The following is a 969380-nucleotide window of genomic DNA, read 5'->3' as shown; positions in this document are numbered from 1 at the left end:
ATATCCCATCCCATTTTCCTTCTGCTTTCATTCCTGAAAAGACGTTCAACAGTCCCACCTCCATAACTGTTTTAATCTGTTCAGGCTGCTATAACAAATTACCACAGACTGGGTGGTTTATAAACCCCAAAAAATATATATATATTGTCACAGTTCTGGAGGCTGGAAGTCAAAGATGAAGGTGCCCACATGGTCAGGGGAAGGCTGTCTTTCAATGACAGACTTCCTTTTATATCCTCACGGGGTGGATGGGGCTGGGAGCAATGTGGAGTCTCTTTTACAAGGGCACTAATCCCACTCATGAGGGCTCCACCCTCCTGCCCTAATCACCTCCCAAAGGCCCTATCTTCTAATACATCACAATGGGCCTTAGAATTCCAGCATGTGAGTTTTGGCAGCCACAAACATTCAGACCATAGCAATATCCTCCCTAAATCCAACATTCCTTGTTCTACTCCTGTCTTACCTCTCAGCACAAGCATTAAACAGAGTGGTATCAAAGAGGCTGCAAAATGCCAATTAAGATTTGAGCTCAATATAACCATCATCTGAGGTCCAAAAGAGAGATGCCAAAAGTGTAGGTGAACAAACTCCTACCATGTTCTGACACCACTGTCTCTGCATTTATGCATTTCTTCTCTCAATGCAGCTAGAACTCACAGCAACTCTGCTGCAGGGTCCCAGGTGCATCTTCTGACTAATAGCTTTACTCCTGCCCATATGACGTATTCAGAAGTTCAAGTAGTCTGTTGTATGTACACATAAGATTATGTTTTGTTCTGATAACATGATTTTAGAAGGATCTAAAATCCAAAGATAAATATATTTATCTACAAAATAGATAATTATAAGCTAATCTAAGCAGCAGTGTCCTGTAGGTAATTTGTGCCAGATTTCCTGTGGGAGAATGTTTTCTAGATGGGATATTAGTTGCTCCTGTGAGTGCAAACATGCTAAAGCTATAGCAAAATTTAGTTCTACCTTGACTCTTGAAGGCAATAAAGGAAAGAAATTATATTTCTCTCTACTTTGTTATTATTATTTTGGCTTCTTATGTCCATTAACAATCATTTTTCTTTTATTTTAGGTGATGCCTTTGGCTATAAGACTGTCATCTTGCAAAGTTTAAAAGTGGAATAGAAAAGCTTAAATACTGTCCATTTTGTGATTGTTACCCTGGTTCTGTTATTGTCTCTGCCCTATGGAATTGCTACCTTTCCAACTTCACTATTTGTAGATCATGAGTGTCAAATAATGTTCCCCTATGCAAAGATTTTTCTCTTTTAAGATAACCTAAGAATTCAGGTGAAGTTATGTTCAATTGTCAAGAGTTTTTCTGTGTGTTTAATGATTTATATTAGTATCTCAATTAACTTTATTGTTATTATCTCATTTTCTATCCTGTTTTATGAAGGGTACCATGGCTCTATCCTATTGAATTATTTTAATCATCTTATTCTGTTTGGAAAAGCAGATATTATGTCCTATATCATGTGGCATATCACATTTTTATATTTAAATGACTTTATGGCTGTTCATATATTGCTTTGAAAGTAGAGTACAGTTGACTTGGTATTTGATTATATATGTGTATATTGTTTACCCAATGGTTAATCATAGCTTCCATTTCTCTGCCTTCCCACTAGATCACTTAATGAGTTGAGGTGACCCAAAGGTGTTTCTGGAAGTTGTCTCCAGCTACACATGCCAAATACAAGCATAAAGCTCACTGTATATTTATAAGTATTCTACTAGAAAGACTCACAAAAATTTTATTTATATGGCAAGGCTTGGGAACAAGGTTTCATACTAAGAATTCGCCTGGTAACCTAGTTAGTCCTCTGTATGCTTTTCACACCTGCCATAGGCATGAAATGCCTATGCAGCAAGGTGACTTCATTATATAACAATACCGCGTTGCAACAGACTTTAAAAATAGGCATCCTTATTTAGCTCCTTCTGTGTGCTGTCCACTGCACTTGGTGAGTTTCCTGGGGTATGGTATTATCTATGTTATGTAGACAAACAAATCAAGGTTCACACATGTACTGGAACTTGTCCAGTTACAGATAGGTAGAACATCATGGGCCTGACTTTCAAGCACATGTCTACCAGACCCTGTGGCTCATTTTCTACTCATTTTGTTGCACTACAACCCTGAGACCTAGTATAAAGACTCTGCCACGTGAGGAAGAACAGTGGGAAATCCAATGCTCAGTTTTATTTTTATGAGAGGTATCCCTGTGACACTGAATTAAGGAAATCTACTTCTGATTCAGAATATCTTCTCATAGTTGCAAACAACCTGTCCCTCAATTAAAATTAGACTTAGCTTCTCACCTATGATTTTGTTTACCTTGCTTGTAAACCTACAAAATACATTTAATATTAAAAAATACAAAAATGTATACAGTCTTTGGGGCTTCCCTGGCAGTGCAGTTGTTGAGAATCTGCCTGCCAATGCAAGGGACACAGGTTCGAGCCTTGGCCCGGGAAGATCCCACGTGCCGTGGAGCAACTAAGCCCGTGAGCCACAACTACTGAGCCTGAGCTTTAGAGCCCACAAGCTACAACTACTGAGCTCATGTGCCACAACTACTGAAGCCTGTGCGCCTAGAGCCCGTGCTCCGCAACAAGAGAAGCCACAACAATGAGAAGCCCGCGCACCGCAATGAAGAGCTCCCCACTCACCGCAACTAGAGAAAGCCTGCGCACAGCGACAAAGACCCAACACAGCTAAAAATAAATAAATAATGATTTATTTTTTAAAAAATGTATAGTCTTTCAACATTAAGGTTGCATAATGATATTCTTCCTTGAAATTTTAACTGTTAAAATATAAACAGTTTATATTTTAAAACTGTTAAAATATAAACAGGCTTATGATTAGTAATTTTAAGAGATGGTATTTTATCCTTTACATTGTTAATCCTTGGTGGTTTGCATTAATTTATGCATTTAATTTTTATTTTTGAAATTTCACGTATTATTTTTATATGTGATCTACTTAAAAGCATAAAGTTTTATCAAGGAAGTTACACTACAGATTTTTTTAAATAAAACAGCAAAATAATTAAATTATATTCAGTTTATATGCAGTTTAAGTTTTTCTTACAAAAGGAATTTTGGAAATCAATGGATTTTGGCCAGAGAAGTTTTGAATTATTATTTATAAAAATTATGAATAACTTTATTAGTTATGGTATTATTGAGCACTTTTTAAGGACCATAAACCAAAGATTGGCTTGCTTATTCAAAATTTGACCAGCTGACATTTTTCCTTCAGTAGTATAATACCAAAATATATATCAACATTCTTTTCCATTGGCCAAATATAAATCCTCCCTTCCTTGTGGCAAAGAGTGACCTGCTATTTTCAATGCCAACGTGAAGTCCCCCTCAATGTTATCAACACATTCACACACATTTTAAAATAAACAAACAAAAACTAACCTTGAAAGGTTTAATTTTATAAGCCACCATTCCCTACTCACTTCTGTTTGCAAATGTTAAGAACTCTTAACAATTAAGTCATTTGTATTGTTGAGACTGTGATTTCATCAGTCTTGCTCTGTAACATACATATTGTCATTTTCAGCACTATTGGTGGTATTGCTAACCAAGAGTTTTTAAGCGCATTCGTACTTCCTCCAGCAAAGAAACAATGGGGCTTTGAGGGATGGTGTTTATCTTATGTGACCATTTTAAGGGTCATATTTCCAAAACAAGAATCTCAGAGTCACAGTCTTTATGCTCATGAAACAAATAAAAATTTTTCTAATAGTCTCACAACTGTATCACATTTTCTCTAATAAACTGAGGACATAAAACAAGCATAGATTTGGGAGTCCAACACACCTGATTTATTATTTAGAAGATGTATGATTTTGAGAAGTTATTCTTAGCTCCTGCTTCTGTATCTGTAATATGAATATTATATCTATTATATTGAATTATTTTGACAGTGAAATGTGTAAAAATATATAAAATTTAGCATAATTGTTAGGACATTGAAGGAATCCAGTACATTTTAGTTTGCTGTTGATTACTTTGAGGACGAGAATCACTCATATCTCAGCCAAGAGCTGGTGAAAATATTTGAAATATTCTCTACAGTTATGATAGATAATATTCTTTAGGGTTTTGACTTTTAGAATATGCCTGTATAGACAGGAATAAAGACACAGACGTAGAGAATGGACTTGAGGACACGGGGAGGGGGAAGGGTAAGCTGGGACGAAGTGAGAGAGTGGCACTGACATATATATACTACCAAATGTAAAACAGACAGCTAGTGGGAAGCAGCTGCATAGCACATGGAGATCAGCTCGGTGCCTCGTGACCACCTAGAGGGGTGGGATAGGGAGGGTGGGAGGGAGATGCAAGAGGGAGGGGATATGGGGATATATGTATGCATATAGCTGATTCACTTTGTTAATATAGCAGAAACTAACACAACATTGTAAAGCAATTATACTCCAATAAAGACGTTTAAAAAAAGGAAAAAAAAAGAATATGCCTGTATAAATGTATTTTAAAGCATGGTCTCTTATTGAATTTATTCCTATATTTATAAACAGTGTTTCTATATTTAAAATCAGCTACTGATAATGATCTGGCCAAACCATTGATTCATATGTGCAGGCTTAATTTTTAATTCTACAAAAGGGAGGAACGTATACAGGGAGATAATTAAAATAAAATAGGAGTCTTGCTTACATAACTCATATAGCCAAGAGATACTTAAGTCTTCTATATCGACAAAAGAATCAACATAGTTGATATAAGACAGTTAAGAATCAAAATCAAATTAGCATGATTGTTCTCTCTCTAGCTACTATGTGACCTATTATAGTTTTTCACAGCAGAAAATCTAAAGTATGAAACAAAATTATTTGAGTTCACCAGGTGCATTCTTGCTGAATCAGCCTCCTTGGTAAGATGCCAATTTCTACTGTTTCTCATGAAGGAAAAATATGCCTAAATAAAATATTAGTAATGTTTAAAAGGAAAAAACAGCCCTCATCTAAACTCCAAAGTTATGACTAAAAAAAATTTTGCCACAAAAATAAATAAAAATAAGAAAAAAGAAATGTTAACTTTAAGTATACAACTTGAAATTACAGGATCATTTTTAACCCAAAGAGCTTATCATGGAATTGCTGTATGCTGACAATACAAAAATAAATAAAACACATTCTTTGTAGAGAAAGTGTTCAGGAAAAACTACATAATGAAAGTGACAACTGGCTAGTCTTTGGGGATAAAGAGGCAATCACCAGGTAAGCAGGGTTGGGAAAGGCCTTTGACGTACAGGAAGTACATCAATTTGTTGGAAAAAGTAAATAGAATCATGGAAAGATCTTAGACTGAGAAGTCAGAGTAGGTGTATGCTTTGGCGATTAGATCATTTAGTTTCCTCATCTACAAAACTGGGTTAATAATAGTTGTCCATGCAGCCACTAGTAAGTAATAGCCAATAGTGCAAAAATCATCTTGGATTTTAGATAGATCTAGTGGATTGAAGCGTTAGCAGGAGATTTGGTGCCCTGTGTCCTATCAACACATGTATTCCCTATTAGATAACTATTTTTAAGGAGAAGCAAATATTTTGGAGAAAGTCTGACCTGAGTTTGAAACCTGCCCCTGCCTCCTCCTTGGCTTGTATGACCTCAATTCCTCACCCTAAAGGTGGGAAATAGTCTGGCCTATTGTCCCTTTTCAATAAATGTTAGTTCTTGTTGTTAGTATTTAAAGAATTATATTATCCTAGTGTATAATTGACAGAAATACATCAATTCTGTTCCTAGTTGACTCTGAGGGCTTGTGCCCCATTCTCACATGTGGGACATAAATAGTGAAGGTGGCTTATTCAAAAAACTTGGAAACTCGCTGTCTGGAATCACAAATTCAAAATTATCATCGATAGTGTCACGGTGCCGTAGAACTACATTCAAGACACTCACTCACGTGAAGCACTCAAGGGGCTCCTTTGCTGGTAGAAAAGGAGTTACACAGGTGTATAAATTTCATTCACATTCCAGCAACTCTGCCACAGGCAGAATGAGAAGAGGTATCACAGAGAAATAGGTTATTGTGTGGCAAATATATGGAATAAGTGTTATGGGAATTCAGAGACAGGATGATCTAGGTGGAATGGATAGTTTTGGAAAGGATCTGTGGAGAAGGTGAGATGGGGCTGGGCACATAAGTGTCAAAAAGTTTTGGGTAAATGAAAAGATGGGAACTTCAGCAAAGACAAGAGGAGAGAATGCAGAAGCATGACAAGGGGACAAGAGATAGTTTCAATGTGATGTTGGAGGAATAGCATACGGTTGGATGGATAGAAAATTAAAGGCATATGGTGGAGGTCATAGATCATTCTGCTTCTATGTTTGGGCTAGGCATCTCTCCAGAGGCTTCTGGGAAGAGAGGAAGGGATGCTTCCTCCCCAAATAGGCAGGCTGGAATGGTTTGCAGTTCTAAGCTACCCTAATGGTAATATGTTAGAATGTTCATCAGTTCTGGAAGTTGCCACCAACTGCTTTCAGATTTGGGAGCTGTTCTGGACAAGACTCTGAGGTGTTCTTCTAGGTATCTCCAGAAGATACTTTCCTGTTTGTTCAAGTCTAAAGCTGCTCAGCCACAAAAATACAGACCCTATTATCTCTCTTAGAGAAAATGAAAGTATTGTATCAATCCAAAGTTAGATTTGAAGAGGAAAACATAATATAAAATGATTTTAGAATAAAATGTATCTCAAACTAATGCTTAGAAATGTTGCCCATTTAATTTCTATGGCTTGAGAAAACTACCAATTTCAAGTGTAAAATATTTATTAAGGTATTCCTTCAGTTTTGTTAATTTCACCCAAGATAAGGATTCTCAGATTTGTTTTTCATGGTCTGGCCCATGGAGAGTAAAAAGAGCACAGGATGCAGTGGCCTTCACCTTTTGTTACTGAGTGGAATGGAGAGAAGAAAGATCAATGCCAGGTCTGTCCCAGAGAAACAGTTCAGGGGTCAGTTAACCAATCTGATTGTAAGAGAGAGAGCGAGAGACCGAGACCCCAAGACCATGAGAACACAGACCACACATCTTGCTTATCACAGTTCACCCAGTGATAAGCAGGATGCCTGGTCATAAAAAAGCAACAATAAAGAGAGGGCGTGGCCCAAATGTAAGAGTAATCATAATCTCAACTGATCTCTGAAAGTATAGTGTGTCTACTGAATATGGAGGTTGCCAACAGGCTGGTCAGATTAAGTTCCCCGTTGCATGGGAAAAAAAACTAGTGCAAAGAGGAAGAAGCACGTTGAGTACGACTGAGAATGTCTCCCCTAACGTATATATTACACACGTTTACAAAAGAAGAAACTCATACTTAGAAAGATCACCTAAATTCACGATATAATATTTATTATGTGTTTAGAAAAGTGCCTGTCACAGAGGAATTCCTCAAAACTTTTAAAAAGTCACTCCGTAGAGCTGATGGTCTGGGCTTAGCTTTTTACCAGAGTCAGTGTCCTTCCATCAATGTCTGCTGCCTCCCTCTCAGGAATCGAAATATAAATGATGTCTCTGAACACAAAATGTTCTGGATTCTAGACTTCAAAATTAGATATCTGACTTCTAAAGCCAAAGACACTTTCAATGTTTTAATTAGTATGTTTCATTACTAGGAATGCTTAGAACACACACACACACACTTTATTCTATTGGCATCATCTGAATTGTTTGAGCAGATTCACCAGGATAAGGGGTAAATGATTTTGTGGATATATATTCTAAACAGCATTTGAGGCTCTGGCATGTTTAGCTACCTCATGCCTTTTGGCACTTGGGGACACACACACAAAAAGATATTAAGTTCTTTCGTTTTTAAACAATACTAAAGTAGGACTTTGGTATTCTAAAAATGATATGTACTATTTTATGCAAGTGTCACCTTTTTGCTAAAAGTGTCCGTGCATAATCTTCCCACTTGCTTTAAATGTGGTGTCCTAATTGATAGCTTTTTGATGTTAAATAAGTGTCAAATAGAGAATCTGTTATCACCAGGCAATTACGTTTGGTTAATAACCTGGCTGTATTTTTTGTTCACATAGGACATCTTTGTAAAAGCCCAAGCATTAATGGATTTTATTCAAAGTGACAAAGGAAATATTAAAATTGCAATACAATTTCCTTTATCTTCTCTTATCTCAATGGGGAAGGTATCCACATCATGGCATTAACTCACCCAGAAAAGAGAAAGTTAAGGTACTATTATTTCTGCAGAATGACTTTTCCACTGCAGTATCTGCTTGGCTCAGAAGCATAATTTGACTACAGACATGTTGTTTAAACTATATGGAGCTGGAAATCAGCAGGAAACCCAGCTTTTGAACATACACAATGAACTTGCACAGTCTCCCTCTACTCATTATTTTTATCTTCCAATAGTGAAATCAAAATGTTGCCAGTGCTTTTTATATATCTTTTCCTAATTTCCCAAATATATATTATCTATTCTCCCAGATAATTATTTTTTAAAAGTTGGTAAAGCTGACACTAAATATATGTATAAATTCTTTCAACACCTAAAATCTAGTTCTTAAAAAGCATTTGTAAAATGTCAATTTTAATAGTTACTCATTCCAATTTAGAGGTTAAAACAGATGAATTGATGGCACTAAGAAAATAAGTAATAGATATCTAATTCAACAGCATCTCTTATAATAAAAAAACACATTATATGCGCAGAATTTTCCTGAGAAATACAAATTAACAAGTAAGTAAACAAACTCAATTAAATCTATGCTTTAATATTCTGCTCAATACATATTTGGTAATCAACCTGGGATTCTGCAGTTTGGATAAAAGAGACAGAATCAGCTCAGAAAACATCCATTAGACACTTACTAATAGATGTGGGAAGCATCTGGTTTAAGAGTAATACATAATATGTTCCATTCATTCATTCATTCATCCTTCTATAACTGTTGTGAGACTGCAACAAGCCAAGATTTTTTCTAGACACTAGGGAAGGAACAAACAGTGAACAAACAGTGACAAATTTTGATGCTTCTGGAACTCATATTCTAGAGGAAGAAGAAGATATATAATCTTACACTTTCAGTAAAATGTGATAGAAATCTGCACAGAACACTGGGTCTGAACTTGTGTGTTTGGGGTTATAATCAGGACGTTTTTAAATACAGTTGACCCTTGAACAATGCAGAGTTTAGGGAAACCAACTATCCACTGAGTTCAATCATGTATAACTTATAATTGGCCCTCCACATCAGCAGATTCAGCCAACTACCGATCATGCAGTACTGTAGCACTTACTACTGAAAACAAAATCTGTATAAGTGGAGCCATGTAGTTCAAACCCATGTCATTCAAGGGTCAACTGTGTAACACCATACCTTTTCTATTACTAAACACTCTCTTCCAAACCCAAGTCTGTAAACTGCTTAGCTGCAAAGAACATTCTTCCCAGAGATTTAATTAAACAAAATCATTATCATTTTGTAAGAATCACCATATACTTGGACGTAAGTTGAATCAACAAATGAAGTATAATGTTAAAGAGGTTTATCTTTTGTATTTCAATATCTTCTATCTTACATAAATATATTTAAAATAAATCAAATTAAGGAATAGAAGCCAATAAAAGAAGTTTACAAAATACACACCTATAGGTGCACATGACAGAAGATAGAATTAATGATTTGGGGGTTATCTTCCTCAGGTTATATCTTTCTTTAATAATAAGTACAAATTAATAATAATCATAATATTAATCATTCTTCTCTTTTTAAGACGTTTCCTTCCTTTTCTTGTAATAGATATTGGATTCTTTAAACTTCATTGCTGTTTCAACATGTCTGATAATATATGAATTAATGTGAAATTAAATCATGTTGCTCAAATTTTAATTATAGCTTAAACAACGTTATTTTAGCATTTAAGATATCTGCTATTTGGCAAAAAAATGTTGAATTTAACGGAACCTGATTTTTATATCTAGAGATAAACTTTATGAATTCACCTTACATTCTTTTGGGAATAAAACTATATACATGAAGAACTGGAAGAATACCATAAATATTTCAATTATTTGCACTTATTACCATGTTTCTATATATCTTCATGTAGGAGAATATATTTTCCCTCAGTTCTCCAGTTTCCAGATTAAATAAGTGACCAACACCAAAATCCAAACATATATTGCAATGCCCACTAAGCACACATATGTGCCTTTGATTCTGAAAATACATAATGCTCCTAAATCAACATTTTCTGACTTGACTCTGTTACATCCTTAATAATAACAAAGTATCTCCATATATGGAGATTTGATTGATTTGGTTATAAAGCACATAAATCACATTGATGTGATTTGGTTATAAAAAGCTATCCAGAAAAAGAAGGAGGAGCTTCAAGATGGCAGAGGAGTAAGATGCGGAGATCACCTTCCTCCCCACAAATATATCAGAAATACATCTACACGTGGAACTTCTCCTACAGAACACCCACTGAACGCTGGCAGAAAACCTCAGACCTCCCGAAAGGCAAGAAACTCCCCACGTACCTGGGTAGGAAAAAGAAAAAAGAAAAAACAGACAAAAGAATAGGGACGGGACCTGCACCAGTGGGAGGGAGCCGTGAAGGAGGAAAGGTTCCCACACACTAGAAGCCCCTTCGCGGGCGGAGACGCGGGTGGCGGAGGGGGGAAGCTCCGGAGCCGCCGAGGAGAGCGCAGCCACAGGGTGCGGAGGGCAAAGCGGAGAGATTCCCGCACGGAGGATCGGTGCTGACCGGCACTCACCAGCCCGAGAGGCTTGTCTGCTCAGCCGCCGGGGCGGGCGGGGCTGGGAGCTGAGGCTCGGGCTTCGGTTGTCAGAAGCCGGGAGAGGACTGGGGTTGGCGGCGTGAACACAGCCTGAAGGGGTTAGTGCGCCACGGCTGGCCGGGAGGGAGTCCGGGAGAAGTCTGGAGCTGCCGAAGAGGTAAGAGACTTTTTCTTCCCTCTTTGCTTCCTGGGCGCGAGGAAAGGGGATTAAGCGCGCCACTTAAAGGAGCTCCAGAGACGGGCGCGAGCCGCGGCTATCAGGGCGGACCCCAGAGACGGGCATGAGACGCTAAGGCCGCCGCTGCCGCCACCAAGAGGCCTGTGTGCGAGCACAGGTCACTCTCCACACCGCCCCTCCCAGGAGCCTGTGCAGCCCGCCACTGCCCGGGTCCCGGGATCCAGGGACAACTTCCCCGGGAGAACGCACAGCGAGCCTCAGGCTGCTGCAACGTCACGGTGGCCTCTGCCGCCGCCGCCGCAGGCTCGCCCCGCATCCGTACCCCTCCCTCCCCCCGGCCTGAGGGAGCCAGAGCCCCCGAATCAGCGGCTCCTTTAACCTGGTCCAATCTGAGCGAAGAACAGACGCCCTCAGGCGACCTACACGCAGAGGCGGGGCCAAATCCAAAGCTGAGCCCTGGGAGCTGTGCGAACAAAGAAGAGAAATGGAAATCTCTCCCAACAGCCTCAGGAGCAGAGGATTAAATCTCCACAATCACCTTGATGTACCTGCATCTGTGGAATACCTGAATAGGCAAGGAATCATCCCAAATTGAGGCAGCGGACTGTGGGAGCAAGATATATGTATATTCTTTCCTTTTTCTCATTTTGTGCATGTGTATGTGTATGCTTCTTTGTGTGATTTTGTCTGTATAACTTTGCTTTTACCATTTGTTCCAGGGTTCTGTCTATTTTTCGTGGGTTTTTTTTTTCCAGTATAGTTTTTAGCACTTGTTATCATTGATGGATTTGTTTTTTGGTTTGGTTGCTCTCTTCTTTCTTTTATTTTTAATTTTTAAAATTCTTTTTAATAAGTATTTTTATTTTAATAACTTTGTTATTTATTTTTCTTTCTTTCTTTCTTTCTTTCTTTCTCACTTTTATTCTGAGCCGCCTGGATAACAGGGTCTTGGTGCTCCTGCTGGGAGAGCCAAGTTCAAAACACTGGTCCACCAGAGACGTCTCAGCTCCACGTAATATCAAACAGCAAAAATCTTCCAGAGACTCCATCTCAACGCCAAGACCAGCTCCACTCAAAGACCAGCAAGCTACAGTGCTGGACACCCTATGTCAAACAACTAGCAAGACAGGAACACAACCCCATCCATTAGCAGAGAGGCTGCCTAAAATCATAATAAGGTCACAGATACCCCAAAACACACCACCAGACATGGACCTGCCCACCAGAAAGACAAGACCCAGCCTCATCCACCAGAACACAGGCACTACTTCCCTCCACCAGGAAGCCTACACAACCCACTGAACCAAACTTAGCCACTGAGGGCAGACACCAAAAGCAACAGGAAGTACGACCCTGCAGCCTGCGAAAAGGAGACCCCAAACACAGCAAATTAAGCAAAATGAGAAGATAGAGAAACACACAGCAGATGAAGGAGCAAGGTAAAAACCCACCAGACCTGACAAATGAAGAGGAAATAGGCAGTCTACCTGAAAAAGAATTCAGAATAATGATAGTAAAGATGATCCAAAATCTTGGAAATAGAACGGAGAAAATACAAGAGACGTTTAACAAGGACCTAGAAGAACTAAAGAGCAAACAAACAATGATGAACAACACAATAAATGAAATTTAAAATTCTCTAGAAGGAATCAATAGCAGAATAACTAAGGCAGAAGAACGGATAAGTGACCTGGAAGATAAAAGAGTGGAAATAACTATTACAGAGCAGAATAAAGAAAAAAACGGAAAGAACTGAGGACAGGCTCAGAGACCTCTGGGACAACATTAAATGCACCAACAATCAAATTATAGGGGTCCCAGAAGAAGAAGAGAAAAAGAAAGGGACTGAGAAAATATTTGAAGAGATTATAGTTGAAAACTTCCTAAATGGGAAAGGAAATAGTTAATCAAGTCCAGGAAGCACAGAGAGTCTCATACAGGATAAACTCAGGAGAAACATGTCAAGATACATAGTAATCAAATTATCAAAAATTAAATACAAAGAAAAAATATTAAAAGCAGCAAGGGAAAAACAACAAATAACATACAAGGCAATCCCCATAAGGTTAACAGCTGATCTTCCAGCAAAACTCTGAAAGCCAGAATGGAGTGGAAGGACATATTTAAAGGGATCAAAGGGAAAAACCTACAACCAAGAGTACTCTACCTAGCAAGGATCTCATTCAGATTTGATGGAGAAATTAAAACCTTTACAGACAAGCAAAAGCTAAGAGAATTCAGCACCACCAAACCAGCTTTACAACAAATGCTAAAGGAACTTTTCTAGGCAGGAAACACGAGAGAAGGAAAAGACCTATAATAACAAACCCAAAACCATTAAGAAAATGGTAATAGGAACATACATATCGATAACTACCTTAAATGTAAATGGACTAACTGCTCCAACCAAAAGACATAAACTGGCTGAATGGATACAAAAACAAGACCCGTACATACGCTGTCTACAAGAGACGCACTTCAGACCTAGGAACACATACAGACTGAAAGTGAGGGGATGGAAAACGATATTCCATGCACATGGAAATCAAAAGAAAGGTGGAGTAGGAATTCTCATATCAGAAAAAATAGGCTTTAAAACAAAGACTATTACATGAGACAAAGAAGGACACTACATAATGATCAAGGGATCAATCCAAGAAGAAGACATAACAATTGTAAATATTTAGGCACACATCATAGGAGCACCTCAACACATAAGGCAAATACTAACAGCCATAAAAGGGAAAATTGACAGTAACACAATCATAGTAACAGACTTGTAACACCCCACTTTGACCAATGGACAGATCATCCAAAATGAAAATAAATAAGGAAACACAAGCTTTAAATGATACATTAAACAAGATGGACTTAATTGATATTTACAGGACATTCCATCCAAAAACAACAGAACACACTTCTTCTCAAGTGCTCATGGAACATTCTCCAGGATAGATCAAACCTTGGGTCACAAATCAAGCCATGGTAAATTTTAAATAATTGAAACCATATCAAGTATCTTTTCCAACCACAATGCTATGAGACTAGATATCAATTACAGCAAAAAAATCTGTAAAAAATACAAACACATGGAGGCTAAACAATATACTACTAAATAACCAAGAGATCACTGAAGAATTCAAAGAGGAAATCAAAAAATACCTAGAAACAAATGACAATGAAAACACAATGACCCAAAACCTATGGGATGCAGCAAAAGCAGTTCTAAGAGGGAAGTTTATAGCAATACAATCCTACCTTAAGAAACAAGAAACAACGTAACATTCACCTAAAGCAATTAGAGAAGAACAAAAACACCCCAAAGTTAGCAGAAGGAAAGAAATCGTAAAGTTCAGATCAGAAATCAATGAAAAAGAAATGAAGGAAACAATAGCAAAGATCAATAAAACTAAAAGCTGGTTCTTTGAGAAGATAAACAAAATTGATAAACCATTAGCCAGATGCAACAAGAAAAAAAGGGAGAGCCTCAGATAAATAGAAACAGAAATGAAAAGAAGTAACAACTGAACTTTGCAGAAATACAAAGTATCATGAGAGATTACTACAAGCAACTCTATGCCAATAAAATGGACAACCTGGAAGAAATGGACAAATTCTTAGAAAAGCACAACCTTCCAAGACTGAACCAGGAAGAAATAGAAAATATAAACAGAACAAACACAAACACTGAAATTGAAACTCTGGTTGAAAATCTTCCAACACACAGAAGACCAAGGTCAGACGGCTTCACAGACGAATTCTATCAAACAGTTAGAGAAGAGCTAACACCTATCCTCTCAAAGTCTTCCAAAATATAGCAGAGGGAGGAACACTCCCAAACTCTTTTTACAAGGCCACCATCACCCTGATACCAAAACCAGACAAAGATGTCACAAAGAAAGAAAACTTCAGGCCAATATCACTGATGAACATAGATGCAAAAATCCTCAACACAGTACTAGCAAACAGAATCCAACAGCACATGAAAAGGATCATACACCATGATCAAGTGGGGTTTATCCCAGAAATGCAAGGATTCTTCAATATACACAAATCAATCAATGTGATCAACCATATTAACAAATTGAAGAATAAAAACCATATGATCATCTCAATAGATGCAGGAAAAGCTTTTGATAGAATTCAACACCCATTTATGATAAAAACCCTCCAGAAAGTAGGCATATATGTAACTTACCTCAACATAGTAAAGGCCATATGTGACAAACCCACAGCCAACATCATCCTCAATGGTGAGAAACTGAAACCAGTTCCACTAAGATCAGGAACAAGACAAGGTTGCCCACTCTCACCACTATTATTCAACATTGTTTTGGAAGTTATAGCCACAGCAATCAGAGAAGAAATAAAAGGAATCCAAATCGGAAAAGAAGAAGTAAAGCTATCACTGTTTGCAGATGACATGGACAGAGAATGAGACATATCTATGACAGGATACATAGAGAACCCTAAAGATGCTACCAGAAAACTACCAAAGCTAATCAATAAATTTGGCAAAGTAGCAGGACACAAAATTAATGCACAGAAATCTCTTGCATTCCTATACACTAATGATGAAAAATCTGAAAGAGAAATTAAGGAAACACTTCCATTTACCATTGCACAAAAAGAATAAAATACCTAGGAATAAACCTACCTAAGGAGACAAAAGACCTGTATGCAGAAAATTATAAGACACTGATGAAGGAAATTAAAGATGATACAAATAGATGGAGAGACATACCATGTCTTTGGATTGGAAGAATCAACATTGTGAAAATGACTATACTGCCCAAAGCAATCTACAGATTCAATGCAATCCCTATCGAACTACTACTGGCATTTTTCAGAGAAATAGAACAGAAAATTTCATAATTTGTATGGAGACACAAAAGATGCCAAATAGCCAAAGCAATCTTGAGAAAGAAAAATGGAGCTGGAGGAATCAGGCTCCCAGTCTTCAGACTCTACCACAAAGCTACAGTAATCAAGACAGTATGGTACTGGCACAAAAACAGAAATTTAGATCAATGGAACAGGATAGAAATGCCAGAGATAAATCCATGCATATATGGTCACCTTATTTTTTATAAAGGAAGCAAGAATATACAATGGAGAAAAGACAGTCTCTTCAGTAAGTGTTGCTGGGAAAACTGGCAGCTACATGTAAAAGAATGAAATTAGAACACTTCCTAACACCATACACCAGAATAAACTCAAAATGGATTAAAGACCTAAATGTAAGGCCAGACACTATCCAACTCTTAGAGGAAAACATAGGCAGAACCCTCTATGACATAAATCACAGCAAGATCTTTTTTGACCACATCCTAGAGAAATGGAAATAAAAACAAAAGCAAATTAATGGAACCTAATGAAACTTCAAAGCTTTTGCACAGCAAAGGAAACCATAAACAAGATGAAAAGACAACCCACAGAATGGGAGAAAATATTTGCCAATGAAGCAACTGACAAAGGATTAATCTCCAAAATTTACAAGCAGCTCATGCAGCTCAATATCAAAAAAGCAAACAACCCAATCCAAAAATGGGCAGAAGACCTAAACAGACATTTCTCCAAAGATGATATACAGATCGCAAAGAAACACATGAAAGAATGCTCATCATTAATTCACTCATTTCACAATTGCACTAAGAATGTGTGTGATTATATATGTATGTATTACCTACACAAATATTTGGATATGGATAGATATAGATATAAATAAAATAATTTTTATGTGGAGAATAGACAAATGTACAACTTTATATTAGAAATGTCCATTTGTGCTGTCTATGAATTTTGCCAGCATGCAGCTGGAAACATAAGACCCAAGAGCAGAGGGGAGATTTGGGGATGAGATACAGTCTACTTTATGAAATATATACCTTCCTCAGGCATGCCACAGACATCTTCCCAGAATGGAGGAGAGGTATCAAGTTGTTTTTAATGTTTTTGTTTCTTATAAGACCACACTATGCAGTGATGGACTTTCTCACTATAAACAGTACAGGGACTGAAGCTGCATAGCTTAAACTGGAGCTCACTGCTGTTTTCTGGTCCTCAAGTATTTCTTTAATGAAAAAGAGACCAGAGGTTGATAGAGTCTTTTCCAAGTTTCCAAACCCGTAACAGCAGGCTTCAGATGTGCCAGGTAATTCAGTTACTGCCATGGCTACAGTTAAAGCACACTGCATTCTGACACTGGAAGTTTGCTTGGTAAATGGGCAGCCATGCTATGACGGGTGCCAGTAAATATTTTAGGTTTGCTTTGGTGGTTGCTTGAGATGCCCCATATCTTACATCAATAAATTTGCCTTGTGTCTTTTTTTTTTTTAATAATAAGAATAACACACTTTCATCTTCTTGTTTATATAGCACCTAATACGTATCAAAAAAACACTTCAAAATATTCCTCTAAATTCTGTTGTGTTTAGAAAATATAATAGATTTTTATATAAAGGAATGCTTTGAGGGAATCTCTATGCTATGAGAATGTTCTGGGAATGATTTAAATGCTCAGAATTTAATACTTAATACAGAAGCACTTTGCCTTGATTACACAGAGATAATTACCTCTATTTATTGTCTTTTTCTACGGCTATTCTTCAAGTGCATGTAATAAAATGATAACTTGCCATACACTACAGGTTCTCTTGCTTTGTACTGCGCTTACAATGGCTGTAGCAGTGGCTACATATAATCACTATGGGTAAAAACAAAATTATCCACTTGTCTATGATGAGTATAGTATCTCCCATCACACAATGTCACTCAATGTCAGTATGGAAATCTAAGAGTCTATTGGTTCTGAGTTTGAGCTTAGCTGGGAATAGTCTGTCCAAGGCTTTGCCCTTTGATGGTTACTATATATGAACTACATGGGACACAGGTTCTTGGGGGACAATGTGACATATAACATTATTCCTAGCCTTAAAAGCCTGTTGATCTATTCTGGTAAGTAGGGTACAAACTTTTCAGGAAATTATAAAAATTTTTAAGAAGTGTGAGGGGATGGAAAATTGTCAAGGACTGATGTACAAGGATTGATAGGGTATAATTTAACTGGGGCTTGAACAAAGAGTGAGTCTTGGGCAAATGGACTGGAGCAAGGAAGTTATCCCATGTGTTCCTATTTTTATTATGAAACTGGACACCACTCTTTTGTGTAGTTTAGATGAGACCACGAAAATGTGTTACATATTTGTATATTACTTCAGTGACTGATTTGAAAAGAAAACCTAGTGATCCAAGTCTATACATCTTAGTTAAGGAATAGGTATTACATATACATGGTGATAATTAATGATTGAATAATTAAAATGATTTCTTTCTGCTCCATTTGATATGCATAAGTTTTACTTGGTAATTTCTAATCTAAGAGGATCAATTAAATATAATGGATATTTCTGTCAAAAAGTCCTGTCATAGAAAACTCATTTTGTATGGCTTGATGATGGTTTACAATAAATATGTAGAAGGCTGTCTGTTTATTTATGAATAAATTATCTGCTCCAGTACAAAATCTGAGGTAGTTAAAAAGTATAAGGACTGAGTTACAATGTCATGGATTGTTTTTGAATAGATTGTCAGTTCAGATAATGAATGCCTTGATGGATCTAGAATAATCAGCCTGGTCTTTTGTCATTGACTTTATGTATTATGATTTTCCCACTAAAGCAAACTGCAGATGGAGAATAATTGCAAGGTTGGGAGATACTACATATTAAACGTGAATCTCAGTGTATGGCATGTAGAAGATCTCAAAAAATCGTCAATCACATAGCTACTAAATTTTACTTGGGAGGTAGTACTGAAAATGGTGTCACTCTTGTTTTCTGAGAAATTGAATATTTATTCTACAGTGATGCTTACCTTTGGAGTTAAAAGTATCAGAAACACCAACAACTTTATGGTCAATTTTTTCTTATAAAATTAAGTGTATTAGATATCATAATTATTTTCTTTGTAGTTGCCTGAAAAGCAGTTATTCTTATTTCTATACTGCATGAAAGTTTAGAATTTCTAAATTCCTTGTACAGATACTGGTGGTGTTTTTGTTTCTTGACTGGATTCTAACTGATATACATATTCAATGAATGTTACCTCTAACCACTCATCTTGTTTGTTTACAGCACATAACGGGGCTTTTGAAATTAATCCTTACAGTGACAAAGGCTACAATATCTAAAGTATTAATGGGCTATCTAAAAATAAAGACTATATTTTAGGGAACATTATATTTCAGTATTATTACTGTCATAACAAAGCAAAATGAATTCTAGAGGTACTACTAAGATAACTGCTTAAAAGTTGTCTGCAGCAAGATAGAGATTTCTAAGATGTAAATCAACACACTAATTTCCTCATTAATAAAGTCTTACTATAAATATTTTTTAAGTGAAGTAAACACCATGCTTAGTTCCTTTACCCGCAGTTGCTTCATACTCTGGCACAAATTCCTCATCTTATTGAAGGACCAGCATCAATCTGCAAACCATGATTTGAATAGCACAGTTTCAGTGAATCTGAGAATTGCATCTATATTTATTGAAGACTCTAAACTTCTTTTTGTGATTCTCTTGAAGTCTCTCTTCCCAGTGTTCTCCTAAAGCCTTCGGATGACCTCATTTAATACTGATGGAATTCTAGCTATAATTAGTGTTATTTTTTAATCTTCATTTTTTTTCTGTAATGAATATAGTTTTTTCTTAGAAAGAATTTCCCACCTGTAGACTGCTGCTCAATACCTTTCATCGAGTTATAAAAGGTATGGCTCTCTCTCTCCCATTCTCCTGTATATACAGTACATTTGGCTACTTCTGTCAGATGGAGTCCATTTTTCGGTGGTTGCTATCTTACAGAATCAGATTTTTTTTTTTTTTTTTGTCACTGCTCTTTTCTATTCCAGTTTTAATTAGCACCGTTTGCTTCAATTAATGTCTGCAGCTGTTACTGAAAATGAAGATGCTGTCCCACTGCACTTCCTCCCATTATAACGGGCAGGCATTTCGGTAATTAGATTACTGTTTACTTCAGAACCTGAAACTGAGCAGTCATTGTCAACCTTTGAAAGCATCAGTATGAATTCACCTGCCATCTGTTCCTTTCATGGGGTCATAACAGATCATTTCTGAAATTTAACTGCTTTTCCATCATTTCACTGAATGGTGTATAAAAACATCCAGTAATAGTCATCAAGCAATACACCTACATTTTCTTTTTTTATATACCTGTCTAATCAAATGCTAAAATGCATGAAGCCTGTAAACAGTGTCGGCTTCATAAACAATCAGGTAGAAATGATTTCCCTATGTTAGGAAACAGGAGGGCTGTTTCCATGCAGACCTCTCTCTGCACTGTTCTCTCTACACTCTCTTCGGATTTTCAAAGAGAAAACCGAAACTTAAGGAATACAATCTCCTTCTCAGTCCTCCTTATATGCTTATCCAGTTCACATTTTAATAAAGGGGTGTCTAAACAACCAATGTTATGCATTGACAGATTTATAAATTCAAATTTCGAAGGCGTAGTATTTATCTCTCATGCAGTTATTTAGAGCATAAGAAACCATTTTCGTGGTGGACAAACTGTGCTGTGAACCATAAATGCACACATTTTACTCATAGAAACTTGCTTGGTTAGGTTCAGCTGGTAAAGGTAGTCTCTTGGAAATTTTTTCTCTGCTTTGATTTTCAATCAAGTTATTCCACCTTTCCATTCTTAGAAATATATAGTCCTTCAAGGGTGCTCTCCACCATGTGTTCAGACAATCAGGCCAGCCCCTATGCTGTTTCATTTATCGAGTCTTTCCTGTGCCCTGACATCTTTTTTCCAGGTTATCCAATTTAGGTCAACTAGCCCGCAGTTTTCTCAAGGTACCAGTCTTGCTTCTCAGGATTTTCTCTGTGACTCAACCTATATATACCAGAGCAATTTATTTTGTGTTTCCTATTATTACCTACACTTTTAATTCTTTTTGAGATTCTCCTACCCAGTCGAGCCAAGATTGCACATATTTTCCAGTTCTATTTACAAATCACATTCCAATGAACACAAATGTATTCATGTTTAAGAATTAACATCTATAGGAAAAACGTCCACATGCAATTAAGAAACTGCTCATAACATCCTATTTAAATTCCTATATGTTTCTTCAGCTCATGTTTTATGCAAGATGTTAAAATAGAGGTATCTAAATAATATATGACACACTTGACAGTCTCAATTCAAAGTCAGAAGATGAAATGTTAATTTATTTTTATCTACTTTGTTATAAAGAGAATAAATGACAAGCAGAAAAGCTGGGCAAGTGTGGAGGTGTCAGTATTCTGTGAATCAGCTTGTTTTAATAACTAGTGTTTGGAGGCAGTTACTTGTCAATTTATAGTCTTGAAGATTCACACTAATTAAATGTTGCTTAGAATTTCACCAGGTGCACGAATCCCTCTCAAGTAGAATCAATTAAAAGGGCACGAGCGCCATTTAATTTATCGACATCCACAGGGTCTCACTGAAACCAGAAAAGTAACTGCTCAGTAAAACACTTGTTCACCCCTATTTTATGTGATAATTTAAAAGCACTCTCATCATTGAATTACCATTGTTCACTATTTTGAGGTTTTCAGTTTGACATTTTTATGTAAGATTAAATTTACCTTTATGAAATGGGAATATATTAAATACACAGATCAGTGTTTTCCTATTTTTGTCTAGGCAAGTTCTTTATGGTTTATGAGCTATGTGTAGTTTCTTTTAAATTTTTATCATTATGATCTTGGCGTTTATTCTGCTTGGTATTCACTGATCTTCCTGAATCTGCGGCGTGATACCTGACACTTTGGGGAAATTCTCAGGCATTATTGTTCCATATACTTCTTCTATTCCTTTCTGTCTTCTCCTTCTGTATTCCCATGACTAGTATGGTAAACCTTTTGCAATCGTCCCACAGTCCTTAGATAGCCTGTTCTGGCTTTTATAGTTTTTGTTCTTTTTGCTTTCTGGTTTGAGGATTCCGTTGATATAGTCTCCAGATCAGAGATTCCTTGTTGTGTCCAACCCATCAAACACATTCATCATTTCTGTTATTTTTTAAATCTCTAACATTTTTTTGGTTCTTTCTTAGAATTCTGACCTCTTACACTGCCCACCTGTTTTTGTGTGCTGTCTACTTTATCCATGAGAGCCCTCACTATATTAATCTTAGTTGTTTGAAATTTCTGGTCTGATAACTCCTAGCATCCCTGCCCTGTTTCTGATGCTTGCTCTGTCATTTCAAATTGTGTTTTTTGCTTTTGGTATGCCTTGTATTTTTTTTTTTTTTTTTATCGATAGCCGGACATGATGCACTGGTAAAGGAACTACTGTAAATAAGCCTTTAGTCATATGTGTGTTGCCCTACCCCGCGGTAGTGAGGCTCAGATAATACCCAGCAGGTTGGGATCTAGTTAACTAGTTTCTCCTTAGGGCAGGACTGCTTAGGAAGAACAGAGTGCCCAGGTGTAGTTCGAACGTTTCTTTTTCCCTCTCCCTGCAGGACCCCTCCTGTGACCGGGTCTCCCAGAGTTGAAAACTGAGTTGTCAGCACGGAGCCTCCAGCAATTCATCAACTACAATCCCCCCAAACCTGGCTCCCAGAAAGTTTCTGCTTGTGAGTTTCTGTTCTGAGAAGCCTTGAATCACTGCAGTCACCTGTCTCTGCCATCTTGCGGGCAGTGATTTGACCTCTGTCTTCCTTTTCTTACAGATCCAAAAAGAGTTGCTGATTTCCCAGTTCAGCTTATTGTTAGGATAGAGAGGCACCTTCCAAGCTTGTTACATGCGGAACTGGAAAGCGGAAGTCTACCGTTTGATTTTATTTTTTAGATTTTAACCTTTAAATGAGACTTGGTCATTTTATAATGAAAACTTTAAGTTGGCATCATTAACTGAAGTAAAACTTCTGATTAGTTAAATATGTTGATTTATCAAGGGAGAAGTATTTCCCATCTCTTCAGGACTACACTTTGCTTTTGCATGGATTTCTGCCACCTGGTTCTTTCACCAGGTTATTACTTGTATCTCTGTGTTGGTAAATAAAACCAGATTGTGAAAATGGTTGCATGACTCAATAAATTTACGAAATATCATTGAATCTGAATTGTTATTCCTCAAATGGGAGAATTTATGGCGTGTAAATACTTCAATAAAGTTGTTTTTAAAAGTCAGGAACCGAAAAATTTAGTTGGATACACAGTGTATTTATTTGTTATTCTCTTTAAATATTGTTCTCACTAGCTTGAAAAATCAGTGTTTAATTTTACATAAAACCTATTTTTTTCCTAAACATAATATGCATTAGGAATCACTGGAACGACCAGAAATAAATCTTCGAGTGGTAAGGAATTTAGATTTTTATTTGACAAAAATGTAAAAGTTAACTATTTTTAAGGCTATAGAACAAATTTCATGCCTATTAATCCACGACAGTTTTTTCGGAAATCTCACTTTAGGACAACTAGTAAACATAATTGTTCAGTAAAGATAAGGAGATCGAATGTGTGCTTTTAAGTAGTTTTACATTCTTAGAATTAGTATTAGGGAGGGATTAAAAAACAATCTAATTTTAGAATGGAAATTACAATAAAACTAACACATAACATGAAAAGTATTCAGCTATCTTTTATTAAGACATAACAACTTTAAAGTTAATGTCAGGAGAAAAAGCTAACATTTTGCTGATCGCCATGATTTTCCATTTAATAATTAACTTTTAAGGAAGTCACATTTTATTAAAATGACTAATTACTTTCCTAATAGCACAGGAACCATGGTAACTGAAAGGAGGTAAGAGTTTTTAGCAACAGGACTACTTGAGTAGTGATAGTGTCTTTGAATTCCACAGTGTCAATTTAAATGTAAGTATGCATCACAATATTGATCTTCTTTGTTGAACCAGAAAGGATGGAAATGTTTTGCTCTACATATGAAAAACAACCTTAATGATAATGGTGAATATACTATAAGAAGATTTAAGATTGAATTCAAATATCAAGCAAAATATATCTCTAATAGGGGCAGGAAAATTGCATATGAGAAAACCTCATCTTAGCACTCTGCTAATCCCATTAATATGGAAGCTAATTTCTTTTACATTATATCTTATGTCTCATGATTATATTGAATTTGTACCCATAAATATCCTAGGGTCTTGACACAAGATTCAGCGTTTGTTTCTTTAATCCCAGTTACATAAATAAATAGTATTTTGTTCTATATGATGACTTAATTCATCTGTATCCACAAGGAAATGGAAATTCCTTCCACTTATAGGGATTTGCAACTACACTGACAATTAAAGGGTATTATCAACAGCATAGAGACTGGGTATTTTTAGTACATTCAAGAAAAAGAAGTCCTAGTCGTGATCATTGAGGTTTATCTGCTAGAATGAATCCACTTGATACTACAAAGAGGAAACCATTCAGATTCGACTTGAGTTCCCCTTCTGAGGGGTGTTTTTTCCAGGGAAACAGTCTGTAAAATTTTATTGCATTTTCATAAATTCATGTAATCACTAATTGCCCATGGTGACTGAATATGGAATTTAAAGGTATCAGGTATATCCTAACTCTAAAATTCTGAAGCTCCATAAAAATATCAATTCTTATATTGTCATTGTTATATGAAATCGTTAGAGAATTATCAATACTATCTTCTGAATAAGTGCTGTTGTATCTTTTGAGATATCAACAGTAACACCTAACTAGGATAGGCGAGCCTTCAAGGGGGGAAAAGCCCTCAAATAAGCAAACAAGAAAGAACATTCTCCACTAAAAATGAGTCTCTGGCAAAATGGCAGTCCAGACCTGGCAAAGTAGTTTCATCTTGTTGCCAGGAACTCAGGCTTCCAAGTTTCTGCATCTTTATATTCTTTGATGGCTGCTAGACACTGAGCTGTCTGTCGTGTGTTTGTTTCACAGAGAAGGGACATGCAAAAAGAAGGCGGCCTGTTCTAAGGTAACTTCCCAGAAGCGCCCCTGACAACGGTGCGGACTTCTCACGGACCAGGTTTTAGTCACAGGGCCACATGGAACAGCAAGGCAGTCTGGAAATTCTGCCTTCATTATAGTAGCACAATGCACAGGAATAACAGCTGGGGCATGATTACTAAAGAAAGAGAAAATGGATACTGAGAGGCAACAGCAGTCTCTGACAAAACCAAAGTGTATCTCCTTTCATTATATAGTAGCGTTAACCTTAATCAGACCTCCAAAGGAATTATTTCTTCCATTTTGGCATGTTTAAAATCAATATAAAAATACAAACTAACATTTGAGATCGTTCCAAATTTTCCATATCAGTTATAAACCCCTGACATTTTGTTAAAGAATTTCACTACCTCCACTTAAATAATAACTTCCCCACCTGCCAGCTCAGCAAGGAAATGCCATCTCTCACAATCTCTATGAACACCTTTCTCTACCAGCCCGAATATGCCCTCTCTGCTTTTCTAGGTCGCTTTCTCTCTTTAGATGTTTTAACAAGAGAGCTTTTTCTATTGGGGGGAAATATCAAAGCCACAGCTTTCAAGGCTGCGATTTTCTTGCCCTTTCTTCTGAAAATTAATGTATTCTGAACAATCATGCCCATTTGTTTGCATAGCAGGGAATGGGTTTCTTGATTCCTTCAAGTCTGTTTGGTTATATTTGTCTTTATAACTTAGTCATAGAACAGATAGTATTTTGCATTCCTGTGCTCGGTTTTTATAGAATAAAATGGAAAAAATGAACAGGGTCTGAACTTTTTTCATTATCCTTCCTCAGCACTAAAGTCCAGTAAATCCAACATGTGGCTTTTCTTGTGTGCTTAAGACAGTACCTCAGGGTCTGTGAATGTCCAAGCAGGCAAAGTAAACCCAAGTAATCCAAGTAAATCCTAAGAGCTGGTTAGCTCTGCAGTGCTGCTACAAGGTAAGTCAACAGAAAATAGATACTGTAAATATCTGTGTGAATTAAATTTAAGAATATATACCTTGATATAGAGAGTCACTTGGCTTAATTAGCATTTTTATTACTCTTCTTGATAGCCAGTTCATTACTGTGAATGCATTTGTGTGTATATGTGTATACCCATATGTATAGACACATCATATATAATGCATATTTAATATGTATTAATCTGAAGAGTACATTATGTCAGCCTATATTTGCAGGTGGCTTAAATGTTACCCTCAAGGATACTTCTTGATAAAATTTAACATATAAGTAAATGCATCTTTTAGAAAATAAGTTGGTGAGTACTCAGAAGTAAATACATAAGTATGTAAATATATTTAGTAAATTTAATATATTCATAAGAATATACATATTATATTTGATAGATAGGTAAGTATAGATAGAGGTAGGAAGAAATATATGGAATAGATGCCCAAGGAGAGTGTCTCACGTATACGAGTATTTGTGTGTATGCTGGGGGGTGGGAGATGAGAAGCACATTAGCAAGGTCTCTGGACAGGTTTGGGTTCTTGCCCACATTCTAGGAACAAGCCACATAAAACTGTTACAAAGTTGTATCTTAGGTCCTCATTTTCAGTTTGCAAGATGAGGGGAATTGGCTTAGTCTGGATGATTTCTAGATGTTTTGTAATATCTGCGACCTTTAAGAAATAACATAATCACACAAAAGCAAAAACAGGGAAATATGCCACTTCTGAATCAGTTTTGGATCTAACGATGTCTTAACTAAGATAGCCAGCTAGGATTTAAATTGAGAACCTGCTATTTCTTATAAGTCTTCATTATACATATTGAACTCAGACTAAGTCAATTTACATTTGCAACAGTGTAATTAGATGGAATCAAAAACCATGTCTTCAGCACCTACCTCCTCTAAGGATGTGTCAACTCTTAAACGCTTCATCATTTTAATTAAACAAAAAAGTAATTATGATTTTCTTATTCCTGCAAATACATTTGGATTGATATATAAAATTTAACTAAATTGTACTTTCTTTTTGGAGGATCATTTTTATACTTCTTTCAATCTTGCACATAATAGGTCCTTGAAGAAGATGAACCAATAATAAGAATACTTTTCAACCAGTGACACTGACAAAATATGGAATGTGGATTGTCTGAAAATTATGTATTCAAGTATGAAGATTTATGTAAGAAAATAGCCCTATCCAGACATGTGAATATTGCTATTCTAATTCAGAGATTAGATTGATAGAATTCTATCAGCTCCATGCCCTCACGTCCCATAATAACAAGCAGTCTTTCGAAAGAAATAGAAAGAAGGCCTGGATATTTTCAGGCAGCATCACTGAGGTGCTGACTCTGATAAGATCACAAGGAAGTTAAGAGCAGCCAAAGAATTCAGGGAACTTTCCCCGCAGACCAGAAGCTGAGGTTTAAGGAAGACACATCTCAGCTGACATCAACGGCATAGTCATTATCAGTGCAGTCAGGGACTTGGGGTATCCGCGCTGAACGGCATCTGAGAGACCATTTGTTCCTCAACATTTAAGGTTTATCAATAAGAAAACAAAGGCCCAGAGAAACTAAATGATCCACGCAAATTTCAAGTGTCTTGTGGGTTTGGCCACTTCACTTAAACTGGACTCTTAGTCCTCTTTCACTCTTTCTCCAATTATCCACCTTAGAAACCATCTACCTTCTCATTGCATTAGAGAGCACAGTGAAGTTTTTAAACTTTTCAATGTTTCTCATGTGTGTTTGTGTTTTGTTGCTCTAGTTCAGTCATTTGAATTCCTGGAATGAGGATTTTTGAAGAGGGTTAGTCAAAAATAAAAAGTCAAAATTAAGCTGTGTGTGTGTGTGTGTACTTGTATGCATCAGTCCTTGAACTGACCCTGTGAAATTTAACTTCTTGAAGAAAATTGTGTTCTTTCCAGTTTCAGTCTGCACGTTCTTGCACATGGGTGTGAGCAGATGTGTATGTGTGAGCGTGTGTTGAGAGGCAAATAAATGGAAATAGTGTCTACTTTTCACTCATAAACTGACATTTTTTTCTTACTCCTTGATACATACCTTTATAACACACAACAGGTAAACAACCTTAAAGTCGCATGACATTATCTATTAAGGTTTTCTAACTTACTTTGATTTTTCCATTTTAGTGCTTCATTTTTCTCTCCATGTAATGGTGCTAACCTGGATGAACACACAACTACCAGTCCCCAAACGCCTTACAAGACAAAGGAGGAGCTGCTTCCATGTCCTGGCTATTGTAAATAGTGCTGCAATGAACATTAGGTGCATGTATCTTTTTGAATTATGGTTTTCTCTGGGTATACGCCCAGCAGTGGGATTGCTGGGTCCTATGGTAGTTCTATTTTTAGTTTTTTAAGGAACCTCCATACTCTTCTCTATAGTGGTGGTATCGTGGAATATTACTCAGCCATAAAAAGGAATGAAATTGGGTCATTTGTAGAGATGTGGATGGACCTAGAGACTGTCATACAGAGTGAAGTAAGTCAGAAAGAGGAAAAACAAATATTGTATATTAATGCATATATGTGGAATCTGAAACAATTGATATACACGATCTTATTTTCAAAGCAGAAATAGAGACACAGATGTAGAGAATAAATATATGGATACCAAGGGGGAAAGGGGGGTGGGATGGATTGGGAGATTGGGATTGACATATATACACTACTATGTATAAAACAGACAACTAATGAGAACCTACTGTATAGCACAGGGAACTCTACTCAGTGCTCTGTGGTGGCCTAAATGGGGAGGAAATCCAAAAAATGGGATATATGTATAGCTAATTCACTTTGCTGTACAGTAGAAACTAACACATTGTAAAGCAACTATACTCCAATAAAATTTTTTTTAAAAAGACAAAGGAGAATCATAGTAGCGGCTACATTAGTTCTAGTAGACACTGATTTCATTCTTGTATTCTGTCAATAAGTCATTGAAAATGCAACGTTTTCTTGGGAAAGTTCTTAGAACCAGGTCACCATTCATGGCCTTAAACTAACTTTCAACATTCTGCAAATGGGAAAAATGCTTACTATGAATCAAAAGTGAATTAATGTGCATAATGAACTTTTCTGTTCATCCATGGACAAGGTTAAGGGAATTCTCTGAAAGTTGTTAAATTATGTTCCTGCTTTGTTTCAGTGCACCTGAAAAGTACAAAGTAATAAATCTCATTTGGCGAAAAGGATACTAGGGATTCAACCTTGTTTAAGATCCTTACATCTTTGGATAAAATTATTCTGTCAAACCTAGCTACATTACTGCCAAAATTGACATAAGCAAAAGCAAGGGTAGAGACAAAATTTGTCTCTTACTCAGAGAGAAATGAGAAGCTACTGGGTCAGGGTTTTGAGCAGAGCAGTGACACGACGTAACCTGTCTTAGAAGGACCAGTCTCTCTGAGAACAGAGCGTGCAAGATGAATGCAGATGTAGAGGTACCAGTTGGGAGGCCTCTGTGACAAGGCAGGAGAGTGCCTGGTAGCAGCGCAGAGACAAGAAATGACATATTGCTAATTTATATATATTGTACATACAATCGGATTATAACTATGCAGAAATTATGGATTATAGGCAACATCCTTATTTTTTTAGACATTCATAGGTTTTTTTTGTCAAATCAGCCTGAATATATTACATTTATATATGTTGGCCTTCCAATAACATTAATTACAGAACTCCAAGAACATGCCTTATTCTGAAATACCTTATAGCTTTAAATTAAGAAAAAAAATAGTCATTGCTATAAGGTGAACCAATCTTTAATCACCTATTAGAGCTGATATTTTTCTTAATGTAATTATAGCCTGTCATGTACCTATGAAACTGTTTTATTTCAACACTTTGGTCTGTCCAGGAGAACAATATTTTATGACATTCTTCTGCCCACTGCAAAATCCAACACACACAAAAGTAATATGCAATAAGGAATAAAGTTACCATTAGGCTATTTCAAAAATACTAAAGAGTTGCTCTAAAAAAGATGTCCCAATCTATGTTAAATATTGGTGAGTGAAATAAGTCAGGCAAATTAGAGTACATACCATATTATTCCATTTCTCTAAAATTCTAGAAGAAACAAACTATGAAGGAATAAAGCAGATGGGTGGTTGTCTGGGGGTAGAAGGGTGAGGGCCTTTGGGATGAAGGAGCATGATGATATTTGGGGGGATGACAGATAAGTTCATCAAGTAGATTGCTGTGATGTCTTATAAGTGTACACATATGACAAAACTTGGGTTTTTACAGTCTAAATATGAGCAGTTATTATAGGTCAATTATCTCTCAAAGATGTTAAAAATATGTTTAGTTAGATTTGCAAGATATCTACTGACCAAAGGTATCGAGCCATGTTTATTTCATTGAAAGCCAAGCACAGTGAAAGTTCCACAGATTTCTAAAACTATCATCATTATCCTGTTTGGTATGTGCCGTGCTTGTCTATGAATTTTGTGTTAATTTTATGAAAACTTTTAGAGAATAGTACCATGAAAATTAGTACACAATAATGGGTAACAAACTTTTGTTTTTTTTCTTGCGGTACGCGGGCCTCTCACTGTTGTGGCCTCTCCCGTTGCGGAGCACAGGCTCCGGACGCGCAGGCGCAGCGGCCGTGGCTCACGGGCCCAGCCGCTCCGCGGCACGTGGGATCTTCCCGGACCGGGGCACGAACCCGTGTCCCCTGCATCGGCAGGCGGACTCTCAACCACTGCGCCACCAGGGAAGCCCAATAACAAACTTTTTAAATGAAAGTTTTAAGATTAATAAAATTATACAATTTTAGAGTAATATGTGTTTCTTATAACAGTTCTCAGCAGCATTATAATCACAGTATTTTAAAATGCTGAGCCACACCCAATACAAATTAAAACCCCAATTCTGTCATCAAGAAATAATCTTTATAAATATCAGGTGAAAACTATTCCAGATTGTGTGTGTGTGTGTGTGTGTGTGTGTGTGTGTACGCGCATATGGATGAAGAAGAAGAAAGCACTTGAATAGATTTGTGTGTGTTGAACGTTGGGAAGTCCTTTTAATCTATCAGCACTTCCAATCTTTCTTTTCGGTTATGTTCTCCCTTAATAGCTGCCTGTTTATCCTGCCGTGCCTTCACACCCATGACATAAGAGCACTTATTATTTTGAGTGAAATGTATTCTACAACATGTGCATTTTCCTTGACAGATATTTGTCAAGTTATCTCTATAATCAAGGAATTTATTGCTTTCCTTCCCTTTAAAGGAATTTTTGTCAAGAGATAACAGGGGTGAACATTCCCCTGTGAGAAAGTTAAAAACGATACTATGTCAAATCCAGCCATGTAATTTAGGAAAGCTGTCAAAAGGAACCATAAGATGCTCTTTAATATTTGACCCTTCATACTATAAATATGATGAGTTTGAGATATTTTCCCAACTACGAGGGTCTAAACAGATCACACAAAAGCTTGATCTTCATACATTATTCCCTATCTAGAAGCCTCTGGTCATCTAGCACCCTGCTTCATCACCCGGTAAAGAAAAGAGATTAAGAAATGCCTGTATCTAAAGTCAACAGTTCCACAGTGGAGTAATGATAAGTAAAGGTGTTATTTGCTTTTGAATTACCACTAAAAGAACCAAAATTAACAAAAATGTGAAATGAATGCCTGTGTCTAAAATGTTTTGTCAATGCTTAGACCACAAATGAAGCTGCCTAAACATTTTATTATCAAGAAACATCCCTGGTCTTTGTCACATGCGAACATCTCTGCCCAAATCTGAAGAAGCAGTTTTGAGTTATCTCTGCATTAAGCAAATGGGAGACAACATATGAGAGACAGTTTTCTCTAACCTATTTTGTCCACTTTTTTTGTAAAATATATTTCAAGAAACAAAACTTGAGACAACATACATATTGTTATCATAAATATCATTTCTGTTTTACCTATAGTCAGGCAATTTATTCAATTGTTTAAACGTTTCGTTTTTTAAAAAAATTCTAATTCTAGAAACAGTCCTTTGGGCTCCCCTTGTGTGAATTAAGTGACCTGCATGGTAACAGGGCCACTCGGTGCACAGTGGCCTTCAGCCCACACTGTGCTATGGGCTTTGCTGTTTGTTTTTATTAAAGACATATTTAAGAATAGTTGATTCCACTAGAAAAATGATCGAGATGAACTTATTTGCAAAGGAGAAATAGAGACAGATGTAGAGAATGGACATCTGGATACCAGGGCAGGAAGTAGGGGATGGGAGGAATTGGGAGATTGGGATCGACATACATACACTACTATGCATAAAATAGATAACTAAGGGCTTCCCTGGTGGCGCAGTGGTTGAGAGTCCGCCTGCCGATGCAGGGGACACGGGTTCGCGCCCCGGTCCGGGAAGATCCCACGTGCCGCGGAGCGGCTGGGCCCGTGAACCATGGCCGCTGAGCCTGCGCGTCCGGAGCCTGTGCTCCGCAGCAGGAGAGGCCGCGACAGTGAGAGGCCCGAGTACCGCAAAAAAAAAAAAAAAAGAACTACTGAGAACCTACTGTGTAACACAGGGAACTCAGTGCTCTGTGGTGACCTAAATGGGAAGGAAATCCACAAAAGAGTGGATATATGTATACATATAGCTCATTCACTTTGCTGTGCAGCAGAAACAACATTGTAAAGCAACTATACTCCAATAAAAATTAAAAAATAATTGATTCCATATTATGTAAAGGCAAAAAATGGATAGGTTTAAGGAACATAATTTTTAGGTAAATTTTATTGATAGCTCAACTTCTGATCTTTTGAAAAAAAATCACTGTTTTAATTACAAGCCTCATTAACGACTACCGGAGGCTACCCCCCTTGACACAGACACGCCTTCTCTGCTCCAAATGCAGATCTAGAATTTGTCAGCTCAAGTTCTCATTAAACAATTTACTTTGTATAGCCTCTAAAAACGTACAACCTTCCAAGACTGAATCAGGAAAAAATAAGACAACACGAACAGGCCAATCACTAGCAGTGAAACTGAATTTGTAATTTTAAAAACTCCAAACAGAAGTCCAGGATCAGACAGCTTCACAGGGGAATTCTACCAAACATATAAAGAAGAGCTAATACCTATCCTTCCCAAAGTATTCCAAAAAAAATCGAAGAGGAGGGGACACTCCCGAATTCATTCTATGAGCCCACATTTACCCTGATATCAAAACCAGACAAAGACATTGCAATAAAAGAAAATTACAGGGCAATATCTCTGATGAATATATTCACACATTATTTTAAATAAATCAAGCTCTGTTCAGAAAGCTAGTAATAATTTGCAATATACTAAATTTTAAATTTGTGTAGTCATTGTAAGTATTTATTAGCAATAATTCTACCTCAAAAGGGGGTTTTAATGTTGTCAATTTAATTTTTTCCAGGAAAACTGGAAGTGCTCCATTAACCTGAAGAATAGGGGTCACTGCACTGAAGATAATACAGGGAGAGACGGGTGCATAAGAGTGAGAGCAGTTACTCAGCACCAGGTAGTCTAATATTAAAGAGGTTATACTTTCTAAGGCTACTTTCATCTCTCTCAACTCACTGAAGGAGGGAAGTATATGTAAAACTACAGCACGCGGGTCCTCAGTGAACATTCAGTTTACATTTGTGTAAAAGTAAGGCACAAGGGTTGTGTCAGTTCACTTTCAATTATCCTGAAAATTCTCTTTAAATGTTGAGTTTTCCAGTCATTTCCATCATTAAGGGATATTACTATCTAATATTTTGATCATTGTAAATAGACTTTGTATCCTTATATAAAATTAAAGTACTCCAATTCTTTTAAATTTTTGATTCCAATTTTATTTTTGTTTCCTGTATACTTAACACTTCGTGGGGGGAAAACGCCATAATCTTTGGTCTGTGTTTCCACAATTTACTGTCAGATGTACTAATGTACTCTCTTCTTATAGGGGTATTATTTTTAAACATGACTTCTTGTAAAATTACTTTAAACTATTATATTGGTTAACTTTCATTTAACTAAAAGTTGATAGATAAGAAAAATACAGTACTGTTTATAAATCTAAAACTCAGTTCAAAAAACATAGTTTAAAATAAGTTGACATATATATGCATATTTGGCCACTGTTTGTATATACAGATATTCTTTTAGCAAAACTAAATGACCCAAATTACCTAAGTTTGTGATAGTTTAGTACGTCAAAGGCCATATGACACATTAGAAATACAACTGATATGGGAATTTTTAATAATTGCATTTATGTAATAACTCTGACACTTTGATAATTTGTATTAAAATTCTTTAAGCATCCCTTTTTTAAAATTGTAGTATTTGTGTAATAGGATTTCACTTTGAGGGTATAATATTCTCTTCTTAATAAATTGCTTAAAGAAATGATTTATCTAACTTACCTTTTATTCTACTATCAGGGCATATAATTGAACTTGTTATCACTTTTCAAATTGTGTAAATGTCTATGTATCTATATTTAACTGTTTTGTTTGGATTGTTTTTGGTTTTTTTGTTTTTTTACATGCAAAGCTCTTACAACTCCAAGTTTTAAGCTTCCACGCTCTTGTAGCCCTTCCCAATACTACTGCTTATTTTGAGATACAAATTAACCGAATAATATTAGTATATGCACTTAGAAGTGACCAGGATGTAGATCTACATTTTCCTATTTTGAAAGGCACATGTAGTTATGATCATTTACTACATAGCACAGAAGGCAGAGGTGAAGTCTGGGACATTTAAACCTGACTCACAGGAATGTCCAACTATGGGGACAAATTCTTGATACTTAATATTTGTCAAACTCCCTTATGTTCTATGGGAATTTACCACCAAATATCAGGAGAAACTCCAGTCTAGTTTGCAAGTTACAAATTAATTGATGGGTGTATTTTAAAGGCAATGAATAAAAAAAGTCCAAGTCAGGAGTTACATTTGTCAGGAGGTTTTTTTGAATAAATTCCCTTTATTTTTTGTTCGGGGTAACAGAAAATAAGGATCAGTTATTACTTCTGATTTCTTAAGTCTCTGCTTTCCTTACTTTTTTTTTTTTTTGGATTTCTAGCTGAACTTGGAGATTCCCATCCCCCCACCCAAGTCATATTAGGAAGGAGCAACAGAAATGCATCCGGCTCCCTGAGCATGATCTAATCCCAGCTTTCGGCTCTCAAAATAACTTGCCTCTCGCTTTTATCTAAGAAGATTGTCAGTAATGTCATACAATTACTTTTTCTCTTTCAGTGGAGTGGAAAAGAGCTCATGTTACAAACACTGGAAGCCATCTCATGTTTTTGTTCCTATTTTTTATTATTATTTTGTGAACACGGGAGGGCTAGCCTTAATGCCAGGTTAGAAAAGGTGATACATGTTCCTCCTGACTTACCCTCTCTTTGGGGTTATGACTTTAGAGCCCTGAATCACTATGTAAGAAATCTGGCGACCTTGAAGCCGTCTTGTTGGAGAGATACAGAGACTACCACCGGTACAGACAGATGTCCCAGCAGCCCAGCTTTCAGCTGTCTGAGTCTTAGAGCACCAGACACATGAGCGAGTCTTTATAAGATTCCACACTTCAGCCTTCTCACCTTATGATGAGGCTTCAGGCATCACAAAGCAGAGACAATCCCCCCTCCTGTGTCCTCCTTGAATTCCTAACCAGTGGAATCTGAGTAAAATAAACAGTTCTTTAATGGCACTAATTTGGGAGTAATTTGTTTTATAGCCACTAAAACACAATGGACTAGCTCCAGCCGTAATACCGTGTTTTAGGGGCAGTGAAACTCACTGGGATGTGTTAATGAACTTTCTTGTGGTAATCATTTTGAGATGTATAAATGTATCAAGTCACCACGTTGTACACCTTAAAATTACACAATGTTTTGTGTCAGTTATGTATCAGTAACGGTTGAAAAATGAAATAAAAATAAATAAATAAATTAGTCCACTGTTTCTAGATGGAGGAGGATTGTTACATGACAAGAGTTACCATCTACTGTACACCCAGTGTCGCAGGATTCCCAGGCACTTCTAGCATTACCAGTGAGGTATCTGTATCCTTTACGGATGTGTTATGTAATATATCACTTTTTGATATGTTACCAAAAAAAGTAACATATCACTTTTTGAACTTTTGTGCCCCAAATTTGTTCACTTCCTCATTAGAAATATTTTAATATTAATTGCAAGTTTTCATTGCTAAGACTAGTGCTTCCTTGCAGAAGGACAAAATAATCAAGATTTCTGAAAATCATTTATGACAGTTCTTTTTTGCTACTGAGAAGTATAAAAATGATATGGCAGTATAAAATAAAATGTTCGCAACTTGTACTCATTTTTCAAGAAATACGAACTTTGTTAATACTCTGAGTAAAAATATCTTGACTGTAAACAACAGATGCTTAAACTCCTGTGTGAAGACTCAAACCACAGGTAGGAACACTCATTTGAGTTGAATTCTTAGCACCACTGATGACAAATGTGAAATATATTTTGCATATTTTTATAATATTCTTTGGTAAATTGATTTAAAGGCATTTTCTCTTCCACTCATTTCAAATTGATAGCCACAAAATATCTGAAAATTCATTTAAATTGTCAATCATCTTCATTCTTAGGTATCTATTACTGCCTTTAATTAAATATCAAAATGAATGAATTTGAGTTCTCTCTCTTTTTTCTGTGTATTGGCTTTTAGAACTTGCTCTCCAGTTTCTGCACCCCCTCCTACACACAGCAGGTATGGGGAACAGCAAAAAGTGGCCAACTGGAGGAAACCTCGGAGTTAAAAAGGTCCTGGGATACAGACAAAGCAGACCATTAGCCTCCCAGTAATTAAGGACTACTCCTAACACAAAATTTATTACACGTAAGAAACTTAAAGTAACCTTCGCATAGGAATAATTTTGTCTGCTTGGTAATATTTTCCTGATTAAGAATTTTATCTTAATTAGAAGGTAGAAGAAGTGTATTTGTTTCAAATTATTTGTCTCTATAATTGCACTGAAACACCAAGATTACCATTCTTCTATGATTGTTATTCTTTACTTCAACACTGTACAGCTAGTAAATATAATTATTGCAGCTTCTTCCAAAATTGCCTTTAAAACTTACTGCTTCTCAAATACTCCCAATCATTTTTCAAATTTGTACATGTTATTAGCACCATGCTCTAACCGACTGAGCTAACTGCTACCTTTACATGTTCGATCTTGTGGAAGAAATGGAGTCACAGCATTTGTAGATGATAAAAACACTATAAACGAATGCTAGCCATTTATGGAAATTGAGTTTAATTTTTTGTTCCGACACTTTTGCCAAGTACTTTTCCATATTATTCTTTTTGCATCATGTATACAGCCCCCTGGTAAAAGTTTCCCTCAACACTTTTAAACTAGTGCACCTCTAAATGTTAGAGAGGAAACTAGTAGAAACAGGGCAGCGTTGGTCTGAGTCTAGGACTGCACGCTGATAACAAGGCATCCCCAAGGCCCTCGCTTCATAGCCCCTATGTCATCAATACATCTTATCTCAGGCTATGGCACAGAAGCGCCTCTCTGAGGACAGCTCCCTGGACTCTCACCACGTTGGCTGACAGCTGGGTACCCAGGGAACTCTGACAAGCCTCCTGATGACTTCTCCTTAAGTACCTATTCTAGAACCTTCTAATTAGACAAAATATATCTGTAATATGTGCGTATTCGGGGATGAGTGTCTTTTGGGGATTTACAGACTGCGAATTCCCTCTGCATGGACCCAATTACCACACTACCACCCTGGTAAAAATACCTGTCAAATATTAGTCAATTGTCACATTGGGAAAGCCAGAAAAGCTTAATATAAACCAACAAATAAGCAAATACACAGCAAGCGAACAAATGATTGAATGAATGAATGCTACATTTAAAGAATCACTAGCACTTGTTATGTGAAACAGTTAGTCAGAAAATCAAGTTCTAATTCTAAATTCTTGGTATGCTGTTTGGACAAGTAACTGAATCTTGCCGACTCTGGACTTTTCATAAGAAAAAGAACCATATCCATATGCCTGTTAGAAATATTAAATGGGAACATCCACAGTCAAAGACACCACACTGCATCTCTAGCATAAATAGATGTCTTGGTTCCCCATGAGACTGTACTAATAAGTCTCTAAGATCTTGAGCTACCAGGGGTCCCAGACTTAGGTTCACTCCAAAAATTAGGAGGCCACCTCTCTATCTTTAGCCTGCTAGGGCTTAAACCAAGAGATCATTTTTAGGTTTTCTAATGAAGTGCCACGAACACCTGGATTTGAGTCGTGCCAAAACTGAGCATCTGCCATACAAATCTGCAGAGGTTATACTTGACTGTAATAAGCCCAAAGACTGCATTCTTTCAAATATCATGAAGATGGAAGATACTGCTTAAGCCTGACGTCTCAAGTATCCCCAGTTCTTTAGGGTTATGGCCAGGTTGGTATTTATCTCAGTGGGTTTTTAATCTATGCACCACTGAGTCCTACCAGATAAGTGAAAACCACCTATGGGGCATTTGCTAGACATGCTAAACCCAACCATTTCTTCCTGAAAATTCAGCAAATTCAGCTCATGTGGGTACACAAACTTCCTTCTTTAAGCCATATTACCTAGATTGAACTTCCATGTTTCATACTCTGCCATGTGTGCCAATTTATTACATTGTTTATAGTTTATAACAAAACGAGGAACAATCACTATACCTTTGCATTGACTTTTGTCGTCATATTGCATCTATAAAACCGTAACTGTGGACACTCTTGATTGATTATCCACTAACCTAAGAAGTGCCGAGTGTGACAGGCTTATCCACGGCCCACTCAACAGGACTTCCTTGCTCCATCTTGTATAAAATGTGGCCCTAGAATCAGCAGCAACTGTAGTACCTGAGAGCTTCTTAGAACTGCAATCCCACCGCAGACGTACTGAATCAAAATCTACACGCTAATAAAGTCACTGGGTGATCTATATGTTTAAGAAGCATGGCTCTAGAACTTGCTACAGCTTCATACCAGGTCTTCCTGGTTTCTGTGATTATAGAGACGCCAGTGTTCCTTCAAACTTACCATTAGATAAATAGGCACTAGTGAATCATCAAGAAATGCGTTCAAGTTGTTTCAACTACTGATGATCATCACTGTGTGTGTGCATGAGTTTCAGCGTGTTTGTATTTACCCAGCCATTAAAAATATTGAATTACAAGAATTCTGAAAGTCAAAGTGAATATTCCAAAGAATGAAAGTGGAAGAAAATAAATGATCTTCTAAAGATGTGTAATTATTGATAGTGTGTTCATTATCTCTAGTCTTGGGCTTTGTTAAGCTAACTTCTTCTGTTAGCCCTATAAATAAATGTTTTTGAAGCAATCAGAAGAGTCCTGAATTATTTACATATAGACTGATAGAGATACGTGTGTGTACAATTAAACACTATTCTAGAAGATTCATAGAGGTTAATGTTGGATGGTGCTTTTCAGGATGATTTTTACCTATATCATTTGCAGTTCTGAAGTTACATTTTGTAATCAGGAAAAACATTGTAGCTAAGTAAACAAATAATAAAAATACTTTATCTTTTGAAACATACTTTTGATCCTTGATATACATTAATATCCATAGAGTAAAATACCTCAAATCTGAGAAAGCTCAAATAGTATTTTACTTGGAAAATGGTTACAATATAAAACTCATAAAAAGATAAACTGATTTTATTACCTATAATTGAATAAGGGCATCTTCAAAATTTTTTAAAATGTTTAAAATGAACAATAAGTTACATGTAACATTTTTATAAGTAATTTAGTTATTGAAATCCTTAAGGTTTCTGCAAAAAATATTGGAATATGGTTTGATTCTATTACCAATTCAATGGACAAAAGTGAAAAGGATAATAAGCAAAAATAAAATCATTAATGTATGTTATAAAATATCCCCAACTGCAACTTATGAAATTGAATAGCTGATTAATGTCTTAAAATTTAATGATAAAATTTTTTAAGTATTGGGAATATTCTGAACATAATCCATCCCATATATTTTGATACAATAAGAAAATAACCAAAGATCAAAGACTTCAGTTTGCCATTCATACACATCAACAATCTAAACTACAATCTGTACAATCCAAGCTCAGAAGTAAAGATTTTGAAACAAATCCTTCTTTGATAGCTAATAAATATTTAGCATGTGCTAAGAAATGACTTCCATTATGCCATAAATATGAACTGTTAAATTTATCCTAACAGTGTATTCCTAGTTGACTGCCTCCTTCAAGTCCTCTGGGTTTTATGCTCTTTCACATGCTCCAAGGTAGGTTGGTAATTGCAGTTTACCAGTGAGATAGACATGGGCCCTCACACATCCTAAGGATCCAATCCCATGCATTGCTCTTGAGGGCTTCCTACCATTACGAGGACAGGGAACAAATCTCCAAATGGTTGAAGAAGAGAAGACACAGATTATTCAAAACTTCCAGCTACTAAGAAGACAGGCTGTTCTATTGTGAGTTCTGTGAAGGATCTGAACACCAGATGGAGTGTCAAAATGCATAACCTAAGAATGAAGTAGAAAACCATAGGAAAGCAAGGCAGGACAGACTATCAGAGCAAGTGACATTAAACCACAGATTCATCCGGCGGGGGGATCACAAGTCAGTGCTAAAATAAGCCTCCAGGGAGATGCTTGTAACAAAGACTATTTATTACATAAACGCAGACACATCCATCCATCTACAACCACCGCCCCCAGTTTCTCTTCTTAATTTGAAGATCTTTTGTAAGAGGTTAATGTAGTAAGAGAACATATCATGAATCTCAAACAGAAAACATGAAAAAAAAAAAAAAACCATGAAGGAACACCATCTGGTAGCTAAGAGAGATGCACATTCACCCTTTATGTTTCTGTGTCTAAACATGCCATGTGTTGGAGAAGCAGCTGCTTGTACCGAGGGCAACGTGAAGTCGACGTCATGTGGCTTTGATTTGCCTTGCCCTTCCATAGCCACGTATTTTAAGAGTATTGTGATTTTTTAGACGATTTTTTTTTATTCTTTATAGATTCTAACAAATATGCAAAAGAAAGGGCAAATACTACTTTGCATTTCTTTTTCCAATTAGGACCCATAATTACCAATCAATTTGAATGAGTATTTATGGCAAGCTTGCCAGGAAAAACCATCATATTCACCAAGATATTCAAAGGCTTGTCTTAATCTTGACTCCATGATGTTCACAGGCTAAGAGTAGTTTCTTGTAACTAGAAAGGTCCTTTGAGAATTTATTTTATGACAAACTTTTCCATGCTATCCCTTCAGACTTTATCATATCACTTGTTAAGACTGAATGGATTTCTTTTAAGATCTGCTTTACAAAACAGATAGGGGTGTGAGTGTGTGTGCACGCATGCATTTGTAATGATTGAGTTACATCTCTTGATATGTGACTGTAAACATTTCAGTCCTTTATATTGCAAGTATTCTGAGAAAAAGAGAAGATTTAGGGTATAGGGAATGTGCTCTTTCAAATATTTTAAGAGCTCTAATGTTAATGGATGGTAAATTTATGCTCTGTATCTCAAAAACTCAGAACAAGAACAAATCGGTGCAAATATCAGAAAATCCACCTAACACAAAACATATTCTCATAGCATTGCTCAAACCATGGTGAGCTTAGAATCAGAAGCACTCAAGATGGGGCTGAAGGAGCAACAATGATTTCCTCTCCAGAATTATGGCCAATCAAGAGACTGAAGGGATACATCCATCCATCACAATTCTGTTAAGTGTTTTTTACTCCCAGGAAAGATACTCTCATATATGTTGTATTAGCTTCCTGTGGCAACTGTGTCAGTTTCATATGACACAGAATGAGGAGGAAAAAGTCAAAGCATCAAAACCTGGATGGTTTAAAACAAAGCTGTATTACCGTACAATTCTGGAAGCTCTAAGTCCAAAATAAAGAGCATCAGCAGGGTTGATTCCTTCTCTGAAAGACCCAGGGCTGGAACTTTCCTTGCTTTGCCCTAGCTTCTCACAGCTACTGGCCATCCTTGTGGTTCACCATCTTGGCTTGTAGATGCATCCCTCTAATCTATCTCTATCTTCACGTGACCATCTTCCCTGTGTCTGTCTCTTCTTACAAGGTTACCAAGTCATATAGGGTTAAGAGTATCAGTCAAAGGCTTGAGGAAATTACTGAAGAACTCAATACAAAATAAGATTAAGATGTACACCATATCAATTCTACTATATTAAAACTCTTCTTTGGTACAAGGTATTTGAAGCTATTATCTTATTAGCATCATTGTCATGATTGAAAGAATAGGCAAGCATTTTAAAAAATAAACAACTCCATGTTTGGGGGCTATTTTATTTTGTTGTCCATTTGTTGTTTCAGTTACTCACTGCTTACTCACTTTAGACTGAGGTAAGCATCGCTCTTACCAGCAATTCTACTGCCCCTGGGACAGTAGATAATGAGGTAGCTGTATCCTCTAAGTGTGATGTCTCAGATAGGGAGATATCTTCATCTCTGCTGATATGTTTCAGAAGTGACTCAAGGCAATTTTTTTCCTAATAAAATTAGCTTTTAGCATTTTTTGTTGCATTAGTCAGTCTCAAAGATACACTGAAATTTATCCCTTTTTTTTCTCAATTTGTGTACTAAAGACAGACCTGGGGATTCATTTTTCAAGTGAAAGTACAAATGCTATTTTTATTTTTGGAAAAATCATCATTAAATACAGGGAAAACATTTTCATTTATTCCTGATATTTTGTTATGTTTGTAGATGAAACTGGAAAGTACAGGGTCCCATGTGAACCTTTCTCAAAATGTGTGCAGAGTTCGTTTTTACTTTTACAGTTGTCACAATAGTTAAATGGACTTAACTGGCCTCTATTTAGTCATTAATGTGTTTTTGATATCCATACAAATTATATAATTAAATACCTTTAAAACGAATATTTTGAATTTGGATTCTTCATTTCACTTAATATTCTTGCTCAGAAATCCTACCTAAATGAATACGGAGTAAAATATACAGCCTGGAGGAATAACCCAAAATGCTGAAGTATGAACACTAAGTTTACCTCACTGTCTTTTACAAATCCTATACGAGTTAACTGGGGCTTTCTATCAAGGAGCAATTACATGAATCAGTGTCAGCCAAGGAAAATGTGTCCTACTCCTTAAACATAAGATAATCATTAACTTTCAAAATATTTAATGTCTAAATTGTCACAAATCACTGAGTCTACATTTTCCTTTTAAAATACTGTGTTATTTGATATCAATCATGTTATAACATAAAAAATATCAATCGAAACAACTAATTCAGATGCACCAAGAACTTCCACTCTAAATTCTATCTGTAAAGTATATGTACATTTGGAAATATTTGCTACAGTGTTTATTAATCATGTGATCTCTAGTATTCTGTTAAGAGGTACAGTTATGAAAAAACATTTGAAAATATAAAAAAGCTTGAGGAATTCCAGTTTAGTTCCTAGAGACCTGATGTTTAATCAACTTATTTAATCAACTTTAATAAGTATTGATCAATATTTGTCTAAATTTAAGCTTATTTTGACTTGGGGTTCAAACTATATTAAGAGATACTCATCTGGTAAAAATCATTTATATTGTTGCCCATAATTCCAGTTTAGACATATAATCTCACATGTATTGCTGAGGTTGACAATAATAATTGTTTTCTTATCAATACTTTATCTACAATTCTGACTTTTCAAATCCATTTTAGGGGCTCGCCAGGACTGGAGAAATAAAGAGCATTACTTTTCCTGCTCTTTAAAATTAAATAAAGCTGGAAATTTTATTCTATTTTATATTTATTTTTAACCAATAAGATACATAAAATTTCAATCAAATTAATCTTTCTTTTGCTTCTGAATGCATTAGAATTTTTCTAAGATAATCTTTTGTTACTATTAAAATTTTAATTGGGAGAAAACAGAAGAAATCATAAAATAAAAAAGTACAGCTTAATTAGTACACAGAGAACACCATTATCACACCACTTAAGTCAAGAAGTATCAACAGATATAGCTTTCATTCCAGAACATTATAGCCTGCCCCTACTGAATACAACCACTAAATTAATGTTACTCCCCTAACCTTTCTAGAGATCCTTTCCTTGCTTTTATCACTTATATATCCTGACCCACTTTAATCTGTGTGGAACTTTATATAAACAGGAATAAAAATGTGTATAGACTCACTTATTTGGATCTCTTAAATAATAACTTACAGGTGAAAATACAAAATGGTGTAAATAGGAAAACAAGAAAATTATCTTCAAGTATAATGATGCTAAAAAGAGGGCAGGCTTGGGCTTCCCTGGTGGCGCAGTGGTTGAGAGTCCGCCTGCCGATGCAGGGGACGCGGGTTCGTGCCCCGGTCCGGGAGGATCCCACGTGCCGCGGAGCGGCTGGGCCCGTGAGCCATGGCCGCCGAGCCCGCGCGACCAGAGCCTGTGCTCCGCAACGGGAGAGGCCACGGCAGTGAGAGGCCCGATTGCAGGAAAAAAAAAAAAAAAAGAGGACAGCCTTCTTCCCCCAGTTTTCTGGAAGCCCAGATCCATGCTCCTCACCTATAACTGTGACTATATCCCTTGAACCTGCCACTGCCTGGTGAGACAGCTGAAATGTATGTGACTACACTGAACCTTATTAGGCCAATCAAGAACATCACTGATTTCTACAATTAAGCAGCTAGAAAGAGCCTGCCCAATCCGCTAGGACTAGCTCTAAGAGGAGTTCAAACAAAAGCTGATGGTAAAGCACAAGTGTATCTCTAAAGAGAACAAATGCCGTAGTTTATGAACTGAGAGACGTGACAGTGATTTTTTGTTTTAGAGTCTTAAAGGAAATCACTTATTTTGTTTCAAATTGGCATCTAAAGATCAACTGTAGAGCAAAGAGCAGGGTGAGCCCCCAAAGTAACGTTCCTTGTCCAGCCTGAGGAGAATTTCACTCAGAGGGATTTTGATGCACAATTTTATAGCTTAAGGAGCTTTTTTGGGTAATGAAGTGACTTTGGCTCCTGCAGTTCTGTCAGATGCTATGTTTTTTGCAGTTCTGACAACTCCATTTTTAGGGCTGAGAATAAAGGGCCCCAATATTCAAGAATTGCAGAAATAATACTGAAGTCTAGACACAGATGAAAATGAGCTTTGGTGAAACACTTGGTGAAAGACCTGATAAGATAATATACCCTGTAAGAACTGAAGTGACGAAGCCTCTCTTTTTTCATTTTTGAAACAGATTTCTTTTTCTGCAACCATTGACCTATCACAGAAAGTTTTGACTAGTTTCCTATGTAAAAGGAGCTGTTGTCTTTATTCTAAGTATCTCTATTTCAGTTGTTTCACTGACCTTTACCATTAAGTGGAAATTTCTAGAGTTTGTATAGATGAGCTAAAAGAGACACCTGAAGATAATTACACCTTACTCTGAAAATGCCGAATGCAGGCAAGGTATTTTCACGTGGTGTATTTCTCTTCCTAAGATGAAATACTTGTAGGATGAGCCTTAGGATGAGTTTGTAAAAACGTTAGTTACAGGAACATACACTGGGAGCCAGAAACTCCTTATCATAATGACAGTTCTCTAGTTAGAAGTATGACATCAGATTAAAAGGGTATTGTTATCGTGACTGACAACACGTGTGCACATTCAACTGTAAACGTAGCAGTCAGTTACTAGGAAATAAACATGTCCTTTTCCATATATCTTAGGTAAAAATTTCATCTGCACCTTTCATCAGACCTAGCCATTTTTAATGAGAAACTGATGTAACACAGTATTTTACACACCTTTAATTAGGTTTGGTGTATATGTTTGTGCACCTCCTGGGCATTATTCCTGGAAGACGAGCTTTGCGCACGTTCTAATCCTAAAATCGAACTGACAGAATTGACAGCAGCTTCTCTAATCCCTCGTCAGGGAGCTACAACGAGATGAAGAATCTTAACGCCTCTGACGATGCCCTCCCCTAATTCGGAAAGAAAACAAAATAGAGTAAGAGCAGAGACTCAGTCTTGCTGGAAAGATGTAGGATCTCTCTCCAAACGAGCTCTCACTCACCAGAGCCGAAGATTAATTGTGAACACTCAGAAGCCTCAAGAATGGCCGGGACACTTTCACTGATTTTTTTTTTTTTTTTTTTTTTCGGTACGCGGGCCTCTCACCGCTATGGCCTCTCCCGTTGCGGAGCACAGGCTCCGGACGCGCAGGCTCAGCGGCCATGGCTCACGGGCCCAGCCGCTCTGCGGCACGTGGGATCCTCCCGGACCGGGGCACGAACCCGCGTCCCCTGCATCGGCAAGCGGACTCTCAACCGCTGCGGCACCAGGGAAGCCCTCACTGCATCTTTGAGGGAGAAAAAGTGAGAAAGAGTAGGGGAGAAAAACCACCCAGAACTAATGGCATCATGAACAAATGATGGCGGAAAGGAGAGGAAAGCATTGTATAAGAAACAAATGATTTTACCTCTAAAATACAGAGAAAATCAAAAAACAAGCCAGAAAGCAACTCATCTCATTACAAGAAATAATCTATACTAGGTATATACCTACAGAACTTGACGTGTAGAGATAAAATGCCACGCATGTGAACTTGCCTTCCAGTTACGATTCTAGAAAGTGGTGCTGGCAGCCTCAGGTGGGAGGCAAGGGAGATGCAAAGGAACCCACGCATCTTCTTTATTAGTTATTTAGCAACCTGTATGCAGTACTCACTCTGTGCTAAGAATTACTTTAAGTGCGTTGCAGATATGAACTCATTTAATCCACTTTGCAAACCTATGAGCTTGCTACTACAACCTGGCACGTTTTACAGTTTAGGAAGCTGAGCCACACAGGTGTAAAGGCTCCTCAAGATCACACAGCTAGTAAGCGGCAGAGACAGGACTTGAAACCAGACAGGATGGCTCCACCATCCGTGCTCTTACCTTCTGCCATGCTCCTTCTACCGAGTCACTTGGTAAGAAGTATCAGGTTTAGCTTTCTTTACTTGCTCTTTTAAGAACAAACAAATAAACAAGAAAATCTCACCGGGAGCGATTTTAACTAATTTTTCTTGCTTTGTTATCAGAAAGCACCCACTCACACACAGATGGTACGTGAATTGCAGAAGGTGGCATAGCTAGAAAATAACAAAGCTACCATTTGTATCTAGTGCGTTAGAATGTTTACCATATAGGCTTAACTGTTTAACTTCAGTGCCTTAAAAACAAAACTATTCCACGTGGGAAAATAAATATTTTCTTAAAATATAGAAGAAAACGTTTCTGGAGTTAAAAAAATTAAATATGCATTAAAATAAACCTGAACAAAAGCAACACCACACATAAACACAGAAATTATTAACAAATGTCACTTCAAAATAATGGATGCAAGTGTACTAAATATTAGCAAATTGAATTTAGCTGTACACTGAAATAATATGACAGACACAGAAGGCTTATTCAAAGAACACATGGATAGTTCAATTTTAAAATGTTAGATTCCATTGAGATTTGAGGGGGAAAAACATTGTAATCAACACAACAAATGCTCCTGTCACCACAAAATTGATAAAGTTCAAGATTTGGAAAGGGAGGGCATTTAACAACCTAGGAATAGGGCAGAACTCTGATAGCCAGATAAAAATGCATAAATATCAAGATTTTCAATAAAATGCAAATATTTTCTACCAAATCAAAAATAGAAAAATAAACCTATACAATTTCAAGCAGAAAACTGAAAATAATTTTTACAGATGAAAAAACAGAAATGGCCTACATAAAAGTTAAAACAAACGTTCAATCTCATAAGCAACCAAGGGAGATACAAAGTAAAACCCCATGTAAATGCTATTTCTCATCTACCAGCTTGACAAACATTTTTAAATCGGATAATATAAAACTTTGCTGAAGATACAGAATACCAGAAACACTCACCCACTGCCGCTGGAGTTGAAGAATGGAATATGACTGATTTGAAAAGCATTTTTGGCATCACCTTGTAAAAAACACCCTTAGCCTTGTGGCTCCCAAAGTGGTGCAGGAGGGAATCATCCTGGGATCTTTATAAGCTTCTGGTTCCTGGCTCCACCTCTAGCCAGTCTGATTTAATTGATAAGACGTGGGCTTTGGGAGCTTTGGAAGCTCCCCAGGTGATTCTAAGGTGCAATGTTGTTTGGGAAGCTCAGCCATTCTCTACAATGCAGGACCTACACTATCGAGGTTGTAATTTAGAAAATCTCTCGCACATGTGTACCAGGCCATTTACAAGCATTAAGAGTAACAACGGTCATGATAGCAAAATACTGAAAACAATCAGAATGTATATCAATCTAGAATGGATAAATCATAGTGGAATATTCAATAAAACAGAAAAAAAGTGAAATCAAACCTCATGTATTAATAGCATTGATTCCCAGAAGCATAATTCGGAGTGAAGGAAGTCTGTCTTAGAAGATAAACACAACATGATTCCCAGTTATATGGTGTCTAAAGTATACAATACTTGATAGAGTTTTAATCATGGATGCATAATTAGATAATGAAGGAGATAGAAAATGTGGGAGGAATGGGTATAGGTTTCAAGATGGTGGTTGATTTGAGGAGGAGGGAAAAAAGGAAGTGGCCAGGGAGTGGATGCTGGAAGCTGCACTTAACGTTCTATGCCATGACTTGTTATAGGTACACAGCTGTTTATTTTATTGTTGCTCTTTACCTCTATTTCAGGTTTTATACACTTTAATATGCTAGCTGTATTTCACAATAATTTAAAAATAAATTAATGTAGAGATTTTAAACAGGAGAGTGAGTTACAGATTATTCATGTAATAACCATCACTCAGGCTACTGAGAGAAAACTATGGGGGTGATGTGTCAAGTGTGAATACAAATAATGAATAGAGTCCTGTTGCAGACGCTGATAAGGGATTGTGTCCTTAAGACGAGGACAATTACAGCGAGGTCTAAGAGTCATAGGTGGATTAGGAGGCACTCAGGATTTAGTGGAGCAGAAGGCGAAGGCAGGGAGGGAGAATGGAAAGTCAAGGTGTCTCTCAGGTTTCTAAGTTGAATCACAAGGACACTGATGTTCTTTGTTAAGGTGGGAAACCACGCAGGTGGAGTAAAGATCTTCACCACTAAGTGCAAAGGTCATGCTCTTGTGGGCATTCAGTTAGACCCAACTGACTCTCACCTACGTGCAGATGTGAAGAGAGAGATATAAAGGCTTGTTCTCAGGAGAAAGGGCTGAGTCAGGTGCATTTTTGAGGGTCATCAGTGTATAGATACTAAATGTATTTGTGGCTAAAAGAGAGATTTCATAGGATAATGTAAAGTGAGAAGACAAATTCTGAGGAAGAAGTACGTAGAAGTCTGGGCAACGAACACTGAGAAGACATGCTAGAGAACTAAAAAGAAATAACCCCAATGAAGTGTTTGGATAATAAGGAGACAATAAATACTGCCATGTATCATCAGAAATCACTTTTACCTATTACATATCAAGCTGGTTTAAAAAAATTAAAACCTATGTTATCCTAGGGCTGATACAAGCTAGTGGTTAAAAAACGAGAAGCATTTGTCATGCTTTATTTTTTTTAAATAAAGAACTCTGTCACTGACAATATGAAAATCTACAAACATACTTTATCAATGTATAAAACTAAGCATCAGCTATTCTTTACTAGTCAAGAATTTTAAGGAAATAAGAAAACATAGTGATTGTATATAGCCCTTTTATGAATCCTTTTAAGTATTTCCATGGCACGATTTTTTAAATTATCGAGTTTTATTAAAAGCACTAAAATTTCAACATACCTAGTCTTGGCTGACATTGTGGAATAAAAGCAGGACAGCTGCAGTTGTTTTCCTTTCAAATAAGAATTCCCTAGATATTTGAAAGTGGAATGAAGGTAATCTGGAGAATCAGAGAAAGCAGTAATTACAAAACTGAACCATCAACTAATGTGATAATATTATTTTGTGCCAGACAGCCCTTCTTTAAAAATGCAAACATTTTTGTAACATAGGCATATTCCCATATTACAAATAGTACTGATGAGTCTTATGTGGTTTAAATAATTGTTTGAAAGTCATAGACCTATATATGGCTATTGAGAACTGAATCCATGGTGGTCTAACTCTATAGGTTCATGACATTAGAATGAGAAAATGTTTCTGGAAGCAGGACTGGTCTAAATGTTCTTAAAATGTAAAATTCTACCGTTTTCATGATTTTACTCTAGTGCCTTAAACTCAGTTCTCCTTTTTGTATATAGACTGATTTCTTAGTGAAGTAATTTGTGCAGCATATTCAAAAGCTGTCTACTATTTTATTCATAGAATGAATATGAATTCCTTTGTGTCATATCTCCCATTACTCATTCATGATATTAGAGGTCATTTCTGTACAAACAATGAATCATGGATTTCAATTTTGAAACAATATTAATCATTAACAGGATCTAAATCTGTCTACTTTATGGGCATGCACAGATTTCTACAAGACAGAAATGTCACATGGAGCAAAAAATAAGCAAAATAAATGTAACATTTCAGGAACATAAAATGTGTTCTTTATTCCCTAGAAATTATATCAGGTTCCAATTATTATGATTATTTTTATAATCGGTGTTATTTACAACTACATCAAAGTTCACACATTTATTTATTTCCTAAATAATAGAGCCCTATCTCCTTACTGACATTCAAGCCCCTTTGCCAATCTAGCCCAAATCTTCTTTCATAATCTTTTCTTTCATTACTTCCCATGTTTATTTTATGCTCAAGATACCTTGGACCATCAGTAGTCCTTGAGTAACAACATATTTTGTGGGTTATCACTACTCTGAACCACCTGACATCTAAGTTCCTCCTCTCTCCAGCTCAATATCATTTTTGTCTCCCAAACTGTCATATGTGCCCTTCCTCAGTCAACTCATACATGCAGCCTTCCTTGAAGCACCTCTCTCAAATTTCTATGACCCACCGTCCTGCTTGAATTAAATACTCTTTGCTCAGTTCTCCTAAATAAGCATATGAAAAGATATTCAAACTCAGCTATCAGGTGAGTTAATAACAAAACACCACTTTGCAACCAAAACACAGAATGTATGTGTCAACTAGGGCTTGGGGTAACTGGAAATCTCATTCACTGTGGTTGAAATGTACATTGTTATTTCCACTTTAGGAAGCCATTGGCAATATATACTAAATCTGAGCTAACATGTACCCAGTGACTCAGCAATTGTACTCCTGGTTATTTATGCACAGAAATATGTATTATAGGTACCAACAGACATATATGAGTGAGAGGATTATGAAGCAAGAGCTAAGACCAGAACTCACCACCAATGCCTATCAAAATAGAAGGGGTGAATACATTTTGGTATATTCATAAAATGAAATAACAATAAAAATGAAATTAGAAACTCCTTTTACAAGCAACTACATAATGTCTCAAGTAGTATCCACTTAAGATGACAGATATGAAAGAAGACACATGTATGATATACACCAAATTCAAAAATCAGCAAAATTATTCTCTGGTGTTTGAAATCAGATAGTGGGTACCTTTCTGGAGAGGAAAAAGAATAAAGTGAAGGTATGGGAGATGGTCAATAATGCTAAAAATATTCCACCCCTTGATCCAGATGGTGTTTTGTGGTTAAAATTCTTTGAGCTATACAACCATGATGTCTACTTGTGTCTATATGTAACCTACTTCCTAAAAAAGATTATTAAAATATGAAGCTATGAAGTGCTTGGCATTCTGAATCTCAGAGGAATATAGAATTGGTGTCCAGGACTTATATATAAAAGTGCTTTCAAAATTCTTTTTAATTCAATTAACTGTAAAAGACAATCAATTCAATTAACTGTAAAAGACAATCAAACTAATGGCATAATTAAGCCAAATAGTACAGAGGGAAAATGTCAGAGGTGCTGTATGGAAACCTCTGTGGGTTTAAAAATATTATTTATTCCGAAGTTGTGAATGTTGGTTTGAAACATTAAACTGTACAGTTGTTAGAGTGGGAAAAACATGTAGGTAATACTCTTTTGGTTTATTTCAGTAAATTTATATGGATTTATTCTGAGTTATAATGAAGTGAGGCTGTGTTAAATGGAATTTGATCTCTCAAATGCTATAGTTTATATTAAGGAGAGTGTTGACCTGTCAATATCTCATTTATCTGTTAACCTTTCTTTGACAAGGAAAAGTCCACAACTTCAGCATGTGTATTTTTCCTGTGTATTTTCTCTGAGTTTGAGAAATGAGTGTATTACTAGGAATTTATAAAACTACATTAAAACAGCATGGGAATTAATGGACTCAAGTGTTAGTAACACCACATGTAGGATTATGTTTAAGTTGAACCCATTCACAACATTTTACATTATCAGGGACTGACAGGAAGGAATAATTGTCTACATTTTATCTTCTTTGAACAGCGAAGTGATCAATTTATGACATAAGTTTAGTATGGGGAAGTACTGGAAACAAATTATCATTAAGCTTCCTACCAGCTCTGGGATTTGTTAAATGCATTATGCACTAATATTTCTTTGTTTAGCTTTTAGAGAATTACTTCTAACCCAAATGGCCTGTCTTCTATAGTGTGTAACCTGAAATGCAGCATGCACCCTGAGGTGGAGATTTCTTTTTTTTTTTTTTTTTTTTTTTTTAAGAAGAAAAATTTTATTTCAAACAGATTCAGTGGTATGTGTGCTACAGCAAAGGCTGGTTGTAGCAGTTTCCTTTCAAACCTGCACTAATGTATAAATTAGACATTATTTGGGAATGACTAATTTCTGGTAAAATGTAGATGCAATATCCAACATTGTCAATTTTTACATTTATTGTAGCCCCTATTTTAGTACCAGAGGTTAAATTTTCATCACCAAAAAATGAGAATAACCTTACAGCTACTCCTAAGGTAATGAGCTGTGAAATTAATTCCTCACTATTGCTTTGAAAATATACCCCTAGGTTGTTAAGATAAATTCCGACTTCATCCAAATCTGTTATTTAATTCTTCAGTCATCATCTACTGTTGGCTTGATTGTCACTCCTCTTCTTATTTGACCCCAACCAATTAAACGCCAGTGCTTCTCAACTCTTCGGCTAAGTGCAATTTTTTCTCCTACTTCTGTGCACACAGGATTAGTCAAAACGATTTTGCCCAAATCAGCCTTGACTGCACTAACTCTTCCTCCTGTCGACAGGGATCCTATGTTCACCATAAGCACTTCATTCTTAGACAGCTTTTGCACTTTTGCTGCTTTCTTGTCTCCTTCAGTGCGTACACCTAGAAGCCGTCTAAGCAGGAAATAGGAAATTTCCAGTTCTGTGAAGATCTCAGGTAAAGCTCCGACTGCACCAAGTACCTGCCCCACCATTCTGTCAGCCCGGCACAAAGTGGGGTCAATTTTTGTTCCAACTCCAATAAGACCTCCTGGAGCAGCATACTGGAGATCATTATGCTCTGCAAAAAGTGATACAATTTTGGAAAAGATGGGTTTACACATGAGCTTTCCTTCACTATCTTTGGAAACAATACCAGGTCTGACTTCTATCTCCTGGCCCACCTTTAATACTCCTTTTAGAATACTACCACCAGCTACACCCCCCTTAAGGTCATCAACTTCACAGCCAGGTTTGTTGACATCAAAGGATCTAATAACAATAAGTCGGGGTTCTGAAGTAAAGTCTCTTGGGGGTACTGGAATTTTCTTTACTATGTACTCGCAGACAACTTCAATGTTGTATTTCAGCTGAGCAGAAATTGGAATAATAGGAGCTCCTTCTGCTACTGTACCTTGTACAAATGCAAGGATCTGTTCATACTGTTCTTTAGCCTGGCTTTCCTTTACCAAATCAATTTTATTTTGTAGAATCAAAATATGCTTCAGTTTCATAATTTCTATAGCAGCCAGGTGCTCAGAAGTCTGGGGCTGAGGACAAGACTCATTACCAGCTATCAACAGAAGAGCTGCATCCATCACTGCGGCACCGTTCAGCATAGTAGCCATCAAAATATCGTGGCCAGGACAGTCAACAAAGGAAACATGTCTGACTAATTTGAAGTTCCCTTTGGTCCCTGGAATATCTGTAGGAAACTCATCGGGTGTACTACTTCCACGGGATCTATAACATTCTGGCCGAGGACAACTTGGGTCGTCAAGTTTATAAATCTTAGCATTAGCATAGCCAAGTTTGATTGTAATATTTCTTTCTAGTTCATTTTTGAACCTGACAGTGTGAACTCCAGAAATAGCTTTTACAACTGTAGACTTCCCATGAGCTACATGACCAATTGTACCTATATTAATCGTGGCCTGTCTGCTGATAACTTCATGTGAAAGTGGCGTCAACTTGGTAACATCCAAAGTGTTGAGATCTTGCCGAGAAAGGTGCGGCTGCCCTAAAGTCACACCAGCCTCGCCCCCCGCCATCTTGCCCGTAGAGCTGAGGTGGAGATTTCGACTCAATTTTATTTTATTTTTTAATTAATTTATTTAGTTTTACTAAAGTATAGTTGATTTACAATGTTTTGTAGGTTTTGGGTGTATAGCAAAGTGATTCAGTTATACATACATATATATATATATATTTTTTCAGATTCTTTCCCCTCAATTTTACATGCTTGAAAATCTTACATAAGGGACGATATAAGTTTTATAGGATTAGATAACTAGAACATTGAAAATCTAGCTTCAATTACAGATAAGTCTTTTGTCTGCATGTTTTGTTTTCAAGTAAAACCAATAGCACACTCTGCATAATAACAATTCTCTTCTCTTGGTGTTAACATTTACATTAATCCTTAGGAATTTTGAATTTTTAATAAGCAACCTCAAAAATGTGTATTTCTGAAAATCTTTCTAATGATGTGTAATTCTCAAAACTGATAGTGTCACAATAATAATATCCAGTATGAGAGTGTTATTATTTTACCCTTGCAAATTTGTTTTAGGCTACTACGAGAACCAGATCGCTTTGGCTGTTTATACCTCAATTTCATTTATGTTATTAAGTCTTCACTCTTCCTGAGTCTCACCTGGTCCATCTGTAAAACAATGACTTGCTATATGTGTACTCACAGGGGAACAATTGTGTTATTCTCTGTTGCTTCCATAACAAATTACCACAGTAAAAAAAAACTACCACAAACTTTAAAAAGTTTACCTCACCGTTCTGAAGGTCAGAAATTCAATGGGTCTCACTGGGCTTAAATGAAGGTATTTGGCAAGGCTGTGTTCTTTCCTGGATGCTCTAGGGAGAATCCTTTTCCTTGCCTTTTCCAGCTTGTAGAGGCTGGTCATATTCCTTGGCTTGTGGCTTCCTGTCTTCACCTTCAAAGCCAATAATGTGTCATCTGTCTGATCTCATTTCTGTCATTAAATCTCCCTCTGACTACAGCTGGGAAAGGATCTCTGCTTTTCGAGGATTCATCTGATTAGATTTGACCCACCCAGGTAATCCAGGGTACACCCCATATCAAGTCCTTAACGTCGATCCCATCAGCAAAGTCCTTTTTGCAAGTAAAGGTAAAATAATCACTGGTGCTGGAAGTTTCCTTGGGAGTAGGGGTGTGGCATTATTCTGCCTACGAAGGCAGAAAGCCTTTTAATGTGTTATTTTAGGATCAGAGTTTTTTGAAGATGAATAAACATATTTATTCTGCAAATCGTTTCAAATATTCATTGGATGGCGGGACCTAGGCAATCATACTATAAGGTGTCACAGATGATGACCAGTCCTCTCTTCATCTGGTGTACAGTGAACGGGACAACACATAATTGGTGTTATTACTTGGTGGACAGGTTAAGGCCCTGAGGATTTCCATTGGTTAGTATGTGTTCACTGGTTGTGATTTATTTTGTTTGCCTCCCATAATGTAAACTCCTTTCTTATACGTAGGTATTTGACATCAGGCAGACTTCCGCTCGAAGGGTTTTCCACCTTCTGTTATGGACTTTAACTCCCTCTCTCTATGTTCTGGTGGCCAGGCTGTGTCCATACAATCTAAACTCTGCGAGTCAGATGTGTCCACGGGTAGCGCCACTGCCCCCGGCCGTCCGCGTGTCAGCATTAGTGCCCTCAGGTGCTTCCTGGAACATGAGTTGAATGTGGTTTCTGGAGCCCAGGGTCCCTTGGTGTTTCTCTTGTCCCCGCCCCCCCGCCCCCGCCATTTTCTGAGACTCGTTTGTCAGCTGTATGTTGATTCTGTGAGCATCCTGACAGCATTCATAAATTTCATCTCTGCTCACAACAGCCAAAACCGAGATCTGGTATTTACAACCAGCAATGCATAGCCAAGTCTGTTCATTCTTAACCCCAAATCTAAGGAAGTACATAATTTCACAGGAAAAAAAGACTAGTATCTACTAATATATTATAGCCAGTCTTGAGTACATATTCCATTATGGAAGTAACCACAAATCTGGTAAGGAAATGTTCTATCATACACAATGAGAATTGAAAAATAGCTGGGATTTGGAGGTCATGTAGGCATGATTGTTTTAAAAGGCTAAATTATAAGTCCAGCTATTAAAACACTTTGTATCATCGTGCATTTAATGAGAGGAAAGGATGTGTGCTGATTTCACTTTCCTATCTCTTGATGAAAGTAACTCCATTTGAGAGTCAGATTGCCATATTTTAGGCAGCCAAGAGAATGGAGTCCCTGGTCATATTGATTTTCTTAGCACAGTATAGCGTTAAAAACTCTCTTGGTGAGGGATTAAATTTATACAATAGAGTTTTCAAATATTGTTCCAGAAAGGCATTGTAGACGGCTGCTCTGTTTGTTCCCCCACCCCTCCCCAGCCTGCACACAGCTGACTGTCTGAGCCTACCTCACCTCCACCCCACCCTGGTGTATCCCCTATCACACGAGGTCTCTTGCTCTACAAAAGGCTTTTAAAGCAAAATGATGGAGGAGAGAGTGGGGGGGAGGAAGTGGTAGAACACCGTGTTTGGGACTATAAGATATGACCAGTTAGGAGAAAGAAAACTTCCTCTGTATGTCTACTCTGTGAGTGCAAATGGGAAACACATCTATAGTTAGAACCATCCGCACTGGTCATTCAAAGCAGCTGTAAACCTCTTCTCTAGACTTTTAGATGTGCCGTCAAATGGTTGGATCCAAATGACAGAATTACAGCCTGTGCGTCCAAATGTGGTCCTTCTCCTTAGGTGTGCCAACAGATGAAGATGCTAGAAGGAAACAGATGTGCAAAGGTGAAGAGGAACCAAATTAGAAAGACTTACGCACAGGGAATGATGTGTTTAACATAGCAGTGGACAGGACCCAGCAAGGTGTGCCCTACGTGAGAGTGAAGAGCACAGGGGGGTTGGTTTTAAAATATAGAGGAGTTACTATTTCACACAGAGATGGGGCGGACAAGCCTCTGGGAAGCACACACTTTAGAATTATGTGTTAAAAGAAACATTCTATTTTAAAAGGTGGGAAGGAGGCAATTGACCATTGTGCGGTCAATAGTACTGATAGACATCGGCTTGTTTTCAGTGAGTTTTCCCGTGAATGGTTGATCATTAACCCATTTAAAAGTGGGTCATTTTCTGCATCACAGTACAATGACTCTCAAGCTGTCACCAGCCACTTAATGAAAAGCAACTTTCATTAGACCAGCCTTTCAACCAGACAGTTGAGATAGACTGAATTGAAATACAGCATGAGGAGGGTGACCTGGCTTTAAACAATAGACTTGCTTATATTATTTTATCAGCTTAATAGCACAGGAGTACCTCTCAGAAACATAATCTCTGTGAAGTCTCAGAACGCTCGAAGTTTCTTCTTAGAGAACCAACAAAAACAGACCAATTTTGTGCCTAGTTTCCATGCCTAATGGATACAACTATTTACGTTTTTCTCTTAGTAGAAACAAGATTTCAGTATGCTTGCATCCATTAAGCATTTCAAACAGTTACGGATGGCCAGCGTTTTAGCAGGGCTATCCTTAGTTGCCTTTCTTCTAAGATATATTACACAGTTGCTCTTTAGGACTGAAAGCTTCCATCAAGGACAGTTCTCTAGGTTCTCATGACTGTGGAGATAATGTCTTAGAGCTGCTCTTCTCTGTACATTAGGTAAGACACTGATGGAAATCTGATTGGATCTAATACCTTCCTCTCCTAATGGATTGCATTGTACCTTATAGATTTGTGCTGCTTAAAACTAGTTCTGAAAATTGTGTCCAGGCTTCCTCTCCCCTTCTGTCTGCCCAACAACTCATGAGGTAGCAGCTGATATTATAGCCACCTCTTCTCAAAATAGATCAAGACGATGCATTTTCTATTGGAGTTGAGTTTAAAAGCGGGGTAAAAGTGGACTTGGCAAAGGTAGTGCTTTGTGTTTAAGCTTGTGAATTTCCAATTCGGTTTTAGGATCACTTTGTTGAGGGTTCATTTTAGTGGAACGGTGCATACTCTGACTTTCAAAAAACACGTAACCCGGGCTTCCCTGGTGGCGCAGTGGTTGAGGGTCCGCCTGCCGATGCAGGGGACACGGGTTCGTGCCCCGGTCCGGGAAGATCCCACGTGCCGCGGAGCGGCTGGGCCCGTGAGCCGTGGCCGCTGAGCCTGCGCGTCCGGAGCCTGTGCTCCGCAACGGGAGAGGCCACAGCAGTGAGAGGCCTGCGTACCGCAAAAAAAAAAAAAAAAAGTTACCCAATATTGAAATACCTAATGACTAAGAACTCAACAAAAAGAACCTATGATCTGCATGAAAATAAATATGTCACTTACCATCCTACATCTTCATGTTGTTATGCAAGTGCCTTTAAAGAAAAAAAAAAAGTTCCTTTAATCCCAACCAAGCCATTCAGCTACATTATTTAGTTATTTAGTTTTGGGGTTATACAAGGTCCTTATATTATTCTTCCTTGATTAAACCAGAATTCAGATGTTTTATTATGTCACCATTCCTTGAATGTTTTTACGAAATACTGATGAGTTTAAATGTGCTTGTACATTTTACCTCATCAGTATTTTTATGTTTATTTTTAACCATTGGTCTTTATTTCTCTCTTAATCCTGTATGGTGTAAATTAAAGGACTCAAGAAAACTAATGTTATAGGTTGTTGCTGTTTTTCTATCCTAACATCTAAGTCATTCCAAGTTTATGCAATTTCCATTTAGGTAAACTAAGATGAATATAAAGATCCTTCCTTTGGTTCGATTTTATCATCAGGAAAAAAAGCCCCTCAATTTTTAATATATACACATAGGAATATATCATTAAATAAGATACCTGAAATAATGAGATGATATTTGCCGGATAGGCATGTAGTTTTCTTGTCAGAAAGCCCTTATTTTAGTAAGAGATCCAAGATTTTATTTATAATAAAATAACATGCAGATGCCCACACTAGGAGAGAGAAAGAGGCAACCTCACAGCAAGGAAAGCTGTCGGCACATTTGAATTCTAATTAAGAAAGGAAGCATGTGAGCTGGAAAAATAGCTAAGCCAGGTGGGAGGGAGAGTGGCATGTAGCCCACAGAGCACATTTCTATGCAAAGAATATGGCAACCGTTGTCTGTCCTGTTCTAATTACCATATATCAAATAAAGGGCTTGACTCTATGAGGAGATGCGGAAGAACGTAAAGAAGGCCCTGCTTACCTTTTTCAAATGCAATTACATTTATCAGAACATGAACCTGACCTGCAAGTCAGTGGTTTCTTCAAAAAAAAAAAAAAGATTCACCAAGTTGGTACATCTCAGAAGTGCCACGCCCAATGGCAATTCCTTGGTGATTCCAAGGCTACAATCACAAGCAGGGCAGGCTCTGCCAATGAGACAGATGCTCTCCTTGGAAGTCCTTTCTCGTTTTGTGGGGTAGCATCTGAGCCTTCTTCATTACCAAATGATGACAAATAAAAGATGATAGTATTTGTAGTTCCCATGAACATTTAAATTGAGTCCTGCGCAAGAAAATTATGCATGGCAACACATACCTGTACTGAAGACCTGCATGTATATAATAAAAATACAAACACATTGGTTGTCTCTTATTTCTCAAAAGCATGCTCATTTCATTGACTGTGCAGATAAAGCAGCAGCATTACATCATCTTTACCTCCTGCCCTTAGAGATAATGCTTCTTGGAATCTTACTGGGTGACATGTGGTGAGAGAGTTTGATATTTGTTCATTTAAATCAAATCCAGGACTGTGTATTCAAAACACATTACAAGTCTAATGTCTATAGAGCTGTGTTCTATAAATGGTAATGCCTTCTGTAATGTCGATTTGAATTTTCCTCTAGTGATAGATTGAGAAGCATTTACTTCTCATTGTCCCCTTATAAAAAAGTTAATGGGAGAAAAGAGAAAATAGTTCCTCCCAATATTTCTACATGTATATGTATCCATGTACATACTGATGTAAGAAAAAACGTACAAGAATTCTGCTTGTCCACACGCATAAATTCAGAGAACCAAATGCAAAGCAAATAGAATGATGTATGTGTGTGTGCATGCACTTGTATGCATATTTTTTCATAATACTGAAAATTAAAGATTAAATTAAAATATCAATATAAGCAAATTATTGGGTAAAATGCAAGTAAATACCAAATGAAAAAGGTAAGCAATTAAAATAGTTGTTTCTGGAAAGTGAGACTTGGAAGGGGATAGCTTTTCAATATAAAAACATGAATTAAATTTTAAAATTTAGTTAGGAATAAAAATAAGTGGCCACCAAATGGAAATATTAACTAAATGAATATACATCCATAAAATGCAGAACCATTAAAAATGAATGAAGTAGATCTAGGTTGTTCTGAATTTTAAAGATGTTCCCAATGTTTTTAACTCAAAAAGTGTTAACGCATGCCACGCATATTCTAGGTGTTGAGGCGACAGCAGTGAACAAAAGAGAAACAGTTTTAATTCTCCAAGGCTTACATATTAGCGAGGGATGACATAAAATATGCACACAGAAATGTAATATTTTAAATGGACATCAGTCCTATAGAGAACAACAAAACAAATTAAGGGCTATAAGGTGTGTACATGATTGGGGTGGGGGGGCTGTGTGTGTTTTCTCTCCTGAGCCTTCTCTGAAATATTATATACAGGCAGAGATTAGAAGGAAGGGAGGACCAAGTCAGGCAGATATATGGCTTCATGGAAATGTGTTTATCAGCAGAGTTAGGAAACTTGGAATAAAACTCAGAGACAGGTAGGGAATATAACTTATTTGACAACTATTTTTCTGCCAGAATTCATTCTATTAGTGGACGATGATATAAAAATAAGAATGATACTATTACTACCATTAATTCTACTACCAATACTAATACTGTTAATAACAACAATGGCTAACATCACTTGAACTACTTACTATGTGTCCCTAATTGTGCCTTGAAAATCTTAGTCAGCTCAGGCTGCCATAGTAAAATACCATAGACTGGGTGGCTTAAACAACAGCAATTTATTGCCTCACAATTTTGAAGCCTGGAAGTCCAAGATCGGAGTCCCAGCATCGTTGGCTTCTGGTGAGGACTCTTTTCCTAGCTTGCAGAAGGCCACCTTCTCAATTATTTCCTCATGCGCCTGAGGCAGGGGTTGGGAGAGGGAGACACACAGAGAGAGAAAGAGAACTTTTGCTCTTGTTTCTCTTCTAATAAGGGCATTAATCCCATCAAGCGAGCCCCACCCTCATTACCTCAACTAAACCTAATTATCTCCCAAAGGCCCCATCTCCAAAAACCATCACAGTGGGAGTTAGGGCTTCAAAATAAGAATTTTAAGGAAATACTGCATCAGAAAGAAAAAAAAAAAAAAAAAGAAAGAATTTTAAGGAAATGCAATTTAGTCCATAGCACAGAACTTTACATGGATTAACTTATTTACTAGTTTATATCATCAATAAGTTAACCAACTAAGTTACATCATCAGTAAGTCAGTTAGTCATACTCACTAGTCAAAACTAAATACAGAACAAGAGTTTTCCAAATTCCTTCTTATGTCTTCTAAGATATAAAAATATAACTGGTGTTTTGGCAAATCAATGGATGCTGTATTTTTAACATAATTGAAAGACTGTCTGAATTAAAGAAATTCAGTTCTATTATTTTCAAATACGTATGCTAATGTAAACCATGCTAAGAAGAATTGCCTAGACTTTGGGGATAATCTGACATATATATAAATGTCTATATAAAATATAAAATAAAGGTATATATACAGAATTTATTCAAATTTATTTTATATATACAAATGTGTTTTAAATAAATATATACATAGAATGTATTTAAATTTATTTTATATCTATATAGTTTTTTCACGTACTCATAAAGAGAATGCATTCTTTACATTAGTAACCTAAAAGGTAATTCTCTCTAGTGGCCTGGGCTTTCTCATTCATACATTCATTCATTTATTCAATTATGAATTTATTTATGCTGAGGTGTGTCTTAAATTCTATGCAGAGTATATTATTGAACATTGCTGTGTGAGAATGCCTCAAAATTGAACATTTTAAATAAATCAGACATTGATTATTTCACTCAGTTTATGAGGCTGAGGATTCTGGATGGCAATTATCAGAGTGGCTGTGACTCAGGCTCTCCCATGAGGTTGGATCAAACTGTAGGTCTGAGCTGTTGTCTCCACACTCAGAGTTCTGCTAATGAAGCTGTGCTTCCAAGCCCAGTTGTGTGGCTGTAAGCCAGATGCTCCCATTTCTTGCCTCAGGGATCTCTCCTGCAGATTATAGGGGCTCCTCCTGAGTTGTGATCCCAGAGAGAAACTGAGAGAGAGAGTGTACTCAAGACGGAAGCCACCATCTACTTATAATCTAACCTCAGAAGTGGCATGCTGTCATTTCTGATATTTCTACTTAAACATAGTAAGTCACTAAGTATAGTCTGTGCTTCAGGATGGAGAAATTAAACTCCATCTCTTAAAGGGAAAAGTATCAAAGAACTTGTTGATATCTAAAAATCCATCTATAAGAATACTTTATCTTCTTATTTTGACTACCAGAAATAGTGCAAAATTGGTGCACGGTGTGTTTTGTTTTCATAGATGTTACAACTTATAAAAATATCTGTAATATTTAAATTGAGGCTGGTATAGTAGGAAGTGCACAGCCTTTATAAGTAAGAATATCTGGAACTGAATCTCAGTTCTTCCACTTATTAAATGTAACCATGGGCATATTACTTACTTTGGTTTTTTTACTTCTGTAAATCTAGGAGAATAATTACACTTGTGAAAATTAAGTAAGTTTATAAATTTAAAGAAATTAAAATAGTGACTAAGAAAATTTTAATAAATATTAGCTAACATGATTATTTTTCAAGATTTTTAATTTATAACAATCTCCTCCTACTCATATCCCTTAAAGTAATTTATGATGACAATCAGTATAAGTAATAAAGGAGTCATTACAATATTGAGAGTTTACTCATAGAATATAATCCATATTTGCACATTCACATGTGCAGTTAAAATGTATTGGTGGTTTTAGCTGACAAGAGCACTGAAATGCACAGTTAGGCAGGAAACGTGCCATATTTACACCTGGACGCTCTATGGTTGCACCTTAATCACTTTCCTAATGTCCTCATAGTACCTGATTATTAGAAGACATATGGTATTTTGCCTCCTTAGTGGTGCTTTTCCATCTTATTCTTGGTCGACAGTTATTTACTATTAATCTTCTGCCAGCTGTAAATATGAAGTTATAATTATAAAACCTTCTCTAAGAAGGACTCACTCAGGGGCATTTTATTTGCTTTTCCTTGATTGGCATCAGCTTGGGTTGGAAATTCTGTTACCTTTGCTTTGTATCCCCTTGTAAGCAATTATTCAACATATAATCTTTTGGTATGAATGTAATTTTTAAAATAGAAAAATAAAGCTATTTAATTCCTTAATTGCTATCCATGCTACATCATAACGGAAAGCCCTTTTGCCAATCTTTGGATTCCAAGATGTAAAAATGCTAAAAGATGTTCTTAAGTAGAACTAATCTGAACAAATATCCTTTTAAAAATTTTCCAGAATGCATGAATTAATGGGAGTCAGAAATTACCATCCTGTTATTTGAAAAAGAGTCCTGAGCAGGTTTTAAAGGTCAGAATATGCCTGAACCCTGATCTTCACCTCATTAAATAGCAGACTGGGAGGAGGTATTTGGAAAAGTAGATAAACCGTGTTTTGTTTTGTGGTCATGGGATTAAAAAATGATGCACTGCCTCTTTCTTAATCTACTGCTTGGAAAAACTCTGCCATTTCCAATGTCTACTTTGGGAGTCTGATTCCAGTGGGGTTGAGAGTTGAGGCTAAAAACAAACAAACAAACAAAAAATTGGTTCTAACTAAGAATTACTTCTGGGAGTAAGGCCACTACCACTAAGAGTCCTTTTTCATACCAGTGGCAAATGTGAACAAGGAAGATTTGGAGAAATTTGGAGGAGGGCCCACAGGGTGGAGAGTTAGACGCCTGAATCTCCCGAGTGAGGAGACAGTGTGACTGCTGTAGGAGCACACCACCCATTGCTGGAGGTCGAAGCAGAGGATGGGGACTGCCCTTGGGGCAGCCCAGGGCCACCGGCATGGCTAAGAGACCCGTACCACGCGCACAACAGCCTTTCTGCCACCACAGAAGAAAGCAAAAACCAAAACAGGGCGGGAAGCGGAAAAGAAAGCCTTTCCTTTCTCCTCCAGCTCTGCAGTCTCCCCAGGGGGCTGGGGTATACAGGCTGACGCTGATAAGTAGCGAGCAGGCAAAGGGAAAACATAGTTTGCGGGATTCAGGTCCTGCATCGCAAAGTAGGACAAAGAAGGGGGGATGTGGAGGCAAAGAATGAACAAATAACTGATTAATCAAGTCTGAACAGAAACGAACTGCTCTACTTGACAAACCGTGTGGTACTGCTGTTGCATCTCATCTTTGGTAGCCGTGACTGTGACAGTATTTCATTGTTCCATATTTTTGTTTTGTCGGTGTAGCACCTGATAATCCCTTAAACCTGTACTACCCATTTCTTTATATATTAAATTTTATTGAAGAGCAAAAATACGGTCTACGATCCCACGATCTAAAACAGAGCACATGAAACCCAATGTCCATAATTGTCAATGATGCAGAACCGCCCCATTTGTTAATAACTGTGGTGACATAACATTTGTGCCATACTGAGGGATGCAAATATGTTTTTCCTGCCCTAACTGGTCCAAAATAGCTAGAATTATATAACTCTGCTTATTTATCTGTAAGCCACTCTTCTACTATATTATTTTGAAATAAAATCAATCATTATTAAATACTTACTTCAGCTAGTAGGAAATACAAACCAGAAGAGCTATGATGTCACAGACTAAATACTTAGGGATCAATTTTGAAGACTCCCTATCAACCTGATATAGAGGAGTCACACAATAAATACCATGTTGAAATCATTTCATTACCATTAACTTTTCTGTGAAAACTAAAATAAAATGGTCTCTTAGGAAACTAGAACATCAACAGACAAAGCAAGAGCATATTTAAGTAACAACTTAAAAAAATAATAAAAGTTTTCATGAGATGGGATAATATCAATTGTGAAATATTAGATAAACATACTGTATTTCAGGCTGTGACTGAGCAAACACTTGGTGGGTTGGATACAAACAAAAGGTGAGAATTGCTGCAAATGTTTTCCAGGCTGTTACAGTGTCCGTGAAAATTCAGGTGGGGAAGTGTAAATTATTTTCAAGAACAATTAGCTACTTTGAGGAGAGATTTTGGAACGTAGGAAGTTGGCCATCATATTTATAGAGCGTTACCTAGATGCCTGATTCTGTCCCAGATGCTGGAAGGCAGGGGGGTGAAAATGATAAACCAAGTCTATGCCCTTAAAAGCTTCATTCTAGTGAATAAAATAATTTCTGATGGTGTTAAGAGCTGTGAAGAAGTTAAAAGAGTTAACAGGTTAGAAAGGAGAGTAGTCAAAGGACAGGTAAATTAATGAGATTTTGAAAGTTCTTAAACACCAGGATAGCAAAGTTCAGATTTTAGTCTGCACATAAAAGAAAGAAGTTAAAAAATGTAAAACAGGTATATTAAGACAAATATTTTTAGAAAGGCTAATTATGTGTATCTACAGAGTGGATTAGAGTGATGGCACGAGGAAAAGTGCCTGGCACCCAGAAGCATTATTTTTTTGTAGTTTCAGCAAAAAAGATAAACCGTGGCTTATTCCCTCTCACATTCTCACACACCAAATTGTGAACTCCAGGAAAACAGAGAGCATGGCTGTCTTTGCCGAGTAACCATAATCATCATCGGCTGAGAACACTCAGTAAATATTTTTTTGAATGACTAAAGAAGTAGGTGAATCACGTATAAACAGTGTGTGTGTATGTGTGTTGACAGCTCTCTGGTAGAGTTGTGGATGTTTTTATGAAGAGTATTTTTTAAGATAATGGCCCTGTTTCTTCTTGTTAAAAAGGACAGAACTCCTGACTCCTGCATGTTCAATGCATTATGCTATTAACTCCCTCCTCAAAGAGAAAAAAGTGGATTGCTCTCAGAACTCTTTTCCAAAAAAAAAAAAAGAACTCTTTTCCAATGTAACTCCTAATGCTTATTTCTTTGTTTTCATATATCCGAATCTAAAAATTCAGTTACCTACAACTGCTACACATTTAAAGACTTAAGAAAAATTGTTCTCAAAATGTAATATATGTCATTTTCACAAATTTAGGATTTCCATATATGCCAGTTTTGTGTCCGTATTATTCAGAAACAGTAGATATATTTTTATCTTCACTCCTCCCTCTCTCCCACCCCCCAGTGAAGGTCCTTTATCTATAACTGAGACTTTAAAACAGAAAGACTTAACTGTGAAAAATGACTAGCAGTTACCATTAAATGAGAATTGTTGTTACCAAAAAAAAAAGAGAGAGAGACAGAAAGAAAAATAACAATTGCTTTGAAATACATGGATTGTAAGTACCCAAGATAATCATTGGCCAGGAATTGAGGTGTATCATTTTTATGCAGTTTCCAGTTGGCGTTTTTCTTTTAATTCCTTAATTTTCTGCATTTCTTCAGACATAGAGGAAGGGGACGATTAGTGCTGTGTATTTGGGGTTTTGTTTTCTTGGAGGCTGAGCTCTGATGCCTTGAAATAAATTTGCATACTAGCACCTGTAATTGATTTGTACCAGTCAAAATATTAATGGAAATGCAAACTAAAATGTTCATAAAGTTCTCTAGGACACTATTTGATGATTTTGCTAAAGGTTTTAATTAAACCCTATTAGGTATGATTTGAATTGATTTAAAGAAAACATTAAGTCCAGTCTTTTGTGTAATATTAATCTGAAAATCAACTCTACTCATTTTTCTTTAATTTTTGAATTTTATTTGTTTTTTTTACACAGCAGGTTCTTATCAGTCGTCAATTTTACACACATCAGTGTGTACATGTCAACCTCAATCGCCCAGTTTATCCCACCACCACCATGCTCCCCCACCACTTTCCTCACTTGGTGTCCATACGTTTGTTCTCTACATCAGTGTCTCAATTTCTGCTCTGTAAACTGGTCCATCCGTACCATTTTTCTAGGTTCCACATATATGCATTAATATATGATATTTGTTTTGCTCTTTCTGACTTACTTCACTCTGTATGACAGTCTCTAGATCCATCCACGTCTTAACAAATGACCCAATTTCGTTCATTTTTATGGCTCAGTAATATTCCATTGTATATATGTGCCAAATCTTCTTTATCCATTCATCTGTCAACGGGCATTTAGGTTGCTTCCATGAGCTGGCTATTGGAAATAGTGCTGCAATGAACATTAGGGTGCATATGTCTCTTTGAATTATGGTTTTCTCTGGGTATATGCCCAGTAGTGGGATTGCTGGATCATATGGTAATTCTATTTATAGTTTTTTAAGGAACCCCCATACTGTTCTCCATAGTGGCTGTATCAATTTACATTCCCACCAACAGTGCAAGAGGGTTCCCTTTTCTCCACACTGTCTCCAGCATTTGTTGTTTGTAGATTTGCCGATGATGCCCATTCTAACTGGTGTGAGATGATACCTCATTGTAGTTTTGATTTGCATTTCTCTAATAATTAGTGATAGTGAGCAGCTTTTCATGTGCTACTTGGCCATCTGTATGTCTTCTTTGGAGAAATGTCTATGTAGGTCTTCTGTCCACTTTTGGATTGGGTTGTTTGTTTTTTAAATATTGAGCTGCATGAGCTATTTATATATTTTGGAGATTAATCCTTTGTCCATTCATTAGTTTGCAAATATTCTCTCCCATTCTGAGGCGTGTTTTTTCATCTTGTTTATGGTTTCCTTTGCTGTGCAAAAGCTTTGAAGTTTCAATAGGTCCCATTTGTTTATTTATGTTTTTATTTCCATTAATCTAGGAGGTGGATCAAAAAAGATCTTGCTGTGATTTATGTCAAAGACAGTTCTTCCTATGTTTTCCTCTAAGAGTTTTATAGTGTCCGGTCTTAGATTTAGGTCTCTAATCCATTTTGAATTTATTTTTATGTACGGCATAAGGGAGTGTGCTAATTTCTTTCTTTTACATGTAGCTGTCCAGTCTCCCTGCACCACTTAGTGAAGACACAGTCTTTTCTCCATTGTATATCCTTGCCTCATTTGTCATAGATTAGTTGACCATAGGTGCATAGGTTTATCTCTCGGCTTTCTATCTTGCTCCATTGATCTATATTTCTGTTTTTGTGCCAGTACCATATTGTCTTGATTACTGTAGCTTTGTAAGATAGTCTGAAGTGAGGGAGTCTGATTCCTCCAGGTCCGTTTTTTTCCCTCAAGACTGCTTTGGCTATTCAGGGTCTTTTGTGTCTCCATACAAATTTTAAGAGTTTTTGTTCTACTTCCATAAAATATGCCACTGGTAATTTGATAGGGATTGCACTGAATCTGTAGACTGCTTTGGGTAATATAGTCATTTTCATAATATTGATTCTTCCAGTCCAAGAACATGGTATATCTCTCCATCTGTTGGTATCATATTTAACTTCTTTCATCAGTGTCTTATAGTTTTCTGCATACAGGTCTTTTGTCTCCCTAGGTAGGTTTATCCCTAGCTATTTTATTCTTTTTGTTGCAGTGGTAAACAGGAGTGTTTCCTTAATTTCTCTTTCAGATTTTTCATTGGCATATAGGAATGCAGAGATTTCTGTGCATTAATTTTATACACTGCAAGTTTACCAAATTCATTGATTAGCTCTAGTAGTTTTGTGGTGGCATTTTTAGGATTCTCTATGTATAGTAACGTGTCATCTGCAAACAGTGACAGTTTTACTTCTTTTCCAATTTGTATTCTTTTTATTTCTTTTTCTTCTCTGATTGCCGTGGCTAGGACTTCCAAAAGTATTTTGAATAATAGTGGTGAGAGTGGACATCCTTGTCTTGCTACTGATCTTAGAGGAAATGCTTTCAGTTTTCACCATTGAGAATGATGTTTGCTGTGGGTTTGTCGTATGTGGCCTTTATTATGTTGAGGTAGGTTCCCTCTACACACACTTTGTGGAGAATTTTTATCATAAATGGGTGTTGAACTTTGTCAAAATCTTTTTCTGCTTCTAATGAGATGATCATATGGTTTTTATTCTTCAATTTGTTAATATGGTGTATCACATTGATTGATTTGCATATACTGAAGAATCCTTGCATCCCTAAGATAAATCCCACTTGATCATGGTGTATGATCCTTTTAATGTGTTGTTGGATTCTGTTTGCTAGTATGTTGTTGAGGATTTTTGCATCTATATTCATCAGTGATATTGGGCTGTATCTTTCTTTTTTGTATTATCTTTGTCTGGTTTTGGTATCAGGGTGATGGTGGCCCCATAGAATGAGTTTGGGAGTGTTCCTTCCTTTGCAATTTTTTGGAAGACTTTGAGAAGGATGGGTGTTAGCTCTTCTCTAAATGTTTGATAGAATCCACCTGTGAAGCCATCTGGTCCTGGACTTTTGTTTGTTGGAAGATTTTTAATCAGTTTCAATTTCATTACTTGTGATTGGTCTGTTCCTATTCTCTGCTTCTTACTGGTTCAGCCTTGGAAGGTTATACCTTTCTAAAAAAATGTCCATTTCTTCCAGGTTGTCCATTTTATTGGCATAGAGCTCTCCTTGTAGTAGTCTCTTAGGATGCTTTGTATTTCTGCGATGTCTGTTGTAATTTCTCCTTTTTCATTTCTAACTTTACTGATTCGGGTCCTCTCCCTCTTTTTTTTGATGAGTCTGGCTAATGGTTTATCAATTTTGTTTATCTTCTCAAAGAACCATCTTTTAGTTTTTTTATCTTTGCTACTGGTTTTTTTTTTTTTGTTTCTATTTCATTTATTTCTGCTCTGATCTTTATGATTTCTTTCCTTCTGCTAACTTTGGGTTTTGTTTGTTTTTTCTTTACTACCTTTAGGTGTAAGGTTAGATTGTCTATTTGAGATTTTTCTTGTTTCTTGAGGTAGGCTTGTATAGCTATAAACTTTCTTCTTAGAACTGCTTTTGCTGCATCCCATAGGTTTTGGATCATCGTGTTTTCATTGTCATTTGTCTCTAGGTATTTTTTGATTTGCTCTTTGATTTCTTCAGTGATCTCTTGCTTATTTAATAACATATTGTTTAGCCTCCATGTGTTTGTGTTTTTTAAGGTTTTTTCCCATAATTCATTTCTAATTTCATAGTGTTGTGGTCAGAAAAGATGTTTGATACGATTTCAATTTTCTTAAATTTACTGAAGCTTGATTTGTCACCCAAGATGTGATCTATCCTGGAGAATGTTCCATGCAGACTTGAGAAGAAAGTGTAATCTGCTGTTTTGTGATGGAATGTCCTATAAATATCAATTAAATCTATCTGTCTACTCTGTCATTTAAAGCTTCTGTTTCCTTATTTATATTCATTTTGGATGATCTGTCCATTGGTGTATGTGAGGTGTTAAAGTCCCCCACTATTACTGTTACGGTTGATTTCCTGTTTTATAGCTGTTAGCAGTTGCCTTATGTATTGAGGTGTTCCTACGTTGGATGCATATATATTTATAATTGTTATATCTTCTTTTTGGATTGATCCCTTGATCATTATGTAGTGTCCTTCCTTGTCTCTTATAACATTCTTTATTTTAAAGTCTATTTTTTCTGATATGAGAATTGCTACTCCAGCTTTCTTTTGATTTCCATTTACATGGAATATCTTTTTCCATTCCCTCACTTTCAGTCTGTATGTGTCCCTAGGTCTGAATTGGGTCTCTTGTAGACAGCTTATATATGCGTCTTTTTTTATATCCATTTAGCAAGCCTGTGTCTTTTGGTTTGAGCATTTAATCCATTCACGTTTAAGGTAATTATCAATGTGTATTTTCCTATGACCATTTTCTTAATTGTTTTGGGTTTGTTTTTGTAGGTACTTTTCTTCTCTTGTGTTTCCCACTTAGAGAAGTTCCTTTAGCATTTGTTGTAGAGCTGGTTTGGTGGTGCTGAATTCTCTTCACTTTTGCTTGTCTATAAAGCTTTTGATTTCTCCATCGAATCTGAATGAGATCCTTGCCGGGTAATCTTGCTTGTAGTTTCTTCCCTTTCATCACTTTAAGTATATCATGCAACTCCCTTCTGGCTTGTAGAGTTTCTGCTGAGAAATCAGCTGTTAACCTTATGGGAGTTCCCTTGTATGTTATTTGTCATTTTTCCCTTGCTGCTTTCAATAATTTTTCTTTGTCTTTAATTTTTGCCAATTTGATTACTATGTGTCTCAGTGTGTTTCTTCTTGGGTTTATCCTGTATGGGACTCTCTGCACTTACTGGACTTGGGTGGCTATTTCCTTTCCATGTTAGGGAAGTTTTCAACTCTAATCTCTTCAAATATTTTCTCTGGTCCTTTCTCTCTCTCTTCTTCTGGGACCCCTATGATGTGAATGTTGTTGTGTTTACTGTTGTCCCAGAGGTCTCTTAGGCTGCCTGCATTTCTTTTCATTCTTTTTTCTTTATTCTGTTCCATGGCAATGAATTCCACCATTCTGTCTTCCAGGTCACTTATCCGTTCTTATGCCTCAGTTATTCTGCTATTGATTCCTTCTAGTGAACTTTTCATTTCAATTATTGTATTGTTCATCTCTGTTTGTTTGTTCTTTAATTATTCTAGGTCTTTGTTAAACATTTCTTGCATCTTCTCCATCTTTGCCTCCATTCTTTTTCCGAGGTCCTGGATCATCTTCACTATCATTATTCTGAATTCTTTTTTTGGAAGGTTGCCTATCTCCACTTCAGTTAGTTTTTTTTCTGGGATTTTATCTTATTCCTTCATCTGGTACATAGCCCTCTGCCTTTTCATCTTGTCTATCTTTCTGTGAAAGTGGTTTTTCAACTCTACTCATTTTTAAAAATGTGTTAGTATAAAACACATATAAATTCCAGTAGATCTAATTGATTTTTTAAATTTAATATTTTAGGGTAACATTGTATCTATTTTCAAAATTAAAATAGGTTTATACATTTAAATTATTAACAAAATGAAGTTATTCATTTTTTACCTAGACTTTTTCTGGGTAACTTTTACATGTTACTCACTGACTAAGTACTGGGCCTAAAAAGTACATGTTCTGGAATAGCTGACAACCTAGAAGGAAAGGTAAATTTACAACGTAGATACATGTCATTTGCCTACACACACCACACACACACACAATGACAATGCAGAAGAGGAAGTGAAGGGTAGTGAAAGACAGCTTTAGAGACTATGTAGTTTGTGGTTGTAAAATGTTCAACATATCTGCTCTGGCATGACAGAATAAACAAAGCTTTATTCTAGTATTTATTTGCATATATGAGAACGGCCTTTAGTACCTAATAGAGTACCTGGCCTGTAGCACATTCTGAACATGCATTTGTTTAATGAATGAAAGAAACAAACAACTGCAACAAAAACCAGGTTGAACTCTGAGGTCCATGTGCTTGACTCATCTTGCATTTCATGGACCATCCTGGGAGCTGAGTGGGTTGTCCTGTAATAAGGGGACATGTGCACAGACAATGTCACAACATTTACCACGGTATTTTTCATGGCAACCTTAGAAACTGAACTCAAAAATCTGAGAGTTGTGTGGGGGAAACATTCCTTGAAAAGCATCTTAAATTCAAACCACTTGAAAAAATGGGGAGTTGTGGAGAATTTAAATATTTTATAGCACAAGACTCTCTTATGAGTTCAATATGATTATCTTTTGTGACCTGCCACTTGCAGGAAATGACATTGTCAAGGAAAATGTGCAAGTGTGTGGAGATAAAATAACTGCCTATATTAATTGAAGCCACAGACTATTTTTTGACTGTACTGACGGTGATTGAAACCTCCTCCTTGTGAGCAGGAGGAAATCTTCCAAGAGTCAGATAATCCAATAATGTACATGGTTGGAAACACTCGTCTGAAACATGATTATCATTCAAATAGTATTTACTTCTTTAAGCATGTGTTCTTAGCTATTTGGATTACTTTACAGCTTTTTGTTTTGTTCTAGATTTGAGTATTTTGTCTGTTAGTCACGTTTTCCCTCTTTCTTTTACATTAGAAAAGCAATAAAGATCTCTGTTTGAAACTAAGTACCAAAAGCACCTGTGAAGATTCCACAGAAGTGAGTAATGAATAGGAAGACTCATACAAAACCAGTCCATAGAACACCTGTGGAAGTCTGCGTGTGTGTGTGTGTGTGTGTGTGTGTGTGTGTGTGTGTGTGTGTGTGTGTGTGTTTATGGTTATTAATGAAGAGAAACAGATATTAATTCTTGGGAAATTCACAAGGAATTTTCATGCTCAGTTGTATATGGAAATTTGAGTTTGATCTCCTAAGTGTGAAATACAGTTCAAGTGAATGTTATTTTCTTAAAACAAATCTTAATTTCAACCTAGAGCCCCTCCTTTATTTTCTAAAAAATGTTTTATAAATGTATTATTTAAGAGGTAAATAACTAAACTTAAACATTTATGCCTAAGGTAAAAGCAACACTTCAGTTTGCTTTTAACCTTCCTCGAAGTGTTCATGTGATACAAAAATTGTCTCTAAGCATCTACCATACCTATACACATTCTAACAGTGAATAACAGCTATGGGTGAAGAGGAATACCCTTCAATTTTTCAACCATGAAAATAAAATGAACCTTTATATTGCCCTAAAAATAAATGTAAGCAATGCCAAGTCTGGTTGAAAGGGCTCTTTGGGGGGCTTCCCTGGTGGCACAGTGGTTGAGAGTCCGCCTGCCGATGCAGGGGACACGGGTTCGTGCCCTGGTCCGGGAAGATCCCACATGCCATGGAGCGGCTGGGCCCGTGAGCCATGGCCGCTGAGCCTGCACGTCCGGAGCCTGTGCTCCGCAACGGGAGAGGCCACAACAGTGAGAGGCCAGCATACCACAAAAAAAAAAAAAAAGGGCTCTTTGGGGATAGTGAGGCACAAAAGATTTTGTGATAGTTCAGAAGATAGATAGACCCTATAATTGGCTTATGCTGAAATTGGCATCATTTTATTTTCTCCTCTCTCATTCTACATAAAGGCTTTACTAGTTGCCTACACCTATGATTATAATCATTTAAAATCTCTGGATGAGCTGTCTTTTTTCCTGTGAATCTGTGTGGTCTATTATTTTACTAACTATTATGCTGGCTCCATAATATTGAAGAGATAAATATTCACAAAGCTCATTCCATGGCAAATGATTTATTAAATCGACAACTTTTGCAAGCACATGATTTTTTTTTAAAGTATAGCTGTACTTATGTGACTTTAAGGCTAATTCAATTTTCCTCTCAGTTATTGAGTTCGATTAAGTGTTATCTCCATTCATTCAGCAAAAATCTAGTGAATACCTATTCTTCACTAGGTGCTGGGGCTCCCAGCAGGCCAGCAAATAGCATTCTTCTTCCTCTGTTGTGAACAAATTAAGAAATAAAAAAGAGCAGCATATGATGGCAGAAACATCAGCTCTATAACTTGCAAAGGATCTGTTGGAGATGGTGGTTTAGTTGGACTGCCAAAGGACTACCAACTGAACCCTCCCACGAGGTGCTCACCCACTAATAAGGGCAGAGAAGGATCTGCCACCAGAGTACTCCTTGCTCCCTGGAGGAAAAACAGAAGGCAGGCACTGCATGGAGTATGTATGTGTGATCTCTCTCTTCCAATGGCCACTGAATAAAGGAGTAAGATGAGGGCAGATTTTATAATGGAGCTTCCACCAGGGGTGGGGGCAAAACAGCCCCCCTACTACCAGCTTTCATGTCAGCAAAGATGAGGAAGGATCTTATTCTTCATTCCAGAAGCTCAGAGACTACACGGAATGTAGTCTAAAAGAAAAGAAGCCACTCCTTCCTGAGAGAGTAGGCTGGCATTGCCAGGGCAAGTGATGTTGTGTCTGGAGTGCTTCTATGTTTAGTCAGAAAGGATAGGGAATCTGGCTAGGGAGAGAATATTTTAGGAAAAAAAAAAAAATCTCAAGTAATCACAATACATGTTAAATCACAACACAGAAGATACTATCTTTTACAATCAATGTGCTTCCATTCCTTCTGTCTGAAGGGGGCATCAGGCACTATAGGTATAAGATTAATAGTTGACATCTATTGATTGTTATGTGCTAAGCATTTTACTTAGGTAATATACATGTTCTCATTTGGTCTTCCCAGCAAACTTTTATGATTACACTGAGGTTTATATAGGTTAATTAGCTTGCATAAGATTATAAAGATATTAAATGTTAGACATCAGAAAAAAACCCATGTCGCCCAGAGAATGAACATAAAAATATTTCAAAGAGCCTTGGAGGCCAAGCATGATTGGATCTCTGCCTACATTTCTAGCCTTGCCTCTCTGTGATCCCATATCATTGGCTCTATTTCAGTTATCCAAACGTTTGTAATCTTTCCTATGAATGCCTCAAAGATGTACGTTGAAAGGAAAATATCTGTAGTTACTTCTAAGATTTACTTAAAAGTTACTCTTTAAGTTTTTGATAGATTTAAATTCATACCTTCAAATTAAAAATCGAGCCCAATATTTTTAATTTAAACATCACGTGTATTTATGAACTGCACAATTGTTTTCTGAAATGAAGTCAGTTTTATCATATTTTTTTTAAAAAAATTAAACTATGACCAATTTCATATTGATTAATTTGGCACACTGCATAAATTTAGCTTCCAGGGGTTTTTTTTCTTTTTTTTTTTTAGTTGCCGCAGGCATGCGGGATTTCGTTCCCCAACCACGGATTGAACCCGGGCCCCCTGAATTGGGAGTGCAGTCTTGCCCACTGAACCACCAGGGAAGTCCCAGTCTCCAGGTTTGAACTAGATAATCTCTAGCTCTAATGCTATAAGCCATTGTATGTATCAGTCATATATTTAGTATTGAGACCCAATTGTTAAGAAATATTCTTATTTTTACTCAAGAAAAATCTTCACATAAACAGATTCAGAATTAAAGTGAGCCTTTGCCTAACAATTGGGTCAAACCTATTTACTTATTCTTTCTTATCTTATACCCTTTGTTTTACACAAGTACTTCTAAGTAATGATTATGTCTGATTCACCACATTACATTCTGGAATTACAAAATAGTAAATGAAGGAAAAAAAAACATAAAAGCATTTGGACAGTAAGTGACAGAAATTCAGAGAAAGGGCTAAGGACTAAGGACATTAGAAAAAGGTAAGTGAAAAAGATAGATATAAACTGGTTTTTGGATAAACAGCAGAGAAATAAGGACAGAGGGAAAAGGAAAGTCATTCTGGGCAAGTCAAACTTCAGAGGTAGGAGGCTGAAGAATCCAGTTTTAAGAGAGGAGACAGGAAGATGAAAACCTTCCCTTAAGGCTGCTTGAGACATCGGTGTTTGGGAAGACAAGATAGTGACATTTCCAAACACTCCTGGAATCAGTATAACATTTCTGAGCCCCAGAGCTGATAGACACAGCAGCTCTGTTTGTCTCTTCTTCAACATTTAGTGTCTTCACCACTTAGGAACATTCCCACTTCTTTCCTACACCTTAGAGAGTAATTACAAAGGCTTCTCCTTCAATAACAAGGAGGTTTTCTTGGGAGGAGGATGGGGGGGAGTACAGGGGGACAGAAAGGGCCTGAATGTCCTCAGTTCCAGACACTGTCAGGCTTCTTGCACCATGGAACTATTTTGAGAAAACATTCTCAGTCTGAGTCCGTGCTTCCAATATCCTCCTCGCCACCCCCCCCTCCCTGCTTCCACATCAGGGTCATCCTCCTCAGTACCACCAGGGTCAGCTTTCTAAATCTCAAACCTGAGCAAGTAATTGCCCAGTTCAGGATCCTTCAGCCCCTCTCCCCATATCACAAGGTAAATTCCAATCTTTACCATGGCAGGAAACACTTAGAAGGTGAGAGAGGGGCCTTGCTCCCTTGTTCCTGCTGTGTACCCAGTGCTGGGAGCAGGGCTGGCATGAAGTGTGGTCCCCACAGACCCACTTAACCAGGTGATGGTGTCTTATCTTCCATGGCTCTTTGCCAACCCCGTGCTACATTCCTGAACCACTGCTGGTGGAATTCGCCAATTCCACAGTCTCTCACGCCCCTCTCACTTGTTTTCTCCTCTCTTTTTCCAGAACGTTCTTTGGTTTTCCATCTTTACTTTCTTCCTTAACCTCCACATTAGCATTTTTACACTTTGCTAATCCTCCCCACTTTTCAAGACTACTAAAAGGTTACTCAGTGAAGTTTTCCTTGATCTCCACATGTAATTAAATATCTCCATCGAGATTTCTACAAATTTTAATTATAGCACTTTCCTCATTGCCCTTAACATATTTTTCTATATCACACAAGAGCTTTTGACAGTCTTAAAGGCAGGGAATGCATTATACATCTTTGTATGCACAACGACCAGTGCAATCGTTGGCATAAAACTATTTTTCACATAAAAGCTTTTATAAATTGTTATTAAACACAACTAAAGAACAATCTTTTCAAGACTCTCTTCTGTTATTGTTTCTGACTGACAAAGTCTTTTTTTATCTCCTAAAATAATTTGACATGAGAACATTTATTCCCTAGTTATATAACAATTACCCTCATTAATAATAGAGTAATTATTTGGTTTTTAGTGCAGTTTTAAAGTTGGTTTATTCCATTGACTTATTTCTCTTTTATGTTTCTTAAGAAGAAAATTGTCCAGGTGTTTCTGAATGAACACAAACATGGGATATTTCTGTTCTTGGTTCCATTTCCAAAGAGCTGTGACCATGGACTTATTTGGACCTCAATTTCCTTATCTGTAAATCAAAGACATGGACAGATGATGACTAAGATTCCATCTAACTGTAATATTCTACTGTGAAAATTAAATAGAGTACATTGTAAATACTTTATAGAAGCTATGTGTCATTATAAACCCATGCATAATTTCCTGGTGGTTTTTTACTAAATATTCTAGGACTGCAAAAATATTCTGGAGAAATATGCCAAAGCAGCTGGGAAAAATCCAGTTGGTTTATTGTCCATTTTTTCTCTCCATTTTTACATTCTATTATTTTAATCTAGTGAATCAGTTCATTTACACTGAAAAAACAAATAATTTGTGATTATGAAGTTAATTTCTATTAGTAGAATAGCCACATTAATAGTTTTTAAGTAATTTCTCTCATCTACAAAGAAAATGACATTTTTCCAGTGATTGCACTGTTTGATGATAACTTGAGTTTTGCCTACTTTACATGCTAGTGATAAAAAATATACATAAAGCCAGCTTTGTGTATATGAGAACAATTTCACTAAGCATGAGTGTCTTCTGAAAATGGCACTTTTTTATTATGGGGAGAATTTTGCCTCACCATGTGACCTTATTTGAGATTACATTATGAAATGTGGCATGAGAGATGAAATACGTGGAACTTGTATGATTTCTAATTGCCTTTCCAATAAAACCAGCAGGGAGCTATTAAATAATCTCATTTCAAAGTACATGTTTGCAGGAGAAATAAGGCTTCAATCCTCATTCTCTATAGGCAACTCTATATAGGCAAGCTGAGAGATTTCATTAGTTTCATCCATGTAGGTTTTTTCCTTCCAGTTTATAGAATTTCACGCTCTTATTGGTATGCACAGGGCTCCAGAAAGTTCTGCTTCATTGGAAATATTTTCTTTGGACCTGGTTTATGAAGATTATACCATTTTTAAATATATTTATGGTTATTTGAGTTTCAAGTAAGGGTATATGTTAGGTTAAATATTAACATGTACCTGAATGTATTATTGAATCATAGATGCACATTGATCACTAATTTTTCATCATTACTCAGTGTAATATATTCAGTTTGTCTCATAAAGTATACTGGTTAGACTTTTAAATTTTCAAAGAATCTTTGTAACATTCATACCTCTCCATTTTAAATAGCTTAAGGGTTTTGATGGTAACAAAATACATATTTTTCTGGGAAGAAGGCAGAGTTGATTTAAAATAAAACAGAATTGCCTGCTGTTGAGTTCCTTTGTGAAAGGTCCAACTGGATGCAAATGACTCTAATCAGTAGCTATGACCCTCCTTCCCAAAAGAGCCTTCTGCCAACTCTGCTTATTTTAAATTAACATTTTTTAAATTATGATTTTCTGCAAAGATAAATATGTATGGACATTAATATAGCAGAGATCCATAAAATCATTACCCACATTTAACTTCTGTAATGTGTATTCTCATATATTTTCCATCTATTAAAAAAAGCTTTATAGATATATTACTACAGACATTCTATCCTGTCCCCATCATACCTCCTTCCATCTTTTTCCAGAGATGCTGAGAGAATGTATTTCTTTTCCTTCAAGATTATGTGTATGTGTGTGTATATATATATATGTATACACACGTTTATAAAAAACATATTGTCAATAATATTTACATAAGTTATTATATAACATGGTCTGATCGTTTTGCAATGTTTTTTATTTACTTAAAATTATGTACTTGAAGTTTACTGATTTTGGTGGATATACCCTTTATTTCAGTTGATTCCATTGTTTGACCATGCTAAATTTATCCATTCTTTAATGGAAGAATATTTATTCCTTCCAGATTTTTACTACTGAAAGCATTGCTCATTGAAGATCTTTATGAAGTTCTCCTAAAACCATGAACACAGTTTTCTCAAGGGTGTATTTTCTCTAGTTGTCAAATTCCTGGGTCACAGGGTCATTGCTTTCTGCTTCTAAGCTTCTAAATGTGTGCAATAAACAAAAAAAGGGGGGTGCACATTTAATCTTCATAATCTCTTCTGTGTCTTTGCCAAATAAATAAATGAATAATTACTTTCAGGTAACTTACTAGTGAGGAGATTTTAACTTTCTGAGGCTAAGTGTAAAGCATTCCTCTCTGTGGTGACAAGTAAAGTTTATTTCTCCTTTAAAAATGTCCTCTACTCTTGCTTCATAAAAGAATAAAAAACAGTGAGGTTTTTGAAGTGTAACGGACCCAAACTGCTATCCTGCTAATGAGAAGTTCGTCACTGCTTTTTAGAACTGCAAAGTTCCTAATGCCTCTTCTTAGCACATGACTCTTAAAAGCAGTTGCTTGACTCTACTCACCCTACATGCGTAAAGGATTTAAAAAAAAAAAGAAAAAAAGCAAAGAGAAGAAAGAGGAAATAGCTTTTTCTAGGATTAGAATTCTTAATGAAAACCTGTTAAGTTATAATATCTGTTATAAAAACATATGGGAGTTAGAGCTAAGATATGTTTAGCATCTCCAATAATTGGTGTTTTAAACTGTAAAATTCAAAAGCGTAAAATGCAAATAACTGATTTGAAAATTGATGTATTTGAAGACTAAAATCTTAAAAATATACTGAATACATCATCATTTAAAAATATCACTTTTATCCAATTTCATTTTTTGTGTATCTTTTCTCTATCAATACACACCATGCTGATAAAGAGTACCAGAATAGTGCCCATAATAGGCAATTATTTATTTACCCATTCCATTGATGCATACTGCTTATATGTATACTTAAAAAAATTAAAAGACAACCATTTGTGATGATTAATTTTGTGTGTCAACTTGGCTGTACCCAGTCGATTCAGCAAACACTCTTGATATTGCTTTGAAGGTATTTTTTAGATGTGATTAAGTTTAAATCAGGAGATTTTGAGCAAAACAAACTACCCTCCAAAAGGTGGGTGGGCCCCATGCAGTCAGTTATAGGACTTAAGAGCAAAGATTGAGGTTTCCGGAGCAAGAAGCAATTCAGCCACAAGATTGCAACATAGAAACCCCGCCTGAGTTTCCACCTTGGAGATTTCAGACTCAAGATGGCAGCATCAGCTCCTCCCTGACCTGCCAGTGTCTGCCTGCTTGTTCTAGAGATTCTGGACTTGCTAGCCCCACAGCACATGAGACAACTCCTTCAATCCTTTCTCTTTATACTTTTCCTTTCATCTGAGTTTTCCTATATTTTCATTTTCTTTGTGCATATTTTTCTTTACAGTCATCAGTTATAATGTCTGTTATAAAAACCTGTGTCTGGTAATTGCAACAGCCTGGTCATCTTGTGGGTAGCCTCCACTGATTGCTTGGTTTCTCCAGTATGAATCATCTATTTCTAGCGCTCATATGAGTAGTGATTTTGGATAGTGTGATGGTTAATTTCATGGGTCTTCATGACTGGGCTAAGGGATGCCCAGATGGCCAGGAAACCATTATCTCTGGGTGTTTCTGTGAGGGTGTTTACAAGAAAGATTAGCATTTGAGTCAGTAAACTAAGTAAAGAAGATCTGCCCTCACTGATATGGGTAGGCATCATCCACTCAATTGAGAGCCCAAACAGAACAAAAAGGTAAATCGAGTGAATTCTTTCCCTCTTTTCTTGAGCTGGGACATCCATCTTCGCCTGGTCTTAGACATTGGAATGCCCAAGTCTCTGGATGTTGGACTCAGACTGACTTATACCACTGGCTAGAACTTTCCTAGTTCTCCAACTTGCAGCTGGCATGTCACAGAACTTCTCAGCTTCTTCTCTGAGCCAATTCCCATAATTAATCGCCTCTCATATATTTCTCTGTCTAGCCTATTGGTCTGTTTCTCTGGAAAATTCTGACTAATACAGATTGTATGATTGACATTGTGAATGATACATCATAAAGACTCTAGATACTGTTTGTTTTCCTTCTGAAGGAAATAGTTTTCTAGGTAATTTTAAAACATTAGCCCACAGTTAGCTTTTTAAATTGTCATTAACTTTATTAAAATTTTTATTAGCTTCAATTTTTAAATTTGACATTTTGATTGTAGATTTCTAAATTTTGACTTTTATTTTTCTAAATTTTGTGCTGAAATAGTATTTGTCTTGCTTACTGGAGTCATCAATAGCCCCTTAGATTCTGCACCCCACACGAGTACTGCATCTGTCTCTCCATGAGTCTCACCCATTCTCAGAGAAGAGGAGGTGTCTGATTCTGGCCTGGTTGTTATTACCGTGTGCCAGTGTGGTGAAACATTAATGCGCTGCCCAACTGGTCCTTGTTGATGCTAAATGATTTCAATACCATGACCCCAGAGGATGAATGTTCCAAATGTAGGCTGAATATCTGTTCAGCTTACTATTTCCGCAGCTACGATTCCCTCTGCTTCTATTCTTGGCACTGACACACATAAAAATGAAGTCATAAAGATCCTATCACTTTCCCCTACAGACTGAGAAACAGCTAGCTCATACATGGTATCAGAATTATTTAAGTTCTCTCCTTGTCCGTGAACATCCTTTCTACCCCTCTTAACCTTGTAGAAAACAACTCATTACTCCACTCTGATTTCTTCCTCCAAAATAACAATGTTTAAAAAATTGAAAATGGTATTCTTAATTGACATCATGAAAAAATTCTACTCCAAACTGATAAGCATGTTTCCTATATTCTCAGCAAATAAACCTATGAACCCTAAAGTTATTTACAGTCATCACTTTTTTAAAAGATATTTTTAATGTGGACCATTTTTAAAGTCTTTTTTGAATTATTACAATATTGCTTTTGTTTCATGTTTTTGTTTTTTGGCCACGAGGCACGTGGGATCTTCACTCCCTGACCGGGGTCTAACCCACACTCCCTGCATTGGAAGGCAAAGTCCTAACTGCCGGACTGACAGGGAAGTCCCCTATAGTCATCATTTTAAAGTTAAATCTTGAAAACAATGCCCAAATGTTCACTTTTCTAATATTAGTTGCAATACTATGGCATTAGCTTTTACTCCTTCTATTTCACCATTTCCCTACTTTTCCCCACCATTATAATTTCCACTATTTAAAATGTAACATATAGAGAAAAGTAGCAGTCAAATTGCTTATGAAAAAGTATGCTTGTCTACATATACATTAATATACATATTATCTTGCTCATTTACTCACTGTTCAATCTATTATTTGTGTACTCATATACCAGTCTTTGCATCTATTTCCTTTTTAAATTTTTTTTTCTTCTACTAAGACAGTGCAAATTTGGCAGCTAGTAGACTACTGAAAAGAATCATTTCCCAACTATTATATTCTTTGTAACAGGAAAAATGACATCTCTGTACCTCTAATTCCTTGGATTAAACTTGGAAGTAACAGAGTCATCTTAAACATTTCTGTAGAAAATTAAATAAGATAATGATGTGTTAATACAAGACACATAGTAAGTGGTCAATAAAAGTTTATTTTCGTCTACTGTATAACATGTAACTCTACTCTGTTTGGAATTTTGCCATTGTTGCTTATGACCTTCTGTGATTCTGCCTCTGTCATTGCTTGTATTATCCAGAGAGTATTTAAACTGATAAATTTATCCTTTGCAACCTGTACATAAGGTATTGTATGCCATAGACTAATTTTTGACCTTCATAATGTAGCCAGGTTAATTACTAGTTAATGAAAAACATTTATTTTGCCTACAATAAGGTGCTCAGCAGGAATGTTCCACCTAATAAATTGTGACATGTTATATGAACCTCATCTGGCATTTTGTACCCAATTCAAAGCAATTTCAGAGATGAATAATCCACATTATACTTGAATATGTCTTTGCCAGTCATGATAACAATTCATGGTAAAGAACATTTTATAAACAAACAGTGCATGGCGATTACTCAGTGATTTCAGTTTCCACATAAATAGTAAAAATAGGTTGAAGAATACTTCTTTGTCTCAAGAATAGATATGAAAGTCCTTGTTTAAAAATTAAACCATGTTCTAACCCTCAATGGTACTCCTGTCAACATTTTAATTATTAATATTTAATCACTGATTTAATTATTTTCCAGATGAATATATAAAACATGCATTAAACGGAAGTAAAACTGTCTAGTCCACTTTCACAAAATTAGATAGTCTTTAAGATATGTCTGGTTATGACTGTTGAAGGAGTTTATATGCAAGGTAATTTAAACTCTATTTAATGGATAAATACTTGGATACTTTTTTAAATGGTGAGTTAAGGAGAAATCCTTTAAATGGAGCTGTGTGTGTCACGGAAGTCAGATAAAATATGTTATCTTCAGAAACATTTCAACCTTTAATCACAGGAAAACACATCTTTGTAACTTCACTTTTTTAATAAATTTCACCAATCAGAGTATCATTAGGGTTAATATGTAAACTATTTTAAACACTCTGAAAACCCTGACAATCAGTCATCTTTACTGAGATTGTCTTTTTCTACTAATTTCTGCCTTAATAATCTCAGATCAGCTAATTTTTGATATGGATACAAGGCAAAATGTTGTGACTCAGGGACACTAATAAAATGCACCGTATTTCTGAAATAACAGAAATATCAAGAAGTGTTATGCACTCTCTTATAAATTATTAAAATGTCTTGAAAGTGTCAATGTTTAATCCTCCAAATTACATCTCCCAGATGTATTATCAACTTGGACTTGGGAAAACCAGATGACTTCAATTATTAGGCATATCATTACGAAGAGAATAAGACCTGCTGTGAGGGGGCAAGAGTGATTGACCTGAGATCAATTTTGCAAGGATTGAGAAAATCAAATTTGATCTCCTTCAATATTTTACTTAAACCTGACTGTGGTTTTGTCTGCATTGAATGCATTGCAACGATGTCATATTTTACCTTGTCTATAGGTCAGAGAAACAAAAATATCATCATCTACCTACCTCACTGGCTTGTATTTTCACACACGTAAGATTGCATGAGATGAATTTGTACAGAAAACATTGATAAAACCAGAAATTCTTAACAAAGGATAAAATGGAGATGGAGAAAAGAAGTAAATGCAAGTTATGATTTTATTATTGAAACCTGAACATTTCTCTTCACCCCTATCTGGACCTTCTCACTACTTCAGGATAAAATTAAGTGATGTAGGGATTATTCATACTATAGCTAAAAATAACACATCAATGTAAAATTTATTCTCAGTGTACAGTGTACCCTAACTCTACTCTCTCCACAATTGTGGTGTAAGGCCTAAAGTTGAGGTTCAATATTATATGGGTTGTTATTTGTCAAACAACCCTCTTTATAAAATGTACCAGGTACAGTTCCTGCTTATCTTGGAAAGTGGGTATGTTTCTTGCCAGTCCGTGGAATTATTCAACAATCCGATTACACTTTTCCATGGGAACCAAGGGGCACCCTACCCTCTTGATACTACAGAAGTACCTCCCATGGTCCCTACTTGTTCACCCTGTTCCCAAGTGCAATGCCCTTTTGGCCCTGCAAGGTTTAGGTCCTCCTCCCCCAAGCTATGTTTGGCTATCCCCATAACCCCAGGGCAGGATTTACATCCTTAACAACAGGTTGAATAGAAAGCAATTGAAACTATATTAAAATGATATTCTTTTTGCTTTAACCTGCAATATGGCAAACTTCATTAGTTAAGTTTAATGAAATCCTTGTTGAAGCCCAACTGGGTCATGATGTATTATCTTTCATACGTTCTTTACAATCTAATATTTTGCCTAAGATTTTTGTATGAATGTTCTTGAAATTTATCAGCTTTGGGATTTTCCTTTATTTTGTTGTCCTTATTGTTTGTTTCAAGATGCTGATTAGCCTCATAAAATATTTAGAGGAAATTTCACTATTTTTTCCCTAAATCTGAGAAAATTTGTATATGATTTGGATTATTTGTTGTGCAGACATCTGATAGAATTCATCAGTGAACCCAACTGTCTGGAGTTCTTTATGTGGAAAGATTGTTGATTATTAATTGAATCTGGCTTTAGTTATAACTCAGATTTCCTTTTTTCTCCTTCCATAAGTTTACTATTTTACCAGTGATTTTTATCTAAATTTTCTTACCTATTGCCATAAAATGGCTCAAAATATAACATTTTATCTGATTCCTCTTGCTCCATGGTCTCTTTGGGGCTCGTTCATGCTGCCCCATCTCCTTGTATGCATAATTTTTTGAATTGAATTGCAGATATTCTGAAGATAAAACTAAGAAGAATAATTGTTAGCACCTAAATGTTGCTGCATTCTACATTAGAGGTCAGATATGCTGGCAACCCTGAATTATCTTAATCTACACAACTACTAAGAAGATTCTGATCCATGTAATCTTTAGACAAAACATTCCTTGTCAAAATTCTAGGCATGTTGGTAGTGGGATGAACTGGGAGATTGGGATTGACATATATACACTTATATGTATAAAACAGATAACTAATAAGAATGTGCTGTATAAAAAAATTAAATTAAATTAAAAAAAGATTCTAGGCATGTTAACAAGATTTTCCACTCAAGAATTTGTTCATATGTCATGAACTTCAGTTTTTGTTCCTCTTATCTGATGGATGTTCTGACGAAGTCTCTTTTATCTGGCTTTTCTTTACCTCTAATAATAATTTTTTGTTTATAGTCTATTTTGTCTGATATTAGGATAGACGCTTTTGTTTTCTATGGTTTGATTGTATATTTTTCTCATCATTTTACTTTCAATCTGTTCATATCTTCAAATCTGTAGTGTGTCTCCTGCGGCAGCATATAATCAGAAATTGATTATTTTAACCATATTGACAAATTCTGCCTTTTGACTGGATTATTTAATCCATTCACATTTAATGTTATTATGTATATAATTGGATTTATGGCTTGTAGTTTAGTTTGTATTTTGTATATATCCTGTTCTTTATGTTCCTCTGTCAATAACTGCTTTCTTTTGCATTAAGTGAATATTTTCCAGTATAACATTTTAATTTCTTTAATAAATAAAAAGTAAATAAATAAAGGAGGAGGAGAAAGAAGGGGAGGGAAACTCCACACTCTTGAAATGTAGAGATGTTATATTTTTTTCAACTAATCTTACTCCTTGTTCTAACTCTGATTATCCTATTTGTCTGTTTCTTTCTAAAGGATTCAACATTAATATATATTATCTTTAAAATGGTTCAAGTGAATCATACACCCAAAGTAAATGACCTCGAGTCAATTAATTTGAAAACCCTGGAGTTGTTGGAAGACACATAGTTTTGTTGCCTTTAAAATGTTTTAAGGAACAAACCTAGGTAGGCTTATAGAGGAGGAATTTTCTCTGAATGTGCTTCAACTTGCATAAGGAGAGGTCTCAGTGCAACTGACCAAGAAAGCAGCAAAACCAAATAGTTCATGTGATGTGTCCAACAGTCTGTAAGGATCCTCAGTCCTGATGGGGTGCTGATTGGCATTTGGTTGTCAAGAAGCCTGTTTTGGTTTCCCAGAGAGAGGTAATGGATCTGAGGTTACCACTCCATTGGCTCAGAAGCACAGCTAGTAATACTTTACTCTGAAGATCATCTTGGGAGAAGTAAACTCTTATCCATGACATATTTAAGCAAATATTGACTCTCTTGCATTTTTTCTTAGATGTTTAATGTTATTTTTTATTTCAACTAACTTTCAAATGCAAATATTTTCAAAATTTTATAACTCACATTTAAGCTACAGCTTGTTTCAAATCCCTTATAAAATCTATCACAGCTTTGAATTAAAAGTCAAAGATTATATTTAGAGAATATATATTAAAAGAAATGTAGAAAAAATTTTAGACATATACAGTAGTTAGGTTTTGTATTTCTCATATTCTTTAAAGCAAAGGTTATCAGGTATATTGCAGTCATGATATGAATAGTATACCAAGGATTGGAAAATGAAAATATTGTCAAATAAACTGATTCTTGCTTGTTTTAACATTATTACATGCATTAGAATCTTAAAAATCAATCTGATAATGAATCAGCCACAGGGTTGGTCTTAATTCAGTCTCCTATGAGAAAACATAAATGAAATATAATTCATTTAATCTTTATTTACCCTCTTTACCCTTTAAAACAATGAGAGGAAACTTCTATTTTAACTCTTCTGGCTTAGTATTTTAATTCAATAACACAGTGAAAATATATGTAAATTAGTTAAATACCCTTATGGATTTTTAAATAAACATTGGCTCTAACCTGAGTATTTCCTCATTGACATTAGTACAGTTTACCCTGTTAAAAGCTACAGTAAATTCTATGTCTTCACTGCATTTATCAGTTTTACTCCTTTCCAGGTCACTAGCCTCTCCTGAAATTTTTATTACTAAATTACCTTGATGAAGTGATGCTTAAATGTCCCTATGGTACTTTCTGAAGTTATGAGAGTAAATTTCATTCAGACTCACATCATCATCTATCAGACTATCTCTTGAGAATCTATTCTAGCAAATACACACACTTACATACACAAAGTGCCTCAGGCTTTGAGATATTTCACATAAATATCCTTAGAGGAAAAGAAATATTGCTGGCATTAAGAAAAATGGAGGGGACATTTCCCACTACAATAACTATAAAGACATTTTAAAAATAAGTAACAACAGAGCTCTGAAAATATAGTTCATATGCAGTGAAAACAAATACCAGCATACAATTCTGATATATGTAAGAAATATACACTGAAAAGAAGACACATGATTTATACAACCTTACCCAGAATTTATATAATAGCATATTTAAGATTTGTTTCATAAGATTCAGAATGTTTACAGCACAATATTAAAATACTTTGTACCTTCCTGATTCTTGACTTGGACACCTAGGGTCTCTAACCACGAAAATATTGAATCATCATCAGTCTACCCTGCAGGAGCTTATTTATGAAGCAGCCCAAAACATCAAACTCCTTTCACACTCTACTTATCTCAGTTGTTCCTACTATTAATTATAATCAGCAACTCCCCCAAAAACAACTAGGCTAAAAGCAAAGGGTAAGGTGAAGTAAAGTGGTACATTTGTTATTTTAGAATGTTTCTCCCAACTGTTACCATGCTCTAAAAGATTGAGAATGTGGAGCAGATTCAAGGGGGAAGAACCCCACTATCATGACAAATATCATAGTATGTGGTGATGCTTATGATTAGAGAAATCTTGTGAATGAGGTTAAAGAAGGATTTCATAAAGAAGACACAAACATTACTAACCATAATGGAGAAAATGATAAATGGAATGGAATAAAATTAATAACTTCTCATCAAAATACATAATTAAGAAATTGAAAGGACAAGTCACAGACTAAGAGATGATATTTTCACATGTGCCTAATAGAAGACTCAGAAAGAACTTCCAGAAATCATAAGTAAAAGCCAGGCAAACTAATAAAATAATGGGAAAATGTCTTAAACATATATTTATAAAAGAAGAGATCCAAATTGCCAATAGCATGAGAAAAGTTGCTGAAACTCATTAGTCATTACTAAATCTAAATATACCCATTCCTATGACTCTGTAAATTGACGCCTAGGTATACAGCCAAAAGAAAATCACACATATGTATCTAAAGTTATATATGATTCAGACGTCTATCAACAGACAAATGCATAAAAAAATAAATCATTGTACTATCTTAGTCAGCCTGGGCAGCTATAACAAAAGTAACTTTGACTGAGTGGCTTAATCAACAGAATTTTATTTCTCACAGTTATGGCGGCTGGAAGCCTAAGGGTGCTAGCATGACTAGCATGACTGGGTTCAGGTGAGAACCCTCTTCCTACTTCACAGCCATCTTCTAACTGATCCTTACATGTCTGGGAGATAGAGAACTCTGATCCCTTCACCCCCTTATAAGGGCACTGATCTCATCATGGGACTCCACCCTCATGCCTTTGTCCAAACCCAATTACTTCCCAAGAGCCTCACCTCCAAATACTATCCCATTATGAATTAGGGCCTCAACATATAAATTTTGAGGGACATAAACATTCAATCCATAACAGATATATTTATACAAGGGAAAACCTCACTTAATGAAAATAAATGAAGTACACTTACATGTAACATCTTGCAGCTATAATTTTGAGAATAAGAAGTCAGATATAAGAATATATATTATAATATTCCATTTATATAATGTACAAAATAGGAAAAAGTTATCTGTGGCATTATAAGTCAGGTATTTTCCACTGGGGGTTAGTGACCAGAAAGGGCACAAAGGCAGACTTCTAGGACTTCCTAATGTTCTTATTTGTATTCCCTAGTTACGTTTATGGGTGTCTTTACCCTGAAAATTCTTTAAAAACTTTATACCTATAATCTGTACAAATTTTAAGGCTTTGTTACAGGACAGTGAAAGATGACTTTTAAAACATTTAGGGAATGAGGACAAAAAAGATACAACCACTGTCAAAGAGAAGTGTCCTTGGTTAAGCTTACAAATAACTTGATGTTAGACTGTAAACTGAGCTTTTAAAAAGTTCAAAAACCTTCCCTTCAACAGTATAATTGAAAGAGGGTTATTGTGTGTTGACTGACAGTAGCCTTAACATATCTCAATATTTCAAGAATTGGAAATGAAGAAAACTATTAACATTGGCCTGTTGGGGGAAAAACACTGCATAATTATTGAAAATAAGTGATTAAAGGAAAGTTTCCCTAAAATAATATTCTGAAAAATTAAGAAGAAAACCGCAGGAAGTTCTTTGGAATCCTTAAAAACGTATACAAGGATGTGTTCACTTTATAATTAATGGAGAAATCCAAGTAGCACAGATTGAGATGAGAAGGCACGGTTTGAAATAAAAGGCAATAGGGGGAGATAAGAAAATATTGTAAGGAAACTAGAAGTTCAAAAAGCAGAATTAAGTTCAACTGAGAGTTGGAAGATTATTAAAATATGAAAAATGTACTCAACACTTGGAGGATGAAATTTACTACAGAGGAAGAAGAGCAAACAGATGCAACTGATGAGAAAGTAAAAGATATTAAAGTGGGAGAGGAAAATGCCAACATATATATAATTTATATTCCCAGTGGAATGACTAGATCAAATAAAGCAAAATAAGCTCACACACGTCCGAGGAAAAGTTCTATGCTAAAGAAAGCCATCTCTTAGGAAAATGAAAGGATGGCACTTCATTGATGAAAATTAGATATAAAGAGTGCATTTTAGATATCATTAATAATTATGAATTGTATATACAAGCTGGAAAGAACACTATAAACATTCTGTTAGATGTATTACTTATTAAAATTGGGGAGTAAGCTTGGGTGTACCAGTGTCAAAGTTCTCCATGCAAAACTGTCATAAGACAATGGATCAATGCGTTCAGCATTTGAAGAGAAATAATATTACAAATGAAGAATATAAAATTTAAGCAAAGTTTCATGTATGTTGGTGAGAAAGAGACACTCTCAGATACAGACAATCAAAAAGTAGAACACACATACCATCCTCACAGGGGAAATGAATTATTAAAACTTACAATCAGCAGTAAGGATAAAAGGCAATACTAATCATCAAAATAGAAAAATCACTGTATTAAAAACTAACTTTGAACACAGAAAACACTTAAGATATTAAAATCTGATTAAAATCAAGTCTTGACAATAACTGCAAATGTTACAACAAATTTTGAATGAAAATATACATGAGAAATAATATGTGAAATTATAAAGTAAATTAAAAACATAAGTTTGGTTGTATTGAGAAAATAAAGGTAAGTCCCATGGAGGGTAATTGGCATAAGTGAGCTAAATTACCATATGTTCTAGCAGGAATTCTTTACATGAAGTATAAAATTAATGATGGAGGAAATGGCAGCAGGAAGACATTCATTAGAAATAGATGATTAGACATAATCACATATACATAATTAACATACATACAATTTATATTATCATTGATGTGATCATGTCAAATATAGCAAAATGAACAATTTAAGATATATCTGAGGAAAAGTTCTTATACTAAAGAAAGTCATTTCTAAGCAAAAGGGAAAGATGACCTTTCTTTGATCAAAATTACATATAAAAGTTGCATCTAAAGGCTCAAAGATTTACGTATTTTTTAAAAATACATAAGGGACATGACTTATAGCAGATGTTATGAATAGGATTCTCTGGCTTCCTGAATAGTCCTAAAGGCAGTTCTAAGAGGCCACCTTTAAGGATAACAATTACAGTGCCTACTGAAGCATCTCTTCTTGAATTCTGTCATTACAATTATTCAGAGTACTATGCATATACATATAATATGTTTTTAAATTACATATAAATACATAGGTAAACTGTATATATATTTAAAACTACACTATGTTTACATATTTAAACTATATATATACTTTTAAACTATAAATATGATTTGAAATATGTATGTATAGTTTTCAAACATTGTTTCTCTAATTTTGACATAATCTAATTTGGCATTTATCCTGAATTTCAAGTGCCTTTCAGTCTAATCAGTTCAACAATTTGTCATCATATGTGACTTCACATGTCTAAATTTTTGCCATTCCCATAAATAACAATGCTATTCTTCCAGTAAATTCAGGTAAGAAATCTCAGTTACCTTTAACTTACTTCTCTTCCAGAATTCCCATAATAAATCAATTATGAGCAATACTTTCTAATTTGTTTTTATTTGGGAAGGATTTCAAATGAATTATCTATTTTAAAAGAACTTATTGATTTGTAATTCAGTTTGAGAAAAACTGTTTTAAACACAAGACATTCAAAAAATATTGGGACAGCTATCCAAATTCCATTAGCTGGGATTAACTTTTATCACACTGCTTCTAGAAATTTTAGAAAAAGTTAATCACTGCATAATAAGCCAATCTCCCCTTGAAATAGCACTCATGTTACTGAATGCAAGTTCGTGTGCCTGACACAATGAGGCCAGACAAGCCGAAATGTCAGAGTTTGGATCAGAGAAAGGTTTATTGCAGGGCAATGCAAGGAGACAGGTGGCTTGTGTCCCCCAAAAGCCCAGACCTGGAAAGGTTTCAGTAAAGCACTTTTAAAGGCAAGGTGAGGGAGGGACATGGTTAGTTGTTGCAAACTTGTTGGTGTTGGTAGGTCTGGTCACGATGTTCCTGTAAACCTCCAACAAAACAAATGTTATTCTCTGTTCTGCAACTTTTAAATCTCTATATGAATGGACTCTTAAAGATGAGAGCCCTGAGAATAGGCTATCCTGTGTATTTCATGTGATAGGCAACTTGCTTTTACAAAAGGTGCAGAGCCAGCTTGACTAAGCACAGGCAACAGAACAGATCTAATATGGAGTCAGATTTGTTCTTTCCTATTACACTCATAGTCCCTTCCCTCTTCTCCACTCTCTAGTGAGTCTAAATTATTACACCCTACTTATTCTATTACTCACAATTTTTAGTACATGTCTTTAAAATTTTACATAAATGCTACTATTCTACAAGATGTTTTTGAAACTTAAAATGTTCATTCAAACTGTTTTTGAGATATCCCTCATTATCTATTTATATAATTAGAACTTATTAGCTAGTATATTTTTGTGTATGTATGTATTTCATTTTAACCTGCATATAACTAAATCTGTATCTATTCTCCAATTGATAGTTCTCTGTGGTGTCTCCATTTTTTTTCCACTATTAGAATAAAACACTTGATGAGCAATCTTGGAATTTTCTTATACACATGTGGAAGTTTTCCTGGTTAATATATCTAGGAGGGTTGATACACTATTAATGATGTAAAATATTTAATATTGAATGATTTAGTATTGACTATGACAGACAGGTATCAATGAAACTAGATTATTATGCATAATCCTTTCATCCAAAGCATTGATAGTCTTTAATTATATAGATATTATCTTCCTGGTAACTAATAATAACAATCAGCATAAGCTAGGTACAAACAACTATATAGCTGGACACATGGCTGGCCATCTGAAGACTATATTTTCAACTACCCTAGGAACTAGGCATGCCCCTGTGATTAAGTTCAGGCCAATGGAATGGGATGTGAGCAAGGTACAGTACCTTGGTCCCTTTCCCTTTTCCCCAGGGTTATGGTAAGAGCTGACCTCCACAATGGGCTAAGAAATAGAAGCCACAGTTGGAGAAGGTAGAATTGCCCCACAGAGCCCATTCTGCTAACATCAGACCTCTATGTGAAAGAAAACAAAAACTTCCCTTTGGTTTAATCCACTGTTTTGGGTGATCTCTTTGTTACAGCACATTAACCTGTAACCACACCTGATATAGACATTCCAATATGAACTTCAAAGGTTTAAATTTCAGTAAGAAAACCAGTTTCAATAAGAAATCGTTCTCAAAAGGATTCTGGTACTATGTTACATTTCCTTCATTTACTAAAGAAAGAAAAGGTGCTTGAGTCTCCTCGTGGTCCATTTTCTAAACTTAAAGTGTCCTGTACACTTACTTTTTCACTCTTACTGTCTGGTTCTGCCACAATGGTCACTGAACTTGTACTCTCCTGGCTGAGATATGAGTAACCAAGAATCAGAAAAAAAAAAAATCTTGTTTTATGTATATTTCTTGTCATTTCTCTGTACGTGGCAGTGTCTATTACATAATTTCAGCTCCACCTTGTTCTCTTGGGATGCCAAAGCATATTCTCATGTTCGTATTCAATTTAAAAATATGCAATTTATGATACTTAGTTTCTTATTCTAAAGCAGTTCATTCAGCACAAGTGGGCCTGGGTGTGTAACATCATCTGTATATAAATAAATGCGAGAAATGTTCCTAGTTTATTCCTAAGAAATGTTGATCCAAAGTGCTTAGAGGGTCTGGGTTACCTCAAGCATGCAGATGTTTTGATCTTTAAACTGCTGACACCTGGCACTGCTAAGCTTATCCATATGCCACAGTGAGATTTAAAGCATCTAATCCACTTGCTCATTTTAATAAAAACATGATTGTTAGATACAGATAATTATTTTTTAAAATGATACACTTGCAATCATTTTGAATGATTTCATATTTCTATTCAAATGTCAGCTCACAAATGATGACTTTCCTGACTACCCCACCTACAAGAGCATTCTCTAGAGAACACTCTCCTCCTAATTGGCTTTACTTTTATTCATTATACTTGCATTATTAATATTATTTTAAATATGTCTGTGTCTTAAAAAACTAGAAATAAGCTCCCACTCGTGTAATTTAAGCTCTATGAAGTATATGGTTATACAGCAATAGTCACATTAACTGAAATAGTAGTTGGGATATAAAACCTAACAAATAAATTTGTTTCCAATTGATTAATGAACTGTCTGAGTTAATTTTTAAGACTTTTTACAGAGCAGCTTGAGGTTCACAGCAAAACTGAGTTGAAGGTTCAGCACTTTCCCACACACCTTCTGCCCCAACACATGCATAGCCTCTCCCATTTTCAACTTTACTCACCAGAGTGGGACATTTGTTACAACTGATGAATTCATGTTGACATATCATAATCACCCAAAGTCCACAGCTTACCTTAGGGTGCAGGCTGGGTGTTGTACTTTCCATGGGTTGGGTTATTTTTATATCATTTTTTTCTTTTAGATTAAAACAAGAACAGATCTTAATAGGGACAAAGTAATGACTATTAATCAACTATAACTTGATACACTTTAATTTGCTAGATATTAAATTTTGCTAAAATGCAGTATTTTTGAATGACAAAAAGATTTATTGCTGGAAATTCACCTGTTTGTAATGATATCTCTGTCTTACATTGGTAGCTCCTAAACTTGACCACAACATTAGAATCACCTGGGGATATTTTAAGCAAGCACCACTTCTTCTCAATTCCGACCAGTTAAATCAGCACCTCTCTAGGTGTGTTTGAGGTATTGATAGATCTTAAAAACTCCCCAGGTGATTTTAATGTATATCAACAACTGAGAAAACCTGGCTTAAAATAATCTCTTTATCCCCTTTACTGCTCAGTCTATGTTAAATTAGAATTTACCATATTCATCCTGAGTCAGATGCAAAATCATCCAGATGTCATTTCTCCCCAACCGATTATATAAACTTAAAGCAATCCTCATTGAGTTCCTAACAAGGTATTGTTGTTTAACTTTTATTTTCATATTAATTTGTAAATGTATATGGAATATCAAAAAACCATATAGACTACTGTTCATGGGAAAATTGTTTTAATTCTAAAAATTAGGGATAACAGAAAATCAAGCAAGAAAATGGATAAATAAATATTGTTATATTCACTGTTACAGTTATCTACTGGCACATTAAATATTAGCCCCAAACTTTGCAGACTAAAGCAACAAACCCTCATGATCTCACATGTTTTGTGGGTCAGGAGTTGGGAAGCAGATTAGTTGAATCGTTCTGTTTCAGGGGCTCTCATGAAGTTAGAGTCATGCTCTTGGCCAGTAAACTCCCCACATTACTAGTATAACATAAAATATTTTTAAGCTCTTGAATAATTTAGTTAAACAAGGAACATCAAAAGAGGAAACATGAGAGCACAATATAAATACAAATAATATTCAATAAAATTTTAAAATGTAAGTTATAAAATGTGACTGAGTTGAAATTTTATTAAAGTATAGACATTTAAGGATAAAATTTTATATGTGTATGTGTGTGTACATATATATATATATGTACACACACATCATCACATCCTTTATATAAGAACTTTAAACAAGAAGCACACCTAAAAATAATTTCTAATTAAAGTCAAATGTAAGGAATGAGCAAGAATATATAAAACAAGTGCCCAGATAAAAGGATACTGGCAATATTAATATCAGATATTATAAAATTTAAAGTCAAAAATATTAAAGTTAAATTACTGTGTAATATATTATAATGATAAAAGGATAAATCCTTTTGTGATCTTAAAGATTAAAGGAAAATTCTTTTGTATTTTATACAGAGGCAAATCTTAATGTGAAAAGATAGAAAATTAATGAACGTTCCTTATATACAAAGCACAGGTGGTATAAAAGTAAAACCTTTTATAAATAAAGGAAACATGATTAATCCAATGATACTGATAGAATTTATGACACCTTCCTCAGATGTCCACAGAGAAAATTAGTAATAACTAAGGATTTAGGAAGATTTTAATAACAAAAACCACCATAAGCTGTCATCAATTTACAAAGAATATGCATTGTTTTCAAACACTCAGAGAACATTTCCAAAAATAGACTGTATATCAGGCTACAAAGAAAAGACACATAATTACACAAAAAAAGGAATCATATAGGCCACTCTTATGCTCCAAAATGCAACAAAAATAGCAACTAAAAACACGTTGTCTCTCCCACCTTGCCTCACCCCCACTAAAGAAATCTCCATCTTCATTTGAAATCATATATATTCTAGCTTTCTTTCAGCATCTTTGTTACACAAGGAAATCAAAACTAAAATTGCATTTATTTAGCAATGAACAAAGTGAAGGTATAATTAAAACCTCTGGAATATGAAAAAAATAAAGGAAACTTTCTTGCAACTAATGTCTTTATTGGAACATAATAAATATTTAAAACAAATGAAAGAAAAATACAACCCAAGAATCAAGAAAATAATTAAACAATATCCTAAAATTTTACAGAAGAAAGGAGAAATCAGTGAGACACAAAACATGCGGAAAACTGAAAACTGGTTCCTAGAAAAGACTAGTAAAGTCTTTGGAAAGTTTTATCACAAGAAAAGGAGAGAAGACCGACATAAAAACCATTAAGGGTGAAACCAGGGATGTTAAAAAATAGGGAGCAGAATCTAAAAATTAAAAGGTAATAATGCATAAAATTATATGGAATTGTTTTAGTAAAAATGTTCACTACCAAAATTATTTCAGAAAGAAGTAGTAAAGCAATGTAAACCAATAACCACAAGAAAAATGGAAAAGTCAGTTAAAGCATAGTGTCATTCCTCCCTCAAATAAAAAGTGTTTCAGCCTCAAATTTAAGAAACAGTTAAAGAATGGTTAATTCCAATGTTAAGATTTTTTGTTTTTGTTTTTGTTTTGCAGTACGCGGGCCTCTCACTGTTGTGGCCTCTCCCGTTGCAGAGCACAGGCTCCGGACGCGCAGGCTCAGCGGCCATGGCTCACGGGCCCAGCCGCTCTGCGGCATGTGGGATCTTCCCGGACCGGGGCACGAACCCGCGTCCCCTGCATCGGCAGGCGGACTCTCAACCACTGCGCCACCAGGGAAGCCCAAGATTTTTTAAAACTATATAAAAAAGAGGAAAAAAGCATGAAACTATTCCATCCTAACAGGTGAAAAAGCTGAACAAACTAAAAAAAAATTGACATAGCTTCTTAGATTTGTAAGAGAAGTGGGGTCAACAGGCAAACTGCTGTCCCTAAAATTGAAGAGTCAGGCAGATAGAGAGAATCACAACTTATTAGAGCTGAAACTTCCTTGGGAAGCAATGTCAGGATAGGAAAATCTGAACTATAATTGATGAATTGATGTAATTAATGAAGCTCAATGTGGACAAGTCTGAGGGTTAAACATTCCGGGGGAACCCAGTCAATAGGAGGTCCCCACAGTTTTGTGAGCGTTATCTCCTGGAGGTCTTCTACCAGGTTCTCACAATGTAGAGAGGAGAAAATTCCCCTTGTGCAAGGGCAGGGCAAAATGAACTATTTTGAAATATGCCAGAGTATTCTGTTCTTAACAAGGGCTGTCCTCAGGAGAAACTACTTAACCAGAACCTAACCTGCTGGAGGTCCATCAGAGCCTAACTGACCTAGGGGCTAGGGGAAGGGAAATTCTCAATTCCAGACCCTTCCAGCCATTTTATCCACCTGAGTTATGTATGGGGGAGTGGGTGTCGAGAAGCAAGTGTGTAGTTCACAGTCCAAAGGCACAAGCTCACTGAAAGACTGAGAGCCAATCGCAGGACTATAAACACTTCCTCTCCCCCACAACTCACCACCACATTACTAAATGCCTGTTTACAGCAGTTCCTTTCACATAGTACATCACATCCATCTATTAAGAAGAATCACAAGGCATACTAAGAGGCAAAACACAAACCACAGTTTGAAGAGACAGAGTAAGCATCAGAACTAGGCTCAGATATAAGCAGAGATGTTGGAATCATCAAATCAGGAATTTAAAACAACTATGATTAATATTATTGGTAAGGGCTTTAATGGATAAAGTAGACAGCATACAAGAACAGATGGGCTACATAAGGAGAGAGAAGAAAATCCCGAGAAAGAATTAAAAAGAAATGCTAGACATCAAAATCACTATCACAGAAATGAAGAATGCCTTTGATGATTTTACCCAGACTGGATGTTGTCAAGGTAAGAATCTCTGAGCTTGAGAATATCTCAATAGAAACCTCTAAAGCTGAAAAGCAAAGAGAAAAAAGACTGAAGAAAAAATTTAAAAAGACAATAGCACATCCAAAAGCTAGGGGACAACTACAAAAGATGTAACATGTGAGCACTGGGAATAACAGAAGCAGAAGAAAAAGAGAAAGAAACAGAAATATATTTGAAACAATAGTAACCAAGGATTTCCCCCAAATCACAGATCCAGGAAGCTCAGAGAACACCAAGCAGAATAAATGCCCCCAAAACTACACTTAAGCATCTCATTTCAAATTGCAGAAAATCAAAGATAAAGAAAAAATCCTGATAGAAGCCAGAGAATTTAAATACCCAATAACCAACCTGTAGAAGAGCAGAGATAGGAATTACATCCAATGTCTTAAAAACCTTACAAGCAAAAAGAGAGAGGAAGGAAATACTTAAAGTGTTTAGAGAGAAAAACCACCAAGAATTATGTGTCCTGTGAAATTATCTTTCAAAAGTAAAGGAGAAATTAAGACTTTCTCAGATTTAGAAAAAAAATTGAGGAAATTTATTGCCAGTAGACCTGAAGTTCTTTAGTGAGAAGGAAAATAATATAAGATCATGATGTTGGATCTACATAAAGTAAGGAAGAGCATCAGAGAAGATATAAATGAAGGTAAAAATCAAAATTTGTTATATAAAAAAAGGAAAGATTCATGACTCAGCTTCTGAGATGAACAAGACCTTAACAGAGAAATCAGCCAAAGATTACCCACACTCAAAATAAAAATGATAGATTGTATTAATTTTTAAACATATAAGTAGATGTCTTAAATAAATTTTAGCAACTGTTCAGCAATATATTAATATAATGAAACATGTTACTCAAGTTTGTTTTATCTGAGGACTATAAGGAAGTTTCAAGGTTTTGTAATTTGTAATGTAAGTAACGTTTCAGTACTTTAACAGGTTGGGGGGGGGGAGAAGCAAATAAAATGTAAAAAATCTAACCACCTGGAACAATGCTTTAAAAGATATCTAAAAATTGTAATACTCTCATTAAGAACAAGACAACTAAATATATATAAATAAACAGCTCTCAATATTGAAGCAACTAAAATATATTTTCCTATTTTGATAAAGAGTAACCACCTCAAATGTTATTCTTAAACACAATAGAGAGAATACACTCTTAATTGTTGAGAGGAATTGGAACAAAAAGATAAACCACAATTTCTACTTTAATGCAATAAGAAAAAAGTATAAGTCTTGGTAAGACTGATAAAATTCATTGTTTTGAGATAATATGATTGTCTGTTTAGAGAGGCTCAAATAATTAACAAACTATGAGAATTAATAAGATTAAAGTAATATGTCAAGACAAGAGGAGCAAATCAACATTTCCTTTTATACCAGCGGCAAACAATTAGAAGCTTTAAATATGAAGTTCACATTCAGAAAAAAAAATTTTTTTGAACTCCAAAATAAATATCTAAAAAACATTAAAATGAGCCATAAAATTTGACTGAAACTCACACAAGAGTTCACAAGCCAGAAAATTAGGATTCATCTCCATTGCTTCATCTGCCTCACTTCTGCAACCTAACCCATTGCCACGCTTCCTCAATATTACCTCCCAAACAACCCCCAAGTCTTCCCATTTCTCTCCATTTCTAGCACCACACCCGTAGTCCAAGGAATGCTTCTTCATCACCATCATCTGATCGACTGCAAGAGTTAATCAGGATAAACTGGGAGCTTCCCTCTCCTCTTCCCTCTCCTCCCTACAGTTGGGTAGTCCTGGGTGCCTCAAATAAAAAGTAGTGTGCCTACATTTTTTTCCCAGTCGCTTAAGATTTTGTTTTCCATATCACCTTCTTAAATCATTTGCTTACGTTTTTAATGTATAGTATAAGATAGGGTTCTAAATTTATCATTTTATTTGCATATCCAATTGCCCTCAGTTAGTGACTAGTCCGTCTTTCCCTAATGATCTGAAATGCTTTCTCATTCTGGAATCTGTTTTCTGTTGCATAATGTTCTATTTTTTCCATTCTTATACAGGCATTGCATTTTTTTTTTTTTTTTGGCCTACATTATAATTATAGTATGCTCAGATAACAAGTAGGGAAATTGCTTCTCATGGAAAGAGTGAGCCAAGAGGTTGTTTGGAAAACAAATGACTTCCTTTGGGTTTTAGAGATTTAAAACAAGAACTCAGTGGGCTTAAGAAAGCTGTTAGAATGATACAATTTCAGCTCATACAGACAGATTAATTAAAGTGCCTTGAAACTATAATTTAAAAGATTTATTTAGAAGCCATTAAATTCCTAAGACAGCTAAATTTAATTTTATCCTTAGGTGATTGTGTAAGCAAGAGTATCATTTACTAGTCCAAAGTACTTTCAGCAATGATTCCAAACAAACCAGCAAATGTATATACCTATACATACTTATACTTGGCTTGGAGCTGTTTTATGGCATCATTATCTGCAATTTCTTCCTATTTCTACTGGTGAACTAATTAACATTCTCACATAGGTATTCATTAAACCTTGATTTGGGGCAGGAGATAAGCATAAAAACAACAGAAGACAAATATTTGCATGTAAAACATCTGCTTTGTCAGCACTACGATTCTAGCTGTATTAATTTAGCAATAATAATATAGCCTAGAGAGGATTTATCAGGATAGTTTGTATATTGAGGTTAATGCCCTTGCAAATGAGTTTATATTTACGTAGTCTACATTGCGGGAGTCTTCAAAACATTCTTTAAAATATATTAGGTATAGATAGCTAATATGATTCCACAACATCTGCATTAAAATTACATGAAACCTTATACCAATCATTATGCTAAATTTGTATTTCATCACAGTAGAATAATGAGTTAAAGACTGGATAATAAAAGTGTAACAAATAATACACCTAGCCAGAATTTATTTTTATTTAGATGGAATTCTGTTAAGGGTAATGCTTGCCAATTCTTATTCGTGCTAGACACAGGAAACTTGGCCAAAATGTTCAAATTAATTCTATCTCTACCTTGCCTTCATGCCCATGTTCAAAATTACAGATGTAGGATTTATTTAACCTGTGACTGTATCATTACAATAAAATGATTTTCCAATAATTGAAGCCAAATTTTGGAAAGAGATCTATGTACAATTTAATTCATACTACATTAAGCCTAAATATAAATAAATATAATTGATATTATAACAGAAGAATTCTGATAAGCATTTGCAATTAATCAGTCCTACAGACCTGGTGTTACTATATTTACTGTGATCAAGACAATTATTTTATGGTCCTAGCAAGACTATTCAATTATTCCTGGTGTGCTAACCCCAGATATATTTTGCACTGAAATATTTATTCTTACTTCAAGTCCTTTATTATTAGTCACATAATATTTTTATTGTTTGGTAATAAACTTATTCAAAGTATAATCATCAATACGTATCTTTTGTTTTCCATTAACAGCTTTCCTTCTTTCCAAAGTACTCTGCCTAATATCCACTATTGTTCTTTTTTAATAAGTTTTTTTTTTTAACAGAAATGTGCCTGTGTTTTCTGTTGTGTCTTTCTCTGTTGCTTAGTGTTGCTTTCTCTTGAGCATAATGGGGAGAGTTTATGGAATTTGCTTTCTGTTCAGAAAGAGTTACTTCCTCACCGAATTGACACTGAACTAAAACCAGGTATGATGTATAGCACAGGCCCACATTCCCGCCTCCCTGTGGCAATGCCTTCATTTAGGCCAGGTGCCCACTGGAAGCCACACCCTCCTGAGGACACAGTAAAAAGGAAACAGTAAAACCCCTGCCCCAAGGAGCACATGTGCAGTCTGGAAGCAATGAAACCTACCTTTGGCAGCAGAATTTTTGGAGCACTATTGTTAGGGGAACCATTGACCCGAAACCACCGGCCCTGGCCAAGCCCCACAGTAACCATTTGCATGAGTTATCTTACAACGGGAGGTCCAGGTAAGGAACGTGGAACTAACAAGCTACCACCAACTGGAATAATTTGGGAAAGGTCAAAAGGAGAGAGGAGACGCCAGTCCACACGTCCTACCGACCTCCCAGGATCCTTCTCGCTGGCATCCATCTTGGCTGAGCGATGCGCGAGACACTAGGAAGGACCCTGGGTCAGAGTGATTGGCCAGAGACAACCCGGAAGCTAACTCCATAACCATAAAACCTGAGACTGCGAGCCACGTGGTAGAGCCGTTCTCCTGGGCTCTCTGACCCTGCTGCTCTCCGCCCGGGCGCCCCTTCCCGATAAGGCCTCTTGCTTTGTCAGCGCGTGTGTCTCCTCGGACAATTCATTTCCGAGTGTTAGACAAGAGCCCACTCTCGGGCCCTGGAAGAGGTCCCCCTTCCTGCAACACTATTATCTAAGCATCATATAACAGAGGTTTTAAAAAAAAAAAGGTCTTAATTGTGGGTAAAACAAAATTTTAAGTTATGGGATTTAGATTGTATATTCCAAGTTCATTACTGAATCATGAACATGAGCATTATATCAATGGAATCATAGGAAAATCAAATTCCTCACTTATATCATTGACAAATATAAGAATTTCCAAAAAAAGACAATATAAAATTCACATTTTAATCAAAATTTATAAAGGATTTCACTCTAATGCCTTCCAAACAGTCCATGTATTCATTCTTCCTCTATTAATTGTTCACTTACATTCATCTTCTCTTGTATTCTTTTTCTTGTGCTTATATGGACTGCTAGGGAGGAGAGCTCCTGTATTCAATTCTTTGATTATGTATTTGCCTGAGGAACTTCAGAAAGAGTTTCATGTTTGTCTTCTCTGAATATATCAAAGAATTAGGTCACAATGGATATCTCCAGTGTCTAAGTTAAGTTTGGTCCTTGTAGAAAAGATAATCTAGAAAAGAAAATAGTTTTCTTTACTCTAATTCTTGGAATTTTGTTGCTCTTTGCCCCATACGAATATTTCCATTTGTTGACCCATGCAACTTGAACTTTTTCCTCATATTTGTAATTACAGATACTCTAATGTTACATTTGCAAATGTCAGCTGACACTTAATTTAAGAGGCACACGTGTCATGTTAATTCTTAATCTATTTTCTCCAGAAGCTCTGTGCGAGGCTAAATCTGATGGTGTTAATGTTTGGCATGTGAAAAAGGTTAAAAAGTGTCCTCCAAAGTAAACTTCTGTTCTTAAAATAAGACTATCTTATTTCCATATACCATCCCTTTATAAAAAGAGGCTACAAAGATTTTATTTTGACCATAATAAAGAAGTGGACTTCATTGAAATAGCTTGAACAACTTAGAGAAATTGTTCTATGGCAATTTCATATATTTTATTGATTTTGTGCAAACAGCAATTTGGGTGACTTCTATATTCAATAACGTGTTAGAGATGATACAGTGTTTATTTTGTATCTTCAATTTTATATTAATATCCACTGATGAGAGTAGACAGCTTTAACTAAGAGATAACATAACTATATGAAAGTGAGCATTAATGCTGAAACTCTCATATGCAAACATGTTGATAAAAAAGCAAATATCCAATACATAATAGAAAGGAAAAAAATCAAGATAATTTAGAATCACAAATGCAAAAAGAATTAGGAAGGTTATAGGCATTCTCTAGAAAATTTAGCATCAAATATGCTTTACTGGATGAAAATTGAGAGAATATACTTGGATTTATATCAAACTATAATCTTCCTGTGAATTAGAAAATAAATGAATATTTCTCTTATTTGTAGATATCAGCAGTAATGGAATAGTTATTTATGATTCTCAAATGCTACCAAAACATGCAAGTCCACCACCTTAAGATATGTTTTCTTTTGCTTCTTGGGGCTTTGTTGCCTAGAAGATACGACAGGTCAGATAAGATAACTGATAAGGAGAAAAATATTGAATAATTTATCAAAAAATATTGAGTGGTGTGCATCGACAGATGAATGGATAAAGAAGGTGTGGCACATATATACAATGGAATATTACTCAGCTATAAAAAGAAACGAAGTTGAGTTATTTGTAGTGAGGTGGATGGACCTAGAGTCTGTCATACAGAGTGAAGTAAGTCAGAAAGAGAAAAACAAATACCGTATGCTAACACATACATAAGGAATCTAAAAAAAAAAAATGGTTCTGAAGAACCTAGGGGCAGGATAGGAATAAAGACACAGACGTACAGAATGGACTTGAGGACATAGGGAGGGGGAAGGGTAAGCTGGGACAAAGTGAGAGAGTGGCATGGACATATATACACTACCAACCGTAAAATAGATAGCTAGTGGGAAGCAGCCGCATAGCACAGGGAGATCAGCTTGGTGCTTTGTGACCACCTAGAGGGGGGGGATAGGGAGGGTGGGAGGGAGACGCAAGAGGGAGGAGATATGGGGATATATATATATGTATAGCTGATTCACTTTGTTATAAAGCAGAAACTAACACACCATTGTAAAGCAATTATACTCCAATAAAGATATATTTTAAATATATTGAGTGATAAATATTTCCAATGGGATGAGAAACAGTATTTTCAAGAAACTTCTGATCCATTAAAAACAAGCTACAAGTACTGTTGGACATATAACTATAAACAAATAGGTTAAGCAGTGGATATGAAATGCCATGATAGGGGAAAACAGGCCATGAGATGAGCTGGAAATTAGAGAGGGATAGCAGAGGAAGTCCATTGTAAAATGACGTGGAATGAGGAAATAATTTGTATACAGAAACAGGAGAGGCCTATGGAACTATGTGAGATGGACCCCAAGTGGTAAGAACAGTACAGTATAGCAAAGAGCGCAATTTGGCTAACGTAAATGATTCTTAAAGAGGTATTACACGTCATAAAGTTGAGGTGGAGAACTTGTCTATGTAGAGACTTTCCTTTAAAAGTACAGCTACATACTTTATATTAAACGTAACAGAAAAGTAAAAGGAAATGTATGGTATCAGCCATAGTCTTTGAATGTAAAGAAGAGTATTATAAAAATAAATGTCACATATTTATAAATAGCCAACTTCAAACCTGTATTTTTTCAAGCACAAAGCTAATAAGCAAAAGAACTGTGTGTGGTCTGAATGGATTCGTGCTTTCTATAATTACCTTATTCCAATTAAGATATTGGGAAACCGGAACTATCTTCAGTATTTTAAGACTAAAAAAGTGTGTTTAACTATAACATTTTATGACTCTTCAATTTAAGAGAATATGTGTAATATAAACTGAATATAAAACTACAGTGAATATAAAACCACCATTAATAAATATTTTAAATTTTATTTTCATCAATTTGCCTATTTATTAACTTTGAAAGGAGAAAGCTTTGACAGAAATTAGCATATGCATGTTTCTGAAAATCTAGTAATTTGTGAAGGTTGAGGAAGGAAATCAGTAAAAAATGAGAGTCTCCAGCAGTACGAAATTTTTTAACTTGGAAACTGGACCATGTTTGTTTTAACATATCTTCCAAAATTATAGATGGCAAGTTCTAATTTCAGAATTTTATTTAATTATTCTTAACCATTCAGAAAGCTTAAGACAAATATTATCTATTAATTAGATGAATGACAAAAGTATACAAGAGGACATTTTTGTCATATTTGTCACATATACAGAAATAACTGACTGGCATAGATCAGATAAATATTATTTTAATAATTATTTTTGGTCAGTGGAAAATTGCTTCAAAAGTTTGAAACTATTGGGAACTTGTAAGTATACTTACAAGTAAGTAGGTTGAAATCAGCTGACATAGTCAAAAGACCATATGCCTTTGTCTTCACACAGTATTTAAAACTTTACAGAGCCAGCTGGCTTTATTTCATAATCTAATTACATATAAAAATGTTCAGCTAAATATTGCAAATGCTTGCCAAAAATTACTTTAAATATCTTCATCCTCCATGTCATTGAATTTGGATGTTTTATAACTCCTATCCTTATAATTACTGCTTTTTCATTATTCAACTTTTAATAAAATATCATTTACTTCACCTAATATATTTTGCTCTGCCTAATAAATTAGTATGGATGCTATGTGAATTATAAAGGAAAATAGTCTTTTGAGGGGTATACACATATACATGTGTGTATGTCTATATATCTATATATATCAATACCAAGCATATATATATATATATGCTTCATATGTATATGAAGCAAGGAAAAAGAGGGCATTCCACATTCAACATATGCCATTACAATGTAAAGGTGCAATACTCATTCAACAAAAACAACAACAACAAGCTCTTATTTGACAGTAAGGGAGATATATATTACATGAATGCATACAACAGAATTTTTATCCTAATAATGCATACCCTCTTCATAGTACTTATACAACATAGCTGAATTTTGGATGAAAGGAGCTGCTTTTTGATAGATGTACCTCTGTTATCTAATCCTTTCTTTTTAGTTACAAATTTTTAGTAAGATGTTACACCCCCCTTTTTAAATTTATAAAAATCAACATTTTCTGCTCATATGTTACTTTAAAAATTGCCTTTGGCCATGGAAGACAAATGCATTGGTTAATAGCAAAATAAATGGTTTTCTTTGTTTTATTTTCTTAAATATTTGAAAACATCTTATTATTTTTGTTTTTTTACAAAATTATATTTTAAAAGTACTCTGAATCCTTAATATCTTCACATCATAGGAAGAAAAAGTTCTTATACACTAAAGTCATTCATGATTCATTTATGCTAGAAAAAAATGATCATGAACAGCATTTACAAAATAAATGGGAAATGTTTTCTATAAAGTTAACATTTTCATGGGCTCATAACAAAGTTATAATTTTATGTTTTCATGACTTTAGGATTGCTTACTCTAAATGAATCAATTATGGAGACTTGAATAGGATTCTCCTTTTGGATCTACTGTCTATATTTTTTAAATCTGAAATTGCATGTTTTAATTTATGGGGACAATTTCACAATTTAGAGAAAAATAACAGTCTGCCTTTCTAGAACATTTTCTAACGTTCTCACTATACTTCTATTGCCTGGATACTTGAAACCAAATATTGCTCTGTTACCTATTTCATGGTCAGCCAGTTAAGATAGATTCATGGCGTAAAACTGGCTCTTAAACCATCTCTCCACTATTCAATTTTCTCAGTCCTCAGTCATGGCCCAACTGGGCTATTCACCATTTTTATCATATTCCTGAACTTTTCCATCTACTTTTTTTTTCAGACCCAAAAGTCACTCTCTTCTTCCAAAAGCTGTGCATTCCTTTAAACCTACTTCAAATCATTTCTCTTTGATAAAGCATATTCCATGCTATCTCCCCTCCAATAATCTCTCTCTTCTTTGAATCCAGTTCTTTTTGTCTCTACTGCTCATTTGGGAATTTGTTTTTTCTTTATTTGGTATTGTTTGAACTAGCTGTTATTTACCTGACTGTATGTCCTAGAACAGAGGAGCCATGTCTAAAACTGTTTTCTATCTGCCACTCTGATATAATACTTACACTGTACAATTTTGTTACTTAACTGCTGGATCTAAATTTGGGTGAATAGCTTTATTGTTCCAATTATACATTTCCAACTAGGTATATCCCTACCTAGATTTCAGGGTCATTTCATAAAGAAAGAATGGCTTGTTTTTCCCATGTTACCTGCAAATGCAGTGGTCATGAGATTATCTCTTAGGAAACTGAGCATCCCTGTTAGATTCCAGTGAACTGTTAAAGGAAACTTTTGGCCTTATTCTACATAACGAATTGCAAAAAAAGATAATTAAATCTCTAAAGTTGTTATCTGTTAAATCAAGACATTATTAACATGTATATAATACATATATATGTATCTTCAGATAGAAAAATATATATATAGAGAGAGAGAGAGACAGAGAGACAGACAGATAGAAAAAATATATATATAGAGAGAGAGAGACAGACAGAGACAGAGAGACAGAGAGGATAATGTGTATAAATAAATATTCACTCTAGGTGGGAAGTGGGCTTGGATAGGAAAATCAAACTAATTTGGTGAAATTTCAGAACCTGCAGGAAAATGTTTCATTCTTTTCTGAATCAATTTAAGCAACATTGCCCCTTGAAATAAACAAAACAAAAGCCCCAATAAACTTAACTACAATTAAACCATTTTAAACTGTGAAGCATTACAAAATATTGGCTATTATTATTTTCTATTAATCTTTTGTCTAAGGTTTAAGTTAGAGAGAATAACATTCCTACTATCTAAGGTAGAAACAAAATGTCTTCTGTAACAGAAGGACTCAAAATATTCACAATACCTATTTTCTTTCTACAAATCACTTTATCCTATCATGATTTATTGATAATTATGACTGAGAGGTTTAGGGAGATAATCTTAGGATCAGAGAAAATGAGAGATGGTTTCAAATTCCAATGTTGCTACTTATGTTTAATAAAGCATCTGCCTCTCAGTCTCTTCATCTAGAAAATGTAAGTAAGACCATCTGGCACAGTTGTTTTGTGACCAAAGATAAGGTATAAAAACACCTGGCACTGTGTGTGTTTCATAAGAGATATTTAACAAGTGGAAATAATTAATACTGTTTGCATCATCTTTTGAGAATTAATACATTAATTTGTACCTCTATGTTTTATTATACCAACTATAATCTACTATACAATTTTCCCTTCTCTTATCCAGTACCCATGACTAAACCTAATTCATCAACATGTCAATTTGCTCTCTGGAAGTCTTTAACATCGTGGTTATTTCAAACTTTATATTCTGTAAATTACATCCTTCTAAATCAAATGAACTTTATGCTGTTTTAGCATATTGAAATTTTATGTAGAAGTGATGAAGCAAAATAGTCTGTTCAGGGGTGGTAGGATAATGACTGATTTTATGATTTCATTCGGCTTCCAAATGCCTATATTCATTGTATGTCAGGCACTCTGGTAGGCAATGGGGTTATAGGCATGAAAATGACTAAACTCTTGCTTTTGGGCATATCTCAGTCTTACCGAGAAGGAAGAAAAGCACTATCCATAGTGAAACTTATAAATACCATATTAAAAGTCTAGACAATATATCATGAGGACCCAAAGAATGGAAGAGGCACATAGCACTACATGCTATGGCTTCCATGGAGGGGACAGTAAAGGAGTCGATGCCTAAGGACCATAGATTGTCAAATGGACAAGGACAAGAAGAAAGATTCCCAGCACAGTTCTACACCAGCACTAGTAGCATGGGAGGCCTTTCAACCAGATTCTGTAGAAAAGAAATTTAAATGACCATGTAAAAGACAATCTAAAAGTAATAAGGCAATCTGAAAACAGAGAGAAATTTCTCTTCTATCATCTCCTCCAGGGTAATCGTGACATAGATTTAGAAAAAGTTTAAATACACTTACTGCAATGATACAAAATACTGTCTTTAATTTCCCCAACCTGATGTAAGAAAAAAATTATAAATCTATATTATCCCCTTTTACAACTAATGTGACATTAGTACTCATTTACGTAGATTCAGCCTTGATAAGTAGTCTAAGAAATAAAGTCTTATAGCATAGTGTGGGAATATAGAAATGTATTTTTATATAGTAAAGTAAAAATATATTAAAATATATTTATATATATTATAGTAATATATATATTAAAGTAAAATATATAAAAATATACAAAGTAACTAAAGCCATGCTGAAAGCAAATTCTATCTGCAAATTCATCTTGACAGAAGGAAAAGTGCTCCCACACACAACATAATCAATTTGTTTCTTCAAATTGTCTTTCTTCTTATCTGAATGTGTGCATACCATGTATTCTCCTTTTCCTATTCTTTAACATAGCTAACCACTTGCACTGTTTTGCATCCATTTATCAGATATTTATGTTCATTAAACACCTTCTAATTCATATGTAAGACACTGAGTTAGATGTTGAGAGAGGAGAGGTGCAGTCAGATGACATAACATGAAGTCTTTAAAGATGTTGCCTAAACGTTAAGTAGCAAATGAGAAAGTTATAAGTAGAATAAAGGGAGCTAAGATGGGTTTAGAGAATGACACTACCACTTGGAGTGAAGAGGCATTTTTTTGCCTCACGTTTTATTTTGACTGCTCAGATTTTATCTATATAAATGAAAAACATGAAGATGAAATAATTTTAAATTGAAAAGTTTTTCTCTCTTCATAATTCTGCAAAATATGCTTAAGTAAGGAATGAACTGTTAGTTGCTACCTCTTCTTAGTCACATTAGAGGTTTGAATGACAGTCCCAGGTTCGATTCCATCCTGTCAGGGATGTGGAGATCAGACAGTGCACAGAATTCTCTTTTCTTTTAAACTAGCAACTGCTATTATGAAAGTGAGAGGTGCCCTTCCAATATGCTCAACCAGAAATCTTTCTCAGCTAAGCAGATGGCAAAGCTCTTCTACTATGCTGACAATTTGCAGATAAATGGAAGTCTTACTTGGCCAATCTCTGTACTGCTGTAAATCAGGAAAAGAGCAAAACTACAGAAAAATCTGTGTCCCAAAAGAATGAGGACAGTCATATTTAGAAATAGTGTAAGACCTTGTGTATCACGCTGGCAAAGCCTAACTCCAGAAGCCATACAACAAAAGCAGTGTTACTGGTAACCACACTGATAGGCTTTTCCCATACAGTGAAATTTTGTTTAAAAAACTGAAATAGATTCAGCTAAATAGGAGAGTTTAGAAATGCAAATCAAATGGAGGAAAATAATTGACTTTAGACTGAAAATAGATTTTTCTTAGGTATGTATTTTTTTTTTCATTTTTCACAGGAAAATTTGGGGGTCCTACTTATTTTCAGCTTATAATATATTGAAGTTTGCATTATTAGCATTATTTTAAAAGTCATAATATTGCTTTAGTGATTTTACAATGTGGATAATATTTCAAATTCATGCAGGTTATACAATTAAATTTTTTACTTTCTTTAGTATTTTGAGTTTTGAATAAACAATGGTTTTCTGTTGCCATAAGCTAATACCTTTCATTTTCTTCTTTCTCATTGTTTAATAATTTTAAAGCTGTAACCAATGTTGTTATTCTCATAATCTCATCTTTTCAAACAAACACATTCCCTAAAAGCACGAAAGAGCAACTAAAATGTTATAGATTTCTACATTCAGTAGAATGTAGACTCCATGAGAGCAGGGCTGCTGCCTTGTTTATTTCCCCTTTACTAGCTCCAGCAGTGTCTTGCAGGAGTAGATATTTTCTTCCTCTCTCTCCTTGAAATGAAGTATTACTATCAAGTTGTATCTATAGTGTTTCAATGAATTCTGATGTTCTCATTAAAACAAAATCTATAATTCCAAATTCTATCTCCATATATTTATCTGTAAAGTGCCCACGTGAGACCCTTGTATTTCATTTGTCTTAAAATCTTTTAGGCAGGAAAGGTTTAATGAACCTAACACCTCTCTCGCACAGGGGTGAAATGCACTGTTATAAAATCTTAGTGGGAGCCTCTCTGAGTTATGGCAGAAAGGAAAATCTACTCCATTAAAGGCACAAGCCTTCAGAGTGTTCTGTCCAAAACCGTTTAACCTCTTGGTTATCCCTGACATGCAGACCTGGGAGGAGAAGCAGGACCAGCGAGCAGACATTATTCTGAGATAACTGAGAGGTGTGCTGACTGGCTTCTCCTCCCCTGGCCTTGTTACAAATAGGATGAGACAGCCACCGTCAACCTGGCGCGAGGCGATGGGAGTCAAAAGGCCCTCCTGACCAAAAATAACTACAAAATCCTGCTTTGCTTTCACCACTTTCAACATCATTAGCCCTTTTAGTGACCTTATGTACTCTTTATTTTATTATTATTTTCTTTAATTTTGTTTATTTTTGGCTGCACTGGGTCTTCATTGCTGCCCGTGGACTTTCTCTAGTTGTGGTGAGGGGGGGGGCTACTCTTTGTTGCCTAGCACGGGCTTCTCATTGCGGTGGCTTCTCTTGTGCAGCACGGGTGCTAGAGCGCCCGGGCTTCAGTAGCTGCGGTGCGTGGGCTCAGTAGTTGTTGCTCCAGGCTCTAGAGCACAGGCTTAGTAGTTGTGCATGGGCTTAGTTGCACTGTGGCATGTGAGATCTTCCCAGACCAGGGATCGAACCCGTGTCCCCTACACTGGCAGGAGGATTCTTAACCACTGTGCCACCAGGGAAGCCCCCTCATGTGCTCTTTAGCTAGCTTAAGACATTATTTAAGTTTAAGAGGATAATTAATTTTCTACCAAATTAACTGAGATCGGTTTATCCAATTATTCATTGCTAACGATCTGAAGAACCTTGGAGAAATAAGGAAAATAAAAAGATAGTTTAGATGATAGAATAAGAGAAAAAGTTTCCAAGAGTGCTGAACTTTATTAGGCAGGGTAAATGTTCTAATTTCTAAACAGGGGAAAGTTTAAGTGAGAAAGTAAGATTAGAGGTATTTGTGATCTATGGATACATTTGAAGGAGAGCGCTAGATGTGTTAGTCATTTAGTGACAGCTTAGAGTTTTGTACCCTTTTTAAAAGAGGTGTGCAAATACCACTGTCACCATCACAACCTATACTTGTCCTTGGAGGAAGAAAGAAGACGTTTTTCATATGCTTAAAGTGAGAAAACCTTAAATCTTTTCTGCACTCCCCGCCTCCAAGGCACCCACATTATTTTACAAATATCGTCTGTATATGGCAAAGGGGAGCTGTATTCCCCACGGCACCTGGACTTTGCTAACCTGGCTGTTACACGGATGGAAGGAGTGAAGCAGTGGAGCTGAACAGCAAGAAGAGTAGACAGTTGAACAATAAGAATCACCTCTGAAGAGCATAAAGGCCAACACCCCTTAAACACATAGAACTTTTTCCTTTTTTCTAACCCGTAACATCTGAGAGGAAATTACCTTCTAGAAGAATTACATCCTGCTCTTTACACTGCGTGCAGTGATTGTTTATTTAGTGTTAAATCATGTAAGATAGAGCAATAGTACATTTACTATTGTGAAAACTGGAAAGAATTATTTGTTAAAGCAAGGGAATGATTTCTGGGGGGAAAAATCATAGCGGTTTTCTTAAATTAGATTTTCTACTTGCTGAGCAGAACTTTAATTATGTATTGTGTAGTCAATAGGCAGCATTCTTGTATCCAGATTTTTAAGCAGAGTTTAAAGATAACAGCATACTTATCTCATGGTAGTGGTATTTTGAGAAGCTTACTTTGTGCACGTGGATTTTAGGCTAGATTTAAATGTAAGGCAGTTTTTAGGAGAAAACATAAAAAGCATCTGTAGTTTATCTTGATTCAAAAACGGTTTGGTCATGCATGGAATTGTTACATTGACCTGGAGAGCTTGTGTTAAGCTCCCCTCCCTGAGTGAAGTGTTCAGTGATTAACGCGCAAAGTGATATACCTGCTTCATTATTATTAATATATTTTAAATTTCAACTAACATTCATTCAGCTAGGCATTGTACTAGGGGTTGGAGGGATAAAAAAAATAAAAGGGCTCTACTCTTTAAAAAAAAAAAATCTTTATTGGAATATAATTGCCTTACGATGGTGTGTTAGTTTCTGCTTTATAACAAAGTGAATCAGTTATACATACACGTGTCCCCATATTTCTTCACTCTTGCGTCACCCTACCCCCAACCCTCCCTATCCTACCCCTCTAGGTGGACACAGAGTACCTACCTGATCTCCCTGTGCTATGCAGCTGCTTCCCACTAGCTATCTATTTTACATTTGGTAGTGTATATATGTCCATGCCACTCACTCACTTTGTCCCAGCTTACCCGTCCCCCTCCCCATATCCTCAAGTCCATTCTCTAGTATGTCTGTCTTTTTTTTTTTTTTTTGTGGTACATGGGCCTCTCACTGTTGTGGCCTCTCCCATTGCAGAGCATAGGCTCCAGACACGCAGGCTCAGCAGCCATGGCTCACGGGCCTAGCCACAGCACAGCATGTGGGATCCTCCCGACCGGTGCACGAACCCGTGGCCCCTGCATTGGCAGGCGGACTCTCAACCACTGTACCACCAGTGAAGCCCCTAGGTCTCTGTCTTTATTCCCATCTTGCCCCTAGGTTCTTCATGACTTTTTTTTTTTTTTTTTAGATTCCATATATACGAGTTAGCATATGGTATTTGTTTTTCTCTTTTTGACTTACTTCAGTCTGTATGACAGACTCTAAGTCCAACCACCTCACTACAAATAATTCAATTTCATTTGTTTTCATGGCTGAGTAATATTCCATTGTATATATGTACCACAATTTTTTATCCATTCATCTGTTGATGGACTCTTAGGTTGCTTCCATGTCCTGGCTATTATAAATAGAGCTGCAGTGAACATTGTGGTACATGACTCTTTGAATTGTGGTTTTCTCAGGGTATATGACCAGTAGTGGGATTGCCGGGCTGTATGGTAGTTCTATTTTTAGTTTTTTAAGGAACCTCCATACTGTTCTCCATAACGGCTGTATCAAATAACATTCCGACAAACAGTGCAAGAGGGTTCCCATTTCTCCACACCCTCTCCAGCATTTATTATTTGTAGATTTTTTGATGATGGCCATTCTAACCAGTGTGAGATGATGTCTCATTATACTTTTGATTTGCATTTCTCTAATGAGTAATGATGTTGAGCATTCTTTCATGTGTTTCTTGGCAATCTGTATATCTTTTTTGGAGAAATGTCTGTTTAGGTATTCTGCCCATTTTTGGATTGGGTTGTTTGCTTTTTTGATATTGAGCTACATGAACTGCTTGTAAATTTTGGAGATTAATCCTCTGTCAGTTGCTTCATTGGCAAATATTTTCTCCCATTCTGAGGGTTGTCTTTTTGTCTTGTTTATGGTTTCCTTTCCTGTGCAAAAGCTTTTAAGATTCATTAGGTCCCATTTGTTTATTTTTGTTTTTATTTCCATTTCTCTAGGAGGTGGGTCAAAAAGGATCTTGCTGTGACTTATGTCATAGAGTGTTCTGCCTATGTTTTCCTCTAAGAGTTTGATAGTGTCTAGCCTTACATTTAGGTCTTTAATCCATTCAGACTTTATTTTTCTTTATGGTGTTAGGAAGTGTTCTAACTTCATTCTTTTACATGTAGCTGTCCAGTTTTCCCAGCACCACTTACTGAAGAGGCTGTCCTTTCTCCACTGTATATTCTTGCCTCCATTATCAAAGATAAGGTGACCACATGTGCATGGGTTTATCTCTGGGCTTTCTATCCTGTTCCATTTATCTATACTTCTATTTTTGTGCCAGTACCATACTGTCTTGATTACTGTAGCCTTGCAGTATACTCTGAAGTCAGGGAGCCTGATTCCTCAGGCTCCGTTTCTCTTTCTCAAGACTGCTTTTGCTATTCGGGGTCTTTTGTGTTTCCATACAAATTGTGAAATTTTTTGTTCTAGTTCTGTAAAAAATGCCAGTGGTAGTTTGATAGGGATTGCATTGAATCTGTAGATTGCTTTGGGCAGTATAGTCATTTTCACAATGTTGATTCTTCCAGTCGAAGAGCATGGTATATCTCCATCTATTTGTATCATCTTTAATTTCTTTCATCAGTGTCTTATAATTTTCTGCATACAGGTCTTTTGTCTCCTTACGTAGGTTTATTCCTAGATATTTTATTCTTTTTGCTGCAATGGTAAATGGGAGTGTTTTCTTAATTTCACTCTCAGATTTTTCATCATTATTGTATAGGAATGCAAGAAATTTCTGTGCATTAATTTTGTATCCTGCTACTTTATCAAATTCATTGATTAGCTCTAGTAGTTTTCTGGTAGCATCTTTAGGATTCTCTATGTATAGTATCATGTTATTTGCAAACAGTGACAGATTTACTTCTTTTCCGATTTGGATTCCTTTTATTTCTTTTTCTTCTCTGATTGCTGTGGCTAAAACTTCCAAAACTATGTTGAATAAGAGTGGTGAGAGTGGGCAACCTTGTCTTGTTCCTGATCTTAGTGGAAATGGTTTCAATTTTTCACCATTGAGGATGATGTTGGCTGTGGGTTTGTCATATATGGCCTTTATTATGTTGAGGAAAGTTCCCTCTATGACTGCTTTGTGGAGGGTTCTTATCATAAATGCCTGTTGAATTTTGACAAAAGCTTTCTCTGCATCTATTGAGATGATCAAATGGTTTTCTCCTTCAGTTTGTTAATATGCCGTATCACGTTGATTGATTTGCATATATTGAAGAATCCTTGCATTCTGGGATAAACCCTACTTGATCATGGTATATGATCCTTTTAATGTGCTGTTGAATTCTGTTTGCTAGTATTTTGTTCAGGATTTTTGCATCTATGCTCATCAGTGATATTGGCCTGTAGTTTTCTTTCTTTGTGACATCTTTGTCTGATTTTGGTATCAGGGTGATGGTGGCCTCGTAGAATGAGTTTGGGAGTGTTCCTGCCTCTGCTCTATTTTGGAAGAGTTTGAGAAAGATAGGTGTTAGCTCTTCTCTAAATATTTGACAGAATTCGCCTGTGAAGCCATCTGGTCCTGGGCTTTTGTTTGTTGGAAGATTTTTAACCACAGTTACAATTTCAGTGCTTGTGATTGGACTGTTTATATTTTCTATTTCTTCCTAGTTCAGTCTCGGAAGGTTGTGCTTTTCAAAGAATGTGTCCGTTTCTTCCAGGTTGTGCATTTTGTTGGCATAGAGTTGCTTGTAGTAAGCTCTAATGATCCTTTGTATTTCTCCAGTGTCAGTTGTTACTTCTCCTTTTTCATTTCTAATTCTATTGATTTGAGTCTTCTCCCTTTTTTTCTTGATAAGTCTGGCTAATGGTTTCTCAATTTTGTTTATCTTCTCAAAGAACAAGCTTTTAGTTTTATTGATCTTTGCTATCATTTATTTCTCATTTATTTCTGATCTGATCTTTATGATTTCTTTCCTTCTGTTAACTTTGGGGTTTTGCTGTTTTTCGTTCTCTAATTGCTTTAGGTGTAAGGTTAGGTTGTTTATTTGAGATGTTTCTTGTTTCTTGTGGTAGGATTGTATTGCTATAAACTTCCATCTTAGAAGTGCCTTTGCTGCATCCCATAGGTTTTGGGTTATTCTGTTTTCATTGTCATTTGTTTCTAGGTGTTTTTTGATTTCCTCTTTGATTTCTTCAGTGATCTCTTGGTTATTAACTGGTGTATTGTTTAGCCTCCCTGTGTTTGTATTTTTTACAGATTTTTTTGCTGTAATTGATATCTAATCTCATAACATTGTGGTCAGAAAAGATACTTGATACGATTTCAATTTTCTTAAATTTACCAAGGCTTGATTTGTGACTCAAGATATGATCTATCCTGGAAAATGTTCCATGAGCACTTGAGAAAAATGTGTATTCTGTATTTTTGGATGGAATGTCCTATAAATATCAATTAACTACATCTTGTTTAATGTATCATTTAAAGCTTGTGTTTCCTTATTTATTTTCATTTTGGATGATCTGTCCTGTGGTGAAAGTGGGGTGTTAAAGTCCCCTACTATGATTGTGTTACTGTCAATTTCCCCTTTAATGGCTGTTAGTATTTGCCTTAGGTATTGAGGTGCTCCTATATTGGGTTCATAAATATTTACAATGACTATATCTTCTGCTTGGATTGATCCCGTGATCATTATGTAGTGTCCTTCTTTGTCTCTTGTAATAGTCTTTGTTTTAAAGTCTATTTTGCCTGATATAAGAATTCCTACTCCACCTTTCTTTTGATTTCCATTTGCATGGAATACCTTTTTCCATCCCCTTACTTTCAGTTTGTATGTGTCCCAGGGTCTGAAGTGGTGTCTTGTAGACAGCATACATATGGGGCTTGTTTTTGTATCCATTCAGCCAGTCTGTGTGTTTTGGTTGGACCATTTATCCATTACATTTAAAGTAGTTATTGATATGTATGTTCCTCTTACCATTTCCTAAATTGTTTTGGGTTTGTTATTGTAGGTCTTTTCCTTCTCTTGTGTTTCTCACTTAGAGAAGTTCCTTTAGTATTTGTTGTAAAGCTGATTTGGTGGTGCTAAATTCTCTTAGCTTTTGCTTGTCTGTAAAGGTTTTAATTTCTACATCAAATCTGAATAAGATCCTTGCTGGGTAGAATAATCTTGGTTGTAGGTTTTCCTCCTTCATCACTTTAAATATGTCCTGCCACTCCCTTCTGGCTTGCAGAGTTTCTGCTGAAAGATCAACTGTTAACCTTGTGGGGATTCCCTTGTGTGTTATTTGTTGTTTTTCCCTTGCTGCTTTTAATATTTTTTCTTTCTTTTTAATTTTTGATAGTTTGATTAATATGTGTCTTGGCATGTTTCTCCTTGGATTTATCCTGTATGGGACTCTCTGTGCTTCCTGGACTTGATTAACTATTTCCTTTCCCATATTAGGGAAGTTTTCAACTATAATCTCTTCAAATATTTTCTCAGTCCCTTTCTTTTTCTCTTCTTCTTCTGGGACTCTTATAATTCGAGTGTTGGGGCATTTAATGTTTTCCCAGAGGTCTCTGAGACTGTCCTCAATTCTTTTCATTCTTTTTTCTTTATCCTGCTCTGCAGTATTTATTTCCACTATTTTATCTTTCAGGTCACTTATCCGTTCTTCTGCCTCAGTTATTCTGCTATTGATCCCTTCTAGAGAATTTTTAATTTCATTTATTTTGTTGTTCATCAGTGTTTGCTTGCTCTTTAGTTCTTCTAGATCCTTGTTAAATGTTTCTTGTATTTTCTCCATTCTATTTCCAAGATTTTGGATCATCTTTAGTATCATTATTCTGAATTCTTTTTCATGTAGACTGCCTATTTCCTCTTCATTTGTTAGGTTTGGTGGGTTTTTACATTGCTCTTTCATCTGCTGTGTTTTTCTCTGTCTTCTCATTTTGCTTAACTTATTGTGTTTGGGGTCTCCTTTTAGCAGGCTGCAGGTTCGTAGTTCCCGTTGTTTTTGGTGTCTGCCCCCCGTGGCTAAGTTTGGTTCAGTGGGTTGTGTAGGCTTCCTGGTGGAGGGGACTAGTGCCTGTGTTCTGGTGGATGAGGCTGTATCTTGTCTTTCTGGTAGGCAGGTCCGCGTCTGGTGGTGTGTTTTGGGGTGTCTGTGACCTTATTATGATTTTAGGCAGCCTCTCTGCTAATGGATGGGGTTGTGTTCTTGTCTTGCTAGTTGTTTGGCATAGGGTGTCCAGCACTGTAGCTTGCTGGTCATTGAGTGGAGCTGGTCTTGGCATTAAGATGGAGATCTCTGGGAGATTTTTGCCATTTGATAGTATGTGGAACTGGGATTTCTCTTGTGGACCAGTGATCTGAACTTGGTTGTCCCAACTCAGAGGCACAGCCCTGACGCCTGGCTGGAGCACCAAGAACCTGTCATCCACACGGCTCAGAATAAAATTTAGAAAAAAAGAAAGAAGATAAAATAAAATAAAGTGAAATGAAATAAAATTTAAAATAATTATTAAAATTGTTTTTAAAGTAAAAAAAAATAAAGGAAAGAAAGAAGAGAGCAACCAAGCCAAAAATCAAATCCACCAATGATAACAAGTGCTAAAAACTATACTAAAAAAACAACAACAAAAAACGTACAGACAGAATCCTAGGACAAATGGTAAAAGCAAAGCTATACAAAATCACACACAGAAGCATACACACACACACACTCACAAAGAGATAAAGAGTTAAAAAATATATATCATTGCTCCCAAAGTCCCCCTCCTCAATTTGGGATGATTCGCTGTCTGTTCAGTTATTCCACAGATGCAGGTACATCAAGTTGATTGTGGAGATTTAATCCGCTGCTCCTGAGGCTGCTGAGAGATTCTCTTTCTCTTCTTTGTTCGCACAGCTCCCGGGGCTCAGCTTTGGATTTGGCCCCGCCTCTGTGTGTAGGTCGCCTGAGGGCGTCTGTTCTTCGCTCAGACAGGACGGGGTTAAAGGAGCAGCTGATTTGGGGGCTCTGGCTCACTCAGGCTGAGGGAGGGAGAGGTACGGAGGCGGGGTGAGCCTGCGACATCAGAGGCCGGCGTGCCGTTGCAGCAGCCTGAGGTGCGCCTTGGGTTCTCCCGGGGAAGTTGTCCCTGGATCCCGGGACCCCGGCAGTGGCGGGCTGCACAGGCTCCCGGGAGGGGAGGTGTGGAGAGTGACCTGCGCTCGCACACAGGCCTCTTGGTGGCGGCAGCAGCGGCCTTAGCGTCTCATGCCCGTCTCTGGGGTCCGCGCTGATAGCCGCATCTCACACCCGTCTCTGGAGCTTGTTTAGGTGGTGCTCTGAATCCCCTCTCCTCGCGCACCAGGAAACAATGGTCTCCTACCTCTTCGGCAGCTCCAGACCTTTTCCCGGACTCCCTCCCAGCCAGCCGTGGCGCACTAGCCCCTTCAGGCTGTGTTCACGTCGCCAACCCCAGTCCTCTCCCTGCGATCCGACCGAAGCCCGAGCCTCAGTTCCCAGCCCCGCCCGCCCCGGCGGGTGAGCAGACGAGCCTCTCGGGCTGGTGAGTGCCGGTCGTCGCCGATCCTCCGTGCGGGAATCTCTCCGCTTTGCCCTCCGCACCCTGTTGCTGCGCTCTCCTCCGCGGCTCCGAAGCTTCCCCCCTCTGCCACCCGCAGTCTCCGCCCGCGAAGGGGCTTCTGGCGTGTGGGAACCTTTCCTCCTTCACGGCTCCCTCCCACTGGTGCAGGTCCCGTGCCTATTCTTTTGTCTCTTGTTTATTCTTTTTTTTTTCCCCTACCCAGGTCCGTGGTGAGTTTCTTGCCTTTTGGGAGGTCTGAGGTCTCTGCCAGCGTTCAGTAGGTGTTCTGTAGGATTTGTTCCCCATGTAGATGTATTTCTGATGTATTTGGGGGGAGGAAGGTGATCTCCGCCTCTCACTCTTCCACCATCTTGAAGCTAATTCCAAGGGCTCTACCCTTGAATAGCCTCACATACTAGAAAAAAATAATGGACATGAGAATATGTAATTTTCGACCAATAATGTAAGTGAATTCTCTGCAAAGTGGTCTAATTGGTATGAAAACTAAAAGGTTAATTCTGCCTAAGAGAACACAAATGGTCTGCAGTGTCAATTCTCTGGGCCTATTTGAGAGAAGGTTCTTAGACATGGTGGGAATAGCAACAGAGACAAAATTTATTCAACAAAAGGGCCTATGACTAAATGGGAAAAAAAGAGCTGTTTGGTGAAATGAAAACTGTAGGAACAGTGTGACAGAATCTCCACAGCAGTTATCTGCCTAACACAGGAGGAGAGACAGACATAATAGCAGATGTACCATGAAATGTAGAGAAAGCAAATTTAACATGTTTGGAGAAAAACAAATTCCAGAAAAAGTCCTCGGCCTTCTCTTGTTGGAGGGATAGGGGCCAACCCGTGAAATGAGTGAAGGCCACCCCAGAACACATGGGGGTCAGGATGGGAGGTGGGGGAGAGCTAGGTGTGGGCTGAGGCTATCGGCATTTCAGGAATACAGAGTGTCAAGTGAGGCCTGGAAAGTCAGGAAAGCAGGCTGAAATGCGGGGTGGGGGGCACCTGGTTGGGAAGCCCTGAGGTAACTTCACTCTGCACCCTGGGACTTTTGCCCCCCTTTACAGGCACAGGAGGTAAACAGGCTGCACCAAGATAGAGCTGCGTCTAAGGTTAATCACTCCACAGACAGCATGCTTCCAAATGGGGTATAATGCAAAGAAGCATTCTGAGAGGAAAGAATGTTGCTTACATTTGACTTTAGAAACACTGTTAAGAGCTCTGGTCAAGGTAAAGCTTTATCTCAAGGAAAGTTCACCTTCCCAGGGTTGCCTCTGCACTTGTGTTTGTTTGTATTATTGGTGCCATTTCAGTCATTGAAATCATAGGATGTCTTAGACGTCAGCATAAACTGAAACGTGCTTATGAAACATTCTTCAGTCATTGCATAGTCCTGCCTTGGTGTGTGCTCTAAGGGAAATGTGTCTAAAGATGACAGACTCATCAAAAGTATCGGATTATACCATATTTAGAGGAGGATTTAATCATGGTAATCAAAAAAGAACAGAAATATCCAGGTAGGAGCATTTCCCATGGAGGAACGGGAAGTCAGTGAAGGAGAGGCAAGAGTTTCTACTTATTCCCTGGTTTTTAACTAGAATGAATAGTTAGATAACAATGGTATTAATATGTCAGTTTGCATTAATACTAATGTTATTATCATCATTAAGATAAATTATACAGATAGCTTCATTATTGAACACTTATTATGGACAAGGCACCATGCTACCCTATTCACAGAATGCTCGTTTCAAACTTCTAGTAATTCCGTGGATTATTTCATCCTTCGCATCTCAATAATTCAGATGGGTGCTTTATTTATACCCATCTTGCAAGTAAGCTTTTAAAGCCAAGAGAAGTTAAATAGCCCATTGATAGCCAGTTAAATAGAAGTGGTTGACCATCAGTCTGACTTTCCAGCCTGTGCTTTCAGCATGATGGTGGTGCCATAAATTAAGATGAAAATACAGAGCGACCTCAGGCATGGGGATGCCTTCTGTTGATGGGGAATGTAGGGACTGCAGTGCTACAGGACCGCTTCATGGTCACACGGAGAAGAATGTTGACTTAAGAGATTGAAGCCCAGGGGCACAGAGAATTTCTCTGACTCTAAGTTCCAGCAATGCTGAAGCGCTTATCCTTATGGAAAGGCGTAGTGTTATCTTCTGTGCCTTCACTCACTTTGAACCCTCTGCACTTCTCATTCCTTGTAATTCATTCTGCCTCCTCAGTAGCTCAGGAGTGGCCTAGCTTCTTCACTTCTTCATGAAGCTTTCCATGATTACTCAGGCTGGGTGATGTCATATTCCGTGGAGTCATTATACTCTGCCCCTTCAGTTACCACTGTCTTTCCACTGTGTAATTTAGTTTGTTATGTGTCTGTCTGCCTCTCTTAGGGGACCGTGAACCCCTTGAGGGCAGAGATGGCCTTAGGTACTTGTGATGCTCTTGGATTAGCCTGTTTTCAGCATCTGAGTTCAAATAAACTTTTTCTTGAAAGAAAGAAGCTGGTTAAATCTGTTGTAGAGATGACTTGTGACAGAGGCTAGACTAAGATCTCTATTGCATGATTTTAAATTACTGAAAAGTAAACTTCAATTCAGCTACAGAAAAATATTCTGATATTGAGGATATATACAGTCATCTCTCAGTATCCCTGGGAGATTGGTTTCAGGACCCCCATGGATACCAAAATCTAAGGATGCTCAAGTCTCTTATTTGGAATAGCATAGTATTTGCATGTAACCTATATACATCCTCCCTAGACTTTAAATCATACTCAGATTACTTATAATAACTAACACAATGTAAATGCTACATAAATAGTTGCCAGTGTACAGCAAATTCAAGTTTTCCTTTTTGGAACCCTCTGGAATTTTTTTCCCCATCCTCAGTTGGTTGAATTCACAGATGCAGAACCTGCAGATATGGACGGCCGACAGGGTGTGTGTATGTATATCTATAGTTATAAACATATTCACCATAGTAAAGTGGAATACTTATTATTGGACATAATTAAAAAGCAGTGTAATGACAGATTGTCACCGATATTGAGGAAGAGATTACTTCATTACTTCAATGGATATAAAATAGCTAGATTACATTACCTCTAATTTATTCTTCTCTCTCAAATATATCCTGTAATTCTACGTTGCTTTGAATGAGTAATGAGTTGACAGCAGGTCCTTCAAGACATACATTTCTAAGACTATCCTTAGCTAACGGCTTCCCAGAGACATGGCCTCTGTGCCACATCAATAAAACCATGGAGTCTGGTATAACACAAGGACATGTGTCAGTCATATGGTGGCCTGGCTCTGAGGGACATGATGATAGTCAAAGGCAGAGCAGAAGTGGAAAGAGAGAGGACACGTTTATCTTGATGAAGGCACACTCTCCACTCCTGAATATGGCAAACACAGTCAAGAATAATCTACAACACGTCAACAAGACAGGACAGAACCAAACTGTAACGACAAGCTTCTCCTGAAAGAGAATTCTCCAAAAGTACTTCCTTGGAAGAATTGATCACTGACATAATGGAAAGGTTAGTGCCCAAGAAATGCTACAAGTACCAGGCAATTTTGTTGCTTGGATATCAACAATGACGTGGGTCACCTAAAGGGGTTGAAGACAAAAACCAAGAGATAACTTTGGAAAAACCCCAGGAATCCAGCTTCTGGACATGTGGAAAGGGATTGTGCTAGCACAGGCGCACCTCTATTCGCTGTGCTTTGCAGATGCTGTGTTTTTACAAATTGAGGGTTTGTGGCAACGCTGTGTCAAGCAAGTCTATGGTGCCATTCTTCCAACAGCATTTGCTCGCTTCATGTCTCTGTGTCACATTTTAATAATCTTGCAATATTTCAAACGTTTTCATTATTATATGTGTTATGGTGATCGGTGATCAGTGATCTTTGCTGTTACTACTATAACTACAACTAACTCAGATGACGGTTAGCATGTTTTAGCAATAAAGTATTTTTTAATTAAGGTATGCACATTGTTTTTTTAGACATTATGCTATTGTGCACTTAATAGACTACAGTATAGTATAAACATAACTCATATATGCTCCGAGAAACCAGAAACAACAGGTGACTTGCTTTATCGAAGTAGTCTGGACGGAACCTGCAATATCTCTGAAGTCTGCCAGGCAGACTCCTGGGACTTGCTTCCATGTCACATCTTGGCCAAAATCTTGGGCACCAGCAGGATAGCACCTGAGGCTCTTTACATGGTCCATAAAGCAGTGGTAATGCTGTCAATCACAACAGCGATGACCTAATCTGTGCTCATCACTGTCTGTGCTGTGGCATTCACTCCTTCCGGCAATCTGGAGTTACTGCATAACATGATCCCCTTTTTGTGAGTGAAGAAAGTGAGAATTCAAGAGGCTGAGGATATACAACTGCAATTAACATAGCTAACTAAAAACAGAAAATCTAACCCCAAATCTCACTCTTAGTCGCAACACTCTAGGATCTGAATTGAGAAGGACGTATTTAAATTGCTGTTACAGCAGACATAGCAGGGATTGTATTGAAAAATATTTAACAAAGGTAACGATGACCTTTGGCTCAGCAAGACCCCACTGCCCCTGCCAAGGGCCTTGTCTGCCCCTGTGAAGTCCCTTCAGGACTAGAAGGTGCCGGGGTGGGGGTAGGGACAGTGATGAGTGCTGCTCTAAAGGAGCTCTGGTAGCATCTGGGTGAATTTAACGGTGGTCTCTGTCAGTGCCTATTGGAGGCTTCCAGGCTGGGTGCGGGAGAGAACTGGGGTCTAGACAGGTGTCCCTGTAAAGCCCCAAGAGTCCTGAGAAGGGGTATTTTCCTGGGTCTGACTGACAGACAATGGCCAACCAGAGGAGCAGCTGGGAGTTGGTCCTAGTTGGGGCAGATGGGAAGGGTCGGAGTTGCAAAGTGAGTAGTGACATAAGGGACTCTTCATTGCCGAACTGAACCGTGGCACTGAGTAGCTCAAGACAGCAGCTATTTACCAACCAGTAGGGATTTTCAACTACCAGCACAGATGCCCTGGTGGGAATCGGCCCCTGTCAAGCATGTAGGATGCAGAGTGGAGATCTCAGGGGAAGCTCTAGTTCTTCCTCCTGAAGGAACAAGCTGAATCCTTCGCTGATCTCTCTTTTGACAGAGTCAAGATCCACTTGGTTCTAGGTTTGGCTGATCTTCCACTGTCACCCATCAGACAGGCTGACCCCCGAAGTGCCTGGCACGCTTATTCTCGAGTTCTGCTCTCGTCCTGCCCCACAGCCATCTGGATCTAGCACAGCTAAGCTTTCCTGTAAGTAACGTGTCCTAACCACTGGCTTCCTTCTATGCTTAAGCCTGAGAAATGACTCCTCTCTCTGAGTTGGACCTGTAGTTTTCTATTTATACATCCTTAGCTGGCGCTCTTCTTGGCTGCAGATGTCAGGAGATGTAAAATCTGCTTCCTCGGCGGGCTGGCGTGGAATTAGGTTGGGGGAAGAGGAGCTTCTTATTTACAGTACAATCCCAAAACAGGTTTCCTCATTACCCAGAAACGTGGCCAGCTGGACACTTCCTCTATCGCAGCCTTAACACACAGCCTGCCCTCACATCTGCGGCAGCTCAGGGGTTTTCAAATTAATCATTACACTCCCTCTCTGCCGTGTGCCACAGAGCAGGTGTTTTATGGGACTGAACTACACTTTCTCTCAGCAGTCAGAGAATATCTGAGTCTGTGATCCTTCCAAGCCACCCGCCAAATTCCACAGTCTGTCTCTGCATTGAACTATTGCTGAACCTCCTTGGATTGATAGAATTTCATTTTCTTGTGCTAACAATAAATGCTCTTTTTGGCCTATGATATAAATAGCCAGCTTGTTGGGTTTTGTCTGTTTCTTGCCCGCTTCTGCCCTCACTTTCATCTTATGTTCTTCTACTCTCAGCGGTTTCTAACTGTAAGTCTCTCCTCTCACTTTCTTCACCTTGGATCTACTCCTTGGGATTCTCTATCCCAACCCCCTTCTTTCCCTTTTATTGATTTATTTTTTGTTTGTTTTGTTTTTCATACCTCTCGTTCAGGATCTGGGACTGCTGACATTTCATTGCTATCCTCACACCCAGCAATTCACAGCACTGATTTTTACTAACTCTCTCTTACTTAAGAATATATTTAAGGTTCTCCATTGATATTTAACTAAGTTGGCACATCTAGCCTTCCAATCTGGGGTTGGGCCACCTGAGTCATCAACTTGCTTTGGAGAGGATGTGTTTTTATCAAGAATGGATTGAACACAGATTTGGCCCAAGGCCCCCTGCAGGGGGAAACGTGGACAGGAGGTATTTCTTACTGTGTCCACCTCCGTACAGTACCCAGATTCAGCCCACTTCAGAAGGATGTCTGTACTCTGTGTCACAGGCAAAGCTTTAGGAGGCTTTTAGGAACTACTTATAGATTTGGGGCTCCCTGTCTTTTGGCCCCCAGAGGTAGTTTATTCCCAATAACTACTGGCCAATGAGAGTACGGTTGGAAGGCAGCCGTGGGGGAACAGTACTTCCTACGTCACCTTTAACAACCCTCCTACAGAGCTCCCTGCATGGCCATGTCTCGAGGTCAAAGGGTAAGTCCAAACGCTTTTCTGTCAGTGACTCTACGGTTTAACCATTAACATGGCCACTCTCCAAAAAAAGTAGACCTTTATACATGAATACTTTAAAAAAAAGTTTTAGAGGCATTTAGGTTTTCTAAAAGAGTCACAGAGTCAGCAAGTTACAGAATACTTAGCATGACATCTGGCCTTCAGTATGAGCAGAGAGGAAAAAAAAAAAGACAGGGCGCTCTCAAAGAGACAGCTCTTTGGCCAGCAGGATGCAAATCTTCTTCTCTCTCCCGTTTTGCTGACTATAATAAATGTCATATTAGGCCACAGCCTCCCAAATGGCTGAATTGACAGATGAGAAACTAGGCAGCAGGAAAGATAAAAAAGGCTCCTCGTATACCTGCCACTGCCCTCATGCCTCAGACAGAACACTCCCTATGGCCCAGGGGAGATGAGTCAGGATACAGGCCTCTGGAGGTGGAGCTAAATGAGGACAACTGACACACAGTCAACTCGCAGAGTTTGAATCGGAGCCTGTTTCTCCCTGATCCACTGGGGTTCAAACCCAGTGCCACCACTGAGCTTAATGAAGTCCTTCTCACCTGCAGACTATGTGTGACCCAAGGCCGCTCAGCTCCCAGCAGTAAAACCCAGGAGATGGCTGTATTGACGGTTCAGTGTTCAAAATACCTCTGGAACTTCGGACAGAATAGAACCCCCATTAGCTATTGACACAAAACTCCCAGAATTGAACACGTCTCTGGAACATGTTCTCCAGAATCTGCCTAGACCACCTTGGATGTCTGGTTGACAGCTCTCCAGGAATGACTCAGAAAATCAAACAGCATTTAGGGTGTATGAGTTATTCTACGTGATCTGATGTAACTACCTTGAGAAAATTTAACAAGTAATAAATAATATTAAACAGCCATAAAGAGAAATGAAATAATGCCATCTGCAGCAACATGGATGGACTTAGAGATGATCATACTAAGTGAAGTAAGTCAGACAGAGAAAGACAAATATCATATGATATCACTTATATGTGGAATCTAAAATATGACACAAATGAACTTATTTACAAAACAGAGACAGACCCATAGCCATAGAAAACAAACTTATGGTTATCAAAAGGGAAAGGGGGAAGGGATAAATTAGGAGTTTGGGATTAACAGATACATACTACTATATATAAAATAGATACACAACAAGGACCTACTGTATAGCACGGGGAACTATATTAAATATCTCTAACATATGATGGAAAATAATCTGAAAAACTATATATATATAACTGAATAACTTTGCTGTACACCTGAAAGTAACACAACATTGTAAATCAACTATACTTCAATTATAAAAAAAGAAAATTAAAAAAAAACTAAGCAAATCTTGAATCTAATAAATCTAATTCCCCAGTGACTCTGTAGCCAGAACCCCAACATTCTGTGGAGGGCAATTTAGTCTGACTTCAAAATAGGATGTATAATAGGAAGTAACAAAAATGTAAAAATTTCTTAATTTGTAGCTCTTCTTTAGTTGTTTTCACTTAATGAAGATTGGGACCTTCTAATTATTGAAAGCTTTTCTGAAAACTGAGCATAAAATACACCAGTTTTAATAAACAAAAGCCAGACAAAATTTTTTTTAATTAAATGTAATTGTAACCATATGCTTTTAAAACATACAGTTACCTATCAGTCATGATTATAAAAAGTAACAATTGTACAGATTTTAGAGAATTCTTATGATGTGGTGGGGCAAAAGTAATTGATCTAGAAAAGTCAGATCTTTGAGAAATCATTAAATTCAACACAAGAATTTAAGTCAGATTAGCAATTGATAACCTAGACAAATGCATTTTTGAGTGAGCATGCATGATTTTTTGCCTCTGAGTTATTCTGCTTCTTTGAAAATATTCACACAGTAAATCTCATCCCTGCTTTTATATTTAACCCAAACCTTTGTGGTCACTTGAAGCTTGGTGATGGTCTTTTAATTGATTACTTAAAGTGTATTTAAAGTGTGCCTTCACTAAATTGTTCCTTTTTTTCTGCCTTTTGATACATGTTCCAAGCTATTGTAAGATCTGTACTTTCTTCAAGATAAAGTATTCCTGTCAGCTAATTACATTGTTAAACACATCTTTGAATGTTCTTATTAACTTTATCTAATGTTTAACACAAACTATTAAAATGTTCAGATGTTAACTTTTGAGTATATTTTTTCTCATCAGTTTCAATCTAACGACTACGATTAGCATAAATAATTACTTGGACAAGAAGACTGAACATTTTATGATGTGGTTGTGAGAGAATTATTTTACATCAAAATTAACATTGAAGAAAAGGTGTATAATTTTCTTTAAGTACAGAAAGCAGCATTCCTGAAAACATCTAAGTTCTTTGCAGAATAATTTATAAAAGAGGGCTGAATATTCCATAAACAACTTTAGGGAAGCTTTCTACCATCCCTCATTTTAGGTGGAATGTAATGTTATACTAAGAAATAAAAACAAAGTTATTTTGTGCTCCATTCTTTTGCAAGGCCTCTTCATTGATTTCTTTAGAAAGAATTCTCTATGGTAACAAATATGCCTTTGTACTGCAGACCTAAATCTTGCAAGTTCTCTTAATATTCTTTGTAATTTTTGTGATCATAACATAGGTCAAGTTCAGTTCGGCAATGAAGAGTCCCTTATGTCACTACAAAAGGTGTTGAGGTTACAAAAGAGAAAATGAAACCACCCTTCCCTGGAGATTCTCTCAGTGTGCTTACAACTTGCCAAACAGATCGTTTCAGTATAATGTTGAAAGTGTCATGATAAAATTCATCCCGGAAAGTATGGGAGGAGAACAGAGTACTTTGCCAAGCCTGAAAGGTATCAGGGAATGCTTTTTGGAGGTGAGGATGCCTGATATATGTTCTTCAGAAATGAGGAGGATTGTGTCCGTTGAGGAAAGTAACTGAGTGCCTTATTTATAACAACAGGAAGGGGAAAAATTAATAGATAAGCATGCCCCTTGGCAAGGAATGCTAAATGAAACAAATAAATGGCATTTCAACCAAGAAACTAAATTATTTCAGTATGTAAAGTACCTCCCTATGTATCATCTACCATTACAAGATTTTTATCATTTTCAAGAGTGTTCATTAATGAGAATGCACAGTAATATTCTAGTTACTTAGAGAAGAACATAAATCAGAGCCAACATTTAAAATTGAGTACCACTATATTTAACAGTGCTTTACAAATATTACCTCATTAAATCTCGTATTAACCCCATAGGGTAGATAGGTAGATACTATTAGGCTTAATTTATAGCTAAAGTAACTAAAGAATAGAGGGTCTAATAATTTGGAAATAAAGTTACATATCTAATATGTGTTCGTGGCTGGATTCAAACCCAAATAACCTGTCTCCAGACTCTCTTTTCAATCCATGCCATCTTCACTCAAGATCATGACTGTTTCCAGCTGGTAAGTGGCCAACTCATAACAAAGTAGGTAGATGAAGTAGGGAGTAGAAAAAGAGGAACCCTGTGGTTCTCAAAAAGAATTCCCAAGATTGGGTATGACTCTCACAGGCTAGAAGGAAGTGGGCACGATGAAAACAGCTAGTCCAATTTTCCAGAGAAAATTGATCTTAATTTCAACTGTAGCCAAGCATATTGGTCTAGTATTAGCAGAGAATAAAATTTAGTAAGTAGTGCCAAGGTATGATCATAAATGACCAAGATGGCCTCCATCTTTTATGTAGCCTCTTCAAAGCAAAGAATCAATAGATGTTCCAGAATTTCCCTCACTACCCCACAACATCCATTTCTAAAGATGTGTTGATTATATTTTCTATATCCCTTATCTTTGCATAAGTTAGTTATTATAAGTCCCTTTGCAATCTTGGATACTTATTTCATGTTGTACACATTTTCTCTCCAAAGAGTAAAGACTACATCTTATATTTCTTCATTTTTCCTCTCAGATTGTTAAAACAGTGCCATCTATGTTGTTTAGACAGTGAAATAACATATGTGTGTTCAACCTAAGTAAATGTAGTATAATTGCAAGAGAAAAGAGAGTGGGAATTTAAATGGTGAAGATTTTGCCCACTTTCTAGTCCATGAGCACCTACCCTCGTATGAACATAAGAGGGCATATGAATCAGTGTTTACTTCAACCATGTTCAGTTTCCTCAGACTATTCATAGCATGAGCATTTCAAGATTTGAATATGAATCCACGGATTCAAAGGTATGTAGTTTTGTTACAGCATATCTCCTGGATACAAGGTAACTAATTCATTAGGCACTTAACTGAAAAGAACAGTGATGGCTTCATACTGGAGAGAAAACTGACTGCTCAATTTAGTGAGAAATCATATGTTAGGCTTCGATGTGGAGATTTCCTACAAAACTTTCAAGGAAAATGCTTAATTTAAACAATCTTCACTCTATAAACCACCTATGGAATCTAAGGAATGTCATTTGCGACTACTATACCCAGTAAACAGCTTTTAAATGAACTAATAGAATGGGCATGTGTTCACAGTTATGGTGGACCTACTGCTAGAAGGTATTTGGGGAACCCAGGAAGGTCTGAATCTGATTTTAATTCAGTACCTCTTCAACCCTCCAGTACAAGGTTTATAATGAAGAAAATGGGGCTACCCAGACCTCTTTCTTTTAGGTTACCCTGACTTATGATGCTCACCATCGAGACTTCTTGTCTAGTTGCATTAAAGCACACAATTCAGTCTATAGTCTATTAAGTCCTTCACTTCATCATGACCCAAACCCAACACCAACAGGCTGCATGGGATGGAGATCTAAATAAGGATGAAAATAATTAAGCTCGTGTGTGGAGGGAAAAAAAAGGAGTCCAAGATGACTGACCCAACAAGGCCTTAACCCTGCTTCCTGATCACCCTTGATGGAGGCCACAGAGAATAGAAAACAGAGAAAAAATTCAGATTCAGTACTTTTTAATAAACAGTAATCTGTCTGCAAGCAAAAGGCCCCATCATCTTTCTAGGTAATCTGAAACTATGAGATTTCTAGGTATGGATCTAGGAAGGTGATACAATAGAGATCTTTTTTCCCACTCCACAATATCTATCTTGATTTACTATCTGTGTTATAGCAGATTTGGCAAAATATTGAGAATAGGCTACTCTTAGTTATTTTTTTAAAATTTGGAAATCCATTTACTTCCCTCTATTTCTTACATGGTATATCTTAAGACAACTTTATTAACTACTAGAGGATATTTGATGCCAATACTGGTTTGAAATCCCATGATTATGAAGCAAAATAGAAAATTTGAAAAGGTTCTGAAAAAGTCAACAATAGAATGCAAGTATTGGAGGATGAAACCATCTAGTAAAATTGAAAGGTATCAGTTACATTTGATGAAATCATGAGCTTAGGTGATTTGTCTCCCTGCTTTTATGATGTTATTTCCATTTGTATTTGAACTATACAGCTCTTTTCAGTTTTAGAGTATAGAGATTAATTCAATTACCTTAGCATAGGGAGAAAAGGGGAGTCTGGGCAAGGAATCAAGGGAAGAAGTGAGTCAGAGAGAAGGAAATTCAGGAGCAGAGTCCTGTAATGCCAGACTTCACCTATCTAAAATTTGAATGGAAAATCTGGCAAGAACTCTACACTCTTGAAGGCTGAAAAACCTATCTTTTTCATGATGGTGCAGTTTCTTTCTACATGTTGACTCTGTTCTTTTTTCATAACAACCACTTCCTTATTATCTAAGTTTGCACATGGTTATGAGTTCAATTTACCACTACCAAATAGTCTATTTCTCAGTTTCCCAAATTCTAATTCCCACTGGCCTAAGCTATCCTTTGTGTAGAGGCCAGAAGTCATTGGTTACTGCCTTTGAATCAGGGCTGCACCATGTTGGGTATATCACTGGCAGCATAGGTGGAAGGGCCTGTGGATGAATAGACACAGCAGACAAGGGAAGTCACTGCAAAATAGATCCAGTGGACTGCACTTTATCATTTACATATTTGTTAGCTTAACCCTGTTAAACTCTGCGAGGTTGTTGTGTTTATGAAGGGGTCTTAGTGGTTGATATCATCTATATATCAGCTTAATTTTTATCATCATATTCTCTAGCTACAGCACTTTTAAAGGTTCTGCAGCTTTGCTGGATCTGTGTATATGCTGTGTGACTTTGTCTACTGCTTTGAGTATATGCTTTGCTGATTGGTAAATGGTATCATGAAGTGCCCAGTTGCAGATATAACATTTTCTAATGAATTAGCAATTTCCAGTTGCTAGTTGTGGGCCCCAAGGTTATTTTGTACAATGTTATGTCACTCAGGGGACTGCAACCAAGTTCGAAGCTCTATGCCTTTCTCATCATTCTGCCCACAGTTGATGGTATATCCTTTGACGGCCCTTTGAAGTTCTGATAATGCTGCTTTTCTTCTCTCAGTATGCAGGAAACCAGGAGTCTAACACAAAATAAATAAGTAGGATAAAATTCTGCTACATTACAAGAGCTAAAATTCTTTTCTTTCTCTCTTTCATCTCAAGTTTAATTCCCAAAGTGAAAGTGTTGCATTAATCCTTTTTAAGAAAGTTGATAGAATAATTAAATCCTAAAGCTTGCATATCAGAGAGCTAATATTTCTGTCTTGTGAACCAACCAAATCCAGTGCTGTGCTGCCAAAAATTGCTATCCTAATAAGTGAAATACCATTTTGCTGATAAGATAGATTTTCAGTTTTACCCTAGTTCACAGTTACTACTCTATAAAAAAACCAATTTGGGTCACTACTTAGATCACAAACTTACTTTCTAAGGGGCATTTCTGGTCATCCTTGAGCAGTAATAAACACAGAATCTTTCCTACAAATTGAATTGTAATGTATTTGAATTTATGGAACTGCTTCCTCATTTTTAAAATGAAGGGTTTGGACTAGCTTATTTTTAAGGTTCTTTTCAGAATTAAAAGCCATGATAATATAATTCTGTAATTCAATTAAACATCCCCCTTTCAATCAAAAGGATCAGAACTCAAGTAAAATTTGAACTTGGTAAGAAAGGTAACTTTTATCCTCAGTTACCTATCAAATTTTCCTCTTTGCTTTTATGGACCCTATCTTGGTCTCACAGAGCTGTTGGCGATCTTTCTCTAACTGCTTTAAATCATTGCTTCCTTCAGACCTAAGCATTTGTAAGAGGAACTTGAAAGAGGAAAACCTTCAAAATACCAACAGATGAATTACCAAAGGTGAAATGTCAGGAAATTATGGGCGGCTGGCCACTCAAGTGACATAATGAACCTTATCTACTCACTCCTCCTGGGCAAAGCTTGAAACTCTGGAGAATTAAACTAGCTCTGAAAAGTAGGTTTTCTCTGTTGTTCTAACTGATAATCAGTTAGTAGTAGAAGTGAAACAATTATTTTATTTATTGGTCAGTATATCACTGTTTCATATTCAATCTTCTCTCAAGTTGGTATAGAAAAAGTCTTTTCCTCCAGTTTATGAGTGTAAGGCAGAAGCAAGTCTCCAAGACTTATGTTAGTCAAAAGATGAAGCTCCAGAATAGTGACTAGGCAATTACACTGAATAACTGAGGAAAGGGAAAACCATGAATTCCATGTTCCAATACTGGTTCTAAAGGATATCTCTATGGCTTCACCATATGCCAAGTTTTGTATGCATGGGGGCGTTTGGCCACAGTAAAAAATAATTGATTAAAACTGGTTAAAACAATAAGAGTATTTCTTATCTCGACTAACATGACTGTGGTTACCTTTTGCTGATAATTTTCAAAAGTGAAATGATGTGGGTTCATTAAGAAAATAATGCAGCAGGGAAATTTGGTTATTTCTGAAGTGTGCAAAACAAAGTCAATCCAAGAAATGTTTACCCTCCTATTTCCTAAGAAAACTGGATATTACGTATAATTATAAAAATGGGTGAATATAATTTTTACAGAGAAAAAAATCTTCAATTAAAAAATATAATATCTTGAGATTATATGCCATTAATACACCAAGCTCATAGCTAGAATATATCATTAATATGTCAAAATAATCAAAAGATTCTGTAAGTCTGCAGTAGGTCTTAAATATCTATATATTAATAAAACTCCATAGGTAAGTGATGCATACCCCCAACTGAAAACCTTTGGCCTTGAAGATGCTAGATTCAAACTAAAGAAGAAAAGTTGCCACAAAAATTAACATTTTAAAAAATAACTGAACTTATATCTGCTGGCACAGTGCTATTATCTAATTTCAAGCATCAGGATTCTGAGAAATAAAAACATGTTATGTTAACAAGGGCTTTGACAATTCTTTAGATTTTCCATACAACTTACAATTTCTGAAATATTTATATTAATAATATTTTACCTATACCAATTTAACCTAAAAAATGTTAGCATCTCATTTGATGTGACATTTCCCATGCAAGTCATTAATTGTACCAAGTCAAAAAACTTAGTTTTTTCTAACACCTTTCTTTTTACAAGGTGAAAGAACAAATCTTCTTTGATTTTCCAGTGACCCCTCAAGGTCACTTTAGTTTACCTGCAAAGGATATTTTCTGGAGGATTAGATCTTTGGGCAGGTAAAATATCAAAGATGTAAGGATATTTGAACAATTGTTTAAGATAGGATCCTGGGTTACTGAGAAACAAATGGGCCACATATTTAACCAAATCAACAATGAAAGACTTTAAAAGTATATAAAGGGGGCTTCCAGTTTCTGGTTCTGCATAAAGAGCTCAGAAGGCCCCACTCTATCCTAAATCAAGTAAAAAGCTAAAGAGAATGAAAAATCAACAACTGTTCTAGGATCTGTCAGAGAGGTGAGGAAACAAGCCAAACTGCTGCCCCCAAGTTTGAAGAGACCAACAGGCAAATACAGAATATAATAACTTACCCAAGCAGAGACTAACAAGCAGAAACCTCCACAGGGACCAGCACCATCATAGGAAAACCAGAATGTAATTTGATGTATTGCTGGACGCTCGATGTGGACAACTCTATAACAAACTCCAGGTGGACTCAGTCAGAGAGGGACCCCCAAGATCCTGTATATGTACTTCCAGGGTCTAGACCAGGTTCAAACAGTAAATATCTGAGAAAACGTTCTCTCCTGCTAACTGCAGTGGGGAGGGAATGCAGCCAGAGCACTCTGGAAATACCCCAGAACACTCTAGTCTTCTTAAAAAGACTTGCCCACAGGGGAAACTAGTTAACCATAGCCCAACCTTCTGGGTGTTAACAGAGTCTGACTCACCTGGGGGAAGGTAAATACCCAACTCCAGCTGGCTCTTGACTTCCATGTGGGAGGAGGGAAATAATGAACTCCTGCCTGCTCTAGTCATTCTCTCCCACCTAAGGAGGAGAAAAAATATTAAAAACACTTGTGAAGTTCACCGTTCAGAGGCACAGCCTCCCTAAAAGACTGACGCCTAATTATAGTATGATGGAAGACTTCTCTTCCCCCACACCTGGCCACCACAGGACTAAAGGCCTATTTTTAGCAGTTCCTTTTACCCAGTACATCATGTCTGGCTATCAACAAAAAATTACAAGGTGTTTCAAAAGACATAAAACACAATAAGAAGAGACAGAGCAAGAATCAGAACCAGACATAGCAGAGGTGTTAGAATTATGAGACTGGGAACTTAAAACAACTAAGATTAATATGCTAAGGGCCCTAATGGATAAAGTACACACCATGCAAGAACAGATGGACAAGGTAAGCAAGTGGGAATACTAAGAAAAGACAAAAAGATGCTAGAGATAAAACCACTGTAACAGAATGAAGAGCACCTTTGAAAGGCTATTAGTAGACTGGACACAGCTGATGAAAGAATCTCTGAGCTAGAGGATACAGCAGTAGAATCCTTGAAAACTGACAAGCCAAGAGAACAAAGACTGAAAAAACGGAACAGAGCATCCAAGGACTGTGGGATAACTACTAAAGTATAACACATGAGAAATGGAAATATCAGAAGGAGAAGAAAGAGAGAAAAGAACAGAAGAAATACATGAAATAATCATTGAAAATTTCCCCAAATTAATGTCAGACACCAAGCCACTGATCCACAGAGTTTAAAAACAACAAAGGATAAAAATCTCTTAATTAAAAAAAATTTTTAATTAAAAAAATCTACGCCTAGGCATATCATTTCAAAATGCAGAAGGCCAAAGATAAAGAAAATTATCCTGTGAAATTATCCTTTAAAAGGGAAGGAGAAATAAAAACATTTTCAGACAAACCAAAATTGAGGCACTTTATTGCTACTAGAACATCCTTGCAAGAAACGTTAAAAGAAGCTCTTCAGAGAGACAAAAAATGATATAGGCGAGAAACTTGGATCTACAAAAAAAAAAGTAAGAACATAGAAAAAAAAAAAAGTAAAAGTAAAATAAAATTTTTTAGTTTTTCTTATTCTTAATTCATCTAACAGATAACAGTTTGTTCAATGTCAAAGTAGTAAAAAGAAAAAAGTATAACTGATATGCAAAGAAAGGAGAGAAATTAAATAATATACAATGCTCAATTAAACCACAAAAGGCAAAAAGAGTGGAAGACAAAAATAGGAACAAAAATCAAGTGTAACAAATAGAAAAGAGTAACAAATATGGTAGATGTTAATCCAACTATATTCAATAATCACTTTGAATATAAATGGTCTAAATTCACCACTTGAAGACAGAGATGGTCAGAGTAGATGAATAAACACAACTCAACTATATGTCATCTACAAAAAACCCACTTTAAATATAAAGACACATATAGATTAAAATTAAATGGATAGAGGAAAATATATCATGCTGACACTAATCAAAAGAAATCAAGACTATGTTAATTTTGGATAGAGCAGTCATCAATACAATGAAAGTTATTAGGAATAAAGGAGGGCATTATACAATGATAAAGGAGTCAATTCTCCAAGAACAATCCTTAAAGTGTATCCACCTAGCAGCAGAGCCTCAGACTACAAGAGGTGAAAACTGAAAGAAAAACAAGGAGAAACAGATGCATCCACTGTCACAATTGGAGACTTCAACATCCCTCTATTAGACATAGACAATTCCAGCAGGCAGAAAATCAGTAAGAATATAGATGAACTCAACAACGCCATCAATCAACTAGATAAAATTAACACCTGTAGACTACTTCATTCATCAACAGCAGATAATACATTCTTCTCAAGAACACAACACATGGAACATTCACCAAGATAGACAACATTCTGAACCATAAAACACACCTTAACAAATTTAAAAGACTAGAAATCACACAATGTCTGCTCTCAGACCACAATGGAATTAAACTAGAAATCAATAACAGATTGATAACTGGAAATTCCCAAAATAAGTGGAGACTAAACAAAATATTTCTAACTAAAATGTGGGTCAAAAAGAAATAGTAAGAGAAATTTAAAACATTTTGAACCAAATGAAAATGTAAACACAATTTAAATAATACATGGGAAAAAGTAAAAGCAGTGCTTAGAAGGAAATTTACAACATGAATTCATATATTACAAAAGAATAAGGAACTGAAGTCACTATCTAACCTTCCACCTTAGGATAATAGAAGAACAAATTAAAACAAAAGTAAGTGGAAGAAAAGAAATAGTAAGAACTAGATCAGAAATCAGATGAAATTGTAAATAGGAAATTAATAGAGAAATGTAATGAAGCCAAACGGTGGTTCTTTGTAAAGACCAATATAATCAATAAGCCTCTGGCCAGGTTAAGTAAGAAAAAGAGAGAGGACACAAATTACTAATGTCAGAAATGGAAGTGGGGACATCACTACAGATCCTGTGGACATTAAAAGGATAATAAAAGAATACTATGAAAAACACTATGCTCACAAATTTGATAACCAACATAAAGTGAATTCCTTGAAAGACAACTGGCCAAAACTCACACAAGAAGAAGTAATCTGAATAGGCTTATAACTATTAAATAAATTGAATCTATAATTAATAACCTTCCAAAACAGAAAGTACTAGGCCCAGATGGGTTTAATGGTGAATTCTATCAACATGTAAGGAAGAAATTATAGTAATTTTCTAAGACAATCTCTTTCAGAAAATAAAAGCAGAAGGAATACTTCCTAGGTCATTGTATGAGGCCAGCCTTACACTATATATGGCCTAATCAGAGAAAGTTTGAGAGAGAATACCTAATCTGGTACTTGAAGAATAAATAAGAATTATCAGGTTATAATGCTAGGAAAGAATTTCAAACAGAGAGTACATCAGAAATAAAGACCTGTAGATATTACATAACTACTGTGATTGAAGCATTTTACATAAACCAGCATTTACTTAAAACATAAAATTCAAAGTTGTGAGTGCTAAGAAATGAATCAGATGAGGAGGGTAGACTTCAGTACAGAGAACGAATTTCAGAAGGATAAGATGGATGTTGGTAAGTAGGAGACAGTAATAATAATCCCTGCTACCTCTGCCCAAATCCCACATATTTACTCGATGGCCTCATAAAAAATATCTGCAGTTCCCTGGGCTTCTCTGATAACCTGTGGGTGGAGCCCAGTCCTCGGGTCAAGAAGGGAATCTAATTCTACTCAAATCAGATTAGACTTTTATGGTACATAGTCTATAAAGTCCAGAATTAGAATGCCAGAAATGACCAGAAATTTTAGTTGTCCATGATGTATTTTAGAGTAGAATATGCTAAAATACTTAGGAGAGATAGTATAGCATCATAGCTTCTGTACCCAAGAGTGCCTTAGTTCAAACCATGAACAAGTTACTTTGTGTTTCAACTTATTGACTGAAAATGAAGACTGCCAGTTATTTCTCTAGCAAAAATGGATTTATGCAGGATCAACAGAGAATTGCTATTTGGGGTCTGCAACCGTGGTAAGTCAACTGCAAGTCCCCTGCATAAATGGACAGAACTCTTTTATGCGGGGGAAAGGCAGTTGGGAGGGCTACAGTAAACAAAGAGGCCATGGCTTATCTTTGGCTGATTTGTAATCATCTCTCACTGACTGAGCCCCTTCTTCCTGTTGGGCTCTGCTCTGGTGGTAGAGTGTGAGAGTGTCCCCTTCTGGTCTATTGACTCTATTTAATTGAGGTTCGTGTTTACTAATTTTTTACAAACTCTAAAAAGGGGATGAAAATAATAGCATCTGCTTTGCAGACTTGTGACGAGGCTTGAATATATTAGAAATTGTGTTAAAATATGACCTTCTCTGACAAATGGTAAGTGTTAGCTCCACTACTATTGTCCCATGGTGGCATTGGAAAGTGGGTCCTACAAAAGATATTTTTAAATCCTTGATTTTATCCCACAGATACCCAAGAATGATCACACAACGGCACACAACATCAAGTGGTAAGCGGGGAAAGAGGGAGGATTCAGGGAGATGCTTTCTTTGCTAAAAAAAATAATAACAATAATAACCTACAAAAGCAAAAGACCAAACCTTTACAATTTAGAAGTGCAGGCCCCCAGCCCTCTACTGCCAAAAACAGGAAATTAACACTAAAATAAGTAATAATATTAATAATTTTTAAAAATTAGAAGAGAAAATGTAAAGCTCATGAAACACCAAATGTTGCTTCTAGACACGAAACAAGACTGACGGTGTACTTTCTTTTATTTTTTTAAATAAATTTATTTATTTATTTTTGGCTGCGTTGGGTCTTTGTTGCTGCACGCGGGGCTTTCTCTAGTCGCAGTGAGCGGGGGCTACTCTTCGTTGCGGTGAGCGGGCTTCTCATTGTGGTGGCTTCTCTTGTTGTGGAGCAGGGGCTCTAGGCTGCCAGGCTTCAGTAGTTGTGGTGCAAGGGCTTAGTTGCTCCGCGGCATGTGGGATTTTCCCGGACCACGGCTCGAACCCGTGTCCCTTGCATTGGCAGGTGGATTCTTAACCACTGCGCCACCAGGGAAGTCTCAACAGTGTACTTTCTTCCCCTCAACAGTGGAAAGACCCAATGATCTTTTTGATCACTGACTTCTAACTCCTAATCTGGCCCAAGATTACCTAATAAATTCACTCAGTTTCCAATCTCCTGAATGTCAGGGATTCTTCTATCATATTATCTAAATATAAGATTAAGCTGTGGAGGTATTATAATGAAAGTTCTCAGATCATCAGGAGATATGTCAAAGGAGGGGGGGGAATACTTAAATTCTTTGAAGCTCACCAACTAAAATACATTCTGTAAGCCAAAGGACACCCCACCCTTATTAAACAAACTGGAGAATCCTCCTAAGAAGAAGACTATTTTATTTAACTCCTTAAGATTTTGAATCTTAAATTTGAGAACTTGGAAGTAGCAAAAATGGAGAAATTTTCCTTTAAAAGAAGCCTATATCAATTAGGATGCAAGGGTAAAAGTATTGTTTGTATTTGAAATAATATATCCTGATCAAGAATCATTAATTAAAGATGTATAACTACAAGCAACTATGTTTTAATATCTGAAATGCTCTTTTATTTTACATCCTAAGGATTTATTGCCACTAAAAAGAACTTAGAAGTATTGTAATTCATACAAACATAAGTTATTGAATTTTTAAAAAATTTATTCAGAGGGGCTTCCCTGGTGGCGCAGTGGTTGAGAATCCGCCTGCCAATGCAGGGGACACGGGTTCGTGCCCCGGTCAGGGAAGATCCCACATGCCGCGGAACGGCTGGGCCCATGAGCCATGGCCACTGAGCCTGTGCGTCCGGAGCCTGTGCTCCGCAACGGGAGAGGCCACAGCAGTGAGAGGCCCGCGTACTGAAAAATACAAATAAAAATTATTCAGAGAACTCAGGTTTCAAGAAGGAATCTTTGGAAAGACTCCTGGAACAGTCAGAGACCTAACAGATAGTGGTGGTACAATTGAATTAGTATACTTCAGAGAGAGTTGAATAAAGGTGACATTTACAAATTATGATCAGAGTGTAGAGGAATCACAGGAACAAGGCAGTAACCAGCTAGCAGTGCGGGTGCTGCTGGAGAGCAGTTGCTAGAACCAGGAAGGATGTATCTTGGAGGGATGGTCTTGAGGGATGCTTCTAGCCTAAGGTGACTTTGAAAGGATTGCTGGAAATGAAAGCCCTCATCTCACTCCCCTCCCTTTCTCTGACCTTCTTCTGGGGTTTCCACTGGCCAACAGGAAGTGAGAGGATCGCTGGTGATGGGGCTCATATAAGTCAGTGTTCTGAGGTGAGACAAGGCGCAGAAGTGCAGAATCAATGTGGCGTGCCAACGTGAAGATACCAGTGCAGCTGCCTCCAAAAACACGGTTTCTAAAAGACTGAAAACAAGACATTCTGTTGGTAAAAATATGACGACTGATGTTTACGTTCTTTGTTTAAATGCGTTTCCAGCTAAAAAGACAGAATGGCTGTGAATCATTTTTCTGAAGTTAAAAACGATAGGAATTGAACTTGTTAAACTAAAAATGCTCTCTCTTTTAAAAAACACAATCTTATATTTAGAAAGAAATTTAACTAATGGAGTGATAAGAGCAGGCTGTAAGCCAAGAAAGTGATAAAAGGATTAACTACTCCAAGGCTAAAAGGTCTTTATTTTTTCAAGAGTCAGTTTTAAATCTTCTAATAGCAAAAGCCCAGACTTTAGAAAGGGAACAGCATCTCCTCCAGCCCCATCCATTGGTTAAAGAATTATTTATGAGTCCCTTTGTTTTTCAAGAACACATTTTTTTAATTTTTGAAGGTAAATATTAAATTCTATTTAAATTTGAAAAAGTGATTTAAAATTAGGTATAGTATAGTAAAACTGAAAAGTTTAATGTTTTGTCTTATTTGTTTTAGAAGAATGTTTTGTTTTTCTTCATGGAAATGAGCACATTACTAGTATAAAAAATTGGGAATTTGAGACATAGCATACACTAGTTTCCTGCAAGAATTTGTATTTCTTCACTAAATCAAAGTACATAAATTCCTGTGTAAATGGAAAAGGGATTTAGGATTGTCAGTGAAATGTTTTAGATCCAAGTGACTTCGAATTTTACAAAATGATAACTCTAAAATTCAAATCTATAAACAAAATCTATACAATCAATAAAATAAACATTAATTTTATATAGTGTTTATATAAGCTTTATCTTTCCCACCATTGTTAATTTGTTAGTGGAAGTTAAGAGTTTATCATGGAAATGGATATGTATGCTTTTCCAGTGGCATCTGAAATGTTAGATTTCATGATAGGGATTTTTGTAGTTAAAATAAGAATGCTTAGGGCTTCCCTGGTGGCACAGTGGTTGAGAGTCCACCTGCCGATGCAGGGGATACGGGTTCGTGACCCGGTCCGGGAAGATCCCACATGCCGCGGAGCGGCTGGGCCCGTGAGCCACGGCCACTGAGCCTGCACGTCCGGCGCCTGTGCTCCGCAACGGGAGGGGCCACAACGGTGAGAGGTCCGCGTACCGTAAAGGAACAAAGATGTATGAAGTAAAATTTAATTTTGTCACGTTATTCGAAAGGAGATTTTTAACTGAACCGCCACAGTATGTATTTTCATGTACAGTTCTCTGCGAGGAGTCATCTCCTTAATTTCTCAACAGGAAATTTAAAGATTTTGACTACTGTATGGTCCAAATAATACCACCTCAGAGAATCCTTTGCAGTGATACATAGCAAGCATTGGAACAATATACATAGTATAATAACAAATAACATAATACATTATATGTGATGTTACAGGACTATTTTATATGATTATATAAAAAAAAGCTTGTGGCTCTGACATGAAATATCAACTTTAATATAAAGACAGAATTTAGAGCAAATCCTAAGTTATATGCAGACATTCTGCCATTTTATATAAGGAACTTGAGGCTTGTAGATTTTGGTATCTGTGGGGGGAGTCCTGCAACCCATTCCCCCCAGACAGCAAGGGATGGCTGTATTTTGAAACTTTTTAGGAATTAATGTTTTAATTATAGAAAAACAAAGTTCACTTACAGAATTAAGCATTTTAAGAGGAACACTATAATAGCAGAACTGAATTGAAAATTCTAATGTGAATTCATGTCTTTAAAAGAGCATGCAATTTTCATGAGTCTTCCTTGAAGATACAGATAATTCCATCGTTCCAAGGTGAGCCTGAAACATGCTCTGGTGCCAGAAAGCTGAATATGTTTCCAAGGTTAATGGAACAATATCAAAAGTGCACATAAAGTGACTCCTATTGAACAAAGTGTTGACAAATTGAGCATCCAAAGATTATTACAACTTCAGTTAATTAAAAAATAATTAAATCTATAAAGACATGAGTTCATAATGTTAACACAAAAAAAGAAAAGGTAATATATTCTAAGCTATAGAATGTATTGTTGAGTCTTTTACTTAATCATCTTCATATTACAAACCCATTTCATATGTTTCTTAAGAAAACGGGTCCCTGTTTATATTGGAAGTTGTTTCATATCTATTTAGGGTCACTTCCTGCATTGATACCAGCATATACATTTTGAAATATACTAGTGAGAGGTCTTGACCTCGATCTGTATATTCCTATAGTAACAAACAATGATTTGGACTTTATTTCTAACTTTTTTTTAATCTGCCTTGTTTATTTTAGGTAAAGATAAGCCACTAAATCTTCTTCCAAATTTGAGTCTATCTTTCAGACTAATATTTTTTGTATTTCATTTGTTCCAAGTCTCTAATTTCTTTCTTTCTTTTTTCATTATAAACCAAATCCAGACTCCACCATTTGAGGCCTCCCATGCCCAGTGGTCCCTCACTCAACTTCCTTCTTAATTGTACACAATCCCAAGTCTAATTTCTAATTGGCTTAAACTGTTTTTTAATGGCATTACACACACTTTCAGTCTTTGGCTTGTACGGTCCCTTTCCTCCATCCATTTTTTTCAAGTCTAACTTCTTCAAATTCTTCAAGTATAAGAGACCCTCCTGTTGCCATTTCTCCAGGTATCCAATAAATCCTTCCCTAAAACTCCATACAATACTAGACTCTTTCTTTCTGAGTATCTCCATTTTGGTCTGTACCACACACTAGACACTTAGTATCATGTTTTATACTATTTTATTGCAATTTTGTATGTTTATCATCTCCCCTTATCTAGAATAACATTCCCTCAGTATCTAAAACATTATTGATCGCTCGGTAGACAATCAATACTTGCTAGATTTTCATGCATTCATTCATTGTTATTGTTTATATACATGACAATACAAGCATTGTTTTTGTCATCTGCATTTTCTCTCCTACTTCATACTTGGCCTCTAATTCATTTAATGCATACCTGTAGATTCAACCTCATTCTACAGTCTTTTATTATTATTTTCATTATTATTATTAGCCACATGCATAACCAGAATTATAGATCAACAGTTTTCTCATTTAATGAGCATATTTTGCTTTGCCATAGATTCACTTTTCCCAACAAGCAGTCATTAGACATTTGGATTATTCCTCCTTCCTCATCTGAAGTGTTGCCGACTTGATTCCTCAAGCTTTTGAGGGGTAAACAGTACTTCTCTTCTCATGTCCACATTTCATGTGATGGAGTTCTCTCTCCTGATGAAGCACACTTCATGAGAAAATGAACCGTATTTCTTTTGATCAATTTGCTTCTTCTAGTCACCTAGCAAAATACTACTAGTCCACTAAGTGAGTTAAAGCTTTCCTAATACTTTCATTGGGGTCTCTCTACTGTATTTTGAATTTCACTAATCACATCATCATTATCTGCTTGAACAGCCTGGAATTTTGATTTGATTTTGTTTAGGAATTTATTTATAAATTGTTATAATATTATGAATAAAAAGTAGTTGCCTTCACTTTTTTTTCACAAAAACGTATTGTAATTGACTTTTTTTCAGTATCCATAGCTTCACTTTTCAATAAATACTTAGTTCATCCTATTGCCAACTGAGCCCAATACAGATACCAGCCTCAGAGCAAATGAATATGATTCTAGCATGGAGTCCAAATGAAACTAGAACTAATTTAGCACCTTTACCATCTAAATATTATACTCCAAACTCCTTCTTAACTGCATTAACCTTTGAGCAAAATTTAGTTCATGTGTGAATTTCTATAGCATTGTATTACAGCAAAAATGTTTCTATCATAGATCTATTCATAATAAAGTTTGTTTGAGAATAACAGGAAATTTCTGTTCTCAAATTTATTTCAACTCTACCTGATCAAGAATGAATTCAGAATTTCAGGTATATTCTCAGATCTTTAAGTTACCTCATATATTCACTATTGTCTTTATTTAATCCTAGCATGATTATGTACCTAAGTATAAAATTTTGTGAAAATGTCAGTTTCCCTTTTTCATTTCTTCCTTTTAAGATGAAGGTGGCATTTGTCCAAATATGCTTAATTCTAAGAAGATCTTCTTGTTTGAGTTTCCTTATTCACAATGGGAACAATCATATTTTCCTAAAATGTTTTCAAAGGTAAAGAATACATTCGAGCAATGGCATTTTCTCTTTTCCTTCTTGAATCCTCTAAGCCTAAGGCATGCATGATAGTAGATTCGGGATTTTTAAATGCTCTTATTTGGGGAGAAATGTTAAATCAATTTACGTGATTTTTATGCTTCATTTTATCTTTGGCTACAAAGATATTTCTAAAATGGTTTATGTTCTAAGAAATACATTCCATGCCATTATGACAGGCTTTGCATTATAAATGATATGGAGAGAAAGAAAGCAGAACAAGCAAAAACAAATAAAAACAAGGGATACTAAGTGTAAAGGGAAGAAAAGTAAATGTAATCTCAGTATTTCTTTTTAGAAGAAATGTAACTTATTGTTGTCTTTGAATTAGAAACAATGATTCCAAAAATGACTTAAAATTGTATTACATTGTCTTATCCTCGAGCTTTTTTGCTTCCTTTTTGGCATAAAAGACAAGATTAAATAAATATTTAAATCATTCATTTAACATTAAACACCCAAGGGTCTAACACTATCATTTTTGGTTATTAACACAGTTTTTAAAATGATTCTTCTACATATATTGTTATAACTTTAAAAAACTGTCAGAAAACAGGCATTAATGTGTTCCTTACTTTTTAAATAAAAAGGCAAGGCGTTTCATAGAAAAATTTCCATTCTTAATATTTAATAAAACAACTCTTACATTTGCATGTGTTCATATAAACTGAGATTTCTTTAAGGTAAAACTTTATGAATATCACATCAATTTTCTCAGCCTACTGGTATACAGACTTTTAAAGCATTGTCAAATGTTTTAATTCATGTGGAGTTTACTGTGCCATGAGAAGAAATATAACATTTAATTTCCCTCTCCAGTTCAGAAATTTTAAAAAAAATGATGAAAACATACAAAGTCTGTCATTCTCCCACTCACTGACTGAATTATAATTCTCTGAAGATTCTGCCTTATTTAGAATTTGGCACACGATGGCACTTTCAAATAATAATTTATCATTTCTTTCATTTAATTTCACCTTAAGAAAAAGGACTTAAAGAATGTCTTTTCCACTGGTAAAAATAGTCATTGAAAATACATTTGGACTCAGTGATTAGTGTTTTTTACTCATTTAGTCAATTTATTAATAGAATAATAGAACCCATTCTGCAATTGAAAGAGTCTTAATTATTTGGAGGTTGCAAGTCAAATGTTCATGTGTGTGTAAACCCACTTGTTTTGTATTTTGTTCTTTACCAAACTGAAAAGTGTGGAGTATCATTAAGGTTTTTATTTGTTTGTCTTTTTACACTTGATTAATATGTAATTCATATGCCATGAATTTCACCCTTTTAAAGTGTGCAATTCAATGGTTTTTAGTATATTCACAGACTTGTGCAACCATCATCATAATCTCAATTTAGAACAATTTTCTCATCCCTAAAAAAACCCATGTACCCATTCGCCATAACTCTCCAACCCCACCTCAGACCCAAGCAACTGCTAATCTACAGAACATTTATTTTTGCTGCCTACCTCCAAGCTTCAGACAAAATATATTTTATTCAAGTTCAAAATTGGTTTTATCAGAAATATATTTTGTAGGTCAGGATATTAGTTTTTTTTAAATTGCTGCTTTAACAAATTTCCACAATTTTAGAGGCTCAAAAAGCAACAAAAACAATGATCTCACAGATCTGTAGGTCATAAATGTGGAGGGGGCTTCCCTGGTGGCACAGTGGTTGAGAGTCCACCTGCCAATGAAGGGGACACGGGTTCGTGCCCCAGTCCGGGAAGATCCCACATGCCGCGGAGCGGCTGGGCCTGTGAGCCATGGCCGCTGAGCCTGCGTATCCGGAGCCTGCGCTCTGCAACGGGAGGGGCCACAACAGTGAGAGGCCCGCGTATCGCAAAAAGAAACCAAAAAGAACGAAAAACCAACATAAATCTGGAGGGCGTTGCTGGTGTCTCCACCCCAGGCCTCGCTAGGCCAAAATCAAGGTGTCAACCAGCCGGAACTCTGGGCTACAGTCTCTGTGGAGAATCTGCTCCCAGGCTCATGCAGGTAGATGGCAATTGCACACAGCTGAGGGCTGAGGTCCCTACTTCCTCCCTGGCTGCTGGCAAGGTTATTCTCACCTTCTAGAGGCTGCCCCCCTTCCCTGGCTTGAAGATGGCCTTCTCCATCTTCAGAGCCAGAGACCTCTCCTTCTGTCTTACCTCTTCTACGGGTTCTTCTGACTCCAGCCTGGGGAAGTTCTCTGCTTTTTAAGGGCTGGGGTGATTAGATGGGCCTACCCTGATAATCCAGTGGAATCTCCTCAAGTCCTTAATTTAATTAGACTTGAAAAGTCCCTTTTGCCAGACAACAGACTTGTGGATTTTGGTGGTTAGAGTGTGGACATATCTTGGGGGCCACTCTGCTTTCCACAGTCAGAACTTTGTCATAGTTAGCACTTTTAGGAAGATGACATAGACCATTGACCAAAGGAAGTCAAAATAAACTGAATGAGACACACATGCGTAGGTTTTTAGTAGTCATAAAACTGGTTTCAGAAAATGCAATGTCTGTATTTTTGTAACTCATGTTATTTTAAAGTCTGAAGTCTCTGCCTCATTGCAATTAACTTCATAGAAATACCTCCCAGTAAATTTAGTCCAATTCTTGGTTATTTTTGGTCGAGCTCAAAATGATCAATTTGATAAATTCTCAACTTCTTTCTCCATGCCCATGCTTATACACTACTCCAATCCCGCAACTGACCCTATTGCCAGAGGAAAATTAACAAGCTCATTTGGAAGTAGGGGTAGGGGCCCCAGATTTGCTGTCCACTTTCTAAATGTTCATTTTCCCTTATTAGTCCCCTGGCCTCAGCTTACTCCTGTCTTCAGAGTCGTTTGCTTCCGGGCGTATTTGATTCTAATTTAAATACATGGTGAGTGCGAGCCAATGATCTCTGATCTCTCAGGCCTGGCAGGAGCTCCACGAGGTGCTCACTTGGACTCTCAGCTCAATTTCCCAACGACTTCTATTCTCTTCTTGGGACCCATATAAAATTCACAGGATCCATTCTCTGTCATTACAGGCTAGCAGGAAAACCAGGGGGGCTCTGAGCTCCAGACAAGAGCTCAATTGTCTCCAATCCCGAAAAGAACCCAAACTTTGTGGGTCCTCCTGTTTTGTTTCTTACCATCATTTTCTCAGGACTCGCCCTTCAGGGGACAGAAGAACCTCAACAATTTTTCAATCTCCTGTGTCTGGGTCCGCACCCTACACTGCCCCAGCACTCTTTATGTGGTGGAAGAGACACACAATTCAAGTTCTTACTCCTTTCACAGCCAACCAAATCCATCAAGGCTCACAACAGAAGCACTGCCCTTTGAATTGAGTTCAGAAGTGGCCCATCATCTACATAGCAGGTGATTATGGGCAGAGGTCAATACAGTGAGTGCAGTAGTATCTTTAGCCCTATCATGCAGGTGGGAGTTGACTCATCCACTCATAGTTTGAAATTTTATAACCTCACCCACATACAAAGTACTTAAATTTAGAAGTTTGTTTTCACTTCTTCCCTTGGAATAATAAATCTTTTCAAAGATATGAGTTATTTATAAATGCCAATGAAATTGGCATTTGAAATTGCCTTTGAAATTAGTAAATCAATACTTATATACACAGTGATAATTACTGCATTTAACTTGAACTTGTATATTTTAATGACAATTTCTAAAGTGTCATTTAAAAGTATTGCTTAATTGAAAATAAATGCATGCATCCCTTTAGTTTCTTAAACTTCTGTTTTCCAAAAATCTACTGTCCACAATTAAAACTTTAAGAAAATTTACTTTATCCTAGCCAAGTAGGACCTGGACTTACTCAGAATGGTTGCGTTAGATTATCTATTTTCTCAATTTCTTTTACCAGTTAAAATTCCCATTATTGTTTTCTCCAAATACTTCCAAAGTTAATCTGAATAACTGATTTAGGAACTTCTGCAGTTATTTAGTGTTGTATAACCAATAACCCTAAAACTCACTGGCATAAAAAACAGTCTTTTTATTATACTCGTGATTCTGTGGGTCAGAAATTTGGGCAGGGCACAGCAGGAACTGATTGTTTTCACTACATCATACCTGGTGTGGGGTTGCACAAAAAAGCAGAAAGGCTGGAATGGCTGCACGGCAGCAATACGCCTGGGCACTGGTTCTTCTCCACCAGCACCCACTCGGGCAGTGCCTTCCTGCAGTGTATTGCCTTAGCTGCAATAATCAATATTGCTCTCTTTCCATAATGCCTTCCCACATAGCTAGCTTGGGTTTCCTCAGAATTCCCAGATTTCTTTCATAGCATCTGGCTTTCCTGAGAGAGGATGTTCCAGAAACTCAAGGTGGAAGCTGTAAGGCTTCTTCCGTCCTAGCCATAGAATTAAACAGCATCACTTCTACCATATTTCATTGGTTACAGATAGCTGCCCCAAGCCAAGGTCGGTGAGACTAGGCAAGAACATGAATACCAGGAAGAGTATGTAATTCACTGGAGCCTGGCTACCCTAGGGTTTATGACATGGTGCTAATTTCTCCTTAATAACCTTTCAATTTTATCCTGGATGTCATATGTTCTAATCACACTCATTTTTTTTGTTGTTTGCTTTGTGACTAAAAACATAGGAAAAGGAAGTATAATCATTCTATTTCTTAGTGGAAGTCTTCAAAACAAGAGGTAAACAATATTCTATTAATGTTATATAGTACTGGTGTTAAATTATATGCATAGTCTACAATCCAAATGTAGAATGTACTTTAAAATCATCCCATGGTAGAGTTGCAAAAAATAAAATTAAAATAAAAAATAAAAACTGAATAAATCACTTGAGCTAACACAGTCAGATTTGATTGTATTGCTGCTGTTCATAAAAGGTTGCAGAATGGACATATATACACTACCAAATGTAAAACAGATCGCTAGTGGGAAGCAGCCACACAGCACAGGGAGATCAGCTCGGTACTTTGTGACCACCTAGAGGGGTGGGATAGGGAGGGTGGGAGGGAGATGCAAGAGGGAGGAGATATGGGGATATATGTATACGTATAGCTGATTCACTTTGTTATACAGCAGAAACTGACACACCATTGTAAAGCAATTATACTCCAATAAAGATGTTAAAAATAATAAAAATAAATAAATAAAAGGTTGTAGAGAAGAGGAAGGTTAGAAGCAATACTCATACACTTGGACAAATTCACTCATTTTGTAGTTTCTTAAAGAGCATGGCTAACACTTTAGATTTTATGGTGAAACAGGGTGGTGGTCATGATAAATTCAAATTAAGATTGAGGCTATCTATGTGATACAGTCTTTTTCATTCTTCTTTAAAAGTCATAATCCCAAGTGACATGGGTAGGTCAAGATTGCAGAGGGTATTGCATGTGCAGAAGGAGACTGTCTACTCCATTTGTAGGTATACTCTTTACCCTACTCACAACCTAGTCCCTCTTAGATTAGAAGCTTAGACACTCACAGACATTCTCCACTTGACATTTTACCCATCCTTTCTAGTTGGTCTAGACATGGCCCACTGAGAACCTAGCTTCTTCTCCTTACACATTTATGGTATACTTAAACATTTGTGATATTCCACTATAGAAAATATATATATTTAACCATCCACAGTATAAATTGGGTTGAGGGATATTAATCATCTCTGGAATTCTTTTCTAGTCTCCAAGTCTTCTTCAAAACCATCAGGTGTTATGTTTGGAAAATTCTGGATCCCTGGATTAGGAGTCCTTATACAAAGAGTCGCCTTAACCTCGTGCCTGCCTTTCAATCACACAACTAAGTTCTATGAAGGAACCAGAGACGTGTTAAGGCAATATCATAACTAAGAAAATGTTATCAGGACCATATTCTTCAAATGTGCAGCAATGAAGTAATAAACTTTTCATGGATCATGTTACCAACTTGGATAATTCTCCATGCATTGTTAAAAAATGGTTACTCATCATTGCAAACACAATAACATCCTAATTCTTTACAGTTTCCAAACTATGTCTGCAAACCTTTTATACAATTGTTCATCTTATCAATATGTTCTGTATACCGCAGTCTTACCCAATTACATTTCATTCTGAATGCACCATGTACTTTCCATTTTCTATTACTTGGCTTAACAAATTCCTTTATTCTTAAATGCTTGGAATACATTTTACCTTATCTTCAATTATCCAAAGCTTACAGCACTCAAATGAAATTTGATATAGTCTATTTATCATAGATGCCTACAACACTATTTATTAAATATCTTGATGCCAACTACAGGCCTAGTCCCCGGTACCCTAGCACTGATATCTTGAACATACTAGATGCTTAATTAATATTAATATGTGAATAAATGAATGACGAAACCTAATAATTAAATGGAATGTTATATTCCCCACGTTTGAGGAAGGTGAAACATTCAAGACCTTAAAAGAGGGATACCATAGAGCAGCATGAAATTAGATCACTGGACAGACACTTCAGAAGATCCATCAAATAGCCATATTTAGAGTGATAATGTTTTATGCCTTTTCATATAGAATCTGAAAGCACATGAAAGATAATGTAGAGTGTTCTAATGTTTGCTAATTATTGCCCTATAATTGTAATTAAATACACCTAAGTATTTCCTTTGAGCTTAAATACAAAATAAACTTGAAATATGAATTTGGTAATTATTTTTCCTTCATTGTCATTTCACTTGGTTTTTTTTTTTTTTCAAGTAACCATGGACTGGGATCAGAAGAAATGAAAAAAAAGAAAAATTCAATGTCAAAATGATTTATTGTAGGACATATTTTCAATGGGAAAAACATAAAGAATAAGGAGTTGCAAGATCCCCACATTCTATGGAAATATTTAAAATTAAAATGCTTTTTAAGAGGAAAAAGGTACTAGGTGAGGATTTTGTGAGTTTTTAAAAACTGCTTTCCACTCAAACTTAGGATGAGTAAAATAAGCATAACTCTCCCATTTCTATAGTTCAATATGATATCACCTGAACTCATTAAAAAGTTGCTATTCATCAGAAAGACTGCCTTTCTATAGTCGCTGAAATATGTATATATATATATATAATTCACACAATAGCACCTTTTAAATTTTATTTGCCTTTAACTATTTTAAATTGTATTTATTTTATCTGCTATTAGAATGTATTTCATATAAAATATATGAAAAAGTTTTACATATAAACTTCTATATAACTATATAGAAGAATGTGTATATTCTAATATCAAACATTTTCCAAACACATATTTATAAATTCTAAATTTTTACCTTTTATCCAGCCATAATCTGGACATTTTTAGGCATTTCATTATCAAACGGAAAAATGAAAATCTCAAAATAATTCCCCTACAAAAATTGCAATCTGATTTTATGCAGATATAGACTTCCTATTATTGTTTTCTTTCCTTTTAAAAATCATAACTTAATAACTTCCTCTTTTCTTCCTTCCTCCCTTCCTTCCTTCTTTCCTTCTTTTTTTTCTTCCTGATACCAGAAAATAAGACTTGGCCAAAATGGGAAAAGCAGATCTTAGAAGTTATCAGACTTTTTAAAGTCATGCATGTGATTTATGTTGTTCTAAAGGCGAAAAACCTCTAGTTCTGACTGATCCTTTAGAATAATATTCAACTGTCTTCTTCTTAACATTCCACATGGTTATAAAACTCATATGCCACATCATGTCTAGAACAACACTCTTGATTTATCATCCCTCTCTCCTGTTGCTTCCTTCTTCTTTTCTCAATGGCATCCATGTGATGATTCAAGCTGAACACCTGGACATTACCACTGAACGCTTCTATGGAGGACACTCCACTGGCAACCCCTGACACTGACCAATCCCCTTTTCTTCACTTACTCTTCATTCTAGAATCTAGAAAACAAGAAACCCATGTTTCCCATTTGTGCCTACAGCCAGAGGTTGCCATGTGACCAGGTTCTGGGCAATGAAAAAAAGAGCTAAGAATGTTGAGGCTTTTAAGCTGGCTTTTATGGTCCTGATGAAAAGAATAGATGTAACTCATGACATTAAATCTCTTTACTTTTCCCTTCTTTCATTAGGTGGACATGATGCCTAAAGTTGTGATTGTTTTCAAGTGACAAAGAGGCAAGAAATAGATGAGTAAAATTTCCTCCAGTGAAGGATTCAGGAGCCGGAATATAGCTTGGAATTTTGATGGCACTTGTAAAGAACTGAACCACTGCCAGCCGAAGCTTGCTACCAGCCTTCCTGTAACTATCTTATGTTGAACCACTACAGTCAGGCACTCTGTTACTTGCAGCTCAAAGCATTCCTAACTGCTATATCTCTCCTTCTATCATTCCCTCCTTCCCATCTCCCAAATCATTCCTCAACTAAATTTTGTCAAGTCTACCTTCAGAATATATCTGAAGTACCACAACCCTATTTCAAAACTCCATTATTGGGGCTTCCCTGGTGGCGCAGTGGTTGAGAGTCCGCCTGCAGATGCAGGGGACACGGGTTCGTGCCCCGGTCCGGGAGGATCCCACATGCCGCAGAGCAGCTGGGCCCGTGAGCCATGGCCGCTGAGCCTGTGCGTCCAGAGCCTGTGCTCCGCAACGGGAGAGGCCACAACAGTGAGAGGCCCGTGTACCACCAAACAAACAAACAATAAAAACTCCATTATCTCTTTCTGAGATTACTGTATTAGCTTCTTAACTGATCTGTATTTCCACTTTTAAATTCTGCCTATCTATTCTCCGTATAACTTAAAGAAATGGTATTTCTCAGGGTTATTGTACATTGTGATTTTTGTTCCTCCTACCTAAAATGCTCTTCTGTGGAGCCTTCAAATAGTTGGAGCCTTTTCATTCCTCTACTGTTACAAATATCTATGCTGAAAGGAGCCTTACTTGACTATTTAATCTAAAGTGGCCCCTTCACAATCATTCTTGAATACCGTTATCCTGTTTCCTTCCTTCATATCACTTAAGTTCGTCCACAATTATCTTTTTTCTTCGATTATTTGTTGTCATCTTCTTCCAACTATTCTATGAACCGTTACATTATCTTATACGCCACTATATATCGAGTATTTAGAATAATTTTGATTAATAGTAGCCATTCAATAAATATTTGTTGGACAAATACATTCATGCATGGAAACTCAGAAATGCCTTCAACACTCAAATGTGTTAGTATCTGAAGTCTCCCTAAATATATTAATTCATTAATGTTAAGTTGCTGCCTTTTGGAGAGTGTATGTTGAAATAATTTATACATTAGTGAGAATTAATTGTTAACTTCCTTCTGACAGATTCCTGAAGATAAGATTTTATATATACATATTATATATATATATATATGTATATAAAATTAACATTATATATCCACACAAACACACATATATAGTGGCAAGGGGGAATATCATGGATTGATTCTTTGCTAAGTCTTGTCAGACCTAAATTAACACTTTGCAGTAAAACTGGAAACCTACTATGAAAAGGAAACTACTTGGCACAGCGGAAGATACACAGTGTTAAAGATTACAAGGCATATATACATTAGTTTCCCAAGGTTGAAATTATAGGATATGACATTCCAAAAAAAGATACTCTTCATTGTGTTATTTCTAATTCCCAACAAGTTAAACTCTGTTGAGGGGTGGTTTTAAAATGGATCATGACTGCAAGAATACATTTTAGTTCTTACATTCTTCAAGTATCTGCCTAAGATTCCCTACTTCTCTTAGGCCTGATCCTGTCTGAGTGCTATGATCTAACTGTTCATTTAGTTTTAAATAACTTATAAACATTAATTCTTTTTTTATCTTGTTTTTAAGTAGTAAAAATGAAACATGGTTGCTGAGAGGAATAACTGTGATGATTTTCTCTTGTACAGTTTGGAAGTCCAACTAAAATATAAGAGTTGGTTCAACTGGCTAACAAGGAATTACTTAACTTTTGGGCTTTTTTCCATTTAGTTGAACAGCATCTCCATGGATTCTAAATTTAAAATGGGAACACTTTTAATAAGAGGTATAAGATGACATCAGTTTCATGTCTGATGAAAAGCCTGACCCCTCCCAGAATCTGCTTTAAATTCTTACTTGATGGCATTCTTTTTCATTAAATGCTGCATTGCATGTCTACTTTGCCATTGACCTAAATGCTCCAGACTTTCCCCAAAGCACTGGGCTCCAGAGCTCTCAGTTATGAAAGGCCAAAACCATTTGACATTCTCTAGTCTTTAACAACCAAGTATTCAACATCCATTAGAGACCTCCCTTCATCTGGAATAATGCACTGAAAACACCACACTGACGTTTCTATTCTCTACTGCTTCCTCACGATAGAGTAGATTTCTCTCTCATAACTGTCTACCATTGTTGATATACACTGTGGGACATACAGAACTATTTCTGTTGCTCTTAGATACTTCAACACTTCAAGGTTTATATTATTGTGTCTCTTCATTTTAAGATTCAACTCAGGGGGTTAGGTACAGGGTAAAACTTAACACAAACATCTCCTGTGTCAACATAAAATCCCTCTCCCTCTATTTTCCAAGCTCTTGTCTAAAAATGGAAAAAACAAACCTGACATCTTCCTTAAAATCTTTATTATTCATTTAGTTGCTAAGAATGTGTTACCATAAACATTAATATGTCTGAAAACCCCGGAATAAATGACAGCCCCTCCTTTTGCAGATGTAACACCTTTGTTTTCAGGGTCTAAGAAAGTGACACGTTAATATTTCAAAAGTTATTATTCTATTTCATTTGTACAAGTTAGATTATTTTGTGTTGAAATGAAAAGACACACTCATATTATCTTAACTGGTACAGAATTATTTGTTTATTATAAGGATACTCTAAAAAGTATGAAATCATAAGGCACCACCTCATGACCTATAAAATTTACAGGCCAACCAAGAAGTGCTCACTAGAATGACCACAAACTGTCACTGGAAAACTAACTTTCCCTAAGAATTTGGGGGAAAAAAATTCCTTTCATAATCAACTGATTGTTTATAAATCTCCCAGGACTAGATTATATATTAGGTCATCAATAACCAAGAGACAGTAATAGTGTCATTGCCTTGGAGGCTGGCATCTACCGTATGTCAAGCACTCTACCTCTATCTATGCTTTCCAACTCTCTTCAGCCATCTTTGTGGACCTTTCCAGTGATAGGTATAGTTCCTGACTGCACACTAACTCACCTTCCAGGCAGAATGGATGACAAACTTTCTGCTCAAATTGATGTCCAGGATGTCTTTTCTGAGGTCACTCCTCTGAATGTTCAGTATACTAAATTCTTTCCTTGTAAAGACACCTATGAACAAAAGAATTGGGTTTTTATGTTATATCTTATGATCATAAGAGATCTCCTTTGAAACTCCAGAATATGTCTATCTTTAGGACTCAGATTTTTAGAACCACAGATATATGTGTGTGTGTGTGTGTGTGTGTGTGTGTGCGCGTGTGTGTTTGAGGAATCTGCTAATTTAAGAAACTTGTGTTTTCAGCGACCCTGGGCATCAAATGTCTTCATACTGCTTCCATTTAATAAGGAAATATTTTGAGGGTGTATATCACTCTGTTGGGGTAAATCAAGTTTGCTTCAAGATGCAATTTAACTGCCAGCTTAATGTGTAGCTTGGGTTGAAAAGTTATTTAGTAACCTGTGATCACGTATTTAGACTCTAGTAGATTCTAAAGCAAGCCAAATTCTCTTTTCCAAAATGAGAATTATTTATACGTATAAAGAAAACTATGGCTTTGCTCCAAATCCCCAAGATCTTTCTTGCAATTCTACTATTAATCTTGTCACAGGGCTCAAGGTGCATCCCCTCTTTTTTAGATACTTCAAGCATTATTGAACCTGTAAAGATTTTCCTTTATTGCAGTAAACAGCTTTTGGGGTCATAAGATACATTAGTTGGAGAAGGTCACTCACTTGGTTGTTATAGTCACTTAAAATCTAAAAAGTTACACTGATCCTCCTACACCTTCTTCCTGGTATGATGTTCAAGATGCAGCTCCTTGCTCTTCACATATCTACCCCTATGGCCCTAAGTCACTGGACGCGCAGAAACTTCAGAAATGTAACATTTTCATAAGACTTAGCTGTCTTCCTCTTCCAGGCATAAAAGACTTGTCACTTCATATTTGATGTTATAAATTTAACGGGCAAGGATTTTGTCCTAGGAGAGAGTAAATCCATTAACTTGCCAGTGGACAATTTTAGAATACAAGCTAGGAAGTTTACATGACCTTGAGGCAGAATCCTAGAAGTTCGTTGCTGTTATTTTGGGTTAAAAATAAAATATATTTGGACACTCAAGTGAAAAATAACAGAAAAGAAATGGCTTTATTATTTCAATAGCCCTGTACCAAGTACCAGGATTGGTGGGGGAGGGGGAGTGGATATGTTCCAATAACAAGGTAACATTCAGAGTAGATATAAGTGGAGCTGCTCTTGGCTAGAATTTGTGTCGTGTGAAGACAAACTTTCAAAGACCAATCTGAGAAACTGAATGAGGAATTCAGATAAATTACTATATTACTATATTTTGCATGTCTTTAATCATGTTGTTTACTGAGGTGAATTTAAGACAGAGATTGAAAGATTGCTCAGTAAGAGTTGAGTGTCAGATGATTTTTTTTTGAATTTTTGAATTTTATTTATTTTACACAGCAGGTTCTTATTAGTCATCAATTTTATACACATCAGTGTATACATGTCAATCCCAATTAACCAATTCATCACACTACTATCCAGTGTCAGAGGATTTTTCAGTTACTCTGAAATTTTCCTCCCTTAAAAATCATGGAGCCAGAGATTTCTGGAAAGGTGAATTTTCAGCGATATTTAAAATCAAAAGAAAATGATCACCACCACCACCACGCCCAAAATGGATCTCCTAGAATGGCTGTTGAGGTGGAATTGAGAGATGATTAGAAGGGTAACTGTAATATTGAGCAAGAGTTCCCCCCATGCAATCACTGGGAGATTGCCTTTTCTCAAGTTAATATGGCATACTCTATGAAGCTTAGAAAGCAATGGCAAAAAGCAGAGAAACCAAAAGTGAAAAATTGTACAGATAGAATTGCTTATCCTTCTGGAAAAACATAATCAAGTTAGTCTAACTTCACTTAATGAAACAAAATAAATTCCAGGTGAACTAAAAAACTAAATCTTATAATTAAACATGAAAACCTCTGCCACTCGTTTTTTATGTTCTAAACTGATCAGTGGCATTAACATTTTAAAATACAATATTTCCTTTCCTATTTAGATTATACAGTTCTTTTTCTTTCTTTTCCATTGTAGTTTATTACAAGGTATTGAATATAGTTTTCTGTGCTATACAGTAAAACCTTGTTGTTTATCTATTTTATATACAGTAGTTTGTATCTGCTAATCCCAAATCCCTAATTTATCCCCCCATCTTTTCCCCTTTGGTAACTATAAGTTTGTTTTCTATGTCTGTGAGTCTGTTTCTGTTTTGTAAATGAGTTCATTTGTATCATTTTTTTTTTTTAGATTTCACATATAAGTGATGTCATATTATATTTGTCTTTCTCTGACTTACCTAGTATGATAATCTCTAGGTCCATTCATGTCGCTGCAAACGGCATTATTTCGTTTTTTTTCTGGCTGAATAACAGTCCATTGTATATATATACCACATCTTCTTTATCCATTCATCTGTCGATGGACATTTAGGTTGCTTCCATGCCTTGGCTATCATAAACAGTGCTGCAATGAACATTGGGATGCATGTGTCTTTTTGAGTTAGAGTCTTCATCTTTTCCAGATATATGCCCAGGAGTGGGATTGTTGGATCATATGGTAACTCTATTTTTAGTTTTTAAAGGAACATCCATACTGTTTTCCACAGTGGTTGAACCAAATTACACTCCCATCAAGAGTGTAGGAGGGTTCCCTTTTCTCCACACCCTCTCTGGTATTTATTATTTGCAGACTTTTTGATGATGGCCATTCTGACTGGTGTGAGGTGATACCTCATTTTCGTTTTGATTTGCATTTCTCTGATAATTAGCAATGTTGAGCATCTTTTCATGTGCCTGGTGGCTATCTGCATGTTTTAATATTATTTATTTTTATTTTGATAAGAACACTTAACATGAGATCTACCCTGTTAACAATGTTAAGTGCACAATACAGTATTAACTACAGTCACAATGTGGTACAGCAGATCTCTAGAACTTATCCATCCTGCATAACTGAAATTTTATACCCATTGAACAATTCCTTAGTTCACCCTCCCCCCAGTCTCTGCCACTTACCATTCTATTCCCTGTTTCTATGGGTTTTGACTATTCTAGACGCCAAAGATAAGTGGAATCATGAAGCATTTGTCCTTTTGTTACTAGCTTGTTTCACTTACAATAATGTGTTTCAGGCTCATCCAAGTTGTAGCATATGTCAGGATTTCCTTCATTTTTAAGGCTGGGAGTTAAAAATTTAAATGTAAGACCTTAAACTATAAAATGCCTAGAAGAAAAAAAAATAAGGGAGAAACTGCATGACATTGGTCTAAGCAATGATTTATTCCAAAAGATAGCAACAAAAACTAAAATATACACGTGGCACCACATCAAACTAAAAAGCTTCCACACAGCAAAGGAAAAATTCAACACAGTGAAAAGCAAACCAGGGAATGGGGAAAAAAAAATTGTGAATCATATATCTGACAAGGGGTCAATATCCAAAATATATAAGAAACTTCTACAAATCAATAGCAATAAATAAATAAATAAATAAAAAATAGGCAAAGGACTGGAATGGAAATTTCTCCAAAGAAAACATGCAGATAGCCAACAGGTATATGAAAAGACGCTCAACATCACTAATCATTAGGGAAATGCCCATCAAAATCACAATGAGATATCACTTCACACCATTAGGATGGCTATTATCAAAAAAAAAAAAACCAAAAAAGAAAAAATATAAGTATTGGTGAGGGTGTGAAGAAACTGGAACTCTATACAGTGTTAGTGGGAAAACAAAATGGTATAAACATTATAAAGACAGTATGGAATTTTCTCAGAAAATTAAAAATGGAATGATCACATGATCTAGGAATCCCACTCCTGGGTATATATATATATGAAAGAATTGAAATCAGGATCTCAAAGAAATATCTGTACTCCCATGTACATTGGAACATTATTCATAATAGCTAAGATATGGAAGCAACCTAAATGTCCACGAACAGATGAATGGAAAAAGAAAATGTGCTATGTACATACAAAAACCCTTATCTGTAAAAGGCCAATTAACTTGGTTATTTAATTTCCAAAGAATTACATTCCAAAATTTTATATGTAACCCCTAAATTAAGCAATTCTTGATTCTCATTCTCAAAAAGTTCCCCAAAGAAGAGAGACAAGTCATACATAGTAACATAAGTCACAGGTGAGTATCCGAAAGTTTGTAGATGAAGAAAATGGGCTGTTCATGTTCTCTCCTAGCCTAGACACGCTTCTCTTCCTTTTGGGAGATGGAGCCTGGAACGTTTGGTTGACCAAGATTTCTCCCTCAGTTTCACTATGAGAAGAGCAAATATTTACTTTTAAATCTATATGGCTTTTTTTTCTTCTGGACATTAAAAGTGTATATTTTGGTTTCCAATTTCAACTTTTAGTTGATAATACCATCGATGATTTATTCTTTTGGGGAATGGAGATATAGAGAGGAATATGTGGGAAATAAAAAAGATATTATTTTGGAAATAATATGTAAAATTCATGTATTTGTTTTCAACAAATATTTTAGTCTGTGTGCCTATTCTAGGCCTGGTACTCTTGTAGGTGCAGGAGAAAAGGAAATTTCCCACTTTCGTAACACACTACAGTGAGATTTAGCAAATAGCTCTCTATAATTGCATATGATAGGTACCTCTTCAATTTATTACATATAATCTGATATTTAGATTGTTTTCCTAAATTCAGATAAAATTACTCATGAAAGTAAATGGTGATCTCTTAATAATTCTTCTGGGCATTAAAATTAATGGAGGGCTGTCACCTTGAACACAGTTGTGATGAAGCATTCTATATGAAAGAATGCCCTCAAATATCAAAACTGAAATACATTGCTAAATTACTCTCTAGCTTTATCATGTTTTTTTAAATTTCTATTGGTACTCCTATAGCTGATTTACAAGCTTTATCACATTTGGACAAACTTTCCCAACAAGACTTACATAAAAATGACACACAGAAAAAAATCTAAGGCTATTCTTTCCCGGTAAAAACTTCAAATCATTTCTGAGAGTAAAGAAAGCATCATAGGGCTTCCCTGGTGGCGCAGTGATTGAGAATCCGCCTGCCGATGCAGGGGACACGGGTTCGTGCTCCGGTCCGGGAAGATCCCACATGCCGCGGAGCGGCTGGGCCAGTGAGCCATGGCCGCTGAGCCTGCGCGTCCGGAGCCTGTGCTCCGCAACGGGAGAGGCCACAACAGTGAGAGGCCCGCGTACCGGAAAAAAAAAAAAAAAAAAAAAAAAAAAAAAAAGCATCATACCTCTTTTGAACTTCTTGTCACTAGGTTAGGAGTCCATTTTTCTACCTATTTCACATCCATACCTATTCAGTGGCACCTCACCTTATCAATTAAACTCTCTGACGTGGAACACAGTTAAATTCATGTTAGAAAAATCGAAGTATGGCTTCATCACTTGAATTTCTCTTACTGGTCATGACAGTAATATCTTAAAAAGCTTCCATCAGGCTGGTTAAGTTTGACTCCTATGCAGACTGAAGTTTCTGAGATTAGCTCTATAAAAATGTCCTTTAAGTTGTTTTTACACTCTCCTCTTTACTGTTTCATTGCTGACTGACAGATCTCATCTCTCTGTACCATGCCAAATGTCTTTTGCACTCTATAATTCTCTACCCATATAATTCCAAACAACCTAAGTCTTCCAAAGCAGTTGGTCTAGAATCTAAGCCATCGATTTTGTGTGTTTCTTGTCTCTAGCACTTCTTCAGGGCCTGGCTGCATGACTGGATTTCTCAATAATGATCTTCATTGAGAAAATTAGAGAAAGCATCCAAGCCAGTTCAGATCGTTATAATAAAAATACTCTAGACTTGGTGCCTTACACAACAAACTTTTATTTCTCACAGTTCTAGAAGTCCAAGGGTCCCAGCATGGGTGGGCCCTTGGTGAGTGCCGTCTTCCTGGTCTACTGATGACCATCTTCTCATTGTAACTTCATTCAGTGGAGAGTAGAGAGAGAAAGCAAGCTCTCTCTGTCTCTTCTTCTAAGGATACTAATCCTATAATGAGGGCTCCACCCTCATGACCTGATAACCTCTCAAAGCCTCCACTCCCAAATGACATCAAATTGGAGGTTATGATTTCAACATATGAATTTTGGGGAGGACACAAAAATGCAGTTCATAGCAGAAAGATACATTATTTGAAAACAAAGGACACTGTATAGGAACCAAGTATCCATTATACAAGAAAGATTTACAAGCCAAGGTAAAAGATTGATCCATGCACCTGTTGTCTCTCTTAGTTACCTTCTAATAATTGGTGATCACTACTGTCAGTCAACTTTATTTTAAATATTCAGTACACTTTTCAATCATGGTCCTTGTTCAGTATCTACATGGCAGGTTAACCAGACAGCCTAACACATCATTTTCCCTCTTTGCAAAACCCAGATCAATCTTGTTTGGATGATCAACTTCAATAAAAAATCTTGTACTGCAGTCTTTTCATATTGACAATGTAGACCTTGTGTGTGAGACAATGTGAGCCTGAGAGGGAAAGAGCATTTAAGTTAAAATACATATAAATAAAAATGGAAACCAAGTAGAATTTGGCAGGATCCCATAAAAGGAATACAAACATTACCAAGTAAATCTAACTCTATTACAAATTTACAACATAAACATGCTGAAAGTGGTAGGCAAGAAAAGAACCTAGGAAATTTTTTAAATGGTACCTTGACTAGACACTGTAAGTCTGAAAACAAAAGCTGTACATAAATGCTGTAATCTAGTTAGTAACCTATTTTATGTGCATATGAGGATTGAAAATATAATTTCTCTGTGAGAGAAAGAAGTTACAAATAAGCAAAGAGGGAAGACCAAAAAGAACTCTGTGGTGCTGCACTGAAATCAGAGGTATCAGTACGAACTCATGATACATACATACATACACAGATACATAGATAGATAGACACATACATAAACACATACTTACATATGTACTTACATATAGACCTGTATATTCATGGGTTAGTATACACGCATATATTTCCTAACTCTGTGTATTGAAGTGCCGAGAAGCAATGACACTTGGATAATGAATTGATGTCTAGGGAATAGACTTCCCTGGAGCCCCAGCACTGCCTTTGACGATATGAATGGAGGCAGCGTGTGGGGTAAGCATCACTGATGTTCATATTCGGCATAAGGGGAGGATATTTCTCCCCAGTTAATTTGCTCACACAATTTAGTGTCAAATTTCATCTATGACTTGAAATACTTTATATGTCCCATAATAAAGAAACCTTAAAAGTATAAATGATGTCCCACAGCCCCTTATGTCACATATATATATATACATATATATATGTGTATATATATATATATACACATATATATATATATATATATATATTAGAAGTGCTTCTTTTTCTGCAATATGTTTCTACTGCATATAGTTTGGTTTGTTTTTATTCTGGTTGTGTTTATACCTGATATTTTATGCTTTCTATATTTTAGGAATTATTCACAATTTCTGACTTTCTAACTTTTACTTTATTATTTATATTGAGAATACATTCTATATATTTTGATATTGTGTAGCTTTTCTGTTATTTCATGGAATTAGTGGACTAAAGTGCTCGTTTTCTTAATCCCTATTGTAAACAATTTAGCCTTTATTTCTCATACAATTATACCTGCATTATCTTGCCTTATAATTCCCCAATCCAAAGCATAAATGTTAATATTCCTTAATTTAAAAGTATTAACAAATTTGAAGTGTGTGGTAGAAATCCATATGGAAACTAAAATATATTTACATATCTTGATGTTTACGGAATTATGATTGCTATTGTTGAAATAATGATCAAAATAGCCATGCCTAATGTGTATGCTGTTGTGATGATTAAAAGTAAAAGGTTTGAAAATACAGTACTTCATTGCGATATTGCAAAAACACTATGTATTTTTTAAAAGTGAATAAGAAACGTTTTGTGTAAACATACATACTTATCTTTGATGATGTTGCATTAGATTGCTAAAATAATTAGTTTTAGTAAGCCAATAATGAGTTAGTGAAAACCATATTTTAAAAACCCTTACAAGGAGAAAGCAACTGGAAAATCATTCTGCTTTAAGATAATCTCAATGATAGGCATTTTATATACATACATATTAGAGTGTTCAGTCATTTGAAAATATGCAATATTGATTTAATAACATTAAAATGTATTCCATAAAGAAAATGAAAGTAAACTGACAATGCCAGTGGAAAATGTTTACAGCATATGACAGACTTCCCAGAATTATCTGGATAATACATCTATAATTTTTATTTATTTCATATATATTCTATTTATTTGCATGTAGATGACACCTTTAATTTAGCTAGAAATTAATGAATCTATGAGGATACACTTTGTATATATAGTAATATAAAGTAAATATAAACAAATAATATAAAATTTAAATGATTTTATTTGAATTAAATGATTGATTCAAATGATTTTTAGTGTAATAATAATTTTGAAAATGGTATTTCTCACAGAATTTAGTGTCACTTAAATTTCATCTATGGCTTTAAATGGTTTATATGTCTCATAATAAGGAAACATTGAAAGCATAAATGACAGTGCCATGACAAATATATAAATAAAACTGAGGCTGAATATATGAAAAGCCATTAAGTTATAGAAATTTTGATTATCCCATTTCCTCAAAAGACATAATTCGATACTATATAGACCCAAATAATTTTTTTTTAATTAGTAGGAAACGTTTTGCAGCTTCAAGGAACGTCCAATAGAAAGACATGTAAAGTAATATTTTCAGAAAAATGGGCTATAATTGAAAGGTTAATATAAGGAGCTAGGAGAGTACAGCAGTAGAGGAAAGTGCATGCAGAGAAAGCGCTTATTATTTGGTTTTGTTTGTTTTATTTGCTCATTCATTCATTCATGCAATTTGTTTCACTTATCCATTCATTTTTACCCCTGAATGTGCTCTGTAGCTTTAAAAAGAGGGCCTCATAGGAGCGAATTTAAAAGTCACTGTATTTTACCTCCCCTCTGCAGGGTCCATAGCAATCCATTATAGAGGCTAGCCCTTTCCTGCTCTTTAATAGAATAGTTGCCCATGATTCCTCTGGCTATTTTCAGATGCTAAAAGGAGCTTCAGTTATTCCTAGTCACAAAAAGTGTCAGATAAATAATATCCCTGATTCCAGTTATGAGTAAATCTTCGAACTGCATTCAAAGGGAACCCCATCCCAGCTCTGGCCTGCTGGAAGCCAGTCATGAAAAGGGGCTGAGGTGGTCACCTTCCCTCCTTCTCCGCCTAGGTTTGCACTCTGCCTTGCTGACTCTGATTTCTGGACCCTTCAGATTTCAGGTTGTAAGGAGAATGAGAGAGGCACACTTGCGTGTTCTGGGCTTGTAAAGAGCTGCCACTTTCCCTGCTGAGCCAATGTGTTGGGGTTACAAGCACACTGATCATCACTGCTCTACTTGGAGGCTCTGAGAACCCGGCAGGATGTTTTTGCACCGCCTCTCCTTCACCTTCTCCTCTTCTTCCTTCTCTTTTGCCTTCTTACCGTAGCTCCCACTGGTCTCCAGGACGCCATCCTAGACGGGATCTATGGCAGCTCCACGCTGATTTTCTCTCTTCCGTGGGAAGCGCTCACGTGACCTTTGACCTCACAGTCAGAAAGGGACTAACTGTAACATCCCTCCTTTTCCTGCCATCACAAGTTAGAGAGCCAGCTTCCCGCATGTTTGCTTCTCGGGCAAGAATTAAACACTCTCTTACTGTGGAAAATAAATGTGAAAGAGCTAGCCCATCCCACTGAAGCCCCTTTTCTGGGTTTTGGGCTCGAGAAGGAACTGCCGGAAGAGCAACAACTTCTTCATTTAGTCTTTCTTAATCTGCAACGCTTTTCTTAGCTCTTCTGTCCTCTTTGGTTGACTGATGATATTTGCAGAAACCACCTTTGCAAGAATTACAAAGAGGTCTGGAATCCCCCTTTGAAGTGTACAATTTATATTTCTGGGTTTCAGCACAACTGGTGAGATGCTATTTAGGTAAGAATGTATTTATTTAAGGTACATACTGAGGAGTTTTTTCTTCTGGCTATGTGATCATTGAGCACTTGTGCACCCTGAAACTAAGGAATTAAAAGAGAGATCCTAGGTGCTGAACTGATAATTGGAACTTGTTATGGCAACTAATTGGACAAAAATTGACTCTATCATCAAAACTCAGTAGGAAAATATGGTAGCTAATAAAGTCAAGCAGGGTAAAATTTTCTATTTGTCTGTGTGTCCTAAAATGATGATGGAGTGTTTGATTACATTCACCAACAGTAATTAGTGAAAACTTTGGACATAAGTAGCTTTAAACAACTCAGTTTTCTTCTCTTTTTCCAGTCTCAAGACTGTAAATGACTAATTTAGCTTTTGGAATCAATTTTAGCAAGTTTACTATAAATAGCCTATAGATTGGTTTTCATGTACTGGAAGATGTAATTAATAATAAATAGGTATAACTTCTAATTTAACAGTTAAATTTAGAAATGACCCAAAATATGGAGTTTGTATTAGTGAGTCTAGGCAATTGAAAATTACCAAGGAAATTCTTAAGTAATATGAAGATTTTGCTTATGATATAATATATTCCAGCACTTTTCCTAGTTAGTGAATTATTGCTGCCAAAAAGCAGTACAGAAGATTTGAAAAATGACAAAACATTATAGGAGAGAATCATGAGTTTAAGTGAACCGGCAAATCTAGAGTGAAATCACTTCAATCTAAACGATAGACACAAATCTGAGAAAGTGTGAACATTAATTCTGAACAAGTACTGTTCATCAAATATAGTTTTTATGACCTGCATTGTAAAACTGCTTGCATTCATGAATTAATTTCATATATCTGCATTATTCCAGCGCATAAAACATTCAGGAACTCCCACCCCATGCACATATTTCGTTCCTTCAAATATCAAAAGGTAGATTTTTCTAGTGTGTAATATGATAGAAGATGGCAGGTAACAGAAAACCTTTTCCATTGGTTAACTGTCATCCTTAAATGATCTCCACATGCTTTAAAAATATACTGATTAAATCTCACAGTAACACTGATATTGAAGTACTATAAGAAGAAATCTCATTATAAACTTCATTTTTTGCAGAGATATGATACATAGGAACTTTGTTTATTTTCCCAGGATCAAGGACATTTCAAACTCTGAAACTGATATGCTGAGTAACAGGAGCAGCAGAGCTGGTCTCAGAAGGGTGCAGATTATGCTGCTGCCTAGGTGATGAGATTTTAGAAAATTAGATCCCTGGTTCCAAAATCTGCCTTCCTAATTTGCTCAATGATGGCTGAAATTCTTTCCAACATAGCCAAATTCTTTCAGCCCAGAGTTAATTGAAAACCTGAAACTGCAAGTAACCTGGTAGGCTTAAAAGAGTGATATTTTTCTTTGGTCAGGAAGTCAGTGAGAACAGGAGAATTCTAGACACCTTGATGAAAGATAAAGTTTTCATGGTAAAGGAAAGGAATTAAGATAGAGATGCTGGGGATACTCATATAAGGTCCCTCATCTTGAACATTTTGCATATTTGCTTTGGAATTTTGCCTTTTGTTGCCATAACCCTGACTGAAGGATGCTTGACAAAAACTTGGCTAAAATACGGTACAGAAATGGAGCATTAGACCATATAGTTTGTAAGTGGAGACTGTGGATATGGATCATTCAAGCACACACATATTTTCTTATTGTAGAAGTTAGATAAATCATATCATTCTGGGGCTTCCCTGGTGGCGCGGTGGTTGAGAATCCGCCTGCCGATGCAGGGGTCACGGGTTCGTGCCCTGGTCCGGGAGGATCCCACATGCCGCGGAGCAACTAAGCCCGTGAGCCATGGCCGCTGGGCCTGCGCGTCCGGAGCCTGTGCTCCGCAACGGGAGAGGCCACAGCAGTGAGAGGCCCGCATACCACAAAAAAAAAAAAAAAAAAAAAAAAAAAAAAAAAATCATATCATTCTATCATTATATCATTGTCACCATCTAGCACTTACCCATCTTTTAGAAGGTACTGTGAATGTTATTGTAGGCCCTTAAAGCAAGAAGGAACCACATGCTTAGAATAAACTCAGAGAAGGGAAGGAAAGAAGTAGCATTTAAGATAATAAAACATTTATTCTCTCCTTAATTCATTACACTTTCTTTGCTTAAACTCAAATTTACTATATTTAATTAAGCTAACAATTATATACCTATTTTTGAACAATAAATAGAAAATCTATATGATACATGCTGCTGAAGAGAAGATGAATGAAGTAGAACTCTACTATTAAGTATTTACCGGACTTTGGAAAAGGGCAGTGACAAGCAGACACCTAACAGCCATATAAATTATAAAACTTTATATCTGCCTAATGCCTTCAGGTTAATATTCAATTTGACTCTAATATTCAAATTAATAACCATGAAGAACACAATTTTAATGTTTATAAATGAGGAAACTGAAAATCAGAGAAGCTAAGAGTCTCTTCCGTCTCTAAGTTTAAGGTATTTGTCTTACGTGTTATAAGAACATTTTTCACTTGATCAGCAATTATTTACTTAGCACCAAAATGCCACCTAAGTATGATATTGCTTCCTGGGCTGATAGGATTTACAATCCTCTGGGAAAACATGAATGAACAAATAAGGGCACTATAGCATGGAGGAATGCTATACTAAAGGTTTGCCCAGCGTAACATATACTGGGGGCACTGTACTGGTTTTCTATGGCCACCATAACAAATTACTACAAACTTAGTGTCTTAAATCAACACAAATTTATTATTCATCAGTTCTGTAGTTTAGAAATCCAAAATTATTTGCACTGGGTTAAAATCAAGATATCAGTACGGTACCTTTTCTGTAGGTTCAAGGTGAGAGTCCATTCCTTTCACTTACCAGCTTCCAGAGGTTTGCTGCCTTCCTTGCCTTATGACCCTGCTCCCTCTCTGCAAAGCCAGTGAAGTTGCATCCCTCCGACTTTGCTCCCTCAGTCACATCTCCCTTTGACACTCCTCCTTGCCCCCTCTTCCACATTTAAGGACCTTTGTGATTACGTTCGGTGTGATTGGATAATATAGGATATTATAATAAAGGATATTATAGGATAATATCCTTACCTTGAGGTTGGATTTAGCAACTTAACTCCACCTGCAAACTTAATTTTCTTTTTCCATGTAACCTAACGTATTCCTAGCTTTTGGAGATTAGGACATGGACGACTTTGGTGAACACCATTTTTCTGCCTACCACAGGTGCAAAGAAGGAAGTGGAAAAGGTTGAGTGTTTAGGAAAACTTCACAATGATTACTTCTGAAATATGATTGGGAAACAAAGTGCTGTAAGAATCCTGAAGAGGGAATAATGCTGATGCAGTGAAACAATAGCATATTGCAACTGACAAACCCTCCCTGAAAGTAAATCTATACACACTCCTTCAACTCTCAAAGGCTGTAAAAGCTGAAAATATTCATGACAAACCTGCGAGAACGCTCAAAAATACCTTGAAGATAAATGACTCTGCCTTTAACAAATACTTAAATTGAGCAAGAAGCACCTGACACAAAAATTTGAGAATCTGAGGGATGTTTCTTAGCAACTTGTCAGATAAAATTAACTCTTCATTTATGCATTTAGTGTTTTAATCCCCTTGAAATCAAGAAGTTCACAATTGTTGTCAACTGAAGAAGAAAAAAAACATGTCACTAAAAGTTTTGGTTAGAGAATTATTAATTACTTTTTTTCTGTAGAAATCTTATTGGTCATAATACTACATTGTGATTTCAAATGAATTTTTAAAATTATATATATAAAGTACATATATATGTATATATATGTACTTTATATATGTTTTAAAATATTATTTTAAATTGTCTTTACTTTTTAGAACAGTTTTAGATTTACAGAAAAACTGAGTAGATAGTACATACATCCTGCACCCAGTTTCCCTATTATTAACGTCTTCCATTATTGTGGGATGTTTGTTACAATTAATGAACCAACATTGACACACTACTACTATCCAAAGTCCATTATTCAGATTTCCTTAATTTTTACCTTATGTCCTTTCCCTGTGGCAGGATCTTATCCAGGATCCCATATTGCATTTAGTCATCATGTCTTCTTTGGCTCTCTTGGCTGTGACAGTCTGTCTGACTTCTCTTATTTTTGAAGATTTTGACAGTTAGGATTACAGGTCAGGTATTTTGTAGTAAGTCTTTTTATTGGAAATTCTCTGTTGTTTTCTCATGATTGGACCAGGATTATCTGTTTGGGGAAGAAGACCACATAGGTAACATGCCATTTTTATCATGTCATATCAAGGATACGTACTATCCACATGACTTGACCTTGATTACCTGGCTGAAGAAGGATTGGTCAGATTCTCCTGTGGAGTTACTCTCTCCTGGTCCTGCCATACTGTCTCCTTGGAAGGAAGTTGCTATGTGCAGCCATCATTTAAGAAGTAGGGAGTTATTCTTCCCCTCCTCAAGGGCAGGGTATTAATATGTTATTTATATAGATATAAATTATTTGCAATTCTTCTGCATGAGAGATTCGTACCCTCCCCCCATTTATTTATTTATATCAATATGGACTCGTGGATAAATATTTTTATACTTTGGGTTATAATCATATAGTACTTTATTTTGTTGTTCTAATTGTTTAAATAAATTTTTATTAGAAGATGACGCTACTTAAAGTGTTTTAATTATCAGTAATAATGCAACACAAAGGCTACATCTGTTACAATCAAATGTTATATAAATTGATATTCTGGGTGTGTAACTCCTTCCTTAGCCAAAACTATAGTGTTTATGATTACAAATGTATGATTTTAAAATCACAGAGAAAAAGCATTTCCCAAACAATAGTGTAGATAGAATATTTTTTTTTTTTTTTTTTTTTTTGGTGTTACGCGGGCCTCTCACTGTTGTGGCCTCTCCCGTTGCAGGGCACAGGCTCCGGACGCGCAGGCTCAGCGGCCATGGCTCACGGGCCCAGCCGCTCCGCGGCATGTGGGATCTTCCCGTACCGGGGCACGAACCCGTATCCCCTGCATCGGCAGGCGGACTCCCAACCACTGCGCCACCAGGGAAGCCCTAGATAGAATATTTTATTCAGGACCACCCGTTTGAATAATGACAAGCCTATTTCTTTCCATGTCCTTTATTATTTGACAGTTGAATTGACTAAATGGACTTAACTAGAGAAGCATTCTTTATATTTGAACTAAAATACGAGATACTGAAAACAAATAATAACAGGATAATTGCTTTTAGAACTCAAACTTCCCCGCAGGCATATTTCGCAGGATTCAAATGATATAAAATAAAATTACTCTTACCAAAGTAACATCCAGGGTCCACATACCAGTTCAGGAATACTTTGAATATATTAAATATGTAGATTATTGTGAGCAGAAATGCATTTCTCTCTTTGCCTGATCTCTTTGATCAAACACCTGATTTAACATTCTGGGTAGCTATGTAAAGAAGGATTGAATTCTCAGTGCTTAATTACTTTAGCCTGCTTCCATCTGTTAAGTTCATTTCAGACCTTTTCTCCAACTTTAGACTACAAAGAAATCCTGCAAGTAGGTCTATTTCATGATGGATACTTCATGCTGACAATTCAATAAAGTTCACCTTCAAATTCATGGAACCAGCACACTGGCCTTATGTCGCCTCCAAGCGCTCCTCATATCCTTTTCACAATGGCGTGCTTAGCAGTTTTTTTAAAAGTATCATGTTAAATTGCTTTTTTTCTTTTTTTTCTGAGTCACATCCTTGTTCACATAAAATGGAATTTTTAAGAATGGTTTATTAAAAACACAAATTGAGGTCTGACAAAATCCACCTTTTAAATATCTGGCAACAATTTGATGAAACGGCACATCTGTACTTGCTGTCAGTTCCTCAGCAAGTGATCAGCCAACATAATGGCAATGAAGTTGAACAGAGAAATCACCGATAATACAACAATGTGCATCCATCTGCCAAAATCTTGACGCTCTTAAGAGCCTGAGTCAAGGTCAAAATCCAATAGCTGAGAAGACTGATTAAAAGGAATTATTTATTTCCATGAAATTTAAGGCTGATTTGCAATTATACAACTTTACATTAAATAAGTTAAAGAGTAAATTAAAGAGGACATTTAGTCCATTCCCTTGCTTTCAAATAGGAATGCCCATGACCCCACTTAATTTTGACAAAAGACTCAGAGATAATTAAAAGGTCTGCTTCAAAGAGATTACCCAGGGTTTCTTTCTCAGTGATCTATTCCAGTGTTTAACAATTCTTAGGCAAGTAAAAATTTTATTGGTTTTGGACCAAAGCCACTGTATGACTTCCAAACTAGAGTAGATACAATATGATCTCTGAAAAAGATTATAAAGATAAAAAGAAAAAGAACAGAGAGACTATCTTTCTTAGTATAGAAATAAGACAAATTTCTCCAGGCTAAGCATTTTCCAATGCATAAAATGTCACTCAAGTTGCAGCCCTGGCAGACGGCACCCTCCTCCAGCTGCCACCTTCCCACCCCCACTGACACATGTCCCCATTCACCAAATAATCATGGGATGCCCATGGGTGGTCACAAGCCCATTCACGGCTGGTGGGCACTGTCACAGAACCAGCAAGTCTCACACTTGTTTTCACGCATCTCTACCGCTGGTCCGGTAGGCATGTCACCTCTCAACACAGTCCCTCACAGGGGGCTGCCAGTTACCTACGGGTACTGACACCTTACTGCTATCTGCTCCCGGACACTACAGCATCACATCAGGTCCCTAATATGGCCCCAAAGTGACTCAAGCTTCTGTTCTTTCACCGGAGGCTCCTTAGCCCCAGTTTTATTATACACGTGGAAAGCAACATACATATATGCAAGATTTTACTCTAAATTTCATAAAGAAATGAGATCGATATGTCTCTGTCCTTTGGAAAGACTAATGAGAATAGAACAATACTGAAACAATCTAAAGTATTTATGAATTTAATTCTGTAGCTGGGTATAGTGATGAGGGTGTATGATTTCATAAGAAACGTCTACTTACTTTAATGTTTGTTTTGTTATTATTTTCAGATGGGTGTGAGTTTTAATTAAGGAAAGCATTACCATGCTTTAGTTTTATCTACCAGGGTTCTACCTGGCAAAGGTGTGTGTGTGTGTGTGTGTGTGTGTGTGTGTGTGTGTGTGTGTGTGTTTGCATACATGCATATAGATACAAATGTCCATCCAAACAATGTCTTCCTTTTCTTCATTTCTAACTGCATTTAACTAAGGCTTTTATTCTTTATTAACAGAGTTATTACATACTGCGTATATGTCTCTTCGCCTCTAGTCTCCTTCCACTTTGTGTCAGAGTGCTTTTATAAGACTCAGGCTACTTGCCTCCTTTAGTGACAAACCATTGGTTCACGACAAAATACAAACTTCTTACCATGACATGAAGACCCTTCTAGGAATAGCACTCACCCCTTATACTGTTCTAGGACAATTTGCTGCTTCCAGAATGTGACAAGCTTTTCTACATCTTGGCCTCTATCCCTACCTCTCCTCCCAATTTCCGCTTGCCCTTGTCTGACTTTGTCACAATCGTCCCTCCATAACCGAGGATGTGGATCCCGCAGATAGGAAGGCGCATTGTATGTCACCCTAAGTTTATTTAAGCGATCACCTTTTCTGTGCACTGTTTCCTGACCCTCTCTTAATATCCATTGTAATTTTCCCGGCCATAGCATCCAGTGTCATTACCAGTATTGCAGCATGTGTTATTATAGAATATACACTTACCTATTTTTCTGTATTTGGGGATCATAAATTCTCTGATGGAAGTTTTGAAAGTTTTAAGTTCCAAAATCTAACATAGTAGCTGGCATGTGAAATTGATGAGAAATGTTATGTGATTGATAAAATAAGTTGAAATTTGTAATCTGTGTTGTTTCCTTCCCAACTCCAGACTTCAGCTACATGGCGAAAGTGGATCAATTAGTATTTGAGGGCTGAAAATTTCGAGTACACCCTACTTCAGGAAAATTTCTGTATAAATTCTATTATTTCATTTTCTTTTGCCTTTATCATACTATATGCCACAATTATTAGAAATTTTTGCCTCAAATCTCATGAGCTTGTTTCTTTGGGCTTTGATCTCATAAGGAATTAAAGCTCACCAATATTTTGAATAGAAACCCTTTCCTATTATTCAAGTTGTCTTGCATTTTTATTCTCTATGTTAAATTAAACCTTATTTTTCCTCTTTACTCATTGAGAATCATTATTTTCCCATTTAAAATTATAAAATTCTCTAAAACCATGAGGAAAATTTGACAATATTGTTTTATATTCCCTATAAATACGAGCAAAGGAAATTAATAATTAGCAGAATTCTGGTCTAAAAATTTCTCAGTCAGCAATTAGTTAATTTTAAATATTTTCCATGGTATTCAAAACATGAGGTTTTGTTCACATCTTTATTGAAGTATAAATGCTTTACAATGGTGTGTTAGTTTCTGCTGTACAACAAAGTGAATCAGCTATATGTATACATATATCCCCATATCCTTTCCCTCTTGCATCTCCCTCCCACCCTCCCTATCCCACCCCTCTAGGTGGACACAAAGCACCAACCTGATCTCCCTGTGCTATGCAGCTGCTTCCCACTAGCTATTTATTTTACATTTGGTAGTGTATACATGTCGATGCTACTCTCTCACATAGTCTCAGCTTACCCTTCCTCTTTCCCATGTCCTCAAGTCCATTCTCTATGTCTGTGGTCTGTGTCTTTATTCCTGTCCTGCCCCTGGGCTCATCAGAACCATCTTTTTTTAGATTCCATATATATGCGTTTTATAGTGGCTGGCCTTACATTTAGGTCTTTAATCCATTTTGCTCTTATTTTTGTGTATGGTGTTAGGGAGTGTTCTAATTTCATTCTTTTACATGTAGCTGTCCAGTTTTCCCAGCACCACTTATTGAACAGGCTGTCTTTTCTCCATTGTATATACTTGCCTCCTTTATCAAAGATTAGGTGACAATATGTGTGTGGGTTTATCTCTGGGCTTTGTCTCCTGTTCCATTGATCTATATTTCTGTTTTTGTGCCAGTAGCATACTGTCTTGATTACTGTAGCTTTGTAGTACAGTCTGAAGTCAGGGAGCCTGATTCCTCCCGTTCAGTTTTTCTTTCTTAAGATTGTTTTGGCTATTTGGAGTCTTGTGTGTTTACATACAAACTGTAAAATTTCTTGTTCTAGTTCAGTGAAAAATGCCATTGGTAATTTGATAGGGATTGCACTGAACCTGTGGATTGCTTTGGGTAGTATAGTAATTTTCACAATATTGATTCTTCCAATCCAGGGGCATGGTATATCTCTCCATCTGTTGATGTTATCTTTGACTTCTTTCATCAGTGTTTTACAGTTTTCTGAGTACAGGTCTTTTGCCTCCTTAGGTAGGCTTATTCCTAAGTTTTTATTCTTTTTGTTGCAGTGGTAAATGGGAGTGTTTCCTTAATTTCTATTTCTGTTCTTTTGTTGTTAGTGTATAGGAATGCAGGAGATTTCTGTGCATTAATTTTGTATCCTGCAACCTTACCAAATTCATTGATTAGCTCTAGGAGTTTTCTTGTGGCATCTTTAGGATTCTCTATGTATAGTACCATGTCATTGGCAAACAGTGACAGTTTTACTTCTTCTTTTCCAATTTGTATTCCTTTTATTTCTTTTTCCTCTCTGATTGCTGTGGCTAGGACTTCCAATACTATGTTGAATAACAGTGGTGAGAGTGGACATCCTTGTCTTGGTCCTGATCTTAGAGGAAATGCTTTCAATTCTTCACCATTGAGAATGATGTTTGCTGTGAGTTTGTAATATAGGCCTTTTATTATGTTGAGGTGAGTTCCCTCTATGTCCACTTTCTGGAGAGTTTTTATCATAAATGGGTATTGAATTTTGTCAAAAGCTTTTTCTACATCGATTGAGATGATCATATGTTTTTTTTCCCTTAATTTGTTAATGTGGTTTATCACACTGATTGATTTGCATATGTTGAGGAATCCTTGCATCCCTGGGATAAATCCCACTCGATCATGGTATATGATCCTTTAAAGGTGCTGTTGGATTCTGTTTGCTAGTATTTTGTTCAGGATTTTTGCATCTATGTTCATCTGTGATATTGGTCTATAATTTTCTTATTTTCTGATATCTTTGTCTGGTTTTGGTATCAGGGGATGGTAGCCTTGTAGAATGAGTTTGGGAGTGGTCTTCCCTCTGCAATTTTTTGGAAGAGTCTGAGAAGGATAGGTGTTAACTCTTCTCTAAATGTTCAATAGAATTCGCCTGTGAAGCCATCTGGTCCTGGGCTTTTGTTTGTTGGAAGTTTTTAAATTACAGTTTCACTTTCATTACCTGTGATTGGTCTGTTCATATTTTCTAATTCTTCCTGCTTCAATCCTGGAAAATTGTAGCTTTCAAAGAATTTTTCCATTTTTTCCAGGTTGTCCATTTTATTGGCATATAGTTGCTTATAGTAGGGTCTTATGATCCTTTGTATTTCTGCAGTGTCTATTGTAATCTCTCCTTTTTTATTTCTAATTTTATTGAGTTGAGTCCTCTCCCTTTTTTTTCTTGAGGAGTCTGGCTAAAGGTTTATCAATTTTGTTTATCTTCTCAAAGAACCAGCTTTTAGTTTTATTAATCCTTGCTATTGTTTTCTTCATTTCTATTTCATTTATTTCTTCTCTAATCTTTATGATTTCTTTCCTTTTACTAACTTTGGGTTTTCTTTGTTCTTCTTTTTCTAGTTGCTTTAGGTGTAAGGTTAGATTGTTTATTTGAGATTTTTCTTGTTTCTTACGCTGAGCTTCAATTGCTATGAACTTCCCTCTTAGAACTGATTTTGCTTCATCCCATAGGCTTTGGATTGTCATATTTTTGTTGTCATTTGTTTCTAGGTATTTTTAAATTTCTTCTTTGATTTCTTCAGTGATCTCTTGGTTGTTTAGCAGTGCACTGTTTAGCCTCCATGTATCTGTGTTTTTTACAGTATTTTTCCTCTAATTGATTTCTAATATCATAGCATTGTGGTTGGAAAAGATGCTTGATAAGATTTCAATTTTCTTAAATTTTCCAAGGCTTGATTTGTGACCCAAAGATGTGATCTTGGGTCTTGTGACCCAAGATGTGATCTATTCTGGAGAACATTCAATGTGCACTTGAGAAGAAAGTGTATTCTTCTTGTGTTACTTCAGTTTCTCCTTGTATGGCTGTTAGCATTTTCCTTATGTATTGAGGTGCTCCTATGTTGGGTGCATAAATACTTACAATTGTTATATCTTTTTCTTGGATTGATCCCTTGATCATTATGTAGTGTCCTTCTTTGTCTCTTGTAATAGTTTTTATTTTAAAGTCTATTTTGTCTGATATGAGAATTGCTACTCCAGCTTTCTTTTGATTTCGATTTGCATGGAATATCTTTTTCCATCCTCTCACTTTCAGTCTGTATGTGTCCCTAGGTCTGAAGTGGGTTTCTTGTAGGCAGTATATATACAGGTCTTGTTTTTGTATCCATTCAGCCAGTCTATGTCTTTTGGTTGGAGCATTTAATCCATTTACATTCAAGGTGATTATTGATATGTATGTTCCTATTACAATTTTCTTAATTGACTTGGTGTTGCTTTTGTGGGTCTTCTTCTTCTTTTGTGTTTCCTACTTAGAGAAGTTCCTTTAGCATTTGTTGTAAAGCTGGTTTGGTGGTGCTGAATTCTCATAGCTTTTTCTTGCCTGTAAAGCTTTTGATTTCTCTGTCGAATCTGAATGAGATCCTTGCTGGGTAGAGTATTCTTGGTTGTAGGTTTTTCCCTTTCATCACTTTAAATATGTCCTGCCACTCCCTTCTGGCTTGCAGAGTTTCTGCTGAAAGATCAGCTTTTAACATTATGGGGATTCCCTTGTATGTTATTTGCTGTTTCTCCCTTGCTGCTTTTAATATTTTTTCTTTGTATTTAAATTTTGATAGTTTGATTAATATGCGTCTCAATGTGTTTCTCTTTGTGTTTATCCTGTATGGGACTCTGCACTTCCTGGACTTGACTATTTCCTTCCATGTTTGGGAAGTTTTCGACTATAATCTCTTTAAATATTTTCTCAGACCCTTTCTTTTTCTCTTGTTCTTCTGGGATCCCTATAATTCAAATGTTGGTGCACTGAATGTTGTCCCAGAGGTCTCTGAGACTGTCCTCAATTCTTTTCATTCTTTTTTCTTTATTCTGCTCCCCTACAATTATTTCTACCATTTTATCTTCCAGCTCATTTACCCGTTCTTCTCTGTGTTATTCTGCTATTGAATCCTTCTAGAGTATTTTTAATTTGTTATTGTGTTATTCATCAGTTTGTTTGCTTTTTAGTTCTTCTAGATCCTTGTTAAACATCTCTTATATTTTCTCCATTCTGTTTCCTAGATTTTGGATCTTTACTCTCATTATTCTGAATTGTTTTTCAGGTAGGTTGCCTATTTGGTCTTCATTTATTTGGTCTTGCAGGTTTTTACCTTGCTCCTTCATCTGTAACATATTTTTTTGTCATTTCTTTTTTTGTTTTTTGATGGGTGGGGCTGTATTCCTGTCTTACTCTTTGTTTGGCCTGAGGTGTCCAGCACTGGTGTTTGCAGGCAGTTGGGTAGAGCCAGGTCTTGGTGCCGAGATGAGGACCTCTGAGAGGCCTCCCTCAATTAATATTCCCTGGGGTCTGAGGTTCTCTGTTAGTCCAGTAGTTTCAATTCAGCACTCACACTACAGGAGCTTAGGCCCGAACTCTAGCCTGGGAACCAAGATCCTACAAGCCGTGTGGCATGCCAAAAAATAAAAAAAGGAGCAGTACAATAACAGAGAATAAAAAATGAAATAAAATTAGAAAGATAAAAAATACATTAGGAAAAATAAAAATATAATTGAAACAACTGCAACAAGATAAAACAAAACCACAACAGAAAAATGAAAAAATTTAAAAAATGGGAACAAGCCAAAAGGAGCAGAACAATAACAAAGTATAAAGAATAAAATAAAATTAGAAAAATAAAATATTAGAAAAAATAAAAATGCAAATGAATCAACAAGAAGGTAAAACAGAACCCCAACCTAAAAGAAGAAAAAAAAATGAAAAAAAGGGCCTTAGCTATGGGGGGGGCGGAGTTTAGACAGGGGTGGAACTTAGGCACGGACGGGATTTAGAGTAGGGCGGGGCCTAGGTGGGGGCGGTGGGGGCAGGCAGGAGGACATTCAAGCATGGGGCGGGGCCTAGGCAGATTGACGTTCGTGTGGGGCGGGGCCTCTGCTTTAGGACCTGCGTGGAAGGGGAGAGGCAGCACATCCAAAGGAGGGCCTACAGAGTGTGGAGTTCCAGAGTTTGGAGATAGGGCCCTGAGTGAGGGTGTGTGGGTGGGGTTTAGGCACAGCATGGAGGGGGTCTCTGAGTGTAGAGGTCAGGCCCTGAGTGGCTTGGGTTCTGCATGGCAGGAGGGAGGCTCATAGAGCAGAGGATTAGGCCTGGGAGGTCAACAGACTCCCCGGTGCCTAAGTGGACAGGGAAAGCACTGGCCCCATTCCCTTCCATTACTCCACACCCCCCCAGGGTCTACCCCATCACCGCTGTACCCCTAACCCTGGGTGGGTCCCACTGGGTGTAGGAACCCCACTCCCCCAGACATCCCTCAGGGTGCCGTCCCAGAGGTCCAGCCTTTACTTTTGCTCCCCCTTCCCTCCCTCCCACTCCCTCAGGACCCCTGCGGCTGGAGGGGGCCTTGTTGGGCAGAGGATCAGGCCTGGATCTCAGCAGCTCCTGGGAGCCCAAGTGGGCAGGGGAAACCTGGCCACACTCCCTTTTGATCCTCTGCCCTCTCAATGGTCCCCCCCCTTTCCCCCTCCGGGTGTGGGATCCCTTCCCCTCCCCCAGCCACCCCTCACGAGCGCCAGTCCCATCCCACCTCCACTTCTCCTCCCCCCTCACTTCCCCGCATGCCTCACATCCTACCCGGTCACTGGGGGTTCCTCTGTCCCCCTAGGTATCCATGGTCCCCCACTGGTGCCTGGTATGTGCCCTAGTTGTGCAGAGATGCGAATTCCACATCCTCTTAGTCCACCATCTTGACTCCATCCCATAAAGGGTTCTTTATTTATAATTCCTGGAGGACACATGGTAATTCCTTTATTTATATATTTGAATTTATAGATTTTTGAACTCTATAATGGAGAAATTATTATGACATAAATGTCTGCATATCGTACAAAACATGACAAACATGCTCAGTAAATGAATTTTCCAACACAGCATAAAAGAATTAATCATTTAAATAAAATGAAATTCACTTTAGCACCCAAGTATTTGGGGGTTCCTGTCACTTAAAACTTTTTTTAAGGCTTCTGTTACAAGGCTTATTCTTTGTTCAAAAACCAATAAAAGGAGGGGGAGTTGAAAATCTTATATAATACCCCGGTTCAAAATGTAGCAGCAGTATTAAGGAGAATACAAATCATTTGGTCTCATGAAATCCTCATTATTTTGAAGAGATGTGAAATAAAATATTTGCCTTACTTCAAGGGGCTTTTACGTGCATGAGTTTTCATACTTATCAGAGATTACTTCAGAGTAATGAAATTCAGCTCCTAAAACTCATTTAGACAAAAATAATTTTAAGTTAATAAGACTCTATTTTGAGTCTGATATTACAATTGAAGAGAGTATATTATGGTATGGTATTATTTGTCTGTGTTCTTACATCAACAGGACATGGGTCCGTCAGACATAGTGCATTGGGAATCTCAGAACCATCTCCAACAGTTTTCCCTTTCAATTTTAAAGCACTTGACATGTACTCCATTTAGCTTATGCTTTGTCTACAATAGTCATTTACTATATCTTAACTTTTGTTTGCATGTACTCTCCCACTCACGTAACACTGAAAGTATTTCTTAAATACATGTGTAGAATTTTTCTTCCTGATTTTCACCTTTTAATACACAGATATCATAGACTACAATCATTTCAATTTAAAAATTCTTATTGTACAACTGGCATGGATGGGCCATGACTGTGCTAGATGTTATGGAAATGAAGACAAGTAATAGGCAATTTTGTCTCTGAAGGATTTTATAATCTTGTTATTTCATGAGGTTCACATATGTGGAAGCTACTATGAAAGGTAATGTGTCTCTAATAGATAAAGAGGAGCATGGAGCATTTAACTCAGTAGGACTTTACTAAGAAGAAAGCACTTGAGCTGAGTGACATGTTTGGAATAAATCTTAAGGAAATCATATGAATTCGACAGGTAGACAAGAAAAAAGATGTCGTTGAGGGTAAAAACCATACATAAAAGCATGTCATGATCTGGTGGCATAGAAAAGGAGTGTCAGATGGCTTTGGGAAGACATGAAGTGTTATTTGGGGCTGGTTATTTAGACTCTTTTTTTTTTTTTTTTTTTTTGTGGTACGCGGGCCTCTCACTGTTGCGGCCTCTCCCGCTGCGGAGCACAGGCTCCGGACGCGCAGGCCCAGCGGCCATGGCTCACGGGCCCAGCCGCTCCGCGGCATGCGGGATCCTCCCGGACCGGGGCACGAACCCGTGTCCCCTGAATCGGCAGGCGGACTCTCAACCACTGCGCCACCAGGGAAGCCCTATTTAGACTCTTTGAAACTCAGTTTTTAATCAATTGTAAAATGGAGAAGGGAATTGATAGTTATTGGTAATTGATCATTGAAATCATTACAGATAAAGACAAATGTAGAGAAAATTAGTGCCGCGTCTTGCAATAATAGGATCTCAACCCATTTATTGTGCTTATAACAGGCCATACCTGTCCATGGTGTTAATAGCTATTTGGATGGTGGTATTAGAAGTTCAACATGTTTGAAGTATAGGATACTTGTTAAGGATATTGAAGCAGCATTTCAGGGCATTGGTCTCTGTCTACCAGATTTGTGTTTGAGGATGATCTCTCTAAATGATAGAGTGCAGATAGCTATTCATAAATGAACATTTCAGCAATTATGTCATGTCCTCATTTCCCTTATTAAATTATTAATTTGGCTTTAATCCTGAGAAATTAATTGAATTTCTTCTCTGCTAGCGATCCCTAAAATGAAAAACCCTTAAAATATCTTTGAGGCTCAAGAAGAGAAGTCCTATACTCTGAAATAAGTTCTTCATCCTCTCACTTCCCCAAATATGCTTTGCAAGTTAATATAATAATTATAACAAATCTTTATTATGTTTATAGAACTGAGTTATCAGCAACAGCTAATGTTAAGATATTTAAATATCTTATAACAGATATACATTAAAAGTCATAGGATTTATTTCTTGCATGGAAAGAAAATGAAAATAAAATTAATATCAGTTTTCATGACCAATTATGTTAGCCTTTTCAAATTTGAAATGTAGTAAGTTAAAAATCTCTGAGCTGAAACACTGAGGAAATGAAGTGAATTAATAAATATTTGTCTCATATTTAATTGAAAATTTGAAAGCTGTATTAAAGCCAAATTCAATGGGAAACATATGTGAATAGCACTCTTATAACACAAGTCCATTAATATTGTGAATATTTACTTTGGCATATATAGCCCAAAGAGAAAATAAAAATAGGACTTCATTGCATTTATAAATTCAGAAAGAATTCATCTGGACCCAGGACTAGTACTACTATTGACTGTGTGTGTGTGTTTCTTTCTTTTTTTTTTTTTTTTTTTGTGGTATGCGGGCCTCTCACTGCCGTGGCCTCTCCCGTTGCGGGGCACAGGCTCCGGACGCACAGGCTCAGCGGCCACGGCTCATGGACCCAGCCACTCCGCGGCACGTGGGATCCTCCCGGACCGGGGCACGAACCCGTATCCCCTGCATCGGCAGGCAGACTCTCAACCACTGCGCCACCAGAGAAGCCCCTGTTTCTTTCTTAATTAGTAAAACTCTAGTTTTCTTTCAATCAAAATCATGAGATCAGAAATACAGTTCCATCTGTCCACCATAGTCTTGCAAATCACACATCATTGCTACTGCTATAAAAAGGTAAGTAAGAAAAATGTGCTGAAAGTTATTTCAAATAAATTACTATAGACAATATCTATAGTATCTGTAAGTTAATATTCTCAGATTTACAAAACAAATGAAGAAACTACTTGGATATTTGCAAGAATAGACAAACAAGTAACTGTGTAGTTTTAGCTGGACTTCATTAAAATTAAAAACTCTGCTCTCTGAAAGAATTATGAAGAGATTTAGAAAACTAACCACAGACTGGGAGAATCATTTTGCCAAAGACATATCTGATAAAGGACTTATCCAAAATATATAAAGAACTCTTAAAACTCAACAGTAAGAAAATTGACCACCTGATTAAAAAATAGACAAACGATCTGAACAAACACATCACCAAATAAGATGGCAGATCATCATATGAAAATAAGCTCGATGACATATGTCATTAGAGAATGAGACAGCAATAAACATCATTAGAATGGCCAAAATACAGAACACTGACAACACCAAATGCTGGCAAAGATGTGGAGAGACAGCTACACTCATTCATTGCTGGTAGGAATGTGAAATGATATAATCACTTTGGAAGATAGTTCAATGGCTTCTAATAGAACTAATCATATTCTTACATAATTTGGCAATTATTTCTTTGGTAACTACTCAAATGAGGTGAAAACTTACATTCATAAAAAAACAGAAATGAATGTTTATAGCAGCTTTATTCATAATTGCCAAAACTTGGAGGTAAACAAGATTTTCTTTAATATGTGAATAGATAATCTACACTATATCCATACAATGGTAAACTATTCACAACTAAAAAGAAATGAACTATCAAGCCATAAAAAGATATCAAGGAAACTTAAATATATATTTGTTAGCAAAAGAATCCATTCTGAAAGAGGTACATACTCATGATTCCAAGTTTATGACATTTTTGAGAAAGCAACTCTATGGAGATATTAAAAAAAACTAGTGGTTGTCATGGATTGGGAGGAGGAAGTTATGAATAGGTGGAGCTCAGAGGATTTTTAGAGCAATGAAACCATTACATATGATACTATAATTAGATGGATATATGACATTATACATTTGTCAAAAATTCATCGAATGAGTGAATCATAGTGTAAACTATGGATTTGGGGTTATAATGACATGACACTGTATGTTTATCAATTGTAACAAACACAGCTGTCTCTCAGTGTCCACAGGGGATTGGTTCCAGGGCCCCACGGATATAAAAACCTGCAGATGCTCAAGTCCCTTATACAAAAAGGCATCGTGTTTGCATAAAACCTATACAAATACAGAAAACAGAGTATGTAACTATTTTGGTGCAAATTATAGTGGGGATATTGAGGAAATTTTCCAGTTCTTTCTGAGGAAGAGCTATCTCCCTTGCAATAAAAAACAGTTTTAACTGTAAGCATTAGTAGCATCCATCTACCATGAGAAATGACTGCAATTTACCACTCTGGAAGTTTACCATAACAGGTGCTGCCAGGGAAATCTTCTTAGGTACATTTAATACACTGGAATCTTAGTCTGCTGTGTTAATGTGATACTTGTATCCAGTAATACTTTTGTGCCTTTAATTAATCACAAATTTTTAAAAATATTCTCTCTGCTTCCAAAGAGTATGAAAGTAGAAAAAAAAAAAAAAGCGTGGTACAGTGGCAATACCTGACAAACACTCCCTCAGCCAGGTGGTCAAGGTCAATCAACATCAACTGTGATAAATACCATTGACGGTGTGAGCTCTTGGTACGCTGTGATGAGAATGGCACTTGACCTATTGTGGTCTTCCTCCTCAAACACGTAATCCGCATCTGATCATAAGAAAAACATCAGACAAAACCAAATTGAGGGACGTTCTACAAAATATCTAAGAGTACTCCTCAAAATTGCCAAGACCATCAAAAATAAGAAAAATCCAAGAAACTCTTACAGATCAGAGAAGCTTAAGGTGACATAAAAACTAAATGAAATGCAGTGTCCTAGATGGGACCCTGGAACAGAAAATGGACTTTTGGTGCAAACTAAGGAAATCCAAATGTAGAATGGAGTATACTTAATAGTAACGTACAAGAATTGTGATTTCTTCATTGTGAAAAATGTATCATAGTATTATAATTCATTAACAGTAAGGGACACTGGATGAGGGGTATACGGTGACTCTCTGTAATATCTTTGCAACTTTTCTAGAACTCTAAAGTGATTCTGAAATTTAAAGTTTGCTTATTTTTAAAATCACTTAACCCTTTAAATGGGAGCAGCAATATTCCCTCTAGAGACAAATGTGTTATTAAGAGATGTTTTATTCTTTGACATTTATGGAGGAAATACACTCTGAAATCTCTTCTTTACTAACATTTTTTTTCAACTTGACGGAAATTGCTTGGATTTCATAATTTTTAAAGACTGGGTGACAGTAACCTTAGCTATTATTTCTTCATTTTCCTACAGCTTTTTTCAATAGGTGTATTCTCAGAATCACATGTGCTCTTATCATGGAAAATGCATTGTTCATTGGCTTCCTCTCTGAAAAACTGACAACGTTTGAGTAATTGCCTCATGTTTTCCAGAAAGCTGTGAGACCAACACTGAGTAAGGATATATATCAAAAATAAAAGATAGCAAATGTACTTTAGTGGGGTAACCTGAAATAATGGAGAGAAGTCAGGAGAAATAAACAGTGATGCCTTTATCGGTGATATTTTAGCAAAGGTTATCTTAATATCCTACCCAGCAACATCTGTGACTGACACTAGTGCCATGTTTGTAAATGTAAAAAGTATACTAGTAAAGAATGCACAACAAGAACACAGAGGATTTCTTGAATTCAGGCCTTGATTTCTTTAAGCACATTAAAAATCTTGCTTACCTTTACAAATGGTATCTTCAGTACCTGAATTTTGCTAAATATAGAAGGAAGAAAAGTCATATACATTCATGAACTAATTCAATATACAATATTCAGCGGTCCTTATAAATTTTTTAAAATATATATTTAAATAGTACCAAATGTGAACAAAAGAGATATGTAATATAATCAACCAACAGTTACAAGACCTGGGCCCTGGATCTGTTTCCTTCACTTATTAATTGTTTGGCATATGACTGTAACAGTGAGCTCTCACTCTTTCTCTTTTCGTCTAAAACTGGATGGTCATACCCCACCTGAATATATCTCAATGCCTCTATAAAGATCAAATGTTATATAGCAACTTTAGGAGAAAAGATAAGACCCTGGATATCTACTTGGGAGTCATCAACATCAAAACTATAGTTAAAGCTGTGATATTGGATGAAATAATTCAGAAAATATGTGTAAATAGAGAAGAGAAAAGTTACAATGATTGGTCGTTGCTTCAGTTCATCTTTTAAAAGTCAGGAAGAAGAGAAGGAGTGAGGGAAACAGATGAAGGAGGAGCAGTTAGTGAAGTAGGAACATCAGAAGAATGACAAAGATTGCAACTGGACTAAATGCCGCTGAGAAGTCAAGAACCATGAGTACTAACAAAGGTTGTGGTTTTGAGGACATCTACAAGTACTGTTTCCGTGAAAAAATGAGAAAGTGTAGTTTGAGGGAAAAAATGTGAGATACGGGATTAATGTATCCATAACTATTTTGAGTTTTGTTATAAAGAAGAAAAGAGAGAAGAGGTGGTAGTTAGGCGGGGTAGGGGGTAGAGCAACGAGATCAACACAGTTTTGATTTTGATTTTCTCTTTTATATATAGATTTACATTACAGTATGATGTATAGCATGGTATATGTATACCTAGCTTTCTACATGTATACGTATGTGTGTGTATAGATGTATATACACATATGTCTATTTATACCTGCACCTATGCCTGTATCTTTCTGTATGTAGATAGATAGATACAGATGAATAGATAGATAAATAGAGAACTTGATAATATAGGAGAAAATAAAGGAAATCTTAAGTTTTAAGCAATTAAGCAAGAAAGGAGAGGATATAGTAAGCATGTGACCTCAGTTAGGAATAGGTAAATTTTATTATATTAATTTTCTATAATGGCTGTAACAAATTGGCTTAAAACAGTACAAATATCTTACGTTTCTGTTGATGAACAGTCTGAAACCATTTTCAATGGGATAAAATCAAGGTATTGGCAGTGCTGCTTTCCTTTCTGGAGGCCCTAGGGGAGACTGTTTCCTTGCCTTTATAGCTTTTAGACATCATCCCCATTCCTTGGCTTGTGGGTCCCTTTCTCTTTCTTCAAAGCCAGAAATACACCACTTCAATCTGACCATTCTTTCACAGTCACATCTCAGAGCTCTGACTCTCTTCCTCTGCCTCCCTCATCCATTTTTAAAGAAACCTGTGATTAGATTGAGCCGACTGAGATAATCTAGGTTAATCTCCCCATCTCAAAGTCTGTGATTTAGTCACATCAGCAAAATCCATTTTGCCATGTAAAGGAGCACATTCACAGGTTTGGGGATTAGGATGTGGACATCTTTAGGGACCATTATTCTGCCGTCAGCATTCACCTATTATAATAGGAAGAAAGGCAGTACAAACATAGTAGGGAAATGAAGTAGTTCTTATCTTGCTGCTGATAATGTATCATTGAATTATGACTCAGCTAGCTGAAAGTGATCAGAGACGAAAGAATGTTGGAAATTTGAAGAAGGTATTAACAATACTTTGTCAAATGGGAGAGTGATTTGACTAGGTTAGTGTCAGCAGTATTTTCTTAAATGTCACTTGATGTTTGGGATAATAAATTTAAGGGGAGACTATTCAATATTGTTGTATATTTTCCACATTGGATTTCAGATGTTTGTTTCAAGTAGGTGGATAGTTGGGTTAACCAAGTGAGCAAGATGAAAAACAAGGCACTTGATGATGTATACAAGAGAATGTTTGTCATCAGGGACAATTAAACTTCAGCTGGGAAAAAAAAGAGAATATATGGGTAATAATGGTCTCTAACATGGTGGAAAAGAGATTCTAATGCAGTTGAACAATTTTTGAATTGGTCATGTATTATTAGGGTATCCAGAGAGACACAACCAACAGAATATGTATATTAAAAACAGAAGTAATAGGGGATATAGATAGATGATAGATAGATAGATAGATAGATAGATAGACAGATAGATAGATAGACAGACTTTATGAGAAATTGGCTCACATGATTGATTATGGAGTCTGAGAAGTCCAGTGGTCTGCCATCTGCAAGCTAGAAACCCAGGAAAACTGGTGGTGAATTCAGTCCAAGTCCAAAGGTCCAACTAATGGTGTAAATCACAGTCCAAGGACAAGAAAAGATGAGATGAGATGTCCCAGCTCAAATTGTGAGGCAGGAGAAAAAGGGTGAATTCCTCTTTCCCCCACTTTTTGTTCAGTTCAGGCCTTCAACTGATTGGATGATGCCCACCCACTTTGGGGAGGATGATCTACGTTACTGAGTCCCCTATTCAAATGCTAAATTCATTCAGAAACACCCTCACAAACACATCTGGGAACCCCATGGCCCACTCAAGTTGACACATAAGATTAACCATCATGGGTCAGCTCCAGGAGAAGAGATCAGAAAAGTAAAGAAAGCGTGAGATAATTGAAATTTTAAAATAGAAATGGCTTAATTATTATGTAAAGGCCGAGGTATGAACTTGGGAGTAGGTGGTAAAACTTGGTAGAGAAAATATGGTCAGAAGTGTGGAAGTAAAGAAATCAAGAAGCTACGTTTTTGTTGCTGTTTCTATGTGTTTATGTGTTTTTGTACAAATGCGTGCATGTGCATTTTTTTCTTTCCTTTCTCTCTCTCTCTCTCTCTCTCTCTCTCTCTCCCCCTCCCTCCCTCCCTTCCTTTCATTGGTTTTATAGTTTCCTGGGAAAAAAGAAGATTTAACACAAAGTCTGAAGTATCTCAAAACTGAGTTGTTAACATCTATATGCTTGAAAAGTGATCTTTAGAATTTAGTTTCCTGAAATTTTTTGAGTTACTCTTCATGGAGGTATTTTGCACTAAGAATAGTTCTACAAGTTATAAAATGGAAAATCTGTGGTGAATATATTAATATCAAAAGTATACTAGTTCATTGAGTCACTATGTTGATGTGAGGACTTTAGTCTTATTTTACTAATTTGTGGAAGACAGAAGTTTTTGCTATAATCAAATCATATATGAGGACTTTATTAGAAAATGAGGCACTAAACAAGTATAAAATTATCTAATTGGGTTGCTCACGTCTGCTGATGGCAGTTGCAGGGCACAAGTAAAGATGTTTAACCTTGATTATCAGTTCAGCATCTGCCGGACTGCCTGAGGCCATACATAGAACTGGATAAAATAACAGGGCTCCTCTGAGGAGGGAAGGACAGTCCGGGGACAATGAGTCCCCACATAAGACATGACTCATTTCTTCAGCCCCATATCCTTTAATGCCATTCTAATTAACATTGACACAATCATATATCATGACACAACACGCATCTAGGGACCAGAGCGCCATTTTAAAAAGAGATGATTTCTTAGTTCATATTGAGGTATTAAATTCTTTATATTACTCCTTTTTCTTAAATAAAGACATTACTGATATCATACAGAATGATACTTTAAAGCTTTACTCTACTATGAGACTAAGCTTTAACCCTCAGGGATAAATTCCATGATTCTCTAAAATTAATTTATTCTCAAAACCATAATTAACAGTTCACTAAAATCTCCAGCAACATCATAGCAATAGAACAGCTCCTAAAGTTCCAACTACATGCTCATAAAATTTTGATTACTTCTTGTAATCATGCCATCTGGTAACTTGATTATAGCTATGTCTTAAAACTTAGTGGGGTCTGCCTGATTTTTAAAGTTTTTTCTTAGTATGCTGAAAATTCAATACCTTAGGAATATAAATATAGTTTTTATCTTTAAAAATTAAAGTATAAATCAATCATTTATATATAAAATGATAATTAAGCTGTTTTTTCTATATATACTGCATTTAACATTTTTTAAATCACTATTGAATTTAAATTTAGAAGAAAATTACTCATGAGGTGCCAGTAAGGGCATTTGGAATATTATAATTTGTCTTCAGTCAAATAAAGTAATTGTAAATAAACTGGAACCTAAGTGTCTTATTTTTAATATTAGACAAGCTTAAAATTTTTATACAATCTTGTGTATTTTAAAATAATAGTAGAGGAAAGACTACTTTTAAGAGAATCTGGGATCCATCTACAATGCTCAGGTCAGGCTCTTAGTGGAGCCACTAGGCAAACAGGGTTAGATGAATACAACTCTGGCTACCTCTGCAAGGGCAGGTGCAGATCTTTAGACTGAATAAAGATCTTAAAGAAGCATCTGATGAAAGAAATGAAATGAGACATTGGGTGATATCGGCCCCCAGAGACCCATAATAAATGCCTTGACCACCACCATTCCTAGAAGAATCTGACGTTGCCTGTTCTTCCTGGCCTCTGTCTATGGATGTGGCGTCAAATACTGCCTCTCAGGTGTTCCTGATCCACAGAGAGACATCCTGTGGAGGCATCCACCTGCTATCTGCAGAACTGCCAGCACACAGGGGCGACCATAGCATAGCCCCACTCATGGGCCTGACTCTCCATGTGGTTTCCTGACAGGTAGACCTCAGTCCCAAGGAGGAAACAAAGGAAAATAATCCATCTATGTGCCCATCAAAAGAAAATACAAGAACACTTAAGTCACATCCCTCACAAGACAGAGACAAAGGGAGAACGAAGCAGCACCTGGAACAAAGTAATGCTCCTTTTGGAATTAAAAGAAAAATTACACAATTTAAAAATTTCATTAGGTATTATGGAATAAAGGAGGGTAACTGTAAAACCCCAGGGTTAAGCTTAAAATATTGAGTGAAAAAATGTGTCAAGCCATAGAAAATATGTAAAGATAAAATAGAAGAAAAAATAAAATAAATAAAGTATCTATTTGGGAATAGGTTGACATGGTCTGATTACCATTATTAAATATTATCTAGAATATTGTAACAGAAGTAATGTGATAATCATAAATATTAAGTAGACAAATTATTTTTCTAATGTTTTGATTTTATACTTAAAAATTCACAAGATAATATTAGAATTTATTAAACTTAAGTATTTTATTAAAGTGACTGGATATAAAATAAAGATGAGAAAAATAGTCCATCACACTAAGAGCATAAATTATGATGTAGTTAGAAATACATTTACAGAGTCCTGGACATTTATAAAAGTAAAAACTACTATTAAAAAAAAGATGTCAACAAATGAAAAAACATTCCATGAATGTGGAAACTTAAAATCATATAATGTAAATTATTCCAAAACTCAGTAGCTAAATTCAACACAATTTCAATTAAATTCTGACAGTGCTTTTCTGATTCTGCTTTAACTACCGTGACCTCCTTGCTGTTCTTAAAACACACAGTTTTTTTTGTTCTGTTTTGTTTTGACCTCAGGTATTGGCACTAACTGCTTATAATTCTTTTCCTCCATGTATTTACAGAGCTGTATTTACATACTTCACTCATGTCTTGATTTAGGTGTCACTCCCTCAGAGAGATGGTTCCAGAGCACCAGGTATGGAATAAAATCTAATACTTTTTAGCACCTTTTCTTCCTCATATCATTTACCCCTATCTGACCTTACATTTTGTAGTTTTAAAATGAATTTCTCCTCTCACAGACAATAAACACCATGAGGGTGTACACTTTGTTTCCTCTGCAGGCTTAAGGACAAGAGTAATGCCAGGTGTGGCATGTCGATTCAACAAATACAGTGGAACAAATGAACAATTCTTTTTCCTATTCAGAGAAGCACTGTTGGAATTCTAATTGAAATTGTATTGAATTTAACTATTGAGTTTTGGAATAATTTACATTATATGAATAATAATACATAAATATTATTTTATATATCATTATATATATGTGTATATATAATCATTATATTATTACAAACATATATGTATAGATGGATATAATGATATATAGTGCAACATTAAACACTGTGGTGGCAAAAATCTGGAAATGGGCAGTTATTGTCTTAATTTGGTATAACAACAGAGTGGAATATTATGCAGCCAGTAAAAAAGGAGTGAAATGTAGTTTCATTAGTGGACTTGAAAGGGATTCTGTGGGGGTATATCTAATGAATAAAACAGATATAAAGCAGTATGTATAATATAATTCTTTTTTAAAGCAAAAGATAAGAAAATCCCATAAATGCATATTTATATACATTTGCATACATAATTATAAAAACACAAATATTTCCATATTTTGGCATTACCATACAGTTTATTAAAAACCTGTACTCTGTACTCAATATGTAACATTTGGAGAATTTAAATTGTACTGTCTTACTTTAGATTGTATTGGGTTTTGTTTGGGCAGGTAGTTAGTTTATTGGTGTGGCAAGTTAATCCTCTCAAGTCTTGTTTTTAAGCTTTTTAAGGGCAGGCCTAGAGCAGTCATTATTCTAACTGTTGTCTTTCTGAGTTGTGAAACACTGTGAACTAGCTTGTTGGAACTCCTATATTTTTTAGCATTCTGTGACCTCCAACATCTCTGTGCAGCTCATAGCTCCCTAAAAGCTGTTCTTACAAGGTCTTGTGAAGCCTAGACCTGAACATGAATAGATTAGTATTCAGTCAATGACATATGGGGACTCTATGAAGATTTGTAAAGATTCTTCTATGGCTATGTCCTTTCTCTCTATTATTCTTCCCTGTAAATTCTAGCTGCCTTATCAGCTGTTAATTTAAACTCCTAATATCAGTGACACTTCGATGCTCTAATTGAACTCTACTTTTCTATGTCCTTGAGTATCCATTACTTCATCACGTCTGGAAGATAAAGTCACCAAGACATTTCTGACTATGCCACTCTTCCTTCCTCCTCAAGTCTAACTCCATAAAGAGGTTAGTTTTGTAAAAAGAAACAATATATCCAGGATGTTAAGCTAATGCTCAATTACTCTTTTAGTATGCCATTTTTTAAGGAAGTTAGGCACTTTAACATTCATGTCAGTAAATAGTGCATCAATATCCCAAGAAGATGTGAAATACTTCCCAATAAAAAGAACTAAAATTCAGAAAAGGTGTAGGTTCTGGAGGGAAAGCAACTCAAACTGTTTTCAAGTTTAAGTTTTTTCTTTTCTCCTATCAAGTACATCCAGAGAGAATATTGGTTATAGTTAATGTAAGTTTAAAAATCCTTCTAAAATGTTAAATCATTAGATAATTCACTATTAGAATAGAGAATATTTATTCTAATTGTAAAAGACATTTTAGACAAAATAGGAAAGACCACAACAATAATTTTAAATTAAAAATTTCTATATGTATACTGAAAATTAATCATAAACCCTTTCATTTTTTACTGAAATCTCAAGGTAAGTAAGAATATTAAAAAGAAAGCAATTGAATGATTCAATGAACAATTCTATTCAAGGCGGGCACTGTAGTTTTTTCATAGCCTAAAACATACACTTAATTTTAAAATGATGATTTTCTCATTTGAAAATGATAAAAATGTACACTTTGTCCAAAAGGTATAAATTTTATAAGGTTGACTATATTAGTGGAAAGACGTGATAAATCATGGTGATAAAAGACTATCATTATAGAGCACCCTAATCCATCATTTAAAATAGACTCTACATTAATCATCTACTTAAAACTGAATGCTCAAGTAATCATAATTTATTATGATAATTCAGACTAAAAATAAACATCAACAATGTGAGCTGCATTTGCAGGACAACACAAATTAGGTGTAGAAGCTACTTTTCACCCCAAAATTGTAAGTCTAGTCTATCAAAAGTAACCACATTCAATGCAAAGTATATGTAGTCAAAGGATAAGTCATACTGCTCCAACAATTGAGCTACCTTTGTTAAAACAGATTGATCAATGTCAATCAAATATAAAGATTCATTCAAATCCCCATAGTAACATGGACAGAACCTAGATCATGCAACAGGTATGTATGTGTTTCAATTTAATATTAAATAATTAAATTTCACAACTTAACTCAGTATATTCTACAGAAAGAATATATAAACAATGCATGCTACCAAGATTTTACAACTTGGCTAAATATGCTAGAACAAATTTACTCTATTACAATTTTCCGGCTGTGTTTTCTAGAGTTCGGTTACCAGTGCCATTAACAATGTCTTGAGGGTGGTAAGAACAGAAATAGCCTTCCTTCCCTCCTCAATAAAAGCAGTTCTATTTTAAAATTTCTTTTACGTAACTAGGTTTCAAGTGAGATGGTATTTGACAAATAGAGTTTTGCTGTAAATAAAACAATGTAAATTCTTAAAATAGTCCCATTGTAAATAAATATAAGCAAATTTAAGTATCTGGATGCATAAAGTCACCGCCTCCAGGCAGACTGCCAAGGCAACAATAAGGCGATCCTATTTTATTTCCCATTTCTCAGTGATTAAAATCCTGAACAACTTGTTATTCAATATCTGAAAAAAAAAAAAAAAGAAAGAAAGCTGTTTAATCTATTTTGTTCAGTTTTTCAGTTGCTTGTTGTGGAATACTTAATCATGTCTCTGATTCCATCATGGCCAGAAGTGGAACTAAAATCCATTTTTGCCAAAAATTTCATTGTAGGATATTGAGGGATAAGCCTCACAAACTTTAGAAAACTTCAATCAAATATTACCAACATTGAATAAGTGACTTATAAATATATTTCCTATTTAAGAAAAGTATGAACAACACTAAGTTATATTGCAATATTTGCTCTTGAATAAGAAAATAAGTTCTATATCTGGCTCTGTGATCAATATTCAGTGAGACATTTGTGAAAGCCTTCTATTTCTCTCTGTTTTGTAATATCATTAAAATATGAATAATTTACTCATTCTCATAGAAAATATTTGTACTATGAAATTGTTAAGAATGACATAAATATTCTATAGACATCAATAGCTGGAGGGTATTTTTACATAAAGGTATTCTGCAAAGTCCTAACTCATATTTTAAAATATTTACTATACACTAGGGAATATATGTTTAATAACATATTGGTTAATATAATACCTAATGAGGTACTGTATTATTTTTCTCACTGTTAAGAAAATGTCTCACTTTGATTCTCTTTGGGACTGAGTCCATACTCAAATTTCACTAGATCTTAGTTCAGAATTGCACAATAAGACAGTATAAAAATTTTAAATTTCCTCATGTTTCTCAGGTAATTTGTAGTATGAGAATGTGCTATATAGTATTTCCTAGAAGATCAGATATGGCTTTTCCCTCACCATAACACTTTATATACCAAATGTCACTCCCACCCAGCCTCCTAATTTTGGGACATACACCACAAAAACATGAGATGTGTGATAACCTTCTTTCTCAGCCAAAGAATGAGATTTCAAAAGTTGAAGTATAGTTTAAAATAGTTAGGCATATACCCAGTGAAGACTTTGGTGAACCTAATTTCTAATCTATGCAGTTCAGTGTAACTTTGCCCAGGAAAAAACAAAAATGAAACAAAACAAAACAACAACAAAAATACACCTCTTTTGATTTACAGGTTGGCAAATGGCACTATTCACGGAGAAATTTGACTCTTGGATCCTATGGGCATGATTTACAATGAGGAAGAAATACTGCTGTTTTTTTAAAAGAAACTTTTAAAATGGTGCAAATAACAAAAGAGGAATAGTTTAGGCTGAGGCTTTTATGAGATAATGGGGAAATAACTGTCAGATATTTATTTAACTTGCCATGTATCCATTTCTTGAAAGTTAAAACAACTTTTTTCTTTTCCAAGATTGTCACTACTTCATGTAACAGTCTAACTGAGAATGGTGTTGGGGTAAATGATCCTGCACTTGATAAAATCTGACTCATTATGAAAAGAAAGATAATGAACTCAGGGGCATGCACTCACGGATCAGCTGGACCCTTTGAATATATGACTCTTGTATATGGTGGCCAGGACAGTGGCAAACATGTGCCTTTATGTCTATGAGGGATTTGCTCCTACCAGAGGGTGAGCTGATCTGTTTTGTGCTTACTGCAGTCTTATTTGCCTGCTGTGTTAGTTAATGTTCAGGTAAAGCACATTATAACGACTGAGCCTACATATGATAAATATGTGGAACGTTGGGGTTCATTTATCATCTTGACAGCAAGAATAGTCTTCTGCCCGGCTGGAACTAGACAAAGGACCCTAGTTTACTGGAATGGATTTAAAATGTGTCTGCTATGATTATGGAGTTGACATTCTCATATTTTTCCTCTCCTTCCAATGGGTTCTTAAAGAACTGGTTGCTGTACAGTGTTAAGACAACCCTCAGAATGGGAGAAAATAGTTGCAAATGAAGCAACTGACAAAGGATTAATCTCCAAAATTTACAAGCAGCTCATGCAGCTCAATATCAAAAAAACAAACAACCCAATACAAAATTGGGCAGAAGACCTAAACAGACATCTCTCCAAAGAAGATCTTCATATTGACAACAAACACATGAAAGAATGCTCAACATCACTAATCATTAGAGAATGCAAATCAAAACTACAATGATATCATCTCACACAGGTCGGAATGGCCATAATCAAAAACTCTAGAAACAATAAATGCTGGAGAGGGTGTGGAGAAAAGGGAACACTCTTACACCACTGGTGGGAATGTAAATTGATACAGCTACAATGGAGAACAATGGAGTTTCCTTAAAAAACTACAAATAGAACTACCATACGACCCAGCAATCCTACTACTGGGCATATACCCTGAGAAAACCATAATTCAAAAGGAGTCATGTACCAAAATGTTCATTGCAGCTCTATTTACAATAGCCAGGACATGGAAGCAACCTAAGTGTCCATCAAGAGATGAATGGATAAAGAAGATGTGGCGCATATATACAATGGAATATTACTCAGCCATAAAAAGAAATGAATCTGAGTTATTTGTAGTGAGGTGGATGGACCTGGAGTCTGTCATACAGAGTGAAGTAAGTCAGAGGAGAAAAACAAATACTGTATGCTAACACATATATTCGGAATCTAAGAAAAAAAAAATGTCATGAAGAGCCTAGGGGTAGGAAGGGAATAAGACACAGACCTGCTAGAGCATGGCCTTGAGGATATGGGGAGGGGGAAGGGTAAGCTGTGACGAAGTGAGAGAGTGGCATGGACATATATACACTACCAAATGTAAAATGGATAACTAGTGGGAAGCAGCTGCATAGCACAGGGAGGTCAGCTCGGTGCTTTGTGACCACCTAGAGGGGTGGGATAGTGAGGGTGGGAGGGAGACGCAAGTGGGAAGAGATATGGGAACATATGTATATGTATAACTGATTCACTTTGTTGTAAAGCAGAAACTAACACACCACTGTAAAGCAATTATACTCCAATAAAGATGTTAAAAACAAACAAACAAACAAAAAAGAACTGGTTGCTCTCAATGTAGAGTTCTACTCTGTTCAAAGGCCAGGGTGATATGGGTGGGGGGGAAATCTTCTGGAGCTTCTTTGATTTCTAGCATATGACTTACTCTCCTGTCAGAGCAATAAAGCAGCTCTACACCTCTGGATTTCATTTGTTTTCTTTAATCAATTAAGTAATTAAGAAAAAAAATCCAGTTTAATTATGAACTACCCACCATGTTCGAATGGAGCTGGAACCAATTAAGATAAAATTTATTAGAATATAAGTGATAAAGTAAAGGCAACATGGATGTATGTGACGTTAGTCTACCCTATCGTCATCATTTAAACAGTACCCTATAAAATGGTTTCGATTCAGTTTTCTAAAGCATAGTTTTGATTATAGCACTTCCCAGCTCAAAAGCCAGATGATCTTTTATCCCTTCCTGAATCAAGTCCAAGCCCCCAGAAAACCTAGAAGAACAAGTTCTTCCACAATCTGGTTCCTACCTAAATTTTCAGTTATATTCTTTATTTCCTTTAATATATTCTTTATTTCCTTTTTTTTTTTTTTTAGGGGGAGAGGGTCAAAGTCCTCTATTGTCTAGTACCTATACATACCTTGATTTCTTTTCTATTTTCCCCATTTTTACTTTGGTCTGGGATTTGGTTTTTACATCTTAGCATGCTTCTTCCTTACCATTTTGAAGAAATGCAAACATCTCTCCAAAGCTTTCTTATTTACTCACCATCAAACTTCAATTATTTTTCCCATTTTCCATAGTACTTTATTAATATCCCTTGCATAAAACTTATTACTTTACACCTTGCACCAGAATACAATCAAAAACAGAATCCACGTCTGGTTTTCTGTATTTGTTCTCCAGCAGCTAGTGTTATAAACAGAATAAGCTAAATAAAAAAATGTTGGAAAATTTTGCTGTCCTTTTTAGTCATCAATCTTCAAGGCAAGCACACTGGAAATTATTATTTTTTATTTCATATGCTGTAGCTAGGTACACATTCTCTATTGTGGTTATATGATTTGGCTTTTCCTAGGTGTGATTAAACTAAATATCTGAAATGCTTTTATTAAGAACTATCATTAATATGTTCAACTATTGTATCTCTTACTAAGTTTGCATTAAAAGCCCTTGAATGTAACTTTCAATACTCTTTGGTTTGTTCCCCATTCCCTCTAGAATCTTTTTAAAGATAAATATTTCTGGACACCAAAAATATTCAATAAGAAGATATAATGAAAAATGTCAATTTAATGACTACAGGAGAAATAATAATTTATTTCCTCTCTTAAGATATAAATGACAAAGCCATAATTCTTATAGAAATTTTAGCTTACAAAAAATTTATGAAAGTGTGTCTTCTGACTATGACTCTCAATTCATGATTTGGGTATCTTCCAATTAAAATTAGTCTTTACCTCTATACTAGATAAATAAGAATTTTGTTTAAAAAGGAAATGTCATATAAATTTTTCCTTCAGAAGATTCTGTGAAAGAAAGAATAACACATTTTTCTCTTTTATGCTTCTAGTACTAATGAAACATGGAAACTCTTTCAGTAATGCTTAATTCTAAATAAAGTTAACAAACCAAAGTATAACATAATAAACTACAAGAAAAATGCATTTCACAGAGGAAGCATTCATAAACGATGTAAATCAAAGACAATTTGATAATTTACAGTCAGAGCCCTTGACTAACAAAAACATATTTGACATGTAGAGGTAAACAACTGAAGAATGAGTCATTATCACGATGAAAGATTTATGAATGAGGGATGGCATTCACTAAAATAATCATGAAGGAGAAAAGATAACTGATTCTGCTTGGAGGGTCATTGAAAGATTGTTTTAGTGGTAGAAAGATTATTTCATGCATATAAAAAGCATCATACTCCACACTAAGTATACATCTGGCTTGATGTATGGAAATTAGTTTTCTCTTCAGGAAATAAGAGGAATTATATTTTTCTAGTCAGTGACAGAGTAATAAAATTTTGATTAAAATCTAAGATAACATTTATTTAGAATCCACTATAGCTGAGAATAAAACAAACAAAAGGCAGAGCTGACATCACTTCCTGTGGGACATCGTCATCCTTTCTGTCAAAAACACTTTCTTCATTACATAGATAAAATAGTTTTCACTAAATTCCTCCAGCTGCATATTGAGAGGTGCTTGAATAACAAGTGTCAACAACCCCACAATCAGATATTCCTTCCATGATTTGATTTATTTTGCATTTGAATTTCACCTCTCATGTTGTCACTTTCTTTTCTTTGCTGCACTTTCATCTTTATTGGCCAATTCCCTCTTTTGAGTATCCACTGTTGTAAAATACCATCTAAGTCTATCACTGGGAGGCACTGGGAGCACAAATACACACTCTTTTTTGCTGTCTATGTGTGACCAAAATAACAGATGCACAGTGATCAATCACTAGCAGAATTTGAAAGAAGTGACATCATTGGACACAAATCATGTGTGTCTATTATTTACATGGTGATTTGTGGATTAAAAAACTGGAAGCAGTATTTCTTCCTCATGAAATTACTCTCAGTTAATATAATGTGGTAACTGAAATTTTAACTGTATGGCTGAGAGACTGGTGTTATCTAACTAAACTATGGTAAATGAAATTCATGCATATAAGCAACATCTTTATGCTACTATAGTAAAGCTGAAGTTGTCAACTTAGAATTCCTAACCTGGAGGAAATATATTTCAGAAACAGGGGAAATAGCTTTTTACACACACACACACACACACACACACACACACACACACACACACACACACACACACAGCTGTCAACCCAGAATTCTATACTCTGAGAAAATATTTTTCAAAAATTAATGGAAAAATAATGATTATTTTTCAGAAAAAAAATAGCTGAGAGAATTTATCATAGGCATATCATTATTTTAAGTAATGATAAAGAAATTTCTTTAGTCAGACAGAAAATTATATCATATGGAAAACTGTATCTAAGAAAGAAATCAAGGGCAACAGAAAAGAACAATATACGAATAGATACATATGATGGATTTTTTCTTTACAAAATCACTTCAAAGACCACTGATTATTTGTGCAAAAATGGTATCAATGTATTATGGGATTTATAACATATAAAGAAAGAAAATGAATAAAAATCACAAAGGACAAGAAATGGAAGTACAAGATTATATTATTTGGAGGTTAACTGTGATAACATAAAGGTAAAATAGAGTATAAAACAGCTTATCCTTAAAATTAAGAATCAAATGGAGGCCTTGCAAGTCCGTGTGTTGTGAAAGATCAGAAACAGATCCCTCCTCAGATCTTTTACTACCTTCCTCTTTGCTTCATTCTAGAAATATGAGTTCAGTAACAAGTATACAAAAATCACTTACATTTTTATATGCTACCAGCAAAAGATTGAAAAATGATTTTTTGTGTGTGAATTTTATTTATTTTTTACACAGCAGGTCTTTTTTAGTCATCAATTTTATACACATCAGTGTATACATGTCAATCCCAATGTGTGAATTCATCACACCCCCCTGTGGCTCTCCCCCCCTTGGTGTCCATACATTTGCTCTCTACATCTGTATCTCAATTTCTGCCCTGCAAACTGGTTCATCTGTACCATTTTTCTAGATTACACATATATGCATAAATAAATGATATGTTTTTTCTCTTTCTGGCTTACTTCACTCTGTATGACAGTCTCTAGATCTATCCACATCTCAACAAATGACCCAATTTCGTTCCTTTTTATAGCTGAGTAATATTCCATTGTATATATGTACCACAACTTCTTTATCCATTCTTCTATCGATGGGCATTTAGGTTGCTTCCATGACCTCGCTATTGGAAACAGTGCTGCAATGAACGTTGGGGTGCATGTGTCTTTCTGAAGTATGGTTTTCCCTGGGTACACGCCCATTAGTGGGATTGCTGGATCATATGGTAATTTTATTTTTAGTTTTTAAGGAACCTCCATACTGTTCTCCATAGTGGTTATATCAATTTACTTTCCCACCAACAGTACAAGAGGGTTCCATTTTCTCCACACCCTCTCCAGCATTTGTTGTTTGTAGATTTTCTGATGATGTCCATTCTAACGGGTGTGAGGTGGTAACTCACTGTAGTTTTGATCTGCATTTCTCTAATAATTAGTGATGCTGAGGAGCTTTTCATGTGCTTCTTGGCCATCTGTATGTCTTCTTTGAAGAAATGTCTATTACACCTTCTGCCCATTTTTGGATTGGGCTGTTTGTTTTTTTAATATTGAGCTGCATGAGCTGTTTATATATTTTGGAGATTAATCCTTTGTCTGTTGATTCGTTTGCAAATATTTTCTCTCATTCTGAGGGTTGTCTTTTCATCTTGTTTAAGGTTTCCTTTGCTGTGCAAAAGCTTTGAAGTTTCATTAGGTCCCATTTGTTTATTTCTGTTTTTACTTCCATAATTCTAGGAGGTGGATCAAAAAAGATCTTGCTGTGATTTATGTCAAAGAGTGCTCCTCCTATGTTTTCCTCTAAGAGTTTTCTAGTGTCCGGTCTTACATTAAGGTCTCTAATCTATTTTGAGTTTATTTTTGTGTATGGTGTTAGGGAGTGTTGTAATTTCATTCTTTTACATGTAGCTGTCCAGTTTTCCCAGCACCACTTTTTGAAGAGGCTGTCTTTTCTCCACTGTATATCCTTGACTCCTTTGTCATAGATTAGTTGATCACAGGTGCATAGGTTTATCTCTGGGCTTTCTATCTTGTTCCATTGATCTATACTTCTGTTTTTGTGCCAGTACCATATTGTCTTGATTACTGTAGTTTTATAGTATAGTCTGAAGTCAGGGAGTCTGATTCCTCCAGCTCTGTTTTTTTTTCCCTCAAGACTGCTTTGGCTATTCGGGGATTTTTGTGCCTCAATACAAATTTTAAGATTTTTTGTTCTAGTTCCATAAAAAATGCCATTGGTAATTTGATAGGGATTGCATTGAATCTGGAGATTGCTTTGGGCAGTATAGTCATTTTCACAATGTTGATTCTTCCAATCCAAGAACATGGTATATCTCTCCATCTATTGGTATCATCTTTAATTTCTTTCATCAGTGTCTTATAGTTTTCTGCATACAGGTCTCCTGTCTCCCTAGGTAGGTTTATTCCTAGGTAGTTTATTCTTTTTGTTGCAGTGGTAAATGGGAGTGTTTCCTTAATTTCTCCTTCAGATTTTTCATCATTAGTGTATAGGAATGCAAGAGATTTCTGTGCATTAATTTTGTATCCTGCAACTTTACCAAATTCATTGATTAGCTCTAGGAGTTTTCTTGTGGCATCTTTAGGATTCTCTATGTATAGTATCATGTCATCTGTAAACAGTGACAGTTTTACTTCTTCTTTTCCAATTTGTATTCCTTTTATTTCTTTTTCCTCTCTGATTGCTGTGCCTACGACTTCCAAAACTATGTCGAATAATAGTGGTGAGAGTGGACATCCTTGTCTTGCTCCTGATCTTAGAGGAAATGGTTTCAGTTTTTCACCATTGAGAATGATGTTTGCTGTGGGTTTGTCATATATACCTTTATTATGTTGAGGTAGGTTCCCTCTATGCCCACTTTCTGGACAATTTTTATCATAAATGGGTGTTGAATTTTGTCAAAAGCTTTTTCTGCATCTACTGAGATGATCATATGCTTTTTCTTCTTCAATTTGTTAATATGGTGTATCACTGATTGATTTGCATATATTGAAGAATCCTTGCATCCCTGAGATAAATCCCACTTGATCATATTGTATGATCCTTTTAATGTGTTGTTGGATTCTGTTTGCTAGTATTTTGTTGAGGATTTTTGCATCTACGTTCATCAGTGATATTGTTCTGTAATTTTCTTTTTTTGTAGTATCTTTGTCTGGTTTTGATATCAGGGTGATGGTGGCCTCATAGAATGAGTTTGGGAGTGTTCCTTCCCCTGCAAATTTTTGGAAGTTTGAGAAGGAAGGGTGTTAGCTCTTCTCTAAATGTTCGATAGAATTCACCTGTGAAGCCATCTGGGCCTGGACTTTTGTTTGTTGGAATATTTTTAATCATGGTTTCAATTTAATTACTTGTGATTGGTCTGTTCATATTTTCTATTTCTTCCTGGTACAGTCTTGGAAGGTTATACCTTTCTAAAAATTTGTGCATTTCTTCCAGGTTGTCCATTTTAATGGCATAGAGTTGCTTGTATTCTGCCTTGTCTGTTTTAACTTCTCCTTTTTCATTTCTAATTTCATTGATTTGAGTCCTCTCTCTTTTTCTTGATGAGTCTGGCTAATGGTTTATCAATTTTGTTTATCCTCTCACAGAACAAGCTTTCAGTCTTATTGATCTTTGCTATTGTTTTCTTTGTTTTTATTTCATTTATTTCTGCTCTGATATTTTTTATTTCTTTCCTTCTGCTAACTTTGGGTTTTGTTTGTTCTTCTTTCTCTAGTTCCTTCGGGTGTCAGGTTAGATTGTTTATTTGAGATTTTTCTTGTTTCTTGAGGTAGGCTTGTATAGCTATAAACTTCCCTCTTAGAACTGCTTTTGCTGCATCCCATAGGTTTTGGATTGCCATGTTTTCATTGCCATTTGTCTCTAGGTATTTTTTTATTTCCTCCTTGATTTCTTCAATGATCTCTTGGTTATTTAGTAACATATTGTTTAGTCTCCATGTGTTTGTGTTTACATTGTTTTCTCCTGTAATTCATTTCTAATCTCATAGTGTTGTGGTCAGAAAAGATGCTTGATATGATTTCAATTTTCTTAAATTTATTGAGGCTTGATTTGTGACCCACGATGTGATCTACCCTGGAGAATGTTCCGTGTGCACTTGAGAAGAAAGTGTAATCTGCTGTTTTTGGATGAAATGTCCTATAAATATCTTTTAAATCTCTCTGGTCTATTGTGTCATTTCAAGCTTCTGTTTCCCTATTTATTTTCTGTTTGGATGATCTGTCCATTGGTGTAAGTGATGTGTTAAAGTCCCCCACTATTACTGTGTTACTGTCGATTTCCTCTTTTATAGCTGTTAGCAGTTGCCTTATGTATTGAGGTGCTTGTATGTTGGCTGCATATATATTTATAACTGTTACATATTCTTGGATTGATGCCTTGATCATTAAGTAATGTCCTTCCTTGTCTCTTGTAACATTCTTTATTTTAAAATCTATTTTATCTGAAATGAATATAGCTACAGCAGCTTTCTTTTGATTTCCATTTGCATGGAATATCTTTTTCCATCCCCTCATTTTCAGTCTGTATGTGTCCCTAGGTCTGAAGTGGGTCTCTTGTAGACAGCATATAGATGGGTCTTGTTTTTGTATCCATTCAGTGAGCCTGTGTCTTTTGGTTGGAGCATTTAATGCATTCACGTTTAAGGTTAATTATCAATATGTATGCTCCTGTGACCATTTTCTTAATTGTTTTGGGTTTGTTTTTGTAGGTCCTTTTCTTCTCTTGTGTTTCCCACTTAGAGAAGTTCCGTTAGCATTTGTTATAGAGCTGGTTTGGTGGTGCTGAATTCTCTTAGCTTTTGCTTGTCTGTAAAGCTTTTGATTTCTCCATCGAATCTGAATGAGACACTTGTCAGGTAATCTTGGTTGTAGGTTCTTCCCTTTCATCACTCTAAGTATATCATACCACTCCCTTTTGGCTTGTAGAGTTTCTGCTGAGAAATAAGCTGTTAACCTTATGGGAGTTCCCTTTTATGTTATTTGTCATTTTTCCCTTGCTGCTTTCAATAATTTTTCTTTGTCTTTAATTTTTGCCAATTTGATTACTATGTGTCTCAGTGTGTTTCTCCTTGGGTTTGTCCTGTATGATACTCTGTGCACTTCCTGAACTTGGGTGGTTATTTCCTTTCCCAGGCTAGGGAAGTTTTCTACTCTAATCTCTTCAAATATTTTCTCTGGTCCTTTCTCTCTCTCTTCTCCTTCTGGGATCCCTATAATGCGAATGTTGTTGCATTTAATGTTGTCCCAGAGGTCTCTTAGGCTGTCCGCGTTTCTTTTCATTCTTTTTTCTTTATTCTGTTATGCAGCAGTGAATTCCACCATTCTGTCTTCCAGGTCACTTATCCATTCTTCTCCCTCAGTTATTCTGCTATTTATTCCTTCTAGTGTACCTTTCATTTCAGTTATTGTATTGTTCATCTCTGTTTGTTCTTTAATTCTTCTAGGTCTTTGTTCAACATTTGTTGCATCTTCTCAATCTTTGCCTCCATTCTTTTACCGAGGTCCTGGATCATCTTCACTATCATTATTCTGAATTCTTTTTTTTGGAAGGTTGCCTATCTCCACTTCATTTAGTTGTTTTTCTTGGGTTTTATCTTGTTCGTTCATCTGGTACATAGCCCTCTGCCTTTTCATCTTGTCTATCTTTCTGTGAATGTGGTTTTTGTTCCACAGGCTGCAGGACTGTAGTTCTTCTTGCTTCTGCTGTCTGCCCACTGATGGATGTGGCTATCTAAATGAAAAATGATTTTAAAAATCCATGTTGCAGCGACTTCCCTGGTGGTCCAGTGGTTAAGACTCCATGCTTCCACTGCAGGGGACATGGGTTCAATCCCCGGTGGGGGAACTAAGATTCCACATGTCACATGGCACGGCAAAAAAAAAAAAAAAAATCCCATGCTATTTACAACAGAATCAAAACACATACAACACTGGTAGACAAATCTAAGAAAAGTGTATAAGGCTGAAAAGTTATACAGAGAACTACACTGCATTGAAAATTAAGTTACTGATGAGTGAAATTAAGGAAAATCTAAATAGGTGGAGATACATACCATGTTAAAGACATTATTTTTAAGATGTCAGTTTTCCCTCAAATTATTTATAACTTCACCTAAATTCTAATAAATAACTGAATAAGCTTTTTTTTGATAGGCCTCTATAAGCCAATTGTAACAAAAGACCTAAATTAACTAAATAACTAGAGCAATCTCTAAAAATTAGAACAAAGTTAAAGGACTCACTGTGTGATCTGTAGGCCTTACATATAGCTTTGTTAAAGAAGGTATATTGTGTTTTCATACAGATACACTGCTCAATGTGTCACAATAAAAAGTTCAAAAATAGACCCTCACATATATAGTCAATTGATTTTTGATCATGCAATAAACAAAACGTGAGAAAGACAACCTTTCCACAAATGGGGCTGGAACAACTGGATAAAAAATGAATATAGATCTATTCCTCATGCCATATAACAAAGTAACTAAAGATACAACATAAACCTAAACAAAGAAGGAAATCTATAAAGCTTCTAGAAGACAGCATAGAACTAATATCTTCATCAAACTGGGGAAGGAAGAAGGTTATCTTAGAGGACACAAATCAACTGACTACAAAAAAATAATAAAATAACTATTTAGACTTCTTGGAATTTAATACTTGTGCTCATCAAAGGACACTTAAAGAAATGAAAACACAATCCAGGGACTGGAAAGAAATATCTAAAATAAATGTATATGAGATAAGATGTATATCTAAAAATACGTGTTTCTTTTTTTCAAGCAAATAAAAATGACAAAACAATAAAGGGGGAAATATCTGAGTAGATAATTCAAAAAACAAGATATACAAATGGCCAGTAAGCACTTAAAATATTACTCGATGTCATTAGAATTTAGGGAAATGCAAATGAAAATTGAAATAAAATTAAAATAAGATACTACTTCACAATCACTAGAATGAGAACAATTAAAAAGCCTGATAACACCAATATTGGTTATGATGTGAAGAAACAGGAAGCTTTATTCATTCCTTATAGTAGTATAAAAAGATCAACCAATTACAAATTTAAACATATACTCCCATGACCTCACAGAAAGCCCTTGTATGCAATATCCCAAATCTGTAAATGACCAAAATGTCCATTAACATGAGAATAAATAAATTCTGGTATATTCATACAATGATATAAATAAAAAGAACTAACTACTGGTACACACAATATTGGTAAATCTCAAAACATTATCTTGAATCGAAGAACAAAGACTTAAAAGGTCTAATATCTATGATTACTTTTTTCTTTTTCTTTTTTTTTAGTTCAAAAACAGTTAAAACTATTGTGAAAGAAGTCAAAACAATGAATACTTATGGAAAGATGGGAACTTACTTCAAGGGGACACAAAGGAACCTTTAGCACAGATGAAGATATTCTATATCTTGAATGTTAGTTGTTACACAAATGCATATGTTTGTAAAATCTCTTTTAATTTTATGTTTATGATCTGTTTATTGTACCATAGGTAAAATTAACCCAAGAAGAAATATAATGGTAAGAAAATATCTATTTTTTCTATGATATTAATTGTAGACCTACTAACTGAAGACCAGGATTAAAAAGATTATTCATATTCTAATAAATTTAATGGAATTTTAGGGCAAGAAAGAATAATAAAAATGTTGTTACTATATGTCACTAGAATTTTAAGGAATTTAAAAGCCTTTATTAAAAAACTGACTCAGTTATCCATAATACACATTTATAACATACTCTCTCCTTATGTAATATGGATTTAAAAATCTTGAAATTGGAAATAAAACTCTACAAATAGTAAAATATACAACAATCTAACGTGAAACTGTTGAATATGCATATAAATTTAAAGTCATCTTGAAATCACTTTTTAATTCTTCATTTACAGATTAAGTTAAAATGAGTTATTGTTAAAGGATTATTTCAATAGACTTAGAAATATTCAGCCATCATATTTAGTACCATTTTATTAGAATCCAAATGTGACAGTGTGAGTTGACATATCACTGATGAAAACATTTTAAATTACATTAGCATTGAAATTTAACCAATTTGTAAGTTTCAACATTAGTGACTATTAATCTCAATCAAAATAAATTTGTTTGATAGTGCCACTAAAGCAGGTCAACGATAGTGCTCTTTTATTAATAGTGCAGGATACATTTTAGTTGTGATAAAATATCACAGTTAAGAGCTTTATTAAGCCTCATTATTTTCAAACAATATAAATTATTTTTCAAGCTTTTATTAGGCTCAACAAACTATGAAAAATAGGGTGTGTAATCATTAATATGACCAAGATTTGGTGATAAACAATTCCAAATAAATGCTTCATTTCAATACCTATTACTTAGTCATTAAGTTCAGCTTCTAAATTTAGTACCATTAACAAGACATAAGCTAGGAAATATGCATTTATCAAAACAATGAAAAAATATCTGGAGCCTCAGTAAATTAGAAAGGTAGTACTCTTTACCGTGCAAAAAAATAAACTATAACAATTAGGTTACAAATGTTATATATGAAGTTAAGTTCAGCAGATATTTTTAAGGTACCCTCAATACACTATAAATAACTTCTAATTAGTCCAGTTGGCACTGTTGTTTAAATAAATAATCAGGAGTGTAGATGACATGATAAGAAGTCCATCTAACCATCTTGAGATGGAACGTGGGACAGAAGTGGATGATTTTCTTTCCCTATCCTCAGTAATGTCCAGGGAAGTGGCAACAATAGTATAGTAGTGTATCACTGCTACTAATGCATTCCATTCTAAGTCTTAAGGCTGAGCTGCATTCACGGGGAGGGGTTGGGGAGGGAAAGAAGGGACAAGAACCTTGTCCTTGGCTTCCATTTTGTTAAGTCATATACTGGTCTGTTCAATTATATCAGTGTTACTTCATGTATTTTTATTCTGTGTTCCTAGGTGCATATATGATTATAAATTTTATGTGTTCCTATGGACTGACCCTTTTATCATTATAAAATGTCCTTCTCCAGTAAAAATTTTCTCTAGTAAAAATTTTGGTCTTACCGTCTCTTGTTTGCATTAGTATAGCCATCCTAGCTTTCATTTGGGTACTGTATGCATGGCATATCTTTTTCCATCCTTTCCATCTCAAACTATTTGTCTTTGAATCTAAATGTGTCTCTTCGTATAGTTGGATCACATATTTATCAGTTCTGCCAATCTTTGCCTTCTGTTTGGATTTCTTAGTCCATTTATATTTTAATTTTGTTATTTTTGGTCATATTTTAATTAATCTGATGCCATTTGACTACCCTAGCAGCCTTTACAGACTATGTATATCTTAGCCTACCGGCTCAAGTTTCCATGTGCCATGGGCTTTTTTGCATTTTATCAAAACTGCCAATAAGTTAAAGTATTCTATGATTTTTGAATTCTGTAATAATACTTTCTTCTGAATTTTCAGCTTATGTCTTACTTTTGTCCTGCATTTATTACAGATTATAAATTGTATATACAGCTTTCCCTGATTGACCAATACATTCTACATTAAAAGCCAATGTAGCGTGTTTTTTTTTTTTTTTTGCGGTACGCGGGCCTCTCACTGCTGTGGCCTCTCCCGTTACGGAGCGCAGGCTCCGGACGCGCAGGCTCAGCGGCCATGGCTCACGGGCCCAGCCGCTCCGCGGCATGTGGGATCTTCCTGGACCGGGGCACGAATCCGTGTCCCCTGCATCGGCAGGCGGACTCTCAACCACTGCGCCACCAGGGAAGCCCCCAATGTAGCTTTTTGCTTAACATTAAAGTCACCCTCTCTTATCAAGTTTTTGCAAATCACTCTTTAGGTCTAACCTCCTCAAATTTCATCTAAGGTGAAGTCCATCTGTGCTGAACTAGTGTGAGATTTCTTTTGTTTCAATTGCAGAGTTCCTAACATTACTAGGAAAACAGAGGTGCCCTGCAGATCTTCTTTATTTGTGATGCCAGCCTAATACTTCCTTTTGTATATCCCTGTATTTGGTATATAAATTTCATGCAAGAGTAGGTCTACACCTGATTTTCTGATCTGTGTTGGCCATGAGTCCTCAGAAAGTATGGTCAGATCCTAATATCACGTACATGCATTCCTAGTTATTTTTAATTCACTGTTTCAAAGGGGAAAGCCTAGGTATAACACACATATGTTGCTTGTCCCAATCCCACCAAGACTGGAGTTAGTTGGATTGCATTGTATGTATATATCAACATTTCTTTATCCATTCATCCATTGATAGATGTTTGGGCCGCTTTCATCTTTTGGATATTGTGAGTTGTCCTGTTATAAAGATGTATGTACATATACTAGTTTGAGTACCTGTTTTCAGTTCTTTGAGGTATACATCTAAGAGTGCAAAAAAGGCCATTTAGGAATTGCCAAACTGTTTTCCACAGTGGCTGAACAATTTTGCATTCCTACCAGCAATGAAGAGTGTTCTAATTTTTCCACATCCTTTCCAACAGTGATGTTTTCTGAGTATTGTTATTATTACCATCATAGGGGTGATACTTCTATAAGGTTTTTCTTTATACTAGCATTATCCTAACGACTAATGATGAGCACTTTAAGAATGTATTGATCATTTGTATGTCTTCTTTGTAGAAGCGTCTCTTCAAGTACTTTGACAATGATTTAATTGGGTTGTTTGTCCTTTTTTGTACTTGTTGAGTTGTAGGTGTTCTACATATATTTTGAATACTAGACACCTATCAAATATAAGAATTGCAAATATTTTCTCTCATCCAATATGTTGTCTTGTCAATTTCTTGACAATGTTCTTCGGTGCACAAGTTTTTCATTTTGAGAAAGTCTGATTTTATGTATTATTTTCTTTTTGTTGCTTGTGCTTTTGAGGTTATATCTAAGAATCCTATCAAAGAGCCCTTCAATTTTGTATCACTATTTGTCTTGCAGGATCCTAAATTTTCCATTAAAATTTTTTTCTTTTACCACCCAATTGCCAAAGGTATTTCTCCCTTTCTTTTTGTCTTTTTAAATTCCCTAGAAGCTATATATTTCAAAGATTCCTTATTTAATTATGCCCGTCCCTTTAAATCACGTACGTTTTAAAATAGTGCTTGCTCTTTAAATGGCATCTAGGCCTTTAAATTTAGCATACTTAGAATTATTTTCCTTTGTTCTATGCCCAGATCCTCATGGACATTTTCTCAGTATTTCTTATTTAGGATAGATTTAATCTTTTTGGTGTTTTTTTCCCCCCCAAACCACACTGATATCTTCTCATTAGCTTCCCTCTTCCATTTTCCCCAACAGTCAGTTTTTCTTAGTCTATGTTGACCCAAAAGCCTTAAAACTGGATGGAGGTAGCTTTGCATGAGAGAAAGCATGATGGAATTTGGTGATTTTTTTTCTTTTTACTTATTTTGTAGTTTCAGCATTCTTCATCTTCAAGCTATGCTGAGAGTGTAGTTTTGTGTAGAATTTACTTTTCTCCTGGTTTTTTGTTTTGTTTTGTTTTTGGTACACGGGCCTCCCACTATTGTGGCCTCTCCCGTTGCAGAGCACAGGGTCCAGATGCGCAGGCTCAGCGGCCATGGTTCACGGGCCCAGCCGCTCCGCTGCATGTGGGATCTTCCCAGACCGGGGCACGAACCCATGTCCCCTGCATCGGCAGGGGGACTCTCAACCACTGCGCCACCAGGGAAGCCCCCTCTTGGTTTTATTTATGGGTTGGGAAGTATACTTTGGAGATACGCAGGTATGTTGACACCACTGTCCTCAGCTACCAGAAGTCCTTCAAACGCATTTTTATGATATTTTTGCAAGTTAGGTAGAGAAAATATTAGTTGGATGATATTGCCGTTACCCAAATTCATAACTGTGTAGTCCAAATTGAATTGTTTAATTATTGATACTTTAACCCAGAAGTATAGGATTGAAAAGTCTGAATGAAATAAAGGTTTTGTTCACTCTACCAGTAATTTCCTGTATTAAGGTAAAGGAAATGAAACGTGAAAGTAGAGTAGATAAAAGAAGTTCAAAATACCCACTACTGTCTCATCAGGAGTGACAGGAATGAGGACTGCAGCAGCTCTGCATATTTTCCTCTGACTGTCATGTATGTGTGCATCAACTTTTTCCTTCTCTCTCCTCCTTCCTGTTATTATCTTTTATACTGTTGTTGTAGTTGGAGGTTTACAGAACAATTTAGATTTTAGATAACAATATTAAATTGGAACTTTCACTGAATTTTCAGAGTAATTAACATAACCCCAAAAGATAATGCAACTCTCCCCCAAAGATAGATAAAATGACCATAGGTAATTTGCATCTCTCAGCTCAAGGAGAGACCATCTCAATTTGTACCAAAGATAGTTTCATACTGTTAGATACAAACATATAGATATTTTTTGTTGTTTTATAGAAGTTCAGATATGTGTAGATGGGTACATGATACTACACATATAAAAGAATATACACTGCCAATTATGAAGTTATTGTCTCTGAGCTTCAAACCCACAATTCTATGCCCATTTAATAAAATTGGGGCCCAGGGGTGACTGAATCAGGGTGAGGAGAGGAAAAAGAATACAAGTGAGGTCAGTGGGATACTATGGGCCCAGATTCTGCAGGGCATTGTGGGCCACAATAAGTAGTCTGACTTTTATTCACAGTGAAATCGGAACTTCAAGAAAGTCATGACTAGAAGAATGGCCTGATGTTAACTCTAATCATGCTTTTCATTGTCCATTTACATGCAGAAACCTCTCTCCCTAAACCTCCCAAATCCCCACCACCATCTGTATCTTCCAGGACCATTCCTTTTTGTTTGCTCTTTGCTTATTAGCTTTTCCATCACTTTGTCAATGACGGAAGGTTTCTCCATGAACTTGGCTCAAATAACTTATTCTTTATATGTTCATGAATAATTAATACTCTGAGAAAGTACATTTTCTGATATACCAGCTGTCTCCCTTGATGCTATAGTTTATTTCCCAGGTCGTAATAGTAAATGCCTGGGCAATAGTCCACTCTAAAATTGCCAAAGTCCCCCCCCAGGATTTGGTGAATACACTGGGGAGAATCCACATGTCTCAGAACAGATACAGAACTAATAGCCCAGCAAAGAAAGCTATGCTAGAATTCTGGCTTCTGGCTGCAATAGAAAGGAAGGGTTCTTATTACACTCCAACCTAGATTTGACCATGTCTGAAGTGTCCACTACTTTTTCACAAGGCTTACATAACATAGCCTCCTGTTTCTCTTTATTTCATTTACACATTATTACATATAGTGAAAATCACAAACGAATAGATACATTTTATATGCATTGTACAATTTTAGTCAACCTCAATTTAGGCAATATATGGCATGCTTTTAGTAACAGATTAATATAAAAGTTGAGAATTTCAGCAATAAAAAATACTTTTTCCATTTTTATTCTCCCACCACTCCTGATGTTCCCCTTTGTACCATGGGAATTAAGTAATTCATCATTTACAGTTTTCAATTAGTTCTTCTGAACTAATGAAACAAAGCATATGATAAGCCTTCTAGGTAAAAGAGTTCATAAATTTAACTGAAGCAAGCAGAAAATTTCTATTATAGTTTTTTCCCCTGTACCATTCGAAAATGCTTTTACTGTTTCTTTATGTGAATTATTATGAAGAGTAAAATTCTGATTTTTTTGGTTGGCATCTTTTCTAGTTTCTTAATGGTCATTGGATGAAATAGCATATAAATGTACAGATATTCAAAAACATTAAAAAATTTTGTGAATTTTTCACGTGCATAAGTTTTGAATTTGGAAACATCTAAGTAGTGGTATAGGTAAATCCTAGTATAGTAACATTTTAAAAATCACATTAAATCAATTGATAAAATCCATAATAAACCTTATTCAATGATTTGCAGAAACTTCCTTCAGTACTTCTTGTTATCACTGGAGCAGTTTATATATAAGTTGATTGCAAATTATAAACTACTATACAAATGTTAATTATTATTTTGTTTTGGGAATGCTGGAAAAGAAAATTTTGCAAATCTGCTGTGAAATATCTATATTTTATTAAATATATTTTAAATGTTTGCTGGTAGCAAATTTTGTATTATATTTAAGTAGAATGTCTAGAATCTTTTTACTGGAAACAAGAATTTCTGTTGTAATGAATGTCGTAAAATACAGACTAAACCTTTATGAAGATACAAAACAGAGTTTGAATTCTTTTCAGAATCTTAGTAGAACAGTGGTCTTTGATAGTTTTACTGTGCCACTGTGAAATGATTAATAAGACTAAAAACATAAAAAAAGGTCATAAGAGTTAGAGAACCATCTGTGCTGCTCTGCTGCATGTAAGAATGTGGAATGTAATTCCACCATTTACCAGCTAAGCCAGCATAAGAGATGAAATTGTCCAATAAGACACACACATATCAGAAATTTTACCCAGTATCAAACTTTTCTAATAAATTCAAGAATACAAATAATCAAGAGACATGGATGAAACAAGGAGGGGTCTGGGAAATCAAGGATACTTTCCCTGGTCCTTTCTTACATGGGACAAACTCTTTAGCCCAGAGGAAGAGATAAGATCTTTAACAGAGCTGTTAGCTCTTGGACCAGGACATATTTAGGTTATCAAGCATCTTTATTTTACGCCCAGTTACATGCTTAACTTATGTGGCATTTTCCAGAGAGCTATGTCTCATAAATCTATACATTATTACTTTGTTTACCATAAACAATCTTAAATGTGGGATATCTTGATAGAAGCATTACAGCGGTAGGGGCTCTGTTCCCAATGGATGTCCTTTGTCTATGTTAAAAGGAGGTCTATCAGTGGATTCATAAGAACATTAGGTAGTAGAGTCACCTACTTTCCCTCTTTCCCCAGTCATCAGGAGAGAAAGGGATCCCAAGCCAACTGCTTTAACTCTTTTTTTCTCACTACCTTATAAATTTGGGCAATTTATTTAGCCTAGATATATATCTGTTTTCTCATCTCTCATACAGAAATAAAGGAACTCCATACATAGTGCTGCATTATTAAATGAGATGCAACATGTAACTTGCTGAACACAATGACAGCAAAACTGCCATTAGTACTGTGTTTTACATTTTTGTGCATGTAAGGAGATGTTCTTCCTTTTTCAGGAAAAGGTAATTTAAGAGAAGAACAAACAGTAAGATGGTGAGTATTAAATACTGTTAAACACATGAGGCTCTTTATATGCATTTGCATTACGAGGAAAAATATAACAAAATGTCGCACTCAGCTGCTCAGCTCACCCAAAGAACTTCCATTTCAGGAAGAGAAGAGTGAAGATTCATGTACTTACGGAACGTTGCTGAATATTTTTAAGTTCACTGCTGAGAAAATACAGAAATTTAGCTCAGCACCTGGTAACACGAAGCCCCACTGAAATAACAATAAATTTGCTAATAAGTAGATCTCACCTTCCATTGAATCTCCTATCTTAAGAAACAGTGAATGAAATGAGGACTCACATATATGAGGCTTTTAATTAAGCAGTAATTTTTTCTTCCATCTTGTACTAACATTCTACCTTCCTCCTGGGAGAATTTAAGGTCATTATGTTGGTAAGAGAGGTGATTAGGTACATTTATCCTTTATTTCAAGCAACCCTAATAGTTACTGTTCAGAGGAAGATCTAATTATTACCTAAAAAACTTATAGAAAGTTGAACTGACATGTTAACCGTGCTTTAGTAAGATCAGCTAATTTTTCTATGACTGGGTCATTAATTCTCAGAAGAATACCTATTGAATGCCTACCATACCAGAGACAACAGTTGAAGGAGGCCAACAAGAGGATGTAACCACAGGTTCACCCTCCAGCTGGACCCGGGCAACTGGAGGCTCCTCACTCACTGCCATTGTAATGTACAATAACTTTCACCCATTGCTCCCAAAGGCAGAGCAGTTGGCTTGGGATCCCTTTCTCTCCTGATTACTGGGATCCCTTTCTCTTCTGATTACTGGGGGTTGGAGTGCCCCTGGAGAAAGAGGGAAGGTAGACTTGTTATGTAAGTTCCCTTGCTTGTGAAACCTGCCACCTACCAATCTGGAGTGGTATGTCTCTTTCTACCTCTCCTTGCCCTCTCTGTGTGCCCTCTCCTTGATCCTCTGTACAAGGATCAGTTTCGATTTTCACCTGGGAAATTCTTAAGGTTTTGAACCAAGAGTGAATCGAAGTGCTAGGTATCCAAGGACCATGAGTCAGGCAAAATCCCAGGCTACCTGGAGCTTCTATTTTTGTTGAGTAGGAGGGAAAAACCAGAAGTGAGGGTGTGGTCTGTTTGCGGGAGTGATGTATACAGAGTACAAGGGTGAACAAGTGGCCCGAAGCAAGAGGAGTAAATAATTCTTAACAATGTAGACAGGAGCTGATATACCCACTGAGGCAGGATTTTCTTTTTTAAAAATTATTTTTGGGTTTGTGTTCAGTGTAGGAGAGTGGGTTTTGCTTTTTACTGCTGTTGATATACGGAATATCTTCCACATTACACAAGACAGTGCATTAGAGTGCATCACATATAGCATGTGTATAGTCAATATTTGTTGAATAAATTACTAGAGCACTGAAAATGGGAATGAAGCAGGAGATGGTAGTTAAAATTGTAAATTTTTTAAAAAGTACACAAAATACTGCACGGCTGATGGAGGATTTAAGTGTAGGAGATGGCAGTCAAAAAAGTAAGGAGTTGTTTTTAAAAAATCACTACATTTTTAAAAGTTCTCTCAGGAATTTTTCTTATTCCTTGAATGAGAAAAGTATCTCAACAAACAACATCATTTTTTTTATATTTGTCTTCATATCACCATACACTTATATCAAGTAAGTTTTCAATTTATAATATGAAATAAATTTTTCTTTTAACTGAATTGATTTTTGTAAACAGTTGATTTTAAGGAAAAAATTAATAAGCATAAATTCAAGACATACTTCTTTTGGGAAAAATAATAAAGAAAGTGCACAAATAACTGAGGTTGCAGGAACCCTGCTTAGGAAGAACAAATAGGAATTCCAGACACTTGAGGACTAGGATTATTCATTTTCAAATGATAACATGTCCTTCTGATTTGTTTTTTCTCCAGAAGTACAAGATTCAGCTTCAAAGAGAGATGTTGTTTAAGGGTACATACCTGTGACTTAATAAATAAGTCCTGGAGATCTAATACACAGTACAGTGATTATAGACAATAAAATTATATTATAAACATTAAACTTTCTAGAAGACTCCATCTTGTTTCTATGGCTAAAATGATAATTCTGTGATGCAACAGAGATGTTAAAATGGCAATCATATTGCAATATAAATGTATCAAATCAATATCTTGTACACCTTAAACTATGTTATATGTTAATTATATCTGGGGGAAAAAAAGAAAAAAAAGTAGATATTTAGGTTAACAGTGTTGGTTGACAATGTGCCAGCCAAGTACACAGAAGGCATGAGAGCTGCAGTTTTCCAGAATGGAGTGCCAATAATCAAGAACCAGGCACTCTAAGACTGGAGGAAAGAGATGGGATCCAGCAAACATGGGTAGGAATAACCCATCCAATTCTTATCAAGCTTAGTAGCTTCATGGAATTCGTTAGGAAGCTTTCTATTTTTTTTTTTTTTTTTTTCCGGTATGCGGGCCTCTCACTGTCGTGGCCTCTCCCATTGCGGAGCACAGGCTCCGGACGCGCAGGCCTAGCGGCCATGGCTCACGGGCCCAGTCGCTCCGCAGCATGTGGGATCTTCCCGGACCAGGGCACGAACCCGTGTCCCCTGCATCGGCAGGCGGACTCTCAACCACTGCGCCACCAGGGAAGCCCGGAAGCTTTCTATTTTGTCTAGGCTCTGCAACTATTTAAATTAGCTACAACGTGCATGACCATGTTTTGGAATTCAGCCTGTTAAAATTATGGATCTGAGGCCCTTCTGGAGAATAGAACTCCTTATTTTTTCAAAAAGTTTTTTTATTTTTTATTTCTATTGTTCCAGTAAGTTTTCTGCCTTCTCTTTAATTTCTTTGCCAATCTTTACTTTTCTTACTTAATCATCTTCATCTATAATTTTAATTGAATTGATATGAATGTATTCATAGTGATTTCTTAGAATTGTTTTTGGTCTTATTTTTATTTGTAATATTATTTGCTATTTTTTATTCCTCAGGTTTGCTTATGTTTTTCTCTTTTATTTCCCCTGAATTAAACCTGCTAAAATTAGTTCTTCCAAAGAACAATTTTGTGGTTGTATGCTAAAGTATACTTTTTAAAATTTCCATTTTATATTAAATCCTCCCTATTATCTATTTTTAAATTTTCTCTTTCAACAAAATATTATTTTATTATTAATTAAATTCCTCAATTTAAAGGTGTTTTTACTTATCTTCAGTCTATCCTGTTCTCTAATTATGATATTTAGTTTTGTTTTTTTTTTTTGCTATGGCCTCTCACGTTGCAGAGCACAGGCTCCGGACGCGCAGGCTCAGCAGCCATGGCTCAAGGGCCCAGCCGCTCCACAGCATGCAGGATGTTCCCGGACCGGGGCACGTACCCATATCCCCTGCATCGGCAGGCGGACTCTCAACCACTGTGCCACCAGGGAAGCCCAGATATTTAGATTTTTAATTGGCCTCTAGTTTTATGCTTCATAGTTTTGATATTTAATGCTTTCATTTACATTTATTTATAATAGAACTTAACTTTATTTTTAAAAATTTAACTCAAAATATTTAGATGTTTTTATTTTAACTCTCAAATTTAACTGTTGGAGGGTAGGTTGCACTATTCAATTTTTTGAATTTGATTAAAAAATGTGATAAATTTTCTTTTGTATTCAGAGAATAGATCTGTATGATTTCACCTCTTTAGACTTTATTGCACTTTTTTCTTTCCATGTCTAGTAAATGGTCAATTGTTTTAAATGTTTCATGAATATTAGGAAAAATGTGTATTCTCTGTTAAGCAATACCTTTCTCAATAGATTATATATAGATAAATTGATAGATGTCCCATACAAAGCTACAGTAATCAAGACAGTATGGTACTGGCACAAAAACAGAAATATAGATCAACGAACAGGATAGAAAACCCAGAGGTAAACCCACGCACATATGGTCACCTTATTTTTGACAAAGGAGGCAAGAATATACAATGGAGAAAAGACAGCCACTTCAATAAGTGGTGCTGGGAAAACTGAACAGCTACATGTAAAAGAATGAAATTAGAACACTCCCTAACACCATACACAAGAATAAACTCAAAATGGATTAAAGACCTAAATGTAAGGCCAGACACTATCAAACTCTTTGAGGAAAACATAGGCAGAACACTCTATGACATAAATCACAGCAAGATCCTCCTAGCGAAATGGAAATAAAAACAAAAATAAACAAATGGGACCTAATGAAACTTAAAAGCTTTTGCACAACAAAGGAAACCATAAACAAGATGAAAAGACAACCCTCAGAGTGGGAGAAAATATTTGCAAATGAAGCAACTGACAAAGGATTAATCTCCAAAATTTACAAGCAGCTCATGTAGCTCAATATCAAAAAAAAAAAAAAAAATCCAAAAATGGGAAGACGACTTAAACAGATATTTCTCCCAAGAAGATATACAGATCGCCATACCTATTTTAAAAATGTAGAGTTACTTATTTTTTGTTTTTTTGCACTTTTGAACAAAGCTGATATCTCTGTCCTCCCACCAAAAAAAAAAAAAGTTTGCACAGTTGTAATTCTTAATTTTCATTGTAAGATAATTACTTTTCCAGGTTCTTGTTTAAAACGTCTATTTCTTATTTGTATTAAATTAAAAAGTTGTCTTTTTATAATAATTCAGATTTAATGATGTGGTTTTCCAATTTTTTATATATCACATAGCTTCTTCTTTCTTGAATTTATTTTTCATGTTAATGAAATACATCCTCTGTCAGTTATTTTCCAGAAATTATGCATGATGGTGTATTTCTTGGCCTTGCATATATGAATAAGTCCTTTTCCCTCACAGGCAGATGCTTATTTGAATAGTCACATAATGTTAGATTCTACATCATTTGCTCTCAGAACATAAATATTTTCTTCTAATATTCTGTATTACTAATAAAAACAGGAAATGCATGTGTTGAATGATCAGGAAAGGTTTGTGAATTGAATTAACGTGCAATTCTGCTGCAGCCTATCTCAATCTGTACTTCTATTCTTATATATACACATTCCCAGCAACCCATATTTCATCCAACATCTTAGGGGATTCCAGCATGGAGTAACTTTGAAAACTAAAACCCCAACAAGGATAATATATCATGTACATCTTAGCTGCTAACAGCATGGGCAGTTGCCAGCTGAAGCCTAGATGCTCTCCCCTAAATGACATAATGCTACATAAGGCACCTGGGACCTAAATGCCACCCCAGGGAAAATGCTGAATTGACAAACTACTATGGTTTGAAAATAACACTCCTGTCACATCTGCAATAATTTTTACATATTTATTTGTGGTGTTCAATATTAGTGTCCCCTAACAGACTCTTAAATGTCATAAGACGGTTATTATGATTATGACTATTTCCTATTATTTCCCTGGAACACAGGGCATACTCAGAAAATATTTATGGGCTTTAACTGAATGAACTGAATTGAACATTTGGTGAGTAGTTTATTCAAAGGAAACATAATGACATTCAAAAAGCAGGATTTTATGCATCGGGCAAAAAGGAAAAAAATCTTCCTAAGCCAATGGCTGAACACAAAGTAAATGTTAGAGATGTATTTTCATTGGAAAAATCACTGACTTGCTTTTTTAGCATAGTAAGTGTTATAAATAGGTTCTTACTGAAAAAAAAAATAAAGGTGATCAATTTTATTGTTAGCTAAAATGTTTTAGCTAAACAGAGGCTAGAACAGTAAACTACTGTTTTAATTACTATAGCCTTGTGATATATTTTGAAATCAAGGAGTGTGATGCCTCCAGCTTTGTTCTTTCTCAAAGTTGTTTTTGGTACTCAGGGTATATTGAAGTTTCATGTGAATTTTAGGATTTTTTAAAAAAATTTCTGTAATAAATGCCATTGAGATTTTGGTAAGAATTGTATTGAATCTGTAGATCAATGGACACTTCACCAATATTAATTATTCCAATCTATCAACATGGGATATCTTTCCATTTATTTTTATCTTTTAAACATTTCTTGCATCAGTGTTTTATAGTTTTCAGTGCAGAAGTCTTTCACTCCTTGTTTAATTTTATTAATTTCTAAAATATTTTCTTTCCAGGTGATTTGTTAATGTACAGAAATGCAACTGATTTTTGTATGTTGATTTTGTACCCTGCAACATTACTGAGTTTATTAGTTATAAGTTTTCATTTTTGTTTTGTGGAGTCTTTAAGATTTTCTACATATAAGATCATCTGCAACCGGAGATTTGTTTTCATCATATTAATGCAATAGTTTCCCAAGTATTTCTTTTTCAAAAAACATAAATCCTAAATCAAATTTTTGCCTCAAAAAAGCTAGCTCCAGAATGGAAGTTAGCACTTGCCATAACTGGATACACAATCATTTTTAAGTTATTTTATTATGTGCATTCAATATTAAAATTATATTAATGCATTTAACAACATTCCCAATTAAAAAGAAGCTTGTCATCCCTCATCTTGAAATTCTAAAAAAACAGCCACAAATAAGTGGTTATTTCTTAACAACTACACTGAAAACTCACTTGTGGAATATAGAGATACATCTGTAAGCACAGATGAGGCTTATTTTTGAAAAGTGTAGAAAGAACTGAACTTTCCCAGCTTAAAAATCAGCTGAAGCCTTAGAAAATTGTCAGCACAAATATTGTCAGAAGCCTCTAGTAGTCTCCAAAGCTGACAGAGAACTCCCTTGCAGAAATCTGTGTATCTGAGTTACTATTTTGACTCAATTTTCTAAACACTACATTGAACCCACAAAAAAAATAGGGCTCTTCCATACCTCTGCCTTTTATTTATCTACAGAATTGCTATGATAATCTTCTAAACTTTAATTTTAATCTTAGTATGTAGCCTGTCATTATTCATTATCAAATTTGATGATGTACAGCCCTCAGCCAGAATCACTGGCTGCCCAAATAAAACTTCATATGTCATGTCAATCCCAATCTCCCAATTCATCCCACCCCCACCCCTTTCCCCCCTTGGTGTCCATATGTTTGTTGCTTACGTCTGTGCCTCTATTTCTGCTTTGCAAATAAGTTCATCTATACCACTTTTCTAGATTCCACATACATGCATTAATATACAGTATTTGTTTTTCTCTTTCTGACTTACTTCACTCTGTATGACACTTTAAAGCATGCATCTCTTACTTTAACATTCTTTCTCTAACAGGTTATTTCTTATCATTTCTCTCTTCCTTTTCTCATCTTTCTCTCATGACTTCTCTTTCCAAGCTCAAGCTGGAATGAATATTTCCTTCTCCACTAGCTCACACTCAGCTTGGCTAGCAGGGAGACTCAGGAAATGGAGGTAAACCATGCGTCTAGTTGATATGGATCCACCAGAGACATTTTCTAATCTCCAGTGTGACAACTCTGCTCTATCATACAGCATTGGATCTTTGTCCTGACAAGTTCATTCTCAGATACCTGTAAAAATGCATTCTAAAATCAATGCCAAATATGTTTTTAATAGTTGGCAACAACGGTTTCCTTAAAATAACTTTCCAGAGTCTTTCACAAATTGATGAACATTAAGACTGTTTTCAGGGTTTGTTAACTGATTTTTACTGTAACAAAAAACTTTTGCATTAAACATCCATATACATAGATTTTATTACCAGTACCATAATTTCTACATTTCCATAAACGAAAAATAGTGGGTCAAAATAATTATGCAATTTTAATTTTAATATATGCAGCTAGATTGCTTTGTCCAACACTTTTTCCAAGTGTTAGTTAATCACATTTCTTAGAGCAGCATATGAGAAGAAATGGGGAGGTATGATTGGAGAGAGATGGACAGAAATCATACAAGAGATTCCGTAGCCCAGAAGAAGGGATTTGGGTTGATTCTGAGTTCAAAATAAAGCGTTGAAGGGCTTTAAGCAGAGGAGTGATGTGATTTTTTAAATATTACAAAAACCACTTTGATTTGACTTGGTTTGGAGAAGGCAAAGGTAGAAGCAGAGAGAAAAGTATAATGAAAAATAGTGTAAGACTTTTTTTCAATTATTTGGATTATGAAAATATTTTGAAATGAGTTCCTAATATTACAGGACTCCTCTGAAATTTTTATGCAAAGCAGTTACACTGAAACTTCTGTTTAGCCTGTTTAGAATATACCTCATATGCTTGTTCTAATAAATGGATTCCAAAATGCATGTCCATAAAATATAAGAATGTGAAGTTAAAACAAATAAATAAAGTGCACTAAACAGCACTCTCTTGGATCAGTCTGCTCTGATTACCCAGTCTGAAATAGATCTTCCTCTCTGTTACGTTCGTTGATGTCAAGTATCCTCTTTTTTTTATCATAAAACTTTTCTGATTTAGTAATTGTAAATCAGATGTGTCTTTATCACTTTAAAATCCATCTTTCTATCAGGCCCTGCCTCCCTGTCTGTCTTTCCTAATATATTCTCAGGATGCAGCACAGTGTGGGTGCAGAACAAACAATACACAAAAGTAAGTATTTGTTAAATTAACCAATCAAAACCTATTTCTCTTCACTGCCATAGCTCATACAAGAAGACATTAGTAGACACTTTTAGGATCTAAATAAAAGAAATTACAGAATCTCTCAATTTAAGGATACATTTAATGCAGATTAGTATATTATTCTTCTATTTCATACAGCTGAATATCAGCCTTGGGAAATGACTAATGCAGATGTATTTTCAACTAACCCCACATTTATGATATAGAGTCACTGCTTGATTATAATTTGAATAGAGTTTGTAAAAAAAATAATTTATTTTCTAAATGATTTCTGCCTCCAGTCAGCATTCTTCTAAAGAGCTTGACCACATGGTTATAGGGAGATAGGAAAGTATTATGGAATAAGTAATTAGAAATTAAAATGTTACACATGGTACATGACGGAATATGAGGGTGATGGAAGAGTTGAAATGAATTTGATAGAGTTAAATTGAGAATTTGGGAGTATAAACTTTGCCTAGTAAGTCTGTAGCTAACAGGGTGGAAAAAATTCACAATATTGATACACCTTGGCTGCTTCTTGATGCTTTTAACAAGATATCAGGAGATATGCTGAGGTGCGAGTTGGCTAAATACTGAGAAAAATAAAAGAGAATATAATTTCACTAAAGGAAGCTCTCTCTGCTATGGACTGCCACTTAAAATGGCTGAGAGCCCAATAATTTGCAGCTTTACAGGATTGGAAAAGCCGACTGTATGTGTAACCCAAGAAATAAGAGAGATGCTTTTCTAATACAAGCCAGCCCAATGGTACCAACCTAATTAAGGGTATCTCCTTCTTCCCCAAGTCTGTTATTTCACACGGCCTCAAGGTAATTGCCATTAAATTGACGGGGAGAGAGATGCGTAAACAAGAGCTCCAGTATATGAAAAAGGAGATTCATCAAGTTTCAAAACAACATGTCTGATTAACTTCATGTACAGTTTATTGAAAGCAAATAGACATGAAGGCTGCCAAAGCTTGAGGAAGTTGTATTGCCACAGAAATTACAGACCTTTACAAAGACTGTGATTATTTAATTTTTAGTTACCCTCTGTCGCATGCCTGTAGCAGCCCCCATGAGGTATCTTTCTATCATCGACTTCATATTAGACCACTGAGGATCACAGATAAGGAAGAACCTTCCAGAGTCTAAGAAAGACAATGCATGGGCAAGTTATTCACAGATAGCAGAAGGAGAAGAAATCAGCAGATTAACCCAGGAAGCAGTGTTTGGTAACCACCATGGACTCTTTCACATTCTTCCTACTTCTAATAACCTGATCTCTTCCTCTAGGACCCCTGAAGTCTTACATTCGTTTCCATTTCTTAGTCCTCTTCAATCTGGGTCACAAGAATTTCATTCAACACATATGCCTATTGTATGAAAATACCTTTTTTATGCAATTACAGAACACAAAGATGAGTAAAAATAAGGTTTTTAGGAATAATGTTTGCTATCCAGTATGGTCACACACATGATTTAAAGGCTATTATGAGAAATTTCCTACACCACAATATTTTTCCCATAATGAATACCTTGACTTTGTTACAGCAACTTTGAGGAAGAGATGGGGCTTTTGTCCTAGTGGGTTCCTCATGTAGGCTATAGATAGATTGGGAGAGCATAGACTCAGTGACAGCTGACCATATGATTTCAAATGGCACATAATTTGAATACTGTTGTGAGTAAAAACACCTACTTCACAATTTTTCCTGATCTGAAAGAGTCTCCCTTTAGTTCAGGACCTCTCCTGAACTCTCAGTTCAATAACCCCACGTTTCTGCCCCCTCGCCCCCCTCACACACATTCCAAAGTTCCTTATTTTAACATGACTCTTCCATTTCCTGTACAGCAAGAATGGCATGCAAAAGTATACTGCAGAAACAATTTTTTGAAAAGCAATGTGGCATCTAGAATTTATTTTCCACATTGACTCTAGCCAAAGGACAAATCCTAATCCTCATCATAAACCAAAAGATGGAATGCCTTACTCCTTTTTATCATATTTTCATTTTGAAGAGCAACAAGGCTAAATGTATTCACAATTTACTGCTCTCTTAAAGAAAGCAGTAATAGGGTTTCAGAATCAAGCTTTGGAGAGCACTTAAATATTTAGCAACATTAAAGCACTCTTTTTTCTACTACAATTTAATGCCTCCAGTATAAGAATTATTCACATAAAATGTTTAAGTGTTGAACACCTCTGTATAGGACATTGAATAAAGGTTGAACTAAATAAATGTTTAGGGAATTCCTATTACATGACAGAATATTCCAGCATCAATTTTGATATGCTAATTTAAATGCACAGAATTTATAAATAATAAACATTTTTTTAAGTCAGTGAAGGGGGAGACCTTCAAGAAGGTGGAGGAGTAAGATGTGAAGATCACCTTCCTCCCAACAAATACATCAGAAATATATCTACATGTGGAACAACTCCTACAGAACACCGACTGAACCCTGGCAGAAGACCTCAGACTTCCCAAAAGGCAAGAAACCCCCGACATACCTGGGTAGGGCAAAAGAAAAAAGAAAAAACAGAGACAAGCGAATAGGGACAGGACCTGCCCCTTTGGGAGGGAGCTGTGAAGGAGGAAAAGTTTCCACACACTAGGAAGTCACTTCACTGGTGCAGACAGGGGTTAGTGGGGCATGGGGGGAAGCTTCAGAGCCACGAAGGAGAGCGCAGTAATAGGGGTACAAACTGCAAAGTGGAGAGATTCCCGCCCACAGGATCGGTGCCGACCAGCACTCACCAGCCTGAGAAGCTTGTCTGCTCACCCGCTGGGGTGGGGCCTGGGAGCTGAGGCTCAGGCTTCAGAGGTAGGATCCCAGGGAAAGGACTGGGGCTGGCTGCATGAACACAGCCTGAAGGGAGCTAGTGCACCACAGCTAGTTGGGAGGGAGTCCAGGAAAAGGTCTGGACTTGCTGAAGAGGCAAGAGACCATTGTTTCATGGTGCACGAGGAGAGGGGATTCAGAACACTGCCTAAACGAACTCCAGAAATGTGCGCCAGCAGCGGCAACCAGCGTAGACACCAGAGACAGGCATGAGACGCTAAGGCTGCTGCTGCAGCCACAAAGAAGCCTGTTTGCAAGCACATGTCACTATCCACACCTCCCCTCCTGGGAGGTTATGCAGCCCACCACTGCAGCAATGGAAAAACAGCAAATAACATTCAAGGGAATGCCCATAAGGTTAACAGCTGATCTTTCAGCAGAAACTCTGCAAGACAGAGGAAGTGGCAAGACATATTTAAAGTGATGAAAGGGAAAAACCTACAACCAAGGATCTCATTCAGATTCAAGGGAAAAATTAAATTCTTTACAGACAAGCAAAAGCTAAGAGAATTCAGCACCACCAAACCAGCTTTACAACAAATGCTAAAGGAACTTCTCTATGCAGGAAAAACAGAAGGAAAAGACCTACAAAAACAAACCCCAAACAATTAAGAAAATGGTAATAGGAACATACATAACGATAATTACCTTAAATGAAAATGGATTAAATGCTACAACTAAAAGACATAGACTGGCTGAATGGAAACAAAAACACAACCCATATATATGGTGTCTACAAGAGACCCAGTTCAGACCTAGAGACACATACAGACTGAAAGTGAGAGGACGGAAAAGATAATCCAGGCAAAAGAAACCAAAAGAAAGCTGGAGTAGCAATTCTCATTTCAGACAAAATAGACTTTAAAATAAAGATTATTACAAGAGACCAAGAAAGACACTACATAATGATCAAAGGATCAATCCAAGAAGATATAACAGTTGTAAATATTTATGCACCCAACATAGGACCACCTCAACACATAAGGCAAATGCTAATGGCCATAAAAGGGGAAACTGACAGTAACACAATCATAGTAGGGGGATTTAACACCCCACTTTCACCAATGCACAGATCATCTGAAATGTAAATAAATAAAGAAACACAAGCTTTAAATGATACATTAAACAAGGTGGACTTAACTGATACTTATAAGACATTCCATCCAGAAACAACAGAAGACACTTTCTTCTCAAGTGTCCATGGAACATTATCCAGTCTAGATCATATCTTGGGCCACAAATCAAGCCATGGTAAATTTGAGAAAATTGAACTACAACTCTATGAGACTAGATATCAATTACAGGAAAAAAATCTGTAAAAAAATACAAACACATGGAGGCTAGAGAATACATAACTAAATAACCAAGGGATCACTGAAGAAATCAAAGAGGAAATCAAAAAATACCTAGAAAGAAATGACAATGAAAACACGATGACCCAAAACCTATGGGATGCAGCAAAAGCGGTTCTAAGAGGGAAATTTATAGCAATACAATCCTACCTCAAGAAACAAGAGATATCTCAAATAAACAACCTAACATTAAACCTAAAGCAATTAGAGAAAGAAGAACAAAACAACCCCAAAGTTAGTAGAATGAAAGAAATCATAAAGATCAGACCAGAAATAAATGAAAAAGAAATGAAGGAAACAATAGCAAAGATCAATAAATCTAAAAGCTGGTTCTCTGCAAACATAAACAAAATTGATAAACCATTAGCCAGACGCAACAAGAAAAAAAGGGAAAAGACTCAAATCAATAGAATTAGAGATGAAAATGGAGAAGTAAAAACTGACACTGCAGAAACACAAAGCATAATGAGAGATTACTACAAGCAACTATATGCCAAAAGAATGGAAAAACTGGAAGAAATGGACAAATTCTTATTAAAGCACCACCTTCCAAGACTGAACCAGGAAGAAATAGAAAATATAAACAGAATAATCACAAGCACTGAAACTGAAACTGTAATTAATTATCTTCCAACCAACAAAAGCCCAGGACCAGATGGCCTCTCAGGCAAATTCTATCAAACATTTAGAGAAGAGCTCACACCTACCCTTCTCAAACTCTTCCAAAATATAGTAGAGGGAGGAACACTCCTAAAATCATTCTACAAGGCCACCATCACCCTGATACCAAAACCATACAAAGATGACACCAAGAAAGAAAACTGCAGGCCAATATAACTGATGAACATAGGTGCAAAAATCCTCAACAAAATACTAGCAAAGAAAATCCAACAGCACATTAAAATGATCAAACACCATGATCAAGTGGGGTTTATTCCAGGAGTGCAAAGATTCTTCAATATACACAATCAATCAATGTGATACACCACATAACAAATTGAAGGAGAAAAACCATATGATCACCTCAATAAATGCAGGAAAAGCTTTTGACAAAAATTCAACACTGATTTATGATAAAAACCCTCCAGAAAGTAGAGATAGAGGGAACTTACCTCAACATAATAAAGGCCATATATGACAAACCCACAGCCAACATCATTCTCATTGGTGAAAAACTGAAACCATTTCCTCTAAGATCAGGAACAAGACAAGGTTTTCCACTCTCACCACTATTATTCGACATAGTTTTGGAAGTTTTAGCCACAGCAATCAGAGAAGAAAAAGAAATAAAGGAATCCAAATCAAAAAAGAAGAAGTAAAACTGTCACTGCTTGCAGATGACATGATACTATACATAGAGAATCCTAAAGATGCTACCAGAAAACTACTAGAGCTAATCAATGAATTTGGTAAAGTAGTAGAATACAAAATCAATGCACAGAAACCTCTTGCATTCCTAAACACTAATGATGAAAAATCTGAAAGAGAAATTAAGGAAACACTCGCATTTACCATTGAAACAAAAAGAATAAAAGACCTAGGAATAAACCTACCTAAGGAGACTAAAGATCTGTATGCAGAAAACTATAAGACACTGATGAAAGAAAGTAAGATGATACAAACAGATGGGGGAATATACCAATTTCTTGGATTGGAAGAATCAACATTGTGAAAATGACTATACTACCCAAAACAATCTACAGATTCAATGCAATCCCTATCAAACTACCAATGGCATTTTCCAGAGAATTATAACAAAAAATTTCGCAATTTGTATGGAAACACAAAAGACCCCAAAGAGTCAAAGCAATCTTGAGAAAGAAAAACAGAACTGAAGGAATCATGCTACCAGACTGCAGACAAAACTACAAATCTACAGTAATCAGAACAGTATGGTACTGACACAAAAACAGAAATACAGATCAATGGGACAGGACTGAAATTCCAGAGATAAAACCACGAACCTACAGTCACCTTTTTTTTCTCCTTTTTTGTTAAAGGAGAAAAGAATATACAATGGAGAAAAGACAGCCTCTTCAAAAAGTGGTGCTGGGAAAACTGGACAGCTACATGTATAGAATGAAATTAGAACACTCCCTAACACCATACACAAAAATAAACTCAAAATGGATGAAAGACCTAAATGTAAGGCCAGACACTATAAAATTCTTAGAGGAAAACATAGGCAGAACACTCTATGCCATAAATCACAGCAAGATCCTTTTTGACCCACATCCTAGAGAAATGGAAATAAAAACAGAATAAAAAAATGGGACCTAATGAAAGTTAAAATCTTTTGCACAACAAAGGAAACCATAAACAAGGTGAAAAGACAGCCCTCAGAATGGGAGAAAACATTTGCAAATGAAGCAACTGACAAGGATTAATCTCCAAAATTTACAAGCAGCTCATGCACCTTAATATCAAAAAAAAAAAAAAAAAAAAAAACCAAACCAAAAATGGGCAGAAGACCTAAATAGACATTTCTCCAAAGAAGATATACAGATTGACAACAAACACATGAAAGGATGCTGAACATCACTAATCATTAGAGAAATGCAAATGAAAACTACAGTGAGGTATCAACTCACACCAGTCAGAATGTCCATCATCAAAAAATCTACAAACAAGAAATGCTAGAGAGGGTATGGAGAAAATAGAAGCCTCTTGCACTGTTGGTGGGAACGTAAGGTGATACAGCCACTACGGAGAACAGTATGGAGGTTCCTCAAAAATCTAAAAATAGAACTACCATACGACCTAGCAATCCCACTACTGGACATATACCCTGAGAAAACCATAATTCAAAATGAGTCATGTATCACAATGTTCATTGCAGCTCTATTTACAATAGCCAGGACATGGAAGCCACCTAAGTATTCATCGACAAATGAATGCATAGAGAAGATGTGCCACATATATACAATGGAATACTACTCAGCCATAAAAAGAAAGGAAATTGAGTTCTTTGCAGTGAGGTGGATGGACCTAGAGTCTGTCATACAGAGTGAAGTAAGTCAGAAAGAGAAAAACAAATACCATATGCTAACACATAAATATGGAGTCTCAGAAAAAACATGGTTCTGAAGAACCCAGGGGCAGGACAGGAATAAAGACACAGATGTAGAGAATGGACTTGAGGACATGGGGAGGGGGAAGGGTAAGCTGGGACGAAGTGAGAGAGTGGCTTGGAGACATATACACTACCAAATGTCAAATAGATAGCTAGTGGGTAGCAGCCGCATAGCACAGGGAGATCAGCTCAGTGCTTTGTGACCACCTAGAGTGGTGGGATAGGGAGGGTGTGAGCAAGACACAACACGGAGGAGATATGGGGATATATGTATATGTACAGCTGATTCACTCTGTTATAAAGCAGAAACTAAGACAGCATTGTAAAGCAATTATACCCCAATAAAGGTGTTTAAAATTATTAATTAATTAAAGTCAGTGAAAAATAGAAGGTATGTCAGCTCCCCTCATCACCAAATTGTTCATTTCTTTTTACTGTCCTAGCTAATTTCTGCTCTACTTTGACATGCTGAATTCTCTAATCTTATATCTGAGAACCTGGAAATACGATTTTTCGAATATCTGCTCTGATAACACAACCCTGGCCCCATGCATTGGTGCCTGTGTCCCAGTTAATATCACATCCACTTCTCTGAAATTTTCCCAAATGTGCAAAGTGCTAATGCATTTTTTTTCTTTTGTTTAGTTCCAAAAATCCATGCTACACTTACATGGCTTTTTTAAATTAAAAAATTACATTTGTTTGAAATAATGAAGTGTTCCTGGGAGGTCGTATTCAACAAAAATTATGAAGAGCGCAATGAGCTTCATGATTTCTCACACAAAAATAAAAGGTCTAGATAACCTTAACAATGGATTTTAATGTCTCTCTCCCCTGGAGGAGGTAGACAGAAGTATCATTCACATAAGCAACAGAAGTCTGGGTGATTCAGTTGTCTTTGTGTTTCCTCTGAGGAATCCGAGACCAAAACGACAACGAATGGCAGCTCTTCTCTGTGCCTCCCCTCACAACGTCTCTGAAGACCCCTGGACTGCATTATTGCGTGCAGCCGGGGTTTGCATGAACCTCCTTTCCCCCAGAGTGAGCTCGCTTAGAAGGGCAGTGTGATAGGAAGGAAATCAGGTAGTGTGTAGTAAGGTAAACAACTTGAGACCTTGAAAAGGTTCTATTACCCAGATTTAGCTCTCCTATCAATTAGTTTGGAGTAATAACACTTTTCTTATAAGATTTCAGGGATAATTGAATGCAAAGGCATACGTGAAGGATCTGGGAAAATTAGGCACTCAATGACTGATAGTTTCTTTCCCTTTCTCATTTTCCTTAGGGAAGTAATGTTCAGTCCATCCCTTGCTTTATGGGAATGGACTGAGTTGGCAGCAAAAGTCATGAAAGGAAGAAGAGGAAGAAAAACCTAAGACCAGGAGGTAAGAATTAGCAGCGTCAGTGATTCTCAGAGCTGTGGCAAAGACTGGCGCATGGTCAGTGATGTGAGAAGCTCACATCACTAGGGATGTAAAATGAGTAACAGTGAAGGGAGAACAGAGTGGAAACATACAGAGGTGGGCAGTAATATATATTACTACATAATACATAATACTACAACAGTAATACATATTATTTGTGGTGAGCTTTTCCCAAAAGACCAGGTGTGATAGTATAGTGGTTCCCAGAACTGCTGGGATTGACAAAAGAGTTTTCAATCTTTACCCTGCCTAATGAGGCTTACAACGAGATCCAAGGTCATTAGTAGTTATTTAAAAACCATTTTTCTGACACTTTGTCTTACTCAAAGTCAGGTTTTAACTGGGGAAAGAGTAAAAGGTACTTTTTCTGTTTCTGAAGTGGATATTTGTCAGTTTTTCCTGCTCACCATACATTCTCCTTTCATAATAGCAAGTCAGTTTCTTACATGTGGCCTTTTAAAAACTCTCTCCTATTAAATGCAAATCCAAGTTCTTCTCTTCCTTTATAGGAGCTGAAGGGGTCAGATCTTCCTTTAAAATGGGAAAGGGAAGGAGTCAGGCTGTGTGCTAGCTCCAAGTCTGGAAAAACATCGGACCTTGAAATAGTGTTGCTAAAACCAAAGGAAAGGTATTAATCTGAGAAGCAGGGACTGAAGAGCCTGTTCTCACTACAGCAGTACTGTACCTTATACTCCCCAGTCACCTTGGTTCCTAACCATTACTAGGACCCCCAGAATTCCCAGAGCCCTCAGGATCTTTCTAATAAATCATACTATACTTGAGTTAGTAAGAAAGCGTTCATATTGCTTGCCTTCAGAATACACAGTGGGGAGAACACTTATCAAAAGCAGATAATTTAGGGAAGGGAGATTGTGTACAGTACCAGAAACACCAGGGGTGGGAAAATTATTTCCTTATGATGCAACCAATTCTATGTCTGAATTTATCTAATTAAAAAAAAATTCTCTTCCCGATATTATACTGAATCTTCTTCCCTGTCACATCTTAATCAGTGAAAGATTATACAACTGAAATTAGTAAGTCAACTTTGACCTATAAAAAGTTCATTGAACTTCTGAAACAGAAACCAAACTGCAAAGAGTCGGAGTAAGTGCGTGGTGTGGATTTGGGAGCAAGAGAAGCTAGCGGTGAAGTAGAAGAGAAATGGCGCGCTGGTTTGAGGCAGTGGAAGTCGGTGTACTTTGGGGTGAATTAGAAGAAGTTAATAGGGGTAAGCTGAGGAACAGCAGGGAGGTTGAAGAGGATAAATGAGGAATACAGATGGAGAAAAATCTCTGATAAGCTGAAGGGACATTTTGATCGGGGGGAAACATGATGGAAACAATGAATAAAGATACAAGGTAATCACAGAGATTGGAGAAACACACACGAAATATCTCTGATTTTAGCAAGGTGTTTCAAAAATTCATGGGCTGTAAGTGATCTTAGAGGCACCTGAAACAACCTCCTGATAAATGTATGCATTTCTTCTTCAGAATTCAAGAGAAAGAGTCAAACAGTTTCTCAAAACTTCTCGTGGTGGGAAAATACTATCTCATGAAATACGATGCACTGTTTCTGAATAGCTCAAACTGTAAATGACTGTAGTAAATGAAGAAAAAAAATACTTTCTTATATGTTCCATTATTTATCCCAGTTTTATCCTCGAAGACCACAAAAATTCCAATCTCTTTTTCAAACACTCACTCCAAATACTTACTTGAAGATAATTATAATTCTTACTTTAGTAGAGGAACTCATCCAAACACATCTTTTAAAATATAGCCTTCCATATCACAGACTGTTATTGGAGACATAAACATCCTCTGTTTAGATCATCTATTCTTTTCCATCTGACGGGAATAACTTTAGTCCCTCTCTGCCTCTCTCTCTCTCTCTCCTGCTTTTCCCCACCTTCCTCTTTCCTTCCCTCTCCTCAGTACCCACTCTCCTTTTCTCTTTCTCATCGTTTGTTCTTCTCTCTTTTATTCTCTTTCTCCTGCAATCTCTCTTCTTTCTTCCCTGTCTCTGTGTCTATGTCTCTCTTTCCGACTCCTTCTCATTTCTTTGTCTCTTCATTTCTCTCTTCCTCACTCACATGTACTCTGCCATGCTTATATTCTTAGGCATATGAAGGTGTACATAGTTACATGCCTTTCTATCCATGGCAATCAATAACTGGCACATTTTCGGTTAGACATGTTCTTCTTCTAAAATGCACATTTCTACACGCCCCTATTCTAACTCTCAGAACTTTGTGATACCTTGGTGATTGTGTTTTTCTACTTAGATTTAAATTTCAAGTTCATGTTCTCTCTGACCCATATGTTGTGCCATCAAAAGTCATGAACATGATTTCTGACACACTTTACAATAATTTCTCCCAAGAACTGCTGAGGCTTCCTTCTATTGATTTTCTTTATCACTTGACAGACAAGATTTCCTTCATATTACCAATATTACAGATAATATCAGATCAGTTTTTTCTCCCCCTCCTTTTAAGCTTAAATTCCTTGTCATGAAATCAATAAAACTCAAGGAAAATATATCTTTTAAAAAATCTTCACAAGAGTCATCTGCCCCTGGAGCAGAATCAATGTATTCAACACTAAACTATGTACCAGAAAGCCAAGTTGTGTCATTCGCTTTATTTTAAAACTTTGTCAATTTTCAGCTTCACATAAAAACAAGAAATTAAAGTCCACCATTTATCTTCAAAACTTTCTGGTTCTTATAAGGATTCCAGTCACATTTGATATTTTTTTCTTTTTTTTTTTTTGAGGTACGTGGGCCTCTCACCGTTGTGGCCTCTCCCGTTGCGGAGCACAGCCTCTGGACACGCAGGCTCAGCGGCCATGGCTCACGGGCCCAGCCGCTTCGCGGCATGTGGGATCCTCCCGGACCGGGGCACGAACCCACGTCCCCTGCATCGGCAGGCGGACTCCCAACCACTTCGCCACCAGGGAATCCCGATATTTCTTTTTTACTGCTTATTTTCCTGATTATAAAATTTATTACTACATTGATTCATCCTATAAATTTTTTATTGAGCATTTACCATATTTACATTAATATGCTAAACTATATATATGAAAAGGCATATTAGAAATTGTCTTTATTGTAATGGAGTGCTCAGTTTATTATATTGGACATGTAAGTCAATGATTACATTACAATATATTAAATCTATGCATTTTTCAAGAATATTCATTACTTTTATTATAAAGGAAAAAGAAATTATTGATTTTTGTCTGAAAACATGGAGATGTCAGAAACAGCCTCAAGAAGATAAATCATTTTAGTTGAGATCCCAGGAAAGGGTAGTAGTTGGATTTTTTTATAACATAGATCTGCCATCGAGGAAAAAAGCAAATCTTAAATTGGACAAATCATGTTGATATACAGCTACTTTCCTTCCTTCTCTTCAGTAATGATTCTCCAAACATCACCTATATTAGTTCATTATCCTATAGACATAAGCAAAATGTCCTCACAATTCTTAAGATCTGTTGTTCTTCCTTGCCCTTTAAGAACACGTTCCCACCCTCTTGCACTGTTGGTGGGACTGTAAACTGATACAGCCACTATGGAGAACAGTATGGAGATTCCTCAAAAAACTAAAAATAGAACTACCATATGACCCAGCAATCCCACTACTGGGCATATACCCTGAGAAAACCATAATTCAAAAGGGGACAGGTACCACAATGTTCACTGCAGCACTATTTACAATAGCCAGGACATGGAAGCAACCTAAGAGTCCATCGACAGATGAATGGATAAAGAAGATGTGGCACATATATACAATGGAATATTACTCAGCCGTAAAAAGAAAGGAAATTGAGTTATTTGTAGTGAGGTGGATGGACCTAGAGTCTGTCATACAGAGTGAAGTAAGTCAGAAAGAGAAAAGCAAATACCGTATGCTAACACGTATATATGGAATCTAAAAAAAAAAAAAAAAAATGGTTCTGAAGAACCCAGGGGCAGGACAGGAATAAAGACACAGACGTAAAGAATAGACTTGAGGACATGAGGAGGGGGAAGGGTAAGCTGGGACAAAGTGAGAGAGTTGCATGGACATATATACACTACCAACCGTAATATAGATAGCTAGTGGGAAGCAGCTGCATAGCACAGGGAGATCAGCTCATTGGTTGGTGACCACCTAGAGGGGTGGGATAGGGAAGGTGGGAGGGAGATGCCAGAGGGAGGAGATATGGGGATATATGTATATGTATAGCTGATTCACTTTGTTATACAGCAGAAACTAACACAACCTTGTAAAGCAATTATAGTCCAATACAGATGTTAAAAAAAAAAAAAAGAACCTGTTCCCATAGACAGTTCAAATTTACCCTTTGTGAGGAAATGCTGAGTTTGGTATAATGCAAATATGATATACCCTTGGCTCAGCTCTTGGATGCCTGATGCTGAATGCCACACAAGTCAGGTGTCCTGTAGCTACTGTCTAATCCCTGTGAGACTAATTTCTCATCTGTAGCATAAATACAGTACCGACTTTGTGTCTCCAGCAACAACCATCTAGCAACCCCTATAAAGATATTGGAAGAAATGTGTCGAATGGTTTGCCTCCTTCTGCTTAGAGTTAAACTTAGGGTTTTCACAATCTAAAATGCTACATACATTAATTATTTTGTTTTCCATTTTTTTTCACTAAAATACCAGTTTCATGAGGGCAAAAATTCTTGTCTATCTTGTTCACCACTGTTTCCCCAAGTGTCTAGAATAGGCTGTCCCATTAAAAGTGCTCCACAAATATCTGTTGAATGAATCAGTGAATGACTGAAGGAAAAAAAACTGCACCTGGGAGATGGGCTGTGCCAGCAAGACTAAGGGAGTACATAAAAAAAGGTTAGTAGGGACACTATGGGAAATGAGATATCAATTCAGTGATTCATTCTATCAATTGGATGGCTATCATGCAGTATTTGGAATGCAGCTGAAGTTAAAAGAGCAGTCCTGAGTGCAACAAGCCCACCCTACAATCAGCAGCTCTGGGCTCGGTTGGATTTAGGATCCTGGGGGGGTCTTGCATGATTGATATTTTTGTGACCTAAGTGCGTTTAATGCATATCTAAGCTGACAGCACCACACATATTTTCCAACTGCTTTAAAAGGTTTATGTAAATTAATCTTCTGATAATTTCCTGTTTGTTTTCCGGATTTTCTACAATAAGTACAATTGCTTTTATTATGAAAAAAAAAAAAAACTGGTTAAAATTGAAAAGAATTTACTAAACAAGAAAAGACTTTCTTTGCTGTGAAAAGGAATGAACCCTCCAGTTAGAAAGGGATTTTATTAAATGTATGGATATTGAATTTTACCAAATAGATTTTCATAGTCTAATGAAATATCTATGCATGTATTCCATGTTCACTGAGAAGAATTTCCTAATAACCCATTCTTAAATTTTTTACATTAAAAATGTGTTTAATATCTTAATTTTGTAACTTCATTTTATTTTAATTGTTAGAATTTTAATTAGAAATTTTATGTTCATATTTTGCTAGTTGGTATTATTATGTGCAAGTAACAAAAGCCAACTCTAGATAACTTAAGCTACGGGGACCTTGTCAGGTGGATATTGGGGACACACAGAATGGTCAGAAGGCTGAAATAAAACCTTAGGACAGAAACCAAAGGAGCTCTGACGGTGAGACAACAAGTCACAGCCAGTGGCCCAAAAGAAGAGTGAGCTTGTTCTGAGGCCAAAGTGCCTTCCCATTCGGGACACTTCCTCAAGACGCAAAGTCCCCAGAGGGAATGTCTTTTGGCCCAAATGTAGTATGTGCTTGTCCCTTTGATGATCCAGGACCCTGGCAGATGGGTCTGGGAACCTTGACTTTCCTTGAGAGGTCAGTGGGAGGTATCCCCTGGGAACACCAATTTTATTAAAGCTCTCCACGATGAGGAATTTCCCCAGTGGGCTTACACTGTCACCAGTAAAGCCCATTAACAATTCCCAGGAAATAAAAATAGAATCTGGATGATAAAGTCTAACCTTTTTCTCCTTTGTGCTCAGTCTGGCTTCGCTTGCTCAGAGGGTGGCGCGTGCAGAGGCCTCACACCCATCCTTTCAGACCAGATTTCCTGGTGCAAAATGGCTGCGGACGTCTCAGCTCCCGGGCTGTGTGCAGAAACGCTGCGCGCAACACCTCAGTTCACGATGACTGCAACGACTCGCAGCGTGTAGAGACACTGTGCCGGGTACTTTGAGGCGAAGCGCACAGCCTCGCGAGAACTCTGCCTCCGTCATGAGATCCCTGCAAAGCAGCCCCACCCACCGCCTGTGTGGAGAGCATGTGTTTTACAGATTGAGCTCGCGCCGCTCCCATTCGTTAACCTAAGAATAACGCTTTCCTTTGCTTCTGAACCAAACTTGGTCTCCTTTTGGCACAAGCCACACCAGCCAGAAGGACCCGTGTTGGAAGGTCAGTAAAAACACTAGAGCTAATAGGGGCAGGTTGGAGACAGGATATCCAGTCTCACCGTGAGTTTCCATTTAATTATTTTTCTTACTATTTTTTCCAGATTGGATAAATGTTATGGTGGCTATATAAAATTAATGTTTTTATATTTATTTTCTCTAGCACAGTATGTAATATGTGAATAATCCTTTCTTTAATGTACCAAGAAATTATCAGGTCAAGTATTTATTGGTCTCATCAAAAACTTACTGGAATGTAACTTCTAATTTTTCAATTTCATCTGTGATGGTTGGTTTATTCCTTGATACTAAATTGGGTTGGCCAAAAAGTTCGTTTGGGTCTTTTCATAACATCTTACGGAAAAAACAAGGGGCTTGAACCATGTTTGTCTTTTTAAAATTTAATTTTATATTTAACTTATTTAAACCAAAACCGAAACAAAAAAATTTCTCCCAACCTCCACCCCTCCACCCCTGGCAACCAGCAACCTGTTCTCTGTGTCAATGAGTTTAGTGCTTGTTTTTCTTCTTAAGAGTCCACATGTAAGTGAAATCATACTGGATTTGTCTTTATCTGTCTGACTTATTTCACTTGGCATAGTACCCGGGAGGTCCATCTGCGTTACCGCAAATGGCTAGATTTCACTCTTTTTAATGGCTGAATAATATTTTTATGTATATATATCTCACAATTTCTTTACGCGTTCATCTATTAATGGACATTTAGGTTGTTTCCGTATCTTGGCTATTGTAAATAATGCTGCATGAACATGGGGCTGCCTATATCTTTAACAGTTAGTGTTTTCATTTTCTTCAGCTAAATACCCAGAAGCGGAATTGCTGGATTGTATAGTAGTTCTATGTTTAAGTTTTTGAGGAACCTTCACATTGTTTTCCATGGTGGCTGCACCAATTTACATTCCTATCAACAGTGCACAAGGGATCCCTTTTCTCCACATTTTTGCCAACACTTGTTATTTCTTGTCTTTTTGATAGCAGCCATTCTAAAAGGCATGAGGTGATGATATCACTGCGGTCATGTCTGTCTTATTCATAGCTATAGTCTTGGTGCTTAGGACAGTCACTAGGGTATAATTGTTGTGTTAATTAACAGCTTAATTAATTTGTTGAACTGTGAAGGAATAACCTTAAAAACAGTTTTGATCATGTATCGTTAAGGACATGTTTCCATTCATTAAATTGTTTAGCATAACTTTCTGTGTCATACTATTTTCTTTTCATGTAAAAATCATTATGTATTTTGTTCTTTCATTTCCAGTTTTATTTATAATTTATCTTCTTTTGATGATTAGATCAGTGTTTTTGGAAAATAAACTCCCAGGCTCATCAATTTTACTATCTAGTTATTTTTTTTGTTTACAAGTTCTTATATTTGGTATAGTAATTCCACTATTTTCTTAATTTAAAATGTTTTTTAGTTAAACAATTAGTTTCTTTATTTCTATTCTTGAGAAAGAAAATTACAGCCATAAACATTTCAAGCTCCTAATCCAGACAGCTAAAATACATAGAAACTGTATTTGGAGCAGGTTACTTAACCCCTCTGAACTTGAGTTTTTACATCAGTAGGATGGTGATAATACCTTGCAGGGCATCTGTAAGGATTAAATGAAGGACTGCTTAGCAGAGTGCCTAACTTACAAAGAACATTCAATATTTCCATTCACTCTATTACCTTTTTTTTTAACAATGATATAATTTACAACCATGGGTTTATATCTTCGTAAAACTTTGAATATATGGTCCATAATATTTTCATATAGTATCCCTTCATTACATATTTTAAATAATCTATTGAACTTTAATTACTTCTTTGACCAAAATACTCTTCAGATAGAATAGTTGTCAAAAAAAATTGTACTTTGGATTTTAGTGCTTTACAATTACTATATAGTTTTGTTACTACTTATTGTAAAATGTTATTTATTTTTGTCTGTTTTTTGCAGGTTCATTGAAATTTGATAGTTTCACGTCCTATAATGTTATTATACATTTTTGCTTTTTTGAAATTGAGACATTTAACGTTACCTAGAATATAATCACATTTGAATCATAAATGTCTCATAGATATATTGTAGGTTTATAACATATAAACTGTATGTCATGTTTATATGATATATAGTTAGTGAAGCATTCCAAATGTTCACTTTCCAAGCCATCATTTTCTGCATTAATTCTTTTATCTTTTAAAAACAATTCCCTTTCTTGTGATTCCTTGCCTTTTATCTTCTGTCTTTGCTGTATAGACTATTTTTAACCTCCTATCATTTTCAGAGAACTGATGATAAAGACCTAAAATTAATCTTAAGATCTAATATTCAAATAGCACTGAAGTGAACTCAAGAAAGCAGAAAGCTTTGAATTTGTTCTTTCCCTAATTATCTGACATGGATCTGCTATTATGGCATAAATGCAGAATATTTTTAAATGGTCAGATAGTTACACAGATACTTTCCAATTATCCTGTTTTCCTTGCTGTTGCCTAAATTAAATGACATATTATACACCTGATATTTACCTGTGTTCTGAAACTTGCTCCAATGGATATTTAAAATTCAGGGAATAGGAGTGAGATAAGCTCTGACACCTTTTCTGACTCTCTTGAGCCGTGTGAATTGCCATGGTAATGAGAAGGGACTGAAGAAGGAAGACATTGATGAATCATTGGGGTTTGTGAACCTTGGTGAGAAATTTCCTCTGAGTCATGACTGACCCAGAGCCTTGTCTGGTCCCTGTGGTCTCTAAAATCTCCTATGACTCACTAAGCCAGAGAAGCTGTTATTCAAGCCTTAGTATATATGTTGGGATATCCTCAGAGGAACAAAAAAATCCTCCCATTGTCTTTTTCCTATTCACTTTTTAAATGCTCCTCAAGAATAAACTTCTTGTCACTGATGGGAGTTTCTTTTTTGATGATTCTGACTTTTGTTCTTTCAGAGGAAGGTTGTAAGCTTCCATCTTTTATTTACATTCTTTTCTTAATTTATCCAGCTCTATTTTTATACAATAGGTCGTTTATTTAGCATCAATATTCTCTTTATTTTTAAAATGTGTTGTAGAGTCACTTTTGCATACTTTAATTCAGTAACTACTTCTATTTATTTAAATGGCTATCTGTATTCCATATTGGATATGTTGAATTTTTTCTCCACCATGAACAGGAAAATATCTGTGATATTTATCTAAGTCTGCTTGAGAGAGTTAAATGCAGTCTTTGGTGAAGTAAGTGTTCTTTTCCCTCTAACCTCTAAATATTTTTCAAATGATTTGTAGTAACTGGAGTTATGGGTAATGCAATTTATATATATATATATATATTTTTTTTTTTTTTTTTTTTTTTTTTTGCGGTACGCGGGCCTCTCTCTGTTGTGGCCTCTCCCGCTGCGGAGCACAGGCTGCGGACGCGCAGGCTCAGCGGCCATGGCTCACGGGCCCAGCCGCTCCGCGGCACGCGGGATCTTCCCGGACCGGGGCACGAACCCGCATCCCCTGCATCGGCAGGCGGACTCTCAACCACTGCGCCACCGGGGAAGCCCGCAATTTATATTTATAATGTGCTTTAAGGTTATATTGCTTTCATTCATCTGTCATTTGATCAGCATACCAATTATTTGGAATATTTTGTTTGTATTGGATACTCACTTTAATTTTACCAAAGAAACTTAAGGTCAGTAAAGGTGAATGATTCTCCAAACTTTCCCAGTTCACAAAGTTTATAGGTTGCAGAAATAAGACCCTCGATAGCATGTGACTTCAAATCCTATGGTCTGTATTCAGTTACAAATTGCCTCTCTTTTGGATTTATTGTCATTTTAAGCATAACATAGCTCTACAATGAACTATGGTATTAAATGTTTTATTTATTATATTAATGTTGGTAAATAATGCATATACAACATAAAAATACCTGAGTATACAATATCTGTGAATCAACTAGAAAAACAATTTTGACTCTAATTAGTAAGTTATACACCTTGCCCATTCAATCATGTATGTTTATATATTTGGACTGGTCATGAGATTGAACTAAATAAGCTACTTTTAAAAAGTTCATCTGTTGAAAAATAATTAGGATAGCTGTGATACATGCAGATGACGTTGATTATCTGTGATTCAAAATATAATGTTCCTAGACATATGGAGGGGCTAAACCCTTAAAACCCTTATACCAAAACAATTACCCAAGACAAAAGAAGACAGTTGATATTGATTTCATATAAACTGTGTGGTGGGCACTGAGTCAGGGATGTCATATTACCTGATGTTATTAGACATCTCTAAATCATTGATATTCACCTTGGTTAATTGGGAAAAAACTGAGGCTCATGGAAGTTATAATTTGTCTTGCTCTGATGCTCTTGCTATTTCTTCAACAAACAAGGTTTCAGAGATGAAATGTGAGTGGCAAAGGTTAATGATGTTTTTGAAAAACAGAGAAGCTGAACATCATACGTAAGAGTTTGCGTCAAAGATTTTTTTAAGAAGCTCTTAGAGGCAGAACAGGAGTGTTAAACGTTTATCATGGACAAGACAGATTTGCAAGTATCTCCCAAGTCCTAATGGGCAGTCAGCCTCAGGGGTTGTGGAACTCCAACACGGGAGCTTCCCCACCTATTATTCCTGTTCATGTTTTCTCTTCTAAGGGATCGTGTTGATGAAATAAAATTCATATTTTAAGGCAAGACAAGGAAAAATTAAACATAAAATTTTTCTCTGCCCATTTGGGCCTCCTCCCTCCCCTCCCGTGTGCATTGTGCATCTGTGTTATGCATTAACTGGACCTCCTCAATGGCAGAAAACCTGTTCAACCATAAAGATCAAGTTTTCTTCTTTTGACGCCAGCCATGTAACTCCTTGGAAGATACCATTCCTTTCTCAATCCTGTACAGGGTAACGATAATCCACCACTCGCCTTGTATGTGTAGGCATATTTGGTGAGCTTTATGTACAATGCCAATATATCATTTCCCTTAAATGGTGCAGAAATGATTGGTCAGATGACCTGGGGAGATACTGGTCCACACCTAATAGAAGTTCTTAACTTAAATACTTATGACCTTATTAATGTTACTACCTATATTACTTATATTCTGCATATTTTACAAGGTTATTGTGTCTTGCATTACCAAATGTGTGACTGAAACTCCTATAAAAATAATGATAATAAGGCAACTTGAAACAATTGATCGAATATATAGTTCTATAAGATCAATAATTGTCATAGTGTAACTGTAGATATGGGAAGAAGCAACCTGAGAGAACCATTTCCTGGATCATAACAGACTAGTAAGACAGGTGGTCCAGAGACTTTGGTTACTGTTAACAGAGCCTAATACAGTAATAGTACATTGAGTGGCCTATCAGCAAGAGCCTCACCTGAACTGGGAATAAGCATTCCTAGTGCCTGAGACAAACTGGTCACAAATGCCTCTCAAACTTTGGTTGAAATTAAGACCAAAGAGAAGGGATTGTAGCGTAACGAATGTTTTGCCCACCATCCGGTTCTACAAGAATCAAGTCATTAGCTACTGTAGTTACTCACTGACAGTATGCCATGAAACGAATTCAGGGTGAAGATCAGGATGAAGCCGTTTGTGCTCTAGGAAAACTGGCAGAACTGGCCCTCAGATAGTTACATATTTTTAGGAGAAAATTTTAGGAATCCAGTTTCTTGCATCTTCTACTTAGAAAAGCACTAAAACATTAACTATCTGTTCCTCACGAATAGCAGTAAGCTTCTCCCAGGATGTGTGCTTGATTGCACAGCACCCCTTCGTCAAAAATATACTGGCCTCCCTCCTTACCTCTTTGGAACAGCTCTCAGATCTCTGAGAGACTGTCTCTCAGGTTATAATCCTCAGTTTGGATCAAATAAAATTTTCCATTTCTTCCTTAGATTGACTATTGATTAATTTTGTCAACAGTGTGCATTCTACTTCCTAACTGAAAACTAACTTTTCCAGATTTTGGTTCCTTTTTATCTGCTCTACTTTAATATATCATTCCATTAAGGAAGAATCTTTCGATTAACATAAAAGTTCCTAGAGTGTTGAAAACAAGCTACTGGTTTTATGAAATTGAACATCTGTAGCTAAAAACTAAGAAGATAGCTCTGCAACTCCAGCTGACTCAATAATTTTATTTTTCTTGAATTACATGTCTTGTAAGTGTATGCATCAGCATTATATATTAATAAGTATGCCAATTAATTAACAGAGATTTTTAATTTCCAAATTAAGCTTAATAGTCATCGTTTAATACCTTGAACCTATTTACTTGTTTGTTTGTTTTGCGGTACGCGGGTCTCTCACCATTGTGGCCTCTCCCGTTGCGGAGCACAGGCTCCAGACGCGCAGGCTCAGCGGCCATGGCTCACGGGCCCAGCCGCTCCGCGGCTTGTGGGATCTTCCCGGACCGGGGCACGAACCCGTGTCCCCTGCATCGGCAGGCGGATTCTCAACCACTGCACCACCAGGGAAGCCCTATTTACTTGTTTTAACGGGAACTAGAAATGAGATTTACAAGTATTTTCTTATATGATTTGAAAAGAATGAAATTATTTATATTTAAATAATAAATCAGATCGTAAATTTGATGAAATATTAAATATATCATTGAAAAAGAAGAAATATGTTGCAAATAACCAATTAATCCCAATTTACGTTTTAAGCCCAGTTTAGGTGGAAAGGGTAGAAACTGGAAAAAGTAAAAGTTAGATAAACTGTATCTGAAGTAGAAGAAAATCAAAAGGTAGTGTTTATCTCCGTTAGTTATTATAATATATACCAACATGTTTTTGAAATATTTTTCAGTTTTAGCCCAACTCTACCTATCTAGCCCACACGGAACAGAACACTTTGCTTTCTTTCGTAGCAGGAGTCTTTCCAGTTATCAATCTCCAACATCTAGATGGGAGTCATTCAAAAGAGTGGAAGGGTCCAGAAGTCAATGAGATAAGGCAAAGCAATCAAAACAAAGCACATGAAGCACAATTGTAGGAGAAGAGAGATGGATACAGAAAAAATAATGCAAAGAACACATGAGAACATCCAAATGACAACTTTCTGAACTCATGCAAAATAATTTCAAGAGATATAAACATGTTTCCCAATAAAAGATCTAGAAAGTGACTTAGGGAAAAAATTACTGATGATAACGAGTTTACGGTCTGAAAGGTCAAGTGCAAGGAATGTCTCAGAGGAGAGAGCCAAAAAATGAAGAAATGGAAAAATGAAGTTATGCAGTGTGATTTAAAGGGTAAAGCCAAAAACTTCTAAAAACTAGTGTGCAGCTCCCTCAAAATGTCATTGTTGCCCGATCTTTGAAAACACATGGGCAAGTGTTTAAATCAATAGAGAAAGTGAAAGCCATTCCTTCCCTAGGGGCATTTGGCATTAGTCCACTTAGAAACTAAGATTTTTTCTTTGCTTCCAGCAATGGGCCAGGGTTGTGGAATTGAGAACCAAGAGGAACTGTTGTAACTACATGGGGCCTGTGTTACCCACTGGAGATTTGCAAGTGTTTCAAACACTGTCTCTTCCTAAAAACATTTGATATTTGATAAAGTTCAACATCTCTACATGATAAAGTCCAACAGAAAACCAGCAATGGAAGGGTCTCCTTAACAAAGACTGTTTATGACATTAACATCATAGTTAATATTGTAATATTAAAAGTTTTCCCTGAAGTTAACAACCAGTCAAGGATGTTCAGTATTATCAATCCTGTTAAACATTATTATTGAACAGGCCTTAACCAGAGAAAGAATAAGAATTGGAGGAGGAGGAGGAGGGGAAGGAGGAAGGGCACAAGAATAGAAAGGAAGAAGTAAAACTATTTTTATTTAGAGATGGCATGATGTACATGTAGAAGCTCAAAATAATTTCCTAATATACCACTATGTCTAAAAAGTAAATCTAGCAAGGTCAATATTTTTAAAAAGCAATTATATTTTTATATCCTAAAAACAAAATAAATTGTAAGTTAAATTTAAAAAAATACCACTTATACTGGTTTTAAAAAGTCAAATATCAAAAAATAAATTTAAAGAAATATGTAAAGACCACTACAATAAAAATTATAAACACTTAAAGTAACAGTGTATTAGTGTGCTAAGGATGCAACAACAAAGTACCACAGACTGGGTGGTTTAGACAACAGAAGTTTATTTTCACACAATTCTGGATGCTAGAGATCCGAGATTAAGGTGTTGGCAGGCTTGGTTCCTTCTGAGACCTCTCTCCATGGCTTGTAAATTGCTGTCCTCTCCTCGTATGTCTGCATCACACTTGCGTCACCCTCCCTCTACTCATCTCTGTCCAAATTGCCTCTTCTTACAAGGACACCAGCTATAATGGATTAGGACCCACCCAAATGACATCATTTTAACTTAAGTATTTCTTTTAAGATTTTATCTCCAAATACAATCACAGTCTGAGGCATTGGTGGGTTAGGACTTCAATATATGAATTTGGCCGGTGCAGGGGTTGGGGAGGGGTGACAGTTCAGCCCATAACATGTAATGAGGCAATAGTGAAATAAAAAAAGTGAAAGAAGTATTCACATTTGGAGAGGTGTTAGGCATGTGGTGCAACTGAGCTAGATACTCATTTGTCCTTGAAAAAAATCGACACCAGATAAATTCTAAATTTGAGAAATGAAGAAACAGAAGTATAAGCTTATCACTTAATTTGGAGTAACCCTCAAATAACTAAACATATGACTTTGAAAATATGGTTGGCTCTAGGAATAGGGACTGGGACTACATAAAGATATAAGCTAGAAACCAGTATTTGAATTTATAAAATCTTTTGGCCTACTTTTTCAGCTATATGCTAAAGATATGCAAAAAAATGCAACTTACTACTAAAATAACAGGTAATTAATCAGAAAAAAAAAAGACCTACATCTAGTAAACAATCTAAAGAAAGGAACTCAAACTATTAGAAACAAGAAAGGGACTCGAAACACAAATATCAAAGAGATTTTTTTAACTGTACACATAACACAAAATATTAATTTAAAATCATGAATATATTTGTGATGTATTATATAAATCACTAAAATTGTCATATAAAGATTTAGCGTATCTGGAGAGACCATTAAAATCAGAAACCATTTAAAGTGGTAAAATAATAACTTTTCAAATATGTGAGACCGAAGATGCTGTCAAACTTCCATAGAGCAGATAATTTTTATATTTAAAATGTTTCTGAGCACACAAAGAGGAATAAAACTTTCTATATCTTTTTCTTTTTTTTAAGACACACAGGATACCTACACAAAAGTACAGACTAATCACACTAATCAATGGTAAGTTACTACCCCATCAAATTGAGAACTTTATTAAATAAATGATTAAATATGATCAAATAAGCTGTATTTTAGAAATTCAAACTTGGGTCAATACTCATAAATATATTAATATACTTAGCTTATCATACTTGAGATACAAGTTATATTTTATTATCTTGATAGATATGAAGACATATTTAATAAAATTTAATAAATTATTTTAGTAAGGAACACTTCATAACATAAGAATTGAGAAGTACTACTTTTATCTCAATCAACAGTCACCATCTGAATTATAATCTCTCCCCAAATTCTCATTTCCATCAAAAATATTTTTGTGACTGCTTTAGCTTCTTTCTTTTAACATTGTTCCAGAAGTTATATCCATTGCAACAAAATTAGAAAAATATTATAGTAAAAATATTGAGCAGGACATGAAATTATTTTTATTTGAATAAGAAATGCAAGAGAATAAATTTAAATGGATTGTAAATAATAAGAGCTTTCAGTGATATGTCTGTAAGAGGATTTCTAATAATCTAATATAATGATCAGTTATACAGTTTAATAAAGGAAATAATATTTATGACAGCCAAAATTTAAAAAAAGCACCAAAGTATGAACTTGAAATGCATAGATATAATACTTATAAAAGAAAACTGCAAAATTTTATCAAGGCGCATGACTTGTGGAAGGAAAAAGCAAAGTCATGTTTCTAGGTGGGAAAATTCAATATTTTAAATATATATATTTCAGTCCCTCGAATTTCACTGAAAAAATTTACAAAATTCCAAGCAAGTCCAGTGAGAAATTTGGTGGCAAAATTTGTAGGAGAATAACCCTTCAGTATCAAAAAAACCTTTTATCAAATTTTGATAAAGAAAAAAAAAAACTCATTGGGGTGAAGAGTGGACTTGCACTGCCAGATGTTAATACACATTATAAGGACGCAATGAATAAAATTTCATGGTTGTAAAATAATATATAGACTATTCTGTTCTGTTGAATAGGAGGTACAAAAACAGAAGGGGATGTATATTCCTTTATAGTATATAATATTGGGGCAATTCAAATTCAAGAAGGACAATTAAATATTAGAAGAAATAGAGTCATATCAGCACTCCCTCCAATAAACCTAAATAGATTAAAATTTGTATATAAAAATCTTCAATTATAAATGATTTATAAAGGTAGAGGTAGATGTCTGTACCATGGTATTGGTGTGGGCAAGGAACATAATTTGAATATATCAATCCTCTCACATAAAGAAAGATGGCCACTTGGATAGAAAGGGAAAAAAAATCTATACACAGTTTCCTTAACTAGGTGACAAAATGGACAACAGAATCTACAATGAGAGGGTACATCCTGTCACCAACAGGAACAAGAGTCTCAACACAAGAGTGGTTGTGTAAGAGAAACAAGAGGAAAAGAAGGATCTTGGATCTAAGAATAAAAAAACCCAAAATACACCCAAACAGCACACTTTCAAGGGTCCCCACTCAGAGTAGAGTGTGAGGCAGACCAATCTGAGAACAACTGAAGAAACAATAGATAAAACGTTGGAGGTTCAGATGTTCCAAAGTTCATGGAGTATATGAGGATGTAGGTAACGGTATAAGTGAAGTAAGTGACTTGGGCCTTGGTACTCTTTGAAAGACAAAGCCTAAAAAAAAAAAAAAAAAAAAAAAAAACTATTGGGAATAAAATAAAAGTGAACCAGGAGAGGAATTCTAACAGTATGGAAAGAAAGAAGTTTCAAATATTAGGAAAGGAGAAGACCTCAGTAGGAGTGATATTGTTGACTTAGAACAAGAAATGTATATTTGGTCTTCTACCTGGTTCTAGTGCAGAGATTCTAAAACCCTTGGAATTTCCTAAGTAGCAAGAAAGGTCATAGTTTCTTTTGTCATGTTAATCAGGTGACTTTGAAATGCCCCTAGGTCATCTAAGGGTGGGGGCTGGCTGCCAGGAGAACCAACCCTGTGACTGGAGGTTTGGAATTTTCAGACCCACCACTTGACCTCCCAGGGGGACGAAAGGGGTTGGAGGTTAAGTCAATTGCCAATGGTCAATGATTTAATCAATCATGCCTATGTAGTGAAGCCTCCATAAAAACCCCAAATGATGGGATTTGGAGAGCTTCTAGGTTGGTGAACATGTGGAGGTGCTGGGAGAGCAGTGTGATTTTGCAGAGATGTCCCCATGTCCTGTCCTATGCATCTCTTTTGTCTGGCTGTTCCTGAGTTACATCCTTTTATAATAAACCAGTAATCTAGTAAGTAAAATGCTTCTCTGAGTTCTGTGAGCCACTCTAGCAAATGAATCCAGTCAAACTGGAGGAGGGGGCCTTGGAAAACTCTGATGCTTAAACCAGTTGGTCAGAAGTACAGGTAACCACCCATCTCACTCCTGAAGATGGTTGGGGGGCAGTCTTGTAGGAATCAGATTCCTTAACCTGTGGAATATTGAGGTATCTCTGGGTAGATAGTGTCAGGACTGAGTTGAATTGTAGGACACCCAGCTGGTATCCTGAGTATTGCGAGCTGGTGTGAGGACCTCCCCTCCCCCAACCCGACTTCACATCGAATTGGTGCCAGAACCAATTTAGTAGGTAAATCACAGAATGTCTTAAGGTGGATATGTTGAGAAGCTACATCTTTTGACTGCCTTATGGCACAAGTGAAGAAAAAGGCCAGGGATATCCTAACTCAGCCTCTCCTCTGATAAACAAAACTTATCCTTAAAATAAGGGAAAACCTGATTCATTAAAAGTTAGCAAAAGAAAAAGACTGCCGTGTATTTTATATTTGCAGTATTTTGAGCTTTTACATGGATTGGATAATACTTTTAGATGGCACCATTGAGGAAGGGGTATGTTCATTTTGCCTATGAAAGAGCGAGGAGAGACCCCTGAGAGAACAAGAGGAGACATCCATGTTGTTTTGATAACCTAATCCGGAAGGTGACATCTCATCACTTCTGCCATACCGTGTGCGCTAGAATTCATCCAACAAATCCAGCCTACGCTCAAGGAGAGAATATTACGAGGAGGTGGGGATCTTTGTGACCCATTTTCGAAGCTGACTGCTACAATCTGCCCTTTGGATTCCAATGATTCATGTCCCTCTCATACAAGATATGCTTACCCCTCCCAAGAACCCTCAGATTCTCCTCCCATTACACCATGAGCTCAACGCACCAAATCTTGTCCTATAGAACAGGTGCTGGTGTCTGTGTGGGGCTTCAAGTGGAGTCCCTTAGGCACCATTTTTAAAATGTGGATCTTGGTCTCAAACTGTAAACTTTTGAATCTAAAAAGACAAATCTGCTTCCCACAATTCCAACATGTAATGGTGGGACAAGCACAGTACAACCACTGCACACATTGCTTCTCAAAAGCAGGCAGAAGAAAGCACACAGTCATGGCTCATAACAATTCTGAAATCCAAATGGGAAGATGATGGCAGTTCCTAGGTTAGTTCTCAAGGTCAAGGAATACTTCTCCATGATTCTTGACTCTTCCTTCTAGGCTCTTAATTCCTACCTCTGAGTCATCAGTCATATTTACTTTTTCATGAAAGGTAGTTTTTTGTTTGTTTGATTGTTCTTCTGCTGAGCTTTTCTCTCAAACTGCTTCCTGCTAGCAGAATATTGGGAGTCCAAGTGTCTCTCATTCTGGGTGATCTTTGTCTCTTAATGTTCCTGCATATATAACTCTTTTAAGAGCTTTGTGGGTTTCTTGTGAATCTCTTTATTCTATTAGAGCACATCCAGAGCACAGCCATAAAAATTTGGTCTAAAGATACAGCCAAGGATGTGACTGTAAAATCATTCATTTTCTGAAATCTTAAAAAAAAAAAACATATTTTACAGTCACACCCTTGGCTGTATCTTTAGACCAAATTTTCAGAGCAGTGCCCAAGGTTAGGTCTTTGTTCAGAAGCCATTTCTTAATTTTGGCGCTGTTGTGGCTTGGAAAGGCTGAGAATATTAAAAAACATCAGTTCTTGACTTCTTTTTTTTAAATGGTCCTTTCCTCAATTTCTCTCTCTCCTTTCTCATTTTACTAAATAGCAAGAAGAAAGAGGCTGCCCCACCAACACTTTGCCTGGAAATATTCTTATCTTGATGACACAGTGTATTAGGTACATTTTCTAGTTTCTATATATTTGCAAGAAGCTGTATTGCTTAGTTTCCTTCTGCTACATACATAACCAGAATGCTCCTTCCTCCAATTTCCAATAATATTTTTCTCAGTTTTCATAAGATCTCACTCACAGTGTCCTCAGTCTTCAAAATTTGGCAGTGTGTGCAAGTTACTTTACGCTTTCACCAGTATTCTTCTCAAGACCACCGATGGATTCCAAAGCTATTCCCAAATTTTACAATTTTTGTTTGAGGCAGTACCCTACTTCCACATACTAAAATCTGCTTTATGGGCTTCCCTGGTGGCGCAGTGGTTGAGAATCCGCCTGCCGACGCAGGGGACACGGGTTCGTGCCCCGGTCCGGGAGGATCCCACATGCCGCGGAGCGGCTGGGCCCGTGAGCCATGGCCGCTGAGCCTGCGCGTCCGGAGCCTGTGCTCCGCAACGGGAGAGGCCACGACAGTGAGAGGCCCACGTACCCCAAAATAAAATAAAATAATAATAAAAAAAATAAAATCTGCTTTAGCTCTCCATTTATGCATAACAATAACAAATCATCCCCCAAATTAGCAGATGAAAACAAGCGTGTCTTCTGTTATTTAGAAACAACTAGTAGCAGTTTAGGTGGCTGGTTCAGACTCTGGGTCTCTCTCTCAAAGTGTCAGCCAGGGTGGAGTATTTAAAGGCTTCACTGAGGAGAATTCCATGTGTGAGGGTATTCACAGCTGTTGGAAAGCCTCAGAAGATCTACCTCCAGGCTGATATACATGGGCCTCTCCACAGGACTGCTTCATATTGTGGCAGCTGGCTGCCCCCCGATGGAGCAATCCAACAAAGATCACCCAAGAGAGAAGCCAGGGTCTTTTATAACATAATCTAGGAAGGACACTCCATCACGTCTGCCATTCTATTCACTAGAAGTTAGTCAAAATACCCAAGCCAGACCCAGAACAGGAATTACATGGGCCATCATACCAAGAGTTGGGGATCTTTGGGTCCCAGTTTAGAGACTGTGTACTATAGTGATAAAAAAGTGTGAATAGTATGCAATTTTTTTTGGTAAGTAAAATAGAAATAGGAGCACATATGTGTCTTCTATAGTCAAAAAGCAGCAATGGAAACATAAACCCAAAACGAATAAAAAATGGTTTCCTAAAAAGAGAAGTAGAAAGCAGAAGGAAGGGACAGAAATCAACACTGTATCTCTCAATGCAACTTGTTTGGTAGGTTTGACTCTGGAAATTTGTGAGTATTTCACATAATGAAAGCTCAAAAGAAAAGAAGCAATCCTTAAATATGGAATCTTAATTTGAATTGGAAATATTTGTAAAAACTGAGAATTTTTTTCTCTTTTAAAATATATTTCTAAAAGAAAAGTGTTTCATTTCTTGACAACTGAAAAGCTTAGAATCAGTAGCAAAAATAACACCCTAGTAACCAGATTAATGGGAAATGAATTTCCCATTAAAAGGAACAAAGGATCCTAGAAGAAATAATGGATTCCAGGTCCTGAGTTGGAAATGTACAAGATGAGCCCAGGATATCTTGTGAGTGATCACAGCAAAGCTATTAAGGTTCATGGGTTTTTTGTGATAGAAACACAAAAAATGTCCATTGAAGCAGTTCCTTTTGGTCAAGGATGGAGCAAGTCAAACAGCAAAAAGAATAAGGACTGTGATGGTTTGAAATACATCACATATACAAAACTCTATCTTTGAAGATATTTTAAAGGGAGCAGAGTTTCCTTTTTGTGTTTGCTAGAACCCATTCAATATTTCTGAAAAATGGTTGATAAATGTTAAGAATCAAGCATATTCCCTGCCTTTCTTACAAGGAATCTATTTCAGGGCAATCCTGTAGTTTGCAAAGGAAAGTTTTGTAAGAAAATAGCTTATAAATGCAGGAATAAAAGCAAATTAGAAAATCAAAATGTTGCCATCCATAATAAAACAATGTATCTAAACAATGATCATCAGAGGCTGCAAAAACGATTAGGTGGAAGATTGGAGGAGAATTTTGTAACCTATGAATCAGGCTGACAACACTTGATTCCTCTAATCAGTGGGATAATCAGACATTTTGTTCGCTTTGATGTGATTCAGTAGGATATATACAGCACCTCATAAATTATTCTTGAAAACAAAAAGAAGAATGTACTCAAATGTCTAAGTCACATTACTAGTTTGGGGCTTAGGTGACTAAAATAAATTATGCCATGAGAGTTCAAGCAACCAACCCAGACCTCGAAGAATTTACATGACAAATTTATATTACATAACCTAGTGTTTTCAAGAGGCAAACAAACAATATAAAAAGAGGGGGAGGGTATTTTGTCATAGATACACACACATACAGAAATTGCTATACCAACAATATAAGAATCAAACATAAATATAGGGTAATATTTACATCATATTAGGGTATTATAAAGACCTACATACGCATATGAACAAAGGCATAATCATTCCATAATCTTTAAAAGCCAGAGTTACCAACCTTACCTTATCCTTGGGTGTGCCTTAAGGTTGTTGCTGAGACAAAATTAATCCCTGACTTCAAACAGCTTACAATCAATTTGTGAAAACCGATTATTATATAAAGGATGGTGGAAGTTAGTGGTCAGGGAAATTATTGTGGACACAAAACCTATCTTGAAATTGGGCCTCTGAAACTGAACATCTCTGAGCCTCAGTTTCCTCATCTATTAAATAGCAAGTATCCTTGGGTTTGCAAAGAGGACTGAATGGAATAGTGTATTTAAAGTATCTGCAAATCTAAAACAGTCTTCACATGAAGAAAAATAACAGCCATGTAGTATACGAAATAGTAACAAGTGTGTGGGCTACACCACATGCTCCACGTATTTGGAGAAGGGGAATCACACCAAGTTAATCGGGAGTTTATGCGAGTTTGCTGCAGGTATCAGCATTTGAACTCATTCTGAGTGGCAGCCTAAGGAATCTTGCCGCGTGTGATTGGATATATCTGCCCCGGCACCTGGCCCTCTGCATGGCGGATATCCAAACAAACGCTTGCTGCAGAAAGGAGTGGATAGGAATAGTGTGCTGTTTAGCCAGGTCGGAGTCGCCGTTGGGTTATGTGGGCTCTGGATGGAGACGCTTGCTAATGATGGGACCAAAATCACCTTTGGGGCGCCCATTTGGTAGGGTGAGGGGCATGCTACTTTATCCTTCAGGTTTTGATATTTTTCTCCCCTCCATCAAGTAGTTTCCTTTCTCTCTCACTATTGTTATGTTCCCAATAGGGCTAAGAAATTTAAACTGAGAACATGGAAAAATACTGCTCACCAAAATAAGCAGAAATAAACACGATCTTTTGAACTCTTATTAAACATAGACTCTTTATAAAGAAGTCACTTAGAACATTTTCAATCCTTATACGTTATTTTTCTTAATTAGAAACATCCTTAGTATGTATTAAATATCCTTCCCTTTAGCAAGCATCCATATATTGTCCCAACCAACATTTAATACTCCCTCCTTTTTCCTTCAATCTTATCAAACGGTTATCATTTTTAGATTAAAATTTCTTTACAACAGAGAATAGCCTACTTCTAAATGTCACGCGTTCCTACATAAAGGGGTCAAAGTTCTTCATTGTTTTGTTTTTACGAGTGGAACATCTCCATAAATCATTTGCATCCACCGGTAACGGCTGTGGTCTGCATTTCCCCTAGAAGATGAAAAGCCACGAGCCACTTTCAGTCATAGTTAACGAACACGCGGGCAGAAATCACTCCACTCCAGCGCTCGCTGCTCCTTCGGGCGAGGACGTCGGAGACCGGGGCCTCGCCCGATTGCTCCCGTCTTTCCAGCAGCAGAGGGATTAGACACATGCGCACGATTGGCCTCTTTGTGTGCACCGGGAAGGGCTTGGCGTCGGTTTGCACGTCCTAACCTAACGGGGCAAAGACCTGGAGCGCGAGTGTGCGCTTAGGAATAAAAATGCACCGTAAAACACGGCCGCTGAAATAAACAATCGCCTCGCTCCCGCTGGCCTTCTTCCCTGGGAGCGTCCCCACCGCCCCTTCCCCGGTGTCCAGCTTGGGAGTGGAGATGGGGAGCCCGGGAATGAGGAGCCGTGGCCTCAGGAATCCCGCACCCGGGAGAGCGTGGCAGGCACAGGGCGCCGGGTGGGAGCGGGACCCCGGGCGCGGGTGGCGGGAGGAGCTCCCCGCCCGAGTCGCGAGCGATGGGGCGCGTCTTGCGAGTATCTGCTAGCCCAGCCGCCCCGCGGGCCAGGGGGAGGGAGCCGGGCGGGCGAATCGGCCCGCCCCCCCCCGTTCCGCCCCTCCCCCCCGCGCCGGGGAGCCGCGATGGTGCACTCCGGCCAGCTGTGCGCCGCCGAGTGAGGCGCCAGCCCGTGGGTGCTGCCGGGGGCGGCGGCGGCGGCGCGGAGGGGGCGCCCGCAGCAGGCGGCGGCGCGGGGCGAAGGTGAGGACCGGAACGCGCAGGGCGGGCGCTGCTCGCGGCGCCGGGCCGCGCTCGCCGTCCGCGGTCACCCTGCCACCCAGCCTGCGTCCCCGGCGGCGGGAGCTCGGGGGCACCGGGCGGCGGCCGGCTGGATGCGAGACCTGCGCGGACCCCGAGGCGGACGGCGGCTCTCGACTCGGGGAAGCCGAACGCGCTGGCCATGGCCTCCAACTTTAACGACATAGTCAAGCAGGGCTACGTGAAAATCCGCAGCAGGAAGCTGGGGGTGAGTCGCTCGCTCGGCTTTCTCCTTCCCCTGCGCCCGTTTGGCGCAGCTGGCGATGGGGGGCGGGGCGGGGCGAGGTGACCCACTCGGGGGCAGAGGCAAAGAAGGACCCGGCCCTCCCGCGGACAGCCCGCTCGCTGCTCGGCCGGGCTGGGGGCCCGCACCTGCCTCGGGGGGCTCCGCAGACCCGGCTGAGGGCTCCGGGAGCGCCTGGGTCCCCGTGCTCACGTGCGCGGCGCTGGTTTAGACCCAGACTGAGAAGTCTTGTAGGAGAAAGGGATTGTCAGTTCCGAGATGAACGCGCCCCGGAGGGGTTTATACTCAGAGCAATCCACAGGGCTCTGTTCTCAGGAGAGTACGCCTTCGGGTACAACTGCTCTGTGTGCAGGACGTGGACACACGCTCTGAGGTGTGTGTGCGTTTAGAGTCACCATTTTCCCCGCTTTCCCCAGCCCGCTCCGAAATTCTCTTTAGATGCCTTGCCTGCGCCCCGCGTCCCTGCCGGCGACTGCCGGCGAGTTTCGTGCTCCCTGAGCAGTTGCCCACGGGCAAGGCTCCCCGGCCGTGAGTGCGCCCGGACAGGTGGACCTGCGTCCGCGTGCACGCAGGTGTGTGCTCGCGGCCGCTGACACGGGAGCGTTCGCGACGGAAAAGTTTAAGGAGACCTTCTCTTGGTTTTTTGTATTATGCTCTGCCCGACTTGGGAGAGAAACAGTGTAGACCCCCGAGGGTTTAAAACTTCTCCAGTGACCGGATGAGGAGGTAAGAGGAGCGCGTAGACGGCCCTACAGGACCTGGGAGGTGGATCGCAGGGAGCAGGAGAGGAGGGGCGGGCACCTGGGTCGAGAGCCGCCCAGAGCGGGCAGGCGTGGGGGGACGGTCGGAGCGACGGGCAGAGGTCCCCGGGGGAGTGGGCACCCGGGGCCGGCCTGGGTGGGCCTGTCCAGAGGGCGAGGGAAACTCGATCTGGGGGCCAAAGTGCCCGCTTTCCGGATTCCCTGGATGTCTCTCCACCTCACTCTTCTCAAAGTTCCAGTTCTACGGAGCTCCGGAATCTTGGGGCAAAGCGGCCTTGAAGGAGAACATTCCCTGCCTTCCCTGCCGAATGGATGAATTACTCTAACTTGGAGAGGGAAAGAGAAGGAGGGAGAACTTCGTTATAATCATTTTTTTAAAAAAAGAAAGAAAGAAAATAAATGCTAAACGTATCGTTAGAAAACTAAGGTAGGGTAGAGTCCATAAAAGAGGAAGGATCACCTCGCACCCAGAAGCCGCTTTGCACGAGTTGGTGGACGCAGGTGTTAGGGGAGGAGGGAGGGGACAGGCCGACTTGCCTTTTTGTGCTGCCTCCGTTGGGTTTCACGTTCGAGATGCAGACTGTACCCCAAGGACACGGGGGACCCATTCTCGAACTTCAGCAGGTCTGCGGAAGTGGGGAGTACAAACCCGGGCGAGGACAAAGCTCCCCTCCCCCCAGCCTGGCGCCTCGGTGCGCTGCTGCGCGCCCCGCCGGGCGAGAGAGGGCAGGCGCGGCGTGCGGACCCTCGGCCAGGTTTCAAGGGCTGCTCCTGGGTAGAAGAATGCGCCTCATTCTCTCCCAGGGAGGGAAGGAAGAACCGTCCCCTCGTGAAAAGCTGCAGTTGTCCGGCAGGCTGATGGCTTCTCGCGGCCCGGACGTATTGCTCAAATCTGTCACCCTGACAGCCATCGGCCAAGACAGGAGGTGCGGAGCTAGAGCTTGGGGGCGCGGAGAGGGGGGCTAAGAACTGTTTCAGGAACTTGACCTTTGAAGCCCTTTGCTCTCCCACGGGGTGCTTGCTCATCATTCTCGCTCTTGCGTCTTCTTGAAATCTCAATTGTGTCTGACACCTCACACGCTATAAGCTAATGGATGATTTAAGTCCCGCGGGGAGGTGTGCATCTGCTTCCACAGTCACCGCGTGCGTGAAAATCAGACTAAGGAACAGAACGCTGAGAACCCCGCCCCGCGCACTTGGCCTTCGAGTCTATAGGGTTCCTCCCCCATCAGAGCTTTCCAGCATTTCATACAATTAAAACTGAATTTGCATCTTAATTATAAGATAGGATCCAGGGAAAGAGCACTGAATGTTTCTTGGGTAACTATGGCATTTACAGCCTTTGAAATGCCCTTTTAGAACACCATACACCGTTTCCCCCCTAAAGATGTGTGCAGATGTTTATTTCTCATTTCCAAAGCGTCTCTTTCCATACCCACTGTCTAGAGCTATGCATGTGTAAAGGACAGCCTTCACAGAAAACAATAAGAGCACGTTTACTTCAGAGTTTGGTGTTGAAACAGTTTTGCGTTGTTTTAATAACCAAATATTAAACTAAATTAGTCTTGACTATTTTGGAGAGTATTATTTATTTTTAAAAACTTTAGCAGCTTTTCTATTCAAAATATGCTAGTATTCAGAAGGGTGAATTCCAATGACAGAATTTCACACAGATGATTCTGTGAAGCTTCATAAGTTAAATGGGTCCCGTAAGATAATAAAACACTAAGTGAATATTGTGTGCCTTAAAAACGAAAATGTATAATCATACCCCAAATCATAGTTATGGGAATTATCTAAGCATTAGATAATAGGAATCAGTTATAGGAATTATCTAAGCATTAGTTTTCCTAGTTAATAATACATATTCATAATTTTATGGGCTCAGAACTATGAACTTTTCTAAATAAAAGAATACTTTTAACTCAGAGGATACATAATGGTTCTTTTATGGGTTATGTTCAAAATTAAATTTCACAATAAAAATAATTCTAATTAAATATGCACAGATATTTGATTTAGTATGGGTAGAATGCATGCTTTCAAGAACCAAATTTTATAGTATTCTAAGGGAGAAAAAGGCCTGGATATGAGGCCAGTTGTATCAGAGATGAAAATGATGACATGAAAATATATTTTGAGATAAAACGTTGAATGTGCCCTTCTCACAAGTTAGCACTTATTATTATGCTGAATGAGGGCAGAAAAGCATTTCGTGCCCTCTAGGCAGTGGGGCAGCCCTTCCAGAGGTGCTTCCAGGTCAGAGTGTTTGAAAGGGCCCCTGCCCTGTGTCCTTTTGTGTCTTTTTACAGAACCTAGTGCTAACTGTTGAGGATAATTCCTTAGCCAAATAGTTGGGTGAAGTAGTAAGTGTTAAACATTTTTATGTTGTTTGCTTTCAAATTTGTCTTGGATCATTAATCAGTTTTTCTTCCATTTAGGAAAATAATTTTGAGAAAAAGTAGAATCATCTTCCTGAATTTTACTCTTGTCCTGTAAAAAATGTTTGTTAAGTCGTTATTTATTTATTTATTTTTGGCTGCGTTGGGTCTTCGTTGCAGCACGCGGGCTTTTCTCTACTTGTGGTGAGCGGAGGCTGCTCTTCGTTGCGGTGCATGGGCTTCTCATTGCGGTGGCTTCTCTTGTTGCGGAGCACGGGCTCGAGGAGCACGGGCTTCAGTAGTTGTGGCTCTCGGGCTCTAGAGTGCAGGCTCAGTAGTTGTGGTGCAGGGCTTAGTTGCTCCGCGGCATGTGGGATCTTCCCGGACCAGGGATGGAACCCGTGTCCCCAGCATTGACAGGCAGATTCTTTTCATTTTATTATTTTATTATTTTTTTATTTTTTAACATCTTTATTGGAGTATAATTGCTTTACAATGGTGTGTTAGTTTCTGCTTTATAACAAAGTGAATCAGTTATACATATACATATGTTCCCATATCTCTTCCCTCTTGCATCTCCCTCCGTCCCAACCTCCCTATCCCACCCCTCTAGGTGGTCACAAAGCACCGAGCTGATCTCCCTGTGCTATGTGGCTGCTTCCCACTAGCTATCCACCCTACGTTTGGTAGTGTATATATGTCCATGCCACTCTCTCATTTCGTCACAGCTTACCCTCCGCCCTCCCCATATTCTCAAGGCCATGCTCTAGTAGGTCTGTGTTTTATTCCCATCGTACACCGATATACAGACTGCCAACAAACACATGAAAGAATGCTCAACATCATTAATCATTAGAGAAATGCAAATCAAAACTACAATGAGATATCATCTCACTCCGGTCAGAATGGCCATCATCAAAAAATCTAGAAACAGTAAATCCTGGAGAGGGTGTGGAGAAAAGGGAACACTCTTGCACTGCTGGTGGGAATGTAAATTGATACAGCCACTATGGAGAACAGTATGGAGGTTCCTTAAAAAACTACAAATAGAACTACCATATGACCCAGCAATCCCACTACTGGGCATATACCCTGAGAAAACCATAATTCAAAAAGGGACAGGTACCACAATGTTCATTGCAGCTCTATTTACAATAGCCAGGACATGGAAACAACCTAAGTGTCTGTCGACAGATGAATGGATAAAGAAGATGTGGCACATATATACAATGGAATATTACTCAGCAATAAAAAGAAATGAAATTGAGTTACTTGTAGTGAGCTGGATGGACCTGGTGTCTGTCATACAGAGTGAAGTTAAGTCAGAAGGAGAAAAACAAATACTGTATGCTAACACATATATATGGAATCTAAGACAGGCGGGTTCTTAACCACTGCATCATGAGGGAAGTCCCAGTCATTACATTTTTGAAGGTATTAAATCATTAAAAGTACAATGATGACTCTCATAAAGAATCATTTTTAAAAATTCTCTGTTAATTTTTCATTATGTTGCATTACCATTTCTATGAATATATTGTTTTCCTTTTGCAAGGTTTAAAAGCCCTTACTGTAGTTTAGCTCTCACCATCTTATCTGTTGCATGATTAATATTATAATTCACAAGATACCATGGTGGCCAGTATTTTTTTTTTTTTAAGAAAGGAACTAATAAAAATAAAACAAAGCAAATACTTTTTGGTCAATATTGTTTATCTCTTAGCCTTGATTATCTGTTTTTCTTCTCACCTCTAATAGATTAAATTTAGTCAGCAAGCATATATTGCAAAATATCCAACCTGTTCTTGGTTTGCAAATAAACTAAGAACACAATTGCTGAAACAATTACTAACTTTATATGGGGCTTATTGACTCTATAAATGTAGCAAAAGTAAATGCAGCATTATGCAGTGACATCACCATATCATCACCATCATTGCCATCAGTGTACAAATTCCAGACTGCAGATAGTCTACAGTAATTCTGCAGTTTGACTGCTTCTAGACTCTCACATCATTGTTTTCAAGGAATTCTAGTCAAATACATCATTGTGAATATTCACAGGCACGTTGCGCATAGATAAGTAGTATTTTATGTAGCTTTTTTTTCAAGTTCTTACTCAACGTTAGGTAAGAGATTGGATTAGTATGTGTGGGTACTGAAGGAGTGTCTCAGGATAGGGTGGTATTACATATTCAACAAACGGTCAAATCATGGAGCATCTACTGTTTATCAGGTGGCGTACACTGGTTGTGTGTGTGTGTGTGAATATTCCAGAGTCATGTCGTATTACGTCAAGGTTGTTAACAGTGGATACCTTCTATATCACCACCGCTCATGGTACACTAGGTCAGTAATAATCACTTTGTCCCCACCTGGCTGTAAGGGAAGCAGGGAAATATAGAGCACAATTTTGGAGTATTTGATGAGCACCAACTTTATGAGCTAATCATCTATTCAGGATTTTCTTTTTTGCATAGTCTCCATTTGTTTTAACAACTTATTGTGGATTCATCTATCTCACGCCCTCTCTCCCTCCTTGATTAAAACCTTGAGACACCCCCATACCTGGTTTGATGGTTATTTATCTGCTTCTCATAAACTCTTCTGAATTTTCCTGTCCTTTTACAAACAGCTTTTATCTGATGATGGAAGAGAGTAGTTTCATGAGAGATGTTTTTGAAAATGTATCCCTTTATAGAATCTCCCTCATTAATATAAATGGGAATTTTTGTGGGTGCATTTGCATCGTTTTTGGTCCATAGAGCATTTAAAAATTTCTCTGGTCTCCCAAATCTCTAGAAACTATTTTGTGAAGAGAGATTATATCATGTATGAAATGCATTACCGATTGGCCAAGAATTAGATACAATAAATGTATTTAAGATAAGATATATAAATAACAATAATTCTGACCATTCAAAAGTTCAAAAGAACTTTCAGGATCATTACCTCAGATATGAGTTCTCAATTTAAGTATTTAAGATGTAGAAGTTGTATTGGGTGCCTTTAAATCTTTACCCATTTTGTGAATATTGTATATCCTGGGCATTTTGCTTTCTGAAATGGATCCATTATATCCATGGTGATTTATCATTTGCCTCTTTCTCATTAAATACAGATTTAGAATGTATAAAAATTTTAATTATTTGAGCTCTCTTTCTCTTTCAGATTTTTATTTATGGTGACTATTATGTATACGTTTAACGTGTGTACATACTACTTATTTCTGTATATATATATATATGTCTACAAAAATCACTTGTTCTTAGAATTTTAGAGTAGAAAATGGTCTTGTATACCTTCTATTCAATCTCTCTATACTAATTTATTTGCAACTGTATGTTCATGTATATGACATTTTAGCTATTCTAAGAAATTCTATTATCTGAATTAGTGAGACTTTTTCCTTTTTAAAACATCCCTATGTATGCATATGGTCATGCCTGAGTTTCTTTGAATTTTTCAAAACTTAAAGCCAAAAGCACAGACAATAAAAGCTAGCCTAACTGTAAAAACCAAAGCCAGACATTTTTCTGGCTTTGATATTAAATGATTATGCCCATTGCAATGCCTGGGGGAAGCCATTAAATCAGGGGTGAGATATAAGAGTTCACATCTCAGTTTTTGACTTGTTAGGTTTACAGATGACTGCTGTCAAGGTGAACTTTAAAAGATGGCATTCCCTCAGATAACAAAGATTTTACTCAGTACTCAGGGAAATCTTTTAAATGACAAAAATAGCGTAATCAAACAGTGGTCAACTATCTTTCTAAGTTTTACATTCCCAATTTCCTTAAAAGTGTTTCAGAAGTGCTCGATAATGGTTGACATTGGGAATGAGTATAAAATAGCATGAATATAAAATAACATGAGTATAAAATAACATGTATTTGAAATAGGTGTCACTGTTTTGAAGTATTTTTATTCTAATGTGTTTTTCTATTTGGGTCATAGTAAGCCATGTGAGTACCACTGAGTAAGACTATTAAGTGTTCCTATCGTTGGTCTGTTTCTGTTTCCATCCACTTCATTTTAGACACTGTAGAATTTAAAAAGCAAGCAATACAAATAAAAGAAAAGCAATCTGTATTCCCACCATCTACAGATCATCTCTAGATTTTGTAAATTTTGAAGTGCTAGTTTAAAGGAAAAAGTAATTTCTACCAATTGAGACAAATTAATTAAAATAGAATATAATATAGTTTCTTTGCCTTCAGTTTATAGCTTTTGCTTCATTTTACTCGCGGTATTTTCTTTATTCTTCAAGCTCTGGATAACTTGTCCAGAGAGGCCAAGAATTCTAGGTAGAGAACATTTTCGTTAACTTTCTGCATAAATCTCCATTAGTTTTTTTTTTGTTGTTGTTAACATCTTTATTGGAGTATAATTGCTTTACAATGGTGTCCATTAGTTTTTATTTTAAGACACAGAGCAGGATTATCTTCTGAGTAATTCATTTTTACATTATAACACTATTTCCCACTGAGAATATTGCACCTGTCAGTCAAATTGGATGGAATAAGGAATGGATATTTTGTTATTAGCAGAGAACAGCAATTCATTTAATAAAGAAAACTATTTTCATGATATTTGAAATGAATGGTAGTTGTAATCTTTGAACATGTGCAAAGTGTTTTGCCTGCTATTTTACTGAATCCATTGCATAAAGCTTGGCTTAACAGTAAAATGACTTGGAGGACAAATACAGTGAAGTTTAATTTGAGACTTTAAAAAAAAATTGATTAATTAATTTATTTTTGGCTGCATTGCATCTTTGTTGCCGTGCTCAGGCTTCTCTTTGTGGTGGCTTCTCTTGTTGCAGAGCACAGGCTCTAGGCATGTAGGCTTCAGTAGTTGTGGCATGCGGGCTCAGTAGTTGTGGCTCACGGGCTCTAGAGCACAGGCTCAGTAGCTCTGGTGCATGAGCTTAGTTGCTCCGTGGCATGTGGGATCTTCCCAGACCAGGGCTCGAACCCGTGTCCCCTGCATTGGCAGGCGGATTCTTAACCACTGTGTCACCAGGGAAGCCCTAATTTGACACTGTATAATAGTAACATAATCATGTTGCGTTGGGTGTACCGTGCATTTTACAGCTTATAAAGAATTTTCACGTATATTTTACAATTCTCCCAGCATACTTTTGAAAGTATATTTAGTTTTTAACCCCATTTTATACATGAGCTAAAATTTAAAAGAAGTAAAATGAATCAGCCAGGGCTACAGAGATACAGATTGGGTTTGTATGTGTGAGTGCATATACTCAAATCTAGGTTTTATAACTTCAAGTTCAGTGTTATATCTACTATGAACAGTTTCCACTTTGCAAAATATGTGGACAGGTAGTAACAGCTATGTGTACTATTCGAAGTAAATGTGTTTTCTTTCATTGGTAACATACTGTAAAGCAAATATTATTATTCACTTAGTCTTAAGCTATCTATATTGCATATAAAAGTGTGTTGGCAGGTGGGAGGTGATGGAAATGGGTGAAGGAGGTCAAAAGTACAAACTTCCAGTTATTAGATAAATAAGTTCTGAGGATGTAATATATACAATGGTGACTATAGTTAGCAATACTGTATTGTATATTTGAAAGTTGCTAAAAGAGTAGATCTTAAAAGTTCTTATCACAAGAAAAAAATTGCAACTGTGTGAGGTTATGGATGTTAACTAAACTTATTGTGTTGATCAGTTCACAATATATACATATCAGATCATTATGTTGTATACCTTAAACTTATACAAAGTACATGTCAATTATATCTCAATAAAGCTGGAAAAAAAGAGCTATGTAATGAAAGAATATATGCCACAGTAAGGAGGTTCTATACAGATATTTCTCCAGGCCACTTGAATGGACTTGATTTCATTTTCATTGTACCATCTAAAACTCAGCTAATCTCTTCTTTTACAAAAGGAAAACAGGCTTCAAAAACTGACAGTGTCCCGGTAGAATTTAAAATGTTTTAAAAATATTTAAATCTATTTATTTTACCATTATCTTTATTTATGAAAAACCATCTTTTATTTAAGGTTGTCATATAAAAGCTTATGTTTGAATGAACTTAATGAAAAGTGAGTTTATTTAAAGAAAAACACAAGTAAAAAATAACACATTTACTGGGATCTGGCAAATCAAAAGGTGACATAGTTATGCAGCAAAAAGTGTAATCGTGTTACCCTGTTGCCTCAATATCAGGCAGCACTGAAGTATACCGTGAACTCTTAGAGGCTGGGGTGGGTTGTGTGTTTATTTGTGTGGCTTGCTACTTTTAAGTGGCAGGAATTGAAATAGATATACTGAAATGATGTTCCTTTTTTTTTCCCCTTAGTTTCCTTGTTTTTTTAAATTGGCTATATGCCTTTGTCATCTACATTTGTAAACTTTTATATAAGATGTATTGCATGTGTAAACATGTGTAGTTATTTTTCTCCCCATGATTTCTTCTTTGTAAATATGAAATTACTTTTTCTGACCATTCACTATCCTTTGCATATGCATGTATGTGCGTATGTGTGTGTGTATACGTGTGTACATATGTACACATACATAGATACATGCATATATATAATGTGATATATATGTGATATATTAAACAGAATATGTATATATCTCCAAATGGTCTGTTAGTCCTCATTCACGCTGAATTGTTTTCCTTCCTGACTATGTAAAAGCACCTAACCCAACTCCAGGAGAAGAAAATGTTCACAAAATGTCTTAGCATACTTTTTAAAATATAAATTGTTACATGTTCACATTATACTTTATTTGGAAAAAATATTTGATATTAGTCTAAGATTAAAGTTTAGTGTTCTTTCAAAAACTATAACTTTTAAAGGGTGGCAACCAGTAAGAGAAAATTCTGTATTTATCTCTGTCTACATAACTCTAGTGAAACTTCTCACATACTATTCAAGAAAAAGAACAAAAACATACTTTTGACATACTCAAACTTGCTTAGAAAACTATGCCTTTTCATTTAACTTACTAGGGAAAAGGAATACATCTCTCTGAGTGCTTTAAGGACCCTTGGGGCTGTGCTGTAGAAAGGACCGATGTCATTTTACTGATGCTTTTATAGACTTCATTACACTTTGGAATCTTTAAGTATTAGCTACGTAATTCCTCTAAATAAAAGTACATCCAGTGCCAAATCATGATGTTTAGCTATAAGGTACCAAATTTAATTATAAGTATGAAATGTACTCTTCTATACATTTAAAACGTAACAACTATTTAAAGCTCCAAAGGCTATTTAACACTCATACTGTTGCATCCTGATATTTTGCATAATTCTCTACATTACTTAGCCCTCTATTAAAGAATGAGTCTCAATATTTGTGAGGGACTGCACGTTGGAGTCCCTGGGATGGGTGTGAAACAAAGGGCCAGAATAAAGGAGCTTGCTTTGTCCTGAGAATCCAGGAAGTCACTGATGTGTTTACAGGAAAGGTTAAATGTTCATTCTCAAATCAGCAACATCCTTGAATCTTGGGTGTGTAGAAAGGATTGTAGTTAAGTAGGACTTTTGGCAAGGAGACCAAATAGGAGTGGGTTTTAGTATCCAGAAAAGGCACTGGTAATTCTAGTGGCTAGCTCTGATTGAGAATCACTGATGTAGAAGTATTTTTTTCCAGCACTGAGAAGAAACAATTCTTCAACCTATTATTGTTTGCATTGAGAAGTCAGCTGTTCAATCATATTGCTACCTTTTGAAAAAGATTCGTCTTTTTTTCCTCAGGCTGCTTGTAACTTTGTCTTTTCCTGGTTTTCAGGAGTTTTGCTATCATATGTGGAGGTGTAGTTTTTATTCTGTTCATTATTTGGGGGTCTGTAGTGCTTCTTTTTTTTTTTTTTTTTTTTTTTTTTTTTTTGCGGTATGCGGGCCTCTCACTGTTGTGGCCTCTCTCCTGTTGCGGAGCACAGGCTCCGGACGCGCAGGCCCAGCGGCCATGGCTCACGGGCTCAGCTGCTCCACGGCATGTGGGATCTTCCCGGACCAGGGCACGAACCCGTGTCTCCTGCATCGGCAGGCAGATTCTCAACCACTGCGCCACCAGGGAAGCCCTGTAGTGCTTCTTAATTCCATAGCTTGATATCTTCCTGCAGTTCTGAAAAATTATCCACCATTACTCTTTCACATATCAGTTCTGTCCATTTTTTCTCTTCCTTACTCATATGTTAGATCATTTGTACCATACATCTGTGTCTTTATACCTTTTCTTTTCCCTATTTTTGTGTCTTGAAGATTCAGGATGGATGGTTTCTACTGAAATTTCTTCCAGTTCACTGATTTTCTATTCAGCTGTGAATAATCTACTGTTAAACCTATTCATTATTATCAATTTAAGTAATTTTTTCAGGTCTAGGATTTTCATTTCATTCTAATTTTTAGAATTTCCTTTTAAAAATTCTAGGTTTTTATCCTTGGTAGTCTTCAGTGCCTTCAGATAGATGATTTTTGTATTTGTCCAGCATTTCTAATCAACAGCAGAAAGCCGGCCTAAATTACCTGGTCCACCGTTAACAGGTACGCGGGCCTCTCACCGCCGTGGCCTCTCCCGTTGCGGAGCACAGGCTCCGGACGCGCAGGCTCAGCGGCCACGGCTCACGGGCCCAGGCGCCCCGTGGCACGTGGGATCCTCCCGGACCGGGGCACGAACCCGCGTCCCCTGCATGGGCAGGCGGACTCCCAACCACTACGCCACCAGGGAAGCCCCTGGTTGAGTTTTATAGTGATTTGTTTGTGAGAGCTAGAGGCCATGCGGTCCTCTGGAACTCCACTGAGAGCCAAGAGGGTTGGCTGTAGCTCTTCCCTAGTCGTGAGACCCTTTCCCTGTGGTAATTTTGTCTTGAAATATTTTCAACAGGTTATTTACCTCCACATTAGAACTAGGGTTTGTGATAGTGAAGGTGAAGAAAAATGAAGATATTTAAGTGATAGACTAACTACAGGACTACTAACTACTAAGGACTAACTACAACTTTGCAAGTAGGGTACGTGGGTCTAACCTGCCCCTGTGTAAAAATGGAGGGAAAACAAGGCAAGGATTCTAAGCCTGCTCTAGGGTTTGACTTAACGAACAAGGCCAAATAGTTCTGCCTCTTAAAGCAATGGTTCTTAGCCCTGGATACACATTGCAATCACAGGAGAGGGGTTTTGAGTTTGTTTGTTTTAGTATTTACTAAATGCAGTGACAAGATCCGCTCTCAGAGAGGCTTATTTAGTTGATCGCTGGGCAGTAGAATTGCTTTTGTTTGTTTGTATTTGTTTGGTTTGGTTTTAATCTACCCAAGTGACTCTAGCATAAGTGAAGTACTTTTCACCAGAAAATAATTTCAAAGCAATCACTATATGTTACCACAGAACCCTACTGAACCAGGATAAATAGTTTATAATATACCTCCAGAAGTAGCTAAACCAATTAACAATACAGTTCAGACATTCATCATTTATTTTTTTCACCCAGCATTTGAATGTTCTTCCAAGTATTTGGAGAATTACCCCACATTATGGATGTTGGAGATAGCAAATAATGGCTCACATTGTAGAAGATAAAATACCAAAAATATTATTTCCTCATCTTCCTTGCTACTAGGGTATGAGAAATGAGCTAGCATTGCCAATTACATGTCTAGACATTGAGTTACTGATGAAAGAGGCAACCCAGTGGAGAAGTCTTCACAGGGCACGCAGAATAGTCCTTTCTCCTGGATTAATTTATTGATGCAAAAGTAGAAGCAATGCAAACTGTCCAAAAGCAATAGCTTCATCAAGAAACTTTAATAATATAATGGGTCACTTATGGTTTCTTAGTCTTGAACCTGGTTCTCCAGCCTCTATTCCTGATTTGAGGTAATGAAAAATTGAATAAACGTTTTTCCGTCTAAGTTAGCCATTGTCAGCTTTGATTACAACTAATAGCAACTAATACATCCGATGGATAAAATGGCATTATTGGAAGTGATGCAATTAAATTTTAAAATATACTAAAATCCTATGTATACTAAATATATACTAAAATAACTAATTTTTAGAGTAATGGTTATTAAACAATTGTCCTTAACAATATGTAGACACTAGAATTCAGTTTCTGTTGTAGTCACTCCTAATGTGGACATATAGAGCATAATTAGTGAATTACTCTGTTCACCCATGGAGAAGTTTATGAGCTTTCATGTAAGCATACATTCAGACCCTATATAATTATGAAAAAGTTTGTTCTAGAAGGGGAACCCACACAAATGTACACAACACATTTTTGACAAAGGTGCAGGAACAATTCAGTGAAGAAAGGATATCTTTCAAATAAATGTTCTGGGAGCAATTGGACATCCATAGGCAAAATGAATGTATCTCAACATAAACCTCACACCTTATAGCTCAAAATAGATTAGCGATTTAAATGTTAAATGTAAAACTATAAAATTTCTGACAAAAGGTAAAAGAAAATCTTTGGGAACTAGGACTAGGCAAAGAGTTATTAGACTTGACTATCAAAAGTATGATCCTTAAAAGGAAAACTTGATAAATTAACTTCATAAAAATGAAAAACGTTTGCTTTTTGAAAGAGCCTGTGAAGAGGATTTAAAGAAAGCTATGGGGGGGGGGCGGAGATTATTTACAAACGACATGTCTCTAACAGAGAACTAGAATAAAAAACTCTTAAAACGCTGCAGTTAAATTTAAAAAACAATAATCCAGTTAGAAAATGGGCAAAAACCATGAAATGATCCTTCACAAAAGTTGATATGCAGATGGAAAATAAGCACGTGAACAGATGTCAACATTATTAGCCGCTAGTGAGATGCAAATTAAAACCACCATGAGGGCTTCCCTGGTGGCGCAGTGGTTGAGAGTCCGCCTGCCGATGCAGGGGACACGGGTTCGTGTCCCGGTCCGGGAAGATCCCACGTGCCGTGGAGCGGCTGGGCCCATGAGCCATGGCCGCTGAGCCTGTGCGTCCGGAGCCTGCGCTCCGCAATGGGAGAGGCCGCAACAGTGAGAGGCCCGCGTACCACAAAAAAAACCCAAAAAAAACAAAACAGAAAAAACCACCATGAGTTATCAGTAAACACCTATTGGAAAGGCTGAAATGAAAACCTGTGACAACAGCAGATACTGGCAAGAGGCCAGTATGGCCTCTTGGATCACCCCGACGTTGCTGTTGGGCATGTGACATGGTTCAGACACTCATGAAAGCAATGTGGCAGTTTCTTAATTAAACTGATTATGCAATGGCCATAGGATCATCGGCAGTACCACCCACTGGACATCCATCCCAGAGAAATGAAAACTTTTGTTCACAGGCAAACCGTACACAAATGTTTGTAGCAGATTTATTTGAAATAGCCCCCAGCTGAAAACAAGCCAGATGTCCATCACTGGCTGAGTGGTTAAACTGTAGGACATCCACATCATGTAATACTACTCAGCAATAAAAAGGATTAAACCACTGATACCCCCCAAAGATGAATCTTGAGAGAATTATGTTGAGTGGGTGAAAAAAAAAATCCCCAAAGGTTATGAACTGTGTGATTTCATTTATAGAACACTCTTGAGATACAAAATTATAGAAGTGAAGAATAGATTTGTAGTAGCCAGAGGTTATAGACAGGGCAGAGAAAGTGGAGTTTGTGTGTGGATAGGGCGATAAAAGGGCAATGTAAGGGATCTTTGTGGTGATGGGGATGTTTTGTATCTTGACCGTATTAATTGACATCCTGGTTGTAAGAGTGGACTATATAACATGTTCCCATAGGGAAAATGGAGTAAAGAGAATGCAGGGTCACTGTATTCTTATTATTTTTGCGGTACGCGGGCATCTCACTGTTGTGGCCTCTCCTGTTGCAGAGCACAGGCTCCCGACGCGCAGGCTCAGCGGCCACGGCTCACGGGCCCAGCCGCTCCGCGGCACGTGGGATCCTCCCGGACCGGGGCACGAACCCGTGTCCCCTGCATTGGCAGGCGGACTCTCAACCACTGAGCCACCAGGGAAGCACTGTATTATTTTTCATAACTGCATGTGGAACTACGATTATCTCAAAAATGTTTAATTAAAAAATGTGAGCGGGGCATCAAAATGTAGCCCCATTTTACAAATGTGATACCTCTGAGCCTCACTTTTCTTATTTGTAAAATGAGGATAAGAATACCAACCTCACTGTACTTTGTTAACATTAAATAACTGTATTTTACAAGATCTGAAGCAGACCTTGGTCTATGATGCGCAGAGTCCTTGACAGAGCTATTGAAAGTGTATCCCTTTGAAAAGGAATATGCATCTTTGCAGCCCTTTTGAACTGGGTTCCCATAAGCAAAGAAAGCCTTATGTGAGTAATGCTTCAGTGACCATAGGAGTGTAGATAACTCTACTAGAATACTGATTTTAATGTCTTTGAATATGTACTCAGAAGTGAAACTGCTGGATCCTATACAGTCCTGTGTTTAATTTCTTGAGGAACCTCCATACTGTTTTCCGTAGTGGCTGCACTGACTTCCCTGCCCACCCTTTTTCCACATCTTGGCCAACACTTGTTATCTCTTGCCTTTCTGATGTTAGCCATTCGAACAGGTGTGAGCTGATGTCTCACTGGGGCTTTGATTTGCACTTCCCTGATGATTAGTGATGCGGAGCAGCTTTTCCTGTACCTCTTGGCCATCTGTATGTCTTCTTTGGAAAATATCTATTTAAGTCCTCTGACCATTTCTAAGAGTGTTGTTGGTTTTTTTGCTGTTGAGGTGTATAAATTGTTTAAATATTTTGGTTATTAACTCCCTATCGGATACATGATTGGCAAATATCTTCTCCCATTTCGTAGGTTGCCTTTTATTTTGTGGATGGTTTCTTTTGCTCTGCAGAAGTTTTTTTTAGTTTGAAAATATAAACCTCGATTATTTTGCAGTTGCACATTAGTGTTCTCTGTGAAACGAGGTTTATTTAATATCAGCTACATTTGCCCACAGGACACCTTAATTACTAGGAGCCAAGTGGCTTGAACACTCCCTTGACTCTGGAAACAAACAGCAGTGCAAACTTCTCGACCTTTGCTTTTGAGCTCAAAGTGAGCTACCTTGTCCAAATTTTAGAAAATGTCATTACTGAGAAGAAGATAAAGTTCAGCAGCATTTCAATGAAATTTCATTTTGTATCTCCGGTAAGAGATCACTTGGCTACATTCTCATCCAAAAAGTGCCATTATCTGTTTTGATTCTTAAGGTGATACCTCGTTGCAGCTCCTTTTTAAATGATAATAAAACGGCCCAGAATACAAAATAAATGAAGTCCCAAATACAGCGTCTAGGAAGAGGTTTCAGTTATTATGCTCTCTGATGACAGGTTAATTTCAGTACCTGGATAGAAAGTGAAGGGGGAACCAAAAAATTGCTTTTAAAAAATAGCTTAACACCTGAGGCATTTGGGTATCTGACTCATTTAGGATTCAGAATCAGTGGTGAAGGAAATAATCATTTTGCTACGCAGTTAGAATCTGCAACATATTTGGTACATTTTTCAATTAAAAATATCAAGACTATTTTAATATATATTAACATTAAGGGTATATTAATATGAAATATTAATATTAATTAAGGGTATATTAATATGAAATATATCAAGATGAAGCAGTAAAAGGAAGGAAAAGAAAAATTAGCATCAATACCTGAAAGTCTAGCATGTACTATGCACAGGGGGTACAGAGATGGGTAAGAACCAATGTCAGACTAGCTTAGCCTGGCGCAAAAGCGGGCAGTCAATAAAACTTTGCTAAATTGTTAAAGAAGTTTATATTCAGAACTGCACTATCAGGGTTTTGATTGACACATAGAGGAGTATTGGCACTGCTGTCCTGGAGGCACTTTGTAATTTCCCGCTTCGTAATTAGCTTTAGCATTATCGATTGAATTGCAATACAAAGGCTGTAATAGGCGATATATCAGCTAGAAAATGTCTTAACATCTTACCTAAAGATGTTATTCAATTTATAATATTTTTTAACTTCACCTATAGACACTTTCTGAAAATTCTTTGAGAAAGCTCGGAAATTTAGCTTCCCTAAGGACACACCATGCAACAACAAAAACCCCCAAAGTGCATTTGTTTTGCATAAGTTTTGTTTAAAGACTACCTAAATTTTTTTTTATTAATTTTTATTGGAGAATGGTTGCTTTATAATGTTGTGGTATACACCAGTGCACAACAAAATGAATCAGCCGTACACATACAGATATTCCCTTCCTCTTGGACTTCCCTCCCATTTAGGTTACCACAGTGCATTAGGTAGAGTTCTCTGTGCTATATGGTATGTTCCCAACAGTTGTCTATTTTATACATAGTATCAATAATGTATATGTGTCAATCCTAGTCTCCCAATTCCTGCCACCCCACTTCTTTCCCCCTTGGTATCCAAACATTTCTTCTCCACGTCTGTGTCTCTACTTCTGTAAAGGCTACTTAAATTTTAAAAAAATTAAGTTATATAACATTAGATGTATTTCTTATATTGTGTTGTATTTGTTCCAGTTGCTATTTTGACTGTTCTTTATGTGTATATTTATTTTTAATATTGGTTTTGAAATTTCAAATAGTATATGAATTAGAACCTTATGATAACTGTTTTTGAGCAAGAGGAATTTTCCATTAAGAGTCATACCAACAACTTGGATTTTTATAGTATTTTACAATTTAAAACATGCTTTTACATATAGTCCCCCTTTAAAATAGCACATTCTTCAGTGGGTAGGTCAGATATCATCTTTATTTTACAGAGGAAGACTGTGATTTTAAGGGAGGTAAGATACCACTGAGTCTGAAGGCTTCATTCTTTTACACTCATTTCTAGTTTCTTCTCAGAATACCTCTGCTAACTACTGCACACATTTTGATGACAGTGCACTTCACTCTTACCCCAGCAGAGGCTGCCCTCTGATATGGCATCCTTGACTAGGACATGGTATACTTTTTCTTAATAACCTATTTTATGTAGATTTCCTCCCAATATAGTTTGGAGCCATTTAATATCTCTGTTGTAGTGCTTTGTCTCTGCTGTGTCTCAATTCTCAATCTCAAAGATAATGTCACCAGTGGTTCGGGTCCTCAGAGCTCTTTAACACTTTCCCTTTGCTTCGTGTAATCTGCTAGCCTTGAAACCTAGGTCCATGCATCTCTTTAAATGTGTTTGAGAATTATGAAATTTTCTCACTTGTCTTTATTTTTAAACACGAAAACCATTATAAAAATAGTCCTATATGCAAAAGTATAATTCTGAAATAGGTCTTCTTCCATCTCATTGATGTTGACTTTTATGATATGTGATTTTTTTTTTTTTTTTTTTTTGCGGTACGCTGGCCTCTCACTGTCGCGGCCTCTCCGGTTGCGGAGCACAGGCTCCGGACGCGCAGGCTCAGCGGCCACGGCTCACAGGCCGAGCTGCTCCGCGGCACGTGGGATCTTCCCAGACCGGGGCACGAACCTGCGTCCCCTGCATCGGCAGGCGGACCCCCAACCACTGCGCCACCAGGGAAGCCCTATGATATGCGATTTTATGACTTCAATGGAGCTGATTGCTATCCCTCTTCTAGCAATGACTACATTCTTTTTGTCTCTGAAACGACTCTCCACAAACCTCTGCTTCAGGAAAACTCAGTATTTCCGATTATTCACACGATTTAAGTTAAGCCTCAACTCAAGAGTTCCAAGCTTCAAGCATTAGCACAGTATCGTGGGGAGGAAAAGCTCTGGAAATAAAGACCTTCAGTTGAGTCCATTGACTTTCCAACTCTGTACCTCATCTGTAAATTGAGTGTCACACGCCAAAAGGCTGTTCCATAGGGTTACTGTAAGCTGTAAATAAGATAAGATATTCAAAGTGCAGGAACACGGTAGACCGCACGACTTTTACCTATCGATAGTGGTATTTCTAAACAACGAACACTGACTTGACTTGCCACAGTGAAGCAGTATCGTCATTTTGGAGTATTTTATGTATTTCACCCCTTTGGGACAGTACCTCTTTCTTTGCTTTAGGCAACACGCTTCACTGGGTTTTATGTTTGACGCAAAGTGGGAACGTGGCAGGATTTTAATCCAGAGCAATTACTGGATTAAAGGTGTTTTAGACATTTTAGTCTGGCAAAATGATGTGCATGGACTGATGTAAGTGAAGGCATGGTAGCCAGAGTGAAGGGCGCTAGGGTGATCGCGCCTTGGCCACACCTGCATTGGGGCTGCCATGCTTCCTCATCTGGAGTGCTGGGCCTCCCGGGCTGTGCTTGACTAGCTCTTCTCTGTCATTTGATTTTTTTTTTTTTTTTCGACTGTCACTTCGTTTCTGCTAATAGAAGCACATAGTATCACCTAGGAAGCCCTCCACTTCTGGGCCTTCCATTTTATACACCTTACCAATTTCCAGCCCTAAATGCATGTGCTCCGTTTCTAATACCTGGTGTCACGTCTGTATGGAAGGCGAGGAATCCCTGCATCTGCGCCTCCTTCTACCTTTTCAGCTGCATCTTTCACTGGCTTCCCCTCCTCCTCCTGCCCCCCTGGTGCCCCCCACTGCAAGACTTCTCTCGACGGTCTGTTTCTTAAACTCTTACCTCTTTTTCTTAGAATCCTTATTCAGTCCTGAGCCCTACAGCTTTATTCCTACTTCTCAAAAGACTTATCTAAAGTAGATATTTTAAACTGTAATCTCACTTCCAATCTCCAGATTGGCATGCCCAAATTTTTATGAAAACTTTCCATCTTAATACCCATGGTGCACCCCAATGCAATGAGTCTAAATAGAGCATACTATTTTTTCTTCCCCAACCAGCCACTTCATCACATACAAACATATATAAGTCGATATTTCTATTAACACTACCAGTCATTTCAGAATGACTCACTATCACATCTTAGAGACGATACCGGCTCTTCCCTCTCTCTGATTCACTACAGACAACCGAATGCTGTATCTTATTGGTGCTGCCTGCAAATGTCTTTGTCCTCTGTGGTCTCTTTCCGGTTGAAATTCTGCTTCTAGAACTTCAGGCTCAAATGTTGGTGAGATTTTCCAACAGTTCTTTTTACTGCCAGCTCGATTACCCTTGTACTTCTGCCAGATTAATTTTCCGACATTTCAGTTTGAAACATATAATTCCCCCTCTTAAATTTTCCCATGGTTTCTCATTACCTAGAGTAATAATTAAAACTAAAACTTGTAATTTCAAAGCTATCGACAATATCTACCATTGTTTCATTTAGGTGTTTTTAAATGACATAATATTTCAAACGTACTGGAAATTATGTAGAGTTGTATTACAAACTGCCACATACAGACTACCCATATTTTAACCAATCTTATCACAGTAACACACTGAACAGTTGTACTCAATATTTATCTACGTTACTATATAGATCCAGTTTGTTCATTTCAATGGTTGTATTGTCCTGTGTTACATAAATAACTGTACTTCTTCTGTTAATGGACATCAGTGAGGTTTTTCTATTTTTGTTATTATAAATATACTTCAACAAATACACTTATATAATTCCTTTGATCCTATGTATCCAAGTTTCTCCAGGGTATGTGGTTAGAAGTAGAATTGTAGTTTTTACAATATGTGCATTTTCACTTTACTGGATGTTTTCAGATTGCTCACAAGTAATTGTTGCAGTTGTTCCAATGAAATGGGAGAACTTGTATCACATCCTTAGAAGGATGTGATAACATTAGAGGGAATATAATTAATTGGACATAAATGGGTTTTTTAATTTATTTTTTATTGAAGTATAGTTGATTTTCAATGTGGTGTTAGTTTCTGGTGTACAGCAAAGTGATTCAGTTTTATATATATATGTAATATATGTATATTATATATATTGATATATTCTTTTTCATATTCTTTTCCATTATGGTTTATTACAGGATATTAAATACAGTTCCCTGTACTATACAGTAGGACCTTGTTGTTTATCTATTTTATATATAGTGGTTTGCATCTGCTAATCCCAAACTCCTAATTTAACATTTTTTTGCTATATTTACTTCATTTTGCTATATCTACTTCACTTTTTAGAAACAGAAATAAAATGGGTAAAGTTGAAGCCCCAACACAGTCACTTAAGAAGTAAACTTACGTTTATAATTCTATGCATAGTTTTTCTATATTTATTACATTTTTAATTTATTTTAGCAATATGTGCTGTTGCTTTGCATCGTTTCAGCTTTATATAACTGGAATCATACACTTTGTAACTTCCTGAACATACTTGACTTTGCTCAACATTATGTTTTTTGAGATTTAATCATTTTGATGGAGTTCCTGTTTATTCATTTTATTCTGTACACTATTCCTTGGTATAAGTACTTCACAGTTTGTATTTCCTAGTGCAATGTGCAGGAGTTTTTTGTTTGTTTTTAGGTTATATGCTTAGAGGTGGATCTTCTGGGCATATGTTGGCACAAGCTAGATATTGCCAAATTGTTTCCCAGGTGGTCTAGCCAAGTGCACTCTCCCCTGAATTTAAGTCCCTTTTACTCTGCTTCTTCACCAACATCTTATATTTTCAGATGAGACTTTTTCCTCCCTTGGGTAAATGGGTGTGTGAAAGTTACATTTCTCTACAGTTTGAACATGTTTTCATATGTTTGTTGATCAATGGATTTTCCTGGTTTATAAATTCTCTCTTCAGCTCCACTGCCTATTTTTCTATGTGATATTTTTTCTTAATGGTTCATAGGGGTTCTCTCTGTACTTTGAACACTATTCCTATGCAGTTAATAAACTATACAATTATCTTCTTTCACGTTATGGCTTGCATTTAAATTTGCTTATGGTCTCCTGTGTCTTACTGATACTTTAAATTTTAATGAACTCAAATTTATTTTCTTTTTCTTTTTTTTTTTTTTTCTGCGGGCCTCTCACTGTTGTGGCCCCTCCCACTGCCAAGCACAGGCTCCGGACGCGCAGGCTCAGCGGCCGTGGCTCACGGGCCCAGCCGCTCCGCGGCACGTGGGATCCTCCCGGACCGGGGCACGAACCCGCGTCCCCTGCATCGGCAGGCGGACTCCCAACCACTGCGCCACCAGGGAAGCCCTCAAATTTATTTTCTTTATGGCTTATACCTTTTGTGTCTTATTTAAGAAGTTACTCCACACGGTAATTTAAAACTGCTATTTTTCTGTTTTAGTCGGTTGCTTTCATGCATTTATTTATACACTTACATCTTTAATCAACCTGTAATTAATCCTCATTTTAGGATTTACATTTGTAATCTTACTTGTTTCCATATGGAGAGCCAATTTTTTCACCTTCATTTATTAAGTATTCTTATCCGTGAGCTTGTGAAACAGATCCAATTTTTCATGTTTTCATATATTTACAACATTTTGTTGTATTTACTCTTAATGTACTTTAAAGTTTTTATTGTCATTTTGAATGAAATCGTTTAAAATTAGATTTTCTAATTGGTTGATACTGATTTATAGGAAAGCTATTGTTTTTGCATAACTTGGTATCCAACTGAATATTGAATATATTGAGGTCTTGCTCTGTGCAGACATTGTATAGGTGCTCAGGACACATCAAAGCAAAGAGCATGAACCTTGCCTTCAAGGAGCACATCTCATAAGGGGGTCAAAAAATTAAACACACAGTTGCCATGCAGAGTTATACGTGCCTTTTGCAAGGGAAGATGGTGAGAAAAGTAGGAAAGGACTTTGCCATTGAGAACCAAGAAGGCACCAGAATGGAGGTGTCTGAGTTTGTTCTGTTGGAGGAGGCAGGCTCATTAAGTGGGTGTGGAGGAAGGATTGGGTGATGGGGTAACCTGGGCAGGGCAAAGGTCATGGAATATCTGCGTTTGTGAACCATAAGTACCCCAGAACTGCTTGTGTGTAAAGTGTGCCAGAGTTGAGTCCGATTTTAGAAGACATTCAAAGTTATAGGAAGTTACAACCCTGATGTGTATTCATTGGGTTTTTGAAGAGGAGTTTTAAGCAGGGGAGTAATACAGTAATATTTGTGCATTTGAGGTGTGGGTTTTCGTGATCAAGATTGGAAGTGGGGGGCTTCCCTGGTGGCGCAGTGGTTGAGAATCTGCCTGCTGATGCAGGGGACGCGGGTTCGTGCCCCGGTCCGGGAAGATCCCACATGCCGTGGAGCGGCTGGGCCCGTGAGCCGTGGCCGCTGAGCCTGCGCGTCCGGAGCCTGTGCTCCGCCACGGGAGAGGCCACAACAGTGAGAGGCCCGCGTACCGAAAAAAAAAAAAAAAAGATTGGAAGTGGGGATGATGCTATAGAGAAATTAAGCCAAAAAATGCAAGAAAGAGCCAGTATAGGCAGCAAAAATAGAGAAGGACATTGCTGTCATAGTGCCTTTTGTGTATTGTAAAATGGGTGAATTTTCCCACTTCTGGCCTCTTGATTGTATGTACTTACTGTACATAATGTGATATATAGTTTTTGTTCTGCTCTCACTATCATGGCTTGTCACAGTGCTACCTGTCTTTAAGACCATTTACAAAGTCACCTCATTTACAAAGCTTTTCCCATAATTTCTAAGCAATACGTGGTTTTCCCCCCTCCCATTTTCACTTATTTAAAGTGCTTTGCTTGTACCTTTTATGTACCTTTTTCCTGCTTTTCACTTTATTTGTTCATGAAATTAATTTTTCAATTATCTCACAATCACATTTATTTTGTAAGGTCTTTAAAATGTAAGAAAATTTGAATTTATTTTACAATATTTTATTTTATTCATTGAATCATCATGAATGCAATTTCTTATTTTTAAACAAGAATTTTAAAAACATGCGCTTCTTCAAGCAATCTCTAATCAGATACAAAGTGATTCTGATTTAAAAAGTTGAAAAACTGTTTCTGTATTAAAATGAAAGAAATCACATAAACTATTAAAGTCAAGGGGGATAGACAATCAGAAGATTAAGTTAAACTGTGAAACATATACTTAATTTTCCGATTGTGCCCCTCTTGAGTTTATCTCTCTGTATACTAAGGCATTGGGCAACACTATCTTTAAGATCATTTTAGCTTTAGCATACCATAGCTAGATACATATATTTATTTTTTTTTATTTTTGGAGAAATTCTTCCCTGACCTACTATCATAAAGATATTCTTATACATTTTATTCTAACTGTTCCAAATTTTAATTTTCCTATGTAGGTTTTTCAGTTCACCTGAAATAATTCTTGGTTACTGTGAGATAATGATCAGATTTATGTTTCTAAAAGTTTAGCCAATTTTCTCATCACTATTCGTTAAATAGTCTGTCCTTTTCCATTCAGGTTCAATGCTACTTTTTTCATAGACCAAGTTTCTATATATGTGTGGGTTGTATCTGGGCTCTCTATTCTGTCCCATTGTGTATTTGTGCGTAATGAGCCTAGAAAGCCCTCTTCACCTCCAACTACTTTACACTTCCTTTCCAAAGTTTTCTAGGATCTTTTAATCCTGTATTTTGTCATTTGCATTTTGGGATATGTTATTAAGTTGCATCAAAAACTTCACTGAGAATATAATTCATATTTCATTGACTTTTAATATTGGAAATGCAATTATAAATGACTTTCAGACATTGTGTTTCAATGCCTTAATGTTACAAACATGGAAATGGGAACCCAAAGGAGTACATTCAGATTACCTGTAAAAACCATTTTGAGTCCAAATTTCTATGAGAAAATGTAAATGACTCAAATTTGGACCATTTACTAAACACTATAGATCATGTCTATACCATTCAAAAGTAATAAAGTGGAGGGAACTGATCCCTGTAAGCCTCAGGAGGACAGGAACCTTGCTGCCTCTCTTACTCATCCCCCCCCTCCCCAGGGCTCAGCCCAATGGCTGACTCTGAGAAGGAGACACGAAAATGTTATCTGCTGAATGGCTGAATGGATTTGATTTCCTGCTTCTGCACGTACTTGATTTTGACCTTAGTGTGATGCTAATGAGAGATGCTGCAGAAGGAACTCTAACCTGGCAGCCTAGCTCACTGGGAATGGCCTGGCTTTGAGCATCAGGAGACCTGGGGACCACCAGAGTGGAAAGAAAAGAGTGAAAGAAGCCTCAGCAGGCATAAGGGGAGAGCTGATACCAAGCCAGGAACCGCCTGTCCCTGACAATCTCAAAGAAAAGCAACCTCGCCATATGAGCCTGGATTATAGCGGGAGGGCCCAGCCCCAATGGACCCCTGGGTAGACTCACACGGATGAGAAAAGTCCACAAAGGCACAGGAGAAGCCAAGGCTCTCCTTCTTCTGGCACTTCGTTTGCCCGGTTGTCATAGTTCCCTGATGAGTGTACATATATATCAGCCCCATTGCAGGTACACACCCGTGGGTTTAAACTTAGGGGGCTGCAGGAGACACCTGTTAAAAGACAGGGAGGAGGGTGGCTCTGCAAGGAGGCCACTCTCGCATCAGCAGTTCAGGTTGGAATGGAGAGGCTGGAGAGTCCACCACTAGTTCCCCTTGACTGGACTTTAACAAATAATAAGAATAATAAACGAAAAACAGAAAATCTATGAAAAGTAAATATGAAGTGAATACAATGAATTGTTTTTAAAAAGCATCAAAGATTATCATTTTAATTAACATTCATACCAATTTATTCACTTTATGGATTATGAGATATTTCACATTCTATTTATTGTCCTTTTCTGAATCTAGTCATTCCTGATCCCTTCCAGCCTAATGTATTGACCCTACTTTTAAACCTGTTTTTACTTTGCTTAGAATTCTTTCTGGAACCTTAGGTTATTCTGCTTTGTATTGTACAAATGATTAGATTATAAAATATAGAGCAGAACTTCTACTACAGCCCAGTGAACAGAAGGACCAAAGTTTGCACTCCAAGATAATTTTTACTTTCTCATAATAAATAATGGGGGCCTACAATTTTCAATGGGTATGATTTGTGAATATTATTTAATTCATTTAACAAATTTGCTACTGTTGGACTCCCCTCGCCTCTTGGATAATGTCTTAGAAGTGGAATTGTTGGCTCAAAGTTATATAATTTTTAACTTTTTAATTTGAGATAATTTTATATCAAAGTAACAAAAATAGAATTCTGTATACCCTTCATCCAGGTTTCTCTTAGGTTAACATCTTACATAGCATAGAATAATTCTCTATCTTATTTTTCAATTTTACTTTATTATAAACAGGTAGCATCCTGCATTTAAACATTATGTTTCTTTAAACCACAGACATTAAATTATAGGAAACTATGTAAATTATAATAACCAAAGAAAAGGAAATAAAAAAGTGAAAATATATTATAATTAAACACTGAAATATTCCATAATGTATTTTATGATTAGTGAAAATTTTCTCTGAAAATTAGCCTAAACAATTTTAATATTGCAATTCTTCTGAAATGTGTAAAAAAAATACCAAACACATAGATAAACTGAGTGAGAAGAGTAAACCTTTAAGCTGATTGTTCATAATGTAATACTATTTTGAGAAAAGAGGGGACAGATATGCATGTTTCTGTATTTCAACAAGACTTCAAAATGTAAAATGAATCTTATACACAGTTTGGCTAGTTAAATACTGACTGCTGGCAACAGTGCTACATTTGCTTGTTCTGTGCTTTTGGGCGTAGAGACAAAGGTATTTCCATTAGTTTGTAGACAAGTGAGAAAGGATTCCTTGAAGAGGTGGATCTTGAATTGGGGTTTTGTTTCAATAAGTCTGGATTGATGGTGAAATGGTAAGAAGTTCAAGATACAGAATAGCATTAAATATTATCTTTGCACTTTAATGAATGTATTTGACAATATTTTTTTTTTTTTTTTTTTTTTTTTTTTTTTTTTTTTTTTTTTTTGCGGTACGCGGGCCTCTCACTGTTGTGGCCCCTCCCGCTGCGGAGCACAGGCTCCGGACGCGCAGGCTCAGCGGCCATGGCTCACGGGCCCAGCCGCTCCGCGGCATGTGGGATCCTCCCGGACCAGGGCACGAACCCGTGTCCCCTGCATCGGCAGGCGGACTCTCAACCACTGCGCCACCAGGGAAGCCCCCTGACAATACTTATATATGCTTATTTTTGCCTAAATTATTTGCAACTTATTATTTTATTTTCAAAGAATATATATTATTGGCATTCAAGGAAAACTGTATATATATATCTTTAAATGAGTATTTTTTTCCTCCCTCTTTCAGTTTAAAATGAGTAATTTTTTCCTCTCTCTGAGGTATAGCTTCTCTTTGTTCATATGTGCTTTTCTTTAGATTTATAGAGATAATATTTAAGATAATTTAAGATAATATCTCTTTATTCTATGAAAATCGATAATGTTAGCACACTTAGAGTTCTCTTCTTCCTGATTTTTGCATACTATTCTAACTTGTTAGGGTTTTCCATGTTTACATCCTGTTTTATAATTATTATTCTTATACATTTTCACACCTTAGCTCTGTATTTAAATGTGTGATATGCACCATCACAGCCTCCCTGTTCTTGAGTCCTTTATTTTGATATATCTGGATTAGCTGGATTGTATCATTAAATAGTTGTTTTTGAGAACTTGTTAAGAGTAGTCATGAGTACAGGCGTACCTTGGGGCCATCCCACGTTCCCTTCCAGACCACCGCCAGAAAGAGAATATTGCATTCGAGTGAGTCCCGCGAATTCCTTGTTTCCCAGTGTGCATAAAAGTTATGTTCACGCTACACTGTGGCCTGTGAGCAGTGACATTATGTATTAAAAAATGCACATGCGTTAATCAAAAAATAGGTTATTGCTAAACAGTGCTACCCATCATCTACTCCTTCAGCAAGGGGTAATCGTTTTGCTGGTGGAGGATCTGAAATATCGCGAGAATTTACAACGCGACAGAGATGTGAAGTGAACAGGTGCTGCTGGAGAAATGGCGCCTCGTAGACCTGCTCCAGGCAGGGTTGCCACGAACCTTCTGTTTCTAAACCGCGCAGTGTTTGCCACGCGCAACAAAATGAGGTATGCCTGTATGTTCTCTGACTTATTGCATCCCTGGGAATGTCTGCCTGGTAATTTTTTGCTTGAAAGATAACTTGAGCTACATTTAAATAAATATAGTGAAAATGTAGCCAAATCTATTACTCAGGTTAGTCTTTTTCACTGAGACGCCTGTAGACATTGTTTCACTGTCTTCCAACATTTACTGTTTCTAATGGGACAGAATTTGGTTTCTCAGTTATCTCACTTCCTATACAAATTGCTTTTTCTTCTCGGATTTACATTCTTATTAAAAGCATATATTTTGTTTGCCTTGACTATGAAAAACGTTGAACATGAAACAAAAAATGATGGACTTGTGTAAAATTGGGATCTTTGAATAGAAAAACAAATGCACATTGTATAGTTGAAGGTACTGAGTGTGTGGGTAGTGAAATTCAGTAGCTTCTTGAGGTATTTCAAATCCCTCTGATTCTCAATGGGTTAACTTTTTAAAAATCGACTTCATTAAGCTTTTGAAATTACAATAGAAAAACATGGAAATTAAACTTTAAAAATCATTTCTCTGTACATCCTCTTTCTGGTAAATTCTGTGTTTAAAAAAAAATTAGGTTAAATCAGAACTAATAGCCAACCAAAAAAAGAACAATCTTATGTCAGTACCAAATGAAGTTGAAGTACTATTTCATTGCAGTTATTATAATACTGTGATACTGTCAAAAATAGTATAAAAGTATGCCAATTATTGTATTATAGCTGTGATTAATTTTTGAAATTGAAAATTATGTTCTGTTCATCCTACTATTTTGTGGTAGGTATTTCAGGACCTCAATTCTTTTTTGCCTTTTTTTTTTTTTTTTGTGGTACGCGGGCCTCTCACTGTTGTGGCCTCTCCCGTTGCGGAGCGCAGGCTCCGGACGCGCAGGCTCAGCGGCCATGGCTCACGGGCCCAGCCGCTCCGCGGCACGTGGGATCTTCCCGGACCGGGGCACGAACCCGTGTCCCCTGCATCAGCAGGCGTACTGTCAACCACTGCGCCACCAGGGAAGCCCTGTTTTTTGCTTTTTGAAACATTTTTGCAATGGATGACATTAGAAGACAAGAGAAAATAAATTCAACAGGACATCTTTGTACATAACATCTGTTGTACAACTTAATATGAATTACTTGTCGTGAACTATTTTTCTTTTAAAAATTTTCAAAGCTGTACCAAACCTAGTCCCCAATGACTCATTCAAATATGGCTAAGATAACTTAAATTTACAAGTTATTTCTGAATCAGAGAATTATATTGTTTGGTCCACCAGAATATACATTGGACTATGTAGCAATACATGTATGTAGCTACAAATCTGTTATTCTTTTTTATAATAGAAATATCAACAACCAGGGTATGACAGAATAATTGTTCTCAATAGCTGTTGCCTGTGAAAAGCACCACAGGTGTTCTGTGATATAAAAAGATGGTTCAGGTAGAGGTAAAACCCTGATATGCATAATGCAACACCGAATGTTTTGAGCGTCTTAAGAAAGACACAATATTTTGGATATTGAGAGAAAAGAACAAATTGTGCCGGCTGGAAGGAGGGCAGAGTTCAGAATGATATTTTAGAAAGGAGATAACGTTTAAGCCTGGGATATACAGAGATAGGGTAAGAGAACAAAATAAAGGATCAGAGCGTTTGGATAATCCTGAATTGTGTACAATCTTTGCATAATTAATCAGTCTTTCTTTACCTTGTGTTTTATTTTTTAAAATTTCACCGTTAATGTCATTTTTGATTTATGTTCTTTCCTTAAGATAGGATAAATTTGCTCATCTTATGAATATTCACAAAATTATTGGGAATTATCTTTTATGTGCTTTTTATTTTTAAGTATCCTTCCGGATTCCTAATATATTTGCAAATTATTTTTCAGCAGTAGAAATTTAAGTTCTGTTTGATACCTTTTTTACATACTGATCATTATCTTTAAGCCACTTGCATTTTCCCAGCATAATAGATATCATAATCTTTATATAGCTGTATGAATACTGTTTTAGTGTTTCTCCCACTTACTGTGAGTTCCCTGAGGTTAAAGACCACTTCTGTTATATCTCACTGCATTCTCATAGCACAAGGCTGACCCATAACCAGTGCTTAAAAATACTGAATTAATAAACAAATGGGGTGGGGAAATCAATGTTATTTCACATTTATTTTATCTAAAAATAATGAAGATGACTCAAAATTTTTCATTTGGTGTAAAGAGGTATTCTACCTCATAATGAATGCATCGGTATGTTCAGGGCCTGAATAATTTCTTTTGAAGTAAAAAATTATATTTATATAGAATCTAGAGTTAAGAACATGATTTTCACATGTTGAATGAAAACCATCTTTTAATTTAAAGAATGATTTTAGTGTCTGAACGTGAAACTTGACTACCTGCTGAATGCATAGCTCCTTGCTGAGCAAGCAACTGGGGTCAGAGCCTTCAAGAGACCTTGTGAGAATGTACATATTGGTTCAGTGTATGGATTCTAGAGCAAGACTATCTCAGCTTGAAACCCAGCTCCAGCACGTGCTAGCAATGTGACCTGGGGATATTTATCTCCTCTTTGTTCTCCAGTTTTCTCCTCTGCAAAGTAGTGTTGGAGTGATGAGTGAGTGAGTTAAATCATGTAAGTCGTTTAGAAAAGTGATACAAGTAAAGTGCTATAAAAGTGTGTGTAATTATTATATTATTATAAATACCAGGAGACCCAATTCTCCACAGCTCTTGTTAGGACAGGGGTTACTCTTTCTAAGCCGGAGAACCCTGAATCCTTATCTGTTTCGTGTAGCCTGCAAAGCAAGCCGGGAAGGAGATTAAGCAGGGAATTAAAAATTTGAGTTTTAAGATAGCTTTAGATGATTTCAGGGAAATGGCTGCACTAATCTAGGATCAAGTTCAGTAGGCAATTTGCAATTTTTAATAACCTTTGATGTTTTGGAGTGTATGGCATGCATCTCTGCAGCCTGGGCCGATTCACTTGCAATGTATGATCATAGCAGATATAGCAAGATGGCTGGATATTTGAAGAGTCAAAGAACAGTTGTGAATATCTGATCCAGGAACTCATTGCCTTCACAACTATGCCAAAAGGGCACTGGATGGCGTTGATTCAATTTGTGGTCATTTTCCAAGAATGCATTTCCCAACTATCAAGCCCTACATATGAGCTATGCCTATTTTGTAATTGTTTCTTTGAGGTTTTACTTGGTTAAAAACCTCACGGGAGAATTTGTGTCATCCTTGTTGCTGTCTCCTCAGCACCGATTGCCATACTCATTCTTTTTTTCTAAGAAAAATATCTATTATTGAGGCATAAGTCATCTTAGTATAAAGTAAACCATTTTAAAGTGTAACATTCACAGCCTTGTGCACCCGTCTTGTCTATCTAGTTCCAAAACATTTCCATCACCCCAAAGGAAAACTCTATTCCATACTCAGTCACTACCCATTTCATACTCCCCTAGTCCCTGGTAATCACCAATCTGCTTCTGTCTCTATGCATTTAACTATTCTGGATATATAAATGAAATCATATACTGTGTGAACTTTTATGTCTGGCCCCTTCATCCAGCATAATGTTCTTGAGGTTCATCTATGTGTTAGCATGTGTCATTTATGTATGTTTCATTTATGTCTGAATAGTATTTCATGGTATGAATATACCATATTTTGTTTGCCCAATCATCAGCTGATGGGTATTTGGGTTTTTTTTCCACCTTTTGGTGATTGTAAATAATATTTCTATGGACATTTGTGTACAAGTTTTTGGTGATACCTTTTAAAATTATTTTGAATATATATGTGTGAGTGGAATTGCTGTCTTATATGGTAATTCCTTGTTTCACTTCTTGAAGAAACTGCAAAATGTTTTGTACAATGACTGCTCCATTTTACATTCTATCAGCAATGTATAAAGATTCCAATTTATCCATATCCTTGCCAACACTTGATATTTTCTTTGTTGTTATGGTTATGATTATGATGATGGCTATCCTAGTGGGTATAAAGTGGTATCTCACTGTGGTTTTGATTTTCATTTCTCTAGTGACTGTTGTTGAATGTGTATGTTAAACATCATTTCATGGGCTGGTTGGACATTTGTGTATCTTTGGAGAAATGCCTCCTAAAGTCCTTTGCCTGTTTGTGGGGAGGTGGTTGTTTGTTTTTTGTTGTTGAATTGTAAAGTTTCTTTATATATTCTGGAAACTAGACTCTTATCAGATATATGACTTGCAATTTTTTCTCCTATTCTGTAGGCTCTCTTTTCATTTTCTTGATAATATGCTTTGATGCAGAAAAAAATTTAATTTTGATGAAGTCCAGTTTTACCTGTTTTTTCTTTTGTTGCTTGTGCTTTTGACTTCATATCCAAGATTCCATTGCCAAATCCAATGTTATGTAGACTTGCGCCTATGTTTTCTTCTAATAGTCTTATAGCTTTAACTCTACATTTAGGTCTTTGATTCATTTTAAGTTACTTTTTTTTATGGTATGAGTTAGAGGTTCAACTTCATTCTTTTCTGTGTGGATTTCCATTTGTAATAGCACCATTTATTGAAGAAACTATTCTTTCCCTATTAAATGGTCTTGGCATCCTTGTTGAAAATCAACTGGCCACAGATGTATGGGTTTATTTCTAGACTCTCTGTTCTAGTCCATTGACCCACATGTCTATCCTAATGATAGCAGAACACTGTTATTATTGTAGCTTTGTAGTAGGTTTTAAAGTTGGGAAGTGAGTCCTCCAACTCTGTTCTCTATCATGATTATTTTGGCTATTTGAGGTTACTTAAAATTCCATGTGTATTTTGAATCATATGAATTTTTGCAAAAGGCTAATGAGATTTTGATAGGAATTGTAGTGATTATGAGGATCACTTGTAGGGGTTGAGGTATTGCCATTTTAACACTATTAAGTCTTCTGATTGATGAACATGGGATGTCTTTCCATTTATTGAGGTAATTAAAAGAGGTTTTGGTTTTGGCAATGTTTTATAGTTTCAGTGTACAAGTCTTGTGCCTCTTTGGTTAAATTTATTCCTGAGTATTATATTTTTGATGTTATTGTACATAGAATTGTTTTCTTAATTTCATTTTCAGATTATTCATTGCCAGTGTATAGAAGAAATACAGCTGATTTTCTTGTGTGTTGGTCTTTTATTCTGCCATTTTGCCGATTTTGTTTATTAGCTCTAATGATTTTTTGTGTGTGGATTTTCTAGAATTTTCTATATGGAAGCTTAGTTTTTCTGCAGGTAGAGATACTTTCACTTTTTTTCCCCATTTGGACGCCTTTGTTTTGTTTTTAATTGCCTAAGAGTTCTGGTTAGACCTCCTAATACAATGTTGAATACTAGTGACCAAACTGGTTATCCTTGTCTTGTTCCTGATCTTAGAGGGAAAACTTTCAGTCTCTTATCATTGAGTAAAATACCAGCTATGGGTTTTTCATAGATGCCCTTTATTAGGTTGAGGAAATTCCTTTCTATTCCTAGTTTATGCAGTGTTTTTATCATGAAAGGGTTTTGGCTTTTGTCACATGCTTTTTTTGCACAAACTGAGATTATCATATGACATGAATTTTACCTCAGTCTGTTGTGGTGTATTACTTTGATTGGTTTTCGTATGTTGAACCACACTTTCATTCCTAAATAAATCCCACTTGGTCATGGTGTGTAAGTTTTTAACATGCTGCTGGATTCAATTTTCTAGTATTTTGTTGAAGAGTTCTGCCTTTATTTTCATAAGGAAAATTGGTCTATAGTTTTCTTTTCTTATGATGTCTTTATTTGGCTTTGGTGTCAAGATTATTCTCTCCAAAGAGAATGAGATAGGAGTGTTTCCTCCTCCTTTTCTATTATTTGGAGGAGGTGGAAATGGATTGGCGTTAATTCTTGTTTGAAAAATTTGCATAATTCACTAGTGAAGCTATCTGATTCTGGGCTTTCCTTTAGAGGTAGAGGTTGGTTACTCATTCAATCTCTTAACTGTTATAAATCTGTTTATATTTTCTATTTCTTATTCAGTCAGTTTTGGTAGTTTGTGTTTCTGGGAGTTTGTCCATTTCATCTAGATTTTCTAATTTTTTGAGCATACAGTTGTTCATAGTATCTCTTATAATCCTTCGTATTTCTATAGGGTCTGTAGTAATGTCCCCGCTTTCATTTTGATTTTAGTAATTTGAATCTTTCTTTCTTTTCTTTCTTGGTCAGTCTAGCTGAAAGTTTGTCAGTTTTACTCATCTTTTTTAAAAGAATAAACCTTAGGTTTTGTTGATTTTTCTCTGTTGTTTTTCTGTTCTCTAGTTCATTGATCTCTGCTCTAATCTTTATAATTTCCTTTCTTTTGCACTCCTTCAATACTTACCCACGCCATTTACAGCTTTACTTTAGCCTTCACTTTATGCTGGCATGGACCCTGAAAGTGAGAGAGAGGTGAATGCCTAGGTTTTCCTCAGCTCTTTTCACAGTAGGTGTACAGCTCTGGGCATGTGCCTGGTCTTCTCCATTGCCCATTATACACTCATCTTTTAGAAGCTTTTATTTTCCCCCGTATTTCCTTTCTCAACCTCTTCTTCCTTGGCTTTTTGGTCTATTGCTTCTCCTGACTGTTATCCCTTGCCTCAGCCTTCTGTGCCAATACTTTTGCCTTTAAATGCTTCTGGCAAATGCTACCCCAGCCTGGGAATGCATTGATTCAAATGAATTAACTGTAAGCCCTCACGGTGGTTGTTCAGGGAGCTGTCAGACAGGTCAAAAAACACAACCACAATTCTTTGAGAATATCATCCACGTTGTTGCTTCTGACACTAGCAGCGTTGCACCAGGAGTGTGGTCTTTTGTTTCGCTAGCCACTACTAATCTGGAGAATGCAAAACGGTATACAGGCAATTAAAAATGTCACAGCTGTCTCTTATGGCAATGCGGCAGCATCCTTCTCAGTAAGTTTAACCTGGTTGTTGTGAGTTTTTGGCTTGATTTCAGAACTCTGCAAAAGTTAACTCTGATAGTTTTCCTGGTGTTTTAGTTGCTTTTGTGCAAAGATGGAGCCCTGGAGTTCCCTATACTGCCATTTTGGTGATGTTACTCCTTATTGGCTGTTAATAGTTGATTACACCATGCTTGGCTCTTAATGGGAGATAATTAAATATATTTTTGAGTACTGAATGAAACGGAAATGTGTTACCTTTTAAAGTCAAATATTAGGGATAATGAAAAGTGACATTTAATATGCATTCAGCAAATACCAATTAAGTGCCTTCTATATCAATAACCACATTTTTAAAAAGTAGAATATACAAAATACAAACTGTATATAGGGTAAGCAAATAATTCACCATCAAAATCTGGACACTTTGAAAGTAAAAAGAAGAGCTAACCAGTCAGGAACTTAGGATTAAGGTGTAACCTGGACTGTATTTGACAATCTAGTATATATGATCAGGCTAGTTCTTTCTTTCTCTCTAGTGATTGATACATTTGACTTATGGTCTAGTCCCTGTAGTCTTTAGTTATTAATTTTTGTTATTCTTATGCAGCTATGCAAAGGGATTGTTGCTAAAGAGTTGGGTGCAGGGCCAGTCTGCTTTTCATGTAATACATCTATGAACAGTATTTTTCATTCTCACTTGGGAATAATCAACTTTATGGCAGACATTACATTATAAACTTTTGTATCATTATTGTAAAAATGTAATTTAATACACAGTAATGAGGAATTGATTGATTTTTTTTATTAGTCTTTAATCCATTTTCAGTTAATCTTTGTGTATGGTCTAAAATAAGGGTCCACCTTCATTCTTTTAATATGACTATCCATACATCCCATGTTCATGGATTGCTAAAATGTTCATGCTACCCCCATTAATGTACAAGTTCAATGCAATCCCTATGGAAATTCCAAAGATATTTTTTCACAGAAGCAGGAAAAAAAGACCTACAATTCATATGAAATCACAAAGGACCACAAATAGCCAAATCAATCCTGAGAAAGAAGAACAAAGTTGGAGGCATAACACTTCCTAATTTCAAAATATATTGTGCAGTTACAGTAATCAAAACAGTACGGTGCTGGCAAAAGACCAATGGAATAGAATAGAGAGCCCAGAAATAACTTCACAATTACATGACCAATTCATCTTCAACAAGGATGCCAGGAATACACAATGGAGAAGGGGATAGCCTCTTCAACAAATGGTGTTGTAGAAACTAGTAGATATGCTTCTTTTTAAAAAAATTAAGTTAATTAATTAATTTTTATTTTTGGCTGTGTTGGGTCTTCGTTGCTGTGCATGGGCTTTCTCTAGTTGCAATGAGTGAGGGCTACTCTTCGTTGCGGTGTGCGGGCTTCTCGTTGTGGTGGCTTCTCTTGTTGCGGAGCACGGACTCTAAGTGTGCGGGTTTCAGTAGTTGTGATACTCAGGCTCAGTAGTTGTGGCGCATGGGCTTAGTTGCTCCATGGCATGTGGGATCTTCCTGGACCAGGGCTCGAACCTGTGTCCCCTGCACTGGCAAAAGGTTTCTTAAAGGTTTCAAAAGGTTTCTCCACCAGGGAAGTCCCTAATAGGTGTGCATCTAACAAGAACTGTAAGCCCTCACAGGGTTTTAGCAGATCCCTGAACTCCATTTTGACTCTTGCTGTCAAAAAAGTCATTTGATCTACATTATCTCTGAAGTCAACAGGAAACTTTTGCTGCATTGAGTGTTTGTGAATTAATTGGGTGTGTGTGTGTGTGTGTGTGTGTGTGTGTAGCGTGTATTCTAATATATAAAGTGATTGTAGCTTGAACTGTTTTAAATAGAAATATATGTTTATATATTATGTATATTATATATTCATATATGTTATATATTTTAATATATTGTTCACATATATGAATAATTCATACTGCAAAATATCTCAATGAGTTCCTTTCCAAGTGCTTTCTCTCCTTTTTGTATATGTGGCATATTCATTAGACTTGTGCAGAGTCACAATTGTATTTTGAGAGATAATTCGATCAATATGGCTGTTTGTTTTTACATAGGAATGGGGAGTAAGATTCATAGAGACTCAGGATTTTAATTGACAGCAGATGAGAAGCACAGAACATTTTGGGGGTAAATGCCACAGCATAAAATGTAAAATATTGGCAGTCCTTCTCTTTCAGTAAAATTACCTGCAGCTGTATTGGCAAATGACTTATCATTTATATTCAAAAAGCTAAATTATGGGCAATTTGAACTCATTTATCTTTTTAAAATCCATGCAAATAATGACAACATTAATCTTTTTTCTCCTAAAGAATGAACAACTAGTTTGAAATGCCAATTCTTTAAAGAGATTTACATGACTATAGTGTATCCAGATTAAAAATGAGAATTTAAAGAAGGGATTAAAGAAATAGAGGAGGCACAAGATTTCAAATTTGTTTCTGCCATATGCAAACAAACATTTTTCATTCAAGCATTATAATGAAGCACCATATCTACTGCATCAAAATGTGCTTTTTAAAAAAGAAATTGATACCAAAACATTGTTTTTCTTCAGGAACACATTTCAAAATAAATTATTTCATTAAAGTACCCTTTAATTTATTATATTCCATAACAACTACAATTTGCCTTTTATACTTTCTAGGCCTTGCCAGTTTTTCTAAATGGTTTGCACTTTTTCTTATTTTGAAATCTACTCTCCACAATTCTTCTTACCCTCTTTGTTGGTCTTTAGGTTATTAAGTTGATAACACCAGTAATAATTAATGACTAACCTTTACTGAATACTTGAAATGTGTCAATCTTTTTGGCATTTTACTTTTTTTTTTTTTTTTTTTTTTGCGGTACGCGGGCCTCTCACTGTTGTGGCCTCTCCCGTTGCGGAGCGCAGGCTCCGGACGCGCAGGCTCAGCGGCCACGGCTCACGGGCCCAGCCGCTCCGCGGCACGTGGGATCCTCCCGGACCGGGGCACGAACCCGCGTCCCCTGCATCGGCAGGCAGACTCTCGACCACTGCGCCACCAGGGAAACCCACATTTTACTTTTTAAATAACATAATACTCACTTCTTTTTTTTTTTTTTTTTTTTTTTCCTGGTATGCGGGCCTCTCACTGCTGTGGCCTCTCCCATTGCGGAGCGCAGGCTCCGGACGCGCACGCTCAGCGGCCATGGCCCACGGGCCCAGCCGCTCTGCGGCACGTGGGATCCTCCCAGACCGGGGCACGAACCCACGCCCCCTGCATCGGCAGGCGGACTCCCAACCACTGCACCACCAGGGAAGCCCCTCACTTCTTTTTATATTTGAGGAAAGTCAGGTGTCTGGCAAGTAAGGAGCAAATTCTAAAACAAGATTAAAGCCTAGTCAGCCTTGTCTCCAGAACCTGTGCTCAGAACAATTCTACTTACTGCTTTTGATGGTGATTATTGCAGAAAATACTGTCTTCTGTTTCTATATTTATGTTCTTCATGACGAAGCTTCTGCCACTGTAGTTGGAACTTTCCCGTCACTGAGCACAGTGAATACTATTTGATAATTCACATTCGGGAAGAAATCTCAATATAAATGCGAAAGCAATATAATCATTACATCTGATGCTTGGCTTAAACATATATACTTGATATAAAGATATATATTTCAAATAATTTTATTAAAGAATGTAACTACTTTGATGTATCTATGGATAAAGTTCATTAAATATAGGAGTTACGTTCCTATTGGTATGTTATTTGTGTTTAAAAATGACTTTCTCTTATTTCTATAGTATCATTTATGGACTCTTAAAAAAATCAATTTGTGGTCAATTCCTGTCATTATTTACTTTGATACTTAGATTGACCCCAATGTGGCCCATGAGAGCCTCTTCCAGCTTTTTTCTGTGTGTCTTCTTGCCATTTCCCCATAAGCTGTGAAGCACGTCCCTACTTTCTGGCCCAGTATATAAGGGGTGCTGGGGAGAGGAGGAAACTCTTCTTTACCAAAAAATGAGCAATAAAATTTCAAAATGAGTGATAGAAATAGAAAAAATATTCTTTTACAATCACTAAAGTAGTAATTGAATCCCTTTGGCATCATCAACCACTGGAAAAACATAGTTAACAGAGAGAATATTCACAACTTAAATGATAAAACTTAACATCACCAGGAATGGGTCCAGTGATTATTACTATCCTGATATAATGCAATAACAAGAAGATGCATATGTGAAAATAATATAACATATCAATGAGGTAATAATATGTTATTAACATAAATATATTGATATAGTATATTTATATTACATATAAAATTCCAATTAGAAAGATACCAGTAAGTTTTTATGCAAGTAAAACTAAATATACAATTATGCTTTATATTATAAAACTACTAGATGGGCTTGGTCAGTATATTTGTACATAATTTATTAATGTTTCTATGTGCATGTTACATATTAAGAAAGAGTAAGCGTGAAGTCACTCATACCTTTTCATGGGCAGTATGAGAAATTTACATTACCTGACATTTTTGTGAATTTATGATTTTCTAATTAAGCTACTGAATCTATTATTTTTTAACTTGTAAGCAACTGACATCTATGCTAAAAAATGTATTTTCTTCTTACCATATTTTTATTGTTTTAAAAGCCCACTTCTGTCTTTCTTGAAGTCTCATTTCCAGCCAGCCCATTCTCACTTTGGAATTCCTAGAGTAGCAACACTCTCTGCTTCACATCTGGTTCTGATAACCTCTCCTGGCGCACGTATGTGTGTGTGCGCGTGCCCAGGCATGCAAAAAGGGGAGAATTATGCTTGAGGAAAGCACAAAAAGGCCTAAACTGACTTACATTTCCCATAAGTGCCTTCCTGATAGCTTTGCTCATAGGAAGTACTGAATATTTGAGGATAGCATTGTTACCATCATTATTATTACTATTACTAGTAATAGCAGTGTGGTATTGTAATGCCAGCACTTTCTTTCTTGGCTCTGATGAATAAACGCACTTCAGAGTCTCTCTCTCTCTGTCTCACACAGACATACAGATACACACACACACACACACACACACACACACATTTAATATGTGTTACTGAAAAAATTTTCAAACTCCTCTCACTCAGAAATGCCTCCTAGAATTATTTTTGTATTTTACTAGTTTGTTTGCTCTTATTTTAAATCTTCTATTTCCTTTGACTTCTCACCTATCATCTTCCTCATCACTCAGGGCAAGTAACCTTACTGACCATCCACCTTGAGAATACCTAACAGTGGCTTCTCAGTTTCCTGGTAAATAAATGTCTGACAGTCTGACTGGTATCTAAATAGCCTTGATTCATCCCATTGGGTTATAGTGGAGCATATACCCCCTGACTCTGGTCTAAATTCTTTCCAGCTTTTCTCAGAATAACATCCACACTTGGGCACACTATTTAATCCATTGTTAGGTCTTCACAAAATTGTTTTCCTGCAATCTTTAAATAGTCTCTCTCCCCGCTTTCATTCCCACTGGAATAAACATCTTTTTAAAACTCTCTTTAAAAAACAAAATTTGAAACATTTTCGATCTCATATTCTCCTACAGTTGTAGACCCATCTTTTCCCTATAAGCGACTTTTTCAAAAGATTTCACTGACACACATACACATATGTTAGTTTAATTAGAAATGGCCAAGCAATTCATCATCTCCTTTAGTCCTCTCCAACCATCTTGCCAAGGAAGTCTTCTTATAAAGTGTGGGTTTGCCTTCTATCTTCAGCCCTTTAAGAACAACCTCAAATCCTTAGCGCTCACTGTGGTCTGTAAGGTCTTTTCTGATGACGTAGCTCTTTGCTGCCCACAGTGAACAGACTCTGGTTCACCTTCTCTTCCTCATCTCAAGACTCCTGCACATGCTTTTCCTTCTGCCTTGAACACTTCTCCCTGCACCCTTTCCTTCTCTTGTCCGGTTAGCCTGCTAATCATGTTTTTCCTGCGAAACATTTTCATACCTCTTTTTCTAGGATATCTTCCTTGACGTTCCAAAGTGTGCTGTGTCCACCCTGGCTGCTCCCATATCACTGATCGTAATATATTATAACTGTCTATTTGCTGGTATTTCCCACTAACCATAAGGTTTATGAAAGCAAGCATCACGTGTGTTTTTTAACCACATGTTCTCAAGATCTAGCACAGGTCTTGGCAGATAGAGGTTATTCACTAACCATTTAAAAAATGAAATGTTAGTTATTAGTCTTCTTGCATAGACTGTTGTGTGTATTTGTGTGTGTGTGTGTGTGTGTGTGTGTGTGTCCTGAAACCTCCCCTTGCGCTATGATGGTAAAGAGTATTTAGAAAACGTACCTTCAAACATCAATTTTCCATGAATATTTTGATTACATTATTGCTTCTTTCCATTTCAGTGTTAAAAATTCTAAATTTCATGGGTATTTAAGGTATATTTATTCAACATGTTCTTGTAAATGAGAGAAAAATCCTATCCTATTTGTGCTTGATTTTTGGTCTTTATTTTTATTAAAAGCTTCGGTGAATTGCTTCAGCTTTAAAAAAATGTTTTCCTAGAGCATTCATGTAGTGTATTAACTGATTAATCCTCCTGCTAGAAGATTACAGAAACCCTCAAATCTGTGCAGAATTCAACACATCCAGAGTAATAGCATTTAAACATTGGAAAGGGGGTTTCTCTTGGGGGCTTGAGCAATTATTTTAGCTCTGTGCCCAAGTAACTCGAGTCGTTAGGAACCGTCCTTGCCTTTTAAATTCTGTGAGCCTGAAGGGCTGACTGGCAGCTCCGCCTGTGTTTCATTACCTTCAGCAGTGATTTCTTTTCAGCCTGTTGCTTGGAAGTTCGTCTTTGGCTTGGCATTGTGGAATCCGTGTCGCCATGTCCACTCTCCCTCCTGGTCCCTTGTCCTCTGGAGACGTGGCCAACATCCAGCAGGTAGAGATGGACAGCGGTGTTGGTAGCATTGCTACGTACCGTTGGCCTCGCCCGCTCCCTCTCCTTCTTAAGAATGCATTCGGTTAGGTGAAACACTGAAGTTTTCTCATTAAACTAACTGAAACGTTTAGCTAACTTACGCCTGAATAAGACGCTTGATAAAAGACATTCACAGAGCCTGTCCCAGTTTTATGTGCAACAAGTAATTTGCCTTTCCCTGTCATCTCTTGTCCCGTGCGTGTGTGCATGCGTGCGTGTGTATCTTATGATCTTCATTGTGTCCTCTCTTGAGATTTCTTGCTACTGCATCTGTATCACCAGGATAGTGCATAGCATCCTGTTGACACCAAATAAAGCTTAAACTGTAATCATTGTCGTTATTGCTACTTTGTTTGAAAGTAATATCTACTGTAGACTTTGGTCAATATTTTGTGACTTAAATTGCTTCCTCCTGTGTTTCTGGGATTCTGAGCTCTGTACCTAAAGCATAAAGATCTGGGCCCTCTGAAGATTTGGCAATTCTTCAAGTGCACCGTGAGCCCTGGGCTTCAAATGTAATTGTAAATGGTAGCGCACTTAATGAGTATAATAACCTAACAGCAGGGGTGTTGTTTTCATACATGTTTGCATAATGATAGACTCACATCTGAGAAGAAATCATCTAATCAATGTGAATTCCCGTAGCTTGTCATGAATCCTGATGTGGGATTGGCATTTGGTAAAAACCTTTTTAGTTGAAAGCTAGACTCAGCAGACTGTCCGGGTGTGTGTCACGGTGGAGGGGCCATGTTTATTTTGCTGTTTAAACGTCAGTTATTAAGCCCCACTTTCCTGTTCTTTAAGGGAAAACCTATTCCCACAGTTGTCTACATCTTGATAGTTCGGTGACAACAGTTTGATTTTTTTTTAATGGGACTTTCTAGTAGATTACGAGAGCCTGAAGCGAATGCATATTGATACTTTTCTTTCATCAGCTCCAGGGTAAGACAAAGTGAAGAATTTTACTCTGACAAATCAATGAAGGAAACTGATCTATAAGATACTGTAGGGCTTCCCTGGTGGCGCAGTGGTTGAGAATCCGCCTGCCGATGCAGGAGACACGGGTTCGTGCCCTGGTCCGGGAGGATCCCACATGCCGCGGAGCAACTAAGCCCGTGAGCCATGGCCGCTGAGCCTGCGCATCCGGAGCCTGTGCTCCGCAACGGGAGAGGCCACAACAGTGAGAGGCCCGCATACCGGAAAAAAAAAAAAAAAAAAAAAAAAGATACTGTAGAAGCATAATCCGTACAATTCAGTAGCTGAAACACTGTAGATGTCTTATATTTGTCATAAAACCTTTGCGATTTGGGCTGATTTTGAGCAGAGCCAGTCTGAATTAATAAACAATGCAAACAATGCAAACTGATGTATAATATTATTATGTAAAACTAATCAGGGCCTGAGGGATCTGCTTTTAAGAACAACAACAAAACCCAAAATCACTGTTTTTAAATTTCAGATCATACTTTTTAGAGTAAATGCTCTTCACATGTACTTCAAATGTCAAATCATTTATATTTCCTTGCCGTATTTTAATATAACTTAATTGGCTATTAAATGCATGTGCACAGACACATACATGCACGTGGAACTGGAAACCAGTTCACGCATTTTGTTGTGCGGCATGTTTGATTTCTATCCTGGATCGGAGGACGTTTAGTTTTCTAATAATACTAAAATCATGGAAAGCCGATATTGAGAAATATATATCTTCATTTAGGACAGAAGGAACTGAATTTACTTTTTGGATTTTTGTGATTGACTGTAAAAGAATAAGCAAAATTCCTCATAGAATTTTTCTTTTGGCCTTTAAAATAAAATTGTCCATATTTTCCTGCCTTTGAAAGGTTTTCAGAAACAGAGAGCAGGATGAAGAAGGGAGAATCCTCTATTTGTTCAATGATTAGCTAACCACATACATAATGTAATACTATGTGGACAAAAATCCCAAAGATCCGAGAGAGAGGAAGGAGGAAGAGGAGGAGGAAGGGAGGAAGGGAGAGGGAGAGAAGGAAGAAGACAGAGAGAGAGAGAGAGAGAGAGAGAGAGAGAGAGAGAGAGATAAGGAAGGCAGGGCCTTCTGTCCATAATGAAATATCCTTTTCTGATGAGTAAGGTGTTGATCCAAGTTACTTTTATATTGATACCAAGGAAAATGAGGATTCCCTTCCCTTCCCTGACCCTTTTTTCTTAAGTAGGAAGGATGAAGGGGCCATGAAGGCACTCAGTGCTGAGGATAGGTAACAACATCCAAGAAGCCATAACTCATTTTAACCTTACTGCTTATTGTTATTGAATATTTTGTTTTGGCAAGGACAATTCTGTCTGCATATTTTAATACAGGGAAAGTGTTAGACCATTATCTTATTTAATAATGTTATAAAGTAAAGAGGATGATAAGATTAATAAATATTTGAAAGAAATGATTAAAATATACTATATTATAGCTGCTAAAAGATGAGGTACTATGGCAATAGCAAATTACAAATTAATTTCTAAAGATGTTGGTATTTCCACATAAGATCAGAAGACCATTTTTAAAAGATGAATGCGAATGTAAGAAACAAACATTTAACATGAATGAAAATTGGTAATGAATCAAGTAAGAATTTGTTTTGACTCAGGAATGTGAAGTGGTCCTATTCTAGCAGAAGTAAGATAGATTAAAACACGAGTGGTTTCAAACACTAATTCATAGTTTTTCAAGGAAATGCAGAGTTTTCTTTCCTAGTCTGTATTCAACGAATCTGTATTTGACTCATAATATTGCATAAGTTAATAATTTAGCATGGGTTTTCTAGAAGCTCTCTGGATATTATCAAATCAGTTAATTTCTCATATCTCTTACATACTGAAAAAATTGGGCCTTTTAAAAAAACATATCCTTCTATGTTCCACCAGATAATAAAACACTATACCAGAATTAACCAAAAGTCTAAGTATACAGTTTCCTCTGTCATTTGTGTTACTTAGTTTTATGAGGTACACATTAACTGCTAGTCTTGGTGTTTACAATTATTATTATTGTTGTGATATCTGTATTAGAAGTGATGGGTGACATATTTATCAAAATGATTTAGAGAGTATGGTGACTCCTTAATTTACTGCAAGTAATAGCATGGAAAAACAGCTTGCATTTCTGAACAGCCGTATGCCATGTGATAGGCAGTGATTTAATTTTGAAGTTATTTTATGACATTTTCAAATGAAAAATCCACCCTGTTTCTTACTATGTGCCTCATTATTAATTCACACTTTATCCTCCTTAGGTGATTATCATGATTCATGTATCACTGCCTGACTTGTATTATATACACAGTTGCCATTGTATAATGGTGGGAATTTGATATTTCTCATTTCAGTGGAATTACTTACCTTGTATACAGTAAAGGAGCCTTCTGTATTTCAGGAAGCAAATTATGAATACTTGTTTAACAAATAGGAACGTGTCCACTGAGCAGATTTTCCCGTTAAATTCTGCTGTGCTTATAATTTGAAACTCAGTTAAACCCAGCACATCAATAACACATGTAATAAATTTGATGGTTTGCTATGCACCATGTCTTAGGAGAGGTCACAGGCAGTATCTGTACCCTTGAGGAATGAGTGGCTTAATAGATGGGGTTTCTACTGCATTTTGTGTCATACAGAATGCAGTAGAAACTGTATAGCGTACATATTATATATAATTATTTTGACTATATTATACATGTATGTATTATATATACTGCTTATATATTTTTTGTATATATTATAATGATAGTTGTAACTGAGAAGCAGAGATGAGGTTGGAAGGAGACATAGAAGCTGAAAGACATTACATGTCTCATGTTTAATCTAATATACAATAAGATCTGGGGCCATTTTAGGTTTCAAACTTAGATAATGGTATGATCTAGCCACAGGTTTGAACCATTTAACTACTACTGCATATAAGATGGACTGGAGTGTCCTTTCAAGCCATTCATGGGTGATGGACTGGAAAGAATTTGGAGTATGGAGACCAGCTGGGATACCAAGAGACAAACACAACTCTGGATAAAAATTGGGATTTTTTTTTTTTTTTTGAAACAAAAACAAAGGAAGAAACTCTTGCATACTTCAGAGCTAGCTAATCTGGATTTTATGACTACTTGGATGTTTGGGACAAAGGAGGGTGGTTGAGGAGTTGCTTTTGAAGGTGATATCTTTTCTATCCCATATCTGAGGATAGTGCTGCTGCTGCTGAAGGAAAGGCAGGGTTTGTGTAGGAATTTAGGGTTGCCTCTTCTTTATAATAACTTCAACTGAAAAAAGAAAAGCAGTATGGAAGGCACCCAGAAATTGGGGGCATCAAGAGCCCAGTGCATCAGAACTAGAAAGACATTTGCAAGTCTCCAGTGTCTGTTTAATACTGATAATTTCGTAAAGCAAGTAGATTTTACTGAATTTGCTTTCTCATTATTTGTTTATTTAATTCTTAGTTTTATACAGGGTTTTTTTTTAAATTGGAGAATAATTGCTTTACAATGTTATGTTAGTTTCTGCTGTACAAGGAAGTAAATCAGCTATACAGGTTTAAATAAGGAAGCATTTTATCCTTTAATTTAAATAATATAGTATTTTCAATTCCAAATCATTTAATTTTGTGTGTTGGCTTTGAAGGATGGGGAAGATAATTAAGCAGTTAGTAGAGATGGTAATCTAATTTGGGGAGGGTGTTGTTTTGAAAATACATATAATTTATGAACTACTCCAGAAAGTTGCATGGAAAAGATGTTAGTAAAGGAGTAGAAAACAAAGTGTAAGACATTTTCATTCATTCAACTAATAGTTGTTTTGACTTGGGTGCTAGGGCTAGAACATTTGAGTTCTGTTCTCATGGAGTTTTTGCTTTAGAGGATAGAGATGAGGAATGTATATTTAACACATAAGCAAAGAAACAGATGAAGATAAGTTCTACCTAAGGATGTTTTTAAAGTGTGATACAAATGGGGACGCAAGAAGGATATTCTGAACCTAGGGAACAGGCCTGGTGTATTTAAGAAACAAAATGAAGCCAAAAATGAAGGTGAGTAATGGAGATTAACCAAGGTGGTGGCAGGAGGTTAGCCGAGCAGGGTTTGTAAACCATGGCATGCTCTTTGGATTTTATCTGAAGTTCTCTGAAAAGTTACTGGATAGCTTTAAGTAGGAATTTGTCCTTACCTGGTTTATGTATTTTAAAGATCACTCCGGCTGCTATGTTAAAAGTGGATGAGGGTTAGAGGGGACAGGAGAGAAAGAAATCAGGGAGACCATTTAAGATGCTGTTACAATATTATCATCTGAAAGAAAATTCTAATCAGTAAATATTGAATGAATGAATGAATGGTCTTTTGCTTCTGATATCTCAAACAGAATAGTTTTTGGTTGAGCAGGAAATAAACTTTCAAAGCACCTAATGAAATCTGTCTATGCTCTTACTGAGAATTCTGTTCTAGCCCATTTTTCACTGCACATGTCTTGTTCTCAGGTTGCCTCCATTTCACCACAATACTTACCTTACAGTGTTATTAGAAAATAATAAGAATAATCAAGTTCTTATTGTACTAGTTTGCATTTATTTATTAAGCAGGGACTGTGGTCGTTCTTTTACATGTATTATCTCATATCATTTTACCAAACAGCCTTATTAATTGGGTGATATAAATGTCCCCCTTTTACATATAAGGAAACTGAAGCAAAACCTCACCTAAGAAATGGTTCCTCCAATTCCTGTTTAGGAAAAGCCAGAAATCAATATCAGAAAACCTACATTGGGAGCTAAGGATACAGGCAGACACAGGTGGAGCATCCCTAATGGTCTCGGCCAAATTCTGAGCTTGACACCGAACTCAGGGAAGCAGCCCTGCTCACTGGATGCAGCGTCCTCATTTCCTCCTGCGATGCTACCCTCTGTCCCCACGCTGAGAACCCCCGCCCCCCCCACCAGGGACTCACAGCCCTTCGAAGAAAAGGATGCAGATATCATTCCTGCCTTTGGGGCTAAGGTTTCTGTGAAGTTCTTGCCTGGGCTCCCTTAGTTCCATTGCCTTGGGATTTGCCTGGTTCTTCTCCCCCTTTTCCCAGGTTTCTGGGGCTGCTCCTCCTGGTACTTACTTGGGCCCAGGAGGAAAAAGGTTCGTCAGTTATTTCTGGAACCTTGTTTTCTTGTCTTCTTTCCCATTTCCTCATCAAGAGAAATCCTGGGGAGAACCCCACACATGTCTGACCCCACTGTTTCTTCAAAGAAACATTCTTTTCCTTTCCATTTGTCTCAGTCAGAATGTCTGACCTAAAGGCAAACAAATTATCCAATTCTAGGACTCCTTCTTAAGAAACAAAGAATTTCAAGCATAGGTTACTCATATCTTCGCTGTTCTGATCTGTGTTGGAGAATCTCATAGTATTTGAAACCTCTTCAGAGATCATTGCTGGCATTTACTTCTTTTGTTTTACAGCAGTGTTAAAGCTGTAAGTCTGAGGGAAAGCACATTTTATATTTACCTTCTATAGTACAATAAAAATTTAACTAGTACAGACTTGGGTGGGAAAGAGTAATATTCCATATTTTATGTAGCTAATCATGCTTCCCAAGTTTGAGAAAAAGTTCCAACTTGCCACTTAATTACAAGTAGGCCTGTCAGATAGAAAACTGGATACACAATTAAATTTGACTTTCAGATAAAAAAGTGATTTTTTTTTTTTAGCATGAGTAAGTCCCATGCAGTCTTTGTGTTTTTATTTGCTGAATCTGGCAACCCTAATTATAACTTTAATTATAAAACTATTTTTAGTTAAAAGTTTAAAGGCCAAATAATGGAAGAGGTGTTAAAATGTCTCAAATTAGTTTACGTAATCCCAATAATGAAGTGATGGTCCCTGATGTAATTCCGGTAGGTAGGATAATTCCTGCCATGGCCACATCCTTTGGTCCCTGTTAACACAAACTCACCCAAGTTCTTGCCACCACTAAAGATACTCCCGTATCACTCTGTTTTGCATGTGGCCTCAGTGAGTCTCTGCTCTGGGATTACCTAGACCCTCACTGAGGTCTGTGTGACAGAACCTCCCATGCCTTTGCTGGGTAATATGCAAGTATTTGAGGTCCTTGCGTATTACAAACTTGCTGAGGGAAAGAGACCCAAGACCACTGTTTCTGTCCTTTCTTAACCTTAACAGTGGCTGGCAATATTTTTAATTGCTTTGGCCACATAGCTTGCTGTGGAGTCCTCTGCAGGGCTACGGATCTTAGAATTACAAATGGAAGCAGAATATGCACCTGTTCCTTTTGCTTTTAGCTCCTATTCATGATTTTTTGGGTTTTTCTGTCACCACCTGTCTTGAAGTTCACACCTAGTGGAGGTTCGGGGCAAACAAGGTTGCGGACTTAGGGAATCCTGCCCTTATTTTTCTCTCTCTGTTTTCTTTGTTCCTCCCAATGCAGAGGGCACCTTCCTCTCAGTAGTAATAGCCTTTATATATTTAGCCTCCCTGTCCTCCAGCAATGGCTTAATGCTTTGCTTTTGAGTGTAAAACGGGCTTTTAAAAATGAGGAATAGTTTTTCTTTCTCAACATACCTAGGCTTTTGAGACTCAGTAAAGGTTCAAGAAAACCATCTTTCAGACTCAATGACCCCTTTATTTCAGGTAGTATTATCCTTCCTGTTGAGGAAAACCATAGAAAAAGCTTCACTACAATAGGATTTTTCAGGAATTGAAAATGTATTGCAAAATTATTTTTTAAATCCTCCTTATATAGCCTTTATTATGTGAGTCCGTGTGGGGGGGTGGGGGGGGCTTCCTCCTTCCTCTTTCTCTCTCTGTCATGCAGGCACACGTGCACTCTCTTCTCTCTTTTCTTTCTTTTTTTGGCGACTGTGTAATTGTGTGCACATAAGCACAGAAGCAGTATGGCCCCTCTGTATTGGAGAAGCAGAAAATCACTTGAAAGGTTAAATAACCTGATGCTGAATTTTGAGATATAAAGCAAATTCAGGCCGCTTTATTCTAATACAAACGAGAAACATTCATTTTATTTAGGCTCATTCACAAAATATGTGCTTAGATCTTTAAAATAAAATTTTAAACTACAAGGAATTTGATTTAACTCTTCATATGGTTTCTATAAGGTTTAATATATTTCAAAAGCCAATTTATTAGAAATGTGTCAAAACTCTTTTTAATGCCATTTTTCATTTTTAAACCAACGTATATTATAACTCCCTTTGAAACTGCCTAGGCCTTCTTTGGCAAGAAAGTCTTTGGTCACAGCATAACTAAAATAGTTCCAAAGGTTTCCCAATGCAATATTTTCCAATCAGTGTATCCAGAGCTAGGGTAACTTTTGTCAAAAACAAAAATAAATGTGGTCTTGTAATTCTAGTTCAATAACAAAACTATAACAATCTTTTCAGAAATACTACAGCCAATAATATTAATTAACTGTAAGTAAAAACTCGAACCAAATGAAAATGTATGGCAGAATGTAATGGTTTATTAAACACCAATGTATCTATTCTACATATTTGAAAACATGTTATCTTGGATAAAATTTAAATATCATCAAAGTCCCCAGATAAATCCTGAACTAGATAGGTGTTTCACTTTTGAGTTCTAGGTGGGCACATTTTTATTGATTTTTACATATTAAGGAAAAATCAACAAATCACTGCATTAGAAATAATGTAGTTAATGAATAGCAATTGTATACCTCAGTATTTTAATCTACTTTAGCGCAACATAAGACGGTAATTGTATAACGTATACGACCATTTTAGAAAAAAGAAAGAGACTGTGGTTAAGGAGAGGATAATATTGGAATCTTATTTTCACTGGGAAGGTTGGAAAAACAGAAGTATTGATCTTACGAAGAGTAAGTAGTTTACAAGGCATAAAGTAAAACTAAGAATTAAGGTTAGACCCTGTGGAAATGCACTCGTATTGATTACAAATACCTACTTAGTATTTTGTGATTTGCCCATAGTGAGATAATAAAAAATAAAGTACTTTGAAATTGGAAGTATAAACAAAGAAAAAAACAGGAAACATTTATCACAGAATTGGCAAATAATTTAACATTTTGAAGAGAGAAGTTCAGCGTTTGCTGTGCTTCTGAATTAAATTGTCCCAGCTTTACCTGAAATTATGTTCTTGAAAGTAAGGAAGCTTGGGTCTTAGTGGTATCATACTGAGCTGTATATCTGCTTGAAAATTAATTGTTTTCCTTTAGACGTATTAGCTCTCCTAGTAAATATGTAACAGCTATTCTTGTCTTGCTGCCCACCTCAAAAACTTTGTCTCCATTCTGCTTTATAAATGCTGACCTTCCAGTTCTACTCAACAAGCATTAACAATATGAGCGTCTTAGCCTGGTACCTGACATTTTAAATGTAGTTCTCCACAGGTAGTTTTTTGTGACTCTAGTATAATTGATTTGATCCATTTATAGACTGTTAAAGAGACTTTTCATCTTTTGAACCATTTTTCTTTAATACATAGGGGTAGTTTTTTCCCTAGATAGATGCACGCTGTGAATTTTTTAAATATGGAAAATATATATAAGAGCAAGACATTTTTTTTCTAGATGTTCTTAAACTCTTTGTGTCATAAGGGATATAAGTATCTGAGAACTCATGAATATTTTTTTTATTTTCTCAAGAATGAGACAGCAATCAGAGGGTTTCTTGGAAGACACACATAGTCGTTTCTTTGTTAGTTGGGGCTCCTGGAGGAAACAGATGGCCCTCTCAGCAGGAATGATTAGAGAAATCTTAACTGTGGACAAGATGGGTAGCGGACAGGTTAAGGGAAAGCAACAAAAGAGAGGAGAGAGCAAGAGTCAGCCTCTGCCGTCCCCAGGCCTCAAGGACAAGAGAAGGGATTGATGACCATATTGGAGCCGAAGGTGGCAGAGGGGCCGCCCAAGGGAGTGGGCCTGGGCAGGGGGAGGCGGCGCCCTCTGAGGCCTCAGGGGGGAGTGAAGGGACACCCACTGCAGCGCCATCCCCTCCCTCTCACTTCCCGCTGGAACTTTCCTCTGTCAGAACCCGACTGGAGCCAGCTGGGAGCACGGGGGCTTGTAGTCCGTACAGATCAGCGTCTGGGATGCAGAGCTGGCCAGAGCACAGTGACAGTGGGGCACTCTGGAGGGGCCAGTGGAATGTATAATTCCCATTTTTATGAGCACAGTAAGAGGTTACTTGAATTAGTCAGCGGAGGTCGTGAGGACATGAGTCCTGTTAATGACCCTATCACTGAACCTGTTTGCATTGCAGCCTTCAAAACAGGCTGCTTGGGCTTCCCTGGTGGCGCAGTGGTTGAGAGTCCGCCTGCCGATGCAGGGGACGCGGGTTCGTGCCCCGGTCCGGGAGGATCCCACGTGCCGCGGAGCGGCTGGGCCCGTGAGCCGTGGCCGCTGAGCCTGCGCGTCCGGAGCCTGTGCTCCGCAACGGGAGAGGTCACAACAGTGAGAGGCCCGCGTACCGCAAAAAAAAAAAAAAAAAAAAAACAAAAAAAAACAGGCTGCTTGTAACACGGGAACATTTAAAGATGGGTATGGCGTAGGGTTGACTGTGCGGCTGTGTGTTTCATAGAGTGCGTGATGACCACGCAGTCTATGAAATGGTGACAGAGCTGTTTGAAATATAAATTTAAAGTTTGAAATAAAATTTAGAAGAGCTTTCATCTTCGGGGGAGTCCTATCAACTCTCAAGTGTAGAAACAGGTTTCACAGTACCATTTCCGATGAAAGCGTCAGTCTCAAGGATTGTTGAGATAAGATCGTCCTATTGGAGTCTCTGGTGTCAGTAGGCCATGCTGGCAGGTAGAGAAGGTAGAGGTGATGACTTAAAAATGCGGCGAGCATCGTGGTCGCTAAGTTTGCTCTAGATTTAAAATTGTGTGGTTTATCTTGTTTTTGATCAAATGAGACTATGCTTCATATTATCTTTGTTGTTTTTCATAGCTTTGGGTATCTTACAGCAAGAGAGTGTAATTGTATCATTCAATTTATTCCACAGATAGTTATTGAGTTCCTCCACACTCCAAAAAAAAGTTAAATCCTGAAGTTGCAATGAATGGCATCTGTATCTATATTCTAGAACATTATTACTTGTTTTATATTTGAAGCAGGCTAATCTATTATGTGTTTTATAATTCAAAGCTGACCTAATTCCTGCTTTTCACCAGGTTTAATATATGACTTTATAGGAATTTCAAAGAACAATTTTGAACATTGATAACTTTGGTGGTGGCTTTGGCATCTCCTGAATGATCAATGTCCATCAATCAGCTCAACAGCTAAGATGATAACTGTACAAATTAGCATAAATTTGACCTTCAAACTATGTTTTCAAACCTGCTATGTTCCTTCCACATTTGGTTTCTTTATAAACATAACTATGAAAAAGATCACTACTTTAGTATTTGAGGATTTAGCCTTAATTTCATTTAGCCTAAAACTATCACAGAATGTATCAATAGTGAATTCATGTAAAAAGTATTATCATTAGCAAACAGTAAAGAAAACTTACATCTTTTTCCTTTAAAATATAGAAAATTACATTCATATTACTTCAAACTGAGTTTTCAAGTAAGCATGCCAATCACTTGGATAAAGTGATCTGTAATTCACAAAGGACCCCCCAAAGGATATACGTGTTTTTACTTTATACTTTCATTTGCTCTGCACTGAGAGAGAGAACCAGCTTTTCAAATCAGGGCTGTTTCTGATACTAGATTTAGCATAATTTTCACTTCGGTATTAGTACACGACATTTGCTTGGAAAATCATATTAGCCTTCTTATATTGCAAAGTATTTTTGGACCTTGAACATAAATCCCTGTTTTAGGACTTTAGCTATCTTCTTTTTTTTTTTTTTTTTTTTTTTTTTTTTGTGCGGTACGCGGGCCTCTCACTGTTGTGGCCTCTCCCGTTGCGGAGGACAGGCTCCGGACGCGCAGGTTCAGCGGCCACGGCTCACGGGCCCAGCCGCTCCGCGGCACGTGGGATCTTCCCAGACCGGGGCGCGAACCCGTGTCCCCTGCATCGGCAGGCGGACTCTCAACCACTGCGCCACCAGGGAAGCCCTAGCTATCTTCTTGTCCCCCATTTAAGTGCTGCTCCCCTCCCTCCTCCTCCTCCTGATCCTCCTTTCCTTTCTCCTCCTGCTTTTTCTTTAGATCATTATTGGAAAACAATCACTTTGAAAATTATCTTTTATTTCCTAATGTAAAAAGTTTTGACAATAATAACTAATATCCTAGTTTCCTGATTACAACCTAGTCAATTTCATGATTTTCTTTGAGGAATAATTTCCTTGTATGTCTTTTGTAAGATTAGTGTTTTTATTTTCTAATTTTACTGATAACATATTTATTCATACAACCATCACTTTATTTCCAGTATATCAATTATGTACCAACTTCGGGACATAAGACTAATATTGTTTGTGAGAGAGCTTGTTATAATTATTTTCACAGTGATTTTATATTGCAGTATTTTTTTTAATTTACAGAAAAGTCACAAAGATAACCTCTCATCCAGTTTCCCCTTACCATCTGAATAAACCATAGTATATTTGTTAAAACCAAGAACCAATATTGGTACACTACTATTAACTAAACTTGACTCTTCATTTGGATTTTATGGACTTTCCCACCAATGTCCAGGATCCCATTAGGAATACTACATTACATTCAGTAATGCTTATATTGAATACTGCTTTTCCTTTTGTTGAGGAAAATATTTTATTTTTGACTCATTTGATTTAACATTTATAAAGCTATTGAAATTTTCTATCTTTTTGTGAAATAATTTTGGTAAGTTATTTTGGTCTTTTCCCTCCCTTTATTTTATTTATTTTTAAATAAAAAATTGTGTATATTTCAGTTGTAGAACATGATGATTTGATATACATACAGATAGTAAAAGGGTTACTGTAGTCGAGCTAATTAATGTATTTCCCACAGTTACTAGTTTTGTGTTTGTGTGGACGGAGGGCCTGGAATCTACTTTCTTAGCAAATCGGTAGTGTTCCATATGGTTTTATTAACTGTAGTTACCCTGCTGTACATTATAGCTCTAGATTTATTCATCCTACATAACTAAAACTTTGTACCCTTTGACCAACATCTCCCCATTTTCCCCACCTCCCCAACTCTGGTAACCACCATCCTACTCTGCTTCTATGTAGTTGACCTTAAATTTTTAGATTCCGCATATAAGTGAGATAATGCAGCATTTGTCTTTTTGTGTCTGGCTTATTTCACTTAGCATAATATCCTCCAGTTTCATCCATGTCGTTGCAAATGACAGACACTCCTTTATTTAAGGCTGAATAGTATTCCATTGTGTGTATGTACACAGACACACATCTGTGTGATATATATGTCACAATTTCTTTATCCATTCATTCATAGACAGACACTTGAGTTGTTTCCATATCTTGGCTATTGTGAATTCTGCTGCTGTGAACAGGCTGTGCACATATCTTTTCAAGGTACTGATTTCATTCCTTTGGCCATATACCCAAAAGAGGGATTGCTGGATTGTATGGTGATTGTATTTTTAAATTTCTGAGGAACCACCATGCTGTTTGCCATGGTGGCTGCACCAGCTTACATTCCCACCAGGAGTGCTCAGCGTTTCCACTTTCTCCACATCCTCGCCAGCACTTTTTATCTTCTATCCTTTTTGATGGGAGCCATCCTGACAGGTGTGAGGTGGTACCTCACTGCGGTTTGGATTTGCATTTCCCTGATGATCAGTGATGTGGAACATCTTTTCATGTACCTGGCCATCTGTATGTCTTCTTTTGAAAAATGTCTATTTGGGTCCTTTGCCCATTTTGTAAATAAGATTAAAATTGGATTGTTTGTTTGCTTTTTTTTCAGTTTTATATGTTCTTATATATTTTGGACGATTAACCCCTTATCAGAGATACAGTTTGCAAATATTTTCTCCCATTTAGTAGGTTGTCTTTTCATTTTGTTGATTGTTCTTTGCTGTGCAGCAGTTTTTGGTTTCATATCATTTCACATGTTTATTTTTCTTCAGTTGCCTGAGCCTTTTTCAATTACGGGAAAAGATGACCAGATTATGGTATAGAATTCAGCTAAGCTATATTTCTGGTATATATTCAATTTAGGCGTTTTGTTAGTTTTGTTTTTGCTCACCTATTTCCTGAGTGTTCAGTCTGCTCAATGGTGCTTATGTTGGGAGGTAGGGAAAAGTATAACTGAAAGACAAATGCACGACATCTATTCTAGTGACCTGTGGTTCTATAAACAAAAATAGAATAAACAAAGAACAGGGGATTAGTTAGCAGGAGGGGTGGAGTGGGGCTACTGATTTCATAGTGGACAGTTTTGTTTAGAAGGGTTCCAGTCAAAAGTTTATAAAAACGTGAGAATGGAATTCAATAAAGGGTTCTGGAGTAACCCAGAGAGGCTGGGATAACATAAGTTGGTGTACAATGTAGCAACATGTGTAGTACATTTAACAGGATGAGCTGGAGGAATTATAGAATAGGACTCCCACACCTTGCCCTCAATATATAATGGATATTAAGCCAGTTGATGGATGACAGTAAATATGGAAGCAGGTTTTGCAGGGTTCTGGGGATTAGAGGAGAACAATGTTTTACTCCACTTGTATTTCATTGCAGATATGTTTTCTGTACTGTGGCCACCATAATACATTTTTAGAGATTTAATTGTGAACTCTTTGGAAGAACAATGGCCTTTTAATAAAAGTTAATATATATAAGTTAAAACATTGTTCTCCAGGTAAGTTATTCATTAACGTTGGCACATTTTCATAAAAAAATGAAATACCCTTTGTTATCTATGGTATTAGTTAGAATGGAATTATAATTTCTTCCCTTGAGGAAAAACAAGTGTTTAACACTCTTAAGTAGAGTTATAAAAAGAATTTAAGGGAATGCTTAAAATTCACAAAGTATTTTGAATGAAGGTTGACACCAGCATGATTAAACATTTCATTTGCATCTGTTCAGTCTCTTGTGAGTATGTGGTAATGACCTGCTTTTAATTATCAAAGCCCCTAATAAATTTAGACATAAATCAAGAGGGAACAGGTCAACTTTGGGAATTATTAATAAATTGGCACACTTAAAACATTTAATTTTTTAGCATCTAAACTAATGTGATGTTAGAGTCTACTTGTTGACATATTAATATAGCTGAATACATTGTTATTAATCACATAATTGAAATAGTAAAATATATTTTAATAGTAGTGATAACTTACCTCAAAATAATTTTGACTAATTTAAAAATAAATTATAAAGTTTAGCTTTTCACAGGTAGCTTATGCACTATGCTCTTATTTTAAATATGCCTATTGATGTGTAATCTATAAGATTAAAACTTGTAAATGATTCACATGGGAAACTCTGGTTTTTTTTGGCCTCAATTTTATCTAACTTTTGAGATGGTAAAATGAGTCTCAAAGATATGAATATTAATAGACTACAATAGTGACAAGAATCTAACACATTTTTCATTTGTTAGCGATACATCCTTGACTAAATTATTTTATGGAAATGAGGTAGCTCATTTAAAATATTTCTGTAGCCTCTCATATAATATGTAAATCTCTGAATTTATATCATCAAACTATTTAAGGCTAGTAATGTATCTAACCTGTTTGAGTTAATTAAGATATATTTATCAGTTTTATTTACAAATGTGTGACTTAGGGACAGATATCATGGTAAATAGATATGAACTTTAACTTAAAAGCCTTTAAAATCTGGGATGTAAATCAGTGATGCTTGTAAACAGGCAAACAACATTAAGGTAAGTGAAGAGCTCAGTAAGAAATTTCACAGGTAAACAGATGCTTGTATTTATTTTACTTTTTTGGACATCTGTCCCAAACATGCTGTTATTGGACTGGACCTTTGTGCCTTTGTACTGTTTAGAAGCACCTTGTGGTAAGAAGTGTCTTAGCCGTGGATTTACCTGTGGGTAAGGTAAATTACATAACTTCGATGTAACTGAGGTCATGGTACAAGTTTTTAATTTTCAGGCAGTTGCATCGGGTAGAGGTGGTCCCATGTCAGGGAGCTGTGAGAGTGAAGAACTCACACACAGTCCTGAGATATCTGCGTGGCCGGTCAGCCTCAGCTGCAGAAGCACTTCTTCCAGAGTGGCAAGTGAGGAGGCGAGAAATTTCCCCTTATTCCGCCATTTTCCCTCCTAGTATTGACTGGGAGGACCCAGCCCATAGCAGAGCACAGCTTCCCCCGCATGGTACTTGCGACAGAAGAGTGGGGACGGACACACCCCCTTCATTCTCACCCCTCTAGGCTCCTTGAGAGCGAATGGGAGGTGCGTGAGGATTTTTTTTTTTTTTTTTTTTTTTTTTTGCGGTACGCGGGCCTCTCACTGTCGTGGCCTCTCTCGTTGCGGAGCACAGGCTCCGGACGCGCAGGCTCGGCGGCCATGGCTCACGGGCCCAGCCGCTCCACAGAAGAGTGGGGACGGACACACCCCCTTCATTCTCACCCCTCTAGGCTCCTTGAGAGCGAATGGGAGGTGCGTGAGGATTTTTTTTTTTTTTTTTTTTTTTTTTGCGGTACGCGGGCCTCTCACTGTCGTGGCCTCTCTCGTTGCGGAGCACAGGCTCCGGACGCGCAGGCTCAGCGGCCACGGCTCACGGGCCCAGCCGCTCCGCGGCACGTGGGATCCTCCCGGACCGGGGCGCGAACCCGTGTCCCCTGCGTCGGCAGGAGGACGCTCAACCGCTGCGCCATCAGGGAAGCCCGCGACGAGGATTTTTAAACTGTGCCGAACTCAGCTCTTCACAACTAAAACTGATCCAAAATCAGGTGGTCCACTCAAGTGTTATGAATGGAATGGGGCATGAAAAATGTAATATTGCACATTGGGGGAAAGAATTTGGAGAAAAGTTCAATTAATTGATGTTTGTGTGCCACACGTTTAGAACATTCCACATGACTATTACATATATGACGGAGGGAATGATTCTGTTCTGGGGCTGAACCTGTTGGAGTGCGTGCATCATTGTCAGAAAGAGATATTCCATAAAGGCAGAAGTGAAAAAACATATGTATTTCACATCAGTGTGAAAAGAATTCATTTAAAACGTTTTGGTTTCCTTAGCATATGCATGTCTCTGCTAGCAATATTTTTCTGTTTTGAAAATTGTTCTAGAAGTTAAGGAACCTTATGAAAGGGATGAAATCAAAGAGTTGTATAAGAAATATGAATAATGTAAAGGACCCTCTAAATAAGTATTTACTAATTGCTGTCTTTTAATGATGTAACGTAGTCACTTTGTCCGGAGGTTCCCCTCAGTCTTAGGAGACTTGTTCTGTTTACAAAGTGGAATTCTGGAGGCCCCTCGTGGAAGATGTCTCAGACTGCTTGGCTGGAATGGGCCTCCATCCTTCTGTAGAATTTTAACAGTCTGTGGAGTCATCACTTCCGTGCTGATTTCTTCTTTTTTGCTTCTATTAGCTACTCCTGTCCCTGAACTTTTGTAACATAAGAGTCTTTGCAACTCCTTTCTCCTCCGTAACTGCAGGTGACATTCAAACCTGCAGAGACTCTTCCCTCCAGGTTGCTATAACAAACTGTGCAGAGTAGACTTGCTTGAAGAAAATAGTGCCTTAGAGGATTGCAGGCTTTTACCCATACTTGACTTAATAAAATTTAAAGAAAGGCATTAGAAAGACATTGGCCTTTGTGTTTTATTCATACTAGTTATGGACCTCCTTTTAAAAGTTAACTGTTTTCTTTAATGATTAAAATAATGTTTCTGTCCAGTAATCAGCATGCCAAATTGGGTTTATTTGATTATTTACATGTTTTTATATTTTTCAAATAAACAAGGATATTTAACTACTTAAGAATTAATCCATATGTTTTCTTTATCTACAATATCAGCCAACAGGTTGATATTGCTGACGTCCTGTGACCTTAGCATACACTGAATTTCTGTTTGCTTAATTTATAAACCCTAAGGCCCGAGTCTTACCTCAAAAGGTAAATTAAATACTCAATTGGTTTTTATAAACCAAGACTGGCTGAAATATTCTTGTAAGACACTTTGACAAACTGATTTATATGTAATATGTGTATGCTTTGTAAAAAAAAATTCACAGTCTCTCTTCTGTAAGCAACTGAAATATTTATTTTATAGAAGGAATCCAAATAAATGTCTCAGCTTCATAAGTATGCATGGAGATACTCAGTTGATTTATTTTTGGTGACGGGAACAAAGTCTAAATTTAGAAGCTATCTTTCTTTGACAGTACGGTCCTAAAATACTTCTAGACGTTTTCAGTTTTTGTATTTCTTTAGTGAATTAAATAATTAATATAACTAAGTCTAGAGGATGTTAAGCTTGGTCCATCCTCAGTTAATATGTTTTAAAATATTGTTATTTCTTAGTGACCCATGAACAACTAAACATATAAGTGTCTTTTTAACTACATTTTTAAACAGCTTCCAGCGTGACTTGAATAAAAATGACTCTCCCACACTCATTTGAGGAAAGAGTTGTATATGCGGTTAATTCTTGTTATTCATGGTAGTTACGTCCTATAAAGTAAACAAGAACATTGAATTAGCTAATACTGAACCATTGTTCTTCAGAGAAATACAGACTTGGGCCCTGCCAGCCTCTGGCCACAACATTTTCATCAAGCAATCAATACATACATTTGTTTTAAGTGTTTCTGTTTAAAGGCACTCTATTTAACACATATTGTTGAGTCGTTGACATTAGACTCACATCAGTAGCATTGTAGCTCATGGCTGAGCTAAGCCTCCCTGGCACGTGTATTTTCTCCCTAAGGTACATCCCAACCCTCTCTGCTTGGGGATATTAGATGGCACTTCAGCCCTGTGCTTGGGGCCATTTTAAACAGTGACACCACCAGCAAAAAGCACAAAAATGTGAAAAACATGGCAAATAAAGAAAACATGAAAAAAGACACTAGTGTATAGTTAAGAGACTTGAAGCAAAGAATATGGAGCGTTGTCTTGTGAGACCTCAGCTGGGAATGTGTGGGCAATCGTTGATCCAAGTTGATCTTGGGATTACAAAAAATATTAATGAGTAGAAGAATTCTCAAATAATAGACTTTACGGATAATGAGGGTCAACTGTACTGCACAACGTATCTGGTACACATCCTCTAAGGTTCGATTTGGGCCTCTTTAAATCAGCTCTTCAGCACAGGATGTGCCAGCGGGGCTGGTCACATTCCCAGTCCAGGTGAGTTAGGGCCAAAAGTGAGAACCAGGCTTGAAGATGTTGTAGTAGTTTGACATAGTGCTTTCAGATCTGTTGAATTTAATTACATTTTTATTTGATTACATTTTTAAATGGGTCTCTGTATTGTAAATATGTTTATTTTTAAGATATTCATGTTTAATGTAATTCATAAAGTTTCTTAATGGGTAAGAGATTTAAAAGAAAAAAAAATGGATCCTTCCCCCCAGACAGTTGGAGAAGCATGGCTGCAGGTGGTTGTTTAACTGTCCCACTGGCCCAGAACAGAGAGCAAATAGGGCAGCAGGTGTCCTGTAATCTAATCCTCATTGTCCATCCACCACTAGGGATCCCTCCCCCCAAGTCTGTGTCTGAGACGTGAGGGCAACCCTTTTGGCATCATTTAGTACTAAGATCCTTCAGAAGGCCTCATTGACCACGGCTCATCTGGTTCATCCTTCTTAGGAAGATAGAACTGGTAATGCTCTAGAAATAAAAACATTTTTCTTCTCTGGTTTAAGTGATCAGACCAAATATTCTCTGATTCTACTGAAAATTGTAAACCCAAACATACTGCTTATCGTTTCCTAAACATAGGATGACAGCCATTATATTTTTCTCTTCCTCCGCCTCTTATAGCACAAAAGAAAAATAATTTTCATAATATAATTTTAGAAATATTCCCATGAAGCCTCACATTTTTTCTATACCTCTAGAGTGAAATATTTGCAAAAGATATTATATATATGCACATATGTTTATATAATATATGCATGTGTTCACATAATATATACATATATATGCACAATGTATATTTATATATTCACAAGCCCCAATTCATTTCACAAATACTTTTACTCATTACTTTACAACAGATATTGAATGACAACCTTCCACGTTTCAGGATTTGTTCAATACGTATTTGTTGAATGATTTCATTAGTCATTGATTCTTCAAAGTAGCTTTTTAAATTAAAAAAATCAATTTCTATCAAGACCTATAGTCAGTAACATATCTAAATATTGAGACATAGAGAATTTGTGCAGTAGTTTGAGGAGGAGCTAGATGACTCCAATAAATGATTATGTCAGACACACTCTTGAAAAGCTCTACTAGATAGATAGCTGATTATCAATCCATGTGTCCCACTGTCAAAAGTAGTGAGAGAATAGGAGGATGTAATTAGGAGAGAAGATCACTTCTCTATTTGAAGAGTCGAAGCAAATGTGTAGCGTAAACATGTTGGATTGGTCAGGGCCCTGTTCCATATGCTCACCGGGAAGCCACCTGATCAAAGTGCCACCGTGCTGTGAATGTTCCATTTGAAACAGGTCTTCTCCTTGGTCGCCATCACAGAAGATTAGGGGGCTTTGGAATCTTGCATGGGCTTTTTCCTACCTGAGCTGAAGGTGACATACATTGCCGTTACAGATGAGTCACGATGTGACTCCTTTAAGGGCAAAGGGCCAGGAAGTAGGGAGAGCAGCCAGAATGCTTGGTAAATGGTCTCTCCCGTGTCAGAGAATGGACACTGTTTATAAGCTGACAATGTTTTTCCACTAGTACTCAACTCACGGTGTGCCCTGTGTTTTGCTTAAAGGCAGTGAGCAAGTATGGATGACTTTTCTGATTGACCCTTTCGTTTAAACTCCCTCACTGTTCACTCTAAAAGATACATTGATTTTCATCAGTGATGCTGATTCAGTTCACTGGTTTTCAAATGGTATGCTTCCAACCCTAAACATCGACAGCAGTGTTTCAGGAGTGATCTCAACAGGAGAAGAAGATCAAGTGGGCAGGAATGTGGCTGATCCTCAGCCTCAGCCCCTTAGAAAAGAGATAACCTCATCTGGTTCATTGTAATTCTGAAGGTTTTTTTTTTTTTAAATCATTATTGGAGTATAATTGCTTTACAAGGTTGTGTTAGTTTCTGCTGTACAACAAAGTGAATCAGCTATACGTATACATATATCCCCATATCCCCTCCCTCTTGCATCTCCCTCCCACCCTCCCTATCCCACCCCTCTAGGTGGTCACAGAGCACTGAGCTGATCTCCCTGTGCTGTGCGGCGGCTTCCCACTAGCTATCTGTTTTCCATTTGGTAGTGTCTATACGTCAATCCCACTCTCTCACTTCGTCCCAGCTTACCCGTTCCCGGAGGGTTTTACTACCGTTCCTCCTGCCTCCTACCCCCCCAAAGCAAACAAACAAAAAAACTTTGCTACTGAAGAATCATTTGAAAACCAATCATATTTTACAGAAACCCACTTCATATTTATCATTGAATCAAGTCTAAAATATATGGTATCAAAAGATGGAATTTGAGGTTCTTGTCAATGAGTCTCTTTGAAATTTCAACAAAATATAAGAACATATATATTTGAAGGACTAGCAAGTGAATCCACTTGTGATAAATATCTTCTCATTTACTTGATGTTTGAGTATTTTTTTTTTTTTTTTTGTGATACGCGGGCCTCTCACTGTTGCGGCCTCTCCCGCTGCGGAGCACAGGCTCCGGACGCGCAGGCCCAGCGGCCATGGCTCACGGGCTTAGTTGCTCCGCGGCATGTGGGATCTTCCCGGACCAGGGCACGAACCCTTGTCTCCTGCATCGGCAGGCGGACTCTCAACCACTGCGCCACCAGGGAAGCCCGATGTTTGAGTATTTTAATCATCTAATTCTAGTCTTAAGTTTGCTCATTTATAATGTCATATAATTATATATGAGAGAGTCGGGGTTTTTATGAAAAACTCAGTGATGGCAAATAAAGGTCTTAATCACTGAAAGGGCATAAATTATGGTACAGGTTCCCCACACTCTCTGAAAGTAGAGCGTTCCTATGAAACCCTTCAGAAGCCAAAATGGTGTAAAGAGAAGAAGCAGTAACATTAGGACACATCTTGCTAACGGAGGCACAAAATAAATCGAGATAAAGCACAGAGGCTCACAGATGCAGTTCAAAGCGATGGCAGCTTGATGCTGAGATGCTGAGTGACTTCCAGGGAAGGAGCTTTGGCAGGGCTAGTCCTGCTCCGGGTGGGCGCTGCCTCAGTAATAGCCCCCTGCAAGACAAACGCTGAATGCTGTTTTCACTTTTCACCTTTAGTGAAAGCAGAAATCCACTTGGGCTTTCTTTCGGTTATCGAAAACAGGTACAAATGTAGATTGTTTTTAAAGTGAAGTGACATAATGTGAACTTTTGAAAAGCAGGGGATACTCGTGGTTTAATAATTTTATAGTAATGAATATTTTCATAGTGAATACAGAAGGTATAAAATTATATATATATATAACATTATAGTTAAAAAAGGAACTGTAAAAATGTAGAAATGTCTTACAGTAGCATGGATCAAAAGAGTTGAAATAATGAAATCTTATTAAAGAATTCATAGTAGATTTTGAACAAGCTCTTAAAGAGAATTATCCTTTGGAAAAATGCCACTTCATTCGTACTAAGTGCATAGTTTTTACTTTCATTTAAACTATGTTAGGTAAATATTTGACAGTGAAGTTTAAATCATTGACAGAAATTACTATAGTGTTGTTTGAGCCGCTGACATTTATTTCCCCGTGAAACAGGTTTGCTTCCATTGTTTAATATTTAAGATACATTGCAGATTGAAAGTCTAAAGATGGATGAAAATCAATTGATAAATAAATTAATCTTCCTCTTACCTTTGAGGAAAATAGTTTTATATTCAACATCCATTAGAATTCTGTTATTTTTCTCAAGTATGCATTTAATACGTTGAATCACAAAAATGTTTAGAAATAAACTCAAAATATACTATTATAGATAGAAATTATATCTAAGAAGGTAGGATGAATGATTTTGGCAACCAGATAAAGGTTCAGATTTTTAAACTTCTTTTTTGCTTTTTTCTTTTGCACATTGACTAATAAACAGTTGCTGATGCTTTTTTGTACACTACCAAGCTCCAAGTTCTTTTACACCTGGGACAAACTATTTGGCAACAGGAAAGAGATACAGAGCTGCTGGGCCATATGCCTTGAAAAGTTAATCCACGTGGAACTGTTTGTAATCTTATAAGTTCATACCTGGACAAATTAAGATAGCCTCCAATAACACAAACTTGTTAGAAAGAAAGCAACGTTTGGCTCATCTGTTGCTGCCACATAAATTACCCCACAATTTGAAGGTGGAAACAATGGTTTTATTTTCTTCAAATTTTACCAAGATTGGGAAGGGCTTGCTGAGTAGCTTGTCCCTGATGAATGGGGTGTCCGTGGAAGTCACCGAGGCTGGGGATCTGTTTCCCAGACTTGTGGTTTCTTGGTTCACAAGTCTGGCTCCTCCTTGCTTCCTCTCCCTCTCCTCAGGCAGCCGCAACTCCAAAGCCTGTTCCTGGGACCCGGGCTTCTCAAGCTTGGTTTTCCTGGTGCAGTCACACCTTCACACGCCAGCTGGCTTTCAACCAGCAGGGGCAGAAGTTCTCAGACCATTAATTGCTGTGCCTGGGACTGGAACCGCGTCATTCTGTCATATTGATCAAGGCAGTCAGAGGGTCCACCTGGATTCCAGGAGGAAATTCCAGAAATGGGCCTTAAATTAAGATTAGAGAACAGAGGATAAATCATTCAAATACATGTCTCAGTTTGAGGAGAGATGATTCTTCTGTCTAATGGACTCAAAGAATGTTGGTAGGAAACTGAGAACAGATTTTTCTAGGAAGAATGTCAGCATAGACATACCTTTGGGCACAGAGAGCTCTGTCTAACAAGAAGAGAATTCAGTCAAACCATTTTGGATATAGTTATTTGTCTCATTGCAGATTTCAGACATTTTAAGTTCACATAAATATACCAATATTACCTAAACCTATTTGTTTTCCTTATTAATGTACGTTCTCTTTATTAAAATATGCCTAGTCTGTAAATATTATTTCCTCATCCTCTGTTGTCTTTATATGTCACATCTTGGATGAAAAACAAATGTGAAACAGAGAAAATAGGATAACTCATAGGTGTAAAGGAGATTTGAGTTCCAGTAACAAGCAGGGTCTTTGTTTGCAGAGTATGAGATATTTCTCGTTCTTGGCTTGTTGCGCTGATTTTAGAGATTTACCTCTTCTGCTGAATGAATTGCTGAATGTCAATAGATGTTTGTAGGAGTTCCACGAGAAAACTTCGGGGTGGAGTAAAGTCATAGAAGAGGGTGATAGGATATCTCATCGGCTGGAATGTCCCTATACTTCCAGATCTTCACCAATTCGAGAATTGTGAGATCTTGGCTTCTCCCCACTTCGATGGTCTCTGCCAATTTATAGAGTTTCAGGAAGCATCTCACTGTGTTTATAAATCAGTCCAGTTTGTTTCTTGAGTCACTGGCCAAGGTGTTGCCTTAACTCACCTCAGGGCCCCCACTGTTGCCTGTGGGTTGCTTTGGGTTCTCTCTAATCTGGCACCCTGGAGCCTAATTGCTCTTCCCGAGGGCTGACTCCGCGCCTGACTCCCCAGCCTCCTGCCTGCTGCTTCCCGCTCCTTCAGGCTACTCCCCAAATTCTTCCACCCAAACTCCTTGTGGTGGAGGCACACCCTGTGCTCCCTTGGGGCCTGAAACAGACTCTTAATCCACTCATATGGAGCCCATGTGTCTTAGTCAGCTTGGGCTACCATAACAAAAATGCCATGGACTGGCTGGACTAAACAACAGAAATGTATTTCTCATTTCTGGAGGCTGGAAGTCCAGGATCAGGGTGCCAGCAAGGAGGTGTCATTATGAGGGCTTTTACACTGGCTTGTAGGTGGCCGCCATCTTCCTTTGTGTTCATGTGACTTCTTTGTGTGCACATGGGAGGGAGAGGGAACAAGTTCCCTGGTGTCTGACTCTTGTTATGAGGGCGCCAATGCCATCACGAGGGCCCCACCCTCATGCTCTCATCTGGACCTAATTACCTCCCAAAGGTCCCATCTTCAAATAGCATCACATTGGGGGTTAAGGCTTCAACATATAAATTTTGTGGGGGTCACAACCATTCCGTCCATATCACCATGTGTCCCTCTCTACTGAGGCCACTGACCTCACTACCAATGGCCTCAGCTCATCTGGGTCTCACTGTTGCTGGCTCATCCATCTGGTTGTGAGTCAGTTGTGCTGTTCATCTTGTGTGACACCTCCCTTAATGCCAGTGCCACTGTTGCCTGTTCTACCACAATCAGACTGCTCATCAATCTATAGCAAAGGTAATGGAGAAACGAGCCTAGCTCTTTGATCAGCTCTTATTGATGTGGTCCACAGGGTCCAAAGTGTTACAGCTTTTTAAGTTTTACACACATAGAACTTTTCTACTGAATAGAAACAGAGGCTAAGTTGAGTGCACTGCAAGTGGTTCAATGAAAAACCAGCACTGAACTCAAGAACTCAAGTTTATTCGGTGAGATTGTCTCTGAAATCCTAACAATGCTTTTGTTATTTGCATGTTACTGCCCTACCCACCCTGTCCAGTTTAAATATTTATGTAGTTCTGAATCCCAGTGTTTCAAAATCTTTTTCCAGAAAACTTCTCAGACTCAGTGTAAATCAGTTAAGACAAATACTCAAGGAACATCTGCTCCATCCCCATCTTGCTCACGTAAAGGGTAGGTGGTCCACCTCCGATGACATGCTCCTAAGCTGGGTATGGGCGGGGGAGGGAGGATAAGCCCACTAGTCCCATGTGCTGAGTACCTTCAGTCACTTCACATAAATAAGCTGGAATCAGCCATAGTGGTGGAAGTATTTATACCATAGAAAATGGCAAATGCTGCAATCTACAATCTGGGCTTTAAACAAATTTTTTTTTTTTTTTTTTTGTCAGCAAGCCAAAATACCTGTACTCTTTACAGGACTGATTTCAAGCTATCAGTGTTTTAACAACAGCTCACAGAATTCCTAAAAATGTAACAGTAAGCTCTCACGATCCCGTATCATTGGGCTGCAGCATAACCACCTCTGTTCTTTCAAATGATGACTAGGAAAAACACAATTTATGACACAGTTTTCTTGGATATTATTATTTATATAATAGGCTGCTGTTTTGGATATACCTGAAGCTGGGAAATTTATGTTTAGGCTAGCAGCACAAACAATAAAAATTAATGTACCTGGAAATGTAGTCAGCACATTTCATATTATTCTTTAGTTTATAATTAATTGGATATTTGTGTTGGTGATTAAATATAAATGTATACCTCAGTCTATCTGTGATAAAACTGACTAAAATTTCCTTCTGTAAAATACAAAAGTTAAATTTAATGCACTAATGGTCACTAACAAGAGTCAGGCAGAAGTGATTATTTGTGTATAGTGCCTGATTTTGAAGGATTCTGAGGAGTGTGAAGACTGTGGAAGTTGGAAATCATGAGGTCATTGTACACATTGGACGGTAAAATGGTCAGGATGATGGGAATTGAGAAGGGCACCTGAGAGATAGGAGCAAGTGGAAACAGCTAGGGTAGATGAATTTTTTCCAGACATTTAGCAACACTAGAAATGAGATGGAATGGAAATCTAAAGGTGAAAGAGAGTCAGAGGATAGTTTGAGGAGGAATGAGAAGCCTTGTTACGTTCAAATTGGAAACTGCTAGTCAAGAGAAAATGATGGCTGAGGTTTCTAGAAAGTTAGAAAAAGATCTAGAGTGAACAACGTCCTTGACAAGCAGACTAGATATTCTCCTTCAAGACAGAAGTTGGAGTCAGGGTGGGGAGTTGAGGGCAAAGAGAGTGATTCAGAGACTTTAGAAACTAACATGGATTTGAGGCAACAGGCAGCTCCCTCCTTCAGGGCAGAGCCAGTGGTTCCTATGCCTTCCAGCCTTGAGTCAGCTCTTTTTTATTTTTCTATTTAATATCTTTATTGGAGTATAATTGCTTTACAATGGTGTGTTAGTTTCTGCTTTACAACAGAGTGAATCAGCTATAGGTATACATATATCTCCATATCTCCTCCCTCTTGCGTCTCCCTCCCACCCTCCCTATCCCACCCCTTTAGGTGGTCACAAAGCACCAAGCTGATCTCTCTGTGCTATGCGGCGGCTTCCCACTAGCTAGCTGTTTTACATTTGGTAGTGTATATATGTCAATGCTACTCTCACTTCGTCCCAGCTTACCCTTCCCCCTCCCCGTGTCCTCAAGTCCATTCTCTACGTCTGCGTCTTTATTACTATCCTGCCCCTAGGTTCTTCAGAACCAGTTTTTTTTTTTTTTTAGATTCCATATATATGTGTTAGCATACGGTATTTGGTTTTCTCTTTCTGACTTACTTCACTCTGTATGACAGACTCTAGGTCCATCCACCTCACTACAAGTAACTCAATTTCGTTTCTGTTTATGGCTGAGTAATATTCCATTGTATATATGTGTTACATCTTCTTTATCCATTCATCTGTCGATGGACACTTAGGTGGCTTCCATGTCCTGGCTATTGTAAAGAGTACTGCAATGAACAATGTGGTATATGACTCTTTTTGAATGATGCTTTTCTCAGGGTATATGCCCAGTAGTGGGATTGCTGGGTCGTATGGTAGTTCTATTTTTAATTTTTTAAGGAACCTCCATACTCTTCTCCATAGTGGCTCTATCAATTTACATTCCAACCAACAGTGCAAGAGGGTTCCCTTTTCTCCACACCCTCTCCAGCATTTACTGTTTGTAGATTTTATGATTATGGCCATTCTGACTGGTGTGAGGTAGTACCTCACTGTTGTTTTTGTTTTGTGTTTCTTTGCTGATTAGTGATGTTGAGCATCCTTTCATGTTTTTGTTGGCAATCTGTATATCTTCTTTGGAGAAATGTCTATTTAGGTCTTCTGCCCATTTTTGGATTGGTTGTCTTTGTTTTTTTTGATATTGAGCTGCATGAGCTGCTTGTATGTTTTGGAGATTAATCCTTTGTCAGTTGCTTCATTTGCAAATATTTTCTCCCATTCTGAGGGTTGTCTTGATATCTTGTTAATTGTTTCCTTTGCTGTGCAAAAGCTTTGAAGTTTCATTAGGTCCCATTTGTTTATTTTTATTTTTATTTCCATTTCTCTAGGAGGTTGATCAAAAAGGATCTTGCTGTGATTTATGTCACAGACTATTCTTCCTATGTTTTCCTCTAAGAGTTTTACAGTTTCTGGACTTACATTTAGGTCTTTCATCCATCTTGAGTTTATTTTTGTGTATGGTGTTAGGAAGTGTTCTAATTTCATTCTTTTACATGTAGCTGTCCAGTTTTCCCAGCACCACTTATTGAAGAGGCTGCCTTTTCTCCATTGTATATTTTTGCCTCCTTTATCAAAGATAAGGTGACCATATGTGCATGGGTTTATCACTGGGCTTTCTGTCCTGTTCCATTGATCTATATTTCTGTTTTTGTGCCAGTAGCATACTGTCTTGATTACTGTGGCTTTGTAGTATAGTCTGAGTCAAGGAGCCTGATTCCTCCAGCTCCGTTTTTCTTACTCAAGATTGCTTTGGCTATTGGGGGTCTTTTGTGTTTCCATACAAATAGTGAAATTTTTTGCTCTAGTTCTGTGAAAAATGCTAGTGGTAGTTTGATAGGGATTGCATTGAATCTGTAGATTGCTTTGGGTAGTATAATCAGGTTCACAATGTTGATTCTTCCAACCCAAGACATGGTATATCTCTGCATCTGTTTGTGTCATTTTTAATTTCTTTCATCAGTTTCTTATAGTTTTCTGCATACGTTTCTTTTCTCTCCTTAGGTAGGTTTATTCCTAGGTATTTTTTTCTTTTTGTTCCAATGGTAAATAGGAGTGTTTCCTTAATTTCTCTTTCAGATTTTTCATCAGTAGTGTATAGGAAGGCAAGAGATTTCTGTGCATTAATTTTGTATCCTGCTACTTCACCAAATTCATTGATTAGTTCTAGTAGTTTTCTGGTAGTATCTTTAGGATTCTCTATGTATATTATCATGTCATCTGCAAACAGTGACAGCTTTACTTCTTCTTTTCTGATTTGGAATCCTTTTATTTCTTTTTCTTCTCTGATTGCTGTGGCTAAAACTTCCAAAACTATGTTGAATATTAGTGGTGAGAGTGGGCAACCTTGTGTTGTTCCTGATCTTAGTGGAAATGGTTTCAGTTTTCACCATTGAGAATGATGTTCGCTGTGGGTTTGTCATATATGGCCTTTATTATGTTGAGGTGAGTTCCCTCTATGCCTACTTTCTGGAGGGTTTTTATCATAAATGGATGTGGAATTTTGTCATAGCTTTTTCTGCATCTATTGAGATTATTGTATGGTTTTTATCCTTCAATTTGTTAATATGGTGTATCACATTGATTGATTTGCGTATATTGAAGACTCCTTGCATTCCTGGGATAAACCCCACTTGCTTATGGTGTATGATCCTTTTAATGTGCTTTTGTATTCTGTTTGCTAGTATTTTGTTGAGGATTTTCACGTCTATGTTCATCAGTGATACTGGCCTGTAGTTTTCTTTTTTTGTGACATCTTTGTCTGGTTTTGGTATCAGGGTGATGGTGGCCTCGTAGAATGAGTTTGGGAGTGTTTCTCCCTCTGCTCTATTTTGGAAGAGTTTGAGAAGGGTAGGTGTTAACTCTTCTCTAAATATTTGATAGAGTTCGCCTGAGAAGCCATCTGTTCCTAAGCTTTTGTTTGCTGGAAGATTTTTAATCACAGTCTCAATATCAGTGCTTTTGATTGGTCTGTTTATATTTTCTATTTCTTCCTGGTTCAGTCTCGGCAGGTTGTGCATTTCTAAGAATTTGTCCATTCCACGTTGTCCAAATTATTGACATATAGTTGCTTTTAGTAATCTCTCGTGATCCTTTGTATTTCTGGAGTGTCAGTTTTTACTTCTCCTTTTTCATTTCTAAGTCTATTGATTTGAGACTTCTTCCTTTTTTTCTTGATGAGTCTGGCTGGCTAATGGTTTATCAATTTTGTTTATCTCCTCAAAGAACCAGCTTTTAGTTTTATTGATTTAGGTGTAAGGTTAGGTTGTTTATTTGAGATATTTCTTGTTTGTTGAGGTAGGATTGTATTACTATAAACTTCCCTCTTAGAACTTCTTTTGCTGCATCCCATAGGTTTTGGGTCATCTTTGAGGGCTTAATATTCTTAATTTATTGTCAGAATTTCTGATATGAGTGAAAGGGATAGAAACATTGAGAGTTTTGAAGGAAACAGGGAACGATTTGCTGGAAAAACTCAACAGGGAAGTGAGAGAAATAAAGGAATAAAGCCCGCAAGAAAAATTTCTCCCTGTTGTAAGTCTCAGGTGTTAAGTTAAGGCCAATCATTTGTGACATACATTTTTATTGTTTTCTACTCTTAGACAAGCCCTACGTCATTAGCATGAGGTGTACACACAGTGTATATCTACTTTTATTATGCCACACCATCTTATTGTCATTTTTATCTCTGTTCCTCCCAGTTCCTAAGATGGAACTTTTGCATGCCTTCTTGCCTTTTGCTTACATTTCATGCTCATTTCTTTTGGGAATTTACAGATCTTCCTTCACTTACCATGGGGTTACATCCGTTCCAATAAATCTCTTCTGGGAATTCCCTGCAGGTCTAGTGTTTAGGACTCGGTGCTTTCACTGTGGGGCCCGGGTTCAAATCCTGGACTGGAAATATTGTAAGTGAAAATGTATTTAATAACCTAACCTACTAATTATCACAGCTTAGCCTAGCCCACCATAAACATTCTTGGAACACTCACATTAGCTTGCAGTTGGGGAAAACAATCTGACACAAAGCCTATTTTATACTAAAGTATTGAATATCATGTAATTTATTGAATACTATAGTGAAAGTGAAAAACATAATGATTGTCTGGGTACAGAATGGTTTAAGTTTGTCAGTTCTTCACCCGCATGATTGTGTGGTTGCCCGGGAGCATCAGGAGAGAGGATCGTACTGTGTATCACTAGTCTGGGAAAAGATCAAAATTCAAAATTGGAAGAATGGTTTCTATTGAATGCCTATCGATTCCACAGCATCTTAAAGTCGAAAAATTGTGGAGTTGAACCATTGTAAGTCAAGGACTGTCTGTACATAAATTCTCTCCTTTAGCCATTGTCTCCGCTGGGAGTGTTCTAATGCTTTCTCACTCAGTACACAGCTGTTTCTGACTGCTTCCCCAACAATCTGTTTTCTGAATCTTTCTTCACTTTACCCTCACACTTGATTTATTTATGAGTTTAAATGTTTATGGGAAATTTAGGTTCAGGTGAGTGAAAACTTTGAAAGTCTCCGAAGACCAGTGAAGAGATTACCATTTAATGAGAGAGAACACATACAGAAAGAAATTATTTTATTTTATTTTATTTTATTTTTTATTTTTTATTTTTTTATTATTTTATTTTTTTTGCGATACGCGGGCCTCTCACTGTTGTGGCCTCTCCCGTTGTGGAGCACAGGCTCCGGACGCGCAGGCTCAGCGGCCATGGCTCACGGGCCCAGCCGCTCCGCGGCATGTGGGATCTTCCCGGACCGGGGCACGAACCCGTGTCCCCTGCATCGGCAGGCGGACTCTCAACCACTGCGCCACCAGGGAAGCCCAAGAAATTATTTTAAAATGGTATTTTAGTATTTATGGAACAAATTAGTAAGTTATACACACTTAAACACTCATAAATTATTTCCTCTAGTGTAATAGCAATGCCCTTTCTTGATCTCTGAGTGAAAGGTGGTTATGGAAGTGTGACCAGCAATAAGGATGAAAAACAAATGCCTTAAGATGTGGAAGAAGTTTACAGATATCACCCTACTACTTATTTAATAAAATGTATCCTTTTTAAGAAATAAAGTATATTTTTCATAATTATAATACTTTGTTATTCCAAAATGCTACCTCTATGTAATATAAAATCTCTTGGAAAAATATTTTTTAAGCCACATCAATTTGGAAGTTATGGTATTTTCTTTACAGAAATGAATCTTAACATAAAATTCTGGCAAAATGGCAAAAAACTTGATATTCCACAGAGTTTGTTTTCAGGCAAGTATCATATTAATAACTATGTAAACTATATCAGTAAAGTAAGTTATAAATGTACCTCTAATCATTCATTAACATGATTTACATTGAACCTACTCTAGATATAGTTTTCTGTAGCTTTGACATCATGTATATTATACCTCTTTTAAAAAATATATTTCACGTTTTCACTCATATGTAGAAAGTAGCAGCCTTTTATATAAAACAGGTTATATATACATTTTTAACGTATATGATTAAATGGTAATCACAAACTAAGAACCATAGGAAATCTAAATTGTAGATCAGATTCCCCGATCAGTCCATAAAGACCTCTTTGTTTGTTTTACTAAACAGAAGTACAGGCATCTTCTTCAGAGAGATTCTTCTCATGCCCCATGTTTCAGTACCAATCCCATCCCTCTTCAGGTAATCATTTGTTTGCTGAGCATGTACATCTCCATGGAATGACGTAGGTGGCATGTGCTATTGGATTAGATGTGTGCTCTGGGGCCAATGGACTCATTGGCCTCAGCAAGTGACTGTCACTTTGCTTCAGATTCCTCACGTGTGACATGGGATACCAAGAGTCTTATTGCTTGGAGTTACTGTGAGGCTCACATATAAGTTAAATTAATTATGTATAGTCCCCAGCACACCGTATTATTGTCATTATTATTCACTCTGAAGGTAGCCCTGGCAGAAATCGCTTTTCTCCTGACTTGTCACCGTTACCTCTCCCCAAACCACACACCCACAGTGATACCTCTCACTACTAAGATGCAGGAATGATAATAGAGGCATTACAGCTACAAAGATTTCAGGAAACTGGCAGCAAGAAAGGCAGAGGATTTTTTTCAGAGATTGAGAGCTGAGGCCAGGACCTTCTTTAAAAAATATTGATCACATATCAACTCCTTGGTCGTCCCATTTATTTTCTTCCCATGGCCCCAGAGATCAGCCCAGCTTCCCCTTTCCCATTGCCATCATCATTGTATTCCGGCCAGGGTTTCTTTTCTCCTATATCTTAGAGAATAAAGCAAACATTTTTGAGTTTTTCCTTATCCTTCTGCCCCTAATGCATACAGAAAGTCCTGTTCAGATTTCCATGTGTTCCATAAGTCTGTTTGTGTATGTTTTGGCATATCTCAAGTAGATATTTTACTAATTCTTGGTTTACAAAGTCTGAGTTGTTTTACCATACAAATTAATACACCTTTAGAAGTGGAAGGTGAAAAGAGCGGTATTTAATTTATTTTTTTGTCATATATTTTGCCAAAAAAATGTTCGGAGGGACAATTTTGAGGTCATGCATATATTTTGAAAAATAATTCTGGAAAGCCTGTCTCTACATAAATGGATTTCTAAACAAATTTCTGGTATATATAATGCATTATTGCAGGCTGCTCTTTCATAGTTCTAAATATTCACAGAACATGCTAATTAGTCCAGAAGCTCAGATTGCTGGAGAACTAAATTTTGAAAATGAATTGTATCATGTGATCATATATTTTCTATTTTTAAGGAGCTTGAAATTTCAAAAACAACAAAGACTTTTTTTGCCCCAATGGGCGATCTCTGTGTTTGCATGCGTTGTGACTTCCTATAAGTGATGAAACACTAGTTCTCACAGTGGTATCATTAGACAGCAGCTACGTCTCACAGCACAAATGGGAGGCTATTCTGTTCCATGCTGTTTTCATCAGCAAACTTGATACCCCACATGCAAAGAGTAATTTCATTATAATTGAAATGTTATGTAAATAAGTGAGTTTGACAGAATATGCAAAATTCAGAAAGAAAGAAGAAAAACCTCCACAATGGATTGTGGAAATACAAAGAAAATATGAAAAATGTTTCCAGTTAAGAAGTAGTTTTTATGAGTTCTTTTGATTCTTATATATTTTAGAGAAATTTAATTTATTAATATATGCCTGCTAGCATATACTTAAATTAGAAAATACCACTCGTATCATTTAATACAGATTTTTTACTTAAAGAATCTTGAGACCAAAGACTAAAACTGTGACCACCTATATACTAATTTAATGCTTTCTTAAGTGTCTTGTGCAATTAGAACAAGCAAAAAAAAAAAAAAAGACAATTGGCTCTATTTACATTTAATTTTTTTGCTTAAAGTAAAAAATATGACTTTGAGATAAATATAAGGTGATAAAATCATGAAACATTTATGATTATTTAGAAGTCTTATGTTAGGTCTTATATTTAACTTTAGCAAATTGCATCCCCTGGTTTCCAAGTGGGTTGATTTTTGCATACTGCTAATACGTGCAAGTATGTATCGTTGTGATGAATTGAGTGACACTTGGCTCCTGTGAATAGTATGGGGACGCGGGGTGACTCTTGCTCCCACTGTGAGTGGTGAGGGAGCAGTTGAATAGATTGCTGTCAACACGTTCTGCTCCTAGGAGAGCCTATGAGTCTTCCTCATACCTGGCCTCAATACCTTATATTTTTCTTGGAGGAGACAAAAAGTGTCATATAAAATAAAGCTACTCTTTTTACATTTCTTAATTTAGAATATGATGCCTTCACATATTGAATTGATGGGACAGTAGCCTGACCAAGAAATCAGGAGTCCTGGAAAGCATGTTTGGATAGGGAGCTCAGTGGTATTTGTCAGAAAGCAGAAATGTTTAGAGGTTCTACAAGTAAGGAGATGTTTTTCACAAACCACAGAAATATGCAATGCTGGAGGGGCCTGTTCATTGCTTTTATTCATTTTGAGTTCCAAGAAATATTTTATTTGAAAGAAATAAATGATTGCGGAAAAGATTGATCACTGGAGTAGATGTTTACTTAGTCATCTCCAGCTCATTGGTTCCAACGAATAAGCTTTACATGCCTAAGTGTTTTCTGACTATAAATTAAATATATATTTATTGTAAAAAAAATTGGGAAACACAACAAGTATATACTAAAGAAAGTTAAAATCAATGTATTTCTCTACTTCTTGAAATAAAAAGTTCGTTGAAATGTAAAATCACCACACATGGCATGGCATGTACTAAACAGTAAATATCAGCTGTTAATATTAACCACAATGAAATGGAAATTGTTTAAATTAACTGAACAATGTTATCAGTATAGAACATCTACTGAGTTTATTTAGATCATTAGTGAATACTTTTCTTGACTAATTTCTAGAGGAAATGCATAATTTTTGCACTTTCCTCTCTTGATTGGCTCAAATGCCCTTCACGACAGAAAGATAACTAGAGAAGAATTATATTGCCTGTCATTTTCTGACACAATAAATACATTTTGTATACATAATATGGTTTTTTTATGTGTTGTTGAATGTGTCTTCCGAAAATAGCTGATGGTGTACAAAGAGTGTTTTCTAAAAATTCAGTAAAACTGCATGGGACTAAATTTGAGATTCTGAAATATCATCTCACTGATCCCATTATTGTACTGTATGTCCTTTGTGTGATGTAATTATGATCATAAACTAGCAAAATGTTTAGCCTGTTATCTGTACATTTCCTAAGGAAGAACTAAGAATCTGAGCTGAATATTAATTCCAGCCATGACTGAGCATTTTCTAAATTGCCATAATCATTTATCAGTCTGTTATTTTGCATACAGCTTTGGCCTTAGAGGTTGTTTATTGTATCTGTTGAAATTGAATTTGTGTGCAATAGGTTGCCTAGGCATGTTTCAGAAATGTACCATGCTATCTAAATATATAAATCATTGGGGTTTTTTGTTTTCTTTTCTTTTTTGCCAACTGGCTCAACATTACCAATCAGTAAATGGCAATCAATGTGCAGAAGAAAACCAAAGGAATATTAAGAACAGACATCTCCAAATTGAGAGCTCAGATAGGTTTATTATGAATGACTACATTTGTAAGAAAGTATTCATTCCCAAATCTATCTCTTTTTGTGCAGAGATAATCATATGCCAGCAGCAGATAGAAAACTGAAGAGATAAGTGGTGTGCATCTATAATTTTGATTATCTCATGTAGACGGAAATATGGCCTGTAGGAAGAATAATATTTTCTTTTTTGAAATTGTACAATAAGAGATATAAAAATCGCAGTATTGTTTACATGAGAGTATGGTGACATACAGTTATTGATTTTATACTTATGGCTATCATACACAATGGAAAATAGTGTTAGACATGTCACTTCCTTAAATACCAAAGAGCAATTATGATGGTGGTCCTGGAACAGCAGCATTAGCATCACATGGGAACTTGTTAGAACTCAAATTTCTAGCCACATCCAGACCTATTAATCATAAACTCTGGGGGTGAAGCACCAAAAACTTTTGTAATAATCAGTCTGGTCGATTTTAATGCATGCTAAAATTTAAGAGCTATTGCACTAGACAAAGCAACTAAACAGATGAGCAGCAGTCAGTTAATAATGGTTAGTTTTGCCCAATGCACAGATATATACCCATTCTACTGGCTCTCAGCTTCCTAACCCTGCCTTAATAGCCAGAGTCACTACGTGATGAGAACCTCCCCTAGAATATAAACTAGATGCACGTAAGGAATCCAGCTCCTGTGTTCACTGCCTGTTACCCCAGCACCTATAGAGGGTACTTTAATAACATATTTATTGAATGAGCAAATTGCTGAGAGTTCAATAATTTAAACATTATGTTAATGGATAATGTTAATAACAATTTTTAAGATAGATATAGATGAATAGATCCATGTGTTCACCTTTATTTAAACAAGAGTAACCCCCCTTATCCATGGGGGATAACATTTCAAGATGCCCCAGTGGATGCCTGAAACCTTGGATAGTACTGGACCCTATATATATTAAATATTATGTTTCTTCCTATACATAAATACCTGCCATAAAGTTTAATTTATAAATTAGACATAGTAAGAGATTGATACCAATAACTAATAATAAAATAGAGCAATTATAAAAATATACTGTAGTAAAAGTTATGTCAATGTGATCTCTCACTCTCAAAATATCTTATTGTACAAATTTAATCATGCACACACTGTGGCCCCAATTTTTCCAGTTTGAGGTGGGACAGCAAAATTAGCATAATTATTTTTTTCCTTTTCACAATTTCGTAGATAGGATATTTGTTCTTACCATAGATTTTAGCAACTTCAGCATGAGATTTATTTCCTTTTCTGATGAGTTGAGAACTTTACCTTTTCACTTAAAGGAAACACTTTACGGCTGCTGTTTGACGTATCCAAATTGCCAGCATCACTACTCTTGCATTTGAGGGCCATTATTAAGTAAAATAAGCATCATTTGAACACAAACACTGTGATACTGTGATGTCAGTAGATCTGATAACTGAGATGGATACTAAGCGGCTAACAGGCAGGATGCTCTGGACATAGCGGTGATTCACATCCTGGGTGCGGTGGAGCAGGATTTCATCATGATACTCAAAACATCAGGAGATTTAAAACTTCTGTGTTGTTTATGCAGTTTTCCATTTACTACTTTTGGACCTTGGTTGACCACGGGTAACTTAAACCTCGGAAAGCAAAACCGTGGATAAGGGGAGACTCCTGTAATATGTCAATCTTGTATCACTCTGGCATGTAAGCTAATTTTAGTCAATATAGTTTGACAAGTATGAAAAATATTTAATATTTAAAATTTATGTAGCGTGAAACCACCATGCTCATAACTCTAGCAGTCACCTTCAATAAATTATTTTAATGCATGTACTTGGAATTGGTAAAATTTGAAATGCTAGCAACTTTTGGTGTTGGGTTGTGTGTGTAAGTTTGTTAGAATGGTGCATTTCCTGTACTTTTATGAAAAGAATCCTCCAGAGTGAAAAACAGCCCTAAAAAATGGTGTATTCAATCAAAATATGAGATGAGAAAAATAAATTGAAATAATTGTGGTCAATAGCATTCCCATGTAATATCCAGAATGTCATATTCACTAGCAACAGAACTAAACAGTACTTTAGACTTGTGCCACTTTGCTTTTTAGAACTAATTTCACAGTAGAGTGAATTCTCAACAATTGTGAATTCTCAAATTTATCACTATGAAATGGTCTTGAAAAATATTCGTTTCATACTAACTTTACTGATTTAACTGGTTAGTGACCTAATCTGTGTGCACTGCTCAGTAGGTAATTAGAAGAAAAAAGTGCAATTTTCAAAATTTATATTATGGTTGAAACATACTACATATCAGAACCTAATATCCTCAAATAATTTACTTTCCATCTAAAGGTGTAATTTCAGTGTGAGTTGTCTAATGCAGCACTGCCACGAACACCAAGTCAATATCTGTTCCTCTCGAGGAAGAGTCACTATGTAGTCATCACTCTCAAAATATAATCTTGGGTTTCAGTGAACTTGTGTGTTAGATGAATGATATTTTAGTGTTCTCGATGCTTTTAAATTTGCATAATTAATATATAATGATTGCTAAAAAATGCCTGATGACAGTTAGGACGCATGGTACCTCTTTAGCTTTTCTGACAAGTTTGTAACCATGCATATCATAATCAGATGAAAAGGAAACACATCAGTCAATGTAATGACTAATTTAAAATATTTCCCACTAAAACACAGAATGCTTTATACTTGTATTAGATTCTTAAAATATATTTTATAAATGCTAGAATATTAAATCTTCAATTAAGATTTTAATAAATACAAAAGATATGAAACACCAAGTTCATTGTTATCAGAATCAAATCCCCATTGTATTTATTTTAGGGGGAAGAGAAACAGGAGATTTGGAACAATTCTCTATAACAATGGAATAACACTTCTCCCTTGATATCTTCAGAAGAACTAAGAGAGCTGTTATTTCAGAAGCAATTGCTTCCGTTTACTATTACAGTTGTTGGTCTTACTAAAATTTAAAAAATGCCATTAGGTTGACTTTTATAGTGGTAAGTTGTGCTTTAGATGGGTTGGTACTAAGTAAACAGCTGCATAATTTGCTAACTTCCTTGAAGTTATAGCATTGTTATTTATCATAGCTGTTTCCGTGGGAGATGATTATTAGGAAGGATGTTGAATTTGAATGTCTTATATATCCAGCAGATGAAATTTCAGGACTCTGAAAACAAAAATTCTATGAAAGGGGAGGAGATAATTGAAGGAAAGATTGTTGAGAGAAAAACTGTATGCTGAGGGCAGAATGAGGGGAGTCACTAATATTTTAAAAGTTGAAAAAGGAGAAATAATTCAGGAAGACAGAGATGAAATTGCAAAACAAAAACAAAAACAGAAATTCTCAGGTTAGAATCTAGGATCCCAAGGAGACAGCGCTTCAAGAAGCAAATGGTCCTCAGTGTCAGATTCAAAGGAAAGGTCGTTACAGTATCTTTAATTTGCTAGAAAATACTAAAGCACTGACAATGTGATACTCTGCAGTGGTTACTTTAACCCTAGGGTTGGATCAGTTGTCCTATCACAGCCTCCAACTCCATGCATTTTCTGTGGAATGAGGAATCCCACACTCTGAAAGAACCTACACATGGTTGTCCTGGCAATTTATCAATCAAAACACAGACTTTATAAAGTACTATAATAATGAAAAAAATTAGTTTTGTTAGTGAAGCTAGTGATTGTCAAGAGATGATAGACTTGCTAAAATATTTTAAAGATACTCTTTCCTTCTAAAGTATAAGTATATAGAAGGTTCTGCCATATGCAGTCTGTGGATTGATCTCCAGATTGCCTGTGTCTGGCTGAGGATTCCAAGGATTAGGCTTAACTGAATCATGGTCACAGAGTATTGTCACATTTTTCTTAAGTGAACCTTAATGTAAACTAAAGTTTCTGGAGAGGTGGAATTTCTTTGAATCTGCAAAATAGATTGTATGATTCTTTTTGTGTCTCCCTGCTAAAACTATTTGTCTAATGAGTAGCTACCTGTGGGGGAGATTTCAATCTGAGATGTTCTTTTATTTAACCTGAAAAGATAATTATAGAAACCTCGAATGCTGAAGAAGCTAGGAGTTGAGCATAACCAAAATGTGTCCCGGTTTTAAGTAGAGACCCAGTGAACTGAGGACAGAATTGACCATTGGAATTTTCACTGTGATTGATCTGTGCCAGAGGAGGTTCAGTTTTTTTGTGGAAGCCTAAATCTACTGGCGATTGGCTGAGGAGAAGATGGGATGCCAGAGAGTGCTGGAAACTCCCAAGTTTGACAGTCTCCATTCTCATTGCCTAATATAGTTTCCTATTTTGATAAATAGTAAGTATGGTTAATTTTCCCTCATGTAAGAGTGAACAAGGCAAAAGTACTTAAAAGCATAGACTTTAAAACAGTAAATTTGTTAACTATGTCTTAAAATAACACAAATATTTGTTTTTCACTTCAATATATGTGGCACTTTTAAAAATGAATTAATTTCCTTTTGGTTAATGTATCTGTGTCTAATAAAATTGGACAGATGTCATTTTGTATTGAATAACATTTTTTAAACCAATATTTGTATTCAAAGACAGAAAAAAGAATGAGTAGAGTCACTATTCTTCCTGAACAATAGGAGAAATGTTATAAACTTATGTATAAAACATTGTTTCAAGAGAAAGACTTTTTGAGAAGTAAAGAATTCCTGAGGGCTCTCAGTGACTCAGATGATGTTTTATAAAGTATCTTTAGTTGTATCCTCCACATGGAGTCACAGTGGAAACTTATAATAGGTTTCCATGGCAAATATTAAACTACCAATCTAGGTGATAGTCACCTGTCTACTCTGAGAGTTAGTGAGGTACCTGTAATGCTAAAGCAAAGGACAGTCATTTAATCTTGGTAGCCAGATGAGTAGTTACTCTCCAAAAAAGTCTTTTAGAAATATGTGTGGTCAAAAAGATCTATTAAGTTTAAATTTCTCTTGTCTTGATTGGAACTGCCCAAAATATCTCATTTCATTTAACAAACTACGGGCAAGGGGATGACATCACAATTGCTTAAAATAGACACACCAACTCTTTCTTCAGGAACATAATTTTTCATGAAATTAACATAAAGAGGGAATAGAAAGTATATAAAAAGTTTAATATTGAAATACATGCCTGATATTATCTGACCCTAGTCTCTGGTTAGTGCTTATTTTAATGTTTGCTATTTTATTTTTATACCTTGAGCAATGGACTTATTATACACAGTAGTGAACATTTTTCACTCAATGAATGTTATAAGAGGAAAGAGGATATAATGAATAATATTCAAATATAAAATGTATTTATGAGGAGACCTTCAAGATGGTGGACGAGTAAGATGTGGAGATCACCTTCCTCCCCACAAATACATCATATATACATCTACATGTAGAACAACTCCTACAAAACACCTACTGAACGCTGCCGGAAGACATCAGACTTCCCCAAACCCGTGTGGCTGACACGGTCTTAGTGCTCCGGCCGGCTGTCAAACCTGTGCCTCTGAGGTGGGAGAGCCGAGTTCAGGACATTGGTCCACCAGAGACCTCCCGCTACATGTAATGTGAAACAGTGAAAGCTCTCCCAGAGATCTCTCTCTCAATGCTGAGACCCAGCTCCCCTCAACCACCAGCAAGATACAGTGCTGAACACCCCCTGCCAAACAACTAGCAAGAGAGGAACATAACCCCACCCATTAGCAGAGAGGTTGCCTAAAATCATAATAAGGTCAGACACCCCATAACAAACCACCGGATGCAGTCCTGCCCACCACAAAGACAAGATCCAGCCTCATCCAACAGAACATAGGCACCAGTCCTCTCCACCAGGAAGCCTACACAACCCACTGAAGCAACCGTAGCCACTGGGGGCAGACACCAAAAACAATGGGAACTATGAATCTACAACCTGCAGAAAGGAGACGCCAAACACAGTAAGATAACCAAAATAAGAAGACAGAGAAACAGCAGATGAAGGAGCAAGGTGAAAACCCACCAGACCAAACAAATGAAGATGAAATAGGCAGTCTACCTGAAAAAGAATTCAGAGTAATGATAGTAAAGATGATCCAAAATCTTGGAAATAGAATGGAGAAAATAAAAGAAACGTTTAACAAGGACATAGAAGAACTAAAGAGCAAAAAAAATGATAAACAACACAATAAACGAAACTAAAAATTCTCTGGAAGGACTCAATAGCAGAATAACTGAGACAGAAGAACGGATAAGTGACCTGGAAGATAAAGTAGTGGAAATAACTACCGCAGAGCAATATAAAGAAAAAAGAATGAAAAGAATTGAGGACAGTCTCAGAGACCTCTGGGAAAACAAGAAACTCACCAACATTCAAATTATAGGGGTCCCAAAAGAAGAAGAGAAAAAGAAAGGGACTGAGAAACTATTTGAAGAGATTATAGTTGAAAACTTACCCTAATATGGGAAAGGAAATAGTCATTCAAATCCAGGAAGTGCAAAGAGTCCCATACAGGATAAATCCAAGGAGAAACACGCCAAGACACATATTAATCAAACTATCAAAATTAAATACAAAGAAAAAATACTGAAAGCAACAAGGGAAAAGCAACAAATAACATACAAGCAAATCCCCATAATGTTTAAAGCTGATCTTTCAGCAGAAATTCTGCAAGCCAGAAGGGAATGGCAGGACATATTTAAAGTGATGAAAGCGAAAAACCTACAACCAAAATTACCCAGCAAGAATCTCATTCAGATTCAATGGAGAAATTAAAATCTTTGCAGACACACAAAAGCTAAGAGAATTCAGCACCACCAACCCAGCTTTACTGCAAATGCTAAAGGAATTTCTCTAGGCAGGAAATACAAGAGAAGGAAAAAGACCTACAATTAGTTAAGAAACAGTTAAGAAAATGGTAATAGGAACATATATATTGATAATTACCTTAAATGTAAATGGATTAAATGCTCCAACCAAAAGACATAGACTGCCTAAATGGATACAAAAACACGACCCGTATATATGCTGTCCACAAGAGACCCTCTTCAGACCTAGGGACACATACAGACTGAAAGTGAGGGGATGGAAAAAGACATTCCATGCAAATGAAAATCAAATGAAAGCTGGAGTAGCAACTCTCATATCAGACAAAGTAGACATTAAAATAAAGGCTATTACAAGAGACAAAGAAGGAAACTACATAATGATCAAGAGATCAATCCAAGAAGAAGATATAACAGTTGTAAATATTTATGCACCCAACATAGGAGCACCTCAATACATAAGGCAAATGCTAACAGCCATGAAAGGAGAAATCGACAGTAACACTATCACAGTAGGGGACTTTAGCACCGCGGTTTCACCAATGGACAGACCATCCTAAATGAAAATAAGTAAGGAAACACAAGCTTTAAATGATACATTAAACAAGGTGGACTTAATTGATATTTATAACACATGCCATCCTAAAACAAGAGAATACACTTTCTTCTCAAGTGCTCATGGAACATTCCCCTGGATAGGTCATATCTTGGGTCACAAGTCAAGCCTTGGTAAACTTAAGAAAATTGATTTCATACCAAGTATCTTTTCTGGCCACAACACTATGAGACTAGATATCAATTACAGGAAAAAATCTGTAGAAAATACAAACACATGGAGGCTAAACAATACACTACTTAATAACCGAGAGGTCACTGAAAATATCGAAGAGGAAATCAAAAAACACCTAGAGACAAATGACAATGAAAACATGACGACCCAACACCTATGGGATGCAGCAAAAGCAGTTCTAAGAGGGAAGTTTATAACAATACAATCCTACCTCAAGAAGCAAGAAACATCTCAAATAAAGAACATAACCTTAAACCTAAAGCAGTTAAAGAAGAACAAAAAAAAAATCCCCCAAAGTGAGCAGAAGGAAAGAAATCATAAAGTTCAGATCAGAACTAAATGAAAAAGAAATGAAGGAAACAATAGCAGAGGTCAATAAAACTAAAAGCTGGTTCTTTGAGAAGATAAACAAAATTGATAAACCATTAGCCAGACTCATCAAGAAAAAAAAGGGAGAAGACTCAAATCAATAGACTTAGAAATGAAAAAGGAGAAGTAACAACTGACCTTTGCAGAAATACAAAGGATCATGAGAGATTACTACAAGCAACTCTATGCCAATAAAATAGACAACCTGGAAGAAATGGACAAGTTCTTAGAAAAGCACAACCTTCCAAGACTGAACCACAAAGAACTAGAAAATATAAACAGACCAATCAAAAGCACTGAAATTGAGACTGTGATTAAAAATCTTGCAACAAACAAAAGCCCAGGACCAGTGGCTACACAGGCAAATTCTGTCAAACATTTAGAGAAGAGCTAACACCTATCCTTCTCAAACTCTTCCAAAATATAGCAGACAGAGGAACTCTCCCAATCTCATTCTATGAGGCCACCATCACCCTGATACCAAAACCAGACAAAGATGTCACAAAGAAAACTACAGGCCAATATCACTGATGAACATAGATGCAAAAATCCTCAACAAAATACTAGCAAAAGGAATCCAACAGCACATTAAAAGAATCATGTACCATGATCAACTGGGATTTATTCCAGGAATGCAAGGATTCTTCAGTATACTCAAATCAATCAATGTGATAAACCATATTAACAAATTGAAGGAGAAAAAATCTATATGATCATCTCAATAGATGCAGAAAAAGCTTTTGACAAAACTCAACACCCATTTATGATAAAAACCCTCCAGAAAGTAGGCATAGAGGGAGCTTACGTCAATATAATAAAGGCCATATATGACAGGCCCACAGCCAACATTGTTCTCAATGGTAACTGAAACCATTTCCTCTAAGATTAGGAACAAGATAAGGTTGCTCACTCTCACCACGGTTATTGAACATAGTCTTGGAAGTTTTAGCCACAGCAGTCGAGAAGAAAAAGAAAGAAAAGGAATCCAAATTGGAAAAGAAGAGGTAAAGCTGTCACTGTTTGTAGATGACATGATACTATACATAGAGAATCCTAAAGATGCTACCAGAAAACTACTAGAGCTAATCAATGAATTTGGCAAAGTAGCAGGATACAAAATTAATGCACAGAAATCTCTTGCATTCCTATACTAATGACAATAAATCTGAAAGAGAAATTAAGGAAACACTCCCATTTACCATGGCAATAAAAAGAATAAAATACCTAGGAATAAACCTACCAAAGGGGACAAAATACCTGTGTGCAGTAAACTATAAGACACTGATGAAAGAAATTAAAGATGATACAAACAGATGGAGAGATATACCATGTCCTTGGACTGGAAGAATCAACATTGTGAAAATGACTATACTACCCAAAGCAATCTACAGATTCAGTGCAATCCATATCAAACTACCAATGACATTTTTCACAAAACTTGAACAAAAAATTTCACAATTTGTATGGAAACACAAAAGACCCCAAATAGCCAAATCAATCTTAAGAAACAAAAACAGAGCTGGAGGAATCAGGCTCCCTGACTTCAGACTATACTACAAAGCTACAGTAATCAAGACAGTACAGCTACTGGCACAAAAACAGAACTATAGATCAATGTAACAGGACAGCAAGCCCAGAGTTATACCCATGCACATATGGTCACCTTATTTTTGACAAAGGAGGCAAGAATATACAATGGAGAAAAGACAGCCTCTTCAATAAGTGGTGCTGGAAAACTGGACAGCTACATGTAAAAGAATGAAATTAGAACCCTCCCTAACACCATACACAAAAATAAACTCCAAATGGATTAAAGACCTAAATGTAAGACTAGACATTATAAAACTCTTAGAGGAAAACATAGGCAGAACATTCTGACAGAAATCATAGCAAGATCCTTTTGACCCACCTCCTAGAGAAATGGAAATAAAGAGAAAATGAAACAAATGGGACCTAATGAAACTTCAAAGCTTTTGCACAGCAAAAGAGACCATAAACAAGACAAAAAGACAAGCCTCAGAATGGTAAAAATATTTGCAAATGAAGCAAGTGACAAAGGATTAATCTCCAAAATTTACAAGCAGCTCATGCAGCTCAATATTAATAAAACAAACAACCCAATCCAAAAATGGGCAGAACACCTAAATAGACATTTCTCCAAAGAAGATATACAAATTGCTAACAAACACATGAAAGGATGCTCAGCATTACTAATAATTAGCAAAATGCAAATCAAAACTAGGTATCGCCTCACATCAGTCAGAATGGCCATCATCAAAAAGTCTACAGACAATAAATGCTGGAGAGCATGTGGAGAAAAGGGAACCCTCTTACACTGTTGGTGAGAATTCAAATTGATAGACCCACTATGGAGAAGAGTATGGGGTTCCTTAAAAAACTAAAAATAGAACTACCATATGATGCAGCAATCCCACTACTGGGCATATACCCTGAGAAAACCATAATTCAAAAAGAGACATGTACCACAATGTTCATTGCAGCTCTATTTACAATAACCAGGACATGGAAGCCACCTAAGTGTCCATTGACAGATGAATGGTTAAAGAATATGTGGCACATATATACAATGGAATATTACTCAGCCATAAAAAGAAAGGAAATTGAGTTATTTGTAGTGAGGTGGATGGACCTGGAGACCATCACACAGTGTGAAGTAAGTCCAAAAGAGAAAAAGAAATAACATGTGCTAACACATATATATGGAATCTAAAGAAAAAAGAAATGGTTCTGACAGGCCTAGGGGCAGGACGGGAATAAAGATGCAGACGTAGAGAATGGATTTGTGGACTGGGGAGGGAGAAGGGTAAGCTGAAACGAAGTGAGAGAGTGGCAATTTTATGTATATGCTACCAAATGTAAAATAGCTAGCTAGTGGGAGGCAGCCTCATAGCACAGGGAGATCAGCTCAGTGCTTTGTGATCACCTAGAAGGGTGGGATAAGGAAGGTGGGAGAGAGACACAAGAGAGAGGAGATACAGGGATATATGTATATGTATAGCTGATTCACTTTGTTATAAAGCAGAAACTATCACACCATTGTAAAGCAATTATACTCCAATAAAGTTGTTTAGAAAAATTAAATGTACAAACAATAAATGCTGGAGAGGGTGTGGAGAAAAGGGAACCCTCTGGCACTGTTGGTGGGAATGTAAATTGATACAGCCACTATGGAGAACAGTATGGAGGTTCCTTAAAAAACTACAAATAGAACTACCATATGACCCAGCAATCCCACTACTGGGCATATACCCTGAGAAAACCATAATTCAAAAAGAGTCATGTAGCACAGTGTTCATTGCAGCTCTATTTACAATAGCTGGGACATGGAAGCAACCTAAATGTCCATCGACAGATGATTAGATACAGAAGAAGTGGCACATATATACAATGGAATATTACTCAGCAATAAAAAGAAACGAAATTGAGTTATTTGTAGCGAGGTGGATGGACCTAGAGTCTGTCATACAGAGTGATGTCTGAAAGAGAAATACAAGCTCCGTATGCTAACACATATATATGGAACCTAAAAAAAAATAGTTCTGAAGAACCTAGGGGCAGGACGGGAGTAACGACACAGATGTAGAGAATGGACTTGAGGACACGGGGAGGGGGAAGGGCAAGCTGGGATGAAGTGAGAGAGTGGCATGGACATATATACACTACCAAATGTAAATAGATAGCTAGTGGGAAGCAGCCTCATAGCACAGGGAGATCAGCTTGGTGTTTTGTGACCACCTAGAGGGGTGGGATAGGACGGGTGGGAAGGAGACGCGTGAGAGAGGAGATTTGGGTATATATGTATATGTATAGCTGTTTCACTTTGTTATAAAGCAGAAACTAGGGCTTCCCTGGTGGCGCAGTGATTGAGAGTCCGCCTGCCGATGCAGGGGATACGGGTTTGTGCCCCAGTCTGGGAAGATCCCACATGCCGCGGAGCGGCTAGGCCTGTGAGCCATGGCCACTGAGCCTGCATGTCCAAAGCCTGTGCTCCGCAACGGGGAGACGCCCGTGTACTGCAAAAAAAAAAAAAGAAAAGAAAAGAAAAAAAGAAAGAAACTAGCACACCATTGTAAAGCAATTATACTCCAATAAAGATGTTTATAAAAAATATATTTATATAAATACATATTCTTTAGTAATCGATTTAAGAAGTAATATTTTTCTTTTTAAAATAAAAGTAACATCATTTTTTACATATGATTAATATAAGAAATATCACTTTATGATAGTTTAACACTATATGTTTTCACGACACAAGAGTAATTAAGATAAATTTAAAAAAATTTTAAAGATTATTTGTAAATCTTGTGATCTAGGGCTTGTGATATTTCATGTGAGAAACGTTTAAATATTTTTCTGAATTTTCCACCACTGTCTCAATTTTATTACAATGAAAAGTTGAAGGACTTTGAATATGAAATTACATAACAGACTGAAGCTAAATGTTTTTATATTTTTACATACAAATGTTTGATTAAAGCATATTTTAATTCTCCTTCACTCCAATAAAATATTCCCAAATTGTTCACTTAATATATAAGCTCATATTCAGTTAAAATATGACTGCTCTTATTTAAATAAAGCAGTCCCCATAGGATTTTATTCTTGGGCAAACACAACTAAATTGCAATTATGCTGTTGATGTTCTCAGGGTTCTGTGCGTTTATGCATCAGTAAATGGGAGTGATATGCTGTCGTTATTTTCAGTCTTCAAAAGAGAAACAGCAGCAATGGCAACAGTTTTTTGCTACCAGTGTTCAACTTAATTGAACTGCTCTGTCTGGATGGTAGTTTTATTAAATCAGTGTTGCGACACAGAAGTGTAATGGAAGAATGGTGATTCCGTGTAAATTTTACCCTGTGATTACTGTCCTAGGAGATTAATACTCTTTATTTGTGCTTCGTGAGCTTATTATTTTAGAATCATTTTGGCTAAAATTTGAAAATTCTTTGAAACAAATGAATCCCAGAATTCTTGTTAAGCACACAGAAAGCAATAAAATGTAAATGTATTACACCGAATTGGAGCTGCTGGGTATTGTCTTTTTAATTCTTTATTACTAGTATATTTCTTTTTGGTGCTGTTGGAATTGTATAATATTGCTTTTAGGTAATATCCACCGTTAAATAATGAAAACGTTTTTAATCACTTGACAGGATACTGTGCCTCTCACTGATCATACCATCAGTTTTGCTGTTGTGAATACAGACTACTGTTTTTATCTTAAACTTCTTCACTAATTGCTTTTAAAACATTTATGCCAAATATATTTTTTAATGAATGACATGAGTTAGAGTTTTGTTGTTTAGCTTATTACATTTAAATATGAAACACTGAGGCAATTATTTTAAAAATATTTTATGGTTTTCTGAATGGAAATTACCAGTGTGAATGTAACAAATTTGTATTCTCTATCCAAAGTGATCTATATATCTGTAGTTTGGCAACAATACAAGGTATTATCATTTTTCAAGTTACCTTTACTGCAACATACAAAAAGTGTTATTATTCTAAATCGGTATAAATGAGAAAGGAAATCAGATTTGATTTAGTCAATTTGGTTTGTCATTTTATAAAAACATATTTAACTAATTTTAACTCAAAGTATTACATTATTTTAGTAATTTTTAAAATTATTTTAATTTAGTTTGTTGAGTTTTGTTTTCTCCTTCTCCTCTTCTTCACCTTTTTTCTTAACCCTTCTCTCTTTCTCTTTGTCGAAATTATTTTGTATTTGGTCAAAATTATAAATGTTACTAAATCATAAATGAAGTTAAGTGGGTGAGTTGAGCAATAATACAAATAAGTCTGGCAACACTATCTTATTTAGTAAAAAAAAAGAGTAAAATTAAAACAAAACTTGTTAGCAGAGGAAATGAGTTTTAAAGAGGGAGATGATTTAAGTAAATAGATGAAAGATCCTTGTTACTTTCTTTATATTAAAAATTCCTTCATATCTTTCACACCCTATTATTTTAACATTATATAACTCTGCATGACCTTGAACCATCTTTCTCCCATAACACCTACTGTTTGTATCTTGGCACGTTCCTGTGACACATTATGATATGCCTTTTTTTTTTTTTTGTAATGCATTGCATCAAATGAGAAACAGGGTACAGATCTGTAATATTGTGATTGTGCAAGTGTTTCTTTTCAACTCTCTTTATCTCAACCTTAATTTCATTTGGGAGTTAAGCTCTAATAACTACTTACCTAGGAATTAAGGACAAATACTTGAAGGACTCAGGTAATACAAGAAGTAAGAGATATTCAACATCCATAGAACCTTGCTCCAATTTTATCGTTCTTATGCAGATACTCATTAAGGGAGATGGAGTTTTAAACACATAGGCACATTGTCATTTTTCCAATTTATTATTGTTATTTTATAACACAGTAAATAGTAGCAATATTTGGGTAAGGCACATGTTGATATGATTGACATATTAAAGGTTTTTAATTTGTTGATCCATTAATGGTCATGACAGACATACCTCATCCATATTTAACTTTAAAATTAGGGAATTTCCTACAAAATATTAAACAATTTGCCTTGTTAATTATAAAATATAACTATCTTAATATCATTTTTCACTAAATCTTTTCGAGAATGTGGCTCATTTAATTTTTATTCCAAATTAAGTGTCCAGTAGACTAAAATTATTGCACCTATCATAACACATAGCAGAATGTTAGATAATCCTGAGAAATATGCTGGGTTGGTACAGTTTGGATGTAGAATGGAAGAGAGATTTGTTTGGTAGTACCCATTGTGTTATGCTTGGGCTGATATTTGAGTTGATCCTGACAATCAAAGTAATGCTGCTTATAGTGGATATTAGTTGATTATTCTGTTCACTCTCTCCATCGCCCTCCCCTCCCACTGTCGTTTGGTTTAAAAAGGATTCTCTCTCTTTTTAAAATTTTATTAGACTATACTTGATTTACAATGTTGTGTTAGTTTCAGATGTACAGCAAAGTGATTCAGTTATACATATACATATATCCATTCTTTTTCAGTTTTTTTCCCATATAGGTTATTACAGAATATTGAGTAGAGTTCCCTGTGCTCTACAGTAGGTCCTTGTTGGTCTTCTATTTTATATATAGTAGTGTGTATATGTTAATCCCAAATGTCTAATTTATCCTCCCTCCGCCCCACATTTCCCCTTTGGTAACCATAAGTTTGTTTTTTAAACCTGTGGGTCTGTTTCTGTTTTGTAAATAAGTTCATTTGTATCATTTTTAAAAATTAGATTCCACATATGAGTGATATCATGGTATTTGTCTTTCTCTGTCTGATTTACTTAATAGGATAATCTCTAGGTCCATCCATGTTGCTGCAAATGGTATTATTTCATTCTTTTTTTAATAGCTGAGTAATGTTCCATTGTATATAGGTACCACATCTTCTTTATCCATTCCTCTATGATATTCCATATTTTCTGATCGGTCTGTCTTGCCTCAGTGCTCCCCAATCCTCACCCCTTGCAAACAAAGACGTGAACCTGACACTTAAACCTTGCCAATCAAGATATCCCCTTTCTTGGGCACATAGTATTTTATGCAAGAGTGGGCATTTAGTCCAAGCCAAGCCTATTAGAATCTCCCCTTGAACTTTGCTTCTTAAACTACCATGGAAGTGTTTATTTTGAGAGTGGGGTTGGGGAGAGAAAATATAATGTAATGAGTATTAAACTGAATCCTTCCTGTACTATCGATAAGGGTTATCATCTTTGAAAAGTCAACCAATCTCTCGTGACTCGACCCCCATCTAAAAAATTGAGGATTTGGTCCAAGTCAATGGTTTCTATGATTATTATCCCTTAAAAATGGTTATATCATTTTTAAAAAACCCTGATATATGCACCCAATGGTCCGAATTTCCTTTCGCTGTCAAATCATTTTAGATGTCTTATAGCTCATGTATTATTTTCTAGTGTAAATATGTATCACTGGAGGTAAATGCCACGTAGATTTTTACCCTTATTTTCATTAAACATTGCAAGTATCTGATTTTGTTAAATATATAAGATAAAATTCTGATACCTATTTTTTCATTTTCTACAACTATAATTAAAATACAGCAATAAAATCTTCACTAAATTTGATGCATATTTTAGTTTGATATTTTATATTTGAACAATACTTGTACTGATCTCTGTTCACTTGTTTGCATTGAAAAAAATCATGGCAGAAAATATTTTTGGTGTTGTCTAAAAGCAAGATGAAGAATAAGCTCTTAAGATTTTATGATTGTTGCCTTATTTTAGGGAGCAACTTTATTTCTGCCCCCCTGTCAAACGCTTAAATTAAGTTCTAGCCTGACTGCATGTATGTAACTCTGTCAGACATACACACTTGCAAACATTTGTGTGCATGTTCACACACACATACACACACCTTTGGGTACATTCTACCCCAGCACATTGGGTCCATACTGTGCTTATGGGAAGTTCCAGTCACTTGGGGATTGTGCTAATGAGGATTTCCAGCAATAAGTAATCTCCAGAGAATAAGTGTTTCTTTTCTAACCAATCTGACATTGGTGAAAAATAGTATTTTCTTTTTGGGTTCAACGCTGCATTTCACTCTCTGATAAAATGCATAGAGACCTTTTCATCATTTGAAAATCTTGCGTAACGGAGAGATTTTTTGCAATTTGTGCATCATGGTGAAATTCTAGGGCAGCAAAGCAATGTGAAGGCAGTGTAGAGTCTTTCAATTGTGAGATCTTAGTTGGGCTAAATTGCTTAGCAATGAAAAATGCAACGAATAAATAGTTCTTACGTGCCAAGAGATCAACATATTTCTTAGTATTATAGGATAGCAATATTACAATTTTATCTAAAAAGCTAATAAACCAGTGAAAATATAAAATATTTTATCTTTAGAAGATAATTGCATCATCTTCTAGAAACTAAGCTCTCTGTAATCAAATATAGTTCTCATTTCACAGTAACATTTGACAGATTAAAATGTAATAAATGCTAAGTCCATTTTAAGGTTAAAATGCATATTCTCTCTGGTTAGATTTTAACTTTTTGTCAATGCATATAACTTATTGAATGTGTATTTAAAGATATTAAGTAACAGTCATTCAAGAGTCAATACATGCAAAAAGGATGAAGTGTAAGATCATTTTCCATTTAGAATTTTTCCTCTTGAAATCTTGCAGTTATTTGATTACCTCCCCTATGTAAATACTTGAAGTATATATGTATGTATTATTCCACTATTGATTTGTCCATGTACTTTTTTACTGATCACTTTCAGATCAAAATATTGATTCAAATATATGATAATACAAATGAGTAGAGAAAAAAAAACACGAAGGAAACAAGAAAATAAGAGAGAAAAACGGGGGAGGGAGAGAGGGTGGCAGAAGGGAGGGAGGGAGGGAAGAAGGAAAAAAGGGAATATTGTAAAAGTTTCTTCCTTTGCTATCATTCTGAAGAATTACCTGTGTTCTGTATCTATTTTCAAATATCTATGTGCTAAATTTCTGAGGTGGGGAAAAGTGACATTCCTAAAAAAAGTTAATAGGATATTGTGTTGTAAAATTGTTTACTAGCCACATAGTTGACTGAATCCTGAAATGGAATGAATAAATCAAGTAATACATTTTAAACTCTGTTTAAAATGAAAACAGAGTCCATATAACTCATAATAGATACCCTTGTTGATAATAAACAAGTAGGGGCTTAGTTCATTACCTTACATTGTGAACAGAATCATGAGTGATGTCATTTGCGCAACAAGTGTATTAGTTTTTCACACATCTTCTCAAAAAAATTATGGTAGTTTTTTTAGAATCCATTTTTATTTCAAAATTAGATCGTAATTCTCACCAGCAGGGTGGACAAAGCTCTCCCATGTAATTATGCAGTGTGCTCCCTATCCTGCAAGACCACTCATGGCTAGAGTTCCCCATTTTGGGGGAGACACAGGCCATCGGTGTGTGCCTTTGAGGTTTGTAGGTAGAGCCAGTCAACCCAACACTCACCTGTGTCTTCTGTCCGTAATCTCAGACTAATTAGAAGTTCTGCTCAATTAATAGGATGACATGGTGGGAAACTGTCAGAATGATTGATGGCAAATTTTTAATCACCGGTTTGGCTATTCGTATGTGGGATGCTCTTGTTAAGGTCAGGATAACATAATTCGTCTGTTTTATTTTTTTAAAACATGCTTTTCCTATTTTCACTATAATATTTAAAACACATGAGATGAAACAAATATTTTTCCACCAAAATTATTTTATCCAGCATGTTTAATTGTGTACAATTTATCATGTCTGCCATTTCTTCGGAGACTTCTTTTAGACCACCAAGGCAAGAGTGCACTGGAAGCGTTGTGTAAACATGTATAACTAAAGAGAGATTTCCCATATGTTTGTGGTCAGATAACCTTTCTAATGCATATAAAAGGAAAGATAAACTTTTTTTTCTGATTCTGGGGTGAACCTGATAATAAATACAGCAGCCTGTCAGCTTTAATGTTTTCTGATAGTCACCAGATAACCTCCCTTTTTTGTTACTGCTTGGTCTATCATTTGTCTTGTTTCCCTTTGTTTTTGAGCCCTCTCAGGGCATCATTACCACAAAGCCAGTGACATACTGATTAAATGAGGGATGCAGGCATGAGTTAAAGAACACAGAAGCTATATTTAATACTCTTTGTTTCTGCTACAGCTCAGATGAAACAAAAATAGAATGGATTTGAAAAAATAAACCCATATCTATGAGGCAAAGGAGGGACAAAAAAATCAGGGAAGTCCATAGAGAAATAACGTGGATGTGAGAAATATATGGTACTAATGTTTTCACTTTCACTTTCCCTGATTAACTTTACATCAACATTTTTTGGGGGGGGCAAAAAATAAAATCTTTTGTGTAAGACTAGGCTCATAGAGTAATAATAGGCTCTATCTCTCTCTTTCTCAATCTATGATCAAGTAAGTTTGGGGAAGTCTTATAATTGAGGGAATGTCTCATCATTGTAGAGCTGTCAAGGCATGCTAATATGTTTTATAAAGTTCTCAGATTATGGTTATGCATTTCCAAATTCTTCAGACCACAATTAATTTTCACCAATACTCACTTTAGCATATATTGTTTTGGTTTCATTGTTTACGAAACACTGATCAATTCTTACTTTTCTGAAGCTTTGTAATTCCCAACATGATTTCAATTTCTATTTCAGAGAAGTTTACAAGAAATCTGCAAATGTACTGAGAGTAGGGGCTATGTCTTGTACGTCTTGGTGTGTCCATAATGTTTTACAAAGTACAGTGCACCCAAGAAAGTTTTAAATTCTAGTCATTATACAATATGCTGGGGATTAAGAAATTACCTTTCCTATGAATTTAAAATAAAACCTAGTCTAGCAAGAATGGCAGAAATACAAACACATAACTGCTATATAAATAATTAGTGGCACAGCACAGGGACAAATAAAGTGCTATTTGCTGAAATGAGAGAACAACCAAATGTGCCTGGAGGAACTGGGAAGGCTTTGTCCAGATGACAATTAAACTGAGTCATAAAGATAATTGTTATTTCACCATGTGAAGACGAGAAGGAAATATTCTAGATTGAGGAACCGTGTAAGCGAAGACATAGAATCACAAAACAATTAATTTGCAAGAAACAATGAGAAACTCATTAATATTTACTAGGCAATAATTTCTCTGAAGGCAAAGATTTTTTTATATTGACTTTTTATTCTGGAATTTAATACACTATCTTGTTAATCTTCTTTAATATTATATTGGCCAACCTAGGTCATTTGCATTTTCACATAAAAAAGTACACCTATATCCTCTTTATCTATCTACAAAGATTTTGAGATTACACCATTTTAAATAGCAAACTTTGAAAATTGAGACTGTAATTTTTGAATCTTTATGTTCTCAGTTCTGTTTATGGTTATGAACACATAGGAGACTCTTTGTAAATAAATAAAAACTTAAAATACTATCTCAAGGCCACTAGATGAGAATAGAATCAAAGCAGAGATTAACAATTGAAGTTTTTAAGCATTGGTAGATTATTACCTTCATATTTACTATATGGATATGATGCCTAGATGGATTAGACGTCCCTGTCATCATGTGAGACCACCTAACTTCTGCATAAAGAAAAAGCTGCTGTGTTATGTATTTTCTAGATTCTATTCATACTATTAGCTTTTCAATTTGCATCATTTTTGGCTCCTGAGGAATATCCTTGACTATGTTCATTAAACTTGAGACGTTCCAGGGTCTCTCTGAATAGTTGAACAGACTACATAGAACCCTGGGACTCTCTCTTGCAAACCATGTCTCCGCAAGACCCCTTTTTATGTAGGTACAGTAGTCCCCCCTTATCCGAGGTTTCAGTTACCCGTGGACAACCACGGTTTGAAAATATTAAAGGTAAAATTCCAGAAATAAACAATTGATAGTTTTCAATTTTGTGCTGTTCAGAGTAGGAGCATGATGAAATCTCTCCCTGTTTCAATCCCCCAGGATCTCCAACCGTTGACATCTGTTCCTGACCTACGTCAGGTTTCATATAGTTGAATAACCGTTGACATCATCATGGCTCGATGATCCAGGATCATCCTTCTTCTGATGTATTGTCAGAAGGTCAAAAGTAGCCTCATGTTCCATTCCAGCATCTACCTCATTCACCCCAGTTCATCTCATCACGTAGGCATTTTATTATCTCACATCATCACAAGAAGGGTGAGTACAGTAGAATAACCTGTTTTGAGAGAGAGAGAGAGGGAGAGGGAGAGAGAGAGCACATTCACATAACTTTTATTACTGTATATTGTTTTAATTATTGTTATTCATTTTGGTGTTATACTGTGCCTAATTTATAAGTTAAACTTTATCGTATCAATAGGTATGTGTGTACAGGAAAAAAGAGTATATACTGGGTTTAGTACCGTCTAGGGCTTCAGACATCCACTGGGGGTCTTGGAACATATTCCTCCTGGGTAAGAGGGGACTACTGTATGTACTGATTGATCGTGACTAGAAGTCAGGTTGTTTTGCATTTATGTATTTTTTAAATGTATTACTTTCCGTTTCAACTGAGTGTTTAATGACCCTGTCCCTAATTCTTAGGATACTTCACTTTAGATGCCTCAATTGAGTTCAGCCAGATTCGAGAGTTGTGTTATATAGCTTGAATCTTTTTTTTTTTAATCTCCCGTCTCTAAGCCTTTTCTTAGAGATGTTGAATCGTGAGCAGTAAATAACAAGAATGTGCAAATATCACCCATGGAATTGTGTTGATCATAAGGCCTGGGCTGTCCTCTGTCCTATCAGCTGGCAGAGCGTGGCCTTTCACTCACCCTTGGTGACTCTGCCTGCTAGCCGCTGGCAGCTTAGTTTCCATTTGTGCATCCCAATGACTCGTTTATTAACTCACAGTATGATTATTACCTGCCATAAGTATGAGAAGAATTACTTAGAAAGAAAGGATTTTTATCAGCACGCCTTCATTTTGGGAAAGCATTGCTGGTCTTATAAACTGAGAACTTGTTTTGAAAACATTAAAATTTTGGAGGATTCTACTGGTAAAAATATGCACAGCTGAACACAAAATGCCTGCAAAGAGAATGATGTGTGTTACTTCCAGCCCTCCTCCTCCTCTTCTTCCCTTTTTCTTTTATTATTATTATTTTTTTGATGTGTCCTGCCTCCAGTGTCGGTTCTCCTCCCTGTCTGTCTACTTATCAGTGTTCCTTCTTAGGCATCTTCCTTTTTATGCTCTTTTATGAGACAGCACTTGACTTACTCATAAAATACTGCATTGTGTTTTAAACATGTTAATATGTAAATTCAGTAGCAACATTGGTCATTTTGCCTGAAATCATTATTACTGTAAATCAGGTGTTTGACTGAATTTGAAAATTTTATATGAAAATTAAATGAGGGGGCAGCAGCAGAAAATTCATAGATACTTGGCAAGGTACTATGTGGATAATCTTTCCAGAGCATCATCTTTTTGGCTAAAGAGAACAGAAAATGTCTTAAAAAATAAAAGGTAGGACTAAAAATTAAAACCATGCTATACAGAAAGGATAATTTGATAGAATGAACACAGTGGAAGACATTGACTCAGTATAACTCTGAAAATTATGTATTTAACTTTCATTAGATATAACGACATACATGCTGGAAGGTCAATTTACCATTGATTTTTTAATGACAGTAGTTTTAAAAATTGTCAGATGCATAAAGTTATTTTCTCCTAGTCACATTTGTAATGGCCACCATGTATTCGACAATGGAAATTCCTTCTGCTGTCTGTGTTACATATAAACTAAAAAAGAAAATGCAGAAATTTAGCAACAGCATATTGTAGTTGGCTTTCAGAAATTTTCTTGACAAAACACAAAAAAATAGGGTTAAAAAATTTAAGAGTTAGGAGTATTTACTCATTTTTAGGCTCAACCTCACAGATTTTGTATTGGACACCAAAAGCAAATATTGTGCAAATATTTATATTATGATAAATTGTGTTGAACATAATTACAAATTGTGAAGACAAATGTATATTGGTGCAGACTTTGGGGGGATATTTTAATATTTCCTATTGAATTTTTTAAAAAACCTTCAACTGCCAAATTACATTTATATTCACTTACTAGTTAAACTAAGGCATTCAGAATAAAGAAGCAGAAGAAAATAATTCAGATACAACAATGCTTTATTTTCATTATTCATACATACAAAAAAATTAACTGAAATGCCACAGATGTAAGCAAAATTTAAATAAATTAAATCCATATATTGGATTTGTACAGAGTCATTAAACATTGAGATTTTGGAGACTACTTAGGTATTTAGGAAGATGTTGATTAGAATGGTATGCGTAAAAGGCCCATTAAAAAGTAGCTCCACAATTTTGGAAAAATGTAAACATAGATAATCTGGAAAAATATACTAATATTAAAAGAGGCTACTTTGGAAGTAGTTATTAAAGTACATGATTTTGTAAATTTTACTTTTCTAAATTTTTGATAATGGCATTATATTACTTTTACAATTTAAAAAGTTTTCTTGGGCTTCCCTGGTGGCGCAGTGGTTGAGAGTCCGTCTGCCGATGCAGGGGACACGGGTTCATGCCCCGGTCCGGGAAGATCCCACATGCTGCGGAGCGGCTGGGCCCGTGAGCCGTGGCCGCTGAGCCTGCGCGTCCGGAGGCTGTGCTCCGCAACGGGAGAGGCCACAACAGTGAGAGGCCCACATACAGCAAAAAAAAAAAAAAAAAAGAAAAAAAGTTTTCTTGAAAGTATTTGAAATAATGTAATAAATCTTGTGCATAACATGGCATAAAACATGATTATAAAAGAAGTGATGTTAATATTTATAATTGTAAGCTATCATATTGGCATTGTCAGTAGATCCTTCAGCAGAAAGATTAGACAATTTAATGTGTAGGTTTTTTTTTTTTAGCTTCCTAGTTTGAAAGGAAATTGTATTGCTTATTATTATTTAATTGCACAAAATAACACTGCCTAAAAGTGTCTATGACACTGTTAGTCTGAACAGCTTAATTTAAAATAATAGCATTAAAATAAATAAAACTCTTTTCTTCTCTGCAGGTGAAATAACTTTGAATACCCTGGATTCTAATCTCAATTCATTGTATATAAAAACAGTGTTTATTATATTAAGGATAATTTATGCATTTTATAGTTACTTGCAATTTCAGTTACCCTCAATCATGTTTCTGAAGACTCTTTAAAAATGAATTTTTTTAAAGAAAGTATATTTACTTATTTACAACAATTACTAATTTCCCTAGTTAAAAATAGTTACTACACTATTGGATTTGGGTAAGGTGTTATTAGTGTAAGCCAAAGTGATTAAATCATATCATCTTCTTTGTGTAATTTTAAATATACTTGAATATTATATATGTCAGTAGATTAGGTTTTTAAATCTTAATTTCTTTCTTTCTTTGAATCACTGATTGTTCAGATCTTTTCTGCTTTTGTTTTACAAAACTATGTATAGGGTGGGGTCAGCTTGAACATTTTCTTTCGGTTCAATTCAGTTCAGTTCAATTCACCACTATGAAATATGCGAAGTCCTACCTAAAGTGCGTGGGTATCATGATTAAAAAAACAAGCCCCCTTTACTCCATTGTTCATGTTTTGACAAGTGGGATGCAAAAGCAATTAATGAAATGTGGAATGTGGGATGGTAGTAACAATAAATATACTGGTTAAGAGATATTAGTCCAAAAAGCTTAGTCTTTAATGGATTGTTCTGGTAAGATACCTCTTGGATGCATGAGATATCACTGTAGTTGTAACCTGATTTTCCAGATTTAAAATTTTTACTTAAATATTTATACATATTATAGAATTTCACTTAAACACCTAGAATCTACAGAAATAAATGAGTCTGAGATTTTATTTTAGTGTTGCATGTTTTAAATAATATATACTTATCTCTCACACTATGTTTGGCAGTATCTGTCATTTACATTCTCTATCTTAAAATTCAGGTATCTGTATCTTAAAATTCAGGTGAGACAAAGAACCAATCAAATCATATGTCACTATTTTGGCAGTGTTTTGAGTTCTTTTAGAAGGTTTGCTGTATCTAATATCTTGAAATTTACAGTCATCTTTTAAACTTGTGAATTAATGTTTATTTCCATCTTTGCAAAAACCTTTAAGAAAGGACATTTTAAGTCAAACCTAGTGTTTTAAGTACATTTTTAATGGACAATGAGAAGAAAACACTGAGGCTCAAAATTTTCTGTGAAAGAAGAATTTACAACCTAATTCTTCTAGGAGAAAATAAGTAGTTACTTGCAAAACTAAATTATTCTTTCTAAGAGAAATAGAATTGACTATTTGCATTCTGGATTTATTAGTTAAAATAATTTGTTGTAATATAAAAATTTTTATGTCTGTAACTGACTTGGTTTGGGCAAAAGTAATAGTTCTCATGTAAAATTTATAGATATTATTCTATCTAGCTTTTATGATACCTTCTTCTGTGATATGGGGTATTGTTCCATGTTATTGAATTATCTTCTAACCTTTGAAAACTTACTGAATTACAGTTCAAAAATGTGACAGGAAAATAAAGCTATTCTTTTCAATTCCCGTTTCTGCTTCTGAAGGAAAGTAAATCATGGCAACAGGAGCTTGTCTTGTTTTCTGAGCATGGTTATGGATATGATGGGTAGCAGTGGAGGCAATGAGACGGGTTAATTGCTCTGAAAGGGAAGGAGAGAGGAAAGAAGGAAGCTGGGACAGAGGGTCTAGGAAGTCAGGCAGCAAAACACAATGTAGAGGCCTCACAAGGCAATGGTCAAGAGAGAGCAAAAGTGGGACTTTGGAGTGATTGGAAACGTGTAACATAAATTTGTTAATGAGTTGTTTATTTTGTGGTTTGTGATGTAAAGCCTCTCAGTTTCCCACGGATTTTTCACTGAAGCCCATATTTTTTTTTAACACCTTTATTGGAGTATAATTGCTTTACAATTATATGTATACATATATCTCCATACTTCTAAGTATTGATTCAATAAAGTTCATCTTCCACAATTGACACAGGCAAACAGTAGAAGCAGAACACAGAGAGAGCCACCAACTTGATCTAAAATTAGTGTTTTATGAAATGTGGATAAGGAATGAGGCAATTTGATTGAAAATTTTCAATGAACATATTTTAATGTTTATGTTCCATGAGTAGTTCCCAATTATTTTTTAGAAAATTAAACAATATGCATAATATAAGCCTCATTTGAAAAATAACATATTGCCTCATTTATCCTCCAAAGAAATCTAAATTTAAACTCTCTAAGATTGGTGTAGTGTAATGCATACTGTAGAAATGATTTATTGGGTTTATCCAAACGTTTCCATTTTGATTTCCAAACAGATGCTTTACTTGATGATTGAAAATATTTTCACTTTAAATGTTTTTTTCAGACACTGTAGATATTGCTCTGCTACCAGAGAAAAACATTTTTTTTTTCTCTACATGAAGTTTTTTCCTCATCTCTTTGGTTTTATTTGTTTTGTTTATGTGTTTTTGTAACTGGGCCAAGGAAGAACTGCTTTGTCTGCACCAATGATGTTTGTGCTGTTGGTAACTCCGTGCAACTTCGGTTCCTTCCATTAATGGTTATGGTCATCTGACCTAAGAAAATGTCTGCTCAAAATTTGCAAATGCATTAGGTCCACATGATCTAAAAGTTAAATATTGACTTGAAAATTTATCTGAAGTTATCCCTGGTTCTTAAATTTATAGTCCCAAATGTTTTTCCAACTTCCATCTCAGTTTTTCAGCAGCTGGGAGAGTGAAGAGGTGTGATGTCTTCAAGTGCACAGGTGCAGAAGTCTAATGCTGTTAACAGAAATTTTATCCACACCAGTTTGTGCCTTATGCAGTGACTTCTGTATCCTGGAATGTATGAGATGTTTTGTGTTTATTTTGTGTTTGAGGAACACATTTATTATTTTAGTCAAATTGGACAGTTCTGCATAAGAATTGAGGTTATGGAGTGAATTAATTATTAAAAATTAAAAACTTGAAAGTTCTGTAGATTAAGCAACATAAACATAAGAAATGAACCAAGCAATACTTTCCAAATGTTTTGGGTGTCACAATCTCTTAGCAGAAGGTGTGTTTTATTCAACCTTCTTCTACTTTTATGTGATATTTTACAGGCATACTTTGTTTTATTGTGTTCTGCTTTACTGCACTTCGCAGATCTTGCGTTTTTTTCCAAGTTGAAGGTTTGTGGCAATCTTGCATTAAGCAAGTCTATCGGCATCACTTTTCCAGTGGTATTTGCTCACATCATGTCTGTGTCACATTATGATACTTTTTGCAATATTTTAAACTTTTTATTATTATTGTATTTGTTATGGTGACCAGTGATGTAACTATTGAAAAAAGATTATGACTCGCTGAAGGCATAGATGATGGTTAGCATTTTTTAGCAATAGACTATTTTTTAATTAAGGTATATATGTTGTTTTTTTAGACATAATGCTACTGCACACGTAACAGACTACGGTGTAGTGTAAATGTAATTCGTGTATGCACTGGGAAACCAAAAATTCATGTGACTCGCTTTATTGCGATATTCGCTTTATTTTGGTGGTCTGCAATCGAGCCTACAACTGGCCCAATGAAGAATCATTCATTTTGAAGCAGCAGACATGATGGTTTTATCTGGTTATGAAGAATTTCCACTTTTTAAAAAAAATCAAGCAAGTACTCATGCATTAGCCTGAAACTATTAAGCAAAGTTTTGAAAATGAAAATTAATTAATTTGATTAGTTTGTTTTAAAAAATAAATGGGAAGTTTTTTATTATATCAATTTGTATTACTTAATTGTTTTTTTCTTCTCTTCTCAGTCATGTATTTTTGCAATTATTAGACCAGCTTTAATGCTATGCTCACAGGTGTACTGGAGCAAGGAGAATACTGTTCTGAATAAATTAATTATTAAACAAGGCTTTTTAGTGGAAAAGAAACCTTCATTTTCATGGTATATATTACATATGTACTGGTATATAAAATTATTATCTGAATTAAACTAAGTCAAATGCTGTATTTTACAATTTTTAGGTGGATAAGTAGAAATGACTAAATTTTGAAACTTCTTTAAAATGATATAAGAAATGGGAAACTATTTTTGCAAATAATATTTGTTTCTATTTTTGAAGGAGAAATTCATAATACTCTAGAATTTTTCTTCATTATGTATAATAAAATTTGATTTATCTAATGTTTAGCATTACCCTCAAAGGCCAAATCATTCTGTTCCAAAAATTTAGATTTTTAAATTGCAGTTTAACTTGTATTTTTCTTTATATTTAAAAATTTTAACCTTAAAATCTATGTAAAATGTTTTTTGAAGTATATCATGAATGATTTTGCATGTTTCTGGATGGTTTCTATTTTGTATTGAAAGTTTAGGTAATCACTAAAGAAATCTAAGGAGATAATTGCTATAGAAAGAAAGATGATTCTGCTTGTGGTGAGGAGTACAGAGCGAAGAAAGATCAATGAGTAATGAAATCTATCGTTCTATTTAATTTGACTCCAATATGTCCTTTTAATCTTCACTGCATTTGCATTAGTTCAGGCACACACTACCACACTTGGCTGTATATTTCCTTGCTCTGGGCTCCTCGCCATGACTGGGAAATGTAACAAATTGTTTTTTCTGCAAAAAGCCAGATAGTAAATATTTTAGGCTCCTTTGTAGGCCATAAAGTCACAAGTACTTAACTGACCCACTGTAGTACAAAAGCCACCATAGATAATGCATAAATGAATGAACATGGCTAGGTTCCAATGAAACTTTATTTAATGGACATTGAAATATGAATTTTATATAATTTTCACCTGTCATAAAATATTCTTCATTTACCTTTTCAATCATTTAACAATGTAAAAATTATTCTTGGTTCTTGAGTTATGTATAAATCTGGCCTGTTGTCTGTTTTTTTGTATGGGCCACATGAAGTTTGAGAATCTACACAAATTGAAATTTATTCATTAAGTCACATTTATAAAAATATATCATTTTATAATCAATTTATACATACTCCTCCTTTCCTCACTTTTTTTTTTTTTTTTTTTTTTTTTGCGGTACGCGGGCCTCTCACTGTTGTGACCCCTCCCGTTGCGAAGCACAGGCTCCGGACGCGCAGGCTCAGCGGCCATGGGTCACAGGCCCAGCCGCTCCGCGACATGTGGGATCCTCCCGGACCGGGGCACGAACCCGTGTCCCCTGCATCGGCAGGCGGACTCTCAACCATTGTGCCACCAGGGAAGCCCCCTTACTATATTTTTTATACCAGCTTTGTTGAGATATGAATCACATATCTTATCATTTCACTCCTTTAATGGCACATTTCAGTGGGTGTTAGTATACTCCCAGAATTGTTCATGCATCACCACAATCAAATTTAGAACATTTTCATCACCATAAAAAGAAATCCCATAACCATTAACCGTCACTACCCATTTTCTCCTAATTCCCCTGCAACCCTAGACAACTACCGGTTAGTGATTTCTATTGATTTGCCTATTCTGTACATTTCATACAAATAGAATCATACAATATGTGGTCTTTTGTGACTAACTGCTTTTGCTTAGTATTATGTTTTCAAGGTTCATCAGTGTTGAAGCATGTGTCTGTACTTCATTTCTTTATATTGCTGAATAATATTCCACTGTATGGCTATCTCACATTTTAATTATCCATTCATCATGAGATGATCATTTGGGTTGTTTCTACTTTTTTGGCTATGGTTAATAATACTGCTGTCAACATTCATGTACAGATTTTTGTGTGGACATATGTTTTCATTTCTCCTGGGTATAGCCCTAGCAATGGAATTGCTGAGTCATATAGAAATTTGCCAAATTTCTTTCGTTAGTGATTTCTAATTTCATTCCATTGTAGCCTTAGAACATACTTTGTATGATTTCAATCCTTTTGAACTTATTTAGGTTTGTTTATGGCTCAGCATATGGTCTGTCCTGGACAGTGTTCCATGTGGAGTTGAGAAGAATGTATATTTTGTACATAAAGTTGCTGAGAGAGCAAGGAAATATATTGGTGTCTCCTAACCCATGTATGTATGCAGATGTATAAATATTTATAACTATAAACCTACATCTATATGAAGTGAAACTTGAGTTCCTAGTGATGTCTCCATGTCTCATCCATCATCACATGGATCATTCTAGCCTCCTCCCCTTGCTTTTCTGTGACCTCCCACTCCAACAGTGGGAAACCTGTTTCCTACCATCCACCATCTTTGCCTAATTGTTTAACTCCAGGTTACAAGTGTAGTAGTTTCAGAACTGTTAACCTGTACTTCTGTGGGAAACAGCTTTGTCCATAAGATTCTGTGCATCTGTGTAATTGTTTTTGCTGTTAATTTCACAATTTCCCCTCATTTCCAAAGTTACTTAATTCAGCACCTATTCCCTTACCCACTTCAGTGAGGCTGTTTCAGACATTTATAATATAGTTATATTATTTAGTCACATTCTACATTCCATCGAGCCTACTTTTAAAGGACAAATGCCAAGCCTTTGTTGATTTGATTTCATACATAAAAAGTTGTGATTCTGTTTTCTATACCTAAATAACAGTCACCATTAATGAACCTTAAACTTAGTTGTAAGCATAATCGTAAAGCTGTGTTCCAGTACAAGCGCTTCAACTTACAGATGCATAAACCAGGACTTAGATACATAAATTATTTATATCACAGTAAATTAATGGTGGAGCCAGATTAGCATTTAGGCCACTCTAAGAAGAATGTTCTGTTCTTATATTCTCTCAGATACAATATTATCTAATATTCTCTAATCATTTTCCTTTCAGAATTTAAAATTTTCTAAGATAATTAGGGTTAGTATAAGGAGGAAAATAACTTTGAAATAAACAAATACTTAACTCCTCAAGAGGTTCTAATAGCATATTAAACTTCTGAATCAAGGAGAATTAGTACAAGATCTTTGTGTTTGGCATTAATCCAGGAGATTCCCTGAATTGTAGCCTAACTCACTGCTGATAAGAATACTTCTCCCAAGGAAGGCTGTAATCTTCCCAGTTTTTACAGTGCTAAATAGTCCTCCGCTCCAGTATTTTATTTGTTTAGACTTTCTATTTAAATGTAAGGTTTAATAAAACTGGATCTCCATAATCTAAGTATCCATCATTCATGCTGTAGTTCTGCCTGGGCTGCATTAATTAATCTTTAGCACAATCATGACATATGTAACATCACTCAACATCTCTCTTGGTTGGAAACTATTAAAACAAGCACTGCTTTAGAGCAACTGGCAATGCTTACATTTTGGTACTCACTATCACCTCTTACCAGGAAAGAAGAAAACAAAAGTGAATTTCCATTGCCCTGACAGGTCCAAAGAGCAAAAGACAATGGATCTAGCAGTATAAAAGGGATCAAGGACTGCGTAAATCACCAGACAAAAATCACCTGCATTTCTGGATTTTTGTGTCTTTTGTGGTCAGATCTTGCAATGAGTGTTATGTACTGGTTTAGTACTCTCATTTTCCCTCTTACTCTCTTTTTTTCTTTCTCTCCCTCTTTCTCCACATATCTATGCATATCCTTCTCACGATCTGCAATGAAAGAAAATTATATAATAAATCAGATTACCTACCACCTAAACTGAATCATAGTAATACACCAGGCATTATCGAGAACTCCATAAATTCCATTCCAGTCTTCGTTTAATAATTGGAACCCCCCTTTGATTTCTTTCTCCTTTACTCCCCTATCCAACTAACCAATAATTCTTTTCATTGCTTTATGACTTTTTGCATAATCAGCACTATTTTATACCTTCATCTAGACCTTGGTTTCATTTCTCAGTGAACTCCAAACTGTGTTCTCCAGAGAAGTTTCCCTGTCTGCAGCCTCTGCAATCTTCATTTATTTATGCACCTAACTCATTTAAGGAATTGTGACATTGAGTTGGAAAGGAGTACAAATATTTGCTGAGTCCCAGCTTCTGCTACATAAGGCAATAATTGCATGATATCACCGTGAGTACGCCACAACATAAGTACCCTCTCTGCCCCAAAGACTCTTTGTATTTTCTTCCTTTAAATCTTTGCTCAAGTTATTACAAAACAAAATACATTCTTTTTCTTAAACTTTTAATTTTATATTGGAATATAGTTGATTAACAATGTTGTGTTAGTTTCAGTTGTACAGCAAAGTGATTCAGTTTTACATATACATGTATCTATTCTTTTTCAAATTCTTTTCCCATTTAGGTTGTTACATAATATTGAACAGAGTTCCTTGTGCTATACAGTAGGTCCTTGTTGGTTCTCCATTTTAAATATAGCAGTGTGTACATGTCTATCCCAAACTCCCTAACTATCCCTCCCTGCCACCCTTCCCTCCCTGGTAACCATAAGTTCCTTTTCTCGGTCTGTAAGTCTGTTGCTGTTTTGTAAATAAGTTCATTTGTACCATTTTTTAAAGATTCTGCATATAAGCAATATCAAACAATATTTCTTTCTCTGTCTGACTTACTTTACTCAGTATGACAATGTCTAGTTCCATCCATGTTGCTGCAAATGGCGTTATTTCATTCTTTTTTAATGGCTGAGTAATATTCCATTGTATATATGGGCCACATCTTCTTTATCTGTTCCTCTGTCGATGGACATTTAGGTTGCTTCCATGTCTTGGCTATTGTAAACAGTGCTTCAATGAACATTAGGGTGCATGTATCCTTTTGGACCATGTTTTTCTCCAGATATATGCCCAGGAAGGGGATTTCAGGATCATATGGTAGCTCTATTTTTAGTTTTTTAAGGAACCTCCATACTGTTCTCCACGATGGCTGTATCAATTTATATTCACACCAACAGTGCAAGAAGGTACACTTCTCTCCACACCCTCTCCAGCATTTATTGTTTGTGGATTTTTTGATGATCGCCATTCTGACTGGTGTGAGGTGATAGCTCATTGTAGATTTGATTTGCATTTCTCTAATAATTAGTGATATTGAACATCTTTTCATGTGCCTCTTGGCCATGTCTTCTTTAGAGAAATGTCAATTTAGGTCTTCTGCCCATTTTTTTTTTAACATCTTTATTGGAGTATAATTGCTTCACAATGGTGTGTTAGTTTCCATTTTTTGATTGGGTGTTTTGTTTTGATGATATTAAGCTTCATGAGCTGTTTGTAAATTTTGGAGACTAATCCCTTGTTGATCACATCATTTGCAAATATTTTCTCCCATTCTGAGGGTTGTCTTTTCGTTTTGTTTATGGTTTCCTTTGCTGTGCAGAAGCATTTGAGTTTAATTAGGTCCCATTTGTTTATTTTTGGTTTCATTTCCATTACTCTGCGAGACAGATTGAAAAAGATCTTGCTGTGATTTATGTCAGAGAGTATTCTGCGTATGTTTTCCTCTAAGAGTTGTACAGTGGCTGGTCTCACATTTAGGTCTTTAATCCATTTTGAGTTTATTTTTGTGTATGGTGTTAAAGAATGTTCTAATGTTCTATTTAAAATACATTCTTAAATAGTGAATTCCATGTGCATCAGAATCACTTGGAAGGCTTGTTGAAACCTCACCCCCAGGGATTTTGATGCATAATTTGTTCCCAAGTTATGCTGAAACTGCTTGTCTGGGCACCACACTTAGAGAACCACTGCCCTAGAAGGTAGTGTGTTGATAGCTAGTTCACTAGTTTACCTTCATTGTGAGGGATCCCAGAGAGATTCAATCTAGACCCCTAGATTTTACTTACACTAGTTATTCAGAGTTAAAGAGAAAATTGTCCAGGTATGTGTAGAATGTTTTCTGTGGAAGATAATGACAGGAAGTAATAAAAACATAACTTTTTGATGCATTCTGATAAATAATTATAAATTGATGAAAACAATTTATGCATGTATGCTAGCATGTTAATAACATTTTCATCTTTTTTTTGACTAAGCAGAAAATCAATATTGTACCCTATAGTGAAATTTTTGAAAAATACAATAGCTTTTCCTTTTTAATTTTTGCTTAAGAAATTTTTATTGGCTAGTCTTCACAGATTAAAAGTAAGTCTGTTACTAACAAGTATTTTACAAATAAATGGGTAAATCCATTGGTTAATTTTCCTATTTCAGAATTTCTTTTAAGAGGACATTACCAGTCATGAAGAATTATTAGTAAGTGTAACCTTTTATTTCTTAAGGATTTCTGAATTTTATAAATGTATTTTTCATTAATGAGCCAAGTTTCATCAGGCAGTACTTTTATAGGCTAATGGCACTCATCAGGAATAATCTGCTGATTTCATAGTTTAATATCAATTTAAGCTGAGCCCTTGGAAATGTGTGCCAAATCTAGTTTCTTAATGGACCATTAATAAAATCAAAACTTTCATACCTATCATAACTTGGTAAGGAAACAAAATAATTTTTTGTTTGATATATAAACACATAAAAATTTGTTAATTTTCTGTGTGATTTTAATGTATGCCCTACTATTTGTCCCCAACTTAAATAGGTTAAACTGTAGTATCATTTAATATGTAGATTTAGATAATAGAAACTACATGGAAATTTATCTTAGAAGATTTGAGATGAATCCATATAATTGTTTCCAATTCAGAGTTTTGGTTTATGATAAAATAGAAATGGAGAGTATTGTAGAATTTTATTTTGTCTGTGCTTATTTTAAGCATTTTCCTCATTGGTAGAAAAGGAGATAATTTCTCATTAAGATAGTGAGTTCAGTAATTCTCTCACTCCTTATTTTGCTTCTTCTATCACATATGTTTTTTTTTTTGTTTTTTGTTTTTTCCCCAGTATGTGGGCCTCACACTGTTGTGGCCTCTCCCATTGCGGAGCGCAGGCTCCGGAAGCACAGGCTCAGTGGCCGTGGCTCACGGGCCCAGCCGCTCCGCGGCATGTGGGATCCTCCCGGACCGGGGCACGAACCCGTGTCCCCCGCATCGGCAGGCGGACTCTCAACCACTGCGCCACCAGGGAAGCCCCCCACATATGTTTTCAATACCAAATCCATTACATGAAGTCAAGCACATGTATTCCAGATCATCTTAATTCTCAGTCTGTACGCCCTCTTGGAAAGAGGTGATTCTCATTCCTTTTGTTCTCATGAAATTTCTACGCCATTTCATAATTTAAGCCCCTGAACATCACCCATCTGTATCTGTTTTTCTCTCTTCTTCACTCAGAGCATAGTATTTTCATTCTCATTAAAATATTGTCATTACGTTTTCTCCAGAGAAGACATACTGATGGCCAATAAGCACATGAAAAGATACTAAACATTACTAATTATTAGAGAAGTGCAAATCAAAACTGCAATGAGGTATCAACTCACACTGGTCAGAATGGCCATCATTAAAAAGTCTACAAATAATAAATGCTGGAGAGGGTGTGGAGAACAGGGAACCCTCCTACACTGTTGGTGGGAATGTAAATTGGTGCAGCCACTGGAGAACAGTATGGAGGTTCCTTAAAAACTGAAAATAGAGTTGCCGTATGATCCTGCAATCCCACTCCCAGGCATATATCTGGAAAAAACTCTTAATTTGAAAGATACATGCACCACAATATTCATAGCAGCACCGTTTACAGTAGCCAAGACATGGAAGCAACCTAAATGTCTGTCGACAGATGAAAGGATAAAGAAGATGTGGGGTGTGTGTGTGTGTGTGTGTGTATATATATATGTATACACACACACACACATACATATATATATATGTACACACACACATAAATACATACACAATGGATTATTACTCAGCTGTAAAAAAGAACAAAATAGTGCCATTTGCAGCAACATAGATGGACCTAGAGATTGTAATACTAAGTGAAGTAAGAGAGAGAGAGACAAATATCATATAATATCACATGTGAAATCTAACATGTGGTACAAATGAACTTAATTATAAAACAAAGAGACCCACAGACATAGAAAACAAACTTGTGGTTACCAAAGGGGAAAGTGGTGGCAGAGGAGGGATAAATTAGAGGAGTTTGGGGTTGGCAGATGCAAGCTGCCATGTATAAAATAAACAACAAGGTCCTCCTGCATAGCACAGGGAACTATATTCAATATCTTGTAATAAACTATAATGGAAAGAAATATGAAAAAGAATATCACTTTGCTGTACACCAGAAACTAACAGATATTGCAAAGTAACTATACTTCAATAATAAATAAAATATTGTCATTGCAAGCATACCTTGGGGATATTGTGTTCCAGATCACGTCAGTAAAGCAAATAAAGCAATAAAGTAAGTCACACGAAATTCTTTGCTTTCCCAATGAGTATAAAAGTTATGTTTATACTGTACTGTAGTCTGTTAAGTGTGCAATAATAGCATTATGTCTAAAAAACAATGTGCACACCTTCATTAAAAAGTTGGGGCTTCCCTGGTGGCGCAGTGGTTGAGAGTCCGCCTGCCGATGCAGGGGACACGGGTTCGTGCCCCGGTCCGGGAGGATCCCACGTGCCGCGGAGCGGCTGGGCCCGTGAGCCATGGCCGCTGAGCCTGCGCGTCCGGAGCCTGTGCTCCGCAACGGGAGGGGCCACAGCAGTGAGGCCCGCGTACCGCAAAACAAACAAACAAAAAAAGTAACGCTGTTGGAAAAATCCTGCCGATAGACGTGTTTGACACTCGGTTGCCACAAACCTTCAATTTGGAAAAGAACGCAGTGTCTGCTAAACGCAATAAAGAGAAGCCCAATAAAACAAGGTTATGCCTGTATGTTGAAAACACTTAGGTGTTACTTTTGAAATGACATCTCATAGACTTCTATCAAAATTCGGTGATACTTGAGAGCCCTCTTTTTTATTCAAACAAAGAGCTCTTGTCGCTTTTCAGTTTTACAGTTAATACCCTGGCGAAGAAGAGCTTTATTCAAGACATTGGTAGAGTTCTCAATATCATTTTCAGTCTACACAGCACTACTTTTATGACTCTGCATGAAACAATATCCCAAGAAGGGGCATTTCCTCATTTGATAAAAAAGTGAAAATAAAGGTTTTTCCTGTCGGTTCTGGTCTGAACGTATTTAAGCGTTCAAAACTGTAATTGACTAAGTCAGGTAATAGTTTTATTAACACATTAGGTGATAACTTTAAATGCGTATTCACTGTCAATAGCTTTAAGATATTTATGGAACTAAAATTGTTTTAAAAATAAAACTTCAGTGGTGGTTAAATATTCATGAAAGTAAGTGTTATTTTCTCAGTAAACAGCCTTATGAGAAACCATCAGTTTCAAAGTTTGTTCCTTTGGGACCAAATGCATGCAAACATTTTGAAAGGTTACGTTTGTGATATCCTAAAAGAAATAAGGAGAAATAACATTGCAAGTAGGTTCTTTTAAAAAAAAGATATCCCATGTTTAGTTATGTTAACCCAATATTGTATCCTCCCTCAGAAAAAATAAATGACTGAAACACTCAGCCCTCTACATTAATGTGGAAACGGCTTCAATTTTATTTTACATTGTTAACTGCCTGTTTAAATGAACATATGTATGATATTGCTTATTACTAATGTAATTTTGATATTAACTCAAAATTAGTTCTGACAACTTTCCTTTTTTTTCAGCCATTTCTATTGTGTCTTCATTATCCTCTAAAAATTTATTTTTAGTGTGTCTTGTCATGTCTTCTATAATACAGAATAAGGCATGTCTAACATGCCAACAGATTTTTCTGTTCAATCAAATTGAATAAAAATAAGGTACTAGGAATTATGCACAGAAAAAAGTAAAAAATAGAATAGATTCATATTATGCAAATAAATACAAACATTAACCTGACAACTGCAGGAAAGGAGCTTCAGTAATTGTTTTATTTAAATGAAAAGTGCATATTAGAATACATTCCATATGGACAAATTCAATATTTTATTTTCAGTGCTCAATAAAAAAATAAAGTTCTTAAATTAATTATGTAATAAATTTTAAATTTTATGAGTTTAGATTCTTATAAAGCAAACTGCTTTACTTTTCTCTTTTAATTATTTCTCCCTTGGTTTGAAAATTAAGGAAATTATCTTTCTTTTTATAATTCCTAAATCACTGGTTTTTATACTTCGATAGAAATGTTTGATTACCAGCAGATGTTTGGAGACTGGAGGATGGGGGGAAATCACACCATAAATCTCTTTGTGTGTGTATTTGTGTGTATGTGTGTTTTCAAATAACAAGAAGATTGAATAGAACTACTCATCCAATCAAATCAGCCTTGTATGGATCTATTCTTTTAAGTTTTCTAAGGAAGTCAGCTTTTGCCCGTAAATATGACCTGTGGATATACTGAATGTGATAGATTATTCTAAGGAGACGTATAACTGAAGACCTTTGTTCTCCAGTAACTTAGAAGGTCTTAAAATAATTGGACAGAAAAGCAGTTGAACAAAATGCCGCATTATTTGTGATTTTCTATCTTTCTGTGTATACCTAGATTACAGCAGCTGTATTATTTCATTAGTTACTTTAGCCGATTTGCATAGAACCAAGCCTTGTGTACCCCTTGTTTGAAGATCCAGCGTCTTGAATTTAGTTGGTTTTGAATGAATGCTTGTATATTTAATATAAAACAATCAAATTTATTTATTTAAGAATACATATGCCTAGTCCCTTCAAGAGAAAAACTGGGGTAGGATGGAATACAGTTTTTTTTTTTTTTTTTTTTTTTTTTTGGTGCTAGGCGGGCCTCTCACTGTTCGGGCCTCTCCCGTTGCGGAGCACAGGCTCCGGACGAGCAGGCTCAGCGGCCATGGCTCACGGGCCCAGCCGCTCCACGGCATGTGGGATCTTCCCAGACCGGGGCACGAACCCGTGTCCCCTGCATCGGCAGGCGGATTCTCAACCACTGCGCCACCAGGGAAGCCCTGGAATACAGTTTTTTAAACAAATTTATATGTGCTCATTCATCCTTTTATATACTGAAAGACACATGTACTCACATAGAATGGTCTTACTGCATTCTGCGTAGGTTGTAATACCTAGGTATAACTAAGGCACTTAGGAAGGTGGTTTTAAATAGAATAAAATAAATTACAGTTCATATTGTAACTAGAATATTTATAAAGCCAAGACCAAATCTAGGATACAAATAGTATGTACGTGCCTTAACCATTAGGCTTTAACTAAATATAGAATTCTGGATCTCCCCAGCAGCACACAACCAAGTTAGCAGTTCCTGTCATATTTGCTTTTAAATAAATTGGGAATCTGCACCTCTTTTATTCATCTCTGCTTGAGTTCTGCCTTCTCTCTCAGTCTGTCTACTGCAGTAATCTCTGTATGCACACACAAGCAGAATTGCTGGTCACTGGGAATGCTTAACTTTAAAAAGGACTTCCTATTTTCAAAATTGGTTGTACCATTTTACACTGTTTCCAGCAATATATTAGAATTCTATCTCTCTTTAAAGATCGTTTTAGCTGTTCTGGGTCATTTGCACTTACATATAAATTTTATAATCACCTTGACAGTGTCTACTATAAAAGTCTGCTAATATTTTGATTATGATTGTATTGAATCTCTAGGAATTTGGAACGAACAGGGTATATCTCTCCATTTGTATGAGTGTTCTTTAAGTTCTCACAGAGGTGTTTTATAGTTTTCAGTATAGAGGTCTTTCCTGGATCTTGGTATATTTTTTCTAAGTATTTTATACTCTTTTACTTTTTAAACTTTATTTTCCAATTGTTAGTTGCTAGTATATGGAAATGCAGTCATCCTTGTATTTTAAACCTTCAGTATAGTTTATATATTCAAAATAGTTCATTTGTTAGCTCTCGTTGTTCTTTAGACAGCTCTTAGAATTTTAAAATACGAAATTATGTAATCTGAAAATACAGTTTTCTTCTTCCTTTCCAATTTTTATGACTTCTATTTATTTCTTGGCCTCATTGTCCAGGCCAGAGAATTTGTCCTGGGATGAGATGACTCATCCTTGTCTTGTGCCTGAATTTAGCAGAACAGAAGAGATAGTAAGAGTAAGTCACTAACCTACAAGTTCTGCTGCTATTAGTAGCATTTTTAACCCAGGTCTCGGGCTATGCTATATCTCTCTCTGTTCTCCAAATTTACGTTTCTCTGTAACAACAACAACAAAAAAGATGTTTAATCCTATACATGAATTCAGAGATATCAGATTGTAATTACACAGAAGGGCTCATTGGATCTTTGATGCTGACAGTTTCAAGTGCTGATACCACTCCGCTTGGCTGGTTTATAGTGACCACAACTAAATCTGCAAGCAGCACGATGATGCCACACTCACCTGACCCTGGTCTGGTCCCACAGCTGTGGGAGAGGCTTAGCTGGAGTAATCAGCTTTTCCTTTTGTTCCTCTGTAAAATCATTCTGCATTCCAGAGTATGTTAAAGATGCCAACAGTTGTTTATAATTGGAAAATTCCTAATTTTTCACTAATAATGACCACAAATTTTATCTAACACACTTAAAACTTTTAATCTAAAGATCTTGAAGTTTTTATATTTCTTCATTTCTGCTCTTACCATTGAGAAATTCCGTTGTGCAGAAGGCTACCCAGGTGTGTTGTGAATCAGTAGATTGGAGTTTTATAAATAAAGGAACCAAAGCAGATCCAAAATGGATGTGATATTTTATTATACTTTAGAGACAGTATTGAAGAAGTGAGCTTGTTATGAAATATAATTTTTTCCTCTAGGCTAAAGACTCCTTTATCTTTCCTTAGTTCTAACAGTAGGCTTGACATCAAATAGATTTGACATAGTGGATAATTGTCTTCTGAACTATGCAAGAAAAATTGCATTATTCTGTTTATTTGGTCCAATATGTTAATGTGAATACATTGATAATACAATTTTTAATCTTCAGGTTGAATTATATACAGTTTTGTTGTATTGGTGTACAACCTATGTAACTTCTATATATCACTGTATATATTTTAGGTATAAAAATTTTTCTTCATGATTGCTATTAAATGTTCATCATTTAAGTGTGACATTTTACTTATAATAAAAATTAAATTAGCCAATCAAAATTGTACCTTGTATGAAGAACTATAAAACTGTCTCACTTTTTAATGGGAAGACATAGAATAATGGGGAAAATACTAGCTCAGGATTAGCAGAATTAAGTTCTAATTCTAAATAGTTAATTGAAAAGTGATGGTGATTTTAGGGAAATTATTTTGTCTCCATTTTCTCATGTATGAAATTAAAACTAGGACCATTTAGATGATCTGATTAGATGGATGGTGTTTACAGACAAATATCTGATACATTTTCATCCTAATAAATAAGAACCAAACAAAATTATTTTTAAGTTTTGATGCAATTAATATAAAATGTATTCAAAATGAACCTTCTATTAATATATACTTCCTAAAGAGTGAGAGTTTGAGTATGTGAATGTGACGTTATCTGGTTAGTCTGTAACATGGGAAAGCCATGCTCTAAATTATCATCTACCTAATGCAATTGCTCTGAGTACCGCGACATGTGGAGAATAAGATAAATGTGATGTAAAACTACCAATATGTAAATGCAAGATGATATTCCCACCAGGCGCTCAAAGTTTTGAGTACTGACGTCTCTAGTGCCAGTCTGTGTTAATGTTTCTGCATTCTGTCCTTGAAACATCTGTTATATTTGACCTCTGCTCTCTCCCATTTTGATTTAGTAACTGCATTCTTCTCTCATTTTTCCCAACCGCAGTCCTTATTTGTATATGCTTCAACCCAGGCTCTAATTCAACCTAACAGTGATTCTTTGCTGTACCTTGGCTACATGCTGTAAAATTTGAATTGACTCCCTTGAATTTTAACTCCACTAATCAACTAATCTCTGGTGCATTAATACTATCCCATTAGAACAATAAATTCTAACAAAATCATGGCTCTTCCTGATTCTTATTAGAGAAAGGGAAACTCCCATATACTTATAAGCAATAATATTTTGTTTTCCCAAGTTTGGGAGATAGCAGGAATTAGAATGTTGAAATGTTCTAATGTGAACTGAATAAATTTAAAATTTTCCTCTCAAAGTCTTTATTATGTAATGTTTAAACTAGTCATACATTTAAGGAATAAAAAAATAATCAATACTTATGTATTTGCCAACAAGTCTAAGAAGAATTTTTTATCTGCAACTAAATACCCTTTGTGTATTTCTTCCCATGTCCTGATTTACTACTAGATTTCACTCAGAATATCCAGGTTTGCATGAAAAGTCATGTACATATTGTCATCTCTTATCTGTTTCGCACATCATCTCTGGGAATTTAAAACATGTTAATGATATATTTTGACAAATAGCATTTTACATTTCAATATAGTTATGTTTCTCAATCTTTACCTTTATGTCCTGTGCATTTGACATACAGTCTAAAAAAAATCTTTCTCAAACATGTAACAAAAATGTTACCCTGTATTTGGTTCTAAAATTTTTTAAGCATTGCTTTTTATATTGATTAATACTATATTCATCCACAGGAACTGATTCTGTTTATGGTGAGACATTGGAATAAAACATGTTCATTGTTTTTTCCATATGAATAACCAGTTTTCCCAGTACCATTTATTGATTTATTGAGAAGTCTTTTACTCCATTGTTCTAAATCCCAGCTCTGTCATGCATCAGTGTTCCACACTTTTGTCTGTCAGTCGATGAGACCCTTAATAGTTTCCATTTGTCCCTTTATCTGTCTCTGTGTCAATACCACTTAGTCTTAATTATTATACCTCCATTATAAGTCTTCTTTAGCGTCTGCCATGATTTTAGGTTTGCAAAGCTGCATAAAATACCATGCAGGGGTTTTGGTTGAAATTACATTAATAGGTTAGTGTGAAGAGAATCAGTGTGAATCGTTATATTGCTCCTATATCTCTTCATTTCCTTAGTACTTTAATGTCTTCCAAAAAAGTTAGATATTTTCTCCATATTACTCTTAATAACTTTTATTTCTTAGATTTATTCTTGTTTTATATTTTCAGTACCACTGTAAAACTTATATTTTCGTTTTACGTTTTCTACATCTTTGTTGGTGAATGGGAAAGCAATTGATTACTGTATATTGTTCTTGTGGTTGGCTGACCTACTGAAATTATAATTTTAAGAATTTGATATGGATTCACTTGTGTTTTTAATGTAGGCAATCTAATTTCTATAAATAATGATAGTTTCTGTTTCTTTGACATTTTCCAAACCCTTATATACTTTTTCTTTTTTCTTGACAATGAACTTGCTAGGGATTATATATAATATACATATGATAACGGCCATTCTCATCATGTTCCTGACTTTAAAGGTATTACCTCTGTCTTTTGTTATTAAATATAGTGTTTCTATTTTTTCTTAGACTATATTAAACAATAGAGTTCTTCCGATTTCCGTACAGAAAAGAAAATGACTTACAATGGGATTATACAGATGAGTCTAAAATTTTCTTATGAAACTTTGGATTCCAGAAAATAGTATATGAATACCTACAAAGTTCTGGGTGCTTGGAAATGTTATCCAAAAAAACATCGTACTTGGCCAAATTATTATCCAAATGTCCGTGCAATAGACTTACTTTCTTAAAAATGATATATTTTAGGAACCATAACACCTAGAAAGAATTCTTGAAAAATAATAAAGAAGTATAAAATCCTGCCAAAAAATAATTGGAGATGACAGGAAAGGACCAGTGCCAGACTCAGCATCTACGTAATTAGCACAATGTTTGTAAGGTCTCAGAGGAGCAAGCATTTACCAAGGAATTTAATCCAGCCAGATAGTCAATGAATATAAAGAAGACATGTGACAATATTCAAGGAAGTAAGAATTCAAGGAATATACCTACAGACCTTTCTTAGAACAAATAACTTGGCCGTAAAGTTAGGTCCACTGAAAAATGCATAGGAATAATTACCTCAGGAATAGAGAATCTATGGTAAAAGAATCTAATAAGCATTGCATACATTTATCTTTAGATAATTTAGTCAGTTCTTAGCAGAGTACAAATTATATGCCATAGAATTTGATATATAAAAATATGACTAATGAAATACAACATATATTGTTAAATATATAGTTAAAACAGAAAGGTAATATGAATGTTTTGCTCTTATTAAATTAAATATAGTTTTGTTAAACATCTCATTTTTATAAAATTATCTCTTACTATCCATCCATTTATGCTAGTTTATTTAAGAGAGAATCTATATAAAATGTTACTTTGTTAATTATAGTTATTTATGATTGATAGAAGACTTTCTTTTTTGCATTTTTATGGTATTTGAAACTTTTATAATTACTATATATCATGATTTTTATTAAAATTATCACATCATTCTTTTTTTTTTCACACACACACTGTATTTTTTGTTTGTTTGTTTGTTGGTTTGTTTTTTTTTTTGCGGTACGCGGGCCTCTCACTGTTGTGGCCTCTCCCATTGTGCAGCACTGGCTCCGGACGTGCAGGCTCAGTGGCCATGGCTCACGGGCCCAGCCACTCCGCGGCATGTGGAATCTTCCCGGACCGGGGCACAAACCCGTGTCTCCTGCATCGGCAGGTGGACTCTCAACCACTGCGCCACCAGGGAAGCCCCACACACTGTATTTTATTTTTACAAGAGATAAATAGACTGACACCAAGCATTTTAAATGGATGACCACAACAAAAGCAACAATGATTGCAATTACCAAACATGAAACCCACTCATACTGTGTCATAATATTGACATTCTGTCCAGTAATCCTCCACTGTAACAGCTCCTTTACTTTGCAGTGAAAATTGATTTGTATATTTTTTGCCTCTGAGTCCTTGTGGGATTTTTTTTTTTATTATTCAAAGAGAAAGTCACAAAAATTATAATCATCCTCATCAGTTCACTCAATCCCATGTAATTAATTTTTTTTCATCTTGATCTTTTGTTAGCACTTTTATGAGTTCATCAGTTTTCCATTAGAGTTCTGAAAATGCATATTCATTCAGTTCAGCAGTGCAGTCAGTTACCAGAAACCTGTATTTGTCAGAGTCTTTTCCATGAATTCCTTGAAGATGAAACCCTTTTATAAGAACATATTTGCAAAAGCATCAGAGTACACCCAGAACTGTTTGTAAATGACAAAAGACTTAAAAATGACCACGGTTAAAGATTTGATGAACGTTCATAATGCAATTGACAAGGAAATTTAGTTATTTCTGAGATATACATTTTAAAGTAATAACTAGAATTATGACTTACAACATTATACCAGAACATATAAGAAATTTCATGTAATGTCTGAAACAATTATATTAACATATTTCAATACAAATACCCAAAGAAAGTTTAGTATTAGTTGTTTTGTTTGTTTGTTTGTCTGTTTTATACAGCAGGTTCTTATTAGTCATCCATTTTATACACATCAGTGTATACATGTCAATCCCAATCACCCAGTTCATCACACCACCACCACTCCCCCGTGGCTTTCCCCCCTTGGTGTCCATAGGCTTGTTCTCTACATCTGTCTCAACTTCTGCCCTGCAAACCGGTTCATCTGTACCATTTTTCTAGATTCCACATACCTGCGTTAATATATGATATTTGGTTTCCTCTTTCTGGCTTACTTCACTCTGTATGACAGTCTGTAGATCCGTCCACGTCTCAACAAATGACTCAATTTCGTTCCTTTTTATGGCTGAGTAATATTCCATTGTATATACGTACCACCTCTTCTTTATCCATTTGTCTGTCAGTGAGCATTTAGGTTGCTTCCATGACCTGGCTATTGTAAATAGTGCTGCAATGAACATTGGGGTGCATGTGTCTTTTTGAAGTATGGTTTTCTCTGGGTATATGCCCCGTAGTGGGATTGCGGGGTCATATGGTAGTTCTATTTTTAGTTTTTTAAGGAACTGCCATACTGTCCTCCATAGTGGCTGTATCAATTTACATTCCCACCAACAGTGCAAGAGAGTTCCCTTTTCTCCACACCCTCCCCAGCATTTGTTGTTTGTAGATTTTCTGATGATGCCCATTCTAACTGGTGTGAGGTTGATACCTCATTGTAGTTTTGATTTTCATTTCTCTAGTAATTAGTGGTGTTGAGCAGGTTTTCATGTGCTTCTTGGCCATCTGTATGTCTTTGGAGAAATGTTTATTTAGGTTTTTGCCCATTTTTGGATTGGGTTGTTTGTTTCTTTAATATTGAGCTGCGTGAGCTTTTTATATATTTTGGAGATTAGTCCTTCACATCGTTATTCTTAATCATTCTTAAGCTTGAATAATGAATGGTAGAGATATAGCCTATGTATTCACATGTATTAATATACCCACAATAAATCACAATATTTTTTGTTTTAAAAAGACTCTGAATAGTGATTTAGTTCAACTACTTCATCTTACAGGAAAGAATAAGTGAGCTCAAGTGGTTCGGAAAGCTGTCCAGTATCACTTAGCTTGTTAGCCATTGAATGAATGAGGGAGCAATTTCATATATCTTAAATTAATTCATCAAAATTGTCATACAGACAAAGAATAATACACATTAACATACAAGAAAGAAGTATTTAAATCCTATTCAAGTAATCACAGATAAAATGATTCCTAAGATGATTTCATTTTGATTTTATAAAAAACTTGCTTCCTGCTGCTGATATTGCCTGGTTAACTCAGTCTCACTTTAATCAGCTTTCCTTCATTCAGCTTTCCTTCATTCAGCTTTCCTTCTCAGGCTGTGTCAGATGCTCCTCTTTGTCTAGGGGTACTGAGAGTACCACTATTGAGGTGATTTGAAATTAGTTTTTGCATGCTGGTCTGCCCCACCAGCCTGCAAGTTCCTTCAAGCCCGGGTCCATCCATTATCGTATTGCCAGGTGCCTAGCACAGTGGCGTATATTAAGTGGTCTGTGAATATTTGTTGAGCTGATCAAATTGCATTTGGAGATCTGTACACTCAGCTAATTATTGAGCACTTGCTATGACTAAGACATACTGTTAAGAGTTGGCGTGTTCCTTTCTGTCTAGAAGAGTGTGGTAATTTTACACAAATATGCGAACTTCTACTCCTCTTCTGATTTTATGCTTTTGAATAAGGAACAATTTATGACCTCTGTCTGGCAAATACATTTCAAAGACATCATCAGTAGTTACCTGGCCAAGATGCCAATAAAATCGCTTTTGCAGAGGGAATTCTTTCTTCTTTTATATGATTTTTATAACAATATGTCTTAAAAGTGCATTGACAGTATAGTCCAGAGTGTCCAAGATGTATCAGAGATAGAGCTTCTAGTAAAAATAAACTCCTTAGAAAGCTTTTTGTATTGTTATTTTTCTAGAGGAATGAGTGAAGGATTTTTTATAAGGACTTGTATCCAAGCAGAAATTTTAAAATAAAACTGCTATGTTCAATTTGATGTTTTTACTATTGTAACATATGACAAATACTGTGAAGTTACAGGGCTATTGTTATTTTTATTGAAAAACTAGGTAAATAGGCTCTTTTCCCATGTATCTTGATGGTTGGAAAAATGCATTTGGAGGATAGAAAGGTTATTTTGATGTATGAGAACCTACATGGAAGATAAATATGAAAAGAGTGAGGAGAAAGATAAGCAAGTCCTATAGCATTTACGTTCCAGCAGAGACTGCTGTGGACCTGGTGTCCCATTTTTAGTGTCATTTCTTTCAAGCAGGCTACACATTGCATTTTATTTTCCCCAATAAGAATAGTTAAAATAGGCAGCTTAGATGATTTGTCTTTTACTATACCGTCCTTTATATTCTTACTCTCTTAATTACTTGGTATTAACTCTTCAGTTATTCCTGTTACCTTTCTGATTGTCTTCCTGGGAATCCCTTTCCTCTATTTCTCTTTAAATGTCCATCTTCTCTTGCTTCCTTCTTCCCCTACCCTCTTTCTTCCCTCCCCCATGCAAAATGCTGTCCTTGGTCCTCCAAGGCTAGTAGACAGTTTTTCTGAGCCTCAGTTGCTTCATCTGTAAAATGGAAATAATAGGAATAGTTACCACACAGTTTTGGTGTGAGGATTGAGTGTGAGAGAGTGCGTGGCATAACAAAATTGTTTACTGAATGTCAGCTATTGTAGAAGTAAAGCCAGTTAAGGGATCTCTATGACTCAGGCTTTTTCCATGTAAATTTTCTTTTAAAAGCCAAAATATCTCTGTGAAACTTTAAACACTTGTTGATCATATTTTAATATTCCTTACCAGGTAGATAAGGAATATAACTGGTGCATAATTCATGAATTGAGAAATTTCTCTCCTGCCCTCATCTTGGTAAACCCTACCCCTCACTTCTGTGGTGGAAACCAATTTTTAAAGTTCTTTTTTATGGTTCTAGTGTTTCTTTATGGAGATCCAAGAAATTATGGCTATATATTTTTAAATTTATTTCTTTCTTGTACAAAAGGCATATGTGTGTGAAAAAAAACAAGGTTTTTTTCCCTACACATAAACATAAGCTGGAGATATTTCGATCCATACATAGAAAGCTTTCTTATTCCGTTGTGTAGATGTGCCGTAGTTTAGTTGACAAGTTCCTTATCAGCAGGTATTAGGGTTATTTTGCTATTATCAACAATTCTGCAGTATATAATTTATCCACATAACATTGTTATGAATGCAGATGAACTGCTGGTGTAAAATTTAAAATGAGGGACTGCTGGGTCAAAGTCATGTATGCAAATTTTATACTTTTTTTTTCAAATTTAAAATGTTTGTTATCCTTTCTGCATTGATTTGAGATGCCACCTTTATTGTCACATGGTCTTTGCAGAATTTCTATTCTTTTCTATTGGTCTGATTGCTCAGGTGCCATTACCACACTGTTTTAATTATTGGGGTGTTATAGTACGTTTTAATACAAGTTAGGTCTCCCCAACTATTGTTCTTATTTTTCTGAGGGTTTTTTTTTTTTTGCTATTTTCTATTTTACCATAAGTTAAATAGTGTGTCTAGTTATGAAAGAGTAATTTAAGGTTTATTATATTAAACATATGAACTAATAGAGGTGAATTTATTTTCTATGACAATCACAGGGCATCTTTGCATTAAATCATATTTGATGTACTCCAGAAATGGTTTCTAATGTTCCTTTTTGAGGTCTTAACATTTCTTTTGAGTGTATTTCTAGATTTTTTTAACATTTATATGACCACCATAAATGGAGTTTTCCATCATACTTCCTAAATGATTATTGTTTGTTATATTTAAGATTTTTGACTTCTGATGATTTTATAAACATTTACCATGGTGAAATGAATTCCCTTATGCTCTGTAATAGATCTCAGTGGATTCTACTGAGTTTCCCAATATATAGTTATTTCATCTACAAGTTGTTTTAGCTGTTACTTTCTAATATTCCTATCTCTAATTTCTTTCTTTTTTGTAATTGCACTGGATAATATTTCTGCTACCTTGTAAATCTTAGTGTTGCTAAAGGGTATCTTTGTTGTAATCCTGATTGGCAGAAATGATCTAATGATGTGTTTTTCCTTTAAGTATAATGCTGGTTCCTGGGCTCATTTGAGTGATGGGAGGAAAGGGGAGAGAAGAGTGTATATTTTATCCTTTAGTGCACATATATCATTGCCCTTTTCTTAACTCACCTGACATTATGTTTATTTGTGATTCTGTTTCCCCAAACTGGTTATCCCTTTAAGACAAGTATGAGTTTTACTCTTTCCTATAGTAAGCATAATGTTTTATACATTGTCAACATTCATTCACTGTGCAATTTGAATTATAATGAAGCCTCTAAAATTGTATCTTCTGTAATTTGCTGTCATGCTCTGGAATAATTCCTAAGTAGATATATTTACTTCCATGTGATGTAGGAATTGATGCCCTTCATAATGACTGAATATATAAGACTTGTGTCAAGGAGGTGGCAATGAGTGAGACCTGTGAGTAAATAATATATCAATATATTATCCACAGGACTGAAAACATTAAGTTACATTCAAAAACTAAATAACAACGATTTCCAATCATTTATGAAACTATTAAAGTGTTATTGAAGCTTATGGTTACACTTACTTAAGTTTGTAATGATTATACTGGTTCTTTATAAATCTAAGGCGAGCTTATGCTTTCTACCAACATATACTGAGCCCTTATAAGAATATATTATGCAAGAAGCTGTTTAATATACAAAGTTGTACTTTCAACAAGCATGGACTCTAAGGAGAGAAATGAAATTTATACTGAGTCACAAAACAAAGAAGGCTATAATAACTCTCCCATTTGTGGAGACCATAGGAAAGTGGAGACTGGAGGTATTATTGTGAGCAGGCAAGCTCAATCTGCCCAAAGTTTCCTTCCTTGAAACCTAAGTATCACATTGATAGGAAAAGTTAATCAGGTTGACCAGATGTCAGGACATCTGGAAGCACAAAAAAAGTATTGGATGTATTGCATGGTGATTATAATTAACAATACTGTATTGTACTCTTGAAATTTGCTATATGAGATAACAGATATATTAATTAGCTGGATTGTAGTGATCATTTCACAGTGGTCCATAAGAAAACATTAGCATGATTATTTTGATGGTGGTGTACAGAATAGTTTAGAGAGAAAGCAGAGGTAGGAGGCCAACCTAGCAAACCATAGCAATAATTTAGAATTGTGCCAAACTTTGAGTAAGTTACTTAACTTTTATGCCTGAGTGTCCCATATTGTAAACAACGATAATTATATTGCCCACCTTATTGGATTTTGGTGTGGTTTAAACTATGTTAATATTTATAAATTCCTCATTACAGTGGGGAGCATAATAAGAACTTAAGATGCTAGTTATTAGTATTGAAAGTCAAGATTGCTGTTGTTACCTGATTGAAGCAATGCCCAAAATGTTGACTGAAGAGGAAAAAGTCAGGTTAAACCACAAAATTAAAATAATACTAAAACAAATATAGAGCATCCAAATCTAATTATGTAGCTCTAAACAGAAAGCCAGTACACTTTTGAAACAGCAGCCAAAATTAAATTAGGGAAAATGAGAGAAATAAAAATGTAAAGTAGATAAGAAACACTGTGTACTTTTCGCTAAGAAATTAATTTTCTGAGTAAAACCTCTCACTTAAGGTGTTTCATTTCAAAATGAGCTTTTTTTTTTTTAAACGTCTTTATTGGAGTATAATTGCTTTACAATGGTGTGTTAGTTTCTGCTTTATAAAAAAGCAAATCAGCTATACATATACATATATCCCCATATCTCCTCCCTCTTGTATCTCCCTATACATTTGAAATCAGTCACCCTTTAAACTACTTCTTCTCTGGGCTTTTGAACTCCTGAAGCTTTCATGTCTTTTTTATGCTCTGAGGAGAGAAGCTTCTTTTCAAGCTACTGAGCGTGGGTTAGCGCCCGAGCCTTCAAGGAGCCCATACTCTCAAATACCATTTACTATAGATCTTGACATTTCCTTTTATTCTTGATTTTTTTAAAAAATCACTTATTACTGCACAAGATTTGTGTCCTTAAAATGAAAGGATACAAAGCGTGTCCAAAGGATATTTTCAAAAGAGTCTGTTTGGGGGGCAAACATTTATTTATAACTAAGCACTTGAATTGAGTTCTTCATTGGTTTAATCACAGACAAGCCTCATGCTGCCCATAGGTTCCCTAGGTTTTAGAGGAAGGAAAGTAAATTTCATATCCTTCTTCTTTTCATTCTTCTTTTCAGTTATCTTTTTTTGGTCTTTCTCATCACTTGAGTTTTTAGACATGAAATGTTGCAAATGTGCTGAAATTTTCAGTGTATCAGAATAAACGGGTAATTCTCCTTCACTGGCTGGTTTCCATCCCTTGAGAGCAAGGACTGTCTTCTAGATATTTAGGATACATTTCTCTGTGATTTAGGTGAATAGAGAACAAATGGTAAGGGATGGGTTTGAGGAAAGAAAGAGACAGAGGTATTTCCCACACATGATTGACTTCAAAAAATAGAAATAGAAAAAAGACAAAAATTGACAAAGTAGACCAAAAAAAAAAAAAAAAAAAACTAGACAAAATTTCTTTGTTTTTAGCATCCTTCTTTTCCTAGGCCCAGGCTTTCATCCTTGGAGCAAGCCAAACTTTCTTCTTATCTTGATGTAAGTTTTCCCAGTTTTAAAATCAACACATTAATATCTTGCTCATTTAAGACTGAGAGGACATAATGCATGAGGAGGTAATGTAATAATAACAAATACAAGCTCTGAAGTTAGATTATCAGGGCTTGATTCCTATATCTCAGTGACTATCTTTAAAAAAAACTTTTTTGTGTGCCTCAATTTTGTCCTATGTAACATACAGTAATAATGAAGCCTAATAGTGTTGTTTTGTGAATGAAATGTGTTAATACAGTTCAGATATTTAGATCTACATGTGACCAAGAGTATGTGCCCATCTTGGAAATTATAAAAGATTATATACCTATAAGGTATTGATTGATTCATCCAACAGTTTTTAAGTATTCACTTTGCTATGAGTGAATTTAGGGATGGAGAAGGAAAACAACAACATGTAAGGCATGGCTGCTTCTCTGAAGGAGACTATAATCTAATAAGGGAGATTAACTGTCAAAAGACAGCAAAGAACAAATGATAAAGGAAAATGGTAAAGAGATGCTTGTTTTGACTGGTTTGATCTAGGAAGACTCCATGAGAGAAGTTAAGACTTAAGTCTGGGTTCAAAGGGTAGCTAGGATTCTAAAGAATGTGAATTGAAAAATAGGGGAATTTCAGGTAAAGAATATGATGCAAAAAAGAAATGAAAGCAGTGCAAGTCAAGGAGAAAATTTAATGAGAGAAGTGACAAATGTTTCACAAGACTTTGGGATTAGTTCATGAGGGTTCTTTTTTTTTTTTTTTTTTCTCCAGTACGCGGGCCTCTCACTGTTGTGGCCCCTCCCGTTGCGGAGCACAGGCTCCGGACGCGCAGGCTCAGCGGCCATGGCTCACGGGCCCAGCCGCTCCGCGGCATGTGGGATCTTCCCGGACCGGGGCACTAACCCGTGTCCCCTGCATCGGCAGGCGGACTCTCAACCACTGCGCCACCAGGGAAGCCCCATGAGGGTTCTTGAATAGCAAGCTTCAGAATTTGAAATTTCTTTTATAAGCAGTGGGTGATAGTGATGCATTGGAAAGTTTTTTGTTGTTCTTTTTTTATTTGTTTTTTGGTCTGAAGATATATGTGGCCAGAGCTGTGATTTAGGACATTTAATATGGTAATAGTTAATAAGTTGGGTTGGAGTAAAACAAATGTGAAAGCAGGAGATCAGCTGGGAGGTTACCAGAACAGTGTTTCTTAAAGTGGGATTTTGCTAGATGTTAGTAATGAAAGGGAGGGATGTTATATATGGGTGATTAAATGTATTTGTCAACTAAATGAATACTTTCATGGAGTGGAATGAAAAAAGTTTTCAAAGGCTACTGAGCAAAAAAAAAAAAAAAAAAAAAGTGAGACAGTCTAAGAAATTTTATAAATCCATCACAAAGTAGGAAAACAGTAAAATATGTTCATTAAAAAGAATAAAAGAAATATGAGGTGGTAAAAAGTTCAAATATATCAGTAACACATAAATGTAAATAGATTATGCATTTCTCTTAATGAACAGAAGTCATAAATATATAAGCAAAACTGACAAATTTACTATCTTAAAGTGAAAAACTTCTGCATGAAAAGTTAAATTATAAAAAAGTGAAAGTCAAACTACAAAATAGGGGAAGGTATTTCCAATACATTTACCTGATAAGGGATTTAAAAGTAAAATATATTTAAATTTTTCTGCAAATCAACAGCAAAAACGACAAAAAACAAATATAGTCTATCAACATGGATAAAGCTCTATCATATAATTGGAAGTGAAAATTAGGTTTTATAATGTTTCATATATGAAGTTTTATACTATTTATGCAAAATTTGAAATATAAAAACAGTAATAAATATTGCTTATAAAGGTATAAAGATATAGTAGATATATTAAAGTCTTTGATTGGAAGGATGTACATTAACTTTAAGATAATATGTCATATGCAGTACATATACGAAAAAGAATTTAATGATTAGTAACTACTGACCCTACAAGTTCTGGAATTTCTCAAAGATCATTATAAAACCATGTATAATTGACATTTTCATAATTCTTTAAGTTCATTACCAAATCTGGCAGCTGTTTATGACTAATTGAAATGAAACCAGTAACATCAGTTATAATCACATTTATTACCAGAAAACTCATGTCTGTTGTCAGTTGAAACCTTAGTATAAGTCCCTCATTTGAAACCAACATCTGAATATTATCATTACTTTTAAAGAACAGTGGATTACAAGAGGCATGGAATAATTCTATTTTAGGTTTCAACATTTTATTCAGGACAACTCAACACATATGTAGACTTAGGTCAAGTTGATATACTAATTTGAAACAGAAGTTGGAAATGTGTTTTCTGATTCAATATTTTAAATATACTGTACTTATCAGTTTCAAAGAGGCACTAGGTATTCAAAAAAGCACTAGGTGTTGAGTCAACATTGGATGAGTCTGAAAATTTATATCCGGAAACTGAAGTAAAATAATGGTTTCCAAAGAGGACATAGTTTAATGGTAAGAAGTTATTCTGAGGTAGTCTGGAAAGCAACATTTTACAGAAAGACTGCAGTTTATAAATTTGTTAAGAGCAGTTTTGGTAATGCAATTGTTTAAATATATTAAACTCAGTATATATATCTCAACTAAACTCATTTAGTTTAGTTTATATATCTATATCTAACTAAACTCATTTCTTAGGTTTTCTGACAGTTGAATAAATGCCATCATTCCCTTGTTATCTAGGTATAAAAACTTAGATATATCTTTAATTCTTCACTTGTATTGTTTATTGTGAAGTTCAAATTTTTCCTGTAATGTTTTTCATCTTGGGTTCATCTTCTCTCTCTCTGCTGCCCTCAACATTGGCTGAGTTGTAATCTCCTTCTCTTGGATGAATGTACTAATCACCTAATGAAATTTTTCTATTATCATAGTTATAGTAACCCTACTACTGATCTAATATTTAAAAAATATTATTCCCATAATGTCACTCCCATAATAAAACTGATCATTGACTCCATTTTCTGCTACATCAAATGAAAGCTGTCTTTGATTTTTAAGGCTTTCTACCATTTGTGTTTTTATTCTTTATTTCTTTCCTAGGTGTGTGTGTGTGTGTGTGTGTGTGTGTGTGTGTATTCCCCAGTTCTCCCCATTCTTTTTTTTTTAAACATCTTTATTGGAGTATAATTGCTTTACAATGGGATGTTAGTTTCTGCTGTGTAACAAAGTGAATCAGCTATACATATAAATATATCCCCATATCTCCTCTTCTTGCGTTTCCCTCTTACCCTTCCTCTCCCACCCCTCTAGGTGGTCACAAAGCACCGAGCTGATCTTCCTGTGCTATGTGGCTGCTCTCCATTCTTATATATCACAGGAGCATCTCACTTTTGGATTTTGCTCACAGATTTTTGGATGGTTCGGGTAAAGGCAAAAATTAATGAAGACACCAAGATTTGAAGCTTATGTGACTAAAAAGAGGAAATAAAAATCCTGGAAGGAGAAGTAAACCGAAGAGGAAATATTTTGATTTGGACATTTGACTTTCACTTACTGAACCCTATAGTAACTGGGTCCATAAAATAGAAACATGCTGGTTGTACCTGGGAATACAGTTTTCAGTGATTATTGAGTTATGCCTCTACAACTGACTGATGCAAATAAAATATTGTCAATTTCAAAAGCATAAGTTGATATAGAGCCAAAGATTACTCCGATTTTAGAGAAAGTAAAACCCAGAAGACATGGTTCTTTCCTGGAGATTTTGAGCAAAGAGAAAGGATATTTTGTTTTGTGTCATGTCAGTGTTGGGCTCTTTGAAAGTAGGGAGCAGGAAGAGAGTAATTCTAAGAATCCCTCCAGTGCTGTGGATGTTTCTAAAAATTGCCACCTGCTTGGGTTACTGCTCTGCAGGTCTGCTCTACAACTGGTTTTCATTCTCATGATAATGATGACAATTTCACACTCTCAACCTAAAACTTGTTGCTGCTGTGAAGTGTTTCATTTCTGGTTGTGACTCTAAACCATGTCTGTATTCTTTCCCAGTATTTCATTGATGGCCTGGTAGACAAATGCAGTAGAGAGAACTATATATATTCAGGTGAAAAACAAAAAACACTTGGCCTCCTCAAAAATTGGCAATGGTGAGATTTGGGGAATCATTGTTTGCCTTTTGTGAATTTCCAATTGTTTTTCTGGGTTATTAAGACAAAGAGAAAGCAAGATAATAGAAACGGAAAAGATTAACACATTTATTTTGGTCTTTCCAACCATGAAACGAGAAAAAATGAGATATACATATTGTGCTTTAAGCATTTTTTCAATGTTAATGGATAGCAATATTTATATTTTGCATTAAATAGTGGTGAATGATGCAAAGCTCTTGAGTTAACAAAATTGGTTAGAACTTTCTCTTTTAAAATTGAACTTTAATTAAATTGTGGTCTGAGGAGAAGGGAAAGAAGTTTTTAATTTTTTGGTTCTGTGGTTTATATTTAAATAGGTCAGTGTTTATACGGAGATAGATGCATATTTATGTATATTATTTATATATGTATATAAACTGAAATTTAAAAGTCAAATAGATATAAGGACAAATGCATTTATATATAAATATAAATCGATAGCCATATACACATAAAATGATAGCCTGCCTCTACTGTGTTTCATCCTTAATGACCTCTGCTTTTTCAGTCACAGATTATATAACCTAAAACAGAAATGGCCAGTAGAAGTATTTTTTAAACACTGAAGTAAAAACAGTCCTTGAATTAGTGATAAGATTTCTTATATTTTTTGAGATACTAGTTAGTTTTTTGCTAAATTAAGTTACAGATAAAAATAAATGTATTTAGACTTGTGGATATTTAAGAAAATGTATTTACATCCTCCATCCCCAGAAATATACTCTCTGCCTGTTTACAATGGGGGCTGCTTGGTGCCCCTTATAACATCTTTAAAGTTGCCTCTGACTCATCTCTTTTCATTGCTCTTGTATTCTTAAGTATTTCTAATCAATTCACAGGTGGAGAAAAACTCTTTGGGTTTTACATTTATCAGAGAGCCACTGGATTTATGTCAGGGAACTCAGCAGGCTGTGAACTATATCCAGAGTTGCAGGTGTGTACAAAGGAGGACCCGTAGTGGATATATTTGATCATAATAGTCTACTCTCTGGGCATACAGAAGCCACAGGACTGTAGACATTGCAACTGACAGCTGTAAGTCTTACAGTTTAGAGATGACATGTGCCTTGAAAAATCTAAGCATTTAAAAGAAATCAACCTGAAATACCCAATATTCCTGACCCTATACTACTATTTTTAAAATTTCATTTCATTTGAGACTTTTGTTTAATCTGTAATCCTAAATTTTCTTAGACTTCAGTTTACTTAAGGACATCTACCATAACTTAGAGAAGGAGTTGATGAATCTGATTGACATCTTAAAGCCAAGATTCTTCCTGACCTGGCTCTCCCATATCTTTCTTCTCTTATCTCTTTACCACCCCTACTGTGGTTCACTGCCCTCCACACTGGCCTCCTTGCAGTTCTTGGAATAATAGTTCAGGCAGGCTCCCTCAACAGGGCATTTGCTCTTGCAATTTTGTCTTACTGAAGCACTCTCCCTAGATGTCTGCACCACTCATTCTAACACTTCCTCTAATACTGAAATGTAGGCTTCTGGGTGAGCCTTCCCTCACCATCCCTCCATAGCACTTAACACCATTGAAAAACAATGCTATTTACAAATATACTTATTTATTTGCCATCATCTGTCTACCCAATTGAAATGGATGTTCCAAGAGACAGGAACTTTGTTTCCACAAGGACAGAAAGTTTGTTTGTTTTTTGTTGTTGTTATTATTATTTTTTTTTATCTGCTTTTTTTTACTACTGTATCCACAGAACAAAGAGCTCTCAAATATTTTTTGAACAAATGGAATAGATAAGAGTGATTCTGGTATCGGTATATATTTGACAGCAATTAAATATAAGCCAGCATTGAAAGTTCATATCTATATTGAAAAAGTTAGCTAAAGCTAAATTCATCAGTGCATTAAGCTTAATCCTGTGTATTAATCACCTTTTACAGAAACACAGAGTGTCTTTCAATAGTACCATACACAATTTATGAGAGAAGAAAGACTCAAGACTAAGTAATTGAATTTACTCATAGCATAAGCCTGCAATAACCATTCCTGAATGGTCTTTGCTTATGTGTTTATTTATTTGTTGTCTTGATATGTTCATCTTATATACAGTTAAAAATAATTGAATCCTGTACCCCAAGTTATCATTTATACAGTATCTTGCTTTCAGAAGGGAACACAGGGACTTCCCTGGTGGTCCAGTGGTTACGACTTCACCTTCCAATGCAGCGGGTGTGGATTTGATCCTTGGTCAGGGAGCTAAGATCCCACATGCCTCATGGTCAAAAACCCAAAACATAAAACAGAAGCAATATTGTAACAAATTCAATAAAGACTTTAAAAATGGTCCACATAAAAAAAATCTTAACAAAAAAAAGGGAACACAAACATAAGATGCTCCAGATATGCCACTGTCTTCTATATTCTTTAAAATCTCTAGAAACAAAGTTTCTGTGACTCCTTTTAGTGCAATGGATCCTCAGGTTTGACAACTCCTGTAATTAAAAATTCTTCCAAGTTTTTAACCAAAATCCTACATGAACAAAGTTCATTAGGTCAACATCTTATGATGGAACAGGCCCATTAAATCCGACTTTTGGTTAAGTTAAATCTTGGGAATGGATGCTGGATAAATAACGTCATTATGGCTATGAACTAAAGCAAAGAAATCAAACCATCTACATCACAGTGAGTCTTAACTGGAAAAAGTATGCCCTTTGTGTAAAATCTCCTTGAAAAGGAGAAAACACTGAAGAAAAGGGAGTGCTATGAGGTAAAAGGTTTTCATCAGATGGAAGGGAATCAAGAGGGTATTTAACTATGGCAATCGGTCTGGCTGGCTAATGCAGTGTAAAACTGAGGTGTGGAGCATCTGTGCATCCTGGGGATTTCTGTAGTCCTGACAACAACGTGGAATTTTCTCGAAGGAAAATCTGAAGGGTACCCAGGAGCCTGTTTGGTGAGACAACTGGCATGTTTAGGAGATAACTTTGAATGAGAAGGTGAAATCAGTTACTTCCTCAGGAGAGAGTGAAACAGCATCTTGAACAGTGATGGGACAGGCAGGCATGTCATCCGAGAAGGGACAGGACTTGGGAGAAGGTGAATCTTCCTGCAACCTATAAGTTCCGTTGCTAACCAGCCAAATGGTCCCTGCATCTTCAGATGCCCTTGAAGAGCCAAGCAGTGTCTGAAGAGACTGCACCCTCTCCTCCCACACACTGCTAAAGAAGGGCACTGATTTATGTCCTGTCTCTTGGAACAAAAGTAAAAATACCTAATTTAAATTAAATTAGTAAAAATACCTAATTAAAAATACTTGATTTAATTGGTGTGGCTCTCTTTTAGGCACTCAAAAAATTTGTATCTTTCAGTTATAAGCAAAATAAAACCTATTCCTTTATTTTTTCTACTCAAAAGAGTGATTTCCTGGTCTCAAGTGGTCATTTTTGCTGCTCATCTCCAGAATTCTCCAACATACTCATATAAGGCATCAGTTCCAGGGCCTAAAGCAGACTAACACTATTAAAATCCCACTTGATAAAGAGTAAAAGGGAGGTGATTTCCTCGTGCTCCTATTAACTGTATGTTTCTGGTACGAAGGTTGCTTTCAGACTGCTGACTCATGCTGAATTTGACTTTACATTGACAGAGAAAGGCACTTCCAAATTCTCTGCACCAGGTCTCTTTTTACTACCATCACAAAGCAAACTATTTTGGAAAAAAAAAAAAAAAAAGCAAGGCGGAAAACAAAACCCTCTGCATTTTTCAGCATTTATTAAATAATTAAGTTAAAAAATTCAACTAGACATCAAAATATAACTAGTCCACAGTCATGATAATTCATACTATTTTTCTCAATAAATGATTTTGTTTTAATAACTGTATTATGAGATTTTATTAGACTTTTGAAATATCAAAAATAATTTAATTGAAACAGAAATTGAGGAACTTTGTGCAAAATACCTGGCCAGTAGTCTGCAAAACTGTCGAGGTCATGAAAAGCAAAAAAGACTGAGAAACTGTCAAAGATCAGAGGACATAAGGAGACAGGACCACTGAATGCAGCAGTGGTGACCTGGATTGGATCCCAAAACAGAAGAGGACATCGGTGGGAAAAACTGGTGATTTCTGAATAGAATCTGTAGTTTAGATGATAGTATTTTACTAATGTTGTCTTAGTTTTGAAAAATGTATCATGTTTATTTAGGATGTTAATATTAGGAGAAGCTGGGTAAAATCTTTTTGGGAAATCTCTGCACCATTTTTGCCAGTGTTTTATAAATCTAAAATTATCCCAGAACAAGAAAATAGTAACGTAAGGGCCTTGGCTTGGTAAACAGCCTGTTACATCAAATCTTTAACAATCCGTTTTATCTATATGTGGTTGCCTCTGTTAATGTAATAGCAAAGAGATAAGATGCTATCAGAAATACCAAGTCTATTTTTCCTTATTATCCGTTATCAGGTTTATTCTATAGCAATATCAAGTGCCTAAATGGAAACACTTTTGCTTTCTGACTCATGTTTATCTCACTATTTAGTAAAAAATAATGTTGTCACACAAGCTGAGACAGTGCAGTCAGGGAGTATGTTTGTGTATTTCCATGAATATTACATGGCTTCATTGAATATCACCATGGTTCCTGAGCAATAAAGTGCACAGGGTACAGGGAAAAGCATTCTTCTGTAGGAAAGAACAGAAACTATATTACCAGGATTTGGGGACTCAAATCCATTCAAAGAGGGTCTTCCTACCTCAAATAGAATTCTGAATCCACTAATAAATAATCAGGAGATAAATATTAATAATCTGTATACTTTGCAAATGATATGTTTATGTATCTGCTTTGGATCTCTCACATTTCTACTCAGATTCATGTAACTATTTTTCACTTCCACAGTATTACTGTTAATACTACTACTCTGCTAATAAAAACAAAATCTAAAAAAGTATCTCTCTTAGCATGGGCTGCCATAACACAATGCCATAGGCTGAGTGGCTTGGAAAACAGACATTTATTTTCTCACAGTTCTGGGGGTTACAACTCTAAGATCAAGGGCCAGCATGGTCAGGTTCTGGCGAGAGCCCTCTTCCCAGCTTGCAGACGACCAGCATCTCACTGCATGTCCACATGACCTCTTTTTCTGTGAGAGCATGGAGAGAGGTCAGGCTCTCTGGTGTCTTTTCTTATAAGGACACTAATTCCATCCTGAGGGCCCCACCCTCATGACTTCATCTAACCCTAATTACCTCCCAAAGCCCCATCTCCAAATACCATCACATTGGGGGTGAGGAATCCAACTAACAATATGCTGATATCATATTATTATCAATATTTATGCTACCTTTTTTAGGTTGTTTTACCTTGAGGGTAGAGATCAGTAAGGGGTCAAAAAATAAACAGTGTGTGGAACACAAATGTGTGGAGAGAACACCAGGAGATATGAAGGAGTAGTCTTAACTCCATATGTCCAGGGCTGTGGTTAGAAATCTTGTGACAGAGGAGATGGGTCTCCACCTGGGTAGAGAAAGAGAGGTATATCCATGTGTGCTGAAAGCTCAGGGCTGTCCTTCATGTGCTTTTCAAAGCTACTAGTATGGAGCTAGGAAACATAGCAAGAGTAATATGAAATTGTGTGTTTGTACTGTTATTCTGTTTATTCTGCTTTTATGATGAGAGGTCTCCCTGTGATTGTTCTGAGTGCCTTTGAACAGGAGAAATGCTGTCTTCTAGTGAATAATAGACAATGCACACTCCAGAGGAATTATAGTATCTGGCCTATATTAGTTAAAAAAAAGTATAAATAAACTTTGCAGTATAAATAAAGAAATAGAACAGAAAAGAGACCTTCAAGATAGCAGAGAAGTAAGACATGGAAATCACCTTCCTCCCCACAAATACATCAGAAATACATCTACATGTGGAACAACTCCTACAGAACACCTACTGAACACTTGCAGACAACCTCAGACTTCCCAAAAGAGTGAAGAACAGATGCCCTCAGCAACCTACATGCAGAGGTGGGGCTAAATCCAAAGCTGAACCCCAGGAGCTGTGCGAAGAAAGAAGAGAAAGGGACATCTCTCCCAGCATCCTCAGAAGCAGTGGATTAAATCTCCACAATCAACTTGATGTACCCTACATCTGTGGAATACTTGAATAGACAACGAATCATCCGAAAATTGAGGCAGTGGACTTTGTGTGATTTTGTCTGTATAGCTTTGCTTTTACCATTTCTCCTGGGGTTCTGTCTGTCCTTTTTTTGTTTTTTAGGGTAGTTTTTAGTGCTTATTGTCATTGGTGGATTTTTTTTTTTTTTGGTTGGTTGCTCTCTTCTTGGTTTCTCTTTTTTATTACTTTATAATTTTTTTTATTTTCAATTTTCTTTTTACTTTTTATATTAATAAATATTTTATTTTACTTCTTTCTTTCTTTCTTTCTCCCTTTACTTCTGAGCCTTGTGGCTGACAGGGCCTTGGTGCTCCAGCCAGGTGTTAGGCCAGTGCCTCTGAGGTGGGAGAGCCAAGTTCAGGACATTGGTCCACCGGAGACCTCCCGGCTCCATGTAATATCAAATGGTGGAAGCTCTCCAAGAGATCTCCATCTCAACTCTAAGAGCCACCTCCACTCAGTGACCAGCAAGCTTCAGGGCTGAACACCCCCTGCCAAACAACTAGCAAGATAGGAACATAACCCCACCCAGTAGCAGAGAGGCTGCCTAAAATCATAATAAGGTCACAGACACCCCAAAACATACCACCGGATGCGGCTCTGCCCACCACAAAGACAAGATCCAGCCTCATCCACCAGAACACAGGCACCACTACCCTCCACCAGGAAGCTTACACAACACAATGAACCAACCTTAGGCACTGAGGGCAGACACGAAAAACAATGGGAACTACAAACCTGCAGCCTGAGAAAAGGAGACCCCAAACACAGTAAGTTAAACAAAATGAGAAGACAGAGAAACACAAAGCAGATGAAGGAGCAAGGTAAAAACCCACCAGACCAAACAAATGAAGAGGAAATAGGCAGTCTACCTGAAAAACAATTCAGAGTAATGATAGTAAAAGTGATCCAAAATCTTGGAAATAGAATGGAGAAAATACAAGAAACGTTTAACAAGGACCTAGAAGAACTAAAGAGCAAACAAACAATGAACAACACAATAAATGAAATTAAAAATACTCTAGAAGGAATCAATAGCAGAATAACTTAGGCAGAAGAACGGATAAGTGACCTGGAAGATAAAATAGTGGAAATAACTACTGCAGAGCAGAATATAGAAAAAAGAATGAAAAGAATTGAGGACAGTCTCAGAGACCTCTGGGACAACATTAAATGCACCAACATTCGAAATATAAGGGTCCCAGAAGAGGAAGAGAAAAAGAAAGGGACTGAGAAAATATTTGAAGAGATTAGATTTGAAAACTTCCCTAATATGGGAAAGGAAATAGTCAATCAAGTCCAGGAAGCACAGAGAGTCCCATACAAGATAAATCCAAGGAGAAACACTCCAAGACACATATTAATCAAACTATCAAAAATTAAATACAAAGAAAAAATAAAATATTGAAAGCGACAAGGGAGAAACAACAAATAACACACAAGGGACTCCCCATAAGGTAAGCAGCTGATCTTTCAGCAGAAACTCTGCAAGTCAGAAGGGAGTGGCAGGACATATTTAAAGTCATGAAAGGGAAAAACCTACAATCAAGATTACTCTACCCAGCAAGGATCTCATTCAGACTTGACGGAGAAATTAAAACCTTTACAGACAAGCAAAAGCTGAGAGAATTCAGCACCAACAAACCAGCTCTACAGCAAATGCTAAAGGAACTTCTCTAGGCGGGAAACACAAGAGAAGGAAAAGACCTACAAAAACAAACCCAAAACAATTAAGAAAATGGTAATAGGAACATACATATCAATAATTACCTTAAATGTAAGTGGATTAAATGCTCCAACATAGACTGGCTGAATGGATACAAAAACAAGACCCATATGTATGCTGTCTACAAGAGACCCACTTCAGACCTAAGGACACATACAGGCTGAAAGTGAGAGGATGGAAAACAATATTCCATGCAAATGGAAATCAAAAGGAAGCTGGAGTAGCAATTCTCATATCAGACAAAATAGACTTTAAAATGAAGATTATTACAAGAGACAAAGAAGGACACTACCTAATGATCAAGGGATCAATCCAAGAAGATATTACAATTGTAAATATTTATGATCCCAACATAGGAGCACCTCAATACATAAGCCAAATGCTAACAACCATAAAGGGGGAAATTGACAGTAACACAATCATAGTAGAGGACTTTATCACCCTACTTTCACCAATGGACAGTTCATCCAAAATGAAAATAAAGAAACACAAGCTTTAAATGATTAAACAAGATGGACTTAATTGATATTTATAGGAGATTACATCCAAAAACAACAGAATACACATTCTTTTCAAGTACTCTTGGAACATTCTCCAGGATAGATCATATCTTGGATCACAAATCAAGCCTTGGTAAATTTAAGAAGACTGAAATAATATCAAGTATCTTTTTCAACCACAATGCTATGAGACTAGATATCAATTACAGGAAAAAATCTGTAAAAATTACAAACACATGGGGGCTAAACAATACAGTACTAAATAACCAAGAGATCACTGAAGAAATCAAAGAGAAAATCAAAAAATACCTAGAAACAAATGACAATGTAAACACTACAACCCAAAACCCAGAGATGAACCCACGCACCTATGGTCAACTAATCTGTGACAAAGGAGGCAAGAATATACAATGGAGAAAAGACAGCCTTTTCAATAAGTGGTGCTGGGAAAATTAGACATGTAAAAGAATGAAATTAGAACACTCCATAACACCATACACAAAAATAAACTCAAAGTGGATTAAAGACCTAAATGTAAGACCAGACTATAAAACTCTTAGAGGAAGAAGAAGGCAGAACACTCCATGACTTAAATCACAGCAAGATCCTTTTTGAGCCACCACTTAGAGAAATGGAAATTAAAAATAAACAAATGGGACCTAATGAAACTTAAAACCTTTTGCACAGCAAAGGAAACCATAAACAAGACGAAAAGACAACCCGCAGAATGGAAGAACATATTTGCAAATGAAGCAACTGCCAAGGGATTAATCTCCAAAATTTACAAGCAGCTCATGCAGCTCAATATCAAAAAAACAAACAACCCAATCCAAAAATGGGGAGAAGACCTAAATAGACATTTCTCCAAAGGAGATATACAGATTGCCAACAAAGACATGAAAGGATGCTCAAAATCACTAATCATTAGAGAAATGCAAATGAAAACCACAATGAGGTATCACCTCACACCAGTCAGAATGTCCATCATCAAAAAATCTACAAACAATGAATGCTAGAGAGGGGGTGGAGAAAAGGGAACCCCCTTGCACTGTTGGTGGGAATGTAAATTGATACAGCCACTATGGAGAAGAGTATGAAAGTTCCTTTAAAAACTAAAAATAGAACTACCGTATTACCTAGGAATCCCACTACTGGGCATATACACTGAGAAAACCATAATTCAAAAAGAGTCATGTACTGCAATGTTCATTGCAGCTGTATTTACAGTAGGTAGTTCATGGAAGCAACCTAAGTGTCCATTGACAGATGAATGGATAAAGAAGATGTGGCACATATATACAATGGAATATTACCCAGCCATATAAAGAAATGAAATTGAGTTATTTGTAGTGAGGTGGATGGACCTAGAGTCTGTCATACAGAGTGAAGTAAGTCAGAAAGAGAAAAACAAATACCGTATGCTAACACATATATATGGAATCTAAAGAAAAAAAAAATGAAGGACCTAGGAGCAGGACAGGAATAAAGATGCAGATGTAGGGAATGGATTTGACACGGGGAGGGGGAAGGGTAAGCTAGAACAAAGTGAGAGAGTGGCATGGACTTATATACACTACCAAATATAAAATAGCTAGCTAGTGGGAAGCAGCCGCATAGCACAGGGAGATCAGCTCCGTGCTTTGTGACCACCTGGAGGGGTGGGATAGGGAGGGTGGGAGGGTTACCCATGAGGGAGGAGATATGGGGATGTGTGTATATGTATAGCTGATTAACTTTTTTATAAAGCAGAAACTAACACACATTGTGAAGCAATTATACTCCAATAAAGATGTTTAAAAATAAATTTTAAAAAGAAAAAAAGAAAAAGAAAAAAAGAAATAGAACAGAAATACAGTGATCTTTGTTTCTGGCTATAGAGAATGTAAACCCCAGCAAAAATATGCATTTCTATAAAAGTTTGAAATATTAAATTTGCATCTCTAGACCTCTTTAGTTATTGACAAAAAGTCTCATTTTATTGATTTGACTTAAACATACCTGTGGATGGAGGGTGATAAGGTGGGCATCAGGTGACAGTGTAAGAGCCAACATGAATTAGTCCTGTAAAATCAGGCAGAGTCCAGAAAGAGGGCCTGTGTTTGTGTAATATATAGCCCTGCTTTTTTTAAAAAACAAAGCTGAAGAGATGTGTGTTCAGACAGATGTGTGTTCAAATGCTGACACTCTTACTGTCTTACTATCTTTATCATAAAATGAAGACAACCTGACTCATACAGTAGGTATGAGGATTAAATGTGTCTATAAATTCTAAAATGTATTGCACATAATAAGCGTTTAGTAAATAGTTGCTATAAAAGCATACAAGGGCATGACAGATGTGTCCATTATAAAAACATATCTGTTTCATTTTCTAAGTAGTATGTGAGCATTTTTTATAATTAACACTGTAAGTTAATTTTTAAATGTGATGGTTTTCCAAAGATAGAATATTGAACATTATGAAAGTGCTTCATCTTAGTAAATTGCTACTTCATTATCATGGAAAACAGAATTGTTTGTCACCAGGATGGTGAGAATAAATATTTTATATGGTGTTGATACCCAGATGATTTAGTTAGTTTAAAGAGGATTGAAGCCAGTGCACTGAAAATGTCATAGCATAAAATCTTTTCATATAAAATTTAAGTTTATATTTAATACTGTTTTTAAAATTTGCTATAATTTTTAAGAAAAACATGCCTCTGACTTCCCACATTTTTTTCTCTATGTAAGATAAGTGCATGTGAAACAATTTATTCCCCCTGGATTAGTTGAATAGATAAACCCCTGATGCTACTAAACTCATGTACCAAAGACATAATGGGATTCCTTTATTTACTTTCAGATTTTCAGGCGTTGCTGGTTGGTTTTTAAGAAGGCGTCTAGTAAAGGACCCAGAAGGCTAGAAAAATTTCCAGATGAAAAGGCAGCATATTTCAGAAACTTTCATAAGGTAAGTCACGGTCTTTGGAATCTCGGGCATAACTGTACCCTTGGCAACAACTGTGGAGACATTTCTTCTGATAGATGAAATCTGCAGAGGCAAAAATGCATGGCCAGGATAAAATGTCCCTGCACTGATAAAATGCAAAAGTTGTTTTTCTCCTTTATTTTAATCATCTGCTATAAATGCCAGTGGTGCCTCTGCAAAATGAAAGACTCATTTTTATTGCTACTTTGCAAAATGAGATGACTCATAACCAGATCATTTCCCAAGGTGCTGAGTAGGCACTTTCCCACTTTTCAGGTTAATTGTGCATTTGTACTTTGATTTAAACCGTGGGCAATGTTTAGGAGATAAAACTTTTGAGGCTGGTGTTAGCAGTGTTAATGACACCGTTAATGTACAAAGCATTTGCTCTTTACAGCTTAACAAGAACGATCATCGTGTATGCTGATGTGTAGAGATGTGACATAAATCCTATGACTGAAATATCAATTTCCTAAGAATTAAAAGTATGTAAGAAATTGCCCTAGAATGATGCTAAATGTGCTGCTGAAAGTTATCTCTGGTGATAATGTCAAAAAAGAGTTAAGTATTTGATAGTAATGTGGAGGATTCATGATCAGAATGCAGAATTGTGAAACACCATTGCTTTTTAGATAGAATGCCCACATAAGCTCAGGAAAGACTCTAATTCTTCACTGGTGGTAACATAGAGTAAGTTACCCTGAATAATGTAATGAGTCTGTGGAATTTATGTGATGTATAGTGCTAATTTCTTCTTTTATTAAAAATAGAGTGCTTGCCAGGGATGAGGGGGTGGGAGGGATAAACAGGCGTAGGACCGAAGATTTTTAGGACAGTAGAACTACCCTTTATGATACTATAATGGTGGATGTATGTCATTATAAATCTGTCCAACGCCATAGAATGTAAAACACCAAGAGTGAACCTTACTGTAAAATATGGACTTCGGGTGATTATGTTGTATCAAAGTAGATTCATGAGTTATAACAAACGTACCATCTGGTGGGGATTTTGATAATGGGAGAGGCTATGTATTTGTGAGGGCAGGTTGCATAAGGGAAAGCTCTGTACTTTCTGCTCAATATTGCTGTGAACATAAAACTGCTCTAAAAGGTAAAGTCTATTAAAAATAGATTATTCAGCAGTAATGTGCTAACCAATCCTATTACACAAATAACTAGCAATCTTTTGTATTAGATTTGAACCTATATCATAAGGTTTAAAATGTGAATTTCTTTAACTTTCTGTGAGGTATTCTATATTTTAATATAGATTTACTAATAGAGAATCCAAGTTCAAGTTCCTGCTGAGCCACTTACAAGCTCATAGGAGTTTGGTTTTCTCATGAGGACATGGATTTTAAAATTGCAATATTACATGTCTCTTTTGAAGACTATTTAAGATAGAGTATCAAATAACAGCCAACACAGAGATGCAGGTTCTAACTATATGAAAAATTATTTGCAGCCTGAAGTCATATTGATATTTTGTATGATGATGGTGACCATGGCAATAATTTTAAGCCTGACTTAATGACAAACTGCCAGGTTGTGAAATGTAAGTCTGTAACGTTTAGTTTTTGAGTAAAATTTTGGAAGACTGAGCATAGTATATATTCTGTGGATTCCTGGTCAGAACGCCTGCCTGCTGGTCAGTGCTGTACCCTGGCCGGACGCGCTCTAGCCAGCACACCTAGAGTCCGTGTACTCATGATTCAGCCATCTTTTACTTGCAAAATGGCAACATTATAAGCAGTATTATAACCACCTATAAGGGTTAATAATTTAGACAAAGATAAGTGTAAGCTGTCTGCTTTACACGATGCACTGGGCTCCTCAGTGGGGGCACGAGGAGATGCACAAGGCACAGTCCTTGCCCTGAAAGGGCTTGTATTCCAGAGGAAAAGACACACATATGCAGGTAATTTTGATTCAATATGAACAAGTCTTAGTAAATTGCAAAGGGTTGAGGTCATAAAGAGTGTGTTCTCTGACCATAAATTATTTAAATTAGAAATCAATGTTATCTAGTAAATGCTGAATTTGGGGTAATTAACATATTCTAAGGGGTAATAATTCCAAGGCAATGTAGTAGTCACAGAGGCTATTAGCAGATATTCTAAACTCAAAGATAATAAAAACACAAATATCAGCATGCGTGGAATATAGCCATACCAGGGAGTGTAGGGAAATGTATAGCTATGAGTCCTTACATTAGAAAGAAACAATAAATGTAGGAGAAAATATCAATGAAACAGAAACCAAAATAACAATCAGGAAATTTTGTAAAGTCAATAGCTGTTTCTTTTAGAAAAAAATCACTCACTTGATAAACTCTTAACCGAATTTATCAGGAAAAAAAAGAATAAAAAAACTCAAAGACTGGGAAGAGTAAAGGGGTTATCACTACAAATTCTACTTGACAACTTAAATGAAATAGACAAACTCCTTGAAAGATACAAACTACCCAGTCTTGTTCAATAGCTCAAGACCTAATAAAATCTTTGAACTTTTAGTTCAAAACTTTCCCACCAAGAAAACTTCAGGTCCATATCATTTCACTTGTTAATACTACAACGTATTTAAAGGGAAAAAATTAATCCACATAAATACTTAAGGAAAATATAAAAAGGAGGAAACCCTTTCCAACTCACTTTATCAGACTGATATTATCTGAAAACCAAAAGTAGACAAAGACACTAGGGGAAAGTAACTGATCAGTATCCCTACAAATCAGAACATTTAAACAAAATATTAGCAAATCTAATTCAACAGTATGTTAAAATGATAACATATGATCAAGTAGGATTTATGATAGAAATGCAAGGTTGTTTTAACATTTGAAAATCGACCAATGTAATAATGTAGAATTAATGAGAAAATATATCATGGGATCCTTTAAATGTATACAGAAAGACATTTCTGTATGCTTATAAAGACAAAATTAAACATCCATTTATGATTTAAAACTCTCAGAACATCAAGGACAGAATGAACTTCCTTAATCAGAAAAAAAGCATCTAACAAATACCTACAGAAAAAAAAAGAAAACTCTGTTTCTATGCTCAGTGACATAATCGTTTGTTGAAAATGCATGATCATCTTCAAAACAAATACCAGAACTAATGAATGAATTTAGTGAATGACATTTTATGATCATTTGCATTTTTAAATAGTTGCAGTTAACACTTGATAAATTAATTTTTTAAAAAAGAACTCAATTTACAGTAGTGCCAACAATTATAAAGTACATGTGCAATCTCTACACTGAAAACTATGGAACATAGCTGAGAGAATTAAAGAGGACCCAAATAAGTGGCAAGAAATAAAATATTCTTAGATTGATACCAGTTCAATATTGTTAGGATATCAATTCTTCCTAAATCGGTATGTAGCATAATTCTTATCAAAATTCCAGGAATATTTTCTTGTAGGTATTGACAAGCTAATTCTATATGGATATTTGCATAACCTATATTAGTCAATGCAATTTTAATGAAGAAGAACAAATTTGGAAATTTATGAGATTTCAAGACTTACTATAAAGTGACGGAAATCATGATATTATGATTTTAGCAAAAGGATATTTATATAGATCAATGGAAGGGAATAGAGAGGTCAGAAATGAATGCATACATATATGGTCAGTTGCATTTTGACAAAGGTATGAAGACAAGTCAATAGGAAAAGAAACTTTTTCCAACTAATGGTGCTAGAACAACTAGATATCTCTATGTAAATAAATGAACATTGATCTTACGTCACATTATACACATAATAAACTCAGAGCAGATCGTTGGTCTAAATTTAAACGCCAAAACTATAAAACTCCCCGTAGTAAGTATAGAAGAAAACCTTTTCCACTTTGTAATAAGCGAATATTTCTCAGCACACAAAAAGTATAAACCATAAGAAAAAATTGGTAAATTGAGCTATATTGAAATGTAAAACTTTTTTTCTTTTCAAGTGATCTAGCTAACAAAATAAGAAGGCAGGTAAGTCTGGGAAAACACATGCAAACATTTCTCTGACCAGAAACACATATCCAGTATACTTAAAGAATTCTTAGAACTCAATAATAGGAATAAAACCCAGTATTTTAGATTGAACAAAAGATGTGAACAGATATTTTCCAAAATAAGATATATGAATAGCAAACAAGAACATGAAAAGATGCTCAACATCAGCAGTGATCTGCAAGATTTAAATTCAAAGTAACACTATCCATCCATTAGAATGGCTAAAATTATAAAGAATGAAACTAACCAGAGTTGTAGAACTCATATATTGCTGATGGACATGTAAAATTTTATAAGCACTTTGTAAAACAGTTGGCAGTTTCTTTAAAAGAGCAAACATACATCTGTCCAGCCATTCCACTTCTAGAAATGTACCCCCCTTCCCCACAAATGAACAGCCATGTCCAAATAAATATATGTATGAAAAAGTTCATAGTAGCTTTATTCAAAATAGCCTAAAAGTGGAAACAACCCAAACAGGAGAATGAATAAACTAATTGTGGTACATCCGTCAATGGAAAACCACTGAATGATTGAAAGGAACGACCTACTGATACACATAATAACAGATGAATCTCAGAATCATTATGCTGACTGAAAGACAGAAGACCCAAAATAATACATATTGTATGATTTCACCCTTGTATTTGTAGGAACAAAGTTCTTATTTATAGAAAAAAAATCATATCCTTGGTTACCTATTTTGAGGGAGGAATAGATGGAAGGTTGGACTGCAAAAGGACCTAAGGCGTTTAGGGGAGTCATGGAAGCCCTCTTTATTCGTATTGTGGTGGTGGTGTAAAAGGTACATGCAATGGTCAAAATTCATTCAGTTGTTCACTTTAAATGGTGGTAACTTACCGTGTATAAATCATTCTTCAATAAAGTTAACAAGGAAAAAGATCATCCTGGAAAACAGACTGTTGAGAAAGATCAAGAATCTTATCCCCTTTTGAGTCTGTGTGGTAACAACATTTACAGTCTACTCTCTTAGCAACTTTCAAGTATATAATACAGCACTGTTAACTGTACTCACCGTGCTGTACATTAGCTCCTCAGAACTTATTCATCTTACCCTTTGACCAATGAGGATGGAGATATTAACTAACCTTACTGTGGTAATCATTTCACAATATATGTGTGTCCAAACATTATGTTGTACACCTTAAATTTACACAATGTTATGGGTCAATGACATGGCAGTAATAAAGCTGGAATAAAAAAGAATCTTAACCACATTACACAGTGGGTAAGATTGTAGGCTCTGGAATCCAGCTTCCATATTTAACAGCTGTGTGAAAGTGCATAAATTAGTTAACCTCTATGTACCTAATTTTTCGCCTCTGACAGAATAAGATTTTAATAGTGCCTACCACAGAGAGCTGTTGTAAGGAATGAATGGTACTGTAGACATACAACGAGATTAAATATAATTAGTTGTTATTAACAAAGGAAAATTTATAGCTAAGCATATAACTACTTACTTGGGGTATGGTTAGTTTAGAAAATATTAGGCGTTAGTCGTGTAGCCTAGATGTGGAGGTAACTCCAATAAATGTGTTAGTATTGAAGTTGGAAGTCAAAGGACACATTTTGGATATAGTTTGTGAAGATGGACAGGATGTACCTATGGATTAAATGTTGAGTGTAAGTGAAAGGTAGGACTCATGGATTTGAGCAACAGCGATAAGGATGGCGCAGTTCATGAAGATGGGAAAGAGGGAAGAGCAGGCTTTGAGTAAAAATCACAAGGTTTCACTTAGCATATGTTAAATTTGAAATGTCTATTAGGCATTCAAACTAAATGTCAAGTAGTCAATTAGATAAACAAATGTGGGCTGGGGTGGTGGAAATGTCGCTGATAAAGTTATTTATCTGACTGTCATTGGCATATTGATAGCACTTTATTCTGTAGCACTGGATAAAATGTCCTTGGGAAAGAACGAAGAAAAGGAGATAACACTCCAGCACTTAGAGGATTAGCAGAGCTGGAGGAGCCAGAACAGAAATCTGAAAATAGCAGGCAGTAAGATGAGAAAAATAACATTAAGGGTAAACCATTGGAAACTAAGAGAAAACTGTGCTAAAAAATGTGAACAAATGGTCATCTGTGTCTAGTTTGAGAGATTGAGAAAGGTGACAGAAAAGGGACCATTGGATTGAGAACATGGAGGTCTTTGGTGGCTTTGCCAAGAGCTATTTCAGTGAAACACGGGGACTTATTTCACCTGAAGTAGCTTACATGAGACTGAGGTGTAAGGAATGGATAGCTACTCAGGCAATTTTTGTCAAGATGTTCACTGTAAAATTGAGCCAGTATATAGAGCAGATATGTTTTTTAAATACGACATGTATTGTAACACACCTATATGCCAAAGGGCACAATCTAGTAGACAGAAACTGTGATGATTAAAAGGTTCTTGTGTATAATGATAGGGTGTGGTCTTTAACAGAACCAGAGAGCATTCATTTTAACAAAAAAGAAGGAAAAGAATGACTGCAGATATAAGTAGGTTAAATAAAAATTAATGTTAGAAAACTATGACTAACACTTTCAGAACATACACACTTTATGTGTGTAAGCTCTCTGTCCAGTATTTGAATAGTAAGTCATGAAAGATCCGGTGCAGTGCAGTGAGAAGAAGAATAGTTCATCTTTTAATAAATAACTAAACAGATATCACTGACTGTAACTTGAAACTTCCTAAAGCACTTTAATAACTAGATTCGGTGTGTGTGACAGCAAAAATTTACTTTTCTCATGGCAATGTTTTGGAGATTAAAGGTTTTTATCTTTGCAACTTATTATTCCCAGCAGTTGGGAGGCTAATTCTGTTTCCTAGTGATTTAAATTTCCTTTCAGGAATTTTATCTTATTTTTTTCCTCAGTGATCGTGAATTAAAACCATGAAGTTAGACCAATGCTGATATGGAAGAATAATTTGGTCATGATTCATCAGTAATAAGAAATCTTTACGGTTGTTTTGTAAATGGTTTCTTCTCTTATTTTGATACTATTTTAGCAAGTTTTGCCTAATGCTTCACTGGCTGTCTTATTATAGGCTTTGGGTAAAAAAAAAAAAAAAAAATCACACGCTTTTACTTTGTATATGTTAAATTTGAAATGTCTCTTTGGCATTCAGACCAAAATGTGTGTCAACCGCACTACTTTTCTTCTTAACTAGCTTTACGACACTGATTTTTGCTTCTTTATTTTCTTAGAATGCACAGCTAGCATTATTCAAATTCTCTTTTATCATCTCTTCTATTATTCAATACTGCCACTTTATCACTCACACGTGATAAAGTTCTACTTAGCCATCCAAATTATATTACCATTGGGCAACTCTGATGTTGCTCAAATTAAAGCAAAAACTTTCCATGTGGGCTTCCCTGGTGGTGCAGTGGTTGAGAGTCCGCCTGCCGATGCAGGGGACACGGGTTCGTGCCCCGGTCCGGGAGGATCCCACGTGCCGCGGAGCGGCTGGGCCCGCGAGCCATGGCCGCTGAGCCTGCACGTCCGGAGCCTGTGCTCCGCAATGGGAGAGGCCACAACAGTGAGAGGCCCGCGTACTGAAAAAAAAAAACTTTCCATGTAAATATTCGCTTTCACTGGGTGACATAAGTAACATACAGGTGCATCTTGACTCTCAGAGTAATTTCTACTCCGCTGCAAAGGAAAGGAGCCCTGCCCTGAATATTGGGAAATGACTGTCAAACCCAATTCAAGAAAACACAGAAAATACTATTTTAATATAATAATATAATATAATATAATATATAGTTTTTTGAAACTGTGATATCTAGTGACTAGATAGACACTGAGGCTCAGAAGATGAAGAGATGAGATACTCTTCTTATTTTTCCGATACTGACAGTAATTGCCCTACTCCTCCAAGACTGTTATGAGGTGTAAATAAGATACTACATGTGAACTTTTTAAAGACTGTTTAGAGCAGTCAAAAAATGTTGAGTTATTATCATTATTGTTTTAAGATTTTACAATACAAGAAAGCTAGGTTATAAGTAGCTAACTACAATGAAATATGATGAAGTGCAGTAATAAAAGTAAAAGGGAACACTTGTCTACCTTTGGAAATCAGGACTTCCCAAAGGGCTTCTTAAGATTACTCTGTTTTGACAAAACAAAATAATAGAAAGGGATGCGTTCTATGAGGAAGAAGAAGGGTGATTACAAGTACTGAAGTTACACTGCATGGTGCGTTGAAGAAACTTTGAGGAATCTAGTGTTGGCAAACTCTGAAAGGAAGGCTGTAGTGGTGGAAAATAAGCACAGAGGAAGTGGGTGAGGCAAGTGAAGGGTCATAAATACCTTCCTCATGAGTTTAACCTCTATCCTGTAAGCAATAGAGCAGTTGTGAAGGGTTTTACATGGTTTTTCATATCTTCAAATATGTATTCAGAAAAAAATAATTTGCATGACATCACATCAAATGGATGGGATAATAGACTATATACAGAAAAACAATATAATTAAATATTATAGTATAATTATTTCCACTTCCGCATAGTAGACAACAGAGTCCTAAATGGAGAAGGGTAAAGTGAATGGAGAGGAGATAGATTTGGGTGATATTTTCTAGGTACAGTCAAGTAGAATTAAGAAGACTTAGTAACTGATTGGATATCGGGGAAATGGAAGAGAGAGGAATAAGACTTGATATCTTTTCAGGACTGGGTGAGGGATGAATGGTCGCGCTGTTCATCGAGACTGGGTGAAAAAAAGGTGATTCTTGGCATGTTAGAGTTTGAAGTATTTATATATGGTATATTCACGTATATATTTCATTAAACAATAAGAAATACAGCCAGTTTGGAGTGAAACTGCCCAGGAAATCTGCTGAACAGAATTAATGTGAAGGTGGATGTATGTCAACACTGCTCTGTCAAAGCCTGAACAGTGTAAAATAAAACCGTCTTCTATAAAAGACACTGACCTTAGTTCCAGCCTTATGGTGAAATCCAAGATATTTCACAGGTATTTCAATTATAAATTTATCGAGAGTTACAAATCAAAAAGTTGATACTTGACTGAGAAAAACACCAGCTAATTCAAGGAATGGTAGAAAATTATGAAAAGTCCCATTTAAATGAGGAAATGCTAGTAGAATAAACATGAAAATCCTAACCAGTAAATTTTATAAAATGTATAGTAATTATCAAGACTCTTTAAATATATTCCTAGCTGAAAAATGTAATAATTCTAAAGAGATAATTGTTAATTTTACCATAAAGTTATTAAAAATACTGACATTTGCAAAGAGTTTGAAGAAGAGAGAAGACAGAACTTTGGAGACTGTGTGAGTCCTGCTCTTCTCTGGGGCTTCCCTTCCCTATGACAGGGTGGGTGGGTGTAAGTAGTGTCCAGAAGGCCACCCCAGGGATCAGATGGGGTTAATTTGTCCAAGGCCTGGACAACCAGCCATCAAGGCAATAAAAACAATCACAGATGTTCGTGACATTTTTATCCTGAAGTATACTTTCGCTTCTTCAAAATCAAAGACTGAACTATCACTTCCCATGGCTTTTTCCATTCATCGAATTATGAATCCTTTTTTTCAGATGTGAACATGGCAAAGCTCTAAATTTCTCATAGTTCCCTCTAATGACCAGGTCAATAAAGAAAGATCTCTTTATGAAAAAGGCTGGCATATTTAAAATTTTTGTTTTCCCTTGAAGAATTAATGCTCAGTCCAAATATTGGATCTCCAGAATTGGAAAAAAAAAAAATACTTCATTTTCAAGATGGCTTAAAGAGGTAGACCATTATGGATTTCCCAAATTGTCCTATTTGTTAATGTTTAAACACTTTAAACTTCTGATTGGTCGGTTATTTTGATATGCCCTAAAATCTGCTGTAGTGCTCAACAGCAATAAATTAAAATAATCAATCAAATGAACACAATGTTTCCAACCTAAGTGAGGGACTTCTGCAAAATAATCTAAGGATACAATTATTTTTTTTACCAACTTTAACTTAATGCTATACTCTATCTGAAATGTACATATTATAAAGCTTATGAGTATTCCTGATCTCATTTAGACATTTGATATGTTTACTGTGAGAGAGATCTTGCTGCATAAATCAGTTTTTTACATGAAACTGCTATAAAATGGTATATACATTTTTTTTTACTTCTCGGTAGAAAGAAATTTGAAATTCAAATCACTAGCTGCTGAAGGAAGTTATTAAAAATGCATTAGGGGGCTTCCCTGGTGGCGCGGTGGTTGAGAGTCCGCCTGCCGATGCAGGGGACATGGGTTCGTGCCCCGGCGCGGGAAGATCCCACATGCCGCGGCGCGGCTGGGCCCGTGAGCCATGGCCGCTGAGCCTGCGTGTCCGGAGCCTGTGCTCCTAAACGGGAGAGGCCACAACAGTGAGAGGCCCACATACCGCCAAAAAAATGCATTAGGGTTGAAAGTGTAGCTGTATATAATTGTCATAACAGGTATTCAAAACAAATTTATCCTCAATGAAAACTGAACTAAAGCAATTTACATAGAATCAACTAATAAATTTTCCTTAATTTTCTAAGCAGATGAAAAAGAAAGAGTTTATAGAAGTTTTAATAAAGTAAATATGAGTGCTGTCTGTAGCGAGGAAGATATAAATAAAGTCCCTTAGAAGGATGAATGAAGATAGTGCTCTGCGAAGTTCCCATTCTACTCGATGCCGGAAAAGCGATGCCCGTATTGAGACCAATCTTATTTCTAAATTCCCTATAACCTGACATTAAAAACAATGTTTTGTTCTGTTTTACTCCTATTTGGAGTTGTCGTATTTATCTATATGTAAAGTAAACATCTGAGAGAATTTGGGAAAAGATGAAGGCGTCCTTATGAAAATCAGCCACCTGTAAATATAGCATGTCCTTAAAGCTAGAAGCAAAAGCATCGGTAAGTGTAGAAACAGCACATGTGTACAGTGTGGTGTCTTGAACATGTTCATTTTGATTCCATGAAGAAATGGCTAAGTGCTTGGATGAGCACACACTTGGTGCGACGTGAAGAGTGATCATAGGCTTGGTTTCTCCTGAAATACCCACCAGAAATTCCCAGAGGGATAGTCATTTATTTGGGTTAAGGCATCTTATCCATTTGTGTATTTATTCATTCATTCATCTAGCTGTAATCTCTTAGTCTGAAGACGTTTCAGTTTCTTGAACAGAAGCTCCTATGGACACACACGTTGGTTCCTGCGACAGTCACAGTTAATCCGTGATCATGTGTGAATTGTCTCATAATATCTGAGCACTAGTGCTAGTCACTCAGGGAAGACTCTAGTGCGTACTATTTAAATTTTTCTTTATCTTCATTTGGGAAGGGATGTTTTGGGCCTGGCAAAAGTGAGAGTATCCCCTTTCCCTCGTAGCCTGTAGGAGGTATCCACAAGATAGGTATTGTATTTGAAGCAAAACATGATGCAGCTCTGACAGTTCAGGCATGGGGTTTAATTGAATTAATTGCTAACTCAACACCCACGCATTTGTAACTCACTTCTTCCATTCCCATCTTCAATACAGAGATTGAAAGAGCTAGATGATCACTGTTTACACTTCCTGCAGTTATGGAGGTACATTTCTGGCCAATGACATAAAAATGTTAAGCCTACTAAAAGGTTAGAAAGGAATTTATATTTTCGGATATGGCCAGTAATGTCCCTTATTCCCTTTTTCTACACTGAAAACATGATAGCTGGAAATGCAGCAGACATTTTGTGCCCTGAGGAGATGAGCTTGAGAGAAATGCTGGCGGAAACAGGTGCTGATGTAGGTCTTTAATAAAAGGGAAGTGGTCTAAAGAGAACTTTTGAAAAGTGGCGAATACCTGTATTTGGGCCTGAGATGTTGCCTCTAATATTATCCAACTGCTAAACGAACACCAATAACTGCCTACCTCTAAGTTATTATGTGAGAAAAAAAAATCTTGCTTAAATCAGTGGCCAGCAAACTTTTATCTGTAAAGGGCCAGATAGTAAAAATTTTAGGCTTTGCAGATCCTAAGGTCTCTGTTGCAACTCTTCAACTCTGCCCTTGTAGTACATTAAACAGCCACAGACAATACGTAAACAAATGGCTGTGTTCCAATAAAACTTTACTTACAAAAACTTTATTTACAAAATTTATTTAAATTTGGCCCACAGGCCATAGTTTGCCTACCACAGATTTCAGTCACTGATATTTGAGTTTTCTATTACTTAAAGCTATGCATTTTTAAATCTAAATAAAAAAGTATAAATAATCTTGGCTATCCTGTCTAGATGCCCTAAGTATATATAGGTAAACAAGCTAAACGTGATTCACAGTTAAGTCATGGATCTCACCTAGAGTTGGTCTCATAAGCATAAGGAAGTAACCAGAGTCTCTTATAGCTTTCTTATATATATACTCTTTGGAATTGATGTGCATTAATGATCATACCAACACTCTTTCCACTCTGTGTCCTTTACTAGCAAAACATAATTGTGCCCATTAGTTACTATGTTAGAAGTTACCACACACTAAGCCATAGAGAGCTGAGCTGAGGACTACTTCCGAGCACTGAAACGTTGTAATAGCCATATAATTGCTAATAGCAGTTGACCTGCTAGAAATTCACATATCACTCAGTTGACTTTTCTTTAGGAAGTGGATTTTCCTCCCTCCCTCCTTTCCTTCCTTCCTTCCTCCGTCCCTCCCTCCCTCTCTTCCTTCCTTCTTTCCTCTTTCTTTTTCTGGTGTGATAGAAGGCAGCTGCAAAGGTTGATTTAATCATTATTGCTAAGTTAATGGATGCTATCATCATTCACCTCTATAATATTTGATTAATCTATTTTATTCCCATTTCTTAATCCCATTCATCTCTCCACTTCCATAATCATTATAATGATTTTGATGGGAAACTTTATGGGAATCTTATAAATGTATACTGTTGGTTTATTGAACATGTCTCGCTTTGTTAATTCACTTAAGTAATATTGTATTATAACTTAGTATGTTTATTTTTAATTCATGCTGCATTATGACTTTTATACCTATTTGCATTTCTGTGTCTCCATTTTGCCAGTTGCTTCTAACTGTTACATGATACCCCATAGTATCCATTATATTTTATATCCATTATATTTTACTTTTCCATTTTCCTAGTGATAGAAACTGAATTGCCAGCAACTGCTCAGTACCTCAAACAATGAAGTAATTAAGATTTTTGTTCTGTGTCTTTATGCCCCAATGTGAGAAATTTTCTGGCATATATAAAAAGAATAAGATGGTTCTGTGAAGGATATGTGAGTACTTAAGTATGTACTACCAGATGACTTTTCAGAAAGCAGCTCTACTCTACACATCCGCAGGGCACCTGAGGGTTCTGTATGCTCACATTCTTATTGATACTTTCCATTAGGCATTAATTTTCCAAATCTGATGGGTGTAAAGTGATATTCATTTGCGTTTTAACATACAGTTTTCTATTCCCAGTGAATTTGAGAAATTCTTCCTATACCCAATTGCTTTCTGAGTTTATTCTTCCACGAATTCTTTGATCATATCATTAGTCCATATCATACTGGGGTCCGTTTATTTTTCTGGCTGTTTTATAAGGTTTTCTTGTCTATTCTAAACACTAGTCTTACTTCAATTTTAGATGTAAATAATTTCTCATCTCTGTCCATTCACTTTGTGGAGTCCTGCATTAAACAGAAATCTATTTTTTCAATACTTAGGGACTCAGTTATCACTAGTCCATTTGTTAAATGAGCTATCCTCTCAGTTATTGTGGTGGCATAGATCTTACACTCACACACATATGTTTTTCTCTGATTACTCTGTACTGTCTGCTTGTTCGTTCTTGCTTGTTTGTTCTTGTACCACTAACATGCCACTTGTCTTAAATAACCACCGATCACACGATGTTGTGGCATTTGTTAGGAACATTGTTCCCCAAACACGCTCAGTAATATTTGCTAGTGTAGAGAAATTCTGCTGACTTTTTGTGTTGACGTATTTGACAGTATTGTTGAATACTTTTGTGGTTTTAATAATTTATTTTTCTATTAATGCTGCTAGCGTTTACATGTCAGTGATCATATTGTCTACAAATATTGATAGTTCTATCTTCTCCTTTCTTAGCCTTTTTCTTAACTTCTTGTCTAGGACCTGTGTTACACTGAGGCACTGACAGAGAGTATCCTTGCCAAGTTTCCAGTAATAAAGGGACTGTGTCTAATACTTGTGCATGAAGTAAAATAAATTTTGATAATAAACTTTAAAGAAAATTCCTTTCTCTACTTGATATATTGAGGGTTTTTTCTCATAAAAGGTATTGAACTTTATCAATTATATTATTTTTTTAACCTGCTGAGGTAACCATGTGATTTTTCTCATGCCGTCTATCAATTCTGAGAACTATGTTTAGACACTTTCTGATGTTAACCATACTTTAGGTGACTCAAAATAAATACAGATATATTCTTTGCTTTTTAAGAAACCAATATCTTACTAGAGAAATGGGGCTATATACAAATTTTTCATCATTTTCTTTCTGTCATTTTACCTTCATTCAAGACTACTGACTTTTTTTTTTTTTTTTTTTTTTTCAAAATTAGAAGCATCCTTTATTTTCTCAATTTCCTTTGTTTAATGTCCAGTCTTTTGTCATCCAAGAGGAAAAAATGGTAGGTTACATTATGTCTTTAAATAATTGAATTAGACTTAAGTGCCTGTTATTTACATATTTTCCACATTCTAATACAATTTATTTTCTTTTTTTTTTTTTTTAACATCTTTATTTGAGTATAACTGTTTTACAATAGTGTGTTAGTTTCTCTTTTACAACAAAGTGAATCAGTTATACATATACATATGTTCCCATAACTCTTCCCTCTTTTGTCACCCTCCCTCCCACCCTCCCTATCCCACCCCTCTAGGTGGTCACTAAATACAGAGGTGAACTCCCTGTGCTATGCTGTAGCTTCCCACAAGACTACTGACTTTAAAACACAAATTGGGCTGTTCATCTTCAGATAGTACTGTATAATCGTATTAGTTACCCAGGCTGGCCTAATGAGCTACCACAAATTTGGCTTAAAATCGCAAAAGTTTATTCTCTCCCAGTTCTGGGGGCAAGAGGTCAGGAATCAAGGTGTCGGCTGGTCTGCATCCCTGCAGAGCCTCTAGGGGAGCATCCTCCCTTGCCTTTTCCAGCCTCTGGTAGCTCCAGGAGCCCCTTCCCTTGCGGCAGCATCGCTTCCGCCTCTGCCCTCACACTCACGTGACCGTGTCCACTGTGTCCTGCCTCAAAGCCCCCTCTTCTATTCTAAGGACACTTGTCATTGGCTGTGTGGCCCACAGTCAATCCAGGGTGATCTCCTCTCAAGGTCCTTCACTTAATTACAGCTGCAAAGACCCTTTTCCCAAATAAGGTCCCGTTCACAGGTTCTGGGGTTTAGGACTTGGACATGTCTTTTGGTGGGCTGCTATTCAACCATTACTGTAATTAAAAGATTTAAAACTGTGCATCTAGTAAGTAAAGTCCTAGAGGCTGTAGAGTCTCTGTTAGTATCTGTGTAGCAAAGCTGTGCCTCTCAGAGTGAGAATGATGCCAGGGCTGACTGAGCTGTTTCATGCCTTTTTGTTCTTAAGTTAGTGAAACGTATTATTAGACACTAAATTTACACATGTTGAGAGAGAGGGAGGGAGAGAAGAGGAGAGAAAGACGTATATACATTTCCGATTTTAGTCCTTATTTTTCCTTTGTATTAATGTTCTGCATTTCTTAGCCCTGAAAATAAATTATCTTTCTGGTTTTTATAATCGACAACCTCAAAATATTTTGGAGTAATAAGGTAATGAGTTTTTCTGGGATTCCTTTCATCATCCCTACAATTTGGGTCTCTTTGGTAGTTGGATTCTCCTTCCTGTAATAACTTATCGATTAGCCATTATTAAATAGCATGAATTTCAGAGCAATAGCTATTGCATAAGTTGGTGGAAAGATCACTAGTGTGAGAAGCAGGAGGCATGGCCCTGATTCTGGCCATCACTTTAACTGTGGGATGGCCACCCAGATAGGGACAGCAATTTCCCATTGTTCAATGAGGAAAGCTTAGCTCTCTGTTTTATAAGTTAGAATGTTTTTGGCTGAAAATAACAGAAACCCCAATTCAAACAACTTAAAGAAGAGCATTTTCACATATTACAGCATGTCCAGAAAAAGAAAATGGCTTCAGGGTTTGGTTCATTCTTGATTCTGCTTAAGAATGAAAATTAAGGACCTGGGTTCTTTTTTTTCTTTCCTATCTCTACGCTGCCATCCTTAGAGTTGCCTTCATCTTCAATCTAGTAGAATGATAACTGTAGCATCTCTGAATTATGACATCCAGACAGGACAACATCCACTGGAGAAGGGGGATAGTTTTATCTGGAGGTTACCTCCAGATAAGAAAACATTTGTCAGAAGCCACCAGAAGACTTCTTTTGACAAGTCATTGGTTATATTTAGGTCATGTTCTCTTTCTTAAACTAATCACAAGCAAGGAGACTGTAACCCTAGGAGTAACAAGTTCTACCATGATATGGGGGGTGAGAGATGCCTACCAGGGCACTTGGGCTGCATGATGTAAGGGTGCATAACTGAAAATAATCAGATTCTGTTATGAATGAAGGAACTGGAACTGGATGCTGAGTAGACTGCCAATGGTGACTACTATAGTTAATTTTAATTCGAATGTAATTTTATCCATAGTTATTTTTTCTAGAAGATGCATTTAATAATGTAGTTTAATATTGGAGAGACCTTAAGTCTTTCAAAGATTTAAAAGACTGAACTTGTAATTATTGATTATGAGCGTGTTGGGATTGTCAAATAGTAAGCATGGGAGGTCTGAATCAGAGTACATGATATCTGTCACAAGGAGCTTAAAAAATGAGTTATATTGAATTTTTCAATGGTACACATTCATATTATTCAGTGACAGGAGACAAATGTAAGGAAGCAGATATTGGAAAATTGATATAAATTATATTGAAAGAAAGCAATTATAAAATTTCTGTGCAAATATTATGACCAGAATATTGAAGTATACAATGTATAGGATAACACCAATATTTAAATTAGCATTATGAAAACTTAGGACTCAAGCTTTCAAAAGAGATTGATATGTATTAATTGTAATAATTTAAAACTTCAGTAAAACTTCCACCTTTTTTTCATATTGGAAAATCAATATTCTCTATCCTAATAAAGTGAATTGTATTAAACTAGCTCCTAAAAATGTCTATTCTCAAAAATCAAAACTCTGACTTAATTAGAACAACCATAGAAGATTAGTAAAATGTCAGGATTGAGAATAATTATTAGTAAGATTAATAAGAATGGGGAGTGCAATTTATTTTCAAATTCATTTAAATATACTTGAAAAATATCTGAAAGTTAATGTCATTTACTTTTCAAAATAAGATTAAGTTTAAAGAAAGAAACTGAGTGCCTAAATAGGCAGTATCTGATCTCAATTGTCATGACAATAAACTGATAAGATGCTTTAAAACAAAAAATAATTTCAGTAAATATGCTTTTTTCAACTTTTTATCTGTGTACTAAATAGTGAAAATTAATTTTATACTTGTGAGTAAGATCTGCATTGAATGCTAATACTTGGTTTAATTTGCACAGTTATGCTAAGGGGAAAGGTGTATAACATAAAAAGTATGATGATTTTTAAATTGTGCAATAAACCTTAATTTGTTTATTCTAACTATTGCTAGTATGCAAATAAAATCCCTCTGAAAAACTTGGGCTTAATTGGAAAAATATCACTATGTCCTTCAGCCCATATCAGATTCTTCCTGAAAGTTCTACCAAACTAAGTAATGGTAGAACAAGTAAAATCTAGTTAACCATTTTGATGTACAAGTGAAGCAGCTTCTCTGATATTTGTTCTTTTTTTATATTAGTTTTTATTGGAGTATAGCTTCTATACAATGTTGTGTTAGCTTCTACTGTACAGCAAGGAGAATCAGCTATATGTATACACATATCCACTCTTTTTTTGGATTTCCGTCCCATTTAGGTCACCACAGAGCACTGAGAAGTGTTCCCTGTGCTATACAGTAGGTTCTCGTTAGTTATCTATTTTATACATAGTAGTGTATATATGTCAATCCCAATCTCCCAGTTCATCCCTCTCCCCCTTCCCCCTTGGTAGCCATATGTTTGTTCTCTACGTCTGTGTCTCTATTTCTGCTTTGCAAATAAGAACATCTATACCATTTTTCTAGATTACACATATATGCATTAATATACAATATTTGTTTTTCTCTTTCTGACTTATTTCATAAGTTATACATAGAAGTATGCCCTCCCTTTCAGAACATATAGCCCAACGCAGCTGTATGCTATCCTCTTCTTTATCTTTAGTCTTTTCTTCTCTCATCAAATATGAAAGGAATAATCACTTAACAGATGCCTACTGGTCTTCACTGTGAAAAGCATATAGTCAAAATGCAAATTTAAAAATCCTATGTTGAAGTCTAGTTATGTAAAGAATTAATAAATAAATGACATGAATTAGTAAGAGAACAACTCAATAATTTACTTACTGAGCCCAGTGTAAGAACACAACCAGGTTTCATAATGAGTCCAGAAGCCATCCAAATTCAGATCAAGCTGTCAAGGTCTTGAGAAACATCCCACCCCTCCATCACCAACAGGGATAAGTTATTAACCGTGCATGAGTCATTCAGGAGAGACTAAGGGAGGCTTGCCACTGGTCTTGATGAATGATTGTGAGCTGACAGGAAGCTGAAGGAACCAGGAACCCCAAGAAGATTATTCTGTGAAAGACTACATAACCTTTCAATAGCATGTTTCTATTCAGGAAAATTGAAAGATTTTGTCTATGGCTGGAACCTAACTTGTGTTCAAAGTTGGTGTAGAGAAAGATGAGATTAGATGTACAGGTAGGGACTGAGTCATTAAAGTTGTCAAGTCCTTGCTAAGCAGTGAGAACTTAATTTTGAGGTGTTATTAAATGGTTTTAAGGCCGTGAGGGGCAGCATCAAATGTCTGGAGTAACAATATTAGTCTATGATCAGTGTGAACAAGATAATGGAAGATGAAGAGTATGACAGCTGATGGAAAAATAATGGAAATATTTAAGATGAGAAGGAGTGAGAGTCTGGATGAGTAGTGAAGTTGTGGAAGGGAAGGAGTAAGAGTGCTCATGAAGTAGACTTTGACAGAGTTTTATGACAGAGCAGGTGTTGTGGGCCTGGGACAAAGCTATCTTTGGAGCAGTGGATCTCAGAGTGGCCCATGAAGACAACACTCTTTCCATCATGGTACTAATATATTACTTGTCATTTTCACTTTGTTTTGGTGCAAAGACAATAATAGGTAAAACTGCAGCACAAATCAAGGCAATGTCTCCAAACAATAGTAGTAGTTATTGTATTCTTTTTTAAAAGATAAAATTTGTATATATTTAAGGTGTACAACATGCTGCTTTGGTATACATATACATAGTAAAATGATGACGAGTCAAGCTAATTCACATATCCATCTCCTCACACAGTTAATATTGTGTGTGTGTGTGTGTGTGTGTGTGTGTGTGTGGTGAGAGCACCTGAAATCTGGTCACAATACAATACATAATACAATATAGTATTATTAGCTATAGTCCATGCTGTACATTAGATCTCTAGACTTAACACCCTACATACCTGCAACTAGGTATCCTTTCACCAATATTTCCCCACTTTCCACACCATTAACTACTATTCTGCTCTGCTTCCATGTATTCAACTTTTTTAGATTCCACAAGTGAGATCATAGTGTTTTACTTTCTCTGTCTGGCTTATTTCACTTAGCATAGTGTCCTCCAGGTTCATGTGTGATTTCACAAATGGCCAGATCTCTTCCTTTTAATGCTGAATAATATTCATATTTTATATGTTATTATGTATATCACAATTTATTCATTGACAGACACTTGCATTGTTTCCATATCTTGGCTATTGTGGATAATGTGGCAATGAACATGGGATCGCAGACATCTCTTTGATGTACTGATTTCATTTCCTTTGGGTATATGCCCAGAAGAGGGATTGATGGATCATGCGGTAGTTCTATTTTTAATTTTTGAGGAGCATCCATACTGTTTTCCATAGTGGCTGTACCAGTTTAGATTTCCACTACCAGTGTACCATGGCTCCCTTTGCTCTACATCCTCTCCAACACTTATCTTTTAACTTTTTGATAACAGCCCTCCTAACAGGTATGAGGTGATATCTCCTTATGGTTTTGATTTGCATTTCCATAATGATTAGTGATGTTGGACATCTTTTTTGTGTTGGTTGGCCATTTGTGTGTCTTCTTTGGAAAAAGATTTATTAGGTCCTTTGCCCGTGTTTTAATTAGGTTATTTGGTTTTGTTTTTAGCTATTGAGTATTGTACATGTATTCCTTATATGTTTGGGATATTAATCTTTTATCAAATATATGGTTTATGAATATTTTCTCCCAATCTGTAGGTTGCCTTTTCATTTCATTGATTGCTTCCTTTGCTGTGCAGAAACTTTTTGAAAAACAGAAGTAGATGAATTACTTCCAAACGCTGGCCTTTTATAAGGCCAGCATCACCTTGATACCAAAGGCAAGCAAAGACAATGAAACCACAAGAAAAGAAAGGTCAATATCTCTGATGAACATAGATGCAAAAATCCACAGTAAAATAGTAGCAAACTGAATTCAACAGCATATCAAAAAGATTATACATAATGACAAAGTGGGATTTATCCCTGGGATGCAAAGTTGGTTTAACATATGCACATCAATCAATGCAATACTTGACATAAAAAAATGAAAGGTAAAAAACACGTGATCATCTCAATGGCTGCAGAAAAAGTATTTGACAAAGTCAAAAATCCATTCATAATTTTTAAAAAAACCTCTCAACAAAATAGGTACAGAAGGAAATTTCCTCAACAAAATAAAGCCCATTTATGAAAGACCCACAGCTAACATCGTAATCAATGGAGGAAAACTGAAAGCTTTTACTCTAAGATCTGGTAAAGACAAGGATGCCAAATCTCACCACTTCTATTCAAAATAGTACTGGAAGTAATAGAAAGAGCAGTAAGATAAGAAAGAGAAATAAAAGGCATCAAAATCAGAAAGGAAGAAGTAAAATTATTGCTTTTTGCAGATGACATGATCCTATATGTGGAAAACCTAAAGACTCCATAAAAAATGTTAGAACTAATAAATGAATTCAGTAAAGCTGTAGGATAAAAAGTCAACATACAAAAATCAGTTGCATTTTTTTATACCAGTGATGATATCTCCAAAAAGGAAATCAAGAAAACTATCCCATTTACAATAGTATCAAAAAAATGAAATACTTAAGAATAAATTTAACTAAGGAAGTAAAAGACCTGTACACTGAAAACTATTACACACTGATGAAAAAAATTGAAGCAGGTATAAATAGAAATATCCTGTGTTCATAGACTGAAAGAATTAATATTGTTAAAATATCAATACTTCCCAAAGCAATATACAATATTCAGTCCATTGCTATCAAAATTCCAAAGGCATTTTTCACAGAATTAGAAAAAACAATTCTAAAATTTGTATCAAACCACAAAAGTCCCTGAACAGCCAAAGCAATCTTGAGAAAGCTTTTGGCATCACACTTCCTCATTTAAAATTATATTACAAAGCTATAGTAATAAAAACAGTATGACAATGGCATAGAAGTAGACAAAGATAACAGTGGAACAGAATAGAGAGCGCAGAAATAATATATATATATATATTTCATCAACTAATTTTCAATAAGAGTGCCAAGGAGAGAAAATGGGAAAGGGGTAGTGTCATCAATAATTGTTGCTGGGAAAACTGGATATGTACATGAAAAAGAATGAAATTGGAACCTTCTCTTACACCGTACACAAAAATCAAGTCAAAATGGATTAAAGACTTAAATGTAAGACCTGAAACAATAAAATTCCTAGGAAAACACATAGGGGAAAATCTCCTTGACATTGGTTTTGACAATTATTTTTTTGGATATGACACCAAAGGCTTAAGCAAAGCAGTAAAAATAAATGGAACTAAAGTCATTGTATTCTTTACCATCGTATATTCACCCAAATAAGCAAATGAACAAACAAAGCATATGTCAATTGTATTTTCATTTTACTTAGGAATCATCTTTTTTTTTTTTTTTTTTTTTTTTTTTGCGGTACACGGGCCTCTCACTGTTGTGGCCTCTCCCGCTGCGGAGCACAGGCTCTGGACGCGCAGGCCCAGCGGCCATGGCCCACGGGCCCAGCCGCTCTGCGGCATGTGGGATCCTCCCGGACCGGGGCACGAACCCGCGTCCCCCGCATCGGCAGGCGGACTCCCAACCACTGCGCCACCAGGGAAGCCCCAGGAATCATCTTGATGAAACACTAAAACTAACTTTATTAAATCTAGACCTTTAAGTACATATTTTTAATACTGTATGTGAAAAAATGGTAAGAACCCATAAAACACATCTGCTACATACTGACATGAAATGATTATGTCCAGGGCGAGCACTTGTGTGATTGTTAAAATTGCAAGCAAACTGGCAAAAAAATTTTCTCACAGAACACCTATTTTAATGAAAGTGTGATTGACAGAAAAATTATGGTTATTCAGACTTGGGTATTTCTCAGGCATTTTCTCAAAAATGAACTAAATGAGCCTGTCTTCAAAGTAAACAATTGACAGTATTTTTTTTTTTTTTTTTTTTTTTTTTGCGGTATGCGGGCCTCTCACTGTTGTGGCCTCTCCCGTTGCGGAGCACAGGCTCCGGACGCGCAGGCCCAGCGGCCATGGCTCACGGGCTTAGCCGCTCCGCGGCATGTGGGATCCTCCCGGACCAGGGCACGAACCCGTGTCTCCTGCATTGGCAGGCGGATTCTCAACCACTGCGCCACCAGGGAAGCCCCGACAGTATTTATTAATAAAGCTAAATTTTAAGTTTTCAGATGAAAATTAAAATTTGGACATCTACTGTGTCTGCATTCTTGAGCTTAACAACTCAAAACTTACAGACTTTTTTTGTGGAAACCAAGGGTGATATTAATGAAGTTTTTATATTGATAATGAAATATGTTGACATTTATAAGATCTTCATAACTCAGTGAACCAGTGTTTTACCCATAATCAGTCAAAGGTGAAAAGAGATCTATGGATTTTAATGCAACAGAGTGTAAGACATGTATGACACTATGTCAGACCCCCCATGGTAATAACCTTTAAAAGAAATATGTCAACTTTGGAGATAGAATTGAAGAATATCTACAGTTGGCTGAAAATGCTCTTAAACTATTCTTCCCTTTTACAACTTCATGTCTGTGTGAGGACTTGTTTTCTGTATATACTTAATCAAAACCATGTATGTATCTGAATTCAGAAGTAGAAATGAGTATCAAGCTGTCTTCTCTTAAGCCAGACATTGAGTTTTGCAAAAATTTAAAAACATTAACACTCTTTGCCTATTTAAGAAATGTTTAAAAAATTTAAAATAGTATTTGTGTTATCATAAAATGGTTTATTATTAGTTTTAAACACATTAATAAATAAATTTTGAATACTTTATAAGTATTAATATTTCTTATTGTGATCATTAATAGATATAACCCACATGAACAAAATAGGGCAGGAGAGTAAAGTTTGGAAGCTGTGTATATACTTTTTTAACTTATGCTTTAAAATCCAGGTTTCTTGTAACATTGATTGGTACAGGTGACCAATCCACAAATTGGTTGAAGAAATACAGACTTTCTTCTTCTGTGTTTGTTTGGCTATCACAGAGTTTATCACTGTTATTTGTAATCTTATCGCCCCAACTATGTTATGAAGTCCTACAGAAAAAGATTATGTGTTTTTTCGTTGAACTCTCTACCTCTGACTCTTATCACTATGAATTCCTTGGGGATTGCTCCTTGAAATAAAAATTAAATAACACCAGGTAGCAAAGTCATCATTTAGGTATGTTTATATTTAGGCTTTACTTCTATCACTTATTAGACCTCAATATTTTAAATTATTGACCGTGACATTTTATTGACTTAGACTTGAACAACCAGAATTATTTTCAAGTAATTTTTCCTTTAATTAAATTCTGTTGATTTCATATTTAAAGTAATTACTTTAATGCTTTATTATTAAACTTTAAAATTTTGTCCTTTTATAGTAATATGAAAAATCAATATTTCAGATATATGGATTTAATTGTTAAATGATATAATACCTTATTGATATATTTTATTGAAATGCTCTAGGATTTCACAATCTTAGTAAAAGTTCATAATTACTCTATGTCACATTGTTAGGTTTTAGACTAATAAAAACATTTTTATTTTAAAACATTTAAAGACATTCTTTTAAAAATTGTCTTCATGTAAGAAAATACAAATAGTTTTGTACTGGATGGTAAAATCATATAGTACTGAGAGTGAAAAGTGAGAACAGGAGATTCAAATATATCTTGACCTAAATTGTTATGATTGTAAATATTTTAAAAATATATTTTAAATTAAAGATACATCAAATTCCAAAGGTATACCAACTCCTTAGAAAATCTTCTATGTATGATTTTGATATCTTCTGGTATGATTTTGTAACATTTTATAATCTAGTATAACACTTGAATTTCCTAACCAAGACAATCTGAGAAGTGGAATTTTATGCTCCTCATGAGTATTTGGCTTTCTGGCATCTCTTCAGTGTGTTAGGACACACACTGAAGTGGGTGGCATCGCACTATTGATCAACAACAAAAAGCCTTGCACTATTGTGGAAACCAGTGTAACAATGTCTGCTTGAAGAGGTTCTCTACACTTCTAAATGTAAATTTTACAGAAGAGCAAACACTTTGAACTACATCATCTGTCAGATTGCCTAAGGCACTGAAGTTAGAAATTCATTAGTGCTTGCTGCATTTTGCTAGGGTATTTATTAATTTGTTCTGTTGATTTTTTGCTATGAGGTGACAAAAAGAAGATGTAATCCACAATATCTGTTCCAATATTCTTTTATATTTGTAAATAAACATATTTGGAAAGACCTTTGAGCAGAATAGTAAATGTTTTTATGATATTGTTTGGTACAACTAGATATTATATATAATGTACATAGCAGCATATCACTTTATGCTCACCTGACATAAATTGCATCAGTTCTTAAGCAACACATAATCTTCATTGCTTTTAGTCTCTATTTAATTTTGATAAGATCATTTGTTTATTTAAAATTAATAACACTTAAAATATTTATTTTTAAAATATCTTTAACTTACTATTTTAGAAAAACATTTGGCTTAAATATTACTTGAGTCAGTTATGAAATCATTTAAAAATTCAAGAGTTTATCATTGAGAACATGCTTTAATGTACTTTAAATATAATATTCAAATCATTGTTCCAAAAAAAATTCTCATCTTTCTCCCCAGAGTATTAGACCTCAGACACTGTAAGATATTAGTGTCTAATTATTCTTTCCTGGAAGAGAAAATGAGTATTTCCAAATAGGTAGGTAAATAGATAGATAGATAGATAGATAGATAGATAGATAGATAGATAGATATAGTATATGTATAATTCACAAATAAATACATATAGGTGTTTATATATATATATGAAGCAAATCATTTTTAGTTTATTTAACTTAAAATCACTTATCTTACCCATTTTAATTTTGCATGTTAATCTTAAATGAGATAATGACAAGGAGAGAGAAAAAAACAAATATGAAGAAAAGCTATATTAAAATGAATTTTCCTGCAATGTAGAATGTAGACAGTAGACTATAAATTCATTGTGACAAAGAACAAAAGGGCCCCTATGGACAGCTACACGGCAACACTGAGTGATAAGCATGTTATTTTATGAGGCTAGAAGTCTATATCACTAATGATTTTAAAAGGAAATATGACAAAAAAACATAAAGCTCTTTAACAAGTAACCACATAGTTTTATTTTACAGATATTATGTGTCATCAGTACAATTTTTAGGCATGAATTGGTCATTTAAACTATTTTTATATTAGTATATCCTAATCAACATCAGAAGTATCATCTTCACAAATGGAGGATGAAAATTTTTTAAATATATATCTGTTTATCCTTTTTCACTTAGAACACTAGTTAGTGATTGATAGTGCTTCTAGGATGGCATTGTTTATCATAAATGGAATTAAATCATTTCCCTTTACCAAAATCCTTCATTTTCAGTTAAAATGTGTGATAAAGTGAAAGCATTGAACATTGATCAAGTCAAAACTGGTACCCTTGTTAAAGACAAGGTAAATACCCAGTTTCTGCCCACTCTAGCCATCCTCTCCCACCTATGGTTAGGGAGGACTGAGAAACACTTGGTAAGCTCACAATCCAAAGGCACAGCCTCACTAAAGACTGATACCTAATGACAGGACTGGGGAACACATCCCTTCGCCCACACCTGACCACCACATGACTAAAGGCCTATTTATAGCAGTTCCTTTTACCCAGTACATCATACCTGGCTACCAAGTAAAACTAGCCATTGGAAAGTGGCTTAAGACAGTAATAACTGACGATTTTGTGTAAGCACTGATATATATAGCATGTACTGTACACTAAGTTAAAAATATTTTTCTTTCAAGGTAACTGAACTGCACAACATCAAAAATATAACCAGGCTGCCTCGAGAGACAAAGAAGCATGCAGTGGCAATTATCTTTCATGATGAAACGTCAAAGACATTTGCCTGTGAGTCAGGTAAGCAATTATAGCCTTGTCTCCAGCTTGAAGACATGGAGTTGCTTCTGAGACAATAGCCCAAATGGATTAAGATCTACCACTGAATAGGATGGCTTATTGTGATGAGAATGTGCTGTGGAAGGCTTTAGTAAGAAGCTCAGTGTATCTATTTCTACAGATGTTTTGGGTGCTTGTTTATTATGTGTCAGGCTTTTGCTCCCAGGTGGTCTGAGGACTCTTGAGGTTTCCTTTCAAGCTCGGAGAATTAAATAAACAATGCCGGTGAGAAGCTGTTAGGGCAAGCGCATGCTTTGTGTTCTGGTCCTTGCTGAGTGTGCAGCTGGAGGCAGTTGGTAGCACGATAGCAGTGCTGCTGTGCAAGAGTGTGGCACGGCACAGCCGCGGTCCCCAAACATTTCAAAACAGAACTTTGAGTGACTGGTTGCCTTCATGGATTCTCAGTATTACAGTGAAATACCTTTCAGATTGAATTTTAGCATCCCAGTTCATAAAACACTCTGACATTATTGAGACACAAGGCAGGTTATTGTTGGAACTTGCAGTGTTTTTGATTTTGGAATCCCTGTGCTGTGTAATATATTAGTTGGCTTATTATAGTTTTTTTAAGATTTTGCTCAGGGAAATGGTGTATTCATTTTATAATGGATGGAAGCAAAAAGCACTAAGGGTTTGAAAGATGTGAATTTCAAATAATAGATGAGTCTTTAGGAGAAGCTTTGTTGAGTAATTTTTAAAAGGGAGTAAAGTTTCTGTATTTATGGTTAAAGTTTATAGGTATATTTATTACTGGGTTATGTTATTCAAAAACATAAAGTCACTTTGCCTAAATCAATTTCTCATACCTCCTCACCTACACTTATCTTAGCTTTGCTAAATTGAATTAGAATGTATCAAAGTGTTCCTCTTTCCTTGAATGACTATTCCTTTTATGTACCTTTCTTCACTAGTCATCTGACCTCATTTCATCATTAAAAATTGTCTTTTTGGTGGTTGCATAGATGTCTGTTAACTGGTAATATAAATCCCCATGTGGTAATAGAATCCACCCCAAACTTGCTGGTATCATATATTAATATCCAAAAGTATCTGTGCCTTATTGTTCATTGTCTTACAACTGCACAACCTCACTTTTCTCTGAGCTCTTAAATAATGTTGCATATTAAAACTAACAACAACCAGAGGAGGACCTTCAAGATGGCAGAAGAGTAAGATGTGGAGATCACCTTCCTGCCCACAAATACATCAGAAATACATCTACATGTGGAACAACTCCTACAGAAGACCTACTGAACACTGACAGAAAATCTTAGACTTCCCAAAAGCCGTGTGGCTGACAGGGTCTTGGTGCTCTGGCCGGGGGTCAGGCCTGAGCCTCTGAGGTGCGAGAGCCAAGTTCAGGACATTGGCCCCACATAATATCAAATGGTGAGAGCTCTCCCAGAGATCTCTATCGCAATGCTAAGACCCAGCTCCACTCAATGACCAGCAAGCTAAATATGTCACACACACACAAAAGAAAACTACAGGCCAATATCACTGATGATCATAGATGCAAAAATCCTGAACAAAATATTAGCAGACAGAATCCAACAGCACATTAAAAGGATCATACACCATGATCAAGTGGGGTTTGTCCCAAATATGCCAGGAGTCTTCAATATATGCAAATTAGTGTGATACACCACATTAGCAAATTGAAGGATAAAAAATATCTGATAATCTCAATAGATGCAGACAAAGCTTTTGACAAAATTCAACACTGATTTATGAAAAGAACCCTCCAGAAAGTAGGCATAGAGGGAACTTATCTCAACATAATAAGGGCCATATTTGACAAACCCACAGCCAACATCGTTCTCAGTAGTGAAAAACTGAAACCATTTCGACTAATATCAGGAACAAGACAAGGTTTTCCACTCTCACCGCTATTATTCAATATAGTTCTGGAAGTTTTAGCCACAGCAATCAAAGAAGAAAAAGAAATAAAAGGAATCCAAATTGGTAAAGAGGTAAATCTGTCACTGTTTGCAGATGACATGATACTATACATAGAGAATCCTAAAGATGCTACCAGAAAACTACTAGAGCTAATCAATGAATTTGGTAAAGTAGCAGGATACAAGTAAATGAACAGAAATCTCTTGCATTCCTATACACTAATGATGAAAAATCTGAAAGAGAAATTAAGGAAACACTCCCATTCACCATTGCAACAAAAAGAATAAAAGGAGAGAAAAGACCTGTATGCAGAAAAGTATAAGACACTGATGAAAGAAATTAAAGATGATGCAGACAGATGGAGAGATATACCATGTTCTTAGATTCGAAGAATCAACATTGTGAAAATGACTATACTACTCAAAGCAATCTACACATTCAACGCAATCCCTATCAAATTACCAATGGCATTTTTCACAGAATGAGAACTAAAAATGTCACAATTTGTATGGAAACAGAAAAGACCCTGAATAGCCAAAGCAATCTTGAGAAAGAAAAACGGAGCTGGAGGAATCAGGCTCCAAGACTTCAGACTATATTACAAAGCTACAGTAATCAAGATAGTATTCTACTGGCACAAAAACAGGACTATAGATCAATGGAACAGGATAGAAAGCCCAGAGATAAATCCATGCACCTATGGTCATCTTATTTTTGATAAGGGAGGCAAGAATATACAATGGAGAAAAGACAGCCTCTTCAATAAGTGGTGCTGGGAAAACTGGACAGCTACATATAAAAGAATGAAATTAGAACACTTCCTCACACCATACCCCAAAATAAACTCAAAATGGATGAAAGACCTTAATGTAAGGCCAGACAGTATAAAACTCTTAGAGGAAAACATAGGAAGAACTGTCTATTACATAAATCACAGCAAGATCCTTTTTGATCCACCTCCTAGAGAAATGGAAATAAAAACAAAAATAAACTAATGGGACCTAATGAAACATAAAAGCTTTTGCACAACAAAGTAAACCATAAACAAGATGAAAAGACAACCTTCAGAGTGGGAGAAAATATTTGTAAATGAAGCCACTGACCAGGATTAATCTCCAAACTATACAAGCAGCTCATGCAGCTCAATATCAGAAAAACAAATAACCCAATCCAAAAATGGAAGAAGATCTAAATAGACATTTCTCCAAAGTGGATATACAGATTGGCAACCAACACATTAAGAGATGCTCAACATCACTAATCATTAGAGAAATGCAAATCAAACCTACAATTAAGTAGCACCTCACACCAGTAGGAATGGCCATCATCAAAAAATCTACATATAATAAATGCTGGAGAGGGTGTGGAGAAAAAGGAACCCTCTTGCAATTTTGGTGGGAATGTGAATTGATACAGTCACTGTGGAGAACAGTAAGAAGGTTCCTTAAAAACTAAACGTAGAACTACCATACAACCCAACAATCCCACTACTGGGCATATACCCTGAGAAAACCATAATTGAAAAAGAGCCATGTACCAGAATGTTCACTGCAGCTCTATTTATAATACCCAGGACACGGAAGCAACCTAAGTGTCCATCAACAGATGAATGGATAAAGAAGATGTGGCACATATATACAATGGAATATTACTCAGCCATAAAAAGAAATGAAATTGAGTTATTTGTAGTGAGGTGGATGGACCTATAGTCTGTTATAGAGAGTGAAGTAAGTCAGAAAGAGAAAAACAAATACCATATGCTAACACATATATATGGAATGTAAAAAAAAAATAATGGTTCTGAAGAACCTAGTGGCAGACAGGAATAAAAACACAGACGTAGTGAATGAACTTGAGGACATGGGGAGGGGGAAGTGTAAGCTGAGACGAAGTCAGAGAGTGACATTGACTTATATACACTACCAAATGTAAAATAGATGGTGGGAAGCACCCACATAGCACAGGAGATCAGCTCGGTTCTTTGTGACCACCTAGTGGGGTGGAATAGGGAGGGTGGGAGAGAGATGCGAGAGGGAGGGGATATGGAGATATTTGTATACATATAGCTGATTTACTTTGTTATACAGCAGAAACTAACACAACATTTTTAAGCAATTATACTGCAATAAAGATGTTTAAAAAAACAAAAAGACAAAACTAACAACAACCAGAAAATTGGCTTTCCAAAACAGATAAAAGAGCATTTTCTTTATTGTTTGTATGTTTCAATTTTCAGTGTTGTTTTACAATTTTTATTTGTACTGACTTGTGTTGTGGGTACATAGGCAATACCAGAGTGTCTTATTTCGGATAAGAATGATATTGAATTATGTTTCTACATAATTCTGAAATTTAGACTCACAGTTGTAACCCACAGGTCTGAAATTGGAAGCTTTTATTTTCTTTTTTGGCAGTGGTGGTAGTTTCATGGGTTCATGTAAGATTTTTGAGAAATGAAAGTCTCTTCTTTAAAAGAAAATGGCCTTAAATTTCAATGGAAGAATATCCTGACAGCGAGACTGAGGCAAAATCTAAGTGTAAAAATGAAGAACGCTTTTTTCTGCATTTCTTGCAGAGTTTTCAACTAGTTTAAATTATGATTAATTTGAAAGTATTATTTATATTTAAACCATTTTTTAATGTGTAGATGTAACAGTCTGCTTTTAGATGGTAGTGAAAGTGTTTAAGAAGCCATGGCACAATTTTTTTTTAATTGTCTTAACATCGTGGCATGCCAATGGGAAAAAAGGAAGTACTTAAAAACAAGGAATTTGAGTATTTTTTCTTGCAAATTATGTTTTTCAGGTAGATATTAAGATGGAATAGTCTATATCTTTTAATAAAATGACAAAATTACATGGAAAACAGACTCAACTGAAAAGCAGTCAGATGTGAAAACTAAAATAACAAGATTAAAAGGAGCTCTCACATTTACTTCTAATGAAAATGAAGATTAAAATGTACTCTCATAATGGCTAGTGAGAATGAGAATTGTTTCAATTATTTCTTTCAAGAAAACTGACAACTGCCATTATAAACATGCATACCCTTGACTCAGTGAACCTTCTTGGGAACATATCCCGTGTATTATACATTATGTGTAATGACAACAAAATTAGAAACAAGTGAATGCCTATCAGGAAAATCATTGAATAAATTATGGTATATCCTTATCATGAAATATTATGCAATCAATAGGAAGAATTCTAATTAACCCAGTTAACTTGAAGACATTTCTAAGAAGTGTAATTCTTCAAGCAAAACAACAAGCAGAGAAGTATGTAGTGAATAATCCCATTTTGTAAAAGAAAAAATTGAAAGAGTGTGTGTTTTAACAGGCATTACCTGGGGCGAGGAGGAGGTGATAACAAGGTAGATAGAAAGGAAGATGGGTAAAAAAAAGGCAAGCAAAAAGGAAAAGTAAGAAAATAAAATGAACAGAAGAAAATACCCAGTATATATAAAATATCCCATTTATATGAAATTATGCATATGTGAACATTCCCATGAATGTATCCAAGTTTGTAAAAAGTTAATCATCAGGGAAATGCAAATTAAACCATAATGAGGTATCACTGTGCACCTATATGAATGGCTGAAATTTAAAAATATAATAGTGATACCACTAAATGTTTGAGAGGTTGCAGGGAAACTGGCTCACTCATATGTTGCTGGTGGGAATGTAAAGTGGTCCAGCCACTGTGGAAAGTGGGTGGCAGCTTCTTATAAAACTAAATATGTAATTATTACACAATCCAGCAATTGCACTCTTGGATATTTATCTCAGGGAAAAAAAAAGAAAACTTATGTTCACACACACATATACACCTGTACAAAAATATTCATAATAGTCAAAAACTGGAAAGAGCCCAGAGGTCCTTCAACAAACTGTGGTATACTCATACCATGAACTACTCCTCAGCAGTAAAAAGGAACAAATGTTTGATATATGCAGCAGCCTGGGTGAATCTCAAGTGAATTAGGCCCAGTGAAAAAAAGCCAATCCCAAAAGATTATATACTTTGTGATTTCATTTATACAACATCTGTGAAATGACACATTTTACAAATGGAGGACAGTTTAGTTGCCAGAGGTTAGGGTAGGGGTTTGGGGGTGTGGAGACAGGGAGTGTATAGTCATAAAAGGGTAACACGAACTTGTATTGGACCTGAGCAGTTATCTTGATTGTGGTGGTGCACACACAAATCCACAAGGTGATAAACTGTGTAGAATTTAACACACACACATACACACACACACAAATAAGTACGAGTAAAACTGAGGAAATCTGAATAAAATCAGTGGATTTCCAATGTCAGTATCCTGGTTGTGATGTTGTACTATAATTTTTCAAAATATTAACATTGGGGTCAGAGAGAAGAAAGTGGTCAAAATATACACAGGATCTCTCTGTAGTATTTCTTATTATTACAAGTGAATCTACAATTATCTCAGTAAAACTTGCAATAAAATATTAGCTCTATATCAGTTATCTGTAAGGTCAACTATGATGTATTTTTAAGTTAAAAGACAGAAAGAATTGCAGAAATAAAAAGTGGTATAGTCTAACATGCTAAAAAGAAACTGACAGCAATAACAACAAACAATAAAAATAATCCTAAATGTGTACCTGTGTACCTTGTGTATGATTCATGAGTACAGAGACACATATGCACACGTACATATGTGTGTGTCTTGCTCCTTCCTAACGTGTAGACCTTGTATGAGCTCCCCCTGCCTAGTATGCCCCCCGCAAACTTCAACCAACCATCTCTACATTTCCTTCCATCCTCAGTGTAGGATCTCATGCTTCCTGCCCCTCATCTTAGTACCTCTGCTCCATTCCCCTATAGCACTGGAACTTGGACTTCATGTACCTTCTTCAAAACCTCTCTGCTCTGTAGGATTTTAAGCTCAATGAAGACATAACCCTGGTGTCTTTCTCCTCCTGGAATTACCAACACCACAGTGCTAATAAAAATTTGTTGAATTAATGAATGAGTAAAGTTTATACTGAAGTTTTGTTATAATCATATGTTTATCATCTTCCTTTTTCAAAGAGATCATTGTTTTTCAAAACAAGTTTGGGAGACTAATTTGACTGCCCAATAGGAAAAATTATTTAAATTGCCAAATAGCAGGTTGCTCTGTGTTGTGATGGGGAGTGGGGGGTGGTGATCAGTGTGCTGTGTCTGTGTGTGCAAATCACCATGGCCCACCAGGTCTGCTTTAACAACTATGAATAAAACATTCTTGAATACAAATGAACATTTCTGCACTCTGCCATTTCTTGAAAAGAGAGCCCATGTTGATTTTTTTTTTTTTTTTGAGTATGTTCAGTGCCTAGTGAATAAAGGAACAGATGGCTTAGATGTTGGAAACCCAGAGGATGGGTAATAGATTCTGTTACCTTCATTAATGAAAAAAGAAAAGGAAAGGAAGAGCTCAGCTATGTCTGTCTTTGTCAGTATATGAAATCTGAAAAGTTATCTCCAAATAATTCAGGGCAAGTAATATTTAAAGTCTGAACGACCTGGTTAATTTCCTAAATAATTATTTGAAGCATTGAATTTATTCTGTAATATAATGTACTTATTTCTATAGTTTTTCCCATTTGAAATTTGTAATGGAATATTCATGAATAAATTGCCCCACATTAAAAATGAAAACTATTTGGGCAAAACCCAAATCGCAGTATATCCATAAACTTATTAAATTTTTAAAAAGTTTTGCATAAGTGTTACTTTGTACCTGAAATACCTGGATATTAGTTAATCACGTTTCAGTTTATTCACATTGTATTTCCCAAATCCTATATCTTTGGATTTGTTTTTTGTTTTTTTAGAAATTTAATGTAATGTCTGAAACATTTATATTAACATATTTGCATACAAATACCCAAAGGAAATTTAGTATTAGTTGTTTTGTTTGTTTGTTTGTTTACACTGCATGTTCTTATTAGTCATCAATTTTATACACATCAGTGTACACGTGTCAATCCCAATTGCCCAATTCAGCACACCACCACCCCCACTCCATGGTTTTCCCCCCTTGGTGCCCATACATTTGTTCTCTACATCTTTGTCTCAACTTCTGCCCTGCAAACCTGTTCATCTGTACCATTTTTCTAGGTTCCACATACCTGCGTTAATATACGATATTTGGTTTTCTCTTTCTGACTTACTTCACTCTGTATGACAGTCTCTAGATCCATCCATGTCTCAACAAATGACTCAGTTTCATTCCGTTTTATGGCTAAGTAATATTCCATTATATATATGTACCACAACTTCTTTACCCATTCATCTGTCGATGGGCATTTAGGTTGCTTCCATGACCTGGCTATTGTAAACAGTTCTTCAGTGAACATTGGGGTGCATTGAATTATGGTTTTCTCTGGGTATGTGCCCAGTAGTGGGATTGCTGGATCATATGGTAATTCTATTTTTAGTTTTTTAAGGAACCTCCATACTGTTCTCCATAGTGGCTGTATCAATTTACATTCCCACCAACAGTGAAAGAGGGTTCCCTTTTCTCCACACCCTCTCCAGCAATTGTTGTTTGTAGATTTTTCTGATGATGCCCATTCTAACTGGTATGAGGTGATATCTCACTGTAGTTTTGATTTGCATTTCTCTAATAATTAGTGATGTCGAGCACTTTTTCATGTGCTTCCTGGCCATCTGTATGTCTTCTTTAGAGAAATGGCTACTTAGGTCTTCTGCCCATTTTTGGATTGGGTTGTTTGTTTTTTTAATATTGAGCTGCATGAGCTGTTTATATATTTTGGAGATTAAATCTTTATCAGTTGATTCACTTGCAAATATTTTCTCCCATTCTGAGAGTTGTCTTTTCATCTTGTTTATGGTTTCCTTTGCTGTGCAAAAGCTTTGAAGTTTCATTAGGTCCCATTTGTTTATTTTTGTTTTTATTTCCATAACTCTAGGAGATGGATCAAATACATATCTTGCTGTGATTTATGTCAAAGAGTGGTCTTCCTAAGTTTTCCTCTAAGAGTTTTATAGTGTCCAATCTTACATTTAGGTCTCGAATCCATGTTGAGTTTATTTTTGTGTATAGTGTTAGGAAGTGTTCTAATTTCATTCTTTTAGATGTAGCTGTCCAGTTTTCCCAGCACCACTTATAGAATAGACTGTCTTTTTTCCATTGTATATCCTTGCCTCCTTTGTCATAGATTAGTTAACCATAGGTGGGTAGGTTTATCTCTGGACTTTCTCTCTTATTCCATTGATCTATAGTTCTGTTTTTGTGCCAGTACCATATTGTCTTGATTACTGTAGCTTTGTAATATAGTCTGAAATCAGGAAGTCTGATTCCTCCAGCTCCGTTTTTTTCCCTCAAGACTGCTTTGGCTATTTGGGGTCTTTTGTGTTTCCATACAAATTTTGAGATGATTTGTTATAGTTCTGTAAAAAATGCCATTGGTTATTTGATAGGGATTGCCTTGAATCTGTAGATTGCTTTGGGTAATATAGTCATTTTCATAATATTGATTCTTCCAATCCAAGAACATGGTATATCTCTCCATCTGTTGGCATCTTCTTTAGTTTCTTTCATCAGTGCCTTATAGTTTTCTGCATACAGGTCTTTTGTATCCCTATGTAGGTTTATTCCTAGGTATTTTACTCTTTTTGTTGCAGTAGTAAATGGGAGTGTTTCCATAATTTCTCTTTCAGATTTTTCATCATTAGTGTATAGAAATGCAAGAGATTTCTGTGCATTAATTGTGTATCCTGCAACTTTACCAAATTCATTTATTAGCTCTAGTAGTTTTCTGGTGGCATCTTTAGGATTCTCTATGTATAGTATCATGTCATCTGCAAACAGTGACAGTTTTACTTCTTCTTTTCCAATTTGTATTCCTTTTACTTCTTTTTTTTTCTCTGATTTCCATGGCTAGGACTTCCAAAACTATGGTGAATAATAGTGGTAAGAGTGGATATCCTTGTCTTGCTCCTGATCTTAGAGGAAATGCTTTCAGTTTTACACCATTGAGAATGTTTGCTGTGGGTTTGTCATATATGGCCTCTATTATGTTGAGGTAGTTTCCCTTTATGCCCACTTTCTAGAGAGTTTTTATCGTAAATTGGTGTTGACTTTTGTCAAAAGCTTTTTCTGCATCTATTGAGATGATCATATGGTTTTTATTCTTCAATTTGTTAATATGGTGTATCAGATTGATTGATTTGCATATATTGAAGAATTCTTGAATCTCTGGGATAAATCTCACTTCATCATGGTGTATGATCCCTTTATTGTGTTGTTTGATTCTGTTTGCTAGTATTTTGTTGAGGATTTTTGCATCTATATTCATCAGTGATATTGGTCTGTAATTTTCTTTTTTTGTAGTATCTTTGGTTTTGGTATCAGGGTGATAGTGGCCTCATAGAGTGAGTTTGGGAGTGTTCCTTCCTCTGCAATTTTTTTGGAAGACTTTGAGAAGGATGGGTTTTAGCTCTTCTCTAAATGTTTGATAGAATTCACCTGTGAAGCCATCTGGTCCTGGACTTTTGTTTGTTGGAAGATTTTTAATCACAGTTTCAACTTCACTACTTGTGATTGGTCTGTTCATATTTTCTGTTTCTTCCCGGTTCCGTCTTGGAAGGTTATACCTTTCTAAGAATTTGTCCATTTCTTCCAGGTTGTCCATTTTATTGGCATAGAGTTTTGTGTAGTAGTCTCTTAGGATGCTTTGTATTTCTGCGGTGTCTGTTGTAACTTCTCCTTTTTCATTTTTAATTTTATTGATTTGAGTCCTCTCCCTCTTTTTCCTGATGAGCCTAGCTAACAGTTTATCAATTTTATCTTCTCAAAGAACCAGCTTTTAGTTTTATTGATCTTTGCTATTGTTTTCTTTGTTTCTATTTCATTTATTTCTGATCTCATCTTTATGATTTCTTTCCTTCTTCTAACTTTGGGTTTTGTTTGTACTTCTTTCTCTAGTTCCTTTAGGTGTAAGGCTAGATTGTTTACTTGAGATTTTTTCTTGTTTCTTGAGGTAGGCTTGTATAGCTATAAACTTTCCTCTTAGAACTGCTTTTGCTGCATCCCATAGGTTTTGGATCATCATGTTTTCATTGTCATTTGCCTCTAGGTATTTTGTGATTTCCTCTTTGATTTCCTCAGTGATATCTTGGTTATTTAGTAACGTATTGTTTAGCCTCCATGTGTTTGTGGTTTTTACATTTTTTTCCCTGTAATTCATTTCTAATCTCATAACGTTGTGGTCAGAAAAGGTGCTTGATATGATTTCAATTTTTTTAAATTTACTGAAGCTTGATTTGTGACCCAAGATGTGATCTATCCTGGAGAATGCTCCGTGTGCACTTGAGAAGAAAGTGTAATCTGCTGTTTTTGAATGGAATGTCCTATAAGCATCAATTAAATCTATTGGTCTATTGTGTCATTTAAAACTTGTGTTTCCTTATTAATTTTCTGTTTGGATGATCTGTCCATTGGTGTAAGTGTGGTGTTCAAGTCCCCCACTATTATTGTGTTACTGTTGATTTCCTCTTTTATAGCTGTTAGCAGTTGCCTTATGTATTGATGTGCTCCTATGTTGGGTGCATATATATTTATAATTTTTATATCTTCTTCTTGGATTGATCCCTTGATCATTACATAGTATCCTTCCTTGTCTCTTGTAACATTCTTTATTTTAAAGTCTATTTTATCTGATATGAGCATAGCTACTTCAGCTTTCTTTTGATCTCCATTTGCATGGAATATCTTTTTCCATCCCCTCACTTTCAGTCTGTATGTGTCCCTAGGTCTGAAGTGGGTCTCTTGTAGACAGCATATCTATGGGTCTTGTTTTTGTATCCATTCAGCAAGCCTGTGTCTTTTAGTTGTATCATTTAATCCATTCACATTTAAAGTAATTATCGATATGTATGTTCCTATGACCATTTTCTTAATTGTTTTGGATTTGTTTCTGTAGATCTTTTTCTTTCTTCTGTTTCCCACTTAGAGATGTTCCTTTAGCATTTGTTGTAGAGCTAGTTTGGTGGTGCTGAATTCTCTTAGCCTTTGCTGGTTTGTAACTCTTTTGATATTTCCATGGAATATGAAAGAGATCCTTGCTGGGTAGAGTAATCTTGGTTGTAGGTTCTTCTCTTTCATCACTTTAACTATATCATGCCACTCCCTTCCTGCTTGTAGAATTTCTGCTGAGAAATCAGCTGTTAACCTTGTGGGAGTTCCCTTGTATGTTATTTATTCGTTTTTCCCTTGCTGCTTTCAATAATTTTTCTTTGTCTTTAATTTTTGTCAGTTTGATTACTGTGTGTCTCGGTGTGTTTCTCCTTGGGTTTATCCTGTATGGAACTTGCTGTGCTTCCTGGACTTTGGTGGCTATTTCCTTTCCTATGTTAGGGAAGTTTTCGACTATAATCTCTTCAAATATTTTCTCTGGTCCTTTATCTCTCTCTTCTCCTTCTAGGACCCCTATAATGCGAATATTGTTGTGTTTAATGTTGTCTCAGAGGTCTCTTAGGCTGTCTTCATTTCTTTTCATTCTTTTTTCTTTTTTCTGTTCCGGAGCAGTGAATTCCACCATTCTGTCTTCCAAGTCAATTATCCGTTCTTCTGCCTCAGTTATTCTGCTCTTGATTCCTTCTAGTGTAGTTTTCATTTCAGTTATTGTATTTTTCATGTTTGTTTGTTCTTTAATTCTTCTTGGTCTTTGTTAAACATTTCTTGCATCTTCTTGATCTTTGCCTCCATTGTTTTTCCCAGGTCCTGGATCATCTTCACTATCATTATTCTGAATTCTTTTTCTGTAAGGTTGCCTATCTCCACTTCATTTAGTTGTTTTTCTGGTGTTTTATCTTGTTCCTTCATCTGGTACATAGCCCTCTGCCTTTTCATCTTGTCTATCTTTCTGTGAATGTGGTTTTTGTTCCACAGGCTGCAGGATTGTAGTTCTTGCTTCTGCTGTCTGCCCTCTGGTGAATGAGGCTATCTGAGAGGCTTGATGGGAGGGACTGGTCATGGGTAGAGCTGAAGGTTGCTCTGATGGGCAGAGCTCAATAAAACTTTAATCCACTTGACTATTGATGGGTGGTGCTGGGTTCCCTCCCTGTTGTTTATTTGGCCTGAGGCAACCTAACACTGGAACCTACCTGGTCTTTTCGGTGGGGCTAATGAAAGACTCTGGGAGGGCTCACACCAATGATTACTTCCCAGAACTCTGCTGCCAGTGTCCTTGTCCCCGCGGTGAGCCACAGCCACCCCCTGCCTCTGCAGGAGACCCTCCAACACTAGCAGGTAGGTCTGGTTCAGTCTCCCCTGGGGTCACTGCTCCTTCCTCTGGGTCCCGATGCACACACTACTTTGTGTGTGCCCTCCAAGAGTGGAGTCTCTGTTTCCCCCAGTCCAGTCGAAGTACTGCAATCAATTCCCACTAGCCTTCACAGTCTGATTCTCTAGGAATTCCTCCTCCCGTTGCCGGACCCCCAGGTTGGGAAGCCTTATGTGGGGCTCAGAACCTTCATTCCAGTGGGTGGACTTCTGTGGTATGATTGTTCTCCAGTGTGTGAGTCACCCACCCAGCAGTTTTGGCATTTGATTTTACTGTGATTGTGCCCCTCTTACTGTCTCATTGTGGCTTCTCCTTTGTCTTTGGATGTGGGGTATCTTTTTTGGTGAGTTCCACTGTCTTCCTGTCGATCATTGTCCAGCAGCTATTTGTGAATCTGGTGTTCTCACAAGAGGGAGTGAGAGCATGTCCTTCTACTCCGTCATCTTTGTTCCTAATCTTTTTTCTTAATATAGTTTCTCAAATATGCCATGCCATTTACTGTTTCATTCCTTTGCATGTTGTGTTTCCTCTGCCTGGAATTGAGCTAAGATGAGACTCCCTCAATTTCCTCCTCCCTCCCATTCTTTGGAGGATTTCTATATCTTCGTTTGTAAGAGAATATTGTTTTTTAATATAACCTCTTTTCCTGGTAATTGTTTATATTAGTAAGATATATTTTTAATCTTAAATTTTATTACTGATTGTTTTATGAAAGTATTTTTTTTCCAGAAGATTTTCTATGTTTTCTGTTTCTCAGGTTTCCTATAATCTTTTCCTACCACAAATACGTCCAAAAAAGATGCAATGAGAAATCATTCTTGAATTTAGATTGAAAGGTAATAGGCATACATTTAAGCCTTTTTAGATTAGCATTTTTATTATATATACAATTGTAAAACCTGTGTTGGCTCCCACCCATGGCCTAGAACCTTTAAATATTAGAAATGAACTGGTTAAGCATCTGTGTTAAATCGTTAAGACATGCTGGACTAGGAACCTGTTCTTGGACTTAGGTGAATAGAACCTACTGTAAAGTATCATTACTATTCATTAATTTTATAATAAAATACATGTAATTTCACCAAAAGTGATTTTTATTTGATTTTTAAAAATCCTCTTTCCTGATTAAGAAATCCTTTGAACCATGTGGATTATTTAATTTTGGAAGGGCTGAACTTCTGCTTAAGAATGAAGGAAAGTCCACTCATAAAGATTCTATACTCCAAGTATGCCGTGCAGATTATAGAACTTTTCAAGTTTGTAGTATTAAAGTTAATTCGATAAAACTAAGCTAGTGAAACAACTAACAACTTCTAATGATTTTTCAGTTCATAATCAAATGTGACTTTAAAATGTTAAAATATAGTTTGTATAACTCAAAATAACAGCTGGCATATATCCCGTATGAAGGAGGAAATCAATTTTATTACATTTAAGAAGTCAAATTAAAGTGTGACATTAGAAAAAATATTCACTGCAGCTGCTCAGATACACGGTCTGTGGATAAACATACTCCTTCAGTTTCAAGTGATGTCAGCCCAGCACTTTTATGAGCAGTCCATTTACTTTCGGGATAATGGGAGACTTTTCTGTTTATTGATTGTTCAATACAAAAGAAAACTTGAATGAGGTTGTAACAACTTATATTTCTAGCTGACTCAGTCACTGTGGGATAGAATTGCCAGTTTATAACCATCTGGTTCTTAGCTATCCTGCTATGAGATTTGGAAGAAATCATTAAGAAACAGGAGCTAGTGGGCTTATGTGATCTGAAATGTGTTGGAATTTTGAAGTTATTTCTTTAGAGAAAGTGAAATGCTGTGTAGCAGTGACAGTGTAATGAGACTTTGAATTTTTAATGCTCCTCTCAGACTCACATTGAATAAAAATACCCAACCTGCATTTGCACCCTCTCATGGCAAGACTAATTAGTTTGGTAAAATTTGGGCATGGTTTTATTAGGTGGGTATGATAATAAATCAGAGCCAGAACTGATCTGAGCAAAATTTTATGACTTATTACTTTACAGTCTCCAGGTTCTGATGTGTACTGGCGGTAAGTGGAGTTGTCTGGTAGGTTTAGTCCAGAGCAGTCCCTACCTAGGCACCAAAATCGTGGCCGAGGTGAGTTGATGCCATTTAGGATGAATGGGGCTAATGCACCATCACCTGAAAGAGGTTCTTTGATTTGGGACATTGGAAACAAAGACGAATTAGTTCACTATGAGAGGAAAATGCATAAGCTGATTAACAATTAAATTAAGCTTATAGCATTAAGTGTAACATGTATAAAACTGATATATCCTGGTTTAAACACTCACTAAAGACTGATAAACTCTAGAAATTGTTGACTGGAGAATAAAATCTACTACATATCCCTGGAGTCTTCTGTTTAAGTTCCAATTCTAGTGGCTTGCTTTTTCACTTTCACCCTGGTCCTGCTTTAGATCCCCGCCTTTGAACTCTGTGAACAGTAAAATGAGCTATAGCTAATTGGCCATCTGCTGTGTCAGCACCCTGTATCATCCCGTCACTCCATCCTCACGTCCAATAACGTCACCCTTCCTGCCAGGCTGCCTCTGCATGTTTTCTGCCCATCGTTTCACACAATGAAGCTAACTTTTGTGCTCTTTCTTGGAGCCAACCAAGTAGATTTCCCCAAAAGTCAATCAAGCTGCAGAAAGTTAGAACTAACTGCTCTCCGGGCAAGACTGCACAAAATATTTTTCAAGCTTTAAGAACAATTACCATAGAGTGTCAGCCGGAAAATGGTCAGATGGGGAAGCATTGTTGTTATTCCTTGTTCCTGCACATTAAGAAAATGTACTTTTGCTTTATTTTCAGGATTTACATAAAGAATATTATCCTTGATGTGTCACTCTAAAATTGTACCATATGTTATTCTGCTATACAGAACTGTTCTTTTCTAAGATATCAAGCCATCTATAATTGGGTGCCAGACTTTTGAAATCTTTGAAGCAGAAAAGTGGTTTGAATATTTTTATTCAGAAAAAAACACTTTAATGTGAAGTGTTGAATGAAGACTAAAAATTGAGTATGTTTCTTAAAGAGGCAACTCATCTCAGTAAACTATCTTAAAAATATATAAGACTTTGTAATTTAAGCTTTCTAGAAAATCTTTTAAGCAATTAATATTCAACAGTGCAATAGACTTTAAGACTGAATTTATTTTTTGCCAACTTGTCCCTTACGTATCCATATATTTGTAGAAGATTGAATATAAACAGGTTAGAAAGAAGCCTTTATACAAAATGCTCTAGTAGCAAAACAGAGTGATATGATAAAAAAGGCTCGTAGTGGGTTGCATTGTGTCCCCTCAAAATATATGTTCAAGTCCCAACCCTTGTCGCTTTATTTGGAAATGGGGTTTGCAGATACAATCAAATCAAGATGTGGTCATAGTATAGTTGATTAGGGTCACCCCTAAATCCAATGACTGGTGTGTTTAGAAGAGAAGGGAGAGGAAGATTTGGATACAGAGGCATAGAGGAAACATGGAGAGAGAAGAAAGCTATGTGAAGATGAAGGCAGAGATTGGAAAGATGCAGCTACAATGAAGGGATGCCAAGTATTGCCAACAACCATCAGATGCCAGGAGAGAAGCACAGAACAGATCCTTCCTCAGAGCCTCCAGATGAAACCAGCTCTGCTGACACCTTGATTTTGGTCTTCCAGCCTAGAGAACTGTGACAGAGTAAACTTCTGTTGTTTTAAACCACCCAGTCTATGAAAATTAATTATGACAGTCCTAAAACTAATACAGAGCTCTTCCAGGTAAGATTTTTTTCAAAATATGTCATTTATGGAGGACTTTGAATGGCTTTCAACAGGTGGGTGGAGAGGAAAAACAATTCCATGTAGAAATGCGAACAAGAACTGAAGAAGTTCCTTCATGTTTTCAAAGTAGTTTTGGGAGCAGAGAAAGAAGAGTGGAAATAGCTGAGAGGGGCTCCAGAGTTTGGATGTTGTTTTGAACACAAATGGAGCAAATTAAAGTTATATATATTTTTAACTTTTTCTTTCTGATTATCAAAGGGATACAGGCTTTCTGTTTCCAAAAATAAGGCTGCTTTATGTACTGAAAATACTTAGAAGTAAGTACTAAGTAAAATATAACAAACATTTAAGTGCATAGTTCAGCTTACAAGAGAGAAAAGAAGTACCACCAAAAAGATGACATGAGGAGAAGGCTTTCCAGAGGAGTGAATTGGACCCGGGAGCCTTGGTTCATGTGTGTAATGAACACAGGACATGCATTCATCTTCACAGCTGTGCCTGCAGGGCAACAGACAGTGCCTGGGCTCCTGCCAGTTGGGGAAACAGAAGTCAAAGCTTCCAGTAAAACGTGATTAAGAAAAAGAAAATGCAAATGCCAGCAAAGAAAAATGTTTAGGAGACTTCCTCTCCTAGGCTAGACTTCTCTGAAAACTTCAATCCCATATCTGCCCTTGCTGGCATTTTTGTGCCATTATACCACCTTTATGATCCTGGACATCACAAGCCCAGGAATTTGTCTAAAATGACTCAGAATTGGTAATTCTCCTTCAGCAACACATACCTCTCAGGATTCCCACGGGCAACCTCTAAAATAGGGATTTGCTAGCAAAGGTGACCAAATCATAAGCAAACAATCACCATGACAAAAGTTAGAAAATGTACAAGGAAGATCACTACGGTGCTTTCTCTAAAACAGAAAAATTAATGAAATAATTGTCCACTAGTTTGTCATTGATTTAAAAAATAAAGTAATTTGCGCCAATTAAAACCGATGATGTAAATTTGCATTTATTAATTTGAAAAGATGCAGATCATTTATTAAGTGAAAAATGCAGTTCATAAATGTATTATAAGATAGAGTATTTTGAACATGTGTGTAAACACACACACACACAAGCATACAGGCATATATATACACACAAATATCTGTGTGTCATAAAGCATAGAGTACTGAAAATTCATATCAATGACTTTGCTTTGGTAAAGGAATAGCAGTGATGTTCTTTTTATAACTTTATACTCTAGAAGTTGTTTAATTTTTATGTTTTTATTTTATTTTATTATGGATTATTAAAATATCATACATAGATAATAATATAAATAATAGTATTAAAAACACCTGTGATCCCATCTACCACCTTAAGAAATAAATAAATCAAATACAGAATAAATATGTGATATGTGTTTTTGTTATAATTATGTAATCTCTAAAATGTTATTATAATTGCATAATTTATTAAACATTTATGAATTATAGTTTTATTATAATTTATATTTATTTCTAGAATCGTGGCTTATTTTACATATTTTTGAAATTTGAATAAATATATAATCATACTCTATTCTTTGGAAAGTTGCTATTTTCCTCATTGTCATGTTTATGAATTTCTTTGGTAAATATGGCCCTAGTTCCTTCATTTTATATCATTAAAGGGTTATACTATGCTGTATTTCTGATAGATAAGTCATATTCTTAAAATATGTTGATTCACTCAAAGTCAGCAGTATAATTACAAGGTTCTTTTCCCTCAAACAATTAATAGGATAAGCTATGTCAATATATTTCCTACAAAGTCATGGCCTGGATCATACTCTAGAGCCACACTGCCTGAGTTCAGATCCTCCCTGCACCCTGATTCCTCCTCTGTAAAAGGGACCAATAACAATTTCACCTCATGGGTTTGTAGTAAAGATTTAAAGTCAAAAGAACAATGCCTGGCACGTATTAAGCATTTGACAAATGTTTCAAGAGTCAATCCCAGTCGGGCATATTGAAGCATTATTCTTGATAGACTTAAGTTCAGTTGTAACACAGGATTTCTACAACTATATTCACAGTTGAGACAGGTCTGTGAATTTCTTGTACTTTCCTAGACAGGGTTTGACATGGGATATTGTCAATGTTCATAAAAAGAATGTCCAAATGTTCCTTTTTTTAAACTATCCAGTGGTTTATATAACAAATGAAATAGTATTTCCATGTTGCTTCTGAAACCATATTGCTTTGTTTATAGACTTCACAGCCAAGCAGGCTTTCTGAATCCATCTGCATGCATTCTGGTAATTTTATTTTCCTGGAGCACTGTCCACTTTATCCTGGTTTTCAGATTTCTTTGTATCTGACCAGGCAAGACCACAGCCTCCATCGACTGCCTGGCTTCAGATGCTCTCTCCCTACTTTCTAGTGGTGTTTTGGGGAGAAGGTGACTTCCCTTCCATAAACCTTGGCCTTGTCACCTTTAAAAGGACAATTACAGAAGGTACTAAAATTGTTAATCACTTAGGGTGACTGGGGCTTAGTAAGTGCTTGTCAGTGTTAGCTCTCATTACTATGTAACTTCTGATTCTAATTTCCTTTCATTTGTATAGTTCTCTTCTCATTACTAAGACTATGTACTTGTGTGTCCTTCTCTTTCTAAACTATTCAGAGTGCTTCGGAATGTATATATTTTTTTGTCTTGTTTTGGTAAGTGAATAGGAAGAAGCAAGGGGCAGAGTCAAGGAAGTTGATTTTGGGGGCCTGGGGGTGATTATAATGGTTGACAGTAGAGTTTAAGCTGGATAAGAGTGAGAGTGGGGACATCAAGGGGTGATTGAGTTTGAAAATAAGGTAGGGTCAGCAGTGGATTGGTGGTCTTGATGGAGTTCAAGGAGTGTCAGAACTGAGATACTCAATGGAGTAAACCGAAAAAATAAGAGGTGCTGGTCTGAGGTTGGAATGTGTGAAGATAGTTTTAATGGAAGATGTGCAGTTTAGTTATTTGGAAATTTTCCTATGGGAAATAGTTAATTTCTCAATAATAAAAGATGATGCTTTACACCTAGTAGTTTCACACAAAATGTAAGTTGTTACCGATCATGTGTTTTGAAAGAGAGAAAATGATCTTAAAATATGTTTAAAATAATATAATTAAAAGTTCATTCTATTATACTTCGTGTGTTGCTTTCTTGGGAGGATTTGATTTTTACAAGGAAATATCTTAATTTTATGATTTGCAAATACTCTTAAGTACAGTAACAGATATTGTGTTAACTTCCCTTTTGAATTTTTCACTTTTCAACAGATTTAGATGTTGGAAACATGTAACATCCACTGAGCCTGGTACCATGCTAAGAAATATCTCATAGGAAATCCCACTGAATTTTTTAAACAACCCTTTCTGTTTATTGTGTTTTCCAGGAACACACCTTCTTTTAAGCTTATAAACCCATTGCCTTATTTTTATGATGTTCTCCAGCTCTGTAAGGAGAATAAATGGAGACGTGAGAATTATATTTCAGGGCACAGTGTGATAACCTTTGTCTCCTGTGAATTCAAGCTTTGTATTATGGAAGCACGTCACATTGACATATGCAGGATTTATTTGTTTTGATAACTATAATTTGTTGGGCAGAATATATCACAAAGCTGCCTTTTAATGTCTGCAGCCAACAGCATTTTTCTTTCGTGTGTCACTAAAAATGCTATGAAATAAGCAATCGGATTTGGGGTTTAAGTACCCTGTTGCCATTTGCTTCAAGCTGTGTTTTTCTCTTTAAGTGTACTGTACTACTTCTAACAACGTAGCTGTGGTTCACTACATCATACTGAATTTGTTTATAAATAGTGAGGCAGAAGTAAGCAGCAAGTTAGATTTAATGCAGGGCACCACGGCATCTTTAGATAAAGAGCTTGCAGGCATTGAATGGAAATTGCAAAATGACACAAAGAAAATTGAGATTCAGAGATTCGAACAACTGGTAGGTACAACAACTATTATTATTGTTTAAGGGACACAAGTGTAAAAACTAAAAAAAAAAAAAAAAAATCAGTGACCTTGAGACCAGTTCTCACTTGGGAATTTCAGGAAGATAAGAATTTATAGGTTTGTACCCAACTGGGAAGAGAAAAAAATCATTACTCATGTTCATCACTACCGCTCCTGAATCATTATGAAAGTGAAATAAACCCATTTGCATTGGAATTGCCATCTCCCTATTTCCACAACACTTTGTTTATGTACTGTGATAATTATTGTGCACACTCCATGTTTTATATTGGGGAAGTCTTCCAGTGTATGGAAAAGGAGATAAAATCTACTTAAAGCATAACTAGGAGAGTAAAATTCAACTTAGGTCTAAATTATTTATTGAACATCTGCCTTGTCCAGTTAATATTGGCTCATAATGTGCCTCATCATATTTCCAAGAAAAGTTCTCCATCTTCTAAGAAAGTAAAGCAGTGGAAACAGATGAATCCTGTTCAGCCAATTCTTTGCTCTGTGGCTCTAGGCAAAATATGAAATCCCTCTAATGACGGTTCCTAATGTTTATCAAATACTAATGTGTTTCCAGCACTGTGTTCTACACTATGACTTCATTTTAATCTCATAATAATTCTCACAAAACTCGTAGTAGGTAGTTGTTTCCACTTCAGAGGTGATGAAATGAAGGCACAGAGAAGCTGTGATGATGCCCATAATTAGTAAGTGCTAGAGCCGGGGTGTGAATTTGGAAACGCCACACCTAGTTGCTGCATTACATATATTTTAAATTTCGTGTTTTCGTCTGCAAAAAGGAATAATTTATAGTGCTATTAACAAATAGACATCACAGATATAAAGCACCTAGCACAGAGTAAGCTCATTGTGAATGGTAACTAGCCATCACTTTTTGGCTCAGATAGTTACCTCTTCTATCAATTTTTTTTCTTCTACCAATTTTTGATGTAGCTTAAGGGACCAGTGCCATTTCATTATTTGGCGACTTATAATGTTTAATAAATCTAAAAACAGTTTAGAAATGAATTTGTTTTATTTGTTGGCCCCTGAAATTCTCTACCCCTTTTCTGAATCTATCCTTAAAGAGGTTAGTTGAAAGTTATTTCATTATCACTGTCACCAATCATCCTCATCCTCTCGTGGTGCCAGAAGACCTAGAAAATCATTATAACTTTGACTTCTATCGCCTATCAGTTGAGAAAGACAATGGCCTAAGTTTAAAATATAGCAAGCTTTTGTAGCCACTTTTAAAACAAACGCCAGCAGCAGGGTTCTATTTCAAGTTCTATCCGCTGGTAATCTAAAACCAGATAGGAAACCAGGGCAATACGAAGTTTCTCTCTTTAATCTTTGGTCATCCCATTAGATCCCTAAACCATGTACAATTAACCAAACAAAAGTTTAGCCAGGGGTAAATTTCACGAGAGAATTACTTTCTGATTATTTTTAGGGGCATATTTTAAAATTAATTAACCGATTACTAAGTATTTTTTCTTTCATGCCATTTTTATTCACTCTTCAATTTATAATGAATCCTGGCTTTTGAATCACTTTAGCCTATGTACTAGAAGCTGGTGTCTTCCCAACTTGCACATATAAAATAGTGTTCTTGTGCATTCTTTTACTTTATGGTACAGAGGTTATACCTAATCTTACTAGTGTGGTCCTTTTTTCTCCTATCTGCTTTTCCAAACTTTTTTGGAGGTCAGTGCTGTTTTAAAGCTTCTCTACATCCCACTCTACTGGATATTACCTATAAATTTTTATTTTTTAAGTACTGCTCTCAAAGTCATTAAAATATACTGAAGGCTGAAATGCATTCTAGAACAACTCAACAAGGCAACTCTAGAGAAGATCTGAAAATTAGTTTTCTTCCATTTTTTTCTAGCATTTTCCATGTCCTTATCACATAGGTAAATGCTCCAAATGCCACTTAAAAGGCTATAAAGCAATGTGAGTAGGTGACCTAAGAATGCAGTAAACTATTGGTGTCAAGACCAAATTAGAATTCACGTTAAGGTCACAAGTTAGAGTTGTTTTATTACATTTTCATGAGTCAAAATCCTAAGAGGAGCATGTTTTATGGCCAGAGAGTAAGTTTGTTTTATAATTTGTCAGGGAAATAAATTCTATGGCTTGATCCATTTCTCAGGTAGTGTTTGTCAGAAGGGTGGCTCACCTTCAATTGCCTGGGTTGCGACTCTGCTTTTAAGAATAAATTTTACAGTAGGTAGTACACATAACGAGGGCCCACCTATACCTAGCCAGCCCTACACCAGACTCATTGTGTCTGTTATTGATAATAAATAATTATCTTTGTTTCATAGGTTTAAGGTCAGATGGACATGCTTATATGTGTAAGTTCAAATCCTGAGATAGGACAAAGTAGTCAAAGCTTAAGAAGTATTTTTTTCAAGCAGGTATCTTAATTAGCTTCAGAAAAGATGCAAATCATTCATCTCTTTTCCATGTCAGCAGTAGCAGCACTATTACCATTTTTATATGCTTTCTTTGGGCCAGGCCCCATCAAATACTGAAACTCTATGAGAAAATGTTCACAGACTCAGCTCAGTTATTTTTTTTTTTTTTTTGCGGTACGCAGGCCTCTCACTGTTGTGGCCTCTCCCATTGCGGAGCACAGGCTCCGGATGCTCAGGCCTAGCGGCCATGGCTCACGGGCTTAGTTGCTCCGCGGCATGTGGGATCTTCCCGGACCAGGGCACGAACCCATGTCTCCTGCATTGGCAGGCGGATTCTCAACCACTGCGCCACCAGGGAAGCCCAGCTCAGTTATTTTGAAGCGTTTAATTTTACTTTCAAAATTTTAATTCATAAATATTATCTCTATGAAAACAGAGTCACAAAAAGGTTTAGTGTTTTCAGGGATAGAACTAAGTGAATTCTGAGATGTGGAGTAGGAAAATGTGACCCCCTACCTATATTCCTAGACAGAGTGAACATCAACCCCATGTTAGGATTCATATCAAAGATGCCTCTAACACACTTGACTTCAGATAACACCTAATTCCACTGTTCACCCCTGATTGAAAAGACAAGTTAATGTAACCTGTGCCCTTTACCTTCTCCCCTTATCACTTTAAATCCTCACTCAATCCATCCACATTGGCTTTTATTGATGACTGCCCGAGAAAAGAATAGATATATACCTTTCTGCATTTCTTCCTTTCTTTATTCATTAATTCCAAAAGATATTTATTAAATGTCAACCATGTAAAGGCTTGGTTCCAGACATTAAGGATACAGCTGTGAACAAGCAGGGAAAAATTCATGTCTGCAAAGAGCCTATAATCTAGTTGGAGGAGACTAAAAAATAAGCACAATAAATAAGTAAAACGTTTAATAAGTTGGTGGTGAGTGCTATAAAGAAAATCAGCAGGAAGTAGGAAGAACTGGCCTTACCCATAGGAAAAGTAAACTTGCTCATATCTGGGAGGGAGCTGTACAACTTGGAGCAAGGCATCCAGGGAAGTGAGGCTCCTTGCCTCCCACAGACACTGGGAGATGAGCTGCTGTCTTCCTTGCTGGTTCCATTTCGGAGGGATGGCTGCCAGGACATTCTTGGGAGGCAAAACTGGCAACGGGGCTCTTAAAAGGACCTACTCCTAAGAAACGGCAAAGTAAATGCTCTAAGAAAAGGGAGAGAGGGACCTCTGTGGGTAGGCCTTCTGAATTCTGTAATCAGGGCAGTGGTGAGTGAGAAGTCAGAGGCCTAGAGTCCAGCTGAGGGGAACATTAAGACTCTTGATTGCCTTGTAGATGTGGTAAAGACCATAGTTGGTGAGACGGGTAGGCATTGGAGGGTGTGAACCAACCATGTCTTGGTCAGATTCACATTTCAACAGTTGAGAAAAACAGGACATGGGAGCAAAAAGGGAGACAGTGAAGAAGGGGTGAGGACAACTGAAATAGGGGAGAGCTGAGTGGTGTTGGCAGACAAGGAGAAAAGCTCAGCTGACAACACATCGACAACTACAGATGGATCCAGCCTCCATGACAGCTGTAAGGAGCAGACACAGACACTGAAAAATGTCAGCAGACACATTTAAACGAGAAGTTGGAGCAATATACATAGTGCGTTAGAGAGTGTTTTCTACTGCCCAGTGAGATGCCTGTGTGATATTTTGTGAATAATTAAGATTCCTAAACTCTTCAATGGTCTTCAAGCACAAATATCCTGGGTGTCAAGTCAATCAAGTGTGAGGATGAAGGAGACTTAGCAAAAGTAGGGATCCTTGTAACTTGATGGAGTTTATCCTTGGGAGAACACTCTTTCTTCAGTATAATTAATCACGCACAACTTACATTTGTATGTAAAATATAGAGCTGTCACTTCCTAAGACTGCATAAAATAGAAAAATTCAAGATATGTATTTTGCCCCTTTCAATGAACTTTATACACAATGTACAAAAAAAAAGTTGTCTCCTAAAAGTGCTCCTATGGAATCAATACTTAATTTTCATTCTTTTGTAAATAATACTTGAAGAAATTAATTTTACATGAGAGTAGTGTTTTTCCCAAATCGTAGACCATTGATTTTTTGAAGGTTAATAGTTTAATGAAGAGAGGTTAGTTGAGTGACCAAAAGTTTGAGGAATACTGGATTAAACAGAGTTGAACAATTTTGCTTGCTATAGAACACAGAGCATTTAATACGTTATGGTAAGTTGTGCCTCTCTGAGAAACAGATATGAAATGAAATTTTTCTAAATGTATTTTTGACCATGGACTTCCTTTTTTTTTTTAACTTCTGACTGTATCTCTGAACTGAAGTTCTGTGGAGATATATAGAAAAAATTATTACATTTATTGGTTTGAGAATGTCTTAGACGTTGACCTAAGTATGAGAGTAATTCACACCTTCATGTAGAAGAGGTTCTTGGATGGATCAGAGCAGGACTTCAGTGGGCTACTACCAAATGTAAAATAGCTAGCTAGTGGGAAGCAGCCGCATAGCACAGGGAGATCAGCTCGGTGCTTTGTGACCACCTAGAGGGGTGGGATAGGGAGGGTGGGAGGAAGAAACAAGAGGGAGGAGATATGGGAATACATGTATATGTGTAGCTGATTCACTTTGTTATAAAGCAGAAACTAACACACCATTGTAAAGCAATTATACTTCAATAAATACGTTTAAATAAATAAAAGATCACTAAAAAGAAAAAAAAAAGTTCACTGAAGGCTGAGGTCAGCTGGAGCTGGTTGTGAAGCCATGTGCAAGCCACAGACATCAAGGTTAAGTGCTTATTCATGGTACCAGAGGGCACCTAGCCCCTGGCTAGAGGGATGATCCTATATTAGGAAAAAAACTGCTGATTTATTCACAAAGTCTGCAATATTTTAAGGTCTCCTAGCCAACCAGAGGGAATGTCAAGAGTCTGCCAGTTTGAGAATTCTGGTTCCTGCCAAATTAACCTGGCAGCTGTTCTGAGAGTGCTCAGGCAGCTCCAGATCTATCCAGTAGCTTCATTCCATGGTCTTTATAGCCTGGTTCCCCTGGAGCAATACAGAAGAAGAGTGCTGTAGTTTTTAGAGACACAGCAAGTGGCGGTGTTTCTGTAATTTGCTCAGTGTGCAAGAGCTCAGATGGAGGCTTGCTGAGCTTCAGACTAAGGTATCAAAAATGATTGTTGCTTATTTTTTTCTATCATACTAGATGGTCATGTATTAGACTTGCTCCTGATATTTCACATCCCACATTCTGTACCCAATTAAAAGAGTGACAGTCTGACAAGCCCTTTCCCTTTGTCTTTCTCCCTTCCAGCATCTGTCATTCTTTTTGAAAGAGAAATTTGCAATATGTTTATTTTACTGTTAATTTATTTACAAGTGGGATAGAAGCCATTGTGAGAACTTGGCATTTAGGAGCTAGTTAATATTTTTCTGTTATAACTGCCAACTGCAATAGACTCATTGTCCTCTGCGAGTTTCTGTTTGGATGGCTCAATGGAGACGACACTGTTCCCATCACCTAGAGACTTAAATTGAGAGTTCTTATGGAACTAGGTAAATCGTGTCAACACGACAGTAAGAAGAGAAAGTGAGACGTTTAAAAGGAGGTTGTTGAATCCTGTCCCCGTAGAGTTAATGACTGGAGTCTGTCATTTCCATCTTGGAGGACTGATCCTGGGGTGATGTGCTGCATCCCAACTCAAACCTTCCTTCAGCGCTGGGTCTTCAGTACCTTCAGCTCTTCAGCACAATTCCAGGAGAAACTGTAATATACAGTTGACTCTGCATTTGCTAGTAATTTTAAACAATTTCTTAGTTCCTAGTGAAAACCTGTTAGGTAAGGCAAGTTTGCCCTGCACACATATCCACCTGGCCTATCTCAACATGCAAACAGCAAGGATTCAAGAAAGACCTGAAAGATCTAGCCAAACCCTGAGCATTTTAATGGAGATGTTTACAAAACCAAGTAGAAAATGGATTCTGAGTTTCTTGACTCTGTTGCTGTTTTTATTATGCCATGCATCTTTTGAATGAGAGGGGGAAAAAAAAGAATGGCTCACCCTGTCCCAATTTTATTCCTTTGCATTTAAAAAAAATGTTTAGCAGCATTTATGTTAAAATGTGTTTTATTTTAAAACTTTTTGCATGAGTGAGGAAAGCTATATATTTCTTCACATTCAGTCATTTATTATTCATGAAATCAGAGCACAAATAGCCTGTCAGAATATAGCTAAAGGGCTGAATTTAGACTAAGAGGCTCGCTGTTACCATGTAAAGTGCCATAAAAAAATGAAATCATAATAACAGGGAGTAGATATATTGTTCTTCCTGAGGATATGTCCCCCAAGTCTCACAAAGCATTAATCATTATATCCATTTCTCTTTTCAAAGCTCCAGGCATTATTTTGGATTTCTTTGTTCTCTGTTGAATGGTCAAATTATACTCTGACTGCATGCATTGCATTGTACATTACACCTCTTTGTCAAATTCCCATAAAGTGCTTCTGTAAAATGTTTTGGGTATCGCTGAACACTTTTTTGTGTTATTCAGAAAAATTTAAATTTATGGGCCTTTTCTTAAGGTAGTTTCTTAAAGCTATAAAAGGTAGACGCCCCCAAGAAACTTTCAACGTTTAGGAATGCAAGTGACTGAGCTCTGCAATCTGAAGGAGTCAGCTCAAATTGTTAAAGAGTCCACATCCAGGATGTTGTGTTCATTGTTTAATTAGGATGCATTTCTCTGCCAGGAAATTATTCCTGTTCTAATAAGGTACCTCTAGCTAAATCTGCTTTGAAAAAGCAGCTCTTGTCTTTGCATTTAAAGATGCATTTCACAGCATTCCTCCTTGATCAAGCACCAACCAAGGAAATATACACCAGAGACGATCTGGGAAAGCATGTTTGCTAATTGTCCCTTTGGATGAAAAAATCTGATGACTAGGAGTTTGGAGAAGATATAATTGTTAATGCATAAACACAGTGTCTTCTGAGGCTTCTGGATACCCCAAAGAATTGCTGACCAACGAAGTCCTGACAGGAATTTGTAAGTTGAATTTGAGACATTGACAGATAATGTGGGACTGGAGACCTTCAGTGAAGAGGGTGATAATTTACTGTAAGCAAATTGAACACCCAGCTCTCGTCATCTTCTGTCACTGCTGAGCCTCCGTTTGGCCACTTGGGTTGTTGTGCACCCCAGCATCTCACACACGGACCACCCGCTCCAGCCACCTCGTGCCTCACCCACTCCTCCCACTCCCAGACTCAGTCTTCACCGAGTGAAGGACTCACCCAACCAACACACGGGCCAGTGTGGCCACCTGTCAGTGTAGCTAGACTATCTAGGATTATTTAGATGCACTTCTCCACAGTATTAGATACAATCATCTGACTTGAAAACAACTGCTAGAGTAAATGTGCACATCTGAATAGACATATTGTCCAAAACGCAAAGCACTACCTTCTTGATTTCACATGCCTCTTTCCTGAAAACACTCTTGTATATATAAGCCTGTTTATTTTTACCTCTAATCCTTTTTATCACACCTCACTAATATTTACTCAGTTTGAAAATTATTATGTTGGTTGCATGACTAAACTTTGATTCATTCTGTGTCTTCAGTATTCAAATATTAACCCATCTTCTTGACCACATGACTATTGAATAAATGCCATTGTCCACACCCCTAAATTTTTATCATTGGAAGTTAAGACATCTTTACCATTATTTAATAATTTAATAAAATGCATTTGCATTTCCCTTGATGACCTTGCAGCAAAGTATAAAAAGTATATACAATTTATCACTGAAAAACAAATTGGTTTGTCTTAGGAGTACATATTATCCTAGCTAATAAATAGTAGAACTTTTGAATGCAGTGTATATAATGTAATCAAACTTAGGTGTCTTGGTATGTGGAGCTCAGGAATACTTTTGTGCATTTTCTAGTCTTTTAATATATACCTGTCTCTCCTTATGTTCTGAATTTCCATTTGAGTAATAAAAGTGATTATTTTAAAATTTCCAAAAGTCCTGCATTCAACTTTTTTCTCTAAAATATTATCAAAATAATCTTCTAAGTTCTAGGACTATTTTAGTCTGTTGTCTTACTGAAAGACCATTGTGTCAGAATGCTGTATATAGGATAGAACCTGGAGACACATCTTCTCATAGATATAAATTTTAAATATTAAAGTCACCTTGTGGCCTCTGAAAACTAAAATGATTTTGCCAGTAGAAGGAATCATCCTCTTATTTGGAAGCAGGATATTCAAAAGTAAGGTCTCCCTAGATATGTTTAGAAATACACAGAAATATTTAGAAATAAACAGTTTTGGTGAGCCACTTTTTACTATTTTCTTTAAAAACAGCATTTATTGATAAATTTATAACTACAAATATGTACAGAGTTTCATATAATAAATATACAAAGACACATCATTTGGAGCAAAACAAAACATGTATTGGAATCCAGCTACTTTAAGAAGCAATGGTAGGGGGCTTCCCTGGTGGCGCAGTGGTTGGGAGTCCGCCTGCCGGTGCGGGAGACACGGGTTCGTGCCCTGGTACGGGAAGGTCCCACGTGCCGCGGAGCAGCTGGGCCCGTGAGCCATGGCCGCTGAGCCTGTGCGTCCGGAGCCTGTGCTCCGCAGCGGGAGAGGCCACGGCAGTGAGAGGCCCGCATACCGAAAAAAAAAAAAAAAAAAAAAAAAAAAAGAAGCAATGGTAATCTAATGTTTTCTTTCCCCTAGTATTTTTTTTTTGACTCTATGTATAAGACATAATTAACCATAGAAACTGTTTTTGGTCAGATGCCATCCTCTGTGGCCACCACCAAGTGCCCAGTTTGAATGTTCTGGAAGCATTGTGATTTACATTAATTTCAGCCATGTTTATCCTTCATTCACCAGCAGTTACTAAGTTTATAGCTTTAGGTCAGAGATTCTCCATATACAGTTCATGTATGGATGTTAGAGAATCCATGAATCCCCTGACATTTTCTTCTAGTTTGTGTTTCTATGTCTTTCATCGATTTGTTAAGAACTATTGTTTTACATTCTCTGACATAAATCCTAGCAATGTTTTCTAAAGTCAGTCTCCTAAGGCAATAGAAATACAAGCAAAAATAAACAAATGGTACCTAATCAAACCTACAAGCTTTTGCACAGCTAAGGAAACCATAAACAAAATGAAAAGACAACCTACAGACTGGGAGAAAATATTTGCAAACTATGCGACTGACAAGGGATTAACTTCTAAAATATATAAACAGCTCATACAACTCAATAACATTTATCACTCTTGAATTCTGGCAAAAGTGGAGACATGTCACAATGAGTAGTTTATATTGGAAGGATGATTTTGAGACCATTTAACAAATATTTTAACTCAAAACAACAAAAATTTCTATACTGAATGTTGAATATGGGAAAATTTTTAAATGGCCATCATTGGCTCACCAGTTTTAGGCTTTAGGAGAAAAAGAAAAGAATAAATAAGAGAAAGTAATATTGAAAGACTTGCATGAGAAGACAGAAAAAACAGACTATTAATTTAGCAGTGACTTGGATCTATCATAACTAGAGGAATATCAGAAAGTTATCTCCCAGCCAAAAAAGTACAATATGGTACCATATCTTCTGCTCTTGAAAAATAAGTCCAAGCATAAAATATCTGAAAATGGAGTTAGATGACCTGAGTTCAGTACTACGTCCTGCAAAAAATAGTAGTGCAGCCTTGGGTGAGCCAGTTAGACATTTAGGCTTGTCTCTAAATGAGGAAATAAGAATGCCTCTTTCACCTATATATCATGGTGATCATAAAGTGAAATTTTCTCTTTTGACAACTCTTGGGCACTCTAAATTTTAGTGTACTTTTGTAAACTGTTTTAAAATTATACCCCCTACCCCTGCCACAGAAAAGTCAAAGAACTGGTGATGTTTTTGCCATGTACAGGGAATCTGGCAGAGTGGTTGCCAAGATAACTTCAATTTTAGTCCCAGTTATTTCACAATCTAAGCTGTAACTTTAGTGTGTCATAAGTTTTCCAGTTTAATTTCCTCTTCTATAAGTGAATTAGACAAGGTGATCTCTGATAGGTACAGTCAGCCCTTTATATCCACAGTTTCTGGGCTTCCCTGGTGGCGCAGTGGTTGAGAATCTGCCTGCCAATTCAGGGGACACAGGTTTGAGTCCTGGTCTGGGAAGATCCCACATGCCGCGGAGAGACTGGGCCCGTGAGCCACAATTACTGAGCTTGCGTGTCTGGAGCCTGTGCTCCGCAACGAGAGAGGCCGCGATAGTGAGAGGCCCATGCACCGCAATGAAGAGTGGACCCCGCTTGCCACAATTAGAGAAAGTCCTCGCACAGAAACGAAGACCCAACACAGCCATAAATAAATATTTTTTTTTAAAAAAAGCCTCTGTATATCCACAGTTTCTGCATCCATATTTCCACCATCGAGGATGGAAAATATTTTTAAAAAACCAATTTTCAGAAATTTCTGAAAACCACAACTTGAATTCTATGCACCAGCAACTATTTACGTAGTGTTCAAATTGTATTTATTACTGTTTACATAGCATTTACATTGTATTTGGTATATAAGCAGTCTAGAGATGATTTAAAGTACACAGGAGGATGTGTGTATGTTATGTGCTAAGACTTCACCATTTTATATCAGGGACTTGAGCATCCTCAGATTTCAGTATCTGTGGGAGGCGCTGCAACCAATCTCCCATAGATACTGAAGGACAACTGTATTCATTGTCTATAAATTAAATATAATGTAACACAGGGGAGAAAATATTATTCACCAGAACTAAATTTTTTGGTATTTAATAATTCAATAAATAATTATAGGCTGCCTACTCTTTGCTTGGGGTTAGACAAGTGATCGAGGCAGATAAAATTCAGACCCAGAGGGAACATTCTAGATGGAGAGACAGACAACAAACAAGGAAACAAGTGAATGTGTAATTTCAGATAGTAATAAGTGTAATGAACAAAAACAAGGCAAGGTAAGAGATTGGGAAGTGGCTGAGGGTACAGAGACAATTTTCAGTGAGGTATTCTGGAAAGGTCTCGCTAAAATGGTGACAATTGAGCAGAGACCTGAATTAAGCAAGGGAATAAGCTATGGGAAGAGCTAGAGATTCTAGGCCGAGGAAACCACACATGCATAGGCACCAAGGTGGCCGGTGTGGCTGGAGAGGGGTGAATGGGGGGAAGAGTAGTTGGAGGTGTGGACACAGGGCTTTTGCTTGTAGGTCCATCATCCATTCAAGTAAACTTTTGTGTACAGAGTGAGAAAGAAGTCGAGGTTCATTCTTCTATATAGATATGCAGTTGTTCCAGTACCATGTTTTAAATAGACTATCCTACTCTCTGAAATACATTAGTGCTTTAAAAAATAATCCATCAGTCATCCATGTGTGCGTCTCTTTATGGATTGATTCTCTATTCTGCCTCTTTGATCTTATATGTCTGTATTTCTGCCAAAACCACTCTGTCTTAATTACTTAGAGTTTTATTTATGGTTAGTCTTGAAATCAGGTAGTCTAAGCCTTCCAACATTCTTTTTATAAACACTGCTTTGGTTTTCTTGGTCATATCTGACCACCGTGGTTCAAGATGGAAGCTCTCTCGGCTCCTTCATCGCATTGGTTTTCTGTATGCTCTGCATGCTGTACCAGCAATAAAATCTAACTTTCCCAGAGCGACAGCTTTATCTATTCTCTGCTGAGGGCATAATGCTGAGAAGAGTCAAAGAATCACACTAAAGTGACTCTAACTTCAGCCAGATCCTTACTGCTGATTCATTTCGTAATGATCTCCTAACACGCCACCCACGTCCGGTGTTCCAAAGCTGAAATACTCTTAATGCTCTAACTATCCAATTCTTAGCAGGTTACTTTGCCCAATACATTACTGATAAAATTAAACATCTTTCATCTCATGTACATTACTTTTCAATATTTTGTAATTTTTTCTTTCTGAATGTTTCTTCCCTTTAAAAAAAAAGAAATCCCCTCAACCTATGTGTTTAATTTCATCCTTCGATTATCCCCTCTTTCTTTTCTCCGTGTTCACTGGCTTCTTCCTGCCTCTGACGGCTCAGGCACACCTGTCTCTTGCTGTAGTTACTCTCGTGGCTACTAGCGCCAGGTGGGCTCCAGCTGACACCCACCGGGTGCAAACTTACAATGCACATGCTGTGTGCTTCTCACTTGTCTCCATGGCTGTCCTGTTGACCCCAAGGCTTCAAATACCATGGGATCCTGGTTGGCACTAACCCTTGGGCAACTAGAAGGTGTATGGGAAATTCAAAGCCCTGGTGTAAACCCTTCCCCAGTCGGAGGTGGGCTCTGGGGATTAAATGTGAACACATGCATTGTTCTTCTTCTCCCCAGGTGGATGGGCTGGAGACACGTTTTGGTGGCATTTCACAACACAACGCTGCCAGACTGAGAACCCATTGGCACGTAGAGGTGGCCAGCTTGGTAGCACGTCTTTAGATTGGCTTTCCCTTCTCTCCCTCGCCCCTCACTGCTCCCTCAGTGACTGTCCTTTCTAGTGAAATAGGACCACATATGGCTTTGCTTCGAGCCTTGCTTTTTTCACACTATTCTTGCTGCCACGGAACCAGGAATGGCTTTAGACAGCACACCCTCAGATAGGTTTTGCGAGCTGGATTGCCCCCCTGAAGCAGGATCAGATTTTGATGAGAACCAGAGTGATTTCTCTTGGCCTGCAGCAGCATCTCAGTTCCTCAGACTTGCACTTGCCGGGAGCTGGGAGGAGGCACAGGTGGAAGGGGAGAACGAGAATTGCTAGTGACTGCATGTCTGGACTCCCCACCCAGATGGGGGACGCCATGCTACCCTCGGCAGCATCTCCAACTGCTAAGAAAGAGGGTCGGCATTGGGGGAGGGCTTCTTTCAATTTGGAAACAACATTTATCATATTTCAGAATGTTTTCCAAGCCATTTCTTGATTTACTTGGAAGATTGCCAACTGTCAGTGGCCTTGTGAGCAAGTGAGGACTCTTCAGCGTATCCTGGCTGTGTTGAAGGCGTTCCTGTCCCCAGAACCGTGTGACCCAGTAGCCCTGTGGCGCTGCTGACGCCTGTGGTGTGTGAGAGTGTGACTGGGGTCCCTGGCGAGCCCCCCAGGAAGCCTGTGTGCAGAGACCCAGGGATCTCAGAGAGAGTTCGTCTTCTCTATTGAGCACTGCTCTCCATTTAAAACTCGCCCCTTGCGTGGTCCTGGCCTTAGTAGGGAATAATTACTGGACCGTGGGGCACTGAGTGCCGATGTGATAGGAACCACCCTTTGTGAGCTGGACAATAGTAAAATCTTCCAAGTCTCAAGGTCAGGTGGACACAGCAGTGACGCACTGTACAATGGAAATACTCAGGATCATGTCCTAACAGGTACAGAAGACACAAGATATCACAAGAACGGGTAGCATAGACCCCCATGTCCTGTATCTTTCCTGCCTTGGCATCTTTCTTTCACCCCATCGCTGTGGCCTCGTGAAGGATTCTCTGCAACCAACAAAAGAAGATGGAAACAATTCAGGCATGCTTCACGGATTAGCTAGCGGGATCTGGCTGTGCTAGCCAAGGGGGGCTGTGCCACATGACAATCCACTCACACACTCTCTGCAAGACAAGAGGAACGAAAGTCTTCTCAGTGACCTCAGTTGTTTGTCTCAGGCTCTGCTTCCCTGGGTAACACAAGCTAAGACACTTCCTCGTTACCTTTTGCAACACCTAAGTCACTTTATCAGTCTTTGAAACTGTCAGTATTTTCCTGAACCTGTGATCAGGGCTGCCAGGGATACTATGCTTATAAGTCATATTTTGTGTTCCAGTTCTGCAGAACACATACGCCTATGCAAACAAAGTCCAGTTCAGAGAAGTTCAAAATCATTTTAAAAGCCAAAAGTTGTTGGAAAGGCAAAAACGCAGCCTGGGAAGTGAGGGTGTAGTAGATGAAGTAACTTCAGTTTAGGAGACAGTATGCTTCTAGGATGATTGGGTGTCTGTGTGGACCTTGAAGCACTGTTTCTTTTTTAGCCCTTAATGGCAGAGCCCCACTCCTCACGCCAGTGACGCACCCACTGCCTGGCACCAGAGTCATTACCTGGAGCCTTCAGGAGAAAGCACCCCCACCTGCCCCCCATGTGTCCTCCTGATCTTACAGCCAAATTACTCTTGCCGTTCAGCTTTATTCTGTCATAAGTCTACTTAACGGCCCACTGATCATCATTATTTAAAGCAGTGTTTTCTGTAGAAAAGAGGTCACAAGAGATGTTCAGAAAAATGAGTCTTCATGGCTCTATGAGTTTGGGAAATACAATATAATATGTCTCCCCTTTTGAAAATCCATCAGGCACATTTACATATTAAAGGCTTTAAAAAGAGAGTAAAAAAGCAATAAAATGACACTTTTATCCTTATTCAGTTCAGCAATTTCCAAACTTACATGCCTACATAACTCCATTTTATCTTTGTTTTAACCACTCATCCCCCCTCCCCCGCAAATGCTTCTGGCCCTATCATCATTCAGGGAGAAAAAAATAAATAAAGAGAAGTGATCATAATAACTTTGAAGTATCCATGCGGTACATTTGTGTTCACAGAATTTTAGAGTTCAAAGGGACATTGGAGAATATCTGATTTAGTGGTTCTCAAACATTTTATCACAAAAAAACAGTTTACTTTAACTTCTTCCCATATCCACAAGTTTTGAAAGAAGTAGTCTACCAATCACTTGATAAATGATAATGATTTCTCCTTTTTTATTCAGCAAAGGGTTATATAGTCACCTTTCAGAGCCTTTGATTAAGTGAGTTACATATTTCTTTTGGTGGTTTAGTAATACTTTCAGCAAAATATCAAAGGATCATGATATTTTAGTTGGTGAACTTTTAAGTTCTCAGAAAAAAATGACTTCTTTCCATCATCTCCTAAGGAAAGATCTACCTTTTACCCACAGATCACATGCTTTGGTTTCTAAAAGATTGAATGTCCTACCCGAGGCCCATTTTTTGTAGAATGGGGACTGTAAACTATAAACTCAGAGCTCCTAATTCCCTAATCAATAATCTTCCTTCTGATGTTTAATAATCTTGCCTTTGATGTTTCTCTAGAGTAGGGGTTGGCAAACTATTTTTATAAAGAGCCAGATAATAAATATTTTAGGCTTTGTGGGTCATACAGTCTCTGTTGAAACTATTCAACTTTGCTATTGTGTGAAAGCAGCAATTGACAATACAAATGGGTGTGACTTTGTTCCAATAAAACTTTATTTACAAAAGCATGGAGCAGGCTTGACTTGGTGCCCAAGCTATAGTGGGCCACCTGCTGCTGTAATGCACTCTGTCATACACCTGCCCAGTTATAAGAATCACCTGGCCTTTAGGGTGAACTACAAATTCCATTGTCTCTTTTCTGATTCTAATTTAGGATGAGGCCCAGGAATCTTCATTTTTTTTCCCAAGGGACAAGTTGGGGAAACACTGATCTAGGGTATAGTTATTCTTGCTTTGTAATATTAGAAAACCACAAATGTTTATTTCCAGTCTTAACTGATTAATAATAACTTTTCTAAAACATATCAGGTCAAGGTTGAGTCAAAAGGACTTTAATATTTGGCTTCAATTTGATTTAGTAGATTAATTTGACTTATATTATTGATTTGTGGTTCAGTTTATGTTACTGGTTGCTATGTGAACTCTTAAATGATTTATTCCTTGTTCTTTAGTGGTTCTTCAAGTAGAATAGCTCAGAGAAGGATGCAAGATCATCCTCTACAGGACCAGTTGCCTACTTAAGAAAATGTAAAAAATATATACAGATATGTATATATATATATACACACACATATAGATGATATATATGTGATATCACAAGAAAGGTGATGGCTAGTTAGAAATAAGGTTTTATAAAGCAATTTAAAAGTAATAAGCATTAATGTGCTACTGCACCATTGACAAGACACATTGCTGTCAGCTGATATTTACAATCCTGGGAGGTAGGTCTTTTGTCCTCATTCTGTAACTGAAGAAACTGAGACTCAAATCACACAGCTGGTAAATGGAATGGGGACTTTTAAAATTTCAAATTCTGTGCCCCTTCTCCTACAGTCGAGGAGGTAGGAGTAAAAGAAGGATAATAACAGAAGCTAAAAACATTCATGAACCAAGAAAAAACTTTTTTTAAAAAATAAATTTATTTATTTTTGGCTGCGTTGGGTCTTCGCTTCTGCGCTTGGGCTTTTCTCTAGTTGCAGCGAGTGGGGGCTACTCTTCGTTGTGTTGCACGGGCTTCTTATTGGGGTAGTTTCTCTTGTTGTGGAGCACGGGCTCTACGCGTGTGGGCTTCAACAGTTGCAGCACACGGGCTCAGTAGTTGCGGCACACGGGCTTAGTTGCTCCGCGGCATGTGGGATCCTCCCGGACCAGGGCTTGAACCCCTGTCCCCCGCATCGGCAGGCGGACTCCCAACGACTGCCCCACCAGGGAAGTCCCAAGAAAAAACTTTTAATCACAGCGTCCATTTCTCCAGTACTGTGTGAATAGAAGGAAATCCAAGACTCTTGGGAGCCTCTTCTCGGGAAATCAAGAAACAAATTTGCAAAAAAAGTCTCTCTAAGTGTCCTCCAATCCTATGACTGTCTTAGTGCGAACACTTTACAGCCCTGGAGGACCCTTTCTGTAACTTGAGAAAACAAGGTCAAGAGCCCATGCTTGATGGGGATGTGGGAGGGGGTTGGGAAAGAGGAGAACTTGGGCAATTAGGGAAAAAGGGATTCCTGTGAAGTTGGCAAAACTGGCTGCTCCCAGCTGTTCTCTGCACAGCTTCTGACAACAGCTTTGCATCCCTGTGTGCCTTGGTCCTCGTAACACCTTTCTTATTCTACTCTCATATAAGACACTACAGGATCCTCATGAGATGCCTTTTTTACTGCTTTATTCCCAACCAGTTAGGGACTGACCAAACCACAGCATCTGATGCATATAAGTGACTGAATGAATACGAGAAATAAGGAAGAACGGGGGTTGGGGGTGGAGAGGGGAAGGAGAGACAGAAAGAGAGAGAAAAGAAGGAAAAAAAGGTGAATATCAACAGAGCACATGAGATGTATCATCATTATTAATCAGGAAATATCTGAGTATCTCTACCCATTAGATTCCTGTTTCTTTCCTGTCCCTAAACTAGAGTAGAATCCTCTCCTCCAGAGTCCCTTGTCCTCTTCTGATTTTTGTAGCTAAATCATGGCCCTGTTAACTGATGATGAGGGTCCATTGCTGGTTCCCAGGTGACCATAAGTACGCTGGGCAAATGTTTCTGCTCTTACTGATGATTCCACCTAGTTCTCCTGACCCCAGCATCTCGGCTCAATCTGTTGCAAATGAAAATGCCAGGTTAACGTATAGCATAGTTCTAATAATAAAAAAAAATAACCAAAAGCCTTTGATGTTTCCATATCGCCTAATAAAAGGCCCTCAAGCCCTTTGCCTGCCAAGCTAGACTCACTCTCTGGCCTTACCCAGTGCTACTGTCTTATTACCAACAGCCTGAGAAATCGCTGTTCACAGACGTGCCCACCCTGATATTCCCATTCTTTCCCTTGTGAATTCTCTACCTATTCTTTGAAATGGGTTCTTAAATGCTATCTCAAAGAGAATCTCACTGCCTTTAAGCTTCCTTATCAGTTTGTGTTTTCCTGGTAAGCGATTTTTGTCTCATTTTCATCTCATAGAGGCACAGTTATATAGGCAGAGCACTGTGGAATCAGAAAGATGTGGACTGTGCTATATTCCACTCAATGCAACTGGACAAGTCGCCCAGCCATTTGGAGTCTCTGTTTCCAAACTGGCAGAATGTTTTCTAGAGCAGTGTGATAGTTCATTTTCCAATGGCTAGAAGCAACTGGAAAACCCCCCTGCTCAGAGCAGAAGCTTCACCACCTGTTAGCTGAGTGACAGAAGCAATAACAACCAACTTTGGGAGCAAAGAGAGGGAGAGACTGAGCAGTGGGATAGAAGGGGCAGTTGGATTGTAGAGGGGCTTCCACATTTGTGGAATCAGGACTCTTAAACTTCACTAAAGAAAGTGGCAGAGAGAGTTTATTTGATTAGTGGCTAACAAGACATGAAAAAATATAGTCTTCTTCCAAGAACATAAAAATAAACAACCACTTAGAAATCAGACTTCTCTTTAAGAATGCTGTGTATTAATCTTTCATTTTCTTTTTTGTATTTTTAACATCTTTGTTGGAGTATAATTGCTTTACAATGTTGTTACTTTCTGCTGTATAACAAAGTGAATCAGCTATACGTATACATATGTCCCCATATCTCTTCCCTCTTGCGTCTCCCTCCCTTACACCCTCCCTATCCCACCCCTCCATGTGGTCACAAAGCACCGAGCTGATCTTCCTGTGCCATGTGGCTCCTTCCAACTAGCTATCTATTTTAACAGTGCAAGAGGGTTCCTTTTTCTCCACACCCTCTCCAGTATTTATTGTTTGTAGATTTTTTGATGACGGCCATTCTGACAGGTGTGAGGTGAACCTCATTATAGTTTTGATTTGCATTTCTCTAATGATTAATGATGTTGAGCATCCTTTCAAGTGTTAGTTGGCAATCTGTATATCTTCTTTGGAGAAATGTCTATTTAAGTCTTCTGCCGATTTTTGGATTGGGTTGTTTGTTTTTTTGATATTGAGCTGCATGAGCTGCTTGTATATGTTGGAGATTAATCCTTTGTCAGTTACTTCGTTTGCAAATATATTCTCCCATTCTGAGGGTTGTCTTTTCATCTTGTTTATGGTATCCTTTGTTGTGCAAAAGCTTTTAAGTTTCATTAGGTCCCATTTGTTTATTTTTGTTTTTATTTCCATTTCGCTAGGAGGATCTTGCTGTGATTTATGTCATAGAGTGTTCTGCCTATGTTTTCCTCAAAGAGTTTGATAGTGTCTGGCCTTACATTTAGGTCTTTAATCCATTTTGAGTTTATTCTTGTGTATGGTGTTAGGGAGTGTTCTAATTTCATTCTTTTACATGTAGCCATCCAGTTTTCCCAGCACCACTTATTGAAGACACTGTCTTTTCTCCATTTTGTATTCTTGCATCCTTTATCAAAGAAAGGGTGACCGTATGTGCGTGGGTTTATCTCTGGGCTTTCTATCCTATTCCATTGATCTATATCTCTCTTTTTGTGCCAGTACCATACTCTCTTGATTACTGTAGCTTTGTAGTATAGTCTGAACTCCAGGAACCTGATTCCTCCAGCTCCGTTTTTCTTTCTCAAGATTGCTTTGGCTATTCACGGTCTTTTGTGTTTCCATACAAATTGTGAAATTTTTTGTTCTACTTCTGTGGAAAATGCCATTGGTAGTTTGATAGGGATTGCATTGAATCTGTAGATTGCTTTGGGTAGTATAGTCATTTTCACAATATTGATTCTTCCAGTCCAAGGACATGGTATATCTCTCCATCTGTTTGTATCATCTTTAACTTCCTTCATCAGTGTCTTATAGTTTTCTGCATACAGGTCTTTTGTCCCGTTTGGTAGGTTTATTCCTAGCTATTTTATTCTTTTTGTTGCAGTGAAAATGGGAGTGTTTCCTTACTTTCTCTTTCAGATTTGTCATCATTAGTGTATAGGAATGCAAGAGTTTTCTGTGTGTTGATTTTGTATCCTGCAACTTTACCAAATTCATTGATTAGCTCTAGTAGTTTTCTCGTGGCATCTTTAGGATTCTCTATGTATAGTATCATGTCATCTGCAAACAGTGACAGTTTTACTTCTCTTCTGATTTGGATTCCTTTTTTTTCTTTTTCTTTTCTGATTACTGTGGCTAAAACTTCCAAAACTATGTTGAATTATAGTGATGAGGATAGGCATCCTTGTCTTGTTCCAATTTCAGAGGAAATGGTTTCGGCTTTTCATCATTGAGAATGATGTTGGCTGTGGGTTTGTCATATATGCCGTTTATTATGTTGAGGTAAGTTCCCTCTATGCCTACTTTCTGGATAGTGTTTTTTATAAATGGGTGTTGAATTTTGTCAAAAGCTTTTTCTGCATCTATTGAGATGATCGTATGGTCTTTTTCCTTTACTTTGTTAATATGGTGTATCAGATTGATTGACTTACATACATTGAAGAATCCTTGCATTCCTGGGATAAATCTCACTTGGTCTTGGTGTATGATCCTTTTAATGTGCTGTTGGATTCTGTTTGCTAGTATTTTGATGAGGATTTTACATCTATGTTCATCAGTGATATTGGTATGTAGTTTTCTTTCTTTGTGACATCTTTGTCTGGTTTTGGTATCAGGGGGATGGTGGCCTCATAGAATGAGTTTGGGAGAGTTCCTCCCTCTGCTGTATTTTGGAAGAGATTGAGAAGGATAGGTATTACCTCTTCTTTAAATGTTTGATAGAATTCACCTGTGAAGCCATCTGGTCCTGGGCTTTTGTTTGTTGGAAGATTTTTAATCACAGTCTCAATTTCAGTGCTTATGATTGGTGTGTTTATATTTTGTATTTTTTCCTGGTTCATTCTCGGAAGGTTGTGCTTTTCTAAGAATTTGTCCATATCTTCTAGGTTGTCCATTTTATTGGCATAGAGTTGCTTTTACTAATCTCTCAGGATCCTTTGTATTTCTGCAAAGCTCAGTTGTTACTTCTCCTTTTTCACTTCTAATTCTGTTGATTTGAGTCTTCTCTGTTTTCTTCTTGATGAGTCTGGCTAATGGTTTATCAATTTTGTTTGTCTTCTCAAAGAACCAGCTTTTAGTTTTATTGATCTTTGCTATTGTTTCCTTCATTTCTTTTTCATTTATTTCTGATCTGATCATTATGATTTCTTTCCTTCTGCTAACTTTGGGGTTTTTTGGTTCTTCTTTCTCTATTTGCTTTAGGTGTAAGGTTAGGTTGTTTATTTGAGATGTTTCTTGTTTCTTGAGGTAGGATTGTATTGCTATAAATTTCCCTCTTACGAGTGCTTTTGCTGCATCCCATACATTTTGGGCCATTGTGTTTACATTGTCATTTGTTTCTAGGTATTTTTTGCTTTCGTCTTTGATTTCTTCAGTGTTCTCTTGGTTATTAAGTAGTGTATTGTTTAGCCTTCATGTGTTTGTATTTTTTACAGATATTTTCCTGTAATTGATATCCAGTCTCATAGCATTGTGGTTGGAACAGATACTTGATATGAAATCAATTTTCTGACATTTACCAAGGCTTGACTTGTCACCCAAGATATGATCTATCCTGTAGAATGTTCCATGAGCACTTGAGAAGAAAGTGTATTCTGTTGTTTTTGGATGGAATGTCCTATAAATATCAATTAAGTCCATCTTGTTTAATGTATCACTTAAAGCTTCTGTTTCCATCATTTTGTATGATCTGTCCATTGGTGAAAGTGGGGTGTTAAAGTCCTCCCTATGATTGTGTTACTGTTGATTTCCCCTTTTATGGCTGTTAGCATTTGCCTTATGTATTGAGGTGCTCCTATGTTGGGTGCATAAATATTTACAATTGTTTTATTTTCTTCTTGGATTGATCCCTTGGTCATTATGTAGTGTCCTTCTTTGTCTCTTGTAGTAGTCTTTATTTTAAAGTCTATTTTCTCTGATATGTGAATTGCTACTCCAGCTTTCGTTTGATTCCCATTTGCATGGAATATCTTTTCCCATCCCCTCAGTTTCTCTCTGTATGTGTCCCTAGGTCTGAAGTAGTTCTCTTGCAGGCAGCATATAGATTTGTCTTGTTCAACTTACTGTGTTTGGGGTCTCCTTTTCGCTGGCTGCAGGTTCGTAGTTTCCATTGTTTTTGGTGTCTGCCTCCAGTGGCTAAGGTTGGTTCAGTGGGTTGTGTAGGCTTTCTGGTGGAGGGGACTGGTGCCTGTGTTCTGGTGGATGAGGCTGGATCTTGCCTTTCTGCAGGGCAGGACCACATCTGGTGGTGTGTTTTGGGTTGTCTGTGACTTTATTATGATTTTAGACAGCCTCTCTGTTAATGGGTCGGGTTGTGTTCCTGTCTTGCTAGTTGTTTGGCATGGGGTGTCCAGCGCTGTAGCTTGTTGGTCGTTCAGTGGAGTTGGGTCTTAGTGTTGAGATGGAGATCTCTGGGAGAGCTTTTGCCATTTGATATTATGTGTAGCCAGGAGGTCTCTGGTGGACCAATGTCCTGAACTTGGTTCTCCCACCTCAGAGGCTCAGGCCTGACACCTGGCTGGAGCACAAAGACCTTGTCAGCCACACGGCTCAGAAGAAAAGGGAGAAAGAAAGAAAACAGAAAAATAAAATAAAGTTATTAAAATAAAAAAATTAAAAAGAAAAATAATTTAAAAGTAATAAAAGAAACCGGAGAGACAGAACCCTAGGACAAACGGTAAAAGCAAAGCTATGCAGACAACATCACACAAAGAAGCATACACATCCACACTCACAGAAAGAGAAAAAGGAAAAAAAATATACATATCTTTTGGGAAGTCTGAGGTCTTCTGCCAGCATTCAGTTAGGTGTTCTGTAGGAGTTGTTCCACATGTAGATGTATTTGTGGAGAGGAAGGTGATTGCCACATCTTACTCCTCTGCCATCTTGAAGGTCTCTCCCAGTGTTTTGTAATGCATTCTTCATCTCACTGAGTTCTTTAGCTCCAGAATTTCTTTAGTTCTTTTTTATTTTTATTTTTTAAATAAATTTATTTATGTATATATTTATTTTTGGCTACATTGGGTCTTCGTTGCTGTGTGTGGGCTTTCTGTAGTTGGGGCAAGCAAGGGCTACTCTTTGTTGTGGCGCACGGGCTTCTCATTATGGTGGCTTCTCATGTTTCAGAGCACAGGCTCTAGGCATATGGGCTTCAGTGGTTGTGGCATGTGGGCTCAGTAGTTGTGGCTCACGGGCTCTAGAGTGCAGGCTCAGTACTTGTGGGGCGTGGGCTTAGTTGCTCCGCGGCATGTGGGATCTTCCCAGAACAGGGTTTGAACCTGTGTCCCCTGCATTGGCAGGTGATTCTCAACCACTGTGCCACCAGAGGAGTCCTCTTTGGTTCTTTTTTAGTGTTTCAGTCTCTTTGGTGAAGTATTTCTTGTGTTCATTCATTTTATTCCTGAGCTCATTGAACTATCTTTCTGAGTTTTCTTGTAGCTCATCACTTGTTCACGACTGCTGTTTTGAATTCTCTATCAGTTAGATCACTATATTCTGTGACATTAAGTTTGGTTTCTAGAGAACTGTCATTTTCTTTTCATGATGCCATGTTACCGCGGTTCTAAATGGTGCTAGATGAGTTGTTCCTCTTGCTGGTGCATTTGAAGTAGCAAACACCTTTCTTCTTTAGGTAAAAGTTTTTTGTTTGTTTGTTTAACATGATTATAATGTTTCAAGAGGTTAGTGATTAGGGGCCTTTCTTTTCTTTTCCAGTAGGTGGCGCTACACACAAGTTTTTGGTGTCTCACCTGGGCTGCCTCTGGTTGTATTTGAGGATCTTGTCACTGTTTGTGCCTTTGGGTAGCTGGTGCCTTTCTGCTGCAGGTGTCCCTGGTGTTGCTACCTGGGGCACAGGCATAACAGGTGCCTCCACGACATTTGGGGTCTCCTGGATCACAAGCTCTGCTGCTGCAGAGAAGAAAGAGAGTGGGGGTGGGAGAGCCGGGTCACAGGTGTCCCTGCTGTGACAGGTTGTCGGGTTCATAGGAGCTGCCACTATGGGGGAGGGGGCAGAGTTTCTAGTGCCTTTGCAGCTGGACGGATGAGGTCCTACACTCCACTGCCACTGCTGTGCAGTTCCCTGTGGCTGTGGTGCCACCGCAGCCAGAAGGCTGGTGTCAGCTGCGCCACCTCGCTTGCTGCTGCCAAGTTCTCTGGTGCTGTGGACTCAGCCTCCATCACCAGGTCTGGATTGTAGGCACCACACTCACTGTTCCCACGGTTCTGCCTCCTCTGTGTGTTCCAGTCCACCCACCTTCACATGCACAGATGTGTGCAATTTTCCAGAATCCTGGTGTGTTGGACAGAGGCACCTTTGTCACAGAGTTATGGATGTTTTACTGGTTGTAGATTGAAGGGAAGAGACAAAGGGAGCATCTCACACTGCTGTGATGCTCTAATATCTTTAGCATAAGGACTGAGAATTAGAAGATGTGAGGGTGTGGGAATGTGTGCACTGAATGTCCAGTATTAACTGGTAGGTGGCACCTCAGTGCCTGGGATTCAGCAGTCTTGAGCATGCAAGTTTTCTTTGGCTAAATGCCAGTACACATTCTGCTTGTGCCTAGACAGGGCTTGTAGAAAATAATCAGAACAGCCCCCTGTTCCCATCAGCACTAAAATAGCTGTTCATGCAATTGGGAACAGTAGTAAATTCTTTTTTATTTCTTGGTTTTTATGCAGAAGGTCAAATCCCTGGCCAATTTCAGATGTACAATATTTTTTTAAATGTATAAATTGAGACAGAACATGAGCAGAATCTTACCAAAAAAAAACAAAGAAAGAAAGACAAGGTTTGTACTACTAAGCACACAATCCCACTGGATATGACATTATCAGAGCATAGCATCCAGATGGCATATTCTTGAGTCCTAATCATTTCCTGGTACCGAAGTTTCCCTAACTTCTCTCATTATCCACAGGAGTTCCTGTTTGAGGGTCTGTGACTATGCCTCCCTGTAGGAATACATGCAAACCTCAGGCGTGTGAGGAAGACTAGTATTTTTTTCAACACCTGTTACTCATAATATTTCAAATGCTCATCTAATTATAGAAAAGAAAGATATTAACTTATATTAATTTTTAAAATAGTCACAACAGAGCTCTCAGAGAAAGAATTTGTGACCAAATAAAGCAAGTCTCCTGGGCAGAGATCTAAAAACTGACGCCCTTCATTGAATGGCCTGAATTTGCACAAGTCCATAGTACTAATGAGAAAAGGGGTCTTAGTTTAGGGTACATCCTGTGGTTACATCCCTTTCACTGCCAGGGTTTGCCCACTTCTCTTAGTATGAAGAAACTTAAGTTATCAGCCTCAGTAGATACTCTCAGAGCTTGGCAATTAATTTATATTGCTGTGAGGAATTTTTTTTGCATAACTGTTTCTTTTAACAGTTGAGTCACAGAAAATTCTGATTGTATAACTAGAAAATGAAAAATAACATCAATCGAAAATGGATTTGAATTAATGAGTTTAGTAAAGTGGCTTGATAAAAGATCAAGATACAGAAATTAAGGACTTACGAAGAAGCAGTACATATTTATAAAAGGTAATGGAAACAAATGACTTTATTTCCAATGGCAGAAATCCCCATAATAGTAAACAATCTGAGAAATGTGCAAGACCTAAATAAAAAATATGTAAATCTTTATAGAATATAAATTATATCTAATCTTCCTATATTCATCTATTCGTGCAATGGAACCGTAATAATTAAAATTTTTAAAAAATGATTTGTGCAATGGAACCGTAATAATTAACAATTTTTTAAAAATGACCAGTAATTCTAACATAGATCTCTCAAGAGATACCCCTTTAAAGTCCCCTACATGAAGCTTAGATGCTCCAAAACCACCATGTAATGGATTTCCTTTCTGAGAAAAGGTACATAGGACTAACAGTCTATTCCCACTGTCTCTTGTTCTTGGGTAAGGTAGGTCAACGTGATAGGCACATGTTGGACAAGAATTTCTGAAAATTCCATATGATGTTCCATTCTTGTTTAAAAAAAAAAAAAAGATAAAACAGCAGTGGTTGATTTTATGTATCGGTAAAGAAAATGCAAGGACTACTTCTTCTGGGTAGGTCTTGGACCATAATATACTAATAAATGAGAGTTTCAGTCTCTGAGCTAGGAGAAGTGACAAGAGGATCAGGATACCTCCTGCCCTGAGCAAGGGCTCCAGGCGCTGTTAAGGGAGGATCTGCTACAGAGAATGGACAACAACCCACTCATCTCTCCCAATCCTGGGTGAGCCATGCCAGCCCTAAATAGGAAAGAACAGTGCAGAAAATACCTGGATATTGCTTGATGTGTATCTAATATGGAATAATAGAAAACTGAAAAGCCTTTCACAAGTTTCAGTGTCTTGGCTTCTCAAATTTTCAGTGATATTTTGGTAAAACTGGATCAAAAATGACCATATCCAGTGAAGGGAAGAGCTCCTTGCTGTTCAATGGACATAAACTTTCGGTTATGTAAGATAATAACTTGTGGAGATCTTCTGTACAGCACTGTGCCTGAAGTTCACAAAACCATGTTGTACACTTAAAAAATTAAGAGGGCAGCTCTCATGTTAAGTGTTCTTACCGAAATTAAAAAAGAAAACATTCAAGAATAAACAATAAAATTTTGAAAAAAAATGAGGGGGAAGAAGAGACTTGTCCCATTAGATATTAAAATGTATTAAGAAGTCATGGTTATTAAAACTTGTTTGGGGTGTAAAGGAGTAAACAAATGGACCAGTGACAGAGAGTGCAGAAGTTCACAAAAGACGCATGACTGTTTGGGAACTTGATTGAGGATATATATTAGGAAAAGCTGTTGGTTTTCCTATAATATTAATCCATAATTCATTTAGGCATAGACTTCGAGATGGATAATAATTTATCTTATAATTCTGAAGACATTTTTATATTGCATTCTTCCTTCCAATGCTGCAGCTGAGACATCCAAGGCCATGTTTGATAGGTGATCCCTGTATGTGGGGATCTTTTTCTCTCACTGAAAGATCTCTGAATCATCACTTTATTTTTGGTATTCTAAAAGGGCGCTTGATTCCTGCCCTTCATTATTGGAAGTTTTTTTAAAAAATATTATTTGTTTGATAATTTCTTCTATTATTTTTCTCATTCCACTGATTTTAGAAGTTCTACTAATAGTGTATTGGACTGCCTTGATAGAGAGTAATTATTTTTGCAGCCTCTAATTTTACCTTCTGGTCTGTTTGTTTTACTATCTATAAAATATTGACATTCTGTTTCATCTTCCAACCCTTTCATTATTTTTTTACTACTGCTGTTTTTGGCTCCTCTGTTATAGCAGGAGGCTTAATAGAAAAGATGAATGCAGATTTTGTACATTTTGTAACGGGAAGCATTCTGTAATGATGACTTCTATTTTCTCTGTGAAGTAGGAGAGAGATTCCTTTGTTGGTTAACAAAGGATTGAGAAGGCAGTGAGGGCTGACATCTGTCTCAGAGGTGGGGTTGGAGATGAGTCACCCAAATAAAGGGTCACTCACATATGAATATAATGTATTAATATAAGCTACTTGCATAAGGAAAGAATCCCAAGCTGAGATTAATCTCAGAATTTATACAGAATTGCTCACTGCAGTAGGGTTTTGAAGGAGGCAAAGTTGAAACAGTTTTGTTCAGAGACTTTAACATAGCAGGCTTATGATATTTCCAGAGGAGAGAAAACCTTTCTGAAGATGAACTTACAATAAAACAGTACAAACCACATGAAAAAGTCACAAGAGAAAGTCAGCTGATACAAAAAGGCAAATTAGCACTCCAAGAACCAGAAATAATAGGAAAAGTTTAAAAATAATGTTAAATACTTGCATTTAAAATAAATAAAGGGGGGAGGGGTAAATTAGGAGTTTGGGATTAATATATACACACTACTATATATAAAATAGATAACCAACAAGGATCTACTCTATAACACAGGAACTATACTCTATATCTTGTAATAAGCTATAAGGGAAAAAATCTGAAAAAGAACATATATATATACATGTGTGAGTGTGTGTGTGTGTGTGTGTGTGTATACACACACACACACATACAAAACTGAATCATTTTGTTGTACAAGTGAAACTAACACAACACTGTAAATCAATTATACTTCAATAAAAAAATAAAATTGGGCTTCCCTGGTGGCGCAGTGGTTGAGAGTCCGCCTGCGGATGCAGGAGACGCGGGTTCGTGCCCTGGTCCGGGAAGATCCCACATGCCGCGGAGCGGCTAAGCCCGTGAGCCATGGCCGCGGAGCCTGTGCGTCCGGAGCCTGTGCTCCGCAACGGGAGAGGCCACAACAGTGAGAGGCCCGCGTACCGGAAAAAAAATTAAAAAATTAAAAAAAATAAAATAAAATTAAAAAAATAAACATGATAAGAAAGAAATAGACATCACATTAGAAGGTCATAATAATATGAAAACAGAATACAGGCAAAATAAACCAGTAGAACCTCTAGATTTTTTTAAGTCATTGAAATGGAAGGGACTGAATAAACTAGACTATCTGAAGAGATTACTAGTTAATTAGAAGATGAATCTGAAGAAATCAAGAAGGCAGCACAAAATATGCAGAGATAAAAATATTAATTTATGATACTAAGATAAGAAAGAATGAGAATATCCAGCGTATGTTCAACATATATCTGACAGGATTTCCAAGGTAAGAAACAAGAGTGAATAGGAGAGAGCCAAAACTCAAAATGATAATAGCTGAAAAAAAATCTCAGAACTGAAGAAAGCTATGACTCTTCAAGAGTTACATCAAACCAACAAGTAGACACAGTATGGTGAATGTGCAAAATTAAATATAAAGCAAAAAGTCTTAAGAGCAACTTCCCCCCTAAAAATCAAACTACTTTTAGAAGATGAATAGATGACTTAATATTAGCAACAAGAGGCAGAAGACACTAGAAAACTATTTTCAAAATGCTGGAGAAAAATAACTCAAGATATCATTCAAGAGTGAAGGTAGACATTTCAGAAATACAAAAACTAGGGAAATGTATTAACCTAAGCCTTCACAGAAAGAAGTACTAAAAATATGTTCTTTAGCAAAAAGGAAACTAAAAACAGAAAGAAAGAAGGAGGCAAATTGCAGTGATGAGGGTGGTTAAGGATGTGGGTGCCAGAATCAGCTGTGCTGTGTAACTAAGAGAAAATCACTTACCTCTCTGTGCCTCAGTTTCCACATATAAAATGAAAATGAAAATAATATTAGCAATTATATCATGTTTCTTATGAGAGGTAAACAAGTCAATACTTGCAAAGCACTGGCACATAGTACAAGTTCAATAAATGTTGACTAAAAATATAACTGAACAATTGCTAAATTTGAAGTAACATCAATATAAAATGCTAAAAATAATAACTATTTTAGGACTTCAGAGATAAGAGACATAAAATAAGTTACAAATAAAATGTTGGAAAATTATATGGTACAAAAATGAAAGGAATATTATTGGAGTGTTTTAAGGTCATTGTATTTTCTTCTTCTACATGGGGAAGGTGGAAAAGAAAGAAAATGCAGCTAATGCTATAGAACACTGTGGTCTCCAGACCAGCAGCACCAGCATATCTGAGAACTTGTTAGAAATGCAAATTCTCTGGCCCCACCCCAGACCTGCTGAATCAGGATCTCTGTGTGTGGGGGTCCAAGAACCCAATGAACAAGCTCTCCAGGTGACTCGAAGGCAAGCGAAGTCTGAGAACTTCTGGTAGAGACGAGAACAAGGAAAGGTGTGGGGGGGTCGGGGGTGGAGTCACAAGTGGAAAACTTGAAATGTTAGATAAAAATCCAAATGAATGTAAATATCTGCTGTTTTTTAAAGAGATCTCTAATTGTTTTTAAAAATCTAGTTATATGCTTCTTACAAGATAAACACAAAAGTTAGAACCCAGAGTGACAGAAAGAAAAAGAATGAGAAAAGATAAATCCCATGTAGATGATTGTTCTCCATCATTACCTCTCTCTGTTATAATATTGAGTCTTCTTTTTCATTAACTTGCTTTCATCAGCGAAATATGGGAGCAGTGACACACGCCACATCTGAGCTTTAAGAGCATTGCACGGCTCTGTCTTTGCTTTTATCTCCTTTATCTTGAGCCTGGGATAAAGACTGCCAGCCTGGTCCCAGAAGTAGAAAACCTGGAGCAAAGCTGAAGCCTGACCTACATCCAGCAAGGTCAGGAGAAGAAAGAAGCATTTTTGTTACAGAAATCCCATGAGATTGCAGGGCTGTTTCTTACCACAGCATAACCTAAGCAAAAGGTGGTTGATACAGGAAAAAAAATGCAACAACACAAACCGAAAGAAGCTGGTGTAATGGAATGAGATTTTTAAGTTAAATTATTTATTAGCAATCAATCAAGTGTAATAGTCCTGCTCTTATACACCTAATAAAATAGTCTCAAAATAAAGGCTGTATGCTGATATCATGACGGGAGGAAAATTGACCAAAACCATGAGGGAAATGATAAATCCACCAACATGATGGAAGACTTTCACCTACAGTTCATAATTCTGGAATTGGGTTGGAATTCTATCAGACATAAAATAAAAATTTACTGGACTCTTCTATTATGCAAAAGAGAATAGACTCTGGGGCTGGATGCTGGGTGTGACCCCAGGACTTCACATGCTGGAGGTGTGGGCGGGCAGTTTCTTTACATGCTTGGGTCTCAGTTACGTCATCAGTAAAGCTGGGATACTAACAGTGACTATCTCATAGCATTAATGGGATGAGTATGTGACTTAATACTGTAATGTAAATTTCTTAGCATAATATATGACACACAGTAAATATATTAAAAATAACAAACATTGTTTTAAAGTTTAGAACAATAACAACTACTGTTACTATTGCTATTATTATTACAGTACAAGTGCATTCATTTCAGAACATGGAAAAGACAATGCAGTCAAGAATTGCCTTTTATTTACCAAATTTCTTGATCAGAACAAAGGGGTTCAAGAAGAACTACAACCCTGCAACGTGTGGAACAAAAACCACATTCACAGAAAGATAGACAAGATGAAAAGGCAGAGGGCTATGTACCAGATGAAGGAACAAGATAAAACACCAGAAAAACAAGTAAATGAAGTGGAGATACGCAACCTTCCAGAAAAAGAATTCAGAATAATGATAGTGCAGATGATCCAAGACCTCAGAAAAACAATGGAGGCAAAGATCGAGAAGATGCAAGAAATGTTTAACAAAGACCTAGAAGAATTAATGAACAAACAAACAGACATGAACAATACAATGACTGAAATGAAAACTACACTAGAAGGAATCAAGAGCAAAATAACTGAGGCAGAAGAACGGATAACTGACCTGGAAGACAGAATGGTGGAATTCACTGCTCCGGAACAGAAAAAAGAAAAAAGTATGAAAAGAAATGAAGACAGCCTAAGAGACCTCTGGAACAACATTAAATGCAACAACATTCGCATTATAGGGGTGCCAGAAGGAGAAGAGAGAAAAAGGACCCAAGAAAATATTTGAAGAGATTATAATAGAAAACTTCCCTAACATGGGAAAGGAAATAGCCACCCAAGTCCGGGAAGCACAGCGAATCCCATACAGGAGAAACCCAAGGAGAAACACACTGAGACACATAGTAATCAAATTGGCAAAAATTAAAGACAAAGAAAAATTATTGAAAGCATCAAGGGAAAAATGACAAACAACATACAAGGGAACTCCCATAAGGTTAACAGCTGATTTCTCAGCAGAAACTCTACAAGCCAGAAGGGAGTGCCATGATATACTTAAAGTGATGAAAGGGAAGAACCTACAACCAAGATTACTCTACCCGGCAAGGATCTCATTCAGATTCCATGGAGAAAACAAAAGCTTTACAGACAAGCAAAAGCTAAGAGAATTCAGCACCACCAAACCAGCTCTACAACAAATGCTAAAGGAACTTCGCTAAGTGGGAAACACCAGAGAAGAAACGGACCTACAAAAACAAATCCAAAATAATTAAGAAAATGGTCATAGGAACATACATATCAATAATTACCTTAAAAGTGAATAGAGGGCTTCCCTGGTGGCGCAGTGGTTGAGAATCCGCCTGCCGATGCAGGGGTCACGGGTTCGTGCCCCGGTCCGGGAAGATCCCACATGCCGCGGAGCAACTAAGCCCGTGAGCCATGGCCGCTAGGCCTGCGCGTCCGGAGCCTGTGCTCCGCAACGGGAGAGGCCACAACAGTGAGAGGCCCGCATACCGAAAAAAAAAAAAAAAGAAAAAAAAAAAAAGTGAATAGATTAAATGCTCCAACCAAAAGACACAGGCTCGCTGAATGGATACAAAAACAAGATCCATCTATATGCTGTCTACAAGAGACCCACTTCAGACCTAGGGACACATACAGACTGAAAGTGAGGGGATGGAAAAAGATATTCCATACAAATGGAAATCAAAAGAAAGCTGGAGTAGCAATACTCACAGCAGATAAAATTGACTTCAAAATAAAGAATGTGACAAGAGACAAGGAAGGACAACTACATAATGATCAAGGGATCAATCCAAGAAGAAGATATAACAATTATAAATATATATGCACCCAACATAGGAACACCTCAATATATAAGGCAACTGCTAACAGCAATAAAAGAGGAAATTTACAGTAACACAGTAGTAGTGGGGGACTTTAACACCTCACTTACACCAATGGACAGATCATCCAAACAGAAAATTAGTAAGGAAACACAAGCTTTAAATGACACAATAGGCCAGATAGATTTAAATAATATTTATAGGACATTCCATCCAAAACCAGCAGATAACACTTTCTTCTCAAGTGTGCACGGAGCATTCTCCAATCTTGGGTCACAAATCAAGCCTCAGTAAATTTAAGAAAATTGTAATCATATCAAGCATCTTTTCTGACCACAATGCTATGAGATTAGAAATCAATTACAGGGTAAAAAACGTAAAAAACACCATCACATGGAGGCTAAACAATACGTTACTAAGTAACATTACTAAGTAACCAAGAAATCAAAGAGGAAATCAAAAAATACCTAGAGGCAAATGACAATGAAAACACGATGATCCCAAACCTATGGGATGCAGCAAAAGCAGTTCTAAGAGGGAAGTTTATAGATTTACAAGCCTACCTCAAGAAACAAGAAAAATCTCAAATAAATGATCTAACCTTACACCTAAAGGAGCTAGAGAGAGCAGAACAAACAAAACCTAGAAAAATGGTACAGATGAACCAGTTTGCAAGGCAGAAATTGAGACACATATGTAGAGCACAAACGTATGGACACCAAGGGGGGAAAGCGGCAGGGGGTGGTGGTGGTGGTGTGATGAATTGGGAGATTGGGATTGACATGTATACACTGATGTGTATAAAATGGATGACTAATAAGAAGTTTTTTTTTAAGTAAAGAAAAAAAAGAATCAAGGGGTTCTTGTGCTTCCTTGCCTCCACTACTTTGATTTACCAGTATCTCCTCTGTATTCCTCCATTTCTTTCACAAATGGAAACATCGTTTTTTCTAGTGTCTTTTTTCATTATTCCAGAATAGAGCACAAGCGAATAACCTCAAGATGCTTATTGTTCGCATGTATAACTTTCTTTTTCCAATAAGGGAAAAAATTAATTGGCAACTGGGTTTGCAATAACTCATTTCTCATTATTCCTGATAGACTCTTATAGGAGCTGTAACCGTAATCCTGCATATACTAATAAAACACTATTCCTTAATAGACTTCAGCTGGCAAAGGCCAGCCCTTAAGAATTACAACATGGTTCTGTCTGGTTCCCTTAAAGAGATATTTTTTCCTACTCTGAACATTTGAAAACATATTAAAAGTCAATATACACAGTTTGAAAACTTCCTTCACACCCTGCAATTCCGCACGTTAATACTCTCTAAACATTTAATTGCTGTATCTGGTTTTGCTGCCCCCGAATCCCAGACATAAAGGGGGCTCCTGGCAGCCTGCGCTGCCACAGCTCCAACTCCAACCTTCTGTGTCCATCTGTGCTTTCTCTCCTCTATGATTTGTTCAGAAGAAACTAGCAACATCTGGTCTTTCCTATTACATAAGGTGATTATTTACAAAGGAGGCACAGCAAAACATAAAAAATAGTGTCCATAAGAAAGAGATGGGGCTTCCCTGGTGGCGCAGTGGTTGAGAGTCTGCCTGCCGATGCAGGGGATACGAGTTCGTGCCCCGGTCTGGGAAGATCCCACGTGCCGCGGAGCGGCTGGGCCCGTGAGCCGTGCCCGCTGAGCCTGCGCGTCCGGAGCCTGTGCTCCGCAACGGGAGAGGCCACAACAGTGAGAGGCCCGTGTACCACAAAAAAAAAAAAAAAAAAAAAAAAAAAGATGAAGTGACCAGGAACACGCGAGAAAGAAGGCTACGTGCTGTCATGTTGCAGAAGAAGATAGTCACGTAATATAATGTGTTTCTGCATATGATATATTTCTTTGTGTTTTTATTTAGGAACCAATTCCCTGAGAAACTGCACACTGCTTACCTTTACCAGCAGAATTTTGTCAGTTAAGCAGCCTGAGATAAAGTCAAGGGCACTGCGGACAGGGGGAAGCAGGTCGTTAAATGCAGTGACTGGAGTGAGAGGATCAGGACAGCAGTAACATGCACTGCCTAGCGTTTTACAGCCACGGTGTGTCTTGGCGTGTCTCGGGAATGGCTAAAGAAGACCTTCATCTGGGTGGACCTGTGATTATTTGCTAGGACACTAGCTTTCTGGACATTGAATAAATGCTAGGTTTTAAACATTGTTGGATGAACAGTCAGAAATCCTGTGTTGCACTCTAAGCAGCGAATGGTAAAGCTAAGTCTGTTGATGCAAAGGATCAGGGTGTGTCCCAGCTGTGCAAGGAGAGGAGGAACCTCTGCTGTGGCATGTTTCATTTTCAGCACATCCCCAGGTCCATTTGGAAGAGGCTGTACTGCATGTCAGAAACACATACGCATGCCTCAGGCTGACAGGGCCCCAACTTCCTTCCTGAAGGCCCCTTTTAAATCTTTTCTATATGATTTCTGTGCTTCTGAAACAGACACTGTGCATGACAGCCTGCAAGGTGCATCAGTTGTTCATATTTGGGGACATAGACTTGACTCAGTTGCTAAATGTGTTACTTTTTATATGGAGAGTTAGTAGGATGCATGTGTCTCTGTCTATTTATTTGAGTAAAAATTAATGAATGTAAAATTTCCACCAACTTGTAAATGATGACTCCAATATACAAATCTCAAAGAGGCTGGCCACTTTCTCTCAATGTTTATTTTAGGATGGGGTGTGCTAATGCAGGATAGTGACATTTGCAGGGAGATAGGTCCTAATGTAATCACTAAAATCATTTCGTGTTTCTTTCTCAAGTGATACATTCATCAGAACTAAAATTTTATGAAGGACTCCTCTATAATGAGGAAGGAATAGTCTCTTTAATAAATGGTGCTGGGAGGCCTGGACAGTTACATGCAAAAGAATTAAACCGGACCACTAACTCACACCATACACAAAAATTAACTCAAAGTGGATTAAAGATTTGAACATAAGACCTGAAACCATAAAACTCCAAGAAGAAAATTTTAGGCAGTAAGCTCCTTGATGTAGGTCTTGGTGATGAGTTTTTGAATCTGACACCAAAAGCAAAAGCAACAAAAGCAAAAATAAATAAGTGGGACCACATCAAACTAAAAAGCTTCTGCACAGCAAAGAAAACCATAAACAACAAAAAAGGCAACCTATGGAATGGGAGAAAATATTTGCAAATGATATGTCTAATAATGGTTATACATAAGGAACTCAAACAAATCAGCACAAAAACAATCCAGTTAAAAAATGTGCAGAGACTTCCTTGGTGGCACAGTGGTTAAGAACCCGCCTGCCAGTGCAGGGGGTGTGGGTTCGAACCCTGGTCCGGGAAGATCCCACATGCTGCGGAGCAACTAAGCCCGTGCTCCACAACTACTGAAGCCTGAGCATCTAGAGCCCGCGCACCACAATGAAGAGTAGCCCCTGCTTGCCGTGACTAGAGGAAGCCTGTGCTCAGCAACGAAGACCCAACGCAGCCATAAATAAATAAATAAATAAATAATTTTTTTTTTTTTAATGGCAGAATTTTTCCAAAGAAGACATGCAAATGGCCAACAGACATATGAAAAGATACTTGAGATCACTAATCATCAGAGAAATGCAAATCAAAACCACAATAAGATACCACCTCACAGTTGTCAGACAGAACAGCTATGGTCAAAAAGACAAGAAATAACAAGTGTTGGCGAGGGTGTGGAGAAAAGGGAGACCTTGTGCACTGTTGGTGGGAATGTCACTTGGTGTAGCTACTATGGAGAACAGTGTGGATATTCCTTAAAAAAATTAAAAATAGAACCATCATAAGATCCAGCATTTCCACTTCTGGGTATTTATTTGAAGAAAATGAAAACTCTTAACTCAAAGAGATATACATACCCCCATGTTTATTCTAACGTTATTTACAATAGCCAAGACATAAAAACAACCTAAGTGTCCGTTGATGGTTGACTGGATAAGTATGTATATATACATATATACATATGTATATAAATGTATGCATATATATGTGTGTATATATACATATATTGTGCATGTGTGTATGTATATATACATATATGTGTGTGTATATACATGTATGTGTGTATACATATATATATGAATATTATTCAGCCATAAAAATAATGAAATCTTGCCATTTGTAACAGCATGAATGGACCTCAAGGGCATTGTGCTAAGTGAAATAAGTTAGACAGAGAAAGACAAATACCTTATCATCTCTTATATGTAAAATCTAAAAAAAAACAGAAAACAAACAAAAAAAAAACCAAGCTTATAGAGAGAACAGATTCGTGGTGCTAGAGGTCCACGTTAGGGGAGGGGGTCAAAGGAGCAGAGGTTGGCAAAAGGGTACAGGCTTTCAGTTATAAGATGAATAAGGTCTGAGGATCTAATGTACAACATCGTGATCACAGTTGATAATATTGTATAGTAAAATCAAAATTTGCTAAAGGGGTAGAACTTAAGTGTTCTCACCAAAGCAAACAAACAAATAAACAAAACAAAAACCAGCCTAAATATGTAAGATGATGGATGTGTTAATTAACTTTATTGCGGGAATTCTTTCACATATGTGTGTGTGTGTGTGTGTATATATATATATATATACACATATATATAAAATCATCATGTTGTACACCTTATATATGTTACAATTTTATTCATCAATTATACTTCAGTAAAACTGAAAAAAAATATAAAATGAAACAGTCATGCTCCCCTCCTTGAAACACTATTTGTCCTTGGCTTCCAGCATAATATACCCTTTTCGGTTTCTTCTTCCTTGAATGTCTGTTACTTCTAAACCTCCTTCCCACCGCCCAGATCTCTAATTGTGGGAGAGTCCCAGGTCTCAATCTTTAAATGTCTTCTTTTTTCCCTGTCATCTCAAACTGGTTGGTGGTCTCACGTGGATACATACCTTTAAATGATAGCTATACACTGTTGACTCCACATTTATAAGTCCGGTCTAAACCTCTGTTCTGAACACCAGGCTGATATATCCAACTGCCTACTAATCTTTCCACTTCTATATCTAATAAGCATCTAAAACTTATTTCTGAAACTGAGTTCTTATTTTCTTCCAAATCTGCTTCTCCCACAGTCTTCACACTTCCACTAAAAGTCAATTCCATGACTTTTAGTGAAAAGTTGCACAAGCAAAAAACTCTGTGTTCATCTTTTTAAAAAATTAATTAATGTATTTATTTATTTATTGGCTGTGTTGGATCTTTGTTGCTGCACTCAGTCTTTCTCTAGTTGTGGCGAGCTGGGAGGGCTACTCTTCATTGCGGTGCGCAGGCTTCTTATTGTGGTGGCTTCTCTTGTGTGGAGCAGGGGCTCTAGGCATGAGGGCTTCAGTAGTTGTGGCACATGGGCTCAGCAGTTGTAGCTCGTGGGCTCTAGAGCGCAGGCTCAGTAGTTGTGGCGCACGGGCCCAGTTGCTCCGCGGCTTGTGGGATCTTCCCAGACCAGGGCTTGAACCCGTGTCCCCTGCATTGGCAGGAGGATTCTTAACCACTGCACCACCAGGGAAGTCCCTCTGTGTTCATCTTTAATCTCTCTCTTTCCCTCATAGTACAAATATTGCAAATATTGCAAACTTGCAAATATCATAGGTTTTCATGAATATATTCTAAATTTAATGGTTCTTATCACCACTATGCCCACTCTACTGGTCCATCGATTCAAGCCACCATTATTCTATTGCCTGGTACCCATTGCCACTACCTCTCTCCTTTTTACTTCTTTTTTCTTTTTTCTTTTTTTTAACATCTTTATTGGAGTGTAACTGTTTTACAATAGTGTGTTAGTTCCTCCTTTACAACAAAGTGAATCAGTTATACATATACATGTATCCCCATATCTCCTCCCTCTTGTGTCTCCCTATCCCACCCTTCTAGGTGGTCACAGAGCACCTAGCTGATCTCCCTGTGCGATGCGGCTGCTTCCCACTAACTATCTAATTTACATGTGGTAGTGTGTATACGTCCATGCCACTCTCTCACTTCGTCACATCTTACCCTTCCCCCTCCCCATATCCTCAGGTCCATGCTCTAGTAGGTCTGTGTTTTATTCCCGTCCTATCACTAATCTCTTCATGACATTTTTTTTTCTTAGACAGTTTTATTTTCTCACTTTGGTCAATGCCTCTCAGTAGGTTTTCATTTGAGACTGTTTTTTCTTAAGCATCTTATAATTTATCATTTCAGAGTTAATTTTCTCTTTTTCTTTCACTTCTTTTCTAGATTCATTCCAGTCTTCATTTCACCTATTTTTGTTGTTGTTCATTTCCATTCTTAGTTTTTGAATTTCTAATTCAAAGTGAATTTGTATATCCACAAATGCTTGTTTGAATGTATTCAACTATCTTTGGAGTGCACACTTACAGTGTTCTTCTGCTTCGTGTTACCATTTTGGGGGAATGGGGTGCGGTGAGAGGCAGTTTTCCTCAACTGATCTGAATTTGTGTGAATTTTCGTGTCTTGAATTTCTGCCATAGTTCTCCATGGACTTTTATTGCCTTCATTGATTCTTATGACATTGGGGTGTTTTTAAGAGTCCTAGTTTAATTCTGCCCTTTTCTGTCCGTTTAACAAGGTCCAGATAGCATAGCAAGGGTTTTTTTTATTTGCTTTGGTGATGAGGGAGAGAGTGAATTCTCTGAAATGCGGCATCCTTTTGTCTCACAGGATCCTAAATTTTCTACTTTTTCTTCTTTTCCCCTCCCCCACCCAGTTGCTGAAGGGTTCTTCTTCTTTTTAGCCTTTTTTTCTCACTTAAAGGCTGTGTAACTGGAAGACTCCACAAAAACCACTCTTGCCCCTCAAAACCCAGTGTGTCCCTTTAAATCTCATTTGCCTTTTATATGACATCCGGTCCTTTAGATCATTCATCCTTTTACATCCCTTTCCTATAGATTATGTCCCCTTCTACCCAGTCCTTTCTTAGTATCTTAAGATTCAAGCTGCATCTCATCTTTCTGGTGATTGCTCCAACTCTCCTCAGTCATCCCTCCTCCAAACCCCCTGCTGTGTTTCTTGGTTATCTCTTGGGGGTTCCTGCATTCTCTGTTTTGAGACTCCCCGACCCCAGCGTTAACCAGGAAGTCTTTCCTAATTATTTTACTTCTTAAGCTTCAAGCAGATTTAATCACATCATGTCCCATCTATATCTGTATACCTTCCTAATTTTTCATGGATCACATCCCATTAAATTAATTTGCTTGCTTGGAGGCTTTCTTGGTAGAGAGGAAGAGACTAATTGGCCTTTGTGTTTGTTTTGGTGTCTGTTTCTGACATAAAAAAGTGCCCTACACACAGCAGCTTAAACCAACACAAGTGTATCATCTTACACTTCTAAAGGACGGAAGTCCAGCACGAGTCTAACCAGGCAAAAGCTAAAGTGTCGGCAAGTGTGTTCCTTTCTGGAAGCTTTGAGGATAATACACTCCCAGGCTCCTTGGGGTTGTTGGCCAAATTCAATTCCATACTCTGAGCAATTGTCAAAGGCTTTTGTAATAAATTTGGCTCTGTATAGAGGAAACAGTTTCAGAGCTCTGTGTGGTTTCAGGCACAGTCTTTGATATCTAACCACGGCACTGGCCACACTGGCCATATTCCGACACAGAGCTCTCCTCTTTCGTGTGTTCCTTTCTACTCCCAAGTACCTCATGATTGCTGCGCAGAAAGGAATTGCTTTTGGGCCTTATGAGAACAGGATTAAGAGCTCTTGATGGTGCCTCTTTCTCAAAAAGTTCCCTGCTTCACAGAAGTTCCTATGAGAAGCTTAGGCATGTACATCAAGTGTTCAGTTGGTGTCTATTGAGAATTCCACAGATTGGAAAGTGTTCCTCCTGGGGCTGGTTTTCTATCACGAATGCACTCACTCTGGAGCTGACCTTCAGCGTTAGTGCAAAGGACCCCCTTTCTACCTTGATTTCTTATAATGTTTTGACATCATTTTCCCATCATTCTCAGGCTATTTACAAGTGTTGATTTGTGTTCTTTCTTATTTTCTCTGATTTGCTTTAAGCTCTGTGTCATTGACCTCCATATGAAAGCATTTTGCAGCAAATTCTTGTCAGGCTAAAGAGCAGCACATTCAATGGTTCTATCATTTTTTCCTGTTTGTCACTTGTTACTTTGGAAGACAGACGGGAGCGATTTTCTCTTTGGCCACATCTGAAAGCCTCGCCTCACTCCTCTAATTCACAAAAGGAGAGAATGGCAGGATAAGACATGCTATATTGAATCCAAAAATGTGATGTATCAACCTGCTGTTAAATTAAGGAAAATAAGTTATGATTATGTGCATAAAAGATCAAATAAACTTAGGTTAACTCATTTCCTTGGCTCAACGTTGACCTTTTCTAAGACTCCATTGCCATATCGCTATAGAAAATAAAAAGCTTGTCAAGTGTTTATCATATATAGGATCAAAAGGAATTTATACAAGTCTTCCATTTTGGCATAAATACCGCTAATGAGGCTAAAGGAAAAAGACAGCTTATTAAAATAAGAAACCCTTCGAATGTGAGATATTTTAGAATTACTGAAGTTTGATAGAGAATCATATTTGACATTTCTCTTCCCCTTCCTAATCAAAGGTCTGTTTTATCTAGACGAGCCAGCTGTGAGGAATAGAAGTTATAATCTCCACTTAAAATGGGGATGAATAAAGACTTCAAAACATCCAGCAAGTGACTACTTCCCAAATTATTTTCATTTGGTTCTAGAATGTGTATTAATTTCCAGGAATCAACTGCAAATCACATCTACTTACTTGTTCCACATTTATGTATTAGTTTCCATATCCAGGTGCGGCACTGGCTCTAGATTGACTAAATCAATGTCTCCCTGACTCTCGTATCAGAATATATTGGTTGGGAATAGCAGACAAGTAACTCAGGGATATAAGGACTATGATCAAAGTATAGACAGAGTGAAATGGAAATGGAGAGGAGAGATGTCAAACCCAAACTTGGGCCTGAAGGAACTAAACAAAGAAAGGTGTGTTTGAAACAAGTTTTAAAGGATTATTAGGTGTGAGGGAATGTGGAAAGGAGCTAATTAAGGCACCTCAGGGACAGGAAATAAATGCGCCTCTTACTTAGAAAAGAAAACTAAACGATCCACATCTCAGAACTGATCAATCCGACCCATCTGACTTCAACAGACAGGGCTCTTTCCTGTGAGCTAAACATTCTTCCCATCTTTGCTGATGCATGCAGTTAGGGTTTAACTAGTCTGTTGTCTTCCTACTACAGAAAAAGTAAGAGAAAAAGAAAAGTCCGTAACATATCAACAAGGCCAGTTAAATAAGAAGTAGGTGCCAATTTTCAAGAATGAAAAATGTCGTCAAAATACAGTATATTTTAATATGCTCTATAAATTTCAAATGACACTAAGAAATCTTTGTAGCAGTAGTCTACATCGGGAGACATTTGTCTTTGCTTTCTAGCAAATACTGAAGTATTTAAGACTTTAGTAAATATAAAAACAACATTTGTCACCAAATTATAGCAAATCTGCCCAGCAAGTAAGAATTACATACGCTTAAGAATTCCTGGTGTTGCTGATGACAAAACAGTATTATCTTACCTACATTTTCCTAAGATTATTAATAAAAGCCAAATCCAATGAGGACTAAATACGAAAATTTATTATTTCCACACAAAACTAGTCTTGCCTGCATCTTAGAGCAAATTACCATGAAACTGATTCAGTGCCATTTTTAATTCTGCTATATGATTTTAGCTGATAGCCTATTTTCTGTAGATGTGATGACCCTTTTTTCACTGTTTTCAAATATAGCTCCTTTTGGATCATTTAACTTTCAAGTCATTATCCTAAGGCCTAAATTTAGTGAAAGTAATAAAGCTTAAATTTAATCATTTATTCAATAGGCATTCTTAAGAGTCTGCTATGTAAAGATCTCTTCTTATTCAAAGGAATCTAGCCATAATTCTGCAAATTCTCCCTAGAATTCTGCAAAGAAATGATGGAAAGAAACTCAGGAGCAGCCGTCCATCTTTGACTGTATCTCTACTTTGCAGGGTCCCTGATCAACATTTTCCCTACAATCTCATAATTTAGTTTAGTCTCTCTTCTCTATTTGTCTTGTTATTCTCAAACATCTTTCAGGTTTTTTTCTTTCGGAAGTTACCAAATTTGTTCATTTAACTAATCCTATACATAATGAAAACATTATTTGGGTTTCTGTTCTAGAGAAAAGTTATTGACCTGAATTAAGAATTTGAGCATAGCTACAAGCTTTCCAAAAAAGACATCTAAATGAGAAAGCACTTCCACCATAAAGAGAAAAACGTAGAAAAGGTTGCAGAACATTTTATGCCTTTATTCCTCCATAAAGAAATTTAATTATTTACACATTATGTGTAGACCAAGGTAGACGCTTGAAAAATAAAACAAAAGACAAAAGGCACTGAAATTATGGGGAAATAAATATTTTAAAATACAGTGGGTTTATTAGATTACTGCATTCATATTTAATCTCCTCAGTTCTGTGAACACAGAAAATGCAAAGGTGAAAGATATAAGGTAGTTCAGAGAAAAACACTAGTTAAATAATGATGGGACAAAGTAAATTAACATGCAATAAAAGATATTAAAGGACTTCAATACATGGAGTTTGCCTAAGAAAAGAGCAAATAAAAAGCACAGCTATAATTATTTGAAAGGTGACTGTCAAAAACAGATTTTAAGCACCAAAGCCTTGTATAATAAACAAATTCAACTTGTCTGCAGCAAAACTGTTAGATCAGGTATGCAGACTACAGAGTTTAGTACTTTTTTTTTTTTTTTTTTTTTTTTTGGCGGTACGCGGACCTCTCACTGCTGTGGCCTCTCCCGTCGCGGAGCACAGGCTCCGGACGCGCAGGCGCAGCGGCCATGGCTCATGGGCCCAGCCGCTCCGCGGCACGTGGGATCCTCCCAGACCTGGGCACGAACCCGCGTCCCCCTCATCGGCAGGCGGACTCCCAACCACTGCGCCACCAGGGAAGCCCGAGTTTAGTACTTTTGAGGTGAAGGTTTGGGGTTGATCTAACTGAACGAAATACTACAAAACCGGGAAGAGGACGGACAGAGTGCCGACCGCTTCTCAGACTTGACTCCTTGAACTCAGGGCTGTCGCTCGCTGGTCACAAGGTGTCACTGTCGCTGCCCTGGATGTGCCTCTCCATCGCAGCCCCGACCACCCTCCTCAGTGCAGCCTGGTTCCTCCAGCACATTCACACAGAGACACGAATACCTCACACACTCACGTACTCACACACACACCCGTGTACTCACACACACACACTCACAAATACTGTCACACACTGATGCACTCTAACGTACTCATATGTACACTGTCCCACGCTCACATACACTGATACACACGCACAAGCTGGTACACAGACACACACCGATACACACACTCACACACACACTCCCTCCCCTTCCTGCTCGCCCTGCAGGTCCCTGATCAGATTCCCTCTGAGCTGCTCAGCCTTTGTCCTGGTGCCCCAGCTCCTATCGGCTAAGCACAGCCCTCCAGAGAACCACACACCAGACTCTCCTGCCCACCCACCTGACTCTGAGATTACTGAGAACAGAAACTGTGTTCTTCCGTATCCTCTTAGCACAGTGCCTGGCTTATAGTGAGAAAATGTTTGTGAATAAAGAAATGAACCCTTGATGATTCTGATCTGATCTGATTCTTCTGAGCTGAATTGCAGGGATGTCTCTCTCTTTCTCTTTCTCCTTCTCTCTCTTTCCCTCTCCTCTCGCTGTTTCTTTCTGAAATAGTTTATAATTCAGTCTTTAATGTGACTATATCTAGTCTAATTGTATTACTGTAGCTATTTCTCTTCATACATGCTGCTGTACTATTAAAATGCAGAAGCGTTGCAGTTCTCAAGCTTGGCTGCAAAAGGCATCTCTACCTGCTGGTGGAAGCCCAGGAGCCCCTCCCATTGCTGTGGAGGCAGCCCGCTGGCTCTGGTCCTTACAGAAACGCCAAGTTGAGTTCTACTCAAAATAGTCAGCTCAAGCTTCCTAGAAGCCCTTTACTGTGTGGTTGTTTTCTTTGTCTCATTCAATCCTAGGACAAAAGAGTTACTAGAAGGAGTGGGGGACATATTTCTTTAACCTCTGGGCGTGCACTGACTTAGTATTTAAAGGGAACGTTGTGACATAGGTGCTTTGTCATGTTTCACACTTTTAATTTTACCCCACATAGCATAGCAGATATTGTTCTTTCCATCTATGGGGTCCCAGAAATACTCGCAGGTAGAGTCATGCAGATGAGATGTTAATTGCATGTGATTTCACTGATGAGTGAAGGTCGTGGAGTTCTGAGAAATAGTCAAAACACTAAAATGTAAAAAGAGAAAATATAGCCATATTTTTTCCCTTAGCAAAAACGTCAAGGATTTCTAGAGACACAGCATGGAAATTGACTTAAGCTTTTGATCTGTTGTTAGAAAAGCTTTCAAAACTTTCATAAATTTTAGAAGTCAAAATTCATATATCTAATGAAAATTATTTTCAATATATGCTGTTGTTGCTTGTGTACAATTTTTCTGTGAAGGCTGGCATTCCCTCACCAGAAGAAAAAACGTGTTTGTTTTTTTTTAGAAAGCTGTGAGCCTCAGCAATACCTTTTTATTGTATTAGAGGCCCTGTGGTCAGAAGGGATTCTTTTCTAGGTTCATGAGGAAAAGACCCCCAGCCAGGCAAGGAGCCAGGCCTGGCCCACATGAGAATCTGCTTTCTCCTTGGGCACATGCTGTGTCTGACACCGCAGAGGACAATCCCTGAAGGATGCAAACCATAGCTTTTGCAAGGAAAACTCACTTTTGTGATTTGAACATCGGAAGTGTTATTTTCGTCAGAATAGTACTCCGTGGGAGACTGCATGTTCTTTTTCTTTATTTTCTAACAACATTCTATGGTCTTGATAAAACTAAGAAAAAGTGACAAGTATGGCTTGACATCTCGTTGATCCAACCCATTTTTGATGCTAAGGCGGTGTGACTGAGCACGGGGAGAGAGCATTACCCAGGTTTCTTGACGTTGGCTGTGGAGCAGAGCAGTTGATACTCGTATCCTTGGAGTCAAGAAAACGTGTCACAGATAACGTTTTGATGGGGAGTTTAAAATGCCAGGGCAAAGGCTGCAATGTCATCCACGGAGAGGAGCAAGAGATTTGAAGGAAATCTGTATTAAACTGCTCTAGTACAGACTTATGCTATGTGAAAAAGTCAAAGATTTCTCTGGGTGAGTGTCAGTGGAAAGCTCTTATCCAATTTCTGTGCAGTGATTTGGGGGCTTGGCCCCAAATTTCTAACCTTTCGATCTCTGCATATAAAAATAGTTAGAAGGCTTGGGTTCCAATTCTGTCTTGGTGCTGACCCATGATAGGATATGAGACACAGTTGTGACACTAATCCTCAGTCATCTCATGCACAGAGGGCTTATATTAGGATCAAATTCATCCACGTTTGTGAAAGCATTCGATACTACAAGATTTTGTGTAGGTGTAAGGTATTCTAAGGTTTCAAGCAAAGAAAAACCGTGAATATAGAGAAGTCGGGAAGTAATGGGAATAAAAAGAGAGTGATCTAATCAATATCTTAGATAATTGGAGTTTTCTAAAGGGGAAAATTATTTTTAATATCCTCTCCCTAAATTTTTTTAAGTGAGGATAGCCTACTTTTGAGATTTGTTAAAGGAAATCTGGCACATTCTTTTGCTGATGTATGATCCACTGCAGTATAGAATGACGGGGATCAGACCTTCAGTCCACACAAACCCAAGCTACGTTCAGGAGGACACTCATGTGTTTAACCTAGGTCGACATTTTTCAGCTATTCACTTATATATTTTTAGTTTGTATTTAATTAATTTTTCCAAGTAAATTCTTTCCTCAAATTAAATCAATCTAAAATATACTGGATAGTAAACAAATCTCAGTCTATTTTTTTGTAAATAAGATAAAGTACATTGGAATAGCTTAAAATAACTTTAAAATACAATGTTATAATGTCAAGGGAAACAATTGTGGAGATTGTTTTATTTCACTGCTTAAATATAGCTTTTTAGTTTTCTTAAGGTAGATTTTTTAATGCTCACCACTTACCTGGGAAACTGGTTCGGGAAACATTCCTTCTCCATCATTCCTATGTAGCCTTGCCTCACTTCCATGGCATGTGCTCATTTTCAGAGTTGGAGGCTGAAGAGTGGTGCAAGCATCTCTGCATGGAGTGTCTGGGGACCAGGCTGAATGACATCAGCCTCGGGGAGCCTGATCTCTTGGCAGCAGGAGTGCAGCGGGAACAGAATGGTAAGTGTGCATCTCCATCCTTCCTTTCTTGTAAAGTGCACTGGGAGTTATAGAACTTTGAAAGTGGAAAGGACCTCAGAAATGTTTCAGACCAATCCTTTTTAAGGGAAAGTAAACTGATCAACCTCAGCTGTTAAGGGACTTTCTCAAGACTGCATACCAACTAGAAAAATACTAAGGTACAATCCAGGTCTCCTGCCTTCTTGCTCTGTGACATTGTCATTTATCTCAATAAATAAGTTATCTCAACAATAAGTTTATTCATTATATATAAGTTTTTGAATGGACAACATTCCTACATTATCTTCTTTGATAGTTGTTATAAATTTGGAGTCTAAATAAACAAGTTTGGCTTATTGTGTTATTTTTCAATAGATTTTAGGGAATGTGGCTACTAGTATGTCTTTACTCAGGCTGCCATAACAAAATACCATAGACTGGGTGGCTTGAACAACAGGAATGAACTTCTCACAGTTCTGGAGGCCAAATTCTTGCTGTGGCCCCACATGGCAGAGGGAGAGAGAGCATAAGGTCTCTCCTGTCTTTTCCTATAAGGGCACTAATTCGTTATGAGGGCCCCACCCTCATGACCTCATCTAAGCTTCATTACTCCCAAAGACTCCATCTCTAAATCCTATCACCTTGGGGGTTAGGGCTTAAACCTATGAATTTTAGAGGGACACAATTCATTCCATAGCATACTACACGTAAGGAAGTACAATACATGAAATCTCAGGGTTTAACAAAATTGAGGTTTATGTGCCATGTTATTTACTTACTGCACTGCTCTCTAATTAAACATTTCTGATGTCTCTGAAGAAGTTATGCTGCCTCTTCTTGACTAACACCTCTAAATAATGAAATCAGAGTAATGTCATGAGCTTTTTTTCCCTCCATTTTAAAAAATAATTATCATTATCACCAGAAGATCTAGTAGTATGAAAATAGAAACTTTCCAATGTTCTTAATTTCTATGGCTAGTGTTTTTGAAAAGATTGAGGGATGTTGGTGAAGGTTGACACTACTTATTAAAAAGAAATTCTGGAATTATCTGTGATTTATACAGTAGACAGCACCACTAAAATGCATCAGGATAATACTTAGCAATAATGATTTTGTTATAAGTAATACTATTCTAACAACCATCGCTGTCTCATAGACCATTAAAGACATTGTTTTTTGGTTTTTGCTACACTGAAAAAATGTTTTCCCACTACCTGATCATAAACATACATGGGCAGCAACTTTGCCCATGTTGGTAGTTTCAGAAAGTCAGGCTCTTTTTCTAGCTTCCTTTTGATATTCCAGTTTCTCTCCCACACTTTCTTGGATTTCGTCTCTCCAATTTAGTTTCTGAGAACTGTGCTAAGTACAGAACACCCATAATTGTGCTGCTTAAAATATGCTGTTCATTCTCAGTTTAAGAAAAGAATAAAAAAAAAAGTCTTTACTGATAAACATTTGTCAAGTACTACATAAAGAAAATATGAAGAAAGTGAATAAATTAGGCCTGTGGGTAGAAGCATTACTGTGTGCAACTTACTTGGTATGAATTGTATGCTTTTACTTTAAAGGTCTGGGGTTATATATGGTTTCCATCCAAATGGATAATGTACTCCTTTGGTTTATTATAATTTTAATTTCTAATTTGATAATAATGTCAAAGTAATTTACCTACAATATAAAGGGAAGACTTTAATATAATTTTTTTAGGACAGGACAAACACGGAATTAAATGCCAGAGCTATATAAGAAGCACAAGCAGATATAGCCTACCAAGTAAACTTTTCAGGATACAACTTGAATGTAGGCTACACCCCTTAATTAGGACAAGTTCCTAAGGCTCTTCTAATTTCAGTTTGCTAATGTGTGAAAATGAACTAATACCAATTTATGGTGTTGTCATGATGGTTACATGAGATAATATAAAATAAAGACTAACTCTCATGCCTAGCTCAGTTTTTTAAAAAGGCACAAGTTTGTTTGTTTGTTTAAAGCTCAAGTAAAAATAAAGAAATCAAAAACTAATTCCCGCATATACTTTAGAGAAGACCTGAAATTATAATAACATCCAATGCCATCCAATACTTTTTTAGGTTTATTTTGTTTAATAATCCTAAATTGATAAAAAGGGTTCTATGTGCTTTTAATATATAGTAATTATTTAGTTAAAGAAGGTAGTATTTGATCCATTTAAATGACCACCTAAAAGTACATGGTACCATAAAGGAAATTGGCAGTCTTACACACACATACACACACACACACACACACACACACACACACACACAATCATGATCACTAAGACCCTTCAATGTTTAGCGCTAAAAGGAAAAACTTAGCTGGAAGGATTTCTTTTCCCCAGGAAGTACCTTCCATGTGGGTGAATTTCTCTCTTTGAGTCCAAGGCCATGGACATAGCCATAGCCATTGCTCCAAGCTCTTCGAGTCTACATACACTTTCTTTAAAATGCTTCCTCAAGTCCAAATAATAACATCTTTCCTTTGTTTCTTTTGGCCCATTGAGAACTAGCTAAAACTTTTTAAAAGAGTAATTTATACCAAAGGACAACAAGAAAGGCATAAATCTCGACAGAATGTCTAAATTACAGACTCTACTATTGCCAGATCAAAAATCCCAGTAAATATGTGTTTACATGCTGCGGGAGAGAAGCACACACACATAAATTGGCACAATTTGTTACTTGCATTCCCCGATTTTGTCACTTCCTAATCAATAGATTTTTCCCGTAAACATGATAATTCCATTTTAAGTCCGCCCTGAAATAACTACCAGTAGTCTATAAAATCCTATGCTAAAGACTAAGAATGCTCTTTAGCTAACTTGAACCCTCTCCCTTGAGCCCCAGGATTGCTTTAGGGACACACCTGTTCATTTTACTACATGTAGGGAAAATATTTGTTGTTTTAGCGAACTAAAGTATTTTTAAAAATAATATTATCTTTTAAAGCTGTCCTTCCATAGTTTTCAGTCAGAACACCTCTTAATATAAACAAATTCTTTAACTTCCTAATACATGTTTTAAGTCATTAATATGTTCAGATTGGAATCAATCCTTTATGAAAGATTTGTCATCACAGATTTAGGTTTTTTCCTTAAGGCATTTTACTGTTAAATTCTATAATTTCTTATTCATCAGAAACATTATTTTAATGTTTTATCAGTGATATGCTGGGATTTAGTTTGAACTTTCTGCTAAGAGATGAGATACACATGCATGCGTGCAGAATCGATGTAATAAATTACATTACGGTGGCTTGTGGTGATCTTGTGGTATCCCATCATCAAGGGAAGACTCACTGCTCAGTCCTGACCACAGCATTTTTTTTCTGACATTCAAAATTGCTACTTCTCCTCTAGTGTTTTTCTGACTCTTCAAACAGCTTGGTCTTATTTACTCTGACACTAGCAAAGAGTAAACATTTGTGCAATTAATTTTTAAAAGTGTAATGTATGTTGCTAAGATAAAAGTGGTTATTGATTAAATTCTTTGCTATAATCATTTTTCATCTAGTGCTGTCAGCTGCTTTCCTGTTGATTCAGAATCCCACATAGTATAGGTGAAAATAAGGGAACACAAGTACACACACACACACACACACACACACACACACACTTATTCTTAGACTTCAGATAACACTGCCACAAAAGAGTGCATACGAAGTAGACATTTTGAACTTTAAATTCTTACAATTTGCAGAATCTTCACATCTTTCAGTTGTATTTAAGATAGCCTATGCTGACCTTAGAAAATATTAATGTAAGGTGTTATAATCATAGTTATTTAGAAAGGAGTCACAATACATAATAGCAATTCTAGAAAACAAATGTTACATGTTAATCATTAACAGCAGAAGTAAGCATCACAACCAAGAAGCGAGTCACTTGTGTGAAGTTCCTCCTGTTACAGTTGGAAGTAGACTCGAGGATATGTCCATTTTGCTATTGATACAAGAGATCATTATCCAAAACAAAATGGAAAAATAACCTCAGACTTTGCCATCTGGCTAATGCAGAGTCAGATTTGAGGGTTTAGTTTTTTCCAGGACCAAGAGTCCCTGCTTATGAATGGTCTAGAGTTGGCATGAATTCCTACTTTTAGCCTAAGAATGTGTGTATAACCTTTCTGCAGAAGCAAAGCAGTATTCCAGTGTTGTTTCTAAATTATTTACTTGGGTTGCCATAGTAACCATGCTCCCTACATTCCACTCAGACTCCCTTGTATGTCACTCACTCATTCATTCTTCACCCATCAAACATTTTTGAGGCTATGCTATGCAAGAACTAAGCTGAGGAAATGTAGAATTATATAAAATAGGGCCATTACTTTTTAAAAGCTCACAGAATAGTGAGGGAGACAAACCTACAAACAAGGTGTATTGATCAATGTTTTTAAAATAATGCTGTGTTCTTGGTCACACAAAATCTCAATAGCACAGACCTGGAAGTGTGTCTTAATCATTCATGCATAGGTGGGTTGGCTAGGGTTCATTGGATTTGGGCTGGGTAATGCTGAGATTGGCTCCAAGCTGCACATGATGTCTACATCTCTTCCTTGTATATCTCATCCTCCTGATGCTAACGGCTACCTAAGGCATGTTCCCAAAACAAAAACATTAGGGCAAGAGATCAAGCCCAAACTTGCAACATAATTTAAGTCTCTGTATTTGTCATGTCCACTGACATTCATTGACCAAAGCAAATCCTATGGCCAAGCCCAAAGTCAAGGGGTACAAAAGTACACCCCACCTGTGAGGCCACGACATGAGTCAGAAAGTCTGCTCTAATGTAGAGAGGAAGTGAAGAATTGAGATAAATGATACAATCTACATGCTAAAATAAAAATAGAAGTGCTATGGTATAGGTATGATCAATTCTAATCAGAGCAGCCTACCTTTTTAAAAAATAAAACTTATTTCTTATTCCTCTAAATAAGCCTTCTCAATCAGGTAGGAAGTCTGAAATTCTTAATGTCCATCAGTAATTAAAGCCAGTATTAGCAGGTCTTTATTCGTTTGGAAAATGGCCAGTTAATGACAAAACAATAACACCCGTAACAGTAAAACTTTCTCTATTTTAAGGATGTTTTCCCCAGTTTTTCAAACATGAAGCCATATTCACACTTATACACATACTTTATGACTAGTCATGAAAGAGTGTTCCAGGTTAATTTTTTCTGTCCCTGGGATAACACTCAGCAAAACCAACTTTTGCATGGGGAGAAGAAATTTCACATACCTATGTTTGAGCTTCCAAATGCCATCCACACACCCCTGTATTTCCCAAAGTGAGTTCCAGGAAATACTGCTACTACTACTACTATATGCCTTCTGCAGTGAGGGAATCGGCAGAGTGAATGTAATATTATATAACACTATTGTGGGTTAGATTGTGTTCCCCTCCAAAAGAAGAGATGTCAAAGTCCTAACCCTCAGAATGTGACCTTATTGGGAATAGGACCTTTACAGAGAACCAAGTTTAAACAAAGTCATTAGAAAGAGCCCTAATCCGATATGACATGCAATACGTCCTTATAAAGAGGGGAAGTTTAGACACAGAGATGGATGATGTGAAGATGCATGGAGAGGAGACGGCCGTGTAACTTGCGCGATGTATCTACCAGCCAAGGAAGGCCCAGGATTGCCGGCAAACCCCAGAAGTTAGAAGACATGAGGGAGGATTCTCCCTCTAAAGCCTTCAGAGAGAAGCTAGCCCGGCCAACACCTTGATTTCAGACTTCTAGCCTCCAGAACTATGAGACAATAAATTTCTGTTGCTTTGAGCCACCCAGTTTTTTGGTACTTTGTGACAGCAGCCCCAGGAAATTAAGACCAACCCTATATGATGGTCACCATATGCATGAGGAGAATAAAGCTGTTGAGAAGTACTAGAATAAAGATCTTTTTTAACTTTGTATAATGCAGCATTTCCCATACTCATTTTACCTGTCTGCCTTTTTCTACACATAACCCCTGTTCATAACGTGTGGATATTCATATCTGTTCCATGAAACAGGTTGGAAACCACCAGTATAACCAGTGGAGGTGCTTATCTACAGGGAAAGTTGAAAGATGCTGGTGATGGGAGCAGCCATCCTGGCAAGAATAAGATGATGCTCAGGATATAACACAAAGTCCTGAATGGGCCCTAAATATTTGCCTCCTCACCTTATCTTGTGCTGCTCATTCCATTCTTTGATTGCTGTTGACATTGCATATAAAAAAAAAGTGGTCAAAAACACCACTTTTCCCGTCTGGTCCTCAGTATGCACTACAATGGAATCAAGGCCAATGCCATATATATTTCTCCCTCTCTTTGAAATAGATGCTTCAAGGAAAGCAAGGGTGTTTTGTAGTGCTTCCCTCCCTACACCGCCAAATCGAAGTGATCCATTGTCTAACTCTGGCCATATCGTTACAAAGTGAGATGCATACTGGGAGAAATATCTTGAAACACCAAAGGGCCTGTCCTGTTTCCTTTGCCCTGGAAACATGCCCTATACAAACACAATGCTAACAAAGATGCAAATTTCAGAAGCATTTGTAATTATGTGAAAGGAGAAGCTTCTGGGGAGAATGCTGAGTCCAGAATTACTGGTATCTCCCAACTACAGGCAAAAAGAGGGACTTTGAAAATAAGGTAATGCCTTGCCCTTACCCTTTCCCTGGGAGTTTGAGTGGACACAGACACATGCTTCTCTCTCCTCATGTAAATTGGAGGCTACTACAAGAACAAAGACTAGAATTTGATTCCCTGCATGGAGTTTGATGACAAGCATAGGAAAAGATGGAGAGATGTGGTGGAGAGATGTCAGCAGAGCCTAGCAAGCTGTAACAAGATAAAGCTACACCTCAACTGTCTCAAAACTGATATGGCATAGATGGGGTACCCAGGCTTCCTGTCGGCCCCCACTGGACCCCAGATACTCTCTGAAAGCAGGACTTGCTGTGTCACAGGAAAGCAAGTGAAGTAACTCCGTAGGGAGATGGGTACGTACGAACCAGATAAGAGGACCATGTTTCCTCTGCTGACACCTGGGACTATATCAGTTCCGGGGGTTTTCAAATCAGCTTGGATGAAACGAGGAGGAAACTCAAAGATTGAACTTTGATCAGAAACTGGGTTAAATGAGTCCTCATTTGACAGAAAACAAACACAAATATGCACACACAAAAAGAGGAAAGAAAAGAAAACCTCAGTATACACTAACGAGATTTCTTTTTTTTTCTTTTGTAACGCTATGAATTTTATTTTATACACTTAAAAGCATAATTCTGAGAAGAGTCCATGGCATCACCAGACTGCTAATGTGGTTTGTGGCTCAAAAACAGTTAAGAACGCTGACCTCAAATTTGTCTCACTCTTCTGTGCTCTGTTAGTTCAAAGCATTAATGTGGTCCATTATACTTTCCTACCAAAGCTTGTTTAGATTCGGGTAGTACAAATTAGCTTCTCTAGGGCTTCTCTTCATGGACCTCCCGGATATTGCGAGTTCCCTTTGAGTAGGTAGGAATGTTTCCTACCATTCTTGTACTTGGCTTCTGCATTTCTTCTTTCACTCCAATTGTCTAATCCAGTGTTTCTACATTAGACCCTCCATCCTTTTCACCAGCAGAATAAAACCTTATATTTCTCCCCCTGGATATTTCAGTAAGTACTGAGTTTTTCAGACCCCAAACTCTGATTTCTTGAATGAGTTTTGCAACTTTCTGGCTCAGTCCAGGGAACTCCATTTCCTCTCCCTTCCACCAATATAAGCATTCAGGGGCCGAGATATCATTTTTGATGTACCCAACTTTTGGTGATCCATTTTGTTCCTGCTACAGTAAAACTATGGTGTCAAGCTTGAAAGTCAAACTTGTAGCCTGACGGACATATGTTGCCAAACAAACTTAGTACATCATCAAGTTCTGTTCCACTTCTCATAAGCTCTGGGGCCATGGTCAAGAGCCTGAAATGCTCTAAATCTCAGATTCCTGCTCTTTGGGATGATACTGATAGTACACGTCTCATAGGATTGTTGTAAGGATTAAATAAAATACAGCATGCAAAGCAAGCAGCACAGTGCCTAACAGGAAACTCCATATTTCTCTGGAATATTCTGCATGTCTCTGTCACATTCACATCAAGTGTGTGTTAAACAAGAAAATTCTGGGCCCCCAGCCACACTCTAAAGCAAACATCTCTGGGATGTGGGACCAGATGTCTGTATTTTAATAACCCCAGGAACCTAACATGCACTAAAGTTTGAAAACTCAGGGTAATAAACTGTTGATTATAATCAGCTTCAAAACATCTACCAGTGATTTTAGGAATCTCTTGCAAAGTTTTCTTGCAAAGTTTCTTGCATTTCTTACAAAGTTTCAAAATTACTGACATAAATTTAATCACAATATCCTTGTAGTATCTTCTTAATACCTGTCTACACTGTAGTGATAGCTCCTTTTTTACTTCATGTAGGTTAGTTTTGGCTTTTTTTCCTGTAGTCAGCATCATCAGAGATTTACCTATTTATTAAACCTTTTTTTCAGTATGTTTTAAAATATATTAATTTCTGCTCTCACTCACTATGACTAATCACTCAGTTGCTCCACAGTTTTGGATTTAATTGCAGGTTCTTTTTCAAATCTTTTGAGGTGGATGTTTAGAGCATCAAATTTTAGCCTTTCACTTTAAAAATATATTTTGCAAAGCTCTACATTTTTCTTTGAGCATAGTTTGATATCCTAACTGTAGTAATAACAGTCCCAGAGCTCAGATTATGATATAATAAATGTTAAAATTGGAGGGAAAAGTGTCGAGGGAAAAGTGTTGGGGGAAATGTTTTTTAATTTCCATTTGCCATAAACGAAAAAATCAAAATATTATCTCTGATTATAGGCTTTGTAAATAAAATAAAATTTTATATTACTTAACAGAGATTCAAATTACCCAAAGTAACTTAAGAAAAAATAGAAAACCTAACGAGCCCTATGTCCATTCAAGAAATTTAAATTATACAACTTCCCATACATGAAATCCAGTCCCATAGAGTTGCACTCTTGAATTCTATTTAAAGAAGAAATGATGTCAATCCTATGCAAAGTTTTTTGGAAAACAGAAGAGGAGGGATGATTTCACAATTCATTTTATGAAGCCACTATAAGCCAGATACTGAAACCAGAAAAAGTCAATGCAAGAAAATAAAATTCCATACAGATGTCTTTCATGCATATAAGTACAAAATCCTTTTAAAAATTAGAAAATGGAATATTAAAGTATTACTTAACAAGATAATACACTCTGATCAATATTGGTATGCATGCCAGAAATGAAAAAAAAAAATCCCAGAAATCAACCATTATGTGTCACTACATTAATAGGTCAAGGGAGAAGATCATATGATCATTACAATTGATCCATAAAAAGCATTTGATAAAATACAATATGCATTTATGAAAACAACTCTCAAAAACCTCGGAATAGAGGGACTTTCTCAAACTGATGAAGGACATCAATGTAAAACCTTCAGAAAATAGAATTCTTGAAGGTAAAATATTGAATGCTTTCCTCATGAGATTGGGAATAAGAGAAAGATATCCTCTCTCACCACTTCTATTCAATATTCTACTTACTCTACTTAAGGTCCTAATTTGTGTGATATGACAAGAAAAGAAACTAAAATTATAAAAATTAGTAAGAAAATAAGAGGTTAAGATAGTGTACCTTGAAAACGCTAAGGAATCCTTGAGAAAGCAAGTACAACTACCTGAATTCAGTGATATTGCAGGATAAAAAGTTAATATGTATGTATTTATATGTATATATGTGTGTATAAATATTATATAGATATAACTTATCTATATAAATATATATAACATTTACACACACATATATATTATCAGTGAACAGTCACAAATATAATAGTATCATTTATAATACCATTTTAAAAAATCACATACTCAGAGATAAAATCAGCAAAGACCTCTACCGTGAAAACTAAATACTGCTGAGAGAAATGAAAAGACATCTAATTAAATGTAGTGATAAGCCATTCATGATTGGAATAGTCAATATTGTTGTCAGTTCTCCTTAGAGTAACCTATTGATTTAACACAATTCCAATAAAAATCCTGAAAGCCAGCCATTTTTTCTAGAACTTGACAAGTTAATTTTAAAGTGTATTTGGAAGGCAAAGGACCAACACTAGCCAAATTATCTCAAAAAGGAAGAGCCAAGTTGGAATGTGTACCCTTTCTAATTTCTGGACTTATTATAAGTGACAGTAATCAGGACAGGATAGACAAATAGGTCAGTGGAACAGAACAGAAAGAAAATATTCCACATATATGAATCAGTAATTTTTGACAAGGGCACCAAAGCCCTTTTTTATAAGCTTATTGGTCATTTTGATGAGAAAAGGGATATTTCTTTAATAAATAGTTTTAGACTGACTGGATATCTGTATAGGAAACAATGAACCTTAACCCCTACCTCACATTATACTCAAACATCAATTTAAGGTGGATGCAAATTTAGGATAGGCAAAGACTTCTTATATAAAACCCTGAAAAAAAACTGTAAATAGAAATAATTTGGGCTGCATCAAAATTCAAACCTATGCTCCTCAAAAAACACCATCCAAAAAAGTTAAAAGGAAATAAATAAAAAATAAAAATGGAATGCCACAAACGGGAAATAAATTAGTGACGTGCAGAGCTTCTGGCTCACAGGAAGCTACTAAAATAGGCAAAAATAACCTGCAGTGTTAGAAATCAGATCAGTGGTTGCTTCTGGGGGCCATAGGCAGCTGGAAAATAGCATAAGGGAACTTTCTGGGATGACAGAAAAGTTGTATCTTGTGCATTTGTCAAAACTGAATAAACATTATAAATAAATATGAACATTTCATTGTGCTTCAATATATCAGTTACTGTAAAAAATAAAATGCTAAAACTGCTATGAGCGGGTAATATAATATTTAACCTTTAAGTAACAAAGGACTTATTAGAAAAATTAAAACTATTTTCCATTTTCTGGCCATAAATACCATAAACAAAATTAAGGAAACCTGAGATGAAGTCTTTGTCATAAACATGGTAGAAAAATTTGTAGTATATAGAATTCTTCAAATCAACAGAGAAATAGTAAACCTAGTTTAAAAATCTGGCAGAGGATATTTATGTTAAATGAATATATAAAATATAAAATATGTATTTTAATTGTAATATGGATTGGTAAGGAATTTCTGGAAAGCAATTTGGCAATGTGTGGTTCTTAAAAGAGTTTATGGCATTTAATCCAATAATTCAGATCTTAGTACCCAATGTAAGTTAATAATCAAGGGTATTAAAATGATCGAAAATGTATATATAAGAATAAAGTAAACCCTATGACTCAATATAAAATGAGTGAATTATTTAGCAAATTCAGCTGAAAGTTGGTTATTTTCTTTTTTGTGTGTGTGGTACACGGGCCTCTCACTGTTGTGGCTTCTCCCGTTGCAGAGCACAGGCTCCAGACGTGCAGGCTCAGCGGCCATGGCTCACGGGCCCAGCCGCTGCACGGCATGTGGGATCTTCCCGAACTGGGCCACGAACCCGTGTCCCCTGCATCAGCAGGCAGATTCTCAACCACTGCGCCACCTGGGAAGCCCTGGTTATTTTCTTGTAGCTTAATTTATATCAGACAGAAGTTGACTTAACTTTAATATTCATCAAATAGATAATTATTAAATGAAATATGGCATAGCTATACAGTGGAATATTATGCAGTCATTAAAATTATATTCCCAAGGAATACTTAATAGCACCTGAAAATTTTATACTGTAGTAAAGGCAGTATAAAGGGTTCAGTACTTTATATTCTGTATGATAATAAGCACAATATATGTGAATATGTTTGTATGTTAAAATACAGATTACTTTAACAGATTATCTCTATACGGTATAATAGCAGTTGAATTTTTAATGATTTTCTGTATTTACTACCATGAACATGATTTACTTGGAAATGCAGATAAAATGCTGTCAACAGTAATGTTTTTGTAAAAAAAAAGAGAAGGAAAGAAAGAAGGAAGGAAGGAAAAATATAAATTAGTTCCTGGGGGATTAAAAGATATTACTGGGGGGGGGCTTCCCTGGTGGCGCAGTGGTTGAGAATCCGCCTGCCGATGCAGGAGACACGGGTTCGTGCCCTGGTCCGGGAAGATCCCACATGCCGCGGAGCGACTAAGCCCGTGAGCCATGGCCGCTGGGCCTGCGCGTCCGGAGCCTGTGCTCCACAACGGGAGAGGCCACAACAGTGAGAGGCCCGCATACCGAAAAAAAAAAAAAAAAGATATTACTGGGGTTTTTTTTAAGTGCTGCCATTTGATACAAGAATTGCAAGGATTCCAATTCACGGTGTCCATGGAGCAGGTGGCACCTGGCAACTGCATTTATTGCTATTGCCACGTTATAATAAAATAAATTTTGACAAATTTCAGTACTCTGGTGGAAATGGAGTCACAATTTCTGAAGAGTTCCACAAATGTTGACAAGCATAAATCATGCTTTATTTCATTGCTGGTTTAATTGCATTATACAGATCTCAGGATGTGTCTAAAATGCAAATATCTGCTTTCTCAGTGTGGCTCCATTTCTAAGGCTGCTGAAATTGAAGGCTGACCACTGCAGTATCCCAATATTACAGCCATTTGGAGACAAGAATATAAAGTTCAGAATGATCTTGAAATATCTCATTATTTTCTGAGTAATATCTAGTTCTGCTGAATTTTGTGGCACTTCATATGACCATTAAAAACAAAGCATATTGTATCAAACAATGGAGTGAACCTAGATTCGAAATTGAGATGAATACTCATTAATAAATTCCAACACTCGCAAGCATGCATTTACTTTTTCAAACACCAGATTCTTGTGGACTTACTAATTAGTGGTTAAAGTAGACCAATAACTCTGGTCCTTTGACTAAATAACATTTAGTAGACTGTTTACTAATTTAGTATTAATATTAAAATTTCATGTTTGGAATTGGTATGTAACAATTGTTAAATATAGAGCCTAGAGTGGGACTTTCTTGCTGTCTCTGAAATGTACCGCAGCCCCAGCGTGGCGGATAATGGGTGAAAAGCACCATGAAATTCTAAAGAGCGGGCTGGAAGATTAATTGAGGAGGATTCTCTCATAGGAGAAGAGCAGAAAGGAGGGGGTCTGTCCCCCTCCAAGCACGATGAAGGGTAAAAGCAAGAGAACCACTCATAGAATTTGGCTTGTTCACCAGATGGGGAGGTTGATCTCTCACCCAGGCTGGCAGAGCTGTAGAATCATCTAGTCCTGACCAGGCTGGTACCAGAGCAGCGTGCAAGAGAGTACGGGGGACAACCTGAGTCTTCAGGTGTAATGGTTGTTCTCACCGTGATGAATCCGCGCGCAGGATACAGGATGTGGCCACAGCTGTTCATGGTGGCTAAATAAGGAGATAAAGGTCACCAGCTGGACAACGCTTATTTCCACATTTGATGGGACAAATAAGTTTGAGTCTTTTAGTGAATTAGCTGCAGTAATAAATTTAACTGAAAAGATGTCTTCCGTAACTATCAATATTCTGATCACATGAAATTTTGAGAAAAAAATTGAATTCTCTTGCTATAAAATAATTTGTTAAATCTTTAAAATTATTTTGACCAGTAAGTTGTATGTAGAGTGAGTTTTACTTTATGGAAAAACTGGTTGATAGAAACAACTAAGTGAAATTCAAAATTATACATTGTCCAATCATTTAGAGCTATTATTAATCATTACATAATCATACACATATGTGTATAAATACTAACTTTAAGTTATTTAATTTAATAATACCTAAATATTTTAATTAATGAACTTTAACCAATATTTAAGTCTCTACTATATGGCAGACCCTGGAATTGAAATTCAGAAAATTAGGGATGTCACCAAATTGCTGAAGAACAGTTTTCTTATTGTGGGGCTTCTCCTTTTGAGCCATACTTGGATTTTAGGAAGAGAAGGTAAAAGTATGACTTTACACTCACCCACTTAGCTGAAGTTATTGTAAAGTTTAACCTCTCCCCATGGAAAACCTGGTGGTTTTAATATTTATGAATCTCTTATTTTTCAGATATTTAGGTGTAATACTTAGTTCCATGTTCCATCCTGTCTTTTGACCCAACCTTCAAACCCACAACTTCTGAAGTATCAGGAGAAGTGGGAAAGACAGAGGGGGGGATAGACTGCTCAGCAGTCAGCTAACAGCTAAAACTTCCAGGACCTTCTTTGAAAAAAGAATGGACTGGCATCCAACAGACATTTCCCAAGTTTATTTTAATTAATCAGCTAATATACACAAGCTGTATTTTATATTCATGCAGTCACAGACACTGAGTGTTTACTATGAGGTAGAGTCACAAAATTATTCAATACATAAATTCCAGAAGTCTGTTTCTTTTAATATTTCAATTTACTATCAAGGAAACTTAGCTGAGCAGATAATGTGTGTTTTTCAGCATGGTTCTTTAAAAACAGTGTTTCATCTCTTTCATCTCTTCTGTTACAAGATGGAAATTACCAAGAAACTGGTTGAAGAGCTCATCATCCTTTTGTTTTCTGTTCACTTATTTCTAGTCACTGCAGGGTATTTTGCTTCATGTCAGAAACCTCATCAGTGATCCTCTGCTTCCTGCTGCAGCTGCAAGCTCCACTTACCTCCACTTACCTCCACTTGCCACGCTCCAACTAGTATTATATTGGGTTAGTTCCTGCCCTAAACAAGATCTATGTAAAACCTCACTGGCTGAGAAGGGACGGTTTCCGTCCTTCTCAGGGTCTCCCACATATCACCTGGGGTCTCACTATCCTTTCTCCAGGACCATTTCTCCTGAGTGTAGCTACCCTTTCTCACCACATCTTGTCCAATTCAATTTGACCAAACCTTACTTTGTAGCCCCCTCGAGACTGTTCTTGTGGTTGTAACCTTAACCCTGTGTCAAGGCCATTTGGGGCACGGTCTCTTCCTTTAGACCTCTTAATCCAGCCCTAGAGTAAAACTGCCCTGGTAAGTGCAACTGCAGATTCAACAACAGTAAGCATCTTCGTTGGACAGAACAATTCATCTTATAAATATTTCACCTTGTTATTGTTTTGGCCATTTAAAATAAAATTATGTTTTCTCATATATCTATCAGCCATTATACAAACCTAAGTTTTACCAAAATACAGTTTTATGGGCAATGTGTTTGGGATTGTTCACTCTAGAATTCTATAGTTTATATGTGTGAACGCATTTAAAACTAATATTTTTTGCATAACCTTTCAAAAATGTATTTCTTCACACATTCCCCAGTCTTCACAGGACTTTACATTTTATTCATATTTCAGGATATTATTATCATTATTTAGACAGCTAGTTTCTTTTCTAATTATTTTGGCTACTTGGAACTCTGCTGTTTAGTGCTTCTTTATAGTGTTTTTATTGTTATTGTTGAAAAGGAAATGCTTGGAATATACATATCTTGCTGAATTGTAAACTATCTTTCATACACCCCCTTCTTTCTATGCCTCTCTCCCTTCTTTGTTCCAACTGGCATAAGAACTCTTTCTTGACAAGTCAGTCATGAGTCAGCTAAGATAGGATTAATTTATTTGAGCAGAGATTAGAAAACAATTTTGAATAAAATGTGCCGATTTGTTCTACTGGAGCATAGCATCACTTTTCAAAAGCATTCCTCATGGTTTCTCTGATGCTGCTACTTCCTTGGCAATATTTTTAAATGAGTTTCGCAAATCGACACTTCTCAAAGTGTGGTCCCCAGAGCAGCAGCCTTAACATCTCCTGGGAACAAGTAGAAATGTAAATTATCCAGCCCTGAGGTACACCTACTGTATCAGAAACAATAACGGTGGAGGCAAGCCAGCCATCTGTATTGAAGCAGGCCCTCCAGGTAATTCTGATGCACACTGAAACCTGAAAACCAGTACTGTAGGCAGTAAAACCCAAACACAGTTTCTTAAATAAAAAGGTGACATGATCAGAGGTTGGTTTAAAAAACCTGCCTGATAGAATTATTTCACAGACGTAAATATTATTAAAAGTCATTGTAATGGAACCAGTTTTAACTATTTCATATTGAAATGGTCCAATGGAAAACATAACAAGTTTTGGTAAAACAATGTGTTTTATGTTACTAAGGGCATAAAATAATTTCTTCAGGGCTTCCCTGGTGGCGCAGTGGTTGAGAATCCGCCTGCCGATGCAGGAGACACGGGTTCTTGCCCCGGTCCGGGAGGATCCCACATGCCGCGGAGCGGCTGGGCCCGTGAGCCATGGCCGCTGAGCCTGCGCGTCCGGAGCCTGTGCTCCGCAACGGGAGAGGCCACAACAGTGAGAGGCCCGCGTACCACAAAACAAAACAAAAAAAAGTGTTGTTATTTCTTGGCATTTTGGCAGTGAGTCTTCTGATGGTCTCTTCAGACTACGGGATTGATGGAAAGGAAAGAATTTAGAGGACTGTTTCACATTCCACTTTTATAATGACAATATTTTCCCTATGCACAACAGATGCCACTGACACATGGTTAGTTCCAAATGTAGAAGCTGAACTTCATCAAAAGTGTCTTGAGCAAAGAAAAGAATATTGCTGTTCAGGCATTAACTATAGCCCTGAGTCACTCTGTTGGGTCCAAGTTTCCTTTATATTCTCATATTAGATCATACCCCTTTGATTTACTTGTAATCCCACTGGAGAGGGAACTGTGCTGGGAAAGTGAGGGATGTATTTAATGCTGCATGTAGATACCTGCACACAAGAATTTTAAGGTTTATGGAATATGTATGTGTCTATGTAGATATAGATACAGCCTTTTATTGCACATAATTAATGGGACAATGTTCTTCATTTTTCAGCTGTAGAATTTATCTCATTTTGCCTTTTCTTTGGGAAATAATTGTGAAATCTATATACATATTACTTTCATGGGTCAACCACCTAAGTAGAATATTGAATCATTAGATTATTTTTGGTCCCAGAATATCTAGACACTTGAACATAAATATTGTCCATATTGTTACTAAGTTTCAAGCTATCGTGCCTAAGTTAAATATAACCAATTTTGCGTCAGAAAATCCTTGCTTTACAAACTACCTGCCACTGAAAAGATTCTTTCTATTATACAGACAATTCCAGCTCAGTACCAGCAAACATACAGTGTTTAAGATTGTAGCATCATGATGGATGATAACACATTTCTAAACATCTCAATCCTTTACAAACTGCAGCTGCACCGTTATGCCTCTCAAAATAATTCATGCAACAGCACTGCCTTTAAAGCACTATTCACAATTCAATTCAAACTCACAAAGAGGTATCTGCCAGTAATTCTTAAACTTTTTGTTATCACGTTTCATTATTTTTTTGTAATTCCTCAATTCTTGCAGCCCATATTCATCGTGGGATATATTTATTTCATTCATACAATTAACTAGTATTTATTGATCATTTACTATAAACCAAGAATATGGTGCTAGGAACTAGGGATACTTTATAGGACACTTTGTAGGTCATACCAAGTTCTTTACTTCCTGGAACCTACCAACTAACCTTATTCTTCAAAATAAAGTACATCTAACGCATTTAAATGTGGATCAAGGGCTGCAGGATTTTGTGGTAACCTTTGAGATACACGAAAAGTTATAAAGCAAGGTTTGGAATCATTGCCTAATAATCAGATATTCAATTTCAAAATATCCAGGAATGAAACAGTTATGTACTTTTATTTTGCATACCAAAACAATGTCTGAAGTTCTGCCGAAGGCAGTAATGAATATCTGCAATTATCATAAACTGAATTTGACCATGAATACTGTGTGCTTTGAGAGTCAGTCTGAGTGGGCATTAAATACTTCATGCCTCAAAGGTAGAACTGAGTAAGTTTTTGTGTAAGTTAAAGAAGACATTCCTCGCAGAAATTATTTCTATGACATCCACTTAAGATTAGGTGAAGAAGCGGACAGTTACGCCATTTGGGCAGACTCCAATTCGTTTTTTGCTCTTATGTTCCCACTGTACAATTTAACCATTTAATCCCCACCGTAGAGAATGCATGCAACAAAAAGTTGAAGAATGAGGGAATGGATTAATGATTAAGAATACTTTTAACTCCTTTTCCCATACAATAGAAAAAGGTATTGTTTCGCAGTGTATATCGATGTCACCAAGGGACACGGTAACGCTTTCTGAAGGCTGTAGGTAGGTATACAAATTCATACAGTACTGCCATAAAAAGTCACACCTCTTTTGGCTTCCTTTTCTCCATTCCTTGTTTCTTTGCAGAGCGATTCAATGTGTATCTTATGCCTACACCAAATCTGGACATTTATGGCGAATGCACAATGCAGATCACTCATGAGAATATCTATCTCTGGGATATCCACAATGCCAAGGTCAAGCTGGTGATGTGGCCTCTCAGCTCGCTGAGGAGATACGGGCGGGACTCCACATGGTTCACGTTTGAGTCCGGAAGGTAAGCTTTGAGCGCAGAAGCCGCAGGCAGGAGGTCGTGGCCCTCCTGGGGCAAAGGTTCTGTCCCGTAGTGCCCAGGCTGGCCGTTTCATTTCCATGAAGGGTAGAGATCACCAAACGTATATCAATAATTCTTCACATTCTTACGAATCATCTGAATGAGATTGTGTTAATTCTTTGGCAGGTTAAGTACCCCATTCAAAATAATTCCAGGGCTTCCCTGGTGGCGCAGTGGTTGAGAGTCTGCCGGCCGATGCAGGGCACGCGGGTTCGTGCCCCGGTCCGGGAAGATCCCACATGCCGCGGAGCGGCTGGGCCCGTGAGCCATGGCCGCTGAGCCTGCGTGTCCGGAGCCTGTGCTCCGCAACGGGAGAGGCCACAACAGTGAGAGGACCCGCGTACCGCAAAAAAAAAAAAAAAAAAAAAAATATATATATATATATATATATATATATATATATATATATATATATATATAATTCCCGTCTCTTACTCTGGCATCAAATCAGTTTCATAATTATCTTTATCATACAAGATCTTTGTGAAATTATTACAATATTATATTTGGGGTGCATCCTCCTATATTTTTGGTGCAACAGGATCTCCATAAAATTCAACACGTCCTTGCCAGCATTATAATTGTGGGGTTTTTCTTCAGGAAAATAGTTTGAAAGGAGTTTTATATAAAATTGCTTAAATACTACCTTTTAGGTTTGAGATAAGTTAATGCAATATTCATTTACCCAGATGTTTATGTTAATAACATTAATTAAGTATTATTAATTCAGAATGACTGAAAAAAAAAGTTGGCAAATCCATAGTTCATGAAACGTGTAATTCAGATTTTATACGCACGTAGTATGTCAAGACAAATACATTGGTTCCTTGATCACAGCATATGGTTGGAATCCATCAATGTCTAAAATGAACGCCTGCTTCACAGTCATTAGTTACAGGTATGGGTTTAGACGTGAGCTCAACTGCCTGAATCCACGTCATTATGCTCCGACCTCTTTGTGATATTGTTGTCACACATCCAAGACAAGACTTAGGGTTAGGGATCCTATGTAAGAGGTGTTTAATGTATTCACACTTGGGGACATTTCTAGAAATGAATCTGTGGCCTTATAAGGTAATTAAAGTGAAGTCACTAAGTGCCTAGATAGTTAAATTATAATAGTTATACACAGACTATTACCTACCCATGACACACAACTTGGATGAATGTCAGGAGCATTGGTGTAAAAGCATGATGTGTAATATTCCACTGATAGCAAATTCTACAACAGATACAACTAATTTACCGTGACAGAAAGCAAACGAATGGGTGCCTAGGATTGGGGATAGGGAGAGAATGGACTCCAGGAAACACAAAGGAACTTTGGGGGTGGTGAAAATGCCCTGTATCCTGACTTTGGTCAAGAGCCATGGCACTGTTTATAAATATTGGTGTGCATTGTTATATGCAAATTATCCCCCAGTGTTTTTAACGTGAAAAGAAAAAGTGGGGAAAGAAAGTTGGAGGGGATTTACTATTCTTATTTTATATGCTTTCCCACTGTTTGAGGTTTGACAATGAGTATTTGTTACTTTTACAACAAAACACTTCCTCTGGAAGGAATGGGGCCAAGGAAGGGGAGAGACCCTCAAGAATTTTCTGGAGAGGGTGTCTTGAAGCTGTGAGATACAGCCAGGCATTTATGCCTAGTCAGGCACAGTAAATTCAGAAGTATGTTTTCATCACCTGAGCAGGCTTTGCACTTTTTACATTTTTCTTGTAAGTCTCCGTTTTTTAATACTTTATATCATCTGATTAAAAAGTTACACCCAAACTTTTGAGGGAGTAGGTGGAAAGAAAAGCTTACAATCACTCATAATTTCTCCATCTTGAGAAAATGGCTGTTAATATTTTGGTTTATTTCTTTCCAATATATTTTAAAATCAGCATATTTTCACTTAACATTATACTGAGAAGTAATCTCTGAGTCCTTTAAAATCAAGATTTTTGTGGTCATATGGTATCTGAACATATGGCTGTACTATCATTAATTTAATATTAGGGTGTTTCCAGAATGAACTAATATAAATAAAGCCACACTGACTGACCATCTGTGAAAAGATGTGCAAATATCTGATCATTTTCTTAGCAGAGCCTTTTTCAAGAAGAATTACTGGGTCAAAACCTGTGAACATTTTCAAAGTTCTTCACAATATAGCAAATTGCTTTCAAGGGAAGTAATATCAATTCACACACCCTCTAAGGGTGCAAAGAGAGGCTCTTCTTGACCCCATAACCACAGCATTAAAATGATGATTTAAGATGTTTCTATTTTGATAGAGGACTTGGATATCTTGGTTTTTTTTTTTTCTTTTCTCCTTTGTTTCTTTATGTTTGGAGGTGTGTCCTTGTGTTCATTTCTAAGTTTTTCCTTCTTTGAATTTTGGGTATCCTTTGCCCTTTAATAATTGGGCTATTGACCATTATTCTGTGTGTCTAGTTTGTAAATTCCAGAAGATCTCACTCTTATTAAAGGTAGCCAAGGGCTTCCCTGGTGGCGCAGTGGTTGAGAGTCCGCCTGCCGATGCAGGGGACGCGGGTTCGTGCCCCAATCCGGGAAGATCCCACATGCCGCAGAGCGGCTGGGCCCGTGAGCCATGGCCGCTGAGCCTGTGCGTCCGGAGCCTGTGCTCCGCAGGGGGAGAGGCCACAATAGTGAGAGGCCCGCGTACCACAAAAAAAAAAAAAAAAAAGGTAGCCAAGGGCAGAAGGTTTTGTCCATGTGTGATCCAGAGAAATGAAAGCAGGACGCTGTGTTCCCTAGGTCAGGACTGGGAGAAGTGGGGAGGGGAATGGTATGGGTGATGACAGGTGACAATTTAAAGGAAAAATTGGCAGGTATGGCCTTGCCTGTCATCCTAGTGAACCTTGAGCTGAAGAATGACATTTTCTGCGTTTTACTTTACTAGCGCTTTGCACAAGACACATCATTTGGAAGCAGTTTCTAGCCATTTATTTATACTACTGCATATACTGGAATGTAATAAAATTGGATGTCAAAAGAGTCTTTTTTTCTACTGACAGACTTTTTCCAAAATGCACTTTAAATTCTACTGTACCAGTAAAAGATAAGAATAAACAGTAAAAGTGGAGCAAGGTCATTCTTTCTGGAGGAGCATACCTCATACATCCTCACATTCATATACCCCATACATGTGAGGACAGAAGGAGAGTGACGAGCAGGAAGCGTTCACTGGGAGCTGTCCTCAGAGGGGCGCAGCCTGGGGAGATGAAGTCCTAGTCTCCTGCCTGCTTAGAGGAATTGCTCTTTTTTTAAAAAAATTAATTTTTTTGTTTATTTATGTATTTATGGCTACGTTGGGTCTTTGTTGCTGCGCATGGGCTTTCTCTAGTTGCGGTGAGTGGGGGCTACTCTTCTTTGCGGTGCGCGGGCTTCTCATTGCTGTGGCTTCTCTTGTTGCGGAGCAGGGACTCTAGGCGCATAGGCTTCAGTAATTGTGGCACGTGGGCTCAGTAGTTGTGGCTCGCAGCCTCCAGAGCGCAGGCTCAGTAGTAGTGGCGCACAGGCTTAGTTGCTCCACGGCATGTGGGATCTTCCTGGACCAGGGATCAAACTCATGTCCTCTGCATTGGCAGGTGGATTCTTAACCACTGCAACACCAGAGAAGTCCCAGGAATTGCTCTTTTACCATCAAGATTTTAAGTTTGTATTTTAAGAGTGAAAACAACCAATTTGTCATGCAAGATTATTTAATCAAAAAAGATATCCAAACCTGCAGAGGAAGTCATAGGATTCATGATTATGTGCAGTTTTATCCTGTGAAAGACAAAACCACTTTTTTAACTGCTGATGTGGCTTTTTCACTTCACATAACCTCATAAATATTGTAAGCAAAACCAAGGATGAGCTCAAATGCCTGCATAACAAAATTGAAGTGAGCCCCAAATCCTTTTTATATAAAATGATTGTTCAAAACATAACCTCCCTATTCAGCACAATGCTTAATATAACACAATCGGTGCTTAAAGTATATGTCTTACTAACTTTGATAATATTATCCCTATTGAGAAGCCTGGGGAAAATCTGGTTACAGATTTTTAACAATTGGAAATATAAAACAATACGGTTCCCATAGGAAGATGGTTAATGGAAGCAAATGCTCTATGTGCTATAATCAAGGATTTCGTTATGTCATAGTGAGGCTTATTCTATCCTTAAACCTTTTTTGATCAGTAATGCAGAGAGAAATCCTTCCTTCTCTAGTGTATGACCAGTTAGTTAAAATAAAAGGTAAGGCAGAGAGTTTTTAAATGTGATACCAAAGCATGATTACTCCACCCAAAAAAGATAATTTGACTGTCAAAATTAAGAACTTGCCTCTGCAAAAACACTTTTAAGGGAATGAAAGGCAAGACACTGATCTAGAGAAAATATATGGAAGTCACATATTTGACAGTGCACTTGTATCCAAAACATATAAAGAACTTTCAACTCAAAAATAAGAAAAAATACAACCAATTTTAAAAATAGGGAAAAGATTCAAGCAGAAACCTCACCAAAGAAGACATATGATTGATCAATTATCACAGTAAAAAATTCCAAACCTAATTTTTCATTAGGGAAATGCAAATTAAAACCACAATGAGATACAATTATATATCTATTCTAATGGATATAATTAAAAAGGAAAATCTGACAATATCAAATGCTGACAAGGATGCACAGCAGATGGAACTCTCCTATAATGCTGGTGGGAATGCAAAATGGTACAGTGATTTGGAAAGGCACTTTGACATTTTTAAAGAAACCTCAACATATGCTTAAGATATGATCCAGCAATCCTGCTTCTTGGTATTTCCTCATGAAAAATAAAAATATATATAGGTTCATACCAAAACCTATACATGAATGTTGCTAGTCATTTTATTCATCGTTTCCAAAAACTGGACAAGCGAAATACCCTTCACTGAATGAATAAACAAATGGTGATAAATCCATAGGGTGCTACTTAGCAACATAAAGGAGCAAATGACTGATACACACATGACAAATATATCACAGATTCGTTGTTCTAAGTGAAAGAAACCAGATCCAACAAACAACATACTCTGTGATCCCATGTTTATGGGGGAAAAAAGCTATAAGGTTAGAAAAGAGACCAGTGATTGCCAGAGGGTGGGGTGTAGAAAGGAATTGACTAACAAAGCAAAAACATATGGGAAATTTGGGAGATGGTGGAACTGTTCTTTATCCTGATTGAGGTGGTGGATATGTAATTCTGTACATTTGTCAAAACCCAGAGAACTGTTTGGCACAAAGAATGAATGTCACTATATGGAAATTTTTAAATTTTAAAATAAAGTTTTAAAAAGGAAAGAGTTTCACATATATAACCAAATGATTTTTGGCAAGCCTGCCAGGACCTTTCAATGGTGAAAGGACAGTCTTCAACAAATAGTGCTGAAAAAATTGTATGTCCACGTGCAAAGGAATGAAGTTGGTCCCTTACTTACCACCATATTTCACAAAAATTAACTCAAAGTGAATCAAAGACCTAAATGTAACACCTAAAACTATAAAACTCCTAGAAGAAAACATAGATCAAAACTTTATGACTTCGGATTTGGCAATGATTTCTTGGATATGACACCAAAAGCAACAAAAGAAAAAGTAGACAAGTTGGACTTATTGAAAATTTGAAGAATTTGTGCATCAAAAGACAATATCATCAGAGTAATAAGGCAACTCACACAATGGGAGAAAATATTTACAAGTCATATATTTGATAAGGGATTAATGTCTAGAGTATAGAGAAAACTTATAAAAATCAATAACAACAAAAAACAATCTAATTAAAAAATAAGCAAAGGACGTAAATAGACATTTTTCCAGAGAAGATATACAAATAGTCAATAGCATATGAAACGATGATCAGTGTCACTGATTTTTAGGAAAATGCAAATCAAAACTGTGATGAGATGCCACTCACATCCATTAGGAGGGCTACTATCAAAATAATAATAATAATGTGTTGATGAGGGTGTGGAGGAATTGCAACCATTGTGCACTGTTGGTGGGTATGTAAAACTATAGAGCCCCTGTGGAAAACAGTATGGCAGTTCCTCAAAAAATTAAAAGTTAAAAATAGGGTTACCATATATGATCCAACAATTCCACTTATGGGTATACACCCAAAAGAATTGAAAGTAGGGTCTCAAAAAGATATTTGTACACTAATGTTCATAGAAGCGTTATTCACAAAGAGCTAAAACATGAAAGCAACTCAAGTGTCCATCAATGGATAAATGGATTTTTAAAATGTGATATATACATACAATGAAGATTATTACGCAGCCGTAAAAAGGAAGGAAATTCTGACACATGCTGTAACATCGGTGAACCTTGAGGACACTATACAAAGTGAAATAAGCCAGCCACAAAGAGTCAAATACAGTATGATTCAACTTACATGAGGTACTTAAAGTGGTCAAAATCATAGAGACAGAAAGTAGAATGGTGATTGCCAGGAGCTAGGAGGAGAGGGGATGGACAATTATTGTTGAATGAGTATAGAGTTTCAATTTTACAAGATGAAAAGAGTTATGGGGATGGACAGTGATGATGGTTTCACAATATTATAAATGTATTTAATATCACTAATCTTAAAAACGGTTAAGATAGACCACAGAATATTGAAGGAAAAGAACTAAGTGAAAAGACCGATACTACTGGACTTCAAGACATAACTATAAATCTACTGTCATGAAGGAGTGTAGTATTAGTGAAGAACATACAAATAGGCCAGTGGATCAGAATAGAGAGCCCAGAAATAGGCCCCGATAAGTAAAGTCCACTGATCTATGACAAAGGAGCAAAGGTAATACAATGGAGAAAAGCTAGCTTCTTCAACAAATAGTGCTGGAAAAACTGGACATTCACATGCTAAAAATAATTCTAGACACAAACCTTACACCCTCGACAAAAATTAACTCAATGGATCACAGGGACTTCCCTGGTGGCGCAGTGTTGAGAATCTGCCTGCTAATGCAGGGGACACGAGTTCGAGCCCTGGTCTGGGAAGATTCCCACATGCCGCGGAGCAACTAGGCCACAACTACTAAGCCTGCACGTCTGGAGCCTGTGCTCCGCAGCAAGAGAGGCCATGATAGTGAGAGGCCCACGCACCACAATGAAGAGTGGCCCCCACATGCTAGAACTAGAGAAAGCCCTCACACAGAAACGAAGACCCAACACAGCCAAAAATAAATAAATAAACAAATGTGGGGTTTAAAAAAAAGAAAAAAGAATATTAAAAATAAAAAAGGATCACAGACCTAAATGTAAAATGCAAGACCATAAAACTCCTAGAATATAACATAGGAGAAAACCTACAGGACCCTGCGTATAGTGATGACATTTTAGATGCAACTCCAAAGTCATGATCCATTAAGGAATTAACTGATAATAATAGAATACTATTCAGCCCTATAAAGAAATGAACTGTGAAGTCATGAAAAGATGTGGAGGAACCTTAAATTGCATACTGCTAAGTGAAAGAAGCTAATCTGAAAAAGCTACACACCTTATGATTCTATCTATATGACATTCTGAAAAAGCAAAACTGGAGACAGTAAAAAGATCAGTAGTTGCCAAGGGGTTCGGGGATGGTAGAATGGATAAATAGAGCACAGAAAATTTTTAGGCCAGTGAAAATACTCTGGATGATACCATAATGATGGATACACATCTTTATACATTTGTCCAAACGCATAGGATGTACAACACCAAGAGTGAACCATAATGTAAACTCTGGACTTAAGGTGATTATGATGCCAGTGTAGGTTTATCAAGTAAAACAAATGTACCACTCTGGTGGGAGATGTTGGTAATGGAGAAGGCTATTCATGTGTGGGGGAAGGTAGTTGTCAAATCCTTGTACTTTCCCCTTAATTTTGCTGTGAAACTAAAAACTACACTAGAAGATAGTCTTATTAAAAAAACGTTATGTTGAATACCTTAAATGTATACAACTTCTATTGTTCTTATACCTCAGTAAAACTGGAAAAATAAATCTTGTATGTGGAAGTGTTGGAATATATTTTTGTTCTAAATTTTACACACCTATTGTTCCCTATAATCTAATACCTTGTAACGGTATGATAAATTTCTATCAGCTATTAGTATAGTTGTCGGTCGGTATTTATGGGGGCTTGGTTCCAGGATGCCCTGTGCATAACAAAATCCAAGGATGCTCAAGTTCCTCATATAAAATGGTGTAGTACAGTTGGCTCTCTGTATCCACTGGGTTCTGCATCCTCAAGGATGGATTTGAAGGACAAACTGTAAATGTGGCTGAAAACAACAGAATGCAGCACACAGATATTTCCTTTGACTGTGCCATGAAACATGAGACACATCAGCAAAGCTCTATGAAGATGGAAGAACATGTGTTTTTGCAGCACTATTAGATTTGGTTTAAAATACTTGTTCTTCTATGTATTTGGCCAAATTGGTTTTCATTCTTGTGTCTTATACCCTTTATTTGTGACCACAAGGACTGAAATATTACTTTGTAGCCTTTTGTGATGTCTGAGAATTAGGCAAGGTTTGGAATGTATTCAGTGCTCAAAAAATACTAGTTTTTTCCCCCTTTTTAAAATCTTCTTAACTTTTATTTATGAAAATTGAAATTATTTAATAAATTTATAGGTTTTTAAAAGTCAGATGGTCAGTAAGCTATAATAAGATGGTGAAAATCTAAGCAAATAAAAAACTAAAAGGAAATATGAAAGAAAAATGTTTTGAAACAGCTGATGTTGACACAATTTCAATTTCCTTCACAACATGTAAAGTATTATTTTAAAGAGTACATGTCTGTACTCTTCTACAGTTGCTTATAAAAGATAATTCTGAATTTTTTAAGTTTAGTGAAATACAGCCCCAGCTGAAATGCACTCACGAATTACTAGCATGACCACGTGTATATAATATGCTGTGTGTCTGTAACAGGTAAAGATACTGATGAATTCACTGTCTTTTGAGTGAGTGGTAGGTTTACTCATTTGACTAATTAAGGACTAAAATATTTTCATTTGTATGGGAATTTTTTTAGGTTATGGCTATTTAATTAAAAATAATCATTTCAGGGCTTCCCTGGTGGCGCAGTGGTTGAGAATCTGCCTGCCGATGCAGGGGACATGGGTTCGTGCCCCGGTCCGGGAAGATCCCACATGCCGCGGAGAGGCTGGGCCTGTGAGCCATGGCTGATGAGCCTGCGCGTCCGGAGCCTGTGCTCTGAAAAGGGAGAGGCCACAGCAGTGAGAGGTCCACGTACCGCAAAAAAAAAAAAAAAAAAAAAAAAAAAAAAAAAAAAAAAAAAAAAAAAAATCATTTCAGCACTCATTGCTTGTGCTCACTGGTGGATTTCTAGCCTCGCAGTGTCCTGAGGCTTATGCCTGTGGTTATCACCAGCATTAAAATAAATGAACCCAAAGTCATAAGACTGGGCTGGAGTGGCACATTAACTCACTTCGAAAATTCCTCTTAAAGCTTTCATAAGCCAGTCTAAGAAACTGCAATTAACAGTGATATGTGCATCTCCTCTGTAGGTGACCACTTCCCCAGAAAGAGTCCCTTTGTATATCTATATTCATCACATTTGTTAAAATACAGTCTCTATTTTTTAATTACACTCTGGGCTGATACTATAAAATCATGTTCTGGTGTTTTAGCTTTTTTCATAGAAGACTGTTGATTTCTTCAAACCAAGGGATCCTTTTTGATTACCAGTATTGCCATGTACGGTGTTGGGCATGTGAAATAGGTGTTTGATGAATTTAATCATCTTTTGTATATGTGTTACATCTGATAGCTTTAAAACTCTTGCTGTTACAGGCACACAGCTTATGAAAGTGACCCAACATACAGTCACATCAAAAATAATAAAATATCTACGAGTAAATCTGCGTAAGGGGGTAAAAGACCTATACTTGGAAAACTATGAGATACTAATGAAAGAAATTGAAGACAACACAAACAGATGGAAAGATATACCGTGTTCATGGATTGGAAGAATTAATATAGTTAAAATGACCATACTACCCAAAGCAATCTACAGATTCAATGGAATCCCTATCAAAACACCAAGGGCATTTTTCACAGAAATACAGAAATAGGACAAATAATTTTAAAATTTGTATGGAAATACAAAACCCCAAATAGCCAACACAATCTTGAGAAAGAAGAATAGAATTGGAGGAATCATGCTCCCTGACTTCAGATTATACTACATAGCTACAGTAATCAAAACAGTATGGTACTGGCACAAAAATAGTTACATAGATTATTGGAACAGAATAGACAGCCCAGAAATAAAGCAACACACCTATGGTCATTTAATCTATGACAAAGGAGGCAAAAATATACAATTGAGAAAAGACACTCTTTTCAATAAGTGATGCTGGGAAAACTGAACAGCTACATGTAAACGAATGAAATTAGAATTTCTCTAATGTCATATACAAAAATAAACTCAAAATGGATTAAAGACCTAAATGTAAGCCCAGAAACCATAAAACTCCTAAAAGAAAACATAGGAAACCATCAACAAAACAAAAAGATGACTTACTGAATGGAAGAAAATATTTGTGAATGATATGACTGATAAGGGGTTAATATCCAAAATAATAAACAACTCATACAACTCAACATCAAAAAAAAAAAAAAAACACGATTTTTAAAAAATGGGCAGAAGACCTGAATCAACATTTTTCCAAAGAAGATATACAGATGGCCAACAGGCACATGAAAAGATGATCAGCATCATTAATCATTAGAGAAATGCAAATTAAAGCCACAATGAGATATCACTTCACACCTGTCATGATGACTATCATCAAAAAGACCACAAATAACAAATGCTGGCAAGGATGTGAAGAAAAGGGACCCTTATACTCAGTAGGAATGTAAATTGGTGCAACCACTATGGAAAACAGTATGGAGGTTTCTCAAAAACCTCAAAATAGAACTACCATATGACCCAGCAATTCCACTCCTGGGTATTCAAAAAAATTCAAAAACATTAATTTGAAAAGATATCTGCACCCTAATGTTCATAGCAGCATTATTTACACTTGCCGACATATGGAAGCAACCTAGGTGCCCATCAACAGATAATTGGATAAAGAAGATGTGGTATATATATATATACACACACACACACACACACACACACACACACACACACACACACACACAATGGAATATTACTCAACCACAAAAAAGAATGAAAGTTTGCCATTTGCAACAACATGGATGGACTTGGAGGGTATTATGCTAAGTGAAATATGTCAGACAGAGAAAGACAAATACTGTATGATATCACTTATATGTGGAACCTAAAAAATAGAACAAGCTAGTGAATATAACAAAAAAGAAACAGACTCACAGATATAGAGAACAAACTAGTGACTACCAGTGGGGAGAGGGCAAGGGGAGGGGCAAGATAGGGGTAGGGGATTAAAAGTTACAAACTACTGTGTACAAAATAAATAAGCCACAAGGATATATAGTACAACACAGGGAATATAGACAGTATTTTATAGTAACTATGAATGGAATATAACCTTTAAAAATTGTGAATCATTGTGTTGTTGTACACCTGAAACTTAGTGTACATCAACCGTACCTGAATTTTTTTTAAAATAGTCCAAAAAATGGCTGGACAGAGCTTCCTTGCCCCTGCCACCATGTGAGAACAGGTGAAAAGAGAGTGTCTATGATTCAGTAACCTCTCACCAGACACCACATCTGCCAGCTCCATGATCTTAGACATCCCAGCCTCCAGAACTGTGAGAAATAAATTTTTGTTGTATATAAGCCACTCAGTCTGTAGTATTTTGTTAAAGCAGCCCAAAATGGACCAAGACATCTGCTACTCTGTTTATTTGAAATTATTAACCTGGTTAAAGATAGCCCACAACGTCACTAAATAGATATATCTAAAATTTAAATCTATGTTTACTTTCATGCATTAAAAGCACCTCCCTGCTGCTAATAACATAAAGACTAAGTTTTTTCAGAATGGCCTATAAAATACTCCAGGTTCTGAGCTTTATTTGCCTTTTCAACAAACTCTCTACTTATGTTCTGCTTACTGCTCTAAACTCCAGCATCAAATAACATGTAATGAAGATCATCTAAGCTTTGCCCGTGCCGTCCATCCATCCTGAACGCCCTGCCACCTCCTCCTCCCACTTTAGCTCAAATCATTCCAACTCATCTTTTATGATTCCAGTAGCAGGTCGTCTCCTTCAGGAAAACTCCTAAGTCCCTAAAATTGGATTCAGTGGCCTTTTGCCCAAACGGTACTGCTCTCCAAGTATCTCATGCTCCCCTACATTTCCTAACACCCAGGGCAGTCTGGGGCACCATCTGGCTAGTTCGCAGCAAAGGGTTATGAACAGAAGTGATCTGTGTTTAAGCTAATGCACTTACCCTATGCCAATGTTGTCCTGGTTGCCCAGGATATATGCCCAGAACCAAAGTGGTCTACTATGAGTGAGAAATTCCTGCTGCATTAAACCACTGAACTTTGTTTGTTATTTAAGGATAAGTCTATTTGATCCTGATAGAAATTGATAGCAGGAAGAGCACTGGCCGCAGTGATAAATAAATAAATAGCCCTAAGATCTGTGGCACTGAAATCATGGTTGTGCCGGGGATAAAGGAGAGGGATGTGGAAGCTGGAGAAGAGATGTCATGCAGTTGATGAGATGCTGGGCAAAGCTCTTGCCTCTGGGTGAAACGTGTGATAACTTGCCAGGCCAACTGCATGTGTAATGAGCTTCTGGATTGTAAGACCAAATACAAATTAAAATTAAGAGACTTCATTCTCTGTTGAAAATGGACGGAAAGATTGCTCTCCCCTCCCTTTTTCTTTGAACACTTACTTTAGAAAATGTAAAATTGTAAGTACTTTCTTCCATTTGAAATGCATATAAATCCTTCTGAAAATGAAATAGGTCTTTTGTCAGCTTTAAGAAGCAGGAGTGCCCTTCTCTCTCTCTCGGGGACTCAGGAACCACTTCTTAAACGTGAAAGGAGAGAGTGCCCCTAACCCCCAGTTTCTGTGGGAGAGTAGGAGCCTAACGTCGGTGGTGCTTGGCTCCAGATTGCAAAACTACCTCCTGTCATAAAGGTGTGAGAAGTTTGTTTTTCCTCTAGATAAAACCAAGTAGCTAATCTAGGTGGTCACTCCAGTTACAGGTGAATCTAGGATGAACTCTGTGGCAAATGCTGCTGTCCCATCCTCTTACTTGAGACCAGTTATTGTTTATCTTGAGAACATGTACATAGTGGGTTGTATCTGCTTGTGACTATGAAAAGGGCGGGATGTCTTTTTCTTTGCATTCTCTTAGCAGATTGCCTCTGATGTGCATCACATTCTGGTTTAATATGAATAAGATATCAAGAGTGTTTTCTTTCTCTTACTTTCGTGAAGAGGATTTCTAGTTTGGAAGAAGATTTTGTTTTTAATTGTATTTCCCAACAACTTCTAGGGGAAGAAGTTAGAAAACAGAAAGTTTGTTGGCTCACAAGAGACTGCAAAGAAAGGATCTCAGGGAAAACTTGAGAATTTGCAAGCAAAAATGAAAGGGATTTGAAAAAAATCAAACCCCTGCAAAATTGGAAAAGATAAGTATGTTGAGTCACAAAAGAGTAAGGAGATAAAATTAAGAAAGTCTTTTAAGTGATAAAAATAAGTTAAAACAGCCTCAAGAAAAAGAACAGAATAAGAGTATAGTCTCCACATTTATTGCTAAAACCTCTCGATAAAGGCATTCGAGGTAAAAGGCAGCTTAAGAGTATGGTGCCTAGGATAATCTTTTAATTATAAAAGATGACCGAGGGTAAAGGATTGATTGAGTGGTGCTCCTACAGAACTTGACAAAGTCAAAGTAGCGCCTTTAAACCAAAAGAGAGAGGTTTGGGGAAGAGGAAACAAAATATTATAGCAAATCTGAGAAGTACGTCTTTTAAAAAAATCCAAAATGGTGGGTACAGAATGAGGGTCAAAGATCATTGTTAACCCTTCGTTAGGGTAAAGAACCTCAGGTTACCTGGTGAGCAGCATTTCAGAATGACCAGGGCCAGTCCTGCCTTCCAAGTGTCTCCTTTTCCCTCTGCTTAAAGGGGAGTGTTTGCAGTGCTGGGCTTCCTGACCCTCTTGAACCACTCTTTTATAACCTTTTTGTGATTTCAGTACCTACTCACTAAATCTCTTTTATTACAATTCCTACTTTATATTATAACCATTGGTCCATCTGTCTCTCCTAGTACGAGCTCATTAAGGACAGGGATTATTTAGTCATCTCTATTTCTCTAAAACATCATGGTATTTGACAAATGATTGAAAGTATCTCATAATTAATGGGATTTTCAATGTCACAAAAAGATTTAAATTATCATGTTGCATTGAGTTTTAATTACATAGTATAGGGAATAAGAAAGGCCTCTTCCTTGAAAATTTGCATCACGGATATATGTGATGTTAAAAAGTCCTATGTCTGTATAAACTTTTCCTTTAATTCCAGAGAATTAATACTGAGACAAAGCCTTTGAAGAACTTAGTGTCTTTTGTGTGTGTGCCTAATTTGGTAAATCTCTTGCTACTACAACACTGGGACTAATTTTTTCCCCTAGGATAAAGCATTAATTGAATGACTTAGGAAACCATTCTTATCAAGAAATGGAGGCTCTGATCTTAATTTTTGCTCCATTAACTTTAAGGTTCAGTACATTTTTATTGAAGCCATACATACTTTAATGTGAATTGCTTTTCATTAATTGGTCTTATAGGGATTCCAATGACAGTTTTGGCCTTCATTTAGGTTTTTTACTTCTCCTTCAAAAAGTTCCTAAACTTTAGTAATAGTCATTAAATCAAGGAACGATTGCTGGAATCAAGAGGATGAGAATCAATGGAAAGAGATGGAAGTTCTGGTTTGATCTCCTCCTTGGATGTGGCAGGTCTCCACCTCCACCAATGATACTTACATCTCACAGGAGACTAATCCAGGCTGGCTTTTTTAGAACAGTTGAACCATTTGTTTATTAATGACTGATTCTTTCAAAAGATGCACGTATTTTCACATGTCTGGAATTGAGATCTATGTTGTTACTATTACGACATTTACATCGAATGATATCATTTGATGGTGGCCGCCAGGTGGTGCCAGCAATGTAGTTACCATTACCTGCAGGCACACAACCTTGGTCATTGATGCCAATGTTTTCATCCCTTCAATAGAAGCTACATGTAATGTTAGTGCTTCACTTCTTGAGTTTAATTATATTTCAGTTTAATGTCAACTCTTCAGTGTTTCACTCAAGAAACATTTTAGGACCATTTGAGAAAAACAAAACTTATTGTGAACACCTTCTTGTAGATGAAGTATTCACCAGCCAGCATAAAAGTTGTAGAATGGGTGTCAGTGGTTTAGAAGAAAATTTTAAAGTCAAAAGCAGCATACTCTTTAATAAAGAACTGTGTACCACTAACACTCCTGATGGCAAATGAAATAATATTTTGTGAAAAAAGAAAAACAGAGGACATTGGTAATTCTGGATTGATTCAGAAGAGTTGGACTCTGTATGTGCAAACGTTTTAGAAATTCATTTGTCAACTTATTTTGCTTATATTTTCTTTTTATGCATATATAAAAGTAACATATAATAATCTATGACAAGTGAGCCTGAGTCTTATAATATAATACATACATAATATATACATATAATACATACGTTTTTAAGAGATTAAAAAAACTTTGTATAAGAACATAACTGTGATACATAAAATTGGGTGAGTCTTATAATCCTTGGTGTTTTATATTTGACAAAATATGGTAGTTATTGTGTTCATATTATATGCCAGGCATTGTTTAGGTGCTTGGATGACTCAGAGAACAAAGGTCTCTGCCTTCCTGATGCTTATAGGTTGTTGAGGCAGGACAATAACAAAATAAGCACATTAGGATAAACATAAATAATATCAGGTGTTGATGAGTGTTATGGAGAAGAAAACATAACATAGTAAAGGGATAGGCATGATGGGGATGGATGCTATTTGATAGAGTTGGTCAAACAAGACATCTTATTTAAAGTGATATTCCAGTAGATACCTAAAGGAAGTGAGGAAGAAGCTTTGTAGGTGGTTATTTGAGAAATAACACTCTTGGAAGAAAGAGTGTCAAGCCCAAAGACCCAGCCAGGGACAGTATTGCGCTTTATATTTAAAGAGTGGAAGGCGTGTCCAGAGCAGAGTGGGTGTGGAAGGTTTAGGAGATGACACCTGCCAGATGCTTTGGGCCCGACTAAGTAGCATCCTTTGAGGCTTATTGAGGACTTTAGGTTTTACTTTGATTGGATTCGGAAGCCATTGGGATACTTAGATCAGCATGATGCAACCTCAGTTATATTATAAAAGAGATTTACTCCAGATGTTGTATGGAGACCAGACTGTAGGGAAGTAATGATGAAAGCAAGGAGAACAGTTAGGATCCTGTTACAATATCCAGGCAAGTGATGATGGACCAAAGTTTAGCAGGGGAGAAGAGGATAAACTATCAGATTTAGAGTCTGAATAGATGTGGAATGTGAAGAAAAAAACATATGAATTAACCATGACTTTGAGAATTGGACCAAGCAACCAGAAAAATATAGATGCCATTTACTGTAATGTAGAATACTGAAAGGGTGAAAGATTGGGTTGAAAATCCAGTTTGTTTTCTGACATGGTAAGTTTGAGATATCTCGTGGACAACCAAGTGGAATTTCAGAAGGTGGCTGCCTATAGGTATCTGGATATCAGGGAAGAGTCACCAGCAAGTACATTGCTTTTAAGTTATATACCTGAATGCCTCACTTATGGGAAGAGAAGATACAAACATCCATTACTTACTCCTGGGCAAAAATGCTTCAAGAAGTAGATAATATTAACCATGTTAAGTACTACAGAGAAGATGAGTAAGATGAAGCTTGAGAAGCAATATGCTGATTTTGCAAATCAGAGGCCACCGATGGCCTTGAAAAGAGCTCTTTCAGTGGAGTCATGGGGGCAAAAGACTGGAGTGAGTTCAAGAGAGAGTGGGAGGAGAGAAATCAGAATCAGCAAGGACGATGACTCAAGAAATTTTATTGTGAAGATAACAGAAATAGAGAAGTAGCTGGAAAAGAATGTGAGGTTAAACTTTTTTTTGAAGATGAGCTATATTAAAAAACAGTTGCATGCAGACAGGAGTCATACTATACAGAGGAAAAAAATGATAAAGCAGAAGAAGGAGGGAGACATCACTAATCAATGTCCTTGAGTTGATGAGAGAGGAAATAGGACTTAGTGAACAAGTGAGCAGCTGCAGTAAAAATATATGTGTGTGTGTGTGTGTGTGTGTGTGTGTGTGTGTGTGTGTGTGTGTGTATGTATTTTAAACAGCAAGGTATAATGGAGGATGATATAAATGGAGGCAGGCATTTGGGGCTCACGATAGAGGCATGTGGAAGTTGTCTTCTGATAGTTTCTCTTTTCTTGGTGAAATACGAAGCAAGGTAACTGACCGTGAGGCTAGAGGAAAAAGGTATTCAATATTTGATGCAAGAGAAGGTATAATACGGTTGTTTGGGTGAGTAAACCCACCACAGAAGTAGAGTAAGATGACCAGTTGACACTGAAGAAGAGTTCTCGTAACTGCCAGCCCAATCTGTGGCCTCATCCATTTTCCTCTGCTCCTGGCTCGTCACCCAGTGCCACTTCCAAACTCTCCCAGGCTTCTGCCCTTCAGATCTTCAGTGGACCTCAGGGTCTCTCTGCACCCCACAGCTGAGCCGGACAGTGCTTAGGCTCCTGTACTTGCCCACTTCAGACACCCACGTCTGCCATCGTCCCTGTTCTGCGCTCGGAGTGGCTGTACGTGGGGATTGTGAGGGTTCTTCGAGGCGGCTGCAGCCTGCCTCTACTGTGCTCCTATTTATAATGTTCCCAAGCTCCCCAAATATCTGAACATTTCTGAAGTATCCCCCTCCCTCCAGCACACATCCTTGGTTCCCGTCATTTTATACTCGCTAGGATCCTTCTTACTTTTACATCTGTCTATGCCGTCTTGTCCACCTGGAATAGTCTTCCCCCTACCCCACCCCTCACGTCTCTCTCTCTCTCTCTCTCTCTCTCTCTCTCTCTCTCTCTCTCTCTCTCTCTCTCTCTCTCTCTCTCTTTCTCACACACACACACACACACACACACACACACACACGTTCAACCTTCCTTAACTTAGATGCTCCTATAGTGACGTATACAGAACCTCTACACTGTAGCACTGAACACACTGATTGCAAAGCCCTACACACTTCTGTCAGACTCCACGCTGCCCTAGGAGTCCTTTAAGAGGAGATGTTTTTCTAGCAGACTGCCTGGTGTCTGCCATAGAAGTCTGTGAAATGAGTGACAGGACACACGAGTGAGGGAGACTGCCAGCCCTAGAGGAACTGGGCAGTGTCATGTGCAAGACCCCGAAGCCCAGCACCAGTTCTAAGATTCTCTTGATCACTCAGGTTAAGCAGGAAAAAATAAATAAGTCTCTTAGGCTATTTCTTACTCTAATGAGACAGCATAGATAATACCAACAATTATGCTACTTTATGAGGCAGAGCCGTGAGAACAACACATCAGAAATTATTTCCAACTGTCAGGTATTTTCGTCACTTAATAGGAATGAAGGATCCTATTATAACAAAATCTGAGAAAGAAGCAGCATCATAAATCAGGAGAAAAGTTAAAGATGAGGGAATAGTATTATTTTTCATTTCTTTTGTGTCTAAGTTGTCTGTGACTTAAATAACAAGTGTATTAGTCTCCAGACACAGTCAAAACATACTCCTGTTTCCTAAAGTGAGGGCGATTTTGGCAGGAATGAAACACGTTCCTGTGTCATCCTTTCCTAATTACACTTGCCATGGTGTAAGAGATTTCTTATGCATCTCTCCCCTCCCCCTTCTTCTTTCCCCCTCCCCCTTCCTCTACTCTCCAGACATCCCTCTAACCCCCTCTTGCCCAATCCTCTTCACCCCTCCCCTTTTGCTCCTTTCTCTTCCTTCTTTTTAATAAATAGTATCTACTTTGGCATATGTTTTGCTTTCCTTGTCTCCTTTCTACCTGACAAATCCTGATCCAGTCCCTTCAAAATGTCAAACTTTCTCCAAGCTTCCCTCCTAAAACTACTTAAACTTTCATGTGAAATAGACCTCCTAAAAATCCCTGAAGCAGAAGAATGTGTAACATCAATTTATGTATGAAGCCACAAGGCCCTCAATTGAAATTTAAGGCTACTGACTTTAAGAAGAATAAAAAACTTTCAGAAAAAAAATTCACTTTTTTTTCAGTTAGTTCATATTGTGGTACAGTATACATAACAGAAAATTTACAATATTACCATTTTATTAAAGATATTTTACAGCAATTTTAGGTTCACAGCAAACCTACAGCAGAGGTACAGAGATTTCATATATATCCCCTGAACACACACATGCACGGACCTACCCCATTATCAATTGCCCCACCAGAGGGGTGCATTTGTTACAGTTAATGAGTCTACACTGGCACACCATAATCACCCCCAATCCAGAGTTTGCTTTATGGTTCACTCTTAGTATTGTGCGTTCTATGGGTTTGGACAAATATACATGCATCCGTCATTGTGGTGTCATCCAGAGATGTTTCACTGCCCTAAAAATGCCCTGTGTTCAGCCTGTTCATCCCTCCCCACCCATAATCTCTAATTACAACATTGATCTTCTTACCGTCTCTGTAGTTTTGCCTTTTCCAGAATGTCATATAGTTGGAAATATACCAGTATGTAGTCTTTGCAGAGTGGCTTATTTCACTTAGTAATATGCAATTTAAGGTTCTTCTGTGTTTTCTCATGGCTTGGTAGTTCATTTTTTTTAGTGCTAAATAATATTCCATTGTCTGGATGTACCAAGTTTATTTATCCATTACTAAAGGACATCTTGTTAGATTCCAGGTTTTGGCAATTATGAATAAAGCTGCTATAAGCATTCATATGCAGGTTGTTTTGTAGATATAAGTCTTATCATCCTTTGGGCAAATATCAAGGAGTGTGATTGCTGGCTTGTGTGCTAAGAGTATGCTTAGTTTTGTAAGAAATCACCAAACTATCTTCCAAAATGGCTGTACATTCAGCATTCCTGCCAGCAATGAATGGGAGTTCCTGTTGCTCCACATCTTCTCTGGTGTTTGGTGTCGTCAGTGTTCTGAATTTTGACCATTCCAACAGATGGGTAGTGGTATCTCCTTGTTGTTTTAATTTTCATTTCCCTGGTGATATGTGATGTGGAGCATCTTTCCATATGCCTATTTGCCATCTTAACTGGGTTGTTTGTTTTCATATTGTTGAGTTTTAAGAGTTCTTTTATATTTTGGGTAACTGTCCTTTATCAGATGTATCTTTTGCAAATATGATCTCCCAGTCCGTGGCTCGTCTCCTCATTCTCTTGACATTGTCTTTTTCAGAGCAGAGGCTTTAATTTTAATGAAATCCAGCTTATCAATTATTTATTTCATGTGTCATGTCTTTGGTATTGTATTTAAAATGCCCTCATCATACCCAAGGTCATCTAGGTTTTCTCCTAAAACGCCAAGGTTTTTAGGAGCTCTGTGCCAGGAACTAAGACTAAATATATATTTCTTATTATAAATTACAATATCTCAATAAGACAACTCAAACTGGTATCATTTAAGAGGAGCAAAAAAATAAAGTCCCTGAGTTGATGATCTGATTTCCTTCAAGTCTATTTCCAAATAGATATTTTTAATTTACAAGTAGAATTAGCAGGAAATTAACACATAGAGAATTCATTACATTTGGACATAAATTTTAGTAAATGATCTATGAACTAAATTATTTTTAACAACTGTATGTAAATAGTGATCTTTAAATCACAGATAAAAGAATGATTTGATTTGAATATCTGTTACCTTTTTAAACATTAGAAGATTCCACTATCATGAGAATTTTATTTTTCATATTGGTTAAAAACTAACCAATGAGCTTGTGTATCCTCTGAGTCATTTCTTTTGAAAAACACTGTTTGAATTACAATTATTGGATATGGAAAGTGTACTGTTGTTACACTGTTTTTAATATGAAAATATATTTGCTCCTTGAAATTCTGAATAATCCGTTTTCACTTGATGTTTGTCCAAGTACTCCTTAAGGCTTCACATGTTTACTTTCCCATTCATTACTTGATGTGTTTTAATCGCTCATCAATATTGCCAAATATCAATTAATTTCATCCTGTTTTGTAAAGGTTATGCTGAGTCAAGTAGAAAAGAAGATAGAATATCAGTTCATGTCAGAAATACTGGGGAACAAAGCTTTCTTGACTTTTAATCCTTTGTGGATACTATATATATATATAGAATATATGTATATTCTACCAAAGTCTTTGAGCATGCCAATTACCTCACCATAAATGTGCATAGGAAGCTCACTTCTCCAGAAATTCACAATATGTGAAGTGCTAAGTATAGCACTGGTTTTCTTTCCTGATTCAATTATACAAATTGAAAACTTGTTAAAGAATAGTGTTTTCAAAACACACCAAATTCACCTTGAAATTAAAACTGAAATTGAGAAATACTTTGCATGCCATGTTATCGAGACTAAAGTGTGTCAGTTACTCGTCCATAAATGGTCACTGAGTCCCTACTCTTTGAAGGGATATACAGTATACCCAGCTCACAATCTGTCCCTAGAATGATTAACCTGGTTTAGGGAAAGCATGACAAAGCATGACACAGAGAGCTTGCTATGATCTAAAATTCATAAATATGTTTTGGTGAGTCAAGGAAGAAAAGATTTAGAAGTGTAAAGGCATCTAAGAAGTCAGAAAATGTTTATTTCTCTCATCATTATAACACAATAACATTAGAAAACTAATGCTGTCAGGGGTAGAATGGCCTGCAGACATATGATAAGACGTTAAATAACTAGTAGCCTGCAGTAGACCCTGTACAGATGTTTAAAGTTTTTTTTCCCCCTCTACAATTTTTTGTAAATTTTTATTTCTGCTTTACCTCTAACTAAAAATCTTTTATGGCATATTTCTTCTACTTATTTCATGTGTTTTCCAGAGCTTCATAATTATTGAATGCAATTCTTTTGGCATAAATATCATATTCTCCTACAGGCAGATTTACTGAGATGCCTGTGATCTGTGTCTTCAGGACCCCTCTCTAATAATAGGGCCCCTTGCAACCTATTTGCATATGTGATGAATTATTTTCATCACTTTGTAGATGTACAGTATTTTTCTACTCTTCTTATTACAGTAAAATGACTTCCAAAATTCTATAAGCTTTGGGGCCCACAAAAACCTGGATCTATACCTGATCACTCTTGTATCTGTTGACTTTTTTCACCAGTAAGGGTACTGGATTTGTGTAAACATATCTACCTTTTCCATACCCCCCTCCTTTCCAAATGGAATTAATAAAACTCACTCCCAAGATGGTGGCCTGTGCTGGTGTCCTGGTTCCTCACCATGAATCATTGCTGCTTGGATCACATAGGAATTAAATTGCCCATCTTGGCCCTAAACTTCATCCGTACTCCAAGCAAAATGATTGTAAAAAATTTATAAGTTCAACAATGTATTCCAATGTGGAGAAAAGAGTTGAAGCTCCTCGTCTGTGATCCATTTTTCTCCTGAGTAACAACACTAAAGGAACGTCCAGGGAATCCAGAAGGAAAGCAAGTGGTCCCGTATAGTCTTGTAAACATGCTGAGTGACCTCCTGGTAAATAGATTAAGGATATTGCTTGGAAGAGATTCCCTATCTACAGAATGCTCTTAGCAGGATGCTCCTGGTTTAAGACTGCCTGTGGTAAACAGTCCTGTGGTGGACTTAGAAGGCAGCGCTCCCTAGAGAATGCCACCTAAACTAAATATTTGGGATATATAATAAAGGTATGTATCTCCTGACTCCCTGCTGGGTGTGCGTGTCGCATACATCCCTTAGAGAATTCACCTAAGCTGACGCAGACAGTGCACATCATCAGCAGAAGGAAGGTCCTGAGGAGCTGCTCTCAATGGCCCAGTCCTCCTCCTGCCTGGTCTGTACCTCCTGATCGGGGTAAAATTTGACATTCAGTAAAATCTCTTGACAGTCTGACCCTTTGGATTGGCTTATCCCCAATTTGCTCACAGTTGGTTGACAGGGAATAAGTCAAATACATTCAGAAAGACATTATGATCCATTAATACTTCTGATAAATGAGTAATCGCTAAATGTAAATGTTTTTAGCAAATGTAAATATTTTTAGTCAAAAGAAAAAATAACAAATAAAAAAGACATTTCAAATAGACGTTAATACCAGTATACCATCTTAGTTGGACACAAAGAACTGAGAAGGAGATTTTGCAGGGCAATTCATCTTATTAAATATTTAGGGATATTTTTATATGATAAATATTTTATGTATGCAGTGACGGTCTCCAAAACATGATGAGAGTATTTGTCAACATATAAAGAACTTAGGTAAGTTGAATTATGCTTTCGTTGGCTCACAGAATTACTCCAAGTGAAGAAGGATTTGATATGAATAACATGCATGACCAAGTTTTTATATGACCAAGTTTGGCACCATGACGCTATAAATTTCTCACATTAAGGTCATGTAATGAAGTGGTTTAGACTAGAATATGAAATCTCAGGCAATCGATTCTGGATTAAACTTCTCTTGTGCATCAACTCCTTTGAATGTCAGACCCTCATCTGAAAACTGGAGATTAATTTTGCCGAGGCCATGGGGTTGTTTTTAGACTTAAATGGAAAAGTGCTACTTATAAAGAAATTATCACAGTGTTTGACACGCAGTATACAGGAGCCCAGTTATGATTAATTAGACGTATTATGTCTTTAAAATTTTTAAGACAATATCTGAACTTAAAGGACACTAGAGTTTTCTATTTTAAAAGAGAAATTTGAAATCAGATCCCAGAGTGTTGCACACACACGCTAATGAACAAGGTAGCCCGTGGCCTCACAACTTTCCAAGCCGAAGGTGTCAGTCTCCCACCCCCACACCCTGTTCTGAGTGGCAGAGCTGTCAGTCAAGTGCGTTGTTAACCACAGGGCTGGTGAGGAATGAGAAGCACAACATTTGACATTTGGCTTTGCAGATGAATGAATTCTTCCAATCTCACAGTCTTTGACATAGAAGACTCTCTCTGATGTTACATTTGAACGACTCATGCTCTATTGCAGCTGTAAAGGGACTGTATTTGAAACAAGTCAGATCAGGGTTTGGATTGGTCATGTAGGCACTGAAAGTCCCCACTGACTGTCTATTTGCTTTCCGATTACCATTCTGAACCCATTCTACTTATGCACCGTGATTTTTGAGGCTACTACGTTTGCATTCATTGTACTACGGTTAAGACAATTTGCAGTAACTGGTTCACTCCTCAGAGAGCAAGAAAACAAACCATTAGTAATTCTGCCGGAATTAACTAATTTATTTGTGAATATAAAGTCTAATCAAAAGGAATTCTTCAGCAACGTCATTTCCGCAGCCAAATCCCAGCTCTATTCAAATGGATTCATTTATATTCCTCACACCTTGCTTAGCAGGCTGAAAACTAGTTTCTCTCTTCCTGGGGAGAGCACAGTGAACACAGAAAGAACTCTTACAGATGAAACTGTGTCTCTTTCCTACCTACCTGATTATTGAGGGATTCCTTATTTGAAGCTCACTTGGTCCATGTTACTCTACAAAGCTCCACCGTGAGGAGTTAACTGGAAACATTTGGCTGAGAATGGCACCATATGATGAGAACTATAGGGCACTTTAATAGACCACTGACTTGTTACAATTATAAATGACAAACTATAAATGAAGTTCTAAAATGAGTGTTTCTATTACCTCTTCCCTACAGACATGGTGAAAATCTTAACCTGTTAGAGTTTTCTTTTGTTTTCTGTCTTTATTTGTACAGGTTTCACTGATTCTGTCCTACACCCACACTGTGCTTTTCCTATAGGACCCTTATTGCCATTTAAAGAAAATCTCAGACTGTGCCTACAGTTGCTCAAAGTCGCTTTAGATGACAGACTCTAGAGAACTGACGAAAATACCCTCCTCTGGTTACTTGTAACTCCTGCCCTAGAATGGTGTTTTAAATTCTGCTATTTTTGCTAAGAATCATTTGTGCATTATTTCTAATTTCCAGATGAACACCAAGCAAGCACAACCACCCACCGCACACCAGCCCCCGATTCCTATCCTTATAGTTTTGCTTTTTTCCAGAATGTCATTTAAATGTACGTCTGGCTACCTTCGTGTAGCATAATGCCTTTTTAGATTCTTCCGTGGTGCTTCATATACGGGAGTCCATTCCTTTTTATTGTGGTGTGAATATACTACAACTCTTTTATCCATTCACCAGTTGAGAAGTTTAAACATATTGTAGTTTCTTGCTTCACATAAACGAGTGATCTCTGCTTTTAAGGAAAATTCTCTCACACTTTCTGCACCACAGACAGAGAGATTGACTCATCCTGTGAATTTCTTGAATCCAAACGTAGACATATTACTAAATTTGAATCCCTATGCAATATAATATCTCATGACAAAAAGCTTTTGTAATGCAAACAATATGTAAAAGTATGTATTAAGCCACATTTAAAAACATACTTCTCTGTGAATAAAACATAAGCTTTAAAAAATTTAAAAATATTTTATGAAAATGATAGAGAAAATGGGAAATATATTTCATATTATACCTAATAAGTGCTTACAAACAAAAAGTTAGAGTACATGGGTAATTGTTTCAGTAGGTTTCATTATTATTTAACTGTGGTGAGGCCTACATATCAGGAGATGAATGCCATTGAAAAGATAATTGGTCACTGACGGTTCTCAAGAGGAGGGGGCCCATCTATGACAAAGGAGGAAAGATATATAATGGAGCAAAGACAGTCTCTTCAATACGCGGTGCTGGGAAAACTGGACAGCTACATGGAAAAGAATGAAATTAGAACACTCCCTAACACCATACACAAAAATAAGCTCAAAATGGATTAGAGACCTAAATGTAAGACCGGACACTATAAAACTCTTAGAGGAAAACATAGGACGGACACTCTTTGACATAAATCCCAGCAAGATATTTTTTGATCCACCTCCTAGAGTAATGGAAATAAAAACAAAAATAAACAAATGGGACCTAATGAAACCTACTTTTGCAAAGCAAAGGAAACTACAAACATGACAAAAAGACAGCCCTCAGGATGGGAAAAAATATTTACAAATGAATCAATGGACAAAGGATTAATCTCCAAAATATATATAGAGCTCATGCAGCTCAATATTAAAAAAACAAACAACCCAATCCAAAAATGGGCAGAAGACCTAAATAGACATTTCTCCCAAGATGACATACAGATGGCCAAGAAGCACATGAAAAGCTACTCAACATCACTAATTATTAGAGAAATGCCAATCAAAACTACAATGAGGTATCGCCTCACACCAGTCAGAATGGCCATCATCAAAAAATCTACAAACAATAAATGCCAGAGAGGGTGTGGAGAAAAGGGAACCCTCTTGCACTGTTGGTGGGAATGTAAATTGATACAGCTACTATGGAGAACAGAATGGAGGTTCCTTAAAAAACTAAAAATAGAACTACCATAAAACCCAGCAATCCCACTACTGGACATATACCCAGAGAAAATCATAACTCAGAAAGACACATGTGGGCTTCCCTGGTGGCGCAGTGGTTGAGAGTCCGCCTGCCGATGCAGGGGGCACGGGTTCGTGCCCTGGTCTGGGAAGATCCCACATGCTGCGGAGTGGCTGGGTCCATGAGCCATGGCTGCTGAGCCTGCGCATCCGGAGCCTGTGCTCCGCAACAGGAGAGGCCACAACAGTGAGAGGCCCACGTAACGCAAAAAACAAAAACAAAAACACATGCACCCCAATGTTCATTGCAGCACTATTTACAATAGCCAGGTCATGGAAGCAACCTAAATGCCCATCGACAGACGAATGGATAAAGAAGATGTGGTACATATATACAATGGAATATTACTCCGCCATAAAAGGGAATGAAATTGGGTCATTTGTAGAGATGTGGATGGTTCTAGAGACTGTCATACAGAGTGAAGTAAGTCAGAAAGAGAAAAACAAATATCGTATATTAACGCATATATGTGGAACCTAGAAAAATGGTACAGATGAACCGGTTTGCAGGGCAGAAATAGAGACACAGATGTAGAGAACAAACGTATGGACACCAAGCGGGGAAAGTGGCAGGGGTGGTGGTGGGGGTGGTGTGATGAATTGGGAGATTGGGATTGACATGTATACACTGATGTGTATAAAATGGATGACTAATAAGAACCTGCAGTATAAAAAGATAAATACAATTCATAGATTAAAAAATCAAAAAGATGAACCCCACATCTGCCTGCCAATGCAGGGGACACGGGTTTGAGCCCTGGTCCAGGAAGATCCCACATGGCGCGGAGCAACTAAGCCTGTGCTCCGAGCCTGCGCTCTAGAGCCCATGAGCCACAACTACTGAGCCCCGGTGCCACAACTACTAAAGCCAGCATGCCTAGAGCCCATGCTCGGCAACAAGAGAAGCCACCACAGTGAGAAGCCCGTGCACCGCAACAAAGAGTAGCCCCCACCCGCCACAACTAGAGAAAGCCCGTGTGCAGCAACGAAGACCCAACACGGCCAAAATAAATAAATAAGTAAAATAAATTTATTTTTTAAAAAAAGAAATGTAACTCTTTCGGTGGTCTTTACAATCAATAGGAAGTTGCAGAATTCCATGTCAGTCCAGAGGATGGGAATAAGGGCAGAGGAGCCTGAGGGGTCCACGTTGAGTCTTGGAGACACTGAGGAGTAGATTTGCGTCTTGGTGCATTTGAAGTGATCTGGGGTGGATGGAAGGGAAGTAAGAGCTCGCAGCAGCTGTCTGAAAGCTGAGGGAAACGGGCAATTTCCATGCAGCGAGAGGAAGTGCTGAGTCGTTTAATCCACTATTCAGAAAGCAGGAACTCTGTGAGTTGGGAGTAACAATAGAGCACATTTTATCAAGAAAGGAACTTATGACTTCCAAACAGGGTTTGGAAGTAAAAAGGTAGTAAAATTGTTGCAGAAATTGTTTCTCTACTATTATGATGAGGCCGCTATTTAGTTTTAAAAAGGAAGGATATTTTACGCTATGCTCATGGAGTGAGTAATCACTTTCTATTGTATTAATAGCTTTACTTCTCATCGAGGAGAACTTGCCTGGTGTTTTATACTAGCCATGAATTCTACCACTCAAATAAGCCCAGTAGTATTCAATATGAACACCTACTTCATCTCCAATGCGCTAGTACTCTACTTGCCTCTAATTTTTACTGGGACCAAAGATAGCATTGACCTAGGTCAGCACTCGAAAAGAGAACCTGGGTAACCTTCCAAAGGGATACACGAATATACTAGACTCTGACAGAAAGGAAAACTGGAGTCTGCTCAAAATCTAAATAGCTAAGACATTGGGAGTACAAAATAATGGTTGGACATTAATAATTGTATAGTCTTAGAAGAACAAAGAATATAATTAAATTGTTGAAAGCAAAATGTAATCAACACCTAAAGTCCTAGGCTCCGTGTGGTTGACCAGTAGTTTACATTAACATTAATACGAACAAACCATGATTTAAAGTTGAAGTGTGGAACCATGATTTAGCAAACACAAGACTTGTATTGATGGTATTTATATATACGTTATAACCTGATTTAATTATTAAGCATCATAGTAGCTACTGGCTTTGCAAGACATTATAGTGCTATAATTATACTTTTGAATGATGTCTCGCTAGATAGATATATAGATAGATAAATAGATATCTATATGGAGAGAGAGAAAGAGTAAGTACTCCTGGAGTGAGAGCACACAGCAGCTGTCTGAAAGCTGAGGAAAACAGGCAGTTTCCGTGCAGCGTGTATTTTTCCTTTCCCCACACCTCTCTACAGGTAACTCCTTCAATAGTCACTGTGGCCCAAGCCTTCCAGCACTCTCCTAGTACAGCATACTCCTTCTGTTACAGCTTTTATTACAAGTTTTGATGCTGTAATTCATTAAGATGTCCTTCATCTACAGAGTCATTCTGTCAACAATTCTAATTCAAAGTGCAGAATTTACAAAGGCGGGATGTTGGAGAAGGCAAACATAAATTATCTCCGGAGGAAAATAATATGCATTTTAAGCCTCAGACAATTGCACTAAAAAGTCTATTGCACAGTAAAAAATAATCAGGACACGAGTTAAGACGACATGAACGACAACTAGAAGGAACAATAGGCAATGATAACAAACCCAAAGAGATACCAAATCCTGGAGTTATCATGTACAGACTTCAAGATAAGTACATTTACAATATTTCAAGAGATAAATGAAGACATTGAGAATTTAGTCAAAAAACTATAAACTATTTTTTTTAATTGAGCAAATGAAGATTTCAGGGCTAATAAATAAAATGTTTCAGTTCCCCTTCCACTATATGAAATGTAGTGATGTAAAACAACAAAAATCATTATTACTCTTGTATTATTAATATCATCATCATCATCACAATCTTTCACAATTCTCAGAGTTGACTTTGTTCAGCTAGCAGTTCTTGTTCGTTCAGTTCTCTCATGTATTTGCAATCAGATGGACGCTAAAGAGGAAATCATTTCAAAGGCTTCCTTCCTTACATGTCTGGATTGACATCATCTAGACCTAGATCTCCACTGGGAAAGTAAGCTGGGACCCTTACACGTAGCCCCCTCAGTGTGGCTTCCTCAAAGCATGATGACTGAATTCCAGAAACAAGCACCTCAAGAAAGAGGGGTTCAGGTGAAAGCTGGGTTTTATGACCTAGAATTGGAGGTCTTACAGTGTCACTTCTACTGCATCCTATTCATTAGAGGTGGATGAGTAAGCATGCCCAAATTCAATAGAATGGGAATAAGATGCCTTCTTTTGATAGAAGCAGTGTCAGAAAATTTGCAGGTCCATACAGCACATACAATGGCAAACGTTATGAACTGACTGAATGTGTATAGCTGCAGATTAGACATACCTGAAGAAATAACTAATTGAGAAAAAAAGAGCAGAAGAAAATATCCAGAAAAGAAAGAAAGCACAGAGAGACAAAAGGCTGGAAGAGAACTACAAGAAACATAAAGAATTTCATGTTTAATTGGAGTCGTAGCAGAAGGGAGCAGAGAAAATTGGACATGTGCAAAATTTGAAGATATAATGGCTGAGAATTTTCAAAAATAACAAAAGACATCATGTCACAGAGTCTAGAATGTCTACTAAATCTAAGATAGAGAAATAAAAAGAAAACCGCACTTAGAAATAGGTTACTTTCTGAGGTTACAATGTTATTTACAGCTAATAGCTCAACCGAAATCACGAAAGCCAGAAATAAAAAAATGGAATGATAACCTATAAAGTACTAAATAGAAATAACTGTCACTTAAAATTCTGTTCTTAGAAAAAATATTCTTTAAGAGTAAAGGCAAAATTAAAATGTTTCATACAAACCAAATTGGACAACAGACCTTCACCAAAGGAAATACAGACATACAAAAAGATATACTTCATGCCAAAGGAAACTGTTCCCAGATAGAAGATTAGAAATGCAATATTGAATAAAGATAAATGAAAAGAATAAAGATGTGAAACTTTAAAAGCTCATTCTAAAAGGTGTCTGGAAATGAAAATGGAAAAAGTTATATGAATTTACCAATTCTTTCTTGAAGAACAATCTGAGAAGGCAACCCTACCAGATTTTTAGACATATTCTAAAGCTAAACTATTTTAAACAGTGTAGCATTAGCAGAGGAATAGATCTTTGCCCCTTGAAAGAAGCATAGAAACTTTTATAGATTTTTTTGTTTTATAGCAAAGGTGGTAGTGGAGAACATTGGAGAATAGCCAGTCTTTTAAATAAATGGTGCTGAGTCAACTGGATAACTATAGGGAATAAAAAGTAATTTGATCCAACCTCAGATATATAAACATTAATAATATTAATTACAGATAGATTATATATTTTTAATGTGAGAGAAAAATTAATATAATTTTTAGAATCAAACAGGACAATATCTTCATGAACTCAAAGGAGAAATACTTTTTAAATAAAACTAAAACACTAATAAAACAATCAGATTGGGCCATATTAAAATTAAGCATATTAATGCTTTCATCAAAAGATCATTGAAGGCATGGAAATTAGGCATAGTGTGAAAGGAATCATTTGCAACATATATAATTGATAAAGGGCTCATATCCACTCTGTAATAAAGTAAATAAAGTAAAAAAGACTGACGATACCAAGTGTTGGTGAGGATGTGAAGCAACTGGGACTCTTATTCACTGTAGTAGAGTGAAATTTGTATAATCACTAGTTTATCTGATTTACCTAGTAAATAGGAATATACGCATACTCCACAACCAAGCAATACCACTTCTAGATATACACCCAATAGATTGCTGCATGTATCCATCAAGAGACATGTGTTCTAGTATTTATGTACTTGGTAAGAGCCACAACATGGAAATAACCTGAATATGCTTTAGCAGTAGAATGGAAAAGTAATTTAGCATAATCAACAATAGGATAATTCAAGAACAATGAATGGCCTACACTCTACGTGCCCACGTGAATTAATAAATATCATTTTGAGTAAGCAGAAACCAAACACAAAAGAATGAAATTGGCAAATTAGCAGGACTAAACTACGATGTTTGTGTATTCATAATTAGATGAAAAACTAAAGAAAACCCAGAATGCTATTGCCATAAACATCTGGTTAAATCAGAGTGTAGAGTGGAAGGTGTGAGATTGGGAGGGACAAACATCTAAGATGGTAACTATGTTTTAAATTTTGACTAGGCGGTAGTTCTCCTGGTGTTTGCTTTTGATGTATCATCGAGCTCTACATTTATATTTTATTTTATCTCATTTTCTGTATGTGTTCTTCATAACTAAAAACTTAATATGAAAATGAAATTTATATTTTTAAGAAATTCATTATTTTAGTAATCAAAATTTTCTGCATTCTATTGCAGAATATTTACATGGATATAATAATTCATTTACTTCTTCATATAGTCATGAAATTTCATAGTTGTTGGGTTCTGGTTTTTGAAATATAGTTAACATGGTGATTTTATGATTATATTCCCATTAAAAACTATTTCATGAGATCCACATCAAAGCTTCGAAAGATTTCCTGTAAGGCAGTTTATCAAGAGTGACAATTGTAATCAAATGAACATACTTTAAAATCTAAAGAGGTTGAATAAGTGAATTCCTGTATAGAAGAGTAAATACAACCTGAAAGGAGGAATTTTTATCTTAGAAATGCCCCATATACAGCCTGCCCCCAAAATGTATTTGATAGTCAATCTTGACTTTCTTATATTTTCATCTTTAATGTTGCTTGTGTTCACCAGCATAAAAACTGCATGTAAATTCCAAAGCTTGCCTTCACCAGGCCATAAATAAGGAGAGGTCTTCACATACCTAGGATATTATGCAAATGTCTAGATTAAAATGTTCTTTCCTGTGTTATGGTTAGAAGATCACTTCAGTAAGTATTGTAGAGCATACACCTACTTTTCTTTTTTCCAACAACCGTATGTATTCCTGGGATATAGAAGGCCCATAAAAAAAAAATATTTGCTTGATTATTTGAAGATGTTTGTAGCCTAAGTCAAATATTTACTTGAAGAGTGGGATTTTTTCTTTTTAACTTACCTCCTCTTCAAATGGCAGGGGCTCCATGAAGTCCTCACCAGTGGTTCCAAGGTAGCTAGTTAAAGATCTGGCCAAAACTTTAAACAGAAATAAAGATGGCATTTTCAACAGAAATATGTTTATGACAATATAAATTATAAAACTTGGAAAAATAATGCTTTGGTTATCTAAAACAAAAAAGTAAGTTTAATTTACTTTTTTTCCATCACGTTGTGCTGTTGCATGCAGCACACGTTCAGGTGTATTCTCTAATTGCAATAAGCATTTTCATCTCTCTGTCTTGACACTAGTCATCCACCAAAAAATGCTAATTATATTACTGCTTTCAGCTGGCTCCCTTGGAAGGAATTTTTTTTTTTTTTTTTTTTTTGCGGTACGCGGGCCTCTCACTGTTGTGGCCTCTCCCGTTGTGGAGCACAGGCTCCAGACATGCAGGCTCAGCAGCCGTGGCTCACGGGCCCAGCCGCTCCGGGGCATGTGGGATCTTCCCGGACCGGGGCACGAACCCGTGTCCCCTGCATCGGCAGGTGGATTCTCAACCACTGCGCCACCAGGGAGGAAGGAATTTTTTAAATGAAGTGGAAGCATTATTATGAATTTACTTAATGTATTTCATACATTTATTGATGAGGGAAAAAAAATAGAGAAAATAACCACCAAAGAATGATTTTTCTTGCAGTTACCAAAGACAACATAAAAATATAAATACTGTAAACCGTGTTGTCTCTTTAAATAGCATGAAGTCAAAGGATCATTGAAAGTTTATTCTCTATAGTGAGAGCTATGGACATATTGGATAAAACAATATATCCATATCAAACAAAAATGTTTGATCTGTCTCTAAACAAAGAGGCTTAAATTATGAGAGAATTTTTTGAATAAAAATGGTCAGTTCAAGGGCCCCTATGGATTTGGAATATTATGGTAACTCGGGGGAAATGGAAATCTCCCTCAAAAAAGAGACGGTGTTGTTTTATACCTCTTTTCAGTGGAGATCTTGATTTAATTCCACATAATACAATGAAATCATAGGTCTGGGTCTGGGTCACTCTGGGTCACTGTTGAAAGCTGTGCTACTCTTAATATGTTCTTTAGGGACATAGTCACACTTACACCTTTGAACTTTCAGTCCATATTTATGAGAGGGTGTGATCCAAGTAAGCTATTATTCTTATCTTCAAATGAGGACCCTCAGAAAGCCTAGCAACTCCTCCTTGATGTAGAGGCATTAGCACCAATGTCAGCCTCATGTCTCAGCCTCTCATCTAAAGCTCGGAGAACACTGGTGACCCAGCTTTCGAGACAAGTACCATGTCTTCTCCCCAAAATGCCCTTCTCCTTGGTACTCCTCTCAGACTTGACACAGACTGGACAAGTGTGATATTTTGAATGTACCAAGCATCCATTTTTTAAAAATGCAACTCTTGAACTTCTCTTGCACGGTCATCACTTCAGTTTTCTGAAGGATCCTTAAGGACTGCCCACAATTGAGGGCGTCCTCCCCAGGCCGTCGTGCCCCGGGATAGAAGAGTATCTGGATAACCTCTACTGTCATATTCTGTCTGAGCTGAGGCCAACGCTCCTGTCCCAAACACGAGGTCCTATGGCATTAGCTTCCATCCAGATACACTCTTTGACCCAGCATGAGACGTCTTCTCAGCCAAGGCTCTGGTGTATTGGAATCCTGTGCTCTCTCCCTCTGTCCTAAGACTCTAGTCCACAAAACCTACTTCTTTTCTGCCATCTAATTCTCTCTTTTTTGGTTTTTATCATATAATTTTTCAAAAATTTCTAATTCTAACTAATATGCAACATCATCTGTTGACACTTATGGCCAGCGTGCCTTTGGAAACTCAGATGATAAACAGTTTCCCTCTGCTTAGCTTCCAGTGCTCCTGCATCGCGCTCTGGTCTGCTGCTGTAGAGACGCCAAAAAGCACAGCATCCCAAGACCTTCCTGGAGCACCTTTTTTTCTGCCCATCATAACATATTGATTACAATAATGTATGATACAAATCACTCATTTATATAACATAGTATTTTAAAAGCACTGCCATATTTTTCTCATTTGCAGGGAATGGTTCTATCCGCTGTCTGTTGCTGTGCAACAACTCACCTAAATCTCATGGTTGAACAACAGCCATTTCTGTCCATGCGTCTGTAGGTCAACAATCCGCTCCATTGGTCCAGGCCCGCTGATCTTGGCTGGGCTGGCACATTCTCCTGAACTCAGGTAGCAGCTTGGCCGGAGACTGGATGACCTAATCAGGTGTCTCCTACCAGTCTAGGGGATCAGTGACCAGATGAAATGATGGGGACATGTGTCTCTTGTTATCCTGCAGGCTTCCTGGGCTTGTTCACCCAGTGGCAAGGTTCCAAAGCAGCAAGCAAGCCCTTTGTCAGCGGCTGATGGCATCTTATTTTACCAGTGGCCAAGGCAAGCCACAGGCTGGCGCAGAGTCGGAGGATGTATGACAATGCCACCTTTGATGCAAGGCGTATTAACAGCACTTGGCAAGGGCACAAACACGGGATGGGAAGTAGTTTGTGGCCGTTTTTCCATTCAACAGGAAATAGTATCCTGGGTAGAGGGTGAGCTTTGCAGTAGATACATAATGCAGGCCAGGTATTATTATTCTCTCCATCCTTATTCCTGCTCATCATAACAGTCTTCTGAGATGTACTGGATAAATATTCTTTTCCTTCTTTTTATAAATGAGAGAACAGACTCAGAGAGATGAAGAAACTTGTTATAAATTAAGTTTAGACCCAGCGATAAAGAAATGACCTACTCAAAGGGTTTGAGAAGAATCCAGTGTCAGAATTATTTTAAAAGGTGAGGGTATGATTAGGGAACAAACACGGGGCGGTGGAGCACCCCGAGGCTAGTAACGGAGAAGCTTGTCCCTACCCCAGGCCTGAAGGAGCAAGGAAACCAGAGCCCAGAAAGAACTGAGATCCTTGGAAGAAGGAACACTGTCAAAACACAGTGTTGAGACAGGAAGGACAGGGTGGAAAAGCATCTCTGTTCTCCTTCCAGTTCTACTGTCTTCTGTCAACACCCTCCTCTGGCCAAACCAGGAGGCAAGTAAGCCTCAGCCTGCAGAAGTCAGCTTCCCAGGGCACAATGCCAGACAGACACGTTAGAAAAAGATAGAGAATGGGTATCAGGGTACAAGTAGAGAACAGTCAATACATTCAAGGTCACAGAAGTCATCTTTAGCACATCCAGAGAACACTTCTGTCACTATAGAGCCTGAATCCAGAATGCTTTTTTTTTTCAACTAGAAGATTTAAATGGTAAATCATTATTTCCTTTGCCATGTGTTTGCATGAAGAGCAAAATACTTGAGATTTCAAAACTTAAATTCAATCACATTTATGTTCATTAAAATATTAATAACAAATATTTAGCACTGAAATCTAAAATGACAACATAGTATCCTGAGGAAATATATATCATTGGTCTGTTTACCTGTAAAACTGGCTCAAAATGAACCCCACAATAACATAGAAACCCTAAAGAAATTATTCTCACTAAAAGAAATTGTTTTCTTACTCTTCATGCCAAGGTAAAGTGCCATATTTTAAATAGAACCCCAGGGAAAAATACATAGTCACCCAAATCTACAATAGAAACTAAGCCTTTCCATTCATGCCAGTCCTGATGACTTATACATATTTTTACGTACTGCATTTCTATTAAATATGCAGGAAGCTGACAATAGGTATAGTAATGGGTCATTTTGCCTGCAATTCTAACTACATCATTTACACACCGCACTAAACATAATGAAACTCGGTGTAGGGGGAACACAGCACAGCCCTTGAGAACAAAACTGAATTTCCAAAAAGGCAACATTACGAGAGCTATATAATCAACACTTTCCACTGCAGGAGAAACAGGTTGCAAAATGACCTTTACATGAGCTGATGAAATAACAAAGTGTTTTCCCTTCCCTTCTCCAACATTGTCTGTGTTGGTGAAAGCAGAGGCCGATTTCCCCCATGGAAAGCTGCCACTTTGCCAGAGGAAGCCGTTTTTCCACAGGCAAATTCTCCGACGGGGACAATTGCTAGTTGGACAGAGTACCCACCAGGGCGCAATTGGGCCTCCCAGAGGCCTCACAGGTCACGGTCTGAGAACAGGAAATGCCATCTCCAAACATAGAAAATGCAGCAGCGGCATCGGGGCATGCAGCAGAGGTTGGTGATGTTCAAATGCAGGCAGAAGGCGTCGCTAAGGAGGAAGTTGGAGCTCTCCAGATGCAGTGGTGCTCCCATAATCACACTAGTTATATCCTTCATTTCATACTACTTGACAGTTTTCATGATGCTTTCACATTTTGATCCTCGTAGCAATCCTATAAGGTATGTAAGACAAATGGTTTTACAGACGAGCAGCTGAAGACTTAGCGGTCAGGTGACTTTTCCAAGGCCTCCAAGCTGAGCCAGAGCTGTTTGGATCCTCAGTGCTTCCCCAGGATACTCGGTGCCTGCTCAGGGCATCATCTCATCCCCGTGGCCTCCATCTACCGCTGTCCATGCAACCCAGGGCTGCTCGGGCTCTTAACCCGGATCCCAAAACCTTGACTCCTTCCTTTGACATAAACACGAATTGAAAAGACACGGAGGAGATTTGCCTTTCAATCCTCCCTTGTTTGGTACCTTGCTGATTCCTTCTCACCTTTAATCTGTGGAAAATCCTAATGAAAATAGCAAGACAAGCAATCCTTGGGAATTGGAAGCAGTCATCAATCCCTAGATGGAAAAAAATAGTATGAATTATATAAACATAAGATAACTTTACGGCTCAAGCATTTAGAATGGTAGACAACAAAGCAACACAGAATGTTATATAACTGAGATCCTGTAACATCCTTATGTGTGATAAGAAAAATGAAATCATATAGATATTACTTAGCAGCAAATGATCTTTTGTTCACTGAGAAGATAGCATTTCAAACGAGCACACATGGAGCTTGATCCGTGATAGGCATTTACAGTAACCAACCAAGGGCTTCCACCATTAAGAAAAGTAAAGTAGAATGTATACCATTTGAATTCCCATTAGCTCTCAAGGGTAGAAGAATAAATTTCTCTCAACTACTTTGCCTTGTGGCATTTTTATTCCATTCTTTACAACAGTTGGTTCTGGGCTGAGAACACTGGAAATGATTCCAGTAAACTCCCATCTCCTTTACATTTCCACAGTATTTCATCTTGAGCAGGGATGGCGGCTAAAGAGGATGCTGGCAGCCAGCTCCTCTGTCTTCTCCCGTCTCTGCTGGGGCACTTCTCTAGGGGAGAATCTGAAGAGCCTAGAAGGGGTCCACTTGTTCAGTCAGCTGCATGAGGCGCCTTAACCAGCTCTTGCCAGAATCATGAGGAATATTAAGATGGCATCATCGTTTACTTAGGATTTTTTGTGTCCGTTCCTTTCCTCCTCCTGACCCACCAGGAAACCGTTATCTTCAGGCAGCCCTCTGGCTAGTTAAACCAATGTTCCAATGGTTTTCATTGCTAAAGACTTGAAATTGCCCTCTTCAGAAAACCATAACTCTATTACTATAATTACTTCTCAGTTATGCAAATAAGTAAGTCATTCCTACCACCAGACCCTCAACTTTCTTGAAGATGTTTAATTAATGATTGAAGATATTTCTGGAAACATGAAAGAAATTTATTTGGGTCCAGGCATGGAGATGTGGTGAACTGGAGGTGGCAGATAGAATATAAATTACTCAGAAAAAATGTGAGAATATTATTCACAGGTTACCTTTTCCAAATTACCACCCACCTCTACACAGCCACTCACTGAGCCAGGCAAAGTACCTTGCATACAGTGATTGACAGATAAATTGTTTGTTGAATGAATAAAGAAGCTAATGAGAATTTGGTCCTGTGAGAAGGTTCTGTGCAGCCCTTTAGTTCTCACCTACATTCAGTGGAGCAGGAAACCATACTGACTTGCTCTAAGAGCACTAGTTGCAAACTGAAATGTGCACACGTATCACCTAGATTGTTTATTTAAAATATGGAATCCCCCATTATCCAAAATCTTATGGAATCCAAACACATGAAACAAAGTATACCTGGAATCAGACAAAATGGAGCAAAGCTAAACATTCAGAAAGAGGCTCCACACCTTCGCCAAGATCTGTTCACCTTTTCCCGAGCCTCCTTTCACAACTGAGCATCTAACCCTGATGTTATTACCCCCGTGTTTCGTAACTTTAGTCACTGAACAGGGAGAATTTGATTGTCTCACCCACCTGCAGCTGAAATTATCAGGGAACTGCAATCAGTACCCTCAGCCAGGGCTGTGGAAAGAATGAGCAAGGAGAGATGCATCCAGAGAATTCTCTGCTGATGGAACCCTGAAAATGATATTGACCTTTTAAAGCTGACTATGTCCTCAGCTTGTTCTGATCTTTACTCCCTCCCTTCTGGCTCCTGGAACCTTTTGTGTCCTCAGATATAGCCAGCGTGTTCACTGAAAGGTGCTCTTGCTTGACTAGTTGCTATCTCCACTCCTTGTGGATTTTTATCGCCGTTTGACTTGCCGACCTTTCCCAAGCATCTGTTTTCTTCTTTAACTTTTTGTCTATTTACTGCTCTCTCTCACCCGGTACTGTTTCTCCAGTTTCTTACCAAGCGTTAAGCTCGCCAGAGAGACTGCTTCTCGTTTACTAATTCATCCTCTCCCAATCTCCGTGTGAATGGTCACAGCAGAAAGGACTGTAGTGCTCGGATATGGCTGCCCTGCTGACCCTTCTTTAGTTGGACTCTTCTCTGAAGTGAAATCTGGGTCTCTGGAGCTTGTTCTAGCACATCGCAATGCTCAACATCTAAGAATATATTTTTGGTTTTGGCTCTTTCTGTGGTTTTCTGACAATGACAAGAGCTTCTTTAGTACTAATACCAATCAAAATAAAATACATCCCGTTCACTCCGTCCTCTCAAGTGATTGTAGAGGCCAGGAACGGCGTGGTGGAAGAATTGCAAAGAAGTGTGGGCAGAAACTCGGAAAAAGTATTTCCCCCACAAATTCATGGAGAGACGATAGATCTGGCCTGACTGTATGAATGTGGGATCACAGCAAATGAAAAACTTTGCCAGTTAATTTTCACAGACAAGGGAGTGAGGGTATTACGACTTGCGACTGCAAACATTTACAGCTATCACTGGCTCAAGAATATAACACAACTGGAGCAAAGAAAATGCAGATTCTTTATTTCCTATCTAATATTCCTCATGAATCCCCTCCCAGTGAGAAGGGGGTAACTTTAACTTGCCATTTGGAATCATCATTTTCAGATGACTCTTCTTGGTGATACACTGGCTTCCTCCCCCTTCTTCACAGTTCCGTGTAGTTTGGCGGTTGGACATTCAACAGTCTTACGTGGCCTCATGCAGTAAAGGAAGCTCAGTTCCAAGCACCACCTGGTCTGGTCTGCCCCACACTGGCATTTGCTGTAGTGTAACTGTACCCATTTGACCTTTCGGGGAAATATGCTGGCACTTTCCACTGGAACCTGATCAAAGACATTCTCTTTAATCTCAGAGCACTCACAGCCTCTCAATTCCAGTCCCCTCCACAGGACATTTTGGATGTCCTGCATCCAGGCTTAGGCTGTGGGAGGTCAAAAGTGTAGCCTTTGGCTCACTTATCTAGACACCGATTTATTAACATCCCTGCCTTCTCCAGAATTTTCACTCAGGGAAGAGACACATCAGGACATGCAAGCTTCACCCACTGCTTTCTCTACCTCTTTTTCTCTTCTCTTTCCCACCGTCACTCAGGTCCACAAGGAACAGGGTCATCTTGTAAGTCATGTCCCCGTTTCTCTCTAGCCTTGAGTTACAGCAAAAATCTGATTTAGTCATCTAGACTTAACTCTGAAAATTCATAAAAACCTGCTAGCTAGGGGCTCAAATCTTACTCTGAGTTTCAGAACCAAAGTATTTGCTTCATATTTCTTTTGCTCTATTAATACTCCCCAAGGTAGATTACAGAGAAAGTCTCCACAGTGCTTTTTCAGTAGAGAAGGGGAAAAAACGTTATCAGTTAGACTAGTAATCTTCTCCTGCACTTGCTCTCCAAGTCTTGCCATGTCTAGTGCTGTATTTGGAGAAGACAAAATGGTACCTTGGGTCTGGTGGGCAGTATTTTTCTTAACCTTCTCACTATAAGCTGACTCAGAATGCAAAGTCTTTGTGGATCTCAGTAGAAAGAGAACTTGAAGAGAACAATGTCCGTAATGAAGCAAAAATGCAAACAGAAATTCCTCTTTCAAAATCTGTTTTCTTCACTCTTTGATCTTTAAACCACCCACATGATTTTTGTGACATCAAGAACGTCTATATGGACCCTGCTCAGTACTCTTGTCACCCCCAGAGTCAGGATAACAGATCTCCACTGTTCCAGGAGGACTGGTGAGATTAGAAGCCAAGATATGCCTCCTGCATTAGTCAGGGTTCTTCGGAGGTACAGAGCAACAGAACTTTTAAATAGATAGATAGATAGATGGATAGATAGATAGGTAGATAGAGGGGGGTTATTATAAGGAATTGGCTCACAGGATTATGGGTGGGGGGAGAAGTCTCACAATGGAGACTTCAGTGGCCAGCTGGAGACCCAGGAGAGCTGGTGGCATAAACTCCAGTCCAAGTGCAGGAGAAGACTGATGTCCCAGCTCAAAAATAGTTTGACAGACAGCATATTCTCCCTTATCCCACCTTTTGTGCTATTCAGGCCTCCAATGGATTGGATGAGGTGCACTCACATTGGGGAAAGCAGTCTGCTTTATTCAGTCCACTGAGTCAAATGTTAATCTCATCCAGAAACACCCTCGCACACACACCCAGAATAATGTTTAGCCAAATGTCTAGGCACCTATGGCCTGGTCAAGTCGACACATAAAATTATCCATCGTCCTTGCCTTAAAGAGTGGACTGTTGACTGTAGAGGTGATATCAGGATGTAAGGCAGAGAGTTTGAGTGAGAATTTCCAAGAGCAACCATGTGACATTAGACCTCGATAAATGATAGACCGGATGGATCTAAGATGGGTGCAAATGAACCTTGATATGAGCTATATGTTCATGCTGATCTTCTGCACATCCCTGTCTCATGAACTCCTGGACAGCAAGATGACTTTGATTAACTCCATTCTCTTCTCCCTTACCTGGAAGTTGTTAAGCAGGAAAAGGAAAAGTACCCAAGGCAAGACTAAGGTAACACAACACAGTACATCATTTTAAAGGCACTGGCTGCCTTTTGAAATACAAGCATAAATAGATGAAGTTCGAAGCTAACTAACCACTTAAATGGATCTGTAAGCTTAGTCATGAACTGCTTCTGTATTTGAAAGGGATCTTAACAATCATTTAGCCAAACCTTCTTACTTTAAAAACAGGAATACTGACACTCAAAAATGGATAAGAAAAGGATTACTAATAAGTTTTTTCATTTATACAACTTGCATTTCACATCTTTTTACATCTTTCAATAACAGTGTTTCTTTTTGTCATTTGCATCGCTCCATGACTTGATGTGTGTAGGAATCTAGAGACTTTGATGTAGACTGGAAGTGAAGATGGATCAGAGGTGGAGATTGAAAACCTGTTCAAACATTAAAAGGAATGTATTCCCAGGAGTCATCTCCTTTAAGGAATGATGACTTGTATCTCCTTAGTCTCTAGATTTTTGAGAAGCTTTTTGAATTAATGTGATTTTTTTTATTTCATTCTTTTTTAAAAAAATTTTATTTATTTATTTATTTATTTTTGGCTGCGTTGGGTCTTCATTGCTGCACGCAGGCTTTCTCTAGTTGCGGCGAGTGGGGGCTACTCTTCATTGTGGTGTGCAAGCTTCTCATTGTGGTGGCTTCTCTTGTTGCAGAGCATGCGCTATAGGTGCGCGGGCTTCAGTAGTTGTGGCACGCAGGCTCAGTAGCTGTGTCTCTAGGGCTCTAGAGCGCAGGCTCAGTAGTTGCGGCACGTGGGCTTAGTTGCTCTGTGGCATGTGGGATCTTCCCAGACCAGGGCTCGAACACGTGTCCCCTGCATTGGCAGTCGGGTTCTACTTTGAAGGTGATTCAAATTGTCTGTTCACCATATGTTCAATACAGATACTTTTAAAGAAAACAATTTAAAGTTTAAGTGAAGTTTAAAAATTAAGGTTTAAAATTTACTAACCTGGAATGATGACATTTGAAATTACTTTAAAAACTAAGTAATTGCATTTGAAATTCTTTAATTGTTTAAATTTAAGTATATTCATCTTTTACCATGGCATTAATTTTAATTTCTGTTTCTAAACAAATGAAAAAGCTGTAGTTGACACATATGCCCACATCCTTTGTAATACCAATCAGTATTCTCCCTGATTGGTATTACAAAGGATGTAATATTCTACCTTAGAATGATATGTTTTGTACCATTTTACTGGGTGATTTGTTTTGATAATGGCAGTAAAATAGTAAAAGTTATACTCTATCAGTGATCTGTCAACCTAAAACCTCTAGAGAAAATTTTAACACAATAAGGATAACCAGTTCGATTCTTCAAAATGTGTAATTATGTTATGTATTTCATATAGCCATTTACTCATTTACTGAGTTTTTAAATGAAAAAGTAAACACATAGAAAGATGGGTAGATAGATAGACAGGTAATGAGAGCAAATGCAATTCATGAGTTAATGTTTATTATTTAATTATTTTTTAAATATGATTTTTTAAAAATATAGTCTAGAAGCTAATACAGGGCCTGACACATTATTGGCTGATGTCCAAAAAAATCAATGAATGAATAAATATAACCGAAGAAGAAAAGGCAATATAACCAACATAAAATTAAGTATAGTCTTAATTTTTTTCTATTTTGGCTATAATTTAAACACTTTTCTCTGTAGTCACTTGAGACAACAGAAGTATCTTTCAAATAATTTTAAAATTACCTTAATTAACTATATTTAGAGCAAAAAGAACAAAATGTAATTTTAAACCCTGATTACATGCTCTTTTGCTCTAAGGGAATATAATTATCTCATTTTTAGGCTCCCCTCAAAATGGTAAGAGAAGGAAAACTCTTCTTTTGCAATTCAGTGTCTAAATATTAGTAACTTGCATGATAAGCTAAAAAATCTTCCAACCGTAACTTGGCAAATTCACTTTAAAAAGGAAATGTAATTTCTAAATGACAGAATTTAAACTTTTGCTTGACTTATTTTGTCTTTAGCTCTTCCTACAAAAATAGGTTTCGGTTGTTTCATATGATATACACACAGCCTCCCTCAAACAATATTAAGACAGACTAAGTGTGTGTCAGCTGGGAGCGTTAGAACGTATCAGCTCTGTTTTCCTGTAGATTGTTTGGTCTACTCCTTTCAGGAGAATATGTTAACACTATAGGATCATTCTTCAAAGAAAATGTCTTTCTTTGATATTTTATTTTGCTTTTTTTTTGCTATCCAGAACTACAATTTCAGTACCTGTCAGGAAGTCATCATAATGATAATTTTCAAGTCATTTCGGTCAACAAACATTTTTGGAGTGCATTGGGTGCTTTTTGTGGTTGACACTTGGGGCTTACAGATGTTAAAACTCCTAATCCTCAAGGAGTATGCAATATTTTTACAGTAAAGCCACCAGATGCATATAAAATTAGCTCTAAACCTTTTAAAATGCTTTTTTTTCCCACTAAAACTTCATAAACACAATGTAAGAGTATAATGAGAATGAGAATGTTAATAATTTATGATCATGCTTTGAGGTAATTAAATAGCAACTGAAGTCCTATGGGTTATTTACATCTTCACCTGGTGGATTTTTCACTTTTTGAGGCAGGAAGGAAGGTAAGGAGAAGAACATCTTATATGTATATTTTCTCAAGGATTCAGTAAAACCAGAACTTCAGACTGCTTCAGGGAGACTCAACTGGCTTTTTCATTGAGGTGAAAAACCAAAAGAGAACATTTGGCAGTAAGAAAAAGTAAATAGAATAGAATAATATGAAAATTTGGAAAATATATGTAAAGATGGAGATATTTTAATTAATGTGATTATAATTTGTACTCATCACTGAGTACACAGGTGGAGGAATTGTAGAATTTTGGAAGAAACTTGTACACTAGAGATCATTTATATCAATTCTTTCATTGAAACTCAATTTTATAAAGGATCAAAATGGCATTTCAAGCTAATTTGCAGCAGAGCCTGGACTAAAATCAAGATCTCCTTGTAGGATGGAGTCTCTCAACTTGTTTGAGGTACAGCATTGTAGCCCTAAGGTACCAACAGTGAGATAAGCAAGAACAGCCACCATATGCATTAAATGTTTAAGAACATACAGTAGTCCAATCAGGAGGCAGAGAGGATGGCAGATGTTCTGCTGAATCTTCCTCCTTATAAAGGACTTGAAGTTGGGAGTCCAGGGCATGTTTGAGTCCAGTTCAACAGTTTTGATTGATTTACCTTCATGTGCATTTTAAGGGTGCACATATGCCATTGAGGTATGTGTCTTGGGAACCTGATTTGACAGAAAAGGAACAGCAGCAAAGAAGGAGAGAGCTTTCAAAATATTTTATCCCGAGCCCTGTCCTAGCTCTGTTTCTCTATTACAAAAATTGTGATAATGAAAGAATTATGCGTGCTTTTCTGCTTCTTATCTTGAATGAATGCAATTGGGCTTAGTGATGATGAGCTTACACTCCAAAATCACACAGCTACGTTCAGATCACAGCTCGACCACATCAATTTTAAAGATCTTGGGCAAATTTATTAGCCTCCTTAGCATGGTGTTTTCTGTAAAACGGAGGCAGTGAGAGCTTTGTAGGGTGTTGTGAAGCTCAGTGAGGTAATGCACATACGGCATTTATCACCATGCCTGGCACTTGTAGATGCTCCCCGAAAGCTAGCTGTTATCATTCTCCTCATTGCTGTGGGTATTGTTTCAACGCTCTACAAACCAGAGCTCTCCATAATCCTGGTCCCTTGAAAATCAGATCAGATGCCTGTGGTACACTGGAAAGAGATTAAATGTGTATAAATATATATACTGTGTGTGTGTGTGTGTGTGTGTTTAAATAGGAAGGGAGGCCTGCAAGTCATCAGTGCAGTGTTGTATAAGTGTAACAGTAAAAGTGTACACTCGGCACTGAGTATCCGTGGGTTCCACATCCGCAGATTCAACCAACTGAGCGTTGACCTGCAGGTGCAGAACCGCTGAAACTGAGGGCCAAGTGTACTACATCACTTTGTATGAGGGGCTTGAGCATCTTCGGATTCTGCTATCCAGCCCTGGAGCCAGTCCCCCGCGAGCACCGAGTGCAGCCTGTTATTTGCTAAGGGACAGAGACTGAGCTGGGCACATCATAAACACTACATCTTCACAGAAACCCTGTGAGGGTCCTCAGACCTTTGCTTTAAATTTTAATGCGGTTGGCTTTTAGTTAATTAAATTCAATTAATAAATTGATAGCATTCCTTTATTTCATTTGATGGTTTACATGAAGAAGAATCAGCGAATAGTGTCCCTCCCATACTCATAGACCACCTGTCACGTTCACTTCACCCCCCCGCAAATAACACGGTTACTAGTTTCTTGTGCATTCCTCCAGAGTTTAATGTACATGTAAGCAAAGATGTATATAAATTCTTCCCCACATACTTTTTTACAAAACTGTTAGCACACTATATACATTATATTCTCCTTGTTTTTTACTAGCTTAGCAATATGTTTTTAGATATCTAATTATTTGGGTAGTAGTAGTAGTAGTAATAATAATAGAAGTACTATTTCATATTAATAAGTTACAAACACTGTTTTAATATTTACATATATTAATCCATTTAATGATCAAACAACCCAATGAAAAAAGTACTGATATTATACCTAACTTACAGGTATCAGAAGTTATCAGTGTTGTGAGTTTCAAATATTTTTCCTAGTTTTGAATTTGCCATTTGCTATCTTATGATTTCTTACTTATTTTTTTAATTGTTCACAGGCAGATTTATCAATCTTTTGTCACTTTTTGCCTTGGATCGTAGCTTGAAACCCCCTACATTTTCTGAGTTTACATAGGAATTCTTTCCTACTTTCTTCTGGTACTTTTTTGCTTTTGTTTTTGCTTTCTCTGGAATTTATATCAGTGGAGGTAGAAACGGATCCAAATATTTTCCCAGATGGCTGTTGTCCAAACCCAGTTTATTGACGAGTCCAGCTTTTCCCTCACAGATCTGCGACAGCACTTCCACCACGTATTGAGCTCCCGTATGAACTGGATCTGCTTCTGGACTTTCTTTACTGTTGCCTTCATCTGTTTGTCCATTTTGCTTGTAATTTTTTTACTACGGATAAACGTCTGACTCACTAGAGCTTTAGACAGAAACTTCAGCCTTTTCAAAGCTGCTAAAAAAAAAAGTAAAATGCTAGCGTTGTTAAGTGACAATAAAGATTAAACTGTTATCAGGAAAGAATTGTTAATTGGGTTTAACTGCTCTGCAGAAGAGCTGTGCCTTTAAGAATTTCATTACTTTCTATAATTAAACATTAAATTTTAAATAATGAGTAGAAACACCACTGGGCTTTCAGCAAAGTGCTTTACACCATTGCTGAGAGTTTAAAATTTCTATGTGCATGGAGGATAAATATTTGGTCACTAAATATACACACAAAACTGCAAAACTCACTGCAGGAGTGAAATTATATGCTGTGAAGATGGACAAAATTGCCAGAGGTTTACAAATTCATCCCTAGCAAATTATGTCTAAAGACCCCCAGAGAATTATTTTAAAGTATCCATTTTCACTTCTTAAACTGTTGCCTTAACTTCTCACTTGGTAGATTTCTTTTGCTTGCCATTTGGAAGAAAGGCTGGAATTCTGATGCCACCCCTTCATAAAGAGCTAAGTTTGAGACGTAAGGACAAGAAAAGGAGGGCAGTGGTCTAGCGATTAGGTGGTAGCGGCTTTTTCTCAAGTGAAATTGCCTCCACGGCACCATCTTTTAGGATTATTTCTCCCCTTGAAGGGAACTTTGAGACCCATACATGATGGAGTGCCTCCTTGGAGTTTAGTTTCCTCTGAATACAGACATTCTCAGGGAACTCTAGTTATTTCTTATTTGTTAGAACACAGTAGAGACGAGACTGGCAGTACTGTTATTTCAAGGGATTCTGGAAGGGAATGGTGAGGTGGGATAAAGAAAGAGAGCATGCCCTCTTAAATCCCTAGAGAAATGGAATTTGAAAAAGAACCATTTAAGGAAAAGACTAGGACTTTTAATATTCTTATTACATCAAAATATATTAACAACCTACCACCTGCTGGCTGTCTTGGGTGGAGGAGACTCCAGGACTATCCTCAGGCTCAATGATTCCCTAGAAAGACTTGCAAGGTTCAGAAAACTATTATGCACACAGTTCTGGTTTACTAGAGTGAAAGGTACATGTTACAATCGGCAAAGAGGAAAGACACGAGGATGCAGACAAGGAGGGACCAGGCACGCACAAGCCTCCAGACCCCCCTCCCTTGCAGTCACACGGGGACAGCAATGGTACATGACAGTAAGCGTGAGGTGTTGGGAACCAAGGAAGCCCCCCCGCCCACGAGCCTTGGTGTCTGCGGTTTTGGTTGAGGGTCAGCTAGATGGGCATGCGGTGTCCTCAGGATCCAGGAACAACCTCAGGCACTCAGACCCTAGCCACCACCAGAGCAAAACAGGCATTCACGGTGAACCACGTTGTTAGGATAAACTTATCTGGTCAGACCCATACAGCATGGCTCAAGGCCTCAGGCACGAGAAACACTCTTATCAGACTGAATATAACAAAGGCTCCAAGGTTGCATTCCAGAAACTCTCCAAGGGACCATCCCCCAAACAGACTTTTCTTCGGGATGTGCAGAGTTTGAGCAACCCAGGCCTGCTGAATTAAGCCTTTCCTGCCCACTGTCACATGCATCACTTCATTTGATTAAAAGAGAAATAAAAACAATCTTGTGACAAAGTCTTGTCACCCCCATTTTGTACACAAGGAGTAAATAGGTGAAATAACTTTCCATGGCCTTCCTCTTGGCCCTGTACTTCTTCCTGCTCGCATTTACCACTGTCAGTGAGTCAGTTTCTGGACAATGCTTATCTTCCCCACCATTTAAAAAGCCTCAGAGGCGATGAGCCATGTATATTGTTCCCTCCTTTTCATCCCCGGGCTGAAGACAGTGCCTGGCTTATAGTACTAGATAAGTGTGTGATAAATGAATATGACAGGCCATAACATGATTGTTGAAATTTGTACCCTTAGTCTTTCGACTGTACTATTATAGTCTATGCTATTATAATGTCCCTGATATCACAACGTCAGAAAAGAAAAAAAAAAAAAAACCTGGAAATAAGTGTGTCAGTCCTACTTACTTCTTAGAATTTTTATGAATCCCAAGATTATTCCTTAAAGCTGAAAGGGACCTTAGAGATTCTACTCTTTAACATTTTATTTTAGGTAAGAAGAAGTATTAATTTTGTGCCAATACCTTATTAAGTATGGAGATATCATTTGTAATTGTCTATACATTTCAATAAAATTCTAGTTTGGAGTCCGGACAAACATACATTGTCCATATTTTCACTTATTCTTCAAGTCAATGCAGTTGAGAAATGTGCGTGTTAGTGGTGAGGGGTTAGGATATTCAAGTGTAACCAGCACCTCTATCTTAGCTCTTTCCAAATTAGGGGAAGGATTCTTCCAGAGGTTCTTTTGTCCTTTTCGTCACATTTCTTCCTTTCTAACCTTCAGTTTGTTATGTCAAAGTCTTAAGCTGCACAAATACGGCTTCTACTTTGTCCTCCTATGGATCCCAAGCGTCGTGTCCCACCCCCTTGAATGAAATGGGGACCTGCGGAAAGAGTTCTATAGCCCAGTGCTTCTCAAACTACACTGTGCGTACAAATCATACTGTCAAATGCAGGTTCTGCTTCAGCACTCTGGATAGCTCCCGGCGACGCCGGTGCTGCGGGTCTGGGAATCGCGTTGAGGAGCCAGGCAATAGCTGTCAGAATGATTTCACCCTCCTCTTACTGTCCTCTCTTGCACTGGCTGGCTACCACAAAACTGTTTCGACGTATAAGAAAAAGATCTTGACATCTGTTCCTTACCACTCCCGAGAGAACATGTTTTAAACAATAACTGAGAAGAACCGAAACTGTTTCTTCCAACACTGCTGACAAAAGTCATAAATCTGAGCCCATTATACTGAAGACGTTTGATTTCAGCTTGGCTTTAGGTACCTATTGTTTAAAAAAGAGCCCCCTCTGCCTAAAAGTTCTTTGCTTTTTATGCTGGCATGTTCTAATTCCTGGTTTCTTCATCTATGGATGAAGTTTACAGTAGCTTTTATTTCAGAGGCTGGAAATAAAACCCTTCTGGAAGCTTTCAGACTCCCTCACTGGACACAGTGAAGTCCCAGGAAGTGCTAAGTGTTAGACCCTTGTAACTCAGTGACTGAGTATGCAATAACAATTTGTGTCTTCGTTATCGCGTTTCCGAAGGCTAATAATAAGCACTGTTTTTTCCGATAACGATGAACAAAACTCAACGTCAAACAAGACGGGCTCACCACTCACCAATGGTTTTGCCGCCTCCCGCTGCTGGAGTGCTTTGCCCCTCCGAATCAACAAAGAAAGCTCCTTTGTTTCACTTTGTGAAAACTCTTCGTTTTTCCCTCGGACTTTCCATTTCACGCTTTGTGAGTTTTATTAAGATCTCTTTCACAGAAGCTAAGTGCTGGCTGTATGGAGCCCCGAGGGATGGCTGTCACAGCCTCTATAATTTCTGAATCCTCTTGAGACACTTCATTTCTACTCAAACTCCTTGGAGAATCATAAGGTAGAATCGAAAATCTTTTTGGTGCTGGAACACAGAGGTTGGCCTCGTGAGCATTTTGTGCAAATCTTTTGGTGTCGTAGCCTGAAAACGACAACACAGCAGTCCAGTTCGGGTCCAGTTTCTGATTGGGAACACCATACTGATATCCAGTGGGTCTTTCTGAAGGCCTCCAATTATTTTTAAAAGCTGGTTTTAAATATTCATTTAAAATATGTTTTATTTTAGAATGTCTTTATTAATAAAACGTAATCATAATCCTGTTGCCTGAGAAATTGTCAGTGGCTTTAGTCCAATAAAAAACTCTGTTTTAAAAGGTAATTATAGTTAAATAATTGTAAAGGAGTTTGTGTTCTGATTTTCTTTTCCCCTTGAATTTACATTATAGGAAATTTAGGGAGTTCCCTGGTGGTCTAGTGGTGAGAATTCCAGGCTTTCACTGCCGTGGTCCAGGTTCAATCTCTGGTCAGGGAACTGAGATCCTGCAAGCCCTGTGCATTGGCCAAAAAAATGTTTTAATGTTATTATATGCTCTCAGAAATGACATAGTAACAGTTGCGTATTAGTCCATCAGATAAAAATATTATATTTAAGGCAACCATTTCTCTATGGTGGATATTGAGATTAGTGCCATACTTTCTCTATGATGAAAATAATGATAACTAACATTTTTGAGCACTGAATATCTGCTAAGTAACACTATAAATATTGTCTCAAGTCTCTTCACTGTCGTAAGGACCTGATGAGATGGGTATTGTTATTTTTCCTGTTAGAGATGTGCGAAGGAGGTACGGGCAAGTTAGTCAGCTTGCTTAAGGTAACACTGCTGGTAAGTGGCAGGGCCAAGTTCAGACAGATATTCTCACATCCAGACGGAGTCTCCTCTCTGCCATGTTATTTCTTAGGCTATACTGAGATTTACGTAAGGATTCCTCAGTTTAAGTAAAAGCTTCAAACTATATATGCAAATCCTTAAACTAAAAAAGTCTTGGTTCCTACTATATGAGTATAAAATTGCAGATTTTTTCTTAAGTTCTTAACATTTCAAGAGCTATCAAGTCATAGGAGACAGTGCTATGATATCAGAGTGAAGGCTGTTAAAAACAACTATTTGCTTTTATTCTTTAAATATTGGTAAGACATGCACTGTAATAACTGACATCGCTTTTGTCTGTTCCTTTACACTGTTGTGAACACTTCGTCTTTAAAAATCCAAATGTGCGTGGATTTTCACCCTTAGTTTCATTCTCATGCACCATTTAAAGATGCGTTGGTTGGTGGTTCGTTGGTTGGTTTGGTCAAGAATGAATCTGCTTCACTCACTCCTGTGAAAATCAAGGTGGAGGGGGTGACAGGGTGAGGGCATCTTTTACATGGAGAACTGTTACACACTTGAACACATGAAGACCCATCTCTTTCCCTATCTCTGTTCTCACAGAATGTGTGACACAGGAGAAGGACTATTCACTTTTCAAACAAGGGAAGGAGAAATGATCTATCAGAAGGTCCATTCTGCGACACTGGCCATAGCTGAGCAACATGAAAGATTAATGCTAGAAATGGAGCAGAAGGTAAGGCTCCTTCCTGGGTAACCTAACAGCTTGGAAATGAATGTCACTGAGGTCTGATGCACATTGCGTGTACGTGGGTCCTTCCATGACAGCGCCCCAGCGTCCAACCCCATCCCGGCCCCGAGAGCTTGTCCCAGTTACTGAACCTCATCTTTCTAATATCCTCTTCAGCATGTGACAAAAGAAGCCATTTGTGGCCGCTACAGGGAGCCATGCACTTCGTGTATGTACCCATGACCTGTTACCACAGTTACCCAGAGAGGAGTGGAGTGCACAGAGAGTGAAACAAGAAGCAGTGCTCTCTGCACCTCTCCACATGTGGTTGGACAATCAGAGATGCAAATGTGGACCCAAAATAATGAGGAAAATAGGTTTCTACCAGAAAGGATTACACTTTTCTTTTTGTCTTTGTATTTATCCTAGATTCTCTGAAACGTCCAGCTCTTTCTGTGTTTAAGAGCCGATACTAAAATGTTTGCAGAAGGAGCTTATACTGTTTACCAGCTATCTATTATCCTGTCGTGGAACCATGCTATAGTTTCAGGGTCAAGCTAAGAAATAATTTAATAAAGAATCTGAAATAGCAAATTTTACAAGTAGCTAAAAAAAATTATAAGCTTTACTACTAACTTCTTTGAAAGGCAAACAATGGAATTATTATGGGCTATAATTTTAATAGGTCAATATTCTCTTTCTTCAGAATTTAGAGGGATGCATTAGATTCCATCTATGAGAGGAAAAGTGGAGCTTTGGCAAATAGGTGGGTCACTTCCCAGAAAATCTTTCATAATTCTATTCCATTTTAAGACTATGGAGCTTTATATCTAGTATTATTTTAGTTTTGACTTTTCAAATTCTCAAATACATAATATTTTGCAGTATAAAATTATCTTTTAAATGTAAGAAGACAAATAGTCTAGCAAATGATTTTACATTATTTTTAATACCTTTCAGATTTTGTCAATACTACATACACATTTTTCTCTATCTAGGGTATGGTTTAAAAAGCCTTCCTAATACTTAAGGGCAGCAAGTGCAAATCAGGCTTACATTTGGCCTTCAGTGGGGGTGAAAGAGTGACTTGAACATTAATAGGATTATTAATATGAGACTATGGGATTAATTGATGAAGCATCAATAGGAGGTTGGTATGATTTACTCTTCTAGAAAGATTTGGGTTACATTTAAATTATTGTAACGATTATCTAATTAATATGGCATTTTTCTAGTGGCTTAAATCGGGTGAAACAAATGTAACTACCAAGCTTCAAATTATTTCAGAATCTTGAACATTCATTATCAGCCCATATTTACAATCTGCTGATGTTAATTTTCAGCCAAAATGAACAACTGTGATGTCACTTGCTATTAGTCGCCAGCTGTAGTTCTTTAATTCTAGTTGTTCTGAACGGGCAAAATGCTCATAAGTGAGTCATTTAAATTGTATTTCATAAAGGAAATTTCAAGAGCTCTTTCACGCAGCTGCAATTGTCTGCCGTAAGGAGAGCACTCAGTGTACTGGGTTCCCATCCCCGTTCAACCACTCACTGTCCGTATAATCTTGAGCAAGTTATTTAACTTCTAAATGTCTCATTTTCCTGTATCTGTAAAATGGGGATACAAGAGTTCTACTTATTTGGCTGTAATGAGGTATCTGTGCATTAACGTATGTAATGTGCTAAGAACAGACCTGGCACTCAGAAAGTACTATGAAAGGTTCATTATTATGATGGTGATGTTGAATAATTATAAGACTTGCAATGTTTGTGAAGACACTAAATTTTTATTCCCAACTATAGCCACGTAATGTCTTCCAGTCCTTTACAAGTATGTCTAACAATCTTGTACCAAAACGTTTGCAAAACGAAATTTAATTTACATTTGCTTTTGATGCGGTTGTATGTTTATCTTATCCTATGCCACTGAGAAGCAAGTCCAGGAAAGTGGAGTGAAGCAATTGCTGTGAAGGAGTTAGAGATGGTAGGTCCACCTACTAAGATCTCAGGCAGTGGAAAGCCAGGATTTGGGTACACCATGGATCTGGGCACTCAGAGATGGAAGGGAAAGGGGGCAGGTGTTTAAATAGCAGGCTCAGTATGGCTTAACAAAGAAACCAAATGTTTCTGAAAATCACAAAATCAGAGACTTCATCAACTTGGTGCATATATATAAATGGAGTCTTTGGTTTAATTTCAACAGTGATTGCAAAGCTATGCTTTTCTCTGAAGGATAATATTGATACTAATTAAACTACTCCATAGGTAGTCCATTCTTTAGAATAAGTTGAACTAATGACGCTTTTCCAAGGGCATGCTACCACAACTTGAGAACTGCCCCAATTCCCCAAATTCTAGGGCTGTAAGCACAGATTTCCAGGTCTCCCAGATACCTTTTCTTTTTCTTTTAAAAGACCTCCTCTACATGCACAAATCTCTTTTTAAAAAAGAAATTCCAACAAGTTTGGAATAGAATTTAAATACCCTCTATCTAACTCTTAATTGATTTATACAAAATAAAACAAAGGTTTGTGCCATAAACTAGGCAATAGTGTAACTTGCGAGTTGGAAAAGTACCGGAAAACCTAAGATATAAAAATGTTGCATTTTGTTTATTATATATTCACTACACAATAAGAAGATAACACTGCTCATTGGCTTTCCAGTTTTAAAACCAAGCCGTGGAAGATAAATATTGATTAGATAGAAAATGTTTATACATTTTTAACGTTAATAAAAAGATTACCAAGAAGCTATACAAGCAATGAATTCCTCAAACATCGTTGTTCAGGCAACTGAAGTATTTACTTTCATCCTTTAAAAAAGAGATGATTTCAGAGTGTTACTGGCTTTATAGATAAACTTGAATGAGAAATAATGTCTCAACAACCGTTTCTTAACTATAAGAGAAAGAATTCAATATATCTTTTAACATCATATGCATGTAAAACTTGGTTTTGCCCCATTTATCACCATCCTTCCTAGGGAACACATGAATAAACATATTTTGATATATCTCTATAATCTGAGTTAGGCAATGTTTCCATTCTTGTTTGAAGAATCTGATATCTAGAAAAGCATTGTGCATAAAACAGTTCATTTGCACTGTGGAGAACTGGATAAAAAGAATCACTAAATCGGTAAGACTGTTAGAGGGGTGTACTTACATTTCCTTCAGTGAGAAAGATAATGAAAGAATGAATGAATATTAACTGACTCCATTAAGAAGTTTTAAAGGAGAAATTGGCCATTTATTAACTCTGTTCACAGATTTGTAAATAATACATTTATTACTCAGTGCTCAAAATGCTGCGGGGTGGTAGGGAAAACAAGAAAAAGCCAACAATGTTCCTTCTCTCAAGTGGCCCAGAATTTTGTGGGATCAAAATTTTGTAATTTTGAGTAAGCTTATCTTTTTCTTTTTACTCCTTGAAATGTCACGTTTTCCATGCTTTATTAATGTAAATAATTAAATCAGATGGTTAAGAAATGCCATTACAAAATTTTGATTCAACTATACTAAAAACACCAGTTGGTCATGTTTATGTTGTCATGACAGTAGAGCCTGATTGATTTCTTGGATAATCAACTTATTGGAAGTTCCTCAGTCAAAGCTCCATGGAGAATGATTTCTTCAGTACAAGAAGACACTCTTCCTTTTTCCATTCAGATGTAAAGCTTCAGCTTCTCACTCTTTAGTCCAGATAAGAAAGGGAACATGATCATGATAGTAAAACGGAGAGTGATCTTAAGTAGTCCTATATTTTCTTTATTTCCTAACTCAAAACTAGCCTTATTTTAAAAGATAATTGTGTAAGGGGGTACATGGGAGAATTAAGCCACGATAAAAAATTTTAAACTGGAACTCTGTCTGAGATTACTAAGATTCAAATATTTGAGGAAATTATTAAAGCTAGATAGTTAAACAAATGGCACCTCTAGAATTTGTTTCCATTTCATAGAGCTCATGTACTTAAAACCCTCCAAGTTCTTCAAATTCTATTGCCAAAAGCATTTATAGTTGCTCTGCCTTGCCATGTGCAACATTATTGAGGAAAGTTTTCATTGTCTTGGTGAACATCAGAAAGCACATTGCAAATATGCCGGCATGGCTTAGCCCCCTGTGGGTGAGTGTAGGCTGACTTCATCTTCAACAAGACCTAAAATAATTTAATTTTGGATTTCCGTGGATCTCTACACACATACACACACAACACAAACACACACACACAAACAAACACAAATAATACAAAAAAAACGTCTTTTTTAATTTGCTTTTTATGTTTTTAAGCTTTACAAGTATTATGAAATGTCCACAGGGAAGGAGCAGCTGAGGTGACATAAATGTAATTTTTAAAACACAGATTTTTCCTGATATCTTATCAAAAATAAGTAAAGGAAGTTGGGGGGTGGTCGTTAGTAACGTTGCAATATTGTAAGTGATTTAAAAGGGAACGGTCTCCCATAACAAGAATTAGTGTGTCCTTTAAAAGCATAGTGTCTGGAATGCTCCTGTTTCCAGTAATTCCTGGTCACCAGAAAAGCTCTGTACACAATTTAAGGACAAATAGCATCAGTGTTATTGAAACACCTGCAAGATAGCAAACCCACTTCTAATGCCTAAAAAACAACACTGGCAAGACTTGTTGAAGGCACTGCTGTCCAAAGCTGTCAGTTCTTTGGTTTTCCTAAGCTCTAGTGGTTGGAGAAAAACAAATAGCAGAGTCTCACATAGAACTTCTTCCCTAGAAAACAAATTGTTTTCTTTCTGTAAGCTTTGTCATTTTACTTGCCCTTTTTACTAGAAATATAAGAAACAAAATTAAACTCGCACATTTGACAAACTAAAAAATTTTTACTGTTCCCAAGACAATAAACCTTTTGAACAGTAATCATTTAAAAACAAATGATCTTATTTCCTTTTATAATGTAAGATGAAAAGAAATTTCTGGGGAGGAAGCAGCATTGTTTGACTCTACCTACTGCCCTGTAGGCACGGAGGTGGGTCTGATGCCGCCCTGTCTCTGGGGAGGGCAAAGTGGAGAGGGGGAGAAAGAACAAAGCAGGCTTTATGTACAACTAGCTTAGACTGAGACTCGAAATGAGTGAATTTGCCCTTCTAGATTGATGCTTGATCATAAACCTTACCCAAGTATTGACTGCTACCAGCCTGTGAAATTATTTTTTGTCTAAATAGTTGCATGAACGAGGAAATGCTATTCCATTGCATCAATTCCAAGATGCACACCTTTTTCACAGTTTAACAGCTCTCTAGTCAGATGGGAGCTACAGTTTAATTAGCAGCACTGGTCTTTTGTAGTGCTACATAAAATCACATTGGCTTTCTAATGATGGCATCTTAGAGTGTATAAAATACCGTAATGCTTGTTGTAAGTATTCTGAAGACACTAAACTGTTACTCCCAACTGTAGCTAAATTATATCTTCCAATTCCTTTCAAGTATATCTAACAAGGCCATGAGCACTATGTGCTCATTTATAAATTTTGAAGGAATAAGAAAGCTTCCAGAACGGGATGAATCCTACGTAGTTTGGCTTCCTTTTGAGTGACAACATTCTTCATACCCACAGTTTACAGGAATCTCGATCAGCTGTGGGGAAAAAACAAACAAACAAACAAAACTAGTCTTCCCATACTGAAAAGGTGATTAGTATGGAAACATAATAATCTCGTGAGCCACACACAGGAAAATGTTAACACTTTTTGCAGTCTCTCTTCTAGGTATACTCATACAAGTTTACAGAATTCTAGGAGAAGTTTAAATGTGTGATTTGTGATTGCAAGTGGTATTTTATATCCAATATATAGGAATATCTGTTAATGAATTCATCGTCAAAGTTCTATTCTTGATTCTATGCCTCAACATTATCAACTATTAACCAAAAGACAAGAGCCTTTATTATTACTGACAATGACCAGTTCCCTGCTGGGAAATGCCATTAGCATTTTTGTGAAATTTTCTTTTACTGATTGACAGACACTGATTAAGCTAACACAAGCTCACTCAATTAGAACAACTTATTATAGTTGATAACTAAATGGGCCTGTGTTCCTAATGTTTCAGAACACTAAAGGAAATTTCGTCTCTAAACAAACACACAAAAACAAAGAAAATATACATTTCTGTCTGCAATAAATATACAAATGAGATGGAAATGACGAGAAGGCAATGCGTAATTTTTCTAATACGTGGTGCTGAGACACAGTGTAATAGTAAATATTTTATTTAGATCATGTTCTTTTCCCTTAAAATTTGTTGTGGGTACTCTAGATGTCACTTCAAAAAAAGCATTATATCAGGGGCTACCCTGGTGGCGCAGTGGTTGAGAATCTGCCTGCTAATGCAGGGGACACGGTTTCGAGCCCTGGTCTGGGAAGATCCCACATGCCGTGGAGCAACCAGGCCCGTGAGCCACAACTACTGACCCTGCGCATCTGGAGCCTGTGCTCCGCAACAAGAGAGGCCGCGATAGTGAGAGGCCCGCGTACCGCGATGAAGAGTGGCCCCCACTTGCCACAACCAGAGAAAGCTTTGCACAGAAACAAAGACCCAACACAGCCAAAACTAAAAAAATTAACAATTTTTAAAAGCATTATATCAATATATAATATTTATGTATAATATTTAATCAACTTGATTAGAATTGATAATGTATAAGGAAAATGAATGCCTAACACTAAAAATTTCAACTTCTATGTTTAAAAAATACAATTTTGTTTCTTTTATTTGTACTGCTAGAATGGAACAATAGTAAGGAAATTACAAAAAAAATTTATTTTTAAACTGTAGTAATCTTATTTATTGAGGGTCATACAATCTGCTCTTGGCAATTACAAGAATAATTTCCTTAAAAAAAAAAAAACCCAAAACAGATGTCAAAAGTCAGTCAAGATGACTCAGCATAAAAACATAGATGACATATACACATACAACCCAAAGAATCAGACTGACTCCTCTTTGGCGTAGTGCTGTAAAATAGGGAAACACTTAGGCCAGTAGTGGTCAAACTAAAATCTAAGAAATTGATGTAAGCATTGCATGGGAATAATTAAGGATGCTTTCAAAGAATGTGAACATGGTTCACGTTCTGGGATGTATTCAGTGAATGCATACACATTACGTGGAAGCAGCATGGCATGCTGGGTAACCAGGTAGACTCTAGGGAAAGACAAGCAGAGCTGTGTGACCTCCTGCAAGTCGCTTACCTCCTCTGTGCCTTAGCTACCTCTTCTTAAAAGAGGAGGAAGGATCAATAATATCTACTTCAGAGTGTTAGAATGCCACCTGGTCTTTAGTAAAAGGTCAGAAATCATTAGCTAATTCATAAAATAGCAAAGAAAAACCTTTAATTTTAAATGGGTAAAATTGCATAACCACCACTAAAGTTCATCCCAGATTTTATTATATGCAGACATTGGAAATTAATTATATAAACCTTATTATAGCCGCTAGATATTTATATATTTCAAAATCAAATGACAGAAAAAATTTTTTTATGAAATTTAATGCTTTACTATGTATTCATCATATTCCTTATATTCAAAGGGTGTCTCTGTAAATGTATCTGCTTACAGATGATAGACAGATGAATGATTGATAGATAGATAGAGACTATATATTCTTAAAATCATTACTGACTACAGGTAAGAATATACCTGTATTTCATACTCAAAGTATTTATGTAGATGTTTGTAATAATTTCTGTTATTCCAAAATCCAGCTTTTTTCACACTCTATGAAAGTATTTTGGCCAATACATGGTTTAAAATATATAATAATGACATCTGTTTTGTTTCAAGTTAATGAAAATAATATTCTACGAAGTCCAATTTTAAATGTCACCTGGCAACTTCCACTACATGACTATATGAACTACATTTTATTTGTTAGTCTGGTACAAACTCAGCAAGGTATCTTCTCTCTTTTTTTTTTTTCCATTTATCTTGAATAAAATGGAAGATTAAGTGTAAGGTGTCCCCTATTGAAAATTAAGTCAAGTCTGTGAGAAGCCAATTGTCCATAAACCTTCCGACTTCAGAGGACTGTTGGAACAAATCCAAACAGTGCCAATCCAAGCTTGGCTGGCTAACGCTCTCCTGGGATTCTGTTTCCATACAGTTTCCAAGTTTCATGAGCTGTTTTCCAAGCTGAACAAGTAAAACTGAATGTTCTCGACCAGGAGTGCACTGGTGTTGAGCATTTCCTTCTTAAGCAGCACTGTTTCTTCTTGCACTGATATACATGTCACATTAACATATTGCCCAACCACCTGTATTTTTGCAGTGCTTCTTACCTACAGTGTGTTTCCCGGCCCATTTTTCTCTCGTCTCAGACAAACCAGGGCCCATGTTGACACATCCACCCGTAGGAGGCATTCTTTAACTCTCTTCATACAGAAAAGCTGTGTCTGTCTCTTCCCAGCTGATAGTACACGTACGTGCAAACGTACACGCACTCTGCTCACCTGTCTCCCCTCTGTCTTCCACCCCTCCCACCTGCCCGTACTGACCACCTATTCCTGACTCACATTACTAGAGTTTTTTTTTTACTTCTATCAAGCTTTTAGACGTAGATCCAAGTAGATGCCTCTGCCTCCTTTGTCATTCCTTTGATAGCTCATTTTGGACAAATCTCCACATCTTGACCACATGGAGACTCGGACGCCACTGGTGTCAGCCACCTCTCCTTGCAGTAGCAGCAGTAAAGGTGCAGCTGTCTTTACTGAGCACTTCAGACATGACAAGCATTGTGCTTTTCACTCTAAAAGCATCATCTTATAAAATATTTAAAACAACACTGAAGGCACATTATATTAATTTTAGAGGTAAGGAAAAATTGAATCTTAAAAAAAAAGTTTAAGTACCTTTCCTGAAGTCAGAAGGCTAGGCAGCTGCGGGGTTGATACTTGACAACAGGTCACTGACAGCAGAGCCTGTGGACTTAACTCCGTGATTTTGCCACACAAATTGTGGTGTTCTGTCTTGAACATAGCAAAGAGGCACTCGCATTCTGGCCTTGATCCAGTGGAATAGACCCAGTTGGTGTAATTCTCACCTTACCTGCTCTTTGAATAAGAGGGTTCCAATAATTTATTTTACAGTGAGTGTGGTAAAGAGGAAAGAACATCAGGGCTCCGAGCCTCAGAAACATTACCCACCGGCTGCGGCAGCATGAACAAATTACATGACCCCTCTGAGCCTCATTTTCCTTGTCTGTAAAGTTCAGAGGGCATATGTGTTGACAATTATGTGGATATCAAATGGGATAACCTATGAAACCAGTTTGCTCAGGGCCAGGCCCATAGAGAATGACTCATAAATGCTAATCTATAAATGCTGAATTTTTCCTCTCCCAATTATATAGATTTGTGTCTCGAGTGCTAAAATGATTTTTAAAATTCTAGGCAATAATTAGGGAGAGACAGAGCAAAAGGAAACTAGATTTTTTTATTTTTATTTTTTCAATACTTTTTCTCTTTTTTTTGGCTGCACCGCGCAGCTTGTGAGATCTTAGTTCCCCGACCAGGGATCGAACCGGGGCCCTCAGCAGTGAAAGTGCTGAGTCCTAACCACTGGACCACCAGGGAATTCCCCAGAATTGATTTTTTAAACCATTTTTTTAATACATATGAATTTTATGTAGGTGAACACAAATTAGCATTAACGTTTATCACAAGGGCCAGCAGAGTCCCAGAACAGCAAAGGGAAATTGCAAAGGGCAGTAGCATAACCTGGATAACGTTTGTGGTAAAAGCGAGAAGAGGTGCTGGTAGCCGGTATGTTCACAAAAATTGTATCAGTTGTCAGGCCCCTCCTGCTGCTTCTTGGCGGCACAGGTTCTGTCAAAGTACAAGGCTGTGTTGTCACGTGTTGTCATATGTGGGGAGGAAGCTCATCTTCCCGGGAGAGGTCAGCATTGGAGTCTAAAGAGCAGTGCACTCAGAAGTCAAGAGAACTGTTTTCTATTGGAGGTTTTACCTCGAGCAAATCCTTGAATTTTTTCTGGATTTTGATTTTCCATCTGTAAGATGAAAATGGCTGGATTCTCTAAGAAAGAGTCTAACCTCGAATTACACGGCCTGTGTACACAGTGAGCTCGGGCTTCCTCACACCATGGCAGCCTCAGAGCAGTGTGACTCGCACGGTGACTCAGAACAAGGGAGAGAAGGAGAAACTGCCATAAAGGTCTCAAAGGGCGTGGCCGAAACAAACAAAATGTCACATCTACCAGATGTTATTAATCAGAGCAGTCACCAACCAGTCCAGAAGCCCAGATTTAAAGGTCTGGAACCTAGAGACCCTATTTCTGAATGCAGCCTTTCCAAGAATTTGAAGCCATCTTCAATCCTCCACAAAAAATAATGCAGTATCTAATATTACTTGTGATGAAACTTCATCTGAAAGACATTAAACAGAATCTCTTGATGCTCAGAAAAAGCACAGGACAGGGCAGAAGCACGGTTCTAGTCTCATGCCTCCACTTCCTTAGAAAAGTCAGGTCATACCTCTAAGCCTCAGCCTCCTCTCATTTCAAAGAGGGATATTTCATCCCTTTCCTATCTCCCAAAAATTTCATGAGGATTTGACTAGATACAATAAATGATCTCTGGGCCAAATGCCAGGAAAAATGACCGAAAGATGATAAAGGTGTAGAATATTTGAATTTAGCTGAAAACAGGGAAGTGGTATTATTATCTATATGTGGTAAATGCCTAGGAATTTCTAGTAGACCAAGTGCAGATGAAAAACAGGAGAGATGAATGGATGATGGACAACACCACTGCTTGGAAAAGAAGCCCAGACGTGCTAAGAAAGAAGGAGAGATTACTAACCCATTTATGTGGAAGAGAGGAGGTGAAAAGACGGAGGTTCGGCTGAACCCTGGGACGGGGAGAACTTTTGTAAGTGGAGTTTTAAACTATAGCTAAAGAATGGGAAAATAAGTTAAAGAACCATAAAACAGTCAGGAAGCTTTGTGTGTCACATAAAATACCGTTTTCATGTGTACTGTTTCATTAAGTACTATTTTATAAGAGTACTTAAATATACAAGAGGACATGGACAGAAACATGTTAATTAGTAATTTGAAAATAATGCTTTCCTTCACATTTGATAAAGTAGATTTACAGGTTTTTTTGAATATATGGAGAAGGAAATTGAGTGAATAGTGTGTGTAGAGAGAGACTCTACATTCATTGTGCATCTTTTCAACTACCTATGAAACATTTACAGAAATTGTCATATATTAGATAAAAATTAAAAATAAACGTCAATATATAGAAACTACTCAGGCCATATTATCTGACCACAATGCATTATTAAATGAAAATTAATAAAATATGCACAGAAAAGCAATATCTCAACAAAAATGTACACAAGCAATCTCCCATATAAAATAGGAAATAATACCACAATTATATAATTTAGAAAAGAATGATTTTTTTTCTACTTACAAGCCATTGTGATGTGGACAAAGTGGCATTTGGAAGGAAATGCTTTCATTAATAAACAAATAAAAATGGAAATGGAAATAGTCAACTTGGAAAGATTGAAAAGACCAAGAAAACAAGACAGAGGTGGAAATTAATTAGGATAAAAGCAAAATATAAGAAAATATAAGAAAAACTGAAAAATATAAATTCTTTAAATAAATTTTAAACCCCAAGTATATAAGTTGGAGATGTGAAAGGACTTACAAAAACAGGCAAAATTCCTTTTAAGCTCCAAGAGAATTTGATGCTTTTTTTAATAAAAAAGTAAACGTCAAATAATATTAGACTTGAGACTCTTTGGGAACCCATGATCATAATTCTACTTGTACATACTAAACTAATTCCCTTGGATGGAATACTGACTTAAATGTTTTTTTCTACAGTTTCTCAAAATGCTTTAATATTGGGATCTATTCGTTTTAGTATCAAAAGAGCAGAAACAACTTGAAAGCCTTTCAATCTGGATATAGTGAATAAATTGGGGTATGAGATCGTCCTTTGTATTTGTCAGGGTGCAGGTAAGTAAATAGGGCCTATGCTAGGTAGTTCAGTAGAGGGAATTTCAATAAGATAGTTTAGACTCAAGATATAGGAAGAGCAGTGACGATCCAGAGACTAGCAAATGCAGGAAAGATACACCACCCCCAGCTCCCTTGCCTGCCACAGTGTCACGGAAGCCAGCAGAAGACACAAGACTCCCGGATCAGAGACAAAGGACTTGATTACTCATGGCACAGCCGGCAGCATGAATTCCAGGTTCCCATCAGTTCTCCTGCTCCCCAAGTCCCATGGAGCCATGTGGATGGAGCAGCCCAGGTGGCTGCTGCATATTGTCACAGCTAAGGAACCTGAGTTTAGGTGCCCGATGCACGGGGAGGCCAAACAAGTGGATACATTGGAGATTGGAGCAGAGAAAGATGTATTGCAATGCCATACAAGGAGAACTGGGCAGCTCATGCTCAGAAAGCCCCAGTGCCCCAATGGTTCTTCGAGAAGAGTTTTTATAGGCACAGTTTCGAGGGGAGGGCTGCAGGGTGTGTGGCCTTCCTCCGGTTGGTTGGTGGTGAGATCAGAGGATGATGGGCCAGGAATCAGCCTCTGGTCCCAACCAGCCTGGAGTCCACGTGCTTAAGCTCAGCCTGAAGCTACCATCCTCCACCTGGGAGGGGCCCTTATTGCCTGTAGAAGAACTCAAAGGTAGGTATCAGATTGTCAAGTATATCACTTGAGGAGGAACCAGGACCCTGCCCCATGGCTGCACTATTGTTTCTGCCTTCCCTCACTCGCCTAATTAGTAACCATTTGAATCCGCCCTTGGGAACCCAGGGAAGGTCTAGGAGACTGAAAGCCTTTTTCCTACAAACAAGACACGGAATGGCTTTGGTACCCAGGAGGGCCCCACAGGGTCCTGCTTGGTTTCATAGGAACTCCTAATTTTATAAGGTGGCTGCTAGCAAACCAGCCCAGCCTTCACCCTGGAAGAAGACAGTTATCTGTGTTTTCCTGGTCAGGAAACAAATATGTCCTCCACCCTGGAGAAAGACACTCTCTTCCAGGCCTGTTTGCTGCACAAGCAAATAATAGTAAGGAACAAAAGTTGTCACAAGAAATGCAGAACCACGAGTGGCCCAGGAAGAATTCTTTCCTAACAACTACCTTTCAACCAAACGTTTTCAAAAGAGTTTTCTGAAGTTTAGGGAAGGGGAGGGAAGAGGGTTGCAGCAGGAAATGATCTCCTCTTTGAGATCGTACACTCTTCTCCGATGTTGACATCTGTATACCTACATATTGCCTAAATGGGAGTCAGCAGAAGCTGCCAATCCTTGTTTATATCTTTAAGAGTCTTCTAAATATAAGGTTCTTTGCTTTGGGGTTTCCTTTCTTATCCACTGGAAGGCAGCATACCTCTTAGCTGTATGATGCTCAGATAAAGGTATTAACTGAATATCCATAGGGCACACTTTGGGCCAAAATCATCCTCTTGGGCTCTGGGCTTTGTGAGACGTGTAGTTGTAGCTCTCACGTAGAACAGAGATGTTTTAACTACTCTCCAGACTTGGTGAGCTGTGACTTCTACTCTTTCCAGATGCTAATAAGCAACTTTTGATTCATTGCTCTGTATCCCAGTGAACTGACTGCTGTTTCCAAAAGAATGAAACCAAGAGAGACTTAGAGTCAAAAATGCCAAGAAATTTATGACAAGGGTCTCAAGAAGTAAATTAGCTGCTTCTAGATCTAGTTGATTTTTGCATCTAAGCTGAAGCATCCTTTCCAAATACTGATCTTCTGAGAAGCATATGACTATTGCCTGCAGGAAAGAGTCCATGGTTGAATCTTGAGGGTGCCCTGGCAGTTTTGGCTGCAGAATTTTGTACCATTTCTCGAGGATTTTCTCACTGACTGAGGCAACAGAAAGAATCATCAGGACAGATCCTCACTGAGAAGAAATAAAAGAACTTTGAAGACATGTATCCATCTTGTTTGATTTCTTAAAATAGAGTAATTGCTTCGAAATGATCTCACAGTATCACTTTCTCTTTTATACATGTTATATAGATGGTTATTTGCAATATAAATATAAACTGCCCTATGTGGTTTTGTTATACATACTCTTATGATCCTAAAAATCCTCCAAGTCAAAATGATGTATTGTGCTTTCAATTCAGAAATTACTACACCATTTTAAACTATACAGTATTTTTATCTTAATGTTTTTAATTGGCATGATTGATTATAATATGGAACATTAAGGGTGATTTTTATATGTCATTTTGTTGAACCCTCTTACCAAGAGAAGTTTTTGAAGAGTTTAAAATTAAAATTAACAAAATTCTCTAGTAAAAAAAGGCTTGAAATATTGCTACACTGTCTTTGACATTGTGCCAATCAAAAAGGCTAATTTATAATACACTGCTTAAACTTAATAACAACATTAAAAGTTACTGGATAAATCAGATGATAGATTGCCGATTCTACATCATCTGCTAGATTGCCAATGGCACAAAATACTTGTATTATTTTGTTAGGGCAGCCATAACAAAATACCACAGACCAAGTGGCTTAAACAAAAGATATTTATTTTCTCGCAGGTCTGGAGGTTGAGAAGTCCAAGATCAAAGTTCCAGCAGGGTTGGTTTCTCCGGAAGCCTCTATCCTTAGCTTGCAGATGGCCTCCTTGCTGTGTCCTCACATGGCCTTTTCTCTGTTGATGTATATCCCTCGTGTCTCTTCCCCTCTTTAGAAGGACATCAGTCCTGTTGGACTAGGGCCTCACCCTTATGACCTCATTTAGCTGTAATTAACCTCTCTAAAGGCCTTATTTCCAAATACATTCACATGAAGGTTAGGGTTTCAACATGAATTTTGAGTGGACAAAATTTGGTCCATAACTGTACTCAAGATATAGTTTTGCATCATGAATGATGAAGGGATTCTCTAACGTCTAGGAGAAGACTTAAACATCCGAGATGAAGCAGACAAGAGTTGTACCTGTGGCAAGGATCCTGAGAATTTTCACATTCAAGTTCTCAAATAAAAATGTTAGAATAAAGAGAAACTAAAGAATGAATGAAGAAATAGAAGGTTAAAGGTCTCTGAGAACTTGAAAACAGTGAGGAGTGGAAAAACAATATGGGGTGATTCAGATAAAAATTTTATGGAGGAAATTATTCTCCAGTGTTTTCCAGTTATTTATTTCCAGCAAACAAATTGTGTTTACTGTGTTTCCGTGATACCTAAGACTGACCATTTGGGAGGAAACATGTTTCCCAGAATTTTTTAAAAACAGAAGGAGAAGCACTTTTATCAAATTTTCAGAAGATGAATTTACCACTGATGCTCTGCTGGGTGCTAAGTAGTAAACAAATTGATAATATATTAGAAAAAAAGAATAAAGAATAGACAAGTACGATTAATATGAGATTCATTTTATGGATTAATTGATGTTATTAATGGGCATTGCTGACCCTAACTAACGCTTTTATGTGTTTAATTAAATTTACGCCTCACGTGAGAAATTGGCTTTAAAGGTGCAAAAGCCCTTTTGTCCCGCGACAATTTCATAAAATGAGCCTTGCCTCTATTCTTACAGTAGTGGGTGTTGGGTGTCAGTGTGTCTGAGGCTATTTTGTGTCTTCTTAGCGTGCACAGCTCACCCACAGAGATTCTCCAACGGTTGGGTCTGGGGTAGAACTGGAAGTGTGGGCAGTTAACAAGCATCCCAAAGATTCTGAAAAGCACTGCCCTATTGTAACCCAGAAGTTTCGCTGCTCCTCAAAGCTCCCTATCTACCAATCATGGGATGTGGGTGTGTTCGTACACCTATTTCATAATAAAAAGGAAAAACTTTGAAATATAGCAAATTTTGAAATTATAAAAATTGGCTGCAATGTTGCTATGTTTGGAGGCATCTTTAAAAAAATAAAAAGAACTTCAACAGGGCCAGACTTTTAAATACACCGAGTAGGGCACTTCTGTGGCAAGACACAGCAGTTCTGGAAGTGCCTCGCTACTAAAAACGTGAAATCCAATAAATACGTTCAAGCCCAATGGCTTGACCTTCTGTTAAAATTTAAAAGCCCCCTAGTTTTATATGGCTTTAAAGGGCCTGTTATATCATACCAGGCACTCCGGACAGCGCCTTCTTCGAAGGGTAGCGCCACTGGATGCAGACGGATGAGAACTTTCGGGGGTTGGGAGAGCCCCTTGGGGCAGCGTCCACCCCAGGGAACAAATGGCGCTCTAAGGCCACGTCTGACCAACGTGACCCTTACAGACCCCAGTTTTGCCAAGAGTCAGGCATTAAATAAAGGGGAAATGTGAGGTGTTATTAATTAGAGGACTGCCCACTGTCAGAAAGTGCACGTTTGCTCAGATTACGCCAGAGAAATGTGCACGAAGGCCAAACAAAACCATTTCTGGATGTTTTTTAAAAACAGCGTGGGGCTTCCCTGGTGGCGCAGTGGTTGAGAATCCGCCTGCCGATGCAGGGGACGCGGGTTCGCGCCCCGGTCCGGGAGGATCCCACGTGCCGCGGAGCGGCTGGGCCCGTGAGCCACGGCCGCCGAGCCTGCGCATCCGGAGCCTGTGCTCCGCAACGGGAGAGGCCACAGCAGTGAGAGGCCCGCGTACCGCAAAAAATAAAAACAGTGTGAATCAGTAAAAATGAACTTCTTTCTTGAAAATGCAACGTAAAGTATGATTCTATTTGAACTAATCATGTGTCTGAGCATCACCTGATGGGATGTTGTGTGGATCTCTGCAGCGAACCTTACAGTTTATCTTTCAAATAAGAAAATATACCACACTTTTATCGCAGAACTTCTCAGGGAAGACACTTTTCCTAATATGTACAAACTGCTAGTGCAGGAGCAAGGAAAAAGATCTATTTGAGGAAAGAGCCATTGGCTGAGGGTGGGAGCGGGTGTCAGGAAAAACTGTAAGACGCTGTACGTTCAGGCCACTCAGGATGGCGGCTCTCCTGCTCTCTGTCCATCCCCTGCCCGACCAGGGCCTGCTTCACCTACACCCTGTGCGTTACGACCGACCTTCCCGCGTACTTGCCCCAGGGCCCAGCTGGTGATTGTTCTTATCAAAGGGACGGCGAGGCGCATGCCCTCCGCCGGTTTCCCTGGTAACTAATGAGTCCACCTGACGTCACTCCCCATATAACTGGCAATCCCCCTCCCCCAGCAAAGACTGCCGCCATGTCCTGCCGCGTCGGGCCTGCCTTGCGCCGGCACACGGTGCGGTGTCACTCCGGGACCTGGCTTCTGACACGTAAGCTCCCCCATCCGGTAAACCACTGATGTCTCTGTTGCCAGCTCCGGGCTCGCTCTTCGGCCTTGAAGCTGGGCAGGCACAGGGCTTGTAGGCTTGTGGGGTGCAGCCCAACAGACAATGAAATGGGTGAAAAAGAAATAGTATCTGGTGTTTGGCACCATTTGGGGGTATCTGTCTCTGACAGCGCTTGCACCTCCATTTTTTGAGTTATTTTACAATTCAGTAAATTGTGGAAAGCCAATAGTATCAATAATGCAGGTAACTCTTGCTTATAGAAATGCAAATAAACTTGTCTGATGGAATGTAATTGATTATTGCTGTGGCTATTTACCAGCGTTCCTGATCAGCTGTAAGCCCTTTGAATTCTCCTTGGAATCAGTCTACCATCTTTTTGTTCCCTTCTTCATTAATGAGTGAGATTAGTTGTTTACAGGTGTTCATTTCATAGTTTTTAAGTCATGATGTCATTTTAAAATGATAACTTGGCAGGTGCCCGGCAGTCCAGTGGTTAGGATGCAGCGCTTTCATTTCAGTGGCGCCAGTTCCAATCCCTGGTCAGGGAGCTAAGATCCTGAAAGCCACACGGCACACCACGCACCACCCCCCACCGCACCGCCCGCTCCAAAAAAACCAAAATGGTATCTTGAAACAGCAGGTAATGCAGGAATCTGTAACAGATTCTATCCTGTGTCACCCACGTTTAACGCTGAACTTTTAAAAGAACACATTTCAGTCTAATATTTTAAATAAAGCCTAACACACATTATCTTTTTCTTTTAGCTTCAGACAAGCTTGACTGAACCAATGACGTTATCCAAATCAATATCTCTTCCCCGCAGTGCATACTGGCACCACATCACTCAGCAGAGCAGCGTTGGAGAAATCTACAGTTTGCAAAAAGGCAAGTAACCGTAAAGCGCCTCCTTTAGCTTCCTACGGGTGGACCACGAGCCATGCAAGTTGCTTGGTGTTTGCACTGCTTGCTTTTCCTCCATTTCCATTTATCAGCTGTCACTGGCCACAGTGGGAGCTCTGAGATTTACCGTGGCTTTGCTACAGGTATCATTTCATAGACTCATGGTAAAAATTATCCCCCAAATCACCAAGGGCTGAGGACCCGCTTTGGCACAGGAATTTGACTAAAACATTATACAAAACATACTATCAGAAGCTAAAAGTAGCTAATACCAGGGTCTGTTTCATGCTGTGTTTTACAAAGGATTTCGTTCTTAGCATCTTGTTGCCGTGATAGGATTGAATATCAGTTCAGGAGGCTGACTTCCAGCTCTGTGATGAAATGTTGCATGAACCCACTCATAGTTTTAAGGTTTAGCCAAAGCCTTGACACAGAAACCACATGGGAGGGTGCAGGGCAGGAGACAAGTGTAAGTATTGTTGCTTCTGTATTTTTCCTAATGATAAAGCGTTGACTGACTGCTTAGCAGATGAATCAGAGGAACAGAGAGCAGGTATTTGATCAACAGCAGCAGAACTCAGTTTCCGTGGTTCTCTTCCTATTTTTTCCCTTTTGTCCTAAATTCATAAACTTAACCTTCAGATAAAATATTCAGCTGCAAGAAACTAACAGCTGACCAAGACAGGAGGAAGCAGGAACTAAGAAAAATAAGGCCAAAAAAACCACAGCTGGGGCTTCCCTGGTGGCGCAGTGGTTGAGAGTCCGCCTGCCGATGCGGGGGACACGGGTTCGTGCCCCGGTCCGGGAAGATCCCACATGCCGCGGAGCGGCTGGGCCCGTGAGCCATGGCCGCTGCGCCTGTGCGTCCGGAGCCTGTGCTCCGCAGCGGGAAAGGCCACAACAGTGAGAGGCCCGCGTACCGCAAAAAAAAAAAAAAAAAAAAAAAAAAAAAAAACCACAGCTGACAACACTCATCAAACCTTTTTTGAGCATAATAGGCTTGAACATACTAGGTACCCAATAAATATCTGGTGAAGGAATGGCCATCATAACCTTTCATATTTTTCTTTTCATACATTAACTTTTGCTCATATTAACAACACTAAATGTTTTGACACACACAAAAACTTCTGTAACAAGCAAACCGAAATAGTGTATTTTTAAAGCAGTATTCGCTTGCCAGAGTTTCAAACCTGGAATAATGAGATTTGATGAGTGGGCATGAATGATTAAAGGTACGTTCTGCATGGAAAAGCAGTCAGAAGCACGTTAGTCACTTACAGAAGATATAACTGTATTTTATATTTTAAATGAACCCTCTTATCACCAACCTGACTACCTGTATTTAATAGGTCATTATTATCTTTTTGTATTATTTATTTGTATGAGAAAATCTTTAATGGCACAAGGATTAGAGGATTGAGAAAAGGAGGGGAACTGCTTTGACAGTTGCATGAGTCAGAAAGAGGAGACGTGCTTCCATTCTGTTTTTACCGTCCACAAATGCCAGTACCCACACACTAAAATCGACCGAGTCATGATCTTGTAAAGCTAAGCTTGCTTGTTCCGGGGATTAGAAAAATCAGAAAATATGCCTTTAACGTAGGTTGTTTTTATTTAAACATAAACATATATATGTAAATATTGATATTCAATAGAAGAAAACTAAAACTATGGAATATTTGAATAAGAGAATAAAAACAGTTAAATTTCTAAGCAAAAAGAAAGCGAGATGTTAGTACAAATAAATTGGAAATGGGTTGGAACCACTGTACTGAAAACTTTGGGTTCTGACAAGGCGTCGGTCTGTAATCCCAGCAAATACATGACTGTGGTTTTCACGGTAACATACAGAAAACTTTTCTCCAAAGGTAGCATTAAGATTTAGACTGATAACTTCAGAAATAATGTCATAAGCACCCAAAAAAATACCAGAATGCATTAAATTTCTGAAAACATTGCCAGAGACTTGTTGGAGGACAGTATTGATTTACACAATAAAATAGAATCAATAACTAATTAGAATTCTCTATGATTTATGTCGCAAATATTAATTTCCAGTTAAGGGTTTCAAATGCCTTATTGATTATGATGAACTGTTTATTTATATGATCTTGTTGGTGAGGTAAAATTTACCTTCTAACCTTCCAGGTTCTTTGGCTGGTCTAATAATTAGATTGACATTAGATTAACGGGAGAAAAAAAAATTGTTATATATACGGGAGTCCCATGAGAGCCAAAGGCAAGTCTGGCAACGGAGGCTTATATGGCATCCTGAGCTAAGGGAAGGGACAGGGGCCTGGGGTTTCCAAGGGGAGGAAGGTAAGTCACAGGACGATAAGAAGAGCAGATGTTTGGTAATTAAATGTTTGCCCTGCCACACTGATGTCTTTCAGATAAAGTTATCTCTGTGTCTGAGCCAGGCCCACTGTCTAAATTCTTTTAGGCAGTTAAGTGAGAGGTTAAAAGCTCTTTCTGAGTCTTTTGGACCTTGACTGTCTTCAGCTCAAAATAATCCACAGGCCAAACTGGCACATTTTGGGGAGGCTCATTCTGAACCCCTTCAGTCTCAATGTCACATTCTTCTTTGGTTGTTAGTTGTTGTTTTTATGTAACAAAAATATGCATTGATTAAGGTAATTACTGTAAGTCAGATAAATATAGAATATACTCAATGTAGAGTACATTTCACTATACATTTATTTTTGTGTTGCATACTTCTTAGAGCAATACATTTTGTCATTTTATATACCCCTCATATTATGGTTATATCATATATAGAGAGGTACAGATAGATAAATAGATTGTAGGTAGGTAGATAATATATAGATCAATATAGGTATAAATTTGTTAGTGATACTTTGACAATGATTTATTTTGTTCTCCTTTTGTTCTGCTGAGAGAGGTGGAGGGGCAGAGCCATTGACCATGGTTTTTACAGGGGTGTAATCTCCTCAGGCTCTGCCATCATAGAATTAGGGCCGAATAAAACTACTGAATCAAGAAAAATCAAAATAGAAACAACCTCATCACCCCTTCATGCACAGGTGCATTTTTTTTCACTAAACTACATTTATAAGTGTGGTTATTTTGCATCTCACTCCCTCAGTTGTGCTCCTTGAAGTGGCATCACCTCTTCTTTACAAAGAAGGAGATAGAGGAGAACATAGTCAAGCAACTATCATCATTGATCTTCCAGAGTCAAAGGAAAACTCTGGCGTTGGTGGGTGATATATCGTCAAGTAAACTGCAGGTAGCATTGAGGAATAAAAATCCATCATTAGAATTTTTTCACCATACTGGTAACATTCTAACTGTGAAGCTGAGTTCAATATGGATTAAATTCAAAAGGCTTTCATTCAGAAGGTAAAGGGGGAAAAGTTTTATATGCTTAAAGTTTAATAGATTGGAATTCATTAATAAGCAGCACACGTACTGGAATGGAAAAAAAATTCCTGGTGTGAAAACAAATCCATTCCATATAAAGACTTTCCTATAACTTCAATCGCTGGTCACCCTCAAAACTGCACTTTACTTGGTTTTACTGTATTTACTTCTGTCATCCAGTCTATAACCATAGAGGCAAGATACACTGTAAAAGATCGACATATCAATAACTGACATCCTGCGTTTTGTTTACTCTAATGTTTGGAAAAAAGGTGCAATATCAGATCTCTCCATGGTACTCCCAGAAAAGTGCTCTGAAAGTATGAGCTGTTACAGTTTCCCCAGTGTACTCTAGCTCTCTGGAGTCAAAAAAAATGGAAAAACACAATGATTACTCTTTAATAAGTACACACTAGCTAAGTACGAGGCAGCTGCTGTTTAAAATCTCTATCCCTAAATGGCTGTGATGGGTTATGTCACCTCTTCCTGGAGAAGTCGTTAATAAAGACTTTTCCTTTTCTCAATTTTTACCAGGTAATCAGGATGATTGATTTGTATTAGAGAAAGTAATTTTTTTATTTATGTTTCTCTAACTTCTGCATTTATGAAAAACATTTGTGTCACAACACATTCTAGAGATGTTATCTTTAGACTCAGGGAAACATAAACTGTTAAAGGGAAGGAAACATGATCTTGAACTCTTGACTCAAAAGTGAATGCTCAAAACACATCATTTGTTTTACTAGTGATAGATAGAACTGTGATTTTAGTTCTAAGGCCTTCAGCAGAAAATGTGTTGGGAGGATGAGGAACACTCAAAAAAAGCAGAAGACAGAAAGAGAGAGAGAGAGGGTGGGGGAGGAAGGAAGGGGAATGAAGGAAAGGAGAGAAAGAAAAAGAAAAGAAAAGAGAGAGAAGGAAGGAAGAAAGAAAAGAAAAAAGAAAGAAAAAGACCACTCAACCGCCAATGAATGGAGAGGCAAGATTCGGTAGAGAAGGACGGACTTTATTCAGAAAAGCCGGCAGCCGGGGGAGATGGTGGACTCATGTCCAGAGGCCAGTTCCCAAGACGCTGCTCAGCCATGACAGCTTTTAAAGGGAAGAAGGGGAAACCATGTCAGTTCATCATTAAGGCAGGAGGTCAGATTCTTCATCATTTTTCCGCTGCGTGCAGGCCTGCTAACTCCTCCCCATCTTCCTTGGGACGCGTCGTGCCCACGGGGTCTACCTGCCCCCGCAGGGTCCACCCGCAAATTTGCTAAGGGGAAGAAGCTAGGGGTAGAGAGTCAGTCATTCTTTAACTACTTAATTCTTCATTCTTACTCATTCTCATCCAGGAAAGGAACCAACGGGTTAGGTAAGGTGGTGTGTCAATTTAGAAGAGCAGGAACCAGGAGCTATGTTAAATGTTGCCTGATGATCTCATCTTTATGACTAAGGTCTAAGGAAAACAGGGATGAGGAAACAGAAAAGGGGCAAAGGAGCTGCTTACAGTAAGGAGGTCAGAGTTTTTCTTACTTAAGCCTCTCACCTTGACTTTTAACTGCCATTCTACTTATTTAGATGATGGACTATAGAGCAGGGTCTTTAAAGTGGGGTTTGTGAAGATGACAAGAGCATTTATTAAAGACGACAAATCAAACTAGTAAAGACCATGGGTGGTACCAAAGCTTGCTCACGGGAGGCACTTGTGAGTCTTCAATGAACTCAAAAATGTATTAGAAAATGTGTTATAAAGGATACAAGGAGGGGATGGCATCGTGACCACTCTTCTCCCTGAGGACAGTTCTCAACCAGTGTCACGAAAGGAAGCACGTCCACTCCGCTGTCCCAGCAGCCCTTCTCTGTGCACAGGCTCAGGCCTTTGTTGGCGCGTCTGTCCCTCACTTTAGGATTGTTATTAGTGAACACAGACGCTTGCTGCTGCTGCTCTTTCCTTTGGTAGCGCAGGAGATGCTGGGTTTCTGCCTCTCCACCTGATGCTTCCATCCGGGATTAGCTCTTCCACAAGCTACAGTGTTGAGAAGGGCGCATCGAGAATGTGAGCTGGAAATGACCCCCATGCGCCGCCTTACCAGACTGTGTGTCATCCTTAAACTTTCCCTGATACATTTAATGACTATTTTTTACACAAGTCTACATGGGATAGGCTGGGACTCATTCTTGAACATCCTGAACAACTTCGCTCTTGGAATTAAGGACGACTGGGGGTGCCGTTTGTAAAGGTAACAACTTTTGGAGTTCTGCTTTCATTAAACTGATTAACATTCAAGTGCCAGCTCTGAACTGTCTGCTCCCTCCACCCGCGCTACGTCTGTAATTAGCTCCAGAGCCCCGGGGTCAGCACAGCAGCCAACCTGATTACACAGAAGGCATGTTATGTTCACCGAAAGGGCATCTGCGGCTCCAATTTCTCAGAAGGACAGGATGCAAACAGGCAATTAGAATTAGAGATAACCTTTTGGAAAACGGTAAATAGAGTTCTGGCGGAGATGAGAGAGGTAAATCAAAGGATTTACTCACTCTTTGCTCAGCTCTGACCCTCCGTCCTTCTTTACTGCCTGTTCAATTTCAAGTTCGCATGGTTTTTAAATTGCTTCCATTGAGATCTTCTGTTTAAATTTTCATGATATGATGTTTTCCAAATTGCAAAGTTAATAAAAGCCTCCTGTAGCAAGTAACACACATGCACACGCGCGCACACGCACACACACACACACACACACAGAACTTTGCACCGGTGTTAAAAAGGTGCTTTCACGCGCTCACGCTCCCATCTTCCCAGGATTTGATCTACATGTTGTCAGGTGAATCAGTCACTCTGGGTCCACGGCAGCCAATACATCCCACGTTCTCCATAAGGCCTGACCCTGCTTCTGGCGATTTGGCAAAAAACCTGAAAACATGAGCCGGTTTTTAGAATCTACACTTTGTGTCTATCTAACCTTCTCTATGAACGAACACGTACTGCACATCCTTAGCTTACGAAGGGTAAGTAAAAAGCAGAAAGTGCCTCCCTGGATATCAGTTTTCAGAGAAGAATGAAACAGTTGCTTCCCCAAGATAGACACCAGGAAAATGCTGCAAATATTCTCAGTGTGAAATGTCCTTCATACCACACAGTCATCACCCATCACTCCCTCTTCCAAGCTCCCAGACATTTAGGTATAGCTTTAATATATCAATCTATTTTTTAATGAACCTGTATCTTCTACTAGGTTCTGAGGTAGCAAGTTTTTTTTTATGGTGAATCTACATTTTCTTTTTCCTATTTTTTTAAAATTTTTAAATTTAATTTTATTTTTTACACAGCAGGTTCTTATTAGTTATCCATTTTATTCACATCAGTGTATACATGTTAATCCCAATCTCCCAATTCATCACACCACCACCACCACCCCCTGCCGCTTTCCCCGCTTGGTGTCTATACGTTTGTTCTCTACATCTGTGTCTCAACTTCTGCCCTGCAAACCAGTTCATCTGTGCCATTTTTCTAGGTTCCACATATATGCATTAATATACGATATTTGCTTTTCTCTTTCTGACTTACTTCACTCTCTATGACAGTCTCTAGATTCATCCACGTCTCTGCAAATGACTCAATTTCGATCCTTTTTATGGCTGAGTAATATTCCACTGTATATATGTACCACATCATCTTTATCCATTCATCTGTCAATGGGCATTTAGGTTGCCTTCATGACCTGGCTATTGTAAATAGTGCTGCAATGAACATTGGGGTGCATGTGTCTTTTTGAATTATCGTCTTCTCTGAGTATATGCGCAATAGTGGAATTTCTGGGTCATATGGTCATTCTATTTTTAGATTTTTAAGGAACCTCCATTCTGTTCTCCATAGTGGCTGTATCAATTTACATTCCCAGCAACAGTGCAAGAGAGTTCCCTTTTCTCCACACCCTCTCCAGCATTTGTTGTTTGTAGATTTTCTGATGATGCCCATTCGAACTGGTGTGAGGTGATAACTCATTGTAGTTTTGATTTGCATTTCTCTAATAATTAGTGATGTTGAGCAGCTTTTCATGTGTTTCTTGGCCATCGGTATGTCTTCTTGAGAGAAATGTCTATTTAAGTCTTCTGCCCATTTTTGGATTGGGTTGCTTGATTTTTTAATACTCAGCTGCATGAGCTGTTTATACATTTTGGAGATTAATCCTTTGTTGATATTTTTGCAAATATTTTCTCCCATTCTGAGGGTTGTTTTCTTGTCTTCTTAGTAGTTTCCTTTGCATTGCAAAAGCTTTGAAGTTTCATTAGGTCCCATTTGTTTATTTTTGTTTTTATTTCCATTACTCCAGGAGGTGGATCAAAAAAGATCTTGCTGTGATTTATGTCAAAGAGTGTTCTTCCTGTTTTCCTCTAAGAGTTTTATAGTGTCTGGTCTTACATTGGGTCTCTAACCCTTTTGAGTTTATTTCTGTGTTGGTGTTAGGGAGTGTTCTAATTTCCTTCTTTTCCAAGTAGCTGTCCAGTTTTCCCAGCACCACTTATTGAAGAGGCTGTTTTTCTCCATTGTATAGTCTTGCCTCCTTTGTCATAGATCAGTTGACCATAGGTGTGTGGGTTTATCTCTGGGCTTTCTCTCCTGTTCCACTGATTTATATTTCACTTTTTTTTGTGCCTGGACCATATTGTCTTGATTACTGTAGCTGTGTAGTATAGTCTGAAGTCAGGGAACCTGATTCCTCCAGCTCCGTTTTTCTTCCTCAAGATTGCTTTGGCTACTCAGGGTCTTTATGTTTCCATACAAATTGTGAAATTTTTTGTTCTACTTCTGTGAAAAATGCCGTTAGCAGTTTGATAGGGATTGCACTGAATCTGTAGATTGCCTTGGGTAGTATAGTCATTTTCACAATGTTGATTCTTCCAATCCAAGAACATGGTATATCTCTCCATCTGTTGGCATCTTCTTTAGTTTCTTTCATCAGTGCCTTATAGTTTTCTGCATACAGGTCTTTTGTATCCCTATGTAGGTTTATTCCTAGGTATTTTACTCTCTTTGTTGCAATGGTAAATGGGAGTGTTTCCTTAATCTCTCTTTCAGATTTTTCGTCATTAGTATATAGGAATGCAGGAGATTTCTGTGCATTAATTTTGTATCCTGCAACTTTACCAAATTCATTGATTAGCTCTAGTAGTTTTCTGGTGGCACCTTTAGGATACTCTGTGCATAGTATCATGTCATCTACAAACAGTTACAGTTTTATTTCTTCTTTTCCAATTTGTATTCCTTTTCTTTCTTTCTCTTCTCTGATTGCTGTGGCTAGGACTTCCAAAACTATGTTGAATAATAGTGGTGAGAGTGGACATCCTTGTCTTGTTCCTGATCTTAGAGGAAGTACTTTCAGTTTTTCACCATTGAGAATGATGTTTGCTGTGGGTTTCTTGTATGTGGCCTTTATTATGTTGAGGTAGGTGTCCCTCTATGCCCACTTTTTGGAGAGGTTTTATCATACATGGCGTTAAATTTTGTCAAAAGCTTTTTCTGAATCTATTAAGATGATCATGTGGTTTTTCCTCTTCAATTTGTTAACATGGTGTATCACATTGATTGGTTTGCATATAATGAAGAATCCTTGCATCCCTGGGATAAATCCCACTTGATCATGGTGTATAATCCTTTTAATGTGTTGTTGGATTCTGTTTGCTCATGTTTTGTTGAGGATTTTTGCAACTATATTCATCAGTGATATTGGTGTGTAATTTTCTTTTTTTGTAGTATCTTTGTCTGGTTTTGGTATCAGGGTGATGGTGGCCTCATAGAATGAGTTTGGGAGTGTTCCTTCCTCTGCAATTTTTGGAAGACTTTGAGAAGGATGGGTGTTAGCTCTTCTCTAAATGTTTAATAGAATTCACCTGTGAAACCATCAGGTCCTGGACTTTTGTTTGTTGGAAGTTTTTTTTTTTTTTTTTTTTTTTTTTTTTTTTGCGGTACGTGGGCCTCTCACTGTCGTGGCCTCTACCGTTGCGGAGCACAGGCTCCAGACACGCAGGCTCAGCGGCCATGGCTCACAGGCCGAGCCTCTCCGTGGCATGTGGGATCCTCCTGGACCAGGGCACGAACCCATGTCTCCTGCATCGGCAGGTAGACTCTCAACCACTGCGCCACCAGGGAAGCCCTGTTGGAAAATTTTTAATCACAGTTTCAATTTCGTTACTTGTGATTGGTCTGTTCATATTTTCTGTTTCTTCCTGATTCAGTCTTAGAAGGTTATTCCTTTCTAAGAATTTGTCCATTTCTTCCAGGTTGTCCATTTTATTGGCATACAGTTGCTTATAGTAGTCTCTTAGGATGCTTTGTATTTCTGTGGTGTCTGTTGTAACTTCTCCTTTTTCATTTCCAATTTTATTGATATGAGTCCTCTCCCTCTTTTGCTTGATGAGTCTGGCTAATGGTTTATCCATTTTATCTTCTCAAAGAACCAGCTTTTAATTCTATTGATCTTTGCTCTTGTTTTCTTTGTTTCTATTTCACTTATTTCTGCTCAGTTTTTTATGATTTCTTTCCTTCTGCTAACTTTGGGTTTTGTTTGTTCTTCTTTCTCCACTCCTTGTAGGTGTAAGGTTAGATTGTTTATTTGAGATGTTTGTTGTTTCTTGAGGTAGGATTGTATTGTTATAAACTGCCCTCTTAGAACTGCTTTTGCTGCATCTGATAGGTTTAGGATTGTCGTGTTTTCATTGTCATTTGTCTCTAGGTATTTCTTTATTTCCTCTTTGATTTCTTCAGGGATCTCTTGGTTATTTAGTAACGTATTGTTTAGACTCCATCTGTCTGTGTTTTTTACGTTTTTTTACCTGTAATTGATTTCCAGTCTCATAGCGTTGTGGTCAGAAAAGATGCTTGATATGATTTCAATTTTCTTAAATTCACTGAGGCTTGATTTGTGACGCAAGATGTGATCCATCCTGGAGAATGTTCCATGCGCACTTGAGAAGAAAGTGTAATCTGTTTTTGGATGGAATGTCCCATAAATATCAATTAAATCTATCTGGTCTATTGTGTCATTTAAAGCCTGTGTTTCCTTATTAATTTTCTGTTTGGATGATCTGAGGTAGCAACTTTGAATGATTTTTTTATCCCCATGGCTCTGCTAAATTTGGGTGGCTCAGTCATTGTGAAGAGTCTCTATCTGCAGAGGTTAAAATCTAGAGTTTCAGAGTTAAGTAAACCTGAGTTTGAATATTAACTTTACCACTGCTAAGTTGTGTGACTTTGGGCTGTTTACTTAATCTTTCTAAGCCTTATATTCTTGATCTCTAAAACGAGGATAACGGTACCTATCACAGCGCTTAAATGAGATCGTCCACATAAGGTATAAAGTTTCCATAATTACTAACCATTTTCAATATTAAATTTGCAGTAAGAAGTTTCTTTCCCAGACAAAGGGAAGCATGCTATCCTACTACAGTTTTTTTAACATCTTTCTTTGAATATAATTGCTTTACAATGGTGTGTTAGTTTCTGTTTTATAACACAGTGAATCAACTATACATATACATATATCCCCACATGTCTTCCCTCTTGCATCTCCCACCCTCCCTAACCCACCCCTCTAAGTAGTGAGAAAGCACCGAGCTGATCTCCCTGTGCTATGCGGCTGCTTCCCACTAGCTATCTATTTGACATTTGGTAGTGTATATATGTCCATGTCACTCTCTCACTTTGTCCCAGCTTACCCTTCCTCCTCCCTGTGTCCTCAAGTCCATTCTCTAGTAGGTCTGTGTCTTTTTTCCCATCTTGCCCCTAGGTTCTTCTTGAACATTTTTTTTTTTTTTTTAGATTCCATATATATGTGTTAGCATACGGTATTTGTTTTTCTCTTTCTGACTTACTTCACTCTGTATGGCAGACTGTAGGTACATCCACCTCACTACAAATAACTCAATTTCGTTTCTTTTTATGGCTCAGTAATATTCCATTGTATATATGTGCCACATCTACTTTATCCATTGATCTGTCGATGGACACTTAGGTTGCTTCCATATCCTGGCTACTGTAAATAGAGCTGCAGTGAACATTGTGGTACATAACCCTTTTTGAATTATGGTTTCCTCAGGGTATATGTGCAGTAGTGGGATTCTGGGTCATATAGTAGTTCTATTTTTAATTTTTTAAGGGACCTCCATACTCTTCTCCACAGTGGCTGTATCAATTTACATTCCCACCCACAGTGCAATACGGTTCCCTTTTCTCCAGCCCTCTCCAGCATTTATTGTTTGTAGATTTTTTTGATGATGGCCATTCTGACTAGTGTCAGATGATATCTCATTGTAGTTTTGACTTTCATTTCTCTAATGATTAATGATGTTGAGCAATCTTTCATGTGTTTGTTGGCAATCTATATATCTTCTTTGGAGAAATGTCTGTTTAGGTCTTCTGCTCATTTTTGGATTGGGTTTTTTGTTTTTTTGATATTGAGCTGCATGAGCTGCTTGTAAATTTTGGAGATTAATCCTGTGTCAGTTGCTTCATTTGCAAATATTTTCTCCCATTCTGAGGGTTGTCTTTTGGTCTTGTTTATGGTTTCCTTTGCTGTGCAAAAGATTTTAAGTTTCATTAGGTCCCATTTGTTTATCTTTGTTTTTATTTCCATTTCTCTAGGAGATGGGTCAAAAAGGATCTTGCTGTGATTTATGTCATAGAGTGTTCTGCCTATGTTTTCCTCTAAGAGTTTTCTACTGTCTGGCCTTACATTTAGGTCTCTAATCCACTTTGGGTTTATTTTTGTGTGTGGTGGTAGGGAGTGTTCTAATTTCATTCTTTTACATGTAGCTGTCCAGTTTTCCCAGCATCACTTATTGAAGAGGTTGTCTTTTCTCTATTGTATACTCTTCCCTCCTTTATCAAAGATAAGGTGACCATATGTGCATGGGTTTATATTTGGGTTTTCTGTCCTTTTCCATTGATCAGTATTTCTGTTTTTGTGCTAGTACCATACTGTCTTGATTACTGTAGCTTTGTAGTATAGTCTGAAGTCAGGGAGCCTGATTCCTCGAGCTCCATTTTTCTTTCTCAAGATTGCTTTGGCTATTTGGGGACTTTTGTGTTTCCACACAAATTGCAAAATTTCTTGTTCTATTTCTGTGAAAAATGCCAGTGGTAGTTTGATAGGGATTGCATTGAATCTGTAGATTGCTTTGGGTAGTATAGTCATTTTCACAGTGTTCATTCTTCCAATCCAAGAACATGGTATATCTCTCCATCTATTTGTATCATCTTTAATTTCTTTCATCAGTGTCTTATAGTTTTCTGCATACAGTTCTTTTCTCTCCTTAGGTAGGTTTATTCCTAGGTATTTTATTCTTTTTGTTGCAATGGGAAATTGGAGTGTTTCCTTAATTTTGCTTTCAGATTTTTCTTCATTAGTGTATAGGAATGCAAGAGATTTCTGTGAATTAATTTTGTATCCTGTAACTTTACCAAATTCATTGATTAGCTTTAGAAGTTTTCTGGTCGCATCTTTAGGATTCTCTATGTATAGTATCATGTCATCTGCAAACAGTGATGGCTTTACTTCTTCTTTACCCATTTGTATTCCTTTTATTTCTTTTTCTTCTCTGACTGCTGTGACTAAAACTTCCAAAACAATGTTGAATAACAATGTTCAGAGTGGGCAAACTTGTTTTGTTCCTGATCTTAGTGGAAATGATTTCACGTTTTCACAAATGAGGATGATGTTGGCTATGGGTTTGTCATATATGGCCTATATTATATTGAGGTAAGTTCCCTCTATGCCTAATTCTGGAAGGTTTTTATCATAAATGGGTGTTGAATTTTGTCTAAAGCTTATTCTGCATATACTGAGATCATATGGTTTTTATTCTTCAATTTGTTAACATGGTGTATCACATTAATTGATTTGCATATATTGAAGAATCCTTGCATTCCTGGGATAAACCCCATTTAATCATGGTGTATGCTCCTTTTAATTTACTGTTGGATTTTGTTTGCTAGTATTTTGTTGAGGATTTTTGCATCTATGTTCATCAGTGATACTGGCCTGTAGTTTTCTTTTTGGGGAGATCATTGTCTGGTTTTGGTATCAGGGTGATGGTAGCCTCGTAGAATGAATGTGGGAGTGTTATTCCCTCTGCTATATTTTAGAAGAATTTGAGAAGGATAGGTGTTAGCTCTTCTCTAAATGTTTGATAGAATTCGCCTGCACAGCCATCTGGTCCTTGGCTTTTGTTTGTTGGAAGATTTTTAATCACAGTTTCAATTTCAGTGCTTGTGATTGGTCTGTTTATATTTTCGATTTCTTCCTGGTTCAGTCTTGGAAGTTTGTGCTTTTCTACGAATTTGTCCATTTCTTCCAGATTGTCCATTTTATTGGCATAGAGTTGCTTGTAGTAATCTCTCATGGTCCTTTGTATTTCTGCAGTGTCAGTTGTTGCTTCTCCTTTTTCATTTCTAATCCTATGATTTGAGTCTTCTCCCTTTTTTTCTTGATGAGTCTAATGGTTTATTAATTTTGTTTATGTTCTCAAAGAACCAGCTTTTAGTTTTATTGATCTTTGCTGTTGTTTCCTTCATTTCTTTTTCATTCATTTCTGATTGATCTTTATGATATCTTTCCTTCTGCTAATTTTTGGGGTTTTTTGTTCTTCTTCCTCTAATTGCTCTAGGTGTAAGGTTAGGTTGTTAATTTCAGATGTTTCTTGTTTCCTAAGGTAGGATTGTATTGCTATAACTTCCCTCTTCAAACTGCTTTTGCTGCATCCCATAGGTTTTGGGTCATCGTGTTTTCATTGTCATTTGTTTCTAGGTATTTTTTGATTTCCTCTTTGATTTCTTCAGTGATGTCTTGGTTATTAAGTAGTGTATTGTTAAGACTCTGTGTGTTTATATTTTTTACAGATTTTTCCCTGTAATTGATATCTAGTCTCATAGCATTCTGTTCGAAAAAGGTACTTGATATGATTTCAATTTTCTTAAATTCACCAAAGCTTGATTTGTGACCCAAGATATGATCTATCCTGGAGAATGTTCCATGAGCACTTGAGAAGAAAGTGTATTCTGTTGTTTTTGGAAGGAATGCCCTTTAAATATCAATTAAGTCCATCTTGTTTAATGTATCATTTAAAGCTTGTGTTTCCTTATTTATTTTCATTTTGGATGATCTGTCCATGGTGAAATTGGGGTGTTAAAGCCCCCCATTATAATTGTGTTACTGTTGATTTCCCCTTTTATTGCTGTTAGTATTTGCCTTATGTATTGAGGTGCTCCTATGTTGGTTGCAGAAATATATATAATTGTTATATCTTCTTCTTGGATTGATCCCTTGATCATTATGTAGTGTCCTTCTTTGTCTCTTGTAATAGTCTTTGTTTTAAAGTCTATTTTGTCTGATATGAAAATTGCTACTCCAGCTTTCTTTTGATTTCCATTTGCATGGAATATCTTTTTCCATCCCCTCACTTTCAGTCTGTATGTGTCCCTAGGTCTGAAGTGGGTCTCTTGTAGACAGCATATATACACGTCTTGTTTTTGTATCCATTCAGTCAGTCTATGTCTTTTTGTTGGAGCATTTAATCCATTTACATTTAAGGTAGTTATCAATATGTATGTTCCTATTACCATTTTCTTAATTGTTTTGGGCTTGTTATTGTAGGTCTTTTCCTTCTCTTGTGTTTCCTGTCTAGGGAAGTTCCTTTCACGTTTGTTGTAAAGCTGGTTTGGTGTTGCAGAATTCTCTTAGCTTTTGCTTGTCTGTAAAGGTTTTAATTTCTCCGTCAAATCTGAGTGAGATACTTGCTGGGTAGAGTAACCTTGGTTGTAGGTTTTTCCCTTTCATGACTTTAAATATGTCCTGCCACTCCCTTCTGGCTTGCAGAGTTTCTCCTGAAAGATCAGCTGTTACCCTTATGGGAATTCCCTTGTATATCCTACTACAATTTATTATAGTTGTTAACTTTAAAATATTAATATAGAGTTTCCACTCTGAATGAAGAATTTTGTTCTAAGGATTTTACAAAAATCTCGCTTTAAGAAATGGTTTTCTATGTAGCTGGAGGAATCAGGCTCACAGACTTCAGAGTATACTACAAAGCTACAGTAATCAAGACAGTATGGTACTGGTAAAAAAACAGAAATATAGATCAATGGAACATGATAGAAAGCCCAGAGATAAACCCACGTACATATGGTCACCTTATTTTTGATAAAGGAGGCAAGAATATATAGTGGAGAAAAGACAGCCTCTTCAATAAGTGGTGCTGGGAAAACTGGACAGCTACATGTAAAAGAATGAACACTCCTTAGTACCATACACAAAAATAAACTCAAAATGGATTAAAGACCTAAATGTACGGCCAGACAGTAGAAAACTCTTAGAGGAAAACATAGGCAGAACACTCTATTACATAAATAACAGCAAGATACTTTTTGACCTACCTCCTAGAGAAATGGAAATAAAAACAAAAATAAACAAATGGGACCTAATGAAACCTAAAATCTTTTGTACGCAAAGGAAACCATAAACAAGACGAAAAGAGAACCTTCAGAATGGGAGAAAATATTTGCATATGAAGCAACTGACAAAGGATTAATCTCCAAAATTTATAAGCAGCTCATGCAGGTCAATATCAAAAAAACAAACAACCCAATCCAAAATGGGTAGAAGACTTAAACAGACTTTTCTCCAAAAAAAAGTATTTATATATATATGTCTCCAAAAGATATACAGATTGCCAACAAACGTATGAAAGGATGCTCAACATCTAATCATTAGAGAAATGCAAATCAAAAGTGCAGGGAGGTATCACATCATACCAGTCAGAACAGCCATCATCAAAAAATCTACAAACAAGAAATCCTGGAGAGGGTGTGGAGAAAAGGGAACCCTCTTGCACTGTGGGTTCACTGTGTATATTGATACAGCCACTATGGAGAACAGTATGAAGGTTCCTTAAAAAACTAAAAATAGAACTACCATATGACCCAGTAATCCTACTACTGGGGATATACACTGAAAAAAACACAATTCAAAAAGAGCCATGTACCACAAGGTTCACTGCAGCTCTATTTACAGTAGCCAGGACATGGAAGCAACCCAAGTGTCCATTGACAGATGAATGGATAAAGAAGATGTGGCACATATATACAATGGAATATTACTCAGCCATAAAAAGAAATGAAATTGAGTTATTTGTAGTGAGGTGGATGGACCTAGAGTCTGTCATACAGAGTAAAGTAAGTCAGTAAGAGAAAAACATATACCGTATCCTAACACATATATACAGAATCTAAAAATAAAAGAAAAAAAATGGATATGAGGAACCTAAGAGCAGGACAGTAATAAAGATGCAGACTTAAAGAACAGACTTGAGGACATGGGGGGGGAGGGGAAGCTTGGACAAAATGAGAGAGTGGCTTGGACATATATACACTACCAAATGTAAAATAGATAACTAGTGGGAAGCAACCTCATAGCACAGGGAGATCAGCTCGGTACTTTGTGACCACCTAGAGGGGTAGATAGGGAGGTTGGGAGGGAGACACAAGAGGGAAGAGATGGGGATATATGTATACGTATAGCTGACTCACTTTGTTATAAAACAGAAACACTCCCATTGTAAATCAATTATACTCCAATAAAGATGTTAAAGAATATATATATAGAAACGGTTTTCTAGCTTCTAAAGTTCGAGAAAAACTAAATCTAACTCTAAACCTAACCCTAAGTTTTGTTTTTTTTTAATTGAATCATACTATTGTTTCATTCTTTTTAGAGTTTTTTAAAAATTTATTGATCGTATTTTATTTTGGGCTGCACTGGATCTTTGTTGCTGCCCTTGGGGCTTTCTCTATTTGCAGCGAGCAGGGGCTACTCTTCACTGCTGTGCACGGGCTTATTGCAGTGGCTTCTCTTGTGGCAGAGCACCGGCCCCAGGCTCTCGGGCCTTGGTAGTTTTGGCGCGAGGGCTCGGTAGTTGTCGCTCACGGGCTTAGTTGCTCCGTGGCATGTGGGGTCCTCCCGGACCAGGGCTCAAACCCGTGTCCCCTTCATTGGCAGGCAGATTCTTAACCCCGCCGCACCACCAGGGAAGCCCCAAACCCTACGTTATTAATGCAAGAAAAAAAGAATGTCAGGCGAAATGTCAGGCTTAAGTCTTCAGTTTTTTTCTTTCCATCTGTGAGTATAAACAAGACATTGCCCCCTAAAGAGATGAACCCCTTCTCTCCAGCCTTATATCACTCAGTCCATGTAGCCCAAGGGAAACGGGATACTGTTTTTCAGGCCATGGAGTTGCAAAATTCCTGAAGGACTTTATTCAGCTCAGTGTAGAAGAGGTGTTCACAGCCCACCCTCCCACCCAAGGTCAATTCTTGCTGATTCATCACCCTGACTCCTGAGTAACCTGAGAACTTCCTCCCCCACGCCCCAACCTCTCTGCTCAGGTAGACCAGCTTTGCTTGAGCCCGTTACTACTAAACTGATTTTATCATGGCTAATTAAGTTCTCCTGACATAGCACAATGAAAAATCTGAAGGTAACTCACAGTATGAAATGTTAACAGTCAGCCATTTAATCATGGTCTATTAGACTCATAAAAGTAGTTACTAAAAGGCCCAGAGTTTCCAGATATTATATTGAATTAGTATAATCTAACAATGGCCTTATTCAAACAAATCACTTCACTCTCTTTAATTCAAACCTGAAATTGAAATTTCAATTTCAGAAAACTGAAGACAGGAAGAAAAATATTAATATAAGTGAACTTTTTTCCCTCTCAAGGTTCTTCTGTGTAGTTTATAGTTTGTGAAGTATAGCTTAACACAGTTAATTAAACCTGAAACTTGGTCTCTATACTTGATTTTTCTCCATCAAGCTTCCCCATGCAATTTTCTAAATATAATAGGTAACATGTAGTTCTATATGGATCAAACTTTTACGGAAAAAATATATTCCATTTGATTCAGTAGGGAATTAACATAGTACATAATATTAGCTCAAGGAAAGGTTAATACAACCATGACAGAAGGTCAGCTGTTGTTGTCATGTATTTATGTGCATGTGCACACACACATACGTACACACACATACATACACACATGTACACACACGTACACACACATACATACATACACATGTACACACACACATACACAGGACCATTTGGCTCACTGGTGTCTCACCGTATATCACTTCCCTTGAAATGTGCCTATTAAGCTACACTTCACAAACGATAAACTACATAGAAGAACCTTGAGAGGAAAAAATTCATATATTTTTCTTCCTGACTTGTTTTTTTAACCTCATCTCTACCTCTGGCTCTTCAACTAAATGTACCCAATCCCTAGTTCTAGGTTTAAAAATTGTATTTCATACATTTTCCCCTTTATTTATTTATTTTTTTGCCTGCCAGAGAGCATCACATCTGGAGACTAGGTAGATTGGAGAATAAGAAAAGATGAGAAACACCAGAAATTAGCATCATTAAAATTATACTGCAGCGTTAATGCAGATTTAAGCCAGATGTGGCCTTCAGTGAAGTTCTGGCACTTACCCCAGTGCCCTATAAATAACAGATGCTAACTCCAAGTTTGCTACTTCAAATTTCAAACAGCCAGTATTTTAAAACTTAGGAGCCATGGTTACATGAGAGAAATTTATGTTAAGAATTTAAACCATGTACTTAGTTTTAATGCCTGTATTTAACACAGGAAGAATCGCATAGTTTGGTCATGTTCCTAGAAATTTTTGATTGGCATTGGTATATTACATTGGTTTGGTAGGGAATTTAGAACCTCCATTTTATTAATATGTCTAAATATTCATAATATAAAAAAGAAATTCAATGCCAAACTTTAAATGACATGTCTTTTACATATATATTCAAAGGTAAAAGGTATGTGACTTTAAAACAGAATGTTCTCACTGACATCACAACTCTGTGAGAGAAATTATACTTCGTATCCTTTCATCCATCAGAAAATCCCATTCTTCCAAATGAATTTGGGAAGTTGCCTCTCTGTTGTATATTTGAGGAATAGTCATTGTCTATGGCCCTGGTGTATTCATTTTAGAATTCTGTATGTGCTCAAAAAAGAGGTTGGCTTAGAAATACCCCTTGCTTGTGTTGGGCTGAAGATCTGCAAGCCTTAGAGTTGCCCAGCCTTGAGACCAAAGACAGAGCCCAGAGACAGTGACAGAGACATCGATTGTTTGCTGGACAGGGGGCCTCACACAAAGGCCCCCACCTGTGCGGTACTGTAACCTTAGACTTTCCTTTAACAAGAGTAATGATGTTTCATATTCTGCCCTTTCCTAGCCTTCCAGAATTTTCTCCCTCAGTAAATCTTATGCCAGAGATGTAACTGTCCCAAGTGGGAATGTATTTTCCCATTTTTACTCTTTTTTATTTATTTTTTTTTTCTTTTTTATTTTTTTTTATTTTTTTTTAACATCTTTATTGGAGTATAATTGTTTTACAATAGTGTGTTAGTTTTCCCTCTACAACAAAGTGAATCAGTTATACATACACACATGCTCCCACATCTCCTCCCTCTTGCATCACCCTCTCTCCCACCCTCCCTATCCCACCCCCCCAGGCGGTCACAAAGCACAGAGGTGATCTCCCTGTGCTATGCAGCAGCTTCCCACCAGCTATCTAATTTACATTTGATAGTGTATATATGTCCCTGCCACTCCCCCACTTCGTCACAGCCCACCCCTCCCCCTCCCCATATCCTCAAGTCCATGCTCCAGTAAGTCTGTGTTTTATTCCCGTCCTACCACTAATCTCTTCATGACATTTTTTTCCCTTAGAGTCCATATATATGTGTTAGCATACGGTATTTGTTTTTCTCCTTCTGACTTACTTCACTCTGTATGACAGACTCCAGGTCCATCCACCTCATTATAAATAACTCAGTTTCATTTCTTTTTATGGCTGAGTAATATTCCATTGTATATATGTGCCACATCTTCTTTATCCATTCATCTGTTGATGGACACTTAGGTTGCTTCCATGTCCTGGCTATTGTAAATAGAGCTGCAATGAACATTTTGGTACATGAGTTTTTCTGAATTATGGTTTTCTCAGGATATATGCCCAGTAGTGGGATTGCTGGGTCGTATGGTAGTTCTATTTGTAGTTTTTTAAGGAACCTCCATACTGTTCTCCATAGTGGCTGTATCAATTTACATTCCCACCAGCAGTGCAAGAGGGTTCCCTTTTCTCCACACCCTCTCCAGCATTTATTGTTTCTAGAGTTTTTGATGATGGCCAATCTGACCGGTGTGAGATGATATCTCATTGTAGTTTTGATTTGCATTTCTCTAATGATTAATGAGGTTGAGCATTCTTTCATGTGTTTGTTAGCAATCTGTATATCTTCTTTGGAGAAATGTCTATTTAGTTCTTCTGCCCATTTTTGGATTGGTTTGTTTGTTTTTTTGTTATTGAGCTGCATGAATTGCTTATAAATTTTGGAAATTAATCCTTTGTCAGTTGCTTCATTTGCAAATATTTTCTCCCATTCTGAGGGTTGTCTTTTGGTCTTGTTTATGGTATCCTTTGCTGTGCAAAAGCTTTTAAGTTTCATTAGGTCCCATTTGTTTATTTGTGTTTTTATTTCCATTTCTCTAGGAGATGGGTCAAAAAGGATCTTGCTGTGATTTATGTCGTATAGTGTTCTGCCTATGTTTTCCTCTAAGAGTTTGATAGTGTCTGGCCTTACATTTAGGTCTTTAACCCATTTTGAGTTTATTTTTGTGTGTGGTGTTAGGGAGTGTTCTAATTTCATACTTTTACATGTAGCTGTCCAGTTTTCCCAGCACCACTTATTGAAGAGGCTGTCTTTTCTCCACTGTATATCCTTCCCTCCTTTATCAAAGATAAGGTGACCATATGTGTGTGGGTTTATCTCTGGGCTCTCTATCCTGTTCCATTGATCTATATTTCTGTTTTTGTGCCAGTACCATATTGTCTTGATTACTGTAGCCTTGTAGTAGAGTCTGAAGTCAGGGAGCCTAATTCCTCCAGCTCCATTTCTCATTCTCAAGATTGCTTTGGCTATTCGGGGTCTTTTGTGTTTCCATACAAATTGTGAAATTTTTTGTTCTAGTTCTGTAAAAAATGCCAGTGGTAATTTGATAGGGATTGAATTGAATCGGTAGATTGCTTTGGGTAGTATAGTCATTTTCACAATGTTGATTCTTCCAATCCAAGAACATGGTATATTTCTCCACCTATTTGTATCATCTTTAATTTCTTTCATCAGTGTCTTATAGTTTTCTGCATACAAGTCTTTTGTCTCCTTAGGTAGGTTTATTCCTAGATATTTTATTCTTTTTGTTGCAATGGTAAATGGGAGTGTTTTCTTAATTTCACTCTCAGATTTTTCATCATTAGTGTATAAGAATGCCAGAGATTTCTGTGCATTAATTTTGTATCCTGCAACTTTACCAAATTCATTGATTAGCTCTAGTAGTTTTCTGGTAGCATCCTTAGGATTCTCTATGTATAGTATCATGTCATCTGCAAACAGTGACAGCTTTACTTCTTCTTTTCCTATTTGGATTCCTTTTATTTCTTTTTCTTCTCTGATTGCTGTGGCTAGAACTTCCAAAACTATGTTGAATAAGAGTGGTGAGAGTGGGCAACCTTGTCTTGTTCCTGATCTTAGTGGAAATGGTTTCAGTTTTTCACCATTGAGAACGATGCTGGCTGTGGGTTTGTCATATATGGCCTTTATTATGTTGAGGAAAGTTCCCTCTATGCCCACTTTCTGCAAGGTTTTTATCATAAATGAGTGTTGAATTTTGTCAAAAGCTTTCTCTGCATCTATTGAGATGATCATATGGTTTTTCTCCTTCAGTTTGTTGATATGGTGTATCACGTTGATTGATTTGCGTATATTGAAGAATCCTTGCATTCCTGGGATAAACCCCACTTGATCATGGTGTATGATCCTTTTAATGTGCTGTTGGATTCTGTTTGCTAATATTTTGTTGAGGATTTTTGCATCTATGTTCATCAGTGATATTGGCCTGTAGTTTTCTTTCTTTGTGACGTCTTTGTCTGGTTTTGGTATCAGGGTGATGTTGGCCTCATAGAATGAGTTTGGGAGTGTTCCTCCCTCTGCTATCTGTTGGAAGAGTTTGAGAAGGATAGGTGTTAGCTCTTCTCTAAATGTTTGATAGAATTCGTCTGTGAAGCCATCTGGTCCTGGGCTTTTGTTTGCTGGAAGATTTTTAATCACAGTTTCAATTTCAGTGCTTGTGATTGGTCTGTTCAAATTTTCTATTTCTTCCTGGTTCAGTCTTGGAAGGTTGTGCATTTCTAAGAATTTGTCCATTTCTTCCAGGTTGTCCATTTTATTGGCATACAGTTGCTTGTAGTAATCTCTAATAATCTTTTGTATTTCTGCAGTGTCAGTTGTTACATCTCCTTTTTCATTTCTAATTCTATTGATTTGAATCTTCTCCCTTTTATTCTTGATGAGTCTGGCTAATGGTTTATCAATTTTATTTATCTTCTCAAAGAACCAGCTTTTAGTTTTATTGATCTTTTCTATTGTTTCCTTCACTTCTTTTTCATTTATTTCTGATCTGATCTTTATGATTTCTTTCCTTCTGCTAAATTTGGGGTTTTTTTGTTCTTCTTTCTCTAATTGCTTTAAGTGCAAAGTTAGGTTGTTTATTCGAGATATTTCCTGTTTCTTAAGGTATGATTGTATTGCTATAAACTTGCCTCTTAGAACTGCTTTTGCTGTATCCCATAGGTTTTGGGTCGTTGTGTCTCCATTGTCATTTGTTTCTAAGTATTTTTTGATTTCCTCTTTGATTTCTTCAGTGATCACTTCGTTATTAAGTAGTGTATTGTTTAGCCTCCATGTGTTTGTATTTTTTACAGATCTTTTCCTATAATTGATATCTAGTCTCATAGCGTTGTGGTCGGAAAAGATACTTGATACGATTTCAATTTTCTTAAATTTGCCAAGGCTAGATTTGTGACCCAATATATGATCAATCCTGGAGAATGTTCCATGAGCACTTGAGAAAAATGTGTATTCTGTTTTTTTTGGATGGAATGTCCTATAAATATCAATTAAGTCCATCTTGTGTAATGTATCATTTAAAGCTTGTGTTTCCTTATTTATTTTCATTTTGGATGATCTGTCCATTGGTGAAAGTGGGGTGTTAATGTCCCCCATTATAATTGTGTTACTGTCGATTTCCCCTTTTAAGGCTGTTAGTATTTGCCTTATGTATTGAGGTGCTCCTATGTTGGGTGCATAAATATTTACAATTGTTATATCTTCTTCATGGATCGATCCCTTGATCATTATGTAGTGTCCTTCTTTGTCTCTTGTAATAGTCTTTATTTTAAAGTCTATTTTGTCTGATATGAGAATTGCTACTCCAGCTTTCTTCTGATTTCCATTTGCATGGAATATCTTTTTCCATCCCCTTACTTTCAGTCTGTATGTGTCCCTAGGTCTGAAGTGGGTCTCTTGTAGACAGCATATATATGGGTCTTGTTTTTGTATCCATTCAGCCAGTCTGTGTCTTTTGGTGGGAGCATTTAATCCATTTACATTTAAGGTAATTATCGATATGTATGTTCCTATTACCATTTACTTAATTGTTTCGGGTTGTTCTTGTAGGTCTTTTCCTTCTCTTGTGTTTCTTGCCTAGAGAAGTTCCTTTAGGATTTGTTGTAGAGCTGGTTTGGTGATGCTGAACTCTCTCAGCTTTTGCTTGTCTGTAAAGGTTTTAATTTCTCCATCAAATCTGAATGAGATCCTTACTGGGTAGAGTAATCTTGGTTATAGGTTTTTTTCCTTCATCACTTTAAATATGTCCTGCCACTCCCTTCTGGCTTGTAGAGTTTCTGCTGAAAGATCAGATGTTAATCTTATGGGGATTCCCTTGTGTGTTATTTGTTGTTTTTCCCTTGCTGCTTTTAATATGTTTTCTTTGTATTTAATTTTTGAAAGTTTGATTATTATGTGTCTTGGCGTGTTTCTCTTTGGGTTTATCCTGTATGGAACTCTCTGTGCTTCCTGGACTTGATTGACTATTTCCTTTCCTATATTAGGGAAGTTTTCAACTATAATCTCTTCAAATATTTTCTCAGTCCCTTTCTTTTTCTCTTCTTCTTCTGGGACCCCTATAATTCGAATGTTGGTGCGTTTAATGTTGTCCCAGAGGTCTCTGAGACTGTCCTCAGTTCTTTTCATTCTTTTTTCTTTCTTCTGCTCTGCAGTAGTTATTTCCACTATTTTATCTTCCAGGTCACTTATCCGTCCTTCTGCCTCAGTTATTCTGCTATTGATCCCATCTAGAGTATTTTTAATTTCATTTATTGTGTTGCTCATCGTTGCTTGCTTCCTCTTTATTTCTTCTAGGTCCCTGTTAACTGTTTCTTGCAAATTGTCTATTCTATTTCCAAGATTTTGCATCATCTTCACCATCATTATTCTAAATTCTCTTTCAGGTAGATTGGCTATTACCTCTTCATCTGTTAGGTCTGGTGTGTTTTTATCTTGCTCCTTCATCTGTTGTGTGTTTTTCTGTCTTCTCATTTCGCTTATCTTACTGTGTTTGGGGTCTCTTTTTTGCAGGCTGCAGGTTCGTAGTTCCTGTTGTTTTTGGTGGCTGTCCCCAGTGGCTAAGGTTGGTTCAGTGGGTTGAGTAGATTCCCTGGTTGGGGGGACTAGCGCCTCTGTTCTGGTGGATGAGGCTGGATCTTGTCTTTCTGGTGGGCAGTTCCTCATCTGATGGTGTGTTTGGGGATGTTGGTAACCTTATTATGATTTTAGGCAGCCTCTCTGCTAATGGATGGGGCTGTAGACCTGTCTTGCTCTTTGTTGGGGATAGGGTGTCCAGCACTGTTCTTTGCTGGTCCTTGAGTGAAGCTGGGTCTTGGTGTTGAGATGGAGATCTCTGGGAGATTTTCGCCATCTGATATTACGTGGAGCTGGGAGGTCTCTTGTGGACTAGTGTCTTGAGGTTGGTTCTCCCACCTCAGGGGCACCGCCCTGGTGCCTGGCTGGGGCGCCAAGAGCCTTTAATCGACACGGCTCAAAATAAAAGGTAGAATAAATAGAGAGGAAAGAAAAGGAAGGAAGGAGGGAGGGAGGGAAGGAAGGAAGAAAGGAAGGAAGAAATGAAGGAAGGAAGCAAGAAAGGAAGGAAGGAAGGTGCAGAGGAAGAAAGGAAGGAAGGAAGAGAGGAAGGGAGGAAAGAAGGGGGGAAGGAAGGAAGAAAGGAGGGAAGGAGGGAAGAAAGGAAGAAAGAAAGGGAGAAGACAGAGTAGTATAAAGTATAGTTATTAAAATAAAAAATAATTATTAAGAAGAAAAATTTCCTTTAAAAAAAAAAAAAACAGAAAAATGGGTCGGTCTAACCCTAGGACAAATGGTGAAAGCAAAGCTATACAGACAAAATCTCACACAGCAGCACACACATACACACTCACAAAAAGAAAAAAAAGGGGAAAATAATAGTATATCTTGCTCCCAAAGTCCACCTCCTCAACTTGGGATGATTCGTTGTCTATTCAGGTTTTCAACAGATGCAGGGCACTTCAAGTTGATTGTGGAGCTTTAATCCGCCGCTTCTGAGGCTGCTGGGAGAGACCTCCCCCTCTCCTCTCTGTTCGCACAGCTCCTGGGGTTCAGCTTTGGACTTGGTCCCGCCTCCGCGTGTAGGTTGTCCGAGGGCGACTGCCCTTCGCTCAGACAGGACGATGTTAAAGGAGCAGTTGATTCGGGGGCTCCAGCTCACTCAGGCTGGGGGAGGGAGTGGCACGGGGGCGGGGCGAGTCCGCGGCGGCAGAGGCCGACGTGACGCCGCACAGGCCCAAGGTGCGCCGTGCGTTCTTCCGGGGAAGCTGTCCCTGGATCCCGGGACCCCGGCAGTGGCGGGCTGCATGGGCTCCCGGGAGGGCCGGTGTGGAGAGTGACCTGTGCTCACACACAGGCCTCTTGGTGGCGGCAGCAGCAACCTTAGCATCCGACACCCGTCTCTACTGTCCGTGCCGACAGACGCGGCTCGCGCCCGTTTCTGGAGTTCCTCTACGCGGTGCTCTTAATCCCCTCACCTCACACCCGAGGAAGCAAAAAGGCAAGAAAAAGTCTCTTGTCTCTTCGGCAGCTCCGCGCCCGCTTCTGGGGCTCCTTTAAGTGGCGCACTTAATCCCCTCTCCTCGCGCCCAGGCAGCAAAGAGGGAGGAAAAGGTCTCTTGCCTCTTCAGCAGCTCCAGACTTCTCCCGAACTCCCTCCCGGCCAGCCGTGGCGCACTAGCCCCCTTCAAGCTGTCGTCACTCTGCCAACTCCAGCCCTTTCCCCGGGATCCGACTGAAGCCCGAGCCTCAGCTCCCGGCCCCGCCCGCCCCAGCGGGTGAGCAGACGAGCCTCTCGGGCTGGTGAGTGCCGGTCGGCCCCGATCCTCTGCGGGAATCTCTCTGCTTTGCCCTCCGCACCCCTGTGGCTGAGCTGTCCTCTGCGGCTCCGGAGCTTCCCCCTCCGCCACCCGCAGTCTCCGTCCGCGAAGGGGCCTCTAGTGTGCGGGAACCTTTCCTCCTTCACGGCTCCCTCCCACTGGTGCAGGTCCCGTCCCTATTCTTTTGTCTCTGTTTATTCTTTTTTCTTTTGCCCTACCCAGGTCTGTGGGGAGTTTCTTGCCTTTTGGGGGGTCTAAGGTCTTCTGCCAGCGTTCGGTGGGTGTTCTGTAGGAGAAGTTCCAGTGTAGATGTATTTCTGATGTCTCTGTGAGGAGGAAGGAGATCTCCGCGTCTTACTCTTCCGCCATCTTTAAGCCGTCTCTTTACTCTTTTTTAATATTGGGTTGGCCAAAATGTTCATTTGGGTTTTGCCATATCATACGTTAAAACCTGAGTAAACTTTTTGGCCAACCCAGTACTATCACTTCCATCCAGTGTCTTTTCCACGTCTGTCTGTACTAGTGACTTTGCTATGTGTACTTTGAGGTCCAGATAAAAGTGAATTAATCGTATCTTTCTCCAAATAGACCCCTACCTGCTCACTAGGTTGTCAAAGTAGAAAATACCTTCGCTTTTCCTGGTACCTACCCAGCAGAGTGCCTTACAAAGGTCTTTAGGGCTGATCTTATCTATACAAAAAGCAGTATGTTTCTGGCAAGAAATTCCCATGTTGTTGTGCTGCTATTTATTAAATTCTTGTAATTGTGTTGCCTTATGATGATAGAAGTTTTGCCATGGAGAGAAGATGCAGCCCAAGTTATTTTGGCTCTAATTTGTAAGATAAAAATTAAAAATACAGTTGACCCTTGAACAACACAGGGGTTAGGGGCACCACCCCTCTACGCAGTTGAAAATCCACTTATAACTTATAGTCAGTCTTCTGTATCTGCGGTTCTGCACCCAAGGATTCAACTAACCCTGATAATTCTATTGAAAACTCCTCAGTGGACACACACACTTGTTCAACATTGTGTAGTTCAAGGATCATCTGTATTCTCAGCACTTAGAAGTGAAAGGTGATTTGGCAGTGGCCCCCTCTCCCTCTCCTGTCCCCCTCCCTCCTCTTCCCCAACCTCTCCCTCCCCCTCCCTTTCCCTGTTTCCCCCCTTGCCCTCTCCTCCCTTTCTCTCTACCCCCCCATCCCTCTCCCTCCCTCTTGATGCTAAAAACAGCCTCTGTGCACAGAGCTGAATCGAATCTCGAGACAGAGTCTTGGGTGAAGTAGCATAGTTTTATTGCTTTGCCAGGCAAAGGGCGACACAGCAGGCTTGTGCCCCTGAAAATCTGTGTGTCCCAACCAGGGGGATTTTGTGAGGAGTTTGACAGCAATCCGTTCAAGGGTGGGGTTGCTGGTAAGATTAGGGTGTGTGAAGGGCCTGCAGTCCTTTAATCTGGTCTCAGGTAATCTGATGAGTTTCCGTGGCTCCTTTAGTCTGGCCTCAGGTGGTCTTATGGAAGGGCTTCTCTGGTTCCTTCAATCTGGAATGGAGAATGCTGACAACATCCATCTGTTGGGGGTTTTAGTTCTGTACAGGGCTTCAAGATGTTGTTCTGTGTGTCCCTTGAGGGGGAACCAGGACCCTGCCCCAGGGCTGATCTACTGTTTCTTGGATGTTCCTCCAAGGTCTCTGCATCCCCTCCCTTCCCTGATTAGCAACTGTTCCAATATGCCCTTTGGAACTCAGGGAAGGTCATGGCTGGAAGCTGTTCCCTACAAACAAGAAATGGGGGCCACGGAAAGGCTTCTGTGCCCAGGAGCCCCACGGGGTCCTGCTCAGTTTCACTCTCCCCTCACTGTCTCTCCCTGCCCCTCCCCATCTCTCTCTTTACCTCTCTCCCTTCTGTGTGTGTGTGTGTGTGTTTAACCTGCCATTGTACCGTAATTCACTTGACTTCATATTTAGGAGGCTCTTCCTTGGTTTCCTTCTTGGTAAATGATGCTAGTGGGCTGGTGACTCCTGCAATGTCCTTTAAACCTGAACTTAACCTTTTCTATCTTGGGAATCTACATTTGACATATTTTTCATATTTTCACATTTTTATAAAAATTAATCTGAATCCAGTGATAGCATCCTGTTTACTGGGGAAAAAAAATAGCTTATTTTAATCTGAATTGTACAAATGATTATATAATTGTATAAATAATAGGACATGAAAATGTGGACCCACCTTTACATTTAAAGAAAATTAAAAATATATATAACATATAATTTCTGAAATATATGTATTTTATTAATATTGATATATAATTGTATTTAATATATAACATATTTCTAAAATTATAATTAGAAATGAAGGTTATGTGTCAGTAATATAGAATAAAAAATTTTGGCAGACAATCTGTTTACATACAGCACAGAACATTAAACAATATCTCCTTTTATGTATCAGAGTTTATTATAAGATTGAATCCATGGTCAGGGAAAATTATAAAATAGAGCCAAGATTTCAACTGAAAACCAAGCAATCATGTTTTATGCTTCTGAAAGCATAAAAGGATGAGAAAAGATCTGTGTTTTGGGTCGATTTGTTTTTCAGTAGCCACAAAGATGTGGATATTCATTGTTCTGTCTACTGTAGGGCCACATGTGGTAACTATGGGATTTCTTTTTCTTTTTTACATTTTTATTGGAGTATAATTGCTTTACATTGTTGTGTTAGTTTCTGCTGCATAACACAGTCAATCATATACATGTATCCCCATATCCCCTCCCTCTTGCATCTCCCTCCCACCCTCCCTATCCCACCCCTCTAGGTGGTCACAAAGCACCGAGCTGACCTCCCTGTGCTTTGTGGCTGCTTCCCACTCGCTATCTATTTTACACTTGGTAGTGTATATATGTCCAGTCCACTCTCTCACTTCGTCCCAGCTTACCCTTCCCCCTCCCCATTTTCTCTTTCTGACTTACTTCACTCTGTCTGACAGACTCTAGGTCCATGCACCTTACTACAAATAACTCAATTTTGTTTCTTTTAATGGCTGAGTCGTATTCCATTGTATATATGTGCCACATCTTCTTTATCCATTCATCTGTCGATGGACACTTAGGTTGCTTCCATGTCCTGGCTATTGTAAATAGTGCTGCAGTGAACATTGTGGTACATGACTCTTTTAGAATTAATTTAGCCTAGTGAGGTTTCCATGGATTTCTCTGTTCATGTGACAGATGGCCGTCTGTTGGAAATATTATGGTGTGCACTGTGTCTTTGCTATACCAGCTAACAAGAGAAAATACTTTGAGAATAGTTTCTGAATTCCAACTGATCATTTGCTTGTCCTCTTCAGAATGTTCAGAGGATGTCAGAAGATTTTCCTTTACTTAAATAATTTGCACTATTAAACGGGAGAATGTTTTCTTTAGTGCTATAAAAATAAGATGTGTTTTCCAAAGGAAGAGTATAGTCTTAGTGGGTAAGCTTGACTGTTGACATTTTCCCCTATGACATCGCCTAGATTTCTTGAAGAAAATTTACCCTTGGTTATGTAAGCCATCACTCAGCCTCTGTTCACAGGATACTTCTACTGGGAAAATTATCCCTGGCTTGAAATAAACTAGCTCTAGTTTTACCATCAGTGTTAATCAGAGATATGTTTTGTGTGATAAGAAATAAATGTTACTGATGCTATGATTTACTTATCACCTAAACATATGATTATGCAGAGAAAGCAAAATACAATATAGGTAAAATTTATGAAAAATACTCCATTACCACTGTAACTGAATAGACATTTTTGTATTCTACAAATAAATGAATGCATTACAGATGGAGAAGCTAGGCTAAAAAGTGTACTAGGATAGTTTCCTATATAGTTCTTAAATTTACTATTGTCATAATGTTCCTTGTTTGATTAAAACATTCAAAACAAAAAAAAGAAAAAAGTGCACTTAACGTGGTAATACATGGGATTATATATTCATAATAATGGTCACTTCAATTGAACTTTACAAATAAATGTGATTGAAATCATCCTGGCCATTTATACAAACAAAATAGTTTGGAACATAAATTTCTAGAATGGTGACATTGCCTCTGTCAAAAGCAAACTTATCAAAGTAAAAATGACCTTTTCATCTAAATGACTGCCTTGACATGGTATTTACCTTTGAAAGAAAACTTTGTTATAAAGAATTAAAATTACATATTTTCTAACCGGAGAGAGAGATTTCATTAGAGAAAAAGAGTTCTTTCCAGAATTGGGCAGTCCATTATTCACATTTGTGATACGGAAGTCGCTTAGGATGAATAAGAGATCAGAAAGAAAAATATAGCAGTTTTATTATGGTCCAGAGTTAATAAAGCATCTTAATTGCTATGGGGAAAAAGGAGGTATTACAGAGAGAATAAATGCACATAGAGACTACAGAAAGAATAGACATTTTGAAGAAGTGAGCTCCTCTTTTCCTGTCAATGGCTAGAGAATTTTTTTAAATCTAGAGCTATCTGGAAATTTCATGTGTTCTAAGATTTTCTAAAGCTTCATCCATCTCCCTGAAGAAAGTATCTTAGAAACTAGCTGTACCAGGATGAAAGGTCAAGTTGTGTTTCATTAAACCATTTCTATTTTAAAAAAACATATCACAATAGGTCATAAACAATTTTAAAAAACAAGCTTGTTATTCATTCCCACTCCTATCAGTGTCTTCATGTTTGTAAATTTTCCCATTTTCATTACCTTATTGATACCTAATTTCATTACATTGTGTTAAAAAACACTTGGGGTGATTTCAGTCATTAAAATCAGTAAACTTTGATACTTTGCAGACATTTATTCATAGAAAACCATATATATATATATATATATATATATATATATATACACAAAGTTGAACCATGTGATCACCATTTTTTTTAATACTTTAAACTTTTATTTGCATGATCACCATTTTTGTAGCCCAAAAGCAATTTCATATGAATCAACCTAATTAGAAAACTACATAGATCCTAACATAGGACTTGATTTTCTCAGACTGAAAACACCTTTGTAACCAGCAGCAAGATCAATATACTTTTCTTTTGTCGTAATGATGTATATTAAAATGGGGGGGGGGGTACAGCATCTTTCCTTTGACAACGTATTAGCTTTATTCATAACCTTTAAATGTTTAGAGAGGTAGGTGTGGGCCTCCATTCACGTTCTTGCCCTGGTCCACCTCTGGAGGTGAGAGAGACAGTGGAATCGATGTGCAGAGATGAAGATTCACAGGGGGCCTCGCAGGTTTTGCTTCTGCCCGGGGGCACAGTCTTGTGCTGCCCGTTGTCCAAAATCAATTGTTTTATATAGTGTATCTACTTTTTATAGTTGTTTATAATCAAGAAGTAAATTTCGCCCATTCCTTCATCATTGCTGGTAGTGGGAATCTGGGCTATATGCTACTCACCGACCTCCAGCTGAAAAGTGGTTCCAGTATCATTCAGGACCTGTTCTCAAACTCTTCTGCAGAAGGCGGCCACATGAGCAGAGGTGAGGGAATCTGGGTGCCTGCAGGCTCTGGAGGAAAACCCAAATCAGCCCAATAAAAGAGCAAAATATCTCTAAAGTCTTACCTTTAAACATTATAATCTCTATTCTCCTCCCTTTTCAATCCATGTGCACTTTAGATTAAATACACTCAGCCTCAGAGCTAAACTTGTTTCTGAGGGTATCCATACCCTGGTTCTCGTTTACTTAGTGCATTAACGGATGCTTAGCATCCATGAGGGTGTTTCTGAAGAAACTGCCGAGTCACCAGGCACCTCTAGGATATTTTGAAATCCTCCAATGGCACAGCCCTCCTGGACCTACTAAAGGGACATGGGTTACATGGGAGAGGACCCTTGTCTGGACCCCCAAATCTCAAAACGTCAGTACTTTGTCTTGTACTTCTATTTTCTCCACTCCAAAGTGCTAAGGAGGTTTGGAGTAACTGAAGGTAATCTGGGTCTCTCCTGAGTTGAAACGAGTGCCGTGGAATTCTCTTCACAAAGCAATTTAAACAAACCACCACCAAGGGAGCAGAACCACGCACTACCAGTGTATGTGCCAGGATCAGCAGGAGTCTAGAAATCTCCCAGGCCCTTCTCTCACTCACCCAAACAACCGCATAGTTCAGAAGCACAGAGTAATGACTGATTTCCTGTGGAGGCTGGACACAATTTATAAGCATAAATGGGCTCCTTGTAATGAGAAGAAATTAGAGGCCTCAGTTCCATTTACATAGAGTAAAGGAACAGAGTAGAATGGAACTTTCCAGTGTTCTGCAAATGACAAATTAAGGAGTAGGTAGAAATGCCAACATTAAAGTAATGTTAAGCATATGATCCATTTAAACTTGGCACTGAAACAGTGAATAAAGCTGTCCAAGGGGTCCTAACTGATCATTTGGAACACTGGCAAAAGGGGTTGGCGTAAAATTCCACGCCATGTGCAGTCAGAATGTGTAAATTGTGATCATAATGCCTCCTAAATGTGCCCATGTCGGTAACAGAGTCGCCGCCAGGTGATGAAGGCGGACTACTTGATCGGAAATAGCAGTCTCATTTACTTCGGTAATATGTCCCAGTTTGTAAATTAGGAGTGTAAAAAATTGCTTTTGCTTCCCTGTGTTTTCACTTCTGGCAAGGCTCTCTCATGAAATAACGGAAATGTTTTCCTCCGGAAAACTGAAGTCTAGAAATAATGTGACTCATTATAATACAATAGAGTCCCTCACTTAACCTCACTTTAACCAGGTTGGCATGCCCGATAAACATCTCCTTAAAACAGGAAGTAGCAACATTTGATGTAGTTCTTAAAGGTAAATAATGTTTTGCTATTTTAAAAAAATCTGCCAAATAAAACCCAAACCCATATATTTTGTTTACAAACACAATCATAAAAGTCCAAGTGAATGTGACAGTTGTGAAAAATTAAGGCAGTACAACCTTCACGCTCCTGATTCTGAATCCCTTCTTTCACTCACGTAATTATATAGTATTTATCAATAGGATTTATGTAAATTATTAAATGTTTGTCAAATATATATTATACTTATTATATTTATATATATATATATAAAATCTGGTTTTACAAGTAAACCATGTAATCTTATAGGACCTATCTTATAGTTTTCTTTTGTTACATTTTAGTTTTTCCATTCTAAAAATGCTTACATTACATTGGTATAGCTCCCCAAGTTTTCACAAAACACACTCTAAACAGTGGATGTGTGACGATTATATTTGGTCAGATGTATGTGTGTGTGTGTGTGCATGTGTGTGTATGTGTGTGATGTGACTACAATTTTTAAGAAACTAAATTATTATCTCTTATCTTGTAATGACTGAAGATAAGAAACCATCAATTTTAACTGTACACCTGTTTTCATTTTATTTAGTTTTTAAATTTTTTTACACGAGATACATAATGAAGATATAACACTGAAAGTTTAAGGTGTGTGTTGATTTGATACACATTATATTGAGAAATGATTATCACCATAGCATTGGCTAACACCCTCATCTCCTTACATAATTACCCTTTAAAAAAAAAAAAACATCTTTATTGGAATATAATTGCTTTACAATACTGTGTTTCTGTTGTACAACAAAGTGAATCAGCCATATGCATATATATGTCCCCATATCCCCTCCCTCTTGAGCCTCCCCTCTCACCCTCCCTATCCCACGTCTGTAGCTCATCACAAAGCACCAAGCTGATCTCCCTGTGCTATGCTGCTGCTTCCCACTAGCTAACTATTTTACATTTGGTAGTGTATATACGTCAATGCTACTCTCACTTCACCCCAGCTTCCCCCTCCCCCATCCGGTGTCCTTAAGTACATTCTCTATATCTACATCTTTATTCCTGCCCTGTCACTACCATCAGTACCATTTTTTTTTCTTTTTAGATTCCATATATATGTGTTAGCATACTGTGTTTGTTTTTCTCTTTCTGACTTCACTCAGTATGACAGACTCTAGGTCCATAGACTACAAATAACTCAATTTCGTTTCTTTTTATGGCTGAGTAATATTCCATTGTACATACGTGACACATCTTCTTTATCCATTCATCTGTCGATAGACATATAGGTTGCTTCCATGTCCTGGCTATTGTAAATAGTGCTGCAGTGAACATTGTGGCACATGTCTCTTATTGATTTATGGTTTTCTCAGGGTATATGTGCAGTAGTGGGATAGCTGGGTCATATGGTAATTCTATTTTTAGGTTTTTAAGGAACTTCAATGCTGTTCTCCTTAGTGGTTGTATCAATTTACATTCCCACCAACAGTGCAGGAGGGTTCCCTTTTCACCACACCCTGGCAGTTCTGACCAGTGAGGTGAAACCTCATTTTAGTTTTGATTTGCATTTCTCTAATAATTAGTGATGTTAAGCAGCTTTTCACGTGCCTCTTGGCCATCTGTATGTCTTCTTTAGTGAAATGTCTGTTTAAGACTTTGCCCATTTTTTAATTGAACTGTTTTTTTGATATTGAGCTCTATGAGCTGTTTGTATATTTTGGAGACTAATCCTTTGTCCATTGTTTCATTTGAAAGTATTTTCTCCCATTCTGAGGGTTGTCTTTTCCATCTTGTTTATAGTTTCCTTTGCTGTGCAAAAGCTTTTAAGTTTCATTAGGTCCCATTTGTTTATTTTTATTTCCATTTCTCTAGGAAGGGGTCAAAAAGGATCTTGCTGTGATTTATGTCATAGAGTGTTCTACCTATGTTTTCCTCTAAGAGTTTTATAGTGTATGGTCTTACATTTAGGTCTTGAATCCATTTGGAGTTTACTTTTGTGTATGGTGTTAGGGAGTGTTCTAATTTCATTCTTTTAAATGTAGCTGTCCAGTTTTCCCAGCACCACTTATTGAAGAGGCTGTCTCTTCTCCATTGTATGTTCTTGCCTCCTCTGTCGTAAATTAGGTGACCATATGTGTGTGGGTTTATCTCTGGGCTTTCTATCCTGTTCCATTGATCTATGTTTATGTTTTTGTGCTGGTACCTTACTGTAGCTTTGTAGTATACTCTGAAATCAGGGAGCCTGATTCCTCGAGCTCCATTTTTCTTTCTCAAGATTGCTTTGGCTATTCGGGGTCTTTTGTGTTTCCATACACAAATCAATCAATGTGATACACCATATTAACAAATTGAAGAATAAAAACCGTATGATCATCTCAATAGATGCAGAAAAAGCTTTTGACAGAATTCAACACCCATTTACGATAAAAACTCTCCAGAAAGTGGGCATAGAGGGAACCTACCTCAATATAATAAATGCATATGACAAAGCCACAGCAAACATCATACTCAATGGTGAAAAACTGAAAGCATTTCCACTAACATCAGGAACAAGACAAGGATGTCCACCCTCGCCACTCTTATTGAACATAGTTTTGGAAGTCCTAACCACAGCAATCAGAGAAGAAAAAGAAATAAAAGGAATACAAATTGGAAAAGAAGAATTAAAACTGTCACTGTTTTCAGATGACATGATACTATACGTAGGTAATCCTAAAGATGCCACCAGAAAACTACTAGAACTAATCAATGAATTTGTTAAGGTTGCAGGATACAAAATTAATCCACAGAAATCTCTGGCATTCCTATACACTAACTATGAAAAATTAGAGAAATTAAGGAAACAATTCCATTTACCATCGCAACAGAAAGAATAAAATACCTAGGAATAAACATATCTAAGGAGACAAAAGACCTGTATGCAGAAAACTATAAAACACTGATGAAAGATATCAAAGATGACATAAACAGATGGAGAGCTATACCATGTTCTTGGATTGGAAGAATCAATATTGTTTCACAATATTGACTGTACCACCCAAAGCAATCTACAGATTCAGTGCTTTCCCCATCAAACTACCAATGGCATTCTTCACAGAATTAGAACAAAAAATTTTACAATTCGTATGGAAATACCCTTTCTTTTTTTGCGGTAAGAACATTTAAGATCTACTTTCTTAGCAACTTTCAAGTACATAATACAGTATTGTTAACCATAATCACCATGCTGTACATCAGATCTCCAAAACTTATTCTTTTATAACTGAAAGTGTAACTGTGCCTGTTTTGCACTGTGGTAGAGGTGGGGTGTGCAACTGAACACACACGGATTGTCAGAGTTGCAAAAAACATTTTAAGAAACATTTATACAAACGTACTTTGCAATATTTCTTTTGCTGAAATATGTATCAATTTACTAGTAATATCCAACCAGGTTAAATATATTAAACCTAGTTTTTTCCAAATGTAGCTATGGCTAACCACTAAGATTTCAGCTGGCACTACCTGAATCTCAAGTTCAAAATAAATTTTTAAACACTTTTTCTTCTTAATTTGAAGAAAATACCAGCAGGTATTCTGCCACTGAGGTCCCTACACAGCTGTGAGCACATCAGCAGAGGCTGCAATGTGAGTCTGAAGATACTGTTTCTAAGATGCAAAGACACTGCACATCCCCTGTGACATAATAATCTGCCTATTACTGAAATGCACCACTAATTTCCCTTTGCTGCTGCAGCGGAATGACAAGCCCCACATCCTCAGAGTTGAGCAGAGCACAGGTTACACCCCAAGCCCTCTGTTACCCATGATCAGGGATGCTCTCAAAGAAGAGGATGTCTCCTAATGTGGCTGAAGAAGCACTGAGCAGCTCTGCCATTTAAACAGTTGCTGTTTCTCAGGTGTCTAGGCAGCCAGGCTCTCTCTTGTGTAAACTTGTAACCTTGATGGCTGGGACTTCCATTTCAGTCCCCAAACCTTCCGCAGCCATCCTCTCCGGGCCTCTGTATTCTCTCTCCCCTCCTATTTCATTCCACATGCAGAACCAAGCCGACAGCCATGGCCTAGATCATCGAACATCTAGCCTTTAGATAACAAAGTGCCTGGAGCAGAGGACCGGGGAGCCAATGGTAGACATAAGGTGTTCACATTGTTCACATCTGTCCGTTTGTCTTTGGTGCCTTTAATTTTGTCTTTCGGAATTTCCAACGCTGGTGAATGCCGTCTCTGGATTTGTTCATTTAAGAAACATTTACTGATGTCCTGCTTTCCACCTGGGCCAGGCACAGTGGATACAGAGAAGCCTCCTGCCCTGGGGGAGGGGACACAGTGGTAGAGGAGTGGACATGCATGCACATCTTTTTTTTAAAATAAATGTATTTATTTTTTAAAAGTTGTTTTTGAGAATTACATTATAAAATCTAGAACACGTTTATAATTGATTGTGCTATCTAGCTGAAGCACATTCTATGTAAGAATGTTTTAAATTCCTTTAAAAATATATGGAAGACAACTAGATCTTGGTTGTCTATATTTAGCATATGTGCAGTCATGCGGTGTGCTGCATCGCCTTTGTGAACCAGATCCTGGTATGCAAGGGAATCTGACCCATCAAGAATAAAAACACTCAATTCTTTGAGCTCTGTAGTTACAACACATTACACACTCATTTAGGTTTTGTTGTCCTTGATCATCTGGTAAATAATCCTTCTGGGAAATAATTTTTAAATGATGCAAATTATAGAAAAACTAGAATGGTCTCCATTGAAAATTAGTTATGTTCTATTTAAACAACTAAGAGATGGTTGTCTTCTGGTCACTTGCCTCCTGCCCAACTTTTCATATCAGTTTGGTTCCATCTTCGTTTCTAGCTCACCAAACGTGGCCAGTACTGTTCAATGGCATATAGCTTTATCAAATATCCAATACCTTTTAGCTTGGTTTCTGCAAAAGTATCTGTTTTTTGTGGTGTTCTGGAGTAAGCATTATCTCCCTAGCTGAGGTACGCATCCTTAGGCAAAGGAGAAAGTTATTCTCTGGAAAGTGAATGTCTATTTTCAGATCCACCAAAATATGCTTTTTTCCTCATCATTTTGATTTTTCAGCTTTAAAATCCAGTGATACCATTTCTTCAAATGAAGTTACTACCGTGGCTTAAGATTACTGGCAGTAGAAGTAGTGACAACACGTCATATTTTACAGACTGAGATGTAAGCTCTAGGATTTCAGAACAGGTATGCGAAATAACTTGAGTAACATAATACTCTCTGACCCTACTGTCATCAGACCCTATTGAGGTTGACACACCTGGGTTTTTGTCCCAGTTCTGTCATAGCTTCTCGTACAACTTCGGACAAGTTGATCACCCTCTCTGAACTGTAGAGTTCTCTTGTGAAATACGGACCAGATGTAGCCAAGGTTATTTAAGCTTAGCATGCTCAGCCCTCCTATCTGCCTCACTCAGAATATGCTTAGCAATGGCTGTAGAAACCCTTCAGTCTCTTTAAACGTGTGATGAAGGATATGGGGATAGTCCCAAGGAGCTAAGACTCCAGGTAGCAATGGCTTGTCATCCTCATAGCCTAGTTTGGGGCAGCCTAGACTACTGAAGCTATTTGATGTTGCAGGACTCCTCCTGAGGGTGGTGTCCTGAGCAGAAGGTACAGTTCAGATTAAAAGCATCCTGGGTTGTGTGAATATTTTTTAGTAAGATTCTTGAAAGCAGCTCCTGCCTCATGACAGCTCAGCTGGCTTATGGTGATTTTACTTTTTCTGGAAATTGCACCTATTGATTCAGTAATTTGATAGAGATTTATTTTCAATTTTTACGTTACCTCCTGATAGACAGACTTGCCTATACTTACCAGAAATGAATTAGAAACCAATGAGTTACACCTGCACAAAACCTACCCCAAGGGACAGGCCTTCTCACCAATTGAAAGGAAGAAGACAGGACTTTAAAATTCTTTGTGGCATTGCTGTGGTATAATTCTTCTAAGATTCTCTGAAAAAGGAGTTGTATCCTTTTTATGGGAATAAAAGGCCACCATCACTGTAGTCAGATAATGTTACCCACCAACTGCATATTAAATGTGAAAAAAATAAAATTAGGAAAATATGTATCATTGCTTGCTTTACTTTCATTTTTTGCACATTTTTGTTCCACTTACCTGAGAAGTATTTACCACATGCTATATAAGCCACGTCTCATTTACTAAGTTGCCTCTTTAAAGTAACTTTATTTTCATTCAGGAAAACTATAAAAATGTCAGAATGTCACCTTGGGATACTAACATCTTGAAATGACATTAACCTTTAAAAAATACCTGTATATATTAAGGAAGAATGTAAACCAAAAAAGGGGCAAGAATCTTCTATTTTGTTAGTGCTAGGGGAAAAATAGCTCAAATTTTTTAATATACTCAAATTTTTTAATATACTAATTTTTAAAAGAATATAAAAGATAAATGATACAAGTAATTGTTAATAAATATTTCCATAAATAAGTTATCTTCTACTTCTTCTACTAAGGCCTTCTGTACCACTGGTTCCCCAAACTGGGTATAATATCTTCCTTTTTTGAACTGCCATCACATTTCTTTCTTTTCTTATAAGACACTATTTCATAGTTTGTATTACAAATAGTATGTTCTCTAGTAGTTAGGGGCAGTGTCTTTTTACTTCCTCAGTGACTATCACTGTCTTATATTCATTTCTTCTTTTTGTTCATTCTTTCATCAAATGTTTATTAAAGCAGGCATTAGTAAACCAGAAAAATAAGGTTGCTGCCTCCATGCAATTTTCCTCTTTAAATATGATTCTTGACTCAGATTCTCATCACAGCTTATACCCTGGAGTTTTAAACAGTCTCATATAATAAGCCAACATGATTGACTTATTTTTGTTTTCCCATATTAACTTTTTATCGAGTTATAATTTACCTACAATAAGATAAATATTTATAGATCATTAATTTCACATCTTTGAAGTTTGAAATTACTCATGTAACCACCACCTAAACAAGACCTAGAGCATTTCTATCACCTCATAAAGTTCACTTGTGAATCTTTCCAGTCAAATTCTCCACCACCAAACAACTCCTTCCTGAACTCAATCACCACCGAATCTATTTAACTTGTTCTTAGACTTCTAAAAATGCAATCAGACATTATATATTATTTTGTGTCTGGCTTCTTTCTCTCAACAAACTTTTGACATTTATTGGTATTGTGTGGTTTAGTGCTTTGTTTCTTTTTACTGAATACTGTCCCATAACTGTCCAGTAACATAATAATATTCATATTATTCCATTGTATGAATATACCACAATTTGTTAATCCTCTCTCACCATCTTGTGGATTGTTCCCAGTTTTCATTATCGTGAGCCAGACTGTGAAAAACAATCTCATGCAAGTCTTTTTTGGACACACGTTTTAATTTTCTTGGTTAAATAACTGGGGGGGAATCACTCGGTAATAAGTTAGATGTGTGTTTAACTTTGTAGGAAATGCCCAAACCTTATTATTTTACATTCCCACCAACCACTTGTGAGAGTTCCTGTTGCTTCTTCAACATTTGATGTTGTCAGTCTCTTCTATTTCAGCCATTCAGATGGGAGTGTAGTTCCAGTTGTTTCCCATCCTAGTCAGTATTTGGTATTTCAAGATTTTAACTTTAGTGATACTAGCAGGTGTGTTGTTCTATCTCATTTTTTTATTTGCATTGACAGAGTAATAAAGTTGAACATCTTTCCATGTGCCCATTGGCCACCGTCTATCTAATTTTCTAAAGTGTCTGTTCAAGGCTTTTGCTCTTTTCAAAACTAGGTTTTAGGTCTTATTTTTGTTTTGTAGGTGTTCTCTATATTTTCTTGGTATAAGTTGTTTTTCAAATATAAGTATTGCAAATTCTTTCCCTTTCTATGGGTTGCTTCTATACTTTCTTAATGGAGTCCTTTGTGGAGAAGAAATTTTTAATTTTGGAAAACTCTGATTTCACATTGTTTTCTTCAAAGGTTTGTGCTTTACAAAGTCCTCCCTAAGAAAAAGTTGCTTACCTCAAGAACACAATGATAGGCTTCTGTGTTTTCTTCTAAAAGCTCTATGGATCTCACTTTTACATTTAGGTATTTGGTTCACCTCAAATTGACTTTTCTACATGGGGTGAAGTAGGAATAGAGGATTTTGAAAATCTATATAGATACTGAAGTTGTTGCAGCACAATCTGTTCAAAAACAAATTTCATTTCCCCCATTGAGTTGATTTGGCATCTTAGTCAAAAATCATTTTCAAACCTGAAATCTGATCAAGTCTCTGTATACACCTAATTTTCAGCAAACAAAGAGAGGAGCAGAATATATGTGCATAAATGTGCAACAGTGAATCCAGCCTGTGGGCAACTCAACCCTACAGGTCCGTCAGTCCAGTATCTTTAACAGAGAAACTGTAAGGTAAAGAAAGTGATAAAGAGAGAACCCGTGGATTAAAAGAGACATAAAAGATATATTTGGGCAAGAATGAACTGCAGTGTCTTGGAATGCATGCTTGAGTGCTAAAACGATAGAGAAATGTAAGGAAGTGATTACTACAGATGCCAGGATAGTGGTTATTTTGGAAGGAGAGAGAGAGGACTGTGACTGGGATGGGCAAATAGAAGGGTTCTGGGTGGGAGACAAAGTTATGTTACTTAACCTGAATGATGATTTTAATTGTGTTCTCTTTATAATAATTCAGTAAACTATACTTTTCTTTCATGTGGTTTTTTTGTATCTATGTTTTAGTTTTCAATAAAATGGTTAAAATAATTTTTAAAATTATCTGTTTTTAACCAACAAGGATTTATATCCCAGGTATACAGGTCTGGCTGAACAACTGAAACTCAATTAATGCAATCCATCACATCAACAGTCTAAAAAAGAAAAATCAAATGAGTATATCAGTAGACACAGAAAAAGCTTTTGACAAAATCCAACACCAAATTATTATAAAAACTTTCAGGAAACTGGGACTAGAGGGGACCTTGCTCAGTTTAATAAGAATATCTACAAAAAATCTACAACTAACCTCACACTTACTTAAGAGTGAGAAACTAGAAGCTTCCCTAGTAAGATCAGGTGCAAGAAAAGGATGTCGCCCTTTACATTCAGTATTATACTGAAGTAGTATAGTAGCTAATGCAGTAAGAAAAGGAAATTAAAAGTACGTAGATTGGGAAGGAAAAAACAAAACTGCCTTTGTTCTCTGACAACATGATCATCAATGCAGAAAATCTGGGAGAATTGACCAAAAAACTCCTGAAATGAGTAAGTAATTAGCAAAGCTGCAAGATACCAGCTAATACAGAAAAGTCAATTGCATTCCCATATACCAGCAATGAAAAAGTGGAATCTGAAATTAAAGCCACAGTACCATTAACATCTAATAAAGAAAATCAAAGAAGTAAATAAATGGAAAAATAGTCCATGTTCATGGATAGGAAGACTCAAATTGTAAAGGTTCTAGTTCTTCCGAAACTGATGTAGAGATTCTATGCTTTCCCATTCAGAATGCCAGTGATTTCATAGAATTGACAAAACTGATCCCAAAGTTTATGCAAAGAGGCAAAGACCCAGAATAGATAACACAATATTGAAGGAAAAGAACAATATTGAAGGATGACATTCTCCAACTTCAAGACTTACAAGACTTACTATAAAGCTACAATAATCAACACAGTTTGGTACTGGCAAAATAGGTAAATGGAACAAAATAGAGAGCCCAGAAATAGATCTTTGACAAAGGAGCAAAGGCAACACAATGGAGCAAGGATAGTCTTTTCAGTAAATGGTGCTGGAACAATTGGACATCCATAGGCACACACACAAAAAAAAGCTTAACTAGACACAGACTCTACACCCTTCATGAAAGTGAACTCAAAATGGATCACAGACCTAAATGCAAAACATAACACTTATAAAACTCCTAGAAGATAGCATAGGAGAAAACCTAGATGACCTTGGGTCTGGCAATGACTTTTTCGATACAACACCAAATCCATGGTCCATGAGAGAAATAACTGATAAGCTGGACTTCATTAAAATGAAAAACTTCTAATCTATGAAAGACAATGGCAAGAGAATAAGAAGTTGAGCCACAGACTGGGAGAATATATTTGCAAAAGATACATCCGAAAAGGACTCTAATTTAAAATATAAAAGGAACTCAAACTCAACAAAAGGAAACAGCCTGATTAAAAATGAGCCAATAGTCTTAGCAGAGGCCTCACCAAGGAAGATATAGCAGATGGAAAGTAAGCGTATGAAAAGATGATCCATGTTATATGTCATGCAAAGTAAAACAGCAGGATTCCACTCACTGGGATGGCCAAAATCCAGAACACTGACAACAGCAAATGCTGGTGAGAATGTGGAGCAACAGGAACCCTCGTTCTTTGCTGGTGGGAATGCAAAATGATACAGCCACTTTGGAGGACACTTGGGCAGTTTCTTAAAATACTAAGCATACTCTTACCACACAATCCAGCATTCATGCTTCTTGATATTTACCCAAAAGAATTGGAAATTTACATCCACACAAAAAAGACCTGCACACAGATATTAATAGCAGCTCTATTCATAATTGCCAAAACGTGGAAGCAACCTAGCGAATGGATAAATAAACTGTGGTATATCCACACGGGTATTATTCCAGGCTAAAAATAAATGAGTTATCAAGCCATAAAAACAGATGGAAGAACCTCAAATGCATATTACCAAGAGAAAGAAGCCAGTCTGAAAAGATTATGTATTTATGATTCCAACTGTATGACATTCTGGAAAAGGCAAAACTAGAGAGACAGTAAAAAGATCAGTGGTTGCCAGAGGTTGGTCAAGGGGAAGATGAATACGCAGAGCAAGGAGGATTTTTAGGGCAGTGAAAATACTCTGTGTGATACCATAATGATGGATATATATCTTTATACATTTGTCCAAACCCACAGAATGTACAACACCATGAATGAACCCTAAAGTAAACTATGGGCTTTGAGTGATTATGATGTATCAATGTAGGTTAATCTGTTGTAACAAATGTAACATTTTGGTGGATGATGTTGATAATGGGGGAGAGGATGTGCATGTGTAGGGGCAGCAGGTTTATGGGAAATCTCTGCACCTTCCCTTCAGTTTTGCTGTGAAGCTAAAACTGCTCAAAAGAGTAAAATCATAATTTAAAAATTAACTGTATTACATAACACTTGCACATTAGAATATGTCTTCAAATCTTTGTGAAAATTCAAGTTATCTAAAATGCCAGAAGTTGATCTTACCAGATTTTAGGAGAACAGAATTTTTTTGTTTTCTGTTTTGTATACTTTTGGAATCTCTTAAATAAACTAAAACAATAGTATCATGTTATTCATTATTATTATTATTATTAATATTATAAAATTTAGAAAGAAATATTCCACTTACTGTTGCTTCTAAGTTTTTAGGTTATAGAGACAGCCATTTTCACTTCATGTTTTTTAGCTTTCTGACACTTGACTGGTTCAGTCTCAGAAATCATCAGCTGAGAAACCCTCTAAACTTAGCCGCACAGCTTCATTCTCCAAGCCATTTGACTTTAATATAAAAGCAAACAGAAGTAATTATAATGGCTGTCTTTCAAGGGGTGGGAGTTAGTTCCCAGCATATACAATTTTAAGGCAACAAATTGAAATCAGCAGGAAAGAAACATTTACAGTTCAGCTTATCTTTATGGAGTTATTTTTACAATTTTTAGTTTTTCTTTATCTCTGTGCTATAAAAACAAAATTTGGAGCCATTCAATTTGGCTTCCTTTTCCTATTGCATTGAAACAGTAAATGAAATCTAAAGCCACTAACCTATGAATTTCCCTAATTTCAAAGTATGTTAATATTTTTCTTTAGGTACACTACCTACCAAATGGCTTCTCATTAAGTGGGATTTTAAAACATATTCTGTATTACAATTACATTCTACTCTTCCCCGTTATATTTTCAAATTGCTTATAACAAAGAAGTTACATTATGTCAACATTTATTTTGCCTGTGTTTAGTTCCTCTTTTCAGAAATCACTTATGCTTCAGAAATTACCCATTACGGTTCTGGGAAAGATATTAAGTGCTATTATTGAACACGATTCATCCCATGCACTCTGCCTATATACATGTCTAATAGACGTAGCTTAACACAAAAAGCTTTGTTACTTTATTTTGTCAGAATTCATAATTTTGTAAAAAAAAAAAAAAAGTTCACATGAATATCTTCTTTTCTCCAGACTTTTTTCTATTTTGGCATCATAATAGTTTCAGAATGCTAGATTTTTAAAATTCAGTTATGAAAATGGCCTCTGAAAGACATGGGGTATCTTTTTTACCGTGACCTGTTATATAATCTGGCCTCTCAGACTCAACCTCTGAATAGTTCAGTCATTCTGGCCAGCTTAGAAATGTCATTACTAATATCTTGATGAAGTTTGTATTTTAAGAAATATGACTTTTACTCTACACTACATTCTTTCCAAACAACATAATAAATGACTCTGAAACGTTTCTTTTAATGATTTTGTTGCTACAACTAACATACCTTTGGAATTTTTCTCATTGGGCAAAATATATTTACATCCTTGGGTTGGAAAAAATCCATTAGAACTTGAAATACAGAGAGTATCTAGTTCTATTATACCCTCCCAACACCCATGAAACTCCAGTCCCAAGAGGTCAAGGCAGCATGTAGCATGGAAAGGAAGAGCAGGGCTTCTTGTTTAGGACTCCTCCCCTTACAAGCATTATGATCTCAGCTAAACTAAACTCTCTGTACTTTATCATCTTCATCTGTCAAATGAGAATAATTTTAGTACTTATCACATAAGGATACACATATTAAGTGAGTTAATGTTTTTTCCTCTTAAATATTCACTTTTTTCTCCTGTTTTCCAGGCCTTAGAATAAATAGTGTGTGGAACACAATTTGGGTTCAACTAGTATCAGTATGATTTTTACTTAACTGTCTAAGGCTCTTGTGGTGAGCTGGATAATGGTACCCCAACGACGCCCGTCACTTCCGCATCCCCAGAACCTTACATGACAAAGGGACTTCGCAGGGGTGATTCAGTTAAGGATCTTGAGTGGTGAGACAGATGGATTATCCAGAGGGGCCCTAAAAGTAATCACAAGTGTGCTTATAAGAGGGAGGCAGGAGGGGATGTGGCTGCAGAGGAGGACAAAGGTGATGTGCCAGTGGGGTCATGAGCCGAAAATGAGGACGGCCTCCAGGAGCAGCAAGAGCCAAGGAACAGTCCAGAGGGAGAGCGACCCTGCTGGCCTTTCTGTCCAGGGACGTTCATTTCAGACTCGGCCTCCAGGACTGCAAGAGGATAATCTGTGCTGTCTAAGCCGTTAAGTTTGTGGCCATTTGTTACAGCAGCAGCAGGAAACCAAAACAGCCATCCGACGAGATACTGAAGTTTCCAGAACTATTACCGCATCTCTGACTCTCTGGCTGTTATACTTTTCATCACATTTTGGGCTAATTCGTAGAGAACACTGCACATTTGGGGTCACCTCTATGCTAGAGAATACCGGACTCTTGTTCAAGTACAGCACAGTTGGGAACTGAATTGCCAAGAAACTATCAAAGACCAATATTTTTTCATAGTTTAAGAAAGGTCACTCAAGTTTTCTCTTTTTACTTTTTCGAAACCGACATTTATATTACTTTCGAGTTGAAAGTTCAAGCCTGAGGGGGAGGCTACCAGCTGAGCCTCACGCAGGCAGCACACATAAGGCCAGTGTCACCCCTAAGGCTTACTGTGCTACAGCTGGGCGAGTCAGCATCTCCTGGCACAGGGACCAGAGGACAGCAGGAATCCACCTCCTCTCCTCTGTCCCCTTGCACAAAGAGGTTAGCCCCAAGTTTGCTTGATCTCAAGGGAAACCACATCTCAGTGACCATTATTAGGAAAGAGAACCTACTCCTTGCTCTGTGGTGACCTACATGGGAAGGAAATCTAAGAAAGAGTGGATATACGTATATGTATAACTGATTCACTTTGCTGCAGAGCAGAAACTAACACATTGTAAAGCAACTATACTGCAATAAAAATTAATTTAAAAGAGGAAAGAGAACCTACTCCAAACTGCACTATAACAAATATTGTTAAATTACATTGTTTACAATATTCTCTTTTTTTCAAACGATTTGTAAGGGGGCTCTAATAGTATTTTTAAAAAAGATAGTTACAATCCCACCATCTAATTTTGCTAGTGGACCTCATATTTAACAATTAGGAATGTTTTTTGCTGCAGGTAAGTTAAAAACCAACTGACAGTGGTTTACACCAATAATTCATTTCTTTATCATATAAAAAAGCCTCATTTGGCTCCTCTTGTTGATTTAGCTGCTCAGTGACATCACTGGGGATCCAGGGTCTTTCTATGCTTCTGTTCTATTGTGCTTAGCAAGCTTCCTTTCCATCTTCATGCTTGTAACTCTTGTTCACAAGATGACTGCTAGAGCTCCAGGCATCACATTTACTTTCAAAACACAAATCAGAAGGAAGAGACAAAGTTTCTCCACTGTGAGGCTTATTAATTTTTAATCAGTGAAGGAAATCTTTCCAAATTTCCACACAGATGTCTTCTATTTCATGGGCCAGAATTTTGACATTATGGCTAACTCTGTCTGCACTGGGAAATGCTGGGAAAGTAAGTAACTGGCAAAGGGGAAGGAATTGCTGTGATGAGCTTACTAGTTACTATTTATCCCTTGCCTGAGGGAAAACCCTAACTTCCCTGAGATCAAAAGATTTCTACCCTGGCTTCTTATCACAAGGACAAAAGGGCAAATGGGCAGTTGTCAAGGCAATAAACAGAATCTGGCATATTTTAGGACAATATAATTCAAAAATTATAAATTCTCCAAGAATATTTATTCAAGCAAGTTACTATTTTAAATCTATCTTTAAGTGCATATACTTCTGATTAAAATAATTGAAGAAAATTTGGGGAAAGAAAAAAGAACTAAGAATAAAGTGAGAAATGAGAATAAAATAAAATGTTTAAAAGCATCTCCCAGAGACTGTCATGTTGGTATTTAGGTATAAAGATATGTGCAGCCTTTTTGTTTAGTTTGACTTTTTTACTCAGTGCATCTTATCTTTAATACTTTTTAATCAGCCTTTTCCTTAACGATATGTCGTGGGCATTCTCCCACATCATTAATATCCTTGTACATCATCATTTAGAATAGCTATATGATATTCTAAGCAGTAGGTCTATAGTTTAATAGATACAACCAACTCCCACTGTCAAACATTTAGACCGTTTCCTGTTTGTGTTTTTTGGTTTGGTTTTTTATTTTGCTATTAAACACCAAATTATTTTTCTTGTGATGAGAACCTTTAACATCTACTCTCTCAGCAACTCGCCAATATATAATCCCGTATTGTTGACTACAGTCACCACGGTGTACGTCACATCCCCACAACTTATTTATCTTAGAGCTGGAACCCAAAGTACCTCTTAAGCTTCCTCAGAAAATCTTAAGCCAAGATTTTTCATATTCACAAATTGCTCTGCCATCTCATATGTTAACACAGACTGCCAACGGGCATTGGTGTTACGAGTGTCCTAAATTTTCTCTAACTCTGACTTTGGTGCAGGGTATCTACCAAAGGGAGTAACTGCAAAGTTGGATAAAAATAAAGAATGGAGAAGTGTAGCAACAGGGGGAGGGTCAAAATACATTTCTGCTCAGAAAGGAAGGTGAGTCCTTACATCCTGGAAGCACTTCAGGGAAGCACTTCAGAACAAGCTCTATTTCATATCCTTTTACTGCCAAAATGGAGCCATTTGGTAGAGCAATTTCTCACTCATTCATTTAATGATTCTTATGATTAAGTGCCATCAAGAAGTCAGAACTTGGACAGCACATAAAAAGACACAGATCCTGCACTTGGGGTTTATAATCTAAGGGAGGCATATATGCTGGTGAGACAATAAACTCATCACCGAAGAAAGTATTTTCACCTCAGAGGAGGAAAGTTCAAGAGCACTTAGATGGTGGCTTTATTTCACCTGTTATGTCCTTTTGGGGAGGATGAAGATGGGAGTATGAAGGCCATTGAAAAGATTTCATGGAAGAAATGAGCGATGAGAAGTAATGATCCAAGAAGTAAGACTACTGATGAAACAATCCATGCAAAATAAAATAGACATAGCCCTTTTCAAATACACATAGCCACATGCAAAATAGGCAGTGCCATAATTTTGACTGAACTTGTTTCTACAGTTTAATAATCTTCTTTCAATATTCCAGGAAACCATAACACTGTTAAGATACCTCTCATACACACGGGGAGGAAAAAAGAAGAAACCCAAATAGGCCACAGTATTTTCAAATAGATCTTCTCCCAAACATTCTGACCTAACAGAAAGCACGTATGTGATAACGTTTGAGAACTGTAAATTAACAAGCGACACACATTTTGCTGAAGCTTTGACCAAAGGTTCACAGGCTTAACTGAAACTTCTTAGGGTACAAACATATGAATAAACTCTGAAGAAAAGTCATTAATTCTATCTGTCCTTTCAAACAAGTTTTTCATTTTATTATTAAGGGAAGAGATATCATAATAATTTCACTTACTTATTGTTTGGTTTTTGAAACTGAGTTTATGCTTTGTGTGTGTGTGTACTAAAAAAAAAAGGTGTACTATACTGTTTACTTTTCCTTCAAGATTTCTTGGATGTATTTCAAAGTTTTAGATTGAAATTTGCATTATATCCACTTAAATGTCTTTCTTATCTGGGTTTTTTTTTAGTTCTCTAACCTAGTAAAGCCCTAATAAAAGAGAATTATTTGGGGCTTCCCTGGTGACGCAGTGGTTAAGAATCCGCCTGCTAATGCAGGGGACACGGGTTCGGTCCCTGGTCTCGGAAGATTCCCACATTCCGTGGAACAACTAACTAAGCCCGTGAGCCACAACTACCGAAGCCCGCGCGCTGAGAGCCCTTGCTCCGCAACAAGAGAAGCCACTGCAATGAAGAGTAGCCCCCCGCTCACCGCAACTAGAGAAAGCCCGCACACAACCAAAAAAAAATTTTTTTTAATTTTTAAAAATTACTTGTTCTATTATAATTAGTATAATAAATTATATATTTAATGGTATCCACACAGTTTAGAAAATTAGTTTTATTTTTGTCTTCTTAGATGGTCTTGCCTATAAATTCTTACTGGAAGGCAGCTGAATGAAATTAAAAATTTTCAGAAGCATACTGCTATTTCTATTTGGACTGGTGCTGTATGTTAAATTTTGGCCCGTTCCAACTGTTAATATTGTAAAAGGTCAAATACTCAGTGCAATGCATTTTAGTGTCTGCACTAAATGCCAGATTAATCTCAGTGTAATTAATGAGTTTACCCTATATTTATTAAGCAGGAAAACAGGATTATTTCCCTCAGAACCCATGAACCTAGCAGAATGATAAACATAAATTTTGCAGCTGCTGCCCTGACTAGAAACTAGCTATAGAGCCCCAATACTTTCCTTCTTGGTGAGACCCAGAATTACAGTATAAAATCCCATTTACCAATCACTGTAGTCCCATTATCATCAACCTGAAGGATCAGCATTTTACAAGGCGGGCTAGGTAATTGGAGATTCATACCACTAGGCAGGTTATTATATAACATTATTATGCTAAGTGACAAGGTCATTCAGAAATCGGATTGCATGCATATTGGCCTTGATGCCTCTACAAATTTCTAAAACATAAACACTAGCCATTCAAGTTCACCATAGGTTCAAATGGAAAAGGCAACCAATAGTGGATTCACATCAAGCTTTAGGCAGACCTGGTCAGGAGAAGCTGGCGGGTATGTTACGAGCAGCCTCCATCGTAGTTTCTCATCTTCAAAAAAGTGCCAAAAGCTGCATGGTTTTATCAGCAGTTTACTGACAGTGACCACTGTCACTCCCAATCACAACTGGTGGACATTTAAGGGCATGTAGAAATTACGTGGGCCAGCAGTTTTTAAGGTGTGGTCCCCGAGTCAGCAGGATCAGCATTACCAGGGAACTTGTTAGAAACGCAAATTCCAGACCTACTGAAAATCAGAAATTCTAGGGGTGGAGCCCCGGGAATCCGTGTTTAGGAAACCCTTTGAGTGATTCTGATGAACGCTTTTAAATTCCAAGCAACTCTGCCCCATTTTGTTCCATGTTATGAGTGACAAGACAGTAAAGTCAGAAGGAACCTCAGATCTCCTGACTTCCCTAAGAACATCCTATACCGTTCATACGGATGATTGCATTTTTTTTTAGTGGCAGAGTTGGACTTCATTTGGGGAGTTAAATGGGGGAAGGGGGACTTAGAGCTTTTTTTTTTTTTTAACCTCTTTATTGGAGTATAAGTGCTTTACAATGGTGTGTTAGTTTCTGCTTTACAACAAAATGAATCAGCTGTACGTATACATAGATCCCCGTATCTCCTCCCTCTTGCGTCACCCTCCCTCCCACCCTCCCTATCCCACCCCTCTAGGTGGTCACAAAGCACCGAGCTGACCTCCCTGTGCCATGCGGCTGCTTCCCACTAGCGATCCACCCTGCGTTTGGTAGTGTGCATATGTCCCTGCCCCTCTCTCACTTTGTGTGCTTTGTCATTAGACAGCTGATGTTCCAGAAGCCACGAAGCAGAGCCCAGAGGACACCCAGGGTGCAGTGTGAGGCAGCAAACACACAACCAGGAATTCGGCAATCTGGGTGGTAGACCTCACGGGCACCTGACCGGTCCTAGCAGTGTCGCACCAGCCCCCAGGTTGCTGCTCCGAGTACCAAGTGGGAATCATACCTGCCCTCTTACTTCTCAGTGCCGTTTTCAGAATTAAGTAATTACATGTGAAACTATCCGAAGCCTGAAAGCAACAGATAAACATGTTACTACTTGGAGCCAGCGTGCGGCCCGCGGCCGAGAGGGTGTAACCCGGAAGGGAGGCACCGCCGCAGAGTAGGGGGAGTGCCGGGAGGGACCCCCAGGAGAAGGGAAGGGACAGACCGTGGCCTAGAGCTGGGTGACCTTGAGAAAACCCGTAAAGGACGACGATAAAAATACGCGGGCCGGCCATCAGAAACCAGTACCAACCAGAAAGAGAAGTGAAAGAGGTAGGCTGGATGAGGTGTTCCCGATCACTGAGCTGCAGTTCAACAACAACAAGTGTGTATTTTTAAGGCTACACTGGCCCTGAAGGCGGGGGCGGGGGACAAAATGTGGCGCCGTGGTAAAGGAAGCAAAATCCCTTTGCGGGGACGCGTGGCCGGACGGGGAGGTGAAATGGAGGCGGGGCTGGGTTTTAGTTTCTCTTCTCTAATAATTCTGCAGTCATCGCAGGCAAGTCTGAAAGTCTGACCTCCCGTTAAGAATGCAAGTGGACGTGAGCTGGCCTCCGTGTGGCCGGAACGGAGATGTGATCCGTGCAGATCACAGGCCTGGGGCGGGGGGGGCACCTGGGGAAGCCTAGCTGAGGCGGCAGTAAATAAAAGCACCAGGAGGGAGGGAGGCCACGGTGGCAGGTGAGATCTCAGGCCCCCGGGGGAAAACGACACAGAGAGAAAGCCATGCCTTAGCTTAGGGTTGAAGGAAGATGGAAAGATGAACTTTACTTTTGTTCACCTTCACATTGTCTGGGCTCACGCACTGCAACAAACACGCATTCCTTCTGTGATGGGAAACACGTCAAAGAAAAAAATTGTAATAAAAAACCAATACTATATTATGGAGTTGTGTGCTAAAATTAGCATCAAAGCCGTTAACTGGGGCTAGGAATAAGGTCTGAAGCATCGCAGAGTTCATATGATTAGCGCTGCAGCTCTTTCTATATTAAAACGTAAGAATACAGTTACAGGAATAAGTCATTTAAATAAAAGCAAATCAGCTTGACAGACGACATAAAACTTTGTAATCATCACATTTTAAAATTCTGTATGTATGTATTTTACATTGAACTCCATGAAATTTCTGATTATTTTACAGTTTGTGACCTAAAAACAACTATTATAGGGTTCAATCTTATCCTTCTATTTGGAATAGATAGACGGATTAGAAAGATAGGTAATGTAACTTGAGACTTTTCAAGATTTGGTTAAAATTCTTTTTTGGTTTCATTGTCAGTTTCATTGATTAAATATATTTGCATGAAAAATAATCTCCACAGTTGTCAACTTATACAACTGTACTTTCTATCCTACATTTTATGTCCTCTAGGATTTATGAAAAATGCTAATTTCTATGCAAATGATTATGGTATCCGAAAATGAAACACTGACTTAAGGAGCACGGCCAAATATCTTGATATTAATATCACTTTTAAAAACAGATCAAACATCTTAATTTGTATCCTCCATCTAGTGATAATTTTTAAAACAGAAAACAAGCTCCTGAATCTATCAGAAGGCCCACCGCAATCCCACCGCTCCTAATTTGTGCTGCTGAAGAACCTAATTCCAGAAGCGAAAGGCCTGCGGCATTGCCAGGCCCCTTTCCAATCTGACGTGCGGGACATCGACTGACCGCAGCTGCGCCTATATGTCTCTCTGCCAACAGCACTGACCATTTTCCATCTCCAGTGCAATGTGTTCCTCTTCCAAAAAACACGAGCCGCGCATAATAAAATTGTGGCCACACATATTATAATTAGACCCATTCCCCATGAGCAAATTAATGAATTAACTCCACAGCCTTAAAGCAGATTTGCAGTGAATGGATGATGTTTTGTGACCAGAAAGGTTGGAGCTTTGTTGTTCTGGGGTATCTTTTCCCAGGGCCATAAACATAAACAGCTAATATGTATGGAACATTTATAGGAGTAAGTGCTGTGCAAAGAACTTCACATGTGTTACCCTGTTTAAAATACTTTCTACTTAGCCTAAAACATGAGGTAGATATTATTACACCACCCCCCACCCCACCGCTTGAAAAATGCAAAACCTGGGGTCTTTAAGTGACTTCCAGTTAAGGGCGAACAGGATTTAAATCCAGATCAGTCAACATGCAAATCCTGTACTCGGGGTCCGTTGTGGCTCCGGACGTACAGGCTCAGCGGCCATGGCTCACGGGCCCAGCCGCTCCGCGGCACGTGGGATCTTCCCGGACTGGGGCACGAACCCGCATCCCCTGCATCGGCAGGCGGATTCTCAACCACTGCGCCACCACGGAAGCCCTGGAGGTCAGTTTTGTAGCTGCTGGTTTAGGAACCGTTCCTGACCTTTGAATGCTTTGCCATGAGGACCGGGGAGGGGCAGAGAAGGCCAGGGCCACAGTAGAGGCCCTCAGCAAGAGCTACAGGATCGCATGGCAGCAAAAGTTACAGCTGCATCCACCAGGACACTCCGGAGAAAACCCCAAAGGGAAAACATTCTGCATGCGGCACAGTATTTACGGAGGAGAGGAGGATTCTCAAACGTCCTGTTGCTCATGAGGCAGTCAGTAGACCCACAGCTTTGACAAACACCAAAGGATGTGCAAATTAAACTGTTAAAGTGTTACATTTTAACTGTTGCTGCATAGTAGGTTTTCATTCTTTGAATATGAGCCCAAATCATCTATTTCTTTCTTATTCTTTCATGAAATGCCTTCTACAATTCCATTCAGTGAATGTTTGTCTTGAACTGATCATCGGTGATCACTACTGCTGATCATTTCAGATGTGTTCCATCTCTATTAAGGGAAAAAGCTTCATTTTTCTTCTTAATTAAGAAATAAGAGGGGCTTCCGTGGTGGTGCAGTGGATAGGAATCTGCCTGCCAATGAAGGGGACGCGGGTTCGAGCCCTGGTCCGGGAAGATCCCACATGCCGCAGAGCAACTAAGCCCGTGCGCCACAACTACCGAGCCTGCACTCTAGAGCCCACGAGCCACAACTACTGAAGCCCCCGCACCTAGAGCCCATGCTCCGCAACAAGAGAAGCCACAGCAATGAGAAGCCCACGCACCGCAATGAAGAGTAGCCCCCGCTCACAGAAAGCCCGCGTGCAGCAACAAAGACCCAACGCAGCCAAAAATAAATAAATAAATAAGTTTTTTTGAAAAGAAATAAGACAATAACAAAAATGGTCCTTAAGGGTCTTTGGCCCTAAAATCAATCACTCCAGAATTTACTGATGCTGTCATAACCAAATACCGTAAACTGAGTGGCTTAAACAAGAGAAATTTATTTTCTCACACTTCTGGAGGCTGGAAGTCCAAGGTCAGGGCGTCAGTATGGTCAGATATTGGGGAGAGTTTTCTTCCTGGCTTGCAAATGGCTGCCCTCTTGCTGTGAGCTCACATACCTTTCCTCAGTGAGTGTGGAAAGAGAGAGAGCTCTCTCTTCTCCTTCTTATAAAGTCACCAATGCTCACTGATTAGGACCTCACCCTTATGACCTCATTTAACGTAGTTACATCCTAAAAGCCTTATCTCCAAGTCAGTCACACTGAGGAGTAGAGCTTCCACAAGTGAATCGGGGGGGGGGGGGGGGGGAGGACACAGTTCAGTCCACAGCAGTCCTGCAACCGTTGGGTTCAGTCCAGGATCCCAACCATCACAGGCTAGATGCACCATGAGAATCTCGCCTCTGGTCCACACCAATGTCAGCATCTCAGGGCAACTGAGTGGGTACCCTCACCTCAATTATGAGTTCTAAATCCACACCAAAGCAAGAGCATATTTAAGCTAAGAAAGGCTGCCAAAATCAGAATTCTGAGGTTTGGAGTTTTTTAGAGAACTGAGAACTCAGAAAGAGTCCCTGGGATCCAAACCCAAACACCATATACAGCCCTCCCCCACAAATACCTACCAAAGACCCCCCTTCAAGTGGAGAACCAATGAACTATGAGGGCCTTGGAGCCTCCTGAATGCTGAAACGCCGTCACAGTATGGAGCATTTCCAGCCTGTGAACTGGCCGTTTTTGCAGCTACGGCTTTCCCAGACCCTCTGTAGTTTGTGGGGCCACTTCCAACAGAGTTCCCTGTACCCCAGGGCATCTCAAGCAGGAGGGATGTGCTCCAAGACCAGAACTTAGTTACAGAGGACACCCCGGTGCACACATCCATCCATCAGGGCACAGGCAGAGAAGCAGACGCACTTGGAGAGACACATGGAGACAATGCAAGGCATCGGCTTATGTACTTTTGGGGGCTCACTGGACAAGTTCAAGATCACAGGCGGGGACTCCAGGACAGGACGTGAAGCTGCCATCCACAGGCAACATTGCTCCTTCACCAGGAAATCCTCAGTGCTGCCTTTCACCTGATGGAATCAGCTCCATCCAGATTCTCTGGGATCATCTTCCTACTTCTGGACTCTAACCACACCTACGAAACACCTCAGAGCATCACCTCAGTTAGTGTCTGATTAAAACCGGGTCTGTGGCCCAGCCAGGTTCACACAGGAAAGACCCCCCAGCCTGCAGGCGTCTCCTCTGCCCTATAGAGGGCTGTCGGGCACCACGGTGTAACCCCCAGTGAAATCTGAGTGTACTTTTCTACTGCGAGGGCTTCATGAAACAACGTATGTAAAAAATACTAAACAGAAAAGTTTTCACACATATAAGAGTCTTGGTTTTAGCACTGTTGGTATCAGAGAATGTCTGCCTGTTATTCTAAAAGCAAAAAAAATATATTCTTACAAGTACACAGGGGCATCAGGCAGTACCATCTCACCAGGAATGAACTCTTGCATCTCTGCTACTTTTGCTGACTTCCGTGTGTTTCTTAATTTTAGCCCGTGTCACTCAATCTAATCTGTATCCTTCTCTTAGTCTTAGGAGAATAGCCATCTACTTCAGCATGTATTTTTCTCAATGAGTGAAGAGTATGCAATGAGTGAAGAAAAAAGTCCAGACAAAAATATCACACTGATGCAGATTTCCCTACTGTCTACAGTGTACCTGCTGCCGCCCAAGCCAGCGAGCAGCTCCAGCCTGTGATCCTGGCTGTGAGACCGTGTGAACTGTCCCTTCCCCAGGAGCTCTGCAGCTTGTCCAAGACCAGTTTTCATTCCAGTGCATCCCACATATCCAGAGGCTGAACGGGATTTCAGACAATGATCTTAACCACCAGCTGTGTCCCTACACGCATCCCCGCACTAAGCTCCCAAGTCTCAAGTACCTAGATGGACAAAAATTATTATGTTTTGTAGTTTCTGCCACAAAGGAAAACATATATTTTTTTAAATACAGCATATATACATATATTATTGATATAGAGATATAGATAGATGCAGACTTAATGAATCTATCTAAAGTTTTGATTGTCAGTAGAAAGCAAAAGGCAGAATACATGTGTAATGATGCAAGTCATTGATGAATTTTTCCCAACAGTACACACTTCAACACACACCAAGCAATAAGGAAGCTGCCTCTGTGCATGGATTAGCTCCAGGGGGCACAGGTTAGCACAGACAATGAAGATTAGGAGGGATGTTAAACCTTCGATTTACTGTTTTTATAGCCTATCTCTTTCCGCTTATTTAAAAATACAGCTGCAATATGTAAACACTGCCAGAACCTACTGTTATTAAAGTAAAAAGGCAAACCATTCAGAAGTTTGTAAATATCAGAATAACAATCATCGGCCATTCATTTTCTATACAATCACATTTTTTTTTCCAATAGACTCACATGTCAACCATCCTGTGAAAATTACACAGGATGTGTAATTAGGTTAAAATGCTCGAGAATAGTGAGGCAAGTCGGTAATTGAAAGTTATCAATAAGACAGAGCGTGTCCGATTGTCAACTGGCTTCTCCAACACCCCCCCCCGCACCCCACACCATACCTCCTGTGTAGGCCACGTTTCTCTGCTTTCCATCCCATGTTCTAACAGCAGTAACAGGATATTCTAAAATACACTAAGACTGCATCTTCTCAGTTCAGTTTAACTGTCTGTCACAGGAGACAAAAAGAAACTATCTTAACAAAAGAACTCTGATAAGAGATGATAGTCACCAGTTAATCATCCCCTGAATGTTAACCATCACAGCTTGTAAGCTATTTACCCTATCATCTCTTTATTTTCTATCTTTAAAGTACCCTATTGCGGTATAGCAATCCTCTCTAGAGCAATTTTAAAGGGCAGCAAAATCTTCGAGCACAGTCTTCCGTATTCAGAATTAAAACATGCTTCACTGTTTTTAACAAAGGCTCTAACAGAATGAAAGCTTCATTCTAAAACCGCGGGAATCATTCATCTCCTCTGGGTGGTGTTTGTCCTAAACTAAATGTTTCTTTCTTCCCTGTGACAATCAAATCAACGCTCTGATTTTTTTCTCCATTTTATTTTTATGTTGACAGCATGCTATTGTTAAAAAAAAAATCATCTGAAGAAGAGACTCTCCCCATCAAAACAATAGCAGCAACAAAAATCTATAGGCCTTATAAGAAATAATTTGGATAATTCTCAGGTGACTGGACTGTCTTTACTGGAAATTAATTTTGATTAATAAGTATATCCATCCTATGAATTTGAGTGGTAAGAGAACTGCTTACCTAATTTTCTGTTCTCTAGTAAGAATTCCAGAATGTCTGTATTCATTCTTTCTCACATATCATGGAGTTATTCAGCTCTCTCTATGAAACTGTCCTATTGGTCACTATCATGAAATTATTTCATTAAGATGATGTGTATTTCAGGTAATGAAGAATTTTACTGAAACTTAGCAGAGTCTTACTAAATATTAAGTCATTGTAAAAATCCAACAAAAACTGGAAGTCACTGCCATTATCGTGAGAATCATTAAATATCACTATTTATTAACATTGTCAAGAACTGTGGACAGTCTAAGATTTCACCCCACATGCCAGCTAGCCAGTAAGCCTGCCACAGTTCCGTGGATGCTGGCAGAAGACAAGAGACCCCTGGATCAGAGACTAAGGACCTTTTATTACTCACAGCAATAGCATTGGCCAGAGTATCAGCATTTATGTCGGTTTCCTGAGTCCCATTTCTTACAGGGAGATGAAGAGAGGGTCAGGTGACACCCACACATGAAGCAGGTTGTGTTACAGGAGAGGAACCACGAGCACGGGAACCCCAGTATTTTATAGTGGGCGATTATCCAGCCTGAACTTTGTCCCAGAGGGAGAATTATCCTTACTTCATGGGACATAAGCAAATCTTCCCTCTTCTCCAGAGGGAGACACTTGCTCCATTTTTCAGAAGAAGGCCATCCGTGCCTTTGCTCACAAAACATGCAGAAATGCAAGAGGCTCGTGGAGGATCGTCTACCAACAAACTTTCACCTCCTCATTTTTTCACTAAACTCGCATCTGTTCAGATCTTTAAAACGTTTTAAATTGGTACATTTGTTGGGGTCAGTATGTTATAATGAAGCTAAAAATAATCATTTCCTTATTCTCCTATTTATACCTATAGCATACATTTGACAATCACATTTAGCCTTACATTATTATTAAAATTCTCATTTTAAAAAGGATTGTCATTTCCCCATTAGCCAGGACCAGGCAACATCATTAAATTATTTTGATTCAACAAAATAATTATTGACCGTCAAAGACGTGCGAGGCAATCGATGAGACATCGGTCCTTCTATCTTCTATCTGCACAGAGTGAGCTGCTGCATTCATTTTTCATAGTTTTATTCATTAATATTTAGTGAGTGCCTGCTGTGAGCCTGACATTTTACAAGGCTCCAAAGACAAAGGTAAATAAGCTTCCTTTCCTCAAGTTCAGGGTAAAAGCTCACAGAAGAGACACCACGTTAAGAGATGAGCAAGACGTATACAGGAGGTGCTAAGAAAGTGTAGCAGGGGCTTCCCTGGTGGCGCAGTGGTTAAGAATCCGCCTGCCAATGCAGGCGACAGGGGTTCGAGCCCTGGTCCAGGAAGATCCCACGTGCCACGGAGCAACTAAGCCCGTGCGCCACAACTACCGCACCTGCGCTCTAGAGCCCGCGAGCCACAACTACGGAAGCCCGTGCGCCTAGAGCCCATGTTCCGCAACAAGAGAAGCCACCGCAATGAAAAGCCCGCGCACCGAAACGAAGAGTAGCCCCCGCTCGCCGCAACTAGAGAAAGCCCGTGCGCAGCAACAAAGACCCAACGCAGCCAAAAGTAAATAAAATAAAAATTTTTTTTTAAAGTGCAGCAGACTCAGGATGGGTGAGATGGTGCCAGGCCTCCAAGATGGATTCTTCAAGAAAAACAGGAATTAGCCTGAAAGAGCTGAGCACAAAGGAGTGTGAGGGTGGACATTCCAAGCAGAGAAAGAAGCCCATGCCACGGGTCAGGGAGCCTCTTTAGCTGGGAACTGTGTGTCCTTTAGAAAGAGGCCGTGAAAGCAGACATGGAGGTGGAGGCTGGAAAAAGCTGAAGCTGGAGAAGTGAGCACAGTTCAAATCAGAGTCCTTAGGGGCAGTTTCAATATATTTATACACATATATGTAGGAAAGAGTTTAAGGGTACAATGTGGTTAAAAGGAAGCCCTAGAGGATTTGTCTTGAAACCATATTTGTAAGCAAAGCAATGTTTTTTACATGGATTTTTACTGGAGAGGAGTGGAACTGATGGATTTTGTACATGAGGGTCGAGTAAAGAACCCCCAAATCATACCCTCGTCACCACCATTGAGAACCTTAAGTACTTAAGTACCATGCGGGAGAGTTTGCATTTACCCTGAACAGGTGTGCAGCGGGGTGGACACCACTGGTCTGGAAGCCCAGCTGGCTGGCTACGGCCATAAGCCTGGTGAGAAATTTCGGGCAGAGGTAGGGAGCGTGAAGAAAATAAGCGGATTCAAGAGGTTTTGAAGAGGTAGAACCTGCAGGACTTAGTGGCTGATGGCAGGAGGGGAGATGACAGCAAAGCGTGGAGACCAGGATGGCTCCCAGTTCTCTGACCTGGGCTGGGTTGATGGGTGCCATTCACTGAAATAGAAAGGACCGGAGGACAGGAAACCGGGCAGGGAAGAATGCTGGGTTCAGTGTTGGAATACCACCCGTCAGTAAGGGACAAGTTTTTGTTTTCTGGCCATGCTCTCCTGTTTACTTGAGGAATGCCAAGTTGAAGAGACACAAAGGTTTTCCCCATTTGAAAAGCCTCTCATTCTTTGTCGGTAGGTGATAGAGAGCATGGCAGACAGCAGATCTCCAGCTGCTGGGCTTTCCCAAATGGGAACCCCCAAACAGCTCACCTTTCCCTCCTCCATTTTTAGAAATAAATTCTCTCTTCAATTTATCAGAGCCTAGTTATTTAGTAAATTCAACAATATCCAGAAACCCATTTCAAATAAAAGGGAAGCAAAACGAAGGCATTACTACAACATGTTGGGATCCACTCCCTGCATTGGTTTAATTACACTGTCCCACTTCATCTCCACTGCTCGGGGGGAGTTGCTAGGACGGTTCTCATTTCACAGATAAAGAGGAACCTCAGGCTTCAGCTACGGTCAGGACTCGAGAACTCAAGTCTATCACACCCTGAATTACATTCTTTAACTTTCCTGTGTTCCCCATACAATTTCGCTTCAAAGTTTCTAAAAGGTGTAGTATTTTGCCGTCTTCAGTCTTGTTTCTAAGCCTGCTGAAACCATTTAGATTATCTGTATTATAACTCTGCTCAAGGCTTAAGGCTAGTAAAGTCTGCGAGTCTGGCAGAATCAACAGTTCTCAAGGTCCCATCTCTGGTCTCCCAGGCACTTCTTTCACAACTGAGAGGAATACATTTCTTAACGCAGCTAAACGCCAGTTTTCTTTCTGAGAATTACATTTCTAATCTCCTGACTGAAAGGAAGAGGAGGGCCTATTTGCTCTGGCCGAATTCATATAATACTGGTACCAAATTCTCAGGGCAAGCAAAAATGCTCTCCTTTCTCAGCGCCCTCCTGGTCCTTTCTCTAGAAGTCCGTATTTCTAGCTCCTGACAGATGCCTGTTCTTTGTCTTAGTTGTTGAGAGATTCTTTCATTATCATTTCATTGGATTTATGTTTGGAATGACTTGTCTACACAAAAAAATGTTTTAAGTAAAATACATATGACTGAAGATCAAAAGTTGCAGTCATTAGATGATAGTACTACCAGCCTGAAATATATGTATACGTATGTGTGTGTGTGTACATATGTATGTGTGTATTCATATATATATATATATATATATATATATATATGATATATCCAACCAAAGCACATAGAAAAGGTACTCACATTGGGCAGACCTGTCTTAAGTAAAAATATAATTTCCTTTAAAATTTTTAACAAAAATAGTTTTCTGACCACTTCAAGCCCCCTCACCACATGACCCCTCAGTGAATCAATCCAGGCTGAAACGTTCTCTAACATGTCAATGGTAACTAATAAACACTTTCCTGACAGAGTCACATTAAAATTGAGGCTCCACAGGACTGAATGTTGTCCAGCTTTAGAGGAGTTAAAACTCAGAATTCGATTCTTTTCGACTTGGTGTCAAAAAATGACAAGTGACCCTTTATTTTAACTTCAGCTGCTTTCATACTTAGAAAACTCTCCCAATTCTTTCTAGTTATTTTTCATGCTTATTTTTTCACTTTCTTTTCAAGGTCTTTGTAATTTATTTTTATATATAGTGTAGGAAAGAGTATAAACTAATATGTTTCCTTAAAGAGCTGGCCAAATTTCCCAGTACTAGAAATTTTTAAAATTTGATAGAATTAGAGACTTATGTAGAGGCATAAAGACCCAAGGAAATGTAAAGCTTTTCTGTCTTTGACTTAGTTAATTAGGAAATTTTAATTTTTATATGATTTACCAATTTAAGTCAATGTTATTAATTATGTAAACACAAATGGTTTCCATAAAAAGATTACACTCTACAGCGGTAGTGAAATTGAGTGGATTTAGTAACACTGGCCAACGCACCGTCATGGACATAATCCAGGAAAAATCAGATGGATTATTGATCATAACTTTCTAAGATTTAGCATTTTATTCTATTAAGTGATTGTTAAATATTTTTTAAAATATACGATAGAAACTAACATTTCTGACTTTCACAATTATAAAATCAAAGTAAAACATATAAAGATATACTCTTGGAAAAAACAGTGAATATCCATATTCTCACAGTCCAGTAACATGAAATAAAGTAATTCAGATTATCCTGTGCTCTTCTGAAAATCAATATAACTGTGGGAATTAAAAGAAAAAAAAAGTTATGAGGCCTGCTTGCTCCCTTGCCTCTAAAATACGTTTTGCGCTTCCCCGGTGGCGCAGTGGTTGAGAATCCGCCTGCCGATGCAGGGGACACGGGTTCGTGCCCCGGTCCGGGAGGATCCCACATGCCGCGGAGCGGCTGGGCCCGTGAGCCGTGGCCGCTGAGCCTGTGCGTCCGGAGCCTGTGCTCCGCAACGGGAGAGGCCACAGCAGTGAGAGGCCCGCATACCACCAAAAAAAAATACGTTTTTGTTTGCCAAATCATGCCCTTTTCTCTGTTGTGCTAACTGTGGGGTGGCCTTAACCTTCTGGGGTGAGTGAAGTTTCAAGCCAGCAGCCTGGATTCCAACACTGGTGTCTGTGCACCCAGGAGAGAAAGAGGACTGATCCTATAGGGCTGCCAGGTGGATTAAGTAAATCAACATGAGTGAAACATCTGACACTTCCTGGTACACTGTTAGTGCTCAGAATTAATGACCACTAATATCGTGAGTCAAGCACTCGGACACTTGATGTATGACTGTATCCCACCCGAGGTCACCTGGTGAGGCTAGGACCGGCCTTAGAGCCTGTGCTCTCAACCCTTCCCTGTCCTGGCCTGTTTTCAGTGAAATCATTAAAGGTAACGTGGCATTGTAAAATGGCAATAATTCTACAAACATTTTCTAGCCTTCTGACATTAGTACTTAATATTAAACAATAACTGATGAAAATATATTTCAGTCTCTCACAGAGTAAAAATAAAATAAAGATAACTAATTAAAAATTAAAAGCTAACCAGGGGTTAAAATGATTTTCACTGCTGTCTCTGGGTACAATGGTGATGAAATGCCTAATAAGGATTTCTCAACCTGCCTAGAAAAGTAATTTGGATTTTTTGCAGCAGCTTCTCATAAAACAGAAGAAATGTCCACAGAACAAGTCCTTTGTCCTGTACTCCTTGACTCCATTTTCATGAATCTCAGATCTCCTATTCTCTATTTATCTGGATATTTTCAATATCAATACAGACACTGCAATATCGACTTTCCAGGAAGTGCTACTAACGAGAAACTATCTAGGCTTCAGATTTCCAAGTTCTGAAATTACTGCAGTTTATTGATTGTATAATGAGAACGCAGAATACTGAATTTAACTATAGTAAGAAATATTTGTAGGTCTTTCTCAATGACAATGAATGTCCTCAACTCCTCACCACACCCAACCATTCTGGCCTCATTCTTCTCTAGGTCGGTACCAGCAGTTTCCAACGCTCCCACTGGACCTGGAAGAATGCTGATGAGTTGGAGAAAATCAGGAAGAATTATAAGTAAACCCTAGGAAATGCACATAAAACCAGAGGCTTCTTTTTATCTTTGCACTACCTTCTGTGAGAAATTGTTCTATCTGGGGCTAAATTTAATCTATCAGATGTGTGACTGTGGGAAAAGATTGATTACAGCTCCTCTGTCTTCTCACTGAATGAGCGAGCTTTTGAACTGCAAATCCGATCCAATCACTCATCTTTAAATCATTCAAAAGTTTTCTATCAATCATCCATTAAAAAAATATCCAATTGGCTTCATAAGATATAACAGACTCTCCAGGGTGTGTCCCCTCCCCACGGCCATATCTCATCTGCTACAACTCACCATCTGGAATTTTATCTTTCATTATTAGCATCATGAGGGCCTAATTCCTAATGGTGAGATAGAGTCTGAAAGCCATGACCATTTGGGCACTGTGGTCTTATACTGACTAACAAAATATTTACAAATCTAAGACAAAATTTTGTTAGTGATTATCAGAATGTTTCCCAGATCTCTGAAAAATCAACCGAGTCATTTCTAGAAGGAAAAATTCTAGGTAAAGTTCTACAGAGAATGAGATGAAATCAGATGTGTCGAGTGCTAGGCACACTTTTGGACGCTCAACCTCAAACTCGTTTCAGAGGTCTTCAGACTAAATGCAAGCTTCACCTTGTATCTACTGCAGAATAAAACTGGGCTACACTCTGAAAACCTGACAGTAAATTTTCAATAATTTTGTTAATCTTCCTCATAGTTAGTCTTTTTTGCAAACTTCCTCCTGTGTAAACTTATGTGACATTCCATATTTTTTCTATAACATTTCTGTCGTAACTCAAATCTCTAACTATACATATGTAGGGAAGTCCCAAGCTCTTGGAAAAGTGTTTCTATGCACTTTTAAAATCTGCAGAAGAGAATTATATCAAATAAAAATTTCCATTTTCTCCCTAAGATATCATCTTGAGGACGATCAGCTGGAAAGTATTCTTGTTATTGATTTGCAGGAGATTAATGTGACTTTTCAGTAAACTTGTTAAAATACCTCAGATTATAGTTCTGGAGATCTCAACCTGAACTGGGCACACCCTACTTCATGATCCTGAATAGCTCCTTGATTGCTAAAACTTTCTATAAATAATACAGTCATAAATGGAAACAAAGATGTATCAATATATAACTTATTTTTATTAACATTATATTCAAAATTTTATACCTAAACCCTTGAAAATAGTAATGAAAAATTTATAGCTCAAACACTAAATAAAAAACTGAATTTTTATTTTATGATATTTTCCCATTCCTCAAAAAACTGCATTTTTATATTTTCCCATTCCTCTTGTTGAGCAACACTGATGAATTTTTATTTTATGTATTCTCTACTCAGTTTCAACTTAGATTATCCCATGTTAATATTTACCATTTTAGTAGCTGCCACAGATTGCTTATACCTTCCACAACTATTCAAATGCATTCTGCTAGCAGTGAAGAGTTCAGCTAAGTTTTGTGACGAGAGATCAGTTATAGAAAATTAATATCACAGTTGTAGAAAATACCCCAGTAGGTAATTAAAATACATGAGAAATGAAATGCAAGCAACAGGAAAACATGAATGCTACATCAACCAGAATAATAGACAGAAGACTATTTTTAGTCCAGAGAATTTATGAAATGGGTATTAAAAATGTAATTCTGTATGAATCAAATTAAGCCATCTTTAAAACAAATTAAAGTATTATAAACTATATTGTGTTGGATATTTTTCAGTGTTAGAATGCAGTTGCTAACCCACCAGTCTCTTTATAACTGGAGGCCAGGTACTACATAGAATTAAATAATATGTATTTTCCCATTCAAAAATTTCTTATTTTTAAATATATGAGTAAAGGATATTTAGATGTCCACTTACGAAACAAGCGAAAAAGGTCCATAATTTTAGGGGTGAAAGTGCCATTATTAATAACAATAAATGTATGAATGTATATTAAAGAAAGGAGAATAAGAGGGAAAGGAAAAGGGAAAAGAAAGCTTTTGCAAATTAAAATTAGAGCAGTAAAATCTTTTTTATAATTTAGTAAGCTTGGAAGAGAAGGTTAAGCAAACCTCAAATCTCCCAGAAAATAAAGCAGCGAAAAAGAGAGTGAAAATAAAAAAGATTGGAAAATTATAAGATCAGAACAGCACTGGAACATATAAATAATAGATGGTTAGAGAAAGAGAACAGAAGTGGGAGAAAGAGAGCAGAGAAAAATGGTGGAAGGGAAATAATCAACAAAAATTAGAATAATAATCCAGAAGTATTTCCCAGAAATGAGACACGTTGGTTCCTTGATTGAAAAAAAAAAATCTCATAAAGTATTTGGAAAAATTCTCACACCCTGACACATCATTATGAACCTCATAACAAAGGATCAATGCCAGGCACTATTGCAAACGCTTTGTTTCTACTTCAGTAGCAGGTTGTGAAGATTAAATGAACTAGTGGGCTGTGTGTGTGTAGTGTTCGCACGCTTGTGTGCATATACCACGATACAGCACCCCTGCTCTTAGTATTAATATTGTATTATATAAACACTAATGTAATGCACCATTAGACTGTGCTATTATGAAATAACTCTTAACACATGATCCTATTGGTAGAAACTATTATAATTGCCGTTTTACACTTGAGGAACTCGAAGGACAGAACAGTAAAGGGATAGCGTGGGAACTCAAACCCAAGTCGTCTTCCTTCAGAGCCAGCACAATTAACCATCACACAATACAGGATCCTTAACTTAGGGCATGAACCAAGAGAGATTCCCAATAAATTAAAAAGCTGAAGATAGTAAAAGAAATTTATGAAAATATAAAAAGAACTTAGAAGAAAATATGTTAATAGTCTTGTGATGAAGAAAGACTTATTTCAAGACACAAAATCAGAAACCACCAACACTTGACTACAAAATTTAAATACTTTATGTAGCAAAAGGAAATTAAACAATAAGATGCAATTTTTCATCCTTCAACCTGGCAACATTTTTAATCTAATTAATATCCAAATCATCTAATGTTAAGATTAAAAGTACTCTTATACCCTCCAAGTGGTAATGTAAACTACTGCAATGCAAATTGACAGTTTATATCAGAAACAGTGGCATAAAACAAGCATTAAAATTTTTCTTTTTTTGACAATTTGAAGGATGAAACATTACATGTCCTGTTTAATCATTTTATGTAATCTTAAGCCAAATTACATAATTTCACTAGCAAGTACAAATACCTCCCAGAGAAAAGGTCAAGAAAATAATAATCCCTAACAAAAGAAAAGGTGTCACCTACATTTTCTCAGATTAATGTCTCCTGATTAATTTTACTTATTATAAAATGGACTATGGACTGAACTGTGTCCCCCAAAGTTCATAGGCTGGAGCCCTAACTCCAAATATGACCGTATTGGAAATAGGGCCTTTAAGGAGGCAATTAAGGTTAAACAATATCATATGGGTTGGAGAGAGATCTAACAGAATTAGTGTCCTTATAAGAGGAAGAGACCCCAGGAAAGTGCACACAGAGAAAAGCACCAGTGAGGACCCCCTGCCAGCCCAGGAGAGGGTCCTCACCAGGAACCAACCCTGCCAGCACCTTGATCTCAGACTGGCCCCGGGACTAAGAGAAAATACATATATGTTGTTGGAGCCGCCCAGTCTTACGGAACTGATATGAGGAATTTTTAAAATAATATTTCTAATGTAGTTAGCATAGAAATATGTTCTCAATGAACAGTAGTTATTCCATCATGGCTTTTCGTTTCCAAATCACTTTCTGTCTGCATTGAAACCCATGATCTTCATCCCCCGGTGGCTCAGATGCGCTGAACCGAGCCTCAGTTCCCCCCAGCAAATCTATTCGAGGGCCATGGAGCTCCTGGGACCCTGGAGTCCCCACCGGCATTTCTGGAGCACCCGTCTAAGGGAGCACAAAGATCGACCCAAAACATAGTCCGCTTTGAACTCTAATGAGAACCAACTGAGGAAAATTAAAATACAGCCTATAGAAGAACCACTACCTACAGGTCCTGGGCATTTCTAAGCAGGACTAATACATGGTAGGTTTTTACTAAGAGACTGGAGATGGCCCTTGTTGCTTCTACCTCCTGTCTGGTTTCACCTTTCACCCGGCTGCAAGGTAAACATACAAGTTTTAAACATCCCATAAAAACCTGCTGGCCCCAGATTCACTGCAGTGGGAGCCCTGAAGCCCTCTGCTTTGCACGCCAGCTTATTCTTCCATCCCCCCCTCCAGCATCCAGGCCTGATCTGCCGCCTGCCCTCCCCTAACAAGGGGTTTCTAGCCACGGAAATCAGCGTCTCCCCCTGTGTCCGCTGAGACCTGATCGTTGCTCGTGCCCTTATTCCAGGCTGCTCCCTTCCTCAGGAGGCAGCTGTTTTATTGGGGGTTTTTTCCTCCTTTGTTTCGTTTGTTTTGTTTTATTATTTCACGGGACAACACTCTCTCCTCTCCCCCAGATTCTAACAAACTAATAAAACACACAAATTCACGTCAGCACGTAGCATTACTGGGGCATCGCCTCTTACCAATTAATAGCCACGAGCTTTATGCTTTGGGAGTCTTCCGACTTCCTTCCAAAACAACTTCCTTTACATTTTATGTAAAGAATAGAATCGGTGTTAGTAAGTATGGAAAACTAGAAGCTGGCGGAAAGCGAATGGGCAGTGGTAACTGTGCCAGGCAGCGAAGTACGACTTAATCCCTCGGGAAAGAGGAGATACTCATAAGAGCCTGCCGTTCTCCACTTTTTCCCCTAGGTGTGATGTGAATCTCTGGTCCTGCATTCCGATTTGGTCGTTATTTTCTACTGTATTGTGTTCCACCTAGTTTATTCCTGGTTTGAATCTCTCAGGATGCGGCAGGAAGTTTTCCTTCTATGGCTAGAGTCACTTCACCTTTCCTGTCACGTGGTACTCTTCAGTTTCCAGGAGAAGTCATGTCATTTTGTTAGAATAAACAAACGTCTTAAACGCCTCTGTATCCAGTATATGTCCTTCCTTTCGGAGTGGACCCATGCTTCTCCACCTGGGGCTCACATACTTGCCATGGAGGGAAGGGGGTAGGGGATGGTAGGAAGTGTCATTTCAGAGTATACTTCAAACCACCAGGTAAATACGATATGTTTCTCTCCCAGACTGTCAATGTTACCTGAATATATGGGTAGAAAATATTATTTTCCATTAAAACAAACATGAATATATAATGGAGTAGAAATGAAAATTCAAAAGGACTTTTAAGATAGACTGATAGCTATGAACAAATTTGTTACTTTTAAATTGCAGCATCCCCCAGATGCCCAGAGTCTGTCTTTCAGGGGGATGGTCTGGAGGGGAAAGTTTAGGAAGGATTTAAATAGGGTCTCTGTTGAGTGGAATGAACAGGTCTAGTCCAGCAAGTTTTTAATTTAAGCCACAAAGTTGATTTGTTTTGTTTTGTTTTCATCACCAGTGCCTAAGGGCACAATTCAAATAAATGTTGACAGAATGATTAATTGCTTCTCTCTTTTGTTCTCACACTCATTGTTGCCAAAATCAAACAGCACTTATTAAGCCTTCATATGTTCAGCTCTGATCGAGGTATGTTATTTTTGTGATAAGCAGAAACAGCATCATTTGTGAACTGTCCGTAAAGAAATGGTTGAGATAAGAAAAAAACATCATATAATCTTCAGTTAGACTAGAAATTGTCTGTAGAGGAGAAGAAGAAATCTTAAAGATGACCTTGAAGAAAAATGATATTGCAAGCCTGTCACAGTGAGAACAGTGTACTGCGAGGGTGGACCAAGTATAGACACTGAACAAGAAAATGGACAAGAGCGAGGACACACTCAGCATAGAAAGGAGGGGTAAAAACTAACATTTATTAGGTACCTACCATCCCAGGTGTCTTCCTGTATGTTGTTTTCTGTAACGCTCAGAATACCTGAGGAAAGTATGTTCTTTCCGTGCAAGAACAAGAGGCTCAGAAAGGGACGGTAGAGTTGGATGTTGGACTCAGCAATTTCAGAGTCCGTGGTGGTGGTGTCTACACACTCCGTGGAGCAGAGGTCACTGGTGATTGTTGAACTGAAGTGTACAGTTCCGTAACCAGCTCTTCTAAGCTCCGCTGGCGTCCTGCTCTGATTCCATACAGCACTGGCTGTGCGGACCCTTCATTTGATGTTTACTGTTATCTATCCTTGTCTGATGATCGTTCCCAAAGCAGCTTGTGAACTCTGGAAACTCAGGAACCATGGCTTCCATTACTTTGTCTTCCCTGTGGAGTCCTGAACGAGTTTAGTAGATGCTTGGCAAATTTTAGTTGCATGATTGAAGTTTTATCCCCAAGATTCTAGATTCTGTGTGCACAGGCAAAGACTCTTCTGTATTCACGACTTAAACCTTAGCCTTTAGACCACAAGTAATGTGAATTAAAAGTGTGCTCTCGCATTGCTCTCTTTCAGATATTTCTAACATTTCTTAAAATAACAGGATAAAACCAAGCCAGGAACATGGTCTTAATATTAGGATTTCCAACTGGTTTGTGCTCATGAACGCCAGTCTCTCCTCTTACGGAAACTGAACTATCACCCAGCAAGTCAATGGTGAGAAAAGGAGGCAAACTGTTAAAATTTTAAGTGATGTTCCCCATATCGGATTAGAGTATCACAACCTCGTCCTATAAGCATCATGTCAAAAGGCCACCTCCTTAGGGAAGCCTTCACAGACTGCCCCCCTATGGATGGCCGTGCTGGATAGAGTCCCTCATGGCCTCTGTCTCTTGCTGTGGGGATGCATTTAACATGTATGAATTTAATTGATACACATTGATTTAATACTCAAAAGCACCATATTATACCATTTTTGTCATCCTGAATGTGCAGATAAAGAAACTGCGAAACCCAGAGACCAAGTCTCTCAAGATCAGTTACAACGAGTTAGTCGCAGGGGCAGCACGTGTGCCCGGATATCTCCTAAGTCCCCCAGCTGATCTCGCCTCTAACGGCCAAACCCTCCTGCCTACCCCCAGCTTCATCTTCCTCATTGCCTCCTCAGGGTCCTACAGCAAAGAGAAGACACACTTAGCTGAGATTTTTTTTTTTTTTTGCGGTACACGGGCCTCTCACTGTTATGGCCTCTCCCGTTGCGGAGCAGAGGCTCCGGACGCGCAGGCTCAGCGGCCACGGCTCACGGGCCCAGCCGCTCCGCGGCACGTGGGATCCTCCCGGACCGGGGCACGAACCCGCGTCCCCTGCATCGGCAGGCGGACTCTCAACCACTGCGCCACCAGGGAAGCCCTCTTAGCTGAGATTTTATGAGAATTTGATGATGGAATTCGATTGGACCCTTGAATCAGCTGTCGGTCCAATTACTGAACCAGTAAGGAGATGTGAGAGACGGCAACGGCAAGGCTGCCCCCCTCAGGCCTGAAGGAGCACAGAAAGGCGTTGCGGTTTCAGGACCCTGGGAGAGGGAGGGAAGGGAGCAGAAAGGTCTGGAAACTCAGAAGCAGGAGGCTGGGTGGCCGAAGCACAGGAGCAGACAGGACAGCCTTAGTAGGAAATGCCCAGGCCCCTCCTCCCTGACCTACTGCTGAGTCTTAATGAGAGAACCAGGCCAACAACGAAACTAAAATGATTTTTATCTCGAAAGCAAGATTTTGCTCTGACGACTTTTTAACATTAAGAGGTTCTACCACTTGAATTACCTTTTTATTGCCCAATGCAGTTGCATTTCCTCCCTGGAACCCAAGCCTCAGACTCCACACCGATAGATTCCCAGTCACCAAACACACCTGATGATGAAACTGGCTTTTAGTGCATGACCTGGCGAACGCCAGCCCCACCTGCGGAGCCTGATGAGATGTTTGACGTTTCTGTGTTAACAGATCGTCTTCCCTGGATTCCTCGCCATAGAGATGAGAAAAAATATAAACCAAACTCAATACATCTCTTGCTTTGAGTGGAATAGAAGCTCTGAGAGGGCAGAGCACACTGTATCTGTTTTTCTTCTCTCCCCACTGAGCTCATCCATTAGATAATCATCATTCTCACGTGTGAAGAACAATTACTGACTGATTAAGAAGGGATGGGGAGACCCCTGGGAAGTTCACCTGAAGCCCCAGAACGCATCCTTTCCCCCTAGTTGCTAGCATTCTGCTTGTTTTCCAGTAATCATTTCTGGATTCTGCATTAAACACATTTCTCGTCGCAGGGGTGCATCTGAACTATAAAATCATAGAAATAAATTTCCTATAAATCTTAACTTTGAGGCCATTTTAGTAACCATGAAAGTTTATCGTTTGAGTTAACCATGCCATGAAGTGGTTACTCACAAACCCGCCAGAAGAAGCGGGGCCTGAAACGCAATCATTGTGAAAGCTTTTTCCTGATAATTGATGGTGACGGGTTAGGATAAAAGTGTAGTCTGCCTGCTCAAAAGGTTTTAAGAAGTTATGTCATTTGCTTCTGTACGCTGAAAAGTGAGTATCAAAGAAAAGAAAGCGCTTACAGGCTCTCCAGCAAAAACAGCACCTTTTTTTTTTTTTGGAAAAGCTTTTTGTGCTTTTGTTCCAAAGGTTGAAGGAGAGTACAAGTCTGAGATCCCTAGCTCTCTGGCGTCCAGAATTTTTGAGAAGACACACTAAGGAAACTATTGAGCCCTGCATACAACATTTTTAACTCACCAAGGAACCGGACGCCATTTCTCCATTTTTACCTACTCACCTCGCGCTTTTCGGAGTCAGTTTCTTGGTACAGCTCTCCTTCCTTTTTCTCTCTCCAGGTCACGGGTTTGGGTCCTCGAAGATGTCACGTGCACAGACGTTTCCCAGCTACGCCTCGGAGCAGAGCGAAGAGACACAGCCGTCCTTATCCCAGTCCAGCAGCTACGGCTTCAGCTACAGCTCCAGTCTCATCCAATGACAGCCAGAGAGATGCTGAGACCAGAGAGAGAGTGTGTCCGGACCTGCCTGGGGGCCATCGCGCCCTCTGCCTCGCGGAGGACCAATTGCAGGGAACATTGAAATGGGTCGGGTCTATCCCTGCTCCCAGTGGAAGGTTAAAAACTGGAGTTCTGCTTCCCTGATTGCGTGGCTAAGTCCTTTATTTATTGAGTTTCTTGCAGGGGAGTCTATGTTTTACAAAAATAGAATCCAAATCATCTGAACAGTCAATTTAAATAAAATCCTTTGAGTCTGACACTAGCAGAAGCCTGGGCCGGGTGAGAAGTCACCGACGCTGGACTGTACCTGGGTGAAGGCGTTGCCCCTGTCCTCCTGGCTCAGTCCTCCCACCTGAGGAGAGGTCTCTCCTTAGACAGAAAGGTGACCCACAACGAGCTCTGTGGCTTGGAGGGTTTCGACAGGGACAAATCCAGTAAGCTCTACAAATGGCATCACAACTTTCCATATACATAAGCCCAGTGACAAGGGAACACGCCCACGAAATTTAGAACACACTCTTAAGCAGGGCCTTGTAGCTCTATTCTGTGTGTGTGCTCTGTGTATGTTTGTGTCTGTAGACAAGTATAGATATGGATATTGCTGTATCCATCTATATCTAACAAGTATATATCAATGTGTGCTGAGAGTGACAGCATATGCTCACTTAAATTGTTGAAAACTGTTATTTGGTGCATTAAAATTAAGATTGTTATGTTGAATAGCTATTTTTAAAATAGTGCTGTAAAAAAAAAAAAAAAGGCTTCTTATTAGCAAAGTATTTATGTAGTCACGTCTGCTCCTGTGGCAAACATAGGTGACGATGTGAAAAGGGGGACCACTTTGGAAGCGAAGGAACCAGTCTGGCTGTCCTGCACGTCACGTCACTGCACTGTCTTTCTGTTCAGTAATCTCTTGTTGGTGACGATGTTTCTCCCTTTGGCCCCCTCTGAGCTACGTGGGGAAGATTGGGTGTGATCCTCGACTGGCTTTCATTTAACCTCGAGGAAAAGGACTCTAAATGACAATCTATTTAAGAAAGAGTTAAAAGTACACTTTAAATGAAATCAGACAGTTTGCAGTCAGGAGACCAACAATAGGGACAGGACTATAGGTATCATTTTATGTGTCACAGATGCTGTTCTCAGAGAGCCATCAGGGGCTTGTAATTTACTGTGTAACCAGAACTGGCTGGGCTTTACTTTCCTTTTACTGGATATGGGTTGGCTGGGATTATAAGAGAAAATGGATCCAAAAAAAAAAAAGTTTTTTTTCATTCCTGAGACTAATGACAAACCTACTAGATTTAAAGGGACGCGGTGATTTCCACGTGCACTGGGAAAGTTTGGCTAATTTGGGTCAGCATAGATATTTTTGCCCTTAGTTTTGGAGTTTACTCACGTAAAAATAAAAATCATTCTGCCTGAATTATCTGATGCCACGTGCCTAAAGACGGTCAGCTCATAAATACTCCAAAGGTGGATTTAAAGAACAGTGAGCCCAGGTCACATGGAAGATGAAAACCTGATTTTCTTTTCAATATCAAAATTTTTTAAGCTTTCAAAGTTAGTCCGTTAAAAGGGTACCTTTTTTGCTGATCTGTGATAAGACTTTTTTTTCATCCATGTCCATAGCTTGAATGCAGAATCACAATGCATTGTGGAGAGTTACTAGTGGTAAAAGCAGTATTCAGTCCCTCCGTGATAAATTCGCACTCATAGCAACTGCCTAGATTTTCCACATCTCTCAGATAAGTCTGAAAATGCCCTCAAGATGCTAATCGTAAGAGTTAATGTGGCTGTGAAAAATAATTATCCTAAGCTTTCAGGGATAAAAAGAAAATTACTCAAATGCTCTGCACTGTGAATTTTGCTGACACAGCAGAAGAGCGGATGACTGGTTCCTGACGATGATACAGCCTTCCCTGAAATCCCAGCTTTCAGGGTTGAACACCTCTGAATTACTTTAGCACGTGGCATTTGCTTTTGAAATGCCACTAGTGAAACACACCAGAGCAACTCCCAGCTGAGACCATCTGAGCACAACTCCACGTGGTGCCGAGCTCAAAGCAAGCCTCTCGCGGCTCACTCGGTCGAGTTGTTGCTTACAGACCACAAGTTTCTACATGGAACTTAGGGGTACAGATCCTCAGGGGTCCTGGTATATGTCTCAGCTTTATTAATGTGCCAGAAGCACAGACAGCGGGTCCGGGGGGATTCTGCTAATTAGACGAGTCTGCTCTTGTGTCTGTTTGGTGGGAGACGCGATTCCTGCATGAAGTAGTTTCCAGAACACTGTTTGCTTGTGATCATTACCAGTGAGTGTAACTGAGCGGGTCCCAAAGATCAGGCATAACCTTGGGCTGGTTCATTCAGAAAATAATGTCATAAAAAAGAGTCAGGGAGAGAGAAATTTCCTTCCCATGTCCTTAACCCAATCTCATCACAATGAGAATAATGCTGTAAAAGATTTCATGATAAATTTTTGGAGATTGATTCTAGCATACTCCTCTAACTATACTTAAAATTGCAGCTAAGTCAAAATTGCTAAATGAACAGATAAGAGAATTTATATTAACCCAATATAATTGGCATAAGGCCATGCACACTGTAATCAGTGACAAGCAGATAAATATTCTGCAAAAACCAAAGATGAAAACTTACTGAACCAGTCTGCCGGAAGTTCATACATAAAACCAGCGCCAGTGGAGTAAGTAGAGTGGTCATAGGCGTGTACCCAACTCACTGGAGCTTGTAGGCTTTTGACTGAAGATGCCTCTATGCTTTGCAAGCATTTTTCTCCCTTCAGAAATTGTGTTCTTTAATAGACATGTGACTTTTTCATTGTGAGGGAGTGACTGCTATGAACCAAAGACATCTTTCGGCTCCTTCTGAAACGGACTCAGTCAGCTTTCCATCCAGATTTATACCGGTGGACAAAGATGGTCACAGTTTCCATATCGGGTTGGAAGAAAGCAGTGGTCAAGGAACCCAACACAAGTCATAAAGGATCTTCTGAGAGCAGAGAAAGCCTGGAAGACGTACACAGTTCATGGAAAGATTACCTGAAGGGATTTATTTTTTATGTCCCCAATTTTTTGTTCTGATAATATTAATTGTTGTACACGTGACATTATATTTATGTAGAAAAGTACAAAATAACTTTGACCCAATGGTTTACTATTCTGGTGGGAGGGAAAAGAAAACACTTCTTTCTCTTAGTCATCAAACAAATAACAGGCACTCAGAACTAATTTGTTTATGCAATAAATATTTATGAATCAATAGGTTTTGGCCACTGCCACAATTTGAACTTAATGAAATAAGAAATATATATTTACTTATATATTAAGGAAGATGTGGTTTGATAGAGCATGTGAAATAAAGTGAAACGTATCTATTAAAAGTAAACCTCACCTTTTCCAACAAGTAGTAACTATAGTACTAGTCCTGGTATCTTGTACAAATTTCCTCTGTCTTCATTGGGCAATTATGTTTGAAAATAATTTATCACCTATAAAATGGTTAACCACTTATTCTTTCTGTCCAGTATAGAAGCAGTGGACTGATAAATAACTTTACACTGTTTGTAGTTTCTATAAATCCAGCTTATTGCATGTGGTATCTTTATAGTAGCTATTAAAAACATCGTAAAAACTGATGTCTGCCCCTCTTTTTTGGCCAGTATCTCAGAAAACTCTGTAAAAAAGCATGATTACACTACTCCCTTGATTATTTGAGCCACTTACTAAAATGGACCATTAATGCGACAGTGAAAACAAGCTATGAAAATTATATTCTTGTAAAAACATTGTAGTCCAGATTTGATTTTTACAATACATACAGCACAATAAATGGGCAGTATACACTCAGTGGGGCTGAGCTTAGGCCTTTAACACTTTGTGTTTTATAGCAAACCTTATACCAAAAACAGTTCAAAGTGAAAATTATACATTTTCTCCAAATCTATCATGTCTGTCAATACCTTGCAATTTCAAACTGCTTTATCAATCATTAACTATACTTTATAATCCCGGAACCTTGGCCTTCTCAAACTAGATAGAACTTCGCCACTAGACCTGTGTTAATAATTATAGTAGGTGATACACCACACGAGTGAACCTCTAGCCTATGAAATTTATGGAGTGCTATTTCCCATGGAGGGGGTAGAGCAAGAGGAGGGCAACAGTTTAGATAAAATTACAGAAACTCCAATGAAGTGTCCAGTGTTACACTAGGACTCTGCTGTCTTCATATTCTGACCTCAGTTCCATGTCACAGACGTGGCCTTCTTTACTAGTTTCATCTTGTACTAAGTATGCAGTTGAAAGAAGACATCGGTTGTTTCAGGTTTTGAAGTTACCACAGAAAGACAACACATATCAAGTACGCCTTCCCTCAGTTTAGTGAAAGTTATTGCACACAAAAGAATGTATCATCACAAAACACCCATGGTTAAATGTCCCTTCAGTGACACGTGCATCACTTTCGTATGGTCAACCTCTCTGAGTTTCAACACGAAGATGTATTAGCTGTGACACTGGCTGGGGATTAAATAAGAGGTCAACAGCCTCACATGTGAATTCTCTATCAATGTATTCGAAAGATTCACCCACTTTTCTTCTCTGAAACGACCACAAACGCTTCCTTTTTTACTCGAGAATGTGAATCCTTGTTGTATCATTTCTACAGTTATTACAACTAGGTGAGGCATGGGATAGTTCATAGACTCTCGGGGAAGTTATCATGAGATGTTGGACACATTTTCTAAATAGATGGAATGCTAGCTAGCTCTGAAAGCAATCACGTAGAAGAAGATTTCCACTTTATGTTCTGCTCAGGAGAAAACCAAAACCCGTGGGTATTGTAATTTATTCAAAGGCGAAGAAATGGTCAGGAATAGTTTTGCCTCATTCCAGGCTTCTAATCCAGGAATGTTTCCTTGACTCCATGTCATCTCCCAGTTAGGCATGGTGGGAGCTGAGAAATACCACATGCCATCTAAATAAATAGGCCCTTGTACATTTAAGGGTTTCTTCCAATTTTTTAGATATTCCTCACTCTTCCTGGATTTATCCCCACTATATCAATAGAAAGGCTTGAGGAGGCAATTCATTAGACTGGTTGTAGGTCATGAATGATTAGGATAAGTTTTATTACTCCTACACTGTCTTCGAGTTCTTTGTTGGAAATTCAAATTTATTTATCCTGAAGCGATGGCTGAAAACTATAAAAAAATTTAGTAGGGCTTCCCTGGTGGCGCAGTGGTTGAGAGTCCGTCTGCCGATGCAGGGGACGCGGGTTCGTGCCCCGGTCCGGGAAGATCCCACATGCGCGGAGCGGCTGGGCCCGTGAGCCATGGCCGCTGAGCCTGCGCGTCCGGAGCCTGTGCTCCGCGACGGGAGAGGCCACAACGGTGAGAGGCCCACGAAAAAAAAAAAAAAAAATTAAGTAGATGTCCATGTTTTGTATTCCTGCTAGTTCATCATATTATAATTGTGATTATTATTTTGAGGATCTTTATCATTCTGTAGCACTTTCGTTTAATTATTTATGGCATTTGTCACAACTTAGATAATAATATCCCAGCTACATTTTTTTTCATGTGAACTCAAAAAGCTTTCATTTTCAATTGATATTTGGGGAATGGCATTTTTTACATTAAAATACCTTACACATCAAGTTTTTTCTTACACACTTCAGTAGACAATTATTTAAATTAACTTTAGATAAATAAGTTAAAATTACTAAATAATATGAAAACCACATTTTACTTGTGATTTTAGTACATTTTTCCCAGTTGAAGATTTTAACATCTTGTTAAGATTTAAAGGAGAGGAAAATACATTTTTAATTGAAATATACCAACTTCCTTCTAATAATTCAGCTTAAAAAGTTTTTATTTTACCTCATCTTCTATGTCTGCTACCCTAGTCCATATTTCATATTCTGTTTTTAAGAAGAATGAGTGGATTAAAATTTTCTAATAGTGATTTTGGTAAGATTAGTAGTTGAGGCAGATAACCTCCTCAAGTCTGCTCCCTGATTTTAGGACAATTTTAGACTTAAAGAGAACATAAAATCAATCCCTTCTGTAGACACAGAATCGTGGGTCAAACGGAGCAAGGTTTCCACACTGTCCCTGTAGTTGTGTTCATGTTGGAATTTGATTGTTATCTGAACACTCACGTGATCCACAGCCTCATAAGAGTTGCTTATTTTCAGGAATCAGAAATTTAAAAACCCAAATTGAGGAGAAAAAGAAAATTGAGATGATGATTAAAAAAATTTGTTTTTAAGTCACCACATGACTTCTCTCAAAGAAAACATTATGAGAGGGTTTTTATGGTGTTTCAATATCATTAACTCTTTTTTTTTTTCTTTGGGTACGCGGGCCTCTCACTTGCTGTGGCCTCTCCCGTTGCGGAGCACAGGCTCCGAACGCACAGGCTCAGCGGCCATGGCTCACGGGCCCAGCCGCTCCGCGGCATGTGGGATCCTCCCGGACCGGGGCACGAACCCGTGTACCGTGAACTGGCAGGCGGACTCTCAACCACTGCACCACCAGGAAAGCCCAATACCATTAACTCTTTGACTGAGGCTGAAAGGCAGGGAAAATGAAGAAGAAAATGAAAGAAATATCTTGATATTAAGTATGAATCAGAAATTAATATGATATAGGTCAATATGAAATAATTTGATTAATAAGATTGAGATTTACATATATATTGCATAATTCAAAGAACAATGCTTTTTATTATCATTAAGAAAAAATATATATAAGTGGGTGGAGCTGGGGGAGATGGAGCTCCAAATTTTTGTGATGACCTGAAGTAGAAGATTCTTTCCCAGTATAAGACACTATAATTTTAGTTATAGCAATCACTGTATAAATCACAGCAACAAATCCGTCTACCCCTTGACAATAAGTGAACATGAAAGCCAGAATCATCTTTACTGCAGATGACCAGAGACCTCCCAGGGTCTGCAGGGGCCCCAGTTACTCTCTCCACACAAGCCCTAACACACACACACACACACACACACACACACATACACACATACACACACACTTTTGACTATTTATCTACACTATATATTCCATTGTAATACTCTTTTTCCTAGGTCCACACAGAATTATCCCATCTTGTAAAATCCTTATCCCTATGAATCTTCAAAATATATTAAAATTATGTGCTGTATGTCTGCTTTCCATAAATTCTTTTAAATTAATTTATATATACTTTGTGAAGTCTTATACTGTACATTGTAAACAAATGTCATTTGTCATTGATTAAATTTATTGTTTATGAGTACTTTGATAAAAATAACTTTGGATGCTAGGCCCCTGTTAAGAAATAAAATACCCATTGCAATTTGCTTCTATTGGAAAATATGTGATTTCACATTCTTTATTTTTAATCACAATCTATGCCAGACAAATAATAGTTCAGGGACATCTGGACTTAAATACTTGTTGGGCCACCTTTGGGAAGGGAATGCAAAGAAATAGCTGTCTCTGGAAACTAAATGTGAATTTCTGGCAGAACAGAAAATATTATAATGTGGCAATAATAAAATTAGGAAATTAAACTATTTTAAAATCTGTCTGTGTGATTTTTCCCCTTGGTAAAATACATGAAATGCATAGTTCAAGAATTACCTTTTTCTGAATTCATAGTTTCTATATCTCAATCCTTAATAGATAAAACGTATTAATGTCTTACTCATAATTCTAAGAAATTTACAAATGATATTGCTGCCAGGAGGAAAATTTATACTGTGCAAGATTAAGTTTCTCCCATCACTTAAAAAAGGGTAAAGCAGTTCAAAAATACTACTTTACACCACAATTTTGCATGATTGAGATTTTTGAATATCTAACTTGATGGTTTTTACTCAAGAGTTGTTTAATATTGTTGGCACTGTAATATTGTATGATTTCCTTAATTTTTGTTATTGAATGACGAACTGTAACTATGTAATTAAACAGAATTCTGGCAATCATATTCTGCTAACCTTTAAGATGTCAATTATTCTTTCACTTATTGGCTTGCTATTTTTAAAATAAAGTAAAAGAAGGCCCTTTATTAAAGGTAAGGTTACTGAGAATTTATTATGTATTTCCAATGTTTTCCTCACCCTATGTGATAATAGAATATAATTTTTATTAGGTTGACTCTGATTTGGTGGAACCATAGAATATTAATGTTGAAAATGACATTGGTGATCAACACATTTTCTAGCGACGTCACACCCAAAGTTTTTAAGTGGCTTTCTCAGTGTCACACAACTAGAAAAAAAGGTTTTCCTCCAGAACTACGTTCACCCTCTAATAAGAAAAAGAAAATTATTGAAAATGAACATTTGGTAGACAAAGGTTTAATATCCAAAGTGAAATGTGTGTGGTCATGACTGTACCAGACACCAGTGGCTTCTTTATTATTTTCCATCCCATGATATAGCACCTTTGTCACTTGGACTTAGACCACAGAATCTGTTCCTGAAACTTAACCTTTAAATATTAGCTGGACTTATCTTATTACTTTACCAAATTAGTTGGGAGTATTTTTCCTTTTAGAGAGTCGTGTCTTTAAAGAAAGGGTGAGGCTTCCATAATATCAGAGAAATCAAAATGGGTGAGGGTCAAGCGGTCAGTCCTAGTGCTAAAAGGTCCTGCTCCAACCAGGTCTGGACAAGGTCTTGAATTTGAAGAAAGCAACAAAAAATGTATGTGTGCTTTCAATTCTGTGCAGAAGGTAGAAGGTTGGAAAATACTTAGGGAGTGGCAGTGATGATGCAAACACTCATTCCTTCTAACTGCTGAATGAAAAACAGCTTATTCTGGATATGACTTTTTTGTGCTAATTTCATAACAAATTGGTGGTGTGAACTTAATGGATTTTTCGTTCCCTTTCGGTCACTATTAAAATCATGGGGATTATATTTACTGGGGAAAGGGTCTTTATGAAAAGTGCAAGGTTTGTGTAAATTTAGAGCTGACATAAGAGAAGATGTTTAATAAATGCATGTCAGAGGGCACGGCCCAATAGCAATTACTATGCTATTTTTGTAATATACAAAGAAAAGCAAAATCAAATAACTCCCCAAGATGGCAAAACTGCTATCTTTATTTCCAAGTTATTCAAGAAAAATACTAGGCAAATATACCTAACTTTGATATCCATATGGTAAAATGTTAAATCAATGTTTGAGCAAGAACTGGATAGCGTATCTAAATATTCATGGAAACATGAATTATCCTAGTATCTAGGTGTTTTAGGAAATCAGGCTGCTGATTTATATGATCTCAAAGGCTAGTCAGTGGCTGAATACTTACTGAATGCTTGATATTGACAAAACATGAGTAGAGGGCACCTGGTATCTCTTGGCTCTCGTTCTTGCCTCCTTTTAATTACTATTGATACACAGCAGTGCCAGGAGGGCAATCTGATGGCAAAAGCCTATGTGGCTTTCCACAGAAGACCTGAGATGGCAAAAATAAAGGAGTAAGGGAGGGAAGAGAGACCAGCGTCATCAGCTTCCTAAATCCCTTTCTCAAAGCTGTCTCTGCGTTTCTCTCTTCCTCCTCCCGCTCCTTCCCACCCCTCCCCCTCCTCCTCCTTCTTCTTCTTTCTCAATCCCTCTCTTTTTCTCTCTCTCTCTCTGAATAGCTAGGCCTCGCTTTTTTTAATCACAGGAAATTATTAGGCAACATAGTCTAACACAACTCCAAAATTACCTCTTGCTATTTCTATTGTATAAATTTTGTTAAACCAGTTTTTCTAAAATTCCCTATTCCTCTCGACACAAACGTGTACATAAGACGAATACACACTCGCCATCGCTGTCTATGTATGTGTGAATTACAGAAATCTGTTCTACGTCTCTTATACTCTTCTGAATATTTGCAAACTTTGATTATAAGGTAGCCGAAAGAAAAAAAATACTATTGCAAAATTCAATTTAAAAAACATTAATTGAATCTTCTAAGAGCTGGGAATTCAAAAGTGAGTAAGACTTGGATTCTCCTTTAAGGAACTCACCATTTAAGGAAAAGTATGCATTTCAAGTCATGAAGTAGGTATATCCAGTCTAGCGCTGTTCAGCCAATGTCGCTTGACTTAATAAATTCCTTTCTTGTTCCAATATCCATTAAAAAATATGTTTTAGGTAGCCTGCTGTTTCTGAAGTTTATAGTTTTTTAACAAATGTAATTCTATTTCAGAGACCTAAATAGATAGAGCTTCATGTCCAAAACAATAAATATTAAGGCCATTAGCAGAACTAATCCATTTTACTCACTCTAACTACGGCCACCTCACTGTCAGCAAAATAATCTAAAGTAAAAATGCCACAAAGGATATACTGTGAACGTTCTGCTCAGCTCCGTACCCCACCCTCCTTCCCCACCATCTGGCCCTCTTTCTCAATACTGAGAGAGGCTGGCATTCTAAATTCTAAATTGCATGGACCATTGAGAGCGCTAAGAAATGTAACTAAAATGAATCATCATAAATTTAGAAATTGTAAGTGGGATGACTAGGTATTATATAGGAAAGATTGTCACTGCTACTTTTAATATTGTGCACAACTTAGACTGATTGGGGGTGATATTTGATATCTCAGGTAAAATCAACATTGCATATAGTACAAACTACTCACTACATACGTGAACAAAATGTAATTATTCCATCCTTCGTGTGACATTTGTCCTTTCCGACTCTTCAATAGAGATGTAAAATGTATACAGATCCCAGAGGCACTATTCCCCAAAAGAGATGTTATATTATGATGTTTGACATTTTAAACAATAACATTTATATGCTATACTTAACTGTGTGTTGTAGAGTTTGGGGCATTATTTTTAATGTATCAGAACACTATGAGCTCTCAAATAATTCAGGTCACTGCTGAGGACTCGAGTAAAAGGGATCATCTTTGTCTTTTTTGGTTCCTGTCTAGACACCATCTTTTCTTGAAGCTTAAATGACATGGGATTCTTACAATAATAACTGGTGGTTATTATTAACGTTGTTCCCTAATCTAGAAGTGATGGTAACAGGTCTTGGGCAGTAATGGGTTGTTTCTTAGTCTAACTTAATAGAAATGTACAACTTCAACACTGCTTCTATTAACATGTAAAGAGAAAGAGTTTAGAGTTTTAGAAGAAATTGTTCAATGATCTATTTAGAAAAGCTTTGCAATGTTTTGGTTTATGGCCATATGGAGTGAAGAAGCTATAGGGCCATCTGACTTGGGTCCATTGTTCATGTTAAACTGACTCTTTCACACATTTATGAAAGCATATAACTAACTAGCACTGTGTAACAGGCCCTCAGGATGTGTGGTCCTCCCTTCTCAAGTTGCCATTCTGTTTTGTTTATCTTACTTTGCATTGTGTGTTTTCTTCCATTGAAGCCTAACATTTGTATGTATATATGCACCCTGATCATGCTGTTAGTGCCTTGTTTCCTCTTATGCATGCATTCTTCTGATTCTCATTTACCTTCTGTGCAACTAATTCTTAAAATAAATTTATACTGAATACATGTAACCAGGGAAACACTTTCCTTTGACTTGCATTTATTCCGTTTTAGCAGCATCCAAAAAAAGTCATGAAGTCTGGTGCCTCGGACTGTATTCTGGGATGGATGGGTGTTACTGACAGTTCCTCTGACTTACTTTTTGCTGACTGCGTAGACTTGACACATTATTGTCTTCTTGTGGCTTGAGATGGTATGCCTCTTTACTACCCTTTGCTTCATTTTGGACTAAAAATTTTATAAGGCCTGATGTTGATCTGAACAGTCAGGGAAACTGAGTATGATCGTATGATCTCATACGAATCTTCAGATTGTATTCTACATTTTATTTTTGCTCAATTTTCATAGACAATAAATATTTTGTCATGTGGATCTGTGGCCCGTGAAAGTGGGACAGAAATAAGTATGGAACAGAGAGAGTCAGATGGGTCAGAATCCAGTGTCAGGCCACCCTAGTGAAGCATCACAAAATCAGGACAAAAAAACAGGCCAGAAACCAAGACAGTAGAAAATACATATACTAAAAATATGTGGGGAAGGACTTCCAGGTTTAATGCCAACATAGAAAGAGCTTGGCAGTGGCCATAATTACAACAAGAAAAAGCTGAACAGACTAAAAATCAGTGACTTTCCTTGGATCTATCAGAGAACTGAGGTCACAAGGCAAACCTCCACTGCAAAATCTGCAGAGACAGACACATCCAGACAGCTACAGCAACCAATGTCTCCTCACCTGGAGCAGAAGCTCTGAGGCCATCAACTAATAGGAACACCTAAAGGGTGAGCTGGACGAATTGCTGAACATAATTGTGGACTAATCGTGAGAAGCTCTTGGGAACCACAGTCTAACAGGGACCCCGAAAGCCACCAGAGTCTCACCATGAGGATCCAAGAAAGGTTCCCTCATGGATCTGGCCAGGGAAGAGGCAGCATCACCACTGTGAAATAAGCCAAGAGCATTCTCAGTAACAAAGACCTACACTCCAGAGGAAAGGACTTTGTCAGAGCACAGTTCTCAAACCTAGTCCCAGCTCCTGCAGACTTCCTGTCTCACCTAAGAAAGAAAAATAAAAATCATAATCATAATAACACAGTTAACAGTGGCCAGGCTGTCGTGGAAGTAGACTGGAAACTGCAGCCAGGGATTGGGGTAGAGGGCAAGAGGGAAAGCAATTCCGCCGGGGAAACATCTGTGAACCTAACAAAGTCATAGGCTGAGACTGAATCATACAGTAGTAGAACACCCTCCTCCCCTTCCCCCACTTGCCATCACACCAGTAGGGGTCCAGTATAATCACAGCAGACTGCAGACAAAAGAGCTGCAAGAGGGAAAATCTCTCTGAGGAGCACCTAGGAGTACTTGGTACATTTTTTTCTTTTTTCTTCTCTGTGAAGTCTCCCAGGAAGGGAAGGGGGCACATGTGAAACTCTCAGGATGCACTTTGTTACTGTGGCTGTGTACAGGTGCGGTAAAGTGCAGGTCCAGGTAGAGGTTCAGGTAGAGAATAGGCTGAGATGTGCTCAGTGTCAGGAGCAGCTAAGAGGACAGCAGAAAATGTCCAAGACGCTGCCAGGAACATTCATCCCAGAATGAGCCCGATGTCTCCTGATCTCAGGAGCTCCTGCGGTGGGGTGAGGGGTGGGGGAGAGGATGGAGAGTCCTTGGATGGGAAACACCTGGGCGCCCCAGTTGCCAGAGGCCCTTATTCCAGACTTGTCAGTATGCAGTCTGGTACATGCCATCTTTCAGGCAAACGCCAATCATTGTCAAGGCCTCCCAACATTCAATCAGAATCACAGTGTGCTGAAGTCTCACCCCAAAGGCACAGCCAGCTGTGGGGACCAGGCTCTGGGCCAAAGAACATGCAGGGGCAGGACTGACCAAAGCCAGGGTGGGGGTATGTACTGCACATGTGTGGGACGAGAGTGTGTACACTTCCAGAGCATTCTGGGCCACAGTGAGGACTCCTGGGGGACAATCCAATGTCTGCCATGGTCCAAGCCCATAGCTGGAGATATATAGGACATGATAACACAATTCAAAAGAAAGCTGGAGCACCTGTTTAATTTTAGACAAAGCAGACTTCAGGGCAAGGAATGTTATCAGGGATAAAAAGGGCATTACATGTGACAAAGTGGTCAATTCTCCAAGAAACACTGACAATCCTAAAAGTGTATGTTCCTAATAATAGAATAGCAAAATACACAAGGCAAAAGCTGATAAAACTTCAAGGTGACATAGACAAATCCATAACTGTAGCTGGAGACTGCAACATGTCTCTATCAGCATGTGATAGATCAAGCAGGGAGAAAATCAGAAAGAATATGGGTGACCTGAACAGCACTATCAGTCACTTTGATCTGCTGAACATTTATAGGATATTACATCCAGCAGCAGAATGCACATTCTTCTCAAGCTCACATGAAATATTCTCCGAGGTAGACCATATTCTGGGCCATAAAACACACCTTAATAAATTTAAAAGAATAGAAATCATACAAATAATGTTTTCAGACTACAACAAAATTAAATTAGAACTCTGTAAGAGAAATATAGTAGAGAAATCCAAATATATAGAGAGGTTTCCAAAGCATTTAAAAATAACCCATGAATCAAAGAAGCCTCAAGAAAAATCCAAAAATATTTTAATTAGATAAAAATAAAAATACAGCGTACCAGAATTTGTGGGATGCAGTGAAATTTAAAGCATTAAATGCCAAGAATGGAAAGGAAGAGAAATCTAAAATCAATAACCAAAGCTTACACACTAGGTAACTAGAGAAAGAAGAGCAAAATAAATCTAAAGCAAGCAGAAGAAAGAAAATAATAAAAATTAGAGAAGAAATCAATGAAATTGAAAATAACAGAAAAAAAAATCAATAAAACCAAAATCTGATTATTTGAAAAGATAAAAAAAATTAGTAAGGTCAAGAAAGGGTAGTCAAGAAAAAAAGAGAGAAGACAAAAATTACCACTATCGTAAATAAAGAAGGATCATCATTACAGATAGCCAATTGAAGAAACAACTGGATGTTAAAGGGTAATAAAGGAATATTGGGAACAACTCTATGCTAACAACTTGATAACAGATAAAATGGGCCAATTCCTTGAAAGGCATAAACTACCAAACCTCACACAAGGAAAAATAGATGAACTGTATAGCCCTATATCTACTAAAGAAATTGAATCAAAAATTAATAACCTTCCAAAGTGAAAGTACCATCCTAACAAACATTTATGGAAAAAATAATACCAATTCTCTACAACTCTTCCAAAAAACAGAAGCAGAGAAATTATGTCTAACTCATTCTATGAAGTCAGAATTATCCTAATATCAAACCAGATGAAACATTGCCAAAAAAAGATAAATATCTCCCATAAACTTAGATTTTAAAAAATCAACAAAATATTAGCAAAACAAATCCAACAATGTCTAAAAATAATTTTTGTTATCAGCTAGGATTTATTACAGTTATGCAAGACTGGTTCAACATTCAAAATTCGGAAATGTAATCTACCACATCAACAGGCTAACAAAGAAAAGTAATATAATCATATCAATCAGAGCAGAAAAGGCATTTGACAAAATACCACGTGCATTCATGATTTTTTAAAAACTCTCAGCAAATTCAGAGAAAAACTTTCTCAACTTGATAAAGAACATCTACAAAACACCCACAGCTAACATCATACTTAATGGTGAGAGAAGGCAGCAATGGACTATCTTATCACTCCTATTCAACATTTTGCTAGAAGTCCAAGCTGCCAAAATAAGACAAGAAAAAGAAATAAAATGCATAAAGATTGGGAAGCAATAAATGAAACTAACTTTATTTGCAGAAGACATAGTTGTCTATGCAGAGAACTCCAAAGAATCCACCAAAAAAACCCTGAAACTAACAAGCGAATACAAGAAGTTAATAGGATACAAAGCATACAGGTCCTGTACATATTTAGTTAAAAATACACCTAAGTACTTTATATGTATATTTTTGGTGTTGCAGTAAATGACGTTGATTTTTAAATATATAATTCTGATTGTTCATTGCTGGTATGTAGGAAAGCAATTGACTTTAAAAATAATATATTGACCTTTTATCCTGTTACCTTGCTATTAAGGGGAAGCTTTTAAGAGGTGTCTGTGAAGCTGCTGCCACTGAATACCTATGGCCTCTGTGGTTCTGCAGCCAAACATGTAGCAATATCTGGGGTGATTTTTGGTCTACAGGGTCAGCAGTCAGGAAGAGCTGGACATGCAATAGAGGGGGGTAAAGACAAGCTGGAATGTGCCAGACCCTCTCCATCTGTCCATCAACATTGTCCTAAATAACCTACACAGAGCAATATCCAGTGTCCCACATCTCATGCAACTTCCATTTTAGCCAATTCTAACCCATTACCACATAAAAAAAAAGGAGATTCCAGGACTTAGAGTTCCTCTGTTAATCCAATGGACAAAACACAATCTAGCACATAGTTTCTCTGGATCTTTTTGCCTCAATTGTCAATTAGGATAATCATATTTAACTTGCCTATATCTTAGAGTTGTTTTAAAAATTAAATAGGATAATGTAAGAAATATCTTTGAGAATTAGAGTGCATAGTAAAAACATATAACAATATTTTTGTCAGTAGCCCAAATTTATAATAGCTAGCAATTCATTAGCCATTGAAATGATGATCAAACAGACATCTAAGATTACAGAAAGGTTAGAAGAGTGTTGTATGTCTCTAGAAGCTATTGAGCTATTACATTTCTTTGTACGTTTATCATGTGAGCTAAAAAAAAAATCAAAATTTGCTTCTGATGATCTTCATTAGAAATGGTAAAATTTAAAAGTGAGATAAATTAGTGCAACTGAAGCCACATCAAAAGCTGTAGCAAGAAATTTTAATAACATTGAGGGTAAATTGGAGATTTCAGTCTTACCCAATCATCAGGTTAAAGGATAATGGTCTTAGTCACTATAAGTATTTTTGAATACCGGGAATAAAGGTTGTCATGAATAAGCGATTAAATAAGAAGGATATCGTCTTAAGAATGAACTAGCAGAAAAATACAAAATCAGCTGAGGTTAAATTTTGAAGAGTGAAGAAAGAAAGTTATCAGAGCTCAAAGTGGTTTCCTGCTTGTGGACCACTGGAGTTGCCACTTTTTCTCTGTTTTCTAAACTTGTTCCATCAGTGTCCTGGAACTGCTATAAGCCACCCATATCACTCAAATAAATTAACTGTTTTTTCTATAACATGGTCAGCATCTGCTTCTAATGCTTAAAACCAGTACCCTCAACTTTTACAGACACAAACCCAAATATAACAGGCTGCTTATTGTGCCGTTTTCTGGGTACTGCTTAAATACTTGTAATCTGGCACCTCATCCTTTTATACTGGGAAATTTTCTTGAATTGACTCCAGGTTGTACTGTCCTCTCTCTACTTTTTTTTCTGGATGAAGAGAGACATCAGGATGACAGCTATGCAGAAAGAATCACTGTTAATCTACCCAAGTCAACGTTTTAGGGTAATTTTTTAGGAGGAGGAGATTGCCTAAATATCTATTGCATGTCAGAGGATCTGGAAAGATCCCTCAGACCATTGGTGAAGAGTCTGAGATAAATTTATGGTAAATACAAAAATAGTAAACTACAAAAAGAGACAATTATTAACTCTAGGTAGGAAAAAAAGTTATGTAGGAAAGAATGCATAATCATTTTTTGACATGGGATTCAACTAAGAAGAGTATTGGCAAGATCATTAAAAATAAACACCAAATATTGAAACAATCAAAATTTAAATATAAATATTTTGGAAGGATGGGTACATGGGAAAGGTATACATGTGTGGTGAGTTCGTGGAGAGCAAGACATCTAAATCAATAAAGAATGTCTAAAATTTTTAAAAATCTAGTAATGATATATGTACACTCTTCAGAAAAGTAGAAAAAATAATCAGAAGTGAAATTTGTTGTCTCAATGGAGGGAAAATGCGAAGGACAGGGAACTACTATTTTTTTGCGAAAAAAAAACCACCCTTGAACAGCACACTTTGACTCTTTGAACTACATGCACTTATAAAATGAACTGAATGTTGCATTGAGATAGAAGCTACAAAGTATCACTGGTTTGATTTTTTTCTGCATTTAACTCTTCGTGTTAATATTATTCTGTAGGAATTTTCCCCTAATATTCTTTGATAACAAGTGAAACTAATGATCGTGAAGCGCTACATTTTATTCATTCAAACAACAGAACACAGTATATCAAGGTAAACATTTGCATGCCTTACAAAACCCAAGTCTGAAATTACACATAAAACCGGAAAAAAATGTTCTAAAGAGGGTGACTATATTACTTATCATTCAAACGGGGACAATAGACAATAAATGGGGATTATTCCAGACATTTATCACCCATACCCCCAAATTAGATCTTTTCTTACAACATAGTGCTTTAAATCTCGAAAAACAATATGTAATCCAACCTTGAAGACTTGTAAAATTTTTTAAGAAAGCATTGCGGTTAATTCTAGAAGCCATAGTTCTATCTATCGGATCACTAGCAATAGAAAAGTTTTTTTAAAAGCTTATTTTTACTTCATAAATATATAAGAGCCTAGAGACTTGACTTAGAATAACCCAATGAACAGACCAGTGGAAAAGTATATTAATTTATGCAAAAACCTGCACGTGAAGGTCAATACTTTCTAGATACTACATTCTAATAGTGGCCTAACTAATGATGATAATAAAATAATGGTATTACATGTTTATATAGTTTTATATTTTTCAAAGATATTTTCTTATCTCTACTATGGAAAGAAGCTAAACTTTGTACTCACTGTTTAGCACCTTCATTCTCACTATATAATAGCATCTGTATTCTACAGTATCTTCAATCTTGTTGACATTTCACACCAGCAGTACAAAATACAGCACGTTATTAAAAATCAAGGAGAAGCATTTTGATTACAGTGATTTCTAATTACGATGTGGACTCTACCAATTTGGAAAATTACTGTAATGTAGCTGTAGTTATTTTTTAACATAGTTCTATATAAACAAACATAACTTGGATGCTTACAATAAAAGTAAACCTACTAAAATTATTTTTATTTTACTTTATCTTATAAATTGATAGTCAAAGTATTTTAAATGTATATGTATAATATTTTAGTAATAAACTGAATTACTTAAAACTTTCTATAAATGTGAATATTTATTAACTGAAAACGCTAACTTCACCCACCTGCCTCCCACCCATATAAGCATGGTTGCAAGCTAATGAAATTCTATGCGATTTTCTCAGCATGCATAAAGGCTTTTAAATAATGTTCCAAGGTCTCGCTGATGATAATATAATCAATACCCTAATCACTATAGGTTAATAAGATGTATTCTTTCCCTGACAAAACTGTGTACTCTATAATGACATTGAACAAACTTACCTACCTTGTCATCACACAGTAATTCCTTGTAACTGATTACTTTAATGTAAATACTAAAATAAGGGCATTCAAAGGAAACAGATTATTTAATGTATTATGTATCAGTATAAATTATATATGTAAAAAAGAATCTTAGGAAGCATCTTGCTTCCTAAATAACACCTTGCAAAAAAGGTTTAAAACATAATTTAATTCAAGTCTGACCTTTCATTCCGTGGATCTGTTTTGATCTGTTTCCTTAGTAACAACTGGAATAGTAGGTACAACAGATTAGGAAAAATATATATACATGTGTGTTTGTATGTACATATATATATATACACACATACTATATATATATACCATATACCTACAATAGATACCATATATAGTGTGTGTGTATATATATATATATAGCAAGCATAGTTTTTTATATATATTAGGTAGAGTTCACAACTCCAGCAAGTTAGGTATAATATTAAAGAGACTACAATGAAAGTGATTTGTTAAGTAGAATATCCAAAGAAAGAAAATGAATGAACAGAATTTCATCAGCGTAACAGCTGACAGTATAGCAGGATCAGTAGAGGAGATCAGAGAAATTTCAGCAGGACTTAGGAAGGTTCCAAATCCCTGAAAAAATTCTGAGCCCTGCAGAGGAAGAATTTATAGAAAAGAAGGGACAGAGTAAATAGTTTTCATAAGTATTTGGAGTGAGAGATTTTTATAAAAGGTTAAAACACCCATGGAAAAAGAGATGAGTTTCAAGTGTTCTGGAGGCTTTGCAACACGTAAGGGGTTTGCCATAAAAATCTTCTCTGAAACCATATGGTAATGGTAGAAATGTTTTACTTCTCACCTACGTTAGTCATTGAGGATTTGGTTATCAGAATCTTCCAGAAAGTAATATTTTTATTAACTTTTAGGGAAAAGAAATCATTTATCTTTCAAAGGATGTTAAGTTTGCTTCACCATGCAAATTGATAGATTCGGCCATGGAAACTTTCATTGATCTGATATAGTCAACAAAACAGTAGATGGTTTTCTTGTAAAACTGCCTTCCAACTTTGTTACATATATATTTGTGGAAACAATTCTTGAATCCAGATATAACGATCTATAAGCAAACAAAATAAAAATGAGAGCTAACTCTCACTGCATGTACGTAAGTACACCTGGGAGTGGCCGGTTTTACTTTTTCCCTTCTGAAATAGGGGCATTCACAATCTCTGTAATTCACAGATAATTGCACCATGTGGCGTGCATGTATTTAAAGATAAAATCATAAAATATCCACCGGCCTGCTAAAACTGTAAATTACAGCCTAAGAATCTGTCTAGACAATATGAGAATTTGGTTTGGCATTGCTTAAGGTTTTCATGAAAAGTCTCCAACTTTGAAACCTAAATGCAGCTTTTGTGATGAAACTTTTAGAAATGAGGATCTTTTTTTTTTCTTTCTTTCTTTTTTTTTTTTTTGGCTGTGCCACACAGCTTGCAGGTTCTCAGTTCCCCAAGTAGGGGTTGAACCTGTGGTATGGCAGTGAAAGCCCAGAATCCTAACCACTAGGCCACCAGGGAACTGCCTAGAATTAAGAATCTTTTAAAGATGAGTATTAGAGACACGAATGATCATTATATCTGGTCATTACAAAACCATCGTGGTTTCAAGGTGCCCATGACCATTATTGAGTTGCACAAATACTTTTCATTGTTGCCTGCGTCTAGAATTTGGACAATGGCAGGCATGGTCTCTAACTGCCCTGTCAGTCATGACATTAGGCCAAACGGTGTCTTTGGCCAAACTGAAGCAGCAGAAGTTTCTTTGTACCTTCCTACCCTCTGATCCCTTTTCCTCCTTCCCCACACCTTCCCTGTGCTCTTGCCCCTCTCTTTTCTACCCTACCACCCTATACCACCACTTCCAACTATCATTCTTTTTCTCGTATTTAAATTTCACATACTAGGTACCTGACTCCTTTGAGAGAAATTACATATTAAAAATAATTCTCAAAAGTATAAAAAATTCAATATAAAAAATTAAGTTATTGTTGGATCATCTACTACTCTTGCTCATAAGGCTAAACGAGGGATAGTGAAATTCTATATGAAATCAGAAATGAATTGATTTGAGAGTAGAAAAGGAAGAGATTTCCCTGTCACATTTACCTTCCTCTTGACCATTTAGTCATTCTACTGCCAAGTACTCTTCTGGACCAAGCTGACCGAGTAGGTTCTAAAAGTGGGAAGAGAGACAGAGCTAACCTAGACCTGCCCTCCTACTCTTCTTAGCGGCTAACAGAAGATGTCTTGGAAGGTCATTACAGTCCGCATTTGTTGGCAACCAGCCCAGCTTCCAGGCTCCCCTTTACTTCTAATAAAACTCTGAATTTCCCAGTAGTGTGCTTTGGTCCCACTCCTACCTAGCTCTAAAGGTGAGCCCTTAACTGACTTAAGCCATTTCATCCTTTCTGGACATAATGATTGTCTTATGATGGACAAGTAACCAAATGTGTTTGCTCTATCAGAGCAAACTCTTTACCAGACAGAAACAAGGATTATGAGATGCCAAGAGTTGTTGGCAGTCATCTTGGAAACACAAGGGTAAAGTCTGAGTGAGAGTTAGGCTAACACCAAGGAAGTGGATCCAACACTGTGAAATTCTAGACATAATATTTAAGCCCTGGTAAATAACCCTTGCCTGAAGCTTGAGCGCCCCTTGATTGTTCCATTACATGATTCAATAAGTTTCCTTTTATGTGTAAGCTAATTAGGGTCAGGTTTTCTAAAACATTTCTGTTAAGAATGCTCTCTAATTAAGGCAGTATTTTTCCTGCCAAGTGAAATAAATTTGGTCAACTAGTAGTCAAGGTAGACACTAAATAGTGGGAAGAAATTGTATAAAGACCCATGTGCATAATAGTCATCATTAATATGCTCAGATTAAGGGAAAAGCTTAGACTCTAGTCTTTGGTCTATGAGAGAAGGTTGGGTAGTTGACATAAATATCCTCTCCTGCACCTTCTGAAGGTTGATTGGCAGGGACAGGACTTCTGTAGTTGTTGGTTGCCTAGGAAAACAAACGCAAAGGATGTTAATAATTGACTGCATTTCAGCACTTAATAAAGACACTCAACACATAAATCTCTCCTTAGTTCAACCACGATATAGGCCAAATTTCTATTACAGTTAATTTCATAAAACATTCTCTTCACTGTATTGAACTTCTGTGAGAAATTACATTCTTGATTTGCAGGGTGGTGAGTGAGATACAACAGAGACCTAGCCTTGATTATCACTTGATATATTGTGATATAAATTGCCTGTTTAAATGTAAAACCCCCTCTCCTGATGTTAGGCTATTTCGAAGAGAACCATTATTTGCATTTTTATATGGAAAGTCTAGTACAGTATTTTCCCATAGTGGATAATCATTAATTTCTGTTGAATGGAAAAATAAATATTTTTAAAGTACACAGTGTGCTGGCTTAAAAATAAGCAACTGAACACAATTTAAAAATTACAGGGACTCCCGTGGTGGCGCAGTGGTTAAGAATCCGCCTGCCAATGGAGGGGAAACAGGTTTGAGCCCTGACCCAGGAAGATCCCACATGCCGCGGAGCAACTAAGCCCGTGCGCCACAACTACTGAGCTCACGTGCCACAACTACTGAAGCCTGCACCCCTAGAGCCCATGCTCTGCGACAAGAGGAGCCACCGCAATGAGAAGCCTGCGCACCACAACGAAGAATGGCCCCTGCTCGCCGCAACTAGAGAAAGCCTGCAATGAAGACCCAACACAGCCAAAAATAAATAATGAAATAAAATAAAGTTTTTTAAAATTACAAAAATAAATGGACTTTCACTTTCAAGATGATGTTATACAATCATTAATCTTCTCTACCTTAATTGGGTCACTTTGACCACCTGTATGTATGTGTGTGACAGAAAATATGTAAGCAGAAGTGACAGAGGGGGAGAGAGAGCGGGAGCAGGGCAGAAGTGAAGGGAGGAGAAGGAGAGGGAGACAAGGAGACGGTGAGTAGTCTGAAAATTTAGTGCGGTTTCGGTGTTTGCGAGGAGAAAGTAAAAGGAAAATTCAAGTACTATTGTTTTCTATGTAGTTTATCTAAAAAAACCCCGAAAGAATCAAGTAGGTCTAACTTCACAGTCCAGCTTACTGTCTAACTTTCTAATCACCATTCAGATTATCATTATTCTGCAAAAGCCTGAACGAGTTGAATACCTAGTGAGGAAGTTGCAAAGTGCCTTTCCTCCTCTGAAATTCACAGCAATAAATGTGGTTTTGGATTGGCTTGAATGGGCAATAGCTAAGGACAGAGAAGGGATCCGGAAATTGTATGTGACAGAACACGGTTTCCTTGCATGCAGGCATGGCAGGTCAGACAAGGCCAGACTTCTCCAGCCTTCGCACTTTGTGCCCAGAAGCAAACCAGGAGATATTCAGAAAAAAAAATTTTTTGTTTTGTAAAAAGTAAATACCTAACAGAAAGAAGAAAGTTAAACTGATAGATTATTAAGAAGTTTGAAGCACATACACTGGATTGTCAGAAACTTTTTAGTACTTGAGGTTTTGGCCATGTAGCATTCCATGGCAAATAATTAAATTGAAGAGATATGGATGTAATTTTAGATAACACTCAGGGAAATGTTTTATTGTAAAATTTTGTAAACAGAATAGTATGTGTTAAAGAGAATATCTGACCTATAGTGGAGACAGTGAGCACGAAAATAAGCATCGCTCTTATCTTCAAACCCAGAAGGATATTTCTCCTCTGTCAATTAAACATTAAGGGGCAGGAGCAGGTAGAATGAGGAGGACAATGTCACAGTTCACTCGATTCCTGCAGCCCAACACAAAGGTCTTTAGCTTTATAATCTGAACGTCCGTTAATTAATAAACGGATCCAAACATCGTAACAATAATGAATATCCTGCATTGCATCCTTCTATGTGCTTGCTATGCTTTTAGTTTAATTTAATTTAATCCTCACAATAACCTCACGACATAAAAATACTATCATGCCCTGTGCTGGGTCAGATATCATCTCCCCTAAATTTTTGTCCTTCCCAGACGTTCATTAATGTGACCTTATTGGGAAATAGGGTGGCTGCAGATGTAATTAGTTAAGATGAGGTCATGCTGAAGTCAGGTGGGCTCTTAGTCCAATATGACTGGTTCCCTTATAAAAGGAGAAGAGATACAGACACACACACACACACACACACACACACGGAAGAATGCCATGTGAAGACAGAGGAAGAGACTGGAGAGCTGCGTCTACAAGCCAAGGAATGCCGACAACCACCAGCAGCCAGGAGAGAAGCACAGAACAGAGTCTCGTCCCAAGAGGGCACTGATCCTGCTGAGACCTTGATTTTGGATTCCAACCCTCCAGAACTGTGAGAGACTAGATTTCTGTTGTTTCTAGTCACCCTCTTTGTGGTAATTTTGTTGCTGCAGCCCTAGGAAACTAATACAGATTTTGGTAATGTGCAATGCTGATTATTATTATCTAGTGTAATTGCGCCTTTATTTATGTGAATGTAAAACAAACAGTTTCAAAAGGAATTAATAATCGGAGACTAGTTCAGAAAATAACCATTTCATCAAATAGCTGATCCTGGAACAACAGGCAACTGCATTGGTTAGGTTATTGAAAGGAGAATAAAAAAGAAGACTGCTAACTGCAAAATGGACTGACTTTACATTTATGATGCACAAAAGGGGGGGGGGAAATGACAATTCTGAGAAAACTTACCCTATTCTGTGTGTCCCAGTACTCTTTAAATAGGCCTCTTTTCTGTCTCCTTCTCCTTCTGGGAAAACACGTACAAGAGAGGTAATAAGAATGACACTCCAGCACCAGCATTATTTCAGACACTCTCTAATACCTCACCTGTACCCGCAGCCCACATGCCCTTAGTGATTATGCTAAAGCAGCTGTCCACAGCAGTTTTATACATACTCACCCCAAAGTCCATTGTCCTCAATTTTTTCATTTTTCCTACCTTCTCCAATGTGCTCACAGACGGTGAAGGCAACTAAATGGATATGCAGCCAGTTCCTTAGTAATTAATCTCAGTGAGTTTACTAAAGAATGGTGCAGAGTGGGTTATTATTGATACATAAATGACTTCGAGATTTCCCACAATTAAAACTTCCTTTTAAGTGCCAACAGTGCAACTTCTTGGATGACGATGACAATATAACTAAGCTCTATGGAATCTTCCGGGTTTTACTAAACCACCTGTATGGATTATTTTATTTAGATTTCATCAGAAACTCTCTATTTAATGAACTGGGGAACTGAGGCACTGTGAGGAAGAGTAATTTGCCCCAAATCACATGGTTGGTTATCAGTAGAATTGAGATTTGAATTCACAGCCCTCCTTCCTGACGACCAGACTCACTGCTTCTACAGCCACATTGCTGCAGCTGAAAACAGGCCATCCGAAACCATACTATTCAATAAACTCTCCACAGTTTCAACAAAACTTATAAAAACCTAACTTCGGGAGGCATCTTTGAAAAGAAAATACAAGAGAAGAGGGTAATGTAATTGAATGCAAAGATGAAATAACTATACCCAAGTGTATGGAAATTGTTATCATGGGGAGATGGTGAGTTTTTTCATCCCCCTAAAGAAAAGATTCGTATTGAACCACAGAGGGGACGGGTCAGATACAAAAATGTAGTTGAGGTTATAATTACTTCACAGAAAATTTGAAAACCTGGCAAGATGGTCTGTCTCCAAGGAAAGGTTTTTCGGATAATCAATGTTGGCTCTGATGGTCTCTTCTAGTTGCTATGAAATCCTCCTGCCATGTCAACAGAAGCACAGACTATGTGCATTTATGTATTTACTTATTAAGTAGCATTTAAACAAATTATTTACTTACTTTATGTGTAAATTTACTATGTGCAAGTCATATTTCTAAGATATTTTATATAAATTATTTATTCCTCATAAGAAATCTATGGTACAGACACTATTATTATCCTCTTTTCGCAAGTGAGGAAACAGACACAGATCTATGACCTTTGATCCTTTGTTAAGTTATCCTTCACACGGCTTGTTATATCATAATATAGAGTTAACTTTCCCAAGCAGGTCCAAATATATATATATATATATATATATATATATATATGTATATATATATATATATATACATGTGTGTTATATATATAAACAAATATATTTTTTAACATCTTTATTGGAGTATAATTGCTTTACAATGTTAGTTTCTGCTTTATAACAAAGTGAATGAGCTATACATATACATATATCCCCATATCTCCTCCCTCTTGCATCTCCCTCCCACCCTCCCTATCCCACCCCAACAAATATACTTTCAACATAAGCTTAGCATATACAATGTGATGAGGAAAAGAGAAGATGATTTTTTTCTCCAGTTTTATTGAGATAAAATTGATACAATACAGCACTGTGTAAGTTTAAGGTGTCCAGCATAATAATCTGACTTACATACATGCTGAAACAATTTCAGTAAGTTTGGTGAACATCCACCATCTCATATAGACACAAAAGTAAAGAAATAGAAAAAAACATTTTCCTTGTGACGAGAACCCTTAGAATTTGCTCTCTTAACAACAGACATACATAATGTAGAGCCGTGTTAATTATATTTACCACGTCGTAGATTGCATCTCTAGCACTTATTTATCGTACAAGGAGAAGATGAAGTTTAGAGTTGGATGATCTGTGTCTAACTTGTGCTCTGCAATTGACTAGTTATTTGCATCTCTAAAGGTCAGTCCTCTCACCTGTATAGAATAAAGACAGTAAACATATTCCCATTCTGGTTTGCTTGATTCTAAGGAGTTTCCCTGGGATGAGGAATGATCAGTGCTGAAACCAGGAAAGTCCCAGGCAAACCAAGACACCCTATTTGCTGTGAACCTCGAAGCTGACAACCAAGGTAAAAGTAAGTGCCTAACATTTGCTCACTAAATGTTAAATTTCTTCCTACAGACTCAGGTGTCAATCTCTAGACTGTATCTCGGCTCCTGTCGCACTTACTGGTGCTATGCCTTCCCCTAGCCATGCTCACTGAATATTGTCACTATTCTGGTCTCTAACCGGAAATGACACCAACTGTGCCCCAAATGCCTCATGCTCACAGGCTCCCCGCTGCTGGCATGAAGGAAGAATTCAGTTTCCTTCAGGCACCCTGTGATGTATTTTGGCTTCTCTCCAGGTCAGCACATCTGAAGCTGAACCGGCAGGATTATTTTAAACAGTTGCTAAGACAGAGTTCAGAAGGTCATTGCTTAGTCACTTGGGTCATTCTTCAAGACGTTTCCATTCTAAGTAATGACCACAAATCAATACCAATGACAAGGTAGAAAGAACAAGTGCTTTTTGCTGTGTGGTGTTCGGCCATGGTTATGCATTCAAGTCCACTGATCTTCTTTTTATCACACTTAACCAAGTGGGATAAGATATGCTACAGTTCAATTTAGCTATTCATGTAAAACTGATGCATTTTCATGAAGCTAAATCCTTTCTGTCCAATATCTGTGACCCTCTCGAGGTCTGTCCTGTCACTCACTCTCTCCTAGCCATACTCCCTGTGTTCCCATGTGCTCCTGCTGTCGTATCTGCCCTCGGTGCGTTTTTTAATCCACCAAGGGGAAGCCGTAGAGAAACCCTCAGTGTCACTAACATCCTGGGTTCCTTACCTCAATTTGCTCATTTCTGACCAGGGAAAGACTGGAGGGCAGCCCATGATGGAGAGGAAGGAACGAGGACAGTTTCATGTTTCAATTTAATTAAACAAATGCTTATGGACCATCCATTATTTGGAAAGATTAGCACTAAATGCTATCAAACACTAAAAAATGAGTAAAACATAATCCCTGCCATTATGAATAGAGGGGAAGACAAGCACGGAAATGATTAAACTACAAAGCAGGCTGCGAGGTGTGGTGGTTAAGACGTGCAACATGATTCTGGATGGTGACATCATGTCTACTTGTAGGGAGGGAGAAGCAGGACAGCCCTCGCAGAGGGGACGTGCATCCCACACCTTGAATGATCTGCAGGATCAGATCATTCTAAGGTCAAATATGGGGGAAATCAGCATTTTGGTGGCATAACAAATGCGAAGAGTCAGTGTTCACAGAATAAAAGTTGTAGTTTTAATACAATTTGGCAATATCAGGGGAGTAAGTAAAGTAGAAAATACGAATGAATATTAGGTTGGGGTCAGATTAATTGGGCTGGGGTCAGATCAAAGGACACCTGTGCTACAGGGTTAATGAGCTTAGCATTATTCTGGTGCCAGTGGAAAGACAATAAACAGGTCTTAAATGGAGACGACGTGGCCAGTCTAGCTTTTAGAAGAGGAACCAGGAGAATAACAGATGGGTTAGAAAGAGAGGAGACACCTGGGAGCAGGAGAGCAGGTTAGGGAGTACCGCTGAAGTCAGGTGAGCAGCGAGGAGAGCCTTCGAAGAGCTAGAGGCTGGGGATATGGCGACGAGATGGAGAAACCTATGGGAAACCCTATCAATAAGCACGCAGGACTGTGTGTGTATGTGTGTGTGTGTGTGTGTGTGTGTGCACATGCTTGAGTAGTAACATTACTGGGGGAGAAGAGTGGAGATGGATGTATTCCTTCACTCAACAAACATGTAGTAAGTGCCTGCAATGTGTCGGACAGTCAAAATGTGGACATCAAAAGTTTGGTTCCTTCTTTCCTTAAAAATGTAATACTTTAGTTGGATCACAAGTATAAGGAATGATTCCAACCCAATGTGACTACAACTAAGATTGCAACAAATACCTAGACTGGTGAGTTGATGAACATGGGGCAGCTAAGAAGGGAAGAGTTAGAAAATTGCCAAGTGTGCCACAGGCAGTAAAAGGTAGGAAACTTTAGAAGAGGCCAAATAGCCACCTGCTCTCTCTAGGGCAGCCCCTCCCAACTCCTTTCTTCTCAGTAATTTGTAATAAATTCACCTACACTGATTGTTTCAGAGAATATATAACCATTTAAAATTACATTGTTTGCTTATTAGAATATGCATGCCACTATATCTCAGTCACCACTGTCACAATAAATATTTAATGAATGAATAAATGAAGGCATTATTTCTGTTCAACCCTGATCTTCTCCTCTCAGAATCCATCTCTCTCTCTCTCTCTCTCTCTCTCTCTCTCTGTCACACACACATACCTCCCCCTCACCTGACAGACATTTTCCTTTGCAGGAGGAGAGGAGAGACGTGGTAGCAGACAGCGCAGAGGCACCAGGCAGCTGGCTTTGTTAACGCAGGGGTGCACTGCCCACTCCTACTAATTCCGAAATGAGTCACTCTAGCCTCCTCCTCCAACTTTACCACAACTCCTTCTCCGCTACGTACAAGAGCAGCGCTCAAAGTACATGGACTCAGTACCTGAGTAGTAAGACAGCTTGACCAACTACTGGGTTATTAATAGAGAAACTCCAGCATCAGAATTGCTCAGGGAAAACCAGATCCAGGAGGAGCTGCAATACTCACCTCTTATAAAGACTGGCAATGACGGTGGTAATTAGGATAATCAACAGCAACAACAAAGCTGCCCCTGCAGCCATGAAGAGGATGGATTGGTTATTGGTGTTACCTAGGAGGAAACAAAATTATAGGCAGAATTAGGAATTCAGCTAAAGCCAGGAAAGAAAGGGAAGCAGGAAAATTAGGAAAGGGTATATTAATCATCATAGGGTAACAATGTGAAACAAAGATTCCAATAAAAAATAGGATGAGATAGGGGAAAAAGACTTTTCTTTCAGTCTCCTAAATATTTCTGACTCCTCACAGATTTTCACTAGTTCCTTGATCTAATGGTGGGTTTGACACCTTAATGAGACCAAGAATAGAAAGCATTCAAGACAGATATCACGGGCTTCCCTGGTGGCGCAGTGGTTGAGAGTCCGCCTGCCGATGCAGGGGTCACGGGTTCGTGCCCCGGTCCGGGAAGATCCCACGTGCCGCGGAGCGGCTGGGCCCGTGAGCCATGGCCGCTGAGCCTGCGCGTCCGGAGCCTGTGCTCCGCAACAGGAGAGGCCACGACAGTGAGAGGCCCGCGTACCACACACACACACACACACACAAAAAAAAAAACCAATTATTACTATACTTTAAAAGCACACGAACTCGATTACAGTAAAGAATTAAAAAAAAAAAAAAAGACAGATATCACTTCATTCTAATGAGCGCCTGATCACATACACAAAATCTTTTGTAGAAAAAAAAATCAAAATAGTATATAAATGAAGATTACTTCTTAGTTCTAGTGCATTAAGTACATCCAAGACACAGCAGTATGTAACTTTGATGTTTATAAGTGGAATTTTGTTCAAGAAATATTGTCTACTCAATTACGGCTAATGATAAAAATAATCAGGAAAAGCATGTTACTTTTCCAACTCAGTGATTAACTGGAAAGAGCAATGGTCAGGGAATCTGAAATTCTCATCCTGGTTCTTTCACTGTTTAGCGGTATGACCTCCAGCAAATTCCTAACCTCCTCTGCCAGCCTTTCTTCGACTGTCAAGTGATGCCAACACTTCTAATTACATCACAGAGCTGTGATAAGGGGCTAATAAGGCACTATTCAAATATTTGCCCACCTCTGGAGCCAGATCCCATGAGGTCAGAGACCATTTCATCTTTCAGATGTCCTCCTGCCCACAGCACACCTCACCCACCGCCACCCACAGAGCTCCTTGCAAGGAGAAGAAACTCATCAGTATGTGTTGTTGATGGAAACAGGATTGAATTGAAACCGAGGCGCCATCTCTATAACTTTAGGCAGCAAATTTTCCAGGAAATTTGTAGGAAAAGGGCAGCTATGGCAGAGAACAGCACAGCTTCCCTCTCTCTTGAAATAAAAGCTTGAACGCTTGTACCCTGACTCCCAGGCTATCTGGAATCCCACAGCAACCTGTAAACCATACTTTTCACAGCGTTCTTCCCAATCCTTCACTCAGATGATTTCTTCCTTCCTGACCCACTACAGCTGAGATTTTTTTCATGATAAGAGCTCAAAGTCTTCTCCAATCATTCTTTTGCAAGCTTTACTGCAAAAAGAAACTAAGTCAAAAAAACAAACATTATTTTTATGTTTTAAATTTGTTAACCTGTAAGGTGAATAAAGATAGAAAAAATATATGAACACTTTTAAAGACCTTGTATGTAGTGTCTAAGATGGGGTTTTGTCCAAAGACGAGGGGGAGAAGGAACGTGAAATTTATTCAGTACAAAAATACATTGAACAACAACAACAAAAAATACATTGAACCACCACTGCAAAAGGAACAAGGATATTTTTTCCCTGTCAAATAAGAAATTAATGTTTTTAAGCTCTTGGCACATTATCAAAAGCAAACAAAATACCTGAAAGTATTTGCATTATAACAGAGGCCTATGAAAGGACCGCAGTTGCTATGCTGACATAATTTGAATACAGTAGATGCTAAGGTTAAATTAAATAGGCATGGTGGAAAAAAATGAAAGTTATGATCAAAAAATTCATTGACAGCATTTTGGGAAAATTATTTACCTGCTTTTTGAAATACTATTTAGATGTTAATTACAGTAAAAAAAGCCAATCTGGGTGGACTACAGAGATCTAAATGTTTAAATGTAAACAAGAGAAGAAACTATAAGTGAGTATTATTTAATCTCTGTAATGAGAAACGACTTTCCAATTTATACAAATAAGCAAATACATAGGATTGACTGGGTCAAAATGAAAAATATCTGTAGGTCAAAATCATCACAAACAACATGTAAAGGCAAAAAATTAGTATCTTTAACATACCTCTGCTATCAAGAAAAACCTATGTTAAGACAATAAGAAAGATAAAAACAACTTTATTAACCAAAAGCGCTGAAAGACAAGCTTGCGTGAAAGCAAGAAGGTGGCAACCTCAGCCTCCATCTGGGGAGAGAAATCTGCCGCAACCTGCCTCTGGGAGGAAATCGCTCTCTGCGGTCAGACCCTTCCATGGGCTTCTTGCTCATTTGATTAATTACTTTTTTCCTAAAGAAATGTGAACAAAGAGTTTTGTGGAACATTTATAACAGCAAAAAGAAAATCCTTATTTCCCAGCAGCACTCTGAAGTAAGACTACACAGCTGAGGGTCTCCAATGTAATTAGAATCACAGGGCAGGGGGGTGGGGGGAGGCTCGTTAAACCGTAGATGGCTGAGCTCCCCGCTCAGAATTTCTGACTCAGGAGGTTTTTGGGTGGGTCCCAGAATTTGCAGCTCCTGTGTGGTGCTGGTCTGGGGCCACCTCCTAGAGAAGCACAGCTATAGGCATTACGATCATGGGTGTAAAGAATCCCAATGAAATGGAAAACTGCTGACTCTAGATAGAAAGTTAAGTAAAATTTCAAAGCTAGAATTCACAGTTGTGCATGCTATGATATCTCAATGAAGTATAGAACTTAGGAGAAAAAGCCTGCCAGGCAGCAACATGCCAAAATTTTAAAGTGATGATCTTCAGAGAATAGAACTAAAAGCAATTGTTTCTTTAAGCTTTTTGCTATTTTCCAGATGTACTAAATGATGTATTGCTTTTAATAATCAGAAAAAAATAGTACAAAAATGTAAAGGTCTGCATGCTTAAAGCAGAATACTCTGTCAATTTTTAGTTATATTTAAATTTAGTTATAGTTATTTAAATTTAGTTATTTATATATTTATATTTTATATTTATATTTTTGGTTATATTGAAAGTGCAGGATGTAGAGAGCGTCTTTGCAGAAGTGTACTCAGAATCCTTAAGAATTAAGATGGCATTCTTTGCTAAGCTCTCAATTATATGAATTAAGTAGAAACCACTGAAAAGTATCTTCATTTGTTTCACACTGCTCACTTACAAAGCCAAAATCTAAATTTCAGATGCATTCCTTAATGTGAAATATGTTGCCTCTTTTTAACCTCTTCTAGCAATGGGTGACCTGCTGGACTCAAATCCATCTTCTTCACTCATCTTTTAACACATAGTGTTTCAAGGCAGACTGTGTACCTGGCATTAGAGATGAAATGGTGGCCACCAACAAAAAGCATGGGAGTCTGGTAGAGATGCACTTACAATCCAGAGTACCCCAGCCTATAGCCAATCCTACTTGTTACCTCCTTCTCAGCTTCCCACCCCTCTGTCGCGTTAATGTGAACCAGCAGTACGTGGACCCGGCTGGTGTAAGTACCCACCTTGCTGGGCCCTGTGCGGCTAAAACCAAAACAAAAATGGAAAAGCAAATGGGTGTGGGTGCTTTAGGGAGTTAATCAATAGTTCCTAATGTTCACTTTTTCCTAAATTCTGCTAATAGATCTTAGCTTAAGTAACATCAGCCCTCAAGCCCCTCTCTTAAAGAAAGAATTACTGTCTCTTCTTGGGCGCCACTTTTTTGCTGATTTTTTTTTTCAGCCTTCATCCTAATGTGGTGTTGATTCATAGGAGGACAAAAGTGTCGTGAACCATAAAGCCATTATTTTCCCTCCCATCAAGAAAGATACATAGGACTCCCCTGGTAGCACAGTGGTTAAGAATCCACCTGCCAACGCAGGGGACACGGGTTCGAGCCCTGGTCCGGGAAGATCCCACATGCCATGGAGCAACTAAGCCCGTGCACAACTTCTGAGCCTGCGCTCTAGAGCCCGCGAGCCACAACTACTGAGCCCACATGCCACAACTACTGAAGCCCGTGAGCCTAGAGCCCGTGCTCCACAACAAGAGAAGCCACCGCGATGAGAAGCACGCGCACTGCATCGAAGAGTAGCCCCCGCTCACCGCAACTAGAGAAAGCCCACGTGCAGCAACGAAGGCCAAATGCAGCTAAAAATAAATACATAAAATAAATAAATTTATTTAAAAAATGAAAGAAAGATAAATACAGTTAAAACAATTTAAAGCACGTCGGTGAGATATATAAATGAGTAACTTACTCGAGGACTGCAAACCTCCAGGCTACGTTTCTGCCAATGACAAGTATTTACAGCTGAGTTATGAACCCTTAGAAAGGCTTGGGATATAAACGCTGCCAGCTTCTTGCCTCAGAGCCAGGCGGGTAAGAGCAGGCATTGATGTTTACTAATTATCTTTTATTAGAGTCTGGGGCGGGGTTAGGGACTGGGGAAACCAAGTAACTTAGAACCTAAATATCTGGACCAAAAAACATGCTGAAAAAAACTCAGAGATCCTGACCCTCTACCCAGCCCTGGGCAGGTCACGGTACATACCACTAAAAGTTATTCTTGCTGTCTTACCTCATTAAAAAGAAGAGAAATATTTGATTTTGCTCTATGTACAGATGGGATACACACTGTGTATGTTCCCACAAGATAGATGTGTGTTAGTTGACAGACTCAGCACTATCACATTGATTCCAATTTTTGACTCACTGTACAATGCAAATATCCAATCTTCATCCCACATTAGACACTGATTTGCTGAAAAAAATAGATGGAGGAGGGAAGCCTTCGGTTCTAAGTCCTATCTTCTAATTCTTTTCCCTGGAAGACCCCAGCGTAAGATCACTTGATCTTCTGGACACTTTTCTGGCAACTGCAAAATGATGATGCAATCAATCCAAGGGTGGCCATGGGGGCGGCTCTAGATAAAACATGTAGGGGGCTTTATTTACATATTTAAGCACCACATAATGTAAACTATTAAGAGTGAACTTATGTTTTGTACGCACACATTCAAAATTAGAGTTAAATAACTAATTTCTATTCTTTTCACATTGACATTCCATGTTGCACTAGTCATGTATAACAGGGGATGCTTGTTCCTGTAACTAGATTCACCTTTCTAGTGAAAGGTAGAAGTGGTGTTGATAAACATGTATAAAATGGTTGTAGCTTTGGAGGACCACTGGAAAAAATGGTAGTCTGAAGTCTGTTGAACGTTCCTGTATGCCTGAAATACAGGCATGGTAATATGATTCCAAGTTTTCAAAGGTCAACTTTCTTTGTGCAGATCGATTTTATACTCTTTGTAGTTCAGAAACCTTTCCCTGTTTTATAGCCAGAAAGTCCTAGGGAATAAATTATTTTCAGAGAATTAAAGGGCCATGACATCAACCTCTAATTTTTCTTCTGAGTGAATAGTAACTATTCCTCCTCAAAATGAAAGTATTATCGTATATGTGGAATCTAAAATATGACACAAGTGAACTTATCTATGAAACAGAAACAGATTCACAGATATAGAGAACAGACTTCTGGTTGCCAAGGGGGAGGGGGTGGGGGAGGGGTGGGTTGGGAGTTTGGGGTCAGCAGATGCAAACTATTAGGTACAGAATTGATAAACAACAAGGTCCTACTGTATAGCACAGGGAACTCTATTCAATATTCTGTAATAAACCATAATGGAAAGGAATATAAAAAAGTATATATATACACGTATAACTGAATCACTTTGCTGTACAGCAGAAACCAACACAATATTGTAAATCAACAATACTTCAATAAAATAAAATAAAATAAAAGTATTATTAGATTTTAACTGAGAAATATAAGGTACAGAGAATCTAAATAATTGTCCTGTAATTACAGAGCAAGCCAATGAGGAAGCGAGTTTCTAATCTTATGTACACGTTTTGCTGCAATGGTTTTGCCTCTCTTGATGGAAAATGGTTTCCCAAGTGACTTAAACACTTTCAAACTTTACGTCAGTTGAGAAACACATAGTCTAAGATAGGCTGTAAAGTCTACTACTCAATAGGCTGACCGCAGTAGCCACATTTTCTGGTGTCACTATGTGCGCTGTACTCTGGTCTATAGTGCTCTACAGCGATTGAAGTACGGTAAGGGTACCCAAGTCAGCATATGCGGCATAGGGATGGTGAACGTTCTGATTTGGTAATTTGTTGAGAAAGTTTTCAAGGCTGACTCCATCATATTAGACGTCTCACCTTTCTACCCAAGTATTCCTTAGTCTTATGTTATATTTCTTAAAATATTTCTCCATTTTCATAAACAGATATTATTTATTAAAGGAGATTGTATTTATGCATCACAAGTCAGAATGTCAAGACCTGCACACTTCCTGCTCACTTCTGTGGTGAACTAGTGTGCAGAAAAGAGTTAATGTAGCAGCCCGAAGACTGCTGGCCTTAGAAAGGCCTGCTTACAAGGTGGGCCCTTGGCTAGTGTGTGGGAACTTGGATTTGGGGAGTGTTCTCACCATTTCTTAACTGTTAGGGTGGTTTATTGCGTCTAAACTGTTGATACAAACAATGTGGTTTATGCTAAACACGCGCTTTCCTTCTGGGAATTAGTCCTTCTGACTTTGCCCGGTGCATCTTTTCCCTTTGCTGATTTTGCTTTGTATCATTTTGCTGTAATAAGTCAAAGCCATATCTTTGGAATGTAATCATCAAAAAAGAGAGAGCCCATGTCTTCCAATTCTGTGGGAAGGTAGAAGCCTAACTTCCAAGGGCACCTTACTCTGAGGTGCAAAATTACCTCCTGGCGTAAAAATGTAAGAAGCTCATTCTTCCTTTGGATAAAGCCAATTAGCTAACATAGATGGTCATACCAGCTGAATTTAGGATGAGCTGTGTGTGACAAATGATGCTATCAAGTCCTCCTACTTGAGGACTAGTTGCTGCTTACCTTGAGAACATGCATATAATGGGTTGTATCTGCCAGGCTTTACAAAAGGTTAAGATTTCCTTCTGTCTTTGCAGTCTCTTAGTGGACTGCCTGTGATGCGTATCACAATTCTGATTTCATGCTTAGTCAACAATAAAATTGTTTTCTTTCCCTTCTTCCTTTGTGGAGCAGTTTTCTGGGTAGGGAGGAGATTTTGTTTCCAATTCTAATTCCCCAACACATTGTTGTTATTACTGTTGTTTAACCAAGTGTAACTCTACATTACTGTGTCATATCATGCTTATCTATGAGGATAGAATAGGAAATTTTTCAAATGCTCCACTAAAATCAAGATGAACATTTTACCTATGCAATCAAACATAAGTAGGCATAACATACCATTTAAATTATTTATTTAGCTGTTCAAGATAAAGGTCCATAAATGTGAGAGAATACAACTCTTCCGAATATTTAATATAGAAAACAAACTTCTGTTTTTTTCTTGGGAGATTTTGAAGGTTAAGTCCTTGCTGCCCTTCTTCTGATGGCTAATAACTCCAGCTCTGGGTTCAATGGTCACTAGTCAACTACAAGAACTAGAGGGAGAGCAGGATTCAAGACAAAGGAGGAGGAGGAGGAGGAACTTAAGGCGGAAGGAGGGTGTGCTTGGCAACTCTGAGCCAATTCCAGGGAAGTTGCTCAAGGGAGCAAGCTTTCCCACAGGGAGATTCTGCTGGGCGGGTCTGGTGAAGACCTTGGGGGCAGGTGTTTGCAAAACCAACAAGTCACGTGAGAGCTGAGCTCTCACCAGTTCCCTCCAGCAAGAACCTTAATTCGCCTTTGCCTGGAGGCTACTCCCAAAGTTCCCCTAGTCTGTTCCTGGTGTGGACATGACTTTGACTTCATCAGCAACCAGCACTCCCCTCCAGACCCTAATACCTACTACCTGATTTTGCTCGTCCCTCATATGACTGTGTGAACGCCTTCTCTCACATGACTTCAGGATACCTGCAAACCCCAGAAAAGGGGACAAGTCAGTGGGGAACCCACAGACGCAGCACCTGGGGTGACCTGAGCAGGTAGAGCTGGAAGAAAATAGTGGGTGATCAAACTCCCACTCCTTTGCCTACTGATGCTCTAGGTGTCGGTTCAGTAGGTAACCCATTGTACCTATAAACCTCCTAAGAGGATGAACCCAAGGCTGTGGAACTCCACAGTAGCCAGCTTCTCTTGTGATGTTGCTGTTGATGGCAGTAATGATTTTTTTCCCTCCACTTGGAGAAGCAATATAGTGCCCCAGTGAAGAAAAAGAACCCTGAAGTCAGTCTGCATGGCTTTGAATCCCAGCCCCCTCCCTGCTAGCTGCTAGACAGAGTCCCAGGGTCCAGGGCTGGCGGAGGTGGTGAGAGCCTGCCTGAGGAGGAAGCCCTGGAAGAAGCTTCATGCCTCTCTTAACCTCTCCATGCCTCACTTTCCTCATCCATAAAATGTAGATAGTAATAGAGCTGTTGTGACAACTAAGTGAGTAATTACCAGTAAATTCTTAGAGTGACGGTCACAAACATAAGCGTAATGGGTGAGTTTGTCATATAGTAGCCAAGCCAAAGCCCTGTGACATTTAGTTCTTATAACTGCTATTTACAACTTTTCCCTTGGGTCCTTAGAAAACTTTAAACTTCAGACTATATGGCATTTATAAAGGCCTATATATAAATGTGCTATAAATGTCATACAGATATTTTCAGAATATGAAACAGACAGCAAGCTTTGGCCTGAATATTTACCTCCAAATATTCTATCCAACTTAAGACATTTTAATTAAACAACTGTTTACTAGGTGCTCTACAAAACATGTGAAAGCTAATGCCTGGCTATAAGAAATAAGCGCTCTGGTAATAATTGCAAAATCTGCAGCTTTATGTTCTAGAGTTTAATTATACATCTGATCTCTCCATTTAAAAAATAGCCAGTGATTTTAAAAAAAGGAATTGCATGATTGGATTTCAAAGCTGATATCTTTACTTATTAGACCAGGAAGAGAAGACAGTAGCCAGCATAAAAGCAAAACAACCTGTTTTGATTAAAGTGTTTGGGATTTGTGTGTTTCTTGTGAGTGTAAAACTGCCCACACAAGCACATGTATTTATTGAATGTTTACCATACGGCAGATTGTTCCACCTAACAATATTCACAGTTATCTTAATTCACAAAATTCGTGTTTATACACATACAAATTAAAAGAGTGAAGAATTTATCTCAGTGCTCTATATAAAACATGAAAAAATCAGAATAATGGTTATACTTTGCAAGCCTGTATTTTTTTATATTTGTAAACTCACCTCCTATGTGGCCCCAATTTGGGAGTCATTTGCAGATCCATCATGTCCTTGAGCTTCTTTGATTTGAAGCCACAGAAAATATCCCATCCTTAGTTAACGCAGTTTCTCATCTCAATATTTACTCTTTACTTGCCCGTGTCCATCACTGTGTTGGTAAGGATTTTTCATTTCACTCACTATTCACCTTAGCTAAAGCCACTTCTCACTCCTCACCAGTGCAGTGGAGAGCTTTAAACAGTTCAACCTTATATCCGTGAAAGGAAGAATCTCTTCCTGTGGGTTAATTAAATAAAACACTACTCTTCTACTTAAAAGATTATGAACATCATAGTTATTTTTGAGTTTTAGGCAAAGTGAAATGCATCAAATTAACTCTGGAAATGAAGTTTAGAGTGACCAATGAGAATTACAAAATATTTATTTTATTAAATTATCCAAGCATACTCCTCTGTTAAATAAATAACTCTTATAAACCCCTGAATCATTTCAGTGTAAATAACTTTAAGATACAAATGGGGGTTCAAAGATGTATCTCTACAAATGACAGATCTGTGTTTATTCTTCATTCGTTGTTCTTTTCAATAACATAGCCCTCTGCAAACCTACTAGGTCACCTCTGAATATTTGTCAAGGGTCAGGTCATTACCTGTTTGAAATACCTCAGCTGAAGTTGGAAGTAGTTGTCTGACTAATTGAATCGCAATACTTAAAACTAGAATTGCTATTGAGAATGAAATGTCATTAATCTTATATGAAGAACTAACTTTTTTAAAATTTTAAGTAATTTTCTACTTGCCTTTGGGGAAAACTTCACACAGTCATCTACGTTCAGTTTCTAATAAGGCTCTAAGAGACAATTACAAGCTGTTAACAATTCCCAGATGCTTTAAAATAGAAAAAGTACACACACGACAAAGGAGTCCAAATGGCTATTTTGCCTTTGGAGTCATTAGGCAGGTCTCTCACACAAGTATGGTCATGGATTTGCAGTGGGAAGAAAATCAATACATTTTTCTGAATTTGAATTCCTACCTGTACTCTAAGTTCCTAAGGAGAGGAAAGTGTCATGAAAATTACTTGAAATTCAGGCTGAGGATAAAGATCCACTTAAAGAAAAGCAGTTCCTAGGATTAGCTGCTTTCTAACACCACCAACTTACTTTGTTTATAGTAGTGACAACAATACACACTCATCAATGTTCCTTATGTAAGAGCACCATCAAATCCACTTACCATTAGATTTTCAACATTCCCTGCTCTCTGTTATTAACTTGTCGATCCAATACCTTGTTTATCTACACAAATATGGTACGTATAAACAATGACTGCAGGCAAACATTCCACGACTGTGTGCCTTGGGAAAGATGAATAAATCAACATGTGGGCTCACAAAACAAGCTGAATGACTGACTGGTTGCTTTTTTTTTTTTTTTTTTTTTTTTAATTAGATGTCTCATAAAAGAACTGATGTGGGCAGAGGCAACGGTAAAGCTACAACAACATAATAGGCCCTGATTGAGTAATCAACTCACTTGTGATGTTGGAAACAGTATGTTTCATCTGGATACCCAGTTATCATCCAGAATTTTAATAACATAACTAAATTGGGCTAAAAATTGTAGTTGATCCGTATTGGTAGAGGCTATTTGAGCCTTCCAGGCAGTGACACCAGTGCTCTGGGATTCCGGTCCTATGGTCCTATCATATAAAGTAACTGTCATGGACATTATTTTCTACGTAGGAAGAGATGATAAAAGGCTGAGGTTCATCACACCGGGTCACGGAAATGGGCGTATCTGGCAGCCCAGCGCATACCAGTTCAGAAAACTGCCATGCCTACAATAGTTGCATCTATTATAAATTCAGAGGAGTGGGACAGAAGGTTCTGGATTAATAAATCCCTAAAAAAAAAATATTTTGTCTACAACTTCAAACTGTTTAGGAATCCAAATCACCTGGGAGAAAAAGGAGTGAATTTTAGCAGAAACTAAGGCCAAAGAAAGAAATGAAGTTTATTTCTCCTCCGTAATATTCTCATGGTCTAACTCAGGAGCACAGAGTCCAGAGGCAGTAATCTCCACCAAGCCATCACAGGCAAGATTTAGAACCTACAGCATCTATTCCGCTACGCTACCCCTTGGACGACCCCATACCTCACAGAAGAAAGATATGGGAAGATTCTCTTGGCTGTGGCCCCATGATTTCCTAGTGAAAACTTCTGCAATCTCCATTTATCATTTTCATCCTCCACGTCTATTGACTAACAATTATACACCATTTATACAGAATATGAAAACAAGAGAACTAAAAAAAGGAAATCACCTTTTTGAAAGATATATATGTGAACAAAGTTCACAAAACTTTTCTCCCCAAACATTGCAGTGGAGTGGATCTTCTGAGAGTTCAGGTTTCTTTGATAAGCAATCACTAAACCTCAACTGTTGTGCTGATGAAGAAAATCTAGAAATAATCCAGCTAGAAAACTGGGAAATAAAATGGACACAGTCCCTACTAGAACATACAGAAATATTAACATACACAGAATCAGTCAAGAACACTTATTAAGCACATTCTGGAGAGATACATTGACAGCTCTAAACAGACATGTCATAATCCTTAATCTCAAGTAATTTCTAATATAAGAGTCAGGACCGTTGCAAATAGACGCAGTTATTAAATGACTCAAGGGTATCAGTTTCCTAGTTATAAAAGTTTGAGAAATTCAAGATGCTTGGTGGTTCGACGTCAGGGAAGCAGTTTGAGCAAATGTGAAAAGATCGTGAATTGGTTGGGAATAGGAGAAAGTAGGAACGTGGCGTTGGGGACAAGCACAAACTGACGTTCCAATCCGACCAATGATACCTCCCCCTTCTCCAGGCCACCTGTGTGCCCCGCCAAGTGGGTAGGGGACCTGTGGCCCATCACCAAGCCTGTGCATCAGCTTGGGTCTGCATCAGTGTGGAGGAAGGGGCACCTTTTTTCTAATTTATCTGCCATTTGTAATTTGTCTACCTGAAGTGGACTCCTTTTTTGTGGCCCAAAGACCCAGTATGTGCCAGTGGTAGCCTAGTTTGAGAGCTCAGTCATTCATGTACTGATTATTGCAACTGACTCTTAGCTAATTTCCTCTGCCTCAAATTTCTCTTTTTCTACTATTTGACTTACACGTCCTTAAATACTACTTTGTGCCACCTTTGATCAAGAATTGATAGTGGCTTTCGTTGCTCTTACATGAGATCTAGTATTTCACCAAGTGATCACTTAATTGAGCCTACCTCCTTCTATATTAACCCATAACTCAGAATCTCTGTACCAACCTAGTCATTTGAGTGCAATCACCCACGCACAACTCCCCCGCCCCACCCCATGCATACTGTGTACATCCCCGGGCTCTGTTTTGTCTCTTTGCTCTGCTCTGATCATCAAAGCTTTATCTGAAACTTGATGGTTCAGATGAGTGCCCTCGTTGGTGGACGATGATTGGGGAAAGACATGAGTAACTATACTTCTTAATATAGTTAAAAACTAGTCTTCTCCAGAAACTTTCTGAGGGACTGATTTCATTTCTCTGATCCTCATTATTTTTATAATTAATAAGCTCAGTTGAAACAACTGTAGTTGGCACATCATTAAATTAATATTAAAAGACTTCAGAAATTATTTTGGTAGAACTTTAAATACTTTTCTCATAACTAATGAAAATCCAGAGGATATTAAGGGCCCAAAATAATTTTGGTCACTGTCAGTATGCATGCATTTTTCCCCTGTTCCTGGCCCTTGTGGTCTAGTCAAGCTTCAAATTCAGACAACTCAGTCTGGAACCATTTTACACTACTTCCCAGGTCTTGACTGCAAATGGGGGGAGTCAAGTATTTCTCTTCATTCAGCAAAGAAAGTCAGTAGTAAATTTGGGTTCCACTCACGCTTCTGCCACTTTCTCCCTCTGTTCAAAATAAGTCAAGGCCTGGATATACAATGTGTTGGTTGACATTGTATCATCTTTTCAGTGGCTTCTCAGTACCTGGTACTTGTCTGAAGATGAACACAGGCAGGCAAAATCAGGGGAAGAACGTGCGTGTGTGTGTGTGTGTCTGTGTGTGTCTGTGTGTGTCAGTGTGTGTGTGTGTCTGTGTGTGCATGCGTGTGCGTAGAATACGATAGTCCTAAAAGTCTCGCTTTTGGATCCCATAAAAGAAGCTGATGGGAGCTAACAAAAGGATGCACAGGGGTTTATAAAATCTGTGTCACAATCACCTTTCCCTTGACAGTTGAAATAAATTAAATCATCTCTACATCTTATACCTGTCTCTCTGCTTTAATCCCTACATTGATTTTTTAAAAGATATTGTATTCTTATTATGTAACTGCTACACTTGCACTTTTTGTTTATTTATTTATTTATTTATTTATTTATTTATTTATTTATTTATGGCTGTGTTGGGTCTTCGTTTCTGTGCAAGGGCTTTCTCCAGTTGCGGTGAGCGGGGCCCACTCTTCATCGCGGTGCGCGGGCCTCTTACTGTCGCGGCCTCTCCCGTTCCGGAGCACAGGCTCCAGACGCGCAGGCTCAGTAGTTGTGGCTCATGGGCTTAGTTTCCCCGCGGCATGTGGGCTCTTCCCGGACCAGGGCTTGAGCCTGTCTTCCCTGCATTGGCAGGCAGATTCTTAACTACTGCACCACCAGGAAAGCCCCCTACATTGATTTTTTGACCAAACAGCCTCAGGACTTGAAATAATCGAATCACGTCAGGGAAACACAAGTGATCTATTTTTGCTTTCCATCTGATTTTTTATCTTCAATCTTTACTTATAATTATTTTTAAAAGGAATTAAACCAAAACATACAGTAAACAGCTGTCTTCTATCAAATATAACTTTTTACTAATGGGCTGAGTTGATAGTCTTTCAAGCTGTCAGTTGAATGTCAGAAAGCCATTTTCCAAGAATTCAAAACACTTGAACACTAACAACGCTGACCATTGCAATTTCACCTTCATTTTCGACACTGTTTATAGCTTATGTACAAAAAAAAGAAGCAGGTTTGTGCCAGGAACTTAGCCATGTTTGGGTAACTGAAAGACATTTCTATTAATTAATAAGTTAAATAATTATACCTCCTAGGATCTGTTTTCTCTATGATTTAAGGTGTTTTTAATAACTTTTTCAACATATAATGGACAAGATTTTATTTCAGAAGTGTTTGAAATGGTTCTTTATGACATTTTCTGAATAGAACTTTTTCTTACCTTGGTCTCTGAGAGAAGATTAGCGACTACTTTATTCTTTTTTTTCCTGGCCAGATTTTAAGAACACTTCTATAATGTAAGAGTTTTGTGGGTTTTTTTGTTTTTTTGTTTTTGCGGTACGCGGGCCTCTCACTGTTGTGGCCTCTTCCATTGCGGCGGACAGGCTCCGGACGCGCAGGCTCAGCGGCCACGGCTCACGGGCCCAGCCGCTCTGCGGCACGTGGGATCCTCCCGGACCGGGGCACGAACCCGCGTCCCCTGCATCGGCAGGCGGACTCTCAACCACTGCGCCACCAAGGAAGGCCCAAGAGTATTTTTTTTTTAAGGTGAGAAATATTTTCTCGATGTCTCTGAAGGAATGGAGTCAACATGAAGAACCTCTTAATATTTCTCCCCCAAATATTCCATCAATCCTCTTTTTCATCAAGTTCTATGCTCCCTCTGTCATTAAGAGGAGTAGAGAAAGCTTTGATGCTGTGCGAGGTGACTATGTACAAAGGCTGCTAACCTCTGGCAAAGGGCCTCCTTAGCACACACAGCTGCGAAAGCGGCAGCAGTGGAGGCTGCTCTACATACAAAACCTCCTCTTCTTCCTTCCTGATGCAGGAGGGAATCTCAGCCTGCAGTAAGCAGAGCCTATGAACGGGCAGCCACATCCTAGGAAGACTTGGCTCTAAAAGTCTACATACAGGCCAAGGCACATGAGTTGGCTAGAAGCATACAGAAGAAAGGCAGAAGGAAAGATGGATGCATGGGTAGATGGAAGGAAAGAAGGAGGGGAGGAAGGAAAAGAGGGAGGGAAGAAGAGGGTGAGAATAAAGTGAAATACAATTTCGGTCATCAGTAAATATGAATTATTTTCTCTGACAGGTCCCTCTGCAGTGAGAAAACCCGCCTGGAAGCAGAGCTAGCAGAGTCTGAGGCAGACCTCCTCCCACTCGGCTGGAACGCGGGTCTACCCAGGCCTCTCTGTATCTGCCCCGGTGAAATACCACTTTGCTTTACACTCACACGGGTTTTGTGGAGCCTGAAGCTTACACAATTTAGGGCTTCATCATGACACAGGAGACAAGTTACTAATACAAAATAAATACCGGGCCTTGGAAGGAGCCAGCTCAGGTGAGAGGCCCTGAAGGTCAGTTTCAGAGCTTCAAGGCCAGTCTGTTCCTGCTCCCAGCTCTGAAAAAAACTGAGGGGGGCCGGGCTTCCCTGGTGGCGCAGTGGTTGAGAATCCGCCTGCCGATGCAGGAGACACGGGTTCGTGCCCTGGTCCGGGAAGATCCCACATGCCGCGGAGCAACTAAGCCCGTGAGCCATGGCCGCTGAGCCTGTGCGTCCGGAGCCTGTGCTCCGCAACGGGAGAGGCCACAACAGTGAGAGGCCCGCATACCGCAAAAAAAAAAAAAAAAAAAAAAAACTGAGGGAACCAAAGCTCTGATCTGGCAAAGTAGCAACCACATTATTAAACATTTATTACGCTTTACTCAACACTGATTCAGCAAATACCAATCTAACACCTTATTATTGCTGAGGATACACGAGGATTATAAAACCTACTTACCACCATCAAAAAGTTTTAAAGTAATTGGAAAATTAAAAATTATACAGCTGAAAAAACCAGAAATTATACAGCTGAAACTCATAGGCTGTTGATACCATGTATTTTTCAGACTGACTGAATCTTTTTTTTTTAATTTTAGGAAAGTGGCAGATCAAAAAAATGGGAAAGATCTATTATTGTTAAATCTGTGATTGATGGGTTAGCAAGATAAACACTAACAATCGATAACTGACAACGTACCAAATTCAATCATTAAAGATATTCTGAATAATAAAGGCATGAAAAAGACAAAAGAAACCAATCCACAGTGGTTGGCTTTTTCCATTTTTGACGCGTTAAGGCATCTGTCACCTACTCACCATCGGTTACGATCAGTCTCATCACGAAGGTTTCAGTTTCTCCTGTGCTGGCTTTGAAGCCACAGCGGTAGAGTCCTGAGTCAGAGGCCATAACGTGGGGCATGGTGATGGAGGCCCCCCTCATTCCCTGCGTGCAGTTGCTCAGTATCTGTCTTGGGTACTTTGAAGTGTAACTTCTTCCTTGGGACAAGTTGCAGCTAGTTAAGAGGTCAATCTGATGGGGCTGGATTTTTTCCCATGTGACTTCTTGGAACAGCCATTTCGTCTGAGGCTGGCAGGTGAGTGTGACATTTTTTCCAGGTTCTGAGACTGTCTGGCTATTTGATGGCACAGCTGTCTCAAAACCATCTGAAAAGAAGAAGCAAATGATTATACTTCGGTCCTCGAATTCTTGGATGCTAAGGTGGAAGCCACCCAGAAAGTTCTATCAAAATGATTGGTGATGGAGAGGAGACCTTCAAGATGGTGAAAGAGTAAGACGTGGAGATCACCTTCCTCCCCACAGATGCATCAGAAACACATCTACACGTGGAACTTCTCCTATAGAACACCCACCGAACGCTGGCAGAAAACCTCAGACCTCCCAAAAGGCAAGAAGCTCCCCACGGACCTGGGTAGGCAAAAGAAAAAAGAAAAAACAGAGACAAAGAATAGGGACGGGCCCTGCACCCGTGGGAGGGAGCCGTGAAGGAGGAAAGGTTCCCACACACTAGAAGCCCCTTCGCGGGCGGAGACGCGGGTAGCGGAGGGGGAAGCTTCGGGGCCGCGGAGGAGAGCGCAGCCACAGGGGTGCGGAGGGCAAAGCGGAGAGATTCCCGCAGAGGATCGGTGCGGATCAGCGCTCACCAGCCCGAGAGGCTTGTCTGCTCACCCGCCGGGGCGGGCGGGGCTGGGAGCTGAGGCTCGGGCTTCGGTTGTCGGAAGCCGGGAGAGGAGTGGGGTTGGCGGCGTCAACACAGCCTGAAGGGGTTAGTGCGCCACGGCTGGCCGGGAGGGAGTCCAGGAAAAGGTCTGGACCTGCCTAAGAGGTAGGAGACCATTGTTTCCTGGTGCGCGAGGAGAGGGGATTCAGCGCGCCTCTTAAAGGAGCTCCAGAAACGGGCGCGAGCCGCGGCTGTCAGCGCGGACCCCAGAGACGGGCATGAGACGCTAAGGCCGCTGCTGCCGCCACCAAGAAGCCTGTGTGCGAGCACAGGTCACTCACACCTCCCCTCCCGGGAGCCTGTGCAGCCCGCCACTGCCGGGGTCCCGGGATCCAGGGACAACTTCCCCGGGAGAACGCACGGCGCGCCTCAGGCTGCTGCAACGACACGCCGGCCTCTGACGTCGCAGGCTGGCCCCGCATCCGTACCCCTCCCTCCCCCGGCCTGAGTGAGCCAGAGCCCCCGAATCAGCGGCTCCTTTAACCCCGTCCTGTCTGAGCGAAGAACAGACGCCCTCAGGCGACCTGCATGCAGAGGCGGGGCTATATCCAAAGCTGAACCCCAGGAGCTGTGCGGACAAAGAAGAGAAATGGAAATCTCTCCCAGCAGCCTCAGCAGCAGCGGATTAAATCTCCACAACCACCTTGATGTACCTGCATCTGTGGAATACCTGAATAGACAACGAATCATCCGAAAATTGAGGCGGTGGACTTTGGGAGCAACTGTAGACTTGGGGTTTGCTTTCTGCATCTAATTTGTTTCTGGTTTTATGTTTATCTTAGTTTAGTATTTAGAGCCTATTATAATTGGTAGATTTGTCTATTGATTTTGTTGCTCTCTTCCTCCTTTTTTTTTTATATATAGACATATATATTTTTTCCTTCTCTTTTTGTGAGTGTGAATATGTATGCTTCTTTGTGCTTTTGTCGGTATAGCTTTATTTTTACCATTTGTCCTAGGATTCTGTCTGTCCATTTTTTGTTTGTTTGTTTGTTTAGTATAGTTTTTAGCGCTTGTTATCATTGGTGGATTTGTTTTTTTGGTTTGATTGCTCTCTTTTTACTTTCTTTTATTAATTACTTTCTAATAATTATTTTTTATTTTAATAATTTCATTTTCTTTCTTCCTTCCTTCCTTCCTTCTTTCTTTTCCTTTCTTTCTTCCTTCCTCCCTCCCTCCCTCAATCCCTCCCTCCCTTCTCTTTCTTTCTTTCTTTCTTTCCTTTTTCTCCCTTTTCTCTGAGCCGTGTGGCTGACAGGGTCTTGGTGCTCTGGCCGGGTGTCAAGCCTGTGCCTCTGAGGTGGGAGAGCTGATTTCAGGACAGTGGTCCACAAGAGACCTCCTGGCTCCACGTAACATCAAACAGCGAAAGCTCTCCCAGAAATCTCCATCTCAATGCTAACACCCAGCTCCACTCAACAACCAGCAAGCTACAGGGCTGGACACCCTAACCAAACAACCAGCAAGACAGGAACACAACCCCACCCATTAGCAGAGGTCATAATAAGGTCACAGATACTCCAAAACACACCACCAGACGGGGTCCTGTCCACCAGAAAGGCAAGATCCAGCCTCGTTCACCAGAACACAGGCACTAGTCCCCAGCACCAGGAAGCCTACACAACCCAAAGAACTAACCTTAACCACTGGGGGCAGACACCAAAAACAACGGGAACTATGAACCTGTAGCCTGCGAAAACGAGACCCCAAACACAGTAAGTTAAGCAAAATGAGAAGACAGAGAAATACACAGCAGATGAAAGAGCAAGGTAAAAATCCACCAGACCAAACAAATGAAGATAAAATAGACAATCTACCTGAAAAAGAATTCAGAGTAATGATAGTAAAGATGATGCAAAATCTTGGAAATAGAATGGAGAAAATACAAGAAACATTTAACAAGGACCTAGAAGAACTAAAGAGCAAACGAACAGTGATGAACAACACAATAAATGAAATTAAAAATTCTCTAGAAGGGATCAATAGCAGAATAACTGAGGCAGAAAAACGGATAAGTGACCTGGAAGATAAAATAGTGGAAATAACTACTACAGAGCAGAATAAAGAAAAAAAAATGAAAAGAATTGAGGACAGTCTCATAGACCTCTGGGACAACATTAAACGCACCAACATTCGAATTAAAGGGGTCCCAGAAGAAGAAGAGAAAAAGAAAGGGGCTGAGAAAATATTTCAAGAGATTAGAGTTGAAAACTTCGCTAATATGGGAAAGGTCAACTGCATGGTCAACTGATCTTCAACAAGAGTATCAAGAATACACAATGGGAAAAGGATTGTCTCTTCAACAAATGTAGTTGGAAAAACTGGATATACACTTTGTGAAAGAATGAAATTGGACCATTATCTTATACCATACATAAAAATCAACTCAAAATGGATTAAAGACTTAAACGTAGGATCTGATACTCCAAAACTCCTGAAGAAAACATATTATGACATTGGCCTTGGCAATGATCTCCTGGATATGACACCAAAAGCACAGGCAATAGAGCAAAAATAGGCCAGTGGGACTACATCAAACTAAAAGGCTTCTGAACTGCAAAGGAAAACATCAACAGAGAGAAAAAACACCTAAGGAACAGGAGAAATATTTGTAAACCTTATTATCTGATAAGGGTTAATTTCCAAAATATATAAGGAATTCCTATAGCTCAACAGCAAAATAAACTAATTGCCCAATTTAAAAAATGGACTAAAGACTTGATTTACATAATAAGACATATAAATGGTCAACAGATACATGAAAAGATGCTCAATGTCACTAATCACTGGGGAAAGGCAAACCAAAACCACAATGAGATATCACCTTACACCTGTTAGGATGACTAACATAAAAGGAAGGAAGGAAGGAATGGAGGGAGAGAGGGGAAGGAGAGGAAGGAAGAAAGAAATAAGTTGTTGGTGAAGATGTGGAGAAATTGGAAAGTTTGTATATTGTTGGTAGGAATGTAAAATGGTACAGCTTCTATGGAAAACAGTATGGACGTTACTTTAAAAAATTAAAAATAGGACTACCATGTGATTCAGCAATACCACTTATGGGTATTCATCCAGAAGCAGCACTCCTATATTCATTGCAGCACTATTCAAACAGCCAAGACATGGAAGCAACCTAAATATCCATCAATGGATAAGTGGATAAAGAAAATGCAGAATATACCTACAATGAGATATTATTCAGCCTTAAAGAGAAGAAAACTGTGTAATATGAGACATGAGGGATGAACTTGGAGGACTCTATGCTAAGTGAATTAAGCCCATCAGAGAAGGACAAATACTGCATGATTTCACTTATATGAAGCATCTAAAATAGTCAAGTCATAGAAGCAAAGAATACAACAGTGGTTTCCCAGGGTCTGGGAGAAGGAAGAAATGAGGAGTTGCTAATTAATGGGTATTAAATTTCAGTTATGCAAGATAAATAAGCTCTCAAGATGTGCTGTACAACATAGTGCATGTAGGTAACAATACTGTTTGTATACTTTAAAAAACTGTTAAGAATTTAGATCACATATTAAATGGTCTTACCACAATGAAAAAAATTTTAAGAGTATAAAGGGATCCTGGGAGCAAGCAGTTTAAGAACTTGATCTTGAGAATAAACTTCAGGAATTATTTTTCAAAATTACAATAGCCCAGAATGGTAACATGTCTATCTATTTAGTAGTTATTAACACCTTTTTAATTTGATAGCTTCACAGTTGCCAAGGAATTCTGACCTACTGTTTGAGTAAAAAGAACAGTAATGGTGTCACAAAGCACACAGACTCCAGATAAGAAATGCAGGAAGGTGAGAGCTTCTGTCACAGCCTTTACCTGTGTCACAGATTTGCTCAGGGCTTGTCTGGGAGCCACTTTCTTCTCTTCCAATTAAAAAAGCAAAGAAGGGCAACAAAAGCAAATATAAACAAATGGGACCATATCAAACTAAAAAGCTTTTGCACAGCAAAAGGAGCCATCAACAAAACAAAAAGGCAACCACTGAATGGGAGAAGATAATTGCAAGTGATATATTTGATAAGGGGTTGATATCCAAAATATTTAAAGAACTCACACAACTCAATTTCACAAAAGCAAATAACTCAATTTAAAAATGGGCAGAGGACCTGAATAGACATTTTTCTAAAGAAGACATAGAGATGGCCAACAGACACATGAAAAGATGCTCAACATCGATAATCATCAGGGAAACGCAAATCAAAATCACAATAAGATACCACCTCACACTTGTCAGAACAGCTATTATCAAAAAGACAAGACATAACAAGTACTGGAGAGGATGAAGAAAGAAGGGAACCCTTGTGCACTATTGGTGGGAACATAATTAATTGGCATAGCCACTGTGGAAAACAGTATGGAGGTTCCTCAAAAAGTTAAAAATGTAAATACAATATGATTCAGCAATTTTACTTTTGGGTATTTATCCAAAGAAAATGAAAACACTAATTTGAAAAGATACATGCCCCCCTATATTCACTGCAGCATTATTTACAATGGCCAAGATATGGAAGCAACCGAAGTGTCCATCAACAGATGAATGGATAAAGAAGATGTGGTATATATATATACACAATGGTCTATTACTCAGCCATTAAAAGATAATGAAATCTTGCTATTTGAAACATCATGGATGGACCTAGAGGGTATTATGCTAAGTGAAATAAGTCAGATAGAGAAAGATAAATACCATATGATTTCATTTGTATGAGTAATCTAAAAAAATAAAACAAATGAACAAACAAAACAAAACCGAAGCAGACTTATAGATACAGAGAAGAAACTGGCGGTTGCCAGTGGGGAAGGGAATGGGAGGTTAGGTGAAATAGGTGAAAGGGATTAAGAAATACACATTTCCAGTTATAAAATAAATATCGGGGATGTAATGTACAGCATGGGCACTCTAGTTAATAATACTGTACTGGGAATTCCCTGGTGGTCCAGGGGTCAGGACCCAGCGCTTTCACTGCCATGGGTCCAGGTTTAATCCCTGGTCGGGAACTAAGATTCCTGCAAGCCACGTGGTGCAGTCAAAAAAATAATAGTGTATTAATTTTGTACGGTGACAGGTGAACTAGACTTACCGTGGTGTTCAATTTGTAATGAATATAAATGTTGAACCACTATGTTGTACACCTGAAATTAATATAATGTTGCTTGTAAACTATACTTCCAAAAAAGGAAAAAAAAAAAAGAGTAGAGAAGAGAGGACAGCAAAGAAGAGGAGGAGAGAAGGGAAACCACCCTTGAAAAAAAAAGAAACTTATTTTAAAATACGATAAGATGTGCTGTGTTAAACTACAATATTGTGTCTATGAGTGTCATATCTACCAAAAACTAGCTTCCTTTCTTCAGCAAGTGGTTTCCATGTGACAAAATGTTGGAAAGAGAAACCACAGCCCTCCAGTTTACAACCTGAAACCATACAGCTATTTACCAAAGTTAACACTTCACCCACATAACAAGCACACAGAAAACATTTCATCTCTAAGTAAGCTGAGACGAGACCAGGGCAAAAAAAGAAGAAAAGGGAGAACACGCATAAGAAATGGAAAAAGACGATAAAAAGCTTACAGGAAACGAGTGAGAAATTAAAGTTCATACAGGGGAAGGAAGGTATGAGAAAAGAGAAGGAAGCTGTGGGACAATATAAATAAAAGGCTAAGTCAGATACGGGACACTGTGTTGGGAAAATGAAAGAACAGAAACAAAATTTTAAACAAGAAGGAGAAACAAAGTCGTCCGTGGGCCACGCTGGGCCCTGGAAAACAAGAGGCAGGCTTGCCCTTGCCACAGCTTTGCTCTCTGTCTTCAGGGCCAACGCACCTGTTTCATTTGCTTTGGTTGGCTTTTCCTCTGTGGGTCTTGCTCGGGGGTCTCAGGTGGAGCTGTCCCTTGGGGAGCAGGTACAGGGAGGCTTTCACAGCACAGGCTCTGTGTAAGGACCCGAGCCACCTGTCAATAGACCAAGACTGGACCTGAAGGCCGCAGGCCCTGCCCCAGAGGCAGGTGGTTGAGAAGCACAGAGTACCCCCACTTAACACCTCCTGATGAACAGAATAGCTGACTGGTGTCAGAGGAAAATCCAGACCCCGCTGAGGTCTGCAGAACCTGCCTCGCCTCGCATGCTTGCTGGCGCTCAGGCCACCCGATCCCCCTGCAGGGCGCGTGTAAAGTGACATGAAATGACCCCGAAAACAACAACCAGAGAGACCCCACATCACAGGAAGCCCCGGCATCTGGAGGTGCTTGTAATTGGAAAGGGCATCTACGTAAAATAGGGATCAAAAGGTCATCGTTAATAGGGAAGGAAAAGTTTGATTAGGATTTAATTGTAAAAATAGAAACGAAAATAATAAAACCCAGTTAATTTTATATTTCTATTTAGTTATATATTAATTCACAGCATACACATAGAATAGTCTGTGCTGTGTTTTGTTTGAAAGACTATTTTTTAGAACAGTTTCAGGTTTACAACAAAGCTGAGAGGAAGGTACAACAATCTACTTAATACCTCCCTGCCCTTGAGCACACACGCATGCACACACACACGCACGCACACACACACACACACACAGCCTCCCCCGTTATCAGCATCATATGTCAGAACGATACATTTTTTTACCAAGGGTGAACTGACACATCATAACCACACAAAATTCATAATTTACCGCAGGGTTTACTCTTGGTGTTGTACATTCTATGGGTTTGGACTGATGTGCAATGACATGTATCCATCACTACAATGTCAGACAGAGGAGTTTCCCTACCCTAAAATCCTCTGTGCCCTGCCTCACCGTCCCTCCCTCCGCTCAATCCCTGGAAACCACTGATTTTTTTATTGCCTCCATAGTTTTACCTTTTCCAGAGTGTCATATAGTTGGAATCATACAGTATGTGGCCTTTTCATATTGTCTTCTTTCACTTAGTGATATAGATTTAAGATTCCCCTGTGTCTCTGCATGTCTGACAGCTTGTTTCTTGTTAGCACTAAATAATATTTCATCATCCGGACGTACCACAGTGCCATTCAGCTACTGAAGGACGTCTTAGTTGCTTCCAAGTTTGGGAACTTACAAATAAAGCTGCTATAAACAACCATGGGCAGGTTTTCGTGTGGAGATAAGTTTTCCATTTCTTTGGGTAAATGCCAAGAAGCATGATTGCTGGATTGAACGGCAAGAGGTTGTTTAGTTGTGTAAGGAACTGACGAAGTGTCTTCCAAAGCGGCTGCACCATTTTGCACTCCCACCAGCAGTGAATAAGCGTTCCCGTCGCTCCCCTTTCTCGCCAGCGTTGGGTGTTGTCAGTGTTCTGGATTTTGGCCGTTCTAATAGGTTTGTCTGTGTGTTGTTTTCACATGATATTGTGTTGTAGAATAGCGTGATGAAATCCTCTGTACTTTGAATGTGATTTTTCTGGCAAGATAATAGATCATTTTGGAAAACTATGTCAGTGCTTCATCCCCTTTTCCAAGCACCATTCGGTCCCTGGTTACTACAAATACTCCTGGGCACCCTGTGCCTCGCGTCACCGCCCTCGCCCACCGTCACGTCCCAGCTGCCCACCCTGCCTCCTCCACAGTCCTCACTGGCCATTGGCTCTGCAGGCAGTTGGAGCAGCTCTGCAACAAAACTCATCAACTTCACAAAACCCTGAGATTTTTTTTTTTTTTACTATAAACTTCGTAAACCCAGACCTTTGTATAGATGTTTATATACCATTCCATTCTTAGGACTTAGAGCAGTGCTCGACATATAGTAAAACATCAATCACTATTTTTCTAATAAAAAGTTAATGTGCAGTTTCACTTGGCAGACAATATGCAATGTGTATCCATTGATAATATCAAGAAATGTGTTTAGAATCACATTTGTAATGCCTAAACGAATTAATGTTTCGGGCAACAATCAACAATGCCAGCAAATTCACAGAAAAAGGCACTCATGTCTCCACAACGCCACCTTGGAAGTAGTAGCCTTGCCCACATAATCAAACCTGACTCTGATCAAGCCTCAAAATCTAATGACCAATTTGCAGAACTACAAAGAGCAGAGAAATGTGTCAGATGACACCCTGGCAAGCAAGCCCTGGGAATATGGAAAACTCAAACCGCCTCAGCACTGAATAGGATCTCTCCAGGCCTGAAAACCAGCTTCAGACGCTGTCTCTCTCTCTCTTCTTCCCCATCCGTTCATAATTCTGCAGGGAACCCGTTGCTCCTCTGACTGTGCCTAATCGATTCTTACGTGAGCTTCAGTGCAATGAGCGCCACCTCCACCAAATCCAGCGCTGCAAACGTCACCAACGTTCTTGACATTCAGTACCGGATCCTGGCCCTCCTGGAGACGCCTTGGCTTCTGTGACACTGCACCTTCCTACTTGTCCCCTGTTCTTCCTGACCTGCCCTGGTCTCCTTTAGGGGTCCCTCCTTCTTTGCTGGTCTTTTAAAATGCCGTCGTTCCCCCAGGACTCCACTGCCCCCACCCCACCCCCACCCCACTCCACCCACCATCCCTGGTCATCCCACATGCTCTCCGGAGGAAGGCCAAGTCAATAGCCCCTGCTCCCTGAGACCTCTCCCCAGGGTAAAGCCGCAGACAATACCTTCTTCTGATGCTTAAAACAGGCTAAAAATTAAACAGCCAGAGTTGCCTGACGCTGTCTGCAGGAGCACTGCTTTTACACCAGCTCATGAGAAGTGATCAGAGCAGTAGCTCTGCACACTCGCAACTGTGCCTAGACTATGTACGTGCTCAGTTGAGAACCTTTCTAAAAACTCGTTAATATAAAGTGTTCCCTCCAAATGCAAAATAAAATGTTGGCTGCGTGGGACTGTGGAAGTATTCTAAAGTGACCTGAGATGAACCTCTCAAAAATAGCAAGCAATTGCTAAGAGAAGTAGATCTTAAAATTTCTCAGCACAGGAAAATTTTAAATTCTGTATCTATCTACATAGGGCGACGGATGTGAACTAGACTTACTGTGGTGACCATTCTGCAATGTATACAAATATCAAATCATTATGCTGTACACCTGAAGTTAACAATGTTATATGTCAATTATACCTCAATACTAAATCAATTCATTACAGCAAAAAAATAAGGGAAAAAAGGCAAGCAAAGAAATAGAGACACAAATTCCTGATCACGAGCAGGCAGCAAGGTTCAGAAAAAGGAGGAGTGGCCCTTGTGGGGCTCGAAGGGCAGGCGGCATGGGGGGGAAGCTGCGGGTGAAGAGCAGGCTTGAAGGCTGAATTGGCGCGTATGACTTTGCCTCCCCCCCAGCTCTGTCTGTGACAGGCACAGTGACACAGAACCGAGGCGTCGAGCAGCTTCAAGCAGAACAGAAACAGAGCGCCCACGGTAAGCTGTATGGACTACACACTCCGACCACCCCACAGACTCCTGTGAGGTCATCATTTCAAATGTAGAAAGCAATGCAAGTAGTGACGGCATTTCTCCAAAAAGCTGGAATCCTCCCAGGTGATGTTTGCAGGTGTTGTGGGCTGAACGGTATCCCCCAAGATCCCTAAGTTGAAGCCCTAAGCTCCAGCGCCTCAGAATGTGACCTTATTGGAAACGGGTTGTTGAAGATGTAATTCGTTAAGATGAGGTCCTGCTGAAGTAGGATGGGCCCTGATCCAACAGGACCGGTATCCTTATAAGAGATGGAAATTGAGACGCAGACTTGCACACAGGGAGAATGTTGTGTGAAGATGAAGGCAGAGATCAGGGTGATGTATCCACAAGCCAAGGAATGCCAAGGATTGCCAGAAACCACCAGAAGCTGGGAGAGAGGATGGAACAGATTCTCCCTCCCGGCCTCAGGAGGGACCAATCCTGTGACACCTTCATCTCAGGCATACAACCTCCAGAGCTGCAAGATAATACATGGCTGTTGTCTAAGCCACCCAGCCTGCTATCTTGTTCTGGCAGCCCTAGCAGACTAATGCTGGGGGTGAGGACTTCATCGGCTACATTTCCGGTACAATCTGGATCTTGCCAGAACTGCTCAGAAGCATCAAGGCCGTCAGGTTAGGGACATGGGCAGTCTTCACAACTCCTCTCCCCATGTGTTTTGTGTCTTTCATTTAAAGTGCAGATAAGAGGTAAAGGAACCAAACAAGATAAAAATAAGCTAATAGAGTGCTTGATGGAAAAGCACAGATAAAGTGGGAAGAATGAGAGCTGCGTCAAGAGATAAAAACACAGGTCAACAAAGTCATCACGGAGGCAGGCCCAGTGAGGCCATCTGTTTAAACAAAAGAAGTATCTAGAACCAGGCAGGTGTGTCCTGGATGACAAGTCAGAGATTCGGCCCCCAAAATACAGAGTAAGACAAGGTTTGCATCATGTCCAAAATGCGATGACCCTCTCTGGGCATCGAAGAGTAAAAGGCTTGCAACTCAGCCTGAAAGGACTTGTGATTAAAATCCCCTGTGATTCAAAGCAGCTGCTGTGGCTGTGGCACCCAGTCCAGAGCCCAGCTGCCCCCAGCAGTCTCATGGAGCTCCTAGATGCTCCAGGAGGTCTGTGGGAAGGGTGACCATGCCTTCTCACACTGTAAATTTTCCTCATGGTTTTTTTTTTTTTTAAATTGGAGTACAGTTGACTTGCAATGTTGTGTTGTTTCAGGTATATAGCAAAGTGAATCAGTTATACATATACATATGTCCACTCTTTTTTTTTTTTAGAGTCTTTTCCCACAGAGGCCATTACAGAGTACTTAGTAGAATTCCCTGTGCTATACAGCAGGTTCTTAGTCATCTAGTTTATATATAATAGTGTGTATATGTCAATCCCAATCTCCCAATTAACCCTCATAGGTTTTAACTGTTGAAAGAACAACACTGCAATCTCTCTGTCATGGTACAATGAGAATGATGCTTTTTATTTAAGTCAGTAGCACAAGGTTTGTTGAAAAAGTTTAACTTTGGGGCAACTCTGCAATTTCTCCCGACTAGAAAAAGAAATGACTCACGGGATATAAGAATTTTAAACGGTCTCGTTCTAAGGTCTTATAAAACCAATAGATGACAATACTGCCCAGGAGCATTGGCTTGTTTTCTGCTAAAATGTTAGCAATTGACCTCCCAGATTTGGAAATTTAATGTAGAGTTTCTGCATGGCAGAGTTTCACAGAAAACGAATCAGAGATTAACACTAACCCTAATCATCCCCTACTAGAGAATATGTCACGTTAGTGAATTGTCTAGACTACATTAAAGCATTTGGTCTCAGATACTTTAAACATTTTTAACATACTTTAAAAGCAAAAAAATAAACCTTGAACGAGTCCTTATTATGTGCCCGCACTAAATGCATGCCATGTGCATATATATATATAGCTCAGCCATAAAAAAGAATGAAATATTACCATTTGCAGCAACTTGGATGGACCTAGAGATTATCATACTAAGTGACATACATAAATAAGTCAGACAGAGAAAGACAAATATCACATGAAATCACTTATATGTAGAATCTAAAAAATGATACAAATGAACTTATTTTACAAAACAGAAACAGATCACAGACATAGAAAACCAACTTATGGTTACCAAAAGGAAAAAGGAAAGGGGGAGGGATAAATTAGAAGTTTGGGATTAACAGATACACACTACTATGCATAAAATAGATTAAAAAAACAAGGACCTACTGTATAGCACAGGAAATTATATTCAATATCCTGTAATAACCTATAATGGAAAAAAATCTGAAAAATAATATATATAGATATATATGTATAACTGAATCACTTTGCTGTACACCTGAAACCAACACAACATTATAAATCAACTATACTTCGATTAAAAAAAAGACAAATAAGGCACAGTTCTGAGTGGGTGGAGAAACACATAACCAGGTCACTGCCCAAGCAGAGCCTCTGGAAATTGCCCGTTGAAGCTCTGTGTCCGCAGAAACCCTGGGTTGAAAAGGTGTGATTTTGGTTCCCAGCCAACTAAAAGCCATTCTGTAGGCTGACTCTGGACTCACCAAGATCTGTCAAAGTTTCTTTGACCAAATACAAAGTTATTTGCCCTAAGAAAATCTGCTGAGGACGTAAAAGGGAAGATGCTTGATTAACTAAGCTTCATGCATTTAGAGCATCTACCCCAGGTTCAATTTCCTTCCTCATTGCACATTTTCTGGCACATCACTATTTACAGTATTTATTTTAGTATCTACTTCATTACATTTCTTTAATATTTCCAGTTGTTTTTGTGGCGAACAAATAAAAAGGATTTCTGATGAATGACATATGAAAAATGGCTAAGGAGCGATTGATATAATGTTAAAAGGGGGGAAAGAAGAAATGACACATGCACATCCCCACAATCCATCACACACACATCACATAAACACGTGTTTGAGGGCTCACCTACTTCAACTCCCACAGAAAGAAAAGATGTAATAAAATTAACTGAATTGCAAAACTAAGTTTTAAAACACACTGCTCAGAAAATTGGGAGTTCAGTTTTTGCCCACGTTTGATTCCTATCCAATTAGAATTTCTCTGAGAAATTGGAAGCAATTTCTGCAAAATTCCACAGCCAGAAGACTTGATCTATGAAACAGAAGACATTTTAAATAAGGAAAGGGGAACTTGCTGCCCTTTCGTCTCCCTGGCATTGCAAAAATCTCCAGTTAATAATAGCAACAGCATTTAAAGAAAAGCAAGCTGAAAATTCACTCTTACAGCTCTCTTTTGAAAATCTGAATATAAGCCTATTTTACTTAGGAAAAATATCGTATGCTGTATCTGGCCATCACTGAGAAAGGCTAGGGTTTCTGAGGGGCTTAGACTTTCAGACTAAAGGCAACTGATGAAAGGGGAGAATTGAAAGATCTGGTCGCTTGCTTGGGTCTCTCCAAGCAATGAGTTCCGAACAGCCCTTGCAATGCAGGGAGCCCTATAAACTTGAGAAGGGGCAGTGGTTGACATGGACACTGGCACGTGATTTCAGCACTCCATGAAGATCGCCTGGGACCCCTCTGCCCTTTGGGGGCACACCAACCCCTGGGTGTTCTCCATGGGAACACTTCCTAACAGGTCTCTTTCACACTCACCGTCCTCCTCAGGGGTTGCACTGAAGCCGGCATGGTTTCAGAACTTTACAAAATTTTACTTGGAGCCTAGAATTTGAGCTTATACCAGTGTGAGGGGAGGAGACCACCGAAAAGTCTTCTTCAGGAACGTGGCTGGAGCTGATGAAAACTGTCTCACTGTTTGATTCCATCATCCCTTCAAGGCCCAGCTCGTCTTATTCCTTTCGAAGGACCTGCTCACCACTCCCCACAGCAACCTCTCCACCACAGAGTCCAACGGCTTCCACTCTCACTCCACACGTCTGTTTAACTAGTAAAAAATTACTACACGTGCAAAATAGAAACTGCTGTGTTTCCTGTTTTTGTGGATATGCCTTGCTTTTCTCAATTAGGCTGAGTTCCTTGGAAGAAAAAATCATCTTTAGAATATTTGTTTGTTGCTTGTTTCTCCACCAGGTTCCAAGAGTTTTCAACATAATTGCACCATGAATTGTACTTATTTTAATCTCTGGAAACACCTCACATAATATCTTACACATATATGAGGATCAATAAACACTTGCTAATTCATTTACTTCATCAGTAGGAGTTAAGCATGTTCTTGGAGAAATCTGTGCAATAGCTAAAAATGCAAATTATGCCAATCTCTGCTTTGAAAGGTTCAGATGTTTCCTGTTGCTACTATAGGACAAAAACATATTCTCTAGCAAAATCCTTTATGATTTTACCTCTGCCCTTATCTCCAGTCTCATCTGCTAGAATCTGTCAAACTCTCTAGTTTCCCCCAAGAACAACATTCACTTTAATGATCTTGCACCAGCTACCTTGTCTCCTGAAATGGCTTAATACACTCCTTCCACCCATTTGAGGAAAATCACTATTTACCCTACAATACTTAACAGTGACACGAGGTTCTTGGAGTATCATCATAAGATAGACAAACCACACCCTCCTCTGTTTTACTTCTCTCCTTGCTATTGTGCTGTCTTTTACTTGTTCTTTCACCCTGCCCTATGAAACCATCAAGGCCTTAGACAGTGTGTCTTCAACACGCCCACTCAGCACAATGCCAGGCACGTGAACTTGCTCAGTAAATGCTGTGGAATAAATGGGTGTGAAACCATCTCTGAGGATGGCAACACATTATAAATTTAGCAGAAGATCCCAGGAACCTAAGGTAATATCTTCCAGTTCAGGCCCTCCATGAGTTTGGCTCTTCACTCCCAGATTTGTCAAGTGGAAGAACATATAGGAGCCATGCCTCCTGGCACATCACTGAGACCAAGCAGCACCACAGTATTTACAGCTTTAATACCTTCTCTCCAAAGGGCTGCAGGTGCTTTTCCAACCACAGCAAGAGCAACAGTATTCCTCACAACCCTCTAAGGTAGGAGAGGCTGAAAATATGTCATTCAAACCACAATTAAAGACTTAACAATATTGAAAAGACAGTGTGAGTGTGGCTATAGTCACCAGATCTGTCCAGAAAAGCAAGAAGCCAGGAAAGAGACAGAGAGAACTGGTAGCAGGAGGGAAACAAGGAGTTCCCATGTCATTTATCTGGGATTTAAAAGGGAATTTGGGATATATATAAAAGATAAGTTTAGTAGTAAAAGGAGATAATAATATATGTATTCAGCATTCAATTTCTGTTCTTTATAAGTCAGAGAAAATGTATACAAATCAATCCTAGGAAACTAAACTTTCAAAAGAAGTATATGTATGAATATGACTATCAAGCATTAGCTAAAATACTGGGGTCTTCCTAAAGCTCTGAAGGGCTGCTGCTGTGCTTGTGTGCTCTCACTGTTTCGTTACCTTAGTCTCCCAAGGCTTAGAGAGGAATCCGGATGCCATGTCATCAGGACATTCAAGCAGCTTTAGGAGAGGCTTATATGTACATGAACTGAGGATTCCCACCAACAACCAGCACCAAATTGCTAGCCAGCTGGTGCTTTTTGTGTCCTATTTAAAACAGCATTGCCCCACTGGACACAGCCCTGCCCAGTGGAAAAATAAGACCAGGCCCCACCAACCAGAACACAGGCAGCAGTCCCCTCCACCAGGAAGCCTACACAATCCACTGAACCAACCTTACACACTGGGGGCAGACACCAAAAACAACGGCAACTACTAACATGCAGCCTGCGAAAAAGAGACCCCCAAACACAGTAAGTTAACCAAAATGAAAAGACAGTAATATGCACCAGGTAAAGGAGCAAGGTAAAAACCCACCAGACCAAACAAATGGAGAGGAAACAGGAGGTCTATCTGAAAAAGAATTCAGAGTAATGATAGTAAAGATGATCCAAAATCTTGGAAATAGAATGGGGAAAATACAAGAAACGTTTAACAAGGACCTAGAAGAACTAAAGAGCAAACAAATGATGATGAACAACACAATAAATAAAATTTAAAATTCTCTAGAAGGAATCAATAGTAGAATAACAGATGGAGAAGAACAGACAAGTGACCTGGAAGATAAAAGAGTGGAAATAACTACCACCGAGCAGAATAAAAAGAAAAGAATGAAAAGAATTCAGGACAGTCTCAGAGACCTCTGGGACAACATTAAACACACCAACATTCAAATTATAGGGGTCCCAGAAGAAGAAGAGAAAAAGAAAGGGACTGAGAAAATATTTGAAGACATTATAGTTGAAAACTTCCTTAATATGGGAAAGGAAATAATCAAGTCCAAGAAGAACACAGAGACCCATACAGATAAATCCAAGGAGAAACATGCCAAGACACATATTAATCAAACAATCAAAAATTAAATACAATGAAAAAATATTAAAAGCAGCAAGGGAAAAACAACAAAAAACACACAAGGGAATCCCAATAGGGGTAACAGCTGATCTTTCAGCAGAAACTCTGCAAGCCAGAAGGGAGTGGCAGGACATATTTAAAGTGATGAAAGGGAAAAACCTACAACCAAGATTACTCTACCCAGCAAGGATCTCATTCATATTTGACAGAGAAATTAAAACCTTTACAGAAAAGCAAATGCTAAGAGAATTCAGCACCACCAAACCAGCTTTCCAATAAATGCTAAAGGAACTCCTCTAGGTGGGAAACACAAGAGAAGGAAAAGACCTGCAATAAAAAACCCAAAACAATTAAGAAAATGGTAATAGGAACATACATATCAATAACTACCTTAAATGTAAATGGATTAAATGCTCCAATCAAAAGTCACAGACTGGCTGAATGGATACAAAAACAAGACCCATATATATGCTGTCTACAAGAGACCCACTTTAGACCTAGGGACACATAAAGACTGAAAGTGAGGGAATGGAAAAAGATGTTCCATGCAAATGGAAATCAAAAGAAAGTTGGAGCAGCAATTCTCATATCCAACAAAACAGACTTCAAAATAAAGACTATCACAAGAGACAAAGAAGGACATTACATAAAATCAAGGGATCAATCCAAGAAGAAGATATAACAATTGTAAATATTTATGCACCCAACAGAGGAGCATCTCAATACATAAGGTAAATGCTAACAGCCATAAAAGGGGAAATCGAGAGTAACACAATCATAGTAGGGGACTTTAACACCCCACTTTCACCAATGGACAGTTCATCCAAAATGAAAATAAATAAGGAAACACAAGCTTTAAATGACACATTAAACAAGATGGACATAATTAATATTTATAGGACATTCCATCCAAAAACAATAGAATACACTTTCTTCTCAAGTGCTCATGGAACATTCTCCAGGATAGATCATATCTTGGGTCACAAATCAAGCCTTGGTAAATTTAAGAAAACTGAAATCATATCAAGTATCTTTTATGACCACATCACTATGAGACTAGATATCAATTACAGGAAAAAATCTGTTAAAAATACAAACACATGGAGGCTAAATAATACATTACTTAATAACCAAGAGATCACTGAAGAAATCAAAGAGGAAATCAAAAAATACCTAGAAACAAATGACAATGAAAACACGACTACCCAAAAACAATGGTTTCAGTGCAACCTATGGGATGCAGCAAAAGCAGTTCTAAGAGGGAAGTTTATACCAATACAATTCTACCTCAAGAAACAAGAAACATCTCAAATAAAGAACATAACCTTAAACCTAAAGCAGTTAGAGAAAGAAGAACAACAACAACAACAACAAAACCCCAAAGTTAGCAGAAGGAAAGAAATCATAAAGTTCAGACCAGAACTAAATGAAAAAGAAATGAAGGAAACAATAGCAGAGGTCAATAAAACTAAAAGCTGGTTCTTTGAGAAGATAAAAAAAATTGATAAACCATTAGCCAGACTCATCAAGAAAAAAAAGGGAGAAGACTCAAATCAATAGGATTAGAAATGAAAATGGAGAAGCAACAACTGACACTGCAGAAATACAAAGGACCATGAGAGATGACTACAAGCAACTCTATGCCAATAAAATGGACAACCTGGAAGAAATGGACAAATTCTTAGAAAAGCACAACCTTCTGAGACTGAACCAGGAAGAAATAGAAAATATAAACAGACCAATCACAAGCACTGAAATTGAGAATGTGATTAAAAACCTTCCAGAAAACAAAAGCCCAGGACCAGATGGCTTCACAGGTGAATTCTATCAAACAATTAGAGAAGAGCTAACACCTATCCTTCTCAAACTCTTCCAAAATATAGCACAGGGAGGAACACTCCCAAACTCATTCTATGAGGCCACCATCACCCTGATACCAAAACCAGACAAAGATACCATAAAGAAAGAATACTACAGGCCAAAATCACTGATGAACATAGATGCAAAAACCCTCAACAAAATATTAGCAAACAGAATCCAAGAGAACAGTAAAAGTATCATACACCATGATCAAGTAGGGTTGATCCCAGGAGTGCAAGGATTCTTCAACATATGCAAATCAATCAATGTGACACACCATATTAACAAACTGAAGGAGAAAAACCATATGATCATCTCAATAGATGTAGAAAAAGCTTTTGACAAAATTCAACACCCATTTATAATAAAAACCCTCCAGAAACTGGGCACAGAGGGAACTTACCTCAACATAATAAAGGCCATATATGACAAACCCAGAGCCAACATCGTTCTCAATGGTGAAAAACTGAAACCATTTCCTCTAAGATCAGGAACAAGACAAGGTTGACCACTCTCACCACTATTTTTCAACATAGTTTTGGAAGTTTTAGCCACGGCAATCAATGAAGAAAAAGAAATAAAAGGAATCCAAATTGGAAAAGAAGAAGTAAAGCTGTCACTGTTTGCAGATGACATGATACTATACATAGAGAATACTAAAGATGTTACTAGAAAACTACTAGAGCTAATCTATGAATTTGTAAAGTACCGGGATACAAAATTAAGGCACAGAAATCTCTTGCATTCCTATACACTAATGATGAAAAATCTGAAAGAGAAATTAAGGAAACACTCCCATTTACCATTGCAACAAAAAGAATACAATACCTAGGAATAAACCTACCTAGGGAGACAAAAGACCTGTATGCAGAAAACTATAAGACACTGATGAAAGAAATTAAAGATGATACAAATAGATGGAGAGATATACCATGTCCTTGGACTGGAAGAATCAGCATTGTGAAAATGACTATACTACCCTAAGCAATCTAGAGATTCAATGCAATCCATAACAAGCTACCAATGGCATTTTTCACAGAACTAGAACAAAAAATTTCACAATTTGTATGGAAACACAAAAGACCCAGAATAGCCAAAGCAATCTTGAGTAAGAAAAATAGAGCTGGAGGAATCAGGCTCCCTGACTTCAGACTATGCTAAAGCTATAATAATCAAGACAGTATGGTACTGTCACAAAAACAGAAATATAGATCAATGGATCAGGATAGAAAGCCCAGAGATAAACCCAAGCACATATGGTCACCTTATCTTTGATAAAGGAGGCAAGAGTATACAATGCAGAAAAGACAGCCTCTTCAATAAGTGGTGCCGGGAAAACTGGAAAGCTATATGTAAAAGAATGAAATTAGAACACTTCCTAACACCATACACAAAAATAAACTCAAAATTGATTAAAGACCTAAATGTAAGGCCAGACACTATAAAACTCTTAGAGGAAAACATAGGAAGAACACTACTTGACATAAATCACAGCAAGATCCTTTCTGACCCACCCCCTAGAGAAATGGAAATAAAACAAAAATAAACAAATGGGACCTAATGAAAATTAAAAGCTTCTGCACAGCCAAGAAAACCATAAACAAGACGAAAAGGCAACACTCAGAATGGGAGAAAATATTTGCAAACGAAGCACCTGACAAAGGATTAATCTCCAAAATATACAAGTAGCTCATGCAGCTCAATATCAAAAAAACAAACAACCCAATCCAAAAATGGGCAAAAGATCTAAATAGACATTTCTCCAAAGAAGATATTCAGATTACCAACAAACACATGAAAGGATGCTCAATACCACTAATCATTAGAGAAATGCAAATCAAAACTACGATGAGGGGCTTCCCTGGTGGCGCAGTGGTTGAGAGTCTACCTGCTGATGCAGGGGATGCGGGTTCGTGTCCTGGTCCAGGAAGATCCCACATACCACAGAGCGGCTGGGCCCATGAGCCACGGCCACTGAGCCTGAGCATCTGGAGCCTGTGCTCCACAACGGGAGAGGCCACAACAGTGAGAGGCCTGCATACCGCAAAAAAAAACCCAACCAAACAAACAAAAAAACTACAATGAGGTATCACCTCACATCAGTCAGAATGGCCATCATCAAAAAATCTACAAACAATAAATGCTGGAGAGGGTGTGGAGAAAAGGGAACCCTCTTGTACTGTTGGTGTGAATGTAAATTGATACAGCCACTACAGAGAACAGTATGGAAGTTCCTTAAAAAACTAAATACGGGGCTTCCCTGGTGGCTCAGTGGTTGAGAGCCTGCATGTCCGGAGCCTGTGCTCTGCAACAGGAGAGGCCACAACAGTGGGAGCCCCGCATACCGAAAAAAAAAAAAAAGACTAAATATGACCCAGCAATCCCACTACTGGGCATATACCCTGAGGAAACCATAATTCAAAAAGAGTCATGTACCACAATGTTCATTGCAGCACTACTTACAATAGCCAGGACATGGAAGCCAACCTAAGTGTCCATCGACAGATGAATGGATAAAGACGATGTGGCACATATATACAATGGAATATTACTCAGCCATAAAAAGAAACAAAATTGAGTTATTTGTAGTGAGGTGGATGGACCTAGAGTCTGTCGTACATAGTGAAGTAAGTCAGAAAGAGAAAAACAAATATGATATGCTAACACATATATATGGAATCTAAAAAAAAAATCATTCTGATGAACCTAGAGGCAGGACAGAAATAAAGACAGAGATGTAGAGAATGGACTTGAGGACACGGGGAGGGGGAAAGAGAATCTAGGACAAAGTGAGAGAGTGGCATGGACATATATACACTACCAAATGTAAAATAGATAGCTAGTGGGAAGCAGCTGGATCTCACAGGGAGATCAGCTCGGTGATTTGTGACCACCTAGAGGGGTGGGATAGGGAGGGTTGGAGGGAGACGCAAGAGGGAGGGGATATGGGCACATATGTCTAAGTATAGCTGATTCACTTTGTTATACAGCAGAAAATAACAGAATGTTGTAAAGCAATTATACTCCAATGAAGATGTTAAAAAAAAAATAGTGGGAGGCTTCCCTGGTGGCGCAGTGGTTGAGAATCCGCCTGCCGATGCAGGGCACACGGGTTCGTGCCCCGGTCCGGGAAGATCCCACGTGCCGCAGAGCGGCTGGGCCCATGAGCCATGGCCGCTGAGCCTGCGCGTCCGGAGCCTGTGCTCCACAACGGGAGAGGCCACGGCAGTGAGAGGCCTGCGTACCACAAAAAAAAAAAAAAAAAATAGTGGGTATTGGAAATAGTCTAAATATCCAGCAACATAATAAGGCTAAGTGGGTTATAAAAAATAAAGATGTCAGTGCATCAATGTTGGAATGTTTATGATATAATGTAAAGAGAAAAAATGTATGAATGCCATCTGCACTTTGCTGAAAATTGTAAAATATGTGTGCCAATGAATAAGAATTGAACAGGAAATGCAAAGATGAAACAGGAGAATGGGAAGTGGAGCTCTCTTATTTATTTATTTATTTTTCATGCTCTAAAACCTCGGTAAATATTGTTTTGATCATTTTGGTGAGTTGTGTCAGGAATTATTTTCGCAGGAAGGGGAGCCCTTTTGAAGGTGGGCTAAACTTGGTGACTCATGTCCAAAGACTAGAACAAAGAAAGGAGAAGAGTAACTTTTTGGTGGAGAAACCTGGCAAACACACCTTAGCCCAGGGATGGGCGTCACATTCCCAGTGGTGCGTTGATATCAGATACCCCTGATACGATCTGATGCGAAGGGCACCTCACCTCTGTGTATTCTTTCCAAGATCCCCAAATCCCAGCATAATTATGAGAAAAACATCAAAGCCCACATGGGGGACACTCTGCAGGATACGTGGCTAGTAATCCTCAAGACTGTCAAGGTCATGAAAACCAAGGAGAGACAGAAATTGTCACAGCAGAGTAGGCTGCGGAGACGTGACAGCTAAATGCAGTATGGTGCCCTGGATTGGATCCTGGAACAGGAGGACTTTGATGTAAAAGTGAGGAAACCCCAATAAAATCTGGAGCTTTGTTAAGAGTAATACACTAATTTCATTTTCTTTCTTTTAACAAATATATCACGGTAACGTGAGATGTTAGCAAGGAGAAACTGGGTAAGGAGCACATGGGAACTCTCTAGACTATCTTTTCAACTTTCCTGTGAACCCCCAAATACTCCAAAATCAAAGTTTATTAGAAAGAGAGGGGTGGGATTTGGGAACCTAGAAGAGGAAAGGGGGACAAGACTGATGGTGGAGCAGAGGAATATTTTTCCAATATCATCTGGAGGGACGCAAGGAAAACTGAGTAAATACAGGGGGAGCATCGGGGCTGCACCTCAGTGGGTTCAGAAAGAGGGACGATGACGAGATACGGGTGGACCCACAGACAGAAGCAAACTGGGTGTTGATGAAGTGAGTCAGCACAACAAGCTGGTATACACACAGCAACGTTATATTAAAAGGACCTACTGTGCAGCACAGGGAACTCTACTCAAAATTCCGTAATAACCTAAGTGGGGAAAGAATCTGAAAAAGAATGGATGCATGTGTATGTATAACTGAATCACTTTGCTGTACACCTGAAACTAACACAACATTGTAAATCAATGATACCCTGATTAAAAAATAAAAATTAAAAAAGTAAATAAAACTGCCCAACATTTTGTTAACTAAGAATACAAGTTTCTCTGTTTCTTCTGAGACATGACCACATTGCGAAGGATGGACTAGTCCTATTTTTCAGAGTACGTAATAAATGTCAAAATTCAGAGAGAGCTTCAGTGAGATGGGTTTGGGCTCTGCAGGACAGAGCAGATTAGTGAAATCAGCTGAGCTCCAGTATCTTTCGCCCAAATACTGACATTTATCCAACTGAGATAATGAGTTATTAGAAGCCAATTAGCTCACCACGTGCTAGAGGCTGCCCTTTTTGGAAGCTGGGACCAAAAACAAATTGGAAATAACCCCTAAATAAGTGTCTCTCCCAACCCAGTGCCAGGACAGCCTTAAAATCAGTGCTTGTAGAGAGAGGCGAAGCTGTCAGCCCGCCAGTCATGATCACACCTATCCCTTCAAGTCACTGTGTCTCCAGGATCGTAGATGAGGGCACCCAGCCAGGTCTGGGAAATCACCCGCTGCCACTGGAAGTGAAGCCGTGACGCTCAGACCCGCGCCCCACCCCCACCCCCACCCCGGGCATCTGCTCTTCACGCGGTCCTCACCTACTCCTCAGACTTGCTCAGTCTGTGTTTCATTTATTTCCAAATCACCAGACCGAGATAAAGAGGTAACCACTTTGGCATACATTTTAAAAACTCTGTGTCTTTTATTCTTTTCTCAAACTAAAATAGAAATTATTCAGGAATATACTGAACAAATAATTTTTGCCCAGTATATTAATTAAGATATCTCTTAATCATATTTCTTAGCTGTGAACTTCTTAAGTTTTGTTCAGTTGAATGCAGTAAATTCTTCATTTCCTTATACTTATTCAAAGTGTTTTCTGAGCTTCTTCGTTTCAACATAAAATGGCCAAGCCCTGTTATGGGAAGGATATTGGGCAAACCCAGCAGACCCCCCAAAATCAGAGGTGTTACCATGACGTGACATAACTGCCTACTTTGAAAACGGTGCCCATTCTATACTTTTTCTTTGTTTCTATCCACGTGTCTCTTTCTTTCTTAGTCTGAAGAGAGGGTAAATAAAACTCTATAAATTTTGAAACTGAGATACCTAGAGTATAAAATTGTTTAAAATTTGGGATAAAAAAATCCTCCCCACTGGAGCTACAATTGTCACCCTGATTTGCTGAGCATTTCGGCTATGTTTCCTGATCCCTGTCAAGAAGGATGATAATAACGTAATCTCTGGATCTGAGCTAATAATAATAATAATAATAATAATGGCCATACTTTCTAGAGTACTTCTTATTTGCTTGCCACTATGCTAAATGCTTTTCATATAGTATTTCATTTTAGTGTTTATAATAATCCAATAAGGTATATACATACCTTATTATTAGCATCATCTTATAGATGATGAAACTAAGGCCAGAGAAGTAAGGGAAAGAGGCAGGATTTGAACTTATCGCTCATAATAAATGCAATATATTTCCAAGTCACCACACACACACAGCACAAGAAGAGGCTAGGAGATGGAGAGCACCTCAGAAACCAGTCTCAACAGAGTCACATTCACTGGCTTCTTATAACTAGAATAAGGCACTCCCAGGCTTCAGTGAGGAGAAGCAGTAGAAAAGATCACACGTGACGGGCAAAGGCCCCTCACACAGCAGGTGGTACCAGCTGCCTCTGCCGCTGTGCCTTTAAGCTCGGTCCAGCTTCACCACTAACATCTTACCTGGGTCCATAGAGTCATGTTCCCGGCCCCCACCTCATGACCTTTTCAAAAGCAGTGGAGAAATGAGAGAGAGAGCGATCTGGAGAATATCAAGGCTATCACAGAAAGAAAAGGGAACATAAGGACGTCTTAGAAAGTAGAGGGGCAGACTTTTGACCACAAAACAAGTCCTTAATTGAGATAAATACACGTAAAGGATTTGATATTGTCATAGATCACAGATCAGATTATTTTGCCATTTAAGTTTCTCATTTCTCAAAGTGGAAGAAGGACTAGCTTGGCCACAACTGGAAAACAAACAAACAACTTTTTATTTTCTAAAATGGAAAACTGCCAGAAGCAAATTCAGAATTTCATTAATCTATGCTTATGCATTAAAGTGTAAATATGCCCCCAAAAAAGATCACCTTAGAGCTAAACTGGTAAACCTCTACCTGCCTTGCTCTGTGGTTATGGTCCCTTTGCCAGCTCAGGTGTCAGGGGCAGGAAGAGGCACTGAGGGTAGAGAATGCTTCTCCCACGGCTCAGGTGTCCTAGTCAAATGCTTGTCATCAAACAAAGAACCGGCCCCAGGGACACAGGAGAAACCTCAGACAGGCTAAGAGAACCGAGGGTTATAGACCACCCGTAGGAAGGAGAGGGAAGGAAAGAAGATGCTTCTTATCAAAGTGTGCGAGGAAAATACTGGCATCCCACGCCTTCTCTATACTCCCTAAGTGTTCCTAATGAAGCTTCCGAAGACAAAGTAAGTTGGGGAAAATACATCCCTGTTACTAGAGACATTTCCAAAATTTGGAAAGCTGTCTTATGGTGATCATATTTTCTTAGCGTTATTTCAGAGCAATGATCGGAAGTGTCTATTATTTATAACACTGTCCAAGAGTTGGGTTTGTAAATATATCAGGAAGTAGAATTTTTCTGGCTCTGAAATCCTACCTTTCCACAGAAATATTCCATGCAACACATGTCAAACAGCTCCCTGGCCCTTAGTGTGTTAGGTGAGCACGTGCTTAGAAGTCTTGAGAGCAACTGCATTGCTGAGCCTTCCGAGGAGTTTGATGAGAGCTTCCTGAACTGTTTCCGACCACCTCATATTAGTGCCATTGGCAATGAGAGGAAGAGCCAGTGGAGCTTAGTTCAAGTTCATTACCACTACAAGACATGGAACTCACAATGTACATCCGACATCAATATATTCATCGTGTCCACGGACCCAGGGCAAAATACTTCTTTTCCAATTTTGATTTGAACCTGTGGTTGGCAATTCCTTGCAATGGCTCTTTCAGTCTCCAATTTTCTCACTGAAGAGTTGTAGAGTTCAATATTTGTGCCAGGTCCTATACATCGCTCTTTTAGAAAAATATTTCTACTCAAAGAAATTGGAAAAAGAAGGAAGGCCAAGACAGAATAGACTTTTGGCCCTTCTTCTAATTGAGAACGACAACCAGAACCATTTCAGTTGCATTCAGCTGTCATTGTTACTCCCAATAAAAGAGGAATGCTCACGCTCTAAAGTAACTAACACACAAATAACCATCAATTGAGGACTTACTGTATTTAATACGATGTTTTTTTGAGTTCTGAGGCAAAATCTAACAACCTTCAAAGAAATTACAATTAAGAATGCAAGAGGTCCTGACTCATCTGAAAGTAAACTGGTACAAGAAAAAGGCCACGAAATATTTCTGAACTCTTTTAGCATATCCTGACTTTTTTTAGGAATTCTATTCCTGGTCAGTTTAAATGGGGGAGGATTTCACCTTGAAGTGTCAAAACTTCACCGGGAGTGGTTCATTTTGAAAACAGCGTCATTGGTGACATCACCACTCAGGGTAATTGCATCTTCAACGGCGCGTGTAGTCATGGTTCACAGTGATTCTAGATGGAGTGGACGCATTTGACCACTTTTTGTCTTTTCACATAATAAAGCCTGAACACTTACATGGTTAAATGTAGACTTATAATAAATTAATTTCTTGTTATTTCTCCTTGAAATTATACTTAAAGCATTATGTTTATTCTTTTGAAATTGTATGTGTAGGTAGGTTTTATTATCTGTGACTATGATTTCAAAATAGTTAAAGGGATTTATAAAGTAATGATTATGAAAGAGAAGATTGGCTTTAATAGGGTTTGGAAACACTGCTACTTGCTTTAATTTATTAGTAGAGTAAGTGGAAATATATAGACACATACAGGCATGTTAGTAGGTGACCAAAGAGCCTGTGTGATGTATTTTTCAGTCTAATAAGTGAACCCACTGTTAATGTCACTAACCAAAGACCCTGGGTGCCTTCTGTTGTGCTGTGGCTCTCCACTTACTAGAATTCATATAACAGCCACATTCAACTTGTAAACACTGGAAGCGAAGATTAACTAGAAAAAAAAAAAAAACAGAATTCTTTTTCAGATTACAGTGTGTTCTCAAACACACTGTTTGAAACAAGGTCATAAAGAGCTCACATAATTATTCCTCTTATGAATGTGTATGTCCTATTTGCTGCGTGTCACTTTTTAAAAGCAGAAACTAATTGAAATGGTTATATCTGAACCCCGCGTTGCCATCTCCCTGGCTTTTCTGTCTTGCTGTAAACTCTACCTCTAAGTTAGGGGTGACTTCCATTTTCCCTGCACAGTACACTCTTCCCTCCAAGGTCTGCAACTTAATTTCTACTTCCTTCATTTTAAATATTTTAAAGTCATCATTTTACACTTTCCATTTTCCTCTAAAATTGCCTTCAGTGATGGATTCCTATCTCCATTATCTTGGAATTACATTTATCACATTTACGGGTTTGCCTTTTTTGTTCTTGTTGTTATTGTGGGTTTTTGTTTTTGTTTGTGTGGTACACGGGCCTCTTACTGTTGTGGCCTCTCCCGTTGCGGAGCACAGGCTCCGGACGCGCAGGCTCAGCGGCCATGGCTCACGCGCCCAGCAGCTCCGCGGCACGTGGGATCCTCCCAGACCAGGGCACAAACCCGCGACCCCTGCATCGGCAGGCGGACTCTCAACCGCTGCGCCACCAGGGAAGCCCACGGGTTTGCCTTTTAAAAACAAAACAAAAAGCTGTAAAATTGGGGGATCTGAGTCTAATCAAAGGATGTGTCAGAGCCAGTAGTGGTGATTACTAATATACCCTAATGTGTTGCAGTCAAGGTGAGGTTTCTCACAGTCATGTTATTTCATTTCACAGGTATACCATGTAGAGTAACAGATAGGAGAATAAAGCATCTTTTTGGCCTGTCAATAGATTCAGTAGTATTCAGCCACAAAAATAATTCACTCATGGGCTTAAATTAGGCATCTAAGTGGTGCATATAAATAAATTGCTGGTGGCTTAAGCAACTAGAAATAACCACCAAGACGATGATTTGTGAGGTATTTGCGATACACCACAAATAAAAACAGAAACCTCACTGCAGATTTCAGGAAAAGATTAATTTAGCGCATAGTTACTTATAAAATCATATATGATAAGTAAACCAAAACCCATTTTAAATAATAGAATTTCAGAATATGCTAGCCCTAGGGAATAATGTAGTATGGCATTGACCATCTCCACTTGCCCTCTCCCCAAATATTATTTCCACTCTGAAAATGAAATATATCTTCTGAAAAAATTAAAAATAGAAGGTAAAAAATTAGGTTGTCAGACTGATCTGTATGAAATAAAATGTTTTCCAGAAAGCTATGACCCGAAGCACTTATCAGCTCAACCAGAAACAGTCATCATATGTTTGATTCATTGCATAATACAAAAAGTATATTTTCTTGATTTTTAGACAAAAGTCAAACCACAAAACAATATTTTGTAATGAGTCATTCCCAGGGAACTAGAGATCTAGCTTCATCTTCTGTCACGAATAAATGGTTCATCAACTGAAGTATAAACCTACTAAGGGCGCGAATCACGTGTATGCCATCTGTGCGCAAGAGAACACCAGGGAAGAGTTTTATACTCAACATGTGCACCTGCTGATCACTCACCTGTAGTCTCAGTTTTGCTGTAAGAGGTGTTAAAATAACAGCCCTACTTTCTGCATGTAACTTCTGAACCTTTGCGACATGGTATCCCCCTGACGGTCTCCGTCTTGGTACATGCATCACCACGGGCCACGTGGCCGGCGCGGAAGCCAGCCTTAACCTCCCCTGCCTACTGCTCTCATCTCACGCACCTCCCAGTTCAGTCCCTCACGCTCCCGAAAAGCCTTCAGTCGGCCCCTTCCCTGCCTCCCAGCCTTGCATGTTCTTATCGTCCCCACTGCCCTGGGTTGTAGCAACAGCCTGATACTGACTCTCCCTATTCATGCCCACTTCTATCCATCCATTCCTTATCACAGAGTCAGAGCGATCTTGGTAAGACACAGAGCTGGCCCTGTAGATCCCAGCTGAAAAGTCCTGAATGCATTCCCAAAGTCTTTGGGGGCCTGGTTTTGCCTGCCTTCAACTTTGGTCCGCGGCTCACCTGTCCCTGAGCGCACGCTGGGTCCTCCCATCCCCCGCACACACGAGGTCAGTCCCTCCCTCAGCTCCGTCCTTCCTTCCCCTCCTCCCCTGCCTGTGCCTCCGCCTTTGGAGTCAGGTGTGGATCCTTCCGTTAAGCTTTTCTGTATCACTCCTCCTCCTCCCGCTAGATTAGACCACCCTCCCTCAATTTATGCCCATAGTTTAACCTGTGTTTATCTCTCTATTCACAGTGCTGCTTCTAAGATATGCTTCTCTATAGCTGTTGACTTTTAAATATAAAACAGAAGGACTTACATGTTTTCTTACCCAATTTTGTCTTGATAGTTTGAGTACACTTTCCCAAATTATTGCTTTTTTTTTTTTTTTTTTTTTTTTTTTTTTTGCGTTACGCAGGCCTCTCACTGCTGTGGCCTCTCCTGTTGTGGAGCACAGACTCCGGACGCGCAGGCTCAGCGGCCATGGCTCACGGGCCCAGCCGCTCCGCGGCACGTGGGATCTTCCCGGACCGGGACACGAACCCGCGTCCTCTGCATCGGCAGGCGGACTCTCAACCGCTGCGCCACTAGGGAAGCCCCCAAATTATTGCTTTTACCTCTCTATCATCATTCAGAACATCAGGTAAGCCCTGAGTTTTGCATATAAACATATCTTTGATTCCTTATACAACTTGTTGGCAAAAAAAAAAAAAATGTTACTGAAAATTATCCAAGACTGAGGGTCCAGTGTAATAATTCATCCATTGCTCACTATGCTTCGAGATCACAGGGGGAAGGTTTAGTGAAAGAAAAAAAAAAAAAAAGAGTAGTTTGGATTCACTCTGAAAAGGAGCAAAGAGCTTGATCATCGCCGGGAGCCCCTGGATTCAAACCTTGAAGATAGCCTGGAATGTTGGATGTGTGCTTACGCTGAATTTTGTAGATGGAATGTTTGGGGCAAAGTAGTGATACTGCAGGAGAGTGAGTTGGATGCCGTTCTCTGGACACAGGAAGCCATCAGAGGAGGCAGGAGGTGGTGGAGAGCCTGTCCAGGGCCTAGAAATTGAAAGATGAAGGAGGACTTGGGAACCATGTAGCTTCAGGAAGATCTGGCAACCAAAATGAGGGAAAAGAGCAACGGGGAGAGAAATGTCAAACACACAAAAAGCTTGAAACTTTACATAGTAAATGTTTTGATGGGAGAGGCTGCGACCACTGCACCAAATGAGTACTGGATAATATCTCGGCCAATTTGCCGCTTCATTTCTCAGGGATGACCCAACGCGGGCTGTGGCCTCTCTGCTTCGGTCATGCTCAAGGTGAGAAAGAATACTGGGGAAACGTGAGTAATTCAGACATTCCAGAAAAGCTGCTGGGGAAATTTTTTCAAACACAGAAGAAAAAAACTTGACCTTTGATATGACTAAAGTAGAATATCTAAAATATTTCAAAAGAAGCCATGAACCAGGAAATTTTATCACAGAGGAAAAAAACATTTCATTTTCACCACAATAATTGAAAGGGTCATTTGGAAGGTAGATAAAACCCTTCGACCAATGTCTGGTAGCAAAAGAAAAGTCATGACTCTACTTTTGGAAAGAACTGAAGGCAAGAAGGTTAAATGTTAAGAATAAATAGATGGTGAAGAAACAAAGCATATTATCTCTGTGTGAAGTAAATGGCATTCTGCAAAGCATGTTTTTATCTTATTTTGCTGAGCAACGCAAGGCAGGACCATCAAGTCTAACAACAAAGAACTGTTTTATCATGACTGATAGGTAAGTACTAGTAACAAGATGTGTAACTTGCAGCGTAGTACCAGACACTGCGTGAGGATTTTTTTAATGACGTTCTTTCCAAAAAGATCCAACTAGTTATCTCGAGCGACATGAACTATCCCCTTACCTTCAACTGCTCTGTTCTCACTCTTTCCTCATAGACCCAAACCCCAAACTGACAAACATGGAGTATGATCTTAACTGTCTCCCTCACCTCAGGAAAGATACAGCAAATGAATTTATTTCTCTCCCTCCACTGGTTCTGATGAAAGGTGGCCTAGTCCCTTTGTCCTTCATATTTATGAACCTCCACTTCATGTGTTCTGAAACACGGGGATTTCCCACAGAAAACACACCCCTGTTACTTTCAAATGTCAACTCGGATAGGAGATCAAAGAATGCCCCATACGCAGCATGCACTGTATCAGCCCTTGTTGTCCTACGAATGCATCCCTTTCTTTTTTTATTATATTATTTGAAAAATCTTGACCCTTCTCTCTTTTACCTTCATGAACATATGTTCTCTGTATCTCTCACTCTACAGAGCACTACCCATAACTCTTCTTCCGAAGAAAACAGCTTTGGTTCATTCTTTTCGATGCGGTAATTTCGGCCAATTAATGATAATCATATTTAACATGTACTCAGTACTTACAATGTCACCTGAGACGTGACACTTCCTGGGGAGTGTTTCATTGAAGCTCAAAGCCACCCTACATTTTAAAGGTACCATTATTATCCTTCTTATTTTAAAGGTATGGTAACAAAGTCATGGCTACTGAAGCGACAGTCAGTATTTGAATCTGAAATGTGATTCGATTTCTTTTTTTTTTTTTTTTTTTTTGCAGTACGCAGGCCTCTCACTGCCGTGGCCTCTCCCGTTGCGGAGCACAGGCTCCGGACGCGCAGGCTCAGCGACCATGGCTCACGGGCCCAGCCGCTCCGCGGCATGTGGGATCTTCCCGGACCGGGACACGAACCCGTGTCCCCTGCATCGGCAGGCGGACTCTCAACCACTGCGCCACCAGGGAAGCCCTCAATTTCTTAACAGAAAGAACCAAAGGCTCATTATGGACCAGAATAGTAGGTATGTATCTTACAGCACATTGTAGCTCCTACTTTTTTTTTTTTTTTTTTTGGCCAGGCTGTGAGGCCTGTGGGATCTTAGTTCCCCCACCAGGAATCGAACCCGTGCCCCCTGCAGTGAAAGAACTACTGAGTCCTAATCACTGGACCGCCAGGGGAGTCCCGTAGCTCCTCCTTTGACCTATACACACTACTGATTCTGGAGCCCTTTAAAATAAGAATGTCAGCCCCCGTGCACGGTGTAAATCAGCTGTACGTGCCTTCCCCCTCTCTTCAGTCACCGTCATCTTCAGATGTGTCTGCTTTTCACGCGGAAGCTATGGAGACGTACACGCACCTTTCTCCCGAGAGCGCAGTCTTTCCCGATTGTCAGTCTGATCGCGACCATCTCGGCCACGTGAACCCACAGTTTCAGCTCCCCTGGGCCAGCAGAGTCTGTCGTCCCTCTTCTGCCCTCACCGCCTCGTCACCAAGTCCACCCGCGGCTGTAATCTCCGTCCTCACCACGCCACTCGAGGCGTCACGTGCCCACGCTCTCAGCCACTCCCCCGTGTCCTCGTGCAGGCTGCTCTGTCCGCTGGGACCCTCCTGAATACCTCTTCCAAGGTGATCTTCTGGAAAGCCTTCTCCGCCTTCACTGCACAGGTAGTTTTCACCTTGGTATCTCTCCCGTCTAGACATTGCTGTCAGAAATTAACACACCTTCTGGTGCACTAGGCTGTGAGCACCTCCGGGGCAGGAGTGGCCTCTGCCACGCTGGTCCAGTGAGACCAGAGGGCACCACCCAATCTTCTTAATACGCCAGCGACCCCGCCCTCCAGGCTGAGCCCCTGGGAAGACGTCAAGTTCAACGTGTGCCTGGTGGGGAGACTCATGAGGTCATCCTCGCTTTGCCTTATCTTTGAATATGACCTCACATGACCTGTCTGCTCTTTCGTCAATGTAACTGTACATCAAAGTGAAGGACACAAACGTTAGACGTCCTGCACACTCTAAACTGCACCCAGTGCCGTCTGGCATAATTTGTCTCCGTGATGTTCTTTATTCTTATTACCCTCGAGACTTCTTTCCTTCAGGTTTTTGGTTTGGGTTTGGTTTGGGTGGTGTGTGTGTGTGTGTGTGTGTAAATTGAAAACAAGATCCTATTTCCGTCTTTGGATGACTACACTTAAGAGAGTACTAAGAATCCTACTGTTCTTATTATCCATCATTACCAGGTCTGTCAAACATAAGAAATTCCCCATGAAAAATAACAGGTTATCATTTACTAAATGAAACACTAAGGTATATACAAAGCTGCAAAAGTAAACATTCGGAAGGTTTTTATAACAACATTGGAGTTGCGGCAAATATATTGCAAAATGTAACATTTGTTCTAACTAAAAAGGATAGTCTTTTTCAAATATTAATAGAGGCTTAATAAGGATCATTTCATTGAGAAATCATTTCATCGTGAAGATGAAAGGCCTTGCGTGACTGCTGGGTGTCTATCATGTTTTACACGAAACATAGACTAGGGTCAAAGGAACAATTGGTGTTGAAGAGCCCAGGACCCAACGTAGAAATGTTAGACTTCAACAGAACCTCACACTCTTCTCTGCACTAATCTCACGAAGTCAAAAAACTCAGACCCAGGCCAAACTGGGGACACGCAGTGCTGAAAACCAAAGCCTGGGAAGGGAGCCCCTCTCAGCCCCGTCCCCCAGCTCCACCTCCACCTCCAAACAGTTTTAAGCTAGAGGCAGTGAGAGTAGTTTTGAAGCAGAAATATGGTAACAAAATGGCAAAATACAGCGTAATGTTGGAGAGGCTGGGTCAAGTTGCAGGAAGACAAGATTGGAGGATGTGAGGGGCTGGTAGATACAGGAGGACCTCGGCTTTGACTGATTCGAACCCCACCAAACACATGATTTTTCAAGTCTCTTAGCAGCAACTGCCAACATGTTCTCCTTTATCCCTGCCTTGCTCCATCAGCTCTGGCCCTTCTTAAAATGTGCTGTGAAATCTGGTGAAATCTCTATCCCCCTTATCTGGGAACCGACCAATAGGAATTCATCACTTTATCTCCATGTATCCTGGAGGCCTAAAGAAATTAAGTGGGTTAATGGGAAACTTTCAAGAAAGTGACAAGCTTGATATAAGTGACACATCTGATTCAGGGTGGAAATAGTTTCATCAATAAAAATCAATGGAGTATTGTGCCTTTGGACAAAAGAAAATGTTTCTAGAAGATAGATACAGCATCATGTATAAAAGGACAGCATACACAGAAACTGTCTAAATAGACAGGTGCTACAGAAACGTAAAATTCTTACAAAGTGGGCCCTAGCTTGGGTTGTTCTTTAGACCTTCCAGCCAATATTATAAAACTTTGAGGAAAACCTTATGCAAAATGGAGCAAACTGAAAAATTAAACTGGTGAACTCAAATTTATCTACACTCTGTCTTGAATTCCCCCTCTGAAAACGCTGTTGACCCCCTGCATTTTGCTTGCACATGTACCTGTTCCGTGAGTCCACAGGAAATAAAGGTACCTTGAAATTTATATCACATTGTGAAATGGAATAGATACATGTTCTGTGCTTTGAAGCACCTGTCATGAACCAAATGACTCAAGGCAATTCTAACTAGAAAGCAAAGTAAAAAAATAAAATAGGAAATTTTGTATAATGACATGTAGAAAGGATAATAAAATGCACATTTTCTGGTTAAAAAAATAAAAGATACAGTTGAAAAAGTAAAAATCCCAGAAGAAACCCCCAAACTACTGAAAAACACCCGTTTTGAAACTCCAGGGAAAGTAAGTGCTGCAGATCTAAAGGTCGGGGTGTTTAAAACAAAACCACGCATGGTTAGACTGGCAAAGTGAAAGTGCCACAGTAGGGTGAAGGTCTCACCAAAAAAACAAAAGATCATTCAACTGAGAGAGTGCTGAAGCCCAGAGGCACAAAGGAGGCCAAAAGAGTACTTGAAAAACATCTTGCAAAAGACCGCAAAATAAATGGCAAAAAGGTTTTAAATACATCAGAGAGAAAGTGAGGGAGAGAAACTTGATAGCATTTGAAAATAGCACCCCCAACAAGTTTTTCGGAGAACAAGAAGAGAAGGAGAATAAGGACACTTAAGGAATTTTCCGACTCCACCTCTATGGATGCTACTAGGGAATTTCCAATTTTTCCCATTGGAACAGAGAGGTAACATGGTACTCTAAAGAAACGAGGAGCACCTGACCTAACTCGGGAACTGGACAAAAATGACCTCCCCAGGAATAGGGAATCTCCGCTCAAGTTTCTCTGCGGGTGCTCGACGAAGGCTTGTTTGACAAAATGTGCATCTGATATTTATGAATGGCGGCCATGCTTCACAAAAAGTATCTTTCCAGTGGGCACCATCCAACAGGGGAGCTCTAGACAGGTCACAGAATTAAGTACGTTGAGGCTCAATCTTGTCCAGAAAACTGGGAGGATGTGCTGGGACAGCACTTAGCTCATAACCGGCTATAAAGGAGAAAGGACACTGCATCATGATATCTGCAAAGAGAAACGCCCAACTCATCTCCTAGAATTTCCCGAGTAGACAGTGATGTGGAAAAGGAGAGCCAATGGATACACTTATTTAGATTTCCAGAACGTCTTTCTCCACTTTCTATTCACAGATATTGCAAAGCCACGTTCCACTTTCCAAGATGGCTCCATCCCACTCTCCCCCCTGTTCAGAGCCCTGGTGTCATGCTGAATTTCTCTTCCCTTACACGCTCACGCGATCAGTGGCTGGATCCTGTCAGTTGTACCTTCTAAATATCTGTCAAACATGTCTCCAGCTCTCCACCCCCATTGCCCTGTTCTAGTCCAGTCACACCCCCTCCAGCCTGTGTTCCTGAAATAGCCTCCAGCCCAAGCTCCCTCCAGTCTTGGTCCCATGCAAACTACTCTCCACGACACAGTCAGTCTACTCTCTCTCCACCGGCCAAAGCCTTCAATCCCCTCCCCGTCCCTGGCATGGTACACAGAACCACTTAGTGTATGGCCCCTGCCTGCCTCTCCCTTTTACCTGTCCCCATCCCTACCTCATGTTTTACCTTCCAGGTTCATGGGCTCCCACCTCATGCACCTCACACTCTCTTTGTTCTCTGGACCTTTGCACATGCTGGTCCTACTGTGGAGGACACATCTACTCGGCTCCTTCTTTGGCCAACTCCTGGCCCTCCTTTAGTTGCCAGACACCCTGCCCACAACTTGCACAATAAGGAGAGACAAGGGTCACCCTAAGGGCTCTGATAGCCCCCTTTGGCATTTATCCCCATCAGAGCACCTATCATACTGTGATATAGTACCGCCTATTTCTCTCCCCTACTAGCATATAACAGGGATGAGGGCAGGAGCTCTATCTTCTCACTCATCATAATATCTCAGGTTCCTGATGGACTGCCTGGCAACTGGTAACTGCTTACTTGGTGTTTGTGGAAATACTCTTGACACAGAACAAGAAGATCCAATTTTTTAGGGAGCGTGGAAAGGGAATCCAATGCAGCCACCATGTACCCAGCACCTGCTATGACCTCATAGGGTCTTGAATACATTATCTCATTAATCCTCAAGCCTGCCCATAAGGTGTATATTATTATTCCCACTCTATAGATGAGTAGACTGAAGCTCGATACAAATGAAGGAACTTTCCAAATGTCACAAGACTATTAGGAAGAAGGGCAGAACCAGAACCCAAAGTTCTCTGCCAACAAATCCATTTTTGTTCTCAGTGTCACGAAGACAAAAAGCAACACAATAGATAGCAAGAACGTCTCTGGAAAGGAAATTGTTAACAGTGTAAATCTCCCATGAATTAATCCTGTAACTAAGCTCACTATTATATATTTAATATTTTTTTCTATATTTATATTTAACTGTGGAAAAATTTATGTAACATACAATTGGCCGCCTTCACCATTTTAAGCGTGCATTTCTGTAGTGTTAGTACAGCCTCACCATCGTGCAACCAATCCTCAAAGCCTTTCATCTTGCAAAACTGAAACTCTATACGACACCCATTAAACAACCCCCATCCCCTGGCCTCGCCCCCTGACAACCAGCATTCCACTTTCCGTTTCTACGAGTATGACTGCTCTAGGGACCTCATCTGAGAGGAGTCGTGCAGTATTTGTCCTTTTGTGACTGGCTTATTTCACTTAGAACCATGTCCTCAAGGTTCATCCATATAAGATCGTGTGTAAGAACCTCCTTCCTTTTTTAAGGCTGAATAGTATTTATTGTGTCTTTTAACACATTTTGTTTATCCATTCACCCCTCAGTGGAGGCCTGCACTGCTTCCATCTTTTAGGCTGTTATGAATAATGCTTCTGTGAACTTGGTGTACTAAACTCACACAGTATATTCGCAAATAATGTGCTAATGGACATCCATAGCAAAACCTTGCAAATGACACTAAACTACTCTGTGTGGTGAAATAACAAACCAGTGGGGTGAATTACCAAGGTATCTCAGCAACCGGTGAAATATGCAGAAAAGTGGTTAGGTACATTTTAATAAATGCCCAATGGAAAGAATATGTTTAGGGGATAAAAAAATCACCTCTACTTATCTTTTAGAATGAAGTTAGGTATAAATAATTAAATTATTTAGGGGAAAAAACGACACCAAAAAATACTTCAAACTATATTTTATATATAATGTGCTATACATCTCTGTTTACCCCCCAGGAAAGTACTTTACACTTCCTGGAAGGTATCAGAAGAGGTTGTTCTGTTCCACTTAATCGTGTTTCAAATAAACACCTTTCCTATGTACTGATCAGGGGTTGATGCTGATGATTTCCTATGGAAGATTCACTCCCATCCCTTCACCCCCACCTTTTTGCTGTTTTATTGAGTCATGTCTCCTAAGCGCAAAGCACTGTGTCCAAGTGTGTTGGGATCATGGGGAGGGGGATGGGGTATGGTCCTCAATGGGGGGATCTGAGGGTCTTGATGGGGGAGGCAGAGAAGAAACTGGCATGGTACCCGCTAGGTGGAATACAAAGAAAATGACATATAGTCAATTTTTTTTTAAGTTTCTTTTCTTTTTTAAAAATTTATTTTTATTTTTGGCTGCGTTGGGTCTTTGTTGCTGCACACGGGCTTTCTCTAGTTGTGGCGAGTGGGGGCTACTCTTCAGTTGTGGTGTGAGGGCTTCTCATTGCAGTGGCTTCTCCTGTTGCAGAGCATGGGCTCTAGGGCACACGGGCTTCAGTAATTGGGGCACGTGGGCCCAGTAGCTGTGGCTCATGGGCTTAGTTGCTCCATGGCATGTGGGATCTTCCCGGACCAGGGCTCGAACCCCTGTCCCCTGCAATGGCAAGCGGATTCTTTACCACTGCACCACCAGGGAAGTCCCAGCCTATAGTCAATTTAAAAGTAGTCACAAACAACATCTGGGGAGTGGAGAAGGAGACACTGTTTTCCATTTTAGGGACAGGCCAACGTTTCTTTAGCTGTGCCCTGAAGGATGAGTAATATATGGAGTGAAAGAATATTTAAGGGAAAGAAAAGGCACAAAGACATGAAATTCAGAAATGCAGAGGATGTTTAGGGAATTAAAACTTAACCCACTTTGGCTGAAAGAAGGATGCACAAAGGGACAAGCTTGGAATGTACACAAGGACCAAATCTTAGAAGGCCTTTGAATAGCACTTTTCAAGAGTTAGGCTTCATTGAGTAGATAAGGATTGAAATGCCAGATTCCCAGAGGTTCCAGGAAGATAACAGAAATTACAGAAGCCAGAAGGTAGAACGAGAGGGAATAGTGGGAACTGTGGAGAACTTACGAATGTATCATTCATGAAAAAGCAGCTGCTACTCAGCCTAGAAAAGGCTGCCAAACAGAAAAGTCAGGTCAATATCGACAGTCCTTCCAGATGTTTATGAATGTCTCCAATTTTGTGAAAATGTGCTGGTCAAATGGAATGGTTCTTAGGGGCCAGAACTGGCCTGTGGATGCTGGTTTAGATAGTGAGGCTTCTCCTGGTCCAATAACATCTCTTTCATCTTGGTTTTTTCATGTCCACTAAACACCGTTTTACCAAGTCACCCTTATGTGCTAAGTTCTTTTTCTCCCTCCACTCTCATGGTTTGTCCTTCACTTTCTGTTTGAATGCATGTTCATACTTCTGTATTAATAAGACAACTTCATACGGGTATTGTGAGGAATAAATAAAAGAATCCATGTAAAGCCTTTAAGACCCTGCCCAGAGGCTGCCACATAATAAATGTCCAATAAACCATCGTTACTGATGCAAAAGATCACCAGCCAAAGCTCCGAGTGCACACTCGGGCACACTCACGACTGCACGTTTACACTCCACCCCAATTTCCCTCTTGGGCTCGGACTCAAAAATCCTCCTGCCTATGAGAGAGCTCCATGTGGATGTCCCGAACTAAACCACTCAGCCCCAGCCGAGACCTTCCTCTCGCCTCACACGCCCCAATGCAGGAAATGATAGCACCATCTGCCTGGGATCCCAGGTAAAAACCTGATACCACTCTTGAATCCTCCTACTTCACACCCAACACCCAAGACAAAATGAAACCTTCTCTCTCAACTCTCCTGCTGTATAATCACCGCTGGAGCCCGTGCCCAGAAACGTGGAGGCTGAGCGGGCTGCCTGCCTTGTCAGGGGATGATCAACAATGGAGGCAACCAGGTGCCCCTTATCAGCACGTAGAACACAGACAACTAGAAACATAGTCCTACCAGGTCCAGAGTCCAAAAACTGGGGCAACAGATGTTGTCTTTCTGGGTAGCTGATGGGCTATGTTACTCAGATCAAACTTTCAGGTAAAAGCATCTAGATTATGAATAAACTTTTTAAATAAATACATAGGGGTAAGAAACAATAGTATTTTGCAATATAGGCTGAGATAACATGGATGAGATATTTATTTTGAAAGTCCAGCCACTTAAATGGGAAGAAGGAGAGAAAATAAGGTATAAAGAATGACTTCTATGGTTTTGAGAAGCAGGGATATTGACTCAAATGGGAGAGACTGGGAGCAGAACAGATTGTGTGCGGGGCTGGATTTAGTTTTTAGAAGTGTAGATATTTGCATTTCTAGTAAAATACCAGGCTCCATTATTAGCACTAAACCTCCTATTAAAAACTAAATATGCCGGGACGAAGTGAGAGAGTGGCATGGACATATATACACTACCAAGTGTAGAATAGATAGCTAGTGGGAAGCAGCCGCATAGCACAGGGAGATCAGCTCTGTGCTTTGTGACCACCTAGAGGAGTGGGATAGGCAGGGTGGGAGGGAGATGCAAGAGGGAGGGGATATGGGGATATATGTATATGTATAGCTGATTCACTTTGTTATACAGCAGAAACTAACACACCATTGAAAAGCAATTATACTCCAATAAAGATGTTAAAAAAAACCTAAATATGTATGTTAAACAATTTAAAATATCTTAAAAGCAATTGAAAAGCATCAAATTTCAGACAACATAGGAGTCACCAGGAGAAATCTAAGAGAAAGTGACAGACTAGGGAGGTGAGAACATGGAAGGAAGCCACTTTAGCCCTGAGCACACCTGGCCAATCTCAGCAAACCTGAACCCTGATTCTGAGCCTCACACAGCACAAGTGACACGGGTGTCAAGGCCCAGGGCCTGCCTGCGATAGGCAATGGAGGAGAAGACCCTCTTCCCGTTGAGACATCTGGGGGTACACCTTCATGGTAAGGATGACATGGAAGTAAACCTGCCCTCATTCACAGCCCTAGGAGACCACGGGAAGAAAGAAAATCCTTGAGTAGCTGTAAGCACAAGTCAGTCCTCACGTGAATTCCCAGAGCAGGGGTGCTCCACAAAGCCTAAGTTGAAGGCAATCCAAGACTACGCCTCTGTGAATGAAGGTCCATTTATTCTGGGCCTCAAAGAACAACCAGAAATGCTTTATGAAGAGGGAAGTGCAGCGCACGGTCAAAAATAGCCAAGAACATAATGAAATAAAGCAGTAAGAGGAAGAATCAGCAGCAGAGGGAAAACAGATATCAGAAATGAGCCTTTTGATATTAGAATGCCAGACATAGATTATAAAACAACTATGTGTACCTAGTCTGGGGAGAGGAGAGGATGTGCTTTGAAAAGAACAAATTAGGACAGAGACGCAATGAGAACCAGGAGTGGCTCCGAACAAAGCCCCAGCAAAGCACGAAGGCGGGGGAGCAGCGCTCCAGCAATTTCTGAGCCAAAGTGCTGGCGGCTGTAATGGTTTTTTCTATACGTTCTGAATCTTTGGGAGGGGAAGAAATCAAAATAATGAAAAGTACACTAGAAAGAGACTCTCTCTTGAATATGCCCCGTCTCTACTTTATGCCCACTGTGCTGCCTCAGTTTCATTCTTTTGCCTCTCTTGTCTGAGCCACTACTATAGCCTTTGTATTACTTTGCTAGGCCTGGCATAGCAAAGCGCCATCGACTGGGGCGCTGAAACAACAGAAATCCATTTTCTCACAATTCTGGAGGCAGAAGGTCTGCAATCAGGGTGCCAGCAGGGTTGATTCCTTCTGAGGCCGCTCTCCTTGGCTTCTGGATGGCCACCCTCTTCCTTGTGTCTTCGCATGGTCTTATCTTTGTGTATGTCTGTGTCCTTATGTCCTCTTCTCGTAAGGACACCAGTCATATTGGATTAAGGTCCACTCTAATGACCTCATCTTAACTCACTTATACCTTTAAAGACTATTTCCAAATACAGTCACATTCTGAGGTACTGGGGGCTAGGACTTCAACGTATGAATGTGGGGAGGACACAACTCGGCCCATAACAGCCTCTGGACTTCCCTCACCTGTCCCTCACCTCTAATCCCCTCGTAGAGTCTTGTCTGACTGCTCTTTCTAAATTGCAAACCATTCACCTAATCCAAACTCTTAATGGCTCCCCATTGCCTAAAATAAAGTAAAATCACCTTGGAATGGTGTACGGTTGTGACACAAGATGGAACTAGAGGGAACATTAGCTCCCACCCCTCTCTCTGCAAAGAAAATGCGATCTAAGTTAGAATAAGGCCTTGCTAAGCAAACACAATTCCAAGTCGAGTATTCCGAAAACTGACCCCACCCCGCCCAAGCAAAATTCTGGAGCCCCTGTCGAAAGCATAACAAAGTTCTCTTCTGCTGGCCACCCTCTAGATTTGCCACCTGGCACCACTAGCCACTTAAACTAATTTACATCCGGGCTTTTCCCAGCAGGCTGGCTCCCAAGCACACGAGACTCACTTTGCCTCTGTAGCGTTAGCGTGAGTTCCCTCTCGCGGGCGAGCCATCCCGCTAACAGCATGACCATCCTTCAACCCGGGAGGTCTGGCATCTCCCTCTATGAGTAAGCTCAAGCATCTTTCGTTCTCTGAAGCTTCCGTAATGACCCCCTCCCTCTCCAAACAATCATTCTTCCAACACACACGCATAGGTGCGCGCGCACACGCACTGCCGCCACCACCATCCTATGGCAACCAGCACCTGTCCCGTGCATCGAATGGCATTATAAATGAGTCCTCAGCTTGAGATCAGAGACTGGGACGCGTCTATGTACCCGCAACCTCACACAGCCCCCTGGCACACAGCCAGCATTCATTAACTGTTTACTGGGCGAAAGCTAGGAGTGGATGGGAAGGAAGCCCGTGAGGAGGTGGAAGTTTCATTTGGCTGAGATATAGCAAGGTAAGCAGAGACTTTGTGAAGATTGCACTGGTGGGCCATGCCCTGGAGGCAGCGCCCCTGCTGCGTTTCAGGGCTGCAGGCTCCCTCTCCCTTGTTTCCTAGTCTCCCATCTTTCTTTTTCCCCACCTCTAAATTATCCCACACGCAGCTGCTACAGTAATGGCTCCAAATAATGGCTGCAAACATGACCCATGTGACTTCTGCTGTTTGAAAACTTTACTAACCACCAAGGAAGTTCAGAACTAGACCTTCCACCACTGCCCTTCCTCTAAGCTTGTGAGCAAATGTATTTTTCATTTGCCCCAAACGCAAAGAGCATTTCCCTTTCATGGGATTTTCTCCATGATGCACTTTTTTTCTGGAATCATACCAAGATTTCCGGCCTGGTGCAGGCACCTTGCTCAGTCCTCATGTTCACAAAGATGTATAGTACGCACCTCCCCTCTTCGATTATAAACGTCTCAAAAACAGTGACCTTCTTACTCATTTCTTCTTCTCCTCACAGCAAACTGTAAATGTCTATTCAATGTATTTAGAAAGGGCTTACAATTCTTTAAATGACTGTTATCAACATTCATCCCATGAAAGACTAGAACATCTCAAAGTGTCATTTGAACAATAAGGCATAATAATTTGCTCTTTGGTTCAGTTCTGCTATTTTCACTGAAAACATAATAGTCAGACTGTGTTAAGAATAAAAATTCAAACACTGTGTCAGCTCAAAGAAACACAATACCAGTCATTGGAAATGTTTCCATCTTATTAAATGCTCATTCTTTTAGGAACCATTTGTAGGATTTAAGGAAAATAAGAGGAAGAACAAGTCCTATGTTCAATACATATTCTTTATTTATATTTACTGACTTATTTAAATGAGCAACTATGCTTTTTAAAAGATAACAGGGACATAATTTGAGAATTGTGGTGTCACAAGCTAATGGGACACAAAATGGTCTCATTTGGGGACAAACACTAATGTTACTGAGCTCTGCCTCAGAGACAAGTCTTGAATTCCCTGGCTGTTTCTCAAATGAAAAATGGTATACACACTTTCAGTTGTAGCACCCAGTTTGTAAAGAGAAATAAATGTACCCTCTCCACTAGTGGAATGAATTAGGTGGATGACCTAAAATTTTCTGAAGTCTTGGGTTCTTTATATGTCAAGAAGGAAATTATCCTAAACATACGCATACACCTTCAGTAAGCTATTCTGGAAACGTCAGTGTTGGTAGCATATAAGATTTCATGTAGCCTGCCAAGAAATGGAACAAATACGTTCTTAAGAGGTAATTTGCTGAAATGAGAATGTTAAGTTTCTTAAGTATTCTGCTAGTTAAATGCACATAAACGTGCATTAATAAATGCACATAAATGCTCACAGAATTCATGCCCAGACATCATCCTTACTGGTCCTACTAAACCCAGCAGGTATGACGTGTAGAGCTATTTACAGTGCCACTAAACGTGAATATCGCATCTCACGTCTCCATCCTTAGAAAGCTTTCTGTATCAATCTTCTACGGAACATGGATCTTTCTCTCTGGGCAGATTATGAAGAAGACTTTTTTTTTTTTTTTTAATGTAAGTTGGTTAAATAGCTTAAGTCAGGGAAAATTTTCTCACATTGAGATTTATTGGATTGTGAGTAATTTCTCAGGGGAAGCGCCAGAAGCCCCATCAGCTGAGTTATTTAATTAAAACTGTTGTGGAGTAAGTAGAAGAGATGGTGCCTAGGGGAATAATTTCGCATTGATCCCTGAAGGATGGGCTTGATTGTCTTAAAATTCTTAACCGTTTCAAAATCTTAAATGTCTTCAGGAATGTTCTCGAAGGAACAGAAACGCTATCCTGTTTGCAACCTCCACTCCTTATAAAAACCAAACAGAAACCAGCAACCAAGAGCAGAGCTTAGAGACAAGTCTTCTTTCTATAAACGCTAAACGTTTCAAAATCTTAAATGTCTTCAGGAATGTTCTCGAAGGAACAGAAACGCTATCCTGTTTGCAACCTCCACTCCCTATAAAAACCAAACAGAAACCAGCAACCAAGAGCAGAGCTTAGAGACAAGTCTTCTTTCTATAAACGCTAAACCAGCTGCCCCTGGACAGCATCGGCTCAAAGAGAAAGCGGGCTGCACAGCCCTAAGCTTCCGGTCCTGAGAGCTCGACCTTTTTCCTTCTTTCTTCAGTTATTTATTTTCCTTTCGCTTCTTCGTTTTTAAATTTCCCAAATCCAGCATTTTTATCTCACAAAATTTTTTATCATTTTTACCCTCCGTCAGGATCACATCCCCGTAAGGTCTCTTTGAAGGTCCCTGACGCCTCCCCCTAATCCTACGAGAAGTTTCCGAGAGAAGATGCGGTGAACACAGCTCCATCGCGGCTGCTCTCAACCTCTGACGAGAGGAATTTTTTAAAAAAGAATCTAGAAGCCGAGACGGTCCAGGGGAGGGTCTCAGTGTGCGTGGGCCGAGCGGGTTCCGATTACCCGGAGGGGCTCTTACTCACGAAGCCACAGTTCCCGCCTGCACTCACACCACACGCCAGCAGCACCCACTCTGCAGAGGAAGCGCGTTCCAGAGCCCGCGGTTGGCAGGGCCGGGGAGAGGGGGTTGTGGTCACGAGTGATAGAAGAGGTGCAAGTTGTCTTGATCGCTGAGGGTTGAAGGAGGAAAACCCAAGAACTGTGGTCTCCGCTGCACGAAGAGCGTCTCCGAGGGCCACAGGGGGGCCGGTGCTCCTGCTTCAGCTGTAGTTCATCCCCGAGCCAAAGCCACCCTTACGCTATGGTCATCTTGGAAATAACAATAGCTGCTCAAGGAAGGGTAGGGCTTGTGGCAGTAAACAAAACCACCACAGGCAAAGATCACAGCCAGCTGCCTCCCCTGCTCTGGACCACCTGAGTGCATTTCCCAACAAGTCTAGGGAAAATGTTCTCTTCTGGATGTTGACCCGGCTGAGAAGTGGGAAGGCCTGGGCAGCCTCGCAGGTTATGGAGGTAGCACAGTGGACACAGGCCTGTGCCCTCAGGTGGACAAACAGGAAAAAACTACTCTCACCAAACCCAAATGTGTATTTGTTCCCCTACGTTAAACTTTACCTGCCATTCAATTGTTGAATCTAATTTTGTATCGAAATCCAGCATTGCCTTGTTTCAGAATTGTTTTTTATGTCTCCCTTTTTGATTTTTGATGACAGAGCTTTACCCCAAAGCCTGAGCACTGAGTCTCATGGTGATATGTGCTCTCAAGCATCTCCTCCCTGGCTTAGCAAACGGAAAGGAAGTCAATAAAAACAACCTTGGCCCGGGTTCTGGTAACTAGTCCGCTTTCAGATTCCCATAAATTTCACCCTTGAGAAGTGCTGAGCATAAGCTTGCTTTCCACGAGTCTTAACATGCTCTTTACCATTTGCCTTCTCTATGTACTATTTTATTGCATTAAGGAGTGAGACTTCTCAGCCTTTAAAATGTTTTTGTTTCCATCAGCTGGCTACTTCTTATTGATACTACTTAATATCTTTTCTCTTCCTTAAATGATAAACTGCTGAAACGTAACATTTCACAGAACCCTTTTTTATTCTCATATATGTATGTGTACAACACACAGTTATACAGATGGGGAAACCTTCATGACTTATTTCTGAGCTTGTAAGAATGGACCTTAAGAGAGTTTATTATTTATTAATATTACCTATTGTTATCTATTAATCATTATTTATTAATTCTTTAAACAGCAGATATGAAAGAATTTTTTTCTTATTCTTCTACCTCACTTAAAAACAAACAAACCCAACCTCAAAGCAAAAGAGAAGCATCTGACGGGCAAAGCTGAAAGAATCCAGCAGGGACGAAACATGCTGGTATGTATTGGTGACCCATGTAACAGGAGAGTAAGAAAGACTCTTTTTCCACGGCCTCTTAGCCCTGTTTGGAATTTCCACTGACAGGCAAAGAAGGCTTTTACACAAAGGCTTCCCCTCCATCATTTTGCACCTTTCACTAATATATAAGGTAGTGCAGTTTTCTTCTTTCCTTCTGAATTTGGGATAGATAACACACAAGCTGAAATGAGAGTATGAAAATATTCTCAAGATACATTGCAAAATATAATTGCATAACACATCTGGATTCCTATGCCTTTTGAAGCATTAAGTCAACATGTTGAAATAAACCAAGCCATGAATTTTAAACCAGAATAAACTGTATTCATTGTTGATCAATCCTATGTGTTGGCTTGCAAAGTAGGTTAAAGAAGAGCCAAAGTTATCTATTTTTTAGATAATATTTAAAGCAATTCTCCTGAATGCTACTCCGCCCAACTCCATGTCCAAATATTCTGACTTACCTCCTTCAAGGTAAACTTCAAATTCCCCCCTTTCAGGGAATCTATCCTAAGTTTCCTGGTTGAAAGTAAATTCTACCCTCTGAATTACAATAGCACTTACTCTTTGCTTTACGGTATAATTTGTGAAATACAACTTTTATCTCCCCTAATGCTCTGCATACTGTTTAGAGCTAAGATCATGTCTTTTTAGCTTCCCCACCACAGACATTATCTTGAATATAGTAGGTTCTCAATAAGACTTGATGAGTGAATTAATGGATAAGTGAATTCGGTCCCACAAATCAGCACACCCATTTCTACAGCCAGATGTGGGCCATTTCCCTATTTCCAGATTTAAATAAAATTTAAATCCTAAGATCACCCCAACATTAGAAAAAAAAAAAAGTAAGTGGCAAGAGAAAAGCAAATACTGACGTTGACGGGAATAGAGATAAGACCCATCTAAGACTGAGCATGGATGACACACAGGGAGCCTCATCCCACCCAGGAAAGAATGAAACCTTAAAAAGGAGACAGTGAGGAACATCCCTTGTCAAAGTTGAGATGGGGGGGGTTGGAGTGTGGAAGATTACAGCGTGAGAAATCTATGTGATACAGCCACACAGAGCACCGGAATGTGTGGAGGGGACCATCTAACCCTCTCCTGTACACATGAGCTAAGAGGAAACCCTTCTGGCTCCTACACCAGTTCCGCGTCTGTCCTGCATCTCGAGTCTCCCCCGCTTCTTCCCTCCCTCCCCTCGCTATGCCCTCTCCAGTCTTTAACGCGAATGCTCCCCCCACTTCGACGCGACCATCCTTCAATGCCACAGCCTCAGCTTCTGTGCCATGTACAAGTACTTTCTTAGTTAATAATTATTTATTAATAATTATTGATTATTTATTTAATCACGTGTGCTGGTTGATCATCCAGATGACTCCAATATTGGTATTTTCAATCCTGAACTTCATTATGGTTTGTCATTCCATAATTCCAGCCGTGAGCTGGTCAAAGGCTACTTTACAACTCAATGCATCTGAAACCGAACTTATTTACTCTCTTCCAAGCCAAACCGGTCTCTTAATTTCCCATCTTTTTAAGTGAAACCATCATTTTTCAGTCCCTGAATCATAAAAATTTGGAATCCTTGTTTTCCCTCTTCCAGACCTCCAGGCCAAATCAAAATGAAGATCTTACCCTTCACTTAGATAATTACCTGTGAACTGCTCAAAATTGCAATTGTATCCTTCTTCACTGTTTTTATTAGAAATTCAATAGATTTGAGGGAAGCTTCATAAAACATTTTTCAGACAGATGGGAAATAAAACACCTGTATAAGAAAAACACCTGATTTTGAACTTGGAAGACCCTTGTATTCCCTCCTGGTTCTATCTCCTTCCTGCCTGTGCTTCGGAGATCTGCTTTCCTTAGGGTTTTACCACACGTTTGTATCTATAAGTAGCATATTGTTTAGCTGCATGTCTCTAAACTTTAAAGGAAAGGAATCATCCCCTGTATGTTTTTTTGAAACTTGCTTTTTTCTTTCACACAAGGTTCCCCAAATCCATCCCTGTTGATAAGCATCGTGATCAGTCATTCATTTGTTGGCTGTCACAGGGATCTGCTGCCTTAACCATTCTCAGGCATTTCTCCTACATGTGGGCAATCCCCAGAATATACAATAGAGAGAATGATTAGGTCTTAGGAGTGGGGTTCTTTAACTGGCTAACACAGTGTCATTTTCCAAAATAGATGTGATGGTTAATTTCAGGTGTTAATTTGGAGGGTGGTTTTTGATAAGATGAACATTTAAATTGGTGAATTTTGAGTAAGCAGACTGGCCTACGTAATGTGGGTGGGCCTCATTCAATCAATCACCTGAAGGTCTGAATACGACAAAAAGACTGGCCTGCCTGGCCTCCTTTCGGGCTGCATCTACAGCACCCCTGGTTTTCCGGGGTCTCCAGCCTGCTGGCCCACACTGCAGTCTCGACGATCACATGAGCCGATTCCTCATGATACGTGTCTTTCTGTACACAGACACACCCTGTTGGTTCTGTTTCTCTGGAGAACTCTGAATATTACCAGTACCAATAATACAGCAGATCCACCAGCTTTTACACTCCTACTAGCAGTGGATAAACGTTCCAATCCATAAAATAACAGTTGTTCACTCTGCCCCTTAAACTCTTTCCCTTCTATAAGGATGCAACTAGTTTAATCTTCTAGGTGGTGAAAAAAAAGTGGTCATTACGTGTCTCCCTCTGAAAACATTCAGAGACTTCCCACAGTCTACACTGCAGGGTCAAGTTCCCACCCCATTAGGCTCAGCAACATTGGGCCGTCCCATCTTCCCAAGTTCTTCTCCAACATTCTCCTGCCCCATGGGCTTCGGCTTCTTTCTTAAACATAGGATCTACTGTATAAAACCTTACCTGGGGCCCCAGAGCACCTCTGCTGTAAGAGCAGAGAGAGGGTCCCACCGTCACAGTTTCTTCCTCACCCTCAAGGTTGCCTCTCAGGCGGTGAGGGGCCCCGGAGCCCGGGTGAGACCTACCCCTCCTGGAGCTCTGTGCTCCAGGCAGACCACCCAGGCTCTGTCCCCTGCGTGAACAAGATTTCCTCATGCCTCCTCCACACCATCAGTACCCCCCGGAGATGCCGTTTTTCTCTTTTCCCCTCACACCAGCGTCTCTATGCTAAAAAATTCCTGGTACAAACTATTATGTATTAGATAAGCTACCAGGATACATTGTACAACACAGGGAATATAGCCAATATTCGATAATGACCATAAATGGAGTATAAGCTTTAAAAATTGTGAGCTGCCACATTGTACACCCGTAACATATAATATTGTACAGCAACTCTACTTCAATTTTTAAAAAACTTGTTCACGTTCACTCTGCTGGTGGCAAGCTCCCCTCCCTCTCACTTCTGGCTCGTTGGACGCACCAGCTGGTTTCATCCTGGTGCTGCGGCCCAGCAGCTCAGCAACCTTGAGTTGGGTAACGAGCCTGAACTTTGGTTTCCTCAGCGGTACAATGTGAGCAAGCTAATCTTCCGCCTGGTGTCTCACAAGCATTAAACGAGAGGACAGGCGTTTACTTCACACACAGTAGGTGCCTAATCAGAGTTAGCTAGCAGAGTTTTTTGGGTGCATCATACATTTGGGGGGACATTTCCATAAATATAACTACATTTGCCTTAAGCGACTGGTAAAGCCAGAGACACACGGGTTACGGTAATTTCCTCCACAACCCCACTCCACCACAAACCCTGCCATGAAAGGGCTACCTTTGAAATGCCACCTCTCAAGTCGCCTCAGCATATTGTTCCATGAGGCAGTGAAATAAATGCAGCCATTCTTGCCATTAAATGTTCTAAATCAGTTACTGATTAAGAAATGCCTGTTCTGAAGGTAACATACGTTTTAACATAATTTTGCATTAGCAATATCATTTATCCAGAATAAGACATCCAATTTGCTCTTCAACTCTGGGCTGAAAACTCAAGGGGGAGGGAGGCCAAACCGCCGGCTCCTATGCCCCCCAAGCTGGCATTTTCCATCCTGGAATTGCAACTCTATCCAATGGACACAAACGAAGTCTGAGTACTTGAACAGATTACAAGACCTTACTTCCCTTTGGTGCCCTCACTCGAAAATCAAGGTTACGTCCACAGCCAAGTGTGCAGGGGGCGTTAAACGAGAAGACCTAGGTAAGGTACTGATCAAGTTCCTCACACATCATCAGCTTTCAGTGAACAGGAGAAACCAGTATATTTAGAGAGCATGTGGCTCAATTCCTTCACCTTTTTGAAGATCTTAATGATCTGTTATACAGATTAAGATTTCCAGATTCCAAGTCCAATATATCACCGTTAAATGGATCATCAACTCCCCCTTTATGTTATACAAGCATGTAATATTTGTAGATCCTGATATGTTGTTAATAAAGCACACACGGAAGAATTTAAGTATATTTAAGGTCAATTTAGTATATTCAAGGTTAAGTATATTTAAGTATATTTAATGTAAATACAGCTACAATATTTTATAAATTCACTATCTTTCTTAGTTTTAAAAAATAATGAAGCTCTCCAAATCTCAAAAGTGAATGAAATACTCTCCCTGGCTGGTTAATGCAATCTATTCTTTAAAAATATAAATGATCAAAACAACAGCAAAATATGTTTAAGAATGCCATCAGATTCTAATCTGAACTAGATGAAGAGTTGGCCACCCCTTTCTTGGTGACTGACTGAAAATCTCACCACTGTTTCTGAAAAAGCCCCATGAGGCAGATATCTCCCTTTTCGTGTCCTCAAAATAATAACAGCAGAAATAAATCTGGATGATAAAATTAAGAAAATATTGCCAAAATCATTCATACATTATGCTAAAAATCCTGCTTTGGTGTGGCAACCATAATTTAGTTCTCAATAATTTAGTGCTACCCTCTATCCTAAACCTTCACAAGAGGTCAAGCCACCTGTTTTTGTTTTGTTTTGCTTTTAATAAAAATTGCATATGTTTAGGGCATATACAACAAAATGATATGTGGAATGATTACTATAGTCAAGCTAATTTACACATCTTCTCCCCATATAGTTACCATTTTTTGGTGATAAGAGCACCTGAAATCTACTCTCTTAGCAAATTTCCAGTGTTCAAGACAATGATATTAACTATCATTAATGTCTTCATGCTGTACATTGGGTCTCTAGACTTGTTCATCCTGCATAACTTCAACTCTGTACTCCGACCAACGTCTATCTCCCCCGTTCCCCCACCTCCCCACCCTGGTAACCACTGTTCTACCTGTTTTCTTTTTTTCCTTTTTTATTTTTTTTTATTGGGGTATAGTTGTTTTACAATGTTGTGTTCGTTTCTACTATACAGTGTAGTTCCTTGTGCTATACAGCACGTTCTTATTAGTTTTCTATCTTATACATATTAGTGTATATATGTATATATGTACAATATCTTCTTTAGCCATTCCTCTGTTGATGGACATTTTTGTTTTTTTAATATTTTAATTTTATTGGAGTATAGTTGATTGACAATGTTGTGTTAGTTTCAGGTGTACCTGTTTTCAATTGGTTGTTCTTTACAGAAATCGGAATAACCTGATTTGGGACCCAAACTACAAAAGCTCACCACACGAGGCAGGGTGGGGAAGGGCATCTATTTCTGGCCATGGTGGCTCAGGCCATGTGTCAAACAACTCACCCCTAACACCCTTCCCATCCTCTCCGTCACCTGCATGGCTAAGCAGAGTGGACTATACACTGAAGACTTGCAAACAGCATTTAACATGGGGCTGCACACAACAGCAAATGAGACCTTGAGTGGCAAAATGGAGTCTGTAATGAGTAAGTATTTAACCAAGGAGATTTTGCTAATTGACACTCTGTAAGCCTCACCCATATACAGAGAATTATTATGGAGTTTAGCTACACCTAAACAGAAAGGGAAAACTAACACATGGGAATTTTTCTTACTTCCTGACCATTAGATATTCCTTATATAGTACTTTAAATGGTTCTTTTATAATACGGATTTCTTAAATAGAAAGCACTATATCAGGGGGTATATGATGTGCTCTGCTGGATGTCTACTTGGGATATAATTTGAGAGACACCAGACGAGAAACACACAGTCCCAAATTATTTCCTTCCCTAGACTATCTCTGACAATTAAAAATTTCATCACTAGTCATTTTGTATCAAAAGCCTAGGAAATAATAACAGTGACAGTAATAATAATACCTACCATTCCCCGACTACCACGGGCCACGTTCCTTACATATATGACGCCTAAACCATTCAACAAAGAGAACGGTATTATTAACTGAATTTACTGCTCAGGAACCGGAGATTCAGAGGGACTGAGCAGCTAATATAAGGTTCTAAAGGAAGTAAAGGCTATAAAACCCAAGTTTTTCCAACATACCACACCCAATCCATGTGGCTATTACTTGCAGGACTAACTAAGCGTCAAACCACAATCACTGGTAGACATGGCAGGAAATACTTCAAGAGATCATGCGATTCTTTCTGAAATGACAGCTTGCAATTTCTGAAGCATCTTCGCTAGTGTAACTTGGATGAAGCTTAAAACAGAGCCAGTGCTTGAACCCTGCCTAGGATTCACTAATAAACCCAGATTCGGTGTTACAGAAAGGACTCTGAACAAGCAGGGCTGGAAGCCAAAGGAAATGGGACTATGTCACAGGAGGTGTCTGACCCCTGAACCCAAACATTGCCAACATCAGCTTCATCTAGGTTCAAGTTCTCATTAAGACAAGATAAAGCCTGTGCTTTCTCCCATGGCATTCGAGTTCATGAGATGCTTCTTCTACTCAGAAATGATAGCACATTAAGAAAAACGGAATTGATTCACAGTATTATTTCTTTGAAACAATAATATAGAATCTAGAAATGGAATTGGAAAATGGCACAAAAACATGATAAAGCATTTCACAGTTTCGACTTGGTCTTTACAGAAACAAATATTGTAGATGGGTAAAAAGGTAAATAAAAATTTCACTTACCTGATGGAACCACCTGTATCACCTTTTCCCAGGTTCCATGTGGGAAAGTATGAAGAAAGCAGGAATAGAAGCCAACGTCCACCTCAGAGGCATTATGGAAGGACAAAGTCATATCGTTAGAGGCCGTGGTCGAATTTGAAAAGTAAACCCTATCAGCATACGGCTCTCTTATGATCACACGGTAAGTAGGGTTGAAAATGGCTATGGACTCTCTCTCCAGTGTCTTGATCTTGAACCACTCCATCTGGGTTAAAGTGTCCTTTGATGGATACACGCATTCTAGGGCCATATTCTTAGCAAGTTTAACAGTTGTGTCCCAAAACATCTCTTCACATCGAGCTGAAAGACACACCATCATGTGATCATGTGAATTCAATTAGACCTGATGATTGAAACACCAAACAGACATCTGAAGCTTACTCTAGACCTAGCAAGATAGTAAATTGAGATCATGGTAAAGGCTAACAGTCTCTACCTTAGTCTAAAAAGGTTTCCACTGCTGATAATTGGTATTTACAACTTGTAGTTTTTCTGAACAAGTGAGAAATTATCTAAGCCAACTAAGGGCATTATAAATTCTGAACATGTCACACTGTAAGACTAAAAAAGGAGTAAATTCTTTAAATGAAGACATTATCTTTACCTTTGTATACATAAAGAATAGCCAAGAGGAAAGCAAGGTAATCCATCTCTGGAACCTGTTTGGGAGGCCAGTCTACAGAAAGACAATTTATAATGTCACATTGAGAGCCCCAGCACGATGCACTGTTTCCTTCCTCTCAGATCCTATCAGCAGAGTCTTCTTTATCTGAAGTATGAACACAGGAAAAAAGGTCTTAGCTTCAAAGTCAGGTTTGCTCTCGTACAAAGATGGGCAGATTTGAGTTACTTCTCTCTCGGGGAAATAGCTTATTTTCAAGCTTTCATTTTCTATAAAGATTCATTCATTTGAACAAACATTCTCTGAGTGTGTGCTCTGGGCCCAAATCTGCTCTAGGTGATGAGGATACAGCAATAAATGTTTAAAAAAATATCCTTGCCATAATGGAACTTACATTCTAGTGGGAAGAGGTAGAAAATAAAGTAAAGAAGGACACAATAGAGTTAGGTGGTAAGTGCATGAAGAAAAACAAAGCAGGAAAGTGGGGACCAGGATGGCGTGGTAGTAGTGTTCCCCCCTGGATAGGAGGGCTGGGAAGTTTGCACTGAGAATGTGAGATTGGGGCAGAGTCTACAGGGCACAGAAGGGGCCTGCAGCTCCACCAGCATGGACGGCCCATGGGGCATGGCCTTCCTGTCCCCTTTGCCTCTTCGCTGACCTCAGGCATTTGCTTCGGGGGTGATGAAGGGACCGCTGAAGGCCCTCCAGATTCCGAAGTATCGTGGCTCAGGGAATATACACATCCACCATTATCGTTGATTTTTTTAAACTTTTTATTTTGAAATAATTGTACAGTCACAGGAATTTGCAGAAATAGTACAGAGAGGATCTGTGTACACTTCACCTAATTTCCCCCCGTGGTTCTGTCTTATATAATCTTAGTAGGTACGTCCTTGTTCCCTTCCCTCTCTTATAAAATAACAGTTTCGTTTCCTAAGAACTTGCTGGGAACATATAACCATGTCAGCATAAAAATATATCATTGCCTCTGTAACAAAAGGCAACAATGTAAGAATGCATTTGACCCCTGATGAGAGGGTCAAAATAAAAGGGGGGGGAAATTGAGAAAAGGGGGAGCGGGTACCACTAAAGACAGCTTTGCCTAATGCTGACTCTGAGCCTATGTGATTCCATCCAAAAGTTCACCAGCAGGTGTCTTCTCCTTAACATCAGTATCTAATGTGGGAACTTTCTCAGGAAGCATGAAATCAAATATGAAATAAAAAATGTAATGATAATCAAAACAAAATTATAATGTGTCCATATAATAACATATAGTGCTGCCTTATGGTTACAGGGCATTCTATTTTCCAAAACCTTTCACATCTATATTATCTGTGCCTGTAACAGCTCTGTGATATAGTCAGGTGAAGTAACTCTCATCTCTGTCTTGAAAGTAATTTAATGAAGCAATTTGATGAAAACTTTACTGAGCTCTACCAGGTACCCTGCTTAGGTCCTGGAGACACAAGCATGAGAAAGACACAGTCTCTGCCCTCTAGTCATGCATAACGTATTGGGTCAGATAGATTAAAGGAGCAATTCATTATAATAAAACTAGATCATTTCTTTGATGAAGTTTTACAACATCCCAGAGAGGAACAATTCATTCTAACAGCTGTGGGGAAGATTTTGTTAAAAAAAAAAAAAAAAAAGTGTACCACATCCTGGACCTTCCAACCTGAATGAGACTTTCCAAGTAGAGAAATAAGAAGAGGAGATAAAGGTGCAAAAACACGGGGCATTTTCAGGAAATGATGTGATTACCGTCTAGTGGGTGGGAAGGGACAAAAATGAAATTGGGTCTGGTTTGAAAGTGTCTTGAATGACACCCATAAGGGAGTTCAAACTCGACATCTTGCTTGCATCTGTCACTCCAGCACCAAGCACAATTCCTGGGACATGTGTCTATGACATAAACAATAACAGCTCTAGGAGGAACTTGTTTTAAAAAATCATTGTAGCTGGAGCCATTGAGAGGAGACGGGGACAGACAATGACAAAAGATTAGATTGGGTAAATAGATAGGATGAAGATTTTCTGATACAATTCTAAGAGCAAGTGGAAGCTATTGGAGGCTTTTAGGCACCAGAATTACATTATCTGATTTAAGTTCTTAGAAAGAGAGCTGAGCATCACCCATTTCCTTCTCCTCACTCCTAACAAAAACCTGTTTTGGTTTGGGCATCCATTTCTCCTACACCACCACTGGGATATTATGACAAATCTGAGCCATTCCTCTGACAACTATGACTAATTTGGGGGCTGGAGGTGGCGAAGCCAAGCGTGGACTGAGTAGATCCAATCAGAGTCAAGGAAATTATATTTCACGCCAGAAAGACAGAAGGACCCCTCAGTGAACGCCTGCCCCCACACTGGGAGTAAGGACTCGGGAATGCGGGGGGGTTACTGGAAAACGGGTGCTCATTGATAATAACTAGTAGGAACCCCTTCATTCGCAAGGCACTGAAGTCAGCGCAGCTAAAGGATGAAGAAAGCAGAAGGGCACTTGCATTCTGATATGTCTAAACTCAAAGGACCTAGAGGTCTCAGATGTGAAAAAAAAGGTACAGAAAGACATGGGACTGAAGATAAAGTTCAGCTGTTACAGCTTTGCTAAGGATGAGCCCTATTTATCAATGTCTAACGAAAGGAAAACAGACTGGTCCGGAGCTATTTTTGTTGTGTAGGCAGCCAGTTTTTGCATGATTTATGAAGGGATTGTGGCTCAAGGTTTTTTTTTCTAATAGAGCTGTCTGTATAAAAGAGCTTCATCCTCAAGGATGGCATTAATCAAGATATTCCTGGATTTGTCTACTGTTGAATATGTGTCAGCAAACCTCAGAAGTGACTTCATCTCACAAGTTCATCTGGCTTGGGTGCCCCTAGGTGGCCTGGGCTTGGTGGCCCTCTTCAGACCTGCTGCTTCCTCTCCTGGCTGTCCTTACAGACCTTCTCCACCTCCTCAGCCACTGCTCTGCCCCTGTGAGATGTTCTGCTTTCCCGGATGCTGGTGCCTTTTCTGAAACTGGGAGGATCCTAGTCTCCACTCGGTTCCCTAAGCCAGCATTCCCCAGCCCGCGCTGAGACTCCTGCTGTGTCTGGGAGCCCGTTCCTGCTCCCACGCCTTTCCTCCCCAGCTTGGACAGCTGTCCACATGCTGGGGAGCCGAGGCCTGTGAAAGAGAAAACCTGGGCTAAGCCCTGAGAACAAGCCGCTGGGTCGGAAGGGTCACAGCTGCGCGGTCCTTAGCCCCCTCCCTTGTTTTTAGAGGCAGACCTGATGGTGCCCTGGCTGGGAGGTCTGGGCTGCTCAGAGGCTCCTGCTTCCAGGCGGTGCAGGTGGTCCAGGTTTCCACTCCCTGCCTCACAGCATCCTCTTAAGAGAATCTTTCCAACCAGGGCCTCTGGTGAGTCACAGAGCTGCCCCCAGGACAGGTTCCATTGCCGCTGAGGGGCCATAAACACTTACTTCCATTCAAAGCACAGACTTTAGTTCAGCCTCAGGGGGGGATCCTCCAGAACAAGCCAGCCCACTGTCCCATTGCTGGAAATGGTTTAGCTGGAACTCAGACATGCCCATCTGTCTACGTGTCTACGGCCGTGTCCGTGCCACTATGAGTAGCTGCAGCAGAGACCACGTGGCCTGCAGAGCCAAAAGTATTAATTTTCTGGCCCTTTGCAGAAAAAGTTCACCAGCCCTTGCTTAGGATTATTTAAACCTGTAGAGGGAATCTTTATTATTGAAGTTCATCCTTGCTCAGGCTTACTTGAAGGAAGGTAGTTTAAGCCTGATAGCCTGACTCTGGTAAAAGAGCTAAATTTTCTTATTCTCAAGACCCAGACTACCAGGTTTTCCCAGGAACAAGGATTGAGAACAAGGACTTTATGCGACACCCTTTCACTAAACTATGCCCCTCGTAAACTTAGAGGTTCGTAGAGGTCAACCATTCTGTGAATTAACTAAAAAGCTTTTCCCTGCAGCTCTCCCCCTGCTTTACCTCCTCGTCATCCTCCCGTATCCACAGCCCGAACTCCCTGCCCACTGATAATTTTAAAAGTGTGAACTTGGTCACATCCAGTCTTTTCTCTAGAAGGTTACTGACCTTGAGAAGTGAGCGCTCTGCTTCCTCTGACTCTTCCTTCCCGGTGTGTGTCTTGGTTAAGGGCTTCCTGTTTACCATGGCCTCTTGGCCTCACCCTCTTTTGGTCAAGGCCATCTCCCCGGATGTGCTCATCCCCTAGCCGGCATCTTGGGAGCAGCTGGGGGCGTTCGTCCTATGCCCTCTCCACCAGAGCTCCCTCAGGTCGGAGCTGAAGTAAATCACTAATATTTCACTAAGGAGGATTAAAACCAGTCAAGAAGTGTCCCTGCTTCTGGAAGCATCTTTACCGTTTTAGCTTCTCCGACTCATTCCCAACTCAGATATACTTCTGTCCTTCTCTTTGCCCCACCTAAGCTTCTACAATCTGAAAGGATATACTTTCACTGTGAATGTTCTAACTCTGAACTGAAACTACACACAAAAAACTCGAAATTGGTTACTTTGCCTTTTCTTCCCCATGTGTTTTCCTGCCAATCAAAGCACTTCAGAGTCAGAAGTCTCAGAAGTGCAGGAAGCTTATCTCTGCCCATATCTCAGAGTGTTTGAATCTTACCTCCTAGATACTCTTTTCAGTGTTGTTCTCTGACTCTCTGATTCTCTGACACAAAAAGCACACAAGTTGGTGGTTTCCTAAGAATTGTCCCCGCAAGTCTATCAGCTTCTTTGTCCCAGGCATGCAATAGTTTCTAGGTTGTTCCAGAGGACAGCAGAGTTAGTTTCGCTTATCCTTTTGATGTACTAGGGAATGGAGGTTAAACCACCATGAAGGGCTGTGGCTGAAGTTGAGTTCACGCAATTCGTGGAAATACTGGGGAGAAAAGATGGCATCTGACAGAAGAGAAGCCACTTGCTGGGGGCTAACCTGCCCCAAACACTGAACGACAGGTCACACACTCAGGCTGGCCTCTTCTGCACACTGTGTATGCCTGAAAGCATGCAAAAGACCTTGAAGTGCTGCCTTGCATCACACAAATGTCTTTCGACCACTGAATTGTGGGACAGAGGGAGCTTCCTAAAACACCTGCCTGACTGTGTCACTGCCTTCAAGGCCTCACCATCCGCAAAAGAATATCCAACTTCTTACCGACTTACAAGGCCAGATGCACTTGAACTCTGCTGTTTTTTCCTGTCTTACATCTTACATCTTTGCTCACTCCCTTCCTTCACTCCAGACCCACCTAATAATTTGGCCTTAAAGGTGCTGCTGACCTAAAAAAATGAAGGTGGTTTACTGATCTCATGAAGCTCAGAGAGCAGCTCTGAATGGAAACCAGGATCACTTCAAAGATTTCAAAACAAATGTACCTCTGCTGGGACCAGAGGGGGATCTGCTACGTTCCTTCGTAACAGCAAGAATATCTGCACAGGCGTTGCCATTCTGATACAATCAGGCTTGAAATAATAATAAGCAACAAACCATGCAGGAAACCAATACAGAACTTTTTCATCAGAGTTCCCTCTGGCTAAAGAGTGAGTTAGTGAAAGAAGTAACCAGATCTGTGGCAGAAGCTGGGCTCACCCAAGAAGTCAGTCAACCTCACTGAGGAAGAATATCAAGAATATGGTTAAGCAAAGGGAAGAGGCCTCCTGGAGGAGAAAAAAATGCTTTGAGCAACTGTGGGACGTGAAATACTCTCTTACTCCACTAAAAGGGCTTTCTTTGTCTAATGTGAATGGTTTACCATCTTTTCAACACTAGCATCTAAACTCCTGGGTCACCCAGTGTTCTAGTCGGTCAGGATCGGGTAGGTGTTTCACATACGTGTAAAATGTTTTCCCATAATTAAGTTGCATCAAATAAAGTGTAATTAGGTCTCATGGAAAACGGTTTTTCAGAAATGAGTAGACAGGGAATGGTGGCTCTGCAAGTCAGGTTGTCAGCCTCTTTTTAATAAACCCAGAATTAATTTGGGTATAAAAAGAAGAATTACCGATGTTCATCATATGACAACAGTGACATTTCAGCGCAGCAGGGAAAGAACTCATTGTCTACTGTAGGGTGTTAGTGAAAGTGACTGGCTATTGGGAAAAGCTGCAGTCGGCATCCACCCCCCACCCCGTGGACGTCTGCCACCCCCGGGCAGCAGGACCTCGCCACGCCCACCAGAGGCCCCGCATAGCTAGTGCCTGGGTGGGGGACCTAGACTCTTGCCAACACATTTATTCCATCGGAATCCAAATCCAAAGCTTGAGGATTCAAAGCAGGGTATCAGCAGGGCCCCAAGGGTCCATTCTGGCCAGAGGGCGGCAGGGCTGCATCCCTACCAATGCCCAAGACAGCAGCACACAGGCTCTGCCAGCAGCAGGAGAGCTGGGTGTCCCTGTGCGGTGGCGGCAGGGCCTGTGCCGGCTGCAAGGGTGTCTTTACAGGCCTGCGGGGGCGGCCCTGGGGGAACTGTGGCCAGCCTAGTGGCACGGAGCCAGTGCCCCGCAACTCACACCCATTCGTTCTGTGACCTGCTCTGCGTCCCCTGTCCCTTCAAGTTGCTTCCTTCTCACCTTAGACAGAAGTACTTTGGAAAGTTACAACTAAGGACCCTGATCACTACACTCAGCTGTCGCAGCAGCACATGTTTCAAAGGTATTAATAATTTGAAAAAGAAAAATATTCTAAAAAAGGGGAGAATATGTTTTATAAGCTTGAGGGTAGAGATGGATTTTTGGTTTTGAGATTACATACATATTGAATATGTATATATATAAATATATTAAGGTACACATTTTAAGATGTGTATATATGTGTGTGTGTGTGTGTGTGTGTATATATATATATATATATATATATATATATATATATATATATATACACACACACACACACATATAAAATGCCAAAGCCAGGGAAAACGTGATAGCTTTTCCTACATAAAAACTTAAAACTCTGGTGTGGCAAATATCACACACTAACAAAGCAAAAGTCAGGAGAATCAGGAGAAGGATGACATAGAAGTGTAGTATTTTCTAAGTGCAAAGTACTTAAATATCAATGACAAAAAGAAATCCCACAAATGTCCCAGTAGAAAACAGGCAATGTATGATCAACATCAATTCACATAAGAAGGACTACAGATAGAAAAATGTAAAAAGCTATTTAATCCCACCAGTTGTAATAAATGAAATGAATTAATTAATAAAAATGAAAACAATGACAAATTAATTTTTGCATGTCAAATATATAAATATACAAATGAAAAGAATGACAGTGACCATTGTTAACAAGAGCAGATGGAAACACAAATGCCAGATGCTGTGAGTGCAAATGCATGCAGGTACACATTTTCTATGCAGAAGAGTTAAGATATGACTTATTGTATCCTCTGACCCAGCAAAGTCACCTCAAGATAGTTATACTAAAGAACAATAAATTTAGCAAAGATCTGTGTTTAAAAATGGAAATGTTTATTACAGCATTATTTCTATTAATGAAAAGTGGAAACAATCTGCATGCCTTTCTCTAGTGGACTGGCTCAATTAATTGTGCTAAGTCCATAGGCTGGGATGCTCTGCGGCTCTTTAATGGTTATGCAGATCTATATTTAGACATGCAAAATGTCTGTAATATACCAAGTGAAGAACTTTTTTCAATACACGTCCACTCATAAAAATAAGACAGCAAATGAGCCATTCTGAAAAGTTCTACCCAGACTGTGAGCCCACACCCTCTCCTCACCTGGTGTGGCATTGCTGGGCCCAGCAGGCAGCACCCAGGACTCCACTGGCCCCTGTCTTCTTCTTCCTTCTCTGTTTATCAACCTCCCCTCTCCTGATGGTCTCAAGGTTTCAAGGAAATAAATACTTGCACACACATTTTCAGGACTCCTGACCTGAGTATCAGGCCCGGGTAAGTACTAAGTTCCTCTTTGGGAATTGGTTCTAAAGACCCCAGGAAGCAGCAGACAGCCACTGTCCATGGACGGATGGGGACTTGCAGATATTCACTATCTCTTCTCCGCAGCCATCCCCTGACAGAGCTCATTCCTTTCTCCTCTGCATCCCACGTTACTCTGTGCTGCTGCTATGTGATAACACTCCCTCTGCATTATGGTTAGTCAGTGAGAGAGTTACTCCCCTATAAACAAAAGAGTATGGGCGTTGCAAAGAGACTTATGTTCAAATCCTGATCTATCTTGGACTAGCCATGGGGCCTCCAGCTCCCAGGACTTTGATGACAGCAAAGACCCTCCCAGCCCCAGTGGAGCATCCAGGCTGGCAAACACCACCCTCATGTTATCTCAGCCAAGTGCCCTCCACCCAGATGGGGAATTTCAGATACAAAGCTCTGAATATTTTATTCGGCCTCTTATACTCTCAATACTGCTGCATCCCAGGTACTTTAAAGAAATTTTTTACTTTCCAAAACAGCACATAACATACATGTGCTAGGATACAAAGTTAATATACAGAGATATGTTGCATTTCTATACACTAATAATGAACTATCAGAAAGAGAAATTAAGAAAACAAACCCATTTACAATCACATCGAAAAGAATAAAGTACCTAGGAATAAACCTACCTAAGGAGGTAAAATATCAGAAAATGATAAGACCCTGATGAAAGAAACTGAAGATGTCACAAACAGAAAGATATACCATGTTTGTGGATTGGAATAATAATATTGTTAAAATGACCATACTACCCAAGGCAATCTACAGATTCAATCCAATCTATATCAAAATACCAAGCGTATTTTTCACAGAACAAGAAGAAATAATCCTACAATTTGTATAGAAACAAAAGACCCCAAATAGCCAAAACAATCTTGAGAAAGAAGAATAGAGCTGGAGGTATTACACTCCCTGACTTCAGACTATACTACAGTATACTACTAAAGCTACAGTAATCAAAACAGTATGATCCTGGCACAAAAACAGACACATAGCTCAATGGAACAGAATAAAGAGCCCAGAAATAAACCTATGCACTTATGGTCATTTAATCTACAACAAAGGAGACAAGAATATTCAATGGAGAAGAGACAGTCTCTTCAATAAGTGGTGCTGTGAAATCTGGACAGCTACATGTAAAAGAATGAAATTAGAACATTCTCTAACACCATATACAAAAATAAACTCAAAATGGATTAAAGACCTAAATATAAGACCAGAAACCATAGAACTCCTAGAGGAAAACATATGCAGAACACTCTTTCATATAAATTGTAGCAATATTTTTTGGGATCTGCCTCCTAAAGCAAAGAAAATAAAAGCAAAAATAAACAAATGGGACCTAATTAGACTTAAAAGCTTTTGTACAGCAAAGGAAACCATCCACAAAACGAAAAGACAATCTACAGACTAGGAGAAAATATTTGCTAATGATATGACCAATAAGGGATTAATATCCAGCATATATAAACAGTTTATATAACTCAAGAAAACAAACAGCCTGAATTTTTTAAAATGGGCAGAAGACTTGAATAGATGTTTTTCCAAAGAATACATACAGATGGACAACAGGCAGATAAAAAGATGCTCAACATTGCTAATCATCAGGGAAATGCAAATAAAAGCTACAATGAGATATTACCTCACACCTGTCAGAATGGCCATCATCAAAAGAACATAAATAACAAAGGTTGGCAAGGATGTGGAAAAAAGGGAACCCTTGCACGCTGTTGGTGGGAATGTAGATTGGTGCAGCCACTGTGGAAAACAGTATGCAGGTTTCTCAAAAAACTAAAAATAGAATTGCTATATGACCCAGCAATTCCACTCCTTTGTATTCAAAAAAACCCCCCAAACCTTCATTCAAAAAGATACATGGGGCTCCCCTGGTGGCGCAGTGGTTGAGAGTCCGCCTGCTGATGCAGCTGACATGGGTTCGTGCCCCGGTCTAGGAAGATCCCACATGCCACGGAGCAGCTGGGCCCGTGAGCCATGGCTGCTGAGCCTGCAAGTCCGGAGTCTGTGCTCCGCAATGGGAGAGGCCACAACAGTGAGAGGCCCACGTACCACACACAAAATAAAGGTACATGCACCCCAGTGTTCATGGCAGCATTATTTACAATTGCCAACATATGGAAGCAACCTAAGTGTCCGTCAAAAGATGAATGGATAAAGAAGATGTAGTATAAATAAATACACTAGAATACTACTCAGCCATAAAAAGGAATGAAATATTTCGATTTGCAACAACATGGATGGACTTGGAGGAAATTATGTTAAGTGAAATAAGTCAGAGAAAGACAAATACTGTATGATTATCACTTATATGTGGAATGTAAAAAATAAAACAAACTAGTGAATGTAACAAAAAAGAAACAGAATCACAGATACAGAGAACAAACTAATGACTACCAGTCGGGAGAGGAAAGGAGGGAGGGGCAAGAGAGGGGTAGGGGATTAAGAGTTACAAACTAGTATGTATAAAATAAGTAAGCTACAATGATATATTGTACAACGTGGGTAATATAGCCAATATTTTATAATAACTGTAAATGGAATATAGTCTTAAAAAATTGTGGATTACTACCTTGTACACCTGAAACTTATGTAATATTGTACATCACCTACACCTCAATTAAAAAAACATATATATACTTAAATTAGATCCTTGATAGATATTGTTATTGCAAATTTCTGAACTTTTATTTTTGTTGTCATGGTTGTTCCTCTGCTTTGCTGGTGCCCTGAGGACAGTTTTGTCTGCAGTCGAGTAATGGAGCTTATATTTGAGCTGTTTGGTTAACAATTACACCAAGGTCATTGTCCCCATAGCCTGTCACCATGGCAGGGTAACTAGAGGAGGGAAGGTTTGCTGCCTCAGCTACACAAGGCCTCACATCTTCCTGTAATTTGAATCCAGAATAAATGTAGTCTAATGTAGATAGGGTCCCATCTCTCTCTGGAGCTCCCCAGAATGGCTCCAACATACACCTGGTTGAACTGGTGTGTTTATTAACAGCCTCCCATTTCATTCTCAAAAGTGTCTTGGTTTGGATAATAGGTCATCTTAAAAGCCACCTTAGTTAGCTGTGGGTTTGAAGTCCCATGAGCAAGGAAACCCTTCAGTCCTGGACAAATCAGGATAGTTGGTCTCCACTTACACAGCAGTAACAAAGACCACCAGGGTCCTCGTGCTGGGTCCAGCCCATCTTCATTCCTGGTCAGCTCCTGGTCACCTTGGGAGGCTATGGTGTCTTTTCTACCCAGCCCTCAATCAGGATTACCCTCATCCATTATAAAGCTTCTAACACTGCTGGCTCTCAAAGAGGCAAGGCCAGAGTCTCCATCCTCCTCTCCCCGGTGCATGTGGCCTCTTTGAAAAGTTTCCACCAGGTCCTGTGAAGGGCAAGCAGGGTCAGACAGAAAAACAGTCCTTCTGTTCCCTTCCCTCAGGGCAATGGGAGCCTACCCACTTCATGTGTATGCACTCTGAGGGGGTAAGCAGTGATCCTTCTGAAAGTCAAATTATGACCTGCGGTGACCCTCTCCTTCCCGCACTAGATATAGAAGGAGCCAGCTCCTTTTTCAAAATGAATAGATGAACCAATATATAAATAGTTTATATTCCTTATAACCTGATGTTGCACTATACATAAAACTGTGCCTTTTGTCTTGTTTTTATCTGCTTTGCATCTGTCTCTGGATCCCCCAACTTGAATGTGAGTTCCTTGAGTGCAAAGACTGCCTTGTTCACTGCTGTGCTGAGTGTGACCCACCATCCTGGTTTGCCTGAGGCCAAGCAGTTTCCCAGGACATGGGATTTCAGTGCTCAAACCGGGACAGTCCCAGGTAGACCTCGGCAGTTGTAACTAACTGTATCCCCAATCCAAAAGCAATGGCCAGTATGTAGCAGGTGTTCCATAAACAATAACTATGATCTAACTTTATCTTATATATTTGGCTTATTTTCAGTCATTTTACCACGTTTCCCATTTATTTCCATCTTCTCTGCTATTCTGAGCACCAGAATGACTTTCTCTCTCTTAATTTCCTTTGAGGAGCCATTCCACCACTTCAGTACCCTAAATAAAAAGCTGAGATGTCCTCAAAGTTCAAAGTTGCATCACGGGCATAATTTTCCTTGTAGTATAGCTATGTAATCAAATTGTTCCTTTACCAACATGGATCAGTTTTCATAGTTTAGCACAAACAGGCTGAAACTCTATTTTCCTGCATTTATTAAAACCAGAAATTAAAATATCTATTATTTTTTAATGAGAATGCTAAAATTATCTGGCAGACATGTTAATATCCAGGACACACTTCATTCATGGGGGGTACAATAGCCATTTCCCTAATGCCGAGGCTGAACACTGGTGTTCATCTTTTTCAACCCCTCATATTCAATCACCAAATACTACAGAGTCAAAGAAAGTATTTTTTTTTTTTTTTTTTTTTTTTTTTTTTTTTTTTTTTTTTTTTTGGTACGCGGGCCTCTCACTGTTGTAGCCTCTCCCGTTGCGGAGCACAGGCTCCGGACGCACAGGCTCAGCGGCCATGGTTCACGGGCCCAGCCGCTCCGCGGCACGTGGGATCTTCCCGGACCGGGGCACGAACCCAAGTCCCCTGCATCGGCAGGCGGATTCTCAACCACTGCGCCACCAGGGAAGCCCCCAAAGAAAGTATTTTAAAAAGCAGCCTCTACATCTGTACTCTCACTGGCCTAGTCCTCAAAGCATCCAACATGGGAGCATAGATTCACCTGCTTCTAACTCATCCTACAACTGCCCTTGGATCTACTTTCCTAATAACTACTTTCTGAGTAATAAAATTGATAGGCATTTTTCTGATCATCTCACTTAATCCTTCAACTATAAACAGCACAGGTAATGACTATTAAGTGGTTATCAGTTGCCTGACACTTCTCCAAGGCTTTACATGTTTCATTCATTAAACCTTTTAAAAATCTTAGAGAGTAGGAATTGTTACTATTCTTACATTCCATGTGAGGAAACAGGCACAGAGTGATTAAGTAACTTACCCAATGTTCCCCACATCTTTTAGGTAGCAAAACCAGGATTTGGACTCAGATGTTTGACTGTAGAGCACACACACTTCACCTCAACATCCTACTGCCCCCCATGGAGTCAGGTTTTTTCCCCACTCAACAGATAATGAAGTGGGCTTTCAGCAGGTAGGAAACCTTCCTGAAGTTCCATGTGTAAGAGCCACCGCAGCACACTGCCTTTCTTCTATGGTACTCCCCAGGTCAGAAATTTTCATTAGAAAAAATTATTTCCTATGGCAATGTTTCCCAAAGTGCATCTTCCAATTATCACAGACATTATGGAAAATGTGGATTTTGTGGATAAACTGGATTTGGAAACTTTACACTCTTTAATCCCCTTTTGGAAATACAGATATCATTCAATTCAGTATATTAAAGGTTCTGAGAAAGTCAGGAACAAAGAAGCCTACTGAATTTAGTTTAAACCACTGTTTCTCAAACTAGTTTGACTGTGAAATTACATCTTTATGTATCCTCTATTAGCATATGTCTCAGAACATACCTTGGAAAATGGTGTGCAATAGATTCACATTTAAACACCTTGGATTCATTTTCAAAGTCTTGCATAGTGTACTCCCTTCTTCACCTGTCCAAAGTCACTTCTCATTTGAGAATCAAAACAAAATGTAATTCAATATATCAACAAGTTAAAGAAGAAAAATTATGTGATCATATTGATTGACACAGAAAAAGCATTTGATAAAAAAAAGTAACACCCACTCACAATACAAGCCATGAGTTAGAAATTGAGGGGAATTACCTCAACTTGATCAAGATCATCTGCAAAGAACCCATAGCCAGGACTGAATGCTCTCCTCTTAAGACTGGGGAAAAAGTAAGGAGGTCTGCTTGAACCACTGCTGTACAACATAGTACTAGATGTTCTAGCCACTGTAACAAAGCAAGAAAAAGAAATAAAAGGCATACAGATCAGGAAGGAAGACATAAAACTATTCCAAACTGCAGAGGACATGATTGTTTATGTAGCAAACTCAAGAAAACTACAGAATCTTCTGGAACTAATAAGTGAGTTCAGTAAGTTTGCAGTATACAAGAGCAACACCCCCAAATCAACTGCATTTCTATATACTAATAATAATCATAGGGAAACCAAAATTTAAAACATAATACCATTTATAATCACTCCAAATAAAATAAAAGACTTAGGTGTCTGGTATATTTCTACCATGGGATACTACTCAACAATAAAAAAGATCAAACTATTGATACATGCAAAAACTTGGATAAATCTGCAGTGAATCATGCTGAGTAAAAAAAAAAAAAAAAAAAAAAAAAGCCAGTCTCAAAGGTTTCATAGTGAATGTATTCCATTTATACAACATTCTTGAAATTGACAAAATTTTTTAAATTTAGAAATTTTAGAAAAGATTAGAAGTTGTCAGGGGTTAAAAATGGGGAGTGATGTGGGAAAGAAATATTTGTCATAACAGGCAACACGAAGGATCCTCATGATGTTGGAACTGTTTTGTATCTTGACTGTGGTGGGAGATATGCAAATTTACACAGGGGACAACATTGTAGAGAACTTAATATAATTAATGTAATTATTATTGTATTAACATGATACACTTATGCATCTTATACAGCTTAATACAATAGAACTTAAAACACACATGCACCCCCACACAAATGAGTACAAGTAAAACTGGGGAAAGCTGAATACTGTAGGTGGATTGCACCAATGTCAATGTCCTGGCTGTGATACTGTACTCTATTTTGTAAGATGCTACCATTGGGGGAAACTGGGTAAAAATATATGGAGTCTCTCTGCATTATTTCTTACAATTGCATGGGAATCTACAATTATCTCAGTGAAATTACAATGAAAATAAAGAGAGAAGGCAATAACATATCATAACGTTTATGGTTCTTCAGTGCCCCACTACCAGAAATCTTCTGTGAAGAGTCAGAACTGGGGACTCATTCACCTTTTAGGTGCCATCAAGAAGGGTATTTAGATTGGTTCAAGATGGCAGAGTAGAAGGACGTGCTCTCACTCCCTCTTGCAAAAGCACCAGAATCAAAACTAACTGCTGAACAATCATCGACAGGAAGACACTGGAACTCACCAAAGAAGATATACCACATCCAAAGACAAAGGAGAAGTCACAATGAGATGGTAGGAGGGGCGCAATCACAATAAAATCAAATCCTATAACTGCTGAGTGGGTGACTCACAGACTGGAGAACACTTATACCACAGAAGTCCACCCACTGGAGTAAAGGTTCTGAGCCCCACGTCAGGCTTCCCAACCTAGGGGTCCGGCAAAAGGGAGGAGGAATTCCTAGAGAATAAGACCTTGAAGGCTAGTGGGATTTGATTGCAGGACTTTGACAGGACTGGGGGAAACAGAGACTCCACTCTTGGAGGGCACACCCAAAGTAGTGTGTGCATTGGGACCCAGGGGAAGGAGCAGTGACACCATAGGAGACAGAACAAACCTACCTGCTAGTGTTGGAGGGTCTCAAGCAGAGGCAGGGGGTGGCTGTGTGTCACCATGATGACAAGGACACTGGCAACAGAAATTCTGGGAAGTACTTCTCGGCTTAAGTCCTCCCAGAGACCACCATTAGCCCCCAAAACAGCCTGTTGGCTCCAGTGCTGGGTTACCTCAGGCTAAACAACAAACAGGTAGGGAACCCAGCCCCACCAATCAGCACACAAGTGGATTAAAGTTTTACTGAGCTCTTCCCAGCAGAGAAACACCTAGCTCTACCCACCACCAGTCCCTCCCATCATGAAGCTTGCACAAGCCTCTTAGATAGTCTCATCCACCAGAGGGCAGACAGCAGAAGCAAGAACTACAATCCTGCAGCCTGTGGAACAAAAACCACATTCACAGAAAGATAGTGAAGATGAAAAGGCAGAGGGCTATGTACCACATGAAGGAACAAGATAAAACCCCAGAAAAACAACTAAATGAAGTGGAGATACGCAACCTTCCAGAAAAAGAATTCAGAATAATGATAGTGAAGATGATCCAGGACCTAGGAAAAAGAATGGAGGCAAAGATCGAGAAGATGCAAGAAATGTTTAACAAAGGTCTAGAAGAATTAAAGAACAAACAAACAGAGATGAACAATACAATGACTGAAATGAAAAATACAGTAGAAGGAATCAATAGCAGAATAACGGATAAGTGACCTGGAAGACAGAATGGTGGAATTCATTGCTGTGGAACAGAATAAAGAAAAAAGAATGAAAAGAAATGAAGACAGCCTAAGAGATCTATGGGACAACATTAAATGCAACAACATTCACATTATAGGGGTTCCAGATAGAGGAGAGAGATAGAAAGGACTGGATAAAATATTTGAAGAGATTATAGTTGAAAACTTTCTTAACATGGGAAAGGAAATAGCCACCCAAGTACAGGAAGTGCAGAGAGTCCCATAAAGGATAAACCAAACAGGAAACATGCTAAGACACATACTAATCAAACTGGCAAAATTTAAAGACAAACAAAAATTATTGAAAGCGGTAAGAGAAAAATGACAAATAACATACAAGGGAACTCCCTTAAGGTTTACAGATGATTTCTCAGCAGAAACTCTAGAAGCCAGAAGGGAGTGGCAGGACATATTTAAAGTGATGAAAGGGAATAACCTACAACCAAGATTACTCTACCACGCAAAGATCTCATTCAGATTCAATGCAGAAATCAAAAGCATTACAGACAAGCAAAAGCTAAGAGAATTCGGCACCACCAAACCAGCTCTATAACAAATGCTAAAGGAACTTCTCTAAGTGGGAAACACAAGAGAAGAAAAGGACCTACAAAAACATACCTAAAACAATTAAGAAAATGGTCATAGGAACATACATATCTATAATTACCTTAAACTTGAATGGACTAAATGCCCCAACCAAAAGACACAGGCTTGCTGAATGGATATAAAAACAAAACCCATATATATGCTGTCTACAAGAGACCCACTTCAGACCTAGGGACACATACAGACTGAAACTGAGGGGATGGAAAAAGATGTTCTATGCAAATGGAAATCAACAGAAAGATGGAGTAGCAATACTCATATCAGATAAAATAGACTTTAAAATAAAGAATGTTATAAGAGACATGGAAGGACACTGCATAATGATCAAGGGATCAATCCAAGAAGAATATATAACAATTATAAATATACATGCACCCAACATAGGAGCACCTCAATACATAAGGCAACTGCTAACAGCTCTAAAAGAGGAAATTGACACAATAATCGTGGGGGACTTTAACACTTCACTTACACCAATGGACACATCATCCAAACAGAAAATTAATAAGCAAACACAGGCTTTAAATGACACAATAGACCAGATAGATTTCATTGATATTTATAGGAAATTTGATCCCAAAACAGAAGATAACACTTTCTTCTCAAGTGTGCATGGAACATTATCTAGGATAGATCACATCATGGGTCACAAATCAAGCCTCAGTAAATTTAAGAAAATTGGAATCATATCAAGCATCTTTTCTAACCACAACACTATGAGATTAGAAATCAATTACAGGGAAAAAAGCATAAAAAACAAACACGGTGAGGATAAACAATACGTCACTAAATAACCAAGAGATCACTGAAGAAATCAAAGAGGAAATCAAAAAATACCTAGAGACAAATGACAATGAAAATACAACAATCCAAAACTTATCAGATGCAGCAAAAGCAGCTCTAAGAGGGAAGTTTATAGCAATACAATCCTACCTCAAGAAACAACAAACATCTCAAATAAACAATCTAACCTTAAACCTAAAAGATGTAGAGAAAGAACAAACAAAACTCAAAGTTACTAGAAGGAGGGAAATCAGAAAGATCAGAGCAGAAATAAATGAAATAGAAAAAAGGAAAACAATAGCAAAGATGAATAAAACTATTATCTGGTTTTTTGAGAAGACAAACAAAATTGATAAACGATTAGCCAGACTCATCATAAAAAACAGGGAGAGGACTCAAATAAATGAAATCAGAAATGAAAAAGAAGTTACAACAGACACCGCAGAAATAGGAAGCATCCTAAGAGACTACTACAAGAAACTCTATGCCAATAAAATGGACAACCTGGAAGAAATGGACAATTTCTAAGAAAGGTATAGCCTTCCAAAGATTGAACCAGGAGGAAATAGAAAACATGAACAGACCAATCACAAGTAAGGAAATTGAAACTCTGATTGAAAATCGTCCAACAAACAAATGTCCAGGACCAGATGGCTTCACAGGTGCATTCCATCAAACATTTAGAGAAGAGCTAAAACCCATTCTTCTCAAAGTCTTCCAAAAAATTGCAGAGGAAGGAACAGTCCCAAATTCACTCCATGAGGCCACCATCACCCTGATACCAAAACCAGACAAAGATATTACAAAAAAAGAAAATTACTGACCAATATCACTGATGAATATATACGCAAAAATCCTCAACAAAATACTAGCAAAAAGAATCCACCAACACATTAAACGGATCATACACCATGATCAAGTGGGATTTATCCCAGGGATGCAAGGATTCTTCAATATATGCAAATCAATTAATGTGATAGACCATACGAACAAATTAGAGAAGAAAAAAACATATGATCATCTCAATAGATGCAGAAAAAGCTTTTGACAAAAGTCAACACCCATTTATGATAAAAACTCTCCAGAAAGTGGGCAAAGAGGGAACCTACCTCAACATAATAAAGGTCACATATGACAAACCCACAGCAAACATCATTCTCAATGGTGAAAAACTGAAAGCATTTCCTCTAAGATCAGGAGCAAGACAAGGATGTCCACTCACCACTATTATTCAACATAGTTTTGGAAGTCCTAGCCATGGCATTCAGACAAGAAAAAGAAATAAAAGGAATAGAAATTGGAAGAGAAGAAGTAATATTGTCACTGTTTGCAGAGGACATGATACTATGCATAGAGAATCCTAAAGATGCCACCAGAAAACTACTAGAGCTAATCTATGAATTTGGTAAAGCTGCAGGATACAAAATTAATGCACAGAAATCTCTTGCATTCCTATACATTAATGATGAAAAATCTGAAAGAGAAATTAGGAAACACTGCCATTTATCATTACAACCAAATGAATAAAATACTTAGGAATAAACCTACCTAGGGACACAAAAGACCTGTAGGCAGAAAACTATAAGACACTAATGAAAGAAATTAAAGATGATATAAACAGATGGAGACATATACCACGTTCTTGGAGTGGAAGAATCAATATTGTGAAAATGACTATACTACCCAAAGAAATCTACAGATTCAACGCAATCCCTATCAAATTACCAACGGCATTTTTTACAGAACTAGAACAAAAAATCTTAAAATTTGTATGGAGACACAAAAGACCCCGAATAGCCAAAGCAGTCTTGATGGAAAAAAACGGAGCTGGAGGAATCAGACTGCCTGACTTCAGATTATACGGCAAAGCTACAGTAATCAAGACAATATAGTACTGGCACAAAAACAGAAATATAGATCAATGGCACAGGATAGAAAGCCCAGAGATAAACCCATGCACCTATGGTCAACTAATCTTTGACAAAGGAGGCAAGGATGTACAATGGAGAAAAGACAGTCTCTTCAATACGTGGTGCTGGGAAAACTGGACAGTTACATGGAAAAGTATGAAATTAGAACACCCCCTAACACCATACACAAAAATAACTCACAATGGATTAGAGACCTAAATGTAAGACCGGACACTATAAAACTCTTAGAGGAAAACATCAGAAGGACACTCTTTGACATAAATCACAGCAATATCTTTTTTGATCCACCTCCTAGACTAATGGAAATAAAAACAAAAATAAACAAATGGGACCTAATGAAACTTAAAAAGCTTTTGCACAGCAAAGGAAACCATAAACAAGATGAAAAGACAACCCTCATAATAGGAGAAAATATTTGGAAACGAATCAATGAACAAAGGATTAATCTCCAAAATATATAAACAGCTCATGAAGTTCAATATTAAAAAAACAAACAACCCAATGCAAAAATGGGTAGAAGACCTAAATAGACATTTCTCCAAAGAAGACATACAGATGGCCAAGAGGCACATGAAAAGCTGCTCAACATCACTAATCATTAGAGAAATGCAAATCAAAACTACAATGAGGTATCACCTCACACCAGTTAGAATGGGCATCATCACAAAATCTACAAACAACAAATGCTGGAGAGGGTGTGGAGAAAAGAGAGCCCCCTTGCACTGTTGGTGGGAATGTAAATTGATACAGCCACTGTAGAGAACACTATGGAGGTTCCTTAAAAAACTAAAAATAGAATTACCATATGACCCAGCAATCCCACTACTGGGCATGTACCCAGAGAAAACCATAATTCAAAAAGACACAAGCACCCCAATGTTCATTGCAGCATTATTTACAATAGCCAGGTCATGGAAGGAACCTAAATGCCCATCGATAGACGAATGGATAAAGAAGATATGGTACATATATACAATGGAATATTACTCAGCCATAAAATGGAATGAAATTGGGTCATTTGTAGAGACGTAGATGGATCTAGAGACTGTCATACAGAGTGAAGTAAGTCAGAAAGAGAAAAACAAATATAGTATATTAAAGCATATATGTGGAATCTAGAAAAATGGTACAGATGAACCTGTTTGCAGGGCAGAAATTGAGACACAGATGCATAGAACAAACGTATGTACACCAAGGGGGAAAACAGTGGGGGGTGGGGTGGTGGTGTGCTGAATTGCGCAATTGGGATTGATATGTATACACTGATGTGTGTAAAATTGATGACGAATAAGAACCTGCTGTATAAAAAACCAAATAATATAAAATTCAAAAAACAAAAAGGGTATTTAACTTGGGTTTTTGACAGTTACAATTCATGCACTGCCTGTGATCTTCCCACCTCAAACAGACTGATATAGATATAAAGTAGCATAGGAGATACTAAACATTGCAGTTCCCTCTTACCCCATAAATTTAAGGAAAGTAGGGGAATTATCTAGGCAGCATCCACGAGCTTACGTAATACTAACAGGTGAAAGAAGACGCCACACCAGGTTGTAAAACAGTGGCAAGGGTCTGATTTTCTTGCTTTATGCTTAGAGAGAATAGAGTAGGAGGTAGAACAGGAGTGATATTTTCTTTTTTCTCTACAATATGAGCATGCTTTCATTTGATAAAGGAGGAATTTTTTTTAATGAATGTGCCATTTTTCCTGTCACTAGGGAATTCCTTTATTGGGGGATTAAATAAATGAAAATGATACCACAATGTAAATGGCAGTGGTTATGTAGGTTGGTGCCTTAAAGGCAATCTTTATATTTTTATTCATGAACCTCTTTATTTTACAAATTTCATATGAAAATGTATTATTATTATAATCAGACAAGAACATTTTAAATGAAAAAGGCAATGAATGATTATTTATTGAATGGATTAATAAGTGCTGCAGTCAAATCTTGTATAAGCTACTATAGTAAAACAATCCACGAAAATATGGACAAACTCTTCAACAAGTATTGATTGACCTGAATCGTTCTGAATGAAAATAGGTGAGCACAAAAAGTATATGAATGTGCTTGATTCTTAGGAAGAGAAAGTCGTTGCTAAAGTCAACTTCAGAGAGATCACAATGCATTGAAAGCAGTTTATTTAGACCATGTGACTCTGAACACAGGTCCCACACAGAGCAGACACTCTCATTTGAGTCTGTGCTCTGCAAATGGCATACGGTGTCCTTCACAATTTGTCCACAATGGATCTTTATGAATTTCCAAATTACACACTCCAGTCACATTCATAGCAGTTAATTTCAAGCTGTTCTTCAAACAAAGCATTCTCTTTCAACCTCTGTGCTTTTACATTGAAACGGACCTCCCCTCTGGGTTTAGTAAACTGCTTCTCCCTCAGGATGAGGAGAGAGACACAGGTGCTGGAAGTGGGCAGCTGTCAGTGACCTGGAAACTGTCTTTCGCAGCTGCGATAGACAGGGGACCCAGGGGAGCTGGGGGAATGTGGGCCAGAAGTTAGAGCATCTCCTACAGCAGCTCTGGGGAGAAAGGCCTCACATACACTCCTGGGACCGGTGGGGTGGGGTGGAGGACAAGGCGGTACCCCAACAAGGGAATTTAGAAGGAGCCAACAAACTGTATCTGCATTTACGCTTTGATCTGGCAATTCTACTTCTAGGAGTTTGCTCTGAACAGACACCTCTACAAGTACAAAACAATATAGGAACAGGTTTTTAATAATTGTGGCATTATTTATAATAGCAAAACATGGGGAACAACTTGACACTCATTCATGAGAACCTGGTTGAATAAAGTATGGTTCATCTACACACTGGAGTACCAAGAAAGAGGAAGAGCCCTCTGAACTCATGTAGAGTGACTTCCAGGATATATTTTAAATGAAAAAAAAGTACAAAACAGTGTGTACAGCATGCTGTCCTTTCTGTAAGAAAGAAGGAATAATTATATATATATATATATATATATATATATATATATATATATATATATATATATACTGCAAAAAGAAATACAGAAGGGATAAGTCATAAACCAGGGATGATAGTTATATGTAGGGTTGGTGGGAAGCAGGTGGAGGCAAACGGGTAGGAATGAGACCTCTCTGGCTATTCCTCTTTATATGATTTTGACTTTTGAGTTATATATGTTTTACATATTCAACAGAAAACAATTAAATTAAAGGATTAAAAAATCAAACTAAAATTGACTACAAAAAAATTAACCTAAGTGTACATCTAATATATAAACACACAGAAGAAGAAGAATTAATTCCAGCCACTTTGGAACTCAGCTCTCTGACTATAAACTTTAATACTAAGGCTATATTCTAAACACAAAATAATTGCAATTGCAAAAACAAAAAACAAAAAAAATTGAACTTTACTTAGTAGTAAAGTAGGACCAACTTGTGGCTTGTGGTATCGCTCATGTAGTGACTCTGAAACTATTTTGCTGGGGTTGGAGGATAGAGGAACTGAGTAGATATATTCATTCTGATATAGGGAACCAGGGTTCTCACTGTGAAAAAGAGATATATAAATATGGAATGGGGAAAGGAGAAGAACTCTGTGTTCCTACGCTAATATTAAAGTTATCAGTGTAAACTCATGAAATTGAAAAATAAGTTTTCTGGCTCTGTCCACCGAAAGGGTCTAGAAGCAGTGACAGCTGAGTGGCCAAGCACAAGCCTACCTACCCCCGTCGGCTTGGTTTCTAGATCTCCTTTCCTATAGTATTTTGGACAGCTATGAATATACTAGCAACATTATATATTTAGTGACACAATTGGGCACTGAGGCGCCTTTTATTTTAGCCACCAGCAGAATGAGGTCGGGTCAGTCTTCTGAATCTAATGATCTAAGGCCCTTGAAGAGGAAGTGGGAGTGGAAAGTAAAGAAGGGACCACTTCTGAGAGTGTTGTAGGTGGAGCCATCACAAAGCACACTCAATTATGCTATAATTTTGACAAGGTCACTGGATATGAAAGAGCAAAACTGTAGTCTGTTGAAAATTTGGAAACATTTTTAGAAGAGATAAACTTGAGCTTCTAGTAGGATATTTTATTCTTTTTCAAAGCCAATCATTTATCTCTTTATTATTCCTTATTACCATAATTATAAAAATTTGTGTATAAGAACACCAGAAGTTTCCCCATATTACATTTCACAATCCTCTGCAGTCTGCACATGTCCTGCTGAGACTGTCAATAACCTTGGTTGGGTGACTGCTGTCATGTCAGCTTGAACAAAGTGCAGTTACAGTGACAAAGAGGAACTGTTAACCACTGGATGATTCCACAATGTAGTGCATGGAATGTGGAAGAAACTTTAATTCCTCTCCGACGGGCGGCCACTTAGATCTAAAAGGACCTGAGAAATCAGGCCGATAGGGAAGCATGTGGAGAGTGAGGAAGGAACAGTAGGAATGAGACAAGGGTTTACAAGAAGAGCCACGGTCTTCCCAGTAGAGGCAATAACTGAAGTCAGGGGGGGTGATATGACATCTTGGGGAAAGTACACAGGAGAAAGAGCTGAAGAATGTTTATAGTAAAACTAAAGCAAAACTAACACCAGTCAAACTCTAAACCTTACATTGCTAAAGGGTCCTTGAAAGATCAGGAGACAGATCTTATGGTGGGTTCAAATTCTCAGAAATGAGAACTAGCCATGGCTGAGTAGAGGTAAAAGTGAAACATATGCCCTTGCCTCAAGTGCTTTCAGTTTAGTGATCATCCTATAGCTAACAGTAAATGATAACATTTCTATTCTATAAAATAGAGCACCAACAAAGTATGCTAAATAAGAAGGAGGTCTGAAGGCTAAATAAGAAGAGTTTCACCATCTTAAGATGCTAGAAGAAGATTAGAGGTCCCCAAGACACACGCACACATACTGCATTCAGACATATGAAATGTCTCACCTACTAATCGAGCAGAGGGAAGGAAATTAGTGGCTGTTGCCCAAGGACTTGGGATATACGATTCTCTAAGTATGGAATAAAAGCAAACTAGCAGTTGTTTTCTTTTCCATTTAATAACTGTATTAATTTGATCTGTGCTCTTATCAGCTCCAAGCAGAGAGGAGACAGACCTTTAACTTCATTGGATTGGAGAACAATGACACATAATTCAAATGCTTCAGGGAGTGAGGTTGGTGATTACTGTTTGGCATCCGAATGTAAAATTAGGTGGAGGATCCCTGTATAATCAGAAATACCTATGTGTGGGAGCCAGTGGACATTCAAGCTGGAGATGGGTGGAGCACCACCCAGAGCAAGGTGACAGGACCCGAGATCAGGGCAGGCCTGCCTGTGGCCTTGGAGCCGGAGCCACGTGGGGTAGTTTTTGCACAGGAGCACAACACCATCCAGCTCAGGGATCCAAACCCAAGAGATGCTGGAGCCTGAACAGGGTGTTAAGTAGTCGATTTGAAGATGTTTGTGTTGCTTGGTATCACTCTCTCTGTTTCTAGGTATCTTCTCCAAACTCTAATATATATGCCCATGATATGTGTGTGTGTGTGTGCGTGTGTGTGTGTGTGTGTGTGTTGTGCAAGGCAGAGCTCTACTTTCTCCTGCCCTAGAGGATACTGGGGGTCAAATCCACATATTTCCAAGTCCGTCCAGAGCAAACCTCTTTCTTATCTACTCCTCTCCTTTGGGATTGAAGTACTTTTAGGTCTTTTGTGGATTGTGTCTGAATACGAGTTCAAGTTATACTACTTTTCTAATTTCAGAAGTAACCGGAAGGCAACCTTGAGCTGAGCTAGTTTTAAGATGCCCCACGAAATCAGCATTGACTATAAAATAAGCGCCATCTTCAGCACCAGTGGTCTGGGGCAGGTGAAGTTAGCTGCCTCATCCGCTGGACTCTAGGAGCACCGTGCTCCTATTTGGTCATGTCACCTGGCAGTTCGTGTGTGTATATGTTTGTCTCTGCCCTGAGGGCTGGGAGCTGCTTAACCAGAGGCTCTGTGTTTCATACCAGGGTATCAGGTCTGGAACATAGTAAGTGTTCAATAAATGTGTGTTGAGTTAATACAAGTCTACGCCGGGGGAAATGTACAGTGGCCTAGTACATAGAATTTCTTTTTTGAGATTTTAGGTAGTGATGCTCAGAATTCCAGGTATGCTTTCATAACAATGAAATCTGAGAGGTTCTTTCTAAATTACAGCAATAGGTTAAAGGCATTTTTAAACTTTTCAATTAAAAAATGTTGGCAGTTAGAGCCCTTCTTTAAGAAGCATACGATTTCCATTTTTCTTGTTCTACCAATTTATTTCTCAGTTTGTTTCCAAGTCCTGCATAAAATAATGCTTTTCTCCTATGTTATTCATACATAACCAGAATAAGAGATAGAGCAGTCTTAAGTTGAATAGTATACCAAACAGACTTGCAAAACCTATGAATATATATTATCAAGTTTCGTTCTGTGCATTTGTGACATGAACTTTTAAAAACCCATCATACAACATTATATAGCTTGAAATGTAAACTGAGGGATCGATTCTACAAAATCAATGAAATGAAAAGCTCCAAGTCACTGCTTTTACAGTTGACAGTTTAAAAGAATAAGAAAAACTTCCACTCTCAGTGCACACATCAAATCTCACCCCCAAGTCCTGGGCAGCCCATGTGGAGAAGGGGAAGGGGTACATGATCAGCAAAGTTTGAGTCATGCCTCCCAAAACCATCAGAATCAATATTGCTTTCAACAAAGGAGGATGGGAAAACTAGATATCCACATGCAAACTATGTTCCCTCTCTACTAACTTTGTTGAGTTTTTATAATGAACGGATGCTGGATTTTGCCAAAAGCTTCTTCTGCATCTATTAAGATGATCATGTGATTTTTTTATCCTTCTTTTTATTAATGTGTTGTATCATGTTGATTGATTTGCAGATACTAAACCATCATTGCATCCCTGGAATAAATCTCACTTGATCACGATGTATGATCCTTTTAATGTATTGCTGAATTTGGTTTGCTAATATTTTGTTGAAGATTTTCACATCTATGTTCATCAGGGATATTGCCTATAATTTTCTTCCTTTGTAGTGTCTTTGTCCTGTTTTGGTTTCAGGGTTATGCTGGTCTTACACAGAATGAGTTTGGAAATGTTCCCTCCTTTTCAATTTTTTGGAATAGTTTGAGAAGGCTAGGTATTAACTCTTCTTTAAATGCTTGGTAGACTCCCCCTGTGATGCCATCTGGTCCTGGTCTTTCGTTTATGGAAAGTTTTTTGATTAATGATTCAATTTCATTGCTAGTAATTGGTCTGTTTAGATTTTCTATTTCTTCCTGATTCAGTCTTGGAAGATTATATGTTTCTAGGAATTTATTCATTTCTTCTAGGTTGCTCAACTTATTGGCATATAACAGTTCAGAGTATTCTCTTAAGATTGTATTTCTGTGACATTGGTTGTAACTTCTCTTTCATTTCTAGTTTTATTTATTTGGGTCCCTCTCTTTTTTTTCTTGATGAGTCTGGGTTAAGGTTTATCAATTTGGTTTATCTTTTAAAAAGATCTTTTCATTGACCTTTTCTATTATTATTGATGGTGGTGGTGGTGGTCTCTCATTTATTTCTACTTTATTTCTTTCCTTCCTTCTGCTAACTTTGGGCTCTGTTTGTTCTTCTTTTTCTAATTCACTTAGGTGCAAATTTAGGTTGTTTATTTGCGATTTTTCTTGTTTCTTGAGTAGGCTTGTATCACTATAAACCTTCCTCTTAGAATTGCTTTTGCTCTGTCCCATAGATTTTGGAAAGTTACGTTTGTATTTTCATTTGTCTCAAGGTATTTTTAAAATTTTCTCTTTGATTTCTTTGTTGACCCATTGGATTTTTAGTAGCATGTTGGTTAGTCTCCACATATTTGTGTTTTATTCCAGTGTTCTTCCTGTAATTGATTTCTAGTTTCATACTTTGTGGTCAGAAAATGATACTTGATATAATTTCAATTTTCTCAAATTTATTGAGACTTCTTTTGTGGCCTAGCATGTCACCTGGAGAAAGTTCCATGTGCACTTAAAAAGAATGTGTATTGTTTTTGTATGGAATGTTCTGTAACTATCTGTGAATTCCAAATGGTCTAATGTGTCATTTAAGGCCACTCTTTCCTTATTGACTTTCTATCAACAGTCATTGATGTAAGTGGGGTATTAAAGTCCCCTACTATTAATGTACTACTACCAATCTCTCCCTTTATGTCTGTTAATATTTGCTTTATATATTTAGATGCTCCTATGTTAGGTGTATATGTTTATGAATGTTATATATCTTCTTCTTGTATTGACTCCTTTATCATTATGTAATGCCCTGCTTTGTCTTTTGTCATAGACTTTGGTGTTTTTTTTTTAAAAAATTTATTTATTTAATTAATTTATTTTTGGCTCCACTGGGTCTTTGTTGCTGCGCGTGTGCTTTCTCTAGTTGCAGCAGGCGGGGGCTACTCTTCGTTGTGGTGGGCAGGCTTCTCATTGTGGTGGCTTTTCTTGTTGCGGAGCACAGACTCCAGGCACGCGGGCTTCAGTAGTTGTGGCACGTGGGCTCAGTAGTTGTGGCTCGCAGGCTCTAGAGCGCAGGCTCAGTAGTTGTGGTGCTGGGGCTTAGTTGCTCCGAGGCATATGGGATCTTCCCGGACCAGGCTCGAACCTATGTCCCCTGCATTGGCAGGCGGATTCTTAACCACTGCACCATCAGGGAAGCCCACAGACTTTGTTTTAAAGTCTATTTTGTTTGATATGAGTATTGCTACCCCAGTTTTCTTTTCATTTCCATTTGCAATGGAATATCTTTCTCCATCCTTTCACTTTCATCTGTGTGTATCTCTAGCTCTAAAGTGTGTCTCTTGTAGACAGCATATATATGGGTCTTGTTCTTGTTTGTTTATTATTCATTCAGTCACTCTACATCTTTTAATTGTAGAGTTACCTTTAAAACGATTTTAAAGGTAAAACAATTTACCTTTAAAATGATTATTGATAAGCATGTACTTATTGTCATTTTGTCACTTATTTTCTGGTTGTTTTGTAGTTCTTTCCTTAAAGTTCTTAATTTTTATATATTAAAATTTATCAATCGTATCATTCTATTCAATGCTTTTTAAAATTTAGTCAAAAAATTTTTTTCCTAACCATGTTCATGTTTTGTCTTTTACATATTAGTCCTTAATCATTTGGAATTGATTTTTACATATGTTGTGAAGAAGAAATACAACTTCATCTTTTCCCATATGGACAACATTTTCTCTTCTCCTATTAATCAAATTGTCCCTCCTTTCTCCATTATCTGTCATGCCACTTTAGTCATATACCAAACTTCCATAAACATGTTTTCCTTATCTCTGCACCATGTCAGACAGTTTTAATTACCATAATTTCATGAGAAATTCTGCTGCTTGGTAAGGTAAATCCCCTCCTCCTGCTATTGTTCTTCAAAAATGCCCTGGCTATCTCATTATTCCTTCATGTAGACTTCAGAATAATCTCATCAAATTCTACCAGGAATACCCTGTTGAAATTTGGGGTGGAATTGTATTAAATCTACCTATTAATCTGAGAAGTATTGACATTTAATGATATAAAACCACAACCATTTTGTTAGTCAGGAATCCGTGGGTCAGGACTCAGAGGAAGCACAGCAGGGACAGACAGTTCTTCACCTACCATGACATCTGGCCTCAGGTGGGAAGATGGAAAGACTGAAGGGGACTCAGTAGCTCACAGCAGGACTCATCTGAAGGCTCCTTCATTCACAAGTCTGGCTGTTGAAGCCGGCTGTCTGCTAGAAACTCAGCTGTGGCTGTCATTCAGAACATCCATTTGTGGCCTCTCCATGTGGCACCTGGCTTTCTCACAGCACAGTGGCTTGGTTCCCAGAGAACCAAGAGGAAGCTGTATCACCTTTCATGGTCTAACCTGGGAAATTCTGTAGTATCACTTCCAGCCTAGAATCATAAACCCACTTCTGGAGGGAGAAATACCAGTCACTTTCTAAGAAAGTGGATGGGATAGTAAATATTGCTGTGGCTATCTTTGGAAAACACAGTCTGCCACATAAGTCTCCCTGCTATTCACATGGTATCGCTCATTTTTATGTGTTTTTAATTATGACTTAATAAACATTTCTAATTTTCCCTGTAGAGATAGTGCATGTTTAGCTAGATTTACTACTCAGTACATTATATGCTCCGTAACTATTGTTAATGATGGTTTCTTATTAAACGTGTTTTTAGTTGCTTGTGATGTAAAGAAATACAACTGCTTTTGAATCCAGCCACCTTGCTAAATTCCCAACCCCTAAAATAATTAATTTTAAATCGTTTTGACTTTTTAATGTGATTATATCATCTGCAAATAATGATACTTTTATTTCTCCTTCCTAATCTTTATGATTCCAGTCAGTATTTTTTTAACCTCATTACACTGCATAGAATTTCCAAAAAAATTTCAATAGAAGTGATAATAGCAAGCCTCCTTGTGGCATTTTTTAATTGTAAGGGAATAAATACAGTCATCCCTCGATATCCACAGGGTATTGGTTACAGGACCCACACAGATACCCCAAATCCACAGATACGTAAGTTTCATATAAAATGTCTTAGTATTTGCATATGGACATACTCCTTCACACTTTAAATCATCTCTGGATTACTTATGACACCTAATGCTATGTAAATAACTGTAAATACAATGTAAATAGTTGCTGGTGTGTGGCAAATCAAGTTCTACTTTTGGAATTTTCTGGAATTCTTTTTCCTAATAGTTTTGATCTGCAGTTGGTTGAATCCAAGAATGCAGAACCACAGATACAGCAGGCCAATTGTACTTCTCCTGTTTCCACACTTAGAATGCTGGTGCTCTGGTTTGTTTTTTTTTTTTTTTGCGGTACGCGGGCCTCTCACTGTTGTGGCCTCTCCCGTTGCGGAGCGCAGGCTCAGTGGCCATGGCTCATCGGCCCAGCCGCTCCGCGGCATGTGGGATCTTCCCGGACCGGGGCACGAACCCGTGTCCCCTGCATCGGCAGGCGGACTCTCAACCACTGCACCACCAGGGAAGCCCCGGTGCTCTGGGTTTTTTTTTTTTTTTTTTTTTTTTTTTTTTTTTTTTTTTTTTGCGGTATGAGGGCCTCTCACTGTCGTGGCCTCTCCCATTGCGGAGCACAGGCTCCGGACGCGCAGGCCTAGTGGCCATGGCTCACGGGCTTAGTTGCTCCACGGCATGTGGGATCTTCCCGGACCAGGGCACGAACCCGTGTCTCCTGCATCGGCAGGCGGATTCTCAACCACTGCGCCACCAGGGAAGCCCGGTGCTCTGGTTTTTAAACATACATTTGTTTAAGGCATTGCCTTCTACTTCTGATTCACTAAGAGATTTTGACATTAATTGGAATACTATCAAGTACTTTTTGTACATCTACTAGGAGAAACGTATAGATATTTTTCTTTTCTTTAATACAATGTCTACTTGATTTGCTAGTAATATTGTTTAGGATTTTTGCCTCTGTTCATGAGATAAGTGGGCCTGTACTTTTCCATTCTCATACTGTTCTGGTTCGGTTTGGGTAGCATATTTACACTGGTTTATAGAATGAATTGGTATTCTTTCCACTTCTCCTATAACTCCTACAAAGAGTTTCAATAAAATCGGGATTGTCTTTGCAATGTTTATTAAAACTTGCTTATAAAACCATTTGTCTTGTGTTTTCTTTGTGGGAAGATTATAATCACTACTTCAGTTTCTTTAATAGCTATAGGACTATTGAAGTGTATTATTTTTCAGGTGAATTCTAGTAAATATTTTTCCAACAATTTGTCCATTTATGCTTTCAAATTTGCTAGCATAGAATTGTTGATAATATTCCAGTAGTAACTCTTTATTCTACTTTATCTGTACTTATGTCCCCCTTTATATTCATTATAGCATGTGTTCTTCTGCTCTTTCAGTTGATCATTTATGGCAGAAATCTGTCTACTATTTCTTTTCAAAGATTCAGTTTTTGCTTTGTTGATTTTCTATATTGTAATACCTTTGATTCTATTTCATTAACTTCTGCTCTTGTTTATTATCTCTTCAACTTAATTTAGGTTTATTCTGTCATTATTTTTCTAATTCTTAAGATATACAAATGGCTTATTCATTTTGAGGCCTTCTTTTCGACAGATTTAAAGCTAAAATTTCTCAAGGATTAAAAAAGTGAGAGAACTTTCACTTTTGCTGCATCCCACAGGTCTTTTTGTGTAGTTTTCATTATCATTCAGTAACTTTCCATTGTGGTTTCTTTTCATTGTGAGTTATTTAGAAGTTTGTCTTTTAATTTCCAAATACACTAAGATATTCTCCTTATCTTTTTGTTATTAAATTTTAACTCAATTACATAGTGGCAAGAGTTCCTTCTAGATGGACCTATTCTTTGAAATTTATTGAGCTTTTTTGCCTGATACTCGAATCAACTGTAAATGCTTCACATGGACTGTGAAAAAATGTGTCTTTTCTAATTCTTGGTTGCGGAATTCTGTGTATCTCCATTAGATTAAGGTTATCCATTTTGTTATTCAGATTTTCTATATCTTTTCTGAGTTACTGCTGACTTATAGAAAATCAAGAGCATGGGTTGAAAGCTACTTCTGCAATACCAGGTAACCATTTTATCCTTATAGTTCTGCCACTTTGGGGTTCAAATATTTTGAGGTTATTTTGTTAGATACATGTATTAAAATTGCCACATCTTCAGGGCTTCCCTAGTGGTGCAGTGGTTGAGAATCCACCTGCCAATGCAGGAGACACGGGTTCGATCCTTGGTCCTAGAAGATCCCACATGCCACGGAGCAACTAAGCCCGTGCGCCACAACTACTGAGCCTGTGCTCTAGAGTCCACATTCCCCTCTCAATAACAATATAGCATTCTTTTACTTGCTTTGTTCTTCTCCTCTCTAATGTCCACCATGTTGATATTATCTAAACTTTTTTTCTTTCAGGTGTCTTATTGAAGTATAATATACATATAATAACAGGTACACTTTTAAGGCTTTTTACATATGCATACACCTGTGTTACCACACCCTGGATCAAGGAATAAAATGTTCTAGATCAAGATACAGAAGCCAGATGATTGCTTTGCACCTTTTCAGTTAACACACCCCAAAAGACTACCGTTATTATAAACTCCCGTCACCAGAGGTTAGTTTTACCTGTTATTTAACTTCATATAAGTGGAATCAACCAGTATGTTCTCTTTTGTGTCAGGCTGCTTTTGCCCAATTTAATGTTTTTGATGTTTATTCATGATGTTGTGTTTATCAGTATTTTGTTATTTTTTATTGCTGAGCAATATTTCATTGCATAAATATACCACAATATTTTTAAACTTCTCTTATTGATGGGCATTTAGGTTGTTTCCCGATTGGGGTTATTATCATTTTTATTGGGTTGTTTGGGGTTTTTTGATATTCTTAGATTTTTGCAATGAGTGTATATATATATATTTTTTTCTTCCCTCTCTTCTTCGGCTTTCTATGAGCTGTTTAAGTATAAACTTTATCTTCTCTTTTTAGTATTAGAAAATTTTCTTCCACATTTCTTCAAGTACTTATTTTCTTTTTATTCTTTTCCATTTCTGAGACTTCTGCCATCCAGATGTGAGCATTTCTACTTCTATCCTCCATATTCTCCTAGTTTTTATATTTTTATTTTATATTTCCTACTTACTGTTGTTTTCTTCCTTCTCAAAGATTTCCTCAATCTTGTTTCCTAAGTCATTAATTCATAACTCAGCTGGATCCATTCTACTTGTCCTACCTATTGTTGTCTTTCTTTCAACCTTTATATTTGTTGTACATATTTTTTGTACATTTTAAATGTTTGCTCACTTGGGTCTTGTAGTTTTAATTTCTTTTCTTTAAATTTGGCTAATTTAAAATTCCTGGTTCATGTTTTAGCTTTTCCGCTTCTTTGGAAAATGTATTTCCAGCATATGATTTTCCTTTTGAAGTGGCCGTATTCCTCTAATATCTTGTTATTTTGACCAGCGAGCTCACTTCCTGTGGGAATGTCAGACAAGTACCGTGAAAGGCCGTGCGCGCTCGTCTGTAGAGGCCATGTCAGCTCAAGGGGTGGAGAGTGTGGGTTCAGGGCACCCATCGATCAGTCACTTCCACAGTCCAAAAACCACCCCGCTTGGTGAGAAGCATCATTAGGAAGAGACACTTTTGCGCTGCAGTGCCCAGGCCTGGGGCTCTGAAGCGGCAGGGCACAGCGGGGCCTGGTGGAGATCAGTGAGCTCCACCCAGTTTCTCAGCCCCTCGCCACTGCAGGGGTTCTGTGTTGTGGCCTTGAGCTTGCTTATGAGCACCCCAGGCCCAGAGATGTGAACGGAGGGGCAGGCACTGTTTCCCTCGAGGCAATGGCTGGTGGGAGCGAGAGCAGACCCCCCGTGTGTGCTTTCCCTCACACAGCCCTGTGGGGCCATCTGCTGCCCATGACCAAAGACACAGCCGCCCCTACACACAGCAGTTCCAACAGCTGCCCCGTGACACCAGGGTTTGCTCACCATTCTCTCTCTCCATCCTGGGAGTGAAGTTGGGAGGAGGGACCAGCAGTCCTGATGGTTCAGCATCGACGTTAGTACCAGCCTGTCTCCCTGACAACTTCAAATCTTTAAATCAGACAGAGCAAATGCCATACCCATTGGATCTACCAGTTTTGAATCAGACTCTGTACACTTAAAGCTTCCCCATTTGGGTCAAAACTCAAAATCACTGTGCAGGAGCTGTAGTGTTATCCTCACCTTGCAAATGGAACTGTGTATTTTTAGCTGTGGATAGGAAATATGCATGAAAAATGTAAAGTGATGCAATCACAGACTTCATTCCCTATTGCAATGGTGCCAAGAGATTAGGCATTTTCCACAATTTTAAGTCAAAGTATTAAAAGCTTCCTTTCGGCCTTTACTGCTGCCCCTTCTCTCTTTCTGTGCAAAGCAGTGTCACGTTTATTTTAGTCAGATTCTCACAGCGCCTGCTGCTGCCAAATGTGGGCACAAAGAAACTGGAACTGGAAGGAAGCTGACAGGTTATCTGTTGATTTGTGCTTTTTACACAGCAAGGGTAATGCAAACTGGCTTCTTCTGTTTTTTCCACACTGCTGGGGTTGCAGCTTATATAACTTTCAGAATTTAAGGTTCTATTTGCAAAAAGCTGATACCTACATCCTGCCTCCCAAAAAGAATAGCCCAAATAAGATTCTTAGTAAGCAATGGATCTTGAAAGTTTAGACTAGAATCTTTGTACCATGTCAGTGCTGGTTATATTTTCAAATCATATCTAAAATATTGGGGTTTTATTCCTACTCTGCTAAACTAAAAAAATATTCTAAGGATTTTAAAGTGTTTTTAAGCAGTGCTTTTTGCTTTCATTCTTTATTTTTAGAACCTAACAAAAATCTATTCTCATAAAAAACTACTTATAGTAGTGGACATTTTGACAAAGTCTACAGAATTTTAGCCTAATTTACATTATGAAATTCTGTAGCTTTTGTTAATAAAGTATTTTCCATATTCATCCACTCATTCATTCATTCATGTAAATAAATATAACCTGAACACCTGCTTTGTGAGGCATTGTGGAAGGCATGGAGTCACAAGCTCATTCAGAAGTCCTGTTTTGAAGCAGACAGTGGGAACAATGATTTTATGCAAGTGAGTATAATACAAGGTGAAAAGCGCTAAGTGATATAAAAGTGAAAAGAAAAAAAAAAAAAAAGAAAAACAACTAAAATTGGTGTGGAAACTCAAAGAGTAAAGACTTTCCTACCAGCTGGGGAATCTGACACAGCTTCACCGGAGACGTGACATTTGATCTTAGCCTTTGAAAGCAGGTAGAAATGGAAACGTAAAGGTGGGTGGGAGGCACACGGGTGGAGGAAAGTTAGAGAATTCAATCAAAGAGGCAGGAGAAGAAAGGGCAGGGATAAGCAAGCCAGAGAATGTGAAGAAGGTACAAGGTAAGTTGAGAATAATGCCCAACAAGGACCTGTGTCCTTTAACCTCTGGTCTTCTTTGTGTCTAATACAGGGAGCCAGGCAAGGATTGGCCACAAAAACAAATAAGAGGATGTTCAAAGTTTCAAGAAATCTTAAAAGCTCATAGTATAACCTCTCTTCATTGGCCACCAGAGAACGGATTTGCTAAGCTTAAACAATTCTCTCCATTTTCCCAATAAACATACCGGCCAATCAACGCCAGAGCACATGAGCACAGGGGTGAGCGGACCTCCCTCCAGCACAGGCCTCTCTGGCTTCCACTTGGCGAGTTTCATACTGACCAGGATCTGGCTGTACTTGTTCCTAAAACATCTGTACCGCTTGGACTCCTTACTGTAATTACAGAATTTGGTTAAATACTAAAGACAGCATTAAGATGAAAAATAATTATTTCTATAAGAGCTAAGTTGGATGCTTTGCAAAGAATTAGAAACAAGGAGTCACAAACTGCTGGTGAATCTGGTGTGGTGAGTTAACTACCAAAGAAAGTCAGAAATGGTAGAAATCTGGAAGAATTCTTGGATAAAATGGTAAAGAAAAATCTGGAAGAGGTTGAGGTTTAGATTACTTAGTAAGTGTCTTAGTTTTTGCTCCACTTCCAGAACCTGAAACTGGAAACTGTCCAGAGATGTGATTTATGCCCCAAAACACAACATCAGTGAAGGTACTACCTTCAGAAAAGGCCTCAGCCCTTAAGAGACTGGGTAATGAATACATATTTACATATTTGAAATAAATGGTAAAAGTACATATATTTTTAAATTTTCCAATTAATATTTTGATTAATTAAACTGTCACTGAGAATGCTGGTGTCTGCTCAGACCAACTACTCTGTCTTCACAGCCATATTTCTCTATGATAAGCAGGTGCGTCCTGACAACTGAAGGCTTTCATGTCATGGGAATAAACCCATATCAGGAAGTGATCTTACTTTATTCTCTGACAGTACTATATCCAGTTCGAAATGCAACTAGACTTAATCACAAAGTCTAAACGCAGATCGAATAAATTCAGTAAGCATCTAACCTCTTATTTTTAATTTGGGAGCATAATACTTTAACTTCTAGTGGTATCACGTTTTTCTCTTAAATCAGCTAGAACGTTGGCCAGTGGCGCAGGGATTGGTGGTTGCCTAACGGAACCCCTTGTTCCTTCCTGCCCGGCAGAGGCCTGTGTTACGAAACGTGCAGTGAGCCCCGCTGAAGGACTACAGGCCTTCGCTTCCCTTGAGTCAGCACACTGTTCTGTCCAAGGACCGAAGGGCAAGCTGTTAGACTGCTCTTTTGGGAAGCCTCCTGAAAGGGGCAGTAGACAGCTGGGGAGTTCTCTTCCTTCCGGATGTCCACGTAGCAACTTGCCGAAGGAAGAATGCATCAAAGAAGGATGGGCATTGGACCCCCGAGGACACTGTCAGCCAAGGACTGCTCCCCACCCTGGCTGGCAGCAGGGGGCTTGCTGGCTGTGGAAAAAAACCAAAAAAACAGAAAAAGAAACTCTTCTCTCACTGAAGCCATTATTATTTTGGACTTTCTACTCTGCAACCATGGCTTTTCCTAACAGATATAAGAGGTAACTTTTTATAAGAGGTATCATTATTCATTACCTGATTCTTTGCGATCCAATCTTTACAAATATCACCAGAAAATGATTAAAAATAGTTTTCCACTTTATAATCTGTCTCTCCCCAGGGTAAGCCAAGGGAAGAACGTTCTAACAGAGCATCTGAGGAAGTCAGGTTTCCAGAACTGCAAGCAATCTGCTACCAGAACGCCGAGCACCGCTGCCCAGATGAATGAACCAAATGGGACGCAGACGCTCCAAAGGCACGGCTGTGGGCACCGGTAAGGCCACAGGGAAAGAGACGTTATTGGAAAAGAAGAAATGCATGAAAGAATTTTTCCCTTGGAGTCTACATTAAAACACATACATTTCTCTTGGCTTTCATGTGAAATTAGTTAAAAAGAAATTTATTGAATGTTACCATATGGATCTTTTATGAAACAGCGTTTTTAAAAAAGCGGACTTTTTCTGAAGCAGATTTCCCGAATGCAGAAGGAGCAAATGAAACGCGAAGACGAATGTTGTCGGGAACAGTTAAAACAGGATCGTGCCGAGCCCCTCGTGTCTCGCTGCCCAACCTCAGAATCCCAGGTCTTGGCGTGGTCTTCCATACACCCTGAGCCTATGTATGAGACCTGTTACCTGAGTTTTATAAGGAATTCCCTGTGAGGAATAACTTCTGACTTAAGAAAAATAAGCTCCAAGTTCCCCAAAACTAAGTTTCCTAATTCACAGAAACAATGGCCTTTTATCATCCATTCCCCTAACTTCCTGGATCACACAGGTCAAAAACAGGTGGCAAGAGGAAAAGGTCTGCTCCCAAACTGATGGATTCTGTAAGCTAAGATGTTCTTTCGGCTGCTAACGTTATAATTTCTTGTAGTTTCCATTTTCACAATTCAAACGGAGAAAGAGCAATATTTCACCAACTGATATTCAATCAAGACAACGTGATGAGCCGAAGAAGAAAAAGCATCAGGTCACCCAGGTGTATTTAGCACCTCTATGCAGTGCTTTGCAAGACTTAGACCACTTGCTCAATGTCTGTGCCTTTAGCGACCTCAGGCCTGTGGATGTGAACCTCTACCAGAAACGGATGGTCTTTTTGGAATGTGGGAGCCTTAGTTCTGACAACAAAACTCACTTTCCAGCACATCCCCCTCCCCAAAGGGAGAGAAGCATTGCAAGGACACAAAAGAGTTAATGTTTTAATGAAAGAGAGGTACATTTCTGAGACTGTAAGAGTAATCAATCACTGATAACATGTAAGAGACAATCAGCTATGTACCAGGTACATAGAGAAGACTGGGCACTCAGTCCTCTCCCAGCTTTACGAGGTGGGTATGTATACTTATCCCCAGTGACAGCGGAAGAAATGGCCTGGAGGCTGTCCCAGGTCCCTGCAGCTGTGCAGGGTGAGGCCAGGGCTGGCCCCAGGTCCACATGACTCCACAGCCCTACGCCCTTGACCGCTTCGCCACGTTCCCCGGAAGAACTGTGGGCACACCTCGTATGGCAGGAAGAGGAATGCCAATCGTTACTCTTACCCATCAGTCTGGCAAATTTGAGAAACATGAGGGTCAAGCAGCAGATCTCAGGAAAAGGGGGTGCGCAAGGTGCAGCCACAAAGACTAATGATGGAAGATATACTCACCATCTGTAGTAATTTAACACTACAAAGGAAAACTGGTGACCTGCAGTTAAATGGCCAAATTCTATTTTTCACTCCATTATTTACAGAATACCAAAGAAAAGTACTTCCAGTTATTCACTTCTGAAAGCGATTTTAGGAAGAGTGCGGAAAGGCTCCAAGTAGGTCAGCTAATTGTTCTACTTGTTCCCTCTGTTTTCAAAGCCAGGGGCTGCCTCGTCCCCCCAGGGGCTGCTCAAGGCCTTAAATAGAGACGCCTCAGGATCGCTGTCCGCCTGCCCTGGTTAACACGGCACAGTCTCCAAGCTCACTCTTAGCACGGGCACACACGAACGCAACCACCCAAAGAGGCCAGGAGACGGGAAATCTGCAGGTCGCAAGGCATGAATCAGTTCCCTACACCTGCTTTCTGGACCTCTGCCTAAACTAGGGATGTGTGACAGCAAGAACACTTGACTAGCATTCCAGAGACCCAGATTCAAGTTCTGATTTCCTCACTAAGTAATCGAGCGGTGTTAAGCCAGTTGCATGTTCTAGGCAGTTTTCTGTAAAGTCAGGGGATTAATCAGTGCTTCCCCAATTGTGGTGAGCGTAAAGATCACCCGGCGAGTTTGCTAACAAGTCTACACACAGGCCCAAGACTATGCTTCAGCGGGCCCAGGAATCTGCATTTCAACAAGCACCCTGGGGGATTCTGATGCCGGTGGGTCCCCAAGGTAGTACCACGGCAGCTGCTGAAATAGTGGGCCGGTCACCTCAAGGATCTTCTGCTTAACAGCTTCCTCACTGGTTGGCTGGACACAGTCTGAAGAGACACAGATGGGCGGGTGGGCCGCCAGGGCCCTGGAACACCACGTGCCCCTGGGGTTCACAGCCCAGACATGTTCTCCTGAAGCCACGACCTCTCTCCCTCCTTCTAGGGCCCCTGAGCTTCAGCACGTAACATCCCTGCTGGGTTACAAATCCCCCTGCAGTACTACCTTGAACTGCTAGGGAACATAATCAATCACAATTCTCTCCGATTCCAAAGGCACGAGGCAAAGCAAACTCTGAGATGTGAATCAATCAATCAATGAACCATAAAGGAAGTGAGAGACCCTGAGAGACCCAAGTTTCGTAGAAAAATGTAAGCTATCCATAAGATCCAAACACAGAGACAGGTATTTCAATGAGAAAAAAAAAGGCAGCAGAGCACAGTGGTTAAAACCCTGAGGCCTGTCAGCAGTTATCCTGGGTTCCAACCTCAACTTCCCTCTTCATCACCCACAAACGGGTCACCTAGCCACTGCGTTCACTCACCTCTAACACAGGTACAACGGTAGTATTTTAGAGAAAGACAGATTAAATAATAAACGTTCGGAGAATAGTGCCTGTGACATAGAAAGAGCTCTTTAAATGGAAGTTACAGAGAAATCCGTTCTATCATTCATCAATGAGGGCTTAAAGGTAATACCAAGAAAATGACATAGAATATAAGAAACCAGGAAAAAAGGAAGAAATAATTCCTAAGATTCCTGCTCTTAGAATTTTTCAGAATAGTGGCATGTCCATTGCTTCAAATTGATTTGGGCTATCCAGAAACTTCTGAACTTCCTAGATCTATTTTTCAGATCTCTAATGAATAACTTTCAGAAACTAAAAATTTATCTGCTTCTATTTCAGCATTTAACATAACATATATTTTGTCCCCATGCTTCTAGCGTAAATAACATCCCATGGCTTATTTATTAATGATAGCAATTTGCTAACAGTACTTAATAAAAAAAGTTTTTTTTCTTTTTCTTGTTAACCATAATTTAATTAGAAAACTTTTTCCTAAATAATGAGTGTGTATATACGTGTGTGGTGTATGTGTGTGTACATGCAGGGTCTTAGTTCCCCGATGAGGGACTGAACCTGGGCCACAGCAGTGAACGTGCCGAGTCCTAACCACTGGACCGCCAGGCAACTCCCTATCTTAAGTTCTGAGTTCAGAACTACATGTTAGTTAAGAGTTATGTGAGGAGGCCTCGACAGAGTTGTTCCTGCTAGATGTTTCACATTCCTGTTCTTCATGATGTTCTGAGCTGAGAAAGAATTTGAACCCAGGCCACGGTACATGACCATGAACACTATTTCTTCCTTTTTTATTACACAACATTTCAGAGGTTGAAAGGTGAAAATAATAAAATATAACACATTTATAAATCATATGGAAAGGAATTACTATCACTAAAAATTGGAAAAGAAGCTACTCACAAAATTATACACGTTTACTACAAATATTCCTTCACTGATGTGTATGCTTTGAAAAATAAGGATTTGTAGTGATGAGCCAAATTTCACGTAAAAATTTTTTTAAAAAAAGGAAATCAGAACACAATGTCTTCTTTCCAGTCCTAAAATTTATATTCATGAGACTGATAAAAGCCTGTAAGCAGCAATTATTAGTCAATTTTCAGTTGCTAAAAATATTTTATTTTATTAAATAACTGATAAATAGGATTTTTACAAAACACATTGCATAGGAAAAAAAAAAGTTTGTGTTCCCAGGACTCTCTATGCCCTTTGATGCAGAGGCTTAGCACGTCTTCAGGGACAGGTCTACACACAACTTGCTTCAAGGTTGGCTCACCTGTCCGGTGGCCGCTGGCTTCGGGGCAAAGCATCTCAGAGCGCTCACGGAGAGTTAAGTTGCTGCATAAGGTTTTCAAGACATTTCAAATAATAGGCATTTAGAGGGGTTTCTTCTGAGTTTAAGAAAGCTGAGATAGAAAAATCAGAGCACAGAAGAGCAATTTATTAAACTTTAGCACGACACTGAACAGTAGACACACACACAAACACACGTGAATAGGATTACCTGTGACAAAGTTCTATTCCAATTCTTGACGTGCTAGCATAAGAATATTTTTTAATTTAATATTTAAAATATTAAACATTTTAAAAATTAAGAAGTTACGGAATTTATTTTTAATGACTGGTTTAGCCACAGAGTATAAACAAAAAACAATATACCTCCATAATGGACACTACTACCTATGATCCCAAACGAATGCCTTGCTCTTTTTACGTACCACCCCCCTACCACATAAATTCAAACATTCACTGCCTCTAGAAACTCATGGTCATAGCTAGAAACAAACCGAAGGAGGGGGGGACCCCAAAACCAAACCACTTACAAAAAATTACACTATAAAAACATAAATTAATAACCAACAGACACAGAACAGTACAGGAAAGACACAGTTCAGTATCTGAGTGGAAAAAAGGTTCGGAGAATAATGCTCACTGAAAACGGGTATCACTTAAAATGAAAAGTGCACTTTGCGAGGGGAGCCCTGCCTCACGCGGTGCTCAGGTCACGGGGCCGAGTGGACGCGAGGCAATGGGGTCTACTCTCGGAGACGGCGCTTCGGCTCCTGACGTGGGAGCAGCTTCGCCTGTTCTGGGGCAATTCTGACTGGGCCCGGTTCTTATCACGTAAGAACACACTTTAGCACAGTGGTAGCCGCCGGCAAAAAGAAATTTGATGGCAAAAAAATGAGTTGGAGAAAGATCACTGACATGTCTTAAGAAAATACTGTATCTCAAACATTCATCTGTTAGAACATTTTATTATTTTAAAAAATGTTACAATGAAAAACGTGGACCAAATATTGGCACACTTTACAATGCTTCAACATAAAAGCTCCTCAAACATCAGTGTAGAAAACTGCCATTTTGCTGTGAACTGTCCAAATATATCATTAATCAGAGAATTCAGTGAACAGCTTCCAAGTTTAACTATAATCTCTTTAATAATAAAACTTACTTTTCTTTGCTGTGGAATATGCTTCATCCACTCTTCTCTTTATTGATGGATTTTTCAAAGTTGTTTTTGCCTACAATAATATAGAGCAATCCATCAATTAGATTTATTCCCATGTGTTTAAGAATCAGGATAGCACAATACTAAGTCTGCGCTTGTTGACTGCAGTATTAAACAGGATGCTACAGAAGAGAATAATGTAGCTGGAGATTCTACACCAGTCCACCCACTGTGCCACCACCCACATCCTTCCCCATCTGACTTGATTTTTACGCTACCGTCCCATGTTCTTCCTTCCCTCCCCCCTTCCCCCCCTTCTCCCCTGATCTCAATTTGCTATTTTAAACTATGCCATCTCAGTTTCAGTATTTCATTATTTCCTCAAACCTCAGATTTCAGATCAAGGATACACAACACTAGCAGTCGGTCAGTTGGTCAACAAGTATTTACTGAGCGATTCCAAAGTGCAAAACCCTGTGCTGAGCCCTGGGGGGTACAGGGGTGACAGTGACAGGAGCGGCCTCTGTCCTCGCGAGTGCTGACACCAGCCAGTGCGCACCAGGCACGGCCAGCTGCGTGAGCACCGTTTGGGGATGGCCGTCTATCCTACCACCGTCACCTGGCCACTACTCAGCCACTAAGGTACACACGGGTATCCCTCTCAGGAGTGAGACGTCTGCAATCAAAGAGAAGACCAGCGGCCGGAGAGAGCAGGTGCAAGTCCCACCTGCTGGCCGTTCCCCTGGGGCCGGCCCTGTGCCACAGCCTTACAAGGACTGAGCCAACTTCAAAGTTCAGTGACGACGCGTCCTAGAGAAAGGCGAATCCCTCAACTGGATAAAACGTCATTGTTCGGCCTGATTTCAAGATGAAGTTTTCCTTGACACGTCTTTTTGAAGAAACAGTTCATGCTAACGTTGTACCAATACGGCAAATCAAGTTACATTAGCAGGGAGAACTCACTCAAGAGAGAAACACTTGTAACTGAGACACCTCCTGTGGAAATGATTACATGAAAGACGGTGACAGATAGTTTACCGATGGTTTGAACGCACAAAGGCGACACTATCTTTGACTTCGATTTTTCCTTGCCGACAGTCCTCTGACGTCCCCAGAGCCTTGGTGTGTGGCCCCGAGGGACAACAGCGATTTTACATACTGACCTTCTGGTAATTGTGAATCAGAGCCCAAAGTGCAGCTGCTCCAATCCTCTGAGCATTTTGACTCTCACTTTCCAGACAGGCAGCTAGCACACTCATGACTTTTTCTAATAATAAGCACATTAAAAAAAAAAAGTTCAGTCCCAGGCAATACATTGTATTCATATCTTAGACTGGTCAGATAACGCCTTTTTACCCACCAAACAAATACAAAGTTGGCAAAAGCAATCTTTTATTAACGTGTGGTATGTGGGAGAACCACCTGGAAACAAACTGTTTTCACAGCAGGCACAGAACTGTCAGGGAAGCCACGGCTGCTTAACTTTTTCGGCCCTAATTCAAGAAAGGCACTTCATTTAAAGACAGCGATGGAGCAGAAGTAAGCCACTACACAATGAGTTTATCAATGAGCCGTTCAATCAGATCTCATATTTTTCACATGCAGGAAAACAGGACTTGCTCTTATGATAAAGACATTATACAAACATATCAATAGCATGGGCTACTATATAAAACAATAATCAAGAAATACCACATTAGTTAAGCCTTTTAAAAAAGGACTAAACATTTCAAAGGCGTGTGTGTGTGTGTGTGTGTGTGTGAGAGAGAGAGAGAGAGAGAAAATGTTATTTAAAGGTGTAACAACACACAAGATACACCCCCTCTGTGCAAAGCTGGCCAGAGTATGAAATCAAGACTGACAAATTATGTGCAGCAGCCTCTACTCATTTTAAAGTAGAGATGTCTAGCCCCAAGGAGATCGTCCAAGTGTTTCAGAACAATACATGAACCTATTTTACTACTTACCTGTACGTATCATTAAATTCTATCAAATTCTTTTCCCTCTAAAATGTGTGATTTTAAAAACATGTTGCATTCTTAGGGGTGAGACACTTGTTATTGGGAACTCTCTCTATGCAGTATCCCCACCTCAATGAATGCACCTAATGAAACTGTAACCTAGCTGAGGGCAGAGTCTGTGTGTCTGCTCACTGGTGAATATTCACATTCCAAGTTTATTGCAGGGGCTCAATAAATACCAGCTGGATGAAAGATTCCATAACTAAAGCAAACAAAAATGATTTTAAGTAATCTTATTTAGCATTTTTAAAGAAATTTTAAGAAATTTAGAATCTTTTAGAGAAAAAAAAAAAAAAGCGGCTCCATAAAGTGAACTCTGTGCAGCAGAGGGACAGACAGAGGGGAAGTGAGGTGTGGGCGCTGCAACTTTCTGCCGACTGCTCCCTCCTGCCTCAGCACCTGCTCTGCACTCCGCGCCACCTCTGTATCATAAGCTACCCAGACCCAGCCTACATACAACAGTTACCTGATGCAATTCGTCATGTGAGGTGTCGGGTGGCAGCTGGTACTCTTAGGGGCCCTCATCAAATGGGAGGGTGACTTCTGTGATCTCCATCTGAGTATCATCCAGGGATGTTTCCAAACTTTTTATCAGACACTCAGAACATATAACCCATGATCTAAATGAGTTTATATAATTCCTTCAACCAGTTACTATCTCTTAAAATTTTTAATAAAGTACATGTATAGGGCACTTAATGTAGTGGCCCCTATGATAATGCAAGTGGATCAATTTTTTTAAAAAACACATTTTATTGTGAAATATAACAAGTATACAAAAAAGCATGTAAAACATCTTTTTTTTTTTTTTTTTTTTTGCGGTACGCGGGCCTCTCACTGTTGTGGCCTCTCCCGCTGCGGAGCACAGGCTCCGGACGCGCAGGCTCAGCGGCCACGGCTCACGGGCCCAGCCGCTCCGCGGCATGTGGGATCTTCCCGGACCGGGGCACGAACCCGTGTCCCCGGCATCGGCAGGCGGACCCTCAACCACTGCGCCACCGGGGAAGCCCCCTAAAACATCTTTAACAAATAGGTATGAACTGAACTCGCACAGAAACACAGAAATAACCTCAAGAGAACAGATGTGGATTTATTTTTATTTATCTGCTGGGAATTATCTGTGTCTCCTGAATCTATGGATTAGTGTCTGACGAAAACAGTTCTTAAAATGTTTAGCTGTCATAGCTTACATTTCCTCTCTTCTCCTCTCCTTTGAGGACTTCAATTAAACATGCAATTAGACTGTCCCAATGTATCTGCTATGTCACTTACCTTTTTTTTTTTTTAAACCCTTTATTCTTTTAATCCTTTCTCATCTTTTTTAGCTATCTGTGCTGCATTCTGGATATTGTTTTTCTGATGTATCTCCTAATGCCTAAATTTTCTCCTCCACTGCACCTAACTTGCTGCCAGACATGTATACTGAGTTTTAAATTTTGGCTATTGAAGTTCTAGAATAGTGCTGTCTAATAGCACTTCCTACAATGATGGAAATATTTATATGTATGTGGTCTAATAAGATAGCCAATAGTCACATGTAGCTAGTGTGACTAACAAACTGAACATCTTAATTTACATTTAAACACCTGTAAGTGGCTAACTGATTATCATACTCAACAGTGAAGCTCCGCTTGGTTCTTTTTCCAAATCTTTCCATTTTTCAGTTTCCTATTCCCAGCAAATACCTTCAAGCTTGTCATTTATTTATCTAAATATTATATAAATAAAGTCATTTCAAATCTGTGTTTTATAATTCCAACACCTGAAATCTAGGCAGATAAGTTGGTATTTTTCCCCTGCGGTCCCTCACTCACGCTGCCATTCTTCCTGAAAAGCTCGGTCAGCTGTTAACTGTATGCTGGCTGGTGCTTTTGAGAAGTTATCTGTGGAGGTTCCCTGAGGCCTAGTACAAACCCATCCTCCATCCATCCGGGGGCAGTTTGCTTCTGCTCAGCCCCCAGCAGCACTGTCAATCGAGGATCTGCTCCCACCAAGGTCACGGGCCACTTGTCTATGTGTCTCTGGGGCGCAGAGCTGTGAGGGGTAGTCTGTGGTGCCCATTCACACACTTGTTTTTCTTTTCTTTCTAGTCGCCTGCATGAGATTTGGGGCACCAATTCAATTCTGATTCATCCTTTTCTAAGAGGCCAGTTCTTTGGGATTCCAGCTCAATACCTGCAGGATGGTCCATAAGACTCCAGAGATTCCCGGCGTCTGTCCCCTCTCCTCTTGGCACTCCTGGACAAAAGCCCAAGCACACAAAGCTGGCAAATGTCCTGGGAGCTAAAGAGCCTTCTACAAACTTCTTTCCACTCTGGGCACAGACTTTCAATCAAAATTGGCCTAGAAGTTTCCCACTATGTTTTCAGTTCTTTGATTTTTTAAGGTGACTTTTAATATATTTTATCTAGCATGTTTTTGTTGCTCTCAGAGAGGGGACCTACCGTGACATGACCAGAAACAAGGAGTACTCTGGATCTGTTGAAACGGCAAAGTCAAGCCCCACCGCCCACTCTACTCCTGGCCATCGAAACTGGACGTTTGGCTGCTACTATCAGAGTTACGCAGCCTTGCTGGGAAGATTTTCAAGCTGCCTGACCCTGCCAAGCATTCCCTCTGGATCCCCAAGTGGAGACGGAGGCAGTGCCTGCGACACATCCATGTAGAAACTGCACAGTTGCTGCTTCCTACCCTGCCTTGAAGGCCCCTGATCTCACATCTGTGGGGCTGGGGAAAGCTCCTTCTTTAAGCTAATGAAGGAGAGAGCACATTGCTGATACAAGGAAATGTTTAGAAATAAATCCTGAGCAATCCAGCCTTCTGGCTCTCTGAGCAGCGCCCTGGCAGTCAGCAATAACAAGCATCTTATGAAAGGCAGCAAAAAGGGAGCCAAGAAGAAAGTGGATGACCAATTTTCTAAGAAAGATTGGTATGATGTGAAAGTACCAGCTATGTCCAATATAAGAAATATTGGGAAAACGTTGGTCACAAGAACTGAAGGAACCAAAATCACAGCTGATGGCCTCAAGGGTCGTGTTTTTGAAGTGAGCCCTGCTGATCTGCAGGATGAAGCTGCATTTAGAAAATTCAAGCTAATTACTGAGTATGTTCAGGGCAACAACTGCCTGACTAATTGCTATGGCACGGATCTTATGCATGACAAAATGTGCTCCATGGTCAAAAAATGGCAGACCATGATTGAAGCTCACGTTGATGTCAAGATGCTTCGTCTATTCTGTGTGGGTTCTACTGAAAAATGGAACAATCAGATTCAGGAAGAATCAGATTATGCCCGGCACCAGCAAGTCCACCAGATCCAGAAGAAGATGATGGAAATCATGACCGGAGAGGAGCTGACAAGTGGCTTGAAAGAGGTGGTCAATAAATTGATTCCAGACAGCACTGGAAAAGACACAGGAAAGGTCCATGATGTTTTTGTTGGAAAAGTAAAAATGCTGAGGAGGCCCAAGTTTGAACTGGGAAAACTCACGGAGCTACAGGGTGAAGGTAGTAGTCCTGGAAAAGCTACTGCGGATGAGACGGGTGCTAAAGTTGAACGAGCTAATGGATATGAGCCACCAGTCTAAGAATCTGTTTAAAATTCAGACTTTTAATGGTGACAAATACAAGACCTTATTTGTGAAAAAACAAACAAACCTGAGTGATCCAGAAATGGAAAATGCAGACTTTTCCTTCAGCTCCCTAAAGCCTGACCTTTTCCCAACTCTCTCAATAATAAAATTGCAGTTGGCAGTCCCCAAAGAGAACTTATTCTGAGAAAGGCGAATGCTAACAGGCGATGGCGGGAAGAGGAACGGACGCCTCACACCGGCCGTCTCACTGCCCTCTGAGGTAGGGCCCTAGCGTCACCCTCATCTCACAAACGTTAAGGGCTGAGGGAGACACAGCGAAGGAGGATGGAGACCTGGAAACAAGTCACCGGAGCCCCCTCCCAGGCCCTCAGAGTCAGCAGAGGGGCCACGGGAAAGGAGATCACCGTTCATTTAGGTAAGTTAAAGGCCGGCTGAGCTTCTAAAATCTTCCCCTGCATTTCTAGCAATTCAGTAATTATTATCAGAAAAATAGAATCATGACTATACACAACAGATTGTAAGCAGAATCCTTTCTATTTGGAAAACTCCGTGTTTCATAGAAAAACACCTCTAAGAAAAGATTAAGTGAAAAACATGAACGGAAAGAGAATTAATACATCTGGAGCATCTACCACGTACCACAAACAGTGCCAGGCACTTTATGTGTTAACAACTGACTTCTACCGAAGTCAAGAAAGGAGGGACCATTTTCCAGATGAAGGAAGTGGACCTGGAGAAGCTGCCCCAGGTGACGCTGTGGGAGCACACGAGGGCCTGGCATCCGGCACCAGGTACGTGGGAGTCTAGAGCCCACCTCTCTTCTTTTCATGATAACATGCCTCCTCATAAGACTTGAAATTCACACACCCCTCTCAGAAACAGCACGTGGCTGCACCAACAGATGTTTCCATTTCGCTCCTTCTGTTTCAAAATGCTTCTGAATCCCCACCAATCCTCGCCTCCATCTGTCCTGAGACCAGAGAATGAAGTGGCTGTGAAGCTACTGTCACCATGTGCTCTTGGGTCCTGAACTCTGCCGCCTGCTCAGCGTCACTCTCAAGCTCACACACCCACTGGGCACCCACGAGTGCTGGGCGCGATTCTCGCTGCTCCAGATAAACGTGAACAAAAGAGACAGAAACCTCTTGAATTGTAAGAGCTTATGTTCCCGTGCAGGCAGACGAGGAACACATAGGAATCCACTGAAAACACAGTGCAGCAGCTGGCGGTAATGCTGTGGGGAAACGTAGAACAGGGGAAGGGGCAGAGGGTGGGAGGGCGGGGAGGCGGGAGGAAGAGGTGGGGTTACCACGTGGACAGGCTGGTCTGGGCAGGCTCCACGGACAGGGCAGCGGCCGCTCAAAGGCGTGGAGGAGTCAGGGGACCAGGGGGCGGGACGGGAGGAGGGCAGGTGGGGCCCAGGCCCACCTCGGTACCACCTCCTGGATCCAGCCTGGCCGCCGTGCGGCGACTGGTTAACCCGGGAGACTCAGCAGCGACTCGGGGGCGGGAATCGCGCCGATTCAATTCGCCCCCAGCGCTGCGGCCTCCCACGGCGCCTTGAACGCGGCGCGTGATGCGTAAGCACCTGGCTCGTTATTTATAAACTACCCCGTGTTTTCACCTGAATGAGCGCACGTATCAACGGAGGCGTGTGGTGTACGGGCGGAACACTCACCGTTAGCCAGGATCTTGGGCTTATTGGCGGGGCTGAAGCAAATGTTATGAAAAATGAGGAGAGGAAAGTAAGGGCTGCTCTTGTGCTTGCATTTGCTCATCTCTGTAAGTAAGTCTAAACAGCCATCGAGCCTCAGGATCATTTGCTGCCCGTCTTCTCCAAATGATATATTCAGGAGTAACTTCAACCAAAGAATGGTCAGATTACTGAGGTGTTTATTTCCTCCTCTTGGCAATGTTAGAGACAGAAAGTTCTGTAAGAAGTTACTCTGTGGATAAACAGAGAGAGTATTATTTTCCTCTTGGGTCTTTTCATTATTTTCCTAGTCCCTCAGAGATCAAGTACTAGCATTCTGGCTCCTCTTTTCCCCAACTTTAATTTCTCCTTCCTCCCAATACCTTCCAAATACTCCATCTATACTGTTTCCAGGTATGAGTGAAAAGGTTAAGGAGAACAAAATAGTGCTCAAATTTTAATTCTTACTAATCCTTTCCTGATGATCGATAAAGTAACTGATCATTAAGTTTGGGGATTATTTCAGCCTTCTTGAATTTTCTTCCTGTCTCTGCCTTCTGGCAACTTTGCTACTCATTTAAAGCTATCCTACAGGAAAGAAAAAGAAACAAACCCTCAGTCAGTCTTGGACACCACTTAAGAACTCTGGTAGTGCCAAGGACAAGTGTTTTTTTTTTAAAAATCTGTGGGTACAGCTTATATTCACTTTAGCCCAGCTGCTCAGCATTACAGATGATTCCTCGTGGCTACATGTCATTCTTGTAAACTTATAGATGGGAAAGCTCCATTACTTAACTGTCAAAGTCATTTCAACCTCCAAATAAAACCCCTTCCATAAAACCACACCAAACCCTGAACTATGTGAAAGACAATAACTTATTGCCTAGAATAATCTGTATGCAAACAAGGAAAGAAAGCATAAAAGTATTAGATCAAGAAGAAGCCCAGGACGGCGTGGGAACCACAGGCATTTGGCTCAGGGTGCAGAAATCCAATCACTTAACTTTCACAGCTCTCCAGAAGAGCTCATCTTTCTTCCTGTTTAACAATCTATTCTGGCTTATTTCTTGGGTTCCCCTCCACCTAAATCAAAATTTTGGCTTGAATCCATAAAATACCTTTGGCACTTTTACATAAAAGGACTGAGTACAGAACGAAAGGAGCTGCAGAGACATCAGCAAGCCCACCCAAGCAACAAGTGAACTGCAGAATGGTGCCCCGCCCCGCCCTGCCCTGCCCTGCCCTGCCCCCGCTCACGTCTCTTCCCACCTCTCAGCCCAAATCAGTGCTTTTAGAGTCATCCCTTGTCCTGCCCATTCAGCTAGATCCTGCCCTGATCTTGGAGATCTGGAGTTGAAAACCGTGATAAAATAGATGATAGTACTTTAAACTGTAAATATGCTCTGGGCAGTCCTCCTTTTGCTGGGCCCAAAGACGTTCTTAGACGACTTCCTGCACTGGGTAGAATGCAAAGAAATATGCCATGGTCGAGAGAGAACAGATCATTTTAGAGTTTTAGTTGTACAATAGCATTAGCTACATGTTCTAATAACTACAGATGAGTTACGGGAGGTGCAGCTGAAAGTGTCCAGGGCTCGTCATAACAATGAGCAGAGGAAGGCTCGGAGGACCCCTAATTAGAGCAGAAGAAAAATGACCTGACTGATCTGCACCTGAAGTGGGAATCTGATGAAATGGAGTCCGATCACACTTATATCAAAATACGCTTAAGGGGACTTCCCTGGTGGCACAGTGGATAGGACTCTGCGTTCCCAATGCAGGGGGCCCGGGTTCGATCCCTGGTCATGGAACTAGATCCCACGTGCATGCCGCAACTAAGGAGCCCGCCCGCCGCCACTAAGAGCCGGCGCAACCAAATAAATAATCTTTTTTTTTAAAGGAGAAAACCAGAATATGCTTAAGTACCTTACCAAAATCATAGACTGGGGGTTGAAATATCTTAGAGATCATTTTGTTTAACCTAAAATTTTTTTGAATGAAGAAACTGAAGCTTAAAAAGAATAAGCATCAGCTCAGTCACACATCAGATCCAAGATTAGCATTTATATTCCACTTGGGAATTCCTACTTTGCTTCCTACCAGCGTGCTCTCCATAAGGAAGTGGCAGAAAGCACTGCCCGCCCCCCACCCCAAAATCCAGTTCCGGATGACTTCACACACACACACACACACACACACACACACACACACACACGGCAAACAGCCAGCCATGCGCTGGCAAATGAACAGCCGAGGTGAGAGTAGTAGGTCCCTAACGTTCATGGCGTGAATATTCCCACCACGGCTGATCTCAAGATGCCACCAAGACGTCAGCTGGCTTGCAAAATTCCTGCAAATTAACAAACACACTCATGAACCAGCGTGAGTCAGCTCCAACATACCACTGAGAAGATCTCTGTTTAGTGACACTGCTGTTTATTTAGAGACTGCACTCAAAGTGTGTGGTTTTTTTTTGGAGGGGGTGGTGGCTGGGGAGATGACCCAATAGAGGAAAAGGAGACTCAATTCTTATGAATGTGGTCAACTTTTGCAATTTACCTTGGCCTTCATGTAAATGAAAGGGAAGCATTCAAATTACTATGTACTAGTAAGTAACAGATAATCTGATCATATTCAAATTTTAAGGGATCTTCCAAATTAGGGATCCTGTTTACACGCACCTAAATACAGCCTAAGGGAACACGCGTATTGGGTTTGCTTAAGCCAACCGTCCCTCTTAAAGCGCCCAAGTTGAAACCAGTGGCGGGAAGTCATGTTCTAGCACAGGGGTCTCAGGGACTGAAAAGTCACCTGGGTGCCATAATGAAATTAGGTCTAACTTGGGGAGGGGCCGTGATTTCATAAACCATTTGACAATGTAAATTGAACTAGAATTGTGATGCTCAATTTGGTCTGTTTAAAGACCAATAAATCGCTTTTATGATCTCAAATAAATGTAACACAGCTGTCTTTCTAAAACTGTCATCTTTGAGAGAGAGAAAATACAGTCCAAAAGCTAAGAGACAAACTAAAAGGGAATGGTATGATCATATTCTAGTTTCTGTCACTTTTCATGTATCATCTATCAACAGGCTTTAAACAAAGTGACCCTCCTGATCCTTTTACAATCCTTTAAAATAAAATTTCTTAAAATCATAATAATTAATCCTAGAAACTGAGTTCTAGACTTTTCACACATGTCCTCGGTTGAAAGGATTATTTTACTGAGTCTCTTTTTTATGATAGGAAGGAGAGTGTAAGTACTCACTTTTTGAATTACCCCTTTACAGTCATGAGACAAGGCCAGGTTTGAAAGAAACATGAAAACCATCTGCTGGACTGCAGTGTTCTCGAGAGGCACCTGGGAAGCCATCTTCAGGATACACAGCATCAGGGAGCTGCCAGGGGCCCCTCGATGTGCAGCTTGAACAGGATATTGTCCGTAACTTGACCAACAGAGAGAACTGCAACCTTCAAAAACAACAGTCCATCACAACGTCATCTCAGCTTCACGCTTTAGTTCAACAACCTGAGTGGTAAAGCATGGCTGTCTATCAAAGGACTCGGCCATTAGCCTGTGAACTGCCATAGCACTGAAGGCTGGTGCTGGTATGTCTGCATCTGATCTAATGGACTGAGGGCCTAATGACCTCAATAAAGCATTTAAAAACACTGTGGTCTAATGCCTCCATTTTCCAGAAGAAAAAAATGAGGAACACGATAATCCTGGGGTGGGAGGATAGGACAAATGCCACCAGCCATATACGCTAAACAACATCTCAGGGCTCAGAGGTGTCAGTGACTTGCTCAAAGTCACACAGCTCACAAGCAGCGAGCGCCAGCGGTAGCATCAACTGGTTTTCCAGAGTCCAGTGTTTACTCAGTAAATTAAACAACCATATGGGATTTATCAAAGGAGAAAAGTAATCATAGAAGAATTAGAAATGCATTTTACTGTATTGTAACGTAAGCCTAAGGTGTGATTAGCTTGTGAAAATCCATGCAAAGAGGCCAGCTTAAGTACAACTAGATCTGAATCAAACACATCCTGTAAAATAAACTCATGAAAGGTGGGCTTCCCTGGTGGCGCAGTGGTTGAGAATCCGCCTGCCGATGCAGGGGTCACGGGTTCGTGCCCCGGTCCGGGAAGATCCCACGTGCCGCGGAGCGGCTGGGCCCGTGAGCCGTGGCCGCTGGACCTGTGTGTCCAGAGCCCGTGCTCCGCGCAACGGGAGAGGCCACAACGGTGAGAGGCCCGCGTACCGCAAAAAAAAATAATAATTATTAAGAAAAAGTAAGTAAACACAAATAAATAGAGTGATCTTTCCTGTATTCACACTACACAGCAGTATCCAAATACCAAGGTTTCCATTAATGTTACACAAAACTATCACTAAATGATGCAGGTTTTGTTGGAAACAAACAAGACAGGAAAATAAAAAGCTTCTTCCTCAATTAGAACCAGATTCTAATATTTGCATCAACTGTAAGTATGTAAGTAACATAGATTATGGTTTCAAAGATTTATCGTAAAGTATTGGGTTGGCCAAAAATTTGTTCGGGTTTTTCTGTAGCATCTTATGGAACAACCCCACACTTTTTGGCCAACCCAATACATGTTTCTTTTGCTCAGTATTTTGCAACGGATTCTCTTCTTCCCCAAACCCTAAATTAAGGAGTGAAGGGCGGGGTAGAGAAGGATGGTGTGCAGAGGGCACACTTCGGAGGCCGCAGTGCCCCACCGGTCACACTGCGAGAGGCCGTGAGCCAGGGTGGGGGGCAGCGAGAGCAGAGGTGAGGACGGGAAAGTCAACGGCAGCGGCCTGCAAACAAGGACCACGCTGTCCTGCAGTGCTCTCCATACACCACAGAGCCTGAGGCTCTGTTCCCGCCAGCTCACATGGCCAGAGTCACGCGGAGTGGGCGACAGGACGGGCGGCTCCAGGGTGGAGGAAAAAGCCACCCCCAGCACACAGCGGTGACAAGGTGGCTGTGAATGTTCTCAGTTCCGGTCCTTTCTCTGTCTGTCTTTTGATACCGGGAGAATCCAATTGCTACGCTGCTGACTGTTGCTAGAAAAAGCACGCGAACCTTAAACTTGCTGACTAAACCTTAAATCTGTGACCCTAAGTTTACATGGGAAATCCACACTGCCCGCAGTGCCCCCCACTTCCTTCCCCTCAAACAGCTACCTCACACCTTCTTCTCTCTTCCCAAGTCACCTCCCCGCTTGCTCTGCTCTCTCTTAGTTGTTGGCCTCTAACGAGGCAGGGCCCCGGGAGGCTCTCAATAAAAAGTCTGTCAAATGCAGGAATGAAAGAGGCACCCCAACGATACCAACTGCCGCCAAGCCAACCGAACCCAGAACTACCTTTCATCATGCCAGCCTCCTGCTCCAGAATCTCTTAAAGTTTTAACCTTAACCTGTTTTTAAGGTCTTCCATCAGAATTTTCACTCTCAATTTTCCTCTTAAATTCAACGTTCCGCTGGCATATAATCGCGACAGTTTCTCCCTCTCTATTCCGTGAGCTGTCCAATGACTCTTCTGTCTCATTAAACATATACTAACGTAACTGCTCATTCTTATAATACCTATGAGAAAGCGTACCTCTAACCAACATACCCTCAAATAAGTGGAAGAAACACTTCAAAATGTATACTCATTTTTTCACTTTGACAACATTACATACGATTAGTTCTGTAGTATATTTTTGAAAGGCAGCATTGGGTTCCATTTACCATTTGGAAAATTTGCAGTATAGACACAAAGCAGCTGCAGGGCAGTTTGCATCAGTGAATCATCCATCAAAAGCCAAGGCCAGAGAGAGTGCAAGACAGGGACGAGATGAGCTTCCAGGGCTGCCTCCTGCAGCAGGAAGGAAACAAGGGCAGCATTAGTCTGAATAATGAAAATATAAATTAAAATCAAAGCCAAAAAACTTGTCACCAACAGCAGACAAAAACTGAATTGATTTTTGTTCTGATTAGAGAAAGGAATCCTATGGACAGATTCAGCACCTTGCGACCCGGACTGCCCTGACCACAAGCCCGGCCAGTCTCAGTACGTCCCTGCCACACTGGGGTGACGAGGGTACAAAGCCTAGGTCAGAAATGTAGGAAAACAGCTTCTGAACATGTAAATTAAGCAAGACAGTGATACCTTGCAACACTAAATAAACTCTTGTAAATGCTGTGATATGGTTAAGAAAAGGGATCTGCTGGTTAAGGAAACGTTCTGATCAGTTCTGAGTTCTCCCCTCACCCCCTGCCCTGTGTGTATGTATATGTATATATATCTAACATGTGTGGCTAGACAGATAGATCAGAAGTAGATTACTGTTTTTAAATAAGTTGAATATGATAAACTTCAGTCAAAAGATTATGCTAAATCAATAATTCTTAAGTAGCTCAGTCGTCATTACGAAGATCAGTTACCGCTGGGACAATATCATGGATAAAATATAACTATCGGCAGTAAATGCAACAATTTTTCTAACCAACAGTTACTAGGCAATTTGTAGACCCATGTGCACACATGTGGGCCTTCATACCACACCCTACACAACTCGAGGGAGTATCAACACTCCGTAAAGAGAGTGGGCAGGTTATTCCCAGCGTTACCCCCCACCCTCCACAAGCCTGGAGCCCAGCCCCTCGACTGCCAAAGAGGCCCCTGCCTCCCGCCTCCCAGAGGAGACAGAACGAGGCGGTACGAGCTCCTTCTCTACGCCGCCCTTCCGTGGGCGCGGTTTATCTGTGGACCCCTGCATTCACCCTTCCTGCCGGGCCGTGAGGAACAGGCGCTCCTCTCGGGGCAGACTGACCCGTGCAGCTGTGCTCTGGAACACAGCCCCGCCTGCCTCCTCAGGGATCTTTACCCATCTACCAGCTCTTCCCTGCCTGTCTCTTTAATAACGAGGCCCCGATGTGCTCATTTCTGTTTATATTTAAGCACTTTACATGTTAGGAGTAAACATACAGACTCGCTTCCTTTGATACTATATGTCCTAAATTATAAATGCTGCTCTTCAGAGCCAAGCTTCTAGGAAGAGTACTCTTACTGCTGTCATTTCCCAGCTATTATTTAATCTTCAGAGGCTGGTAAAATCGCTCCTACCTTTGTAGCTGTCAAACCCTCAGGCCCTGTGGCAACTATTAAGGGCTCTTTGTTCTTCGTTTCCATGCAGTCCCTCTATCCTAGATCACCTCCAAGCTCTCTCCAGCATTCCCTTCTCAGCTGTTTTCTGTCTCCTCTTCAATAGTTTTATTTTCCGAGGACATGACCTAGGCTTTCACTACATGCCCTCTTGGGAAAGGTCAGCAATAGGCACGGCTACAAACGCCTCTACGCACTGCTAACCCTAAGACCCCAGCCTGCGCCGCCCCTCAGAGACCCAGAGCCATGTGATCCACTGACTACCGGCCATTTTCCACGCCGAGAGCCCGAAGACACTTTGCACCGCGACGTGCGAACCCAACACGAGGACCCCTCACGGCTACACGCCGCTGTTAGGCACGCCTGCGGTAAACTTGAGCCTGGAAGTCGTTCTATGTCTCTCGTCTTTCTCCTCAGTCTGTCGCATTTGCTCCCCTCCCTCCTTCCCCACTCTCCCTGCCTGGCTAAGGTCTCGTCACCTCCTGCTGCACCAGCACATTCACCCCCTCTAACCTTGCCCGCTCTTCATTCCATCTACCTCACGGCCCAGGTGAGCTTTCCGGTATGGAAACTCCTCCGTGTCATACGTATAGACAGCGGGTGGGGCGGGCATGGGTGACTTGGTGAATCACCACAAGAGTGACCAACAGGGGCTTCCCTGGTGGCGCAGCGGTTGAGAATCCGCCTGCCGGTGTGGGGGACACGGGTTCGTGCCCCGGTCCGGGAGGATCCCACGTGCCGCTGAGCGGCTGGGCCCGTGAGCCGTGGCCGCTGAGCCTGCGCGTCCGGAGCCTGTGCTCCGCAACGGGAGAGGCCACGACAGTGAGAGGCCCGCGTACCGAAGAAAAAAAAAAGAGTGACCAACAGTTAGTGATGGCAGTGTGTCACACACCTCAGGTAAGCTGAAACAAGAAAAGAAATTAAGAATCTCTGCCCCCTAGAACTATGTCTATTCTCAAGAGTAATCTAAATATTCTTCTTTGGATGTATTCCTTATTAAACAACTTGGAAATGCAGAAACACGTGACTTACAGAGAGATTACACTTTCACGGTTGGCTGATGTGTTACAAATGTAAACACTACACTTTACAACCAGTACCCAGGCGGGCACCTCGGAAATCCACAGGCAGATCCTACTTGGAAAGTGTGCTGGCGTGTTGCCTGAGTGAGGTGTCACGGATGCATACCAACCGCACCCAGTCACAAGGACCCTAACAAACTTCGTAAATGACACCTCTATTTGGAGTAAAAAGTTTGTACCACTGGGAATCTTAATGAAATCTATCAATGCTTAATTCCCATCAAACTGCTTTGAAATGTAAATTGTTAGTCATGTGTCTTGAACAAATTATTTTACACAGTTTAAGGGATATGTGTTCAAGATGTCCATTTCTTAGATATAGTATATATTTTCCAGTTTTATCACAACTAAAAACAAAAAAGGTACGAAATTTTTTTAAAAAACAAAACTTGTGTAATTTATCTTCATCTTACTCATTTTCCATAGTAATTCTGTGTGGAAGCTAGCTCTTCAAAAGTGTCGTATCACTATGACCAAGCAAATCAAAGTGTTCCAGACACTATATCCTGTGTAACAGCACCAACGGGTGTGTTAAATGACAGCGTCAATGCTCACAGACAGAGCAAAACAACAGAGGGGCTGCAGCAGCGCTGCGAGTGGAGAACCTCCTGGACATCAACAGGCCCACACTTGGCAATAGCAGTAAGCGATTTCTCCTCTGAAGCGGGAGACACCCTCATCTTCTTTCCTGTGGATGCAGACACCTCTACTTATCCCCTTGGACAGTTGTCTAACAACCACCTTTGAAAAAATTCTGCCTTAAGATACATACATGGCCATGGGACCTCTCTGGTGGAGCAGTGGTTAAGAATCCATCCACCTGCCAATGCAGGGGACATGGGTTCGAGCCCTGGTCCGGGAAGGTTCCCACATGCCATGGAGCAACTAAGCCTGTGTGCCACAACTACTGAGCCCACGCTGTAGAGCCTGCGAGCCACAACTACTGAGCCCACATGCCACAACTACTGAAGCCCGCAAGCCTAGAGTGCATGCTCCGCAACAAAGAGAAGCCACCGCAATGAGAAGCCCACGCACTGCAACAAAGGGTAGCCCCCACTCACCACAACTAGATAAAAGCCCGCGCGCAGCAACGAAGACCCAATGCAGCCAAAAATAAATTGATTAAAAAGAAAAAAAAAGACATACACAGCCATACATTCCATCTTAGCTAAAAAAAAAAAAAAACACCAAAATGGCTACCAGTAGAAAAAAAGAGGCTCAAGTTTGCTTTAGCTGCCTGAAGTTAAAGTTTCAGTGATAAAGTTAAAACGCCGACATAAGAAATGTCATCAGGGTTGAGGAATTATGATAAGATTAGGTGCATCCATTTCTGAGAATGAACACTGAGCTTACAAACCAATCAACCGTGCACCAAAAAAAAAAAAAAAAAATTCGAAGTTTTCCATTTTCCCTAATTATCTCATATAAAATTTAAACTGGTCAATCACAGTACTATCAAAATTTTGAAAAGAAGCTCTACTTACTTTACATTCTTCATTTTGATAAAGACAGTTTCTTAGGAGCTGCATGGCAATGCTTAACTCTTTAATAAAACCATCCTCCTGTTTAAACAAAAAGCAGTTGAAAAATGTGAACGACAGCACATTACACTTTTTACATACAGTAATTCCTTCTCCCCTGGGTCACATTACAGTGCAGCTATGCTCCCACTGTGCCTGACCACCACAGCTTTGAGGGAACTGACAGGCTAAGGATCTCTGAAAGATGACTATATTTCGAGAAGCGCGTCCACCAAGAAAAAGCGATTTCTGTTCTATCAAGCACGGAGGAACTGAGATATATAATAAGCTCCACGTTTCATCTCGATAAAGTGAAGCAGGTACTGACTGGTTTTCAGTCATATCAGGTGTTGGCTGACACTCTCAATGATGAAGTAAAGGGCCTCTGCATGAGAGGAAAAAGGAAGAGAGGCAAGAAAAGAAACTGGCAAACATATAAGTCCCTGGACCAGTGAAATGATCAAATATGGCTTTTTCTTGGTTTCTTATCAAATACAGTAGAAACTAGTTATTACACAGACCGCTGCAATAATTGTCTTAGATCTATCTATCTATATTATAGATATATAAATATCACAGATATACTTGTGAACATATACACATATTAATTTTCTCAATAAGCCTGTGTGGCAGACCTTTTTAACCAGAGTTGTTAGTATTAGCCACCGCTATCATATAAAGACTGTGTTGTTTCCAGTAGTCCAGACACGGAAGCGACCTGAGTGACCACTGACAGATGAATGGACTAAAGACATGTGGTGTATGCAACCAATGGAATATTACTTAGCCTCCGCCCCCCCCCCACTCCTGCCATTTGCAGTAACACATATGGACCTTGAGGTCACTATGCTAAGTTAAAGAAGTCAGACAGAGGAAGACAAATGCTGCACGATTACACCCACATGTGGAATATAAAAAACAAACAAACAAAACCCAAATAAATGAACAAACCAAACCAAATAAAAACAAACACGGAGATACAGAGACCAGAACAGTGGTTACCAAAAAGGGAAGGAGGGAAGGGATGAGGGGGAGGGCAAAAAGGGTAAAGGGAGTCAACTCTACGGTGACAGATGGAAATTAAACTTTTGGTGATGAGTATGGTGTAGTGTATACAGAAATAGAAATATAATGTTGTACACATGAAACATATAATGTTATAAACCAATGTTATCTCAATACAAAATATAATTTTTTTTAAAACCTGTGTTATTTGAAGTTTACAGTGAAAATGAAGCTTGAACATGAGTCCAGCAGACTCGATGCTTAAAAGAGACATTCAGAAATCCCGGAAGGAAATAAACATGATTAGGAATACGAGCTCTGCAACAGCCCAGATATGGGGCAAACAGTGGCTTTATCCATTATCAGTTACGTGACTGTGGTGTCATGAGTGTGCAGGGGATAATAAATATGAAATGTTTAGAATAGTGCCTGCCATATAGAAAACACTTAGGACGTCATCTCAGTCCTGGTGAACCTATGAGAGAAAGAATTTCTTTTTGTAGTATAAACATGTATCATGGGCTTCCCTGGTGGCGCAGCGGTTGAGGGCACGCCTGCCGATGCAGGGGACACGGCTTCGCGCCCCAGTCCGGGAGGATCCCACGTGCCGTGGAGCGGCTGGGCCCGTGAGCCGTGGCCGCTGAGCCTGCGCGTCCGGAGCCTGTGCTCCGCAATGGGAGAGGCCGCGACAGTGAGAGGCCCGCGTACCGCAAAAAAAAAAAAAGTATCATGCACGCAGCAAAATGCTTATAACAACAACATATAATATATCAATCTCATTAAAAGATTTTCAAGTGAGAACTAAGAGAGACACACACACACACGAAACCTGAACGCAAACCTGCTAATGCAGAAATCCCATTAATTTATTTGGCTGCACCTTTCTTCTAAAACAGACCCTCATTTCAACCGAACACTGGTGTCATTTATAAGCACAAGGATACTAGAGAGACGGTCTCCACGTATGGCCATTGCTGCCCCCCAGAATTCGAGAATTCAGTCACCTTCTTCTTCAGCGCTGCCCTCCCAGGCCTCAGACATTCCAGGTTCAGCTGTGCGTGAATATGCTTCATCTGCTCCACGCAACTGTCTATTAGATGGGCTGAAAGGGAAAATCCAAAACAATCAAAAGGATATTCCATTTCCAAAAAAGTTAAAACTACACATAACAAACTCTCAAAAAAATAACATCTTCTATTTCCAACCAACTTCATTTTCGCACTTTCAGTGAGACGTTAATGGATCCGAGGATAAAAACGTAAGAGGACTAAAATGCTGAAGCCCACTTGTTTTCAACTTAGTGTGACCCCACCCACGTCTCCTTTACGTTGGAGGCGTGGAGAGCTGCTTCAGTAGCAAAGTCACAGCTCAAATTAGTGGGCTTGATGTTCTCTTTCATCTCTAAGACCTGCGTTCCCTGATTCCAGATGAGAAATTATGACACACTAGAGGGGAAATTTCTATGAAAATATAGGATCATCTAAGGCACTTGTTATTACTATCAAAACTATGTGATTTCTTCACGTGGGCAATATGTGCTTATAGTTAATATTATGCAATTGAGTGATGTGCTACTTTTAAAAGCTTCTCTAATATTTAGATATAGATTCTCTGGAGTCAGAACCCATTACACAAAAAATAATCTACATGTGTAATCTTTTTATTTCAAAAGTAACGCATGTTTACTATGTTTCCGTACAGGGAAAATAAAACCTATATCTTTTTAGGGACATTAAAGTTCTTTACACTTTGAGTCCAAAGAAAATTTAAATGAACAGGCAGTAAAATATACGAATTGAAAGTATGCCATAAAAGGAGCTGATGTGTCAGGTGGCTCACCCTTCAGAGCGTGTTTCTGTGCTCTTCTACTGACAGACAGAAGCGACATCAGCGCATTCACAGCGACTCTTTTCAGGACATCTCTGGAGGATTTTCCTTCATAACACTGCAAAGAACATACATGAAGCTGCCTTCGAGAAAAACAAGCTGGAGCAAAATAGTTGTGAATAAAAGATGCATTCCATTTAAAAGCTATGGTTAGTTTTCAACTATTCCATGAAATTCACTGGAATCTGGTAAATTATTAAGATTTGAGAATGCTCTGTGTGGATAACACTGAATAAGAAATTTACAATATGGAAAAGACCAAAAATCATCCTCAAAGACTCATCATCTAAAGAAAAAAGCTATGTTTAGTACTAACACATAGCAAGTTTATACACTTAATCAAATTCACCAGGGAATATATGAACACATGTGTAATTTATTTAAAAGGGCCCTTGGAAAACTGTGGAATTGGAGAACTGTTATCAAACTCCTCCGGTCTTCTTCTTGAGACACATTCCCCTCCCTCAATTTCTACTCAATGTACCCCTGTATCTCAGGTGATTTGGTTCTTTCCATCTTTCATTTCTATAGCAACGTTAACCTATCGTGTGGCATGTTTTTCAAAAAAAATATTACTTAATTTTTTGACTCTCACATAAATGAAAAAATCACTTGTAATTTTGAAAATGCTGATATTTTGGTATATTTCCTTTACACATTTGAATTTATGAGTTAAAAATCTTTCATTATAAAAAATTCAAGTATGTGTAAGAGTAGAAACAACAGGATAACAAACCCTCATACTCTCTTAAAACATTTTTGACTGAAATATTTTAAAGTAAACAGGAGATATCATAAAATGGCACACTCCAGTATATATAACCATAAACTCATTATCACGCCTAAACTACTTATCAATAATTTCTTGGTATCAGCTAATATGTAGTCAAAATTCAGATTTTTCTCTTTTGTCTCAAAAATGTCTTCTCACAGTTGGCTTATTGGAATCGGGACCCAGTGGAGCCTTCACATCATATCTGTACATTATATCTCCTACGATCACCTGCCTCTTCCCCCCACCCCACCCCACCCACCAGGGTTTTTCACTGTTGTTGTTGAGACGTTGAATAAACCAGATCAGTCATCCTACAGAATGGCTCACATTATGGAACAGTCTGTTTGCTTCCTTGTAATGATTTTAATTTGTCTTCTCTCCTGTTTTTTCCCATTTACTGGGTGTTTTAGCTCTAAAGGGTTGACTAGATTCAGGTGAATTTTTTGTGGTAAGATTCTCATGTGGATATATGAGTACATTTTTATTACAAGTTCAAGGGGTTCATAAGCTCAAGTTGAAGAATCTAGAAGTTCTTCATTTGGTTTATAAATATTAGATATCATTCAAATTCATAACTTTTCCTTCTACCAGTAATTTAAAAATGATCCAGCCTTCTAGTATTATTAAAGTTAAGCTTAAATGACATAACTTTACATAAAATATAGTAGAGCATAATCACACAGGTGCAACTCCATTTACAATTCCAGCCTGGCCTACACTTGGCAGCATGACACTGGAGGAGACTGCAGAGTAGAGTAGGGGGGCCTCCCAGCCCTCCCACCAGGAGCAGTGATTCCATCTTAAATATCTCACTTAGGTCGCTGCCTCAAACCAGGCAGGTCCCTGTCTGGCCAATGTTAGATATTAAATGGCCAGGCCAGGGATGCTTGACAAAGACCATGCTGAGTGTGACCATGAGAAAGGGGTGAAAAGGCAGTGCAGTGTTATAGGATGATGAATATCTATGGAGTAGAATCATAGTTAACTATGAGAATCCCAATTTGTCTGTAAACAATCTTCACCATTGATAGGAAAACTGCTCTCACAAACACATCCTTATTGAACTTGCACGTTATTAGTGATTTGAGAAAAACAAAACTGAGCTCATTGAAAAACACTACTCATCTACTATCTGCAGCAATGAGGGAAAAAAAGAGGTAAGACTTCTAGGGAAAGAGTTGTGCACACAGATGTGTCTTTTATTCTCCCGTGAAATCTCATTAAAATGACAGAAATGGGAATTAAACACACACACACACACACACATGCGTGCACACGTGCAAGTTTGGAAACTAGAAAGTCGATGGATGAATGGCCAATGCGTTCGCAGGCTTGAGAACCCAGATTCTAAGCGGTGAGTGAGAAAAACTGAGTATCACCCCAGTCCATACACTAAGTTGACAACGGCTGAGGAAACTTAGTACCATGTACCCTGGGAAGTGAGAGTGAAGGAGGACTGTTTGAAAAATCTCTGAGAAGCAGTTACATGGGACCAGATTCTTCCCATCAGGCTCTGTGCAGCCAAGCCACTCTTCCTCCCCAATCCTTGTAAAAAACTGGAGGTTTAGTCTCTGGAGAGGACGAGTTAGAAGGATTCTAAACTGGCAGAGATTTGGCACCTGTGTAGGTGAGGGTGTTCTACTGAAAACAAGGAAGGATTAAGTGAAACTGTTCAAATTAAATTCTAAGACCCCAGCTCTCTCCAACTTTGCTGCAAAACAGTTGGCAGGTGGGTTTTCAACCCCAGGCAGGAGGTTGGAAGATTCCGCTCACGGGAATGTGACAAGCTCACCGAGACAGGGTCACAAAAGGACCCAGCCAGATCCCTCCCGCACAGAGCCTGCAGCTCACCAGCGCCTCTCACATGCTCAGAGCATCCACCTGCTTTACGTCTCCCAGTTTAAAATATAACAGACGCAAGAGGGAAGAGATATGGGAACATGTGTATATGTAGAACTGATTCACTTCGTTATAAAGCAGAAACTAACACACCACTGTAAAGCAATTATACTCCAATAAAAATGTTAAAAATAAATAAATAAATAAAATAAAATATAACAGACAACCAAGATTACCAGACATCTGACAAAAGTTCCCACAGCAGGGGATAGAAAACAAAATAATGAGAGGAAAAAGAAGAAAAGAGAGATTATGTAGGAAGAAGAAAACTTAACAAAAGTTCCCAGCACACAGAGCCTATAAAGTGGAGGCAATGTCAATGAAGTAATTAAAAAACAGAAGTTTACAGATGAAAAGAACCCTTGAGAAAGTCCAGCACAACAGAAAAAAAGAGACCCACACCTAGGTACTTCATCAGGAAAATGCAGAGTATTAGGGACAAAAAAAAAAAAAAAAAATCTAAAAACTTCCAGGAGAGAGATACCAGAATTCTGAATGACTTCAGAATTCTCTACAGTAACATGAAAAGTTAAAGGAAATAGATAAATGCTTTTATAACTCTGAAGGGAATGATTTCCAGTCTAGAGTTCTCACTTGGCCAAACTATAAATTAAACGGAGGCATGGCTAGATTTCAAAAAAGCCTCCTATGTGCCTTCTCTCTGGAAGCTGCTGGAAAAGAGACTCTACCAAAAGAAGGTGCGGGGCACAGGGGTCACGGGAAAAGGCAGAGAGGTGAAGGAATTCCCCAGGAAGGAAGTGAATGGAGACTCCAGGATGGCACTGGGCACCAAGCAGGTCCGAAGGAATCGGGAGTGATTTCTTCCAGAAGATGAAGCTGATATAAGTTCTGACATTTCTGAATATACTATGAAGACATTCAATGGCTGGCAAAGAACAAGGAGCTTTCCAGTGATAAGAGAAAGCTCATCAGATGAAAAATAATACAATTACCTCTAAGGAAAAAGAAAGCTGTGCCGGAAAAGAAAGGTGAACACTGCGCAACCTGGTTCAATTGTGCATAACATTTTCACAGTTTAACACCACACCCCGCCTAACCCTAGTCAACCTGAAGCAATATAATACTGGGGGAGTGAGGCGGGAACCCGCTGCAGTTGGGTAGGTAGATGGGACATGGAAAGAGGGTTAAAAGTCTCGTTTTCCACACCAGAAAATCAAGAGAGTCCAAAACCAAATAATCAAGATAAAGAAATACAAGCATGTTATTTAGAGACACGGAAGGGAAACTATAAAATAAGAAGCTAAAGAGGTACAAGGAGTCACCTCTGAGAAGAGGGGAATGAGAGAAGGTGGCAGAAGTTCCCTACTTTGGGTTAAAAAAACGTACAAAACTGGCACTCTAAAATGTGTAGGTGGTAAAACTGGTATGAAAACCTAAAAAAAGGAAAGAAAGAAAGAAAAAGAAAAGAAAGGAAAGAAAGAAAGAAAGAGGGAACTAACCTCTAGTAAATCCACACACTTTTCAACGTAGACCGAAGGCCAGAGCACAGGATTTAATTTCATCTCCCACTTAGCTCTTACTGCAGACTGGCAAGGAGTTGTAGCACCAGAGCAGGACACCCTGTAAGGGTGAGGAGCCGGCAGGAGGGGAGGCTAAGATTCCACAGACAACAGGTGAAGTGACAGACAACTGGCTACTGGATGACACAGACACGCAAAACAAATCAAGAGGATAGAGAGCGAGAAACCATAGGCAGAAAGAAAATAAGAGGACTCAATGTAATTTGTTTAAATGTTATGCAGTTTCTGATATAACTCCTTCTATATACTAGGTGATCTAGACTTTTTGCTTTCTTTCCACAAGGTACTAAAGTACAGAAAAGCCTTTTTAATTACAGTGAACATTCTCTGACGCAGCAGAATCTCAAATATATAACAAGTCTTCTCTCCAACAGATTTACTGTTGAATTTTACCACTCACTAAGCAGTAGTGCAAAACATACCTCCTAAAATGTGACATAAGAGTTTGCTGCTTCCTTGCATTACTATCCTTAGATATCATATCAAATAAAAAGAGTAAAAATAATCCAACATATCAATTACAGACAAAACCTATTACAGAGATAGCTTTTACTAATCTTGTTATCTATATGTATTTGCAAATGAAACATATTGAATATCTCACTAGAGAAGGCAAAATCTCCATTAAGTCAAATGTGTTCAGTATTTTATGTTCAAAAGACAGCTAACAGTTTCTGAACCTGAAAGCACCTCAAAACAGAATTACAAAAATTATGGAAAAATAAGCATACGTGATTTAAGAGATGAGTACCAAATGCAAACTTTCAACATGTACCCTCTGTAGGGTACGGCTGTAAAGCAGCCATTACAAAAGAGTCTCTGTCAAGACATTTTAATTGAAGTTACAAACGATATAATAATTTATCAGGAGACGGAGAATTTTAGAGCCAGCAGAAACTGAGCAATAATGTGATACAATCCTACCATTTGCATTGAAGAACCAAATCAGAAAAGGTTAAGTGATATGCCTAAGGTCACACGTCTAATATTTTTTTAGTACAGTTTGACAGGAAATTTAAATACGCCTTTGAAGGGCAATTTCAGAATACTATTTTTTCTGATAATTTAAAGACTATAGTTTACTTTGCTTCATATAACTCCCGGCACAATTCACAGCCCACATGGATATATATTAAGAAACATATGAGATTTATTATAATGTATTGCTGCTTAATGCATTCTAACAATATTTTAATTCACATACCATCTTTATTCAGGGCACTGTAAAGAAAACACAGCATCTGAAGTTTAACAAGTTCATTAATAAATGCCCCATCTCATGTCAGGCATACATTTTTCTCATAAACTCTCATAGGTACAATTCCTTTCTCTCCTTTGTCTTAAATTTCTGTGCCCTTCTAACAAAAGTCACATATTCATATTCTACTGCTTCCATGAGCAAGAAGAGTATGATTTATTAGGAAACACGATTTAAATAACTGGTTAACATATCCATACCCACACAGATCTTATATCTTTTGTAATGTGGAAGAAATGGGGAGGAAAGTTAGCTAATCATCAGGAAAACCACTGAGATACCCTCTGTTCCCCTGAAGACGAAAACACGTTGGTGTGAGCAAAGGCCCCTCGCCCAGGAGACGAGCGTCTGCCAAAGCCGAAGTTGGGAAACTAGTAATGATTTCTGATCAGGGCTGGGGAAGAACTTCGGTAAAGTGTAAATTTTAGTTTCCTGCTTATAACACGGTGGTCCTTTGGTATCCACAGAGGATTGGTTCCAGGATCCCTGTGAATCCCCAAATCTGCAGAGGGTCAAGTCCCTCACGTAAAATGGTGAAGTATTTGCATATAACCTAGGCACATCCTCCCATTTACGTTAAGTCATCTCTAGATTACTTCTAATACCTAATACAATGTAAATGCTATGGAAATAGTTGCTGGGAATATAGCAAATTCAAGTTTTGCTTCTTGGAACTTTCTGAAAATTTTTTAAAGAACATTTTCAATCCACATTTGGTTGACTCCATGGAGGCAGGACCCACAGATACGGACAGCCAACCGTATTCCTTAAAGTGCAAAATCGGACTCAGTCAATCATGAGGGAATAAAGCCTATTGTGATGGTGACTGAGACAATTTGGGTTCTAAAGTAAGAAAAATCGAGCAGAATGAGTGAGGGAGGAGCTACAGGAAGTGGTGGCGTCCCAAGACTAGGTGTCTTTGAGGAATACTTAGGGGACCTGTCCCCTAGAGCTCCAGCTCCTGAGGAAGCCGCTGAGACAGAAGAGGAAGTGTCGGGGAGCCCCTACCAGGCTCCCTCCTGTGCTGTGAGGACCACTAGAGTCCGCTGGGCAAGGGGGACAGAAGTCCCCGAGGAGCCCACGAGCCCCTCCGCAGGTAGCTCCGGCGGGACCGGGGGCTGCCCCTGCCACCTCCGCACCCCAACACAATCAGGCTGTCATGCCAAACACACAAGGGGTCATACCAGAAGGATTTGCGCAACCACAGCCCTCTCAGGCATGGGAGGCACAAAGACCCCAGAACCCTAGGCCCCAGGGACGCGGCCCAGTGGGCAGAACACACACTGACTGTGAAACGCGGCTGGCTGCTCAGGAAGCAGGAGCAAACTCTCCAATGTGCCCGCCCACCACTGACCCACCTTTCAGTGAGAAGACAAAAATCATAAAACCATATGATGATTTAATTTTAACTTTATTGGAGTATAGTTGGTTAAATGTGATTATTAAAAAGGATTCTTAATACTGAAAAATCTAGTAATATTCCTCTTTGTAAAAAGCTGTGCAACTCAGGAAACACTTCCCTTTTTTTAAAAAACTGTTAATCTATATATAAAATAACAACACTACAGCGGCTTTAGAAAGTTTTTGATGAAACAAAATTCTTGGTTCATATTTTAGGATTGCAAACAATAAGCTTACAAGATAAAATAGGCAGCTGGGTTTGGAAAGGGGGCATTTTCTCAGAAATATGCCAACCACGTCCACCTACCTCCACGTACATACACCTTAAATATATAGCTCGTTTACAGTAGAATCCAAATGCCATTTAGGTAAAAATATTTTCAAAGATGTAAACATGTCTTGAAAGTGGTGATAAGTTATGAAGTATAGCTGCATTCCTGAAACATGATCATTCTGGTCACGATCTGGCAAACTATACTGATAAATCGCCGGATTTCAATTACTAATGTTTCATTTTGCATTTTTACATCATGTGTATTAAAGAAACTGGTCAGCATCAAAGGAATGAGACTGGAGAGGAGATGGTTAATTTAACTGTATATATTTTTCTATTATTTAAATGGTCATAATGAGCATTAATTGTTTTTTAATTCAAATGATAGAAAAAAATTCTTACAAGACCAAGACTGAAAGTCAATTCATTTAAAAACTAAACCAAATCTTGAAAAAGTAAGAAATCACATACCTGAAGAATTACTTCATTAAGTTGTTCTAGAGATTTCTGACTTTCCTGGGTTTTATCAAGAAGTGAAGCCATTGTTGGACTGTGGCATAAACTTGTTTTATCCTTATCCTGGAGATGCCTTTTTGCTTCTTCAGTCAGGAGAACAGAAAGGAATTGCAGGCTGGCAGTACACAGAGTGGGGCAGGTGCTCGACAAACCCACACATTTGCAGAACATATCTGAAAGAGAGAATAATTCCATATGTAAATGACCGAAAACTTCTTCAAAATTAAAGAAGTTAATCAGATTTATTTGAGTAATGAAGTTTATAGCTTTTTTATTTCTAACGAAGTAAAGCTTATTAGCACACAAATAACCGTAGTGTTTAAAGGTAAGTTAAACAGTACTAAGACAACCTACCGATGAAGGAATCTAATTTTCATTTTGTTCTTTTCACATAGATTCTTTTTTATATGAATGTTGAGTGTGTGTGTACAAGTGTACCTATACACAGTTATCTGCTAAGATCTAAAATAAGAGGATTATATATAAATGAGTACTGATCTCTCTGGGGTCTACTGGGGGACCCAAAAACACTCTAGAGTTTTTGAGTTTTTATTTCAGTGCTAACCTTAAAAAATAGTTAATGTAACTATACTCTGGATTATCTAGATTACTATTTTACAAGTAAGTGTGATTGTTTTTCTGTTTTCAAACAAGGTGATGCTAAACAGTACTTAAGTAAACAAGACCCAGCTCGCAGTGTTGGCATAATGCAGGAACAAAGGTTTCAAAGTAGTTCAGAGAGAGAACCAGAGTGATTATGAAGCGATCTGCAAGTATAACAGAGAGGAAAGAATAAGCAAACAAACTCGAAAGAGTCTGGACTGAAGCAGTCATTATTAATTTCCTTTTGTGAGCGCAGATTTAAATTTAGTCAAAAGAATGTTTGCTATATTAATTTTATTAATCTGACTGCACTAGTTTGTAATTTTGTTGTGTTTTATTTTTATATTATTCTGGATTTATACTTGTCTAAGAGTTATAACTATAAGAATTTCTACCTAGATTCAGGCTTATAGAAATTCTTATGTTCTTAAGTAACATAAGAAAAGAAATTTAGTCAGCAGGTTTCATGGGAATCATTTAAATGATGTCTAAATATTAGTCAGATCTGAGAAAAAACTTACAGATAAGTTACAAAGTGACTTAATATGTTTTAAATGCATATGGGCACATGGGATGGAAAATGATAAGAGAAACAGAAAACAGACAAAAACAACCCCTCGGTAAGGAATATCAATGATCATTCTTATTAGCTATATTTTCATCAACATTGCGATTATCAAAGCTAACAGTATATGTAGTAGGTTGTTTTTTATTAGCACCATTATTATATAAAACTGTGTGTATATTCTCTAGAAAGACTGAATTTAATACGTCTTTATTTTATCACTAGGGAAATAGTGTCGGGTAAACAGGCTTAAATCACGGGTCAGCAAACATTTTCTGCAAAGGGTCAAAGGGTAACTAGGTATTTCATGCTTTGCAGGTCATGGCCCTTTGTCACAAATATTCACCTCTCTGCCGCTGTAGCAGGAAAGCAGCCACAGGCATAAGGAAATGAATAAGCGTGGCTGTGTTACAGTAGGATTGTATTTACCAGATCAGACAGTGGCCAGACTTGACCAGCTGGCCTAGGTGCCCCATATGAGTGCCATAAAGCATGCTGCTCTGTACTACTGGTGATTCAGATGATAAAGTAGTTTCCCACCTGCCCCTCACCATGGATGGAAGAGGAAAATATTAATCACTCACTTGGTCCATCTCTTTCAATTTTTATCTCTTTCAACAAAATAATAATCCCTAAGTGGACACTATTCCCTTTACCCCTTAGGGTAAACTCAGAACTCCTATATCCAGATAACTAACAATTCTATTTCTTGCTGAACATGTACTTCCCCGTAACCTTTCTTCAAAACTACCACTCTGGTGACAAAATGTACCATACATGTAAGTTTACAGAATGACCAAATGATAAAATGAAATGTGAAACAATAAGTCAATTGAATTAGTGGAAACTTAAAAGAACTCAATTTTGAATACATTTTAACTGGCTATTTTTAAAAGGTAACAAATTTTATATATATTTACATTAAAAAAGGCTCTTGCTATTCTAAAATTTAGAAGAGACTTTATGAAAAATTAAAGACAGCAGTAATATAAAAAACAATCGTTTGTTTATTGTAGTAGGCAACTACTAGATGGAAACCATCTTACAAAAATAATTAACTACACTACACCCTTGGCTACCAGAAACTCCTCATGTCTCAAGACAAGACACTATTTTTATTATAACTTTCCAAGTTATCATGTAAGTAGGATATTATACAGGCAGCTTTACCCACTCACCATGCATATGTGTGAGAAAAAAGGTGGGTTTCTACATAAACAGAAGAAAATCTACCTCATTGTTTTATAATCACATCATATGTATCTTCATAACACCACAGGCTTTTCTTACTTGTTTTTATAGTATCCTGACATATGTTTCATTTCTTTTTAAATGCATTTTTTGGGCTCCTCAAGAGCATTGCAAATTTCTTGAAGCAAATACCTTGTTCCTCTTTCATATACCATGCCATAACTACTTACTTTTAGAGAATACATATAAATTATATATAAAATCAGAAATAAGGGATTATCTTAATTTTTATTAGCAGAACAACCCCAAACCCAGCAAGACTATCTTCTTACCGACCACCGTCGCCCAGTACCTGGCCAGACCCATCGTAATAGATGGGAAAGAGGCAGGGCCAGCTTTCCTCAGGAGTGTGGCCAGAAGGTTAAATAAATGTGTCCATGTCTGATAAAAAGCCGATATTAACTCTGTATCTATAAAATTAATCAAAACATTTCAAGTTATTAACACAAAGAAGAAAAAACTCACCAAGACACTTCATTACACATAAAATAAGAGGTATGTATTCATCAAATGAAGACAAATGTAATTCAGCATGATCCAAAATTTATTTCAATTAATTTCTCCTTTTCATTGCTTCTTAAAGATCTCTCTTCCACCCACCTTCCTATAGATAAATGAATACACACTCACACATCCTCCTCTTATTAAAGCATATTCAACAATAAGCAGAAACTGGCAAATTGAATATTAAGCCATAGCCTCAGAACCACATATTGGGTACATCATAGAAACATGTCATTGCTTGTGCTACTTTTATAAAAGTGAAGTTTTTCCTGTTTTCTTTATCCCCTCTAGCAGCTTTGTGTAGGGGTGAAAGGGGAAAACATAATGGCCAAGGTCACAGCAGTAAAGAAAGGAAACTTCTTTGAAGAACAGAAAAGAGTATTTCCCCAGAAGGAAAACCGTGATACAAAAGAGGATTCTGCAGCTTTGCCTATGTACGGCGACGGGTGCAGCAATTAACCTTCTAGAGGAAAAACAGCTTTTCCCTTCTCTCCACCAGGCAAATGGGAGCTGGAGGGCAGTAGCCACCTGAGGACAGTCGTCTGTGGCCACAGCACCAGCAGTGGTCTGCCAGCTGTGTCAGGCTCATCACAGGAACGGAAGCCCCCCCCACCAGTGTTCTTCAGCACCCACGAGGCGCTGGGAAAGGGCATCTTCCGGGGGGTTTGGACCGCAGCAACCTTTGGCGTTCCTCAATCTTTTGGTCACTATCAGCTCTATAAGTAGGAGTCGTCTTAATCATACGTCACCTTATCACAATCCCTATGAAATAGTAACTTCACAGACACCATATATCTGTTTATGTAATATCTATATACTTGTACTTTACTCATAAAAAGAGTAAATATAAAGCTTGCTAGCTTTAATATAGGCTTAAGATGGTCAAATAAAATATTTAAGTTGAAAGTTAAATTAAAAACTAAAAAGTGATTCATACTTAACTTTATAACTGTGCTTGCTGAATAATTTTAATGTAATTTACTCACACATATAAATTAAGATATATAAAATTATATATGAAACTCAACAAATCATATAAATATATACCAGAAGTATAATCAGTGTTTTATAAAATCATTCAAAACTGTTATTTTTGCAGAAAAAAATGTTAATTTCTTAAAAATTAATTATTTTAGTGAATGTTTAATGTTTGAAAGATATGAGAAAATAACTTTTAACTTAAACACCTGCTAAATATACATTCAGATATTACTGACATTTTTTCTTTTCAGCACTTGGCATAATTAATTATGGGTTAAATAACTTTCATATACTTAAATATTAAAATATATACAATTTTTATTTAATTTTCAAAGCCCCAAATCAAAGCAAGGAAATCAATAAAACATCCACAACGCAGCTGGTGGCAGCCAAAACATGCAGGCCACCTCTTGTCATGTGACTTTGGGATCAAGCATTAGATCAAAAGCACTCCAATCACAGCCATGTTCACACCAGCTTTTCAGCACTGATCTTGCATATTTCCCAGACATGTTCCATGAGATCAACGTCAAAGCTTCTCAAGTGATACCCAACAAGAGAAACTAAATACTAAGGAATAAGATTTTATTGAGTAGAGCTGAGCTTTTGAGGGCCACAAACCACTCTAACAGCTAAGATTTTTCTCCCCCATCCCTTTCCCTCAAGAATCACTTTTTGCTCGTTGTAGGGAGACATCACACTTGTAGAGAAAGCATGGTGTAACCTAACTAGCTTAGTCAGGACATCACTGCCACTTGTAAAATTTCCATGTAAGTAATTACTGCTGCTCTAGCACTGGGATAACTTAGTACTGATGAGACACTGAGGACCGGCTTTGCTGGGCATCATAAGCCACTTCACTTACCAGACCTAAACCCTGCAAATCCATAAATTCGAAGGACTAAATAAGAATGAACTGATGGGCAAAGAGAATTATCACATGATCAATTACTTCATTATAAGCTATTTTAGACAATTATCATATCTTAATTTTGACAATGAAACTTGTTTTAATTTTCTCCACTACTAAGCTCTATGTTCAACATTTCATCAAAGTATATTTTTTAAGAATTCCAGGACTTCCCTGGTGGTGCAGTGGTTAAGAATCCACCTGCTAACACAGGGGACACGGGTACGAGCCCTGGTCCGGGAAGATCCCACATGCCGTGGACCAACTAAGCCCATGAGCCACAACTACCGAGCCCGTGTGCCACAACTACTGAAGCCCGTGCGCTCTAGAGCCCGCACGCCGCAACTGAGCCCACGCACCACAACGACTGAAGCCTGCATGCTCGAGGGCCCGCGCACCACAACTACTGAGCCCACATGCTGCAACTACTGAAGCCCACAGGCCCAGAGCCCGTGCTCCACAACAAGAGAAGCCACCGTGATGCGAAGCCCGTGCACCGCAACAAAGAGTAGCTCCCGCTCGCTGCAACTAGAGAAAGCCCACGCACAGCCAACAGAAGGCTCAACACAGCCCAAAAAAAAAAAAAAAAAAAAATTCCAGACCTTAGGAAATTTCTGATACTGTATTCTAGACTTGCTTAAACTTGTTATTTAGCCATTGACTATAAGAATAATTACTATCTAATACTTAGTGCACTTTCTAACATTTCATAAAGAACTTTACCCTCATTTAAAATGACAGCACAGGGAATGGTCCTTTATTATACTATGTAATTGCCTCAAATGGTCTCCTGGAACCACTTAAAATATCCAAACTATAAAACACATTATATAAGGCTTCCAAAATACTGGCAAAGAACAACCCAAAATGTGACCTTGATCTGAATACCTGGTGCAAGGTAAGATATTCTTCCTCAGTATTATTTACTTTCATCCTAAACTAAAAAAATAAAGCTTACCTGTTATATCTTTGGTGCATATGGTGAGAACTCTGATGATGTTTGTGATTAGAGGTTTCAGAAGCTCATCCTGAATCACAAGGTCAGGATCTACCAATAAACATGACTGCAGAAGCCTGGACAAAGAAGACAGGTATTCTAGGAGAAAGGATACCTATTCGAAAAAGGATATAAAGTAAAACAAAGCATGTCATATGAAAAGCCCATCTCAGTGATAAAGTGTTTTAGTTCTCTATGCATTAAAGGAAGTCACCTCTGTGTAACATAAGTTAATAAAAAAGTAATAAAACATTCATCATAATTTTTAAAGACCTAAAATGAATATGCAGCAGACAAAGCATTATTTTTCTCATAAGCGTGTCACTAATGGCCACGTGAACACTGTCAACTATAATGACACCAAACAAAGCAATGTTTCCAAAACCAAATTCTGAATTCTGTTTAGAGAAAGAAAGTCTTCATATTTTTCAAGTAGCTAAATTGTAGAATCAATACCCTGGAAGAAGCACAAAAGGCACTCCCAAACCATAAAATCTACAATTTTGAAAAGAAAGATTATAAGATACTCTTTAAAGTGTACAACTGAGGGGTGGGAAAAGCCAGCTTAATAGCCTAGTTATTGCTACAAATAAAATGCAAACATGTCCAATGTTTGGTCTCAACTATCCTTCAGCATAAAAATACTATTCTTAGTTACAAAAGAAAAATTGAATCTTCCCCCAAATTACCAATAAAAACATCTCTGGAATGTTGCTTGATACATACTAATACCATAAGAAGTATTAACTGGCAAAAGTACTTTAAAAACAAAATTCTCTGATATGTAATATGTAATTTAAGAATAAACTGCGAGGACTCATTTGTCCACTATCCCCAGGCAATGAGACAGCCCATATAAATGAACTTTACAGAGATATTCTGAAGCCTCTGTCTTGTTCTGTACACACGTGCACGCACACACGCACGCACACACACACACACACACACACACACACACACACACACTGTTTTTCCTCCCACCTTATTCGGCTGCTGTTGTGAAAGCAGGGACCATTGGGCGTTTGTGGAGGCACAGTGCCTCTATGGTAAATGGCCTCAGACTATTTCCAAAGAGTTCTTCTGTCCTACTTCTCTTGATGAAAGGTACTCCCTTTATCTAATCTGCAGATATATTTTACATAAAAGTATAGGTGGTGCGACGCTTCTCCTATTGGGTAGAATGCAAGCAGTTTGTGAAATTTAATTTCCTTATTGCTGTGAAGTATTTTTTGATCCCTTCATACACTACACTACTGAAGTTACAGCGAGTCTGCCCTCTCCAGGTATGGTGTAACCATAAATAGATAAACCATGGGAGGTGAGGAAGCATTAGAGAGAGAGAGCAACTGAGCTGTCAAAGATTCTTTTGTAAATTACCATACTGAAGATGTAATCAGCTGTTGATATCGTAGATCATAAAGTAACTCTTTTTGATGTTTGAAACTCCTGCTTCAAATAAAGAGACCAACCGACCGACCCCAGGCTTCAGAACCCTCGCACCCTGGTTGCCTGCAGGCTCGCCATGCAGAGTCCTGCCCACACACTCTGCCCAGACCCACGGCCTGTTTCCTCACCTCCGACGCGTCTGCTCACACCTCTCCTCCCGGAGGCCTTTTCTGACCACCCGACAAGAAAAACATCAACCTGTCTCCCCTTTACCCATCCTCATTTATTTTTTCCACACCACTCGTCACCGTCCGATAAAACAGTTAAATTGTATTTACTGTTTACGGCCTGCCTCCTGTGCCGAGGACACGGACTTTATGTGGGCGGGGGTGGGTGTCTGCTTTGTTCACAGACTTTATGTGGGCGGGGGTGGGTGTCTGCTTTGTTCACAGATGCATCACCGGCACCTACAACACAACGTGGCAAAGCATATGCTCCAGAATTTTTCTGCAATGAATGATCTTATATAAGGACAACAAGGCAAGAACATTTAGTCTACATAGGCCAGGTAGTGCAACAGTAAGAGCGTGGCTCCTTCCTGAACCAGCCTGCGCGGGCTGGAATCTCGGCTCGGGCCCTTACTGTGTGAGTGACCCCGGGCAAGTGATTCATCTCTGGGCTCCAGTCATTTCCTTCATGAAACAGGGCCGCTAATGCTGCTTCATGGGGTTGACGTGAGGATGACATACATTCACACAAACAGGCACCCGTGAAGGCCTGTGACTGTTATGACTCATTCGTTCCACAGGGACTGGATGAGCGCCTGCCGTGGAAGCGCACTCTGCCCGACACTCAGGACACGACGGCAGGAAACAGGACGGCCCTGCCTCCGCGGAGCCCTGAACCCTCTCGCCCCATCTCCGCCTCGCAGATTTGCTCTGGCCACTCCTTTCTGCTTCCTGAATAGGCCGGCTCTCAGGGGCCCTGCCAGGCCCCGTAGGACCAGCTTCCTCACTAACTTCAGGCCACACGTCACTGTCTGGAAGCCCCTCCCCGACCACCCTATGCAGAAAAGCCCTGCCCCCCCAACTCTGACCTCACGTCCTGTCCCTGCTTTAGTTTTTCTTCTTCGACGTCTAACACATCATCAGGCATGTATGGAGTTGCTCACTATCTACTCTCCCAACTTGAGGGAAAGGGTCTTTGCTTTATTCATTTAGGGAAGATCCTGGTAGGCCCTTAATAAAGATTTGGTGGATGGACAGACAGGAAAATGGAGGCGATGGCCATTTTGCAAATAAGCACACTCACAAGTGAAAACGCTGCACTGGGACAGTGTTTGGAAGGTGATGCACAGTGCTACCCTCCCTTGCCCTGGGGCGTCTGCCTTGTTCAGAAAGCTCAGAGAAGACATCACAGAGCAAAAGATACTGCTAGCCCACCGTAATTATCTCTAACCCCAAATAAATCGTGTAGCCCTTCTTACAAAATCTGATTTTACGATAACACTTCTATTAGCAGCAACTACACTAAATATCTGTGAAGGAACAAATATAGATTGATTCTTATTAGACTGAGTTTTGAATACACACAGAATTTAGTCACCTAAGTATTTCACAACTTCAATTTAGGTGGAAATGACAGAGACAGCCTAAAATCACAGAAGGGGAAGGTGGGCTCTACAACATCCCCCTTTTTTAACAGGCTGCTCAAAGATACCCAGATCCTTGATTAAACATTTCTAGCTGGTTAATGATGGAACCAGGAATACAATCTAGGTCTTCAAACCCCACTGCTCTTTTCTACCATCTATTAAGTAACCTATTTCAAATAAGCTCATCATACCACGTATATCCTGAGAGATTTTCAACCTTCTCCTGTGGTTAGTATACCCTCAGCAGAATTCATGTTTCTGGCACTTAAGGGTAAACGAACGCACGCGCAGACGCAGGAGCTTACCTGAGCCTGGGTGTGTTCAACAGGAGGTGACGCAGGCAGCAGGGCCTGGAGCTCCTGGACGCTTGTCTCTATGAGGGTGGCATCTGCGATGCTGTGAAGGACAGAGAAGGAGCACCCTTCAGATGATCGGTATGCTTATTACTGAAGACTAATTCATCAGAATTTAAAGTTCAGATATAACCATGGACAGAGTTCAAGAAAAAGGATTTTTATAAAATAACGGAAATAAATGTTTATAAAAAGTTACCCTACAATATTTCAGAACACAGGAAAAGATCTCATCAGATAAATGTGGGAAACAAAGAATTCTAAGAAAAATATCTTAAAAGCAGAATAAAATATAATAAAGCCCTTGCAGAAGGAAAAGAAACAAGAGAAAGACCTTGGTGGTTATGTCCCTATTTAAAACAGGAAAAACATTTGCCAGGAAATAAGTTCTGATTTAGAAAGTAAAAAACAAAATAATGAAAAACAAACAGGAAAAAAAATTTTAAATCAGAAATAAAGAACAGGGATGGAAATATAAGCCTTTGCCATAAAAGAGTCTTTAATACCTCTGTGCCCTCAATGTCACAACAGACTCTTAACTGACTCTGGAGAAGCAAGAATATTCCTAAAGCCCCATTCCGACCCTTTTTGAGGCAGGAAACATTCAAGAAGGAAAGGCAATCGACTGGCAGTTTCCTTTCTTCAACTCTAGTAGGCATCAAAGTAGCAAAGATGACAAATGAATGTAAACAGAACTCACACCCTGCTGCTTAATATAAAGGGCGGAGTAAAGGAGTAATCACAACTGAGTGAAGGGAAGCAAGGAAGACTTCTTTCTTTTTAGACTGTCATTATCCCAGAAAGAAAGAGAAAGCATTGTGATTTGGCAAAGAGGAGGAAGACATTTCAGACAGTGCATGCTCGAAGGGCAGAGACACAGAAATGCAAATGAATATGTGGTGAACAGGAGGGAGGTACACTTGGCTAGAATCAACATATGTCAGGAGAAAAGGAACACTTACGATAAAAGAGTCTCCTAGACAACATCACTTGTAACCCTAACAGTAACCCCATTAACTAGGTGTTATTAATGACACTTCAGAGATTAACGTTTCTTTCCCAAGGCTGCAACACTAGGGAGAGAAAAAACTCTAATTAGGACTTAAGTCAGACTGAATTCAATATCCTTGGACTTTTTAACTATACCATATAGCCAATCAGGAAATCAGAAGAAGTTATGTCAGACACTGATTAACATTAGATAAATGAAAGAACCAAATAATGATTTCCCTAAATTTTTTCAGACTGCTTTCTAATAAAACTCTCAGGCTCCCATAACTAAATAACTCCAAATGAACTTTAAAAATGACTTTTCAAGCCAAGGGCATTATTCTGCTATGACTGCTAGGGAGATGACCCCTCACTCCTCCTTCAATGCTGAGCGACCAAGGAGACTTGCATCGCATTCCTTGAAAGTGGCAGAGGACAAATAAGGTTTCAGAACTTCGGAGTTTAAAAAAAAATCAGGACGGGGAGCTGGGGAAGCTTAATAGTCAACATAACAAACCCACCCAAGTGCTTTAAAAGATCTAAAATAAAAACTGTCGAGACAATTCTGGCAAAAGCAAAAACCTGCAGTCTACACGCCTCTCTGGGAGTATTTATCTCTTACCTACAAAGAAGCTCTATGAGACTAGCTTGTCGAAAAGCATTTGCAGTGTCGCCTGGAGTCGTTGCCAAGAGGCTGTCTAGGAGGCTGCACATCGCAGAAAGAAGAGGCGGAGTGACAAAAACACACTGTCTGGGCAGAGGAGCAGAAAGGGATGAATCATGAGGAAGCCGTGGAGTTGCAGTTTCATGCTGACCTATTATTGAAATAAGTGTGAAAATTATCACCATTTTGTTTACCTTGCGGTTATGTACAATATTCACAGGTTTTGCTAATCAGAGGAAAGTTCCTAAAATTGCCAAAGAGAGATGGCTGGGAAATTCCCTTAACTGTTCAACACACCTCAACCCCGAAGCTAGGGAGTCAGACGTCCAACCCCTCCAGAGTGTGTGTGTGTGTGTGTGTGTGTGTGTGCGCACGTACACAAGGGTGTGTGTGTGTGTCTACCTTGGGTGACAGTGTACTAATCAAGACAAGAAGGGCAGGGCATGGTCTTGTGTCCCAGGCATTCAGACACTGAGGAACAAACAGATGCTCCACAATCCTTTTTTTTGAAACTCTAGGGGTCAGAAGTGTTTCAGAATTCAAAATATTTTTAGATTTTAGAAAAGTAATAAGGTACGTGTACCATATATTAATGAACACTTCCAATAGAATCTTGGGCATCAGCCCATAAGGAAATAAATATTTCCGCAATGTAGCAGACACATAATCACAGCAAGCAGGATGAATACATAAGCAAATACAACCTCAAACTAGGATGGGTCAGATTTTGCAGCCAACTATATGCAGGTAAGGGCAAGTTTTACTGCCACCTGTGTTCTGAGAAAACTTTCCGTTTTCAGAGATTCTGGATTTTAGAATTGAAGACATGAGGGAACTTTCCTAGAAGACTCAGCAGGCTACTGCTAACAAGAAAGCTTAATCTGCCTCAAGATTCCCTCATGACCTTCGTTTATTTCTTTTTTAAAGAAACATCATATTTTGAATAAATCAAACTTACAGAAAAGTACAAGAGTTCAAAAATTCCCAATATACCTTCACCCAGATCCCTAAATATTTGTATTTTACCACATTTTATCTACCTACCTACCTACCTTCTTATGACTGTTTGTGAGCTGCACACAAATGCCCCTTTAATCCTAAGTTAACTTCCTAAAAACAAGATTTTGTCTTTTATAACCACAGTACAATTATCAAAACCAGGAAATTAACATTGATGCAGTGGTGCTACCTAATCCATAGACCTTTTCCAAATTTTGCATACTGTCCCACCAACATCCTTTACAGCAAAAGGAAAAAGTTCTTTTTCTTGTTTGGATCCAATTCGAGATCTGCTTTGCCTTTAGTTCTCATGTCTCTGAGTTTTGAACTGGAAGGGTTCCTCAGTCTCGCTTTATTTTTCAGGACCCGGACATTGTGTGAAGGACGCAAGCTAGGCCCCTTGTAGAGTGTCTGAATTTGATGTTCCCTCACAATTGGATCTTCAGGACATCATATCATGAGAAACATGATTCCTATCTGGCCCGTTATGGGTGGTGTTATCTTTGGCCATTTGATGGATTATGGTGGTGTCTACTAGGTTTCTCCATTATAAAGTTATAATATTTTCCTTTGTAACTAACTAATTCCGTGGAGGAGGCACTTTGGAACTATTTACTGTCAAGACAGATTTGATATTTTAAACTAAATTGGGAAAATTAAACTTAGGGAATTCCACAGAAATAGTTCAAATGCTTTTAAGGGAAAATTTTATATATTCACAAAAGATGTACTACATGTCTTCAGCATTTCTAGGGCAGCATACAGAAGAAAAGAATACCAATAAAATAGGAGGGGCTTAACATTTAAGAAATTCAAACTCATTCAATATATTTTTTAAAATTTAATATTTTATCTGGAGAGAACTATCTCAGTTATTTATATTTGTAATACTCAAATATACTAACATTTTTAAATTTTGTAATGATTCTTTTCAACTTGGTAGATCAAATGTATGCTTATAGATCATGAGACTCTGTTAAAGCCTTTCTTAAAACATAAAAAGATTTTTCTTTTACAAAAGTTAGAAACTAAACTTGAAAATGACAAGTTGGACATCTAAAGTGGCCCTAATGTACATGATAGGGAAAATTCTCATCATCCTGCTCTAAATCGCTTTGGGGCATAGTAATTCCCTGGTTAATCAATGATTAACAGAGCAAGAAATAAAAGGACTAACCAGCTTCATGGAGAAATCCTTCGCTGAGAATTCCAGCTGAGGGCACTATAATCTCATTATCACTAAAAAAATTTTATCTTAACACTAACTATTTTAAAGAGACGGAATTTAGAAAGATATGTGACAACAAAATTGCTTTAGTCTTAAGGCTCACTGACAAGATATATTTAATGCTTTCTAGTACTATTCAAGGATTCGTTGGCAGATTCAACAAAAAGGAGTAAAATACTTCTTTGTCAAATACATACACTGAAGTAATTGGCAAACAGTAAAACTGTGCATGAATATGTATTCTAAGCACAATCCTTGAAAATAAAATAAATCCAAGTCAAGAATAATGAAATCAAAAAACAAAAATCACACAACTGTATGTTCACGTAAAAACCTGTATGACTGTTTGTAGCATCATTATTCATAAAAGCCAAAAAGCGGAAACAATCCAAATGTCCATCAGCTGATGAATGGGTAAATGAAAAGCAGTATATCCATATATCCATATATATCCATATAGTCTATCCTCAGGGTGGGACATCACATTCAGTAATAAAAGTGAATCACTGACACAGACTACGACTCGGACGAGTCTTAAGAACATCCTGCCGAGTGAAAGACGCCAGACACGAAGGAACACATATCATGTGATTCCGTTTTTAGGAAATGTCCAAAACAGGCAAATCTATACAGAGGGAAAGTATATTAGTGATTGCCTCAGGCTGGGGAGAATGGGGGAGATCAGGAGTGATTGCTTATGGGAACAAGGTTTCTTTTTGGGGGAGATGAAAATGTTCTAAAACTGACTGCGGTAATGATTGCACAACTCTGTGAATATATTAAAAAACAATGAATTGTACACTTAAAATGGGTGAACTGTATCAATGCAAATTATATCTCAACAAAGCTGTTTAAAAAGTAGCAACGTAACACACTCTTAGAAATAAATATTCATGAAATTCATTATCAAATTTCATTTCATGCTCTGTGTCCTTAGCCACTTAAAACAACCTGAGTTTGCTCCTTTTGTTCTTAAGAGGATCAAATGAGTACTTTCTATAATTAAACTCTTTAGTATATTGTTAACATAAATTACTAAAAACCAAAACGAGACATTGTTTAGGAAGTTATGGAACAAACACTGTAATGAAAATTCAGAGTAAAGTCTCACTTAAGCAAGTATCTCTAAAGTTTTAGAAAGCATTTTCTCTGCACATGCTTATATTTCAGTGTTTAAAATTATCTTTTTTTTAGGTAGTATATACTATATAGGTTAGGAATTTAATGCTACTGAATAAAGGTCTATCAACTGTCTTAGAAGAAACAAAAGTTAGGCTGTAATCTATATAAATATATGAAGCATAAAGCATAATAGTGTTGGAGGCAGTGCCTAACACAAAGAGTAAAATCGATATATTGTCATTAATAAAAATAAATCCTAGGCTACTCACCACACATTTCTAACGAAATAACAAAATAAAACACTCTGTGTGCTTTAAAATGAAAGCATAGGCTTTGCAAAATACTTATGACCCCATTCTCGTCACTTTCAAGTGGATTACTGTGGTCAACTGAGGTGTTTTCCCAAAAGGGAAAAAAAATGAAGCTAATTAATATTCATTAGTTCCTCGATTCAAACACCAAATATCTATTCTTATCTAATAGGAAACCATATGGCAGACTGTTTATTTGATGGCCAAATTCCCATTTATTAGTTAAGAGTATTTGTTTTGTTAATTTCTGATATATTTATTCTATCATGTTCTGTGATATTTCATTTTGTTCTTATCTAGACAGTTTGTTCTGTGACTTATTTAATTTGGTTCTTATCTAAACATTTACTTTCAACATATCTGCCTGGACCAACTTATTATCTTTATTTTTGAAAGTAGAATGTCTTCCTAAAAGGATACCTTGAGCCACAAACTGGTCATGTGAGGCTTCAGGGAGAGGCGCCGTGCAGAGCACTAGCGGCTGAAATTCAGCACTTGCCGACGAAGCTGCCACCTAGGGATCAGTAAAGAAAATCATTCTATACTCGGAACAGTCACTCATTAACATTACTAATTGGAAAATGAAACACGAGCAATATATATACAAGATATCCTCGAACAAAAAGGTATATTACAAAAGTATACTAGTTTGTATAACTGGAAAATATTCCATATCTTGAGAGTTAAAACAGGTTTTTGAATGGCATTTTCCACTTCTTCTTATAGGACCTGTTACAGTTTATATAAATCAGTAACTCAGAGGAGCAAAGTTTTTATTTGAAGCCCATCTAGATTTTAAGGTCCTGATAAAGCCTATTCCCACTTACGCTCAAATGTTGAAAGGCCAAAAAAAAAACCACTATTTTATAATTCGTTGTGTCCTTCGAGATATTTTGCACTTCTTAATTCATAATAAAAGGGTTTTTTTTTAAAGTTTCAAATGGCACACACAAATTGTAATAGTGCCTCTAAAAGAATCAGCAGAAGTATTAAAAGATTGTCCTCTACCTCTCCCCATGTCACAAATGAACTGTTTTTAAAAATTAGGCAATATCTGACATTGTTCTTCAGAATACATTTTTTGAAAACATTAAACATAACAGAAATTCTGTAGAAAGCAAACACAATTTCACGCACAGGTTTACCAATGAGCAGGCTGTAAAAGCCTTAAAACTGAAAAAGCCCAAACTGATGTCAAGTACCTCATATGTGTAAAATACTGTATCTTCCCATCAATTTTCTTTTCTCTGAGACAGCATGAACTTTCCATACTTGGATAAGCTCCAGGTCCGTGCATGCATACAGGTAAGCTGTCTACAGAACTTATGAATCAACCCTACCACAAACCCAGATACTGTACAGCTCATGATATTTGCATATTGATTACATATCTATTCTGACGCTTAAAGTAGGTACCTTAGACTTGATATAACAGGATGAAAACAAAACCCAAGGTTATTTTCATTTGCAGTTTCTGATAGTAAAGAGAATATAAATTTGAAGAAAATGGCACACGAAATTAATACATAGTTTTAAAAAAATCCCTCTTTCAACTTAAGACCTCAATCGCCTCTCACCACTTCAAGTATGACATTACAGTAATAAGAAATAAGTGACAGAAGTTGTAGCCAAAAAAGTAAGCTAAGCACATAAAGTCACCTAAAAATGAAGGCTGGATAAATGTCAGTCTAAATAAATCACTCATAAATAAGCATGTATAAAATGCCTTATTTGATATAACATTAGATCTACATAACAGGGAAAAAACCTAAAGACATTTAAAAAATTATATTTACCTACAACTGGTTATAAGAGATGTGTTTAAAAAAAAAAAAAACCAGTTCCTGTCAATAGACATCAGATAACTTTTAGCGTGTGAAGCAACAAGCATACACGGAGACTGACGTCACAACCGTGCAGGAGCTGATGAATGAGCCTGGCTCCTGCCACAAGCTCCCCTGGTTACACAAGAAAATTTAAGAGGACAAGGATGCCGGAATCCTTTATCTTTTCACTGAACATCTTTTTAGTTGGCAAACACTCAAGCAGTCCTCACTACTGATGAAAACAGAGATAGCATTCACTGCAGGAAAAGAGAGCTTCTGAGGGCCACTAAATACCTGGCTCATTAGAACGCTAAGGTGCCATTCGTGACCAAGGTCAGGCATTAATAAACACCATGATTTTCCTCCGTATAGTCCAAGGAAGGGATACACAAATTTTGAAAATATGATTTTAGAAAGCATCTAATAGTTGCATTATAGCTTACCCCATATGGCTGAGAAAACACAAGAACTTCTTTCTATAGCAATACACTGTGTTTTAAAAATTGATTAGGGATGATTTATATTTCTACTAGCCTTTCCATATTTTTAAAATTTGCTATATTAACATATTACTATTCTAATAAATAAAGGTAAAAAAGTATTAAGCTGACTTGCTCTACGACTATGCTCAAATCCTGCTTGCTTGAAAATAATCTTCAATGGACATTCATTTGATTATATTTAATAATACACATCAATACATAAATGTATTGTCATCCTGTTCTATAAAATAACTTTTAACTACCATCAAACAAATGTCAATTCATCTTTCTCTAATATCCTCTGTAATGCTTCATGACATTTTACTTTGCTGAAATGCCTTCATATCTTTACAGCTGTTATCGCTTATCTCTTCAAATCCAAACCCGGACTCAGCTCTCCTGGCTCACCCCACCTGGTTACACCAGGAATCAAACTTCAGCCTCTTCTTCCCACCCTCAAAACAACCCCATCTTGCATTTCCTGAATATCTAAGGCATTCAGTACCACACAGCTTGGCATTCAGCTATTTCCTAATTATGCTTTATGTTCTCAAGTAGACTTTCAAACCTCATAAGTGGGTACTGAATTCTAAGACATATTTGAGTATCTTTTTAGTTTCTTGCAAACGTGTACATAATACAAAAAAAGGATTGATCCTTTAAAACCCATTTCAATTGCCACTTCTTACACAAAATCACTGCCTATTTCATCATTCCTTCTAATCTAAGCTCACTGCACCCTGACTGTAACATCTATTTCGGGACTAATCACATCTTGCTTTGTAGTGAAGGAGCAAAACACCATGGCCAACGACCTGGGTTCTAGAGCTAAACACACTTCTGGATTCAAATAACGCTCCACCAGTTAGCAGTGCTGGAACCTTACACAAGACACTTATTCATTCCATGCCTTAATCTCTTCTTCTGTAAAACAGTAAAATGATTTTCAATTTTTTAAAGACTAAGAGGACCCACGAGTAAAATTTCTTTATAAATGTTTAAATAAACTTAAAGTAAAATCAGTTTTCCTTAAATTAGTGCTCCAGGAAGTTTGAAGAATCACATATTTCACAAAGAAAAGCTCAAAAGCAAATGACCCACATTTCCTCTTTTTTGATAACTGATAAAACAGATTTTTAAAAATACAGACATAGGGCTTCCCTGGTGGTGCAGTGGTTGAGAGTCCGCCTGCCGATGCAGGGGACACGGGTTCGTGCCCCGGTCTGGGAAGATCCCACATGCCGCGGAGTGGCTGGGCCCGTGAGCCATGGCTGCTGAGCCTGCGCGTCCGGAGCCTGTGCTCCGCAACGGGAGAGGCCACTGCAAAAAAAAAAAAACAAAACAAAAAAAAAACCAGACATAATTCTGCTCAAGAACAGCAGAAAAGATCAAATTTTGTTCTTAAAGCTGTTGCTACAAACTGGTTTGTCCTAGGCATAAACACCTATCTAATTTGGGTATTTCTGAGACGTACAAATGTGATTTCAGGAGGAAAAACAACTGATACCTGACCTCTCTTCCCGTGGGGAAAGAGACACTGAGTCGAGGGAAGCCATCTCTGAAAAGGCATTTATTACCAGGGCAACACTCCCAAGGTAACAATGACACTCCTTACTCTACCTAGAATTTGCAAAACATACAAGTCGCAAATCAACTAAACTAAAATTCATTAGATAACACCATTAAAGTCCCTAATGTGGTGTTAACAGCACAGAAAGGATAATGACCCAGCAACGGCACACTGGATGATACAACCCATATCAAAAGACAGTGCTGGGCTTCCCTGGTGGTGCAGTGGTTGAGAATCTGCCTGCGGGTTCAAGCCCTGGTCTGGGAGGATCCCACATGCCACGGAGCAAGTAGGCCCGTGAGCCACAACTACTGAGCCTGCGCATCTGGAGCTTGTGCTCCTCAACAAGAGAGGCCGCAATAGTGAGAGGCCTGCGCACCGCGATGAAGAGTGGCCCCCACTTGCCACAACCAGAGAAAGCCCTCGCACAGAAATGAAGACCCAACACAGCAAAAATAAATAAATTAATTAATAAACTCCTACCCCCAACATCTAAAAAAACAAGATAGTGCTTTCCTCAGAAAGACAAAGTGGAAAAACAAACCAATCAACAAATTGTATCTTTTCTCAATTCTGGGAGACATACAAAATAATGATATAAATAACCAGATAAACTCATTAGCAAGATTTACATCCACTCAACTGATACCTCAATTTGTAACTTCAACATTTTCTTATACCTGAGAAAGTATTAGTTGGTCTGGGTACTGACAGTTTAGGTTTAAAGTAATACTGGTATAAGGGCTTCCCTGGTGGTGCAGTGCTTAAGAATCCGCCTGCCAATGCAGGGGACACGGGTTTGATCACTGGTCCAGGAAGATCCCACATGCTGCGGAGCAACTATGCCCATGTGCCACAACTACTGAGCCTGCACTCTAGAGTCCGCAAGCCACAACTACTGGGCCCACAAGCCACAACTACTGAAGCCCGTGTGCCTAGAGCCCGTGCTCCGCAACAAGAAAAGCCACTGCAATGAGAATCCTGCACACCATGACAAAGAGTAGCCCCTGCTCACCGCAACGAGGGAAAGCCTGCACACAGCAACAAAAACCCAACACAACCAAAAAGAAAGAAAGAAATTTAAAGCAATGGTATAATGAATAAACTCTCCATATTTCTCTCCTGCTGTAAAAAAGATACATAGTATATCTCATATGGTAAGGAAAACATGACAATTCGTAGAACTGGGGTAATTAGATTAATTTTTGTGAATAAAAGTCATCAGTTCAGTGAGTAATTCACCAATACCAAATCTCTTCTGTTTGGAAACCAAAAAAGAAAGAAAAAAGTTGACTGTAAAAATTCTAACAGGTAATACTAATCTTTTGAGAAACTACAAGAAGGTAAATCTTACATAAGATTATATATATGAATTCTTAAGAAAAAAAACAGATTTCACTGGTATGTATTTCTAAAAGTCTGTGTGATATCCTAACATAAAAAAGTTAAAGACTTTTGCATTAATAGAGGTGCTTCTATTTTAATAATGATTATAATAAGTGACATATTTCCAAAGTGTTTCTTGGAAAATCTAGTATCTTAATCTCTAAGATTTATATATTATTATAAAATAGAGAAATACAAAAGTTTGATTTGCTTTTGTTTTTTGTATGTAAGTTTTCTTGTATAGAATAAATATAACTTGGGGACTTCCCTGGTGGCACAGTTAAGGATCCGCCTGCCAAAGCAGGGGACATGGGTTCAAGCCCTGGTCCGGGAAGATCCCACGTGCCGCGGAGCAACTAAGCCAGTGTGCCGCAACTACTGAACCTGCACTCTAGAGCCCGTGAGCCACAACTACTGAGCCTGCGTGCCACAACTACTGAAGCCCGCATGCCTACAGCCCGTGCTCCGTAACAAGAGAAGCCACCGCAATGAGAAGTCCACACACTGCAACGAAGGGTAGCCCCTGCTTGCCGCAAATAGAGAGAGCCCGCGCGCAGCAACAAAGACCCAACGCAGCCAAGTTAATTAATTAATCAATTATTTTTTAAAATGTAACTTGATATCTACAAAATAGCTAACTCAAAGTTATTTACAGCAATTACTATTTACTACATACCTACTATAGCAAAGAACTGAAGAACGTACAAAGATTTCAAAGTTAGTCTACAGCCCTTTAAACAAACAGGGTAACCTAAGAAGACTTATTTTTAAGCACATATTAACGCGGTACTTCTGTGAACTAAATAACCAATTAATACAATTCCCTTTAGCATTGAATCATATAATTATTTCTCTTATTGAGACAAAGATACACACTATTTCTTTTCTTGCAAAAGAAAGCATGACATCTAGTGGAATTAGAGTAATTATTCTGTTTTTCTAAATAAAGATTCAATTTAGCACTAAACAGAAACTCTTTGGAGTCTAGAGGGAAAAAAAAAAGTCTCTTAAAACTTAGCAAAAAGTACCAGTCTCTTGAGAAACTGTAGGTGAAACTTATTAATGCCTGTATAATTATTTAATTCTCATATTATTTTTGCTCCTGGAAGCAGTGGTGTCGAGGCTTTGCCTTCCTAATAGGTTCTACAACACAGTATATTGTTCCAAAAATACACTGCAGGGCTTCCCTGGTGGCGCAGTGGTTGAGAATCCGCCTGCCGATGCAGGGGACACGGGTTCGTGCCCCGGTCTGGGAAGATCCCACATGCCGCGGAGCGGCTGGGCCCGTGAGCCATGGCCGCTGAGCCTGAGCGTCCGGAGCCTGTGCTCCACAACGGGAGAGGCCACAACAGTGAGGCCCGCATACCACAAAAAAAAAAAAAAAAAAATACATTGCAATGCTTTCCAGTTGAGAAAAGCATGATTTTGTATGCTTATAAAACAAATGAAACCTAGCATGTCATTATTTAGAAATACTTAGTGTCTCAAACTTTTTAGAACAAAGCACCTTATAAATTAAAAAAAAAGGAAGAAAGGCAGGCAAGTGTACATAAATTTCAGGTATTTCAGATAATCAAGACAACCTTCTATTTGATGCAAGCATTTAGAAATGTGTTTAAAATCATTAGTACCACACTGGAATCATCTGAATGGATCAACATTCTTCAAACTGCCTTGTCCTTAAGCAAAATTTCAGGGTAATCAAGCATTACTAATCATATGGGATCTGTTCTCTTTTTCTACTACTACTGATAAACATTTTAAAACTTTTGAACTTCCGGTTCTATCAAAAAAGGTAGGAAAGAGGTTGAAAATTCATCTAAAAGGATATTCAGTGCACTTATTTGAGCAAGACAGACACTAGTTCTGCAAAAGATGGCACTTTAAATAAAAGATCACAGTTGTTATGGTCGTAACCTTATATTTCACATCCATTCTTATCCTTCCACTACGTAAATTCAAAATTTTTCAGAAATTCAAAATGCAGCACTTATGCGTTCTTTGGAAGTACCATTGTTTCCAAAGTGGAGAGAGAACTTGGATCTCGATCTTGACTGGACATCCGAGATGGAGCCCTCCAAAACTTGAATGAGTCATCTAAACCTGTGACAACAAGAAAACTGTCAACATGAATAGTCTTCCGGGCACCGTAACGATTAAAAGAAAGAATACAGCTTACATGAAACCAATCCAGAACTAAAGAAGTGTGAAAGAAGTGTGCCTAATTTTTATTTTTCTTAATTAATTTATATACACAGCATGTCTCACAAAAAAATTTAAAACAATTAGTTGACTGCACTTTAGCTTAATCTAACACGATTTAGCAAGAGCACCAGCTCCCAAACTTCAAAGTGCAGAAGAATCATAAAGGGCTTGTTAAAGTGGTTTCCTGAGTCCCATTCCCAGAGATTCCATTCCCCAAGTCAAGGTCGGGGGTGGCGTAAATCTGCATTTCTAACAAGCTGGAAGCAGATGTCAGTGCTGCTGGTTCAAGGGCCATGCTTCCAGTAACACAGATACAGAGAAATCCAAACAATTAAAGCAGTCACTTTCCTCACAGGGACATTTGTTTAGAATGTTCAAAAACTTCATCAAATGTCATTCTCCTCTTAATGCCTCCAAGAAGTGAGCAGAAAAGTGAACTAGATATTTACATTTAAGTATTTCAGGGTAAGGGAACTTCATGTTTGCAGTTTACTCTTAAATGGCTCAGAAAAAATATATACATATGTATATATGCATATAAGTAAATATATTTCACTTATACGCACATACATACACACGGTGTAGGAGGGCAAATACAGTAAAATGTTAACATTTGGGAATTCTTTGTTCTATTCTTGTACCTTTTCTGTGGGAAATTATGTCAAGATTTTTTAACATTACTGTAAAATTTGTTTAATTTTTATTATTTTCTATTTATATCTTAAAATTATTTTTATTCTTACTATTAAATTATCATTTATTATTATGAGACATAATTATCATTTATATGCACTAAGATCTTATACTTAGAAAATCCAAGAGAATCTACAAACAAGTAGAAATTAAAAGATTTCAGCATATATTTTGATAAATGAGTAACATTCCAAAAAACAAATAGCTTTTTGATATATTAGCAAAACAAATTAGAAAATTTAGTAGGAAAGGTCTCATTCTTGATTGCCTGGGAAGAACCTTCCAAAAATTTCAGACATTAATAGAGGAAAAAACTATAAAACTTTACTGAAGGCCATGAAATAACTTATGAAACATTAGTAAGATGTCAAAAACGGTTTCCATGAAGAATTTATAACATAGAAAAATGCTTAGGCAATGTTTAGTGAAAGGAGGAAATACAAAGATGTACATAAGATATGAACACAATTATGTAAAACAAACAAAAGCTATACAGAGAAAGAAGACTGGAAGAAAATACACTGTAAGGTAACAAAGGCAACCTCTGGGTAGTGGGACAAGAGATGAATGTTTTCCTGTGTACTTTTCATTATTTTTCAAATATTTTGTAACAAAACAAACATATAGGTTTTTAACAGTTTAAGAAATGTTACATTTCATTAAAAATAGAAATATAATATTCTTACCATTTAAATCATTGCCTTCAGAAGTTCCATTAAGAGCAGAACAATTCGAATCAAACGTATACCGTCCCAGGTAACAATGTTTTACCATCTGATTCAAATGTTCATAAAAATGGCAGTGGTACAAAAGAGCCTGAAGGGCAGGTTTTCCTATGAGAGACAGGCCAGAGTCCTCATCATGGACACAGGGGCCCTGTAGGAAAAGAGGGGGAGAGAGACAGTGATTTATCACTTAATTTCTTCAAAAAGACCCACGTCTCCCCCATTCCCCTCAACAAAACAAATGGGTCCCAGATGCGACCATTCTCCTTTCACCTGCCTCTTTCCACAGGAACACCAGCCTGACCCAGGCAGAGGATTTCACAGGACTCAAGGTATCTGCTGCCTAAAAATCCACTGAAGGCACAAGGCTGATCTAGTCTCTCTCTTGAGGGGCCACTTAGCTTAACGTGGTTCTACGAAATGGCACAGCTTTAACCAAGTAATTATATACTTGAGCCACAAATAGAGCAAAAGCAGTATTTTGCAACCCACACAGAACAATGAAATGAGTTGTATTAAAATATCTGAAATAATGTGGTCCAAATAATTATGTTTAAAATTATGTTTTGTACCTATCAATAAACTAGACAGAATGAAAAGGCTCACTGATATCCACAGTAAAATCTGTTTGCCACTTTACTTCCCACTGAATTAACCCTTCTTCCAAGGGAATTCCTTGCATACATGCATGTGTGTACACACACACACACACACACACACACACCTTCCAGTAGGAGGCTGAAAAGGATCTGCCATTGCAAAATTTTAATCTCTTTGCACTTTTTTTCAAATAATTTTTTGCACTGCCACTCACTACTTTTCCTGGAATATCCAAAAGGCAAAAATCAAGCAATCCGTTAAAAGTCTGCAAAGCATCGGTTTAAAGTATGCATATAATCACATCATTAGTTTATAAATATTTCTCTCTTTTGGAAAATGATAATCAATATAGTTAAGACTATTCAAACAGACCATAACAGAGAGAAAAATAGAAGATAGAAAATCGAAATCTAAGTGCCAACAGGAAAGGTCTGGTCAAAGCCTATTCAAAGTTTACCGTTAACTGAAATTTGCACACGCGTCCCTTCTCTCATGCCTCCTGATCACCAAGGAAAGATGGATATTAAAACTTACTATCCAGGAAGATAAAGTAACAGTTAAACGTATACAGTTTAACTGTATAAAGTTAAAGATATAATTACATTAAGAAGATTATTTCCATTAACCCTACTCTTTAAGAATATTATTAAAATTAAATGTCTTACTTCAATATTAAACACTTTTTATTGTTATGAATTTGTTATTGTTGTGTTCTAATAAACCTACCCAACACTGTGAGCTTCACTCACAGTGAAGAGCAATTTACTTGTCCAAGAAGAAATAAGGCTCTTTAACGAGCAGTCACAGACGCTGGTCACCACGTTCGTTAACTTTCAATCCGGAGCTTGAGAAGCAGCAGGCGAAACAGACAGGAATACATGAACAGGGTCACGTGGCTCCCATTTGTGAACCAGGTACACATTTCAGGCAATGTGGCCCTTTCGTGCATTATTTTATTTAAATATCTTTATTTAAATATCTAGGACGAAGTAATTCATCCAAAGCCACAGAGCCAATCCTAACATTCAAAATGTTCTCTTAAGTAACTTATAGCATTCAAAAATGTAAAAAGCACACATGAGATCTGCAATAGTTGCTTAACATCACAAATTACAGCCCTCATTATATTGATTCCAGGAAGGATCAACAACCAAGAGGAGAATTAAAAATAATTCAGCAAAGGTTACTAGCTTAATTACAGCTGTGTAACAAATCCCAATAAATCAATAAAATAAAATTATTAAACAAAGTACCACAAACACTATTTTTAAATTTATTTCATAATAATACTAAGAATAATTTTCAAATATTTTATTATACATATTATATAAAATTATTCAAAATTTTTTCTTGTGCAAAATTGTGTCTATATAATTGTTTCCTGGATGAGTTAACAGCCACAGTCCAAATTAACAAAGGTTTAGCCAAAAATAGATGAAGGAATGTAAACTGTATAAATGCTGAAAACAAGTTCCTCAAGAGTTCTTAAATCTGCAGTTTCTTTATTCGGTAAAGGCCCACTGAGGCTGATGGTTTCACCATGTGCTAGGAGAAGTGTTACAAACGCACTGTCTTCTAAAATCCATCTTTTCTTTAGTTATAAATATTTTCAAAGTGAGATATTACACATGTAAATATGATGTAGAACCATAGTAGTTGTTCTATAAATATGTATAATTATCATGGTATATAATTGACATAATATTCACCCGTTAATATATTTTAAAAATTCATTTTTTTCTCTAGTTCTTACTAATATAAAAAGAAAAAAGATTTAGAAAATAAAGATAACAAAAGAAGTCATAAAAGACATAAATGTAAATCCACCTAGTAAAGTTTAGAACCTGATTTTTTTTCTTCGCCTATAAGTCACAGTGAAAATTATTTGGCCTACCAAGATTGAAAAAGTTAAACTAATTCTGATATGAACAAAAAAATTAATATCCCAGAATTTAAAAACCAGGAGATGGAAAAGATAAGGAGCAGAAAATTAATTCAAGAGGCCTAATATAAGACTCCTATAATTTCTGGAAAAATAAAGAAAAAGGAAAAGTCATTTTTAAAATAAATAAATATGAAAAAAAATTGTCAGAGCCAAAAGAAATAGAACATCTATGTCTCCAAATTAAGGAGCTTAATAAATATCAAGCAAGAGAAATGAAAAGACAGAGAATCATAAAATTCTAGAACATTAAAGACAAAGTGAAGATAGTAAAAGAAAAAGTCATCCATAAGAGGTAAAAAGAATCAGATGGAAAAATTCTGGAGAGTGCCTGCATGCTCTCCCTGTTTCGTTTTGCCTCGTTGCAGCCGAGAAAGCAACATGGGTCACCAGCAGCTCTACAGGAGCCATCCAAGAAAATTCGGCCAGGGTTCTCACTCTTGCTGCGTTTGCTTAAACCGGCATGGTCTGATCCAGAAATATGGCCTCAATATGTGCCGCCAGTGTTTCCGCCAGTACGTGAAGGACATGGGCTTCATTAAGTTGAACTAAGTGTGAACTTCTTGAATGGGTCATCAAGCATATCTACTTTCCTCAGAAACAAAACTAACTCTCTGTATATAAATAAAAATGTTAAAACTTAAAAAAAAAAAAAAAAAAGAATCAGATGGGTATCCAACTTCTCATCCGTAGCACAAGATGTTAGAAGACAGTGGAGCAAAATTCTTATGAGGAATGATTTCAGCCTAATACCTAGTAGCCCAAACTATCAATCCAGTGCACTTTAAATACATTTTCAAACAAACAAGAACTCAGAAGTTTGTCACTAATGCATTTGTTTTTAGGTAGGAATACAATTATTTTGAGGATGATTACTAGGAAAGGGGATTCTAACTGAAGAGAAAGGATGATTAAGAGCTTAGAAAAACTTGAGCTATGATACGGACTCACAATGCAAGAAAAAAAATTAACAGAAACTCCAAGGGCAAAAAAAAATCACCCAACGCCCAAATCAGGTTTTTAAATCACACACACACACACACACACACACACACACACACACACACACACACACACACACACACATATAAATACCAGGAAAGTTTTCCTCTGAGTGCCAGAGCGGTCATAGCCCTGAAAGCATAGATAAGGAAGTGTAACCACAGCCCAACAAATAATGGCTCTGTAGCAAATTACTAGTTTTCACTTTTTAGAATCAACTTATAGATATAAGGAGGCAATAGACGAGAATCTAACCGTAATCAGCCTTCAAAAAGTAAGAGTAGAGATGAAACTGGCAAAAGATTGGCAGTAGAAATGGGGGACGAGATACCGATAGAAGGAACAACTTAGCCGCATCTTACCTTCTAAATGGGGGCGGGCAAGAGATATGACCCATAGGTAAGGAGACCAGAAACAGCAGGGGTGACCAGGGGAGAAACTAAGACCAGTAACAGAACTATATTGGCAGGACATTGGTTAAGTGAGCTAAATCCTATGTACTGACACAGTAAAGGAACAAACATACTGTATTACTGCAAACACACTATTTAGAGACAGGAAGGCAACTAACTACCTGAAGAATTAAAATCAGTAGGAGGTAAAGCTGTCTCTGTGAATGAAGAGAGTAAAGAATTTCATTATAAGCTCTATTACCTTTTTTAACCATATATATTCATTACTTGAAAAAAATAATTTCTTCTAAAAATTCAAACATTTCACTCGAAATATTTTTAAACCTCTCAAACAAAACCAGATGATCTGGAATGTGTACATATCACGAAACCATTAGTTATTTTTTATGTGATTTGTTTTCGCTAAGCCTTTCGCCTGAATCCCCAAGCTCCACGCGCCAGAGCTTCCTAGTAGCAATGGCGCATTGTCAACAGAGCTTGAATCACAGCAGCGAATCCAAGTCCAGCAAGAGCGCAAAAGATGGTGCAGCTCGGGCTTTCCCCACATGACTAACATACAAGGGCCAGGACAATGAAGCCTTTCACGCACGTACTAGGCTTCGCTCCACAGATTCATCAGTAATTGATGGGGCTGCCTTCTGGTAAAGTGGGGAAATCAGCACAGGCTAATTGCTCTGCCTCAGGGCATCTATATCCGTACCAGCCTTGCCCTCAGGGGAGTGCTCGGGCTGCCGGATCATCTGCCAAATTGCCAGGGAGGGCTGAGAAGGACAGTATGCAAAGAAAGAAAACTCTTCAAATCACCAGGAGCCATAACAAATACATGTGCAAAGGAAACGTCAATTATGTCAGAGAATACTCCGATTAATTTGAAAATATTGTTCTCAAGGATGCAGTAAGCTACAATATTACATTTAAAACATTTTACTCCTAGTGTCACAGTACTAACATACCCATTAGCTATGATTCAAAAGGAACTAGAAGCAAAACAAAATTACATGTAAGAAGAATGGAGAATATTTTCAAGAAGAAAAAGGAATTATTTGGATACATAACAAATTTTTAAATGCTATAATGTAATGCAGAGATTGAAAAAAATGACCCTAATTACATAAGAAATCCCTAACTACATATAAATTATGAATATAGTTAAAATGATATTGTTTCTCTGACACCAAGTACTTAGCATTTTGTGAAATCGATACTCATAATGATCCATGATGAACACATTAGAAGATGAAAAATATGCAATGATAATTATCACACCAAATATGAAAACGATACACACTACAGCTATAAATGAGTCAGCCATCTCTCTACAACACTTACAAACACATATGCAGACAGTCTACCTATGTCCATGGAGAGTGTATAGAAGCAATGACCCCTCCCTTAGAGCAAGGAGCATATCTAGAACTCATTTACATATACATTCTCCATTGAAAGAAATCAGGGCTCTTTGAGCAAATATCTGATTCCATGGTGGCACTGGGAAACTTGAGAGCATCTTGCTATGCCAGAAAGTAAACAAGGACTCAAGGGTTGATAAAGACATGTTAAAAGGATATAGGAGTCTTCCTGAAGGAAGTCCTCCTAGCCAAATCTGAAACAATTTGAACATCTAAATAAATAATGATAGAAAGAGATCATAATCCATGAAACATACTAAGAATCCTTGAGTCCATACTGGTGTAAATAAATAAGTGAATAAATAAATAAGAAAGGAAGGCTCTTCCTTACAGTAAAATGTAATTAATGTGGCAAAAATAATGGAATTAGAAAATCATCATTTGGCAACCATTCTGTAATAACTGCTTCAGACAAGAATCACAAATGGAAGTTAAAACTAATAAAAGTTGATGAGAAATAAGATATTTTACAGTCTCAAAGCACCGCCTGGCAAAAGGAAAAATTTTAAGTCCACAATGGAGAAAACAGACCAACTCTACCTTAACCAAGTAAGCAAGGTTAATATCACCAGCAATGGGACAAAGAGACAGCCTACCTGCTGATATAATACAATGAGAAGCACAGAGCACTTCCGTGGCTTTTCTGCCAAAAATGCATAACCTGACTCAAACCATGAGGGAACAGACAAACCTAATTAAAGAATATGACAAAAACTAAATAGGCTATGCTCTTCAAAAATGCCAAGGTTACAAATGTTAAAGATTTAGGAACTATTTTAGATGAAAGAAACTAAATAGACATGACAGCTATATGCAACATGTATTCCTAAATTGGATCCTAGATCCTGACTGTTTTTTTTGTTTTGTTTTCTATGAAGGACAGTAGTGGGACAATTGGAAAAATCTGAATACGTTCCACATTTTGATAATTATTATAGTGATTCTGTAAGAGAATGTCCTTGTTTATAGGAAACTCACAATTAACTATTTAGGGAAAATAGAAGTGTATGTCTGCAACTCTCAAATAGTTCAGAAAAACGATACTAGGTAGAGCTAAAGCAAATATGGTAAAATTATAACATTTGGGGAATCTGGGTGAAGGGGATATAAAAACTGCTATACTGTTTCTGCAATTTGCCTTTAAGTCTAATTTTTTTTCAAAATAAAATTTAAAAAAATAAAATAAAATATATGTGTCAACTCCTCTCACAAACATGGAAAGGAACGAAAGCATTAACAAGTATATTTACACCACAAACTGACATCTCATTATATTACTTAAGTGCATGAAATTACCTGTACATTGAAAACTGTGACACCATTTTCAAGGGAAAGAACAACGTTAATATTGTAAATAGTACACATAAGCTACCATGATCGTATATAAAACATTGTAGTAACGTTCTCTTGGTAGAACACTGTCTTCCCCCCACAGGCCATAAGCCCCAGAGCATTAAGTCAGGTCATCTGTGAATCCCCAACATTTAAATACTCAACAAACATTTAGAGAAATGAACTGAAACAAACTACACAGATAATCCCTATGTAACAGATTTCTTGTTATAATCAACTCTAAGATTCCATTCTGGTTGTTAAAGTTGCAGGGATATGGATTTGCGACATCAGTTCCCAAACTAAACCCAGCGACAGAATCTTCCACATCCAGGAGTACTAAATCCAAGTCAGACTCTAGGAAACCAGTTTACAAGACACTGCACAGCTGGGAACACAGCACAGCTGAGGGTCCCTTGGACACTAATTCTGTTTTCCCTCCCTAAGACAGGAACGCAGCCTTGAACAAAGAAAGACCAGTATTATAAACGCTGCTATTAAAAAACAGAATAGAAAAGATCTGTGATGCACCGAGGACCGATGCACCAGGAACTGGGCCCTATTAGGGCTGCTGGGCGCCCGGGGAAGCTGTGCTGAGAGGCTCTTTATCTGTTCCTACCCTTGTGATCACCCACCCCCAGTACGCTTCTGTATCCATGGAAAGCCAAATGGGAATTACGATACAAAAATTAAGACTTGATTTTCAACTTTATTTACTTAGCAACATCAAAAAGACTAACGGGATAAATGGAATGATTTGCACATTTCTACGCATTAGCAAAGACGGATGAAGGGCCATTCTCTGCGGATGGGGCTGGGAGAAACATTTTTTTAATATTAAAAACATTTCAACATCATTAATCATTAGAGAAATGCAAATCAAAACTACAATGAGGTATCATCTCACACCAGTTAGAATGGGCATCATCAGAAAATCTATAAACAACAAAAGCTGGAGACGGTGTGGAGGAAAGGGAACCCTCTTGCACTGTTGGTGGAATGTAAATTGATACAGCCACTATGCAGAACAGTATGGAGTTTTCTTAAAAAACTAAAAATAGAATTACCATATGACCCAGCAACCCCACTACTGGGCATATACCCAGAGAAAACCATAATTCAAAAAGACACATGCACCCCAATGTTCATTGCAGCTCTATTTACAATAGCCAAGACATGGAAGCAACCTAAGTGTCCATCAACAGATGAATGGATAAAGAAGATGTGGCACATATATACAATGGAATATTACTCAGCCATAAAAAGAAATGAAACTGAGTTATTTGTAGTGAGTTGGATGGACCTGGAGTCTGTCATACAGAGTGAAGTAAGTCAGAAGGAGAAAAACAAATACCGTATGCTAACACATATATATGGAATCTAAGAAAAAAAATGTCATGAAGAGACTAGGGGTAGGACAGGAATAAAACACAGACCTACTAGAGCATGGACTTGAGGATATGGGGAGGGGGAAGGGTAAGCTGTGACAAAGTGAGAGAGTGGCAAGGACATATATACAGTACCAAACGTAAGGTGGATAGCTAGTGGGAAGCAGCCACATGGCACAGGGAGATCAGCTCGGTGCTTTGTGACCACCTAGAGGGGTGGGATAGGGAGGGTGGGAGGGAGGGAGATGCAAGAGGGAGGAGATATGGGAATATATGTATATGTATAACTGATTCACTTTGTTTTAAAGCAGAAACTAACACACCACTGTAAAGCAATTATACTCCAATAAAGATGTTAAAAAAAAAAACAAAAAAAACCCACATGGTCCTGAAATACACATTCCACTTAGGAAGATTAAGTTAAATAGTAAGAAATATGCAAGGCAGTAAAGGTAATATATGAGAAGAACCTAATCTTTCAGAGAAGAGTAAGATTAAGATGGATTGTAGCAGTTGGTGAAAGTATTTTTAAAAAAATACTTTTTTAAAATTAAAAAAAGTTTTATTGTACAACACATGGAATATAGCCAATATTTTATAAGAACTATAAATGTAATATAAGCTCTAAAAACTGTGAATTACTATGTTGTACACCTGAAACTTATATTGTATATCAACTATACCTCAACTTAAAAAAAGGAAAAAAAGTTTGCAAATGAAGTAAACGTTAACCAAAAGCCCCTTGAAAACACTGCTAAATTTTGGTAGCCTTATAAATAGACTAAGAAAAAGAAAAATGATAAGGTAAATCTTAAAACTTAAGGAAGAACTAAAGTTTTATAAAATTTATAACGTTAATAAAATAAATATTCCTTTCAAACCCCCCCAAAACGTTTTAAGTGACTTATGCCTTACCTTGTTCCAGAAAAGATTTAAGCCCTATTACAAGGAAAGGTAAATTATAACATGAAAAGTACACCAGAAATGAAAGAAAAACAAAGGTATGTAAACAGTGGAACCAGTTAAAAGTATCTACCTCATTTGATAAGAGAGCACTAAACTTTACTTAACAACAAAAGGAAACCTGGCCAGTTACATACCTCATAATTTATTTATGCAAATGATTCCCACTCAGAAGTACAATTTCACTAGTAACATGAAAGAGAAATCTAGACTGGCTGCGGGGGAAATAACTGGGACAGAGGTAATAACCTTTAAGCAAACACTGCAGAACACCCAGTGGAACAAGAGTATAAAGGGCATCAACCCAGACTTCAGGCACCAAAACAAAGTGCAGTAAAAGCAGTTCTCCTGGTAAAATACTATTAATCAAATATCTACCTCAACCAAAATAAAATATTTACAAAGCTTCAATATACTCGTGCTACTTCCTGCTATATCCTCCCAAACACTGCAAAACGTACACCAAGGCAAGTATTGAATAAGATTATTACTCATCGTTCTACCGAAGACAGTTTTCATTTTAAATTACTGAAAAAGTAGCACCTTCTTTCTGGCTGTAGTAAACTGCCAAGGGTCACAACTTCCTGGAGGTTATAAAACTCCATTATCTATATTTGAAGACTATCTTCCTCCCTTAGTAGAGCAGCTGTTTCCACTTGGGATTTAAAGTACCATTAAACTTTTTAAAAATTGGGGGACATATACTAGATTACCAACTATTTTATACTACCAAGTGAGGACACTTAAAAAACAACAACCAAAAACAAATTTAAAAAAGAGAGGAAGAAAATGTGAGTTTATTAAAAATACACAAATAAAAAGACTGATTTTTCTAATTTTGCTTAAGACTAGTAGAAGTTTCATCATCAAGTACTATTTTGGATTAGAGTAGCTCTCAAATATTTTTGATTATGGCCAACATAGGTAAAGCAAAAGACTCTAAAAGTGTACTTAAACCAGTGTTTTCAAATTTTTTAGTAGAAAATTCATTCTGTGATGAAAAACTGGAAAATAACAAAATCAAAAAGCTGCACTAGGGCTTCCCCGGTGGCGCAGTGGTTGAGAGTCTGCCTGCCGTTGCAGGGGACGCGGGTTCGCGCCCCGGTCCGGGAAGATCCCACGTGCCGCGGAGCGGCTGGGCCCGTGAGCCGTGGCCGCTGAGCCTGCGCGTCCGGAGCCTGTGCTCCGCGACGGGAGAGACCACGACAGAGAGAGGCCCGCGTACCGCAGAAAACAACAACAACAACAAAAAACAAGCTGCACTAAGCATGTCACGACTAGCAAAAAGGAGCTGTATACTATTTAACTTCACTAGAAAAAAATGTGAACTTCTACACATGGTTCTATATTATAATGTCCCAAGAGCTTTAACAGAACCCAGAAAACTTATTATTCTTTCCTTTATATTTATTTCAATAATTAAAAAAAACTCACTGGCAGTACATCACAAAGGTTATAGTATACAAGTGTCACTACTTTAACAATGGGAGTAGAGATCACTTGCATTTGAGCCAAAAACAACATTTTTAAATGTAGTTACTGGATAACAGGCATCAAGACCACTGCACTGTTACTATAAATATTAATCCTGTGTATTCGTTTCTAATTTGTCTCCTATGGTTTTATCACAACACAGACTGTGAGTAAGAACCATCATCAGAAGGCATGTGAAATTAAAGGAGCCAGTGGACAAGCAGCCTGGGATTTTCAGTAACTGGCAGCATCAAACTGCGTCTGCAAAGTGTGGAAAAGTGACGCTTCCAAGAGTTAAATGAGATCCAGGCCTTAACAACCAGCAGGATTCAGGCTCTAGGTGACTGCCCCCAAAGCTGCCCTCACTACAGCTCAACTAGATTCAGTAACTCCTCCAAAGATATATTCTAAGGAAAACTTAAAAAGAAACCTTAGATCTTATCTACGATCCTGGGGGATGAGATGCAACAGTGTGGTAAATATGCACATATAGGATGAGGACATATGGATAAAGACTAGGGTAGAAAGAAAGCATGTCTCATCTGCCCCAGGTGAGCACTTTTCTATCCTACAATCACCTAAAAAGCAGTAGGCTATAAAAAAAAGTGAGGTAAAACTATCTACTGACTTGTCATTCAGAACATGATACAAAAAACTAATCTAATAGAAAGCAAAGAAAGATAAATTATGACTCAGTGTACTAACCCAGAAAAGACAAAAAGACTTTAACGTCAATGCATATTTAACTACAAACAAATTTGTTTATTATTATTAAATTAGAGAGACAATACGGTGAGTGCGAAAGAGAAACTGCCTGGACTGAAAGCAAAAGGGTGTGATTTAGGGCCAGCTACTTAAACCCACTGTGCTAAATTTTCTTAATCTAAAAAATGAGGATAATAATGGTTCATAACTCAAACCATTACAGAAGCTGATATTTGTTATGTTTCTAGAAGAGTGCCTAGTACATAGTAAACATGTCAGTGATTATTATTTCTGTTTAAAATTATTTTTAACACCACAGAGAAGAATTTGTAAATCTGATCAAGCATAAAAAAAAAGTCTACATTCTCTTTCAAGAGGTCCTGTTGGCTTGTATAAAGTTTCATCAGTAAGGAAATATATACATATATAAATATATATACATGCTGCAACTTTATCATCAATTAATCTCAAATATCTACTAGGTTGATAATTGTTTAAAGTTACCTACCTGCCAAGTATAATCCTTTATGATTACTGAAGGCATTGGAATTACAAGGAGATTTTGAAAAATAAATGCAGCCTGAAATTAAAGGAAACAAATGTCAATACTGCCACCTTGTTGTCATGTCTGAAATAACCAATACAGTGTGATTTAATAACAAAAAAGCATATCCCTGGTCAGCTGCACACGCTGAGAGGTCATTATGAGAACTCCCCACCGCCCTTCCTGTCAGGTGATGACATAGTCGTGGGGGAAACTTCACCAGGAAAGATATTTTTTCCTATTTCAGAATTTTGTCTTTCCAAAAAATGATCTGTAAACCATAAACTGTTCTGGTAGCATTTAAGAAATCTACTTCATGCTTCTATTATCCTCCTATAGATCATACACACACCTTTCTCCCCATCTCTTTCTTCCTCTCTCATACAAGTTCCTCCCAATAAAAAACTGCTAACTAGAAATACAAACCACAAATGTCCACCTTAACCTCCTAGGTCCTGAAGATGGTCAAATTAAATAATCATACTAATTATGAACACTGATTATCTATTTAGTGAAAGATTGTAATGGGAGAATAACTAGAGTAACAGAGGATCCAAAGGGAGTGAAATTTTCAACCAGCTTAACTGGAAGCCAGTAGACAGTCTTTAAAGTTGGTAAATCAAGAGGAAGCTACAAGTGTAAGCATTATTATTAAAAAAATAATATTAATAAAAAAACTACAGCCTTTGGATTTTGGAACTGGAAACTGGCTAATGGTGGGCCCAGGAGCTGCTGTTTTCTTCACCAGTCTGTAAGCATTATTTGATTACTGTTCTTAAAATGGACCGCATCAATCATCACTTTGATAAAAGCAGCAGTAGAGAAAATAAGAAACTATTTAGAAAGAATTAAAATAGCATTTACTTTTCCCCTTACATGTTATATAGTAAATACTACAGAGTATTTTGACAGCCCCTTATCTTAAGTAAAGTTTTATAAACCTAAATACTGAGATCATATAAAAGTAATTTTGGGGCTTCCCTGGTGGCACAGTGGTTGAGAGTCCGCCTGCCGATGCAGGGGACGAGGGTTCGTGCCCCGGTCCGGGAATATCCCACGTGCCGCAGAGCAGCTGGGCCCGTGAGCCATGGCCACTGAGCCTGTGTGTCTGGAGCCTGTGCTCCGCAATGGGAGAGGCCACAGCAGTGAGAGGCCCGCGTACCGCAAAAAAAAAAAAAAAAAAAAAAAAAGGTAATTTCTTTCCCTCTGAACTACTTTTCAATGTGTAATAAAATGGAAGAGTACATTTTAAATGCACTGAATTCTGCTTTGATCTTTCAGAGTAAAGGACTCCTGTTCTGACTGTGAATCGATACCATTTTGTTCTCTATAACCATTTCATTTCAGTTTTTCGCAGGTCAAAGAGACAATGGTCAGTGGTGAGTCCACGGTGTTGAACAGGGAGTACGGTTTGTAAGAACTACCACCACAGGTCTCTGAGGGAAAACAAGCGGGGCTAAACAGACAGGCCTACCTCCCGGCGTACCATGCTACACTCCGACTGGTCCAGAAGAATGTTCACCACCGTTCCCCAGAGCCCACCAGAAATGTTTTGACAACTGTTCGCTAAGGCCACACAGCCAGTTTCAAGGGTAGTCAGGGCTGATCCTAATCCCAGTGAACTGAACCTCACCTGTTCAAATTAGAGAAAACGTTGTGAAACCAAAGAACTCAATTTCACATGAATTCTTAATTTTTCTGGTACATAAAATATCACATTTTTATGACACTGTCTTGACAATCCTAAATAATAAGATACTTAAAGAATACTGTCCTATAAGTTTATGAGTGAATAAAAATCCTATTCCATGATTTAAGAACGTAATAATATAGGTAATAAAAACTAAATAAAAGCAAATATCACAAAAAGTCAAAACCAGCTATAAATAAGACTAAAAATTATAGTTCAAAAGTCTTTTTCTAAGGAAAGCATAGGGTGCTTACATATCTTTCATGAACATGATTCTTGTATATTTCTCATTTTTAAGAGGATACTATTATTTTGTTCCACCTTCCTTAATTTTTCCATGTTTCTTTCAAACAAATGGTTTTAACTTCTTTGAAACTTCTTTTCAAACAGAAGTAATTGAATTATCTTTTTATAAGATACTTAGTATTTTCCCCAAAATTATTTTAAAAGAAAAATGTTTCAAAAGAGATTGACATGGTGTAATGTTTGCCACAGTACCCCCACTGCTCAAGCTACATATTGGGTGAACTTCTGAATTTTGATTTCAAAATAGAGTTTCACTGATAACCACAGGGTAACAAAAAGCAGTGCAGTCATAAGGCAGTCAAGCAACAAGTCCAAGTTCAATGTGGCTCAAAAATGTATCTCGAGGGCTTCCCTGGTGGCACAGTGGTTGAGAGTCCGCCTGCCGACGCAGGGGACACGGGTTCGCGCCCCGGTCCGGGAAGATCCCACATGCTGCAGAACAGCTGGGCCCGTGAGCCATGGCCGCTGAGCCTGCGTGTCCGGAGCCTGTGCTCCGCAACGGGAGAGGCCACAACGGTGAGAGGCCAGCGTACCGCAAAAAAAAAAAACTGTATCTCTAGCTGTTAACAGTACTATATTGTATACACAAAAATTTGCTAAGAGGGTAGATCTTATGGTAAGTGTTCTAATCACAAAAACAAGCAGTAAGAGGACAGAAGAAACTTCTGTAGGTGAAGGATATGTTTATGGCATTGAATCTGGTGATGTATATTTCAGGGGTGTATACTTACCTCCAAATTCATGAAGTTGTACACATTAAATAGGTACAGCTTTTTGTATGTCAATCATACCTCAATAAAGTGGTTTAAAAAAAAATCAAATCAGTAGACAAATGGCTAAAACTGGAAAATCCATTAATATAAAACGCTGCACTATAATGATACTATTCTATTAAATGACACTCAAAAGTCACTTGGCCGCTATCCTTGTAAACTGTTTAAAAATGGCTGGACTTCTCCAATAATATTTTGTTGTTCTTTATAAAACTGATAGATTCTATAATACTTCCTTTCTTACTATTTTTATTCTGTACTCTGAATTTGACTGAATAGGGGGTGCCATGAACTGAATTATGTACCCCCAAAATTCATATGTTGAAGCCCTAACTCCTAATGTATTTGAGGAGAGGGCTTTTAGGAGATAATTAAGGTTAAATGAGACCATGAGGATTGGGTCCTAATCTGATAGGACTGGTGGCCTTATAAGAAGAGGAGGAGAGAAAGGGTCACATGAGCAATGAAAAGGGAACCATCTGAAAGCCAGAAAGAGTCCTCACCAAACCTGACCATGTGGGTGGGCACCTTGATCTTCAACTTCCAGCCTCCAGACGTGTAAGAAAATAAATTTCTTTGTTCAAGCTACCTAGTCTATGGTGTTTTATTATGAAGCCCAAACTGACCAAGACAGGGGGTAAATAGAGCTTAAGGTATAGCACTAAAATAACCTCATTTTGGAAAATATGAACAAGTATATGCATACATGTTTTGTTTCATTTGTTCTTTACACATAATGGACTCGATTTTCCTTCACACTGACCTCTGGGTCTCGGTCAACCCACAACGGAATCAACCAAGCCAATCCCTGTTGAGTGGTAGCATGTTCTTCACTGTGACTACCCAAAGGCAAGAACCAAAGTGACATCCACTCCTAGAATGAAAAAAAGGGAACAGAAACACATCAGGTACATTTCTAAGGATAAAACAGAGTTTAAAATAACTGAATTTTAAAAAAATCAAAACAAAGTAAAAATATGCTTAGGACTTGGCTTTAATTAATTATTTAGCCAACTCAAGGCAAACAACAATCTCAGCTCCTCCTTAAAAAGTTATACATAACAATTTTTCTTCAGAACAGCTATTTTCCCCATGATTTAGATAAAATGTAGTTATCTAGTGCATGCAGATTTCAATCAAAATAAATTTAAAATAAAATTCAGATTTGTGTAATATACAGATTCTAAGAAACATCTTTGTCAAAAATCATTTTTGTCTCCTAAAAAGACAAGTCAAAAGACATTTCCCTAGAGTAAACATATAGGCTTGAAACGTGTTAGACACAGCACATTCCCTTTCTAGCAACTGTGGGAAGACAGGCAGCTTTGAAAGTTCTCACCGAGCTCTGGGCCTGGGCCATCATCTCATGGGATAAGTGAAGCAAGCAGAGAACCGTGCTCTTTGTGACACCTTTTCCCATGAAGGACATAGCATTTCCTCCACGCTCCACATAAAAAGAAGTAATGACCTGAAAAACAAATGCAAACAATTTTGTGGCCGCTTTACTCTTAGTGGCTAAATATATACCTTTCTACTGACTTGTCTGAATTGAATCCTAACCACATAAAGTATATTATAATATTCTTAGTTTATACATTTAAAAGTGGTTAAGGTAAATTTTACAATATGTGTTATTTCACCACAATTAAAACAAACATTCTTAGTTTAAATTGTTTTCCTTTGGAATTTGTACAAAGAATGTGTAGTATCCTCCTAGAAGATTTTGTGATTTAAAATATGCTCGTAACATTCTTCAAATGTTATAGTATCCTTTAAGTAAAAGAGTTTATTTTATAAATACCCTGTTGAAAAGTATACTTAGAAATTGCTAGCTCTATAAAACTCTTACTAACTACCAGAGTTAGGCTAAGTTTTCTAGAATTATGGTTTGAATGTAAATGGACATTTACATTTCTAAGCGATCTTAGATTTCTACTCCATATTTAAGCAAATATTTATTACTTAAATCATTGCCTGTCAACTTTTTCTCTCCCACATACCTGAGGGCTTTAACACATTTCCATCAGTAACAACAAAAGAAATGTTTCTTATCTGAGGCTACTATGCCCTTATCTGAGAAGCCGAATCAGAAGGAACATGGGAAGTTAGGAGACAGCAGTTTGAGAAAAAGTCCTTCCACCTGATTTAGAAAATCCTTTAAAGTATGTGACAAACTCTTCTGGAAAATTTCTGTGTAAATCATATATTGTCCCACATATAGGGGTTCAATAAATATTTGTTGACACTGAACAACAAGCATCATTATAGCTTTCAAATCAAAATTAAAAATTTTAAGTGACAAAAGATCACTGTATAATTCACAAAGTTTTAATTAAAAAAAAGAATGCTAACTATATTTAGGTGCCAATACATGATGAAGGAGAAACTTGGGAATCAAAGCAATCAAAACCACATGTTATCTAATACAGCAGAAAGTATTTCAATTCATCCACCCAAGGACTCAATGCTTTTATTCAGCACAGTAAGCCATTCTGTCTTGTAACAGAGACTACTCTTTAGTTTGGATTCTTCTTAGCTCATGCAGCAAAGAAGATTAGTTTAAAAAAAATGGCATAAATATAAATCACATTAGGCACAGCTTATTTAACAAAAGCAATTTATTCATAAGATAACTTGGGGATTTTGACTTAAATTAGAATTTTCATAAACCAAATAACTGTATAGTATGTCTGAAAATGAAACAAGTTTGGCCAGGGGTTAACAACTACAGGTGACTGCTACAGGAGCCCTGCTCTACTAGTCTTTCTGCCTATGTATATGTTTAAGGTTTTTATAATTAAAAGTTTAAAACTTTAAGGGACTATTTTAGAAGAGATCTAAATGATCAAGTCTTTATTATCTTCCTATATGTCACTGGAGAGAGCTATATTGTCATGGTTTAGGTTCTAGCTTAAAAGGGATAAGTCAAGAATGTTGATATTATCTCCTTTCAACTTACAGTCAGATCCCTGGAATTATACCTCATATATAATTTTTAAGGCTTTAATTATCATAGTTTATTCACCTATCATAATGAATCATGCTTAGTCTAAAAGTCTCATTTGCCAACCACAAAAGGCAAATACTGCATTCAAATATCACTGTGCAGAAACAAAATATCTAATAATGAATTACAACTCCCATCTGAAAAGGAATCAGCTTTAATTACTGAGAAACTATGAAGCAAATCATCTGGACCAACAATGGCTTGCTTCAATGTCCAGTTACATAAGCATTACTTTATTCTCTAAAAGATCAATTTAGCCAGTAGTAAAGTAACCTGTTTAGCTAGCTAAGTAAGCAGAAGGCCCTAAGTAAGATTTAATAGGACTCTGACACAATTTCTAACAAAAGTGACAGATTTTTTTCATATTATTTTCCTGTCATTTAATGTAAAGACATAAAGATTTTCTTTCCAAGACGCTATATGAAGCATAACATGTACTCCTCTGTTTATACCAAATAAAGATTTGTTAGTCAGGTTTTCGTAACAGTGAAACATTATAAAACAAGCATCACACTTTATATCTATTCCTTAGCTAATAAACTGTGTTGATTTTTATTACCTCAAAGACAACTGAGCTTAAAATGACAGTATTGTCTTTTTTCCCCCACTTCTTACTGAGAACTAAGACTTTTTGTTCTCCAATAACATAGAAAGCTCATTTTAATTTCAGGTATTTGAAACACAGGTGTGATCTGAAGTCTCTCCTGTTACACAATTTTACAAACAAAAGTACTTCTGAGAGTTTCTAAATATAAACAGTGTAACACTTCTTCAATTACTGCTATAGTAGGTCCTCACATATCCCTGATCTGAAACAGATAAAAATCACTTAATAGAGGAGATGTGTTCTAAAAGGTTTATAAATGGAGTATTTATAAATCACATTAGAAATAATGCTATAAATTAGGTATTTGTAGACTGAATTATATTAAATGCATTGGAGGAGCTGACTTCCTAAAAAACATTATGGTAAGTTTTTAGCTAATATATCTATTCTAAAAAATTCATATAATTTCTGATCATGGACACCTTGAAGCATGAGATAATTAATTTACTGACAGTTTGCTCTTTTTCAGTATTTACAAGTATTCAAGATAAAATTATTTCATTAAAGTGACTACACTAAAATTCATATTAAAGTTTATAGTACAGCTGAGAGTATTTAGAATGTTGAAATATTTGAAAAAAAAGATGTATGGCTTCTCTGGTGGCGCAGTGGTTGAGAGTCCGCCTGCCGATGCAGGGGACGCGGGTTCGTGCCCCAGTCCGGGAAGATCACACATGCCGCAGAGCGGCTGGGCCCGTGAGCCATGGCCGCTGAGCCTGCGCGTCTGGAGCCTGTGCTCCTCAACGGGAGAGACCACAACAGTGAGAGGCCCACGTACCGCAAAAAAACAAAAAGAAAACAAGATGTACTTTTGGAAACAAATCCTAGATAATGTCATCTGAAGCATGATTTACAGCTGAATATATAAACATCACCTGAAGTATGATTCAATATTGAAAATACAAAAATTAAACACATCATTTACATTCATTTACATCACATTTCCAAAGTTATTCAAACTTTATTCTAATTTAAAAATCACAGGTAAGATACAACTAAATTATTCACTATCTGTCCACTATATACAAATCACTGTCCTAGGCCAGTGGGGAGCTGGGGGCGGTGGAAACGGTCCACAGATGATTAGCACAAGCTCACAGTCTAACAGGTCAAAGCATAAGGCAAAATAAAAATACAATGTATTAAGTGCCATAATAGTGGCATATATAAACTGCTTGAGGTACATAACCTGTAGAAGAGATCAGTCAGTCAAGTAATACTTACTGGGTCACTAGGTGTGAAAGAATAAGAAAAGGCTTACTAAAGGAAGGCAAATGAACAAGCGAGATCTTCAACTTTGTGTAGAGATTGCCACCCAAAGAGAAAAGAAGCTGTATGAAAGAAACAGACTTTTTAAGCATGCTTTTTTATTTAATGAGAAGAGCCACATATAACTGAAACTTCAAGAGATGTGGGGAAAATTTTAAACAGAGAAGACTCAAAATGCAAGATTATAACGAGCCTTATGTACTTGAAAAAGGAGATTGGGAGTGAAAGGTTTCTGTTTTGAAGGATGATCTGGTGGTGGGTAGAGAGCAGTGGCAAGTAGGAACGTGCAGCACCAAAAGGAACAGGAAGTTACAGACACGATTTGGTCAAAACATTCCATGTCTAGAATGCCCATCACTTCTGATCAGTTTATTCATCTTCCAAACCTCTCTCTACACTGCTTCCTACAGGAGCCTTGCTTGAATTCCTAACAGTTAAAGATGCCAACCTCTATAACTGAACCTTTCAAGGCAAGCAATGCTGGCAGACTTGGTCACTAAGCAAACAGTGAGCCACTTATAGATCTAGACAGTTTATTACTTACATAAAAATCATAAGCAAGAGTAGGCAAAGGTGCCAGCTCTCAGTGGCCCTTTTACAGGGTGACACTGAAACAAAGGGGCCAGATGACAGCAATGCAATGGCAGCGCACTCTTGCTGAGGAGCTCAGGCCAAGCTGCGGCTGAGCCATCTATAGCCTGCTGCTGTACCCCAAGGGAGCGAGGTAGAAAGCCGGCGAGTGCGTCAGAACCCAGGGGGCAATAAAAACAGGCCCATGACACACTTCTTAAGAGAGTGTAGTGAATGAGCAATGGCCTTGTAGCAGTTCCTAACAGGCTTCTCATGTTCCAAAAGGATCACAGGAAGTTCTGCCAGAGCTTAGATCAGCCGCACCTAAGCCCGGCCTATGTGGCCCCTGTGCAAACACGCAAAGCTGCCAGGGCACCGTGGCAAAGCTGTTCTCCTACAGAAACCTATCACTGCTCTATTCACTGCATCATTCTTAAAATATACTGGACTAAATGATGATGAAAACAAGGCATAAAGTTAAGGCCAGGATTGGAAGGTGATTAGAGCTAAAAATATATTTTTGAGAAAATTTTTTTAAAAAATCAGTGAAATAAGGCTCTACCTTACTTTAAAAGGTAGAAAAAAACCATAAATTAAACCAAAATAAGAAGGAAATAAATACAGGCAGAAATTAATAAAAGAGGGAAAAAAACATTAAAAGGGGATCAACAAAGCCAAAGATTCATTCTCTGGAAAGACTAATAAAACATACAAACCACTAGTAAGGCCAATTGACAAAACCGAGAGAAGGAAAAATCAATGTCTGGAATGAAATAGGACCTCACTACAGATCTGACAGATATTTTTTTAAAAAGATGATGTAATGAACAATTTTAGGGCAATGAATTTGAAAATTCAGATTAAATTCAGTAAAACATAGCTTACTAAGATTGACACACAAAAAATAGGAAATCTGGGCTTCCCTGGGGCACAGCAGTTGAGAGTCTGCCTGCGAATGCAGGTGACACGGGTTTGTACCCTGGTCTGGGAAGATCCCACATGCCACGGAGCAGCTAGGCCCGTGAGCCGTGGCCGCTGAGCCTATGTGTCTGGAGCCTGTGCTCCGCAATGGGAGAGGCCAAAACAATGAGGCCCGCGTACCAAAAAAAAAAAAAAAGGAAATCTGAGCAATTCTAGATCTACTTTAAAAATTCAATTCATCTATAATCTTCCCAAAAAGAAAACTCCAGTCCCAGATTGCTATACTGTCAACTTAACATTTAAGGAAGAAGTAACACCAATTCAAACCAACTATTCCAAAGAAGAAAAAAGAGAAAGTTACATAAAGAAAAAGAGAAAATTATATAAGGATGGACTTATTTTGATATTAAAAAACTGACAAAAGTTTTATGAGAAAGAAGATATAGTAATTCTAGAAACTTTTTTTGCCAATGAAAATAGGTAGAATAATTCTAAAAACATTAACAAACTAAATCTGTTTATATATTAAAAAATAATACATCACAAACTAGTTGAAATTTTTCCAGAAATGTAAGGTTGTTTACTATTTTTAAATCAACCAATGTAATCCATCATCTTATGGAATACAAGAAAAAACCACATATGATTATCTTAAAAGATACAGAAAAAGCAATACACACTTATGATTAAAAAAAAATTCTTAGCAAAGTAAGACTAAAAGAAAATGTCCTTAACCTGACTTTTCTTTAAGTAATTGAAAAAAGACTACCATAAATAGCTTACTAAAAGATAAAACATTAAAGGCCTTTCCTTTGAGTTTGGAAACAAGGACTGCTGGGTACACTATTAACATATAAAAACTGAATATATTTCCATACATCAGCAATAGTTAGAAAATAAAATTTCACAGAAGATATAATATACTCATTTTCAACACAAGTGTACAGTGGCAGTATCTAAAATTGCCTTAAACAGGAAGAAAAAGAGAAGCCAAATTGTCCTTCAACATCGTAGTAGAGAGAATACTACACAAAAATGAAATTAAACTCCACCTACAGGAAGCAAAATGAGTAACTCTCATAAGCATAATGTTAAAAAGAATTACAATTCCATTTAACAAAAGCAAGAGAATGAGAAATTATTGTATATATGGACACATAATTAAGTGGTAAAACCATCAAGAAATGCAAAGAAGTTATTACCATCACAATCAAAATAACAACTACCTTCAGGGGAGGAGTAGAGACTGGAAGTGGTTATGATGAAAGCTTCTAGGGTGGTGGCTACTCTACTTTAGGATCAGGGTGGTTACATGTGTGTTCATCATGTGATAATCAATGAACTATGGATTTACGTTTTGTGTATTTTCTGCATGTGTTGTATTTCACAACAAAAGGGTTAATAAATGCAAATAAACAAGTTACCCAAATAAAGGGGCTTAATGAAGTGTAAGCCTTACTTTTCTTGAAAATGAGCTCATTCATAAAAGTAATCTTACTTATATATTTGCTAATAAAAATCATTAACACATTTAACCATTAATGAGCCATAAACACTGAATAATAATCTACATTAAATATAACACATACAGTGCACCCAATACTGTGGCTGGTACACACTGAGTGGTCAGTAAAGAGTAAATAGCTATCAGCTGGGGGTTTTACTATTGCTGTTTATAGTTATTGACTATTTTTACTTACTTCGAGGAGACCTGACAAGTACTTCACACAGATTTCTAGTGGCTTTGTGAGAGGAGAGTGTGAGCTCCATCCTGGAAACGCTGTAAGGTGGGCCATCCCTCGTAAGGTCCTCTCGAGGGACGGCAGGCCGTAGAAATGAGGAGCATCCGTGACTCTCAGACACTGGAGCAGTTTCAGAGCCAGCTGAGTTTGGAAAACATAAAAAAGTTCCAAGCATTTCCTGTGCATGAAAAGGAGGAAAAAAAATCAACCACGGAACAAACGTAACTGGCTGAATGGGCTTTCTTGGTGGTGGTGGAGGGTTACTAACAACTTACTGTATCAAAAAAGAATGAACTAGTGGAAATGGCGGGAAATGGCAGAAAATACTCCCTCTTAAAACAAGACTTTTAAAGAAAAACATAGTTAATATACCATCCAGAGTATATGATGTAAAATACAAGTAACAATTACACTGAAAAATGCATAAATGGGTATTAGTATTGCCAACCAATAATGAAATTAGAAGTTAACATAGAGTTACCACATGAACCAGCAATTCCAGTCCTAGGTATATACTCAAGAACTGAAAACATATGTCCACACAGAAATGTGCATATGAATGTTCATAACATCACTCTTCACAACAGTGAAAGGTAGAAACAACTCATATGTCCCCCCAACAGATGAATGGATAAGCAAAATGTGGCATATCCACATATGGACTATTATTTAGTCACTGTCATCTGCTGCGACATGCATGGACCTTGAAAACATGATGTTAAATGAAAACAGCCAGACACAAAAGGTCACACACTGTTTCACTCCATTTATATGAAATGTCCAGAATACACAAATTCATAGAGAAAGAAAGAAGATTAACGGTTACCAGGGGCTTGGGTAAAGGGTGAATGGGGAGAGACTGCTTAATGGGTACAAAGTTTCTTTTGGGGGTAATGGAAATGTTCTGGAATTAAACAGTGATAGTTGTACAACACTGTATATATACCAAAACCCACTCAACTGTACACTTTAAAATGGTTAAAATTGTGAATTTAAAATTTTTAAGTCAGAGCTACAGATGTACATTTGAAAATCATCCATGCAAAAAGTTGTACAGTCATAGAAATGGGTATGACTGCTCAGGCAGATGTGTAGAAAATTAAGAGAGAACCAAGAACTAAACCTAGAGACAACAAAATACTGTGTGTGTGTGTGTGTGTGTGTGTGTGTGTGCGCGCGCATGCATGTGTGTGCGTGTGTGTGTGTGTGTGTAATTACAATTAGGCTATATCAGAAATTGATCTGAACTAGAAAACAAACCACCACAACTGATTTTTACTGAAGTCTTTTCTCCTCTTAATTTGAAACTAATGAAAAGTAATACCCTTTAGAAATCAAAAGAAAACTAGGTTCTGTGTGAATGTTCCCAAACCTCCAATAATACAAATGGTACCTGTCGGTAAGTGCCACGGAACTGAGCAGCAAGGTGTTGAAGAGAGCAACCAGTTCTTTTTGGAGCTGCTGCCTGACGGCAGTGCGGATGTCATCAGCTTCCTCTCGCACCTGGGACTCTGTCAGAAGCAGCAGCTCTAGTAGTGGGTTTGGACTCTAAAAAATGGAATTTGTAAAACATATATTTAACCCTCTAATGGAGCTGTATGCTGTTTCCCATAAAGGGTTTTTCTGCTAATCATGTTCTGGAGTAACTAAGTTATAGCGCCTAAATCGTAGGTTTCTACGGCATTAGTAGAGATGTTCTCAACTCAAAAGGTGCTTCATATGTTATCTCAAGAAAAGGAAAGCATATCCATTACAGAAAACTGAAGAAAATACAGAGAAGCACAATGAGAAAAACAAAAACCACCCATAATCACACCTCACAGAGGTAGCTGTTATTAGTATGTTGGTATATACTATTCTTTTTATGCGAGTGCAAACAGAATTATAATTCAATATTCTTAACAAAACTGAGATCAAGTGAAAAAATCCACTACTGTGACCATTTTTTACAACAATGTTATTATCAATATTTCTTCAAAAACATTTAGTATCTGATCGTTATTTAGCCACAAGGTTTTACCACAACTAACAGATAATCAGTGATTTCTAATTTCACTGAGCTGCAGCAGCATACTCGACTGGGATTACACCCTGTGTATGAATTCTAAGCCATGAAATCACTAAATCACAACATTGTAATAGTTTTAACGCTTTCAATGTATATTGCCAAATTGTCCCTGCAAAACGTGTACCAGTACATATGACTAAGGCCCACAGCACCCAAGCCAACGTTGAGTATTATTACTGTTGCAATCTTTGCCAATTTGACAGACCAATAAAAAAAGGAAACTAGTACTACTTAAATTTCAACCTGTTTTCCAACTTAAAAAAAATAGCTCAAGGATGTAATAGATGATTTCTAGTAATATTGAGAGAGCAGAAAATGTTACATTAACCAACAGCATTAAAAATAGATGGAATATTTATCTATCATCTATAATGTCATAGGCACTGTGCTAAAAAAAAGAGAAAGAAAATTAGATTTTATTTAACTTTTGAGTTAAACTAGAAGATCTGCATTTTCATATTTTATAGATGGGCAAACAGAGGTTCATGAAGAGGGGAGGTAACTTAACCAAAGTCATATGAATGAGCAGAGCAAGAATTCAACCTCAGGACCATCTTACTTCAGAGATAATTAACATTCCATCCCCAGCATTATGTCACATCAATCGTGCATATTACAACGTTCAAAAAGAGATAAAATCAAAATGTAATTACTGTTGTCATGGCATCCTTCACCTAAAGAACTCAATTCAAAAATAACTACATTCTTTTTAAGGAAAAGAAATTTTTTAAATGGGAAGAAAATTCCAAGTTGTTTACATTATGTAGTATGTACAGTATACTTCAACCAGGTACAAAGAATTAAAAATAATCTAATTGAGAGCTTTTGGAAAATACTGAGGAGAGATGCTTTACCTTTAACTTACTTTACTATGTTTCACACCTAAGCAGCCTTTTTTTTTCAGCTTTTCCTTTCATCTTGAACAAGAAGTGTCTCATTTGGTTCAAGTAAAATTACATAAAACATAACTACAATTTCTTAGTTTCATACATGAATAAAACAATCTAGACACACATTTAATAAAATCATAAAAATAAATATATATTCTATAGTATTCTTAGCGCCAAATAACCAAAGGCTGACTTACACCCACACTCCCTCTAAATCCCATAAATACTGACTAAATGAGCAAGCTGTTTTTAATGCAAACCCCATCTTGGTAAAAAGTAATTTTACCATCAGCAATTATTAATTCTGATATACATATAAAAATTAAGTAGACGCTACTGATTAACATATTAATATACTGAAGCAGTATGTAAATATATACCTGAAACTAAGACCCTTCCGAAGAATCTCACCCTAATAATAACTTATTTTGGCAGGTAAATAGCTGAGACTTTTTCCCTTTGTAACATATCTTGGGTTGACATGTTAACATTAAGATTCAGTGAACCTCAGCAACACCACTTCTAAAATATGGGATTTATTACCATTCCTCAAGTACAAGAGGAAATAGATGTCTCCACTGATGCCTACTGATCTCAAGTACTTAATCTTATCTGAAGGTTTTGTCTTTAGACATTAGTATTCAATCCTAATTTTAAACCAACTACATGGGCCATTATTTCATCAGTGCTGACCTCCAAAAGGCAACAATTTCTGCAATGATGGTTCATTTTCTTTACCCGCAGAGTTACCACTCATCATATCCAATTTTCCATCCATCAGCAACCTACAATAGTAGGATGGACAACGCCCTCTGTGAACTCTGAGCGCACATGAGCCAGTGGAATTCCGACGACAGACAAATGCTGTGTAGTTCTGAATGGTCCCCCTGAAAAAGTATGGCCCCACTTTGATAAACTTCCATCAAAAACTTATTCTGAAAAGAAATGCATTCAAATTCAGCACTTCTCAGTTATTTTATATACTAACAAAATATCAATACATTAAAATATAAATTAGTAGTACAAAAAATTCCTAAGTACGTAAAATGCTTGTAATAAATGAAAGTTTTGATAAAACATGTAGAGAAAATTTTTACAAGAGAAAGTTTCTGTATCTTCCCTCGGTAAGTTAGCTGATTTTTCTTTATATATCTTTTAGGCATTCTTCTGCTTGATCAGGTATTCATTTCTGTCTAATTTTCTTTTTGCCACCATCACTTTTGCACATCTTCATATGTTATGTCCATATATTCAAAACAACTCCTTTGGAAATGCTATTTTACTGACCTTCTTAAGCCGTTTCTCATTTATTTTACCCACTTCAGATGATAAACTGTAAAAGTCACTTTTTGACTTTCTATTTTCATGCTTCTTTTATTTTGAACATTGGTTGTTACATAACGCTTAATAATTTAAACCTCGTAGCATGCTATTTAGAGAGTAAACTCTCCTGATAGTGGATGCTTAAGTCCACTTTACTCACCCTTAAAAGTATTACTATTATTTATAACACTAGTGATGATAATATATGAGACAAGGTAAAAGCTCTCCAAAGACAGCTTTGATACCATACAAAGTCAAACAAACTAATTATACCAAAAATCCTTTCCTAAAATTGCATTAAAATTACAGTACAATCATCTAGAGTCCTGTAGAAATTTCATTTTAATTTCAAACTATGAATAAATTATGCAATATGTATCAGCACTCATGACATACAACAAAATTCATAATCGTTTAAACGTAAAGTTTAACTATCTAGTATAGTTACACAGGTTAGGTACGTATATTTTAATTTTTCTATTGTTATATACTATTTACAGTCATATTCAAACATTCAACTATTGCACAGATTTTCAAGAAAAGATTCTAAAACTAAAGCCTACCATATATCTGCTATTTTCAGAAACCAAAGCAACCACAGCTCCCAGGGTACAAGAACTCCAACCGAAGAAGGAGACTGTTTTCGAGGTTATTCTTTTTTTAAAATGAGTAAAAAGATTACGAAGTTATAAAAAAATTTATAGATCAAAAATCAATTTATCAAAAAACTCATTCAGAGGAAAAGCTTCATGGACATTATTTTAATAATATTTTAATGTCCAATCTATAAAATATTTAAGCAGGCGTAAAAGCTGAAAGAACTATGACAATAGGTTTTCCTGTTCACTTTATTAAAAATATCCAGAAAAAAACTGCCTCCGAATGCTTCCTTAATTTTTTTAATAATTAAAAGATAAGAGAAAATAGAAGTAAATACAGTACTTTGAAATCATCCTTGGGAAAGTAACAGAAGAGCAAACTTTACTGAACAATAAATTTATGTACCCTGGAAGTGCACTTATCTTATTAAGGACTCAAAACTTATAATTTAAGGAAATTAGTATGCTGTCTCTCATTTGTGTTATAAATAAATTTTCTCAGCTTATCATGTCTTTTTAACTATGCTTAAGGTACTTCTTGCCATACATACAGAAACCAATAAAATTCACATATAAATGCCCTCCTACTGGACAAATGTTCTGTTGTAAGTTTCACAAAACGAAAATAGAAGTGAAATGGCCAGGGAAAAATATAAAAAATAAATTTTATTAAGGAAAAATTTGCTATGATAATTTAAAATGTAGCTCTTCAGAAAAATACAGGCATATCAAAGGAACATAATACAACGTTCAATCAAAGAGTCATGCATATGTAGGAAATCAGTTTATGGTTTTAAAAAATGGTGCCAATTCAAATCAGGGGTAGACATGACATGAGAACATTGCTAACCATTAAAAAAAAATAATCTACACCCTAAGAAATTCCAGATAAATAAAGATGTAAACAAAAATAAAACCTTAAGTATCATAAAAGAAAACATGAGAGTGTTTTCTCAAAACTCTGGAAAACAGAAGATCTTTCCAAAACGACACATAATTTAGAAACTATAAAATACCCTATAAATATGAGTACACAAAAGTAACACGGCAGCGAACGAAACAAACAACAAACATAACCTGCCCTCGCACTGCCCACATTCTAGTAGGGCAGAAAGAGCGTGAACAAAGATGCTCTGCAAGCGGGAGCGGTGGGTACAAGGAAGACACGTAAAATAGGGTTACGAAGAGGCACAGAGAGCCGGGCACGGAGAAATGCTACACTATGATGGTGATCAGGGTGGCTAACATCTGAACAGAGCGCGGAGTCAAGTGCGGCAGTCAGCTGTATAGATAGCTAGGGGAAGAGCATTCCAGCCAGAGAGAAAAAGAAATGCAGGGCTTCCCTGGTGGCGCAGTGGTTGAGAGTCCGCCTGCCGATGTAGGAGACACGGGTTCGTGCCCTGGTCCGGGAAGATCCCACGTGCCGCGGAGCGGCTGGGCCCGTGAGCCATGGCTGCTAGGCCTGCGCGTCCGGAGCCTGTGTTCCGCAACGGGAGAGGCCACAACAGTGAGAGGCCCGCATACCGAAAAAAAAAAAAAAAAAAAAAAAAAAAGAAATGCAAAGGGAGCTCTGAGTGTGGTGTCTGAAAAACAACCAGAGGCCAATGTGGCTGGAAAAGAAGGAGTGGAGTACAGTGGTAGGAGAGAAGGTCAGAAAGATACTCAGAATCAAGCTCAAATAGAGCCTTGTAGCCTATGGAGCTTAATCCGAATGAGAGGAAGCTGGTGGAGGATTTTGAGAACAGGGACATGATGTGACTTCAGTTTAAGACCACTGTGGCAGCTGTCTTGAGAACCACGGGCAGCGTGGGTGGAGGCTGGAAGACCTAACAATAACCTGGGAGAAGGGTGGTGATGGCTCCACCTAGACTGATAATGGTCAAGGTGGTGAGAAGTCAGGTTTTTCTCATTCATACACACACACACACACACACACACACACACACACACACACACACCCCTGTAGCACTGTACCTAAATGTGGAAATTATGATCATGGAACACAATTTAAGTACTATAAAAGATGAAAAGTAGAAACAACATAACTAACAAAAGCTAGGGGATGAAAGGGGTAGATAAAATAGGAAAATAAGTCCAAAATACAGTAAGGTCAGAAGACTAATGACAAGAAAAAAACATTTGCAACTCATAACACAGATAAACGGCTAATCTCTCTAATTTATGAAGGGCTCCTCTGTTACCAAAAGCAAAAGATAAAGAGAGAGAGAGAGAGAGAGAGAGCGAGAGCGTGTTTGAGCACACACGTGGGAGAGAAGACTAAAAACCCAATTGCGGGGCAAAACTAGCAAGGGCATCAAGGGAGAATTCGCGGAAAACAAAAAAGCCCCAATCATGAAAATCATTGTATCATTCAAAATAAGAGTTACCTATTAAAAAAAAAAAAAAAAACACCTCAATACAAACACATATACACAGGTATCTTTGCAACTTGTAACTGACTCAGCAATTACAGTTCTAGGAATTTACAGTTTCCATTTGTTGTATTTTAACATGTTACAAAATTAAGGTTATGTGTGTTTCTTGTAATTAACTACATAGCTTCCTTAAAGTGATATGTTTACTAGTGAGTTAATAAATGTTTATTGAGAGCTCACTATGTGTAAGGCACTATGGTAGACGCTGGGTATCCAACGGTGAACGAAACAGTCCCAATTTTCACTAATCCACATAAGGTAGAAAATAATAAACATCTAAACAAGCTTTATACACATATAAACATTCATATACATAATATATTTTTTAAATCTATAAATACTTTTAAAAGTATTCTCAATTAGAATTTCTAACTTACATTATATTAGCACCTTGCATTTTTATAGAAAATCATTTCTTTAAATGAGCTTTCCAAATGTATTAACATATAATGAAATATATTTGTTTTATAAGGTCTATTATCTTCTATTTCAGTTTAGGCCCTTTTTTCTAATTTTAATGTGTTTTTTCTCGTGATTGTTTGTGGGAAGGTTTACCTTTACCAGGTTAAGTAAATCCATATAGTATTTGCAAAAAAAAAAAAAATACAGGACAACGATAAAAAACAAGCTAGCTTCCTGGGTTCTTGGCAAGTTTCTCAGAACACAGTCAGCTACAAAAAGTAGAGAGTAGTGGGGGGCAAACACGGGTAGACACTACAGTAAACTTACATGAAGCCTGAGCACAGTCTGACTGAGTCCTTCCAACCTCAGCGTCACTACCCCTCACTGACTCCAGGCTCGTCTCACTGCCCCTCCACATCCCTACTTGAACTCCCCCACTCCAAGATCCTCACTTAAGAATACAGCTGCTGGGCTTCCCTGGTGGCGCAGCGGTTGGGAGTCCGCCTGCCAATGCAGGGGACGCGGGTTCGTGCCCCGGTCCGGGAAGATCCCACGTGCCGCGGAGCGGCTGGGCCCGTGAGCCGTGGCCGCTGGGCCTGCACGTCCGGAGCCTGCGCTCCGCAACGGGAGAGGCCGCAGCAGTGAGAGGCCCGCGTACCAAAGAATACAGCTGCTGCTGAAAGCTCACATATAGAACAGGTTTCGTTCAACGCCAAGACTGAAGGGCCCATTTAGTCTACAGACTTTTAACTTAAACCTAGTAACAATCATGTCAGGAAGGCACATGGCTAAAAGCCATCTATTACAACATAAGGACTACTTGGCTAAACACAGGCTATGTAAAAATTATACTTTTCTATATTTTCATATACAGTATTAATGATTCTTACAAATATATCATCTGTCAAACCTAAAATTCAAATTCCTTAACAACACTTACCTGTCTAAGAAGTAATTCGAGAAGCCAGTTTAGAAGTTCTACGGGGACATTTTTTCTTTGTTCCTTTAATAACTTATTTAGAAAATGTATGATATCTATTAGCAGTTTCTCATCTTCAGTGCAAGCAGGAAGTACTTGTAAAAACCTACAATAAAGAAGACAGTAATCATGGTTTCTAGTTCTTTAAAGTAAGTGGCGTGGGGATAAGTATTTAACAACTGGCTGAGAAGCGGGGTGCTGATTTGCTGTGTTTGCCAGTTTCCATAGTGTAAATACTCCGCCATGGCTGACTGCAATCCTCCAATCTACCACACAGCTGTGGAGACAGGCACTGCAGCACACCATTATACAGCATTTCCACAGAACAGACAGAATCCATATAAATAACATTGAGAGCACAGATAACAGTAAAATGTTGTAAAATAATTAGGAAGCCACGACTCTGCATAATTGTTGTCTTTATTTTTCATATAATTTATTTAATTGTAAGTTTACAAAGTTGAATTTTAAGAGTGGTTGTGTTTAACAACTAACTTGCAAAAATCTAGATAATTTAACCATCACTTCTCTTACAAGGCAGTCCTAGCTGGCTACGGCACACCACTGAAAAACGTGAACTAGATATCCGAATTGTAAGAGCTACACTAAATAAGAGCCCACATTTTAGAAACTCAAATAACCTTGCATTTTGAAAATGGCACACTTTCCGTTTAACAGAGTTACACATTTTATACTAAAGTCACATGAAGACTGAAATGTAAAACTGCTGGCAACGGCTGCTTATCAGTCTTGTTTCAAATGCAGCCATCTGCTACCAGTTAAACGTGTTAAATTTACAAGCCAGGGCCTTCCCAATAACTACTAAAGGACCTCCACATGGCTAGCAACTTCATGAAATTCAGAGTAAAAAGAAAAATGAGATAATTTACTTAAGAACAGAATGAAAGCAAAACAAAACAGCCAGCGTTACCAAGCCTTTAATCAGTTCCCTGATGTCTCAGCTCATTTATTGATATAATATGGACAGGAATAAACATTCAGTTTGTTTATCCAGGTCTTATCCTAATCATTTACTTCTGTGAGATAAGAAATAAGATTTGCTATGTTAGGATATAAAAATGTAATAATTATAATATTTGTAAAAATTATAACAATTTATTAATAATTCCAAAATGCAGTAATTATGTTAAAATTTTCTCTTTTGCTATTATTAGACCTGTATTACAGATAACAAAAATCCTTCAATTTTTCTTTCTAAAAAGCATTTTTCTCATGATACCAACAATAAGAACACATGCTCCTATCTTCAAACATGTGGAGATGAACCCAAATACAATTCCATCCAGGCCTCTGAAACCAGCAGGCTTCAGCCGACACTGACCTGTTCAGTGTGGTGTGCCAAGACAAGGACTTCAAGGTAATCCCACATGGGCCAGTGCCACCCTTGAAAGACAATCTGTCATTCAGAAGATAAAAACTCATCCTCGTGAGAGCAGCCCTCACTTCCCTGTGGGCTGCAGCCTGAACAATGGAGCGGAGACAGTCCTTCAGTCCACTTGCTGTGTGTGTCATCTTCAGAGAAAGGGTGTCCTCAGTGGATAACTTCAACGTATCTAAAAATCTAAACAAAAAGAAAAAAAAGAAAGAGGAATATAAAGCTATTAAAGAAAAGCTCACAATTATTTTTATTATAAACTCTCTCCCCCAAGTTCTGTTTTGTTTCCTTTTAATTTAAGGGTGACTCACAGCCAAAAGAAAATCTGATGTGTATCTGTCAATATTAGGGTTTCACACTAGCACGAGGATGTTTATATGGACATCTTCCTGCTTACGGAAATGTAATTTGCACTCAAATGAGAAAGTACTGACCGAGGAGAACAGACTGAGGTATTTCAAAGTCAGCGTCATCGTCATCACCCCAGTGATGGTAACGAAATTCACATCCGTAGTTACCAAGCTTCTACCCTAACCCAGAGCACTTTTCCTGATGAATCACATCTGTTAACTAACCAAACTTTATATAATCTCCAAAACAGCATATAGAGCACAATGCTTTTTAATTTAAATTTCTTCATGTGATAGTTTTTAAAAAGTAATGAACAACATGTAATCTTTAAAACAAAGTAAAAATTATAATCTTCAGTGAGAAAGCAGGGTCAGATGATAAAAAGTAAGAAAGCTACTTGACCTAAAGGAAAAATAAGGCCTAGCTAATTAGTCATAATTAGGTAGATGTGAATGCTTTTCTACTACATGTAACAGCTTACTCTTGGATTTTAGTTTCAGAGTTCATTTGCTTCAACAGATTATCACTCCCATGATACCATGATAGGTTCCAAGCTATTCTCAGCATATCTGAGACCGGCTTCAAGGCCAAACAATCAGCAGATAACGGCAAAACTATGGAGTAAGGACTCACAGCATGGTGGCCAAGTACATGTACTGGTAGATGATACCTAAAGAAAATGTATAAAAATAATTACATACTTTTAAATTCTTAAATGCTACTCAAAAGAATGAGCCACAAATGAGGGCTAGTTCCACGCCTCCCACTCTACAGCAATACAAAGATCTCTCTCGTGGTCCCAGTTTTGAACAGTTACCATGCTTTATTCTCTTGCCATCCTCTAAACTTTCAAAAACACCTGATTAAACTTCTTTCCTGAGGACTTACCATACTCTGTGTTGTATTAGGGTTGTTTGCAGAGATGACTGATGCCCCTTGAAGTCGAGGCCCATGGCTACAGTGAACCACACACACAAGGTGTTCAGCTGAAACACAAATGTCTACTTTATGCTACACACTGTACGTTATCTACCCTTCATTCACAGTTACGTGGCATGGCACCATGAAATCCATTTTACAGATGATCAAAATGAGCCTTAAAGAGGCTAAATGAATTGCTTATGCTCACAGGGGTCACTAAGGGACAGAATCACAACTTACTCTTTTCACTTGAGCACACAGTTGAACCATCAATAAACTCAATCACTGTGTCACCAAGAGAACCCAGAAGTATTTTTACATCTAAGAAAAGATTCAATAGCAGTATCTCTTAAACTAGTTAATGTTAATTTAATAGTTTTTAGCAGGACTGCCATGCCTAGCATCTCAAATGTTAAAGAATAATTTTGCTCATAAAACATATCCCAAACCCCTAATTCACGTTATTTGTAACTAATATTAGAGAAACACAATTGGGTAGGATTTTTAAGGGGAAATTTAGTGTGCTTTTTCATTTCATGCATCTCAAAAAAAAAAAAGAGGCTAAGGTAGAGTTCTGCATATAAATGAAGGTGAATAATTTTTTTAAAGACAATAAATTTTAAAAATTGGAATTTTCCTTAGATGTACCCGGGGCTCCTTAGAGAAACGGCTAATGCTAGGTCTGCAATAGGGAAGTCTAAGGTGAGCTGTGGACGCCTCTTCCTGCCAGAAAAAGCAAGGATGTACTAAAAGGCTTTTGAAGCCGTGTCGGAAGGGCACAAGAGCCTCCTTGAAAGGACATGCACTCAATGAAAAGCGTTAAGGCTGTCAATCAATGGTCAAGCTTTTAATAAGTTATAAAATGTACTGCACATTACACCTGAAGAACATAGAAGGAAGAAAATAATAAAAAGCACAGGGTATTACATCATGACCAGTTTGAGAAACCACTACACATCCACCATGTGGACAATTTTTAAAATGACATTACTATGTGTAAAAAAATTACTGTTGACATTTCTTCTCTATGGACAACCTTGATCTTGAGGTAACTCTCTGACCCTTTTCCCCAGGACAACCAAATAGATATGGAATGTCAACAATTTTACTAAACCGCTTTGCTTATGGTGACAATCACTCCCTGCTTCTGGACTGGGAGGTGTGGAAACAACCCACACCTGTGTGGAAATGTACGGTGGGAAGCCACAGCTCTGAGTGTCCCTGAGTGCTGTGGCTCTCATACATGATGTGCCTTGCGGGGACCTGGACATTATGCCCACGGCATGCTTCCTAGAGATCACATTTTCTATTGGGACGTGGGCCTCCTATGTCAAGACAGCCTCCAGCACGCACACAGGTAACCACATTTCAAGCATGACCTACTGTCGTGTGTGTTTTATTATTTAGCCAAAACTAAAGACCATAAAGAATGTGATGTCTACAACTAAAGAATTTCATTCATAAGGATATATCCAAGAGGAACTATTGGACACATATGCCAGGAGATGCATACAATAATGTTTACAGGATGTATACAGGAGCAAAAACTCAGAATCAACCCAAATACCCCATGACAGGAGAATGAATAATCTGTGGTATCATCTAACAAGAGTATTATACAGCAGTGAAAATGATTATACTACATGTAATAATATCTAGCAAGCTATAAAATGTTATTTTTAAATTAATCATAGTTTTATTAAGATATAATTTTCTTACCTTTAAAATGCACAGATTTTAAGTGTACAGCCTGATGAATTTTTATATATGTGTTCATTTGTGTAACAACCACCCAGAATAAAACACAGAACATTTCCATCCCCTCAGAAAGTTTCTTTGTTCCCTTTTCTTGTCAATTACTCTCCTAGCCCTCCTCCAAGAGGTAACTATTACTGTTACCTATACTGATTTCTCTCACCAGAGATCAACTTTGTTGGTGAACTTTAAATAAATGGAATATACAGTATATACTCTTTTGTGGCTGTTTTCACATTATGTCTATGATTATGTCATAAACGCTATGTCTATAAGACTCATGTTGTTGTGTGAAAAGTAGTTTTCAAATGTTGTATAGTGCTTCACTGTGTGAGTATAGCACAGTTCATTTATCAGTTCTCCTTACTGTTGGACATCTGGGATGTTTCAAGCTTTTGGTTACTATACATAAAGCTGTTATGAACATTCGTTCACATATATATGTGTATATAAAAGGAGAGCGGGTGCTGTCAATACCAAGAGCTGGGGAGGGTGTGCAGCAGCTGGGAACACTTACACTGCTGCAGGAATGTAAACCAGTACACCACTCTGGAATACTGCTTGGTAGCATCCACTAAAGCTAGACACATAAATATCCTCTGATCCATATGTCTTCAAGAATATTCTGAGCGGTCATTACGCATAACAGCCCCAAACAGAAAACCAAATGTCCATCAGTGATAGAACGGTAACTACATGGGCTGTATATTCTTACACAGAATACGACACAAAAATGAAAATAAATCAACTACTGCTTCATGCAATGACGCAGACAAATTTCCCCAAGTTGAGCAAAAGAAGGCAAATGAACGAATATACTTTATAAAGTTCAAGAACAATGTATAATAACAGAAATGAAAATAGAATTATCTTTGTGGGTGCTGGAAGGTAATAAGGAAGGACAAAAGTGGTTTCTGGCATGCTAGTGATACTTTGTATCTTAATCTACATGTTAGTTACATGGGTGTATTTATGTGGAAAAATTCAGGATTTGTAAACTTTATGTATCTTATACTTCAATGAAAACAATTTACTTTTTAAAAAGTCTAGAGAAACATGAAAACCAAATGCAATTCATGACCCTGACTGGATCCTGCATTAAAAAAACAAAAAATCTACAGAAGATATTTGGGATATAATTGGAGAAACTGGATCATGTTACAGAATTATTTTTAATTTTCTTAGATGTGACCATTCATGGTACAGTGGTTATGTAGGATAATGTCCTTAATTTAAGGAGGTACATGCTGGAATAATTGGGAGGGAAGTAAAATTATGTCTGAAACTTATATTTAAATGGGTTGGGGAAAAAGATTATGTAAAAATAAAATAAATGTATTGAGAGACAGAGAGAAAGACAGAAAAGCAGACCCATGTGTTAACAGTTGCTGAATCTAGGCTGAAGGGTATGCAAGTGTTCACTACATAGTTCTTTCAAGTTTTGTGTAGACTTGAACAATATCAAAATAAAAACTTGGTGACAGGGATGTACGCTTACTGAACTTTCAGAAGCACCACCATGAAGGAAAGATTAAAGCATTACAAGTCATGTGATGAAACGCTAGATGAAAACTTTAACAAATCATAGATTTTGATTTCCCTTTCTGTAACCGTATTTTATCTTTGGGAAAATCAAAGAAATAAATTCTTTACCTTCTAGAAACTGAAACAGGCAAACTGAAGACCGATGGTGAAGAAGGTTTATTGGAAAGATTATCAGACCTATTTCACAAAAGAAACACAAAAGGAAAGAAACAACTGAGTAGACCATCGTTTTGTCTAAGAAACACAACTTGCTTCGCTTCCTTGACTGAAACTCAAATCAAGAGTTGCATTTGGTTCTATCATTTAGTATAGTTATAACATGGTGCTACTACCTGGATTTGCTTTTGAAGAGCAAATTAGGCTTTTCTGTAAGAAGTCCATATAATAAATGATTCATACAACGCAGACGCTGTACTGGCAGGCGGCCTCTGTGTCTCTCCCGCACTGATCCTGCTCAGGGTCAGTGTTAATCAGATATTACATCCTAAACATCTTCCCCAAGGGTTGTTTAAATTAAATCTTAAAGAAAAAACACACAGGGGCTTCCCTGGTGGCGCAGTGGTTGAGAGTCCGCCTGCCGATGCAGGGGACACGGGTTCGCGCCCCGGTCCGGGAGGATCCCACGTGCCGCGGGGCGGCTGGGCCCATGAGCCATGGCCACTGAGCCTGCACGTCCGGAGCCTGTGCTCCACAACGGGAGAGGCCACAACAGTGAGAGGCCCGCATACCGCAAAAAAGAAAAGAAAAGAAAAGAAAAAACACACAAATTTGAGAGTATATACCAAAAAACGTATTGATAAAACTTACTATAGTAATTATCAAATTTTGTACTTAGTAATGTTCAACAATAAAAGTTCAGGGTGACTTTTTGAGCCAGTGTGCATAATACTGCTACTCAAACCAAAAATCATACCATGTATATCTACCATAGAAAGCATAAGCTTCCTGAGTCAGAAATTTCCATGCACTGCTACAAGACTGCATCAGAAACTCAGACAGACAATTCAGAGTAAAAACCTTTTAAAACTCTTATAGCTCACCACATATCCATTCTTGATACTTCATCAAATAACAGAAGACAAAATAATGCTCCAACTTCAGTCACGATGGTACAATCTTCATGAAATATCAAGGAAACTGTAAATAAGAAGAAGCATAACTTTATAAAATATTTTTACCTCTAGAAAGAATGAACTTCAAATTTAAAATATCTTTTTTTTTTTTTTTTTTTTTGTGGTACGCGGGCCTCTCACTGCTGTGGCCTCTCCCATTGCGGAGCACAGGCTCCGGACGCGCAGGCTCAGCGGCCACGGCTCACGGGCCCAGCCGCTCCGCGGCACGTGGGATCTTCCCAGACCGGGGCATGAACCCGCATCCCCTGCATCGGCAGGCGAACTCTCAACCACTGCGCCACCAGGGAAGCCCCAAATTTAAAATATCTTAACTCGAAAAGAAGAGATGCCATTCTCAGAGAAATGCGATGTTAACCCAGATAAACTGACATCATTAAAACAGTGGCTCTCAACTTTCAAATCTATGCAAATCTCTGCAGGGCTTGTTAAAACAAAGTTTCTGATCTGGTAGGTTTGGAGGATACAGACACCATTGGCCCAGCACATAGTATGCACTCAATAAATGTTTGCTGAGGAATTAATTTTCCTTGTTGAGTACCTAGTTAAAAAACTAATTTTGCCCTAAATTCATTAATGAGAGATATTATAATTCATTTTCAGGCTCACTTAAGTAATTTTTGGAAACATCAATGAGGTCGAAAAAGTATTAAAAGGGTACAGATTATGTTGCCTTAGAAAATGCCTTTGAATCTAGTAGCTGCTCATAATTCATTGATTGCTTGAATAATTTAAATCAAAATTATAAATGAAAAGGTAAACTAGGAACTAAATTCTACTGAATGAGGTTAACAGGAAGACAATTATTAACAAGAAAAAGAAAACTAGGGATCCATAACTGCTACTCTTCCACATCAATCTATACAAAAACTTATAAAATTTTACATCTCAAAATTTTACACTATTCAAAATTTATGAAGCCGAACACATTGACTCTCTTTAGAACTTTACCTGGTTTGAACCTTTATCAATGTTACTTAAACTGTGTCCTATTCACTTGGCAAGCAGAAGCCATTAGAAGAGAAGAAAATGCTAAAATAAAATGACTCATAATATTTTGAACATAAATATCATTAATCTCTTACACGCCTGATAATTGACATGGTTAAGCATATTGAGACGTTTGATCAAGATGCCTCTTGTAGAATATTTAAAAGCAATGGCCTACATTTCTAGGAAAGAAAATAGCACAGAATGTTACCAAGCTCTCTATTGAGAACAGTCAGAGAGAAAAAAAATAACATGGAATTTTTCCTCCTAAATACTCAATTACAACCAACTGAAAAAGGTTAAAAAAAAAATCACACTTCATAAAATGTAGTAAGTTAATGTTCAGAGTCATTCAGGATGGTCTAGTTCCCACTCCCCACAAGTTGAGTCTATACACTCTGAATGCCAGTTTAAGGACATAATCAGTTATAACAGCAAAGCGTCAGATCTACAGGCACAAACAAAACAAGAATGAGGAAACACACTGGAAAGAGGCAACAGTGACAGCAGCTGCGGCGCTCTCTCTCTCTACAGGTAAGAACTGACCACCTGAGCACCAAACGATAGCTACATCAAGGTGCAGAGAGCAGTTAGAGGCTTCAGCCCTTCTCAGCCCTAAGGTCTACTCTGTAACAGGATTTTAAGAAAATGCCCACAAAAGTGTTAAACATTTTCCACTGCGATGGTTTTTTTCAGTGGCATATTTACTAATAAACTCTGTTATTGTGTTAGTAAAGCGGGAAGTAAATGTTACCTACAGTTAAAGAATAAACAGTTAAAGCCGAAGATTGCTCTCATTACTGTCAGAATGTATCTTATTTACCTCTGAACAGCAGGGTCAAGAGAGAAGGTTGTTGGGAGAGGGAGACACGCAGGACTGGGTCAGCACAGAGGACCTTCCTCAGGAGCGTGAGGCTTGGCTGTACTAGACACTCTACGACCTGGACAGCAGGGGAAGACACAGTTATTTATTTTTATCAATTCTAAGGTGAGATAAAATATACTATAACATCGTCTTATTCTAAATGTCATGGTTTTTCATCAAAATTGTGTGAAACTAAAATGCAAATATTAAGATTTTCCACTGAAAGTACGTTTTGTATATACTTCTGCTTATACATCTAATAGAAATTTTAAGGTTTTCCTTTAGAGACCTCACTTTTAAAAATTTTTTTTAAATGAACAAGGTAGTGGATGTTACTCAAGACTGAAACTCCAAGTACTCATCCAAATCCAGTTGAATTCATTTCAAATTTAATTGATAAAAAAAACCAATCTGTAAAAATATGTCTTACCTCACCATCCTGACTCACACATTTATTTAAATACTCAATTATCTTGTCAGTTAAGCATAATTTTTTCACCACAGCATGCATTTTAATATCTGTAGACCAAAAAAAAGTTACTAAAAGTTAAAGAACATTTTCTATAGTTTTAAAAATAGGACAGCCACACAGCTTTCAAACTTTTAAAAATAATTACACCTAGTGTTGAAAATTAGAGGATGACACTTTAAACTTTTTACTTTATACACATCTGAACAATTTGAAAACTTTTAAGTAACAAGCACATCTTACTTCTGTAATATAAAAAAAAAACTATTTAAGAAGAATAATTAAATGAACTAGCTCAGATTCTGAAAAGGACTAGAATTTTAAGTATACAAATGAACACTTTTATTTGTACATGGAAAATTATTTTATGTTCTTTCATGGACATTTCTTCTCTTTTCCAAATCCATCATCTCAAAATGTTTAGAATTCTCCACAGGCTAATGTGTAAATATGACTTGCATTTTTCTATCAATATTAATACAAGATCTTTAACCTCCAACTGTTAATAGCAAGTATAAAAAGAAAGGGTCTGTAACATACTCTACACATTTCTAGAGAATAGGACCTCTTTTTTAATAAACATATACATGTGGGGGTGTGTGTGTGTGTGTGTACACTGCCGCAGTCTAAATGTTTGTGTCCCCACAGAGCTCACATGTTTGAAACCTAATCCACAGTGCGGTTGTATGCGGAGCTGGGGCCTTTGGGAGGTGATGAGGTCATGAGGGTGGAGCCCTCCTGAATGAGATCAATGTCCGTATAAAAAGAGGAGAGCTTTGTTGCCCCTTCTCCACGTGAGGACACAGGGAGAAGACAGCCACCTACGAACCAAGAAACAGGCCCTCACCAGACACTGAATCTGCGGTGCCTTAATCTTGGACTTCCAGCCTCCAGAACTGTGAGAATAAATTTCTGTTGTTTATAAGCCACCCAGTCTATGATGTTCTGTCATAGTAGGCCAAGCAGACTAAGACACACACACACACACACACACACACACACACACACGTACTAGATGTCGGTAGCACCAAAAACTCTAGTTGCTTATAGATTAGTGACAAATATTTCACAACTTGCAGACAAATGTTCATAGTTTGTACTCCTACATTCTCATTGAGAAAGACGTACAAATATAAAGTTGATATTTAATTTGTAGCTTTCACTGTAACTACCTCTAGCTGCCACTTTAAAGAGGTTAGTTTCCAATACCGTCCAGTATAGTGCATACCAAAATTACAAGCTTTATTTTTGAAATGTTAAACAATACCTAAAGAATACCCTCTAAAAGTTTTCTTTAATCTTCTTAGCCAAGGCTCTCCACATTTGCTTGAGCCTTATTTTCTGTAGTCTCTATTATTGTTATTAAAAGCACAAATATGTTGAATATGATCTTTCAAATTACTCTCTCATCCTAGTTTCCACTAATGTCAGGATGGGAATATCTATCATACCCCACCTTCCAAGTTAAAAAAAATATTTTTATGTAAATGCAAAATTACTTCTCTCAAACATTAAAGATAAATTACATACATCACATATAGGAAAAAAATTTAAAACTCAAAGAATAACAACACTACAAACAAAGCTAAGAGTAAATTTTACTAGTCGTTTTTAAAAATAAACTTTTAAAGAAAATACATAGTTACAGTGCATTATTTTTATCTTACCTACCTACAAAGTACAATTTGATTGATTTCTCTAAGCAAGATGGAACAAACTGAAATATCATATACTAGGTAAACTGAGAAAGGAAAAAGCAATTTACTGTCAGAATTATATCAACATTTCAGAAGAAAGATAATTTTATCAAATGACATTCCACAGGTCAAACAACAATAATCTAGACCAGGGGTCAGCAAACTTTTTTCTTTAAGGAACTAGATAGTAAATGTGTTGGGCTTTGCTAGCCGCATATGGCCTTTGTCGCATATTCTTTGTTAAAAATGTAAAAACCATCCTTAACTTGAAGGCTGCAAAAGAACAACAGGCCACAGGCCAGACTGGTCTACAAACCATAGTTTGCCAACCCCCAGTACTACACACAGCAATCTAAAATTCCATTCTCAGCAGCATTTTCCTTAAAAGACATTACCTTGCATAATCACAGCTAACTGTTCTGCGGCTGACTTTCTCAAAATAAGATCAATATCGTCTGAGATAAAGATGTCATATACCTTTTCAACAGTCTCCAACTGAAAAAAAAAAAATTTTTCTTTCATCTACTTCCAATTCTCCGGTAAAAGTCTACAGCCATAAAAACAAAAGCTCGAAGGCCAACTTATTTAAGTAACTGATATGTTTACACTTGCAACAATGATGTGCTAGGTCAGAGAGGGAGTCAGGATCTAGAACAAAGACCCATCATGTCAAATAAGCCTCTCCTCTTAACGTGCATCTCCACTAGGAAGCCATTCATGACCCATTGGCCATCCAAGTCACACAGCACCACGACAGGTAGCTCCAGGCTAGCCTGAGGACAGCAAGCCCAGATACGTGACTTGGCATCTCCCTGCTGCTCCCCGAAGCCGCCAGCTGGAATTCCCTTGGCCCCTCCACTTCCCCCTCTTAGGGGTCCTGAAGCAGACAGCTCTCTGGGGCTTGCTGCCCAGCACGCTGACCAAGCCCCCCAACAGCAGTCCCTGACGTCACCTCCCGCCAGGACAGTCTGAGGAGGCAAAACACAACAGGAAAGGGGGGGAGAAAAGGACCGAGAGCACACCCCTCCTTTCTCCCCACCCACTGCCTCCTGCAGCTCTCATGCGGACTCAGGAAAGAGAGTTCTAGAACTCCACTCCGCCTTCCTCCATGCGACACACAGGGTGCAGCAGTGATGCCAGTGGCTCAGGACGCAGGAATTCCCCAACAGGACCTGGTATGTGGCCCATGGAAGCTTCTCCAATCCTCCTGCCAGGGCCATCAGACGGCCGCGAACACTTAGGTTAGAAGAACACCTAATGTGTTTCCCTGTTTTAAAAAATCCATTGTGTTGCATGTGGCTCTACCACAGGCCTTGGGGGCTGGTCCAAACTTAAAGAAAACTGCCAGACTGCACCCTTGGAGTCACAGGAGAAGCTATAAAACACAGGAATGAGCAATGAAGATAACGGACAGCTTGCTTTATCTGATCCTACATCAGTCCACAATGATTTGGCTGCAGTTCTGGACAGACAGGGAGATGAAGGCTACACCTCTTAAGAGGGGGAAAAAGCCAAAGATTTAGAAAAGAGATTAACAAAAAAAAATCTCAGAACCACTGTAATATTTAAAAGAAATTGCCCTTGCCTTCTATATTATTATTCCTGTAATGAAGAGGCTGAAAACTTTATCATCATAATATTTTCTTTTTTAGTATTACAGGCAATTTCCAACAGAAGAAAAAGAAAAATTTTATGCCAGTGATGCTTGTTTTTAAGAGTCATCAGAGAATTTCTTTCCACTAGATTAGCCTTATGTTGTATTTAAGATACTATTCAAATTAATTTGCACTTCCAGCGTATATTCTGAATGAAAAGGGACACGACGGCTGGCATATAGTAGGCACTCAAGAAATATTTGTTCAGTAAATAAATGTATCCAGGAGCCAGAAAAAGCCAGGACACAACTTCACACTAGGCAGGAAAAACCACAGGTGAAGCCACCATCTCTCTCCCTCTCCCGTACAAAACACAAATTGAAAAATGTAACATAAAATATATCAAATAACCACACAGCTATGAATAAATAAACTGGAAAGTTATGATCACCTTAATAATCAGTTCTCTTCTGTCATCCAATTTGAGTTCAATAGGCTTTTTCACAATAAATAAATTAGTAACTCTGGAGAGAACTCTGGCATCGATTGAAGGGCGCTTGGTATCCGCCCCCTCTTCCCTTGTAAGGTGACTTGCTAAAAGCTTTACTGCCAGCACCCGGACCCTGAAGAAACAAAGTCTTTAAGTCAACATTTTGCAATATACAAATGTATAGAAATTATAAAGGCCCATAACACAAAGAATTATTACAAATCAACACAATAATTAGCTATGCTTATACTGACATTACTGATGACATTTTCCCTTTTCTATTAAAATACTTAGTGTATCACCACAGTTATTCCTGCATTTTACATTTCTGAATAGCCGCAGAAACAAGGAATAACCAATAATTACAAGTGAAGGTGCAGGCTCACCGAGACTGCGAACCTCAGCTCCAGTAAGTCGGTCTGCAGATTAAAAACCCTAGCTCCTGACTCCAAGTCTACTGATGTATCTCAACCATAGAAGCTATCAGACCCGTGAGCAGAGCCCTAGCAACAGGTCGAACCTCCAGGAGGGTAATCGCACTGACAGCTAAAGCGAGACACTGGGGGTGAAACAGACCCCCTCAGATATGAAAATACAAATACTTCTGGTTCCCATCAAAATTCTATTTTACCTGGAATGGATTAGCATCAAGGTCAGTTGAGCACTGAGTGGGGAGGTAGAAGATGACAAGGAAAAGTTACGGACTGCACGCGTGAGACGATGAAACGGAACCACAGAAACCCCACTGGATGGACGTGCGGCGACGAGTTACTGAGACAGGTTCCGGAACCACACGGACGCGGGGCAAATTCTAAGCCGTAGGACAAGCTCCAGGTTTTAGGTACTACTTGTGAGACCACGATTAAAACGTGCACACGCGGGCAGGCATCCCCACCACAGCAAAGGCTGGGTCCCGGCCCCCTGAAGTCCCCCGTCATAACACTGATCTCGCCGTGTCACGGTTAATAATAAAGCCTGAGTGGTAAGGTCTCTCCTCTCAACTGCACGCCCAGCTCTGGAAGGGCAGCGCCGTGTCTGTGTCGCGCGCTGCTAGGTTCCACTGCCTACCACGGCTCTCAGGTGCTCACCAAATCTAGAGAAAGCGGGACTCTACTGTATTACTAAGAGACATCATCTTTGGAGGGCAAATATTTACTCCAAGATGGTGTGGGAGTCAGGCAAACCTCCCTCTCCCATCTGCTGGGACCTCATGAAAGCTCAGACAGCCAGACACCCACACGATGCTCCTCCTTTGTGCCGGCACTCTCTGTGTCACCATCTCGGGTCGTCAGTGGAGAGACAGCCACCACCCCCAGGCAGAAGCCTAGAGTGGGACATGTAAAGCATGTTTTTAACGCATCTCCTCCCCTGGTAGATAAATGTAGCCTTTTGTTGAGGTTTAGCATGAGCACCCTGGTGCGATTAGTTCTCTATACTTACTTCTTTCAGCAAATACATTTTGAGCGTATTTATGCCCAAGGTACCCAATGAAGTTCTGAGGATGTAAAGATTAGCCAGTGGGTGGGGTTCCTGCCTAATGGAGTTTATGGTCTGGTGAGAGGGGGTAGAACTAGTCAAATGATGAAAACAAATATGTAATTTAGACTGCTGTAAGTTCTGTGTAATTGAGAATTACCTTACGCAAAGAGAGGTCTGGCCTTGCCCTCGGCTCCTGGGGGAGGATCTCTAAGCCCTTAGAATGTCCTGCCTGATAAGAGTGTTTTTTGTTTACCTGGAGACTTTGGGCCCCCAAAGGTGAACCAAAACTATACACCTATTGTGTTACATCACCGAATGTGGGGTAGGGAATACTACACTAGCACGTTAATAAAGACACTGCCCAGGGTCAACGGGAACATTTGCAGAAGCCGGTCCCCTAGGAGCACAAACACACTAGCCCCGTCTGCCCCCCCGCTTCCCGCATCGCCCACAACTTTCCTCTCTGCACGATGCACGCGCCCTTACAATCTCCTCTGACTCTCCTCCTTCCTTCTCTTAACGTTTTCGTTTATTTCACCTACTTCCTTAATGTTTAGTCTGATCATCTGTTTATAAATAAGCCACTGCATTATCCTGATGTACGTATGGGGAAAACAAAATCATCCATTTTCAAGAGAACATCTGTTTCTCTAGCCTTTCCCACCGACACTTTCCCTTCATCACTGCTTCTCCATCTTTACTCTAAGCTTTTCTTCTCCTCTCAGTGAGAGAAAATCTAACCACTGTTACCTAAAGAGAGTTACACAAGATTCATGTTGCACTGACAGAGAGGGAAGGAAGACGATCTTTCTCTCCTTCTTTTCTTCTAGTTAAAATGACACTTACACTAATGGTAGAGGAAAGGACACGTTTTCAGTTTCCCAAATAAGAGGACAAGCTAAACAAGATTAAAATACATGCATACCCTGGTATAAGAGGCAACTGGTCCACTATACTTTCATGAAAAACTTTAATTTTCAGAACAAGTATTTAATTAGAAAAGTTGCACTCCAGGAGACTAACAATTTCTAACGAGAGAAGACAATGCGAGTGCCCTATGGTTTTTGCAACCTGTTTCTCTCCACGCCTCTCCACCCTGCCCGCAGCAGCACTATGAACAGCACTGGGGGCAGTGATGCAGTAACACAGGCTGATGTGACAGCAAGGCTGGAGGATGGACAGAGCGTCTTAGAAAGTGTCCAAAAGACCTTTACCGGGTTAGTTTCAGCCATTAGCTCCCCGTCTCTGCCTAGTAAGAGAATCACTTCCCTTTACCTCCTTTGGTTCTATACTGCTTGATACAATTACTACCCTTTCCTAGAACATTCCCGTTCATCTTTCACATTCCGTAGACTCTGCTGTACTTACGATGGCTTTTTCACCAGCAGGAGCCGTAGTATGGACTTTAACCAGGTGGTACAGGGGAGAATCCCTTCACCAGCCTCAGAACTTGCTTTGCTTAGGAGGAGAATGCAGTTACCCAAAGGATCCTCTGTGTCAGCATAGCCCTAACAGATTTCATAAAAAGAGAAATGACCATTTGATTGTATGCACATACTGTTTAATTTTTTAACTTGAAATAAGAATTGTGTTGACCTGTCAGGCAACTCACAAATTTCTTTCAATTCAGTTGAATATGACTTTTCAAAATAACCTACATGAGGTCAGAAGCCTACATACAACTGTATTTAAAAAATAATACTGGAGGACTTCAGGAAAATGTGCCAACCCTCCTGACACTTGCTAATTTTTCTACTTTCCAAGACTGTAGTAGTGGCACTGCCCCTAGATGAGGCCCCTCTCAGATCTTCAGACCTGTCCCCTCACTGCAAAGGTGGAGTGCTGTCAGTGCGCCTGCAAGGAACTGAGCTGTGCAAGCGGCAGGGCCTGAGGCCTGGGCTCTCTCTTCTAAGAGGACTGTTCCTATCATGGTGTTTCCATCTCCACCTTCTCATGCAAGGAAGGGAAGGCCCTGCACTTCCCTCCCTCCTTTACCTAAGCCCAGAAGGACTGCTAAAAAAAGCTTTGTTTCTAAGAGCTCATTAATCAAAGTATGAGGCTAATCCAGATATGCACACACAGAACTCATGAAGCCAGTTTCATTACATAAAGTCTGTTTAGAAAGCACTGTTAGCTTTGCCTAAAAGCCTTTCTATAAGGCTGAGCTATATTTTCACAGTCAATGCCTGCGCCTCACTTCTTAACCTCCCACCCGGTGTACACAGACAGATTCGCTAGCCTGCTGTAGCCTTCTGCCAGAAACAAGACAGCCGCCCACTTCCTGTTCCCTTATCCACAGCGCCTTCATGGCTTCACTTCATCTCTCCCACGGCATGATGGTTCTACTGCTTGCGTGCGTTTAAATCAATCACACTCACCAAAGAGAAACAGTAGCGCAAGCGGGTGAACACAGAGTACCTGTAGCACGGGGATGACAGGACACAGAGACTCGATAAACTTGTTCCAGGTCAGTGCTGTCATCCTCAGTCGCCCCTGCAGCAGATGCATCAGGATGGCCTTGGCAGTGGCATTCACCTGCTCAACAAGACGGGGAAACAATCCAAGAGGAGGTGGCCCGTCAAGTCATCTTACTTACCTGTAATATTTCATAAAATCTGGAAAGGTAATTAGCATCTCTTCCTTCAAACGTTCCTATTTCCACAGCATCATCTTACATTCTGTTCTCAACCAGTCCTTCCCCCTTAATGATTTCCTTTTTTTTTAACCTTTAAAGTATATTTTTCCATTGAATAAAAATGTTCCTTAAGGAAATACTCTGCTTATTATAACTCCTGCAGCATTCCTACATCTTACATGAAAAACTTAACAGTTTGATCTGAATTCTCTGAGAACAAGTATGTCCTGTATTTTGAGCCTCATTTTTTTTTAACATTTCTTTTTACTTAAACAACTTAACTGAACCCATCCATCAAAGACAAGTTTCTTTTTAGTTTCTCATCATACTACCTGTGACATGAGAATATTATCTTGATTTAGCTGAGTATCTAAAGAATCAGAGTAGTCTTTTGTACTTCCTTCTAACATGTCATACCTCATTTTTGGGCTCTTGAATACCAAACGCAGAGATTTCATACAGAACTTTTGGGTGAAGTAGAAAATGAATTCCATTACAAAGGGAAGACACAGGTTTACTGACATTATGGACACCTAAACATTCCTGCAAAATAATACAAAAAGTTTTTTATAATTAGTGACAGTGATTTTTCCAAAGCATTCCTTTCTTCTGTTTATAATTCAAATCCAATGTTAGTACTTATGTCACTAAAACTTTTCTTTTAACCAGTAGAAGACAAAAAAAGATTCTCTTAACTAACAGTTTTTGAGTTTGCATGAGATACCTATTACCTTTCTTTCAGCCAACAAGAGTGGTCTTGACAAATTAAACAACCAAACTACTGAGACAACCATAATCTTTAAAAGTTGTTCATAATAACAGACATAAAGGAAATAAACAACACCATAAACTTATCCTAAGGTGTCTGCATTTTGCTTACTGAGGTTTGACAAAGAGAAAATTCAAATCAAAACAGACTTAAATTTCTGGGTGAGGGGGAGGACAACATATGTGTGGGATTTCCCTTATCAATACGGCGGTGCGCCTGCGTATAAGTAATGCCTCTGTATCATCTCGACAAAATTAGCACAAATTCCACTCCGGACATGCACCCAAAAAACTGAAAGCAGAAACTCAAGCAGGTATATGTGAATACATATTTGTATATTCATCCTTAAAAAGGAATGCAACTCTGACACATACGAAACATGGCTGCTAAGTGATATGAACCAGACACAAAAAAGACAGTTACATGATTCCACAAGTATGAGGTACCTAGAATAGTCAAATTCAGAAAGTAGAATGGCGGTTGTCAGGATCTGGGGGGGTTGGAGGAATAGAGAGTTATTTTTTAATGGGTACAGAGTTTCAATTTAGGAAGATGAAAAAGTTCCAGAGATGGATAATGTTGATGATTGCACAAAAACTTAAAAATGGTTAAAATGGTAAATTTTATGTTATGTGTATTTTACCACAATTTTTAAAAAGCAAATTAGACATCGTTGAGCAAAGAATTAGTGCACTGAATGACAGTACTGAGGAATTCCATCCATACAAAACAAAGAAAGATAAAATATAAAAGAGGACTTAAATGACACAGAGGGTAAAATAAGAAGATCTAACATGATCTACTGAGAGTTCCACTTGGAGAGAACAGCAAGGATAAGGGAAACAATAATGACTGAGAATTATCCAGAAGTGAAGGCAGACATGAGTTTTCAAACTGAAGCATGCTAAAGAAGATACATTAAAAAAAAAAAAAGTGTATACAAAGTTACATTGTAATGAAACTGCAGAACTCCAGAGCTAAGGAAAAGATCTCAAAAGCAACTAGAAGAAAAAAAATACAAAGAAATTATAATTTAACTGATAGCAGACTTCTCGACAATGATAAAAGCCTAACAAGAGCAAAGCAGTATTGGCAAAGTGCTAAGGAAAAATGGCAGTCAATCTATAACTCTATAGAATTCTATAGAATTCTATAATTCCAGCTAATCTATCACAAGAGTAAGGTGAAATCAAGACATTTTCAAACACATGCACTATCAGTTACAGACTATCATTTAAAATACTGAAAAACATAGTTCAGTAAAAAGTAGACTGAACCTAAATACTTATCAATAAATAGAAGAAAGTATATTCAAAGTAAAGAGCAGTTAAGATGAATCCACTAGGTAGATCTTAAACCTTCCTATTAAAGGAAAAGAACAGGCAGCAAAAACACATGTACGGTATGAAATTATATACATTTTTAAGAGACAAAAACAGTAATATATATGATTTATAGAGATATGCATATATAAAACACATGCATGGGAAGGATAAACAAAAACTTTGTAAGAGTGGTTATCTTGGTGGCATAAAAAAGGGGGAAGAGATGGGATTCCCTGGTGGCACAGTGGTTGAGAGTCCGCCTGTCGATGCAGGGGACACGGGCTCGTGCCCCGGTCCGGGAGGATCCCACATGCCGCGGAGTGGCTGGGCCCGTGAGCCATGGCCGCTGAGCCTGCGCGTCCGGAGCCTGTGCTCCGCAATGGGAGAGGCCACAACAGTGAGAGGCCTACGTACCACAGGGAAAAAAAAAAAAAAACAAACACGCAGGAAACATTTGTTTCAAAAGAAAGAAAAGAAGAATATTACTAAGAAAATCATAATAACCTAAAACTTTTCCTGAGCATAGAAATCACCTTTGAATACTTGATAGAAGTCAACTTTTCCTTACAATTTTTCCATCATTAAATAACACAACATAAATGTAATTCTTATTAAAACTGCTAATAAGGCAATTCAGTTGCTAGACTTACTAAGGGAATTCAATAGTATAAATTTCTTAGAGTTGACTAATAACTACCATCTATTTTTATGGTAATAACTCTTATATCATATCCAAAAGGTCAAGTAATTTAATTTTGGAGTTATAATCAGAAAATCCACTGTTAATGCTCCACCAAAAAATCAAAAACAAAAAAACCTACCTTAACAATTTCCAGACAACAGTGGTAAGTTTTAACTTTCACTTGTAGCAAAGGGTGAGACAACATGCGTAGAAACACCTTCTGACTTTCTCCTTGTAATAATGGACTGGCCTGTGCAGATTTCCAGCTGGTAAAAAGGTAAACACCCAAGACATCTAAGGCAAGTAAGGTACTAAACATGATACTGAAAAGCACAGAGAAAGGGGTTTCTTCCTACTCTAGTTCCTACAACTGAGATCTTGTTTAACTAACCCAGAATTAATATTTACTCAAGCATTTACTTGTTTCAAGGCAGGGAATATTCTCTCTTAAAGAATACAAAAGAAACAAAATGTCTTTAGAAACCTATATTTAGAATGTAAAATCGTACCACCATTATGGAAAACAGTATGGAGGTTCCTCAAAAAACTAAAAACAGAACTACCATATGACCCAGCAATTCTACTTTTAGGTATGTAACCAAAGAAAATGAAATCAGTACCTCAAAGAGATATATGTACTCCCATATTCATTCCAGAATTATTCACAATAGCCAATACATGAAAACAATGTGTCAGTTGATAGATGGTGTATGTGTGTATATATATATATTTTTTATATGTATATTTTATATATATATATATATAAAATGGAATATTATTCAGCCTTACAAAAGAAGGAAATCTTATCATCTGTGACAATATGGATGAAGCTGAAGGACACGCTAAGTGGCATAAGCCAGGGTACAGAAATACAAATACTGCATGATCTGACGCATATGTGGAATCTAAAAAAGTCAAACTCTTACAAGCAGAGTAGAAGTGGTGGTTGCCAGGGGCTGGAGGAAATGCAGAGATGTTGGTCAAAGGGTACAAAGTCTCAGTTACGCAGGATAGGTAGTTCTGGTGACTATGGTTAATAATGCTGTACTGTATACTTGACATGTGTTAAGAGAGTAGATCGTCAATGTTCTAACCACAAAAAAAAGTAATTATGTGAGATGACAGATAGATAGATAGAAAGAAAAATAAATCCCATATTTAATGGATATTTATCACCATGGAATTCACTCTTTCCAAAAGCAATGAAAATACTAAGTTTTAAAGAAAAATCTGTTCCAATGTCCCCCAAATAAATTAACCAATGCATGATGCTTTCCAAAAATCCATATAAAAGGTAGGAATAATGAAATTTACATTTAAAAAATCCTCAATTCAAGTTATTAATTAAAATGTTAAAGATAAATAAACAAATGTGCTTGAATACTTGTTTGGAAAGACATAAAAACAAATGTATAAAAGTCCAAGGATAATTCATGTTGATTACAGGCATGACATTTTTAAAGCTTACTCTTGAATAAAACAGTTAACTGTCCTAATGCTACTATACATATACATATACAGTTTAAAGGTCAAAACATATAAAAGCAATTTAAACTAAAAAATAATAGATTTAAGACCAGTTTCATTTTCATTGCTCCTAAACTTACACACACACAAAACCTATAATAATATAATCATATTAAGAAAGAAAATATTACATCTTTGAACAAATGAAGATGATTTCCTTTATTAGGGGGAAATGCTGATGATAGGAAAAGCTATGTAAGGCTTGGTCTGCCAGCTCCACTAATTCTAAGAGATTCTTCTCTCCCTAAAAAAAGAAGAGAATGGAACAGTAAATGTCAAGGTCATGTACAATAAAATTCTCAACAGCTAACAAAGCAGCTTCAAGAAATTAGATCATCCAGAGGCCCTGAGACTGTTCACACTTGCTTAAGTCAACCTGCTCAACAAGCAAACCGAAAACGTCAGCCTAGGAGGAAAAATGTGGGGAAAATGCCTAACTCAACGCCACTTAAGACTTTATATTATTTACCTCTGAGTGGCATGGTTCTTTGACTGCTCCATTGTGGCCTTATCCCCCTACTGACTGCAGCTCAAGGCAGGACTTATGTATTTTAAGATCCACCTCCCACTTCTAACATCCTGACTGGTTCTAGGGAAAATAGAGGGTGATCAATACCTGTGTGATTAACTAACCATGCAGAATGCCACAGAAATAATTCAACTAAAAGGCAGTTCAAAATTCTATAATGGAGGAGACAAGATACAGTGGCATAAAGATGTGGGGAAAAGAAAATAAAAATAAACAATAATGGGTAAATGAGGAAAATTTAAAATAGTAAGTTCAAAAAAACTCCAGTGTAGGGGCCAAACGGAATAAAATTTTGCTCCTAATTTTTCAAGATCTTCAGGACCCATTTTGGTACTTTCAAACAGTAAACAACTATTGTAGTCAATGTCTATTTTAAGACTCATTAACCCTTTAATTGAAAACGCACTAAATAATATCCTAAAAGGGATAAATAACAAATACATAATTACTGCTATAAAATGGTATCGAAAGTCATCCTACAATCTAGACCTTACAATCTAGTTCATGGCTTTAATTTAATAAAAAATCAGGCTCTTTCTGTGAATAAATAAATGTCTATAAAATACTAAGGGAAAAAATGTGTCTACAAATAAGCACTAAAATGGCCCTTATAATTCTGTTTACGTCAATTGTCATTCTGTTCAACCACAGTAAGCCACTTGAAAGAGGAACTCACTAATAAAGATATTGATAATAATTATTGTTTTTTTAAAAACCACTGGTCTCATGAATATATACCATTCATTAATCTAAATCTTCATTTTACTTTTATATAAATCATACCCTTACTTTAATCTTATAATTGGGCCATTCAGTAATAATGGCTCCCACCCCTAAGAATTCAATTGTTAAATGTCCATCAATTTGAAAACTATAAGTTAAATTTTCTAAATATTTTATCAAAGGAATTTTAAAGAGATATTAACAAAACTTTTTACCTCCTTCCCAACATCAGACAGGAAGTTACAGGTACACTCAAGTGAATAAACAGCCTCTGCAGTTCGTTTATAAATACTGTAGTTTTCAGAATTCAGCTGTTCCAAATAGGCCACAACAGCTTCATGAATATTTGGATATTCCAAAGAAACAGGCATGTCCAAAGAAACTAGAAATAATGCTGCTGACATAGGCTCTGGTAAAAAGTGGCTTGCCTTGATAAATTAAAAAAAAAAAAATTTAACCATTTTTAGATAAATATAGTAAACTATAACATTAATGTAGTTCAACATTTTTAGTAATTCTCTATCACAAAGTCTATGCTTTTCCAAAGAAAATTCTATTCCCCAACACATCATTTATCTACACCTAGGTTCACTGCAATTTTTCTCTGCCCAAAATATCCCAAGTCCAAATTTCAACTCCTTCCCAAAGCCTGGGATTCAGGATACCTCCTCTTCCCCACATCAACACCCAGAACTGCTCTCCCTCTGGGCCCACACCTCGTTTATGCCTCTGCTACTGAACTGAAGGTACCAGGCCTTTTTCTCTTAAGTTTTTCATGCAGGTGCACACAAATCTCCAGAAAAATGCAATAAACCCCCAAGGATATAGGCCAGGGCTTATTAACTACATATTGAATTGAATAACACTAAATCAAGTACAGCTATAGACTGATTTGAACAAAAATTAATTTTTATTTGGTTTTGTTTATGTTTTAGAGGGGAAAGGAGAAATTCAACATATTTAAAATAGTTCTAGAACACTCACAAAAGACTGACCTTTAATTAGTATAAAAATCAAGGGGCCCAAATGAAATAGTGTATGTTTGATAACTTAAATCAGTTGATTTAAGACTAAAAAAAACCTTTGCTAGGTTTTGTTTCTTTTAATGATTCTAGCTTTGCAACAGTATTTTATGCATCAATTAAGAAAATGAAAAGGCCTGAAAATTCAATGTTCAGAGAAAACCATTTGGCAGGCTTCACTACTATGGCTGAAATGCTGCCTTTATTAAAGTAGGTCTGGTCATAATTTTTTCATGGATAACCTATTTTAAGGATAATCATTAACTGCCTGAAAGTCTAAGAAGTAAATCTGCTAAACAAGGCTTTTTATTTTTTTTTTTTTAGAATTACTGTTCTTTGGGGTTTTTTTAAATTTATTTATTTATTTTTGGCTGCATTAGGTTTTCTTTGCTGCACGTGGGCTTTCTTTAGTTGCATCAAGCAAGGGCTACTCTTTGTTGCAGTGCACAGGCTTCTCATTGCAGTGGCTTCTCTTGTTGCAGAGCATGGGCTCTAGGCACATGGGTTTCAGTAGTTGTGACACGTGGGCTCAGCAGTTGTGGCACACAGGCTTAGCTGCTCCGCGGCATGTGGAATCCTCCCAGACCAGGGCTTGAACCCGTGTCCCCTTCATTGGCAGGCGGATTCTTAACCACTGTGCCACCAGGGAAGCCCTAAATAATGCTTTTAAATGAAATAGTTGCCAAATGAATATCAAAAGCTAAAGGAATCAAAATTTTAGGTTACTAAGCATGAAAAAAAACAACTATTAAGACAGCAGCTATTATAAAGTCGAGAGAAATTTCTCTTATTCTGTAAAAAACTCTCCTAGTAGGGAAAAAAGAGAGAGAGAGCGAGAAACTAAATTACCTAGTCACCAATTATTTGCTCACGCAGCAAACACTCACTGGGCCCCTACCGTATGCCAGACCATTCTAGATCCTGGGGACACAGCAGGACATAAAACAGAACCTCTGCCCTCACGGAGTTAACACTCCAGTGGAGAAAGCATAGAGTAAACCATGCTAGTCCAATGTGGCTAGGAGTGCTAACAAAATTTTAAAAACAGGGGCTAGGAAAGATGAAGAAGAATAGAGAAGTTACAGGATGTGGAAGCAGAGGAAGGCCTCTCTGATAAGGTAACATCTAAGCAGAGAACCGGAGGAGTGGATATCTGAGGGAAAAGCACTCACAGAAGAGGGAACAGCAGGTACAGAGGCTTGGACACAGAGTATCTCTGACAGCAAGGAGGCCACTGGAGCTACTGCTGAGGGATGGAGTCAGGGGGCAGTGGCGCCAGATCAGGTAAGGCCTTGGGTCATTATAAGGACTTGTCCTCAGAAGGAGCACTGGAAGGTTCCGAGCAAGCCTCAGGATGAGTCTGGAGAGAACAGATGGAAAAGAGCAAGGGTGGAAGCTGAGAGACCAAGGAGGAGGCTACTGCAATAATCCAGGCTAGATAGGAGGGTGGCTGAAACTCAGGTAGCATCAGCGGGAGTGGTGAGAAGTGTTCAGGTTCTGGATAGACGTTCAAAGGAGAAATAACACATTTTGCTCAGGGATTGGATCTAAGTGTGTGTGAAAGACAGGAATCAGGGATGACTCTAAGGTTTTTTCCTGATCAACAATCAACTAGAATGAAGGTGCCATTTACCGAGTTAGGGAAGACCAGAGGAAGACCACGTTTGTGCAGGGAAGTAAGGCTTGGGGCATGTTCAGTCGGAGATGTCAACTGTCAAGTGAAGATGTCAAAAACGATATTGGATATATGCATATGAGTTTGTGGATCAGGTGACACGTGTTGTCTGAAAATATAAGTTTGGGAGGTGTCCGCAAATCAATGGCACTTAAAGACCAAAATGGGATGATATCTCCTGAGGGCCATGGTCAGTCCTGGGGTTCCACCCCTTTGAGAGGTTAGGAAGATAGAGAGGAATTAGCAAAGGAGACTCAGTGAGCTGGGCTCTGCGCTAAGATAGTAAATCCTAGTGGATCTAACTCCAAAGGCACTGTGTTCTAGTTTAAAAGAGCTTTCTCTGACTCTAGGCAGAAAAACAAGGATAGCTGATGTGAGGATTAAATAAGCACTGGGCAGAGTGTCTGGCATATCACATTCAATAAGTATTAATTTCCTTTCTTTTCTCTTTTCACCCCATCATTAAGGAATTCGGACATTTTCACTCTGCGTACCTACATCTGAAACTCTTCTCAGCAACTCAAAGCACCAAGGTAAGGTCATACGTCTAATCCTTGCATGAACGATGGACCCATCTCAGTTTACACCCCAGGCTGAAGACGGTGGTCCCACATATATAAGCATTAGTCACGTGTCAGTTGGGACTAAAGTGACGATATTTCAGTGGAAAGCCATGACCAGTCTTAGATAGAAGAGAGTCAACACCGTCATCTCGTGTGTGCTGGAGGAGGAGTATAATACTGTTTTCTCTAAACCATGCCACTCAGAGCAGCCAGGGCATCATCCTGGCATGGCTTGTCAGAAGTATGGATTCTCAGGCCCTATCCAGACTTACAGACCAGAATATGCAAGATCTGATGAACAAGATCTCTGACTGATCTGGCTTCACATTACACTTTGAGAAACGCTGCTCTGAATCAATCAGCTACACCCAATTATTAGATTTTATATACCTCGCTAAAAAAGTCAAAATCTTGTGGTATAAATTCTTCCTTACCTTCAGTCTGTTTGGCTGAGAAAGGATCACAGGGGTTCCTAGGATGCTCTGGGATCTTGTTTCTGGCACAGGGCCAGTATTTTTAGCTCTTACTTCCCAGATGGTTTCCCCCATATGAAATTAACTTCATCTGTCTTACCAATTTGATTTATTCTACCAGAACACTTTTAATTTTAATTTATAGCATTGGTAATAACATTTACCAATGCATCATTTTAACCTATACATGGGTATTCTCCAAATTCATTTAAAATCAGCAATTATCAATTTCAGAAAAGGTCTTCAAGGGCATTTTGTCAAAACATTCAAATTCAGGAAATCTCTACATAGATTCATACTATATCATTTTCCAACTTCAAAATTACATATTTGGTAAATGGCAACTCAAATATCTAAAAGCCACTTTTAAGGTAGAAAGTTTCAGAGTCCAAATTCCACTTCAGTTTTTGGTGGGCTAGCAACAGGCAGAGGGCAGCATAACCTTGTATTTATATAAACTGAAGGAGAAATTTAACAGCAATGGAAGAGCATGTTTGTTTAGATCTCATTTTAAAGTTCTTAATCAATCAAAGCAATTATAACCATCTATAAGCTGATACCTTAATTACAATCTCTTCAATGACCCCACTTACTGTTCTAATGAAGTTCCAAGCTACATATTTAAAAGAGCTCCCCAAAATTACAGATACTGATTTGCCTTCAAAATCAAAAACAAAAAATAGCTATCTTAAAAAAAAAGACATGGAGGGCTTCCCTGGTGGCGCAGTGGTTGGGAATCCGCCTGCCGATGCAGGGGACACGGGTTCGTGCCCCGGTCCGGGAGGATCCCGCGTGCCGCGGAGCGGCTGGGCCCGTGAGCCATGGCCGCTGCGCCTGCGCGTCCGGAGCCTGTGCCCCGCAACGGGAGAGGCCGCAGCAGTGAGAGGCCCGCGTACCACAAAAAAAAAAAAAAAAAAAAAAAAAAAAAGACATGGAGAGTTGGCTCTACATTATTCTAACACTAAAGTAAGTCAAATAAAATAAATTATTGACTTCTATTTTGATTCCTGCCCAAATAAGCATATAGATGAAAAAAACTCTATAATCAAAAAAGCAATAAATAAGCTCTATTGTACAACTGACAAGTAACTTTTCCAAAAATACCTCAACCTATATATAGATTGATCATTTGTAATACTTAATAACAAGTTATTGTAGCACTACTAATTTTTTAGTTATATAACATTATCATGTAAAGTTGAGACACCTATATTTTAAATGCAATTCCAGTCTTATATGACTGAAATTCTTTAATTTATAATGTTTATGCCTTGGAAAATTATCACTGTTTAACACAGAGTGTTATTCAGAAACATAACAATTAATAAAAAAGTTAAAAATTAACAGAAATGTTATTTTCCCTAAAGGAAAATACTATATTTAAAATTTAATGTTCTATTCTTATTTTTGCAGATGACCTGATACTATATTGCATATATTGCATATGTGTGATTAAAAAATGGAGTTGAGACGACATGCTCTGCAGAATTCTAGGGAGCAAAACGGCAAGTGGCTACAACAAAGGACAACAAAAGGCACATGAAATGGTCCTTTAGCTGCAGTAATTTTTCCCACACCTTCAGTTAAGCACGATGCCACACCTCTCTTTTTGCAATAAGTAAACTACACAACACCTGCATATGAGTCATTTGAGATATTTTTACCACCAACGTTCAAATTCAGAGATATAACCTCCACTTTAAAATACAGTCAATAAGATGATTTAAAAGAAATATTTATACCTATTAAAATCACCTTTAACATACAGTCACATAATGGAATAGTATTTTGCAATAAAGATTAACAAACAACTGCTACAAGCCACAACAAAAATGAATCTCAAAAAAAAAAATCTTGAGCAATTACATACTTTATACATCTATTTATATAAAGCTCAAAAACAGAAAAACCCCTCTATGGTGACAGAAGTCAGAAAGGAGTTTAGCTTGCAGGGGTGGGGACAGGAGAGGTTAAGCGACGGGAAGCGGCATTGAAAGGCTGGTCATGTTCTACTTCATGTTTTGGGGGGTGGTCACTTTCTAAACACAGATATATTCACTTAGTAAAAATGCACTGAACTGTGCACCTTTCTAAACATATTACACCACAGTTTTTAAAAGTTATCTTTAAAAAAGTATTTTTTTCTATCAATTGATTTGTCAAAACTAATAAAAAACGTTAGCCATTTCTCAATTTCTGCATTTCCAATATAATCTTTGTACACCATGCAATGATCAGAAGGTATTTACAACAGGACAGTGATTGTAACACCCAGTAAACTACAAATAAGCCACGCTAGCTGCCTTACCTTTTCAACTGGGAGAAGCGTCTGCAGCAGTCGGACTGCAAACAGCGAAATGCTGACAAAGGCCATCCTGTGGTGCACCAGCACCGCCTCTGGTTGTTCCAAACTGATGTTGCTTTTATGGTAGCACATGCTGTCTCCAAGGGACCCCAACACCATGAGCAGTTTCTTTTTCTGCAAACATTTAAACACAAAACAGAAGAAAAGAATCAATTGTAGGGGCCAATATAGAAATGTCATGGAGAACAATATAAAATGTTATCATTAAATAATATAAATGTATTCCTCTCTATAAGAATAACCAATACGTGCTGAGATACTTTTAACGGTAGGAAAGAATGATAAGTATACCTAAATTTTTTTTAAAGCTAACAATTTTTAAGTATTTTATATGATGCATTCTAACTAATAATAAATAAAAATAAAATACAAAAACTTAATAAACCATTAGTTCCTCCTAGTTTCTAGTGCTTAATTGTTCCAACTTTGAACACTGCATGTAAATCTCTCATCCAATATTTATTGGACTTAGTGTATGCTTAACACAGTGGCAGGTATATGGGGAAAAATGCATTAGTTCAAGAGACATGATCCCTGCCCTCAAAGTGATCCCAAAGTTACTAAAGAAATGAAGCACGGAAAGTCAAATAATTAAAAAACAATGAAATATTAAATTGTATAATCTCTCTCTTCAGGTAATAAGGTTGTTTCAGAGAAAATTTCCACCATCATACACTTCTAGATACCTTACTACTTAAATAGAAGTTATATCTTTTAAATTGAAAGGTATGCATAAAACATGAAAACTAAAATACAGTATACTAACTGCCAGGTCATAACAACATAGACCAAAATGTATCCTAGATATGTTGACATGACCCTATAAACTAGCTGCTGAAAGGACAGTATCAGAAAAAGGGTAGAACAAAAAAAGCACTGGAGTTCTCACTCTCAACTTTCCATGGAAAATATATGAAAATTAAAATGAGAAATTACCTGTAAACTAAAGACAAAAGTATAATGTATGTCAGAAAATTTTTAATTCAAGGATAAATAAATAGGAAATAAAACTAAAAGATATGGGGCCTATAAAAGTTACATAAAGTAGCAAAGCCACAATAGATACACTTCACATCCATCTGGATGGACATTATCAAAAATAATAGGAAATAACAAATGTTGACAAGGATGTGGAGAAACTGGAGCACCTGTACATTGCTGGTGGAAATGTAAAAGGTTCAGTCACTGTGGAAATAGTATGGCAGGTCCTCAAAACATTAAACATGGGCTTCCCTGGTGGTGCAGTGGTTGAGAATCCGCCTGCCGATGCAGGGGACACGGGTTCGTGCCCCGATCCGGGAAGATCCCACATGTTGCGGAGCGGCTGGGCCCGTGAGCCATGGCCGCTGAGCCTGCGCGTCCGGAGCCTGTGCTCCGCGATGGGAGAGGCCACAACAGTGAGGCCCGGGTACCGCAAAAAAAAAAAAAAAAAAAAAAACATAGAATTACCATATGATCCAGCAATGTCACTTCTGAGTCTATGGCCAAAAGAATCGGAAGCAGGGATTTCAAACACTTATTTGTACATCAATGTTCACAGCAACATTATTCACAACAGCCAAAAGGTAGAAATGTGTCTATCAACGTATGAATGGATAAACAATATGCAGTAGATGGTATACATACAATGAAATATTCAGCCTTAAAAGGGAATGATATTTTGACACAGGCTACAATAAGATGACTCTTGAAAACATTATGTTAAGTAAAATAATCCAGATACAAAAAGACAAGTACTGTATGATTCCTCTTATATGAGGTACCTAAAATATATAAATTCATAAAGAAAGAAGGTAGAATAGTGGTTATCAAGGACTGGTGGAAGGGGAGAGTGGGGAGTTATTGTTTAGTGGGTGTGGAGTTTCACTCTGAGATGATGAAAAAGTTTTGGAGACAGATAATCGTGACAATTGTACAACAATGTGAATGTGCCTAATGCCACTGAATTATACACTCAAAAAGAGTTAAATGGTAAAATTTTATGTTACGTATATTTTACAAAATTTTAAAAATTATATAAAGGAGTAAACTTTTTTTACTTACATTTTTTTGTTACTAAATTTGAAAAATTTAAAGATAAACACAAATAAAATTCAAACTATGATACTTTCCAAATCACTACAGAAGTAAAAGGAAGATAAAATAATCTATAGAGTAAAAAAGAAAACAGAAACAAAAGAGATAGCAAAACTTCTGCATGAAGACCAAGTATAATAACTGTACTAAAAAAAGGTGAAATTTTCTCTGTAAGTGAAATGTGATTTCATACTGAAGTAAAAATCAAAAATAATCTATACATACAAAAAAGACATTATCTTTATACATAAAAGGTTAAAAATTAGTGTAGTGAGAAAAATCTCAAATAAACAATCTAACCTTACACCTAAAGGAACTAGGGAAACAAGCACAAACAAAACCTAAAGTTAGCAGAAGAAAAGAAATCATAAAGATCAGACTAGAAATAAATGACAGAATCCAACAACACATTAAAAGGATCATACACCATGATCAAGTAGGATTTATCCCAGGGATGCAGGGATTCTTCAATATATGCAAATCAATCAATGTGATACACCATATTAACAAACTGAAGAATAAAAACCATATGATCATCTCAATAGATGTAGAAAAAGCTTTTGACAAAATCAACACCCATTTATGATAAAAACTCTCCAGAGAAAGGAGGCATGGAGGTAACCTACCTCAACGTAATAAAGAACATATATGGCAAACCCACAGCAAACATCATCCTCAACGGTGAAAAACTGAAAGCATTTCCTCTAAGATCAGGAATAAGACAAGGGTGTCCACTCTTGCCACTATTATTCAACATAGTTTTGGAAGTCCTAGCCACAGCAATCAGAGAAGAAAAAGAAATAAAAGGAATACAAATTGGAAAAGAAGAAGTAAAACTGTCACTGTCTGCAGATGACATGATACTATACATAGAGAATCCTAAAGATGGTACCAGAAAACTACTAGAGCTAATCAATGAATTTGGTAAAGCTGCAGGATACAAAATTAATGCACAGAAATCTCTTGCATTCCTACACTAATGATGAAAAATGTGAAAGCGAAATTAAGGAAACAATCCCATTCACCACTGCAACAAAAAGAATAAAATACCTAGGAATAAACCTATCTAAGGAGGTAAAAGACCTGTACTCAGAGAACTATAAGACACTGATGAAAGAAATCAAAGATGACACAAACAAATGGAGAGATATACCATGTTATTGGATTGGAAGAATCAACATTGTGAAAATGACTATACTACCAAAAGCAATCTACAGATTCAGTGCAATCCCTATCAAACTACCAATGGCATTTTTCACAGAACTAGAACAAAAAATTTCTCACAATTTGTAATGGAAACACAAAAGACCCCGAATAGCCAAAGCAATCGTGAGAAAGAAAAATGGAGCTGGAGGAATCAGACTCTCTGACTTCAGACTATACTACAAAGCTACAAGTAATCAAGAAAATAGGGTACTGGCAAAAAACAGAAATATAGATCAATGGAACAGGATAGAAAGCCCAGAGATAAACCCACACACCTATGGTCAACTGATCTATGACAAAGGAGGCAAGGAGATACAATGGAGAAAAGACAGTCTCTTCAATAAGTGGTGCTGGGAAAACTGGACAGCTACATGGAAAAGAATGAAATTAGAACACTCCCTAACACCATACACAAAAATAAACTTAAAATGGATTAAAGACCTAAATGTAAGGCTGAACACTAGAAAAGTCTTAGAGGAAAACATAGGAAGAACACACTTTGACATAGATCACAGAAAGATCTTTTTTGATCCACCTCCTAGAGTAATGGAAATAAAAACAAAAATAAACAAATGGGACCTAATGAAACTTAAAAGCTTTTGCAAAGCAAGGGAAACTATGAACAAGATGAAAAGACAACTCTCAGAATGGGAGAAAATATTTGTAAATGAATCAACAGACAAAGGATTAATCTCCAAAATATATAAACAGTTCAAGTAACTCAATATTAAAAAAACAAACAACCCAATCCAAAAATGGGCAGAAGACCTAAACAGACATTTCTCCAGAGAAGACATACAGATTGCCAACAAACACATGAAAGGATGCTCAACATCACTAATCATTAGAGAAATGCAAATCAAAACTACAATGAGGTATCGCCTCATACCAGTCAGAATGGCCATCATCAAAAAATCTACAAACAATAAATGCCAGAGAGGGTGTGGAGAAAAGGGAACCCTCTTGCACTGTTGGTGGGAATGTAAATTGATACAGCCACTATGGATAACAGTATGGAGGTCCCTTAAAAAACTAAATATAGAAGACCATATGACCCAGCAATCCCACTCCTGGGCATATACCCAGAGAAAATCATAATCCACAAAGACACATGCACCCCAATGTTCACTGCAGTACTGTTTACAATAGCCAGGTCATGAAAGCAACCTAAATGCCCGTCGACAGACAAATGGATAAAGAAGATGTGGCACATATATACAATGGAATATTACTCAGCCATAAAAAGGAACGAAATTGGGTCATTTGTAGAGACATGGATGGATCTAGAGACTGTCATGCAGAGTGAAGTAAGTCAGAAAGAGAAAAACAAATATACGTTAGCACATATATGTGAAACCTAGAAAAATGGTACAGATGATCCGATTTGCAGGGCTGAAACAGAGACACAGGGCTTCCCTGGTGGCGCAGTGGTTGAGAATCCACCTGCCGATGCAGGGGACACGGGTTTGTGCCCCGGTCCAGGAAGATCCCATGTGCCGCGGAGCGGCTGGGCCCATGAGCCATGGCCGCTGAGCCTGAGCGTCCGGAGCCTGTGCTCTGCAACAGGAGAGGCCACAACAGTGAGAGGCCCATGTACCACAAAATAAATAAATATATAAAAGAAATAGAGACACAGATGTAGAGAACAAACATATGGACACCAAGGGGGGAAGTGGCGGGGTGGGGTGATGAACTGGGAGATTGGGATTGACATGTATACACTGATGTGTATAAAACTGATGACAATAAGGACCTGCTGTGTAAAAAAATACATAAAATAAAATTCAAAAATTAAAAAAAAACTAGTGTAGTGAAATACGAACAAAAATGTACGAAATATAAATAATGAATAATTCAGAACAAAAAAAATTAGATAAATTAGGTAATTTTCTATTGATGAAATGCATAATAGAGAGTAAAGACCCAACATGAATGAGTCATTGTGGTCTGAATAACTTAAATATCAAGCAAAACCTGAAGTCGGATTTAAAGGTTTTAACTCAGTCTTTTTTACCTTAATTAATAAATTTAACAGATATAAACTTTGAACATTTCAAAGACTATAACTCCTCGAGTTTCCAAGGAACACTGACTAAAACTAGCCATTTACTTAATCGCAAAAAATGGTCAATGTATATTTAAGACTCTGTTCTTTGTTCTATGTTCTTGAGCCCACGGAAATAAAACTAAAAGTTAAAAATTTCAACCAAACGTAGGGCCACCCTTACAAAATTAAAATAGGAAATTTTAATAGCACTTATATTAATAACCACTGGTCTAGAGAAAACAAGTTAGAAACACAGTGACAGTCTTATTACATGGACAGGCAATTCTTCCACCCAGTGCTTCTCCATTAAAATACTTTTTTACATCTACAAACAACATATCTCTATTATTCGAGACTAACTTTGACAACTTACAATTTAAATCAATGAACATATTTAAGACCTCAGTATTGCAAGGCTTTTTGTAAAAATCTATTTACTTGTGAAATTGTTTCAAATAACCTTGCTAATTCTAATGATGAATTGACGTACTTCTCAAAATAGTATAAAAAGGAAATATTAAATACTATAAGAATCAGTCTTGCAGCTTTTACTATTTCCAACACTTCTTCCTAGCCAAAAAAAAAAAAAAAGTGTTCTGTTTTTAATGTTTTAAGAAAAGAAAGGATTTTAAAACAATACTATCTGGTCCACAGTTTTAATTTGCTGGGCTAAAGATATTTATTTAAACAACTGTAAAGTAGTTGATGCAGAAAAAAAAAAAAGCGAGCCAATTTTCAGAGGATAGTCAAAGCTTTAACAAAATTACAGACTTAAAATATCAGATGAGCAAAATATTTTAAATATTCCCAATAAAACAGAATTTATAGTGCAAACAAAACACAATTTCTCCACTATCTGCACCATATAAAACAGGTTTTGGATTCTGTAAAGCATCTGAAATAAGTGACTTTCCCCCATATGCTCCAAGCCTCGCACTCCCCACTCCCCTTCTACAAGGCAGCCAATTACTGTTCCGCATGCAAGTCTCACCAGCCACTTCTATGTTTAAGAGCAAGCTCATCCTGCCTTCAGAATGACAGCCAAACTACTCAGCAGCACGTCCAAAGCCTTCTGTGAGCAGACCCCACCTGAAACCTCAGCCTCTCTCCCACCACATCCACCTCACATTTTATGCTCTGGTTGCTTGCACTCCTCCCAAGAGCCCTACCCTTGACCGCCAATCAGCACTATTCCTTCCTCCCCATCATTCTCTTCCCCTCTGCCAGACAAAAAGCCCTACCTTTACTTTCTTAGCCAAATCTTATTCATAATTTAAACTCAGCTCAGTCACGATTTACAAAAAGCCCTCCCTGAGATTCTCGGCTGGGAGTGTTTTCAAAGCACCCTTGGCACATGAGAAGATACTCAACATTAATAGTCAGAGAAATGCAAATCAGAACAACAGTGAGATAACACCTCACACCTATCAGAATGGCTATCAACAAAAACACTAATACAAATGTTGACAAGGATGTGGAGAAAAGGGATCCCCTGTACACTGCTGGTGGGAATGTAAATCAATGCAGCCACCATAGAAAAAAGCACGGGATTCCTCAAAAAACTAAAAAGAGAATTACTGTATAATCCAACAATTCCACTCCTGGGTTTATATCCAAAAAAAATGAAAACACCAATTCAAAGGGATGTGCCCCCCAATGTTTGGAGCAGCTCTATTTACAACAGCCAAGATATGGAAACAACCTAAGTGACCATCGACAGATGAATGGATAAAGAAGATGTAGCACATATACACACACACACACATACATACAATGGAATATTAATCAGCCATAAAAAAGAATGAAATCTTGCCAATTGTGACAACACAGATGGACCCAGAAAGTATTATGCTAAGTGAAATAAGGCAGATAGAGAAAGACAAAAACCGTATGATTTCACTTATATTTGGAATCTAAAAAAACAAATGAACAAACTTAACAAAACAGAAACAGACTCATAGACACAGAGAACGAACAGGTAGCTGCCAGAGGGGAAGGGGGGGGGGGAATGAGTGAAATAGGTGAGAGAGATTAAGAGGTACAAACTGCAAATTTCAAAATAAATGAGTCATGGGGATGAAATGTACAGCATGGGTAATACAATCAATTTTGTATCTCTCTCCCACAAGACTGCAAAGAACTGCTGCTTATTCATCTTGCACCCCCAGGGCCCAGGGTCGACTAAAAAATTATTCACAACCTAAAAGTTGAGAGTTATGTTTTATTCAGCGGGAATTTTAGGACTTCAAGCCCGGGAGGCCGTATCTCAGGTAACCCTGAGAGAACTGCTCCGTGGAGGCGAGGTGGGGAGCCAGGACACCTGGGAGTTTTGTAACAAAGGGCAGGGAGTCTGAATGTCAAAAGATTACTGTTAATTAAAGAAAGCCAGATATCTCAAGTTAAGGAATTTAGCGCTTTTCTGTGTACGGGAAGATGCAAGAGTCTGGGCTCACTGAAATCATTGCAGTCTGATGGCTGCTAGATGGCAGGTATTCTTTTCCTTCCTGAGTTTCCTCACGGCTCACCAGCTCACCATCGGAGGTGGCTGCAATCGCTGATGACTGTGACATCCTTTGTTTACTGATACGGCAGGCAGGATTCCGTTTATCACTAGCATATAATAAGCAAACAAAGAATGTTTGGTGAACTAAAATACCTGTCTCTGGACTGGCGGCAGTAGCGGGAAAAGCATATGCTAATTAGAGATCCCACTCAGCCAATTATAAATTCACAACCTGGTTCAATTACCCTTCTTGAGCCCTTACTGGATACCAAGCCCTTCTCTCTAGAAACTTTCATAATCCTCTCAGCTTCACCAGCACTTCAACCAGCAATTCTTCTAACATGCCTCGAAATCTAAGTTACCAGCTCACAGCAGGTCAGATGGGAATTTAGAAGGAATGAGTCATAAAGGAGAAAAAGACTGCTTTTCGTGACAATGAGTGACAGCAGTGAACAGAAAGAAGAAAGGCAGACAACAGCCCCAAGAGTCTGGGGTTATCTGGCATGAGGAAAAGAGCCTTACTCCCGTGAACCTAACTTACCATGTGAATAAGGAGAAAACAAACTTAATTTCATAGGTAGGCAAAAAAGGGATGACATACTTCAGTTCATCATAACTTTTACAAGTGCTTACCAAAAAATTTTTTTATTTTAACAAAATATAATTTCAGTGAAAATATTTTTTTATTTACTTCGAGTGAAATAAAAATATTCAATTTATGGAGAAAAAATTTCTTTGACTATGCTTACATAAACTGAGTTATGGAATTCCAGACATGAATGTTATTAGCACTATTTGGAAAGATCTAGAGAATTGATTATATATCTACAGGCACTTAATTACTGAATTGGTCAACATTTATTACTTTGTTCCTTTAATGACACGACAAAAATATGCTTCTGCCTTCTGTGTAAACCTCACAAAAGTAGGGACATTAATTCTACTTAATTGTCTGCTTCTATTAATATATAGCCCAAAGGGATGAGATTTTTCCTAGGAAGCATTTATTCTTTTAAATAAGTAAGTCAAATATAATTTCCAGCAGTACTATTTAACATTTCTAACATACCAATTGGCACTTGCACAACAGATTTAACCTTTAAAGTAAAAATAATTCATTGAATCATAAAAGATCAGCAGCCAAAAGTTAAAAATGAATGACTAACTTTTACAGATAAATGTTCTGGCCAAGAAACTTGAGCTATTTTAAGAAGCAACTGATAAAACATTCTTCACACTTCTCAAGGAAAACTCACTTGTTGAAAACCTTCAATATGTGAAAATCTTCTAAAAGTACTACAGAATAATGTGATAACCTTAAGGACTAACAAAAAACTAAGATAAGAACTATTATCCCTATTTTATAAATAAATTGTAGGACTTGAAACAATATATTACACCTACTGTAAAATGTTTCAGTTGTGTTTCTTTTCATAAGATTTGTGTAGATTAAAAAAAAATTGGGGGAGGGCTACCCTGGTGGCACAGGGGTTAAGAATCCGCCTGCCAATGCAGGGGACATGGGTTCAAGCCCTGGTCCGGGAAGATCCCACATGCCGCGGAGCAACTAAGCCCGTGCGCCACAACTACTGAGCCTGCGATCTAGAGCCCGTGAACCACAACTACTGAAGCCCACGTGCCACAACTACTGAAGCCCGCACACCCAGAGCCTGTGCTCTGCAACAAGAGAAGCCACCGCAATGAGAAGCCCGCACACCGCAACGAAGAGTAGCCCCCGCCCGCCACAACTAGAGAAAGCCCGTGCGCAGCAATGAAGACCCAACGCAGCCAAAAACAAATTAATTCATTTTTTTAAATGCACATTACTCATTTCACATAATTTTTGTTAGCACTTTTTTTTTGTTAGCACTTATGTCTATCAATATGTCTATCAATATGTTTACTGCGTGAATAAATACACAATGAAGCACTCGCAGCCTGTAAAAAAGAATGAAGATCTCCACATATGAACGTGGAATAATCTCCATGCCTACATTTACATCGATCCATCTATCCAGGATGCATTCTTTTCTCTTCCAGTTTTATTGACATATAGTTGACATATAGCACTGTATAAGTTTAAAGTGCAGAGCTTAATGATTTGACTTACATACATCATGAAATGATGACCACGTTAAGTTCGGTGAACATCCGTTATCTCATATAGAAACAGAATTAGAGAAATAGAAAAAAAGTTTCCTTTCCTTGTGATGAGACCCTCAGGATTTACTCTCTTAGCAACTTGCATACGTAACACACAGCAGTTGTACATTACATCCTAGTACTTATTCATCTTAAAACTGGAAATCTGTACCTTTGATCACCTTCCTTCAATTCCCCCTCTCCCCACGTCCCACCTCTGTTAATCACAAATCTGATCTTTTTTTCCTCTGAGTTCGTTTCTTTGCTTGTTTTTGAAGAATAACTGACTTACACAACATAGTGATTCAGTATTTCTATACATAATGGTCACAACAATAAGTCTAATTACTATACAGGATTTACTCTTACATTGTAAAAACAAGGTATGAAACTGTACATGATATACCACCTTTGTGACAGAGGGAATAAGAATCTACATACTTATTTTCTTACACTTGCAAAAGGTAAAATAAAAATGCAAAAAAATAAACTAGAAAACAGGATGGCAGGGAGACATCCCTGAGTTACATTTTTATGAAGAGAAAACAATTCCCAAAAATGAAAACAAATTGAAACAAAAATCTAACTGTATACTGAATTGGTAACAGAGAAACTAATTCTTTTGAGTGACTTTAAGGCACAGAATTTTGACTTTATATACTTAGTGAGATTTAGTCTAAGTCAAAAAGAACTGCAAGAAAATCTTGAACCTTATTAGTTATTGACCACAGTGATACTAATACTGCTACTGTGAAATTACTTACTTTATGCTGAAGGTTAAAACTAATAAGCAATTATGTTGATGTTGCTAAGAATCTATGAATGACAATAAAGTCCAAGCAAAGAAATACAAGTTTAAACTCAGAAGTAGCAGTCTGAATTCATGAGTTTTTTTTAAAATACACATTTCCTAGTTCTATTACTGAAGGGCAAGAATGATATCACTGTAACTACAAGCAGCCCTAATAGACTGTTTTTGGCCTTGATATACATTTCTCCCATTAAAAGAAACCAGAATCTCTGAAGAAATGGCCTATTCCAGACTATGCACAAAATAAGCCTGGGATCTATTGTGTCTAAAACAAAGAAAGTTTTCAAAGACTAATGAGACAATGAAACCAGCTTAAAAGGACCAAGATAAAATAAAATACTAATATTATTACCCACATCCCAAGGAAAACCTTGATTCTTACCATATCTATAGCAAAAAGACTACTGTCATCCCAGATATCTGCTGAAATCGCTTCACCAATAAGTACCATATCCTCTGCAAGCAATTCCAGAACTCTTATTATCATCTGTCTACTACCTAGGAATACACATAGGAGAGAGAGAGAAGAAAAAAAAAAGTTAATTCAAATAAAGCTGAATATCATATTGCTCAATCCTCTGGTTAGCTAATGCCCCCAAATGCCTATTTCTCTTTTTATTTTTATTTTTTGATGTTTTTAGAATTGTTTAAAAGCAACGAATAGGGAAGTCACGATATACAATCACCATTAGACTTCTGTTTCGATCATAACGCTATTTAACTACAAAAAATAAAATGTGCTCATAAGTGGGAAAGATACTCAGGAAGAGTATAACAATAATCTAACTAAAAGCACTGTGAGATAGATTAAAATAACTTTTCAGATTCAGAGACCATCCATGTTACATGTAATAGGTGACAAAGCACAGGTTTAGTTGAGAAGATACAGTCTAATAAATTTCCCACTTAGGACTAGAAGGTTTAAGCCTTGTCATGAATTAGTAGTTTCCTACACAGGAGTTGCCTGGGAAACCTACACTCACCTTAAACTCTAAAAACATTCAGGAGGAAACTGTGCTGTCAGAGTCACACCCACCTGAGCAATCTCCCTTCTCCACAGAGATAGAATAACAAAGGAATTCCACCACCCATAATTCTAAGTAAGGTGAATGTTCAGTCAAAACTTTCCTGTCCCACATGCCAAAGGTCAATTTCTAATGAATAAAAGTAAGACAAACCACCAGATCACAAGGGTCTAAATTAATTGTTTCATGAGAACAGCTGGAGCAAATTCTCTTAGAAATCTCTTACAACACTGAACAAATGCAAATTATGCAATAATTTTCCACAAAAGGGCAAGAGAACATTCAGAAAATTTTATGTACCATGATACAGCTCTATAATTATCAATGTGACTTTTTACAGCAAATTAAGGAAAGGTTAAATGCAAAATCATTAAATCTAAAACTGTTCTCCTCAGTACACCATGCAGACAAACATATACACTTGATGATGCCAAAGTTCAGACCTTCCTTCATGTCACATTATTACTGCATGAATTAATATGTATTCCTCCCTCCTGGAAGCAGAGTTCTTCAGTCAGTGAGAAGTTAAGGTATAGAGTTTTCTTCGGAATAAAACAAATTGTTAATGTTCCCAAATATACACCTCCCTCCTGCCTTCTTCCCTATCACTTCCAAGCAGGCAAAAAATAGCCATAGGACTTAAAGAACCATCAGCACGGGACAGATTTTTTTACTCAGCCAGTATAAACACAAAAAAGCAAAACCTGTTTATCCTGTATTTATATTTTGACAAGTTTATCAAGTACTTAAAATGTATATATTTAGAGAATAAAAATCATTATTTATTCCAAACCTTGCTTTACCTTGCAAAATGCATGGACTTTGGTCTCAGCACCACTAGCTCAAGCCTCGGTTCTTCACTGTTTGACTTTGGGTAAGTTTCTAAAGCACTCTAAACCTCAGCTTCCTCATTGTACAACAGGGAGAAAAGCAGTAATTACCACTAAGGGATGTATAAAAAGGGCTGGCGTGAGCAGTGCACAGAATAATGAGCACAAGACCACACCCAGTAGCCGAGCCCAGCGGGAACTCACCGCGTGGTACCTTGTTTGCTTACTAGACTCTGTTGGACTTTGGCCATATTGTTATCCTTCTTATCACTCCCCACTAAAAGCGCAACTACATCCCAGTGTACCCTGCAGTACATCTTTGCAAACTCACCCGGCACATTGGAGAGAAAATGTAACTCCAGAACGTTTGGGTTTTCTGAGTTTTGTTTTGTTTTTTAAGAAAAACAAATGACTGCAAAAGTACAAATCCAGGGTTGGGTTTGTTATGGTTTTTAACATGTTTCATAGCTCAAGTAAAAATTGAGTAGGAGGAGTGGACAACGGAAAGCCACTCAAAAAATGTCTAAAGAGCAAAAGCCAACGAGTTTTTTATTCTGGTCTATTCATGCCAGTCCATCTTCTCTAACTTACTCCAGTTGCATTGTTTTTTCAGTGCTTACCTGTAAAATAGCCACACACAAATGGAAGTCTGTGTAATAAAAGGCCAGAAATGGAAGGGGATACTCTATCTGAACAGGGCTCCATGGCATCCACGTTTAATTAAGAGATAATAAAGACCTTACTAAGTTCTTAGGAATTTGTACCCCAAAAGATAAGTAAATCCAGATTTTAAAGGTCCTAAGACAGATAGAAAGCAAAAATGAGAAAAATTAGAGTCGTAGAAAATAGACAAAACCAACACAGAGTATACTAAAGGAACTCTGACTTCAAGGACAACCAACCTGTTCTTAATAGAGGAACAGCAGACTCCAGGATGGAGACGCAGAGCTGGGGCAGGCTCAGCTGCTGGAACCGCAGCTCTAGCGTGTCCTCAGCCTCCAGCTCTGGCAGGTCCAGGTGCACCATGTCCAAAGGGGAAGGGATGGAGACCCTCGAGTTAACATGAGCGTGACTACTACTTCCACTGTAAAGTAGACACAAGGATAATAATGAATCTTGAGTACGGAAACAGCCCACAAACAGATTTACTGCATGGCTGCTGCCTGGCATATTAGGAGACTCATACCGTGCACAATTATATTGCTCCATGAAACAATTCTGGTCAGATTTACAGAAACCTTGACAAATTTATGAGATTAAATTCCATAAAGATGGCTCAAAATTGTAAGTGAAACCAAGAATGCTTTTTTTATATGTTGCTTTTCAAACTGATGTTCTCCAAACGTGTCAACATTCCTATAGCAGCGATCAACAAGAACACTGATAACCCATCCATTTCTAAAAGAAAGCAAACAGATTCATAGCAAAGTTCTTCCGTAACTTATAAAGGCAAAACTAAATAGTTCGTATGGTTTCCTAGATTTTCTGTGATTTTCACCAAATGTTCTAAGTAAGCCAATGTTAGCAACTGAAGAATGCTAGAAAATGCCAGAAAACATGATGAGAAATGGATTACTTTATTTAGTACAGTGAACATCATATGATTTTGAAAATGTACCCCAAAATGGAACATTCCTTCTTGGCTTACTTTATAAAAAAAATTTTACCTTGGGTGTAAAGCAGTGGGGTGGGGATAAAGTGCTATAGAAAGGCTTGAACTTCCCATTTACGAAGCACCTCAAAATGTTGACTTTTGATGTTATCCACAACTGAAGCTGAATCACAGAGATGCACTAACACTACTGAACGTGTAAAACTCCCAAATTTTAATACATTTTGTCATTTCTTCAATTCCAATATACCAAGCAACCCAAAATATGGAAATGAGCTGGGCTTCTCTCAAACTCTGACAGGGCCAGGAGGACATTCACTCAAGAGTGAAAACCTACAAGCACGTAGCACACTAGGTATAGCTCAGAGGAGAAGGAGGTAAAGAGAAAAGCACCCCTGGCCAACAGCAGCTGCCCTGCCAGGAGGAGGAGCACAGGCTCTGGGACCACGCTGGCCAAAGCCCTGCCCTGCTCTTCACCGACTGTATAAACCGGGCTTTGGCTCCCAGCCTCTCCGAACCTCAGGCTTTTCTAGAAAATGGTAATAATAATACCCACCCTATTACAGGACTGTTACGAGGACCACCACAGGAGGCAAAGCACGTGAAGCACCTGATGTAACACCAAACACACAGCAAGACTGAGCAGTGTTAGCCTGGAGCAGCAGCCATGTCACAAGAAAAAAATCAAGCCAACAGACAGGTGCTGGTCTCACGGAGCATTCAGCAGAATGACACTAAAGAAAAGACTTAAAAAGAGCTTTTTAAGAGCTTCTCTGGTGGCGCAGTGGTTAAGAATCCACCTGCCAATGCAGGGGAAATGGGTTCCAGCCCCGGTCCGGGAAGATACCACATGCCGCGGAGCAACGAAGCCCATGCACCACAACTACTGAGCCTGCACGCCACAACTACTGAGTCTGTGTGCCACAACTACTGAAGCCCACGCACCTAGAGCGCTCCAGAACAAGAGAAGCCACCGCAACAAGAAGCCCGTGCACCACAACAAAAAGTAGCCCCTGCTCGCTGCAACTAGAGAAAGCCCACACGCAGCAACGAAGACCCAACACCAAAAATAAAATAAATAAATTTTTTTTAAAAAGAGGTTTTAAGATGCTTGTAGCCTAATGAGGTAACACACAAATGCCATGCCAATCCCTTTAAGAAAACTAGATGTATAAATATCTTTCTTTACACCAACAAACAAAATACCATAACTGTGCACCTTGAAGGGGACTTTGTTTTATAGATTCTCCAATCATTCCCTTTAACAGTAAACACCAATGCATTTAAATTATGGTTAAACTTACAAAAATGGGCTTAAAATGTTATCAAAAAGTATCTAGCATTTAAAACTATGCTTTTAAACTAGATCACACGCCATTTGTGGCTGCTAAAAACAATTCAGTGGGTCAGAATCACCATTTTTTTTGATGAAATAGAAAAGCACTGTGTAACACAGAATGAGAGAACAATTTTGTGAACATTTTGTTTCAGTGGACACACACAGATGCACACACACACACACACAGAGTATATGTCTGTGTACCGAGTACCGAGTTGCAGTATAATACTTATTTCTTACTGGGGGTCATGGTCAAAAAAGTATGAAAGTCACTGGTTTAACACAAGGCCAACACCTGTGTTAATGCTTCGAAAGAAAAGATGAAAGAGAAAAACAACAATCTCCCTCTAAAACTGAAACACACACACACGTTAACCTGGCTTTCGTACAGTCACCTGGAAGACACGGCGTCCCAATCCTGGCCGTCTCCTCTGGGTCGCTGGCCTGTGCGTCCCACCACAGAAGGCCGAGGGCTGCTGCTTCCTGGAGAAGGATTCTGGGAATGATGAGTGACTCTTGCTTCATGACAATAAGACACAGAAGAATTTTGGGAAACTGTATCTGGGGGAAAAAAAAAAAAGAATAAAATTATTCCTTGGTAGAGACAGACTACTGATTATGTAGTTCTTGTCATTCTTCAGGAAAAAAATTAACAAAATTAAGATAGTAGAAATGCTTCTAAGAGGTAAAAGTAAAAGTCAAACTTTGCTCAATACTCCCTTAGCACATTTAGGTTCACGTCTAATTGACCTGATCACATGGAACCTTTGAGCCAACACTGCTCACTTACAACATTAGAGACCGAATCATGCACTCTCCCGCTGAAAACCCTCCCAGAGACCCTACCTCAAACCTTGTGCAAAAATTAACTCAAAATGGATCGACAACCTGAATATGAGTTAAAACCATAAAGCTCTTAGTGGAAAACATAGGGGTGGACCCTCATGACCTTGGATTTGGCAATGAATTTTTAGATATGACACTAAAAACACAAACAACCAAAGAAAACAGAGATAAATTGGACTTCAACAAAATTTAAAAATTTCATGCATCAAAGGACATTGGCAAGAAAGTAACAACCAGGACTTCCCCGGTGGCCCAGTGGTAAAGAATATGCCTTATTAATGCAGGGGACGCAGGTTCGACCCCCAGTCCAGGAGCTAAGATCCCACATGACGCGGGGCAACTAAGCCCACACATCACTACTACTGAGCTTGCGCGCCTCAACTAGAGAGCCTGCCTGCCACAAACTACAGAGCCCACGGGCCCTGGAGCCCACGCACCACTGCTAGAGAGAGAAAAACTGCACGCCACAACTAAAGAGAAGCCTGTGCGCCACAACTAAAGATCCCGCGTGCCGCGACGAAGACCCAACGCACCCAAAAATAAACAGAGTAAATAAATAATAAATAGATCTTCAAAAAAAAAAGAAAGAAAGTAACAACCTACAGAATGGGAGAAAATATCTGCAAATCATACACCTGATAAGGATGTAGTATCCAGGATATATAAATAACTCCCAAAACTCAACAGTAAAAAACAAGAAGTCAACCATCCCAATTTAACAACGGGCAAAAAACTGTAATAGACATTTTTCCAAAGATATACAAATGGCCAGTAAACATATGAAAAGCCACTAGAGTCACTAGTCATTAGGGAAATGCAAATCAAAATCACAACGAGATACCACCTCACACCTGCTCGGAGGATTAGGAGGATTACGGTTAGCACAAAAGAAAGAAAGAAAAGGAAACAGGTTTGGGCGAGGCTGCAGCGAAACCGGAAGCAGCCTCGCGCGCTGCTGGCGGGAACGTCAAAGGGCGCAGCCAGCGTGGGGCACGCTTGGCGGTCCCCCAGAAGGCGAAGCGCAGAAGCAGCGTACGGCCCAGCGGTTCTGTTCTGGTATACAGCCAAGGAGTCGAAAGCAGACGCTCGAACGGATGTGCCAGCGTCCACCGCAGCATCCCTCGTAACGGTCAAAACGTGGGAACAAGCCCTCCACGTCCAGCAACAGATGAATACATAAATACAGTGTGGTGCGTACATACAGTGGAGTGTCATTCGGCCATAAAAATGCAGTTCTGACACGTGCTACCACATAGGTGAACTTTGAAAACACACTACGCTAAGCGAGATAAGCCAGATGAATACTGTACAATCCTGCTCTCTGTCTAGGGACCTAGACAGAAAATAGACGAGAGATTACCGGGGGCTGCAGAGGGAAGGGGAAGTGGGGAGAGCTGCTTAATGGTTACAGAGCTTCCACTTAGGATGACGACAAAGGTTTAGAAACAGACGGCGGTGAGGGTCGCACAGTACCGGGAATATGCTCATCGAATCCTCACACAGGCCTGCCAGTGCCACTGCAGCCTGGCCGCGGGCCACCGCTCGGGCCTCACCCCACTCCCCTCTCTGTACCCCCGCCCGCGTACTGCGCCCCACCCACAGCGGCCTGACGTCCGGCCCGCAAGCGCGCGGCCCCCCGGGCTGAGGCCCCTGACCTCCCTGGAGGGTCTTCCTGCCGCCCTTCAAGCGGACGCCCCTTCTCACCCTTCAGCCTCCGCCTCCTGTCACACACCTGCCCCGACCGTCCTGTCCGGGAAAGCCACGTCCCTGGCCACGTTCTGTCACGTCAGCCTTCTTATTCCCTCTGAGCACTTCACATCTAAAAACTTCTTTGTTTACTACCTGCCCCAACCTTCTACAGTACAAGCTCACAAAGGCGGGGACCTTATCTGTTTTGTTCGGTGTTTACCCCTTAGAGTATCGGTTGGCACAGAGTAGGTGACAAATAAATATTTATTTAATACGCGAATAAGTCTTCTGATTTATCCACTATTTTTACCCACACTGTAATTCTTTCTCTGATGAAATATGGGGTAGGCACAAGCTCTCAAGAATGCTCAGGAGGGCTTCCCTGGTGGCGCAGTGGTTTGGAGTCCGCCTGCCGATGCAGGGGACACGGGTTCGTGCCCCAATCCAGGAAGATCCCACATGCTGCGGAGCAGCTGGGCCCGTGAGCCATGGCCGCTGAGCCTGCGCGTCCGGAGCCTGTGCTCCGCAACGGGAGAGGCCACAGCAGTGAGAGGCCCGCATACTTAAAAAAAAAAAAAAAAAAAAAAAAAGAATGCTCAGGAGGAAACCCCACGCCCCGAGGTCTAGAATAAAGCTAACATAAAGGATAAATATTCAAGTAGCACAGGATCAGTGAAACTCTCAACTAAATAGGGCTTCACTATGAAGCATGATGACAAAGCACTGTAAGTTAATATTCGACTTTCAATATATATTGTATTAAATAAGCGCACAGAAATCCTAAATTGTAAATGCTAGTTTGACAAGGCCAGCCTAGTACTCTATTTGGCCATTAGGTGGTGCTTTTTCCCTGAAAAGTCTGGCACTGCTATCATATAATATCGGCCTACATCACACGTTGCATAAAAATAGTTTTCATAAAATACAAATAGGTATTTTTCAAACCAAACAATTTCTTCACACAACATATAACGTGCTAAAATGCCCGAAGTCCCACACGAATAGCTGCACTCAGAATCCTGGTCCTTAGCTCCCAACAACACTCAGCGTACGTGGGAGAAACACACCTTGCAAATGTCGCTTATCAGAAAAAAAGAGAATGGGACCAGGAGTGCTTCTGTCATTCATACAGTTTGTTTTCAAAGATTACAATTTGATTACATTTAGGAGTGGGGAGTTTATGTTGTGAAAATGTATACACAATAACCCTGACAGTAAATATAATGGGGAGTTCTTGGAAGAATCTACAAATACCACCAGTGACCAAGGAATGTATAAACATAAATACCTTGTTTACTAGAGAAAAAACTTGGATCTCGGTGAAAGTTAAGTCTGTTTCTTAAATACGTGCACAGCTGCTGCAAGCAGGACACTGACTGCAACGCCAGGCGATGTTTTCCATCTCCTCCAAAGGCCAGTTTCAACAGAGATAAAAGGCTCTGAAATAAAGAAGAGCGATGAAAACGATGGAGGGAACAAAGTGCTCGACTTCCAAAGAAGGATGTGGAGCTTAAGTGAGGTTAAGTGAACAGTCAAAGGAATTAGGATAAGGTGCAAATATTTATAAAACATAAGAAACAGAAACAGGCAACAATGACTTGGCATAATGCAGGAAGACAGGTCAAAGTAAGATAAAATTCAAACACAACAGTCAGCGCTTCTCATATCTGAACTGTTAGGTGAGTACCTATCGTGAAGAACACAGCACTTATGCTCCATTCAGGACATGAAGTTACGCAGTACTTTTTCAAGACCACAAGAAGCCTCTTGCATCTCAAGCAGCTAAATCGCTTTGCGTGTCTGGCTCGTCTGCAGCTTCCCTGTGCTGTCGCTCACAGCTGGGACAGCGTGACGTAACAGCCGCCAGTCACCGGCACCCATCGCAGCCCCGGGACCGCGGAGCAAGGGCGCCCAGCCTTACCAGGTGCCGCGGGTACACCACAACCCCAGCCCGGGGCCCCAGTCTCTCTACTATACACGTAGGCCATCAACTGCACCGCAAAGAACCCACCTACATTGCTCACCTCTACCATATTTCCACAGCATCCAGCACCGTGCCTTAAACACCTAGATACCCCAAGTGATGCAATTCTAACTATTAAGACTGGTCACTGCTGCCCAACCTCCGTTTCCCAGGTCTAGTCTCCCCAAGTGATCCATAAATGGTAAGTTCAAGGGCATCAAACTGGACTGCATGTGTCAAATGAGACTACTTCCTATCAGGAGAACAACCACTATCTAAGTAAGTTAGAGAGTTAAGTGGTCTAAATAACCAAATGCTTCATTATTTAAATATGGTAATGCAAATTTCCTTCCCAAGGACTCCTACTTTGCAAAATATGTTTCATTGCAAAAACTTCCCTGTTTCAAAATCTAAAACGATTACAGCGGAAACGCACCTGAACGATTTTTGGCCTTTGAAGGAAAATCTCAGCAGGAAAATCTTGCATGATAACGTCTTTCAACAGTTCACAGGTGTTCCAGATTAAAGTGTGGTTACTACTCCTTAAAGAGCTACAAAATACACAAAATGCAGTATTATTTATTTTACAAAAGAATTTACCAATACCAGATTCTAAGTAACCTATTCACAGTCCTTCAGGTCTCAGCCGAGACACCTTGCCCTGGGAAGCCTTCCCAAATCTCCTCCCTAACCAATGAACAACCCCGGGGTAGGTGCGTTCTTTCATGCGCCCATAACCTGTGCTACGGTAACTGCCTGTTGACTCCGTAGCCCCACTAGACCCTCGTCAAGAGCAGGGGCTACACAGTATGCTCCACTGTGTACCCAAAGACTACCACAAGGCCACGGAATGGGATCAACGAGATCTGCTGAATGAACCAGGAAATAAAACACAGGGGATCATAGCAAATTCCGGGAATTAGACTCCGTGCTGCTCTTCCCTACTCGAGGGGAATGAAGCTGGTACTTCTCTCTTATCTCACGGAGAGCGCTCCTCTCAACCTCTCTGACAGTATGTGCCCTCCTAGGGGTGTTGCAGTCATTCACCTCTCACCCCAAGAAACCAAACCTGCTCTCAGCCCAGCTCCAGTCCACCCACAGTGCACCACCCACAGGCGCCCACTAGAGACCATACCTCCTCCTGAGCGACCAACTCAGAAGTGACAGATCCACACCACCCCTGCCCCATCCCCGTGTGCACGCTACCTCTTCAATATGTTATTCCAAGAGAACTGACTGATGCTCATCAGTAAAAAGGGCCATCATCCAAAGTCATTTAATAGCACCCCCCTGTATTGGGCCCGAACTCGAGACGTTGGTCTTTATTTTTCAGATTCTCACCAAAAAAAGGCAGACAACTCATTTGATGTGGCGTTCACTGAAATTACGTTTCAGCAAAAAGTGAAACTAGACATTAAAACAGTCTCCAAACTTCTAGACATTGGCTATCTACTTTGGGGGGTGATGACCGAATAAAATCCAATACATCAGATCAGATCAGTGGTCCCCAACCTTCTCCTAACGGAGTCCATGTTTTGAAATATATTGTCTACTAAAAAGACTGCATTTATGTTTAGTTTCTCCATTTTTATTCACCAAGGGCCTAAGCGAGGCCAGGCAGTCTGGTCGGGAAGAGATGACTCATATCACCAAGGGGCTCTAAGCACAGAAAAGAAACTTGACGTGAAGACTGATTAAAGGCAGACAGGAACTCTCTGGCTTGTTTTCTGAAATACTGCAAATCATTCATATATTCCCACAGCCACCTACCACAGCCGCTCAGGATCTTTCCTCCTGATGAAAATGTACAGTAATAACTCTCAGACTTCATGGTTATACATCTCAATACCCAAAGCCAAACCCCCTGAACTACACCAGGTACGGTACCTTTCATTAGAGGAGAGGACATGCCTATCAGCTGTGGTCAGGGGGAGCCAAGGGAAGGTAGAAAACTTCAAACACTTCGCTGTCGGATTTGCTGCTAATGGAAGAGCAAAACTTAAGGCATCAAAGGAGACAATGTTGACAGACTCACAATGTTCAGAATAAGGCTTCGCCTTTGAAACAAGTCCTCAAATCAAGTCACAGCTTACAGTACCGAAAATATACCAAAAAGATCAGCTGCAAATTTGTTCCCTCACAGAATAAATAACAGAGCTCTCTTTTCACAATTTAAACAGAACTCATACATTAGTATTAGAAGGGTATCAAACACAAACCAATATTGAATGACATTTAGAGCATCAATTAAATTTTCTACTTCACCATGTGGCTAAGCAGAACACAGAGCACAAACAAAAAAGGAACGGGCATTTGGCGATCTCTAACTGTAGAAATTAAAAACGATATAAACGTAATCATATACTATATTTAATTAGTCACGTTCAAATATCCTAAATCATGTTCGATATTTAAACCTCTTGGAAGATGAAGACCATAAGATTAAAGATCAAATATCAGTGCTCAGACAAGATTAAAAGAAATCTGAGAAACCAAATGCAGTTTTATACTACCCTCCTTCAAATTATTTTTAAACACATAGTGTACAGGTTAAGGTGGCAACACATAAGCCCTTCCAAATGGCCAATAGTCTTTCTGCCAAATGCTCTGAAAAGAGAATGGAATTGTTAAATTCAGATAATAATATCATTAAATTCTCAAACACAGCAGTTGCTTCCTTCAAAAGTGCTAACGTAAAAGCAGGGTTTACTTTCTAAGGGAAAAACAAGGGGTGGGTGCAGGAGAGGACAGGCTTATACCGCACACACAAAGATGTGTCCAGAATAAGCCACACCATCAATCCACAAACTGCAACTCACCTAAAAATATGCTACCATCTCAATCTTCCTGAATGTTTCAACTGCTTCACTCAAATACCCATGATTCCCAGCCCTGGAGACACTCCCTTCAGATGTCTCTCGTTGTCACTCAATTAAGCCTTTCAGCCACAAACACAAAGAACTACCATGTCAAAACCAAAGCTCCCTATAAGCCTAACAAAACTTTTCCAGAAAGGAAAAGTAAAGTATTTTAACAGCTGAACAAGTTCTCTGTTCTTTCTTACGCTGTACTCAACCTGAGAGTTTCTACAAAATCGTTTTTATAACAGAGGGCTTCCAAACTGAGTTAAGTTGGATGCTTGACGTCCACAGATATATCCTTGGAAGCAGCCTTTTCATTTCAACTATGCAGGCAGTAAGATGTGAAGTACATGCTTAACTATGCCCTAACCGTGTCACCTAGTACAAAGGTTTTATCCTTCCTAAGACCCAGTGTTCTCATCAGCAAGAGCTGGGACTCCATGAAGATTGATTCATTCATTCAAGAAATACACACTGGGCTTCCCTGGCGGCGCAGCGGTTGAGAGTCCGCCTGCCGATGCAGGGGACACGGGTTCGTGCCCCGGTCCGGGAAGATCCCACATGCCGCAGAGCGGCTGGGCCCGTGAGCCATGGCCGCTGCGCCTGCGCGTGTCAGGAGCCTGTGCTCCGCAACGGGAGAGGCCCAAGTACCACAAAAAAAAAAAAAAAAAAGAAATACACACTGAGTGCCTAATACATTTCTGGCACTGTTCCCCACACCCACACAGGATAAAGCAGTATTTGCAGCTGCCATTAAGTTTATAATGAGGGAGACAAACAGGAAGTAAATGAATACATAATTTAATAAATACATGTAGGAAGAAAACCAAATGTGGATAAAAATTGATCACTGGCTAGAGTCCTCGGGAAGGTCTCTTTGAGGAGGTGGCATATGACCGACCAGAGACCAGACACAAAAAGACCTGGATGAGATTCCCGAGAGAGGCTCCAAATCAGAACTCTTCAGTCAACTGAATGTTGGAGTAAAGATAAATGAGGAAACAAATTTGATCCTGAGCCTCTGGCTTGAGTCACTGGGTTGACAGTACAGCTTAGAGAGCTGGAGAATTAATGAGGTGGCGTGTACAGTGCACAGCTCAGCTCTTGACAAAGACTCCCAGCTCGATAAGCACCAAGTACCATGGCCACCGTTACCACTGCCTAGAGAGCCGGTCAAAGGCACTTAGAATAACATACAGTTTCACCATTTAGACTCTATAACCCAATCTAACTTGAGGGAACAAACATTCAGTTCGGTACTTAAACATTTAAGTCTGACCACAATATGTCTTCACAACAATGAGGGAAAGTACATTAATTTCCAATTTCCCAGGTAGACGGGACCTACGTCCCTGTAGATACATACCCACAGGTCTCGGAGGCACTTCCATCTGCTGGAAAGTACTTTTGTCTTGAGGAAAATATCCCATTAAGATTTCAGGTTGCGGTGGCAATTCTGAAAAGAAAATATATATTACTGTGTTACTGATGCATTATTTGTTGAAAGTGAAAATTGCTCTTTTCAAATATAAATGGTTTATCTTAAGTTTCTGAATCACTTTAAAAACTAGAAAAATCATCCAGTTATGGTTCTCTGAATAATCTGTCCTCCTAAAGAGGAACAAAACTGTGGATGCCGAGTCAATTTCGAATTGAGGGGTTTTTTCTCTTTTACTGTCATGTAACTACAATTATTTCTTAGAATGAAAACATCCACAATGTACATAATGAATTTGTTACAAGGTATTTATTCAAGAACTGTTCATCTCAGCTTCTCAGTCCATCTCTCTCCTCTCCCTTACTCTACATATTTCCTGATCACTTCAATTTTCATGTTTTTTAAGAAAAAGTTGTCAAAAGCAAGAGTCAGACACTATCTTTCAATAACTCTGACGATCCCCTATCATACATGATTACATATTCAGCACTTCAGTTGTGATGAGATTGAGAATGAAGAAAAGGCTAAAACCAAATTTTGTAATTTTCTGTTTGAAGTTTTCATGCCAGTAGTTCTAATGTTAATACAGAAACCTAAAAATCACCTGCAAGGAACTAGGTTGAAAATTCATGATTTAAGATTCTACTTTGCTATAGCTTAGACAGAAATTATAAAATACACTGTTAAAAATCACAATCACACAAGAACTCAGTAAATGGCAGCTGCTACTGTTGTTCTTGTTAAAAGCAGGACCAAGGGTCACAGCAGGGGTAGTACAGCACTGGCATAGAGAAGAATAGGGTCTGACGGATTAAATGAGCAAAAACACAGTTTTTTATACTTTTACTACTCATATAAATTTCAAGAGCATTTTCTTTCCTTCAAATCAATTTCAATGCTTTCCATGAGCAAGGCACTATACTGGACATCAAATAATAACAAGAACAACAAGTAACAGTAGCAGACAAGGGTTCTGTGCTTAATATATGCCGGGCCCTATGCTGAGCACCGTCCAGACATTGCCCCACTTCATGCTCACAAAAATCCTATAAGATGTTCTTGCTTATTGTACCACTTTTTGGATGAGAAAACTAAAGCCTGGAGGGATTAAGTACCTTAGCCAAGGTCACCCAGCTAGTGGCAGAACTGGGACTTAAATCCATGGCTCTGACTCTGATTTTAGCCAGTACACCATGTGTAGCTCATTTTGATTGGACCCCGTAACAAAATCATGAGCAGGGCAGACATCCTCCCTATATGAAGAACACAGCCCCAAAATGCAAGTATAAAATATTTAAAACAATGTCTGGCACATAGTAATGAGTGCTCAATGGAAATCTGTTGTTATTGCTAAAAAAATAATCTGTCAAACTAGTCTCACAAAAAGAAATAGTCACTTCATCTTTTATGCCCCTTGACCAAAACAAAAACACACAAGTATCCTCCTCTCTGTAACATCAGAGGAGGGGAATTAAGATCAAATTCATGTAAGTTAACATAAGAAAAATAAGAGTTGCGGGGGGAGAGGAGGAGGATTGTTCATTTTTTTAACCTAAGGTTCCTTTCCTTAGAATTAACCATTAGAACCAGTATATTATATTTTAACAGATTGATTGACTGATTGATTTCATCAGAGTGATTCCAAAGAGTTACCAGTTTGCCTGGTTTGGTAAGATGCAGAATATAGTTCAGGAACTTCTGAAGGAAGAATAAAAAGTCCATCCAGAATGCCATCAATTTCAGCCTGTAGATTCGGCTCCACATTAGAACGAAGTTTAGATAAGAATTCGACTGCACCAAGGTCAACCAAATGCTGGACTGCTGGGGGATACTGAAATAAGAAAAGAAGTGTCTTGACAGCAACTATAAATATCCAAAACCTCTAGACTTTATTTTACAGCAATCAAAACATGACGTTATTTTTGGTATACCAGATGTTCCTTTTTAAAACATAATTTTTGCGGTGATATACATAAGACGTAGATTTACAGAGACATATGTAAAACATTTAGTAACACTTATGAGAGAAAAGCCCAGACACTGAACACTAGAAATGCACACTATCCATTCCTACTTTTATTTATTAAATTGACTACTTATCTTCACTGACACTCACTGTATCCTCTTCTACCTCCAATCACTCAAAGGATGCCAAAGTAATAAGTATCCCCTACAACTGCATAGTGATTTACAGTTTGGAAAAGTTAAACCTGCCAGTTTGATATTTGACCCTGACAACTAACTACTCTCAAGACAGACTGAGAAACATAAATCTGAAAAACAGATATGGGAAAAACAATTTAACATACTTGTGCTGTTTAGTGTCATGGTCTGTAACTTTATCTTTAAATGTGTTCTCTTTTATACAAAGACATCTCATTTTAACATGTAAATAACAGAATCATAAGGGAAAACAGAATGACAAGTATTAACCTCCAAAGACGATCCCCCAAATCAGAACATACCTGAACTCAGAAACTGTGTTACTTCAGAACACAGCAGAGACAACGTGAGATTCAACATCACAAATAAGAGAAAAGGAGGATGGAGCAGTATATACCCAAATGAATTAAAATTCAACATTCACAGCTGTTTTTTAAAAAATTTAATAATTTAAATTTTCAACAAATGCTACAATTAAACGACTACGAAATACTCACTTGTTTGATTATTTTATTTCAAAACGATCCTACCTTAACCAATCTGTTCAACAGACTCAGAACCTCTTCTTTCATTGGAACGGACGGGAAATTGAACCATTCCAGCAAATGGAGAAAGAGGAGCCTCTCCTGAACCAGATCAGCACAGCAGATTAAACTGTGCTCAATCTTGCAGAGAATATTCTTGAGAGCGCGTGCCCTGATCTCGGCCAGCTGATGACCTGTCAAAGAAGACAGCACAGAGCTATTTCCCGACTCCAAAGAGACGCCCACAGGGAATTTACCCTAAAACTTCGTTATCTACGCTGGGGGCGGGAGCGGGGTGAAGAAGGAAATAAACCAGTTTTTTCCACACGCAGGACGCTGGTGCATTCACGACGCGAACTGAGGAGTTTACACAAAGTCCGAGGTGGGCCCCCGGGGGCTGCCCTGCCGAAGCCCGGACGAGACAGGAAGCCGTCGCGGGGTGGCCCGGCCTCGGAAACGTGACACAGCCACTCTCAGCAACCGGCCACGACGGGTGGGCGACCCGGGCGAGGGGCAACTCAGACTGTTACCCAGTTTCCTGATGAGCCCCGTCAGGACCATCTCGTCCCGCTCAACCAGCCGCCGCCGGAGAATTAAACTGCCGCGCCACGGCGTCCGACCACAATTACTGTCCCCCTAGAAACCCAGCCGGTCCGAAAGCGAGTTCCTCAACGCCTGAGCGAAGGACCCAAAGAGTTAGAGGCATTCCGTGAGCTGTTCCGGTCCCCGCGACAACAGAGAAGCTTACAGTCTCGCTATAGTGACTACTATGCAGTTCCTCGACAGCGTAAGAACTGGAAAGAATGAGGAGTCAAGCAGGGATAGAACGCGTTTTGGCCGCCGTGCACGTCGGGAGTTGTAGTCTTCGCCAGTTCGTGCTCTCCTCCCGGAATTCCGGGCCCGCCGCCGCTCCCGCCTGCCTGGGGTTCCGGCGTCCAAGCGCGGGCTGCGGCGCGGGCTAGAGAGGCTCGCGCAGAAGCCCAAGTCGGCCCTGCACCCTCCCTCTGCGAGGGGTTCGTTTATGACCCTGCCAGTCTGAATTCTCAGCTCCCAGAACTTTACGACTTAGAGTGCAGCGTTTTGTTAGGATGACCTACCCCGTTCCACCCCTACCTCCCTGCCGTTACTAAATGACTTAACCTCTATAACTGTGAAATGCACCTGCACAATCATGCGATGACCTTGGATACCTGGGTTCAGAGTAAACAAGCCGAAAAAGAAATGAGAGCGTCGGCGGGGGTGGGGGGGAATAACTGAACAGGAGAGAAAAAGGGCGCTGTAGAAAGAAAAGGGGGTGAGGAGGAATTTGAATTCGTATTTGAATGCCACTAAAGTTGCCTTTGCACTGTGATCGGTCTGAACTAATAGAAAAAAATATAAGCAATGGTAAGAGCAACCACAACCAAACTAAATTTGTAAAGTGATTTGCATTTTAGAGAACATTTTATCTCACGGATTTTTTCATCCCTGGAGAAAGGATGTCAAGGCGGCAATTCCCATTCCTATTTTGAAAAAAAAAAAGGGGGGGGGGGCGACTACGTAAAATCGGAGAAGTACCTGGCCCACATCAGCTAGTAAGTGGCTGATGGAGGACCCGACCTTATGTTTCTTTGTCCCATTGTTCGGACTTTGCTGCCTCTACAAGTGTGTAGGTAAAAGAGTGGTGACATTTGAGCTGGAGCCTGAGGGATAAGTAGGAGTTTGTTTGCCAGGCAAAGAAATGGAGTAAGGGAATTTCTGCCAGAGAAAACAGTACATGCAAAGGCAAGAATTCAGAGTGAGCCTGTCAAAATCAGGGAAAATGAGCAAGTCTGTGTGGCCATATTACCTCTGGGAGGAAGAGAAGAAGGGGTAGGGGCAGCTAGCATGCTGGTTATTCTCCATTTGGCACTCCAATGGCTCCTCCCCCACTCTGTCAGCCTCTGCAGGTAACTGACTTGAACACAGGAAAAGGCTGCACCCTCCAGGCTCCCTGGCCCTCAGGCATCCAGTTGACTGTGGCTAATGGGAGAAACCAGAAGGAAAGCAGACGGGGGAAGAAAGAGACTGTGGATATTTAACCAAGACTCTGACAGCCCATACCTAAGCCTGCCTGGCCACGAGTGTAACAGTGGCTGCCCTGCTCAACCCTAGGACAGTAGTTCCTGATGCATAAGTGTCCCAAATGGACCAAAAAATGGAAACTGTGGAGGCACTTATACCAGCTGAGGAGTATCTGTAGTTGTACAGCATTTAGCTGTGGATTTGAAATGTCAAGGTCAAAAGGCACAAAACAGTTCAGAGGAATAAGAGAAATAATTTTTCAATGATATTTCTAAGTTGAACAGTCTTAGGTGATAATAAACTGAGGATGTCGGTGGGCATGGGGTGATGATACTGTGGGAGAAAAATAATTTAAAACAGCCATTTTGTAAGTAAAATGGGGGATCAAACTATGAAATGATATAGTTTACATTGCTTTTATATTCTAACTTATTGTTGAGCATATATTGCTTTTTAGTTAGACAAAAATCATTAAGTCCTGCTTATTACATTCAAAGCAAAACAGTTATCCATCATTTTCCTATTAGACTAAGTATTGATTTGCCAATTTTTCCTCAAAATATCAACCTTCAATTTATTAATTCTACTGTTAAAAAAACATACATAGGGACTTCCCTGGTGGCCCAGTGGTCAGGACTCTGTGCTTCCACTGCAAGGGCAAGGGTTCGACCCCTGGTCGGGGAACCAAGATCCCGCATGCCAAATATATATATATATTCTAATGTAGTAACTGTACTTTTATTTAATATCAGGTACTTTCTCCTTCCTTCCTTAGGTTTGTTTTTCCATTCCTTTTCTAACTTCTTGAGGTTACGGTTTTCTTGCTTTACTTTTATTCTTTCTTATTTAGTTATAGTGAATTTTAAGTCCATGAATCTGCACTTAAGAAAATCATCAATCGTATATCATGAATTCAGATTTATAATATTCTATTATTATTCTCAACCATCCTGAAACTGCTGTTTTGATATTTCCTATTTCACCCAAGATCTATTTAGAAGGGTGGTTGCCGTCTTTGTTGCATATACTTTAGTTATTAATGTCTACTTTTTTATATCCCAGTCAACATCTGGGGCTTTTGTCATTTTGATCTTCAAGATCAAATATTTTAAGTGTTGCCCAAGTACTTGAAAATAATGGACCATAAATATCTGCGTAGATGTATGAAGAACTGTATGTGTATGTATCTTTGTAATTTTCTATGTGTACTCACAACAGTTTTTGTTATATTTATTTGAGTGCAAACAAAATAAATACACGTCGAATTTTACATGATGGTTAAGTGACAATCATTCAACTGGCAATACATACGTGGATCAGGAAAGGGGTGAAGGATGAAGATCTTATGTGTTGAGGTCTGTTTATCAGCACGAGCCATGCAACATTATGGAGGACCACATGTGGACCCAGAGCACAGGTCAAATTCTACTAATTACTCCCGAGATCCACTTAATTCTCAATTGTTCTTCAACCTTACAGTTATACACATAAATCAGTCATTGCCTCAGTCTGCCATATCAGATCATTCAGATTAGATGGAGATATTTACACAGGAAATATTCAGTTGCCCTCCTAAGAGCTCATATGACTACCATCTATGGTGATTTCTTCTAGGAGAAAAAGAAATGCTTAATTTTGTTTTCTCAAAGAGACGCGCAGTTTTGCTCTCCTCACAATTTGGACATGAATTTTAACACTTGGGGTTATGTACAGTAGGTCTGCTGGTTGTGAACCTGAGTCTTTCATACACTTTATTCCTGCTACTTGACTCACTTGAAGTATCTGGCTCAGAGCTGTATAACCAAAGTATGGCATAGAGCACAAACTTTAGAGCCAGACAGGCAGAGATTTAAAACCAGCTTTGCAACCTTAGCTGCATAATTGTGGATAAGCTTATGGGTGCAAATGACAAAACTGTAACTCAAACAAGTAAGCAAAAATGAGTTTTTATTATCTCACTATAGAAAAGGATCTGGCCTCAGAGACTCAAAAATACCATGATTCTTTTTCTCAATCGCTTTGCTATGCTTCTCTCAGTGTGTTTCATTCTCTTATATTACTGGCAAAATTCTCCACAAATGTAGGGAAAGAGAGGATTGTGATCCAGGCTTCCATCTTTCCATGGAATGACTCTAGGAGAAAAGGAAACCTTCTCCCTCAACACCTGGATATCAAATCCATGATAAGAACTTCATCAGAATCATTATTATGAGATTACCTGATCCTAGGTTACTTGTTCACACTCTCTGAACAGTAGGGCAGGATATTTTAACTAGATCTAATAAGAAGATACTATGCTAGGGTCACAAGGAGGTGGACAGAAGACTTCCACTAAGGAAAAGGATGGTATTAACAGAAAATGGGGGGAAAGAATTTGGGATAGGGGGAAAAACAACCTGATGCCTCTATAACCTCAACTTCTACAAGTAGACATTGGGATTAATAATAGTACCAACTGATAGGACTGAGGACCAAAGGAGATAACGCAGAGAAAGCACTTATCCCAGGACCTCCATAATAGGTAGTTACAACTAAGAAACATTTGAGCAGTTGTCAAAGTGAAGGATGCCTCTTTGCTATGGACTGAATGTCTTGCCCCCACCCATCACCCAAAAAAATTCATGTTAAAATCTAATCCCCATCGTGATAATATTAGGAAGTGAGACCTTTGGAAGGTGATTAGTGGACCCCTCATGAGCGGGATTTCTGGTTTTGTAAAAGAGGCTCTGGAGAGTTCCCTCCTGCCTCTGCCATGCAAGGACACAGAAAAGAAAAACCACCTATGAACCAGGAAGCAGGTCCTCACCAGATACTGAATCTACTGGTGCCTTGATTGTGGGCTTTCCAGCCTGCAGAACTGTGAGAAATAAATTTGTTCTTTACAAACCATCCAGTCTATTTTGTTATAGTAGCCCAAAAGGACTGAAATAATCCTCTTTCTAGGAATCAAATGCAATGTCAGACCATATCCCAGTGCTACCTGCAGGTGTAACCACAGGGTAGGAGCTCCCTTCATAAGAGGGGTCCTGGGCCCCAGAAACAACCTTGCTGCTCAGCGAGGGGGGCTTTGGTGATTGGAGGTCACAACCTTACAACCATTTGTACAGCCATATCAAGGCGAAATTTCCAGGAAAAAAAAAAAAAGCAGTGCTCTGACCCCTTTTCCTCATTTTTCAGAGAGAAGAAATTTATTGGCCCAAAGGGGCAATCCTTTTACAGGCTACTTTTATATTAATTGGGATACTAATTTATTTATGAAGACAATGCGAGCAGGATTCCTAAACAAAAGGGCTCTAACCAATAGATGTACAGGAGTAATTCACAGTTCCCCAGGGCAGCAAACATTCTGTGTGCCTTCCAGGAAAGTCTCCTGGACCCCAGCCTGCCTTATTTAAGGATAAAGCTCACAATTTATTAATAATTCTGATCTCTAAGAAGGAAAAATGGTTGAGGCCTGAGGTTTCATGCCCCCCTCATGAATTTTCCTAATCATGCCCTGTAACTTTGTCCTATGAATTTACATAATATTTAATTTTTAAGGGGATTGTCAAATTCTAATTTATCCTCCCAATACCAAGATAGAAACTTAATAAATAGTTTATACCCTTTTAAAATGGAAGGATGGAACCAAGATATATTCATGTTCCATTTCAAATATCAAAGCAACATAAATTTGAACTATGCCTTTTTTGCACAATTTAATAAATATGGGTCTTAATTATACATGTGGCAAAGCAGACAAGGATGTCTGCTATCACCATTTCTGTTCAATATTGTACTTGACGTTTTATTTAGGATAATTGGGCAAGAAAAAGAAAAGTCATCCAGATTAGAAAGGAAAAGTACATCTATTTCGGTTTGCTGTTGACATGATCTTATATAGAGAAAATCCTACGGAATCCACAAAGAAACTATTAGATGAAAATAGACCTTAGCAAGTTTAGAGAATACAAAATAAATACACAAAATCAATTCTATATCTATATACTAGCAATAAACAACCCAAAAATTAAATTAAGAAAATTATTCCACTGCTGTACAGCAGAGATTGGCACATTGTAAATCAACTATACTTCAATTTAAAACAATGAAAAGGAAAAAAATTATTCCATCTACAATAACATCAAAAAGAATAAAATACTTAGAGATAAATTTAACACAATAAATGTAAGACTTCTATACGGAAAACTATAAAATGTCAATGAAAAAAATTAAAGAAGACCTAATAGGGTTTCCCTGGTGGCGCAGTGGTTGAGAGTCCGCCTGCCGGTGCGGGAGACACGGGTTCGTGCCCCGGTCCGGGAGGATCCCACGTGCCGCGGAGCGGCTGGGCCCGTGAGCCGTGGCCGCTGCGCCTGCGCGTCCGGAGCCTGCGCTCCGCAACGGGAGAGGCCGCAACAGTGAGAGGCCCGCATACCGCAAAAAAAAAAAAAAAAAAAAAAAAAAAAAGAAGACCTAATAAGTAGGAAGACAACCTGTGTCATTGATTGGAAGATTTACTATTGTTAAGATGGCAATACTCCCGAAATGAGCTGCAGATTCATAGCAATTTCTATCAAATACTCAACTACCTTTCTAGTAAAAATTGACAACCTTATCCATATGAAAATAATAGTCACATGGAAATCAGACTGATCAAAATAATCTCAAAAAGAGCAAAGTTGAAGGACTTATACTTCCCAATTTCAAAACTTACTACAAAGCTACAGTATTCAAGAATGTTTGGTACTGACATAAGGACAGACATATACTCTAATGGAATAGAACTGAAAGTCCAGAAATAATCATTCACATATAAGGTCAATTGATTATCAACCGGTGTTCCAAGACAATTCAATGAGGAAAGCATAATTTTTTTCTGCAAATGGGACAGGATACCCACAGGCAAAACAACGAATTTGGATTCATACCTCACACCATTAATAAAATTGACTCAAAAGAAATCAAAGTCCTAAATACAAGAACTAAAACTATAAAATTCTCAGATGAGAACATAAGCATAAATCTTCAGGAGTGTGAATTACGCAATAGTTTCTTAGACATGACAGCAAAAACACAAGCAAAAAAAATAGATAAATTAGACATCATCAAAATTTAAAACTTTTGTGCTTCTAGGGGCCCTATCAAGAAAGTGAAAAGACAGCCTGAGAGTGGAAGAAAATATTTGTAAATCATATAATCCAATAAGGATCTATTAACCAAAATATGTAAAGAACTTTTACAACTCCACAATGAAAGGACAAATAACCCAATTTTAACATTGACAAAGGATATGAAAACATAGTGCTTCAAAGAAGATGTATAAATGGCCAACAAACAAATGAGACGATCCTACACATCATCAGTCATCCAAGAAATGTAAATCAAAAAACAGAATGAGGGCTTCCCTGGTGGCGCAGTGGTTGGGAGTCCGCCTGCCGATGCAGGGGACGCGGGTTCGTGCCCCGGTCCGGGAAGATCCCACATGCTACGGAGCGGCTGGGCCCGTGAGCCGTGGCCGCTGAGCCTGCGTGTCCGGAGCCTGTGCTCTGCAACGGGAGAGGCCACAACAGTGAGAGGCCCGCCTACCACAAAAAAAAAAAAAAAAAAAAAAAAAAAACAGAATGAGATACTACTTCATACCCTCTAGGATGCCTATAATCAAAATTGGGGGCAGTAACATTGTTGGCAAGGATATGGAGAAACTGGAAACCACATACATCGCTGGTGGAAGTGCAAAATGGTACAGCCACTGTGGAAAACACTCTGGCAGTTTTTGAAAAAGATAAACACAGAATCAACATATGACCCAGCAATTCTACACCTAGATTTATACCCCAAAGTATTGAAAACAGGTATTCAAGCAAACACTTGCACAGGTGTTCATAGCAGCACTATTTACAATAGCCAAAGGGGAAAAGAACTCACATGTCCATAAGTGGAGGAATGGATAAACAAAATATCGTATACCCACACAATTGAATAATATTCAGCCATAAGAAGGCATGAAGTAGTGATAGATGCTACCATGTGGATGAACTTTGAAAACATTCTATTAAGAGAAGCAAGTAACAAAAGTCCACATATTTTATGATTCCATTTATCTGTGGGTTACTCTGCTCGAGCTGACAGAACAAAATGCTACAGGCTGAGGGGCCTAAACAGCAGAAATTTATTTGCACACAGTTCTGGAGTCAAGAAGTCCAAGATCAACGTGCCTGAAAATTTGGTTTCTGCGGAGACCTCTCTTCCTGGCTTGAAGACAGGAGCGGGGGAATAGGGAGTAACTGATAAATGGCTACAAAGTCCTCTCTTGGAGGTAGTGAAGATGTTTTGGACCTAGATAAAAACGATGGTTGCACAACTTTGTGAATGTACTAAATGCTACTGAATTGTACACTCTGAAATGTTAATGTTATGTGAATTTTCCCTCAATAAAAAACTTAATTGAAGCTTTTAAAAAAGGTCAGAGAATAACAAGTCTCCCTGAGGGTGTGGAGAAATCAGAGCCCTTCTACAATACATACAATACGCTGCTGGTGAAATGTAAAATGTTGCAGAAACTTTGAAACATAATCAACAGTTTCTCAAAAGGTTAAATATAGAGTTACTCTAAGACCCAGCAGTTCTACGTGTAGTTATTATACCCCCTCAAATGAAAGCATATGTATTCACTCAACCTTGCCCACGAATGTTCGCAGCAGCATTATTCATAAGAGCCAAAAGGTAGAAACAACCCAAATGTCCATCAGTTCATGAAAAGAGAAACAATGAGTGTATGGAATGGATAAATCACATCTATAACAATAAAACATTATATAGCTAAGAAAGCAATGAAGGACTGAGACATGTCATAACATGGATGAACCTTGGAACACATTACGCCGAGTGAAAGAAGCCAGACACAAAAGACCACGTATTATATGATCTCATGTATATGAAATGTCCAGAATAAGCAAGTCTATGGAGACAGAAAGTGATTTCATGCTTCCTTAGATTTGGGGAACATTGGGGCATGCAGTGGGAACAGCTAAGGGGCGAGGGGTTTCTTTTATGAAATGATAAAAATGTTCTAAAATTGCTTGTGACGGTTGCACACGTCTGTGAATATATTAAAAGCCACTGAAATGTACTCTTTAAATTGGTGAATGATATGGCCCATGAATTATATCTCAAGAAAGTGTTATAAAAAGAAAAGCAATAAGAAGACATTAAATTGAGAACAAGAATTTATTTTGTAAAGACACCAAAATAGATTGCTGAGGAAAATCACAGAATGTCCTTTCCTGTGAATTTGTGAGAGTGTTTTTCCCCTGTATCTGGTGACATTTAGATGCAGCTCTTCGAAAGTGATAGATTAGATGGGTGGTCCTCGCGTGAACCTTTGAGATTCATTGCATTGATCACCTACATTATTCAGTAAATGCAAGGCACACCTGCCCCATTTCCCTGCTTCCTTTCAGGTGGGGTAACTGCCTATCATTTAACTTCCCCAAAACATTCTCTTTGGTAAAATGAGGTAAGTATGCACTTTCATTTCCAAACTGTGAGATTTAATTAGCTAACGATAAAGTCCTTGGATGAAGAGTGCAGGGGAAGCTCAAAGTAATATTGCGATTATGTTTAGATATTTTTTTCAATGTGTAAAGTCACATAACCTCATTACTGCAGTCAGATATATGGGGCTGGGCAAGCGCTACTTCCAGGAAAAGGTAGTAAAAGCCAGCTCCTTTGAGATCCAGCACAAAGATATCTTTTCCTGTAATCTTCAGGTGATTCCCGTGTGGGTAACCTCTCTCAACTCAACTTTACTAATAATGACCTCCAATTTGTGCTCCAGCCAAAAGTAATCTATTTAATTGATGATCAGAAAATGACCCTGACTTTCAGGCCTGCCTTGGCCAGTGATACAGCTGTGCTGAACATATCTTGGATCTGTAAATAAAATACTGATTCCAGTCGCTGCTACAGAATGCGTGTTGATACCGTGGATATTTTTCAGGACTGGCTCCATTTTAAAGTTAGGTATCTCTACGGGAAAGTGGGATATCAGTTAAGACGAAAAGGTAATCCAGAGCTAACCCTGGTAATTTTTTAAAATGTTTTTGGTCTTTTAATTTGGGAAGGTAACCTTGTACAGCGATTAACCCTGTGTCATTTTGACTTCCAAATGAAGACAAGAGTCTTGGAATTCTGAAGAACATTTCTCATAGGGCAGGTGTCCACAATCAATAGACTTTTTTTTTGAATTTTATTTATTTTTTTATACAGCAGGTTCTTATTAGTCATCATTTATCCACATCAGTGTATCCATGTCAATCCCAATCGCCCAGTTCATCCCACCACCACCCCAACCCCCTGCCACTTTCCCCGCTTGGTGTCCATACGTTTGTTCTCTACATCTGTGTCTCTATTTCTGCCTTGCAAACCAGTTCATCTGTACCATTCTTCTAGATTCCACATATATGTGGTAATAGACGATATTTGTTTTCTCTTTCTGACTTACTTCACTTTGTATGACAGACTCTAGGTCCATCCACATCTCTACAAATGACCCAATTCCGTTCCTTTTTATGGCTGAGTAATATTCCATTGTATATATATGTGCCACCTCTTCTTTATCCATTTGTCTGTCGATGGGCGTTTAGGTTGCTTCTCTGACCTGGCTATTGTAGATAGTGCTGCAGTGAACATTGGGGTGCATTTTGAATTATAGTTTTCTCAAGGTATATACCCCATAGTGGGATTGCTGGGTCATATGATCATTCTATTTTTAGTTTTTTAAGGAACCTCCATACTCTTCTCCTTAGTGGCTGTATCAATGTACATTCCCACCAACAGGGCAAGAGGGTTCCCTTTTCTCCACACCCTCTCCAGCATTTGTTGTTTGTAGATTTTCTGAGGATGCCCATTCTAAAATAGACTTTTTACCTATAGTATTTTAGGACACCTCGTATGGCTCAGGGAAGGCTGGGTCTCAAAGGGGCCTGTGGTTGACTGCTTGAAAACTTCTCCATCTTTACATTTCTGTAGGAATCTAGCCCACATTATCTGCTTAATAAATATTCTGATTGAATAAATGAATGAACTTCCAGATAATGCTTTAGGTCATTGTGCTGTTAGTTGCTGACCTAAATTTGTTCATCATTAGTGTTCCCCCTTCTAGAAGCTCATATCTCCTGTTTTTTGTTCTGGTGTGTGCTTGGTAGGCAGAATAACGTTCCCCCCCCCCCCGAAGACGTCCACATACTAATCCCTGGAACCTATGACTACATTATTTTACATAGCAAAGGAGAATTAAGGTTCCTAATCAGGTGACTTTTAGAATAAGGAGATTATCCTAGATTATGAAACGATGAAAAGATGCTCAACATCACTAATCACTAGGGAAACTCAAATCGAAACCGCAATGAGATATCACCTCACACCCACTAGGATGGCTACACTAAAGAAACCAAAAATAAAAAATAACAAGTGGGCTTCCCTGGTGGCGCAGTGGTTGAGAATCCGCCTGCCAATGCAGGGGACACGGGTTCGTGCCCCGGTCCGGGAAGATCCCACGTGCCGCAGAGCGGCTGGGCCCGTGAGCCATGGCCGTTGAGCCTGTGCGTCCGGAGCCTGTGCTCCGCAATGGGAGAGGCCACAACAGTGAGAGGCCCGCGTACCGCAAAAAAAAAAAAAAAAAAAATAACAAGTGATAACCAGTGTTGGCGAAGAGATGGAGAAACTGGAATGCTTGTGCACTGTTGGTGGGAATGTATAATGTTAGCGCTGCTACAGAAAATAGGATGACAGTTCCTCAAAAAGTTAAAAATTGAATTACCATTCTACTTCTGGGTACATACCTCCAAATAATTGAAAGCAAGTACTCAAACAGACGTTCGTACACACCTGTTCACAGCAGCATTATTCACAAGAGCCAACATGCAGACGCAACCCAAGTGTCCCTCAACGGATGAACAGATAAACAAAATGTGGCTCAAATATACAATGATGTATTATTTAACCTTACAATGGAGTGGAATTCTGATACATGTTACAACATGGATGAACCTCGGGGACGTTATGATAAGTAAAATAAGCCAGACACAGGACAAACACTATATGATTCCAGTTATATGAAATACCTAGAGTAGTCAAATTTGAAAAGAAAGTAGAATGGTGGTTGCCAGGAGCTGGAGGAATGAGGAGTTATTGTTTAATGAGTACAGAGTTCAATTTCAGAAGATAAAGAAAGTTCTGGAAACGGATAATGATGATGGTTGCACAACAATGCAAATCTATTTATGCCAACGAGCAGTACAGTTAAAAATGGTGAAGATGGTAAACTTTATCTAATGTGTATTTTAACCACAATTTTTAAAATAATTTTTAAAAAAGAGAGAGAGAAATTTCAAAAGTGAAAAGAAATGGCCAGTGATAGGGTCCTGTAGTGTCTCATCACAGTTTCATAATTTTGCCAAAAGGTGTCCTTTACAGTTAACTCATGGGAAAACAAACATGTGACGACATAACACAGAAATGAGGCATGAGAGACACGCCAGCGCTGAGGACATTCCAGGCAGGTCAAGAACGTGGAAGGAGGAGGCTGGAACCGCAGAATGTGCGATGTCAAAACACAAACTTAGAGACTGTGTTTCTGGTTTCGTTTGTTTGCTTCTTTTTTTTCATTTTAACCTAGTGGCCTTGGCCCTCCAGGGTGTCAGTCAATCCCTAACTTTTTATCATTTTTCTTATTTGTACACGTGCACTGTTTAAAGAGAAAGTCCGTGGCTTTCATCAGATTCCCAAAGCGCTGATCAACGTGCAGGAAATAAAGAAACATCCAGTTCACTCTCACCTTTTTCAGGTGTGGAACCTGAAATTTGAAGAAATGAGGCTTCAAGCCCAAGGTCACAGAGTTCGTTACAGGAGATTCCGCTCCCTTTTTGCTCAGGTGCTTTTGAGTGTCAGGTGATTTCCCCTGTGGGAGTATTTCCGTTTTTAAGCCAGCTCTGCTGGAACCAGCTGTCCTGGAACAAAGGGGGACAGATGGTTGCACAAACCCTGACTTTGCTGGCCCTGCCCCTGCTGATTCCAATGGGAGTCCTTTAATGAGGGAGGGGGGAGGGTGGCCAGAAAGAGGAGCAGAGGTAGGGGACAGTATTTGCTGACAGCCATGGGGGAGGGGGAGGTGCAGGATGTAACTCTCTGGCCGTCCTTTGACCCAAACTACTCCCCTGAGAAGATGGCAGGAACTAGAACCATTGTACTCATATCGCGGCACAATCTCGCTGCCGGGCCGGGCCCAGCATGATCCAGCTTCCAGGAGGGAGGATGGAAAGGGATTCGTAGCAGCACCTTCCCAGAACAAAAGGAGAAGGAAGAAATTTGGGCTAAGCACAACAAAGACGGAACAGTCAGTCTGACAGAGCATCGAGCCAGCCAAAGAAACGCAAGTCCTCTTCTTGGCAAGAGCTAATTATGTTTTAGTAATAAGATCCTTTCTCAGGAGAGCAGGTGCTTTGTAGGCAACTGGTCATAATGAGCGCACCTCAGTAGGTCTGGCTGAACACCTCACAATACCAAAGAACAGAAGGGTTAAATCAACTACGGAAGGTGCCATACTGGTTCAGTAAATGAAGGCACACTGCCCGGAAACTGTACACTTGTCCATTAAGTCTCAGAAATGTCGCTGCAAGGGACACAATGCTCAAGAGAAGTTAAATGAGCAGATTAGGATGATCAACTAATTAAATTATGGGGCACAGTCTCTCCCGCATGAAGTCAGCAACAAAGAACCTATTGCGATTAGCTAGGCAGCAAAGACATTCACAGGATAAGGAGCAGCTCAGGCAGCGCTTACATGTGCTCCAGCCCCCGCACACCATCAGCTCAGAGGGTTCACTTAGTGCTGGTGAGAGACAAGTTTTACGAATGGGGAAGATCCAAGTAATAAATCATTTTCCTATGCACGACTCTAAATCTGCTTCAGGCGATGTGGACAGCAAATATAAGAGATGCTGCTTTGATTTTTTCTTGTATGCATGAAATGACCAGTCAGGAGGTCTTAGGACTGTCCTGATAATGGCCTGTATGCTGCAGTCAGAATTTGAATTATTTACCCCCTGGAAAATCAAATTCATTTCCTGTGATGTCAAACGCACAGTTTGCGGCTCATAAACTTTTTTAAACAACATATACTAACTATTGAGCTAGCTAAGGATTCTCTATGGTAATATATAGCATGAATAAGATTCAATGAAGAATAAAAAAGAAACTGAAAACCTATTTGGCAAAAAAAGCTAATAAGTAGAAAACAGAAATGATTTACATCTAAACAGTATATAAATGAAGGCTACAGGAACTACTTAGCATTAGAAATTGCAAAATAAATATATATATAATTAACTATGACAACAAATACAACAACTTTATTTTGAGCATTGTAAAAACAAACATGCAATAAAACTCTCAAAAAGGATGCATAGTCCTTTTTATAGTTTAGTCTGGGTATTTCCACTACCCAAATAACTCTATATCACTGGATTTTTAAAATTATATATTTGGAGTTTTCACTATAATCATTGTCATTAAAGACATGTTTGAAATTGCAAAAAAGTAGAAAAAGAGAAAAATTACATTTTACCTTTACGATTTCTATGTACAAATTTATTTACTTAATAAACTAAATGTATGAACTAAAACCATACAATTCTTAGATGATAACAGGTCTGAATCCTGATGACCTTGAATTAGGCAATAGTTTCTTAGATATGACACCAAAAGTGAAAGCAACCAAGGAAAAATAATCCGGACTTCACCAAAATTTAAGATTTCTGTGTGTCAAAGGATACTACCAAGAAACAAAAAGACAATCTACAGAATGGGAGGAAATATTTGAAAATTAAATAAATGTCTAGTACCAGAATACATAAAGAACTATTATAACACAACAATAGAAAGAAAGATTAATAAACCAATTGAAAAATGGCAATGGATTTGAATAGATTTGCACACTTTTTCAAAGAAGATGACTAATCAACACATGAAAAGATACCCAATATCATTAGCATTTAAGGAACTGCAAATCAAATTACAATGCGTTCCATTTATGATAAAAAAAACCTCCAGAAAGTAGGCATAGAGGGAACTTCCCTCAACATAATAAAGGCCATATATGACAAACCCACAGCCAACATCATTCTCAATGGTGAAAAACTGAAACCATTTCCTCTAAGATCAGGAACAAGACAAGGTTGTCCACTCTCACCACTATTATTCAACATAGTTTTGGAAGTTTTAGCCACAGCAATCAGAGAAGAAAAAGAAATAGAAGGAACACAAATTGGAAAAGAAGAAGTAAAGCTGTCACTGTTTGCAGATGACATGATACTATACATAGAGAGTCCTAAAAGGCTACCAGAAAACTACTAGAGCTAATCAATGAATTTGGTAAAGTTGCAGGATACAAAATTAATGCACAGAAATCTCTTGCATTCCTATACACTAATGATGAAAAATCTGAAAGAGAAATTAAGGAAATACTCTCATTTACCATTGCAACAAAAAGAATAAAATACCGGGGAATAAACCTACCTAAGGAGACAAAAGACCTGTATGCAGAAAACTGTAAGACACTGATGAAAGAAATCAAAGATGACACAGACGGAGAGATATACCATGTTCTTGGATTGGAAGAATCAACATTGTGAAAATGACTATACTACCCAAAGCAATCTACAGATTCAGTGCAATCCCTATCAAACTAACAATGGCCTTTTTCACAGAACTAGAACAAAAAATTTCACAATTTGTATGGAAACACAGAAGACCCCGAATAGCCAAAGCAATCTTGAGAAACGAAAAAAGAAGCTGGAGGAATCAGGCTCCTGGACTTCAGACTATACTACAAAGCTACAGTAATCAAGACAGTATGGCACAAAAACAGAAATATAGATCAATGGAACAGGCTAGAAAACCCAGAGATAAACCCACACACATATGGTTACCTTATCTTTTTTTTTTTTTTGTGGTACGCGGGCCTCTCACTGCTGTGGCCTCTCCCATTGCGGAGCACAGGCTCCGGCCGCGCAGGCTCAGCGGCCATGGCCCACGGGCCCAGCCGCTCCGCGGCACGCGGGATGTTCCCGGACCGGGGCACGAACCCGTGTCCCCTGCATCGGCAGGCGGACTCCCAACCACTGCGCCACCAGGGAAGCCCTGGTTACCTTATCTTTGATAGAGGAGGCAAAAATATACAATGGAGAAAAGACAGCCTCTTCAATAAGTGGTGCTGGGAAAACTGGACAGCTACATGGAAAAGAATGTAATTAGAATGCTCCTTAACACCATACACAAAAATAAACTCAAAATGGATTAAAGACGTAAATGTAAGGCCAGACACTAGAAAACTCTTAGAGGAAAACGTAGGCAGAACACTCTATGACATAAATCACAGAAAGATCCTTTTTGACCCACCTCCTAGAGAAATGGAAATAAAAACAAAAATAAACAAATGAGACCTAATGAAACTTAACAGCTTTTGCACAGCAAAGGAAACCATAAACAAGATGAAAAAACAACCCTCAGAATGGGAGAAAATATTTGCAAATGAAGCAACTGACAAAGGATTAATCTCCAAAACTTACAAGCAGCTGATGCAGCTCAATATCAAGAAAACAAACAACCCAATCCAAAAATGGGCAGAAGACCTAAATAGACATTTCTCTAAAGAATATATACAGATTGTCAATAAACACATGAAAGAAAGGATGCTCAACATCACTTATCATTAGAGAATTGCAAATCAAAACCGCAATGAGGTATCACCTCACATTGGTCAGAATTGCCATCATCAAAAAATCTACAAATAATATTGCTGGAGAGGGTGTGGAAAAAAGGGAACCCTCCTGCACTGTTGGTGGGAATATAAATTGATACAGCCACTATGGAGAACAGTATGGAGGTTCCTTAAAAAACTACAAATAGAACTACCATATGACCCCGCAATCCCACTACTGGGCATATACCCTGAGAAAACCAGAATTCAAAAAGAGTCATGTACCCCAATGTGCATTGCAGCACTATTTACAAGAGCCAGGACATGGAAGCAACCTAAGTGTCCATTGACAGATGAATGGATAAAGAATATGTGGCACATATATATAATGGAATATTACTCAGCCATAAAAAGAAACAAAATTGACTTATGTATAATGAGGTGGATGGACCTAGAGTCTGTCATGCAGAGTGAAGTAAGTCAGAAAGAGAAAAACAAATATTGTATGCTAACACATATATATGGAATCTAAAAAAAAATGGTTCTGAAGAACCTAGCGGCAGGACAGGAATAAAGAAAGACGCAGACATAGAGAATGGACTTGAGGACATGGGGAGGAGGAAGGGTAAGCTGGGACAAAGTTGAGAGAGTGGCAAGGACATATATACACTCCCAAATGTAAAATAGATAGCTAATGGGAAGCAGCCATATAGCACAGGGAGATCAGCTCAGTGCTTTTTGACCACCTAGAGTGGTGGGATAAAGAGGATGGGAGGGAGATGCAAGAGGGAGGAGATATGGGGATATATGTATATGTATAGCTGACTCACTTTGCTATACAGCAGAAACTAACACACAATTGTAAAGCAATTATATTCCAATACAGATGTTAAAAAAAATTACAATATGTTTACATTTACACTTCATACCCATTATGATGGCTAAACAACAACAGCAACAAAAATGGAAAATAACAAGTAGTGATTGGTAAGAGTGTGGAGAGATTGGAAATCTCATACATTGCTTATGGGAATGTAAAATGGTGCTGCCACAGTGGAAGACAGTTTGGTGGTCCCTCAAAATGCTACATATAGAATTACCATATGACCTAGAAATTCCACTCCTAGGGGTACACCCAAGAGAAATGAAAACCTGTTCATGTAGAAATCAGTACACAAATATGTATAGCAGCAGTATTCTTAACATCCAAAAAAAATGATACAGTGCAGACATCCATCAACTGATGAGTGCATGAATAAAGTATGATATATCCATTCAATGGAATATTATTTAGCTGTTAAAAAAAAGAAAGGAAAGAAAGAATACTAATATACGCTACACCATAGTTGTATCTTGAAAACTTTTTGCTAAGTGAAAGAAACCAGGTACAAAACACCGCATATTTATGATTTCATTGATATGAAGAGTTCAGAATGTTCTCGTCTATAGACAGAAAGTAGAGTATTGGTTGCCAGGGTGTAGGTGTAGGAGGACTTGGAGGGGGGGGTGGTGAGAGAATGGGCAGTTGCTGCTAATGAGTATGGAGTTTCTTTTGAGGGTGATATGTTCTGCAATTACATAGCGGTAATGGTTATAGAACCTTGTATATAGACTAAAAATAAATGAATTGTACTATTTTTAAAAAGTGATTTTATGGCACATGAATTATGACTCAGTAAGAACAATTGATCTTAAAATATTTTAAAATGGGTGTAGTGGTTACTTTTTTGTGCCAATTTGGCTAGGCCACAGTACCCAGATATTTGGTCAAACATGAGTCTAGATGTATCTGTAAAGGAATTTTTTAGATGAAATTATCATTTAAATTGGTAGACCTTGAGTAAAGTAGATTAAGCTTCATAACATGGGTGGGCCACAACCAATCAGTTGAAGGTCTTAAGAGAAAAACAATGAGGTCCCTCAAGGTAGAGGGAAATCAGCCTACAGACTACCTTAGACACAAGCTGAAATCGCAACTCTTCCCTGCGTCTCCAGCCTGCCAGTCAACCCTGCAGAATTTGGACTTGTCTGCCTCCACGATGCTGTGAGCCAATCCCCTAAAATCTCTCTCTCTTTCTCCATGTATACACATAGGTGCGCGCGCACACACACCCCCCCACACACACTCACACAGCCTCTCTGTCTTTATATGTATATATTACATAAACGCACTCTATTGGTTCTGTTTCTCTGGAGAACCCTAACTAATACAATGGACAAAGGATTTGAAGAGACATTTCTCTGAAGATTAATGGTCAATAAGCACATGAAAAGATGCTCAGTATCATTCGTCATTAGGGAAATGAAAATCAAAACCACTTCACACCCACTAGGATTGCTATAATCAAAATTCTCTCTCTCTCTCTCTCTCTCTCTCTCTCTCTCTCTCATAGTTATAAGCACCAGAGTTGAAGTTAAGCTGTAAGTGCCTGGATCAGTAACATGCACTTCCGCCACTAGAACACAGAGCCATGGACACCTGGCCTCCACTATAGCTTGCCCATTGGCCTGCTGAACCACCAAGATACTGTCTACTAGAACACAAATGGGGCCAGCAGGATGGGTCCAAATGAGCAGCCAACTTAGGGATGAGTAGCTCTCGATCTGGAAAAGACGTGGCCCGTACCTTATGACTTGATCGTTCTCATATTTTCCTTTCTATAAAACAAACAGGTTGGGGACTTCCCTGGTGGCGCAGTGGTTGAGAATCTGCCTGCTAATGCAGGGGACACGGGTTCGAGCCCTGGTCTGGGAGGATCCCACATGCCGCGGAGCAACTAGGCCCGTGAGCCACAACTACTGAGCCTGCGCGTCTGGAGCCTGTGCTCCGCAACAAGAGAGGCCGCGATAGTGAGAGGCCCGCGCACCGCGATGAAGAGTGGCCCCCGCTTGCCACGACTAGAGAAAGCCCTTGCACAGAAACGAAGACCCAACACAGCAAAAATAAATTAATTAATTAATAAAACTCCTACACCCCCCCCAAAAAAGACCCAACACAGCCAAAAAAAATTAAATAAATTAAAAAAAATTAAAAAAAAAAAAAACAGATTTTCTGGTTTCATTCTATTTAACATATATCTCTAGAATGTTATATACTATCTATATTGAACATATGAATTCTGCTCACATTTCTCAAGCTACTTGTTGACTCATTTTCCATCTTTAACACATCCTATGAATTCTACCTATAACACATAAGCTACTAGCTTATTTATTAGCTGCGTTTAACACCCATGAGTTTCATCCATCCTGTTTATGATGGCTAATTTTATGTGTCAACTGGACTTGGCTACAGGCTGCCCACATGGCTAGTAAAACATTATTTCTGGACGTGTTTGCAAGGGTGTCTCTGAAAAGATTAGCATTTGAATCAGTAGACTGAGTAAAACAGATCTACCTTTACCAACGGGGCGGGCGTCATCCAATCCGTTGAGGGCCCAAATAAAACGAGAAGGCAGAGGAAGGGCAAATTGGCTCTCTCGGCTTCAGCTGGGACCGCCATCTTCTCCTGCCCTTGAGCAGCAACTTCAGTGTTCCTGGCTTTCTGGCCTTCAGACTCAGGCAGGGACTTACACCCCCGATCCTCAGACCATTGGTCTCCAGCTGAACTGTATCACCAATTTCCTGGTTGTCTGCTGGCAGATGGCTGTTCATGGGCCTTCTTGGCTTCAAAAACTATGTGATCCAAATTTCTACTTTATACACACACACACACACACACACACACACACACAACTCCTATTGGCTCTGCTTCTCTGAAGAACCTTGACTAATACACCATTTTCTTTCTTGCCTTCTGTAGCAGAATTAAATATTCAATAAAGATACAGCAAAATCATATTACAACAACTGAGAAAAACCATCGGATCTGGTCAATTTTTAGAGTACTTTCACATTACTCCCTCTTAATAAAATATTATCAAATTTAGCCATTTGACCTTCCAGGTAAATATGGACCTCTGTAAAGTATTGAATACGAGCCCTATTCGTTGACTGATTTTTATAGTTGAATTGTTTTCACCCCTTTCCTCCAAATACAATTGTATCAGTCAAGAGACAGAAATAACGTGTTATTTTAACATAGAGAATTTAGTATAAAGAAATGTGTGAAGCACTGAAAAGGTAAAAAAGAGAACACTTACCCTCCACCGTGGTAACAAGTGTCGGAAGAAGATGGTCCCTTCTCTTTGAGGAACTAAAGAGAACCTTGGAGGAAAAGGCCCCTTAGAGTTGAATCCCAGACCCCTGAGAGGGGTTGCTTTTTGGCACTGGAACCGAGGCTTCTGGTCAATGCTGGTGTATCTTTCTTTTATATATACATCTTTATTGGATTATAATTGCTTCACAATGCTGTGTTAGTTTCTGTTGTACAACAAAGTGAATCAGGCATATGCATACATACCTCTAGGTGGTCACAAAGCACTGAGCTGATCTCCCTGTGCTATGCGGCTGCTTCCCACTAACTATCTGTTTGACATTTGGTAGTGTATATATGTCCAGGCCACTCTCTCACTTCGTCCCAGCTTACCCTTCCCTCACCCCATGTCCTCAAGTCCATTCTCTGCGTCTGCGTCTTTATTCCTGTACTGTCCCTAGGTTCTTCAGTACCAGTTTTTTTAGATTCCATATATATATTCGTTAGCAGCAACATGTAAAAGAATGAAATTAGAACACTCCCTAACACCATACACAAAAATAAACTCCAGATGGATTAAAGACCTAAATGTAAGACCGGACACTATAACACTCTTAGAGGAAAACATAGGAAAAAACACTCTTTGACATAAGCCACAGCAAGGTCTTTTTGGACCCACCTCCTAGTCATGAAAATAAAAAGTAAAATAAACAAACGGGACCTAATGAAACTTAAAAGCTTTTGCACAGCAAAGGATACTGGTGCATCTTGAGGAGGTACATTGAGTCTAGTCCTTCATGGATTAGAAAAGCTGCGAGCTGGTTCATCTTCTGGCCTCATAATCAGCTGTTGCTCCTGGGGTAGGGCTCAGAGCAACAAGACCAGACAGGAAACCCACAGGAAGGAGAACACTCTTCCCCAGCCTGGCATCATCCCTCCAGCCCCGCTCTAGAGGCAGGACCCACAGGGAGCCAGTAGGCAGGGCTGAAATGTGGTTTGCAGAGATGCCAGCCGCCATGGCACAAAGCTCAGAGAGAGGGTAGTACAGAGCTGAAGACTTGGTAACTGGCACAAAAATCCTATCCAATGTAGTTAGATAATTTGTTACATGTTATTCTTCCTAAAAAGCAGGCGGCAATTCCTCACTGACATCAGAGCTATGTTTGGACTGAAGCCACAAGGGCCAATCTTTATTTCTGTGTGTGATTAACTGGTATTCTATTCTGGGTGAAGCCTAAGAAGAGGTCCCCAAAGGAGTAACATACCTTTCCTCTCTCGAATGGGGAAACTGTCATGAATCATCAGCTAATGGTCAATTCTTTATCCTCCTGAATGTTTAATTTATAACCTGTATTACTTTCAAGACTTCAGAAAGATTTGGTGGCTCCTGCTAGGATATAATGGTAAGATATTTCTAAGCATTAAACCTCTAGTAATTTCCCCCATTTTCCACAAATCTATAAAGGGTCACTGTCAATTGCCCTGTGAATTTTTATCTGTGTCCCACGGGGTATTACATTTGGCTGCAAATTCTCTCCTCAGCGCCATCCTTCTAGTGAAATACTTAAGCTAGGATTCAAAAGGAGCTCCATTTGAGGTATATCATTATACTGGTTAAGTTTGGTTATTTACTCTGTAGTGCAAAGCTCAGTTTAACTATCGAGAGAATTACACCAATAGCAATAATCAAAGATCTGCAGCTTGAGTTGTTTCTGAATATCAGTAGAAATTCAAGACTATATTGAAATTTTAATAATTAATGAGAAATATGCCATGTTAATGAAGCCCCATATACTCTGTATGACTTCTTATAACACAGCATGGGCATAGAAAAATATACATCATATTTAAATGAGACCACAGAGTTAGGAAAAAAACCCAATAAAAAAACAAGTTATTGAGATAACATCTTCCTTGTTTCAATTTTAAGCAAGTTTGCATCATATTATTAAAAGCAGAGTAAATTCAAACCTGGGATTTGCCTCAAAGAGCTATTAACTGCATACTCCACTTACCATAAATGTTTTCAAAGTAATATTAGTCATGTCAATAATAATACTCTGGGGTAGTGGTTAAGAATCCGCCTGCCAGTGCAGGGGACACAGGTTCGTTACCTGGTCCGGGAAGATCCCACATGCCGCAGAGCAACTAAGTCTGTGCTCCACAACTGCTGAGCCTGCTCTCTAGAGCCCGCGAGCCACAACTACTGAGCCTGTGTGCCACAACTACGGAAGCCAGAAGCCCACACGCCTAGACCCATGCTCTGCAACAAGAGAAGCTACCACAATAAGCCCACGCACCGCAACAAAGAGTAGCCCCTGCTCGCTGCAACTAGAGAAAGCCCACACGCAGCAACAAAGACCCAACACAGCCAAAAATAAATAAATAGATAGATAAATAGAAGTCCATAAATATAAAAAAGTAAATAAATAACTTATTAAAAAAAGATACTCTTCTTTAGTTTTATATATCTGTCAGCTAAAATAATGATTTATCACTTCTGTCATAATAGAAGAATATGCAAGAATTGTGCACTGTAGCAAGA

General features: G+C 37.9%; 4 protein-coding genes, 1 non-coding gene and 2 pseudogenes across 13 annotated transcripts; 3 read left to right on the top strand and 4 right to left on the bottom strand.

The window, feature by feature from the left end:
* Positions 1-52712: 52712 nt before the first annotated feature.
* Positions 52713-54499, bottom strand: LOC131742205 (eukaryotic translation initiation factor 2 subunit 3 pseudogene; annotated as a pseudogene).
* A 205855-nt stretch (positions 54500-260354) lies between these two features.
* On the top strand, positions 260355-667827 carry DOK6 (docking protein 6). 4 transcript variants are annotated; one of them, XM_067014382.1, is made up of 8 exons: positions 260355-260629; positions 405843-405950; positions 432662-432776; positions 500872-500991; positions 519339-519528; positions 571771-571903; positions 589974-590094; positions 642407-644420. In XM_067014382.1, the coding sequence occupies exons 1-8, from the start codon at positions 260564-260566 to the stop codon at positions 642412-642414; spliced, it is 861 nt and encodes a 286-aa protein (XP_066870483.1). In that variant the 5' UTR covers positions 260355-260563; the 3' UTR covers positions 642415-644420. The 4 variants fall into 4 exon arrangements, with proteins under 4 accessions (XP_066870483.1, XP_066870482.1, XP_058897406.1 ...); XM_067014381.1 differs by lacking the exon at positions 642407-644420 and adding an exon at positions 655150-656950 and having other exon boundaries at positions 260371-260629; XM_059041423.2 differs by lacking the exon at positions 642407-644420 and adding an exon at positions 664020-667827 and having other exon boundaries at positions 260376-260629.
* TRNAE-UUC (transfer RNA glutamic acid (anticodon UUC)) lies at positions 581435-581507 on the bottom strand. The gene has a single exon. It is a non-coding gene; the product is annotated as a tRNA-Glu (tRNA).
* Positions 667828-684620: 16793 nt separating the features above from the next.
* On the bottom strand, positions 684621-773002 carry CD226 (CD226 molecule). 2 transcript variants are annotated; one of them, XM_067014378.1, is made up of 7 exons: positions 772630-773002; positions 764837-765001; positions 764194-764532; positions 710296-710643; positions 693697-693799; positions 688925-688982; positions 684621-686212 (listed from the first exon to the last, which is right to left on the bottom strand). In XM_067014378.1, the coding sequence occupies exons 2-7, from the start codon at positions 764880-764882 to the stop codon at positions 686099-686101; spliced, it is 1008 nt and encodes a 335-aa protein (XP_066870479.1). In that variant the 5' UTR covers positions 764883-765001; positions 772630-773002; the 3' UTR covers positions 684621-686098. The 2 variants fall into 2 exon arrangements, with proteins under 2 accessions (XP_066870479.1, XP_066870480.1); XM_067014379.1 differs by lacking the exon at positions 772630-773002 and adding an exon at positions 768960-769366 and having other exon boundaries at positions 684622-686212.
* A 33138-nt stretch (positions 773003-806140) lies between these two features.
* On the bottom strand, positions 806141-946509 carry RTTN (rotatin). 5 transcript variants are annotated; one of them, XM_059041409.2, is made up of 49 exons: positions 946448-946509; positions 945924-946111; positions 944884-945061; positions 943159-943248; positions 940819-940912; positions 939368-939482; positions 938257-938407; positions 934829-934994; positions 932385-932566; positions 930010-930125; positions 918786-918956; positions 912960-913172; positions 911624-911736; positions 910105-910231; positions 907607-907732; positions 906973-907089; positions 905923-906062; positions 903037-903208; positions 901386-901485; positions 899255-899343; positions 898783-898900; positions 896880-896976; positions 895948-896016; positions 892100-892288; positions 891214-891453; positions 889833-889977; positions 882569-882723; positions 881134-881353; positions 874399-874527; positions 873823-873933; positions 871765-871923; positions 870255-870326; positions 858481-858670; positions 856908-856999; positions 850053-850146; positions 845931-846123; positions 844271-844361; positions 840887-841040; positions 837806-837943; positions 835070-835287; positions 827403-827508; positions 826568-826665; positions 824523-824600; positions 820540-820666; positions 818068-818270; positions 814785-815052; positions 808656-808759; positions 807496-807565; positions 806141-806446 (listed from the first exon to the last, which is right to left on the bottom strand). In XM_059041409.2, the coding sequence occupies exons 1-49, from the start codon at positions 946476-946478 to the stop codon at positions 806361-806363; spliced, it is 6693 nt and encodes a 2230-aa protein (XP_058897392.1). In that variant the 5' UTR covers positions 946479-946509; the 3' UTR covers positions 806141-806360. The 5 variants fall into 5 exon arrangements, with proteins under 5 accessions (XP_058897392.1, XP_058897397.1, XP_058897396.1 ...); XM_059041414.2 differs by having other exon boundaries at positions 871777-871923; XM_059041413.2 differs by having other exon boundaries at positions 940819-940909; positions 946448-946508.
* LOC131742954 (small ribosomal subunit protein eS1 pseudogene) lies at positions 812381-813100 on the top strand (annotated as a pseudogene).
* On the top strand, positions 861443-861650 carry LOC131742955 (small ribosomal subunit protein uS14-like). Its single transcript, XM_059041422.2, has one exon. The coding sequence runs from the start codon at positions 861443-861445 to the stop codon at positions 861611-861613; it is 171 nt and encodes a 56-aa protein (XP_058897405.1). The 3' UTR covers positions 861614-861650.
* Positions 946510-969380: the final 22871 nt, after the last annotated feature.

The sequence above is a fragment of the Kogia breviceps genome, chromosome 15 (assembly GCF_026419965.1).
Source record: "Kogia breviceps isolate mKogBre1 chromosome 15, mKogBre1 haplotype 1, whole genome shotgun sequence".
Classification (NCBI taxonomy): Eukaryota; Metazoa; Chordata; class Mammalia; order Artiodactyla; family Physeteridae; genus Kogia; species Kogia breviceps.
Note: the sequence above shows the minus strand (reverse complement) of the source record. Positions and strands in the feature narration are given on the sequence as shown.

What these genes read in the sequence shown, in the direction of transcription:
- CD226 (XM_067014378.1), bottom strand. Translation starts at nt 764,882, where the DNA reads ATGGATTACCTTGCTTTCCTCTTGGCTATTCTTTATGTATACAAAG. An exon ending in TATTCTTTATGTATACAAAG is followed by an intron (nt 764,533 to 764,836) that starts GTAAAGATAATG and finishes TGTGTCTTTCAG; the next exon opens with CTCGATGTGAAGAGATGTTT. An exon ending in GATACAGGTGGTTCCATCAG is followed by an intron (nt 710,644 to 764,193) that starts GTAAGTGAAATT and finishes TCTTCTTTTCAG; the next exon opens with ATGGTTTTGAGACAGCTGTG.
- LOC131742955 (XM_059041422.2), top strand. Translation starts at nt 861,443, where the DNA reads ATGGGTCACCAGCAGCTCTACAGGAGCCATCCAAGAAAATTCGGCCAG.
- RTTN (XM_059041409.2), bottom strand. Translation starts at nt 946,478, where the DNA reads ATGGTCCTGACGGGGCTCATCAGGAAACTGG. An exon ending in AGTGCCTCCGAGACCTGTGG is followed by an intron (nt 940,913 to 943,158) that starts GTATGTATCTAC and finishes CTCTTCCATTAG; the next exon opens with CAGCAAATCCGACAGCGAAG. An exon ending in TGTTCCTCTATTAAGAACAG is followed by an intron (nt 930,126 to 932,384) that starts GTTGGTTGTCCT and finishes GTGTATTCCTAG; the next exon opens with GTAGTAGACAGATGATAATA.
- DOK6 (XM_059041423.2), top strand. Translation starts at nt 260,564, where the DNA reads ATGGCCTCCAACTTTAACGACATAGTCAAGCAGGGCTACGTGAAAATC. An exon ending in ATTTCAGAAACTTTCATAAG is followed by an intron (nt 405,951 to 432,661) that starts GTAAGTCACGGT and finishes TTTTCTTTCAAG; the next exon opens with GTAACTGAACTGCACAACAT. An exon ending in AGTGCAGCGGGAACAGAATG is followed by an intron (nt 500,992 to 519,338) that starts GTAAGTGTGCAT and finishes GTTTCTTTGCAG; the next exon opens with AGCGATTCAATGTGTATCTT.